Genomic DNA, 1,008,794 nt, shown 5'->3' on the forward strand with positions numbered 1-1,008,794 from the left:
TAAGTAAACATCCATCCGAGCCAAATGTAAACGTCTATGTCGTTGTGAATGGAAAGGGAGGGCCAAGAGCAATTACTTAAATATAATTAATTCCATTCAAAAGCCAAAGCCCGATATGGATATTCCGAGTTCGGGTTATTAACGGGAAAAGGGAGTCTCGTCTGAGACGTAATCAGAAAGACGCAGACGTTAATATAAAGCTATTACTATTCTATTGCGACCCCATCGCAAAATCTCGGGGGGCCGGTTGACGCTAAGCCTTCGCCCTTTTTTAAATATCATCGCCGTGTACGGCACAGTGTAATAATTTTTAAGATTTCTTCCTCTTTCCACCAAAAAAAAAAATAATAATAAGAAAATTAAAAGGAAAGTTATTTGGTTTGATCGTTTTAATAAAAAAAGGATTTCTAGATTTTTAAGGATTTTAAAGGGTTATTAGTAATTCAAATCTCACAGTTTCTTCTTTTAATTTGAATATAGGTACTTAGAGGGAAAACGAGGAATCTCTCGAAATCTATAAAGTGTGACTATCTCCCACTCTCTCGGAGATAGTGTGAGATAGTTGCAGAAGATGTAGTTTTGATGCCAAACAGGGAAGGTGATTTTGTGAAAAATTTGGAAATCTGGATCAAAATCCCAACAAAATATGGAATGAAAATCAAGGACACAATGAAGCCGATGACAACGATGGTAGGGAAGGAAGAGGTACAAGTTAGCATAAAGATAGCGGATGTAGAGTTGAAACAAATTAGCTTATTTCAATATCTAGGAGTGTATGTTTCTAGTTCTAGATTTAGTGTTAGTTTTGATATTAGAACTAAAACTAGAACTAACACTATACCTAGAACTAGAATCAATCGGGTTTAGCCGTCTTTAGAGACTTGCGGCTAAACCCAAATGATTCTAGTTCTAAGTATAGTGTTAGTTCTACATAGTAACAGTACTAATGTAAAATTAGAAATATTCGGGTTTAGTCGTCTTTAGAGACGTGCGGCTGATGATTCTAGTTTTACATTAGTACTGTAACTATGTAGAACTAACACTATACTTAGAACTAGAAACATTCCAGTTTAGCCGCACGTCTCTAAAGACAGCTAAACTCGAATGATTCTAGTTCTAGGTAGAGTGTTAGTTTTAGTTTTACACTTGTATTTTCACTAGAACTAACACTATACCTAGAACTAGAATCATTTGGGTTTAGCCGTCTTTAGAGACGTGGGGCTAAACCCAAATGATTCTAGTTCTAGGTATAGTGTTAGTTCTACATAATAACAGTACTAGTGTATAACTAGAACTAACACTAGACCTAGAACAGTGCCGGCGTCAGAAGGTTAATTTGCAAGAAAAAGTCTGAAATTGCAATAGTTATAAACTAGACTTCAGCAAAAAACAGGAATTACATTGTTCAAAGTCCACATGAAGTCTGAAATTACTGTTCAGAGAAAACAAAAAATTGATTATAAACCAAACATGATTTTTGATGGCAATACTTATGTGTTCAATAAAAGAATGCGAAGAATATGAACAAGAAATCAATGGATTTGTCTTGTTATTGCACAAGAAGGAAATCACCAATACGGAAACTTTGCCAATGCAGGATAAGCACAAAAGCAAAGTAACAACTGCAGAAATGAGGTACCGGGTGGTACAAGATCCGTATAGATAATAAGAGGCTTCCAAAAAGATGATGATAGACACCCAGAAAGAAGTAGCTGTCAGTATTAAGAACAAAACATACATAACGTTGGCAGAAGACTAGATACTGCTCTGGAAGATTAAATACTGTTTTCTGAAGACTAGGTCTAAATACAGCGTCTGCAAAAACATAAGATATTGTTGGAGAAAACATTAAAAAGGCGCCGGCGCCCCATTTTAGACGGCGCCCGTGTACAGTGCACCCCTTGCACCCCCCGGTAGCGCCGCCTCTGACCTAGAACTAGAAATATTTGTCTTCAGACGAACGGCTAAACCCGAAAATTTCTAATTCTAGGTCTAGTGTTAGTTCTAGTTTTAATTGTTATGCACCGCTAGACCAAGAACTAGAATCATTTGGGTTCAGCTGTCTTAAGAGACGTACGACTAAACCCAAATGTTTCTAGTTCTAGGTCAAATGTTGGTTCTAGTGACAGTGTAAGTGTAAAACTAGAACTAACACTATACCTAGAACTAGAATCATTCGGGTTTAGCCGTCTTTAGAGACGTGCGGCTAAACCCAAATGATTCTAGTTCTACGTATAGTGTTAGTTCTAGTTTATTACACTTACTACACTTTTTAGTTCTAGTTTACAGTTTAGCCGCACGTCTCTAAAGACGGCTAAACTCGAATGATTCTAGTTCTAGGTAGAGTGTTAGTTCTAGTTTTACACTTGTATTCTCACTAGAACTAACACTATACCTAGAACTAGAATCATTTGGGTTTAGCCGTCTTTAGTGACGTGGGGCTAAACCCAAATGATTCTAGTTCTAGGAAATTAAGATGATTCTAGTTCTAATTAACCTTCTGACGCCGGCACTGTTCTAGGTCTAGTGTTAGTTCTAGTTTTACACTAGTACTGTTATTATGTAGAACTAACACTATACCTAGAACTAGAATCATTTGGGTTTAGCCGTCTTTAGTGACGTACGACTAAACCCAAATGTTTCTAGTTCTAGGTCAAATGTTGGTTCTAGTGACAGTGTAAGTGTAAAACTAGAACTAACACTATACCTAGAACTAGAATTAGTCGGGTTTAGCCGTCTTTAGAGACGTGCGGCTAAACCCAAATGATTCTAGTTCTACGTATAGTGTTAGTTCTAGTTTATTACACTTAACACTTTTTAGTTCTAGTTTACAGTTTAGCCGCACGTCTCTAAAAACGGCTATTTTTAGTTCTAGGTCTACTGTTAGTTTTAATGCTTTAATGTTTCTAATTCTCGATCTAATGTTAGTTCTAATTTTTCTTTCCCGTATTATCTGTTATATCGAGAATATACTGTAATGTAATCATCAAGTTATTGTAGTAACATTTTCCCATTCAATTTTTTTTTCTAATCATCGTCTACACAACACAATCGTTTTGGAAAACCGCAAAAGTAGAACGAGGACCCCGTCGGTCGACGGAAAGGGGGAGGCTGGAACTAAACCCAGAATGGCGAGGAAATTAAGTGAGCATTTAACTATTACTCCGGCGGTTCGGCGGTTACTAATGACGGCATTGTGAGAGGGCGGTTGCTTTCCGAGACCCCCAAAGCCCCCGGGGGATACCCGAGGGTCAGGGACCGACCGTGTGCCAGCTGGCGTTTTGTAGTTATTGAGGTAATTAAACGTCTGCAATTAGTGGGTAACGTTGAAGGTCGCATGATAAATTTCATGTAAATCACGTGTAAACATCATAGATTTTTTTAAAATTAATTTGAGATTGAATATAGGCGCCTCGGTGCGGTTTGGATGAGATTTTCTGAGAGGGTGGGGCTCGTTTAATTATCTTTCCGCAAAATAAATTAACCGAACGGATTCATTCAAATTTTTTCTAATAACCCTAATGTCTGGTGGCCTTGATTTAGGGTCGGAACGGGCGCCGTTGCGGCCCGTGGTAGCCGCCCCATAAATCTGATGCAATTTCGGCTCATCGTACCGGAACGCCACAATTACCGGGCCGAAGATTTATTAGTAATAACTTGTACTGATATACATAACCGTCGTCTCTAGAATGAAAATGTTACGATTCAAAACATCTAGATTATAACTAATAATTTTTTTATTAAATAAATATTTATATAATAGTATATTGTTTTATATGGAAGAGAAGCAGTGCTTTTTATGGCGTGGTCTGTCGCTTAGCGACGAACGCAGTGAGTCGCTAATGACAGATGAGCCGTTAAAATTGTGGCGTGTCCGACAGTTTGCCGGACGAACGAAGTGAGTCCGGCAATGACGGACCAGCCACAAACGAATCTGCTTCTCTTCCGAATAAAACATAGTATTTTTTCTTCAAACGTTGCAAATAATACGGCGCTAAAGTGAAATGTTCTTCAACGTTATGGCGCTAAAGTGAAATTTACTTTAGCGCCATAACGCTGAAGTACTTTTTTGCTATGTTGATCTTAGCAACCGTCGTTATGCAACAATGACTTACTTCTACCGCGAGTAAACACGACAACAAAGTTGTCATTTAATGACGTTTGAAGAAAAATATTTTAATATGACATAACATCAACTTAAGAAATGATTTATATTTAAAGTTCTAGACAGTACGTCGCGTCTTTATCTTACCTACATAAAGAAATAAGGCGCGACGTCCTGTCTCTGAAACACACAATAAAACTCTTTGATTTTGGCACCGATAGTAATTCTGTCTTAATTGTAACCTTGACACTTTTGACGTTATTATTTAATTTTCTTTATCATCGACAGCATCAAAATAAAAATCATATAAAATGAAAAAACTTAATAGAATCGCTAAAGAATTATCACAAAGAAAAACGATTCTATCCAAAGTAACATCAAAAAACTCATGCATTATTTATATACTCATTCTTTTTTGTATAATTATTATGGTTCAAACTACGATGGTGTATTACGAAAAATTGATCGTGTGTAAGAATTTTAATAAGAATCATTTCAAAAAAATATTGAATTAACATTTATTTTAGTTCGCTGGGTAAAAGGAAAAGGTTTACAAATTTCTATTGAAAATAGTGTAAAATATCCAAGTAATAATTTTGATGGTGACAATTTTAAATAATTCTATTTATTTTTTTAAATAATTTATTGTTTTAATTTTAGATAATTGTAGTATCACGAAAGAAATGTTAGTTATAATATCATCTTCCCCATCCAATTTCGCCCAACGAGACGTAATAAGAAAAACTTGGGGAAATGAAAAATTTTTGGCTCCAAGATCGATAAAGATTTACTTTTCAATGGGAACTCAAACGAAATATTTGGATAATTTAAAAAACGAAGCATTTAATCATAATGATTTAATTTTATTTAATTACAGCGATTTGGACACTAATAATACATTTAAATCATTGCACCTATTAAATTATGTTTTTAATAATTCTTATGATTACATCGTAATAACATCTCAAGACGTTTATTTGAATCTTCCGAAACTATACGATTTTCTCCCAAAATGTCCCGTTGGTTTAATGATGGGTAATTTGATAATTGATGAACCTAAAATTTACAAAATATGTGTTAACTTTACTTGCCAAATATTAAATTACACCGAACATTTAAGAGAAACTACTTACGTTGCTTCGTTAGATGTGATTAAAAAATTTTATAAAACGACTAAAATTTATAACGATGGTTCTTTAATAAAGAACGATTTTATAACAGGATTTTTACCCACTATAACAAACGTAACATTGGTGAACCACCATATGTTTACTTACATGGAAAATGTAATTGATCCGTGTATTTTGGAGAGTGTTATCGTTTCTCATAAGTTAACACCAGAAAAAATTATTGAGGCTCACGCAAATATTATAGGATTACAATATAACCAACAAATTTGTGAAGGAACGATTGTGTTTGGATCCAAAATAAATGCTAACGATTCAAGTTTACTACCCCCTATTTTCGATAAGAAGATATCTTTAGGTCCTCGTAATCCTTTTGGTCCACACATTATAATTAATTAATAATTTTATGATACACATTTTTGTACATCAATAAATATGCAAAAAGTTGAGCGAAGACTTTTTCTTTGTGAAAAAAAATTCATGCCGGTCTTTAGGTCAGATCGATGATAGGTCACGCATAACGCCAAAGGGTGTCATCCAGTTGTTCTCGTGAGAGATCCCGTCGCGATATGATCTTGAGTCCCTCCGGTTCGACATAGGTACTATCCTTTTTACCGTGAACGGATAATAATTAGCAACGAGAGATACTACGGGGGTCGTCGACGACACTGCCGGATTTCGTGGTGGAGCCTGATGACGTCGTCGTCCCCTTCACGATCAGAATAGGGTACGAACTGACTCAGCAAATTGTAGCTAGTAGGTCGAAATAGAAGTGTCAGTAGGGAAAAGAGGATTAATTATTGTCAATAATTATAATGAATCCACAATTATACTGTTAAAAAAATGTATGATATATATATCAAGGTTTCATCTAAACATGATGCGTCTGAAGATGCACGGCTAAACCCGAAACTTTCTAATTCTAGGTCTAGTGTTAGGTCTAGTTCAATATATAACATATTAATATCTTATACTAACTAGCGTTATCTACCACTGCCACTAGAACTAACACTACATTACATTACATTACATTACATAGAATACATATCGGGTAGGCGGACCAACCAACCTTGCACCGCGACCCTAAGGATCTATTGTACCCCGATAGATATCGTTATCAAATTTCACCGTGCAGTCCAATGCTCTTAACGAACATTAATACCTTGCTCGGCGAAAGGTGATTCAGATCTTTTGAGGAGATAAACTGCGACCCAAAAATCGAGAATCTGATACGGTTAGCGGCAGGGCAGTGGCATAAAACATGCTCAACCGTCTCTGCTTCCTCCGCACATAGTCGGCATTCAACATCGTTGGCTAAACCCAACAAGTTGAGGTGTGCTTTTAATCGGCAGTGCCCAGTAAAAACACCCATTAGAACTTTTATGCTACTACGGGCAAGTCCTAAAATATTCCCGGGTTTGACAGTGGCGATGTTAATAAACACCTTAGCATGTCTCATTCCAGGAGAACTGGTCCACAGTAGGCGAAATCTCTCTTCAGCCCACAGTCCAATCCTATATTTGGCCATCGCAAATGATACACCAACTGCTGGTTCCGGTCCCACAAACGCTTCAGTGCTGCCATCTTGTGCTAGCTTATCTGCCGCTTCATTGCCAGCAACCCCAGAGTGACCCGGGACCCAGATCAGAGAGACTCTGTTATCACAACTCAGTGTGTTTAATGTTCTCTTATAATCATTAACCAGAGCCGACACCGTTTTCACGGCTTGCAGCGCCTGGAGAGCGGCTTGACTGTCTGAGAAAATTCGTACTGTCATGTTCTTCACCCCTCTTTCAAGAAGGATTTTAGTACCCATGTCAATAGCAAATACTTCCGCCTGGAATAAGGTACAGTACGTACCCAGGCTGTAGGCTTGCTTAATTCGAGGTGTCTGGCAGTATACTCCTGCTCCTACCCCTTCAGGCGTTTTTGATCCATCTGTGTACAAGCAAATGTCTGCCCGAACCAGAGAATTTTCATTTTCGATCCAGGACTGCCGCTCAGGCCGTACAATCTGTTATCGAGCATTAATCACTGATAGTGATACCGCCAAATCGGACGGCATTGATAGCACAGTATCAGTGCTTATAATGTCTTCCGCAGCCCATTGATAGGACATGTCGGAACAGTTTTGAGCATATTGCTTAAATCTGTAAATGGTTTTTCTAGCCACTTTCTCTATATGCAAATGCAGAGGAGATAGGCCAAGCAGAATCTCCATTGCTAGAGTTGGCGTTGTGCCTATCGCACCAGAGATTGCCAATCCAGCTACTTGTTGAATTCGTGAAAGTTTACTGATAACTGAAGTCTGTCGGACTTTCCTATACCAGGCTGCTGCTCCGTATGTGATCATAGGTCTAACCACAGTCACATAGAGCCAGTACAATCTTTCAGGGGTAAGACCCAGAACTAACACTAGACCGAGAACTAGAAACATTCGGATTTAGCCGCACGTCTCTCAAGACGGCTAAACCCGATTGATTCTAGATCTAGGTCTTGTGTTAGTTCTAGTGATAGTGCTAGTATAAAACTAGAACTAACACTAAACCTAGAACCTAGTGCGTCTGAAGACTTCTAGTTTTAGAGGTACAGCTAAACGGTACAACTAAATTTGAAGGTAGAGATAGAGATGAAACTTCTTTCTCATGAAATTACTTAAAAAAGAAAATATTCAAAATCCTCCTACAATTAATTTTCGGTAATCTTCGTATCCCTCTCGTTAGTTGAAAATTTGGTCTCCGGTCGTTAATTAAAAGAAGTGGAAAATCTGAGAGAAGTCGGCAGCTTTGGGCGGCGACAGAGCGAGGATCATATTCTTAATTTAACAAGTGACTGGTGGGCGTCGCACCCCGCCGTGACGCTAAATTGCGGCAGTTTTGCCGCCTGACGTGATAGCGCGAGGGGGGCCTCGCCGAAAATGAGGTCGCCCCCTATCGTCGTCGAACGATCGCCGACGCGCCGTTTGAGTGAACTCGGGCGTCCTTTATAAATGGATTTTATCAATTTTAAAAGCCGCCGGTTGATTTACGCCCCGGCTACGTATTAACGTGTGCAAGGAAAAGGGGGCGCGGGCGGCGCGTCCGCCGACGGAAGTCCCCAACGGTAATCCACCCGTCCGAAGCCGCGTCATAAAACGAAATTGGACATACGTTTAGCGATAAGCTACAAGCTGGATTGTCTTCTTCGATATTGAATGGGCACGGGAAGAAAAACAAAGCTTCAGTTTAATGGATAAAAACGTAGTTGTGGTAATAAGAGGAAAATTGAAACGCAATTCACTTTTCGTTATTATTAAATAAAATCATGGTCGATGAGGATAAATATAAGAACATGATCAACACATTGTGAATATAACCTAATTAATTAGTTGATAAACACGATTAAGAAGGATGAAATGTTTTTTTATTCTGACCAATAAAAACCAAAGAACTACTTGTTATTATGAAATGTTCTATTTTGTACTGCGTATATGTAGAATAAAATAGAAAACACATTTCTTTTATACGATTTTTTTATTCTTTAATAAATTACTGCATCCTTTATGACTAATTTTGGGCCTTTCAGAAACTTTTTCATAATCTCTTCACACATCATTTTAAAGCAGAGATTTCAATCTTTAATTTGAACCTGATTTTTTGAATTTTTTTTTTGATCTCAAAATATATTATTATTTAAGTGAAAATTTGTGGTTAAGTGAAAACGAATGATGTTAAATGGTAAGCTGGTTAAAGGTTCTGTCGCAGTAAATATCGATTTGGACAGCATAAGAGTGTCGCTTGGTCCGATTTGGGAAATATTTGTCACACTTTAGTGTTCTTTTATCGAAGTTCCAACCGTGGATATCGTAAAGCAGTGGCACCAGTAGAAAGTGTCGGCGTTTATTGCCTAGGAGAATCTAGGGCCTTTAAGGTCTTCGGGATGTTTACCCTTTAACGTCATCGCTCGTATCTCCTCGATTCAACGTTATCTAGACCCACCTATCAACCCCTCTTCATCAATCTTTTACTATATAGATTTAGATATAACTTAGCGCAACTTACAAATTTATTAACTTTTCGTTTTCGTACAATCTCTGATTTCCTCTAAATCAATATCAGAAGAATGCACCGCGGATCCCCCAAGAAGAGATCGGATTTAGATCTCGAACAATAAGGAACAAATAGAGCGTGCATTTCGATCGGGCGAACTCAATAAAACAAATCCCATCTGCGGGATGGGTTGGTTTTTTGGAACGGGGGGAGGTGGGCTGATTCGCCTCGTTCTCATCCCCTAGAGTCCTAGAGGGTGGACAGTCGCCACCACAACCGCCTCCAACGCCGCGTAATAAATGTCCGAGAACGCAAAATACCCCTAGCAACATTTGCGAGTAACTGCCTGCCGAGGCGGCCGTTTTATTATATGCGGAAACAGTAAAAAAAAGACCGTGTTTGCCACCGAAATGGGTGGACCAAGGACGACACTGCGTGGGGAATAAAAAAAAATCGAAATTAGATAACTTACAGGGTGTTTAAATTTATTTTAATAACACCTAAAGTAAAGAAACGAATTGATTAAATTTTTTTGATTAAATTAGATTAAGAAATAGAAAGTATTCTCAAAGAATGAGTAAGCCATAGATAAAGTTGAACCACCCCGTATATCGGAAGACGCATCTAATTACGTCCCATCGGCTGATTATGGCGGTGTCGAGGCCATTTCGAGACCCTCTCCCGTAACGATACTGCTTTGGAAATTCGCCTCGTCCGGCACGGCCCCATTCGCGTATTGTGTATTCCGCCCTCCAAGGGAGCAGGGGTCTGTTCGGGGCCACACTGCCGTCTTATCTCCGGTCATAGGTGGCCCCCGGACTATTTATTGACTGGACATCGGCCATAAAATATCTCTTCCTAGACGGCGTGCCATCGTAGGACATTATGTCCCGAACAGTGCCGATCGTAAAAAGTTAGCGACGTCCGTACTCAATATTCCAGGATTGTACTAAATCTTTTTTCTCTTTCGTTTCCATAAATAACTTTATTTTCATTATTGTAAAAAACTTCGATATAAAGGACCTTATTAGAAACATATGTATCATGATTGTGCGTCTAAAACGTACGGCATAACCCAAAAATTTCTAGTTTTAGTATTATTTCTAATGCTGAATGATTTAAATAAAAGTTAGGTTAAGTTGAGAAAAATGCACAACATAATTTTTACAACGCAATAATAACTAATTACAAAAATTGAATGTACTTACTCTGCGTTAAAAACGGATCTTCCAGCTTCATTTAATGCGAAAATTGATTAATATAATCGTGATAATTATTATAAAACTTTATCTTGATGCAACAAGTGATTTTTTTAAAGATGTCGGTGCTTATTGAGAAATCACCATGGTAACGGCAGATTGACAACTTTTGAACAAAAAATTATTTTAGTCAAAACATTTTCATATGAGTTTCATAGACTTTTCTGTCGATGTAACGTCTGTGATGCACGGCATAACCCGAAATTTTCTAGGTTTCTAGTTTTAGTTTTATTTCTAACGTAAAATGAGTTTTTTAATGAAACGTTAAAAATGACACTTCAAAAAAACGCATAGGAGATAACGCCATCTGTCGGGAAAAGTCTGAAAATGTACTTTTGTAACTATCTTCTCATCATGTCAAATATTTTAACACGTAATTTAAAACGACGAGAAACGAGAATTACTATTAATTGATTTTTTTATAACGTAAAACGTGAACGAGTGACTAAAACGAACTTCTATGACGCAAATTTCTTTTTAGTTTCATTTCAAAAACTAGGTGAGTAAAAATTTTTTTAATGAAACGTAAAAAAAAAAGTCATTTAAAAAAGTGAGGTTAGGTTGTGTTGGAAAAGTGAGATTAGGAATCCTCAACATACTTTTTAACACAGATTTAAACTAACACTGCCGTTTTCTTAAATATAGAAATGTTTTTGTGCTTAATACGGTTCTGTTACCATAGTTGACATCGTATCGAAAATCAGCAATGGGAGATCGCTGCGAACTATACTGATACAAACGACGGCTTTATCTCGGGGAGAAAGCACTGTTGGATGTCGTCTTCGGGGGGTGGAAACGCATCGCCACTTACCCTCTCAGTTTTTTTATCAAACTTCTTTTTTTTTCTTGTCTTGCCCGACGACCAAACCACTCTTTGGAGCGACCGTGCGGGTGACGTTTATCGGACATAAAGACGGTATAATTCCCCGATTTCGTCACCTTGACCATTACCAATAACTAATAGGGGCCGACATTGTCGGGGGGTGGCCGTTTTAACGACCCGCCACCAACGATGCTTTACCAACTGATCCGTAAAAACCTTTGAAAAAGAAAAGAAATGTTTTAAACCGTTCCTACGATCTTTATGCTTCAATCAGTTCCAATCATTTTGTTCAAAAAAAAAAATGCATTTCATACAACATTTCCTCTCCTCGAAAAAGAAAAAAATCCATATCCATCACGTCTCTTTCAGTATTCCAATCACCCCACAGGACTATATCCGACGGTTTCGGCAAATGCAGTTACTAGACGTCCTCGGACGCACGGAGCATCTTAATTCGAAATGCCCAACGCGAACGATTCCGCTCATTATCTCCACCCTCGTTTAACCAAGCAGCAGCAGGACGGGAGATCTTCCGACTACCGCAATGAAAATGTGGTCACTTAATTGATCGCGACATCGTTTAAGATAACCATGGAAATGGTCGCGGCCGTTATTTTGACTCTATCGCTTAGTTTCTGGTTAATAGATGACTTGGGGAAATGTGTGGGGAAAAGGGGCTTTGTGCGAGAAGGTGCGGGCACCGATGTCTGTATTCTACGCCCAATTAGACGTGTGAAGAATGGTAAGAATGGGGGAGGCGAATCCTGCATTGATTTTGAAAGGGAAAATATAAGAATAAAATAAGGAAATTTACCAATATTTTCGAATAAAATATAACAAAATTACACACATGATTTGCCTTAAAAGCGTCGACAGGAAAGCGGCGTAAAATTGTTCTCGTAAACAGCGTAGTTATCTATGCAGTCGACGTAGTCAGAGAGTAAAATGGAGACAATGTGCAACAAGAGGAATCGTGTGCTAAACCTTGAGAAACTATGTCAAAGGAAGCTTCTGTGTGAGATGAATGTGGAGTGGTCAAGGGTGATGATGTTGATTCGGAGGAATAAAAGAATGGGTTTTCAGTGTACTGGATATTTGTAAATCCTGTAGTATATGGGAAAGATGATTGCAGATTCCGTAACTACTTTGAAAATGGTCAATTTCATTCGGGTGGCAAGATCAGGTCGAAATATTTTCACATTGTTTGGAAAAACATGTTAATTTCATCTTCTTGAGGTTCTGGACGATTCATAAGTTTTTCCATATCTTGTAGTCTCTCTGACAAATATTTCTGGAGAATAATTGACTTTGACCATTTGTAGATGGTGTGGAAGTTCCATTTTTGGAAGAAGATCCCTTGGAGAGATGAATGCTGTGCGATTACTCAGGTAGATCATTTTCCTGATGTTCAACGATGAACATGACCTGCAGTCTGGAACCCTCAGATTTGAAATGATTCTTATCTTCATCCTAAAACCAAAGATGTGGAGGTTAAACTTATTGCCAAAAGTTTTCAAATAACTTTCTAAAATAAGGTAAAGACATACTGGTTTATATCAAAGAAGTTTACTTAAATCAATTACCTTCTAAACGATCTAACTAACTGCCCCCAAAGATTTCATATGTGAGTTCAGCCCCCTCAATATATATAAAACTATAAATCGTTTAGTGGCGGTCCAAGCAAAAACTACCCTATGTCCGATTTTATTGGCATATTTATGACAGCTAAGAAAAGTTCTTCTATGGGGGTTGAGGAGGTGGTTGTAGTAAGGGAGCTTCGTTGCGAAGCCAGAATTGAATCGAGGGGCAATGCAGATTGACCGACAATATACATATCGAGCAGCACATGTCACGGAAATAAATAACGCCAATATGCGCGGGGTTCGCCGTCATCGTGGAAGCACGTTCCGGCGCCACCTCGTGCACGGACGCCCACGGAAATTGGGGGGGCCCGAAGCCGGTGCAGCGCCGTTATAAGGCTATTTTGTGGAAGGGCCCCCTGGTTTTTAAAGTTTTCGCAGTTCATTGCCTGAACCCGGTCGGAAGTTCCCTCTTTTTTCTTCTCCTCGACATCAACTACATCGAACAAAAAAGGGGACGGTACCTGTCTAGATTTACTAGACAATTTGCGTTCCCCTTAAACAAAAAGGATAACTGTTATTTAAAGAAATCGTTTAAACCCAATAAAAATGCTAAAAACTGGCGGTGTCATCTAAATCAAACCTTATCGTTTCGCGACAATCTTTAATAATGAAACGAATATAGAGGAACACCGCGACTTTGGTGGGGGTTGTCTTCATTTCCCGGTTCTTGGTATCTGCGCCCTCATCTCAACTCATGAATAATTCACGGGGTTTTTGGAAAATACCGCAATACATTATACGCGCCACAGTTTCGGCGTTAAAACGGAGATATTCAAGAGGACGTATTAATTAAACTTGCTGGTCCAGTGGAGGCTGTATCGGTTTGTAGGAGTGAGAAGGATGTCCTGTAACCATTAATCACTCGCTCCGGTGCTGACTGGTGCAACTTAATCCACGAACACTTGTCGGCTTAATATACTAAACGAACGTGGAGGGTGGGTTTAGAAATGGAGGGCGTCCTGAAGCTTCAGGAAACCCTCCGTGTCTGTACAAACTATTAACAGGCAGAAAGTTACTAACGCGTGTTATAAATCGTTCCCTTAAAGGTGAAAGTTATTAATGAATCAACTTGTTTTTCCAAACCCGTTGGGGGTAAAGTGGTGATAGATTATCTTCTTATAAGATAAATTTTAAAAGTTATTTTTTGGGATGATGTAAAGAGGGTTGTATCGATAGATTTCTCTTTTTCTCGTTATTATTCTCCGGTCGTGTCCGACGTGTCCATCATCGGTAACGCAGACCGCAGTCGACAAAGGGAAATGGAACGGGGCCACTTAACCACGGCCCAAGACTTGAGATCGACCCTAGCGAATCTGTCAAGAGCCGTAAAGGGTGTTGCGATGAAGTGCCTAATACAATAACGGTTCAGAACAAACCAGGCATAAATCGAAAAAAAGAAGAGGTTTTTTTCAAACTACTCCCAATGGCAAACATCCCTTCCTTCATCTACGACCTAATAATCCCTTATGACCAGCAAATAAGATCAAGATTTTACAGTCCTGTCAATCCAACGGTGGCCGCACCCCAAGGAGCAATTCCTTTTTTTTCTCCGGTCACTTACCGCCGTACGGCGCCGCCTCTTTTCCTCCTCTTTTACTTCGGATCAGAAGCGTTGGACGTCGTAAAATCCCGGCTCGACCTCCGGTGATTGGATTACGTTTAGAGGGCAATCTCATTGACGACCGCCGTGGGACTGTTGAGCTTTAATGACCTGGCGCGACAAATCGAGCTTCGATTCCCCCGAGGGTGCAACGGCGCGTCGCGACGCCTCACGGCTCACCAACACCACAAGCGACAGATGGAAAGATTCCTACTTTAAAGGAGGAGCGCAAACCATATTTCCCAACTCTATAGAAAATTTTTCCTCCCGCACACAAAACGGAAACTATTGATTTCCTACATGGATAAAATTACGCGATCGGTTTCCTTTCTTTTCTTTTCGTTTATTCCATCACGCCGATCAAAATTCAAGGCACGATCTTTACCCCGGTGTCGAATCCATAATCAACTGACCGCTTCCTGGATCGTGATGAGACGACCGTCGGCCTTACATGTGCAAATCCACCCCAATCGGCGACGAAACCTCCATGTCGCAACTTAAGAACTGACCGTTTGATATCTTTCGACTTTTCCCCACGTTGATTCAGGACAAACAAACAAACTGCGACCGGATAACGATCTCCTCCAGATCGTAACTCACTCCCTACGTGCCCATACATCACCAGAAACCCAAAAATTTTCTCTTTCTAAAATTTCGAGTTAGTTTTTTATTTAGTTTCGTTTCAATACCGACCTGATCGTTTGTCCCCAAGAGATATATCAACCCAACCTTCCGTTATATTTAATTTGTCCTGTCCCAAGCAGATTATAAATATTCGATTCATATAAATCTGGAGCCCACATAAATCTCTCGAGGGTGGCGGAGGGATGCGCCGCCCGTTGCCTGACGGAACCGTTCCCTCAGGAACTCCTCGCGAAGATCTGGAACAGGAAGAGAGGAGATACACTTTGTTTAGCCTAATCCGGGATCCACTTCAAAGAGAGCGCCGAATCGCTATATATGAACTCAATCAGTTCGGAATGTGGGTTTCTTCGGGTAAATAGTCGATCGGGGTGCACGGGATCGATATCGCTTTGGGATAGGGTAAGCGACTATACTCACTAAACGGTTCATTTTGTGGCGAACACAAAATATCTAAACCAAATTGTTCTACAATATATAATTGTAATTGCAATGAAACCTCGATATATTTTTATTGAACTAAAAGTAGAACTAAGAACTAGAACTAGAAGCATTCGGATTTAGCCGTACGTCTCTTAAGACGGCTAAACCCGAATGTTTCTAGTTCTAGTTTTAGTTCCACTTTTAGTTCAATAAAAATATACAAGAATCTAATGCTCAATAACTATTAAAACTAGAACTAACACTATACCTAGAACTAGAATCATTTTGGTTTAGCCGTCTTTAGAGACGTGCGGCTAAACCCAAATGATTCTAGTTCTAGGTATAGTGTTAGTTCTAGTTTTATACTTGCACTCTCACTAGACGGATAAACTCGTATGATTCTAGTTCTAGGTATAGTATTAGTTCTAGTGAGAGTGTAAGTGTAAAACTAGAACTAACACTATACCTAGAACTAAAATCATTCGACTTTAGCCGTCTTTAGAGACGTGCGGCTAAACCCAAATGATTCTAGTTCCAAGTGTAGTGTTAGTTCTAGTAATAGTGCAAGTGTAAAATTAGAACTAATACTATACCTAGAATTAGAATCATTCGGGTTTAGCCGTCTTTAGAGACGTACGGCTAAACCCAAATGATTCTAGTTTTAGGTATAGTGTTACTTTTACATATACAACAGATGTATTAAGGCCCAATTTTACCACCTCTTGATAAATTTAACCGATAGATAAATTGGCGCTCTTAGACCCACTACTACCACTCATAGTTAAAGTCTCTGATAGCGTTATCTATCGGATAGCTTAAAAATTGGGTACTACCACTGTATTTATCTTATAGATACCGCTATCCAAGAGATATCTTTTGAAATATCTGTAACCCGTGGATTGGGTGTGGGATAAGTTGCTATCTAAGGGATAACTGCGGATACCTAGATAGCAGAGCGTTTTACTATTTCAGTTAAAATAAGAAAAGTAATATAAACTTAAATAAAAAACTATTAATAATTAAGATTAGATAAAATCATCATGGATAATTTCTTCGACATTAGAGATGGAGAACAAATTTTTGAAGAAATCAACGAATTATTTCCTATAAGAAGCGAAAGGATAATAAGTTGACCATTTAAATATTCATTCGGATGTTGAATTTATGACGAGATTTCGTCTCTCGAAAAAAAGTTTTCATCACCTTTTGAATCAAATAGAAGATGTAATAAAACCTCCATCCATGATGTAAGCAATTTGTTGATTGCTATTATTTAATGTAAAATTCATCAAAATTTTAGTAATAATGTTGTACCTCCTTCAAACCGTTTGTTGCTGACTCTTCGGTTTTATGCAATAAGTAACATGTTGCTATCCATAGCAGATTTTGCAGGAGTGAGTGTACAATTGGCATCTTCAGTCGTTCATCATGTTAGTTGTGCCATTATTGTTTACCATCACATTTTAACATACAATAATACGAGATATACACACTTTTTGCTTTCCTTACCATGTAACTGCATCACTTTTTTTGTTTTCTATTACGTTTTTATGTTTGATAACAAATTCAAGAAGATGTTCGCATTCCTCTTTGATGAAATTGGTGACTCGACGCCTTTTCTCAGTCTCCATTTCCAAATTTTAATTTTAAGATTTGAACAGGTTAGAATATCGTCAAAATACCTAATAGTAGGTCTTTTCACCACATAGAGCTGTCAATTTAACATAATAGACCAAAAAATACCTAGATTCCTTGGTTATCTCAAGGATTTCTTAACTATGAGATAAATGGAGGTGGTAGTACGCACGACCCTGTTATCTACGAGATAAATTGTATCTTATAGATAGCTTAACTGACAGATAGCATTGGTTTGGTAGTAACGGGCCTTAACCAATGAGAGCGCTTAAAACCGCTGTAACTATGGTAATTATCTATCGGATAAATTTATCAAGAGGTGGTAAAAGTGGGCCAAAATAGATAATATTAATAGTATGACTTAAAAATATTTGGTCCGGTATATCCGAAATTCGTTCTAACGAGGTTTTACTATAATATTTTTTTATTATTATTACTAAATTTAGGTAGGAATAGTAAAAGCGTTGGTGTGGTTTTGTAAAAGTGTAGACCTCGCTCCAAGACCTTTATAGATTTATAAAATATGCTGCCTTTGCACTTTCTCTCGACGTCGAGCTCCTCGACCGGGTGGCGCGTTCCAGGGAGAAAGGACCCCGCGCCTCCTCTGCCCCATCCGACGGCACTAAACCGATATCAGATCGTGTTGGACAGAGATTCAGCCCCCCGACGACCGCCCTTCCCCCATAACGGACCGATAAGTGTCCGTCGCTCCGACCTCGGCATACACGCGTCTCCCGTCTCTCATTAATATGCATAAATTGACACTGGGTCAACACCGGGGGCACCATTTGCTGCCGCCTCCACCCCCTTCGTATTAATGCAAAAAACCTTTGAATGCTAATATGTTGACACGGAGGCGGCTATTTGAACATGGAAATCGGCCCGGTCTGACCACGACTGACCAAAATTCGACCCGAAGGAGATTACGCCAACCGGCCCCAAAACGTATTTATGGGTTTGCGTTGCGGCTTGCCTGTCGGTGAAGCCCCCCGAAAACCCGCAGAGATAGTGACGTGTTTTATGCTTTTAATTATAGGCGAACGAGCGCAGCCCCGCTTAATGCGATTTGATAAGCCGCTCGACCGTTTTCCAACCTACCATAGCAAAAAACGTGTTAAATCATACGTGTTTGAGCACGAAATCGCAATTGATTGTACCATTCCCTACTATGCGAACTTTTTGGAAAACCCCCCCCCATTAAAACACCACATTATTTCATCCCACTTAATATTTTATTACACAAAATAAACATCGAAATTGTCACTACATCGTAATATAACGTCTTTTTCATCGATAAATTTCTTTTCAACATCATCTCTTTCCAATCAAACGATTTTAACTCATAAATTATAAGCGGTTAAGAGGTAGGGTATAAAATTATGGGGAATTTTCAGGATCCGCCCTTCGCGTGCCTCTACATAAAGTACTCGAAAATTGATTTTCAATTACCAGACGGAACCGCGGCGTGATGAAACGGGAAAAAGCTGGGGAGCACGTCCCGCACTCTCGAGACTTACCCCTCATCCCCCTTCATCTTCAATCAGCTGTGCTCAATCAGTAGCTTTCCGTGTGTTTTATGAAGTTATAAACACTGATTGCTCTGACTACAACACACAAACTACACTTAAAAAAAAGTTTTTGGTGATGAAGTTGAAAATAAAGATTCTAGGTCAAACTTATCTTATTATTATCTAAAGTTATTTAGAATCAAGACTAAAAATAGATTCAAAAATTCTGTTCAGTCTATGTTATTATATTGATTTAGAAAAGATATGCTTGGCATGTTGGGATGCCTAAATTCAGAAATTATTAGACACATCAATAGCTAAGATGCATATTAAAACTTACAATTTCAAGATTTCTATAATCGCGATAAGGAGCAGAGTCCCTCGTAAATAGTGAAGACTTATCGCAGCATATATGAGCTGGTAGCCAACCCATTTATCGCAGCTTTGAGCTTAGTATGAGCGATATGGATATTGACCAAAAATAGCCAAAGAATTTAATTTCGTAAATGTTTGGAAACGCCTAATTCAGTAATAAATGGGTAGCCAGAGTTATAGAAAATTTAATGCAAGTTAAAGATGTAAAAGCTTCAAAAATCACTCTGTACTTATTTTTAAGAGTTGGATAATCATTTATGTGACAAATTGAAGATTGAACCTTCTATTTTAAGATGGTACATGGTATATAAGATGTTTGATTAAGAAAATTTTTAGAAAAAAGTGTTTGAGTTAATATTGTTGAAATTAGGTTAAGTTTGAAACTATACAAAAAGTTAAAGAGTTAGAAAAGGATTTATATCTCAAATTAAAGATTAAAGCTTCTATTTTAATAGGGTATATGATACATAGTACGTTTGATTAAAAAAATTTTTAGAAAAAAGTGTGAAGAAATGTTGCTGAAATGATGTTAATTTTGAAAAAAGTAAAAATTTCATAAAATCACGCCAAGCTTATTTTTAATAGTTAATAAACGATTTATATCTCAAATTGAAGATCAAACCTTCTATTTTAAGTTGTTACATGGTCTATAAGATGTTTGATTAAGAAAATTTTTAGAAAAAATTTTTTGAAAAAATGTGCTTTGAATTAGGTTATGTTTGAAATCGTTAAAAAATCAAAAACTTTATAAAACTACTACGACCTTATTTTTAAGAGTTGGAACACGATTTATATCTCAAATTAAAGATTAAAGCTTCTATTATAATATGGTATATAATACATAGTATGTTTGATTACAAAAATTTTTAGAAAAAAGTATTTGAAGAAATGTTGAAATTAGGTTAATTTTGAAAAAAGTAAAAATGTCATAAAATCATGCCAAGCTTATTTTTAAGAGTTAAGAAACGGTTTATATCTCAAATTGAAGATCAAACCTTCCATTTTAAGATTTTACATGATATATAAGATGTTTGATTAAGAAAATTATTAGAAAAAAGTGTTTGAAGAAATGTAGTTAAAATTAGGTTAAGTTTGAAATTATGACAAAATCAAAAACTTTATAAAATTATGAGCTTATTTTTAAGAGTTAGAAAACGATTTATATCTCAAATTGAAGATTAAAGCTTCTATTATAATATGGTATATAATACATAGTATGTTTGATTAAAAAAAATTTTGGAAAAAGTGTTTGAAGAAATGTTGCTGAAATTAGGTTAATTTTGAAAAAAGTAAAAATTTCATAAAATCACGCCAAGCTTATTTTTAAGAGTTAAGAAACGATTTATATTTCAAATTGTATATTAAAGCTTCTACTTTAAGATGGTGTATGATGCATCGGCTGTTTTATTAAAAAAAATTATAGAAAAAAGTGTTTGAAGAAGTGTTGTTAAAATTAGGTTGTTCTCCTAAAATTAGAGTTAAAATAGGATAGTGATGAAAATAAATGGAAAGCTTTTTTCAGGAAGCTGGAAATATAAAAGAAACACCAAAAAGGTTTAACAAATCCTGTTATACATCCTCCCTTAGAACTGCACAAGTACCTGATGTAACCATAATCTTGCATGCGGGAGTATATGTTTTCTTTTCAGGATATGTGCAATTTTAGTATTATAGGCCAGTGAAGAACGATCGATTTTCTTTCGGTTCCAAATCAGGCCAAAGCCCTCTAATCTATCGGCGCTTGTACCGGGTCAATTGAAACGGTGGGGTGACTCTCACAAAACGGGGCGAAAAGCTTCTGTTCCCAAAAAGGGCTTACTTTACACTACTAGGGTAAGGTTAAGGTTGCAACAAAAAAACCTTAATTAATTAATTAATTATAATACATCAACTTCTCGTTATTATTTCTCCTTAATAATATTTCATAACATAATACAAATTGCTTTATTTCTCTTTGCAACAATGTTGTTTGTAGTGGACAATAGAGCGTTTCATTCATTTGGTTTTTATGTATGTATTGTTTATCAACGTGGAGTGATGGTGGTGTGTCCACGTGTATTTGTACTTCCGTAGGTATTTCGCTTTGAGTATGTGTGTGTTAGGAAAGGGTACTCCGTTGACAAGGTGACATGAAACGTCGAATCAGCATTCCCGGTGTTGGCTGGTGGCCCCCCTTTGTGCGTGGTCACCCCGCCGCACCGTTTTCCGACACGGGAAAAGCGCCCGTAGATGGCGCAACGATCGCATGCGCCGTTTGTAACTGTACACCCAGACGAAAGTGGCGCGCGAGGCGTCGAGGAAATTACGTCAGCGTTATATTAACCGTTCTCGGTTAATTTTTTTACGTGGAAAACCACCACCCAACGATAAATAGTATTATATTATATTCCAGTTGTTACAATGTATCAGTATTTTAAACAAAAAAAAAAGAGATGAAAGTCGTTTCTTGGAATATTATAATTAGAAATAAAGCCGTGATAATATGAAGAAAAATTGTATGGAAGAAATAAATACTTAGTTTGATATAAAAAAGAAATACTATGTTAGAATGATAATCTTTTTTGTTACTCTACTTAAGTTTCATTGTGATTCTTTTTTTGTTTAAATGTGTGCGTTAAGCAAAAATGAATAAATCCAGGCGCGAAATGTGGCGTTTTGTTTATGGTAATTTAATGTTTCATCAGGTCAATAACCAACCCGATTAATAATAATTGCGCAGTATTTATGTACCTACTTATTTTATTTGATTTTTTTTTCATTATTAAAAAAGAATTTTTCTCATTTTTATATATTATTTTATGCAAGTGGATAAGATTTAGTAAAATATGTAGTTGCATTGTGTTGCCAAAGGTTGACAAACTTTTTGAACCTTAGTTGATGATTAAGTGCTCGAATCCGCGGGATTCCCCCATGAAGACGACATAATATCAACAGAGGTACTCAAAAACTAAAAATAAAGGAGAAAGAGATTGTGCATATAAATTACTTATTATGATCTATAAAGTCATAATTAATATCCAGAAATAGCTCAGTTCTGACCATATTCTAGTTGGAAAGTGAAAATCCCCAGAATATCAAAATTGATGATTTTGGTTATTAAATCCAATCCTAACTCAAAAACTAAATGCGATAAAGAAAAAGGGTTTCAACATAAATTGCTCATAATAAGCCATCAGATTAAGCTTAACTATACAAAGTTTGTATTTAAAAATTGTGAATTGTCAAAATATGAGAATTGTTGATTTTCGTTAATAAAGTGGATCATAACTCAAAACCTAAAAGTTATAGAGAAAAATATTGTTCATAGAAATTGTTTATTATGATCTATAAAGACATAATTAATACCCAGAAATAGTTCAATTATGGCCATATTGTAATTAGATAGTGAAAATCCCTAGAATATCAAAATTGATGATTTTTGTCATTAAATCCAGTTAATTCAAAAACTAAAAGCGACAGAGAAAAATGACTTGGACATAAATTACTCCTAATAAACCAAAAAGGCATAATTCATAATTAAATTAAGATTAATTATAAACATTTTTAGTTAGAAATTGTAAATTACCAAAATATGAAAGTAGTTAATTTCCGTTAACAAAGGCGATTAGAACTCAACAGCTAAACGTAATGGCGAAAAATTTGTGCATAAAAATTGTTTATTATGATCTAAAAGATAAAATTTATATCCAGATCTAACTCAACTATAAACGGATTTTAGTTAGAACGTAGAAATGGCCAAAATTGACGGTTTTGGATAATAAGTTCAGTCCAAACTCAAAAATTAAAAGTAATGGAGAAAAATATTTTGCATATAAATTACTTATTATGATCTATAAAAACATAATTAATATCCAGAAATGGTTCAATTATGAAAATATTCTAGATAGGAAGTGGAAATCCCAAAAATATCAAAATTGTTGGTTTTCGTTAATAAAGTTGATCATAACTCAAAAACTAAAGGTAATGGTGAAAAATATTGTACATATAAATTGTTTATTATGATCTAAGAAGACATAATTCATATCCAGAAATAACTCAGCTATAATCATATTCTAGTTAGAAAGTGAAAATCGCCAAAATATCAAAATTGACGATTTTCATCATTAAATTCAATCCTAAATCAAAAATTAAAAGTAATGGAGAAAAACTTTGTACTTACAAATTGTTTATTATGGTTTAAGAAGACATAATTCATATCCAGAAATAGTTCAGTTATTACCATATTCTAGTTAGAAAGTGGAAATCCCCAAAATATCAAAATTGATGATTTTCATCATTAAATTCAATCCTGACTCAAACTTTAAAAGTAATGGAGAAAAATGTTGTACATATAAATTGTTTATTATGATTTAAGAAGACATAATTCATATCCAGAAATAGCTCAGTTATGGCCATATTCCAGTTAGAAAGTAGAAATCGCCAAAATGTCAAAATTTATGGTTTCAAGACTAAATTCAGTTTTAACTCAAAAACTAAAAACGATAGAGAAAAATGATTTGGATGTAAATTGTTTATAATAAATCAAAAATATATAATCCATAATCAGATTAAGCTTATTTATAAAAAAAATTTTGTTAGAAACTGTAAATCGCCAAAATATGAAAATTGTTGATTTTCGTTAATAAAGTTGATCATAACTCAAACACTAAAAGTAATAGAGAAAAATATTATGCACATAAATTGCTTATTATGATCTGTAAAAACATAATTAATATCCAGAAATGGTTCAATTATGACCACATTCAAGTTAGAAAGTTAAAATCCCCAAAATATCAAAATAGACGATTTTCATCATTAAATTCAATCCTAAATCAAAAATTAACAGTAATGGAGAATAACTTTGTACATACAAATTGTTTATTATGGTTTAAGAAGACATAATTCATATCCAGAAATAGCCCAGTTATTACCATATTCTAGTTAGAAAGTGGAAATCGCCAAAATATCAAAATTGACGATTTTCATCATTAAATCCTAAATCAAAAATTAAAAGTAATGGAGAAAAATTTTGTACTTACAAATTGTTTATTATGGTTTAAGAAGACATAATTCATATCCAGAAATAGCCCAGTTATTACCATATTCTAGTTAGAAAGTGGAAATCGCCAAAATATCAAAATTAATGGTTTCAAGATTAAATTCAATCTTAACTCAAAAACTAAAAACGATAGAGAAAAATGATTTGGATGTAAATTGTTTATAATAAATCAAAACGATATAATTCATAATCAGATTAATCTTAACTATAAAAATTTCTTGGTTATAAATTGATTTTTATGGCTGTTTAATGGTTGTTTATAATTATCTAAAATAATTTCCGGTATACTTAGTTTATGAGAGAAAATGTATGATATTGTTAAATTAAAATGAAACGTCATAATAATTCATAAATAAAATCTGTTCACATATTAATTAAAATATAACTCAATCAATATATGAAGCCTCAATTAATTTCCTTAATTATCAATTATCATATTTGTACACGATATAATTAGTAATTGTTTAATTTCCCCAATTAATTATTTATTGATTCGGCTCTGTTTTCGTTTACAAAATCAATATTTTCTTTTTTTTATTATTATTATTATACACATAACACATCCAGCGGGAAAGATAATTTATTGTTATTGAACCCAATTTTCATTTAACCACATCGATATCTAAATTTAAATTGGAATATTTCGATTTTGTATGCAACCGAAAAACATTTTAACCGATATTAGTATTTTAAAACCCAATTTTAACAAAAACGAAAACGTGATAATCTAAAAACATTTATATTAATTTGTTTACAACGATATTTTATCTCCCATCTATTTCGGGTGTTTACTAAATCAGGAAGTAGAATCAATTAGATAATTACGCAATTTTTTTGTTGTTGTAATTAAAAATTAAAATTTTTTAAAGAATTTGTTTTTGGATGGGGGGAAATTAATAATCTGAGCACTCAATATAATGAACATTGCGTCATAAAATCGTGATGATATGGCTTGGTGGGGAAAATTATATCCAGCCAATAGGGCGCCGGGAAATTCGCCATTGGCGATAGGCGTCGCGACGCCGCATTTGATGTTGTTCCGCCCAAAATTAATTTTTATGATCTTTTTTTAAATCAAATTAGGAGAAAAAAAATTAAACCATATTTTCTATTCTAAACCATAATTTATTTTTCGTTTAAACTCCTATTATGTACAATTAAGATGGTTTCGATGTTCTTTTTTAAAAAAATATAGATGTACATAAGATGAGGATTTAAATTAAAAAGAAAAAAGATTTTTAAAAAAAGAATTATTATATTATAACATATAATAGGATATGCATCGCCTTTTTTGTTAACAAAAAAACTTAATTATTTTAATAATAATAATAATGGTGGGGAAATATAAAATATAATTAATCATTTAATAATGAATAATCAAAGAAATGATAACAAGTTTTTAAAAAACGGTTAATAAATCAACAATTAATTAATAATAATAGTCTATAGTTCTCTTTTATACACATGTTTTTGTAGTAACCGTCTCATTTTTTAAAAACTTTCCCGGTGTACTTAAGGAAGCAAATATTGCATCACTTGTGAATTAGATCTCCTTAATCAACGGGTCTTCTCTTTTTTAATGTCGTCGACCCGGAAAATTATGTCACAGATAAAATTCAGGTGAATTTTGCCCATCGGAACTGATACTATGCAATTGTTGTTGACTTGGTCTCGAAATTTGCAATCTTTGCCTTAACAAAACATTTTCTTGTTTCATTCTTTCCAATTCAATTTTCATTTTGCTCAGCTCACTTTGCAACGATCTATTAGTCGTCTCCAAATCTAATCTTTGTTGTACTCTTTTCGTCCTACAATTTTGGGCGTAACCGCGATTCTTCAACGTTCTTCTTTTTTGCTTAATTCTGGTTGCTTCTTCTCTTGGTACACCGTGAAGACGTTTGTTTAATTCTCTTACTGAGATGGATACTAAAAGTTCATCGTTCAAACCGAGATCGTCACTGCATGTGGAATAACCACTATTTCCATTAAGGCGCGGTGACAAAGCACTGCTTCCACTGCAAACTGAATGTGGACGTTGAAGTTGATGAAGTGGTTGATGATTTTCGATGAACATCCCCGATGGGATGTATCCTCTTCGTTCCCAATCTGGTTCGCCACCCAACGAATGTGGTGGGCGTAAGTCTAAAGGTTGCTCACCGCGATTTCCGGGTGGAAACCAATTTTCTTCGACGTAAATTTGGGGTTCGCTGGGTGAGTTGCTTGGTGGTGTATCTGGTGGTGTTGCAGGATTGGTGATCATGTTGATTAAAACCGGTTGTTGGTACATGGAGTCGTTTGGCGGTGAAAGCGGCGGCAACCTCCGATCTTCCTGCCAGGCTCGATACATCCTGCTGGAGGAGTCTTCCTGTAACCAACCCTCAGATTCAGCCAATCGCCTCGTTTCCTCCCTTTTAACAGTTACCGCGTCTAATTGTTCCAAATCAAAATCGTGCACATACTCTTCAGCCAGATGATGGTCATTGGTATCCATCCTAGCGAATCTCACTCCAAGTTGCTGCATCAAATCGATTTATGATTCTTCGTTTTTTTTTACACTACTTATAATCCGAACCACTCCACACTCTTTAATAATAATAATAATGATTTTAATTTATACAAAAAAGTAAATTTGAATAAGTTCGAAAAAAAATAATATCAGGAAGCTTTCGATACTTCTGTTGTCTTCTCGCGTCGGTGTTAGAATGAGCCGGGGGCCGATGCAGGACAGAGATGTAATTCCTGCGAACCGGGGGCGGCGACACCATCTGTAACGCCTCCCGGTTTGAACACTATAGGCGGTTCGTTCGACTGCGGAACCGTTTGTTTATACCTCGGCGGCCAGTGGTTCGGCAGGAATTCCGTTTTCGAAACTGCGCCGGCACCCGGATCCGTTGCGCAGGATCGCGGGATGTACGCGTTTCGTTTTAATATTTTTATGGGGGGCGATTTCCGAAGTCTCTTCGTTCGAACGGATAGTTAAATAATCCGAAAAGGGGTTTTTCTATGGCGTGGGAAGACATTAAATAAAAATAAACGGTTTTTTTTAAGGTGAACTTTGGTTTTCGGTGAGATTTACGGTACTCATTTAACGATTATTTTTAGAAAACGTTATAGAATTTATTACATTTTTTATTTAGTTATATGAAAATACTTGAAATTATTACAACATTTAAAAAAAAACTTAAGTCTCATGCAAACTGCCAACATGTAGTCATCCAACACCAGTAACCAGTCTTCTGTCTAAAATTTCTAGTCTTTTGCAAACAGAATCTAATCTTCTAATAACAGTATCTAGTCTTCTGCCACCAGTGTATTCTACTATTCTATTAGCTGTATCTAGTCTTCTGTTAATACACTCAGCGGCTTAAAAACACGTCAACTAAAATGATGACCAGCTTCAAACTGCAATAACTTTTGAACGTATGTAACCCTGTGCCAATATTTCTGTACGTGTCTTCCTCATTTTGGTATATCTTCAATTTCAGCAATGGTTAATAACGCTAAGGATCACTTCTGTTTATTGTTCTAGTTTCTATTGTTGTTAACACCAAAGTTACAAGCTCTAAAAGATACCGCAGCTTGTTAGGCAGCGACATCAGAAATTAAAGCAAGTCACAGATGTCACTAAGTGACAAGTGAAATGTACTGTAATGTATTAAACTGTGACAAGTAAATCAAACAAAATGTTAATAACGGGTATTTCCTCCCCTCTCTTGAATGGTCCTTCGAGAATCCTTCCAGCATATTCCAGTAGTATATAGTCTCATAGTCTCCCTAGCATTTTCCATATGTGTATGGGGTTTAAATCAGGGCTACGTGCATTCTGCTGATATCCAAATCATCCAGGCATTCGGACATTATGGGGGTTGTATGGGAGCGTGCATGATCAAGAAGTTGTCACCAATAAATGTGCCGAACGAAACCACGTGTTCAGCCAAAATTTCTTCAATATTCCGAGCCATGTTTAGCTTACCTTTGATAAAACAAAGCTTTATACGTGCTTCGAAGCAGATTCATCCTCAAACCATTACAGATCATCCCTGGTATTGTATTCTTTCAGAGAAGTTGCACTAAGCATTTCGCTTTCCTGCTTATCTCCAAACTGCGACACGATGTTCTCAACTGTGGGCCAGTTGCTGGTCTCTGCGATCTCAACCCCGCTTCTTCAAATCTCCTTCTAACTGTACGATCATTCACGTTCACCCGACGCACTTGCTCCAGACGAGTTATTATCTCTACTGCTGTGGTATGTCGATTTCGTAACACGGTCGTTACAATATATCGATCATCACGGGGTTGTGTGGTGCGCCTTCTTCCTGACACAGATCCAAGAACACGAGCAGCATAACGAGCGCTACAAAACCACTGCCTGAGCAACTTCTGCAAGACTTAAAGGTATTTTTCTTGTCTAGCAACAGTCAACGACGTTAACGGCACTAAACGTTACTGAAATGTTTTCGTCAATTTCCATGGTTTGCTTTAATTTCTTATGGCGCTGCCGAAGAATCTACTTTATCCTTTAGAGCTTGTAGCTTTGGTGTTAACAACAATATAAACTTGAACAAAAAACAGAAGTGACAGAAATCTCCTTATGTTTAAAATTAATATCTTTTGTCGGTGCACCTCACAGCAAGCTTCAAAGTGTAGGAAAAAAACACGCATTAACGTAATTCACCATTGCTGAAATTGGAGAGTGCCAAAATGGGGAAGGCGCCTAAAGAAATATTGGTAATGGGTAGACTTTTCAAATAAATAAAACCCTAGTCAAATCGAGCAATACGTTCAAAAGTTATTGCACTTTGAAACTGGTCATCATTTTAGGTGATGCGTTTTTTATGCCGCTGAGTGTGGTATGTAATCTTCTGTCAAAGCTATTTTAGTCCTGAGTAGAATAACAATTACCTCAGGACTTGTTATGGGTTGTCATCTGACATTGGAGAAAGCCGCAGTGTATAACTGTGTTATACTTCAATGGACAAAAGGACACTCGACTTGTTCAGATAACAAGCACGCTTCGGAAATTCCTTAGGCTGGTTGATATAGCCGGAGAGAGTGCAGGATGATGTACAAGGGGCTCGTTCGGGCTTAGGTGCTGTATGCGGAAGCATACCCTCTCCTTTCCTACATAAATACATACATTTTCTGTCAACGATATCTAGTTTTCTATAAGATATCTATATTCGGCAAGCAGAATTGTATCTTTTTCAAGCAATAGGTAGCCTTTTGCCAACAACATCTGTCTTCCATTAGAAGCGTCTAGTCATGCAATAGCAGTATCTAGTCTTCTGCTATCAGCAACTAGTCTCCCTCCTGCAATAAATAGTGTTTTATAAACAATATCTATTCTTCTGCCAACAATATCTTAGGCTTCCGAAAGATGCCGAAGATAATGTGAAGTCTTTGTTCTACAGTTTCTGTCTTCTGTTAGCAGTATTTAGTTTTTTATTAGCAGTGTGTAGATTTTTTCATGCATCTAAGTAGTCATCTATTAGAAGAACATGGTCCTCAAATATAAATATCACTAAGCATTAAAACCTTAGAACACAACACTAAAAGGACACTGCCATAACCTGCGCCTCGTTACTCAAACACATAGCATCAAAACGAATTTGGGATACAGAGTGTTTGTACCATTGTAATAATAATAAAATAATTTGCCAAAATTTGTATTATAACTAATATTAACTAGTATTTCAAATACAGCTTTTCTTTAAATTAAAATTTAAACGAAAATCCATAAAACTCTAATGAATCGAGGTATTATATTGTAAGTATGGAAAAATACCATAAAACACATAAATTTGAAACCGACTCCTATTTGAAAATATTCTAGACTAGTTTGCACAACTAATATTTCGCCTACGAAGTATTTTTTTTATTCGAAGTCGTTGCCCCGTTTCGAAATGAAAAAGAAGACTTGTTTTTTCAGACCATTAAATTATGTCATAAAAATAAAATTACACAATCAAATAGTTTCATGTTTTAAAATAATAACATCCCCGTTTAATTATTTCTTTTTTTTTCTTACAAAGTATTCTGTTATAAACAATACAATAATACATCCGGTTTTATTTATATAATTTGCAAACTCCGAAGAATTCCAATCTTGTAAATTGAACACTGCGCAACTTTGTTGGTTATCAAAAACGGAAAGGAGAAAAATATAGCCATTGACGCGCGTAGAATAGATTTTAATGAATCAAAACGACCAACTCTATCTCAATATAAAATTACACATGGCTGATTAAACAAAATTTTGCGATTAAAGACTAAATATCAGCTTGAAAAACGGAAGACCGCCCAGCTGTCTAGTTTTTTGGACTTTTTGCATCTTGTTCGGGTCAACTTTAAACGTTAATAAATAAACGAAATTAATCAGATTGACGTAAATGAGCAAAAATCCTGAATTGCAATGTCTTCCGTTTAATCAATCGTTTCAAAGTTTAAAATCGATTTTAATCTTTTTTACACATCAACATACTTTAATAAATATTTTGCGAGTTTAAATATAGGTAAAATTTGCTGAAAATTAGATTTTTCAATTTTGCTGAATCGGTTTAATTTACGAGTTGATTGACCCAAGTGTTTACGTGCTCGTTTGAAATTTAACACTGATTATGATATATCCTGATTATATAAAAAAAAGATAGCGAAAAGGAAATCGACCATTCTTTTTTCTTATAAGGTGATTTATCTTATTGAGTAAATAAGATTTAAAATTTTAATTCATTAAATTTTAATCGCCAATTTAATTTTGAATTAACTTTTAGACAACGGTTATCTATAAACTATAAACTATAGTATGAGGTGATAACATAGCAACAAGATTCCTTATTTGGCCGCACGTGACGAATAAGATGATTTAGTTCTAATTAAGTCTCAAATAATTAAATGCATTTTAGATTATTACATAGTATTAATCTGTAGTATCATAGTCGATGGTTAATTTAACTTTGTTGAGGTCAAAAGCTAACCAATTGATGCAAAAAGAATGTTTTTATACGCGTGTAGCGACATTGAAATGAATTTGGAGGTCAAATTAAGATAAAATTTATGTTTCTTATAAATACATTTTAAAACAATTAAAATCAAATAACCTTTTCAAAAATTTTTTGTATCACCTTTAAGATTTCCTATCAAGTTGACACAAAGAGTTTTATGTTCCAGAAAGTTCAATATTTAGAGACTCAAGAACTGAGTTTCGGTGTCAAATAGTGTCTAGCATTGTCAAGCAATATCCTGGTGGTCTTTTTCAAACAATGACAATGGTGGTCTTCTGCCAACAAAATCTGTCCTCTCTAGTTAGTTTTCTGACGGCAATCTAGGCTTTTGCAAACAGAATCTAGTCATTAAATAGCTATATCTAGTCTTATGTCATTAGTATCTAATCTTCTGTCAACGATATTTAGTTTTTTTCAAACAGTATCTTGTCTTTTGCAAGCAGAATTTTATTTTCTTTAAGTAAATAAATAAGTTATAATTTGATGCAATTCTGATAGAAATATGATGCAGTTTTTGATAAAGTGTTTTTTCTGTACAAACTGACTGGAAAGACTGAAGTGAAATGACTGGAAGCTGTACTCTAATAACAATTTTTGTTTCTGATTTTTATTATTTCATTTTTGGTTTCAATTTAAATCAATTTAGTTTTTTAACAATTTTTAAAACAAACCGTTTTTTTTTTTAATTTTTTGCTTTCGTTTTCTATTCAATTTTTTTTATTATTAACTCTAAAAGCACGGTTCCCGTGAATCTGAAATACGCGAGTGAATCTGGGTAAACAACACGCCGGGAAACAGCACCTCTATTTGCTCACAATTAAAATTTTAAGCATGTTAACCCTTCGCGCAACCTCTAAACCCCGTTCATTTCCCCGCAGCATTTGGTTAGCTCTCATTGTTCGTTCGTTTGGTGAATTTATTCAAAAAGCTTGTAGGAAGTTCATTTTGGCTTTCTCTCTCACACACAGTTTATTAGTGGGTATGGTTTGGCGGATCAGAAACACTCTTCTCTGTCTGTGGATTATTAGAGACGCTATAATTGGCTTAAGTTAATTATTTGTTCTGCTTTCGCAAACATCGTGTTTAATCGACCAAACGATCCAAATCAAATAGTTGCCGCAGGTCAATTCACTAATCCTGTTAAATAAGCATTATTATTTAAACTATTTAGTACTCTATTCATTTAACTTTTAAGTTAGTTTGAAAAGTTTAAATTTTCTTCATTATTTTGACATTTTAAACGTCACTCATTTTGACATTTCAAACATAATTTATTTTGACACATGTCAAATTTTTTTTTTAATTTGATGCTTTTTAATTTTAAATTAATTTATATATGCGAAAGGGAAGTAAAACTCAACAGGTTTTCTCAATTTCAATAATGAAGGTATTACCGGTATACATTCGAATATAATCCGCATGACAATTCGTCGTCGCTTCGCCCCCTTTTTACCACCACCACCCCTTTGGGACGCGGGGTACGGTTGAAACGGCCTTATAAATAATCGTTGTCATTTTCCGGAGATTATCTAATATGTCAACATGGGACAAACTGTCATTTCCTCGCTGTTAATATCGCAGGATTGTCCCCATCGTGTTGAATTAAAGGAGCAGGACGCGTCCTGTGGGTCCCTGGTGTATTAAATAATAGTCCTTTGGGATCAAAATCATCGATAACTAACTTACCGTTTAAAATTATATTTTATTCATTGAAGGGTATGATATATGTTAAAGAATGTACTTAACCTGACTAAAAAATGAGTACTAAAGAATATAAAGTTTTCAAAATAAAAAAAACACTTACCGAAACACATTGGTTAACACTGCCATTCGTCTTGTTGCTTTTATTGGTTATACAATAATTATTTGTTTAATCTATTTGTAAAATTTTTATGAGTTTAGACGATAACCTATAACATGCAACTTTGTTGCAAAATTATTAATAAACACAATGTATTAATTACTAATATTGAACTAAAATGTATTTTAAATTAATATTTTTTAGTTTTTAATTTAAAAATTTGTATAATTAGAATAAAATCTATAAAATTATTATAAATTAATTTAAACCACCTAAAATTTAGGTTATATATCCGCAGAGACATCTATGATATAAAGTGCAATTTTTATTGAGGTAAAATATAGAAACCTGTAATTTTAGTGTATTAAATTTCACAATTTTAAAAACGATTTTTAGAATATAATTTGCAATTTCTTTCTTCTTATGAAGACAAGATTAAAGACATTTTATACACTTTGTATATGCGAGAAAGTAAAAATAATTATTAAATGAAACATTTTTATATTATTTCTTTTTAGTTTTCATCATTTTCTTATAAAATTAATCCTAACCTTATTTATTTAAACCAAAAAAAAAGGTAATTAATCCCTAGTTTCTCCTTCTTCATCTTCTTCTTCGGCACCTCTTATAAACAACACATTGTTGCATCTAATTAATACTTCTCCCAAATTTCCTAAAACATGGTTTATTTATCGTTTATATTAATCATTTACAAAGGCAAGAAATGTGGGTTAAAAAAGGATTTACGGAATTACCTGACATGGCCCCATCAATAAATTCTTCTGTATTAGCTAATTGAAGGTTCATGTACCCATCGACTGAAACTAGATAACCTTTATATTCGTGGCCCCACTTCAACTTGACCATAACAGCCTTCCCCGTCAAACTGTTGAGGAAGGGTTTTGGGTTTATTGGCATAGCCGTCGACATTTTTATAATAGGTGATTAATTCGCTAGAAATTGAAAAAAACGTGCGTTTTCTTTACGTTTTGGTTTCTAACCTAAAAAGCGGTTTACGTCAAATTATTACTAAGTTGTTTTGGTGTGAATTTAGCAATCAACTACTTTTGTAAAGGTGGGTTTTATGAAATAATTGATTTAAATTAGTTTTAGTTATTATTTATATTAATTTTTTTGCAAATTTAAATTAAATCTTTATCAAATGATTTATTTACATATTTCAAAAAAACGTTATAATTTTTTATAATGAAGTTAGCTCTAAACAAGAATATCCCTATTCTTAAAATTTTCTGAAACGAACTGAAAATTCCACCTATGAACTTATTTTTCTGACCTTTACGCCAATGATATTAGCAACGAGTAAGAAATCTTTTATAAAAGAAAAAAAGCAGAGGTCATACAAAAATATATATTTGTTTTAACTGGTTATAACATAAATGAACATCAACCGAATATTTATTTAAGACAAAGTTACAAGTTGGATTATAAATACTTTAAATAACACCATAAGTACATTTTTCTTTAAAAATCATGTTTGGTAAGAAACACGTGTTTTAAACGCTTAATAATAATCTGGAATTGGAGCGCAAGCAATTTTAACAAAATCTTCGTAACGCACCATACTGTTATTATTAACATTCGCCTCCCTAAAAATTCTGTCCACCTCTTTCGATGAAATACACTCTCCCCATCGTTCTAATAAATGCCTTAAATGTTTTGCATGGATCACTCCTTTTCCATCTGGGTCTCCAGCTTTAAATGCATTCACAACTTCCCTCGGTAGATCCTCCGATCTTGAATGCACGTCCATTACTTCCAAAAAATCAGCAAAAGTCATTTTTCCACCCTTAAAAAAACAAATTCATTACATAATTTGTCTTAACAAAGCGTGACATCATTTGAGTTCAATTTAAAATGTCAAGTTAAAATTACTAATGTGTTCAGTTAAAAAAAATACGCTGTAATATGTGATGGATTTATAGCGGTTTTTTGCATGTTTTTGATTAGAATGAAAGGTTTGTAAATAAATTTTAAGTTACATAAATTATTTATTTTTTGTTGGGAGATTTCGCTAAAAAGAAATTCTCGTTTTATTAATTACTTTTCTTTTTAATTATGAATTTTTTATGATGAAGTTAATTAATAAGATAAATAATTTATTGGTGAAATACCCAAAAAGGAAATCAATAAATTTTTTTACTTTTTGAGGTTAAGTTTAATTGTCAAATTTTGACAACAATTTCTAACCTTACTTTTTTAATAATTTTTTTTTAATTAAATTAAAACTTATCTTGTATTGATATAACTAATTAAACCAACCTTTTGTTTTAAATATCCAGCCAATTCTGAAATAGTTGGTGATAAACCCAAACTTCTCATTATAACGGTTAGTTCATCGAGAGTTTTAATTTGTCCCGATCTTGCAAATAAATAGAAACATTCTCTAAATTCTAAAAAAAAAATAAATAAAGATTAAAGGAAATCATATATTTAAATTAGGTCAAAACAAAACTTTACCTACGATATCCTGCTCTTTAAAGTATCGCGCCTATAAAAACAAATTAAAAAAACATTAAATAAATAATCTAATGACTCTTTAATGAGTAACCTTACCATTTTACGTTAGTTTTTCACTAAAAATAACTGCATACGTGTCACTTAGAAACTAGGAATCATCCAAAAACGTCGAGATAACAACAGGTATATCAGGTACACTCAATTAAAATTGAGTACAGTCCTTGTAAAATTGTTTGTAGTTGCGCAAAACCGTTCTTGTTATTTCTTAATTGTTTATTTACACTTTTCATCTTCATCATTTTGTTTTTGTTCTCGTTACGAATCTTTTAACAGTCGTCTTATCGTTATTTACCACATTAAGATGTAAATAAATTTAGAAAATTAATCGAAAAGTTTTGGCACACTTTGAACTTTGGTCAACGTTTCGGTTGTGGGGGAGAAAAAATGCGTGCACGCTTGTAAATCAACACTTAACATCGAACGAAAACGATAAAGTAATAAACCAGAAGTCTTTTTCAATTCATTCCAGACAATTATTCAGTAATTATGAGGTGATCTTCACTCAAAAAAAAAAAAAATAGAAGAAAACGATAAAATGACTCTTAACCAAACTATCCAAGAATCTCTGGTTCCTCTAACTGGGAAACTTTCCAACACCGATATCGTTGTGACTAGTTTGTGTGCTGGGGCCATAGCTGGTGCTCTAGCTAAAACTACGATAGCACCTTTGGATAGGACAAAAATTAATTTTCAAATCAGGTAATGTAAGTAACGCTTTTTTGTAAATAAAAACTAAAAAGATTAATAAACAAGCATTGAAATTAGTTTTTTCGTTTTAACTCTTATGTAATTATCTAATTTATTTCTTTTTAGTGAAAAACCATACTCAACAAAGAAGGCCTTAAAATTTTTAATACAAACGTTGAAAAATCATGGATTTTTTGCATTGTGGAGAGGAAATAGTGCTACTATGGCTCGAATTGTTCCATACGCTGCTATACAATTTACAGCACACGAACAATGGAAAAGACTTTTAAATGTTGATGCTTCCGGGTAAGTAAAAATTATCTTTTTAAATTCGTGTACAATTTACGATAATGGGAAGATAATGAAATATTAAAAAAAAAGCAAGTCATTACTTTATTTCATTATTTTAAACATTTCAAGATTGCTTTGAGGTTATGTGTAATTGTCAAAATTTGACAGTTAATATAACCTAATTTTTTTTTAATTTAAAAAAATTATTTCTTTTTGTAGCAAATCTCCTGGGAAACAATTTTTAGCAGGATCTCTTGCTGGAGTAACTTCTCAATCGTTAACTTACCCATTAGATTTAGCAAGGGCTCGAATGGCAGTTACTCCGAAAGATCAATACGCAACACTACGACAAGTTTTTCTAAAAATATATAGACAAGAAGGACTTCTAACGTTTTACCGAGGCATTATTCCAACTTTATTGGGTGTTATTCCATATGCAGGAGTTTCTTTTTATACATATGAGACTTTAAAACGACAATATAAAGGTTTAAAAAATTTTATATTAATTTTTTTTAACTAAAATTTTAATTTTATTTTAGAACACATAGGCCATTTAAATATACCTCAACCAATAACTTCTTTAGGATTTGGTGCAATAGCTGGGATGTTAGGCCAAACAAGTAGTTACCCATTAGATATAGTTAGAAGACGAATGCAAACAGATATGATTAATAAATATCCATCAATATCTGGGACGTTAAAACTGATTTGGTTGTAAGTATCTATTTCTATTTAGTACTTAAAAATGCTTGATGTTAAATATATTTCTTTTATAGCAATGAAGGCTTAAAAAATGGATTATATAAGGGATTGTCAATGAATTGGATTAAAGGTCCTATAGCTGTAGGAATTAGCTTTGCTACATATGATAACATCAGGGATACTTTAAGGACAGTCGTGTTGAAATACAGATAGAAAAATGATTATTTTATTTTCTAATGGTATAAAACAAAGAATTAGGATGGATTGGTCAATTATATAATAGGTTTAATTAATTCTTTTTTAATAATTGTGAATTAGTCTTTTTACACATTCAAGAATTTTTCTCCTATCATGTTTTTATATATTTTTGATTGATTCTATGTAGACATGTAAATATGGTGCAATTTATTTATTTTTTAAATAAACATTGTTATGGATTGTTGTATATTAATAAAAAAATTATATTATTACTACTTATCTCCTGTTTATTTTATATTTTGTCTTTTAATTGACTAATGATTTACAAGAATTAAAGTTATATCAGTGTTTAAAAGTTCGGTTGGAAGCAACTAGGAAGTAGTAATAGTAAGTGGTCTATTTGAAGTCACTGAGACAATTTGGGATGTACTATGAGTAATTGAGAAGTACTAAAAGCATGTAAATAATAAGTACATTGCAAATCTAGCTCAAATGTTGACTTTAAACTTAATATTTTGTTAACAAAGTATTGTTTGGAATATGATATGGAGCTGAGAAACTTTTGTTGTAAGTTGAGAAGAAGTTTGAGGCACAAAATAGCTAAATCCAACTAAATTTGTATTTTAGGTTATTGTTAATCTGTGTTTGAGGTTATCTTATGCAAAATTTTAAGTTTTTTGGACGAACAGCTTCTTAAATGAACTTTTTTATCATCATTTAGTTTCAAATTAGGTTAATATAGAACATTTTTTATTCGAAATGGGTTGAAATTAAAAACAAGTCATTTTGAGGTTATAAGAGATGATTTGAGGTTATATTGTACCAATATTTGGTTTTTACAGGTCGAACAATTTTGGTCAAAGAATTTTATAACTCCCTGCTTGGAATTTTATTAGAATGTAGGCGAAAAAACGAGACATTCTCAATTTTTCAAGCAACCAGATGATTTAGTATATTGCTCAGATTTGCTGGTTTGATTAAGAAGAAAAAGGAATGAGTAGAGGCTAATTAAAGATTAAGGGCCGTTCTCTTACACTATGATAACATTTATTAATCTTGGTTTGTTGCTCATTCTGTATAAATAAAGGAAGAATATGAAAATCTGGATATAGTTTAAAAAGAGAACATTCTGTGTAAGAAGTCACGAAAAACGTTCCATTGCCACCTTTACACATAAATTTAGGACTAATAAAACAGTTTGGAAAGTCTTAGCTAAGGAGAAACAATGTTTTAAGTATATTTGCAAGATAATTTTTCATCTGTCAGAAGTAAAATTAGAAGAAATTGTGTTTATTGAGATATAAATGATAAACTTTTTAAACAGTCAGCTTGACAAGACATCAAAGTGATGGAAAGAGCTGCTAGAGAGATTGTTGGTGATTACATGGAGATGTTCATTAAGGGACTCATAGGAGAAAGAGTTATATCACAAGCTTTCAGGAAATCATTTTTACATAATATTTTAATTAAAACTTTCTAAGAATTCAAGAAAAAAATTCTAAGAAGTTGCTAATGTTTTATTTCAACCCTTAATTTGTTCTTTGTTCCATTTTATTTTCTAGCAAAATCAGTGGAAAATGAAAAATTATTAATAGTAAAAAAAATGTTAAGTAATATTTTTCAGAAAACAATTTTATTTTCAACTAGATAGCTTTCTACAAAAAAATGTTGTCTAGGGATTGATGCAAACTGCTGATATTACAAGTTTGAAAATTTCTAAGAAATCTACAAAAAAAATACCAAGAAATGTATACTAAGCTTAATTATAATAATTTTTTCCTTTTTATTTAGCTGCAAAGAACTAATAATGGTGTTTATAAAAAAAAGTTGTGATTTTTTCTGGAATATTAAAGAAAATTTTTATTTTCAACCAGATCGCTTTCTACGCAGGTGAGTGCGCACAAAGCGATCACGTGATAAGCCATTTACTTGACATGGTGGCTTGACGTTGTGATGTTGGTGTCGTCGCGCGGTCGTCGTAGGTTTTCGTAAAGACCCCGAGGATAAACGTTTGTTCACTGTCTAGTGTGGTGGAAGTTGTTGTGCGTTAGTTTCCGCGGTTTCGAAGCCGTTTAATTTTTCACATGCACAACGTGGGATAAAGATCTCCCGGCCTGCGCCTCACCGTTTAAGTCCACGCCAGAAAGAAAAATAAGATAAACGAATTCAGGTAAAAACCGCGACCCTGTAACAACATGAAAACAAAAAAACCCAATCTTATAAATATATCATTTTTTGTTTGGCCGCTATCACCGCGTAACGCATGCCCTTACGACTACATGACCTTGTAAAAATTTATAATGTTTTTTAATGCGCGTTTACATATTCTCACCTTTAAATATTACTATTTTTTCTTCATTTTGTTTAGGTTAAACGATTCAGAATGGCACTATGGGCCCAGGCACAACAGTTGCCTGAAAATTGTTTACAGCAGATACGGTCTATATATGGGGAACATTTTCCTATTGAGATAAGACATACTTTAGCTGCATGGATTGAAGAAAAATTTTTGTAAGATCCAATTAAAAACTTAAAAAATATTTTTAATAAAAAAATATAACTTTTTTTAGAATTGATACAGAAATTATTGGTGACAATCCCCAACACGAGCAATATGTTGCCAATACAATTACTTCATTGTTCAATGAAATCGAGACGAAAGCTAATTCATTCACTAACCCAGAGTTTTTCTTGACCAGAATTAAATTGAGTGATGCTGCCAGATTCTTGCAGTTACGATACAGGTAAATTTAAGTTTTTAACTTATATGCCCCTTATTTTAAGATTACATGTTTATTTTGAACTTCACACATACATGACTCATATCTGCATCTTGATGATAAGAGGTTATCTTATAGACATATTCATTTTATCAGGATGTAATTACAGGAGATTGTGTTTATTTTATGGGGCGTGTTTTAAGGAAATTGCTTTTTATTTAATTCAACACTTTAAGTATTTATAAAAAAATGATTTTAATCTTAATTTTTTAATATTGTAATTTAATTAAAAGAATTTTGATAGGTTATGTGTCATTTCCCTTTGACAGATTTAACCTCAAAATTAATACAGATCTATGATTCTAGAGTAATAGACTAAATTGTAAAGTTTCTGCAACACAATTAATTCCGATTTTGAATTATGTTGTACATGTTTTATTAATGCAAAAAATAGTTAAAATAATCTATTAAAATTTTGAGGTTAAATTTTTATTTGACAATTTCGAGCGGTTAAAACCGTTGTAACCATGGTAACTACCTCATTGTGCAACATCAAATTCTTGTCCACCCAGGTTCATCGCCTTCCAAGCATTTTAATACATATTTCAGTTAAGCTGCTTCAATTAGTTTTATAAGCTAAGATAAGATTTAGATTACTAAAGTACGCGTAAAAATAGCGTCATTACAATATTTTTTTTTACAAAGATATGAGTTTTTACAACTATATGAGAGGAAAATTTTTGTTGCGTGTTTTATTAGTCATCTTTTTAGTACATAAAATAATTATGTATTGTGTGGGTAATTTTATAATGCAGTTTATTTATTAACATATAAATAATCAAATTGCTATGTCATCAATGTGACTCATAAAATCTGATACGCGGTACTAGCTCTAAAATATGGAACTGTCACAACATTGTAATCTATACAGTGAAGTAGAAGAAATTGAATCTCAAAAGATGAGCTGGGTGGCTGCCATCTAATCCAATTGGGGTTATTTGCATATTATAAGTGATGTGTTGCCACCTTGAGAATATGTGTTCCACTAGATGAAGATTTCTGGGCAAAAATCCAGATGAAAAGCAGACAGAGTTGGCAGTACTTGCAAAAGACCAAATTGTCCTTGATAGAGGACTAAGTCAATACAAGACTGGACCCCCCTTTATGCAAGCTTGAACACTGCTAACTAGATACTGCGTGTGGAAGCCAAGTTTCTTTTTACAGAGGAGTAAACTCTTCTGGCACATGACTAATTACTGTTTGAGAAGGATTAGATACTAGTAGGAGAGTCATTACTAAAGAAGACTAATGCTATATACAGGCTATTTCTAAATTGATGCGAAAGATTTCAAGGGGTGATTTTACAGCAAAAATTAAGGGGGGCTTCATATAACTTTTTGTTCAAAACCACTTCCCCGCCGAGATAGAGCCCTTTAAAATTAGGGAAAAAAAATTGTTTTTATTTAATAAATCCACTATGGAGGAATTTAGAAGAATGAAATTTGGCAGATAACTGTTGCTAATAAAATGACACCTTTTGACGATTTTTGTAATCCTAAAAGGTTATTACAATGGGAAAATCAACCCCTACAATATTTTGCATCAGAACTTTCTAATGCGTCCACATTTTTCTATTTAAAAACTTGATTTAATACTCAACTTTTTTGTCTCTTGGCATTTTCTCTTAAAATTGTTAGTTTAGTTAGAGAAATGAAGTTATGTCAAATTGATCTCAGCATTATTTTATTTTTTTGTGATCAAACTAATTTGTTAGTTGTAAAATATCAAAAGATAAGAAATTTGCAGATTTTTTCCCTTCACTTTAGAGGGCTATAACTTGGAAGAGAAGGAGTTTTGAACAAAAAGTTATATGAAAGACACTCCTTGAAATCTTATTGCTGCATTGCTGTCAAGGCTATATACTACTATATAGCAGCGAAAACACCGTTAATTGGACCCCAACCCGGTTGTGGACTACAAAAAAGCCACCTAAAACAAGTAATCAACAGTTGGGTGGTATCGGAGGTAGCCTTACGCTGGAAAGAACTTCCAGGACACAGATAAGCGAAGAGCATGATTACTCTGTCGCAAAACAAAACCAAAGAGGTTTTATGCCTCAGCTTTTCTGACTGACCATGCGCCCCTAAAATACCACCTCTTTCACATTGCACAAGCTGAGGATCAAACTTTGCAACGACAAATCAGAAACGGCTGAACATATACTGCGTAATTGCGTTGCCAGAGGCCGGCTAAGACACAAAATTTTCGGTACAGCTCTTTTGACACCTGCCAACATAAAAGAACGAGACCTTGGAGCCGGTTCTTTCCGTGAGGAGAGGAGCCGCTCCTCTCACCCTAGCAGCAATAATTATAATAAAATATTATTAATATAGTATCAGATAAAATGCCACAGTTTTAAAAATACGTGTTGTAAAAATAAATCGTTTTCGACTTATATTTCGAAGAAAATCAACAAAAATAAGTATTACATTAGATTTCATAGAAGTCTTAATAGAATTAATAATAATAATAATATATTAATAACTTTTTTTTATCACAAGAACTGAATAAATAGAATTTAAATTTGATATAAACACAAATTATATAAACATTTTTTGAACACATATTTAAGATGTCTTCTTTTATTTTGTAGATAACACTAATTAATTACTAGATTATCCATATTATTCTGACCTTTAGTATATAAGTTATCTCCAACATAAATCAAATCTAATTCAATTTTTAAACATAGCATTAATTAAAATTCCGTGTTACTCATTTTTCAAAAACAATTATACTTGCATTAGTAACATAATAATGTAAGGTAAAATGAGACAATTAAAATTTTTCTTTGAAACGGAGTGCGTACATTTAAATTTGTCATTTTAAATATTCAATTATTTAAAAAAGAAAGGGAGTAATTCAATACAGAAACCTCAATATATTTCCTTTCACTATCAGGTCATTCACCAAAACCACAAAACGAAAAAACCAACGACAAAGAACACTGTGTTAAATTAAAACGGAGTTGATAACGAAAAAAATTAAAAAATTTACTTGGTTTTTTGTGGTTTATTTTTCGAATTAAATAAAATAAATTCAAACTAAAAATATTCGGGTTTAACCGTGTGTCTTTTAAAGCGGCTAAATTTGAAACTTTCTAGTTCTACTGTTAATTCAATAAAAATATGCTACAAACTGGCGCTGAATAACAATTAAAACTAGAACTAACACTAGACCTAGAACTAGAAAGTTTCGGGTTTAGTCGTGCGTCGTTAGACGTGTGTTAGTTCTAGTTTTACATTAGCACTAGAACTAACACAAGACCTAGAACTAGAATCATTCGGGTTTAGCCGTCTTGAGAGACGTGCGGCTAAATCCGAATGTTTCTAGTTCTAGATCTAGTGTTAGTTCTAGATTTAATTGTTATTTAGATTGTGGTATATTTTTATTTAGCGAAAACTAGAATTAACACTAGACCTGGAACTAGAAACGTTCGGGTTTAGCCGTGCGTCTCCAGATTATTTGTAATGATAAAAGTTTACGTGTATAGGTTGAGAGTCACCTGTATATACAACGTCATACAGCTTAAAGTATTAGAAAATAAATTCTTAGAAAATTACAAAACAAATTGCATTCTTTTTGTATTTGTTATGTGAGAATATATCTTATCTTAAAACTTATCGTATTTCAAGTTCAAACCCTATGATGTTATTCAATTACATTCGCCGTTGCTTACAAACTGAAAATCAAATTGTCATGAGAGCTAATGGAGACACGTCTGGCGGGCTTCCGCACATGTTAATGTCAAATTCAGGGGTTGAAATATTACAACAACTAGATGTTTTACGACACAAAACGCAGGTAAATTAATTCCATTAAAAAAAAAAGTATTCGATTTAATACTTTTTTAATATTTATTTTAGGAAACTGGCGAAAAAGTACGATCGATGGAAAGCGAACAAGAAGCTTTTGCTTTACATTATCATGAATGTACAAAAATTAATGGTTCGTTTTATTTATTTTTTTTTCTTATTTTAAACATACACGTTTAATTTAATTATTTTTTTAGCTCAAATTCAAGAACATCAAAGTCAACAACCCGTTTCAAGTCATTTACAACAGCTTCAATTGAGAAAAACCAACATGGAAATGCAATTAAGCGAAAAGGTACTTGTAAACATTTACAAAAAATGATAACATTTACAAATAATTTGTTGACGTAGATTGCACATTTGGTACAAGTTCGAATGGCTTTAATAGACGATTTAAAGAAAACGGTTCAATTACTTTCAAAAGTTCAATCGATGGTATTGGACGATGAATTAATCCGCTGGAAAAGGGAACAACAATTGGCGGGAAACGGCGCAGTTTTTAATGGAAATTTAGATACCATTCAAGAATGGTGCGAATGTTTAGCCGAAAATATTTGGATTACTCGTCAACATTTAAAAGATATTGAAAGATTAAAACAAAAATTGAATTTGGAGTCACCAGGAGGTGCTGATATGCTTCCTCAGTTACTCAGTGAAGTAACACAAATTTTAAGCGCTTTGGTTACATCTACTTTTATTATTGAGAAACAACCACCGCAAGTTATGAAAACAAATACGCGGTAAGTATTTAAAAAATTTAAAAATCCTATAGTTATTATATTTATATTTTTTTTAATAGATTTACATCAACAGTACGTTTATTAGTTGGTGGAAAATTAAATGTAAACATGACTCCCCCTCAAGTAAAAGTCACAATAATATCAGAATCCCAAGCTAACGTTTTATTAAAAAGCGATAAATTAGCGAAAAATGGCGAAGCAAGCGGAGAAATTTTAAACAACACTGGAACTATGGAATATCAACAGGCTAGCAGGCAATTGTCGGTAAGCTTCCGGAATATGCAATTAAAGAAAATAAAACGTGCTGAAAAGAAGGGTACTGAAAGCGTCATGGACGAGAAATTCTCGTTGTTTTTCCAATCGCAATTTAGCGTCGGCGGCGGTGAATTAATGTTCCAAGTGTGGACGTTATCTCTTCCGGTGGTTGTAATTGTTCACGGGAATCAAGAACCGCACGCTTGGGCTACTGTTACGTGGGATAACGCGTTTTCTGAACCCGGACGTCCACCATTTGCCGTTCCGGATAAAGTACCGTGGAATAAAGTCGCAGAAATGTTATCGTTAAAGTTCAGATCGACGACTGGACGATCTCTAAACGAAGATAATTTACGCTTTTTGGCGGATAAAGCTTTCCGCGGTTCGTTTACCGATAATAATCAGCTATTGTCTTGGTCCCAATTTTGTAAAGAACCTCTAAGCGAGAGGAACTTTACATTTTGGGAATGGTTTTATGCTGTTATGAAATTGACAAGGGAACATCTTAAAGGACCTTGGGTTGAAGGGTAATAAAAAATTAATTTTATTTTTTATTATTAATTTATTTTTATTTTTGTTAGGCTTATTTTGGGATTTGTTCGTAAAAAGGATGCTGAAGATATGTTGCAGAGGTTAACATCTGGAACGTTTTTGTTAAGATTTTCTGATAGTGAATTAGGAGGAGTTACTATTGCTTGGGTTTCAGGTAATGATTTTCAAAATAATATCAAAATAAAGTTTGTTAAAGTTCAGTTTTCATTTTGTAGAAAATTCTGAAGTTTTTATGATTCAACCATTCACATCAAAAGATTTTGCGATTCGATCTTTGGCTGATCGGATAAAAGATCTTCAACACCTTAGCTTTTTGCACCCAAACATTTGCAAGGAAACCGCTTTTATGAAATATTATACTCCTGGTAAGTTATTATTACAGAAAAGTATTACCAAAGTATTACATTTAATACATTTTCACTTACACTTCTTTAACTGATTTCATTTGGGTTACTGCTGCTCATTTTATGGGGACCTTGGATATGTCTTGCTCACTATGGCTCTGTGTTAAAATCAAAACTGTGTTCTCGCTTTGATTTTATCATTGGTATAGCAGATATAAGAGTAAAATCCTCAGTCTCTATGAAAAGATTTCTTTCTCTTTGATCAATTGAGCAGTAATGACATTAAAGATTAATGACATTGAAGTTTGAACTTGTCGCTTTAGGCAACGTTCTTAAATTTCCAATTTACCGCTTTACATCAATTTGAAATTATGAATTCGCTTCGAAATCTTGTTTTTGACGTTTTAAATATCTTGGAATTTGACGTTTGACGTTCGAAATGAATGTTTGAATTTAACGATTTAGATGAAACTTTGATTTGAAGTTAAAATTGACAATTTATTCAACAATTTGAACTTGTCGTTTTAGGCAACGTTCTTAAATTTTCAATATGCCGCTTTATGTCAATTTGAAATTATGAATTGATCGCTTCGAAATCTTGTTTTTGACGTTTTAAATATCTTGGAATTTGACGTTTGAGGTTCGAAATAAAAGTTTGAATTTAACGATTTAGATGAAACTTTGATTTGAAGTTAAAAATGACAATTCAACAATTTGAAGTTGTCGCTTTAGGCAACGTTCTAAAATTTCTAATATGCCGCTTTATGTCAATTTGAAATTATGAACTAATCGCTTCGAAATCTTGTTTTTGACGTTTTAAATATCCTGGAATTTGACGTTTAAGGTGCGAAATGGAAGTTTGAATTTAACGATTTAGATGAAACTTTGATTTGAAGTTAAAAATGACATTTCAACAATTTGAACTTGTCGCTTTAGGCAACGTTCTTAAATTTCGAATTTGCCGCTTTACATCAATTTGAAATTATGAATTGATCGCTTCGAAATCTTGTTTTTGACGTTTTAAATATCTTGGAATTTGACGTTTGAGGTGCGAAATGAGAGTTTGAATTTAACGATTTAGATGAAACTTTGATTTAAAGTTAAAAATGACAATTCAACAATTTGAACTTGTCGCTTTAGGCAACGTTCTAAAATTTCTAATATGTCAATTAGAATTTTGTCAATTTGAAATTATGAATTAATCGCTTCGAAAGCTTGATTTTGACGTTATAAATATCTTGGAATTTGACGTTTACGTTTCAAAATTAATGTTTAAATTTAACGATTTAGATGAAACTTTGATTTAAACTTAAAAATGACAATTCAACAATTTGAACTTATCGCTTTAGGCAACGTTCTAAAATTTCTAATATGCCGCTTTACGTCAATTTGAAATTATGAACTAATCACTTCGAAATCTTGATTTTGACGTTTTAAATATCCTGGAATTTGATGTTTAAGGTGTGAAATGAAAGTTTGAATTTAACGATTTAGATGAAACTTTGATTTGAAGTTAAAAATGACAATTCAACAATTTGAAGTTGTCGCTTTAGGCAACGTTCTAAAATTTCTAATATGTCGCTTTATGTCAATTTGAAATTATGAACTAATCGCTTCGAAATCTTGTTTTGAACGTTTTAAATATCTTAGAATTTGACGTTTAAGGTTCGAAATAAAAGTTTGAATTTAACGATTTATGTAGATGAAACTTTGATTTGAAGTTAAAAATGACAATTCAACAATTTGAACTTGTCGCTTTAGGCAACGTTCTTAAATTTCGAATTTACCGCTTTACATCAATTTGAAATTATGAATTAATCACTTCGAAAGCTTGATTTTGACGTTTTAAATATCTTGGAATTTGACATTTGTGGTTCGAAATAAAAGTTTGAATTTAACGATTTAGATGAAACTTTGATTTGATGTTAAAAATGACAATTCAACAATTTGAACTTGTCGTTTTAGGCAACGTTCTAATATGCCGCTTTATGTCAATTTGAAATTATGAATTGATCGTTTCGAAATCTTGTGTTTGATAGTTTTAGATGAAACTTTGATTTGAAATTAAAAATCACAATAGTTTTTTTGTGTAATTAAAATAATAATATATAGTCCGCGTTAAAAGTAGCCAGACCACTTGTCTAATTTGAAAACGTTGAAAGTTGTCAATTCATTGACAGTTTAGCATAGAAAATACATATTATCAGTCTTATGACTACTTAAAGAAACGTGAAAGGTATGGTTTCTGGGCAACGTTCAACTTTATTTCCTTAAAACCGGGAAATGGGTTGGTTACCGCATCTTAAGTGAGGTTGCTCAGGTTATAGTTAGAATTGGATACTTCAATTGTAGCGCCTCGGGCGCAATCTGCCTTGGCTAAAATCATCTCAGTTGCCAATCAACGATAACGCTTCGTGGCCTTGACACATAAATAATTATTTATCCTTATTTTGATTACTATACATATTACATTTCTTTATTTAACTTTGTTTTTATTTCCATCAGATAATCATCAAGTTTCGTCTACAAATGGTTACGTAAAACCTTCATTAATAACGCAGGTACCTCCCATGTACACTGGATACCAAAACACGCCCCAACACTCTTTTATGCAATCGCCAGATCCTTCTAGGGACACCCCTTCGGTGGTGAGCAGGTAAGATTTTTTTGGTTGTATTTCGATTTTATAGGTGTGTTGTATCTACTAAAAAAATCGATTAAGCAACTTTATTGATTTTGAAGTGTTTTTATTAAATTTTTTCTTTTATTAAAAAGTTTCTTAATTGATTTATAATTTCAGCAATTTGTGATGTGTAAAGTTACTAATTCCACGGGCTGTTTTTTTTATATTTGTCGGGGGAGCTTAATGGGAATCAAATATAGAAAAGAAAAAAATCATTTTGTACATATTGCAGATTGCTATTTTCATATTTATCCCAAATTTCGCAAATTTCAAAAAGTAATTTTACACCGGAATCTTTTTTTTTGGTTCTGCAGGTATGATAGTCCGGGTAGTAATTACTACTAAAAAAAATCTTCAACTTCGTCTCTTTCTCTCATATAAAAATATAAAATACTATGATAAAAAAAAACTTTGGAGTACAGTGCTACAATTAAAGATTTTTCTTTTTTTTGTCTTTTAAATAAGTGATTGTCTCGTCTCATTGTTGTGAACGAGTGCTTGTATTTTTATACGTAAACTTTTTTTTAATTACGTTTATTAAAATTTAAAAAGAAATTGTGTAATGTTTTTACGAAATTTTGGAGATACGTATTTTTATCACTCAGTATTAAAAACATTTAAATCGAATTAATTTGAATTTAAAGGACAGCAGGGTAAAATAAAACTAAAAAAAATTAATGTGCAATTAAAATAAAATAATAATAAAATAATAACTTTGTTGTAGTAGATGGTGATTAAATAAAAATTAATTTAAATTTTAAATGATCTGTGATTGTGAAGTATTTTGTTTGTTTTAATTTCTTTATTGCACATCACTTTGAGTACTTACATAAATCTTAATTATTATCTAAAAATTCGAATAACAAAATCGAAATTATTATGATAACTTTTTGACTAAGGCATTTAACGTTTAAGATATTTAAAGTTTAAAACATAGTGTTCATAAGTGTTTTACATTTTTTTTTAATTGTGCAAGACTTGAAAATGTTGCTGTGTTGTTGCTGGTTTTTTTTATCGAAAAGTGCTTGTATTAATCAATTTCGATTAATATTAACCAATTATTAATAAAAAAATTATTTGTTGAATTTTAAATGATGAATTTTAATCGAGCTTTAACGTTCAATTGACAAATTTATTTGAAGATTTAATTTTATTAGAATTAAATAAGTGAAACTAAGATAAAAAGATCTTTTTTCACAATTTTATATTTATAATTTTTTTAGACACGTAATAATATATTATCATTATTGTAAATTTTTTTATTTTAAGAATAAACTTTTTTAAATTGAATATATATTTTTTATTTATTACGGTTACTTTAAAAGAGAACAAAAAATTATAAACATATTTTATTTATTTCGTTCGAGGTGCATTAATGGTTTTATTTTACTTGCAATGTTGTCTTGTCTTGCATGAAATCGCCTTTGAGTGTCAAGTTAATATTGATGTTAACCCCCTAAACATGAGCAAATAATGTATACTATATGTTTAAAGACATTCGAAAAATGTGCAATTTGTGTTATATTTGTGTGTGTTTTAAATTGTTTATAGTTGATTTTTTAATAAATATAAACGAAATAAAACAAAATTTTAAAGGGATTGTGCAAATTATAGAACAATATTCGCCCCAAGTCCAAAATCTTGTAATTTCGGTCCGTAATTTGTACCCCCATCTAATTGGTTTGCCTTTTATGAAACGTTTAGATCCATTCTGGCCAAAATATGGCAAAATATAGATACGTCAAGACTGTGAACTTCTTTAAATGGGGCCAGATATATGAATTTCTTTGTTTAAATCTTCAGAAAGGGTGCGAACCTATCATTTTGGTGAATTTTGCGATTGTCATAACAATACAAATTCTGCGTTATGAAGGTAATTTCACATTTTCGATTTGTATCTTTGAAATTGATTGAAATCTTGGTATTCACAAATAAAGTGATGTTGATTTTTGGTACAATTGTTCGTCATGGATCTTGGGTTGGTCTCTGGGTTGGGTCTTCTTACATCTTTTCTGAATTCCCAGACTTATGTTTCGAACTTTTTTGTCCTTCCATTTTTACAATAGCAGCAATTATGTTTGGTACAGCTGTTCGTCTCAATTAGATGTATGGAAACTCTTAACAATAGAATTCCTGAAAATCATCGAATTTCATCTTCAGTTATGTTTCCGGTTCTGTTTCGCAATATTGTATAAGTGTTGCCTACACAGAGAATGCTTCCAGAGGTGTACATTGTTTTTTTGGTCCATTCCATTCTATGTAGTCTGCAAGATTTTGGGTTATATTCCGTTTGGCCCAGTTATATTTTTTCTTTCTCTTATTAAAACGATCTCTTTCATTCTTTTCTAAAAATGACTACAAAGAAAATTCATCTTCACTTTCTCACTCATCTCTTTCATCACGTATATGCAGAACTTTCACTTTTGCCTGTAACTAACTATCTGGTAAGTTGTTTAGAGTGTATTAGTATTTTGTTATTTCGTCTGGAACTTAATCATCAAATTCTTCCAGTATCTCGTTAAGCTAAAAGTCTTTTCCATACTATTCTATATAATTGTACTTGTCATTCAAATCCACGTTCAAACATACTTCAATACAACTAAGCAAACTACAGTCACGCTTTTAACAGGACAGTGGCAATATCTGGGTTAATAATTCAAGATTTAACCGAGGTTGCGTGCAGACAAGGCGTTATAATGGAAGTTCTTAACTATAAAATGCATCAATGTTTCGCCTCGGCCGCAAGCGACCTCGGCTTTGCTTTCTTAATTGGTACAAATCGCAAATATATATTATTAATCACTGGCAAGAAATAAAAGATTATAGCCAAGGTCGCTGAAATCCAAGGCGCTACAATTGAAACTCTTAAAGATAAAACGTAATTGAAGTAGCGCCTTGGCTTTATTATATTACAAAATATTTAAAAAATCAACTATAAACTTTAATATTTTTTGCATCCATCTTTTTACGTTTTAATTTTTAGATTCGTTTCGTCTTTTTTGTTTATATTTTTAAATACTATTTTATACTTATAATTTTGATTTTACCGAGCATGCTGCAAACAGACATAGCCAAGACATCTTGCAACAAGTCTTCTTTTTTCATCCATTCGCTTTACTCATACATTAATAAATTTTTTGTTAATAATAATGTTTTAGTCTCAAAAGAAATGGAATTATTACCTCTTTTTGGTTTTATTTTCTTTTTTTTTTATTTATTTTATTGGTTAGGTCTGTGTTGCAGTATGTTATGTCTTGTTTATGTCTGCTTCAGTTACGCCGGGGATTCCATGATGGGGCCGGCCTCGCAGCCGTCCGTCCACAGTTACGACAGTTATATGCCTGAACTTGAGGAATACCAGGATATGTTTATAACGCCGTAAAGAGAATTTCTCCGATCCCGATCCAACTCTTTAACTTTTATTGAAATATTTTATTTTAAAAGTAAATACTCAGTCCAAAATAACCAAAACTAAAAAAAGACTTTGTGCCATATGTTTTTATTGTGCTTCCTTTTAAACGATTTTAATTAATTGTTAAAAAAAACATTTTTTTCTTTAAATTGATATTGGTTATTTTGAACATGAGTGAAATTGAAGATATGTGTTACCTGAATTGTTCGATATTGTTTAATTGTTGTTCTTTTTCTTGATGGAGTCTAATGCACTTAAAGAGATACGTGCAAATATAAATGTAGAGTAAAAACACATAAATCAACTATTTTCTTTTTAATGTACACCCTCTTACAAAATAACAAAAAAAATTGTTATTTAAGGGTTTTAAATTTTTATTTTCAATTTTAAATGTTGTTTGAAGTTGCATGTTGAATTGATTGACTGTTTTTATTGGTGTCTTTACTTTTAAAATTCTTTTTATTTTTATTTTAATAAATCTGTGCCATTTTAAGAAAAAAAAAATAATTTGAAAATTGTATACCTGAAAAAACAAAAAAAAAACAAAATCAGTAGTGTAATAAATATATGAATTTGTAAATTTAATATAAATTTAAAAATATGAAGAGAAAAGAAGAGATATAATCTAATATATTTTTACTAGATTTGTAGGTTTACTTTATACATAAAATAGAGTTCAAAAAATCGATATTTTTAGACTTGTACTTATCAAAAAAATATTAATTGAATGATAAAAAGGCACGATTTTTTCTGTTTTTATCATTATTATTTGCTCATTGTTTATAATTTTTAACCATGTTATTATTATTTTTCTTTTTCAAGAAATTGTAATTTTAATCATTAGACAATCTTGTTAAGAGATACACAAATGATCTCTATGTGTTACGTTTTGAAAAATTAAATAAACGAAAAATATATTTACAAATTAATAAATAACATTTTGACTTGTCACCGCAATATTAAGTAATAAATTAGTGCAATCACACAGCTTGTTATATTAATAATAAAATTATTTGTTATTAAAAAGTAATAAGCTATTAAAGTCTCATCACAAAATTTTGTAGCAATTTTCTTCTTTTTTATATAGAAAAAAAATTACTGTAATATTCTCTATCATAGTTTTTATTATCATTAATTATATGTAAAATATTTCGGCGTTCGAATCTTTAGAGACTTAATTAGAAAAAAAAAACGTGTATTAGGTCTTATTAGGATTTCGAATGTTTAGAGAGAAAGCTTTCGCTTAAATAGTCAAGTATAAATCGTTTTCTTCTAATATTTTTTTTCTTTTTTATTGTAATATTATAATTGTTTTACCGTTAAAATAAAAAAAAATAAATAAAATAGTTATAAATAAAATTGATTTATTTATTTACACCTTTGTTTATCTAATAATATTTTCTTATTATTATAGACTAGATGTATGTATTAGGCTACCGAACATTATACTATGTATATTTGGTTGCCTAACTCTCAAAAAATGGTTTAAACCGAAATCTTCTCATCTTATAGATCATTTGAAGTACTCCTTGGGGGGCTATTTACTAATATTAGTGTGATTTCAGCAAGTAAAATCATTTAACTCTGGCCTTAAGCGAGTTTCAAGACGAGGGGAACCCCATAAAGTTACTGCAACAAATAGTTCCAACTTTCAAAATATCTTAACAGGAAAAAACCATTGGGCAAAAAAATTGCAACGAGGCGCCGAAAATCTTGTGTAAGATTTATGTGTTAGGAAAAATATACAAGTTGCCCTCACAACACTCTGGAAGATAGAGATGTCATCACCGATTTATTTAATTCCAAGCTCACTCCACAAACACTTTTCAAGATTAATGAATCACAGTTTAATATGGCAATTCGTAAATAACTGATAAAATGTGATGTTATAAGTCATAAAATTATCTCTTCAATCAATTTGAGCCATTTTGACACACACCAACAAGTTTTTTCTATTTTTTGACATCTTAGAAACACCTTCAAAAAACATTATAGTAAATATCATCGATTCTTTTACCTTGCTTAAGTGTTCTAGAGATATTATTAGTCAATTAAAACCATTTTAATTCACACCAAGCAGTTTTATTAATCTTTTAAATTTTCTGGAAAACATCTCCTTTGCTAAAGAATCTCTAAACAAGAGAAATACCAAGATAAATAAGTCGTACTCTTATTGAGGTATAAATCGTAAAAACCCTACTCTCCAATTCTCAACGTGAAGAGAGACGAGGAAAATAGAAGCGAAGTGAGCAACGTTGCCAGATCGTTGGTCGCCCATCTCATTTCAATGGCAAAGATAGATTTGCTAAGCTGTAATGGTTTTAATTGTTATCTTCAATTTAGCTCTTCATCGTGTGATAGCTAAAGGGTCAAAATCCTTGTATTAGGTGTTTGCTATTTATTAATACCATACCAAATGCGTTGCAAAATTTAATGGATATGTTGATTAAAACTTTTAATACTCAAAATAAGAGTTATTATTTGAAAAAATTTATTTCTTTCAATTCGTTAGTTCATTTTTATTCGATCACCCTGTATAACAAAATTTAATAACGAGAACAAACTTTCCCCCCTAATATATTAATTAAAACTAATCGGAACTCAAATACAATTCCAATTTATTTTTGGAATTTCAACAAATTTTCTAATAATATATATATTTATTTACTTAGAGGTAGCAATATTATTAATTTAATAAATCACAACGAAATTAAACTATCTAAAAAAATAATTGGTAATAATCTAGGATGGTAGAATTTAAAATGACTGCTACATCCTTTGTTCTTTTAAAATCCAGAAAATATCAGAACCAATACATCATACCAATTAGTTGTTAATAACCCAAATGTTTTTAGTTCTAGCCCTGAATGCCAATTCAAAGTAGAATTAACACTAGATTTAGATCACACTAGAATGTATCTCAAAAGATACATTCTGGCTTAGTTCTAACACTAAAACTAACACTACACCTAAAACTAGAAACATTTGGGTTTAGCCGCACGTCTCTTAAGACGGCTAAACCCGAATGTTTCTAATTCCGGGCTTAGTGAATCGAAAATTAGTGATTCATAAATATTACGGTAGATAATTAAACAATGTGTAAAATGAGTCCAAACTCGGCATATTTAGGTGTTATAATACCCAAGATACATCTATTTTTATAAAAACAAGATGGCCGAAAACAAAACACTAATAAATTGTGTCATTTATGCATATAATCGTGAATTTAATGATAAATATAGGGTGTGATACATCAAATTAGGTTAGAATTTTCTGATCTTTACAAAACTCTTATTCTTTTCGATTTTTATGAAAAGTTAAATAAATGATGGTTTTATTAAAAAAAATTAAAAATTTTCAATCTTTATGAACAATTTTTTGCAATGAATATAACCGGCGACGTATTTTGTTATAAAACATTGTGAGATATTTTGATTTTTAATTTTTTATAAAATCCAAGATGGCCGAAAATTGGTGATTCGTAAATATTACGAAAGATAACTAAAAAACGTGTAAAATGAGTACAAACTCGACATATCCAAATGGTATAACACCAGAGATATCTTTGTTTCTGTAAAATCAAGATGGCCGAAAACAAAACACTAAGCAATTATGGTTTTATGCTTTTAAAAGTGAACTTTATGATAGATATAGAGTGTGATACATCAAATTAGGTTAAAATTTCCTGATCTTTATGAAAATCTTAGGGATTTTTAATAATTTTTGAATTTTTAAATCGATTACGATTCGCACGCGTGTTAGTTCAATAAAACAATAATATACAGTAATATAGCACTGAATCAAATTTAAAATTAGAACTAACACTAGACCTAGAACTAGAAAGTTTCGGGTTTAGTCGTCTTAAGAGAAGTGCGGCTATACCCGGTTTAGTGTAAGTTCTAGCAGCAAAACTAACACTAAACCTGGAACTAGAAACATTCGGGTTGGGTTACGGTAAAGTTTATTGTAATCAGTGAACATTTCTGCGTATCACATGTTAATTTGGATATTGACGAAAAAAAAATCAAATTTGAACTGGTGGTAAACCGATGTGCTCTTAATGTGGAGCATATTTTATTTTTGTCGATATTCCATATACAGTGTGTCTCGGATAGGTGAAACGACTCTTATAAAATATAAATTTGTTTCTATATTAATTGTCATCTTTTGGGGTTCAGCCCTGCTTGGTTAAAGACTAATTATGAGCATATTTTCAAATTTTAAAAAACAAGGGTGTGTTGACACTGAAGCGAAAACTTCTTGTGTGTCAGGTATAGTACCTTTTCTATTAATGTTACTAAGATATTCTATTCAGAATGAAATGTTATGGCCATATACAAATTTTCGGAATCATCGACCTATTTTGATAAATTGTTTATTATTTTTGTCAATAGTACTTTATTAGGATTTTTTGTTTTGGGATTCAAATTATTCGGGAGAAATAAACAAACCGTTCTTGAAATGTTCGCAAAAAATTAAGTGTGTGTTCGCCCACAAAAGAAAACAGTTAATCAGTTTCATCATAATTTTTTTTTCTTAGAGTGAATACTTTCCGCTGTAAGAAATCTTTTGATTAAACGCCAAGTACTTCTTTTAATTCCAGTATTTGGAAATTTTTCACTAAATAAAGCAATAACCATATTTATCGGTTTTTCCCCGGTTCCATAACACTGAATCACGTCAACTTTTTCCTCTAATGTTAACATTGTATTTAAAAAAACAGTTTAAGTTTAGTAAATTACAGTTTGACAGATTAACAGTGACAGGAAAGCAATTTTGTTTTTTCATGACAGTCTTTGTTAAAAACAAAATTGTTTGATGTGGATTTTTTCAAAGTAGGCCAATCATTCCAAAAATTTGCATATGACCATAGTTTTTCATTCTGAACAAAACTTGTTAGTAACACTTTCACGTACTGTAAACAGAAAAGGTACTTTACCTGCCACAAAAAGCGTTTTTCTTTAACTGTCAAGGCTCACTTCTTTTTCAAAATTAGTTTTTAATCAAGCAGGGCTAAACCACAAAAAATGACAATTAATATCTAAAAAAATTTACCTTTTATAAGAGTCGTTTCACCTATCTGGGGACACACTGTAGTTTCGCGGAAAATCGCGGTTTAGTAGGATGCTGTTATTTCGAAAACGACCTGGCGGATTTCAACGCGGTTTTTACCAAAATATGTCAAATAATATCGGTTGTCGGTCGTCATAATTTTTTAAGAGAAATTTAATGGACTTCTTGTTTCTCTTTAATTTGTAATTCCATTAAATCGCTCTTAAAAAATTAGGGAGGTCTAATTTTGAAAAACTGATAACGAAACAAACGACATTATTTAGCATATTTTGGTCAAATCCGCGAGGAAATCCACCCAGCCGTTTTCGACATAACGGCGTCTTACTAAACCGTGATTTTTCGCGAAATTGTATGGAATATCGAAAAAATATATACCTATAAATATATATAAATATAATACCTATTCAAAATTAAAATTTTTTCGTACGATAGTTTTCGAGAAAAAAAATCGCAAAGTTGATAAAGTTGCAAAGTTTTTTCATTTAACTCGCTATAAAACGAAAATCGTGGATCCAAACATTTTCAAATCAACATATGTTACGTAGAAATGTTCAGTGATTACAACAAACTTTGTCGCAATTTTTTTTATCGAACGTTTGCGAAGATATCGATCTCTAAAGTGAGGAGCCTGACTTTTTGCACGGAGAGTAGGCATTTGCTAATTCAAAGTGTGAAATAGAAGTTGCCTACCCATGCGTGACGTCACGAACGGGTCATCAAGCTGTTCTTGGGATGTAGTTCTCTTAGATTCTACCGTCCTTGAATAATAATAAAATAAAAGAATAAAACTTAACAACAGTTATAATATAGTAATTAAATATTTAAATATGCCAAATTGAAAAAGTTAAAAAATAAAATAAATATCACTTAAAACATTTTCTTTTTGTTTCCAACAAATTAACACAAAAATACACATTCACACACAGAGATCGATATCACCATCTAATATACTTTTTATATTCATCATTAACAGATACACGTTTAATCGTTTCGTAACCAAGAATTATACTAAAGCTAAACGTAGCTGATTGTATGAGTCTTGCACTCAAACCTTTCGAAAACATTCTGAACCCCTCTTCGTGCCATAAATCCGACAAAGCACTTCGCATCGAACCTAAACGTTGCACTTGAAGACGAGCACGCACCACATCTAACGGATTTGTTATTATTGTTGTTGTAAAACCACCCAAAGTACCAGCAACCGTTTGAATTAATAAATGGGACACCCATGTGGGTAATATTGCATATAATTCATCTAAAAAATTAATTAAAATGATTGCTTCCTTCTTAATCCTTTTATTACCTTGATATAAATGATAAAAACCCCACCAAAGGGCTGAATTTGGGACATAAGCGGCTAAACTGGCGACATAACCACGATAAAATCCGCTGAATCCATCCACGCGAAATATTTGTTTAACCAACTCGATTGTTATTGTAAATTTACCTTGACCTACGTCTTTTATACCCAACGTGTTTAAAGCCATCTGAGCCAATTAGATAAATAAATAGATAATTGGCAAATTTTCAATGACAGGAACAATAAATAAATTAAAAACAAACTTAAAAACTTACATATACTAACCTTGTCACCTTTACTACTAATTCCCATCATCATTAAATGTTGGCTTAAAACATCGAAAGGTACGATAATGGTTTGACCCACCATTGAAGCTACACCTCCAGCAATAAGAGCTCTTACTCGTGAATCAACATGTTTTTGAGCCAATAAATGACGTACTCCTTCATAAGTTGAAATATAAAACACACCTACAAAAAAATAATAATCAATATTCACTCATAAAAGAATCAATTTGATTTACCGCTAACTATTTGTACTGAAGATACCCAAAATCCTCTATATAATCCTGCAAAACCCTCGTAACGTAAAATCTTACCGTAAGCATCAAACATGCCTAAGGAAAAAAATAAAATGTAACCTCAAAATAATTAAATTATCTACTTACCGGAATAAACAACATTATGTTTCTGTATTTGAAGTCGCGTTTTGATTAAACTCAAAGGATACAAAGCGCAACGTACCGAAAATGAGCTCAACATAGATAATGGGAAGAACTTGGTTTTGTCCATCATATCCCATTCTATGTTTTTGATGAATTGTGGCGGTGGGGACTCAACAATCGTCGACATCATAATAAAATTAAACGGGGGACCAACGCAACGAATCGAAGGGTATTGAAGGGACGAAGAAAGTACTCGTTTTTTAATTAAAGGTTAATGTTTACATCTTCCGTCTTACGGAACATACCTACAATTGACGTTTATTATTATTACTTTTTTTCGCTCGCTTAATCGGTTCCTTTTTTTGCGATTAATAATTCCAATAAGTTTACTGTAAATTTTCGTTACGTCATTTTTCACATGTGTTTATTGCAATTTCGACATGTTTATCTGTCTTTGAAGATTTTTTGAATAACTATGGACTTTGACATTGACACAAGGGAGACAATAGTGTTGCCAACATACCACAAATCTTATTATATTTTAATTTTACATTTTTATGTTAGTATTATGTTAAATGCATATTCATAATTATTTAATCGTCGGATTTTAATTATGTTGTATTTAGTTATTAAAATAAAAAATTGCGATTTATGTATAAAATTTTAAATTTATGCTGTAATATAAGTTGCATATCCAACCTTTAAAATTATTTGATCATTATTTATAAATATTACAAGAAATACTTTTAGTTGTTATTCAAAACTATTTAATATTTTCATTTACTTCAAAAAAAATCATTTTGAATTATAAAATAAACCTACTCTCCACCTTAAGCAGCTGCTTCACCCTCTGCTGGAGCTTCTGCTGGGGCTTCACCTTCGGGTGGAGCTTCCGCAGGAGCCTCTCCTTCTGCTGGAGCTTCTGCGGGTGCTTCACCCTCTGCTGGAGCTTCCGCTGGGGCTTCACCCTCTGCTGGAGCAGCTTCAGGTGCAGCTTCGGAAGGTTCAGGAGCTGCTGCACCTTCTCCATCGGTTGTAGGTGGTTCTGTTGTAGCCGTTTCAGGTTTTTCACTTAAATCTTGCGCTTGAACTTGTACCTCTTCACTTGCTGGTTCAGCTGGGCTTGGTGGAGCCGCTGTTGGTTCAGCAGGAGCATCTGCAGGTTTATCTTTAGCTGCTTCTGAAGCTTTTTCGGTGGCTTTATCTTTCGCGTCTTTCTTCGAACCAACCGGAACGAACAATCTGTATTCAGAAGGCATTTCATCTTCGCTATAAAGACGATCGGCGAAATATATCCTTCGGATGCGAACGTTTGCGTGAACTTGAATGCGCATCGTTTCCAAGTAAAGAGTACCATAAGCTCGGCGAGTGAAATCGGCCAAATTAAATTGGATTTGATTCCAACCACAACTTAATCCAATTGGCATCGTCGTGCAAAAGGGACGAACTTTCGTCGTCGACTGAAAATTTGACACTCTAAATCTTCGATGCATATCCTTATCATCTGTTAATTAATAGATATTTGGATTTAAATTGAAAAAAAAGAAATAAATGGTATTAAATAATAAATAAACCTAAGATTTGTATCTCAAAACTGAAATATTTCTTCATGTTTTTGACGATCATTACTAAAAATGGTAATCTGATCGCAAGTGAGGCTCTTGGTTTTATCGGGCATGTTATGTAAGTTGTTGCAACGTTGGTTCCTGATATTTCTAGAACTAGAGATTTGACTTCATCGTCGACTACACGTCTGATGTGACCATTTTTTACCTGAAATAAAAATGTTCTTAAATCTCATTCATTGGTAAAAAGAAGTATTAATGGGCGCATTGAGAGAAAAATGTCTCCCGGCATACACCATCCGGAATACTAAAAGGTAGAAAATGCTCCTTTTGCATTATTAAAGTCGTCTATTCCCCCGAAAAAGATCGATACCAGACCGTATTCCCCAAATTTTTCACCCTCACCTCTTCAACCGAAATCAAATATTTATTATAATCATTTTTTTAACGTTTTCAACACTTTATATTTTATACTTTATTATAAACTTGAAAATTAGTCTCGTAAGTTGGAGTAAAACCTCGATACAAGGGAATTTGTTAGAACGGATATAACATTTTTCATTGAACTAAAACTAGAACTAACACTAGATCTAGAACTGGAAAGTTTCGGGTTTAGCCGTGCGTCTTCAGACGCACGGCTACGAGACGTTTTAATTATTACTCAGCATTGATTAACTTAACACAACGGTATAGATAGCTGCCAGACGTTGTGTTGATTCAAATGATTCAATTAACAGACTTTTGGCTATAACAAACACTTTTTCGCCCATATTAATCCCTTATATCGAGATTTTACTGTATTTGACTTTTATTTGAAAAACTTACTTGTTTGTCCCAAATATTTAATGGACTAGAGCCGATACTATAAAAAACCGTGATAAAACCACTTTGGAATGCGTTCGCAAACATTCCGCACAACCCAAAAAGATTGAAATATTTTTTTGATGGGTGTCAATTTGTTTAAAATTTGATTTAAATTAAATTCTTGTCAAATTATATAATCAGTTTATTAATTCACTATTCTTACATGATTTAAATAAATCTAACTATCCATAATTTTCATTAATCTTCGTTCCTCTTTATCGGTGAATGTAATTTTTTCTTCTGCACTTGGTTTCGAAAAAATGTACTGGCAAAATTCTCTGTGAAGTCTAACGCCGTCTAAAGCTAAAGCTTGAAGCATTTCTTGAGCGGCCACTTCGCTAATGAACTGTCTTCTTTGCTCTTTACGAGCGTTTAAATATCTTATTCGACAAACAACCCTACTAAGATAGGAATAAAGATTAAATTGAATTTTAAAGGAAAAATGCTTACTATGCAAGAGTTAAATGAGTGTAACTAGCAAAAATGCTTGAATCCGATTTGGTCATTTTAAAATACGTCTTTTTCTTCTTCTTTTCCCCACCCATAGATGATGGTCTTCCTGAAAGCTCCAGTTGCGACATTATTAAATGTTGTAAGTTAGAAGCGAACGGTTTTTCAACAACTGATTAATTTTGACTTAGAGAATTTTATTTGGTCGGTACGTTGCTAAGTAACCCACGAAATATTTCATTGTCAGCCAAATAACATCGCGTTACATAAAAGAATACTACGAAATTAGATACAGACTAATCGATGGAATAGTTGGAATTCTTTTTCGCAAATTAGTTGAGGGGAAATTTCCAAATTTTTTCTTCATTAAATATTTATTTCATTTTCTATATTTAATAATAACTAAGACGATCCTAAAAGATTTAAAAATTAGAAATAGTTAATATATTAATATAAATTGTTATTTCAGTTTTGGGTTTGATTCCCCCTCTGCTCCGTAACCCCTCTCTTTCGAAATGTCGTGTTGTTTTGGGATTTCTCTCCGGCCATACATCGCTTTCCTCGTACTATGTGCGGTCGACTGTGAGTCATTTTCTTTTACTTGTCATCTTGCGAAGGATTAACTGTTAGCAATAGTGAGTTACGCAATTGTAGGGAGGCTCTTGTAGCAGGTTCTCATTAATAAGGTAGATTAAACCTCAATATTAGCATCAAAGTCAACATTCTCGCTTTCTTCTCCGTCAACACGTTGTTTAGAAAAGCGTTGCTCTTCTACTATTTTTGTGGCATTAGTTTCTTTCTTACTTCAGTTGCTTCAATTAATCCATAATTGTCTGCCATCTGTTACATTTAAAGAAAATGTGTTTGGTATTGTCTAGAAGAGATCGTTCAACATGCCTATATAGTGTAGGTATTTTTGGAATTGTCTGTGTCCCGAGAGGAATTTGAATCAACTTGGCTAAATGTCATAAATTTAATAAGAATTGGAAGATGTCAAAACGAAGGAAAAACGAAGAAAAAGAGAGGAGTATTCAATATGAATTAAAAAAAAATTCGTATTCAAATAGGCGTTTGGCCAAACTATAAACCAATATTGTAGCACTTTCATGTTTTTTGCTGTTATGCTGCTTTAATTGTTGGATGCAGATTTAAAAGTCCTATTCAGCTAAGTATTTCAGCGTTTTATTGTTTACTATGTTTACAATATTTTTTCCTGTAATATAATACATGTACACACCCTCTAACCTCCTCCTCCATCTCCACACCCTCGGCTCCTCTCCCCAATTTAGTAGCTAAGTAAAAAATGACCATTTTGGTGTTTATGGCGTTTTGTCTTGGCAGTGTTGAAATAAAAAAGGAGATAAGGTATTGTGTGCAAATTACCATTCACTACTCTGCTGATTTCCAGCTTGTACCGGTTGAAGACTTAAAGACACACATTTTATCAAAATAAAAAAGAACCTCTCATTCAGGTAGGACCACAATAGAGGATAATATTGATGAGGCTGCTCTTTTAACTTTACAAGTGCCATATCTTATCGAACGCCTGTGAGGTATCTCCGTGTACAATAACTCTTTGTTGCATCTCTCGTAGTTCCTACAATTCTATGAACCTGTACTATTGTTCCATGTGGTTTTCTGAAGCCAAATTGGTAATTTGGTGTTATGCGAATAAGAGATGTCTAAAGTTTGATCAGCAGCATTCTTTCAAACATCTTACTTACGTCACCTCTTTAGGATCTTTATCAGGTTTTGGAACTTTTCTGTCCACTATTGAATTTAGGCCTCGTCAAAACATTTCCAGTATTCCTTATTGTGGCCCGTTGCTCGTTTATGCGCCTTCGATAGCCCTTCCAGAATTTTCTTCGTCCACCAACCTTCCTTTAACCTAGCCACATCTCCATTTTAGATTTGTGCCGTTCTTCATCTCACTTCTTCGTTATGGATCTAATCTCTCAGGGCTAGCCGCAACATGAATCAATTCTGCATCGTATTAGTTGCATTTTTTAACAGGTGTGTTGTAAGTCTCAATGTTTCATCCCTGAATGTTTATTTCTCCAATCTAAATTTTTGAATGCATCTTCTAAAACAATTTTGAAAACATTTCGTTTCCCTTCGCCACCTATTATTTGTCTCCTATGAGGTTGGATGACTCCCTTATGTGACTTGCCCATTTTGGAAACGTTGCAGAAAAAGACTATGAACCCAAATTGAATAGATTGCTGTTTAGCTACTAAATCACTAACTTTTGTTTCTTGATTAATCACTAGATGACGTAACTAAATGGTACCTTATGATTGAATAGATCAAGTGTAATTGCTAGGTATTATAACAAAGAAATTAATAATAATAATAAATCGATTTGATGTAATAAAATTTTGAAGTTTAACTAGGACCCTGTAAATATAAAAGTAATCTATGTGAAAATATTAGTATACATTCTGGAAGCGTCGAAAGTTATGCAATTGTGGCGTCGTTTTAGATAGATGCCGGGGTAAAGAGGGGTGATACGGACGCCATATTTAGCGTAGTTTCGGGCGTCGTCGGGCGTCGCCGTCGTTCCAAGCGCACGCCGTCGATGCGCGGGACCACAACAGATCAAGCCGCCGAAGAGGTTGGGCTTCCGTATCTGGAGTGCGTAGTCGCGAAGTGACTGACTGAACCGGCTGAAACCGTAATCGTACTGCTGAAAACGAAAAAAAAACCCACAGACAAATTCTTTGCGTGTGTGAAATGACGATTCGAATTGGAATTTTTTGAAAGGAAAAAAAAGTCGTGTCGCGGTGTTTCTAAATTTCTAAGAAAAAGAATTAGAGACGTCTAAGGAATTCGTTTTTGAAAAAATTTGTTTTTACTTAAATTTTATTTTGTTGAATAGTTAAAGTGTTGAAGTGCGTTTTGGTTTTCTTTTTTGTTTAGGGTGGTGTCGTGTTTATTAAAAATTATCCGGGTCGGTACGGATTTTCTATTTACATGTGGATCCTCTTCCGGAGGGTTTTATTGATTTTACCGGACATTATCGCGTGCTCTACCCGAATAGTCTGGGGTCTTTCTGGCTCGTGCGCCGGCTCGATTGGCGCACGCAACCTTTGTTGACGTTCAACCTATTCGCCCTCTGCATGTAGCGGAAAAAGAATTCGCCCGAATTCAACCTCCCTTAATAAAAACGAACAAAAATTTACAACAAACACAAAGTTTCACAGAAACAATATGAGGGAGTTGTTTATATTGGCCTTTTGGGCTTTCAGTATATTAACCGTTTCAGCGGAAACTGTCTCGGTGATTCCCCACGATGCTCATCCAGGATATAGCGTTAAAATGTTCCAAACGAACGATACCACAAATTATAAACTTATGGAAACGGGATTTAATCAATTCTTTACCATGCTTCAAGACGGCTCGGTGATGACCATCTCCGATTTAACACCTTTGGTCAATAGACCTATCGATCTTATGATTTTGGCTGAAAATTCTAATCATTCCACAACCACCCATCTACTTCAATTATACGTTTTGGATCGAAAAAATATGGTCACCTTTAAAATTGATCCATCGGAAATTTCAGGTTTGTTTATTTATTATTTCATGAATCATCATTGCTTGTGTATAAATCGGGTTTAAAATATCCGGGTGGTTTGTTTTGACATCGATGAAACTTTGTAAACTTCTTAACGCGAAGAATTCTTGAAGTTAACTCTGTTGCAATCTTTTCAAAACAAGTTTGCAATTACAGTATAACCTCAATATAATGGATCGTTCTAATGTTAGAGTTAGTTCCAGCTTTAGTTGCTATTCAGCATCAGATTTTTGTATATTTTTCATTGAACTAAAACTAGAACTAACACTAAACCTAGAACTAGAAACATTTGGGTTTAGCCAAACGTCTCTTAAGACGGCTAAACCCAAATGTTTTTAGCTCCAGGTTTAGTGTCAGCTTTGCTGTTAGAACTAAAACTAGAACTAACACTAGACCTAGAACTAGAAACATTCGAAACTTTCTAGTTCTAGGTCTAGTGTTAGTTCTAGTTTTAATTGTGACTCAATACTAGGTTGTTGCATATTTTTATTGAACTAATACCTGTGCGAATCATAATCGATTTAATAAAAAAAATTAGTTAAAAAAAATCAAAAATATTGAAATTTATTAAAAATCCATAATATTTTCGTAAAGATCAGGAAATTTTAACGTAATTTGATGTATCACACTCTATATCTATCATAAAGTTCACTTTTAAAAGCATAAAACCATAATTGTTTAGTGTTTTGTTTTCGGCCATCTTGATATTACAAAAACAAAGATATCATGGATATGTAGGGTGTTATACCATTTGGATATGTCGAGTTTATACTCATTTTACACGTTTTTTAGTTATCTATCGTAATATTTACGAATCATTAATTTTCGGCCATCTTGGATTTTAAAAAAATTAAAAATCAAAATATCTCGGAATGTTTTATAGCAAAATACACCGCGTTTACGTTCATTGCAAAAGATTATTCATGAAGATTTAAAATATTTAATTTCCTTTTAATTAAAACAACAACATTCACTTAATTTTTCATAAAAATTAAAAAGAATAAGATTTTCGTAAAGATCAGAAAATTCTAACCTAATTTGATGTATCACACCCTATATTTATCATTTAATTCACCATTATATACATAAATGACACAATTTGTTAGTGTTTTGTTTTCGGCCATCTTGTTTTTATAAAAATAGATTTATCTTGGGTATTACAACACCTAAATATGCCGAGTTTGGACTCGTTTTACACATTATTTAATTATCTACCGTAATATTTACGAATCACTAATTTTCGGCCATCTTGGATTTTATCAAAAACGTCAAAATCAAAATATATCGTAATTTCACAACAAAGTACGTCGCATTTAGATTCATTTAAAAAAATGTGTTCGTAAAGTTTAAAAACATTTAATTTTATTTAATTAAAACAACAACATTAATTAAATCTTACATAAACATCAAAAAGTATAAGACTTTCGTAAAAATCAGAAAATTCTAACCTAATTTGATGTATCCCACCCTATATTTATCATTTAATTCACGATTATATGCATAAATGACACAATTTATTAGTGTTTTGTTTTCGGCCATCTTGTTTTTATAAAAAATGTAAAAATCGAAATATCTCAGGAAGCTTAATAGCAAAATAGGTCGTGTTTGGACTCATTTTAAAGGATTTTTCATGACGATTAAGAATATCACTAAATTAACGCATCCCGTCCTAATTTGCTTCCATTAAAGTTATTGATATATTATTTTTTTTTAATTTTCAGGTCATATACAAGAAAATTCTCCAAGAAAAACTCGCGTAAGTGGCCTTCCGATGCTTCAAGCGACAACAGGAGCAAATCTCCCCATAGCTTATAGCATAATCGGTGGAAACACAAATTTGGCTTTCGAACTTCAAAATAGTGCGACTTTAGAAGTTGCACCTAACATAACCGCAACGGATTTCGCCGGGGTTTATATAGTTTCTTCTCAGCCGATCGATAAAGAAGATTTAGACAGATACGTTTTGACAATCGAAGCGTCCGATCCAAGTGGAATCAATAAAGCAATCACGAATGTTGTTGTTGAAGTCGATGATGAAAACGATAATAGTCCGGTTTTTACCCAAAAAATTTATAGGTTCGTTATGGGGGAAGATCCGGATAATGTAACACTTTGGAAACGATTTTCATCAATAGGAAAAGTTGAAGCGACCGATGCAGATGGCGATAAAATTGCTTATAGATTAGCAACACCCTCTAATTACATCGTAATTGTTCCGCAAACCGGCGATCTTCTTTTAACGGAAGAACCAGAAGAAGAACTCGATTTAGAACTTGTCGTTGAAGCTCACGATTTAAGAACACCGAGTAGAACTACACCGAGACCTGCACAAGTTTTGTTTCATTATCGGCCGCAAGCTAAAGTTTTAGATTTAGATCTTCAACCTTTAGAAGAAGAACACGATTTAAAAAGAGTTAAAAGAAGAGTTACAAGAGCTGTACGTCCCACGAAAAGAATAGAGTTTACAGAACTTGATGGAGATTCCGAAGGTCGAAGTGTTTTTCAATTAGAAAAAGAAACGGAAAGAGAAACATTTAAGATTAGAGATGAAAACGCTTGGGTTACCGTTGAACCAAACGGTTCAGTTCGCGTGAAGAAGAAGTGGGATTATGAAGAGTTAGGACCAGAAAAAACTATTGACTTTTGGGTCACCATAACTAACGCTGAAAAAGGCGGTAAGTATTACTCATTTTTTATTCATTTTAACAAAGAATTGCTTTTTGGGGATAAATAATTTGTATTAACATCAAATGAATACGTTATTATCGGTACAATTTAAATGTAAAGGATAACAAGTTCGAGCGCTTTAGCAAAATCCTAGCTTGAATAAATATATTCGATATTGAGTTCCTCCTTGCTCGTCTACCGGCTCCACTGCAATCAGAAAGCAATTTCTTGTGTCAATGCAACTCATCAAGTTTGATCCCGAAGGATTTTCAATGCATTCGCATCTAAATTCATTTCACTTCCTTTATATTTTGCTTCATCACCGTCGCGACTTTAATTTCATATTTTCGAAATAATTTGAAATTTCTTTTCCTTGATGGGTTGCGTTTCGTTTAAGACGTTCCCAAGTCGCTTAACAACAACGTCTCAATCGGGATCGTTAATCTCAATTAGGGGGCTCACGCAGTTCGGATGAGCGAATTAAGTTCCCCGTCGTCGACGGTGGCGTCTTGTTTCGCATTCATGAGCGTGTTAAATAGATCCCGGAGACGTGCTCTGTTGTGAATATCAAAGAGGTATTTCGATATTTGCCGCCAATATGAGGAAATATTAAATTGTAAACAACAATTTTGATAAAATATAATCTAAGTAATTTTTCTATTATAATTTGTGGTGTTTAATTTTTGTGCCATCCTTAATTGGTACTTCGTCGTAGATCAAATAAGTTTTAATAAAGCAATTAAGGTAATTGTTAGTACAACTTCGAGCACTGCTTCATTTTAACCGAACCTTGAACTTGATGGGAGATTAATGTTGACCCATTCAAAGTTTTCTTTTCATGTTCAGGTCTTAATTTGAACTTTATATTTGTGGCAACCTCAACAACCATTTATTTTTTTGTAACGAACTCTTTTATTTCAAGGAAATTATCCACAATTTGTTTATAAAATGCTATTTCAAGCTAGTTCATACAAATTGTTTGGAATTGAGAAATGCAACTTTTTGGTGTTATAGAAGAATGCTTGAGGTTGGATCACACCAAATTTAAAGTTTCTAGGTTGAACGGTTACTTTATAAAAAAATTGATAAATTGCCTGTTAGATTTTGACGTTTTTTCGAACAGGAAGTTAAGAAAAAATATTTTTCTCCGTAACCACTAAGAATTGAGAAATAAAACTTTCTGGCATTATAGAGGAATGTTTGAGGTTGGGTTATACCAAATTTAAAGTTTCCAGGTTGAACAGTTACTTTATAAAAAAATTGATAAATTGTCTGTTAGATTTTGACGTTTTTTTGAATATGAAGTTAAGAAAAAATATTTTTCTCCGTAACTACTAAGAATTGAGAAATAAAACTTTTTGACGTTATTGAAGAATATTTGAGGTTAGTTTATACCAAATTTAAAGTTTCCAGGTTGAACGTTTTTTTTTTATAAAAAAACTTTTAAATCGCCAATTAGAACTGGACTTCTTTTGAAACGATATAAAAGAAAAATATTTTTCTCCGTAACGACTAAGAATTGAGAAATGAAACTTTTTGGCGTTATAGAAGAATGCTTGAGGTTGGGTTATATCAAATTTAAAGTTTCCAGATTGAACGGTTTTTTTTATAAAAAACTTGATAAATTGCCTGTTAGATTTTGACGTTTTTTTGAACATGAAGTTAAAAAAAAATATTTTTTTCCGTAACCACTAAGAATTGAGGAATGAAACTTTTTGGCGTTATAGAGGAATGTTTGAGGTTAGTTTATATCAAATTTAAAGTTTCCAAGTTGAACGGTTACTTTATAAAAAAATTGATAAATTGCTTGTTAGATTTTGACGTTTTTCTAACATGAAGTTAAGAAAAAATATTTTTCTCCGTAACCACTAAGAATTGAGGAATGAACCTTTTGGCGTTATAGAAGAATGTTTGAGGTTAGTTTATACCAAATTTAAAGTTTCCAAGTTGAACGGTTACTTTATAAAAAAATTGATAAATTGCCTGTTAGATTTTGATGTTTTTTCGAACATGAAGTAAAGAAAAAATATTTTTCTCCGTAACGACTAAGAATTGAGAAATGAAACTTTTTGACGTTATAGAAGAATGTTTGAGGTTGGGTTATACCAAATTTAAAGTTTCCAGATTGAACGGTTTTTTTTATAAAAAACTTGATAAATTGCCTGTTAGATTTTGACGTTTTTTTGAACATGAAGTTAAGAAAAAATATTTTTTTCCGTAACCACTAAGAATTGAGGAATGAAACTTTTTGGCGTTATAGAGGAATGTTTGAGGTTGGGTTATACCAAATTTAAAGTTTCCAGGTTGAACAGGTACTTTATAAAAAAATTGATAAATTGTCTGTTAGATTTTGACGTTTTTTTGAATATGAAGTTAAGAAAAAATATTTTTCTCCGTAACGGCTAAGAATTGAGAAATAAAACTTTTTGACGTTATTGAAGAATATTTGAGGTTAGTTTATACCAAATTTAAGGTTTCCAGGTTGAACGGTTTTTTTTATAAAAAAACTTTTAAATCGCCAATTAGAACTTGACTTCTTTTGAAACGATATAAAAGGAAAATATTTTTCTCCGTAACGACTAAGAATTGAGAAATGAAACTTTTTGGCGTTATAGAAGAATGCTTGAGGTTGGATCACACCAAATTGAAAGTTTCTAGGTTGAACAGTTACTTTATAAAAAAAAATGATAAATTGTCTGTTAGATTTTGACGTTTTTTTGAAATGAAGTTAAGAAAAAATATTTTTTTCCGTAACCACTAAGAATTGAGGAATGAAACTTTTTGGCGTTATAGAAGAATGTTTGAGGTTAGTTTATACCAAATTTAAAGTTTCCAAGTTGAACGGTTACTTTATAAAAAAACTGATAAATTGCCTGTTAGATTTGGACGTTTTTTCGAACATGAAGTAAAGAAAAAATATTTTTCTCCGTAACGACTAAGAATTGAGAAATAAAACTTTTTGACGTTATTGAAGAATATTTGAGGTTAGTTTATACCAAATTTAAGGTTTCCAGGTTGAACGTTTTTTTTATAAAAAAACTTTTAAATCGCCAATTAGAACTTGACTTCTTTTGAAACGATATAAAAGAAAAATATTTTTCTCCGTAACGACTAAGAATTGAGGAATGAAACTTTTTGGCGTTATAGAAGAATGTTTGAGGTTGGGTTATACCAAATTTAAAGTTTCCAGGTTGAACGGTTACTTTATAAAAAAAATTTTAAATTTATTGTTAGATTTTTGACGTTTTTTCGAACATGAAGTAAAGAAAAAATATTTTTCTCCGTAACGACTAAGAATTGAGAAATGAAACTTTTTCACGTTATAGAAGAATGTTTGAGGTTCGGTTATACCAAATTTAAAGTTTCCAGGTTTAACAGTTTTCTTTATAAAATTTTTTTTAAATCGCCAGTTAGAATTTGATGTTTTTTGAAAACAAAGTTTTTTTCTTCAAAACTATTCAGAATTGAAAAATGAAACTATTAGGCATTATAAAGAAATGTTTAAGATTTCGTTGTACCAAACAGTACCAAATTTAAAGTTTTCTGCACATTTTTTTTTATAAAAATGTTTTATGTTTGTCAATTTTTTTCGATTAGGTATATTAAAAAAAATCATTAGAACATTGCAAGAAAAACATTTTCACATAAAACTTTTGGTTTTCATCTAAATAATTCATAAGCTTTAATTCACACTTTAATTTATCGCTTTGCGCGGTTACCATTGATTTCAAAAATTCATATAAAACCGATTTTTGAAAATACTTTCATGAAACTTTCACGAAATATCAAACATTTTATTAGCTTTTCAGTGAAATTGGGCGTTTTTAAAATAACAACTTTTAAACCTTCACCTGCATATGAAGCCACTGTTCTCATAAATTATATGCTGTTTGTTTTGACTGCGGGATCTATTTCGGTTAGAGAAAACGTTAACATTAGAAATAATCACGCAGGTTTGAAATGTATTTGTTGAATATAGAAATAAATTGTGTAAGAATCGTTTTTTTTTTCAATTGATTATTGTTGTTTGTAGTAATTTCCTGTGAGCAAACGTTTGTTCGAAGGTTTTAACCGAGCCAGTATTCACACAAAGTTCATAGTTTCGGTCCATCGCGTCGAACAAATACCACTCGAAGCGTAGGTCTGCGTCCGATCGAGCTTCGGCAGCCCTAAAAATAGGACAGATGCATCCGCGTTCGGTCTTTCCCCTTTTGTATGCCCCTTTTGCTATAAACACCCCCAACGTCTACTTTTCAATTGTAATTCAAGGTCACGCTTTCGGGGTTTCACCCCACAAAGGTGATTAATTTCTAATATTACTCATACACTAACGAACATTGACACATTTTTTGTTTCACATAAAGCTCAAAATGATTCTTTTTTGTGTTAACATTAAACAAAGTCGAGCAATGTCAGACGGTTCGCGTATCATATTACCTTTACTATACTCGTGTGGTACAAACGAATATAGTGCGCAATAATTATGAACGGATGCAGTCAATGAGGACATATGCCAAGCATATGCACGTAGTTGCCCATATTTGAAGTGAAGAGACCAGGTCGGGAACCCTTTAAGTATTTATTTTGCTTCGTTATTTGGAGGGAAATCGCTTCTAGTGGGTTTCTGTTCAAGTGGGCGCTTAGTTAAATAAACCTGTCTCTTTTGAAACGTCTCACCAAGCTTAAAATGACACGTTCTTCATAAAATTGACACGGTTCGCATAAACTCTTAATAATTTAATTAATAATTAAGATATCTCGCGAGATAAAACAACAATTATTTTCCTTGCTCCATTATAACAAACACAGCGCCCTTGCACGGTTTATTGATCGTCTTAAGAACGAAGAGATTCCTAACGATAAGCGTTGGCGGTGGGGAATACCGTATACGTAGAGGAATTTCTCGGGCACACGAGCCATTCTCGTTTTAAAAGTAAAATAAACCTCTATTCAAGCCGTACTAATGTATTCATAAACGCCGCTTGCTATTCATGAATTTCGATTTTAAGGAGATTAAGTGGCCAGCCATCGACACGCGAACGTTATATTGCTACTACCACTAACAGAGTTAAGTTCATCTCACTTTCTTTTTAACAAAAACTGCATCTGAAAAGTTTCGAATATGAAAACAGAAAGAACTTCCAATACAAGAAAAGTTGCGATAATTATTCACATATCAATAATTAATGAAACCGATTACCAGGAAGTTATTTAGAACGAATTGAAATGGAAATAACGATTAATATGATGATAGTGTAGGCTTACGCAAATAATTTGGGTTCATTAATTAAATGTCATTAGTCAAACTAATTTATTTGCATAAATAATTTCGTTGGAAATGATTGTTTCAATAATCAACAAAGTTTGTTACTTTTAATTGAATAACTTTGTTGAACAATCTCTTTTTAAACGAAACTTAATTACAAGCATTAATCGAATATAAATATTATTGATACATTAATAGGCTAGTTTTAATTAAGGCGGAATTCGGGAAAAGAACTAATAATTTCGTACGTTTCGTTTCAAATCAAACAAAACCTGAAAGTTTCCATTAATGAAATTCGGTTTAATCCGCGAAAGCTCGACCCCGGGGTCCGGGCGGACTAATTTAACAACTTCGCGGACAGCATTTTCCCCTCATTGTTTTCAGCTTTAATTAAATTTCCACTACGGGAGTGCGAGGTACGCTATCTCTGCACTTTAGCGACGACGCGATTCAAATTTCTCATCTACGTGCGTAATGCGCTTCAGGTCTCTTTCAAATATTCATAAAATTCGAATTTACAATAATCCGTTAACTCGGAATGCTTCGCAAATATTTATTTAATTTCGTTTACAACGTACAAAAAATAATCGTTTTTTGAAAAGCGTTCTCAATTTGTTTATGGGAGTTAGAAAACGAATTGTGAATTAAATTAAAAAGGTGCGATACCATCAAATAGTATTTTTATTTATGAATTAAGTTGTATTTTTACCTTTACGTTTAAGCGATTCGAAAAGTTACTTGTCACCTTTTTTTTGTGTTGGTTGTATATAAAATTGGAAAAACTAAATTTGGGGTATTTATTTAGAATTCACAAACGATTTTAATGGTCAAATTCGTTTTTTGATATCTCGATTACTTCTTGAGAAATCAATTATTAAACTTAACCTAAAAAGATTAGTCATTTTCATTGAGACTTCGTTTAGAGTTGTTTTCAAAATTAGTTTTCTAAGTTATGTATGAAATTGAAATAACCAAATTTGGAGTATTTCCTCAAAATTCTTCAATAATTTTAATGGTAGAAACCGCTTTTTGATATCTCGATTAGTTTCAGAGAAATCAATTTTTAAAGTTAACCTAAAAAAATTAGTCATTTTCATTGAAACTTCGTTTAGGGTTGTTTTCAAAATTGGTTTTCTAGGTTATGTATGAAATTGGAATAACCAAATTCGGAGTATTTATTCAAAATTCTTCAATAATTTTGATGGTAGAAACCGTTTTTTGATATCTCGATTAGTTTTTGAGAAATCAATTTTTAAAGTTAACCTAAAAAAATTAGTCGTATTCATTGAGACTTCGTTTAGGGTTGTTTTCAAAATTGGTTTTCTAGGTTATGTATAAAATTGGAATAACCAAATTCGGAGTACTTATTCAAAATTCTTCAATAATTTTAATGGTAGAAACCGCTTTTTGATATCTCGATTAGTTTCAGAGAAATCAATTTTTAAAATTAACCTAAGAAAGTTAACCATTTTCATTGAGAGTTATTTTAGACTTGTTTTCAAAATTAGTTTTCTAGGTTATGTATGAAATTGGAATAACCAAATTCGGAGTACTTATTCAAAATTCTTCAATAATTTTAATGGTAGAAACCGCTTTTTGATATCTCGATTAGTTTCAGAGAAATCAATTTTTAAAATTAACCTAAGAAAGTTAACCATTTTCATTGAGAGTTATTTTAGACTTGTTTTCAAAATTAGTTTTCTAAGTTATGTATGAAATTGGAATAACCAAATTTGGAGTATTTACTCAAAATTCCTCAATAATTTTGATGGTAGAAACCGTTTTTTGATATCTCGATTAGTTTTTGAAAAATGAATTTTTAAAGTTAACCTAAAAAAATTAGTCATTTTCATTGAGACTTCGTTTAGAGTTGTTTTCAAAATTAGTTTTCTAAGTTATGTATGAAATTGGAATAACCAAATTTGGAGTATTTACTCAAAATTCCTCAATAATTTTGATGGTAGAAACCGTTTTTTGATATCTCGATTAGTTTTTGAGAAATCAATTTTTAAAGTTAACCTAAAAAAATTAGTCATTTTCATTGAAACTTCGTTTAGAGTTGTTTTCAAAATTAGTTTTCTAGGTTATGTATGAAATTGGAATAACCAAATTCGGAGTATTTATTCAAAATTCTTCAATAATTTTAATGGTAGAAACCGCTTTTTGATATCTCGATTAGTTTCAGAGAAATCAATTTTTAAAATTAACCTAAGAAAGTTAACCATTTTCATTGAGAGTTATTTTAGACTTGTTTTCAAAATTAGTTTTCTAGGTTATGTATGAAATTGGAATAACCAAATTTGGAGTATTTACTCAAAATTCCTCAATAATTTTGATGGTTTGACCGTTTTTTGATATCTCGATTAGTTTTTGAGAAATCAATTTTTAAAGTTAACCTAAAAAAATTTTTCCTTTTTCATTGAGACTTCGTTTAGGGTTGTTTTCAAAATTGGTTTTCTAGGTTATGTATGAAATTGGAATAACCAAATTCGGAGTATTTACTCAAAATTCCTCAATAATTTTAATGGTAGAAACCGTTTTTTGATATCTTGATTAGTTTTTGAAAAATCAGTTTTTAAAGCAAACCTAACAAAAATACTCATTTTTATTGATAGTTTATCTAACCGTAAGTGTAATAACTCTATTTATGTATTTTATATCAAATATCAATTTTTTTTAAACACCAACTCTTAAAGCAATAAACGAAGCTTGAAATTTATTATCAAAACTAAACCATATATTCAAGTGTCGTCAAACCATTCTGTAGGTACTAATTTAAGTTTATTAACGTTTTTATTCATGGTTATATCTTTAAACGTAACATTTAAAAATAAAAATTCTCTAACAACTGGATCGTAAATATCAAACAAAGATAAACGAAGGGGAAAAATAGAAGGATGGAGCGAGATCGACAAACCTAACGCATTTGCTTTCGTCCAAAAATACGTCAACTGGCGTTTCCAGTTCGCAGGTTTACATCCACACAGGATTTTCAAACGGTTCCCTCGTCGTCGGTTTCGTTTTTTTAACCCCCACACTAAACGCGGCAGTTATTTACTACCGGATTTTTCGTTTGTTATTGTTGTCAAAAATCACGTTCCATTTTTCAAAACATCTTTTTACCTTTTTCATTAATTTTCTTTCGTATTCTTGTTACAAAAATAAACTGAATTAAGTATCCATTTTAATATTAAAGGCATCAAACATTTTCATTCAAAACGGAATTTCAATAAACATCGGCATGCTTTCATGTGGGCACGTGTGTGTGTGGGTTCCGTGTGTGTGAATGGTTCGCCTTTGAAAAAGCACAATGCGTACCCTGATTGGATTTTTCACTAAACAAATTTCAAGCGTAAAAACAAATTTGTTCAATGTGATAATAATGGGGACAATTAAGATCGTTACTGATGTTCATGACTGGTCAAAATGTTTCATTCATATCGGAACAAAGATTATAAACTTTCGAAATTAATTTAATCAGATTTTATTATTTTCACATTTACAAGAAGAGGGGTTTAAATCATCTACTCAAAGCGATTACATTCTACCTGAAACTACTAGCTAGGATTTAAGGATCAACTTGAAGAGAATCCGGGTAGTAAAATATTCTTCTCCCACACCAAAGTCCCAGCATCTTGAACTTATGGGTTCGCCTCGTTAGATTTATGGATACCGAAGTCCGTCGAGGGGGAGGGTTTTCGATCGATGCTAATTGCTGTCTCGTTTAACGACTACGAAGTTGAGTGACAGCGTTAGTACAGTCTGAGCGGAGTGAGGTAATCAAATTATTAATTGAGATTTAAACTGGTGGCAGGCTTCGTTATCTAAACGTAATTTAACTAAATACTGTACAACCTCGATATAACGGACATTGTCTATTCCATGATCATAGATAAATTCAGGGTATTCGGAAACATTTGGGTTTAGCCATCTTAAGAGACGTACGGCTAAACCCGAATGTTTTTAGCCTAAAAAAATTAGCTATTTTTATTGAGACTTCTTTTGGAGTTGTTTTCAAAATTTGTTTTCTAGGTTATATATGAAATTGGAATAACCAAATTTGGAGTATTTACTCAAAATTCCTCAATAATTTTAATGGTAGAAACCGTTTTTTGATATCTCGATTAGTTTTTGAGAAATCCGTTTTTAAAGTTAACCTAAAAAATTAGTAATTTTCATTGAGACTTTTTTTAGAGTTATTTTCAAAATTTATTTTCTTGGTTATGTATGAAATTGAAGTAACCAAATTTGGTGCATTTACTCAAAATTCCTTAATAATTCTAATGGTAGAAAGCGCTTTTTCATATCTCGATTAGTTTCAGAGAAATCAATTTTTAAAGTTAACCTAAAAAAATTAGTCATTTTCATTGAGACTTCGTTTAGAGTTGTTTTCTAGGTTATGTATGAAATTGAAATAACCAAATTTGGAGCATTTACTCAAAATTCGTCAATAATTTTAATGGTAGAAACCGTTTTTTGATATCTCGATTAGTTTCAGAGAAATCAATTTTTAAAATTAACCTAAGAAAGAGTACCATTTTCATTGGGAGTTATTTTAGACTTGTTTTCAAAATTAGTTTTCTAGGTTATGTATGAAATTGGAATAACCAAATTTGGAGTATTTACGCAAAATTCCTCAATAATTTTAATGGTAGAAACCATTTTTTGATATCTCGATTAGTTTTTGAGAAATCCGTTTTTAAAGTTAACCTAAAAAATTAGTAATTTTCATTGAGACTTTTTTTAGAGTTATTTTCAAAATTTATTTTCTAGGTTATGTATGCAATTGAAGTAACCAAATTTGGTGCATTTACTCAAAATTCCTTAATAATTTTAATGGTAGAAACCGTTTTTTGATATCTCGATTAGTTTCAGAGAAATCAATTTTTAAAATTAACCTAAGAAAGTTAACCATTTTCATTGAGAGTTATTTTAGACTTGTTTTCAAAATTAGTTTTCTAGGTTTTGTATGAAATTGGAATAACCAAATTTGGAGTACTTACTCAAAATTCATCAATAATTTTAACGGTAGAAACCGTTTTTTGATATCTCTATTATTTTTTGAGAAATCCATTTTTAAAGTTAACCTAAAAAATTAGTCATTTACATTGAGACTTCGTTTAGAGCTGTTTTCAAAATTAGTTTTCTAGGTTATGTATGAAATTGAAATAACCAAATTTGGAGCATTTACTCAATATTCGTCAATAATTTTAATGGTAGAAGCCGTTTTTTGATATCTCGTTTAGTTTTTCATAAATCAATTTTTAAAGTTAACCTTAAAAAATTAGTCATTTACATTGAGACTTTTGGTTTAGAGCTGTTTTCAAAATTTGTTTCCTAGGTTATGTATCAAAATGGAATAACCAAATTTGGAGTATTTATTCAAAATTCTTCAATAATTTTAATGGTGAAAACCGTTTTTTGATATCTCGATTAGTTTTTGAGAAGTTAATTTTTAAAGTTAACCTAAAAAAATTAGTCATTTTCATTGATACTTCGTTTAGAGTTGTTTTCAAAATTGGTTATCTAAGAAATTGGAATAATCAAATTTGGAGTATTTACGCAAAATTCCTCAATAATTTTAATGGTAGAAACCATTTTTTGATATCTCGATTAGTTTTTGAGAAATCCGTTTTTAAAGTTAACCTAAAAAATTAGTAATTTTCATTGAGACTTTTTTTAGAGTTATTTTCAAAATTTATTTTCTTGGTTATGTATGAAATTGAAGTAACCAAATTTGGTGCATTTACTCAAAATTCCTCAATAATTTTAATGGTAGAAACCGTTTTTTGATATCTCGATTAGTTTCAGAGAAATCAATTTTTAAAATTAACCTAAGAAAGTTAACCATTTTCATTGAGAGTTATTTTTGACTTGTTTTCAAAATTAGTTTTCTAGGTTATGTATGAAATTGGAATAACCAAATTTGGAGTACTTACTCAAAATTCCTCAATAATTTTAATGGTAGAAACCGTTTTTTGATATCTCTATTATTTTTTGAGAAATCCATTTTTAAAGTTAACCTAAAAAAATTAGTCATTTTCATTGAGACTTCGTTTAGAGTTGTTTTTTAGGTTATGTATGAAATTGAAATAACCAAATTTGGAGCATTTACTGAAAATTCGTCAATAATTTTAATGGTAGAAGCCGTTTTTTGATATCTCGTTTACTTTTTCAGAAATCAATTTTTAAAGTTAACCTTAAAAAATTAGTCATTTACATTGAGACTTTTGGTTTAGACCTGTTTTCAAAATTTGTTTTCTAGGTTATGTATCAAAATGGAATAACCAAATTTGGAGTATTTATTCAAAATTCCTCAATAATTTTAATGGTGAAAACCGTTTTTTGATATCACGATTAGTTTTTGAGAAATCTACCGTTTTTAGTATAAATATCAGAATATAATTAAAATTTTACTGAATTTCACAAGTTCTAGTGTTAGCTCTAGTTTTAATTCTGTTCGAATTTGTGTACATAATAATTTTTTATTCAATCGAGGTTTTCTGTAGTTGTTATTTTAGTTGAATGAGGTTAATTTTTTTTTAAACTCAGTTTGTAGTCGCTTGTCCATGACCGTCGTAAGATATATATCACGACCTGGAATAGGTCTTTCCCATCTTTATTTCCAAGGGACTTTCGGGTTAAACGTGAATTATGGTCGGTTTGGTCGCACCCGGATTTGCATAAAACGACTGAAGGAAATCCCAGTTGGACTTATCCCGTAAGGTCGTGATTTTATCCCTCCAACGGGATGAAGTTCTTGAGGAACATCGAACAATTTATTAACGCAAACCACTTCACTTCGTCAGCAAAATCTCGACCTTCATTCAAAAGAACAACTGCCATTCTCTTATTTATTCCTCTTTATATTTCTTTTTGAAAAACCCTTTCGATTTCAAAGATTTTTATCTTACATCCTCACATTCACCTTCTTCCTGTTTTGATGAATCTCAAAGATTTTCACAAAGATATCCAAAGAATTTTGATGAAAAGATTTTTTTAAAGCACCATAAATGAATCATTCGGTTCGAATGCACGTCGTTGATAGCAAAAAGCGTCGGGGACGTCGCAATTTGTTTCGTAGCGAGTTTTAGTATTCCGAGTTAAATTCGATGTCTTTTTGCTTCTGTCAGCAGTGGTCGTAGCGTGTGGCGGATATATCAGAATTACCGACCATTGTGTTGTCCCCTTATTCTTGTACCGAGCTACAAATTCACACTAATATCGAGCGTTTGTAATTGCGTTAGCGTTTTAATTAAAATTTGAAACTCGTTAAGTTTAGTTTGCGCGCCAGCTGCTGAAACTGTCATAAACACCGTTTTCTACAAGAATATTATAAATTATTTGTAACGAGTTTTATTTTCCGTTCTCTTTGAAAATAGCGTAACATGTTATGTCCGGAAGAGGAAATTCCTGAAATGCCACGGCCAGATTTCCTATCGATTATCGGTTGAAAGAGAGGAATGCTGCGATCGGGAATGTGAGACTAACAGCCGTTCCGTGTTGACACCGCTCCAATAATATTAACATGAACATGCGAACTACATCTTATACTACAGAGCTTCATTCTTACCAAGGTGATAATTAAATCGCTTTAAGACGTAAACTTTAGTACAGAATCCATAAGGGCAGTCCAGATTCAACCGGATGTTTACTCATTCCCCTACCGGTCTATATGTGTAATTAAAGTCAACGTAGAACAACAAAACCTGAACATAAACTCGACACAGCGTGACTGCTGTACACCAATATACGTGAAGCAGAGGGGAAACGAGGATTACTATATATTCGAATGACGTCACCGTCTCGAATGTGTTTTCGAAATGTAATAAGAGCATTATTAGATTATCGCAAATAGACGATGGATCCATACAGATATATTACAGTAATATAAACCCCCTAATGTGACTTCGTCGTTCAAGTTCAAGTGAGTAACGAACGTTCTCGGAAGGTTTGCTTCCGGTGAAGGACGGTGAGAGTGGAGAAGTCTCGAGAGTAGCGACTTTGCCCATAGTATCTGCGCTATATTGATTTGCGCCACGCCCGCTCTGATGTACCTTTACTATTAAGTGCTTTCTAACCACGATTTTTCCACAAAAAAGAATTATCGATCTTAACGCGACTAAAAACATTATAGATTGATAGATCCTTTGTTATTCTGTTTGTAATGTTTGTGGATGTAATATTTGGTTAGTGGAACGCCCGTATGTGGTCAATTATTGCCAGACTGGTTAATTAGGAGCCCCAACGTCCGGTTGGAACAATTTACCGTTGTTAAAGTGGATGAAATGTTGGGGTTAAACAACTCACTTGTGTAGTTGACGGTTGGACGCGGATTTAACAGGCACCGGCGAGCATCTTTATTGACGGAAAAGATAGAGTTATTTATTGTCCACGATTAAATTAAGGTTTAAAAGGTTGACACATAAAAAATCCATTAAATAAATTTATCAACTAAGAATATTTTTAATTTTAAAGTATTATTTCATTTAATATAAACAATAATAAATAATAATCTTAATTAAAGAAAAAATAGTCAAATAATTACTCTGTATTGTAATCAAATTCAAATGTTTAGGTTATGAATCACCTCCTGACACTCGTCGTAGTCACATCAAACAACTTAGGAATTTCCTAAATGCTAAAATATCACTTAGAGATGTGAAGTGGTCGGTTATTTCTCCCCAAGGGCTCTCATTCTGATATGACTGCTTTATACTGTGGTATGACCATATTTCATTTACGACAATAATGAGAGAAATTTGGATGACAACCCAAGCAAGAAAAAAGTTTTTGCACATCGTGGTACTAAGTGCACAAGCAATTAATCACTCTATAAAGTCGGCTTTAACTGTAACGATGTGTTAGAGTGCGTTTTTATGTATATTTTCTGCTTTAAGATATTTTTACTATCTCAGAAAGTTGCATCTAAAGTACTCTCGAACCATCAGTGTACATATTAAGGTTTTTATGTACATTTTCTGCTTTGGGGCAACTGTATGACTACTTTATAGTGTGGTATGACCATATTTCATTTACGACAATAATGAGATAAACTTGGATGACAACCCAAGCAAGAAAAAAGTTTTTGCACATCGTGGTACTAAGTGCAGAAGCAATTAATTACTCTACAAAGTCGGCTTTAACTATAACGATGTGGTAGAGTGGGTTTTTATGTATCTTTTCTGCTTTGAGACAACTGTATGACTGTTTTATAATGTTTTATAATCGTATTTCATTTACGACAATAATGAGACAAACTTGGATGACAACCCAAGTAAGAAAAACCTTTTTGCACATCGTGGTACTAAGTGCAGAAGCAATTAATCACTCTACAAAGTCGGGTTTAACTGTAACGATGTGTTAGAGTGCGCTTTTATGTATATTTTCTGCTTTAAGATATTTTTACTATCTCAGAAATTTGCATCTAAAGTACTCTCGAACCATTAGTGTACATATTAAGGTTTTTATGTACATTTTCTGCTTTGGGACAACTGTATGACTGCTTTATAGTGTGGTATGACCATATTTCATTTACGACAATAATGAGACAAACTTGGATGACAACCCAAGCAAGAAAAAAGTTTTTGCACATCGTGGTACTAAGTGCAGAAGCAATTAATTACTCTACAAAGTCGGCTTTAACTATAACGATGTGGTAGAGTGGGTTTTTATGTATCTTTTCTGCTTTGAGACAACTGTATGACTGTTTTATAATGTTTTATAATCGTATTTCATTTACGACAATAATGAGACAAACTTGGATGACAACCCAAGTAAGAAAAACCTTTTTGCACATCGTGGTACTAAGTGCAGAAGCAATTAATCACTCTACAAAGTCGGGTTTAACTGTAACGATGTGTTAGAGTGCGCTTTTATGTATATTTTCTGCTTTAAGATATTTTTACTATCTCAGAAATTTGCATCTAAAGTACTCTCGAACCATTAGTGTACATATTAAGGTTTTTATGTACATTTTCTGCTTTGGGACAACTGTATGACTGCTTTATAGTGTGGTATGACCATATTTCATTTACGACAATAATGAGACAAACTTGGATGACAACCCAAGCAAGAAAAAAGTTTTTGCACATCGTGGTACTAAGTGCAGAAGCAATTAATTACTCTACAAAGTCGGCTTTAACTAATAACTATGTGTTAGAGTGGGTTTTTATGTATCTTTTCTGCTTTGGAACAATTGTATGAGTGCTTTATAGTGTGGTATGACCATATTTCATTTACGACAATAATGAGACAAACTTGGATGACAACCCAAGCAAGAAAAAAGTTTTTGTACATCGTGGTACTAAGTGCAGAAGCAATTAATCACTCTACAAAGTCGGGTTTAACTGTAACGATGTGTTAGAGTGCGCTTTTATGTATATTTTCTGCTTTAAGATATTTTTACTATCTCAGAAATTTGCATCTAAAGTACTCTCGAACCATCAGTGTACATATTATGGTTTTTATGTACATTTTCTGCTTTGGGACAACTGCATGACTGCTTTATAGGGTGGTATGACCATATTTCATTTACGACAATAATGAGACAAACTTGGATGACAACCCAAGCAAGAAAAAAGTTTTTGCACATCGTGGTACTAAGTGCAGAAGCAATTAATTACTCTATAAAGTCGGCTTTAACTATAACGATGTGTTAGAGTGGGTTTTTATGTATCTTTTCTGCTTTGGGACAACTGTATGACTGTTTTATAGTGTGGTATGATCATATTTCATTTACTACAATAATGAGACAAACTTGGATGACAACCCAAGCAAGAAAAAAGTTTTTCACATCGTGGTACTAAGTGCAGAAGCAATTAATCACTCTACAAAGTCGGCTTTAACTAATAACGATGTGTTAGAGTGCGTTTTTATGTATATTTTTCTGGGGTTGCTGGCAATGAAGCGGCAGATAAGCTAGCACGAGATGGCAGCGCTGAAGCGTTTGTGGGACCGGAACCAGCAGTTGGTGTATCATTTGCGATGGCCAAATATAGGATTGGACTGTGGGCTGAAGAGAGACTTCGCCTACTGTGGACCAGTTCTCCTGGAATGAGACATGTTAAGGTGTTTATTAACATCGCCACTGTCAAACCCGGGAATATTTTAGGACTTGCCCGTAGTAGCATAAAAGTTCTAATGGGTGTTTTTACTGGGCACTGCCGATTAAAAGCACACCTCAACTTGTTGGGTTTAGCCGACGATGTTGAATGCCGACTATGTGCGGAGGAAGCAGAGACGGTTGAGCATGTTTTATGCCACTGCCCTGCCGTTAACCGTATCAGATTCTCGATTTTTGGGTCGCAGTTTATCTCCTCAAAAGATCTGAATGACCTTTCGCCGAGCAAGGTATTAATGTTCGTTAAGAGCATTGGACTGCACGGTGAAATTTGATAACGATATCTATCGGGGTACAATAGATCCTTAGGGTCGCGGTGCAAGGTTGGTTGGTCCGCCTACCCGATATGTATTCTATGTAATGTAATGTAATGTATGTATATTTTCTGCTTTAAGATGTTTTTACTATCTCAGAAAGTTGCATCTAAAGTACTCTCGAAACATCAGTGTACATATTAAGGTTTTTATGTACATTTTCTGCTTTGGAACAACTGTATGACTGCTTTATAGTGTGGTATGACCATATTTCATTTACGACAATAATAAGACAAACTTGGATGACAACCCAAGCAAGAAAAAAGTTTTTGTACATCGTGGTACTAAGTGCAGAAGCAATTAGTCACTCTGTAAAGTCGGCTTTAACTGTAGCGATGTTTTAGAGTGTATTTTTATGTACATTTTCTGCTTTGGGACAATTGTATGATTACTTTATAGTGTGGTATGACCATATTTCATTTACGACAATAATGAGACAAACTTGAATGACAACCCAAGCAAGAAAAAAGTTTTTACACATCATGGTACTAAGTGCAGAAGCTATTAATCGCTATACAAAGTCAGCTGTAAGTGCAACGATGTGTTGGAGTGCATTTTTATGTACATCTACAGTGTTGGGACAACTGTATGACTGCTTTATGGTGCGGTGTGGCCATATTTCATTTACAACAATGATGAGACACACTTGGATGACAACCCAAGCAAGAAAAAACCTTTTGCATATCGTGGTACTAAGTGATTAATAGCTATACAAAATCGGCTATAAGTGTAAAGAAGTGTTGGAGCACGTTTTTATAGCTCAAGTAACTTTTGAGGTTGCTAGTGGTTTTTAGCATCCAGATTATCTCGTGCGGTGTCATATTTCTATCTTTTTGTCATGCTCAGGGTGAGTCTGTCTTCTTAGGTTGTCACCTTTTTAGACCTTTTGTGCGCTTTTCATTTGTTCGTTGCATAGATCTCAACGGATCAGGACTTTGATAGCCAATATTTTATGATGTTCTCTATTAGGTGCTGCTTCCATTAGGATGGCGAACCTCAGTGAAGCTGTGGCCATCATTCGATAAGTCGACCCTATAAAAGCCGCCGAGGTTGATATGGTAGTCAAAGAGAATCTTGCCATTGACAGAATTGAGACATTATTTCACTATTTTCTGGAAAGTTGTTGGTGTTATTCAATGGCTAAAGATATAATAAAATGCAATTATTTTCAAGATAATTAAGTATGATTACATTTAGTTTTAACTATCTTTGAGATGCTTTATATCCCACGTTATAGTACGTACTACATTAAGTCAAGACATAATTATTTTCTATTTAATTTTTAATGAGATGTTTGAAAACGGTTTTTAAAACGATCTAGAACACGAACTAAATAATATAATAGTTCACAAACATGCAAATTGGTTAGGTTGCGCATCACACGTTTTGAAATTTGCATGCGCATTTCTCGGTGGTTACGATTCTAGCTTTGTATCCGCGTTTCCAATGCCTGCTTGACTTTCCGCGTATGTAAATGTAATAGCGATATAAACAGGGAATCAACCGGTTGTAACAAACCCCCCACGCATCTACACAAAACCGAAGAAGAGAATTTCTCTTCTCATTCACCTCGGATACATTTCAATCTCTCCTCGTTTTGTTTCCTTTCCCTTCATCCCAATTCACCTAATGGGTCGTTCCGGCGCCGCCTCAGACTGCGGGATTCTCACGAGCGGCGTCGCGACGCAGGCGTCGTGACCCCAACGGTCGACCTGCGTCTGGGGATTTTAACTCTGCCTTCCGTACGTCCGTCCGTCGGACGAGATCCGGCGACGTCGTAACCCTTAGCGACAGACCGACGCTTGAAGGGCCCCCGGGCGGGGGCATCCTCTCTTCAAGACGACCAACGTCGTCGACGAGAAGAGAAAAAAGATGAGGTGGTCCGCTAACGGACGTGACGGAAAACAAGCGTTATCGATTTTAAGGGGTGGTTTTGCACCCGACAGCGTTAATATTGAAGGTTTCAACTGAGAGGGCCGCGCTTCCGGGGGCGCCCTATCAAAAATTGAGTTAGTTTGGATGGTTGGGTTGAAATGGCTAGGTTTAACGGGGTTGCTTTTATTGGATAGACCCTCATGGTACTGTGTTATTCATCGCCGTAACTCTTAACTGATGGATTTTAGATTATTACGTTTTAAAGACGTCTCTTTAAACCTTTTAATTGTTATTAAAAAATTAATATTTCGAACGCAAATAACAACCACACAGTTGATTATTATCATAAATTATTATTTACACCAATCGTGGAATGACTAGTGTCAAAACTTGACGTTGAAATTCGTTTTTGTTGGGTGTGAATTAATTATGAGATTCTGAATTCAACTCGAAGTTCAATTAGCGCGTAGAAATCGATCGTTATTGCATAGTTGACGTTGGCCTGATTAATTGTGGCTTCGATGGTAACTCGATCATTTCGTCTGCAATGCAGGGGTATAAAAATATTTCTGGATGTATCTTTGGTAACTTTTTTCTTTGTCCTTTTTTTTTTGGAATCTCCGTTCTCTTCTTCATCTTTGTCACTTCGCTAAACGAGACGTTTTCTGGGGCACACGGTGGCTCCTTTTCCTCGCTGGTTGAAACGCGATACCTTCCATGCATTCGTGTACGCGCTGTTAAACCTTTTGTTCGGCCGTGAGGCGAAGGTAGGAAACGGATCTAGTTGCTATTCGGCCTTTCAGAACGTTTTTATCAAATGTCTTTATTCAAAAAAATAAGAATTTACTAGAAAAAAATAACGAATTGGGTGGCCCCTACGGTCCAATCGCGAATCCATTTGATTTAATGTCCAGTCACAAAGATCCCCCCAATTCATTTGACCTCACCCTGCTTTTTTTTTTTTCTTTTAGAGGCCTTTCAGCCCAATTAGGTCGTCGGACTAACGCGGATTGACTGCCGCTCCTCTCTTCATTCGTGACGAGGGTGGGTTATTGTCCCCATAGCTGTGGTGGAATTGTCCAATTAAAATAATTAAAACGAATTACCTTTTAATTGCCTCGGCGTAGTGCGAGAAATAATTTTTGCTAGCGCTCTCAACTTCGATTCTTTTCGGATTTTTTTCGCGTTTTGTCACGCCATCGGCATAATTGCCTCCGTTAACGTCGAACAATAGGACGAAGAAGTTATCTTATGGAAATGAACGGTTTGCTCGGTCATAAATGAAGTTGTAAAACAGTGTTTTAAAGCTGCATTAATAGCCACTTTAAAAGTTCTTTGGAACGCCGCGTAAAATCGTAAATTAGGTATTTTAAATAATTTAAAGGAAGAATAGCTCAAAAATATATAATGTTTCGGTATCCATTCGACGCGATTACACCTCGATATCAATGCTTTTCCCGGCACTTATCTTTTATCCCTATCGATTATTAATGTATTCGGGTCGTATCTGCGCTTTTACGGTCGGCTGGTTTTAAAAGCTCTTTAAACCCTACGTTAAGTGGCTGAGCTGTTTACGCCGTGTTTTATATTCGGGTCTAATATTATTATAGCCACGCAAGGAAAATTCGAGAATTCAATAGGAATACTACATAAACTATTAATCTTAAAACTAAGGAACCATTAGATCAACTTTTTGTTACGTAAAACCTCGATATAACCGCTATTCATAGCATTGCGTTCTGTATTAATCAGTTCTATTTTTAGTTCAATAAAAATATGCAACCATCTAGCCCTGAATAACAAGTAAAACTAGAACTAACACTAGACCTAGAATTAGAAAGTTTCGGGTTTAGCCGTGCGTCTTCAGACTATTACCAAAACTAACACTAAACCTTTAGTTTTAGTTCTATGGAAAATATACAACAGTCTAACTCTGAATAACAACTAAAATAACAACTAACACTAACATTAGAACTAACACTAGACCTAGAACTAGAAACAATCAGGTTTAGCCGTCTTAAGAGACGTTCGGCTAAACCTGAATGTTTCTAGTTCTAGGTCTAATGTTAGTTCTAGTTTTAGTTCTAGCACCAAAACTAACACTAAACCTAGAACTAAAAACATTCGGGTTTAGCTGTCTTAAGAGACGTTCGGCTAAACCCGAATGTTTCTAGTTCTAGGTCTAATGTTAGTTCTATTTTCAAACCCGCAAAACTTTTACTATATCACACATCACATAAATTCATGAATAAATAATTTGGAAATAATTCTCTTTGAACTTTAATTTAATCATTTATTTATTAGTAGATACGGGTTATTTTACAATTCATACGCAAAACCACACATCACAAAATATGTATTAATTTATAATATTATTTCACGTAAACTTTAATAATTTTCAATTACAGATATATTGTTATTGGCTCAAAAATGTATTGCGCGATGCAAATTGAGATAATAATTTCTTTATTATGGGTTAATTTTGTGTGGATTAAAACAGAAATGCGATATTGCCATTACGGCGTTTCCGTGCTTTGAGTTTTTCAAGAGTCAATTGTACCGAAATAAAACGGTAATCAAAGGCGACAAGGTAGCAGTCGACTTAATTCGATCAATTTCTGTAGTAGATTACTTCTCAGAAACTCGAAGGCTACAATTAAGACGTTCTCGACTTCGATAAGACAAACTTCGCCGTGGTTTAATTACTACTTAGTGGGCTTTAAACTATTGAATTTTTCTTTGAATAGAAGGAAAAGAAGTGTTTTCTTTTACTTCATAAACGACTTTTTAAGTAAACTTTTAAATTAAATTTAAAGGTTTCGAATTTTCAGTAAGAATCATAACCGATTTAATAAAAAAATTAGTTAAAAAAATTCAAAAATGTTCTAATTTATTTAAAAAAATAAGATTTTCGTAAAGATCAGGAAATTTTAGCCTTATTTGATGTATCACACTCGATATCTATCATAAAATTCACTTTTAAAAGATAAAACCGCAATCGTTTACTTAGTGTTTTGTTTTCGGCCATCTTGATTTTAGAAAAACAAGGATATCACACATAGATATGTTGAGTTTGGACTCATTTTACTCGTCTTTTAATTTTCTACAGTAATATATATGAATATTTGATTTTCGGCCATCTTGGATTTTAAGAAAAATGTCAAAGTGAAAATATCTCGAAGATTTTTTTTTTCACATGTTTGAAACCATTCCAAAGGATTGTTCATGAAAATTAAAAACATTTGATTTTTTTAATTAAAACAACAACGTTTATTAAAGTTTTCGTAAACGTTTTCGTAAAGATCAGAAAATTCTAACCTAATTTGATGTATCACACCCTATATCACCCACAAAATTCATTCTTAAAAGCATAGATGGCAAAACTTTTTAGTGTTTTGTTTTCGGCCATCTTGTTTTTTATAAAAATACAAATATCTCGGGTATTATAACACCTAGATATATCGAGTTTGTACTCATTTTACGTGTTTTTCAATTATCTCTCCCAATATTTATGAATTATTTGTTTTCGACCATCTTGAATTTTACAAAAAATTTGAAATCAAAATATCTCGGGAACCGTAACAGCAAAATAGGTCGTGTTTGGATTCATTTTCAAACATGACTAGACTGATGCGATATTTTCTATCTTTTATAGTTGATCATAAAAATTTCTGTGAAAACAGTGATTATAAAGGCACGAACAAAAAAGGGTGATACAAATGTAGTTGTACATTATTTGAGATAACTTTTTAATTATCCAAAATGAACTAACTGAGCGTGTTAAATGTACGTGATGAGCAAAACAATGAACTCTATTTTCTAATGAATTTAAGCCCAATTTTATGCCTGTACAAGTACCCTTCCTGTATTTTAACGACCTTAAACACGATTACCACTTTAGAATCGAAAATGCAGTGCATTTCAAAACGAAATTTGTTCTTGTTGCTAAAGGTCTGTAAAGAATGTTAAAAAATTTAGTAAAAGAGCGACAATAAACCCACTTTTTCCGTTCAATAGGGGTGGGTTATGTCTACGTTGGCAAATGGGGCAGTGGACGGTTCTCATCAATAATTTATAAAAGAGTGAGGGAGACAAATGGACGTTGCATCTGCCGACGAATTTCAAACGCCACGCCGCACTGCGTGCTCTCAACATTGTATATTTTTGCAAATGCCATTATTTAATCAACAACCCAAAAACAATTTAGTATTGTTAGTAATTCGTTGTTGTAGTGTTTCCGTTTACGTTACCTAAATTTCAAATTCTATTTTCAAAACGAAGTAAACTAACATAAATTTATCGCGGATAAAAAAATTCGAAATTAAATCTTTCAATAAACTGAACAAAAAAAAAAAAGAAGTTACAAGAACAATTTTGGCTCCACTTATATGATATGGACGTCCGTGGAGAGTCTGATATACGTTCGCCTGCCAAAATGGGCTTATTAAATTTTAAAATATGAGTTTGAGGGTCTCGCTCTTCTACCGGCGGCGCAGGGGTCACATTATTATTTGATGCAATCGCGCGCGTGGTCCGCAGACGGTAAATTTGCGGCCAAATGCGGCTTTTCGCATATATCAACATTCCACGCGACACCGGAAGTCAATAAAACCAAGTTGTTAGCGAAGTGGCCGCTTCTTTTCAAGATATATGTATACTCCACTTTCTTATTTTTCAAATCGATTTTGACACACTTGTCATAAATTGTCAAATATATTTAGTTCAACCTTGGTTCTACAGCTAAAACATGTCTTTACAAGCAGAATTAGAAGATCTTATGAAGAAATTGGTATCACATAAAGGAATCGTTGGATTCTTAATTATTAATTCTGAAGGGATTGCAGTTAAAACAAGCATGGAAAATTCTGTTGCCGTTCATTACGCTGGATTAGTTTTAGCTTTAGTCGAAAGAGCTAGGGTTGTTATTAAAGATTTGGATTCTAGTAATGATTTAACTTTTATACGATTACGGAGCAGAAAAAATGAGATTATGATAGCTCCAGATAAAGAATTTCTTTTGGTCGTGGTTCAAAATCCAATCGATTGAATTTTTCTAAATTTATTTTTTATTTCTAAATCTTTATACATATTTATATTTTACATCAAAAATTAATTAAATATTTTTAATAAAGCAAATCTGATTTTTAGTCTTTCGGAACAATATTAAATGCATCTTAGATTTGGTTTTGAGATATTAAAGTTGAAAGCTGAGGATCTTTTGGAAAGTATACAGGAAAGTAATTGAGTGATTTTTCTGTTTATGAAATCTATACTACACAAAAATCCTTTAAGTTATCTGGATTAATATCTTTCATACATCTTTTTAAAAATCGTTCTTTTCAATATGATTGAAGAAAAGAATTCGTTTCTCCAAAATCCATTTTATTAGAAAAATAAAACTTTTCTGGGGTGATAAAACATTGTGTGAGGTTAGCTTGTACCAAATTTTAGACTTTCAGGTTGAATGGATTTTGCCACAAAACGATTTAAATTTGACGTTTCTTGAAAATGAACATAAATAATTTTTTCTCCGAAACGTTTTGCAATGAAATAAAGAAACTTTTCGAGCTTAAAGAAGGATGTTTGAGGTTACATTACTCCAAACCTTAAGCCTTCTAGATTATTTTGTATTATTTTTTTGTATAGGATTCAAACGTTATTCTTTTTACTATTCTCATTAACATCTCGAAAATGTTTCTCCAGTCAGAAAAGAACCGTTAAAAATAAAATAGAATTGAATAAAGTAAACAAAAAGTCAAAGTCGTTTAGCTTTTAGATGTTTAAAGAAAAAAAAGCGAGTCTAAGTCAATTATGGCAACCCCTCCACGGTTCAATTTCGTCTCTCAGCTGCCTTTTTGCCACGTTCGTTCGTGGGTCCGAATCCACGAATTCTCAGTACCCAGATGCAAATTGGTTCGTTACGGTTACTCGGCGTTCACGGGCGAAGTCCCGGACTGCAGTTGACATTTAATTTAAGCCGGAAACTTTACAAATGAAAGCCACGGGAAACGGTGCTATCACTATACCGGGCCTTAACATCCTGTGTTGGCTTTTCAAAGTACTTCAAGCCCAAAAACTTGAAACAATTTTCAAGAAATTTTAATAAAATTTCAAAAGTTCAATTCTAACTATTTTCATATTTTTATTGATTACTTCAAAGCATTATGAAACCAAGATTGTATCAAGACGTGTTCACATTTAACTTCATCACCCGACACCGTTGACAGCCGTTCTATCATCGTAGTGTTGTTTGTCTGCGTTCCTTCTCTACGAGTATATTTCCGTGCGGATGATATAAAGTCTAGAAATTGCTTTTCTAAGGAATTTCACATTGACTCAAACGAATATTAGATTTTGAACCGAATTAAATAGTTTCTCTTTGTGATACGCACAACGGTAGCTAAGGTATTATATTTGTCTTTTACGTAAGATTTAAAGCGATGACGAACTGATGAATCATCTTCTCCCTAAGGTTCTATACACAGAGTTTCCTGATTCCCCTCGGTAAATAACTGAAATTGCGGACGAAACTCGATTTCCAAGTAATAAGTGAACAACGCCGTTCCGGCCCTGCGAGAACTACAGTAAACAGTTTCTGGGTTCTTGTATTACTTAGGGTTGGAGCTTTTTGTCGGTGAAGCTTTAGTAAATAAATCTAAAATGATGTTTAATAGTGTCACATATCTCAAATTTAGTCTCGAATTCCCGATTGAGTTTGAAATTGGCTATTTTGATTGTAAAATGATAATTTTCTAATTAAAACGAGTATTTTAGGCGAAGGAGGAGGATGAATGCCGATTGTTTCCCCCTATTCTCCATAATAATAGAGCTCCATTCTCTTCGACTCCTCTTAATACCCTCAAGGTATTCCTCCAATTGTCCGCATTGTATTTAATCCCCACAAAACGAAATCCTTTATTTAAATAAAAAGTTGCTTTTATTAAATTATATCCGACAATTTTAACTATTAAAGTGACAAAATGGATTGGAGATAAGAAAAAGCTTCTGCTTTGCTGTACAAATCCCGTGCTGCGAGTATTCAGGTTGTTTTTTTTGCAACTTTTTTCCTGCGGCCTTTTTAGCAGCATTTATCTACCTGCGCTCGTACCCCAATTAAGTTTTTATATTTCAATTTGTTCGCCCGCTTTCTCGTCCGGTTTGTTCTTATTTTCGCTCCGCATCGTATTCGCGAATCGATAAATGTTGCGCTCTTTCTCGTAATTTCGCAGCAACCATTTACTACTTCCAACATTGTTACGATATTTTTAATTTTCTAACGTTCCCATTTATTAAAATTTTTCTTGGACAATAAAACGGTTAAAGGTGCGAGTGTTTATAACCATGGTAATAACATTATACATTATGCAAGGGCAGCAGCAGGCGCTCATTATTTTCTTGGCTAAATATGCAGGAGACGCAACGTCCGCAAGATGGTGCTCTCTCGGAAGGAAGCTAGTTTTAAACTCTCGTTAAACCGTTAATTCTTAATACGATGTTAACGGAAAATAAATTTTATGGAAAAATTCTAAAACTAAACTAAAACGCACACATAATATTCAGTTCAATAGGTTAGATCGTGACAAGTGTATAAGAAAATCCGTTCTCTTCGGAAATTGTTTTAAAGGAAGATGAATTGCAGTACAAAAGGTGAACCTGCCGCTCCAACACCGTTATGCACCGTGTGAGAGAGTATGTTCTCGTGCAAACGCACCCACATTAACGTTTAACACTCGCGCGCATATACACAGTTATAAATGGCCGGAAATAAAACGTTGTGAGACGTTAAACTAGACCGAGAGAAAAGCAGGGATTCCGCTCGGGATGACCTCATTTTTATGTCACCCATAACAGTTCTACACTAACGATCATCCAGGAAAAACTCCACGAACAACTGTTATTAATCATTTCCGTCTCCGTATCACAACAAATATTTAGTAACAGACCGTTTCCATTAAGTCAATCGTGGAGCCTTGTGTCATATTGCTAAATGTGTACACATAACTTGCGTTTCGGTTAATATGAGCTCACTTTACTCGAAAGTAAACATTACTGAAATAACACATTCACGTTTGTAATTAGCATTTTGTTGATATCATATACTTAGTTTCATTATAAATTTAGGTATGTGATTTGATATGTCTATTATTATTATGTCTATTTTATCCACATACTGAAAATAACATGGATGTTGTTCTATAATAATAATTTACTCAAATATTTAAATGCATAAAACTATACTATCTGCTTATCTTTTACGGCGAATATATCACTTGGAAGCCAAAGCAGTAGAATACACGTAAATTAAAAAAAAAATTAAATCCCTTGAAGTTATAAGTCATTAATACTCTAAAAGTAGACAGTATAGCTTATCTTTTGCGATTAATAACCATTTGGCAACCGAGGACACTACATTGCCGAGGCAGTAGAGTATACATAAAATAAAATATTAAATCTATTGTTGGAGTTACAAGTGTTAGTTGAAGCTGCTGAAGCAGTAGTGCAAAGATTTGAAAATTAACGTAAACCTTATTATTTAATAAAAACGTATAGTATTAGAAGCCGAGGTATGTTAGCTGCAGAGGCAGTAGCATTAATACTCGAAAATGGGGTAGTATAACCAGAAGTGACATCCCGCCAAATCTGACGCCATATTATTGCGAGGAAGCAAGGTATTACTGCTATTGGTGGTAAATGAAGTTGTCTCTGTTTAAGTTGTCTCATTCATTGTGCGTTAATCACTTCTTAAGTTCGATAAGATAGCGGATTTTGAATGTCAACATTTTGAACATCAAATGAATGTGATATAGCTTATCTTTTACGATGAATATACCATTTGGCAACCAGGAGGAAACTACATTGCCCCGACTGTAGAGTACATATAAATTTAAAAGGTATAAATTAAGGTGTTGATGCTAATATTGTTATTTAGGTGTCGAGGCAACCATGCTAATGAAGCAGTAATCTCGGAAACTATAAGAGTTAAAAAAAAAGTAGCTTACATGTCTCGATCTCTTTTTTTAAATAAATTCCAATGTCGAAAATCTCAAAGCGCTATCATCTTTTGTTTTTTTCCTAGAGGCCAAAATTGAAAATATCGTAATACCAGCAAGTGCAAATATCTTGGTTATTATTATAGGTGGAGTATTATAACTAAGACATTATATGGACACTTTTTTACAGTGAATTTGATGACGTAGTCAAAAAAATTTTTGCGGTTTTAGATTTTGAGATATTATGACAATTTTTTTTTTTTTTAATGCAAATAACCAGTGATTATTCGCTTATTAAATTCGTTATTTTTTTCTGATTACAAAAATATAGGGTTCGACAGGTCTATTTCTTATTGTTTTAGAATAAAACTAAAAATAAACTTTTTTTTTAGTGTCCTCAAAGAAATTAAATTTACAGTTTCCTGTAAATTACGGTACTATAACTAAAAATAAAAAAACGTGTTTCTCTAATCCAAAACAATGCACTCCATTAAATATTTCCGTATTACCAGTTGGTGTAATAAACATAATTATTTGTTTTTAAATATCAGAAAAATAATACCCCATAATTTAAATACCGCTCCGTAATTTACAGGAAACTGTAAATTTCTTTTCTTCGACGACACTGGCGTTTAAAAATTTTATAAAAAAAGTTTATTTTTAGATTTATTCTAAAATAGTAAGAGATAGACGTGTCGAATCCTATATTTTTGTAATCAGAAAAAAATAACGAATTTAATAAGCGATTAATCAGTGTATAATATCTCAAAATATAAAACCGAAAATTTTTTTTTGACTACGTCATCGAATTCTCCGTAAAAAAGTGTCTATATAATGTCGTAGTTATAATACTCCACCTATAATAATAACCAAGATAATTGCACTTGCTTTACGATATTTTCAATTTTGAGGTATTCGACATTGGAATTTATTTAAAAAAAAGGATCGAGACATGTAAGCTACTTTTTTAAAATAAATAAAACCCGTCTTCTTAATATAACAATGTCTAATTGAAAAGATTGAAAACCAAATTTACGATATTCTCATCTGTGCATCGTATTATAAGTGGATAATAAACTATTATCAGGAAGTTGAAAGCAACTTACAGGAATTGAAGGACGCCAAATTAAACTAGAATTATAGGTATCAATAAATCCTTGATTTAAAAATAATTTAGGTTTGAATCAATCGTTAAAGTTGACGTTTAAACTGACACTTAAAAAATGAGTTTTCGATTCTTCTGCATCATTATCAAGTAAGACATCTCAAGTCTAATACTAAAATAATATATTTGTGATCATTTATTAAATTATTTTATTAAAATACAGTAACTTAACCAAATTGTATATAAAATTATTTTTGGCACTTGTTATATAATAATATGTATACCGGGAATTTCACATAACTCGCAGTATATGAGCAATAACCATAGTTACGAAACTACTATGCACTTGCACTGTCCCCTGCTGTTGCACCTAGAACTAGATATATTCGGATTTAGCCACACGTCTCTCAAGACGGCTAATCCCGAATGATTCTAGTTCTAGGTCTTGTGTTAGTTCTAGTGATAGTGGTAGAGCAGAACTAGAAAGTATCGGGTTTAGCCGTGCGTCTTTTAGTTCAATAAAAATATGCAACATAGTAATATCTTATATTAACTAGCGCAACCTAACACTGTCACTAGAACTAACATTAGACCTAGAATTAGAAACATTCAGACATGTTGCATTTTATGTGGGCAAAAGTAAGTATGCATCTTAAGTAAAATTTACTGTATGTATTACTTTTTGCCAGTTTCGATACTTATAACACCATCATCAGTAAAAACGAGTTGATATAATTTAATATGATATTTCAAGCAGTATCTGAAAGAAATGTAAAATTATAGTATTCTGAAAGTAGTATCTGAAAGAAATTATAATATTTCGTGTCATCTTGAATAATACTATGAACGTGTTACATTCGTCCCTTTTCTACTTGAAATTCTGACAGAGGCAAACTTGGGATGAAGGGAGGAAGTGTGTACGTTAAGGCGAAGGGGAACAAATGTGGATCGATAGAGCGACACCAACGTCGGCGTAAGCGTGCGGTTCACACGTTATTTTTTTCCTTCTCACACACGCGCCGACTGCCGGAAGCGCCACCTATCGATTCCGGTTTTATTACAGAATAGGCTTTAAGACCGGAAAAAACAAACATGCCATGAATTTTTCAACAAAACTCATAGATTAAGAAGTTAAAGCGAATATAAACATTTTTATACGATTAATTTGCATTGTTTTATATCGATTACATTATAACGTTATTTTTCAAAACTCTCTATAAACACGTACTTGCTATCTATCTATCTATATGGCGCGGTTTGATAAATGACCGAAAGGCCACTTGGCGGCAACGTATTCTTAAGAGAGTGATAAATGATGCTTGGCTCACATTACGACCGCAATTTTAAAATCGCTTCGGATATACCTGTGAGGAGGATTCGTGTTGGTGATATGAAAATGCGACGCCGTTAATAATTAAATGATGGCATATGTCATGATTAATCACATTCCTTACGAAAGCGGACGTGTTAGTACGTGATTTGTAATTTCTGTCTTTGATGCTTAGTATTCATGTCTTTTGTTAAAACATTTTTTAAAAAGTTTCATGCTACATTGTTGCTTCGGACGAGAACTGAACATATTGGTGTAGGTCAGGAAGGGACTTTAATCTGATTAACGAACATAGGCGTGCAGCTGTCTCAGTGAACCATGAGATTTGCACAACGATGACCACACGAGTAAATATTTCCGGTTTAAGGGCGGCTTTAACACATAACTGATTCAATCATTTCGGACAATCGATTCTGTATAAATTACCCGTGGAATTAATTTCGAATAATTCTTGTTCTTATAATGTTTATAAAGAATTTAACTTTTGGCGAGTAATTTAAAGTCCAGCCGCCTTCTCGAACTCTATTTACGTCCAAATAGTCCTTTTAACCCGCCGGCATTGCACCGCATAAACTCGGCGGGCCGTATTTTAACCTCAAGGACTTGTCACATCCGGCTACGGCCGGTAATCCATGTGAAACTACTAAAACTTAACGCCGAAGTTGGGTTATGTCGGGTTATCGGCGGCCGAACTTCCACATTAACTCCAATAAATCCGTGAACTTCCCAAGAACTACCGAATTAAACCAAAATTCCGTTATACCACATTATTTCGCTGTTTTAATTCCCCGCATATTTCCAGTTATAATGTGATTCAGTATAAATGTTTCAAGTTCGTCTCGACTCTCATATATTTATATCTTTATGGGTTATTAAGATTACGACTGGAATTTGTGACTTGTTCAATTACGATTATTATTGTGCAGCTGTGAGTAAACGTTCAATTGGTTTCATTGTATAAAATTTTTAAGCAAAGTTGGGATGAGTGTTGCTACTTGCCACAACAGATAGTAGCTATTTTCACTCTAACCAGAAACGAGCAAACTTGTCTTTCACGACCACGTAACCGCATGAATTTGGGATGTGAGTAAATTAGCGTGAATAATAAATGCCGAGTGCCCACACTGAATGAACATAGTTTGGCTCTCTTCGAATAACACCAGGAATGTATATAGGATAGTTGAAATGTATACATAGAAAGATTTAAGTATGTAGTAACTCAGTTGAGGTCTTAACGTTTCAACTAGATTTTAGATTGACACCTTTTTAGTCTGTTTACTGATCTTTATCCATTACTGCATTGTGCGCTTTAAACAAGATTACGGGCGAAGCAATTAAAAGCGAAGATAGGGCACACGTTTATCTTGCAGTGTTAGTAATAAATCAGCCGAGCAAATTACAGGGAGCGACTATTACCGACTTTGCGGCTCGATCTGATAGCGTCGTGACCAGAGCCCTTGCCAGAACGAGCGTCGTCTCGCGTCCTTATCGATTCCCTACAACGCTAGGCGGTTGACGTTATTTCAGGAAAAGTCAATAAAAATGCCGTGTTTATCTCACTATTTAATCCACCTAACCCAAAAAAGAAAAAACGGACACGAAGGAATTTCCTAGACGACGCAATTTGCGCGTCTGGATCTAAATCTACATAAAAGTGCGGTAGATTTTCGTGTTGTGAGAATTTAACATCGCCGCGACTTTGAATTCTATTTATTCGATCCTAACAAATATGTCTAGGGGCGTTGGTTCGGTGCAGTTTGGCTGAAATACTGAAGGAGACGATGCTGCCAAAAACAGGGGGAATCTACCATTATATCAAGTGCGAACCCTTGTTGTTTACTTGAGACGGTCCTTCACTTTAAATAATTTTCAATTGTGATAGTGTCGATTACACAAATCTATTCTCAATCAAAATAACAACACTTCAATGTATTTATAGTAGAAAATAAATTTTACTGTTTTTTTTTCCAGTACTGCCTCGGCAGCAAGGTTTCCTCGGCTAATACTATTTTCCTAAGAGTTAGGAATTTTTATCTCTCCTAAACCGTTTTTTTTTTGGGTATTTTTGACTTAATAACCCAGAATTTTATTAACCCAATATTAATAATAATTTAGCATTATTTATTCGAATCTACACTCTTTTTATTGTAACTTGAGCTAATTTCACGATTCCAACCCGATTTTTCTAAAAATTAGGGATATTTTATCTCCTAAAGTAGTAGTTTTTTGGATATTTTTTGATTTAATCATCCAGAACTTTTTCAATCCAACTCTGATAATGATATAGCACTATTTATTTGAATCCACACTCCTTTTATTGCAACTTGTGCAAATTTCATGATTCCAACCATATTTTCCTAAGAGTTAGAAATTTTTATCTCTCCTAAAACGTTTATTTTTGGGTATTTTTGATTTAATCACCCAGAACTTTTTTAATCCAACATTAATAATAATTTAGCAATATTTATTTTAATCTACACTCTTTCTTTTGTAATTTGTGCTAATTTCAAGATTCCAACCCAATTTTTCTAAGAGATACGTATTTTTTATCTCCTAAAACAGTAGGTTTTTGGATATTTTTTGATTTAATCATCCAGAACTTTTTCAATCCAACTCTCATAATGATATAGCATCATTTATTCGAATCTACACTTTTTTTATTGCAACTTGTGCAAATTTCATAATTCCAACCTTATTATCCTATGAGTTAGGAATTTTTATCTCTCCTAAAACTTTCATTTTGGATATTTTTTGTTTAATCACCCAGAACTTTATTAACCCAATATTAATAATAATTTAGCATTATTTATTCGAATCTACACTCTTTTTATTATAACTTGAGCTAATTTCAAGATTCCACCCCGATTTTTCTAAGAATTAGGAATTTTTTATCTCCTAAAACACTAGCTTTTTGGATATTTTTTGATGTAATCACCCAGAACCTTTTTAATCCAACTCTGACAATGATATAGCATTATTTATTCGAATCTACATTCCTTTTATTGCAACTTATGCAAATTTCAAGATTCCAAGCCGATTTTCCTAAGAGTTAGTAATTTTTATCTCTCCTAAAACGTTCATTTTTGGCTATTTTTGATTTAATCACCCAGAACTTCTTTAATCCAACATTAATAATAATTTAGCATTATTTATTCGAATCTACACTCTTTTTATTGTAACTTGAGCTAATTTCAAGATTCCAACCCGATTTTTCTAAGAATTAGGAATTTTTTATCTCCTAAAACAGTAGGTTTTTGGATATTTTTTGATTTAATCATCCAGAATTTTTTCAATCCAACTCTGATAATGATATAGCATCATTTATTCGAATCTACACTTTTTTTATTGCAACTTGTGCAAATTTCATGATTCCAACCTTATTATCCTATGAGTTAGGAATTTTTATCTCTCCTAAAACTTTCATTTTGGGTATTTTGTATTTAATCACCCAGAACTTTATTAACCCAATATTAATAATAATTTAGCATTATTTATTCGAATCTACACTCTTTTTATTATAACTTGAGCTAATTTCAAGATTCCACCCCGATTTTTCTAAGAATTAGGAATTTTTTATCTCCTAAAACACTAGCTTTTTGGATATTTTTTGATGTAATCACCCAGAACCTTTTTAATCCAACTCTGACAATGATATAGCATTATTTATTCGAATCTACATTCCTTTTATTGCAACTTATGCAAATTTCAAGATTCCAAGCCGATTTTCCTAAGAGTTAGTAATTTTTATCTCTCCTAAAACGTTCATTTTTGGCTATTTTTGATTTAATCACCCAGAACTTCTTTAATCCAACATTAATAATAATTTAGCATTATTTATTCGAATCTACACTCTTTTTATTGTAACTTGAGCTAATTTCAAGATTCCAACCCGATTTTTCTAAGAATTAGGAATTTTTTATCTCCTAAAACAGTAGGTTTTTGGATATTTTTTGATTTAATCATCCAGAATTTTTTCAATCCAACTCTGATAATGATATAGCATCATTTATTCGAATCTACACTTTTTTTATTGCAACTTGTGCAAATTTCATGATTCCAACCTTATTATCCTATGAGTTAGGAATTTTTATCTCTCCTAAAACTTTCATTTTGGGTATTTTGTATTTAATCACCCAGAACTTTATTAACCCAATATTAATAATAATTTAGCATTATTTATTCGAATCTACACTCTTTTTATTATAACTTGAGCTAATTTCAAGATTCCACCCCGATTTTTCTAAGAATTAGGAATTTTTTATCTCCTAAAACACTAGCTTTTTGGATATTTTTTGATGTAATCACCTAGAACCTTTTTAATCCAACTCTGACAATGATATAGCATTATTTATTCGAATCTACATTCCTTTTATTGCAACTTATGCAAATTTCAAGATTCCAACCCGATTTTCCTAAGAGTTAGGAATTTTTATCTCTCCTAAAACGTTCATTTTTGGCTATTTTTGATTTAATCACCCAGAACTTCTTTAATCCAACATTAATAATAATTTAGCATTATTTATTCGAATCTACACTCTTTTTATTGTAACTTGAGCTAATTTCAAGATTCCAACCCGATTTTTCTAAGAATTAGGAATTTTTTATCTCCTAAAACAGTAGTTTTTTGGATATTTTTTGATATAATCACCCAGAACTTTTTTAATCCAACACTGATAATGATATAACATTATTTATTCAAATCCACACTCTTTTTATTGCAACTTGTGCAAATTTCATGATTCCAACCCTATTTTCCTAAGAGTTAGAAATATTTTATCTCCTAAATCGATAGTTTTTTTTGATATTTTTGATTTAATCACTCGACCTTACCAATAACGAATCATTCAATTACAACTCGTTTTATCATATTGCATTCCTTATTAATTAAGCTTTCATTTGATATATTAAGCATCAAAATATTTCAGGTTATCCATATGATACAGAATAATAAGTCCTAGTTTCAAATTAAATGCGAGGTTGCCAGCGAGGTTGCCTCGGCTGATACTATATGTTTTTATTGAATAATAAGGTTTACTGCAGATTTTTAAATATATGCACTACTGCCTCAGCAGCTGCTTCACCAATATTCACCAGATTTAATATCTTTTTAAATTTCTTGTATTCTACTGCCTCGGCAACACAGCTCGGTTGCCAAATGGCATATTCATCGTAAAAAATAAGCTATACTGTCTACTTTTCGAGTATTAATGCTCTTGCCTCGGCAGCGGTGGTTCCTCGGCTTCTAAATAATACGTTTGTATTGAAATATAAAAAATGTGTTTAAGCTCATATACGTAACAAAATACATAAATGATGAACTCAATTTGGTATTCAATAATCTAGAAAATCTAATCAGTCACCCTCCGCTTTTATAAAAAAAAACTTTTATCTTGTTTAAGAATTCGATACATTCCAGACGAAAATTTTTATCGCCAAGCTCCGACCAACTAAGTCATTCGATTACTGAAAAAGTTCTGTGGCGTACAACTTTCGCTAAAATTTCGTTACCAAAGTCGAATGAGTGAAATGCGACGCCGTGAAGCATCGCGTTACAGGAAAAGTCGACGATACCTAACTAACAACGTCGAAAATCCTCGCCAACATGCGATATATCAAATTAAGCGAGGGACAAAGTTAATAAGGGAAAAGGTCACGCGCGCGCTGTCTACCCATTTTACTAACGGTCGGGTCATCCATGAATCAACTATCAAATCGACGACTAAAACTCTCGAGTAATATTGATTTCCATCACATCGAGTTTCGTTGTAAAAAAGTAAATAAAAAAAAAAAAGTTACAACGCTTTCGGTCAACGAGGCGCAAAACAAGGTATCGATTTTGCAATTTTAAGTGTGTTTCGGTTCGTGGAAAGCAAACTAGCCAATTTGAACTTGTTAGATTAAGATAAGTTTGTAAAAAAATGTTCTTTTCTTTAATTATTATTCGGGTTTCTTTCTTTTTTGATAATTTATAGTAAATACATATTCATGTATAAATTGGAAATTTACTGCATGCACAATGGAACGTGTAATGATTCAACTGTCCGAGAGAAGCAGTAGCTCCCTCTCTCCATCCATCGTTAATTACTAACCGAGAGAGCACAGTAGTCGGTAATTGAGACGGATTCTGACCGGCTACCGCCATCTGTGTGCAAGTCACGGAAGCGTCTAATTCGATTGGGGAGTCCCCCCGACGGCATTCGCATCGAGTGGGCGTGCAAAGTTGGTTTTCAAATAGAGAGTAAGAAAAAAAATAAAGTGCCTTTGAGTACCTACTTCTTACATTTAAATAAAAAAGGCGCCATTAGGTTTTAGTTTTGCCAAAAAATAAAATATTCAATTACAAACTTTAGATTTAAAGAATAACAAAGATTTAAAAAGTTTCTATGTATATGGAAATCAGCGGGTAGAAACTTATTGGATTTTTTTCTTTCCTTCTTTGATTCTCTAAGTTAAAAAGTTTACACGAACCAAAAAGTTCGACTTTGAATAGATGTGACCGTGAAGTTTTTGAAAATTTACGACATCCCCAAAAAGCAATTTTATCAGGGTAATAATATCTCTTTACTGACTTTAAACTTTTATTTGTGCTGCTTTTTTTCGATCATCGATATTCAGCAGGAGTAAAGTGTAAGTACATCCAAAATGATTTTGTGCGAAACGTGAAACGCGTTCCTATAAAACAAACAAAAACTCGAAAGCTCATAATTAAACCGCTTTCATATTTTGCACACCGGGTCTCCGAATGGGGATCGGTTAGCGTTTTAATTGAATTTCAATTTCCGGGTAAATTACGCACGCCGATATTTTTAAAATAAATCCAGAGGTAGGCCCAAAAATTACAATTAAAATACCCAGAGTGAAATCGATACTGATATTAAATATACCGTTTGCAAATATTCAAAACTTTTTCACGGAAATTTATATTTAACTTTGAAAATTTAACAATTTATTTTTTTTTCTTATAATTTATTCAAATTAAATTATAATTTTACAATTAAATAAAATCATAAAATAATTCTTGGGCTATTTGTAACTGATTACCATATTGTAGCGCCTCGGCCTCACAAAATATTATGAGTAACACAGCGCAATGTTCCAATTCCTTGGGTTTTTGAGTCCAATATAGGTACTTTTTGGTTCAATCACTCAGAACTTTTTTAATCCAACTCTGGTAACGATATAACATTATTTATTCGAATCTACACTCTTTTTATTGTAACTTGAGCTAATTTCATGATTCCAACCCCATTTTCCTAAGAGTTAGGAATTTTTATCTCTCCTAAAACGTTCATTTTTGAGTATTTTGGGTTTAATCACCCAGAACTTTTTTAATCCAACTCTGATAATGATATAACATTGTTCATTCAAATCCACACTCTTTTTATTGCAACTTGTGCAAATTTCATGATTCCAACCCTATTTTCCTAAGAGTTAGGAATTTTTATCTCTCCTAAAATGTGCATTTTTGAGTATTTTGGGTTGAATCACCCAGAACTTTTTTAATCCAACATTAATAATAATTTAGCATTATTTATTCGAATCTACACTCTTTTTATTATAACTTGAGCTAATTTCAAGATTCCAACCCGATTTTCCTAAGAGTTAGGAATTATTATCTCTCCTAAAACGTTCATTTTTGGCTATTTTTGATTTAATCATCCAAAACTTTTTTAATCCAACTCTGATAACGATATAACATTATTTATTCAAATCCACACTCTTTTTATTGCAACTTGTGCAAATTTCATGATTCCAACCCTATTTTCCTAAGAGTTAGGAATTTTTATCTCTCCTAAAACGTGCATTTTTGAGTATTTTGGGTTTAATCACCCAGAACTTTTTTAATCCAACATTAATAATAATTTAGCATTATTTATTCGAATCTACACTCTCTTTATTGTAAATTGAGCTAATTTTAAGATTTCAACCCCATTTTTCGAAGAATTAGGAATTTTTTATCTCCTAAAATAGTAGTTTTTTGGATATTTTTTGATTTAATCATCCAAAACTTTTTTAATCCAACTCTGATAATGATATAACATTATTTATTCGAATCTACACTCTTTTTATTGCAACTTGTGCAAATTTCAAGATTCCAACCCGATTTTCGTAAGAGTTAGGAATTATTATCTCTCCTAAAACGTTCATTTTTGGCTATTTTTGATTTAATCATCCAAAACTTTTTTAATCCAACTCTGATAACGATATAACATTATTTATTCAAATCCACACTCTTTTTATTGCAACTTGTGCAAATTTCATGATTCCAACCCTATTTTCCTAGGAGTTAGGAATTTTTATCTCTCCTAAAACGTTCATTTTTGAGTATTTTGGGTTTAATCACCCAGAACTTTTTTAATCCAACATTAATAATAATTTTGCATTATTTATTCGAATCTACACTCTCTTTATTGTAACTTGAGCTAATTTTAAGATTCCAACCCCATTTTTCGAAGAATTAGGAATTTTTTACCTCCTAAAATAGTAGTTTTTTTGGATATTTTTTGATTTAATCACCCAGAACTTTTTTAATCCAACTCTGATAATGATATAGCATTATTTATTCAAATCTAACTCTTTTTATTGCAACTTGTGCAAATTTCATGATTCCAACCCCATTTTCCTAAGAGTTAGGAATTTTTATCTCTCCTGAAACGTTCATTTTTGAGTATTTTTGATTTAATCATCGAAAACTTTTTTAATCCAACTCTGATAACGATATAACATTATTTATTCAAATCCACACTCTTTTTATTGCAACTTGTGCAAATTTCATGATTCCAACTCTATTTTCCTAAGAGTTAGGAATTTGTATCTCTCCTAAAATGTTCATTTTTGAGTATTTTGGATTTAATTACCCAAAACTTTTTTAATCCAACATTAATAATAATTTAGCATTATTTATTCGAATCTACACTCTCTTTATTGTAACTTGAGCTAATTTTAAGATTCCAACCCCATTTTTCGAAGAATTAGGAATTTTTTATCTCCTAAAATAGTAGTTTTTTGGATATTTTTTGATTTAATCACCCAGAATTTTTTTAATCCAACTCTGATAATGATATAGCATTATTTATTCGAATCTACACTCTTTTTATTGCAACTTGTGCAAATTTCATGATTCCAACCCTATTTTCCTAAGAGGTAGGAATTATTATCTCTCCTAAAACATTCATTTTTGGCTATTTTTGATTTAATCATCCAAAACTTTTTTAATCCAACTCTGATAACGATATAACATTATTTATTCAAATCCACACTCTTTTTATTGCAACTTGTGCAAATTTCATGATTCCAACTCTATTTTCTTAAAAGTTAGGAATTTGTATCTCTCCTAAAACGTTCATTTTTGAGTATTTTGGATTTAATTACCCAAAAGTTTTTTAATCCAACATTAATAATAATTTAGCATTATTTATTCGAATCTACACTCTCTTTATTGTAACTTGAGCTAATTTTAAGATTCCAACCCCATTTTTCGAAGAATTAGGAATTTTTTATCTCCTAAAATAGTAATTTTTTGGATATTTTTTGATTTAATCACCAAGAACTTTTTTAATCCAACTCTGATAATGATATAGCATTATTTATTCGAATCCACACTCTTTTTATTGCAACTTGTGCAAATGTCATGATTCCAACCCCATTTTCCTAAGAGTTAGGAATTTTTATCTCTCCTGAAACGTTCATTTTTGAGTATTTTTGATTTAATCACCCAGAACGTTTTTAATCCAACTCTGATAATGATATAACATTGTTCATTCAAATCCACACTCTTTTTATTGCAACTTGTGCAAATTTCATGATTCCAACCCTATTTTCCTAGGAGTTAGGAATTTTTATCTCTCCTAAAACGTTCATTTTTGAGTATTTTGGGTTTAATCACCCAGAACTTTTTTAATCCAATATTAATAATAATTTAGCATTATTTATTCGAATTTACACTCTTTTTATTGTAACTTGAGCTAATTGCAAGATTCCAACCCGATTTTCCTAAGAGTTAGGAATTATTATCTCTCCTAAAACGTTCATTTTTGGCTATTTTTGATTTAATCACCCAGAACTTTTTTAATCCAACATTAATAATAATTTAGCATTATTTATTCGAATCCACACTCTTTTTATTGTAACTTGAGCTTATTTCAAGATTCCAACCAGATTTTCTTAAGAGTTAGGAATTATTATCTCTCCTAAAACGTTCATTTTTGACTATTTTTGATTTAATCATCCAGAACTTTTTTAATCCAACTCAGATAATGATATAACATTATTTATTCAAATCCACACTCTTTTTATTGCAACTTGTGCAAATTTCATGATTCCAACCCTATTTTTCTAAGAGTTAGGAATTTGCATCTCCTAAAACGATATTTTTTTGGATATTTTTTGGTTTAACCTCCGACCTTAACAAGAACGAATCATTTAAATATAACGCGTTACATCACATTGAATTCCTAATTAATTAAGCTTTCATTTGATATATTAAGCATCAAAATATCTTAAATTATCCAAATGATATAGAACAAAAAGTCCTAGTTTCAAATTAAATGAAGCTCTATTAAAGAACTCGATGCTAACCGTTTCATAAATTAAATTAAGACGAATTATACCACATCGAAATCCTTATTGTTTAAGCTTTCTTTTAAGATATCATACACGAAGATATCTCAATTTATTCAAAAGATACAAAAAGTAGAGTTGGAGCCTCGTTTTAATCATATAAATCTCTTATAAAGAGCCTGACCTTATCGATATCGAATTATTCAAATATAACGACATATTCTGTGTTGAATCCTTATTAATTAAGGTTTCTTTTGATATATCATGCATTAATTTATTTTGATTATTTTTTTAGATACTGATAATCAACGAGTTATCATCCATGTAAGAGACGTAAACGACGAACCACCATACTTTATCAATCGCCCATTACCCATGCAAGCTGTGGTTCAACTAAACGCTCCGCCCAACACGCCAGTTTTCACCCTTCAAGCCCGCGATCCAGACACCGACCATAACATTCACTATTTCATCGTACGCGATCGTACAGGGGGTAGGTTCGAGGTGGACGAGAGGAGCGGAGTGGTCAGAACGAGGGGCACGGATCTCTTTCAACTCGACATGGAGTACGTGCTCTACGTGAAAGCTGAGGACCAGAATGGAAGGGTCGACGAGAGAAGATTCCAATCAACCCCCGAAGAGAGGTTGTCCATCGTTGGTGGAAAAAGAGCCCCTCAGTTTTACATGCCTAGTTATGAAGCTGAAATACCAGAAAATCAGAAAAAAGATTCCGAGTAAGATTAATTTTTTTTAAATAAATTTAATTTATTTGAAATGTTGATGTTAGAGCGATAAATGATAACTGACGGAGATATTACAATTAATTTTGATTGGAATATGAGATGAGTACAAATAATTACAATTGTTGTTTTATTAAAAGCGATTTATAAACTAGATGTGAATTAAAGCTTCGTTAAGTTTTAATGGCTGTTATTAACAAAAACTCATTTGTGTTTGATTGGAAAATATTCAAATTCATTTTGGAACCTATAATAACACAATAACCTTTTGGATATATTCGTTATAATGGATACAAATTTAAATTAAATATTTCGTCAAAATCATCACCTTATTTATAATTCGGGCCGTTAAAAAAAATCGGGTTTGATTCAAAATTGGGGTAGTTTTCCAATTGAATATAGGATTTACAAATTTACGTCGACCTCCCATCGCGTCGGACCTTTCCTACAAAGCCCTTGCAAATTAAATATTGATCCTTGGACCCGTGGTGGTATAACCTGCCTCGTTTTTGGGGCGTTTTTGGTGAAATCCGAACGTACGTAAATTACAATGCGTTAATTTCAACACATTATTTCTGTGGGTAGAGAGGGATGAAGCGCAAAAAAATGTTTCGAGTTCGTGGGGTTATTGCAACGTTACGTTTAATTGGAGTTTTTTATGACAGTTTTCAAAAATGATACAGAAAAAACTTTGACGTGGTCCGCATTTGGAATGACATATCTGGGCTAAACCAAAATGTGCTACTCGTTTTTTAAACACATTTTACCTGTTTTTTAATCTATTATCTGAATTTAAATTTTAATGCTTTTGAAAAGTTTATGAACCGATTTGCATAGTGCGTTTTCGTTCTTTTTTTAATTAAATTTCTTGTTACAACCTTCACAACTTCTTTTCACATGTTAATACTTTCTTTGCATGTACGATATTGCCTTTGATTTGACGTCATGTTTTCTTAATTGTCGTATAAATAACATATATATTCCGGGTAACGTTGTTTAAAACTAATAATAAAACTAAGTCATGAATAAAAATTAACATAAAAGAAATAAATTTGCAAACTTATAATCAGATGCGTGTTTCTACAAACTTAATAACACGTAATTTTTCTTTGAAAAGTCGCTTTAAATTCATCTGAAATAGATGATCTAACCCGATTGTTTTGTTTTATTTCTTTTTAACAGTCCAATTAAAAATTGTCTTTCTTTTTAAAATAAGATTTAAAACGTTAAGAAAAGCAATTTACGCAACTCAAGTCCCTATTTTCATCCTTCCGAATTTAAGACGACAAACTTTGTACAAAAACACCAACTCCTTCAAGTAAACTTCGAAGGGGCGAAAAGTTTAAGTGATTGTTTGCGTTTCCTTCACAATTTTCCTGTAAATCTTTATTGTTAGCATATTGTAATAAAGCTTCCGAGACAGGTTATCTGAGAGAGAGAGACATAACCTCAATTTATTTGACATTTAATTTTTAGTTGCTCATAATTCTTTTCAAACCGTTAATATTCATTAAAAAATATCCAAAATGGGAAGATAAACGTCAGCAACATCTAATTTATTAGATTCCGGAAGACTTTGAACAATTTTGACTTGGGAAATTGAATTTTAAATTTGTAAACTTCAAACTTCTTTTGTGGTTGGAGAATTTTGAAACCTCCAATGCATGACTGAAATAGAAGGACATATGCATTAAATACGAAGTCTCATCCAGAGTAGTGAAGGAATAAAGAAGATATTAATAAAAGAAATTTTGGAATTTTGAGTAATTCAAAAGAAATCCGATGGATGGCGCTTTCGAACTTTAGAAATATTTAAAATATTTTTAAAAGAAGAAATGGCGCGAAACCCATCTACCAATGAGGATAGAGGGTTTAAAATAAAAGGAAGGAAATTTTCTGGAGAAGGGGAAAGGGGTATATAAGAAGAGGAAAAAGTTGAGCCAAGTCAGTCCAATTTAGTAAGGGCAAGAGCTCTGTTAAATTTGATTAAAAAATCTAACCTAAAAAAAATCCGAAATAGTTTCCTAACCTAAAATTAGTTCTCCGATAAGTTCAATCCTTTGATTATATATAATATGGATTGAGCTAACTGAATATATCTACTAACAAAAATGTGGCTCAAGGTGAATAGACGCAGATGGAAAGCGATAATGTGAAAGTGTAACAAAGATAGACATAAAACGGTACTAAACAGACGGGCGCATGCGCACAAAAGTGTCAAACCTCTTCCATTTGACGTTTATCGTTTTGTTGTGTCACAGCCAGTCACACCGTTATGTTTAAAAATGTATTGTTTCGTGTGCAAAGTTCGCGATAATACAGTTTCACATCACCTGTAAGTAATTATAAATGTTACTTCTAATTGATAGTTTTTTACCTGATTCCTGAAAATTTTCCAAGGGCATTTACTACATTCCTAATCCAAACAATATAAGATTGAAGAATAATTATCCAAGCCGAAGCTTTCCGGAGGCTTTCCATTTTCCATTCCTAAGAGGGACCTTCCAACCCAACAGAGATCTTCAATCGAATTGAATCGCACATAACCTAAAAGTTATTTATCAGATAAGTGGGAATTTTACTATTCATGTTCATGTCAGTAATTCAAACTAACTTACGAGTCTTTTGAAGAAACAAAATTGCACAATAACACTGTTATTCTTGCATTGTTTGAGCATTTATCGATTTTTATCGACAGACTTAACTCTTTATAATTTTTATTAGTTTCTTAAGGTAAACATAATAGTTTGAAATCTTTCTTTATCGGTGGTATACGCTCTCTCTCTCATTCTCAGTAGTCTCAGTTAAGGAAGTTAAAAATAGAAACCTGTAAAATTAATTTTCCTTTCTTGAACCTAAACTCGCTGTCTTATTATTATTATTTTTATTAAAACCCTGAGATAAGAGTATTCAAAAGTTTAGTTAATAATAAAGTTAATTTTTTTTGTTAAACAAAATCCATGTTTCCTTATCAATTTAACAAGTTGAACAAAACGTTACAATATTTATTATTTCCTTTTTTAGCATCATATCAGTGAAAGCGAAATCGTTTGCTGACCGAGAAATCAGATACACCTTAAAAGCCCAAGGACAAGGAGCTGGAACTTTCAATATTGGCCCAACTTCCGGAATCGTAAAATTAGCGAAAGAATTAGACTTCGAAGATCTTCGACAACCCCACGTTTACTCCTTAGTGGTAACAGCCACCGAAGATTCAGGTGGATTTTCAACATCAGTTGAGGTAAAAACAAATTTTTTAAAAAAATCTTTACACCAACATAATTTTTTAATTTTTAGTTAACCATAAGAGTAACTGACGTCAACGACAACGCCCCCAAATTCGAATTACCCGATTATCAAGCCCATAATGTCGACGAAGACATCCCACCAGGAACCAGTATATTAAAAGTGAAAGCGATGGATTCGGATAGCGGCGCAAACGCGGAAATTGAATATTTAGTTTCCGACGATCATTTCAGTGTTGATCCGACCGGAATTATCTCAAATAACAAACAATTAGACGCCGATAACAACAATGCTTACTACGAATTCGTCGTTACCGCCAAAGACAAAGGGGAACCGGCTAAAACTGGAACAGCAACCGTTCGAGTTTACACCAAAAACAAAAACGATGAAGAACCAAAATTTTCACAACAAGTTTACACCCCAAACGTAGATGAAAACGCCGGCCCAAACACTTTAGTAACAACGGTAGTCGCCTCTGATAAAGACGGAGATAACGTTCGATTTGGATTTGTTGGCGGTGGCACAAGTTCCGGTCAATTTGTGATCGAAGAAATTACCGGGGTAATCCGACTTCACAGTAAAGCGATCGCGCTGGATAAGGACAAATACGAACTTAATGTAACAGCAATGGATGATGGGGCTTGTTGCGTTAACGGGGATGCTACAATACATACAAGCACGGCTGTTGTCGTCGTTTTTATCACGGACGTTAACGATAATAAGCCGGTTTTTGAAGATTGTAGTAAATATTATCCAAAAGTTGAAGAAGGCGCCCCAAACGGATCGCCCGTTATTAAAGTCCACGCTAAAGATGAAGATAAAGGCGTGAATGGGCAAGTTAAATATTCAATTGTGCAACAACCAAATCAAAAGGGAACTAAATTTACTGTTGATGAAGAAACTGGGGATGTTTCGACGAATAAAGTTTTTGATAGGGAAGGTGATGATGGGAAATTTGTTTCTGTTACTGTTAAAGCGACTGATCAAGGAGAACCTTCTTTGGAGGGTGTTTGTTCTTTTACTGTTGAAATTACCGATGTTAATGATAATCCACCGTTATTTGATCGACAGGTAATTTTGTTTTATTAGGTTATGTTTACTTGAAAGAAATTTATTTTTTTAAATAAATCGAATCGTTAAAATAAGCCATAAAGATTTGTTGTACAAAATTTCTTTAAAAATAGTTGGAGCACGACGTTGATTTTAGCAGCTTGCAGATATAACTCGAGCTAAGCTGGAATTCGCTATAACGCCACTCACTTTTTTTGTGCATATCCAACGACAAAAATCTATCAAAGTTATGTTTGGGGAGCGGAATGGTTGCGTTATTGGTTTACCCAGCTCAATCCAATTGTTAGGAAAACGAGTTTTTGAAATTTCCTGCCTTTTAATGTGGAATGTGGAGGTACTCTTATTGAAGATCCATTTTTGGGCGTTATTATGAAGGAATGTTCTCTAAGATACTTGGCAAAGAGTTCTCGTAAAGATTACTGTAATACAAACATTATGAAAAAGTGTGGATTGCGATGAATTTTGTGTAATGCGTAAGTGCAAAAAAATTACTCTCGATATATTTGAATAAATTGTAGGTTGTATAGATACAAGCTGTATTTTCAAAAACATCTCTTTCTTTCCCTCTAAACATTTGACGCCTATTGCTCAAGATATGTCTCCCTTATGGAAGGCCATAAGGGAGACAGCTTTCCCTGTTTTGAGCTTCCTAATAACATCCGTCACTCCATTTTCTGCTTCAGATCCTTGTTGCTTCCGAGTATATATTGATTAGCAATAGCAACAATATAAAGCCTTACCTAACTCCCTTTAAGATCGTTATTTGTCCCAATGTCTTACCATCAACTCGAACTTCCCCGGTTTGATTCCAAAATAAACCAGCGATTACACGAAGATCTGCATCAATTTCCACACATCTTAGAATCTCTGCAAGCATTTGGTGTTGTACGCAATGTACGAACTGAGCGTCACTGATCTGAACAGTATATAGTGATTCATTGAGTATCCACCAAATAAACCAGCTCCACTTCCAGGATGACCACCACATCCAGATCCAGAACATCCTAAAGTACCATTTCCAGAACCAGCTCCACTTCCAGAATAACTACTGCTTCTAGAATCGTCACCTCCACATCCAGATCCAGAACATATATTTACATTTCTTCCGCAATTACCGGAAGTACATCCTTTTAATGCAAATTCCTCGACGTTTTCACCGAAAGAAACGCCTGTTGAGCATTCGGGTCCGCCACAATTTTGTCCAACGTCAGATTTGACGTCACAATTTCTCGAGGAACACGGTTTTGATGGTTTAGCGGATGGAGTTCCGAATTCTGTTGAGATAGTGGAGTGATAGTGATTCATCTTTTGCCAATAGTGTGTAACATTTAGTCCAATACGAGCAGTATATAATCTTCTAGCAGTAACTTTTCCAGTACTGTTTAGTCCTTTGCCTGCAGCATCTAGTCCTTTGCCCGCAGCATCTATTCTTATATTTGCAGTATCTATTCGTCCAATGGTAGTAATTTGTCTTATCTTATCTTTTTCAAGCAGTATCTAATCGTCTACCTGCAATATTTACTCCTCTGCCAGAAACATCTAATCGTTTACAAACAATAATTAGCTTTCGGGCAGCAGTACCTACTCTTCTATGAACAAATCTAATATTGTAACGAAAATGCAGTCTACCATTTATCACCCATCTTGCCTTCAGCTTGGAGTACTTTTCAGCAAGTAGTATTTAGACTTATATTAACATTATCTAATTTTCTGCCATCAGTATGTAATCATACAACATTTTTCTGGAATTTTGTTTACTTGATATTTACATAATTTCACCCCACTAAATTAAAATCTTAGATGATTAAATTCCAATAATTTTAAAAATACATTATAAAATTACAACGTCGTTTTAATAAACTAATTTCAAAAGCACCTCGAAATTTACTCTTTCAAGTAAACTACAAAACCTTAATTTCTTTAAATTATAAAAACCCATTATTTTTTTTAGAAATACGTTGAAAATGTAAAACAAGATGCAAGTATAGGTACAAATATATTAAGAGTATCAGCATCCGATGAAGACGCAGACAACAACGGAGCAATAGTCTACAGTTTAAACGCGGGATCAAACATTCAAGATTTGGAATACTTCGAGATTCAACCAGAATCCGGTTGGATCGTACTCAAAAAACCATTGGACGTAAGTTTTCTTTCATAAACGAAAAAGAAATTTAGGTAGGCTAGTTTTTAAGAATAATCTTAAGAAATTTATATATAAATGTTGAAGTCAGCGAAGAAGATTTATTTTTCTTATTTTTTTTTTGAGTTAATGAGATTTTTGAACGCAAAAGATTGAGTGAGTTGAATAAGTGAGATTCTTTTAGTTTTATTCGTTTTTTTGAGTGGTAAATTTTAGGACGTCGGATCAACAAGTTCTTCTCCAAATTGTGGATGCTGTTGGCGCTAGGTACGAGTGGATAGCTGCTTCTTAACTCATTTCTCCAGTGCACCTTTGTTTGAGTTGCTCTGATGACCCCATCTCAGCGGGTCAATTTGCACTGATCTCTTGATCTTTGTTGACTGAGTTAGTTTATACGGCACACCTTGCATATTATAGTATCTTTTTATGTACATGTGGATCATTGATTATTCACACTGCATAAATTATTAATTATTTGATTAATGCATTGGGAATAATTTGTGATTACGTTTTTTTTTTTGAAAAATTTTTTTTTGTTTTCGGCATATTTATTTTTTTTTTTGGCCGAAGACAATAATTGCTTAATTAAAATGATTTTTATTCTGGTTTATCTAGAATGAAAGTTATTGATTTGTCCATAGGCCTATTGAGACCATCTATCACTCTTTTTGATTTTGTTTTTGATTTTTTTTTTCGAGTAGCAAGGAGCGCTGACTTATTAATTAATAATGATGATGATGATTATAATACATTTTTTTGAAAACATTTTTTGGTGATTTTTTTAACCAGGAATTTTTTGCGCCACAGGATTTTTGCGGCCACCCGGATATTTTTGCGGATCGTCCGAAAACCATTTTTTGTGCTGTTTTTGAGTGATTTTTTTCAGGAGGAAGGCGTCGATTATAAAAAAAAATATTAAATGATAATTTTGGTCACGCCAGTCGTCGGAGGGGGCCACTTTTTGAAACCCTGGGGGTGGGCAATGGTCCCGCCTCCGACGACGAATCCCCAACATTGTGACATTTTTCAAATTGTGCAATGGGGCGCCGAGACAATGAAAAAATGAAAAACACTAAACGAAAGCGCGTGGAAAATTTTTTTGAATCGCGAATATTTTGATGCGTCGAGTATTTAAAAAAAAATTGGGGGTTTAGGGATAAACGAGAGAATTTTTGCACATCCTTGCTCTCCCGTCCGGCCCAACAAGTTTTTATTTTTGAGATCTTTGAGATTTTTTTCTCTCTGTCTATATGAGTTGGTTTTTTGTGCATGTCGATTGCTTGCTTAAAATTTGTTTCATTGGTTTTTTTTACAGATACGAGAGTTTATTTTTCTTTTTTCAAAATAATTTTGAATTTTTTTAACGAAGGAATTTTAAGATATGTAAATTCTTGGTTTTAAATTGATTTACTTGCACCTTTCTGTTTTTATTCTTCGGACGACTGCCTGTCATCTCCAAAGGGATGCTATCCAGTAAGTAAGGTGTACAGAAAAAAAAATAAAAGGATTAATCCTTTGAAAGAAATAAATAAAATAGAGAAAAAGGTAGCAGCTCGATGCTTCTTATTTTATTGATATTTAGAATTTGGTGAGGGAACATTCTTCGGAAACACAATTAAAAGGATGTTCCCTCTCGCGTATTAAAAACAAACCAGAATTTGATCTACCTAAATTTATTTTTTAGGTTAGTTTTGTCTTTTTAGGTTCCTTGGGCGTGTACGTTATACTTTAGCGATTAGTTTCCGTTTCTTACAATTCCTTTCCGAATTAAACCAGTACCGACGACTTCGCCAACCAAACCAATGTTTTATTTGACTCTTTAAACAAATAAGTCGTCGTCGCCGTCGTCGGCCCGGTTATTATTTTTATTTAATATTTAGTCGTCCGTTCTGTTTATAGTTCATTCGTTTTGAATAATATAATTTCGTTATTTCTCATTTTTACAAATAATTTTTTTAATTGTGTTGTTATTTATTTAATTGTTCTAATTTTTTGATTTTGTTGTGTTGGTTCCCTGTTATGCCCTGACCTGACCGTGCTTGTTACGTATATTTAGAGAGACAGGTACCGGTTGCGGGTACGCGCTTCAGATCGTGGCGAGCCTCCATCGTATGCGGACGTTGACGTTGAATTAGACGTCGTGGACAGAAACAATAAGCCACCCCTCTGGGACTTGAACATGTACGGCCCCATTCACATCAAAGAAAATGTCACAGTTGGTACTGTAGTGACTTCCGTTAAGGCCAGGTTGGTATCAACGGTTTGGCTACTACCAAAAAAACTGGTGTGTGGAGATTCAGGAATTTTCAGTTATCTCGTGAGGGTGGGTGGGGACTAAAAGTGACTCACTTTTGATTCACTTTTAGTAAAAAAAAGATTCGTAGGGATATCAAAACCGATTTCTGACAATTCCTAACACAATCTCTTAAAGTTCCCTAAGTAAACACCGCACATTGAAATAACACCGGAACTATTTTTATGATTAGACTTAATTATCTAATGATATTAACAAGAAATTTGTAAAACTAATCGACTCGACATCTTAAAATCGATGATATTGGCCAGAAGGACTACTTGGACGACGCCCTCAACAAAAATATCTAGAAATTTAAATAACACAAAGCCACTAAAAAAACTATCTTGTCCGTTTTTTCTGTTTTTTGTTTTCTTGACCGTCACACCGCGTTTATGACACGGTATAGCGAGAGACGTACAAGCTGGAGGCGACGGCACAGGACAAGGGCTTCCCGCCATTGTCGCGATCGGTTGAAGTCCAAATTGACGTCGTAGACCGCGCTAACAACCCGCCGGTTTGGGACCACGTCGTCTACGGCCCGATCTACATTAGGGAGAACCTGCCCGTTGGCGCTAAAGTCGTTTCAGTTAAAGCCAGGTCTGTTTATGACCTATTTAGAAACAAAAAAAAATTAAAGATAACCATAATAATACTGCTACTATATTCGGTGTGGTCCTTCTTGTTTTATTTTTTAACTTTGGTTCAGATTTCTTTCTTTGTATGTATTTAGATTATTTAAAAATAATTATAAATTATACACAAAACTTTATTTGTCAAGCATATATGAATAATCTAAAAACAATCTTGTTTTTTTTTTCGTACTGAACCTCAGTTTTTTCTTTAATTTTTTTTTATTTTCGGTTCGTTTTCTTTTGGGTTATTGTTCCCAACCGCGCGGTTTTTGCACGATAACCGCGCGGTTTACAATAAATAAAGGAAGATCCTTAGTAACCAAGTAAACGTTTGCGTTGGCAAATTCATTTCAAAACGAAAAAAAAGTACAACTATATGGTCATTTTGCACGCTTTACCTGTACGTTTTAGGAAAGAAGACCCTGAGAGATGGTTTTAAGCACGTGCATCTCATCAGAGGTCAAACAACAAAATAAATTAAAAGATTTTTTGTCACATCTTTAAGTTTAAAAAACAATAATTATCCTTATCCTTAAAATATTTATTATTTTTAAAGTTCACCCACATTTAGTTGTTTGACGGCAACGTTAGGGTTCTGAATGGGAATGTGGAAGGTTGCTATGTTGGAAGCTTGTACGTCCACACTGGTTTCAGGATGTTAGCTTGATACCTAGTTGCTTGCGTTTTGAGAAAATATATGTTTTCCATGTAATATTTCGATAAAGGTGGTTCCCTAGGTGTTTGACATCTTCTGCTTGTAAATTGCTCTATGTATAATAAAGATGAGATCCACTTCTAAATTATCTTTAAATTATGTTGCAGATTCATCTAAAAGCAGATTACATCAGTGTGAGATGCTAATATTACGTTATCATCAGCATATATTGCAAGTGGTACTTTTCGCTTATGGCAGATCTGACATATACAATAGGTACATTATTGGGTCCAAGACGCAACCTTTGAGGCACTCCTGATAGCAAGGGATATAAATTGAAATTTTGTTTCACCCATCTGTCAGATACGATTTCAGCGGTAGATAGCGTGGAAGATGTGTCACATCTTATCAAAGGTTTGAGATATGTCGAGGAAAGCTGCAGAGTAATATCTTAGATTTTTATTAATTTGATTGCCATATCATAAAATTGCTGGTTTCTGCTTTTCCTCATAAATACTAAGATCAGATTTTAATCATAACATCAAATATCCTCATCATCCATAAACACTCAAGACGTCATTGACATAAATGTGGAAAGCCGCTAGGCTAAATGCATGTTAATTAGGGTCTAGACGTCTACTTGGCCACCAAATATATCAATCTCCAAATCTCTTCATCGTTTCTAATAACAAAGAGGAGAAACTATTTGATCGAAATGTTGATAACAAGCAGTTTTGAAGTAGTTGAAAAAATTACTGAACCTAAATATATTCTGGGAGATTTTTAACAAAAGAAGTCTTTTTAACCATCTATTCTCAACGGAAATGTTTTCTATATAATTCTTCAAATCACAGCTTAGAACAGGCTGGTCTACGCCAAAGCCAATTAAGGTCTCAGATTGATTGTATTTGAAAATGACAAATCACTTTTTCTAGGTTTCTAGTTCTAGGATTACTTAAATGATCAACTTCGTTGCAGTGTCCTTCATAACTTCAGAGATCAAACTAACGTTGTTCTCCTTGGTGTATGCAGTTTCAAAGTGACACCATCTTGTTCTGATAATGTATTAATAATCTGCTTCATTCTGAAAACGAAAAAACAACTATCTCGTACAGATTTGAATTTAGCCTTAATTTGACTTTGTTCATAACCTCAACCCTATCAAGATTGGAACAAAAAGCTCAAAATGGTACTAGTTACTACTATTCTATAATCTAAATCTTTCACTATTAAGGTTATTATCAAAGCCGAAGTATCTTACGGCTGAGGCCCCATTACTTTAAAGTATAAATATGAACCATTGGGGAACTAATATTTTGCAACCTAAAGCCGAGGTCGGTTGCGGCCGAGGCCCAGTTGCTTTAGAGTACAAACATCAACTCAACCAAACCTAACCATTGGAAAATCAATATTTTACTAAGGCCGAGATCGCTCGCCCCAACGATTGATGTGTTGGCATCTATGGTAATATTCTTTTGCCTTGGTCAATATAATTTGATTTTGTTCATAACCTAAATCCTATCGTTTGTAATTTAAAGTTGTACTCGGAAATGATAGGACCCCTCAACCCAATTCATTCGATGGATTATCTTGGTCGTTAGTCAGTCCAACGAATGACCATTTTTAAAGACGATCTTTAAGACCTGATTTGTATGTCATCGAAAACTGCGTGATTTATGAGTACCTCCATATTTATTTCATAACATTGATTATAGGCAACACAACTTACATCTAACACAGCATGTAGGGCAAATCCCACAATTTTCTTTTTTGGATGAAAGCAAAGTCATTTTTTGTTTGTTCTCTATGCAAGAAAGTTGGAATATAATTTTCTGGAATCTGCTGAAATTGTAAATGGGTTGAATTAAAGGTCAGTATGCAAAATTCGTCTCACATTGCATCAGAAATGCAAAAAGATAAGGTTTTTATGAACGCTATGGAATCGCATCCCTTATTATGGCGTTGTCATTTTGGAGTGTCTGGTTGATTTTCAGTTATCTTACATAATTGGTGTGATAATGACTGAAAGCTTTGTTTTTTTACTCTAAACCGCAACTTTCTGCCTACTTTAGGACCCTATAATTTACATCCTATCCAAAAATTAACCAATTTTTATAAATTATTGTATTACATATTAATTTTTTTTGTTTTAAATTTAAAGAAGTGACATTAAAACTTCTTTTACTTTCTACTTCTTTCATCACACCGAAAAAAAAAACCTTAACAAAAACATTCTATTCACATCTATTTATTACAGAAGAACGTAGCAATACACAAGAAATTACTAAATTAATTATAAAACATAATAAAGAATGGCTAAAAAAAAATATTGAAAATTGAAAGAAAAGTGTTTTTAGAGGCCTGGTTGTGTGTAGTCCTTCCAGTTTTATCGACCAGACGTGTGATAATTAGTCAGACCCTGTTGTAGTTTTTCTCTGTCTCTCTGGAACGTTGTTGACGAATGCACAGTACACGCAATAACACTGAAAGCTTAGGGGCATTGGGGTCAATTGCACATCAACAACGTTCTAAAACGGCCCCCCCCTTATTTGTCTCGGTCGAGTTTTTAGCGTTTAGATTCCGAAAAAACTAATGACATCAATCATTCGGTTTGTATTTTGTTTTATTAATAAGTAAATATTTGATTACATTTTCTAATCAACTAATTTTTTGATGTTTTTAAAATTTTTTTAATAACCAATTTTTTCGTCCAAATTTCTTAAAAAAAGAATTAAAATAAAAACGTTTTTAATTTTAAATAAGAAGGTTTTTGTTTTTGTAATAAATGTTTTTGTGCATGTCGATTTTAAAAAGTAGGATTTTTTTTAAATAAGAAACTTGGACGTTGTTTTTATTAAAAATGATAATAAAATAATGGTGTCATTAACACATCGTTCCAAAATGCATGCGAACGAAACGTTTTGATTTTAATTTTGATTTTTTTAATTAATTGCATGTTGGCCAAAATTTTGTAAACTTTTTTAAGAAATAATTTTTGTGGTAGATTTTGGGCCAGTATTTTTGTTGGTGTAATAATTACTTTAAATCTAAAAGGAACGTTTTTAACATGTGTAGCTCTGGCATAGAAAACAATCCAACCGTCTTTTATCGACTCATGCCCGGTTCAACTGCACAAACAAATAAATTTCACACCTTTTATCTGCAACAACGTCCGGATAACGGTTTTACTTGGGCGGACATCAAAGTCAATCATCCTTTAGATTACGAAACTATAAAAGAATACAACTTAACTATCCGTGTTGAGGTTTGTAACAAAACACAAATTTCGGTTAAGATACTAAATTTTATTGATTCTTTAAGAATAACGGAGCTCAACAATTAGCGTCCGAAGCCACCGTTTACATCATGTTGGAAGATGTTAACGATGAAATCCCTCTTTTTACCGAACGCGAACAAGAAACCGTTTTAGAAGGAGAACCAATCGGGACTAAAGTTACTCAAGTTAATGCAATTGATAAAGATGGAACCTTTCCTAATAATCAAGTAAGATTCTTTTAATTTAAATAAGATTTTTCGACTCAAAAAATTTTTATAGGTGTATTATTACGTTGTTGAGTCTTCACGGAACGAAGGAAAAGATTACTTCGAAATTAATCAAGATACGGGGGAGATCTTCACCAAAATCGTCTTCGATCGAGAAAAGCAGGGGGCGTACGCTTTGGAGGTGGAGGCGCGTGATGGAGCACCATCAGCCAGACCGAATAGTGACAATCAACCAAATTCAGGTAGGATTTTTTGTCTTTAAAACCATAATAACTAATAGGGTTTATTACTGACAAAGAAATAAAGTGGTGAAGGAAATTAAAAAATTAATTACATCGATGTAGATGGTGTAGAACGTAAAAGAAAGTCGTTATTCGGGGTTTACAGAACGATCTCTACCATCTGGGAAGAAATCTCCATCCTCCCTTCTCCTCAAAGCAATTAGGATGGAGACGTAGCCTCCAACTGAAACTAAAGACTCTCCTAAATCCGTTGAAATTAGCTAAATGAAATCGCGGATCTAATTTATGAACGCCCCCCTTCGCGTGGGGCACGCACTTACAAATGCTTCTTCAGCAAGAAGCTTCCTCTAGCTTTTCCAGCTCCTAGCTCTATTTTACGATTCTCTCGTAAAACGTAGACTTTCCTCGACGACTTGAAGGTCCGGAGAAGCGGCCCTTACCTTTAAGGAAATTTAAACAGATTGGAAATGAATATTTAACGACTTGGGGTCGGTGGAAGGGAACCTTATCCCTTTTGCACCCTCCAAATGATAAATTATTCAATTGAGAGTCGGGTTAGTTGCGATTTAAGTGGATCTTAACGGGGGCATTTGTACGAAGAGTGTTAAATATGAAAAATTAATTTCGAAAAGTTTCTTTTAATCCACTTAATTTTTAGTCGTTTTGAATTTAGATACGCTAACATTGTTGGGGATTTAATATTTAATTCCGATAAACGGTTTTGGATTATTATTTATGGCTCGATACTGTCAATATTTGAAATGACAATGTGGTTATTGTTTCGGTTTTCGATCGATAAACACGTAATACAAGAGATTTTACCATTAATCTGCAAATTGTTTAATGTTGGTATAACAATGAAGATCATTAAGGGATATTAATAATGGGATTAAATTTAGTAAAGTTGGAAATCACTTTAAATTGATTACAAGATTTTTTTAAAAATATTTATAAATTCATTTGGTTTAATTTTCTGGGTGAAATAAAACTATTTACATTTATAAATAGTAAAAATGCGGAAAACTAGAGGAATCTGTAATTCTATTTCTGTAGCTTATAATAGATGGTGGCGCTTTTAAACTTTGAATTTCTTATTTTTGGTACAAATTACCTTCTTTTCTCTACGTCGTATCGCTTCTATGATTAATGTTTAACCTTCGTAGACACCACAAATCTCTCCTCGGGCACCAAGTGTTCGACGTCAGTTCTTGGCGTCACTTTCTGTCATGTAATAACATTTCTTTCCATTACAACATTTTATAACCTGCTCTTTATTATTACCTTATTAGTTAAGTAAAAACTTAAAAATTAAATTTGTTAATAAAAAAATATTCAAATTCATCAAAAATACTGAAGTTTTCGTATAGATCAGAAAATTTTAACCTAATTTGATGTATCACACTCTATATCTATCATAAAATTCACTCTTATAAGCATAGATGACACATTCTCTTAGTGTTTTGTTTTCGGCCATCTTGTTTTTGTAAAAATAAACATTTCTTTGGTGTTAAAACACCTAGGTATGTCGAGTTTGGGCTTATTTTACTCGTCTTTTAATTATCTTTAGTAATATGTACTAATCTTTGATTTTCGGCCATCTTGGATTTGACAAAAATGTTATAATCAAAATATCTTGGAGAGTTTTATAGCAAAATACGTCTCGTTTAAATTCATTTCAAAAGAAAGTTCACGATAATTAAAAATATATTTTTTTTTTATTTAAAAGAATGACGTTTATTAAATTTTTAATGAACATCAAAAAGAATAATATTTTCGAAAAGATCAGAAAATTCTAACCTAATTTGTTGTATCACACTCTATATCTATCATAAAACTTACATTTAAAGTTGTAAATGACACATTTTCTTAGTGTTTTGTTTTCGACCATCTTGTTTTTGTAAAAATAAAGATTTCTTGGGTATTATAACACCTAGATATGTCGAGTTTGGACTCATTTTACTCGTCTTTTAATTATGTTTAGTAATATGTACTAATCTTTGAGTTTCGGCCATCTTGGATTTGATCAAAAATGTCATAATCAAAATATCTTGGAGAGTTTTATAGCAAAATACGTCTCGTTTAAATTCATTTCAAAAGAAAGTTCACGATAATTAAAAATATATTTTTTTTTATTTAAAAGAATGACGTTTATTAAATTTTTAATGAACACCACAAAGAATAAGATTTTCGAAAAGATCAGAAAATTCTAACCTAATTTGATGTATCACACCCTATATCTATCATAAAACTTACTTTTAAAGTTGTAAATGACACATTTTCTTAGTGTTTTGTTTTCGGCCATCTTGTTTTTATAAAAATAAAAATATCTTGGGTATTATAACAGCTAGATATGTCAAGTTTGGACTCATTTCACATATTTTTTTATTCTTTATCACATTATATGCGAATCGTTTGTTTTCTGCCATCTTGGATTTTATAAAAATTTAAAAATCGAGATATCTCGGAAAGTTTAATTGCAAAGTGGGTCATGTTTGGATTCATTTTAAAGGGATTTTCATAAAGATTAAGAATATCATAAAATTACTGCTGCGGATTACAGCCGGAAGTTTGTAAAGTCAAAATTGATAAATTGTAACTCAAATCATATTAAATGTTCCGTAAAATCTTCAATTTCATGGTAAATTTGTTTATCAGACCGGATTCGATTAGTAATTATTGACAAAGCCATCAGTAGCAATGGATTGGACTTTTCGACTAAAACGATCGCGTTTAGTTAATTGCATGTATCGTGCGGAATACTGTTCATTTTAAACGGCAATGGTTGTGGCCTCGATTGCTCGGGGCTAAAACTTTGAGCGGAAATCGCGGCTGGGAACGCGAACCGGCCGGGACGTGTTCCGAGGCGAGGTTTAGTGGACCGTAAACGCCGCCGCCAGTAAAGTTGCTGGATAGTAAAGTTTTTTTTAAGTTCGCTGTCGTCCTCCCGGAGACCTCCCAACGTCTTTTCAACGTCAGCGACTTTTAATAACGACCAAAGTCAAGGAAAACAAAGTTGCTACCTTTTATAACCCGATACGTTTGTGTTTACAATGTCATTTTTTTTTATAAATTGATTCTGATGTCAGGTATAAATTTCCAAGGATTTCTCTTTTCATTCTAAAAAAAAGGGAATATAAAAGTTGAAAAAGCACCTGATGTGCAATTTTCGTCTTCTTACAAAAGGGGGACGAAAAGAGACCCTCTCGGAGTTAATTTCGTAAATACTTGAATCTGGGTAAAGGGAAGGTCGAATGTAGAAAAAAAACTTTGGAGAACAAGAAGTCAAATAAAAGGGGGGTAGGAATTTCGTCGTTTCCGGGAGGACGGAGAAACGGTCTGCGATAAATCCCAATAAGTTTGCCCATCTCTCGACACATATGCCCCGCTCTAATGTCGCCATAAATTCCGCTAGGGGGCGATTTCTTGAGGATAAATTATGGAACGCGACGCGCGAACGTTTTAAATTCCATTTTGAGACGCGTTCGTATCACAAATCTAAACGTGTTGCGACAACGATTCTTGAAGAAGAAAGGTTACGATTGACATAAGAAATGGTCTAATCAAGTATTTTAATCGAGTGCCGCGTTCGTTTCGGACGAATTAAACCGGTAAATCCCTAGATTCTCGACGTATTGCAACCAAGTTCAATTGGGTCTGGTCGTTTTCAATGGGAAAGTAAAACAGCTCCCGAGTAGCTTTCGAACCTAACCGGATATATCCGGCGTCTAATTACGGGCTTGAAGAGGGCAAGACCGCCACCACTACCGGGTACCAATCAATCCCGAACCGAATCCAACCTAATTGACGGGAAAAGCTCAGGAAGTATTTTGCAGTTGAATGCAAGCATGCACGTTCGAAATTTTTAAGGTGAAAAAAAAAAAGTAAAATAAAACGTTTTTGTTCATTTCGGTGATGTCGTTTTACTAAATTAAGGGTTATTGAATAACTTCTTTTATAACGTTCACTCGGGATTTAATTTTCCCCCTCTAAATAGGTTCGTCCGGAATATGACGGTGTGAAAAATCGATTTCCCGGAAGGAAACGCGGCGAAAAGCGGAAGAAATGTGATTTTCTCGGTCGAGCGGACGTAAATTCATACCCCACCGCCCGTAAATCACCTGTTAAGTTGTATCGTAATTAGATTGGGTTATCGCGTCCCCCGGAAACAGGGTCAATCGTCCGGAAGTTGGACGAACCCCACCAAATTTCAACATTACAGTAAAATCTCGATATAACGGACAAAATATTTTTAAGTCATTGTTGTACAGTCAGTCCCAAAAGTTATAGTACATCAACGGTTTTTGCATGATTTCTAATATAGGGTCAAAGATTTTTGTTTTAAATGGTTATAATTATTCATTTTGAAAAGATTTATAAGTAAAAAGCTCTTAAATTCAAGAAAATAGCAAAATAAATTAATAATTCTTCAAAATTGTTCCATTACAACCTCATAAAAGTATTCGTACAGTTCCAAATGTTGCAATGAACGATGAAATCTGCGTAGTGTTAGTATTTCGTAGGTCCTCCTTCGCTTTTAGTATAGCTTTCAATCTTCTCTGCATTTATTGCACAAGCTTTTTGGTTAAAGAAATCGGAATTTTTCCCCATTCTAGCTAACTAGCGCTACTTACCACTGCCACTAGAACTAACACAAGACCTAGAACTAGAATCATTCGGGTTTAGCCGTCTTGAGAGACGTGCGGCTAAACCCGAATGTTTCTAGTTCTAGGTCCAGTGTTAGTTCTAGTGATAGTGCTAGTCTAAAACTAGAACTAACACTAGACCTAGAACTAGAAAGGTCTAGTGTTAGTTCTAGTTTTAGTTCAATAAAAATATACACCATAGTAATATCTTAATGCTAACTAGCGCTACCTATCACTGTCACTAGAACTAACACTAGACCGAGAACTAGAAACATTCGGATTTAGCCGCACGTCTCTCAAGACGGCTAAATCCGAATGATTCTAGTTTTAGGTCTTGTGTTAGTTCTAGTGATAGTGATAGTGTAAAATTAGAATTAACACTAGACCGAGAACTAGAAACATTCGGGTTTAGCCGCACGTCTCTCAAGACGGCTAAATCCGAATGATTCTAGTTCTACGTTTTGTGTTAGTTCTAGTGATAGTGCTAGTGTAAAACTAAAACTAACACTAGACCTAAAAGTAGATAATATCGAGTTTAGCCGTGCGTCTTTAGACCTACATTTTTTCTGTACTCAAACCTTCTCAACATTTTAAGTAATATATTGAGAAGCTGACGTAAAGTTTAAAATAAATCGTAAAAAAATTATGTGTGAGGATTACAATCTGGGTCGCGTGGGCATCAGATGGCACGACTTTAACTGGGAACCATTAAAATTTTTATTATTCATGGTTCATTTTTACGAGGAAAAGTTTTAGTTTTTCGCAGGATGTAACGCAATTAAGTTAAATTTTAGTTACAATTTGTGGCTTAAATGTATTTTAAAAGAATAAAATAAAATAAAATGAGTGGATTAGTAAGAGCATCCATTTAGAAGGATTTAACGAACCATATCGCAATTATCTAAGTTTACTACAACACAAGATATTTACTATGGGTTAGTATTAAGGCGGCCGAAGAGCAATTTAGTTTCTCGCCGTGGCCCGAAACTGTCTCCGTAATTGCGCTTAAATTATAAGCAAAGCGACGTTGTCGAGCGTCGCGGTGGCGCCTCCTAACATCTTAAACAATATCTTCCTACAAGACACTGTATTCCACACTCATAGTTTACGTTTTTACCCTTTTTAGTCTTTGGGGCACCATTATTTTTCACGTAGAGAAAAGTCACGTGAATTTTTTTGTCGGTCAGCAACGTTGAACCATCTGGCGTTAGATGGGATAAAAATTGCACTCGGTCCTCTGGCGCGATGCTTTCCGGCTCGATTGCCATTCGACACGCGTGCTCGCTACTAAAGCAAGCGACTCTGGACGTTACGGTAACCAGAGGACGTGCGACCATCTATTTTGGGGCTCAGCTCGTATCGGCAGAGATTACCTGTAATGGAGCGCCGCCGAGCGCGTAGCTGTAATTAGCGGAATCGAGTTGGAAACGCCATTTTTGAGCTCTCGAATTACCATAGGGAGCATGTAATCTGTATCTAGATGAAGCTTAATTGAGAGGTAATGTATACGTCGTTACTCTACACTCACTTCTAAAATAAGAACCGATTTCTACTTCAATCCATCATCAACCGATTACTTAAATAAACTTGTTTTTAGAAAATGAACAAAGTTTGTATTTTTTTTTCTTGGTTTTATATTTTAGATTTCGTATCTATAGATAAAATTGGATGACTCAATTCACTTCTCTTCCTGCAGGACTTTTACAATTTCATTACCTACCGTAGAATACGCGGTCTAGTGAGGGCGACGACGTCGTATCCAAGATGTCGAAGCGGGGAGGGTTCGCAGGTGAATCTTACGAGGCAAATAAAGCCGTCCTGCCTTCAGCGCCCGGGAGCGTTTCTTCTCAGTCGAAGGAATTCGCCTCACCGCACGTGCTCGAAATCCGTTATTGCGGATTCCATCCGATCCGGACGGATAAAATAATTGAATTTAAATAAAAATCGAACTTCCGGATCTTAGCAATTTCGAATGACTAACGCTTCATTTAAACCGTATTTTACATATCAATTAGGCACTTTATACAACCCAAACTTAGTTTTTGGCTTTGATCTGATGTAATAATGTTAAACTCGAGCGTAAACATGTTGTATACAGGACATAAACAGTTCCTGCATAACAAACTCGGTCACTGGAGTGTGTCTGACAAACGATGTATGTAAACATGGTCGGGCCAAGTATAATATGTCAAAAACATAGAGTAAAACGTTTGTGTTTCCAAAACGCGGGGATCATAAATATTTCGTATTATATACATTTTTTATACACACCAATAATTTAATTTATATAATTTTGAATCATTTTATAATGATAAACACTAAAAATAATTATTCTCTGGGATTAATACGTCAATATGGTGCAATATTCTTTTCATATAGGAAGTACTTCTACAAGAGTTCGCCAAAGGGCGGAAACTCTGATGGAATTCGTGACCTTCTACCGTTCATTCGTTTTTGCAGAGTATTCGTCCTTAGTTAACTTAAAGTGAAACTTCTAGATTTGATGATATAGTCAGCAATCACATTGATCAAAACTGTCTGTTGTAAGATAATATTCGGAATTGTATTGCTAATGATCTAAACTGCTAGAAAATGTCATTGACAAAACTTTGGACACCAAGAAAAAGTTCAGAATTATACTGGTCAAACTTCACATTTGAAAAACAGTCTGATATAATACTGACCAAAACTTTAATTTGCCAGAAATGGTCTGAAAATACACTGGCAAAACTCTAAACTGCACGAAGAAGTCTCCAGATTTGAAAAATAGTGTGGAATAACACTGGCTAAAACTCTTATTTGCAAGAAAAGGTCTGGAAGTACACCGGTAAAACTCCAAACTTCATGAAAATGTTTTTGTAATTTTCAAAAAATATTTTGAATTATACTGACAAGCTTGGAAACAGCAGGAAAATGTATAGAAAAATTATATATTTAAAGAAATAGTTTGCAAACACATTGGAAAAAACTTTAATTTGCAAGAAAATGCCTGGCATTACACTGGTGAAACTTAAACTCTCAAGATAAAGTAGTCTGGAACATGAACATATCTGAAATAAAGTCGATAGAACACTAAACTGAAAATAAATAGTTTGGAATCGCATTGGCCAAAACTTTAATAATAATTATTGTCTCCAGAAGATTACAATATTAAAAAAAGTACAACATTATCCATAATTAATCTAAATCCTACCCCTTCCCCAGCCTTTCCCTGTCTCCCTATGTCTCCTTGCTGCCACCACCTCCCTCATCCATCTCCTTCCCTCCCCCCTCTCCCCTCTCCCCCAACACCTGTCTCCAATCCATTACCTCCTTCCTTAACTCACTACACTCCATCAGCAGATGGTGTAGAGACTCCCAGCCCTCCCTACACAGCCTGCAAGCCCCTCTCCTCATCTTCCATCCAATATCTGTTGGCCCTTTCTTCATTCCCACACCTAAACCTGGCTACCAACCTCTTCCCCTCCTCATCCTCCTCCGTCATTAGGTACTTTGGTAGCCCCTCTACTACAATTTCATTCATTATTCTTCTCTCGTGTATTCCCACATCCCTGCTCTCCAGTTGTTTCCACATCTCAATCCTCTCTTTTCTTTTCCTGTTCACTTCTTCCATTGAATACCCCACCCTTCTATAGTATTCCTCCCTTTCTCGCTGCCCATAACGCCCCTTACTTGCCTCAATCTGTCTGTAGCCTTCGTTAATGCCCTCTACCTTCCACCCTCTCTTCAAAACGCACTGCTTGATTACCCACCACCACCCTCAACTCATTTACCTTCTTTTCTTCCCTGACTATATGTATGTCCCGAAGTCTCACTAGCCAACCCCAACACCCACCTCCAGCACCTAGTCTGCACATCTTCTAAGAGCCCTTGCTCCTTCAATCCCCATATCCAAAACACTAATTTACAAACAAATTTTGGAATTGTATTGGCAAAGCTCTCAACTACCATAAGATATCCTTAATTACACTGGCCAATTAATACACTGCATAAAAAGTTTAATAATACACTGACCAAATTCTAGATTTGAAGAAAAACAGTTAAGAATCATGTTGGCCAAAACTCTTATTTGGAAGATCTCTGAGCTTCAAGAAAATATATGATACATGCCAAAACTTTAATTTTCAAGAAAATGTAGTGACAAAACTTTTTGCAGCATCAAAAAGAAGCACAAGACGAAGTCTGGAATTAGATTAAATCTGGAGGATTTGAAACACCTTGAAACGATCTTATTTTGCTTGTAGCATTTTAAAAGATTTTAAAGACTATAATAATAAAATTTTGTTTTAGATATTTCATAAAAATTATTTATAAAACTGTTTTTTTATTAGATTTACTATTGGTTAGATCTATTTTATAGAGGAGTTCGATTTCAGGTTTGACAAAAGGGACTATAGCTGAGGGAAAATAGCGACCAACAAATCAATTGCAGAGGCCAGTGACGTAAATCACAACTTTTGTCAGGATCGGGTTGTTTACTTTGCCCGATTTTGAATTAGCTGTGGATCGATCCGCGTGAGAATTTGAAATTCGCGCCGGACCGTTCTGTTCACGGATTAAACCCCGCCCTAATCACAGAGAACGTCGAATTCAATTTCAAATGCGTTCAGTTTCGATTGTAATGCGATATTAATTCTTTTGACACAAACAGAATAATATTCTACATTAAAAACATATTTTTTTAGTTTTAAGTTAACTTGAAAAATAGAAAAAACTTCATTAACTTTCATGTTTAACGTTAAACTCGGTTGATTAGTGTAAAACTTTAGCGCGAATGCAATTTTCCGTCGTCGGTGTTGGTGCGCGTTTTCCCGAAGCCCTAGTATTAACGTTTGAACGGCTTTTCGCGGTACGACCTCAAAAATAAATTACCACCCGTAAAGAAGTCATTATTTTCTCTTCCTCTCCGACCTTCCCACTAACGAGAAACACGGCACACAAATTTTGATCCTCTTATTCCTGAGGTTTTTTCCGAGTTTTTCATCATTTCACGCGTATTTGTGGCACAAATATTAAAACTATTTTCCCGGTTTAGCCATCTTGGTCGGGGTTGCTTCGCGTAATCATCCCGTCTGCAATTCATCTGCATTTCATCCGCAATAGCAACCGCAAATACGTTTTACTCTGGCTATATACATTTTCATCAACATAAATTAGAGGAGGTCTCAAAGGAATATGGAAAAATCACTTTAATTTAAATTGACTTAAAAGTTAGTTTCTCGGTAAATTTATAAAAGCACTTATAAGTTGGAAACAATAAAACTTTGATTTTCTCGCAATGTAAAACAGGAAATTGGTTCAACTGAAGTTTTCTAATAAGTTTATTGCACTTTTCTGGATGCTCTTTCCTACCGTTTCCGGTCTACAAAAAAAAGTTAATTTTCGAAATGTACGGAAAGGTCGATCATGTACGGAGTTGCTCGACCGTTATCGCAGCTTTAAGCACTTCGGATCTGAAATATGGGGCTAACTGTAGTGTGGGGCTTAATGGGGGCAACTATACACCACAAAGAATCCCCTTTTAACGAAACCATTGAGCTGTTAAAATTACTCTCCTCAACAATAAGTGGTCATAATTTTGTTCGAAATGGTGAACTTTTTTAATTAAAAAAAACTTTATTTATTAGAATTTGAACTGATTTATGGTAAACAAGAAGACGTAGACGTTCTTTTTGATTTATTCCTACTTCCTCAGCGTGATTCAATTTAAGATAAGATTCAAACCCCGTCTTCTCGTGGTTGCAATAATTTAAATGTAAAGGTCAAGGAAAGATTTATTATAGAGGAAACTAGAGATACAGTAAAACGTCGACATAATAGTCCTCTTTAGAATGGACTTCCGATATAACGGACAAAAATGAATCTAGTTTTAGTTGTTATTCAGTGTTAGACATTTTCTAGCAGTTTAGATCATTGACAATGAAATTCCGAATGTTATCTTGCAATTGACAGTTTTGGCCAATGTGATTGCTTACTGTTTTATCAAATCTGGAGGTTAGTCAATGTAATTCCAGAATTTTTCGGTGATGTAATACTTGACCACTTTAATTTCAGTCTTTTTTGCAAATTGAAATGTAGCCAGTATAATTAAAGACATGTCCTTGCATTTCAAAGCTCTGCCAATACAATTTCAGAATTTCTTTGCAATTTAGACGTTTATCTAGTGCGTTTTCAGAGTATTTCTTATGGTTTAAAATTCTGCAGATGTAATTCCAGATGTATTCTTATACGTTTGCATGTGGCAAACTAATGTTTTGGTTAGTACGGTTCCAGACGTTTTTTTCTTGTAATTTTCAAGGTCTTTCCAATTCCAAACATTTTTACGCAGTTTAGGGTTTTACCAATGCACTTCTAAGTCTTTTCTTGCAAATTAGAATTTTGACCAGCATGATTCCAGATTATTTCTTCAAATCTGGGGTTCGGTCAGTGCAGATCTGGATTTTTTCTTATAGTCTAAAGTGTGACCAGCACATGTTTTCCGAGCTTACAGTCTTGCCAGTATCGTTTGTAATGTGTTTCCAGACTATTTTTAGAAATTAGCTATAGTTTTAGTTGAACTCAAATTATAAACAAAAAGAAAAGAAACTTTTTAAACGAATTTATCCCAGAATATCTAATTTCCGTTAGATGACGACGTCACGTTTCGATGTAAACGTCAATAATAGAACTCGAACGACGGTTGATGGTTTGAAAAAAAAAATTTAACGGAAATTCGTTTTCCCGCTTTGACGAGTTATTACCTCAGCGTTGTGCCAATTTTGAATTCACTAATAAATACAGTTTCGCGGCTCGCCATCTACCAACGGAACTCAAAATTGGATATTGATCTCCTACCTCTCGTATTAATTACTACCAATTAATTCGTTGACTTTCAACGCCAGATTATAGTTTGAATCAAAATCGGGTACCATTCGAAGTTGCAGCTGTGTGAATTCGTGTTTCAATAGCTTTACACTAAATTTGCGTTAATTATTAACGAAATTGTTCAAAAAACTTTTTTATTAATGCCAAATGTAGTATTTCTTCGGTTTTAAGTTTGAAAACAAACGGGAAGGAGCTACGAGTTCGAAAACATTTTTCAGGAATTCATTATCACATTTCAGGCACAACTCGCCGAAAAGTTCATAAATATGACCCGGGGTCGCCTGTAGTATCTCTAGCTGAGATTTATTGCACCTAGGAAGAGGTGCCGCTAATTTAAAGTTCGCTTCAACTAAGACAAAAAGACGAAAAAAAAGATCCACTTTTCCTTCTGTTTCCACGGAAAACTTTTTACATTATGGATTCTTTTACCTTTTATCTTTTTTATTTCTTCTCATTTTAGGAGTGATAAACACCATCTTAATTGCAATTAAGATAAACGCCGAACAAAAAAAGGGTTATTCAATTGTAATTGAACCCTTTAATAACCTTTGAGGTGCTCATTAGTTAAATTCGATAAAAACGTACCCTAATCAATCCTTTCTCTCTTTTTTTGCTACCCCAATTTTAATTGATCCGCTTTTCCTGTAGATTGGAACGTGAGTTTGCCCTCCACCCCTTAACTAAGAAGGATCATCCCTTTGCGTAGGATGTTTTCTTCATCATAATTGAAATTGATTACGCCGGATGAAGTTTTGTTGCCAAATTTTACAAAATGATTTATTATTAGGTACTTTTGTTCCAAATTTCACTTTTGATGAAGTTAAACTTGAAAAATTAACCTAAAATTTAGTATTATCTCATAATTCTTTTTGAAGTTAAAAACATAAGTGAATCGTATAGAAAAATGATTTTTAAATCGAAAAGGAAGAATAAAATTTTTTGATATCACGCTTCGTTCTTCACATATCTAGTTTCAAAGATTTAATTTTTGCAAAAAATCACAACATTGATGACTTTAACGGGAAATATCTCAAGAATGAAAACCAATAGGATGAAAAGCCACTCTTTACTTTTGATTTTAAATTTATTCTTCTACATATAAAAGATCTCAAAACTTCATTAGAAATTATCTCAACGAATTTGGAGAAGAAGCAATTAAAGTTACACTTATAAAGCTCACATCTTTTGGATGGTATCTATTAAAAATCTTCTTTATATAAAAATATATAAGTGAATCGTATTGAAAAATGATTTTTAAATCGAAAAAGAAGACTAAAATTTGTTGATATCAAACTTAGTTTTTGATTTATTTGACTTGAAAGTTTTAGTTTTTGCAAAAAATTCCAACATTGATGGTTTTAAATTGAAATATCTCAAGAACGAGAAGCAATGGAATAAAAGGCCACTCTTTACTTTTGATTTAAAATTTATTTTTTTATTAATAAAAGATCTTAAAATTGCATTACAAATTATCACAACGTGTTAGGAGATGAAGAAATAAAAGTGAACCTCATAAAGCGTACATTTTTATTCTCTTTCTCGGATGGTATTTTTTAATTAACTTGTTTATATAAAAACGTATAAGTCAATCATGTAAAAAACTGACTTTTAAATCGCACAGAAAGAATATTTTTTCATATCACGTTTCGTTCTTGACATATTTGCCTTTAAAGTCTTTTTATTCAGTTTTATAATTCAGTGTAAAATAAATTGCTTTTGATAAAGCTAGATAATTTTGGAATATATCCAATGTTTTAAAATAATTTTAAAGAAACCATTCTACGACATATTTTCTCTCAGTCACGTTTGGGGCTATTTTCTACTTTGCAACTGACGATTTATAGGGACATTTCGATAAAGATCTAAAGAACGCTTTCCGGAGGGAAACTTCACTGTTTACTGCTATGGTACAGTAAAACTCGGCGACCCGCAATTACCATACACTCGAGACTGTAATTTTGTCCTTTTTTGGTCGCCAGTATTCGATTCGGTTAAAGTCTTCGCACCCCCTTTTCGACTTCTCTCGCCGTCCCTTTCGAAATGACGTGATTACCAACCCAACCCCATTTCGTTTTATAAAAAAGGGGATATTTTCATTCGAATAAAAATTAAAATAGGTGTTCTGATACGCGAACATTTTGGGTTATTTTAAATTCAATTTTCTCTGCACAAAGTGGAAATTATCGGTTGTACTCGGATAATATAATTGAACTAAAGCGAGCTTAAATAGATAAAAACGAATTTATTTTCCGAATCACCTGTTTTAAAAGTGTAATTCAAAAGGGGTTAGTGTATTTTATTAAGCTATAAAATTTTCCGGCTCATCGAATTATGTTTTTATTTTGGTGCAAAAATTATGAAACGTTTTCGTTTATTTTCCATCATTAGAACAATGTTGCGTGAAAACCGTCGAAACATTGAACGACAAAACCGCGAAATAAAACATTTAATCCCCCGTAGTCGAAACGTTGTTTTATTATTCCGTCTAAATATAGAAAATACGTTCACATTGTAGTTTTTTTGTGCAATAATGTGAACCAGGTGAGTTTCGACTGAATTCGCTATAAAATTGATTTATTCCAAATTGGAATTTCCAACGCACCGACTAACTTTTTGAACGGACATCGCTGAAAGATACCAATTTATTTTTTCGGATGTCCAAATTTGCGCCATTGTCCATTTTAAGGGGGCTTATGGGAAATAATTTTTGACCAATCATTGGGAAATAACATTTTTCGAGTTATACGTCAACTTGAAAATTGAAAAAAAAAATAACTAGCAGGAAAAATGGGAGTTATCTGAAAATTTGTTTTTATCAATAATCGGTTCGAGAGAAAACTCGAGGGGCACTTTTATCGTGTGCCATATTGCACTCACAAATCAACCAACAGCCGTCGTAACCGCTGTGCGATCTGCAGTTGCGCGGCCTACGTTTTTGAACTAATATTTCGCCGTTATCGGTGACTTGCAAATTGCGTTCACCCATGGTATCGACGTCCCCTCTCTAAAACCGCCAATCGAGGCCAACAAACCAGAGCTTCTCATTTAGTTCTGCATTTTGCAGCGTCATATTGCGCCGTTTTACTATCTAGCACAGCATGTGTGGTCTACAAACGAACTGTAAATTAGTAACGCAAATCCTACCAAAACACAATATTAAATACATTTAAAAGTAAAGAAACTTAATAATAGCTAAAATAATAATAGGTAAAATATGGTGGTTTAATCAATGTAAGTAGATCTTTCTAAAATTTTGCATAGTGCTATAATCTCTCATTCTGAACGACTTTTTTTAAAGATATTTCATTAAGCCGTATCATGAACAAAAAACCTACTTTTTAAGACCGAGTTGATTTTCAAAATATGAAAATATTCTTAAAATTCTCTTCACATCAAGCAGGGCTTAATTCCTTACCCTTAAAATAAAATTCTACAATTTTTAAGTCATTATACCTCTTATAACATCTATCCTGGGACACACTTTATACAGTGCTTCCCGAAGTAACGGATAAATTCGTTAAAACAATTAAAAACGGTTTATAGAAAAATCGTTGAGAGGGGTCTAAGGATTTAAATTTTTTGGTATCGTTATGACGTCATCGCTATTTTTTTCAAATAGCAATCCCCCATTTTTACTACGGAATAAGAAAGAGGATTTTTTTCTGAATTTGGTACAGTCAAAATTAATATTAGCTGTATAAGAACATTTTCGAGAAAAATTGCCTTAAAGTTTCATGATTTTCCATTTATTCGACGTAGAAAAATAGCAGTAGCCATGCATAACCATGGCAACCAGTTGTTTAATATCTGAAACAGTTGGTTGCCATGGTTACGCATAGCTACTGCTATTTTGCCATCTTAAGTGAATGGAAAATCATGAAACTTTAAAATAATTTTTCTCGTAAATTTTCTTATGTGACCAATATTAATATTGATTGTACTAGATTCAGAAAAAAGTCCTCTTTCATATTCCGTAATAGATATGGGGTATTGCTATTTGAAAAAGATATCTATGACGTCATTACTCGTTTAAAAATGGCGGAAAAAATTTTAAATCTATACCAAACAATTACAAAAAATTTAAATCTTTAGACCCGTTTCAGCGATTTTTTCATAAACTGTTCTTAATTGTTTTAACGAATTTATTCGTTACTTTTGGAAAACCCTGTATATTAGATAGAGATATTATATATACAGTGGTCTATAATTTGAAACTGGTTCCGAATAAATAAAATGTTTAAAGCAATTAAGAAGCTTTTTTTAAATATATTTTTTGAAATAAAACATTATTTGAATTTTGTGTCTCAAGGAAATTAACATAACAATCACCTTGCTGAAGATGATGTAAATTATGTTTACATGCGTAGAGTAGTTAGGGAATTATGTATATAATTAGTGTATCAAATTATGTTATTACATGATTTAGTAAGGCTTCAAAGGCAAGATACAGATCGATATTTGGATATGCTACAATTATGGTGATTATTTAACGTTTTTAGTAATGTGTTGTATGATGACTCGTCGTCTTATTACTTCACAAAAACGAAACTTAAGTTCGTTATGAATGACTTTTAAGTGCAGAAAATAAAATTGGGGTTGTTTACCATTACAGACATAAGAGGAAATGCGATTGATTTAATCTCCACTAAATTTGTATTAAAATATTATATACTTTTTAAAATTATGTTCTTAAAATCCAACAATTAAATATGCAGAGATTGATTTAAAAGCTCATAACAACGATATTTATGGAAAATAAGAAATTATATATGGCATACTAAATCTGTATTAAATTTGCCTTAAAATGTTTGTTATTTCGTCAAAATATCTCAATTCGTTCTTGAGATACGAAACATGTAGAGTTGGATTTAAATAATCCTAACAACGATTTTTATGGATAATAAGATATTATAAAATGTTGGTTATTTCATCATATCATTCTTGAGATACAATTGTTTACATTTTTGTATGACTAAAAAACTGGTTTCAGTGTTATTGATTCACGACTTATGTTACCCCCGGTATGCTACAATGTCACACCCGTTACGTTAGAATGTCACACCCGTTACGTTAGAATGTCACGCCCGTTACAACATGAACAGTACTGATTGTGAGTGTAGTAACATAATATTCCATTTCAATGCCTGATCTTAACACTTGATGATTTATGTCAATTCCAATTCCGAATATAGCTGATATTAAATTGTTATAAATGATTGTGGTAGTATGATAATTATGAAACCGTTAAATTCTGGTCATGTGTAGAAAAGTCAATAATTAAATTCGAATTACTTGCCATTTGAGCAAAGGACCGCATCCATCGGTAGCATAACGAGGTTACACGCGGGGGCTGTCAGCCACGGTCGGTTGATTCAACAATTAGCAGGGTTAGGTCGTCGACAGATTGGGTTAATGTGTGTGTAGCGCCATCTTCGGCTCCCTAATGAATGACCTACGTTGGACAAATAGCGTCGCGGCGCACTACAGACCGACGAACCTATGTTGCGGTCGACGTGTCAATAATTCTAGGATTAATTTAGGACTAAAACCACCTTTACAATGTAAACTAAATGTGTTATTAGTGTATTTAGTAGAGCATCAAACGAAATTACAAGGAATAAGAAAAAGTATACGGTTAATATTCCCCGTATTGATGAGTTTCCTCTGGGCCAAGCATTTTTATGTAAAAACAGAAGGAATAAATCACAAAACATATTGGTAAAAACAAGGTATATTTTCCAATTTAATGATTTGTCGACTATTAATTATTGCGGTGGAGCGAAAAAAGGTGTTTGGTTTATTGTGGCGAGAATAGGGTAATTAATATCGGCGTAAAAGAATGAAAAGCTCTATTGAAGTTTGCAAAACCGAAATCGCTAAAACCATCGATAAATCACAACTTTAAAACAAATAGTTCGGCAATCATAAAAATATTGGAACGCGGAAACGGGAAAGCCGCGTTTTCGATATGATCCTGATAAATCAACGCGTTCGGGTTAATTGTTCGCGAAACCGAAGCCGGCCGTCGGGTTTCGCTACGCGTCGTTTTATAACACCAAAATTCAACTACCAGAATATATACAAAAATGAAATATTCATGAAATATTTTTTTTACCGTGCTATTCGGAATGTTTTTAATTTATGTGGTTGTAGTTGAAACTAGGTAGTTAATGTTGCAACCGCTAGGAATGTTATTTCGAGTGAAGCATCCGACTTTGACATGCAAATCACGTACACTAGGTCTGTAACTTTGGTTAAGTGTCGATATACGAAAATCGGCGGGCGTTTACACGCATAAGTAGGGACTCGGTTTACTACACGGAATTCCTCTTCCAACTGTATATCAAGTGGGGCGAAGGACCCATACCGTTTTATTGCTCTTCCGCGATACAAATTCACTTACCATCGTTTATATCCTTTTCTTCTCTTACATTCCTTCAAAATTAAATTTAAGTGTTCGTTATAGGCAAAAGTTTGTTGTATGAAAAATTATTAATCGTAGAGTTTAACCGTGCATCTTTTACGATAAGAACTAATAGTAGACCTATACCTAGAACTAGAATGTTTCGGGTTTAACCGATGCATCTTCAGACTAGAACTAACACTAGACCTCGAACTAGAAACATTCGGGTTTAGCCGTCTTAAGAGACGTACGGCTAAACCCGACTGATTCTAGTTCTAGGTCTTGTATAGTTCTAGTGATAGTGCTGGTGTAAAACTAGAATTAACACTAGACCGAGAATTAGAAACATTCGGATTTAGCCGCACGTCTCTCAAGACGGCTAATCCCGAATGATTCTAGTTCTAGTTCTTGTGGTAGTTCTAGTAATAGTGTTAGTCTAAAACTAGAACTAACACTAGACCTAGAACTAGAAATATTCGGGTTTAGCCGTCTTAAGAGACGTACGGCTAAACCCGACTGATTCTAGTTCTAGGTCTTGTATAGTTCTAGTGATAGTGCTGGTGTAAAACTAGAATTAACACTAGACCGAGAACTAGAAACATTCGGATTTAGCCGCACGTCTCTCAAGACGGCTAATCCCGAATGATTCTAGTTCTAGTTCTTGTGGTAGTTCTAGTAATAGTGTTACTCTAAAACTAGAACTAACACTAGATCTAAAACTAGAAATATTCGGGTTTAGCCGTCTTAAGAGACGTACGGCTAAACCTGACTGATTCTAGTTCTAGGTCTTGTATAGTTCTAGTAATAGTGCTGGTGTAAAACTAGAATTAACACTAGATCGAGAACTAGAAACATTCGGATTTAGCCGCACGTCTCTCAAGACGGCTAATCCCGAATGATTCTAGTTCTAGTTCTTGTGGTAGTTCTAGTAATAGTGTTACTCTAAAACTAGAACTAACACTAGATCTAAAACTAGAAATATTCGGGTTTAGCCGTCTTAAGAGACGTACGGCTAAACCTGACTGATTCTAATTCTAGGTCTTGTATAGTTCTAGTGATAGTGCTGGTGTAAAACTAGAATTAACACTAGATCGAGAACTAGAAACATTCGGATTTTGCCGCACGTCTCTCAAGACGGCTAATCCCGAATGATTCTAGTTCTAGTTCTTGTGGTAGTTCTAGTAATAGTGTTACTCTAAAACTAGAACTAACACTAGATCTAAAACTAGAAATATTCGGGTTTAGCCGTCTTAAGAGACGTACGGCTAAACCTGACTGATTCTAGTTCTAGTTCTTGTGGTAGTTCTAGTAATAGTTTTAGTTCAATGAAAAATATACAACAGTCTAACGCTGAATAACGAATAAACTAGAATTAACACTAGCATTAGAACTAACACTACACCTTGAACTAGAAACATTCGGGTTTAGCCGTACGTCTCTTAAGATGGCTGACCCCACATATTTCTAGTTCTAGGTCTAGTGTTAGTTCTAGTTTTAGTGCAATGAAAAATATACAACAATCTAACGCTAAATAACAAATAAAACTAGAATTACCGCCCTTGATTTCTAACGAGGTCCGTCATATCGAGGTTTTACTTGTATGGGATACAAATAAATAAAATTTGTAACCATTGTACTTTTAAATGTAATTAAATTTAATCAAAAATAGAATGAATAAACAGATTACCAAATAATCCAATAAAATTCATTAAATAAATTATTGTCGAATTCGGTAATTAATACAATCCGTGAATAAATTTATAGAATTTGATTTCATGTATCATATCGTAAATGAAATTTTAAAAAATCGATGTAATTCAATAAAGTAATAATAATCAATTTTAATAATAATAACAATTAAAATTGTTTAGTAAGGTCAAGTGGACCGTATGATGAGGTAATTTTGATAATTAAACAAAACTAGAAATATACATTGATAGAGTTTGTTTCAAAACCATGTAACCACAATGATGAAATGCCGTCGGATACGATTTTATTTGTTTAATATAGTAGAATAACAAAGCTGGGATATGATTAAACCGAACTATTGCGTCTAGGGGTAAACACAAGCAAAACATTAATAACGCACTTCGATTAATTGAAATCGGGTTTAATAAATAACTAATATGTTAAACTGTAATAATAATTGATGATAAACAGTCCTGCGTTGAATTTAATTCCTGGATATTGTCAAACCTATTTTATGCAAACACGAATTGATTTAAACCCTTTTAATCCAACCAATTTAATCTTAACATTATTTAAAATAACTCCTTAATTTTCTTAGTTATAGATAATAATCAGTTACTGACCTCAGTGAGACATCAAAGAAAATTAACAAAAAAACCTTCTAAAAGCTCTTTCAAACCATCGCTTTAAACGACCGTTTCGTAGAGGAGAAAAGTCGTCCTTACTTTATTCTGATTAAACGCCGAGCGGGTGATGAATACGTACCTGAGAGTCTGAAAAAGAAAAACACGCGAATCAAAAGCCCCGGTGGCAGTCAAATGGCGTGGAGCTTTTTCAGCCCTAAAGCCATCGAGTTCGCCGCCGACAGAGTCGTAGTCCAGATGCGCTTTTCCAGGGGGCTGCAGCAAATCGTGAAAAATTAAGGGACATATTTCCGCGAACAAAAGCGCTCCAAAATGCCAAAGTTTTTCAAAACTCTTTTGCATTGTGCGCGAGACCGAAACAAAACGATGTAAAGAGTTTTTCAGTCCCTCCACACATTTTTTTATAACCAAACCGTTCTCTTCTCTCCGTCTCACCGCCGAATCGAAAATCCCCGAAAGGTGCTTTAAGGAAGATGTTGCCGGGATCTGAGCATCCGGCAATAAAATAGGTAGTAGAAAAGAGCAGATAGGGACGAAGGGGGTAAGAAACGGTGAAGTGTTTCAGTACGCAAATCTCGCCGGGACCGTAAAAGACACTCACGAGGTATAAAATTCAGCGCGAAAGCTTTCCGGACCAACGATGGCGAGAAACGCGGGGCTTTTTAACAAACAGATTCGAGTTGCGATAAAAATTTCATTAAGGCGGGCACAATGGCCCATAAACTCCTCGGTTATTGTCCCTTTGTCGCCCTTCACAAGACTTTAGGAGTTGTAAGTTTAAAAGAAACGGTCACGATTTATTTCAAAACTAGACAAATCACCGATCCCAAAGGTGTTAAGATTTATTTCTTTATACTATCAGTTAAAATTAAAAGTTATATGGAATCATCATCAATAATTGTCATCGTGGAAGCTTATAATTTGGTATAATCTAATGTTTATATATAAATGTTTAATTTCTTAACTTCAAGCTAAACATAATTGTAACCAATTTGGATATTGAGATATTTTAATATATAATGTTTATGATGGATATACAATTTCCAATTAACCTCAACTCATCATTTTTCTTGATACCCTTCATCGCCAAAATCCTAATATATCACGTTCGACACCGTAAACCTTCTATTTTTCGACGCAAAAGCATTAAATCATGTCCCCCTTAATGATTTTCCGATGTTTCCGGTCGCGTAAAGGAGCGGCTACACTACCCGGATCCGCGCCGATCAGATCCGCGCAGAAAGTATACTATTTACATCAACTACGGCTACCATTCATCAAACTTCTTAGATTTTATTTACATTTAATTTATTCAGATACTTAAAACTTATTTACTTTTATCATTTAATTTTTTTAAAGATTATTAACTTTAAAAAATTTATTCAAATTGTTGTGAATAGAGAGATGTAAGTTGTTTCACAACGCTTCATTAACATAATATTTGAAAGTTTTCGGATTTAGTTTGTCAATACTACTACTTAATCTTTTCAATACACTTTTTTTTGAATGAATACATCTTTAGAATTTGTTCTTACGATTTCTTCATGAATCATTAAAAACTATTTTATGGTATTTGCGGATTATTACTTATTTTTGTGTAACTTAGAAGGAAAATTAATCATTGTTGAATGTTTTTTTCTATTGAAATGGAGGTTAATTATTACTCATAAATCTTAATCAATTGGTTGTGTTGAAGCATCTCAAAAACATAAATAATTTTTCGAACGGTGACAACTGTTTTGTTTTTGTGCCAAAGGGTTATTGACAATATCGATGTTTAGTCCTTCAATTTAGAACTCTTCATTTTATTTGTTTATTCTGTTGTGATATAATTAAAAACATAAACAAAATAAAGTTGTTAGTTTCACGAATGTTTTTCTTTTTTAAATAATTTATAAACATAAAGTTTTTTATTGACATAATCAAATTTGTTGTCTTCATCAAGTGTTGATCTCAAGTTGAAGTTGATTTCGAAGATTTGTGGCATTTAACAAAATATACTCAATAATTAAAAACTATGAATGAGAATGATATTAATTAAAATTGTTCATAATAAATCACAAAAACATATTCTATAAACGATTTCATTCTAACTATTTCATATTTCTACAAGTTACTACAAGTTCAGAAGCCCCGCAGACCGAAGTTGGTGGTGGATAGCCCCACCAACGGTGTGTCGTCGGGGCGGGTGACTTTTTCATAAACTTCGGTACACATCAACTACCCGTGTCGCGGGCAAACGAGGACGGAGAAAGAGGGCTGAAACGACGGCTCGGTGGTGGCGCCGCGACGGTGCATCTGGCGTGTAAATTCAATATTTCGCCCGCGTGGCCCGGCAATCCATCATCCGTCGAAGCGGGATATAAAGCTCGCCGGTTGAAAAATTGCCCGAAAAACGCGCGACGAAATTGCGCTTTAATATCCTTTAGGAAATTACCACGCGACGACGAACGTCGCCGAGGCAACATCAAGAAGAGGGTGGTATACGCGAAGCTTAGCTTACGATCGGCGCTTTGTTTTTCACTAGAATGTTCCGCGAAGTGTGAAGTGTATGAAATTTATCGTCGGGGATGGAACGAAAAAGAATTGGATCGAGATTAAATTGGTGTGCGTCGCATAACATGATTTTTATGGTAAAAAAAATTATTTCTAATTGGCTAAATAATCAAAAACGATAATTTATTAAAACGACAACGATACGGAAATAGGGTTGGTTTTTGGGGGGTTGTTTTAATTGCGCCCTTGCCATCTGCGGCCGGTTCGTTAAAACTTTCGCCGTACCGACAATAAAAATATAATTAAAAGTTGCCATTTCCGCAACGGGCGCGAGAAAGTGCTATCGTCGGCGTTATTTACTCTCGCGAGTTCAGGATAAGAGGAAACCACGAAAAACCGAAGCAATTACCAGACGGCAAACAAGAACGCGAAACTCGCCTGTCAACTCGTCGCTATCCGATCTTGGAGCTTTTGCGTCCATCGTCGGCACCGCGACGCTTTTTACAACACCCCGAAAAAACATCTCTAGTTTAGATTAACGTGTTCCCCCTTACTCGGATAACCTCAACTTTACAAACCAGAAATAACTACAAAAAGTTTATGAAACTCAAATTAATGTGTGATAAAAATTTAAATTATGTTTGATTTTAAAAGTTTAATACAGTAAAACCTGGATGTAATTGGTCTTATTAGAATGAATTATGGATACATGTCTATACGATGTATAAATCAACGATGATGTATTATTATTGAAAAAAAAGTAGAACTAACACTAAATCTAGAATTAGAAACATTCGAGTTCAGCCTAGCGTTTCTTAAGACGGCTAAACCCGAATGTTTTTAGTGTTAGTTCTAATACTAGTGTTAGTTTTAGTTGTTTTTTAGCGTTAAAGTGTTGTATATTTTTCATTAAACAAAAAATACTGACAAAGAACTAGAAACATTCGAAACTTTCTAGTTCTAGCGCTAGATTGTTGTATATTTTTTTTGAACTAATACATACTAGAGCTAGAACTAGAAACAGCCATGTGTCTCTTTAGACGGCTAAACCCGAATGTTTCTAGTTCTAGGTCTAGTGTTAGTTCAATAAAAATATACAACCTAGCACTGAATTACAGTTAAAACTAGAACTAATACTAGACCTAGAACTAGTGTCTAGTGTTAGTTCTAGTTTTAGTTCTGATATCAAAACTAATGTTTAGTATTAGTAGGATTTAGCCGTACGTCATTTTAGACGACTTTGAGAACTTTCTAGCTCTAGGTCTATTGTTAGTTCTAGTTCTGACATCAAAACTAACACTAGACCTAGAACTAGAAACATTCGGATTTAGCTATGCGTCTCTTTAGACGGCTAAACCCGAATGTTTCTAGTTCTAGTGTTAGTATTAGTTTTAGTGAGTTAGATTGTTGAACGAAGTTTCACGTGGGGGTGAGTTACTCACAGCACTTAGGCCCCAGCGGACCCTTTGTACGTCCCCACAATTTACTGTTCATTCAAGGGTCAGAAAACCAGCCCAATCTTTTCATGAACGTTAATATAGAACAGAAAGGTATGTTCCTTATATCCGAAATTTGGAGCCATGGTACTCCGAAAATAGATTCCCTTAAGTACACGAGGTTTGGACAGTCACAAACAATATGACTTACCGTCTCGTCTTTCATTTCACACCCTCTACAGAGGGGTGTATTCGCCAGCTTCATGTAAAACATGTGCTTACGTAACCTGCAGTGTCCGGTCAGGAAGTGGGTGAGAAGCCTCAAGTCACTTTTCGATTTTCCCAGAAACTGAGTGGATGTCTTCCGGTCAAAAAGCTCGGTGGAAGATGGAGTTTATCAGTTTAGATGCTGTATTAACAGCTAGTGGTACAAACGGTTCAGGGGAGATCGGTGACTTGTTAGCCGCCCGTTTCGCCAACCTGTCCGCATGATCATGTTCTTTAATTCCGATGTGTCCTTTTCGCCATTTTATCGTGACGTTGTTGTATACGTTTGCCTCTTCGAGTGATTGCCGACAGGACTTCACCAACGATGATGCAGTATGATGCCTGCCAACCGCCAGCATAGCCTGTCTGCTATCAGTACAGATTACAACGTTTCTGCCGACTTTTTTGGAGTCGATAATCGCATCGGCTGCTATGTTTATAGCAATTAATTCGGCTTGAGCAGTCGTGCAATACGATCCTAACGAAGTGGAAAGGTGCAGCTGGAGATCGTGCGAGAAGATTCCCGCTCCGGAACCTCCAGCCTTCTTTGATCCATCAGTATAGATGGTCATCGTTTTGCCCGAGCTTGAGTTGCTCTGGGGTTTCGTTTCAATGCCAAAGTGTGGCTTGCCTAAGAAAGTAGGTGTAATGTAGTCTGTGCGAGCTTTAAGGAGGGGTTGTTTACTAACAGCCTCACTCCAGAGCTTGCTTCGGACTATTCCCATTTTAACAACCTGCTTTTCATTTACTGATCGCAACCGAAGCAATGCCATCACGGCCACCTCCCTGATAAAAATATCTAGGGGCAGCACGTTTAACATAGTCTCCATTGCAATCGTAGGTGTAGATCTCATAGCGCCTGTGATTAGCAGGCAGGCCAGTCGTTGCAATTGATGCAGCAATGTAGCTTTATATGCATGTTTTAGTGCTGAGCACCAGACTATGGCTCCGTGAGCTACCATGGGTCTTATCACAGAAGTGTAGATCCACATTGTAACTTTCGGATTTAATCCCCAAGTATTCCCAATAGCCCTTCGGCACTGGGTCAGTACAATCGTTGCTTTTTTGATTTTGCAACTAATGTGTGATGTCCAAGTTAGTCCTTTGTCCAAGATAACACCCAGATATTTCACCTCTGGAGCAAAAGTTAATGGATTATTGCAGAAATTGGGTGGCGTTAAGTGTCCCAGTTTCTTCTGTTTAGTGAAGAGAATAGCCTCTGTCTTTTTAGGATTGACAGAGAGGGTATGTTCTTCACACCATCGTTCAACAAGTTTAAGTGCCTGCTGCATTCTGTAACAAAGAAAATTGTCAGGTTTACCTCTTAACAAGATAGCCACGTCGTCTGCGTAACCAACTGTGAAGAGATATTTATTATTTAACTCACGAATGAGATCATCAACTATTAAGCACCAGAGAAGCGGTGAGAGTACCCCACCTTGTGGGCAACCCTTAACCACAGTTCTCTGTACTATGTGTCCTTTCGCCTTAGTCTGAACAACTCTGCTTGCTAGCATTGTTTTAATCCAGCCCGCGCTGACCGATGGCACTCTTCGAGATTCCAGTGCCAGGTTAATGCTACTAAAGGTGGTTTTGTCAAACGCTCCCTCTATGTCAAGGAAAGTTCCCAGAATGGACTCTTTCGAATCAAATGCTTGTTCGATGCGCCCCACTACCATGTGTATGGCGCTATCCACAGATTTACCTTTGATATATGCATGTTGGTTGAAATGCAAAGGAAACGCTTTAAGTACATTCTCTCTAATGTAATGTTCACATAGTCTTTCAAGCGTCTTTAAAAGAAATGATGAGAGACTAATTGGTCGAAAGGCTTTAGGATCCGTTGGGTCCTTTTTTCTATTCTTTGGTATAAAGGTTACTGTAACCTTCCTCCAGCTGATGGGAACGTAGTTAAAGGCTAAGCAGGCCTTAAAAACTCTCATCAAGTGTATTTTCATATCCTCTAGACTCCATTGAAGAAGAGCAGGAAATACACCGTCGGGTCCGGGTGTTTTGAAGGGCTCAAAACTGCTGACGGCCCACTCTACCAACTCATTCCTTACAACCTGGTTAGCTATCTGCCAGTCCTGGCTGCTAGGAGAGTTGTTAAATTCCACTTGGTGTAGAAGCATTGAAAAATCTTGCAAAGAACCTGGAAAATGAACATCCATTAATAAATGCAACATTCGGGTTTAGCCGAGTATCTTTTAAGATAGCTATGCCTAGTGTTAGTTCTAATGCTAGTGTTAGTTCACTAAACCTAGAACTAGAAACATTCTGGTTTAGCCATCTTAAGAGAAATTGGCAATTGTAGCCTTCAGGTTCATCACGGTGAATATTAATAGGATAAAAAAGAATAAGTCCACGATGATTTTTTATTATTTTTCTAATTTCGGTACAACTATGTTTCGCTTTTTCTAAAAGCGTCTTCAGGTACGACGTCAAAAACTAAGAATGATGAACACGTGGAAAAATGATCATGTGGAAAAATTTCCCTTACGAAAACTACGACGGACCGATGATTAAAGATATAATTTTGGATTAAAGAATCAAGTGAAATTTTTGAAAACGGCGCAGAGTGGTCCGAAAACACTCAAAACCCGATCGACAATCAATTAAAAAAAAAATTTTATAGTGTTGTTTTTTTAAATGTTACATATATTTTAACTATTAATAGACTCTTAGTGAAGTTTATGAAGTCTTTGGTGTTTTATAATAGCTACTACGCGAAATAAATTGCTATTACAATTACTTTATTTTGTATAAGGAAATTTTTTAGAAAACGACACAACTTTAGAAAACAAAAAAGATGGTATATCACTACTTGAAAATATTGTGTCGTTGGTTTCTTATAAAGTACAGAAAGGTCTTCATTTTACGACTTTCCAAATTTCAAAAGATGTTTGTTGAAAAAAATTACAACCATTTCTATTTACGTCAATAAATACTTATATTTTTTGACCATTCAATCTTTTAAATTAAATATCTTGCGAGCGAACAAAATCGAACAATTGTAGCTAACATTTTTTTATTGCTGAAGGTATGGTGTACATAGCATAAGAAAGAAATCTTGCGCCAACGTGCGCCTTAACCAAAAAATTGGCAGTCAAAGATTACTTAACACATAATTGTGGATCTTATTTATCCTTGTTATGATTTTCGTTATTTTGTTGCTATGTTTTGGTTTTTATCTTTTCTATTTTGGATAGACTTCAAACAAATGAAGATTTATTTAAAAGACTATTACTGAGCTCCGATCCATTTATTAGTAACTTTTATAAAGAATGTTCAGAAAGATATAAAAATATGAATGAAGACATGAAAAATTTACTTATACTGGACAAGTCTCTAGAAGAAAAGGAAGGCAAAGAAGAAGATGATGATGATGAAGAAAGTGAAGAAGAAGACAATAATGATGAAGAAGTAAATATAGAGGAACAAGATCTAGAAAATGAAGAAGACTCCCACAAATTGAGATAAATTTTGTTATGTTGGTGAATATAACAAAATATTTTATATTATCTCGAATAATATGAAATGTATGTGGACTATCTCAGTATCATGGAAAATATGGTCTCCAATATCACTTCAAATTAAGAGCGATGAGTTTATTCTCGAATAGTTCTTAAAACATTTTTAGTAAAAACTACATAAAATTGAGCTATCTAACCAACTAATTCTGCCAATTAATTTTGCCGCATTTTTATCAAATTCCATTTCTGATAGGGTAAAAAAATATGGGGCGTTCCATTTAAAATTTTCGACTTTCTTACCATTGAATATGGAGAAACGATAATTCAATTTTTGACCACCCTGTATAAGATACTTTAATACAACAAATGACAATCTGTTTGACAACATCTCAAGAGTAATCGTGCCAATTTAGAAGTTTTTTGAATGAACGTTGGCTGAGATATAAGGTTTTAAAGAGCATAAAGTAATTTGCCAAAGAAAAACTTAAAAACAAAATAACTTGTCGAATATAATTAAAAGGTGCATTAAAAACTATAGCATTCCATTTAAAATAACGAAGTTGTGGTCTACATCCGGTAGACCGGAAGTGGCGGCCATCTTGAAAGTATTTTAGATCGAAAGCTTCGAATGAACAACCCATGTTGTCAAAATTTCAAACCGCTACGAATAGTGGTACCTAAAAAAGTTCTAACGAACCAGTTACGTGAGACATCCGGTATAGGTCTCTATAAAACAATTTCGATAGGAATTTGCGATCACGTAATTACACAAAAAAATGTGAAGTAATATACGTCTAATGTTTTGCACAAAATTTTATAGTAATATTCTTCTTTAAAGTCCTAATTTATATGAAAAGAAAATGAGTATGAATTTAAATAAAGTACTGCTTGCGTAGTACTACTTCCGGTTGACGAATTTAATTCAAATTTTGACACAACATTACCCTTTTGGTCTTATAATCATATGCCAAGTTTCATAAAGCTAGCTAATTGCTAACACCAAAATAATATTTTCGATCGGGTTTTCTTACCGCTCGGACCACTGTGCGGCGTGGGTTTACCATGTCAGGTTAAAAACTCCAACGTCGGGTGATAGGTTAAAAAATGTTTTTTGAAATGCTGAAGGCAGGCGTAATAAACTGTAAAAGCTGAAGGCGTGTTATAAAAAGGAGAATTTAGCGTTAAAAATCGAAAAACTTGAGTCGTGTGCACATATCGACTGGTTACAACGGACTTTCAACGGACAAAAAATTTCACTTGATTCTTTAATCCAAAATTATATCTCGTAGTTTTCGTAAGGGAAATTTTTCCACATGTTCATCATTCTTAGTTTTTGACGTCGTACCTGAAGACGCTTTTAGAAAAAGAGAAACATTGTTGTACCGAAATTAGAAAAATAATAAAAAAATCATCGTGGACTTATTCTTTTTTATCCTATTAATCTTAAGAGAAGGGACACTCCCTTATATCGATTTTTTATTTTATTATAAAATAAACGTTATATTAGATTTAAAAAAGTTTGAGTTTAAACTTTTGGCGTTAATTCAGTGGAAATCGTCACCGAGGCGTATGGTGAATTAATTTATTAACGTTGATGTGGCTCTTGGTCCTGTTCCGTAGGTTAAATGGGTTCGGCTAATGACCAGAGACTTCCGGCGAGCGGGCAAAGTGAAATAATTCGCGGGATTAAAGTAGTAATTAGATAGGATTTACGTTTTTTCGGGTTAATTTTCTGTGGAACTTTTAAAACATTTTTTTATAAAACCTTGCTTTTCCTATTAACGCGCGTTTCTATTCATTTCGACGTTTAGTTGAAATGATGTTGTTTTCAAAACTCAATCAATACAGTTTGGAATTTTTGTAAACAATACATTCCTATGACACGTAATAGCAGGAGAGTAAAATTTTCAAACAAACCCATTTTTCAAGTTATCCCTGTCAAATTGTCGCTATTACTCGTCTGCAAACTGTTATTTGAAGCATTTAAAACGTGTTTTACGCCCTCTATAAAAAATACGGCTACGTTTGTTTTTTTTAAAACAAAATCGTTTCGCTTTGTTATCACACAAATTCCGAAAGCGGCTAACATTAATGGAATCCCCTAAAAAAATCACGTACATATATAGGAATGTGAATATGCACTGGGATCTTCGTGCTAATTAATTCCAACCAAACTGTAACTGCTGTGTTAGCCCACAAGTTTGCTCCTGTTTTGGGACAAACCTGCTGTAACCCCCGCCCTAAACTATTCGACACAACAATCTGTGTTGCCGTGCAGTTGAAAAGTTCGTATTGCTACCATTAACGAGAAACCACTACTTGTTCTTCGTGAAAGTTTTTACAAGACCCAAGAGGTGTTACGGCGGGATTCGCGTTGTGTAACGTTGAGTTTTCATACAATTTTCCTATGAAATTGATACGTTTGTTAAAAGCGGTAACCAAGAAAACTTTGTAAGGGAGAGATGAAGGAAATATGTTTTCTGGCTATGTGCTTTTATAAAGTTCGAAGGGTACAAAAAGCTTTTTGGTAATCGAAAATTCCACCCTCGTCACGGATTGTGTTATTATACTTTTGAAATGAGTTGAAATGCTGAGGGAAAATTTAGGAAATTATAATATAGAGAGAAACGTCTTGAATTTAATATTGAAATATACATTATATCCACAAAAAATCTTTTTATATAAATCATTTTCTATAACAGGTTGTTTCATTCCCACCAAATTTTCCAAATCTGTTTCTTTAGCACTAATTAAATGAGGCATGAATCAATTTAGTTTAGAGACGTGAACTGAATTAACCCCAATTAAAAGTTGGTGGATTAGATATCCAGGTTTCTGTGACTGAAAGACGAAAATTGTTCGTATAAATTGAAGTTGAAGTTAGAACAGCTGTGGCTAAAGAGGCTAATAACAGCGAATGGTGTTAGTTAGTTAAGATGAAGTATCAAATTTTGGTGTTGCAATATAAACGATGCATACATGATGTATATACATTCTATGCTGGATTGAGTGATAATGATTAAAACACCTACAATGATATCGTATAGATTCTAGAATGACGAGGTCATTAGGTTATACTGGATGGAATTGTTCAAGTCGAGACAGAGATGTAAGTAACATAATCGTTGAGATATTTGTAAAATTTCCTTTTCCTCCCTCATCTTCGACAAAACTGCTAAGTGGAACAATTTAAATAAATTATTTCAACCCTAAACTCCACATAAAGCAGCTTTGTGTGATACGTGTTCCACCACCGGTTGTATTATGGTAGGCTCGGACCTCTTGGCTATTTACATAAGGGTCGATCCGTTGAAGAGACTGTCCAAAAACGTGCATAAATTCATTGTTCTACATTTTTCAAATCAATATAAGACGAATCACTCATAAATTATGCTATTTCTACCACGCCTGTTTTTTTCTGTTAAGTATAGGGTTAGTACGTGGTGTTATAATCACGTAATCATTGACTATACATGTGTGTATTTTAGTAGAATGTGGATAATTCCAATCGCATTGAGGTTGAAGCAGATAATCCTGCATATACGCCGTTTGAATACTTTACAACCACAACGTCCGAGCAATGATGGATAGGGGCGATCCCGCACAAATGGATACGTTTCATGTGCATTGGTGTACTTCAGATGTAGTACGCGTTTCCTAAATCAGTTTCTGCCCAGAAATCCTGCGGAAACGGCGTCTCTAGGATTTCGCTTCACCCGCCACTTATGTACTCGCCACAATAAATCGTTTCAAATTGGATCGGAATTACTCTCACTGTTGCAATCCGAGCGGTTCCTCAAGTTTTCCTGCAGTTTCTTTCTGGTAAAGGAACGATTCGCGCCGCTTGGCCATAAAACACGCGAGCGGGTTACGACGAAATAACGAATTTTTCACCGGATGTGCGCTGGCGGGGTCGTTTGTTAAGCGACGGCTGCTTTATGCCGCGGTTAAGTATTCCTACGGCTATCCACCATTTGAAATTATTTATAACTCCCAGTATGGTAATAAATATACGCTGTTTTCAGCAGAATCGCAAATAAATATCTCCGGACGCAATTCACTCGTGAAATATTCCAATTTATTTTTGAATTTTGTATATAATTTTAATGAATTTATAGATAATTTTGTATACGGTTGAAATTAATATAGTGTATTGTAGATAAGATAAAACAAAATCAACAAAATTTTAAATATATCATTTTTTTTTCTTACAAAAAGTTTTGAAATCTTTCCAACATTCTCGTTGCTATAAAACACATCTGGGCCATTGGCGCAACTCTAACCTAGTGCTCTAGAATCCAGTAGTACCTATAGAGACCCCTTCTTGACTTATAGAAAGCTCCCCAACCTAGTAAATCACCACCATCTTCAAAAAGGATATTTGTCATCGGTCTGGAGAACATCCAAGATGTGAACTGACTCTTTGAAATACGTTTTTTTTTTGATTGCCTGAAAAGTAGCACCTTCCTACTATTTGCGATCTTGCCAAAAACTATATATTAACATTTATTATTGCCATATTGTTATTCATGGGATTTCTTGATGTACCTTTAACTTAAGGGAGTAGCTAAACCCCTTATCTCACTTCGTTTGGTTCTTATTTTCGTTTAAACGTTTTCAACGGGACTGATCCAAGGGGGAAAAGACCCCCTTCTACACGAGGAATCTAATTTACGCCCGTAAAAAGCCTGGGAAGTTTGAGTTTTAATTTATGTTTAAAGAGGGACCCCACCAGTCGAATACCGCTTTCGCAAGTCAAATGGATTTTCGAGTGGAATTTCTGTTTTCTTATTAAATATTTAATTCTGTTTTACCATTTATTCGAGTCTGTGCTTATTTTAGTTTTAAATTAACGAACGTCAAAAGAATAAAAAACGGGATTTTAATGACAACAAAAATAAAATAATTGGTTATTTACTCAAGAATTCAAAACCTTTTCTTTGTCACATTCACTGCTCGTCAAGTTTAAGAAGAAAGAAAATCACAGTTTGAAGTGTACAGTTTGTTGCGGGATAAACCGGTTTTTCGCGCAGAAAGTGGATTATGCTGAGATTGCATTCTCGAAAAAGAGGATCCTGACTATATTTTACGATAAATAAGCTTCATTATTTCGAATTCGCCGGGTTTTTCCAATAAAGTAGCGCGACTGGTTTGAATAGGAAGGAAACTTTACTCGTTCACCATTGATGCTTTTGAGTAAAACGGCGGCCGCAGTAAATAAAGTTTGCGGTAAAAGCTTATATGGGGGATGTAATGCAATAACGCACCACTAACATTATCTGTTGGATCTTTTTTTTATCAATTTTTTTTTGTGAAACCAACCGACTAAAAAGCCTTGTTTCAAAATCGAGCTTTTCACTCACCCACAACTTTAATAGCGATATATAAAAACACAACAAAGCAAACTACATACAAGAGAGACACCAAAACCTTCATTTGAATAAATTTTTGTGCACAATTTCAATATGAAATTCTCAAAGGGGCCAATTTTCTATGCAACCTCATAAATCGAGCTTTGAATCGCTCGATTCACATTTGTTTCCAAAACTACTAATTGCCAACCCTCCATCAAATTCGAATTTCCCGCGAATTGAATACTATTCTTTTTTAATTTCAAACGAATTGAACTTGAATAGGATTGAAAAAAATTTTTGCTTTGTTATTAAAATCTATTAAATTTCAGGTATATTAATGTCGACAATTTTTACTTTTCAATCCAAACAAATAAATCCATCGTTCGCGTTTTTGTTTGCATTTCGTTGAATTCGAACGCGCACTTCTTCGAAAAGAAAACAACCCCACCGAAAGAGCGAAAGAAATATTCGCTCGAGTGGCAAACTTCGGCCCGCAAATACTACTTTCGCGTCGGTGCTCAAGCAACGAAATTTATCGGGGGCACTGAAAACAACGGGGGCACTTTTTAGGGGGAGTCCCTGAACTGCTGCGCACTACAGGTTTCTTTTAATCTAAGAGGAAACTTGGGACAAAAAAAACTCGGAGTTTATATATCGGGGCTACGCGAAACGGTCGATAAATGCAAATGCTCTTCTACTTTGCCTTTACCACTACCACCACCACCACCACCACCACCGGGACTTTTCGGTGAGGGTTTTCTCTTTTACAAGGACAGCTTTGTTCGCGTTCACAATTTCCATTTGTCCTTTTTTTCTTCTTTTTGTGTTCATGACAAGATGTCCACCGTTATCCCACTAGATTCGTTTGCTTTTATGTTGTTTTACTTTGATATCCCTTTCAAAGTATACCAACAGGTTTTTTTTTAAGAATATGTTTTAATATATGTTTGATAAAAAGTTTGATATAAATCTCATCAAATCTAATCGAATTTAGTTAATTATAATGCTAGTAAATAATAGGGTTTTAAATAACAACGATTTTTCTGGTTTTCTTGAGAGAAACCTCACCATCATTTTCAGAGGGTTTAACTCTAACTACCTTCATCCTTCTTGTCTTCTATCTAAAACAAAACAATCAATCTATTTGTAAGCTCAATCGAATGTTATCTATTCAATGTAAGAATGGGTTAAGATCTTATTAGGGAAACACTAACTAGTCAATACGTTTACAATGGAATTAATAAATGTAAAGGGATGGTTAATTTCATAATCAGAATAAGCCTGTGTTAATAATCACGTCAATAATGTAATCTATAGCTTTGTTGTCATATCTTGGCACATTTATGCCGAAGACGATTCGAAAAATTGAGAAGAAGAAACTGTCAATGGAACTACTTGCAGAAGGCTACTTAATGATGATAGACGACTAAACATTATTCAGTCAGATCTAGATACTGTTAATGGAAGGTTAGGGATTGCTAAGAAAAGATGAGATAATGCTAGAAAAACATTCAAAGTTGCTAATGGAAAATTACATACTGCTTGCAGAAAACTATTTTATGATGGTAGAAAACTTGATGCTGCTTAAACAGGTCTAAATACTGCAGAGAACGTTTAGGCATTGCTAGATACTGCTTACAAAAGACCAATAGAAAGTATATACTGCTTCTAGAAGGCAACTTAATGATGGTAAAAGTCTAGATTTTGCTTCCAAAACACTGCTGTCTACATGCAGAAGATTGGACACTGCTAACAGAGACATAGATATTGCCTTCTTGTTACAATTCCTGGTGATCAAGGTGACGTGAATTATAATAAGAAATATCTTCAGCACATTACTCATTAGAATGATAATCAGCTATTCTTCGCACTTTTTTGCTCCTTGCTTTTTGGGCAACGCTATAAATTCTGATTGTAGCCATTTTTCCGGGATATTTCCTCAGTTATAGAATTTTCGTGATTTTAACAATCCTTAGTGCATCCTTTGCACTTGCATACAAAAAATAGGTGCAAAAACAAGAAAAATCGCCTGAATTGTTCAAGTTGGATTTCTCTTGTTATCCAGTTATAGTCTAATTAAATCCAGTGTGCGATTTTTCATAAAGGTATAGCAAAAAATTTTTGAAAACCCTTGCTTTATACTCTTAATGGGCGCAGGAGTTTTTATTTCGTATAGGCTTATCAAAAACGGCTCTGCATTATTCGGTTCCGATAGTCCTAGTGTGCGCCCAGCTGCGCGATTGTTCCCTTGGTAATCGAGTCGGTAATATTGAATTTCGTTGGTATCGACTGCGATTGATGTGTGATTCGTATGATGAAACACTTTTTTCTCTGAACCGCGTAGACTCAGCTTGCTTTTTTTTCTTGTATCCCATTTCATAATACGTCATTTTTAGATTTGGAGATCATCTCTTATCTATGTTACTAATATTTACTTTTATATTATGTAATACATAAAAAGAATTTGTTTATCATAATTAAAAATAAGCTTAAACAAAATCTTGTAGCTTATATAAACCAGGTTAATCTTAGCTTTTGAAGTGGATTTTACTATACACATAACGGCGTGTTAATTAGCCGGAACAACCGCAAGGTTCGTTTTGTTTGTTTTATGAATTGTTGAAAGCACGAAACGTTAGGTAACCGAGGGTAAACGTAAAGTCTTGTCGACCCTTTATTGTATCGTTACCCTTTATTAAGCTTCCTTTATTTACGCAAAACGTATTCGGCTAAAGCAAAAAAAAAAGCCCGAAAAAAAAAGTTTTAATAATCAAATTTAAATATTTATGGATTTGATGGGATCGCGATTGTCCGTGATACAATCACGACCGGGACTGAAACTCAGTCTTGAAAATGAGAAGTTTTAACAAGTTCCCCGAATTAACTCGCTCGTTTCCGGATTCATAAAGTAAATATTTTCCACGGGCAACTTTTAATGGGCGTATTTGCATTTCATAATTCATCGTTTCGAAGTAACCGAAGCAAGTTTTCGTTATCCAAACCTTATTTCTACGGGGAGAGTGAACATGCAAGTTAACAAGCTCTTTTTAAAAATGTTGTATTCGAAATTTCCTGGAAAATATTTTATTTTAAATTACATTTACAACTCGTAACAGTTAACAAAAGCTTATCTAGAACAAGAACATGCTAATTTGGATGTTAACGGTTAATTCAGGTAATTTGCCTACCAAATTGTTTCTGGAAGCGCGTCCGTTAGTTGCTTAACATTAAAGATGCAGTTGCACTATTCGTTTAGTTTTTATTCTCAATTATATTCTCAACAAAATAATATCACTAAAGATGTAAGTCGGTGATGTTTTAGTAGTTGTAGTTTGGGTAATAAGGTCACCATGGAAATTTCTCTTTATCGGAGTTTCGAAATCTTTGGTGGAGGTGCCGGGGGCACGACATCTAACGGTTAATTCGAGACGCTCTCGAGGATATCACTCGATGTTAGATGAGATACCGACGATTACGGAAGTCCTTTAGCATTTGCAAGACGAGATTAGCTTCTCTTCTATTGATTATACAACCAAGATGACAGTTTATCTACAAACATCGTCTCTAAGTATCTTGTAATAATCTTATAGATTTTAATTCTATTTAATATAGAGTGTATAAAAAATACGCAACTGGGATAGATGCGACATTTTCATGACATCGTCATTTTCCACGTACGCGTTTGAGTTTTCCCGCTGCACATCCCTCGCAGATGTTTCCGCGATGGTCGCTCGTTTTGTGTTCTTGTCATGTACCCGGAGACGGTGGCCCGACGTTAACATTCAAGGATCCCGGTGCTATTCGTGACCGGAACGAGGGTGTAACTGGCTTGAGTTTGCGACATTAAAATAAACTAACCCAACCGAATTATTAAACTACATCCTTTCTGGCATTATTAAATATGAAAGAATCAAAATTTTGATGAAAATATTTCAGTAATTTCCACCTTTAGTGGGTGTCGAAACGAAAATGACGAGATTGAGCTGTCAACCCCTCCGATTTCATCTCTTTTTTTCCTTCACAAACGGTTTAACGTAACCACCCAGTCCCCCCTAATACGAATTTAAGCGACGCCTAAAGTGAACTACCCTCTTTTTAGCCTAATTTCCAAATCCCATTACGACCTCCCCAATTTTAACGCGAAAAGATAAAGTTGTTTGTGATGGATCTACTCGTTCTGTTCGAGATTTAATGTGTAATAGTGAGTGGTTAAAAACCGCTGGTGAAGAAGTATTTGAAGGAATGATAATGATATAAATATGAATGTTTACCAAAAGCTGTTGTTTCAAAAGATACTAAACTAATTATTATTACCATGCTTTGACTAGCACCTTAGAGGAGGCAATTGCAACCAAAGACATAGCCCTTTGTGCTTTCATAGATATAGAGGGTGCGTTTGACAACACCTCATATGAATCCATAGAGAAGGCTTTAAACGTAAAAGACATACATCCGTCGACAATCAAGTGGTGTATAGCCATGTTGAAAAGTCGGCAGATCACAGCCAGTCTGGGAGGCGAGTCGCTGACTATAAAGGCGCTAAGAGGATGTCCCCAAGGGGGAGTGCTATCACCTCTATTATGGTGCCTGGTAGTTGATGACTTGATGAACACCCTAACTAAAAACGGATTTAAGATACAAGGGTATGCTGATGACCTGGTAATCACAATCCGAGGTAAATATGATTCAATCATAACTCAGCTAATGCAGAAAGCCCTACTACTCACCAGTACTTGGTGCAGAAACAATGGGCTCAGCATCAATCCCAATAAGATCGAAATAGTCCCTTTCACTCGGAGAAGGAAGCTACAAATAAAAGCACCCTCCATTGAAAGTAGAACTATTAACCTTAAAACAGAAACTAAATACCTAGGGGTAATACTTGACAGTAAATTAAACTGGAACTCACACTTAGATAAGGTGAGGAAAAAGGCCATCATGGCAAACCAGATCTGCCGCAGGCTCCTAGGAAGGAACTGGGGTCTCAAACCACGAATGGCTCATTGGGCCTACGTAGCAATAATCAGACCCATGGTCGCCTACGCCTCATTGGTTTGGTGGCCAAAAACAAAACATAAGACAGCTCAACAACAGCTGGCACAAATCCAGCGGTTAGCATGTCTTAACATAACGGGTGCAATGAGATCCTGTCCGACGGCTGCTTTGGAAGCCCTACTCGGTCTCACACCACTCCACATATATATACAAAAGGAGGCAGCCTTAAGTGCCTTATCACTGAAAACAGTTTCTTCACTCAAGTTGATGCAGGGTAATCTCAGAGGACACCTCGAGATCCTCAAAGACCCATGTCTAAATCACCTGATTGAAATTAAAACGGACCTTATACCGACGGAATACAATTTCAACCAACCGTATAAGGTCATATTTAGTAGCAGGGATGATTGGGCGAAAGGAGGGCCTCAACTAAAAAGAGGAGCCCTAGCCTGGTACACCGATGCTTCAAAGACAGTAAGATCTGGAGTAGGCATGGGCATCAGTGGACCAAACAGCCACATCAAATTGCCCCTCAGCTCGGACTTAACAATTTTCCAAGCAGAAGTTCTTGCTATAAACTTCTGCATCGCTTTGAACCTACAGAAGGGACGAAAAGGTGCATCCATAAACATTTTCACAGACAGTCGGGCCGCCTTAAAGGCAATTCAGGCCTACACGTGTGGCTCCGCACTGATCAGAGAGTGCACCAACAACCTGAGAGAACTCGCTAGGGGCAATGATGTTACCCTATGGTGGGTTCCAGGTCACAGCAACATTGAGGGCAATAAGAAGGCCGACAAGCTGGCCAAAGAGGCAGCAAACACGCCCTTCATTGGACCCCAACCTGGATGTGGACTACAAAAAAGCCACCTAAAACAAATAATCAACAACTGGGAGGCTTCAAAGATAGCCTTACGCTGGAAAGAACTTCCAGGCCACAGACAAGCGAAGAGTATGATAACTCCGTCGCAAAACAAAACCAAAGAGGTTTTATGCCTCAGCAAAGGGGATCTAAGAACGCTCTCAGGCTACCTAACTGGCCATGTGCCCCTAAAATACCACCTCTTCCACATTGGACAAGCTGAGGATCAAACTTGTCGACTATGCAACGACGAGTCAGAAACTGCTGAACATATACTGTGCAATTGTGTCGCCAGAGGACGTCTAAGGCACAACGTCTTCGGCAAAACTACCCTGTTACCTACCGACATAAAGGTTCAAGACCTCAGGACAATACTAAGGTTCATTAAGGACCTACATTTGCCCTAAACCTTTGGAGGGCTAAAGTTACAATAGATCTTATAGGTCGCGGTAACGAGAGGGGCCGCCCTCCTCAGCCCGGCAGCAATAATAATAATAATAATAAACTAATTATTAGAAAGAATAACTTTAAAAGCGATTAAAAGCGTGTCATAAATTTTATGACAACAGGACCGCATTAATAAGTCAAAAGATGTAGAGCTTCAGCTTATAAAGTCGAGGTTGCTTGTGGCCGAGGCGCTACAACATGATGATCAGTTTTAGGTTGATAAATAATTTTAATTACTGAACCTCGGCTTAATTAGTCTAAAGATCTACAGCATTGTTTGATAAAGCTTTTGATAAAACATTGTTTGAGATTACGATTATTAACCTAATTTTTTCTATTTGTTTCAGGTATGTAAATTATCTTCATTTTGGTGAGTTTTAAAATTCATTTACTACAACAGGATGTTAATTTAGGATGTGGTTGTATAAATGGTACTAAATAATGTAAACTAGTGTAGTAATGGATATTATTGATTTAAGGCGCGAAGCTAATTAGACCGGAAGCGAAAATTCAGAACAATTTACATCGCCGAAAAAGTTTTGAAATTAACGCGCTGTGCGAGCGCAATCTTAATTTGGCTCAGTTCCTAACAAAGAGCACTTAATATTTTAATCTACGCGATGTGTCAACGCGTTAAATTGCCTCTAAAAGCTCGCGTAGCTTCCGCAAAGCGCTAATTATTTCTGCTACATAGCGAACGGCAATTACGAAAGTCTCGCTTTGGGATTTGTGACTTTGTTCGTACAAATATCTTTCGGTTAATATATATAAAGTGTGTGAAAATAATATTGCTTTACCAGATGGTCTAAATAGCTTGTAAACTTTGCGAAAGTTTTATTGATTTCGCCGAACTTTTCCGCTTAAAAATTCCAACTCGAAACCAGTAACTATCTGCTAAGCCTCACGAAAAACTTTCCTCCAAACTAAACATCCCACAAAAAAATCTCTTGGGAAATTAAACATTCGACTTGTAATCGTTCACATATACGTACATGTACCCTTTTTTTCGATTCTATTTTAAGTTATTTCTGAGAACCCAATAGCAGCCAAAGCTTGAAAGTAACTGATGGTGTGTCGTAACTTTACCGAACTGCGACCGTCCCGAAAACGAGCGCAACCCCGTATCCAGAAATTCTTGCTCGTAGTCGCAAATTTGAACTGCGAAAATCCAGATAAATGCAGAGTGTACGTGCGTGGAGCGCCCATTCGTCTCTGGGACGCCGTTTTTGGGACGTCGTCGGCGTCGCATGCTGCCATTTTATTAGAACGGAAACGCTTTATTGAAACTCGGTCATATTTGTTACGCTGACTTTCCAATTTCAACGAAATAACGTATGGAACTTCCATCAAGATCGTTATATTACCAAACTTGTATAAACCTTATTTACTCGTGATATCTTTCTTTGGGTCCTTTATCCCCCTTTAACTTATTCACGAATCCGAGTTTTTTACCCTCTGAACACCTCGTTTGTAACGAGTCTCCATTTGTCTTCCAATTTTTCCGCCATCAATTTTTCGGGTAAACGATAGAGGGAAGGAAAAAATCGGGGTGAGAAAAAACGCGAATGCAAATCGTTCCCGGCACCTCCACCCCAATTGGACCGTAAGGGATGTTGCTCGTGCAAGCACTTTTGTGTCGCAGGTGAGCGATGCCGTCGCTCGCCCGATTTGAATTTCATGAAGCTTTTGTCCCTTCTTCTTTCCCAACCATCCTGTTTTCAGAACAAAGTGTGTTCGTCACCGGCGGAAAAGGAGTTACGCGGTTTTTCGTTTCCGCACGTGAAGAGTACCTGTCTATTTAACTTTCGAAGATGATTTCAAGTGGAAATTTATATGTTTTGTAACATTCTTTTTTGTTAGATAGCTTTTTTATAATTTTATTTTCTTATTTATTGAATGATAAATTTTTAATAATGTTATATTTTGAATTGGACGGACGTATTTCAATTACCCTATCCGCAAGCTCCATACATACATACATACATACATAAACGCATACACAATTTCAACGTAGCGATTGTAATTTCAATCAGCAAAAGCGCTACAATCAATACGTGTTCGACATCGACCGCAAATGACAGCATTCGTGTCGTCATATCAATAACGATAACAATTACACCACCCATAACTGCCACGGCAAATACCGTACGAGACCGATAAAACTTTAATGTCACTTACGAAACAATTTTATCGATTATCTGAAAAGTTTTTTGTGAAGTCTCGAAGTATGAGGTGATAATATCGGGTTGTGTATAAACTATGGTATGTCTCCTTTAGGCCTTCAGAACGACATTACAGGGTTGTAGAGGAGAGACGAGCTGATCCCGTACTGGTTTAGAATGGGAGCTTTGAGCCGACGAACGTCCGTTCGTTGCCGGGCTTCGTTCCCAAGGCTCGAGTGCCCCATCGGGACGACCCGGGAACGTTTTAAGAAATGGCCCTTCTGGTAGAATCCAGAAAGCTCGCTCTGCGTGGCACTAGTTAAGCTCCCCCTCTGGATGTAGTTGCAACGGCGGCGACTACGTCGTTCTCGTTCCGGTTAATACCTTGCGCAACCTCGACCCAAAACATTTAAAGCTCGATAGATAGGTAAGGCTGGTGTAACGGGAAGAAGATTTATTTTAGTAATTGAGGAGATACACAATTTTAATGCTATTAGGTAGTACAGTAAAATCTCGATATAACGGAATCTCGTGACGTCATGCACGAGTAGGCAACTACTATTTCATACTTTGAATTTGCATATGCTTAATTTATTCAATAATTAAAACTAGAACTAACCTAGAACTAGAAAGTTTCGCGTTTAGCCGTGCGTCTAAAGAAAAATACATAACAATTTAACGCTGAATAACAATTAAAACTAGAATTAACACTAGCATTAAAACTAACACTAGAACTAGAAACATTCGGGTTTAGCCGTCTTAAGAGACGTACGGCTAAACCTGAATGATTCTAGTTCTAGGTCTTGTGTTAGTTCTAGTGATAGTGATGGTGTAAAACTAGAACTCACACTAGACCGAGAACTAGAAACATTCGGATTTAGCCGCACGTCTCTCAAGACGGCTAAATCCGAATGATTCTAGTTCTAGGTCCTGTGTTAGTTCTAGTGACAGTGCTAGTGTAAAACTAGAACTAACACTAGACCTAGAACTAGAAACATTCGGGTTTAGCCGCACGTCTCTCAAGACGGCTAAATCCGAATGATTCTAGTTCTAGGTCCTGTGTTAGTTCTAGTGACAGTGCTAGTGTAAAACTAGAACTAACACTAGACCTAGAACTAGAAACATTCGGGTTTAGCCGCACGTCTCTCAAGACGGCTAAATCCGAATGATTCTAGTTCTAGGTCTTGTGTTAGTTCTAGTGACAGTGCTAGTGTAAAACTAGAACTAACACTAGACCTAGAACTAGAAAGTTTCGCGTTTAGCCGTGCGTCTGAAGAAAAATACATAACAATTTAACGCTGAATAACAATTAAAACTAGAATTAACACTAGCATTAAAACTAACACTAGAACTAGAAACATTCGGGTTTAGCCGTCTTAAGAGACGTACGGCTAAACCAGAATGATTCTAGTTCTAGGTCTTGTGTTAGTTCTAGTGATAGTGCTAGTTTAAAACTAGAACTCACACTAGAGCTAGAACTAGAAACATTCGGATTTAGCCGCACGTCTCTCAAGACGGCTAAATCCGAATGATTCTAGTTCTAGGTCTTGTGTTAGTTCTAGTGACAGTGCTAGTGTAAAACTAGAACTAACACTAGACCTAGAACTAGAAAGTTTCGCGTTTAGCCGTGCGTCTGAAGAAAAATACATAACAATTTAACGCTGAATAACAATTAAAACTAGAATTAACACTAGCATTAAAACTAACACTAGAACTAGAAACATTCGGGTTTAGCCGTCTTAAGAGACGTACGGCTAAACCAGAATGATTCTAGTTCTAGGTCTTGTGTTAGTTCTAGTGATAGTGCTAGTTTAAAACTAGAACTCACACTAGAGCTAGAACTAGAAACATTCGGATTTAGCCGCACGTCTCTCAAGACGGCTAAATCCGAATGATTCTAGTTCTAGGTCTTGTGTTAGTTCTAGTGACAGTGCTAGTGTAAAACTAGAACTAACACTAGACCTAGAACTAGAAAGTTTCGCGTTTAGCCGTGCGTCTGAAGAAAAATACATAACAATTTAACGCTGAATAACAATTAAAACTAGAATTAACACTAGCATTAAAACTAACACTAGAACTAGAAACATTCGGGTTTAGCCGTCTTAAGAGACGTACGGCTAAACCAGAATGATTCTAGTTCTAGGTCTTGTGTTAGTTCTAGTGATAGTGCTAGTTTAAAACTAGAACTCACACTAGAGCTAGAACTAGAAACATTCGGATTTAGCCGCACGTCTCTCAAGACGGCTAAATCCGAATGATTCTAGTTCTAGGTCTTGTGTTAGTTCTAGTGACAGTGCTAGTGTAAAACTAGAACTAACACTAGACCTAGAACTAGAAAGTTTCGCGTTTAGCCGTGCGTCTGAAGAAAAATACATAACAATTTAACGCTGAATAACAATTAAAACTAGAATTAACACTAGCATTAAAACTAACACTAGAACTAGAAACATTCGGGTTTAGCCGTCTTAAGAGACGTACGGCTAAACCAGAATGATTCTAGTTCTAGGTCTTGTGTTAGTTCTAGTGATAGCGCTAGTTTAAAACTAGAACTCACACTAGAGCTAGAACTAGAAACATTCGGATTTAGCCGCACGTCTCTCAAGACGGCTAAATCCGAATGATTCTAGTTCTAGGTCTTGTGTTAGTTCTAGTGACAGTGCTAGTGTAAAACTAGAACTAACACTAGAACTAGAAACATTCGGATTTAGCCGCACGTCTCTCAAGACGGCTAAATCCGAATGATTCTAGTTCTAGGTCTTGTGTTAGTTCTAGTGACAGTGCTAGTGTAAAACTAGAACTAACACTAGACCTAGAACTAGAAAGTTTCGCGTTTAGCCGTGCGTCTGAAGAAAAATACATAACAATTTAACGCTGAATAACAATTAAAACTAGAATTAACACTAGCATTAAAACTAACACTAGAACTAGAAACATTCGGGTTTAGCCGTCTTAAGAGACGTACGGCTAAACCAGAATGATTCTAGTTCTAGGTCTTGTGTTAGTTCTAGTGATAGTGCTAGTTTAAAACTAGAACTCACACTAGAGCTAGAACTAGAAACATTCGGATTTAGCCGCACGTCTCTCAAGACGGCTAAATCCGAATGATTCTAGTTCTAGGTCTTGTGTTAGTTCTAGTGACAGTGCTAGTGTAAAACTAGAACTAACACTAGACCTAGAACTAGAAAGTTTCGCGTTTAGCCGTGCGTCTGAAGAAAAATACATAACAATTTAACGCTGAATAACAATTAAAACTAGAATTAACACTAGCATTAAAACTAACACTAGAACTAGAAACATTCGGGTTTAGCCGTCTTAAGAGACGTACGGCTAAACCAGAATGATTCTAGTTCTAGGTCTTGTGTTAGTTCTAGTGATAGCGCTAGTTTAAAACTAGAACTCACACTAGAGCTAGAACTAGAAACATTCGGATTTAGCCGCACGTCTCTCAAGACGGCTAAATCCGAATGATTCTAGTTCTAGGTCTTGTGTTAGTTCTAGTGACAGTGCTAGTGTAAAACTAGAACTAACACTAGAACTAGAAACATTCGGATTTAGCCGCACGTCTCTCAAGACGGCTAAATCCGAATGATTCTAGTTCTAGGTCTTGTGTTAGTTCTAGTGACAGTGCTAGTGTAAAACTAGAACTAACACTAGACCTAGAACTAGAAAGTTTCGCGTTTAGCCGTGCGTCTGAAAAAAAATACATAACAATTTAACGCTGAATAACAATTAAAACTAGAATTAACACTAGCATTAAAACTAACACTAGAACTAGAAACATTCGGGTTTAGCCGTCTTAAGAGACGTACGGCTAAACCCGAATGATTCTAGTTCTAGGACTTGTGTTAGTTCTAGTGATAGTGCTGGTGTAAAACTAGAACTCACACTAGACCAAGAACTAGAAACATTCGGATTTAGCCGCACGTCTCTCAAGACGGCTAAATCCGAATGATTCTAGTTCTAGGTCTTGTGTTAGTTCTAGTGACAGTGCTAGTGTAAAACTAGAACTAACACTAGACCTAGAACTAGGAACATTCGGGTTTAGCAGTCTTAAGAGACGTACGGCTAAACCCGAATATTTCTAGTTCTAGATCTAGTATTAGCTCTACTTTTCATTGCATAAAAATATACAACAATTTATACATAGTATAGACAACTCGGGGAATACCCTGAGTTTATCTATGAACTTAGAATAAAGCAGCTTCCGTTATATCGAGGTTTTACTGTATCAAATACAAATAAATAAAATTTGTGTTACATAAAAATTAGAAATAATTTTCTAATTGGGACCTTATTATTATTATTTACGAGAAAGAATTTTTTATCTTTATACGACAAGGTAATCTTTACGATTTTGCCACCCCACTATGACAAAATGCCAACAATATTTAAGGAGTCCCTAAATGGATGGTTTAAATGAATAGTAACCCTCTGGAGGAAAATTTATAGGTTGTTAAATGTCTGGAAATACTACCAGAAATAATTCGCGCGGTTTTAAAGTGCTACAAAAATTAATGAACTTCTTGATACTCAATTTAGATTAAACCATTTTTAGTTAAATTAAACCATTTCTAGTTGAATTAGTGTCATGGTTTAAATTTTATTTAGTACTCCTTTTTTAATTTTCTTCTTATTTCGTTGAGCTTTTTCGGTCTCGATATTTCGCTTTGTAAAAGTGGTCGAGTGCCGGAAAAATTAGATTCAAGGGCAACAAAGTATCCCGGTTTCCGGGAAAACTCGTGAGAGAGCAGCTACCGCTAAGTCGTGCGGTAACTATAACTTTGTCCCGTCAATTCCCGACCGAAATTCGATTTCCGATTCAACGGGGATTTGGACTCGAATGCCCACTGAATTATGACTATTGTAACTGGCACGTCTTTATTTCCCATCTCGTCCTTTATTTACAAACTAAATAAATGATTTAATTAAAAAATTTTATGATTTTTTTAAAGAAAATAAGATTTTAGGGTAATTTAAATGTCGCTTAACTTCCGACTCAGGCCTTCCTTCACATCCCGGTAATACATTTTCCCTCTACAGTTTAAATAACGACCCGTTACGGAGCAGGACAACGCTGGATGATTTGTTGGATCCGTTGAATTATTCAATAACAGCGACGTCGTCGGCCAACTTTCTAATTAGTTCCCAAAGGCCCCAGTACTCTTCTTCCCCACCTTTTGCAAGAAGAAGACTTTGACGAATATCCCCTGGCGATGAATACCGAATTTAAGCACCGGTAAAGAAATATACGCTTTCAAATAATGAAATACGTAAAAATCACGAAGTTTCAATCTTGTGCTCGGTTTAGAAGGCACAAAGAGAAACCTAATTTCGGGAGTATCCCTTAACGTGCTTGGCAAGGTAAAAATGCTCGGGGGCGCCGACGGTAAATGTAAGAACCCGGTCCGAATACAAATGGAGCTAACCCCCGCGCGCTGCCATACAGAAGAGGATATCGGATACTGCATTCCCTGGATAGAACGCGGCGCGTGAGATAGCGCCCTAATAACTTCGACGGAGCCCTGGAAATTTAATAAGAAGACAAAGAGGAAGCTCTACCATGCAATTCGTGCACGCGTATATCAAGGTATGGACGTCAATATAATAAACGTCAGAGTTGATCTCGTACGAAGAGTTATTGAGAACAATACGTTTATGAGAAATATTTTCAAATTGAAATTGAAATTAAATTTGCATTTTTCGATTCGAATTATACTTTTGTTTCTTTTTCAAAATTAAAAATAATTGAAATTCAAATTTTATTATGTACGTTTGTACACAACATTCAGATATCTATTGGTAAAACAGTTTGATTATCAATGATGCGTGTATGCATATCGATGTACAAAGCTTTGGTATCAGTCGCGATGTTCAAAGCTGCTTTGAACTTGACGCGTTTTGATACAAACACAACCACCAGTTCCCAATTTTCGAGATTAATCAGTCGATGAAATTATCATAATATTAATGAGAATTTACAAATATAGATCAAAACATTTTCAATACATCAATTTCAAATTCTCTAAGCAAAATCTCAATATAACAGACCTTGTTAAAACAAAATATTAATATTATCTATTTAATATATCACCATATTTAAATTATAAAAGTTAACTCAGCTCAATTAGTTGTAAAAATAAGATGTTATAGGTTTATAGTGGGTTTGGAGCAACTTGTGCCCAATCCAACCCAACCCGCTCTATAACTTTTGTGTTAAGATTTCGGTATTATGATATACTAAAAGATGTACATTATTCTGTCATATTTGATGTGTCATTATGATAATTGCCGGTTAACTTATCTGACCTATTGCATAGAAAACATTTAGGAACTTTCTATACTGCCCTTTTATATGATTCGTTGTTATTCCATTGATCGTGGTTGTAGCTGAAGCAACGACATCAAGGCTTCACTTCCACGCAATATTTATTATACTGCTTAATCACATGCTCATGAGTTACCAACTACAATAAATAAAAAATGGGTTAATTTTTGCGTTGGATGGTTACATTAATTTAACCTGCTTTAGTAACTCTGGAATAGCAGTGCTAAAATACATCACTGGGGTTGCTCATCAATTTATCTATCTAGCCAACAAGGTTTTTCTAGGCTTTTCATTGTCAACCTTAATCACTCCTGAATCTACTCACACAAATGTTAAAATCCAAACCCATAAGCATCTCAATTAAACTCAACCTAACCAATCGTCAGCTAATTCGAAAGCACTCCTGTTACCTAAACCCAACCCATTCATTAAAAACCAGAAACAACCTAAATCCTACCCAACACATTCTCATCAATCAGAACCACCCTTTAGAACTCAACTCTTCCATTAATCTGCCAATTAGAACTGGCCCAGTTAATCGAAGCAAAACTTGTCATCTTCAAAATTTATAATCTTCAGCAACCTCTAAAACATTTTCGATCCTTACAAAACCGTCTCCTTCTTTAAATGAAGATTACATTTTTTATGGATACTAAATAAACGATTCCATCTCTTTGGAATATTGTAATTTGATTATTGATTCACTGCAATATAACATAATATAGGATTTCGATTACGCCTTTATGTAAATTACTGTTTTGAAACAAAGCCGGTTTCAGTGATCAATCATATATAAACGACACGGTTTGCGGTCTAAAGACTAAAGAGCGTAGTTTGCATACGTCTCGAAATCTTAATCCCTCAAGCGTAGTTCTAGCAAATAAACCATGAGGAAGTTGTGCGCACCCTTAACATTTCGAAAGCGGTTCCTCCGCGACGTCTACTGCGATAGAATTAATTGCGAAAGTTCCAGGTACGCAATTACCAGATAAATACGTTATTGATGTTTTCCGCTACGAAACTGTTGCCGGTAATTAGCGGTTGTACATCTGCAGTTTCCGCGATAGAATTCTGACAAGAAATCTGGTTATATTAGTCAAAACGACTCAAGAGCTTTTCACTCAAGAATCACTTAAGATTCGCGTAAGTACAAGTAAATGTAGTTAAAGTAACTATTTCTCATCATCAAGTTTCCTGTTACTTCAATCTAATTTTTTAGCGTGTTTTCGTTGCTTCATTTAAATAATTTTCTAATGTAATTCAGATGTAACGTGGAAAAAACTAATCGTTTTAAAGAACTGGATAGGGTCGTTCATCACTTTAGAAAGAGTCTGCGAAAGAATTGTACCAATGTTATTCTCTAACCTTTTTACTTTAAGTGTAGTGGGAGGACTTTCCTATCTAGATTTTAATTAAAGATTTAGTTAAAGGAAAACCGGGGGCGCGTTTCTTTTGTGGTGAAAGCTGCGTCCCTTTGTGTCCTCGAAGCTCAAACACAACGTCGGGTGTGCTTTACAACACCGTTACACAACTGTTCTTAGTGGAGTGCATTCCCTCTGTAACGGATACAATTCCGCTTGCCATTTTTTTTTCGCCTTTTCAAATTAATTTAATTCTAACGAATTCCACTGAAAAGTAATTTGGGTGTAAACCTATTTTTTTTCAATTAAACTTCCTTTCCTATTGTGCGCAAATTCCTAGTTTTTGAAACATGTAAATTGGACACAGAAAAGTTCGCATAACCTACTAAAATGTAACTGCACCCAATTATGCAGATTAGTGAGCTTCATCAGGGTTCACGTCCGTGAAAAATGGGCCAATCCCGTTCCAAGCAGCGGTTTTCTGTGTGTTGCTGTTTTACCCACTCCTCGTCTCACTGAGAATATTGTTCCAGCGATATTAAAGCCATACTTCGAGAGAATGTAACCGGAAAATATCTATAGCAATATTACCTTTATGATAGCGGCATACTTTACCACTGTGTCGCCGCGCGTAGGTGCAAATTGCTTTTTGCAGCAGTTTTACCTACTTTGGGAAACGCGGTGTCGGAATTTGTAGTGCGAGCTAGCTATTCTCGGGTTTTAACTCTTTGTTTATTTACTCGAATATCCCCGAAGCGCCAAAATGTTTATAAAACACATCAAAGGTTTCAAATGCGACGTACGCATAACTCACCTAATTATTTTTGTAACAAGAACAACATTAAAAGCTCCATTTCATTTTACGTCGTCGTATTTTCTCAAGTATTTCCACCCGGTAAATTTATAAATTTATTCTGTCTTCGAAGCCATAAGTTGCTAATATCACCCGGGTTAGACCATCGGACCATGTAAAAACGACCGCCAAAACGCGATAAAATTATGATTAGGACCAAAGCCAAGTTTTTACGGGCGGTCGAATCCGTGTCGGTTCGATTTACGAAAAAGCACTCGTTTTCTCTTTTCATCCTGTGCTTTTAGGTCCTCGATTACGCAACGATCGTATTAAAATTATCGCCTAATTGGTGCTGTCGCCTCAGGAAATAAGGTCGATGAAATTTGACGGCACAACTCGTCGTTTTATTAATTTTTCCTTCCACCAACCGAAGAAGGCTGAGTGTTTGTATTTTTAGACTTCGTTTTTCTAGTTAAGGATTCTAATTTATTCATAGAGGTTTTGTGTGTCAACAGGAACGTAATACACTACAAAAGATTATGTGCATTCGTAATATGCTCGAAGATGACGTTGGAAAACCTAAAGCAATTATTTTTAACATCATAAAACTTAACTACTCTCAACAAACATAAAATTTAATAGATGACTTTTAAGAATGACTATGGAATGAAGTGGACGCTATGGAAACTTATAATTGGGTAAAATCTAACCTCAAACGTTCTTTTATAACCTCAAAAAGATTTGTGCCTACAGAATAACCAGAAAGTTGCCAAAGGCACAGAATACACTGGCGATATCCCGCCAAATCTTTACCATCATTGCAGCATATCTTGGCAACTCGCTATAATATAGCGTCAGATTTGGCGGTATACGCCTCCTCAAGTGATTGCTGACAGGACTTCACTAACGATGATGCCTACTAACCGCCAGCATAGCTTGTCTGCTATCAGTGCAGATTAGAACGTTTCTGCCAACTTTTTTGGAGTCCATGATCACATTGGCTGCTATATTTATAACAGTTATTTCGGCCTGAGCAGTCGTGCATTACGATCCTAGCGAAGTGGAAAGGTGCAGCTGGAGATCGTGCGAGAAAAATCCCGCTCCGGAGCCTCTAGCCTTCTTTCATCCATCAGTGTAGATGATCAGCATTTTGCCAGTGCTTAAGTTGCTCTTGGGTATCGTTTCAATTCCAAAGCGTGGCTTGCTTAAGGAAGGTAGGTGTGATGTAGTCTGTGCAAGATTCAAGGAGGGGTTGTTTACGAACAACCTCAGTCCATAGTTCGCTCCGGACCTTTCTCATTTTGACAACCTCCTTATTATCCACTGATCGAAGCAAGGTCATCATGGCCAACTCACTGATAAAAATATCTAGGAGCAGCACATTCAGCATAGTCTCTAGCACAGTCAATCTCATGGCGTCCGTGATTAACAAACATGCCACTCGTTGTAATTCATGCAGCAATTTAGCCTTATAAGCATGTTTCAGTGCTGAGCGCCAAATTATGGCTCCGTGAGCTACCATAGGTTGGGTCACAGACGTGTAGATCCACATTGTAACCCTCAGCTTTAATCCCCAAGTGTTCCTAATTGCTCTTCGATACTGAGTGAGTAGTTTTTTGTCCAAGATAACACCAAGATATTTCATCTCTGAAGCAAAGGTTATGGAGTGTTGCAAAAATGTGGTAATGTTAAGTGTCTCAGTTTCCTCTGTTTAGTGAAGAGAACAATCTCAGTCTTTTTAGGATTTACGTTTAGGAACGTTTGAGCTTAAGTTATACAATATTGGAAGTCTCCCAACTGAACAGACTTTTAAATAAAAATTCTTAAAATATGATTAAATTACATTATAAATTTTTTATTAATGTATTTTATAGATTATAGAAAAATGAAAAAAAAATTAGCTGATGCTAAATAAATTCGCTAATGTTAAGAACATCATTTTAACAGAAGAGTAAGAGCAAGACGGCAAAGAAAGACATTAACGTAAACGTTCCACTTTAGGTCGGCACTAAATGGCACGCAGAAAAGCTTTTATGGTGCTGCCAAAACGGTTGTAAAAAGTAAAAACACAACCGACCATTGTGCAACGAACCCCTACACAGAACTTAAACGTGCTATTAAAACGCAAACTTTAACTTGGGAGTTTATTTAAAACTAATTTTCGTCTTGAAATTTTTTCGAAAACACAAATTGGAAATTAAAATGATATAGGGTGGTCATATAACATTGACTAAAACTTGATCCCCCAAGTTCCCAAATAACTACTAGTTTTCAAACTGAGATTACCGGGTGGTGACCTATATTGAATTAATGAATTACCCTCATCGTTCGTTCTCCACCTCCCCTTAACGACGGGTGGTTGCATTAATTTAGGGATACATCTTTATGGCGGACGGCTTAACCGCCCCTTTATTAATACGTCAACCCTCGGAGGCGACGTCGTAAAATTATAAGGGATAAGACGTCCACTTAGTAAAGGGGGTGGGTAACGACTTTAAACCACCCGCGGTTAACTTTTAATATCATAGATTTTCTTTTTATACTTTCCCCAGTTTCTCTTTCGTTGTATTTTCACCCCTCTTTAGAAGAACAGAAAAAAATGTATTCACAAGCAAAAAGGATAAGGGATAAAGAGGCAAATAATGAGACAAAGCCACCCCCACTGAGCCGTCTTGACAATCGGAAGTCCCGGGGCGGGATAAGATGAACGAAAAAAAAACTTGAGAATAGGAAATTCTCGTCTTGCGGCTGCGACCCTGAATTCAATAGGAATCTTTCTCGGAAAGCTAGTGGAATTTGTGATATTGCTACCGACCAAGAAAAGAAGCCGAGGTTCCCCCCTTTTTTTCTACGTATGTGTATATATTGCAGTCACGAAGTTGCGTGCCGATAGCCTAAAATCCTTTTATACCATTCGTATCTACTCGTGTTTTTTTGGAATTGTCAGAAAAAGATCTCGGCAAATCGATGGTCGAGGGCTAACGACGACGAATTTGTCGGCTTATCTCTCTGGAGTTCAACCCTTTGGGCTGATTTATTCTGTAGGGATGGTCGTAAAAGTGGTTGGGGTACGATTTTCAAACTAAACCATTTCAGTAAGAATACGTATGCATGATAATAAAAAAAATAAGAATAACTTTTATTACGTTAACATTTCTTGGAAATAATTTTACTCACACCTGATTATTTCAAGGGTATTATAATCATAAGCGAATTATGAAAGTCCAATTTGGGTTGTGCTAGGAGACGTCAGAGGATGGAAAGTTTTAATGGTTGTTGTAGTATTTGCTCTGAAAGTTCTAAAATTTCTAAACAAGTTAAGCGCGGATTCATACGAGTTTTAGTTAGACAAGCTGTATTAGATTATAGGCAAAACTTTAGTCGAAAAAACTTGTGGAATTCTTCACGTCGGAGTTCAATTTCTGTTTAATATGCATCCGGCGAGTTGTAAGGACGAATACGACGGGAAATAGAGGCTTGGAGGGCCACGGGGGGAGTCGTCGCGTCATTATTAAAATGCAAATGTTCATGAATATCCATAAATCGGAGGGGTCCTGGTGGTGGAAAGCTCGTCTTAAATATATCGTGTCGTGCACGGGCCATCGAGTCGTCCTCCTCCTATTCCCAAATGTATTCGCAATGTTGGCCAAGTTCTGGTCCCAGTATTTCGGGCAAATCTGATTCTCACCACCACAACCATTCGAGTAATATTTATGAGGACCAAGCGGAAAATAATGTCAACAAAGATGGGAGGGGGAAAGCGAGCAACTTAGCTGTTCTCCTGCCCTGTTTGGTATGCAGATTGTGTTCGGGTTATTAAATTCTAATTTATGTTCTTGTACTAAATACCATCCAACTATTTATTAAACGGAAAATTTGAAACACAAAATAATAATTATCAACACAACTTTCTCATAAATTATATTTTCCATGAAATGAATACAAACACAGCTTTACATTATTCACTAGTACACATAGATATTGGAACTGAAATCAACCATAAATATTAAAACAATGCCCCCGATCGATTTTTCCTGCAAGCTACGACACCGAGTTTGTGACCAGTTCGTGATAAAGTATCTAACGGAGCTTTGATCAAAAGCGACTTTAATTGCAGTAACAGGACCAATGTTAGAGCCATTGTTGTACAGCATTGAATCAACACAATCGCTAATGGATAATATCCCATTTGCGCTGCATTTACGATGGGACGAACACTTCAGAACGACGAGATACTCGAAAACGATGGAAAGTTTCGAAATTTACGAAATTCGAGTAGCAACGTGACCGTTCTTGTGTCAATTGTAGTTATTAAGGATTCGTGAACTTTGCCTTTAATACCGGAAAGTTGGTTGAAACGGGGCGTTTTGCCCTTGAGGCAAAATCTCTTTTTCGGAAGATTACGTGATGGTTTGTGGCGTCGCACTAACAAGAAGGATATTATTTGGAAAGTTTTGGCAATATGGAAGGACGACGTTGTAAGGAAAATTTAAGTTCGTTTTAGGTTCCGTGATGTCTACTCCCTATTATACCCGACAAAGACATCGAAAAGGGTGTCCTAAATGAACTGCCGAGATTATCATGGATAGCGCTACCGTGGGGGCGAGGGTAATCCTAAGAGATCTGGGAGAAAGGATCAGATTTCCCTTACATTAAACTTCAATTTAATTCCCCTAGAAATTGAAATACCTACCCCACCTGCGAAGACGCGAACCAAGGTAAGCAAACCGCGAATTAGGGGACGCTTTGAAAGTCTCGGACTCGACGGAAGATTTAACGCCATCCCGGATGGTTTTATGTTTCAATTACTCCGGAAATTAGAACTACTTTATCAGTTTTCTTGTCTCTTCGTTCGCTCGGCGCCGCCACCTCGCCAAAACAAAGATGTCTCGAGAGATCGTAACTTTAGCCTTTAACGGATATCGAAGTTTGGGGAAACCCAAGATGAAACCTCAATCTACATGATACACAATATCGATATTGATTATTTCCTCAAGGGTAGGAAATCCTTTAATATTATCCTTTATAATTAAGTATGAATAGAATGTGTGGGTTCTGAAGTATTTATGCTTCCACCAAAATCATATATAAGTCCCTTTTGGCTTCTCTTCCGTTCCCGCAGTAGATTTGCGATCGTACAGACGTAAATTATAATCCTTCGTACCCGGTTTACTCGTCTCTATTTATTTTCCATTACAGCTTCACAAAGCCCTTCCTGAGGTCGTACCTCGTCTTACATCCAGTTCCGATTTCCTGCTACGATAAAAGTAGACCACCGCAGCCACCCGAACTTTATTGTTTAATGTTTCTAGAGCCCCAGAGCACAAACCCTTCTCTCGATCCCATTGTTCGGCAGAACTTGAAACGAAAAAAAAGGCAATGAGCAGCGCACGAGGAAAGAGTGCGCACGGCTCGACAGAAAACTGCTTCTAATCCCGGAGTCGAGAGCGCAGGAAACAGACTCTCAATTACTGCAACAAGACAGATAATTTATTTCTGATTGTCCCGCCGAGCAGCGCCGCCCACTTTTATAAACTTCGGCTCGAAAATATATTATTCCCAACCCAAGCGGCAAAAACTGCTGCAATTTATCAACGAGATAAAGTCTCCTGCTGGTGCTACTACAGACTTAAAAATATATGCATTAACTTTTAATGCATGTGCTGCCTTTTCATTTCGTGGATATAAAAAATCGTTTGAAATAAAAGAAATCGATTCTATGCCAACTACGGATATAGAGATTGCCACGTTTATATAAACCTCCCGGGCCTCTTTGTTAGCTTAGGGATGAAGCAGCGCGTATATCACGCTGGCAAACAGAATTATGCCAGCCTAATCTTCATACTTGCGGTGGTGCGGTCGGGAGATGTAATAACTTTTACGTCGCACTTTTACGATTTGCACCGAATTTATATTTCTGCGTGTCTCACTAGAGAAATAGCTTTACTGGAAGTAGTAAAAATCGCCGTCCCCATTTTTATTCTATAGAGCTTCATAACTTGCCCCTTCTGCAACGAACAGTTTTTCACGATATTGGCACGTTTTAAATTTTTAGTACCAAATCTTTTCGAATCGACCTTGTTACAACCTTGTATATGGATATTTTTAACATACAACTCAATTTTGTATCAAATATATAGAATAATATTTCCTTAGACGTAACGTATAAAATATGTTTATCCCAAAATATTACATTTCATAACATTAATTAACTCTATTTTAATAACAATAACAAAGTCAATTTAATACTGGGAAGGGAGTGTCAATAAAAACCAACTTGAATTTTGCGAAGATACATCGATCTTCAAAAACTAATTTATCCAAGTGAAGTAACTTTCGCGAAGAGTCGCGTTCGGTTATAGTCTGCAATTTTAACTGATGACATTTCTTACCCGATCGGAACTAAAACAAGTATAACGCGATACCAATTTCCCGTTTCCGTTAAAACGAAATAAAAAAAAGGAACAAAACGCAATATAAAAAGTTGAATAATCCTCGGTTCGCATAAATTTTACCCGAGTTGCCTTTGGGGCTAATACTCGTTAAGGAAAAGCTACCGATTCCCTAGATTCCTATCAAAAGAGGCAACGGATGGACGGAAAATGGAAGAGAAACACGAAACGTTGTATTTATATGGGTCGAGTGGTTGTTTTTCTATACCGTTTAATTGCGAATTTATGTTTTTAGCTTTCAACTTTTCGATGTCAATTCGATAATCCCTTATGAAACGATATTTGTTTGAAACGCAAATGTTGTGTAATGTATATTCCTCTGATGTGATAACGTAAATCACAATTAATTCGAATGCGTTACGCGTTGAACGTTCGACATTCAGCTCTTTAGCGCACTGCGTTCAGTTTTCCCAGAAGCATTACAACTCGTGTAAGCATTAATAGGATTATTTGATACGTTACAATAACTAATCTTATTGATAACTTATTAAAAACAGTATCCATTACGATCCTTTTAGCATTTAACAATGAATTGTAAAATACCCGGTATAAAACGAGTATTCTGCTTAAATAACTAACTTACGAAGGAAAACCCTCTTCCGTTAAATATTTATTAACGTAATTCCGGTAGTTTCTACTCCGAGAGTTCATAGTGCAAAATTTTTACTCAGAGTAAGGTTTTCTCATTTCCTTTGATCTCCGGTGCACGTTTTGTATAATTATTGGACCGTCTACTTAATGAAAACCTGTTCGTCGCTTTTGTTTACTTGTTTTCAGCTTATTTTTTTTTTACGGAAATTAGAGCGACACTGTTTATATTAAACCTGAAAACTGTTTAATTTATGTCTCGTCCACAACATTTTTCTTTAAAAGCTTACATGTTAGTACTTAGGGTTGGTAAATACAGTTTCCCGAGGTAGTAACACACGTCTTAAGAGATATCTTCAACTGGCTAAGTTTCGGGACATTACCTTTGTATGCCTCTTGTAACTGTAATTAATTCGTACAATGTAACTTAACATTTCTGCATCGTGTATTATTCGTACGTAATACAAATAATTGTCTATAAGCTTTAGTAATTAAATGGTTTATGTTAATATGTTTTGAGTTAGATTATTACATTCATCGAGTTGATTGAAAAAAAGGGTTTGATTTCGAAATTAATTGTTTAATTAATACATACGCTTTAAGGTTGTGGTTTTGATGCCATTTTATTTCACTTTTTTTATTCTATATTCCTTCTTAAGAGTCCTAAAAACGCTTTAAATCGATTATAACCATTTTGATCAGATTTTAAGCTGATCAAAGCTTAAAATCGAGCAAATTCTAAACTCTTTGAATTTTCTGGAAAACATCCCCGTTAATGTTATAACTTGTGTTGTCTTTCCCAAATACCATACAAGCTGCATCTAATTCTTAGTGTCTCGAAAACACTGCCAAAAAGCTCCAAAATACATTTTTTAAATTATTTCTACGTTTTTAAGTATGCTAAAGCTGTTTTTGATCATTTTGATTCATTCCAATTAGCTTTTCTCATTTACTAAGATGTTTGTATTTTCTGGAAAAGATCTTCATTAATGTTATTAACTTGGGTTGCTTTCCCCAAATAGCATAATGATGTTTCCAACCTACTAATACTATTTTGACACAATAAAGATAGTTGTACACTAATGGCATAATCCTATTGTGGGTTCCACAGTAATCTTAAAGTTTTATTAGAATGGGTTCCACTAATACTCAAAGTTTTAGGGTCGCCCTTCGCAAATTGAACTTGAATTTATCTTTGACCATTTTGAATATGTTATCTTTTAAAACACTTTGGAGAACATAGCTGACGTTGTAGTTGATTTAATTTTATATGATGGTTTATTCCTCTAAAACAGATCGCTGTCTGGTAAAACAAAGACAAAAGCCATGCTCCCGATGTTCCACGACAGGACGTGACGCGTCCTACTCGTTTTACGGCGCCACCAGACATGAACGATGGCCCGGTCCAACAATGAGACTTAATTGTCCATAAATCTCGGTACGAGGGAATCCTGCCGACTCCCCCCGGTGACCCACCGTTCAGGGGGTGAAAATAAATTTACTCTGGTCCGGATGGTCGGAGGGCGCACCGGGGCCCGCTTCGCGTAAATAGCTGCGAAATAGGGCGGTAATTGGCGAAAAAGGTCCTGGACGAAGGCGCATCCGTGTTCTACCCTTCGCGTTATTGAATAACCGATTTATCGCTTCGGTTGCCGTGATGCTTTAAATCGATCGGAAGGGGCTGTTTGAGACGCGGATTTCGTTTTGGGTCAGTACATCAACTTTTTACCGGCAACGAACGAACGAAGGCCGCTAAAATTAACGTCCCTTAATAATGGATTTTGAAAGAGGATCCATAAAACGTAATTTATAGTGCGGCTTTGCCGTTCTTGGTGTTTTTATCTCCGCTTCCACAGTGACGCATCCTCAAACTCGAAAATCTTGGACGTCACTCCAGAATGATTCATTTGAGAAAATACCATCGGTTACGTTTGTTTCAATTAAATTTCAATTCCCCTTAATGAGAATTAGTTACCGTCGTGAACACGTTTCGTGGGAATTTCAAATTCTCTCCATTTCGACCATCCGTGTTCCGATACGATCCCAGACTGTTCCGGACGTGTCATGTTGTCCTGGAAACATCCTTGCCGCGGTCACGGCCGAAGTTCAGGACCTTATCGTTGCGATCGCGGTTACGTCACAACGACCATCGCATCACACGTTTCATGCCAACTTTGTACCGCGTATCCTTTTGTATTGTGAAACCTGCACTGTAGGTTACACTATCACAGGTCAGCTCCTGATGGCTAAACTTTAAGCCCATTACCGTTCTCTTTACTGGTTTACATTCTAAACCGAAAATTGATTTTATATCTTGGGACTAATTTACCGGCGATGTTAATCCTCCATTCCAAGTTGTAAAATTGTATAACATAAACAAGCGTTCCGTGGGGCTTTTTCGAGGTAATTCCCGTTGGGCGAAATTACTACACCCTGTCGAAATTTTGAATGGTTCGAACGAACGATTAAAATATCTATCCGTTCACCAACCGGTAACAATTCTGAAAACCGTTTTGCGTAACGACCGAACCGGTCCAACGTTAAATTGGGCAGGACATCCGCGTTGATTACGTTATTGTGCCACCCTCAGGCGTTTTGAAAGTGTCCGGAACAGATAATTCCCGGAAACGTAAACTTTTAAACAGTTTACGTACAATATCAACAATAGGCGTTTAATCAATAAATCAAACGCTATATGAATAAACAAATTGATCTGTAACAAATTTATTAACATTAAAACGCAGATCAATATAGCAGAAAATATGTAGTTTTTCAGTTTCAAGACTTTGCACGTTTTTAAAAGTTTTCATTTACTTCGTCAAATTTCAATTTATTTAATCTTGATGCCTCTCCTCTAATAAATAACTAATTAAGGATCTATAATAACAAGGTAGAGCCGAGTAAAGAAAACCTTTGAAAGTACTCTCAATTTATTTTTGTTTTGAAAAATAACTATTATGACGGGATCCGGCACATCGACCGTTCCTTTGAGAAGAGGTCGATTTATAAAAGGGGTGTGGAAGAAGGAAATCCTACACTTCTCCGCACTGCAGTCGCCCGTCCATTATTCAAGGTGGATGTGTTGAAGGAAATGTCAGCCATTTCTCATTTAAACGAACGTTTTGAGGGGGTCCGTTGCCAAATGGCGAGTGATTAAAATCCTCACACGAATTGAATTTCCAAAACGGGGTTCATTTGCCAAATTTCATCTTATTTATCATAATAATCTCGATTTAAAATCGTATTTAATTCAATTTTACTTACTTAATTGATACAAATAAAACTATGCGTTGTAAATTAAATTTAGTTATTTGTATTGAAATTCAGAATATCTCTTAGGTTGCGATATGTAGCCGGACGGGCTGTTTCCCCGGACTTCCGGTTGCGTGGTTCGTTGAGTACGAGGTGGTCATCCTGCTGTGTTGTGTTGCCGCGCCAACAATCGGCAAAGTCCGTTTTCATTATCACAGAATGATGCCTTGTACTCCTGCCGACTCCTTGGCACTTCGCCTATCGATCCATACCGGACCCAGCAGGACCGACAGAGTATCCTCGACGGCGCTCCACGAGACGCTCGGCTGCTCGACAGCATAATTTTTTAATTAAAACGAACGTCCCTTCAGATTTCTAGAACGGTATTAATTGCTTTTATTATTTCTTTTGTTTTGTTCCTCCCATTTCGAATCCTAAGGATAACGACAAATTTTTTTGTCTGTTTTGCAACTAAATTTTAATTATTAACACAAAAAGCTTTTGGTTAAATCTAAATCGTGTTTTTGCTCAGTATTTCATAATTTCTGTAATTCAGTAAGAAAGGGGAGTGCTTTAGACATACGGAAAAGAGAACCACGGTTGCCGCAGAAACGCTGAAGATAAACAACCCGCAAAGGCATAAATAGAATAAAGAAATAATGAAATAGAAAAGGCCCCGGCATCGTATATATCTAACTTTTCCCGAAACCTCTCTTCCGCGCCCCAGCTAAATAAGTTAAACCTCTTACCTCCCTTGATACCTTTCTCTTAACGTCCCCCGTAAATCCCTTTAGAGACAAGGCCAAAGGGCAGCGCCGGAAACACGTTGGGCCCGTCGGCTTTTATATTCTACGTACGTTTTTTTAAAATTTACTCTTTGTTAACACCACCGCGACTCTTGACAATTTCTAAAGGAAACAACCGCGGTGATAGACTTAATTAACAATTACGTGAAAACCATTGATTGACGAAACGTACATGATGGACTTGATTACGTCGTGGTAAAGTGGTAAGGCACTATTGATTAGTGGCGTTGATTTCATTCAAACGTGTGGTCGGCAGTACAGGGATTAATTTGATAGCAATGTTTGTTCTATTACCCCGAGTAATATTGATTAAAACCTGTTGTTATGTACAACAGTGAATACGCGTTGTTAAAAAAATTGTGAAAATGTTTCGGGGAAAAAAGCAAAAAGATCTAATTTGTGTCCTCTAATAAACTAATACCTCAGTATATCGGTATAGAAATAATGGGGTTTGATATAAAAGCTTCCTTTAAAAGAAAATTTGTGTCAGAAAAGTGAAAGTTTTATAAAATCACATCAACCTGATTTTAAAGAGATTGAAAATATATATAAGTTTATATAAGAGGTTTGATATAAAAAGTTTTACAAATCAAAACATACAAAAAAATCTGTTCATTTGGATAATGTCAGAAAAATAAAGAATTAAAAAAAATCACCTCAGCTTTATTTTAATGAGTTAGAAGATTCCAAAATTCCTCTCCTCTATGTAGTCTCACTTTACAATCCCTTTCCAATTCTATTTGTATAGTTTCTATCTTCTAATATTAATCTCTCTATTTTCTTCTTCTTCTGTGTTTAATCTCTCCAAGATTTTATCCTCACTCCTAACTACTCTGTACGATTTTTCTCTTTCTAGTCTCCATTTAATTTCTTCGTTTCAATCACTGTTCACTTCCTTCTGTTCCTATTATTAGAGAAATAACAGTATCTAAACCAAATGGTATGTGACAGTTGCAAAAATGAAAATTCAATCATAATTGACACTTAGATTAACTTTAAAAAGAAATCTTTTTCTTCAACCGATAAAAAAGATATCTGTAATTCGGTTTAAATCTTAGCTTTAACACTTTTAACGGGGTTATGTTATCAAGACGTCAACTTTGATCGATCCTATGATTTATTAATATAACGGAAATATATCGATACAATTTTATTGTGCAAATTATACCCGGTTCTAAACAGCTTCTTATCCCTCTTTTACTATCAGAATGTTTTTCTAAATGAGACTATTCGGATCAGGAACTTTTCTTTTAATTCTTAGGATTCGATATAACAGGAAGAAAAAAACAAGGAGATACACTCTCCTTAGCAGTTCAAATTCGACTAACTCAACTATTTCTCGGTTTTGTGACTCAATTTTCGCCTCCCCCACTTCAAATTTATAAAATCTTGAAAATCGTTCCAAACTTAGCAACTTTCGATTTATGCGCCATCTCTTGACAATTTATAAAAGTAACAAAGAAATCTAATTTTTTCAATTTTCTTAATAAATACTGAACATTTCTTAAAATCACTTTGTATTCATGATTGTCCAATCTTTATCTTTACAGGCAATTTCAAATGTGATTTTCGGAGTCAAAATCATTGAAATCTGCCTCCGATTTATTCAATACGTGTATAAAAGGATCTAATCCTTTCATTTTTATTGATTCAAAATAACGTTGAACAAAATTAATTAAAATTTTTCCAACTATCAAAATTTGATTGAGGGTATGTCTTCCCTAAACCTTTTTACAAATACACATCTTAACTACAGTGTGTTAATTAATTATCGTACCCGACGTCATTATTACAAGTATGCAACCAATATAACAGTATTGGTATTTTAATACGCGATTTGTGTATGATGCGTATTGCACTGTGATATTGGTTGCATACTTGCAATGATGACGTCGGGTACGATAATTAATTAATACCATGAACATTCTACTTTATAAGAAAATTATGATAAATGATAAACTACTATGGATTTACAACTATAATTAAATAAAATTTAAACTACGTCCTATGATACAACTACAGTGAACTAAATTATCATTATCGGAAGACTAATAATTACTCTCAAGTAATTATTGATTTAGTTAAAGAAAAAGATTCATTTGTCAATATCATTACAGTATGTAATCCCGAAGATGTAGAGGTTGGAGACGTCTTACATTAGTACGTAATTTATTGAAAATGGTGGGTTCCTTATCACGAATAATCTTCTTTCTGAGTATCCTGAGGCTTCTAAAACTTCTGAGAAAAGACAGTAATTATTTGCTTGAATAAAGAGATATGCGCAAATATCAATAAAAGTGTAAGTCTGAACAAATACAGTGGAATAGTTTTTTTGTAATACTATGTTGTACTTTTATTTGTGGGTAATTATGCTCCAATAATCGTTTTGAAAAATAGTTATGCCTCTGTTGTTGACATAATAACTGAATAAGTGACAGCAAAAACCAACATTATCATCGATCGACTTTTTAAACATTCAACGCCTAAAAATTTCAAAATAAACATTACTCTTAGTGATTAGTGCTTTATTAGGAACTTGACATAATCACTCTAGTCAAGCTCTCTTCGTTTATGTGTTCTAATAGTAATTAGGACAATTCTCCGTGACAAAGTCCATGAAAGTGCTTAATCCTTTGAAATAATTTTCTCAACAATTTATTATTAAAGAAATTTTTGATTGTGGAAATTTCAGTTTGAAAAGCTTCGATCAATATAAAAAAAACGTAAAGTTAGCATGTATTGTTGGTAATTACCAAACAAGTATGCTATTTTTGCGTAATATCCTCAACAGAATTAAATAATCCTTGTTTGCTCTTCAAACATAAACATTTCCTGTACATTTATTTATTGCAACCATGGATTTATATAATATTATTTTACAAATGTAGTTTTGTTTACATCAATTCGACCATAAAAAAAACAATGTATCATTTTTCTATTATTCCATTTAAAAAATATGACATAATATTTTTAAAATATGTATTTTTATTTATAAAAAAAAGGAAAAAAATAAAAATAAAATCTAAATCGTTATGAAATGTGGGGCTATGATAAAATTGCGCCTGTCGTGGAACAAATTTAGCCAAAATTTCTCCCCCAGTGATTGATTTAGTTTATTATTTATATGGAAAATGTTCGCGATTTTCAGACCTGCCATTTGTTTATTTTGATTAATGGTTTTACGTTTATTTTTTTGTTGTTATTTTTTATGTACGTAATAAAACGGATTTCGAAAGCTAGTTTCAACGTTGTAAGTAATTTTTTATGAACTACTTTGACCGTTAGCAAATGCGATCCGGTCATTTTTTGTCGGATTGATTTCTAAATCTAAATTTCTCTCTGGGTGTTTGCTAATGGTTACACTCTAAGGCGAAATCGTTTCCGAGTATTTTTTTGTTAACTTCGAGCAATTAGTCTCTTTCCTCTGCGACAGTTGGTCGTGTCCCAACCAATATCAATTATCGCAAAAACCTCGATCTTAGACTTTTTTTTGGGTTGACAAAAACGATTCAAGATAATCACTAAAAGGTTGGTTCTCTATTTTATTAAGAAAAAATTAATGAAAAAGAAAGATTGATGAGGGTTGTTTTGAATTTACGGTTTAACTTACCACCAGCTGGGTAAATTCTATTTTTCTTTATATTTTAGGAGCTAAAAAGAAACGATGGGTTTATCCGGACTTTGTTACGCCGACTTATTTTTATTGTCCGAAAGCGTAATTTATCCGGCTCTAATCAGGACGCGGTGCGGTCGAAATAAATCTTCAAAGCTTCAGGCTAATATTTCATAGGGTTGTAGCTACATTTCGGTTTCGCGTGCGGTCAAAAATGGGGCGCGTACGGTCGCAACCGAAATTAACATGTGAGCCGTGATATATGTGCAAGGTTTTCCCGCGTGAAAAAAAATCCCTTCCGAATCGCCCTTTGTTATACGATAGCTCGAGCAACATAGCGCACATTAGGCAGGATTGTTTTAAATTATGACTGGTCATTGTGAACCCAGGAAGATTGAGTTTTTCGGGATTTTGTGGCGCGCCGCTTCAAATGACCTCGTCAAATTTTATAGCCACTTTAGCTGGAAGTGTATTTAGGTTTCGACGACGTGACCAGTTTAAAAATTTCACTTTATTAACTATGTCATAACAACGAATAAAAACTATTTTAATACTTTTTCAAATCATTAAACTTTAATAATCATTTAATAAAAGTTTATAGAAATACTGTAAAACCTCAATATAACGAATTTCCGATATATTATTCTTGAAGTTGCTCTATTTCATGTTTATAGATAAACACGGGGTATTCCTCGAGTTATCTATATGATGTATAAATCAAGGCTGATTATTATAGTTTTAATTGTTGTTTAGTGCTAAATTATTGTATATTTCTATTGAACGAAAAGTAGAACAAACACTAGACCTACAACCAGAATCATTCGGATTTAGCCGTCTTAACACATTGACTGCCACGTCATTTATGTATGAATGACATTTATATATTCTGTTAGTTCTAGTGATAGTGCTAGTGTAAAACTAGAACTAACACGACCTAAAACTAGAAACATTCGGGTTTAGCCGCACGTCTCTCAAGACGGCTAAACCCGAATGATTCTAGTTGTAGGTCTTGTGTTAGTTCTAGTGATAGTGCTCGTGTAAAACTAGAACTAACACTAGACCTGGAACTAGAAACATTCGGGTTTAGCCGCACGTCTCTCAAGACGGCTAAACCCGAATGATTCTAGTTGTAGGTCTTGTGTTAGTTCTAGTGATAGTGCTGGTGTAAAACTAGAACTAACACTAGACCTGGAACTAGAAATATTTGGGTTTAGCCGTGCGTCTGAATAAATAATTTTAATGCACACAAATTCATTCTGCACAACTCGAAGGCCCGTTCGTGATGTCACGCATAGGTAAGTGTGGCGAACATCTGGACGCCAGAGAACCTTCTAAACCGTTCAAAAAAATCTCTCTCCGGTCATCTGGGCAGGACACCCTTTTGGTCCAGGCAAAGGGTTCCCGGAAAGCTTTCACCGGAGATGTTACTGGACGCTCTCCGTGGCGAACATCTGGACGCCAGAAAGCGTTCGAAACTATTCAGAAGAACTCTCTCCGTACATCTGGACAGCAGATCCTTTTGGTCCAGTCAAGGACTCGAAGAGAACTTTCACCGGGGATCTTAGTGGACTCGGGGATAAAAGGAACCAGGATCGGCCCGGAGAGATCAGTTATTAGTTGTCAGTTACCATCGGCAGATCAGTCAGCAGTTACCCTTTTCGCGTCCGCACTTACATTATTGTTATTATTGTTGTAAATAAAATTTTATTGTTGAAGACATTGGTTTTCCTAAAACTTCCTCTCGCTACTATCAAAGCATTAGCCCCGCAGTAAGCAACTACTATTTCGCACTAGTGTTAGTTCTATTTTTCACTAGAACTAATATCGTAAACTTGGGTTGCTTGTGAAAGTTGATTCTTTTCACACGGATGAGGAAGTTTGGCAAGCTCAGAATGCCACCCGTTGCTAATACTCCATTGGTTTTGTCAAAAGAAGTCAAATATCTGGGCATCACACTTGACAATAAAATGACATGGAGAGCTCACCTAGATAATAGAGTAAAAAGAGCGTACGTTGCATTCGGTCAATGCCGAAGGGCTATAGGTAAGACATGAGGTTTGTCACCTAAAAATGCCTTCTGGATTTATACGGCTGTAATCCGACTTATGCATATACATATGGTGCAATAGTATGGTGGTCAAAAACCTTACAAGTCTACATCCACTGCTGCACTTAATAAAGTACAGAGACTTGCGTGTTTGAACAGAACCATGATTGCGGGCAGCAGGAATTCTAATGGGTGAGAGAGATAGTAAAAATGCCATTCTCTGGAATGAAACGGTGAATTACTCATCAATTCTAGAATGTAAAACGGATTTCACACCCCTACAACACATTTTTACGAAGCAACCCAAGTTCCACAGAAGTAGAGGTAAAAAACAGCCTTAAAATCTACACTGATGGTTTAAGTAGACGGGAAGGAGCTGGAGCCGGAGTCTTCTCGTACGATCTCCGACTCCACGTATCTGAACCTCTAGATAAAAGTATCACTGTCATACAGGCGGAGTTAATCGCCACACAACTTGCCGCTGACGTTATTGTCAGATTCAACTTGGAAGGTAAGACTTTCACAATTTACACTGAGAGTAGACAAGCTACTTTAGCTCTGAGTAGAATAACAATTACCCCAGGACTTGTTATGGCTTGTCATCTGACATTGGAGAAGGCCGCAGTCTGAAGACGCACGGCTAAACCCGAATATTTCTAGTTCCAGGTCTAGTATTAGTTCTAGTTTTAATTGTTATTCAGCGTTAGATTGTTGTATATTTTATTGAACTAATATTTATACTAATAAAGAACGCAACGGTGTGGATAGCAATTCGAATTTGTGTATATTAAAATTTTTCATTCAAACAGTTTAAAGTGCAAAATAAAAACATTTCAAATAACGGACACTCCCTTTCCCGTATTAATCCGTTTTATCGATGTTTTGCTGCAGTTTAATTTATCAAAAAAGGAGACGCTACCATTAAAGTGACAACATTTATAAAAAAAAAAAATTCGCATCGTTAGAGAGGATTTTCTATTCCTTTGACAAAATGAAATCGAAAAAAATGTTTGTTACAAGAAAAAGATCTATAACTTTACATTTGCATTTTTAAGAAACTACCGTCTACTACCTAATTACCCAAGTTTTCCAAGAAAACGTGATCGACATGAAAAGTTTTAACCGTTAAAGAAAGAAAAAAGTGTCACGAAGTTTACCAAAAAAGTGTATAAAACCTTAATCTCCCTAGTGGTTTATTTAAAACCCCCAAAGGCGATACAAAAAAAATTGCTGAGGGGGGCATCCTCATACTGTGTAAAATCATCCCCTAGAAAACGGTTTTTTGGGTCCCAAAACAAGTCGTGTTTCAACTTTGGTGGTGAGTTTTAGGTAACTTAAAATTGGAGATTATTTTCCGGTGTCGGTAGCGCAGCGAGGAAAACCCATAAATATGGTAATGGGGCATTACTAGTTGAATTAGATTAGTTTTCACGCGCGCCAAACTTCCCCCGACACTACAACTTTTTACCGGTCGATTTCTTTGCACGGTCGCTTCCGCGTTTAATTTAAATTGCCCGCGCCGGACAAACGCTGAATGTAAATGTTTACTCAACGAGCTTCTATCTACACAGCTTTACCCGTCCGACTTGACACTCAATTTTCGGACTCGTTTCCAACTCACCCAACCTCTTTTGTATATTTTTAATTAGCCGATTTCTACGGGAAATTATATAAACTCAGATTTGTAGAAAATTTTTATTTCATTTCGTTGAAATTATTTAACAAAAATTAATTAAAAAAGCACCGGTTATTTAAAAATAAATTCTTTTATTAGTTTTATACTAGCACTTTAGAGTGCCCATTTCACTAAATTAATTACATTATTAACTACAACTTCACTCCAACGATTAAAATGAGTTAAGGAACCTTATTACGAGAATCGTGTTCGTAACTTAATTGCTTTCAATTTTTAAATAAAGTCAACTATGTGGTTAAACTATTTATGAACTTATATGAATATCTGATGATTAATATGGCAAATTTGTTCTAACATACCATGTTTGCATCACAAACATACATTTTGCATTTCAATGAATGAATTGAATGTATATATTTCATCAACATTAATGATTCCGATTGAAATGTTTTCGAATTTATATCCACAAGATTTGTAATAATCACAGTTAGGTTATAATAGTTGTGAATTACGTTTTGTTGATTCATTACAAATAATTTTCATCTGAAACATATTCTTGTAGCGATTATAGTAAAAGTATATAATATAATATAATAAATATAACAATAAAAGTAATTTATTAATATTATTACTTCCCATCTTGTTAGATTATGTAAATAAAAAACTTTGCTTTTCAGAAGGGTATTTTTTATTTTCGGCTCTACCGGTTTCGACTAATTCTTTTTAGTCATCTTCAGGAGCAATAGCCACCTGTTATACAATTTAAAAAATCACATTAAAAACTAAATTAAAAATATATAATAAATTTTGTTCTTCAAAAAACACATGTTTTTAGGTTATTTCAAAAATTAACTTACGTCTGTTATACTTTTAATTTTCGAAATCTGGAATCATCTCTTCTTTCATCAGTACTTTCTTGAATTATTCGTTCTTAAATGTTGTTAAAATTTTCTCTATTTTTATGTTTTTCTTTATTTTTAGTTCACGTTGAATGTTATTATTAGTAATGGTTGCTTTATCTTTATTTTTAGGTTATGTTCAACCTTGTGAATATAGCCGTGTACTTTTTAAAAATTTAAATAGTTTAAAATATTGTGGTAAGGTTAGGTTGGCTGAATATATTTTGTTATCTTTGTGGTCACAATTAGCATAAATATTATTTTCCTGTTATTATATGAAGCTTCGTTAATGTCGAATGAGTTCTTGGTGCTTGAGTCAAAGTTTAAAAATTCAATGTCATGTTATGTTAAGGTAGCGTTTTAGTTAGGGAAATAGGGAAAGAAAGGATAAAAGGCAGGAGAAAGGAGAGGAGTAGTTGCCATGGGACCCAGATAGTTGCGATTTTAGAGTTGCAACCATGGCTTTAAAATCCTCGTTCTTCTGGGGGTTTTAGAAAATTCTTCTGGGGGAAAAGTAATAGTTAACTCAAGTTTTATTTCAATGAAAAATATACAACAATTTAATGCTGAATAACAATTAAAACTAGAACTAACACTAGACCTAGAACTAGAATCATTCGAGTTTAGCCGTCTTGAGAGACGTGCGGCTAAACTCGAATGTTTCTAGTTCTTGGTCTAGTGTTAGTTCTAGTTTTGCACTAGCACTATCACTAGAACTAACACTAGATCGAAAACTAGAAACATTCGGGTTTAGCCGTCTTGAGAGACGTGCGGCTAAACTCGAATGTTTCTAGTTCTTGGTCTAGTGTTAGTTCTAGTTTTGCACTAGCACTATCACTAGAACTAACACTAGATCGAAAACTAGAAACATTCGGGTTTAGCCGTCTTGAGAGACGTGCGGCTAAACCCGAATGTTTCTAGTTCTCGATCTAGTGTTAATTCTAGTTTTACACTATGACTAGAACTAACACAAGACCTAGAACTAGAATCATTCGGGTTTAGCCGTCTTAAAAGACGTGCGGCTAAACTCGAATGTTTCTAGTTCTTGGTCTAGTGTTAGTTCTAGTTTTACACTAGCACTATCACTAGACCTAACACAAGACCTAGAACTAGAATCATTCGGGTTTAGCCGTCTTGAGAGACGTGCGGCTAAACTCGAATGTTTCTAGTTCTTGGTCTAGTGTTAGTTCTAATTTTGCACTAGCACTATCACTAGAACTAACACTAGATCGAAAACTAGAAACATTCGGTGTTAGCCGTCTTGAGAGACGTGCGGCTAAACCCGAATGTTTCTAGTTCTCGATCTAGTGTTAGTTCTAGTTTTACACTATCATTAGAACTAACACAAGACCTAGAACTAGAATCATCCGTGTTTAGCCGTCTTGAAAGACGTGCGGCTAAACCCAAATGTTTCTAGTTCTCGGTCTAGTGTTAGTTTTAGTTTTACATTAGCACTATCACTAGAACTAATACAAGACCTACAACTAGAATCATTCGGGTTTAGCCGTTTGAAGAGACGCACAGCTAAACCTGAACGTTTCTAGTTCTAAATCCAGTGTTAGTTCTACTTTAGGTCCGTTATATCGAAGTTTTACTGTATATATTTTTATATATATTTGTGTGGGATAATAAAGATATAAATTGTATTCAACCTAATAAAAAGAATAAAAGAAAGGTAGTCCATTTCTTTTATTTTTCCAACTAATTGACACTTTTCTGACATCAATTTCTACCCCGATATATTTTCTTTTATGTTTCCTTTATTCCTTTTATACCTTCTTATCATTCTTTTACCCCGCTTTTTTTTTGCTAACCTATAGAATAACATTGACTAAGCTTTTCGAATTGAATTGTTCTCTGACTTCCGCTGTAGCGTTCAGCAAACCAAAGCTTGAAACGGTCCTAAATCGAGAAGAGCACCGAATTCGAGAGCTTCCCATCCACATCGACTAACTTTGAATGATCCGAATCGCTCAATCGACCCTAACAATTGTTTAGGTTTAGTAGATAATGGCCGACATTTGATAATCGCCCCGCGATTAGATTAAACGCGGTCGATTCGATTGCGACAGAAAATTTCGATTAGGAAATTATCCTAATTGGTATTAACGTAAAAGAGTTGCCGGGAATTAACAAGTTTTTCGGGCAATTTGCCCGTTTTCAGTTTTTACCGGCGAAAATTAATGAAGCCGAAATTTCACCGCCGAAAAGAACAAAAAAGACAATTACACGCCACGAACTCGGAAGAAATTACGCTAAAAGAAAATATAAACAGTGGATCTCGCGAAAGTTCGCTGGTTTTTAGGGCAAGTATGAATAATGCAAATGTAAGTTAAAACTTTAAAACAACCGTACTCCTCAACGCAAAAAAAAATAAAATTTTCTACTTAAAATATAACATTTCAAAATATTGCACTAAATTGAAAGTTGTTTCAATTATTTTGAATTAAATTTACAGTTTTAAGAAGTTCTAAACTAGTCGAGTAATACCCATAAAGATTCTCGCAAACACTTTCCAAGAAGGCTTTTTGAAGGATTCGATTACACATTGTCCATGAGAGAGGGTGTTGCCTATACGAAAAGAGGTTCGCACAAAGGACTGCTCGTCTTCCGGGAGTGTGTGCGTGCGAGGAGCTTTCTAGAAGCTTGGCGGGTACTTTGAGCGATCGTCCTTGCTAGGACACCATACCGGTGCCGTTGCTGTGAGCTTGAGAGAGGGCACTTAATCGACCAGGGATTTTCTCTACTGTAAAATTAGTTGGCAACAGGAAGCATGCCTTTCTAAGCGTTGCTTCACCACCGCCTAATGGTCGATGTCAACTAAGAAGAGCTGTTGTTCTTCTAGATCCATTCTAATAACGTTTCCTATACGACGACGTTTTGTGTTGGAAGGGTAATTATCAGAACAAAGACGCCTTTCAACCGTATAAAGCATGTCCTTTTAAAGGCTACATAAACATAAAAAAAATTAATGAAAATTATTTGAATCCGTTAAATAGTAATAATTAATTTGTTAAAGAGAATGAGTTAAAATTGTGTTTTCTTTAGAGAAGTTAGAACGTATTCTGTGTCTAACCGCGAAGCTCTCTCGTGTTCGGACCAGTTTAATCAGAACTAACTTTAAACTTTAAACATAATCTCGTTAGGCAAACTTAGGCGGTAATCGGACGAGATACAAAGTGCACATTCTGTTTTATAAACTGTTCGACGCCATAATATTGACGTTATTTCTTAAAGTTTAGAGATACTTTCTTTATACCCTATTACTTTATGGACTATTCGTTAAAACTTTCGTGTTTACTTTAGTTTATTTAGCGAAATAGAAATATCCTCTTTAAAGAAGTTTTTAAGATAACAAGAGACTTCGAATTAAGCTCTCGCGCTTAACTTTTTGCCACTTGTCTTGCATTCTAGATTAATAAATCTCAACGTGAATTCATTGCGACATATTGTGTGTGGTAATTTTAAAATTCATTTTACATATATAGTATATATTCTTGTAGTCTTATATTTAACAGCTTTTAAATTATTTTTTTTGTTGTCTCGACATCTAAACTTTTGTTTGACGATTATAAATTAACAGCACTTATAGCGGAGCATCGCGTAGCGCTCGGGGAAAAATTTCATGCATTTTAAATTAGTTTGAAAATCGCGTGGACGACCTCAAAGGGAATCGCATAACAAAAAAAAGTAAACAAATAAATATCCCATGTACGCCGACGGTGATGATGCTTGTTTTCGTTTTATCTTGCTTTACACGAAATTCGCATTTTGAAATTAGCGTACTGTATAAACATATTCCCCTATGCTACTGTTAGTTATTCTATCATCGTGGCCCAAAAATGAAATAGAACCGTTTCAAGAATTAACCAAACATTAAAATGTTAATTTTTGAGATCAAAAATAAATGTTTTCGACATTTACTCCTTTACTTAACTACTAGTTAGTGTTAGAATGATTCGAATTTGTGCAAATCAGGCAAACTTGATTATACATTTCCTGTAGTGTTGGCAGAAAAAGTTGAAATGGTTTTTACTTATGGAGAAGCCGGTAGAAAAGTAATCTTATGGTTAATTTATACACAGATGGCTTAGATAACTTTAGACAGTCAATGTGGTGTTATCGGAGATGATATAACTGGTTCATTTTTCATTGAATAATGAATTCCTTGATTTGGCATCTACTAACCTGAACAATTTAGTTAGTCGTAAAGATGGTTCGCTCCTCATCAAAGATTTCTATCAACCTGGGCTACCCTATTCTCGAACACCCCATTATCATAGAGATCATTAAAGGGGGTGTTGATCGTAGCAGGCACTACTATAAAAATAAATCATGAACATCAACTGATTTTGTTTTTGATTGATTCCATCTTATGGAGTGATCATACTAAAAAGTCTTAGCTTTGGTCTTTCCTAATTCATTTAGCATTGCGCATTGCCCATAACTTTTTACCTAAGAGTCATTGCGGTTGAAAAACAAAACTAAGATTTCTAATTTACCAGGCACTAAGCGACCTCTATAACCCCAAGATTCTTTATTTCTTGTCATTAACTTTAGAAAACATAGCTAACCTCATTCAAACTATACATCATTATCCAACCTTCATAATTTAACTCAACATTTTTATCAGGGGGTTGTTAATCTCAGTTAATTTAAACTAATATTATTTCCTCTACCTAGAACTACGCAACGTCTAAAAACTTTCCAAACATTCTCTACTTGGCGGTTATTAACCTAATCCATTTAGGCCCACTTTTACCACCTCCTGATAAATTTATCCGGTAGATAAGTCCAGTTCTTAGCCAATGAGAGCGCTTAAAACTGCCGTAACCATGGCAACTATCCTCTAGATAGTTTATCAGGAGGATGGTAAAAGTGGGCCTTAGCATTGCACATTGTCCATGATTAACATTTATAAAGAAAACCAATCTTACCAAATATTTTCAAACATTTCCTCACGGTATAATGGTTACCCTCAATCGAATAGAAAGACCGTCTTTAAAAAATCAATAAACTATGTAAAAATAAGATTGGTAACATTTTCAGATCCTAAAATTGTTTAATTTTTACTTTGGTGACGTTTACGAAGTTTTCGCGTAAGATCAAAAAGGCACGAACGTGCATTATTCGGATCTCTTCTTCTAGCACATAAGATTCTCGTGGCATCTCCCTCATGCACCTTTTATTGATTTTTATTTCAACCAACCGTTGCGCACGCAACGACGGTGACGTCTCCAAAGTTTTTTCAAATTATCATTATTTTTTTTTTTGAAAAACTAAAGCCTAGTTTGAAAAATAAAAAATTATAGAAGTCTTCAATTTTGCTAAACTATCGAATAAACCAATAAAAAATAATCTGTAACAGCCCTATTGGGATTTCAAAAGAAAACTGAGGTATCCTAATATTCATTCATGGTATAATTGATATTTCAAAAGAAAACTTTTCTTACCTAACATTCTCTCCTTAAGGTTGGAGATCCTTATTAAGGGAAAAACCTTGTTCTTAACATTAATAAACATAACTAATCTTATCCAAGTTATCTAACATTACAGAACCTTCGAAATCTTATTAAACAATTAGTGCGAGTCATTTGTTGAAAACATCTTGTCGATTATATCAAGACCTACTTGATATTAAAACTTTATTCCATTGTTCGCAGAATTTGATATATTGGATTAATTTTCCTCTAAAAGCTTTCAGTTCCTTATGAAGAATAAGATATTAAAGATATTGAAGGAGTAACCTGAACCTTTCAAGCTTGTCGTTTCCCACAAATTTAAGGTTAATACATTAAACTGCAAATTACATACATCTTCATCATTGTCTATGTTTGAAAGAATATAACTTTAAATAATATCTCGAGTAAGTCTTGATTAATCAAATTTGTAGGTAATTATATTGCAAGTAGTAATAAACTGAAGATTCCAACCAAATATTATGGTAGATAATTTAAAAATTCCATTGGATATAATAAGAAATTATTCAACAGCACCCGGATACCAACTGAGTTTGCGAGCACATCCGGAGTTGCAACAGCTCGCGACAAATTTAATTAAAATTAATGTATAGCTGGCTTTTAATTAAACGTCAAACATAGCAAAAAGTGCGCTGTGCTTCATTCAACCGTGCGTGCATCACAAAAAAAAGGTACACCGGGAAAAGCCCCAATGGCGATAATTATTGAAATTTGGATGTGGTCTATACAAATATGTTTCGCATTTATCATCTTGTTTATAATTATCAAACACATATTGGTTATATTTTGAATAATGCAATTTTTAATCAAAGTAAGTATTATTGTTTTTGTTTTCCTACTTATGAAATAGAATTAAAAATCCACTTTAATTAAGCAAAACGTAAAAGAAACAAATAAAAATGTTCTTCCATTTCTACACCGCCCCCCCTATTCACGCAACTTTCATTAAGAACTCAGGCATTAGTATTCAATAGAGGCCATTGAGTAATTGGAGCTTCGCTTGATTAGAACTTCAGCAACCTCCTCTCTCATTGTTTGGGACGAGGTAACGAGAGAAGTCCTCGAATCCACACCTCCGAGTGACTTAATTAATCGTGCCACTATTCAGTAACTTTATGACGATAAAGATTCTACATAATTACAGCAATTAGTTTTATCTTAAAATCTATTGTCGATTAGAAAAAAAAAAGTTTTCACGTAGAATTGAAATTGTAGGAATTGAAGGTAGATTTAAGAAATGATTTGCAATGGAAATATCTCGTCCTCTTTACCTCATCAAAATTGTAAACAGCAAACTCGGTCGATTCTATCAATTTAGCACTCAATAGTAAGCCGGTGGTACAAATCAAAAATGTGTAAAATAATCTTTCCTCGTTCGCCAGAATTCAATCTTCCCGATGAATTATTCATTGTTACGTTGATTTAACATCGAAGGATTTTAGTTCATGCCGAAATCAAATGGAGGAAAATTGTTAAATTTGTTTTGTGTTGTAATAAACGGCTCGACATCATCGAGTGCCGAGATTGTTCGCGTTTGGGGTTTTATAAGAAAATAGTATTTTACGATCTGCACCATTAAATTTCCTTGATTTATTATCAATTCGACGATATTTACAACGGTTTGGGTTAACGCAATAGGCGCCTCACAACCGTTCAACTCGATAAATGGTCATAAAATTTTGAGTTAGGTTATATTCGTAAACGGTGACCTCGTTCGAAATTATTACTAACTATTAAAAATTCTTAGAATTTATCAAATTTGATATATTTATTTAATATATCTTTACGCTATAAAGCATATCGATGTGGGATATATTGTAATTAGTTTACATAGTCGAAATCTCATAGAAAGCACCATATGGATTAGATCTAGGGCAATGCGGCAATATCGGCTTGGCATTAATAATTAATATTTTAGAGCGTACTCTGCATTACATGTAATCCCGTTCAATCTCCATTTCGACATTGAATCATTTAATGGATCAGTTATCGAAACTTAACGTGACATCTTTAAAATAAAAGTGATTTAATCCTCATTAAACCATATCTTTTGTGTTATGTAGTGATTAATTAGCGTAATACTGGGGTGTAATCCGCATTAAGTACCCTCACGTCCGTCGAGTGGATTCACTAACGTATTAATTAGAGACCGTCACTGTAGGCGTCGGCGTCGCCTTCGTTTTGACATTCCCCAACAAGTAAACGTTGACTTTGATGTTATATATCCCTCAAATCATAGTCGTAGATATTGTCCGGTTTAAATTTCCCGGTCATTCATTCTATTCCGAAAACCTCGTTATAGTCACTCTCTCGTTCTCGTGCGTCGTTTCACTCACTCTTCCTTACAAATTTCGACCCATTTTCGTTCGGCATTATCCTCAGGGACAAATGGCAGCGGCATTTGTTTAACCGCGCGCGTTATTACCGTCCGAATGCCATTTCGCGTCGAAAGAACTCGGCTAAATTGACCTCGTCTCTTCTTTCCTTCGCATATTACGCCACTTTTACGGTGGCGTCATCGACAGACACCACACGAATGAATTTAACAATTATGTGGAATGAAAAGTGTTGAATTGATTTTTATATAAATAGATGAGTAGGTTGTTTTTTTATTTAATAATATAATCGGGCACAGTCATTTAAAGACTTAAAGAATCACAATTGCATGAATACTTTTAGATCATAAGGGATTCAATGATAAATATCAATCTCACCATAGATATATGAAACTTAGATACTTTGGATTAGAAGTTATGTTAGATTCTGCGTGAAACGCGATATCACATTCAAAGATGCAAAACAACGTGGGAACTCCTTTGGGTGTACATCGTCTACACGCTATACATAATATGAAAATTATGAAGTTTGCCCGAGCAGTAATGGGCGAACTTTTCTTCGTCTGGTTCATGAAGGCCACATTTTATGGTCATTTCGTCGCAGGAGAAGACAAATACAAAATCAAACCTTGCTTAGAACGGCTCCGATCGTTTGGAGTAAAATCAATTCTCGATTATTCGCTGGAGCAGGATTTACCTGAACAGGAAGCTGAGAAACGTGAAGTTGATGGTTCTGTACTGAAATTTGGTGACATGGATTCTTTGAAACAGTATTTTGTTAATGAATGTTGGGTTGGGTTGGAATGGGTTGTGTAGGGTTGGGAAAGAATGAAACACTTGATAATCAACTCAAAGCAAGCTATCACAAACGTAAAGCAACTCAGCCACAAGGTAGTTCAACTCCAGATGAAACCATCTGAACCTTAATGCAAATCCCCCACAAAGTAACTTAAATCCAAAGTAAATAACTCAAACCACAAGGTGGTCCAACTCCAAAGTAACCCAACTCTCTAGAAAATCAACCCCAAAGCAAATTAACTCAAAATAAGCCATCCCAAACCTTAAGCAACTCAACCATGAAGTTCCAGATAAACTCCTTAACTCCAAATAAAGCCACAACTCTAGATGAAGCAATGCAACTCAAATATGAGCTAACCCTACAGCAACAATATAATCTAACACATTGCAGTTAAAACTTGACGTAAACCCAAGCCAACTCCGCACCAACCTATTATTATTATTATTATTATTATAGGTCCGGGCCGCCCTCCTCAGCCCGGCAGCGGTCTCGTTACCGCGACCTATAAGATCTATTGTAACTTTAGCCCTCCAAAGGTTAGGGCAAATGTAGGTCCTTAATGAACCTTAGTATTGTGCTGAGGTCTTGAACCTTTATGTCGGTAGGTAACAAGGGAGTTTTACCGAAGACGTTGTGCCTTAGACGCCCTCTGGCGACGCAATTGCACAGTATATGTTCAGCAGTTTCTGACTCGTCGTTGCATAGTCGACAAGTTTGATCCTCAGCTTGTCCAATGTGGAAGAGGTGGTATTTTAAGGGCACATGGCCGGTTAGGTAGCCTGAGAGCGTTCTTAGATCCCCTTTGCTGAGGCATAAAACCTCTTTGGTTTTGTTTTGCGACGGAGTTATCATACTCTTCGTTTGTCTGTGACCTGGAAGTTCTTTCCAGCGTAAGGCTATCTTTGAAGCCTCCCAGTTGTTGATTATTTGTTTTAGGTGGCTTTTTTGTAGTCCACATCCAGGTTGGGGTCCAATGAAGGGCGTGTTTGCTGCCTCTTTGGCCAGCTTGTCGGCCTTCTCATTGCCCTCAATGTTGCTGTGACCTGGAACCCACCATAGGGTAACATCATTGCCCCTAGCGAGTTCTCTCAGGTTGTTGGTGCACTCTCTGATCAGTGCGGAGCCATACGTGTAAGCCTGAATTGCCTTTAAGGCGGCCCGACTGTCTGTGAAAATGTTTATGGATGCACCTTTTTGTCCCTTCTGTAGGTTCAAAGCGGTGCAGAAGTTTATAGCAAGAACTTCTTCTTGGAAAATTGTTAAGTCCGAGCTGAGGGGCAATTTGATGTGGCTATTTGGTCCACTGATGCCCATGCCTACTCCAGATCTTACTGTCTTTAAAGCATCGGTGTACCAGGCTAGGGCTCCTCTTTTTAGTTGAGGCCCTCCTTTCGCCCAATCATCCCTGCTACTAAATATGACCTTATACGGTTGGTTGAAATTGTATTCCGTCGGTATAAGGTCCGTTTTAATTTCAATCAGGTGATTTAGACATGGGTCTTTGAGGATCTCGAGGTGTCCTCTGAGATTACCCTGCATCAACTTGAGTGAAGAAACTGTTTTCAGTGATAAGGCACTTAAGGCTGCCTCCTTTTGTATATATATGTGGAGCGGTGTGAGACCGAGTAGGGTTTCCAAAGCAGCCGTCGGACAGGATCTCATTGCACCCGTTATGTTAAGACATGCTAACCGCCGCACCAACCTAAGATAAACCAAAAGCAACCAAGCCATCCGAAGGTCACTCAATCATTCAAGATTGTTGCGAGAACTTGCGAGAAATGCTCTCGAGAGAAGCTGTCGCGAGTAGTTTTTCTGGTGGACACGCATCTGAGAGTAACTATCAGAGAGTCCTCATCAACTTTCGGATAGTGGACAGGTTGAGACTTGTACTCAAGTAGACACGCACAATTTATCTATCGTGAGAGTAATTGTCAAAAACCTAACACTGTTCGAATTTTGCTGCGAGTTTTATCAATACAACACGTTTACAGTTGACGCCTAAAAGAAAATAGTCCCAAGAAGACATATATGAATTAATTGAAGTGTATGAAGAAAATTCAATTCTTTGGAATACCAAATCTAAAAAAAAACGGGAAGCGTGGGATGCAATTTTAACAAGTATTGGACAAAAATTTAAATGGGATTTATACCATTGGTAATATCTAATCTTCTGGCAACATAATTTGGTCTTCTGACAGTAAAATTAAGTCTTCTGCTAATAGTGTTTGGTTTTTTAGTAGTAGTGTGTAGGCTTCTGTAAGAAAGATGTGCTTCATTTGCAATATCTAGTCTTTCACTAGCAATACTTAGTCTTCTGCCATCAATATCTATTCTTTTGCAGCAATATTTCGGTACAGTATTTCGTCTTCTGGTTGTAGTGTGAAGTCTTCTGTAAGAAGAATCTGCTTCATATGCAACATCTAGTCTTTCATTAGTAATACTTAGTCTTCTGTCAGCAATATCTAATCTCTTTCAGCAATTGAGGCATTTAAGCTTATATTTTTTAATAATTTTCCAAAATATAGCCAAGCCACTATTAAGCTATCACTTGCATTACAACAAACTTATAGTTTGCATTTATAAGTGCCATTAAAGCAATCGAGTTCACTTTTTTGTGAATCCAGTATGCCAAATAACTAACAATTTGATAACGAATGTTGATATTTGTTGACACCCAACAGCTTCTTTTTAGTTTTTTCTGTTGAAGCTCTCGGAGCTAAAACAATCTCAAGCGGACACTCTCAGTTGAGAGTAGATATCGAGAGTTACTCTCAGAAGTTTCTCTCAAGTAGACACCTAACTTAAAGCATGATCACCAGAAGATATGAAACCAGTTAAAAACACGAAAGAAAGATTTCAGAAAGATTATTAGATACTTAATATTTTAAATAATTTCCTTTAAATGAAACTTTCTTTTCAATTCTTAATCCAATTACAATTAAATTTTTGCTCGAACAAATCTACAGACAATTTTAATAATGGTATACAAAATACACTGTAAACAGTTGTAAAAGAAAGCTTAAAGTTTAGAAACGGAATTTTTTAACAAACTTTATATACCTTCTTCCATAAATTTTATTGGGAAACTTGGTACCAACTCTTGAAACAAAGGGAATATCTAAATAATTATACTTTTATGATCCATTAAAAATTAACGGTACTATTTCCTAGAGTCACTATTTCCTTATCCAACTTTTTATTACGTTAACATTTAAAACTTTTATCATTCAAAAAATAATCCTGTCACATTTAACATGTACCTATGTAATGATAAAAGATAAAATTTAATAGTGAAAAAGTGTGTTAGGAAAAAAAACTGTTCTTTTCCGCAAATAAACAAAACAATGCATGTTTTTTGCGTGTGTCCCATTGAAACGCAAATAAATCAAATCGATACAAACGTCAGTTTCTCTTCTCCCCCAAGTGATATTACGGGGTTGCCACCAGATCCCCGTGCATTACGGAGGCGCGGATCGGCGGCGGGCTGCGCCGATCTTGGTGGCGAACGCGCCGGCGGACGCAAGTCTAAACCAGTCGTTCACCATCCGACAAACCCGCTCGAACGCGATCACCATCGTCGCAGCCCCCGCGTAAACTCGTCGAGAGATCGTCAAAAAGTTTTACTTTTTTTCCTCTCTTTGTCTCTACCACTCACTCGAGAGGTAATTTTCATCCTCGTTTAACTCATCGTCATCGTATTTTGTGCTGGACATGTGAACGTGTTTTGAACGTGTTCTTCGTGTGAATGTGAGAAAGAGTGTATGTGTCAGTGTGAGTGTTGCAACCGATTTGATTGTGTGTTGAGTAATTGTGTCATTTCACACATCTTTTTATTTTTCTCTTTGTGGATACCTCGCACTCGTTTTTCTAAAAGCAAAACTATCGAGAAGGATTTGATTTTATTTTATTTTTTTTTTTGATTTTCCCCAAAAGTTATTGAAGAGTAATTTTCAATTTATAATAAGTTTTCGAATGCGTGTCGTCAAATGGCTATAAATTACCGTCACGTGTCTAAACTTCCCGCGTCCCGATAACTATAGTGGAAACTTGATGAAATATCGCCTGGGAAATACGAGGACGTTTGCCAGATAAAAATTGGGGGGTACTTGATAATTTAACAACGTCAGTGATAAATGATACAAGTTGAGTTATTGCTAAGACTTACTTTAACATTAAAAAAGGAGCTCAAATAGAATTGTAAATTTTTATGAAACAAGACAGATTTTATCTTCATTATATAGCGTAGGGTAAAAAATTTCGAAAAAGTTTAGTAATGTTTAATGTTCCGCAAATTAATTGTCTTGATATCAAACTTTTATAACCTTCAGATGTTGGTGAAACTGTATCAAATGCAGGAAAGCTCTGCTATCCAATAATTGTCGTGCAATTTCGATGCAATTCTAGATTCGTCAATAGTATCCAAACGATATGGAAATACTATGCTCTATTTATCGATAAGTTGATATACAATGTTTAGATTACTAGGTTTGATGTCAAATTTGATTCTTAAAAGCTGTGTTACCCCACATACACCAAAAAAGAGATATTTAATGTTTTAGAAATCGAATATTAATTTTAAGGGGTTAAAAAACTTTTTTACACACTTTAGAGGTTTGCTATTTGAAAAAATGTTCGCAAACTTTTAAATGTTTGAGTGAGCCAGTTAAGAGTCGGAAAGAGTTGTTACATTTCAAGTAGCGCGTAGCTAAGCGATTATGCTGACACTTATGTAAATATTCTCTAAACCTTTGACCTTTTAAAATAACCAGTCTCTACTTATCTCCCTGTGCGAGTAAGTACATCTTGGTGGCTATTGCTGAATACGGTATATATTTTTTTAAGAATATTTAATCGGCCCTTTTATTCATATTTTTTAACTATTTTCAAATCAATTATAAAACTTTGTAAAGAATATATTCTAAGATCTTCAACATGTGTCTATACCATTGAGATTTTCCATACAAAGTTAATATTTGTGAAATTACGGCACTTACACCCTTCTAGTTAGACCCTCTTCAAATATGCTAAATTGCCTTCCCAGATAAATGAGTCAATATTTGTCCTTTATTATCCTTTCATGAGAATGGCGAAACGAGTATGGGACACATTGTGTCAGAGATAATACAGATTTCGATATAGTTTTTTAACTTTTCTGGCTTGTGATATCAGTGGTTTCGCAATCATTTCCTCGGTAAGTTATACATGTCCATCTTAGACGATCTCTCTTTCTCTCCACAGTCTTGCTTGTATCATATTTCTTTACATCCTCATCTCCTATAAATAAATTTCTAGCTTCTTTTGTATGTATGTGTCTAATTAGAAAGGGTAACCTACTATTTTAATTGTAAGTTTATCTCATATTTTGTAATCACCCCGATATTTTTTAGACTCACGCAGCAATTTAATTGGAAAGAACATAACAGTTTAAAAAGAAACCAGGTTTTTGCCTTACAGGTGATAGCGCATTGAAAACAAATTGTGGTGGTGTTGTTGTGATTTAATCATAACACTCGTCGAAGCGAGCACTCCAGTAACAATGTATGATGTTGTCTTTAAAATCGTATATTACATTAAATTTGAATATATACAGGTTGTTCCAAAATTTTGTTATACATCGACTTACCTTATCTGTATGTAGCAAATTGCTTCGTTTAGCCGGTGTTAAGTTGAATAAAAATATGGCTTCTTCCTTGCTGATTTCAAAATAGATGTGATATTTCTTCTATTACGTCAAAACTAATTAGGATTGTTTAGTTGGTTCAATTCACTAACTAGTATTAATATCATTCCCCACGTCTCTTAAATCTTTGGCCAACCTCAACTTCAAACCATAGTGGCATAAATATTATTTGTGTTATTTCTCAACATTATCTGTCAACACTCTTAACATTAATCAGCAGTTAACTATTTTGTTCCAACATTGTTCCAACACCGCTAATCTAGACTAATTCCATTGGCCCTTTCAAAATCATTACTAACTGCTCTCAAAATCATCTCTAGCTACATTAATTGTACTCCACACCTTTTAAAGTCATTTTTCATTTACAACATCAACTCCAATCTCCTAAACATTACTCATGGTGACATCGTCCCTAACATTTTTTAACTTTAGTCACATTTTTTAGCAATGCTCAATCTACTATTTCAAAAAAATGTTGTTCATTAAATAGTTACGAATATACCGATTTCAAAAATTAAAAATACTCAGTGACAGAAAAAAAACATTTATTACTCTAAAGTATTTAAATAAATAAATACTTCAATTTTGTTTCAAAAACGTTTACTCGCCGATAACAATCAATTTTTTGTTATTTATTTGTTTACTACAAATTCCACTCTGTATTTACAATAAATTCACAACAACTTCAACATCGTGTAGGAATTTTTTAATATTTGTGCTGATTTTTTTTTAATTAGAAAAAATGTCTGCAGGTTTTAAAATAAATATAAGAATTGTTTTCATTGTTTTCGTAAAGATGAAACAAGACCTAACAATTCAATTGGTTACCGGAAACGTGCTCAGAATGCATTTTCCCTCAACAGTATCGGGTTATACGCGAATCCAAATACACCGGGCAATTCGTTACTCGTCACGAATTCAAGGGAAGTAACCACGTTCTCGTTCCTTGTAAATACGTCGAAAGGTCAATAATGAAATTTGATATTTCTGAAACTATTCCGTGTTCTATTGGGAATAAAACTAACCCATTTGAGAAATTTTCGTTCCAATCAAAAATTTATTTCGTATATCTTTTAGTTTTTTTTTCTCGTCCCGGTTTTATCCGGTTAATATTCCGGCAGACTGAGCGTTTTTTAATGCCTCGAAGGGTTTTCAAAGCCTCTTCCTCTCCTTTTGAAAACAGAACTCTCAGTTTGGTCTTGTCATCTTTCTGCTGCAACAGATTTCCCATCCAATCCTTGATGTTAAATGGAAAACGCGACCGAAGGTTTACGTTTTAGTTTACGTTCTGCATTCGGGTGTGTTGAGTTGAATTGTTTGTGTAAGGTTTTAGTGGTTAACCAACCGCGAAATTAATTTAATTTGATTACGACAGTTCAATTACTAAAATTCTGGATGATTGAGAAAGATATGTTGAAGGAACAATTTGTTCTTCTGACAGCGTTGAAACGCAAAATTTGTCTTGTGCACTACCCACTTGATAGATTACAAAGTTTATTAAGATTTGCCACGTGTTGCTTCTGCTTTTCTCCATCCACCCTAAAGTTACATCCCTAAAATTGGATAGATTAGATGATGGATTGTTTTTCATCTTCTTTAGCCTCATCGAGTTGGTTGACTTCGCCCCCATTTCAATTCACCCAGATTCAAGTCTCGCACATTGTGACAGTTTTTGTCAACGCGTTAATTTAATCACACCATCTGATAATTGAACGGTGCCCTTTCTTTAGTCGCCCTTTGGGATGAGATAATTAAATTCTATTCGAGGGTTTGTACCGAGGCCATAGTGTATGGGGGCATGCGGAGTTGATTTACGAGACGAGCGTGTAGTGCAGTCGATTGTAGAGAGGGTGCGCTATATACGTTGTACTCCTAAAGATCTGGTGTCGACTTCGACGCACGGTTTCGAGTCGACACCCACGACTTGTCGATTAACGCCTACTGCTCAGGAATTTGGGACGCCCCTTCGCTTTATTTATAGCCCCTTTACGACTTTAATCGGGGCTTCCCAACTCGTTTCAATCAACTCGATTGAGGGTTTAAAGTTAATATTTTAGGAATAATTTTTTGTAAATCGTTTAACTTTAGCCTCGCATCATTTGTTGGGTTTTGAGGCAAGTTTGGATCTCGGTTTGGGTTTAATGACGTAGGAAACTCCATCCCCAAACTGAATAATGCATGACAGGTCACGAGAGGAGAAGCTTTCACCGGGTGCCGCGCGCCAACAGCGCCAAAACTCTTATATTAAATGCCTCACGACATTCCAAGGATCGTCTTGTAATGGGAAAGCTCCGACCTACAACGAATATAGCCTATATTGCAACCAGAAAAAAATATTCATATTTAAAATTGAAATGTCTATTTTGGGTTGTTAAGCTGATTAATTTAATAACGCAAACTCCGGGTTAGTATCCTAACTCAATAGACGCGGCTCACTGAAACTTTTTGTTTGAAAATAATTGGACCTGATTATGCCGACGAGTTGTAACATTGTTACCCGGAGCGCCCTCTATATATCGCTGCGGGAAGAACTTTCAAAATTGTCGCAGGTAGTTTACAGTATGAAAACTGCGCGCACAGGAAAGTCGCATCCAACTTCTGTGTATTTATCCGTAGTAGGTAAACGCGGTTTAATTTCGAAATTGGATAGTTTCCGGGCAAGTTTTACTAAAAACAGATAGGGTAAGGGGAAGAACGGGAAAGCTCTTACTTTGTTAGAAAGTTAGAAGTTGCCTTCTTATCTAAAGTACTAACGAGTACGAAATCATTTTCGTTACATTTAAATTTTTAATTACATCAATCGCGAGTGCGAGGTATTCCTAAACAAACATCATCCATCATTTTTATCGATGAGGTATTTTCTTTAAAGTAATCGCATGCCGAAGCTTAAAGTCTGATCCGCGAATGGACTCAAGATTGGACGGAGAGATGCGTCGGTGCCAAGGGACCGCACGTGCAGCTCGAAATCCATGAGATCCGCGTTTATGGCTGCCACGGAATTGCATTTGATCGCCTCCCTTCTTCGGCTTCTTGTCGGTGAGTTTCAAACGAAATCGAAAAAATCTCATCATTTCAAATCACTTAACAACAAATTTATTTTAAATTTCAAATAAAATGATTTAAATAATAATATTGATGAAATTTAGAGATATATTTAGCTTTAATTATGGCTTATGCCACAGCTACAAACAATTTTGTAAATTAAAAGTACTTTAATTCAATATTTTCAGTACCTATTCCGATGCAAATAGTAGTTTTCTGCATGCAATATCTATTCTTCTACAAGAAATATCTAGTCTTCTGCAAGTAGTAACTAGTCTTCCATTAGCAGTGTCTAAGTAATTTGTCTACTACAAGCAATATACTGGTTTACAAGCAGAATCTACTCTTCTTTTAGCAGTACCTACATCTTTGCAAGCGATATCTAGTCTTTTGTAAGTAATAACTAGTCTTCTCCTACCAGTATCTACGTATTTAGTATACTGCAAGTAGTATCTAATCTTCTCCAAGCAATATCTAACCTTCTGCAATCAATATACTAGTTTACAAGCAGAATACACTCATCTATTAAGAGTATCTAGTCTTCTGCAAGCAATAACTAGTTTTCTACTACCAGTACCTTCAGCAAACAGTGTCAAATCTTCTGCCAGCAGTGTTTAGTTTTCTAGAAACAGTATTTAGTCTGATCCATGAATGAACTCAAGATTGGACGGAGCGGTGTGGCTACCACGGAATTACATTTGATCTCATCCCTTCTTTGGTTCCTTGTTGGTGAGTTTCAAATAAAATCTTATTATTTCAAATCACTAAAAAAGCTTAAAATTACATCTTTGCAAGCGATATCTAGTCTTTTGTAAGTAATAACTAGTCTTCTCCTACCTTTATCTAAGTATTTAGTATACTGCAAGTAGTATCTAATCTTCTCCAAGCAATATCTAACCTTCTGCAATCAATATACTAGTTTACAAGCAGAATACACTCTTCTATTAAGAGTATCTAGTCTTCTGCAAGCAATAACTAGTTTTCTACTACCAGTACCTTCAGCAAACAGTGTCAAATCTTCTGCCAGCAGTATTTAGTCTTCTAGAAACAGTATTTAGTCTGATCCATGAATGAACTCAAGATTGGACGGAGAGGTGTGGCTACCACTGAAATAAATTTGATCTCATCCCTCCTTTGCTTCCTTGTTGGTGAGTTTCAAATAAATTGTTATTATTTCAAATCACTAAAAAAGCTTAAAATTTATTTTTTAACTCTATAAAAAATTTTGAAATGAAATTGAGCTATCCGGGTGTAATAAATTTGAAACTTTTCGTCCCCACTAAAATTATCATATCTTCAACGTCGCAGTTTTTCCTCCGTTTCTGCAATCTCGGTTCGAAATTGTTTAACTGCAATTTGCAGACGGAGACGTTTCCTCCGGAAACGACTTGTACGGTTTCCTTTTCCCTTGGATACTCGGTTCAGTTGAGCGAGTCAAACCCCTTTTAAATTAATTCTCGAAAAATGTAGTTTGGAATTTCCGAGAGAAGGCATCTAATTAAAAATGAACTTTGCAAAGCGGTTATTAACAAAAAAAAAAAGAAGTAAATTCTCTCGTGCACATCGTAAAATCCTGGTCCCAATCTATTCATAATCCAGGTGGAACGTGTTCTCGTAGAATCCGTCGCCATTCAATAACCGTTATATCGGAGATTTGCTCGGGGCGTTTCGACAGTGACCCTTTATATTGCAGAAAAAGTGCCCCATTGGATTTCTATTTCCGATCGTATCTGCGAGATCGAGTCAAACCCTTCGAGTACCACTTGTCACCCATAAACTTTTCCCTGACTCTATTGTATGTCGCAACTGAGTGGAACGTTAGCATTTCGGAAAACGTTCTTTAAACGATGTTGTATATTGTATACCTTAAAATGTAAGTATATAAATATAATCGAGTTAAATTTTTTTTTAATATTATTCGTATAAGTCTCGAGGGAAAATACCTCGGATGCAGTGGTCACACATAAATTCCATAATTTGAGAGTTTTTTTCATTCCCCGAGCTCGTTTTTGTTCTAATTTTCGTCGCACCCGTTCCCCAGTTGGAAAAACGGTTACAGCATCACAGGGAAATGCACCGTTAAATATTAATTTTTCCAACTACCGTGGAGTGGATAATTATTTTCGACTCGACTTTATTGCGGTGAACGTTTCATAATTGGAACGTTTATTTTGGCAAATTCCCTTTTGTTATAACATCGAATACATTACCGACACACCCATTTCAATTATAACTATCATATTCCATTTTTAATTGATAGTTTTACCAAAAAAAAAATTTCAAAATCATAACGCACGTTTTCGACACAAAAGACAAAAATTCACTCAATATCCGCGAAAAAGAATGGAATTGATTGATGGGGAAGTATTTTATGAACCGTGTCAGGTACTTGCAACAGGAACGGCTCGTTATCTTCCACTTATGGCGCATTATTCCTGCTCGATTTAGTTTAACAAATTGACAATCGATGGGAAACATGTCGTCGTTGTATTGGATTTCGATAGATAGATGATGACGTTATCTATACCGTTTATAGCATTACATCTAAACTGTTAATTAACTGAAACTAATTGGGATACTAATTATGTTACAGGATCGATTAATACTGGATTAATCAAAAATAAAGCAAAAAACAAAATTATTTTAAAACGAAAAAAAAATTCTTCATTAATTAAGCAATATCTAATCATCTGCAAACAATATACTACTTTATAATCAGTATCTAGTCTTCTGCCAGTAGTACCTACATCTTTGCAAGCACTAACTGGTCTTCTGAAAGTGATATTTAATCTACTGCAAGCAGTATCTAGTCTTTCCCAAGCAATATCTAACCTTTTGCAAGCAATATACTTGTTCATAATCAGTAGCTAGTCTTTTGCCAGCAGTAACTTGTTTCCTACAAGGAATATCTCATTTGCAACCAATAACTAGTCTTTTACCAAAGATATTGTGATAATTTTAACATTCTCTTAGTTCACCGAGAGAACATAACCTAGAAATTGTGACAGAGAGATTTTTGTTGGTGAAAATCTTATCTTAAACCGTTTTGTTTGCTTCCAAAAGTATCAATTATTATAGTTCAGCTCCTAAGCACATTTTTCATCCATCTTTTGAGATTTTAACGTTATTTTGAGGAAGAAATCCTTGATTTAAATTTGAATTTTTCTAACTTTACTCATTGTTGAAATTTGGCGTGTACTCCAATGTATGTCTGAAAACAAGAAAAGACAACGTTGAATACGAAGTTTTATTACGTTTCATAAAGGAATAAGGGAGAAATCAACGAAAAAAGAATTTAATTTTGAAGGTTAATTCCGAGAAAAATCAAGAGATGACGCTAGTTTCGAAGCAAGCATTTTGAATTTTGAAAAGGGCGCGAAGCTAAGAGCCAATCAGAAACGAGGAAAAAACAGTTGGAGTGCCGGGGTATATAAGGAGATCGCGAACAGGGAGTGAGCGAGTCGTCGTCTGACCAGCGTCGAATCTACGTCGTCAGATAGAAGAAATTTTGAATCTCGAGAGATAACCTCAAAAATTTAAGATAATTTTTTAAAGTCAAATCAACTTACGATATTAAAATAAAAAGAGAATCATCCTACAACCTATTCCGAGAACTACTGATACTTCTTCGAGATCATCCAAGACCCTATTTCCGAAGAACAAGCAAGTTCAATTTCCCGTAAGAAGAATCCTGTAGACAATCCAGAAAATTAGTTAGTGCCCCGAACACAAGAGACAATCCATAAACCAGATACCACATTGAACTCCAATCCTCTCTTTTTCGCAGTGAGTCGGATGATAATTTTATTTTATTTAACATAACCTACAAAAAGAAAAATCAAAGAATCAAACTCAAAGAACAATTCACAAGAGTTTCCTATAATTTTGATCAATACTTACTTGTGGGTAGAGATTTGTTAGTTTTCTTGAATAACGTTCATTTACTTAACTCTATTTTTCTTCAACGAGTTTGATGACAACTTAAGACGTCAACCATTTGTTATTTTCAAAGAACGGTTCTAACGAGTTTTATCCTACTCTCTCTCTCTCAAGTAATAAACGGGTTCTCTCTAATATCGATATTTCAGTCGATAACCGCAGTTATCTATTTTATTTCAAAGTTATCTCTCGTAAATAAGCATTTTTATTAAAGTAAATTTAGGAAAACAATTTTTTTTTGTTACTCATAAAACGAGTTAATTTGATTTTGTGTTTAATTAAATGAATTTTTGTCGAACCTGATTAATTTTCTTTTTGAACCTGAACTTGCCCGAAACCCTGAGTTTAATAAGAGTCTCTTAAAATTAAAGAAACCCAAATTTATAGTTTAATAACTTGTGTAAAAACACACAAGTAAAACATCACAATATCTAGTCTTCTGTATTTAGTAACTAATTTTCTGTAAGTAGCAAGTAGTTTTCTACTAGCAAACAGAAATTTTGTATAACTTTTATAATGATTCTGCTACTAGAATGCTTTGTTTAGCTCATTTAATGTAGTATATATAGGGACATACATAATGCAATACATTGCCTGAGAATACAATAGAAATGTATTGAAGAGAGTTTCATAAATTGTCTATTATATTAGCTTTATTTTGGCCACTCATAATGATTAGAAAAATAGACTAAAAAGCAATTAACTCAAAGTGGTTAAATTTGTAGTCGAACGATTTTTTGATTAATTACAATATTTTTGGTGTTTTATTTATGTAAAGTTTTTAAGAGTGTAAAGGTGTAATTAATCAAATTTCTCGCTTATTTTTAATTGTATAAAATTAAAACTTGTTTAAAACCCAGATGAAGCCAGATAACTGGAATTCGTAATAAAATTCGGTGGAAAAAGTATTTCATAAAGCGTTTCTGTAATAGATATCTAGTTAAACCAACCAACCGTGTTTGTTCTCCAAACTCACCGTTGATATATGGGAAAAGTTTAGGATCCTGGGTATGGTAGAGAAGCGGATACAGCGGTGGGAAATTTTTAAATGATTTTATCATCTACGGCTGCATAACTATATTTTCCAAGTAAATCCTACATTTCAGTGTTTCTGTTCTTATATTTTTCCTTAACATATCATTAAACACATGTAAGTAATTTATTTTGTTAAAAATGTGGGGAGGAATATTATTTTGTAAAAATATAAAGTAAGAGGTAAACAAGGAATCATTTAGCGGACGATTTTCCTGGCGAAGAGCGGAAAATACTACCCACCCATTAATGTTTATAAAGGTTGTAACGTGTCGTTATCTCGCCATTCCAAACGTTCATGTACAAGACACGAAAAAAAAAATAAAAGCGGCCACAAAAAACGAGTGTCGCGTACGTAATTTCATTCGCGGGGCCTTGTTTTATGACCCACCTCATATAGTTACCGGGGGAAAAATACAGCGGTTTTCTCCGGTTGCGTTATTTCCTTCAGCAAAATAGATCTCAATTTCACGTTTTGATAATAAAAGTTATATACTCGACTTACCAATCTTTTTCGTGAAAGATGAAAAAAAAAAATAGTTAAATAAGAAAAGCACGAATCCTTTATTACTACTACGTATAAGGGGGTTACCTAATCTACCAGTTCCTCTTACATCCAACCATTGACAGTGTCAGAGCGAGATCACGGGATTTTTCCGAGCGCACAAAGAAAGACGTATTATCCGAGATAAACCTCCGGTGAGGTTCGGACGAACGAGCCGGAAAACGGAAAACAATTAAGATCCAGTCAATCTCCCTGCTGTCCGCTTCGGAGACGGCCTCCGCTGCAGGTCGAAAAATTCGCAAGATTTATGTTCTTACGTTACAGGAATTGAATTTAAATTCGCCGATAGATAAAGTCCGGGACGCTCGGCGTGGTCGTAATTTCAACCGCGAACCTCGTTCTACCGGTATACTGTGCTGGTGGTTCATTTATCCACCGTTTGCTGAATACGAATCGTCCAACGAACAGGATGTCGTTTACTAAAAGATTTTATTACCGAGGTTTCTGAAGAATTACAAATCAATTTTGGGCAAATGAAAAGCAAGAGTTGGTATGGCATAAATAAAAATTGGAAGACCCATATCACGTGCTTTGGACGATATTGTTTTTTGTACATAGTTTAGCTGTTGATTTTTTTTGGGTGTGAGAGGTATGTGAGGTTGGGTTGGTTTGGGTTAGGTTTAGGATTATTATTGAAGCAAGCCGAATGTCCAACTAAGGCGTGGCCTCTTTATTATTGAGGTGAAATCAATCTCCGTTTTCTATAATACTCCCCCATACAATCAGATCGCTGGTCAGAATTCGTAGTGATATGGCTCACAGCGAGGGCCAAAACATCTGCGTACACCAATTTTGATGCTAATAGTATCCGGCAAACTAAAAAAGGCAGTACAAGACGCTCATACGTCCTGTAGTAAGACATGGATCTGAAACATGGACACTCAACAGTTTGAAAAAAAGATCTTATGAAGGATATATAAGGCAAAATATGATACAAACCTGGGAAGATGGAGACAATAATTAATGAACTGCGAGATAAGAGAACTACAGGTAGGATCAACGTGGATTAAAGCCTGTGTAGAACGCCGGCAGAGAGAGTGGCGTGTATGGTAGTCACTCAAACACCAGAGGGCAGTCGATCAAGAGGAAGGCCAAAGAGACGATGAAGGAACAATGTTAGGACAGATCGCTGCAGTAGTCTGTTATTTAATATTTCTGTCATAAAGCATATTATTCAGCAGCAAGCCCAGTGTCTGACAAGGGATTAGCCTTAGGAACTTAAAGAGCAGTCCTTCCCTCCATACAGCCGCTGTTTGATCCACAGAGACGTAAGATGTCTTCTCCCGGTTCTGAAAGCCAACCTCGATATAAGTTATAAGGCTTAGAACCTGATCCATGCAGCTCTCTGTAATCTTATCACCAATTCGGTTTAGAATGAGACGTTCTGGAAGTTTAATGTAGATACGTGGTGCTGCTTGCAACATACTTTTGACATTTTGATTCGATACTGCTTCCAGAAGACAAAAATAATAAGTTTAACTTCTTGGTTTAAAACCGTCATAAAAGATTCCCAAAAATAGGATGTAATTCAAAGGAACGTTTCGTAGATAGTAAAGAAAAAAGGAAAATAAAACACACAAACAATTTTTTTCCTATTTATCGCCGCCGCCATAAACGACAACTACATTGCCCGATTTTACTACATAACCGTATCGTAAAAGTACGAATTCAATTATAACGTTAGAATAAACGTCGAGTTTTCAACGTCTTTATTATTTTTTAACGAACTGGTTTCCTTTTTTTATGTGAATCCGTTACGGATCGTGCCGAGTTGGCATCTTTACTAGGTCAACTGAAACCTAGAGAAACTTAGACGAAGCTCATTTTGAAAAAGTCGAGCTTTGTGAAATAAAATTACGCAATGTGATATTAAATTGATTTCCACCGCGAGTAACTCATAAATAACGTCCAAACAATTAAATTATTAGTGTATAATATGCGTATGGGTTTTTGCACCCGGATTTCCAATTTCACACGTCAAATATTTACTGAGGTTCCACGAAGCGTGGACAGTGTACGCACCATTGCGATATTATAATTATTTGCGACCCTATACGTTATCACAATGGATATGGTAAATTATAATAAAATAAATTACTCGCGGAATTTCGCTAATTTATTTTTATGGTAACACCTAAATATGGCTTTTGGGACACATTTCCCAACGTATACACTAGTTTGTTCCAAAAAATTTCCATATATGCATTACGGAGGAATTCCGTTGAAGAAATTTATTCGGAACGCCGCCGTCGAAGCTTTCAGTGAAGGATAATATATTCTGTCGCATGAGAGTGGAACCACATCCTCCGGTCGCTTCGGTGAAAAAATTATAATAAAGTCGCCACACGCCACACATTTTTTGCATATAAACACATATTTGCGCCCTTATACGAACCCACCCTCATCTTTGTTGTTGGTAAAAGGATCCAAGTTTAAACTCTATCTCATATTCTCACTTTATCCAAAAAGAGACGTCAAGTATATTTCGATACAATCTTTATTATCAGAAACAAATTGAAATTGAATAACATTAAAACGAAATAAATTAAAACTACATACCTAATATTCCGAAACTCAAAATGCCGCTATAACTTCTCCTTTTCAAGTGATAATTTCGTTAGCGTGTCCAATCCGGTATCAATTGCACTTCCAGCAGCTTGCAGCAATGCAGGTTTATAATTCTATTAGTCCCAAATTGGAATTCAGGTTTTAATCGTTGATTTATCGCACCACTCCATTGAGAAGTAAATTGGAAATCATTCTGTCAAAAATGAAAAAAAGGTTTTTATTCTAAATCTTTTATAACTTTTCTTCTCACATCCACTAATATAACGAATATAAATTGTTGAAGTGATGTTGAAAATTAAATTTCAATTTTATTTATTAATTTAGTGAGTTGAAACTCAATTAGCACAAAATTATTTCTCGTTCAGCGAACGTTTCCGTATAGTTTTCGATATATCGTGGTTGCCTTGACCGGTTCGCGGCGTTTGACGCGAACTCTAGCGTCGGTTGATGGAAGCTTATAACACGGGCACCACGCCAGCGACAACTTGTCCAACGGAGGGTGAAACAAACGTAGTTAGTTGTTTCTTTTTTTTTATAAGTGTGCAAGTGTCAACCCGTACAATGAGAATGACAAACGAATTTTAACAAAAGTTGGTTTATGTTTTACTTATTTGAATACAAAACATTTGCTTACTTTTAAGTTTTTTTTAATATATGTGTCTTAACTTTAGCACCTCCAATTACAATTGATGTGAAAAAATAACGTATTACTAGTCAGAATACATAATAATAATCTATACTACACTTAGATACTTGATGTTGTGTATTGCTGTTACTGCTTGATACGGAAAAAGGCTGGATAATGGTGGCAGAAGAATGTCACTAATCAAGGATTAGGTGCTACTTGCAGAAATCAACTTAATATTTGCAGAAAAGTAGATAATTCTTGCTGAAGTCTATATATTGCTAATGAAGGATTAGATGTTGTCTCGAGTTGCCTGGAGGAGAGTAATTAATGCTTCCAGAAGACTATATACTTTTGGCGGAAGGCAAAATAATGAAGCAAAGAACTATTTACTGCTTTTAGAAGACTACTAAGTGCCGTAGAAAACTAGATACGGCTGGGAGAGGATTGGGTACTGCTAATGGAACGATAAATGCTACTAATCAAAGGCTTAATACTGCTAAAAAGTTTTTACATAAGACTAGATACTGTTTTCAAAAGACTAGCTATTGTTTTCAGGTGATTAAAAGTACTGCCTCCAGGAATCTAGATAATATCAGCAAAAGCTAGACATTGTTTGCAGAAAAATTTATAGTATCGGCAGAAAACTAAATATCATTTTGAGAAGACTGGTTGAAGAAATGTAGAGAGTGTTGGCAAAAGACTAGCTAATGCTTGCAGAAGACTAAGTACGGCTTGCAAAACACTTTAACACTGTTGGTATAAGACTAGATGCAGCTGGAAGAAGACTGGATACTACTATGGATTATAAAGTGACTAAATTAAATGAGATATTAGGAAATACAAACTATAATTGATCTTTAAGAAATGTTGATTGAAAATTAATAATAATAAATCAATCTATTATTTGAATTTCTATTGTATTAAACGTTGGTACTAAAAAAAAATTTAGAAAATCAATTTTAATTTCTGCTGTCGACGTGTCAATTAACTCCTAATGGAATTAAACGTTAACAGCCTCATTTTCATGGTAAAAATTGTAAGGTTAAAAATCGTTTTTAAAAAATAGGTTATTTGCGACTTAACAAAGTTGGTACGTTAAAAAAAAACGGGTCACTTAGTATTCAAAGCGTTTCATTACAAACGATGTAACGCGCTATCGCCTCGGGTAACTTCAGCGGACAGAAACTTTTTCAGGAGAGACCTGTCCGCTGAAAGTTATCTACGTCGACTGTGTGCTGAAACTTCGGTGGGAGTGGGTAAGCCGAGTTGCGGTCATCGCAAAATACGCCCTCTACTTCCGACAAAGAGGACGCGTATTTACTTTGGAACGACGGAAGGAGGGCTTCTTTGTTTCGAGAAGTTCGTAAGGGATTTTTTTGTTTAAAAGATTCTATGCCGGTCATTAATTTTCAGACATTATTCGCGTCGGACGTCTTTATCGGGAGAAATTTTCGTGATAAAAAGTGACCTGTCAATGTCGACCACGAGTTTTTCCTTCGAACGTGTCTCGACGGCATTTTATATTTATTGGTGAAGTTATTTTTCGAAACTATCGCCATACTGACGTTTCGTTTCTGAAACAAAAACTGTTTGGAAGTTTTTTTTGTTTTAAAATGACATTGTCTAAAGTTTTAATAAATAGTATTCGAAAAAAATCTCTTAAATAAGATAAAAGCTTTGCTAAAAGCTTTGATAAATTTATTCTTAGAGAGATCTGTTAAATGCATTGATATAAAAAATTAAGTTTTTTAATGTTAAAAGGTTTCGATTTCAAAAGAGGGTTTAAAAAATCGTGTAGTATATGGAAGAAAAGGTCAGGTCTACATTTGCGCTGATTCATCTGGCAGTGGTGAGTAAATGCGATGCCAAAAAGGTCTTTCGGTTCAATTAAAATAGTTCCACCGTTACGGTGGAAACCTGGATTAAAACCGTTAACGAAGGAGCTGGGTTTTGTGGTATGGAATTTTTTCCCTTTGAATTGTTCTTCCATTATTTCGCATTATTAAAACTTATCGATCAAGTACTAGAAATAAATGGAACGCGTAAAAAATTTTTCACGCTTTCGTATCTTTTTGAACAGTTTTCTTTTTCATATGTATAGGCTTTTCCATTAAATAAGGATCCCAAATAAGGGGAAAAGCGAATTTTCCACTTTTGCGTATACGCCGCGATCCTTTTGTGCCATTGTAAAATAAACAAAACCGGGAGCAAGTGGTCCTCGGCGCAAATTACGCTCCATAAAAGCTCTCCAAACTCCGTGAGATTTATTTGCGTCACGCGCACTGCCACCAATTGCAACAAAAACCTGTTTCTCCGTTGAGCGCCGACCGAATACGTAATAGAGAAATAAGTAGAAGTTCTCTGTTTCGGTGGGATAAAATGAAAAATATTCTTTCCTTGCACCTAAGTAGTCTCCGCGGGAATAAGAAAGAACAAAAAATCTTTCAAATACAATTTTTTGGTTACAAGAAAATACAGAATGCTAGATAGTTGTGTATTTTTATCGAATAAAAAGTAAAATTAACACTAGACCTAGAACTAGAATTATTCGGGTTTAGCCGCACGTCTCTAGATTGTTGTGAACGTGTAACTTTCTTATTCCATTGCCAAAACTGGATTCTGTACACTCATTGTATATATCATTTGTTACTCTTCAAAAACATACTCTTGCATTTTTGCTCTCAGATGCGTCAATATCGAGAGAAATACGAAAATATAAAAATTTTGTGAATTTCGTTGTTTTACAAGTTGTCAATGGTAACACTCGGGAATCGGGGCATGTTATAAAAGGACTTTTAGAACAAAAGTTGTAGCAAATTTTATTCTTAACAATATTGCTCTCTTGCATTTTTACTGTCAGATGGGTCAATATTGAGAAAAATAAGAAATTATGAAAATTTGATGAATTTCATTGTTTTAGAAGTAGTTAATGGTAACACTCGGAAATCGGAGCATGTTATAAAAAAACTTTTAGAACAAAAGTTGTGGCAAATTTTATTCTTAACAATATTGCTCTCTTGCATTTTTGATCTCAGATGCGTCAATATCGAGAAAAATACGAAAATATGAAAATTTATTCTTATTCCATTCAAGAATTAAAGATGCTTGCACACAAGATCGTGTTTCTGTAAAAGATAGAAAGTAATTTTTATTTCAGTTATAAATAAATGGAAGAAATTGGTTAATAATTTATGTTATTTAAAATTCTCTAGATGCTTTTTCTTTTTATTTAAATTAGATTAACATCTCTAATTACAGTGTTTAAGCTTTTGGTTATACTATTCAAACTATCTGGTTTTGGTTGTGTGAAGTTTGCAGATACAAATCTCTCGTATTAGTACAAAGTGTACATTTCACAGAGGAGTGAGACACGTGCTTCGGGAAACAGCAATCGGTGATTATGCTATAGGCTTAGAGAACATCGGGGGCGTAATCTCCGAGGTATTCTGTCAACAAGAGCAGCGTTGTTCGTTCTCGGTGAAATTCACGGATTAAACGATCGGTGGTGATCGTTTCATACGTCGTTTAAGCTATAAGGAGGACACCCGTGAAACCATAACGTTGTCGAATCTAGAACGACAACAACAACAACAGCTCCTTTGTTCGAAAGTTGCAAGCTGTACTTCCGAAATTCAGCCACGCGCCAGGTGTAAAACAAGCGGAAACGAAGGCCTGCATCCTAAGAGTTTCGGAGTCTTAATTTGTTTTGCTACGTACTAAAGCGGAAATGAGAGGGAGTTTTCAGGTTTACGAGTCGGGGCGATGAAGTATTCAGGAGTGCAACGCTTAATTCGTGTTTATTTTGCGCTAACACAAATTAAAACGAACGAGTTAGAGTAAATGGGCAAAACGTGGCCCGCAAAGTCGAAACCAAACCAGACACACAATTTCCTTTTTCGGTTTAATTAATGCGTACCAAATTAATAATTCTCGCCGAGTTTCCGAACTGGGTTGTCTTAAGCAGCTGATTATCCCGAACTTTGCCGACCTATATATCACGGAGGAATTTCGTGACGTGAGTAATGAATCCCGGCACTGAAGATGAGAGATTTAGTGGCCTATTTTCGCAAGTGCCTTCGTAATTCGCGTTCTCGTTTCGGTTTGGAGGGCAACATCCGTTGTCGTCGCGATATAATGAAACATCGTGGAAAGGTGTTGCTATGTTATGAATGTCAAGACAATTCAAAATGACTTTAAAGGAGCTGTGCTTTTAGCTAAATTAACAATCACAATACTCGAAATTATTAACTGGTTATTAAATTACTTGGTATTGAGTTTCGTTTCAAGTTTAATTAATTAAAGTTTTCTTGAGGCAAAATAATCCTTTCCCGGAAAAACCACCATCTGAAGCGACAGGATAATGCCATTATAGAAGGGAGTAATGCAGTATCCCAAATCAATAATAGTTCTGCTCCTACAAATTCCCCAGCTACTTTTAGAAGTGTCTATATCCGCCTTGGAAGTTTTAAACCCGGCACACTTATCGCGCAATAAATCTCCTTATCGAATTCTGTTCAGCGGAGACGGTCAGCTTCCGAACGTTGGGGTGCTAACCACAAATCCCCCTATTATTCGCGGATGCCACCAACTTGGATTTAATTCTGTTAAGACCAACCCGACAAACGAGTTCTTTCTTACATCTTTTTTATTGTAACTATATAATGATGCGAAAATATGATGAATTTCGTTGTTCTACAACTCTACTAGGTCTAATGCTAGTTCTACTGACAGTGCTATGTAGCGCTAGATATCACAATGCTACATATTTTTATTGAACTAACACTAGACCTAGAACTAGAAACATTCGGGTTTAGCCATGCGTCTTCAGACGCGCGGCACTAGAACTAACACTAGACCTAGAACTAGAAAGTTTGAGAATGTTGCTAGTTCTAAGTCTAGTGTTAGTTCTAGTTTTAATTGCTACTCAGCGTTAGCCAGTTGTGAACGTGTAACTTTCTTATTCCATTGCCAAAACTGGATTGTGTACACTCATTGTATATATAATTTGTTACTCTTCAAGAACACATTCTTGCATTTTTGCTCTCAGATGCGTCAATATCGAGAAAAATACGAAAATATGAAAATGTGATGAATTTGGTTGTTTTACAAGTAGTTAATGGTAACACTCGGGAATGGGAGGATGTTGTAAAAAAACTTTTAGAACAAAAGTTGTAGCAAATTTTATTCTTAACAATATTGCTCTCTTGCATTTTTGCTCTCAGATGCCTCCATATCGAGAAAAATACGAAAATATGAAAATTTGATGAATTTCGTTGTTCTACAAGTTAATGGTAACACTTGGGAATCGGAGGATGTTGTACAAAAACTTTTAGAACAAAAGTTGTAGTAAATTTTATTCTTAACAATATTGCTCTCTTGCATTTTTGCTCTCAGATGCGACAATATCGAGAAAAATACTAAAATATGAAAATTTTATGAATTTCGTTGTTTTAGAAGTAGTTGATGGTAACATTCGGGAATCGGAGCATATTATAAAAAAACTTTTAAAACAAAAGTTGTGGCAAATTTTATTCTTAACAATATTGCTCTCTTGCATTTTTGCTCTCAGATGCGTCAACATTGAGAAAAATACGAAAATATGAAAGTTTAATGAATTTCGCTGTTTTAGAAGTAGTTAATGGTAGCATTCGGGAATCGGAGCATGTTATAAAAAAACTTTTAAAACAAAAGTTGTGGCAAATTTTATTCTTAACAATATTACTCTCTTGCATTTTTGCTCTCGGATGCGTCAATATCGAGAAAAATACGAAAATATGAAAGTTTAATGAATTTCGCTGTTTTAGAAGTAGTTAATGGTAGCATTCGGGAATCGGAGCATGTTATAAAAAAACTTTTAGGACAAAAGTTGCAGCAAATTTTATTCTTAACAATATTGCTGTGTTGCATTTTTGCTCTCAGATGCGTCAATATCGAGAAAAATACGAAATTATGAAAATTTTATGAATTTCGTTGTTTTAGAAGTAGTTGATGGTAACATTCGGGAATCGGAGCATGTTATAAAAAAACTTTTAGGACAAAAGTTGCAGCAAATTTTATTCTTAACAATATTACTCTCTTGCATTTTTGCTCTCGGATGCGTCAATATCGAGAAAAATACTAAAATATGAAAATTTTATGAATTTCGTTGTTTTACAAGTAGTTAATGGTAACATTCGGGAATCGGAGCATGTTAGAAAAAAACTTTTAGAACAAAAGTTGTGGTAAATTTTATTCTTAACAATATTGCTCTCTTGCATTTTTGCTCTCAGATGCGTCAATATCGAGAAAAATACGAAAATATGAAAATTTGATGAATTTCGTTGTTTTACAAGTAGTTAATGGTAGCATTCGGGAATCGGAGCATGTTATAAAAAAACTTTTAGGACAAAAGTTGTAGCAAATTTTATTCTTAACAATATTGCTCTCTTGCATTTTTGCTCTCAGATGCGTCAATATCGAGATCTTCAATACGAGTTCTTCACAGTGCTTTTTTCTAGATTTTCTTTGATATTAGGTACCACCTTTATGATACATCTTTATAGATACTTTATAGATCATTATGATCTATCTTGCTTAAATCTTTATTACTTTTAAATGGCAACAAATAAAAATATGTACGAACATTTTTCTTTTACAATCTAACGTCAGTGATTTTTAGGCCTAGCAAATAAAATCTGAGTTTGATCGTTACCCTACTACCCCAGATATTTTTATCGACACTTCGACTTCTCGATTTAAACGCATAACCCATCTCTGTCTCTCCCGACACAGTAAATCGAGTGTCGATTTTTACGCTGTTGTATATCTCCGCCCGTTTTGTTTTGCACACAGTATAAATCAATCGAAGGCGTTTTCCGTTTCCGCATCGGGAGCGGCAGCAAACGTCGCGCGAGTCGAGCTCGCCTCCGCCAATTTCCGATTTAAGTGCGCGTCATAATCAAATATAAATTCAAGCGTCGCCGTCGGGGACGTTGCGCGTTTACGAGTTACGGGTCGGCTTTTTGCGACCGTCCCCTCGAGCTTTAGAGCCGCTTTTGTCACCGTCATGACAACTATTATTCTCTTCGGCGCGCAGGGACCGCCACCGATGGCACGCTACATATGCAAATCGCATTTCGCGTCGAAATCTGGACGCGCAACGCCGCGCCCCGAATAACTCCAACGTAATTCGAAGCTTTAATTGCCCCCACTCTTTCGCCCACTCTCATCCCCGCAATCTAAACCCTCTACGTACCAAAATCGGAGCATGGTTATTGTTTCAGCTACTCTGGGTTTGGGATTTTGAAATTGTTATCGTTGTAGATTGGGTTAATTTGGAGTGGTTCAATGTTGAGGATTTGTTCGTCGACAAATGTGGGTGTTTCCGTTAATGTTTTTGACTTCATGCTTTATTTGTTTATTTATGTTTTTAAAATGTCGCGAAATTTCATTATGAATTTTGCTCACGTACACGGTCGCAATATACAAGAACGAGTGCTGCGGAAAAGTTTTATTAATATTTCAAGCTTGCCCCGTCACAAAAAAGAAACAAGCGTTTCTGTTTCATAAAATTTGCAAAACTGCCGGGCGGCGTAAAAACGGAAAAAGTGATTGAATTGGATGAGCGACCGAATACCGTCATGTCATGAATACTAGATGACGTTCGATTGACGTGCGCTTCGTAATAATGCTGAAAATTGCGGTGAGCGCACAATATTGAGTTTGGTTTGTCCTATTTTTTAATTACAGATAGGACACTGTATAATGTGCTATATAACTTGGGAAAAGTTTTCAATTTCCTTTATAAGATAGCAAAAATTCATTTTGATTTTCTTATTGTTATAAGTAATTCTTTTTTCTTTATTTATTCGTTCCTATCATCACTCTGTAATTACCCAATTTATCTTCCAAGTTTTTCCGGGATTTATGACCCAAATAAACGCCGCCAATTTGGGGTCCATAGAATTAGTAAGTACCGAAAGCAGCCCTCCGGCCAACCACCCCTCAAGACACTAAAACATCGACACGCCCGCCTCCCTCGAAATAGCATCACCACCCCTCAATTAGCATTTCAGATCTCGTAGACTTGAACACTGAAAATACCGAAACGGGACATTGAAAGAATCCCCAAATCCGATTAGGTTATTAACCTCAATGTTACTTCCACTACTCAAACAAATCTCCTTTCTAAAATTGTTTAATTTAATGAACTATGAGGTTTCTACTTTTTGCTTTTTTTTATTTGAAAGGATAATGAAAATTTTAGTTTGCCTTAAGCTTCTTTTCATAATCGCTATTTTAGTTCAAGGATTTTATCATCTACAATTCTAATCTGATTATGACTTTATTAAATAAAATTTACTAAAACTTTTTCTTTTTTATTACAGGTACGTAATCAACATAAATCCTCTTAGACTTAAAAAAGCTGTAAGTAAAATTTTTAAATAATTAACAAGGTCGGTTTTAATTATTGTTGCAAGTACACCCTCATGGTACTCAATTCGATGTTTAATATCACCCGGCAATAATGTAGATATTCTCTATCTATCAGTGGTGTACTGCGGTGAACCCATTCAATTAACAAACATAGTTGTTCCAAGTTTGGATAATAATTTCAAATACACAGAGCCCTTCGCTTATCGGGTCACAATGGCGATGCTGATTGAGGCGGACAGACGCGCGACGCCGACGGGATTTGACGCCGACCCGACGGCATCAAAGTTGGCGAAATTTAATAATTAAACGCGTAATTGCATCATCGATGACACACAACCAACTCGATTCGTGCCATGATATTAATACTACCCCTATGTTGACAGACAGCTTTTGAAATTCACATATCATAAAGGGATAATAAGTGTTCTTTTAAAAATATTTATTTAAATATTGAATTACGACGATTATTTAACACGTAACTGAAAATGTTAAAATTACTTTAGGAATCAGAACAGATTAAACGTATTGCAATATTTTAATCGACGATATTGATGTGTATTTAAATTCCTTTTTTTATAAAAACAAATTAAAAAATATATATACAAATACGACTTTTGCGAGATATCGGATTTTATAGGGATCTAACTAAAATGTTGATAGAGTTGAGTAAAAATGGATTGTACATTATCCATTTATAGTTAATTCAAAACAATGTTTTGTTCGTAACTCTAACTTCCATTGTTTTTAGTTTTTGAGTTACCACCTATTATTCATGACAAATACGTATATTTTCAGATTTCATCTTTTATGGGATTGGGTTAAAACAGGTTATGTATTATATTTTCGTAGGCCATTGTGAACAATTTTTATTCATAATTCGTTTTTGAATTGTTTCAAATTTTAAAGTTACTACCATACGTTAAAAAGAAATAAGATTTCGTAACTTATTGGGTTATAACTAAATAATTGGATGAGAATACATTATCCATTATGTCTTTGTTGTTCATTTCGAACAATTTTTATTTATAACTCTAACTTCTATGGTTTTCAGTTTTAGAGAGTTTTCTAATTTGATGTTTTAACATTTATAGGGATCTAACTAAAAAAATGATGGAGTTGGGTTAAAATATATTATGTATTATATTTTCGTAGTCTATTATGAACAATTTTTATTCACAACTCAAATCTCAACCGTTTCAAGCTTTAAAGTTACAACCCTACATTAATAAGAAATACGTCTATTTTGAGATTTCGGTACTTATTGGGTTCTAACTCAAAAATTGATAGCATTAGGTTAAAGTAGGTTATGTAATATGATTTTAAAGTTCATTTGCAACAATTTTTATTCATAACTCAAACTTCCATCGTTTTTAGACTTAGAGTTATCACCCCACATTAAGAACAAACACGTTAATTTTCAGGTTTTCAACTTTTATAGGATTCTAACCGAAAAATTGCTAAAGTTGGGTTAAAATAGGTTACGTACTATAATTTTATAGTCAATTATGAACAATTTTTATTAATAACTCGAAGCTCAACCATTTCAAGTTTTAAAGTTGCCACCTTATATTAATAACATGTATGTTTATTTAGTGATTTCGGTACTTATTAGGTTCTAACTCAAAAATTGATAGAATGAGGTTAAAGTAGGTTATGTAATATGATTTTATAGTTCATTTGCAACAATTTTTATTCATAACTCAAACTTCCATCGTTTTTAGATTTAGAGTTATCACCCCACATTAAGAACAAATACGTTCATTTTGAGGTTTTCAACTTTTATAGGATTCTCACCGAAAAATGGATAGAGTTGGGTTAAAATAGGTTACGTACTATAATTTTATAGTCCATTATGAACAATTTTTATTCATAACTCTAACCTCAACCATTTCAAGTTTTAAAGCTGCCAACCTATATTAATTGCGTATATGTCTATTTAGAGATTTCGGTACTATTGGGTTCTAACTAAAAAATGGATAGAATTGGCTTAACATAGATTATGTATTATATCTTTATGGTTTATTTGGAACAATTTGTATTCATAATTCAAACTTCCATTGTTTTTAGATTTAGAGTTATCACCCTACTTAACGACAAATCCGTCTATTTTGAGGTTTTCAGCTTTTATAGAGTTGTAACTGAAAAATTGATAGAGTTGGGTTAATATAGATTACGTATTGCACTTTTGTAGTCCATTAACCTTCTAAAAAAATCTTCTTTGTAATCATTTAAAATAGTTTATTATGGGTTAAGTATTTAATGAAAGTTAAGTAGAATCCTTTAAAATTTATATAGTTGCCATAAATGATAGTTTAGTTAATAACACATATAAAGCCATCAAGTCGTAAATTCGTGTTAACGCTTGGGTGCAATTTTAGTTAGTTAGCTCCTGCTAAATCCTCCTGAAACGCTCTCAACAGCTTTACCCCAATTTTTCTCATTTACTGCCCATCCCCGAGAGCACTATTTCAAAGGCCTAGGGACAACGTTTGGACGTTTATACCCGCATAAACAATGCAAAAAAGTTCGGATCTGATCCAGTAGGATGATTCACTGCTATTCAAACCGACTCGGCAAGAAAAAAAATCATCAACGGTGAGTGGATGGATAGGTTGAGTTTTAGTCGGTTATTTCCTCTTTCTGCTCCTGGTTAAACTTACCGAAAACCTTGCCTTTTTAAAAGCTTTTTGAGTTTAACGAATTAATGTTGTGTTTGCTTGACAAAGCTGGATTATTTTTCCGGGGAATATTTCATAATTCAGTTTTAACTCTCTAAATTAATTTAAAATTAAATTTTGTGTTTATATTAGTGAAACCAAATCAAATAAAAAATGTTTTTCCTTAAAATTTCCTAGTTGAACCCTTAATTTCTTCTTCCCGAATGAAAACTTTAATGAAAATTCCCTATTAATTAATCAGCCGAACTTTCCCGTTAGTAATCAACGACGTGGCCTTACTTTTAGGACTAATAAAAGTTGCGCCACTCGCTCGAGCGAAAATTTTCTCAACCACTTTTCTCCGAAAAACTTTATCATCAAAACCGATAACTAATATTCATCGAGCCAATATTTAAAATTAAAGAAGTAAAATAAAGTTCATGTCAACAAACCGATTTACCTTACCTATTTTGAAGCTGTGGTATTCCCTGTCTGATTGGACGTCACGTGACACGTCCAGTCATCGTACGACGGCTGACAATTAATTAACATCCACTGATCTCGATTCGGCGACAGCTTACCGTAATTGAAATTTGGATCGCCGTAATTGAACTTCGGAACTTGACGATGTTATGTGACTAATCTAATTCCTATATTATAATGAGGAAAACGTGGTTTAAACTTTAAAATATGACTCTATGATACATCTAAATAATTGGGGGATTAAATTAATACAAATAAATTGCATCGATACTTTTATAATATACACAAAAAAAGTTTCGCTAAAAAAAATATATGAAATTTATTCATCTGTTATTTTAGTTGATTGAGATTCGTGTTTTAATTGCCTGATACTCAACAATTTTATTCCATTCGATGAATAAAGAGATGAACACTTTTTTCAAATATTGCAACATCGTTTTTTTTTTTTTTTGATATTTCCCAACGCTAGTTTATTATACCGGGAATTTCATATAACTCGTAATATATGAATACAGTAACCATGGTTACGATACTATATGCATTGTCCCACATAAAATGCAACATATTATAGTTTAATAGTACAGGCATTGGGTAGTTTTGCAAAGGAAAAGTTTTACTTGGAAAAGGTGACGTCTTTATGATAACTCCGAGTTTCCATCTTAAGAGACGCACAGCTAAACCTGAATGATTCTAGTTCTAGTTATAGTGTTACTTCTGGTTTTACACTCGCACTGTCACTAGAACTAACATTAGACCAAGAACTAGAAACATTTGGGTTTAGCCGCACGTCTCTCAAGACGGCTAAACCCGAATGATTCTAGTTATAGGTCGTGTGTTAGTTCTAGTGAGAGTGCTAGTGCAAAACTAGAACTAACACTAGACCAAGAACTAGAAACATTTGGGTTTAGCCGCATGTCTCTCAAGACGGCTAAACCCGAATGATTCTAGTTCTAGAACGTGTGTTAGTTCTAGTAATAGTGCTAGTGCAAAACTAGAACTAACTCTGGACCGAGAACTAGAAACATTCGGATTTAGCCGCACGTCTCTCAAGACGGCTAAACCCGAATGATTCTAGTTCTAGGTCGTGTGTTAGTTCCAGTGAGAGTGCTAGTGCAAAACTAGAACTAACACTAGACCGAGAACTAGAAACATTCGGATTTAGCCGCACGTCTCTCAAGACGGCTAAACCCGAACGATTCTAGTTCTAGGTCTTGTGTTAGTTCTGGTGATAGCGCTAGTGTAAAACTAGGACTAACACTAGACCTAGAACTAGAAACATTTGGGTTCGCCATGCGTTTTAGTGCAATAAAAATGTGCAACATAGTGATATCTTATGTTAACTAGCGCTACCTACCACTGTAACTAGAACTAACATTAGACCTCGAAGTAGAAACTTTCAAGTTTAGCCATCTTGCGATGCACGGCTAAATGGAATGTGTCTAGTTATAGGTCTAATGTTAGTTCTAGTGCTAGTGTCAGTCTAGTTTTATTTGTTATTGAGCGCTAGATTGTTGTATATTTTTATTGAGCTATAACGAACACTGCTTTCCACGTATTGATCCGTTAGGTCAAGATTGAGTCAGATCGAGGTTTTACTGTAATATCAAATTATATTGATATATTATATTGTTTCTATGGAAATATATTTTATGTGTAGATGTCCTGTTAAAACCTTTTTTCGTTATTTCGTTCTTTACTTTATTGGGAGGTTTTGATAAATCTATACGAAACTGATTATTGCATCGGCGTCGATTCATTAATAATCGCAGACGCCGCACTAATTAATATTTGAACGGGTTTTCGTTGATTTCCTATCGTAATCGAAACTGAACACCAATTTATTAAATTTATATCGGCTTAATCTATGTCAAGTTGCCCACAAAATCTATCTCTAAAGTTTGCTCAATTTAATTATAATGTTATAAAAAGAGATCGAATAAATTTCATTGTTTAATCATCAACGAAGTTAAAGATTTACGTCGTATGTATGTATGATATAAGTGTGGAAAATACACGTTTATAAATAACGAAATTTTTTCGGTTACATCATCTAGTCAGAAGAAAAGAAAGAAACGTTACCTATATGTAAATGTTTTAAATACCCCATTCCAAATTAGGGAGTGTGTAAAATTCAGTAAATTCGGAATCAAAGTGCTTACTCAACAGTCATCATAAACAGTATCTCTCATAAACGGTTCTCTCTGCTCTCATTTCTCTTTGAATATAACTTTCCCCGTCCATTCACCAATAAGCCTATTGGTGGTATTCCCGTAATTACCTCAAATGCAGGATCCAATCTGTTCGATAAGCTGATGCGATTTCAAAGACCTATTCCGATTTGTTAACATATCCCGGTAGTGTTATTAACTCAGTACGTTTCGCCGAGTGTTGTGAATATCATTCTAACAGAAACACTTTCCAGATTAGGCATAATGGTATAATGTATTCCCAATATGTTAAAGTCAAAGCGTTGATTTCAAAATTTTTTTGTTAAAAAACCGTTCAACATGCAAATTTAAAATTTTGTACAATCTAACCTCAAATAGTCGTAAAATTTTGTATTACATAACCTCAAATATTCGTTTATAAGTCCAAAAAGTTTCATTTTTCAATTCTCAACAGTTTTGGAGAAAAACAATTTTTTTAGAATTTATTTTCAAACAATGTCAAATTTAAAGCATTGATTTCTAATTTTTTTTACTAAAAAACCGCTCAACCTAGAACCATGAAATTTGGTACAACCTAACCTCAAATGGTCTATTATTTCCTGAAAATGCTTTTATTTTTTAACTCTTATCCATTTTGGAGAAAAGACCGTTTGTCCACGACTACCTTATAATATATACCTTATGAATGAGTTTTCTAAAACAAAATGGTAGTCATTTTTCACGGAGTGAATAATAGCGGTGAATAATAATCATTATCCACGGGTAGCCATCTTGACCAGACTAATAATAATTATTTGAAACGTTAAAAGTTCAAAAAACGTCAATTTAATTCAATTTTTTAGGAGTTTCTAAATGTTTGACATTAAAAAAACCTAAACAAATTCCTTTTTTCGTATGATATAAGCATAAATTAATTAATTTTCCTAAAGAAAACGACATTTTATAAAACTGACATTTAATTTTGACAAATTGTTGTGAAGTTGGTTACAGTTAGTAACATTGAATTTATTCAAAAATTTATTTAAAAAATAAATTTATGAAATCAATTTCAATAGTCGTGGACAAAGTATAGTATTCTACTCGCATATAATGAGCTATTATTCACTCAGGTTAATTATGCCACTCACTACGCTCGTGACATAAACTTAACCTTCGTGAATAATAGCCCTCATTATATGCTCATATAATAATATACTATTTTATTTAAGGTTGTTTTCAAAAATTGTCAAATATAAATCAGTGACTTTTAAAAATGTGTATCAAGGAAACTATTTATCCAGGAAACTTACAATTTGGTATAAGATAACCTCAAATATTTTTCTGTATGTCCAAAAAGTTTCAGTTTTTAAATTTGATTGTCGAAAATTGTTAACTTCATATACTTATAAAAAATTTGGGTTGACTTCAAAAATTATTATCTCAAAGACGATTAGAGATATTTAAATACTGTTTGATTCATGAAAAAATACATACTTTCTTCTATGTATGAAAAAAATTTCATCAAGATATTTTAAGAATTCGATTTTTCGCGATTTTTTAAAGACATAAGGAATATTTTTTCAAAACAAACATTATTGCCTGAATAGCCAATTGCATTGTTTTGGGTGCGTCTATTTAACTTTAGCGTGTATTTGTGATTTATAATGTTAAAAGCTTCTTGAAACTTTAGAAGGCGTAATCCGTAGTAAGCCGCTAAAACTTTAGTCGGTAGCAGGTTGCGTTCCTAAAACCTCATGCAACGCAAATCCCAGGTTGAGGAATGTTTTATTAACCAGCAAACTTATTACTTCTACTTAACTATTATCTTGATATAACAATAATTTATTTAAATTAATAAGCTTATTTTGATTGTTTCCTAGCAGAATTAGAAAAATATCCTATAAATTTTCTAACACCCCCAATTTTATTACGGTAATATTTCATTGTTTACGTTGCGAATGTAGCAATTAAATGAGATCGGAGTAACAATTAAGGAAGCGATATATTTCACGGTGTACGCCTCTTGCATATAGGACCCTGGTATTCAAATCATATGAGACGTGCAGTAATTGAACGTGGACCATTTAATAATATGCAGTTATGGTCCATCCACGGCATCCGTCCAACCCCATTTCATATCGCATAAATGTCAACAATTAAAAATAAAATTCGCGTCAAATATCGGCGGGGAAATTGAATTATCGCTCGATGTATTGACAGTCCACGTTAATTACGTTATCGTCATATTTCTTTTTTTTTTTTCGTAAAAATATCGCTTTCATAAAGGGTCATAAATGGAACACGACAATTTGTTGGCGTGGGGGGGAAACATAGCAAACCCCCCGGTTTCCTGTATATTTTATTGCGTTTATCGCCATAAATCTTCTGGTGTAGTCGCGGGATGTTAAATAATTGGCGTGTCAGGTTTCGGAGAGAAAGAAATCCCTTCCGAACTCGAAACCTCCTCCCCATTCCACTTAGCCAGGTCCCGTTCGTCATCCGGGAAGTCGTGATTTATGGGGGACGACACCGGAAGGCTACTAAAGAAAGATCCCTAAACGTCAAGAGAGAACATACCACAGTATATCACCACTACACCGTTTAACTTACATTAGAAAATAATTACAATAATTTGTATCAATTAAAACCGTATTTGTACAAATTCATTAGCACGTTATTCGATCCATTACGCTGGGTTAGGTAGGGAGTAACCGTCGAATTAATTGCGAAATATAACGATACAAAATTGTTAGTGACTGTTAGCGCTAGTGTAAACTAAATTGCAATTTGATGCAAATGCTGTGTATAATAGACAATTCGATTTTGTCGAACCGACAAATGCAGCATCGCGTATTTCTGATCAAAAAGTCAAACAGGACTACACAAAATAATCCCATTTATATTAATTTGTTGGCACGAAAACAAATAAAAAAGGCCGATAACGGTACAAGAATTTTCCATTAACTTCATCAAAAGGTGACCATTATTAAATAGGTATTGTATTTTCGCCGTTATCAATTAAATATTCCATTATGTAGATAAAACAACGAGGAGAGGTAAAATTAAATTAAAATCGAATCGGATTTAGTTCGATTAGTCATAGGTCAATTGTCAGCGGTAGTTTAAAAATTCGCAAATAACCGATAATCGAAACGTTGTGGTGGGTGTGCGCAACACCTATGTATATTTGTATATAGAGGTGTAGGTTATTTAATAAATAATGTGGTTGGTTTCGATATTTAAACTTAAATTTTATGGTCCAATTTAATACACGGAGATTAGCAATACTATTATTCGATGGCAAATATTAATGCTAGAATTAAACATTACGGGTAGTTATGGGGTGGGTAGCAATTTATTTCTGGTAATTATCCGTTCGGTTTTAATAAATCGACATAGCTAATTATAATAGAAAATAAATAGGGTAATTTTGAATTATTACCAATAAAATCACTTCTTTTTTGTAACATTTACGTAAAGAAAAAAATTTATATATCGCCTTCAACTTTTTGAGGTTGCAAATTTTGAAGCCAACACTTTAGATATATTAATGAAATTTTTGTCATATATAGAACAAAGTCTGTACTTTTTCATGAATCAAACCGTATTTTAAAATCTCTATTCGTCTTTAAGATAATAGTTTTTGAAGTGAACCCTAATTTACGTGACTTTATAAAGCCCAATTTTTGCGACAATCACTTTAATAAAATCGAAAAAAATTTATTTCTCAAGATATCCTAATGAAATATTGATAAATTATAGAAGAAGATGTGTACTTTTTCATGAACCAAACCGTATTTGAAAATCTCTATTTGTCTTTGAGACAATAACTTTTGAAGTCTACACATATTTTTATGAATAAATGAAATCAACACAATCATCTTTAAAAAATCGCCAAAAATCGAATTCTTTAAATATCTTAATGAAATTTTTGTCATATATAAAACAAAGTGTGTACTTTTTCATGAATCAAACCGTATTTTAAAATCTCTATTCGTCTTTGAGATAATAGTTTTTGAAGTGAACCCTAATTTACATGACTTTATAAAGCTCAATTTTTGCGAGAATCACTTTATAAAATCGAAAAAAATTTAATTCTCAAGATATCCTAATGAAATATTGGTAAATTATAGAAGATGTGTACTTTTTCATAAATCAAACCGTATTTGAAAATCTCTATTTGTCTTTGAGATAATAACTTTTCAAATCAACACAAATTTTTATGAGTAAATGAAGTCAACAATTTTCGACAATCATCTTTAAAAAATCGCGAAAAATCGAATTCTTAAGATATCTTGATGAAATTATTGTCATATATAGAAGAGAGTATGTGCTTTTTCATGAATCAAACCGTATTTGAATATCTCTATCCGTTTTTGAGATAATAATTTTTGAAGTCAACCCTAATTTTCATGACTTTATGAACGCAAATTTTTCCACAATCGCTTCCGCAAAAAATTTAATTCTTAAGAACTTTTCTAATAGGTATATTTAACCTTTCAACTACTTCAATAAAAATATACAACAATCTAGCGCTGAATTGCAATTAAAAGTAGAACTAACACTAGACCTAGAACTAGAAAGTTTCGGGTTTAGCCGTGCGTCTTTAGACGCACGGCTAAACCCGGTTCTTTCTAGTTCTAGGTCTAGTGTTAGTTCTAGTTTTACTCTAGTACTCTTACTATGTAGAACTAACACTATACTTAGAACTTGAATCATTTGGGTTTAGTCGCACGTCTCTAAAGACGGCTAAACCCGAATGATTCTAGTTCTAAATCTAGTGTTACTTCTAGCGATGGTGTTACTATTAGTTCTAGTTTTATTTTAATATCTATTCATCTTGAAGAAAAAATCAACCCGAATTTTTATAACTTCGTAACAATTTTTTACAACCCTTTTTAAAAAATCGCAACAAATGGAATTCTTAAATTAATTTGATGAAACGTTCGCTATTTATAGAAGAAAGTAAAAAATTATAATTCGTTTATGAGATAATAATTTTTTTGTTTGAGAATTTCTGCATCAAGTATTTTTTGCGCTATTTCCATAATTATTCTGCCCCGTAACATTTTACCTATTTGTTTTTTTTCGGTAAATTAAACCAAACATTGGTCATCGAGCCTCGGTATTTATTTCCGGGTCATACGTAAAGCGAATGTTAAAAAAAATCGTTTTGATCGTAGTTTTGTCTATATTTTCACGTAATTTTTTAGGGGTGTGCTGCCAAATAGGTCGGTCATCCGAAACAAGCGTTCCGGTTAGCAAAAATCCATTCATCGGCATTTTATCGTGCTCCCGATATCCTTCCGGTTCGCCGCCAGTAGATGTATAGTTGTCTCGGGTATCGGTAGAGATTTTTGAAAGCTTTTGCGTATCGCAAATGAGAGTTCGCCTCAGGAAAAATTCTATTGCTCTCCCTTTTATCTTTTTTTTTTACGCCATCAATAGAAACGCAACTCACAAACGAATCCATACTGCACAAAGAGAAATCGTTGCTTTTAGAAAAACATGAGAACAAACACTTTATTTTATTACTTTTTTAATATTCCAATTACAATACCTTAAAAATCATATAAATATTTGACGCCCTCTTTCGTTGAATACCCAAAATTCTCTCAAAAAGTTTTCCTACCAAGTTACTTCCTGTTTCATCCAGAGATGGCGCTTTCAAGCTGGGGTGAAAATCAATACCGAAACCGTTCTGCCATCTACCAAACAGTAAGCTAAACTTTACCTTAGTTGGGAAAATCATGCTTTTCCGGTTTGGTGGCGCTCCACGGGAAATTCTACAAACACGTTTACGTTCTGTGTGGTTTCAGAGGAACTCTGAATTTCCAATAGCTTGTTAAATTCCACGAATCGTGAATATCGTGATTGGTTTTGCTCATTTCCGATGTACCAATTAACTTGGAAATTGTGTGTATGCAATAATTGTGGCTGGATAATTTAGGGTGGAGTTGAGTTTGAAATTTTGTTCTGTAGATGGCGCAATGAGTTATGATTCGGATTTTTTCATGAATTTATTTTTTATTTTCACTTTACGGCTCGGTGAATTTTGCGGAAAAATGCTTTTATTGTTGTGCTTTCAACACGTTCAATCCATAATTCGATTTTACGATAATTTACAGAGGGGTGAAGTTATTTTTAGTTTTTATTATTTTTTTTTTTGGCTATCGCAATAACAATACAACAATTTTTAAATATATTTCAGATTTTTGTTTAGTTTTGCAGTGATATTTTCAATATTTCAGTACTTTTAAAGCTTTATTTTCAAATAAAATTTAATTTAACATTGCAAACTATAACAAATGTTAATCTCGATTTGAGATTATCCAGTTACCGGAAACAGTGTTTGTTTCAGCCAATTACACTCGAACCCCCACAAGGTCTTCGTCCATTGTTACTAGGAACTGTGTCCTGTCATTTCACCCTTTATTTGCCTTTCGATACCCATCTATTTGAAGACAAAAGGGCCAGCCAATCCCTGATCATATCCCCGCACCAAAATCGAAACGTAAATACAGCAGAAACTCGAAACTCCTTTGCCACCCAAAATGTTAGTTAACGAAATAATTCGTTAAACTTCGCAAATCCGAATTTCCCTTTTTCGTAATGTATTGTGTTGCTACTTGCGTTAACTTTAAACTTTGTATCATCTTTTAGCACGCTAACAAAGGACGTTATTCTAATAGTTCGCCAAAACCCGCGATTGTGTTCCTTTCTTTTCTCAAAAAGGAACACCTCAATTTACTTTAGTATAGTTATTTGAGAAGGTTGTCCTTCGTCGCATCACGTTAAAATATACAAGTTGCGTGTTCGGTTTCAAAGGGAATATAACTATCAAGAGACGTCCTCTTTTAGGTGTTAAGAACTAATTTGAATTTAAGTTACAGAAAGTTATAACACTTTGAAAATGATTTAATTAATTAGCGTTTCAAATTTAAATTATAATTGTCAAAATTATACTCAGAAATATTATCTTATTTCATAAAAAAAGGTTAATCCGTTTTATAGTCTAACAATAAAGCTTCACCTTTGTATTCGGGAACAATATTGAAACTACCACACAAAATGATGAGAAAAGTTTTGTTATAAAGGAGTTAATAAAGGTATATTTAGGCAAATGATCTTAAGAGTTTTTAGGCTTAATATTTAAAGAAGTTATAAACAACGTTGAAAAGAGGTCTTCCGGGCGATGATCAAATATGCCAGAGATAATGTTGAGGAATGTTCATTATGATGTTGAGTTGTGCTAGGTACGATATTGATTCTATGTGATGTTGTGGGCTGTAGAAGACAATATTGAAGCTTGTTAGGGACGATGTTGAGAGAAATCACAGACGATATTAAGGGATACAATGTTGATGTATGCTCAGGGGCAATATTGAGAGGTTTTGGGACAATGCAGAAATGTGACAGGGATGATTTTGTAAGATGTCAGAAACGATATTATGCGAGGCATGGAATAATGTTGAGATGTATTCGGCAACTCCAATGTTTGGAATAGGGTTGATGTTGAGGATCAGCACAGACAATTTTGAGGATTATCTGGGATTCTACGTTGAGATGTATGTGTGACGATGTAACGAGTGGAAATGTTTAACTTGAGCTTGAAATGCGCTTAGGAACATTATTGAAAGTTGTCAGTGACTATGTTCAGCGATATTTGGGACGATGGAGAGGAGTGACAAATGATAATGAGAGACTCAGATATGATATTGAGGAATTTTTGCAACGATGTAAGGGATTGCCATCTTACATTGAGGGATTTACGACTTGATGTTGAAGAGTGCTCAGGGACAGTGTTCAGGGATGTTCGAGAGGTTGTTGATGGTATAAGAGAAAGTATTAAGAGATATTTGGGTTGAGTTGGTTTGGCTTCGGTTAGGTTGGTTTGTTTTAGGTTGGGTTAAGTCGGGTTGTGTTCATAAATAATGTTGAGAAATGTTTGAGAAAATGTTGAAGCTACCAGAGACAGTATTAAGAGATATTTGGGACAGTGAAGAGGTATGATAGTGATGATGGAGACGATGTTGAGAGTTGTCAGAGACAATATTGAGGCTTATTTGGATGATGTTGATGATGATACTAAGAGACTCAATGTTAAGGTGTGCTCAGAGACAACATTGAGAAGTTTTTGAAAGACGAAAAAGGGTGACAAGTATGATATTGAGACATGATTTGAGACATATTGAGACAGTAACTACAATGAGGGATGTTTGGAACAAAAGTGATGTTGAGGAATGACCAAGATAATGTTGAGATAATACTGAAAAATGTTAGGATTAACTTAATTATAAATTTAGGAGATGTTAGAGACTATTTTGAAGAATATTTGGATGTTGATCAAGGACTGTAATGAAGGAAGTCCGAGACAATATAGAAGGATGGCAGTGCTCAATGTTTCGAAAATTTCAAAGCACCATCATATTCTTTTGCAACAAGCTCTTCATGGCGCTGATTTTCAAAATAGAATGAATAGAAATAGAATCGTAGAACTAATAAATTAGAGGTCAACTTTGTATCCGGCGCCTCCACCCTTTTTACTCCGTCTGTTTTTAGCGAGTTTAAAAAAAAAAAAAATTATAAAAATCAACTAATTGATTCAATTAATACTAATCACTATAACCATAATAAAATATTTATAACAGAAATAAAACTAATAAAAGTGTCAAAATCAATTTAGGGGATTAACCGAGTTTATTAACATTTACGATGGGATAATAATATTTTGGGTTTATATGGCTTTGGTAAAGGGGATTTTTTTAATAATCGATTTGCGGTTTTACGTTCACGTATGTTGGGGAAACCTTCGTAACTGTAATGTATTTGGACGTAATGTAATTACTGAAACTCGGACGTGATTAGTAATCAGGCTAAATACCGTGTAAATTTATCGCCTCGGGTCCAACATTGATTTAGTGTTTACGTTACGTCAATTTAGAATTTCCAATGAAGGTATGAATACCTACGTCTACCTTTTTATTTTTTTTTAAGTAACCTTTCAACTTTTAAATAACTATACGTATATTTTTCATTTAATTAAACTGAACCAAACTTAATAAAAGTGGATTTCGCATAAGCTGAAAATCCAATTGAGTTTACACGCAACTGGATTCACCAGCGCGAAAACTGATAGTAATCTCGGCGTAAATGTAAAATTACTAGAAGGTGAGGTCAAAGCGAGAAAGAAGGAAATTGTTGCACATATCGCGTGTATAGTAGTTTGCGTTTCATTCCGGACCTCGTTTTGTATATGTGCCCAGGTAATCTTTCGTCTCGTATATATTCGAAGTCATGTTCGAATGTAATTTGTGTGATTGCGCAGTTTCGAGTACGTATCGATGGTTTGCCTGCTGGTATCGCCAACGGACATTAAAGCCCATAAATCCTTGGTTAAATTGCGTGCCGTGCTTTTCATTTTCTACCGTTTTTTTTGAAGTAGAAAGGAACACGATTAAAACTTGCACGCTGAAAAAATAACTTGGATTAAAATGACTTTGATTGAATAATCACAACTTACTATTTCAATTTAAATTATGCTCAATACCGAATTAAAGCAATAATGAAAATTTATGCGTTCTAATAAAATAATAAACAGGAAAAAATTGGAAAGAGAAAAGTTGTGTAAATAAAAAGTTCTTTATACTTATTCACTCGATAACGGGATTTGTCAGAAAGTAAAGTCTCTATAGGATGAAGTTCTTCTTGAAAACTGTATTCTAAAGGGGGCAGGTTTTTATTAAGTTATAAAGATTTATTTTACAAACTCAATACGTTAATGTTTTTATGACTGCTCTTTTCATTAAATTATAAAAACTACAAAAATACACTGTTACTAAAATACAGATATTTACTTTTTTACTTTATACAGATATCAAAATATAGAATAAAATTGTAGATAAACCACGTATTTATATTGTGATAAATTCAAAATTAATTTTATTGTGAAATTTAAGCTTTTTGATTTATTTTCTCCCAATGCTTTCATTCAATTCTGTTAGTAATTATTATATAACGAGTGCTGTCCGATTCAAAAAATAATGAGTAACAAATCCTCTTACAAATGCAATCATAAATTTTAATTTGTTGTAAATACGGACTTATGCGAAATAAAATATTCAATATCTTTCTTTTTTTTATTAATCAATTAATAGTTATTTATTATGTAAGTGTTTTAGACAGCATTTTGTTCATGTAAGAATGTTTAATTTTCTTAAGTGAATAAAATGCATCTAAAACAACGTTTTATCCACAATCACACTCATTTAGAATCAGAATCGCCAAATATTCATCTGATGTTATCAAAAAATGATTTCACATTTCACTCTGACAGCGGCTGTCACCTCAAAAATCATTGCATTTAACTAAAAAAACATTGGGAGGTGTTGAATTGTTGCTATTTATTTTCGATTGTTTTTCGACTCCATTTGTAACATATTTGTAAAAGTGTGAAAGTTGTAAAGGTTGTAAAGGTAAAGTTGGTGAAAAATGGAAGAAAGTGATTATGTTCCCAAGATAATTTTTGAGGAAGCTGAAGAAGCAACTGTAAAATATGATAAATCAAAGAATGAAATGTCTATTAATATAAATGTTAATGTTAATATAAATAATAAATAGGATGCGATTGATTTAAGATTAAATTTTTCATTATTCCACTAGTAGAATAAAGTAACTTTATTCCACTAGTGGATAAAGTGGTACTTTATACGATTCATAAGTGTGGATAAAACTTCAATAATAAGGTGATTGTGGATAAAAGTAATTAATAAGTTATACAACATGTAATAATGATTGATTAGCTCGATACTAAAACTAAAATCACTAAAACCAGCGTAGAGCGCTACCTAATGGATGGACCAAAATTGTATTAAAATAATACATTTGAAATTATGTTTTAAATAAATGTTGTACGAAACATTTTTCAATAGAAACAATGATATGCATGTACTGTTCACAGGGAAATTAAAATTTTGTTATTTTGAAAAATATTATTAACAAAAATTGTTTGAAATTCAATTCTAAATAAGTACTGTTCGAAAAATTTTTTGATACGATCAATAATTGAGATAACCTCAAAATTATCATTTTCTGTAAGAGTATACAGCCTCACCTGGTTGATATTTCAAAAATTTTTACTAAAATAATCTATTACAAATTTTATTTTAAATAAATTTTATACGAAACTTTTTTTGATAGAAATAATATATACAGTAAAAAGTTTATTTCTCTTTCCGTGTCGAATCTATTGGTGAGTACACGTGCGAAACTAGTTTGGAAGGGCGCGGTAGACCGGCCGGGGATGAGACTGAGTGCGATTTAAATCGGTATTGGACAAATTTTAAACAATTCCCGTGCGGTTATTATAAATATTACCGACAAATTTTATTACAAAGATCGCTTCAGAATAATGTATCCTACAATCGTATAATGCTCTGATGCGGAAGATACGGGACACCTGTATATGTTAAATTTCCATGCTATGCAACATACTGTACTGTTCACAGGGAAATTAAAATTTTGTTATTTTAAAAAATGTTATTAACAAAAATTATTTGTAATTTAACTCTAAATAAGTATTATTCGAAAAAAATGTTGATACCATCAATAATTATTGAGATAACCTCAAAATTATCATTTTCTGATACCTTTTGAACCTTTTTGGATTCCTTCTTCCTTCTTTTTCCTCGCACGTTCTCTATGAAGTGGGAACGTGTCTATCGATTAGATCAATTTAGACCATCAAAGATTGATCGCCAACTTGTCATTCTTAATCTGGCGGAATAGTAGTTCTAATCTTCAGCGTTTCCACCAGTTAATTCATCGCCGTTTTCTTCAATGAAACCTGAAGGTGTCGTTAATATAGTCAAATATACAAATATATAATTTTAATTCCCTTATACTGTTATATTAAAGGACATAAAAAAATTTAAAATTTTAGCGTGAATTTATGAGTAATTCAGTTGTATTATCACTAAATGAAACCGGAGGGAAAATAATTTAGCTGTCAGGTTCGTCGCAGCGTGAAAAACGATACTCAAACTTTTCCGTCAGTTGGTCGGTCGGTTTCAAAAGCCGGAAAAGTGGCTTTCGCGGGGTTTTGGTCTCCCGGCTCGTTTTATTTCTTTTGTTCCCGCAAATTTACATTAAACGGAACCAGGCAATACTGCGCCGTAGTCGCAAAGGCGTCTTTAAATATAATTTACGAGGCATCAAAGCAGCCGGGGCGCATGTTAAGGTCAACCTCCTGCGACGCTGTGTTCTCATCAAAAAGCTTTATTAGCATTAGCTTTTTAATACTTTTTTTCGTTTTTATCAAATATTTTCATTACTTTATTTTTATTTATTTACTTATTTATTTATTCTCTTTTTCGAGTGGAAATTGAGACAAATTTGGGACCGTGGAACTTTACGATCGCGGCATTCATTTTTAGTTGTAGCAATAGAAATCAAGTTTTCTACTCACGTAGGTGAGTGGAAGCGCGGTTCGAGTCGTGTCCACAAAACAACGGGGTTTATAAGGGCGTTTCTTCTGTCCACGTGCACACGTGAAACTCGTTTGCCTTTTTCAAGTCCTTTGGGAAAGTGGGCCGTATTACTGCGTGATCGCTTGGGAATTGAACGAGTTACAGTTCTTTGCTTATATCTAGGATTTCGTATGTAAAATGGCAAAGCAACCTTGTTTGTATTGACTCGGTTTAATATTTTATTATCATGTTTTCGTTCGAGTTTACAGACATTGAAGTTAGTTTCTACGTTTTTTTTTACGATTAAATAACGTTCCACCAAAAGTAAATAATATTATCTCATAGTTTTTGTATCATATCATAAACTAGAATCTTTAAGCTACAATTTAACATACATCCCAAGAAATGTTTATATTAATATCCTGAAGTCATTTTAATTTTCTGAAGGAGTCGTAAATCCATGGAAAAGCTTTAAAAAGCCCCGGTAACCTGTTCCATATCCCACCACACATCAAAGAGCCATAAACAAGGTGAAATTCAATACAACCCAGCATCGAAAAATACCTCGCTTTACATCTTCAGCTTTTTTCATGTTCGCGTAAATATCTTGCGAGCAATTTTCTTGAAACCAAGGGGTAATAAACTTAGTAAAATTAAAAATCAATTTTATTATTAGAATTTTTTTTATTTCGGAGGAACGTGTTTGTGTTAAAATTTATTTTATTCTTTAAGTTTTGCGGTGTCTTCTAAAAACTAAAGCATCACCTGGATCCTTTGTTTCTTTTCAAGTGGAAAACTAGAGGGTGCTTGATCTTCTGGCTGTCGACGCGGAGACGCGCAGGTCTCGGTCAACGGGCCGCGAGCTTCCGAAAGCTTCGAAAGCTCAACGCGCCAGTCTACCAAATGCTTCGTTGTGCTGAGCGCAGCACCTCATTTCAGTGCGGGCGCGAAATTTCGTTTCGTATCTTGCGCGAATGTAACCCTAAGGTGATATGGTGGATCCTATAAAAGTGTTTTGGGTGTTAACCAACAGCACTTATTTAGGTATTAAAAAGCTATATATCCAAAAATTAATAAAAGAGTCGCGGAGGATTATTTTACATGCAAATCGGATTTTACTAAAGAGCTCTAAACAATAGGCCCTGAACAATAATGACAAGACTAAAGTTGGATCAACTTTTAATTAAAGCTGTTTCTGCAAATGCGCTTATGAAAATAGTTTTTAACAAAGAACTATTGATTGTTGCTTTTAGTAAAAAAAATTATTGTTATGTATATACGTGTATATTATTAGAAACGGTCAAATGATTAATGATCGTACTGGTGTTATCGTGTAATTAAGTTTGCCATATTCCAGTTCAGTTAGTTAGTGGTTAGAACGTGATGTGGGAATGGAATGACAGGTAAACTCACACACCTCAAGCCACACCGTACCTTAATGAGATAATTCTATGGAAATTTAAACTATTTGCTTAATCACGATTTGTGTATAAAGTACTTACTAAGTAATTTTATTGCAATTTAAGTAACAGCTTAGGTCAATAACTAATTATGGTCGTTATCCTCATCATTTCATCTTTAGGGTTAAATATCGAAATCGCTGACGGGATAAATCGGAAGTACCTGCAACAGGACGTGCTCCTGTCATACCCTCACTAATTGAGAACGGACATCAATCAATCTTCTAGGTTGTTTGGTCCATAATGGGCAGGGTTAATAGAGCATCAGCACTCGATCTATTAATAAAATCGATTTCGACTAAACACAATATCCTTTATACTTTACACCGGTTGCGGTTAAAATAATTATCTTAAGTGCACAAAACCATCTATCGCTCGTTGCGTTTTATGGCTTACTCAGCTTATACACAGGCACGCTTTTTCGTGGGAGGTTCTCAAAGCTTCCCTGCTGCAGTTTACCGTGTACTTACGAGCTTTGCCGCAGTGTGCAGCTGACGGTTAAGCATGTCCCATTCTGTAGAAATTTCGTCGGATTAAGCGTTTGTTTATTTTTTTTTTGTGTGCGCTACAATGAGCGGCGGTCTCCACACGAATTTCACACTCACTGCACCTGCAGATGGCTCTTCTTTACGGCCACACCATATTGCGACTCAATAGGAAAAAAAAAATTTTAAACGCATTTCGTTATGGGGTTATTTTAATGCATTCTGTTTAAAAATACCATAAACTCCGTAATAGTGGTATCGTAAAGCAGCCTTTATACGCGTTGTTGTTGTAAAAGTTTAAACGATTAATTTCGGTGTAATAAGTTATTCGTTTTGAACGCCTTCACTAAAACTGCCCGACCCGAAAACAGACGATTCAATAATAAATTGCGATACCATCCCGGGCGCTCGAGCATATGTTAAATCACGTATTTCCGATAATTTTTGATTTATTGCACGGCGATCCGTAATGGATAGGCCGTCCATTTCTATTGGCCCTGTGTAACGAACGTTCCGGTTTAATGGTATATGGAACAATTTTTTGGAAAAAAAGGGTAAATAAAAAAAGAATTGGTGCCTTTGTTGTATTGGATAGTGGATTTTGATGGCCCCAATATTGAACGACATCGTAAGCCTGACAATTTGAACGCATGAACGCCCTCGAATATAACAATTACGTCCGAGAGTTAACGTTCAAAGCCAATGAAAAACAAAAAAAAATCAAATGTTTCATGGAAACCCATCATATCCATTATTATACTTTTGTTATTCGTACCCATTGAATAATTTATTAATTAATACTAAAACAATAACGAAATAACTCAAGTGAATCGGTATTTAATTATATAATTACACATTTTTCAAATTTAATACGTTCGGCTTCATGAAAAATAAATATATTTATGAAATAAATCATTTCAATGTTTATCATATACAGATATATTATTAAACGTACTATAAATTTGTATTAACTAACCTATGTGTCGCAAATACATGCTATTCAACACGGGATATTGTTTCGGGTGAATTTTTGGTGCATCAAATGATGTTTAGCAAATCAACAACGGAAAATGCACCACTATTAGAGAATACATCAAATGCATCAATTTAATATATGCGTCAGGTAACACACAATGAGCGTATATGATTTTAATTAAGTCATTATCCAACCCGTTTATAGTACAAAACAAATAGCAATTTTATGCCTTTTATCTTCTAAGTTATAAATTGCATTTTATCAACTCAATGTGAATAACTAAACAGAATTATTATTAAATCTGTTACAAAACGGTTTTTTAATCATCTTGAAATCTCATTTACTCTTTGAGATATGATTTTTTTAAAATTGGGTATTTATAAACTTAGCCCATCAAAACAAATATACATTAAAAAAATCATATCGTCTTAAATTATAGGAATAGAAAAAATATATTTTATATACTTAATTAAATTTGCTTTAAATTGTTTTTTATTTCATATCGATATTTCAACTCATTCTTGAGATACGATTTTTTTAAAATTGGTGTTTTAAAATGGTTTATGTTTATAAATACCAATTTTAAAAAATCGTATCTCAAGAAATCAGTGAGATATCAAGATGATTTAAAACCTATCTTACAGCAAATTTAATGTAGTTTTAGTACACCAAAAATATTTATTTCGTTCCTATAATTCTCAATGATACGATTTTTTTACTTTAACTCTATCGTTATTGAAATTAAATTGAAAAATGTATTTTAAAAGATTGTATCTCAAGAACTATTTGAGATATCAACATGAAATAAACAGCATTTTAAAGCAAATTTAATTGATAATTAATGTTCCAAAAATCAATTCTTCATTTCTACAAACTTCGACATTATGATTTTTTAACTTATGACAAGTTAGGACTATACATACGAAATTTGAAACAATCATATCTCAAAAACTAATTGAGATATCGAGATGATTCAAAAACCATTTTATTGCAAATTTAATGAAGTTTCAACTCACCAAATATATCTGTTTCGTTCCCATAAATCTCGAAGATACCATAATTTTTAAGTCAACTTTGTAGTTTTTAGGCTAGGTTGATAAATGTGCAATTTAGAACTTCGTATCTTAAGAACGAATTGAGATATCACCATGAAATAAAAACCATTTTGAAGCAAATTTAATTAATATTTAATGTTCCAAAAATCAATTCTTCATTTCTACAAACTTCGACGTTATGATTTTTAAATACATCTCTGCAATTCACTTATGACAAATTTGAAACAATCATATTTTAAAAACTAATTGAGATATCGAGATGATTCAAAAACCATTTTATTGCAAATTTAATGAAGTTTCAACTCACCAAATATATCTGTTTCGTTCCCATAAATCTCGAAGATACCATAATTTTTAAGTCAACTTTGTAGTTTTTAGGCTAGGTTGATAAATGTGCAATTTAGAACTTCGTATCTTAAGAACGAATTGAGATATCACCATGAAATAAAAACCATTTTGAAGCAAATTTAATTAATATTTAATGTTCCAAAAATCAATTCTTCATTTCTACAAACTTCGACGTTATGATTTTTAAATACATCTCTGCAATTCACTTATGACAAATTTGAAACAATCATATTTCAAAAACTAATTGAGATATCGAGATGATTCAAAAACCATTTTATTGCGAATTTAATGAAGTTTCAACTCATCAAATATATTAACAGTCTATATCATTTCTCTATACCTACTAGTTTCAATGATATGATTTTTTAAATTCATATCTGTATATCCACTTGTAACGGGTTATGTTTATAAACACCAATTTAAAAAGAATCCTATCTCAAGAAATAATTGAGATATCAAACTGACTTAAAAACCATCTTATAGCAAATATATATTTCATTCGTTCCTATAAATCTCTACGATACGATTTTTTTACTTCACCTCTGTGGTTACTGCGGTTAAGTCTTATCTCTTTGAAATTTGCCATGTAAAATTCCCAGTGTGAATTACTATCCGTTTTCGCGGCCTTTAACCACGTTGTAATTTTTCATTGTTAAAAGTTTTAGCGGCGAGCGTCGGCACGTCCAGCTGTTAAGCATCGCGTAGTTTGAAAATTGAGTTTTAACTTTCAAATTGAGCTGTTAATTCGAAATTAGATATAGAAAAAATAATAATATACAAAATGGGTCAAGATATTGAACTAAAACTGTATCTTTTACACAGATTCGTACAATTTTATAAGAAAATCGTTTTCGTTTTTCAACTTCCCCGATTTCCTCTTATTACTTTTTTTTCTTTCCATTTTAACCACAAAATTGTTATTTGCCGCGAAAGTGGAAAACGGAAACTTTTTTATTACACCCACGACGACGTTATTAGCCTTTACATTCCGACCGAACTTACATCGTACTTCGTCGCCGTCTAAAATTGTAATTTAACTTTAACGAGGACGTCGTCTTCTATATTTCTATTGCGTCTAATAATCGAATCGTTTAATTTCTACAATTTTCCGGGAATCGTTATGGAAGTTAGTTTAACGATTCAATCTGCAACGAGAGGTGCGATTTTTCAATTTCGAACTTTAGAATTCAAGAAAAGTGAGTGGGTGGGAGATCTTGGAAGTTTAATGGGGGCCTGTGATGGCGTCTTTTAGTGCGAGGGAGACAACTACAATTTCTAACTTCGACAGACTGGCTTACATTTCAACTCTCTCGGATATACAAACACATGATTAATAGTTGAAATCTTGCTAGGAAATGGAAATGGAGTGATAGATAACAGAAATCTTGGGTATTACCACTGAATAAGTTGAATCATAAAATTGTTATTAATGAAATTTATTAATTTAGTTTATTATCTAGTGCTAAAATAGGAGAACAACGATCAACTACTAAAATGAAGCAACTTCAACAACTAATATTGCCTAACTAATATTCGTCAACGTCTTTAACATACTAAAAGCCATTACAGATTTTGGTATCAATCACTTCTATATAATCAATACGAGCTCACCTCAAATTTACGTCACCGATACAGCAATTGCCAAGTAATCATGTGTAGATGTTTTGTTCTTAATTTGCTGAAATGAAATATCAAGATGACTTAAAAACCATCTTATAGCAAATTTAATGTAGTTTTAACACGCGAAAAATATTTTCTTTGTTCCTATAATTCTCGATGATACGACTTTTTTATTACAACTCTGTAGTTATTGAGGTTAAGTTGAAAAATGTAATTTAAAAGATTCTATCTCAAGAACGGATTGAGACATCAGCATGAAATTAAAAGCATTTGAAGGCAAATTTAAGCTGTGCAGAATATCATTTCTCTATTCCTACTATTTTCAATGATATGAATTTTTTAATACATCTCTGTATATCCATTTGTAACAGGTTTAAACGGGTGACCAATTTAAAAAGAATCGTATCTCAAGAAATAATTGAGATATCAAGCTGACTTAAAAACGACCTTAGAGCAAATTTAGTGTAGTTTTAACACGCGAAAAATATTTTCTTCGTTGCTATAATTCTAGATGATACGATTTTTTTATTGCAACTCTGTAGTTATTGAGGTTAAGATGAAAAATGTAATTTAAAAGATTCTATCTCAAGAACGGATTGAGACATCAGCATGAAATTAAAAGCATTTGAAGGCAAATTTAAGCTGTGCAGAATATCATATCTCTATTCCCACTATTTTCAATAATATGATTTTTTTGATACATCCCTGTATATCCATTTGTAACGGGTTATATTTATAAACACCAATTTAAAAAGAATCGTATCTCAAGAAATAATTGAGACATCAAGCTAACTTAAAAACCATCTTATAGCAAATTTAATGTAGTTTTAACACGCGAAAAATATTTTCTTCGTTCATATAATTCTCGATGATACGACTTTTTTATTGCAACTCTGTAGTTATTGAGGTTAAGTTGAAAAATGTAATTTAAAAGATTCTATCTCAAGAACGATTTGAGATATCAGCATGAAATATAAAGCATTTTAAAGCAAATTTAACTACTATTAACTCTGTAGAATATCATTTCTCTATTCCTATTAGTTTCAATGATATGATTTTTTTAATTCATCTCTGTATATCTACTTGTAACGAATTATGTTTATAAACACCAATTTAAAAAGAATCGTATCTCAAGAAATAATTGAGATATCAAGCTGACTTAAAAACCATCTTATAGCAAATTTAATGTAGTTTTTACACACCAAAAATATTTTCTTCGTTCCTATAATTTTCGATGATACGATTTTTTTATTGCAACTCTATAGTTATTGGGGTTAAGTTAAAAAATTTAATTTAAAATTCTATCTCAAGACGATTTGAGATATCAGCATGAAATGAAAAGCATTTTAAAGCACAATATCATATTTTAATTCGTGAGATACAATTTTTACACGATGTTTAAAAGCTGGAGCTGCCAACGTTTCGTGCTAAAACTTTTAACAATGAAGAATTTCAACGTTGTTAAAGGCCGCGAAAACTGATATTAATTCACGGTGGAAATTTTACATCGCAAATTTCAAAAAGATAAGACAAAGACGTTTTATCAATAAAGCGGCACTGCGTGTCTCCTCTTTTTTATGATTTTTTGATGTAGAATGTGAAGTCTTATGCGACAAAGTTGGCGCAACTTTTGCGAGAGAAAACAATCTAGAAGTTTTCGAATTTAAACGTTCTATGAAGTGCTATCTTAAGTTTTCATACTCGTTCGTATAGTTCAGGTGGGTTTAATGAAATTTATAGTTTCCAATCGATTTTGTTGAAACGAGTTAAATTATCGCATTCAAAAAAAAAAAAAATAGGGAGATAACTTACAAAGTAAGATTTCTTGGTTGTGATTTTAGTTATTTATGGGTGGTTACAAAAACGAGTTATTCTTGGTAAATTTATGACGATGTGGCGAGAAATTAGTTCGCCAAAAAGTGAGTCACACCGAAGATACATTTCCCCTTAAGATGACCAACTGAAAACGGTTCAATATCCCCGATTAAATATTCCGATTGGATAGGCGTAACCAGATTTCTGATTATAAACGCAAATTGGAACGTCTGCGGATTACCAATTTAAATTGATCGTGCCAAATCGTATGAACAACTCAAGTTAGGATTTGCAAACGATTTGCGATGCAGAAATATTGATTTAAAAGTTTTTTTGTTATAATTATAATGCGTTATTTTTGCTGTTTCAGCGAACATTGCAAAGTCGTGTAGTAAATGTAGTAACACAGCGAGGGCTTCTCTAATTACAAAGCAACTGCTGTGTATTTGAAAATGAGAACATATTGGGGTCGTGTATGAAATGAGATCAATAGCTAACTATAACTAAGGTATTGATGAGGAATAAAAATGATGTTGTTGTATCGTGGTCGTTAAAATTGAAAACATCTGCAACTTCGTGTATATAAACTCAAGTTCGATTGCGCGTACAGATAACAAATGAGGCAAAATGGTAACGACTGAAGAGCATCCGCAACATCCGTCGCTCGGTAGAGAATTATCGTCGAAAGTGTAATTACAGCTGGAACTTTAAACCGGACAGCACACTCTATAAATTCACGGATACCCATTACTCGTGCAGTCCTTCAGAACGTCCTGTTACGCGGTTCCACTGGGCATACATTACGATCACCGGTACCCTGCAGGATATTACTTCCTATGGTGGCATCCTTTCCGAAATGAGGACACAAATAGTCAGAACGTTTCGTATCTTTGATGTAGAAAAGTGCAAGAAACGTCAGCCTTCCGGCTAAGGTGTCTTCTGAGACTTACCTTCGTTGTGTACCCCCTGTGATAAATAATTCAGAAGATATTACCATAGTTTTCCACTTTCCGGTGTGTACCTACCAACGAGAATATTGCCGCTGTGATTGTGCTCCCTCGAACCTTGAATAATGGACAAGACGATTGGAGTCACTTCACTCTAAAGAGCTCACGAAAGTGGAGTGATGAACTTCCTTGTACCCCAATTTGGGTCAACATTACAATTGATTACTGAAAAAAAAATTGTTAATTTTTTGTTGTTGAGTAATCAGTAACCCTATATCTAGTCAGATAAATACACACTCCGCCTCTCTAAATATTTACGAGCGAAAATTCACATTTCACATCCGCCCTACTAAAGGGCGAATTATTTATGTTTTTCGTAAATTTTTTATTCGATTTACGGTTTTTACAACGTTCGCCTTGATAAATGCCATCCATTTGCGACCTTAATTTAGAAAAAATATCTTTCGACTGGTAACTCATCGACCGTTTCAATCTTCAATTCTTTTTCTTTATAAAGTGTTCAACATCGACTATCCTATATATAATCTTGATAAAACGATCGTGATTTATTAGATGGTGCTTCTGGAACATCGTAAATTCTTACTTTCTTTAAAATAGATCATTACATTCTGTACATTTGGAAAAATTGTTCCCGGGAAAGTGTCGAGTTAGAGTCCATAAAACAGACGGCAATTTGCGAGGGGGAGGTGGTGCCATCGCATCGTAAACTTTTAATTTGGAGCAATTAGGATCCCCTGGGTCAGAGAGAGGTTTTACGCCCCCGCTTAGCGACGATAAATCTAACAATTAGGGTCGAATTCCATTAGTGAAAATAGGCTACAGGCGGTTTGCTGTCCGCAAATGATAAACGATTATTTCTTCTATTTTTTTTTTAACATTTCGTCACAATTAATTAATAATTTATAATGCCACACTTTTTAAGTAATTAATCAAAATTAAATGTAGGCGCCGATATTGAATGGGTTCAGAATTCGTTATGGATGATAAGCGACGGTAGCTAATTGAAAAGATATGTATTAATGGTCGTAATAACGAGTTACATCGAAATAGGTTCACCACTAATAGTATTTTCTGTACGAATGATTAATTACTTGTCGATTCAATCGTTTATTCGGTATCTATGAAAGTTATTTAAATTAATTGATTGATTTTTTCCTTTTCCCACTATTTACTAAAAGTTATTTAACAATTTGGAAGGGGAGAAACCAAATTAGTTCCTTCCGCGTAATTTACTGGGTCCCCTAAATCGATTTGCGGGGCTTAAGGGAACCCATTAAACTTTAAAATTCAACACTTTAACTACTTCTTAATTATGCAGTCTAGAAATAAAACAGTACAAATTCTTTCGGTTAAATTTGTTGGGAAAACTTTACAATTTTTTTTTTATTAACATTTAAAATGTTAATAATAACATCAACGATTTCTTTCTACTCATCAACGGCCTGATAAAGGTGCTAAAAGAAAAGCAACAGCCAGAGAAGATTGCTTTGTCATGATTTCTACATTGAGAGATTGAATGAAAAAAATGCTCCAAGCAGCCTTTATCAACCTCATCAACCATGGTTTTTACAGTTCGACGAAGATTAAAGGAGAGTGGTTTAACAGCTTGGTTACTGCAGCTCACAAAAGACGTAGTGGACGATTGACAAAATGTGTTGTTTATGGATGAGGGCTGAATCTGTCTTTATGGCAAATATGGTCGAAATAAGGTATACAGAAGAACATTATGCTACATGTACTCGATCACCTCGATTTAGGCATGAATTTCTTTTTACTCATACATGGATCTTGTTCCGATTAACAGAGGTGCATTAACATCTCTACGATATACAGATAGCAGAAATTCTAGAAGAGCATATGATGTCTTAAGCAGGATTTATTAGTAATGGTTCTTTGTTAATGTAGGATAATGCACTACCCCACTCGGCAAATATAGAAACGCAAGACAAGCCAAAGTAAGACTAAAAATAACAATGACCAGTTATAACTATTTTTTGCATTCTGTACCTTATTTTTCTTTCCAGAATACTCCTTTCCTTCTGCCCGCAACATTTTTGGCAGTATTTCCACTCTTTTCGTCCTCGTTTTCTTAATTTTGTCCAAAATTAACGTATTTAGCTTCACTTTTCCCATTAGTACTCATTTTGCTTCCTCAAGTAACACTACCAATACTGCAAAAACTGTGCGAAACAAATTAGAAAGGAGGAGAAAGTGCATTAGAAAAGGTATATACACTAGAATTCTTTACTTCCTTTTATCTTTATCAGTTGAGAGTATAAAGCCAAGGTAGTTTGCATTAAAGTACTACTTTCATCATTCTCTAAGTGTCTAGATATAAGGGTACCTGCCAATTATAGAGATTCATCCACATCCGTTACGTTTTTTGTAAGACAACTTTTGCAGTCTCTGAATCAATAAGAGGAAACCATCATTGGTAGTCACGCGAAATCTGATAGTCTAAGAGAGTGACGTTGCTTGCTAAATTACGAATTGATAGGTAATGAACTTCATAACCACCTTATTTGATTAGATCACGAATTCATGCAACACTTACTAGGGTTAGATTTTGCTATATGAATGAGCAACATGAGCTGAAAAAAGTTTGATTACTCTTATTATTTCAAACTCCAATAAAAACTGTAAACATTGACACAGTAATAAAACAAAGTTAAAAAGCAATAAAAAAAGTGTTTGGGTTCGAGGGGTTGACTACGAGAGACCGTCATTATCCTGCTGTCGGATTGGAAAACAACGCCTCAGTGACAGGATAGGTCGTTTCGAAGTATAATTCGCTTTAGCGTTTGGTCAAATTACACTCCGGTTAATTACTAGTCGAACACGTACCGTATTGTACAGTCTATTTACTCTCCAACGTCTACTACCAGTTAATAACACGAATCGATTTCGAAAATACATAATAATAAGATTTAAATAAAAATAATAAAGTATAAAACATCATATATGTATCTTAAGGAGGAACATCCAAGAATTCTTGTAGCATCTTTCTCGTTTCTGGTCACTTGTTACGCTTTATTTTTAACCTCGACGTTCCAAATCGCTGATGCATGAACTGTCGTTGCTCATGCAGCACCCTTTTCGCGATTTAAAATTCCGCGTCGCGCTTCGGGCTTAGAATTGAATCCGATGGCGAAATCTTCGAGGAAAACTCCGCAGATACGTGTTATGCACTTCGATCGAAGAATTCATTCTTTTTAAATTCAAAAATCTTATTGTTACATAAAAAAACGTTTAAGGATGGAAATAAATTTCTTTTACATAAACAAATTTTCGAAACGAACGCAATGGACGTTAACTGTAATGGAGGGTAATGGGAACGGACGGGAAAAGAAGGTTAATAGACATAACGACATCTTGGATCCTTTATTCATTACCGTTTCGTGTCCGCCACGACGCAACAAATCGAATACGGATCGTGACAACGGTGCCAATTTTGTTCGCCATTGAAAAATATTTCGAAGTCGAGTTATTCGATACAAAGAACTCGAAGCGTTCTCGGAATTATAAATATGTAACGGTGTCACAAAGAAAAATGTTACATTAATATACATCAAAAGAAAGGTGTCATATCAATACGACTTTTTTGTTTGTTTCTTTACTAATAAACGTAACATTTTCTCTATGCAGTGAAACCTCGATATAACAACGGACCTCGTTTGAAGTAAAAATGGAACTAACACTAGATCTAGAACTAAAAACATTCGGGTTTAGCCGAACGTCTCTTAAGACGGCTAAACCCGAATGATTCTAGTTCTAGATCTAGTGTTAGTTCTAATGTTAGTGTCAGTTCTAGTTTTAGTTGTTATTCGGCGTTAGATTGCTGTATAATTTTCATTGAACTAAAACTAGAAGTAACACTAGACCTAGAACTAAAAACATTCGGGTTTAGCCGAACATCTCTTAAGATGGCTATACCCGAATGATTCTAGTCCTAGATCTAGTGTTAGTTCTAATGTTAGTGTCAGTTCTAGTTTCAGTTGTTATTCAGCGTTAGATTGCTGTATAATTTTCATTGAACTAAAACTAGAACTAACACTAGACCTAGAACTAGAAACATTCGGGTTTAGCCGAACATCTCTTAAGACGGCTAAACCCGAATGATTCTAGTTCTAGATCTAGTGTTAGTTCTAATGTTAGTGTCAGTTCTAGTTTTAATTGTTATTCGGCGTTAGATTGCTGTATAATTTTCATTGAACTAAAACTAGAAGTAACACTAGACCTAGAACTAGAAACATTCAGGTTTAGCCGTACGTCTCTTAAGACGGCTAAACCCGAATGATTCTAGTTCTAGATCTAGTGTTAGTTCTAATGTTAGTGTCAGTTCTAGTTTTAGTTGTTATTCGGCGTTAGATTGCTGTATAATTTTCATTGAACTAAAACTAGAAGTAACACTAGACCTAGAACTAAAAACATTCGGGTTTAGCCGAACATCTCTTAAGATGGCTATACCCGAATGATTCTAGTCCTAGATCTAGTGTTAGTTCTAATGTTAGTGTCAGTTCTAGTTTCAGTTGTTATTCAGCGTTAGATTGCTGTATAATTTTCATTGAACTAAAACTAGAACTAACACTAGACCTAGAACTAGAAACATTCGGGTTTAGCCGAACATCTCTTAAGACGGCTAAACCCGAATGATTCTAGTTCTAGATCTAGTGTTAGTTCTAATGTTAGTGTCAGTTCTAGTTTTAATTGTTATTCGGCGTTAGATTGCTGTATAATTTTCATTGAACTAAAACTAGAAGTAACACTAGACCTAGAACTAGAAACATTCAGGTTTAGCCGTACGTCTCTTAAGACGGCTAAACCCGAATGATTCTAGTTCTAGATCTAGTGTTAGTTCTAATGTTAGTGTCAGTTCTAGTTTTAGTTGTTATTCGGGGTTAGATTGCTGTATAATTTTCATTGAACTAAAACTAGAACTAACACTAGACCTAGAACTAGAAACATTCGGGTTTAGCCGTACGTCTCTTAAGACGGCTAAACCCGAATGATTCTAGTTCTAGATCTAGTGTTAGTTCTAATCTTAGTGTTAGTTCTAGTTTTAGTTGTTATTCAGCATTAGATTGCTGTATAATTTTCATTGAACTAAAACTAGAAGTAACACTAGACCTAGAACTAGAAACATTCGGGTTTAGCCGTACGTCTCTTAAGACGGCTAAACCCGAATGATTCTAGTTCTAGATCTAGTGTTAGTTCTAATCTTAGTGTTACTTCTAGTTTTAGTTGTTATTCAGCATTATATTGCTGTATAATTTTCATTGAACTAAAACTAGAACTAACACTAGACCTAGAACTAGAAAAAATCAAGGGGATTTATGCCCAGAGAATGAGGAGGCCACGTAATCGTACCAAGACGTCCAATCCATCTTTCTGGCTATTCTGTATGCAATACCGTACAGGACATGCATAATGAGCTGGGCAGCCATCTTGTTGAAACCACATTTTTCTGTAGATATTGAGTGGCACATCTTCTAAGAAACTTGCTAAATTATTTTGGAGGAAATACTAATAGCATACGAAAATAACGTGTTTTTTGCAGAAAAACAAGCAGTAATATTTTTTATGCAAAAAAAAGTGTTGTACCATTTTGGAAACTTGACTAAACAGGCCATCTTTTAAAATAACTTGCCAAGGGTGTTGTACTACTCCTTTCTTTAGAAATCGTGTATCAAACTTAATAGACAAAAATTCTTTTAACCTAAAGTCGATCAAACTAATAGTTTTTTTGCAAAACTATCGACTTTGTTGTTTGATTTGTGATTTCTATAGTAGCATGGTTCACAAGGAATACATTATTAAAAAATCACTATTAAATTGCGAGCATTTCTGACCGTAGTACCTAAAGATATGATGTACGGGACGATTTTTAACATTTTCAAAAAGATGTCTATTACCACTTAACTAACAGACATGGAATTTTTTGCTTATATTTACTAGAACAGGTATGGGTTGGCCTCTCACCCGGTGCCCGCTTGACGTTGTGTTTCGGGACACTCTGTATATTGAACTAAAAATAGAACTCACACTAGACCTAGAAGTGGAACTAACAGTAGACCTAGAACTAGAAACATTCGGGTTTAGTCGTACGTGTCTTAATACGGCTAAACCGGAATGGTTCATGCTCTAATATTAGTTCTAGTAACAGCGTTAGTATAAAACTAGAAAAGCCTTCGTACTTATAAAACTAGAACTAACACTAGACGTACGGCTAAATTGGAATGAATCTCTAAAATGTAAATTAAAAATTTTTGATATAACGAACTTTAGACTATAACGGACACACTCCCATCCTCGTATTAGTTTTCTTTATATTGCATAAAAATTCTAGTCTCGTCGAAATAAAATTAGATTCCCTCGGAAGTAAGTAGCAAAAAAAAAGATAAACAGTGTTCCAGCTAACGGGATCTCTTCACGGTTCGGACCACCTCTCCTTTAAGAAAAGCTTTAGGAGAATGCCACCGTTTGTATTTCAGAGGCGTTCCGTTTCATCAATCACGAGTTTATCTGTCCTTTAGCTTTAGTCGGCATCCGCAAAATGCATTAGCTTATTTTACAATTGAAATGGAAATGTCGTGTGACTCGATTCCTTTTCTTTCCTCTTCATCGAGCTTATAATAATAATTCAAGAATAAAGATCGTATCTTATGATGAATATGTAAAATACATGGTATAACCTAAATTCTTGTCCGTCGTTTTGCATTTAGCAGTTAATCTCGAAGATAGCATTCACTTTGCAGAGACAATGTCTGGGCAAAATGGGATGTTTCTCGGTGCGTGATGGCCAAACACGTTATTTTACATGCTGCGGTCGCGTTGTGGAGGGTTTTGCTGTTGGGTAGGGTTTGTAGCTAACGGCGTGTTCATAAAGTGACTCTTCTCGTGAATATTTTACAACGGCGACATCATTCTTCATTACTGCCGTGCGTCGGCGACTTGTTTACTTTGACGAGGAATTCTTTGTCTTTTATATCCAGGCCAACGTTTCAACATCCACTACGGTGACGTTCGCGAAAGCTCGACGAAGTTCAGAAGAAGCCACGTGCCAACGTCGATGTCTCTTTAATAACTACGACACGGTTAACTGCCAAATTACCAAGTTTTGCGAGAAACTAATGAGAATTTTTTTATATAAATTGACGATTTTTAAAATAAATTTGACATCCCAAAAAAGTAAATATAACAACAATACGCATTGTTAGCGCAATATTTGTTGGTTAACAATTTTCTGATACACAACCAGCAACTAGTTGTCGAACTGAATAACAAACAATCAGCGAGAATTTGATGTGTATTTATGTTATCCACGACAAAACATATACGTTTATATCAAAAATATTTTAAATATTAGAATATGAATTATTTAAACCTAGTCAGGGTAACAATAACAAAACGATTGTTAAAAATTCCATTTTCACTACAAAACACGATCATAATAAAATAACGAAATTCCAAAACGCACAAGAAAAAACGGTTAAAATAATTTAAATAAATCCCTGGGGGGAATGACAACAAATATGTGAACGCTGTTTGGTACCGTACTAATTTTGCGAATGCCTCCATTAGTATTTATTACCCCCAAATTGCGCTCTATACGAAGCAATTTAATTACTAATAATATTTTAGTTGTACCGAAGCCGTAAACCTGTTGGTGCAGGTTTTATTGTCACGCGGATATAATTAAAAAAAAGGAAACTTTATTTATTAATAAAAAACGAAATTTAATTTCGCGCAATTTATCGATCTTTTTGAGCTTTTCGAAAATTCACGATTGTTGAACTGGACGAAACTGGTCGCGGTATGTAGTTGCTATTTCACTATTTCCAAAAAAAACGAAACCCAACCCAACCCACTGGTGGTGAGCTGTCGCAGCGTTCCCTTAATTAAAATTTACTAACGCGTCCAGCAGAGAAAATAAACATTCTCTGAAAGCCAATTAAATTTTTTAACGTTTTTCCTCCCAATAGTTTCTGCTTAAAAAGCAGAAAACTCAAGTTTAACAAACTGATCAATACCTCTTTGTGCAAATTCTTTTTCTACATATACAGCAAAAACTTAATATAAAGGGCTTATACGAGGAAGGAAATGTCCGTTATATGAAAAATTATTAGCTGTGGAATTTAGCCGTGTGTCTCTTAAGTCGGCTAAATCCGAAACTTTCTAATTCTAGGTCTAGTGCTAGTTCTAGTTCATTGAAAAATATACAACAAGCTAATGCTGAATAATTACTAAAACTAGAACTAACACTTGCACTAGAATCAACACTAGGTATAGTGTTAGTCCTAGTTTAACACTTGCACTGTCACTAGAACTAACACAAGACCTAGAACTAGAATCATTCGAGTTTAGCCGTTTAAGCTAAACCCAAATGTTTTTAGTTCTAGGTATAATGTTAGTTCTACTTTCAGTTGAGCTTCCGTTATATCGAAGATTTACCGTCCGATTAAATTTTTGTACCATCATTTATTCGATCTTTGATCTCTTTGATATCAAAGCTTCTTTGAATCTAAAAAGGAAATCGATCGACACAGAGAAAACCAGAAAATAAAAGTCGCTTCCGTTTGCAAAGTCCATTTTTTAACGTTAACTTTCTTACAGCTATAACTGACGCCTATGTTATGTTTTTTGGGGGGTGGATGTTGCTTGATAGATCGTCGTCATACAATACCGCGACAACTTCAAAGCTTTTTTCTTCTTTTCCGTGTTGTACTCTTTCACCCCATCCCGACAGCGAGTTTACAGATTTATGGCCTAGCAGCTTTTTTCGTCGACTCGTCCATTGATCAAAAATTCAAAACTCCGTTCGAAGAATTAAGACCATTGATTAAATTTGTCTCTCGGTGCCGGTCCTAGATATGTGAAATATGACAGCGGAAAGATCCGCAAATTTATCTTTCACGCAAGATTGAACCCATCTCCCTCTCTATTTCGAACGAACGAATACGTTATGATTTGCAAACGCATTCTCTCTCGAAATACCGGAACCCAGGTTTTCTGGATGTTAAATGCGTCGTCCTGATTTATAGCTATTCGAAAAATGCATACATTTCGGTTACGCTTAATTTATAGTGGTCGAATTTAAATCCGAGAATTTTTAAAAATCCAAGACAAAATCCCTCTGTGGAGAGTATGTAGGTATCTGTTGCAGGGAATCGTCTCCTCAAACTGTGGGGAACTTCCCCTTAAGTACTCACAACGGAGCTATCGACCTCGGGGTAAAGGGACAATTTAGTCTAATTGCTCATTAAGATTCTCGGACAGTTCCGTTGTATCCTCGAGGGGTTTGCACACCGCTGCGTCTTTAATTTTATTACGCGACCAACGTCCATAGGTCCCAAGCTTCCATTTCAACCCGAACGATTCGAAATAATCGAGACAACTGCTAGGGTAACCGTTGAAAAGACGTTTATTGAACTTACACGATCCCAAAATAGACCATTTGCATTCTTGTTAAACTTGAATCTTTAAAGATTATTTTTGGTGGAGGCGCCGGGAATAACAATTATGATACAACGATTTATTTTATTATTAAAGTTAAATGATTAACTAAGCATATATAACTGCCAGAAAATATATACATAAGCAAGTACAAGTGATCATAGAAAGGTATTTGAGGTTTTTTTTTACCATTTGAGATGGTAAAAAATTAGATATCGGTACCAGAAGACTTACTGCTTATAGACGATTAGATATTGGTGGCAGATAACTAGATACTGCTAGCAGAAGAATACGTACTGCTGGCAGAATAGATAGACTAGATGCTATTAACAGAAGACTAGCTACTTGCAAAAGACTAGATACTGCTTGCAGAAGATCAAATGAAACGTGTGAGTTTGTCTTTGTCGAAGTTATTGATGTATGTATCTCTTTGAAAACTTTAATATTTGTTCTAATTTAAATTCACAATCTTGCATCAAAGTCATATAATTATTTATATGTGGATAAATCACAATAATGTAAATAACTTAAAAAAGAATTTATATATACGTGACCTAAATAACTTTTTAAAACAAAATTTAAATCTCCATACTTAACGAGTTGCCTAAAGCGTTTCGTATCATCAAAAGTCATTTGAATAGACCTCGTATTTAAGCAGACTCATCTTGCCTAAGGGATGTACGTCTTTTATAAATACATTTGTAGTACAGCATGTAAATTTTGTATGCTACAATATCTAAAAAGTTTAAAGCGATTTATCAAATAATTTTTGTACGTGCTCATACACAAAAACGAAATGCGTCGTTATTTGTCGTTGTTGCAGTCGTTTCGAGTTAATTTTCCCCCGCGGCCCGTCCCCATTTTATATCTATCTCTATTTATCACGTTTTTCTAGTGCCATGAAATTCGGAAACAAGCTCTGGTGATAGGTCTCTTTCCCGACAAGGCAGGAAACATAAATTTGCATTTATTCCATGGTAATAACGGGTGCGTAACGGTCAACTGTTTAGTTTTAAACAACAGGAAGTCCTTCTTTCGTAATGAATGAATTCGGTCGCTTGCGTACCAATAATAATTTTGATTCGAAATGAATGTTAATTTTGGTATTGTCTGTGACTTTGGGATTACCTAATAATATATTGATATGGGAATTATTATTTATATAATCCTTCGCGTACAATTCATTTTTTAGTTTTTGTTGTATATAAAGCTAATTAATAATAATAAACTTGTTAATAGAAAAACTTTGACAGGCGTCTCGTGGTGCAAAAGTTTCTAGGAAAACTATTAACGCATTCACCGGATATTATAATTTAAAGAAGTAATTCTAAAGATGTTACCCGTGTACCGTTAAAGTAATCACCTCGACAAACTCAGGTGAAGTTCCGAACTTCATTAAAATGTACAGAGCTGTAGCTGCTTAAGTTTGGCCGCTCTTGTCTTGATAATAACGGCTTTGACATTTTAATTCCAACAGTACCTTAGAACAAAATAACAGGATAAATTAATTAGTTTAATAACATTTCAAATTTATATTAATAACTTAGACAATGCTTGTTTAAAAAAAAATCCTCCCCCACGGAGGAGACGAAAACTCTGAACATAACTAATTGATCGTCCAACTTTTTCACTTACCTAGAAGTTAAATTGTTTGGGGTTGAAACTGAACGCGCGCGTTACCAAAACGCGACATCGTCGGCAAACTTTAATAAGACCTGTCAAAACTGAAAAGGTATACTTCGTTAGTCACCGATCAACATCCCCAACGTACAAAGTCGTTCGATCAACGTAAAATTCAGGTGATTGGTACGAATTGAGAAAATTAATTAAAAAAAAAACTTACAAAAAATGTGATACATGATACAAGAAAGCATAAAGGGTGCCGGGTTGTTCAAAATCAATTTGGCCACCAACCGTCAAGACCTTAATTAATGTCTATAGAGAAGTAGAGGCAATCTTGTAAGAAGACGTAAAACGTCTTTAACAATTACCTTGAGAACAGCGTTGTCGACGACCTCGTAACGAAGTTACACGGTGTAATATCAGCCAGGTAATGTCTATGTTTGATAGGCAATTCAGTACGCTCAATCATTAGAGAATAGATTAAATCGAAATTGGAAATATCTCTGTTATTATAATGAAGTTGAATTGGGTTAATTATTTTGTTTCTTTTATAATCAATATACCGGGAATTTCACAATATTAATGCGGTAACCATAGTTACGAAACTACTATGCACCTGTACTGTCACACACAAAATGCAACATAACTTAATAGTACATACATTGGATAATTTTGCAGAGAAAAAGTTTTGCTTGGAAAAAGTAACGTCCTTATGATAACTCTGAGTTTCCGTCTTAAGACGAGAAGAGATGTTTCTGGTTCTAGGTCTAGTGTTAGTTCTAGTTTTACACTAGCACTGTACTATGTAGAACTAACTCTATACCTAGAACTAGAATCATTTGGGTTTAGCCGCACGTCTCAAAAGACGGCTAAACCCGAATGATTCTAGTTCTAGGTATAGTGTTAGTTCTAGTTTTACGCTTACATTGTCACTAGAACTAACATTAGACCTAGAAAGATTTGGGTTTAGTCGTACGTCTCTTAAAACGGCTAAACCCGAATGATTTTAGTTCTTGGTCTAGCGCTGCAGAACAATTAAAACTAGAACTAACACTAGACCTAAAAATAGAAAGTTTCAGGGGTTTATGTTTATAGGTTCCGATTGTAGCGCCTCGCTCACAATAGCAACCTTGGCTATTACCTATCTCACTACCGAAAGATAATATTTGGCACCTTAGGTATAGAATAGTTATTTGTATTCCAAAAATACGATTTTTATCTTTAATGACCAAATGATTGTCTTAAAGTTTTCAGCCTTAATTGCCTCGGCATCTATCTATTTCACCCATCATAGATAAAACCTCGTACCTTGGGTATACAATACTTATCTATATAATCCAAGGTTACGATATTTTATGTCCAACTTCCAACTTGTACTCTTAAAAATTTTTTTAACAGGCTTTTTTTGTGCCACCCATTAAAGATTTAAAAAATATCAGTATTATGTTATTATAATAATTTTTTTCTTTTTTATTTCAGTGACAAAGTTTATTCGTATTGGTATCGCCGATAAGAATGACAACCCTCCATACTTCGATAAAGCTCTGTACGAGGCGGAAGTCGACGAGAATGAAGATATCCAACACACCGTCCTCACCGTCACCGCCAAAGATCACGATGAGTGTAAGTTCCGACTTTTCTCATCTTATTAGACCCTTTCTGTTCGTTTTGTTTTCGTTGTTTTTGCGGGTCCGACCAATTTTCCACCGGCTGCTATCACAAAGGGTTCAATATTGACAAACGAACCGGGCCAATACTCTCGATAATAAGATATCCCGTCGGGAGAGAGAGATCCTTTGAGGGATATTCGAAATTAGATGCTTCACGAACTCAATAAAATAATAATGGTGTTCTCGTTTATAAGTCTTTTTCCTGGAATGTCTTGTTCGTAATGCGACTTGGAGTTTAGCATCTTGACGGTTGGTTTCGTAGAGACGTTTCGTCTTGCAGTTTCTTAGACTTGACTTTCTGCAGTGTTTGCATTAAGCACTTTTGTTTGCTAAAATTGTAAACGCTCACGTAATTTGATAGGATTAAAATGTGATTTAGTTTTATGTAAAATGAAACTGTGATGAAACTTGGAATAACGAACGACCCTAGTTACTACTTGTTAACTAATTACTTCGATTGAAACGCTGCGCAAAATCCATTACATGCCATCGATTCGTTGTGTACCAGCAAGCGATAAATAACGAGGGTCGTTGATGAATCGCTAGGAGTTGAATCATTGTGGTGATATAAACAGGAAAAGGCAAACAGGGATTTTTGGATAAAAAACAAAGCTATTACCGTTCAGATAAGCTCTGGAGAGGCTGGTGATATACGTTCTTGCAGCCAGTTGTTACCAATGGTGTAATTTGGACAAAAAGGGCGACCTGTGAGAGATACAAGCCGCGTCGCCCCACGTTACCAGTACTTCAAGACATAATCTGAGCATGAACGACCTAAACGTTTCTGCCGCCTGCTGGGGAAATGTGCTCAGATAAAATTAAATACAAGCGAAATGACGTCGTTTCCACCGTCAAATTGATGCTGTGGAGGTAAAACGATTAAAGCCAACGATTGTTACATTATTCAGTCTGGATGCTTTAAATTGGATCCGGACATTTATAAATTCCTTGCTGATGTTATTAAATGTCTCCCGAATGTGATACAAGTTTTCTTGCAATTAAGCAATTTCCTGTTCGAGATGAGTTACGCCTCGGTTATTAAATTTTAGAACAGCCACGTTGAGATTTATGCTTATATCTCGTTTCTCAACTTTTGATAACGTTAAACCATTTCAACAGAAACGAAACAAAAAAGTTTTTAAGCTACTACTTGTTTGATCTCGACGTACTTGACCAATTAATCATCTGGAGTTGCAACGAGACCACTTCTTTACGTATATTTTTTGATACTTAACCGTTTCCTGTGGTGGCTAAAGGGGTAGCAAATTACCGCTGTCAAGTGGGGCTTTTTCCCCTTGAGCATTGTCCAACAAAGACCGCTTAAGCCAGAGTGTTTCTCGTTTGTCGACCCTGTTCTCGACAACTCGACGCTTATTTACGGATGAGTTATGATCTATCTCGAAATCCTTTCTCGTTTCAACCATTTCGCATTCTATTTATGTATTTCAAATTTCGATGAGATGTGATGGTTTTTTTTTGAAGTAGTTACAAGACGTTTTAATAAAGTTTACGTTTCCTTTGTCCGATTATAGACAATTTAAGTACCTGATCCGGTTAGTAGCAATTTACGATCGACGATTACGAAATCACTGTCCTGGATACGCCGAGATCCCGTGTTTAGGATCCTGAATGGATCCCGAGGGTCTTGTGTCCCTCGGTCCGGTAAATGGGCCGGTGACATATTGAACATGGGAGGCGACCGGAAGCCCAAAAGATACCGATAACTCTCTAAGGAGAAAGAAATTCAATTTTAACGTATATTTTTATAAAAAAATATTTTATTATCTCTTTTTAACTCTTATATTACTATAGAATTTTTTTGTAATAAATTTTTTTACATCAAACTCTGAAAAACTAATGACTCGAATTAGGTTAATTAAGCATTGAGAGATGATGACAACAGGAATGCCTACAACAAAGCTGGGTATACCATAAAAGCCAATAAGCTTAATTAATATTACGCTAAATGAATCGAAAGCAACTGTGAGAATTCAGCGAGAGTTAACAGAGCAAAATCATGGTGCGTTTTTGACAGGTCACAGGAAAGCAACAAAGCAAGATAAAAAATGAAATCTTTACCAAATAAAAAGATAACTCTCCAAGTTTTTGTAGTATGATGTGCAAAGTTATGCACGAACAGGTGATGATGTAATACCACAAACTACGTAGCAGCAGAACAACCCACTCCAGTCGAGATGTTGTACAGAGGAACGTGTACAAAGCTTAAACTTAGCGGCAATAAGTGCTACTTTGCCTACAACTACCTAGTGATTAGCAAAATATTAAAATAATTGAAACTCAAGGTCTATCGCACTGTTATAAGATCAAGAACCGGGTATACACCGAAGTATAGACTAAGTCTCCTGTTATCTTTCTATCAATTCTGAAAAGAAACAATTTCACTATTGACTTAATGGGGTTATATATAACAAAGAATCAATAATTACCAGGGTTCTCTTTCTACCTTTTGGGGTTATTACAGAAAACCTTTTCACATTGACCATGAATTATTACTAACCCAAGTCGGTCTTTTGATACTGTGACCCCCGTTTCAGAGCTGGATGACCTCATACAGCCGTTTCGGTCCTCAAACGAGCTCTAACTCGTTACATCTAACGTTGTCGTTCCAAAGGAGACGAGGAGAGCTTGGCTGGAAATTCATTTCCAATGAGCCGTGCCAAAAACCTCCGTGGCTATTAACGTGTCTTGCCCTCCTCGTAGGGAGCTCCTGGGCATCGAAAGCCGTTCGTTAATGACCTCTATGTAGGTCAGCCGTGAGATATTGCCGATTGGCAGTGCGGTCTTTGGGGTTTCTTTATTAGTATTTCTTCAGTGGAGTGCGAACGGCTTTCCCGGCTCATATCTCAGCCTAATTTATAGCCCTTTTTAACCCCACCATAGATTTTCCAAATAAAAATTTTCTTACAATTTTAAGTAATTTTTTTTTTGCAGCGTCCCGTATTCGATACGAGATCACGAGCGGTAACATAGGAGGAGCTTTCGCCGTCAAGAACATGACGGGAGCGATTTATGTAGCAGGCGCTTTGGATTATGAAACGAGAAAGCGGGTAAGTGGACGATCAAAACACATTTCTCATCATACGAATTGTAATTCCTGTTCCAACTTGCGTTAATTAATTCGATAATACGCCTTTGAGGTATCACATTCCATTGGCATTCCTCGTTCGTGATTTGTCCCTTCCTTATCTGTCCCCTTTAATCATTTTAGCGAGACGTTAATTCGGGGGATTATTCGGAACTTCAAATCATCCGTGGACACCTAAGAAGTTACGGAAACCTCAGAAATTAGCTTAAAAAGTATAGTGGAACTTCTTATAATTAAGTTTGCGTGAAATCCTTTTAAAATTTCAAATTACCGCGGAACTTGGAGTTGTAGGGATTTACGAGTTGGGGTTTTCTCTCGGAGTTTTTTCAAGCGTTGTAATTTTGGAATTATTTGTATAATTCTTTGTTTCATTCATCATTAAATAGCATCATCCACCCGTTTTCTCCATCAACTGTATCTCTTACACTCTTCTAGTATGAGCTGCGTCTTGCTGCATCAGATAACCTTAAAGAAAACTACACAACGGTGGTGATCCATGTCAAGGATGTTAACGACAACCCCCCAGCGTTTGAAAGACCGACGTATCGGACGCAAATCACGGAAGAGGACGACCGGAATTTACCAAAACGCGTCCTACAGGCGGGTTTCCTTTCAATGCACACGATTTTTGCATGCGCAAACCGAGTTCCGTTTTCTGTGTTGTGTTTGCGTTTGTGTTGTTGTCTGTCTGTTACATTTTTGTTTGTTCCCGTGGTCAAATACTTTTTCGTGACTGATGATTTCGTTGGTTTTGTCGTAGGATTTCATCACTTTGTTTTTATTTTATTACGTGTCCTATCTTTCCTATTTTTTTTTGTTATTACTTTTTTTAACGAAGCAATTTCCTTTTCAACCCCGTGTAAACAAATGGAGAGCGTTCCATTTAATTATTCCTAATACCAATATTTACCGTAACATACACATTACACTTGTCGTCTCTCTCGCACCTTGGCAAAATTCCCGTAGCCTCTTGCAATTTCACCCACTACATGTCGTGTATGTACTGCATGGTTATCTAGTATGAGCTGACGTTGGTAGCCTCGGACAGCCTTAACGAAAACTACACCACCGTCGTGATCCACGTCAAAGATGCCAACGATTTACCACCGAAATTTGAGAAAAAACTATATAGATCCGATGTTGACGAAGAACAACCAGGACATTATCCCATGAGGCTTACGAAGGTAGGGAAACAATTTCAGGTTAAAAATAAGGTGGAGGTAACGCGGGATGATGGTTAAAAATAAGACATATAGGTTCATATCGGTTTTAGTTTCAATTTACTGTTAATGAGTAACAATAAATTTTCGAACACAAGAACAAATTACATCCAAAGAGAATAACCGAAGCTTTAGTGAACCTTGTCCAAATTAATGATCCGAGTTCGTGTTTCGATGCGCGCCAGACCGTTACGGAAGAAATTCGATCTAATTCCAATCGGTTTGTTTAAATCAGTTCGACACAAAAACTAATTTCTTAAAAATTGAAACCTTTTGATATTTACGTTACGCTCTCGTTTATGTGGATTGATACAGCGAATTCTCCGTGAAAATCCATTAAACCTCACCGTAAAATTTCAAGCGTTCCGATATTTATCATCGGTTCGCTCCAAAGTTACAATCGCTGCGTGACCGCGATCGTTAATAGATGGTCCTACCCCGTTTTAAAAACATGGTCGACGATCCGGCAAGTTATAGCTCAATAAAATTCTGTGATATTGACGCGAGGGTCGACGTTAATTAATCTCCGCGTGAATTCATATATGACGCAATGTCGAACGCGGTCGACCTCGCCCCGGAAATTCCTAAATCATGAACGTCAAAACGAAAATTACCATGTTAGAAATATGATTATTAAATTATAATAAAAACAGTTTTCATAAAAACAAACTTCCATCTACTATCTTGGTATCGCGAAAACAGATCGAAATGAAATTCTCCAATTTAGAGATGGTGCACCACAAGTTCAACCGTAAGTATGTATACCAACAGCTCGGGATTAGCCGTAATGATAAGGGATTGGACTCAAAAGAAATAGGCCAACACAAACTCCAGAAAGTTACCCCCAAAATTCGTCGTTACAGATACTTTGGTTTCAGCGATTTTTATTATAACCTGAATCTTATCAAGATATACATTTTTCCCTGCTACCATTCAGCCCCAAGCAATCAACTAAATACTTCCTCAAAGACTTGGAGATGTTTATTAGATAACTATTAATTTCTGCATTGTTGGAACTAACTATCTTATACTAATGCTCAAATTCACCAGCAAGAATCCTATCGATATGAAACTATAACCTCTAGGGTCGTTGAAGCGATGAAGTTTACGCTTCCCGATGCAAACTACGATTTCTAGAATAAAATAATGTGGAAAGTCGTTAACTAAAATTGTTTACAGCAGTTTAGACACAAATACTAGATACTACAAGTAAAAAAGTAGATACTTTGTGATACATACTGGTATTTGAATACTAGATGTAGCAGAAAGAAGACTGGATAATGCTAGTAGAAGACTATATACTGCTGGTAAAAGACTATAAATTGCTAAAAAATAATAGATACTCCTGCTTAAAGACTATATACTTCTGGTAAAAGACTATATATTGCTGGCAGAAGACTATATACTGTTGGAAATACTGCTAGAAATAAAGGGTTTTTCATTAAGAACGATGCATTTTGTTTTTTCAATTAAAAGACTTGTGGGTTAGTTATGGAAATGTTTTTTTTTTCAATAAGTATAATCGATGCCATTATTTATGGAATACGACATCGTTCAAATGTCGTCCGCGGAAGCGCTGGCACGATTGAATACGCTGGACCAAATTTTCCATGACTCAAGCACATAAATCGGCTGAAATTGAAGTTGGCCTGTAATTCTTCTAACGTTGCTGGTTTGTTGGCATAGACTAGCGATTTCATGTAATCCCAAAGAAAAGAGTCTAAAGGGGTTGAGATAACTAGCTCTCCAAACTTGGTCGTCAATAATTCGATTGTGTCGTACGTTGTTCAAGTTCATAGCGTCGAGCAGGTCCCAAAAATACTCCGATATTAAGGTCCTGTAGCGAAGTCCTGCTCACTCGTCCAAATGCGTCAATTTTGATTGTTGACAAAACCATCGAGCCAGAAGTGCTCTATCTAGCCTAATATTCGAAGACTAGATACTGCGGGAAGAGAACTAATACCGCTGGCAGAAAATTGAATGATTAAAACTTACTGGTTGTAGAAGACTAAATACTGATTGGAAAATACTAGATACATCTGGATAAAGATTAGACACCGCTGGCGTATAATACTTATGGCAGAAGACTACATACTTGTAATTGAAGATTAAATACTGATAGAAGAGGAATAGATGTTGTTAATAACCACTAATATTCACGGTAAAAGAGAAACTTAGAATATCTTGGCAATATAACACAGACATCCTAAATTTTAAACAAGCGTATGATGCAATAGATAGAAATAGACCTTATCAAATCCCTCACGAGCTACCCGTGCCACCTCAACTAATACTTCACCCAACCCAACTCTATTCAACGTAACGCTTGAATTAATCATAAGACAAACGGACACCGGAAAAAAAATTTGCTGACCAACAAAACACTGCAACAGGTTGTATATACAGAAGATGCGAATATTATTAATCCTACGAAAATAGACTAGTAAGTCACTGAAGAAAGATGCCAAGAGAACGAGATTGGAGATAAATGCACAAGAATAATAATGGTATCTTCGAAAGAGAGGTATTGCATAAAATGCTGGGACTAGTTCGTTCGAAAGGAAATTAATTTTTAATAACTTCTTTATATATCTTATAAAATACTTTAAACTTTTATCGACATTCTTTGATAAAGAGAATAAAAGCTTCCATTTGGGCCACGTAAAAGTGTTTGCATCCAACTCAACGCCAGTGTTTCCTATTATCTCACCCAAAAACTACTTTTCCAACACCCGCTTCGACGCGATGTTTACCATTTTTATAGAAAGCGAGCGAAACTTCTTTTTCTTATTGTCTCATTCGATGCTTTCTGGGGAAATAAAGTGGCAAAATCGCAAAATAAAAACTTTTCGTTAACTTACGTAATTCTCGTAGTAACGCGTAAATGAATGAAACGTTTATTATGATTTATGGGGTTAAGGTGTTGAGAACCGCAACGTGGCAGCAAAGTTTTAATTGAAATTATTTACTTGTTTCGCATAATTGGACTGGAGAATGTTTCGCGAATGTAATTACCAGTTATTGCCTTGCTAACTGGTGTTTTCATTTCACGTATTGTAATTAAACAACACGTTCGTGATTTGGATCGTCTATTTTGGTTCATGAATTCGTGTTTTGATTAAATTCTTTTTGATTAGGAAATAAAAGGGATTGTTTAGAAAAAGTAAAGGATAGTTTTCAACTTAAACTTGGTTGGAACACTTTGGAGTACCACGACCTATTTGTGCATCCTGGTTAGGATCTCCTTTGTTGTCGTTCGTGTCGGAACCGTCTGTTAAAGCTAACGAAGCGGCTGTAGCTTAGCAAAGTGAATGCGGTTCCCTTAAACCCTCCCCGTTTCAAGCTGAAACTTAAGCCGACCAAAGTTCTTTAACTCATTTCAAAGTTGTACAGGTGAATCGACCACCGAAGTCAATTTTAGAACGCAATCTTAACACACTCTCTTAACTTACTTTTTTTATTGGGTATTGCTCGAGTTTAAAGGAAACGGAGATTTTCGTGAGGAAAATATAGAAATTTCCCAGAACTTAATATAAATTGGTTTTAGAATTGGAATTGTTTAATTATGTTCTGGCATTCGCTGCTTGGATGAGCTTCCTAAATGTAATCCATATCATTTATAATAATAATTTAACGATATATAACCATGAAAGCGCATGGGTGTGGATGGATAATTCTCACAAATATAATTACTCATCCTAGTTAGAAACTAATCAATTCCGGTGTTACAGCTTTTAAGTAATGCTATGTAATTTATTATAGAAAAAGCCAGATGTCCTTGCAACTTATAAAGGAGATTCATCATCAAAAACTTTTCTAAAATTTGTTACTCGACCCTATTACTAGTCATAATAATAATTCTTACTAAGCACAGATAACTTTTCCCGTTATAATAGACGCCATCTCTAAATTTACCTTTCCAGATGATGCATTATAGGACATTCTTTTCTGCTTTCAAAGCTTGAGTGCACTTTAAACCATCCGAACAAAATACTCGCACAACTTTTCATCGTTTAAATAATTAATTTTCCACGGTAACTTTTCAAAGTAACAAAAAAATTCCTCACCAAGAAGAAATCTTCAACGAGGACCTAAAAACATTCGGGCTTAGCCGTCTTAAGAAATGTAATACTAAACTCGATCAAGAGAAAGGTGTGAAATAGTAGAAGATAGACGTGACGTCACAAACGGGCCTTCGAGATGCGAAAGGATGGCAGTTTAAAGTGCAAATTAAAATTTTTTATTTAACGGACTATCGTGATTTTACTGTATAATTAAAAATTGTATTCTTCCACTCAATGCGTTTTCTAGGTATCATCTCAAGTTGACTGCTTCGCCCTCGGCCAACTTTAATGAGGTCTTGTTTACACTAGAAACAATTTATAGAACTTCTCGTGAGCTGTTCATTGTGTTTACTTTGAAATTGGAAATGTATATACCTCGAGCTTTCCTGTGCGTATTTGTCCGACGTGAATGTAATAGAGAGCGTAGTTCATGCACGCTTCGGTTGTTGTATGCCCAAGAGCCAAGACAGTAAATAATGGTTAAAGCTAAATTTCAATTTTTTTATTAAGACTTTATTATTATTTACTTTTAATTTAAACTTTATAAAATATGGGAAAAAATTTAAATCACAAAAATACACATACAGACGCGTTTTATCTTAATTAAAATCGGCGAAATTTAACTTTAATAACCCGAAAAGGTACAAAAAGGAAAGTTATAAATACAGATTTCTTCGGAATATAAATGAACGAATTTGCATAATAAAAAAATTTTAACCTCTTAGTTAAAAAAAAAATTGAACCGATATGTCTTTTAAGAACCAACCTAATACGTGGTAAGTCTTGCTTAATATTTTCTTTTAGAGTTTGATACTTTGAAAATGCACGAATCGATAAGTTGCTAAAAGTTAAATTTCTGATATTTTTCGTGCGAATCCAACAGGTTACCGCAACAGATGGTGACAAAGATCGTCCCCAGAATATCGTCTACTTCCTCACGGGTCAAGGAATCGATCCGGACAATCCGGCCAACAGCAAGTTTGACATTAACCGAACCAACGGAGAAATTTTTGTTCTTAAGGTCAGTAACCCTTTAAAAATATATTTTAAACTATGATAAAACGTCCCATATAAAAGCCGAGATGGTGTTCTTTCAGAAAATTTTCATCATAAATCCACCGTTATGCGCGATAAATGCCCTTAAAATATACTAGTTCCCTCACAATCTTATCTAATATTTTATTATTAAGAATATATCACCACGAAAAATAACAACAATAATAACTCAACATCTCGTTCTCAATTGTTAGGAAATCCTTGCTGTGTTGTTTCTTTATTGAATCCTTTTCGATTTTGGACGGCATAAAACTAAGGTTCTTTAACCCTAGTCTTTTATCAATATCTCCGCCCAGCTTTCCTCTCACAAATCCGAGTTGATTTATCCTTTTGGTTTGGACTTGGTAGAAAAGGATCATTCCTCACACTGTGCTTAATTGCGATTGAGGCGATCGATTCAAGGCGTAGAATGGCGACCTTTCCGGGATGTCGATCCGCATCCTAAAGACAAGCTAGTGCTAATGATGAAACGTCTTCTGATTAGAAGGGTTACGTCCCCATAGTTAGTGCTTAATTATTACAGGCTAAATCTGGCCGGCAACTAGTGGCTATTAGTTGAAGGGTGATGATATAAATAACTCCAAATTAAATTTAAAAGACTTATCATATTGAACGTACATATGTACTTAAGAGAATGTTATGAATGGTAATAATAATAAATTTATTATTAGTAATATAAAATATTATTTCCTGATGAATTCCTTTATGTATTATTGGCCTCTGATGTTTTTTATTATATATAACCCAAATAAAGTTTGATACGAAGTAATTTTAAAGACCCCCTGACAGATAGATAACCTCAATTTGATTCTTTTCTCAATTTCTTATTCAAATCCTTATTTATCCTGTTGAAGTTATTGAAAATGATAATCTTAGTGTAGTAGGAATGGAAAACAGCCATCCTTTGTGTGAATTAATGAAATTTTAGATGAAAATTCATAATCTCAAGATTAGAGCATTTTGGGAATTTAGCCGTTGAATATAGAAGAAAATGATCAGATATCTAAAAATCAATTTAATGAAGCATTAAAAACACGAGATTTCATACGTAAATATAGTTATTAAAAAAATTTTAATAATATTTAATCAAATTAAATTAGTGACATTTCAAATGTTAAAGTTGGTAATATCAGAAAATTTTAAAAACGAATTTCAAGTTAATAGAATTGACCAATCAGGAAGCAGTATTTTTCAATCTCAAACATTAAGCAAAGGAAAATTAAAAATTTTAGTGTGATTTTGAACTTGAAACGGAACACGCAAATTTTGTCTCCTCCAACATTATAAACAACGTTTTAGGTTATGTAATAAGATTAATCTTGACATAACCTCAAAAAAAAAGTTAATTTGAAGAATTTCCGCGATTCAAAGAACTGATTTATCCTACAACCAAGAAACTAAGATAAGTGTTGTTACTTTCTTTAGATTTATTCGTATTAATTTAGTTAACAATTCACTTACCTTCAATACGAAAGATAATTCTAAGATATTGCTCATAATAATTCATTTCATAACTCCTTATTAATGTATTTTTTTGTGGTTATGTTGTTACTAGTTAAACAAGTATTTTCCTCAATTTGATGGAATAATAAAGCCAGGTCCCAAGTTTGGGAATATTTTTGAAGAATCGCTTAAAAATCGACGATTTTTTGTACCGATATAAAATTGCCTAAAAACACGTTAAAATAAAAAGGAAGTGCGGGAATGTGAAAAACTTACCGAAAAATCAGTTTAAATTTCGACGTGACGTCACGAACTTAGGTTACAACGTATTTTTCACAACACTACGGTTAACACTGGTCCGATAATAGTTATTTTTCCACATAAACGCACACAGCACAAATAAAGTAAGTAAAAATTAAATCATTTACTCAAATTTAATGAAAGAATTAACAACTTGTTAGTATTATAACCCATATTGTCGGGTGAAATATCCTTGTTACTTTGGTTCTCGACGCACAACGACTAAAACATCTTTATTTACCATGTACCTGCTCGTGTGTATCTAAGTTTTTATGTTTCTTTTACAACCCTCCCCTTGCTCCGAACCCGACCGGTAACTTGTTCATTTTTCCATACTTTTTTTTTAATTTTTAACGGCTTATTTGAGTGATTTTCCATCGAATAAAAAAAAATATCGATTTTTAAGCGACCGGACGATTCTTTAAAAATACCATATACAGAGTGTCTCCAAAATGTGTGTACAACGAATATACTATACAGGTGTCTCAGCGATACCGGTCATTAGACGTTTCTGGGGTTCTGGCCAAAATAAAAATTTGAGAATTCAAATTTAAGTATTATCAATTGCGATCTCTTACGTTATTATTAATTTACGTTATTCATATCCATTTTAACTGCTTTTAGACTCACAAGCATCAACAACGTAAATAAGTCATAAGTCATTAACATTTGTTTTCCATGGAACACTAGGCTAAATATCCATATGATATGTGTACATTTTTCAAAAAACCCTAATTTACTAACTATTAATGTTAGGCATGGGACATAAAAGATGTAGAATGAGACATCGAAGACAACTAAGTAATAAAATATGGGGGGTGCCATTTAAAAAAATGAAGTTATGGTACTTCCAAATTTCGAAAAGTTAACCTGCCATAATAAAGTGACCAAACGTTCTAGACAGCCGGTTTTGGCACCAAAACATACTCAATAATGTTGCTTAAGCATGTTCTGAATCCTAAATTGATATCCCAAAAATTGAGTGTTCTCTGATTGTTTGAACAAATGTCTGCTGGAGCAGATTTTTCTAGAAAAATTCGAATAAGTCGAGAACGGCCGAATCAAATTGCAAAAAGTAAAAAAAAAAACGTATATCAGCACCTCAGAGGTAAGGTGTATTAAGTTACATTTTTTTCAAAATGAGTTATCTGCACCATGTATTTTCTTTAAATATTAAATCCACTTTCAAATCTCTGTTCTTAACAATTTCAAGTCTGTGACTTAACATACCTTACCTCTGAAGAGCTCATATAGATAATTAAAACGTTTAATATATACAGTTTGATTCACATTTGACAAGTAGCATTATCAGTCCATCTTCTAAAAAAAATAGAAAATTTGAAATTTGTTGTAATGAGTTTCGTAGAACTCGTAAAATTGGGTTGCAGTACCATCTGTTCTCGAAACTACGAACAAAATTTCATCCGAGGTTAAAAATCACGCCCATTTAATACTTGCACTCGCTGTACATGAGGATGCATAAATTGTTCACGTACATACGCCGCGTTATATGATGCGAGGCAGTGGCATCGCGTGCCACTCCGTAAATTTGAGGGTTTTCTTCAAGTGCGTGCAAGACATCAATATTTGGTTGCTATTTTTTTTGCAACATCATCCAAACTGAAATATAAGTGTACTGATATTTGGCTGTTTTATCGTAAATAGTTTTTGAAAACATCCTTGCGATATGGAATTTCACACCTAAAAATCGATCCTGAGTACTACAATTCTGGCCAAATCCTTGGAACATGAAAGGTCATCTGCGATTGAGAAGATACAACTAAAATCATCGCTGTCATAATCAATGTTTATTTCCAAATACATATTTTCAACTTGGTAAAAAATGTATCTGTTCAAAATAAGAAGTTAGTTCAGGTAAATTACATTAATTTCAAAATATTTGTAAATCATCTTTGACATACCCATACATCTTTTCACCATCATGTCGCCTGATGAAGGTTATTAATCAACCGAAACATGTCCTACTTTAAATAATTTTACCAACTCTCTCAAAAATTTTAGAAAAAAAAGATGGATTTTTAAATTAGATCGTTTATCGATAAACCTAACACATTCTCGTTGATACAATCTGGCTTTCCGAAACATCGTAGTTACGCAACGACGATTATTCATATTGCAAATGATACATTACACGTTGCTGACAACAATGAATGGACCGTGCTTATGTTATTTGACTTTTCGCAAGTATTCGATACGGTAAATCACTCACTTCTAAATGTCACACTAAAATATGTCGTTTCTCGATGCATACGCGTGATTAATTAATACAAGAAGTGATACGAGCATCATTAAAAAATGATGTATGCTGTTGATAATGTTCATTTCAATTCGGATTCTATCCTTGATACAAATCGAAATTAATGTAGTATTCACAAAGAGTACTTAGGTACATCTCGAAGCTTAAGAGGATGGGCTTTCTCGTAATGAATTGATTCAAAGTGGTCATTGCTTCAAAGTTACCTGAGAATAATGTTACTGTAAATTTTAATGCATGTAGAAAATTTTGCTGAATTAAAATTTTAATTTAATCAATATTTATTAAGGGTATGTTTGAAAATTCACGTACACACATTTTAAAATTCACGTGAGCAAGCGAAATCGGTTTACAAAGTTCTTCGTAAAATTTACCAAACGCTAATGAGATGCATCTTTCTCTTTTTACCGTATCTAAAAAAACCGGAAGCCACTGACGTACACTAATAGAATTCCGTTGCTCTGATCCAATACCAGGCCCCTTGTTTCACAGCCCCTACGGATGCCGTTCTCATTTTAATGGGGAAAACTCTATTTGAGGTACTGCTCTCCCTACGCGCTACCACAGTTGAAAATGGGTTTTCAATGACGAGACAAAGAACCTACTGGCGTTTTGATCTACGTGTGCGACTCTTTTTCAATATCCCAACGAGATTAAACATTGGTAGTAACGGGATGTGGTTGCATTTGAAAAGGGATTATTTTTAAGTTCTAATTTGATCAAGGAAATTAAAGTCAGGATAAACTCAGGGTATTCCCCGATGTAAAAATCAAGGGCTGTATTTCTAGTTCGTTTACTGTATCTCTATAAATGATTTTGAATTGAAATTTATTTAAAAATTATCTTTCAGCCGTTAGATCGTGATCAACCAAATGGTCGTCCACAATGGCGTTTTACAGTTTTCGCTCAAGACGAAGGTGGTGAAGGTCTTGTGGGTTACGCGGACGTTCAAGTTAACTTAAAAGACATTAACGATAACGCCCCGATTTTCCCTCAAGGTGTTTATTTCGGTAATGTTACTGAAAACGGCACGGCAGGTATGGTGGTGATGACGATGACGGCTGTCGATTACGATGATCCTTCGGAAGGAACCAATGCGCGACTTATCTATTCGATCGAGAAAAATGTGATTGAAGAAGAAACCGGTTCGCCAATTTTCGAAATTGAATCGGAAACGGGAGTGATAAAAACGGCGGTATGTTGTCTTGATCGCGAAAGAACTCCCGATTATTCGATACAAGTGGTCGCGATGGACGGTGGCGGGTTAAAAGGGACGGGTACGGCTTCGATTAGGGTAAAAGACATTAACGATATGCCGCCTCAGTTTACTAAAGATGAGTGGTTCACCGAAGTGGATGAAACCGATGGTACAACGTTACCCGAAATGCCGATTTTAACGGTTACCGTGCACGATGAGGACGAAACGAACAAGTTTCAATACAAAGTGATTGAAAATAGTGGATATGGTGCCGATAAATTTACGATGGTGCGTAATAATGATGGTACGGGGTCCTTGAAAATAGTTCAACCGTTGGATTACGAAGATCTTCTTCAAAGTAATGGGTTTAGGTTTAGAATACAGGTTAACGATAAAGGGGAGGATAACGACAACGATAAATATCACGTGGCTTATTCGTGGGTGGTTGTGAAATTAAGAGACATTAACGACAATAAACCGCAATTTGAAAGACCGAACATCGAAGTTTCCGTCTTTGAAAACGCCGAAGTTGGGAAGAGCTTAGAAACGTTTAAAGCCACAGATCCGGATCAAGGTGGAAAAAGTAAAGTCTCGTATGCTATAGATAGATCGTCCGATCGAAAACGACAGTTTTCTATTAATCAAGAAGGAACTGTTAGTATTCAAAGATCTTTGGATCGAGAAGATACCCCGAGGCATCAAGTGAAAATTTTAGCGATTGATGATGGGGTTCCACCAAAAACAGCAACCGCTACTTTAACGGTTATCGTCCAAGATATTAATGATAACGCCCCAACTTTCTTAAAAGATTATAGACCTGTTTTACCAGAACACGTTCCTCCAAGAAAAGTCGTTGAAATTTTAGCAACTGATGATGATGATAGATCAAAAAGCAACGGCCCCCCTTTCCAATTTCGATTGGACCCAGGCGCGGATGACATCATTAGAGCTTCATTCAAAGTAGAACAAGATCAAAGTAAGTTTTTTCTAGCCAAATTAATTAATAAATAATAAATAACCTTACAGAGGGAGCTAACGGTGATGGTATGGCCATCGTTTCTTCATTACGCTCATTCGATAGGGAACAACAAAAAGAATATTTAATCCCAATTGTAATCAAAGATCACGGTAATCCAGCCATGACTGGAACGAGCACTCTCACCGTCGTAATCGGCGATGTAAACGACAATAAAATGCAACCGGGAGCTAAAGATATATTTGTTTATAACTATCAAGGGCAAGCCCCCGAAACTGAAATAGGTAGGGTTTACGTTTACGACTTAGACGATTGGGATCTCCCCGATAAAAAGTTTTATTGGGAAACAACCGAGCACCCCAAATTCAAATTAAACGAAGAAACTGGGATGATTTCGATGCGACACGGAACTAGAGATGGAAAGTATAATCTTAGATTCAAAGTTTACGATCGAAAACACACCCAAAATGATGTACCTGCGAATGTTACCGTTATTGTTAAAGAGATACCTCACGAATCGGTTGTTAATTCGGGTTCGGTCAGGATATCGGGGTTAACGGATGAAGATTTTATCAGAATATGGAATTATAAAACTCAAAGTTTATCTAAAAGTAAAGTTGAAAAGTTCAAAGAGAAAATTGCAGATTTATTAAATATCGATCGAGATAATGTTGATGTGTTTAGCGTGCAATTACGAAGAAAACATCCCCCAGTTACTGATATTAGATTTTCCGCAAACGGGCCTCCTTATTACAAACCGGTGAGGTTAAACGGGATAGTTTTAATGCACCGTGAAGAAATTGAAAAAGAAGTTGGAATTAATATCACAATGGTCGGGATTGATGAATGTTTATATGAGAATGTGATGTGCGAAGGATCGTGTACAAATACGTTAGATATAAGTGCCTTGCCTTACATGGTGAATGCGAATAAGACGTCTTTGGTTGGAGTTAGAGTGGACGTCTTAGCAGAATGTACATGTGGAGCTAGAAACTTTAGCAAAGAAGAAAATTGTAGGAATAATCCTTGTTATAACGGCGGGAGATGTATCGAAAATAGATATTCATTAAAATGTTCTTGCCACCCGGGATATAGCGGCCCAAGGTGCCAACAAACAGCAAGAAGTTTTAGAGGAAACGGTTGGGCGTGGTACCCGCCTCTAGAAATGTGTGATAATTCCCACTTACACTTTGAATTTATCACCAAAAAACCAGACGGATTACTTTTATATAACGGCCCAATCGTTCCTCCCGAAACTGATGAAATGATGGTTTCTGATTACATCGCGGTGGAATTAGAACGAGGTTATCCAAGATTACTCTTAGATTTCGGATCAGGTACTTTAGAATTGAGAGTAAAAACAAAGAAAACTCTCGATGATGGTGAATGGCATCGATTAGATATATTTTGGGATACAGAAAACGTAAGAATGGTGGTTGATTACTGCAAATCGGCCGAAATTAGTGAGTTAGAAGATGGAACCCCACCCGAATTCGATGATAGTACTTGTCAAGCACAAGGAACCATTCCACCTTTTAACGAATACTTAAACGTGAACGCTCCTTTACAATTAGGTGGTTTATACGTCGAACAATTCGATCCAACTCATTATCACTGGCAATATATGCCAGTTGGAAAAGGATTTGATGGTTGCATCAGAAACCTTTTCCATAACTCTAAATTATACGATTTAGCTCAACCTGGATTATCCCGAAATAGCGCGCCGGGATGTCCTCAAACAGAAGAAGTTTGCTCAAGATCTGACGCCACCTCAAGATGCAACGAACACGGTACTTGCGTTGGAAGTTTTAATGAAGCGAAATGTAAATGCCAACCAGGTTGGACTGGTCCTGCTTGCACCGTCAGGACAACGCCCACATCATTCAAACCCCAATCATACGTTAAATACGCGCTTAGTTTCGAACCAGATCGATTTTCAACTCAAATCCAATTAAGATTTAGAACGCGGGAAGAACACGGAGAACTTTTTAGAGTCGCGGATCAACATAACCGAGAATACGGAATTTTAGAAATTAAAGATTCCAGATTACATTTCCGCTACAACCTCAATTCGTTAAGAACTGAAGAAAGGGATATTTGGTTGAGTGCTGTTGCTGTTGATGATGGTCAATGGCACGTTGCTAGGGTAAGCAGGTACGGATCAGCGGCTACATTAGAATTAGATGGAGGGGAAGGAAGAAGATACAACGAAACTTTCACTTTTACCGGACATCAATGGTTATTGGTTGATAAACAAGAAGGAGTTTATGCTGGTGGAAAAGCTGAGTACACCGGAGTTAGAACATTTGAGGTTTATGCTGATTATCAAAAAGGTAATTTTTTGCAAGAAAATTTTATAAATATAACTCTTATTTCTTTTTTAAAGGTTGTTTAGATGATATTCGATTAGAAGGAAAACACCTTCCTCTTCCCCCCGCAATGAATGGAACTCAGTGGGGTCAGGCAACGATGGGACGCAACCTGGAGAAGGAATGTCCCTCGAACAAACCATGTGCAAACGTGATCTGCCCTGAGCCGTTCGAATGCGTGGACTTGTGGAACGACTACGAGTGCACGTGAGTCTTTTGCGAAACTATCCCATTTCAGCTCTCACTCTTATTAAATTTCCGCGGCCGTCTTTTTGTTATTTTAAGCCGATTGAAAAGGGGACCACGATTTTAACGAGATAATTGCGTCTACGGCTAACAAAAACACCCTCACATACGGGTTTTGTTATTCAATTATTTAATTAATTTTATTTTAAAAAAGTTTTTTTTTATAACGCTAATCAGACCGAAAATTTACGCAGACGCAATAAACTCATAATCCATTTTTTGCGAAGGCACTGAGTCAAAATATATGATAATCTAATTTTTTATTATCATGGTATAGCATTTTTGGGGTGCTTTGTGGTCTTGATAAATACTAAAAGCATGTTTTTTCTTTTCATATTTTTTTTGTTATTGTGTTTAGATTCGTTTTGGTATTTTTGGGAAAGTATTTTTTTAGATTTATTTAATGGGTCCATTTCCAAATGATTTTTAATATACACAGAGTCAAAAATAATAATTTTACTAACATAAAAATACTAACAATAGACGTTTAAGTGTGGAAATATTCATAGGCTTAATTAGCCGGAGGTGTGTAGGTACCTTAATCTACTATATTTACAACAATAAATGAAATTTGCTAAAAGAAAATGTTTTTTGATGTTGCTCCATCAAGCTGATGAAAACCCTGCAAGATTTTTAACTTTAATTAAATTTTTAAGAATTCTATTTACTTCGAATGGACTGGTGATAATTGTAGCGCCTCGGCTCAAAGTGACCTTGGCTAAATTTAAGATTGAGATTAATAGTTTATTGAGTAGAAATTATTATATTTGGACTCTTGTATCATGAAAAAACATACAAGGAAAACCTTATTTTATTATACATTTGAGAACAAATTATTTTTTTTTTAATTTTAATTTAAACGCTTTTTTACTTAATGACTACAATTTAAAATGGACCCTCGGTTTCTCAATCGTTTCAGAATTTTCAGTTTTAATTCCAACAGAAACTCGGTATTGACGATATAGAGATAAGTTCTTGGGGAAAAGAGACAACCCGGATAAAAATCCCGCGACCGAAGCGTGAATTACGCGAACCCGTTAATTTAAGTAATTTAGGGTAGAATCCGTAGCTAAACCCAACCCATACGCGACCCAACTCGATTCCCAGCCTTCATTAAATCTTGGCCCGGGTATACTTTTAAATCCACCCCTCCACTTTCCTCTCTTCCGTTTTCGTTAAATTACGGACCAAATTGGCCGTAAGTTATGGACGGCAATTAGCTCTCTTCGGATGGGGAGAAGCATTTTTGTGAAAAGATAATTGGGACGACAACGATTATTTTCATGACAAGACGTTTTTCGTAGCGGTTACAAATTCAGATTTTATGTCGGTTGCACGTGTGGAAATCGTTTTGTTTTTTTTTAACTTTTTTTAGGAGCAATTAAATGCGAAAGTGAGCTTGGTTTAGTATTCAGAGTGAGATGGGGGGATGATTTAAAATTTCGATTTCCAGTCGTATCGAAAACAGGTTATCTCTTGGAAAAAAAACGCGATTACCCCCTTTGAATTTCTAATTTCGTGGCCTACATCGGTTTTTACGATTCCGGGAAAATCTTTGAGTTGATCGGGAAATCGTGGAACTGGAAATGTTGTTCAAAGCTCCCTTTTTCACCTCAAATAGAAACTTCATCGCAAAAAGAAAATCAACGAATAACGAGATCGTTTTAAACAAAGATAAATTTGTAATTACAATATCTTTGGAACTTGATTCTGTATTGCATTTTAAGGAAGTTTCTAGATCCGTTGGATTTTTCTCGCGGCGAAGAATAAAACCCCCATTTCCTCGGGCTGTGTCCACTGCACCGTGACGTTAACTTATTTGATCCCAGGAAATGATCTCAACTCCGGTAGAAGAAGTCTCAGAATTGATCGTGTCCCTTCTCCTCTCATTTAAAAACTAAAAAACCGCCGGATACCTCGAATTCGCGTTTCTTTAATTAACGCGAAATTCCTTCGTCCTTTAGGTAGCGGAAATTCCAAACTATCCGGAGAACGTCGCTTCAGTCTCCTTTTTTTTAATTTCACCACCAGGTGCCGCATCCAAACTAGAACCATCGCGTTCCCTTTGAACTCAGTGGTTAACCAATCCTCTAAATCACTTCCGGGCGTTTATCAATCTAACTGGCACATTTCGAACAAACCACGAAATTTAATAATTTTCGAACACACTAAATCTCGATCTAACAAGATTTGAAGAAGAGATATGGATGTTTGTTAGAAATGTAGCACTTAATAAAATTGAATCGTCCATCAAAGTAATTAAAAAATTAAATCAAATCAAAATTAAGTTGGTTGTTTTGAGATAAACAATACTTAAAGCACGATTAATAATGAAAAGGTGTTTTAGTTCTATTATAACCGTATGAATTTATGTCCTAGGTGAAGGTACGACTGGAGTTGAGTTTGTCCCGCCCCTAAATTACATTTAGCCGTCCCCATTTCCTGAATTTACAACGTGCTGTTATGCTTCAACTATTCGACGTTTCCCGTAGAAAATGCCGTATATCGTAGAACGTTGGTCGCGGAATATTTAAATTGAAACGAAGCGCATACATTTTTGCCGAGCAATAACTCTAAGGGTGTCTGATGCGGTCCATTATGGAACCTGTCGTTTTCTCCTATTTCTTCACACGGACCTAAGAGAAAATTGTTCCTCGGAAAGATGCAGACGAGGATTAACCCAATTCCGCGAAAACTGTATCGTTCCGCGTGGTTTTGTTATCCTCGGAAAACGTTTGGGGTTTTCTGTGGTTGTGAATTTTCTCTCGGTTTCGATAGAAACTTTGATTGCAACGAAAAGATTATATCCGCTTAGGTGCTTTCGACGAATTTCAATTATTATTTTATCGTTGATATTTTTATGTTTTTATTTGCTACTAACTTAAAAGTAAATGATATTTACTATTTATATTTCCATCATTTTCAATTCACAGAAGAAGTTCCTCACCAATTCCTGTCTTTGTCTTCTCTATTTCAATTTACTTTGTACATGTAGGCCCTATAACTTGTAGGACTAGTTCTAGGACTAATGTTAGTTCTAGATTTAGTTCAATAAAAATATACAACAATCTAGCGCTGAATAACAATTAAAATTAGAACTAACACTAGACCTAGAACTAGAAAGTTTCGGGTTTAGCCGTGCGTCTCTTAAGACGGCTAAACCCGAATGATTCTAGTTCTTGGTCTAGCGCTGCATAGCAAGTAGAACTACTATTAGTCTTTAGTAAGATGTAGTAGTCTTCCATTAACAGTATCTAGTTTTCTGCCAATAATATATACTTCTGGTAGCAGTTTGTAGAATTCTGCCAGCAGTAGCTACACTTCTTTTGGAAGTATATAGTCTGTAATTAGCAATATTTAGTCCTTTAACGGCAGTAACTTCTGTAAAAAAAAAGTAGTCCTCAATTAGTGTAGAATATAGTTTTCTGCCAGCAGTATCGACACTTTACTAGCAGTTTCTAGACTTCTGTGAGCAGTTTCTAATCCTTTGCAAACTATCTAGTCGTATATTACAACTATCTCGTCTTTAATTAGCAATATCTAGTCTACTAACAGCAATAACTTCTGTAAGGGGAATATAGTCTTCAATTACCAGTATCTAGTTTTCTGCCAACAATATCTAGACTTCTGGTAGCAGTTTCTAGACTTCTACCAGCAGTAGGTGCACTTCTTTTAGAAGTATCTAGTCTTTAGTTAGTAATATCAGTTTCTAATCTTCTACAAGTAGTATCTAGTCTTATATTAGAGGTATGTAATCTTCAATTTGCAGTGTCTAATCTACTTATATATTACTTTTTATTTTCTTTTTGCACATTCTATATACCTTTATCTATGTCAACTCTTGACATTATTCACCACTAGCTTTAACATCTAGAAGTTAATACAGTTCCCTTTACATCTTGTTTTGTCACATTTTTTTGTTTAATACCAACTTAAAAATAAATAATATTTACAAATCCCAGATGTGTCACTAGCTACATTAATTCTCCAACAATACATTAAAGAAAATGATCCCGGATATCTATTAAATAGTGCCATTTTTCGTAAATTTTCTTTATTCCGATTCGATAAATGGGTTATTTGCAGTAGAGAGCTTATTCAGGCGGGGATCCTTTTGTCCTAGACGTAATTTTTCTGAATCCGCACGGATTTTTTGGAGAACAAAGCGGCGTTGCCACGCGTTAACCGTCGGGAAAGCTGCCGCGAAGCCCGAAGCTTTTTGAATATTCATTGACCCGTTTCGAAAATCCGGACGCCAGGCGCGATTTACAAGCTGTCATTGGCCCGGTACGTGACTTTACCCTCGTTTTGTTTGCACTTTTTTTTTCACCAAACCCATTCGATTCCCGCGTTCATAAATCAAACACCCAACCCCGCCCCCGATCTGCTGAATCATCCCCGGCGGTTATTCTTCCCTGATACGGTTTAAGATGTGTCTTAAAAATAAAAATTGTGAAACCGTCAAAATTTAATATCTGGAATAGATAAAAAAAGGATTTCTAACTCGACGTAAAAGAGATAAACAGAAATTTGAATTTCAATATTTTTAAATTACGCTGACAGTGAAACCGTGATTTTGATATTGTGAAAAATCAGTTGTATGCAGTTCCTGACAGAACGTAATCCGAATTTCAATTTTCGCGAACGATCGGAAAAAAAAACTTCTTTTTGGTACTACATAAAATTCTTGTTAACCAATTTGAAATTCCATTTGGTACTTCATGCGTACAAAAACGACGTTTTAAGAGATCGTTAAACCCGGTAAGGGCTGTCATATGAAGCAATAAAGGCATGATATACGAGTAAAACTCTGAATTTCCGGAGTTTATACAAAAAAATAGCGTAAGGTAGAGGGGTCAGAACGGGAAGTACATACGTAATTAGGTTTAATATGGCGAAATACCCGAAATGTCTGCAGACTCCGCGGAATATAGACCCCTTTTTCGAGAATAAACCGGAACAGATATTCCGGAATATATTCTCCAGGATGTACTCCGGAAAGTCGTAAAGCATACATAGTGAAAGCAATATGGGACAATAAAGTTTAAAAATTGCTGCCGTCACTAAACGCATTGGTGGCCTGCGGATCCGTTATCGTCAGTTATAAATAAAAATGTTATTTGAAAAATTGTGTTTGTTTGAGGAGACGGAAAAATTGATGGGAAGCACATTAAACGCGGTAATTAACCTTTCAATATTGAAAGGTTTTAATGTAATTACAAAAAGGGTAAATAACATTCGTAATAATTAATAATAATAATATGTAGGATAAAAAGAGTGTTTGAAACAGATAATTAAATCAATAAATAATCTGCCATTAACAGTATCTAGTTTTCTGCCAATAATATCTAGAGTTTTGGTAGCAGTTTCCAGAATTCTACCAATAGTAGTTACACTTCTTTTAGAAGTATCTAGTATTTAATTAGCAATAGTTAGTCCTTTAGCGGCAGTAACTTATGTAAAAAGAATGTAGTACTCAATTACTATAGAATATAGCGTTCTGCTAGCAGTATCTACCCTTTACTAGCAGTTTCTAGGCTTCTGTGGGCAGTTTCTAATCCTTTGTTGTAATCCTTTGCAAACAGTATCTAGTCGTATATTAGAATTACCAGTATCTAGTTTTCTGCCAACAATATCTAGACTTCTGATAGCAGTTTCTAGACTTCTGCCAGCAGTAGCTGCACTTCTTTTAGAAGTATCTAGTCTTTAATTAGTAATATCAGTTTCTAGTCTTTTACAAGTAGTATCTAGTTCATCCTAGACCTTCCATTTGTAGTATCTAACCATTATTTTACAGTATTAATCTAATTTTTTCAATATCTAGTCTCCTGATAGTAATATCCAGTCTTCTATTGACAATGTCTAGTTGCTGGTGGCAATATTTACTCTTCTGCCATCAGTATAGAATTCCTAGAGTAGTAAATGTTCACCTATTAACTGTATTTAGTCTTCTGCAAGCAGTATCTAGTTTTGCCTTAGCAATATTTAGTTTTCTATCTGCAGTATCTAATCCTTGGCAAGCAATGATTTCTATAAAGATGATCTAGTGTTCTGCTAGCACTACCTGATGTTCTGCCAGTAGTGTCTAGTATTCCATTGACAATATCGAGCCATTTTCCATATCGCGTCTTCGAATACATTTTGAATCCACTATTTTTTATATGAATAAAGTTAGTACAAATAAAATGTATAAACAAGTACAATAGAACAGCGTATAATAATCAGAATTTGAGATAAATTTACTACTCCTAGTTGAAATATCCCCACAACACAATACCATATTGTTAGATTTAATGAAATGAGTTGGTCATCCGATTATAATTGAAATGAAGCATTTAATATCGTTATTCGATTATTAAGACCCGCTATACACTATAATCTGTTCACGATTAAATGAAAGCTATTAGATCGCCACGTATAGATAATGTGATTTAGATAGATTCTATTTGCAGTTAATCTTATTGCGAAGCTAAAATTGGTTAATAAAGTTATTAAACCCTTAACTATTGAAGAAAATGTTGGGTATTAGAACATATATTATTGGAAATATCATAAATAAAAGCTTTTCGACGTCACTGTCAAAAATGTCTTAACCAATCTTTCGTGGCCTTCCGAATCCGTTTGGGATTTTCTCGTTGAGTTTTTCTGATGAATTATGAAAGAGATTTGGAGGCACGACGGAAAAAAAATATTTTAATTACGATGGTATTAAGAGTGGAGAGGTAGGAAAAGCGGGCACCACCTGTGCAAGATATAATTAGATTCGACGTAATTTACGATGCCGACGACCGTGTGGCGCCCATTTTTCCGCTTTCTCTCTCTCTCTTTCTACCACAGTTATTGTCGAAATGGGGAAAAATCTTCGGCCGCCAGTCGTAAATCCTAAATGAAAACCGTTGTTTGGTGCGAGTCGAGTAATGACGCCCTGTTTTAAGATTTAAGTGTGCGGCAACGGATTCATTTTTCTCTTCTTGATGCACTGTAATTTCCTTCTTGCACCATTTTAAGATTTAAAAAAGAACGACCTAGACAAAGATAAAATTGAAATCATAAATCTTGTTATTACAATAGCAACTGAAATTAATCATTGTTTTTCTTAAAAAAAATTAGAGTGTATAAATCATAAAGTATCATTAACTAAATCATACCGTTTCAGGAAAATATTCGTGTCACGTTTTCTTATTTCCAACTCAAAATTAAGCTCGATTCTTTTAGGTGAGGGCGCCCCCTTCGTTTGTTCAACGAAAAATTAATTTTCCAACCAATTAAAAACTCCTCGAATTTTATTACAACCACCGCTGATTTAATAATTTTCCTTCTACCTGTCAATAAAAAAATTTTTTTTAATCGATGTTTTCTCGAATAAAATTAAATTCTTTTTATTACACACATAGAGAGAGAGAGAGAAAAAATCAAAAATAAAACCGTTTCGCTTTAATATTCACAGCGAAAATCTAATTTCTTAAAAGACGCGTCCTGACGAAGTCATTTATTTGCGGGTGAAACTTTGTGTCCCCTTCTTGTTACTCCTCGTTTGATCTTGCCGTTACGTCCGAAGTAAATAATTGATTTAGAAACGGTTCGTGAAATTTCAACCTTCGGGCATTACATCTTGTGTAAGAGAGAAATCCAAGTCGAGTGGCATTACTGTTTTTGACATTGACGTGCTCAGAAATATCTACCAAGTTTCTCTTTATATATATATTTCTTTATATGTTTTTCATCTTTATATTTAAAAAAAGCAACGAAACGTTTTACTCGAAATATATATATTAATAAGGAGTTTAATATGGCAACAGGAAATGATCCTGCGAACAAGAACGTGCTTGGGCAAAAACTACGGGCACGTTTTCTATATCAATTCTACATCTATACCTAAGCTAATATATCACGAATTCGAATGTAGAGAGTAATATTGGAGTGCTTAGCGAGATTCGCTACCTGCAACAATGCCTTGCCAAAGTACACAAGAAGATATAACATTCACACCATCGCAACCGGGATATACGTAGCAACTAAAGATAATGGACTTAACAGATAAACGTAATGATATACCGGAGACGCATAACAAAACGGTAAATGTGATATATAACAGTTGCAACAACAAGAAACATCTCATTTATTATTACCAAGTAAATACTATTTCGTGGTTATGTTTAATGCAATATTTTTTGCAAGAAATATTATCCAATAACGATCACCTTTAGATTTTCTTAGTTGTTAGAGTTGTTCATGATGGTTTGAGTAAGTTTCGTTGCATTGATAGTCTGTTATCCTATCTGGCTCCAACTTTAACATTGGCTTAGGTACTGATGCGTTTAGTGATAATCGATTTATTAGTAGTTCAGTTTTAAGCAGGATATCTCGAATCCAACTTCTATCCACTTTGGTGGATAACAACATTAACGAGGCTGATTATATTAACGATTTTTTAACGATAACACCCAACATTGATGGGAAAATTTTAAATGTTTTTAAAGATGATTCACCGATTTCTATTTTTTATGTGATTTTGCAGAAAAAAAGGTGTTTCAATGGATAAAAGTTAACTCGTTTTAAGTTTTAATGTCGTTTTAATAATCGTTTTAATGTTCGAACGAATGCTAATGGATAAAATTTTATGGAATCACAGTTCTAGTGTTTCATTGGCTGTATATAGTGTTCTTATAGCAGTTCTTTTTCCCAAACGTGAAAACACTCTGAAAGCAGTATCTAGTTTTCTGAACACTATTTAGCCATCTGTTAGCATTATCTAGTCTTTATCCCAAGTATGTAGTCTGTTAGCAGCAGTGTTTAGTTTTCTAAAGAAGGATCTAGTCTTCTATTGGAGGTATTTTTTCTTCTACAAGCTGTACTTAGTTGTAGTTATAGTTGCCAACAGTATTTAGTATATTACCAGCATTATCTAGTCTTTACCCATAGTATTTAATCTTCTATCAGTAGTGTTTCGTCTTATATAAGAAGGATCTGGTCTTCCATTGGTATTTTCTCAGTGGTATTTCAAAACAGTTTCAAATAAACTGACCTATCCTAACATTCCTTCACGCCTATGCGGACAACGAATTTGGGACACCTGTACATAGCCTTCAACAGCATGTCGTTTTCTGTCAGCATTATCTAGTCTTTATCCCCAGTGTCTAATCTTTTAGCAGCAGTGTTTAGTCTTATATATATATATATATAGTCTTCTATTAGTGGTATTTTGTCATCTGCAAGCTTTACGTAGTCTAGCCAGCAGTATTTAGTGTTCTACCAGCATTATTTAGTCTTCCAGCAGCAGTCTAGGTATAAGAAGGATCTAGTCTTCAGTCAGCAGTATTTATTGTTCTAGCAATATTATGTAATCTTTTATCCGTAGTATCTAGTCTTCTAGCAACAATAGCTTCATACAAGAATGATCGAGTCTTGTATTGGTGATACCTTCCCTTCTGCAAGTGGTATCTAGTTTTTAGAAAGCGATATCTAGGTTTCTGCCAACAAGATATGATGTTCTGCAGACAGTACCAAGTCTTTTACTAGAAGTACTTTTTGTAGTAGTATCTGGTCTTCTACTAGTAGTGTCTAGCATTTTATTTGCAGTGTCTAAACTTCGATGAACAGTATTTAAACTTATGCCAGTGAAATTGAATGAAAAAAGTCCAAACGTCGACTCTTTGGTCTTTCTGACAAAACTGATGATTAAATAAACAGTTATCATTGTGGATTTGCCCTGAGTAGATATGTTGACTGGAATTTAGCGGTTTAAGTGATCAAGAGGCTGCCACGATGTTCAATATATGCTAGCAAAACGAAATTTGTTCCATTTTGGAAAAAGGTTTGGAACTCCACTTTACAAGGTTACTCAAGATAGATATTTATGTCCAAAGTTAATGGTAGTTTACATTATCAAATAAATATCATGTTTATTAAGATAAAGAAATAACAAGTCAATCATCGTATTTACTAAGAATCACCGTTCTATTAAGATATTGATCATAAAACGCTGTCAGGGATTCCCTTAAATAGAACCGATTTATTGTAAATTTATTTCCGTCTCAATGGGAATGGACTGAAAGGTCAAGATAAACACAAACAACCTCCCAAACACCATTACTTTTATTGTCATTTTTATGGTCTAACGAAAGAGAAATCGACTTGAGTTGTATTATAGATGATTTAAGTTTGTTAATCATAACGAAAAAGAAAAAGTAGGAAAATTGGAATACAATTAAACCTCATTGATCTTTTTGTATTTTACAAAAATCGAGATGAAATTCGCTTTAGTAGAAACGAAAACGTTCAAAGACACACATAGATTTTCTATTTGCGAACTCTAACTGGATTTAAAGTCGATTCTTCGACGTCCGCGTTTTATTCAGTACCCCGGAAATACCCGGACGTGGGTTATTCCAAGGTGAGCTGAATATACGACATGGATATTTTTTTAGATTTAATGGAAAACCTCAAAAAAGCCTTACTAAATTCGAATTGCATAACCAAAATTTGATTTAGTTGAAATAAAAAATGTTTATTAAATATTTTTTTGTTACAACAACATAAAGAAATATAATTGATACCTACAACGTTCGTTTTTATGTCCACGCCGAGACGTTCCGTTTTAACGTGATGTAATAAAAGGAAGAAAATGAGAGAAATGTGGAGATAAAACAGAACTATAAGAAAGAAATAAGATCCGCGTTAGATTTAATTTTTGTTTTACTAAAAATAGAAAAGAAGTTAATCCCGTATATAATTTCAACGATTTCACGAACAAATAGCTAACAAAGCTCTAACAATTTAATCGGATAATTAACAAACGCTCCACGTATCGCTCGCTTATTCTCCTTCTACGTTTTGGGAATAACCAAAATCAGTTAAATTAACAATACCCGCAGCAATAAATATGTCATTGCCCACCGTATATGAAAATTATCGAAAATTATTAATTAATATTATTGATTAATTATTAAACAGGTGCCAACCACCAACCCGCTTTGTAAACTTGGGTACTGTATTTTATGATTAATGTTTAAATTCGTGGAGATTATAATTACAACATTAATGTGGTAATAACAATTATTTTTTTATTAAAATTTATTTGGAGTCGCGTTAGTTTTTGGTTCCTAAAAAAAGTTTTAAGAATTTTTCTCCTTCTGCAATTATCCTCCGTCTTTGTAGTTATACCTCCTCCCCAATTAATTAATTTTAAAGCTCCCAGCGTTTCCCACCTTATAAATTTCCTTGCCACCGCCGGAAACCCCGACCTCGTTCCTTAAATTCCTATTTAAGCATTCCATCTCGTCTCCACCCCCTCTTCAGGTCCAACGGATTCCTTCTAGAAACAAGTTGGTGTCTTTTCCGCTGTGATAAAACGGATGAAGGTATTCCAAAGGTTGCAAATCTCATCTCCGTATCCCCGAAACATCTTGAAATTGCTTGATTACGTTTGTATGGTTCTATATGGTTCGAAATGGTATAGACCTCAACCACCACCTCAATTAACAGCTTGCAAGTTGAGTCTCCCAAATCGCAGGAATTGAACTAAAATTGGACGCTTGTGCGCTCAATCCGGTATAATGTGATTCCGGTGAATCCCACACACATTGCTATCTAATTAATACTGCATGTTCATTTCAGATTTGCATTAAAATAAGTAAATATTAGAGTTCCTATTAAAAACAGTTAAAAAATATAGATAAAATTATTTATGGCACACTCAATCTACATTAAATTTTCTTTAAAATGTTCGTCATTTCATGATAATATCTCAATTCGTTCCTGAGATAATGTTTTTTGAATTTGCGTTTTGAAAATCTATAAGAACCAAATATACAGGGAGTCCGGAAATGACGAGCACAACGGAAGACCACAAGTACCTTGACCAAAAGCAGGATGATTTAATTCAACTTATCTATATTATATAAAATTAAAATAAAGGCTTTAAAAATTCTTGATGAATCAAAGATAAAATGCAAAACGAAAATTACGAAAACCGCTGTCAAGTTTAAGTAACAAACTGTTTTTCAAAATAGTTTCTAAATTAAAGTAACTATTCAGAAAAGAAAAATGGTAGTGTTTGTACAGGAGGTTAAAAAGATATGGATGCATAAATTATTGTGACTAAGTTTTTAAACACCCTATAATTTTCGAAATTAGATTTTATTCCTCAAATAGCTGTAGTCTACTGATACAAATGCATGGCCAAAAAATGAGTAAAATCCATCGAGGATTTTTCGACTTATTTAAAAAAAATTTAAAAAAATGTATTATTTTTAAAGCCCTCTAGAAGCTAAATTAAGCAATTTTGTATATAGATAAGTTGAGTTAAATCATCATATTTTTTGTCAAGGTACTTGTGGTCTTGCGTTGTACACGTCATTTCCGGACATCCTGTATATGCAGAGTTTGGTTAAAAAATCATAATAGCGATGTTTATGGAAAATAAGAAAATATCTATGGCACACTCAATCTACCGAGAATTTTTTAAAACTCGCAGTATATGAATGTTTGCACTTGCACTGTTCCACATAAAATGCAACAGCTTAATAGTACAGGCATACAGGTAGTTCTTCAAAGGAAAAGTTTTGCTTTGAAAAAGGTGATGTTCATAAGATAACCCAGTGGTCCCTGAGTTTTCGGCCGTCTTAAGAGACGCACGGCTAAACCCGAATGATTCTAGTTCTAGGTCTAGTGTTAGTTCTAGTTTTAGTTCAATAAAAATGTGCAACATAGTAAAATCTTGTATTAACTAGCGCTACCTAGCTGTCATTAGAACTAACATTCAGACATGTTGTATTTAATGGTTGACAAAATAAGTAGGTTTTTATGGAAATATATTTTTGTCTATTGCATTTTAAGTGAAATTCACTGTATATTAAATTTGCTTTAAATTGCTGGTTATTTCATCATCATATCTCAATTCGTTCTTAAGATACGATTTTTTTTTAAATCAAATTTGCTTATTTTAATAACTATTTGAGTTAATATTAAAATAATTCTAAAAAGATACAATATATGCAACAACACGCTCTGTTGGTGTTCTTTAATACAAAGACGATTTCCCAGTGTGCTCAACGACCTTCTTATGTTCAATATCACAAAAGCAATTTATCCAGCGAGACAGCAAGGCAGGAAAAGGGAGCTTCATAAATAAGGCAGTCATTAGCGAGCTCTGCGTCCCATATCAACTCGCTCTTTAGCAAAGTAATAACTAACGTGCAAGTGCATGTGGCTTTTCTAATCAATAATAAGAAAATATTAATTAATTTTCTGCCTTTTCACTCGTTATTAATTGTAATTAATAAATTAAATAATATATAACTTTCAAGGTTGCAACTTATTAATGTTTTGGTTTATTTGAGTTCTCTCTCTCGTTGATGCAATAAAGAGTTCGTTAGCAAATTTGGACTGATAATTGTATAAACTAATAATCGTATAAAACTTTGTTTAAACTAACAAACTGAAATTAACAAAACAAACGATATTATGCTAGAAGCTTTTAATATCTCTAAATCAGTTTATAGTTGTTTATTTTGTTATTCGTTGTATTAATTCCATATTTGATCAATAAATTTATATTAAATTTTTGTACCTTCATAGGAAAGTTTTCTCGAATAGGAATTGTGTCTAAAAACAATTTCAGTGAATTTCAGGTGCTGGTGACGCTAAAAGAGTATTGGGCGCCGGTTGAAGGGGGTGGCATTTGCACGTCGGACTATCGAGAAAATATCAGCAGGACTTAGATTTAATCGCGTTTCGGTAGGAACGTGACCGAGGGGCTTTCTCCTGCACCCCGAGTCTCATCTACATTCTTCTGTGTATTTGTGTATGTATTCGCTATTTGCCGATATTGCGCCCACTCTTGGCAAATGGATTTGTGCCGTTCATAAATTCGTTTAAGGAGATCGGAATCCTGTATTGGAAAACAGTAGTTTCGGTTTTAATTCTAAACCGCACCCGGACAGAACTATCTTTCGACGTTTATTGGATGAAATCTTGTGCGGGTTAAGTTTATTTTCACACCAAACAAATTTGTTAAGATAAATTAAATTAAATTGAATGAAAATTCTTACGTTGAACGTATCTCTTTTATTTCTATAATATATTCTACGTAAAAGTTAATCGAACAGAATAAACAATATAATGTAAATAGTATATAGCCTTTTGCCAGCAGTATTTAGTCTTCTGACAGTAGTATCTACTCGTTAACTAGCAGCTTTTAGTATTTTTAGCAGTATATAGTCTTCTGCCAACAGTATCTATACTTATAGCAGCCATATCCAGTATTTCTAGATGTATATAGTCTTCTGCCAATATTATTTAACATTTTGCCAGCAGTATCTAGTCTACAACCATAAATATCCAGTATCTTCTGTCACCAGTTACTTTTCTTCAACCAGGAGTATCTAATCTGCTACCAACAGTATCTAATCTTCTATAAGCATTGTCTAAACCTCAATTGGCAATATTTAATAATCTTTCATCAGCAGTATAAGATAAATTCCGAACTAATTGAAAATATGGAATGTTTTTAAAAATATATTGTTTATGGAACAACTTTTTGCTTCAATTTATAATTAATTCACATTAATGGATCTATAACTTGATCGTTCCTCCTCTTTTTTTCATACTCAAAGACGTCCCTAACTTCCCACTCAAAGATTACCCGAACTTTTCTTTTGAAAATTCCTTTATGAATATTTAGCGAGCTACTTCGCATTCATTTATATCTTTTTCCCCTGAAAAAGTTTTATGTTTGCGATGGAGAACCACTTAAACTTAACCTTTCCTAACACTAAAACCGGTAATTTATACTATATTATCAACTCGTTTTAATTTCAGCTTCATTTCAGTCTATTTATAAATGAGTTTTGTCGCTCACGTGTACAAACACATAGATGTCGGGTAATTACTTTAATTGCGGCTGAAAATGCAATAAAATTTAATCGTCTGAAATTAGTTCGCGTTTCGACCGTGCGGTATTCAGGGAATTCCCGAAAACGTTATGATCACGTGGCACTTTTGGAGATTTGCATAACAAACGAGCGAGCATTCGACGTCATCACGATTTGTTGTCGTTTCTTTTTTTTTCGCTTTCGTTTGTTTCCGTAGCTTTTTTCGCCTTGTTTCAAATTCAGATTTTTTAACCCGCATAATATGATTTGGCTCAAAGTTTTTAATGATTTTTTAAGCTTTTTACATCGATTTATGATTTCAGCGTCATTGTTACGGTATAAAAAGCTCTCTAAAAAGCTTTTCGAAAGGCATCCACTTTGAGTAACTAGTTTTGACCTTGACACAAGAAGTGGGTTGTCGTGTAAAAAGGTTTTGAAGGATATTTAGAAGAGAAAGGTAACTACTTAGTATTTAAAAATTTATTCACATCTCGTCGAAAGCTCATTAGCAAGACAATCGAAAATTTTAAAACAAAACGCTTCTTTTTATACTTTACTTTGCTTTATTTGGAATGTAATTAGAACATAATTGTTGATATAACCCCGTGATTTGGGGGGTTAAGTCTATTTGACCTAGATAAAGTTTACCTTGACGTGTTAATCAAATTTAATCCCTAAATAAACATGGGTAACATAATCTCATCTGTCTTTGATGTTACTAAAATTAATGTACTTTATCCTTGAAATAAAGAAAAGCTCTCGCTGAGATATCCCGAGTCTTGTAATTATCCCTCACGCGTCATTATGGGTCACATCAAAGCTACCTTAAATCAACACGGCCTTTTCCATATTGTTTAACTTTAGTGACGAGCCAGCTTTTAATAAAGCAACGGCTTTTCTCCTCTTTTCGAGCGCGAATTAACTTCGCCGCAACCAATTACCTTTGGAATTCTTGATTGCCCCGTTTTTAATATGACATCGCGTAGAGTATCGTTTGCTGAAAATATAACCCAGAAGTCAGGAAGTGAGCTGAATCTCTATAAAAAAGGGAGAAAACGAGGAAACGTATAAGAAAATACCTTTCGTGGCGAATGGACTGCGCGCCACCAACGACGATGCCTCGAGACTTTTAAACAGACTTCCTATCTTTTTCGTTAACCGAGCTTACGTGTATCTTGCACGGTTGCTATCCCCTTTATTTAATACTGCATCAACAGAAACTATCTTGAAATGAAAAGATTTTTTTTACAATTTTTATACAACATGTTGTTAATTATTGAATTTCCGTTCTAAAAATCTAAAAATTTGATTTAAAAAATCATTATTCTGGCACAATTTGTTTCAAAATGCTTCTTATTTCATCATCACATCTCATATTCTTGAGATACAATTAAGTTAATTATTAAATTTATAAAGTATAAATAACTTTTAAATTTAACTCGTAAAAAAGTTTTAGAACTTTGTGAACATTTTCAATATTTTAAAACTTAAACTAAGAGTAAAAGGGTTGTTATCTTAACATTTTCGTAAGATAAAAATGTCGTACGCTTTTAATTTATGCTTTAAAAGCCCTTGTTAAAGCGAAATCAGGACCGTCGCTTTAAACTCAATCTGGAACCCTTATTTTTCTCGTATTTCTTTACCCGGGAATAGATAGCGTTAACTTTTATCCTCTCTACAAACCGTTTTACAAATACCTCTATGAATCGTTTTAGAAATCTTCGTTGTAAAAATATTCGTTTTAGAAACCACGAAAACATTTTCGAAAATCCCTTTTTATTCATGTACCCAGCTCGCATAAAATCAATTCGGATTTACCTCTTAGCTTTTCTTCTCTTACACTGGGACAACCATAAATTTTAAGCGGGGGACAAAAGCGCAATTGACTGGGAAACGCAGGTGCAGCCGGAGCCAGTTTTCAATTTTCAATTTCCTTCGCAAGAAGAAGTAACTGTAAAAAAAGTTAAGAGGTCTCAAACGCGCCCTTATGTATTCTTTTGAAACTCTCATCATTTTCGGTTTTCAATTTGTAATGGACTTTTTAGTTTTGTGGTTTCCTTTTCTATAAAATTATACCACAACCGAGATTATTAAATTATTAAATTATTTTAATAGATAATATTAATTAAGTTAATAAAGGTTTGGAGGTTTCGAAAAGGGATGTTAGAGTGGTGATTCGGACAAAAGGAAGGGTGAGATTATCATGGTTGTAAATCAACAAGTTAATTATTGGACCAGAGCCCCTCTCCTTTGGACACCATGTCTATAATCGATTATTATTGTAGCTGCTTTGGGCTTTAAATTTTGATAGGATACTCCCTTAGGAATTTAAGGGTTTATATCTGACGTTATTATGATAGGCGTTACACTCTACGGCTATTTATCGTAAACACGATAAAGCTTTAATAAAGAAGGTTATTGTAGGAGAAAATATAGTTAAAATGAATTTATAAGATAAAAATCTCAACGAAAATATTTTTATAATTAAATGAAGTTTATACATAAAACATTTTTTGGTATAAAATAAAGTTTGATATAAAATTAACCTCTAATCTAATCCGCAGATGTTTGCCATCCGGGCAAGTTGCCCCTAAAACATTTTGGGTGGGTGACGTCGTCAAATTTTACGCCCGTACATGCACCGATCCAACTTTAAACTATACTTAATATGCAAATTAGTGAAAATCCGTATGACGAGGTTCTATGCCCTAATTCCGCGAAAATACAAACCGATTTGAGGGCGGCGAGAGTTAAGGTTGACATCGTCTGCAATGGCAACGTATCGAGCAGTATGTTATTGGTTTATCTTATAGTTTATGGTTTGCTCGAATGCCACATAAACCGATATGGAATTACGATAAGAGCAAGATTAATGACTAACATTGTTTTTCTTCAAACGTCATTAAATGACAACTTTGTTGTCGTGTTTACTCGCGGTAGAAATAAGTCATTGTTGCATAACGACGGTTGCTAAGATCAACATAGCAAAAAAGTACTTCAGCGTTATGGCGCTAAAGTAAATTTCACTTTAGCGCCATAACGTTGAAGAACATTTCACTTTAGCGCCGTATTATTTGCAACGTTTGAAGAAAAAATACTATGTTTTATTCGGAAGAGAAGCAGATTCGTTTGTGGCTGGTCCGTCATTGCCGGACTCACTTCGTTCGTCCGGAAAACTGTCGGACACGCCACAATTTTAACGGCTCATCTGTCATTAGCGACTCACTGCGTTCGTCGCTAAGCGACAGACCACGCCATAAAAAGCACTGCTTCTCTTCCATATAAAACAATATACTATTTATTTAGAAAGTTTATGTTATAGTATCGATTAATAAGTTTCTGATTTAAAAACAACACTAAACAATCAAATATACAGAGTTTGGTTTAAAAAATCACAACAACAATGTTTATGGAAAATAAGAAATTATTTATGGCACACTCAATCTCCATTAAATTTGCTTTAAAATGCCGGTTATTTCATCATCATATCTTGATTCATTATTGAAATACGATTATTTGAATTTCTGATTATTAGAATGCATAACGATTAAATATGCAGAGTTTGAGTTAAAAAACCATAACATCGGTGTTTATGGAAACTAAGAAATTATTTATGGCACAATTAAATTTGTTTTAAAATTCTTATTATTTCATCATTATATCTCAATTCGTTCTCGAGATACGATTTTTTAATTCGTTAATAAGCACAAAGTTTTTTTATGCACCCCATTCTTTTTATTCTTATTTCATTAAACCAGTGTAATTCAAACTCGCATCGAAGTCTAATTGTGAACTCATATCAGTTAACATAACAGAAATATTCGGCGTCTTTCCCAAAGCTGAAGTTGCCGCTATCAAAGTTCTGTACTAACTAGTATTGAAACTGCGATTCAACTTGCGACGGTTGAATCGAGACTTGCAATCGAGACCATTAGATGTAAAATTAAAGATTATAATTGTAATTGTAACCACTCGCCTCAATCTCTATCTCTACCATAAAAAAGGGCAATCTTTAATATTTATACAGGTGATTTTTTCAAAATGAGATATTCAGAAACTAAAAGAAATTAAAAATTTCCGAAAACAGATGCATTTATACAGGTGTCTCAGCGAGACCGGTCATTAGACGTTTCTGGGTTTCTGGCCAAACCAAAAATTTGAGAATGCAGACTTAAGTATTATCAATTACGTTCTCTTCATCTAAAATATTTTCAGATTTCTAACACTTCCGGTTATACCGGAAGTCGCCACCTACTTTATTTTTTTAAATGGAACACCCTGTATATTTTTACATATTTGGATTTGTCTGTTTTGAAGGTTTATAAATAACTTTCCTTTTTGCAATTTGATTCGGCCGTTCTCGAGATATTTGATTTTTTCTAGAAAAATCTGCTCCAGCGGACATTTGTTAAAAAAATCATAGAACACTCAATTTTTGAGATATCAATTTAGGATTCAGAACATGCTTAAACAGCATGATGGAGTATGTTTTGGTGCCAAGAACGGCTGTCTAAATCGTTTGGTCACTTTACTATGACACGTTAACTTTTCGAAAATTGGAACTATCATAACTTCATTTTTTTTTAAGTGGCACCCCCCATATTTTATTACTTAGTCGTCTTCGGCGTCTCATTTTACATCTTTTATATTCCATATGTCCTATGCCTAACATTAATAGTTTGAGAAATAATTAGGGTTTTTTGAAAAATGCTCACATATCATATCGATATTAACCTAGTGTGCCATGGAAAACAAATGTTTAATGACTTATTGATAAACGTCAAAGTCTGATTTACGTTGTTTGATGCTTGTGAGTCTAAAACCAGTTAAAATGGATATTAATAACGTAAATAATGTTTATACAAATGAAGAAATCCATAATTTATTTTTTGTGCACGAAAAGTGCGACAAAGTTCTTAGTAGAACTTGCAAAATGTTTAATGAAAATTATCCACATTTATCTCCGATGACAAAAGGTAAATTTAGAAGAATAGAAGCAAATTTTTTGCATTTTGGACGAATTAATCACGTGTTAAACTGACCAAAAAATGTAGTAGATAATGCAACGGAAGAGGTGAATACCTTGGCTTATTTCGAGCCCAGTCCCAACACCTCAATTCGAGCTGCCAAAGAAGATCTGGGAATCATACTACGAACTTTGTCGTGCTTTTCATGCAAAAAAAATAAATTAAGAATTTCTTGATTTGTGTAAAATTACTTTCGTTATTGTTATCGATTTTAACTCGTTTCAGTACTAATATTAAGGGACATAACAGATAATTATTAGCTCACATGCATCAAGTGACGTAAACAAGTGAGTTTCTGACAAGAACTCATTGAGAAGGCTTGTTTTTCATGGCACACTAGGCTAAATATCCATGATATGTGTGCATTTTTCAAAAAACCCTAATTATCTCCCAAACTATTAATATTAGGTATGGGCCATATGGGATATAAAAGATGTAGAATGAGACAACGAAGACGACTAAAAAATAAAATATGGGGGGTGCCATTTAAAAAAATGAAGTTATGGTACTTCCAAATTTTGAAAAGTTAACGTGCCATAGTAAAGTGATCAAACGTTCTAGACCGCAGTTCTTGGCACCAAAACATACTCCATCATGTTGCTTAAGCATGTTCTCAATCCTAAATTGATATCCCAAAAATTGAGTGTTTTCTGATTTTTTGAACAAATGTCTGCTGGAGCAGATTTTTCTAGAAAAATTCGAATAACTCAAGAACGACCGAATCAAATTGCAAAAAGTAAAGTTATTTATAAACCTTGAAAACAGACAAATCCAAATATGTAAAAATATACAGGGTGTTCCATTTAAAAAAATAAAGTTGGTGGCGACTTCCGGTATAACCGGAAGTGCTAGAAATATGAAAATATTTTAGATGAAGAGAACGTAATTGATAATACTTAAGTCTGCATTCTCAAATTTTTTGTTTTGCCAGAACCTCAGAAACGTCTAATGACCGGTCTCGCTGAGACACCCTGTATTTCAAGGTTGAAACGATTTGACCTATGATTCACACTTTTGACGTTTATTCCTGCACCCCAACGAATACCTCCCCAAAAATTTTAAATGGAATGACCTTGAAAATTCCACTTGACTTGAAAATGAGGCAAGAATTTTAAAACCTGCTTTGCTACTGCATGGAGACCAATGGTGCTCATTTTGAGCAGTTCTTGTGAATGTTTTTTTTTTAGTTTTGTTAAAATGTTATTTTCAACCCCTACTTAGATGTTTAAATTCTTATCCTAATGTAAAATGGATTATAATTGATCATTTCTCAATGCTAAATAAAAAAAAAGTGACACATCACCATAATCCTTATAAGATTTGAGATACCACGCGATGGGTCATTCCATTTAAAATTTTTTGGGAGGTATTCGTGGGGGCGCAGGGTTAAACGTCAAAAGTGTGAATCATAGGTCAAACCGTTTCCCTCTTGAAATATAAGTGGACCTTTTTTTGGAAAATTTCAATTTCCTTTTGGTTTCAGAAATATCTTAAGTGTATCGTTTTCAAAAAATCACCCCGTATAAAGCACTGCAATGAAATCGGTGAAAGATGTAGTAATGAAAGATTTTTAGCGCCATCTTTTGAAATCTATTTTTACTAAAAACAAATTATGTCTTCCGCATACAAAAAGAAAGTTAAAGTGTCGAGTTGGTGAAGTGCACGTTATAAAATGTTTCGGAACGAACAGAAGGGTGTAATAATGTAATGATTTTCTAACCTGGGCAAATTTTCAATACATTTTTTGGATTTATTGAACCCTTTAATTGTTAGGCTTCGGTTGTAAACAAATTAATCTATTTCAATCAGAATTAAATATCGTACAAATTTTGCATTTAAATTTCAATAAATCAAGGTTTTAATAAATCTCTCGACGTAAAACATACATATTCAATTCGGCAAAATTTATTAACCAATGCCAATTCCGTTGATTTCAACGAATTATATTAAAAATAAAATCGACATAAAGAGAATTCGAAATTTTTAAATGGGAATGGACGCTAAATGCATTTTTGATCTAAAATATTTCGATATTCTTGGAGGAAGATTTATATTGGAAATGACGAACCATCAAAAATATGACGAATTCAGATTCAATCTAGCGTTGAAGCGGAATTCGTCGTATCCTAAATAAACAGGGCGTCCTGCGGAGGTTTGCAGGCTTCCAAAATTAAACATTTGTTTTTCCCGGAAAAATATACTCGCGCAACCCGTATCGTCCACGAAAACCCGGCCAATAGGATAAGTGGTAATCCTGCGGGGCATGGAAAAATCCCCGTGTCAGGATTAGGTACTACCATAGGACACGACTGACGGCTCATTTGCATTTTGGACAGGGCGTCCATTACGTTTTCAATAGCAAGGGCGTTATATCTACAGACAGACCAGAAATGGGTTTATCTAAATAACAAACAAAACAAAAAGAATTAATGAAACGTCCTATATATTTTATAGAAAGTCGGGGAAAATTAATTCATCTTTTGGCTTTTGAAGGTTTCGCGCGTTCATAAATCCCACCGAGTAAGGTCGACGCATACTTATTTCCCATACCTATCCCATTTTTGCAACCCTCTAAATTAAGACCTGCACCAGACAGGCAATAGCCGAGAGCTCTGCTCTCCCGGAAATTTACGACCGCGAACTTAGTCAGTTTTCACTAAATCTCGGAATGGGGCCACTTCGCGTACACGCCGCTTTTGCCACGTTGTTTGCACCACCGTTTAGCTATGGTCGACCTTAAACGGTCGCCGCGATGCCGGAGTTCTCCTCGAATATCTCTCAGGTAACGGAGAGCTTTAAGCTCTTCCGTAGCAACTTCGAAATCTCCGCCGGCGAAGATCGTTAATATCTGATCTGTTTAAAGCTGATTATAAATCAACGGAGCTAGACACAAGTTTACTCGAGACAGCACGAGATATTATTATCTTCTAAGTATTTTGCTACGAGTTTACAGCTTAATTTTAGTTATGGGATTCATATAAATTTCGAAACAAATAAACATTTATTATCCTAGGACGTTTTTTTATTTAACAAATACGTTGTAATCCGTAAAATAAAACCGTTCCATAAACGTAAATACTCCCTCTAAATGCCGAACGTAAACAGACTCGACACTTAAAACCCGAGCCAAAGTGAAGATATGAGTAAACACAACAAATGGAGGGCGTTGAAACATTTTATCAGTTTTTAATTTTAAAACCTGCAAAAAGAGCAGGATCCCGTAATGGAAATTATGTAATTTATATTAATATCTCGATGAGTGCACTTCGCTCGCATCGACAAACAAAAACAGGAAACGCAGCTTAAAACCGTTATTGCTAAAATTAATTTCGAGTGTTTATCGTGATTTATTATCAACGGCTCGTTTTTTTTTGTTCGACCTGTCATTGACACACAACACCCCCGCATCGCATCTAATTGCAATTTTCGAGGGGAGAGTATTCATGTAACGCTTTTAAATTGTTTAACTTACACAAAACCGAAATCATTTTGAGCTTTGAATTAGACATAAATGTTTTATTTTTTTTTTTGCTTCCAACCCCTTCGTAAGAATTTTATTATATTGGGATCCTAAAAACCAGGATAACGGGATACGGTACAAAAGCCCCTTCTTACGTTATCCCGCCTACGGAAATAACGTCTCCGTCGTAAACTTTCTCTCCTCGTGAAAACTTGGTTGATTTTGAGAAAATTTAAAGTTTTTTTTTTCGTTCTCGTACATTCACTTAAATAGGAAACGTGAACCTAAGTTCACCACTTCTTGAGCTTCAAGCTTTTGCATATCTTCTCGACTTTTAACGAGGTTTGCAATATGCAGAGTTTGATTTAGAAAACCATATCAACTATATTTATGGATAATAAGAAATTGTTTATGGCATGTTTAATCTCTATTAAATTTGCTTTAAAATGTTCATCATTTCATCATTATATCTCAATTCGTTCTTGAGATACGATTTTTTGAATTTTTTTACTTAGAATCTGTAAAGCTAAAACATGCAGAGTTTGATTAAAAAAATCATAACCGCGGTGTTTATGAATAACAAGAAATTATTTATGGCACACTCAATCTCTATTAAATATACTTTGAAATGCTCGTTATGTTATCATTATATCTCAATTCGTTCTTAAGATACGATTTTTTGAATTTCCGTACTTAGAATCTGTATAGCTCAAACATGCATTTGATTAAAAAAATCATAACCGCGGTGTTTATAGATAACAAGAAATTATTTATGGCACACTCAATCTCTATTAAATATACTTTGAAATGCTCGTTATGTGATCATTATATCTCAATTCGTTCTTAAGATACGATTTTTTGAATTTCCGTACTTAGAATCTGTATAGCTCAAACATGCATTTGATTAAAAAAATCATAACCGCGGTGTTTATAGATAACAAGAAATTATTTATGGCACACTCAATCTCCATTAAATATACTTTGAAATGTTCGTTATTTCATCATTATATCTCAATTCGTTCTTGAGATACGATTTTTTGAATTTTTTTACTTAGAATCTGTAAAGCTAAAACATGCAGAGTTTGATTAAAAAAATCATAACAGCGGTGTTTATGAATAACAAGAAATTATTTATGGCACACTCAATCTCTATTAAATATACTTTGAAATGCTCGTTATGTGATCATTATATCTCAATTCGTTCTTAAGATACGATTTTTTGAATTTTTTTACTTAGAATCTGTAAAGCTAAAACATGCAGAGTTTGATTAAAAAAATCATAACCGCGGTGTTTATGAATAACAAGAAATTATTTATGGCACACTCAATCTCTATTAAATATACTTTGAAATGCTCGTTATGTTATCATTATATCTCAATTCGTTCTTAAGATACGATTTTTTGAATTTCCGTACTTAGAATCTGTATAGCTCAAACATGCATTTGATTAAAAAAATCATAACCGCGGTGTTTATAGATAACAAGAAATTATTTATGGCACACTCAATCTCTATTAAATATACTTTGAAATGCTCGTTATGTGATCATTATATCTCAATTCGTTCTTAAGATACGATTTTTTGAATTTCCGTACTTAGAATCTGTATAGCTCAAACATGCATTTGATTAAAAAAATCATAACCGCGGTGTTTATAGATAACAAGAAATTATTTATGGCACACTCAATCTCCATTAAATATACTTTGAAATGTTCGTTATTTCATCATTATATCTCAATTCGTTCTTGAGATACGATTTTTTGAATTTTTTTACTTAGAATCTGTAAAGCTAAAACATGCAGAGTTTGATTAAAAAAATCATAACAGCGGTGTTTATGAATAACAAGAAATTATTTATGGCACACTCAATCTCTATTAAATATACTTTGAAATGCTCGTTATGTGATCATTATATCTCAATTCGTTCTTAAGATACGATTTTTTGAATTTTTTTACTTAGAATCTGTAAAGCTAAAACATGCAGAGTTTGATTAAAAAAATCATAACCGCGGTGTTTATGAATAACAAGAAATTATTTATGGCACACTCAATCTCTATTAAATATACTTTGAAATGCTCGTTATGTTATCATTATATCTCAATTCGTTCTTAAGATACGATTTTTTGAATTTCCGTACTTAGAATCTGTATAGCTCAAACATGCATTTGATTAAAAAAATCATAACCGCGGTGTTTATAGATAACAAGAAATTATTTATGGCACACTCAATCTCTATTAAATATACTTTGAAATGCTCGTTATGTGATCATTATATCTCAATTCGTTCTTAAGATACGATTTTTTGAATTTCCGTACTTAGAATCTGTATAGCTCAAACATGCATTTGATTAAAAAAATCATAACCGCGGTGTTTATAGATAACAAGAAATTATTTATGGCACACTCAATCTCCATTAAATATACTTTGAAATGTTCGTTATTTCATCATTATATCTCAATTCGTTCTTGAGATACGATTTTTTGAATTTTTTTACTTAGAATCTGTAAAGCTAAAACATGCAGAGTTTGATTAAAAAAATCATAACAGCGGTGTTTATGAATAACAAGAAATTATTTATGGCACACTCAATCTCTATTAAATATACTTTGAAATGCTCGTTATGTGATCATTATATCTCAATTCGTTCTTAAGATACGATTTTTTGAATTTTTTTACTTAGAATCTGTAAAGCTAAAACATGCAGAGTTTGATTAAAAAAATCATAACAGCGGTGTTTATGAATAACAAGAAATTATTTATGGCACACTCAATCTCTATTAAATATACTTCGAAATGCTCGTTATGTGATCATTATATCTCAATTCGTTCTTAAGATACGATTTTTTGAATTTCCCTACTTAGAATCTGTATAGCTCAAACATGCATTTGATTAAAAAAATCATAACCGCGGTGTTTATAGATAACAAGAAATTATTTATGGCACACTCAATCTCCATTAAATATACTTTGAAATGTTCGTTATTTCATCATTATATCTCAATTCGTTCTTAAGATACGATTTTTTTAATTTCCCTACTTAGAATCTGTATAGCTCAAACATGCATTTGATTAAAAAAATCATAACCGCGGTGTTTATAGATAACAAGAAATTATTTATGGCACACTCAATCTCCATTAAATATACTTTGAAATGTTCGTTATTTCATCATTATATCTCAATTCGTTCTTGAGATACGATTTTTTGAATTTTTTTACTTAGAATCTGTAAAGCTAAAACATGCAGAGTTTGATTAAAAAAATCATAACAGCGGTGTTTATGAATAACAAGAAATTATTTATGGCACACTCAATCTCTATTAAATATACTTTGAAATGCTCGTTATGTGATCATTATATCTCAATTCGTTCTTAAGATACGATTTTTTGAATTTTTTTACTTAGAATCTGTAAAGCTAAAACATGCAGAGTTTGATTAAAAAAATCATAACAGCGGTGTTTAGGAATAACAAGAAATTATTTATGGCACACTCAATCTCTATTAAATATACTTTGAAATGCTCGTTATGTGATCATTATATCTCAATTCGTTCTTAAGATACGATTTTTTGAATTTCCGTACTTAGAATCTGTATAGCTCAAACATGCATTTGATTAAAAAAATCATAACCGCGGTGTTTATAGATAACAAGAAATTATTTATGGCACACTCAATCTCCATTAAATATACTTTGAAATGTTCATTATTTCATCATTATATCTCAAATCGTTCTTGAGATACGATTTTTTGAATTTCCGTACTTTGAATCTGTATAGCTCAAACATGCATTTGATTAAAAAAATCATAACCGCGGTGTTTATAGATAACAAGAAATTATTTATGACACACTCAATCTCCATTAAATATACTTTGAAATGTTCGTTATTTCATCATTATATCTCAATTCGTTCTTGAGATACGATTTTTTGAATTTTTTTACTTAGAATCTGTAAAGCTAAAACATGCAGAGTTTGATTAAAAAAATCATAACAGCGGTGTTTATGAATAACAAGAAATTATTTATGGCACACTCAATCTCTATTAAATATACTTTGAAATGCTCGTTATGTGATCATTATATCTCAATTCGTTCTTAAGATACGATTTTTTGAATTTCCGTACTTAGAATCTGTATAGCTCAAACATGCATTTGATTAAAAAAATCATAACCGCGGTGTTTATAGATAACAAGAAATTATTTATGGCACACTCAATCTCCATTAAATATACTTTGAAATGTTCGTTATTTCATCATCATATCTCAATTCGTTCTTGAGATACGATCGTTTGAATTTTTTTACTTAGAATCTGTAAAGCTAAAATATGCAGAGTTTGATTTAAAAAATCATAACAGCGGTGTTTAGGAATAACAAGAAATTATTTATGGCACACTCAATCTCTATTAAATATACTTTGAAATGCTCGTTATGTGATCATTATATCTCAATTCGTTCTTAAGATACGATTTTTTGATTTTTTTTACTTAGAATCTGTAAAGCTAAAACATGCAGAGTTTGATTAAAAAAATCATAACAGCGGTGTTTATGAATAACAAGAAATTATTTATGGCACACTCAATCTCCATTAAATATACTTTGAAATGTTCGTTATTTCATCATTATATCTCAATTCGTTCTTGAGATACGATTTTTTGAATTTTTTTACTTAGAATCTGTAAAGCTAAAACATGCACAGTTTGATTAAAAAAATCATAACAGCGGTGTTTATGAATAACAAGAAATTATTTATGGCACACTCAATCTCTATTAAATATACTTTGAAATGCTCGTTATGTGATCATTATATCTCAATTCGTTCTTAAGATACGATTTTTTGAATTTCCGTACTTAGAATCTGTATAGCTCAAACATGCATTTGATTAAAAAAATCATTACCGCGGTGTTTATAGATAACAAGAAATTATTTATGGCACACTCAATCTCCATTAAATATACTTTGAAATGTTCGTTATTTCATCATTATATCTCAATTCGTTCTTGAGATACGATTTTTTGAATTTCCGTACTTAGAATCTGTAAATCTCAAACATGCAGGTTGGTTTAAAAAATCGTAACATCGATATTCATGGAAAGTAAGAAATTATTTGTGGCACGCTTAATCTCCATTAAATTTGCTTTAAAATGCTGGTTATTTTATCATCATATTTAAATTCCATCTTGAGATACAATTTTTTCAATTTTCTTTCTCTTCAACTATGCAGAGGTTGGTCTAAAAAATCATAACAACGACGTTTATAGAAAATAAGGAATTACTTATGACATGACACACTGAATCTGTACTAAATTTGCTATAAAATGATCATTATTTCATAATGATATCTCAATTCACTCGCGAGATACAATTTTTTAAATTTTCGTTCTTAAAATCTTTAATAATCAAACATGCAGAGTTTGGTTTAAAAATTATAACAACGATGTTTATGGAAAACGAGAAATTATTTGTGACACACTCAATCTCTATTAAATTTGCTTTAAAATGTTCGTTATTTCATAATTATATCTCAATTCATTGTTGAGATACGATTTTTTGAATTTCTATCCTTAAAATCTATAACAATTAAAGAAGTAGTTTGGTTTAAAAAATCATAACAACGATGTTTATGGAATATAAGAAATTGTTTTTGGCGTTATTTTTATTAAATTTGCTTTAAAATGCTTATTATTTCATCACCATATCTCAATTCATTCTAGAGATACAACTTTTTGAATTTATTTTTAAACTAGTATAACAAAATATTATCACGCCTACGGAAATATCGTCTCAGTCATAAACTTTCTCTCCTCGTGAAAACTTGGTTGATTGTAAAAATTTAAAGAAAGTTTTTTTTTCTTACATTGAGCTAAATAGGAAAACGTAAACCTAGTTTCAAAAACTTCGTCTTTACACGGTATGTTGCATCTAGTATTTACGGCGTTCGCAGTAAGTTCGCCACTTCTTGAGCTTGCCGGAAGCTTTGGCCTAGAGCTCTTTTCTTCTTGGCTTTTTACGAGGACGTAACGCTCCTCTGTCATTTTACAACGTCCATCATGGGAGAAGCGTAAAAGATCCACGACTCGGCGACAGCCTCTTTAGGTTTTTTTAGGATAAAAAGTTTTGCGACGCCTTAAATTGATAAAGCAATGTTGTCGCTGAAAGCTTTTAACACACAATATCAACATAAAATTTTCGATTCATTTAACGCTTTGAACATCGATTCATTGTTGATTAATAATGACCCTCAAAATTCGGATCGACAAAATCCAATAACGTCGAAACTAAATTTTCTTTCATTGTTCCAAAATCGCTAATTAATCTCGTCCCGAACGTGCACTTAGTTACGTTTATTATAGTGGAAATGGTAATTGTTTCCCATAATTTAGGAAAATTGCGTGCGCCGACTCCCGTTTTCAAACTTATAATAAACTGACCATCGCCTCTATTAATTCGTAACTTGTAACGATGTTAGAACGCGCGAGGAAATAATTTTGATAAATACATTTTCGCTTGGCGCGGACCGAATGTTTGCGAGCTTTAAATTTCCAACGAATCCCAAGTAGTAAATTATGTTATCCGTTAAGTGCAACCAACCGAAAGTTGTGTTTTGAAAGCTCAAACGCCCGATCCGTAACGAGTAATTGCTCCACAAGACTTTACTCGAAAGGTAAAGCTCTGCAGCGATTAGAGCTTTTACCTACATCGTTTGCCATCTCCAAATCCCATATTTTCATAACGATTTATACATCTACTTATAAAGAATATGTAGAACTAACTGGATTTGTAGCATTTAGATCTCAAACTCTGGTGGTTGTTTCTGATGTTACCAGATGTACCCTTAGGGATGATATCGCTTTCTCGCGAGACCCAAGAGATGCCGTTCAAGGAATATTCGTGTATTCAGACGGCGTATTCCTCTACACATATGTGATTAACGATAACCAGAGGTGTATAACTTGGTTGCTTGGGCCGACAGCTGTGGCTTAACGTCCCCCTCAGAAGGACGAGTGGGCGGCTTAACGTGAAAACTTCTACGGGGTTCTAATTCCAGACGTCAACTCGAGAGTTAACATGCTTTGCTGTTTCTCTGCAGGTGACCGATGGGGCACCACATAAAAATAATAACCGATTTTATATACAATAATGTAATTTTCAACCTCTATAAACTCTGAGTACCAATGTTTTGTTTCCAATATATTTGTTAACTTCCGATTTGAATAAGCCCAGAACAGTTGTACTTCATTGTGTACGATTTGGGAATACTGGCAAAGCTGGTAAAGCTTTCCAAAGCGACAATGACGGACTCTAAAGCACTTGTCCGTATACAAGCGCAACTCACCGAATCATTTACGCATTCACAGGGGGTAAAACAAGGAGATGGGCTGGTGGCACCGTTTCTCTTTAATCTGGCTTTAGAATACGTAATAAGGAAATCAAAAGTGTATAGGTCTACCTGCTGACAAACAAAACAGTTCAGCTGTGGTCAAATCGCCAGTGATTTGCAGATTCTGCACAACCCAAGATTTGCAAAAATTCATGAAAAATCGATTTTCTTGACAAACGGAAAATGACAAAAATAATTTTCGGTCCTTATTTGCTTTTATGGATGATGAGAAATTTATAACGAATTGATCAAAAAATCTGCTCAGCTCGAAATGAGCAAAGTTTTAAGAAAAACTGATTTTCCAAAGAATTCGTAAATTTCAAATCAATATTCTTTTCATATTTGTTATTTAGAGTTGTTTAAGAATGCGATGATATTCAAACTAAATTAATCAGAAATTCTGCACAACCCAAGTTTTGCAAAAATTAATACCCATTACCTGTCAACTGCATTCGATACAATCAATTCTGTCAAATTAGTTTGCTATCAATTGTCGGTATTACATTTAGATCTCCAAATATAATTCGCCACATCACATTCAATCATATTAGTATAGATATATCTATACAATGTCAAGCTGCCTGTAAATCATTCTATCGAATTATTACTGCTTAGTTAATTAATTTAATATCCATCACAGAAATTCATTAAAGATTTACAACCAATTACACAATTAAAAAGATTAAAATAAAATCTTAAATATATTCTTTTTCTTGTTGGAAATTTTTTTATTTTTTAAAATATCAAGTTACGGATGTTATCCAATTTTAATGAGGCGGATACTTGAAAACATTGAAGCTGAAATTGAAATGCAGGCAACGCTTCAGGATTAATTTTAGTCGCAACATTTTTTGATGTTAAATTTTTCCAATATTTTCTTTTCTAAAACAAGAAAAATGTAGTTTTCGTTGAGAACTTTCTTTCTTTCAACCACGTGAAAACATCCACATTTCCGTTTCAGACGATTTATGGGTGTTGATATGTACAAGTCGACGATAGCAGAAGAAGAAGCCGTTCGGCCAAAAATTTCGGTTGATTTACGTCGCAAAACCGGGTCAAACCTGAATCTATACAAAGACGGTTCGCGCTTAAAACAATTACACGCAAACAACAACAACAAAGCGTTCATCCAAAATAATTACCCTAATCCAGGATCATTAGCGAAGCGTTTCTGAGCCATTATAGCCACCGATGGAGAAGGAAAGCTCCTCTTCCTTAGACGTGGTGATGACGATGACCTAAACGTAACGAGGAGACTGTATTCCTGAAATTGTCCGAGTTGAATACTAATCCTTAGATATTATCCTCACGTTTTAGTATGGGTTTGCTTAAACATTAAGGTACCATCTAAGAATTTCTAGAGGTAGTCGAAAAGTTTCGTGTTTTATTCAGTTTTCGTCGCAAGATAATATTTTTTGATAGTATTCCTTATATCAGGATAAATTTGAATTCAGTGGTCAGGCACTTTCTTTTGATTTGGCACGTAACTCAAGATGCGAAGAGAAGGAGATATTCCGGGTTAGCGTTTTCATGTATAATTCAGACGTTGAGGGCCGTCGCTGGACCCAACTCTTGCAAATAAATCGAAACGTTCCGTCAAGATCAACATAATCATCAATAAGTAATCGGATTCGGACACATTCTTATTTACCATAACCTAATGGGCCAGAAAGAACACACCTCGCCAATTTTTATACAATTTCAGTTTATCTTATTATTTATGAGATGGAAAAATTTTTTGATTTTTCTCAGTTTTATTTACTGTTATGATGATGATGGTTTAGAAGATTTTAATTCCCAATACGGATTCCGATAAACGTAATTTATTAAAGTGCTTGCCGCCGATTGATTAAAAAGCTTTTAGTAAAATTGTGCGCCATCCTTCGGGATTAAATCGACGTTAATTTAAGGTTTAAACGCAAATAGTTTTATTGTCAATACTTTAAATTATATAAAAAATAGCTATGCGGTTATGAATAATAAAAAGAGCTTACTCTTTTAGAGCGTGGAATGCTTTTTAATAAAGTTGACAATTTGTAAAGAGACAAAGGGAACATAAATATTCATAAGAACAACTGCAGGTAGTACGAAAATGAGGAAAATTTACAGTTGTTTTATTTATTATTTTTTTTACTTCAGCAGTTTTAATCCGCCCTACCTGTATACTTATTCAAATTTAAGCAAATTTAATTCAGTCTACATTAACATTATTATTCCACGTATTTATTTATTTGATGTTTCAATTTTCCCGTTATATTTCATCACAACCGGGTCAATATGTTATCCCTTCAGACAAATAACTCAAACGAACGTTATCTCGCGAAAAAGGAAAGATCCTAGTTTTATTGGATTTTCCGCACAACATTCCTCCCGAACGATATCCGTTTTGCCGCTATCAAAATATAGACGTGTTTTCAAACCGTTACTTTTTTTCCGGCACGTGATGAAAAAAACGAAGGGTCAGAATTGGCGGTCTCGTAGGACGATTTATCACATGATTGATGACCTTTAGTTCGCCATTCGGCGTCGAAAAATAAGCGGACGTTCAATTTAATTTCTCGCGTCGTTTTTCTAACACAAACGAAAGAAAAATTATTATATTATTAAAAATGTTTTTTCTTTACCTTTTTTCTCCTATACCTTTTTAAATCAACCAAAAAAATCGTTCAATTATTTATAAACTCGGCAAATGAATAATTAATATAGTATATAGATTTAAGAAAAAAAATGGTTTGTGAAAGTGAAAAATATGGAAATGTATGAAATTTATACCGAGTTACCCAAAAGTAACACATGTTCCATTCATTTGAGATAAAAAAAATAGTAGTAGCCATGCGTAACCATGGTAACCAATTGTTTCAGATATTTTATTAAGGGTCAGTTGTACAATATACCGATAAATCTACCTGATAACTATCCGACCGATAAACTTATCGAGAGGATAAAGAAATTCGCTGTTGTACAAAATGTTTTTGTCGGTAGAATTGCTATCGGCGAAATAAGAGTCAGTTGGTAGCACTTTTTCCACATATTTAGTAATTTGTGCTGTAGGTTGGTAATGTTACCGTCTTTCTTATAAATTTGAATTGTTTAAAAAAAATTTTCACGACACAACTGACACAACGTACGTATAGGGTGTTATGTATATAGGTAAACCTATGCAGTAACTATACAAACTTTTTGTACAAAACCTTGATTAGCATGTATATCTGGCGGATAACTATTTTATCGGCACCGCTGAATACCCCATAAGTTATCCTGCCGATAAAAATATCCGTACATTGTAATACAGTAGAATCTAACTTATCGGCCAGATAACTCTGTATTGAAGTTTATCGGTATATTGTTGTACCACCTCTTAATAAATTTATCCGATTGATAAATTGGCGCACTTAGCCAATGAGAGCGCTTACAACCGCTGTAACCACGGTAATTTTCCCTTAGATATTTTATCAGGACGATGGTACAACCGGCCCTTAGACAACGATTAATTTTTGATATCTGAAACAATTGGTTGCCATGGTTACGCATGACTACTGCTATGAATCTTTAGACTCGTCTCAGCGATTTTTCCATAAATTGTTTTTAATTGTTTTAACGAATTTACTTTTGGGAAGCACTGTATACAGATCACTGATATGTATGGAAACGATCAGTTATCTCCTAAACTAAGATAGCTAGCAAAAAATGTATATGTCGCAGGCAAATGATTGTTTCAGGTAAATAGCTTTTTCCTATTCAGACACTATCTGCCTAGGCAAATAGTTTTATTCCATTTATTTCAGTCTAAATTCTCCTTTCCTAGGCAAATAGTATATGGCTAAAATATTTTCAGGAAAATAGCTCTTTAAACCAACCCAACCCCAGGAATGCTTTATTTCTTTAAGAGAGGCTTGCACTTCACAGTCACTGTTTTCTGGCAAGGGATGTCAAAATGCCAGTGCCAGCCTTCGAAATTTCAGTGCAGTACAAAAAAGTGTACTGGTTTCAAAAATGAGATGATGTGCAATAGTAGATGCCATTCCAGCAACAATTGTCAAAAGAAGTAAATTTTTGTATTTAGTAACTGTTATGCATTTTTTGAAATTGATACGCAAATAATTTTGACACTCATTAGTGACTTTAATTCCAGAAATGTAGGTTGATAACGATAGGAACTACTTTATTTTATTGTAATATAGAGTAGGTACCTGTACTCTATATTGCATTGTTGTATCGAAAATATGGTATTTGCCTAAAACAAGCTTAGACAGATACTATTTGTCTTGTCCAATAGTATTTGCCTAGACATTTAATGATAAAACTGTAACGAATTACTGTTTGCCTAGGCAGACAGTATCTGACTACCTGAAATAACCATTTGCCTACAACATATACAAAAGTATTACTGTTTTTTTAAATCTATTACAATAAAGACGTATTAAGTATACAGGGTCAGTCAAAAAGTTTAATGGAACACCTGTATATTATTACTTTGTATGTATTCTACTAGCTTCAAAGTATAAGATTTCCATTTTTATACGTACAATTACATTTGCGGTGCACCGTTTCGATCGAACTATTAAATTCCACTTAGGTTTCATCTTGCTCATCCTTTAACATTGGAACGTTCGATTCCTTGTCTAGCGCTGACCAAAGTCTTCTTTGAACGGAATTTGCCTTTGTTCCATTCACATCAAATTGTAATCGACGAATCATTTAGCTTCTTTATGGTTAAGTCGCTCATTTTAAGTCATTTGTGCTCTTGTTTCTTTCTTACTTTCTTAATCGTTATAATTTCTTTTTCACTGGTTTATTTATAATAAATAAAAGATACATAGAATAAGAAAGATGGAAACTATCAACCTTATACATAATAGAAAACGGGTAGAAACTGACATAGTTTCTTGTGTCTTGTGGATGTTGAGGGGAATCGACGTCCCGAATCCCTTCTAAATAAATAATTCAGATGCGTTGTATACATCCAGAAATAGAACCTTCGTAGGAAATAAGTAAGGAATAAAATATTATCAAGCTCTCAATTCCGTTCAATTTAAATGAAAACTTTTAATAATAACGAAAACTTAAAGGGTGGAATCGTAAAGTATCGGGGTAGTTCGCCGGCCTTAATAGTTTCCGCGAAGCAAATTAAACTCAAATAACTCCAGTTTTAAATTAACTATTAACGGGTGTAGTAAAATAACCGAGAATTTAACCTGAGAGAGCTCAGCGTACTCCCTTATCTCACCAATACTACTGCAAGCTCTCTATTTACGTTGAAACTTTAATTTATTTTGGCGCTGGAAGCGAACGCGATTTTCTTTGTATAAAGCTGTTGTTTTTATCTTTTAAGGGCGGATAATAACGACAAAATTGTTGACGTTACCCCGATTTTACGAAACTTTAAAAAGATTTAATAAAATTGTTTTATAGATGTCGTCAATCGTAAACCAATAAACCTACTTAAAGTTTTTGAAACAGACATAAATTCAATCGACTTTGAGAAGAATAAAAAAATTACAAATTCGATATTTTTAAAAGTTTTAAAATTGAACGAATGTATTATTAATTAACCTTTCCAATACAAATGCGCTGACATGTGGCTAAAATCCTAACTTTCTTTTAATTAAGATAAATTGTTATATTTATATTTTTATTGAACTAAAACTAGAACTAACACTAGACCTAGAACTAGAAAGTTCTAGAAAGAACTTTAGAAAGAACTAGTAGATATTTTCTAGTTCTAGGTCTAGTGTTAGTTCTAGTTTTATACTAGCACCATCTTTAGAACTAACACAAGTCCTAGAACTAGAATCATTCGGGTTTAGCCGTCTTGAGAGACGTGCGCCTAAACCCGAATGTTTCTAGTTCTAGATCTAGTGCTAGTTCTAGTTTTACACTACTATTATTACTAGAACTAACACTAGACCTGGAACTAGAATCATTCGGGTTTAGCCGCACTTCTCTCGAGACGGCTAAACCCGAACGATTCTAGGTCTAGTATTAATTCTAGTGTTAGTGTTAGTTCTTGTTTTAGTTGTTATTCGGTTAATTATTAACATTCAAAGGTTATTAGACGCTTATTACTAAATCCGCGTATATTTGAGCTTATGATGCAAATGGGGTTAAATTATATGGATTTAATACAAAAAAAGGAAATGAAGTTACAGTAACTGTGTAAGCGCGTATATTGGAAGAATAATGATCATCTAATGTTCTTGTCGATATAATAAACTAACGTTGAACACCGGAAACGGCTACGCAAGTTTCAAATCAATACAGTATGGACACACAAGTGCACTTTAATTAATGGACCAACAAAGTTCGATAACTATGGGACTCGAACAACATTAATGGAACGATGATTAGTGGTACGCAACCGGTAATTTTAAGAATCGTCAGTAAAGTTTCTCAACAATTCCCCAACAATAAGATAATTACAATACAAATTTTTCATATTTTCCGCCAATTTTTTGCGAAAACTCGTTAAAAAAGTTTTGTTGAAAATAAAACTTGATCAAACTTTTAACGACTCCCTGACCCAACTTTGACCTCCTGTTTAACTATTACGATAGCTTTTAGAGCTACAAAGCTCCAGGTTTCGCGATTAGTTATAATTAAGTAAGTTAAATTTAATTCCCGGAGAAGAGTCGTCGCGGTAAAAATTATCTTTTTCCGGCATCTCTTGAATCCAGGACTAATTACCCACGAAATCTCCCTTTCATTTCCCGCCAAGGAGAAAACCTTAATTTCCATCCTTCACGGGGACCCTCTTAAACATCTGCTCCTGTGTTTATTTTAATCCGTTAATTTAGTGGAAAGCCCACGGGTCATTTTTCATCGTCAACTCAACAACCGGAAAATTGTTTTTGTATCGACTTTTCCATTTCAAGAACCAAAAGACATTTTTTTTTTAAACAAAGATTTATTATAATCACCTAAACGTTACATTTCCTTTAAGCACAACGCCGAAAACAATAAAATAACGTCGTGTCAACATGAAAAAGAGACAAGTCGAGATGTTTTTTTGTTAGAAACTCACTCCCCTTCTTGATTCTCCACATGAGATCTGTCCTTTTTAGATTTTTTAGACAGATGAATATTTTAATTTTCCAACTCCCCTTTTTTCCTTTTCTGTCTTTTTATTTTCCACCCCCATGATTTTCGTCGAAGTGAAAAATCTAAACCCCTCATGGTCGATATTTAAACGCAATTTTCCCCAGCTCAGTAATGACTCTTTAATAGCCGTCATCTTTAATCATAAATTACTAGCAGAACCGAGAATAGAACAAAAAAAAACGTTAAGTCGCAATCCGAAAATAATTGTCTCGTTATTAACGATTTTTTAAATTTCTTTTTTAAACATAATTGTTTAGAATGGTCAGTTAATCACGCGTGGATTACGTTAATTATGATGTTTACGGCCGTGATTTATTTCAAACTCTGGTTAATTTGTTAAATTCGTTGACAGTGTCGTTGTTGTTGTGCAATTTAAATTTAGTTAATTAACCGAGATTAAATTAAATTTTTTTAATAAATAAAATTCATTTTAATTAATTCTTTTACTTCAAACGAATATCCTCATAAAGTACGTGGATTGTTTTCGAAATTAAACGAAACGAATTTTTAATCACACTTAATTAAGGATTACCTAGTTTCTCGAATCCAAATCCTTTATTTATTCAAAATTTAAGCACGGTCAATATTTAGTAAAGAATTTCCTTCATTATTTTCGAGTTTATTTCAAATATTTTCCAATTTAAAATCAAATATTATCAAATTAGTGTTAATTTTATGTCGAAATACACACTAAATTAGGTTCGGGGTAAAATGTAAAGGAAATTTGATGCCGAACAATGAATTTAATACAGATATCTAATAACAACATTTTTTTTTTGAGTTTTATCAAAACTGTGATATACTTTTTGCGTGAAAAAAGATCGCAGTGCGTTTTAGCAAATAGATCTCTGTGAGGATCAGTTTGTGTGATTTCAAATCCGTTTAATGTTCCACGCTTTGTATAAACCTGACGGATTAAAAGTGATACCAAAAAAATACGTAAAGCAAAAAAGAGCTATGTTTTTACACAAAACAAATCAAATTTCATTGTTTATTATTTGTAATCTAAGTAGAAATTAAATTAAATTTAATATTTTTATTCTCTTTGACAAGACGAAAATCGTCTTGTCAAATCCTTCTTAAATACTAACATTGTTATCGTTTAGTTCACTGAGGGAATGTTTTTAATCACATATTGCTGGGTTTGGTGCAATGTATAATTACATACATCTAATAAACAACTTTCGATTACAAAAGGAAATCATAAATCATTACATTTTTGAAAATTTTGGGTTGTTCAGAATTTCTCTTCAATTTAATTTCAACTGCAACGTACTCTTTATTATCATAAAAAATGAATATGATTACTAGGGCACGGAACTTTTGTAACAAACCGATACGATTTCCCCCCTCCACTGGTTCTCAGCAGAAAATTTCATACAAAAGTTGTTCTAAATTAAATTCTAAAACGATTTTCTCAATAAAAAATATATATATAAAAATTTTTTTGAGATTATGTTCTTAATTATTGATCAAATCAAAAATTTTTATTAACAATATTTGTTTAGAATTACTTCAGGAACAGTGTTTGTTAATACAATTTTTTGCTAACTTGAAATTTTAATTTCCCTCTGAATAGTATGCTATCAAAATTAATTATCTCAACAATTATTGTTTTTATTAAAAAATGTTTTAAATAAAATTTGTTTCAATTTCGATTTTGAATCAATTATCTTAATAAAAAATTTTTACATCTCTATTAATTAAGCATCTAATTATAATTATGTATAAAAACAGAAAAATTATTATTTTGAGGTTATCTCCTTAATTATTGATTAAATCAAAAAAAGTTGTTGGCAAAGTTTGTTTAGAATTGTTTCAGGAACAATTTTTGTTAACACAATTTTTTTCTAACTTGAAATTTTAATTTCCCACTGAACAGTGTGCTACAAAAATTAATATTTTTGAGGTTATATTCTTATTGTTGATTTAATCAAAAAATGTTGTTAACAAAATTGGTTTAGAATTACTTCAGGAACAGTGTTTGTTAATAAAATTTTTTGCTAACTTGAAATTTTAATTTCCCTCTGAATAGTATGCTATCAAAATTAATTATCTCAACAATTATTGTTTTTATTAAAAAATGTTTTAAATAAAATTTGTTTCAATTTCGATTTTGAATCAATTATCTTAATAAAAAATTTTTACATCTCTATTAATTAACCATCTAAGTGTAATTATGTATAAAAATAAAAAAATTATTATTTTGAGGTTATCTCCTTAATTATTGATTAAATCAAAAAAAGTTGTTGACAAAGTTTGTTTAGAATTGTTTCAGGAACAATTTTTGGTAACACAATTTTTTTCTAACTTGAAATTTTAATTTCCCACTGAACAGTGTGCTACAAAAATTAATATTTTTGAGGTTATATTCTTATTGTTGATTTAATCAAAAAATGTTGTTAACAAAATTGGTTTAGAATTACTTCAGGAACAGTGTTTGTTAATAAAAATTTTTGCTAACTTGAAATTTTAATTTCCCTCTGAATAGTATGCTATCAACATTAATTATCTCAACAATTATTGTTTTTATTAAAAAATGTTTTAAATAAAATTTGTTTCAACTTCGATTTTGAATCAATTATCTTAATAAAAAATTTTTACATCTCTATTAATTAAGCATCTAATTATAATTATGTATAAAAACAGAAAAATTATTATTTTGAGGTTATCTCCTTAATTATTGATTAAATCAAAAAAAGTTGTTGGCAAAGTTTGTTTAGAATTGTTTCAGGAACAATTTTTGTTAACACAATTTTTTTCTAACTTGAAATTTTAATTTCCCACTGAACAGTGTGCTACAAAAATTAATATTTTTGAGGTTATATTCTTATTGTTGATTTAATCAAAAAATGTTGTTAACAAAATTGGTTTAGAATTACTTCAGGAACAGTGTTTGTTAATAAAATTTTTTGCTAACTTGAAATTTTAATTTCCCTCTGAATAGTATGCTATCAAAATTAATTATCTCAACAATTATTGTTTTTATTAAAAAATGTTTTAAATAAAATTTGTTTCAATTTCGATTTTGAATCAATTATCTTAATAAAAAATTTTTACATCTCTATTAATTAAGCATCTAATTATAATTATGTATAAAAACAGAAAAATTATTATTTTGAGGTTATCTCCTTAATTATTGATTAAATCAAAAAAAGTTGTTGGCAAAGTTTGTTTAGAATTGTTTCAGGAACAATTTTTGTTAACACAATTTTTTTCTAACTTGAAATTTTAATTTCCCACTGAACAGTGTGCTACAAAAATTAATATTTTTGAGGTTATATTCTTATTGTTGATTTAATCAAAAAATGTTGTTAACAAAATTGGTTTAGAATTACTTCAGGAACAGTGTTTGTTAATAAAATTTTTTGCTAACTTGAAATTTTAATTTCCCTCTGAATAGTATGCTATCAAAATTAATTATCTCAACAATTATTGTTTTTATTAAAAAATGTTTTAAATAAAATTTGTTTCAATTTCGATTTTGAATCAATTATCTTAATAAAAAATTTTTACATCTCTATTAATTGACCATCTAAGTGTAATTATGTATAAAAATTTAAAAATTATTATTTTGAGGTTATCTCCTTAATTATTGATTAAATCAAAAAAAGTTGTTGACAAAGTTTGTTTAGAATTGTTTCAGGAACAATTTTTGGTAACACAATTTTTTTCTTACTTGAAATTTTAATTTCCCACTGAACAGTATGGTATTCTTTTAATCAAGATTTTCTGAGAACGAGTGGAGGGGGGAAATCGTTTTGTTACAAAAGTTCCGTGCCCTGATGATTACAAAATTGATTATGTCATCACCTAGGTCTAAAAAAAATTATTTTTTCTACCATTTTTGGAATTTTCAAGTTGATAAGACTTTCTGATCAATTCAATTTTAACTGGAACATACTCCTTATCGTCATCAAAATCAAATACAGAAAGAAAATTTATTATGACATCACATATTTCTTTGAAAAATTGATTTTTCTGGCATTTTTATAAATTTTAAGTGAGAAAGACTTTGTGATCAATTTAATTTCAACAACAACCTAGTTCTTATTATCATCAAAAACAAATATGGAAGGAAAATTATGTCATCATTTATTTCTTAGACAAATTGATTTTTCTGCCATTTTTGTAATTTTGAGGTTGATGTGAGTTTCTGAGCAATTTAATTTTAACTGCAATGTACAGGGTGGTTCAAATTCGATGTCCGAATAGGCTAACTCGGAAACTATAAGAGTTAGAAAAAAAGTAGCTTACATGTTATGATCTTGTTTTTCGAGAAACTGCTAATGCCGAAAACCTCATAGCGCTATCGTCTTTTGTTTTTCCGCTAGAGGCTAAAATTGAAAATATCGTAAAACCAGCAAGCGCAATTATCTTGGTTATTATTATAGCTGGAGTATTATAACTAAAACATTATATGGACACTTTTTTACAGAGAATTTTGATGACGTAGTCAAAAAAAATTTTTCGGTTTTAGATTTTGAGATATTATCACAATGTTCGTTTTTTTAAATGGAAACAACCACTGATTACTCGCTTATTAAATTCGTTATTTTTTTCTGATTACAAAAATATAGGGTTTGACAGGTCTATTTCTTATTGTTTTAGAATAAAGCTAAAAATTAACTTTTCTTTTAGTGTCTTCCAAGAAATTAAATTTACAGTTTCCTGTAAATTACGGTACTATAATTAAAAATTAAAAAAACATATTTCTGATATTTGAAACAAATATATTTGTTGAACTATTTAATTTATATATGTAATTATACAAACGTTGGAATAGATTGCATAATTTCACATTTTTATATTAATATTTAATATTATTATTAAATGACTTAATAAATTATTGATAGATGGCGCTCATATATATTTTTTAATTCAACCTAAACATAGCAACATTTGTTTGTATTCAAAAATTTTCTAAAAATCCTGTTTTTTCAGATGGATTACGAAAATTACGAAAAGTTTAACATGTTAGAATGTTACATATTAGAAAATAAAGTAAATTTTATATAAATTTTTAGTAGAATAATTTTTAGTTATAGTACCGTACTTTACAGGAAATTGTAAATTTAATTTCGTCGATGATACTAGATGGAAATTTTATAAAAAAAGTTTATTTTTAGCTTTATTCTAAAACAATAAGAAATAGACCTTTCGAACTCTATATTTTTGTAATTAGAAAAAAATAAAGAATTTAATAAGCGAATAATCGGTGGTTGTTTCCATTTAAAAAAATGAAAATTGTCATGATATCTCAAAATCTAAAACAAAAAAAATTTTTTTGTCTACATCATCAAATTCTCTGTAAAAAAGTGTCCATAATCTCTTAGTTATAGTCTTAGTTATAATACTCCGGCTATAATAATAACCAAGATAATTGCGTTTGCTGATTTTACGATATTTTCAATTTTAGCCTCTAGCGGAAAAACAAAAGACGATAGCGCTATGAGGTTTTCGGCATTAGCAGTTTCTCGAAAAACGAGATCATGACATGTAAGCTACTTTTTTTCTAACTCTTATAGCTTCCGAGTTAGCCTATTCGGACATCGAATTTGAACCACCCTGTACTCCTTCTCTCGCTACAATGACGCTATATCCAAAATTTAGTCTTAGCCTCCTTTATCTTTTGACTCCAACACTGCCGATCAAGAGCTCCTGTTGTGCGTCTTCGTGGCCTCCCACTTGGTCTCTTGTCTTGATTTCCGATTTCACATGACCAACTCATTACAGTTTTTGCAGCCTGACAAATTCTGAGATAGTCGTATCGCTTTTTCCATATGCCATTCTCCTTTATTCTACCAAAGGTTTTCCTCAGTATCTTTCCTATTCTTTACCTTTTCGATCATAATTCATGTCTCGCATCTATAACATAGTATAGGTCGATTGATGATTTTATAGAATCTAATGTTTGAGTGTCTATGTACGGTTTTGGAGCGAAAAAAAATTACTAGGGAAAAGCATTTTTTATTTATTTATTTCAAGAGCGATGTGGCTTCTCTTTCTTTAATATCGAAACCAGCGTGTTAATTAATTATAGTAAATTTCAATAATTCTTTCTTTGCAACGGAAATCCCAAAGACAAAATAACCCAAAATCTTTAAATGCAAATTAAACGTTGAAGTGTACTCACAGCTTTAATCTATCTAAATAGGGTGTAGAGTATCCCGTCGTCTTGATTACCACCAGATTGATTAAACGTGGAAAGTACTAGCGTTTCCCATTTAATCCAACGTTTCTTGTAGATTACGTTTCTGCATTAAGCATCTAATAACGCAAACTCTGACTTTAGTAGTGTTTTTATAATAGCTTGAACCTGAGTTATTTTGACGAACGAATCATTACCTAGTGTAGCATCCAGTTCAGGTAATATAATCCTGGTAGAGCTTACACTTAGGCATTGTAAAGTCAAAACGTTTAAGACGGGTTTTAGAAATGATCAATATTTTTGTTTCCCACTGAACAGTATGGTGGATTTCAATACAACTTAATTAATTCAAAACGTGTTAATTTCTAAGAACTACATTTAATTCTCCTTGAACTTATCTCTACAATAATTAACTAAAATCATCAACAGCTGTCGTAATCGCATATTTTAACTGCATGTTGTGCTGGTAATCCTGACATTCAGTTCCCATTTCTCCTTCGCGTACGCTTTAGTTGCGGCGAGGGCAGGGTGATGTCACAGGACAGCAAGGACTGCACGGACAAGGACGAGTGCCTCGATCTGCCGTGTCTAAACGGTGGCACGTGCATCAACCAGGAACCGAGGTTGCGATATCGGTGTATCTGTCCGGACGGCTTCTCCGGGGACAATTGCGAAGCCGAACAGCAAAGCAGGACGCTCAAACTCAGTATGGGTGCACTGGCAGCCATCCTGGTCTGTCTACTCATTATCCTAAGTGAGGATCATTACGGATAACTTTATTAACTCCACACAAATCTTAATCCTATTATTTTATGTACGCATGATGTAGAGTATAGTAACTAAGTTAGATGCGATTAATTAGATGCACGAATTAGTTTTTAATTTTCCATTCATTTTGATCGACGAAACGATCGATAATTTTTGTAAAAAATTGTCGATTAGCCTTAATATTCTCAGTGCCCGAGCAGCGCAGAGCGTGATTATAATCAACAAGTCATCATCAGGGGGGTGAGTAATAATTGTTTGCACGATTCTGTAGATGTCCCCAAGGTTCGAAATTAGTGGACGGAACCTGCGTCAATGACAACGAGTGCATGTGGATACCTTGTATAAACGGAGGTTTATGCAAAGATTACGAACCACCCATAAGGTACCTGTGTATGTGTCCAAATGGATATACAGGAACGCATTGTGAATTGGAACTTCCCGCATCAAGAGCTATCGTGGCATCGAACGATTTTATTATTGCCGTTGTTGCTTGTTTAACATCACTTCTTGGTAAGTTTATAATACACATTTTATTTTTCTTTTTTGCGATAAGGTTAAAATAAGATAAGGTTATGAAAAGATATCGTATTATAAACATTCACCTAATACAATGGTATCGTTTTCTGGAAAATGATCAAACATTAAATTTCAGGACTTCCACTCCGTATAGAATTACAAAAGCATCAGCACGTCCATCCCTCCTTTCACGGCCTAATTGAAATTCTAACAATGAAAGGCTCCTTGCCTGTTATTAATTTCCTATGGCCCTACATTATACCATCATAGTTCGTACATTTCAATCACAGCGATGACTTTAGAGAGCTTATTGAACCTGGATTCTTTGGCAAACCGCGTTCGACGCCCGGTAGTAAGCACACCCAGTTACCATAATTTCCCCGTTCGCAAAAGCTGTTTTAATTAGTTTAGTATCGCTCGTCGGCTAATTGTGGATGGACAAGAGAGGCTTTCTAGCTTTTCCATTGTGTACATCAGCTCGGTAAATCCGGGATTTGTTCAAGCTCGTTATTCACAATGCAAAGTCGATGTATAGGACAACCAGAAAGAGGATACACGTTCGATGAGATCAAGTTTAACGAAAGTCAGCCTCGAAGATTGATTAAAGTAAACGATGGGGGATTGTCGGGAGACGTGGATTGGATGGGTGGTCATATTTCGGAATTCGTGAAGCGGCGCTCTAATTGAACATAAATCGTCGCTTTTAAATGCAAATAATTTTCCAATTTGAATATTCATGAGCCCCACGAAAGATTATTCCTTGCATGAACGGTGGGATTGGCAAATCCCAACCCTCCATTCTGGTTTCCAACTCGCGAATTTTAATGCAACTCGCCCAATCCAATTATAACTCATCATATATTTATCACACCAGTTGATCTTGGAAATAAATAAAATTTTATTTTATTAAAACCTTATCTTAAATTACCAACACCTCGACATCAATTACAAAACATAAACACTCCTTAATAGTTTATTTTGCAAAATACACTTAACTCTCTACATTCTACAGCAATCAACGTGCCGGTCCAAAAGCATCATCATTATCTGAAATTAGGTAAAACCACAAACACTGCTTGATCCACCTCGAGCAAAATAATCGTTTGTTTAGTTAAGGGATAGTTTCTCGGTGCACAACAAAGAAAACTTGAAAGAGAACGTTAGGTTCTCGCTACTGTCGCACAGCTATGGCATGCAAATTTGCTAATTTTACATAAAATCTCCATACGGAGGGGTAACCTGGTACTAATACTAAATCTATGCGTCCCTTTTCTAGTCCTCGTTTTGGTCTTTGTCGTGTATAACCGGCGAAGGGAAGCCCACATTAAGTATCCAGGACCGGACGATGACGTCAGGGAGAATATCATTAACTATGATGATGAGGGAGGTGGTGAAGATGATATGACTGCGTTTGACATCACTCCGCTACAAATTCCAATAGGGGGACCTTTACCAGAATTAGCACCACCTAAAATTGGATGTAAGTAAAAATTTACTTTATTTTTTTATAACTCATTTAGATTACATATAAAATTGTTTATATGGATAGTATTTGTATATTTCCATATTGTAGACATTTTCTGATTTAATATCGAAATCGGTCAAGATATAAATAATAACACTTCTATAAGATGAACTTTAACTTATTTTACTCCATATCTAACTAATTTTTTATGTGTTAGTAAAGACTAGTAAAAGAAGTAATTTTAATATTTCTTAGACGTCCATGGATATCGTTGGAGATTTTAAAAATCGTTAGTAAATCTGACGAAATCTAGTAAATCGGGTCTTTCCTTGGCAGTATGTAATCGTTTGCCAGAAGAATTTGGCCTTCCACTAGAAGTATCTAGTCTTTTGTCAGCAGTATTTAGTGTTGTGCAAGTAGTATTCAGTCTTTGAAAGAACTGTCGTTAATCAGGAGGATACAGTATTCCATCAGCAGCAAATAATGTTCTGTTAGCAATATCTACTATTTTGCAAGCAGAATATAATCTTCTGTAAACAGTATCTAACTTCTGGAAGTAATATTTAATCTGCTGAAACAGTATCTAATCTTCTGCCAAAAGTATCTACTCTTCTGTTGACAGTATTTAGATCTAATATTCTGCGAAGATTTCTACAGGGTGAGTTATTAGTATCCCGGCGGTCGATAATTACTAAATCGTTTGAAAAACAGAAACTATTTTATACTAAAGTTGTTTGACTCATCACTTTCTATTACGTAAAATTATTTTCACTTATACAAAGTGTCCTGCAACAATTGTACAATACTGCATCAGCGTATTCTCTGATCGAAAACAGACAAGAAAAGTCTAATAAACATAGGTCCGAAAATAGACCAATTTCGAGATATTCAAAGTTTTAGTTTCATAAGCTGACCTATTGTAAACATCATTAATTCTAACGATTTAGATGCAGTAATTATATGATACCATGGTTACGATGGTTAAGATAAAGTTTAATAAATAATAAGATAATATTAAGTTAATTAATACAGTTCATTAATAATTTAACAAAACAAGTAACAAAGATTGTCGAAGAAAATCGTTCAACCAGCATAAAAACAACGAATATTTAACAAATTGGAAAAGATTCATGTCATAATAAATGTTCAATATGCGCACCATTTACTTCTAAACACAAACGGATACGTTTTCTAAATGAACTTCTAATGCGTTCAAAGATACCAGGAATTTGTTTTACTGTGTCAAATGCGTTACTAATTTTATTCTTCAAATCCTCCACATTTTGAACGTCTTCAGAATAAACAATTTGTTTTAAGTGTCCCCAAAACCAAAAATCTAACGGATTTAAATCTGGTGAACGAGGTGGCCCTCCTCGGCCAATCCACTTATTGCCAAATCTGTTATTTAAGTATGCTCGAGTAGCGCGTGCATAAAGTAGCAATCTTCTAGAATTTGTTGATGTAATTCATCAAATGCCTCTGTAAGGTCATTTTGTAAAAAATGTATGTAGGCATCGGCTGTCAATCTCGTTGGAAGAAAAAATGGACCTAATAACTGATCACCTATAACTCCAGCCCATACATTAACACTGAATCGCCACTGATGATGAGTTTCTAGTATTGCATGGGGATTTTCATCGCTCCAAACGTGCGCATTATGAATATTAAAAATTCCGCTTTGAGTAAATGTTGCTTCATCCGTAAATACAATGTTTATGGGAAAGTCGACGTTTACTACCTCTTCCTGTATGGCCCACCTACAAAAAATCTCTCTTTTTTCGCCATCATTTTCTCTTAGAGCTTGAACGATGTTGTAAGGGCCGATTTACATCAGACGAGCGAATGCTCATTCTATCCCCACTCTATCATATTCTTTTAGTGTAAACAGATGTAGAGCATTCTTTCGCTGTTCTGTCTGTGTTCTCAAAGATTCTAGGGAATATTCTAAGAATGTTCGATCGCTTGATGTAAACGACACTAGAGCGTGCGAACAATTGCTTAGAGCCTTCTTGCGTGTTCGGACGTGCTCGCTCATCGGAGCGGTCTCTTCAAAGCGTTCTTGTGTTCTAGCCGAATGAGCATTCGTTCGGCTGATCTAAACATCTATGTGCAAGAATTCTTATTCTTGATTCTCATTTTTGCTCGTTGATATTTTGGTGTAAACGCTAAAAACGCGCTTTCGTTTACACTAAAAGATCAAGAAAGAATGCTCTTGTTCTAGCTCTAGCTCTTTGTTCGTTTGGTTTAAATGCACCTTAATGATAAGGATAAAGCAACTGCTCCCTTAACCCCTTAACCTACAACTTACGTTCCAGAATTTTGGGCCGAAAACGTAAACAAGCTTGCGCAGCCTTTGAGCCATTCGCACAACTTGTGTAAGTACGATGATCGGGCCAATCGTAAATATTACGGGCATCGCTCGTGGTACGACGGTCCCGGTTTGTAATTTGCCCCACCACCCTCACCACAAATTGCACCGACAGGGCTCGTGATATATTCTTATTATGGTTGACGCATAATTATTGCGGCTTTTCTTCGGTTTTTTTTCTTGAAAAACATGTTCAAATATACCCTTTGTTTTAAAAACATGTTAAACATGTTTTTGTTAAATATTCTCATCGTTTTTCCGCAAATTAATTTAAAAAATAATTAAACAAAAAGCCGCAATAATTATGCATCAACCTAATATCTCTTCGTATTTCTCCCCTCCACTTGTTCTCAGTGGCGTCAAGTTATTCTTGGTCACATTCGCACGTCAAAATTTATTTTCACAAGATGTTTTGTGCTAAAAATTCTTCGACCGAAAGTGACAGTAGCGATAATATAAGTCCTGTTCGAAAAAAATGTATACGAGTTATTGATGATACTTCTGACGATGATCAACTACCAGAGCCATGGCTTTGGCAAGAAAGAAGAAATAGTCAAAAAATCTGGTACTATACGATGACTCCTGGTATAAGAGCGGCAGCCTTACATCAACTAGGAGGAAGTAGAAGACAGTTAGATGTATTCAATCTAATATTTGATGACGTATTCTGGGAAAATATTGTAACCGAAACTAACCGGTATGCAGATCAAATACGAACGAATTCACACAGAACACGACAAATCGACGACAGTTGGTTTCCTGTAGATTCTAACGAAATTAAAAGATATTTCGCGTTAACCATAATAATGGCACAGGTAAAAAACCAAGAATACAAATGAATTGGTCGAAGAGGGCTGTTATCGAAACGCCGATATTTAGAAAATCAATGCCTTTGAAAAGATATCTGCAAATTACAAGGTGTTTGCATTTCGCAAATAATAATCTGGTTGCCAATACAGATAAATTGAGCAAGATTAGACCTGTGATCAAGTTTTTAAACCAACAATTTAAAGAAGTATATATAATGAAAGAAGACATTGCTATTGATGAATCGCTTATGAAATTCAAGGGGTGCCTATCTTATAGGCAATTTAACCCATCAAAAAGGGCAAGGTTTGGCGTTAAATTTTATAAATTGTGTGAGTCCGATTCAGGCTATTGCTATGAATTTAAAATATATACAGGCCACGATAAAATAAACCGTGATGATAGCGCTTCGGAAAGTGTTGTGAAAGAGCTTTCTGAGTCAGTGTTGCACAGAGGTCACACTTTATACATAGATAACTGGTATTCTTCCCCAAAATTGTTTATGACATTATCTTTTAATTATAAAACAAATGTAATTGGCACAGTACGTGGAAATAGGAAGCATATGCCAAAAGATTTGTGTAATATAAAATTAAAAAGGGGGGAATATGCAATAAGAAGCTGCAACGGAATACTCGCTATAAAATGGAAAGATAAGCGAGATGTTTATATTATGACGACAAAACATGAAACAGTCGAAATGACTACACAAGGATTCAACCGTACTCCAAAACCAAATTGTATTAGAGAGTACAATAAGGGAATGAATGGAATTGATCTCCAAGACCAAATATTAGCTTGCTTTCCAGTAATGAGGAAATACATGAAAGGCTATAAAAATTTATAATAAAAATCTACAATGCGGTGAACGGTTGTTTTGTTAATGTTTTCTTGTGCAGAAATTCTTCTAATGCTGGTTCATGGACTCTTCTCAAAACTGCTTCTTCTAATTCCACCGGCCTTGTGTACTGTCTCTCCGTGGAATGGCTGTGAGTTACGCTTCCCGTTTCTTTTAATCTGAGAAATAGTCTGCTAAAGGTGTGACTATTAGGCAATCGTCTGTTCGGGAACCTTTGCGCGTAATGACGAGCTGCTAACGACGCATTTCCATCAGCTAGTCCGTAACAATACACCATATCCGCCATCTCTTCCTTGGAGTAATTAATAGGGGCCATACTTAATAGTTTTATTAAATTAAATAGTAAAATAATAATTTCGTGAAGTATTATTATTTTTTTTTGATTAGACAACTTATCGTAATCATAGTAACGACTTAATTATTATAAAAACAAATTTAAATTCATGATGTTAACAATATCAACTTATGAAACTAAATCTTTGAATATCTCGAAAATGGTCCATTTTCGGACCTATGTTTATTAGGCTTTTTTTGTTTATTTTTGATCATAGAATACGCTGATGCAGTTTTGTACAATCGTTGCGGGACACCTGTATAGGTGTTCCATTTAAGCGTAACGGAGAGTATGTAGATTTTTTTAAATAGAATGCTCTGTATATTTTATCATATTATGAATAGAATTACATTTTTTTATACAACCGTATATGTTACTAACTCATAACATTCATAGTTCCTGAGATATTCAATTGTTGAAACTTTACCGTTTCTCTCCTCATCAATAAGTTGAAACGAAAAATAACACGTTAAGATATGCAGCTAAAGTTTAGGATCATTTCGTTAAAACATCCTAATTACAAGAAACTTCCATCCCTCAACATGAAGGAACACCAGAAGACAACAGCTCGCGAGTTATCTTGAAAACATCCGTTCTAATTAACCAAGTAAAGTGAATTTTGTCACCAAGCATTAAGTTTCTCCATGCATTTCAAGTTTTCCATCAAGTTTTAGATCTAATTTCTCTATATATTTTTATTCTGTTTGTTTTAAAATTAATTTAAACAAACTACGTCTATTATTAATCTGTTATGTTAGTAACTGACATACCTCCATGGTCTAGTGGCTTTTATGCGGCTTCTATCGGAACAATTTCGAATTAGTTCCGGTTTGAAATCGGAATTGCGGTTCCATTTTGGCATTAGATTACAAATTGGATGAAACTTCAAAAACTACAATCTAAAGTTACTTTTAGTAAAATATAAATTGATATTTTTTTTACCCAAATTGAAACCGCACTAAATCGTGTTAAACGATAAATGACGTTGTGATTTATTACGCTCAAAATCACGAAAGATTGGTGATTGTGGATACGTTAAAATCGAATAGAGTTGTTTCAATCAATCAACAGGCGACAGCCGCTGATCACAACATGGGCGATGGTAAACAGGTTAGCGAACTTTCAAACCTTCCCCAACCGCCCATATTCGATGGTTATTGAATTAACGGCTAACTGCTTTCTCATGACAGCGTCGGTGCGGTTTTAATCGAATCTTGTCAGCTAGAAACTTTTAACTTTGACGCTTCAAGGTCTTTAAACGACACCCTTAAACAAATTTAATTACAAAAATTGGTAAAGTCAAAACTTTTACCATCATTTTCAATTATTCACCTTTAGGCATGAGAACGGATCCAATACGTTCGTTTTACGATAACACACGTGTGTCCACCAATTAATTATACATGCAACCGGATTCATATAACCGCAGATGGTCTATACGCGAATTCACATGCGGTTGCATTATTTTGTACATACCCCACAGGAATATTCGGGGATGAAAAGCCCGCTGAAGGCGAAAGGGTAATTGTTGTTTGGAAGTGTAAATATTACCATCCATTTGAAAACGATTAAACTGCAGTTCCCGAAATGAAACGGTTGATTGTTCGTTCGTGCGTGCCAATTCCAATTTTTTTTAATCCTAAACAAACCGCGTTTTGTATGTTTTTTTTTTCGTTGTTTGCGTGAAACGATGTCGAAAATTTTTAATAATTTCTAGATTTGTAATTGACGGAATATTGATGTTTTGAAGGCTTCAATTTAAACGTTTTCCCGTTGAGAATAGAATCTCCACGTGAATAATCCATGTTGCAATAACCTAGTTTAATCCAAGACTGGGTTATTAGTTTCCGTACGGCAGGTGGGACATGTTAAATTCCTTCGAGACTAAAACTTAAGTAAATGTATATCAAGATTAGTAAAATAAGAAAAATTTTGAAATTTTCTTTTAAGACTTTGGCAAATTTGTCAATTTTCAGGAGGATTCCGCACCAATGATTTTAGTAATTTTGGAAGTTTTATCGAATTCTCTCTGCAAATCCACTCTATAAAAGTCTTCTTATTCTATTTTTACGGTTCGTCCTTGCTCTACACCGATGAAGCGTGAATTTCCTTATTAGATACAGCCGGAGTGGCTAAGTGACAGATAATTTTACACTTGAGAAGCTCCGGCTGGAGAAGTGCACTCTTTAAAGATTGCCGTCAATGACAATTTTTATACGAGCCAACAAAGCTTTAATTGGTACACATTCACGGTTTTATATAAAATATTTATTAAAAAGTAAATATGTACGATTTTTAAGTACAGGAGTCCCAAATTCATTGTCCACATAGTCTCTGAAACTAAAAGCGATAGACTAAAAGTAGCTTACATGTCATTATCTCGTTTTTTGAGAAACTGCTAATGCCGAAAACGTCTTTTGTTTTCGCCCTATCTTTTGAATAACTTGACAACCAGCTGTCAAATCGCCAACCATGGCTCGCTTGGTAAAGTCGTTCAACGCCAAGACAATTCGAAATTTGGTGGTAAAATTTAATGCCAGTGGTTCTTTGGCAACTTCGAAGCCCAAAGTTCCAACCCATACACGCCGTAGTGATGACGCTACGCATAGCTCATAGCTGCTGTAAGTGCCGATATGCAAGTTTCTGTTCGGCGCCGCTCTCAGCAGTTTGACCCCTCGATGACGGTTTGGACTGAACTCGAAGAAAATGACATGAAGGACTACTGGTTCCAGCAAAATGATGCAACATTCCATACTGCTCGATTAACAATGGATTGGTACGCAGCAAGTACCAATGGGCACGTTCAGCCGGTGTCAACTGTTGAGTTGCTATATTAGCAGTCTTATTAGCAGTTTAGTAAATATCTCAGCGTAAGTAATCTGCGCTTAGTTGGTTGTGAAATTCTAGGTTAGGATTAACATTTTTTGTTTCTACCCTTTAATTTTGAAAACTGACAGAATTGTATAAAATGAAATGAGCCTTCAAATCAAGATCATCATCCACTATCTCTTGTAATAACACAAAATTTTCAAAAATATTATTGTTGGCCATAGTTTTAGGTTATGCAGAACCACTAATTCTCAATTGCTTGTTCAGCCGATTTCGTTCCGCTGTATTAAAGCTCATACAACTAGCTGACTGATTTAATTCAACTGTTGACACCTGCTGAACGTACCCAATGTTTCCAAATCGATTGATATCAAAAAGTGGCAATTACAACAGGCCGGCGCGTTCGCCTGATTTGACACTTCCTGAGTTTATCCTGTGGGGATACTTTAAGAGCAAGGTTTATGTCAACAAACCAGACACTTAAGGCCAATATACGCCAGGAAATCCCACAACGACATTGAGGACAATTAAAAGGCTAACAAGCGTCACAAAGAAGCAGCGAAAACCCCCTTTATTACCCCAACACTACAAAAAAGCCAGTTAACACAGGCTATCAATAATTGAGAAGCCTCAACGGTAGCCTTACGCTGGAAAGAACTTCTAGGAACGAAATGTCAAAGTATAGCAAAACCGAATAAAACTTTCACATTGCTTCACGCTATAATTAATTAAGTTTATTGCTACCATATCAGCAATACATTCCACAAACAATTACATTTTAACAATACTACAATTACATATATCACATTACAATACAATACATTTTATTTCCTATTCTACCCCTCCCCATCTCCTCTCCGCATCTCCCTACGCTGCCTTGTCGCCACCACCTCCCTCATCCATTCTCTTCCCTCTGCCCCCTCCCCCAGCACCTGCTTCCAGCCGATCACCTCCTCTCTTAGCTCGTCACACTGCCTCAGTAGATGCTCCAACGACTCCCACTCCCCCCCACATAGCCTACAACCCCTCTCCTCATCTCTCATCCAATACCTATTCGCTCTCTCCTCATTGCCGCATCTGAATCTTGCCACCATCCTCTTCCCCTCCTCATCCCCCTCCACCGACAGGTACTTCGGCAATCCCTCCGTTATTATTTCCTCATACTTAGGGTTGTACCTGCTCTCCCTTATCTGCCCCCTTCTTTCTTGCCTCTGTACATCTCTATCCCTGCTCTCCAGCTCTTTCCACATCTCAATCCCTTCCCTCCTTCTATCATCTACCGCTTTCACTGAGTACCCCACCCTTCTGAAGTATTTCTCCCTCCCTCGTTGCCCGTAACCCCCTTTCCCTGCCTTAATCTCTTTCCAGCACTCCCCCAAAATTTTACATTGAGACCTCTTGAGACCTCTTCAACCCTCTCCTCAAAACGTACCGCCCTTTTACCCGCCTCCACTCTTAACTTGTCGACCTTCACTTCTTCTCTGACTATGTACTCCGGCGTCTCTTTTGCCAACCCCAAAACCCATCTCCAATACCTAGCCTTCACGCTATAATTAGGGCTTCAAAACAGAACTGACCTATCCTAACATTCCTTCACGCTATAATTGGAGTTTCTTCACGCTATAATTGGGGCTCAAAAGAAAACCGACATTCCTTCACGCTATAATTAGGGCTTCAAAACAAAACTGACCTATCCTAACATTCCTTCACGCTATAATTGGAGTTTCTTCACGCTATAATTGGGGTTCAAAAGAAAACCGACATTCCTTCACGCTATAATTTGGGTTCAATAGAAAACCAACATTCCTTCACGCTATAATTAGGGCTTCAAAACAGAACTAACCTATCCTAACATTCCTTCACGCTATAATTGGAGTTTCTTCACGCTATAATTAGGGTTAAAAAGAAAGCCGACATTCCTTCACGCTATAATTAGGGTTTCAAAACAGAACTGACCTATCCTAACATTCCTTCACGCTATAATTGGAGTTTCTTCACGCTATAATTGGAGTTTCTTCACGCTATAATTAGGGTTCAAAAGAAAACCGACATTCCTTCACGCTATAATTTGGGTTCAATAGAAAACCGACATTCCTTCACGCTATAATTAGGGCTTCAAAACAGAACTGACCTATCCTAACATTCCTTCACGCTATAATTGGAGTTTCTTCACGCTATAATTAAGGTTCAAAAGAAAACCGACATTCCTTCACGCTATACTTAGGGTTAAAAAGAAAACCGACATTCCTTCACGCTATAATTAGGGTTTCAAAACAAAACTGACCTATCCTAACATTCCTTCACGCTATAATTAAGGTTAAAAAGAAAACCGACATTCTTTCATGCTAAAAGACTAGGTGCCTAGTACACCTATGCTTCAAAAACAGTTTGATCTGGAGTAGGTATGGGCATTAATGAACCAAATAGCATTAAATTGCCCTTCAGCTACCATAACATAACCATTTTTCAAGCAGAAGTTCTTGATATAAACTTCTGCACCGTTTTGAACCTAGGAAAGGGACAGAAAGGTGCATCCATAAGCATTTTGACAGACAGGCGGGCAATTCAGACCTACACGTGTGATTCCGCACCGATCAGAGAGTGTACCAGCAAACTGAAAGAACTCGCTAGCGGAAATGATGTTACTCTATGATGGGTTCCAAGTCACAAAGACATTGAGAGCAATACAAAGGCTAACAAGCTGTCCAAAAAGGCAGCGAAAACGCCCTTTATTGCACCCCAACCCAACTTAAAACAGGCAATCAATAATTGGAAGGCCCTTACGCTGGAAAGAACTTCCAGGTCACAGACAGGCGAAGAATATGATATCTCCGTCCCAAACAAAACCAAAGAAGGCTTCTTAACCGGCCATGGGCTCCTAAAATATCACCTCACGCATATTGGACAAGCTAAGGATCAAACTTGTCGATTTTGCAACGACGAGTCAGAGACTGCTGAACATGTACTGTGTGAATGTTCGCCTGACACCTACCGATATAAAGGAACAAGACCTAGGAGCAATATTAATTTTCATCAGAGACCTATATGTGCCCTAAACATTTAATTTTTTATTTAAAAATTTATTAAATCTTTTCACATATTCAAAGTTTTAACTCAAAATCGTTATCTGTTAACTTAACATTCTTTCTTGATAAAGATTAGAAGTTGTAATTAACTTCCTCTTCACATTTCAACATGTCATTTTGCCTCTAATTTGTTACAAGAGTAAAGCAGGAAGTTTGGTCGTGTTTGCAATTAAAGAAACATGATTTTCGTTGGGCAATAGAACAAGTTGTGAACAAAGTCTGTGTAATTAAGGTTCTCTAGTTTAACTTGTTTGTGAATCTTTGTAATTCTGGATTTTCTTTGATTAGAAATTACAAGAATTAGATTTGAGGAGTAAATGTTGTAAGAAAAATTTAATTGCAAGGAAAAAATTTTATGTGGGACACCTAGTGGAAAGTTGAGGTCAAGTTAGAGTTAGTTTAAGTGGGAACGTTAACAGCGCTCTTAGCGTTTACTTTGCGGTCACTTATTAAAACCGTTAATTGGTGGTTGGAATTTTTGATTAAATTTCGCCCACTTTACTCGTCGAAACTTGTAATAAGTGGACCACTTCTGAGGAGTTAAAATTTTTTTAATATACATTTTTAACTTTGAAACTTTTTATTTTGCAGTTAATATCATCGGATTAACTCAAGAACCCAATGTAGGGATATTCATTGAAGAGCATAAGAAGAGGGCCGATAGCGATCCAAACGCTCCTCCTTTCGACGATTTAAGGAATTACGCTTATGAAGGTGGTGGTAGTACCGCGGGATCGTTAAGTTCTTTGGCTTCAGGTAAAATACATAAAGTTTTTTTTTATTTAGAAATAAGGAAAGAATTGTTAGTGGAATTGAAAAAGAATTGGAGTAGATACAAATCGATAGGAGCTAAAATTAGAACGCCATTTGTCGTGAAAGTACTGTTTTCCTTTTCTAAAAAGGTACTTTTTCCACAACTCCTAGGCACCTTTAGCCCCGACCACGTCGTCATGATATATCGCGATAATGTTCGAAATGCGGTCGTATTTACAGAGGAGAAAACGCGAAATAGAAGTTTACTTCTTCTCACCGACCGATTTACGATGTTGTTTGGGAACTCGTTTCTTTTTATTTACCACAAAAAAATTACTACGTGGTAGCACGAACAATTAAAAATAAGGAAAATCTTTTTGAATCATTTTATTAAGTTTTTTTAAAGCAATTATTTTCTGAGTTAGTTTGGCGAGCTGAACAAAGATCTCCAGTATCACGTAGAAACTTTATAGGACTTGTGGACCGTTTAACTTTAAGAAGTGAGTTAGTTGTTAAATTTCGTTTTCTTAAAGTTGCGTTTCGCCTAATTTTATTTATTTACTTCTTAGTTATTATAATAAAGAAACCATCTTGAGAAAAAAAAATTTTTCTGCAAAACTATTTGAGATTAAGAAGTAAAACTTTTTGAGGTTGTAAAACAATGTTTAAGGTTGAGTTGTACCAAAATATAAGTTTCCATGATCAACAGTTCTTTTAATAATGAGTTTTAAAAATTATGGATTTTGACGTTTTCTAAAAATGACGTTGAAGAAAAAAATGTTTTTCTTGGAAATTATTAGATATTGAGATATGAAACTTTTTGAGGTTGTAAAAGAATGTTTGAGCTTAGGTTGTACCATAGTATAAGTTTCCATGATCAACATTTTTTTTAATATTGATTTTTAATAAAAATGAGGGATTTTGACGTTTCCTAAAAATGAGGTTGAGGAAAAAAAATGTTTTTCTTGGAAACTATTAGATATTGAGAAATAAAACTTTTTGTGATTATAAAAGAATGCTTGAGCTCATGTTGTACCAATGTATAAGTCTCCATGATCACAACAGTTCTTTTAATATTGATATTTAATAAAAATGAGGGATTTTGACGTTTTCTAAAAATGAGGTTGAGGAAAAAAATCTGTTTTTCTTGGAAACTATTAGATATTGAGAAATGAAACATTTTGAGGATGTAAAAGAATGCTTGAGCTTAGGTTGTACCAAAATATAAGTTTCCATGATCAACAGTTCTTTTAATATTGATTTTTAATAAAAATGAGGGATTTTGACGTTTCCTAAAAATGAGGTTGAGGAAAAAATGTTTATTTTGCGAAACTATTGGATATAGAGAAATGAAACTTTTTGAGGTTGTAAAAGAATGCTTGAGCTTAGGTTGTACCAAAATATAAGTTTCCATGATCAACAGTTCTTATAATATTGATTTTTAATAAAAATGAGGGATTTTGACGTTTCCTAAAAATGAGGTTGAGGAAAAAAAATGTTTTTCTTGGAAACTATTAGATATTGAGAAATGAAACTTTTTGAGGTTGTAAAGAAATGCTTGAGCTTAGGTTGTACCATAGTATAAGTTTCCATGATCACAACAGTTCTTTTAATATTGATTTTTAATAAAAATGAAGGATTTTGACATTTCCTAAAAGTGAGGTTGAGGAAAAAAAAATGTTTTTCTTGGAAACTATTAGATATTGGGAAATGAAAGTTTTTGAGGTTGTAAAGAAATGCTTGAGCTTAGGTTGTACCAAAATATAAGTTTCCATGATCAACAGTTCTTTTAATATTGATTTTTAATAAAAATGAGGGATTTTGACGTTTCCTAAAAATGAGGTTGAAGAAAAAATATTTTTTCTTCGAAACTATTAGATATGAAGAAATGAAACTTTTTGAGGTTGTAAAAGAATGCTTGAGCTTAGGTTGTACCAAAATATAAGTTTCCATGATCAACAGTTCTTTTAATATTGATTTTTAATAAAAATGAGGATTTTGACGTTTCCTAAAAATGAGGTTGAGAAAAAAATGTTTTTTCTTCGAAACTATTAGATATGAAGAAATGAAACTTTTTGAGGTTGTAAAAGAATGCTTGAGCTTAGGTTGTACCAAAATATAAGTTTCCATGATCAACAGTTCTTTTAATATTGATTTTTAATAAAAATGAGGGATTTTGACGTTTCCTAAAAATGAGGTTGAGGAAAAAATGTTTGTTTGCGAAACTATTGGATATAGAGAAATGAAACTTTTTGAGGTTGTAAAAGAATACTTGAGCTCAGGTTGTACCAAAATATAAGTTTCCACGATCAACAGTTCTTTTAATATTGATTTTTAATAAAAATGAGGGATTTTGACGTTTCCTAAAAATGACGTTGAAGAAAAAATGTTTTTTCTTCGAAACTATTAGATATAAAGAAATGAAACTTTTTGAAGTTGTAAAAGAATGCTTGAGCTTAGGTTGTACCAAAATATAAGTTTCCATGATCAACAGTTCTTTTAATATTGATTTTTAATAAAAATGAAGGATTTTGACGTTTCCTAAAAATGAGGTTGAGGAAAAAAAATGCTTTTCTTGGAAACTATTAAATATTGAGAAAAGAAACTTTTTGAGCTTGTAAAACAATGCTTGAGCTTAGGTTGTACCAAAATATAAGTTTCCATGATCAACAGTTCTTTTAATATTGATTTTTAATAAAAATGAGGGATTTTGACGTTTCCTAAAAATGAGGTTGAAGAAAAAATATTTTTTCTTCGAAACTATTAGATATGAAGAAATGAAACTTTTTGAGGTTGTAAAAGAATGCTTGAGCTTAGGTTGTACCAAAATATAAGTTTCCATGATCAACAGTTCTTTTAATATTGATTTTTAATAAAAATGAGGATTTTGACGTTTCCTAAAAATGAGGTTGAGAAAAAAATGTTTTTTCTTCGAAACTATTAGATATGAAGAAATGAAACTTTTTGAGGTTGTAAAAGAATGCTTGAGCTTAGGTTGTACCAAAATATAAGTTTCCATGATCAACAGTTCTTTTAATATTGATTTTTAATAAAAATGAGGGATTTTGACGTTTCCTAAAAATGACGTTGAAGAAAAAATGTTTTTTCTTCGAAACTATTAGATATAAAGAAATGAAACTTTTTGAAGTTGTAAAAGAATGCTTGAGCTTAGGTTGTACCAAAATATAAGTTTCCATGATCAACAGTTCTTTTAATATTGATTTTTAATAAAAATGAAGGATTTTGACGTTTCCTAAAAATGAGGTTGAGGAAAAAAAATGCTTTTCTTGGAAACTATTAAATATTGAGAAAAGAAACTTTTTGAGCTTGTAAAACAATGCTTGAGCTTAGGTTGTACCAAAATATAAGTTTCCATGATCAACAGTTCTTTTAATATTGATTTTTAATAAAAATGAGGGATTTTGACGTTTCCTAAAAATGAGGTTGAAGAAAAAATATTTTTTCTTCGAAACTATTAGATATGAAGAAATGAAACTTTTTGAGGTTGTAAAAGAATGCTTGAGCTTAGGTTGTACCAAAATATAAGTTTCCATGATCAACAGTTCTTTTAATATTGATTTTTAATAAAAATGAGGATTTTGACGTTTCCTAAAAATGAGGTTGAGAAAAAAATGTTTTTTCTTCGAAACTATTAGATATGAAGAAATGAAACTTTTTGAGGTTGTAAAAGAATGCTTGAGCTTAGGTTGTACCAAAATATAAGTTTCCATGATCAACAGTTCTTTTAATATTGATTTTTAATAAAAATGAGGGATTTTGACGTTTCCTAAAAATGACGTTGAAGAAAAAATGTTTTTTCTTCGAAACTATTAGATATAAAGAAATGAAACTTTTTGAAGTTGTAAAAGAATGCTTGAGCTTAGGTTGTACCAAAATATAAGTTTCCATGATCAACAGTTCTTTTAATATTGATTTTTAATAAAAATGAAGGATTTTGACGTTTCCTAAAAATGAGGTTGAGGAAAAAAAATGCTTTTCTTGGAAACTATTAAATATTGAGAAAAGAAACTTTTTGAGCTTGTAAAACAATGCTTGAGCTTAGGTTGTACCAAAATATAAGTTTCCATGATCAACAGTTCTTTTAATATTGATTTTTAATAAAAATGAGGGATTTTGACGTTTCCTAAAAATGAGGTTGAAGAAAAAATATTTTTTCTTCGAAACTATTAGATATGAAGAAATGAAACTTTTTGAGGTTGTAAAAGAATGCTTGAGCTTAGGTTGTACCAAAATATAAGTTTCCATGATCAACAGTTCTTTTAATATTGATTTTTAATAAAAATGAGGATTTTGACGTTTCCTAAAAATGAGGTTGAGAAAAAAATGTTTTTTCTTCGAAACTATTAGATATGAAGAAATGAAACTTTTTGAGGTTGTAAAAGAATGCTTGAGCTTAGGTTGTACCAAAATATAAGTTTCCATGATCAACAGTTCTTTTAATATTGATTTTTAATAAAAATGAGGGATTTTGACGTTTCCTAAAAATGAGGTTGAGGAAAAAATGTTTGTTTGCGAAATTATTGGATATAGAGAAATGAAACTTTTTGAGGTTGTAAAAGAATACTTGAGCTTAGGTTGTACCAAAATATAAGTTTCCACGATCAACAGTTCTTTTAATATTGATTTTTAATAAAAATGAGGGATTTTGACGTTTCCTAAAAATGACGTTGAAGAAAAAATGTTTTTTCTTCGAAACTATTAGATATAAAGAAATGAAACTTTTTGAAGTTGTAAAAGAATGCTTGAGCTTAGGTTGTACCAAAATATAAGTTTCCATGATCAACAGTTCTTTTAATATTGATTTTTTATAAAAATGAAGGATTTTGACGTTTCCTAAAAATGAGGTTGAGGAAAAAAAATGCTTTTCTTGGAAACTATTAAATATTGAGAAAAGAAACTTTTTGAGCTTGTAAAACAATGCTTGAGCTTAGGTTGTACCAAAATATAAGTTTCCATGATCAACAGTTCTTTTAATATTGATTTTTAATAAAAATGAGGGATTTTGACGTTTCCTAAAAATGAGGTTGAAGAAAAAATTGTTTTTCTTGGAAACTATTAGATATTGAGAAATGAAACTTTTTGAGGTTGTAAAGAAATGCTTGAGCTTAGGTTGTACCATAGTATAAGTTTCCATGATCACAACAGTTCTTTTAATATTGATTTTTAATAAAAATGAAGGATTTTGACGTTTCCTAAAAATGAGGTTGAGGAAAAAAAATGCTTTTCTTGGAAACTATTAAATATTGAGAAAAGAAACTTTTTGAGCTTGTAAAACAATGCTTGAGCTTAGGTTGTACCAAAATATAAGTTTCCATGATCAACAGTTCTTTTAATATTGATTTTTAATAAAAATGAGGGATTTTGACGTTTCCTGAAAATGAGGTTGAGGAAAAAAATTTTTTTTCTTGGAAACTATTTGATATTGAGAAATGAAACTTTTTGAGGTTGTAAAACAATGCTTGAGCTTAGGTTATACCAAAATATAAGTTTCCATGATCAACAGTTCTTTTAATATTGATTTTTAATAAAAATGTGGGATTTTGACGTTTCCTAAAAATGAGGTTGAAGAGAAAATGTTTTTTCTTCGAAACTATTGGATATAAAGAAATGAAACTTTTTGAGGTTGTAAAAGAATGCTTGAGCTTAGGTTGTACCAAAATAAAAGTTTCCATGACAATAGTTCTGTTAATATTGATTTTTAATAAAAATGGGGGATTTTGACGTTTCCTAAAAATGAGGTTGAAGAAAAAATGTTTTTTCTTCAAAACTATTAGATATAAAGAAATGAAACTTTCTGAGGTTGTAAAAGAATATTTAATGTTGGGTTGTACCAAAATATAAATTTCCATGATCAACAGTTCTTTTAATATCGATTTTTAAAAATGAGGGATTTTGACATTTCCTAAAAATGAGGTGAAATAAAGTTTTTCTCCGAAACCATTCGAAATTAAGAAATGAAACTTTCTGAGGTTGTAAAAGAATATTTAATGTTGGGTTGTACCAAAATATAAGTTTCCATGATCAACAGTTCTTTTAATATCGATTTTTAAAAATGAGGGATTTTGACATTTCCTAAAAATGAGGTTGAAAAAAAGTTTTTCTCCGAAACCATTCGAAATTAAGAAATGAAACTTTCTGAGGTTGTAAAAGAATATTTAATGTTGAGTTGTACCAAAATACAATTTTCCATGGTCAACAGTTCTTTTAATATCGATTTTTAAACGAGGGAGGGATATTAATCTTTCCTGAAAATGAGGTTGATTTCTCCGAAACCATTCGTGATTAAGAAATGAGGTTATAAAAGAATGTTTGAGGTTCTTCTGTACCAAAATTTAAGTTTCCATGATTTCAGTTTAAGTCCTTTTCAATGAAACGATTTTGATTAATTGTATTTCAATTTAACACAAACTAATTACATCTATACTAATTAACTCTAAGGACATACGACATGTTGCGGTCATTCAACAGCTTCCATTTACACAAGATGGAATTTGTAATTCAATTACGTGGTGTCTATACGCTGTGTTCTGTATCAAATACTATTATTTTATGGTTAATTATTAATTAATTTTTGTTTAAATAGGAACTGATGATGAAGTTCAAGAATACGATTATTTGGGAGCTTGGGGACCGAGATTCGATAAATTGGCAGACATGTACGGTCCTGGCGAAGAAACCGAACAAGAGGAGGAATAAATAACTCAAATTAACGAAAACATAATAAATAGTAAGAACGTAAAAGTGAAGAAACCAAAAAATAAAGTGACGGACATTCCTTTTTCGACACCAAACTCTAAAACTTTCGAAAAATAAATTAACACATTAAAAATTCATTCTTAAAAAAACATTTTTAAAAAGAACTTTATAAGGAACTTTAAGAGAAACTTTGAGGACTAAAAAGAAAACCCATCACGCTTCACCACCTTCACGAAAATAACTTACATTCACTCACACACACGTCCCCTCCCCAAAAAAAAAAAAATGATGTAACGTGTTACCACATAAGACTGTCTTGGCCGGAAGCGGTCATGTTAAGAGTAAAGTTTTAAAAGAAATTAAACTATAAGAAGTAAACGAAAAAAAATCGTATAAATGAAATAATATTGTAATATCCGTAGGGAAATATGAATTATTACCAAACGATTATTATTAATTAATTAATTATTATTAAGTTTAATTAGATCGATCTTTCCCAAAGTAATCCTGTTTGATTTTTTTCGCACCAACTCTAGGTGATATAATTAATTAAACGTTTTATTATAAAAAAATGAATCTCCACTGCCAATACTCATCCGATTATTATTTAATAATAACGTTGTAATATATAATTATTTAGAAATTAAGATGAAAAGATACCAAAGAGGCACTAATTGTGTCATCATTTCAAACAGGCTTAATTTTGAAAGGGGAGATCTAAAAGAATTTTACACAAAAACTATTAAAAAAAAACAATTATTTGTTTTTGTACTTAATTTATAACAAAAAATTAAATTAAAATCAGTTTTGAATGAAATCGTATAGTTTTTGTGTAAAACTGCAAATACTTTAATCGCGTAACTTTAATTAATTAATTTTAAATTAAACGAATAAGTTTAATTATTCGCCACTGAGCCAGTATTCCTACAAAAAAAAAAGAATCTTAGTTATTAAACTTTAATTAAAAAGAAACCAAGTGTAAAGTAGTCTCACTATAACTAGGCGAAAATTTAAGCAAGAAAAATTACGAAAGAAAAAAAATACTAGAATACGCATAATCCGCAAACCCTAAGATTACGAAGTAAAAATAAGGGATGAGGGAAGAAAGAGAGCTTCGTGAACGTTTTATTAAATGTATATAGACACAACATTACGAAGACTAATGTATACACGAAAATCGAGTTTTTCAACATTAAGATTCTCCCCAAAAAATAATAATTTTGATTTAATTTTATTAATTTATTTTTTTAGCACGAATACTAAATAAATAAGTCATAATTAAATATTTATATAAATTATATCATATATAGGATCGATGTATAGTGTTACTGTTAAAAGAAAAGTGAGTCATCAGAAAAGATTAAACAGTTAAAAAAGACCTTCTTATATATGATATAGATGTTGCCATATTTATATATACACAGTTATTAGTCGATTAATATTTTTATTTTTATTATTCTTTACCATTCTTTTGAAAGAAATCACTAACGAGACAGCTCACTAGTATTTTTTAATGTGTTTGTAGGTATGTATATAGAAAAAATACAGAAAAAAAGCGCGAGAGTGTGTGTTTCAAATGAGATTGGAAGAGTCAGTGCCAATTACTCATTAACTTATTAAATGTAACAACTTCTCGAATGCTGTGTAAGAATAATTATTATTAAAATGAAAGGAAATAATTAATTAATAAAAAAAAAAGAAAAAAACGATAATCCGATTATGTGTTTGCACTTGTGTATTGATAAAGAGGACAAAAAAAAATTATTAAGAATACCGCGACGGAAATAATTATTAAATTGGGTAAGTCTCTCTGCGTATACTTAAAAATAATCTTTGTATTTAATTATTATCATTATCATCTTATTAGGTAACCATTTGTCCGAAAAAATATTTCTCATTTTAGAAATACAAAAAAAAAACGACTTATTTTCCGTCTTTTATCGAGTGTTTTCTAGTGATCCTATATTTATCTCGTAAGAAACCGTAGATTTACCGTCTTAAAATTTTCTTTTGTAAAGAATTATTTTAAAAATGATTTATTTCAATATAACTATGTAAAAATAATTCAGTGTTTTAATTACTTTTAATACCTTTGTGATACCTTTTAATTTAGATCTATTTAAAATAAGCAGCGTTGCCAACCTAACAGATTTAATATGCTCCGACTCCCCAGTGTTACCATTAACAACTTAAAAAGGTAACAAATTCATTAAATTTTCATATTTTCGCATTTTTCTCAATATTTAAGCATCTGAGAGCAAAAGTGCCATAAAGCAATATTGTCAAGAATAAAATTTGCCACAATTTTTGTTCCAAAAGTATTTTCTAACATGCTCCAATTCTCGAGTGTTATCATTAACTACTTCTAAAACAAAAAAATTCATCAAATTTTCATATTTTCGTATTTTTCTCGATATTGACGCTTCTGAGAGCAAAAATTGAACAGTATGTTCTGGAAGAGTAACAAATTACATATGCAATGAGCGTACCCAATCCAGTTTTAGCAATGGAATAAGAAAGTTACTAACGCTGAATAACAATTAAAACTAGAACTAACACTAGAAATTTTCATATTTTCGTATTTTTCTCAATATTGACGCGATTGACGCATCTGACAGCAAAAGTGAAAGACATCAATATTCTTAAGAATAAAAAACCAAGAACAGTAGAATCTGATGTAGCAGTACTGTTAGATTCTACTGTCCATGCTTACAGCAATTGGAATATAATTGAATCAATTGTACAATCCATTTTATCCATCAACTTTATGAGTGCAATCAAATCTTTTTATTGAGGATCTCCTTTTAACTTTTCAAATAAAATTTGGCGTAATTAATGTTTCAATTTTCCTTAAACGGGTTTTTTTTAATTATCTACGGTTGCTTTTTCTTCGTTTTGATTGCAAAATACTAATTATTTTTGAAAATAAAAACGATATAACCTCAACTGGAGGTTGTCAATTTCTAGTACCAATTTAAAAAAAAATAAAGGTACTAAATCTGGAAAACATCTAAGTTTTGAGATTATGTTGCAATGCAATTAACATAGAAATAAATAAATAACAATTAGTAACAAAAAATGAATATAATAGTAATATATAATGTAATTAATGTGAATTAAAAGCAATTTAAAAAATTTATTTAAACTTAGTGACATTTAATCAATTCCATTACCAACCTCACGATTGCAATATAGTCTTATATTAATTTTCTCAAGTACTTTATTTCGGCGTATTTCGATTTAAGAACCCAATAATTTTCTTTAACAAGCAAACAAAGCGTCTTAAAAGGTACAAAATAAGAAACTTTGATTTTTTCTGAATAAGATAGGACGAAACTCGTCGGTTTTTAGCGGATAGAAAAGTTTTGGGGACCACTTTGAAAATTGACATGCACTTTTAATGAAAAATTATCCATTAAAAAATAATTTAACTCATTTCGAATTTCAAGGTTGGTAGTAACGGCAGAAAGTCCCTGTTACATGAGTTGTCGAATAAGGTTATGTATTTAAAAATATGAATATTTATAAAAATAATTGGAAAAAGTAATTGACAAACAAAATTAATTAAATAAATTTAATTTATTTATCTTTTAGATATATTAAGAGTCTCGTATTTAGAAAAAAAAATCATGGTAATCGAGAATCTTAAACTTTAAATTTTTGTATTTTTCTCAATATTTACCCATCTGAGAGCAAAAGTAAAAGAGAGCAGTATTATTAAGGATAAAATTTGCCACAACTTTTGTTACGCCTTGAAAAGAGGAAAAATACATCATAGTTGCAAACAAATACATTGAGATATCTTATTAAATAAAAAAAGTTTTAGATGAAGTATTATTATTTATTAAAAACTTAAGTCATTTACAACTTAAAATACATCATTCAGATATCATAAACAGGTTCACCTTTTTCATTCCAAGTATTCTTCACCTTTTCAAATGCAAAAGTTAGGTACAAAGCTAAAAACAATTTTAAATTATTTTAAACAAACTTAAAAGAAAGATAAAACTATTTGTAACTCACAAGAAGCTTCCCACTCCGATTTTGATAAAGTTCCAATAATACTTGTAGGTTGATACTCCTTCAAATAAGATTTGGCATGTAAATAATCATCAGAATCGGTTCCAACAAGTCCATTTCTATCCTGACATGGAAAAGGTTCTAAACTTTTCATATTTGAAAGTAAAAATGAACCCTCGTCTTTCATCCGTTCAAAAAAATCTCGGAATTTCTCCATACGAACCAATTTTAACCCAAATTTTTTCGCTAACTTAACAAAGGTTGGGAAATGCACCAAAAATTCGGGACAATCAACACAGCCGTCCAAATGAAAGTTGTATTTTGCCCCAAAAAGGGCCGGTTTTGTTGTGTTACACTCGAAATAAACGTTATAAACGTTATTTCCGAATGAGTCATCGTTCGAATTTGATTTTTGTAAACGCGCTATTAATTCGTTTGCATCAGGGATAGTTCCTATGAAAAATCCGCCTGGTTGAAGACACTCCCCGGCATTTTTTAATAAACATTCCGCTTGGGAGAGACTTTCAAAGCTGTAATGACACGCAAATTGACAACTTACTAAGTCTAATTTTAATGAAGGATCTTTATATTTTTCTCTTAATCTAACTCTGGTACAGTCGGCGACAATATATTCGATTGAATAAAGATTGGTCGGACCGCGATCACGAAAATTACGGGTTTTCATGTCATCGTAACGAGCTTTACATTGGTCTAACGAAACCGATGCGATATCGGAACAAATTAAATGATTAATATTGCCTTTACGCCATTTTAATAAATCTCCCCCTTTACCACAGCACATATCGTGTACGCGAATAGGCGCATTATGTTTTTTTGTAGACTTAATCTTTGTTAAATACTCGTTTATCAACATGCTTTTTATCCAATTATGAAAATTACGCATAAAAAAGATCCTAGACATAGCCCTTTCATCCAAACCTTTTTCCTCCAAATTATTATAATGTTTAGCCACTACTTTTGATACATTTTCAACAGCTTCGTGGGTATATTTTGGTTTCTTCGCAGCTTGGCCTGGATCATTTACTATCTTTTTCTCTTCATCTGAACTATCTTTTTGGGGATCATCTGGTTGCACATCTTCCTTAACAGGCACTTCTGCGTATTCTTCATTTCTAGCATCAGCATCAGCAGCGGCTAACACTAAAGTTTGCTCTAAATCGTCCCCGTATTCCTCTGCATAACCTCCAAGCGAAGTCATTCTTAAGATGAAATTATAATTTTGAGTTAATAATAAACTTAATGATTAGATCAAAATCATATTAAGTACTCACTTTTTAACTTATTCTAATTAAAAATGATATTTTTTTAATTAAAAAGGTTTATTTTAGATCATCACAGTGAAGTTAGGTTTATATGACATAACCTAAAAATGTATTCATTAATAAAATTGTTTTAAAAAGAATTAATTAATTTAAAATTATTTCTTTATATATGATTTGAAAACTAATTACGAAAGGTGTTTATAAAAATTTATTTATTAAATGAAAATTTTATTTTATATCATCATCTGAAGTTAGGTTCGAATGACATAACCTATAAATTGATAAATTAAGCTGTTTTTTTGGTTATTATGTTTAAACGTAATAAAATACCTCAAAGAAAAGAATTTACGTTTGAATTCGAAAAGATTGAAGAAGACATAAAAAATATACAAAGTGATAGTGAACAGATTAAAAAATTATATGCCTGTTTGGATGTAAAGGTGCCAAAACAAGAAAAACGATTTGCCGATGTACAAGAATATTTACAAGACTCGGATAATTTAGAGGAAATAAACGGGAGATTAAAAGGATTGGTTGAAAAATTAAGTCGGGTTCAAGATGAACTTCAAAAGAAAAAGGAAGAAATTTATGAAAAATGTAAAACGGATTAAAATAAACGCTTGGTGATAATTAACATACAAGTTTATTTAATAGAGAAATACAAAAATAATAACTTTTTATATCATATATTCTTCATTAACCTTTAAACAGATATAACAGGATAGGTTCCCATATCATAACGAACATTTCTATCTGATAAACCAAGAAAAAACGAACATGGTCCTAAAAAACAGAACTATTTATCATCATTGGAATTTGATATCCCTTTTATAACAAGACCCAAAGAAAATGGCTAAGAAGCTAAAATGCTTTAAAGAAAAGTAACCCAAAAGCGTAATGAAAATGAATGAAATAAATAAACGATTACTTTTTTTTTGTAATAATAATAATAATTTATTGTTTATTTCGTTATATATACATTTATAAAAAATACAACGTGGACGGATATTTCTATATATTATTATGTAGCCTTTAAAACCTTTAATAACGTGTTTCTATCTAACAATAAGAATAAAAGGTTAATAATGAAAAAATGTGGAATGTTAAGGTTAAAAATCACATTTAAAAAGAGTGTATACTCGTCAAGTAAAAAAAAAATTAAGTACATACGTTTCAATACTTTTTGTACTCACTTTGAATGCTTATTGTGCATTAATCGTGCGAATATTGCTCTCTATAACATTTTTTTCCTTAATTAATAACAGCTAAAACCCAATTCTATTAAAAATTTCTTTTTAAAAACAGAATAGAATAAACTTAACCTTTCAATACACCCAATTTAAATTTAGCAATAGCGCCATCTTTTGTTGGCTTTCAACAACATTTGACATTGTTGACAGATAATAACAATTCTAATAAATATAATATTTGTGAAATGTTGTGAATACATAACAGATAAATAAAAGCCTGTGTAGCTATAATAGAACTAACACTTTCACTAGAAGTAGAAGCATTTGGGTTTAGCCAAGAGTTTCTTAAGAAGCTAAACTCGAAACTTTGTAGTTCTAGGTCTAGTGTTAGTTCTAGTTTTATACTAACATCGTTAGTAGAACTAACTCTAGACCTGGAACTAGAATGATTCGGGTTCCGTAAATATCTGAGCGTTTGCAAATGAGTTAAGTTATATAGATTTAATACAAAACAGTAAATAATAAAATTCAGACAATAAATTTGAAGTTTAATAACTAGCGCCATCTTTTGCCCAACGATCGTTTCTATTGACAATAGCATGGTGTACTGGAAGGTTAAATTTTAAAATTCACAACCACTTATTGCATTCAGTGTTGCCACCAAGACAGTCTTTTATTAATTTGCCTAAAATTATTCATTTTAAAAAATATTTAATACATATATTAAAGGATGATTTAAAGTTGACACTGATGTGAAGTTAGCGGACATATAAATCACACTCAATTATTTCAAGTGACAGTTCAAAACGTCATATTTTTCTAACCTACAAAGATATAATGTTATTTATTATAAAATTAGTAAAAGTGATTGATCGTAATATATAAAAAGGATAATTGCAATAATAAAAACTTATTTTCGTGTTCCAAAAGTGGCAACACTGATTGCATCCTTAAAAAAAAAATAACATACATGAATCATGTTAGCTTTAAAGGAATAAGTTAATAAACCAACAACGTTTAAAACCTAAAAATCCCTTTCTTTCAAGTAATTGTTAGTAAACAACTTTTTAAGGTTAATAAAAAGAAAATAAAGTTTGGTTAGAAAGTAAGTTAAGAAACAAATAGAAACTAATTTTTTTATCGATAACTTTGATTTTCGTTTCAAGAATTAACGGTTTGATCTGGTAAATTAAAAATCGAGCGTATTGTTAACTTGCCTGCCGGTTTACATTGAAGATGATCCTCAATAAATTGACAGGGACATGTTATGGACGGACAATGGCGCCCCCCTTTCGCTGGAGGACTCGCTAAGTAACCCCTAACTCTTTCTTTACCCCATCGCGAGGCGTAACGGAGATATAATAAAGCTGCACGTTCCTAAACGGAAAATTTATAAATACATAACCTATATCTTAATTTCATTTAAAACTTTTTGAGGTTAAGTAACTTAAAAAATAACTTTTTTGCTTATTATTAACACGTTTTTTCTACAACTTTATTAATCGACGCCCATTCTAGCCAAAAACCTTGACCAATAAGGGCAACAATCCCTTATATCGCTTCTCGGCGGTTTATTAGCTAGAATTTCCTCGATATATTGACACGGACATAAAGCTGAGGTTATGTGCCGTGGGTTTGAAGGATTTCCAATGGTATCCTCTAGGGTCCAGTCGAGCCGGCGTCGTAAAAAATCCTTTCCCCACCTCTGCAGGTATCGCGTGAACACCTGCTCGGCTTTACCCTGTATGAAAACCAAAAACATAACCTCAAAAAATAATCCATTTTAAATTTCATTGTTACCAAAAGAAAATTAACCTCAAAATAAATCAAAAAAATTTCTAATAAATTAATAATTCACGTTTCTTACCTGTTTTCGTGATAACCTGGTTGTTCTTGATCCTTGTATAACAATGTCGTTAGCAGAAATATCCATTCTTTGTTCCCACCCATTAGCTTCTCGTTCTTGTTGTTCGATACACGTTTGTAATTGATTAATGCAAGGTCCCGGGTCCAAATAAATGAAACATAACGTTACTTTATGGCATGAAATTTTTCCGCGATCGTCTAACGCCAAAATGATCTTATGGCGAAGAAGTTGCTTGTTAACATTGGCCAAGCAACGTTCCAAATTACGCGAAAGTTTGAATTTGATCCAAATCGATAAGAAAATAACACCCGCGTTAATAACTAGCCAAGTTATTCCAACCCCGAAAAGCAATAAGCCGTTTAAACCGGAAAATAATAAACCAAGTAAAAGACTGAAAGCTATTGTTATCCAAACAACTAATATTCGTTTGTAACATATATTGTAAATTGTGAAACGGTAATCGTTTACTAAAAGTTCCATTGATTGGACATATTCTTCGACAGTTAACTGGAAAAAGTAAATAAAAAAATATTACTCAGCTCCAATAAAACTTATTATATAATTTTAATAAGCTAATTATAATGATTCATAGCGCATATTTTATGTAACATGCATAACAATAAGGTTTATGGGTTAAAAATCAATTTAAATATGTTTCTAGTTCTAGTTTTACACTAACATTGTTACTAGAACTAACTCTAGACCTGGAACTAGAATCATTAGGGTTTAGCCGAAATTCGGGTTCCGTAAAGATCTAATCTTATGCAAATGAGTTAAGGTATATAGATTTAATACAAAAAAGTAAATAATAAAATTCAGAAAATAAATTTGAAGTTTAATAACTAGCGCCATCTTTTGTCCAACGATCATTTCTATTGACAATTGCATGGTGTACTTGAAGATTAAATTTTAAAATTCTCTCACAACCACTTATTGCATCCAGTGTTGCCAACAAGACAGTATTTTATTAACTTGCCTGTTTTGCATAAAAATTATTAATTTTAAAAAATATTTAATGCATAATATATTAACAAATGATTTAAAGTTGACACTGATGTGAAGTTAGTGGATATATAATCACACTTGACACATCTCAATTATTTCAAGTGACAGTTCAAAACGTCATATTTTTCTAACCTACAAAGATATAAAATAAGGAAAAGTGATTGAGTAATACATATAATACAAAGGTTAATTGCAATAATAAAAACTTATTTTCGTGTTCCAAAAGTGGCAAGACTGATTGCATTCTTTAAAAAAATAACATACATGAATCAATGTTAGCTTTAAAGGAATAAGTTAATATAACAACAACTTAAAAATCTTTTTCTTTCAAGTTTTTTTACCCCTAATTGTTAATAAACAACTTTTTAGGGTTAAGAAAAGAAAAAGTTTGGTTAGAAAGTAAATCAAGAAACAAATACAAAATAATTTTTCAGTTAATTTTTGTTAATTGGAAAAAAAAATATTACTTAGCTCCAATAAAACTCATTATATAATTTTAATAAGCTAATGATAATGATTCATAGCGCATATTTCATGTAACATGCATAACAATAAGCTTTATGAGTTAAAAAGCAATTTAAATAATACTTACAGTAAGACCTTGAGCCATAAGTTCTTCAGGTACCAATTCTGGACGGAATTGTGCTGGGGTTACCCAAGGAAATCGTGAATTAACAGGCAATAAAGTCACAATTATATCACCATTAGCTATAAAAATTAAAATAATTCTTTTTAATAAACATAACCTAAAAATAAATTTATTAAACTTACTAAAACCTTGTCGAATGGTATCATTAACACTCGTAATAGGTAAAACAACGTTTCGTAAGGGTTGGTTATCGTTATTAGGCCCATTACTATCGTTTAAAGAACTAGTAATACTCCTTTCCAAATTTACTTGAATACTTTCCGTTTTAATAACTGCCGGTTCGTTCGAAACGTTTTTATTCGTAGTCGTAACACCGTTTTGGGCTTCCTCTTCAAATTTAACCCAACTTTTCGTTGGCGATGGTTGCGATTTTGGGGCCACCACATCCGTTTTGCCCGGTTCACTTTTAACATCGTCTTCTACTACGTTCATTTTAATTCCGATTAATCTTTTAACACGTTTACGATTTCAATAATAACTGATAACAGGATTAAGAGGGTAGTTTCATGGTGTTTTCTTTGGGAGTTTTGACCAACTTTTTCAACGTTTTACGGACGGAAGTGATAATTAGGGCGGGACTTACTCATTTTATCACTAATTTATACTTCTTCTAATGGAATGTGTGTATGTAAGGTGGCTAATTTACATTAAATAAGTTTCTACTACCTGTTTTAAGGTAAAACAGGTTGGAATTCTTTTAATTAATCTCTTTGTTTGTAGATGGCGCTTCTTTAAAGTATTATAACAAACTTATTTAATAGGGTTATTTCAAAGGATTAAATTAATCGGTGTAAATAGAATAATTATAGATTATGTTGAAGTACAAATAAACTTTGAATTTTTTTAATTAATCCCTAACTTTCACAATTTTTAAATATAATACCAGTTGTCATGTATAGATGGCGCTGAAACGCGTTTTTTTAAAACTTTAAATAATTTTATTAAAAATTCATATAAAAATACGTATCTTTTAAAAAAATAGGCTCAATACGTTCATCATATAAAAAATCATAACTTTAATGTTTATGAACGATATTGTTAATAAAAGTGCAAAGAAGTGTTCGATTGTGTACTCATCAAATAAAAAAAATTAAGTAATACTTTTTGTACTCACTTTGAAAGCTTATTGTGCTTTAATAGTGCGAATATTGCTCTCTATAAAATTTTTTGTCTTAATTAATAACAGCTAAAACCCATTTCTACTAAAAATTTCTTTTTAAGAACAGAATGGAATAAACTTAACCTTTCAACACACTCAATTTAAATTTCATAATAGCGCCATCTTTTGTTGGCTTTCAACAACATTTGACATTGTTGAAAAGTAATAATTTGAATATTAATAATTGTGAAATACATAACAGATAAATAAAAGCCTGTGTAGCATGTTTCTAGAGAACTAGAAACATTACATTTTTTTAAATTAGTCTCCAATTTTTAAATATAATACCAGCTGTCATGTATAGATGGCGCTGAAATGCGTTTTTTTTTTAAATTCAACATTTTAACTTTAAATAATTTTATTAAAAATTCATATAAAAATACGTCTTTTAAAAAAAATAGGTTCAATACGTCCATCATATAAAAAAAACTTCATAACTTTAATGTTTATGAACGATAAAATCCCAAGTATCTTTCCACCTTAAATTAATAATATCATTCATTGTTAAAGGAGTTAAACCATAACTTAAAATTAAAAACTTATTGAATACATAAAAAATGCCAAACGTCCATAAGAAAAGCAAAAATAAAAACATTTCTGTAATAAATTTAACCTTAATTTTTGTTAAAAAAAGTGTAAATAAGTGTTCGATTAATCCTGCCATTAATAAAACTTTAAAAATAAACGCCGGTAAATAATTGTGTAAAAATAACGTGCGTTCAACGAAAAAATAAGGAATAAAATGGAATAGATATCCTACAAAAAACACTTCACCTACCAAAACAAAGTTTTCATACATTTTTTCGGGTATATCATAACATTTTCTTCTACGTCTCAATAAATAAAATATTAATAAAGATGAGTATAAAAATAATGAGATTGTTGATGAGTACCATATTAATAAATTACCAAGAAGGTGTATTTGAGCCTAAAAAACATAATTTTTACAAAATTTCTTTATAACCTCAATTTATTACACTCACATTACTCGTATTTGAGATCCAATAAGCAATTCCACGCGACATTAAGGGCCATTCTAAAGGTTCCGAGCTATACATATGATTTTGAACACTCTCTGTACCAGAGAATATCATTTTATATTGCAATTCAAAGAATTTATCCCAAAATGATAACTTTGTTGCTGTTGTTGGAATCATTTCTGCTGATACCATTTCTCTTTCGCGCTCTTTTTGATCGTCAGCTACAAGTAATTAATAAGAAATTAATAATTAATGAGGAGTTAGATATTTTAGTACTAACATTTTGTATATCGATGTTCTTCAACATTCCAAACCGTATCATCTTGATAAATAATTCTATCGGCTACAACTTCATGTTGGTGAAAACCCCATTCAGGAAGTTGTCTCCCACTGAATTTTAACGCTTGATTACTATCAACGTGAATTAACCGAACTAAGCTTTGAATTGTGTGCCAAAAATCGCCATTTTGATCTCGATTAATCACCTCAACCCTCCATAAATTTTGTGCAGGCATTGAAACGTTATAATCAATATAACAAGACACCTCTTGGCATTGAGGTGACATGGGGGCCGCTACATCATGGGAATTTAAAGCCCGGCTTGTAATTCCATGGACTAATTGGATGATATCGCCATGTTTGATTGAATCAATTGGTTTTTCAACTACCAAATCATTTTTTTGGGGCCTTTTTACAATCCACCAATTGTTAACGTCTTTAAACGAGTAACAAGTGACTTGTTGTTGATGACTTGAGCCTCTTTTATCTGGATATCGAACGGGGTAAACATGAGCGTGAGAATGTAACCAACAAGTACGACCATGAGTGTGTCTTAAAGTAATTTGGGAGCCATGGGCGACTAGAAGTGGTTGACCTTTGGTGATGGAAGCTAAACCGCCTTCGAGTGAAGCTTGAAAAGCACTCGTCATGATGCTATCATGAGGTCCCGCTTTATAAAGTAGGTTTAAATGGACGGAAAAAACGGTTAAATAAATTATTAATGGGATTATAGTTAAAATTGAGGTTAAAATTAAAAAATTTAGAATTAAATTAACATTGGAAAACTTTTTATCAGCAAGTTTTTTCCAAAAATCTTTAAATATAATCGAAATAAATAAACAAAACGAATAAAACGCTACGTATTTAACGCATAACCCACATGTTAAAGCGGCCGAACCTAAAATTAACCACCCTGTTCCCATCCTTTTCATTTCTAATCGTTTAAATCTCATTACACAAAGTAATCCAAATAAGGTAAAAAATATTAACATTGATTCCATTAAAATAAATCGACTTTGGGTTAAAATTGCATTATCCAATAATAATAATAATCCTCCTAAAAGAGCCGTGGGTTTACTAAGCCCAGTTTCTAACATTAAATAATAAGCAGTCGGTATTAATAAGCTACCAAAAAACGCTGGGATAAACCTCATTGCAAATAACGGTACTTTTTCATTATACGGACTTCCGATTCGATCAAATTTAAATTTACCATCATAACCTGCCATATAGGCTGCCCCTGCTATTAATTGTTTACCTAACGGTGGGTGGTTATCAAAGAAAAAGGTGTTTTTCATATACAAAGAAACGTATTTTCCATAATGTAGTTCATCAAACCTAAAAAAAATATTGAATAACCTCTTTATTCAATATTTAAAAAAAAAAGTGAGGTTATGTAACTTACACAATATATTTGGGTTGCTCCAATTTATAAAATCTCGTATATAACGCAGCCAGAAATAAAATAACCGCAATGAAATCAATTTCAATTCGAAATTGAAGCGTACAAGAACTTTTTATTTTTAATTTACGTTTAGATTCCTCAAAACTTTCCATAACCTCATTTTTTGTTAGGTTATCATTTATTTTCTCAATATTTCGATTAATACCTTTAAGATCTTCGTCATTTTGATTGGATTCTTGATTAGTTTCGTTCAGACCTTGATTAATTTCACTTAACTCTTCTAATTTATCATGTTTTTCTTTTTTGTTCTTATTTTTTGCTATCTTTCTATTTCGTACATTTTCCATTATTAACAAAATAAACTTTAAGAACTTTTAAGTTTTAATTGAATTGTTGCATTTTAAGTTTGGGATTCGGAGGTTGTTGGCACACGCTTCGTTTATGGAATTTATGCAATTCGTGGCATAAATACCATTGTAACGGTACTTTTTTTTAAAACGAACCCAACCCAATCTGTTTACACCTAACTATTTACTAAGTTTATTTTAATTTCAACCCTATTTTGTGGGATTTATTCATTTTTAATTACATTCTAATTAGGTTTTTATTTTTAAAGTGTTTAAATTAATATTAAAATTTAGGTTATGACGTTTGTTGACACAATCATAACCTCACTTCATTCTAATTAAAAAAAATTTTTTTTGATGTTGTTTTTATTATAATTTTATTTTTAGATATGTATAAACAAATTTTATTAATTATTTATATATTTACTTATTTATAAGTTGTAGTAATTGTTTAATTTTTGTAAATTTAAACCATTTTGGCATCGCCATCTATTGATAATTAACCGAACTTTCATAATCCGTGGTAAATTGGTTGCATTTTTAGTATATTTAGTAATTTGATTATAACTAATTTATAAATAATAATTAAAATGAATCAAGAAAGTTTTATTTTTTGAAAGCAAGCATCTTTAATATTTTGATTTGTCATAAAATAAATATGTCATTTAGAATGTTTAGATCATCATGATTTCCTTAAAAATTTGTTTAAATTCTTCAATACTATTAAGAAAAATTTCGTTGATTCAATTTAGAAATTACAATCGTGTTACTCACGTAATATTTGATTTAGATGGAACGATTTTAGATAATCATAAAATGTTGAATTCAGCGTACAAACATGTGTTCGATAAATATAATTTGCCATACGATTATGACTGGAGATTCAAGATTTTTGGGATGAACGAAAAAGAGATGTGGAAAAAGGTTGTTAAAGAACTAAAGATGTCTTGCCAATGGGATAGACTTTATATAGAGTATCAAAACATAATCAATAAATCTTTACCACATGCGCCATTAAAACCAGGAATCGAACGCTTAATCAATCACTTTGAAAGACATAAAATTCCAATGGCTGTTGTAACCAATTCAACAAAAACCTCGTTTGATATCAAAACTACAAACATAAGGAGTCTTATGTCAAAATTTTCTCACATCCTTTGTGGTGATGATATTAACGTAACCAAATCAAAACCGAGTGGACAAATTTATTCGCTTTGTGCCGAAAAATTCTTCAACAACGCACATCCTGAGAATTGTTTAGTTTTTGAAAATACTCCAAATGGAATTATGGCTGCATCTTGCGCTTGCATGCAAGTAATTGGGGTAACAAGTCCGCCCGTTACTTTACACAAAGATATTACGTTCGCCTCAGAAGTTGTTCATAATTTAACCGATTTTTGGCCAGGAAGATATGGTTTACCCCTTCTTCGAGAACAATTAAGTAAAAAACCAGCTCGGATTTATTAGTACTATGTGTCTTGTGGATAACTAATAAATTAATGTAGTTTTCTTGTTTGGTTTTAATCTCATAAATTAATGTAATTTATTTCAAAATAATTTTTATTCAATTGTACATATTAACAAATTATTAAACACATTTCCACTAATTTATAAAACAATCACTTCTCAAATTATTTAACACCATATCATAGCGGTGGTAGTCCAAAAACTTCTGGTTCGAAATCTCCAAGTGAATTAATCAATAATGTTGCATGTTGACACATTTCAACAGGAACATTTTGACTTGGAATTGCAACACATTGCATCCCCGCGGATAAAGCTGAGCTAATTCCTCTTGGGGTCCCCTCAAAAGCCAAACAGTTACAAAAAATCGGTTTCTCCAAAAATCTTGACGCACAAATTAAGTTAACATCCGGCATCGGTTTGCAATTTTTTATGCTTGCGTCACCATCGGAACAAACAATATGCCTAAATAGACCCATAAATTTCTTTAAGTGACTCGTTTTCATTTCCATTCCTTTTCTATCGCAAGATGTTACCACAGCCATCGGAATATTATTCTGATATAAATGCGTGATTAATTTTTTTGCGCCCGATCTTAAAGTTGCCCCTTCAACGTAACGCTTATAAACATCTTGGCAATCGGTTTCCAGCGCAACCCAAGAACTTGGTAACCGATACGTTTCTCTCACATCTTTCCAAAAATCTTTCGAAGACATCGTTAACATTTTTTGACGCCATTGCGATGTGAAGTGCTCCCCAAATCCCCTAAAAATTTTCGCACAAGACAATTCGTAGGAACGACTCGTGTCCAAAATGATATCGTCGAGATCAAAAATGCAATGAGTCGCTTTGAAGAATTTTTTTATGGGGGTTTGTTTTGGTAATTTTTGTGCTGTTTGGGCCAGAGAATAAACGACGTGTATCAAACGCATTTTTGGGCACTGCGAGAATTTTGAGATAAAAAATTTAAAGATTATCGTGAGGAAAACGATAATTTTGATTTAATTTAGACAGAATACAAAAATGTCAAATATAAAAGTCAATAAAACAAATTTAATAATTAATAACATACTGGATGGTCTATACGCAACGTATTAGTCATCTACACTCACCTTTACCATATATTTTAATAAGCACTTTAACTCTGCATGCTTCATTGTTATAGATATGAATATAAAGTTTAAAGGATCGTATCTCAAGAACGAATTGAGATATCACCATGAAATAAAAAGCATTTTAAAGTAAATTTATTTAGTATTTAATATGTTGAAGATCATTTCTTCGAATCTTAAAATTTTGGAGTTATGATTTTTTGATTACAACCTTACATAACCTTGAACATAAATGTTGGGGTAATTAATCTTTATGTATCATAAAAACTAATTGAGATATCGTTATGAAATAAAAAGCGGTTTAAAGCAAATTTGATGAAGATTTAATGCACCATAACTAATTTCTTATTTTCCATAAACATCGTTGTTATGACTTTTTAAACCCAACTCGTCATGTTTGATTGTTCTAAACTGTAAGATAAAATTAAAAAAATCGTATCTCGAGAACGAATTGAGATATCACCATGAAATAAAAAGCATTTTAAAGTAAATTTATTTAGTATTTAATATGTTGAAGATCATTTCTTCGAATCTTAAAATTTTGGAGTTATGATTTTTTGATTACAACCTTGCATAACCTTGAACATAAATGTTAGGATAATTAATCTTTATGTATCTCAAAAACTTATTGAGATATCATGATGAAATAAAAGGCGGTTTAAAGCAAATTTGATGAAGATTTAATGCACCATAAACAATTTCTTATTTTCCATAAACATCGTTGTTATGACTTTTTAAACCCAACTCGTCATGTTTGATTGTTCTAAACTGTAAGATAAAATTAAAAAAATCGTATCTCAAGAACGAATTGAGATATCACCATGAAATAAAAAGCATTTTAAAGTAAATTTGTTTAGTATTTAATGTGTTGAAGATAATTTCTTCGAATCTTCAAATTTCAGAGTTATGATTTTTTGATTACAACCTTACATAACCTTGAACATAAATGTTGGAAATTAATCTTTATGTATCTCAAAAACTAATTGAGATATCATGATGAAATAAAAGGCGGTTTAAAGCAAATTTGATGAAGATTTAATGCACCATAAACAATTTCTTATTTTCCATAAACATCGTTGTTATGACTTTTTAAACCCAACTCGTCATGTTTGATTGTTCTAAACTGTAAGATAAAATAAAAAAATCGTATCTCAAGAACGAATTGAGATATCACCATGAAATAAAAAACAATTTAAAGTAAATTTATTTGGGATTTAATATATTGAAGATCATTTCTTTGAATCTTAAAATTTTGGAGTTATGATTTTTTGATTACAACCTTACATAACCTTGAACATAAATGTTGGGGTAATTAATCTTTATGTATCTTAAAAACTAATTGAGATATCGTTATGAAATAAAAAGCGGTTTAAAGCAAATTTGATGAAGATTTAATGCACCATAAACAATTTCTTGTTTTCCATAAACATCGTTGTTATGACTTTTTAAACCCAACTCGTCATGTTTGATTGTTCTAAACTGTAAGATAAAATTTAAAAAATCGTATCTCAAGAACGAATTGAGATATCACCATGAAATAAAAAGCATTTTAAAGTAAATTTATTTAGTATTTAACATGTTGAAGATCATTTCTTCGAATCTTTAAATTTTGGAGTTATGAATTTTTGACTGCAACTTTGCATGACCTTGAACATAAATGTTAGAGTTTTTGTATCTCAAAAACTAATTGAGATATCATTATGAAATAAAAAGCAGTTTAAAGGAAATTTGATGAAGATTTAATGCACCATAAAGAATATCTTATTTTCCATAAACATCGTTATTATAACTTTTTAAACCCAACTCGGCATATTTGATTATTCTAAATATAAAGTTAAAATTAAAAAAGTCGTATCTCAAGAACGAATCGAGATATTATCGTGCAATAAAAAGCAATTTAAAGGTAATTTATTTAATTTCAAATTTCGGCTACTTATTCTTGTTCCATATTGTTAGTTTGTCTCATCACTGTAAAATAGGAAAAAGAACCTTTGAGTAACTAAAAAAAATAAATAAAATTACTTTTAATACCATTTTTATAAAAAAAAATCACGTTACACTCATTAATGTGGTTAAAGATAAAGGAAAAAACTTTCCAATGGTCATAAACAACGGTTTTTGACTTCTTGCAATAACCAAAACTAAACCTCTCGGTACAGAAAGTGAGGTCCCGGGCCAATTAACGTTTCCTGCGGCTGTAGCCAATTCTTCCGCTTCACTGGTAATTTCGTTTCCCCAATAACAATACATGCTAACTTGAGTGACAATGATCCAATAGTAAAAAAAATTTTGTAGGAAAGTAACGCTTCCAATAGGATACTAAAACGAATAAATTAATAATGAGTTTTAACAAGATTTGAAATAGTTTACTCTAGCGCATTGATACAAAAGAAAACATAAAAGAATGGTATCAACTCCGGTGGCCCCCAAAACGATTACATTAATAAGATCTTCTAATTCGGCGGCTAATTGAAATACAGCGCAATGATGGTGAATGTATTCGCCTAAAATAATTCGCATACATTCTTCTTCGTTTTTTGGATTTGGACCTATATTTGCCATTTCTTTAGCTCGATTCCTCATATTCCTAAAATAATTCAAATTTATAACGTTATTAATAATCGTTAATGGGATATACTCGAAAGCGTTTCTAAGAATTTTAAATTGAACGCTTAATTGTGCCATGATACAACAAAGCAAGACGTCCACCGTAACGATAATAACTGCAAATAAAGTGACGCAAACGTATTGATATAAACTTCCGAGTTCGAAATACGGGGAACCGGCGTGTTTAAGAATTGTTATAGGTGAGAATGGGACCACCCATTCATTACGGGTTTTAAATAATATCGACCAACTACATCTGATTCCTCCGATGAATAGGGTTGCAGAAACAAACGTCATATAAACACCGAATTGTATATCGGTTATTTTAATAACTTTTCTTATGAATTCTGCTTCGACGTTGCCTCCTCTTGTTGGGTTTGGAGCGAAAGGTATCGCGTGAAACTTTCTAATCATTGCACCAAATTTTTTTCGATTATAAAATAGAAGCGTTACTTTTACCGCGCCTAAAATAATTAAATTAGCTTTATGTAAAATCATTTTTACTTTGTACCCCCAATATGAGTAAACAGGTAAGATACAACATCAACCAGCGCATTTAATCCTCCCCAATTCAAATAAACTTCCAAAGATTCCCCGGCCGTGAAAGAATAAACCAGAAATAAAAGGGTTATTCTTGAGTAAATTGTGTATAACCACGATTCCTCTTTTAACATTTCCAGCCCGAAAGCTCTTAAATTATAAATCTAAAATTTATTTTAATTAAAGAGGTTTAAGTTGAAAATAATAAATAAATTTACTTCAAGCCTGAAATAATTTTCAGGAAGAGCTGGGTCTTTAAACGCTTTTATGATTTTTCGAATAAACGACGTCATATTTGATACAGTTACACCAAAGATGTATTTATTGACGTTTAATTTGAAATGTTTCTGTATTTATATGAGTGTAATAAATTTTATATGGATGTATGCATTAAATAATTGTGGGTATTCCAATGTGGATGTGGTTAATTTTTGTATTTTCGGGGTATTATTATTTAATATGGGAACTTAATTTAATTAGTGGGAATGTATCGTATGGAAATTATTATCAAGCAAATACGATTTAATCACTCCTCAACTATAACAAAAACCACCTTTGGAACACAACCTAATAACTACCGATAAAGTATACTTAGATATTTGTGTATAAATAAACAAGATGCAAATATACACACTTCATAGGCATGCTGGAGGGTTTGTAAGTCTCGCTAACCACAATGCCTCCATGAAAGCACTAACTCTCATTGAATTGTTGTATGCGCAAGCCGAATGACTCTCATTCTATCAGCGAAGGGAGTCCATATCAAAGGATAGGTTAGGCTTAGGTTAACACTTAAATAATCCTATTTTAATATTAAATCATTTTGCACGAATATTCTATTTATATGTACAGGATGGTTTAAATTCGATGTCCGAATAGGCTAACTCGGAAATGGAAACAGCCACTGATTATTCGCTTATTAAATTCGTTATTTTTTTCTGATTACAAAAATATAGGGTTTGACAGGTCTATTTCTTATTGTTTTAGAATAAAGCTAAAAATAAACCTTTTTTTTTTGGTGTCGTCAAAGAAATTAAATTTACAGTTTCCTGTAAATTATAACTAAAAATTAAAAAAACATATTTCTGATAATTGAAACAAATACATTTGTTGAACTATTTAATTTATATTTGTTTTACACAAAAGTTGGAATAGATTGCATTATTTCACATTTTTTATTAATATTTAATATTATTATTAAATGACTTAATTATTGATAGATGGCGCTCATAAATATTTTATTTAATTCAAATAAACATAGCAACATTTGTTTGTATTCAATATTTTCTGAAGTGTCAAATTAAAAATCCTGTTTTTTAAGATGGATTAAGAAAATCACGAAAAGTTTAACATGTTAGAATGTTACATATTAGGAAATAAAGTAAATTTTATATAAATTTTTAGTAGAATAATTTTTAGTTATAGTACCATAATTTACAGGAAACTGTAAATTTAATTTTTTTTGATGACACTAAAAAAATGTTAATTTTTAGCTTTATTCTAAAAGAATAAGAAATAGACCTATTTAACCCTAATAAGCGAATAATCAGTGGTTGTTTTCATTTAAAAAAACGAAAACTTCGCACCCCACACTAGATCTAGTTCAATTAACACTGGCCATAAAAGCCTTTGTACTTATAATTTTATTCCACTAATAATAAAAAAAAGTATTGTTTTTTCAACACATCCTTTTTTATTTGCAATATAATCTTACCCTACGTAGAGTGTGCATTTATATAATTTTTAAATATTCTCTTCTTCTCCATTTTTATCATTTAAGAAAATAAAATAATTTATAATTTATCTAGAGATAGAATCTTATATTACACATTAAAACATTTTGCTATCACTTTCGCCTAACTACGCTCAAGGAACAAACGGTTACACATTTTTTGGAATGATTTTCTTAATTATTGTTACATATCTATGAGAGACCAGAAAATTCAAGAGGTTTAGATGCCAACAGAGTAAATAGTCATTTAAACAAAAACAAATTTAAATGATCTAAATTTTAAAATCAATTAGTTACTTAATAGACTTTGTTGACATCTTTACAAAAAAATAAACACAAATAAAAATCTATTTGTAATCTTAGAATTGGAGAGAAAAAATTTAAATTATTTAGCTTTATAATAAATAAAATTTAAAATTGATTGAGCTAGATATAAATTAAAAATTGTTTTATTTGGTGCCTCTTATCTCCAATTCAAAGATTATCGATTCTTAATGAATCACCCTGTACATTTAAAACTATATAAATAAAATTAAAAAATACATAAATTATTATAAATTTAATTTAAATTTTTTTTTGGTAACTTTTATTTATTTTTTTTTCCTAAGTCGAAAACCTAATTAATCACAACTTATTTTTTTACAGAATCACGATACATTTCTTATCATTTTAATATAAATAATTTTATTATTATGTCGATCTCATTCTAATGACTAGCATATACGAGATTTTTTAATAAAAAAAAATTACTTATTCTATCATTATTTTTTTTAGAACACTGGGGATATATTCAACGTTAAAGTCTGAAGATGTTTATTTCGTATAGCTGATCGGTTCGCCTGCGCCGATTTAATTATTTGTAGCACCATCATCTTACAATCTAAACAAACAGCCATCAAAGATCCCCGCGTTTTATCTATTGCTCCAACTTTAGCTGTATTCTGTCTACGAAATCGTTCCAAAGACGAACTTGGTCTACTCGGACTAGGTTGTGTACTGGAATTAGCCGAATTACTACCATCGCTGGGAGATGTTTTTGGTTTAAAACCGTTTTGAAATTCATCTTCCGGAGTGGCCATTATACTCGGACTCAACAGTACAACGGGAACGCTAGCGAAATGTTCCATTGGAATGCACATTTTTGAAATACATTTACTACAAACGGTACGTTTACATAAACGACAACGTTGCCCCCATGGTCCCAAAATACCAAACCTCGTCTTCAAACATAAGAAACACACCTTACTATTTTCGACATCACTTTTTACGTGACCTTCAATTGGAAGAGCTTCAACTTCCGCTTTTGTTAAAACTGTGCGTATATGAACGATTTCTTCTAAAGTTAACGATAATCGATCGTCTAATGAGATCGCTTCGTGCCAAGGTTTTGTGTTGTTATCTTGAACTGCTTGAGCGATTTCCGGCGTTAATTGTACAGATTCCGCGTCAGAGCTCGTACAGGATTGTCTTGAACCTGGTCTGGATTGCGGAACTGAATAACTTTCAAATTGATCGTTATAAACGTTTAAATGTCGTTTTCCCGGTGGTTTAGGAGCCGGCCCCTGTAAAGCTAAATCGTAAGCTTCAACCACGTTTTCATAAACTTGATTAAATTCTTCTTGCCAATAACCATCGGACGTATCCGAAATATCATCGTCGTCATCATCTAATTTAGAAAAATCAACTTTGATTAATTTTCGCGTTTTCTTTTCTTCCGGTTCTTTAACCGTCCCAACAACGGGGCCGTCTTTTGCAACTGTATGCGTTTTACGCAACGTGCGTCCTTTACGTATTGAATTCATGAGTTGTTCCCTTGGGGTAAGCGTTCTTGTGTGCGGTGGTAATTTCCTTTCGGAGACTTTGCGCAATGTCGGTCTTGAGCGTATGAATTCGAGTATAATAGCGTGAGCGTCTTTAGTAACGCGTGACGGCACGTTTCCATCGACCATTATCTTCCTGAGACTGTAACGACATGATTTAATATCGTTCATTAATATCTCATATGGAGTGAGTTCGTATTCTATCGGTGCTCGACTACAATTCACTTTCTTTAATTTTACACCTTTACGAAGCTCTTGGATTACTTGGACCCAAAATCTTAAACAAAAAACAAATTGTTAAACATTTCTAATTTGAGTAGTTATAGTTTAAATTGAGAAATCAGCTTTTTAAGAAAGCTGACACAGTTTTTGTCCCATTTTTTTTCTGAGCAAATAATAGCACTGAAATTTGAGACTCTAAAACCGCTCGCAAATTTCGCGAAATTTTCGATAGTGGAACTGCAATGTTTTTAATCTTTACATGGTATCGAAGTTATGCATCCGTCGCAAGTGACCTCAGCTTCGTAACTCTTGATGTCGTTGAAATATGGTTCATCTCTGCAAAGAATAGGTCACCCAGGAGCTCAAACCTACAGATGGCCATCTATCAGTCAATGGATGATGGATTTTGAAAAAATAAACGTATTTTTAAAAATGATTTTTAATGAGAAAATAATCTCTCTTCTTAGTTGCTTCTTTGATAAGAAACAAGTTTATTCATCCTAAAATTGCACATATTAACAAAAAACAAAGTTTAAAGAGATTAGGATTTTTTTAATAACCTTGAAATCAAAAACATATTCAAAATCATGACATAAAAAACATAAATAATAAGTAGAACTAAAAATAACTCATTACTAACGTTCTTATCATTGTTTTAACATCATATTAATAACTCTGAACCCACCAATATAATTAAATATGAGTAATAACTTGATGAGTTAAACATAATAAATAAAAAATACTCACTATGCACTGAATCAAAATGGGATTTTTTAGATTATAGTCAAATACGTTGGAAATAGTTAATGTTGGAACAGATACGATTATGGAAAATGTTTCTTTGGATATTACAGAATATTTTCTAATAACAAAACTTCTTTCCCTTACGATTAGTTTTTGAGTTATAACCTAAATTGATATTTAAAACGTCAAAATAGCGATTTTTATATTATACTCAATTAGGTTCGAAATAGTCAATGCTGGAACAGAAACGATTATGGAAAATGTTTCTTGGGATATTACAGAATATTTTCTAATAACAAAACTTTTTTCCCCCACTTTTAGTTTTTGAGATATAACCTAAATTGTTGTTTAAAACGTCAAAATAGCGATTTTTTTATATTATCATCAATTAGGTTCGAAATAGTCAATGCTGGAACAGAAACGATTATGGAAAATGTTTTTGGGCATATTATAGAATATTTTCTAATAACAAAACTTCTTTCCCTTACGATTAGTTTTTGAGTTATAACCTAATTGATGTTTAGAACGTCAAAATATCGATTTTTTCTATTATAATCAATTAAGTTCAAAATAGTCAATGCTAGAACAGAAACGATGATGGAAAATGTGTCTTAGGATATTACAGAATATTTTCTAATAACAAAACTTTTTCCCCTACTTTTAGTTTTTCAGATATAACCTAAATTGTTGTTTAAAACGTCAAAATAGCGATTTTTTTATATTATCATCAATTAGGTTCGAAATAGTCAATGCTGGAACAGAAACGATTATGGAAAATGTTTTTGGGCATATTATAGAATATTTTCTAATAACAAAACTTCTTTCCCTTACGATTAGTTTTTGAGTTATAACCTAAATTGATGTTTAAAACGTCAAAATAGCGATTTTTTTATATTATAATCAATTAGGTTCGAAATAGTCAATGCTGGAACAGAAACGATTACGGAAAATGTTTCTTGGGATATTACAGAATATTTTCTAATAATAAAACTTTTTTCCCTCACTTTTAGTTTTTGAGTTATAACCTAAATTGATGTTTAAAACGTCAAAATATCAATTTTTTATATTATAATCAATTAGGTTCAAAATAGTCAATGCTGGAACAGAAACGATTATGGAAAATGTTTTTGTTGATATTACAGAATATTTTCTAATAACAATTTTCAGATATAACCTACACTGATGTTGAAAACATCAAAATAGTGTTTTTTAGATTAATATCAAAAAATAATATAATATCTTCAGTAATAAAGTACACCCCAAATATTTTGATTGTAGCATTTAGAATAAAGCATTTATTTATTCTACAAAAGATATGGGAAAAGCAAACAAAAACAATTTACAGATAAATATTAATCAAACAAAAACCAATTTATTCTAAATAGACATCAAAAAAATTAAAAATATTTTTTCCAATCTTTTTAAATCAATTTTATTCTTACCTAGCCCAATCGGCAAATTTTAATTGTTCCAAATCTCGATTGCCAGTTCCCTCAACTAAATTACTAGTATCTTGAGCAACCTTTTCCAAAAATGTAGACAATTCAATTGCTTCAGCTACAAGTGCTCTAACTACAGCGCGATAATGTGATTCAGCTTGAGATTTGGTTAAACTAGCTAAGTGCCTCTCGCACCTTGCGATTACTTGCGTTAATGTGATATGCTGTGAAACTCTGGATGTGCTACTTTCGTCTGCCTCTTCAGAGTCTCGTTCTATACCTTCATCGTCTGTTTCGTGATGGCTCAAATTGTGGTCATCCGTTATCATATCATTTATGAGCGTGTTGAGATCCTGCGAAATGGATCGCTCTTCGTCCGCATCGTAACCCTTGTCCAAAGCATTGTAAATCACAACACCCAAACTGGTCACTAGTTCCTGCTCGCTACAAACGCGTCTGTTATTGTCGGGTGTCTTTCCCAAGCGTGTGTTTGGGTGTATGTTACCATCTGTTTGGAAGTAAACCTGGTCTACGTCTGTGATATTATGGTAGGCCGAATGCTGACCTGATTCCAGGAAGAACTTGGCGCACTGATAGCAGAGGGCCCAGGCGTGTTCTTCGCGTACTGATGAATTAAAAGAGGTGAGGATGTCTTCTAAGCATACGCTGCCATCCGAATCCACTTTACATTTTGCTTTTGTTGTCATGTCGCACCAATAATGACGTCAACCGGGGGCATCTCTTCAACGACTAACCTAAAAATCGATTGCAATTTCCGACCTTGAATCTGACAGTTAACAACCGCGCAGGCGATCAATACAACTTCACCTACTTTCATTAAATTAAAAATATTTATTTCTAAATATTAATAATTATTTATAAAATTAATCAAATGTTCTTATAAATAATCTTTTTCTTAAATAAAAATTAATTTAACAATTTTACAACTTTAAAAAATCATTAAATTATTTAGGTTGGTGTCCCTTTTTTTTGGTGTTTATTAATTATATTTAAAAAATATAACAAATATTTAATTAATTTTAATTAATATCATTTTTTTTTTAATTAAAGTTTTAAAATAAAATAAATAATAATTTTTATAAATTTTTTTATAATTCGAAAACAACCAACTTCACACTTGACATGTGTAAACTAACCTCAAATCTTTGACAGTTAGTATTTTGTTGTCTCATTGTGAAAAACGTTAATTTGAAAATGGCATCAGTTTTGTGTCCTGAAATAGCCCCCGCCGGGTTTTCTTTTGATAATTGCTCCAGGTAAATAAGAAATACCTTAATAAATCTAACAAGTCATTTAATAATCTTTTAGAAATGCCGCTTTGGAAGGTAAGGGTTTCCCCGTCCCAAAAGCGACTAAAACGGGAACAACAATTGCTGGAATTATATTTGCCGATGGGGTTATATTAGGCGCTGATACTAGAGCAACAGAAGACACCACTGTCTCAGATAAAAATTGCGCCAAGATACATTATTTAGCCCCAAATATGTAGTAAGTATTTTTCTGAGTGTAAGTATGATGTGTATTTGACAAAGAATTTATTTTTAGTTGTTGTGGTGCTGGAACAGCAGCTGATACGGAAATGACCACAAATATGATATCGTCTCAATTAGAACTGCATCGTCTTTTTACTAACCGCGTCGTCCCAGTTTGCACTGCAAATCAAATGTTAAAACAATTTCTCTTTAGATATCAAGGCTATATTGGGGCAGCTTTAGTATTAGGAGGCGTAGACCCAACAGGCCCCCATTTATTCTCGATTTATCCTCACGGCTCAACAGATAAATTACCCTATACTACAATGGGTTCAGGTTCTCTTGCTGCAATGGCCGTTTTTGAGTCACGTTGGAAACCAGGGTTAACTGAAGAAGAGGGAAAGCAACTTGTTCGAGATGCCATTGCCGCAGGAATTTTTAATGATTTAGGGTCAGGTTCTAATGTTGATTTGTGTGTTATTCGCAAAGGCTCTGTTGATTATTTGCGTACTTATGATGAAGCGAATAAAAAGGGGGTTCGTCAAGGGAATTATCGATTCCCGAAGGGAACTAGCGCTACTTTGGCTACCAAAGTTATTCCATTGGAAGTTACTGAAACTGTTCATCATATTGAACCTGATTCGCTTATGGATACTGCTTAATTATGGATGAAACAGTTATTGGGTTTATACGATAATTTCTAATTAAATTACTTTTATGAAAATTATTGATTTTATTTTCCACAAAAAAATTATAACCTATATTTAAAAAAAAAATTATTATTTAAAAGTTGGCAATCTTGTAATAATAAAATGTTTTGACAGTTCAAGATGGCGGACGCCACTAAAGCTCAGCGAATTTTGGCTGCGAAAAAGCTGGTAATTGTTTGACTATTTACCAAAATTAATATATAGCTTTAATAGGGATTAATAAATGTAATTTTAATTTTTTTATTGGTGTTAATGGCGTTGTTTTATTTTAATTAATTTTTTTTGTTGGCCACATCATCATCTGTCAAAACAACAATAGTGATTTAAAAATGTATTGTTTATAAATTAATAAAAAATTACGCGTTATTTGTAGGTAAAGGAGTATCAAAAGAAAAAATCGAAAAGTACCCCCGGAGATAGTTTAACAAATTCAACTCATAGTTCACTAAATGAAGCCCCACATATTGATGAAGCCGATCAATTTCAAAGTCACAATTCTTCACCCTTACAACAATATTTTAGTGGGGGACAACATCAAGAACCAACAACAGCAAGTTTTTTCGACAATATTCCACATAATAATGTACCATCACAAGGGAATCAAGATTTTTATAGTTTTGATCATGTTAATTTTAACAAAAATGTTGATAAGGAGACAAATCAAGTGAATACAAATGTATATTTTCAATCTGTTGAGGATTCTTTAAGTTATGATGACCCGGAAATTAAACCCAATGAGATTTATGATAATTTACATAAACATAATCATGTGACTATTGAAGATGCAATCCAATTAAATGATTACTTAAAAAATGATAATCAAGTGGATGTGGGTGATGTTAAAGAAGAGAATGGGAAAGTTGAAGGGAATATGGAGAGTTTAAAGCAACTTTCGACTCAAATTATTCAATTAATTGATGATAATTCAGTTCCGGATGGTATTTTGCAAAGTAATCGTGAGTTAGAATCAAAGTATGCAGAAACTTTGACGTTATTGCAAGAAGAAAAGTTTCGGAATAATAATTTAATGGAAGAATTAAAGATTTATCGCGAAAAAGTTAATTATCTAGAAAATGATTTTTATCAAAAACAACAAATGCCATCAGATGAAAAACAAGGATTATTAGATGAGATTGAACGTCATGAACAAACAGTAAAGTTTCTAGTTGCAGAAAAAAGTGATTTAGATAAAATTGTTGCTCAAAGAGACACCGAATTAAAAGAAAAATTAACGGAATGTGGCGAATTAAACGCTCGATTAAAAACGTCAAGATCACGTGTGGCTGATTTAGAGAGAGAATTAACCCTTTTAAAAGAAAGCAAGCTTCGAAATAATATTCCTGTTGAGGAGAATGAGAAATATGTTGAAACATTAAATGAATGTGCCACTTTAAGAGGTCAAAGGGATGAGATGCAACAAGATATTTCAGAATTGCAACAAAAATTAAATACAAGTAGCTCAGAAAATGCTAAATTAAGGATGGAAATTCAAGAGTTAACCTCTCAATTATCTTTGCTTAATATAAAGCTTCAACAAGTTACTTCGGGGGATACCCAAAACAATTTTCAAATGGAAAATTTATCACTTCAACTTCAAGGGTATGAAAAACAAAATTTCGAATTACAAAACATAATTAAAAATTTATCCAACGAAAAAGAACAAGCTGCCATTCAATACCAACAATATGTCCAACAATTAAATGGACAATTAAATAATTTGTCCCAAAAACTAGAAGAAAAAATCCGCGAAAATGAATCGTTAATCGGAAGAGAACGCGACCTCACCAATCAAATGGTCGAATTGGAAATGTTGCTCCAAAAAATGCAAGAAGATCAAAATCAAATTCATTCAAAACCACACTCTAACAGTGGAGTCGAATTAATCGAATTACAAGAATGTTTGAGGAAAATTGAGGACGAAAAGAAGCTTTTAGAGGAATCTTATGTGGAGGTTAAAGGAGAACGGGACGAAGTTTTTAAGGAATTGGAGCTAAAACGGGATGAAATGATGCAATTGGAGGATATGGTTTCGCATTTGAGGAATAATCAACCTGATAGCGTTAAATTATTAGCTGAAATGGAAAGCGATAAAGTCGCCGCGTCTCGAGCTGTTGCACAAAATGAAGAATTAAAAAGCCAATTAACCGAAATGCAAAATGCTTTTATTAAAATTGTAAGTATATATGAGGTTTTATTGTACTAAAAGTTTACAATTTTTTGTACAATACATGACAAATTAAACTTAACTTCCCTTATCACCCCCCTTACATTCCCTCATCCATTCTCCCCCTCTTCCAGAATCTTTCACTAGTTCCTTTTAGCTCACTACATCTCCTCAACATATGTTCTAGCCAAGGTTGCTCATGATATTACCTTTAATCTCACAATTGACATGTACTTCTCACGATTTTATTACAAAAATAATATAATAATTAGTGTTAATAAAATTAAAGTAAAATTATAGCATTTTCAACACGAATTGTAGGTTACTGTAAATTTCTCTATTAGTTACATCTATTCGCCGCTAGATGGCGCTAAGACATTGCTTAAACTGTAATATTATGAATGAGTTTTCTAAAACAAAACGGTGGTCATTTTTCACGGAGTGAATAATAATCATTATTCACGAGTAACCAGACTTTGTTAGACTTATTAGACTTGACAGACTAATAATAATTATTTGACACATCAAAATTTCAAAAAACGTCAATTTAATTCCATTTTTTAGGAGTTTCTAAATGTTTGTCATTAAAAAAACCTAAACAAATTCCTTTTTTCGTATGATTTAAGCATAAATTAATTAATTTTCGTAAACAAAACGACGTTGTATAAAATTGACATTTAATTTTGACAAATTGTTGTGAAGTTGGTTACAGTTAGTAACATTGAATTTGTGTCACATTGACGTTTAAACTTTATACAAAAATTTATTTACTTATCCCTGTGGCTTATCTCCCCCCACATCACCACGCGTTTCCTTCTTCTGTTATTTATCCCTGCCTCTGAATAATCCGTCCTTTTGTAATATTCCTTCCTCTCTCCTATACCATATCTCATCTTCCCCTCTCTAACTTCTTTCCAACACTCCCCCAGTATGGTCTTCTATCCATTATTCCTTCATATTTAACTGCTCTTCTGCCCGCCTCCACCCTCATTTCATCTACTTTCACTTCCTCCCTGTACGTTCTCTAGAATATCCTGCCTCTTCCATCCCCAAACTTCCGCTCCATACATCATTGCACTCCTCACCAAGCCATCAAACATAATCATTCTAAAATCACCACCAAACACTCTCTCATCCCATCCCCAGAGCTGCCCCATCACTTTATTTGCCCTTTTAGCCATCTCCCTCACATGCGCCGTGAGCATCCCTATACCCCAGATATGAATTCTCTCACCTCCTCTATCTCTCTCTCCTCCTATCTCGATTCCTCCTTTCTTCTCCCCCCTTTGCAGAACTACATCATCTTTGTCTTATAAGTAAAGACTTATTTAATTAATTAATTTGTTTTGTTATTTTTTATTACAGAGTAACGAAAAATTAGAATTGGCTGAACAATTAAGTAACGCAAAACATAAAACGAAAGAAGCTGAAGACCAATTAGGTCACTTAGAATCTCAAATACACACATTATCCGATGCTATAGCTATAAAAGATAAAGAAATGTATTCGTTACGAGAAAGCGCAGCGGAAATGAATCGATTTGTGGTTCAACAGAATCAATTGGAAGATAGATTGAGGCATTATGAGGCTCACGATCATAGTACACACGCTTTACAACACGAATTACAACAGTCTTATATGAAATTGCAAACATTAACAACCGAAAATAATAGTCTAAAACTAAATATGAATAATCTCGAGGATAAATTTAATAAGTTATTAATTGAAAAAGAAAGTAAAGTTGAGGAAAATGATGAAAAATCGGAAAATTCTTCCCAATCACTTTTAAATAAAATTGAAAATTTAGAAAAAATTAATAAAGAATTAGAATTAAAACTCTCTACACAAATTGATGGGGTAAATAACACAAATATTGAGGGATTAGATAACGAAAATATTTCCCAAAAAGATGCAATGAAACAATTAGAAATAAAATTTACGAAAATGATGGAGGAAATTGCGAATTTAGAGGATGAAAAGCAACGATTAGAACATTTAGTTTTACAACTTCAAGATGAAACTGAAACAATTGGAGAATATGTCACGTTATACCAACATCAAAGGGGTGTTTTAAAACAAAGAACGTCAGAAAAAGAAGAAGAAATGCGACAACTTGCCATTGATAAAGAACATATGAAACAAAAAATTGATCAATTAAATAATTTGATTAATCGATTGATGATTGAGAGGGATGATATCGCTTTGGACGCGTTACAACACCAAACCGTGGATAAATCTCAACTTTGTTTGGAGCACGCTAAAGTTCATCAAGAAATGGAATCGAAAGCGGGTAACAAAGAGTTTAATAACAACACGAAAACAGCGGAGAAAATTATTGAGTTGTTGAGCGAAATCAAAACTAGCAGTTTGGTTCAATCGAATGGTTTAGAAAATTTTCATCCTTGCCCATGGTGTTCTGGTCAACTTATAACGGTGTAAAAAAAAAATTAATTTAAATACACTCGTTGGGAGTTATAAAATTTTAGAGTAACATTTTGTACTTTTTAAGACCCTTTTTTTTGAGTATTCAAGTAATTTGCGTTGGTTGTAAATAATGCATTTGTAATATATTTTTTTATTGTGTATATTAAGAAAAAAAAGGTTAAGATTTAAGAAGATAATGAAGATTGATTGTGTTTATTCAAATATAAAGAAGTTGATGAATTAAAATGAAATAATTTTAAGTTGTATTATAAGGTAATGATTATGCAGAAAGAAATTTAATGGATCGTTTGATTATTTTGGTGTTTTTATTTTAAATTTATTTTTAGGGGAACACTAAGAATATTAAAAAAAGAAGTTTTGATGACCCGAATGTTTCCTGTATTAAATCAAGTTTTAGTTCAATAAGAATATACAACAACCTTGCGCTGAATAACGATTAAAACTAGAATCATTTGGGTTTAGCCTCACGTCTCTAAAGACGGCTAAACCCGAATGATTCTAGTTTTAGGTATAGTGTTAGTTCTAGTTTTACACTAGCACTGTTACTATGCAGAACTAACACTATACCAAGAACTAGAATCATTTGGGTTTAGCCTCACGTCTCTAAAGACGGCTAAACCCGAATGATTCTAGTTCTAGGTATAGTGTTAGTTCTAGTTTTACACTAACACTGTTATTATATAGAACTAACACTATACCAAGAACTAGAATCGTTTGGGTTTAGCCTCACGTCTCTAAAGACGGCTAAACCCGAATGATTCTAGTTCTAGGTATAGTGTTAGTTCTAGTTTTAGAGCCGTCTTTAGAGACGTGAGGCTAAACCCAAACGATTCTAGTTCTTGGTATAGTGTTAGTTCTAGTTTTACACTAACACTGTTATTATATAGAACTAACACTATACCAAGAACTAGAATCGTTTGGGTTTAGCCTCACGTCTCTAAAGACGGCTAAACCCGAATGATTCTAAGTCTAACGCTAGTTCTAGTTTTAGTTCAATAAAAATATACAACAAACTGAAACTAGAGCTAACACTATCACTAAACTTAAAACTAGAATCATTCTGGTTTAGCCGACTTAAAAGACGCAAACCTGAAGTGGTGTATATTAAGAAAAAAGGATAAGATTTAAGAAAATAATGAAGATTGATGAAGAATGAAAGTAAAAAGAAAGAAGTTTTGCTAAAATTAGTGCTGCTCAATTTAACAAGAACCAAATTAAGGATGTTATTGTAAGTTTTTTTTTTATTTCGTTTTTAAGTTTATTGTATAAAAGTCGATTTGGTTGCCTAAAAAATATACAGTTTCCTATAATTACCCGCAATCTATCAGCAAATATTAAAACCATAAAATAAACTTTGTTCCATGTACCCACACACCACCTGTTGAGTTCCCCAAATAAAAACGTGTCTTCTAAATCTATTTATCTCAAAATAAATCGATCATCTCATACAGGATCAACATCCAATAAATTAATCACTCATCCATTTAAAATCGGTAAGACACGTTATCCTTATCAACGTTGATTTTGTTTATCGAGGTGCAGAAAGTTACAATTTTAGATGTACTTTAAACCCAATTGATAACAACTCAACGATAAAATTGTTTGACCCACTCAGTTTCGTTCAGTTTTTTAAAAATAAGTGAAAAGATGAGTTCTTTAGTGAAAGATATTTTTATCGTGGGTGCTAAACGCACTCCAATCGGTACTTATGGAGGAAAATTTGTGAAAAAAAGCATAGCCGATCTCCAAACGACCGCTTTTAAAGCAGCTTTAGCTTCGGCAAATGTTAGCCCCGACATGGTAGATTCCGTCATCGTTGGAAACGTAAACGCTGGATCATCTTCCGATGGTGCTTTTTGCGCTAGACACGCCGCGTTAAGAAGTGGAGTTCCAATTCAAAAGCCGTGTTTATCCGTAAATAGATTATGCGGATCTGGATTTCAATCTATCGTAAACGGAGTGCAAGAAATTACAGCTGGGGCTTCAAAATTAGTACTTACAGGAGGAACTGAGAATATGTCCCAAAGTCCTCACAATGTTCGTAATATCCGATTTGGAACAACTTTGGGGGTAAGCCCAGTTTTGGAAGATTCTTTATGGCTTGGATTAACTGATACATATTGCAAATTACCTATGGCTTTAACAGCTGAAAAATTAGGGGCCCAATGTAAAATTACAAGAGAAGATGCAGATAAATTCTCTTTAGCATCCCAAATGAATTACGTCGCCGCCCAAAAAGACGGAAGATTCAAACAGGAAATGGCCCCAGTTGAAATTACTTTTAAAGGAAAAAAAGTTCTTGTTGAAGTTGATGAGCACCCAAGACCCCAAACTACACTCGAAGGGTTAGCTAAATTACCAAGTTTATTTAAAGAAAATGGCTTGGTAACTGCTGGTTCTGCGTCAGGAATTTGTGATGGTGCAGGAGCTGTTGTTGTTGCTAATGAAGGAGCTATTAAAGATTACAATTTAAAACCTCTCGCAAGAATCGTTGCTTATTCTTATGTGGGTGTTGACCCATCCATCATGGGTATTGGCCCAGTTCCAGCGATTCAAAACGTTTTGAAATTATCCGGGAAATCTTTGGACGAAATCGATTTGGTCGAAATCAACGAAGCTTTCGCCGCCCAAACTTTAGCTTGTGCCAAAGAATTAAAATTGGATTTGAATAAATTGAATGTTAATGGTGGGGCGATTTCCATGGGTCATCCTGTTGGTATGTCAGGAGCTAGAATTATGACCCATTTGGTGTACGAATTAAAGAGGAGAAACGCTAAATATGGTATTGGCTCAGCTTGTATTGGTGGTGGGCAAGGAATTGCCATTATGATCGAGTCTTTATAAGATTTTTATTAATTTTTTTTATATTAATTGATGTGGTACTTTATTATTATGATTTGTATTAATTGTAATAAAATTGAAATTATTTAAATGAGATTTTTTTTTGTTATTTGTAAATGTTAGAGGTTAAATTTTAAGCAAAAAATGTGTGGTAATAAAACAAGTTAGGCGGAAAAATTGCTGATTGTTATCGTATTATACGACCATGAGCAAAGGTCGTAGATATAAATTATAAACATGCGTAACTGTTATCTATATTTTTTTATGTAATTCATAGGGATTTAGTTGTCTTAACTCTTAACTGGAGCAAGTGTTTTACATAAAATTTTGCTCAACTGGAACAAAGTTTTTTTTTTAGTTTCTTTACGAATACGATTTTAAGAGGTCATATACAGGTGTATCTGAATGACTGCAACAAATTTCAAGGGGTGATTCTTTAGTGAATTTTAAGGGTACTTTAATATATGAACCATGGGCGATTTCGGCTCCCCTAAGGAGCTACACTCCTCCAAAAATTGGGGAAAATTTTGGTTTAATTTTTTTTTCTCAAAAACCATAAATGCTAGGAAAATGAAATTTGGGGAATATGTTTAACTCATAATAGGGCACCCTATTTATACTTTCAACCTATCCTTCTAAACTACTAAACGTAACCACCCCGTTCAATTTTTGCCTAGATTTTTTGTTATGAAGATGATAAATACATTGAAAAAATTTCGGTTAGATAAAACTATTCTAAAATTTTTTTGTCTCTCTGATGTTCTTTTAAAATTTCATAATTTCTGAGAAGAAAAATAATTAAGCAAACACTAATTGTTAAGCTGTAGGGTTGTTAATCGAAAGTTAGAGTGAATATTTAATGAAAAATCTTAGTAGGCTTTGCAATCTTTGACAGAAATATTTTTGACGTTTAAATGTCAGTGGTTTTCTTATTGTTAATTATATTGTATTTATGAGCCCTATTATGAGTTAAACATATTCTCCAAATTTTATTTTTCTAGAAATTTGTTGTAGTCATTCAGGTACACCTATACAGGGTGGTTCAGTTTTTAATCGGGAAACTTTACTAGGACGTAGTACTTGCCAAAATAAACAAGTTTTTTATATAAACATAGGGTCGCAACTCTTCTGTTTTCGAGCTATGAGCTGTCAAAGTTGAGCCAAAAATTTACATTTTATCTTTTATTTCGGGTATGAGTAAACCATAGAATTTGAAATTTGGTATGTATGTACTACTGGTTAATATCTTATTTTCAACCATACCTTAAACTTCCCTAGCGCCCTCTAAGGAGATGAAATTCACAGCCCCTTTGATTTTTTTATAACAACTTCTTAACGCCATGGAATATTAACAAAGAAAAATATGGGTTGTAAAGCTTATTCATTACTAGTACTTTTTTCTCTCTTTAGATTTTCCTTAAAAATAATAGTTTTAACGTAAAAAAATAAAATATGCTACATTGTACTGTAAAGCGCTGCTATTATTAAAAAAAATTTTTCTTTATAGGTGGCTATGGAAGTTGTGCACTTACTAGGATCTAGTACTAACTAAATAACACCAATTAATTGTGATTTTCATAAGAAAAACCATAAATAAGATTAATGCCTGTCTGAACAAATTACGTTGTTTTAAACAATATTAAAAAATTGAAACTCTGGCTTAATAAGCGTCAAAAATTATTAATAACCAGCAATAATTATGAGGATTCACTGTAAATGAAACTTACAAGTTCTCAGAGCAAACTTTTAGAATAATTTTGGCTAAACATGGCGGCACATAGCAGTGCATGGCACGATATTTTATTTTTTTACACGGAAACTATTAACTTTAAGGAAAATACTAAAGAGACAAAAAAGTACCACTAAAGAGTGAGCTTTACCCATATTTTTTTATGTTCATATTCCATAGCGTTAAAAAGTTGTTATAAAAAAAACAAGGGGGTAGTGAATTTCATCCCCTAAGAGGGCGCTGGGGAAGTTTAAGGTATGGTTGAAAATAAGTTCTTAACCAGTAGTACATACGTACAAAGTTTCAAATTCTACGGTTTACTTGCAGCCGAAATACAAAACAAAATGTAAATTTTTTTCTCAACTTTGATCGCTCATAGCTCGAAAACAAAAGAATTGCGACCCTATGTTTATATAAAAAATTTGTGTTATTTTGGCAAGTACTACATCCTAGTAAAGTTTCCCAATTAAAAACTGAACCACCCTGTATAGGTTGAAATCATATGATATTTCATCAAAGCATATATACAGGTGTCCCAATTTCGTTATCCGCATAGGCTATCTCCGAAACTAAAAGAGATAGAAAAAAAGTAGCTTACATGTCATGATCCCGTTTTTCGAGAAAATGCTAATACCGAAAACTGCGAACAGCTATCGACCTATCGTCAAAAATTGAAAATTTTGCGAAAACGACAATCGCGAATATCTCACTTATTATCAAAGATGGAGTATTTTAAATAAAACATTATATGGGCAACTTTTTACGAAGAATTCAGTGGCGTAGGTAGAATTTTTTCCCATCTTTTATTTCCGAGGTTTTAGAAGTAGGTAACTTTATTTTTTTAAATGGAAACCATAGTTGGCTATGACCTAAAATAATTTGTTATTTTCTTCTGATTACAAATATAATATATAGTTTGTTGGGTATATTTCTTATAGTTATTGAATAATTAACAAACATTCTTTTTGTTCTATCTAACACTAATGTATGTATTTAAAAGTTAATGTTGCTATGGTGATAACCATACATACTGTAATGGAGAATGATGTATCAAATAATTGCCAAAGTTTGAATTTAAAAATTCGCTAACAACTGTAGCATTATGTGCTAGATTAGAACTAATACCAGACCTAAAACCAGCAACACGGTTTAACCGACTTAAGAGACGCAATGCTAAACCCGAATGTTTCTAGGTCTAAGTCTAGTGTTAGTTGTAATGATACAAAACGAGAATTAACACTAGACCTAGAATCATTCGGGTTCACCTTGTTCTTGTTCCACGTTTAGGTTGATGCGTAACAGAATTGAATCGCATATTCTCTCGTACAAACGGCTTCGATTTTCTAATTTGTATTTTAGGTCCTGATTTCTTAGTCCTTGTGGAATTAGATACTAAAACTGGGGCTACAATCTATCAGGCAGATTCATTGTTTTATATAGCATCTACTTTCTAAGTAGAAAAATATATCATTCATCATTCGTTGCTTTGACGATCTATTTAGTAGCTAGCTAAAAGTTGATCGAATTCATCGACACTGTTCATCTACAACATATTTCTATTTTTTCTCTTCTACTACCTTTCATGCAATTTTACTGCAAATAGTTTTGTATCACTTGTGTACCAGTCGAATTCACCTCTTTGGAACTGCTTGCCCGTTTTAATATTAGGTTAATACTTATAATACTATACCACGTTGCTTTAAATTTTGCATTAGTTCCACATTGTTAAGAAAATTATCAAAAAATATTGTATGGTTTTCTTGTTCAAGGCCATCAGTAAGTTTGTACACAACCCTAGAACTTAGGCTTTGTCCCATAAGTTGATCCTGGGATATGTCTAAGAAACCCTTTTTATGGGTTTCTTAGGCATATACTGTTTTAGCACACTTCTACCTTTAAATTTGATCAACGACTCGTCCAAGGTTAATACTTCACTTAACATCCATAAGTAAATTTATTCCTAAAAAGGCACTTATTTCGTCGTTCTCCTGTAATCTTTTCCAGTACGCATTTGTTCTTGTTCAGCATATAAGTTTGTCTGAAAAACTATATGATTTATAAAATTTTCGCCGAAAAATAGTTGAAACAGAGAATATGGTGTCGGATTTGAGTTGATTATTTCGTCAAAAGGATGAGGTGAAGAAAGTCTCCGTTTTACGTTTTTTTTTTATTTCTTGCTTGAAGTACAGATAAAGGTTTGTTGTCATCTGAATCACTTTCACTAGAATAAATATCAATACTTGTAATTATATCTTCATCTATATCCCCTAAATCTGACTCGTCACCAAACTGCAAAGAATTGCAAAGATCGTCTCGACTCATTCTTACTAGACGAAATGATAGATCGTCATTGCCTATACATTTGTTGATAAATTTAATATACATTAGAGAGCACTGCGTCAGTTGGGTGAAAATTTAGGTGGTTTATATTTTGTACCACTGCACCAGTAAGAGTTAAGCGACGCGTAGCTAAACCCAAACGTTTTTAGTTCTCAATTTAGATTTGCTTTTAGTTCAACCGACCACAAAAGCCTTCCTCCTTATAAAGTATTTTACAACTTTCCAATAAATCAAATGATAACCAAATAAAACATCTTACACATTTTTATTGTTACAAAGCATTCAAATGGATGTCTATTTGAAATATATCTTCAAATACATTCTTAACTTAATCACATTAAAATTATTATTTTTTTTCATGTATAATTTTATGCAAAAATCATTTCATCTCTTCTCCTTTTGGGTTGATTAGGTCTCATTTGACACTCAGGATGATTCATTAATTCGGGTGGACACGTTGAAACGGGTGATGAAAGTAACATTTGTTTCAAATCATAGAACAAAGCCGAATCGTCGTTAGTACAAAAACTAACAGCGATACCGGTTTTTCCTGCACGGCCGGTTCTTCCAATACGATGGGTATAATCTACAAAAAATAAATTAAAATTCCAAAATTGAGATTAAAATAGATATTACCTTCGATTGTTTTAGCCATATCATAATTAATAACCATCGAAACATCTTTGATGTCAATACCTCTTCCAGCTACGTCGGTGGCAACCAAAATATCTTTAGCTCCCGATTTAAGACTGGCTAAAGCGTATTCTCTCTGTTCTTGTCCTTTGCCACCGTGAAGAGTGCAAGCGTTGTGGCCAAGTTTTTCCAAGCCTTTAGCCAAAACGTCGGCTCCTTTCTTTTGATTAACGAAAATAATAATCGGAGGTTCAATTCCGCGGTTCAAATACTCCATCAATTTCTTTCTCTTATCGTTTTCGCCCATGATATGAACTATTTGTTCAACTCTTTCAACAGGTTTACCAATGCTACCGATATAAACAACAGCGGGTCTTCTCAAATAAGTGCGAGCTAATCTCTCAACAGCAGGAGGCATTGTAGCTGTAAACATCACCGTTTGGCGATATTTTTTCTTGCTGTTATAATTCGCCAATAAAATTTTACTGTCTTCAGCTTCCTCTGTATCGGGTTTTAAATTTGTTACCGGCATATATTCCAAGATTTTTTGTACGTCGGGTTCAAAACCTAAATCGATCATACGATCAGCTTCATCAAGTACGATATATGTACATTGGTTTAGTACTAAATATCGATTTTCTAAGACATCAATAAGACGACCGGGGGTTGCAATAACGATTTCACAACCCATTCGTAATCTAAAACCTTGTTCCTCTCTGCTTAAACCACCAACAACAACCACTGTACGAATACCAAGTGGTTGACCAAATTTTTGTGTTTCTTCTTCAATTTGTTGTGCCAATTCACGAGTTGGTGCTAAAATGATTGCGTAAGGACCTTGATCGGCGTCTTCATTTCTTTCAATTTTCGGTAAAGATTGTATCCAAGATAATAGAGGGATGAGAAAAGCTAAAGTTTTTCCTGAACCAGTTTCTGCAACACCAATAATATCCCGATTTTGCATCCCAATAGGAATTGCTTGTCGCTGAATCGGAGTTGGATCTTTATATCCAACTTTATCAACGATATCCAATAACTCTTTTTGTATCCCGGATTCTTTCCAATTTCTTATTGGTTCAGGTATTTTTCCACCTTTAATGGTAATGTTGTAATCCTCCCTAAATATTCTCCAATCCCTTTCGGTCATTTCATCAACATCTTTTTCCGACCAATGACGATCATCCCAAAGTTGTTTCTCCTCCTTTCTTCTAACTTTCTTTAACCGTACTTTTTCTTGGGCTTTTTCCGCTTCCGTGCGACGTTTCTCTAAAAGTTCCCCATAAAATTTACTTTGATCGCGTTTTTGCGCTTTTATATCAATCCCGGCTAAATTTCCACGACCGAAAAATTGTACTTGATGTCTTTCTTTGTATAAAGAATTATAATCGTTCGATGTATCTTCACCTGCATCCCAATCGAAAACAAATTTCCGATCGTTTAAACGTCTTTGACGTCTTTTTTTCTTTACGATTCCTAAATAACGTTCTTTAATCGCTTCCGTTTCACGTTCTTTATCTTTATCTTTTTGTTTGTCTTCTTCTTTTGTATCACGTTCACGATTTCTCCTATTAATTTATAATCAAGTTAAGTTAGAAATTTATTTATATTAAATTAATTACCGATGTTCACGATCTTCTCTTTTAGCTTCCTCCAACCGCGATTTTTGAATATCATCAATAATTTTTCTTTCTGCATCATGAACTTTCCGTAGCTTGTCAATTTCTTCTTGTCTCCTTTTTATAGCTTCCGCTGCTCTTTGTTCTTTCGTAAGAAATACCGGCTAAGAATAAATTTGGTATAATTCAAGTATTATCACGTCGCTTAAAAATCGACAATTTTTTTTTAATCGACGGAAAATCACTCAAGTAAGCCATTATAAATAAAAAAAAGTGCGGAAAAGTGTAAAACTTACTGAAACATCACTTTAAAGGTGCTAACCATATATTTTCGCAGCATATGTGGTTAAAACTCATATTTTCGGGTGAAATACGGTTGTTTCTTAGGTTTTCCACGACATTTTAGTCGTTGTTTATACCTGATGCCCTACCCGGTCTTTAAACGTTACATTCGAATCTACCTAATTTACTGATTTATTTCAGAATTTTATGTAGAAATTTCACTTTGAGTTAGGTTAATTAACATTGAAACCAGTGCGAATTTCTCAAATGTCGGGTTGGGCATAAAGCAGAGGGTGGGTTGTAAATTCCGGGTTGGGTCTGAAGTAGTATTAACACTAGAACTAGAAATATTTGTGTTTAGCCATGCGTCTCTTAAGACGGCTAAACCTGAATGTTAGTTCTAGTTTTACACTATCACTAGAATTAACACAAGACCTTGCACTAGAATCATTTAGGTTTAGCCGTCTTGAGAGACGTGCGGCTAAACCCAAATGATTCCAGTTCTAGGTCTAGTGTTAATTCTAGTTTTACGCTAACACTATCACTAGAACTAACACAAGACCTAGAACTAGAATCATTCGGGTTTAGCCGTCTTGAGAGACGTGCGGCTAAACCCAAATGATTCCAGTTCTAGGTCTAGTGTTAGGTCTAGTTTTACACTAACACTATCACTAGAACTAACACAAGACCTAGAACTAGAATCATTCGGGTTTTGCCGTCTTGAGAGACGTGCGGCTAAACCCAAATGATTCCAGTTCTAGGTCTAGTGTTAGGTCTAGTTTTACACTAACACTATCACTAGAACTAACACAAGACCTAGAACTAGAATCATTCGGGTTTAGCCATCTTGGGAGACGTGGGGCTAAATCCGAATGTTTCTAGTTTCCGGTCTAGTGTTAGTTCTAGTGCTGCACTAGAACTAACACAAGACCTAGAACTAGAATCATTTAGGTTTAGCCGTCTTGAGAGACGTGCGGCTAAACCCAAATGATTCTAGTTCTAGGTCTAGTGTTAGTTCTAGTTTTAAATGTTATATAGCGTTAGATTGTGGCATATTTTTATTGAAAGAAAAGTAGAACTAACACTAGACCTAGAACTAGAATCATTCGGGTTTAGCCGTCTTGAGAGACGTGCGGCTAAATCCAAATGTTTCTAGTTTTCAGTCTAGTGTTAGTTCTAGTATTTACACAGGCTCTATTGATACACAGTCTATCTAACGACAGGTAGTCAGTCGTTATACATGGAAAGCCTAAGAAAAACAAGGGTGTTTCATCCGAAAATATACGTTGCAATCTCACCTAATTTAGTGAAAATAACTTTCCTTTTAACTTTATCAGATTGATTTTGTGCGTGGCTATAAAATAAACAATTTGTAGGTTAGGTGTTAAGCAGTTTAATAGGAAAATGCATGGTTAACATTGCTTGTGACGTCACAAAACGAAACATTAATGTGATTTTTTGTAATTCGCGGAAACAAGCTATTATCTGATGCTGTAATGAGATTTTAATAACATTTTATGAAAGTAGTTCAAGTTGGTGACATTGGGTCATTAATTTTTCTATAAGTAGTTATCAATGTGACAATTTTTGTCTATGGATGTTTAAACGTGTTCTTAGCATCGAATTGAGCAATTTCTCTTATTGTGGTGAATACATTTTGTGTTTTCTAATTGTCAATTTAAATGTCTATTTTAAAATGTTATGGTGTTACCAACTGCTACATACCTATTTCCCTATATTGTCAAAATTTATTTTATTTTTATTAAAAAAACAGGATAATGCAAATTACAAAAACTAGCAGAAAAAAACAGATTTCATAAGACTTAAAGCACTCATTCATTAAATTCCGCACTTTCTTTTTATTTTTAACGTATTTTTGGGTAATTTCACATTAATTAAAAAAAAAATCCTCAATTTTTAAGCCACGTGCTGACTCTTGAATTTTTCCATAAATTTAATTTAAAACTATGCAAATTTATTAGTGATAATCACTTACTTTACTTTTAGCGGCTTCTTCCGCTTTTTTCTTCGATAAAAACTCTTCCAAACTCAACGGTTCTTTTTTAAGGTTGACATTAGGATCGTGTTTAACCTCCTCTTTGGTATCTTCCGGTGTTGGACTGGGCGTCTTTTTTCTTTGCTTCTTATCCTTATCGTAATTTCTATCATCGCGACGATCCCTATCGGATTTTCCATGCTGATATTTATCTTTTTCGTATTTCGAGTCATATTTTAAATCTCTCTCGCGAGATTTAGATCGTGATCTATGGCGTTTATGTCTTTCCCTGCTTTTAGATCTTGAGTACCTTGAGCGTTTTTCACGTTCTTTATCGTTGCGTTCTCTACTTCTAGAACGACGCTTTTTATCATTTCCCATTATTACTAATTTATAACCTCTAATATAGTTGTAATGAAAAGTTACGTTTTTATAACGTTTAATAAAAATTTATTTTGAGGTTAGTTTGTTTTTGTATGATGACATTCGTGCCAATTTCGATATTACCTAATGATTTAACACATTTTAATAGGAATCTTTATCAAGATAATCTTTTAAATATAATTATTTAACATATTATTATTGTTAATTACTAATAACATTATATTCATTGATTTTTTTGCGTTATTTAATAAGATATACATTTCATCTAAAATTTTTTTGAACTAATACAAATTTAGGAATTTGCTTTTCATTTTTAATATTATTAGTTTAAATAAAATAGAAAACTTTGCACTACTAATACACATTTATTAATTTATGAAAACGAAAAAATTTAAAATCACATTTTGCATTATCGGGTTTCATCAACATTCTTAATCCATTAAAAACAATACATAATAAAATAAAAAAGATCTAATCTGGTTTCTATATGGGCTACCTCCTTCTTTCCCCTTTGACAGTTTTTCTTTTCTCCTTTTTCTCTTCTTTCATTTGCTTTTGCTTCTCTCTACAAGAATAAGATTTATTATTTTTCAACAATTTCTTCCTATTCAAATCTTACCGATCTTCTTTATCCTTTTCCTTTTTTCGCTGACTATCCAATTTAGCTTGCTCTCTTCTTTCCCTTTCAGCTTGATGTACCGACAAAGCGTTGGTATTTTTTTCTAAACTTTCTTTATGCTCAGTAGTGCAAATATTATTTTGTTCATCCTCTTCATCACTCATTTGACTGTATTGAGATAAAATCGCCTCCCGTATCTTTTTCTCTTCAGCTGTATATTCCCTTTGCTTTGTAGTCGCCAAACATTGTGACTCTAACATTTTTGCAAGTTTAACTTCAACATCTTCAATTGCTGCGTTATTTCCGGAGGCTTGCTTGGGTTTAAATTTAACGTACATTTCAATTATTTCGTTACACACTTGCGTTATGTTATTTTCCTGGAGGAAATTTAAAAAAAGTAGGGGCTATTCCGATACTATTTTTAAAACTTACATTCTCAATGATCTCTGATAGTATACCTTGCAGTGCTTCGGTTTTTTCTTCGATTGAATCATCACAATCTAATATTCCAGTTATATACGAGCCGAAAACGCTCTCGTCTGTATTTAAGTCTTTTAATTTATTTCCTAACCAGTCTATAAAGTTATCTACCGCAGCCGCCATTATTTTTTTTTATAAAGTGACAAATGACATATCGATAAAACAGATTTTGATCTTATCTTCATTAGGTTCATTATAATTTATAATAATCAGAATTATAATAATTATATTCATTATTATTATCATAACCATTTTTTTAGGCAATTTTTTAATAATAAAGAAAAATTATTAAATGCGCTTTTAACTCATAAAATAAAATAAGTAAATTTGGTTGCCTACACACCCATTAACTTGACATTTCCATTCATATATTAATAATATTGTTATTATTAATACCGAGAATTTCATATAACTCGCAATATATGAATGCAGTACCACATAAAATGCAACATAGCTTAATAGTACAGGTATTGGGTAGTTTTGCAAAGAAAAATTTTTCTTGGAAAAGGTGACCTCCTTATGATAACTCCGAATTTCCATCTTAGGAGAAATATATTTTTGTATATTGCATCTTAAGTGAAATTCACTGTTTATGTTAATATATTGATAATTTTTAAAAATATTACAAACTATTTTTGTTCCCACCGTTTAGCTATAGCTTGTTGGGAACTAACAAGCGGGTGATAAATAGGTAAATTAGTTTTTTCAAGGGGTACACCAGAAGCTAATCGTGGTCTTAATCCCGTATAAAGCGGTTTTGTTTGATCGTGCGGATATCGAATTTCTTCTTTATCAATTAACTCGCTGATGTGATCTTTAACTTCTTGCGGGACTAAACTAGACATTTTAGCGTACATATCTTCGTGGCTAAAACGATTCAAATAAAATCATTTTTACAAAAATTACTTTTAAACTCACAGTGGTCTATTCAACCAAAACTGTTGGGTTGGATCGACCAAAGATCTTTTTTGTTTCTTATCCCAAGCAGCACTTAAAGACCTCCATTCTTGCGGTAACGATGGGAATTTATCGACTTTGCAAGCTACAGGGTCTCCTCGGTCTATACACGTTTCAAAAGTCTCTCTTTTTATCGGTCTTGTGAATTTCATAACTTCCTCTTGGGCCATCCTTAACGTTGTTGTGTACGTATTTTTTAGGATTAAATCTTTTACTACACCTTCGGCTACATCGTCTAAAGGAATCGCTGGGGATACAAAAAGTCTCGGGCGAGTTTTAATCGCCTCTAATCTACCGGGATCGAATTCGCTTTTTTTAAACTTTGGGGGAATAATTCTTGGATTCGTTTGAACGATCGGTCGAGGTTCCCATAACAGATCCATGGGGACATAACTATTAAATTTAACGAACGTTTCGTGATCTTCATTTTGAAATTTTACGCAAGGCGGTAAAGGTTTATGTTCGGGAGTGATTTTTTGATACTTTACAGAATCTTCAGGCGGTCCTAATAGGCTCAAGGAGAATTTTCGATAATCATCTTTGTAGGTTGTCCAACCTTGGAAAGCGTTTAATTTTATTCTTTTATCATATTCCATTCTTTCCTTTATAAATTTCTAAATTGAATTATTTAAATTTTAAAATCTGTTTTTTGACAACTGACAAATTGTTTTAAATTCGACTGGTGACATCTCGTGATTTTGTTTTTAATTAAAAATTTAAAAATCAATTTAATCGCATTTAAAATGTAATGTAATAAAAACCAAGTTTTTTAAACAAAGATTTAAAAAATGTTTATTTTTAATTTTAGTTATAGTAATTATAGGGATACTCATAAAATTGTTAATAATGAAAATGTTTTGTCTTTTAAATTACAGATGTCGGTGTTAAATCTGACTCAGTTGATCATTCAGTTGCCATGCAATGGTATTGCAATATGGTTATCGTTTTTGTGTAAATGGCGAGCTGAATCATGACAATAAAGGGTAGAATCAGCAACGGCGAAAGTTAAAACTGAAAAAACGCGATTTATCGAAACGATTTCGTGCGTTATAATCGCGCAATTATCTCCCGGAAATCGTCGTTGATACGGTTTGTTTGGCCCCGTGGCAAAAGAGACACGACCCCGAGGAATAGTCGAGGAAGTTAATTTACTGGGCAAATGCCATTTGTTAAGTGTAGTGGTGGTGTCGGATTGTGTTGTGTACGTTGCTTTACCATCGAAAACAACAAAAGTTGTTCGATCGTGACGGCCCCATCAAGGATCGGATAGATTATTTAGTTCCATTTTTTATTTATCGTTTTGAAAAAAAAAATTAAAAAAATAAATTAGGAAGATTCTAATAGGAATCAGATGCGGACGAATTCGAGTGCTATGAAAAGTGATTTGTTGTTTAAAGCGAACGAGGAGAGTTCATGCTGGTGACCGAATTTGGAGCGCGAGGTCAGAGAAAAGAGATTCAAGAGCAATGATGAAAAGCGGGGCTCTGCCGAAAAAGGAAGGCAAAATGAGAATTCGTGCCTTTCCTGTAAGTATATTTACACAATTTAATCGATCTAAAAAACTTACTTTCACTATTCTCGTTAATTTTTTTTTGTATCAATTTTTAGTGTCTTTATACGTCAAAGTTTATTTTGTTGGTAATCTTTTTTTAACTGTCAAATAAATACAGCACGTTTAAAAAAACACTTTAATACTTATTTTTTCATTTCGTTTTCTTTCAAAAACCAAAAAGAATCTAAAAAAAATACAAAATAATTCAAAATTTACCACGATGCGCGCGCATCACGAGTAAAGCGTACCAACCTTATAAAGTTAAATTCGAATTTTTTGAGGTTAGATACCCACTAAAATAAATGTCTAAATTAATTATATTTAAATAAACAAACTTACGATAAATTAATTAATATAACCAAATTTTGTTTTGATAGGTTATGAATTTACGTCGAAATACAACAAGCTTTATGCTGTAATTTGTTAAACACTTTTCACAAATTCACCAACTTCGCCGCCATGTTGACAGAATGTATTCGTTGATTTGATTCGAAGAAGATTTCTAGGTGGCGCCACTCTTAAATTGAAAATCATCGTTTTTATCTGTTCTAGGAATTTATATATTAATAAATTAGTCTCTATATAAAACATCTCAATGAATGGTAAAATATCAAGTCTAGAAGAAGAAAATTATATTCAAAAACAATATCAAAATGTTATAAATAGACGGAAATGACAAGACGAAAAAGCAAAGTATCATCGGTAGATGCAAGATATGGTGGGTAAAAATAAATGATCAAGTGTAAATTTAATATGCTTAACATGCAAAATATGATGGGTTAGTGGACACAAAACTATTATGTGCAGCAATAAATTCTTAAAAGTGATTGGATATGAAGAAATATATGAAAAGAGAATTGTTTCTTTTCAAAGAGCTTGCTTATATCGACTTTCCTCTTAGGTATAAGTTCCATCTTCAATATTTCGCAGAAGATGCCTTTTTTCAGATATATGTTGAACAAGTTATGGTCCCGGATTAGGTGCTTTTCTACTCTTCTGACCTTTCGTTGGGGATATCTACTCATCTTCTGTTAATAAGAGAATACCTCCTCATTGACATGGTGTGTTACAGTTGTTGTAGTTACCACAGGGTGGTCTGGGAATAAGTCATCAACCTATGTTAATATGCTATCTGGTTTAAGCTCTACGGGGCTCGTTGTTCATCCTAGTTTAGTCTTAACGAATTTATAACCCACACTCCAAGGGTCAAGGTTAACATGTGTATCAAATATCTTTGCGGTTAGTCAAAAATACCTGTTGGGTTGTTCTTATAATTTACTTAGAAATCAAAGACGTCGATACTCAGAGGCGCAACTTAATCTAAAGCTGATTGACTGGAAGCTTCATTTTCTTTTGGGTTAATAGAAGATGTGAGGTCTTACTCTTGATATAACGTGATAAATCTTGTTTATAATCACCCACATGGTTTAACCAACTAATTAAAAGGTACATCAAATAATTTTGAGTTATTAAATTTGTGGGGTTAGAAACGTGGGGTGACATCTAGGGGTTTTTTTTTGAAAGTCTAGTAAGTACTTGAATTAGTTTCACATTATTTATAATTTAGCGTTAATAAGGTTGGATTTACACTTAATATATCTTAAAACTGTATTAATAATATTATGAATTAGAAGAAGTAGGGTTAGGTTTGTTAATAACGCGGGGTATTTTTGCCACTAAAAGTTGGTAACATTGAACGCAAGTATTACTTGCTGAGTTATTGTTATTTTTGTGTTAAGTGTTATTAATCCAACAAAAATGTTTTTACAAAAGAATTTCAATGAAAAAGCGATATAAAATGAATCAAGGTTCGATTTTTTTATATTAAAATTTGAGGTTATCTCATTGAAGGATACGTCAAAAAAATTTTTAAATGTCAATATCTTTATGATAGTGTAATTTCTGTATTAGGTAATTGAGAATTAATGATTTTTATTGATTATTAACGTATCTTTATTTTTGTTTTTCGTAGAGGATTGATTTAATCCAAATGTTTCCTCTCTTTAAAAATTGACTTGGTTTGATGAAAACGCAGTTGGTACAAAAATATTTTGTCAGTTCAAAAACATCAAAAGCAACACCTCAATGTTACATCATCCGATCGTGAGCGGTTAGTTGATAGTGGTAATTCCGGATATCAAGAAAAACTTTTAAAGGTGCACGCGAAGAATAATCGTTTGGTGATGAAACGAAGAAAGAGGACCACGTTGGATTCGTGCGGAACTGTAAAGAACCAAGTATGCCAAGTTTGCCCGGAAAAAAACGGTTGACGTTTGACGCGAACAAATGCCAACCGTCCGGTTGTCATTTCTCGGCCCTTTTTTAAACAAAATTCCAGTGTTCAATCAAAATTTTTAATAAATAGGCCGCGCGCATCGATCTCGACGTTATCCATCCGAAAGCGTTGTTTTAAAATTTTAAACGAACCAAAAAAAGAGGTCGTCAGCGCGTCCACCCGCTTTTAATATTTCCATCGTCGTCAATTTTCTTTTTAACTGAGAATCAAAAACGGCACCACCGAGACGCTGATGTTGTGTACCCTCACTTCTATGTCTCTATGTGCGGGAAGTACTCCGTGAACGGTTGCATGGACAAGTTCGCAGGATGGGGCCCGCCCGGAGACCTGATCGGAGGAAATGTAGTGTGTTGGTTTAAATGCTCTATCGAAACTTTTTATCAAACCTTTTTTTATTTAAACGGCTCCTTAAACGCACCTATTTTAATAAAAGGTAATCAAAAAAGTTCTTGCCCAAGTGATAAAACATTTTGTGTTGTTTGTGTGTATCCATTACATTGTTATCTACAAAAATTGGTTTTATCTCGAAGCGTTTTAGGTAGTTTCTGCTGAGTCTGCGTGATTCTCTCCAGTTTTAAAGTGGAAGAGGATGTTTGGAAAAAATTTTGCAACGTGTGAATGATTTGCTTAAATATTTTGCACGATTATAAACGTCCTTAACATACCAAAGTGAAACGAAACCTTTTCAAATATAATTCAATTGAATTTTAAAACTCATTGTTATAATGAAATTACATTTCCTCCTTTTAATATCAATTTTTTTAAATTTTTAATTCTTGATACATATCTAATCTGGGTTTGTAATTGCAAGAACTTTTTAGATCACCCAAAATAAAAATAAACAACAATTTGAAATAATTTAATTTGAAACGTATCGAATTTGTTATTATTAGAAAACTTTGTTTTATTTTAAGATGACTATGGATGAGAAGTATGTGGAGAGTATATGGGCCTTATTGAAGAATGCTATCCAAGAGATTCAAAAGAAGAACAATTCGGGGTTGAGTTTCGAGGAGCTCTACCGCAATGCGTACACCATGGTCCTGCACAAGCATGGCGAACGCCTTTACACCGGCTTAAAGGAGGTCGTAACACAGCATCTCGAAGGAAAGGTATATTTTTTTAAATTAATAAAAATATAGGTAGTAAATAAAAAAGCACGATGTCACGATGCGATAACGTTTTTATATTTTAAACCCATCATAAAAATAATTAAACCGCTGATGGTGATGACATTCGAAAAAATTTCACGTGTTGTAACGAAACGAGATACCTTTTATCTATATTTGAAAAGTAATCTATATAGAATACAACCGTCAAATGGTATTTACCTTACACTTTTAACTTGCATATCTCATTTTTGTTTACAGTGGGATTCCATTAAATTTATTAAAATACAATTTACATAAATAGAATTTAATATGAGAGATAAAGTTAAGATAATACAGTTCATTTAGTTTAAGTTAAGCGGTTTGGAATGCGTGGAAAAGAAGTATAAACACTTATAAAAGAAGAAAACGTAAAAAGATCAAGTCGTGAAATAGAAAAAAAAGAACAGAAATGTTAAAGAGAGAGGCCAGAAAAAAGAATTTAGTGCTGATGAGAGTGATTGACTAAGATGGCGAGGGGGAAAGAGAGAGACACAGGAAAAAAATTTGGGTTGTGATGAATAAAGTGGGAGCAGAAGTAGATAAGCAAAAGGACATGGATGAAACAATAACAAGAAATGATTGTATATTTCACATTACATAGATTACATATTGGGACCCATATACTAGACCCAACAAGTTGGGGTGTGCTTTTAATCGGCTATGCCCAGTAAAGACACCAATTAGAACTTTAATGCTGCTTAATATTTTGGGACTTGCTCATAAGTCCCAAAATATTCCAGTTTGACAATGGATGTTAATAAACAACTAAGCGTGTCTCATTCTAGGAGAACTGATCCACAGTAGGCGAAGTCTCTCTTCAGCCCATAGTCCAATCCAATGTTTGGCCATCGCAAATGATATGTTTGGCCAACTGCTGGCTCTGGCCACACAAACGCTTTAGCACTGTCTTCTCGTGCTAACTCATCTGCCGCTTAATTTATGTTTAAGAAAAATAGAAAAGCTTTTATGAGACGAGTTGAATTCTTCCCAATTCGCTTCTAAACGATCTAAGCTACTTTGAACGTTTCCACGAGTTCTCTTTACAAGATTATATATCGAACGAAAAATTAAACTGTAAAGTTCATTTTGTCGATTAAAAATCAGAATAGTCCGAATAGGTTAACTCTGAAACTATAAGAGGTCGAAAAAAAGTAGCTTACATGTCATGATCTCGTTTTTCGAGAAACTGCTAATGCCGAAAACCTCAAAGCGCTATCGTTTTTTGTTTTTCCCCTAGAGGCCAAAATTGAAAATATCGTAAAACCACCAAGTGCAATTATCTTGGTTATTGTTATAGGTGGAGTATCATAATTAGGACATTATATGGACAATTTTTTACAGAGAACTGCATGACGTAGTCTAAAGAAATTTTAGGTTTTAGATCTTGTTTGACAGGTCTATTTCTTATTGCTTTAGAATCATTTAGAATAAAGCTAAAAATAAACTCTTTTTTTTTAGTGTCGTCAAAGAAATTAAATTTACAGTTTCCTGTAATTTATAACTAAAAATTAAAAAAAACATATTTCTGATATTTGAATCAAATACATTTGTTGAACTATTTAATTTATATTTGTTTTACACAAGAGTTGGAATAGATTGCATTATTTCACATTTTTTATTAATATTATTATTAAATGACTTAATAAATTATTGATAGATGGCGCTCACATATATTTTTTTGTTTGTATTCAAAAATTTTCTGAAGTGTCAAATTAAAAATCCTTTTTTTTAAGATGGATTACGAAAATTACGAAAAGTTTAACATGTTAAAATGTTACATATTCGAAAATAAAGTAAATTTTTTATAAATATTTAGTAGAATAATTTTTAGTTATAGTATCGTAATTTACAGGAAACTGTAAATTTAATTTCTTTGACGACACTAAAAAAAACTTTATTTTTAGCATTATTCTAAAACAATAAGAAATAGACCTATTTAACCCCATATTTTTGTAATCAGAAAAGAATAACGAATTTAATAAGCGAATAAGTGGTTGTTTCCATTTAAAAAAACGAAAATTGTCATAATATCTCAAAATTTAAAACCGAAAAATTTTCTTTGATTACGTCATCAAATTCTCTGTAAAAAAATTTCCATATAGTGTCTTAGTTATAATACTCCACCTATAATAATAACCAAGATATCGTCTCCAACGAAGCAGAACATGGACTAGTTCATTTTGAAGTTTTGGTCCGGTAGATAGACAATCATTTAATGAAATACCAGTTGACGTTTTTTGGGATCCATTAAATACAACTTTCGTTACGGTAGTTTTAAGCGCTGTCATTGGCTAAAAGCTGGATTTATCTATCGGATAAATTTATCAAGAGGTGGTAAAAGTGGTCCTAAATAAGCTAAAAATTTATGATATCACCCACGTGTTAGAACGAAACATCTAGTTTTATTTATTATTGTTGTTAATATGAACATAATGAAATAATCCATCCCCCTTTTTCTTTAATTTTAGGTCCGTGAAGACGTTTTAAAGTCGTTGAAGAACAATTTCCTGCTGATATTAAATCAGGCTTGGAACGACCATCAAACATCGATGGTGATGATACGTGACATCCTAATGTATATGGACCGTGTGTATGTACAACAAAACGATGTCGACAATGTATATAATCTTGGTTTAATTATTTTTCGAGATCAGGTTGTTTAAATTAAAATTTAAATTTAAATTATATTCTTTTATAAATAATTTTTCTTTATAGGTTGTTCGATATGGTTGTATTCGAGATCATCTACAAGATACTTTACTGGATATGGTGATGAGAGAAAGACGCGGTGAAAAAGTCGATCGTATCTCAATAAAAAATGCTTGTCAAATGTTAATGATTTTGGGTATAGATGGTAGATCGGTTTACGCGGAAGATTTCGAAAGACCTTTTCTAGAACAATCTGCCGAATTTTACAAGGTTGAAAGTCAAAAGTTTTTGGCCGAAAATAGCGCCTCTGTGTACATAAAAAAGGTGGAGGCGCGAATCAACGAAGAATCGGAACGCGCCAAACACTATTTAGACGAATCGACCGAACCGAGAATAGTGGGCGTTGTCGAACAGGAACTCATTGAGAAACACATGAAAACCATCGTCGAAATGGAAAATTCCGGCGTCGTTCATATGCTAAAAAATCAAAAAACCGAAGATTTGGCGTGCATGTACAAGCTGTTTGGACGCGTTGGGGACGGCTTGAAAACGATGGCCGATTGCGTCAGCCATTATCTCCGCGAAGAAGGAAAAGCGCTCGTCCAAGAAGAAGAACATCAATCTTCAACGAACGCAATCACTTTCGTCCAATCACTACTCGACTTGAAGGATCGTTTCGATCATTTTTTAATCAACTCCTTTTCAAACGACAAGATATTCAAGCAGATGATCGCGTCGGATTTCGAACACTTCCTCAATTTGAACCCGAAATCACCCGAGTATTTATCGCTTTTCATTGATGATAAATTAAAGAAGGGCGTTAAGGGAATGTCCGAACACGATATTGAGGTTGTGCTTGATAAGTCTATGGTTTTATTTAGGTTCTTACAAGAAAAGGATGTTTTCGAACGGTACTATAAGCAACATCTTGCGAAGAGATTATTATTGAATAAGTCGGTTAGTGATGATTGGGAAAAAAATATGATATCAAAACTTAAGGTAAGATATATATAATGTATATATTTCGATATTTGCTTATCTTTTTAAGAATTTTTTTTTATCTGTACTTCCCAAATTTGTAATAGAACTAAAACTAGACCTAGAAACATTCGGGTTTAGCTGTCTTAAGAGAGGCACGCCTAAACCCGAATGTTTCTAGTGACAAAGCAAGTGTAAAACTAGAACTAACATTATACCTAGAACTAGAATCATTTGGGTTTAGCTGTCTTTAGAGACGTGTGGCTAAACATTCGGGTTTAGCCTTGCGTCTGTAGACGGAAATTCAGTTTTATTTAAGAAAAGAGTTAAAATCTATTAATACATTATTTTGACAGTTGACGTTTTCTGATTTTGAGGTTACCTTTTCTATTTTTTAAGGTAACCCCATCAAGTTTGGGCTCATTTTAAACCATTCTTAATTTTATTTAAAAGAATGTAGTTAGAATCTACAAAAAAATAGTTTTGCAATTTGATGTTTTTTGATTTTTAGGTTAACTTTTCTACCTTTTATGATAATCCCACCGAGGTTGGTTTCATTTTAAAGCATTTTTAATTTTATTTAAGATAAAATAGAGTTAGAACTTAATAGAGTTAGAAGAAATAAATAGAGTTAAAACTTCTCAATAAATTATTTTAACATTTGACGTTTAATGATTTTTTAATGAATTTGGGTTCATTTAAAAGCATTCTTAATTTTATTTAGGAAGATAGAGTTAAAATCTCATATACAGGTCACACAAAAAACGCCCCAAGCTGTAATTCTGTCATTTACATTCCGATTTCCATTGGAAAATGTTTATTTGTAGCATGAATCATAGCATTCAGCAAACCATTTCATTTGATACCTCGTTCATGAAAATCAGAAGGTAAATGACAGAGTTACAGCTTGCAGCGTTCTTGTGTGACAACCTGTATATAGAGGTGTCTTTTCTCTGCTAAAATTACTTTCAAAATGAATGTATTGTACATCAATGGATTCAGAAAACGAATCTCTATCCAATGACGTTAAGAACAATATATGGAGCAATTTGAAAAACAAAAGTTAATAATCGTTTAAAACTGAAGAAGGCCTTGGAAAAAAATTATTTGTAGCATGAATCATAGTATTCATCAAACCATTTCATTTGATACCTCGCTCATGAAAATCGGAATGTAAATGACAAAGTTACAGCTTGGGGTGTTTTTTGTGTGACACCCCTGTATATATAATTTTGACGTTTAATGACTTTTAGGTTAAAATTTTAAAAATTATTACTTCCGACTATATTTTTTTACAAGAATATGTAAATCTCCGTGAAATTTCCTTTAAAACGACACCAAACACGACATATTTATCACTAAAAAAAACAACCGAGATAGGACGATTTAAAAATCATTTTGACAGTTGACGTGGTTTTGAGGTTAACTTTTTTATTCTTTAAGACAACCCGTTCGAGTTTCGTCTCATTTTAAATTTTATTTAAGAAAATAGAGTTAAAATCTCTTAATACATTATTTTGACAGTTGACGTTTATGATTTTGAAGTTAACTTTTTTATTCTTTAAGACAATCCCGTCGTGTTTGGCGTCATTTTAAAGCATTTTTTTGAAGACGCACGGCTAAACCCGAATATTTCGAGTTCTAGGTCTAGTGTTAGTTCTAGTTTTAATTGTTATGCAGCACTAGACCAAGAACTAGAATCATTCGACTTTAACCGTCTTATGAGACGCAATGCTAAACTCGAATATTTCTAGATCTAATGTTATTTCTAGTGACAGTACAAGTGTAGAACTAAGGCTCGTTACTACCATCTTCTGGTTAAGGTATCTAAGGGATTATTACCATGGTAACGGCTATTTTACGCGCTCTGATTGGCTAGTAGATGGGTTTATCTATAAGATAAATGTAACTAAAAGATGGTAGTAACGGGCCTAAAACTAACACTATACATAGAACTAGAATCATTTGGGTTTAGCCCAAGGACAGTAGAATCTAACAAGACTGCTACATCCATTGTTGTGACAACCTGCCCGCAAACTACGTCATACCATTTTCCACGCCCAGCTGTTGTTATGGTCTGTGTTTGCTGTGTATTATTAGAGGTTATATCCTAGACGTATTCATTATATTTTTGAAGTTTTATGTTTTTAGACGTATTAATGTCTATCATATAACCTCTAAAAACACAGACAGTTACCAGGCGTGGCAAATAGTGTGACGTAGAGTGCGGGCAACCAACCCGTAGTGGACTACAAAAATACAATGGATGTAGCAGTCCTGTTAGATTCTACTGTCCTTGGGTTTAGCCGTCTTTAGAGACGTACGGCTGTAATATTGTAGTGTGCATTGGAAAAAAAATATTTGTAGCATGAATCATAGTATTCATCAAACCATTTCATTTGATACCTCGCTCATGAAAATCGGAATGTAAATGACAAAGTTACAGCTTGGGGCGTTTTTTGTGTGACACCTGTATATATAATTTTGACGTTTAATGACTTTTAGGTTAAAATTTTAAAAATTATTACTTCCGACTATATTTTTTTACAAGAATATGTAATTCTCCGTTTTTCCTATAAATAATTTCCTTTTTTATTTAATTTCCTTTAAAACGACACCAAACACGACATATTTATCACTAAAAACAACCAAGATAGGACGATTTAAAAATCATTTTGACAGTTGACGTTTAATGGTTTTGAGGTTAACTTTTTTCTTCTTTAAGTCAACCCCACCGAGTTTAGGTTCATTTTAAATTTTATTTAAGAAAATAGAGTTAAAATCTCTTAATACATTATTTTGACAGTTGACGTTTATGATTTTGAAGTTAACTTTTTTGTTCTTTAAGACAACCCCGTCGAGTTTGGGCTCATTTTAAAGCATTTTTCTGAAGACGCACGGCTAAACCCGAAACTTTCTAGTTCTAGGTCTAGTGTTAGTTCTAGTTTTAATTGTTATGCAGCGCTAGACCAAGAACTAGAATCATTCGACTTTAACCGTCTTATGAGACGCAATGCTAAACCCGAATATTTCTAGATGTAATGTTATTTCTAGTGACAGTACAAGTGTAGAACTAAAACTAACACTATACATAGAACAAGAATCATTTGGATTTAGCCGTCTTTAGAGACGTGCGGCTGTAATATTGTAGTGTGCTTTGGAAAAAAATTATTTGTAGCATGAATCATAGTATTCATCAAACCATTTCATTTGATACCTCGCTCATGAAAATCGGAATGTAAATGACAAAGTTACAGCTTGGGGCGTTTTTTGTGACACCCTGTATATATAATTTTGACGTTTAATGACTTTTAGGTTAAAATTTTAAAAATCATTACTTCCGACTATATTTTTTTACAAGAATATGTAAATCTCCGTGAAATTTCCTTTAAAACGACACCAAACACGACATATTTATCACTAAAAACAACCGAGATAGGACGATTTAAATATCATCTTGACAGTTGACGTTTAATGGTTTTGAGGTTAACTTTTTTATTCTTTTAGACAACCCCTTCGAGTTTCGTCTCATTTTAAATTTTATTTAAGAAAATAGAGTTAAAATCTCTTAATACATTATTTTGACAGTTGACGTTTATGATTTTGAGGTTAACTTTTTTATTCTTTAAGACAACCCCGTCGAGTTTGGGCTCATTTTAAAGCATTTTTCTGAAGACGCACGGCTAAATCCGAAACTTTCTAGTTCTAGGTCTAGTGTTAGTTCTAGTTTTGTTATGCAGCGCTAGAATTCGACTAAAGCCGAATATTTCTAGATCTAATGTTATTTCTAGTGACAGTGCAAGTGTAAAACTAAAACTAACACTATACGTAGAACTAGAATCATTTGGGTTCAAAAATGATTCTAGTTCTAGGTATAGTGTTAGTTATACATAGTAACAGTACTAGTGTAAAACTAGAATTAACACTAGACCTAGAACTAGAAACTTCCTATTGACTAAAACATTCATGAAAGATAACTATAGTAGACGCCACGAGAGCTGGCAGTAAATCATCATTTTCCGCTCTTACAAATGCCATACGTAGTTCACAAACCGCTAGAGAGTAATGTGTGTTGGAAAGAGATAGCATTAGTTTAATATGTCTACTGTACAATTCAAATGGCCACGTCGAAAAAGTATGTCTGTTCTTCTAAGGGATGTCATTCTATAATTATAACCTCAAATCGAAACGTCTTGTGAGCGCTGTCACGAATCTATTAGTGTTTTCACAAGCCGAAAATGCTTTCTTTGAAAGGAAAATCATTAAATAATAATATCTTTGACAATGTTTGACATATAACCTTCATTACTAACATAACATAACCTACATTTAAATGTATGTGGTGAAATAATCTAAGTCGTACGTCCATATTTTGATTCATACCATTTTTAAGCGATCTGTCACTGCCAGCTCTCGTGGTTTCTACTATATTTAGTAGTTTGAATCTTTTATTTAAAAAAAAACGAAATTACGTTCCAAACAATCTAATAATTATTAATGTGAATCAATATTTTAATTTCAGACCGAATGTGGTTGCCAATTTACATCAAAATTAGAGGGGATGTTCAAAGATATGACAGTATCAAACACGATTATGGATGAATTTAAAGAACACGTTGCCAAAAATGAGGTATAAACAACGACCTGACAACATTGCAAGCTGCTCTTCTCTCTGTATAGAGTATAACGCGTTAGAAACTGTCCCATTTGCTTTTGTTTATAATATTTTTTTATAAAAATGGATTAGAAAATGTAAAATTGAATCCAGAGAGAAGCGAAGCTAATTACGTTGCCATATCGTTTAGTATAAATAAATTTTTTAAATGTGTCTTTTTAACATGTAATCTTTTTTAGACAAATTTAGGGGGAGTCGATTTGTTTATGAGGGTGCTAACGACCGGATTTTGGCCCACCCAAAGTGCGACCCCCAAATGTCACATACCAGCAGTTCCGTTAGCAGCTTTCGAATGTTTTCGAAGGTTAATAAATATACAGTGTTTCCCAAAAGTAACGAAAAAGTTTTTTTTAAGAGTTTCAAATATCAAAAATCAATAATGTTTGTTATTTTTGGGAAATTATATACAGTATTAATAAACCAAGGAGTTTCTCAAATTTATTTAAATTTAAATTTTTAGATTTTATTTAGCTAAACATAGCGGTCGCCAATTAACTTTACAACCGCAATTGGGTAACGCAGATTTAAACGCAGTCTTTTACGGTCCGAAAAAAGAAGAAAGCGATAAAGAAGGTGCGTGCTCATCTTCGACAACGAGCGTCGTTTCAAATCGTTCGGGTCCTCGAAAACATATAATCCAAGTTTCAACGTATCAAATGGTTGTTTTAATGCTGTTTAATAATCACGAGAAGCTTTCTTACGAAGAGATTCAAAATGAAACGGATATACCCGAAAGAGATTTAATCAGGGCTTTGCAATCGCTCGCGATGGGTAAACCAACGCAACGAATACTCATTAAAAATCCAAAAACGAAGGATATCGAGCCGTCTCACGAATTCTTCGTAAACGATTCGTTTACGTCGAAATTACACCGCGTAAAAATACAAACGGTTGCCGCGAAAGGCGAGAGCGAACCCGAACGAAGAGAAACGAGAAATAAAGTCGATGAGGATCGTAAACACGAAATAGAAGCCGCCATAGTGAGAATAATGAAAAGTAGGAAAAGGATGGCGCATAATTTACTCGTTACGGAAGTTACTGAACAATTGAAGAGTAGGTTTTTGCCGTCGCCGGTTATTATAAAGAAAAGGATTGAGGGTTTGATCGAAAGGGAGTATCTCGCTCGGACTCCTGAAGACCGAAAAGTGTACACCTACGTCGCGTAAACGAGACCGGACAGTTCTAGACGTTCTCGAGTGATCTCTCTTTGTAACGTTTAAACTCTTTGAACGAAATAAAAAATTAATTATTATAATAAAAGTAAAAAAAATTATTGATTAAATAAATGGAAAAACGAGATCAGCCCACGAAGAGATCTGCTGAAAGAAGATGTTTTATGATGGAAAGTTTTGCGGAATCTCATTTCGGACGGTGTTTTTATTACGAGTGCGTAACCCGGTTAAAAGGATAAGAGATAGGATTGATTGTACCAACTTCTAGTATCATTTTAAATAAATTATTCCAAAATACAGATGCCGTTAATTCCAAGTTTTTAGAACCAAAAGAATTAATTAAAATAAAAAAGATTTAAATTTAAATTTGAATAGTGTTGTATACATATATATTATATATTGTATTAATTATTTAAAAGAAAAATTTAAAAAAAAAATATAATGCGATTCTGCCTAAATCAAGAATTTACTTTTTTGTTAATACGTAAATTAATGAATACTCGACGCCCAAAATTCCGGGTTTCTTCTACTTATTTACGAATGGAAATTAATAGAAGAAGACTTGTGCAGCGCGCTACAAGTGTTATTAATATTTTTGGTTTTATTTTCCGCTCGAATGGACTGTTGAAGCGTTAAGCTGAACAAAAAAGAATACAAGAAAAAAGATGGATTATTACAAATTAATTAATTATGCCCGTTTATTTTGAATGATATTTGTGACCGTCATCTGTGACAAAAAGAAAACGTTTTTGCATAGACTCTATATTATCGGAGAAGAATGTGTTTTTAATATTTTAAAATAAATTGTTCTAATAATTTTCGATTATATCTTTTTTCTTCTTTACTTTTGTTTTCAAGTAAATGCAAGAAATATTATGTGACTTTTTTTTTATTTTATTCCTATAGCATTTTTAATTCATTTATTATATTATTAACAATCGTCTATATACAAATAATTCCTTACAATTTAATCTATAACAATCGTGATAAAATATCAAGCTCACAACTATTTCCAAGTCTCCCTTCTATATTTATGTATATCTATGTACACCACTTCAGCAATATCACTCAATGCATACGAAATGGCTTTGAACACAATCGGCTGGCAGAGATATCTTTCTTTAATCTGACTAAGCTTTCGATTACGTTGACCACGAATTATTGTTGCTAAAAATTACGCACTCAGTATGTTTTTTTCAACAACCAGACTTCTGCTAAACTGGCAATTGTGACTTCCACATTCATCATAGTGAATGTGGTGAATACTACAAGTCTGATAAATATTGTCCTACGCCATTCTATGCTGGGCTTTTCGAATGCAAAGGAAATGCTTGAGTGTCATGATTGGTTTGCGCTTGCCGAATGCTGCAGAACCAAATTCTCTGTACTGAATATTCTGGCTGTTCCGTGCGTCTTCAGCAGTCTTCAGAGGCACGGCGAAACCCGAAACTTTCTAGTTCTAGGTCTAGTGTTAGTTCTAGTTTTAATTATTATTCAGCGCTAGATTGTTATATATTTTTAATAAACTAAAACTAATCCTAGAACTAGAAATATTTAGGTTTAGCCTTTTTCTTTTATATTATGAACCTTATTAAGTCTCAAACTAACAACATTACAAAACACAAATAAAATAAATTAAATAATTGCTAATTCAAAGTATGAAATATTGGTTGCCTACCCATGTTTGACATCACAACAGGGGCTTTTGGTCATTATTTCAATTTAATACAATTTATTCACGATTATAATTTGAAACGATTTTTTTTATAATTAAATTAAATTATTATTAAATTAAATTATTATTAAATTAAATTATTATTAATTTTTTTATTTATAATTCGATGAATACGCCATCTGTTGAATTAATCCGCAATTAAAAGCGGAGTTTCAAACCAAGTTCGAAACAATATCTATTAAATTCTCCTTCACTGGTTTGTCTGGTTTACAATTTAGTTCATGCCGAGAGTTGTCCGTGGAAGGTGCGGTTCTCTAATGTTGAAAAAAATGTTGTGTTATACGTGAAAAACGTGTCGATCATAACATACGTGTACAGTCTACATAAAAAATTAGTAAAAAGTAAGATTCACTATATTCGTAATTATATTATAAGTAATAATCTAATTTTAAATACTAAAGAAAGAAAAACGTTTTATTTCCTTCGTTTACTTTTTTCGTACATTTATTTACAAATTTAAAACTTGCGTTGGTGTTAATAATAAAAAAAATTAAGATTGCGATGATATCCAAAAATATGTCAATGTCAACAAAGACAGTGACAAGTCTTGTCAATTTTTAATAATTTTAACTTCACATACATATTTTATAGTTTATTTTAGCGAAATCTCGCGAATTTTTAACAACAGTAAGTAATCCATTAGTTTTATTAAAACTTCTCTCAGCCGGAAAACACACGCGATTTGAATTTGTATTTTGATATCAAAACGCGAATCTCTTTGTCGGTTTTTATCTTGCAAGTTTTTGCGTGTTTAATTCTTTCCGTACCATTCATCTGTATTATGCAAATTGATGTTATTTTGTACTTTTGGTGTTGTACTAATGTTAATTAATTAATCGGGGTTTGTTTATCTTTTTCAGATTAATAATGGCTAATGTTCTTTGCACGTGTCTTTTTAGGATTCTTTTACCACTGATTATTTTACCATGTAAGTATACATTTTAAGTTATTTTCATTAAGTGAAGTTTATTAACTTCCAAAGTTACCATTTAATAAGACTATTTAGATAATGCAATCTTTAGAAAAGAGAAGTCTTTCATAAGATTTTGTTTTAAGTCTGGAGCGTTGATACATTTTGTAATAACTTCATTGAAGTTGCACTAAAATCGCGGTTAAGGTACAATTCCGAGACAGACAACAGATTGCAAATCGCAGGTGACAACTGGTTAATTGTACCTTAAGTTTCATTATTGAATATTGTTTCTAAATAACACATTGGATATGATTTTGTAACTATTTTGACTTTTAAAATCACACAAAACCACCGACTTTATTGAATCACTAAAATATTTGGTCTAAATGAAGTTTTTGTTGAAAATCTTCAATACAATGGCAGTTTTTTGGTGGATGATGTCACTTTAAGAAGTCATTAACATAACGAAAAAGAGTGAACATTGAAATTTGACTTTATAATTAAGAAAAAAACTTTAAAATAGGATATCTAGAAATGTAAAAACAGAAATAGAATAATTATGCTCCTGTAATTGCGGCAAATTGTTCTCCAGTGTGGCAAAAATTTTCGTAGAAAATCAATGAATTCTAAAAATAAGCATTCCTTAACATTTCCGTTTGCCTCGAGTAAAGGAATAAGATTAAAAAAATAAATAAATTTGTGGTATAATAATAAATAAGTAAACAAAATATAATAAAAGTTATTTAATGTATATTGCAATTATGATCCAATCTTTGATAATAAATATTACCAAGGCTTATCATGTTGGCGATGATTCACGGTTAAAAATAAATTCAACAACATTATTTCGAATATATAAGTAATCAAAAGCAATAACAAATGTATTTTTTATAATTTTAATGCAACAACGCGGTATAACTATGCTTGGATTAATTTACATATTTTATCATCCATATAAAAAGGATGTCGTTCAAGGTCAATAAGAAAAAAATTTCCCATTTAAAAAGCCACATCAAAAATATGCTTTAAAAAACGTTTTAAGTTTGGATCAAATCCAAATTACGAATCAATTTAAATAATTACAAGTCTTTGTTATTAAATAAACAATAAAATGATGTCATAGTTCCCAGATTATTAATTTACTTAGAAAACAGTGAAATCATAGGTTAAAAGCTCAACTCAAATGTAGCTTGTGTTATATGTAAAAGCTGGTATAAAAGCTTTACTGTGATATAATTACAGATGTAATAAATATCATTCATTTGATATCTTGGAATTTGAACCAAATGTACTACAATGAAATGAGGGATCGTTTAGCTCACTTCGCTGAGGTAGTTCCATAAAACTGGAACAAACTATCACTTCTAGCGCCTCGCCCGCAAGCGACCTCGGCGATGTGAAGTTAAACGATTCCTCATTTAAGTGTAGTACGTTTAGAACAATTCTAAGACATTAAATGAACCATATCGTCTGATATCGCCGAGGTTGCTTATTAACTTCAAATAAATAATTAATTTTGAAAAATAAAACTGTAGTTGATGAATTTAAAGTTGTTGCAGTGTTAGTAAACTTCCTAGTATTTTTAACGATTGTTCCCAATTCATGCCAAGTTTCAAAGGATATCATTTTGGACCACTATTTTTAGACTATGCGAAATATTTGTATAAAAAAATAGTTCTAATTTTCTTATTACAACTTTTATATAAGCAATAATTTATCTCAACAAAGTATATATAGTCAAAACATTACATTAACACGATTAGCTTTGATCTTTTTAAAGTTCATAACTCAAGTATCAATCACACTGACCTCTTTAATTTGTTTTGTAAATTATAAATGAATCAAGAACGATTTAAAAAGATGTCTGATGTAATTGTTAAGATCATAAAAAATGAGGATGACTTTATAACTAAATCAATCAAATTAAAATTGATCGAGTTAGAAAATAATTTTTGTTTTATGTAATAAAGATGAGTCATAAAAATTGAAAGTGTTTTCTTGTAGTACAAAAGCTTTGTTGGCTTTCCCATTTTCCACGTGGAAGCGACCGATGTCATGCCTATTCGATAAAAGGTTATTGGCAGCGCTTACCTTCGCCCGTATCCATGAATGGGACAGTCCCTGCCATTGATTAAAAACGGAAATGAGGTCGACCCATTATTTTCGATCAAATTTTTATCGCCCTATTTTAACACATTTATTTAAATTAATATAATTTAATTTAAAACGATTTTTACAGTGAACTAAAAAAACATCTAGATTTATGTATTTTAGTTCCACGTGGAATGTTTTTCGAAGGGGATGAGGATAACGTAAACATTGACATACATCATCGTGTCCTAGATTCAAAGCGCGTGAAATTTTGGCGGAAATGTCAGACGAAATCCCTTATGAAAGTGTTATAGTTAGGGGAGAGAGAAAAAAAAGTCAAAGGTAATCTCGGTCAGGGTGGTTTCCACGTTAAGGTTTGCGGGGGTGGCAACTCGAAACGTATCACTGCCTCGATAACCCCAGTAATTAAACAAAAAAGAAGGTGTGGGTTGGGCACGCGACACGCCAACCTACCTTTTATAACTAGAAAATCTTGCAAAGACAACGCACAAACCGTTTTGCGTAACTGAATATGTTCGTGGGTGCGTTCCACAAATTTCCGGCCTTCCGGAAAATGTTTTAATGGACTTCATCGTGTATCAAATTGATTTATTACATTTTTTTATTACTAAATTTTATGTATCAATTTCAAAAATGTTTTTTTATTAAAGATCTAGCTGAAAAGAAAACTAAAAATATACAGGGTGTTTCATTTAAAATGACATCTCGAAAACCAAAACTCGAATCAGTAAATTTCAAGTAAATTTTTTTTGGTGAAAATGAGCAGTTTTTTTTCAGGGTTGCCTAAAGGCCCTTCTGACGTCATTTTCATTTTTTCAAATCGCACATATACTTTTTTCTTTCAACGTCTTGAACAAACTAAGTATTTTTTGCTTAGAAATTTTTTTTCTTAAATTCGGCCCAAAACTTTCTAGTTCTAGGTCTTGTGTTAGTTCTAGTTTTAAATGTTATGGAGCGCTAGACCAAGAACTAGACTCATTCGTCTTTAGAAGTCTTATGAGACGCAAAATTAAACCCGAATATTTCTAAATCTAATGTTATTTCTAGTGACAGTGCAAGTGTCAAACTAAAACTAACACTATACCACAGAATAATCAGAAATGACAGTGAGTCCGTCTAGACAAAATCGGGCCTTGTGAATCGCCATTTTATTGGAGTTTACTTTGAGCTAATATCACGTCGGTTTATTATTTACTACGAGCCCTAACAACTATACAGGATGTCCCGCAACGATTGTACAAAACTGCATCAGCGTGTTCTATGATCAAAAATAAACAAAAAAAGCCTAATAAACATAGGTCCGAAAATGGACCATTTTCGAGATATGCAAAGATTTAGTTTCATAAGTTGATATTGTTAACATCATGAATTTAAATTTGTTTTTATAATAATTAAGTCGTTACTATGATTACGATAAGTTGTCTAATCAAAAAAAAATAATAATACTTCACGAAATTATTATTTTACTATTTAATTTAATAAAACTATTAAGTATGGCTCCTATTAATTACTCCAAGGAAGAGATGGCGGATATGGTGTATTGTTACGGACTAGCTGATGGAAATGCGTCGTTAGCAGCTCGTCATTACGCGCAAAGGTTCCCGAACAGACGATTGCCTAATAGTCACACCTTTAGCAGACTATTTCTCAGATTAAAAGAAACGGGAAACGTAACCCACAGCCATTCCACGGAGAGACATTACACAAGGCCGGTGGAATTAGAAGAAGCAGTTTTGAGAAGAGTCGATGAAAATGCCTCAACCAGCATTAGAAGAATTTCTGCACAAGAAAACATTAACAAAACAACCGTTCACCGCATTTTAAGGGAGCAGTTGCTTTATCCTTATCATTACAACACCGTTCAAGCTCTAACAGAAAATGATGGCGAAAAAGAGAGATTTTTTGTAGGTGGGCCATACAGGAAGAGGTAGTAAACGTCGACTTTCCCATAAACATTGTATTTACGGATGAAGCAACATTTACTCAAAGCGGAATTTTTAATATTCATAATGCGCACGTTTGGAGCGATGAAAATCCCCATGCAATACTAGAAACTCATCATCAGTGGCGATTCAGTGTTAATGTATAGGCTGGAGTTATAGGTGGTCAGTTATTGGTCCATTTTTTCTTCCAAAGAGATTGACAGCCGATGTCTACATACATTTTTTACAAAATGACCTTACAGAGGCATTTGATGAATTACCTCAACAAATTCTAGAAGATTGCTACTTTATGCACGATGAAGCACCAGCACATTATGCACGCGCTACTCGAGCATACTTAAATAACAGATTTGGCAATAAGTGGATTGGCCGAGGAGGTCCTGTCCCGTGGCCACCTCGTTCACCAGATTTAAATCCGTTAGATTTTTGGTTTTGGGGACATTTAAAACAAATTGTTTATTCTGAAGACGTTCAAAATGTGCAGGATTTGTACAATAAAATTAGCAACGTATTTGACACAGTAAAACAAATTCCTGGTATCTTTGAACGCATTAGAAGTTCATTTAGAAAACGTATCCGTTTGTGTTTAGAAGTAAATGGTGCGCATATTGAACATTTATTATGACATGAATCTTTTCCAGTTTGTTAAATATTCGTTGTTTTTATGCTGGTTGAACGATTTTCTTCGACAATCTTTGTTACTTGTTTTGTTAAATTATTAATGAACTGTATTAATTAACTTAATATTATCTTATTATTTATTAAACTTTATCTTAACCATCGTAACCATGGTAATCATATAATTACTGCATCTAAATGGTTAGAATTAATGATGTTTACAATTATGAAACTAAAACTTTGAATATCTGGAAATTGGTCCATTTTCGGACCTATGTTTATTAGACTTTTCTTGTCTGTTTTCGATCAGAGAATACGCTGATGCAGTATTGTACAATCGTTGCGGGACACCCTGTATATTGGGACATAATAGAATTTATATGTAATTAACAACAATTAAACAGATTATTTTGTTTTAATACATTTTTCAAATTAATATCATTTAATTAGACAATTAACAACAATTTTATCTAATGAACAACACAAAAACAAAATACGTATCCTACTACTTCTAATTAAACTAGGAAAATATAAATTTTGCCTGACAACTAAATATTGGGACATTGCACGATTTGTATTTCTAATATGGAGTAACATCGCCCTTAGATTTTATAACCGCTCGAATTTGGTTGAGCATTCAATTCACTAAGGTTCTACACTGTTCAGGAGTAAATCCATCCCAAATTTGCTTTATTTTGGCTTTAAGTTCTGGCAATGTCCGTTGTGGGTTGTTCCTCAAAGTTTATTTCATTTTGTGCCACACTGTTTCAATTACATTCAGATCTGGACTGTTGGTAGACCAATACAGAACATTAATATTTTGATCGCCAACCACTTTTTTGTAGTTTTGGCCGTATGACAAGCCGCTCCATCCTGCTGAAATATGTAATTTTCGCCAACATTTAACTGCACGATACTTGGTAGTATGCTGTTTTGTAGTATTTGCTGATATTTTATGGCGTTCACACCGTGAACATCAATAAATTCAAAGCATCCTTATCCCGAAGCTGTCACACAGCCCCAAATGATTACTCCCTTCGGAAATTTTACACAACGTTTTGAACAATCTTTATGAAACGCCTCATGTTTATTGCAAATTTCGTTTCATCGCTGAATATTATCCTGGAAAAGTCTTCTGCTGACCAAGACAGTTTAGATTTTGCCTGGCTTTCTGTTGTTTTTCTGTTAACAGTGGTTTTTCTTTTGCTTATAAAACAACAATTTTCTAAAAGCGACATTTTTTAATTATTGCTTGTAAGTAAACCTCGTAAAACTTTAATCCACTTTTAAGAATCCATTTGCGGCAGAATTCCCTTGATATATTTAATCCAGTTTTATTATTCCATTCAGCGGTAACTTGTCTTAAAATATTTCTTCCTCCTTTTTTGCAGATTTTTACAAGTATTCTTATATTTCTATCAGAAACTAACTTTGGACGACCTGAACATTTACCCTTTTTTTCTAATATTTGCCCAATTTCTCCATAATTACTTTTAATTATTTTCAACGCTATGCTTTTAGGAATATTAAGTTCGTCTACTTTTTCACGTATTCTTTTATTGTGGCAATAATTTTTAATCACTAATTCACGGATATTTGACTCTGTACAGATACCACGCACTATTTTAATTGATAAATACAGATTTACTCAACAGCAACAATGTTACAAGCATTTTTTTGCATTTTTCTAGTTTAATTAGAAGCAATAGGGTATGTATTTTGTTTTTTGTGTTGTTCATTAGAGAAAATTGTTGTTAATTATATAATCAAATGATATTAATCTGAAAAAATTATTAAAAGAAATTAAACTGTTTAATTATTGTTAATTATATACACATTTTATTTTGTCCCAATATATAGTTGTTAGGGCTCGTAATAAAAGTTTGACATATTGACTCCAACCTAAAATTTATTTTTGATATACAGGGTGATTCATAAGTAATGGGCCAAATTGTAAATGTACGTTCAGGAGGCCAAAACAATAATATTTTCATTAACAAAACCCGAATGTTCGTTCATTTTATGTCTTAGAAAATGAACTAACTAAACGTACTACACTTAAATAAGGAATCGTTTATCCTCACTTCGCTGTGATCCCTTGCGGGCGAGGTGCTGGAATCGATAGTTTATAACGACTTTACAATTATATAATTACATATCCAACGCATCGCTCGCAAGTAAGCTTGGCAATAGCGCTGTATATGTAATTATATCATTGTAAAGCTGGTGTAAACAATAATCTCCAATCATTGTTATTATTATTATCGGTTTTATTGGAATTCTTAAACTATTTTCGATTTTAAATGCCCCATAAAACGTACTTTTATTGTTTCCATATTGTTTGTAATAAAATTGAAATGGGACAATTAAAAAATTCTAATTATATTTTCTTTTATTTATTTTTTAGGTGTAGTATTTCGTCCATCAGCCCTTTCGGCAATTTACCTCATCGCAATGCTCTGTTCACCATTCATAGCGGTGCCGACGTATCAAACGATGCGTTCATGCACCGGAGTTTACTTAAAAATCTTAATGGCCATCTCCTTGATTACATCCGTTCTTCTCGTATCGTTCCACGTTTATTTAATTGCGGTCGGATCGTATGGAAACGTAATCACCGATAACGAACTTTTAGAAACTATATTAAGGTATTGCGGATTGGTCAGATTGGACAAGGCCGATTTTGTCACGATTATCACGTGGATTTCGCCGGAACTACTCATGCTAATATCATCAATAACCATTTTCGTTTTGACGATGAAACTTACTAAACGTAATATTGAGACTGAAACGGGCGAAGAGCAAACACAATCCAAAGCGAAAATGGATAGGATGCGGTTTCTGGTTGGAATTGGTAAGTTAATTTTATTAAAATATAGAAATTAAAATTATTTTTGCTTATACTTGATGTTTCATGCTAATTTACGGGGAGTTGGGGAAGGTGTGGACTTATTCTATGTATGTGGGGAATATTGCGTGATAAAACTCATCTGTTATTTATGAACCAAATTTATTATCAGTTCGTAGTACTATATTATGAAGTAGTAATAAAAAAATCACCATATTATAGCGAAATGGGTATCATAACGGAATTGTTACACAAAATATTAAGATGGGTTACGATTAGTCATTGAGTGCTTTTAAGTTTAAATAGGCCAGATCTGTACTATCTTAATATTTTAATATAAGTCACTATTTTTATTGAGGAAATAAATCATGGGGGATCATAAATTCACTACTGCAATAAATAATGTACTATTTTTATCGTATTTTTTTTTAATTTGTGGCGTTTTTTCACCATGACTAATGCTTCATTACTATCAGTGTTACTGTTTCATTATAACTTAAAGTTATTTCTACATACTTTGCTATACTTACTTAGTATGACATTCCTTAAAATAAACTTATATCTATATAAGTTCATTTTACAGTTTTAAGTTACTTGATATTTTCAGCGTTGTCATTAACCGTAAAGCTGGTATAAACTATCAGATTTAGGATGATTATATCAAAAATCATGTTTAAATACATCAAATTATTAATCATACTTTTTTTTATATTGTACAGGGTGTCCCAATTTCGATGTCCGCATAGGCCATCTCCGAAACTAAAAGAGATAGAAAAAAAGTAGCTTACATGTCATGATCTCGTTTTTCGAGAAAATGCTAATGCCGAAAACTGCGATCAGCTATCGTCTTTTGTTTTCGCTCTATCGGCAAAAACTGAAAATTTTGCAAAAACGACAATCGCGAATATCTCACTTATTATCAAAGATGGAGTATTATAAATAAAACATTATATGGGCAACTTTTTACGAAGAATTCAGTGGCGTAGGTAGAATTTTTTTCCCATCTTTTATTTTCGAGATTTTAGACGTAACTTTATTTTTTTAAATGGAAACCATAGTTGGCTATGACTTAAAATAATTTGTTATTTTCTTCTGATAACAAATATATATAGTTTGTGGAGTATATTTCTTATAGTTATTGAATAATTAACAAAAATTCATTTTGTTTCATCTAAATCTAATGTATGTATTTAAAAGCTAATGTTGCTATGGTGATAACCATACATACTATGATTGAATATAATGTATCAATTTTTTTTGTTCTTTCTAAAACTATTGTTATGTATTTAGAACTTAATGTTGTTATAGTGATAACCATACCATGAGGGAAAGCATTGTTTCCAATTATTGCCAAAGTTTGTAGCAAGGACAGTAGAATCTAACAGGACTGCTACAACCATTATATTTTTGTAGTCGACTACGGGTTGGTTGCCCGCAATCTACGTCACACTATTTATCACGCCTGGTAACTGTCTGTGTTTTTAGAGGTTATATGATAGACATTAATACGTCTAAAAACATAAAATTTCAAAACTAATATGAATACGTCTAGGATATAACCTCTAAAAACACACAGCAAACGCATAGACCATAACAACAGCTGGGCGTGGAAAATGGTGTGACGTAGTTTGCGGGTAGGTTGTCACAACAATGGTTGTAGCAGTCCTATTAGATTCTACTGTCTTTGAATTTGTAGTAGTATTTAAAAATTCACTAACAACTCTGGCATTATGTGCTGGTGCTCCGTCATACTGAAAATATATCATTTGAGACATATTTAGTGGCAAATTGTCGACCAAAGGCTCAATGTGCTGCCTTAATATATTGAGGTATTTCCCTGAGTTTAAGTTTTTATGGTAGATACTATATGCCAAAATTCTATTATCTAAAAGGACACACCATACATTGAACCCCAATCTTCTTTGAACACTCAGAGACTTCATCGGTCCAGATAACATTTTGAACAAACAGCAGATTATTTAATTTTTCTAAATATCATCTACAAAATTCTAATCTTCGATTGACATCTCCGGCACGTAAATAATGAGTTAGCCCCGCTTTGTATGGTTTATACTTATTTCTCTATCATATTCGGGAGCAGCGGCTTTTGGGTCAGACGTCTTGTTGCAATTTCTCTTGCAGGTCATTTTGGTATGTTCTTGTATGTGGTTTGGGGAAGGACCAAATATCTATTAAATTTTCTGCTAACCGGCTAAAGGCTCTTACAACGAGCAAAGACCAGAAAGAAGAAAACCGCACGTCTTCTTTCTGGATATCTTGTGAAATAAAATTCCGCGGCTAACGTCGCATTTTTATCTGACAATATATAGCATTCCATCATGTTACATTTTTCATAATTTTCAAAATTCATTGTAAAGTTTTATTCAGTTTTGTTATACTTTGACACTTAACATGCTGGTGCATCGTACCCAAGGTTTATATATTAAAGGTTGTCTAAGTTCCTATGCTGCAATACTTTGATTTTAGTTTGTGGGCGAGGGGCAAGAGCAGGAGTGTTTCGTGACGTAAGCGATCACGGATTGCGCACGCAACCTCATGGCCATATGGTGTTCCATGCATTTGTTTAATTTGAATTGCTTGGCGGTATTATTTTCCACATGTGACGTAATGCGCAGTATGGTTGCGTACGAACCTAGACAACCTTTTATATATAAACCTTGCATCGTACCAGCACATAATGCCAGAATTGTTATCGAATTTTTTTTTATGTTCCATCATAGTATGTATGGTTATCACCATAGCAATATTAGCTTTTAAATACATACATTAGATTTAGATGGAACAAAATGAATTTTTGTTAATTATTTAATAACTATAAGAAATATACAAACAAACTATATATATTTGTTATCAGAAGAAAATAACAAATTATTTTAAGCCATTGCCAACTATGGTTTCCATTTAAAAAAATAAAGTTACGTCTAAAATCTCGAAAATAAAAGATGGGAAAAAAATTCTACCTACGCCACTGAATTCTTCGTAAAAAGTTGCCCATATAATGTTTTATTTATAATACTCCATCTTTGATAATAAGTGAGATATTCGCGAATGTCGTTTTCGCAAAATTTTCAGTTTTTGCCGATAGGGCGAAAACAAAAGACGATAGCTGTTCGCAGTTTTCGGCATTAGCATTTTCTCGAAAAACGAGATCATGACATGTAAGCTACTTTTTTTCTATCTCTTTTAGTTTCGGAGATAGCCTATGTGGACATCGAAATTGGGACACCCTGTACATAAAAAAAAACAACGAATATTTTACGAATACACGATATTTTCTTTGCTATTTTTACAGTGTATATTATTCAGACGGACGTTTAGGTCATATCTTATTGCTTCTAAAGCAAATATTGCTGATATTGCAAATATTTGTATACGTAACAAAAATATATCACTGCTATTATTATATTAATAATAACTGGTTATCAATTTATTTATCATTATCTTTGTTTACATTCAAACACAATTGGATTAATATAAGATTGCATATCTACTTATAATTAACAATTTCCAATGTCACTTACAATTCAGAAATGATGAAAAAGGTTTCCAATTTCCTAAAGGTAGTGATTGAATTTATCAATAAAAAGATGTTATACAAGTTTAAAAATAAGAATTTATTAGCTTAAAAACTTTAAAAAAAGTTATTTGTTTATAACAGTAACGCAATTAAAAAAATATATTGCTAATACTTTATCATTAATGATTTATAATTATTTTTTTATTTTAGGAAAATTCACTACACTTATTTTACTCTGCATTTGCGCTTGTTTAAAACCATCAGTTCAAGGCGGTCTCTATTTCGTGGTATTTATTTGCACCGCTACATGGCGAAGTTGTTCGAAAAATTTAGGGAGAGGCTTCGCGGTCTTAATGCAATTGTTGATGGTTGTGGTATTCGTTCACATATTCGCCTTATTAATGTTCCAAATCGATTATTTCCAAGATTTTTTGGGTGTCGACAGCCCATACAGAAGGTAATTATAAAATAAAAACCATTAAATAAATACAATTTTACATTTTTAGATATTTTGCATTGACAATATTTTATACAATCGATAAATCAGATCCAAGAAGATTCATCTTCGCCCAAAACAATTGGGATGCCATAATAAATCCATTTATGTTGATCGCGCTTTTCTATGTGTCTGCGTTAACAACCAAAGAATTAATAAAGCCTCAGGTTGGTTTAATTGGCGGTAATGTATATTTAAACAAAATAATTAACAAAATTAATTATTTCACCTATTACTCAATAATAATAATAATAATTGTTCGTAACTTTAATTGTTTGAGTGAAATGATTTTTTAGCCGCAAATTAAGCCGGGCGCTTTTTCGCGCCTCGAGGGCAGCTTCAACGGCCCTCTCCGACGTCAAATTTCCCAACGACTGTCGGATAGGCGCCTTTTAAGATCCACCACGACTAGAAATCGTTGGCACAATGCCACCCGAAAAGTTCGAGTAAGCTACGTAACAAACGAATCGATGTTGTGGCTGTTTCAACCACTTTTTTTTATTTGCAAATGCACCCTAAATATTTTTAGCATGTCATATTTATTAACATAAATGGTTGGATCAAAATCTTTTATTTATTATATTTCAAATGTGTAATAATTTTATTTATGACATTACTAACAAAAAAATGTTTTTGTTTAATTTAGCCAAATCGCTTGCTACGCTTCTTGCTCTTTTTATAGGTTAATCATTGGAACAGTCCCTCACTTTTATCTGAGCAGACGCCAGTACGTACCATTTTATTATTATTTATGTGTTTAACAAATAAAAAAAAATCCTATTCATCCCCTAAGTTTTGCGTGCACAGCAAATCAATTTTGTCATTTCTACGCTTCTATTCTATACACAACTTTTTTGTTTCTTCATTATTTTTTGTTATATATGTTTTGCCGTGGTGTTTTTCGCGACTCGATGAGTAACGAGTGTAAAATTTTCTCAGCTGATGCGAGGGATTAGTCCATCTAGGAGATACGGTTCTGATAAAAAGAAGGGGGCTTCCATTTTACAGGATTCCACCGGAAGTGTTACAGTAACCGGTGATCAAACCCGAGATTTTCAAACAGAAAGCAACGAAAATTTAGGTCGGTATCACGCAATCTAAATTATACTATTTCAAATATATATCCTTTTATTATTTATCATTTTTTTTTAGATGAAGAAGAAAAAATTGGTTGTTTTGAAAACTGCGTTTTCGTAATGGGTCAATTATTGCAATCTTTAGTTCAATTATCATATATTGTCACAAATATTATAATGATGGTATTAATTATATCATCTTAATATTCAATTCATTTTAATAATTAATTTTTATTATAGACATGGAGTATTACTTATCACAGTTGGTTAACCTTCGTTTTATTAATTTGGGCCAATATATTATGGATAATGCCAAAACAACGAAGAGCAATGTTACGATCTAGCCCATTCTTAGTTTTCTACGCAATTTTCCTTTTAATATCCGGTTACATATTCTCAATGGATCTCACCGATGCCGAACTGCCATCGAAACTGGCTCACATCAATTTGGCTCAAATTGGCTTCGTCAAATACGTAGAACTTCCATGTTTGCATTTATGGGTGAAATGCTGCTTCACGGTGATGTTTTGGTTTACCTTGAAACAATACACGATCGAATTAAAAGAGGAGCGGCAAAAACGATCTTTAGCCGATATGGCAGCTCCTTTACAAGTCAGTGTTCAAGCCGCGGCTGGTGTTCAATCGAGTCCGAGCGAACAGAAAAAATCGAAAGTTATCTCGTTAATCGGCAGTTATTTGAGGCACGCTTCAGTGAGACTTTGGATTTGGGTGGTTGCCATTACGTTATTTGTCGTGGCAATAACAGGAGAACGAATGACTGTTTTTAGAATTTTGTATATGGCATTGTTTTTAATCTTTATTTTAACTTTCCAGGTATGTATTAATTATTATTTATTTTATTTGTTAATAGTCATATACCGGGAATTTCATATAACTTTCTAATGCTGTAACTATAGTTACGAAACTACTATGTACTAGCACTGTTCCACATAAAATGCAACATAGCTTATAGTACAGGTATTGGGTAGTTTTGCTTGAAAAAAGGTGAGCCGCACGTTTCTCAAGAGGGCTCCCGAATGATTCGAGTTCTAGGTCTTGTGTTAGTTCTACTTTTCGTTCAATAAAAATATACCACAATCTAAAGCTGAATAACAATTAAAACTAGAACTAGCACTAAACCTAGCACTAGAAATATTCGGATTTAGCCGCACGTCTCTCCAGACGGCCAAATCCGAATGATTCGAGTTCTAGGTCTTGTGTTAGTTCTAGTGATAGTGCTAGTGCAAAACTAGAACTAGCACTAGACCGAGAACTAGAAACATTTGGATTTAGCCGCACGTCTCTCAAGACGGCTAAACCCGAATGATTCTAGTTCTAGGTCTTGTGTTAGTTCTAGTGATAGTGCAATACAAGAACTAACATTAGATCGAGAACTAGAAACATTCGGGTTTAGCCGCACGTCTCTCAAGACGGCTAAACCCGAATGTTTCTAGTTCCAGGTCTAGAGTTAGTTCTAGTAACAATGCTAGTGTAAAACTAGAACTAACACTAGACCAAGAACTAGAAACATTCGGATTTAGCCGCACGTCTCTCAAGACGGCCAAATCCGAATGATTCGAGTTCTAGGTCTTGTGTTAGTTCTAGTGATAGTGCTAGTGCAAAACTAGAACTAGCACTAGACCGAGAACTAGAAACATTTGGATTTAGCCTCACGTCTCTCAAGGCGGCTAAACCTGAATGATTCTAGTTCTAGGTCTTGTGTTAGTTCTAGTGATAGTGCAATACAAGAACTAACATTAGATCGAGAACTAGAAACATTCGGGTTTAGCCGCACGTCTCTCAAGACGGCTAAACCCGAATGTTTCTAGTTCCAGGTCTAGAGTTAGTTCTAGTAACAATGCTAGTGTAAAACTAGAACTAACACTAGACCAAGAACTAGAAACATTCGGATTTAGCCGCACGTCTCTCAAGACGGCTAAACCCGAATGATTCTAGTTCTAGGTCTTGTATTAGTTTTAGTGATAGTGCTAGTGCAAAACTAGAACTAACACTAGACCGAGAACTAGAACCATTCGGATTTAGCCACATGTCTTTCAAGACGGCTAAACCCGAATGATTCTAGTTCTAGGTCTTGTATTAGTTTTAGTGATAGTGCTAGTGCAAAACTAGAACTAACACTAGACCGAGAACTAGAACCATTCGGATTTAGCCACACGTCTTTCAAGACGGCTAAACCCGAATGATTCTAGTTCTAGGTCTTGTGTTAGTTCTAGTGATAGTGCAATACTAGAACTAACATTAGATCGAGAACTAGAAACATTCGGGTTTAGCCGCACGTCTCTCAAGACGGCTAAACCCGAATGTTTCTAGTTCCAGGTCTAGAGTTAGTTCTAGTAACAATGCTAGTGTAAAACTAGAACTAACACTAGACCAAGAACTAGAAACATTCGGATTTAGCCGCACGTCTCTCAAGACGGCTAAACCCGAATGATTCTAGTTCTAGGTCTTGTGTTAGTTCTAGTGATAGTGCAATACTAGAACTAACATTAGATCGAGAACTAGAAACATTCGGGTTTAGCCGCACGTCTCTCAAGACGGCTAAACCCGAATGTTTCTAGTTCCAGGTCTAGAGTTAGTTCTAGTAACAATGCTAGTGTAAAACTAGAACTAACACTAGACCAAGAACTAGAAACATTCGGATTTAGCCGCACGTCTCTCAAGACGGCTAAACCCGAATGATTCTAGTTCTAGGTCTTGTATTAGTTTTAGTGATAGTGCTAGTGCAAAACTAGAACTAACACTAGACCGAGAACTAGAACCATTCGGATTTAGCCACACCTCTTTCAAGACGGCTAAACCCGAATGATTCTAGTTCTAGGTCTTGTGTTAGTTCTAGTGATAGTGCAATACTAGAACTAACATTAGATCGAGAACTAGAAACATTCGGGTTTAGCCGCACGTCTCTCAAGACGGCTAAACCCGAATGTTTCTAGTTCCAGGTCTAGAGTTAGTTCTAGTAACAATGCTAGTGTAAAACTAGAACTAACACTAGACCAAGAACTAGAAACATTCGGATTTAGCCGCACGTCTCTCAAGACGGCTAAACCCGAATGATTCTAGTTCTAGGTCTTGTATTAGTTTTAGTGATAGTGCTAGTGCAAAACTAGAACTAACACTAGACCGAGAACTAGAACCATTCGGATTTAGCCACACGTCTTTCAAGACGGCTAAACTCGAATGATTCTAGTTCTAGGTCTAATGTTAGTTCTAGTTTTAGTTCAATAAAAATATACAACATAGTGATATTTTATGCTAACTAGCGCTACCTAAAGAGAGGTATGGCTAAACGAAATGTTTCTAATTCTAGTGTTAGTCTAGTTTTATTTGTTATTCAGCACTAACTTGTTGTATATCTTTATTGACCTATAACGGACACTGCGTTCTCCGTATTCATCCGTTATATCGAGGTTTTACTGTAATTTCAAATTATATTGACATGTTGCATTTTATGTGGGCTCCTGAACTGTAATTCAATGAAATTTTTAAACGAAGGATATTAGAAGTGTATATTATTATAATATTTTACATAAATATAATATAATATTTATAACTCAAAAAAGTCTACATACTACACACAAAATTTACATACTAATTAATATTTGGTAGGTCCTCCCTTGGCAGCAAGAACTGCTGCTAATCGTCGAGGCATAGAATCAACTAAATTAGCTGTAATTTCTGGTGAAATACTCTGCCATTCCCGTAATAGTGCAACATTTAAGTTGTTTTTATTTTTAATACCTAATTTCCGAATTTTCCGGTCAAGAAGCTCCCATATGTACTCTAAGGGGTTGAGGTCGGGAGACTGCGGTGGAGAGTGTAGCTGTTTAAGGACATTATATAATACCCATTCCTTCACCATGTGTGCTGTGTGCTTGGGATCATTATCGTGTTGGAATATCCACTCTGTTCCCAAGCCTAATTTATTGACGATTCCTTTAAATTAGTTCGCAGTATGTTCAGATATACATAGCGGTCCATAATTGTTTCAACAAATACTAAACTTCCTACACCAGCCCTCGACATACAACCCCATACCATTACATTTCCTCCGCCATGCTTTACTGTGGCTTTCAAGTTTTTCTTTTTCATTTCTTCGTTTTTCTTTCTCCATACCTTTGCTATGCCATTATAGCCGAAAATATTGAACTTGCTTTCGTCCGAAAATACAACGGTACGCCAGAAAGTAGTATTCTTTTGCTCATGTAATTTGGCAAAAGTTAGTTAATGAACGACCATTATTATGATTGTGAATTATGATATTTCGCACTGCATAAGGTATTCCTTTCCGTTTAGCTTCCATTGTTAGGAGTATTACTAATTACACTAATTTATGTTAATATACTGCTATAGCAACAACATTGGTATGAAATAAAACGCAAACTACATCAACTATGATGTTTACAAATAAAAAGTAGTGTCGTGTTATAGCTGCATAAAGACTTTTTTGAGTTACAAATATGATTATGTTTTGTGTTTTTCAATATAAATAATAAGTTATACATTTTTATGTAAAATATTTGAATAATATACACTTTTAATATCCTTCGTTTAAAAATTTTATTGAATTACATTTCAGCAGCTGAGATATTATGATTTTCTGGGGCGTATGTAGACTTTATTGTACCACTGTAGGTACGCGCTGATTTCTATCGAAATATATTTTGTCCACGACTACCTTATAATATATACCTTATGAATGAGTTTTCTAAACCAAAATGGTAGTCATTTTTCACGGAGTGAATAATAGCGGTGAATAATAATCATTATCCACGGGTAGCCATCTTGACCAGACTAATAATAATTATTTGAAACGTTAAAAGTTCAAAAAACGACAATTCAATTTTTTAAGGAGTTTCTAAATGTTTGACATTAAAAAAACCTAAACAAATTCCTTTTTTCGTATGATTTAAGCATAAATTAATTAATTTTCGTAAAGAAAACGACGTTTTATAAAACTGACATTTAATTTTGACAAATTGTTGTGAAGTTGGTTACAGTTAGTAACATTGAATTTGTGTCACATTGACGTTTAACCTTTATTCAAAAATTTATTTAAAAAATAAATTTATGGAATCAATTTCAATAGTCGTGGACAAAGTATAGTATTCTACTCGCATATAATGAGCTATTATTTACTCTGGTTAATTATGCCACTCGCTTAACCTTCGTGAATAATAAATAGCCCTCATTATATGCTCATATAATAATATACTATTGTATATTACATCTTAAGTGAAATTCACTGTCTAAGCGAACTTTCGGACTCATTTTCTGTTACTCCTGGTGGACCATAAGGTAGGAATAAAAGCTTCTTCCTGAACTTTCGGGTTCCAGTCAAACGCTGATATCAATCTTTTCCTTGATTTGGTTACTAATGGTTCATTGCTTTATTCTCTCCCACAAGTCTTAATTGGATATCACCACGTTTATAATGCATTGGTTGATGATTTTTCATGTTTCACATCCATACAGAAGAACAAACTTTACGTATTATTGGAATCTTGATAAAGTCAAAACTAATACATCAACGACCTTTTCTCGTCATAATTACTAATTAATAAATTAAAAATCGTTTCTTTTTTTTGTAGATATCATTTAATTTATGGAGACAAATGATGTTTATATTTTTATTAATAGTTATAATCTATTCAATGCTTATTTTAATACTTGTTTATACATACCAATTTGATAACTTTGAAACTTATTGGACTGAATATCTTCATGTACCTAAAGAACAGTAAGAAATTTTTTTTTTTAAATAAAAAAATCTAATAATTTTTTTTAAGACAATTAGATATTGGATTGGAAACTTATAAAACAACGCAGTTATTCGTTCGTCTCGCAACTCCCACATGTTTCGTGATAGTAACCGTCATTCAACTTCACTATTTTCACCCAGAATTTAAGCGCCTCACAGATATTTTAGGGAGTCATCAAGAAGTTGCTCGCACAACCTCTTTGGGTACTAGTTCCATGCCAGGATCGACGTCGGAGAGAAATGATTCGTATACTAGCGATAAAAAATTAGATCTTACCGATGTTGCTAGTAAGGAAATATTAAAAAAAACAAATTTAGTTATTAATATATCATTTTTTGTAGCAATTCATTCGGAAAATATAAGAAGATCCTTCAAAAATTTTTGGAGGAAAGTCAAAAAAGCAATTGATTTAATATACATATACCTTGAAATACAAATGCATAGATTGGTGTTGATTATTGCGGCGTTGATGTGTATTTACGACAAATGTGCCTTATATTGCGTGGTAACCCCATTGGTTGTGTTAGGAATAATGACCGGGCGAGGTTTATCTCATCTTATTATCAAAGTCATATCGATTTATACAGCTGTTAAATTAATATCACAAATGATTTATCAAGTTAATTATATTAGACATGAATGGTTTGATGCGAATTGTACGGTAAGTTAAATTTAATTAATAATTTAGGTATTGTTTTAATTTATTAATTGATAATTTTAGATTACTTCAAACACTACAAATAATGTAACTGGAAATAACGCTGAATGGTTAGGATTTTTTAAATCAAATAATATGGCATCAATTGTGGAATGGAACATAGCTTACATCGCGGTAGCAACTCTTTACTCAGTCATTTTAATACGGCAATATAGCCATAGAATTAAATCGGGACAACCACAAGTAAGACCATTCTTTGTGTTTCCTAATATAAGAAGATTCGACGCTGATAAAAGCGTCTACAACGCTTTAAAATTCTTGGTTAATCACGGATATTACAAATTTGGATATGAAGTAATTTTAAGTTACAATTTTAATTTTTAATCATTAAATTAATTTTTTTTAGATATCGTTAATAACAACTGTATGTTTAATTGGAATACGAATGGATATGTACGGATTATTTTACGCAATTTGGTTATCTTTATTATGTTTCATACGCCGCGACATTTTAAGAGCGGGAATGTGGACGTTGTATTTATTTTTCATAGCAATTACAATCCCCATTCAGTACTTTTTGTCCGTTGGAATCCCTCCCAGTTTATGCGTAGTATTTCCATGGGACGACATGCCCCTTTTGCGACGCCTACAAGAATGGGCTTTCTTATTAGACACTGCAAAACCACCTCGCGTTGAGCGATTAGTTTGCGATTTCGTGCTACTTTTAATGGTGTCGAGACAACGGGTTGTATTCCGAATAGAAGATCGATTTAAAAATCGTGATTACCCCGGTGGTTCAAACGATAGCATCATTCATCTCGCTGAAACCAAAGATTTTGTTAATCCCGTCCCAGATTATATTACATTCGTTAGGTAATGATTTAAATGATGCACTTGATTTTGTTTGATTGTTTTTGTTTTTAGGTCTTATTTGGATATTATTAAAAGAGGGGTTCTATTAAGTTTTATGTGGCTTACTTTAGCTGCAATATTTTTAGCTGGTGCGAATCGTATTAATATCTTTTCGATTGGATATTTACTTGGATCGTTTTTGTTTTTATGGCATGGAACCGATTTATATTTAAAACCGTTAAGATTAATTTTAAAATCGTATGTGGTTATTATCTAAGTATAATATTGAACTAAAACTAGAATTAATACTAGAATTAAAACTAGAACTAACACTAGACTTAGAACTAGAAACATAACCCAACCCAGATGTTTTTAGTTCTTGGTCTAGTGTTAGGTCAATAAAAATATACAACAATTTAGCGCTGAACAAGATTTAAAACTAGAACTAACTGAAGACGCACGACTAATCTCGAAACTTTCCAGTTCTAGTGTTATTAGTTCTACTTTTACACTAGCACTGTTACTATGTAGAAGTAACACTATACCTAGAACTAGAATCATTTGGGTTTTGCCGCACGTCTCTAAAGACGGCTAAACCCAAACGATTCTAGTTTTAGGTATAGTGTTAGTTCTAGTTTTAAACTTGCACTGTCACTAGAACTAACATTAGACCTAGAAACATTTGGATTTAGCGTACGTCTCTTAAAACGGCTAAACCCGAATGATTCTAGTTCTTGGTCTAGCGCTGCATGACAATTAAAACTAGAACTAACACTAGACCTAGAACTAGAAACATTCGGGTTTAGCCGCACGACTCTAAAGACGGCTAAACCCGAATGATTCTAGTTCTAGGTATAGTGTTAGTTCTAGTTTTACACTTGCACTGTCACTAAAACTAATATTAGACCTAGAAACATTTGGGTTTAGCCTTACGTTTCTTAAGACGGCTAAACTCGAATGATCTAGTTCTTGGTTTAGTCTGCGTTTAGTCTGCGTCTGAAAACGCACAGCTAAACTCGAAACTTTCTAATTCTAGGTCTAGTGTTAGCAGGGTTGCCAAGTTACACACATAGAATATCGTGAGCCATGTCATAAAAAATCATGAGAAATTGTGAGATGTTGAAATTTGTTTAAAAATCACTCAATTTTAATAATATGTGTTACATATAGGCATAGGATTCAAGTAAAATAGTTTAGACAACGTTTGCATATAAAAGTGACATAATTAACAGAAAATAAACCATTACAGTTTAAGTTAAAGTCCCTAGATTATCAAAGTACCGCGGTTCATGAAGCCTGTGTATGTATTCGAAATATTCGAGCAAAAATGACGATTTCACAGCTTGTCAGTGCATGTTACCACCTATTTACAAAAATAATGCCGTCCTGTTGCCTTTGGAGTTGCAAAAATAGCAGTAAGAAGGGCTTTCGACTCTTCAGAGTACCACGAGAAAAAAAGAAAGGAAATTTGGCGTAATTTTATCAACAAAACGAAATAGTTTCAAATTTCCCGCGTGACTTTCGAGCCAAAATGGCGGCCACCACGGTACTTTGTAAATCTAGGGACTTTAGTTTAAGTTAAAGTCCCCTACCTCGGTTCATGAAGCCTGTTTTCGAGCCAAAATGGCAGTTTGACAACTTGTCACCGCATCTCACCACTTATTTACAAAAATATTGCCGTTTTGTTGCCTTTGGAGTTGCAAAAATGGCAGTAAGAAGGAATTTCGACTCTTCACGAGAAAAAAAGAAAGGAAATTTGGCGTAATGTTTTGATTTGTAGTTTTAAATTTCCTGCTTGACTTTCGAGCCAAAATAGCGTCAAACCGCGGTACTTTGTAAATCTAGGGACTTTAGTTTAAGTAATTTCTTAGCGCCATCTAGCGGGCGAATGGATGTAACTAATAGAGAAATTTACAGTAACCTAAAATTCGAGTTGAAAATGTTATGATTTTACTTTGATTTTATTAACACTAATTATTATATAATTTTATTTATTTAATAAAATGAGAAGTACATATCAAATCGTGAGATTAAAGGTAATATCATGGGATCTCACGATAAATCCTGAAACCTGGCAACCTTGGGTGTTAGTTCTAGTTTTATACTAGAATTGTTACTAGAACTAACTCTAGACCTGGAACTAGAATCATTCGAGTTTAGCCGTCTTGAGAGACGTGCGGCTAAACCCGAATGATTTTAGTTCCAGAGCTAGTGTTAGTTCTAGTTTTAGTTCAATGAAAATATACTAAATATCAACTAAAACTAGAAACATTCGAGTTTAATCGTGCCTCTTTTAAGACGACCAAACGCAGATGTTTCTAGCTCTCAGTCTAGTGTTAAAACTAGAGCTAACACTAACGCTAAACCTAGAACTAGAAAATTTCGGGTTTAGCCATCTTCAAACGCTCTGCTAAACAGGTCTTTATTTACATGTTTTGTATACACAACATTGCACAAACATTAATATTTATTTATTTTATTTCTACACAATTTGAGTTACTTACAACTGCTAAAAATATCGCTGAAAGAATTACATCTAACTTTAAAGCTAAAGAATCATTAATCCATTAATTAAGTATATTATTATTTAATATTTTTTTAAATTTCCTTTTTAGATGGGAATGTTTAATAGCTTATAGTGTAATAGTAATATTTTTAAAAGCCGTGTTTCAATTTTCCGGATGTGTATGGGTTGGGAAAATTCCTCTCGATTATTGTTGGGTAGCGCAATTATTCGCCATCGGATGTGTCGATAAATCTATACACGAGAATAATATTCACGTCGTAGAAGAATGCGAAATTCCCAGCGAATCAATCGGTTTAGCCTGGGACGGAATTTGTTTTGCATTTTTGATAATGCAAAGAATGTTGTTTAGCAGTTACAATTTCTTCCACATAATCGATGAGACTAAAGCAAGTACTATACTGGCATCGAGAGGTGAGTATTATTAGTTTATTTAGTTTTTATTTTTGACGGTTATTTCGAGCAGGTGCTGATTTAATCGAAGTTTTACGTCAAAGAAGGGTGCAAGAACAATTAGATCACGAAAAATTAATCTTGGAAAAGATTAAATTAAAAATGGACAGGATTAAAGCTACACAAGAAAAAATTCGTGGTCCTAATTACCAAGAAGTTAATAATCATGCTATTGGTATGTTGTAATAATTAATTTGAATGATTAATTTAAAACTTAAAAATTTATCATTCATCATATACTCACTTACCATTATTAAAAAAATAGTTAGATCCTCATCGGTATCATCATGCGTGTCTGCAAATTCTCAAACACCCGAAGCTGGTTATCACACTCCTATTGATGAAGACGACGCGGCTCCATTAACCCCAGCCGCGGGGTCTTCTCTAATTCAACCACAGGTTGCCTCCCCCTTCTCAGCTATTATGACGGTATCTCTTGAGGGTTACTTGGAGCCCCAACGTATGTCCTTCAGTTCTCCGCCCAATTCGGAGTTAAATCCGAGACCAGCTTCGCCGGATGATAGTTACCCGGTTTTTTCTCCACCTCCGTATGAGGAGGCCCCTACGTACGCTCAGGCTGTAACACCAGCACCGCGCCCCGCTCAAAGACAATTCAGTTTGGGGCCGTCATGGATGAATGGGTTGACCACACCTCGGCAGAGCGTCATTTCTTATTCGTCTCGATCCCCTCTCAGTCATCATACATGTAATTTTCATTATATTTATCGTTGGAGGTGCTTTAAATATGCGTGTACATTTTCTTGTGGAAATTGTACATAAAGGAATATTTCATTGTTGTGTTTTTGTTATTAACTCGCTTCATATTAGTTGTGTACAAAAAAAAATTTATTCATATTTTTTTTGTATAGATTTTTTTGATGTCGTCTTATTTTTTATAGATACTCTTTATCCTAGATCTAGGCCATTGTACAGGAGAAAAATTCCAAAGACAAATAAAGAGGGTAAAATACACAATAACTTAAATACTGTAATAAATTGATTTTCTTATTGCATGAAACTAATTTGGGTGTAATTAGGTGTAAATTAAAAACTAGATTTTGCATGTTACTAACACCTCAAATCTGTGTAATTAATTAATTAATTTTAATTCTTTAGCAATTCGATCTGGAGATTATTACATGTTTGATGATATGGATGATGATGATGAATTGGATATTATTGAAACGACCAAACAACAATCCGACGATGAGGATGGTGAAACGGGCGAGAATCTTAGTACGGTAAGTGAATGGGATTCGGAAACTTTTGGTAACCTCACTCGATTTTGTTTTTACGTGTGTGACGTGTCGTTTAAAAAGTTTTCGAATTGAATTTGAAGAGATCACAAATACGGTTTTTGGGGGCCGTCGCTTTCGGGCCTCCTCCGTGTGTGTGCCTTTTTTGGGGAGCTTTTTTAAGACAGCTGTATTTCGAAATTGTAGCTACTTAGTAAAACTTTGAAGACAGATGTTAACACGGTCGTCAGGAAGGATAAATTGAGACGAAGGGCAAGTATGCCAGTAGACCGTCAGCGATCTACGATTTCCGCTTGGTCTCACGCCCGTTCTGCCCCTCCCACTGTGAGTTACTAACAAATTAATCCCTCAATTTTTTTTAAATTAATTGGCTTTAACATTTTTTTGTTGTTGTACATATGGGAGCTTTTATGCTTTATTACATTCAATGTTATTCATCGATTTAATTTTTTTACTATTTTGATTTAATTTTAAAATAATTTGAATTAAATTTCCACTCCCAAAGCTTTTTTTAACGACCTTATTCTTCTAAACTAAAGGTAAGATTATACTCGAAAATCAAATCTAATAAATTTTATATATGCCATATAACAGGTTTAAACATCATTTCTATAATTCTCATCAAATTGTATTAAAACAAATTATTTCTGTCTCTTCAATATATTAAAATTGATGTACATCGCTTAATTAATGCTTTTGTACATTTGGTCTTTGCTTTTGTACACTGAACTTTGTAATACAAGTGATTAAAAAGTGGTATGCCAAACGAACTATACATAAACTACTTGGTGTAGCTTTCTACACCAATTTGCACAAATGTTTTAGTTAAAACCGATTATATGTGATGTTAGTGTCTTGCGATACATGGACATGTCATAAAAAGCTGGAAGAGCAGCAAACAAAAACTTGGTGGAACTTGATTACCACTACAAAATGTTGCTCTACAACATCAACATAGTTTCTAGTTCTGCGTAGAAAGAAAGTTTTCTGTAAGGTTATCCTAACATCTTTTGACTTACAATTAGATTGATTCTTCTTTAGCTTGAAGTTTTTGCAAGGTCCTCTACAATTTCTTTGATACCATATTTCTATATAAGTCAATTCACATACATTTTCGTTTGGTACTCCATTTTTGAATTACACTTATGTTCAATAGTAATTATTAGATATTTATTCATTCATCTTTTTGAAACTTGAGTAAAAAGTATTTAATAATTTTATACTGTTGAACATTTTATATAATTAATGTAAATCTTATTAACTTTCAACTTGAAAAACTTATTCAACTCTGTGGCTTTTGTATAGCGCACAAATTAACTAGCCGAGCTTAATTAATTCTGGAGATATTTAAACTGTACTTTTAAACTGTAGATTGAAGAGAGTCCAAGTAAAAGTAAAAAACAGGGAGATTCAACTGAACTTATACCAAAGCCGGGTCCTAGCAAACCAAGTGAAGATGACGATAATATTTCTGAAGGATGTATGTTTTTTTTGTTTAGGGGAAATTTTTTAATTTAATTATTATTTTGTGTTTTATAGCCGAACATAAAAACACGAAGTGTCAAACAGTTCTGGTTTACCTGATTTATGCTTGGAAATTAATTGAAAGCATTATGGTATCGGTCATACGCATTTTGAATAAACACTCAAGAGATTTTCGGTATGTCAGACGTGTGCTTATACAAGAAAAGAAAATTTTAAAGGTACTCATTAATTATTGATTAATAATTTTAATTATTAATTTTAATTATTTTGAAAAAGGAAACTAGCAACTACACTGAAGGTATTCGAATTGGAAGAAGTAAAATATGGCAACCCGCTCATACTTACCAAGCTCTTTTGTCTTCACGGTAAGTTTTTTTTTGTGTTTTGATACTTAGTGGGAAATTTTTAAATATTATTTAAAAAAAATGATAAGAATTATAAAAAAAAAGTTATAAAAATATAAATTCAGGGATGCAACATCGGGAAATACAATAAATAGCCAAAACGAAGAAACGGAACATTCTGGCGAACCATCCACTAAACCAAAAGAGACATCCTCACAACAATCGTCTCCTGAAAGGTACATCACGATCATGTACAAACATTATCATTAAAAAAAATAGCTAATCATTTTTGCTAATTGATAACTAATCCCATTACATCAGAAATGAATACATCATAATTGATGTTTCGACAACACATCTCTTTTCAAGGAGTTAATTATTACTATAATGAGAGAAATGTTGTTGAAAAAATCAATAAATAACAGTTGTGGTGAATAAATACATAGTAGTGTAGCGTGGCTGTATGTTTGGCTGTAGACGCAAGGCAAGTGTACTCACGGTGCCTGAAATACGAATCCTGGCCCCAAGTATGGAGCGTGGTCTTGACACCGCGACAGATTACTCCGGCAGGTAAAATGCACAGCCCGGCTAAATAAAAAAAAGGGAAACTCAAAATGAAACGAAGTAAACCTGAATTGCTGTGCATGAATGTTGTTGTTTTCTTATTTTTTAATTCTTATTAAATTGAAGTAAAAGTATTGTATAAGCTGTATAAATTGCTTGGGTGGAATTATTGTTTTGGTTCACACAAAATTGTTGAAAATTGAGTGATTAAACATTTTAAAAGAAAGTTATTAAAGTATGTACAGGGTGGGCAAATTTGGGTGTTATTATAGGCTATCTCAGAAACTATAAGAGATACGAAAAAAGTAGGTGCCATGTCCCGGTCTCTTTTTTCGAGACTAAGCCAATCCCGCAAACACCAAACCTCTATCTTCTTTTGTTTTTAAGTTATAGCCAAAAAGTCAAATTTTCGTGTTTTTAAAAAATGCTCATATTTCGTTTATTTTTGAAATTAGAGAAATGGGGTTGATACGTTCTTAAGACACTTCTTTAAGTAGAATATACTGCCGTTGAAAAGTTTTAAATATACTTGATGATTTTTGAGATATAACACAAAGTTGTGTTTTTTTAAATACAAACTATACTTGATTATGATGTTAAAGAAAAGAGCATATTTTTAGCTTTCCAATGATGTATCGCATGTATGGTGTATTTGCAGAAAATAAGCGTTAATTTTCAATTCGAAAATAGTAAGCGCTAATGTTCAAAATTTTGATTATAGTAGGCGTGTCCGGACAGTAAATACTACCTAGTGGCTATAATATATGGTTTTGCACGAATATGACAGAATAAAGTTGGTTTTGTACCATTATTCAGGATAAGTTGGTTTTGTACCAACGAATAAAAACTTTGAATAGTTAATTTAAATTTCTCAGCATCTTATCCCTGACTTTGTTTACCAATAAAAAATGATTAGCATTTAAAGTTTGTTTATTAAAAATACAAGAAATGTATTAATTAATGAATAATTAAATATGGACAACTTCAGGAACTAAACAGTCATAAACTGTCATCTTCTTCTACTCAACTTACTGGTTGTAAGATTAGAACAGTTCGGTATCAATGAATGAAATCTTCGGTAGTATTTTCCCAGTTTTCCCCAAACATAAGATGTAGAAGTTTTTTGATATCAGCAATCTTTTCTTTTGAAATTGAGTGAGATAGAGGAAAATTAGGAATCATAAACTGGGAGCGGACTTTCGGAGAAACACCGTTTGAATGGGGATATGAAGACTTATGTATCATCTTCAAAGCGGACTCCAATATATTCTATATTTAATTTTATCGTTTTATTTAAAGATAATGCGGAACTTTTTAAACGGGAAACTTGTTTCGCAAAATTCATGAATGAAATGACAAGTAAACTCACGTTGCTATAGTAACTAAGTAGTATTTAGCGTTTTCCTTGCCTACTATAATTAAAAATTTGAATTTTAATCTTTAATATTTTAAAAATTGAAAAATAACGCTTATTTTCCGCAGAAACATCATGCGTGCGATACATCATTGGAAAGCTAAAAATATGCTCTTTTCAGTAATATCATAATAAAGTATAGTTTGTATTTAAAAAAATACAACTTTATGTTATATCTCAAAAATTATCAGCTATGTTAAAAATTTTTCAACGACAGTATATTCTACTCAAAAAAGTGTCTTAAGAATGCATTAACCCCATTTCTCTAATTTGAAAAATAAACGAAATATGAGCATTTTTTGAAATCACTAGAATTTGACTTTTTGGCAATAACTTAAAAACAAAACAAGATAGAGATTTGGTCTTTACGGGATTGGATTAGTCTCGGAAAAAGAGACCGGGACATGGCACCTACTTTTTTTGTATCTCTTATAGTTTCTGAGATAGCCTATAATAACACCCAAATTTGCCCATCCTGTACACACGTGAATGCTGCACAGTTGGTTTGACATAATTTCGCACCAACAGTGAATACGACGTTGTATGTTAATTTATGGGGAAGTATGCCAAATCGTTGTGGGGACAAATTTTGAATGCCAAAAAAGAAAACTTTGATCTTGTCAAAAAAGATCGTATTAATTATCTCGAATTGTCTGTCGACTCAACCGAACCTCAAGAAATTGATCATCACATTGTTGTGCCTCAGTCGCAAGCAGCTTCGGCTTTCACTACAGTGGGAAATGTATGCTGTTATTACAATTAATATCATATCAAAGCAGATTCCAGCGCAGATTTTATGATGAAACTGATCATCACATTGCTGTTTCTTGGTTATAAACAGTCTCGGCTTTCATTACAGTAGGAAATGTATGATTACTATATTTCAGCTTAACACGTTTTCTGACAAATTCCGATTCCTAGTCTCCACTGCTTTCTGTTCTTCACCATATCTTTCTGCATCTCTCTTCCTCTCATCTCCTTTTCAATTCCCTCTCTCCCGTTGGTCGTTGATCTTCTCTTTCTACGACCATGCGGATTTCCACATTAGGTAGGATATGTTTGGGAAGTGGATTCTTTGAACATAGTCAAACCATCTCACCAATTTCGTTTATATCATCTACGATACTATCTTCAGCATACACATCCATGATATCTTGTCTGTATTCTTACATTTCTTATCATTTCTCGTTTCGATCTATCTACGGTCCTTTGCTAATATCCCATCTCTGTGGCTTCAAGATATTTTATAACTCCATGATAGGAGAACCCACTTTTGGTATTCCGCTATAGACGTGAATACGTTAATGGCCTCCTTTTAATATGTTTAATCACCCATTGAAAATAAAATCACAAATCTGTGTATAAAAATAATAATATAAATAAAATTGCCTACATCGACTTCGATTATAACGAACTTTTAGGTAAACTTATTTTTTTTATTTATAATAAAGTTAATTAACAATTTTTAACCGAAATAAAAGGTCGTTATTACCGTAGTACACCGCATACATATTATTAAAAATTCCATTTCACACAATTTTCATTTTACTTGCATAAAATTGATTGTTTATTTCTTTTAATATAGTTCCGGAATGATTGAATTCGAAGAAGGTGAAATTTCCCAATACGATCAACCGACAATCATTCGTTTAATGATAGCGATTTGGTACATCGTAATGAGCAACTCTGAAATATTATGTTACATAATGATTTTCGTGAATCAAATGCAATCGGCGACATTTTTATCGTTATCGTTACCATTTTTGGTATTTTTCTGGGGAACTTTGGCCATTCCCAGACCGTCCAAATCGTTTTGGGTAACAATCATTGCGTACACACAGGTAATTTTTTTCTTCCCAAATTAAATATTTATCTTTTTGTTATATATTTTTATAGACTGTCGTCTTGATTAAATGCATATTTCAATTCGAATTTTGGACGTGGAACCAAACGAATAACGTCCCTGATACAAATCCTTTTTATCCACCCAGAATAATCGGAGTTGAACAAAATTCGCATTATGCAGTTTGGAATTTATCGTTATTATTGGTGGTGTATTTTCATAGATACTTGTTAAAATCTTTGGGATTGTGGACCGCGGCTATTGTGACAGTTCCCCTTTTGCACGAGGGTGATTATGTGGTTCAAGAACTTCAAAAGGATCGGTAATTGAATTGATTTTATTTTTGTGCCATTCCTTGTCCCAATCGCATTTATTTTTTAAAATTAATTCCTTCAGCCAGATTAAACCTGGGGATATATGTCCTTTATTATTTACAAGAAGAAGAGCAAATTTATTAAAACCCAAAAAAAGAAAACTCCTATTTAGGTATAACTCTTTTGTGAATCCTCCAATAATTCTTATTTTTATATATCTAAATTATCTAAATAATCTAAATAATCTACAATTAATTAATATTTTAGAACATTAAAAGATCATGCTAAATTAAGCGCATCTGATGATGAGAATGACGATGATGAGGATAAATCGATCACTGTAGCTGTTAAAACCGAATATGCCGAACCGATTGATATGTTTCCAGATGCTATTCACATGTCGTAAGAGAACTTAAATATATTTTTGTGGCTCTTTTAATTGACATTTTTTTTGTAGTACTGTAAAATATTTTGAGTTGATCAAAGTGTTTCTAAAACAACTTAGAGATCCGACATCTCGAGCATCTGATGATGTTTATTCTTATATGTTTTTGTGTGACTTTTTCAATTTCTTCGTTATACTTTTCGGATATTCATCATTTGGGGTAAGATTTTTTTTTAAATAAACATAATAGTAACTTGATTATAAAAATATTTAGGAGCAACAAGGTGATGGAGGTGTCCAATCTTATTTGCAAGATAATAGAGTTCCTCCTCTTTTCCTGTTGATGTTAATCGTGCAATTCTTATTGATCATAGTTGATAGAGCAATATATTTAAGAAAAAATATAACAGCTAAGATAGTTTTTCAATTTGTACAAATAATAGTGTTACATGGTTGGTTATTTATACTCTTTCCGTTAATGACTGATAGGTAAATATATATGATATATATATGATTCCCAGCTAGTTTCAACTTGATATAATATTTCAGATATTTTAATTCAACGATAGCTCCTCAATTATACTACATGGTGAAATGTTTCTATCTCCTTTTATCCGCTTACCAAATCCGTTGTGGATACCCAGCGAGAATTCTTGGAAATTTCCTGTGCAAAAGTTACAACTACGTCAACAAGATCTTATTTTTGGTATTTATGGTTGTACCTTTTTTGTTTGAATTGCGAACAGTTATGGACTGGATGTGGACTGATACTTCGATGACCGTTTTCGATTGGATAAAAATGGAAGATATTTTCGCCACCATTTTCCAAATAAAGGTAACAATCTTTCATTTAAACGCCGCATTTATGTGTTTTCTTCAGTTATTTGTTTTTATTGTGTGGGGTAGAGCAATTTAAAAAAAAAACCATAAATAAAATTTGCACTTAGGAATTTGAGTTGCCACCATTTCTTCAAAGAGTAGTAAATGAGCATCATAACTCCAAAGGAAAGGTGATTTTTTTGGCTTCAGCTAAATGTCCTAATATAACAAGTTTTTCTTACTAACTCTTAATATAAAATATATTTATAAATACAATTATTAAATGTAAATATAAAGAAAAGTCATGGTGGTTGATTTAATAAAGACAAATTCATTTAAGTATTAAGGCTTTCACGATCAGTGTTAATTGTACTAAAACTAGAACTAGTCTTTTGATAAAGTCTTTAACATTTCAAGATTCCGAATTCCGAATGTTTCTAGTTTTAGTGTCAGTTCTAGTTTTAGTGGAATAAAAATATGCAACATAGTGATAACTTATCCTAATTAGCACTACCTATCACTGTCACTAGAACTATCATTAAACCTAGAACTAGAATCATTCGGATTTAGCCGTCTTGAAAGACGTGCGGCTAAATCCGAATGTTCTTGTGTTAGTTCTAGTGATAGTGCTAGTGTAAAACTAGAACTAACACTAGACCTAGAACTCGAAACATTCTGATTTAGCCGCACGTCTTTCAAGACGGCTAAATCTGAATGATTCTAGTTCTAGGTCTTGTGTTAGTTCTAGTGATAGTGCTAGTGTAAAACTAGAACTAACACTAGACCTAGAACTAGAAACATTCTTATGTTAGTTCTAGTTTTAGTTCAATAAAAATACGCAACATAATAATATTTTATGCTACCTACCACCTACCAGCCGTCGTAAAAGAGATACGGCTAAACGGAATGTTTCTAATTCTAGTATTAATTCAAGTTTTAATTGTTATACAGCTTCAGGTTGTTGTATATTTTTACTAAACACTAGAAATATTCAGATTTAGCCATCTCAAGTCGAAACCCAAATGTTTCAAATAATTTATAAACAGCTAACATTAATTATTTAACCAATATTAATGTAAATAAATAATAATATATTATTTAAAATTGATTTTCTTAAAATTTTTCAGTGTACAAGAAGGGCAGAACTTGAATATCCACAACCAAGAGGTCAAAAAAAATCACCTATAGCAAAATACATAATGGGCGGTGGAATACTGGTGGTTATAATCGCGATTATTTGGTTCCCTTTGGTATTCTTTTCCCTCGGAAACGCCGTTGGACAAACAAACGTTCCTTACGATGTGACTTTATCGATACGAATTGGTCCATATGAGCCGGTTTATCAATTATCAGCACAAAATAATTCCATATTCAGGTATTTTGAATTCCTAAATACCACAATTTCTTGCTTTATACATAACCACTTTTTAAATTTTTAGTTTTAATCAAAGCGATTATGAAATTATTGAAGAAACCTATAAACAGAATAAAGCCGCGTTTTCGTTTATAAGTAATTATCGGGAAGAAGATATCGCCGCGGTAAAACTAAGCGGGGATTCTTCGACCGTTTGGACGATTTCCCCGCCTGATAGGAATCGAATGATTGCGGAAGTTGCCTCAATGAATCCGTTACAAATTCAGTTACAGTATCAGATTTCCCATAACAGTAGTGGTAACAAAAATGATCCGGGAACGATTAGAGAGATCATTGAAATTATGATGCCGGCTGTAATTGATGATCAACTCAATCCGGAGAGGCAAAATTTATTGAGAATGTTATGGGGAAATGAAACTGATGTTCCACCGGTTCGTTTGGGGTATATTTTACCGAAATTTCTTAAGGTTACTAATAGGGGAACTGCTCAACCTGTTAAACTACTTATGGATGACCCAGGTAAACTAATTCAAAACGTCAAAACATATCCTATATTTAAAAACATTTTATAGCAACTTTAAAGTTCTTCGTTTGCTTTTCCCCTTTGTTAGTTTATTAAATTGAAATATTACACTTAAAAAGGTTCAAAAGACATAATCGTTCTGACGTTTGTAAACTAACCTAAAAATTCAAAACGTCAAAGCATTTAAAAAATACATTCTATATTTATAAACATTTTATAGAAACTTTAAAGTTCTTCGTTTGCTTTTGCCACTTATTAGATTATTAAATTGAAATATTACACTTAAAAAGGTTCAAAAGACATAATCGTTCTGACGTTTGTAAACTAACCTAAAAATTAAAAACGTCAAAACATTTAAAAAATAATTAGATGAGGGAGTTTGATCCATGTTGATAAATATCAAATGTTAACAAATACACTATATTTATTAACATTTTATAGCAACTTTAAAGTTCTTCGTTTGCTTTTCCCCTTTGTTAGTTTATTAAATTGAAATATTACACTTAAAAAGGTTCAAAAGACATAATCGTTCTGACGTTTGTAAACCAACCTAAAAATTCAAAACGTCAAAGCATTTAAAAAATACATTCTATATTTATAAACATTTTATAGAAACTTTAAAGTTCTTCGTTTGCTTTTGCCACTTGTTAAATTGAAATATTATACTTAAAAAGATTCAAAAGACATAATCGTTCTGACGTTTGTAAACTAACCTCAAAATTCAAAACGTCAAAACATTTAAAAAATATCCTATATTTATAAACATTTTATAGAAACTTTAAAGTTCTTCATTTGCTTTTGCCATTTATTAGATTATTAAATCGAAATATTACACTTAAAAAGGTTAAAAACACAAAAGGCATAATTCTGACGTTTGTAACCTAACCTATAAATTCAAAACGTTGTCAAATCATTGTAATTCTAAACACAAAATTAATTTATTAGGGTTAATTAATTAATTTAAGCTTTGTTTTGTGCTTATAATGTTTAAAAGTTGAGTAAAGAATATATTTATATTTTAGATAATCCAGAGCAGTCATACCTTCGGACTCTCAACCTTACCTTATCGTCTCATTCATCGAATCAATCCGATAGCATCAAATACGAATGGTGGACAATCCAAGAAAATTGTTCCGATATAAACTACAGAGTTTACTTAAGAAAATTAAGCTATGGAGATTGTTCCGCTATAGTACTTTACACGTTTAATGATCGCATCTTCCCACCAACTCTCAATATTATCACAGCGGGAGGGTAAGTAACTTAAAAATTAGTTATAAAGTATATATTTAATTTTATTACATACTTATTTTATTAAAAAAAAATAAATAAAAAGATTTGTGTTAATTAAAACATAATTTGCAGTATAATCGGGGTTTATACAACTTTAGTATTCCTGGTATCTCGTTTCCTCCGTGGTTTCTTCTCGGAGATTTGCTTCAAAATCATGTTCGATGATATGCCAAATGTCGATCGTGTCCTTCAACTTTGCCACGACATTTATTTAGTGCGCGAGGCGGGTGAATTCTGTTTAGAGGAGGACTTATTCGCGAAACTCGTCTTCCTCTTCCGGTCGCCGGAGACGCTTATTAAATGGACGCGACCCAAAGAGGACGGCGAGGATGAGGATAATCCCGAGGGTGATAATTAAGAATTAAAAAAAAAAATATGATTTATTTTTTGCATATTCTGTGATAACATAAAGAGGGAAAAAAGGTTTCTTTTTTTTAAACAGGATTTGTTGAAAAACTTAACCATAAATTGACGTTTAAACGGAACATTTAATTTGATTAGTTAAATGCTTTTAATATCAATCAGGGAAATCAATTTATTGAATGTTAGGATTAAAAAAATAGTTGAATCTATTACTTTTTTTATGTATGTTTAAACTAAGTGTATAATTTATTAGTTTAGGCACCACACTTAATTTAACTGTTTTAAATATAAATGTTTTTTGATAAATAAATTATTTATTGCACTCACATGGATATTTTTTTTAAACCATTTATAATTTTCCTTTTATTTCCTAAATATTTTTTACTATAAGTATGAAGGAATATTATTATTAGTTTTAATTCAACATTATTTACTAACCAAAATTCCTTATCTCTAGAATTATTGGGATGTACCTGTTATATTTTTTGGTGATATTTAAAGTTATGAGAGATATAATGGCTAAAAACATGATTAAAGCTTGGTACGAGGAAGTACCATATGTCGACCGTATTATTATGCTTATAAGAAACATTCGAATAGCCAGGGCAATGAAAATGTACGATCTTGAAGAGTACCTATTCTCTATGTTATTATTTTCGATACGATCGTCCGCTATTTGGATTGAAATGACTCGCTTGCCAGGACTTCCAACTATTCCAATCGGAAATATATTACCAGGAGTTCAAAATAGAACACCAGAAAAGAAAGAAAAGGAATAAAATGTATAAGATTAGATAATTAAAATGATTTAGAAGTATTCGTATCTTTTTCATTTTTAAATTTGGTGCTTTTAAATTTGTTATAGGAAATATATTGTGTAATTTTCAATAATTTTCATTAACAATAACAATGTTATCGTTACATATTAATGACGTGAGTAATCGCTTATTACTTACTTGCGATTTAACAGCTCAGATTTAAATTTCATTTGTATATTGCAACTCTAACGACTTTACTGTATGGATATCATATTCAAAATTGTAGTCTTTATGGTGATTACAAATAAACCACATCGAACAAGTAAGACAATTTTAGTTAATTATATTTAACATAAGCATCTAGGTTGACGATCTGCCGAGGCGTTGTGACTCAGTTCATCACATTCTTGAAAACTCTCCAGACTTTGTATGCGATGTGATGACAATGTAGCGCCTCGGCCGCAAGCAGCTTCATTAATCTTGATATCGTTATGAACTGGTTAGTTTTTATGTCAATATGGTATCAATGTTATGCCTCGACCACAAGCGATTTCGGCTTTATTAATCTTAATATCGTTATGAACTGGTTAATTTTTGTGTCAATATGGTATCAATGTTAAGCCTCGGCAGCAAGTTACTTCGGCTTAATTAATTTTCATAGGTGTAATTTCCAAAAAGTAAAAATCGATGATTTAACACAATAAAGACGCTTTTACGTACATAAAACACATTAATTAAAATATTTTTTACAATAAATAATTTAATTTAAATCGACAGCGCCATCTATTAACAATTATGAATATTAACTCATATTGTATAATTAAATTAAAACTAATTAAAGTGTGATATTTTTAACTTAAAGTTAGTTTATATAAAATTATTTTCAAAAAAGAAGCATTTTCTAAAATGAATCAATTCTATTTATCTTTAAAGTTGATATAACGTTATAGAATCCTGTAAAAATATATGTCAAGTGTCATCCGTCAAACAGCTGTAACTTTCCTTTTAAACTATTTTTACTTTATCCTTGATCGTACAAACACTTATAACCTGTAAATTCATCAAAATGATCCTTATAAACATAATCTAAAATCGTGATAAGATAAGAATCTCCTATTTATTTAGGAACCAGTACAACTAATTTTTGTGTGTAAGGTTCTTCCAAGATGCCTCACCTAAAGCAGACGAGTAATCTTCTTAAACAGCTTCGAGCTTTGATGCTCGATACTAAATACGTTTCCGAACCCATCAACGCGTATATCGTGCCATCAGCAGACGCCCATAACAGCGAATACTTAGCGGAGTGCGATCAGAGAAGAGCATTTATTTCTGGATTTACCGGTTCAGCTGGAACCGCAGTTATAACTCATAACGATGCTTGTATGTGGACTGATGGAAGATATTATCTTCAAGCTTCGCAAGAGATGGATTCAAACTGGACTTTGATGAAAGAAGGAATTCCAAGTACACCAACACAAGGTTTTATTTTAAATTAATAAATTAAACCATTAAAGTTGATAACATATATTAAAGTTAATCTTAATTCCTCAATACATCAATTTAATCTTTTATTTTATTAAAATTTCAATCAATTGATGATAAGTTAAAAATAAATCAAATTTATACTTTTGGAAAAAAATTCAAGAACCATCATGTGGCTTAAAAATTGACGATTTTTTTTTTAATCAATGTGAAATGACCCAAAAAACACTGTTGTAGAGTAGAACATACCGAAAAATCATATTAAAGTTTCGATGTGACGTCACAAGCAATGTTACCCATGCAGTTTTCTATTAAACCGGTCAACACCTAACCTATAAGATATTGCTATGTTGTATATTTTTATTGAACTAAAACTAGAAGTAACACTAGACCTTGAACTAAGTATTTATAACCTTTTTTGATTTTTTTTAAATAATTTTGACATGCTACAAATGTCATCTTAACGTTTAAACGTCATTTTGACGTTTAAAATAAAATGGTACCAACCTAAGTTTTTGGAAATCTTTTGATGAATATCGAATGTTTCATACCATCTTTTTTATGACTTTTTTGATTTATAGGAATATGTTTCGCTAATTTTAGTATTTCCATAAGATTTTTTTTATTAAATTAACTGTTTTTTGAGATCTATATTTTTAACGATATTGACGTTTAATTGTCAAATTGACATTTAAAAGTCAAATATGTAACTGTAAGTCGTAAAGTTATTAAACTTAAAATTTATTATAAGAACTTTATTATTTAATTTTTTGTATTAAATCATTATAACTTAACCCATTTTCATCATAGGATACTCTCTAGGAATGTTTCTAGTTCTAGGTATAGTGTTAATTCCAGTTTTGCATTAACACTAGAACTAACACAAGACCTAGAACTAGAATGTAGGATGGAGAGGATGTAGGAGGAGAATTCGGATTTAGCTGTATGTCTCTCAAGACGGCTAAACTCGAATGTTTCTAGTTCTAGGTCTAGTGTTAGTTCTAGTTAGCCGTCTTGAGAGACGTACGACTAGAACTATCACAATGTCCCGAACTAGAATCTCCTCTTCTTACTTGAGTAATGTCCCGTATATTAAAAAAAAATTGTCGATTTTTAAGCGACATGATGTTTTTTGAATTATACCTACCATTATTTTTCTGGCTTACTCTTTTAGTTGTATATTTAACTATATGGTTTATAGGAACATGGCTTTCAAAAAATCTTCCATCCGGATCAAGAGTAGGTGCAGATCCATATCTTTTATCCTACAACAAATGGATGCCATTAAAAAATCAATTAGAATCCGCCGGGCATAAATTAATCCCGATAACAACAAATTTAATCGATCTTCTTTGGACCGATCGTAAACCGATGCCTTCAGCAGAGGTGAAACCTTTACCAAACAAATATACAGGAAAAACAATCCAAGAAAAACTAAAATTAGTCCAACAACAAATGGTAGATAAAAACGCGAGTTATTTAGTATTAACATCCCTTGACGAAGTGGCTTATTTCCTAAATATGAGAGGAAACGATATTTCTTACAACCCAGTTTTTTTTTCGTACGTTTTAATCACCCAAACTGGCTTCACCATATTTATAGATCAAAATAAAGTTACAAAAGACGTTATCGACCATTTAAACGTAGAGGCTGGAGTTACTATTTACGATATTAAAAATTATACCGAAATTGCTAACGTTTTGACGAATAACGCGGAGAAAATTGAGGGATTTGTTTGGTTTTCCGAACAAGCGAGTTACGCTTTGACCAGTTTAATACCGACGAAAAACTTATTAACCGAATTAACGCCTATTTCAACTATGAAAGCGATTAAAAATCCCGTTGAAATTGAGGGAATGAAAAACGCCCACATAAAAGATGGGCTCGCTTTGTGTTGTTATTTTTCTTGGTTGGAGAAAAATGTTCATACACGAACCATAAGTGAAATATCGGGCGCTAAAAAATTAAGAGAATTTCGAGCTCAACAAGAACTCTTTGTTGGACCTAGTTTTGATACAATAAGTTCTGTTGGGCCTCACGGTGCGATTATTCATTATAAACCAGAACCTGATACGGATGTTACCATTGATCCAGATGGTCTTTATCTTTGCGATTCTGGTGGTCAATATTTGGATGGCACAACGGATGTAACTCGTACTTTTCATTATGGAAAACCCACCGAATTCGAAAAAGACTGCTACACAAGAGTTCTTAAAGGACAAATTAAGATGGCAACGATGATTTTTCCACAAAAAATTAAAGGGAATTGTTTAGACTCATTTGCTAGGCAATATCTTTGGTCGGTTGGTTTGGATTATGCCCACGGAACGGGACATGGAATTGGTTCGTATTTGAACGTACATGAAGGCCCGATGGGAATTTCATGGAAAAATATTCCCGACGATCCTGGATTAGAAGCTGGGATGTTTCTTTCAAACGAACCCGGGTTTTATCAAGACGGTAAATTTGGTTTTCGGATTGAAGATATTGTTTTGATCGTTAATGCGACGACTCCAAATAATTTTAATAATCGGGGATTTTTGACTTTTGAAACGGTTACTTTATGCCCGATCCAAACAAAAATGATTAAAACTGAAATGTTAACTGAGGAAGAAATTAAACATCTTAATAGTTATCATCAGAGATGCAGGGATGTTTTAGGGCCACTTCTAAAGCAACAAGGGCAAACTGAAGCTGTGGAATGGTTATGGAAAGAAACTGAACCAATAAATAAATAATTTTAATTGTATTTGTTGACTTTGTATGGATTATACACTATTTGTATTTTAAAAGAAAAAAAATATGTATACAATTTAATTTGATTAATTCTTTTTTATTAAACTCTAGTTTTACTTGTTATGTTGTGCAAAGTTGGTATTCAAAACGTCAAATACTTTTTCAAAAGACGAAACCATAAGTTTGAGAGTTTCAAGCTCAACATGAACTCTTTTTTAGACCTAGTTTTGACACGATAGGTTGGGCCTCACGGTGCGATTATTCCGAGACAAGTTTTACCTGAGAGAGAAACATAACCTCAATTCAGTTGACAGTTAATTTTTAGCTGCTCATAATTTTTTTAAAACTATTAATATCCTTTCTAAACCATCCAAAACGGGAAGATTAGTATCAGCTACATCTAATTTATTAGATTCCAGATTTTGAACGATTTTGGCTTTGAAAATTGGATTTAAATTTGTAAAATTCAAACTTCATTTGTGGTTGGAGAATCTTGAAACCTCCAATGGACAGCTGAAATAGAAAAATATATGCATCAAATACGAAGTTTCATCAAGATTAGTGAAGAATTAAAGAAGATATTAATTGAATAAGTTTTGGATTTTTTGAGTAGTTTGAAAGAAATCCGCTAGATGGCTTTTTCGAAATTTAGAAATATTTGAAATCATTTTAATGGAAGAAATGGTGTAAAATTGCATCTGAGGAATTTCCAACCAGTCGGAACGTTAATTCTGAACGTTATTCTGTGGTAAGAGCTTTTATATATAAACCCAACCTAACCTGTATTTTAGTGGTTCGGTTCTTAACTGAATAATTTCAAAATATCCTCAAGAGATGGCGCCACATGCGTTCAATTTTTAGTACGAAATTTTTTTTTTAGATAGTTGCATTTTTACGAAGCTATTTTCTATGACTAGGACAGTCCAATTTAATAAGAACCCAACCCAACCGATGCTTTCTGGATTTCTGTCCATTTTTCCATTCCTAAGAGGGACCTTCGATTGGATTGAGTTACAACATAACCTAAAAGTTATTTATCAGATAAGTGGGAATTTTTCTGTTAATTTTCATGTTAATAATTCAAGATAAAACACTGCTAGTTTCATTTTAATTGAGAATCTATCGATTATTATCTACCGACTTAAATCTTTAGTAGTATAGCTCATTTTTTTTTCTACAATATCTGTGAAATTGTTGTAAAGTTGGTAAGATTAGCAGGGAGTTTTGTTTTATCATGTTTTGAAATAGATATGTCACACCAAGGTTTATAGAACATAAGGTTACCTCATTCCCTATGCCTCTGTAGTATGGATTATTACCCCGCAAATTGACGTCACTGGTTCGATACAGTCAGAATAAAAGATAGATACGTGCCTATACTGTGGTACAGTCTATATAAAATATTTAAACCTCGCATCGTGTTGTCCTTGTTTATAGATATATCTATAAACAAGGGCGTTGTGTTGTTCATAGAACCAGCTACGTCACTGACCCACCTTGCCTCTCAGAGGAGGAGAATCGGTATTGGGTAACCTTATGTTCTATAGACCTTGATGTCACACTGACGTTTGAGTTTTCGTTATTCAAAAAGAAAAGGTGCATAAAATATGTTGTGAGGTGCCATTTATTTACCTAGAAAAGGTATTTTGTTCTATTTAATTACTTTGCTGCACGCTTTTACGATAAATATGTACTTCGTTAAAATCGTATTAATCTAAAAATTTATTAGTATTTTAACCTTAACTATTTAGTTAGTGAAAATGTTACTAAAAATCAGGAAAACTATATACATAAATTTTATAAGGGTCCTAGATAATACCAACAGAAACCCTAAAAAATTTACAAAGTATTATAGAATAAAAACGAACTAGTTTTTTTTCCGTTCAATTTGACATCTGTCATTATTGACGTTACGCTTTCTCTCAGTTAACGATTTTAAAATAGAAATCTGTAATATAGATTTTTTTTGAGCCTGAACTCGCTAAATTATTATTTTTCGTATAATTTATAATACACTATTTATACAAATAGTGTATTAAAAAGAAAAAAATATATGTATACAATTTAATTTGATTTATTTCTTTTTCTTTCCTTTTTTATCTTTCTTCTTAACTTCCGCGCTAGATTCGATAATGCTTAATTTTTTGAGTTTACTTGCTTCTTTAGCTTTCTTATAATTTTCTATGTCTTCAATTTTTGTAGTCGTCAACAAAAGAATGATGTTATAAAATTCCAAGAACGAAATTGGATATTCCAGATCGACAATTTGCCCATTTTTTATGATTGAAGGACAAACTTCCGCTATGCAATCGATAATCCTTTTTCTTTTTAATTTGGTAAAAACGTGGAGATTTTTAAGAATAACGTTTTCGGTTTTAAAAGGATACGGAGTAGGATCTTCAATTTTCGGAATGATCTCATCATCTAAATATAAATAAATGTAAGAGGAATTTTTAATTAAATTTTGATTTATTACCTGCTAAAAATATTACACTTGAACCAATTGGTGTTGCGTTAGCACCGGATTTTAAATGATTAATTTCGTCACCTTCTAGAACTTTTTCGGAACAAGCTGGAAATCCTTTGTGGATACAACTTTGGTATAACATCCTCGCCGTTGGGGGATCCCCAATGCTTCTGTAAAGCATATAAACCCCTTGAATGGGAAGTAAATCTTTATATTCATAAAGAGCCGTTCCTCTATTTTTCCCCACGTTCGGTAATAAGTCGTCATAAAGAAACTTTCTTAATATTTTCGATAACGTTCCTTCAACTTGATCCACGTCAAAAACATCTCCGTATAACTTCCAAGCAATCGCCACGAGTGATTGAAGAAATTGCCAAAAATAGATGCGTTCGAAAGGATCGTGTTCGGTTTCTAACCCGCAATCTGGATTTTCCATCACGCATAAATCAACATCTATTAAAGACATTCCTCTCGTGGTGATATTGATGTCGTAGAGTAGTTGCCAAAAAAATAATCTTATTAAAACGGGTCGAAATTTCGGCATTTCTTTGGTTGCAATAAAAGCGTATTGATAATAAATATGTTTCAAGACTAAATTATTTGAAATAATAACGTTGCGAAGCTTTTCTTCTTCCCCCAAAAGAATGCTATCCTCAATATTCGATTCCACAGAAAAAATATTCCTAAAAAATAATTTTTAATTTTAAATAAACCAAAATAAAAAAAAATTACTCTAAATGAATCGTTCCATGTTCTCTGGCCCCATGTTTTTTAACAAGAAGTAAAAGAAAATACGTTAAATCAACCTGTTTAGGTTCATAATGTATCGGAATACATAACGGGTTAATATGGCAACTCATCACTTTGGGAAATGCGGATAAGCTTACACTTTCGTGGCTCTCAATCGATGTTAAGAGTGTTAATGTACTCGAACTTTTTGTATTCAAAATTTGTTTTTGCGACCCGCTTTTTCTTTTTATTAATTCATTACTGCTTTGTCTGTACCATATTACGGGATCGACTGGTTTATCATATAAAAAAAGTGGATCTCCCGACATGGTTTTTCCATTTCCACAGATAACAAAGGCCGGGCCGTGTTTCATGTTTCTTATCCAACAACCGGTCATTCTAGCGCCACCACAAAAACCAAAGTTTAAAATTCCTTCTCCCGTTCGAGTCCCTTCGACCCAATATCCTTCAAATTTATTCATGATTGGGTATGAAAACGATCGGTTAAAAAACGCTTTCCAAATGTATTCCCCATAACCGTTCATCTTTCCATTTTTCCAATCACCTTTATAGTACTAAAAATTTGTTTAATTTAATGTTATTTTAATACGAATTAATCGTAATTACATCGTGATTTCCCCAAACCATAGTTCCATATCCTTCTCGTAACCCATTTTGCCACTCTCCTTGATACATGCACTCTTTATAATATTGACGAATTCCATTTCCGTGGCGTTGATCGTCCAGAAAATTTCCATTGTACCAATTATTTGGTTCATAAAGCAACCAGCCTTTTCCATTTTTCTTTCCAGCTTTCCATTCGCCACTATATAAACTGTTAGTTTCGGTTATGTACATGCATCCTTCGCCATGGAGAAGACCTTGGCAAAAACTTCCTATGTAATAACTACAGTCCTTGTAATATAATTTTCCACGACCTGTGATGTGACCATTATTAAATTCACCCTAAATTAAATTGATAAATAAAATGTATGTTGGGTTGCCTACTTCGCAAATTCAAAAAAAAAAGATCTTAATATAAACAGACTCAGATTTCTTAATCTGGATGTATTTGTGTTCTCTGATGATTATAAATCAAATTTGAAGCAATACCATTTTCGAAATATCTTTGAGATATTAATTTTTAAACATTATAACACAACATTAATATTCTTACTTCATAAACTGTTCCATCACTCCAAAATAACGTCCCAATACCATGAAATCGTTTCCTTTCAACTGGTCCTTTATAAACATTCCCATTTTTGAAAAGAATCATAACATTATCTGGGTAAGTTTGAATAACCCATTCGTATTGATCGCTGGTGTTGCTAAGATCCTAAAACGTTTTATTTTATAACCGATTTTATTGTGTTTAATTATTTTTACTAATGTATACGAAGTAGTTTCGTCTATTTTTGACGGTACTCGATCCACACTCCATCTTTTAGACGATGTTCTACTTCTTCCTATAAAATATGTCTTTTAAAATGTTATTATTAAGTTATTTAAAAGTATAACTTGACATTCTTGATCCGTATTTTGATAACACCCCAGAAGAACTTCTTCTCGATTTTTTACTAGTTAATGATACCTTAGAGTCGTCAAAGTAGCTTAATTCATTAGCTAATAAATCCTCTTTAGTTAAATCTTTGAGGTCTTTAACTCCGTTGGTTTTTTCATCACAAGATTGACTCGTATCATCGTCTTCTACATGAACCCATTCCCTCACAACCAAACTCAACATGCTATCATAAAAAAGCAAGATTACTTCTTCTTGTAATTCTTGGGGAGTTTTAAATTCAGGGAGAAGTTGCCCTACCGATGTTCCAATATCCTCCCTTTGAATCGAAGAGGATTGTGTGGCATTTAGATCCGATTGTTTCGAGAATTGCAACATTATTTATATTGACAAATTTTTTTTTGACACACAAATGATTGACGAGATCTTTCTATCAAACATGATCATTAACATTACGATGAGTCATCACCCGGTAATGAGAATAGGTGGCAAATCGGGGATTAAGTATGCCTCGGGCATGTTGTAGTATTAATACTTTAAATTTTGGCTATTTCCCAAGACGTCTAGCTAATATTAGCCTCACTAAGGCGGCGACTGTCTTTTACCAGTTTTGTGTCCACCGGCTTTCCGGTGATGTGCTTCAAAATCACTAAACGGAGTACGATCTGCTCAAAAATTTAACATCAATGAGCGTGAGTTTTTATTTTTTAAATCCGATTTTGAAATGATAAGGATTATTTGTGGTACGCGATGAAAAGGTTAAATTTAGACCGATTAAGAAGGCCGAAGAGCTAAAAAAAATTTGTTGTGTGCTTAAATGCTAACCTAGACTTAGATTGAAGTGTAAACTTGATTATTCAAGTCCGTTATATTAATAGACTAATTATATTAAGAATACAATTTTTAGATTTTTAGATTGTTGTATTTAGGTCAGTGTAATGTAAATTCTATGCATCCTAAACTTTATTTTTAGAACTTGGTGCCACCATCTATAACAATTGATCGTTAACCAAAATACGAGATTGTTTTAAACTTTATTATTGCGTTTTACGACGAGAAAAAAGACTAAAATAATTTTAGAAATTAGATGAGAACTTTGTGCCAAAACTTAGTAATTATTTCTAAAATACTCTCCAAATTAAATTAAGATTTGTTTTTTAAATACCAAATACAAACACCTTACATAACAACACTCCAAACTATTTTAAAACTAATCTTAACAATGTTTAAACACCTCCCTACAAATTCATTGATGTTTTCAAACTCGCGTTTATGATACCAAAATATTAAACGTAAAATATTTAAAGATTTAAAAATAGATTTTGCGTTTGGGCGGTCGAGGAAATCAACGTATTCGCAATAAATACTTTTTTGATCGACGTAAATCGCGTTGGATAAAAATAGATTAAAAAAAATCTTGTTTTATTAATACCACTTAGAAATGGCCTGAAATCCTCTTAGTTTTCTATTATTGCATTTTGGGGCCAGAAGGATAGTAACGGAAATAGAAATAAGTCGGATACCAGGCCCAACTATGTTTAGGTTTTGTAAAAGAAAAAAATATCTTTTTTGATTAATTTCAGAGAAAACCTGAAACGAAATGGCGCCCAATGGCCATTTCAAATCCATCTACAAAACTCCGAATGGCTAGAAATATGCCTCAATGGGTGGTAAGTAAAACAAAATTATTATTATTTTCTATTTCTTATCTCCTTCACACCATAATCTTTTTTTTTTCGTCCAGGTGGTGTTCATTAATATATTTACTGTCTCTAAGGTCCTCATTTCGATTTCTCTCCAATCTTAACTCGTACCTCTTCGCAAATAATCCACAGACTTAATGTTATGACAGATCAAGTTAAAGTCGTCATTCCAGAAGCAGACGGAAAGTAAAACCTCAAGAAGCTTAGGAACGCAGTGCATAAATAATCTTACCGAAGCAACAATATATAGATAATCGACAGTGCTAAATGGTTAGCGACAGAACTTAAGAATGGAACTAATAAGGTTTTAAATGCAGGTTTTAAATAAGGTGCAGTCTTTGCTTCACAAAACTACGACATCATTCCAATTATCAAAGGAGTACCTAAAGAAAACAAATAAAAACAATGTGATTTCGTGTTTTTTCGGATTGACTGATGACACTGAGGTTGCTGATATTATCAGAGGTCTAAAAGGGAAAAAAGCTGAAGACAACATATATAATTAAACAGGTGACTGCTGAAATAGCTCCAATTTTGACAATCATATTAAATTATTGCATAGAAGAGGCTATTTTTCTAGACAAATTTAAGGTGGCTAAGATCTCTCCGGTATTTAAGAAGGGAAACGACAGTAAATATAAAAATTATTGCCTTGCTCCCTATTTTTTCAAAGATAAGTATCAGGCATGGTTACAGAGTTGGCAAATCTACGACCTCTGCAATAATCAGGATCATAAATGAGATAACAACGGCACATGATGAATTCGAAAAAACCAAATTGATATGCTGTGATCTCAGTAAAGCTTTTGATACTGTAGATCACAGTCTACTTTTAAATAAATTGCACTTTATGGAATAAGAGGTACAGTTCTGTTCAGATATAATGCGAAAAGAGTCGCTCGTAGAGGCATAAAATTATACTAGAAACGACCTACGTTCACGAGGCATTCAATCCAGGTTTAATCTGCTCTGTAGTGTTGTAAAAGTTCCGAAGAGGCAAGCGGGGTGATGTGATTTATGGCCAAGATGACTGAATCACAAAGAAAAATTAAGAAAATAAATAAGTATAAGCAATCCATTTACTTTACACAATTCCTGTAGTAAATGAAAATAATTACTAATAATTACTGTATTACTTTGGTAATACAGTGGAACGATAAGTCGAACCTCATAAGAAATGAAAATTATATATTGATAGTAAGTTATATATAAACTATATATAACTATATATAGTTATATAACTATATTGAAACTATAACGATAACTATATTGAAATACTGGATACAAGGTTCTTACTGATAGTTTCAAAACACCATCTAGCACTCGAATGTATTCAATCGAATTAAATCCTTGATAATTGTGGACGTTGTAAATGGATTGGCGGTGACCTATTCAGCAATTCCCCTTCGTTGAGCATTATTAAGAATAAACCTTCGGCCTGATCTATAGATGTTGTAAGGCCAACTTTCCCGTTTTCTTCAAATCTTACTGATAAGCCTACACGTTCGGCAATTTCCCGTTTATCTATTCCTTCTTGATGAAGTGCAATAATTGCTCCCCTCGTAGTCAAACCTGACTCGTTGACCAAAAACACGAGGCATGTTGTATTTAAGAAAACGGACAAATTTGAATGCACGTAATTTTGATATTGAATAATTCTATTTAAAATTTGAAGGAGAGTTTCATAAAGCTTTATTTATAAGTTTTATATTATATTAATTATATTACTGAGATTTTTATCTGACGTTTTATTTATAGAAATACTCTAAAATCATTTATTAGAGGAACATATAAAAAATCGGGTATTTGTTGTTCTTAAAAATATCAAAAAAGATTTAAATTAAAATAAAATTAACACATTTAAAAAAAGGGTGATCCATACCTCGGCCTACTTCAAACTTTGACGGTTTTACCTGGGTTAAGGAAGAGGGTAACTTCCTTTAGTCTCAGAAATTGAATTGAATAGAAACAAAAGATGTCTCTGTCTTCTTCCATTACCAGCGTCATGTCGGAGCTAACAGCGGACGATTCGCATTAAATCTGAACAGAGCTGTACATCCTACAAACTGATTGAAACTTACCTTTCCAATAGGTATCAGCGTATCTACTGGAATGGAGAAATTCCTTACTTTTTATTATTTTTGTAAATGACTTGCCTTACTGTGTGCCTGGAGTTACTTCCTGCCTCTACGCCGATGACACAACATTTGTAGCGCGAGACAATACAATGTACAATTCTAAGCATGGTGACTGATTGGTACTAAATAATGAGAAAACCCAATTTATGAAATTTTTCCACGCGAAGAATCAAGCGTGAAGTTTTGGGTTTGCACCTTGATCCTATGTAGAGTTGGAATTGTCACATCGATTGGCTATGTCAGCAACTCGCGAGTATTGTGTATCTGGTGCGCAGATTGAGGGTTTCTGCTGGGCTTGAGGCGGCTTATTTTTCGTGCTTTCATCTGTTGCAGCTTACGGTATAGCAGTTTAGGGGTCAGCTTCACGTGTCAGATGAGTATTTCTTCTACAAAAACGGTGTATACGTGCCCTTGATAACCTTAAGACAAATGATACTTGTAGGTTATCGTTTCAAAGGCACTGTGTACTTACTATTCCTGCCACCTATATCTTGGCTTGAACTATGTTCATAATCATAAGAGTGAGTTTACAACCAACTTTCAACTACATAGTTATAACACTCGCCATAAAGATCTTTTTGAGTTACCAACTCATAGATTAAATGTAATGATGAGTTTTAGAAGAAGAAATTTAACTCAAGAGTTAAAAATATGTTAATATCGATATGCTTTTATTCTCTCGAAGATTTTTATAACTGCGATCTTTGTACTGGCGTCGATTAAAATTACTAATTATTGAAATGTGGCGAAATTGTGTCTGTAATTTATTCCCTTACTTTTATAATATAAGAGTAACTTTATGTAATTTACTATTTCTATGATGATTCTTGTATTTGTACAGGGTGGTTCAAATTCGATGTCCGAATAGGCTAACTCGGAAACTATAAGAGTTAGAAAAAAAGTAGCTTACATGTCATGATCTCGTTTTTCGAGAAACTGCTAATGCCGAAAACCTCATAGCGCTATCGTCTTTTGTTTTTCCCCTAGAGGCCAAAATTGAAAATATCGTAAAACCAATAAGTGCAATTATCTTGGTTATTATTATAGGTGGAGTATTATAACTACGACATTATATGGACACTTTTTTACAGAGAATTTCATGACATAGTCAAAAAAAATTTTTCGGTTTTAGATTTTGAGATATCATGAGAATTTTCGTTTTTTTAAATGGAAACAACCACTGATTATTCGCTTATTAAATTCGTTATTTTTTTCTGATTACAAATATAGGGTTCGACAGGTCTATTTCTTATTGTTTTAGAATAAAACTAAAAATAAACCTTTTTTTATAAAATTTCCATCTAGTGTCGTCGAGAAAATTAAATTTACAGTTTCCTGTAAGTTACGGGGCGGTAGGTAAAATCTAAAAAGTTAACAATTAAATACGAATATAAGTTCTGGTATTTAAAAACAAATAATTTTGTAATATGTAACATTCTAACATGTCAAACGTTTTAAAATTTTTGTAATTGATCTTAAAAACGGGATTTTTAAAGTGACACTTCAGAAAATTTTTGAATACAAACAAATGTTGCTATGTTTATTTGAATTAAAAAAAAAAAACATATGAGCGCCATCTATCGATAATTTATTAAGTCATTTAAAAATAATATTAAATCGTAATAAACAATGTGAAATAATGCAATCTATTCCAACTTTTGTGTAAAACATATATAGATTAAACAGTTCAACAAATATATTTGTTTCAAATATCAAAAATATGTTTTTTTAATTTTTAGTTATAGAACCGTAATTTACAGGAAACTGTAAATTTAATTTCTTCGACAACACTAAAAGAAAAGTTTATTTTTAGTTTTATTCTAAAACAATAAGAAATAGACCTGTCAAACCCTATATTTTTGTAATCAGAAAAAAATAACGAATTTATTAAGCGAATAATCAGTGGTTGTTTCCATTTAAAAAAACGAAAATTGTGATAATATCTCAAAATCTAAAACCGACAAAATTTTTTTGACTACGTCATCAAATTCTCTGTAAAAAAGTGTCCATATAATGTCTTAGTTATAATACTCCACCTATAATAATAACCAAGATAATTACATTTGCGGGTTTTACGATATTTTCAATTTTGGCCTCTAGCGGAAAAACAAAAGACGATAGCGCTATGAGGTTTTCGGCATTAGCAGTTTCTCGAAAAACGAGATCATGACATGTCAGCTACTTTTCTTCTAACTCTTATAGTTTTCGAGTTAGCCTATTCGGACATCGAATTTGAACCACCCTGTACATTATGGTACATACTTTACTTTTATGACGTTTTTGATTTGTAAAATTTTAAAATAAACTTTATTATTATTATATCAAATACCGCAAGGATGATGCTCTTGGAAGTAAAAGAATAATCCATCAGCATACAAAATCATAAAGAAAAGAATTAGTTGAGAAATGCCATGAAATTGAGGTTTTTCAAGATAAATTTCATGTGTTCAATATGGACAAGAAGGTTAGAGATGTTATGGGAAAGTTCAGGATGAGAACTTTAGCATACATTCAGAGTCTGGACTTCACGTCATAGCAGAAGAAGTCTTCTGACAACACACAGCTTTGCCTAACTTTCTTTAAAATCGCTCGGATTTCCGCGTGCAAAGAACTTAGGAGCTCTACATTCTTTTGGTGTTGTACAGAGTTGAAAGCTTTTCTATAATCTATAAAGCATGCGTAGACATCGACGTTCATGTTTCTACATCTCTGCGTTAAAATCTTAAGTGAATATAAATTCTGTCGTGTTTCCATGCCATTTCTGAAACTCAAGAGCATTCTTCTCTCCAATAAGTATCTTTACATCCTATTTATGCCAAAACGGTTCCTTTTTTTCTTGTTTTGCTGATTATGTTCTTAGCTACAACTTTTTACAACTATAATCAGGTACAATCAGTTAAGAAGAATTTCTCAAGACATTATGGAATTAACCTCCCGAAAAGAATTTTAATAATTTTGATTAATTTTTAGAATAAATCTGGTGGTGGTCCAGCACCTCCGCCGATTCCAGCCGATCAAAAACCACCTATAAAGCACGGAAAACATCAAGAACCAGACTATGAAGTAATCGAATTTGGAGCTTATTGCAACGCACCACCGCTTCCACAAAAAAACTTAATTTCCGGTAAAAAGTCTTATTTAATCAATTTGAATCAAAAATGAATTAATTGTTTTAGTTAACAAAAAAGATGGGAAACATTGCGAACTTTGTGGATCATCTTATCCTTCGGTTAATTGCCAACAATGCAAACAAATTTTTTGTTTGTCCTGTGATGATATGTATCATAGACATCCTAAAAGAATCAATCATACAAGAAGAGTACGTAATTTTTTTTATTTGTTACAATAAAAATTTATTTATTAATTAATTTAGAGTATAGATTCTCAAATAAGACCACCTCTTCCACCGAAAGGTGAGCAAGCTTCAGCCCCGGTTCCACCCCCAAGAAGACATCGTCGCTCCGGTTCGAATGGCCCATCACCGTGCCCAAGCCCATTACCTTTTAGAAACGTCCAGGTAAAAACAATAATGTTTTGGAATCAAAAATCTATGTATTTATTATTTCGTTGCTGTTTAACTAACCACAATTTTAGTAGTCAAGTAGAAGCTAATTTTTTGTTTCAATTAATACAAAGCCTCTTAGCTTAAATAGGGATGATTTTATTAAAAACAAATAACTTAAAATCAGTGAGAAGCGATAACATTTATCTTTACAGGCGACAGCAACGTTGCCTAGAAAAGATGGGTTTTCTTTTAAGGATAAAATGGATAGCTTGAAAAGGATGGTTTCAAGACCACTTCCTCCTCCCCCACCTTCACCATCAGGAAATTGTAAGTTTAACATCATAATTTTTAACATTTAATCTACTTTAAATGTGATGTTATTAGCTGCAAGATCTGATTTTTCAAATCCCAATTCGGATCGATATCGAGGAAGTGATCTTCCAAGTCCATCTTTACAACAACGGTATTTACAGCATCAAGCGATAATGAGAGGAACGACACCAAATATACCTTTATCAGTATCATCAAGTCAAGTGAGTTATTCTTTACCAATACTAAAATGATAAAGCTGATTTTGATACTTTCAGCGATCATCTGTAGATTTTGATTCAGATCAATGGAATAGATTAAGATCTGGATCGGTTTCTGGATCAGATACGGGCCAGAAAAATTCTAGAAGATTCAGTAACACTTCTTGTCCCCCCAATACTGGAAGATTGCCACAAAGTGCTTCCGTATTCGATTTAAACACACAATTCGTTCATCAGCACGTTGCTCCAAATTCGATGCAACACGTAAATATGTTACAAATAATTTAATTTTTGATACTTTTTATTGGCATTGTTTTTAGGCTCAATCGATGGCTCAATTAAATTGTCCAACGTGTTATCAAGGAATGTGGGTCGATCAATGGGGTAACGTTTGCGATCCCCAACAAGTAGGAAGCAACGTAAGCCTTAACATACCACCCGGATACAATCCAATGTGGATGGGAACATGGCATCCAAATATGGGAATGTACCCATATCCGATGGGAGTCAATATGGGCCACGTACATTGCTCAAGACCTGCATCACCAACTCATAGCGTAAAATCGCGAAAATCTTACGTAAGCAAAAGAAGCCAGAGAAAATCGTATCGGAAAAGCGATGATTCAGATGATGACGTCGATGATCGCCGATCGATATTTAGCCATGCTGAGAGGAGCGAAAGAAAATCGATTAGTAGAACGAGAGAGAGTGCTTCAATGCCGAGAGATTTGAAGCGGAGGAATACCATTGAGAAAATGGAGCGGGTTCCCTTACCAAGAAATATCAGGAGGGGGAGTGTTCAAGAATCGCTAAGTGAGGAATATGATGCTGAAAGCGAAGATGTGAGTGAGGAATCGCCTAAAAAAATTGCGACAAGAATTGAAACATCGACTCAAGTTGGAATAGGAACAAAAGTTGGTGTAAAAGATATCGAAAATAAAGAATGGGAGTGCGAACATTGTACATACGTAAATGAGCCGGGTACAAGAATTTGTTTGGTTTGCTGTAAAACACCTTCAGCGTTAATAAATGCAGTTGAAAATGACGTTGATGTAGAACCACCAAAATTAACACAATTAGAAAGAAGAAAATCAAGCGACGATTACAGCAAAGATTACAGCGAAACGGAATCTTTATTAAACAAATTAGGAAAATTAAAAGTACCAGATGACGTTAAATCTGAAAGGGGAGTTCAAACTGGAACGCCAGATAAAAAAGGTAAACCAATTCGAAAAATCTCGTTCTGGCCAGGAACAAAATTTTCAACACTACACAAATAATGTTTTGTTTTACCTTGTTATTATTTAGTCTTTGTGTTCATGTGTATTAAATTAAAAATAAAAATCTAGTCAAGTGTGTGTTAGTGTCAAGTTAAATGTGTTTTAAACTAAAAATCAAGAAGTTAACAGTTTTCCCGTTCTTCCAGGAAGACATCAAATGTCGAAAAATAATTCTAGTGAAGTTGAAGCGATGCAAAGCGAATCCGACATGCTCTCCGCTTCCATTTCTTTGCAAACGTTAAACTCTAGTGTGGATAATATTCTGAGTGATGAGTGCACAAGAAAGGTTTCAACCGGTGTCGGAACATCAACTATCAACAATAAGATAACCGAAACTAATAACACCCCAGAACGATCGACCACATCAACCGGAACTTCACCACCCCCTCAAAATATCTCAACGCAGGTGAGTCATTTAAACTTCTAGAAAAAGCAAAAAAAAATATTTAATTTAATACATTTTGATCGCTTGCCAAATTATTTTACTCAGAACATTATTTTTATCTCTAGACGTATGAAATGATTCAAATCCCATCGCAAAGTGGAGAAGATCGCATTAAGAGTCCTTTATCGAAAGCTGAATCGAATGGAAATAGAAACAATTCGAAACGCAAAATGCATCGTTCGAATTCTATGCACATGGGGAATCAGAATTTTAATAATAATTTAAATAGAAGTCACTCAATGAGTCGACAATCTTCGTTAGATTCGCAAGTAAGTTGTTTTCTATTTATAATGCTAAAAACAAAAATGATGAACTTTATAAACCACTTAACCCACACTATAATTATAATTTATTAAGGTAAAATCCAATCAAAAGTGGGTGCCTCATTTACATTTAAAATAACCTTGCGAAACTTAATTATTTATTAAAAGACTTTCTTTGTAAGTAGTGCAATTATTTTGTTTTAGAGTTTACCCGATTCTCCATCAAGAGCCAATACTCCGTTTGAAGTTGATTCAATGGAGTATTTAGACCCGAGATATACCAGAAAATATGGGGGGAAGAATCGATCTCATAGTATCATGGATTTGAGATATAGAAACGACTATAATTACTGGGTACCAAAAAATAAATCGCTTGCATCTTGTGTTGTCTTCATTGCATTAGTAGCGCTTATAGTGAACCAAAAAAAGCTTTAGATTATTTAATAACCATCATCATTTATTTTAACCAAACCCCATCATTTATAATAATAAAACATAATTTTTTTTTATAATCTCCTTTTGATTTTGTTTCAGAATGAGCATCCTCTCCGAAACCGTTCCGATTCATTTCACGCATTCAAAGATGATTACCCGCCCGATCAACATTTCCACGGATACGATACGTTCAAAAACCAAGGAATGGAATTAGTCAAATTACTTCGGGTAATTCGATAATTACGAAGCCGACGAATTTGTTAAATCGTTTTAAATTATAGGAAGCCGAACATTATAAATACACGGCGGATGAAGTTCAAGCGGCTTTAGTTCATTGCAAAGATCAAAATCCGATTGAATGGTTAAAAGAAAATTGGGAAAAAACGATCACCGGCGTTCAAACTTTATCGACGCAAATGGGAAGGGAAAGTCCGATGAATATCGTTGGAACTGTTTCGGAAACGGAAGCCAGAAATGCTCTTAGAATGCATAAAGGTGTTTTATGGGATGCTGTTAAGGAATGTGTTGAACAAAGGGAACGAAAGGTATTTGATATTTTATTTGGGTTATGATCTAATTTGTACAGGGTGAAACTATAAGAGTTAGAAGAAAAGTAACTTACATGTCATGATACATGTCTTATTATTCGCTTATTAAATTCGTTATTTTTTTCTGATTACAAAAATATAGGGCTTGACAGGTCTATTTCTTATTGTTTTAGAATAAAGCTAAAAATAAACTTTTTTTAGTGTCGTCAAAGAAATTAAATTTACAGTTTCCTGTAAATTATAACTAAAAATTAGAAAAACATATTTCTGATATTTGAATCAAATACATTTGTTGAACTATTTAATTTATATTTGTTTTACACAAGAGTTAGAATAGATTGCATTATTTCACATTTTTTATTAATATTTAATATTATTATTAAATGACTTAATAAATTATTGATAGATGGCGCTCATATATATATTTTTTTAATTCAAATAAACATATAATCAAAAATTTTCTGAAATGTCAAATTAAAAATCCTGTTTTTTAAGATGGATTACGAAAATTACGAAAAGTTTAACATGTTAGAATGTTACATATTAGAAAATAAAGTAACTTATATAAATTTTTAGTTATAGTACCGTAATTTACAGGAAACTGTAAATTTAATTTCTTTGACAACACTAAAAAACCGTTTATTTTTAGCTAAACAATAAGAAATAGACCTATCTAACCCCATATTTTTGTAATCAGAAAAAAATAACGAATTTAATAAGCGAATGATCAGTGGTTGTTTGGATTTAAAAAAACGAAAATTATTTATATAGTATTATTTATTTCAATTTTGGCCTCTAGGAGAATGTAACGAACTGTAACCAACTTCACAACAATTTGTCAAAATTAAATGTCAATTTTATGAAACGTCGATTAGCAGTTTCTCGAAAAATGAAATCTTTCCGAGATAGCCTATTCGTACATCGAATTTGAACCATCCTGTACAAAGCGTTTAAATTTTAGATGGTAAAATTAAACAATAACCAATTTTTTTCTTTTAGTATGCAGAGTTAGCATCTCGCGGCGAATTCTCGCGTGAAGATATTTTAACAGTATTGACGGCAAATCACGGTGATGTGGAAGCAGCATTCGTAGAATTGGGCAAAACGCAATTAAAACCTTTTTTATTTCGAATTTGGGGGCCACCAACCGGAGCGGAAAATGAATCGGGTAATGAGGGGGTCGCAATTGCTTTAAACGAGGGTGGTAAGTTAAAAAGCGAATAAAAAGGTAAACCGTAAAAGTTAAAAATGACATTTTTGTTACTTAGAGCTTGCTCACGAGGATGAAAAATCCCAAAATGATAAATATTTTATCGAAACGGCCAAAGCGGTGAGTTCACTTACTAACAAGATTTTAAAACAGGAAGAATACTTGGAGAAGTCTCAAAATCAGGAATCAGATAAAACTCAAAATCATCAAAAAGGAGATAATTATGCAACAGATTTAAAGTTGGAACCAAATATTCAAATGCAACAAGAACAAACATGTAATGTTAAAGATTTAGGAGGGGTTCAAATCGGATTAGATTTTATACAAAATAAGGAATCACAAATTAATACTAAAAATGAACCTGATATATCTCAAATTGAAACTAAACAAACTGAGAATGATGGAGATATGAATGATATGAATCCAAAAATGGTTCAAATCGAACCGGATTCTATAGAAAATAATCAAGAAAATTTGAACCATAAAACGGATCTGAAAGTTGAGTTGAGCACCAATACAAAACCAAAAGAAATTACTAAAAAACCACAAGAAGAAAAAAGAAAATTGTATATCGAAAAAAGTAGCACGGTTATTCAAGTTAAAGATGTTAATGACGAAACTGAAAATACAACTCAACAAAATGATTCGGATTCTGAAAGCTCCGACTCTTCACATCATCAGCAAAGCGATGAAAACGAAGGAAATAATAATTCGAATAAGGTAAAGAACAAGAACATTAGCACACTGAGCATTGTTTTGCAAAGCACCTCATCTAACAAACATAGTAGCTCAGATAGTAGTGTAGATGTTGGTACTAAAACGAGTGTTGATGGAGATGGGGAAAATAAGAAAGAAATTAAACAAAATGAAGATGTTGCGCGGCGTCCGAGTTTGTTGCAAAACATTAAGAATAATATTAAATTGTCGGTTAATAAGATTCGAATCAATCGGATTCCTTCGAAGAAGTGGAAAAAAATATCAAAGAAGAAAAATGTTAAGTCTGAAGATGATCGATTTAAGCAATCTAGTTCAACTGATTCAAATGAAATTGAATGTCGAGAAGAAATAAATATGGGGAATGATATAAAGGGGGATAAAGTTGAAATAACAAAGTTATTAAATGAGGAATCAAAAAAGGAAGGAAGGAAACGTGAATCTGAGGAAGTTAATGATGGAGAAATAATTCAAAATCAAGAAATTAATGAAAAAGATGTTAAAAAGAAAATCAATGAAGATGAAAATCAGCACGATGAAGATGTTAATAATGATATTGAAAATATTAATGATAAAATTAATGAAGAGAAATCATCGAAAACACATGATTCTGAAGTTGAAGAGAATCAAATAATAAATAGTGTTGTACAAACGGAACAAGAAAATGTTGTATCTGAACAAAATTTAGATGGGTCAAAAATTACTTCTAACATCGCTGAAATAGTTGAAGATAATCTGAGTATAACTGAAGAAAGTAATAAAATTGATCCAAAATCTTCAACTGTAGAAAACGAAGTTGATCAAAAAATTGAAATAGATAAAAAGGAAGTTCCAAAAACAACCACAACAATCCAAGTTTCGCAAAATCCTCAATGCAAGTCGATAAGTAAATCAAAATCGTCAAAGATTCCAATTTTTCGTCAAAATTCCGTATCAAAATTGGTACCAAAAAACGCCACCCAATCAAAATCGGAAAGCCACATTCCAATTAAAAAATTTGGACAGTCAAAAGCTGCCGTGAAATCACCAAAAAATGTTAGAAAGGATCAAATAAGTATTCAAGGTGAGCACAAGGATGATGAAGGTGAAAACCAAGAAAATGAAGATGAAGAAAATATTCAGATTTTTGATCAAAGTAATATTGTAAAGCGATTGGGAAAACAAGAAGAAATTGATTTGGTTAAATATGAACCTGAAAATGATAAATCATCAAGTAGTACATTAATTAGTGCTTCAAATGGTGCATTAAATAGTGAAGCAAATAATACAATAGATGATGTATCACAAGGTGCATCAAAAAGTGGACCGAATGGTGTATCAAATGATGCGTCAAATAGTACAAAAAATAATACAACAAATGATGTATCAATTGGTGTATTGAATAGTGCATCAAATGAGTCATCAAAAAGTGCATCAAATGATGCAACAAATAATACAACAAATGATTTATCAAAAGGTGTGTCAAATGGTGCATTAAAAAGGGCATCAAAAAGTACATCAAATCATACAACAAATGATGCATTAAATGGTGCAAAAAATAATACAACAAAGGATGTATCAAATGGTGCATCGAAAAAGGCATCAAATACTGCATCAAATAATACAACTAATGATGCGTCAAATAATGCAACAAATGATGTATCAAAAGATGCATCAAATGATACAAAAAATATAACAACAAAGGATGTATCAAAAGGTGCTTCAAGTGGTACATCGAAAAAAGCATCAAAACGTGCATCAAATGATGCACCAAATAATACAACTAAAGATGCGTCAAATAACACAACAAATGATGTATCAAAAGGTGCATCAAATGTTGAATCAAATGATCCATCAAATAATACAACAAATTCAGCATCTAAAGGTGAATCAAGTGGTGGACCAAATAATACAACAAATGAAGCTTCAAATAATGCAACAAATGATGTATCAAAAGGTGCTTCGAGTGGTGCATCGAAAAAGGCATCAAATAGTGCATCTAATAATGCATCAAATAATACAACTAAAGATGCGTCAAATAATACAACAAATGATGTATCAAAAGGTGCATCAAATGGTGAATCAAATGGTGCATCAAATAATACGACAAATTCAGCATCAAAAGGTGAATCAAGTGGTGCACCAAATAATACAACAAATCCTGCATCAAAAGGTGCATTAATTAATACAACAAATGATACATTAAATACTACAATAAATGAACCATCAAATAATACATCAAATGGTGCATCAAATAGTTTATCAAATATTACATCAAATCAATACAAATTATTTCCAAAATCAAAAAGTACTGAAGAAACCAAACCAAGATCAGCATCTTTAGATTTAACAGACGAAGAAATGGAAAAACATAAATTACTGACACGCCGTTTATCATTCGGTTATTCAAAAAAAAGTTCTTTAGATTCAACCAGTTCAAAACAACAATCCTACACGAAATCCCTCGATAACGATAGTGATTCATCAGTGTCTGAAAGCAACGTTGAAGATCTTCTCGATCCGAGTACTGATGATGAAAGTTACGAAGAAATCGATGAGTTAGATGAAATCGTCGAATCCGATAGTGAAGATTACGAAAATTTTGATAAACAAAACGCCCAAATGATCGATGATTTTGATATAAACGTGAAGAATATTCAAAGTAAATTGGATCAACTTGAGAATGAGACTAATACGAAAATGTATTTCTCCGAAACTTGTGAGAGCGAGGAAGAGTATGATGATGATGATGAGGATTTGGAAGATTTAGAGGAGGAAGTTGAGAATGAATCGGAAGTTTCTGAAAGTGTTAATGGACGAGGTGAATTGGATATTGAAATGAAGAATTTAACTGAAATGGAAATAATGGAGGTAAGATGTATCATGGGTCACCTAAAGTCTTTGTCGATGTTTGTATCATATTTGTCAAAATTTATTAAACAAAAATTAAAAGATAAATAAAATTTATATTTAAATTTAGAGACAAGCGAGAAGATTATTAGCCGAGGGGCAAGTTGAAAATTACCAACAAGCCGAATTAGCCGTTAGTTTATTATCACTAAAATTTTCAACCCAAGAAGTTCTTGAAGCAGTTAAAGATTGCACAACTTTAGACGCAGCCGTGGCGTATCTCCAACAAGAATGCGAACTATGTGCGGGGAAGTACCACATGAACAAGGTAAGCGCATGAAATTAATTCAAAAAACTCCTTTATTAACTAAAGTGTCGTTTGCAGATCGTTTCTATGTTAAAATGCGTCCATAGATGTTGTCGTGATTGTGCCAAAAATTATTTCACCATCCAAATCACCGATCGTAATGTGATCGATTGCACGTGTCCTTTTTGTAAAAAACCCGACGTCGACGAAAACACCGAAGATGAATTATCTGAGTATTTTGCTAATTTGGATATTTTACTCAAGGGGATCGTCGAACCGCAAGTTCATGAATTATTTCAAAGCAAGTTAAGAGATCGAACTTTGATGCAAGATCCAAATTTTAAATGGTGTGCGCAAGTAAGTAATTTAATACTGTTTGTTGGACTAAATTATTTATAATTTTATTATTTTTTAGTGCTCTTCAGGATTTATTGCAAATCCACGACAGAGAAGATTAATTTGTCCTGATTGCAGATCCGTAACTTGCGCTAGTTGCAGAAGACCCGTTAGTAAATAAAAGATAAATTGTTTTTTTTTTGTTGCACAAAAGATAGCCGCGTAACGTTATTGATTAGCGTTTAGCGACTTTAGCACACAAATAACGATTATAACTAAATTTAATTCATTTTAAGTGGGAAAAACAACACGAAGGGATCTCGTGCAAGAAATTTTCCGAATGGAAAGAAGCTAACGATCCGGATAATCAAGCTTCCGCCGTTGCGAGACATTTGGCGGAAAACGGAATCGATTGTCCAAAATGCAAATTTAGATATTCCCTTTCCCGAGGTGGATGTATGCATTTCACTTGTAGCCAATGCAAATTTGAGTTCTGTAGCGGTTGTGGGAAGCCTTTTACGATGGGGGCGAAATGCGGGGTTAGCGCGTATTGTGCCAAATTAGGATTACACGCTCATCATCCCAGAAATTGTTTGTTTTATCTCCGGGATAAGGAACCGAATCAATTGCAACAATTATTAACGGTAAATACAATCACAAAAAAAATTTTAATTAAAATAATATAATTTTTTTAAAGGAATATAATATCCCATTTGATACTGAGGGACCAGGTGAAAATGAAGATAACGCAACAGCTTTGGCTAAATGTACAGTTCAATTACAAAAAGAAACTCCCGGTGGTTTATTAGATACGATTTGTAATAACGAGGTATCGCCGGGACAAGCTGGTTTATGCAGGTAAATTCATTAAATATGTGTTTACCCAAAATTTAATAAAAAATTTAGGCACCATTACATAGAATATCTATGTATATTAATAAGAAACAAGAAAATTGATCCAATAAAAATATTAACCGCCGATGATTTAGAAACGATAGTTCGACGTGCAGCGAAAAAACTTCCTCCAAACGCCTATGGACTACCAATTAATGTTTATAGAGATCGTTTAGTTCAGGTAGAAGGAAGCAAACATCATTTAACATTTAATTAAAAATGTTTTATTAAATTTTTGTTGTTGTGTGACTTTTTTGTTTTAAATAGAAGTAACCCAAGTCTAACTAATTCCCTGTCTCTGTTGTGTTAGGCTGCATTACATCGAGTATTTAGTTGGGCTCATTGGTAGACAGAGATTGGATCCGGTGAGCATACTCGATCTGGTCGAGGTTTGTCAAGAGTTAAGGCGACACGGTAAGGATGTTCCGGAGAGGACTCAAAATTCTACCGATCGAGAGTACCAACAATTGTGCGCAAAGGTAAAAATATGTCTCTCAATGTGCCCATACTAAAATAAAAATTTATTAAAAATAATCTTGAGGAGTCTCTCTTTATATGGAGCTTAATAATGTCATGCAGCTTTAGTTTTTGGTGTTTTAAACTTTTTTGCTTGCCTCTAAGATTTTTTTGCAGATTTATTAATTATTTCTTTTTTTTTAGATTGTCTCAGAAAAAATCCCATTAGATTAAAAATATACAAACGTTGAAGAATAAGTTGAAGCAAAAAACAAGGAAGATTTATTTAAATGTATGTAGGTTGAAATGGAGTTTTTCATTAAGAATTTTAACATAGTTTAATTCAATATTTTGTAATTGTTATACAAGTTTACAAAAACAAATAAAGTTAGTGATATGTTTTCACAATAAGACCCACTGTAACGCCTTCTTTCTCACTAACCAATTTAGTAGTTATTAACCAGTTTAATGCATTTAAGAAATTAAAGTATCACCCCTTTACAGAACATCCTTACAAATTTCTTAACCATTCAAATGTTTATGTTATAATTCAAATGAGCCTATTCATGTGGTACTGAATGTTTTAGTTTGGTTAAAATGTTGCAAAACAACTTACAAACTAAGTTTCTAATTTCCAAACTACTTAAACATACTTAATTTATCTAAATAACTTTATTTTTTTGTTTGATTTTATGTAATACTTTTTATAAAATCTTTTAATCCAGTATTTTTAATTTTAGAAGTAGAGCTTAACAAAATATTCATCTTATTCAATTTATTTGCATTCCTTTTTCGATTTTTGGATGGATTTTGATGCAACTCCACTTTTTGTTGTTTTAATTTCTGTTTTGATGATTGCTTGTTATTCTTTATAATATTACTACTAAGATCAATTTTAGGTTTTTGTAGATTTTGCTTCTTTATCACAGATATTTCCTTATTATCTTTATTACTTTTTATTAAGTGTGGTTTATCGACACTTTTAACTACTTTATACCCACAAATTCTACAATTTATTTCCTAAAATGATCTAAAATTAGTTTTTTAATAAAATTTATAACAAAAATATATTTACATTAATCTGCGATGTTTGATTTTTATGTTTCTTCAAATACTTTTCTTGATATTTAGTTAAAACCCCTCCAGCCTCCGATTTTTTAATCATCTTTTTTTGGAACTTACTAATTTTATTTTTACACAACTTATACGATCCATAACCTTGATCCCGAGGCATACAACATTTGGGGCATTTTAATTTAGAGTTTAAACCCTTTTTAGGTAAGCTAATATTCTTTTGTAATTCCAACATTCTTGCTTTTTGCCTTAAATCAATATAATAAAAAAAAAGTATGTAGGATATTTCAACGCTTACAATAAACATTGTCGCAACTGATTTTTAACTTCTACGTTATTTTTAACGAAATCATCGAGAGAATACAAATATTTAATTGTATTTATCGCAAATTTTTCCTCCATATTTCCTTTTTATAGGTTATGTTTAAAAGTCAAAACTGCTTTTGTGACATCTATAAATATAAATAATCGTGAAGATAGTTACGTCAATTTTAATTTAAACTTAATAAATAATTTAAGTATTACTAAATAAAACTCGAATTAAACTGAATTAAACGATATTTATTAAATTTATTTTTGTGATTTTTATAAGTAATTGTATTTAAAAAGAAATAAAACTTTGAGATAAAGTAGAAACCTGTAATGAAAACCACGTGTTTAAATAACTTTGAAATTAAAGATTAAACTTACGTTGTAATTAAACGAACACTAATTTTCTTGGAAAATAATGAAAATGGGTGTAATGAAAAATCAAAAATGCAATAAAAACGTAAACGGGCGTGTGAAATTCCCGGCGAAACGAAAAATATTGATCCTACTGTATGATTCGGTGACGTAGAATCACGCCACTATCCCTCCCATTCATGTTAAGCTGTTATTGGTGGACGAACGGTGCGTCAGAAACATAGTAATTTTATCGTTCGTGAATGCCCTTTGCCTGTTGACTTTGAACGCGTACGCTCCGATTGTGTGTGTGAGTGTGTCGCCTATCAGAAAAACTTAATTTTATCAGAAGCGCCAAGCAGATAAGACAGGAGATCGCCGATAAAAAGCCGGTCTCGCATCGGTAAGTCTCATATTTCGGATATAAAACGTTCGGTAAACACGTATCTTTTACCATTACAGATATAATTTGTATATAAAACGCAAATTTAGATGCAGTTTACATAGTTTTCAATAAAAATTTTAATTATAAATTAATATATGCGTCAAAATTTGTAGTTCTTTTATGACACTGACGTTTCTTTTATAGGTTATGTTATGTTCATATTGGTTTTTTGATGTTTCCGTGTAATTTAAATTTAGAAACAACGCCCGCGAACAACGTGGGCGTTTGTTTCTCTATTTTATTTATATATTTAAAACCAATTATGTTACTACAATTTTTTTTGCCAAGATTATTGTAATAAAAAAAAAAAGAAAACATTACGGTATGACACAGAAAATGCAGCTACTTGCATTTCTTTCGCATACCATCCAAAGTAGTACAGTTACTTGGAGAGTTAACGGTTCTAAATTTAACAGAGCATCTCCTCAATCCAACCTTAACCTACCTTAAGATCGCTTAACGTTAAATTTTCCAACATCCCCTCGACAATTTCATTTTATTGGTAAATGAGATTCAAAGTCTAGTAGGAAATTCTTAATTTACCGCGGGTGTTATATGCTGGTGTGAGAGAGAAGGGAGGGCAAAGTCCAAGGGTCCAACCACACGAGCCACATCTAAACTTGGGATCAAATTACGAAATTGTCAATTTGGAAATGAGGCTAAAACGAGTACAGTTTATAAAACGTTTAAGGAGCTCTAACTACGCCTCGGGACATCATCGATTTATTAAGTGCATGTACACCGTCGTTACGTAATACGATTTCAAAAACACCGACAAACTTAACACTTATAATTCGATTAAGATGATCTCTTTGTTTCACCCTTTTTTTTTTCTAATAACGTTGAGGTTTAAAAGGAAACTTCAGTGACTCACTTGCGGCTAAATTTATAACCTTCACAAGTTAATTTTAAAAATTGTTTTGGTTGAGTTTATTTATTTATGAATGAAATAACAATCACATAATCCAAATTATTTGTTTATTTATTTTTAAATTTGCAATTCGCTTACTTAACATTGTTCGTAAAACGGAAGTGGCCATTGATTTTTTTAGATATCGGGTCTCTGGGACACAGTCCTTTCCATTTAAAAGTAGGCCACAGTTGAAATTAATGTTTCATGAAGGAGTTTGCAATGTTATTGGCCAAGTACTTATTAATAACGACTTTAAATTAAGTCACAAGTTAAAAACTAATTATGTTATTGAATTCTTTTAATATATTTAGTGTTTATTGTCCTTGAAAATTTGTGATATCCAAATAAACAATTTTTTAATTAACATTTTGACGTTTATGTTAAATTTGTAGGTTAATTAACTGTCAAATTTGATGTTGAAACGTCATTTAAGGTTATTCAAGTAAACGTCAAGTTTTAGTTCAGGGAATTCAGTTTACGGTTGCCATGACAATTTAGTACAAATCTATTTTTGCTGAACGCGCAATTTTTGAAGTTTATTGTGTTAACTCTCACCTCAACTTTAAGATAAAATATCAATTTGATTTTTTGCTGTTATTTTTGACAATTAATTGCAAAAAAATATTAAATTAAGATTTGAAATTAATTTATTTGGCGAATTTGTTTAAAATCTCTTTTTCTCCACGCCAGGTTATTACTAGCGCTTGATACAATCGCGGCTAGTTAACCATATGCGGCTACAGTTTGTCTTATTAAGCGGCATGGTTTAAAAAAATTTTTTTTTTAAATAGGGTTCGTGCACATGAATGAGTATAAAATGTTTTTAAATGTAAGCACCCTTATTTACTTCTTAAAAAATAGACTCAAGGGCTTCAACCTAGTACGTTCAGTCTAACATCCAAGAACATTTAGATAGTTATGTTGAGAAAAATAATGATTTACTGAAACTACTCAATCAAAATGATCTAGATGACTTGATAAGATATCTTGAAGTGTTTAAAAGAGTGTCAGAACTTTTGCACATTTAACCAAAGATAAAAACTGAGTTCAGATCTAACAGTTTTCTTGGGATATTGAAGCCATATAGATATAAGATAAGGTAGATGATCCTCTGGTTCAATTTTTCTGTAGTTAATATTTGCTTATATCTCGTGTAACTGATAAGTCAGGTGAATCTCTCCCTATTTGAAATATCGCAGGTTTCACCTGGCTGCTGCCAGGTGACTGATTATTTCTTACCTTTAGAAGGGCTTCTTTTATCTCTGTTAGGGTTGGAGTCTGTTGGGTCCACCTGTTTAATATTAAGTTGGAGTCGGACATGTGACTTCTATCTTTATCCTTGCTCAACGTGGTTCTGGATTTAACCTTTTGTGTTGGATTGTAGTTATCTATTCGGCGCATTTAGAGCTGTCGGTACTTTCTACTATACAAGAAAGAATCTGTATAAAAAACGTCGCAATCCTCACTGTATGGTTTTTAGGTATATTTAAACCTATTAATCCAGATGTGAGGTTAGAAGTTTAGGAAAAGTGGTGCTGTTGAATTTTGTTGTTCAAAAAAGTATTTCTTTGATAAATGGTTATTAGGTGTGATTATTACAGATCATTTTAAAAAGAAAACATTGAGCTTTAATTTAAAATAAGTCTCATTCCTTAATTTCAATAAACACGGCTTCCAAGAATTTTTAAATTAGCATCTTTTTTGACTCTTTTAAATGTAAGTGTTGTTCAAAATTTTTTTTTAAATATCTTTCCAATACAACCCAACAATTATTATACATCATTTTAAAGAGAAAGCTTTGAGCTTTAATTAAAAATAAGTTTCATTCCTTAATTTCAATAAATACGGCTTCCAGGAATTTTTAAATTAGCATCTTTTTTGACACTTTTAGGTTATTCGAAAATATCAGTTTTGTTTCAACATTTTTTTTCTCTATATTTTTCCAATCCAACCCAACAATTATTATACATCATTTTAAAGAGAAAGCTTTAAGCTTTAATTTAAAATAAGTTTCCTTCCTTAATTTCAATAAATACGACTTCCAGGAATTTTTAAATTAGCATCTTTTTTGACACTTTTAGGTTATTCGAAAATGTAAGTTTTGTTTCAACATTTTTTTTCTCTATATTTTTCCAATCCAACCCAACAATTATTATACATCATTTTAAAGAGAAAGCTTTGAGCTTTAATTTAAAATAAGTTTCATTCCTTAATTTCAATAAATACGGCTTCCAGGAATTTTTAAATTAGCATCTTTTTTGACACTTTTAGGTTATACGAAAATGTAAGTTTTGTTTCAACATTTTTTCTCTCTATATTTTTTCAATCCAACCCAACAATTATTATACATCGTTTTAAAGAGAAAGCTTTGAGCTTTAATTTAAAATAAGTTTCATTTCTTAATTTCAATCAATACGGCTTCCAGGAATTTTTAAATTAGCATCTTTTTTGACACTTTTAGGTTATTCGAAAATGTAAGTTTTGTTTCAACATTTTTTTTCTCTATATTTTTCCAATCCAACCCAACAATTATTATACATCATTTTAAACAGAAAGCTTTGAGCTTTAATTTAAAATAAGTTTCATTCTTTAATTTCAATAAATACGGCTTCCAGGAATTTTTAAATTAGCATCTTTTTTTGACACTTTTAGGTTATACGAAAATGTAAGTTTTGTTTCAAAATTTTTTTTCTCTATATTTTTCCAATCCAACCCAACAATTATTATACATCATTTTAAAGAGAAAGCTTTGAGCTTTAATTTAAAATAAGTTTCATTCCTTAATTTCAATAAATACGGCTTCCAGGAATTTTTAAATTAGCATCTTTTTTGACACTCTTAGGTTATACGAAAATGTAAGTCTGATTTCTATGGTAGGCTCTTCCAATTTCTTGCCCTTATCCTCGATCACAAGTTTTTTGATATGATTGTTTTGCTTAAACATCAAACAAACGTAGTAATTGATTCAACTAATTTAGCATTGTTATTTTGTTATCGATTTTAAATGCATTGATAATCGCAGATTTATTTACAATTGTGGAGCGGTATATTTCTTATCGTAATTGATGTTAAGTACAATAATTATGACAAATACTTTCGTAATAATTGCCGGTAAGAGAGCACACGTCGACCTATGACCAAACCAATTAACATTAAAATAGAACATGCGCTTGTTGGTTGGTTATCATGCGGAATTATACCGTTTAGTTCCCCGTTTTGTTTTGCATTCGAAGTTTAAAAAAAGTTTCCAAGAAATTGGCTATCAATTATAATTAACTACAAACAATAAGTTGTATTAATTAATCTTGCTGGGTTATTCAATGAATTTATTTTACATTAATCATTAGATTCATTTATGCCGGATATACTTTTTATCGAATTTGAAATATATCAAATGTTTTAAAGTTCATCTTTTTAAGCAACCACGACTTCACGAGGTGATAATTCTAAATGAGTGCTATCGCTAACCGGCTACATCTACAACATCCTTTTTTTTAAATGGAAGTACATCCAAAGTACAAACATTTGATATCTGGGCTAAAATCAATAATTTCCATGAAATTAATTTATGTTTCCTGAACATCATTAACCGATTGTAAACAAATAATATTAAACTAAATAATATTTACATGAAAACATGCCACTTCGTCCATAGTCTAATAATCGTCTAGTTGAGATTCCATTTAAAGTTTTCGAACTCTTATCGTTTGTGTATGTGTATGTGTGTCTCTATCATGCTGTGTTGGTTCCTCAAGCGTCCGTTAAATGATAAAAACGGGGTTCAGGTAGCCGGCGCTCAACAGTTTAACATCGACTTTCGAGCTGTTAATTTGTGTTAGTTTGTTGTATTAGAAAGCGTGTTGCAAATTTATTTGGTTTTGGTCTCATTTTTTTGAATAAAAATGTAAGTATTTAGTAATTTTAATTGGTGAATGAAATATTTATTTATTTGTTGCTTTGTTATACTTGTGTTTTGTTTAAAATAAATCTTTAAATAATATTTTTTAAACCAAATAATTGCATTAAATAAACGTTAAGGTGACCTTTACGTTTCAATAATGTTTATAGAAAATACTGAATGAAAAAAAATTTTCACTTAGAATTTGTACGCTAATTTCTTTAGTAAACAATCTTGTGTAATACACTTTTTATATATTGAACTCTCCCGATAATAAATCCCATATTAAAAAAATAAATCTTTTTATCCATTAAAAACACCTATGACCTCGTCTAGTCTAAACATTCCAAGACGGTTTAAAGTCCAATTTTTTTTACATAACGTTTTTGAGTGCCGCAACACCTCTTCAAGTTCTTATCTCTCCACGCTTTAGATTTATTTTGAAGTTGTCCGAAAAATCTTGATATACTAAATCTTATTAATAATTTAAAGAGATTGCGATATTCTCCTTTTACAATTCAATTAGTCACTTTATGAACCGCAAATAGTATGGCCGAAGTCCAAATCGTCGTTATCGGTCAGCGGATAGAGTAACTACTTAATTCCGTCGAATTGCGATTGTGCAAGAATCCTTTTTTTAATCACACAGTTAAACTTAAATTTGATCGTTTCGACGTGACTTGTGGTTCGAGTTATTTCAGACTTTTTTCATTCTTATTTCTTATTTTTTTTTTATTAAACGTTGGACTTTGTACTCTGACTTTGTCTCCGTGTCTTTCTATATTTTTGCTTTGGGATGAATGGCATTGGATATTTATGGGTCTTGTTCCAAGATAGGAATTTAAATGTATAGTCAGATAAAAAGACAACCAATATAATAATAGTTCACAACTACAATCTTAGAGAAAAATAAACTTAACATACAGTCAGGTGTTACCCAAAATAAAAAATAATACCCAAATACAGATGGATAACGCAAAAGAAAGCAACCTCAAGCAATAGAACAATATTATAATAATTTTCTATGTTGTCCTTGAAATGTAATAACGCAAAGAGCTCATTATTGTGTATGTTGAGCACGTGGAAATGTTTAATCTAATTTGATTTAAACCTAAAATAGCGGAAATACCACGTTATATTTTCGCTACAACGAATTTCCGATTAGATTTATGGTTAATACGATAAGCTGAAACACCGCTAATATTTTCTTAATAACAGCGAATTTAATCGTTTAATGTGATTATCAGGTTGTAAATAATCAAATCTGGTTTTATTTGTAAAATCGGATATGTAGAATAAATTCCTTGGATTATAAATATAAACCAAGTGCAATATTAAACAAAACTCTACGCCAATTGTAGTTACCTAACAAAAAACTTGATTCCAAAGTTTAATTTGACCAAAAAAAAAAAGATATTCAAATATTTCTTTGTTAATAATTATTACATGGATTTAATTGGTAGAATGTTCTTGGTGTTGAGGATAATAGAAATTGTATTAGTCACGAAACTGTTTATGCGTCGCATTATATCTGACGTCAGATCGTCTGATGTACGCTAATATAAGCAATATAACATCGAGTGGGGTCCCCATTTGTTGTTTGCCTACGAACTACCACGTGGACGATGCTAATTGTCTCGATGGAAAACCTCTAATAATACTATTTGAGTTTAGTGCAAAACAATTTTTAATTCAACTTGGTATGTAATCACACTATTTATATTTATTTTTAAATCGTATTAAGCTTAATAGGATTTTTGGCACAATACGAATTGGTTTGAATTGATCGCGGTTAAATTCATTCGGAATAGTTTTCGAGGTCTAGGTCAATCGTTTTATCTACGTAATTGACCTATCTTATTGGTATGGTTGCGGCATAGAACTTGTGATATCCGGTTTGTATCCACTAATAAATTTATCCTCTTAACCGGATGCGTCGTCAGTTAAATGATGATCGAGGCGAACTTGAAACGTTTTGTTTTAAATTCAAAAATATGCTGCTATTCATATGGTAATTGCATTGTTTACAAATAATGATTTGTTTTACAAATTAATATCAAATTTGTATTTTTTTGTTCGTTAATATTAATATTAGTGTATAAAAATTACATTACTAATCAATAAACTATACAAATTAATCAACTCATTGCAATGAGTAACAAATATACAGTATAAAGACGCATTATCAAAAAGTATTTTAGGCTAAAAAATCTTTGAGTCAGACTAAAATAAGCCTCTTCTTCGTGGTTGTTTCGGAAACACTTTCTTTGAGACAGGTGTCTTGGGCATGCATTCTACATATCTCGTCCAGCAGAGCCGTATTATACTTTTTGTATAGCTCTTATAGTTCATTGTCGTGTCGTATCCTACGCTCTCAGTTGTTGATTGAATCCATCGTGCATCGTGGGACTAAATGGGTTAATAACTTGTCAAACAACGAAATTTCTTAAATTTTCATATTTTTGTATTTTTCTCACTAATGACGCATCTCAGAGCAAAAGTGCAAGAGAGCAATATTGTTAAGAATGAAATTTGCTACAACTTTCGTTCTAATAGTTTTTTTGTAACATGCTCCAATTCCCACGTGGTACCATTAACAACTTGCCAAAGAACGAAATGTATTAAATTTTTATATTTTTGTATTTTTCTCACTATTGACGCATCTAACAGCAAAAATACAAGAAAGCAATATTGTTAAGAATGGAATTTGCTACAACTTTTGTTCTAAAAGTTTTTTAGTAACATACTTCAATTCCGAAGTGATCTACCATGAACAACTTGTCAAACTACGAAATTTCTAAAATTTTCATATTTTTGTATTTCTCTCACTATTGACGCATCTAACAGTAAAAATGCAACAGAGCAATATTGTTAAGAATGGAATTAGCTACAACTTTTGTTCTAAAAGTTTTTTAGTAACATACTTCAATTCCCAAGTGATCTACCATGAACAACTTGTCAAACTACGAAATTTCTTAAATTTTCATATTTTTATATTTTTCTCACTATTGACGCATCTACAGCAAAAATGCAAAAGAGCAATATTGTTAAGAATGGAATTGGCTACAACTTTTGTTCTAAAAGTTTTTTAGTAACATACTTCAATTCCCTAGTGATCTACCATGAACAACTTGTCAAACTACGAACTTTCTTAAATTTTCAAATTTTTGTATTTTTCTCACTATTGACGCATCTAACAGCAAAAATGCAAGAGAGCAATATTGTTAAGAATGGAATTAGCTACAACTTTTGTTCTAAAAGTTTTTTAGTAACATACTTCAATTCCCTAGTGATCTACCATGAACAACTTGTCAAACTACGAAATTTCTTAAATTTTTATATTTTTCCCACTATTGACGCATCTAACAGCAAAAATGCAAGAGAGCAATATTGTTAAGAATGAAATTTGCTACAACTTTCGTTCTAAAAGTTTTTTGGTAACATGCTCCAATTTCCAAATGATCTACCATGAACAACTTGTCAAACTACGAAATTTCTTAAATTTTCATATTTTTGTATTTTTCTCACTATTGACGCATCTAACTGCAAAAATGCAAGAGAGCAATATTGTTAAGAATGGAATTGGCTACAACTTTTGTTCTAAAAGTTTTTTAGTAACATACTTCAATTCCCAAGTGATCTACCATGAACAACTTGTTAAACTACGAAATTTCTTAAATTTTCATATTTTTATATTTTTCTTACTATTGACGCATCTAACAGCAAAAATGCAAAAGAGCAATATTGTTAAGAATGAAATTTGCTACAACTTTCGTTCTAAAAGTTTTTTAGTAACATTCACTAAATTTTGTAAATGCTCATATTTGAACTTTAACTGTTCAGCGACGGGTTAGATGAAATTGTAGAAGACTTAGAACTTCACTTTTACTATAATTTGGAGATGGAATGCAAGGTGGATTGAGAGAGGTTTGGAAAACAATCAAGGAGATATATCTAGCTGTATCTGCGCCATTGAAGAAGAAGAAAAAGATGACAACTCATTACAGTTTTCAGTATCATCACTCCGTCTTATTTTGAAATGATGTGCTGAAGTTGGAGAAAGGAAACGACCAGCAAACTTGTTGGCGACTACTTAGATGAAGATTTCAAATTAAAAAGGTAGAAGGCGTAATGGGAATTTGATACAGACTTGTAGAAGAATTAATTTTAATGCAGGCTTGGTACACATATGATGTAGATTCGATTTTGTACAAATTTGGGATGGATAGTTGACAAGAACTTGAGTTAAGGGGACAGAAAAATGTGTATTACAATATCTTTCAGACTACTTGGATTATATTTTTGACTAAGTGCTCGGTTTTTTGGCTAATCACCTATTTATATGATATTTTACAGAATTATTAAAAGCTTAGTGTGTAACTTTCAGGAATATTGCATAGTTATTAAATTTTTTTTTTAATTATATTTTATGAATACATTCTGTTACCTTATGCGATCATAAAAGATTTACCTCCGGAACAAAAACAACTTTAAACCGCACAAAACAACCTGCGCCGCAATTTCAAACCAATCTAATTTTAGCTTAAACAGTCCGCGTTACGTAAAACGTCTCCTGCACATGCTCTTACTGCACAAAAACACTTTTTTGCAATAATACGCTAATTTCCGTGGGTGGAACAATAATGTTTCGATAAAACGGTTTATTTGATAATTCTAAAATGGAATAATAAAGATGATATAAGAAATAATATAAAAATGATGTTGTAATTATTGTAAATTACTCGGTTTTTAAGTGTCGTTTATTTTGTGCGTATTAATTGGCAACATCGAACGATCGTGGTCGAAGTATCATATTATTATTAATGAATTGAATGCAATTGGAGCCATAAATTGATATTGATGTAGAAATTTGATCTTGTATTATTAAAATTGATTAAACATTGATCTTGTTGTGGAATCGTCAGTGTCTGAAGAATTTGCATTGTTTTTTTAATGTCATAATCATTTTGAGAAAGAGAAAGTTTTATTTTTCGTTCATCATTTTTTCAGAAAAAAAAAATTAAGCAGTAAAAAAGGCAGTAATCGAATCGTCCAGGATGTTTGTTGACGATAAAGCGTAAGTATTTCGGAAAAGAATTCCATTTTGTGCATGTTTCAATTATTAATCGAAAAGGAAGCGGAAATGAGAGGTGCATGTTTTTCGAAAAGTCTTTTCTAGCAAATTTGTTCTCTCGTTTTCTATTTGTTAAAATCGTTTCGACTTTGACCTCTATTTGTTAATCCTCACCGAGACTCTGAGACACGACCTTTTGGTCTCTTTCGAACATCTTCTCCCGCCTAAACTAACCGGTCAATATCCTCAGATCTTTTCCTTCCGATTTATACGTATGTCTTAAAAGATATAATAATTTTTGGTGGCGTTTTATTTACTTCCTTTTTTATTATTCTTCATTGTATTAAAAATAAGTATTTGGGTGGAGTGATTATTTTGTTTTCTTTTGCAGAGAGATGGACGGCATCGGCACGTCTATTGCGATCGGGGCGTTGAAGGCTTTTGCCTTCGTCTGCGACATTCTTACCTTCCCCATTTATGTTCTTCTACAAAGACCATGGAAAGTTCGTGAAATGTCTAAAAGAGTTAAAGTAAGGATTCAATTACTTTAATACAATTCATTTAACCTCAATTATTTCTTTTTTAGGCTCAACCTATAGTGAAAGATTCAAGAAGTGTTATTTATCGATCCGTTGATGAACCGTCTAGAACTCACGTGGAAATGGTTCGAGAAAAAGTTAATACGTTAGCCGATATGATGCAGTACGTTTCGGATAAATACGCGAACAAAAAATGCCTTGGAACGCGACAAATTAGAGGTGAAGAGGACGAGGTTCAATCTAACGGAAGAGTTTTTAAAAAGGTAATATAATTAAACTTAATATTACATTCGATCAGGTGATACAAAACCTTGTAAATTCTTTTCAATAACACGTTGTCAGCATGCAATGTTTTCCTGTCAGGAATTAATTGGATTTTGTTGTAAAAATTTAACGCGACATGTATATGTATCATTAAATAAGTTCTTTCATTGGTTTTACCATGGCGGCTAATTTAATAACTTTTTATATTGTCGCAAAACTTTATTGTACTTTGTACCACTTTATTTTGCAATTTAAGGTCAAATAAGAATTGTACAAGGAGAAATAAGAGTTTATGAAAATAATGTATTAATCTTATAATTCTTTCTTTTAAGTATATTATGGGTGATTATATTTGGCAAACTTATGCTGAAGTAAATGAATTAGCAACAAATTTCGGCAAAGGGATTCGCGAATTGGGAAATCGCCCACGAGAAAATATTGCGATTTTTGCAGAAACTAGATCTGAATGGATGATTGCAGCACAAGGACTTTTTAAACAGAGTATACCAGGTAAATTCACAATATATGAATGCAGTAACCATAGTTATGAAACTACTATACTATGCACTTGCACTGTCCCACATACATATATTGCAATATAGAAAAGTTTTATGATAACTTTGAGTTTCCGTCTTAAAACAACTAACGAATTAGAAACATTCGGATTTACTCACACGTCTTTCAAGACGGCTAAACACGTGCAAAACTAGAACTAACACTATACCTAGAACTAGAAACATTGCTAGAAAGAAATTTAAGAAATAATTTTGACATGCTACAAATGTCATTTTGACGTTTAAAAACCACAACAGATCCCTAAAATGGTACCAACCTAAGTTTTTGGAAATCTTTTGATGAATATCGAATATTTCATATCAGTTTTTTTTATAACTTTTTTGATTTATAGTAATATATTTCGCTAATTCTAGTATTTCCATAAGATTTTTTTATATTAAATTAACTGATTTTTGAGTGTTTTGAGATCTAGATTTTTAACGATATTGACGTTTAATTGTCAAATTGACGTTTAAAAGTCAAATAACTGTAAGTGTTAAAGTTATTAAATTGAAAATTTAATATACGAACTTTATTATTTAATTTTTTGTATTAAATCTTTGAAGTTATAATGATTTAATACAAAAAATTAACCAATAAAGTTCTTATAACAAACTTTAAGTTTAATAACTTTGACTTACAGTTATTTGACTTTTAAACGTCAATTTGACAATTAAACGTCAATACCGTTAAAAATTTAGATCTCAAAAATCAGTTAATTTAATATAAAAAATCTTATGGAAATACTAAAATTAGCGAAATATATTACTATAAATCAAAAATGTTATAAAAAAAATTGGTATGAAATATTCGATATTCATCAAGAGATTTCCAAAAACTTAGGTTGGTACCATTTTAGGGATATGTGTTGTGGTTTTTAAACGTCAAAATGACGTTTAAACGTTAAGATGACATTTGTAGCATGTCAAAATTATTAAAAAAATCAAAAAGGTTATAAATGGAACAAGAAAAGTAAAATATCAATAACAAATTTGGATGGAAAATGGAAAACTATAGTATTTATCAGAATGAAATAATTAACAACATTATTGTAAACGTCAATATCGTTAAAAATCTAGATCTCAAAAATCACTTAATTTGATATAAAAAATCTTATGGAAATACTAAAATTAGCGAAATATATTACTATAAATCAAAAAAGTTATAAAAAAACTGGTTTGAAATATTCGATATTCATCAAAAGATTTCCAAAAACTTAGGTTGGTACCATTTAAACGTCAAAATGACGTTTAAACGTTAAGATGACATTTGTAGCATGTCAAAATTATTAAAAAAAATCAAAAAAAGGTTATAAATAGAACAAGAAAAATAAAATATCAATAAGAAAGTTGGATGGAACATGGAAAACTATAGCATTTATTAGAATGAAATAATTAACACCATTATTGTAAACGTCAATATCGTCAAAAAACTATATCTCAAAAATCCGTTAATTTAATATAAAATATCTTATGGAAATACTAAAATTAGCGAAATATATTACTATAAATCAAAAAAGTTATAAAAAAATTGGTATGAAATATTCGATATTCATCAAAAGATTTCCAAAAACTTAGGTTGGTACCATTTTAGGGATATATGTTATGGTTATTAAACGTCAAAATGACGTTTAAACGTTAAGATGACATTTGTAGCATGTCAAAATTATTAAAAAAATCAAAAAAGGTTATAAATAGAACAAGAAAAATAAAACATCAATAAGAAATTTGGATGGAAAATGGAAAACTATAGCATTTATCAGAATGAAATAATTAACACCATTATTGTAAAATGATCTGTACAAAAAGTAAAAATATTATTTGACTTTTACACGTCAACTAGTGTTAGTTCTAGTTTTAATTGTTGTTCAGCGCTAAATTGTTGTATATTTTTATTGAACTAACACTAGACCTAGAACTAATTAGTTGATAAAGTATATTGATCTCAAATTATATTGGCATGTTGCATTTTATGTGGGACAAAGTAATTATATACATACATGTCCCGGCAGTTTAATTAGATAATTTAATAATAATTTTTGCTTTAGTGGTAACTTTATATGCAACACTTGGAGATGATGCTATAGCACACGGAATAAACGAAACAGAAGTAACGACAGTTATCACAAGTTATGAATTAATGCCAAAATTCAAAACAATCCTAGCACGAACTCCATCAGTAAAAACATTAATCTACATGGAAGATCAATTAAAATCGTTAAATATGAGCGAGTACACTTCCGACGTGGCGATTGTTAAGTTTTCTGATGTACTGGAAAAAGGTGCTACATCCAACATACCAAACATGTTCCCTTTACCGTCCGATACCGCCATCATCATGTACACAAGTGGTTCTACGGGAGTACCCAAAGGGGTTATTTTACTTCATTCCAATTTGATAGAAACAATGAAAGCCTTTGTGGATTCGACTGTTATTTACCCAGACGATATTTTAATTGGTTTCTTACCGTTGGCTCATGTTTTCGAGTTGCTGGTTGAATGTGTGTGTTTGGTTTCGGGGATTTCTATCGGTTATTCAAGTGCTTTAACTATGATCGATTCCAGTAGTAAAATTAAAAGAGGGACTAAAGGTGATGCATCAGTTTTACATCCAACTTGTATGACCAGTGTACCTGTAAGTAAACCTTTAATTTGTAGCAAAATTTTTTAATGTTGATTAATTATTTTGTTTTAGTTAATTTTGGATAGGATTTCAAAAGGTATCCAAGAAAAAGTTAGTAAAGGAAGCTTTTTAACGAAAACGTTGTTCAAATTCGCTTATGATTACAAGGTCAATTGGGTAAAAAGAGGTTATAGTACGCCTATATTAGATAAGTAAGTTAATTAAAAAATACTGCTTTAATATTATTTTTATTTAAATTAATTTTTTATTTACAGAGTAGTATTTTCAAAAATTAAGAATATATTAGGAGGAAAAGTTAGGTTAATTTTATCCGGAGGAGCTCCATTATCTCCAGACACTCATGAACAAATTAATACTTGCTTATCATTAAGTGTGATACAGGGTTATGGATTGACTGAAACTACATCTTGTGCAACCGTAATGGATGGTAAATTTTTTTTCGAATTTATTCCTCAATCAAAAATTAACTCAATTTTTTCGTTAAAAATAGCATATGATAGAACTGTTGGTAGAGTAGGAGCAACAACAACCGTTTGTGATATTATGTTAGTAAATTGGGAAGAAGGCAACTATAGAGTGACTGATAAACCGTATCCCCGTGGTGAAATCGTCGTTGGTGGTGGTAACGTTAGTGTTGGTTATTATAAATTAGCGAGTAAAACCAAAGAGGAATTTTTCGAATTGGATGGAAAAAGATGGTTTAAAACCGGCGATATTTGCGAAATACACGATGATGGGGTGGTAAAAATTATTGGTGAGTTCAAAATTTATTAATAGAATTTAAAACTAGAAGTAGCACAGTTTTGGATGCTTTCTTCAGAAATAATAAAGTCACTAATTGTATAATTTTGGTACCAAGTAATATTTATTTTCTGTTTATGCATAAATTTGACAATGTTACACTTAACAATTTTTATCAGGAAATTTTTATAATCTTCTATCATGGTTTTTATATCTTATCATAAACTACAATCTTTTAGCTTCAATTTAAGATATAAATCGTTTCTGTACTGTTAAAAATTCAGTTGGTACGATTTTTTGAAAATATTCATTTTCTATTTATGCATAAATTTGACAATTTCTCACTTAATAATTTTTATCAGGAAATTTTTATGATCCTACATGAACATTTTTATATCTTATCATAAACTGCAATCTTTTAGCTTCAATTTAAGATATAAATTTAAGATATAAATCGTTTCTGTACTGTTAAAAATTCAGTTGGTACGGTTTTTTGAAAATATTCATTTTCCATTTATGCATAAATTTGATAATTTCTCACTTAACAATTTTTATCAGGAAATTTTTATGATCCTACATGAACATTTTTATATCTTATCATAAACTGCAATCTTTTAGCTTCAATTTAAGATATAAATCGTTTCTGTACTGTTAAAAATTCAGTTGGTACGGTTTTTTGAAAATATTCATTTTCCATTTATGCATAAATTTGACAATTTCTCACTTAACAATTTTTATCAAGAAATTTTTATAATCTTCCATCATGGTTTTTATATGTTATCATAAACTACAATCTTTTAGCTTCAATTTAAGATATAAATCGTTTCTGTACTGTTAAAAATTCAGTTGGTATGGTTTTTTGAAAATATTCATTTTCCATTTATGCATAAATTTGACAATTTCTCACTTAACAATTTTTATCAGGAAATTTTTATAATCTTCTATTATGGTTTTTATATCTTATCATAAACTACAATCTTTTAGCTTCAATTTAAGATATAAATCGTTTCTGTACTGTTAAAAATTCAGTTGGTACGGTTTTTTAAAAATATTCATTTTCTATTTATGCATAAATTTGACAATTTCTCACTTAATAATTTTTATCAGGAAATTTTTATAATCTTCTATCATGGTTTTTATATCTTATCATAAACTACAATCTTTTAGCTTCAATTTAAGATATAAATCGTTTCTGTACTGTTAAAAATTCAGTTGGTACGATTTTTTGAAAATATTCATTTTCTATTTATGCATAAATTTGACAATTTCTCACTTAATAATTTTTATAATCCTACATGAACATTTTTATATCTTATCATAAACTGCAATCTTTTAGCTTCAATTTAAGATATAAATCGTTTTTGTACTGTTAAAAATTCAGTTGGTACGGTTTTTTGAAAATATTCATTTTCCATTTATGCATAAATTTGACAATTTCTCACTTAACAATTTTTATCAGGAAATTTTTATAATCTTCTATCATGGTTTTTATATCTGATCATAAACTACAATCTTTTAGCTTCAATTTAAGATATAAATCGTTTCTTTATTGATAAAAATCCAATTGATACGGTTTTTTGAAAATATTCATTTGTTGTTTATGCAGAGATTTGACAATTTCTCACTTAACAACTTTTAGCAGGAAATTTTTATAATCCTCTATCAAGGTTTTTATATCTTATCATAAACTACAATCTTTTAGCTTCAATTTAAGATATAAATCGTTTTTTTACTGTTAAAAATCCAGCAAAATAAAACTAGAACTTGAACTAGAAATATTTGGGTTGGGTTGGGTTAAACCTGAATGTTTCCAATGCAAGGTCTAGTGTTGGTTTAGTAAAAATATACCATAATTTGGCGCTGAATAACATAACTAGGATTAACACTGTCACTAGAACTGATACTAATACTACTACTGGATCTAGAACTAGAAATATTCCGGTTTAGCCATGCATCTGTCAAGATGGCTAAATCTGAATGTTTCCAGTTCTAGATCCAGTAGTAGTATTAGTGCTAGTGTTAGTTCTAGTTTTACACTAACATAGTTACTAGAACTAACACTAGACCTGGAAATAGAAACATTCTTAGAAAGTATCATATGATGGAAATGGGTTAAGTTATAATGATTTAATACAAATTAAATAATAAAGTTCCTATTTATAATAAATTATAAGTTTAATAACTTTACGACTTAGTTATTTGATTTTTAAACGTCAATTTGACAATTAAACGTCAATATCGTTAAAAATCTAGATCTCAAAAAACTCAAAAATCAGTTAATTAAATATAAAAAATGTTATGGAAATACTAAATTTAGCGAAATATATTATTATAAATCAAAAATGTTATAAAAATACTGGCATGAAATATTTGATATTCATCAAAAGATTTCCAAAAACTTAGGTTGGTACCATTTTGGGGTTATGTGTTGTCGTTTTTAAACGTCAAAATGACGTTTAAACGTTAAGATGACATTTGTAGCATGTCAAAATTATTAAAAAAATCAAAAAAGGTTATAAATAGATAAAAAAAAAAAATATTAATAAGAAATTTGGATGGAAAATGGAAGACTATAGCGTTTATCAGAATGAAATAATTAACACCATTATTGTAAACGTCAATATCGTTAAAAATCTAGATCTCAAAAATCAGTTAATTAAATATAAAAAATGTTATGGAAATACTAAATTTAGCGAAATATATTACTATAAATCAAAAAAGTTATAAAAAAATTGGTATGAAATATTCGATATTCATCAAAAGATTTCAAAAACTTAGGTTGGTACCATTTTAGAGATGTGTTGTGGTTTTGAAACGTCAGAATGACGTTTAAACGTTAAAATGACATTTATAGCATGTCAGAATTATTAAAAAAATCAAAAAAGGTTATAAATAGAACAAGAAAAATAAAATAGCAATAAGAAATTTGGATGGAAAATGGAAAACTTTAGCATTTATCAGAATGAAATAATTAACACCATTATTAAAATAGTAAAATGATCTGTACAAAAAGTAAAAATATTATTTGACTTTTTTTGAATTGTTGTTCAGCGCTAAATTGTTGTATATTTTTATTGACCTAACACTAGACCTCAAACTTGTTTCTGAAGAAAGTTGCAACACAATATCCGAAACGTCAAACATTTTTTCATAGGACTAATATTAGTTCTAGTTTTAGTTGAATTAAAAAATTATTAACATATTAAATTTTTTAGACCGCAAAAAGGATTTGGTAAAATTACAAGCTGGGGAATACGTCTCATTAGGAAAAGTTGAAGCGGAACTTAAAACGTGTTCCCTAGTGGATAATATTTGTGTATATGGTGATTCAAGTAAACAATATTGTGTAGCGCTGGTCGTCCCCAATCAACAAATGCTAATAGAGTTAATTGTAAAGAAAGGTTTTCAAGAGACCCAATTTGAAGAGCTTTGCGCATCACATGAAATCGAAAAAGTTGTACTACAAGAACTTCAAGAGCACGGAAAGAAATGTACGACGATAAAATTAATTTTTGATACAATTTAATGATTTAAATTTTAGGTAAACTAGAGAAATTTGAAATTCCAGCCGCGATAAAATTGTGTACGGAAGTTTGGTCGCCCGATATGGGATTAGTAACGGCCGCGTTTAAATTGCGCAGGAAAGATATTCAAGAAAGATATCAGCACGAGATAAATAGAATGTATGCTTCTTGAAATAAGGCCTTTTGAATGCACTTAACTCGACTGTCCGTGTATTTTGAAGCAAGATGGAGAGCAAAGACAAACCCGGCCTGGTTTGTTTCATTTTTTTATAGGGAGCTATACGGATATAATGTAATATATTAGCATTTGTTTTTTTTTTCTTCAATATACTTGTATATATAAACTTTTAAAAACTTGTTAAGTAACAAATTATAAATTTATTTTAAAGTTATTATAAATTCATTCGAATTTGGACGAATAACGTTTTGAAATTTGTCTGAAACGCGATTATGAAACGATTTCGCTTGGAAATCTAGGAAAGTAATTTATTTCGTCATAGTATTTCTTTTTGTACATAATATTTATTCGTTTCTTTTTAGTATAAAGTGTTAAATATAATAAATAAATTATAAAATTTTCAACTATTTCAAATTTTTTTTCCCAATTTCATAACAATGACAACTCCTCACGGTTTATGTCAGTGAGTTTTAAAAAGATGTTAGTGAACCTCAATCATTTAATAGTATAAGTATTTTATGTTGCCTTGTAGCAAACTGTGTATATGTTAGTTTGCTTCTTTTTTTCTGAGCATTAATTAGGAAGTAATGGTTTTTAGTTGCATTCTAGACTCGTTCTTGCTTGATTTTTTCTTTTACTGTATGCTGTTTTAGTATACAGGACCATCCAACAAAGAGAGAAGCTAATTAGTCAACTGTGCTTCAAGTGTATAATCAAAAAAGCTCTAGAAATTTATTCTTGTACTCAATAACTTGGAAAACATCCAAACTGTACACTAAAGTTCAATCTAAATTTAGTTGTGCCATACAAAGTAAACTTCCAAATATATTTGGCCAATAACACCACATTTGCAAAAATAAGATGTTTTTCATTCATAAATTATTTAATATATAATTCATCCAAGTAACACACTTATAAAATAATGTAATATTTGTAAATAAATGATAAAAAATTTGGTGAATTTCAAAATATGCTAAAATGTGCCAAAAACTGACAGTAACGTAACCACACAAAATAGTGCATAAACTTCATAAGTACAAGTGTCAAGTGTACTAATTTTTGAAAAGAATGTTAACAAAAATTATAAAAATGTGTGGTTCAAGTGTAATAAGAGCGAGCGGATTCTCGTGCTTACGTATACGGTATGAACTTTAAACTTGCACTTGTGAAATTATTTGTTTCGTAATTGTTGTATCATAACTTATCGTAGTAATTTGATCGCCATTCATAGCTTATCGGTATATCCAAATTTTCGTCGTAGAAATTGCATCAAATCATTTTCGTTTTAGAACCGAAAAGATGGCAACAAACGAAAATCAGTCTATCCATACGGAAAATCATCCCTCTGTTAGCTCAGGTTGGTGCATACTTTATTAAATCAAAAATGTATTTTGAAATCGTTTCAATTAATTATTAGTCGTGAAGCAATTAGCTAAAACGATGGGTATTGAGAGAGGATATCGACGACTTCCTAAAACTAGGGATCATTTGCAAAAATTAATTCCTACGAAAAGGGAACAATTACCACCAAGAACGATGCGTGATAGTTACACAGTTGCGGCTATTCCCTTAGCTACGAATGACGATTTACAAGAACTTATGGTTAGCATAACTGGTTTTGTGCGCCTCAATAAATTATTAGAAGACATGGATATTTTTGCTGGTTTTTATTAATTCAAATAATTTAATTTAGTTATACTTTTAATTTTAATTTTTAGTGGCGGTGGCTCAAAATTACATTAAAAATCCTTTGGTTGGCCCAAAGGATCATTCCCCTTACACAATAGTTACAGCTTTAGTCAACAAAATTGATTTTAGTGATTATCATCCTAAGGTTGGTCATCATAATAATAATCAAATCGTTAATTAATCAAAATATGTTACAGGTAAACAGTGATATAAGAATTTCGGGACATGTAACGTGGGTAGGAACTAGCTCCATAGAAGTTTTGGTTTGGTTAGATCAAAAGGAGGGTGGCGCGTACAAAAGAATAACGAAAGCGTTGTTTCTCCTGGTAGTAAGAGATGCGATAAATAGTAAAGCGGCGTTAATAAATCCCCTAAAAACAACAACGCCGCAAGAAGAAGAACTCGCAAAAGCAGGAGAAATAAGAAAAAAATTACGAATTAAATTAAAAATGCAAGATTTAAAAAGAAGCGTCCCTTCCGCGGAAGAACAAAAACTCATCCACGATAAATTCCAAAAAACTATCGTAGAAGCCGAAATCAGTTTGAATCAAATAAAACTTCCCCCAGGATCTATTTGGATGGAGGAATGCGAATTTTCAAACATCATTCTAATTCACCCCGAAAACAGGAATTTACACAACACCGTTTTCGGTGGATTTTTAATGAGAAAAGCAGCGGATTTAAGTTACAGTTTGGTGAGGATATTTGGGAGGCGACGGCCGCTATTACGATGCATAGACGATATTAATTTTTCAAAACCCGTCTTGATGAACATGATCCTTATAATGAGTGCGTATATTGTTTACACTGAAGGCGTTTACGTTCAAGTTATCGTTTACGCCCAAACTTACGATATACTCACCAACACAAAAACGACCACAAACAGTTTTCATTTTACTTACGAAGTCGACGAATTGGTTAAAGAAGTATTCCCGAAAACGTACGACGAAACTATGATGTATATTGATGGTGTAAGACATTTCCGCCAATTTCTTCAATCGAACCAAGGTGATCATCCCTTCGATTTTGAACCTATTAATTTTGGAATCGATGAACAAGCCAAGATTAATACTAATCCGCCGCAATCGAAACTATGAAATGTGAATGGGTAAAAAAGAGGATGTGTGTAATTTTATTTATTTTATATGTTATTGATTGTTGCTAATAAAATATACTTAATAACTTGGGATTTAAATCATATATATTAGTGATGGAACGGATAGTGATTTTGCGAAAAGCCGGATATCCGGTACATCTATGAATTCTATAGCGAATTTTGAAAGTTATCGATGAAAATTGCAACATCGAAAATTTTAGCAAAACTTCAAATTTTGTTTTCTCAAAAACTAAAAGCTATTTTTCAAAATGGGTTGGTTCATTGGAAAGAAGACACTTTTATTAACACATTGGGAGATTTTCATACTCATATTCCAAGAACTGGATTTTATACGAATTTTTAAAACTTAATTGGTGAAAATTGCAAAATTCGAAAAAGTTTTTGATAATTTCAAAAATTTATTTCTCAAAAACTAAAAGCGATTTTTCAAAACGGCTTGTTGCATTAAAAAGAGGATACTTTAATTAATAATTGATGATATTTCCACAAGGATCCTTCAAGAAATGTATTTTATAGCGAATTTTGAAAGTTATCGATGAAAATTGCAACATCGAAAATTTTAACAAAATTTCAAATATTGTTTTCTCAAAAACTAAAAGCTATTTTGAAAACGGGTAGGTTCATTGGAAAGAGGACACTCTTATTAACACTTTGGACAATTTTCAAACTCATATTCCAAGAAATGGATTTTATACGAATGTTTAAAACTTAATCGACGAAAATTGCAAAATTAGAAAAAAATGTCGATCATTTAAAAAATTTTTCTCTACAACTGAAGGTGATTTTTCAAAACGGCTTTTTGCATTAAAAAAAGGATACTTTAATTAATAATTGGTGATATTTCCACAAGGATCCTTCAAGAAATTAATTTTATAGCGAATTTTACAAGTTATCGATGAAAATTGCAACATCGAAAATTTCATAAAAATTTCAAATATTGTTTTCTCAAAAACTAAAAGTTATTTTTCAAAACGGGTTGGTTCATTGGAAAGAGGGTACTTTTATTAACACTTTGGGAAATTTTCATACTTATATTCCAAGAAATGGATTTTAGACGAATTTTTAAAAATTAATCTGAAAATTAAAAAATTCAAAAAATAGACGATCATTTCAAAAATTTATTTCTCTAGAACTGAAAGTGATTTTTCAAAACGGCTTGTTGCATTAAAAAGAGGATACGTTGATTAATAATTGGTGATATTTCCACAAGGATTCTTCAAGAAATGAATTTTATAGCGAATTTTGAAAGTTATCGATGAAAATTGCAACATCGAAAATTTTATCAAAACTTCAAATATTGTTTTCTCAAAAACTAAAAGTTATTTTTCAAAACGGATTGGTTCATTGGAAAGAAGACACTTTTATTAACATTTTAGGAGATTTTCATACTCATATTTCAAGAACTGGATTTTATACGAATTTTTAAAACTTAATTGGTGAAAATTGCAAAATTTGATAATTTCAAAAATTTATTTCTCAAGAACTGAAAGTGATTTTTCAAAACGGCTTTTTGCATTAAAAAGAGGATACTTTAATTAATAATTGGTGATATTTCCACAAGGATTCTTCAAGAAATAAATTTTATAGCGATTTTTGAAAGTTATCGATGAAAATTGCGACATCGAAAATTTCATAAAAGCTTCAAATATTGTTTTCTCAAAAACTAAAAGTTATTTTTCAAAACGGGTTGGTTCGTTGAAAAGAAGACACTTTTATTAACACTTTGGGAGATTTTCATGCTCATATTCCAAGAACTGGATTTTATACGAATTTTTAAAACTTAATTGGTGAAAATTGCAAAATTCGAAAAAATTGTCGATCATTTCAAAAATTTATTTCTCTAGAACTGAAAGCGATTTTTCAAAACGGCTTTTTGCATTAAAAAGACGATACTTTAATTAATAATTGGTGATATTTCCACAAGGATCCTTCAAGAGATGAATTTTATAGCGAATTTTGAAAGTTATCAATGAAAATTGCAACCTCAAAAATTTTATCAAAATTTCAAATATTGTTTTCTCAAAAACTAAAAGCTATTTTTCAAAACGGGTAGATTCATTGGAAAGAGGACCCTTTTATTAACACTTTGGCAGATTTTCATACTCATATTCCAAGAACTGGACTTTATACGAATTTTTAAAATTTAATCCGCGAAAATTGCAAAATTCGATCATTTCAAAAAATTATTTTAAAAAATGGCCGGATATCCGTTCCAGCACTAATATACATTGAGCTTACTTATTTCTTGTTGATATTCAGCTCGGTCATAAAATAACTTTGAATAAAAGTAACGTTTATTAATTTTAAGATATATACCTATATTTGAATTAACTTCATAATTTAATTTGACAAATTAAAAATGTCATATCAAAATATGAAAAGTGAAAAGAAAGATTTTGGCCCCCTCGTCGGTGCTATAGATGAAGGAACATCAAGCACAAGATTTATGGTTACTTTATTACAACTTATCTAACATATTCTAAATTTCAATCCGTTAGGTTTTTGCTGCAAAAACAGCGGAAGTCATAACATACCATCAAGTTAATATACCCAGCATAACACCGTTTGAAGGATGGGTTGAGCAAGATGCCGAGTTAATTTTAAAAGCGATTATTGAAACCATCGATGTAACTTGTGATAATTTGCAAAAATTGGATGTTTCTAAAGAGGATATAGTCGCTATTGGGATAACTAATCAAAGGGAGACGACTGTTTTGTGGGATTCCCAAACTGGAAAACCTTTATATAATGCTTTAGGTGATTTTTTTTGTTATTTTTTAAAAGTTACTAAAGAAAATTTTAGTTTGGCTTGATATGCGTACCTCAGACACAGTTGATAAAGTACTCGATAATGGGTATAGACGTAAAAGTTTTTTAAAAACGTATTGTGGCTTACCGGTAAGCACCTATTTTAGCGCATTAAAAATTCGATGGTTAATGGATAACGTTGAAGAAGTTAGAAAAGCAATCGAAGAACAACGTTGTTTATTTGGAACGATTGATACGTGGATAATTTGGGTAAATTAATACAAAAACTAAACACAAAATGATTAAAATTGTTATTAGAACCTAACCGGGGGTGTTGTTAGTGGATTACACATCACCGATGTTACCAATGCTTCGAGAACTATGTTAATGAACATAGAAACTTTAAAATGGGATACTTTTTTATGCGACACTTTTGATATTCCTATTGAGATTTTGCCACAAATTAAAAGTTCCGCCGAAATTTACGGTTATCTTACTGAAACTCTTTTAAAAGGAGTTCCAATTTCTGGAGTAAGGATTTATTTTAATCTCATCTTAACGGTTCTTATTCTATTTAATAATAGTGTTTAGGAGATCAACAAGCTGCTTTAGTTGGTCAAAAATGTTTTTTAAAAGGACAAGCAAAAAATACTTATGGAACGGGATGTTTTTTATTATACAACACAGGAACTTCGGTACCTAATTTAATTTAATCAAAATAATATTTTAATTTATAATTTAGTTAGTTCAATCAACTCACGGATTATTAACAACAGTTGGATATAAACTTGGCCCAAAAGCACCAACTATTTACGCATTAGAAGGAGCAATTGCAATAGCAGGTAAAAAATTATTCTTATCCACACAATTCTCTCATCTTATCCACTTAGGTGTCGCATTACAATGGCTTAGAGATAACTTAAACGTTTTAAAATCCACCCCCGAATCCAACGAAATCGCTCAATCGGCAGGTTCTCGCGGAGAAATTTATTTCGTTCCAGCTTTTTCTGGATTATACGCCCCGTATTGGAGAAAAGACGCGAGAAGCGTCATGTGTGGATTAACCGAATCTACAAAACCAGGGCATATCGTAAAGGCAGCTTTAGAAGCTGTCGCGTTTCAAGTACGAGACATCCTCGAGGCGATGTCTTTAGATAGTGGGTACAAAATTAAAAAGCTTTTGGTTAACGGCGGGATGACGGCTAATAACTTTTTAATGCAAGTTCAAGCCGATTATAGCGGCGTCCCCGTTGGTATATAAATTCAAAAAATTTTTGTTATTTTAATTAATTTTATGGCGATTAGTTCGACCTGTAATGGCCGAAACAACAGCTCTTGGTGCTGCAATGGCTGCTGGATACGCCGATGGCATAAACGTATGGGATTTTGCAACGATGCTTGATATTCCGAGTGATACTTTTATGCCAAAGATGACTAATAAAAGTAATTTCAACAATAAAAAGGATTTATTTATTTTTATTTCATTTTTTAGTGCGCAATGAACGTTATTATTATTGGAAAATGGCGATTGCGCGGAGTTTAAATTGGCATGATGATTTGGATAAGGATGATACAGGTTAGAGGCAAGTATGGTAAAATCTAAAAGGACTGCTACATTGTTTATAATTCAGTGTAAGGTTCACTCAGCGCCTGAGGACGTACACCTAAACCCTAAACTTTCTAGTTCTATCTACTATAGTTTTAATTATTATTCAGTATACTGTGAATTTCACTTAACTCTTTGTGTCCCGGCGATTTTAATCACTTATTTTAAACTGTAGTCATCTATTCGGCGCATTATTTATCCAGATGTGAGGTTACAAGTATAGTGAAAAGTGGAAGTTGAAGCTGAAAAAGTTTGTGTTGAATTAGAAAATCTCCCGTTGCATAATTCTGAACAGACAGACATAGAAGATGAAAAAGATGACATTGTTATTACTAGTGCTGGTGAGGTACCTATGCTGGAAGATAAAGAAGTACAACTAATTAATCAAAATGAGGAAAATGACACTGAAGTAGTAGAAATACGTGGAAAAGGGCACAAGAAGAAGAACAAGGCAGAAATTGATAGAAAATGGGAAAAAAACAGAATGAAATTAGAAAGAGGGAATAATTGGTGATACTTTATTAATCCTACAGATTAATTTGCCAAGCTATAAATTCTTCTGGGGTAATGCTGAAGATTTGGGTGTATCACTTGTCTGTAACAGTAGATCATGCTGATCAACTTCGACAAGTGTATGCAATCGACTGCCGTTCCAAGAAGTGATGGCATTACCTTTTCTTTGGTTTTACAGATATATGCTTCGTCAATTCTTTTGCCATATATTTTTAATGTGAAGAAGGAAGGATGATGCTATTAGATTTTTGTCATTCTGTAGCTATAGGTCTGATCAATAAATATACAAATTTACTGCGTTTACCTCTCTTCGTGGTGTGTGTAACCTGGTAACCCTGTGTAGGACATCTCTTCGAAAGTATAATCTGCCATTTTGTACTAGACTGAAAACAAAAAGCACGTTCTGCCTACTTAATATTGGTCTGAAAAGCTTTAAGTAAATTTCTTTAAATTCACCGCTGTAACTTAATAACGAACCGTTTTAGAACATGTTTAAAACGATTTTTTTTTGACTGATTGTATGTCGAAATCCCACCGTAAGATGGCATTAACGTCTATACTAAAATAATTTAATTAAACTAACAATTTTATTATTAATAGTGGGAATGATGAGAGACAGCAATAACAATTATTACCAGTACCATTCTTTTAATTTAAAAAGTATAGATTCCAATTCGTGTTATATTCTTTAATTTGCCGCTAACTTCAACTTAAACTTTTAAAAGTTGAAGTTTGTTCAGAATGACAGATGAAAACGTCATTTTAAAGTGATTTTTCGGTAAGAGTATAATAAAGTAATAATGGTATGATTAAATAATTAGGTTATAACATTATAGCTTTGTTTCAGCTAACGTTGTAACTGGTTAGAAGCTCGTCAGATGCAATCTCACATGTCATATGATGCAGTGTGATATTCAAATGTGACGGCATTGTTTGACAGTAGTTGACAGAAGAATTCCCAACCAGTCGGATCGTTAATTGGAATCTCCTAACACTTTCCAAATCGTTATTCTGTGGTTGGAGCTTTTATATATAAACCCAATCCAACCTGTATTCTAGTGGTTCGGTTCTTCGCTGAATAATTCCGAAATATTCCCAACAGATAGCGCCACATGCGTTCAATTTTAAACCGGAAACTTTCTAGTTCTTGATTTACATTAGCACTGTTACTATACAGAACTAACACTATACCCAGAATTAGAATCATTTGGGTTTAGCCGCACGTCTCCAAAGACGGCTAAACCCAAACGATTCTAGTTCTAGGTATAGTGTTAGTTTTAGTTTGGCGCTGTCACTAGAACTAACATTAGACTAAGAACTGGAGTCATTTGGGTTTAGTCGCAAGTTTCGCAGTGTTTCTAGTTCCAGGTTTAATGTTAGTTTTGGTGCTAGAAATAACACTAAACCTAGAAACATTCGGGTTTAGCTGTGCGTCTCTTAAGACCGAAATTAAGTTATCATAAGGACGTCACTTTTTCCAAGCAAAGCTACCCAATGCTGAACTATTAAGCTATATTACTACACTCATATATTGCGAGTTATATGAAATTCTCGGTATTTTTATTGAACTAAACGATGTAATAGTCCTCTTAGATTCACCATCCTTATTTTAGAATTACTTAATTGACTCATTACTTATCTTTTTTTCTATTTAGATCTCCCCACTTTACCTGCATTAAGTAGCATGAATATTAAAGAAAAAGGTATATTCCCACAAACAAATTTTATTAAGTAATCTTTTTGATTTGTATTTAAAGGTAAAGGTCAAGAAGAAGAAAGTTTACCTGAAGTTAGCACTTTTACAGTTACTATGTTTATAATATCTTATATTACTCTTCTTGTTGCTGCAAATTACATTTCAAAACGTCCTTAATAAACTAATTATTTATTTATTTACATCAATTTTTTATTAATTAAAAAAAAGATGAGGTTTTATAAAAATTTATATTTTATACGAATGATATAAGTTACATGGTGGATATGATGGGATGTTTTAGATCAAAACAAAGAAAAATGCGTCCACCGACCCAACATTTCCAAAAAATTAATTCTTTTACTTCCAAAAAAAAATCGTTTTTTAAGTCAATGGGGCAAATATATTTTAAATAACAAACTTAGAAACGGAATGATTTTTCATAAAAGATTCTTAACCTACGATCTCGTGTATTTCCCCCAAATGTGCAACATGAACACTGAAGCAATAAACAACAAGGACATCACCAATACAGGAACTGGGCCACTAAAATAATAATTAAAATTAATTATTTTAGAAAATATTAATGTAAAGAGACTTACACTTTAATTCCAGGTGAATCATCCGTGTAGAATTTCCACATACCAACCGAACCAGCACCACCACCAGCTGTACGAGCTCTACTAGTTGTTGTTGTTGTACTTTTCCTTTGTTTTACGGTTGTACCTCCTCCGGATCTTGGTACGGCTGCTTTTGCTGGTGATCGAGTTGATGAACCAACATTTGTTGAACTCGGGGAAGCTGGCTAAAAGAATTTTTTGAGGTTAAATTAACAACGATATAAATCAACCTTTTTTAATAAAAAAAAAATTAATAACTTACCATTATAAAAAAGATTTAATTGAACTTTTTTAATAAATAAACCAGATGTGTTGCTACAAAGACTGTTGAAATCTATTTGACGGCGAGTTCGACGTCGACAAGCGTTAAATTTTGACACGTTGGCTCACGTCATCATTAACCAGGAACAACAAGACGACTTAGTTATAAAACGAAATATTACTAAATCTCACTAAATTTCTCCTCATTTTGTATTGGCGCCCCTGACAAGATTTATTTACGTTCGTTTTTCAAGTTTGGTTACGCTGGATATGAAACTGACAAGTGACATCTTGACATTTGATAGTTATGACTGACATTTATAGAAAGTAGGTTCTTCGGGACGCGACCAAAAAAATGTATTTTCTATCGAATTTTTGTCGCGTATGCGTAACTAGCGACGAAAAATTAACGCACATCGATAATCGCGATTATGATGCGATAAGTTATAGTGTTAAATTAAAAAGTTGTACGAGGATGGTAAATAAATTTTTTAATTTTTTTTTGAGGTGTATCTGTCATATTGATTTTTCTTCGTTTTTAATTCGCAGGTGTTGGAAATGGATAGTTGGTCGGCTTTTATATGCGAAAAATGTATCGTAAAGTTACGAATATCGTACGATTTTAATTTGATGTGTTGCAAATCGACTTCGGTACTAAAGAATTATCTAAGCGAGATTTTGGGTAACTCGGAAAATGAAGCGTCGAAAATCTTCGAAAATTCCCAAGTTAAAGTATCCATGCCGAAATTATCCCCCCAACAACTACCTAAAATGCAAAGAAAATACGTATCGAAAGGAATAAGGTGTTCGTTGCTAAAAGAACTTTTAACGAAAATCGAAGATGATAAGAAGAAAGAGAAAAAAGTTAAATCCCAATTAGTTAGTTTTAATATAAACGGTTTAAAACCTTTAATAAATTTTACAAAGTTTTATAATTACGGTTACAAACTTGAAAATAATCAAATTGAAAGTATTAAATACGATCCAACTCCTTTAGATAAATTAACTGATTTTGTGAATAATTATTTTCGTATTAATTTTTCTCATTTTCACGATAATGTTAACGCCGTTTTGGACGAATCCGAACGGTGGTTAGATGAAAACGACTTCGAGGAGATGTTAAAACCTTGCCCCGAATCGCAAGTTAAATTCGAAGAAGTCATAATTGAACCAGATATAAATATAAAAAAAGAAATTTACGACGATGAATACGATAACGATTACGAATATAATTATCCGACGACGTCAGATCATATAAAAATCGAAAATATTAAAACAGAAGGAGATATTCATACTTTATCACATCCTTATTTAGGGCATACAGATTGTGATCAATCAAATCCAGGTAGTAGCAGTAATAATCAATGTTATTCGCCTTTAGATCAACAAAATCAATCATCATTAGAATTATTAAAAGAATTTACGGTTAAATTTAAAAAACACCGCGGATTTTCGCCCCAAAATTATAGGTGTAGAACGAGAAATCATCCGTTTATTAGTCCACAATTAAAAAATCAATTTTTACATCAAGATTTTAGTTGTAATGTTTGTAAAAGAAGGTTTAAAAGTCACGGTTATTTACACGCACATCGCAGCAAAATGAAACATTGGCAATAATATTTTTATTATGTTAAGATATTAAATTTTAAGTTTTAGGTACAAATATTGCTCTAAAATCGAATTCATTGGTGTTGGTATGTGATTGAACAGTTTTTAACGCGTTTTAACTTTTCATTTTGATCAAACTTTTATTATTCCTTGTTAAAATGTTGAAAAAATCTCAATTTTTTGTTTTATTAAAAAAAGAAAAACTGCAATTCACAAGTGATACTGCCCCCCTTTTATGACTGTGTGTTTTATTGTTGTTTATAAGATTATTTTATGTATTAGACTAATATATTAGGTAACTAATTAAATTATCTGGTTATCTGATACCTCATTGGTTACTGTTTGAAATATTACGTCTTATATAATATTATTACATTTATTATTGTGAATATTTAATGATTTATTAAGTTAGGAGATAAGACTATTGTACACTTAAAGCATTTTCTTCTCGAAAAAAACATCAAACCAATTTTATTTTGTTAATAATACACAATTGAAATATAGTTTTTTTATATTAATATCTTTTTTTAATAGAACAAGCGGCCTTCTTTTTCTTTCTCTTCCCTAGAGTCAGAGGCGGCGCTACCGGGGGATGCAAGGGGTGCCGCCTAAAAGGGGGCCCCGGCGCCTTTTTAATGTTTTCTCCAACAATATCTTATCTTTCTTTTGCAGTATTTAGACCTGTAAGCAGTAGCTAGTCTTCAGAAAGCAGTATTTAGTCTCCACAAAGCAATTTTAGTCTTTAGAAAGCAGTATTTAATGTTCCAGATGCTGTATTTAGATCTGTTCGCAGTATCTAGTCTTCAGAAAACAGTATTTAGTCTTCTAGAAGCAGTATCTAGTCTTCTGCCAAAGTTATGTATGTTTTCTCCAAAATATTTTATCTTTCTTTTGCAGTATTTAGACCTGTTAGCAATAGCTAGTCTTCAGAAAGCAGTATTTAGTCTCTACAAAGCAATTTTAGTCTTTAGAAAGCAGTATTTAGTGTTCCAGATGCTGTATTTAGACCTGTTGGCAGTATCTAGTCTTCAGAAAACAGTATTTAGTCTTCTAGAAGCAGTATCTAGTCTTCTGCCAAAGTTATGTATGTTTTCTCCAACAATATCTTATCTTTCTTTTGCAGTACTTAGACCTGTCGGCAGTATCTAGTCTTCAGAAAGCAGTATTTAGTCTCCACAAAGCAATTTTAGTCTTTAGAAAGCAGTATTTAGTGTTCCAGATGCTGTATTTAGACCTATCGGAAGTATCTAGTCTTCAGAAAACAGTATTTAGACTTCTAGAAGCAGTATCTAGTCTTCTGCTAACGTTATGTATGTTTTCTCCAACAATATCTTATCTTTCTTTTGCAGTACTTAGACCTGTCAGCAGTATCCAGTCTTCAGAAAGCAGTATTTAGTCTCCACAAAGCAATTTTAGTTTTTAGAAAGCAGTATTTAGTGTTCTAGATGCTGTATTTAGACCTGTCGGCAATATCTAATCTTCAGAAAGCAGTATTTGATCTTCCAGAGCAGTATCTAGTCTTCAGAAAGCAGTATTTTGTTTTTTAGAAGTATCTAGTCTTCTGCCAACGTTATGTATGTTTCATTCTTGATACTAACAGCTACTTCTTTCTGAGTGTCTATCATCATCTTTTTGGGAGCCTCTTATTATCTATACGGACCTTGTACCACCCGGTACCTCATTTCTGCAGCTGTTACTTTGCTTTTGTGCTTATCCTGCATTGGCAAAGTTTCCGTATTGGTGATTTCCTGTGCAATAACAATGGGCCATTGGTTTCTTATTCATATTCCTCGCATTTTTTTATTGAACACATAAATATTGCCATGAAAAATCATGTTTGGTTTATAATCAATTTTTTGTTTTCTCTGAACAGTAATTTCAGACTTCATATGGACTTTGAACAATGTAATTCCTGTTTTTTGCTGAAGTCTAGTTTATAACTATTGCAATTTCAGACTTTTTCTTGCAAATTAACCTTCTGACCAGAGTATTCCTGACTATTCCCTTAAGTTTGGTTTTTCACCAGTATAGTTCTTAAATTTTTGCTGAAGTATTTTCTTTTTTAAGTTTATTTATATTTCTTTGATTATATATATTTTTTTAATTAAAATGCATTTTATAATTTTTTTAAATTAAAATGAATTTTTAATTTTTCCCCCGCATTTTGGGCGCTCCCCATTCCGCCAAAATGCTTAGGGGGGGGGAGACTCCGGTTCCCGCACCCTGGCGCTTCATTTGCTAGCGCCGGCACTGCCTAGAGTGCCCCCTAACGTGACGTTGGGGATCTCATTTTCTGAATTTTTCCCTCCTCAGCAAGACTTGCCAGACTAGCGCAATCTATATCTGTCTCTTCCTATGTTGTTCTCGGTTTAACTTCGATCATCCTCTCGGCCTGTATTAATTTCAGCAACATATTGAGCTCTTCTCAAATACGGCTGTTCTGTGCTCTATCTCGTCGTGTCTTTCCTGCAAGCTCTCTTAAAACGGCTAAATCATACAACAATCTATCGCTGAATAACAATTAAACCTAGAACTAACACTAGACCTAGAACTACACAATTAGAAAGTTTCGGGTTGTTTCTAGTTGTAGATCTAGTGTTAGTTCTAGTTTTACACTATCAGTAGAACTAACACAAGACCTAAAACTAGAATCATTCGGGTTTAGCCATCTTAAGAGACGTGCGGCTAAACCCGAATGTTTCTAATTCTAGATCTAGTGTTAGTTCCAGTTTTATATCATTAGAACTAACACTAGACCTAGAGCTAGAATCATTCGGGTTTAGCCGTCTTGAGAGACGTGCGGCTAAACCCGAAACTTAATGTTATTTTAATGTTATTTGGGTTATATTTAAAAACATAATCCAAATGTTCTCAATGCAACGTGATTCTCTGGCCGCTACTTTTCGACTTTTCTGGTATGGTTGTTTCGTTAGTATATATTCTTATTCAGGCATTTAATTACAAATTAGTTAACATAAAATATACGAGCCCGTTTAAAGTTGGAAAACAACATAAATCTTCAAATTTAATACCGAATGAAATTCCTAACCTATATTTGACAAGACTCCTGATGATGGCTTAAGCCGCAACCGGTAGAGTCAACAATAAATAATATATTGGAGTATTAAATACAGTTTTATTTTTCAAAGATAATAAAGATATTGCAATTTTGTCGATTTTTACTTCTTTCTAACACAAAATCATTTTTATCTCCGAACTGGTTGCTGATAGAGTATTAACTTACCCACCATATTAATTTCGGGGCTTCCCAAAAAAGTAAACACTTTTCTTTATTATACATATTATAAGCTACACATCATACATTTTAAAAACAATTAACTTAAAAAGTTTATTAATACAATAATCATACTATTTAAGACCTTTCCGTTCATTAATACACTACTAGCCGCTCTTTCTATAAAATATCGATTAGCATCTACTCTACAATAAACGGATAAATTTCTTGAACACGGTCCTAAACCCCAAGAAATAATTCCCACTTGAACTCTTCGTTCATATATAACCGGACCGCCACTATCACCTTTAGAATCGATTCCTTGGCTTTCACTAGGTATCGAACAAAATATCAGTTCATCATTAAAGTATCTCGCCGCACTATTTTGATATAAAATTGAATAACACCCCGATTGAGTGACAACGTTGGTTTCTGCGCATTGCAAATTCCATTTTTCGTGTGGAATTCGTTCGGAGTTATTGCATTGATATTCGTTGCGACCATATCCTGCTATATAGACGGTTTTATCGCCGGTTAATAACTCATTAAACACATCGCTACCGCCTAATTGGACAACTTTTGTTGTGTTCGTTATTTCGAAAGGTTCATCGAAGAGTATAACGCAGACATCAAACAAAATTCCTCCAGCAAACGATCTAAATAGCGGGTGGATGATGATTTTTGAACTAAATTTTTGTTGGTCATACGTCCAACCTCCTTTTTTTAAATTGCTATAAGCGGTCACATTAATCCCTTTGTAGCAACAATGAGCGGCGGTTAGCACGGCATTCGGACTTATAAGCGATCCACCACAAGATTTTACCGAATTCAATCCATACATTATTTGTAAATAAACGTAATATGAAAATTCGGTTTCATTGCATGGTCTACCTTCTCTTATTCCACTTATTTGTATTTGAACACCAAATGAATAGGATTTATTGTATGTAATACACGTTAATATCGAATATATAAGATAAGAAATAATTTTTTTAAACAATGTTTGAAGGTTCATTGACATATATAATCATTTTATGACGTACAATATTACGATTTTGAAAATTTTGGTTTGAAAGAATCTTGGAAAAATGTTGATCATTATATTAATCTAAATCTGGTCATTATATTGTAGCGCCTCGGCCATAAGCGGCCTCGACTACTCATCAACAGACTTAGACTTATAGATCTTTTGAGTAATTAAGCCGAGGCTCAGTGATTGAGATTATATTAACCTAAAACTTTTAATTATATTGTGGTAGTCTTCATATTGTGATGATAGTCATGATATTGTTTGGAATTTTTTTGCAAAACTGTACAATCATATAATCTTTGTTTTGACATAATCAAAAAAAAGAAATAAATATCAAAACGTCAATCAAATGAATTTAATTTTTACTCCTCAATATAATTTCGACCGAAAATGTCATTAATGTGAACTATCTAACTAACGAATAAATATAATGAAACAGTACATTTCTATAAAAAGTTAAGTTGAATTAAGTTTTTGATCCAACATAACCGATTATTTACGTTTTAGATTATAGATGGAAAATATACGAGGATATTAACGTGGTACGATTGTTAAGACTATTTTTTGCGGAACTCTTAGGAACCGCCATACTGGTGTTCCTTGGTTGTATGGCCGATGTTTTACTTGAATCTAAAATACAGATTGCTTTTGCGTTTGGATTTGGAGCAATGGTGGCGATTGAAGTAAAAAAAAATCACAAAGGGACATATTTTCATTACTTTGCAAATGTACTCTTAATTCTAGACTTTCATAAATACTTCTGGAGCGAATATAAACCCGGCAGTTTCCATCGGATTATTTATAATGGGTCGAAACGCTTTAATAGATTTACCGCTATATATAATCGGTCAGTTCGTTGGAGGAATTGCAGGACATGCGTTGATGATGGTTTGTTCTTCAAAATAATTTATTTTTATGTTTTTGAAATGTTAATATTTTCGTATAGATAATACTTTCGAAGGATGATGAAAATAACTACGTGTCTGTAAAAGGTGTTCCATGTTGTTGTCCTATAAAAGGCTCATACGTAGGAGATTATCCAGCCTGTCTTTGCGAGTTTTTTCTAACATTTTTATGGGTTGTTGCTATCGGGGCTGCTTATGATTGGCGCAACAGAGATCGACTTGATTCAGTTTCAGCTCGGATCGGTTTGGTTATTACTGGTTTATATTTAGCTGGGGCAAGTAAAAATTACTACATTTTTTCGCACTTTTTATATTAATCGCAAAGATAGTTTTAATAATAATGTATTATAGGCATCTATATCTGGAGCATCTATGAATCCAGCTAGAGCATTGGGTCCATCTGTAAATAATCACTTCTTCGATGATTTTTACTGGGTAATAAATAGATTTTTTTATAACAATTTCATACTTGCATTTTTTGATATATATTTAGATGATATTTAGATATATATTTTTTTAGATATATTATGTTGGACCTTTAATGGGTGGTATAATAGGATCAGTGTTCTACAGAGCACTTTTTCAAATACCAGAGCCTGGAGTTGATGATGTTGAAACCTAACTCCGCTGCTACACCAATCTATTAAAAAGCTATTTAGATATAACTATATTTTTTTAATATATATTTCGTAACATTGCCCACTGGTATTGTTTTTAACATGTTCATGTTGTTATGTTTTGGGGTTTGACTCAAAATAAAAGTTATTGCTCTCAAAAGAACTATGAATTTGCAATTAGATAGCTAATGATTACAGATTATAGATATGCAGAATAGACAAGAGCACTGGAAAGTACTATAGAAGAAAGAAACTCCGAATAGAAAAGCACTGGAAAGATGTTCTTATAACATCTACACCGCTCTTTAAATCAAAATGATGGGTATGTTTATGAATACACTGAAGTATTTGGAAGAAAAAAAGTTTTCTTAGTGAATGCTCTATCAGCAACCGATTTGGAGATAAACAGGATTTTGTGCGAAAAGAATGAAAATCGGTAAAATCGAGATATCTTTATTATTTCCCCATAACTTCTGCGCTACTCTTTAAATTAATATGGTGGGTAAGTTAATGTATTAATTGAAGTATTATGAACAAAAAATATTGTCTTAATGAATGCTCTATCAGCAACCAGTTCGGAGATAAAAATGATTTTGTGTTAAAAAGAGCAAGAAATCGACAAAACAGCGATATCTTTATTATCGCTCTTATAACATCTACACCGCTATTTAAATTAAAATGATGGGTATGTTTATGAATACACTAAAGTATTTCGAAGAAAAGAAGTGTTGTTAGTGAATGTTCTATCAGCAACCCATTTGAAGATAAACAGGATTTTGTGTGAAAAAGAATGAAAATCGGTAAAATCGAGATATCTTTATTTTTTTCCCCATAACTTCTGCGCTACTCTTTAAATTAATATGGTGGGTAAATTAATAAATTAATTGACGTATTTTGAACAATAAAGGTTCTCTTAATGAATACTCTATCAGCAACCAGTTCGGAGATAAAAATGATTTTGTGTTAAAAAGAAGTAAAAATCGACAAAATTGCAATATCTTTATTATCGTTCTTATAACATCTACACTGTTCTTTAAATTAAAATGATGAGTATGTTTATGAATATGCTGAAGTATTTCGAAGAAAAAAGTTCTCTTAGTGAATACTCCATCAGCAACCGATTTGGAGATAAACAGGATTTTGTGTGAAAAAGAATCAAAATCGGTAAAATCGAGATATCTTTATTTTTTTCCCCATAACTTCTGCGCTACTCTTTAAATTAATATGGTGGGTACATTAATAAATTAATTGACGTATTTGGAACAAAAAAGGTTCCCTTAATGAATACTCTATCAGCAACCAGTTCGGAGATAAAAATGATTTTGTGTTAGAAAGAAGTAAAAATCGATAAAATTACAATATCTTTATTATCGATCTTATAACATCTACACCGCTCTTTAAATTAAAATGATGAGTATGTTTATGAATATACTGAAGTATTTCGAAGAAAAAAAGTTCTCTTAGTGAATACTCCATCAGCAACTCATTTGGAGATAAACAGGATTTTGTGTGAAAAAGAATGAAAATCAGTAAAATCGAGATATCTTTATTTTTTTCCCTATAACTTCTGCATTACTCTTTAAATTAATATGGTTGGTAAGTTAATGTATTAATTGAAGAATCTTGTTCGATGTGTGTGTTATACTCTTCGTATTAATGAACGGAAAGGTCTTAAATTGTGTTAATAAACTTTTTAAGTTAATTATTATTATTTTATTTAAAAATGTGTAATGTCTAGCTTATGTAATACAGAAAAGTGTTTACTTTTTAGAGAAAGAAACCGTTTTTCAAAATTATATTTAGTTTTTGAGAAAAAAGTGTTCAAAATTGTCCAATTTTTAAGATGACGTAATTTTAGATCTTTTCATAAAAAAGGACATAGAAACCATCTTAAGGTGTAATATTTAACAGGAATAACTTAAATACCTTTGATAACGTTTATTTTAGTCAGGTATTCGTTGACATTTAAAGAACTTGTTCTAAATACTTCAAATAAAACAAAAAATTGCTACTTAACAATAGATAAGTATTTATATTTATTTTATTTAACAGTTATATACAAGATGCGATCATTTCATTTTATACAAACTAACTCTATTCGAATGATAATAACGTTAAAAAATTGATTTGTACCTGAATAGGTTAAAACTCCGTTCGGATTTTACAATTTTAATAAACATTTTTCATAAAAATAAATTGAATTTTAAGCCTTTTCGTTTAATGGGATTCCTTCAGGTGTCCTCGTTTTTTCCGGTTGAGATTTTGTAAAAGCAAACCTGTACAAGATAGCTGCAGCTGCTCCAGCACTTAACGGACCAACCCAATATACCCAATGACCGGCCCAATCTCCGTTTAATAAAGCCGGGGCAAAACTTCTTGCCGGATTCATGTTAGCACCAGAATAAGGTCCCTATAAATATAATGAATTAATTAAATAAGATCAAAATTAAATTTTATTTTACTTACACCAGCCATTGCTAAAACAGTGATCATAAATCCAAGACGAAGAGTCACAGAATCATGTTTATCCGTATTCCTCCAATCCCAAACAGCACAACACGTTAATGTTAGGATGAAAGAGAGGACGAATTCGTTTAATAAAGCTTGTGGGGCGGTGATTCCCGGGCCAAAAGCTGGGGAACAAGTTCCTACTGCAGCTTCGGGGCCTTTTAAAATTCCAGGTGGAGTCATAGCCTATAAATTAGTTCAAGGTTAAAAATGCTTTAATTTAAATGTGTAGAGTTTCGCGTTTAATGGCAAGAACTTGTTGAATAACAACTAAGTAAATTACCATGTAGTTCAGGGACGCTTGTTGCGAATAATCATCGATTACTTACCATTAAAGTGGCGTATCCGGCTAAAGCCCCCAAAAATTGAGCCAAAAAATAAATCGGAACTAACAATAAAGGTAAATGCCCTAAGATAGCAGCAGCTAATGTTACGATTGGGTTGATATGACCACCGGAAACGTGACCAAAACACTACAAAATAAAAAATTCTATGTTAAAATCTAAAACGAAATTTTAAATGAATAATACAAGTAAATACAAAATTATGTCACGTTTAAAAGTGTTACAAATTTACGTTTTCATTCGTATATTTTCAGACCTTCCCTTTTGGATAAAGTTCAAACGTTTCGTTTCGTTTCGTCTCAAGGCGCCATCACAAAGTTCATATATCCAAAATTAAAAACGAAACCGTTTAAATTTTTTTCAACCTCTAATAGCAACTAAAAAGAAGTCGAAATCTCTTTCTATTTATAATTTGAGTTAGTTACAGATTGTTTTTCCATTTACTAAAATTAGGAGAAGGAATCCTTATTGATCAAACCCTCACGACTTAAAAAACATGTTTGTTCTATTCCTTAGAAAAAAATTCTTAACTTCGTCAATCTTGTTGGTTTTATCAATCGAGATGAAAATCGACGAAAACTGATTACACAAATTTTGTGTTTCGACCGAACTTTCTGCACCTAAATTTAGAACTCTTGGCAACAGGTACGGATTGTTGTTTATCTGGACCTTGTGATCTACACATTGTTGTTCGCTATCATCGTCGATTAAGGTTATTTGAAGAACCCGTAACCGTTTTGAAATCGATTCGTTATTTACGAATTATCGGGTTATTTGTTTTTTCTTATTCGGTGTTTATCGAATCAATAATCAGATTCAGGAATTTATGGGGCGATATCGCAGGAATAAATACGATAATTGTTGTGGTTACCTGAATCGCCACCATCACGGCTAAACCGAAAATCCAGGCTATTGACTCATGAGGTTGGCCGATTGCTGTCAATTTAACGCATCCTTGGCAACCCAAAAACACCAAAACTGCTGTACCGAAGAATTCGCCGAAAAATTTGATTACTCTTTCGGCTGTATTGGAATTGTCGTTTACTACTATTTTATTTCCTGAAAATAAAAAAAAATGTATTTAATGAAATAAATGGTACTCTTAGTGAAATGATGTATCGGCGATTTTGTGTGAAAAAGAATGAAAATGGGTAAAATCGAGATATCTTTATTTTTTTTCCTATAACTTCTGCGCTTTTTTTAAAATTAATATGGTGGATAAGTTAATGTATTAACTGAAGTATTTTGAACAAAAAAGGTTCTCTTAATGAATACTCTATCAGCAACCAGTTCGGAGATAAAAATGATTTTGTGTTAAAAAGAGCAAGAAATCGACAAAACAGCAATATCTTTATTATCGCGGTTATAAAATCTACACCGGTGTTTGAATTAAAATGTTGGGTATGTTTATGAATACACTGAAGTATTTCGAAGAAAAAAGGTGCTCTTAGTGAATGCTCTATCAGCAACCGATTTGGAGATAAACAGGATTTTGTGTGAAAAAGAATGAAAATGGGTAAAATCGAGATATCTTTATTTTCGTTCCTATAACTTCTGTGCTTTTTTTAAAATTAATATGGTGGATAAGTTAATGTATTAATTGAAGTATTTTGAACAAAAAAGGTTGTCTTAACGAATACTCTATCAGCAACCAGTTCGGAGATAGAAATGATTTTGTATTAAACGGAAGTAAAAATCGAAAAAACAGCAATAGCTTTATTATCGTTCTTATAACATCTACATCGCTCTTTAAATTAAAATGATGGGATTGTTTATGAATACACTGAAGTATTTCGAAGAAAAAAAGTTCATTAGTGAATGCTCCATCAGCAATTGATTTTGAAATAAACAAGATTTTATGTGAAAAAGAACGAAAATCGGTAAAATCGCGATATCTTTATTTTCTTTCCTATAACTTCTGCATTACTCTTTAAATTAATATGGTGGGTAAGTTAATGCATTAATTGAAGTATTTTGAACAAAAAAAGTTCTCTTAATGAATGCTCTATCAGCAATCAGTTCGGAGATAAAAATGATTTTGTGTTAAAAAGAGCAAAAAATCGACAAAACAGCAATATCTTTATTATTGTTCTTATAACATCTACACCGCTCTTTAAATTAAAATGATGGGTATGTTTATGAATACACTGAAGTATTTCGAAGAAAAAAAGTTTATTAGTGAATGCTCCATCAGCAACCGATTTTGAAATAAACAACATTTTATGTGAAAAAGAACGAAAATCGGTAAAATCGAGATATCTTTATGTTCTTTCCTATAACTTCTGAGCTACTCTTTAAATTAATATGGTGGGTAAGTTAATGTATTAATTGAAGTATTTTGAACAAAAAAGGTTGTCTTAATGAATACTCTATCAGCAATCAGTTCGGAGATAAAAATGATTTTGTGTTAAAAAGAGAAAAAAAATCGACAAAACAGCAATATCTTCATTATTGTTCTTATAATATCTACAGCGTTCTTTAAATTAATATGATGGGTGTGTTTATGAATACACTGAAGTATTTCGAGCAAAAAATGTTCTGTTGGTGAATACTCTATATGCAACTGATTTGGAGATATAGAAGATAAAGTGTTGAAGTGAACAAAATACCTAAAAATTAAAGATATCTTCGTTATCTTCGCTATAACTTCTATATTACTCCTTAAATTGAATCGATGAGTATTTATATGAAGTTTTTGAACTAGAAAGATACTCCTAGTAAAATCTTTTAGCAGCATCTTTTACAATAAGAAAATTTTAATTAGACAATATTTGTAAATAATTGATTATAAATGAATATAACTTTCCAAATTTACCCAAATAACATTTTTATCAAATTATATTAGGTTAATAATATAATCAATTCCGAATTAATTCTATAAACAGCATGCTATACAAAGATAAACGATTTAGATTTTCATAACCGAATTTCACGCAAATTTAACATTGAATTGATTACTTCTTTAAATTTACGCAGTTAGCATTTATGACAAATTATTTTTAACCCGAGAATATGAAATATTTATAAAGTATCATTATGTGATAATATTAGAAGTTACCGCTCTCGTTATTCAAAAGCCTCGCGAAGGTTGTTGTGTATGCAGTGAAAACTTTAGACTGTTTTAAAATAGTATCCAACGTGTTTGCTAAAACATACTTTACCTGCACGCACTTAAAAAGGCTTTTAAAAATTCATCTATACATGTTAAATTATTTTACGTTAATTACACGTACTTCAATCATTATTAACATTTAGAATTTAGTTTTTACTTTTAATTTCGATTTGAAATTGTACTTAGATTTGAGTGGTTTATTTGAATTAATTTGATGTGAAGATACCAACAATAAATGGGAGTTTATACCCCCGGTTAGTTTCTAATTTTAAATTAGCCTTTCTACGTCAATGGATAGATTTTACGTTTTCTCGTCAGTATTTATACGGGTGGACGGATTTATTTCTGGAGGAGCCTTTACGCACGTTATTGCACTTTACGATTTTCCAACAAAAATCTATTATATAATATATGTAATTTTAATTTTAACTTATCTAGTATTAAATCATTTTGTAATAAGTAAGTTAATGTCTATAGACAAGTTTTAGACAGCATGAATCGCTCGTTTCTACAAGCCTTACGATTTCTGCATTTATAATCATGTTGTGGAATGTGCCTGCTCAGCAAGGTATTTAATATTAAAAATGTCAAACAGGTTAACATTTTTTGTTTAAACTAATCGGCAATGTTTCATGGATTCCAAATAAATCAATATTATTTTTGTTGGAGATGAATAAATTTGTTTAAACAAATTTTGTGGTGAATGTTAAAAATAAATATTGATTTGATTTGATGTATTTTTCAATGTGTTAATAAGTCAACAAGAAAACATAGCAAATTTGAATGAAATAGGCTCTTTGAAACAAATAAAAATATAATAATTAGTAAATTTGAGTTCCGGATAAATTGCAATTGCGAAGAAACGTTGCAATTTTTAATTGTTTCCTGCTCAGCAATGCCTGCGATTCTCACGTATCAATTTAACAATTAAGGTTAATGTTTCTACCTATTTTTGCGATTACAATTTACGTAAAGTAGGAAAAAAATTATTAAGAAGCTAAAAAGATAGATAATGTTTATTTTTTTTCACTTGGAGAAGATCCAAAACGTTTTTCAGAAACATTCCTTATTACTTGAAATTTATGGCAACCCATAAACCAGTTCGCCGCAATTTTTTATGTTTAATTTATTTTTTCAAAACTTTATTCAAGATTCAAAACTTGCAAATAAACCAATGACATTGGAATAAATTGCATTTAAATAATCCTACACAAACGAGTCTTAAAAAATACAATTTAATTTTTAAAATAGACTAATTCTACATTCTGAATAATAAAATCATTGTATGCTGCAGCGAGATAAATATTATAATAACATTGAATGGAGATGGGATGCGCTGGTACTCGAAATAGATATTAATAGCTTATTATTAACGTATATTTTATATTACATATTATTAATCTTTATGAAAAATCCTTTAAAATGAATCCAAACACGACCTATTTATCTTTTAAACTTTGCGAGATATTTCAATTTTAAATTTTTTAGAAAATACAAGATGGCCGAAAACAAATGATTCCTAAATATTACGATAGATTATTAAAAAAGATTTAAAATGAGTCCAAACTCGACATATCTAGGAGCTATAACACCCAAGATATATAATTTTTATAAATTCAAGATGGCCGAAATCAAAATTTTTGCTGAGCGCCATCTACATTTGTAATTATAAATTTTACAATGTTAATAGAGTATTATGCAAACAAATTTGCGAGATATTTCGATTTTTACATTTTTCAAAAAAATCTAAGATGGCCGAAAACAAATGATTCCTGAATACTATGATAGATTATTAAGAAACAAGTGAAATGAGTCCAAACTCGACATATTTAACTGTAATAACTCCCAAGATATTTTAATTTTTATAATTTCAAGATGGCCGAAATCAAAATTATTAGTTAGCGCCATCTATAATTGTGATTACGAATTTTATAATAGATATAGAGTGTTATATATCAAATTAGGTTAGAATTTTCTGATCTTTACGAAAATCTTATTTTTATGTGTTTTTGAAAAATTTTAGGCATTTTGAAGGTTATGAAAATATGAAAATCACCTTTAATTTTTGAGATCCTTTAAAATGAACCCAAACACGACCTATTTATCTATTAAACTTTCCGAGATATTTCAATTTTTACATTTTTTCAAAATCCAAAATGGCCGAAAATAAATTATTTATAAATATTGTTATAGATAATTAAAAAACAAGTGAAATGAGTCCAAACACGACATATCTAACTTTTATAACCCCCAAGATATCTTAATTTTTAAAATTTCAAGATGGCCGAAATCAAAATTATTAGTTAGCGCCATCTATAATTGTGAATTTTACAATAGATATAGAGTGTTATATATCAAATTAGGTTAGAATTTTCTGATCTCTACGAAAATCTTATTTTTATGTGTTTTTGAAAAATTTTAGGCATTTTGAAGGTTATAAAAATATGAAAATCACCTTTAATTTTTGAGATTCTTTAAAATGAACCCAAACACGACCGATTTATCTATTAAACTTTCCGAGATATTTCAATTTTTACATTTTTTCAAAATCCAAAATGGCCGAAAATAAATTATTTATAAATATTGTTATAGATAATTAAAAAACAAGTGAAATGAGTCCAAACTCGACATGTCTAACTTTTATAACCCCCAAGATAAATTAATTTTTATAATTAAAGATGGCCGAAATTATTTAGCGCCACCTAGATTTGTAATTATCAATTTAGTAATAGATATAGAGTGTTATACATCAAATTAGGCTAGAATTTCCTGATCTTTGTGAAAATCTTATTCTTTTTGTGTGTTTGAAAAAATAGTAACCTTAAAAATGTCAAAATCATGTTTAATTTTTGCGATAACCTCGTGTTTATACTTAATTTGTAGGATTTTTTTCGAAAATTAATTAATTACACAAAATTAATGTTTTAAGTAAGAACCGGAAGTAGCTCCAATCTCGGTTATCTTTAAAGCTGAATATGCCGTGTTTGTACTCAAATTAAAGCAAATTTTGTGAAGATTACATATTAATCAAAAAATGGATCCAAACCCGACTTATTTATCTATTAAACTTAATTTTTACATTTTAAAAAAAATCGAAGATGGTCGAAAACAAATGATTCATAAATATTGCGGTTGATGATTAAAAAGCATGTTAAATGAGTCCAAACTCGACATATCTAGGTGTTATAACACCCAAGATACCTAAATTTTTATAAATTCAAGATGGCCGAAAACAAAACACTAATAAATAGTGCCATCTATGATTTTAAAAGCGAATTTTATGACACATATAGGGTGTGATACATGAAATTAGGTTAAAATTTTCTTATCTTTACGAAAATCTTATTTATTTTTGTTTTTCTTTCAAAATAGTTTTGTATTAATGAATAAAAAGAAGAATTATTTAAAATAATAACCCAACCCATATTAAAACAGAAGTTCTTTATCGAATTTAAATCTACTTTGTGACCTAAAACCTTGAAATTTTTTGTTTTGTAATTTCAGGTAAATGTTACATTGCTCTCGTTTAAATCTCAACTACAATTTCTTTTTTGTCCTGCTTATTTTGATTTAATTCAAAAATGGTTACTAAAAAGAAGGTAAAAAATAAAAACAGGTCAAAGAGTCAAGTTAAACCTATTGTTAAAGTGGCATTTGAAATTTTATTAGCTTTAAAAACTGAAAATGACAAAAACATCCTGAAAGTACATAAAACATCAAAAGGTAGCTACTTTAATAATCTCATCTGAGACATTAAGTTAAGTTTAATTGTTTAAACAGAATAGTTGATGGTAAAAATAAAAATATCTGGAAGTGGCAAGGTAAACACATTAAAAATGAATTGTTTTCCACTTTAACTGTCAAAATAGGTAGTTATTAAAATCGCTTTGATAAACAAATTACTTTTGAATATCTTTTTTTACATATACAAATTAATTAAATATAAAAAAAACTTAAAAATAATTCAAAAAATGCTTTTTAAACTTACCCGGCATTTTTAAACTATTTTTTTTCCGAAAAAATTTAAAAAACAAAAATCACTCTTTTCTTATATATAATTTTTTGTCAATAGTTAATTCTTTATCATTCAAATTTAATTCAAAAATAATTATTATTAAAATTTGAAAACTACTTAATGCGTTCGAACACTTCGACCGAAGCGTATCGAATGAGATACACGTTTGGGTGCCGTTTCAAAATAAAAAAAAATAGTGTGTATCGTGGTGGGGCATTGAATATGTTAAATACAACACACTGCAATCTACTTATAATAAACCGGGAGCTCGTTTCTTGGATTTTGCACTTTTACATTTCAAACTTGAAGAACCTATTTCGTAATCGACCTAATAATGATGGCGATTGCGAAATAAGCTAAGATGAAAGAGTTAACAGGGTTTATCGAAGGTTATCGATTTTAATACTCACTTAATTTGTTTTCTTGCAGATTTACAAAAGGTTCTACAACCGCTTTAAACCACATCATTACGGTAATTTACTGGTGATTAAGATTGCAACAATGATTGTTTTAAGAAAGCTAGAAAATGACTGAAAAAGTATCTGAAAGGGTTTCTTTCATTTCTATTAATGAATTTTTTATAAAGATTGAGTTACACGTGCCGATTTAATTTGAAAAAAGCAAATAGGTTTTTTTAATCATTTATATTGTTGATTAAAATAAAACATGGTAAATGCACGATTGTGTTTGTTTACGCCGAGGTCGTTTACGGCCGAGGCACTAGTTTTGAAACCGCATCGATACAAAACTTGAAGACTTTATAAGATTTTTGATACTTTGTCTCACAGATTGCGTTTTAACACGATAAATGTACGATTTCGCCGAGGTCGCTTGCGGCCGAGGCGCTAGGTTTGATACCACATTGACACAAAGACTATCTAATAGTTGTCTGATAAGATTTTAAGGTGAACGATTTTGCTTGAGATTACAATGCACTCAGGTTTAAGCCGAAAAATATATAATTTCGCCGAGGTCGCTTGCGGCCGAGGCGCTACCTTCGAAACCATATCGATACCAATGATAAAATTGACAACTTTATAAGATTTTTGATACTTTGTCTCACAGATTGTGTTTTAACACGAAAAATGTACGATTTTATGTGATTTCGCCGAGGTCGCTTGCGGCCGAGGCGCTAGGTTTGATACCACATTAATACAAAGTCTATCTAATAGTTGTCTGATAAAATTTTAAGATAAACGATTTTGTTTCAGATTGCAGTACGCTCAAGTTTAAACTATAAAATACATGATTTCGCGCAAATTCGCCGAGGTCGCTTGCGGCCGAGGCGCTAAGTTTTTATACCATATTGATACAAGGTTTGTCTGATAAGATGATTTTGCTTTAGATTAATGTCACGGTTGCATTTTGTATCGCCTTGAGGCAGCCAAGAATTCGGCAAGCAGGTATCTAGGAGCTTCTGTTTTGCTTTCCACAGCCTTTATCTGGAAAGTGCCTGAAGGTTCGGTGCACCTTCAACACTGTCCCAATAACGGGTTAATGATGATATCAACACGTAGCTGCAAAGAGTGAAGGTGCAAGAATAAATGAAAACAGACTAAACGAAATAAAAAAAGTTCTGGCCGAGGCTCAAACGCTTATTAAATAGAAATTCAGTAGACATTGGCAGAAATTCGTAAAAGCACGCTCCATCAAGAAGCTGTGGAGTATTTGGACTGCGTTATACAGCGACATTTTATCGTTTTTAGAGATTTTGATACAGTCTGGTGCATCTTAGAAAAAATGCAGAATACCGAAAGACCTAAAATACCATTTGTATTAAAGGATAAAGCTAAGCACCAATCACGTTATATGATTTCAAGTCCGATTTGCATCATACGTCTAAGAACCGACTTAGATACGACACTTAGATACACCAAAAAATTCTACAATAGAAAGAATAGATGAATAGAATAAATGAATAAGATATCACTATGTTGCATATTTTCATTGCACTAAAACTAGAAACCCGATACTTTCTAGTTCTAGGTCTAGTGTTAGTTCTAGTTTTACGCTAACACTATCACTAGAACTAACACAAGACCTAGAACTAGAACCATTCGGGTTTAGTCGTCTGAAGAGACGTGGGACTAAATCCAAATGTTTCTAGTTCTCGGTCTAGTGTTAGTTCTAGTGGCAGTAATAGGTAACGCTAGTTAGCATAAGATATTACTATGGTTTATATTTTTATTGAACTAAAACTAGAACGGGAACTATAAACATTCAGGTTTAGTCGTGAAAAAAATTTTTAGTTGTCAGCGTCAACTTTACTTTTATCATTATATTCGTAACCTTCATAAAATAACTTTTAAAATGAGTCCAAAGATGACGCACTTATCTCAAAAAACAAAAAAGTTAGAATAAAAAATATGAGACCCGAAGTTAGCAACAATAAAGATAGCAATAACCTTTTAGTGAGTCCAAACATGACGCATTTCTCTCAAAAATCCAAAAAGTTCGAACTTTCAACGATTAATTTTGACATATTTGTCAATTTCATAAAAATTCATTTAAAATGAGTCCAAACTCGACATATTTGACTTTGATATTAATAGAGATACAATCACTTCCGGTTTGAAACGTCAACGTCAATTTTGACATATTTGTCATCTTCATTAAAAAACCTTTAAAATGAGTCCAAAGATGACGCACTTATCTCAAAAAACAAAAAAGTTAGAATAAAAAGCATTAAACCCGAAGTTAGCAACAATGAAGATAGCAATTTAATGTTTAAATATTAATACCAACCTTAATTTTTGATTTTTTTTTATTATATATTTTTGTTTTTATGACAAATATTAAGACATTTTATAAAAATTAAGAATATGTCAAAATGACATTGACATTTCAAATCGGAAGTTGCTGATATCTCGAGTAATATTGGAATTAAACGTATCATGTTTGGACTCATTTTAAAGGATTTTTCACGACGATTACAAATATATCAAAATTGACATTCTTAACCGGAAGTTGACCATAACTTCATTCATATTGAAGATAAATATGTCGTGTTTGTACTCATTTTAAAGGATTTTTAATGAAGATTACAAATATGTCAAAATTGAGATTGACATTTTAAACCTGAAGTTAGTTATCATATAATAGTCACTTATCCGCACTTTCTTTTTATTTTTTTTTCTTTCTTAAATTTTTACACGAAACATCATTCTGACTCTAGTATTTGCGATTAAATTTACGCCACGACGTACAGAAACAGCCTGTATAATCGCAAAACGACTGACCAAGCGGATTCTGTTCTTGTGATGGCTGTCATCAGTGTTCTGTGATAAAAATAGATAGGCAGCAAGCAATTTTCCAATAGTTTGAGCCTGTCTATTCTGAGAAGTCATATTTTTAGAAAGATGAAAACGAAAATATCGTTTTTCTCAACATTGTTCATTTGTCGCTTAGTGAAGTGATGCATAACGCGGTCCATTTAGTACAAGATTGTCACCGAAAAGATAAAAGTTGGAGAGGTGTAAAGCATCGTGAGGTACAACCCAACCCAACCCAGACTTTCAAATACTTGCTAATATTTATTAAAAATTATATACAGGGTGTGTCAAATGTCTGGAATATAGCCAATAACTTCGCCATTTGTGATTTTAAAGAAAAATGTTTCAAATACAAGTTTCTGTATTAATCGTGGTGCATTTTTTGGCGATGTTTGCTTGTTTGTATTGTTTTTGTTCCATTACTATGGCAACCATCATTGTTCTCTATGCGATGAACATATCAAATCATATGGTTGTCTAAGAAAAATTATTGAATACTACATCGATATAAAAGTGGACAACGTTCAGTATTTAATTTAGCAATCTAATTTTATTTTTAACATCATCGATACAACTTGAAAAAATCTTGACATTTTATCTGTCAAAATTTTGTTATAGAGTACTGGTTTGGAACTTTAAGTAAGTTCGTATCCCTTTTATCCTATAATATAGAATTTAACGATTATTTCCATCTTTGATGTAATAATCATTGAAATCTTTATTCCGTAGATTTTTTTGTTTATGTAATGTCTATGAATACAAGTCAAACAGGTTAACATGAAGCAAAATGTATTGTTATATTCCTTTTAAAAGTTGTTCTACAACTTTTTCAATCCTTTTTTTGTTACAGGTTAAATATGTACGTAGTTATACTATAGAATAAGCGTAGTAAATGTTTCTGGCATTACAGATTTCTTTATTTGTAAGTTTTAGAGCAATAACGAATCAATTTAATTAAAACTTTAAGTTTTTTGTTAAAATAATTAACTTACTAGACATAAACATTCCAACTTTTTCGTTACACCCTAAATACAAAACATTATTAGATTAAAATAATCGGAATAATTATCGTAAATCGTCTTAAAACTAAACAATTCTTTACTTAATAGAGATAAACAAATCATTGTGGACGTTTTGTATGAATAATGGTGTCATTGATATAAATAAAATTTAAAATGTTGTTATCGGTCAAGAGTCATCAGTTCGTGTGTAGATTTATAAACATATTTAATACTTAATAAGTTATTTTGTTATACTATTTAAATAACGGGTTCTTTTTCGGAACTTTTCGGTTGCTGATCTTTCCCTTCTATGGATATTCCGTGCATTAAAACGAATCGGTACAAAATCGGAGCTATTAAACCTCCGCCTAAAATCGGTCCAACCCAATAAATCTAAAAAAAAAAATTAATCAATTTTATTACTAAATCGTTATGAAATTAATAAAAAATAGATGACAAATGCAAATTAATACAGAAGTTTAAAAAAATAAATTATGTAATGTGATATCGATACAAAATAAGTTGGATTTATCGATTTGATAAATTTTTCGATAAGCTTTCAAAACAATATTTACATGGTGAGATAAAAATTTGTAATGCAAATAATGCTGTAATGGAGAATTTAAAGTTTACCATCCACTTTACATTCGTATCTTAATGTAAATACTACATGGGTTATCATAACTTTATGAACAAAGAAAGAATAATTTTTTTACCCAATGTGCGTCCCAGACTCCGTGAAAGATAGCTGGGACTAAACTACGTGCTGGATTTAATCCACTTCCAGTAAATTGTGCCTAATAACAAATAAAATAAGATATTAAACTTCTAGTACAATACTGCGCGTCTGAAGATGGATAGTCTTAATTCTAGTTTTAGTTAAATAAAAATATACTGAATAACAATTAAAACTAGAGCTAACACTAATACTACAACTAACACTAGATCTAGAACTAGAAACATTCGGGTTTAGCCGTGCGTTTCTTAACCCTCTGTGACAGAATTAAAATACACTGAGTAAATTAGTGTACTGAGTGTATTTTGGAGAACTAGACTTATTCTAAATTAAAGCTCAAAGCTTTCTCTTTAATATGGTGTATAATAATTGATGGGTTGGTTTGGAAAAATGTTAAGAAAAAAAATGTTGAAACAAATTTTACATTTTCGTATAACCTAGAAGTGTCAAAAAAGATGCTAATTTAAAAATTCCTGGAAGCCGTGTTTATTGAAATTAAGGAATGAGACTTATTTTAAATTAAAGCTCAAAGCTTTCTCTTTAAAATGATGTATAATAATTGTTGGGTTGGATGGGAAAAATATTGAGAAAAAAATGTTGAAACAAATCTTACATTTTCGTATAACCTAAAAGTGTCAAAAAAGTTGCTAATTTAAAAATTCCTGGAAGCCGAGTTTATTGAAATTAAGGAATGAGACTTATTTTAAATTAAAGCTCAAAGCTTTCTCTTTAAAATGATGTATAATAATTGTTGGGTTGGATGGGAAAAATATTGAGAAAAAAAATATTTAAACAAAACTTACATTTTCGTATAACCTAAAAGTGTGAAAAAAGATGCTAATTTAAAAATTCCTGGAAGCCGAGTTTATTGAAATTAAAGAATGAGACTTATTTTAAATTAAAGCCCAAAGCTTTCTCTTTAAAATGATGTATAATAATTGTTGGGTTGAATGGGAAAAATATTGAGAAAAAAAATGTTGAAACAAAGCTTACATTTTCGTATAACCTAAAAGTGTCAAAAAAGATGCTAATTTAAAAATTCCTGGAAGCCGAGTTTATTGAAATTAAAGAATGAGACTTATTTTAAATTAAAGCCCAAAGCTTTCTCTTTAAAATGATGTATAATAATTGTTGGGTTGAATGGGAAAAATATTGAGAAAAAAAATGTTGAAACAAAGCTTACATTTTCGTATAACCTAAAAGTGTCAAAAAAGATGCTAATTTAAAAATTCCTGGAAGCCGAGTTTATTGAAATTAAAGAATGAGACTTATTTTAAATTAAAGCCCAAAGCTTTCTCTTTAAAATGATGTATAATAATTGTTGGGTTGAATGGGAAAAATATTGAGAAAAAAAATGTTGAAACAAAGCTTACATTTTCGTATAACCTAAAAGTGTCAAAAAAGATGCTAATTTAAAAATTCCTGGAAGCCGTGTTTATCGAAATTAAGGAATGTGACTTATTCTAAATTAAAGCTCAAAGCTTTCTCTTTAAAATGATGTATAATAATTGTTGGGTTGGATGGGAAAAATATTGAGAAAAGAAATATTGAAACAAATCTTACATTTTCGTATAACCTAAAAGTGTCAAAAAACATGCTAATTTAAAAATTCCTGGAAGCCGTATTTATCGAAATTAAGGAATGAGACTTATTTTAAATTAAAGCTCAAAGCTTTCTCTTTAAAATGGTGTATAATAATTGTTGGGTTGGATGGGAAAAATATTGAGAAAAAAATGTTGAAACAAATCTTACATTTTCGTATAACCTAAAAGTGTCAAAAAAGTTGCTAATTTAAAAATTCCTGGAAGCCGTGTTTATTGAAATTAAGGAATGAGACTTATTTTAAATTAAAGCTCGAAGCTTTCTCTTTAAAATGATGTATAATAATTGTTGGGTTGGATCGGAAAAATATTGAGAAAAAAAATGTTGAAACAAAGCTTACATTTTCGTATAACCTAAAAGTGTCAAAAAAGATGCTAATTTAAAAATTCCTGGAACACGTATTTATCGAAATTAAGGAATGAGACTTATTTTAAATTAAAGCTCAAAGCTTTCTCTTTAAAATGATGTATAATCATTGTTGGGTTGGATGGGAAAAATATTGAGAAAAAAAATGTTGAAACAAATCTTACATTTTCGTATAACCTAAAAGTGTCAAAAAGATGCTAATTTAAAAATTCCTGGAAGCCGTGTTTATCGAAATTAAGGAATGAGACTTATTCTAAATTAAAGCTCAAAGCTTTCTCTTTAAAATGGTGTATAATAATTGATGGGTTGGATTGGAAAAATATTAAGAAAAAAAATGTTGAAACAAAACTTACATTTTCGTACGAGATAAGTCTGAAGACGCATAGCTAAACCCGAATGTTTCAAGTTCTAGGTCTAGTGTTAGTTCTAGTTTTACACTAGCATTGTTACTAGAACTAACTCTAGACCTAGAACTAGAAACATTCGGGTTTAGCCGTCTTGAGAGACGTGCGGCTAAACCCGTATGTTTCTAGTTCTTGCTAGAATGCTCTGCTTCTTTTAAGACGGCTAAATCCGAATGTTTCTAGTCCTAAATCTAGTGTTAAAACTAGAGTTAACACCAACACTAGACCTAGAAGTAGAAAGTTTCGGGTTTAGCCGTTTTCAGACGCCCTGCTAAACAGGTTTTTTTTTTCCTGTTTTGTATACAGAACATTGCAGAAACATTAATATTTATTTATTTTATTTGTACACATTTGAATTACTTACAACTGCTAAAAATATCGCAGAAAGCATTAAACCAATCTTTAAAGCTAAAGAATCATGAAGTCCTTTCATTCTAGGATCCCAAACTGAACAAAGAGCCATTACTAAAAGGAACGATCCGATCGTTTCAATGAAAAGTGCCTATTGATAAAAAAAAATAATAAATTAATTATGAAATTGAATCTTATCTTACTATATTTATATCATTCCAAAGGATTATTTATTTCTATTTATATAACTTAATATGTTTAATTACCATTATACAATAAAATAAGATATCTCATTTATGATTATTACCTGAACATCGGTGACTCCACTACTTGGGACTGTAACACATAAATGTTCTGCCGACGTTTCAGGAACTAATGCCTAAAAAAAATTTTGTTAAAATCATTTTTTAATACACCTTATTTATTACCATTATTAAACCATATCCAAGAAAAACCCCAATAAATTGAGCTAATACATAAAAAGGAAACATCGTAATTTTAACCGTTTGCATTATTAAAGCTGCTATTGAAACGATTGGGTTGAAATGAGCGCCGGAAATGTGTCCAAATAACTACAAGTTCAATTAAAAATTAATTGCATTTTAATAAATATTAATTTACCTGAATGGCTAAAGCAATTCCTAAACCAAAATTAAAGGGATGAAACTGAAAACTCATATTTGGATATGTATTTGAAATACATCCCATACAACCCAAAAATATATATGTTGCTGTTCCTAAAATTTCTCCCACCATTATAATTAAGGTTGATATAACTTTGAATTAAAAAAAAAATTAATAAATAAATAATAATATTAATAGTATTAATTACCTGTAGATTTCATTTTTAATCTTGGTTAACTTCTCAAAATCACAATAGCAAATAAAGCGTTATAATAATTTCGCATCGGCTTAAATAGTCGAGGAGAAATTTATTTATCTGATACACAATATCCAATACGGTATGAATTAATCCAATCGCAAAAATTGAGTAATCCGATCTTTTAAATCTCTTTATGATACAAGAATATTAACAACAACAATAACAAAATTTTTATCTATTGATAATTAAATGATTTAATAACATCAAAGGATAAATAAACGAAAAATAACATAATTTAAAAAAAATTTTTATGATACAAAAATACTCGAATTAAAATGGTTGAAATGAATTATTTTCTACCTGCTTTTGCTAAACCTTCAATAAAAATGAATCTATAAAATAATGCTGTTCCGGCCGAACCTAATATTGGGGCTACCCAATATACCTAAATGAAGATTGAGAATTAATTAAAAGTGATTTAGTTAAAATTAAATTATTACCCAATGATCTTTCCACATGTTTTGGAAAATTGCGGGGGCTAAACTTCTTGCTGGGTTCATACTTGCTCCGGTATATTGGGCCTAAAAAGATTTTAATGCGTTAGTAGAACACAATTCGTATCAAAATCATTGATACGAGATAATCATCGATAATCATTGAGTACTTAGTCTTATACAATCATTTAGTCATCTATAAGCAAAATCAGATCTTCCATTTGTCATATCTAGTCTTATGAGAGCAGTATCTAGTCTTCTATTGGCAGTATTCAGTCTTTTGGAAGCAATATCCAATCTTCTAGTAGAATCTAATCAGATTCTTCTTGTGTAAGATTAGATACTGCTTATAGAAGACTAAATACTGTTTATTATATAATATAAAATTAGGTACTGCCAATGTAAGTCTAGACGGTGTTGCCAATAAAAGTCTGGATACTGCCAATAGAAGATTATATAGTGCTGGCAGAATATTAGATATTACTTGCAAAAATATTAGAAGACTGGATATTGCTTGCAAAAGACTGAATACTGCCAATAAAAAACTAGATACTGCTCTCATAAGACCAGATATGACAAATGGAAGATCTAACTTTGCTTATAGAAGATTAAATGATAGTATAAGACTAGATATTGCCAATAGAAGATTAGATGCTTCTTGCAGGTTTGTCATTAGCAACCTCATTGCAACAATTTAAATTTTCGATTAAACTTTAATAATTCGTATAAAATCGATTTCTTGGAATATGAGTATGAAAATTTCCCAAAATGTTAATAAAAGTGTCCTCTTTCCAATGAACCAACACGTTTTGAAAAATAACTTTTCGTTTTTGAGAAAACTATATTTGAAGTTTTGATGTTACAATTTTCATCGATAATTTTCAAAATTCGCTATAAAATTAATTTCTGGAAGGATCCTTGTGGAAATATCTACAGTTATTAATTAAAGTGTCCTCTTTTTAATGCAAAAAGCCGTTTGAAAAAATCACCTTTAGTTGTTGAGAATTAAATTTTTGAAATGATCGACAATTTTTTCAAATTTAGCAATTTACGACAATTAAGTTTTAAAAATTCGTATAAAATCCATTTCTTGGAATATGAGTTTGAAAATTTTCCAAAGTGTTAATAAGAGTGTCCTCTTTCCAATAAACCAACACGTTTTGAAAAATAACTTTTAGTTTTTGAGAAAACAACATTTGAAGTTTTGATAAAATTTTCGATGTTGCAATTTTCATCGATAATTTTCAAAATTCGCTATAAAATTAATTTCTTGAAGGAACCTTGTGGAAATATCACCAATTATTAATTAAAGTATCCTCTTTTTAATGCAACAAGCCGTTTTGAAAAATCGCTTTTAGTTTTTGAGAAATAAATTTTTGAAATGATCGACAATTTTTTCGAATTTTGCAATTTTCGCCGATTAAGTTTTAAAAATTCGTATAAAATCCAGTTCTTGGAATATGAGTATGAAAATTTCCCACAATGTTAATAAAAGTGTCCTCTTTCCAATGAACCAACACGTTTTGAAAAATAACTTTTAGTTTTTGAGAAAACTATATTTGAAGTTTTAATAAAATTATCGATGTTACAATTTTCATCGATAATTTTCAAAATTCGCTATAAAATTAATTTCTTGAAGGATCCTTGTGGAAATATCACCAATTATTAATTAAAGTATCCTCTTTTTAATGCAAAAAGCCGTTTTGAAAAATCACTTTCAGTTCTTGAGAAATAAATTTTTTAAATGATCGAAATTTTTTTTCGAATTTTGCACTTTTCGCCGATTAAGTTTTAAAAATTCGTATAAAATCCATTTCTTGGAATATGAGTTTGAAAATTTCCTAAAATGTTAATAAAAGTGTCCTCTTTCCAATAAACCAACACGTTTTGAAAAATAACTTTTAGTTTTTGAGAAAACAATATTTGAAGTTTTAATAAAATTTTCGATGTTGCAATTTTTATCGATAATTTTTAAAATTCGCTATAAAATTAATTTCTTTAAGGAACCTTGTGGAAATATCACCAATTATTAATTAAAGTATCCTCTTTTTAATGCAAAAAACCGTTTTGAACAATCACTTTCAGTTCTTGAGAAATAAATTTTTTAAATGATCGAAAATGTTTTTCGAACTTTGCAATTTTCGCCGATTAAGTTTTAAAAATTCGTATAAAATCCATTTCTTGAAATATGAGTATGAAAATTTCCCAAAATGTTAATAAAAGTGTCCTCTTTCCAATAAACCGACACGTTTTGTAAAATAACTTTTAGTTTTTGAGAACACAATATTTGAAGTTTTAATAAAATTTTCGATGTTGCAATTTTTATCGATAATTTTAAAAATTCGCTATAAAATTAATTTCTTGAAGGAACCTTGTGGAAATATCACCGGTTATTATTTAAAGTATCCTCTTTTTAATGCAACAAGCCATTTTGAAAAATCACTTTCAGTTCTTGAGAAATAAATTTTTGAAATGATCGACAATTTTTCGAATTTTGCACTTTTCGTCGATTAAGTTTTAAAAATTCGTATAAAATCCAGTTCTTGGAATATGAGTTTGAAAATTTTCCAAAGTGTTAATAAAAGTGTCCTCTTTCCAATGAACCAACACGTTTTGAAAAATAACTTTTCGTTTTTGAGAAAACAATATTTGAAGTTTTAATAAAATTTTCGATGTTGCAATTTTCATCGATAATTTTCAAAATTCGCTATAAAATTAATTTCTTGAAGGATCCTTGTGGAAATATCACCAATTATTAATTAAAGTATCCTCTTTTTAATGCAAAAAGCCGTTTTGAAAAATCACTTGCAGTTCTTGAGAAATACATTTTTGAAATGATCGACAATTTTTTCGAATTTTGCTATTTTCGCCGATTAAGTTTTAAAAATTCGTATAAAATCCAGTTCTTGGAATATGAGTATGAAAATTTCCCAAAATGTTAATAAAAGTGTCCTCTTTCCAATGAACCAACACGTTTTGAAAAATAACTTTTCGTTTTTGAGAAAACAATATTTGAAGTTTTAATAAAATTTTCGATGTTGTAATTTTCATCGATAATTTTCAAAATTCTCTATAAAATTAATTTCTGGAAGGATCCTTGTGGAAATATCACCAGTTATTAATTAAAGTATCCTCTTTTTAATGCAACAAGCCGTTTTGAAAAATCGCTTTTAGTTTTTGAGAAATAAATTTTTGAAATGATCCACAATTTTTTCGATTTTTACAATTTTCGCCGATTAAGTTTTAAAAATTCGTATAAAATCCAGTTCTTGGAATATGAGTATGAAAATTTCCCACAATGTTAATAAAAGTGTCCTCTTTCCAATGAACCAACACGTTTTGAAAAATAACTTTTAGTTTTTGAGAAAACAATATTTGAAGTTTTGATAAAATTTTCGATGTTGCAATTTTCATCGATAATTTTCAAAATTCGCTATAAAATTAATTTCTTGAAGGAACCTTGTGGAAATATCGCTATATCAAGTACATTTCAAGATTTTTATATATTTCTATGTACAAATCAATCATAATATATAAGTAAAATCCTCAATTGATCAAATAACCCCATTTGAAAATTTTCCCCTTTAAAATGAAAAACAAACTGTAATAATTCATCATAATTCAAATGTAATAAATCAAAACATGTTAAATTCTGGTTACGCGTAATGTGTAGAAGTAAATATAAGATTAAAAATTGATCATTAAAAAAATTAATTATCGATTAAACTTCTTCATAACTTGATGTGTTCGACAAGTTTAAGTACATTTCAAGATGTTCATAATTTTTTTTTTAAACGAATCAATCATGAATACAAGTATCAAAAATTCCTCAATTAATCATATCAGAAGTAAATATAATCAAAATAAATAATCGTAGAGGAAGAACCTTTAGAAATAAGAGGAATAAATATAAAGACCAGAAAAATAATCGATCATAAATTGTTACAAGATTTTTCAAACAATCGAGATGACTTTTAATCTCAATCGATTCATAATCATAATTTATACAAGTATCTAATAATAAATTTACACATTTTTAGGATAATTGAACAGTAATAAAGTTCAAAATGTTTTATACCATATTGATTATGCGGGATTAACAACGACAGGAATTATCTGGAATCAAGGTTTAGATTTATTGGGAAAAAAAGTATTTATCTGTAAAACTTAATTGGCTTACCGTGGCTATAAAGATGCTCCCAAGAGTTAATCCGAACCGAATCGGAATTGAATCAGTGTTTTTCGTATTTCTATGATCCCAAACTGCACAGCAGATTGAAATTAAAAATCCACTGATTATCATTTCTATGATAAAACCCTAAAAATTAAAAAGAAAACATAAATAATTCTCCTTCACATCATTGTAGAAGCCAAGAATAAAACTTTATGGATTCATTAGCCTAATTTGGTCTACACTCTATCAAATCCTTATTCTAACGTCAAAACCCTTTTGTACTATTATTCGCTTTAAAAGCACCCTTTTCAATGTATTTAAGCTTAAATCTCCTTCATATTAGATTAATTAGGTTCCTACAATAACTTATTAAGGGTAAAAAGTCATAAATGTTGAATTTACATGATAAGATTGAAGAGTTTTATTAGCAAAGCCCCACATTTAGAATTATTACTCATTTACCCTTGTAGGCAAGCATCTTTATTCTGTAACAAACAATTTTCTAACCGTAATAGAAACATTTTAAATACAAATTAAGGAGTAAAAAATGTTTAGATTCAATTAATATGAAAAAATCATCAATGTAGATCACCCAACATTAATTTATAACGTTTTAGGAAGCTGTAATTCTTTTCAAGGTTTCTCAATTTTGAATTTTAAGTGAAAGTTAGGCAACCCAATATGCGCTTAAATGTGTAATTACTTCAAAAAAGTGATTTAACTCAAAATATTCAAGAAATATGAACAAATTGATTAATTCCAAAGAAAAATGAAGAATCTGTTAATAAAATTTGCTCTAAATAATACTACAAAAGTTAATTACTTGATAAACTTTGATGTAGGGGTTGATTTGGGTCACACAAACTCCTTTATTATCATTTTCATTGGTTACTAACTAAAAAAGAAAATTAATGTAAAACAAGTTAAATGAAATAATTACGCTTTTTAACCATCAATAATCCGTATCCAAGTAAAGCACCAACAGTTTGACTTATAAAATATATACCAGCTAAAACAAGATCAATTTTTTTTAGAATAACCGCAGCTATTGTTACACAAAGATTATAATGTCCACCAGAAATATGTCCGTACATCTAAAATCAAATTATTTACTAATTTAGTTAATATTAAAAATTAATCTAGTTTAGTTTACCTGCACAGCAACTGCAACAGCTAATCCAAAACTTAAAGCACCAAAATGTGGAGCAAATGATACTTCTGCACCAATACATCCCATACAACCCACAAACAACAATGTGGCCGTTCCGAAGACTTCAGCAATGGCTTTTTCGAGTATCGTATAAATATTTTCATCTGAATTAAAAGAAAGAAGAAACATCGTTGATTTCCAAACGAAATTAGTTTTATAACTAAACTCAGAAACAAGATAAAACTAATCCATCAAACCAATTCAACCACAATTTTTAATAAAACCATAAATTTATATTGCAGTTGTAAACCTCAACAAATACATAAAAACAGATTTTTCTCTCTAATCGTTTCTTTTTACCTCAATAATAATAAAATGAATTAATTTAATTAATTTACCTTCTTTCACGACTACTATTTCTGCATATTCCGGTTTTAAAGACATTGTTTTAATGTAATTGAGGCGAATTTACTTTTAAAACTGCGTGGGGATTCGTTTTAATTTAATCCGTGATAGGGAATGGTAACATAATCTGAAGGTGTTAATGATAAAATAAAATGAATTGGGTTACAATAACAATTTTGATAGTTTAAAAAAAGTTTAAATTAATCGAAATAGTTTTTTTTTTTTAATTTAAACAAATATTAGTCTTGAAGTTCAAGTGAATTCTAATCTTTAAAAATAATCGTTTATCGAGATTTTATTTATAGATAAACGATATTTATAGATTTTTTTTAACACATGTAATAAAAATAATTTTATCCGGATTATCTAAAAATTATTTATCGAAAAAAAAATTAAATAATTAGTAGTAATAAACAATAAATAAGTTTCATTTTATTGTTGTTGAGAAACACATTGTATTTATTGTTGTGGTCAATCCGAGATTTTATCCGCTCTTCCTGTTGGTTTCCTTTGGAAAGGGGCAGACGTTTTGCCAAGATCTCATTTGGCATCTTTAGTGCGTTGTCGACGTCTCCTGTTGGTAGTCTGTCTAGTGTTAGTTCTAGTAACAATGTTAGTGTAAAACTAGAACTAACACTAGACCTAGAACTAGAAACATTCGGGTTTAGCCGGACGTCTCTCAAGACGGCTAAAACCGAATGATTCTAGTTCCAGCTCTAGTGTTGGTTCTAGTAACAATGTTAGTTCTAGTTTTAGTTCAATAAAAATGACTGAATAACAACTAAGTCTAGAATTAACGATAGCACTAGAACTAACACTAAACCTAGAACTAGAAACATTCGGGTTTAGCCGCACGTCTCTCAAGACGGCTAAAACCGAATGATTCTAGTTCCAGGTTTAGTGTTAGTTCTAGTAACAATGTTAGTGTAAAACTAGAACTAACACTAGACCTAGAACTAGAAACATTCGGGTTTAGCCGGACGTCTCTCAAGACGGCTAAAACCGAATGATTCTAGTTCCAGGTTTAGTGTTAGTTCTAGTAACAATGTTAGTCTAAAACTAGAACTAACACTAGACCTAGAACTAGAAACATTCGGGTTTAGCCGGACGTCTCTCAAGACGGCTAAAACCGAATGATTCTAGTTCCAGGTTTAGTGTTAGTTCTAGTAACAATGTTAGTCTAAAACTAGAACTAACACTAGACCTAGAACTAGAAACATTCGGGTTTAGCCGAACGTCTCTCAAGACGGCTAAAACCGAATGATTCTAGTTCCAGGTCTAGTGTTAATTCTAGTAACAATGCTAATGTAAAACTAGAACTAACACTAAATCTAGAACTAGAAACATTCGGGTTTAGCCCTGAAAACGCTTTAGTCACACAATAACAGTTATTCAGTGCTTTAGTTTTGATTACGAGACTGCCACAACGCACTGAAGATGCCAGGTAAGATCTTGGCGAAATATCTGCCCCTTTTCAAAGAGAACCAACAAGAAGAACGGATAAAATCTCGGATCGACCACAACAACACATACTTCACCATCCGTAAAGCACTACGCATTACCATTACACATTGTATTCTTTATATACAACTTTGAAAAATTAATGAAAATATTAAATTCAGCAACAAAGTCTTATTAAGATAATGTGGATTATTGGGTATTTTGCAAAAGAGGTGGAAATCCTTTAGGTAGCATTTTTAGGCCATGCGTTTGATCATATTGGTAAATATGAGGGCTCCATCCTGTTGATTAGGTTTTGTCTCTTGAATACAGCCGTTTTAACTCCTCCAACGAGTTGCGGTAAAATTAATGTTGTGTAATGTTAAGTACTGCGCCATACGAGTGATTCCTGGAGAGTGGGGTTCGCTTCTACGTGGTTCTTCTCTCTTAAGGGGAAGGCCAAGAGAGCCAGAATGAAAGTTTCCTCCGCGGGTGAAGGTTACTGCCCGAATCCCATAAGCAAATGTGAGTGTGTTGACTCGTTCCATCTATTAAATATAGATAGTTCTGCGTTGATCGTAAGGTTCCATTCAAGCAATTGCAGCTTTATATTAATGTTGTCATTCCTTTATCGCCAGTAACGATTCGGAAATTATTTCCATGAGTTAAGCGAAGTTAACGATGCTTCTCTAGAGCATTCAACTTTCTCTGGCAGTTTCCTTGATGCAAATTTTCGTTCAAATTTATTTGCTCTTCATCAAACGCAACTGGAAGAAAGTGAATCTTTGTGGTCAAAATTTCCACTTTTGAACTTTGCATACTAATCACGTGCGGTTGTTTCAACTATGGCAATCTCTCCATTTTCTTCTTCTTACACTACATATCTCTGTTTATTATACAGGGTGATTCTCAACCTATACGCATAAACTGAGGGATTTACTCCTCATGACGAATAATGATTAATAGGCGAAAAAATTTTAAAATAACATCACAAGTGTTAGAAGTTATTTCCCATATTTTCTATCAATTGGGCTCCCCGAATCCACGATCCCACACCAGCGCGGCCTAAACCAGGGTATTAGCGGATTGTCTGAGCAGCAGTATGTATCTGATTTTGCAATATTTGCTGAGTATTAATTTCTGTGGCGTTAAACTATGCTTTTTAAGTGACCCGAAAGGTATAAATCAAGAGGATTGAAACCGAGCAATCACTGTGGCCAGGCCATTGGACCATCTCGACCTATCCATCTTCCAGGAAACACATTATCTAGATGTCGCCGATTATATCGGATATCTAGGAAACTAAAAAAACTTTTACTACAATTTTTTTCATCTTAGTCATTATTTGTCCTGAGGAATAAATCCCTCAGTTTACGCGTATAGGTTGAGAATCACCCTGTATATACATTATGCCACCCATCCTATTGGCTGTGCTTTTATGTACCATAATATGTCTGCACCGTCTTGTACCTGTTTATATATCTTGTCTTTCAAAAACTCTTAATTTGTTTTCATCCTCTGTTGACATAGTCTAAGCTTCTCATACATCTCGATTTTAACAGTGAGTAGTATAGAAACGCCGATTCTAGACCGGAAATTGCACTTCCGTCATCAACCCAATGTAAAAGGATAGGGAACGGTACCAACCTACGGCTGGGGAGGAAAAAAAATAGGTTGGTATTGGAAAAGTATCTAGATCTGGTGACTTTAAAAAAAAGTAACGTGCCACCTTGTGGCTGGTAGTGGAACTAAACCACTACCAACCAGGTAGACTGCTACTTTTTTTTCTCCCCAGCTGTAGGTTGGTACCCTTCCCTATCCTTTTACATTGGGTTGATGACGTCACGAAGGTGCGGAGGTGCAATTTCCGGTCTAGAATCGGCGATTCTATACTACTCCAGTGACATTTGTTTCGTTTACTGTGGATCCTAAATATCTGATGGTTTCTACTCTTTCAAATAAGTAATTTCTTATTTGAAATGTTAACTCCCAATATTTTAAATGTTTATATAGTTACACAGCTATATACCTAATCAATTTGTGTAAATCCAAATCCTATTTGATAAAATTTATACAAACATTACTATTAAAGATAAGATATAACATATAACATAGTTATTCAACCGATGTTAGTTTGTGTTCGTGATACCCAGATGGCAGGGTGTATTAATTTATACATGAAATACAAGAATGAGGTTGTGCAGAATGAACTAAGATTGGAAAGAAGTTATAAGTTGAAGTTGTTTAAAAATTGATGAGATTATGTATTAATTTACACATAAAGTACCCTGCCATCTGGGTATCACGAACACAAACTGACATCGAATAACTATGTATATTTATAAACAAGGATATAATAATTAGAATTTGACCGTTAACATTTTCACATCATGTACTTATAATTATTTTTATATTAAGTTGTGTTGTATAAATAATGTTAGAATAAAATTAATTAATTATTTAAAATTACCTTTTATCACTTTTTCTTCTTTTGCCGGTGTTTCTTGATCAGGCGAATGAACCATTTCCACTATTTTAGATTAACAAACAAATCACAAAGGATATCGTGGGTTTCCGTTGCAAAATAAAATCAGAGCGACTTTAGATACGGTATTTTCGTCTTATCAAGTGAAAAAAAAAATTAAATATGCTTAGAAAACCGGTGAGTTATAAATTGATTTTGTCAGGCACCTTGAAATAACCGCAAATTATTGCATCGTTAATTGGAAACAAAAACGAGTTATCATGTTGTTTACCTTTATTTTTATTAATTAATTTTTTAAAATTATAACTTTATTTTTGTATTATATTTTTCTTTTTTTAGAAAAAATAAATATAACAACAATAATAATTTAAGTAATTAATTTCTGGATTAATTTTTTTTTTGATAAGAATCTTTTTAATTATGCTTTGGTACCATTATCGCCGATCTCGTCTAATTCTTGTAATTCATCGGGTTTTGCTACTTCAGGTTTTTCATAATATAAAAATTTGTAGAATAAAGCTGCAGTTATAGCGCCAGCTGTTGGTCCAACCCAATAAATCTACAAATTTAAATTACAGATTTCTGTAAATTTAATTAAATTTAATGCATTTGTATTATTTAGAAGAAATGAAAAATCTCTTTTTCCACATTGAGTTAAAACTAAAAACATTAAGGTTTAACCATATATCTTTCAAGACGGCTAAATCTGAATGTTACCAATCCTAAGTTTAGTGTTAGTTCTACTTTTAACTATTATTCAGAACTAGGTTGTTGTATATTTTTATTGTAGCAAAACTAGAACTAACACTAGACCTAGAACTAGAAACATTCGGATTTAGCCGTCTTGAGAGACGTGCGGCTAAACCCGAATGATTCTAGTTCCAGGTCTAGTGTTAATTCTAGTATTAGTTCTAATTCTAGTTGTTATTCTATGTTAGGTTATTGTATATTTTTTGCACAAATCTGATTTTATGGTACAAATGAGTTAAATAAAACATTAATTTTCTATATTTACCCATTGATTACTCCATATTCCATTAAGTAAAGCGGGAGCAAAAGATCTTGCTGGGTTCATACTTCCTCCAGTGAATTGAGCCTAAAATAAAAAGAATTATAACATCACACTTAAAATTTAATTTAATAAAAAATTACGCTAGCACTTGCTAAACCAGTTATAGCAAAACCAAATCTTAACGGAAGTGAATCGGTGTTAGCATGATTTCTTTTATCCGTTATTCCGCAAAGAAGTAAAATAAGAATTCCGGATGTGATTGCTTCAATAGCAGTAGCCTAAAAAAAATATTATATGATTCCTTAATATTTTTTTATATATTTATGAGATTACTTGGAATGGTGAAATATACGGATTTGGTTGTGTCACGCAAAGATGATGAATTGTGCCGTTTCCACCCGGACTCGGTATATGAACCTCCGTGAAATGCTCGGTTAATAACAATTTAATAAGTCCAAATCCAAAAATGCCCCCCAACATTTGCGCTGTAATATAAATACCCGCCACTAATGGTTTCATAGCTCCAAAAATAACCACGGCTATTGTTATAATCGGGTTTATGTGTGATCCACTGATATGAAGGAATATCTAAGAATTCAAATTTGAATTAGATATCGAAAAGTTTTTGGAGAATTTAATTTTTACCTGTACTATCACCATGACGGCTAAACCAAAAGTTAAAGCTGGCGCAAAACCGGGAAATGGATGTTTTAGGTCAAAAGCACACCCCATGCAACCAATAAATAATAACATTGCTGTTCCGAAAAATTCCGCTAGGAAAACTCTAATGATTGTTTCAAAAAATGATTTTTTATCTGTTGCATCTAAAATTTTTAATTAATTAATTAAATATATATTCAATAAAAAATAGACATTTGGATTAAAACAATTTTATCTCAATGCTTAATTATCATAAACCTCAAAGTTATCAATTTTTAACCACAACATAGCATGATTGTTCTAAATTCTAAGAATAAAATTAAGAAATCGTATCTCAAGAACCAATTGGGATATTACGATAAAATAAGATACATTTTAAAGCAAATTTAATGAAGATGCAATGTGCCATAAATCATTTCTAATTTTTCATAAACCTCGTTGTTAGGAGTCATTAAGCTCAACCTAATAAATGTGACTATATTAGACATTTGGATTAAAAACATTGTATCTCAAGAAGGAATTGAGATATCGTTATGAAATAAAAAGCATTTTAAAGCAAATTTAATGATGGTATAATGTGCCACAAGTCATTTCTTAATTCCCATAAACCTCGAAGTTATCAATTTTTAAACACAACTCGACATGTTTGATTGTTCTAAATTCTAAGAATAAAATTAAGAAATCGTATCTCAAGAACCAATTGAGATATTACGATAAAATAAGATACATTTTAAAGCAAATTTAATGAAGATGCAATGTGCCATAAATCATTTCTTATTTTCCATAAACCTCGTTGTTATGAGTCATTAAGCTCAACCTAATAAATGTGACTGTTTTAGACATTTAGATTAAAAACATTGTATCTCAAGAAGGAATTGAGATATCGTTATGAAAGGAAAAGCATTCTAAAGCAAATTTAATGATGGTATAATGTGCCACAAGTCATTTCTTAATTCCCATAAACCTCGAAGTTATCAATTTTTAAACCCAACTCGACATGTTTGATTGTTCTAAATTCTAAAAATAAAATTAAGAAATCGTATCTCAAGAACCAATTGAGATATCACGATAAAATAAGATGCATTTTAGAGCAAATTTAATGAAGATGCAATGTGCCATAAATCATTTCTTATTTTCTATAAACCTCGTTGTTATGAGTCATTAAGCTCAACCTAATAAATGTGACTGTTTTTGACATTTGGATTAAAAACATTGTATCTCAAGAAGGAATTGAGATATCGTTATGAAATAAAAAGCATTTTAAAGCAAATTTAATGATGGTATAATGTGCCACAAGTCGTTTCTTAATTCCCATAAACCTCGAAGTTATCAATTTTTAAACACAACTCGACATACTTGATTGTTCTAAATTGTAAGAATAAAATTAAGAAATCGTATCTCAAGAACCAATTGAGATATCACGATAAAATAAGATACATTTTAAAGCAAATTTAATGAAGATGCAATGTGCCATAAATTATTTCTTATTTTCCATTAACCTCGTTTTATGAGTCATTAAGCTCAACCTAATAAATGTGACTGTTTTTGACATTTGGATTAAAAACATTGTATCTCAAGGAGGAATTGAGATATCGTTATGAAATAAAAAGCATTCTAAAGCAAATTTAATGATGGTATAATGTGCCACAAGTCATTTCTTAATTCCCATAAACCTCGAAGTTATCAATTTTTAAACCCAACTCGACATGTTTGATTGTTCTAAATTCTAAAAATAAAATTAAGAAATCGTATCTCAAGAACCAATTGAGATATCACGATAAAATAAGATGCATTTTAGAGCAAATTTAATGAAGATGCAATGTGCCATAAATCATTTCTTATTTTCTATAAACCTCGTTGTTATGAGTCATTAAGCTCAACCTAATAAATGTGACTGTTTTTGACATTTGGATTAAAAACATTGTATCTCAAGAAGGAATTGAGATATCGTTATGAAATAAAAAGCATTTTAAAGCAAATTTAATGATGGTATAATGTGCCACAAGTCGTTTCTTAATTCCCATAAACCTCGAAGTTATCAATTTTTAAACACAACTCGACATACTTGATTGTTCTAAATTGTAAGAATAAAATTAAGAAATCGTATCTCAAGAACCAATTGAGATATCACGATAAAATAAGATACATTTTAAAGCAAATTTAATGAAGATGCAATGTGCCATAAATTATTTCTTATTTTCCATTAACCTCGTTTTATGAGTCATTAAGCTCAACCTAATAAATGTGACTGTTTTTGACATTTGGATTAAAAACATTGTATCTCAAGGAGGAATTGAGATATCGTTATGAAATAAAAAGCATTTTAAAGCAAATTTAATGATGGTATAATGTGCCACAAGTCATTTCTTAATTCCCATAAACCTCGAAGTTATCAATTTTTAAACACAACTCGACATGTTTGACTGTTCTAAATTCTAAGAATAAAATTAAGAAATCGTATCTCAAGAACCAATTGAGATATTACGATAAAATAAGATACATTTTAAAGCTAATTTAATGAATATGCAATGTGCCATAAATCATTTCTTATTTTCCATAAACCTCGTTGTTATGAGTCATTAAGCTCAACCTAATAAATGTGACTGTTTTAGACATTTGGATTAAAAACATTGTATCTCAAGAAGGAATTGAGATATCGTTATGAAAGAAAAAGCATTTTAAAGCAAATTTAATCATGGTATAATGTGCCACAAGTCATTTCTTAATTCCCATAAACCTCGAAGTTATCAATTTTTAAACTCAACTCGACATATTTGATTGTTCTAAATTGTAAGAATAAAATTAAGAAATCGTTTCTCAAAAACCAATTGAGATATTACGATAAAATAAGATACATTTTAAAGCAAATTTAATGAAGATGCAATGTGCCATAAATCATTTCTTATTTTTCATAAACCTCGTTGTTATGAGTCATTAAGCTCTACCTAATAAATGCAAGAAAAAGCATTCTAAAGCAAATTTAATGATGGTATAATATTACGTTTTCGTCGTGTTTATTAATTCTAATTTCACAATGTATAATTAGGAGTAAAATATAGCAATATACAAGTCAAAATTTGACGGAAAATAAACAGATACAATTTACAAAGAAACGAATTTAAATATTTACACTTACATTTTTTTTGTTAATTAATTTAAAAAATTAAAAGAAATAAGGATTGTGTAATACCATTAAATATTTAATAATATTAATAATTAAGATGAAAGATATGGATTTTATTTTTGTTAAAAATAGAAGATAACTTTGGGTCAAAGTTGATTTAAATGGATTACAGGGGGCAAGGAGTATTTGCGTAATGATTTATAAATGTTAAACATTATGATCGTCAAAATTCTCGTTGAGTTTAAAAAAAATGCTAAAAGCTTTTCGATTGTATTGGTACATGAGTGTTTAATGGGATTGTAAATAAATAATATGAAATCTGTGCACTAAATACATCGAAATATTAAGTACTTAATCAAATAAATAACTGTATCGATAAGAAATATATATATAATTTTCTATTATTTATTAATTTAGATTTCCTCCAAAAAATAATTCAAATTGAAAGATGAAAGAATTAACGAAACAGATAATATTTGTTATTTATGATTTTCTTTATCAATTTCAAATTTAAATTAAGTACAATAAATTTTTTGATATAATATTCAAATAAAGCTTACCTTGAGACATTTTTTTCAAAAATAATTTTTAATCCGATTCGGATTAACTTAATTTATTAAAAAATATTATATAAAATAGATGTTAATAAAAATGATCAAAGATCTTTTTTGCCCAAAAAGCAATGACGTACCACCTAACACTCGTAAACTACAAAACGTACTGGACAGATTTATCTCAACAAGTCATATCTTATACGGCGCTTTTTAGAAAATAGGGATGTCGTATTATCGTGTTGATACTAAAACGTTGGTCGTAAAACAAGATCATTTGCAATCGATTAAAATCAATTTTATTATCTTGTAATTTTAATACAAGTGGTTATATTTCAATGCTTACAATTACTATTTTTATTGAATTATCAATTATATAAGATTTTAAAAAAAATAATTTATTATGTTTATTAAATTATGTGTATGAAAGGTTTTTGGACTTCATTACCAGAATTTTGTGTTCATTCCAACTCTTGTGGTCTTACTGCCATGTGAGTTCACCATTTTTACACCTTTACTTAGTTCTTAACAAACTAATCAGATGCTGGAGAAATATAGTGCATGCAAATATCTCAATTTTTTCCTTCCTATTAACAGTTCTAAACAGGTTCTTCATAGTGGTGACTTAGAAAAACATAATCTTATCACTTATCACATCTTCGATGAAATAAGCCCATAATAATCGCAACATTGTTGGTCAATTTGATACCGGATGGCATCAATTGTAGTATCTCAACTTAATCATACACTCTGTTGAGTTTTGCCGAGGCATAATAATGTGATGATCACTTTCAAATTGATATTGACAGTGTTAATCACTGCCGCAAGGCATAACAATATGAGCTGTTCATCACTCAAGACGGCTAAATGTTTAAGGAAATATATTGCATCAATAATAAATTTAAACAATTTATTATTAAATACTTATTTTATTGGCTCAGCTTCTAAAGAGTGGATTATATAAACGTCGATTGATTTCGTTTCAATTGATTATATATCCGAGGTTTAATGATAGAGAACGATTGAATAACATTAATTGTACACCTTGAAAATCGAAATGTTAATGTCAATTGCAACGTTATAAAAGGTGAAAGCATTTTTGAATTATATCAGCTTTTCATTATATATTTGTTTAAATTAAATTCGATAAGCACACGAAATGTATTCGAGTAAACAATTAATTAAATAAATTTGTTATTGAATACAAATGGTGTGCGATAATTTCGATATTAAAATACATAATGGGTTGTGTACTTGAAAAAAGGAAAATTTAAGTCGTTACAATAACACTCCTCGAAATAAACAATAGACCTCGTTTTGTATGGATAAATTATTACGAAATTACTATTAAATTATATACACGTAAGTACATTTTATGCATGTCTAGAAAATATATAATTACCAAAAATTATTTGAATCTTACATAATATATTAAATAAGATATATTAATTAATCAAATTTTTAGAAATTAAAATATATCTTAATTTAATAAAGTGTTTTGTTTAAAATGTGCCTTACATCCAAACATTTAATTTAACAAAAAATTGTTGATTACATACTTACATTTAATAATGCGTATTCGTATTTCTTCTAAAAACGATTTCATATCTAACAGTTAAAAATCACTTTCTTTTTTTGGAAGACACGTTTCGGTTTGAAAACCAGTTTCATTCAACGTTTAAATACGAATGAAAACGTAACGGCGTAGCGTGATGTATTTTTACGTTGCCAAAGGAAATGGTAAAGCTTTGTTTTGACACTATAACAATCACGTTAACAAATCAACTAAATAAACATTATTTTGATTTCTTTATTCGCGAAATGATGCAAAATGGCTTAAAAAGAAATTTTTTATAAAGAGTGGGTTGATTGATTTCTTAACAAATTGTGTAAACGATTTTAGATTGGCCACATTTAATTCTAACTATTATTAACCTTTAGTTTTAGTTGTTATTCAGCGTTAGATTGATGTATATTTTAATTGAATTAAAAGTAGACCTAGAACTAACAATGCTAGTGTAAAACTAGAACTAACACTAGACCTGGAACTAGAATCATTCGGGTTTAGCCGCACGTCTCTCAAGACGGCTAAATCCGAATGATTCTAGTTCCAGGTCTAGTGTTAGTTCTAGTAATAATGTTAGTGTAAAACTAGAACTAACACTAGACCTAGAACTAGAAACATTCGGGTTTAGCCACACGTCTCTCAAGACGGCTAAATCCGAATGATTCTAGTTCCAGGTCTAGAGTTAGTTCTAGTAATAATGTTAGTGTAAAACTAAAACTAACACTAGACTTAGAACTAGAAACATTCGGATTTAGCCGCACGTCTCTCAAGACGGCTAAATCCGAATGATTCTAGTTTCAGGTCTAGTGTTAGTTCTAGTAATAAGGTTAGTGTTAGTTCTAGTAACAATGCTAGTGTAAAACTAGAACTAACACTAGACCGAGAACTAGAAACATTCGGGTTTAGCCGCACGTCTCTCAAGACGGCTAAATCCGAATGATTCTAGTACCAGGTCTAGTGTTAGTTCTAGTTTTACACTAGCATTGTTACAAGAACCAGGTCTAGTGTTAGTTCTTGTAACAATGCTAGTGTAAAACTAGAACTAACACTAGACCTAGAACCAGAAAGTTTCGGGTTTAGCGGCACGTGTCTCAAGACTGCTAAACACGAATCATTCTAGTTCTAGGTCTTCTGTTAGTTCTACTGACCATGCCACTGTAAAGCTAAAACTAACACTAGACCTAGAACTAGAAACATTCGGGTTTAGCCGCACGTCTCTCAAGACGGCTAAATCCGAATGATTCTAGTTTCAGGTCTAGTGTTAGTTCTAGTAACAAGGTTAGTGTTAGTTCTAGTAACAAGGTTAGTGTTAGTTCTAGTAACAAGGCTAGTGTAAAACTAGAACTAACACTAGACCAAGAACTAGAAACATTCGTGTTTAGCCGTCTTGAGAGACGTGTGGCTAAACCCAAATGTTTCTAATTCCAGGTCTAGAGTTAGTTCTAGTAACAATGCTAGTGTAAAACTAGAACTAACACTAGACCAAGAACTAGAAACATTCAGGTTTAGCCGCACGTCTCTCAAGACGGCTAAACCCGAATGTTTCTAGTTCCAGGTCTAGAGTTAGTTCTAGTAACAAGGCTAGTGTAAAACTAGAACTAAGACTAGACCGAGAACTAGAAACATTCGGGTTTAGCCGCACGTCTCTCAAGACGGCTAAACCCGAATGTTTCTAGTTCCAGGTCTAGAGTTAGTTCTAGTAACAAGGCTAGTGTAAAACTAGAACTAAGACTAGACCGAGAACTAGAAACATTCGGGTTTAGCCGCACGTCTCTCAAGACGGCTAAACCCGAATGTTTCTAGTTCCAGGTCTAGAGTTAGTTCTAGTAACAAGGCTAGTGTAAAACTAGAACTAAGACTAGACCGAGAACTAGAAACATTCGGGTTTAGCCGCACGTCTCTCAAGACGGCTAAACCCGAATGTTTCTAGTTCCAGGTCTAGAGTTAGTTCTAGTAACAAGGCTAGTGGAAAACTAGAACTAAGACTAGACCGAGAACTAGAAACATTCGGGTTTAGCCGCACGTCTCTCAAGACGGCTAAATCCGAATGATTCTAGTTTCAGGTCTAGTGTTAGTTCTAGTAACAAGACTAGTGTAAAACCAGAACTAACACTAGACCAAGAACTAGAAACATTTGGGTTTAGCCGTCTTGAGAGACGTGTGGCTAAACCCGAATGTTTCTAGTTCCAGGTCTAGAGTTAGTTCTAGTAACAAGGCTAGTGTAAAACTAGAACTAACACTAGACCAAGAACTAGAAACATTCAGGTTTAGCCGCACGTCTCTCAAGACGGCTAAACCCGAATGTTTCTAATTCCAGGTCTAGAGTTAGTTCTAGTAACAAGGCTAGTGTGAAACTAGAACTAACACTAGACCAAGAACTAGAAATATACGGGTTTAGCGGCACGTCTCTCAACACGGTTAAATCCGAATGATTCTAGTTCCAGGTCTAGTGTTAGTTCTAGTAACAATGCTAGTGTGAAACTAGAACTAACACTAGACCAAGAACTAGAAACATACGGGTTTAGCCGCACGTCTCTCAAGACGGCTAAACCCGAATGTTTCTAGTTCCAGGTCTAGAGTTAGTTCTAATAACAATGCTAGTGTAAAACTAGAACTAACACTAGACCTAGAACTAGAAACATTTGGGTTTAGTCGTGCGTCTTCAGACTTTCTAGTTCTAGGTCTAGTGTTAGTTCTAGTTTTAATTGTTGTTCAGCTCTTGATTATTAAATTAGACCTAAAACTTTCGGATTTAGTCGTTCATCTTCGGACGCAAATTATGCATATTTGGCAATTATGGACTTACAATTTGTATAACTAAATATATAACCGCGTATATTGGAAAGTTAATTAATTAAAATATAAATTATTATAATTTATGGATTTGAGGAATAATAAAAAATTTAATTTAAAAAAAAAACACTTTAATTATTATCGATTATTTTAGATAATAACGAAAGAATAAATGCTTAAAGATAAGATGAGAAAAGAAAATAATATACATGATATTGTTTGATGACTTAGATTTAATCAATAATTATAAAAGTGAATGACTCTTAAAGTGTAGTGTTGATATACTTAAAAAAGTTTATTAAGCATTACACACACAAAATTAATTTTTTCATTGTATTATTTTGCAAAATCTTTTGATCTAAGAAAAGCGTGTATATAATACATTTTTTTCTCATTCAACTTAAAATATATGAAATAATTAATTAATAACAAGTAAATACATAGTAAAAAATAACTTAAATCTAAATATATTAAGTTTTATTATTTAATTATAAGAAAAGAATACAACAATGATGACGAAAAGTCGATAAAAAGTAATTAATAAATTTATGTTTTTTTAAGTACAACTTGAATCATAGACAAATCTAACATAAAACGCTGGTATTTCTTATAAAACGTGTGAGCGGAAGCAACACTTTTGAACTCAATTGTTGCCTGACGCTCTATCGGTGATATTACCAAATTCTGCAAACACAAGGATAATAAGCGAAAAGAGAAACATCTTTTTTTGGTTTGTGTGTGCTTTTTAATATATTAGCTATATTATTTAGTTATGTTTCCATTTTGAAATGGCTTTATTCTTTTTAAAACGATTTTATTATTACACGTAGCGTTTTAATGGAATAAATCCACAACAAAAAGGATTTTTATCACAGCTATGTTGGTGGTTGGTATTGCTTAAACAGCTAAGATACAACAATATAAACACCTAAATCTACAATATAAATTTTATATTTTCAAATTTGTCACATGATGATAAATAATGACTTAAAATTCTGCATTATAGGCAATTTGAGATCTCAAAAACTGACTAAAGAAAACAATTAATAGTATGACATTGATAGATCATAAAGTACGAGGTATTTTATGAATTTTGTCTGCGTATTAGATATACATAAAGCATATCAGTAAGTAATGATAAATACAAATGACAGACAGTTTCGACGCAATAAGTTCCAAAAAAATATTCTCTTTCCATAAATAGTGGGGAAGTCCAAATCCTTTTGGTTCTTGGTTGGGGAGAATTTGTTAGTTTATTCTTGGTAGTGCTTTGAAGTTCCAGTCTTTTTCCCACATAGAGTAATAGAGTCGATGGCAGCACTCTCCATTTGTGTCTTTCCATAGATGGCAAAGAAGTCCAAATCCTTCTGGTTTTTGGTTGGGGAGAATCTGTTGGTTTATTCATCTTGGTGCTTTAGCGTTCTAATCTTTTTCCCACTCAAAGTTGATGTTGTACTCTTTAGCCCGTTTCTCCGCAAGATTTATTGTGAGTGTCGAGATCTGAATCAATTCATGTTTTTGTTTCTGATTTTATTTTTTGTTTAGCGTTGGGAGCCAATGAAGAGAAATGGATTTAAGACATCCTTATATTGTTCTTATGGTCAAGTTAAGTTGTGTGTTAATGCTGTTTACCCATACCGGTATAGATAGTTACACCTGGAAGAGAGAATCCAATCCAGAAATTGTACTACATCAATGTTATGGAAACCAGAAATAATAGTTGAAAAACTAAGGAAATGATATTACGTAAAAACGTTTCAACTCTAATGACAAAATGGTATTCCAGCTGTTGTGGTCTTACTGCAATGTGAGGTGAAGATATTTTGCAACTATCGGAGTTCACCATTTTTTCACCTTTATTATCTCAGCTTAGTCATAGCTCTTTCAAGTTGAACCTCAGTCGTAAGCAACCTCGGCTTAAGTACTTAAAAAGTCTACACCTGATAAAGCCGAGACCATCATAATATGATAACCAGTTTTAAGGTGATTTAGTCTTAATTAGTCGAAAGATCTGTAACTTCATTTGATAAAGCCGAAGCAGATTGCGGCAGAAGCATAACAACATCAACCGTTCATCACTCAAGACGGATAATGTTTTAGGAAATATACTTCATCAATAATAAATTTAAACAATTTATTATTAAATACTTATTTTATTAGCTCAGCCTCTAAAGAATGGATTACATATGGATAATAATGGAGTCAATGGCAGCACTCCCCATTTGTGGAAGTCGTTCCATAGATGGCAAAGAAGTCCAAATCCTTTTGGTTTTTGGTTGGGCAGAATCTGTTGGTGTATTCCTCTTGGTGCTTTAGTGTTTTAACCTTTTTCCCACTCAAAGTTGATGTTGTAGTCGTTTCATATTGCCGATTCATATTGCCAATGAAAAGAAATGGAATTAAGACATCCTGGTATTGTTCTTATAGTCGAGTTCAGTTGTGTGTTGATTTTAGAAGTACATGGATTGTTTATCCATACCGGCATAGAGAGTTAAGTTACACCTGGGAGACAGAATCTAATCCAGAAATTGTACTTCATCAACGTGATGAAAACCAGAATAATTGAAAAACTAAGGAAATTATATTACCTAGTAGTTAAATCTGAAATAGAGAGAAACGTTTCAACTAATGACAAAATGGTATTTCCGCTTATAATCTTAATAAAACCTGTCTTTTCACTAGGATCAGAAATTAATGAACTATAAATTTATACTGCGCAAATTACGATCTGTCAGAGTTATATAAAATGATGAAATCTAATTAATTAATAGTACATCTAGAAAGGTTGCAAAATAGATCAACGCAATTGTTTATACAAATGTCAGTTTACTTTAATAGTTTCTGAGATCCCAATCATGAAATAAAAGATTAAGATGCAATATACAAAAATATATTTCTATAGAAACCAGAGTGTACCCACTTACTCTGTCATGCATAAAATGCAATATGTCAATATAATTTGACATTACAGTAAAACCTCGATATAACAGATCAATACGAGGATGTGTTCGGTATAGCCCAATAAAAATATATATAGCATTGTTACTAGAAGTTACACTAGACCTGGAACTAGAATCATTCGGGTTTAGCCGTCTTGAGAGACGTGCGGTTAAACCAGTATATTTCTATTTCTAGTGTTAGTAGTAATCGTACACTAGCATTGTTACTAGAATTAACACTAGACCTGAAACTAGAATCATTCGGGTTTAGCCGTCTTGAGAGACGTGCGGCTAAACCCGAATGATTCTAGTTTCAGGTCTAGCGTTAGTTCTAGTGACAATGCCAGTGTAAAATTACTACTAACACCAAAGTCTTCAAACGCACGGCTAAACCAGAATGTTTCTACTTCTAGTATTAATTCTAGTTTTAATTGTTATTCAGCGTTAGGTTGTGGTATATTTTTATTGAACGAAAAGTAGAATTAACACTAGACCTAGAACCATTATATTCCATTATATATTATGACAGTTAAACCTGACAGTTTCTAGTTCAATGTCAAATGTAAGTTCTAGTGACAGTGCTAAGTAGCACTAGTTAGCATTAGATATCACTGTGTTGCATATTTAATTCAATAAATTAAAACTAGAACTAACACTAGACCTAGAACCATTATATTCCATTATATATAATGACAGTTAAACCTGACAGTTTCTAGTTCAAGGTCAAATGTAAGTTCTAGTGACAGTGCTAAGTAGCACTAGTTAGCATTAGATATCACTGTGTTGCATATTTAATTCAATAAATTAAAACTAGAACTAACACTAGACCTAGAACCATTATATTCCATTATATATAATGACAGTTAAACCTGACAGTTTCTAGTTCAAGGTCAAATGTAAGTTCTAGTGACAGTGCTAAGTAGCACTAGTTAGCATTAGATATCACTGTGTTGCATATTTAATTCAATAAATTAAAACTAGAACTAACACTAGACCTAGAACTAAAAAGTTTCTGGTTTAGCCGTGCGTCCTCAGACGCACGGCTAAACCCGAATATTTCTAGTTCTAGGTCTAGTGTTAGTTCTAGTTTTGCACTAGCACTCTCAATAGAACTAACACAAGACCTAGAACTAGAATCATTCGGGTTTAGCCGTCTTAAGAGACGTGCGGCTAAACCCGAATGTTTCTAGTTTTAGTGTTAGTTCTAGTTTTGCACTACCACTATCACTACAACTAACACAAGACCTAGAATCATTCGGGTTTAGCCGTCTTGAAAGACGTGCGGCTAAATCCAAATGTTTCTAGGTCTAATATTAGTTCTAGTTTTAATTGTTATTCAGCGTTAGATTGTGCTATATTCTTATTGAACGAAACTAACACTAGACATGTTGTTGCATTTTATGTGGGACAGTGCAAGTGCACTCTATATACAGGGTGTTCAAAAATTGGCGGATAATCTACATGTAACGACATTCTTCGTTCGATTCTAAAGCGAAAATCTTACATCTCCAGGAGGTTCTCGAAGGTCGAGTAATTTGTCCATAAATAATCATTAATATTCAATATCTGTTGATAAATAAACTGTAATTTAGAATAAAAAGAATTTTGAAAACTAGTTTTTTGTTATTTTCTTTAGTTTTAAAGTTCGCTTTTAATATTTTTTCATTATCATATCTTCATAAAAAGCACATTTGGCAACATAATAGAACAACATTTTAACATTAAGATTATCCGCCAATTTGTGAACAGCCTGTATAAGATAATCCTGTTAGGTAGCCTATGTAAATACCTAACAATATGATTAACATAACTTAATGAGATTACTTAACAAGATCACCAAACTTGATCAAAAATAAAATGTCTAAACTCATTTTCGAAATTATAATCGATGTTATTGTAAGTTCTCTAATTCACAAGTGTTTATATATTATATACGATACAAATTTTAAACATTTACTTCTTTAAAAAATTTAATTATCTACAATAATTAATAAAAACATATAAAACAAATTTATCAACTTACATACTAAGAGAATCTTACTTAACGTAACTTACACTTTAAAAGATAATAACTAAGAAAAATACCCAATAATAATAAGAAATAAGGAGAGTTGCATTAATTATTTAACATCTAAAGCCACGATTAAAAAGAAGGTAACTTCAAGAAATAAAATCGAATTAACAAAAAAACAAAAATAAATAAAAAAATTTTTTAAGTAAAGTTAATTAAGAATAAGTTGATACCGATTTTTTTGGAGGATTTTGTTGGATGATATCTAAACGGGAATTGGGATTGAGGTAATTTTCCACGATATACTTTTCAATCAAATATTAATAAATCATCAAAGGATTAAAAATCAACAAATTTTTAAAGAACTAAATTAATTTCAACTTTTTAGAATTCCGGAATAAATTCACCATAATTATTATAAACAACCTTCTCACTATTTCATTAGCAATTTAAATAAGGTACTCTTATTTAATTCGCTTTTTTAAACTATAAAAATCAAAAAAAAAAATAATACCAAAAAGATGAATTATAATCAACATCATTTAATGTTTTTATTTGTATATCACAAAACTTATTAGCTATTCTTTTTTTTTTTAAGTGATATAAGAAATAATTACAAAAAAAATCCTGACTGTTTAAATCCTTACTTTTGAAATGAATTAATATGTTTAATAAAAAGAAACGAAAATTTGAGTTTGATTAAAAAAATAAAAATATCAAAATTCTGAAATGTATTTTCAATTCTTTCCGAATATGAACTACACAAACTTTCTTACCTTAACGTCACCGACTCCCTTGCACAGTTTTCGCAATTTGACTTCCGTAGAACCGGTAGCCAAATTGCTTACCACAACGATCGATGTGTCGGGCAGCGTATCGTCCTTAGCGATAATCTTCCTGTTCGACAGGAACGAAGTGACCGCGTTCTTATCGACAGCTGTACACGAATTACTCTCAACATTAACGTCGTTAACCGTTACATTTTTTTGTTCGTTTACAATATTATTATTTTCTATCGTTTTACTCCATTTTAACGAGTTCGTCAACACTTTGGATGTAACCAACGGTTCCGAAACGATATCGCCACTACCACCTGCAGCCGCGTTTTTCCTACGCTCTTCTTTCCGCCTCAAAATTTCCTCCCTCAATTTTTTTTGTTCTTCGATAAGGAGACGGTATTTCTTCACAGTTTCATCTTCCTCTTCTATTCCTTTTTCAATCTTAATCGTTATTTCTGGTTGCTAAACAAAAAATTTTAAAACACTTCATAAACACAAAATAAATACAAACCTTCGTATTCAGTGGGATATAATCCGCCACTTTTACTTGTTGGAGGTTAGTTCTCGTTTGAGGGGACGATTTATTGAGAAATCGTTTTCTAGCTTGGGGTCCTGCTAAATTCCGATGAGTTTCAACTGAAACCATTTTGTTTCCTCCTCTAACTGCAAAATTCCGTTGAAAATTATTGTTTTTAGGGGGAGATTCAAAACGTGGCTGTTGAATGTAGTTATTTTGTTGAACAACAGGTTGTTGAAAGGGAGCTGGGTTCGCACAACCTATAGATGTCATTGTAGATGAATTGTTATTGTTATGGTATTGTGTAAATTGGTTAAAACCATTAATAGGCTCATGTTGTGGCGCATAAATTGGCTGCTGGTAAAATGCTTGTTGCACATTTTTTTGGGGGATGGGTTGAATGTACTGTTGGTTATTAATGGGAGGTATAAAAACGTTAGAAGCAGCTGAGGCGACAACGCCTATTTTTTGTGGTATTAAATATCCAGAGTGGATCTAAAATTATTAAACCTTACATTTTTTTTTAAATCTAAACTAAATATTAATACCTGTTGTTGGTGGGGTTGTTGACAAGATTGATTCCATGGGTTATTTTGAACCGGATTTTGCGCCCAAGGTTGTACATGAATAAGGGGCTTTTTATTTAAGTTTTTATCCCAAACTAAACTTACTAAAAATTAAATTCATCAATTCTAATTAAGATGGGAAGTTCGAGACAACTCACTGTTATTCCTTACAGGAACATGTCCCTTAAAGTGCGGATTTATTAACACTCGCTTATTTTGAGTGTTATTTTGAAAGTTATTTCGTCTCTGGATATAATTATTATTTCTGTAACCGCCTCGCATTGAACGTTTATTTCTGTTATCGCTCCAATTACTTTTAATTGGACCTGAAGATTTTAACTGAACCTCAACTAAAAAAGAGAGGTTTCTTTTTAATAATCAAAGCTAATAACAAGTTAACCCAGAGCTGGACAAAGTGTAGTATACCCAAAATGTTTCATGGTTAAGTATTATTTTATATTCATACTACTTCAAATTATAAACTTTATTTAATAATATCAAAGGATTTACAATAGGTGGTTGCTTATAAAAAAATAATCTTAGATTAACAACATATCAAAAACTACTTACCTAACAAATCATACAGCAATGAAAATAATTAACACCTTGAATTCACTGCACTGGGGATAAAACCTAACATCACTAGTACACACATGAGGTAACAAAAATAAATTTATTATCTTATCATAAATTTAACCACTTCCTGAGATGTTGCAGTTTTGCTGAAGAATACATATTCTCAAATTTGTCCAGCTCTGATCTAACCCAATTTAAATAAAGGCAAAGTATCAACACAAACGCTAACTAGGACCTATAAAAGCTGCTTATAAATATAACCAAATAAAAACTAAATCACATACAAGGGATTTTTATTATTATCCTAATACTAAATGAGGAGAAATCTAGAAAGTTAAAAAATAAATTACAAATAAAATTCTCTTACCTTGTTTTATGGGGCGTTCAGAATGAAACCTATCTTCTCGCTCAAAGGTCTCATCACCCTCTACTCAAAGAAAATGAATAAAAATCAAATCCAATAAAATAATAAACCACAAACCTTCTTCAATGATATTCCCACTGTCGAGGTCTAAAATTTCACCATCCTGCAATTCAGGGTTATGCTGTTCTTGCTGTTCGTATTCCTCCTCTAAAAGTGCCTCCTCTTCTTCGGCACCTATATCCCCTATATCATCACTATGATATTCCGGGGAATTCAATAAATCATCTACCGCACTATAAAAAAAGATTATTAATTACCCCAAATAAACATATTTTAATGATACAACCTCGAAGACATTTTTAATATACCACCAAAAATGTTTGTTGCTGAATACGCGTTTGACAGAAATATAACGCGCTTAAATCAGCTGAAAAGAAAGTACAGTGCGTTCCATTTCGTCCGAAATTTTTTATGGATATTATAAACTGTTTCCATTCTCACTTTTAATAACAAATACAAAAATCGAAATTACTTCAACATTTAAATTTAATCATTTCACAGTTTATTTTAATATTAATACATTCCCCGGTTAATTTCGATTTGTAATTCAAAATATTCGTCCCAATATTTTAGTAGGTCTATACATAAATGTCAAATGAAATCGATGTATTTTTAAGCTAACTTCGCTTTTAACATAACCTCAAAAAATGTTAAAAATTCAAAAATTACCCGGCTTAAAATCATATAATTATTTTAATAAACAATTAATTCGTCGGTTCTTTTCTAGACAATTAATTTTAGGTATAGAAACATCTTGTGATGACACCGGTTGTGCTATAGTGGATGAAAAAGGGAATATTTTAGGGGAAGCTCTACATTCACAGCAACAAATACATTTAGAGTATAAAAATAAATAGTTTTATTAATTTGAGTCTAAATCTATTGATTTTGTAGTAATGGAGGGATTATTCCTCCTATAGCACAAGATTTACACAGAAAAAACATTGAAAAAGTCGTTTGGGATGCTTTAGATAATGCTGCATTAAGAATCGATGATGTAAACGCAATTGCAGTTACTGTTAAACCTGGTAAAAGTAACAACAAAAATGTAATATAAACATTATTGGTTTTATTCCTCAAAGGTTTACCTATGTCTTTGGAAATTGGTACAAAATACAGCAAATATTTATGTAGACAACACAACAAACCATTAATCCCAATTCACCATATGCAAGCGCACGCTTTAACTGCAAGGATGATCAAAAAAATTAATTTCCCTTTTCTTGTTTTATTAATAAGCGGGGGTCACTGCCTTTTAGCGCTTGTAAAAGATGTGGAAACGTTTTTATTATTGGGCGATTGTCAAAATGATGCTCCAGGGGAAGCATTTGATAAAGTAACTTTTTATGCACTCTTTAAACGAATAGAATATAGAATGAAATACTTTTTAGACAGCGCGACGATTAAAATTAAAAAACATTCCCGAATTTTCAAAAATGTCAGGCGGTCAAGCAATCGAAGTTGCCGCCTCTAAATGTACAGATCCCGGTCGATTTCAACTTTCTGTACCACTACAACATTACAAAGATTGCAACTTTAGTTTGGCAGGGACAAAAACGCAAGTTTTACGAGCGATTCAACGCGAAGAAAAGCAATATGGTAATACAAATTTTATGAATTAACTTTTATTTTTCTTCTCCTGATCCTTATGCCTAGTGGTATAAATCTTTTTTCTATTCCTTCATCTACTTCTTCCACTCCTTCCGGTTCTTGGCTACAATTCCCCTCTTCTTCTTATCCTTATTCTTTGCTTTAAATACATTTTTTACTATTGTGTTATGTTCCATTCTAATTATGTGAGAGTACCAGTTTAGTTGCTTTCTCTCTATTTTGCTGATTATCTCCTTTTGATCTACTTTTCTAGTTCCTTATCTTATCCCACTATTTTCTGTAAAAATTTTATTTCCATTGCTATGATCTTTCCTTCTTGTGTATCTTGGAGTGTCCATGATTCACTGGCATATATTAATACACTTTCAATTTTATCTTTTTATCTATTTCCTTCCCAAAAATAGTTCTGTTTAGAGTATGATATATGTTGTTTGTTTTCCTTATTCTTGCATTTATGTCTAAATCTATCCTTCCAATTTGTAATATTATACTGCCCAAGCACTCATATGATGATACTTCTTCTATCTTTTGTTCCTTAATAAATATTGCTTTCGGGTTATTTCTTATTTCCTTTTTATTTGTTATCACAATGTTACATTTATTTTTGTTGAATTCTAATTCTTCATCTTTTCAATTCTTTCTGTACATATTTCAACCAACTTCCTTGCCTTTTTATGGTTCTCTGCTATCAGTATTTCTTCCACGACTCTCTTCATTCGACCAGTGTGTTCTCTTTGCCTGATTATTATATTTTCTCATTCGACACACCTCCATAGCTTTATTTCGCATTATCTCTTTAAAAATTTATCACCTTTCCTTCAGTGTAAAATTCTCTGTTTGTTCTAATAGTTTCTGTCCATATTTCAACCATCTTCCTTGCCTTTTTATGGGTTTCTGCTATCAGTATTTCTTCCATGACTCTCTTCATCACCAGTGTGTCTCTTTGCCTGATTATTATATTTTCTCATTCCACACACCTCCATAGCTTTATTACGTTTATCTCTTCAAAAATTCTCCACCTTTTCTTCTGTGTTAAATTCTCTGTTTGTTCTAATAGTGTCTGAAATTCGTTGTTTGTTTTTTATTTTAGTATTTTAGTCTTTCTTCCTCCAGCCTTAGTTTATGGATGTTTATTTTCGTGTAGGTTTTCATCACTTTTCTTCAGATTTCTATATTATTAATAGTTGCCATGACTAGTCTGGTTGGTTCCCATTTCTGCTTCAGTCTTTACCTCCTCATCAATAATACTCTTAGCATTCCTTTCTTCCGCCACAAACGTTTATTTATCTTGCCTCCTCTGACTCCACATAGTGTTTGAAAACAATAAGTCGTTTATTTGACAAAATTCCAGCATTCTCTGCCCACTTCTATTCATCACTGCCTCTCCCTGATCCCCATATTCTCCTATACTACTTCCCCCCTTGTGTATATCATTACCTATTTTCGCATTCCAGTATCTAATTATAATTACTTCTTCTCCTTGTTCTCTGGATTTATCGAAGGTTTTCTGCAGACTTGATTTATTATATGTATTATATCTTGTATTTATTCTTCTTCTGTCCCTTTCGTTGGTGCATAGATTTAGGGGCATACTTATTTACTCTTTATTTACTCCTACTCCCTCCTTACTTCATATATTTTCTTGGACTCCTGAAAAGAATAGACCACAAGTATTTGATGACTGTATGCTTCCCCTTCCCTTCTTTTTTGCTTCTCTAATTTCCATTATTTTTATCCCAACCTCTCCATCTCCTCCATTATTTTCCTTTCCTATTTTCTTCTTGCTTCTCTTTGTGTTCATACATATTCCTGCCATTTTCCACGTCAGTAAAGAAGTCTGCTCTTCTTTCTGCACTTATTATTATTATTGCTGCCAGGCTGAGGGTCCTCTCATCACCGCGACCTATAAGATCTATTGTAACTTTAGCCCTCCAAAAGTTTAGGGCTAGTTATTGTAGGTCCTTAATGAACCTTAGTATTGCTCCAAGGTTTTTTCCTTTATGTCAGTAAGTGTCAAAAGAGCTTTACCGAAAATTGTATGTCTTAGACGACCTCTGACGACGCATTTATACAGTATATGTCCAGCCGTTTCTGACTCGTCGTTGTAAAGTCGACAAGTTTGATCCCCAGTTTGTCTAATGTGGAAGAGATGGTATTTTAGATCCCCTTTGCTAAGGCATAAAACCTCTTTGGTTTTGTTTTGCGTACTCTTCGCTTGTCTATGACCTGGAAGTTTTTTCCAGCTTAAAGCTACCTTTGAAGCTCTCCCAACTGTTAATTATCTGTATTAGGTGGCTTTTTTGTAGTCCACAACCGGGTTGGGGTCCAATAAAGGGTGTTTTCACTGCCTCTCTGGCCAGCTTGTCCGCCTCCTCATTGCCCTCAATGTTTTAAACCCACCATAGAGTAACATCATTGCCCCTAGCGAGTTCTCTCAGGTTGCTGGTACACTTTCTGATCAGTGCGGAGTGACACGTGTAGGCCTGAATTTCGTTTAGGGTGGCCCGACTGTCTTTCTGCACTTAGTTTTTTGAATTTATAGGGCTCTTTTTTTCTTTTTCCATATTGTCATGTGATCTTTCTGAATCCTGCCAGCTTCTTCATCCACTATCATCCCATCGTCGTTTGCTTCATCCTTTACAATTATTTTGTTGCATTGTAAATGAGCTTTAACTCCTTTCAAATTTTTAGGTGTCCCTCCTGATGGAATAATTCCCCATGCTTACGACTTAAGCGCATCTTTTTTATTAATCGTAACAAGACATCTTTGTCAAAGAGTACAACGCGGAATGGAATATTTAAATCGAAAAGACATGATGGGCGAGAAAAAGACTTTGGTCGTTTCCGGTGGGGCTGCTTGTAACAATTTTATCGCGAAAGGGTTGCAAATTGTTTGCGACGAGATGGGATACGATTTAGTGAGGCCCCCAAAGAAGTTATGTACGGATAATGGGGTGATGATCGCGTGGAATGGAATGGAAAAGTATTTAATTCAAATTAAGAATATTTACAATTAATAAACGATTTTTTTAGATGGTTAATTAATAGTGGTATAACTACTGATTACGATTCGGTTTTTACAGAAAAACGTTGTGATTTAGGGCCAAGAAGTTTAATTGATGATTTAAGAAACGAAGCTATTAGTTGTAAATGGATTAAGTTGACGCAATTGGCTCAACCTGAAGCGTTTAGATGATAATAAAAACAAATTTGTTGTAAATAAATTTTAATTTTTAAACTAAACGCGGTCCTTTTTCTTTTTGCAACTCAATGGTATCCTTTAAAGTTTTAAATTCGTCTACTTTGTTATCTTGGTAACAAACGTCTAAAAGAGTTCTTAATTTATTTTTTAAAACTTCAATATCTTCTTTATTTGTTTGAGCTGATATTGCTAAAATTTGTTGGAATTTTAAAGGAATTTCAGGTCGAATCTCAATGGGGTATTCTCCAAAATAATCTGGAAATATCAAATTTTATTATTATTATTATTAAAAAATAATTTTAATTTTACCAGATAAATGATTAATTTTCTTTTTAACTTCGAGATATTTCTCATTCGCCCCCTCCACATCCATTTTATTAATAACAATCATTGTTGGCTTATTTAATAAATCTGGATTATACATTTCCAATTCTTTATTTAATAAAATGATGGTATCAAAACAATTTCTAAAAGGATGTTGTGGACTTAATTGGAATCCATTTACATCAACAACCAACAAAATCATTTTTGTTCGTTCCACATGTTTTAAAAACTTATGTCCCATACCTTTATTAATATGAGCCCCTTCAATCAACCCTGGTAAATCGGCCATTGAAATTTGTCTTAAATCTTTATAAGAAATTATTCCTACATTTGGTCTTATTGTTGTAACTAAAAAATTAAATAATTAGTATTTTTTTATTATGATTTCTTTTTATCTTACATGGATAACTAGCTATTTTTGGATTAGCCTGTGAAACAGCTTTTAACACCGTACTTTTACCAGCATTAGGAAAACCAACTAATCCAATATCCGAAATCAATTTTAAATCCAATTTAATCGAATGACTTTCACCAATTCTCCCAATATAATCATTTTTTGAATGACCCCCTTGCCCACCTTTAGCAACAATTATTTCTTCACCCTCTTTATTTATTTCCCCCAATTTTGCACCATCATCTGTAAGTATACTTATGCCTGTTGGAACCTCAATTTTAACATTTTCCCCAGGAACTCCTAATATAAAATTATGTGTACTATTTCTTCCATGTTTAGCAGCGATTTTTTTAGTTTTATGTGCAGATCTAACGTTTTCTAAAGTAAGATTTTCATTCCCAACTAAATATACATTTCCACCTTGTCCACCAACCCCTCCAAACCTGTAAATTATTTGAAAATATTTCAAGATTTTTTTAAATTTTTAGGTTAAATTTACTTGGGTAAACCGTTTCCACCTGATCCTGCTTTAACAAATAATCTTAATGTATCTATAAAACCAGATTGTAAATATTTTCTTTGCTTTTTTATAGGAAAAAGTAATATTTTTGAAATATAAACCATTTTTTTAATTAAAGTAAAAAGTTAGGTTAAAGATTTAGGTTATGTTTTGATATTAATGTCATTTAAGAAGTGAGGTTCGATTGGAAGGAAAAATAAATTTCGATTTAATTTTTTTAATAATTTTGGATTATCAAGTATTGTTTAATGGAATGTTATGGTTGTTATAGAAAATAAATTCATCAAAATATTGAGAAAAATATTGAGTTGTTAATTAAGTTTGACATTTGCGATGAAAGTCAATTTTTAAAAAATCACTTCTGGAGTATTTATGAGATTTAATAAATGATTTTTGTCTCAAATTGAAGCTTAAAATGTAATTTTTAAAATCATGTAGTGTAATATATATGTTAATATTCAAATTTTGGAAATAAATTTGTTTGAAGAATGAATTGTAAAAAATGATCAAATCAAACTTAAAAAATCACTTCCGGTTTATTTTTTAACTCAAAAACACACTTTAACAAATGATCTTAATGTATTTATAAAACCAATTATAAATATTTTTTTTGCTTTTTTATACAAAAAAATAATATTTTTGAAATATAAACAACTTTTTAATTAAAGTAAAAAGTTAGGTTAAAAATTTAGGTTATGTTTTGATATAAATGTCATATTTAAGAACTGAGGTTCGATTGGAAGAAAAAATAAATTTCGATTTAATTTTTTTAATAATTTTGGATTATCAAGTATTGTTTAATGGAATGTTATGGTTGTTATAGAAAATAAATTCATCATTTGAACGATTCATGTGTTTTTATGCTCTAAATTAATTTAATCATTAATTAATCATTTATGAAGAAAACTGTAAAAATGACCAATATTGTTGATAAAATTGTTGAATTATATTAAACTAAGCAGTGCTTTATTTGTAGGGGTTGCAAAATCAAGAATTTACTGTGTGATTAAGTCTTAAGCAAATAACAAGGATTACTGTGGACATAGTTTAAATATGTTAATAAAATATTCACATTTGTTTGAGTAAAAAGATTTAATTGAATTTTTTGTTATAAATCAATGTATTAATTAATTAATAAACATAAATCAGCATAATTTATTAAAACCCACCTTAATAACATCAACAATATTCACCAACAGATGATATATTAGTGCTGGTAATAATAATTATTAATAATAAGTGTCCCAAATGCACACGATAGATTAGGTACAACTAATTGAAATGATTATTTCACTTGTACATAAGGATTATCTTTTATTGGAAATTGGAATTCCCTCAATAATGCAGATGTGTTTGTTATAAATGATGATAAAATGTAATAAAAAAAAATAAATTGAATATGTGACATATAAAAGAATCGAATACGTAAAGGTGTTGTTAGTTGTTGTTAATTTTCAACAGAAATGACACCTTTACTAATTTTACTTTTCGTTGGTTGCACGCAATCTCTAGCTCGTGTCACCAATTACAATTCGGATTTTGATAGTTACGATTCTGATTTGGACGATTTCGGCGAAGACAACGAATCGGATTTGTTAGAAATCGATGATAGAAGTATTGATTATGGGGATTACTACACGAGAGAAGCTTTACCAGTACTAGCTTTAATAGAATTTAACATTTTAATTATATTTTGTTGTATTCCAGTTTACTAAAACCTGCGAGATTAAAGTCCATAACAATGTTACCCTGCGAATGCCAAAATCCAAACATTTAGAACATTACCTGAACGTTACGTGCGAATCAACAGATCATTATCAGCATCTTGGGAGGCCAACATCAAGACAAGACGTAAACATATTTCTTAGATTATTTAATATTTTTAATATTATTTTTTTGTCAAATTTTTTAGTTTTGTGTAATAAAGCATCAAGAAACAGACAAAAACAAAGAAATATGCAAAACGCAATATATCATTAAAGATCATCGAAGAATTGGGGTGGGATGCATTGGATGTTCAATTGGACTTAAATATATTAAATTGGATTAGATAGTATTCTGAAAACTTTGTATGCTTTATTTTTAAATTTTCAAGTTTCAATAAAAGCAAGCAAATTAAATTTAAATCTTTATTTTATTTTGTCTCTCTATCCAATGTCCTTAATTAAGGTTTTGCCTTGTTTATCTGTTAGTACACGGACGATCAAGAGCTACTATCTTCCAGGTCCTGACTCTGATGAGTGCATTCTACTGCTTAAGAATCATATCTTTGCTCATTAGTGCTACATGACCACATGATTAGCCCATTGCAGTCTGACTAATTGAAGCTTATGTCAGTGCTTCTCCACACGTCATAAAGATAGATACTTCTCCTGCATCTGAGATTCTTTTGCACTTCTATTTTATTATTTACCTTAACAATAATTACAACTACGAGTATTTAATTTATTGACGTCAATAGCATCAGTAATTATCCTTGTATATACAAAAATGTATTGATCCATAGAAGATTTAACACTCGAAAAATATTTCAGATAACTTGTATTATCTATAAGGACTTATTTACGTTATAGCTTTAAATGCTTAACATTTCAGAAATCCGAAAAGTTAATTAACACAATTTTATCGGTTGGGTATTGTTCTATAAAACCCAGAATCACACCGTTTTCCATTTAGTTTTTGACCAGTTTCTCCAAAAGAGAGAAATTGTGAAAATGATTCAATTAATGTTTTTGTTTTTTATAACTTCGTTTGCTTTTCCTTTCGAGTCGCATCTTCACTTCGAAAATGTAGACCGGAAAAGTATCTATGCGAGTAGTGATAATCGGGTTTTAAGAAATTTAGAGGATGAGAATGATTGGGAATCGTTAAAACCCGTGGATATTTTCGATAGAAGTCTTGGTGATTACGATACGAGGGAATCCCCACCCGTAAACTTAAAATTATTCTAGATTAATTCATAAAATTTATTAAAAATATCATTTTAGTTTCAAAAAATTTGTGAAGTACAATTTATTCAAGTTCCTTTTTGGGATAGAGATCCTTTGTATGAATACAAAAATTATCCAATGTACAACGCCACTTGCGTATCATCGGATGTAACAAACCCTTTGAGTTATTCGAGACATTCTCCTCGTAAAGATGTGAGTAAATTTTGAGTACTTATTAATTAATTAGTACTTTGATTTATTTGATTTTTAGTTTTGTATTATTAAGCACCAAAAGATTGCCGAAGAAGATTATTTTTGTAAAACCGTTTTTAGAAAAATTCCTATTTTGAAGAGAAAACGTGGTAGTTCATGTTGGTCTTATGAAATAGAAAAGTTTGGTGTTGGATGTAAATGTCATATTGCTATTAAATTTGATTAATAAATTATCTTGCATTATTTATTTACAAAAAACCTGTTTTATTTACTTGCCTTATTTTATTCATAAATATCGTATCTCTGGAGTAGAGTTGTTTTTAAGAGATTTACTTAAAATTGCTTAGATTCATTTCTGGCAGATTCCAAACTTCAAGAAAATGTTAGAAATTGTTTTGGCAGAATTCCAAATTGCATGAAATCGTCTATAATTTCACTGACTCAGGACAACACCATAATTACACTGGAAAGTGTTTAGACTTTAAGAAAATGTACTGGAACAATTGGACAATGCAAGAAAGTATCAGAAATTACGCCGTCTTGGTTCCGAACTACATTATAAAGTCTGAAACTACATTGACAATTCTGAACTGTGAAAAGAACCCTGAAATTACTGCCTGTCAGAACGAGTTTGTATTTACACTGGCAAAACGTCAGGCTTGAAAAAAATGTTTGTTTTAATACTAAATAGATGTCATAATCTGGTTTGATTCAAGACTTCAAAAACAAGTTTGGAATTACAGCAACCAGATACGATACAGAAGATTAATGTGTGGGCTAATTTTTACTTGAATTCAAACTTTACGAAAAATGACTGGAATAATTCTTATCGAATCTCAACTATAAGAAAACGTGTGAAATTCAGATAAAAACTTAAGATAAAACTAAAGCGGACTTCGTGAATTTTTTCCTAAAAATTTTTATGACCAACCCAACTCATATTATATATCATTTTAAAGAAGAAATCTTTAGCTTTAATTTAAGATCAAAATCATTTCTTCATTTTCATAAATAACCCTTCTACGAATTTTTAAGTTATAGCCTGTATTTTGATTATATGAGAATGCGACGAATACTTAAAGAAAATTTCACGATCTTTTTTCTCAAGATTTTCATAATCCAACCCAACACATATTATATATCATCTTAAAGAAGAAATCTTTAGCTTTAATTTGAGATCAAAATCACTTCTTCATTTTCATAAATAATCCTTCCACGATTTTTTGAGTTATAGCTTGTATTTTGATTATTTGAGAATACGACGAAAAAGAAAACTTCACTATCTTTTTTCTAAAGATTTTCATAATCCAACCCAACACATATTATATATCATCTTAAAGAAGAACTCTTTTGCTTTAATTTGAGATCAAAATCACTTCTTCATTTTCATAAATAACCTTTCCACGAATTTTTAATTTATAGCCTGTATTTTGCTAATTTGAGAATACTACGAAAACTTAAAGAAAATTTCATCATTGTTTTTCTAAAGATTTTCATAATCCAACCCAACACATATTATATATCATTTTAAAGAAGAAATCTTTAACTTTAATTTGAGATCAAAATCACTTCTTCATTTTCATAAATAACCCTTCCACGAATTTTTGAGTTATAGCCTGTACTTTGCTTATTTGAGAATACGACGAAAACTCAAAGAAAATTTCATCATTGTTTTTCTAAAGATTTTCATAATCCAACCCAACACATATTATATATCATTTTAAAGAAGAAATCTTTAGCTTTAAGATGAAATCAAAATCACTTCTTCATTTTCATAAATAACCCTTCCACGAATTTTTGAGTTATAGCCTGTATTTTGATTATATGAGAATACGACGAAAACTTAAAGAAAATTTCACGATCTTTTTTCTCAAGATTTTCATAATCCAACCCAACACATATTATATACCATTTTAAAGAAGAAATCTTTAACTTTAATTTGAGATCAAAATCACTTCTTCATTTTCATAAATAACCCTTCCACGAATTTTTAAGTTATAGCCTGTATTTTGATTATATGAGAATACGACGAAAACTTAAACAAAATTTCATCATTGTTTTTCTAAAGATTTTCATAATCCAACCCAACACATATTATATATCATTTTAAAGAAGAAATCTTTAGCTTTAATTTAAGATCAAAATCACTTCTTCATTTTCATAAATAACCCTTCCACGAATTTTTAAGTTATAGCCTGTATTTTGATTATATGAGAATGCGACGAATACTTAAAGAAAATTTCACGATCGTTTTTCTAAAGATTTTCATAATCCAACCCAACACATATTATATATCATTTTAAAGAAGAAATCTTTAACTTTAATTTGAGATCAAAATCAGTTCTTCATTTTCATAAATAACCCTTCCACGAATTTTTGAGTTATAGCCTGTACTTTGCTTATTTGAGAATACGACGAAAACTTAAAGAAAATTTCATCCTTGTTTTTCTAAAGATTTTCATAATTCAACCCAACACATATTATATATCATTTTAAAGAAGAAATCTTTAGCTTTAAGTTGAAATCAAAATCACTTCTTCATTTTCATAAATAACCCTTCCACGAATTTTTGAGTTATAGCCTGTACTTTGCTTATTTGAGAATACGACGAAAACTTAAAGAAAATTTCACGATCTGTTTTCTAAAGATTTTCATTATCCAACCCAACACATATTATATATCATTTTAAAGAAGAAATCTTTAGCTTTAAGTTGAAATCAAAACCACTTTTTCATTTTCATAAATAATCCTTCCACGAATTTTTAAATTACAGTCTGCATTTCGATTAACACTTAATATTAATTAATATCTTTTTAATTAAAATAATAAACTTTTTTCCTTCAATATGAGCAATAACAACTAATAACAATTATTCCATTTAATATATAAAAGTTATCTATCAGACAACATGTCTGATAATCTTTAATTCTTGTTATGTTTTCATTGTGATTAACAAAACCAACGTACTCGTTCGAATTAACTTGGTTAAACAGCTTATCGGCTCAACACAGGCCGTTAATTAACCGTATCTACCCAGAAAAAACGATGGAATTACATCTGACATATCATTTTAATCAAGTCTCGTGTATAAAAACTGGGAATAGGATTGTTTTTGTAGTCATTCGTAAGGTGTACTTAACATAACACTCAACTGCTAACAATACAATCAAAGTAAAAAGAAAATAGTGGAATAATGATTTCGCAATTCTCTTTTTTACTGTTTACTCTTGCAATAAGTTTTGCTCAAATCGTCGATGAAGATTCTGCTTTCGATTGGTTACAATTTTCGAAAGGTACCGAAAACGATTACGTTGACGATTTGGAATCGCTAGAAGATTTTAACCAGCAACAAGCGGGAGATATTTTAGATGTTCAAGATAGAAGTCTTGGGGATTATGATTTAAGAGAAACTTTACCAGTACGTTGTTTCCTTTTTTTATTCAGATTTAGGGCTAATTTATTTTTATTTCCTTTTTCTTTGTAGTACAATATAACGTGTGAGCTTCAATATGACAAAGTGAACTGGAGGCCTAAACATGTTCCTTCTCCGAAATATAACATAACCTGCACTGTGGCCAATGTAAATCCTTTGACTCAATCGAGATTTTCTGGAAGAAAAAGTAAGGTAAGTATATATTATAATAATTTAACTCCGGTTTATTTCTTAAATTAAAGACACGATTTATATGTCAAATTGAAGCTTAAAGTTTCTTCTTTAAAACGATGTATGATAAGATTTATGTTTGATAAGAAATATATTGAGAAAAAGAAGCATGATAAGTTGTTAAATAAGGTTAAGTTTTATTTGACATTTGCGATGAAAGTTAATCTTTAAAAAATCACTTCCGGGGTATTTATGGGATTTAAGAAACGATTTATGTCTCAAATTGAAGCTTAAAGCATCATCTTTAAGATAATGTAGTGTAATATATATGTTAATATTCAAATTTTTGAGATAACTTTGTTTGAAGAATGAATTGTAAAAAATGATCAAATCAAACTCAAAAAATCACTTCCGGTTTATATCTTAATTTAAAGACACGGTTTATATGTCAAATTAAAGCTTAAAGTTTCCTCTTTAAAACGATGTATGATAAGATTTATGTTTGATAAGAAATATATTGAGAAAAAGAAGCGTGATAAGTTGTTAAATAAGGTTAAGTTTGATTTGACATTTGCGATGAATGTTAATCTTTAAAAAATCACTTCCGGAGTATTTATGGGATTTAAGAAACGATTTTTGTCTCAAATTGAAGCTTAAAATGTCATCTTTAAGATAATGTAGTGTAATATATATGTTAATATTCAAATTTTTGAGATAAATTTATTTAAAGACAGAATTGTAAAAAATGATCAAATCTAACTTAAAAAATCACTTCTGGTTTATTTGTTAACTTAAAAACATGGTTTATATGTCAAATTAAAGCTTAAAATTTCCTCTTTAAAATGATGTATGATAAGGTTCATGTTTAATAAGAAAAATTTTGAGAAAAAAATTCATAAAATATTGTTAAATAAGGTTAGGTTTGATTTGACATTTGCAATGAAAGTCAATCTTTAAAAAATCACTTCTGGAGTATTTGTGGGATTTAAGAAACGATTTATATCTTAAATTAAAGCTTAAAACGTCTTCTTTCAGGTAATGTAGTGTAACATATATGTTAATAATCAAATTTTGGAGATAAATTTGTTTGAAGAAAGAATTGTAAAAAATGATCAAATCAAACTTAAAAAATCACTTCCGGTTTATTTGTTAACTTAAAAACACGGTTTATGTATCAAATTAAAGCTTAAAATTTCCTTATTAAACTGATGTATGGTAAGGTTCATGTTTGATAAGAAAAATATTGAGAAAAAAATTCATAAAATGTTGTTAAATAAGGTTAGGTTTGATTTGACATTCCGATGAAAGTTAATCTTTAAAAAATCACTTCCGGAGTATTTATGGGATTTAAGAAACGATTTTTGTCTCAAATTGAAGCTTAAAACGTCATCTTTAAGATAATGTAGTGTAATATATATGTTAATATTCAAATTTTGGAGATAAATTTGTTTGAAGAATGAATAGTAAAAAATGATCAAATCAAACTTAAAAATCACTTCCGGTTTATTTTTTAACTCATAAACATGGTTTGTATGTCAAATTAAAGCTTAAAATTTCCTGTTTAAAATGATGTATGATAAGGTTCATGTATAATAAGAAAAATGTTGAGAAAGAAAAGCATGAAAAGTTGTTAAATAAGGTTAAGTTTGATTTGATATTTGTGATGAAAGTTAATCTTTAAAAAATCACTTCCGGAGTATTTATGGGAGTTAAGAAACGATTTATGTCTCAAATTGAAGTTTAAAGCGTCATCTTTAAGATAATGTAGTGTAACAAATATGTTAATGATCAAATTTTGGAGATAAATTTGTTTGAAGAAAGAATTATAAAATATGATCAAATCAAACTTAAAAAATCACTTCTGGTTTATTTGTTAACTTAAAAACATGGTTTATATGTCAAATTAAAGCTTAAAATTTCCTCTTTAAAATGATGTATGATAAGGTTCATGTATAATAAGAAAAATGTTGAGAAAGAAAAGCATGAAAAGTTGTTAAATAAGGTTAAGTTTGATTTGATATTTGTGATGAAAGTTAATCTTTAAAAAATCACTTCCGGGGTATTTATGGGAGTTAAGAAACGATTTATGTCTCAAATTGAAGCTTAAAGCGTCATCTTTAAGATAATGTAGTGTAACATATATGTTAATGATCAAATTTTTGAGATAAATTTGTTTGAAAAATGAATTGTAAAAAATGATCAAATTAAACTAAAAAAATCATTTCCGCTTTATTTCTGAATTTAAAAACATGACTTATATGTCAAATTAAAGCTTAAAATTTTCTCTTTAAAATGATGTATGATAAGGTTTACGTTTAGTAAAAAAAATATCGAGAAAAAAAACATAAAATGTTGTTAAATAATGTTGGGTTGATTTGACATTTGCGATGAAAGTCAATTTTTAAAAAAATCACTTCCGGTGTATTTATGGGATTTAAGAAACGATTTATGTCTCAAATTGAAGCTTAAAGCATCATCTTTAAGATAATGTAGTGTAATATATATGTTAATATTCAAATTTTTGAGATAACTTTGTTTGAAGAATGAATTGTAAAAAATGATCAAATCAAACTCAAAAAATCACTTCCGGGTTATATCTTAATTTAAAGACACGGTTTATATGTCAAATTAAAGCTTAAAGTTTCCTCTTTAAAACGATGTATGATAAGATTTATGTTTGATAAGAAATATATTGAGAAAAAGAAGCGTGATAAGTTGTTAAATAAGGTTAAGTTTGATTTGACATTTGCGATGAATGTTAATCTTTAAAAAATCACTTCCGGAGTATTTGTGGGAGTTAAGAAACGATTTATGTATCAAATTGAAGCTTAAAGCGTCATCTTTAAGATAATGTAGTGTAACATATATGTTAATGATCAAATTTTTGAGATAAATTTGTTTGAAGAATGAATTGTAAAAAATGATCAAATTAAACTAAAAAAATCATTTCCGCTTTATTTCTTAATTTAAAAACACGACTTATATGTCAAATTAAAGCTTAAAATTTTCTCTTTAAAATGATGTATGATAAGGTTTACGTTTAATAAAAAAAATATCGAGAAAAAAAACATAAAATGTTGTTAAATAATGTTGGGTTGATTTGACATTTGCGATGAAAGTCAATTTTTAAAAAAATCACTTCCGGTGTATTTATGGGAATTGAGAAACGATTTATGCCTCAAATTGAAGTTTAAAGCGTCATCTTTAAGATAATGTAGTGTAACAAATATGTTAATGATCAAATTTTTGAGATAAATTTGTTTGAGGAATGAATTGTAAAAAATGATCAAATCAAACTTAAGAAATCACTTCCGGTTTATTTTTTAACTCATAAACATGGTTTGTATGTCAAATTAAAGCTTAAAATTTCCTTATTAAAGTGATGTATGGTAAGGTTCATGTTTGATATGAAAAGTTTTGAGAAAAAAATTAATAAATGTTGTTACATAAGATGTTTGAGATTTATATCTCAAATTAAAGCTTAAAACGTCCATCTTTTAAATATATATTACTTTTTTTATTTCTAGTTTTGTATTATTAAACATCAAACTCCATCCAAGAAGCATAATTTATGCAACACTCGTTATATTGAGATCAGAGAATCGAAGAATTCGCCACGGATGGCACGCTTTGGAGTTGGTTGCGCATGTCACCAATTTATTCAGTGGGAAGTCCCTGAAGTTTTACGAAATCCAAATCATGGTTATTAAAAATTTTGCTTAAATAAAATTTGTTTGATGACTCTTCAAGAATAAATCGGGCAAGATGATTTACATATATGTGTGTTATGTTTAAAATGGGAAATAAAAAGCTGAAATATTTTTCACATTTTTTAATAGTAATATGAACAATTTTACATGCACATTTATTCAAAAATAAATGAAAATTAAAAAAAATCAAGGAAAAAAATTCGAATTTTCACGGACACATTCATACGTATAAAGAAACGATTCACAGTCAAAAATAAACGTCCTCTTTTTTTGTACTTGTCCGCACATATTTCGGTACCTACCAATGTTTGTTTCTCTTTTTTTGTATGTTTTTCGCGTGATTTACTATTGATAAGAATTTGACGTGTGTGATAAATTACAGAAAAAAAAATAAAAACTAATCAACAACGGGGCAAGGATTTTTTAACAAAACAAAATTAATATTACAAAAAAAATCGTTAATAATAATACAAAAAAAAACTTAAATTGTACATTGTACATACTAAAAAAATGATAATAATTATTATACTCTCTCTATTGCTTTGTGTACAATTTGACAAAAAAAATTAAATTAATAGAAAAGAGAAATTGGCGAAAAAATACAATCTTTACAAAATATAGTCATAGTCTTTTTTCAACACTATTGTTTGCGATTGTTTTTTTAAAAAATATATTATGCATATTATGTATACGTTTCGTATAAATATAATCTTTTTTTTTGTACCCATTGTTTTGGGGCTCTTAGGTTTACTGTTTTGTAAATTTAAAATACGTTTACGGTTTAAAAGCTAGGAAAAACCTTATTATTATTTACAAGTGAACTCTCATGAAATTAAAACAAAAAAAAACACAGAATGTTGTAGTAGTAGGTACCTATACATTTAAACGTTAAAAAAAAATAAAATAACAATAAAGAAAGGACTTATGATTCGAAGAAATAATAATACTGGTAGTTTAAGTTTAAGTTGAGAAAAAGTGTTTGAAACGAAAAATAAATTCATAAAAAAAATACTTTACAAAGAAAAGCTTCGAACGTCTTTAAAAGCACCACGAAAAATAGATTTTTTATCCTTATTTTTTACAAAGACATTGGAGATTTTTACATTTACATATACATAAATACGAGATTATTAGGACATTAAGGTAGTTTTATCTCGAAAATTGTATTGGTTTTTTTTTAAATCTTATGGAACAATTACAGTGTTTAATTTGCACTTGAAACAGCGTACATCTCTCTTAAGTTTTTACATTTAAAAAGAGTTCAATATCCAAAAAATCTCTGCATACTGATTTATAGATTTACTTTTTACATCCCCTTAATTTTCTTACTCCTTTTTTTTCATCCTAAATATTGCTTTTTAATTTTCAGTCTAAAACCATAAAATCGTTTTAATACATCCTAACACTCGCTTATCATCTCGTCATTCTCGCTTTATTCACTCTTACTTATTCCACTTGTCGACTACAAATCAGTTTTTTTTTTAAACAATGCCATACAATCGTGATAATATATTAATTAATATTACTATAGTACATGAGCGAGGGGGGGTGGGGAACAAATACACTATTCATCTACCTAAACGCTAATAAAATAAATAACATAATAAATCAAATCAAAAATATCCAAAAACGCTCAAAAAAAAACTTAACAAATATACAAACTTACAGATTACAACCGATTCATTTAATAATAATTAATCTCGAGTCACTAGGTGAGCAGCGGACTTTTCATTTTTGGGGGGGCGACGACGGCGGCGGCGTATTTTGGGGGGAGGAGAATCACTTGGAGAATTTTATTTTTCTTTTTGGAAATTAAAACGGAAAGGAAAGGGCGTCTACGTGCACTCTATTATGTGCGGTTGCGACGACTCTATCACTGTCGGCCTCGTTTCTTTACCGGGATGATGTGGGGTTTGCGGAGGTGGTCTTTGTAAACTTTGGGGGATTGTTGATGGTGGCCTCGAGAGCCCAGGGTGAAGTACTTGGCCGATGGGGTGTTGCTGTTGGTGAACCTCGAAGGGTTCCCTTGAATCATCGTGATGTAGTTCTTTTCCATTTATATCTAAAGAGGCTGCAAGAAATAGTAAACATTTAAAAAATCACTTCCGGTTTATTTTTTGATGTAGAGACATGATTTATATCGAAAATTAAAGCTTAAAGCGTCATCTTTAAGGTAATGTAATATAATTTATATGTTAATATTCGAATTTACGAGATAAATTTGTTTGAAGAATGAATTGTAAAAAATTATCAAATTAAACTTAAAAAATCACTTCCGGTTTATTTTTTAATTTAAAGACACGGCTTATATGTCAAATTAAAGCTTAATATTTCCTCTTTAAAATGATGTATGATAAGGTTTATGTTTAATAAGAAAAATATCGAGAAAAAAATTCATAAAATGTTGTTAAATAATGTTGGGTTGATTTGATATTTGCGATGAAAGTCAATTTAAAAAAAAATCACTTCCGGTGTATTTATGGGAATTGAGAAACGATTTATGTCTCAAATTAAAGCTTAAATTGTCATATTTAAGATGACGTAGTGTAATAGATATGTTAATGTTCAAATTTATGAGATAAACTTGTTTGAAGAATGAATTGTAAAAAATGATTAAATTAAACTTAAAAATCACTTCCGGTTTATTTTTTAATTTAAAGACACGACTTATATGTCAAATTAAAGCTTAATATTTCCTCTTTAAAATGATGTATGATAAGGTTTATGTTTAATAAGAAAAATATCGAGAAAAAAATTCATAAAATGTTGTTAAATAATGTTGGGTTGATTTGACATTTGCGATGAAAGTCAATTTTTAAAAAAATCGCTTCCGGTGTATTTATGGGAATTGAGACATGATTTATATCGAAAATTAAAGCTTAAAGCGTCATCTTTAAGGTAATGTAATATAATTTATATGTCAATATTCAAATTTACGAGATAAATTTGGTTGAAGAATGAATTGTAAAAAATGATCAAATTAAACTTAAAAAATCACTTCCGGTTTATTTCTTAATTTAAAGACACGGCTTATATGTCAAATTAAAGCTTAATATTTCCTCTTTAAAATGATGTATGATAAGGTTTATGTTTAATAAGAAAAATATCAAGAAAAAAATTCATAAAATGTTGTTAAATAATGTTGGGTTGATTTGATATTTGCGATGAAAGTCAATTTAAAAAAAAATCACTTCCGGTGTATTTATGGGAATTAAGAAACGATTTATGTCTCAAATTAAAGCTTAAAGCGTCATCTTTAAGATGACGTAGTGTAATAGATATGTTAATATTCAAATTTATGAGATAAACTTGTTTGAAGAATAAATTGTAAAAAATTATCAAATTAAACTTAAAAAATCACTTCCGGTTTATTTTTTAATTTAAAGACACGGCTTATATGTCAAATTAAAGCTTAATATTTCCTCTTTAAAATGATGTATGATAAGGTTTATGTTTAATAAGAAAAATATCAAGAAAAAAATTCATAAAATGTTGTTAAATAATGTTGGGTTGATTTGATATTTGCGATGAAAGTCAATTTAAAAAAAAATCACTTCCGGTGTATTTATGGGAATTAAGAAACGATTTATGTCTCAAATTAAAGCTTAAAGCGTCATCTTTAAGATGACGTAGTGTAATAGATATGTTAATGTTGAAATTTATGAGATAAACTTGTTTGAAGAATGAATTGTAAAAAATGATCAAATTAAACTTAAAAAATCACTTCCGGTTTATTTTTTAATTTAAAGACACGGCTTATATGTCAAATTAAAGCTTAATATTTCCTCTTTAAAATGATGTATGATAAGGTTTATGTTTAATAAGAAAAATATAGAGAAAAAAATTCATAAAATGTTGTTAAATAATGTTGGGTTGATTTGACATTTGCGATAAAAGTCAATTTTTAAAAAATCACTTACGGAGTATTTATAGGAATTGAGAAACGATTTATGTCTCAAATTAAAGCTTAAAACGTCATCTTTATGATGACGTAGTGTAATAGATATGTTAATAATCAAATTTTGGAGATAAATTTGTTTGAAGAATGAATTGTAAAAAATGATCAAATTAAACTAAAAAAATCATTTCCGGTTTATTTTTTAATTTAAAAACACGGTTTATATGTCAAATTAAAGCTTAAAATTTCCTCTTTAAAACGATGTATGATAAGATTTATGTTTGATAAGAAAAATTTTGAGAAAAAAATTCGTGAAATGTTGTTAAATAAGGTTAGGTTTGATTTGACATTTACGATAAAAGTCAATCTTTAAGAAATCACTTCCGGTGTATTTATGGGAATTGAGAAACGATTTATGTCTCAAATTAAAGCTTAAAACGTCATCTTTATGATGACGTAGTGTAATAGATATATTAATAATCAAATTTTGGAGATAAATTTGTTTGAAGAATGAATTGTAAAAAATGATCAAATCAAACTTAAAAATCACCTCCGGTTTATTTTTTAACTCAAAAACACGGTTTATATGTCAAATTAAAGCTCAAAATTTCCTCTTTAAAATGGTGTATGATAAGGTTTATGTTTGATAAGAAAAGTTTTGAGAAAAAATGTCATAAAAAGTAGTTAAGGTTGACTCCTCGTTTGCGATGAAAGTCAATTAAAAAAAAAATCATTTCCGGAGTATTTATGGTGTTTAAGAAACAATTTATGTCTTAAATGAAAGCTTAAAACGTCGCCTTTAAACTAATATAACATATCTTATATGTTAAGAATAAAATTTTTAAAATAACTATATATTTCTACTAAATATCTTACCAACTGGTCCATCACTAACAGCATACTCATAGTAACCATTAGGTGAAGATTCATTAAGTTCATCCTCGATACTATTTGGTCGACAACTCGTCGTTTTCCAATGCGTTCTTAAACCGGAAGCGCTGATATAATTCTTCCCACACTCCTGACAAATATACGGCCTTTCGTTCGTATGCAGCCTTTTATGCAATTTTAGATGCACAAATTGCGTGAATTTCGCCGGACAAAAATCGCACGCGTACGGTTTTTGTCCGCTATGCAATCGAAGATGCGTCTTCAAGTTGGACGTCGACGAGAACCTCTTCTTGCAAATGGTACATTCGTGCGGTCGCTCGCCCGTATGCACCAAATGGTGTTTTTGGAGATGCGCCAATTGGGTAAACGATTTCGTACAAACGTTACATTTAAATGGTCTCTCGCCGCTATGCGTTCTTAAATGTACTTTTAAGTTGGAAAGTTGACCGAAAGTTTTACAACAAACGTTACACTCGTAATGCATTTTACCGTCTTTTTTCTTTAACGGATATGGAAGGCTTCGATAACCTCTCGAACCATTACTAGAATTCGGACTCGTTGGACTTAACGTACAATTATTATCGGGACTTTTGCAACCATTCGAAGGTTGTCTGACGTGTTGTAAAGGTGTTAAGGGCGTTAATAAGTGATTTCCGCCGATGTGAGATGTGTTGATCATCAGATTTGTTTGATGGTTGTAATTGGAGGTGATCGGTGGTGAATAGGTGGTTGTTGGGGCTGAGGTTATCGTGCTATGTACGATTCCGGTTGGTGAGGGAAATAAGTTGTAATAACCTGTTGGTTGGATGTGACCGTAATTTTCTATGTACCTCGGAATTGGACTTAAAGGCTTCATTGGATTTGGCGAAAAACTATTTTGAATGGGAAGATTCGAACTGGAATCAGGACTACATGGAACCGCACCATATCGATGACTTTTCTTGTAAGAATAAGCCATTTCCGTCGGGGAACTTGGAGGTGGTGTCGCGTTCGGTTGTCTTTGACTATTATCGTTATTGTTTGAGTCGTTTCTATTCCTTAATAAAATGTTTTCCAAAATGCTCGAGGAAGGAGGTGTGTACCTTGAAATCATTTGATTTTTCACCTCACTTTCGTAATAAGGTTTATTACCATTAGGAACTTCAAGAGGTGGAGAATCGCTTACGATTACAGTCGTCGCATTGGGATTTTGCACAACCACGTTTCCCAATTCGGGTAATACCACTTCCGGTTGTTGGATGACGGTGTCTTTTTCTAACTCATGATCGCTTTCAGAATTCTTGGACGTGTATAAATACGCTTTTGATATTTTGATTTTTACTTTACGGTATTCGTTCTTTTGGACTTCCGGTGATTGCGGGGATTGTTTGATTACCGCGGTTTCTTTCGGTTTTTGACTAAAATCCAAGACGTAGTTATTTTCGCTATCCGAATCGCTCGAGTCTTCCGGTGGGGTAAAAGCGTCGTCATGATAACCGTTACTGTGATAACCTTCGTCGGAACGAACACTTCCGTCCGTTGGTGTTAATTGATGTTCGTAGGGTTCTTTTCCTGAATCGGTGGTGCTAACGGTGATGGCTTCGGTGTTGGATTGTTGTACTTGTTGGCCTAAAAATAAACGATTGATTTCGAGAAAGAGAACTTTTTGTAATTCCTTACGTATTCTTTGAAGCATTTGTTCTCCTGTTAATGGGTAATTAAGTCTCTCTGCGAACTCCCTACAATACCAAACTAAAAGTTCTTGGTTTGGAAGGATCGGTTTGATGGTGTAGAAATAAATATTCATTTTGTATTGACATGCTATGAGATTTTGAGCTTCGCTTGAATATGCGGGGTTGACGAATCGCATCCAATTGGCTTTAGTGGTGTCGTAACCATCTATGTAGTAGTAGAGCTCGTTATCTTTGTAAATCTGAAAATGTTATTTTGATTAAAAAAAATTCTTTGATTGATTACATCATCATGAAGATTCTTTGAAGTACGGTTAAGGTAACGTCAGATTTGTCCGAAATGTATAAAGAATAAACGTCGAATGTATAAATAGAAATCAGAAAATAACAGAAAGGTTTATTTATATTAAAAGGAAAACATCTTGTTATTCGACGGAACGTTTTCGGAAAATGTCTGACCGGTTTAACGTTTTATTGGGAAGGGGAAGTTTTTGTACAAGGTTAGAAAAATAATTTACAAAAGTACCTTATCGCCAGAAGCATTTCTAACTAATCCGTCCCTTAGCTGTACCTGGATGTAAGAAAATAACCAAAAAATAGAAAAAAACAAGAACCCAAAATAACAATTTTACAATATAATTTAATTTTTGAAACGTTTATTTTGAAACTGAACAAGGAATAAGATCGAAAGTTAATCTATACTTACCCTCCAAAAATATTTTCTATTAGCCGTTGCTGGCACAGAATCTTTGGCATAGATTTCACCGACCAATGGGCCAAATCTTGTGCCCATTGGTATGAAGCTTGTACTCCATACTCCTTGAGCCTAAAAATATCCAAAAAAAGAAAGGCTTTAATGCTATCATTAAATTACAATTTCAATTAATATCATTTAAAAAATCATAACATCAATTTCGAATCTGTTACAATCAAATATTTAGAGTTGGATTCAAAAAATCGTAACAACGAAGTTTATGGAAAATAAGAAATTATTTATGGTACACTTAATCTAGATTAAATTTGCATTAAAATGCTTTACATTTCATTTCTATATCTCAATTCGTTCTTGAGATACGAGTCTTTAAACTACTATTTTTAAATTTTGTAATTGTCAAATATGATGAGTTGGGGTTCAAAAAATCATAACAACGAAGTTTATGGAAAATAAGAAATTACTTATAGCACACTTAACCTAGATTAAATTTGCTATAAAATGTATTTTATTTCATCGTTATATCTCAATTTGTTTTTGAGATACTATTCTTTAAACTTCTGTTTTTAAAATTTATAACTGTAAAATATCATGAGTTGAGGTTAAAAAATCATAAAAGCGATGTTTATGAAAACCAAGAAACAATTTTTGGTACACTTAATCTACATTAAATTTGCTTTAAAATGATTTTTATTTCATCGTTATATCTCAATTCGTTCTTGAGATACGATTTTTTTAATTATACTCTTTGAATCTATTACAATCAAATATGGGGAGTTGAGTTTAAAAAATCATAACAATGATATTTATGGAAAATAAGAAATAATTTTTGGCATACTTAATCTACATTAAATTTTCTTTAAAGTGCTTCTTATTTCATTGTTATATCTCAATTCGTTCTGGAGATATTTCACTCTTCGTATCTATTATAATAAATCTGAAGAGTTGGGTTCAAAAAATCACAATAACGAAGTTTATGGAAAATAAGAAATTATTTATGGCACACTTAATCTAGATTAAATTTGCTTTAAAATGAATCATATTTCATCTCTATATCTTAATTCGTTCTTGAGATACGATTTTTTTAAGTTTTGCCCTTCGAATTTATAACTGTTAAATATGATGGGGGTTAAAAATCATAATATCGATGTTTATGGACAACAACAAATAATTTATGGCATATTTAATCTACATTAAATTTACTTTAAAATGAGTCATATTTCATGGTTATATCTCAATTCGTTCTTGAGATACGATTTTTTTAATTTTTCCCTTCGAATCTATTACAAATAAATGGGTTGTTGGGTTCAAAAAATCATAACAACGAAGTTTATGGAAAATAAGAAATTATTTATGGCACATTTAATCTACATTAAATTTACTATAAAATGAGTCATATTTCATCGTTATATCTCAATTCGTTCTTGAGATACGATTTTTTTTAAATTTTGTCCTTCCAATTTATAACAGTTAAATATGATGGGGGTTAAAAAATCATAATATCGATGTTTATGGACAACAACAAATAATTTATGGCACATTTAATCTACATTAAATTTACTTTAAAATGAGTCATATTTCATCGTTATATCTCAATGCGTTCTTGAGATACGATTTTTTTAATTTTCCCCTTCGAATCTATTACAAGTATGAAGAGTTGGGTTCAAAAAATCATAACAACGAAGTTTATGGAAAATAAGAAATTATTTATGGCACACTTAATCTAGATTAAATTTGCTTTAAAATGATTTATATTTTATCTCTATATCTCAATTCGTTCTTGAGATACGATTTTTTTAAATTTTGCCCTTCGAATTTATAACTGTTAAATATGATGGGGGTTAAAAAATCATAATATCGATGTTTATGGACAACAACAAATAGTTTATGGCACACTTAATCTACATTAAATTTACTATAAAATGAGTCATATTTCATCGTTATATCTCAATGCGTTCTTGAGATACGATTTTTTTAATTTTCCCCTTCGAATCTATTACAAATATGAAGAGTTGGGTTCAAAAAATCATAACAACAAAGTTTATGAAAAACAAATTTGTTTGTAATTCATCAGTGTTTAATTGTTATTAAGCCATTAGAACATTAGGTCTCGTTAGAGGGATAGTTGTGTTTGACCAGGCATTCAAAATCAATAAACTCATTGTTGTCTATGTATTAGATCACTCCGGTACCGATGTAATTAACACTATTATTAAACTGAATGTCCGAGATCTATATTGCAGCAAATCCAAATTATTTAACCAGTTTCCTCATTCAGTCTTATTTAGCTTATTGATGAAGTAAAAAAAATCTCTGTTATTGTAATAATAAGTTCTAGATTTCGCAAACTTAATAATCAGAAGTTGTATGTATCAAAAAAGCATATAACGATTATGCATCTCTCTGGACAAACATTCAGGAACATCTCAACTCGTTGATATCGAGAATTGGAAGACAAAATGCCAAAAAATTGGACAACTTGGCATCTATCATTGGAAAAGAAGTCAGTGTGTCCATATGTCAAAGGGTTAAGATAAAAATTAAGATACTCAACAACTTGCTTTGACAACTGATGTCGATTATATTCTTGAAGTTTGTTAGTTTGGGCACAATGATGTTATATTTTCTTACAACTTCAAGTATCTTTGTAGTAATCTTTGTAGTGTCAATATAATGAATGAAGCTTTTTTGCTTTATATTCGAGCTATGCTGGATTAAAAAATTTTGATACAAAAATGACTGTTGATTAGACTCAACATCTAAAACTGATTGCAAAAAGCTGATTATGTTCAGCTAAACTCTTATATTGATAACTTTGAATACATAAAATTTCTTTTTTAGATTTAATCTCAACCAACTTACATCCGATAGTGCCTGAGACGGTTTTAGCACCAGGTTCCGTGGTAAAGTCGCCTCGGCCCTATTCGGGGTACCGGGCTCCACGGGCAGGTCAGGAACTATGTATGTGGTGTGGAGCTCGAACTCCTCCTCCCTGATGCTGGCCAGGTCGATGTCACTGGCCGAGGTGACGACGGAGGCCTCCTCAATGGCTTCCTGAAACGGAACAACATTTTTCAGAAAATCTCCTCAACGATAACGGCGACGAGCTTATTTCCCCCTCTCCCCTCTAACTCTCCATCTACAGCTCGTTCCCCATTTTTCCCCCACCCATCCGTCGCCGCCCGCGATATGTGGGTCACTGTGTACAACGCGCTATCGACCGACGGCTCGTGACGTCACCGACGGTATGCTTACGTCACTAGTACGTCATTGATGCGCTTTTTGAACCGATTATAAAGGGGGAAGGATTATTGTTTGAAGGGATTTAGAATTGTATTTCTTTTTAAACTTGAAAATAAATAAATAAATAACTAAAGTGTGATTTTCTCTTTTTCGCGTTGTCCAATCATTCTTTTTTTACAGTTTTAATTTTTAGGTCAAATAAATCAATAATCCAGTAAACACATCATCGTCATAACAAGGGGCGAAAAAATCCACCCCCATACATTATTACAAAAGGTATGATGTTCGTGTTGCAAGGTCGTCTGTTGAAAGGAACAGTGAATGCACCACCAGAGCTTTACACAACGACGACGTCTAGCAACTCGCCGTCGCTGGGGTTGTTGTTGGAAAATCGATGGTTGATGATGAGAAAAGGGGAAAAGGAAGGATTTGTTTTATGCAGGGGGAAATCGGAATAACAACAATCGCAAAAAGAGGAGTTCTAAATCGAAACGCCCCCGTATGCAGGTTTCGCGACCTATGACATTAACCGAGGTCGTCGGGGGTTGCATTTCCCGGGGTTCGCAGGTGTTCGTTCGTTGTGCAGCGACCACCACCAACCAGTTTGAAATGTCAACGGTTCACGCGGCTACGACGACCTTTAACGTTGAACCCGGTAACCCGTTAACATATCGACCTTCAACCCTCCTTCAAAAACCCTCTAGGATGACCCATGACTTTTTTGCATTTCCTCTTAAAAACTTGCAACAATAAAGAAAAATTTAAAATACTTAAAGAAAAGCTAACGTTGAACATGTTTATTGCTATATGTTATCCTTGATACATTTTTCGGATCTTTACACAAACTGACCTTAGCCAAGGTTGGTGTTTTGATCCAACATGTTTATAATTCTAAGAAAACTATTAACTTTCCAAAAAAATAAATGTTATATTTTACTGAAATACTTTCGAAGAAATCAAAGTGTATTTTGATAAGAACTTATTTTTCGTATCTTAAAATAACACCATTTATTTAACCAAAAACAGGATTCTTTGCATTTTTTTTTTAATTAGTAGAATAGAAGATAAAGTTAATAAATAGTTTGATTAAGAATACGGATGCTCGAAATACACGGGAAAAGTTACGTAAAGGTTAAAATTGAATTTGACCCTCAACAAGAAGCCAGTTGAGAAGATGGGTATTTATAGATCCTTTTAACGCAACAACTATCTGCAATAGTTTAAAAGCTTATTTAAAAATTAATTAGTTAACGAAAATTATTGAGAAATTGCAATTAAATGAAGAAGAAATTGTAAAAATTTGTTGTTGGATTATTTTTAAGACTTGAGATCATTCTAGTCAGTTTTAATTTTTTTAAATTAATACCCAAAAGTATTATCTGAAAAATAGATGTAAAAATTTCAAACAATCGTATTAACTTTATTTTTAGGAGTTGAGATAACATGAAGTGAGAAATGAAAAATTGAAATTTTGACATTTTCAACAATTTTCTTCTATAACTCAATAATTATAACCGATGAAAAAAAACATTTCATACAAAAAAGGTTTCGAATGAACCCATAAAACACATCCAATAAGTTATTTTAATCCACCAATCAGCAGTACCAACCTAACTCAAGAAAAATTAAAATTTTGACGATTTCAACAATTTTCTTCTATAACTCAATAATTATAACCGATGGAAAAAAACATTTCATACAAAAAAGGTTTAGAATTAACCCATAAAACATATCCAATAAGTTATTTTAATCCACTAATCAGCAGTACCAACCTAACTCAAGAAAAATGGAAATTTTGACGTTTTCAACAATTTTCTTCTATAACTCAATAATTATAACCGATGGAAAAAAACATTTCATACAAAAAAGGTTTAGAATTAACCCATAAAACATATCCAATAAGTTATTTTAATCCACCAATCAGCAGTACCAACCTAACTCAAGAAAAATGGAAATTTTGACGTTTTCAACAATTTTCTTCTATAACTCAATAATTATAACCGATGGAAAAAAACATTTAATACAAAAAAGGTTTAGAATGAACCCATAAAACATATCCAATAAGTTATTTTAATCCACCAATCAGCAGTACCAACCTAACTCAAGAAAAATGAAAATTTTGACGTTTTCAACAATTTTCTTTTATAACTTAATAATTATAACCGATGGAAAAAAACATTTCATACAAAAAAGGTTTAGAATTAATCCATAAAACATATCCAATAAGTTATTTTAATCCACCAATCAGCAGTACCAACCTAACTCAAGAAAAATGGAAATTTTGACGTTTTCAACAATTTTCTTCTATAACTCAATAATTATAACCGATGGAAAAAAACATTTCATACAAAAAAGGTTTGGAATGAACCCATAAAACATATCCAATAAGTTATTTTAATCCACCAATCAGCAGTACCAACCTAACTCAAGAAAAATAGAAATTTTGACGTTCTCAACAATTTTCTTCTATAACTCAATAATTATAACCGATGGAAAAAAACATTTCATACAAAAAAGGTTTAGAATTAACCCATAAAACACATCCAATAAGTTACTTTAATCCACCGATCAGTAGTACCAACCTAACTCAAGAAAAATAGAAATTTTTACGTTTTCAACAATTTTCTTCTATAACTCAATAATTATAACCGATGGAAAAAAACATTTCATACAAAAAAGGTTTAGAATTAACCCATAAAACATATCCAATAAGTTATTTTAATCCACCAAGCAGCAGTACCAACCCAACTCAAGAAAAATAGAAATTTTGACGTTTTCAACAATTTTCTTCTATAACTCAATAATTATAACCGATGGAAAAAAGCATTTCATACAAAAAAGGTTTGGAATGAACCCATAAAACATATCCAATAAGTTATTTGAATCCACCAATCGACAGTACCAACCTAACTTAAAAAAAATGGAAATTTTGACGTTTTCAACAATTTTCTTCTATAACTCAATAATTATAACTGATGGAAAAAAATATTTCATACAAAAAAGGTTTAGAATGAACCCATAAAACATATCCAATAAGTTATTTTAATCCCCCAATCAGCAGTACCAACCTAACTCAAGAAAAATGGAAATTTTGACGTTTTCAACAATTTTCTTCTACAACTCAATAATTATAACCGATGGAAAAAAATATTTCATACAAAAAAGGTTTAGAATTAACCCATAAAACATATCCAATAAGTTATTTTAATCCACCAATCAGCAGTACCAACCTAACTCAAGAAAAATGGAAATTTTGACGTTTTCAACAATTTTCTTCTATAACTCAATAATTATAACCGATGGAAAAAAGCATTTCATACAAAAAAGGTTTGGAATGAACCCATAAAACATATCCAATAAGTTATTTGAATCCACCAATCGACAGTACCAACCTAACTTAAAAAAAATGGAAATTTTGACGTTTTCAACAATTTTCTTCTATAACTCAATAATTATAACTGATGGAAAAAAATATTTCATACAAAAAAGGTTTAGAATTAACCCATAAAACATATCCAATAAGTTATTTTAATCCACCGATCAGTAGTACCAACCCAACTCAAGAAAAATAGAAATTTTGACGTTTTCAACAATTTTCTTCTATAACTCAATAATTATAACCGATGGAAAAAAACATTTCATACAAAAAAGGTTTAGAATGAACCCATAAAACATATCCAATAAGTTATTTTAATCCACCAATCGACAGTACCAACCTAACTCAAGAAAAATGGAAATTTTGACGTTTTCAACAATTTTCTTCTATAACTCAATAATTATAACCGATGGAAAAAAACATTTCATACAAAAAAGGTTTAGAATGAACCCATAAAACATATCCAATAAGTTATTTTAATCCACCAATCAGTAGTGCCAACCCAAGTCAAGAAAAATGGAAATTTTGACGTTCTCAACAATTTTTTCTATAACTCAATAATTATAAACGATGGAAAAAAAAATTTTATACAAAAAAGGTTTGGAATTAACCCATAAAACACATCCAATAAGTTATTTTAATCCACCAATCAGCAGTACCAACCTAACTCAAGAAAAATGGAAATTTTGACGTTTTCAAAAATTTTCTTCTATAACTCAATAATTATAACCGATGGAAAAAAACATTCATGAAGACCTAGTGACGGTAGTAGGTAGCGCTAGTTAGAGTAGTTAGCATAAGATATCACCATGTTGCATATTTTTATTGCACTAAAACTAGAACTAACACTAGACCTAGAAGTAGAAAGTTTCGGGTTTAACCGTCTTGAAAGACTTGTGGCTAAATCCAAATGTTTGTAGTTCTCGGTCTAGTGTTAGTTTTAGTTTTGCACTAGAACTAACACAAGACTTAGAACTAGAATCATTCGGGTTTAGCCGTCTTGAGAGACGTGCGGCTAAACCCGAATATTTCTAGTTCTAGGTCTAGTGTTGGCCGAATGTTTCTAGTTCTACAAAACTAAAAAGCAGTCCTGTTAGATTCTACTATCCTTGCATTCATATATTGCGAGTTATATGAAATTCCCTGTATATTTAATTAAAGTTAAAATATTATATTTGAATATGAGAAAAGGAAATAATAAATAAACGAAACAATGTAGAGAATTATTCTAGATGTATTTTTAGAAGTTGAGATATGACTCATACATTAAATTGTAGCCAAAAGATCATATTTTAAAACGAAAGATAAGCTCCCAAGATACAAAGATGATTTACAACAAGATGTTACATTCTAGATTGTAATTTAATATGGTTCCGATGAAACTATGCAAACAAGAGCAATTGGTGTGATCATTAATGGCTCTACAAATACTGTTCTGACCCGTAAGATGATGAGTTACAAATTTCTGATGGCGGTGTCTTTTCAATCACTCGTCAATTAGAAATTGGATCACCCGTCAACCTTTCTGGACAAGAACATGTTGGAATATGATTAATTACATCGTATCTAGCGTTTCAGCAACAAGTTTCAAGATAGGAATCAATACACTTATTTCTGGAGCATTAATATGATTCAACGAAAAATTTCAAATCAATACAATTTAAAAAACATAAAGAAAAAGTCACAACAATCAACTCAACAAGAGATATTAGCTAAGCTGCTGCAATATATAGCGTTAAATAGGTTGTGGCCGAGGTCCTGAAATCTACTTCATTAACAAGATATTAACCGAGACGCTATAATTTACAATGTTAAAGAGACATTAGACATAACAAATATCTACAAAGCTACTTATTGTTGCATCTTAGCAAACATCTCTTCAATGTTGGTTAAAGTTTAATACCTTTGAGTTAATAAGCTTGTTTACGATATACTATATTTTTTATTAAGATTAAAATAGCAATTATTTCAAAAATTCCTTTTTTTTAGTAAAAAATAACTTAAAAAATAGAAAAATAAATCATTTGTAACAATTAGCTTTTTACTTTCAACAAAATCACAATTTTTTGTTAACAACAACGGAATATAATGATTCGAAATGAAACATTTTCTTTATTCAAATAAAATGTTGAAGAAAATAGGGTTCTTTTTGATCTTATTAAAAATTTTATTTCTTATTAACGTCGTTAAATGTGGTTTTCCTGATGATTGCACCACAGCTTTACCAGCTTTAGATAAATACACTAACACCAAGGTATGTCAAAAAAATATTTTTAGCAATTTATTCTAATTTAATCCTGACTTAAGTGTTTGAACATTTGGTATCTATATGCATCAACTTCTAAATGCGACAATTGTTGCATGATCAGAAAAATATATGATAACGGACCAGCTAAAATTATTGTAATCGATTTGATTAAGAAACCATTTGGAAAAAAAGTTAACATACCAATACCCTGGGTTAGAGATCCAAACAAGCTTCAATACACGCATATTAAAGGTAATTTACTTTAACTAATAAGAAGGAGTTATAATAATATGCTAAATCTTTTAGGTAATAGCACAGTTGTTGGTTTAGATTGCGATTCTTACGCAGTGATTCGCGCGAAAAGTGAATTACAACTTTGGGTTAGAAATCCAAATACAACGGTTGGATGTATTCTTGAAATGAAACTTTGTAATGAGAAGCTTTTTAATTATAATCCGGGTAAGTCTTGTGATGGGGTTAAAATTTAAAAAAATTAAAATTGTTTTATAATAAATTTGTTGTCTAAGTTCTTTTATAAAACAGCGGTTCATCCTAGAAATTTAAAAATTGGTATAACTAAACCTCAAACATTCGTCTATCACCTCAAAAAATGTCATTTCTTAATTACAAGCCAATTTGGAGAAAAAAATTTTTTTTGTTTAACATAATTTTCAAAACGTCAAATTGAAATTGGTTCTGAAAAATGAAGTTCTAAAGAAAAGTATTTATTCTGGAAAGTTAATATTTGGTATAAACTAACTTCAAATATTCTTCTATAACCACAAAAAGTTCCATTTTTGAATTTGAAACTGTTTCAGAGAAAAACGATTTTTTCTTAAATTCATTTTCAAGAAACGTTAAATTAAATGGACGATTGATAAAAATTGTTATAAAAAGAACCGTTCAACCTAGAAATGTAAAATTTATTAACTTCAAACATTTATTTATCACCTCAAAAAATTTCGTTTCTCAATTAGAAGCCAATTTGGAGAAAAAAAGATTATTCTTTAACATAATTTTCAAAACGTCAAATTGAAATGCTATCTTATAAAGAAGTTCTAAAGAAAAATATTTACTCTGGAAGCTTAATATTTGGTATCACCTAACCTCAAATAATCTTCTATAACCTCAAAAAGTTTCATTACTGTATTTCAAACTATTTCAGAGGAAAATGATTTTTTCTTAACCTCATTTTCAAAAAACGTCAAATATAAATTGATGTTTTATAAAAATTTTTATAAAAAGAACCGTTCAATCTAGAAATGTAAAATTTGGTATAACCTAACCTCAAACATTTATTTACTACCTCATAAAATTTAATTTCTCAATTACAGGTCAATTTGGAGAAAAAACAATTTTTTTATCATAATTTTCAAAACGTTAAATTGAAATTGGTATCTTATAATGAAGTTCTAAAGAAAAGTATTTACTCTGGAAGGTTAATATTTGGTATAACCTAACCTCAAATATTCTTCTATAACCTCAAAAAGTTTCATTACTGTATTTCAAACTATTTCAGAGAAAAACGATTTTTCCTTAAATTCATTTTCAAGAAACGTTAAATTAAATGGATGATTGATAAAATTTTTTATAAAAAAACCGTTCAACCTAGAAATGTAAAATTTGGTATAACCTAACCTCAAATATTTACTTACTACCTCAAAAAATTTCATTTCTTAATTACAAGCCAATTTGGAGAAAAAAAGATTTTTCTTTAACATAATTTTCAAAACGTCAAATTGAAACTGGTATTTTATAATGAAGTTCTAAAGAAAATTATTTACTCTGGAAGGTTAATATTTGGTATAACCTAACCTCAAATATTCTTCTATAACCTCATAAAGTTTCATTACTTTCTTTCAAACTATTTCAGAGAAAAACGATTTTTCCTTAACCTCATTCTCAAAAAACATCAAATATAAAGTGATGATTAATAAAAATTTTTATAAAAAGAACCGTTGAACCTAGAAATATAAAATTTGGTATAATCTAACCTCAAACATTCGTTTACCACCTCAAAAAGTTTCATTACAGTATTTCAAACTATTTCAGAAAAAAACGATATTTCCTTAACTACATTTTCAAAAAACGTCAAATATGATTTATAAAAATTTTTATAAAAAGAACCGTTCAACCTAGAAATATAAAATTTGGTATAACCTAACCTCAAACATTCGTTTACCACCTCAAAAAGTTTCATTACAGTATTTCAAACTATTTCAGAAAAAAACGATATTTCCTTAACTACATTTTCAAAAAACGTCAAATATGATTTATAAAAATTTTTATAAAAAGAACCGTTCAACCTAGAAATATAAAATTTGGTATAACCTAACCTCAAACATTCGTTTATCACCTCAAAAAGTTTCATTACTGTATTTCAAACTATTTCAGAGAAAAACGATTTTTCCTTAACCTCACTTTCAAAAAACGTCAAATATAAATTGATGATTTATAAAAATTTTTATAAAAAGAACCGTTCAACCTAGAAATATAAAATTTGGTATAACCTAACCTCAAACATTCGTTTACCACCTCAAAAAGTTTCATTACAGTATTTCAAACTATTTCAGAAAAAAACGATATTTCCTTAACTACATTTTCAAAAAACGTCAAATATGATTTATAAAAATTTTTATAAAAAGAACCGTTCAACCTAGAAATATAAAATTTGGTATAACCTAACCTCAAACATTCGTTTATCACCTCAAAAAGTTTCATTACAGTATTTCAAACTATTTCAGAGAAAAACGACTTTTCTCTAAACCTCATTTTCAAAAAACGTCAAATATAAATTGATGATTTATACAAATTTTTATAAAAAGAACCGTTCAACCTAGAAATATAAAATTTGGCATAATTGAACCTCAAACATTCGTTTACCACCTCAAAAAGTTTCATTATTGTATTTCAAACTATTTCAGAAAAAAACGATTTTTCATTAACACCATTTCCAAAAAATGTTAAATATAAATTGATGATTTATAAAAAAATATGTAAAAAAACCGTTCAATCTAAAAAAGTAAAATTTGCTATAATATGTTTGGTAATGAAGAGGTTTTATTTTACAATTTCAATCAATTTTGGAAAAAACGTTTCTTGTTGTTAAAACTTGTTTGAAAGCATTAAGAATCGTTTGAGGGCGTAGAAAATGATCTGAAGGTGTTGAGAATCGTTTGAAGTTGTTAAAAGTAGTGCAAACTTGTGTAGAATCATCCAAGATTGTTAAAAAATAATTAGATGGGTAAAATAAGAATATTTAAAGGGTCATTAATTTTGCAAAAAGGAATAAAGAAAAAAACTTACGTCTCTCATCTTGTCCTTGCTTTGTCCTCCCTTTTAATCCAAGATCATCCTACTATCTGCAACATAAACATAACAAAAAACATAAATCCCCATTACAGATTATTTTATAAACAATCAAACATGTTTTGATTAAACAATTTGCGTCATTGAAAATAGTTTCAATAAAGTATTAATTTTTAAAAATTTATTTCGATGATAGTTTTTATTTATGTCGGGTATAAAAGAAAAGGTTAAAAGTTTAAGAGAACATTTTGAGGACGCCAAAATATCTATCTTGACCTTGCGACCAGGCGCAGTTGCTGCGGATTTATTCCACGATTTTTATGCACTAATAATAGTGCAAGGTTACATTTGAAACTGACGTCAAGGCTCACACTCGTCGTAATCTCGTCGGTGTGTGTATATGAGTCGTTGTTGCATTTCCTATGCAGCGATGTTGACCCTGAATGAGTCTTCTTAAAAAACGATCTTAAAATAATTTGCTTTACGTAACTCAACGAATTGGTTTTTTAATTATTTCATTTTTTTGGCAAAAATTTTGCACTAAATCAATTCAAATACTTAATTGTTAAAATTAACTTATTTTGGTTCAAAGGAAATTGAAGATTTGTTTTTCATTAGATAAGTAGCGAAAAAAACCTCGTAGGTCATGTTCGGAATCTATTTTCGGTTTCCATTTTAAAGGTCAAAGGTCAGTAGTCTTCAAATGATAAAATTGGGGATTTTTTTGAAGATTTTGATTGCAACTCACCGTTTTTCCTGCTTAGAGGAGTGCGTTTTCTCGGTAATTTTTGCAACGAAAATTTTTTGGGTGTTGGAAATCTTTGCTAAAACGAAACGGTGTCCTTAGCGGGACGCCATGTTGGATTTTCACTTTTGAATGTATTGAGCGGTTCGTGTATTATCGCATCGTTGAACGGTGTTATTTCACATTTTTTCACGACTATTTTTGGATCATTTAAACCAACAACGTCACCGGCAAACAATGTTTTAATCCGGGAAACTTAACATAAACTTGTAGTAACCTCAAAGTTACGTAATTTTTGGGTTAATCTTTAACTTTTACCTTTCTCGTTTTTGTTTTGTTTTTATCCATTTCCTTTTTAATTCGATTTGTTTACTTACCCTTCGTGACGCGGTTACACAACGCAATTAGAAAACGTCCTTGACTTTAACATTGACACAAGATTGTTTACATGATCAAGTTATGTTGTTATTTTGAAAATTAATTTTTTTCTTTCGCATCTTTTTTGGTTTTTGCCGATTTTTTTGTGAATTTGATTGATGTTGAATATTTTTTAGTTACCGTTGAAGATGTTGCTGAGATGTTGGTTGATGTTGGCGGGATTTAAGTCTCTTTTGTTGATAAACTAAAACCGAGTTTAAGTTCTAAACGGGTGAAAATCCGTTTGTTTTTCCGGCGAAAATGCGCGGTGTGGAGCACTGGGTTTCCCGGACCTTTCCTAACAATCACTGGCGTGTGCCAGTGCAGCGCTGCACTACATTCTCATCGTCCTTTTCTAGTAGCTGCGCTGTATGCGCTCGTGATAACAACGCAGACGTGAACGTTTGGCCCTTATGCGTGCCACTGTCATTCATAAAAGTGCATTTACAATTATAAATCAAATTAAGATTTCTAAACAAATTACTTAACCCAAAAAAAATTAATCCATTTTTAGGGAATCAAAAAAAAATTTGGATTTTTAGATTAAGAACAAATTTTATCTCAATTTAGATGATTTCGTCGAAAATCTTTTGAGGTGACAACGTTGATAAGGTTATTTTTGAAAAATCGAATTCGATGATTGCGAGAACTTTGCACCTTGGTGCATAAGGGCGTCAAAACAAAATAAAAGTGAAATTATCTGCGATCGATGCGAGGTTGTTGAACCCTCCTCGTTGCTCCCGGAGTCCCGGACTACTCCCGGAAAAGCTAAAATAGGCAAAATTAAAAAAAATCCCAAATCATTTCTCAAAATGAATCCTCACAATTCCCAAAAAATTTAATGATCACGATTTGAATCGAAATAAGATTAATTCGGATGAATTCAACACAAAAAAAGCTTCTTTGTATGTACTTCATAATAGGGTTGATGAATCATTGACGTGTATTTTTAAGGGCATAGCCCTCGGGTTCAATCAAAACATTGAAACTCCAAGCCTCGGGACCAAGTCGTTCCAAATCGATCGAATCGGCGTGCAGTTGCGTGTCGGTTACCATGGAAAGTGTTGGCCCAGGTCATGCGAGGTCAAACCAGGACCTTCCGCAAGCGGAAACTACCCGAATCCCGGTTTCCGAAGCGATTTTCTTAAATCACCAAAAAAAATTTTTAATCTAAAATTAATAAGTTAAATTTTTTTGAGTCTTAGTGGAACAAGGGCAACTAACATAGAAGTGTTCTGTTAACATTCAGAGCAAGGGCCAACGACCGCCAGTGTGGGTCGAGGTTCCCCCCCACGATTTTCGCGATTTCCCCCCACTTAATCACCTGTCTGCACAACGAGGAAACTTTGGATTATCGGTACATTCAATAATGTTGATACGCAATTAAGAATCAAGTTCAAAGTCTTGATTCAAAAAAATCAATGCCAAAAAATTTAATTAACATAAATTTTTAACCCAAAATTAAGATGACCTAATTATTTTATTTATTATTTTATCATTTCAAAAACTCATTCGTTATCCCTCATCATCCGAAATCATTTATTTTAATCCAAATCAAACATCTAGAATGATTTGATCACCAAATCATCAAGCGGATATTCCTCGATCTTCTAGTTCGTTCTTCTTCAGCTTTTCTCTTCTTGGTGGCTTTAGTAGGATAGTGGGACAGGTCATTGACACTTCCATTACACATATACTTCTTGTTTGACAGAAACCATCAACAGGTACGCGAAGCTTCAAATACCTCATTAAATCAATTTATTTAATAAAAATTAAAATAACGGAGTTTATCAAAAAAAAAAATAACCCGTTTTTTTATCAAACATTTAACGGGTTCAAAATATGAGGGCACAAAGAATGTTTACGTTAGAAATTACAATCATTTAAGTGATTATAACGGTTATGACCACATTTTCTGATTTTGTGGTGTTACAAGGGTTTATGTCCGAATCGATCATCGCAGTCTTTAAACTCACCATAAACCCGCTGCGCCTCCCCCAAAAAAGAAATTCTTTTTCTCTTCCTAATTAATCCTCGCCAAGTAAAATATCCAAATCTAATCGCACAAAAATCACTTAATTGCAAAAATTCAAGCACAAATCACTCAAAAAAAAATTCTTCTTCTTAACCAAAATAAACCAGAAGATGTTATTAACTTTGCACGACACGAAAGACACTAAATACCGAGCTGTCAAAACATTGTCGTTGTATGTTGGAATTGTGCGCACCAACAGCCGTTCGTTCTGTTGCGGCGTCCGAAGAAGTAAGTAATACGTCTAAGTTGGACGGCGCGATAGGTGCGCACGACTGAAGCGCCACAGGTAGCCACCGGGACGAACTACGGCCTCATCGGCTAACGGGACCTCGCCGTGGCCTACGGGTCGTTCACCCTCAAAAACGAACTTGAGAGTCGCTCTGCTGGCCTCTCTCTACAAGACCGTTCGGTTTCAGGAAGTTGCCCGGCGAAGAGAACCAAGCAAACGACGAATCATCATCGACGCAACCGACCAGGAGAGCTTTTACCTTCCGTTTCGTTTTGGTCCTGTTATAAAACGTTCAATCTCAAGGATGTATTTAAAATAATTCAAAAGTATATTTACTTGCTGTCTTGACACTGACATTGATAATAACAACATGAAGTTAAGAAGCAAAGAATGCTAAATTTGCACGACAATACTTATCATATCAGATTTAAAACTATATCATATATATGGATTACACCAAATCCATAAACCACCCTATTGTCAGTGCCATAAATTCTCCCACCTATCAACTAGCAAAACACCTTGCCAAGATTCTGTCTCCTTTTACAGGAAAACAGAATGATATGTCAAGATATGATAAGATGTAAGATGTAAAGTTACACCCCCAGGATATCTTGGTAAGTTTTGACTTGGAATCTCTATTCACCAGAGTACCAGTCAAAGATGGGTTGGTCTTCGCCAGAAACTCATCCCGGAGGGTCTGCCGAAAGATGTCCCACGACTAGTGGAGTACTACCTATCATCAACATATTTTAGCTGGAAAGGAGAATTCAATGTGAAGGGGCAGCCATGGGATCACCAATTTTTACAAAGAGATGTTTCAAGAACCGAAGCTATGGCTCCGTTACCACGATGACACTTTCATGATCTGGCAACATGGAAAAGAGCGACTCTATTAATTTCTAAACAACAAGTTGCCATTCCTGGATGTGTTGGTTACTAAGAAGACAGATAGGGGCATGCAATTGGGAGTATATGGAAAGAATATGTATATGGTAGCTGCAGGCTTCATCCCACCACCACCCACAATACAAGAGGTCCGTGATACAAGCCTTATTCCAGCGAGCAGAGAGGATATGTGATAAAAAGAACCTAAAGAAAAAAGAAAGATTCCTAAAAAATGTACTGCAGAAGAACTGCTATACGATGAAGAATATCCAACGAACCACCAAACCACGCAAACAGAAAGATGACTCTGTAAGTACGACACCAGCCGGTTTTATCTGCCTTCCTTATGCTTCGGAGCGAATTGCGAGGTGTTTGAAGAAGAATGATATCGTGGTACGATACGGTACAGTTAGCAAAATACAAAACACTCTTCCGATAGCCAAAGACAAACTAACCCCATTAAAGGGAGTCTATCGGCTATAGTGTAGTTGCGTTGGCCAAACTGGACGTAACATCAAGCCGCATCAAGAACTACTAGAAGGACGTCTGACTGAATAAAATTCAACAATCTGCAGTTGCAGAGCATTGCCACAAAAGAGGACACACCATGGAGTTCGACAAAACTAAAGTGCTAGCAAGAACCGGACATTACTTCTAAAGAAGGACGAGAGAGGCGATAGAGATTCATCGACATGGGAATTACATAAATAAAGAGTGAAAATTGGTCCAACAGTATTTTTATACACAATGATGTCTAAAAGCTGATTCTGATGATTTTTATACCTAAATGTTTTACTGCCTAAAAAATGTTATTATCTTAATTTCAAAATCTAGAGTCTTATCTTCTTATGACAAAGTCTAGTTTATCTGCCCAGTAGGTATTCCTGTGCAATTACATAAATAAAATCAAAAATCTTTCTTTTATAGTTTCTATTTTCTCCTTTCTTGAGATAGCATCAAAGGTGGAAAGGTCAAATTTGAAGCCATATACAACTATGTAAATGGTCCTTGTAGGATTATTCAACACTGGGTTCTTAATATCTGATATGTTTTGGGGTTCTGTTATCTGATGATGATTTTGGATTTGAACCCAAGATACCATGATAAACATTACAGCAAGGTTCTATTTAAAACCTCATAACAATCAAATTTATGGGAACTAAGAAATTATTTGTGACACCATAAAAATAGATTAAATTTGCTTTAAAATACTTTTTATCTCATCATGATATCTCAATTGATTCTTGAAATATGACTTTTTTTTATGGTGAATAAGATTAAGAAATTGTTAAATTGACGAAAATTTGATTTGAAGCATCGTATCTCAACAACGAAATGAGATATCACCATAAAATAAAAAGCATTATAAAGCAAATTTAATCAAGTTTCAACTCACCAAAAATAATTCTTTTGTTTCTATAAATCTCGGTGATACGATTTTTTTAAGTTAATTTTTCCGTGATTGAGGTTGATTGATAAAATTTGTTTTAAAGCAACGTATCTCACTAACTATTTGAGATATCACCATGAAATAAAAAGCATTTTAAAGCAAATTTAATAACGCTTTAATGAACTGAAAATAAAATCTTTAATTCCACAAATTTCGACGTTATGACTTTTCAAATTTAACTCTGCATAGCCATTTATGACAAGTTAAAATAAAAGACATCAAATTTGAAACAATCACATCTCCAAAAGTAATTGAGATATCAATCAAATTTAAAAACCATTTTTTAGCAAATTTAATCTAGTTTTAACTCATCAAAGATATTTCTTTCGTTTCTAAAAATCTCGGTGATACGATTTTTTTCAATCAACTCTGCGTTTATTGAGGTTAAATTGATAAAACTTACTTTAAAACAACGTATCTCAACAACGAAATGAGATATCGCCATGAAATAAAAAGCATTTTAAAGCAAATTTAATCAAGTTTCAACTCACCAAAAATAATTCTTTCGTTTCTATAAATTTTGGTGATACGTTTTTTTTTAGTTTACTTTGCCAAAATTGAGGTTAAATTGATAAAATTTAATTTAAAGCAACGTATCTCAATAACGAGTTGAGATATCACCATGAAATAAAAAACATTTTAAAGCAAATTTAATAACGATTTAATGAACTGAAAATAAAATCTTTAATTCCACAAATTTCGACGTTATGACTTTTCAAATTTAGCTCTGCATAGCCATTTATGACAAGTTAAAATAAAAGACATCAAATTTGAAACAATCACATCTCCAAAAGTAATTGAGATATCAATCAAATTTAAAAACCATTTTTTAGCAAATTTAATCTAGTTTTAACTCATTAAAGATATTTCTTTCGTTTCTAAAAATCTCGGTGATACGATTTTTTTCAATCAATTCTGCGTTTATTGAGGTTAAATTGATAAAACTTACTTTAAAGCAACGTATCTCAACAACGAAATGAGATATCGCCATGAAATAAAAAGCGTTTTAAAGCAAATTTAATCAAGTTTCAACTCACCAAAAATAATTCTTTCGTTTCTATAAATTTTGGTGATACGTTTTTTTTTAGTTTACTTTGCCAAAATTGAGGTTAAATTGATAAAATTTAATTTAAAGCAACGTATCTCAACAACGAAATGAGATATCGCCATGAAATAAAAAGCGTTTTAAAGCAAATTTAATCAAGTTTCAACTCACTAAAAATATTTCTTTCGTTTCTGTAAATCGCGGTGATACAATTCTATAAATAAAATCAAAAATCTTTCTTTTGTAGTTTCTATTTTCTCCTTTCTTGATATAGCTAGCATCCAAGGTGAAAAGGTCAGATTTGAAGCCATACGGTTACATGGCATTTCATTTAATATCATCAGCTGTAAGAATTTCTTCCCGGAATCAACCAGACACATTGGCCACCAATTTTCTACTTCATGATCAGTGTTAAAGAAATTCTCTCCTTTTCTATTTATAACCATCAGGTTAAGAGAAGCATATATTTCTTGTAATGCACCCAATTATTGGCAGTCAGATCTCTTTCCTGTTTGAGCTTTTGCATTTTGTTATTGTCCATTGTGAGCACAACATGTCCTTCTCCGTCTCGTTATCTACAATTTTGTAAATGGTTCTTGTAGGGTTATTCAACACTGGGTTCTGGATATCTGGATATCTATTGGCATCTCAATCCACCATCATTCCAATCCAGTCCTTAATAGTACATTTGTTCAACAAGGTTGTTTGTATTTTCTGCCTTGTTACCAGCTCTTTAATCATCCTCTCTGTATTCTCTGTTCTATTCTTCACGATCAAAACTTTAGATAGCGTTGTTATGCAGTTACTACACTCTTTGAGTACAAAGGTTGAGCACTCTTTTCTTTCTATGTTTCCATCCATTTGTGGTAGAACTATTCTGACATTAGTCCGATTCCTTTCTAACGAAGCTCACTTCCTAGTCGATTCCCAAGTACGCTAATCTACTATAAGAATATGTACTTAGCAGGAATAAGTTACTTAACAGTGATTTAAGGAATTCTTCGTACAAGATCTCAATTAAATTTTTTTGAGGCAACCTCAAAAATAATTAATTATAAAAATAATCTATTATATTAAGAATTAATATTCAACGATAATTATATAGGTAGTTTTAGTATATTGTACACATATACCCATTTGAAAATAATTAATGATTAGTTGCGTGTCATGAACGAAACCATGCAACTATCGCATAATGTAAATGCAAGCAGAAAAGGCCGGGATTCATAACCCAGATAACTTTCTCCGTATTTTGTACTCTTCAGTTTCTAATTAAGAACAATTTTTTTATTAAAAAAAATACTGCGTTAAAAATAAAATTTAATCAAAAATAAATTGGGAACTTTTTTTACAATGAAAATTTATAACCCCCCAAATAAAACAATCTATTTAAGGTGCAAAAAACGAGGGTTTTTTGATATATGGTGTTCAGGTAGCAAAAAAAAATATATTGACCTGGGAATAGATAAAAAAGGAGCTCACTTTTTTATTTTGTAAATTCTATTCAATTTTTTTTTAAGATATACGACTCTGTCTCGCCCTATTTATGCACAAAAAGGACATTTCGCTACCTAACGAATGGAAATTTCGGTAGTCGTGACCTTTTTTTGGCACACTCCATCGTGTAACGACAGTAGCGATTTTACGGATGAGTCATAAATATAAACAGGCAAAAAAAATGGTTAATAAAAAGTGGTCCAAAACGCAATAAACGAATTCTTTTGAGCACTATTTCTAGAATACAACAAAAAAGTTGGCCACTATTCACTGACGTAATGTTATTTCGCGAATTATGTAGTACGTTTTGGAGAAATTGCTTTCTCTCCTGACCAACACTTTGTTTACTTCCACAAAAGTTTATTTGGTGCGCCATCAAAAGTTCCCAATCGAAAGAGTGACTCACAAAATTCCTCTGACGATCGCGTTCAGATCTAACGTTGAAATCACCTCCTCTTCGTTAGCAACAGTAGGCGAGTTTGTAAGAAAAAATCTAGAATTAATCTTCGCTGGTTCGGTAGAATCAATGTTCGCAAAAAGAAATTTGGACGCGGTTGTTGTACTCCGAGGTGAAGGTCATCGAACTTGACCAAAAACGTTGCCATTTCGACGAGTCTCCTTCACCAACCAATTCGCACCTGTCCGTTCTTTTAACAACGTTCACTAAATACGCGACCATTAAGAGGATTCTTATTAACAAAATTCTTCTCAGTAATTTCCTTTGTTATTTTAAATTTAAATTCGTAAAGGAGTTAATTAAATGTTATGTATTCTAAAAAAATTTTAACAATGTTAATGCAAGAAGACCATGAATTTTAATAAATTTAAAAAAAAATCTAGCTTAATTAAGCTTAAAGCTTTATTGATAAATAAAAGATTTTTGTTAATTTAAATTTTGTTTCAGAACTGCTTTGAACCTAAGATAAACATTACAGCAAGGTTTTATTTAAAACCTCATAACAACGAGATTTATGGGAACTAAGAAATTATTTGTGACACCATAAAAGTAGATTAAATTTGCTTTAAAATGCTTTTTATCTCATCATGATATCTCAATTAATTTTTCAGATACGACTCACCAAAAATATTTCTTTCGTTTCTATAAATTTTGGTGATACGATTTTTTTAAGTTTACTTTGCCAAAATTGAGGTTAAATTGGTAAAATTTAATTTAAAGCAACGTATCTCATTAACGAGTTGAGATATCACCATGAAATAAAAAGCATTTTAAAGCAAATTTAATCAAGTTTCGACTCACCAAAAATATTTCTGTCGTTTCTATAAATTTTGGTGATACGATTTTTTTAAGTTTACTTTGCCAAGATTGAGGTTAAATTGGTAAAATTTAATTTAAAGCAACGTATCTCAATAACGAATTGAGATATCACCATGAAATAAAAAGCATTTTAAAGCAAATTTAATCAAGTTTCGACTCACCGAAAATATTTCTTTCGTTTCTATAAATTTTGGTGATACGATTTTCTTTAGTTTACTTTGCCAAGATTAAGGTTAAATTGGTAAAATTTAATTTAAAGCAACGTATCTCAATAACGAGTTGAGATATCACCATAAAATTAAAAACATTTTAAAGCAAATTTAATCAAGTTTCGACTCACCAAAAATATTTCTTTCGTTTTTATAAATCTCGGTGATACGATTTTTTTAAGTTAACTTTTTCATGATTGAGGTTGATTGATAAAATTTATTTTAAAGCAACGTATCTCACTAACTAATTGAGATATCACGATGAAATAAAAAGCATTCTAAAGCAAATTTAATAAGGATTTAATGAACTGAAAATAAAATCTTTAATTCCACAAATTTGGCCGTTATGACTTTTCAAATTCAGCTCTGCATACCCTTTTATGACAAGTTAAAATAAAAGACATTAAATTTAAAACAATCACATCTCCAAAAGTAATTGAGATATCAATCTAATTTAAAAACCATTTTTTAGCAAATTCAATCCAGTATTAACTCATCAAAGATATTTCTTTCGTTTCTATAAATCTCGGTGATACGATTTTTCCATTCAACTCTGCGTTTATTGAGGTTAAATTGATAAAATTTACTTTAAAGCAACGTATCTCATTAACAAATTGAGATATCACCATGAAATAAAAAGCGTTTTAAAGCAAATTTAATCAAGTTTCAACTCGCCAAAAATATTTCTTTCGTTTCTATAAATTTTGGTGATACGATTTTTTTAAGTTACTTTGCCAAGATTGAGGTTAAATTGGTAAAATTTAATTTAAAGCAACGTATCTCAATAACGAGTTGAGATATAACCATGAAATAAAAAGCATTTTAAAGCAAATTTAATCAAGTTTCGACTCACCAAAAATATTTCTTTCGTTTTTATAAATCTCGGTGATACGATTTTTTTAAGTTAACTTTTTCATGATTGAGGTTGATTGATAAAATTTATTTTAAAACAACGTATCTCATTAACGAATTGAGATATCACCATGAAATAAAAAGCGTTTTAAAGCATATTTAATTAACATTTAATGAGTTGAAAATTATTTCTTTAATTCTACTAATTTGGCCATTATGATGTTTTGAATTCATCTCTGCATAATAAGTTAAAATAATAAACATCAAATTTTTAAAAAAATCATATCTCCAAAAGTAATTGAGATATCAATTTAATTTAAAAACCATTTTGTAGCAAATTTAATCCAGTTTCAACTCACCAAAAATATTTCTTTCGTTTCTATAAATTTCGGTGATATGATTTTTTGTTTTATACGAAGACCAAGTGTTAATTACGGGAAGAGACGAAGAAGTAAATAAATAAACATTAAACTCGAATCTAATCTTTTATTAAATATCCTGAAATGTAAAACCCTCTTTAAGATTCCATTATAATTCCTTTTAGAATCCCGTTAGATCACGTTTCCAGTATACATAATAGAAACACCTGTCAAAGGTCTCCAACAAAACGGTTTGTTCCTTCTACTACATATACTTATCGAACGCGCAAGCCACAGGTTGTAGGGGGAAACTAAACGGTTCGAGAAAAGGGTTCGAAAGGGGTTGGTTCTGATGCCCTAGAGCGTAATTATCATCACCGTGCAGGCAAAAATCTGGGTCATAACAAAGCCGCAGAACATCTGTTAAAAATTTAAGATGATGCACCTTGCGTATCAGTCGATGAATATCTTTTTATCATCATCCTCTCTCTTTTTTATGGTGATCGAGTCCCGTTCAGGTAGGATATCTAAAATAACCCAATGTGAAGGGGATACATTTACAGTTATTCTTCAATATAATATATTTTTTAATCTATCTCTTAAGATGTATTTTTTTAAGTTTCATCTGTATCTAATTAGAGTTTCCAGATAATTTTAGTTTTTTAGAAAGTTCCAGTAGTTCAATTTCTTTGTGTTTGTTTTTATCTAAAAACTTATTTATGGTACCCCTCATAAAAAAAATCCTTAAAAAACACAGTTTGCGAAAAAAAGGCAATTCGTAGAAAACTCACCACTGGAAGTCTTTTTTGCAAATATGCCAAAAAGGGTTTCGTGTCCTCGAAGAACTTCTTTGTCAATTATTTCTTTGTCTTCGCCGTGTCTTTATTGCCGCTTTAGTGCTAGTGTTTTGTGTCTTTTCTCTTTTTTTCTTTCCGTTTGTCCTAGATCGTCGAAGAAAGTATCCTACGGGAAGCGTCGTCGTCGATTTTATTATGCGGCGGACGTCGCGGGATGGAATTCGACGCCTCGAAATGTTCTCTTGCGTTAGGTTAGGTCCGATGACGTCAGGTGAAGTCAACGACCGTGGACGTAAGAACCGCGTTTTCGGCGGTTTTGTGTCTTATGGTACGAGTACGTACGGGTTTGAAGTCTTGAAGACTTAAAACTCGTCGGCTTCACGAGTAATTGCTCATAAATTTCGAAGGACTGAGACTCTCCTCTTGCTTTTTGTCGTTATCCAAGGAACAACTTCCTTCAGAAGGTCATCTCCACTTCTACATACAAATATATAGTTATTTTCTTGGAGTTAAAAAAATTTGATTACCTCATTTCCACGTTGGTTGGGATATCTCTTCAGATACAGAGATTAGAATATTAAAAGTGAAGTAAAATAATACATTTTTTCATCTCAAGTAACTTATTCTCCAATTTAACCATCTATAACTTTTTTATTGCAATATACAAAGATGTCGCATTTTTTATCAGAATCTTCACACTTTTTAAAGTAAATTTTGAAAATTTCATGATTCCACTCCAACTATTAAAAAAGTTACGAATTTTAATATCTTTTAAAACGTTAATTTTTAGCGATTTTAGGTATTTGTTGATTTGATCGCCCAAAATAATTTCATCTTACCGTTGGTAGAAATATCGCAATTTTTATTAGAATCTACATACTTTTTAACGTAATTCCTGAAAATTTCGTAATTCCAACTTGATTTCTTAAAAAGTTATGAATTTTTATCACCTGAAAGAACATATTTTTGGGTATCCTTCAATTTAACCACCTATAACTTTTTTATTTCAATATAAACAAAGATGTCGCATTTTCTATCAGAATCCTCACACTTTTTAAAGTAAATTTTGAAAATTTCATGATTCCACTCCAACTATTAAAAAAGTTACGAATTTTAATATCTTTTAAAACGTTAATTTTTAGCGATTTTAGGTATTTGTTGATTTGATCGCCCAAAATAATTTCATCTTACCGTTGGTAGAAATATCGCAATTTTTATTAGAATCTACATACTTTTTAACGTAATTCCTGAAAATTTCGTAATTCCAACTTGATTTTTAAAAAAGTTATGAATTTTGAACCTGAAAGAACATATTTTTGGGTCTCCTTCAATTTAACCATCTATAACTTTTTTATTTCAATATAAACAAAGATGTTGCATTTTCTATCAGAATCCTCACACTTTTTAAAGTAAATTTTGAAAACTTCATGATTCCACTCCAACTATTAAAGAAGTTACGAATTTTAATATCTTTTAAAACGTTCATTTTTAGCGATTTTGGGTATTTGTTGATTTGATCGCCCAAAATAATTTCATCTTATCGTTGGTGGAAATATCGCAATTTTTATTAGAATCTATATACTTTTTAACGTAATTCCTGAAAATTTCGTAATTCCAACTTGATTTTTTAAAAAGTTATGGATTTTTATCACCTTAAACAACATATTTTTGGGTATCCCCAATTTAACCACCTATAACTTTTTTATTTCAATATAAACAAAGATGTCACATTTCCTATCAGAATCCTCACACTTTTTAAAGTAAATTTTGAAAATTTCATGATTCCACTCCAACTATTAAAAAAGTTACGAATTTTAATATCTTTTAAAACGTTCATTTTTAGCGATTTTGGGTATTTGTTGATTTGATCGCCCAAAATAATTTCATCTTACCGTTGGTAGAAATATCGCAATTTTTATTAGAATCTACATACTTTTTAACGTAATTCCTGAAAATTTCGTAATTCCAACTTGATTTTTTAAAAAGTTATGAATTTTTATCACCTTAAAGAACATATTTTTGGGTATCCTCCAATTTAACCACCTATAATTTTTTTATTTCAATATAAACAAAGATGTCACATTTCCTATCAGAATCCTCACACTTTTTAAAGTAAATTTTGAAAATTTCATGATTCCACTCCAACTATTAAAAAAGTTACGAATTTTAATATCTTTTAAAACATTCTTTTTTAGCGATTTTGGGTATTTGTTGATTTGATCGCCCAAAATAATTTCATCTTACCGTTGGTGGAAATATCGCAATTTTCATTAGAATCTACATACTTTTTAACGTAATTCCTGAAAATTTCGTTTTTCCAACTTGATTTCTTAAAAAGTTATGGATTTTTATCACCTTAAACAACATATTTTTGGGTATACTCCAATTTAACCACCTATAACTTTTTTATTTCAACATGAACAAAGATGTCGCATTTTTTATCAGAATCTTCACACTTTTTAAAGTAATTTTTGAAAATTTCATGACTCCACTCCAACTGTTAATAAAGTTACGAATTTTAATATCTTTTAAAACGTAAATTTTTAGCGATTTTGGGTATTTGTTGATTTGGTCGCCCAAAATAATTTCATCTTACCGTTGGTAGAAATATCGCAATTTTCATTAGAATCTACATACATTTTAATGTAATTCCTGAAAGTTTCGTAATTCCAACTTGATTTCTTAAAAAGTTATGAATTTTTATCACCTGAAAGAACATATTTTTGGGTATCCCCATATTTAACCACCTGTAACTTTTTTATTTCAATATAAACAAAGATGTCGCATTTTCTATCAGAATCCTCACACTTTTTAAAGTAAATTTTGAAAATTTCATGGTTCCACTCCAACTATTAAAAAAGTTACGAATTTTAATATCTTTGAAAACGTTTATTTTTAGCGATTTTGGGTATTTGTTGATTTGATCGCCCAAAATAATTTCATCTTACCGTTGGTAGAAATATCGCAATTTTTATTACAATCTACATACTTTTTAACGTAATTCCTGAAAATTTCGTAATTCCAACTTGATTTCTTAAAAAGTTATGGATTTTTATCACCTTAAACAACATATTTTTGGGTATCCCCAATTTAACCACCTATAACTTTTTTATTTCAATATAAACAAAGATGTCACATTTCCTATCAGAATCCTCACACTTTTTAAAGTAAATTTTGAAAATTTCATGATTCCACTCCAACTATTAAAAAAGTTACGAATTTTAATATCTTTTAAAACGTTCATTTTTAGCGATTTTGGGTATTTGTTGATTTGATCGCCCAAAATAATTTCATCTTACCGTTGGTAGAAATATCGCAATTTTTATTAGAATCTACATACTTTTTAACGTAATTCCTGAAAATTTCGTAATTCCAACTTGATTTTTTAAAAAGTTATGAATTTTTATCACCTTAAAGAACATATTTTTGGGTATCCTCCAATTTAACCACCTATAATTTTTTTATTTCAATATAAACAAAGATGTCACATTTCCTATCAGAATCCTCACACTTTTTAAAGTAAATTTTGAAAATTTCATGATTCCACTCCAACTATTAAAAAAGTTACGAATTTTAATATCTTTTAAAACATTCTTTTTTAGCGATTTTGGGTATTTGTTGATTTGATCGCCCAAAATAATTTCATCTTACCGTTGGTGGAAATATCGCAATTTTCATTAGAATCTACATACTTTTTAACGTAATTCCTGAAAATTTCGTTTTTCCAACTTGATTTCTTAAAAAGTTATGGATTTTTATCACCTTAAAGAACATATTTTTGAGTATCCTTCTATTTAACCACCTATAACTTTTTTATTTCAATATAAACAAAGATTTTACATACTTTATCAGATTCTTCACACTTTTTAAAGTAATTTATGAAAATTTCATGATTCCACACTGACTTTTAAACAAGTTACGAATTTTAATAACTTTTAAAACATTAATTTTTAGTGATATTTCTGTTATTTATTGATTTGACCCTCCAAAACAATTTTATCTCAACGTTGGTACAAATATCGCAGTTTTTATTAGAATTTACATACTTTTTAACGTAATTCCTGAAAATTTCGTAATTCCAACTTGATTTCTTAAAAAGTTATGAATTCTCATCACCTTAAAGAACATATTTTTGGGTATCCTTCTATTTAACCACCTATAACTTTTTTATTTCAATATAAACAAAGATTTTACATACTTTATCAGAATCTTCACACTTTTTAAAGTAATTTATGAAAATTTCATGATTCCACACTGACTTTTAAACAAGTTACGAATTTTAATAACTTTTAAAACATTCATTTTTAGTGATATTTCTGTTATTTATTGATTTGACCCTCCAAAACAATTTTATCTCAACGTTGGTAGAAATATCGCAGTTTTTATTAGAATTTACATACTTTTTAACGTAATTCCTGAAAATTTCGTAATTCCAACTTGATTTCTTAAAAAGTTATGAATTCTTATCACCTTAAAGAACATATTTGTGGGTATCCTTCTATTTAACCACCTATAACTTTTTTATTTCAATATAAACAAAGATGTTACATACTTTATCAGAATCTTCACACTTTTTAAAGTAATTTATGAAAATTTCATGATTCCACACCAAGTTTTAAAAATGTTACGAATATTAATAACTTTTAAAACATTCATTTTTAGCGATTTCGGTTATTTGTTGATTTGACCGCCCAAAACTTTTTTATCTCAACGTTGGTAGAAATATCGCGGTTTTTATTAGAATTTATATACTTTTTAACGTAATTCCTGAAAATTTCGTAATTCCAACTTGATTTCTTAAAAAGTTATGAATTCTTATCACCTTAAAGAACATATTTTTCGGTATCCTTCTATTTAACCACCTATAACTTTTTTATTTCAATATAAACAAAGATGTTACATACTTTATCAGAATCTTCACACTTTTTAAAGTAATTTATGAAAATTTCATGATTCCACAGTGACTTTTAAACAAGTTACGAATTTTAATAACTTTTAAAACATTCATTTTTAGTGATATTTTTGTTATTTATTGATTTGACCCTCCAAAACAATTTTATCTCAACGTTGGTAGAAATATCTCAGCTTTTATTAGAATCTGCATACTTTTTAATGTAATTTGTGAAAATTTCGTGATTCCAACTTGATTTCTTAAAAAGTTATGCATTTTTATCACCTTAAACAACTTATTTTTAGGTATCTCCAATTTAACCACCTATAACTTTTTTGTTTCAATATAAACAAAGATTTTGCATTTCTTATCAGAATTTTCACACTTTTTGAAGTCATTTTTAAAAATTTCATGATTCCACACTAACTTATAAAGAAGTTATGAACTTTTATAACAATAAAACCTAAAAATTTTGATATTTTTCGATTTTTCTCACTTTGAACATCCACAACAATTTTATTTTAACTTTTTAAACAAAATCAACTTTTTTAGTCAAATCTACATACTTTTTAGTTTAAACCTTAAAAATTTTTTGATTCCAACACTAAGTTTAAAAAAGTTACGAATTTTTGTAAGTTTAAAAGCAACTTCTTTTGTGTTTTTTTGTTTGATCCCTTGTGTGTAATAGTGTACACATTGAATATATTAATTTGTTAGGGGAACTATGCAAGAAAGCCAACAACAAAAACGTAATCTAAAAACAAGGAAATGACATTCGTTTAACATTGTGTTGCTTTTGCTATTAGTTATAACTAATTAAATACAACAAAAAACATTCTCCGTATGCATACTTCCAGTAAGTTCTACATAAAACATTTTGAAACTACGTTTCAAAAGGTGTACTAAAAAAAATTCTAGAAGAATACAAAAGAAATAGAGGTCAAAACGGAATTCTTAACATTCCAAAGGAACTTGTAGTTAAATGAAATCACGGTAAGTTGAAAAACAACTTATTTTTTACTATTGGTGACAAAAAAATTGGATAAAAGAAAAGTTGAAATGTCAAATTGAACGGAGGCCACAAAGAGTGACAATGGCCGCGAATCGCTTTCCGGGGTCCCCATCGCAAAGATAGAAAGACTACGACGGCAATGGACGTGGCGGTCATCGAACCTGACCGTAATGTGTTACGCCGCGGTCCGCAAACGCAATCCGCGACATACTTCGCGCCGGTCGTAACGGACCGACGACGAAGGCGGAGGAAGGGGGCGCCGTCGATCCGCGCCGCGGCGCCGCACTAGGTCTAAAAAACCGACGATGGAATCGAGGGCGAAAGGTAACGCTAACATTCTCACTCGACGAAACGCTCCAAATCTATACACACCTTAACAACGAAGAATTTCTTTAAATTATTTCTTTTAAACTACATAATATCACAAAATATAATGATGAACCACCCTGTATGTTATACAGGGTGGTTCAGTATTTAGGATAAGACACGATTTCAAGTTCCTGTTAAATAACTGGTGTTGGTCTGATTTCTTCTTCTTTGGAGTTGCACACTTTGGATTCGTTTTCTCGCCGTTCCGGGTATTGGCAACGGCGAAAATGGTGGCGTCGGTGGCGTCGTCGACGTCGGGTTCAATGCCCGATCGACCGAGGCCATGGAAGAGAAGAAGTTGTCCTCCTCTTTCTCTTCGGCGTCGACGACTTCTTCTTCTCGGTCGTCTTCTCTATCGGTCTGAGAGCCTAACTAGACCACTGGAACATGAAGGTGACGATCGTGACGTCACGCGTTACCTACATCGCCGTCTTCGAGGTCGAAGACCTCCAGGACCATCCTCAGGGGCCCCGTTGTCCACTCAGTTTGAGCCGTTCGTTTCTTTCGCTTTACCGGAGGATGCACGGCAACGTGAGGCGTCAAGCTGAAAACGACATGCACAAGTGAGTTTCCTATGGAAATCGACAGGGAAGATTAAAGAGTATGGGCGTGTGTGTGTAAACGGTAAATGATTCAGAAGAAATCTTCAACGATTCAAATAATTAATTGGAGTTTTTTGAAAAGAAAAAAAAAATAATCGCCCGAGCAGGGACTTGAACCCTGGACCCTTGGATTAAAAGTCCAATGCTCTACCGACTGAGCTACCCGGGCTGTTGTTTTTTGATGATCGATCATCGCCAACTATGATTTTTTTAAAATCATTGTTTTTGTCTTAATTTATAACAAAATTGATAAATATTATTTGATCGTATATTATCTTAATGATCTTAATTTCTTAATGCAATAATAATACAAATAAAAAGTTTATTTGATGTTAGTTTCATTTCGATATCATAACGGAAGATAACCTTAGCATTTTGTTTCGAAAAGGGCAAGTAAAACCGTTCGATCTCACGGCCGCGCCAAAACCGCCGCATTGAACGACCGAACGGGCAAGTTCAATGCTACACTCAACTCCAACTCGGCGTAGCGGTGTGTGCGTGTTGAGGCCGCGGCACGGCCGCGGCGCAGAGGATGGCGGAAGCGGCATTCGCGATTATTAGAGCCGACGCACTGTGGTGGGGTTAGTGTAGGTAAGTGGCACGACGTCCGCCACTGACCTCTCACCGTCACCTCTCTGAAGACAAGAGTGTTACGTTCTCTTGCGTCGTACTCGACCGCGACCATCGACTTGACTCCTTCTGCATTTCCTTCCGCGTACCACAACATATTTATTCAAAACGTTATATGTTATATATATTATTATCTTAACATTTTTCTAGCACAATAATAATAACTACATACTTCTTAATCAATGCCTTTGTTTCTCTTTATTTTTAGAATTCATGATAAATTTTCATTATAATGGACATTTAGCTTTTAGAACCTTGACTTCTTTCTAAACCTCAAGAATTCTTTAATTCCTACTAAATCAATACACCACATGGCTCCCTGAGTCATATTCCCCAGACTACAGTGCTTTAACCATTCGGGTTTGACATAATTCAAGACACAAATTCTAGTCTATGTCCACTTATGACGATGTTTCTGGAAAAAGACTCAACTCTGAGTTGCCAAAAAAAAAGATTTTTGTCCAACATTCCAGATAGTGAAGTAGCATTTAATGTCTTAACCATCCCCTTAACTAGGGGCTTTTGCTCCCCATTACCTTGTTGTATTGATGTAAGAAAGAGGACAAGGAAGACTTATACAAGGTGTTTTAAAACAACGTTTAAATATTTATAGGAGCAGTACTACAGTCGAAAATAAGTTGAAAAGTAATAATGAACATGGGTCCGCAAAGCAACCTTTTTCGAGATACAGGATGTACAATTTTTTTGGCACTCTACCTTTTTTCTTTTAAACTATAACTACTACTGATTCGATATTTGGCAAATCGATACAGCATAAAACTGTCTCTTTTTGAGAGTAGTATGATGTTTCCATTGCTTCCAGTTAGACCGGAAGTGAAAATAAATACCACCATTTTTTAAAAAATTGAAAAATTTTATTTAACAATTGGATAGATAGTTTAATCCTAAACAATTTGTATTCCTTCAATGTTTATTAACACTTTTCGACTTGTTTTCGACTGTACTGGAGGGTTGGGTTGGGTTGGACATCTTCTGTTAATCTTCTGGCACAGTCTTTTCTTCCATGAAATTAATTGGAAATCCTTTAGACTACAAAGTGACCACGCAAGAACTGCAAAATCAGATCATTTAGTGCCTCAAAAACCACGCTTTTTCCAATAGAAGCGATTCGATGTTACAGTTTGTGGCGGCCATATTGTTTTGACGGCATCTATCAAATTTGTTGTTTATTATTTAGGCTTTAATGCCAAATCACCAAGGTAAGCTAGTCCATTGAGCAGCACATCCTAATGATAAAACTTTATGATCAAAATGAGGCATCATATCATGGACAAGGTCCATTTTTGGATGAATGGCAATCCCATATATGAGACGACGCCAAACCACACATGGTTCACCAAGTGGCAATGCATCCACAAAAACTTACTAGTTTAGTAGGCGATTGCTACAGATCAATGATAACCATTTTTTTTGTATTAAGATAGGGCTATAACCCACACAGCGGACGCCATAATCGATTTGAGAGTATGGTTATCTGTCGCGAAGATGACATGAAATAGCCACCAAGATCGTGTGATTTGATTTTTCTTGTGGAGTTTTGTGAAGTTGCAGATCTATGCCAATAAGCCTTCAAAGTCGACCCAACCCAAGTGATCCCTCAAATTCAACCAGATCTGTGCGGCTTAGTGATTATGAATTTCAAAATATTTTATATAAAGTTTTTTTAAATATAATTTTTCTCCTTATTTCAATTATTAATATATATGTAGTACTGGTGGGTTGGGTAGGGTTGGACATCTTCTGGTAATCTTGTAAGTGAACATGAACTTCATAATCAGATCATTTGATTCATTTTCGTGTCGCTTTTAGTACACTCAATATTAATATTAGTTACATAAGAAAATTTTCGAGAAAAATTACTTTAAAGTTTAATTACGTCAAATTTGTATAATCAAAAAAAATAGCAGTAGCCATGAGTAACTATGGTAACCAATTATTCTAAACTATTCCCTGAGTGTTAAAAACTGATTTAGTAAAGCTTCTTGAAGTGTGGGCCATCTTGTTAGAATAACTGCCGGTAGAATTGAGTTGTGTCAACATTATCGGTATGGAAGGAATGACATCGCTTTGAAAAAATTTAAACATCTCTTTCCACCTAAGGTTTCCTCAAATGTTTTGCGGATATTAGGTGTGTGACTTTCTTGGCTAATTTGGATTTTGGGTAGCGCAATACTAACAACTTTGTCTATTTACTTGTCCACACAATGTAAATGTCCCTTCGTCAAAAAAATTATGTTTTTGAGTCTCGTTGAAAAATTATTGTTGCAAAAACTACGATTTACATGAGGGTGTTCTTGCCCAGCCAAAACCACGATTTGTTGAACTGCACTTGCAACATTTAGTAGGCCAGACTTCGAGAATCTTAGAGAAATAAAAAATTTCGAAAAAACTTCGAGAAATTTAGTCACAGCTAGGCTCATCATACTTTGGCTAATGAGTTGGCGATCAGGATATGTTGTATTAAAGAGGTCAACTACTTACTATATGAGTTTTTGACACTTAGGAAATTGTTTAAAATAATTGGTTACCATAGTTACTCATGGCTACTGCTATTTTCATCATGTTGGGTTGGGTTGGGCATCTTCTGGTAATCTTCTGGAACAGTCTCTTTTCCATGGGATTAATTGGAAACCTTTTAGATACAAGGTGACCACGCAAGAACTCCAAAACCAAATAATTTGGTACCTCAGAATCCACGTTTTTATTACAAACTACGCTTTTTCCAATAGAAGAGATTCGATGTTACAGTTTCTGGAGGCCATGTTGTTTTGACGGCATCTGTCAAATTTGTTGTTTATTATTTGGGCATTGATGTTAAATCACCAAGGCAAGTTAGTCCATTGGGCAGCACATCCAAATGATAAAATGATTTGACTTTTCTTGTAGGGTTTTCTGAAGTTGCAGATTTATGGCAATAAGCCATAATCGACAGATGCCACCAAAGTTGACCCAACCCAAGTGATCCCTCAAATTCAACCAGATCTTCTGCGGCAAAATGATTATGAATCTCAAAATATTTTATATGAAGTCTTTTCAAATATGATTTTTTTTCTTATTTTAATTATTAACATATATATAGTACTGGAGGGTTGGGTTGGGTTGAACATCTTCTGGTAATCTTCTGGAACAGTTCCTTTTCCATGGGATTAATTGGAAACCTCTTAGACTACAAACTGACCACGCAAAAACTCCAAAATCAGATCATTCGGTATCTCAGAAACCACGTTTCTATTACAAACCACGCTTTCTCCAATAGAAGAGATTCGATGTTGCAGTTTCTGGCGGCCATGTTGTTTTAACGGCATGTGTCAAATCTGTTGTTTATTATTTGGGCATTAATGTTAAATCACCAAGGCAAGTTAGTCCATTGGGCAGCACATCCAAATGATAAAATGATTTGACTTTTCTTGTAGGGTTTTCTGAAGTTGCAGATTTATGGCAATAAGCCATAATCGACAGATGCCACCAAAGTTGACCCAACCCAAGTGATCCCTCAAATTCAACCAGATCTTCTGCGGCAAAATGATTATGAATCTCAAAATATTTTATATGAAGTCTTTTCAAATATGATTTTTTTTCTTATTTTAATTATTAACATATATATAGTACTGGAGGGTTGGGTTGGGTTGAACATCTTCTGGTAATCTTCTGGAACAGTCCCTTTTCCATGGAATTAATTGGAAACCTTTTAGACTACAAGGTGACCACGCAAGAACTCCAAAACCAGATGATTTGGTACCTCAGAATCCACGTTTTTATTACAAACTACGCTTTCTCCAATAGAAGAGATTCGATGTTACAGTTTCTGGCGGCCATATTATTTTGACGGCATCTGTCAAATTTGTTTTCTGAAGTTGCAGATTTATGCCAATAAGCCATAATCGACAGATGCCACCAAAGTTGACCCAACCCAAATGATCCCTCAAATTTAACCAGATCTATGCGGCAAAGTGATTATGAATCTCAAATGATTTTATATAAAGATTATTTTTTCTCTTTATTTCAATTATTAACATATAGAGTATGATATATCGTCTTAAAGAAGATGTTTTAAGCTATAATTTAAGATATAAATCATTTCTTCATTCCTAACAACAAACCGGAAGTGATGTTTTAAATAAAAATCGTTAATACATCCTCCTATTTACAACATTATTTAAAAAAAATTTTTCTAACAAACACAATAATTTCAAAATACGTTATCATACATCATTTTAAAGAGAATAATTTAAGCTTTCATTTAAGCTATAATTCACTTCTTAATTCTTAAAAATAAAGGAGAAGCGATCATTTAAAAATTGACAAAATTGGCATAACATTTTAACAATATTTTAACGAATGTTGAGATATCAAAAAGAGTATTGGTGAAGATGTCAATATGTTATTGAGTGTATAATGGCGCAGAAAGTAATCTAGATTTATTTAGGAGGAGATAGCACATCACCAGAAGATGTCATTTATCAACAAAGATTGTTGACAGAACATTAACGTAATACGTTGCAAATGATTAGGGAGCACATAACAATGATCAGAATATATTAGAAATCATTTCAGTAAACTAAAGCTATGCATTTTATGATATGCATAGAATAAAAATTCTTATAGAGATGGCTACATTATTATTTTGTTACTTTTCCAGATTCCAAATTTCCCTTTGACAATTAAAAAAAAATAGTGTCCCTATTGGAAGGTCACCACAGTGCATTGGTCCACATTTGAGTTGGCGTCCGCGACCGCACGCGGTTCGATGGAGGGGTCGGGGGCTGCGTTCTCTCTCTTTCTCTTCGGTTCGTTTTAGTACTTGGTTTGGTGATTCGTCCGGCTTGGATTCCAGAGTCTACTGTCGATGTATAGTATATAGAAGGACAAGGACGGTTAGAGGCGCGACCGCGGAAAGGAAAGAGAGTTCGCCGACGTCGTTGTCGAGGAATCGGCACACACACAACGCGAGGTCCATGAACCCTCTCCTCTCTCTCGCAAAGATAACTGTAATGTATTGCATAAGTGAGCATACCGTTAGGACTTTCATTCACGCCACTGCTTGCGCTCGGTGAGCGTACACGTTCGCTAGGTTCTTTGTGTTTTGTATGATATATATTTTTCGTTTTTGAATGTACATCCTGTTTATTTATTTCATTTTTACAATTTAGACTTTTATTTCCAAAAAAAATCTAAATAAAAGAACTTAACTCATGAACTTGGGAGTTCATGATCATCTAAAATCCAAAATAAAAAGAAAATAATCACCCACTCAAAACATTTGGATACCGTTAAATAACAGTGGTCCTTCGATTTCGTAGACCTCGATCTCCTTTGTGAAGTATTACACTTAAACTGGACGACTCGATGCCTTCGTAGTCGTTTTAGAAACTTACCACCGTAAAAACCGGAGTTGACCCTGGTCCACGATCTCTTAGAAATAATAAAAAACTTTAAAAGAAGATTTTAGACGAATTTTTCTTACTAACACAGTTATGTCAGTCAATAATAATACATCCTGCCAACTGTCTCATTGAATTTTTACCGTTTTAGTACCACCCACAGCATCTGCTTTTCGATCCCCTCGAACAAAGAAATCAAACACAGCAAAATTGTGCTTTCTGATCGGGATAAAAGTGTGGAAAAAAAAAGTATCAGCTTACGATATCCTTGGTCCTCGAAAAGCACCACGCCCAGGTCATCGACCAAAATGTAGACTACATTTTCGGTTACCCGTTATGTATAATGACCGTGCCGTGTTACGTTACCGGAGAAGGAAGAAGTTTGGTGGTGAGATAATCGAAAGAGTTGCGGAAGAAGGAGAATAAGAAATAAGGTGGAAAGAAATGAGGAGGAAAGAAACAAGGAGAAAAGAAACAAGGAGGTAAATCAAGAAGAAGGAGAAGGCGGGTCTGTTAAAGCCTTTCCCCTGTGTATCTAACGGGTTTTCGGTTTTTGGAGGACACCGAAGGAGAAAACAAAAGCGATTGTGAACAAAAGAGATTTTTCTTTGTTTTCATTTTTTAAAAAATTACAAAAATATTATGAAATGGCCATTTATTTTGAATCTCTTTGATTTAATGCTTTGGATTTTGAAGCATAAAATGTGTCACGATATGTGTGACAGTGTCCGATGGTGAACTCACGTCATGTCTGAGGCATACTTTAACTTGGCAACCTCGTTTTGACAATCCAATGAGTTTCCTTCAGGAACTATAGATTTGGATGTTGAGAAAAGGCGAAAATTAGATGAAATCGTGGTTTTACATCTTGCTGTTGGTAGAGAACTGACAATGAGTTCAGAACGTTTTAGAAAAAAAGTTTTAATACAAAAATTGTAGCTAAGTTTATTCTTAACAATACTGCTCTTTTACACCTTTTCTCTCAGATGCATAAATATTGAGAAAATTTCAAAAAAGAGAAAATTTGATGAAATCGTGGTTTTACATCTTATTGTTGATAGAGCTCGGAGTTTAAAACGTTTTAGAAAAAAAGTGTTAAAATAAAAGTTGTAGCAAACTTTATTTCTAACAATATTGCTCTTTTATACTTTTTCTCTCAAATGCATAAATATCGAGAAAATTTCGAAAAGGTGAAAATTAGACGAAATCGTGGTTTTACATCTTGTTGTTGATAGAGCTCGGAGTTGAGAACGTTTTAGAAAAAAAGTTTTGGTATAAAAGTTGTAGCAAACTTTATTCTTAACAATATTGCTCTTCATCACTTTTTCTCTTAGATGGATAAATATTGAGGAAATTTCAAAAAGGTGAAAATTAGATGAAATCGAGGTTTTACTTCTTGTTGGTGATATAGCTCGGAGTTGAGAACGATTTAGAAAAGAAGTTTTAATATAAAAGTTGTAGCAAATTTTACTCTTAACAATATTGCTCTTTACCACTTTTTCCCTTAGATGGATAAATATTGAGGAAAATTCGAAAAGGTGGAAATTAGTTAAAATCGTGGTTTTACATGTTTTTGTTGATAGAGCTCGGAGTTTGAGGACGTTTTAGAAAAAACGTTTTGGTATAAAAGTTGTAGCCAACTTTATTCTTAACAATATTGTTCTTTACCACTTTTTCTCTCAGATGCATAAATATTGAGGAAAAGTCGAAAAGGTGAAAATTAGATGAAATCGAGGTTTTACTTCTTGTTGTTGATAGAGCTCGGAGTTGAAAACGATTTAGAAAAGAAGTTTTAATATAAAAGTTATACCAAATTTTATTGTTAACAATATTGCTCTTTTACACTTTTTCTCTCAGATGCATAAATATTGAGGAAATTTCAAAAAGGTGAAAATTAGATGAAATCGAGGTTTTACTTCTTGTTGGTGATATCGCTCGGAGTTGAGAACGATTTAGAAAAGAAGTTTTAATATAAAAGTTGTAGCAAATTTTATTCTTAACAATATTGCTCTTTTACACTTTTTTTCTCAGATGCATAAATATTGAGAAAATTTCAAAAAGGTGAAAATTAGATGAAATCGAGGTTTTACATCTTGTTGTTGATAAAGCTCGGAGTTGAGAACGATTTAGAAAAAAAGTTTTAATATAAAAGTTGGAGCAAATTTTATTCTTAACAATATCGCTCTTTTACACTTTTTCTCTCAGATGCATAAATATTGAGGAAATTTCAAAAAGGTGAAAATTAGATGAAATCGAGGTTTTACTTCTTGTTGGTGATAGAGCTCGGAGTTGAGAACGATTTAGAAAAAAAGTTTTAATATAAAAGTTGTAGCAAATTTTATTCTTAATAATATTGCTCTTTATCACTTTTTCTCTCAGATGCATAAATATTGAGGAAAATTCGAAAAGGTGAAAATTAGATGAAAACATGGTTTTACATGTTGTTGTTGATAGAGCTCGGAGTTGAGAACGATTTAGAAAAAAAGTTTTGGTATAAAAGTTGTAGCAAACTTTATTCTTAACAATATTGCTCTTTTACACTTTTTCTCTCAGATGCATAAATATTGTCAAAATTTCAAAAAGGTGAAAATTAGATGAAATCGAGGTTTTACATCTTGTTGTTGATAAAGCTCGGAGTTGAGAACGATTTAGAAAAAAAGTTTTAATATAAAAGTTGTAGCAAATTTTATTCTTAATAATATTGCTCTTTATCACTTTTTCTCTCAGATGCATAAATATTGAGGAAAATTCGAAAAGGTGAAAATTAGATGAAAACATGGTTTTACATGTTGTTGTTGATAGAGCTCGGAGTTGAGAACGATTTAGAAAAAAAGTTTTGGTATAAAAGTTGTAGCAAACTTTATTCTTAACAATATTGCTCTTTTACACTTTTTCTCTCAGATGCATAAATATTGACAAAATTTCAAAAAGGTGAAAATTAGATGAAATCGAGGTTTTACATCTTGTTGTTGATAAAGCTCGGAGTTGAGAACGATTTAGAAAAAAAGTTTTAATATAAAAGTTGTAGCAAATTTTATTCTTAATAATATTGCTCTTTATCACTTTTTCTCTCAGATGGATAAATATTGAGGAAAATTCGAAAAGGTGAAAATTAGATGAAAACATGGTTTTACATGTTGTTGTTGATAGAGCTCGGAGTTGAGAACGATTTAGAAAAAAAGTTTTGGTATAAAAGTTGTAGCAAACTTTATTCTTAACAATATTGCTCTTTTACACTTTTTCTTTCAGATGCATAAATATTGACAAAATTTCAAAAAGGTGAAAATTAGATGAAATCGAGGTTTTACATCTTGTTGTTGATAAAGCTCGGAGTTGAGAACGATTTAGAAAAAAAGTTTTAGTATAAAAGTTGTAGCAAACTTTATATTTAACAATATTGCTCTTTTACACTTTTTCTCTCAGATGCATAAATATTGAGGAAATTTCAAAAAGGTGAAAATTAGATGAAATCGAGGTTTTACTTCTTGTTGGTGATAGAGCTCGGAGTTGAGAACGATTTAGAAAAAAGTTTTAATATAAAAGTTGTAGGAAACTTTATTCTTAACAATATTGCTCTTTACCACTTTTTCCCTTAGATGGATAAATATTGAGGAAAATTCGAAAAGGTGGAAATTAGTTAAAATCGTGGTTTTACATGTTTTTGTTGATAGAGCTCGAAGTTTGAGAACGTTTTAGAAAAAAAGTTTTAGTATAAAAGTTGTAGCAAACTTTATTCTGAACAATATTGCTCTTTTACACTTTTTCTCTCAGATGCATAAATATTGAGAAAAGTCAAAAAATGTGAAAATTAGAAGAAATCGTTCTCTGAAAAAGAAAGAAATCATAAATTCAGGTTAACATTGTGTTTGTTAAAGAAGTAATAAAATCACTTCTACTTTATTCCTAAAAATTAGAAAAAATCTAAATTACCTTTAAAAAAATTTCAGATTTTATGACCAAATGGTTCTATTCTTAAAATATTTTTTTTAATCCATAAAAATATAAAATCCTTTCTTTTCTATTAAAAAAATTCTCTAGGCCTTAAAAATCCTTTCGGTATCTTAAAAAATCCTTTCCATGAAACCCATAATGACGCAACGTTACCTAAACCACCTAACTGTACCTTTCTCTACTTCTTCGCCCCTGAAATCCAGGAAGTGTTGCACAAAAAACGGAGTCCTTAAAAAAGAGCCCCTTTTGTAAAATCCCTCAGAGCTTTTTTGCTTTCTTTCCTTTTTTTCGTGGCTCTTCAAATTGAACAGACGGAAGACGGAAACCGTATCAAATTAAAATTTCTCTCTCAAAATTTCTCCTAATTTCGCCAAATCCACATTCAAAGACTTATTTTTTTTCTCGACTCTGTTACTTGTTAACTGTCGTTTGGTTTCGTTTACAAAAAACACTCAGCGGGCGATAACGATTACCAAACCTTTTCGAGGTTTGTGTTAAAAGGAAGAAGAAAAAATAAGATTTATATACCACCGAAACTAATTTTTCAATCGTTTTACAACCGTTAAAAAAAATTGGTTTTTATTCTTAGAAAAAATTGAAATTTCATTTTATTTACAACAATTTATGTAATAATTATTAAGAAAAAGTATTTATTATGTGTGTGTCCTACATTTCCTTAACAATGGGTTTTTGTAACGTGAGACGTCCTCTGCATGAAAGACAACTACCATCAAGTGGTATCACGTAAAACAACAACCTGAAGGACACGCGCACATACAAAGCGATAATATATAACAACGTAGATGGTGGGACGCAACACGGTGTCATCGGTGAAAAAAGGACAGTTAGGTGCAAAACAGTTATTTTTAAAACGGCCGCGTCCGCGTGTTGCCTTAGTACAGTTCTTCGGCCGAAGGACCGCTACTTGAGTTTACTTTCATCATAACTGTATACGCGAAGAGTCGTTCGCGTCTTCATGAACGTCGTGACGGCTGCGCTATCCATTCCTTTAACACTTTTCTATCGCCTAACTGTAAACTGTATAGTGTAGTCGGTATAAGTACTATGTTATGTATACCTACATAAGAATTGTTTTCTCAAAAACGGTACATATTTTAGAAATTAGTCACTTTGGATTATAAAAGAACGTTTGAGGTTAAATTGTACCAAATTTCAAGATTCTAGGGCGAAGTAATCATTGTATATATAATTTTTAAAATCATAAAACCTTTTGATATTTGCTGAAAGAGAGGATTTCTCCAAAATGGCTACGATAAAAGAAATGAAACGATTTCCGGTTATGAAAGAACCTTTCAGATTAGGTTGTACCAAATATTAAGTGTCTAGGGTGAACCATTCATTTTATATATATATTTTTTTAATTGTCGATTTTATCGATGTTGCCGGCGAGTGAGGTTAAAAAGAACGTTTTCTCCAAAACGGTTAGGATTTAAAAAACGAATCTTTTTCAGGTTATAAATAAACGTTTGAGGTTAGATTATACCAAATTTTAAGTTTCCAAAATGAACCATTCATTTTATATATACATTTTTTTAAAACATCTATTTTATTGATGATGGTTTAGAGTTTAAAAATTGTTTTCTCCAAAACGGTTAGGATTTAAATAACGAATTGTTTTGAGGTTATAAAGGAACATTTGAGGTTAGGTTGTACCAAATTTTAAGTTTCCAAGATGAACCATTCATTATATATATTTTTTTTAATCGTCCTTTTTATTGATGTTTGATGAGGCAGCGAGTGAGGTTAAAAAAATGTTTTCTCCAAAACGGTTAGGATTTAAAAAACGAATCTTTTTGAGGTTATAAATAAATGTTTGAGGTTAAATTATACCAAATTTTAAGTTTCCAAAATGAACCATTCATTTTATATATAAATTTTTTTAATACATCTATTTTATTGATGTGGTTTAGAGTTTAAAAATTGTTTTCTCCAAAACGGTTAGGATTTAAACAACGAATTGTTTTGAGGTTATAAAGGAACATTTGAGGTTAGGTTGTACCAAATTTTAAGTTTCCAAGATGAACCATTCATTATATATATTTTTTTTAATCGTCCTTTTTATTGATGTTTGATGAGGCAGCGAGTGAGGTTAAAAAAATGTTTTCTCCAAAACGGTTAGGATTTAAAAAACGAATCTTTTTGAGGTTATAAATAAATGTTTGAGGTTAAATTATACCAAATTTTAAGTTTCCAAAATGAACCATTCGATTTATATATAAATTTTTTTAAAACATCTATTTTATTGATGATGGTTTAGAGTTTAAAAATTGTTTTCTCCAAAACGGTTAGGATTTAAACAACGAATTGTTTTGAGGTTATAAAGGAACATTTGAGGTTAGGTTGTACCAAATTTTAAGTTTCCAAGATGAACCATTCATTTTATATATATTTTTTTTATCGTCGATTTTATTGATGTTTGATGTTGGCGGCGAGTGAGGTAAAAAAAAGTTTTCTCCAAAACGGTGAGGATTTAAAAAACGAATCTTTTTGAGGTTATAAATAAACGTTTGAGGTTAGATTATACCAAATTTTAAGTTTCCAAAATGAACCATTCGATTTATATATAAATTTTTTTAAAACATCTATTTTATTGATGGTGGTTTAGAGTTTAAAAATTGTTTTCTCCAAAACGGTTAGGATTTAAACAACGAATTGTTTTGAGGTTATAAAGGAACATTTGAGGTTAGGTTGTACCAAATTTTAAGTTTCCAAGATGAACCATTCATTTTATATATATTTTTTTTATCGTCGATTTTATTGATGTTTGATGTTGGCGGCGAGTGAGGTTAAAAAAACGTTTTCTCCAAAACAGTTAGGATTAAAAAAACGAATCTTTTTGAGGTTATAAATAAACGTTTGAGGTTAGATTATACCAAATTTTAAGTTTCCAAAATGAACCATTCAATTTATATATAAATTTTTTTAAAACATCTATTTTATTGATGATGGTTTAGAGTTTAAAAATTGTTTTCTCCAAAACGGTTAGGATTTAAACAACGAATTGTTTTGAGGTTATAAAGCAACATTTGAGGTTAGGTTGTACCAAATTTTAAGTTTCCAAGATGAACCATTCATTTTATATATATTTTTTTAATCGTCGATTTTATTGATCTTTGATGAGGCAGCGAGTGAGGTTAAAAAAATGTTTTCTCCAAAACGGTTAGGATTTAAAAAACGAATTTTTTTGAGGTTATAAATAAATGTTTGAGGTTAAATTATACCAAATTTTAAGTTACCAAAATGAACCATTCATTTTATATATAAATTTTTTTAATACATCTATTTTATTGATGTGGTTTAGAGTTTAAAAATTGTTTTCTCCAAAACGGTTAGGATTTAAACAACGAATTGTTTTGAGGTTATAAAGCAACATTTGAGGTTAGGTTGTACCAAATTTTAAGTTTCCAAAATAAACCATTCATTTTATATATATATTTTTTTTTAACATCTATTTTATTGATGATGGCTTAGAGTTTAAAAATTATTTTCACCAAAACGGTAAGGATTTAAAAAATGAAACTTTTTTAGGTTATAAAGGATCATTTGAGGTTAGGTTGTACCAAATTTTAAGTTTCCAAGATGAACCATTCATTTTATATTCTTTTAATCGTCGATTTTATTAATGTTAGCGCCGAGTGAGGTTAAAACAATGTTTTCTCCAAAACGGTTAGGATTTAAACAACGAATCTTTTTGAGGTTATAAAGCAACGTTTGAGGTTAGGTTGTACCAAATTTTAAGTTTCCAAGATGAACCATTCATTTTATATATATTTTTTTAATCGTCGATTTTATTGATGTTTGATGTTGGCGTCGAGTGAGGTTAAAAAAAACGTTTTCTCCAAAACGGTTAGGATTTAAAAAACGAATCTTTTTGAGGTTATAAATAAACGTTTGAGGTTAGATTATACCAAATTTTAAGTTCCCAGGGCGAACAATTCATTTTATATATGTTTTTCTTAATCGTTGATTTTATTGATGTTGGCTGAAAATGAGGTTAAAAGAAGTATTTTCTCCAAAATGGCTAAGATTTAAGAAATGAAACTTTTTCAGGTTATAAAGGAACGTTTGAGGTTGGGTTATACCAAATTTTAAGCTTCCATGGTGAACCGTTTATTATATATATATATATACATATATTTTTTTTAAAATGGCCGATTTTATTGATTTTGAAAAAATTGTTTTGTTCCAAAACGGTTAGGATTTAAGAAATGAAACTTTATAGGATTGTAAAGAAATATTTAAGGTTAGGTTTTACCAAATTTTAACTTTCTAGGACGAACTATTTATTATACAGGGTGAGTTTTTTTCCATGTTTAGTATGGAAATCTCGAAAACTAGCGGAGATAGAGAGAAAATTAAATAGGGAATGAACTGCAGTTTCATGAACTCAATTTAATGAGCTCTTTGTTTTTTGAACGAAATGCATGGCTAACTAGATATCTCGAAAAAACCGTTTTTTTTTTGTTATATCGTTCGATACCTATGGCTCCGTTATTATTGATTTTAGAAAAAATGTGTAAAGGAAAAATTTGTTAGGTATTACATGTTTAATAAAACAGTCTAACTGATTTTTTTATTTAAGCAATAATTTTTGAGTTATGACACAAACTTGTAATTTTTCTAATAGAAACCATAGTTGGCCATGAGTTTATAAAAAAGGCCTTTTCTCAACGATTCTAATGATATACCACTTGACATGGATATTTTTATTAATAAATAATTTATAGTCATTTATTCTTTTAATTTGCAAACTGATCAGGTAGTACGCTATGGAAACAATTGATAGATACGTTTGGTTATGTCAGCTTAAGGCAAACGATTGTTTCGTTTAGTTTCTGATTAACATTAAATTGAGTTCATGAAACTGCAATTCTTTCCCTATTTAATCGTCTCTCTATCTCCGCTGGTTTTCAAGATCTCTATACTAAACATGGAAAAAAACTCACCTCTATATAAATTTTTTAGAGCTATTGTGGAGGGTTATGTACTAGAACTTAACGCACTAGAACTAACTGGAAATTTTATATTATGAATTTAATATATCCTATATATAACATAATTCTTTCGAATACTAACGATTTGTAGATTACTTCAACAGTGCCCGGGTAGCTCAGTCGGTAGAGCATTGGACTTTTAATCCAAGGGTCCAGGGTTCAAGTCCCTGCTCGGGCGATTTATTTTTTTATTCTTAAACATTTTGTTGATTTTTTTTTTATTTATATAAGAGAAATATCAAATTAAAGTAAATCAGTTTCTCGACAAATTCAATTTTTCTTAACACAATAAAAGAAATTTATTTCATATTTTTTTAAGAATTAAAATTTTTCATTTTTGAAACCAATTAATACGATTTAAATAAATTAAAAAAAGAAATAAATAAAAAGTAAATTTGGTTTTTGTGTGAAATTTTACCGGTTCAAGTGGTCGCATCAACGGTTCACGTTCTCCTTTATTTCAACTTTCCCGGTAAGAAAAGTAGTGAACGTTTGTAACAAGGCGAAACGAAAACGTACGGATATCGGCCTTTCCCCCCTTCCCAACGCTTGCTCGCCAATGACGAGGGGCGAACAACGAGGTCTCCCCAGAAACTAGAAGTGGGGACCGAAAGGTCCGCTTCGAAAATGATGTAAGAAGAATCGCGGTGTTACGAAAGTATGGCAATGAACTCGATTGGCCTACCTCTGGCATTCAAGTTCATTGCTAAATACACGACTTTGCAATACTAACTAGGAATATTAAACTATTTAAAGAAATTATTTAGGAAAATTTATCGTTGTGATTTTCCTTTTTATAAATCATAAAGATTTATGCATAAAGCTGACTATGCTGAAGGCAACAAACTTTCAGTATGGCGTCTTGGCCGTAAAGTGCAATATCTTGAGATCCATATTGGAAATTAGATTATAAAAAAACTCAAAAATTCCTCCTAATGCATATTTATTATAAAAACAAAGATGTAAACCACCATTCTGCAAATATATCATAACAAAGGTTCTAAAAGAAAAAGTTGGGCAATTATCAAGTAGTTCGTATCGTACAAATAGTATCTAATTTTCTGCTAGCAGTATTTAATCTTTTGTCAGTAGCATCTAGTTTTATGCCAACAGTAGCTATAGTCTTCTGTCAGCAGTGTACACATTTCTGCCAGCAATAAGTAATGTCCTATGTGCGGATTTCGGAGGAGAGGTGAAGAAAAAATGGGTTGCGTTGGGTTGGGTTGGGTTTTTCTTTGCTGCACAGGCCCATCCTCTCTTCCTCTAGGTAATAGGTAACCAAAACGTAATAGACCAAAAATGTATGTTTTTATTTCTATCCGAGAGTGCTAAGTTAGGCAAAGAAGAAGGTTTTTTTACATCTTCATGACTGAGAAGAAAGAAGGGATTGATTGGCAGAGAGAGGAGAGGACGGCATGTGGTGGTGGTTTAAGTCCAGAAAACGGTTCTGTGAAATGGAGAAAGGAGCAGAAGAGGGTCTAGGTAACACGTTATTGGTAAACAGTTAAACCTAAATATAAGAGGAATGTTATTTTGTTGTTGCACCGGCCGAATGATGGGAGGAAGAGGGCTATGAGATGATAAAAATAAACAGTCATGGATACAGAAGAGCAACGTATGGTTAATAAGTAACCGAAATGTCATAAAAATTTATATCCTTTTTTATGTCCGAGACGGCTAACTAAGTAAGGAAAAGGAAGCTGAAGGAGAAGGATTTTGAACTGGAGGGAGAAAGAAGTGGCAGCTTGGCTCCGAAGAAATACCTGCTGATGGTTCCGGAGAAGACGAGGAAAGGGGTTTTTAGTGGGTCGGAGATCCAATGATGGGCTCCAACCTCACACTATCTGGTCGCTCAAAAGGTTGGGTTGGGTTGAGTTGAGTTGGCTTGGGTTGCGTTGGATTAGATTGAGTTAGATTGCCAAAGATTTGGCCCAAATACCTCAATGTGAAGGCGCTAACTGGTCACCCCAACATTTATTCACAGATACTATAGGTTTATAGAGCTTGGATAGAGGCTTAAGTGGAATGTTTTAAGAGAGGATTTTTAATTCGAACAATAAGCCCATACAGGACTAGCTCATCAAAGATCCTTCAGGTATACATTATGACGAAAAATAAGCAGTGGAGGAGGCACTTACTAAATGGAGAGAGATGGTGTCAGGACAGGAAAAGCCAAATAAACGAAAAGATTGATACATGGCCTAAAGATATAGGTGTACAGAAGATAGGGGATGTTGACTACCATATGAGTTAGTTCTTAATGAGTGCTCAAGGCTTATTTGCGGAAACAGCCTATATAGATACTGACATTATACCAGGAAACATTATAAATCATAAGCTGGAATACGTGGGAAGCAGAAATGATGTGGGAGGAAAAAATGAGTGGGCTGAAGAGACAGAAATGAGGACAAGAGCAAGAAAAAAATAAGGGATTAAAGATCAAAACGTGCCAAGGTATTCCAGCCTCTAGAGGAATGTATATGAGGAAAGGGGTAGGAGACTCATAGATGAGTTTCAATCCGATATTACCTAATCACACTAAATTTTAGGCTTCTGATCAGCAGATTTGCCCCGGCTTCTCTTTGTCTCCCGAAACTCTCTTCCTTGTCATCTCGGCCAAAAAGTTCCCCTGCTTCATCGAGTTCGACCTGGTCACTATTTGTTTCTTCCAAGTATGAATTCCCTTCTTTGTTGTCACTTCCTTGATTAACTCTAAAGAAACACTCAATTCCGCCAATCTTATTCTCTTTTTCAAAAATATTAATTAATGAGGTAAAGAAATTCAAATACTGAAGAAAGTTCCTGACAAAATCAGAATCAAATTTTCTAGAAAAACTTCGTTGTTGATTTTTTTTGAAAGATGAAGAAATTCTTTTAGAGGTTCCGTTTAGTAGCAGATTTGATTTTGAAAGAGTGTTTTTTATTTAGGCGGTAAGGAAGAAGTAGAATATGTGAAAACGTTAGGAAAGCGACAAAGAGCGGCTCCCGCTAACGCGGTGTGAAGTTGCAAAAACTACTTTCTGCTAAACAAGGTTAGACTGAACGAGGAGGCCTAAGCGGCTAAGTTCAACGGCGTACGTTGTGCCACTTACCTGCACTTGGCAGAGAAAAGAAGAGTAACTTACGTCGTTCGTTCGACGGCGAATAGAATTGAACTCACCGATGCCATTGAACTCAAAAGTTCGCAACTCACGATCAACTCGATCTACAAAAAAAATGCTAGAAACTATATCTATAGGATTTTTACTATTTTAGTGTTATTTCTTTACTTTTAGTACTATTTTGTTTTGTTTAATGGGATACTCTTAATTTTTATGTATATCTCTAAGAATTGAAGATTCTTCTTCAAAAGATATCTGATTATAATTTCAGAAACTAAATCTGTTGTTTTAACTCTTCTTATTTAATGTGTTAAATGTCAAATAGTTATAGTTTATAGCAATAAGTTTTAAACAAAAACTGTGAGTGAACGACCCGAAAAATATTATCGAACGTTTCGTTCGGTTGTGGTAAGCAACTTGAGAGGGTCGATGTACTCCGGTTAACGGCAAATTCGCGAGTTCACTTTCGAACCACGAAATCCGAGGCCATGGCCCACCTGATTGTGACCTCCGTAAACCATTCCCTCTTATTACACGGAAATAATTTTACACATTTCAATCGGTTAGTTTCATATCGATCAAAAAAATCTACCAATAATTAAGTAATTCATTAAAATAAGAAATTTATCAAAAATTTGCTTCAATCTCGTTAAAATTTTATTTATAAATTCTAATTTTATTTATTTCTCTTTAAAATTATTAAAATACATCGTTTTATAAGAATTTATTTTAAACTCAAAAATAAATTTGAAAATTATTAATTTTAAAAATTTTTTGTTGCCATCTTTAGGAATTTTATAAAAGTAATCAGAACTTTGACTGTTCAGCAATAGATGTCGTTAAAAAATTCATTTAAAAAAAAACAATTTTGATATTATAATAAAAAAAATGCATTTTAAAGCAAATTTAATTATTTTTCGTACTAATTTTTGTAAATCAAATTAAATTCGTTGAATTTCAAATTACAAGATTAATATAACCATCAAATCAATCATCAACCACAAGATGTCGCTACAATTTCAAGAATTTTCCGTCACTTTTAAACTGATGTTTACCATAACCTCAATCTTTAAATTCATCATCACAACATCAAAAAATTCGTTATTTATTTACTTGTTACCATTTAACGGAATTGTTTAATTATAATTATACCAACAACAATGGAATCAACAGTCTCTGTATCTAAGGTAAAACTAAATTTTACTTGAAAATTTTTGTTAAAATTTTATGTATTCCAGGGTGTTTTTGTATTTAAAAATAAGTTAAAATCATTTAAAGATACAGGAAAAGTCCCAAAGAGGGGTAGAAAAAAAGGTACAGCCCTGAATTTTAACATTTTCAATAATGAGCCTTGGTATCGATCATATTTAGATCTCTGGCAAACAATGGAAAAGAAGATACATGTAAGAAAATCATCATTAATGGAATAAATATTAAAATTGATTAATTGTAGAAGTTACAAACTGAGATGTCTTTATCAATATTTGATGATTTAACACATTACATAGCAAATAGCTATGATAATAAAAACGTTACTGAAATACCCACCGCAGCTTTACTTACCGGTGTGAATATGCCTGATCATGAAGCACAATTTAGTGCTTTAATTAGGAAAATGAAAGAAAATCCACTTTTACATGTCGCTTGTTTACGTTCTGAAGATGGTCAAACTATCAAAAATCTTATAGAAAATATGATGCATCAATTTGTTAATGGAACAGGTTATAGTTCAGAAGAGGATGATTTTGAAGATAATGATATTAAAATAAAAAAGATTAATTATACATTTGCAGGGTTAAAAGCTTGGTATGATTCAGAAAGAAGAGAAGCACTTTTTGTTGTTATTATTCCAGATTTTGAAAGTTTTAAAAACAAGGTTTTACATGAATTTATTTTAATAGTTAGGTAGGTATTATTTATTATAATTGGACCGCGTTATGCATCACTTGACTAAGCAACAAATGAATAATTTTGAGAAAAACGATTATACAGGGTGTGATTTTGTACTTTTAAACTGGTTTTTATTTTATATAGAATTTAAGTTTAACCAATTTCGGCCCTTGGCCATCTTCAGAAACTCTACAAATAGATTAAGATCAAGATTATCATTAAAGATTAAAAAGTTGTAATATGTAATTAAGGATGTAGTGTTACAAGTTTACAGGTTAAAATTTAAGAACGCTCTTTTTTAATAAAAGAAATATTAAGAAACTTGGGAAAAATTCAAGAATCATCATGTGGCTTAAAAATCGACGATTTTTTTTAATCAATGTGAAATGACCCAAAAAACACGTTAAAAAAGTGCGGAAAAGTGACTAACACTAGATTAACTTCAGTTATAAAACGTCTATTATATGATAACTAACTTCAGGTTTAAAATGTCAACCTCAATTTTGACATATTTATAATCTTTATTAAAAATGCTTTAAAATGAGTACAAACACGACATATTTATCTTCAATATTAATGAAGTTATGGTCAACTTCCGGTTAAGAATGTCAACGTCAATTGATACGTTTAATTGAAATATTACTCGAGATATAAGCAACTTCCGGTTTAAAATGTCAATGTCATTTTGACATATTCTTAATTTTTATAAAATGTCTTAATATTTGTCACAAAAACAAAAATATAATTAAAAAAAATAAAAAATTAAGGTTGGTATTACTATTTAAAAATTAAATTGCTATCTTCCTTGTTGCTAACTTAGGGTTTAATGTTTTTTATTCTAATTTTTCTGTTTTTTGTGATAAGTGCGTCATCTTTGGACTCATTTTAAAACTTTTTAATGAAGATGACAAATATGTCAAAATTGACGTTGACGTTACAAACCGGAAGTGATTGTATTTTGTATTTCCATTAATATTAAAGTTAAATATGTCGAGTTTGGACTCATTTTAAAGGATTTTTTATGAAGTTGACAAATATGTCAAAATTAAATGTTGAAAGTTCGAACTTTTTGGTTTTTTGAGATAAATGCGTCAAGTTTGGACTCTCTTTAAAGGTTATTTTATGAAGATTACGAATATAATAATAAAATTAAAGTTGACATTGACAAGTGAAAGTGTTTTTGACGACTAAACCCGAATGTTTCTAGTTCTAGATCTTGTGTCTTGTGTTAGTACTAGTGATAGTGCTGGTGTAAAACTAGAACTAACACTAAACAAATAGTATTTTAGGTCTTTCGGTATTCTGCATTTTTTCTAAGATAAGTTACACCTTTACATACCAGACAGCATGAAAATCTTTAAAAACGATAAAATGTCGCTTAGTCAAGTGACGTATAACGCTGTCCAATTCAATATTGTTATTGTATACAGGGTGTTTCATTTAAAACTCCCAGGCCAAGTATCTCTGGAATGGAGTGAGATGTCTTAGTTTTGTGACTTCAGCTCTTAACCATTATTATTTATTATACAAAAATAAAACTGTGCAACTTTCCTTATTAACTTTGATTTCAATGCTTAGTAGATTCGAAGATATTTAACGTTAAAGAAAAATAGAATTGAAATAAAATTATTCATATAAACCAATAAGGTGGTCTCAACATTATTTTTTAACATAAATAACAAAACTATTTAACAAAATAAGAAACAGAATCACATTTTAGGTTACCAAATAAATTTTTCACCATAATAGTAATTGGAACAACAAAAAAAACTTATAACAACTGAAAATTACTTCTATTTTCATTCGAATCGTCTTACCAATTCAACTTTACATATTTTCACAGCACTATTTGTACCAATCCATCGTTCTGGAAACTTGCAGTTCAAGTACTGAGTCACAGGCATTATCTCTGCGTTATGTGGAGGTGCACCATCTTGTTGAAACCACGTCGGTTTTTTTAATGCTTCCAGCAAAAGATTCAACAGTTCAGGATGGTTGTTCTGTATAAACTCCAGGTGACTTGTTGAATAAAAGGTTGTTTGATTATTTGTTTCCAACTAAGATTGTCTTAAGACCAATATCGATTTAGCAACAACTTCTTCCAAAACTACAATATCTCAACTCATTCCAGAGATACTTGGCTTGGGAGTTTTAAGTGAAACTGTATACATTATTTATTTATTTTTTAGTTCATATTTAAACATATTACCGTTCGCCTTTGTGTTTGGAATTGCAACGTCTTTAACGGTTTTACATAAAACATTACCGTACCACGTCTCATCAAAGATTAATATCCAATTTTTTAATTCTCAAACATCCTCTGCTTATTTAAATAGCATTTTGGAAAACGTTTTGTTTTCCGAAGATTGCCCCTTCCAACTCGGAGGCAACATATTTAATTTATTTGTTGATATTTTTTTGTTTTACGATTTATCTGTGAGTGGGTTTATTCAAAAATACAAGGTTAATATTTTTATTGATACCATTTTTGAACTAAAACTAGAACTAACATTATTTATTTATTTATTTTTTAGTATGCAATGTTGGAACATTTTAGTTTTGGAAATGCGATGACTTTGTGTACAAATTACAAAAAATTAAAAACCATATTAAAAGATTTTGATCATGAATCGTGTGAAAATGCGAGACGAATCTTATCATTCCGGAAAATGGTCGAAAAAGAATCCCCAGAGAATCAAATTAAATTATTAACGGACGACGATTATTTTAAGGAGTCCCTTAAAAACGAGATACAAAACGTTATTCGGTATTTACATCTTTATCATTTACTTTTAAAGTGTTTGTTTGCGTTAACAAAGAGTTTACCGAAACAACCTTTAGGAAAAGAGATTCGAGAACTTTATTGCATGGCAAGTTCGGTGAATATAACAAAAACGGATCAATATAAAGAAGCTTTTCAATTGTTACAATTTCAATCGAAAGTTGAATTAATGGGAAATATAACGAAGATATGTGAAATTATTGAAGTTGCGACCACAAAATCAACTTTAAATCGTGATTTTTTACGCAAAGTTGTGGATGATCTTTATGATATTTTTGAAAACGATGATGAAACAATGAGTGTTGAGCACAACGATAGTTTTGAAACAAAAATGAATAATCTGAAAATAAATAGTTGTACGGATCGGAATAAATTTAAAAATGTAAGTCATAATTCAAATTACAAGATTAATAACTGCTATTTGTAGGTATTGTAGCAAATTGATCATCAACCGCAAGATGTCGCTACAATTTCCTTAACCTCAATCTCCTTTAAATTCATCACAACATCAAAAAATTGGTTGTTTATTTATAATATATTAGTGTTGGGTGCTGCGTTTGAGTAGAATCGCGTGTTTATGGCACAGAAACGCGTCATCACATCTACTTATGAATAAAAATATATTATTATTATAATAAATTAGGGTTTACATCATAAAACAAAAAGTTGAGAATGGTATTAAATTCTAAATCTACATTGTAGGTAAATTTGAGGTTGGGTTATTGAGTTCTTAATGTTCCTTGCTGAACATCGGCCTCCCTCAAGGACAGTAGAATCTTAAAGGGACTACTACATCCTTTGTTCTTTTGTAATCCAGAAAATGACGTCACTTAAACGACACCTTCATTCGCTTAAAGTTATTTACTATAAATCGTTTGTTCAAATTTATAGGGTTTACTTAATCTGACAAAGACTGATAAATAAAATACAATTTTTATTTATATAAAGTAACAAAATTTATTACAAAATTGTATACATTTAAATGTCATCTTGTTTCGAAATAATAGTAATAAGAAATTCTTTTTCTTTCTGTAACTTTTTAATAATCTCTTCTTGAAGATTTTTTTCCGACATCCAAAAATTTAAACCTTCAAATTGTTTTAATTCCTTATCGTATTGATCGACCAACGCCGCACATTTTTGAGGATAGAGTTTGGTAAATTGTTTGTATAAAGTTGTTAATTTCGAAGCTGTTTCCGCGGCGTCTTTTCTAATCTGTTTAATCTTCGAATTATTTTCAGCCCGTAAAGCCATCAAATCCTTTTCCATAGCCTCAAAACTTCTCGTTGTTAATTTCACTTTCGTAACTGATTTAACTAAATTATTATTTTCAGCCTTCATGGTTGAGAGTTGCGCATCAAAATCAGCTCTCATATCCTTGTAACTAGGTGAATTTATATCACCAAGTATATTATTTGAATCTTTTTTTGCAGTAACTAATTTTTGCAAAAATTTAGATGCCTCGGTAGTTCCAAGTTGGGAATTATTTTTCTTATTAGGTGATTTTAAATCTTTCTCTTGTTTACTTGGTGCCGAACTGTTAAGTGATTCATTTTTTTGCTCCTCAATTTCCAATTGGTGCGCCTCCAAAACGTTTTCTAAGTCATCAATTTTTTCGTGAGCATCTTTCAACTCTCTTTTAAGTGTTGCCATTTGGGACACATCTTGTTTATGTTGAAGTCTTAACCCATGCAATTCTTTTTTGAGTAATTCATCCACCACAAAGCTATAAGGACTTGAAGGTTTCTCTTCGTAAGCAGATTGCAAATTTCTTACCGCCTCTAATTGTTTCGTTAAATCTTCGTTTTTCTCCGTTAATTCTTTGTTGCGTTTTTTAAGCTCCGCTGAAGATTGTTTACGCCTATTTTGTTCTTCTTTTAAAGACTTTCTTGTTGCATTCAACTCGTTTGTTTTAGCTTTTAACGCTTTAGTTAATATTATAATTTCTTTTTCTAGTTTTGATTCAGACGTTGAGAGCTCCATTTTTATTCTTATCAATTGATGAGTTTATCTATATTTAGCTGCATCTGACACAAAGTAGGAATTATAAAGGTGGGGGAACTACCAAAAAAATTAATAACAGAATCGAGAATTTAACGCAATTACATTTCGATTTTGTACTATTTTTGTTGAGGTTTATAAATTTGTATTTATTGTATAAAATATGATTCAAAAATGTGTTATTTACAAGATTATAACGGTATAAATCATCCTCTTGATTTAGTAACATTTCTTATTAATCAGTTTTACAATTGAGTAAAGTAATCAAGGTCAATTTAGGACCTTTTTTTTTGTCTGTGGTAAATATATCAATTTTTGTCCCATCTATTGGTGAGCAGCTGAACTACGCAAAATTATGAACGTTTTAATTTATAAATTAAATTCGTTACTTTATAAACGACACCATAATCGTAATAATAATCGTTTTATTTTAGGAATTAATGGAATTAGCATCAACAAGGCAACCTTTAAATAAATTTGAAGCCCAAAAAACTAAATTATTAACTTATCTATCAAGCGTTTTCTCTGAACATCTTTACGAGCCGACTAAAAATTATTTCCATGAAATATTTTTCTTTTATAATTCCTCTATTGAGCAGCAAATAGTTGGTACTCATCGAACGGCTTTACACACGGCTCTAAATGATCCGTTTCAATATCTGCAGGTAAAAAATTAATTAAAAAAGAATTGAATTAGATGATTAATTAATAAAAAATTGTAGTGTGATTGTTGTGAATTAAGACATGACTCTTCAATCGAAAAAACGATGCCTGATATTTGTATAGCATATAAATTACATTTGGAATATGGGAAAATGATTAATTTGTACGATTGGTTGCAAGCATTTGTTTCGGTTGTAAATCCAGTTCATTTGGATGACGCTGAAGCTGATCAACAAATCAGTCCACAGTTACAGTAAGTAAAATTGAAGAAATTTATTTATTATTTATACAGTGGACGTCAAAAAGTTTGCAACGCCCAGTTTTTTTTTGTTCCATTGTATTATTTAAACTGGTTATCATATTGTGGCGCCTCGGCTTTGATTAATGAAACTGAGGTTGCTTCAGGTCGAGGTTCAGTTAAAACATTAAAAAATAGTGACCCCGACGTGATTTCTTGACACTACTATTTTCCTTTACTGTTTTATTTGCAAGTTGTTTATGTGGCGCTCTACCTCTTGTAGATTTCAGATATCAAAAAATAATTTCCACGAAAGAAACTTAACTACAAATATCGTTTCTAAGAAACTTTTGACGGTTATTTAGGTATTTAAACTGAATTGATGATGTCTTTTACATGTTGATAAAGCCCAAAATCAAAATTTATAGAAACTGGAAGCTAACTTATTCTCTGTAAATAATCTTTATTCATACGGCGCACTTTGTAATTATTGCCTCCATCTACTTTCATAGTTTCTACAAGTGAATGGATGGTGATTTTGCGAAAAGCCCGATGCCGGTTATCCGGCATATCTATCCGGCCATTATGGTTATAATTTCTGGTACATTTCTGAAGTGATACCCTACATTGCCACATTATTGCGATATTTGAATAAAAATGAAATTAATAAGAAAGCTGATAAGATATGTCAACTTATTTGGATCCAAGATACAAAATGAACTTTTTTGATGCTGATTTAACTAATGAAGCAACTCTAAAAAGAGGATACTTTAATAAATAATTGCGATATTTCCACAAGGATCCTTCAAGAAATAAATTTTATAGCGAATTTTGAAAGTTATCATTGAAAATTTTATCAAAACTTCAAATATTGTTTTCACAAAAACTAAAAGTTATTTTTCAAAACGGGTTGATTCATTGGAAAGAGGACGCTTTCATTAACACTTTGGGAAATTTTCATACTCATATTCCAAGAAATGGATTTTATACGAATTTTTAAAATTTAATCGGCGAAAATTGCAAAATTCGAAAAAATTGTCGATCATTTCAAAAATTTATTTCTCAACAAGTGAAAGTGATTTTTCAAAACGGCTTTTTGCATTAAAAAGAGGATACTTTAATTAATAATTGGTGATATTTCCACAAGGATCCTTCAAGAAATTAATTTTATAGCGAATTTTGAAAATTATCGATGAAATTGCAACATTGAAAATTTTATTAAAACTTCAAATATTGTTTTCTCAAAAACTAAAAGTTATTTTTCAAAACGTGTTGGCTCATTGGAAAGAGGACACTTTTATTAACACTTTGGGAAATTTTCATACTCATATTCCAAGAAATGGATTTTATACGAATTTTTAAAATTTAATCGGCGAAAATTGCAAAATTCGAAAAAATTTCGATCATTTCAAAAATTTATTTCTCAAGAATTGAAAGTGATTTTTCAAAACGGCTTTTTGCATTAAAAAGAGGATACTTTAATTAATAATTGGTGATATTTCCACAAGGATCCTTAAAGAAATTAATTTTATAGCGAATTTTGAAAATTATCGATGAAAATTGCTACATCGAAAATTTTATCAAAACTTCAAATATTGTTTTCTCAAAAACTAAAAGTTATTTTTCAAAACGGGTTGATTCATTGGAAAGAGGACGCTTTCATTAACACTTTGGGAGATTTTCATACTCATATTCCAAGAACTGGATTTTATACGAATTTTTTAAATTTAATCGGCAAAATTGCAAAATTCGAAAAAATTTCGATCATTTCAAAAATTTTTTTCTCAAGAATTGAAAGTAATTTTTTAAAACGGCTTTTTGCATTAAAAAGAGGATACTTTAATTAATAATTGGTGATATTTCCTGAAGGATCCTTCAAGAAATTAATTTTATAGCGAATTTTGAAAATTATCGATGAAAATTGCTACATCGAAAATTTTATCAAAATTTCAAATATTGTTTTCTCAAAAACTAAAAGCTATTTTTCAAAGCGGGTTGGTTCATTGGAAAGAAGACACTCTTATTAACACTTTGGGAAATTGTCATACTCATATTCCAAGAAATGGATTTTATACGAATTTTTAAAACTTAATCGGCGAAAATAGCAAAATTCGATTATTTCAAAAATTTATTTCTCAACAACTAAAAGTGATTTTTCAAAACTGCTTTTTGTATTAAAAAGAGGATACTTTAATTAATAATCAAAAGTGATAATAGCGATAGTTCTGTTAGTAATGAATGTGATGATGAATTACAAGCGAAGAGAAGGAAACTAAACGAAACTGCAACAAGAGATTTTATATATAGTATTGGGATTGTTACAATGAGGTTGCTAATGATAAATAAAGTTGTATTCAATGAAAAAAGTCCTATTGGGGTTGAACTTGATTATTATCTGCAGTGTTCAACACCTAAAAGAGATATTAATTCCTGTGATTGGTAGAGTACTAAGTAGAAAATGGCCGAATACCGGATAGTTGCCGGATATCCGTTCCACCACTAGTTTCTACCATAAATTGTTGGTGCAAAAGGAAAACCTTATTCAAAGTAACTCAATTCGGAGAAGGCTTTTTCAACAGCAAGAATTAATTCGTCTACAGTGACTGACATAACATTTTGATTTTGAACCTAGTTCTATTTGAAGCTTCATTAAACTCATTGTCACCAGGAAAAATGTGTGGTTTAGCGTTGTCTTGCTGGGTCCAAATTGTTTGGCGACGACCGGATCTTGGCCATTTTGCTTGAATTTCGGGCAAAAATTTTCCAATAATCATGTTCTTATACTCTAGTGACTCTATTCTCTAATGACGTTAGAACCACTTTTGTTTCAATGGTCCCAGCTGTCCGATTTTTACTGCTCCGTTTAGCAGTTTCTAAAAAGACAAAAGACCAAATGCCAAGTTTTCTATCGAAGTTCTTGTTTTCAGAATGATTCCAACGTGGACGAGCTACAGAACATTATTTTTGTGAGAAAACGCTTACTTTTGCAGGTCCTGTGTGATTCCTCTGCGCCTTCAACTAGGTAATACGTCTCAGGTGTTTTTGTGAGGTAAAACCATTTTTCGTCTACATATCATACATATCGATGAATTCGGGAGCTTTTGCATTTCGGAAACTTAAGCATTGACAGACAACATACCAGTCTATCAATTTTATTGCCGTCTATGAGGAAAGGCTTGACTGCATTTGAGTGCCGTCATAATACTCCTGATTTCAGTCTATTATGAACCGTAGATTTTGGTACGTTCATATAAGAAGCCTACGAACGAATAGCGACTTTATTAGCGCCGCCTCAATATTTCTCGGCTTTCGACCAACGTATCCTTTTTTCCGTGATTTACATCCGCAACTTCAGCACCATCGACTAACGATTTTCGGGCTTGATGCCAAATTCGGCTTACAGCTTTTATGGAAATGTTAAATTTCTTCAGTCATCTTAATTGAGCCTTGTTTCAGTTTGCTATTCTTACTCAGTTCCAGTAACGCATGATAAACGACTTGCCCTCTCCCATTATTTTCTTAAACCGGATCTTTATGTGAGGTCTTGAAAAGTCACGTTTTTTGGATTAAAAACTTATACTGTAGGAAAAATTACAAAACTTTTTAATGGCAGTGAAAAACTTAACCTTTAGTAAGTGTTTTCAAAACGACAACTGACATTTAAAAGCAAGGCCACCTTTTCTTAATTTTTGAAATAAATCTTGGTTGAAAAAATATATAATGTATAAAAAGTAATACATTTTTTTTAATAATCCAAAGCGCATATAGGCGCTACACCTCTTTTAATCCAGTGGGATTGTGGTTGGTCTGAGGGAACCTCAATTGCTTCTTCAATCCTAGGTTGTTGATAATGTTCCAGCTTTTATTAGCGTTTTATAAGTAGGACATTCATATCTTCCTTTGGCCATTGTGTGGTGTTCTTCTGGTAACAACCAAATATAAGGCATATCTATTAAATAAGTTAATAAAAAAATTGATGTTAAGTAAAAACATTTTTGTACTTGTATATAATTTATTGTATAATTTATAGATACTTATTTCTGGACGGAGGCAGTATTATATATGTATAAACCGATCATCATGTTGTAGCGCCTCGGCTTTAGTTAACCAGAAACTGTTCATCATTGTAGTATATTAGCGAAAAAAGTAGTGATAATGATCATCTTTTATAACGCCTGATTATAATATCTGAGTCATCAAAGCAAGAGATATGCTCAGACCTCATAGTCATAATAACAAAATTAATTGATTTTCTTTTTTCCAGGGCAAGATTTACACAAGCAGTTGCGGAATTGGAATTTTTGGGATTCGTTAAAAGCTCTAAACGCAAAGCTGACCATGTACAAAGATTAACGTGGGGTGGCTAAAATATTAAAACAATTACAACTTTTAATATTTCTACAGAAAACTTAAAAAATAATAAATTTTTTCTTCGCATTTTATTACTTTACGATAGCAATAATTGTATCCCACTTTCATTTTCGTTTATTTGTTCGAAAATATTTTAAATAAGGTTTTCTCCTTTTCGTACCTACTTTTACGACAACTTAACCTTTTCGATCGCCAAAAAAAATCGACCACACACAAAACTTTGAATATCAAAAAAATAAACCAAACCTTTTTGTTGTATTTACAATTTCAACAAAAAAAATAATGATTAAAATTGCGTCTTGGTTTAAAAATGGCCGCCGCATACCTCGAACCGGTTTGAGTCGCGTTTCATTTTTTTTTTGTTATTTCTTTTTTTTTTTTGTTCGTTTGGCTTCCCGCGCGTCTCTTGTTTTCCCTTAATGTGAAACGCACACAGAGCAGGCCGAGAATATATCGAACGGCGCGTAGCCAGGCGCTAATTGGTCGAACAAATACCGCCGAACAGAAATCATAGGCGTCCGTGACGACGACGACGCGGTATTTCTCAATCCGCAGCGCCACGCATCGGCCGCATTTCGAAACCGCGCGTTAATTATTGAACAACGCGCTCGCGCGTGACGTCGACGCGCCTGCGTTGATTCAAATCACACAGATTTCTTCCTAAATGTCCAACGTCATGAATTTTAGATGATAACGTCATATCATTATTCGTAATATGAAATTTTTTTTTGTTATTAACACTTAAATTTAAATGTGTGTGAGTTTTATTTCTTATTTTTTCTTTAACAATGGTGTTCGTTGTTCTAGATATTAGAGTAGCACATATTTGCCTAAGGCGCGGAGAGAAGTCGTAATGGCAACCGAAGAAGAGACGTTATGCAAACCGAGAAGTCGATGGCCTTCTTCGGTGGGACTGTTATTGCCGATGGAGGAAAATCTGAGTGTTTATACATAGAGATTTAAGAGAACGATGTGGGATGGATGAATAGATGGATGGAAGACGCGCGTTGGGTATGTGACGAAACCGAACTATAAAACACATCTTGCGGGATCAAAGGGGACCGCCTTCACTGTTTTGGTGCAATAAAGACATTAAAAACAAGTGCTTCTGATACCTGGGCACAGAACAACCGCTTTTACTGCTCGCCGTCCCGTGGGCATCGGCTCATTTTATTATTATTACGATGGGCGTACGTCGACAAAAAATGCCGAACAGTTTTTATTTTTAGGGTATACTACATTGATAACCTAGGATTTCCGTGTTTAGTAAATTTAAACTTTTTCACAACCAAAATTATTTCATAAAATTAACTACTTCTAAGTATAGAAGAGATTTAAATACAAGAACGAAACATATCTTTGTACTTTGTATCCATACGTCACGACCATGTGACACCATTTTTTCATTAAAAAAATACATAGTTGTTGAAACGTCACCGATATTTGAGGATTTAATATATTCCAAATTTTTTAAACAAACAGACCTCCAACGAGATTTAATTGAATTGGCGTTTGCACATTTTTTGTGTACAAACAGAGCAATGTTACGCTTCTCACTTTGTAAATATAAAAAAAGTTTTTAGTTTAGAGTCGTTCAAAAAAAATTAATACACAATACACAGATTTTATCTCTTTATTTGATAGAAAAAAATCAAATTACAAATAATAAAGTAATACAAAAAGTAATAGTTACGTGGAGTTTTTGGTACCAATCTCTGCCAGGAGAAGCGTTCAGGAGTGAAGCGGGCAAATTCTTGACCAATGGGAGATCGATGGGAGGGACTCTGAACGTCCCCAAGACTGGTTGTACTCCTAAGGATTTAGTCATCCGACGATAATATGTTAAGATCCGTGAAAATGGAAGTAGTACTTAACGGTTTAGTGTGAAATAATGACAAATAATATATAATAAACGGTTAATTCACAAAATACTAACTAGGAGTGCTTATTGAAAGGACAACATACAACCGTGATTGACAACATCAAATCAATCAGGAGGAGGATTAATTTTTTTTTAATTTTAACTTTTCGGATTTTAATTTCTACTTATTAAATTAAGGTAAGAATACTACAACTGTAACTTTCAATATATTCACATCATGATTGTAAAAATCAAAAATCTTTTTTCAAAACTTATTTTTTAATGTACCATACAACGTAGAAGTCAACGAAAATGTTTACAGAAGGCATTATCCGTTCCGATTACGGATGCATATGGCGTACCAAGACGAAATTTAACGATATTTGCGCAGACCAACGCAAACAAAACTCGCTCTACTCCTTACTTTAACTAATAAAGGAGTCGATTGGTTGAAACCATTCTCAAGTTCACGTTTCCTATCTCTTCTTAACGGTATTGGTCATTAGCAGACTTAAAACTATACTCACAAAATGTTTTTGAAAAAAAAAAGTTTTCTCGTCTTACTTTATATTGATATCTCCACTTCTGTAATAAGAAAATTTTAATAAATTCGAACGATTTTTTTTTCCATCGGTCAAATAGAAGCAACTTTTAATTTTAATAATTAAATTAAATCACTAATTGTAGAAACAACATGAGTCGGCAATATTAAAATTTAGATAATCTATTTTTACCTCACAGAAATGAATATGCAAAATAAAAATTCGATTGGAATACTTTATAGTATGCGGTGTGTCTTGCATAGTATTGGATTTGTATGGGAGCAACGTCCAAAAGAACGCAGATTGTTGCAATAATTCAATAACCTGTAATTACCCCGGAAAATTTCTAGGACTTAGTACTTGGTCCCTTACTCTATGTATTGGATATTAATGACTTGCTTAATTATAACATTATGGGCCCTTACACGTTCTTATTTGTAGATGATAATGGTCTGTACTGATTTTGGATGAGATCCGTACTACTCATAATCAAATGTCCAAAAACATAAGTCATCAATGTTTTTATGATATGATAAAAATGCTATTACTACCAAACAACAAATAGGTATTCCGACCAAATTAATAAAACAACAAATCGATGCGCTCGATATTACACTACGTTGTCCATATTTCCTTCAATATCTGATTTTCTCAACATATTTATTTATTATTTATTTATCATTTATTGCCACAGACAAAAATACAAAATTACATAAGATACACTTAACTTAAACAGTATCAGCAAATGGATCATTTTATCGCACAAGCGATCTCTGCCAAATGACCCAACAGAACAAACAAAATAAAAATAGTATTTGCTGAATATGGCAAGTAGTGACAATTAGATATTATTAACATCACCAAATAAGATTAAGCAAGAAAAGAAAAACAAAGAGAAAAATAAAGAAAAGACACAAAAAGAGAGATAGAGAGCGACTAAAAGAAACTAAAAGAATCTGCCGGATATCAGTTGCCAACAAGTGAGAGCAGTTGAAGAGAGGAAAAAAAGAGAAAGACAAAGAACAAAGAATCAGGAAACAGCCAGTTGAAGGGCAAGCAAGTGGCTCTTTAAAACATGTCTAAAATTAGTAATTCTAGAAATATTACGAATTTCAGAAGGCAGTCCATTCCACAGCGCAATCGACTATACTGTAAATGATCTATGATAAATTTCAGTGCTATGAACGGGAAATGTAAGAATAGTATCAGAACGTGAACGAGTAGCGAGCTCATGAGTTGATAATTGCTGGATTATCTCATATTCTCCATGATGAATCAACATCTTCCTGTATATCCCTAAACATCGTACTTGATATATCCAAGCATCATCCCTGATACTTTTTTCGTCTTTCAACATAAAGCTACACTTTCACAAAAAGTGTATTTCTTTTTAAATTTTGAGTCGTAGATCTAAAAAATTGATAGCTGCTGATTACAGAGCTTATCTGAGTTTTATTCAGGCAGATGTGTTGGGGAAACCAAAAAAGATATGATCGTTTGTTAATAGCAAAAAGGGTTATGCTCATCCGGCATGCCAACCTCAATGACTTCCTTTGATGGAACCATAGTTGACTCGTGTCCTGCGATTTCTTGTTCTTTCTCGGATTACTTCTCCTCTGTTTTTGTAGGTGGCACAATCAACAGCTTAGTGGTTGCCTAAGACTCTGGAGTTTTGTCGTGATTTTCCGCTAATGCTCTTCTTAGTCAGGAATATCTTAGTCTTTCTATTTCTCACTCTACAATCAATGAACAACATCGTTTCCTGTCTGAGCGATCGTTGGAGTCTAATCTGTTGTCCTATGTAAACTTTATTCATTCTGCTTTAAACGAGGATACTCAGATTGACGCAATCTACACCGACTTAGGAGTAGCCTTCGACAAAATCGATCATACTATTTTTGTACAGAAACTTTTCTCCTTTGATATTTCAGATGGTCTTGTTCATTGGATTATGTATGTCGTATTTATCTAATAGAAGTCAGGCGGTCAGGATTGGTAGCTTTATATCTGGTTACAAACCTATCACATTCGGTGTGCCTCATGGCAGTCATCTTGGACCCTTATTATTTGTTATGTACATAAACGATATTTCTTGTTGTTTTAAATTTTCTAAGTTTTTACTCTATGCCGACGAGAATACCTATAATACCTATCTGGTATTTCACAAGATTATACCTAATATCTTCTAATATCGTTTCTGACCATTCCAACCTTAATGAATGTGTAAATGACAGTCGTACTTTAACGATAAGATTTTATTTATGTTTTTCATTATTTTACATTTTTAATCACCATTAAAACGGTTAGAATAAAGGTTGGAAGAAAATAATATGATAAAGAGAAAACATAAAATCGTATAACGTGGTTTCCTGAGGATGGCATTAACACGCCGAAACCGGTAGAAATTGAAAAACATAAATAAAATCTTTCATCGTTAAAGTACGACTGTCATTTATACATTCATTAACACACACAATGATAAAAGGGAATCAAAACACAAATATTCTCAACATTATTTATGCCATCCTTCAACATCGTCACTAACATCTCTCATATATATAGCTTTCCTAATCATCTTTCCAGTCATCCATCAAGATTCCCCTTGATATTTCTTAATATCATACTTGATATATCTCATCATCATCTTTGATATCACTTAATGCAGTCCCTGATATTTTAGATGATCACCCCTGGTGTTCTCTAACATATCTCAACAAAATTCGTCTTTTCTCTTTAATATCTACTAATATCGTCATTGAGATATCTAATTATTGTTCTTGGTGTCTTTCAACGTGCACCATCCAATACATCATTGTCTTCTACAACATCTTCATTACTCAACATCATCTTCGATATTTCTTAACATCATTCAGAAAACCACCCAGAAGGCTTCATCTTAAGTCTGAATTAATATCTACCATTATAACTCTGAAATTTGACTGAAAATATTTAATTCTGCCATAATTTTTATATGATTATTTGGATACACAAAAACACCAGGAAATATAATCTCCTCCACAAATTTTCATCTCCAGACTAAATCACGTAACCATTCCAATTAGAATCATTTAACCGTCGCAACCTGTTTATCTTTCTATTTCTAGTAATTTTAATAAAAACCTTTCCAACCACAATCAAATCGTCATATCATCAAATCATCACACAAATAAATTTGTAAACAAACTTAGATTGGCGACTACCAATTAGCGCATTTCGTAGACTACGTAACGAAACCCGAAAAATGATGAAAAGTGTTAACAGTTCAAGTACGCGAAACGTTCCCGCTGTCTGTTAACAGAGTGTTAATTATGAACCGACGGCGAAAACCGTTTCTAAAATAGTTTTTTTTTTCCTATTCGGTTTATCGAAGAAGGTTGGTCGTGAAAACGTAACGATATCGGTACCGCCTAATACGAAATCATTAAAAAAAAACCCTAAAGTAAACACGGAAAGAATAAAGAGAAAGAAATAAACGTGAAACGGTTGTTTTTTGTTGAGTCGCGCGCGTTCGAGATAATATGTGTATTATTGGTGGTAATAACAAGGAGACGAAGAGACAATTGAGATTATTTTTTTCAGCGATATTTGGCGGATTATGGCTCAGCATATTTTGTCGGCCGTCGAGTCTGAAATTTCTTCGGTTAAATCCAAGGGGGACTCCACCGAACGGGATTTATGCGTTACATTGGATGATCGAGAACTTTGGGTGCGGTTTCAGTGTTTTACCAACGAGATGATTGTTACAAAAAGTGGAAGGTAAGTTATTATTTAATTCTATATTTATATACTTTTAACAAGATGATGTTAAGTAATTAATTATACCAACAAAAAAATTTAACATATAGTGTTCGCCAAAAAGATAGCAACATTCTCTTTTTTTTTTTTTGATTTTATTGCACCTTTGCTTAATCAGATAAAATTGTACACTTCTTATTGTAACTTAAATCGATGCCTCTTGATTGAACCTCAGCCGCAAGCGATCTCGGCTTAATTAATCAAAAGATCTACAACTTCAGTTGATACAGCCGAGGCGCTACAATATGATGATTAGTTTCATGTTAATGAATTTCACTTAAGATGCAACTGTTACTTCTAGTTTTAATTGTTATACAGCACTAGATCAAGAACTAGAATTATTTTAGTTCTTCTCAAATGTTTCTAGGTCTAATGTTAGTTCTAGTGACAATGCAAGTGCAAAACTAGAACTAACACTATACCTAGAACTAGAATCATTTGGGTTTAGTCGCACGTCTCTAAAGACGGCTAGTTAGTCCTGCATAGTAGCAGTGCTAGTATAAAACTAGAGCTAATACTATACCTAGAACTAGAATCATTCGGGTTTAGCCGTCTTTAGAGACGTGCGGCTAAACCCCAATGATTCTAGTTCTAGGTTTAGTGTTAGTTCTAGTGATAGTGCAACACTAGACCGAGAACTAGAAACATTCGGATTTGGCCGTACGTCTCTCAAAATGGCTAAACCCAAATGACTCCAGTTCTAGGTCTAATGTTAGTTCTAGTGATAATGCAAGTGCAAAACTAGAACTGACACTATACCTAGAACTAGAATCATTCGGGTTTAGCCGTCTTTAGAGACGTGCGGCTAAACCCCAATGATTTTAGTTCTAGGTTTAGTGTTAGTTCTAGTGATAGTGCAACATTAGACCGAGAACTAGAAACATTCGGATCTGGCCGTACGTCTCTCAAAATGGCTAAACCCAAATGACTCCAGTTCTAGGTCTAATGTTAGTTCTAGTGACAATGCAAGTGCAAAACTAGAACTGACACTATACCTAGAACTAGAATCATTCGGGTTTAGCCGCACGTCTCTAAAGACGGCTAAACCCAAATGATTCTAGTTCTAGGTATAATGTTAGTCCTGCATAGTAACAGTGCTAGTATAAAACTAGAACCAACACTATACCTAGAACTAGAATCATTCGGGTTTAGCCGTCTTTAGAGACGTGCGGCTAAACCCCAATGATTCTAGTTCTAGGTTTAGTGTTAGTTCTAGTGATAGTGCAACACTAGACCGAGAACTAGAAACATTCGGATTTGGCCGTACGTCTCTCAAAATGGCTAAACTCAAATGACTCCAGTTCTAGGTCTAATGTTAGTTCTAGTGACAATGCAAGTGCAAAACTAGAACTGACACTATACCTAGAACTAGAATCATTCGGGTTTAGCCGTCTTTAGAGACGTGCGGCTAAACCCAAATGATTCTAGTTCTAGGTATAATGTTAGTCCTGCATAGTAACAGTGCTAGTATAAAACTAGAACCAACACTATACCTAGAACTAGAATCATTCGGGTTTAGCCGTCTTTAGAGACGTGCGGCTAAACCCAAATGATTCTAGTTTTAGGTCTAGTGTTAGTTCTAGTGATAGTGCAATACTAGAATTAACACTAGACCTAGTTCTAGGTATAGTGTTAGTTCTAGTTTTGCACTTGCATTGTCACTAGAACTAACACTAAACCTAGAACTAGAATAGTGCAATACTAGAATTAACACTAGACCTAGTTCTAGGTATAGTGTTAGTTCTAGTTTTGCACTTGCATTGTCACTAGAACTAACACTAAACCTAGAACTAGAATCATTGGGGTTTAGCCGCACGTCTCTAAAGACGGCTAAACCCGAATGATTCTAGTTCCAGGTCTTGTGTTAGTTCTAGTTTTATTTGTTATTCAGTGCTAAATTGTTGTATATTTTTATTGAACCAAAAGTAGAAGCTGTTTGAAATTTCGTACATTAAAATTACTCATTTCCTTCCTCGTATTAATCCGACTTTACTTTACTGGGTATAAATAAATTGATTCCGAATTAAATGCGGCAAAAACCTCCCATTTTAAATGAACCTGTATCTAAAATACTTAAGATGTAACTGTTAGTTCTAGTTTTAATTGTTGTACAGCGCTAGACCAAGAGGTAGAATCATTGAGGTTTAGTCGTCTTAAGAGACATACGGCTAAATCCAAATATTTCTAGTTCTAATGTTAGTTCTAGTGACAGTGCAAGTGTAAAACTAGCCATATTTAGAGACGTGCGAAACCAAAGAAAAGAAGGTGTTGCTATCTTTTTGGCGGACACTGTATAATATTAATAATTTAAAGATTTGTATTCTAAAGATTTTATATAAAGCCAATAATTTCTAAATAACGAGAGCTTTTGTAGTAAAAGAATCCACAACAATACTTTTAAAAAGATGAAATTTTAGTAAGAAACGCGGTTAAGGTTAACTATTTAAAGAAACAGGTAAGTTTTGAAAAGAAACCTTTACCCTATTTTTATGATGGGTTATTGGTACATCCTCAATAAAGTGTTATAAACGTTGACAATGTTTTCAAGAATATCCAACAAAAAAATACTGATTGAGGTTCGAACCTTATTATTCCTTTTTATGACACCAACCAAAACAAATTTTCGTTCTTTTAGTGCTTAAAAATTTTAATTTTCGATTGTAACAACTTAAAAATTATTCTTTTTTCCTTGTCGTTTTACCCACGCGTGAAATAAAGTTTTATTACTTTATTAATTTATTCATCACTTTCTAAATTTATTGCATGTTTTTAGCTTGAAATTATTTATAAATTTATTAATTTTTTTTTCAGACGAATGTTTCCAGTTGTAAAAGTGTCGGTATCCGGTTTAGATCCAAAAGCAATGTACACAGTTCTTTTAGAATTCGTTCAAATAGACCCACATCGATGGAAATACGTGAACGGGGAATGGGTACCAGGCGGAAAGGCGGAAGTACCACCATCAAACCCTATTTACATCCATCCAGAATCGCCGAATTTCGGAGCGCATTGGATGAAAGAACCTATTTCGTTCGCGAAAGTTAAACTGACCAATAAGTGTAACGGTAACGGACAGATTATGTTGAATTCATTGCACAAATACGAACCTAGGGTGCATTTGGTGAGGGTTGGTACTGAACAACGAAGAGTGATGACGTTTCCGTTTCCTGAAACACAATTTATCGCCGTTACAGCTTATCAAAACGAAGAAGTTACTTCGTTAAAAATTAAATATAATCCTTTTGCGAAAGCGTTTTTAGATGCTAAAGAAAGACCTGAAGGGATTTATAGCCAGAGGGAGTATAGCCCTCCTTATAGTCAACAACAATCTCAATATACTCAATGTAAGTTATTTAAACATTAATTATTTTAACAAAAATAATTTTTATTATTTTTAGACGGTTCTTGGTTCCTTCCTCACCAACCGATTTATCCATCAGCAACAGCCACCGTGCAATTATCAACGGATAGATACTCATCCCCCACAATAAGAAACGGGAGATATCCTACTGTAACAGGAACTGTTCAGTTAACATCTTGCGAAAGATTTCCGAGTGGATCAAATTTGCGAAATAACAGAGCATCTCCATATCCAACCATCCAACAAAGACCCAAATCTAGTTCTGTATCGCCACCTAATGGTAATTATTTCAAATTTTAATTACAACCAATCTTATCTTATTTTCTTTTCAGTGTATAACCCCCCAGATCACGTCCAACAATCACCAATTTACAGTAACACAAACACCACATCTTACACAAGCTGGTCATCATCACTCCAACCTCAATCCTCATCAGCAATGAGTCCCACAATAAACTGTTGGTCTTTAACTTCAAGTCCACCCCCTCCGCATCAAATTTCCGCGCAAACCACCCCGAATCAATCTCCAACTCACCCAGTTTATCATCAACCGATTACAAACCTTACAAATATATCTTATACAGGGTATTATAACCAAGATTTAACTTACGCTCATTATCAAGGACCAGAATACGTTCATATAGAAGGGTATTCGGCCCCCGTTGATGCTGAAAGACCTACAACGATTGTGTATCAAGAAGATGTGAGCATCGAGAAGGGGACTGAATATCAAGATAGTCAACAATCTCAGCCAGAATCTCCAGCTTCAAACTCAAGCACACCAAGACACGATACGTGGACGCCGCAAAGTCATATTTAATTAATTTTGATAAAATTTACATTGATATTAATCCTTTTTTTGTGAATATAGTATTCCAATAAGATTTATTTTTAATTTAATCCTTTAAATTCAAAAATATTAAAAAACAGGTTAGAATGAGCCATCTATTAAGCAAGTTGATGTATTAGTAAGTCGGTATAACAGAAATCTATGTGGTTCTTAATACTTTAAGTGTACTTTAAATAATGTTTAAATTTCTTTAAACGATTTAAAATACATAAATAAGATTATTTTGTAAATATTTTTCAATTAAAACCTATTTCATTTAATATAAAACCTTAATAAATACTTGTGATTATCTTGACGTAGCTAACTTCGCCTTAAATAAGCTGGTATCAAAGATGTCAATTTGACAGTTGTTTAGGCGATTGTATCGCGAAAATGGCAAGTGTGGGTTTTCGTTGGCTCGATATCCTGGAAAAGGAGTTTGATAAGGCGTTCGTGGACCTCGATTTGGCCATAGGTAAGTTACCGGGGAAACAAGAAACGTTTTTCTTACATTTTTTTGTCAAAAAACACAATCGGACGTTGCTACCGCTACATTATTTTGTAATGCATATTGACACGAAAACCGATTTTCACTCATCGTGTTTTTCATCGTATCACTTAACAACGTGTTTTCATTAGTTTTCTCGGTTATTTTCCACAGGCGATTTGGATCCGGAAGAGCCGGACATCGTTTATAACGTTCGACAAAAATTATGCACTCTAAGTTCGTGTTTTGCTCAACTTACGCATAAGGCCCAAACAATTTTCCAGAATAGCGCAAAAATCGAGGTAAGTTTTAACGTTTTATGTGTAGTTTCATTTATAAAGTTGTTTTAATTCGGTGTATTTTTAATGTTTTTTGAGGAAGTTGTATAGTTGTTATCTTCGGATTAAAATAGCTTTATTGTGTTATTTAACTAATATCTTATCAATTTTTGTTGTGTTAACATTAAAAAAGATTCACAATTAATTTTTTTGGCACATTAAATGAGTTTATTTTTGGTAAAAAAATTAATAGGTGTTTTGTGATGTTATGGAACTATTTGAATGTGTGAGATTTATTATTTTATAGCATATATTTTGTGATATTCCCATTGGGGGTAATAAAATTGAATTAGAAACGTCAAAAAGAGATTTATATTTCTTTATTGTTTTGATTTAGGCAACCAAACATGCACTGTGTTTTAAAGTATGAAGAAGAAGTGGTGGTCTACAACTCACATATTATGTTTTACCCACTGTGGTTATATTAATCTGTTTGTAGCCTACTAAAGTCTTCTACCAGTAATATTTAGTTTTTTGTAGTTTTTGTTATTTGGGACGTCTTTGAAGTCAGTCAAGATTCTTTCTTCCATCACTTTCAAGTCCCTGTTGCTGTTTTCCCTGGCCTTTTATTTTCTTCTTTCTGCCATAAGCTAGAGAATAGAGCTAAAAGTTACTAAAACTTAGGTTGATACAAAATCTCTGTTAATACATAATGTATTAACTTCTTGATGGCATCATCAAGAAAAATCTGGGAATTATAATCAATAATGTCCTGGCAGTTTCAAATTCAACTTACCTCTACTTCATGAAACCACCAATTTAATTAATTGCCAGAAATTGTAATTTAATGGATTGAAATATGTTAAATAAATATATAAAGATGGTTGAAAACAATATTTTGCAACACAACATTTAATTACAGAATAAATCACTTTTAATAAACAATATTAGTAAATAAAAATTTTAATTCGTTTTGGTTATATTAACATTATTTACATTATCTGTAGAATTATTGATTAATGTTGTAGCTAAATCAGTAATATTTGTGGAAATTGTAAAATTTCTCAAAAAAATATCATTAATTAATTGATCAATTCTAGGATTTCGCGTTATGTTTTCTTCAGGAAGATTGTCTTGAATTACATTTCCTTGAGTAACGTTTTCTTCAGATACGTTTCCTTGATTAATATTTTCTTGTGTACCATTTAATGGATTAACATCTCCATCATTTCCATTAGTACAATTAATTGATGTTCGTACATCAATCGGTAAATCTAAGCAATTAATCGAGGTGTTATTTGAATCATTAGGAAAAACGATCGAATCTATTCCCGTGGTGTTAATACAATTTAAACGATATCGTACATCGATCGGAAGATCAAGGCAATTAACTGGAACCTTGGTGTCATTAAAAATGATTAAATTTGTGTTATTAAAGATCTGGGGATGTTTCGTTTCCATTTGATTCATAGAAACGATTATTTTATATCTGATGTCCTCCAAAATGCGATTTAAACCCTCGAAATTTTCTTTGATCATTTCCTCCTTTGATTGCAATTTTAAATTGTCAATGAGTGATTTTATTTCTTGGGCGTTCGGAAAAGTTTCTCGCACGTTCGTTTTAACGTTGGTGTTAATGTCGATGGATAGGCTTTGTAAGTCTTTTAACGACGCTATTATCTCCTCGAGTTTTTCGTCGAACGAGTCGTCGGTGTTTTGCTCGTTTATCGAGTTTTGTAACGTTTCTAAACTGCTTGTTATTGCGGATAGGGTGTTGTCAAACTTTTTCTCGAAGTTGTAGTCTTTCTGAAGTAATGAAGCGACGGTTTTTATTGTATCGACTGTTGATTTTCTCATGTATTGGTCGTGGTTTTTTAAAATTTGTTCTATTCTTCTTACATCTTTTGGTTCAACAACTGTTCTAAAATTTAAAAAAATATATATATTAAATTCATTTTATTCATGATGAATTTTTTGAATTGGTGTTTATTTCTTACATGATTCATTTTTTACTTCCAGTTTCATGATTATATTCGGAAAATCGCGGTTTACTTATTTTTTTGTTTATCTTATAAATGCGTAATAACTAATATCAATTTATGTATTGATAAAATTGGTTTGCATATTGATATTAATAAAAATATAAATCAACAAAGATTGAAAATTAATATTTGTCATAAACCAAAGATCATAAAATGATTATTATATAGAAAAACTTACTTTTCTGAAAAAGTTTCTAACAATTTCTCAAGAACTTCGCCAATTTTCGATTCTAGTTGGGCTTCATCTTTTTGCACTCTATAACAGCTTTCTAGAAAGGTGTTTTGCGCCGACATTACGCTGTTAAAGTTATTATCCATTTTCTTTTCTAATTCTTCTAATTTTTCTCTACCTTTCGAATCTATAAAAAATTAAGTTAAAATAAACATTTAATTAATTTTATCATTCTTTATTTACTATCAACTAAGTGATGATTTCCAGCCATTCGACCAACTTCTATTGTTAACGCTCTTAAACCACTTTGAACTTCATATCGACTCTGATTTGTTACTAAACCAATGCTTCTTACATAATTTTCTATTCGACTGTGCGTGCCCCATGAATATTCATGGAAATTAACCATCTAAAACAAATATTATAAATAATTAATTTAAATTTGTATTGAAAAGAACCTTCTCGGTTATTATTTCAAGTTGTTTTTTTATATCTTTTCCAAAATCTTCTGTATTTTCATCAAACGATCTTGCAGAGTTCTTCGAAAAACTTCTTGTTACATTTTCTAATTTTTCTAAAACATTATCCGATTGCGTTTTAACTTCCTCAATGGAAGTAAAAACTTCAGATAATTCTTCTTGCATATCTGATTCTCTAACCATTAAATTATCCTCTAATTTATCTAATTTACTAAGGATGGTGTTAAGTTTATTCTGCAAGATAACAAATCACATTTTTTAATAACAATACACTCAAGGATATATTATTAAGTAGTTAGAATTTTTATGCAACACCACGAAAAGCACAAACCGTGAACGGATTCTACTTCTTTGACCAGTTAATTAAACTCTTAAATTGGTTCCTTACCTCCAGTTTCTTTTCGCTCATATCAATTTTACCTTCGTTGTACACCATTCTATGACTCAAACGTTCGTAGGCGTTGTCTATCTTTCTAATTACGTGGTCGTTGGCGATATCATCTTTAAAGCGCCTTCCGTTTATCGTTTCGAGGAGCTTTTCCATTTCATTTGACAAGATGGTCTCTAATCTTGTTATTTTCGCTTCTATCCCTTCTAATTTTCGACCGAAATGAGCCAATCGACCCTCTACACTTGGCGAATATTGCGTGGAGTATACGCTGTCTAAGTTTCTTAATCTTTCTTCTATTGATGTTAAAAGTGTTTGTAAATTCTAAAAATTATAAAAAAAATCTTAATAATAATTATTATATAGAAAAGAATTATATAGAAGTAATTGTGAACAAATTTTAACCGATTAGAACAATTTTGACTCATGCTAACCCCCCTTTTCCTTATTCTGTAGTCTTTAAATTTTCTGGAAAACTTCTCCTTTAATGTTATTGAGTTGTTTTGTCGTTGTTAAATAAAGTTAAGGTGTTTCCAATCGATTGGTAATATTTTGACACACACCAATAAGCTGTTTTAATTTTCTGGCATCCTTGAAACACTTTCAAAGAATGAACAAAATCGATATTCTTCATTCCTTTCCTCTCCTTAAGTATCCTAAGGATGTTTTTAATTGATTAGATCAATTTTGACTCATACCAACCAACTGTTTTCTTATTCTCAAGTTTTTTGATTTTCTGGAAAACCTCCGCTTTCATATTATTACTTTGTTTTGCCTTTGTGAAATAAATTCAAAGTGTTTGCAATCGATTTTTAAATTTTGTGTACAAGGATTTACTATTTCCTGGAATCTTTGAAACTCGTTCATGTATTGTATTTCATAAGTTTTTACTTCTCTCTTTTATCTTATTTCTTATTATTCTTATTAATACTGGGTTATAGAAGATAAAAAATCCTTTAAAATGAGTCCAAACACGACTACTTTATCTTATAAACTGTCAAAGTGAAAACAAACGCAATCGAGATTCCGCCATTTTGTTTTAAATATATAATATATAAATATATAGACCTTTTTTTCATTTTTGAATATAAACTAGTCGTGTTTGGGCTCATTTTAAAGGATTTTTGATCGTGATGAACAATCCGATACGTATTATGTAGATTTCCTTTATTTTTGTATCATAATTAATTCGAAATTTTAACAGTATGATCATTTAAAGAGATTTCAAACAAATTTAACCTTTATTGCGGAACCGAGACGTGTATATTAAAGGTTAATATGGAATGTAAATGTTTTTTTTTGTAAAAAAATTGCTTGGGTATGTTTAACAAGTAAACCCCTTAATATAGATACTGTTTATACACGTACCAAACATGTTTATTATTTCTCCTTTCAAATTTTCGCATAAATATTTAGGTGAGAATTTACAACAAAAATCAGACGCTTAACTGTCATTAAATAATTGAATTGTAAGATTTAGATTTTTCGCTTGGTTAAGTTACTTGGAAAGTACTAAATACTTGTTAAGAATGTTGTTTATAATTAAATCCTGTTATGTAGAATAAGAAAAACTGACTCCCATATAAATGTATTGAACGACTATAATTTTTCTGTACGTTGAGTTTCATTTCTAAGAATTTAAACCGTTTATCTCATCGTAGCGCTCAAATACTGATAATAAACTAAGATATCCCCATGTAAATACCTGTTGGTTAAGAGAATTTTGGAACTTCTTCGTTTGCCCTCTTGTATCCAAAGAATTTCCGTACGAGCTACCAATAATCATAATGAGAACTAAACTCACTAAACACACTTCATTCATTTTGAATGTTTATTTTTCCTTCCTTTTTTAATTTCTCTTTCAATACACTTTGATTTCGATCTAAACCGAGAGACGTTCAATAAAAGCGAATAGTTGTGTTCACTTTGAGTTCGTCGGCGCAAGATGATGATGATCCACTGCGATGGCTCTCTTATATGAGAACGTCTATAGATAAAGCGGCGGCCGTCAAGGCGGTTTCTTGAACATTACCAGACAGTAATGACTCAAATCAGTGTGGTTACTACGCCAATATCCTCCTTTTTTTGTTGTTGTTTATTCACGTTTTATTTCTGTCGCAAAGTATATTTCTGCTGAGCGTCGAGCCGAACGGAGAAGCTTGGTAGCAATTCGAATCAAACGCGCGGCTTAATCGTAAAATCGACTTCTTAGATGGCTTCTTGCCCAGGAATTCCCATCTAACGCGCTTCGCGACGTTCCTTATTACTCCTCCCCCTAATGGTTTATTTGTTTGTATTCATTCATTTTCATTCCTTGGGTTTGTTTCGAACGAAATTTCTTAATTCTTTAATTAATTAAGAAAATTAAGTAATAGATTTAATGGCCTTTTATAGTATAGATGTTTTATTTTTTTATAGATGCCTCTTTCGTTATTTACAAGGTTTAAAAAGCGGTTACCGTGACGTTAAAACATTTTGGTTTTTATTAATAAAATTTTATTATGAAATTATGTTTCATTCATATTTCTATAGAAATAACGTTTAAGTTATATTTGATTAATTAAAAATATATATTTTACAAATATAGAATATAAAAATTATTTCAAAGAATGAATTTTGTTTCCATATTTATCGATTTAGTGGGTTTTTATTCTGTGAATATAATCGTATTATAATATAATCGTTTTAAATTTGCTGCAAAAAGCAATGCGATTACGTAGTCTTAAACACTTTATAAACAATAATTAACTAACACAAGGGTATTCTAATTAGTTTGAACTTTAAATAACTAACAAGCGTGTAGAAAAAAGTAAATTATTTCCCTTAGAATATTTAAATTGATTTATTTTTAATTGATTGTAATTTATTTTTAGCCAATTTTTTGGACGATTTAAGTTTTATTAAGCGAAATGTATCTCATAGATATCTTCTATTTTGATAACTCATGGTTATTCTTCTATTAGATTTCTTGGAACTCTTCGTTTAAACATATTATGATTCCTGGTAACCAATTGTTTATACCTGGAAGGAAGTTTTGATTTCGATTTCCTATAAAGTTTTGCAATCATTAAACAAGTTGCTACGATTATGCAATTATCTTATTGTATTAAACCCATAACGTATAATATATGTAAATAACAAAGCTTATAAACGTATAATTATTACGAATAAGTAGTGTCTGAGATACATTAATTACAATGGGTTTCATTTTATGGATTTACCCAAACTTGATAGAATGCGGGCGCAACAATTAAAAACTTTGTCGCACCCGTTACGTTGCTATGTCACACCCGTTACAAAATTACACTATCCGTACGTGCTATCCAATGTTTTATCGATATAACAATTGTTATGCCTCTTTCGCAAGAGCACCTCCGCATAAGCAAGCGATATCATATATTTTTCATAATGATGTAACCCAAAGTTGCTTCTGGTCGAGGTGCAATATTATGTTCTATCAATATAAGAACTCTAATGCCTCGCCCGCAAGCGACCTCGGCTTAAAAAAGTGATATCATATATTTTTCATAATAATGTAACCCAAAGTTGCTTCTGGCTGAGGTGCAATATTATGTTCTATCGATATAAGAACTCTAATGCCTCGGCCGCGAGCGACCTCGGCTTAAGAATGCGATATCATATATTTTTCAAAATGAGATAAGCCGAGGTCATTTATGGCCGAGGCGCTACATTACGTGCTATCCAATGTTCTATTAATATAACAACTCTAATGCCTCGGCCGCAAGCGACCTCGGCTTAAGAAAGCGATAACATATATTTTTTATGAGGAAAGCCGAGGTTGCTTATGGCCGAGGCGCTATATTTTGTGCTATCTAATGTTTTATTGATATAACAACTCTAATGCCTCGGCCGCAAGCGACCTCGGCTTAAGAAAGCGATAACATATATTTTTTATGAGGAAAGCCGAGGTTGCTTATGGTCGAGGCGCTATATTTTGTGCTATCTAATGTTTTATTGATATAACGACTCTAATGCCTCGGCCGCAAGCGACCTCGGCTTAAGAAAGCGATATCATATATTTTTTATGAGGTAAGCCGAGGCGCTACATTTTGTGCTATCTAATATTCTATTGATGTAACAACTCTAATGCCTCGGCCGCAAGCGACCTCGGCTTAAGAAAGCGATATCATATATTTTTTATGAGGTAAGCCGAGGCGCTACATTTTGTGCTATCTACTATTCTATTGATATAACAACTCTAATGCCTCGGCCGCAAGCGACCTCGGCTTAAGAAAGCGATATTATGTATTTTTTATAATGAGGTAAGCCGAGGTTGCTTATGGCCGAGGCGCTACATTTTGTGCTATCTAATGTTCTATTGATATAACAACTCTAATGCCTCGGCCGCAAGCGACCTCGGTTTAAGAAAGCGATAACATATATTTTTCATAATGAGGTAAGCTGAGGTTGCTTATGGCCGAGGTGCTACATTATGTGCTATCCAATGTTCAATTAATATAACAACTCTAATGCCTCGGCCGCAACCAACCTCGGTAAGCTGAGGTTGCTCGCGACTGAGGAGCTACAATATGTGCTGTTTAATATTCTATCGATATGATTGCAATTATAATGCCTCGGCCGCAAGCGACCTCGGCTTGAGCAATCAGACCACAAGCAATTCAAAACAACAGGAAATGCTTGAATTCTAAAGTAACTCCACAACTTTGAAAGATACCAATATAAAAAAAATCAACTGATAAGTAATCTAATTTCAAAACAAGGCAACCCAATACCAAAGCAATCCATTTATTGGTTTCCATTACTTTCCAAACGAACTGAAAGACAAAGACAACCATCTCCAAATCATGCCAACAGTACTCCAAAAGCAACGCAACCTTAAAGCAAGCTAACCTTGTAGCTAACGTTCTTGGTTGAACAATCGCAAAGTGGCCCAGTCTAAAGCAATTCAACAACATGGTAACCAATTTCCGCATTTTCATCAAATACAAAGTAACTCTATTCCAAAATATGCCATCTACAAACTCGAGCATCTCCGAGGCAAACCGATCCAATCTCAAAGCAATTTAATCACCAACTAACCTAACACCTCAAATAACCCAAACCCAAGTACAAGTAACTCATCTCCAAAGCAATTCAAGAGAATTTCTTGGTTGGTGGTATTTAACTTCACTTTGTTAATGAGCTTAGGAATTTGTTACATTATAATTTATTATAACAAACTTTTTAATAATTAAATTTTATTGTAAAATATTTTTCTTTAAATTTAGGCTGAACTTATCCACATGCGAGCAGAATTAGTAGAATCAAAATCAAAACGTGAAATATTAGAACAAGAACTGCACAATTTATTGCTACAATTGCACACAGCACAATTAACACAATTGCCAGCACTGAATAATGGACATTACAAACAAGAACCTGACGTTGATAATATCAAGAAAAAAATTGAAGATGAGTTGAAGAAAAGTCCTAGTCATTCTGTTAAAAGTGAGTTTATCAAAAAATTATTATTATTTTTTTTTTGTGATTAATTATAATAAATTTTTTAGAAAGTATTGAAACGGAAGAATTGAAATTTAGTCCTACAACGGTGGAAATAACTCAATTAAAAACGGAAAATGCTCAACTACAAAACGAAAACTCCTCTCTAAGGAATTCAATGCTGGCGTTAAATAGCGAAGTTTATGGTGCAAAACTTGCCGCTAAGTACTTAGATAAAGAGCTGGCGGGACGGATCCAACAGCTACAATTATTAGGTGAAAGAAAGTTACTTTGAGATCATCTCTTCCCAAATAAAAATTATCAGAGAATATCACTTCTTATAGACCACATAATATTAATATGCATTTGACGTCTGTGATTTGTAGCTTTATCATCTTTTTACGGAAATAAAAGTTTATTTTATTTTAAATAAATATTTGATTTTTTATTTCTCATTATTTTTTTTTATTCACGTATCACAATTTTTATTAAAAACTTTTTTAAAGTCATGTTTTTTTTTAGGTCGTGAAATGCGCGGGGATGTTCGAGATAAACTATGGCGACAATTGGAATCCGAAATTTTACTTCAACGACACAAAACCGTGGTTAGAGAATGTAGAAGAAATAGTGTAATGAGTAACGCTGATAAAATGAGTAAACCCCAAGCACCAATTATAACAGAAAATGGAGAAAATTTTGGCGATATTCGTACCGTTGTCGTCAAAAGAAAACCAGGACAAGGATTAGGAATCAGTATTACTGTAATAATTTTATATTACTAAAATATGATTTTTTTAAATTTATTTTGTTGTAATATAATTTTCTTTTTTAGGGTGGTCGTGAACATGGTGTTCCAATACTTATTTCTGAATTAGAAGAAAATGGCCCAGCTGCAATTTCTGGGCAATTATATATCGGTGATGCAATCCTTTGTGTAAACGATCGAGATTTACGTCAAGCGTGTCATAGAGAAGCTGTAGATATTTTAAAACAACCCAGCGAAGAGTGTCGACTTCAAGTACAATATATTGCAGCTGATGATAGTGATAATTCACTTGAAGAAGATGGATACAACTTCCAGTAAGTTTGTTTCAGCTATTAACACATTGTTTTCTTTTTATTTGAATGTAGTAACACTTGAAACACAACCCTATGAGTTTTTTCCTAAAAATTATTAAATTAAATTGCAACAATTTCTTTTTTGAGTTATCCAAATTAAAATTTATGTATGGTTATAATTAATTTTAAATTAGTATAAATCATTCAAGAGTTATTTTGGAATCTACAGAAAATGTTTTAAATAAAAGTTTCTTGGTTACTTGTTGTGCATGTTTTGCCATTATCTACTTTTGTCCATGACTACCTTATCATATACATATACTTTATGAATGAGTTTTTTAAAAGAAAAGGGTAGTCAACTTGACAGACTAATAATAATTATTTGAAACGTCAAAATTTCAAAAAACGTCAATTTAATTCAATTTTTTAGGACTTTTAAAAGGTTTGACATTAAAAAAAACTAAACAAATTCTTTTTTTCGGATGATTTAAGCATAAATTAATTAATTTTCATAAAGAAAACGACGTTTCATAAAATTGACATTTAATTTTGACAATTTGTTGTGAAGTTGGTTACAGTCGCTAACATTGAATTTATGCCACATTGACGTTTAAACTTTATTCAAAAATTTATTTAAAGAATGAATTTAGGGAATCATTTTCAATAGTCGTGGATAAAGTATAGTATTCTACTCACATATAATAATATACTATTTTTCGTATGATTTAAGCATAAATTAATTAATTTTCGTAAAAAAAACATGACGTTTCATAAAATTGACGTTTAATTTTGACAAATTGTTGTGAAGTTGGTTACAGTCGGCAACACTGAATTTCTGTGACATTGACGTTTAAACTTTATTTAAAAATTTATTTAAAAAATGAGTTTTAATGGGTAGTCATTTTTCACAGAGTGATTAATAGCGGTGAATAATCATTATTTATGGCTAATCAACTTGACAGACTAATAATTATTTGAAACGTCAAAATTTCAAAAAACGTCAATTTAATTTTTTTAAGACTCTCTAAACGTTTGAGATTAAAAAAACGTAAACAAATTCCTTATTTCGTATGATTTAAGCATAAATTAATTAATTTTCGTAAAAAACAAACATCACGTTTCATAAAATTGACCTTTAATTTTGACAAATTGGTGTGAAGTTGGTGACATTGCATTTCTGTCACATTGACGTTTAAACTTTATTCAAAAATTCATTTAATCAATTTCAATAGTAGTCATGGACAAAGTATAGTATTCTACTCACATATAATGAGCTATTATTCACTCAGGTTAACTATTAACTAAAGAAATTAACTAAAGAATTTATTATTATTATTAATAGCCTTCATTAACAATCTCTATTGATTGTTTTACATGGGTTTTGAATTTTTAGGAGCCTGTTTTAAGCACAGATTTTTCAACAAGACAAGGTTTTTTGGCGTCATTATATGATGACCAAGGTTCAGGTTGACATAATGTTAATCACTGAGTCTCAAGCTCAAACGACCTCAGCTTAATCAGATAAAATCATACATTTCCTACTGTAATTAAAGCCGAGGGGTCATTATATGATGATCAGTTTGAGGTTGACATAATCAACCATAACATAACCATGACATAATCAAGTTTCAAGTATAATATTAATCAATGAACCTCAGCCTCAAGCGACCTTTTAACCCCCAACATTTAAAATCTGTTACAGTAGACCCCCCAACTTACGAGCATTTCGACTTACAAGATGTTTAAAATCGAAGGTTATAACTTGACTTACGACAATGCGTAATATGTACCTTTTTGCGCATCATCCAATTATATTAAGTGAATCTTCGTAGTCAACAGTTGCTTGTTACTGTAATAAAGCTTGTAAGACAGGTTTTACCTGAGAGAGAAGACATAACCTCAATTCATTTGACATTTAATTTTTAATTGCTCATAATTCTTTCAAAACTGTTAATATTCTTTCTAAACCATCCAAAACGGGAAGATCAGTGTCAGTTACATTTAATTTATCAGATTTTGAACGATTTTGATTTTGGAAATTGGATTTTAAATTTGTAAATTTCAAACTTCTTTTGTGGTTGGAGAATTCTGAAACCTCCAATGGATGGCTGAAATAGAAGTTACATCCAGAGTAGTGAAGAATTAAAAAAGGTATTAATAAAATAAATTTTGGAATTTTGACTAGTTCAAAAGAAATTCGCTAATCCAATTCCCTAGGTATTCCCCGATTTTCTTGATATTACAGACATCATAGAGCAATTGTAATTGAACTCTTGAACGATAGATGTCTCTTATAGCCGATGTTGAACAATATTTTAATGTATATTTAGAGGGTTACCTTACTGGTAATATTACGGTAACTTAGCAGGTAATATTACTTAAATTACCTATAATATTACTTTTTGTAATTCCCGACGGTAATGAAAGCTATAACAGTACAAAAACGGGTGCTGTAATGAGACTCCTTACAGCATCCGATGCTGTAATGAGATTTTAGTAACATTTTATGGAACCAGTTCAAGTTGGTGACCTTGGATCATTAATTTTTCTAGTTGTCAATGTGACAATTTTTATCTATGGATGTTTAAACACGTTCTTAGCGTCGAATACAAGGTCCACAATGATGAGGATATTAAACTCTGAGCAATTCCTCTTATTATGGGAGGTGTACATCAAAAAAAAATTTTAGGTGAATATATTTTGTGTTTTGACAGTTTCTAATTGTCAATTCAAAGTTTCTATTTTGAAGTGTTACGGTGTTACCAACTGCTACATACCTATTTCCCTACATTGTCAAAATTTATTTTATTTTTGTTAAAAAAAAAGGATAAAAACGCGAATTACAAAAAATAGTATAAAGAACTTGTTTTTTAATATACTATTTTACATCACTAGTATGGGTGATACTTGTTGCGCTTTAATATTCCTAATATGCTGGTCTTCGATATTCCGGCGTCAATTGTAAGTCGTCGGATTTACCTCAACGCTAGCTAATACCGCAATTTCTTTTTCTTCCGTAGTTACAGTTGCTCGCCGAGTTCTTTTTCTTGATTCCACATTTCCAGTGTTAGTGAAATGATTTACAACTCTGTAAAAGGTACTTCTCGAACGCGTATTTCGATCAGGAAAACGTTCTCGATATAAAGCTATACTATCAGTAACTTTTTTCTGCCACTTTCTCCATAAATAATTATTATTTCGACATTCCTGCCACACTTAGAGTATCCATGACTTAGTTTAAACATTTTGCCTTAATGTAAAACGATGAAATGAATTCAAAATTTGTTGGCAAGCAGTTTTTATGCAAATTTAATAATAATAAATTAATAATGCAATTAAGTCTCTGAAAGCGATATTCTGAAAATGCTGACATAAGCAGTTCCACGAACTCTTGTTTTTTATACGTTATTCTATTATCAAATTGACAAAGGCGGAGAAATGTTGGAACCTTTTAGACCTCTTTCCAAAGGTGTCTCACGTTAATTGGACCATCCTGTATATTGTCAGAAGTTACAACAGCTTACCACGTAAAATTTTACGCACACAACAATTTAGAAAACACTCAATTTCACCAAAAAATGAGTTACTACAAATTTCGTTGCATGAGTCGATGTTAATCACTGAGCCTCAGTCACAAGCAACCTTGGTTTAATTAATCAAAAGATATGCAATCTTTTTCAATAAAACTGAGGCCGCTTGTGCTTGTGGACCAGGCGCTACAATATGATGACTAGGTTCAGATTGACATAATTAGATATAATCATACATTTTCTACTGTAATTAAAGTTGTAGCCGTCGATGCACTACAATATGATAATCATTTTCAGGTTGATATAGTATTAATCACTACGCAATGAACCTCTTTCGATAAAGCTGCGGCCGAGTCGTCATTATATGATGACCAGCTTCAAGTTGACATAATTAATCGACCCAACTTTATCGTCACTAGGGCTAAAGTGTTATTAGTGAATAAGTACTTAAAATACGTACAATTTTTTTAAAGTACAAAACGCTAGCCGAACAGCTAAGGTAGCCATGCTGCCAAAGTGAAGTGTGTTAGATTAGAAAAAAGAGGGACCACGTTACTGTTAATATTAAAGTCCCTAGATGTACAAAGTGCCAAAATGGCGGTTTGACAGCTTGTCACTCACCACTTATTTACAAAAATATTGCCGTCTTGTTGCCTTTGGAGTTGCAAAAAGGACTTTCAACTCTTCAGAGTACCACGAGAAAAAAAGAAATGAAATTTGGCGTAATGTTTTGGTTTGTAGTTTTAAATTTCCCGCTTGACTTTCGAGCCAAAATGGCGTCAAACCGCGGTACCAGAGACAAGGAAGGATAGAGATGGCCAACTCTACCTTATTAAATTGTACCTTGCGTACAGCGCCATCCGATGTCACCGCAGAGTACTAATCATAGATTAAAACCAACTTCGACTAGGATAATGGTGTAAAACTGGGCTAACCAACGATATGGCAACATTGTTCGCTGCGCATCGAAGCGAAGCGACCGACGTTGCCAGATCGTTGGGGCTAACTTTAACCGCCAAATTTAAAAATAACACAATTAATATTGCTTTGAAGAAAGGAAATAAATATATTTTAAATGAAAGATCTAATTTCAACATAATAATTTATTATTCTTAAAACTAATAAAATTTGGTTACATAAATAGAATATAAGTACGAAGGCTTTCACTGCCGGTGTAATTAAACTAGAACTAATAGTAGCACCATCGAAGACGACTCGAAATCACTTCGAAAGTTTGTAGCTCGTGTTAGTTCTAATGATAGTGCTATTATTAGTTCTAGTTTTAGTTCAATAAATACAATAATGTTACATTTTGTTTACCCTAACAGTTTTTGTAGCGTCTTCCTGGATGGTAATGAAAAGAAATTTGATAAGAACCGGTATCCTTTACCACTTTGTTTGTAAATGGAAATAGCCAGCACTTCTTTTTTCTGATTTCGGGACTGGCTGCTAAAGAAATTTCTAGTTTCTTTATTCAAATATTTGAGGTTCACCAATACCTGAGGATTTTTCCTCAATTGTATTAGCTTTTGCCTTATTATTCTGGCATTTTTCTCAGCGCGACACAACGTATTTTTTTGCTCCAGTTAGGTTGCAATTGCTGCAGTTCTTTGTAAAAGGTAATTTCCTCCGTTTCTTATCTACAAAAATAAAGATAATTTGAAATAAGAATGATTATTCAGTTTTTATGGTATTTACCAATTATTTCTTTTTCATCACTTAGCTGGAACCGTTTCCCATTCATTTCTAATGAAATGACAAAATTTTCCTCACAAAATGAGGTTGAAGCAACTTCGCAACCTTGTTGTTTACTACATCCAGGATAGACTTGCATAACAGTTGAACTAGTTATACCAAGCAGTTTATCGGGGCATACATATTATGTGGGGGTATGAATATATATATATATATATATGGCATGTCGGGGTATAAACATACATAATATGGTATATATTGAATTACATAATTATGAAACTAAATAATTCATTTCATACCATGCAGCATACCTGAAGTATCTTCTGTTGGTTGATCTTGTGGAGACAAAAAGCAATTATTTATAGTTTCTTCTTACAAATCTAAATGATTTAAAAAACATATATAGATTAAGAAACAAACTTTTTATGCAAAATTTCATTTACCTAGTAAGCATAATGTAGGTAGCTTTTTCAATTTCTTATCAACATATTTGCACATTGTTGCAAAATGGTTGGGGCAAACACAGTAGTTACTTAGACGCTTATCATTAATTAATTCAAATAATTTTGAATTGTGTTTTCCAGAAAGCCAAGCCATTCGAATAATAGGGTCGGTCGGAAAATAATATCTAGAAAAGCAGAATGAAAGTAATTATGCTGTATTAATTAATAATTTTTATAATTTACCTTTTAATGTCTATCATCGCAAGATGGTACACAGCAAGGAATAATAACCGATATTTTTATCATTTAAAAAATTTTATATGTATTTTACACTTTTTTACACTTAATTACAAAATTACACTCATAAATTACACTTATTAAAAAAATTAACTGATTTATCAATATCATTTATATTTGACATCACTCAAAAAAGAAATGAAATATAAGCCGCCTTAAAAGTTGTTTAAATTTGAATTTGTGTAGAATTAGTTATCGACGGTGACATCGGATGGCGTTGACGATGGTTACAATTTTCGTTCATTTGAGATCCCCCCCCATGCGCGGTACTTTGTAAATCTAGGGACTTTAGTTAATATGGCGGCATTACTTAGAAGTCGATAAAGTAGCTCCCAAACATTTAAAATCTAATAAAGTTTTCTATATTAATATGTTATTTATAAGCCACGCCAGTAATACTTCAACTGTGAAGTGCTAAAAATATATCACATAACAGTGACTAAGAAACTTTGTTTGTTAAATACCTACTTTATTTTTATTTATTTATTTTTTTTATTTTTTCCCTGTTTAATTTCTTTTAGTTACAGATTTTTCGATCGGGAAGTTTGTAGTCCTAACGATTCGATATCTTTACATCCCTTGAGTTCTTCGGGCGTTATTAAAACCCCAACGGCCCCAAGAACTCCCGATTCCACCTCGCAGAGTGGGTGAGTAATAAAAAAAACCTGCGAGTTTCGTTGTATTGAGCACTGACTTTTATTTTGTACATAAAATATTTAGATTTTAAGTTACCACTGTGTGCTAGAGTAAAAAATACATCATTTTCCAATTTGTGAGTTCCTAAAGAATTTTTTTGGGTGTTTTATTTTATTTTTTTTTTTTTGTTGAGTGAATGAGTGGAATGAGCACTTAATTATTTTTTTTAATGAAACGAGCGGTATTATTATCTATACTTATTAGTTTGTTTTTCTTTTCTTTTTTGAATGTAATTTTTATCGTTTGTTCTTTTTTTGTTATAAATAAACGAATTGTTTTATTTAATTCCTTTTTTTTTAGTTGATCCATTTTTTATGACCAAGTTGAAAATTAATAAAATCTTTCCAGAATCAGACACGTAATTGGATTTGATACGCCTGATACAACAAAGTTATATAACGAAACTTTCATAATCGATCAAGTTATAGATACATTACAAGCGGTCGATATAAAAAATTCAAACGATTTAATAGCTTTAGACACTGAAGTGAGCAATACGAAAGTAACCACGGAAGAAAACACAACTCAAAAAGATTTAACCTTTTTGAGCGAAAACTTGGATTTAAAAAAACTTCCTAATTTAAACTGTTCGACGAACTCGTTAAACTCCGAAAATTTATCCTCGCCAATGCAAACCAGTACGGATATGTTCGTGGATTCCGAAGTACTCTCAACAGATTCGCAATCGCCGAAAACCGCGGATAAACCCGCAAAAGCGGAAGTTTCAAAATACGACTATAAAAAAAAAACCGTTTACGATTCGAACGAAACTTTTTCATTAACAAAAAGCGACCAAAGTCTTTTAAATTCCGCGGAAAGTGACGACAGTTCCCCGGTACATAAAGCTCCAAGGGATTACAAAAAAGTTCAACGCCGATACAAAACGAAAAAATATTTCGGCGTGAAAACGTTGCAGAGTATTTTTGGAAAACACAACGGTTATTCGGACGTTTCGAGCACCGCATCGGATTTCGGGGACGATTTGAATCAGAATAAACCCGAAAGTTGTTACAAAGAAATAGGAACCGATTCGGAAAACGCTAATTTAATCGATATCTCATCGCATGAAAACAATAATTTATCAAACTCCGTTGAGACGACGCCCCAATTCGAAGAAAACATTCATAGCATACTATCAGAAATGTTTCGGAGAAATTTCGACTTACAAAAAATTGATGCGACGACAACAACTCAATCAAAAACCACAAAAAAATCTTTACGCGTTGGAAAAGCTTTAAGATTATGTCCCAACGATGAATTTTCATACGGAAACGTTTACAACGATCAAAAACGTGAAAAATTACTCGCACGATACGTTTACAATGCAAATTGTTTGAACGCCGACGGAGTTGGGGATCCAGATTTTGGAACTCCAGTTTAAAATTATAACTTGTAATAACGATAAGGAAGAAAAAAGGGATTAAGTAATGAAGAAAACACTTGAAACGGTTGTGTTTAGCGTTTACTTAGAATTAAAAAAACAGTTATAGGAAAGCAAAGATATTGTAATACATCAAATTGAAAGTGATTTAAAAGTGGGAAAAAAATTTAATTTAATTTTTGATACAGGTTCATTTAAAATGGGAGGTTTTTGTTGCATCTAATTCGGAATCAATCTTATTATCATTATATTAAAGTAAAATCTTGATATAACGGATTAATATGGAGGAGGAAATGAATAATTTTGATGTACGGAATTTCAAACAACTTCTACTTGTGGTTCAATAAAAATATACAACAATTTAGCACTAAACAAATAACACTAGAACTAGAAATATTCGGGTTTAGCCGTGCGTCTAAAGACGGCTAAACCCGAATGATTCTAGTTTTAAGCCTTGGGTTAGTTCTAGTGATAGCTCTAGTGTAAAACTAGAACTAATACTAGAACTAGAAACATTCGGGTTTAGCCGCACGTCTTTCAAGACGGCTAAACCCGAATGATTCTAATTCTAGCTCTTGTGTTAGTTCTTATGATAGTGTCAAACTAGAACTAACACTAGACCTAGAACTAGAACATTCGGGTTTAGCCGCACGTCTTTCAAGATGGCTAAACCCAAATGACTCCAGTCTGACGACGCACGGCTAAACTTTCTAGTTCCAGGTCTAGTGTTAGTTCTAGTTTTATTTGTTATTCAGCGCTAGATTGTATATTTTTATTGAAGTAGTTGAAAGGTTAAATATTAGAAAAATATGTATATTAGATTATATAGTAGAACTAGAATCATTCGGGTTTACCCGTCTTTAGAGACGTTTGGCTAAACCAGAATGATACTAGTTTTAGGTTCACCAACTGTCAACGTTTGCAAACGGAGACCAAACGGTTGGCAACATTTCTCGTGAACGCAATGCTAACTTCAAACGTGTTTGGTAAACGGCCGCCATTTTATCAATCGTATGATTTTTCCGTTAGCAATCGCAAACTGTGTTTGGTGTTTGTGTCATCTTAAATTTAAAATCAACAAACAAGAATGGCAGAAGCCCGAAATTATTTACATATTTAATGGGTTAGTGTACACTATCTTTGAAAATGAAGAAATTCATGGTAAATTGAGCAGTATGTACCTATAAATTAATTAAAATTGTAAATCAATGTCATTAAAGCGCCATCTGTTGTTATCAAACCATATGTCTATAGAAAAATTGGCCGTTCACCAAATCACCAACGCAATCGTAACCCGTTTGCGTTTCCCAACGTAAACGGAATTCTCTGGTGAACGTGCCCAGTGCTAGTGTAAAACTAGAACTAACACTAGACCTAGAACTAGAATGTTTCGGCTGAAGACGCATGGCTAAACCTATTAATGTCATCCTAACGTTTAAACGTCTTTTTGACGTTTAAAAACCACAACACATGTCATATCCCTAAACTGGTACCAACCTAAGTTTATGGAAATCTTTTAATGAATATCGAATATTTCATACTAGTTTTTTTATAACTTTTGATTTATAGTAATATATTTCGCTAATTTTAGTATTTCTGTAAGATTTTTTATATTACGTATGATTTTTGAAATCTAGATTTTTAACGATATTGACGTTTAATTGCCAAATTGACGTTTAAAAGTTAAATAATTAAATCGTAAAGTTATTAAACTTAAAATTTATTATAAGAACTTAGACGCACGGCTAAACCCGAAACTTTCTAGTTCCTCAAAACTAGTATCATTCTGGTTTAGCCACACGTCTCTAAAGACGGCTAAACCGGAATGATTCTAGTTCTAGATCTTGCGTTAGTTCTTGTACATTGTAAAACTAGAACTAATACTAGACCTAGAACTAGAAAGTTTCGGCCTAAGATGCTTGGCTAAACCTACAAATGTCATCTTAACGTTTAAACGTCATTTTGACGTTTAAAAACCACAACATATGTCATATCCCTAAAATGGTACCAACCTAAGTTTATAGAAAATCTTTTGATGAATATCGAATATTTCATACCAGTTTTTTTATAACTTTTTTGATTTATAGTAATATATTTCGCTAATTTTAGTATGTCCATAAGATTTTTTATATTAAATTAACTGATTTTTGAGTTTTTTAAAATTTAGATTTTTAACGATATTGACGTTTAATTGTCAAATTGACGTTTAAAAGTGAAATAACTAAATCGTAAAGTTATTAAACTTAAAATTTATTATAAGAAATTAGACGCACGACCAAACCCGAAACTTTCTAGTTCTAGGTCTAGTGTTAGTTCTAGTTTTACACTGTAACAAGAACTAACACAAGATCTAGAACTAGAATCATTCGGGTTTAGCCGTCTTTAGAGACGTGTGGCTAAACCAGAATGATACTAGTTTTGAGGTCTTGTGTTAGTTCTAGTAACAGTGCTAGTGTAATACTAGACCTAGAACTAGAAAGTTTCGGCCTAAGATGCAAGGCTAAACCTACAAATGTCATCTTAACGTTTAAACGTCATTTTGACGTTTAAAAACCACAACATATGTCATATCCCTAAAATGGTACCAACCTAAGTTTATAGAAAATCTTTTGATGAATATCGAATATTTCATACCAGTTTTTTTTATAACTTTTTTGATTTATAGTAATATATTTCGCTAATTTTAGTATTTCCATAAGATTTTTTATATTAAATTAACTGATTTTTGAGTTTTTTGAAATTTAGATTTTTAACGATATTGACGTTTAATTGTCAAATTGACGTTTAAAAGTCAAATAACTAAATCGTAAAGTTATTAAACTTAAAATTTATTATAAGAAATTAGACGCACGGCTAAACTCGAAACTTTCTAGTTCTAGGTGTAGTGTTAGTTCTAGTTTTACAATGTAATAAGAACTAACACAAGACCTAGAACTGGAATCATTTGGGTTTAGCCGTCTTGAGAGACGTGCGGCTAAACCCGAATGATTCTAGTTCTAGATCTTGTGTTAGTTCTAGTGATAGTGAAATACTAGAACTACTAACACAAGACCTAGTACTAGAATCATTCGGGTTCAGCCGTCTTGAAAGACGTGCGGCTAAATCCGAATGTTTCTAGTTCTCGGTCTAGTGTTAGTTCTAGTATTGCACTATCACTAGAACTAACACAAGACCTAGAACTGGAATCATTTGGGTTTAGCCGTCTTGAGAGACGTGCGGCTAAACCCGAATGATTCTAGTTCTAGATCTTGTGTTAGTTCTAGTGATAGTGCTAGTGGAATACTAACATTTCGAGAACTAGAATCATTTGGGTTTAGCCGTCTTGAAAGACGTGTGGCTAAACCCAAATGTTTCTAGTTCTCGATCTTTTAGTATTCCACTAGAACTCACACATAAGACCTAGACCTGAAATCATTCGGGTTTAGCTGTCTTAAGAGGTGTGGCTAAACCCTAATATTTCTAGCTCTAGGTCTAACGTTAATTCTAGTTTTACACTAGCACTGTTACTATGTAGAACTAACACTATAACATCCGAATGTTTTTAGTTAGTATATAACAAGTAATATCCAAAGTCCATTCTAACAAGATCTGTTGTATCAAAGTTTTACTGTATTGGAACATTGAAAAAAATTCTACCTCAACTAAAATTATTAACCACAATAAAAAAGTATTAACTACTTTTAAATCACCTCTAATCACTTAAAGCTTTTAAAACAAGAAAAAGTAAATCAAATCTGATATATTACAATACTTTTTTCTAGGATAGAGGAATAGAAAGTCTTAAAACGCAGAAGATACATGTGATATTTATTTAGTTTAGAATCTCTCCGGGGAAATTTTGACGAGAAATACACACGAGCTTTTTTTGTAGATGAAAATCAAAAAAAGAAAAAGTTTAAAGTAAACAAATTACTAATAGAACGAGGAATAATTAAAAAAAAAGCTCCATGATATATAAAAAAAGCTCTATTTAATTACAGATTTCGTATTTTTCTTCCATCATTTTAAGTTATTATCACGTTTGTAACGAGACTAAAAGAGACTCCTTATTTATTATTACGTACAAATTACAATTTACAAAAAAGGAAAACAAATTAAAAGAAAATTCTTAGTCGAAACTAGCAACGTTCACCACACACGAAAAATGCCTTCTTTATACGAAAGATTTAACGTGGAATAAAATCTATATTGTATGCTTTAGCTTTTTTACAGTATTAGTGAGACGTGTTAAATTACTATTACGTATATTACGAAAAGTAAATGAAAATTCGATCAGTTTCGTGTCGAACTCTAATCTTTCTCTTAGCATAGCTAAATACTATTTACAAAAAATGAAACGGCGCTGCTCAAAATGAAACGCGATTTCTCATAATCAAAATAAAAAAAAAGGGAAACTAACATACGATTATTTCCAGGTTATTTATTATAGTATTACACTATTATTCAATCGTCATGTTATCGTTGGAACATATCTGTGACTTAATAAATCTTTGCTGCTCTGATATTTTTTTGTATTTTATTCTAATTTCCTATTCTTACAAACATATTTATATCTAACAGAAAATGGACAAGAAGAAAAGGTGAGTTCTATTCTTAGAATAGGACAACGAAACATCAGAAGCGTGAATTTATCAAGTATTTCAAAGTCCGCAAGTGAAGGTAGTATTAAAGATGTGGGAAGATTATTTAGTGCTGGCAGAAATCCAAAAACTGTAGACATGAAACTAAATACTATCAAAGCTCCTTATAAAAGACTTAATATCGATAGCAGAAAACTAGATATTATATATTGCATATTCATACTGAAACATGATACTGTTATTACAAGACTAAATACTTCTTGCAGAAACGACTTCTTGTTTGCAGAACTAGATCTTGCTGATACAAGTCTAGATACTGCTAATGGAATACTACATCCTCTTTATAAAAATTTATTCGATATATATATGATAAGATTAAGGTTGAAAGATAAAGATGGAATGTCGTGTATGGGAGGGGATACACTTCAACATATTTTGCTTGAGAGTAGTGAGCCGAATTGAATGAAAGATGAGTTAGTAATGAGTTTGGATGACTGATAGGAATATAGCAAGTTAATGTAATAAAGGTAAATTTCGCTTTTAAATACATTTATTAGGGCAGGTTAATACAATATCGATACAATGAGTAAATTTTAAATAGCATCTGACGTTTCTTTTTTTAATATCGAATACTGACACGTGCGCACGAAGCGTTTAATACAAAAGAGAGGAAATAAAAAAAAATATTACCTAAGACATTGTTTTGCGTTAAAAAAAAAATTACAATAATTATATGAGATTCCATTGATCTGATAATTAAAAAAAATACACCAACGAGTGCGCTCTCTAATGGAAATATATCGATTTATCACAATATGCGAGTATCATCATAATAATTAGCGAGATTGAGATTATAGTTTTTTTTTCTTTAAATATTATAATAATAGTTTTATAGCACCACAACGCTCGTTTATGATTTATTTTAAGTCACACGAATAGTACTTGTTACAAAAACGTACCATAAGCGAACTTAAGGCAGTTATTATTTCCTGAATACGTTTACTTATTTGTTTAATAATTCTTTTAAAATATTCTAAGCTACTACTTAAATAGTAAATATAATAATAATAAATTATATACAATAAATACGTTTATAATAAATAATATATATACAGTTTCTTTGGTTTTCGGTATAAATTTAATTTTATTCGGATTCTATTTATTTCTGGTTATGTTGGTTATCAAATTATAAATTAATATTCATTAATAACATTGACCAAAATAAATATTAAAGATTTTTCCTAGAAAAAAAAATCAAAAATTACATTATTTATTAAATTAGAGTAAAACCTCGATATAACAGATAAAATATTTTTAAGTCATACTATTAATATATATGACATGGAACCGAGGTACTAGAGTTATGTTATTTGAGTTAATCATGTTATATAATAGAGCTCTGCTGCCGAGGCATTTGCACCAATACTCAAAGAACAGGCAGTAAATGTTATTTTTTACAATGATATATCATTTGGAACCGAGGCAACTATGCTGCCGAGGCAGTAGAGTTTGTATACATTTAAAAAGAGTTTAAAACTGTTATTCGAGTTAATCATGTTATATAATAGCCTCAGCAGCTCTGCTATTGAGGCAGTAGTGCCATCAGTTCAAAAATAAACAATAAACCATAATTTTCAACAAGAACATGTTACATTAGAAGCCGAGGCATTTGCACCAATACTCAAAGAACAGGCAGTAAATGTTATTTTTTACAATGATATATCATTTGGAACCGAGGCAGTAGAGTTTGTATACATTTAAAAAGAGTTTAAAACTGTTATTCGAGTTAATCATGTTATATAATAGCCTCAGCAGCTCTGCTATTGAGGCAGTAGCGCCATCAGTTCAAAAATAAACAATAAACTTTAATTTCAAACAAGAACGTGTTATATTAGTAACCGAGGCAGCTCTGCTGCCGAGGCATTTGCACTAATACTCGAAGAACAGGCAGTAAATGTTATCTTTTACAACAATATATCATTTGGAACCGAGGCAGCAAAGCTGCTGAGGTAGTAGATACATTAAAAAAGATTTTAAAACTGTTATTCGAGTTAATCATGTTATACAGTAGCATTAGCAGCTCTGCTATTGAGGCAGTAGCTCCATCAGTTCAAAAATAAACAATTAACCTTAATTTTCAACAAGAACGTGTTATGTTAGAAACCGAGGCAGCTTTGCTGCCGAGGCATTTGCACCAATACTCGAAGAACAGGCAGTAAATGTTATTTTTTACAACGATATATCATTTGGAACCGAGGCAGAAAAGCTGCTGAGGTAGTAGATACATTAAAAAAGATTTTAAAACTGTTATTCGAGTTAATCATGTTATACAGTAGTATTAGCAGCTCTGCTATTGAGGCAGTAGCTCCATCAGTTCAAAAATAAACAATAAACCTTAATTTCAAACAAGAACGTGTTATATTAGAAACCGAGGCAGCTCTGCTGCCGAGGCATTTGCACTAATACTCGAAGAACAGGCAGTAAATGTTATCTTTTACAACGATATATCATTTGGAACCGAGGCAGCAAAGCTGCTGAGGTAATAGATACATTAAAAAAGATTTTAAAACTGTTATTCGAGTTAATCATGTTATATAATAGCCTCAGCAACTCTGCTGTTGAGGAACTAGCGCCATCACTACAAAAATAAACAATAAACCTTAATTTCAAACAGGAACGTGTTATATTAGAAACCGAGGTAGCTCTGCTGCCGAGGCATTTGCACCAATACTCGAAGAACAGGCAGTAAATGTTATTTTTTACAACGATATATCATTTAGAACCGAGGCAGAAAAGCTGCCGAGGTAGTAGATACATTAAAAAAGATTTTAAAACTGTTATTCGAGTTAATCATGTTATATAATAGCCTCAGCAACTCTGCTGTTGAGGAACTAGCGCCATCACTACAAAAATAAACAATAAACCTTAATTTTCAACAAGAACGTGTTACATTAGAAGCCGAGGCAGCTCTGCTGCCGAGGCATTTGCACCAATACTCAAAGAACAGGCAGTAAATGTTATTTTTTACAATGATATATCATTTGGAACCGAGGCAGCTATGCTGCCGAGGCAGTAGAGTTTGTATACATTTAAAAAGAGTTTAAAACTGTTATTCGAGTTAATCATGTTATATAATAGCCTCAGCAGCTCTGCTATTGAGGCAGTAGCGCCATCAGTTCAAAAATAAACAATAAACCTTAATTTTCAACAAGAACGTGTTATATTAGAAACCGAGGCAGCTCTGCTGCTGAGGCATTTGCACCAATACTCGAAGAACAGGCAGTAAATGTTATCTTTTACAACGATATATCATTTGGAACCGAGGCAGAAAAGCTGCCGAGGTAGTAGATACATTAAAAAAGATTTTAAAACTGTTATTCGAGTTAATCATGTTATATAATAGCCTCAGCAACTCTGCTGTTGAGGAACTAGCGCCATCACTACAAAAATAAACAATAAACCTTAATTTCAAACAGGAACGTGTTATATTAGAAACCGAGGCAGCTCTGCTGCCGAGGCATTTGCACCAATACTCGAAGAACAGGCAGTAAATGTTATGTTTTACAACGATATATCATTTGGAACCGAGGCAGAAAAGCTGCCGAGGTAGTAGATACATTAAAAAAGATTTTAAAACTGTTATTCGAGTTAATCATCTTATATAATAGCCTCAGCAACTCTGCTGTTGAGGAACTAGCGCCATTATTACAAAAATAAACAATAAACCTTAATTTCAAACAGGAACGTGTTATATTAGAAACCGAGGCAGCTCTGCTGCCGAGGCATTTGCACCAATACTCGAAGAACAGGCAGTAAATGTTATGTTTTACAACGATATATCATTTGGAACCGAGGCAGAAAAGCTGCCGAGGTAGTAGATACATTAAAAAAGATTTTAAAACTGTTATTCGAGTTAATCATCTTATATAATAGCCTCAGCAACTCTGCTGTTGAGGAACTAGCGCCATCACTACAAAAATAAACAATAAACCTTAATTTCAAACAGGAACGTGTTATATTAGAAACCGAGGCAGCTCTGCTGCCGAGGCATTTGCACCAATACTCGAAGAACAGGCAGTAAATGTTATGTTTTACAACGATATATCATTTGGAACCGAGGCAGAAAAGCTGCCGAGGTAGTAGATACATTAAAAAAGATTTTAAAACTGTTATTCCAGTTAATCATGTTATATAATAGCCTCAGCAACTCTGCTGTTGAGGAACTAGCGCCATCACTACAAAAATAAACAATAAACCTTAATTTCAAACAGGAACGTGTTATATTAGAAACCGAGGCAGCTCTGCTGCCGAGGCATTTGCACCAATACTCGAAGAACAGGCAGTAAATGTTATGTTTTACAACGATATATCATTTGGAACCGAGGCAGAAAAGCTGCCGAGGTAGTAGATACATTAAAAAAGATTTTAAAACTGTTATTCGAGTTAATCATCTTATATAATAGCCTCAGCAACTCTGCTGTTGAGGAACTAGCGCCATCACTACAAAAATAAACAATAAACCTTAATTTCAAACAGGAACGTGTTATATTAGAAACCGAGGCAGCTCTGCTGCCGAGGCATTTGCACCAATACTCGAAGAACAGGCAGTAAATGTTATTTTTTACACTGATAAATCATTTGGAACCGAGGCAGCTCTGCTGCCGAGGCATTTGCACCAATACTCGAAGAATAGGCTGTAAATGTTTAAACAACATTTAAATAACATTTAAAAAGGCATTAAAACTGTTTCTCTTCTTCTTTCTAAGTCTAAGTCGAGTATTAGTTCTTTTTTTAGTTAGTATTCAATGCTAGATTGTTGTATATATTTTTTTAATCAGTTATATCGAGGTTTTACTGTAATTAATCTTTTAATTTACCATTTTGAAGTTGAATCTATCTTTTGGCGTCAGCTTCATCCTCATTCATGAACTCTCCTACTGAAAACATAACCAAAGTAGTAAATGATTATAAGGGTAAAAAATGATTTAATTAATTTTTATTGGATTTGAGATAATAATTGAAGTTATAAAAAAATAAATTGTGCACTTTGTTAGTTAAAAATTATTTTCAAATAAATAAGTGGTAGTCCATATAGAAGTACATGCCTTTTACATAAAGCGACAAATGATAACATAAAAAACAACAATTGATTAACAAGAAGACAATTAAACATGCTATTAGTATACATCTTTAACTCACAACAAATGATTAAGGCTTTTAAACATTAGTACAAAGATTATTACAAATTAATTTTAATTAAGAAAGAATATGTTAATTCGAATATTGAGGTTTTGGTGTGTGTATATTTTTTTTAGTCATCGTACATACCTAGTTTTTTTAATCATTTTGATTTCCTAGGTTGCGAATTCCTCCTCGGATAACTACACTATTTCTTATTGGGGGGGTCAAGAAGAAAAATTGAAACGCGACCAATTCATTTCAGATTTATTTCGATAGAGTTGTACAGGTTTTTTTTATACATTTTAAATTTGTTGTGAGTAATAGATGCATTAATAAATAAATATAATTACATGACTTTATACAAAAAGTGTACTTATATGACTACCAAAATTCTTTTTCGGTCCCTTTCGACAAAATCGTACCGATTTCCGACCATTAATTGCATTAGAGGTTTACCTTGAACGTGAATTAAAATTAAAATTAAACAGTCTTGTGTACAATATCGTTTCGGCATCATCATCATCATCGTCAATCTTATTGTCGTTTACTTTTCGTATTTTTTTTTTACAAATGTACAATAACGTGATTTACTTTTGGGTCAATTTTCTTTCAAGTCCGAGTATATAAGTCTATTTACAAAATTTATTTTAATTTTCGAATGAATCAAAATCGATTTTTTTTTTTTAGGGTGATCAATTTTTGCAAAAATGACTTATATTGTATTGAGGTAGATTGCATGAGGTTATATTTTGCTGATACGTACTGGTTTTTTCATTACATCTTTGGCCCTGAAAATTATTCTTGCATCTGAAAATTAAAACATACAAAATATTTTTAAGTGTTAAGTTAAAAAAAAAATTGAAAAAATAAATCCTGAAAGAATTTTATCAATTTTTGGGTTTAGCAGTATTTAGTCTTCTGACAACAATATTTACTCCTCTCCTAGCAGTGTCTAATCTTCTGGAAACAATATTTACTCCTCTGCCAGCAGTATCTGGTTTTCCCATGACCATATTTACTCGTCTGCAAACAGTATCTAGTCTTGTATTTGCAGTAAATAGATTTCTGCTACCAGTATGTAATCATAGTAATGGTCAAATATTTTAAATTAAAAGCATATAGTTGAATTAACAAGTTATAGAGTTATACTTCTAATAATAAGTATATTATAAATTTAATTAAATTTTGAATTAAACCAAATTAAGTTAATTTTCAACCAGATTTGTTTATAAGTCTTTTATTTGAAAAAAAAAAGTGATTTAGTTCAGGATTTGTTTTTTCAATTTTGTCAGTGCACAGCTGTGCGGTCTTTGGCATACTAACACACAAAACGCTCCTAAGATATCCGTCACGAAGCAGTCGCCGTTAATGCACATGGCACTCACGGTCTTGTTGCACGGCATAAGACCTGAAACAGGAAAAGCTCCCTTTCAGTGTGTGATTCCTAACCGCACACACCACTCCCATACACGTCGCCGGTACGACACCCATTGTAAAATTACACCTCTAAGCTCGAGTACTGCCAAACCATTATATGTTTTTGTCAAGTTGCCAACGATTGCGTAAAGGCGCTAGACGGGGGCCCCCTGTTTATGTTCGTTAGCGCCTTGTTCCGAACGCGGACGTCGCGCTTTTATGATTCTCCTTTACTTCACTCATGCCGAAATAATTCCTATTTATGAGCTCGTTTTACATTACGAGTTTCACATAAAATTATAACTTAACCATCATTCTATGTTCAATTGTTTATTTGAGACGTTAAATTAACGTTTCAGATTTATTACATCTAATTTATGAATCTGATTTAAGCTATTTATTATCATTGCTTATTTAACACACATTATCAAATGTGTAAACATACAATGGTTTGGAGAAAACTCTAGGTGGCGTACCAAAAAAAAAATAATAATAAAATTTATTTGATTTACCTTTAAAGCTTATATTACCTTCATCCAATACAGTATCTTCACTTATCTCAATGGTGTTATTAAGGCCTTCGGTCTGGCACCGATACCTTCCATAGTCGTTTTTATTCGTCTCGTTAAAAATGAGAGTCGATGATCGTCTGAAAATATATTAATATTACTATACATTTAATGAAAATGTTATTATTAAATTATTAAGTAATTCAGTTCATATTGGACAAAACAAATACAGGGTTGAGTTCAAAAAGTATTATCTCAAAAACGAATTGAGATTTTCAAGTACGGTTTTTTCTATGAAAAAGGGGACACCTTCTTTTATAAATCACCAAAGTTTCATCAAGATATCTTAAGAATTCGATTTTTCACAATTTTTTGAAAACAATAGTTAAAAGTTATCAACATCATAAAGCGATTAAAATTTTGGTTGCGTTCAAAAAGTATTATCTCAAAAACGAATTGAGATTTTCAAGTACGGTTTTTTCTATGAAAAAGGGGACACCTCCCTCTATAAATCACCAACGTTTCATAGAGATATCTTAAGAATTGGATTTTTCACGATTTTTTAAAAATGATAGTTAAAAGTTCACAACATCATAAAGCGATTAAAATTTGGGTTGGATTCAAACCTTAGTATCTCAAAAACGAATTGAGATTTTTAAATACGGGTTTTTCTATGAAAAAGGAGACACCTCCCTCTATAAATCACCAACCTTTCATCAAGATATCTTAAGAATTCGATTTTTTATGATTTTTTAAAAGTGATTTAAGAGTTGTATATTTCATAAATCGATTTGGATTCAAAAATGATTATCTCAGAAACTAGTATAGATTTTCAAAAACGGCTTTCTTCATTAAAAAGCATACACCTCTCTCTATAAATCGATATCATTTCATTAAGATATCTTAAGAATTAGATTTTTTACGATTTTTTAAAATTGATTGCAAAAAGTTGTCAATTCAAATTTGGGTTGGGTTCAAAACTTATTATCTCAAAAACGAATTGAAATTTTCAAGTACGGTTTTTTCTATGAAAAAGGAGACACCTTCCTCTATAAATCACCAATGTTTCATCAAGATATCTTAAGAATTCGATTTTTTATGATTTTTTAAAAGTGATTGTAAAAGTTGTAAATTTCATAAATCGATTAAAATTCGGGTTGGATTCAAAAATGATTATCTCAGAAACTAATATAGATTTTCAAAAACGGCCTTCTTCATTAAAAAGTATACACTTCCCTCTATAAATCGATATCATTTCATCAAGATATCTTAAGAATTCGATTTTTTACGATTTTTTTTAAATTGATTGCAAAAAGTTATCAAGTCAAATTTGGGTTGGGTTCAAAAATTATTATCTCAAAAACGAAATGAAATTTTCAAGCACGGTTTTATCCATGAAAAAGTGCATACCTCCCCTTACAAATCACCAACGTTTCATGACGATATCTTAAGAATTCGATTTTTTACGATTTTTTAAAAATATTAATTAAACGTTGGCAATATCATAAAGCGATTATAATTTGGGTTGGGTTCAAAACTTATTATCTCAAAAACGAATTGAGATTTTCAAGTACGGTTTTTTCTATGAAAAAGAAGACACCTTCCTCTATAAATCACCAATGTTTCATCAAGATATCTTAAGAATTCGATTTTTTACGATTTTTTAAAAGTGATTGTAAAAGTTGTAAATGTCATAAATCGATTAAAATTTGGGTTGGGTTCAAAACTTATTATCTCAAAAACGAATTGAGATTTTCAAGTACGGTTTTTTCTATGAAAAAGGAGACACCTTCCTCTATAAATCACCGAAGTTTCATCAAGATATCTTAAGAATTCGATTTTTTATGATTTTTTAAAAGTGATTGTAAAAGTTGTAAATTTCATAAATCGATTAAAATTCGGGTTGGATTCAAAAATGATTATCTCAGAAACTAAGATAGATTTTCAAAAACGGCTTTCTTCATTAAAAAGTATACACCTCCCTTTATAAATTGATATCATTTCATCAAGATATCTTAAGAATTAGATTTGTTACGATTTTTTAAAATTGATTGCAAAAAGTTGCCAATTCAAATTTGGGTTGGGTTCAAAAATTATTATCTCAAAAACGAATTGAGATTTTCAAGTACGGTTTTTTCTATGAAAAAGGAGACACCTTCCTCTATAAATCACCAATGTTTCATCAAGATATCTTAAGAATTCGATTTGTTATGATTTTTTAAAAGTGATTGTAAAAGTTGTAAATTTCATAAATCGATTAAAATTCGCGTTGGATTCAAAAATGATTATCTCAGAAACTAATATATATTTTCAAAAACGGCTTTCTTTATTAAAAAGTAGACACCTCGCTCTATAAATCGATATCGTTTCATCAAGATATTTTAAGAATTCAATTTTTTACGATTTTTTAAAATTGATTGCAAAAAGTTGTCAATTCAAATTTGGGTTGAGTTCAAAACTTATTATGTCAAAAACGAATTGAGATTTTCAAGTACGGTTTTTTCTATGAAAAAGGAGACACCTTCCTCTATAAATCACTAATGTTTCATCAATATATCTTAAGAATACGATTTTTTATGATGTTTTAAAAGTGATTGTAAAAGTTGTAAATTTCATAAATCGATTAAAATTCGAGTTGGATTCAAAAATGATTATCTCAGAAATTAATATAGATTTTCAAAAACGGCTTTCTTCATTAAAAAGTATACACCTCCCTCTACAAATCAATATCATTTCATCAAGATATCTTAAGAATTCGATTTTTTACGATTTTTTAAAAATTGATTGCAAAAAGTTGTCAATTCAAATTTGGGTTGGGTTCAAAAATTATTATCTCAAAAACGAATTGCGATTTTCAAGTACGGTTTTTTCTATGAAAAAGGAGACACCTTCCTCTATAAATCACCAATGTTTCATCAAGATATCTTAAGAATTCGATTTTTTATGATTTTTTAAAAGTGATTGTAAAAGTTGTAAATTTCATAAATCGATTAAAATTCGGGTTGGATTCAAAAATGATTATCTCAGAAACTAATATAGATTTTCAAAAATGGCTTTCTTTATTAAAAAGTAGACACCTCCCTCTATAAATCAATATCATTTCATCGAGATATCTTAAGAATTCGATTTTTTACGATTTTTTTAAAAATTGATTGCAAAAAGTTGTCAATTCAAATTTGGGTTGGGTTCAAACCTTATTATCTCAAAAACGAATTGAAATTTTCAAGTACGGTTTTTTCTATGAAAAAGGAGACACCTTCCTCTATAAATCACCAATGTTTCATCAAGATATCTTAAGAATTCGATTTTTTACGATTTTTAAAATTGATTGCAAAAAGTTGTCAATTCAAATTTGGGTTGGGTTCAAAAATTATTATCTCAAAAACGAATTGAGATTTTCAAGTACGGTTTTTTCTATGAAAAAGGAGACACCTTCCTCTATAAATCACCAATGTTTCATCAAGATATCTTAAGAATTCGATTTTTTATGATTTTTTAAAAGTGATTGTAAAAGTTGTAAATTTCATAAATCGATTAAAATTTGGGTTGGATTCAAAAATGATTATCTCAGAAACTAATATAGATTTTCAAAAACGGCCTTCTTCATTAAAAAGTATACACTTCCCTCTATAAATCGATATCATTTCATCAAGATATCTTAAGAATTCGATTTTTTAAAATTGATTGCAAAAAGTTGTCAATTCAAATTTGGGTTGGGTTCAAAAATTATTATCTCAAAAACGAATTGATATTTTCAAATACGGTTTTTTCTATGAAAAAGGAGACACCTTCCTCTATAAATCACCAATGTTTCATCAAGATATCTTAAGAATTCGATTTTTTACGATTTTTTAAAAGTGATTGTAAAAGTTGTAAATTTCATAAATCGATTAAAATTTGGGTTGGGTTCAAAAATGATTATCTCAGAAACTAATATAGATTTTCAAAAACGGCCTTCTTCATTAAAAAGTATACACTTCCCTCTATAAATCGATATCATTTCATCAAGATATCTTAAGAATTCGATTTTTTAAAATTGATTGCAAAAAGTTGTCAATTCAAATTTGGGTTGGGTTCAAAAATTATTATCTCAAAAACGAATTGATATTTTCAAATACGGTTTTTTCTATGAAAAAGGAGACACCTTCCTCTATAAATCACCAATGTTTCATCAAGATATCTTAAGAATTCGATTTTTTATGATTTTTTAAAAGTGATTGTAAAAGTTGTAAATTTCATAAATCGATTAAAATTTGGGTTGGATTCAAAAATGATTATCTCAGAAACTAATATAGATTTTCAAAAACGGCCTTCTTCATTAAAAAGTATACACTTCCCTCTATAAATCGATATCATTTCATCAAGATATCTTAAGAATTCGATTTTTTAAAATTGATTGCAAAAAGTTGTCAATTCAAATTTGGGTTGGGTTCAAAAATTATTATCTCAAAAACGAATTGATATTTTCAAATACGGTTTTTTCTATGAAAAAGGAGACACCTTCCTCTATAAATCACCAATGTTTCATCAAGATATCTTAAGAATTCGATTTTTTACGATTTTTTAAAAGTGATTGTAAAAGTTGTAAATTTCATAAATCGATTAAAATTTGGGTTGGGTTCAAAACTTATTATCTCAAAAACGAATTGAGATTTTCAAGTACGGTTTTTTCTATGAAAAAGGAGACACCTTCCTCTATAAATCACCGAAGTTTCATCAAGATATCTTAAGAATTCGATTTCTTATGATTTTTTAAAAGTGATTGTAAAATTCATAAATCGATTAAAATTCGGGTTGGATTCAAAAATGATTATCTCAAAAACTAACTAAAATTTTCAAGTACAGTTTTTCTATGAAAACCCCTCCATCTATATCGTCAACGTTTCATCAAGATATCTTAAGAGTTTGATTTTTTACGATTTTTTAATAGTTGCAACAAATTATCATCTTTCTAAAGTATAAATAATATTATATAAAATATATATTGGACTCTTAGTTTTATAAATTCGAGAGAGGGTTAAATTGGGTTCAAATTGATTTAATAATAAAAATAATTTTTCTTACCGTGAATAGGTGATTTTGTGATTTTTCTGCGGCAGGAATCGTTGGTCATCCTTATACCAGTAAATAAGTGGTGTTGGAAAACCCTTGGCCTTGCACGTAATCTTGTGCTTTCTCTTCTTGTACGTCCTATCTAGCGTCGGCTTCTTCAGCAACTGTGCTGGAAGAATACAGAAATAAAGGGGTAAATCGACGTCAGGAACTGTTCAATGTATTTCTACGTAAACGGAAAGATAAATCAGCGTAATGGGCTGAGTGTAAACAAGGTCTAGGTTTTTCGGGCGTTCGACTTGAAAGGAGGAGGGTAAAAAATAGATGCCCAGAATAGAAAATATATCCATCAGAGGTGGACGAAGAAATGTTTATTATGTAAATAAGGTATTGAGTTTTAAGATGTCAGTTAGCCGGCAAGTTTATTAGTCGGTTTTGCAGTTTGTGGAACGGTGGTTTTTGGGCAGCAGGAGGGGTTCGGCGAAAAAAGCGATTTGAAGTGGGTTTTATAAATTAAACATGGTGGCCGGCGCGCGGGGCATAGGATTCCACGAGACGGACCTTTTTTTATAACGGTCCTCGGCGGGCGCATTGTTTCATTATAATTTCTACTTATTCCGGTCCAGTTCCACATTTGGAATGTGAAAATAAAATAAGGACAGCAGGACGATACTCGCGCCCGGCTCTCTTTTTGGAGCGCGTTCGTGTTTTGGTAGAAAAGTGATATTACCAAATAAACGGCCGATTCCAAGAATGCATTTTAGCGGCGCACGCGTGCTGAATATTAAATTTTAAACAATGCATCGGAATCCGTTAATAGTTCGGGCCAAATATGTACAGATGCGGCCGAAATATGCGTCCAAGCCGAAATGGGCAGTCGGTCTGGATTGTATTTTAATTCGATCCCGCTTTAGTATGCCGTTTATCTAATGCGACAGATTTTTTCCTTAACATCCCACCATAGAAGGTGAACGGACACAAACAGAAAATATTTTACTACTTTTCATATAATCGAAACAAACCTTTTTTATTCCATTTATTACCCACATTTTGCACCCACCAGGCAGATGGCTAAATCGTTAATGCACATTTTTTGCAATGTGGGTCTGAAAATTATGCGCTCATCAATATGTAACTTTTTTAACCGGAAAAGTTTTAATTAATTTTTGTTGAAAAAAAAAAAGCTAAAGTTGTATTTTTGGAAAACCATTAACGCGAATCTCTCGGGCGGGAAAGCGAGTGTCTCGAAAATTGGCAACGTTGAGAAGAAAGCGAAACCCGAAAGCGTTAATAGTCGGTCGTGGTGATGTACACGGGTAACGCATTTAGCCACTTGCACTTGCACTCGTCTATTTTACACGGAAATTTCTTCGATTCCAAATATTGCCCCCGGATGTAACCCAAATTTATGCGATCATGATGCGTAATAAGGTGAATTTCGATCAAACCAGACTCTCCTAAACAACACCTGAGAGAAGACCTTCGAGCTAAATCTGTCTCTAGTTCTCATCCTAGTTTCGAAAGATCTCATCGGTGTACTTCTGGCATCTAAACTTAAATCTTTACAAAAAAAAATCTTTAAATATTAACTCAATTAAATTAATTTATATTAATTTTGCTTTTTTTGTAAGTTTTAGTTTAAAATAAAGTAAAATTATATACAATGTATTTAATGGGTAAATTGTAATTTGGCGACGATTTCGAGTGAGTTAGCAAGATAGAATTTCCCGGCGTCTGGAAGTGATGGCACCAAGCCAAATGATTCACGGTACCCAGGATATGGTAGCCCACACCTTAGGCACACGGTCTATTGCCCCACAGTGCCGCAAAATTTCGAATGCTTGCGTCGCGACGCCTTCTCCGTCTCCCTTGTGGAGTTTCGTTTTTCCGATAAAGGTTTTTGACACGAAACCCGCGCACAACCTGTTTGTCGTAACCACTCCTGGCACGGGAACAACACAAAAATAAGTTTATTGCACTCGATGTACATTCAAACAAAATTCATTACACTAGTCAAATTTTCTTTTTGTAAAAATCGAATTAATTTTAAAGCCCATTTGTAGTTCCAAGGTTTCCTAATCAAAACAAGTATCCAAGCCAAATCTTAATTCTTGACCACAAAGTTACAGAGCTCTTCCGTTACAGAGAAACTATAGACAAGTTATAAAGCTCATCAAAGTTGAAAAGTATCGCAATAAATAGCTTCTTTTGTAACGCAGAGAATAGAGAGGTTGTAAGAGTAGCTCAATCTGGGAAGAGTAGCTCACAGAGTAGCTTGCTATCTTGGGCTACTTTCGATCTTTTAGTGTAAACTTAGCTCGTTTTCAGTGTTTACCCCAAAATATCAACGAGCAAATATGAGAACCAAGAACTAGAATTCTTGTACAATAGATATTTAGATCAGCCAAACGAATCCTCATTTCTGTGGAATTCTCATTCAAGTCAATTCTGTGGTTGGTAGTGCTCCGGTATGTCCGAATCTGACAGCAATATTATAATTGCAAGTGCTGCAATTTGTTATTTTGTCTTAAACAGTCAAAAAGACAAGAAGGAAATGGCGTCAGAGGATTTTGATCTCTTCATCTCTGACCAGGGATAAAATTCGGAAATCAAGTACACATTTTAGAGACTCGATTCCTGCATATGACAGGCTAACAGTGACTTTAAGATTTTTGGAGATTCCTATGAAAGCCTGATGTGTTTTACTAAAATATCTAAATCCACATTATGTAATGCTATATCTGAAATATGTACTGTTGTACATTAGGTTGGCAATACCAGCCAGTGTGAAGTGAGACCATGTAAGACGAATAGTGACAAGTAAAGCCAAGTGAACACGCTCTCTGTAAAAGAAAATAATTCTTAGTTATGTTAAATAAAGTATTAGTGAAGATCCTGACTTTTATTGAGAGAACACAACATGTGCTGCGGTAAATAAAACATTGCATGACAAGTAAACAAATTTATACTCACAATGTTTAAGACAATTATTGGAAAAATAAACAATCTTAGAACTCCATCACGGAAGGCATCTACAAATGCAAGGTTTGCGATCTATTTAGCATGATGATAAGTCTTATGAGCAATATGAAGTCTTATTGCATGAAGAATCTTATGGTATTAACACATCTCAACGTCATCCCTCAATATTATTTCTGACAACCCTTTCAATATCATCGTGGATATCATCGCTATACACCTCAAAACATCATAATCATGACTGAAAATGGCAGTCAACCTAACATACCTCAACATTCTTCCGACCATCATACAATATCATTTATGGTACTCCTCAGGATTGTTTCAGACATCCTTATATCGTACCTATACATCTCAAAATCATCCTTAACACCCAATTATCGCTTCGATAACGCTTCACAGTGACTTAAAGTTCCTCAATATTGACTCTTACAAACCTCAACATTGTCGTAAACATCAATCAGCATCGTTCCGCGCATTCCTCAGTATCCTAACACATCTCAACATCACCCCGGACATCTTTCAATGTCATCCTCAATATTGTTTCTGACAACCCTCAAATCATCGTGGATATCATCGCTATACACCTCAAAACATCATGGTCATGTCTCAAAATGATAGTCAACCTAACATACCTCAACATTCTTCCCACCATCTCACTACGAAGCACATCTCAGCGCTTCAATAACGCTTCAAAGCGTCCTAAAGTTCCTCAACATTGTCTCTTACAAACCTCAACATCGTCATAAACATCAATCAGCATCCTTGCTAGCATTCCTCAGTATCCTAACACATCTCAACATCATCCCGGACATCTTGAATGACTAGTTCCTAACCCACTTCGCTAAAGCATCGTTTATTAAAATAAATGTATTAGAAGGTGAGGTTGATTTGAGTTTCGCTTCTTAAACTCAAGCCTTATAAGTTAAACCCTAAAGCAATGTACCTACTCCTAGAGTGTTGGAGTCGCCTTCTCGACGACTACTCAAAAGTAACCCTATCAGAAATCAATCCAATCCAACCCAAACAGAAATTAACCCAACTCAACTAGAAACCAACCTAACTAGAAACTAACCCAATCCAACCAGAAACCAACCCAGCTGAGGGCCGTGATGTTGCAATTAATAACCATATTTAACTAATTGAGGTTAACACTTATTGCGGTGTCTCGGCTGCAAACGACTTTCTTGCAAATAAAGAAGTGTTTCCATCCCTATCTACTTTAACGCCATAATGATATGTAAGATCCAAGGAATTATTGTTTCATCAATTCTAAAGCTATGTTCACAATGTGATTCTGACATTCTAAGTGTTAAAAACTTTTACCAAGAACAACGACATTCTCCACAAATTGAATCAATACAAAGTTAATCCATTTTTAATTCAATATCTCACTATAAATCTATTGTAATCTTTTGTCTCAATTGTAAAGAGCTAAAAGAGAGGCTAAAACAATGTAGCTACTCCATCCAACTCAACCAGAAACAAACCCAACTTAATCAGAAACAAGCCCAACTCAACCAGAAACTATCCCAACCCAACTAGAAACCAACCCAACCAGAAACCAAGCAAACCCAACTCAAACAGAAACGAACGCAAACCAACCCAACCAGAAACCAACCCAACTCAACCAGAAACAAACACAACTTAATCAGAAACAAACCCAACTCAACCAGAAACTATCCCAACCCAACTAGAAATCAACCCAATCAGAAACCAAGCAAACCCAACTCAAACAGAAACGAACGCAAACCAACCCAACCAGAAACCAACCCAACTCAACCAGAAACAAACCCAACTTAATCAGAAACAAACCCAACTCAACCAGAAACTATCCCAACCCAACTAGAAATCAACCCAATCAGAAACCAAGCAAACCCAACTCAAACAGAAACGAACGCAAACCAACCCAACCAGAAACCAACCCAACTCAACCAGAAACCAACCCAACTCAACCAGAAACAAACCCAACTTAATCAGAAACAAACCCAACTCAACCAGAAACTATCCCAACCCAACTAGAAATCAACCCAATCAGAAACCAAGCAAACCCAACTTAATCAGAAACAAACCCAACTCAACCAGAAACTATCCCAACCCAACTAGAAATCAACCCAATCAGAAACCAAGCAAACCCAACTCAAACAGAAACGAACGCAAACCAACCCAACCAGAAACCAACCCAACTCAACCAGAAACAAACCCAACTTAATCAGAAACAAACCCAACTCAACCAGAAACTATCCCAACCCAACTAGAAATCAACCCAATCAGAAACCAAGCAAACCCAACTCAAACAGAAACGAACGCAAACCAACCCAACCAGAAACCAACCCAACTCAACCAGAAACAAACCCAACTTAATCAGAAACAAACCCAACTCAACCAGAAACTATCCCAACCCAATTAGAAATCAACCCAATCAGAAACCAAGCAAACCCAACTCAAACAGAAACGAACGCAAACCAACCCAACCAGAAACCAACCCAACTCAACCAGAAACCAACCCAACTCAACCAAAAACAAACCCAACTTAATCAGAAACAAACCCAACTCAACCAGAAACTATCCCAACCCAACTAGAAATCAACCCAATCAGAAACCAAGCAAACCCAACTCAAACAGAAACGAACGCAAACCAACCCAACCAGAAACCAACCCAACTCAACCAGAAACCAACCCAACTCAACCAGAAACTATCCCAACCCAACTAGAAATCAACCCAATCAAAAACCAAGCAAACCCAACTCAAACAGAAACGAACGCAAACCAACCCAACCAGAAACCAACCCAACTCAACCAGAAACCAACCCAACTCAACCAGAAACAAACCCAACTTAATCAGAAACAAACCCAACTCAACCAGAAACTATCCCAACCCAACTAGAAATCAACCCAATCAGAAACCAAGCAAACCCAACTCAAACAGAAACGAACGCAAACCAACCCAACCAGAAACCAACCCAACTCAACCAGAAACAAACCCAACTCAACCAAAAACCATCCCAACTCAACCAGAACCCAACCAAACCGAACCCAACTAGAAACCAACCCAACCCAACACAACCAGAAACCAACTTTTTTCGAGAACAACGACATTTTCCACAAATTGAATCAATACAAAATTAATTCATTTTTAATTCAATATCTCTCTACATATAAATTGGTTATAACTTTTGTTTCAATTGTAGAGAGCAATTCCGAATAACTCTTAGTAACATGACAAATTAAATAATTTGACATTGACCTCACTTATAAGTTATAACTTAATTTAAGATATGTCACCATAACCTCAATCAATTAATTATTAATTTTCTCGGTTCAACGTATCACATAAAAATTAGCTAAAATTAAAATTAGCCGTCGTTACAACCCGTTAAATAAGGCTTTACCCCTTCGTTCATTGCCCGTATAACTTATTCCGAGCTTTGTATCAAACTTTCCGATTCCCCTACTAATACCAAGTTGTAAAAGACATTTTTTTATTCCCAAAATAACATTATTCCGAGATCGTACTGTGGTTGTAAAACCGACCCCGAGTGTACAAAATGATTGGGAATGTAGCGAGTAAACTTAGAAATTTGAAAATGTTCCGAATCAATTATTATTTCAATGTTTTGACAACGATTAAAAATAAATACCTCGAGTTTGGGCTTATTTTAAAGGCTATTTAACGTTCATCGGATTTCGGCGAATAAACACTTTTGGCAGCCGCAGAAGAGGACGAAAGCTTAACAACCCGACTGTTGGCTGAGACAGAGAAAAAAGTTAAAACATGTTGAATTTATCACTAATAACTTCTTTCTACAAAAAGATCCAGAAAATACTATTATAATCAGATATTTGAATGATTCATAATGCGATAAATATGGCACCACGCTTCAGAAATATATTTTCAGGTTAACAAGAAAGGGATGTCTTGCGCCTTGGATTCAAGTCTCTAAGAAAGCATATTGAGACGTAAGCTGCTGGTTATAAAGCATCCAGTCTATTGACAGCTTTGTATACTTTTCTGAAAGCAGTATTTAGTCTTCTGCAAGGAGTTAGTGACCTTTTGGCAACAATACTTAGTATTCTGTTTTCAGAATCTTAAGTTCTGCAAACAGTTTTGGTTTTTGAATCTTCTGGCAGTAATACATAGTCTTCTATTAACATCTTCTACAAGCATCAAGTCTTTTACGAGCAGTATTCAGTCTATTGCAAGTACTATTTTGTCTTCTGCAAGCAATATTTAGTCTCTACAAGCAGTTAGTGACCTTCTGATAGCAGCATCTAGTCTGTTATAAGCAATATTTGACCTTCTGGCAGTAACAGCTACTCCTCTACTAACAATATCCATTCTTTTGCCATCTCAAACGGTGCCGATGACGGACCACCATTTAGCTTTGTGTTAGCTTTTAATTTATGTTAACCCCTTTAATATAGACCACCCCTATAACACCCCTTATTACTAATGTATCGTTAAAATTTAAGCTGATGATGATTGTAATACAAAATTTAAATTATTTTTCGATTCTTATTGAGTTAAAATTTAGCCATAACAAAACAAATTTGATTTATGGATTTTTTTACCCACCTTTTGAATAAAGATTAGTAGAAGCGCGTAACAAGACGAGAATACGAGAGAGCGTCCGGAACGTCATCGATCAGTAACATCTGGATGAGTCGGGAGAACCGTTTTAAGTTTAGAATCATCGGGGTTAGGAGCTGAGAGACTATTAGAGTGAGAGGTCATCACTCTCTCCACTTCGGAACCTCCTCGCATCTCGTTGCGGATAAGAGGGCTCTCATCTTCTTCAGTCGAGAGACAAAAGTTTAAAATAACGCCTTCGCCGCCGACGAATCCGAGAATGTGTGTCAACCGCGGAATTGGCGCACGCCGACGTGATGATGATCTAATAAACAACGACAAACTTACCGTGAAGATGCACCGGACCGAGTCCGAGTACTCTTTATAAATGTTCATTTCACTTGGGAAACAAAAATAATAATAAACAATCCCATTAAGTTCAAAAAGAAATTTGAATCGATCATAAACCAAATTAAATTTGGCTTTTAAACGTTAATGACGTCGAAAGTGTTTGAATTTAGGACCAATCAATACACTTTGCCCTTTAAATGTCATAGGATTTGATTTAAGGGGGTACATTAGTTTTTATTGCCAACGAAAGTTTTGTTGACTTTGTGCCAAAGGTTGTTGGTCTAATTTCAAATCTTTAAATTAAATTTTTTTTAATAAAAATTACCCCTTTTTCGATAATCTATATGATTAAGTAATCTTAAGCTCCGTCAGCTTTCTTTTCATATTAAAATAATTAATATAAACATTTCTCAACAAGTTTTAATAAGTAATTTGTAAATAATAAAATTTTAAGGGGAAAAATATGAAATGAAATTCCTTGATGGCGGAACTTTAAAGAGAAGATTCGTTCGATTCACACCTGATTCGTTCATATCACGTAGTTATCACCCGACGAAAATTACAATTTGAACGTTTACACGTTCGATTAAAATGATAATGTACCATAAACTCGTTAAGCGTCTCAAACGGCCGACAAATATTTGCCCATCCGCAGTTGAAAATGGTAGTCATTCCGAGATTTATATAGCCTACGCGTTAATTACATTAAAACCCCTCTTGGTGCCGGCGGTCACCTTTGACGGTACTTGCTCAAGCGGTAATCATTTCTTTCGTTTAACCGTAAAACCACCGTCGCGAGGCCGTATCACCTCAACCACGGCCACAATGTAGTCGAAAACGAGCGTCTTTCAAATGCTCGTAAACGCGATAAGTCGAGAGACTCACACTCCTCCGCTTTGCCGCGGCACATGGTTTTCTACTAAATAATTCTATCGGGGAAATGCAAATGCAATTATTCGTGTATTTGTGTGTAGTGCGTGATCCTTCGTCGGCCAAGACATCAAAAGAACTGACCGCCGCTGTTCGTTTCTTTTTGATCACTTTACCACCGGAGCCGACAGGGTCTGTTTATTTACGTTTCGGCATTAATTATAGATTACCGCCTAATATGAATAACCCGCGAACCTCTTTTGATTACTTTTAAATGGTTAATTTCGAAATAATCAAAAGCCACCGCTTCACACCCGCCTTTTTTTATTCATTCCAACGTTTTCAATCTTTTGACGATTTCATTTTCTTTCTCCAATACCAACACTCACACCGTATCAGTCACCAACATCATCTTCAATCAAGAGAAAATTCGTGAAATCAAAATTCTCAAAATCGATCCTAAAAAAATTTATCTTAGAAATATTTGCTCCATTCCAGCGATTCAGATCACCACCTAATTTATGCACACATATGCGAGACTTCTTGTCATCAAATTTTCAGATAATTTAAGCCAAGGTCGCTTGCGGCCGAGGTGCTACATCGATACCAAAACAGGAAAGTTTTTATGAACACTTTCTCTGATATCATTCTAACAAAATAGAATTTACTTTAAAGTGTAATTCGTTTACTTCACATATTAAGAAAGAAGATCACTAAATTAGAGTACTTAAACCGAGGTCGCTTGCGGGCGAGGCGCTACATCGTTGCTACATCAATACAAAACAAGAAAAAGAATTTGCATTAATGTGTTATGTATTTACTTCACATATTAAGAAAGAAGACAACCTCATTTAGAGTACTTAAATCGAGGTTGCTTCCGGGCGAGGCGCTACATTGATACCATATCGGTACAAAACAACGTTTTTTATGTATGTTCGACACTTTCTCTGATATTATTCAAACGAAAAAGAATGTTCATTAAAGTGTTATAGATTTATTTAAAAAAATACAGAAAATTTGATATTTAGAGTACGTAAGTCGAGGTCGCTTGCGGGCGAGGCGCTACATCGATACCATATCGATACAAAACAAGAAAAAGAATTTATATTAATGTGTTATGCAGTTATTTCACATATTCAGACAGAAGGTCTCTCATTTAGAGTACTTAAGCCGAGGTCGCTTGCGGCCGAGGCGCTACATAGATACCATATCGGTACAAAACAACGTTTTTTATGTATGTTCGACACTTTCTCTGATATCATTCAAACGAAAAAGAATGTTCATTAAAGTGTTATAGATTTATTTCAAAAAATACAGAAGATTTGATATTTAGAGTACGTAAGCCGAGGTCGCTTGCGGCCGAGGCGCTACATCGATACCATATCGATACAAAACAAGAAAAAGAATTTATATTAATGTGTTATGCAGTTATTTCACATATTCAGACAGAAGGTCTCTCATTTAAAGTACTTAAGCCGAGGTCGCTTGCGGCCGAGGCGCTACATAGATACCATATCGGTACAAAACAACGTTTTTTATGTATGTTCGACACTTTCTCTGATATCATTCAAACGAAAAAGAATGTTCATTAAAGTGTTATAGATTTATTTCAAAAAATACAGAAGATTTGATATTTAGTGTACGTAAGCCGAGGTCGCTTGCGGGCGAGGCGCTACATCGATACCATATCGATACAAAACAAGAAAAAGAATTTATATTAATGCGTTATGCAGTTATTTCACATATTCAGACAGAAGGTCTCTCATTTAGAGTACTTAAGCCGAGGTCGCTTGCGGCCGAGGCGCTACATAGATACCATATCGGTGCAAAACAACGTTTTTTATGTATGTTCGACACTTTCTCTGATATCATTCAAACGAAAAAGAATGATCATTAAAGTGTTATAGATTTGTTTAAAAAAATACAGAAGATTTGATATTTAGAGTACTTAAGCCGAGGTCGCTTGCGGGCGAGGCGCTACATCGATACCATATCGATACAAAACAAGAAAAAGAATTTGTATAAATGTATTATGCATTTACTTCACATATTAAGAAAGAAGATCTCTAATTTAGAGTACTTAAACCGAGGTTGCTTCCGGGCGAGGCGCTACATTGATACCATATCGGTACAAAACAATGTTTTTTATGTATGTTCGACACTTTCTCTGATATCATTCAAACGAAAAAGAATGTTCATTAAAGTGTTATAGATTTATTTCAAAAAATACAGAAGATTTGAAATTTAGAGTACTTAAGCCGAGGTCGCTTGCGGGCGAGGCGCTACATCGATACCATATCGATACAAAACAAGAAAAAGACTTTATATTAATGTGTTATGCAGTTACTTCACATATTAAGACAGAAGGTCTCTCATTCAGAGTACTTAAGCCGAGGTCGCTTGCGGGCGAGGCGCTACATCGATACCATATCGATACAAAACAAAAAAACGAATTTAGATTAATGTGTTATGCATTTACTTCACATATTAAGAAAGAAGATCTCTCATTTAGAGTACTTAAATCGAGGTTGCTTGCGGGCGAGGCGCTACATTGATACCATATCGGTACAAAACAAAGTTTTTTATGAATACTCGACAATCTCTCTGATATCTTTCTAACGAAAAGAAATTTCATTAAAGTGTTATACATTTACTTCAAAAAAGGCAGAAAACCTCAAATTTAGAATACTTAAGCCGAGGTCGCTTGCGGGCGAGGCGCTACATCGATACCATATCGATACAAAACAAAAAACGAATTTGCATTAATGTGTTATGCATTTACTTCACATATTAAGAAAAAAGATATTTCATTTAGAGTACTTAAACCGAGGTTGGTTGCGGGCGAGGCGCTACATTGATACCATATCAGTACAAAACTAAGTGTTTTATGTATGTTCGACATTTTCACTGATATCATTCTAACGAAAAAGAATTTTCATTAAAATGTTATAGATTAGAAAAAATTATAGAAAAAAAAACCAAAATTTATAGAAAAAAACCAGAAGATCTCAAATTTAGAGTACTTAAGCCGAGGTCGCTTGCGGGCGAGGCGCTACATCGATGCCATATCGGTACAAAACAAAGTGTTTTGTGTATGTTTGACATTTTCACTGATATCATTCTAACGAAAAAGAATTTTCATTAAAGTGTTATACATTTACTTCATAGTACAGACAGAAGATCTCTCATTTAGAGTACTTAAGCCGAGGTCGCTTGCGGGCGAGGCGCTACATCGATACCATGTCGATACAAAACAAAAAAACGAATTTGCATTAATGTGCTATGCATTTACTTCACATATTAAGAAAAAAGATATCTCATTTAAAGTACCTAAACCGAGGTTGCTTGCGGGCGAGGCGCTACATTGATACCATATCAGTACAAAACTAAGTGTTTTATGTATGTTCGATATTTTCTCTGATATCATTCTAACGAAAAAGAATTTTCATTAAAGTGTTATAGATTTATTACAAAAAATACAGAAGATTTGAAATTTAGGGTACTGAAGCCGAGGTCGCTTGCGGGCGAGGCGCTACATCGATGATACAAAACAAAGTTTTTTATGACTGCTCGACAATCTCTCTAATATCATTCTAACGAGAAAGAATTTTCATTAAAGTGTTACACATTTACTTTATAATACAGACAAAAGATCTCTCATTTAAAGTACTTAAGCCGAGGTCGCTTGCGGGCGAGGCGCTGCATCGATACCATATCGATACAAAACAAAAAAACGAATTTGCATTTATGTGTTATGCATTTACTTCACATATTAAGAAAAAAGATCTCTCATTTAGAGTACTTAAACCGAGGTTGCTTGCGGCCGAGGCGCTACATTGATACTATATCGGTACAAAACAAAGTTTTTTATGAATACTCGACAATCTCTCTGATATCATTCTAACGAAAAAGAATTTTCATTGAAGTGTTATACATTTACTTTATAATAAAGACAGAAAATCTTAGAGTACTTTAGAGTACTTAAGCAGAGGTTACTTGCGGCCGAGGCGTTACATCGATACCATACACTGAAAGAAATAGATTGTACGAATCGTATTATAGAAAAAATATTAAACATGCAGCAATTCATTGTATTATATTCATTATATTTATATGCTTCAGTACAATCTCGTCTCGCTGTCACATACGTATTAAATATTATATTACCTTATAGTATATTTTTAGTGCATAGTACAATCTATTTCTCTCAGTGTATCGATACAAAACAAGAAAAGGAATTTGCATTAATGTGTAATGCATTTACTCCACATATTAAGACAGAAGAATTCTAATGTAGAGTACTAAGAATACAAAACACATCGATACAAAATACGAAAGGTTGGTGTGACACATTCTCTTTTTAATCCTTTACTTATAGCAACGAGAGATATTGGCACTTATTTTTAATCCTCCCAAACTATTTTTTTTTCGCTAATTCAATTAGCTCGTCGTCTACATAATTTTCTCTAGCTTCTCATAACCGACGTATTTTTGTAAATTTAATGTTTTTGGTTGAGTCAAGGTGGTTGAGACACAATGTAAATTTGTACTAAACTGTTTTAACTAAAGAATCTATTACTATCATATTGAACTGTTTCTTGAACACCTGAGCCACAAGCACTAACACAGATCGTTCGCCCAAGGCACTATATTGTTTATACGTCTGCGAAGAACTTCCTCGTTGAGATATATATGTAATGGCATGCGAGTAACCGGCAATTAAAGCGGTACGCTGTGTGTGTAGACCACCAGTAAAATAAAGAGGCAATTATTGAAAATGCTAGACTACTTAAGCCATCAATTAGCTGTGGGCACGGCGCGTCACTGATGCTATCTTAATTGGCATTATGTTCACCATCGCCACCGCTCGGCCGAGCAAACGAAACGCGTAGAAAGAAAGAAAGAAAGGGGGAAGGAAGCGAAAGAGGAGGAGGAAAGGGCGATCTTCCGAATCTCCGAAGGGAATATTTTCGTAGTTTCCATTTTTATAAGATCGCGTCTGACAAGCGTCGTGTCTTGAGGTATTTCCAGACGGCTAAAAATAGGGCACCGTTCAGACGCACGGCGTTCCGTCTTAAAGCGCGGGGAAATTATATTTCATAATATTAAGCGAATGGTATAGAGTAGCTCCACTCATTCAGTCGTCCGTCGAAAGCGACTTTTCAAGTATACACGCTACGATGAGAGTTGTTTTCAGTTTTCAGAGGGCGATTCAACGAAAACCGATCGGTTTTAATCACGGCGAAAGCGAAAGGTTCAACAAAAAAAAAAGTTTACGAAGAAAGGTGGTAGGAAAATGTGTCGGCGACCAATTTTTCTAAATGCGGACCGTTCGGTCGTGTCGGTTATTAAACCCTGCCGCAATACGCGAATATTTATAGCGTCTATATTTGCAATTACTGGACTCTCTCAGACGGCTACGATTCCGTTTCGTACAGAATGAATCAAAATCCAATTTGAAAAATCTAATTCTAGAACTTCATTTTAGATACAATCATCAAACACTTCATATTTAATTATAAATTATCATTTTCACAATACTCACTATCAAATAATTTATTAGACTTCTTCTGTTTCTTAATTTGTGTTTACTGGTTATCATATATGTATACTAATTAAACCGAGGCAGCTGAGGATCTACAATTAATATCAACCCAAAACTGATGAAGACACTACAGCATCTCGCCTTAATAGGGCAAAGTTATAGATCCTTTGCTTTTCATCTACATTTAATGCCATAACTGCTCAAAACTAATTAATATATCTCAACACCTCATCTTAATAAGGTAACGTTCTTAATTTGAGCTTAGCTCAAGAATTAGTTCCAACCCAAAACTGATCAATAAATATCGCCTCGGCTTAATAAGGCAAAATTAAGATCCTTTGTTGTTAGCTTAGCCGAGGTCGCTTGCGGCCGAGGCGCTAGAATAAGTTGACATGTTTCGTGACCAATTGTAGAACTTGTCGAGGCTAGCTACCTCCGATAAAATTAGGATACAGAATCAATTAATGTCATAACCACCCAATTCTGATTAACATATCGTAGCACCTCGTCTTAATAAGGCAACATCATAGATCCTTTGTTTTGAGCTTAGCCGAGGTTGTTTGCGACCGAGGCGCTACATTGATACCATATCATCACATCGTCTCGGCTTAATAGAATAGAATAGATTGTGCCAATGCAAGGGCTTACACTCGCCATATACAAAAATTAGTACATTTCAACACACTAACTATAATTTTAAATTACATAGTAACACTGCTACTTAGATATTCATCGACTGAGCAGAACGCATTTCTTAGCAAATACTCCCTCATGACTGTGCTATTACACGTTCAAATACAGTGTGTTAATTAATTATCGTACCCGACGTCATCATTGCAAGTATGCAACCAATATCGCAAATCGCGTATTGCAATACGCATACTGTGATATTGGTTGCATACTCCGCCTATCCACATAAAATACACTGACATTATTTTTCAACCCAACCCAACCCAACCTACAACGACATCGGTATCAACCATAAATAAGCCATCTCTGAAAACACATTAAAGTTCTTCCCGAAATTCCAGAAGATGGTGATAAAACCTAGGAAAATTCTAGGAACAAGAAGATCCATTACTTCCTATTTTTATTAAGTTGAGGTTATGTTTCAGAAGTCATGTGTCCAAATTAAAACCACACACATCTACAATATCACTAAATGTCACTCAAATGCTTTAAATGAGATGGGGTACATTTGCAAATTTCGTTACTATTTATGTTAATATTTGTTGTAAAAACCTAAAAGTGATAATATCTAGAAATCTTGTTTGCGGTCGAGGCGCTACATGATACCATATTGGCATAAAACCACACTGCTTTCAACAACGTATGATATAAATAAGCCGAGGTCGCTTGCGGCCGAGGCGTTATATTCATTCCACATCAACATAAAAATACATTGTTTTCAACGACGTATGAATTAAGTAATCCGTGGTCGCCTGAGGCCGAGGCGCTACTTGGTACCATATTGACATAAAACCACACTGCTTTCAACAACGTATGATATAAATAAGCCGAGGTCGCTTGCGGCCGAGGCATTATATTGATTCCACATCAACATAAAAATACATTGTTTTCAACGACGTATGAATTAAGTAATCCGAGGTCGCCTGAGGCCGAGGCGCTACATGGTACCATATTGACATAAAACCACACTGCTTTCAACAACGTATGATATAAATAAGCCGAGGTCGCTTGCGGCCGAGGCATTATATTGATTCGACATCAACATAAAAATACATTGTTTTCAACGACGTATGAATTAAGTAATCCGAGGTCGCCTGAGGCCGAGGCGCTACATTGTACCATATTGATATAAAACCACACTGCTTTCAACAAAGTATGACATAAATAAAAAGAGGTCGTTTGCGGCAGAGGCATTACATTGATACCATATCCACATATAAATATACCGTGTTCAACGACGTATGAATTAATTAAGCCGAGGTGCTACATGATACCATTGACATAAAACCACACTGTTTTCAACAATGTATCACCATATTCACATAAAAAGACACATTCAAGACTTTTTGACTGGAATACTGCTGACACAAATTGACCATGATATGATGGTCAGAGATATTATTTATGATGACACCACACCCAACTACGTCCTGTTCTAATTTAACAAAAATATTGTCAAGACAATTTAGGCAAGGCAAGGAATTATATGAATTGACAAAATTGAGGTTGGTAGAATATTAATTGTAGAGCCTCGGCAGCATGTGATCTCGACCAGTGATGGGCGCTGGGTAAATACCTGGCGGGTAGGTATTTCTAAAATGGGTATTTATCCGGGTATTTACCCCGGCCCAGGGTAAATACCCAAACAGTGCGTATAAAAGTGATACCAGTAAAAATATATCGATTCCAATAAAAATGAAGAGGAAGACGAGGAATTGTCAACAATCAAAGACGAATCTGCCGTAATTTAGATTAGATCAAGTTATTATGATTATTATCACCAAGCAGCCCTCTGCGTCCATTGTTGGACATAGACCTTCCCTATTCTATGCTGTTTGAATCCAATTGTTGGTCATTCTTTTGACGTCTACTTCGTCTGTTCGCTCGCGGTCTTCACTCGAGCAACCGTTTTGTCCACTGCTCATTCTTGATTCGCATCACATGACCGTTCTTCTTCATAGGTCTTCATTTCGTATGTAGTCCCTCAGAGTTAGACCCAGGATCGACCTCTCCATCTATCTTTGCGCTACTTGGACCCTCCTGGCACCATTATGTTAAAGTTTCGGAGCCTTATGTCATAACCGGAAACAAGCATTGATTGAAAGCCTTTCTTGGCCTTTTCTCTTGAAGATGTCTCTAAGATTCTTCTGTTTAGTTCGCTTGTTTGATTATCTCTCGATACACGAACCTCATAGCCAAGATATACATAGCTGTGAACCCTCTCAATCTCATTATTTGATTGATTTCTCCTTGTTGATATTTAGCACGACTCTTGCACACACCTCCTTTAAGTCGTTCATCATTAGTTTAATCTCTCCAAGGCTATCCGATATAAGAACTATATTGTCCGCGTAGCGCAAATTATTTAAGCATTTGCAATCAATGTTTATGCCTTTTTGGGTCCAATCCAGTTGTTTAAATGCACTCTAAGGACTGTGATGAACAATTTGAGTTCAACAGTGTGTCCCGCCTTGTTTTGTTCACAATCAGTACTTTTACTCTCTTCAGTACTTTCATGCAATTTTACCGTCATTGTAGCATTCTTGTAGAATTGTAGATGTTCTAAAAAAGTTTGGTATGTCGATAAGTGACTGCATTTTTGAAGTGCTTGCAAAACTGCCATCAACTCAATTTAAATTAAATTTGTAAATACCTCAAAATACCCATCTTGGGTAAATACCCACGGGTATATATCCAGGATATTTACCCTTAAAAATAAATACCCGGGTATTTAACAACACTGATCTCGACTAATATTAATATGGACGTATACATAGACTAATATAGTATGATGTATGATAGAATCAAAGATTTCCGAATAAAGTAATGAGAAATGTCATTGATGTAACACCTGAAAACCGTAAACGAAGCATATCACGCAGTGTTTGCTCCTTTATTCCTTCTAATATGCGTTTCTTATTCCTGTTGCTGAACGCAAAAGTTTGTTTCTGGATGATTCTGGAAATTGAAAACACCAAACATCGATTTTGACATCGCATACCACAGTAACAGACTGAAATTTTTTAATGTTCTTGAATCAAAATTGATAAATTCGTCGATAAAATTAATCAATGTTTGTACATATTTTTTTAAATCCCTTGTATATTTGTATGTCTAAGTTTAGATTTTCGATTTATTTTCTATAGTGTCTTTAGAATACGCGCAATAACTCATTTACCGTAGTCCACATAAAGCCACGTAACTTATTGATGCGTACTTTCTTGGATTGCGCCAGGCCAGCTTTCACACAGAGCCATATGGGGAAATGGCTGTATTTGGACTATTTAAAATTGAGCCTCAATAGAAAATGGCCAGCGACCGCTATCGAAGTTTACATGTATAAAGATGTGTGTGAGGCTGAGCGCGCTGCCGCCGCCGCAGCCGTATTTAACAATTGCGTATGCATTATTTATATGTGTCTCGGTTCCTATTTCATTTATCACATCTGGGGCCCTTTTTCGCCCGTTTTGTTTGAGCCGGGAATTCCGCGTTACACGCGCATACCTATGTACAAAAGGGGCAGCAGACCGCGAGGAAGCTCGTCTGCGATTTATTCGGTACCGCATCGATATCTATCTTCGCCACGTTTTGCCGTTCGTCGTCACTATGCGGAGTTTACAGTTTGCGGTTTCTTTCGTTCGTGGAAAAGATGTTGTCGCGGAAAACTTGGACGCGTTAAATCCGCGCCACCAATAGAGATCGGCAATTTGCAGAGTCGTCGTCGTGTGCCACTGACTGCAACTATATTTATATTGGTGATTTAGACGGTGCCAAGCTTAAAAACAATTCTGATTTCTTAGTCACTCAACCTGACGCTTCTATAGTTAGCGGTGAACGGAATTACCTCTCTGCCACGACACTACATTTGTCTTAAATGTAGATCGGTGCAAACATTTAAAATAATAATTATATACAATATCACTTCGAAAGTTAACACTTTGTTAAAATGTATATAACTCCGTTAGACATATTCAATCCTCGAGTAATAAAGCATCATAATATCTAATAAAAGATAATATTAAGTGTTTCTTTGATTTCAACGGGTTGTCGTTCGGCCTCTAACGTAAGAAGTACAAGAAGCGTTTCTATGTCGGACAGGTAACAAGAGGGCCATTAAAGACATTGTGTGTCGCCCCTACTGAGAATGCCACCAACGCGGTGGCAATAATTCTAAATTTACGCGCGTAACTCTTACGCGGTTTCGAAAGGCGAAGAGAGCCATGCGGGACGGTTTATGATATTTTCCGCGAGTTCGATTAGGCATTGACCGTCGAAGACGACGATGTCGTTGTGGGTTTTCGCGGACGCAGCCCCGAATGGAGTTGAAACGACGTTTTATTATTAAACCCGACGGCGTCGCGACGCGTATTCTAATTAAGCCCATCACCCTACACGGAGTCGGCACGGATTTAGGGCTCACGGTGCATTTTATACGCTTTAATTGGGATATAAAAGATAACACGGCACGCTTTCATCTCGCTTACTAATAACCTCGACGAATACGACACGCTCTAAACCTATGTTTATATTTATTTATAGGCAAATAGAAAAGAGATGAATACAACTAAAAGAAAATCATTTTATTACTTATGTAGAGAAAACGAATAAGTTGATTTCAAATTAATGAGTAAACAAAGTACTCACAATCAGATAATGAGAAAAGTTATAAAAATAAACTGATAAAACGCATTTTTATTCGCTTTCTGAAATCTTGAGGGTCAATAATCATCATTAAAGAAGAACTTATATGTTAATTAGGTAGAAAAATAATTTTAAAATCGAAAAAGAAGAATGATCTTTTTTCGTATCTATCTTCGTTTTTGAGATATTTGTCTCGTAATTTTTAATTTTTGCAACAAAAATGCCCATATTGATGGCTTAACAGAGAATATCTTAAGAACGAAAATAAATACGGGAAAACGTTACTCTTTATTTTCGGTTTTAAATTTAATTTTCTACCAAAAAGCTATCTCAAAGTTTTCGGAAAAATCATCAACATGAATTGAGAAGTGAAGAAATAAAAATTAACATGATAAAATTCACATTTTTATTCGCTTTTTCAAATCATGATAGGCAACAATCATTTTTAAAGAAGAATTTTTATGTTAATTAGGTAGAAAAATAATTTTAAAATCGAAAAAGAAGAATGATCTTTTTTCGTATCTATCTTTGTTCTTGAGATATTTGCTTCGTAATTTTTAATTTTTGCAAAAAGCGCCAACCTTGATGGTTTTAACAGAGAATATCTTAAGAACGATAATAAATACGAGGAAATGGTACTCTTTATTTTCGATTTTAAATTTAATTTTCTACCAGAAAATAATCTTAAAGTTTTCGAAACAAATGTCAAAATGAATTTAGAGGCGAAAAAATAAAAGTTAACATTATAAATTCACATTTTTATTAATTTTTTGAAATCTTGATGGTCAACAATCATCATTAAAGAAGAACTTATATGTTAATTAGGTTGAAAAATAATTTTAAAATCAAAAAAGAAGAATGATCTTCTTTCGTATCTATCTTCGTTCTTGAGATATTTGCTTCGTAATTTTTAATTTTTGCAAAAAACGCCAACCTTGATGGTTTTAACAAAGAATATCTTAAGAACGAAAATAAATACAAAGAAATGCTACTCTTTATTTTCGATTTTAAATTTAATTTCCTACCAGAAAACTATCTCAAAGTTTTCGGAAAAATCATCAAATTGAATTGAGAGGTGAAGAAATAAAAATTAACATGATAAAATTCACATTTTTATTCGCTTTTTCAAATCTTGATGGTCAATAATCATCATTAAAGAAGAACTTGTATGTTAATTAGGTAGAAAAATAATTTTAAAATCGAAGAAGAAGAATGATCTTTTTTCGTATCTATCTTCGTTCTTGAGATATTTGCTTCGTAATTTTTAATTTTTGCAAAAAATACTAATATTGATGGCTTTAACAAAACATATCTCAAGAACGAAAATAAATACGAGGAAATGCTACTCTTTATTTTCGATTTTAAATTTAATTTCCTACCAGAAAACTATCTCAAAGTTTTCGGAAAAATCATCAAATTGAATTGAGAGGTGAAGAAATAAAAATTAACATGATAAAATTCACATTTTTATTCGCTTTTTCAAATCATGATAGGCAACAATCATTTTAAAGAAGAACTTTTATGTTAATTATGTAGAAAAATAATTTTAAAATCGAAAAAGAAGAATGATCTTTTTTCGTATCTATCTTCGTTTTTGAGATATTTGCTGCGTAATTTTTAATTTTTGCAAAAAATACTAATATTGATGGCTTTAACAAAACATATCTCAAGAATGAAAATAAATACGAAGAAATGCTACTCTTTATTATCGATTTTAAATTTAATTTCCTACTAGAAAACTATCTCAAAGTTTTCGGAAAAATCATCAAAATGAATGGAGAGGTGAAAAAATAAAAGTTAACTTTATAAATTCACATTTTTATTAATTTTTTGAAATCTTGATGGTCAATAATCATCATTAAAGAAGAACTTATATGTTAATTAGGTAGAAAAATAATTTTAAAATCGAAAAAGAAGAATGATCTTTTTTCGTATCTATCTTCGTTCTTGAGATATTTGCTTCGTAATTTTTAATTTTTGCAAAAAACGCCAACCTTGATGGTTTTAACAAAGAATATCTTAAGAACGAAAATAAATACAAAGAAATGCTACTCTTTATTTTCGATTTTAAATTTAATTTCCTACCAGAAAAGTATCTCAAAGTTTTCGGAAAAATCATCAACATGAAGTGACAGGTGAAGAAATAAAAATTAACATGATAAAATTCACATTTTTATTCGCTTTTTCAAATCATGATAGGCAACAATCATTTTAAAGAAGAACTTTTATGTTAATTATGTAGAAAAATAATTTTAAAATCGAAAAAGAAGAATGATCTTTTTTCGTATCTATCTTCGTTTTTGAGATATTTGCTGCGTAATTTTTAATTTTTGCAAAAAATACTAATATTGATGGCTTTAACAAAACATATCTCAAGAATGAAAATAAATACGAAGAAATGCTACTCTTTATTATCGATTTTAAATTTAATTTCCTACTAGAAAACTATCTCAAAGTTTTCGGAAAAATCATCAAATTGAATTGAGAGGTGAAGAAATAAAAATTAACATGATAAAATTCACATTTTTATTCGCTTTTTCAAATCATGATAGTCAATAATCATCATTAAAGAAGAACTTATATGTTAATTAGGTAGAAAAATAATTTTAAAATCGAAGAAGAAGAATGATCTTTTTTCGTATCTATCTTCGTTTTTGAGATATTTGCTTCGTAATTTTGAATTTTTGCAAAAAATACCAATAGCGATGACTTCAACAAAAAATATCTTAAGAATGAAAATAAATACGAAAAAATGCTACACTTTATTTTCGATTTTAAATTTAATTTTCTACCAGAAAATAATCTTAAAGTTTTCGGAAAAATCATCAAATTGAATTGAGAGGTGAAGAAATAAAAATTAACATGATAAAATTCACATTTTTATTCGCTTTTTCAAATCTTGATGGTCAATAATCATCATTAAGAAAGAACTTATATGTTAATCAGGTAGAAAAATAATTTTAAAATCAAAAAAGAAGAATGATCTTTTTTCGTATTTATCTTCGTTCTTGAGATATTTGCTTCGTAATTTTTAACTTTTGCAAAAAAAATGCCCATATTGATGGCTTAACAGAGAATATCTTAAGAACGAAAATAAATACGGAAAAACGTTACTCTTTATTTTCGGTTTTAAATTTAATTTCCTACCAGAAAGCTATCTCAAAGTTTTCGGAAAAATCATCAAATTGAATTGAGAGGTGAAGAAATAAAAATTAACATGATAAAATTCACATTTTTATTCGCTTTTTCAAATCATGATAGGCAACAATCATTTTAAAGAAGAACTTTTATGTTAATTATGTAGAAAAATAATTTTAAAATCGAAAAAGAAGAATGATCTTTTTTCGTATCTATCTTCGTTTTTGAGATATTTGCTGCGTAATTTTTAATTTTTGCAAAAAATACTAATATTGATGGCTTTAACAAAACATATCTCAAGAATGAAAATAAATACGAAGAAATGCTACTCTTTATTATCGATTTTAAATTTAATTTCCTACTAGAAAACTATCTCAAAGTTTTCGGAAAAATCATCAAATTGAATTGAGAGGTGAAGAAATAAAAATTAACATGATAAAATTCACATTTTTATTCGCTTTTTCAAATCATGATAGTCAATAATCATCATTAAAGAAGAACTTATATGTTAATTAGGTAGAAAAATAATTTTAAAATCGAAGAAGAAGAATGATCTTTTTTCGTATCTATCTTCGTTTTTGAGATATTTGCTTCGTAATTTTGAATTTTTGCAAAAAATACCAATAGCGATGACTTCAACAAAAAATATCTTAAGAATGAAAATAAATACGAAAAAATGCTACACTTTATTTTCGATTTTAAATTTAATTTTCTACCAGAAAATAATCTTAAAGTTTTCGGAAAAATCATCAAATTGAATTGAGAGGTGAAGAAATAAAAATTAACATGATAAAATTCACATTTTTATTCGCTTTTTCAAATCTTGATGGTCAATAATCATCATTAAGAAAGAACTTATATGTTAATCAGGTAGAAAAATAATTTTAAAATCAAAAAAGAAGAATGATCTTTTTTCGTATTTATCTTCGTTCTTGAGATATTTGCTTCGTAATTTTTAACTTTTGCAAAAAAAATGCCCATATTGATGGCTTAACAGAGAATATCTTAAGAACGAAAATAAATACGGAAAAACGTTACTCTTTATTTTCGGTTTTAAATTTAATTTCCTACCAGAAAGCTATCTCAAAGTTTTCGGAAAAATCATCAAATTGAATTGAGAGGTGAAGAAATAAAAATTAACATGATAAAATTCACATTTTTATTCGCTTTTTCAAATCATGATAGGCAACAATCATTTTAAAGAAGAACTTTTATGTTAATTATGTAGAAAAATAATTTTAAAATCGAAAAAGAAGAATGATCTTTTTTCGTATCTATCTTCGTTTTTGAGATATTTGCTGCGTAATTTTTAATTTTTGCAAAAAATACTAATATTGATGGCTTTAACAAAACATATCTCAAGAATGAAAATAAATACGAAGAAATGCTACTCTTTATTATCGATTTTAAATTTAATTTCCTACTAGAAAACTATCTCAAAGTTTTCGGAAAAATCATCAAATTGAATTGAGAGGTGAAGAAATAAAAATTAACATGATAAAATTCACATTTTTATTCGCTTTTTCAAATCATGATAGGCAACAATCATTTTAAAGAAGAACTTTTATGTTAATTAGATAGAAAAATAATTTTAAAATCAAAAAAGAACAATGATCTTTTTTCGTATCTTGCTTCGTTCTTGAGATATTTGCTTCGTAATTTTTAATTTTTGCAAAAAACGTCAACCTAGATGGTTTTAACAAAGAATATCTTAAGAACGAAAATAAATACGAAGAAATGCTACTCTTTATTGTCGATTTAAAATTTAATTTTCTATCAGAAAAGTATCTCAAAGTTTTCGGAAAAATCATCAAAATGAATTGAGAGGTGAAGAAATAAAAATTAATATGATAAAATTCACATTTTTATTCGCTTTTTCAAATCTTGATGGTCAATAATCATCATTAAAGAAGAACTTGTATGTTAATTAGGTAGAAAAATAATTTTAAAATCGAAGAAGAAGAATGATCTTTTTTCGTATCTATCTTCGTTCTTGAGATATTTGCTTCGTAATTTTTAATTTTTGCAAAAAATACTAATATTGATGGCTTTAACAAAACATATCTTAAGAACGAAAATAAATACGAGGAAATGCTACACTTTATTGTCGATTTTAAATTTATTTTTCTACCAGAAAGCTATCTCAAAGTTTTCGGAAAATTCTTCAAAATGAATTGAGAGGTGAAGAAATAAAAATTAACATGATAAAATTCACATTTTTATTCGCTTTTTCAAATCTTGATGGTCAATAATCATCATTAAAGAAGAACTTATAATGTTAATTAGGTAGAAAAATAATTTTAAAATCGAAAAAGAAGAATAATCTTTTTTCGTATCTATCTTCGTTCTTGAGATATTTGCTTCGTAATTTTTAATTTTTGCAAAAAACGCCAACCTTGATGGTTTTAACAAAGAATATCTTAAGAACGAAAATAAATACAAAGAAATGCTACTCTTTATTTCCGATTTTAAATTTAATTTCCTACCAGAAAATAATCTTGAAGTTTTCGAAACAAGCAACAAAATGAATTTAGAGGCAAAAAAATAAAAGTTCACCTGATAAAATTCATATTTTTATTCACTGTTTCAAATGTTATTGATCAACAATCACCTTTAAAGGAGAACTTATATGTTAATTACGCAGAAAAATATATTTTAAATCGAAAAAGAAGAATAATCTTTTTTCGTATTTATCTTCATTCTTGAGATATTTGCTTTATAATATAATACATAATTTTGAATTTTTTTGTAAAAATTAAAAATTGGTAGCTTTAAAAGAGAATATCTCAAGAACAAAAATAAATACGACAAAATGTTGCTCTTTATTTTCGATTTTAAATTTATTTTTCTACTTAAAAACAGATATTAAACTTTTAGGAAACTAACTGAAATCCTTTAAAGTCCTCATTTTGAATACGTATTCGTAATAAGCTTACTTTAAATGACTTACCATATGAGATTATATGAATTATTTATAAATTAATTTAAAAACAAATTTTTTGTTGTCAAGTATTCAAAAATCGTGTTAGTTATTTATAAAACTTTCTGAAAATCGCAATAAAAGAGCTGTGGCAGTTACAAACAGTCTTCGCGGTTCGGTGCAAACGGATCCCCCCCGAAAATCCGCGTCTAAATATAGGACGGTCAATTAGTTTAGAGTCGCGGCGACTAAAAAATGGGGTTGTTTCACTCGGACGATTTATATTCGGAGAGAGAGAACGCGCTGAGTCAAATTCAGTTTGATTTACGCCTATAAATTATCTGAAATGAAACGGCCGGTTTACTGGCCGCCCTCGAAATGAGTCCCTAAGCCGAGATTTACGCACTCGCCGTGTTTACGCGGACATTATATTCTCTCATCTTCGTTTTGCGATCGTTCCGTTTGTGTATGTATCCTGTCGCTAAAACGTTTAATTTACATCTTTCGAGACTCTTTGTAAAGCTTATTAATTTCACGCGCCTCGATGGGTTTATTGAGTAACTGAAATGAGGGATTGTTAACTCGTTTAGAAGAGGGATTAGATAACTTGTGGAGGCTTTATTTTGAGTATTGAATAAAATTTTAAATTTGTCTGTAAAAGGTGAGCAAGAGAGTAGTAAAAAGGCGGTGTCTTGGCCGGTGGTCCGCCTCCTGCATCGGTTTACATATGAAATTGTCCGGCGGCCGCGGTCACGTTAACGGCGGTAGATCGAATTATCAAAGTCGGCCTCTCTCTCCGTTAAGTTAAGCGGCCGCCGCGGCCACCTATGTGACGTCAGTGCGGCGCGCCATTGTGTTGTTGCAATTCATCACACACATGCGCCTTCGGACGCCAAATACAGAGAGCCCTCCGCGAACGAACAGGATTAAACAGGACCAGCCGCCGTCCGAGACGTCCGCGCAGCCCGCGTGCCTTCTCGCATCCCCTTTCTTGGATTGAGATGTTGCCTTCCACTTTTGCCAGAACCACCTTCTTCTTCTGCTACGCTCTTTTTCTTCTCCTTCTTAACGTTCGTTCCTTCTTTCTTTTCTTTCTCTACCTCTTTATATTCCGTTATATTGTATTCAGAACCAACATCCATACTTGTCTTCATACTAACTTACTTTCGCCATTATTACTAATTAAAAACTCTTAAGAACACATAAACTCCGATAACATAAACATTAACTCTATAAAATTTTCTCTTTTTATCATTCAATCTACAGGGTGATTCATTACCTCTATGACAAACTTTGGCAGATGAAAGGTGATGCGATTCTAAGGAAAAAATGTTATATGAATATGGGTCCGATTCATTTTGGTTAAAGAGTTACAAGCCTTTGAAAATTTTACACAGGCAAATGAAAATGTAACAAAAAAAATAAGTTTAGAAATTACAAAAATTGTTCGAAATGTCCGCCTTCAGCTTGAATGCACGCTTCACATCGACGAAGTAAAGATTTGCAACAATAATTATGAAACACAAATACAGAGTTGGCTGTGATAACAAAACTGAGTTCTTTATGTCAAACATTTCAATTTACTCTATTCTGTGTGTTTGAAAGTTTATAATTGTCAGAGTTTTGATCGAAAACGAAAATGCATGTATTTACGACTGAAGAATATGCAGATATTATTTTTGTATACGGGCTTTGTAACGGAAACGCTCGGCAAGCAGCGACCCTTCAATTAGTACTCGGCGTATAGCGTGCATGTTACAAATATCCCAAAGTTTTGTATGGCGTGTATTGAACCGAGAAATGTTACATCCGTTTCATCGCCAAAATGTTCAAGCATTACATCCTGAAGATACTGAGCAACGCTTAACATTTTGCCACTGGATTATTCAGCAACATGCTCAAAATAATAACTTCATTTCCCAAGTTCTGTGGTCTGATGAAGCGTGTTTCACTAGGGACGGCATAAATAATTATCATAACGAACATGTGTGGTCCTTGCAAAATCCACATGCAATTAGACCAGGAAGATTTCAGCAACGGTTTAGTGTAAACGTTTGGGGTGGCAGTTTTAACAATTCTTTGCTACCTGTATGGGTGATAAATGAACGCTTAAATGCAAATATGTACAGACATTTCTTGGGACATAACCTTTTCGATTTTATCGACGACGTACCACTTAACATCGTTCAAAATATGTGGTGTCAGCACGATGGTGCACCACCACATCGAGGAAGAGAAGTCATCGCTTGGTTACATGAACATTTTCTAAACAAATGGATTGGCAATGGAGGTCCAGTAGTCTACGATCCCCAGATCTAAATCCGCTGGATTATTATTTCTAGGGACACATGAAGCAGCTTGTGTACCATGTAGAAATTACTACCCGTCAGCAACTACTGGACAGAATTCAAGATGCAGCTAATAACATACGGAATGATCCAAATATCATACATCGTGTGATAGAATCTTTACTTCGTCGATGTGAGGCGTGCATTCAAGCTAAAGGCGGACATTTCGAACCATTTTTGTAATTTTTAAACTTATTTTTTATGTTACATTTTCATTTGCCTATTAAACTGTGAAAAATTTTCAAAGGCTTGTAACTTTTTAACCAAAATGAATCGGACCCATATTCATATAACATTTTTTCCTTAGAATCGCATCACCTTTCATCTGCCAAGATTTGTCATAGAGCTAATGAATCACCCTGTATAATTCTCATTGTCTTATCTCAGATATATATTTATACATATTTCGTAAATCCAAAAAATTTTTAAGTGTAGCAGCTCTTTTTAAGTGTTGTTTGAGTTGCATACAATTTCAAGTTCATGTTTTCACACCGGGTATATTCCCAAAGCTGAGGATACCAGAACATACAGATATATATTTTGATCTCTGCCATTGTCAACACTTTTGGCAGACTTTTAGCAGAAGGCTACTTATTGCTGGTAGAAGACTAGATACTGCTTCCAGAAGACGAAATATTGCTACCAGAAGACTATATACTGCTGATAGAATACGAAATACTGCTGTCAGAAGACTAATTACTGATTACAGAAGATTAAATACTTTAAACAGAAAGTTAAGAGGCTAAAGAATGAAGTAGACTCATTTGATATGATATTGAACGTTCTATAGAACTAGCAGCCGTCCGAGACGTCCACGCAGTCCACATGCCTTCTCGCATCCCCTTTCTTGGATTCAGATGTTGCCTTCCACTTTTGCCAGAACCACCTTCTTCTTCTGCTACGCTCTTTTTCTTCTCCTTCTCAACGTTCGTTCCTTCTTTCTTTTCTTTCTCTACCTCTTTATATTCCGTCATAGTGTATTCAGAACCAACATCCATACTTGTCCTCATACTAACTTACTTTCGCCATTATTACTAATTAAAAACTCTTAAGAACACATAAACTCTGATAACATAAAGATTAACTCTATAAAATTTTCTCTTTTTATCATTCGATCTATAATTCTCATTGTCTTATCTCAGATATACATTTATACATATTTCGTAAATCCAAAAAAATTTAAAGTGTTGCAGCTCTAAGATGTTGTTTGAGTTGCATACAATTTCAAGCTCATGTTTTCACACCGGGTATATTCCCAAAGCTGAGGATATGAGAACATACAGATATATATTTTGATCTCTACCTTCGACACTTTTGGCAGACTTTTAGCAGAAGGCTACTTATTGCTGGTAGAAGACTAGATACTGCTTGCAGAAGACTAAATACTGCTATCAGAAAACTAAATACTGCTACCAGAAGATTATATACTGCTGCCAGAGTACTAAATACCGCTGATAGAATACGAAATACTGCTGTCAGAAGACTAATTACTGATTACAGAAGATTAAATACTTTAAACAGAAAGTTAAGAGGCTAAAGAATGAAGTAGACTCATTTGATATGATATTGAACGTTCTATAGAACTAGCAGCCGTTCGAGACGTCCACGCAGCCCGCATGCCTTCTCGCATCCCCTTTCTTGGATTGAGATGTTGCCTTCCACTTTTGCCAGAACCACCTTCTTCTTCTGCTACGCTCTTTTTCTTCTCCTTCTCAACGTTCGTTCCTTCTTTCTTTTCTTTCTCTACCTCTTTATATTCCGTTATATTGTATTCAGAACCAACATCCATACTTGTCCTCATACTAACTTACTTTCGCCATTATTACTAATTAAAAACTCTTAAGAACATATAAACTCCGATAACATAAAGATTAACTCTATAAAATTTTCTCTTTTTATCATTCGATCTATAATTCTCATTGTCTTATCTCAGATATATATTTATACATATTTCGTAAATCCAAAAAATTTTTAAGTGTTGCAGCTCTAAGATGTTGTTTGAGTTGCATACAATTTCAAGTTCATGTTTTCACACCGGGTGTATTCCCAAAGCTGAGGATACCAGAACATACAGATATATATTTTGATCTCTACCTTCGATACTTTTGGCAGACTTTTAGCAGAAGGCTACTTATTGCTGGTAGAAGACTAGATACTACTTGCAGAAGACTAAATACTGCTACCAGAAAACTAAATACTGCTACCAGAAGACTATATACTGCTGCCAGAGTACTAAATACCACTGATAGAATACGAAATACTGCTGTCAGAAGACTAATTACTGATTACAGAAGATTAAATACTTTAAACATAAAGTTAAGAGGCTAAAGAATGAAGTAGACTCATTTGACATGATATTGAACGTTCTATAGAACTAGCAGCCGTCCGAGACGTCCACGCAGCCCACATGCCTTCTCGCATCCCCTTTCTTGGATTGAGATGTTGCCTTCCACTTTTGCCAGAACCACCTTCTTCTTCTGCTACGCTCTTTTTCTTCTCCTTCTCAACGTTCGTTCCTTCTTTCTCTTATTTCTCTACCTCTTTATATTCCGTTATATTGTATTCAGAACCAACATCCATACTTGTCTTCATACTAACTTACTTTCGCCATTATTACTAATTAAAAACTCTTAAGAACACATAAACTCCGATAACATAAAGATTAACTCTATAAAATTTTCTCTTTTTATCGTTCAATTTATAATTCTCATTGTCTTATCTCAGATATATATTTATACATATTTCGTAAATCCATAAAATTTGTAAGTGTTGCAGCTCTAAGATGTTGTTTGAGTTGCATACAATTTCAAGTTCATGTTTTCACGCCGGGTATATTCCCAAAGCTGAGGATACCAGAACATACAGATATATATTTTGATCTCTACCTTCGACACTTTTGGCAGACTTTTAGCAGAAGGCTACTTATTGCTGGTAGAAGACTAGATACTGCTTGCAGAAGACTAAATACTGCTACCAGAAGACTAAATACTGCTACCAGAAGACTATATACTGCTGCCAGAGTACTAAATACCGCTGATAGAATACGAAATACTGCTGTCAGAAGACTAATTACTGATTACAGAAGATTAAATACTTTAAACAGAAAGTTATTACTAATTAAAAACTCTTAAGAACACATAAACTCCGATAACATAAAGATTAAGTCTATAAAATTTTCTCTTTTTCATTCAATCTATAATTCTCATTGTTTTATCTCAGATATATGTTTATACATATTGACGTGAGTGAGAATTGGGTCGACAGTTTTGGCAGACTTTTAACAGAAGGCTACTTATTGCTGGTAGAAGACTAGATACTGCTTGCAGAAGACCAAATATTGCTACCAGAAGACTATAATATGTTGCTGCCGAAGTACTAAATACCGCTGATAGAATACGTAATACTGAGCTCGGCAAACTCAAAAAGGAGCAAGAACAGCCTTTAATAGAGATAAAAACTCAAAATTAGACTTCGACCGGAAACTTTATATATTTGTGTGGAAGTTTCCTCCTGCAGCGAAGTTGAACGACGAATTGGCTTACTAAAAAAGGCGTATTGGAGAGTCTTCATCTATTAATGGAGGTGCATTTTTCAGGTTCCGCAAGTGCCGTATGAACCCTGAACCTACTGCAGATGTTTGGATTTCAGAGATCTGCAGGGAGGATAAAATATGGTGGGCCATCAACAGTTCAAAACACCAGGACCAGACGGTATTATACCTGCCCTTTTACAATGGGGCTTGGAGGATTTAGTACCTCGCCTGGTGGTAATCTTCCAGGCATGCCTGGCGCTGCGCTATATACCCAGTCGGTGGCGTGAGGTCACAATGAACTTCATAACAAAACCGGGTAAGCTTGATTATTTCACACCGAAATCGTTTAGACCAATCAGTCTCTCCTCCTTTCTTTTGAAAACTTTGGAAAGACTGTGTGATCGCTACAGTAGAGATTTCTGTCTTTCAACTAAACCAGTAAATCCTAATCAATACGCTTAAAGTCAGTGACCAGCTTTGTTGGTGGGGCGCTGGACCTAAAGGAGTCCGCCCTGGGTGTTTTCATAGATATAGCTTTTGGGTATACTTTCTCTGGTATTAACGATGCCTTGTTAGAACATAATGTTCCACCGACTCTTTGTGGTTGGATTGAGAACACTCTTAAACATAGAATAGTTAAGCTTAGGGCTGGCGATGCCAGTCTTCAAGGAGGAATTACTCGAGGCTGTCCACAAGAAGGTGATGTATCCCCACTTTTGTGGAATCTCACCCTAGATAGCCTCCCGAACCGCCTCGATGAAGCCAACTTTACCACAGTTGGTTACGCAGATGATTTAACCATTCTCGTCAAAGGCATGTATATAAACGTGCTGTTTGATAGGATGGAAGTAGCTCTCAAATTGATGCCTTTCTTGGATTGAAATGTTGCCTTCCACATTTGCCAGAACTACCTTCTTCTTCTGCTACGCTCTTTTTTTTCTCCTTCTCAACGTTCGTTCCTTCTTTCTTTTCTTTCTCTACTGTTTTACTGCTTTAAATCTGAGGATACCAGAACATACATATATATATTTTGATCTCTACAGTCATTGATTAAGAGATGACTGCGATAACTAAGTGTGAGTGAGAATTGAGTCGACACTTTTTAAGCAGAAGGGTACTTATTGCTGGTAGAAGACTAGATACTGCTTGCAGAAGACTAAATACTGCTGGCAGAAGACTATATACTGCTGCCAGAGTACTAAATATCACTGATAGAATACGAAATACTGCTGTCAAAAGACTAATTACTAATTACAGAAAATTAAATACTTCAAACAGAAAGTTAAGAGGCTAAAGAATGAAGTTGCCTCATTTGATATGTATTGACCGTTCTATAGAACTAGCTACAATATCTTAAAGGACGCAAAAAAGTGATTTTTGTGAAAAATATATAACTTTGAAAAAGCGCTTTAAAAAGAAATCTAATATATTCAAGGTAATTAATTGCTTAGACTTCTCGTTACATTTAATATACATCTTTTTGTTGGTTTTGACGAAATCCTTTTTTTATTATTTTTTCTTGCCATCAGTCTTGGGTTTGTTTCGAGGATTGGCAGCTCGGAGAGAAGACCTTGAATTCTAGATGATTTGGGTGGCTGGTTTTTGAAGTAGCGCAATTTTTAGCGTTCCTATATTTGCCGCGGCTCCATTTCGAGTGTAATACGACCGCGATTTTCTGCGTGATCAGAATTTTGCGGTCCCAAGCCGGCCGTCCTTTAGGACTATAATGTATTCGGGCCGGCAGACACACAATGCATATTAAATGAACGCGAGCCCGTATACGATTAAACGTGCAGTCATTAAATGCACACACGGCTACGATATAAACGCACATAAAACGTCAAAGTGCAATACATATCCGCATTGGACAGTGTGTACCCGAAATAGTTCATAATCGAGTTTACAGTAAATTTAAATAGTTAAACATTGGATTATGTTATGGTAATTTCTTTTGTCTTTCCAAAGTAGGATTTTTTTATTACTCCTATTATTTTGTAAAGTCGTTTGCATGTACAAAATGAATTCGATCAAGGCAACGTATGCAGTGGTCATAAATTTTCAGCGGTGATAATAAAAACAGATGGACGTTACTCGTCGTCTGCTAGTTTTCTATTACCTTGACCATACTTGGAAGATGCGTTAAGAATTAATTAAGGGATTAAATATTTATCAAATTGAAGGTATTTTAAGTACTAAAAGGGGATGTTGGTGTCAAAAGGGGAGCTTTCGTTCAGTTTGTGGTTTAATGAGTGAGTGAGCTTTTACGCGTACTATTCTAAGCTCGGAGGCGTGCACCACGTGGCTCTCCGACTACGACCGAACGAGTTATTACACGTCCCGTACACTCAGCGAAACCGGCTCATTTCTTTATTCCCTCTCGCGATCTCGAGACTCCGATCAGCTGTTCCCTTCGATTCCGGTGTTTGCCCAACTGTTAATTGCGCGGAAAATAATCTATTATTGTTCAGGACGGAGTAGGAAGTGCCGCTGGGCAATTACCGCCGACTCGGCCGTTCGATTTTCATCGGCAGATTAATGGGCTCGATATTTCCGAATGAAAATGAACCCAGAGGCAACGGCGCGATTTTCTAATTAAACGCGTTTCGAAACATCACAATGATACACATTGAGAATAAGAACACGTTTCAAGGAAAAAAGAACCAATGTTACTACTCGTTTTTAGTTGTAATATTAAATCTTAAACTTATATCTTTCTGCTACTTTCATCATCTTTCTTGGAAGATACCAGAACATACAAATATATATTTTGATTTTTACCGTCATTGATTAAGAAATGACTGCGATAACTAAGTGTGAGTGAGAAAGCTACTTATTGCTGGCAGAAGACTAGATATTGCTTGCAGAAGACTAAACACTGGTGCCAGAAGACTATATATTGCTGCCAGAGTACTAAATACCGCTGATAGAATACGAAATACTGCTGCCAGAAGACTAAATGCTTCAAACAGAAAGCTAAGAGGCTAGAGGATGAAGTAGGCTCATTTGATATGATATTGAACGTTCTATAGAACTAGCTACAATATCCGATATCTTTCTGCTCTTTCATCATCTTTCTTGGAAGATACCAGAACATACAAATATATATTTTGATTTTTACCGTCATTGATTAAGAGATGACTGCGATAACTAAGTGTGAGTGAGAAAGCTACTTATTGCTGGCAGAAGACTAGATATTGCTTGCAGAAGACTAAACACTGCTGCCAGACGACTATATATTGCTGCCAGAGTACTAAATACCGCTGATAGAATACGAAATACTGCTGCCAGAAGACTAAATGCTTCAAACAGAAAGCTAAGAGGCTAGAGGATGAAGTAGGCTGATGATATGATATTGATATTTGATATGATATTGAACGTTCTATAGAACTAGCTACAATATCCGATATCTTTCTGCTACTTTCATCATCTTTCTTGGAAGATACCAGAACATACAAATATATATTTTGATTTTTACCGTCATTGATTAAGAGATGACTGCGATAACTAAGTGTGAGTGAGAAAGCTACTTATTGCTGGCAGACGACTTGATATTGCTTGCAGAAGACTAAACACTGCTGCCAGAAGACTATATATTGCTGCCAGAGTACTAAATACCGCCGATAGAATACGAAATACTGCTGCCAGAAGACTAAATACTTCAAACAGAAAGCTAAGAGGCTAGAGGATGAAGTAGGCTGATGATATGATATTGATGTTTGATATGATATTGAACGTTCTATAGAACTAGCTACAATATCCGAGATCTTTCTGCTACTTTCATCATCTTTCTTGGAAGATACCAGAACATACAAATATATATTTTGATTTTTACCGTCATTGATTAAGAGATGACTGCGATAACTAAGTGTGAGTGAGAAAGCTACTTATTGCTGGCAGAAGACTAGATATTGCTTGCAGAAGACTAAACACTGCTGCCAGAAGACTATATATTACTGCCAGAGTACTAAATACCGCTGATAGAATACGAAATACTGCTGCCAGAAGACTAAATGCTTCAAACAGAAAGCTAAAAGGCTAGAGGATGAAGTAGGCTGATGATATGATATTGATATTTGATATGATATTGAACGTTCTATAGAACTAGCTACAATATCCGATATCTTTCTGCTACTTTCATCATCTTTCTTGGAAGATACCAGAACATACAAATATATATTTTGATTTTTACCGTCATTGATTAAGAGATGACTGCGATAACTAAGTGTGAGTGAGAAAGCTACTTATTGCTGGCAGACGACTTGATATTGCTTGCAGAAGACTAAACACTGCTGCCAGAAGACTATATATTGCTGCCAGAGTACTAAATACCGCCGATAGAATACGAAATACTGCTGCCAGAAGACTAAATACTTCAAACAGAAAGCTAAGAGGCTAGAGGATGAAGTAGGCTGATGATATGATATTGATGTTTGATATGATATTGAACGTTCTATAGAACTAGCTACAATATCCGAGATCTTTCTGCTACTTTCATCATCTTTCTTGGAAGATACCAGAACATACAAATATATATTTTGATTTTTACCGTCATTGATTAAGAGATGACTGCGATAACTAAGTGTGAGTGAGAAAGCTACTTATTGCTGGCAGAAGACTAGATATTGCTTGCAGAAGACTAAACACTGCTGCCAGAAGACTATATATTACTGCCAGAGTACTAAATACCGCTGATAGAATACGAAATACTGCTGCCAGAAGACTAAATGCTTCAAACAGAAAGCTAAGAGGCTAGAGGATGAAGTAGGCTCATTTGATATGATATTGAACGTTCTATAGAACTAGCTACAATATCCGATATCTTTCTGCTACTTTCATCATCTTTCTTGGAAGATACCAGAACATACAAATACAGGGTGTCACACAAAAAACGCCCCAAGCTGTAACTCTGTCATTTACATTCCGATTTTCATGAGCGGGTTATCAAATGAAATGGTTTCATGAATACTATGATTCATGCTACAAATAAATTTTTTCCAAGGCCGTCTTCAATTTTAAGCGATTATTAACTTTTGCTTTTCAAATTGTTCTATATATTTTTCTTTACGTCATTGGATAGAGATTGCTTTTCTGAATCCACTTATGTACAATACATCCATTTTGAATATAATTTTAGTAGAGAAAAGACACCTGTATATACAGGTTGCCACACAAGAACGCCGCAAGCTGTAACTCTGTCATTTACCTTCCAATTTTCATGACCTAGCTATCAAATGTAATGGTTTGATGAATACTATGATTCATGCTACAAATAAACTTTTTCCAACGCCATCTTCAATTTCTAGCGATTATCAACATTTGATTTTCAAATTGCTCGGTATGTTTTTATGTTTTTCTTCACGCTATTGGATAGAGTTTTTTTTTCTGACTCCATTAATGTACAATACATCAACATTAATTGTAATTGTAGCATAGAAAAACATTAAAATAGTTTCTGAACATTCTCTTAAAGTCACTTGTATTATACTGTAGTGTGCCATGGGATAAATGAAAAAACAACTTATAAGTATCATTTACAACTGCTTCGGGCATTGACATAGCATTTAATGACTGTTATCAGTTTTGCGTGTTATTTTTTTCCATGGCACACTGCAGTATTACAGAAGTGACTAAGACAATGTTCGGAAAATGTTTTAATTGTTTTTCTCTGCTAAAATTACAATTAATGTTAATGTATTGTAGATCGATGGGCTTAGAAAAAAATCTCTATCCCATAACGTGAAGAAAACCATACCGAGCAATTTGAAAATCAAAAGTTGATAATCGCTTGAAATCGAAGATGGCGTTGGAAAATGTTTATTTGTAGCATGAATCATAGCATTCATCAAACCATTTCATTTGATACCTCGTTCATAAAAATCTGAAGTTAAATGACAAAGTTACAGCTTACGGCGTTCTTGTGTGAAAATTGTATATACAGGTGTCTTTTTTCTGCTAAAATGACATTCAAAGTGGATGTATTGCACATCAGTGGATTCAGAAAAACAATCTCTATCTAATGACGTGAAGAAAAATATATGGAGCAATTTGAAAAACAAAAGTTAATAATCGCTTAAAATTGAAGATGGCCTTGAAAAAAACTTTTTTGTAGCATGAACCATAGTATTCATCAAACCATTTCATTTGATGCCTCGGTCATGAAAATCGGAATATAAATGACAGAATTACAGCTTGGGGCGTTTTTTGTGTGACACCCTGTATATATTTTGATTTTTACCGTCATTGATTAAGAGATGACTGCGATAACTAAGTGTGAGTGAGAAAGCTACTTATTGTTGGCAGAAGACTAGATATTGCTTGCAGAAGACTAAACACTGCTGCCAGAAGACTATATATTGCTGCCAGAGTACTAAATACCGCTGATAGAATACGAAATACTGCTGCCAGAAGACTAAATGCTTCAAACAGAAAACTAAGAGGCTAGAGGATGAAATAGGCTCATTTGATATGATATTGAACGTTCTATAGAACTAGTTACAATATCCTAAAGGAAGCAAAAAGTAATTTTATAAAAATATATAACCCCAGAGGATACCATTAAGAGAAAACCAGGTACTATAGAAAGAAGACTAAATACTGCTCATAGAAGACACACACTGCAGGTAGAAGACTAGATACTGCTGTCAGAATAGCAAATACTGTTGCCAGAAGACTAAATACTTCAAACACAAAGTTAACAGAAAGTTAAGAGGCTAGATAATGAAGTAAACTCATTTAATAAGATATTGAACTTTCTAAAGGAAGTAACAATATCCTAAAGGAAGCATAAAATGTGATTTGTGTGAAAAATATATATAAAATAAGAATCAGAATTATGGAAAACACTTTGGAAACAAATCAATTTCACATCAATCAGTTTGATTTTCACTTTTTTTAACTTTCAATGTTCAAGATCTACATACAAAGTATTTAAAAGTACAAAACACTGGTTTTGTTCTCTTTTTTTATTTTGAATTTAGTATTCTAGTCTTTTAGAGTTCTAGGAATGAAAGATAAGTTATGCGATTAGGTATGTCGTTGACTTTATTGGTCACTACTTATATGTATTTAAAAACTGAAAGAAGAAAACTGTCAACCGTTGCACAAGTAGTATTATTTATAGCGAAATAATACAGATCTATTACGCGTATTACTTATGAAACGCGCACCATTTAGTAAAACTATACTCGCCGACAGAATTCTTTGCCATTTTGGTCACGCGGTCACGGACGTTTTTCAACCGACCGCCAGCGCAGAATAAACGACTTGAGATGGCTCAATTTCGTTTTTACACGGTTCGTTCTCAAGAGCAAAGTGCATCACCGACTATAAACTGTAATAAACGTGTATAGGGTGTTTAATGAATCTCGCATATTTTAGATCAAAATGATTCATAACATTAATCCCTTAAAAAAAGATGTAGACGGGATCAGACGGATTTTGAAGATGAGACGAAATAAAAAAAAACTGCTAAAAATAAAAAGGAGTATATATCACTTATATCTATTCGTACACGCGCCCGCCGTTCTTTGCCAATTTTTTCTGTCACATTTGTCTGCTGACCGTAGACAAAATAATAATAAACGTTCGCGATACTGCAGACAGCACGGCTTTATCTGTTTTGGTGTAGGTGCATTCTGAAAATATTTATCAACGTATATTATGTCTAACGTTAGAACATTCAAAAGTGTTGAGATTAAGTCATATCTAATCAATTTAGTTTTTAAATTTCGCTTTTAAAGTGCTAATAGTTAAAAAATTAAAGTATTAGAAAATTCTCATCTCTTAACATTGTTTCTACTTATTCTGGCTATATGATGGTTATCTCAACAGTATCTTTCAACGTTATCCCTAACTACTCTAAATACTATTTCTAACATAATTCCAATAATTCCATCTCTTAGTATATCTCGTTCAACTTTAATCCATCTATAACTCCATTTAATACCGTCCCTAGCATCTCTAATAATCATTTAACGTAATTAACATTGTTTCTGCTTATTCTGGCTATATGATGGGCTATCACTTATTTCTGTAAACAGCATCTTCTCATAACATCATCTCTCAACATTATCCCTAACTGCTTTAAATAATATCTCTTAGTATCGCCGATAAGTATTCTATATCTGGTTCATAATTACTTAACCTCGCTCAACATCGGCCTTGAATTTTTTTAACATCGTTCCTAATCACCTAATCATTTGATGATTCTCAAGATCATCCTTGAACATGGTGTTTGAGATCTTCCAACATTATTATCAATAAATAATACGTCATTTCCTTACTTCCTTTAATATCATTCATGGTCTCCATCAATCCCGTCTTTGTCGGCCTCAATATCGTTCTAAACTACTATCCAAAAACGTCTTTGACATATTTCGAGATCATCACTCAACATCATCTATGACACTTCAACATCGACCTTTATCTACATCAAAGTCTTCAACATTACCTCTAATTACTCTCAATAACGTCCCTGATGTCTTTTAAGATCATCCATTGACATCGTCTCTAACATGTTGTCTCTATTTACCGTAAAATTCCTCATCTTCTTCAATATCGTTGATAGTCTTCCTAAATGCCGTCCCTGGCTCTTCTAAACATCGTCGCTCACTATTCTCAACGCTTTCTCTGATATCTGTCAAGGTTATCTTTAATACTACATCGCCAAAAATAACTCTCGATATGATTTATAAATTTATCGTTCCTATCTACTCTTGAAATCATTTTAAGCATTTCTCGAGGTGATATCGTCTTTGACATCTCTCAATATTAGTCTCCTTCAACGCTATCTCCACCTATTCTCAATATGATTTCTGATAATTGTCAAGGTAATTTCTAAGATCCTCTCGATGTGATTCATCATCAACCTCAATATCTTATAACATCGTCCTTAATCACTCTTGAAATCATTTCAGGAATTTCTCAAGATGATATCCTCTTTGATATCTCTCAATATCGTTCTGCCTCAACGTAGTCTTTGACTGACTTTGATTGACTTTGATTATTATCAAGGTAATTACTAACATACTCTCGATATGATTTATCATCAACCTCAATATCTTAAATCCTTCGCAATTTGTGCTAACATATCTAATTGAGTTAATTGATTCATTTAATTATTTTATTGATTTGTATTTTTTTTTATTGAATATTATGAATTGTATTTGTTTTTTTTTGTTTTGTTGTATCATGTATTGGCACAATAAATAATAATTATTATTATATCGTATTTAACATTTCTCAATATGATTTCTGATAATAATTGTCAAGGATGTCAAAGTAATTCCTAATATCCTCTCGATTCATCATCAACCTCAATATCTTATAAGATCGTCCCTAACCACTCTTCAAATCATTTCAGGAATTTCTCAAGCTAATATCCTCTTTGACATCTCTCAATATCGTTCTCTTTCAACGCTGTCTTCGACTATTCTCGACTTTGATTATTATCAAGGCAACTCCTAACATTTTTTCGATATGATTCATCATCGACCTAAATATCTTATAAAATCGTCCCTAACCACTCTTAAAATCATTTTAGGCATTTCTCAATATCAGTCTTCCTCAACACTGTCTTCACCTATTTTCAACATGATCTCTGATAATTGTTAAGGTAATTCCAAGGTCTATGGAACATAAGGTGACTCAATGCCGATTCTCCTCCTCTGAGAGGCAAGGCGGATCAGTGACGTAGCTGGTTCTATGAACAACACAACACGAAGCGAGGTTCAAATATTTTAAATAGCCTGTACCACAGTTTAGGCTATGTTTTACTCAACTCTTTACTCTGACTATATCGAACCAGTGAGGTCAATCTGTGGGGTAATAATCGATACTACAGAGGCATAGGGAATTAGGTACCCTTATGTTCTATAGACCTTGAGGTAATTCCTAAGATCCTCTCGATCGTCCCTAACAACTCTTAAAATCATTTTAGGCATTTTTTGAGGTGATATCGTTTTTAACATCTCTCAACATCACCCTCAACATTGCCTCCACCTATTTTCAACATAATCTCTGATAATTATCAAGGTAATTCCTAACATTCTCTCGATATGATTCGTCATCAACCTCAATTTCTTACAACATCATCCCTAACCACTCTTGAAATCATTTCAGGCATTTCTCAAGGTGATATCCTCTTAATATCGTTTTCCCTCAACGCTTCGAGTATTCTCAACTTTGATTATTATCACGGTAATTCCTAACATCTTCTCGATATGATTCAACCAACCTCAATATCTTATAAAATCGTCCCTAACCACTCTTAAAATCATTTTAGGCATTTTTTGAGGTGATATCGTCTTTGACATCTCTCAATATCAGTCTCCCTCAACACTGTTTCCACCTATTTTCAACATGATCTCTGATAATTGTCAAGGTAATTCCTAAGATCCTTTCGAAGTGATTAATTATCAACCTCAATATCTTATAACATTGTCCCTAACAACTCTTAAAATCATTTTAGGCATTTTTTGAGGTGATATCGTTTTTAACATCTTTCAACATCACCTTCAACGCTGTCTCCACCTATTTTCAACATAATCTCTGATGATTATCAAGACAATTCCTAACATTCTCTCGATATGATTCGTCATCAACCTCAATATCTTACAACATCGTCGCTAACCACTCTTGAAATCATTTCAGGCATTTCTCAAGGTGATATCCTCTCAATATCAGTCTCCCTCAACACTATTTCCACCTATTTTCAACATAATCTCTGATATTTGTTAAGGTAATTCCTCAGATCCTTTCGAAGTGATTCATTATCAACCTCAATATCTTATAACATCGTCCCTAACAACTCTTAAAATCATTTTAGGCATTTTTTGAGGTGATATCGTTTTTAACATCTCTCAACATCACCCTCAACACTGCCTCCACCTATTTTCAACATAATCTCTGATGATTATCAAGGTAATTCCTAACATTCTCTCGATATGATTCGTCATCAACCTCAATATCTTACAACATCGTCCCTAACCAGTCTTGAAATCATTTCAGGCATTTCTCAAGGTGATATCCTCTCAATATCAATCTCCCTCAACACTATTTCCACCTATTTTCAACATAATCTCTGATATTTTTTAAGGTAATTCCTCAGATCCTCTCGAAGTGATTTATTATCAACCTCAATATCTTATAACATCATCCCTAACAACTCTTAAAATCATTTTAGGTATTTTTTGAGGTGATATCGTTTTTTACATCTCTCAACATCACCCTCAACGCTGCCTCCACCTATTTTCAACATAATCTCTGATAATTATCAAGGTAATTCCTAACATTCTCTCGATATGATTCGTTATCAACCTCAATATCTTACAACATCGTCCCTAACCACTCTTGAAATCATTTCAGGCATTTCTCAAGGTGATATCCTCTCAATATCAGTCTCCCTCAACACTATTTCCACCTATTTTCAACATAATCTCTGATATTTGTTAAGGTAATTCCTCAGAACCTCTCGAAGTGGTTCATCATCAACCTCAATATCTTATAACATCGTCCCTAACAACTCTTAAAATCATTTTAGGTATTTTTTGAGGTGATATCGTTTTTAACATCTCTCAACATCACCCTCAACACTGCCTCCACCTATTTTCAACATAATCTCTGATAATTATCAAGGTAATTCCTAACATCTTCTCGATATGAGTCAACCAACCTCAATATCTTGTAACATCATTTCGAACATTTCTTGAGGTTTATTTAAATTGCTTTTAGATAAACTAGTTTTAATATTGAAACTTCTTTAACATTATTAATTTTTTTCTTATAAGTACATTTTTTAATAAAATTTTAAAAGCGTTTTAAAAATGGAGTTAAATAAGCACACCTAGTTTTATTTTTATTTAAATGGATTTACGTCGAGAACATTCTTGATGAACTTCGTCTGGGTTTGTTGTGTCTGCTCTGCTTATTTATCTTCGTCAGCGACCATCAATCGGGTCATAGAGAAAGCACTAGTAGCGCGGGGTACTCCTATTCTAGAAGAAAGCGTTCAAGAAGAGTGCGTTAAGTGGCTTCTTCGGGAGGGTGGCGAAATGATCTGTGTCAGGGCGACAGTTGGCAACGCGCACCGCAGACACCCCAAAATAGACGGCGCATTGTAGTCGCGGCGTTTAACAGTCTCAAGCGATCTGCGCAGGTCTCTCTTTATTTAAGGCACAACCGTGAATCACTACGCGGCCATCGTGAATCCGAGAACGTCTCCACGATCTTCTTCTACTTAGTAGTGTGGAAAAAAAATGGTCTTGTAATTTTCAATGATTTATTATTACTCATACAATGACTTTTCTCAATTCAACTCTTGGCATATATCTTCTTGATGAAACATCCGGATTTATTAGATCTGCCAAGTTCGTCTAAAAATAACTTATTCTAATAAAAAAAATTTTAAATTCTTTCTAAATTTCTAAATGTCATTTCAACGAGAAGTAAAACTAAAATATTATGTAGGTGAAGTAGTTTTTGGTTGATTTATGTTGTTAGATTAGCGTAAAAATAAATCTTGGAACGACCCGTCGTTTCGGTAAGTTGAGAATAATGCGGGCTAATGTGGTATTTTACAAAGAGTGCAGTGTTTTTTTAAGTAGAAGAAAATTGAAGTGGACAACGGCGTATTCTTAGGCTCCGCCGTAAATCTAAAACACTAAAAACGAACCGCTATAATAACCGTATAATCTTACAGCCCAACCTGCACGCGGACTATTTTTGACTGCGACAATGTTCCCTTGCCAGGTCATAAGAGTTAGATTAGAGTAAACAAATCTTCTCGGGTTCAAATTTTATGTAAAAATTAACAAAAATTATTTTCTAAAGTCAAACGAAAATAAAATTAATCGATATTTAACAGTTTTTAATGAAATGGAAGAGTGACGAAATGGGTTTTAAATTCCGAGAAGTGTTTTAGTTGTTCAACAATTTATTTCTTCAAAATGGTTTACGTATTACAAGCTTTCGAAGTAAACTTAACATCCTCGCGGGATGGCGTTTTAACTTTAAAATAGTCTTGGAAATAGAACTTTTAAAAAAATCTTTCAATTGATTAATTTGTAAGACCACCAACAAACAGAGTATGTACACTATTTATCACCAAGTCGTTGTTTCAAGGTTTCGATTTGTCAACCGCGAGTTTGTGTAATTAGCGAGTTCAATCTGTTTGTGGGAAGAAGATACGTTTAAGTACATAATAGGATCTTTTGTCGGGGAAAGAATGCAAACAGGTGCACATCTTCATGCCGCAACATCACTCCTTTGTGATGAGCATATAGTCTCTTCGTCGTCTTCGACAACCGATATTAATCACTCGTTTACTTGGATTGGTTTTTCTTTCTCTACAAAGTTTTTGCGAATTTCCCAGAGATTGTCATCGTTGGTTGACATCGACCAATGTCGCAATGCGAGCGTCGACTAGACGCCAATTGCCCGAGAAACTGAAACGCCCTTCATGCTTAATTGATTCCTTCTTTCGAATGGGTTCATGAACTTTTCTCTCGTTACACTCGCTATATTGAGATCGCAAATTTTTTTTGAGCTACAATGACCATCAAAAAATTAATCTATTATTAAGAGAAGTTAAAGAACATTAAAGGTGTAGAAATTTTCATCTTTTACAATTGGTGAAGAGTACGATTGGCTTGTACAAGCTCCTCGCTCGCACATTAAGATACCATTCCGGTCGTAAGTATGCGAGCGTGGAACAATCGCTGAGAGGCATTATCGAGTCGCGACCTTACAAGGCCCTTTCGGTCGAAACTAACTCCCATTACGCATTTGGTTTTAGCGCTATATAAGAATAAAGATCGAGTACATCATATATGGTCGGAATCACTGTAAATGGAAAACCGGGTAAGTTGGTGGACGCGGTCGGCGGCCGCGTCGCTGGAATTCGCTTTTTTAAACAATTATTTTCAGCCATCCCCTTTTATTCGAAAACGCTTCTGCTGCCGCCGATGAAACAAACGGACTAAAGCAAAAGCAGCAAAGGCAACAAGGGGAGCAGCGAACAAGAAGAAGATATAATCCGCGGCCCCGCGGCTAATTCAATGGAAATCGTATGCGACTCGCACATGACCACCGACGATTCCCTCTTCTCCTTTATATACATACATCTATACATAAATGTGTGTGTGAATGTGTACGAGAGCGTGTGAATGCTTTAAAGTAATTAAAAGGAAAACCCGACCGACGTTTCTATCTCAACTAAACCTAAAGCGGAAACAAACTGCTTTAATACAATTTTAATATATTCACGGATTGCATTATATTAACATTTTACTTGACGTCTCTTCTTTATTCACTTCCTTAAAAAAAATTAAAAGAAAAATTAAATTATAATTAAAACTTAGAATACCTTAGTTTGCAAGGCTTCTAATTTCATTTTAAGCGTAATTTCTTCGAAACGTGGTTTAGTGTTTATAATGATCCGTCTTTAGTGAATAAACATTGCATGCCAGGGAGTGGCATGGTTAATTTCCTATTTATTGGCCACCTTCTTACGGTTCCTATTTCCGTACCTAAGTATTTTGATTTTGCATACCAAATTACTACTACCACTACCACAGCGGGATTATAAATACATACTGTATCAAAACTTGAATCTATAATCATAATGTAAGCTGTTGGATATTTAAAATTGAGAAATTAATTTAATAATTTTTAGAATTGTCATATTCGAAATTATCGATATCTCATCAATTAAGATAGACATAATGATGTGCAATATACCATTTTGAAACTAAAAGTTTATATTTTAGTTTATTTCAAATAAATATTATTCCAAAGTTATTAGATTTTGTGATAATAATTATAAAATTAATTTAATAATTCCTATAAATGTTATGTTTTAATTTTACGATATCTCATCAATGAAGATAGTTATACTAATGTGGAATATATCATTTTGAAGTTAAAAGTCTACATTTTATTTTATTTCAAATAAATGTTGTTTCAAAATTGTTAGATTTTGTGATAACAATTAATACAAACCCAGTTGAAATTAAATTAATCATTTCTAAAAATGGCATTTTTAAAATTTAGGATATCTCATCAATAAAGATCGTTATGATGATGTGGAATGCATTATTTTGGAACTAAAACTTTATATTTTATTTTATTTGAAATAAATGTTGTTCTAAAATTATTAGATTTTGTAATAATAATTAATAAACCTAGTCGAAATTAAATAATAAAAATGGTTAACAACGTCATGTTTGGAATTAACGATATCTCATCAATAAAGATAGTTATAATAATGTGGAATATATCATTTTGAAGTTAAAAGTCTACATTTTATTTTATTTCAAATAAATGTTGTTTCAAAATTGTTAGATTTTGTGATAATAATTAATACAAACCCAGTTGAAATTAAATTAATCATTTCTAAAAATGGCATTTTTAAAATTTAGGATATCTCATCAATAAAGATAGTTATAATGATGTGGAATGCATTATTTTGGAACTAAAACTTTATATTTTATTTTATTTCCTATAAATGTTGCTCTAAAATTATTAGATTTTGTAATAATAATTAATAAACCTAGTCGAAATTAAATAATAAAAATGGTTAACAACGTCATGTTTGGAATTAACGATATCTCATCAATAAAGATAGTTATAATAATGTGGAATATATCATTTTAAAGTTAAAAGTCTACATTTTATTTTATTTCAAATAAATGTTGTTTCAAAATTGTTAGATTTTGTGATAATAATTAATACAAACCCAGTTGAAATTAAATTAATCATTTCTAAAAATGGCATTTTTAAAATTTAGGATATCTCATCAATAAAGATAGTTATAATGATGTGAAATGTATTATTTTGGAACTAAAACTTTATATTTTATTTTATTTCAAATAAATATTGTTCTAAAATTATTAGATTTTGTAATAATAATTAATAAACCTAGTCGAAATTAAATAATAAAAATGGTTAACAACGTCATATTTGGTATTAACGATATCTCATCAATAAAGATAGTTATAATAATGTGGAATATATCATTTTGAAGTTAAAAGTCTACATTTTATTTTATTTCAAAATTGTTAGATTTTGTGATAATAATTAATACAAACCCAGTTGAAATTAAATTAATCATTTCTAAAAATGGCATTTTTTAAATTTAGGATATCTCATCAATAAAGATAGTGATGATGACGTGGAATGCATTATTTTGGAACTAAAACTTTATATTTTATATCATTTCAACTAAATGTTGCTTTAAAATTATTAGATTTTGTAATAATAATTAATAAACCTAGTCGAAATTAAAAATGGTTAACAACGTCATGTTTGGTATTAACGATATCTCATCAATAAAGATAGTTATTATGATGTGAAATATATCATTTTGAAACCAAAAGTTTATATTTTATTTTATTTCAAATAAATATTGTTCCAAAATTATTAGATTTTCTGATAATAATGAATAAACACAGTCAAAATTAATTTAATAATTTTAAAAAATGTTAAATTTTACAATATCTCAACAATAAAGACAGTTGTGATTATATGATATATATTATTTTAAAGCTAAAAGTCTATATTTTATTTTATTTCAAATAAATATTATTCCAAAGTTATTAGATTTTGTGATAACGATTAATAAACCCAGTAGAAATTAATTTAATAATTTCTAAAAACGTCATATTTGGAATTAACGATATCTCCTTAATAAAGATAGCTATAATAATGTGGAATATATCATTTTGAAACCAAAAGTTTATATTTTATTTTATTTCAAATAAATATTATTCCAAAGTTATTAGATTTTGTGATAACAATTAATAAACCCAGTACAAATTAATTTAATAATTTCTAAAAACGTCACATTTGGAATTAATGATATCTCATCAATAAAGATAGCTATAATAATGTGAAATATATCATTTTAAAACCAAAAGTTTATATTTTATTTTGTTTCAAATAAATATTGTTCCAAAATTATTAGATTTTTTGATAATAATTAATAAACAGTCAAAATTAATTTAATAATTTTTAATAATGTTAAATTTTACAATATCTCAACAATAAAGATAGTTGTGATTATATAGTATATATCATTTTAAAGCTAAAAGTCTATATTTTATTTTATTTCAAATAAATATTATTCCAAAGTTATTAGATTTTGTGATAACGATTAATAATCCCAGTAGAAATTAATTTAATAATTTCTAAAAACGTAATATTTGGAATTAACGATATCTCCTTAATAAAGATAGCTATAATAATGTGGAATATATCATTTTGAAACCAAAAGTTTATATTTTATTTTATTTCAAATAAATATTATTCCAAAGTTATTAGATTTTGTGATAACAATTAATAAACCCAGTACAAATTAATTTAATAGTTTCTAAAAACGTCACATTTGGAATTAATGATATCTCATCAATAAAGATAGCTATAATAATGTGAAATATATCATTTTAAAACCAAAAGTTTATATTTTATTTTGTTTCAAATAAATATTGTTCCAAAATTATTAGATTTTTTGATAGTAATTAATAAACAGTCAAAATTAATTTAATAATTTTTAATAATGTTAAATTTTACAATATCTCAACAATAAAGATAGTTGTGATTATATAAGTCTATATTTTATTTTAAATAAATATTCTTGGAAATAATCACCGAATCAACTCATTACTAATTTAATAACTTAAAATATATCTATATAATGATATAGTACCTATATATCATTTTCAAGCTAAAATTCAATTATTTATTTGATTTGAAATAAGTATCGTTTCAAAATTGTTAGTTTGCTGTGATTTTCCCGATCAATCAAACAAAAGATTGCCCCGGTTTTCTTGGAAGGAATATGAGATTTGAAATTTAGGTTACAACAATAATTGAACTAATTCTGTTTCTAACAAGCAAATCATCGCTTCCAAGCGGTTAAGTTTTTAAATTACTGATTTTTCAAATTGACATAGGATAAGGTGTGATAAGATGAAATATGAGTTGATTATTGCGATTATAATAGGGAGAATATAATAAAGACGTTGATATTATGTGATGTACTTGGTAACGTTCCAATAACTTTTATAACCGTTTCCATTAATACAATTGTTCGAGGAGTGGTTATCAAGGATAAAATAGATGATTAATTTTTGTTTTTATTGCTACGAGAATTATAATAATTTTAAGAAAAAAAAAATAATTAAAAATGATCTAAGGGATAAATTTAGCGTGTTTGTTTATAATCGCTTTATCTGTTCGGGGAAATCTGTTATATGAAATTCATTTATTTTTAGATTTTAAAATTACTCAATTTGAATTAAAATAAATAGACTTTATTTATAATAATTAATTGCGTACATTTCGCATCGTAAGCAAATTATTACCTACTTACAGCTTTAGCGACAATCGACCTTTATAAACGGCAGGATTGGAATGCGATGGAGAATTTCATTGATAACATTTTTCGTTTTGAAGCCATGTGGTGTCCTACATATATCTCTATCTATCTTATCAACAATTATTTCCTGTTCGCAACGGTATTATTTTATAAATATCGGTTGATTATTGAGAATTAAGAGAGTTCGGCAAATATATAAAGACTTTCTCCCCTTAATATTTTATTATATGCTGACCCCTTCTTTATATTCAATTAGATTTTAACGATAAAACACCATATGAGGTGGGAAAATTATTATGAATTATGCACCCCTCGAAAGCAAGAGTAAAATACCGTGAAGTTGCTTACTCACACTAATTAAGCGAACGGCTAAAAACTCAATTAATTAGATATGTAAGTAAACATTTCGAAAGTAAATTAATTTCAACATAAACTTATTTGAATCGAATAAGATGATGGCTCGAATAATGGAGTTTTGTATAATTTTCGGTCGGCATTTTCGTTTTGTTCTCGGGGTCGGACGGCGCCGTTTGAGAAAACAATTGTGCCGGCGCATGAGAAGAAAAGTTATTTTGCATAGCACACCCACACCTCGGCGGTCGACCAGCAGGTATTTTAAATATTTATGTAGATCAGCGGAAGATGGTTCCTCATTAAAACCCCACGACAAAAGGAATTCCTCCGACTCCGATAGAAATAAATAAATAAACGAAAAAATAAAATTAAAATAAAAAATCAGGGTCACTTAGAGAAAAATAAAATTAAAAACAATTTTAACAAGATTAAGATATATATATATAATATCACATTTCATATATATGTATATAGAAAAGTCACAGTCTATCAGGTGACGACGATGCGATACGCGCAAGTGTGTTTTAAGCTTGAAACACACTTGCACTAACTTGATTTTAAAAATGATGCGAAACTTTCAAGCTTAAAACGTACTCGCGAGTATCGCATCATCGTTACCTGCGATACGCGCGAGTGTGTGTTAAGCTTGAAAGTTTCGCATCATTTTTAAAATCTATATATAAATGATGCCAAACTTTCAAGCTTAAAACACACTCGCGCGTATCGCATCATCGTCACCTGCGATACTCGCGAGTATGTTTTAAACTTGAAAGTTTCGTTTCATTTATACAGTGATACAATACAGTCTACATACACCCCAGAAAATGATAATATCTCAGCTCCTGAAATGTAATTCAATTAATTTTTTAAACGAAGGATATTAGAAGTCTATATTATTTTAATACAATGTCGAAACAGTTCGACTTGTGTAATGAAATCAAGGCTACAGCAGTAGATTTAGTCACACGTCTCTCAAAACGGCTAAACCCGAATTATTGTAGTTTTAGGTCTTGTGTTAGTTCTAGCTTTAGTTCAATAAAAATATACAACATAGTGATATCTTATACTAACTAGCGCTACTTACCACTGTCTCTAAAACTAACATTAGACCTACAACAGAAACATTCGGGCTTAGCCGCACGTATCTCAAGACTGCTAAACCCGAATAGGGCTTTAGGTTAATCGATTAGAAAGATAGTCTTTTAAAAAATCGATAATCTAAATGAAATTAGACGGATTAGTAACGTTTTTACGTTCGAAAACGGTTTAATTTTTGCAATAATTAATGTAAAAGTTTAAAATTCCCCACCCCCGACTCCAGATGACGTTTTTTCTTCTATTTTCTTCTAGCGCATAAGATTCGTAGCAAATCTGAGTGATGTACTTTGGAGTTCGCGCCATGTAGTTTCAAACTTTATTATTTTTTTTTTTGGAAAAACTAGGCCTCAGGATCAATGAAAATATGAAAATATTCGGTCAATCAATTTTAACCCTTTGTGTCCCTACGGTATTTTAAAGTACTGGTAGTTCTAAATACTCATTTTAAATCATTTTAAAAAGAAAGCATTGAGCTTTAATTTAAAATAAGTCTCATTCCTTAATTTCAATAAACACAGCTTCCAGGAATTTTTAAATTAGCATCTTTTTTGACACTTTTAGGTTATACGAAAATGTAAGTTTTATTTCAACATTTCTTTTCTCAATATTTTTCCAATCCAACCCAACAATTATTATACATCATTTTAAACAGAAAGCTTTGAGCGTTCATTTAGAATAAGTTGCATTCCTTAATTTCAATAAACACAGCTTCCAGGAATTTTTAAATTAGCATCTTTTTTGACACTTTTAGATTATACGAAAATGTACGTTTTACTTCAACATTTCTTTTCTCAATATTTTTCCAATCCAACCCAACAATTATTATACATCATTTTAAACAGAAAGCTTTGAGCTTTAATTTAGAATAAGTTGCATTCCTTAATTTCAATAAATACGGCTTCCAGGAATTTTTAAATTAGCATCTTTTTTGACACTTTTAGGTTATACGAAAATGTAAGTTTTATTTCAACATTTCTTTTCTCAATATTTTTCCAATCCAACCCAACAATTATTATACATCATTATAAACAGAAAGCTTTGAGCGTTCATTTAGAATAAGTTGCATTCCTTAATTTCAATAAACACAGCTTCCAGGAATTTTTAAAAAACATCTTTTTTGACACTTTTAGATTATACGAAAATGTACGTTTTATTTCAACATTTCTTTTCTCAATATTTTTCCAATCCAACCCAACAATTATTATACATAATTTTAAACAGAAAGCTTTGAGCTTTAATTTAGAATAAGTTGCATTCCTTAATTTCAATAAATACGGCTTCCAGGAATTTTTAAATTAGCATCTTTTTTGACACTTTTAGGTTATACGAAAATGCAAAGTTTGTTTAAAAATTTTTTTTCTTAATATTTTTCCGATCCAACCCAACAATTATTATACATCATTTTAAACAGAAAGCTTTAAGCTTTAATTTAGAATAAGTTGCATTCCTTAATTTCAAGAAACACAGTTTTCAAGAATTTTTAAATTAGCATCTTTTTGACACTTTTAGGTTATACGAAAATGTAAGTTTTATTTCAACACTTTTTTTCTCAATATTTTTCCAATCCAACCCAACAATTATTATACATCATATTAAAGAGAAAGCTTTGAGCTTTAATTTAAAATAAGTCTCATTCCTTAATTTCAATAAACACAGCTTCCAGCAATTTTTAAATTAGCATCTTTTTTGACACTTTTAGGTTATGCGAAAATGTAAGTTTTGTTTCAACATTTTTTTTCTCAATATTTTTCCAATCCAACCCAACAATTATTATACATCATTTTAAAGAGGAAGCTTTGCGCTTTAATTTAGAATAAATTTCATTCCTTAATTTCAATAAATACGGCTTCCAGGAATTTTTAAATTAGCATCTTTTTTCACACTTCTAGGTTATACGAAAATGTAAGTTTTGTTTAAACATTTTTTTTCTTCATATTTTTCCAATCCAACCCAACAATTATTATACATCATTTTAAAGAGAAAGCTTTGAGCTTTAATTTAGAATAAGTTTCATTCCTTAATTTCAATAAATACGGCTTCCAGGAATTTTCAAATTAGCAGCTTTTTTGACACTTTTAGGTTATACGAAAAGGTAAGTTTTGTTTCAACATTTTTTTTCTCAATATTTTTCCAATGCAACCCAACAATTATTATACATCATTTTAAAGAGAAAGCTTTGAGCTTTAATTTAAAATAAGTCTCATTCCTTAATTTCAATGAACACGGCTTCCAAGAATTTTCAAATTAGCATCTTTTTTGACACTTTTAGGTTATACGAAAATGCAAGTTTTGTTTCAACATTTTTTTTCTCAATATTTTTGCAATCCAACCCAACAATTATTATACATCATTTTAAAGAGAAAGCTTTGAGCTTTAATTTAGAATAAATTTCATTCCTTAATTTCAATAAACACAGCTTCCAGGAATTTTTAAATTAGCATCTTTTTTGACATTTTTAGGTTATAGCAAAATGTAAGTTTAATTTCAACATTTTTTTTCTACATATTTTTGTGATCCAACATAACCATTATTATACATCATTTTAAAGAGAAAACTTTAAGCTTCAATTTAAAATAAGTTTCATTTCTTAATTTCAATAAACACGGCTTCCAGGAATATTTGAATTAGCATCTTTTTTGACACTTAGATTCATAAGAGATGCGAAAATGTTAGTTTTTGCTCAATATGTTTTTTTTTCAATATTCTATCACATTTTCGGCGTTCTATAGCTACAGGTCTGATAAATATTCAAATTTACTGCATCCACGAAAATGTCGTAGCGCAAGTTCAAAAGAAAGAGGGAGTTGTGAAAATTGTTCTGCCAAAGGTGCAATTGTACTGCGTGCAATGTTTATTAATATTGGCAATAAAAGTGTTTGTTTACTGCAACATCACTAAAATATATTTTAATCTCTGATGGTACTCTTAAGTACCATTATCCCCCTGGAATGGGGGGATTGTATATATTGCTAAAATTGATTCCAAAGGCCTTTACTGAGTGTATTTTGATAGCGTTTTAATTTTGTCGCAATGTTTCAAAATTTTTGACTTCTTGGGACACAAAGGGTTAAAAAACTTTCGAATAAGCCAGTAAAAAAAACTACTTAACGGCTCTATTATTCTAGTTCTAGGTCTTGTATTAGTTCTAGTGATAGTGCTAATGCAAAACTAGAACTAACATTATGTTGCATATTTTTATTGAGCTATAACGGACACTGATAGACTTTTTTTTAGGACTGTTTGTAGACTTTTTTGAGTTAAAGATATGATTATGTTTTGTGTTCCCCTTGATTAATAATAACTTATACAGTTTTTATGTAAAATATGGAAATAATATGGACTTTTTACATGTTTTGTTAAAAAATTTCATTGAATTACATTTCGGGAGATGAGATATTATCATTTTCCTGGCTGTATATATAAATGACGCGAAATATATATGCTTTAAAAATGATGCAAAACTTTCACGATATATATATATAATTTAAAAATGAGTGATTCACGTCGTTAATATACATATATATATATGTACATATATATATTTTCAAAATAAGACAAAACTTTTAAGTTTCACATCGTCGTCACCTGATAGACTGTGACATTTGACTGTCGCCATTGTCATAATTGGTGAATTCGTCCTTGTACCCTACCCATGAAACCAACGGACTGTAACTTATTATATGTAAATTGTAACGTGGTCAAAGAACACAACCGGCGGCGGAGCTGCGGTAGCTCCGCATCAATTTTTAAAAGTTATAAAATGATTTTTCCTAAAACCACAACAAAAATTTTAGGTACTCAATTCTGAAAATGAACGATTAAGATAATGATTTTTTATTTTCCGTGGATAACAAGAATTCGATATCGATTTTAATCGCTTGAGTATGTCATATAAACATTGCACCAATCGCGAAATAAATCGTAAGAAAACGAATGATGGTGTGTTTACTTTGAAATTGTTGGAAATAAAATTGTAACATTTCGAGGAAATGAAAAAAATTAAGATTGACTTACCAAATCCTTTTTTGCACACCCTCTCAATTTTGGCTTCGATGCCTTCGCGTGTTTGCCTAACGGGCACTGGAAGTCCGTAAACTGTATAGTTGTAAGATCCGTGACTATTGAGGAAGAGATAGTACTCCTGCGATTGCTGCAGCTTGGCCTGAACTAATCCGTTCCGGCCGAGGTCGGATTCGCAATTGGACGGGTTGCCACCGTAAGCGAACGCAAGCCTAATCGTATCGTGGTTCGAGGGCTCGCGACTCTTGTACACCTTAAGGATGTTGAACGTAACGTTGTACGTTGAATTGGCCTTCCTGGAGGCACTCTGCGTTTGCACCTTAGCCCTCATCACCGTGTTCGCCATCGCGGCCTTCCTGAAGCTGTCTTGCAGTTGACATTTGGTGTTGCGTCTTTTTCGTCGATCTCCTTTTCCTCTTCGTTGGTTTCGTTTCGAAAACGATGACGACGATCTATGGGATCTTTGGATGCGCGAAACGAGTTGAATTGGATTAGGGGTGGAAATCGAGAGGGACGTCGTCGGTGGCGGTGAAGTAACGTGAGGTGGCGATGTGGGAATTTGGACGAGATGTTCTTCGGTGGTCGGTGGTTGGAGGTGGAGGTGTCGGTGTCGAGAGTGTCTTATTTTGTGGGTGTCGAGTAGAAAGGGTGGTTGTTCGGAGGTGTTTTCGATGGTGTTAGTGGGGTTGATTGTGTTTGGGGGAGTTTGGAGACGCTGTCTCCTTAGGTCGGTCATGGCGAGTACGTTATCGATGCGGTAGCCGGAACAGAAGCTCAGGAACGCGATTATCACAACGAACATTACAGATACACATCGTGCGAGTCCATACATGTCTTAGTGGGGCGAAAGGGGGGCGGTTCGTTTTTTGGGGGCACTGCTCACCCTACGGCCTCATCGGTCGTCATTTTTGCGTTCGTCTGCTGGTTACGTCTCGCCTTGGTGCACCGGTTCGCGGGAACAGCGCTCACATCGCGCGCGTCCACTTCAAGATGCCTTATAAGCAGCTCTCACGGCATGTGTATATACGGCAGGTCGGCGAGTACTCCACTATCCTTGCGATGATAATAGTAGTACTATTAGTAGTAGTAGAAATCCACGGTGTACGAGTACAGTTATAGTTACGTCGCGGCGCGACGAAATTCGAAACGACGACGACGGTGGCGTCGAGCCGGTTGTTTTCACCAGCAGCACTATAAGTAAGGTAGCACTTTTCCCGGAGTACTTTCGCAGGTTCGAATTTTCAACAAAAAACCTCTATTTAAACCTCAATAAATTAAATTACTTAAACGAAATAGAAAACGAACTGGTATTGATGGACCGAAAATGAATGAAAATAAATGTTGCGTCGGGGGAGAGTGAGAGAGAGGGACGATAATATCGCCGTCGGTTCGGAAAAGAGAGGAGATACGCCGGGCGACGACGCAATTTCGAATGCACTGCTCGCGCTATCGCAGTCGAAACTGAACTGAGCGTCGGTCGAATCCTGTAGGCGAGCATCTGGCGGCGGTACGCCTGAATCTAGTGTGTGCCGCTCGGAGATTAGTTGATGTGTAGATAGAGGTTGTTTCCGCGGCGACCGAGCGCGTCGCGACGCCCGTCCGAGCTGCTCCCTTTTTAGCGTCGTTTTCGCCGTTTATTTCCAGACTTGATCCGCCGCGCGCCCCGTTACACCCAAGACTTAAACTTTACACACATCAAGCACACTTTCAACCAACTCTTCTCCATTTCAGCACTGATTTTCATTTCATTTTCATATCAAATTCAATCCTTAACACAAATTTATTTCAGATATTTACTTAAGATTGAAGAGAATATAAACATATGATAATTGAAAAATGTTAAAAACGAACATTAAAGCTAAAGAAAATAACTTTAACAAAAAAAATTAGTCGTCACGTGTACAGGGTGTCCCAATTTCGATGTCCGCATAGGCTATCTCCGAAACTAAAAGAGATAGAAAAAAAGTAGCTTACTTGTCATGATCTCGTTTTTCGAGAAAATGCTAATGCCGAAAACTCCGAACAGCTATCGTCTTTTGTTTTCGCCCTATCGGCAAAAACTGAAAATTTTGCGAAAACGACAATCGCGAATATCTCTCTTATTATCAAAGATGGAGTATTATAAATAAAACATTATATGGGTAACTTTTTAAGAAGAATTCAGTGGCGTAGGTAGAATTTTTTTTCCATCTTTTATTTTCGAGATTTTAGACGTAACTTTATTTTTTTAAATGGAAACCATAGTTGGCTATGACTTAAAATAATTTGTTATTTTCTTCTGATAACAAATATACACAGGGTGCCCATTATGTATGGAATATAGTATATATCTTGGTAGGTATCAACTTTATAAAAAAACATTTTATACAAAAGTTGTTTAATATTTTATTTGCCATAATAAGACAGCATTCAATAGTTTTTATTTCAGAAAACAAATGAGCAACGAATAACACTTGAAGTTTTTTAAATGGCAATGTACCCTTTCGTTAGGCTCATTTGATAGAGATTTCTTTTCTCTTCACGATGACGTAAAATGTTAGTACCCTTGCATCAGAAAATTTTTGAAAACATGTAAAAATTGTTTATTAAGAAAATTTAACTAATAACAGTAATCTAGATATCCGAGATCGTCAAATACCTCGAATTGGAGATGTACACTAATTTTTCGTTTATTTGTTTTATTTTGCACGTAAATTTAATTTACGGTAATAATTTGAGATCTCGGGTATCTAGATTAATGTTATTGATTTATTTTTTATTAATAAACAATTTTGACATTTTTTTCAAAAATTTTCTAACGTAAGGGTACAAAAATTTTACGCCATCGTAAAGAGAAAAGTAATCTTTATCAAATGAGCCTAACGAAAGAATACATTGCCATTTAAAAAATGTATGTATTATTCGTTACTCATTTGTTTTCTGAATTAAAAACAATTGAATGCAGTCTTATTATGGCAAATAAAATATTAAACAACTTTTGTATAAAATGTTTTTTTATAAAGTTGATACTTACCAAGATATATGCTATATTCCATACATAATGGGCACCCTGTATAGTTTGTGGGGTATATTTCTTATAGTTATTGAATAATTAACAAAAATTCATTTTGTTCCATCTAAATCTAATGTATGTATTTAAAAGTTAACGTTGCTATGGTGATAACCATACATACTATGATGGAATATAATGTATCAATTTTTTTTGTTCTTTCTAAAACTATTGTATGTATTTAAAACTTAATGTTGTTATGGTGATAACCATACCATGAGGGAAAGCATTGTTTCCAATTATTGGCAAAGTTTGTAGTAAGGACAGTAGAATCTAACAGGACTGCTACATCCATTGTATTTTTGTAGTCGACTACGGGTTGGTTGCTCGCACTCTACGTCACACTATTTGCCACGCCTGGTAGATAACTCTCTATGTTTTTAGAGGTTATATGATAGACATTAATACCTCTAAAAAGGCTCAATGTGCTGCCTTAATATATTGAGGTATTTCCCTGAGTTTAAGTTTTTATGGTAGATACTATATGCCAAAACTCTATTATCTAAAAGGGCACACCATACATTGAACCCCAATCTTGTTTGAACACTCAGAGACTTCATCGGTCCAGATGACATTTTGAACAAACAGCAGATTATTTAATTTTTCTAAATATCATCTACAAAATTTTAATCTTAGATTGACATCTCCGGCACGTAAATAATGAGTTAGCCCCGCTTTGTATGGTTTATACTTATTTTTCTTTCATATTCGAGAGCAGCGGCTTTTGGGTGAGACGTCTTGTTGCAATTTCTCTTGCAGGTCATTTTGGTATGTTTTTGTATGTGGTTTGGGGAAGGACCAAATATCCATTAAATTTTCTGCTAACCGGCTGAAGGTTCTTACGTGCGGTTGTCTTCTTTCTGGATATCTTGTGAAATAAAATTCCGCGGCTAACGTCGCATTCTTATCTGATAACATATAGCATTCCATCATGTTACATTTTTCATAATTTTCGAAATTCATTGTAAAGTTCTATTCAGTTTTGTTATACTTTGACACTTAACATGCTGGTGCATCGTACCAGCACATAATGCCAGAGTTGTTATCGAATTTTTAAATACAAACTTTGGTAATTATTTGATACATTATGTTCCATCATAGTATGTATGGTTATCACCATAGCAACATTAACTTTTAAATACATACATTAGTTTTAGACAGAACAAAATGAATTTTTGTTAATTATTCAATAACCATAAGAAATATACCCTACAAACTATATATATTTGTTATCAGAAGAAAATAACAAATTATTTTAAGTCATAGCCAACTATGGTTTCCATTTAAAAAAATAAAGTTACGTCTAAAATCTCGAAAATAAAAGATGGGAAAAAAATTCTACCTACGCCACTGAATTCTTCGTAAAAAGTAGCCCATATAATGTTTTATTTATAATACTCCATCTTTGATAATAAGTGAGATATTTGCGAATGTCGTTTTCGCAAAATTTTCAGTTTTTGCCGATAGGGCGAAAACAAAAGACAATAGCTGTTCGGAGTTTTCGGCATTAGCATTTTCTCGAAAAACGAGATCATGACATGTAAGCTACTTTTTTTCTATCTCTTTTAGTTTCGGAGATAGCCTATGCGGACATCGAAATTGGGACACCCTGTACATTATTTGCCAATTTCTAAACACCCTGTATATACAATATTAATTATACAGGATGCCCATTATGTATGGAATATAGTATACAGGGTGTCTCACGTAACTGGTTCGTTAGAACTTTTTCATCATCCACTATTCGTAGAGATTTGAAATTTTGGTAGCATGGGTTGTTCATTCGGAACTTTCGATCTAAAATATTTTCAAGATGGCCGCCACTTCCGGTCTACCGGAAGTAGACCATAACTTCGCTATTTTAAATGGAATGCTATAGTTTTTATTACACAGTTTAATTGTACGTAAAAAAATAGGTTGACTTTCATGAAAGTTATTGGTACCTAGCGTTTTTCGTTTTCGAGTTATTTTGGTTTTAAACTTTTTTTGGTAAATTTCAACATGCTCTTTAAAACTCCATATCTCAGTCAAAGTTCATTCAAAAAAGATCCACTTTGGCACGATTACTTTTCAGATTATCTTATATTCAGAGTATCTTATACAGGCTGGTCAAAAATTGAATTACTGTTTCTCCATATTCAATGGCGAGAAAGTCGAAAATTTTAAATGGAATGCCCCATATTTTTTTAGGCTATCAGGAAGAGAATTTAATTCTCTACAAATTACCTATACACATTCCCATACCTATTTATTGTAGTTTGCCTCATATTGCGATATTTATTAAAACATGCATGAAATGCAGGTTTTTTTATTAGAAAGGTATGGAATGTTGACAGGTTTTGGTGCATGTTTGTATTATTGTTGCCATTAGCTACATTTGACGACGGGTGTAAGTAATTGAACATCATGGTGAATTATTCCAACGCCGATATTTGAAATTTATTTTGTATTGATGGCGAATGTAATAAACTTTCAACAAAAAATTGATAATGAATTTATTAGTTCTGGATATATCGAGACCAAAAGAAATCGCATATTTCCGGTCACCAGTGATGAAGACAACGAAATAAATAATATAATGTATTTTATTGCATTTCCAAATTCAATTTAATAACAAATTTATATTTTTATTCAAATCTAATTTTTGTCATTAACTTTTTGTTTTAATAGTTTCATTTATTTGATCTTCTGTTTGTTATTTTTGGTAAGTAAAAGTTAGTAAACTAAAAGATTATCAATCGTAGTTAATAGTACAAATAATGATAGAAATAAATTAAACAAAAAACTGTCAAAATGTTATGGCCTAATAAAAATACAAACGGTTTCCTGCATTTTCTGCATGTTTTGATAAATTTACGAATATGAGAGAAACTACAATAAATAAGTATAGGAATGTTTATAGATAAATTGTAGAGAATTAAATTCCCTTTTGTGTAGGCTAATAAAATATAGGGCGTTCCATTTAAAATTTTCGATTTTCTCCCCATTGAATATGGAGAAACGGTAATTCAATTTTTGACCAGCCTGTATAAGATACTCTGATACAATATATGACAATCTATTTGAGAGCATCTGACGAGTAATCGTGCCAATTTAGAGCTTTTTTGAATGAACGTTGGTTGGGATATAGGGTTTTAAAGTGCATGGTGAAATTTGCCAAAAAAACCTTAAAATCAAAATAACTCGAAAACGAAAAACGCTAGGTACCAACAACTTTTATCAAAGTCAACATATTTTTTTATGTATAATTGAAAGGTGTAATAAAAACTATAGCATTCCATTTAAAATAACGAAGTTGTGGTCTACTTCCGGTAGACCGGAAGTGGTGGCCATCTTGAAAATATTTTAGATTGAAAATTTAGAATGAACAACCCATACTACCAAAATTTCAAAACTGTACGAATACTGGAACCTAAAAAAGTTCTAACGAACCAGTTACGTGAGACACCCTGTATATCTTGGTATATATTAACTTTATAAAAAAACATTTTATACAAAAGTTGTTTAATATTTTATTTGCCATAATAAGAAACCATTCAATTGTTTTTTTTTCAGAACACAAACGAGAAACGAACAACACTCGAAGTTTTTTAAATGGCAATGTATCCTTTCGTTAGGCTTATTTGATAGATATTACTTTTCTCTTTACGATGACGTAAAATTTTTGTACCCTTTTGTACCCTTACATTATTTTATTTAGATAGATGAAAATATTCTAAAACTTTTTTGCCTCTCTGATGTTCTTCGAAAAGTTAATAGTTTCTGAGAAAAAAATTAATGAAGCAAACACTAACTGTTAAGCTGTAGGGTTGTTAATCGAAAGTTGGAATGAATTTTTTATGAAAAAATCTTAGTAGGCTTTGCAATCTTTGTCAGAAATATTTTGACGTTTAAATATCAGTGGTTTTCTTACTATTATTATTGTTTTATTTAAAATTGTGAAACGTCGAGTGAACGAGCGTAAATGCGATAGAACTTTATTTGAAAAACAATGATAATAGTAACAAAAACACTGACATTTAAACGTCAAAAATATTTCTGACAAAGATTACAAAGCCTACTAAGATTTTTTCAATAAAAATTCATTCCAACTTTTGATCAACAACCTCGTTGTTTAACGGGAAGTGTTTGCTTTATTATTTTTTTTCTCAAAAATTAGTCGTTTTTGGAAAAATTTTAGAGAGACAAAAAAGTTTTAGGATACTTTCATCTACCTATGTAAGTTTTTTTTAAATGTATTTACCATCTGCATAAAAAAATCTAGGCATAAATTGAACGGGGGTGGTTACGTTTAGTAGTTTAGATGGGTAGGTTGAAAGTACAAATAGGGTCAAAACGTGCCCTATTATGAGTTAAACATATTCCGCAAATTTCATTTTCCTAGCGTTTATGGTTTTTGAGAAAAAAAAGTTAAACCAAAATTTTCCGCCATTTTTGGAGGGGTGTAGCTCCTTAGGGGAGCCGAACTCGCCCATGGTTCATATATCAAAGTACCCTTAAAATTCACTAAAGAATCACCCCTTGAAGTTTGTTGCAGTCATTCAGATACACCCTGTATATGTATACAGGATGGTTCAGTTTTTAATCGGGAAACTTTACTAGAACATAGTACTTGCCAAAATAACACAAGTTTTTTATATAAACATAGGGTCGCAACTCTTTTGTTTTCGAGCTATGATCGATCAAACTTGAGCCGAAAATTGCATTTGAAACTTTGTACATATTTACTGTTGGTTAAGACCTTATTTTCAAGCATACCTTAAACTTCCCTAGCGCCCTCTATGGGGATGAAATACACCACCCCCTTGATTTTTTTTATAAGAACTTTTTAACGCTATGGAATACTAACATAAAAAAATATGGGTTGTAAAGCTCATTCTTTAGTGGTACTTTTTTGTCTTTCTTTTTCTCAAATTTTTAGTGTTTGGTTCATTTATACTTTTATAACAAACCACGTTTCATACCACACTTTTGTAACTTAATTAAGATTTTCATCATTAGATTACTTTAACTTTTATAACAAAATTATAACTTAACATTTTCGGATTTCAATGTACAAGTTCATTTTTCAAAATTTTTTCCATTTAACGTGCGTCTTCTTTAACAAATGTCTCCATTGTCTCCATCACTTCACGCCTATTAGCTTCTCTGACAGTAAGTAGTTGTTATTTTAATTATAATTAAATATTTTTATAATTTGATTCTATTCTATTAGCTTTCGACTGATGATGGACACTGATTCTGAAACCGGTACCGATTTATATAAAATAAAGCAAGTTAGAACCTGGTTTTTTATTATTTCTCTTATACGATGTCAATAACTTCAATAAGAAATAAAAATGAGTCATATCTATTCAAATTTAAATTGAATTGTAATCTACATAAATTTAATTAATAAACTACCTATATGGAGATAATTTACTTAAATGATTATTTAATAAATACCTAATTTTTTAATCAAAAGTGTTCTTGATTTTTTTAAAAAGATGCGTTAAACCTGTTTAATTATAAGTCATCTTTAAGAAGATATCTTTAGTTTTATTTTAGTACTAAAATAATTTTCATAAATAAGATGCGTACTGCTTTAATAAGATATGTTTATACGTATATATAGCGCCACCTAGTAAAAATATGAAAAATGTCTCGAACAAAAATTATTGCTAATTTGGTTCTAAACAAATCTTATTTGAGTAATTCTTTGATGCTATCCTTAATTAATGAGATAACCTCAAAAATATCGTTTCTATACCAGTGTACAGCGCCACCTGATGAAAATACCGCAAACTTTTATTTAAAAGAAATATTTTAAATTATATTATAAACAAATATTATAGGAAAAATTTTTTGATAAAAACAATATTAAGCCGAAATATTCCATTATACAGGTGTCCCACCTAAGTTGCCTCGGTCCGTACTCGAATTGTGATTGAGTTTTTCAAAAAAATTTTCAAATAAAAGTAGGATCGAATCATATTGTACATATTTTAAAATTAGTTTCAGTAATGGCGGATTTCCGCTTCTACCGGAAATGGATATCAACTTTGTTATTATAAATGGAACATCCTGTATATTATTGCATTTTTGGATTCTTTGTGAAATTTCAATGGTACTTTGTTAAGGATACCTTAGGTCTAACTGGTATCGTTTTTGAATTATAAAACGATTTTTGAAAAAAATGACATTTGTAGCGTCTTATAAATTTGGCAATATTGCCGAAACTGTGAAAACTAGAAAGATTTGGTTTTCTGTTTTGGATTAACAATAAAAGAGCACACGTTTGTTAATAGAAAATTATGCATTTATATTACGGAGTTCTTAAGTAGGAATCTGTAATTTTCGAATTTTTTAATCATGGATAACTTAATTTTTTTAAATGGAATAATATACCAGTTTTTGCATAACTGGATGTAAAGTTTAATATAATTCGATTCAACTTTTATCTGAAACATTTTTTGAAAAACTCAATCATAATATGGACCGAGTAACTTAGGTGGGACACCTGTATATATTTTTCGTACTATTCACAGGGATATTAAGAAATGTTTTTAACAATATCAAGCGTCACCTAGTGACAATATGAAAAATGTTTTCGAATAAAAGTTATTACTAATTTAATTCTAAATAAATCTTATTCGAAAACTTTTTTGATACCACCTCTGATTAATAAGATAACCTCAAAAATGTCGTTTTTATATCAGTGTACAGCGCCCCCTGATGAAGATACCGCAAACTTTTATTTAAAAGAAATATTTTAAATTATATTATAAACAAATATTATAGGAAAAATTTTTCGATAAAAACAATATTAAGCCGAAATATTCCATTATATATTTTTTCGTACTATTCACAGGGATATTAAGAAATGTTTTTAACAATATCAAGCGTCATCTAATGGCAATATTAAAAATGTTTTTGAATAAACATTGTTGCTAATTTTATTCTGAACAAATTTTATTTGAAATTTTTTTTGATACTACCTCTAATTAATAAGATAAGTAAGATAACCTCTACAATATTAATTTAACAACTTTAATTTATAATTATTTCATAAATTCCATTTACAGTTTTTTAGAAATAAAAAAATCAGAACAATGAAGTTATTTAGTAAGATTTATAACTTTCCCAAATAACTTTGATTGATTGATTTATTGGTCTTTAAAGAATGTCTTTTGCGATGTCAATAGAATTCTTGTTTGTTGCGAATACTAACATGTTCCCAATAGTTTCAGTCAAAAATAGAAATGAGTCACTTATAGTAGAACAGAGAAACTCTAATTTTACTGAAACATCGTTAAAAAACAAAATTATCTTTATGAAATTTAAATAAAATTATAACATAAAATATTACTTGACGAAATAATAATTAGTAGTAGAGGAGTATTGCACTAAATGACCGTGAAAGTTTTTCATTAAATACGTTAAAATCGACCACGAAATGGTTACTGTAACAGACTGAAAGTTAAACTGTAATGATGATATTAACTCACAGAACACGTGTTTAGTCGGAGTGCATTTAAGAGAAGCATGCGCATTGTCGTGCTTAAAACATGCCAGATGTTAAAAATCATTTTTTCGTTTTACCCAAATATAAATAAATTTTTAAATATTATCTATATAAAAAAAATATCGGTCGGTGTTTTTATTAGTCATTTTTTTATCTTCAAAATACGTATTGTTCGCATCAATTTAAAACTTCGGTGTTATTTATAATCTCTCAAAAGTCCTTAACGGTACCAAAAAATATAATCGAAGATGTTTTATAAGTTATCTTTTTCGTGAGTTTATTTTGAGCACACCAAATTAGTGTGTGTGTGGAGAGAGTGAAAGGTAGTTATCGAGGGATATTTCTTTTTGTTAATGCGATTATAAGGTAAAGCTGCTTTTGTGTAACAATTAGCGAATTTTTCGTTTCATTTACACCGTTATTATATTCCCGTTTCGCACATACGAACATTCTCGTTGATTACATAGTGATTGCTCCACCTGTTTTTCTAAGAACTATGTTTTGTTTGGCGATTCCGATGCACTTAGCGATAACGGCGGCGCCAAATATTTTTTTTATCTTACCAGAATCGGTCAATTTTATCAAAATTCTTTAAATAAAACATCGCACGCGTTTGTAAATCAATCAATACCTAAATAAATTCTAAGTCTATTTCTAATACTATATCTTTTTTTCGTTCTTGGCAATACATTCTCAGATAACATTTATTGAATTTAGAAAAATTTTGTTCAAAGAAATATTTTTTGATAGAGAGTTGGGGAAACACTTAGTATTTTTCGTATCACATGAAAATAAGATAACATAGTGTGAGATCATGTTACCTGAATTGAAATATTTTCATGGAATTCCCAAGTTTGAGCAGTATTCATTGATTGTATACCATCAAAATTACTTATTAATTTTCATAAATAAAGTTTCAGCGAATTTTTGAGTTACCATCTGCATTTTGACAATTTGAGATTGATATGAAAACTTTAATAGGATTTCCCAATTCTTTTTCTAAACATTTTTATAATCTAACCCAATATGTATTGTACATCATTTAAAAGAAGATATCTTCAGCTTTAATATGATACTAAAATCATTGCTTAATTTTCATAAATAACTCTTCCACGATTTTTTAAATTTATCTCTTCATTTTCATGTTTCAAAAAAGTTACCATATTTCCGATTATTTTTTCTCAAAATTTTTATAATGCAACCCAATATGTGTTATACACCATTTTAAAGAAGAAATCTTCAGCTTTAATTTGATATTAAAAAAATTCCTTAATTTACATAAACAACCCTGTAGAGATTTTTTAAGTTTCGACTTGCATTTTGATAATTTGAGATTACGATGAAACTTTAATAGGATTTCCCAATTCTTTTACCAAAATTTTTTATTATCTAACCCAATATTTATTATACATCATTTTAAAGAAGACATCTTCAGCTTTAATATGATACTAAAATCATTGCTTAATTTTCATAAATAACTCTTCCACGATTTTTTAAATTTAACTCTTCATTTTCATGTTTCAAAAAAGTTACCATATTTCCGATTATTTTTTCTCAAAATTTTTATAATGCAACCCAATATGTGTTATACACCATTTTAAAGAAGAAATCTTCAGCTTTAATTTGATATTAAAAAAATTCCTTAATTTACATAAACAACCCTGTAGAGATTTTTTAAGTTTCGACTTGCATTTTGATAATTTGAGATTACGATGAAACTTTAATAGGATTTCCCAATTCTTTTACCAAAATTTTTTATTATCTAACCCAATATTTATTATACATCATTTTAAAGAAGACATCCTCAGCTTTAATATGATACTAAAATCATTACTTAATTTTCATAAATAACTCTTCCATGATTTTTTAAATTTAACTCTTCATTTTCATGTTTCAAAAAAGTTACCATATTTCCGATTATTTTTTCTCAAAATTTTTATAATCCAACCCAATATGTGTTATACACCATTTTAAAGAAGAAATCTGCAGCTTTAATTTGATATTAAAACCATTTCTTAATTTGCATAAACAACCCTGTAGGGATTTTTTAAGTTTCGACTTGCATTTTGATAATTTGAGATTACGCTAAAACTTTAATAGGATTTCCCAATTCTTTTTCTAAAAATTTTTATAATCTAACCCAATATGTATTATACATCATTTTAAAGAAGACATCCTCAGCTTTAATATGATACTAAAATCATTGCTTAATTTTCATAAATAACTCTTCCACGATTTTTTAAATTTAATTCTTCATTTTCATGTTTCAAAAAAATTACCATATTTTCGAGTATTTTTTCTCAAAATTTTTATAATCCAACCCAATATGTGTTATACACCGTTTTAAAGAAGAAATCTTCAGCTTTAATTTGATATTAAAACCATTTCTTAATTTGTATAAACAACCCTGTAGAGATTTTTTAAGTTTCGACTTGCATTTTGATAATTTGAGATTACACTCAAACTTTAATAGGATTTCCAAATTCTTTTTCTAAAAATTTTTATGATCTAACCCGATATGTATTATACATCATTTAAAAGAAGACATTCTCAGCTTTATTATGATACTAAAATCATTGCTTAATTTTCATAAATAACTCTTCCACGATTTCTTAAATTTAACTCTTCATTTTCATGTTTCAAAAAAGTTACAATATTTCCGATTATTTTTTCTCAAAATTTTTATAATCCAACCCTATATGTATTATACATCATTTAAAAGAAGACATCTTCAGCTTTAATATGATATTAAAATCATTGCTTAATTTTCATAAATAACTCTTCCACGATTTTTTAAATTTAACTCTTCATTTTCATGTTTCAAAAAAGTTACAATATTTCCGATTATTTTTTCTCAAAATTTTTATAATCCAACCCAATATTTGTTATACACCATTTTAAAGCGCCACCTAGTAAAAATATGAAAAATGTCTCGAACAAAAATTATTGCTAATTTGGTTCTAAACAAATCTTATTTGAGTAATTCTTTGATGCTATCCTTAATTAATGAGATAACCTCAAAAATATCGTTTCTATACCAGTGTACAGCGCCACCTGATGAAAATACCGCAAACTTTTATTTAAAAGAAATATTTTAAATTATATTATAAACAAATATTATAGGAAAAATTTTTTGATAAAAACAATATTAAGCCGAAATATTCCATTATACAGGTGTCCCACCTAAGTTGCCTCGGTCCGTACTCGAATTGTGATTGAGTTTTTCAAAAAAATTTTCAAATAAAAGTAGGATCGAATCATATTGTACATATTTTAAAATTAGTTTCAGTAATGGCGGATTTCCGCTTCTACCGGAAATGGATATCAACTTTGTTATTATAAATGGAACATCCTGTATATTATTGCATTTTTGGATTCTTTGTGAAATTTCAATGGTACTTTGTTAAGGATACCTTAGGTCTAACTGGTATCGTTTTTGAATTATAAAACGATTTTTGAAAAAAATGACATTTGTAGCGTCTTATAAATTTGGCAATATTGCCGAAACTGTGAAAACTAGAAAGATTTGGTTTTCTGTTTTGGATTAACAATAAAAGAGCACACGTTTGTTAATAGAAAATTATGCATTTATATTACGGAGTTCTTAAGTAGGAATCTGTAATTTTCGAATTTTTTAATCATGGATAACTTAATTTTTTTAAATGGAATAATATACCAGTTTTTGCATAACTGGATGTAAAGTTTAATATAATTCGATTCAACTTTTATCTGAAACATTTTTTGAAAAACTCAATCATAATATGGACCGAGTAACTTAGGTGGGACACCTGTATATATTTTTCGTACTATTCACAGGGATATTAAGAAATGTTTTTAACAATATCAAGCGTCACCTAGTGACAATATGAAAAATGTTTTCGAATAAAAGTTATTACTAATTTAATTCTAAATAAATCTTATTCGAAAACTTTTTTGATACCACCTCTGATTAATAAGATAACCTCAAAAATGTCGTTTTTATATCAGTGTACAGCGCCCCCTGATGAAGATACCGCAAACTTTTATTTAAAAGAAATATTTTAAATTATATTATAAACAAATATTATAGGAAAAATTTTTCGATAAAAACAATATTAAGCCGAAATATTCCATTATATATTTTTTCGTACTATTCACAGGGATATTAAGAAATGTTTTTAACAATATCAAGCGTCATCTAATGGCAATATTAAAAATGTTTTTGAATAAACATTGTTGCTAATTTTATTCTGAACAAATTTTATTTGAAATTTTTTTTGATACTACCTCTAATTAATAAGATAAGTAAGATAACCTCTACAATATTAATTTAACAACTTTAATTTATAATTATTTCATAAATTCCATTTACAGTTTTTTAGAAATAAAAAAATCAGAACAATGAAGTTATTTAGTAAGATTTATAACTTTCCCAAATAACTTTGATTGATTGATTTATTGGTCTTTAAAGAATGTCTTTTGCGATGTCAATAGAATTCTTGTTTGTTGCGAATACTAACATGTTCCCAATAGTTTCAGTCAAAAATAGAAATGAGTCACTTATAGTAGAACAGAGAAACTCTAATTTTACTGAAACATCGTTAAAAAACAAAATTATCTTTATGAAATTTAAATAAAATTATAACATAAAATATTACTTGACGAAATAATAATTAGTAGTAGAGGAGTATTGCACTAAATGACCGTGAAAGTTTTTCATTAAATACGTTAAAATCGACCACGAAATGGTTACTGTAACAGACTGAAAGTTAAACTGTAATGATGATATTAACTCACAGAACACGTGTTTAGTCGGAGTGCATTTAAGAGAAGCATGCGCATTGTCGTGCTTAAAACATGCCAGATGTTAAAAATCATTTTTTCGTTTTACCCAAATATAAATAAATTTTTAAATATTATCTATATAAAAAAAATATCGGTCGGTGTTTTTATTAGTCATTTTTTTATCTTCAAAATACGTATTGTTCGCATCAATTTAAAACTTCGGTGTTATTTATAATCTCTCAAAAGTCCTTAACGGTACCAAAAAATATAATCGAAGATGTTTTATAAGTTATCTTTTTCGTGAGTTTATTTTGAGCACACCAAATTAGTGTGTGTGTGGAGAGAGTGAAAGGTAGTTATCGAGGGATATTTCTTTTTGTTAATGCGATTATAAGGTAAAGCTGCTTTTGTGTAACAATTAGCGAATTTTTCGTTTCATTTACACCGTTATTATATTCCCGTTTCGCACATACGAACATTCTCGTTGATTACATAGTGATTGCTCCACCTGTTTTTCTAAGAACTATGTTTTGTTTGGCGATTCCGATGCACTTAGCGATAACGGCGGCGCCAAATATTTTTTTTATCTTACCAGAATCGGTCAATTTTATCAAAATTCTTTAAATAAAACATCGCACGCGTTTGTAAATCAATCAATACCTAAATAAATTCTAAGTCTATTTCTAATACTATATCTTTTTTTCGTTCTTGGCAATACATTCTCAGATAACATTTATTGAATTTAGAAAAATTTTGTTCAAAGAAATATTTTTTGATAGAGAGTTGGGGAAACACTTAGTATTTTTCGTATCACATGAAAATAAGATAACATAGTGTGAGATCATGTTACCTGAATTGAAATATTTTCATGGAATTCCCAAGTTTGAGCAGTATTCATTGATTGTATACCATCAAAATTACTTATTAATTTTCATAAATAAAGTTTCAGCGAATTTTTGAGTTACCATCTGCATTTTGACAATTTGAGATTGATATGAAAACTTTAATAGGATTTCCCAATTCTTTTTCTAAACATTTTTATAATCTAACCCAATATGTATTGTACATCATTTAAAAGAAGATATCTTCAGCTTTAATATGATACTAAAATCATTGCTTAATTTTCATAAATAACTCTTCCACGATTTTTTAAATTTATCTCTTCATTTTCATGTTTCAAAAAAGTTACCATATTTCCGATTATTTTTTCTCAAAATTTTTATAATGCAACCCAATATGTGTTATACACCATTTTAAAGAAGAAATCTTCAGCTTTAATTTGATATTAAAAAAATTCCTTAATTTACATAAACAACCCTGTAGAGATTTTTTAAGTTTCGACTTGCATTTTGATAATTTGAGATTACGATGAAACTTTAATAGGATTTCCCAATTCTTTTACCAAAATTTTTTATTATCTAACCCAATATTTATTATACATCATTTTAAAGAAGACATCTTCAGCTTTAATATGATACTAAAATCATTGCTTAATTTTCATAAATAACTCTTCCACGATTTTTTAAATTTAACTCTTCATTTTCATGTTTCAAAAAAGTTACCATATTTCCGATTATTTTTTCTCAAAATTTTTATAATGCAACCCAATATGTGTTATACACCATTTTAAAGAAGAAATCTTCAGCTTTAATTTGATATTAAAAAAATTCCTTAATTTACATAAACAACCCTGTAGAGATTTTTTAAGTTTCGACTTGCATTTTGATAATTTGAGATTACGATGAAACTTTAATAGGATTTCCCAATTCTTTTACCAAAATTTTTTATTATCTAACCCAATATTTATTATACATCATTTTAAAGAAGACATCCTCAGCTTTAATATGATACTAAAATCATTACTTAATTTTCATAAATAACTCTTCCATGATTTTTTAAATTTAACTCTTCATTTTCATGTTTCAAAAAAGTTACCATATTTCCGATTATTTTTTCTCAAAATTTTTATAATCCAACCCAATATGTGTTATACACCATTTTAAAGAAGAAATCTGCAGCTTTAATTTGATATTAAAACCATTTCTTAATTTGCATAAACAACCCTGTAGGGATTTTTTAAGTTTCGACTTGCATTTTGATAATTTGAGATTACGCTAAAACTTTAATAGGATTTCCCAATTCTTTTTCTAAAAATTTTTATAATCTAACCCAATATGTATTATACATCATTTTAAAGAAGACATCCTCAGCTTTAATATGATACTAAAATCATTGCTTAATTTTCATAAATAACTCTTCCACGATTTTTTAAATTTAATTCTTCATTTTCATGTTTCAAAAAAATTACCATATTTTCGAGTATTTTTTCTCAAAATTTTTATAATCCAACCCAATATGTGTTATACACCGTTTTAAAGAAGAAATCTTCAGCTTTAATTTGATATTAAAACCATTTCTTAATTTGTATAAACAACCCTGTAGAGATTTTTTAAGTTTCGACTTGCATTTTGATAATTTGAGATTACACTCAAACTTTAATAGGATTTCCAAATTCTTTTTCTAAAAATTTTTATGATCTAACCCGATATGTATTATACATCATTTAAAAGAAGACATTCTCAGCTTTATTATGATACTAAAATCATTGCTTAATTTTCATAAATAACTCTTCCACGATTTCTTAAATTTAACTCTTCATTTTCATGTTTCAAAAAAGTTACAATATTTCCGATTATTTTTTCTCAAAATTTTTATAATCCAACCCTATATGTATTATACATCATTTAAAAGAAGACATCTTCAGCTTTAATATGATATTAAAATCATTGCTTAATTTTCATAAATAACTCTTCCACGATTTTTTAAATTTAACTCTTCATTTTCATGTTTCAAAAAAGTTACAATATTTCCGATTATTTTTTCTCAAAATTTTTATAATCCAACCCAATATTTGTTATACACCATTTTAAAGAAGAAATCTTCAGCTTTAATTTGATATTAAAACCATTTCTTAATTTGCATAAACAACCCTGTAGAGATTTTTTAAGTTTCGACTTGCATTTTGATAATTTGAGATTACGCTCAAACTTTAAAAAGATTTCAGAATTCTTTTTCCAAAAATTTTTATTATCTAACCCAATATGTATTATACATCATTTTAAAGAAGACAACCTCAGCTTTAATATGATACTAAAATCATTGCTTAATTTTCATAAATAACTCATCCACGATTTTTTAAATTTAACTCTTCATTTTCATGTTTCAAAAAAGTAACAATATTTCCGATTATTTTTTCTCAAAATTTTTATAATCCAACCCTATATGTATTATACATCATTTAAAAGAAGACAACTTCAGCTTTAATATGATACTAAAATCATTGCTTAATTTTCATAAATAACTCTTCCACGATTTTTTAAATTTAACTCTTCATTTTCATGTTTCAAAAAAGTTACCATATTTCCGATTATTTTTTCTCAAAATTTTTATAATCCAACCCAATATGTGTTATACACCATTTTAAAGAAGAAATCTTCAGCTTTAATTTGATATTAAAACCATTTCTTAATTTGCATAAACAACCCTGTAGAGATTTTTTAAGTTTCGACTTGCATTTTGATAATTTGAGATTACGCTCAAACTTTAAAAAGACTTCAGAATTCTCTTTCCAAAAATTTTTATTATCTAACCTAATATGTATTATACATCATTTTAAAGAAGACATCCTCAGCTTTAACATGATACTAAAATCATTTCTTAATTTTCATAAATAACTCTCCTATGATTTTTTAGGTTTCATCTTGCTGATTTATTTTTCGTATTTGCTCTGTGCAAATATTTTAATAGGTTTACCTATTAGGAATTTGATTAATCCTAACAGACTTTATATAGAAACCTATCATCGGGGGTCATAATAACAATAATAATAACAATTTCATTTTCATAGCTATACACTGCGAGTCCATTTAGAAAGTTCCGTTGCGAAATATCGATACAATTTCCTATACTATATCCCACGTCCTCTAACGAAATATCCGCGTTTCGTTCATTTTTAGTATATCTTCGGTGTTCGAGGAAGTTCATTTTCGTATGAAAAAAAATCTACCGTGTCGACCGCACCCCAAACAACCCTAAACAATGGGGGTTAATCTTTAAACGTAGTTAGTGAATTACCTTTTTATTACGTTTATTCAGCAACACGTAATTCCCGGTACGAAATTGTTAGGGAAAAGTCGAAAAACGTGCCAATGTCACGTTTTCGAAGTTTCCGGACGACAATAGGGCCAGTTCTCAGGTAGATTCAGGTAATTCGCATTGTGGCGACCTCACACCGCCCCCGAAAACGATTTTGAACACAAAAAAGAAGCCTGTTAAATTGAAATTAATTCGGGATTAGCACGAAATAATATGAACCGGAAGTCGGCTCGTTCGGACGGAAATTGTCCCGACCAGTTGTTGTTCCCTCCTTTTGATAGTGACTCGTCACTTTTTATTCTTCGCCAACGAAATTATCCGTCACGTTATTGGGGTTGATGCACGTTTTCTCATTTTGTCTCGAAAGTGATATAAAACTTTTTTGTCGAAATAAAAATGGGGGAACTTTTACTATTACTACGTTCTCGTTACGAGAATGTCATCTGGAGTATAAACGGCGGTATCGGACACATAATACGACCTCAAGGTCCGATCCAAAGGCATTGAGTCTAAAAATAAAATTTTGCGTGCTTCTACTCCGTTTTGTTTATTATTGCACTCTGTAACTTTAACTCTAGGGGTCATCTTTTAAACCACTTTGCGTTTCGAAACTCTTTAATGGAGAAATAATCAAAAAATCATTCGTAGAATAACATTCAAAATATTTATGAAATGTTTGTATTTATATTTTTAGTTCTAATTTTTTTATATCACCATTCAAACATGGAACTGTACAAGAAGCTAATTATAAAAATAATGTTGGGAGATTATATGCAGATGAATTATTACCTACACAAGAGATCGATTAAAAAGGGAGAACGAATAAAAATAACTACTTCCAGAAGCAATCTTCTATATTAGGCAGTGTTTAGTCCTCCCTTAGCAGTATCTAGTCTTCAGCTAGAATTCGCAATTCTGCTGGCAGAGGACTAGATGCTGCTAATGGAGGATTAGATACTGCTGGAATATGACAGATTGCTTGCTTTTTACAAGTAATGTTTAGTCCTCCCTTAGCGGTATCTAGTCTTCTGCCAGAATTCTCAATTCTGCTGGCAGAAAACTAGATGCTGCTAATGGAGGACTAGATACTGTTGGAATATGACAGATTACTTGCTTTTTACAAGTAATGTTTAGCCCTCCCTTAGCAGTATCTAGTCTTCAGCCAGAATTCTCAATTCTGCTGGCAGAGGACTAGATGCTGCTAATGGAGGACTAGATACTGTTGGAATATGACAGATTCCTTGCTTTTTACAAGTAATGTTTAGCCTTCCATTAGCAGTATCTAGTCCTTTGCCAGAATTCTTAATTCTGCTGGCAGATTGCAGCACCTCGGCTGCAAACAAGACATAAATTGGTATATTAAACATTAAGAAGCTGATTAATAAGGCGGCTTAAGCTAATTCACATGTTTAATTTTAAAAGACATTTTCGAAATAATTGTATATGAAAAGTGACAAAGATAAAACGATGAAAAAACGAAAAACATGCCGGTTCAATTAGAGACGTTGAGTTGATTAGGAAAGTTTTTTTCTAAATATAGTAGACACCTTTAATTAAATCCAGAGTATTTATTTTCGGTGAAGAGGGCCGAACTCACTGCGGATTACGCAAACTTATAAACACGAGAATATCGACCGGGATCGTATCGGGGTGCGCACAATGGGCCCCCTCTTTTGATGTTCGTTCATAAACAAACTGCTTGTTTACGAAATCGAAATTCGGTATAAAATCGAACATGAGTTTTGAATCCAAACATGGGTAGGAACTTGGTGGGGATTGAAAAAATTATGAAATATGTTAAAAAAAAGGAAATAAAATGACCAGGAGAGTTTCATATTTTCGAACAATGTCGCAGCGATAATTAAAAGACCCCGCGACCCCTTCATTTCACAAATAACGCCGCTTTAATTGCTAAGCCGGCCTACAACGGCTGACAGTGTTTTAGTGCTAATGCAGCTTGCAATTATCCGACGACTACTTCAGCGCGATTGGAATTTGGCCATCTTGCACCTTAATCAAACCAACAGGAGTTTTATAATATTGTTTTTCATGGCGTTCCGTTCGTCTCGAACCTTAACCTAACCGTGTGAACCATGCGAAGAGTCGAGTTCGAATCTACTTTTAACCTCCAAGTCTTTGTCGCGTCCGAGATAAATATTAACATCCTTCACCTTCATTTTCATCGTATCCATTCAAAAATACTTGTAGATTTGATTTTTTGTTTGATTTTTAATAGATTTGTCGGCATCACGTTTGTCATTTTAAAGGGGTGTTAAATTGACAGGTAACCCTCTTGGTTAATCTTCTAAAGTAGCTCTTGGACACGATTCACTAATTCTTAGGATTCCCACCACATTCAGAACTACAACCGATTCACTCTTCGAATGAAGAAAAGAGAACATCCATCCAGTGGGAACCTTCCTTCATTTCTTTCACACATCGTTGTTTATCGTTTGGTTCTTAGCGGCTGTCGTCCTTTAAGGATCAAAGACGTAATCCCTAATCATTAGTAGGGATTTCGGTAATCTTTATCGTTTTTGACTACCTGTATGTTATTGTAAAACTTTCTTCACTAGCACTAAAAATATTAGTACAATGTCGAAATGTATAAACATATTTATGTAGTTATTTTTTTATTATTTTTGTTTGAAATTCATGTGAGGGAGTTAAGAGAAAAGCTGGAACGGTTTTTTCTCACGGATTCCGCTCCTATACAAACAAGTAGTTAAGCGTTTTTAAAGGGGGTCCGCGGCCGACATGTCCAACGATCGGCCTCCTAATAGTATAAACCAATATTTTGCTGTCTAAAGATCGCGGCTCTTGCCTTCCCGGGCCGTTCTCATTATTGCCTTAAAGATATAATTAACGTGAGAATGTATTGCACTTTTATTGCTCGCCATCTCTACGATAAGTACGTGTCCATTCGTTTTCGATCAATTTAGAAATCCTCTATTGATTAATTACAAGAATTTATATATAAAATAAATTAGAAAAAGAAATTATAAAATCATCTAATATTTTTTGCTTTAGTTTTAGTTTCAACTAAAAGCAAAGAACTCGAGACACCTCTACGTCGTATCAGGGACAACATTAGGGATGTCATAGATAATCTCGAGGGCTAAGCAAGATGTTAAAGAATATAAGGATCGACGCTGGAAGATATCAGTGAATGTTAATAGGTGGAAGAGATGTTGACGAAAGCCAGCAATTGATTTTTGAGATGATAAACTAGGACTAACACTATACCTAGAACTAGAATCATTTGGGTTTAGCCGCACGTCTTTAAAGACGGCTAAACCCAAATGATTCTAGTTCTAGGTATAGTGTTAGTTCTACATAGTAACAGTACTAGTGTAAAACTAGAACTAACACTAGACCTAGAATTAGAAAGTGTCGGGTTTAGCAGTGTGTCTTCAGACTAAATAAATTGTTATTATTATTATTATTACCCCCGATGATAAAATAATCATAATAAAATATGTTAGGATAATCAAATTTTTAATAGGTAAACCTATTAAAATATTCGCACAGAGCAAATACGAAAAACAAATCAGCAAGATGAAACGTAAAAAATCATGGGAGAGTTATTTATGAAAATTAAGAAGTGATTTTAGTATCATATTAAAGCTGAGGATGTCTTCTTTAAAATGGTGTATAATACATGTTGGGTTGGATTATAAAAATTTTGAGAAAAATAATCGGAAATATGGTACCTTTTTTTAAACATGAAAATGAAGAGATAAATTAAAAAAACGTGGAAGAGTTATTTATGAAAATTAAGCAATGATTTTAGTATCATATTAAAGCTGAGGATGTCTTCTTTAAAATGATGTATAATACATATTGGGTTAGATTATAAAAATATTTAGAAAAAGAATTGGGATATCCTATTAAACTTTCAGCGTAATCTCAAATTATTAAAATGCAAGTCGAAACTTAAAAAATCTCTACAGGGTTATTTATGCAAATTAAGGAATGGTTTTAATATCAAATTAAAGCTGAAGATTTCTTCTTTAAAATGGTGTATAACACATATTGGGTTGCATTATAAAAATTTTGAGAAAAATTTATCGGAATTATGGTAACTTTTTTGAAACATGAAAATAAAGAGTTAAATTTAAAAAATCGTGGAAGAGTTATTTATGAAAATTAAGCAATGATCCTAGTATAATATTAAAGCTGAGGATGTCTTCTTTTAAATGATGTATAATACATATAGAGTTAGATTATAAAAATTTTTAGAAAAAGAATTGGGAAATCCTATTAAAGTTTCAGCGTAATCTCAAATTATCAAAATGCAAGTCGAAACTTAAAAAATCTCTGCAGGGTTATTTATGCAAATTAAGGAATGGTTTTAACATCAAATTAAAGCTGAAGATTTCTTCTTTAAAATGGTGTATAACACATGTTGGGTTGCATTATAAAAATTTTGAGAAAAAATAATCGGAAATATGGTAACTTTTTTGAAACATGAAAATGAAGAGTTAAATTTAAAAAATCGTGGAAGAGTTATTTATGAAAATTAAGCAATGATTTTAGTATCATAATAAAGCTGAGAATGTCTTCTTTTAAATGATGTATAATACATATTGGGTTAGATTATAAAAATTTTTAGAAAAAGAATTGAGAAATTAAGTTTTCATCTTAATCTTAAATCGTTAATACGCAGATGGTAACTCAAAACTTCGCTGAAAGTTTCCATGAAACATTGAAATATTTCAATTCAGGTAACATAATCCCACACTATGTTATCTAATTTTCATGTGATACCAAAAATAAGTGTTTCACCAACTCTCGAATGATTAAATGAAACTTAAATGTGTAATTTTTCTAGTTCTAGGTCTAGTATTAGTTCTAGTTTTAATTGGTATGAAGCGCTAGATCAAAAACTAGAATAATTCGGATATATCCGTCTTGAAAGACATACGACCCAAATGTTTCTAGGTCTAATGTCATCATTTAAGGTTGATTTAATTGCAAGAAGGTAATTATTGCGTCCAAAAATTTATGAACCTCAATCGAAGTACTGTCTTTTATAGTCGAAAAAATTAAGATGAATTGTTTATAAAACGCCGCAAAAAAATGTAAAACGAGGTTGCGATAATCCAACTATTACACTTCCAGATGTATTTAACACAAAAGAATACGGAAAGACTGTGTATGTCAATCAGCGTTGCTGGATTTACGAGCACTTAGAAACATGAAGACATCAAAATTAGTACACAGCTTTCAATTCACATCAACATTCTAGCTTTTATAGAATGCCAGGAAAAGATGTCTTGGCTCTACTGGTTCATTCCAAGTTACCAAGTACTTTAGCCAAAGCCCAAACTTCAAGAACAGTTTTTTTATTATACCGATATTTATTATACTACATGGGCATGACTCTAACTTTCAGGAATTATTATTTATATACATAGGAACAAACCCCACATAGCAAAACATGGAGTTATTGTAGTCAGGGCTCTGGAATTACATTGTACATAATCTACTATTGAAATCTAAACTACTTTGGAATTTTCATGGTTAGCCCAGAGATCAAAAATAACGTCTGGAATTAACATAACCAAACAAAACAGAATAATGCAGAATATGGAAAAGTATGAAATTATTTTCAGGATTGAATCATCAAGAAAATGTTAAGAATTACACTGACCCAATCCCAAATTGAAGCTTAAATCTGAAATTACACTAATAAAACTCTAGACCTTAAGTATAAGTCTGTAATTAAAAATTTCGAACCTATACTTCCAGACGCACTGCTAAACTCGATACTTTCTAGTACTAGGTCTAGTGTTGTCTCTAAAGACGGCTAAATTCTAGAACTATCACTAGAACTAGAATCATTCGGGTTTAGCCGTCTTTAGAGACGTGCGGCTAAACCCAAATAATTCTAGTTCTAGGTATAGCGTTAGTTCTAGTTTTACACTAGCACTATCAATAGAACTAACACAAGACCTAGAACTAGAATCATTCGGGTTTAGCCGTCTTGAGAGACGTGCGGCTAAATCCGAATGTTTCTAGTTCTAGGTCTTGTGTTAGTTCTAGTTTTAATTGTTATTTAGCGTTTTTTTCAAAATATCTTTTAGTTCTTGAGATATTAATGATATGATTTGTAACATTTATGTCGCTTTCAACCTCAATCAAATGAAATCAAAAAAGATGAAGAGATATCGCGTTAAATTAAACCACGAAATGTATGGAATGAGTAAACATTTGAAAAAATTTTCGATGTGATTAATAAAAGAACCAATCTTTTAGATGCGGGTAATAATAAATTTGCGGAGTGGTAAAGTGTGCAATAAAAGCTATTTTTCGCGGCATAAACAAAGAGGAGAAATTCAATTGTAGTGGACATTAAAAAAATCTAGTACTAGATAAAACTGTTTACCTATTCAAAAACGTTTCCAGGGTCGTTGACTTGAAAATGTTTTCCTACCATCACAAATTTTCAGTTAACTCTTAGCATAATCCTTACAACCAAAATTAATGCATTTAATTTGTAATCGTTTTCAAGGACAATACTAAAAGGATCGAGATGGTTGATATGAAAACATGGTTTTTTTATTATTTATTTTTGGCTGGAAAAGCTTTCAAGAGAAAGTTTCGCCAAGGTCCTGCAGGACAATGTAGTCCTCCCCCTCGCTGTTTTCTCTTGGTGGGATGTAGCTTTTCGGCCGCCGTCTTTATTGAGCGCCGGTGGCGCCACGACCAAAGCTCGGCGGCGCCTGCGAATACTATCAATTTACGACGTCTTCCAATGTCGCCTAAAGTTTTATGTATTAAAAATTTAATCCAATGAGTAAATATTAATATAAAATATCTTATTATTATTATTATTATTTCAGGCAAAAAAATATCAGAAATAATTTAATTTTCAAATTTTCGTGGATAGATGGAATAGTAAAATTAATTAGGTAGTAATTATGTCTGTTTTAAAATAATTGCTTTGGCTACGTCGCGTCGAGTTGTAAGTAACAAAATGATCCAGTTTCGTTCGTGACGGCGGGCGTCCTGGAATTAACGCAGAAAATAGCAGCGGAAGAAGAGCGGCGTCGCGGCGCTCTCTCGAAGTGTGCAAAGGAGAAGCAAGGGAAGAGAGTCTACTTCTTGGCATCCCGAAAGATAATTTATGTTATTATATTTACGCGCGCGGGACTCTGTTTTCCACGAACTATTTTCAGTCGGTACACAAGTTTCGAAACGCCACGGCGCCGCCGCTCCTCCGTGACCGCCGGAATCTTCCGTTCTTTTTTCTTCATCTCTTCTGACTTGTCTTGCCTTTTTTTCTTCTCGTCCCTCCGGATGATTCGATTTGTAAATCGAATTAAGACGCTAAAATATCAACGTCGAAAAAACGGTACCGTAAAGAAACGTAGAGAAACCGCAGCGCGGGCGGGGGGACCTAGAAAAAGGGGGACCCGGCGAGACGGTTTGTTGTTTTCGTAGGTCCCGGTTCTTATCGACTGCTTGTTCCCACGGAAACGCTATACCATCGTTTTGCTCTACTATTTTCGTCTAGTTTTCACTTTTATTTCGATCAAATACTCGAATACCAAAAAAATCTCTATTATTTTATACTTTTATACTTCGTTTCCACACAAATTAACATTGAAATTAATATACATACTATAAATAAGGCACAAGAAATAATTTTTAATAAAGAAGCCATGTTCAAGGCAGTGAATAATGTGTTATCTTAGAAGCGGTACAATATCATGACCAGTTTCAATTTGATGCAATATTAATCATTGAGCCAGAAGATTACAGAAAATTGGATAGTATAGACTGAGGATTAAACATTGCTAATGGAGGCTTACACCTACTACATGCAAGAAGAAGTAGCATACTAGAAACTGCTTGCAGAAAATTAGATGCTGCGACCAAATACTACAAATGGAAGGTTAGACACTGTTTGCAGAAGACTAGATAGTACTCCATGAAACAAAATTTACTACTTGCAAAACACTAGAGATAGCCAGTAGAATACTAGATGCTGCAGAAATGAGACTAAATACTGCTGCCATAAGATTAAATACTACAAATAGAAAGTTGGACACTTTTAACAAACGACCATATTCTGCTTGAAGAAGCTTATCTACAACTTGCACAACAGTAGAGACGACTTGCAACTAAACATAAAGAAGTCTAGTTTGTAAATGATGGATACTAATAAAAGTTAAGCTGATAAGATATGTCAACTTATTTGGATCCAAGATACAAAATGAACTTTTTTGATGCCGATTTAACTAACGAAGCAACTCTAAAAAGAGGATACTTTAATTAATAATTAAAATTATCGAATATTGTTTTCTAATAAACTAAAAGTTATTTTTCAAAACGGGTTGGTTCATTGGAAAGAGGGCGCTTTTATTAACATTGTGGGAAATTTTCATACTCATATTCCAAGAAATTGATTTTATACGAATTTTTTAAAATTAATAGGCGAAAATTGCAAAATTCGAAAAAATTGTCGATCATTTCAAAAATTTATTTCTCAAAAACTAAAAGCGATTTTTCAAAACGGCTTGTTGCATTAAAAAGAGGATACTTTAACAAATAATTGGTGATATTTCCACAAGGTTCCTTCATGAAATTAATTTTATAGCGAATTTTGAATATTATCGATGAAAATTGCAACATTAAAAGTGTTATCAAAACTTAAAATATTGTTTTTTTCAAAAACTAAAAGTTATTTTTCAAAACGGGTTGGTTCATTGGAAAGAGCACACTTTTATTAACATTTTGTGAAATTTTCATACTCATATTCCATGAAATGGATTTTATACGAATTTTTAAAACTTAATGGGCGAAAATTGCAAAATTCGAAGAAATTTTCGATCATTTCAAAAATTTATTTCTCAAAAACTAAAAGCGATTTTTCAAAACGGCTTATTGCATTAAAAAGAGGACACTTTAATTAATAATTGATGATATTTCCACAATGTTCCTTCAAGAAATTAATTTTATAGCGAATTTTGAATATTATCCATGAAAATTGTAACATCGAAAATTGTATCAAAACTTCAAATATTGTTTGAATATACGAAAATTTTTAACACGAATTTTTAAAAATTAATTGGCGAAAATTGCAAAATTCGATAAAATTGTTGATTATTTCAAAAATTTCTCAAAAACTAAGAGCGATTTTTCAAAACGACTTGTTGCATTTAGAAGAGGATACTTTAATTAATAATAGAAAGTGATAACAGCGACAGTTCTGTTAGTAATGAAAAATTACAAACGAAGAGAAGGAAACTAGACGAAATTGCAACAAGAGATTTTATATATCGTATTGGGATTGTTACAATGAGGTTGTTAAAGACAGACCTGGTATAAATAAAGTTGTATTCAATGAAAAAAGGTATATTGCGGTTGAACTTGATTATTATCTGCAGTGTCCAACACCTAAAAAAGATACTAATTCCTGTGAATGGTGGAATACTAAGTAATAGATTTTAATTTACGGCGAAAGCCACTGCTGCAGAGTTTCAGGTTGCTGTGGAGTTTCTGGTCACTGCAGTGTGTCTGGAAAAAAACACTTTGGAAACAGCAAAATCTGTTAATTGAACTCGTGGGTTGAACTTGATTATTATCTGCAGTGTCCAACACCTAAAAAAGATACTAATTCCTGTGAATGGTGGAGTACTAAGTAATTTGATAACTATCCGTTATACGGTAGCATTTTAAAAAATGGACAGTTGCCTGATATCCGTTCCACCACTAGTTCAGCTAATAGAAGTAAAATGAGCAACAGAGCATTAAGCATTGTTTACAAAAAGTTTTTGAAAAAGATGAGGAGCCAATAAGAGGATAGATTGGAATTAAAGGAAAATCACATTCTGCTACAGTGATGAAGTACTAAACTTTTGAATATATTCAGAATACTATCGAAGAATGACATAAAAAAGAAAAATAAAGGTGAATTATAATAACGATGATAATTTTTATTTAATCTAGTAAAAACGTGAGTTCATCAATTAATTTACAAGTTTAGTATGTTTAGAATCTTTCTAGACAGAGCTAGAGGATAATAAAAAATGTCTAAACAGAAGCTGACGTGTCAATATTTAGACCGAAAAGTCATCAAATAATTTAGTTGGAGATGTTATTAATAGATCGCGTAGGAAAATTTACATTGTACCGTGTAGCGTTACGGGATAAAACCGGTGTCTTTTGCTTCTCTCTATACGATATTTTCATTCATAATTACACGCCAGTGAGTTTCAGTTGACACAGTTCCCAGTTATTTTTATGTGTGGAGAGGAAGGTTTCGTCATTCTAAGCTTAGGATGCGTCGTTTCGCGCACCATATAATTAGGCAAAACTATGACTACTGGGTTCAAAAACTAAGTCGCGATTTATTTAAATTTAAAACATAAAGCTTAAGAATACTGAAAAACAGGGTATACGATGTTGGAGGCGGAAAACACGCCCCCGCTTCAAGAATAGATTCTTATTGTTGTCTGTCGTCGGTCTGTGATTAAAGGAACAGAAAAAATCACAAATAACCCAAAATTTTGGCAAACACATTTTTTTTAAACAGTTTCGGATAAGTTTTGTTCGAGATCGGTTTAACTTTGTTATTTTCCTTTTCGATGCGATCCGAATGCGACGTTGGGTTTTCAATTAGGTTCGATTTCACGGTATGAAATAATGTTAAGACGTTTCAATAAACTCGTCGTTAAATCGGAAGTCGGCGTTAATTAATAATAAATGATGGTAGAGGAAAACGACGACGAACGGGGGGCAGTCAGATATGTGGAATATCACTCGTCCGTTGGATCGATAATTGCCACACTTAAATTGGCGAGTGAGTCCAATTTATTACTTCTTAATGCAATTACTTTATTAAGGTTTATTGCACCGGTCTCATATCGGGACTCAACAGACGAATGTTGTTATTATTCTCACTATTGCATAAAATGTAAAAAACAACTTTTTTTTTTAACCAACTTTTACCTTCCACCAAAAATTATGTAATAACATTTTAGACCTACATATAAATCATTTTTCGATATTTATTAATATTATTTAGTATTTATTTTATATATAATCAAATTTTTTTTTATAATTTTCATTTATTACTTTTAAATTACATTAACTAGCGCCATCTGTGAATTACGAGGAAAATTATAGATGGAATTGGGAAGCTTTCTGTAATTGACGCGTTTAAGCAGTATTGGTTGCCTACTCGAAGCGAATTTAATATTTAATAGAATGTTTAGGTAACTTTACAGTTTCCAATTCGAATTATGTGGTGTTATAAATAGATGGCGATATTGGATGACAAAGCTAAATATTTATATTCAACAGAAAATGGCTTAAACCATTTTAATAACACCCATTATTAATCCAAGACGGACTCATTAAGAAGTAGCACCTTAAAATTACCATTTCTAAGTACTAATTTGGCTAAAGTAAAGTCCAGTATACTTGTAATCTTTCATATTTAACCATTCTTCATACTAGCAAACCTTTATACTTGAGCAGCATCTGGATGTTCCCTTTTCAACTCATTACAGAGTGATATTGAATAGATGAGAGCATGATATCTTCAGATTTTCATTATCTTACCAAATAAATTACCGGAACTACTAGGATATCTGATACTTGACCATTTTACCTTATTACTCAATTGGAATTGAATTGCTATCCTACTAATTTTTCTTATTTCGGTGCACCTCCTTCTGGGGCCTCGAGAAATAGAGAGTTTTTTTCCCGAATTCTTCCCACCACAAAAATGACCGCATTCGATTTGGATTGGAGTAAGGAATGAAAAGAGAGAAGCAAGGTGTATTCATTGCAAACTGAGGAGAAAGTAAGACGGTTATTCTGTCAATGAAAAGAATTGCCTGAAGTACGTGAGGATGTACGAAATCTCGATGAAGAAAAAATGTATGATGGTTTTGCAATTAAATTGATAGAGTTGAAAGAATTTAGTCATCTTTGCTGGAGGTTCTAATACTTTTGCTGCAGGAAGCTTGCTGATAGATAAGGTTTTGACATTTAATCATCGTTCGAGTTACCATTCTTGATGACTTGTTACTAGTAGCTGAATGGATAGATGTAACTTCATGCCATAATTTAAAAAAACTGCGATCTTATTGAAGGTTACGTAGCCCAAGCATGTTAGTTTATGCGTTGGACAAATTGGCTGGCAGAAAAGTCATAATAAGTATTCAATCCAATGCCAGGTCAATCAACTGGTTTGATGATAGACTTGATTAGAGTACTCGATTGCTGAAGGAGTTCATGCTACAAAATGAGACACTCGTTTTGAATTAGTCTGGGAGGAAGATATGATTCCCTCATTCAACGACTTTTGATTAGAAGCGACTTTGGTGGAGTTGGGACCCAAATGAAAAAGTATTGAGATTACGACGATTAAGCAGTGATATTAAGATTGTTGTAATGATAAGAAATAGAGGTTGGAAGCAAACTAACTACCAAATAACTTATGGTTTCGTACCTATGGTGTGAGAAAGTCGTCCCGATTGCTTCAAGCAAATTCTGCACCTTGGTTTTTTTTGTTGTCTGTTGATAAAACTTTATTCTTTATAAATTCACATTAAAATTATTTTCTTAAATTTGTCCCAGTTTAAATTAGAGAACGATTTTGTTCCCCCTCCGATTTCCAGGAACGGCTTTCGTTCCCCGGCACAACACTGGAATTTTGACTAATTGTTTGAGATTTCCATATGAATGAGATAATGAAATATGGTAGCATTAATATGGATATATGCTACAAAGCGAACTGTAAGCACTCCGTCTGACCTTCTGTAGGTCCAGGGCCGTAATGGCGACATTAGCTCGCCGCGCAATCTGTATGTATGAGATTTTCGTCAATTTGCATAAAATGTGTCTCACTGATTCATATATCTTATTGGGCTTGATATACGATTCGGGGAGGCGGCGGCGGCGGCGGCGCTTGTGTTTCGCCTGCGATTTGACGCTTTTACTTCGTTATGGTGACATTTATTGTTTTGAACAAACAATACGAATTTAAAATCAATCTTTATTGGTTTTTATAACGAAAAAAAAATTGTATACATTTTTTTTTGTGATTTTTCAATCGGTTTTGTTGGGTAATGTATGAAGATTCAACTTTTATAATAACAGGGAGTGTTTTACATGTTTATTGGGCTGAAATGGAGGCCATTTAAAATCGCCCGAGGGACACCGCAGGTCGACCCTGCGTTCTAAATTTCCCTTAACCCGGTTTGTCGCCTGCGGAACTTTTAATACACAATTAAAATACTGTTTTCCTAACACGTTTACCCGAGCCGAGTTGCTACCAACGTAATTCCATTGTTAAATCTGCAAGTAAACTAGCTGATAATATTCTTGAAATCCCAACACCTCTTGATAGCACCTCTTGGAACCATTTCGAGTAGATATTACTTTTGCAAACTGAATCGAAAAAAATTTAATCAGCACAATCAATGTTTCACGCTTATTCGGTTTTGAAATTCAAATGGGCAAAATTAAATCGAATTCGCACGGCCAATCGATATAAAAGGCATAGTTTGAGTCCGGGGAAAGGAAATTTTCTTAATCCGAGTAGGGTGGCGTCCGAAAACAAATTCAGACCGTCGCTGCGATCTTGTTTTTATGCTCACATCTGCATAATCAGATGATTCCGGGGAATATTTAAAATAACTGCCGTTCCCGGCAAATATTTTCATAAATCTGTCATCGGTGATTGCTTCAGTGGGGATTTATCTATCGAAGTAGGAAACAACTACACTTCGAGGAATAGAGGGTAAAATTTTTTCTTTAAGAACAACCACAAACAGAAACAGAGATATATTACCTCTATACAGTTTCGTTTAACCGAATCGTGTTTTTATCTGTGAAATCTTACTGTAAAAAAGGGAGTCTTGGTTGAAACGAGGCGAGATGAACAAAGGGCTGGCTAATGAGGGGTGGCAAAATTGCGTCAAAATTCCTATTCCTGATTCAATGCGGGTCGCGCTTAAATATTAGCCTAAGAAGCGATGTTATCGTAACCAGACCGAAAGCGATACCAACCGGGAAGACTCCTTATAATATAAAGATACCGTCATTTCGGTTTTAATTAAGTCGATGTGCTTAATTACCCCGACTTATCTCTACCCTCCGTCTGTATTTATACTAAGAAAGGGGTCGCGCAAGACTTCCTTACGACACCAACTCATTGAATCACTTACGTTAACATTCCGCGGAATAATTTTATATTAAACAAAAAAAAAACAAGAAGTAAAAACGTTTATTAACCATTTTAATTTCGAATGTTTATTTGTTGCAGATGCGTACAACGATGATGAATACAAATGTACATATCCATACATTCGTATGTATAATCACATTTTAAAGGATTCCTCTTGATCTGCGATCTAATATTTGTTAAGCAACATTCGATGAGGTATATCATAATTAAAACTAGAAATACCTTACAAAAGAAATGTTTATGCATTTAAATTGATTGCTTCACTTATTAATGTAATAATTGGAGTTGAAGGTGAAGGAAATTCAGAGACGTTCATTGACATCAATTACATGTCATCTGGGTATTCACCAACTTTGCAGCATGATTTTCGAATACGGATTCGATTTTTGGAAATGAAATGCTTTTATTAATAATCGGTGAAAATTTCGTAAAAATTTTCCAAGAAATAGATTTTCTACGAATTTTTAAAGTTAATTCAAAAAAAGATGGAAATTGTTAGAAATATCTAAAACTTCAAAGATTAATATCTCAAGATTGAAGAATAATTTTTCAAAACGGACTGGATTTTTGGAAAGTACATGCTTTTATTAATAATCGGTGAAAATTTCATAAAGATTTTCAAAGAAATCGATTTTTTACGAATTTTTAAAATTAATTCAAAAAAAGATAGAAATTGTTATAAATACCTAAAACTTCAAAGATTAATATCTCAAGATTGAAGAACGATTTTCCAAAACGGACTTGATTTTTGGAAAGTAGATGCTTTCATTAATAATTGGTGGGAATTTCGTAATAATATTCCAAAAAATCAATTTTTTACGAATTTTTAAAGTTAATTCAAAAAAGATGGAGATTATTAAAAATAAAGAAAACTTCAAAGATTAATATCTCAAGAACGAAGAGTCATTTACCTAAACGGACTGGATTTTTGGAAAGTACATGCTTTTACTAATAATCGGTAAAAATTTCGTTAAAATTTTCCAAGAAATCGATTTTCCACGAATTTTTAAAGTTACTTCAAAATAAGATGGAAATTGTTAGAAATACCTAAAACTTCAAGATTAATATCTCAAGATTGAAGAACGATTTTTCAAAACGGACTTGATTTTTGGAAAGTAGATGCTTTCATTAATAATTGGTGGGAATTTCGTAATAATATTCCAAAAAATCAATTTTTTACGAATTTTTAAAGTTAATTCAAAAAAGATGGAGATTATTAAAAATAAAGAAAACTTCAAAGATTAATATCTCAAGAACGAAGAGTCATTTACCAAAACGGACTGGATTTTTGGAAAGTACATGCTTTTATTAATAATCGGTGAAAGTTTCGTAAAAATTTTCCAAGAAATCAATATTTCACGGATTTTTAAAGTTAATTCAAAAAAAGATGGAAATTGTTAAAAATACCGAAAAATTAAAAAATTTATATCTCAAGATCGAAGAACGATTTTTCAAAATGGACTTGATTTTTGGAAAGTACGTGCTTTGATTAATATTCGGTGGGAATTTCGTAATAATTTTCCAAAAAACAATTATCTACGAATTTAGTTAATAATTTAGTTAATGCTACAAAAGATGAATGTTTTTAAAAATAACTAAAACTGCAAGACTTAGTATCTCAAAAATGAACAATAATTTTTCAAAACGGACTTGATTTTTGGAAAGTACGTGCTTTTATTGATAATCGGCGAAAATTTCGTAAAAATTTTCCAAAAAAATCAATTTTCTACGAATTTTTAAAGTTAATGCTACAAAAGATGAAAATTGTTACAAATACCTAAAACTTCAAAGATTAATATCTCAAGATCGAAGAACAATTTTACAAAACGGACTTGATTTTTGGAAAGTAGATGCTTTCATCAATAATCGGTGAGAATATCGTAATAATTTTCCAAAAAATCAATTTTATACGAATTTTTGAAGTTAATTCAAAAGAAGATGGAAATTGTTAAAAATACCTAAAATTTCAAGGATTAGTATCTCAAAAACGAAGAATGATTTTTCACAACGGGCTTGATTTTTGGAAAGTACATGCTTTCATTAATAATCGGTGGGAATTTCGTAGTAATTTTCCAAAAAATCATTTTTTTACGAATTTTTAAAGTTAATTTTAAAAAAGATGGAAATTGTTAGAAATACAGAAAACTTCAAAGATTAATATCTCAAGAACGAAGAGTAATTTACCAAAACGGACTGGATTTTTTGAAAGTACGTGTTTTTATTAATAATCGGCGAAAATTTCGTAAAAATTTTCCAAAAAAATCAATTTTCTACGAATTTTTAAAGTTAATGCTACAAAAGATGAAAATTGTTACAAATACCTAAAACTTCAAAGATTAATATCTCAAGATCAAAGAACGATTTTTCAAAACGGATTTGATTTTTGGAAAATAGTTGCTTTCATCAATAATCGGTGGGAATTTAGTAATAATTTTCCAAAAAATCTATTTTCTACGAATTTTCAAAGGCAGTGTTACAAAAAATGAAAAGTATTAAAAATACCTGAAATTTCAAAAATTAATATCTCAAAAATGAAGAATAATTTCTCAAAACGGACTTGATTTTTGGAAAGAAGTTGCTTTCATTATTAACCGATAAAAATTTTGTAATCATTTTCCCAGGAATCGATTTTTCACAAATTATTTAAATTGATTCAAAAAAAGCTGGAAATTATTAGAAATAGCTAAAACTTCGAAGATTAATATCTCAAGATCGAAGAACAACTTTTCAAAACGGACTTGGTTTTTGGAAAGGAGATGCTTTTATTAATAATAGATGAAAATTTCGTAAACATTTTCCAAGGAATCGATTTTTCACGGATTTTTAAAACTAATTCAAAAAAGATAGAATTGTTAATAATACCTAAAACTTCAAAGATTAATATCTTAAGGTCGAAGGACGATTTTTTAAAACGGAATTGATTTTTGAAAAGTAGATGCTTTCATCAATAACCGGTGGGAATTTCGTAATAATTTTTCAAAAAATCTATTTTATACGAATTTTTTAAGTTAATTCAAAACAACATGGAAATTGTTTAAAATACCTCAAATTTCAAGAGTTAGTATCTCAAAAACGAAAAGTGATTTTTCATAACCGACATGAGTTTTCGAAAATAGATGCTTAAAAAATATTTTACTGATGGCCCATCTTGCCTTTGCGATCCAATCACCCCTTTTAACCCTATTTATCCAGGTTGATCAACAGGGCTTTTTTCCCCAGGAAATCTTCATTCTCTTAACCTCGAAGAGTCTAGATTTAGTTTTATTTGTAATAACACCGCCCAGTACAAATTACAAAACAAACTTCATCTTAATTCCTGAAAAAAGCTTATGTACCATCAATAAGGATCCATCTACTTGTTCAGTAATCGGCTTTTCAAGTAACCGTAATGTCATTAAAAGGAGGAAATCTGAAAATCTGCTGCGCCCGGGGTTGCTAAAGTATCGTGCCAAGTGGCGGATTTCCACCGAGTCCACTTAAATACTCGCGAAGAATTGATTGTCAAGAATTTCGTTACGTCCCTAACAACCTGGTGTTTCTCCGGATAGGGAAACCGTAGAATGGTCGCGCAGCCCGAGGGAAAGGGAACAAACGAGTATCGGGAGGAAAACAAAATGCGATCAGCACCCGGTTCGTTATCCCAGAGGCCCCGGGCGTCGCGATGCCGCCACCGACGCTTCTCGTCACGTTTCCCCCAAGCGCTAAACGCTTTATAATGGTATAGAACATTTTTGGTCGTAACCAAGTTGATGGAATAGGTTTTGTTTTCCGCGTTTCCGGTACATATACGAGATCAGGAAGCGAGGAAAGATAAGGATATGTCGCGTTAAATCGATTACATTGCATATGCATGGCTGGCAAAAATGTGTCCGAAATGGGCCAGACGAGAGGAATTAGGCGAACGGGAAACCGCGAGATGATAAATATTGATGTCGACTCCAGTTTGGACCTTTTTGCTTTAAAATACTTTCACCATAACCCAACTATCCACTTAGCCGGAGCCGGTGCCGACATATGTGACAACTCTCCATTCCGCTACAATGAATCACAAATTTAATCTCGCAAATGGATGCCGACCGCATTTCTCGACAAACTCACCGTCCGCCATATTGCACGGTCCATACATCACCATCTCATAAGCCGCAACTTATAATTCACGCATCAGACTGTCTCCAACTACTTTCAACAATCACAGCTTTTCTATCTCCATAACAATTTATATTCACGATACTTTTGGAATATCGTGTGAGTGCAAAAAAAAATTTTTTTTTGAAAAATTCTGCCTTTAAACCATCTGTAACTGTGTAATACTACTTTTGTAACAACAATATAAATTTGTGTTACTGCGTAAGCACACAATAGGGATGGTGGTTGTGAAATTGTAGCGAATACGCAAGCGTATGTAAATGATTTCAGTCGCGCCGGGGCAATATTTCACGCATTTTCCAACTGAAAATGTCGCCTTTCGGCCCTGGCCGGGTCAGTTGATGCACGAGTGCTATTGAACGAGCGCCGGAACGGAAAGGAAGCTGGGTCATTAATTTTAAAGAGCACAATGGTGGCAGGAAAGCACATGTTAAGTTTAGTTTGTTAATTACGACGTCACACACAATGGGGGCGCTTCCGGTGCCGGGCCGACCGGAAATATGGCGCTCGTTGCCCCGTTTCAACCTCTCACCGTTAGAGCGCAACCATTTTCATTCTTATTAACGACCGAGGTACTGTACAGTTAATTGGACAATTGTTAATTTTCGGATTGTTAATTTACCTATTTTCAGTTATCTCATTTCAATACATCATCCTTTTTTGCAATCCATATTCTTTTTTACTTGATGAATGAAAAGAGAAAAATAAAGAGAGAAACTAAGTATCGCCAACCCCAAGGACAGTTAGCGTTGCGGTTTTAGAATAGAGGGTTCAATCTAAGAGGGTGAATACATTACGTCTCTAGACTATACATATGCATATCTTCAAATTGATTTGTCACGGCGTAGCAAATCCCCAATGTTTCCCGACGATAAGTATCAATTAAACGTCGGTAAATAATCTTGCTTGCGTTCTTATCTACTTCGACCAAAAAGTGCAGCAGAAACGTAAATCACGTTTTAATCTGTAAATCCTTCACAGGAACTTCCCCGATCGTCCGTTCCCATTCAACGAATAATTATTGACGATAAAACCAAATTTACTGCGCGCCCATAACGCGTATATCAACATCGTGAACGAACTTTTTCTCTTCGGAAACATAAAAGAATAGGATATTTATCGCCTACTATCGGACCATTACAATGATAGAAAACTCACAGAAAACTAATAATGCGATGGGCAATTTTCCTTGTTTTACTATCAATATTATTATATCGCAACTTTATTAATATTAATACTATTAATACAAGTCAGACTTAAGTAATTAATATGCGTTTTATATATGTTTACTTAAATATCTTCTCAACGAAGAAGATTTCATCAAATCTCAGCAACAATTTAATCAATTCTTTCACGGCACAAACATCACCTCCACAATCCAAAGATTACAGGCGCTAATCCAATCCACAGAGAGTTGGCTGCAAAAATTTAGAATCAAAGTTAACCCTTCAAAAACCCAATTTTTTATAAACCGGAAATTAAAATTTTCAGACCATCAAGATGAAAATGAAAGTGACAAATCGTGCGAAGCACTTTAGATCTTTAACATACCAGGAACGCGGCATATCTACTAAATGCGCCACATCTACCATCTGCAGAGCGGTCATTGAATATTCACCGCTAATTCTCTCAGAAGCATCTAGAGGAGCCAGATACCATCTAAAAGGAGCGGAAAGATCTCAAGAGCATCACATAAATCCGACATCCCTAAAACCCACCCTTCAATCTTAGCAATGAACTCCTAAACAATCTTACCAAAATTCCTCCAATCCAATTCTGTCTAAAATCTCTATGCCAAAATGCTGCCATCAACTTCATTATTGATTCCTTAAAAAACTTATTCATCACCACCCAATCATCTCACCACTTCGTTCATCTCCTACGTAAATTAGCACGAAACTAGATTCAAGAGTCAAGATTTTAGCAAAAACTTTCCCGGACAGAAAGACTACGGTCGATAGCCCTTTTAAGCCAACTTTTTTGTATACATACATTTATTATATGTAGGTATATATATACAGGATGTCTCAGATAATCTGAATTCTCAAATTTTTGTTTTGGCCAGAACCCCAGAAACGTCTAATGACCGGTCTAAATTTCATCATGCTGTATCTCAGGCAATATTCATTCAACAAAGCTCTAACTTTTCACGATTATTCTTCAGATAATACCAAATAGATTGTCATTTGTTATATCTTATAGAGTATCTTATACAGGTTGGTCAAAAAAAGTCTCTGGTATTTCGTGCATGTTTTGAAAAATTTCCCAATATCAGGGAAACCACAATAAATAGGTATAGGCATGTTTATGGATGATTTGTAGAGAATAAAATTCTCTCTTTCGTCGTTCCATTTAAAATTTTCGACTTTCTTCAAATGCGGAAAAACGGTACAACATTTGAAGACTAATCGTGCCAATTTAGAGCTTTTTTGGATGAACGTTTGTTGAGATATGAAGTTTTAAAGATCATGGTGAAAATTGCCAAGAGAAATTTAAAATTAAAATAACTCGAAAACGAAAAACGCTAGACACCAATAACTTTTATCAAAGTCAACTTATTTTTTCGCATATAATTAAAGGGTACAAAAAAATGTGTAGCATTCCATTTAAAATAACGAAATTGTGGTCTACTTCCGGTGGACCGGAAGTGGCCACCATCTTGAAAATGCATTAGATTGAATGATTGGTATGAACCTCCCATACAAACTAAATTTCAGAAATGTAGTTGCAACGGAATAGAAAAAAAGCGGGTGTAATTTTAGACTGCCTCCGATGTAGCGCCTCGCTCGTAAGCCACCACTCTTGATATAGTTGTAGTGCCTCGGCCGCAAGCGACCTCGGCTTAATCACTATTGACATGGTATTGACGTGGCGCCTCAGCCGCAAGCGACCACAGCTTAATCACTCCTGATGTAGTTGTAAACCGGTTGATTTTTGTGTTGATATGGTATCAATGTAGTGCCTCGACCGCAAGCGACCTCGGCTTAATCACTCTTGATATCGTTGTAAAATGGTTAGTTTTTAAATTGATATGGTATTAATGTAGCGCCTCGGCTGCAAGCGACCTTGACTCTTGATATCGTTGTAAACCGATTAATTTTTATATCGATATGGTATCAATGTAGTGCCTCGGCCGAAAGTGATCTCGGGTTAATCGTTCTTGATATCGTTGGAAATCCTATACTTTTAGCATCAATGGTTAGATTTTCTGCTACACTACCAAGGTTTTCTTTACTCTCATTAAATTCATATTTTCACCAATAACGCTCTAATAGTTTAGGTATCTAACAATGAAATATAAAATGTTGTCTTGAAAACGTACTCAGCAACTTTGAATCTTGCACAGATGCCTGCTGCAAAAGTGTACATTATATACAAATGAAGATTTCACACATTCGAACTCTTCCCAATGATGTCTTTTTCTAGATTTTGCCCATCAGCATCATGATTTAAGTTTGATCCTCATACAACGACATTCTCTGTTCTTTTAGCCAACTCATCACAACTTCCAGTACCACGATTTCCTTTCCCTCTGAAAGATGAAAATATAATGTTAGATTGCCTTCGATGTAGCGCCTCCCCCCTAAGCGACCACAGCTTAATTACTCCTGATGTTGTTATAAACCGGTTGATTTTTGTGTTGATATGGCATCAATGTAGCGCCTCGCCCGCAAGCGACCTCGGCTTAATCACTCTTGATATAGTTGTGTACTGGTTGATTTTTAGTGTTGATATGGCATCAATGTAGCGCCTCGCCCGCAAGCGACCTCGGCTTAATCACCCTTGATATCGTTGTAAAATGGTTAGTTTTTAAATTGATATGGTGTTAATGTAGCGCCTCGGCCGCAAGCGACCTTGGCTTAACCATTCTTGATATCGTTGTAAACCGATTAATTTTTATATCGATATGGTGTTGATGTAGCGCCTCGCCCGCAAGCGACCTCGGCTTAATCACTCTTGATATAGTTGTGTACTGGTTGATTTTTAGTGTTGATACGGCATCAATGTAGCGCCTCGCCCGCAAGCGACCTCGGCTTAATCACTTTTGATATCGTTGTAAACCGATTAATATTTATATCGATACGGTATTAATGTAGCGCCTCGCCCGCAAGCGACCTCGGCTTAAACAGTCTTGATATCGTTGGAAACCGTATACTTTTTATATTGATATGGTATTGATCAAGCGACCTCGGCTTAATCACTCTTGATATCGTTGTAAAATGCTTAGTTTGTAAATTGATATGGTGTTAATGTAGCGCTTCGGTCGCAAGCGACCTTGGCTTAACCATTCTTGATATCGTTGTAAACCGATTAATTTTTATATCGATATGGTGTTGATGTAGCGCCTCGCCCGCAAGCGACCTCGGCTTAATCACTCATGATATCGTTGTAAAATGGTTAGTGTTTAAATTGATATGGTATTAATGTAATGCCTCGGCCGCAAGCGACCTCGGCTTAATCACTTTTGATATCGTTGTAAACCGATTAATATTTATATCGATACGGTATTAATGTAGCGCCTCGCCCGCAAGCGACCTCGGCTTAATCAATCTTGATATCGTTGTAAACTAGCTTGGTTTTATGTCAATATGGTGCTGATGTAGCGCCTCGGCCGTAAACGGCCTCGGGTTAATCAGTTTTAATAGCGTAAACTTTTCGATTTAGTTAAAAGTTATCTGGTTTTAACCATAATCTCCATGTATATTTTACGTTAAAAATAATTCTTATACTTCAAACTCTTTTTTGATTGTAATATCTCGTGCTATAATAATATTAAAGACGGTCAACTTTTATGGCATACATTTGTAACTCAATTTTAAAGTCGACCTCAATAATAATTTTTATTACCGGAACATCTTCGGCAATAAACGTCCCTGAGGAGATTATTCAAAATCTTCCCTTGGGACAAAATAATCTTTGAAACGATTGTATGGCTATTCAAAACGAGGCGCCAGCAAACGCTTCGACTCGTCGCAATAGGTTTACAACGGAAATCCCCTGCGTCCAATCGTGTTCAAACCGGAACGGCAGCCATATTGCCTCATAAACCAATAACAATTAACTGTAAAACGTTTATTATCCGAGGACGGTTGAGCATATCGCCGCTATATCGATCGACAAACTTGTTCGCGCAAGAAACTGACTATCGTCGACCGGGCGTTGACTTGAAAACCAACATAAAACACTCAGTTTCGAACAAGATGTTACCGGGGAGTGCGTTCAAAGTGTTAAAGTTTAAAATGAATCCAGTAAAATTTCAACGAAAAGAAGAAACTTTTTTTTATTTCATTGTTATGGTTTAGAATTAAGATTTCGAAATGTAAGTGTAACATAAGAAACTAAAAACAATAAAAAGGACGTAACTAAAGAACACATTATCTTTTCTTGGATATCGTAATTCCTTAAAACGTCTCTTTCCTCTTATGGTTATCCTTGTAGGTTCGCTATCTTAACAGCGCGGACGTGACGGCGTCGTCTGTTCGGTAGCTGTTTGAATATTCCAAGCTTGCGTCGCGGTTTAGCAACAATCTCGTCGCTTCTCTCCGAGTCTTCTCAGACTAATTGTTCATATCTAAACATTAACATACTAATTGCCCCCTACTTTATAGCTTCCCGAGCGCCGAGAAACGTGTTCGCGACGAGGCTCTCCTGCCACCAATTTATTACCAACATGAGAACGCAACGGTTTAAGCGCTATACACACAGTGAACTCACGAAGAGGGCGTCTTAATTGATATTGTTATTATTACGGAAATATTACCGTAATGTTACGACGACGCTAAGAAGACACCTTTTAAGCGATATATTGGCCAAAGTCTCTTCTTCGTTTAATCACATTAAGAAAATCGCGTATTTTAAGGACTTTTCAGAAGTTAATGTGAGTATGCAGTTTAAATCAGAACGTTTTTGGCTCGGGTAAATAGAAGAGGGAAGAAAAATCTCTGCAAGGAAAAATCATAAGTAAACGGTCCCTCGGGGTTGACCCGAAAATATGCATGCAAATAGAGGGCAGTATTTTGTAGCAGAGAGGGTTGGTCAGCATGATGAGCCGCGGGGATCCAATATGTGTTAGGAAATAGCTTTCAGGAAAATATGGACTTGGATGGCCTCTGCATCGAACTCAATATTGCCTATAAATATTCGAGACATACACTAAAATCTTGGTTTGATGGTAACAAGCAAAATCAAAGAAAATAATGTTAATGTTGATTTTGATTTACAGTCATGTAGAAATAGCAACATGTTTATTAACAATAACTGGTTTTAATAGTTTTGAAATAATATCGTTATATTTGCATCAGGGATGAGAATGTGGAGAGAGAGAGGGAAGCGGTATTTAGCGCAAATGTAAATCACAAAATGCAACGTAGCCGTGTCATTAAATTTACAAAACGATAACGAATACATTAGCGCTCGTGCGGGCCATAAATTTCTCGCATTATTTCACGTCCGAACATGTTCGCTCAAAACGGTAGAGCATTTTGTTGGGCGCGGGGTTTATATTAAATATGGAATCGCGGAAATCGCCGGCTCGCAGTTAATTAAAATAGGGTAGCGTTCAACCGAAAACGTTTCTGTTGACGATCGATTCGGATACAACGCTTTTTGCTATTGTTATTAGAGGGGGTCAAAAAAAAGGATTTCGTATAGAACCAAATTAGATTACGTCGGACGTAAACAGATTCGTTCGCACTTGAAGATTATTTAATAAATCTACTAAACGACACTTTATGAAAATGTATTACCGTGCCATATTTCTGTCCGTTATCGACAATTTATCGCGGCCCGAATTGCCCCCTATTCTTCGGCATGATAAGGGTTTTATAGTGAGTTATGACGGTGGCTAAAACATATCTATTAGTTTGATTAAACTGCCGGTCGTCTTTCGGCGGATATATTGGTAAGTGAGTTCCATAAGTGCATGGATTCATTATGATGGGGTACAATTTTTTTTATATATGTACTAATTCAATTATCATATATTAAATCACAAATATTTTTTGTAATTAATTAAGGCATAAAATATATACACATATTACATATATATTACATACAGGGTAATTCAAAAAACTGCTAACAGACTTCTAGAGTAGATAATAAGAAAAATTAAGATGAATTAATAGTCTTAATATACATCGAGTCGCAAATGCCTACTTAACGAGATATAACGCAATAAAGAGCTCTTTTTTAAAAATATTGTCTACGCTATTGCTAATTTTGTCAAACAGGTAGTATTTTCGTGTAAAGTGATCAATAATCTCTTACAAAACTTTGATTGATGTTTTTAAGAAAAACACGTTTGTAGATAATTTGTTGATTATATTAAAAATTATATTAATAATATATTAAATATATATTATGTGTTTATATATATTTATACGTTGTTCCTATGCCTTCATAACGGCAACAATTTTTTTTTATCGTTTTCAAAAAATTGTGAAAAATCGAATTCTTAACACTTATTGATGAAATGTTTAGGGTTTATAGAAGAAAGCATGTACTTTTTCATGGTGAAAACCGCACTTAAAAATTCCTATTCGTTTTCGAGATATTAATATTTTATTTGTAATGACTTTATAACGGCAACCCTTTTTTTCATCGTTTTCAAAAAATTGGGAAAAATGGAATTCTTAACATTTATTGATGAAATTTTTAGGGTTTATAGAAAAAAGCATGTACTTTTTCATGGTGAAAACCGCACTTAAAAATTCGTATTCGTTTTCGAGATATCAATGTTTTATTTCTTATGACTTCATAAAGGCAACCATTTTTTTCATCGTTTTAAAAAAATTGTGAATAATCTAATTTTTAACATTTATGGATGAAATTTTTAGGGTTTATAGAAAAAAGCATATACTGTTTCATGGTGAAAACCGCACTTAATAATTCCTATTCGTTTTCGAGATATTAATGTTTTATTTCTAATGACTTCATAACGACAAGTTTTTTTTTCATCGTTTTCAAAAAATTGTGAAAAATCGAATTCTTAACATTTATGGATGAAATTTTTAGGGTTTATAGAAGAAAGCATGTACTTTTTCATGGTGAAACCCGCACTTAAAAATTCCTATTCGTTTTTGAGATATTAATATTTTATTTCTAATGACTTCATAACAACAGCTTTTTTTTCATCGTTTTCAAAAAATTGTGAAAAATCGAATTCTTAACATTTATTGATGAAATTTTTACGGTTTATAGAAGAAAGCATGTACTTTTTCATGGTGAAAACCGCACTTAAAAATTCGTATTCGTTTTCAAGATATTAATGTTTTATTTCTAATGACTTCATAACGGCAACAATTTTTTTTATCGTTTTCAAAAAATTGTGAAAAATCGAATTCTTAACATTTATTGATGAAATTTTTAGGGTTTATAGAAAAAAGCATGTACTTTTTCATGGTGAAAACCGCACTTAAAAATTCCTACTCGTTTTCGAGATATTAATGTTTTATTTCTAATGACTTCATAACGGCAACAATTTTTTTTCATCGTTCTCAAAAAATTGTGAAAAATCGAATTCTTAATATTTATTGATGAAATTTTTAGGGTTTATAGAAGAAAGCATGTACTTTTTCATGGTGAAAACCGCACTTAAAAGTTCTTATTCGTTTTGGAGATATTAATGTTTTATTTCTAATGACTTCATAGCGGCAACATTTTTTTCGTTTTCAAAAAATTGTGAAAACTCGAATTCTTAACATTTATTGATGAAATTTTTAGGGTTTATAGAAGAAAGCATGTACTTTTTCATGGTGAAAACCGCACTTAAAAATTCTTATTCGTTTTGGAGATATTAATGTTTTATTTCTAATGACTTCATAACGGCAACATTTTTTTTCATCGTTTTCAAAAAATTGTGAAAATTCGAATTCTTAACATTCATTGATAAAAATTTTAGGGTTTATAGAAGAAAGCATGTACTTTTTCATGGTGAAAACCGCACTTAAAAATTCGTATTCGTTTTCGAGATATTAATGTTTTATTTCTAATGACTTCATAACGGCAACAATTTTTTTTCATCGTTTTCAAAAAATTGTGAAAAATCGAATTCTTAACATTTATAGATGAAATTTTTAGGGTTTATAGAAGAAAGCATGTACTTTTTCATGGTGAAAACCGCACTTAAAAATTCGTATTCGTTTTCGAGATATTAATGTTTTATTTCTAATGACTTTATAGCGGCAACCCTTTTTTTCATCGTTTTCAAAAAATTGCGAAGAATCTAATTCTTAACATTTATTGATGAAATTTTTAGGGTTTATAGAAGAAAGTATATACTTTTTCATGGTGAAAACCGCACTTAAAAATTCCTATTCCTTTTCGAGATATTAATGTTTTATTACTAATGACTTCATAACGACAACAGTTCTTTTTTCATCGTTTTCAAAAAATTGTGAAAAATCGAATTCTTAAAATTCATTGATGAATTTTTTAGGGTTTATAGAAGAAAGCATGTACTTTTTCATGGTGAAAACTGCACTTAAAAATTCTTATTCGTTTTGGAGATATTAATGTTTTATTTCTAATTACTTCATAGCGGCAACCCTTTTTTCATCGTTTTCAAAAATTTGTGAAAAATCGAATTCTTAACATTCATTGATGAAATTTTTAGGGTTTATAGAAGAAAGCATTTACTTTTTCATGGTGAAAACCGCACTTACAAATTCCTATTCGTTTTCGAGATATTAATGTTTTATTTCTAATGACTTCATAACAACAGTTTTTTTTCATCGTTTTCAAAAAATTGTGAAAAATCTAATTTTTAACATTTATGGATGAAATTTTTAGTGTTTATAGAATAAAGTATGTTCTTCTTCATGGTGAAAACCGCACTTAAAAATTCCTATTCGTTTTCGAGATATTAATGTTTAATTTCTAATGACTTCATAACGACAACAGTTTTTTTTCATCGTTTTCAAAAAATTGTGAAAAATCGAATTCCTAACATTTATTAATGAAATTTTTAGGGTTTATAGAAAAAAACATGTACTTTTTCATGGTGAAAACCGCACTTAATAATTCCTATTCGTTTTCGAGATATTAATGTTTCATTTCTAATGACTTCATAACAACAGTTTTTTTTTTCATCGGTTTCAAAAAGTTGTGAAAAATCGAATTCTTAACATTGATTGATGAAATTTTCAGGGTTTATAGAAAAAAGCATGTACTTTTTCATGGTGAAAACCGCACTTACAAATTCCTATTCGTTTTCGAGATATTAATGTTTTATTTTTAATGACTTCATAGCGGCAACCCTTTTTTTCATCGTTTTCAAACAATTGTGAAAAATCAAATTCTTAACATTTATTGATGAAATTTTTAGGGTTTATAGAAAAAAGCATGTACTTTTTCATGGTGAAAACCACACTTAAAAATTCGTATTCGTTTTCGAGATATTAATGTTTTATTTCTAATGACTTCATAGCGGCAAACATTTTTTTCATCGTTTTCAAAAAATTGTGAAAAATCGAATTCTTAACATTTATTGATGAAATATTTAGGGTTTATAGAAAAAAGCATGTACTTTTTCATGGTGAAAACCGCACTTAAAAATTCCTATTCGTTTTCGAGATATTAATGTTTTATTTCTAATGACTTCATAACGGAAACAGTTTTTTTCATCGTTTTCAAAAAATTGTGAAAAATCTAATTCTTAACATTTATTGATGAAATTTTTAGGGTTTATAGAAAAAAGCATGTACTTTTTCATGGTGAAAACCGCACTTAAAAATTCCTATTCGTTTTCGAGATATTAATGTTTTATTTTTAATGACTTCATAGCGGCAACCCTTTTTTCATCGTTTTCAAAAAATTGTGAAAAATCGAATTCTTAACATTTATTGATGAAATTTTTAGGGTTTATAGAAAAAGCCATGTACTTTTTCATGGTGAAAACCGCACTTTAAAATTCCTATTCGTTTTGGAGATATTAATGTTTTATTTCTAATAACTTCATAACAACAGTTTTTTTTCATCGTTTTCAAAAAATTGTGAAAAATCTAATTTTTAACATTTATTTATGAAATTTTTAGTGTTTATAGAATAAAGTATGTTCTTTTTCATGGTGAAAACCACACTTAAAAATTCGTATTCGTTTTCGAGATATTAATGTTTTATTTCTAATGACTTCATAGCGGCAACTATTTTTTTCATCGTTTTAAAAAAATTGTGAAAAATCGAATTCTTAACATTTATTGATAAAATTTTTAGGGTTTATAGAAGAAAGCATGCACCTTTTCATGGTGAAAACCGCACTTAAAAATTCCTACTCGTTTTCGAGATATTAATGTTTTATTTCTAATGACTTCATAACGACAACAGTTTTTTTCATCGTTTTCAAAAAATTGTGAAAAATCTAATTCTTAACATTTATTAATGAAATTTTTAGGGTTTATAGAAGAAAGTATATACTTTTTTATGGCGAAACCCGCACTTAAAAATTCCTATTCGTTTTCGAGATATCAATGTTTTATTTCTTATGACTTCATAACGGCAACAATTTTTTTCATCGTTTTAAAAAAATTGTGAAAAATCTAATTTTTAACATTTATGGATAAAATTTTTAGTGTTTATAGAATAAAGTATGTTCTTTTTCATGGTGAAAAGCGAACTTAAAAATTCCTATTCATTTTCGAGATATTAATTAGAGTAGTCTTAGCCTTTTATGGTTTTTGCAACAAATTATTAAAAACCTATGATTCATTAACTTTCTGATGTCACAAATAAAGGTAGCAGATTACAACAATGTTAATGTTGAAATTCCGTTGAAACCATCGTATCAAACATAGAAAAACAAAATTATGTTAATTAATAAATCGTCTATTCACAATCGAGTACACACATACGAATCAAATGATCTAAAATTAATGTGCCAACGAGGAAACGGAACAAATAGTAGTCACGTGCCGTGGCGTAACCAATCGTTAGCCCCATTACTTCTTTGTCGATTCCCCCACATCGAATAATAATCGATTCTTTACACCTTGTAAACGCAGGACGTTTGAATCAGTGTTCTAAAGTAACCGTGACACGTGATTACATGGGAGAATATGTCCCCCCATTATGATTCTTGAAATATCTACCATGCCCATAGGAAGATGATGACGTCTCGTTATGGTATAAATTTTGACATGGGAAACACTAATTCATTACCGTATGCTCCAACAAATCGCGTTGTAGTTATAAAGATACACAGGAAAGAAAATGAAAGGGGAATGGGGAATTGAAAAAGGGATAGCTAATTAAAGTTGTTGCAAAAAATAGAGTAAAGGTGTGACCTCGGGTGTAACCTGCGAGACGATGCACGAAGAGAAGGGTATTAAATAGAAATCCGATAGATTATAAAATGTGATTAAAGTTTGCGGGGCCGTAAATTGAACCGAAGTGAAAATCCGAACGGACGCATTGGAACAAGAAGATTAGATAAGTGTAATTACTGATTTATTAGAGAGACCGGACCGGGATCCGGAGACCCGGAATGAGGCGGCGCGGGGTGCGATGACGACGCCCGGCTATTTAAATACTAAAACTAATCCGATTTGCCCGCACGGGGATACAAAAAAATCTGCTTATCAATTATTTCAATCCCCGTTCCGTTATCGCCGACGCATCCGGGACAGCGTCCTTAATTTATTGCACTTGTGCTCGTGTTGCTGTGTATTTCCACAACGAAATCTTGTTCCATTTTATTTTATATTTATATTATTTTAAATTATTAGTTTTATACTAAACTAATCACACAAATTTATCCAAAAAATTGAACAAACCAAGTTTTGATCATTCAAAATTTTCAATATTTTTTAAATAACGGTTGAAAAAATTCTTGTCTTTATGAAATAAAAAGCAATTTAAAGCAAATTTATTTATTATTTAATGTGTTGAAGATCATTTCCTGGAATTTTCAAATTTGGAAGTTATGATTTTTTGAACGCAACCTTATGCAAGGTTAACATAAATGCTGGGTAATTTACCTTTACGTATCTCAAAAACTAATTGAGATATCGTTATGAAACAAAAAAGAATTTAAAGCATATTTATTTATTATTTAATGTGTTGAAGATCATTTCTTGGAATTATCAAACTTGGGACTTATGAATGTTTGAACGCAACCTTGCATAACCATACACATAAATATTAGGGTAATTCATCTCTACGTATCTCAAAAACTATTTGAGATATTACCATGAAATAAGAAACAATATAAAGCAAATTTATGTATTATTCAACATTTTTAGGATCATTTCTTCAAATCTTCAAACTTTGGTGTTATAATTTTTTGAACGCAACCTTGCATAACCTCAATCATAAATATTAGGGTAATCTAACTTTACGTATCTCAAAAACTAATTGAGATATCATCATGAAATAAAAAACAATTTAAAGCAAATTTGTTTATTATTCAACATTTTTAAGATCATTTCTTCAAATCTTCAAACTTGGGAGTTATGATTTTTTGAACGCAACCTTGCATAACTATAAACATAATTATTAGGGTAATTCATCATTACGTATCTCAAAAACTAATTGAGATGTCATCATAAAATAAAAATTAATTTAATGCAAATTTATTTATTATTCAACATTCTTAGGATGATTTCTTCAAATCTTCAAACTAGGGAGTTATAATTTTTTGAACGCAACCTTGCATAACCATACACATAAATATTAGGGTAATTCATCTCTACGTATCTCAAAAACTATTTGAGATATTACCATGAAATAAGAAACAATATAAAGCAAATTTATGTATTATTCAACATTTTTAGGATCATTTCTTCAAATCTTCAAACTTGGGTGTTATGATTTTTTGAACGCAACCTTGGATAACCTCAATCATAAATATTAGGGTAATCTAACTTTACGTATCTCAAAAACTAATTGAGATATCATCATGAAATAAAAAACAATTTAAAGCAAATTTGTTTATTATTCAACATTTTTAAGATCATTTCTTCAAATCTTCAAACTTGGGAGTTATGATTTTTTGAACGCAACCTTGCATAACTATAAACATAATTATTAGGGTAATTCATCATTACGTATCTCAAAAACTAATTAAGATGTCATCATAAAATAAAAATCAATTTAAAGCAAATTTATTTATTATTCAACATTCTTAGGATCATTTCTTCAAATCTTCAAACTTTGGAGTTATGATTTCTTGAACGCAACCTTGCATAACCATCAACATAAATATTAGGGTAATTCATTTTTGCGTATCTCAAAAACTAATTGAGATATCATTATGAAATAAAAAGCAATTTGAAGCAAATTTATTTATTATTTAATGTGTTGAAGATCATTTCTTGAAATTTTTAAGTTTGGGAGTTATGATTTGTAGAACGCAACTTTGTATAACGTCAATCATAAATATTAGGGTAATTCATTTTTACGTATCTTAAAAACTAATCGAGATATCATTATGAAATAAAAAACACTTTATAGCAAATTTATATATTATTCAACATTTTTAAGATCATTTCTTCAAATCTTCAAACTTGGGTGTTATGATTTTTTGAACGCAATCTTGCATAACCTCAATCATAAATATTAGGATAATTCATCTTTGCGTATCTCAAAAACTAATTGAGATATCATTATGAAATAAAAAACAATTTAAAGCAAATTTATTTATTATTTAATGTGTTGAAGATCATTTCTTGGAATTTTCAAATTTGGGAGTTATCATTTTTAGAACGCAACTTTGCATAACCATAAACATAAATCTTAGGGTAATTTATATTTACGTATCTCAAAAACTAATTGAGATATCATTATGAAATAAAAAGCAATTTAAAGCAAATTTATTTATTATTTAATGTGTTGAAGATCATTTCTTCAAATCTTCAAACTTGGGTGTTATGATTTTTTGAACGCAACCTTGCATAACCTCAATCATAAATATTAGGGTAATTCATCTTTGCGTATCTCAAAAACTAATTGAGATATCATTATGAAATAAAAAACAATTTAAAGCAAATTTATTTATTATTTAATGTGTTGAAGATCATTTCTTGGAATTTTCAAATTTGGGAGTTATCATTTTTAGAACACAACATTGCATAACCTCAATCACAAATATTAGGGTAATTCATCTTTACGTATCTCAAAAACTAATTGAGATATGATAATGAAATAAAAAAGAATTTAAAGCAAATTTATTTATTATTTAATGTGTTGAAGATCATTTCTTGGAATTTTCAAATTTGGAAGTTATGTTTATTTGAACGCAACCTTGCATAACCATAATATTAGGGTTGGGTTGGTTCAAACAAAAATGTTATGGTAATTAATCTTTACGTATCTCAAAAACTAATTGAGATATCATTATGAAATAAAAAGGAATTTAAAGCAAATTTATTTATTATTCAACACTTTGAAGATAGTTTCTTCAAATCTTCAAATTTCAGAGTTATGATTAGTTGAACGTAATTTTGCAGAACTGTCGCATTCATATTACTCCGACGAAATTAGTTAGAGGCGGGGTTTTCAGTAAAAAAGTAACTCTACATTTCACTATAGTGTAGATATATCTAGATATGGCGTTGATGGTAAAGACCCAGACTCCTATGTCCGTGTTCTTAGACACATACTCACATTTGCTACTCCTTTCAAGTGAGTTCTGGGCTAATCTCGTATCCGTAAATAGCAGTTGCATCACCATAAAGATATCATTCCTAGCCACGTGAAATCGGAATGATTCCTATTTCCAGTCATCTTAACAGTCACACTTCCACAGCTAATAGTGAGTACGTCTCCTCTGGGTATAGTACTTAAGTTAGAAGTAAGGTACTTCTCAAGTTCCACAGAGTGACTCGTTACTTTGGTCATTTGGGATTGTCTCTTACATGAATGCCAGGAGATCTATCACTCATCCCTGGTATTTAAGAAGAGATGGTGCGCTGAGATAATCATAATTGGAGACGAAGTCATCTACTTTCAGTAATACAGGGATAGAAACAATGCAGATCTATAACCACGTTGCCTTATCTCATGTTAATTATTCCATAATTGTATAACTAGAAACAACACTCAAATTCTATGATCTACCAATTTTTTGTATAACCAAAAACTTAATTTAATGTTTCATCACTAACATTTTAGGTTGGAAAGAGCTTTAAAAAAGGATAATAAAATTTGGAAGAGAACATTGCGCGGCTTATCGTCTCTCACTCGTACAGAAATAAAAATGCATTAAAATATTTACAACAGACAACAGCGACGCTGCCATTGTCGAATATTACCAAGTGCAAGAGGCGCCTTATCGCGAGGTTTGCGCGTCATTAACTCTTTAAAACGCTCGCGAAATGAGCGGCTCTTGATTTCAGTGTCCCTCCCCCGTGTGCCTATTGTTTCCAGGAGAGAGAGAGAGCGGGTTAAATAATTGCGTTAAATCAGAGGGAACGGCAAAACGTCGTTATTCCGTATCGTTTACACTTACCTCATCAGACGATGGTATAAAGCGTGGGGAATATGTATAAAAAGTACGTTTCGAAATTGATTTCTCTTTATTTATTGCTTTATTACACATTTTCGTTTTTTTTTTATTAACCTTAATTTTTTAATATTCGCTATTACAATTATCCTTTATACATAAATGGTATTGCACGATAACAACATGATTAAGATACATTTACATATTTACAAATTATTTACAAGAAAAAACAACAACAAATTCGTTTTAGGTGTAATAATTACAATTTACTTATTATAACCAACAGGAAAATTATTTTTCTTCCCAATTTCTTCATCATCGTTATCCTTATCTTGATGAGCAGTCATGTGTCTCGTTAAATGATGCCGCTCCCTGAAAGACTCCTGGCAAACGGGACATTTTAATTTCTCCTCCCGTTTTCGTTTAGTGTAATCACCCGAATCATTCTTATGATGCGACCTCATATGATACACCAAATCGGACGTCATTCGAAATGAAATGTTGCATTTCGCACAAACGTTTTGCGCCGGTAAAGATAACGCGGCTAAAGATGGAGGGAGGAGGGATGTTAAGATAGCGGCGGCTGGGTGTCTCATTTCTGAAGAAAATTTTAAATCTGGTTGGGCTAATTTTAACATTTCTTGGTTAGGGACTTGGTGGTAATAATCGGGGCGATATTGAGTCAACATCATCGGTCTGATTTTTTGTAGTTCTTGGTGATTGGTTTTCATCAAAAAATGAGGCTCTAACCCGCCTGTTGATTGCGGGAAATTCTCCGGGATGAAATTGTGATGATATGAGTTCGATTTGAAGATTTGATTTGGTGGAATCATGTTTGATGGGAAATTTTGGTAATTTCTGTTTATTGGTGGGGATGGGCTTAAGGAGTTTTGATAAGCTATATCGGGGCTGATTGATAGGTTGGGGGAGCTCGACATTCTCATTTCTTTTGTGAGACTTACTTTGGTGAAGGCCGATTTTTCTGGGGACATAAGTATGTTTTTGATTTTTGTTTCTGGTTTTGGCTTACTCAAGTTTGGGTCATCAAAGATTTGCTGCTTCTGCGTTATATATTTCGAGGGTAACTTGGTGTAGTCTATAATTTTTGGGGAATCGGGGTTACCCACTTCGATGTCTTCATCTTCTGAGTCGTTTTCGTTGTTGTTAAAGCTACTCATCTCCTCGTTGCTTGTAATGACCTCGTAATCTATCACTTTGGAGAATTTTTGTTTCTGCTTCAGCTTCTCATCGGGCAACATTAAGAAGGCAACGTCAAAGGATCGCTTCGTTGGGGACTTACTGGTACTAATTTGGGTTTGTTCTTCATTTTTCATCGTAATCTCACTTTTACGATTGTTTACGTCCATTGTCATGGTTTCGCACAGCACAAATACTACACGTTCTAACTATCTAAATGTTAACGAGTGGAGATGAAGTCAAGAGTTCGCGCAATGTGTTCACCTCGAGGCGAAAATACGTAATGTGTAAAAACATACTTGCCCTGTCTAAATATTGTAATGTTTAGTGCCCCTTCCTACATCGTTCGCCGGTGGTAGTTTGCCAGACAAAGGGGACGATATCCGAGTTGGCTGGTTAAAGAAAGGGATGGAAACAAAGAGTTTGTTGGGGCGGGCATCCTGAGAACTCACGACCCGGTCGAATCCACCCTATAGGGGGTGAATTTAAGTTAAGGGGGTAGTTTCAGGCCAATGGAGCTTTCGCGCAGGGCGTGGTTTCGAAATACGTTCACCCAATACGGTTTTCACTGTACACCAGCTCCAAAATGTGACGGAACGCAGTTTTCCACGGTTTTGGTCTGACGTTCCTTAACCCCTTTCCCCTCTCTCAACCAGATTTTACCTGCATTCAAAACTTATAATAAGAAATTAATTCAAAAAAATCTTTATATATATCATTTTTGAACTTAGATTAATCCCCCTTTTAGAAACCCAAATCAATAATCTAAAAATCAGTTATAAATGATCCACTTAACACGGGACGAAAGAAACTTTTAAAAATCTCAGCACGCTTGATTCGCAAATGAATCCGGCAATTAATAAGCTCCCTCTCTAACAAAAGGCGTTCAGCAAATTACGTTTTCATTACGGGCGATGATTGATGAAACCCGGACTGTATGTTTGCCAACTCACACCATAAGTTGGCGGCGCGAAAAGATTCTCGTGCTTTTTCCCCAGCACGATGGACGCGTTATTAACGCCGAAAGATAACGTGATGTATGACCCGAGGATTTAAAATGATTTTTTCAAAAAGGGTGGAGATGTTTTTACTAAAGCAGAATCGAATGGTTCTTATAAATACTTTGGCTATTCGGATAAATAGGGGTTAAATTGGATGGATTCACTCTATGTGTTGCATCGGGGAATAAGGCACCTGTCAACTTTATGGTGGTTTGTGCGCATATGGTCCAAAGGTTTTTAATTGTACGGGGTCCCCGTTGTGCTCTTATGTAGGATAGGGGAAATGATTTTAACATATTGCCGAGAGTACTTTGGACCTTTTGAAACAATCTGTTGTTGTTGTTTTGTGGTGTAATCCCATTAAAATCTCATTTTATTACTTTAATAAGAATAAAAATAATTAAGAATCTCTTATTGAAATTATTAACCCTTTTTATCCCGATGGTGCTTTAAAGTACCGGTAGTTTTAAACACTCATTTTAATCTATTTGGCGCATTTAGAACTGTCGGTACTTTCTACTATACAAGAAAGAATCTATATAAAAAATGATACAATGATACATTTTAAGAAGAAAGGATTGAGCTTTAATTTAAAATAAGTCTTATTCCTTAATTTCAATAAATACGACTTCCAGGAATTTTTAAATTAGCATCTTTTAGTTTATACGAAAATGTAAGTTTTGTTTCGACCTTTTTTTTTTCAATATTTTTCCAATCCAACCCAACAATTATTATACATCATTTTAAAGAGAAAGCTTTGAACTTTAATTTAGAATAAGTCTCATTCCTTAATTTCAATAAATACGGCTTCCAGGAATTTTTAATTTATCATCTTTTTTGACACTTTTAGATTATACGAAAATGTAAGTTTTGTTTCAACATTTTTTTTCTTAATATTTTTCCATTCCAATCCAAAAATTATTATACATCATTTCAAAGAGAAAACTTTGAGCTTTAATTTAGAACAAGTCTCATTGCTTAATTTCAATAAATACGGCTTCCAGGAATTTTTAATTTATCATCTTTTTTGACACTTTTAGTTTATTGAAAAGAAAAATCAACTGTACTTTTTACTGGTTTTAAATTTATTAATCGTTTTGTCTTACATGTTTCGATAACAAGTTATCATCTTCAGAGACGCTACAAAGAATTAAATTATAAATTATACTGGTTTTAAAAACATGTGGGTTAATTAACGAAAATGAATAATTCTATTTAAAAAATAACTAAAAAATACTTACTGCGTCAAATTTAATTAAGAAGAAACATTTAAATTAAGGTTCAACGTGAATACAATTAAAGATCGGGGTGTAAAACTAAAATTCTTGTTTGTAATTTGTTTTTGGTGTTAACATCTATGCTGTTGTTGTCGAAATAAAACGTAACGTGAACTTGTTCTTAATCGATAACGGAAAGAAAGAGAGATGTAACTAACTGGTTGTACCACTATTGTGAACTCTGTGTACGAATTAAATTGGTTTTTAAAAATCAAAATCACATTCATATCAAATATATTCTATGTTAAGATCAATAACTTAATTTAATCTTATATTATGTGTTCATTATTGTGTTTCCTACTTTCATTTAACAGATCTAAATGTCGATGAGTTTCAAAATGAAATATTTTCCAAAATGAGATAATATAAAACGAGAAATAGGGAGAAGAAAGGGGGGGGGTGGGGGAAAGGGAAAAGGGAATGTTTGGTCGTAAGGATCCCAAAAAGTGCGAAATTGTGTATACGTACCACCTACACAAAGTCCTCTGCAATTTGGGAGGTTAAGGTTAAGGAATAGGAAAGGGGTTTATCAAGGATTTATAGAGTGGAGTCTTAAATGTGTGTATCTGGTCGTTTAGACATTCGATATTTTGATTTTTGGTTCGACATTTATCTATCTCATATGTTTCTAATAAGTTGAGCTTAAATCCTTTATTCTGTTTATGGAGTAGTGTCAAATTTTTATTAATGTCAAATTCGTGGTTATGGATAATCATATGTCTACCAAAGTTGGAATTTTGGTTATTTTTGTGTTCTTTAATCCTTTGTTTCAATGATCTACCGGTCTCTCCAATATATGTTGCACCACAGGTGTCGCACTCTAATCTATATACACCATTCTGTTCAAGTGTTTGTAATTTATCTTTTGCATTAATTAAAATTTTTCCCAAGGTATTATTGTTACTAAATGAAATGTTGACATTATATTTAAGAAAAGTTTTACGAATAGAATAACCAATATTGCCCGGGTAATTTATTGAGCGATAGATTTTAGTTATGTTTGTTTGTTGTAAGCTTGTTGAAATTAAATGTTGTTGTTTTTTATTATATTTTTTTATGATATATTCAATGTCTGATTCTGTATATCCATTATTTTTGGCTATATTATGGATTATGTCTAATTCTTTATTTCTGCTTTCTTTTGAAAGAGGTGTATTATAGTATCTGTAAATGAAAGCCCAAAATGCTGCAGCTTTATGGTTTTTGTGGTGGTAAGAATTTTTGGGAATGACCGAATCTGTCTGCGTCGGCTTTCTGTAAATGTCGAAAGTAATTAATTTAGCGTTGTTAGTCAAGGTGAGATCTAGAAAATTTAATTTGTTATCTTCTTCAATTTCCATTGTGAAGTTAATATCATTATGCAAACTATTAATGTAGGCATAGAAAGAATGAATTGAGTCTAGGTCTTTGTTATTCCAGATGATTAGTACGTCGTCGACGTATCTGCGCCATAGTAAGATATTAGGATTATTGGTATTTAAAATTTCTTTTTCTAAATTATTGAGGAAAATATCTGATAGCAACCCACTAAGTGGTGAGCCCATAGGTAAACCTTTTTTATATTCATAAATTTTACAATCAAACTGACAAAAATTTTGTTCTGTGCATAATTTTAAAAAATTGTAAATATGTTCAGTATTTGTATCATTGAATTTATCTTTAATTAACTCTTTTGCTAGTAGTAATGCTTCTGTAATTGGAATATTGGTGTATAGATTAGTTATGTCGAATGATAAAATAGTGTAATCTACTGGTAATGTGGTGTTTTTTATTGTGTTGATGATTTCGTTTCTGTTTTTTATGGTGTATTTTGGTTTGAATTGTATGTCATTTTTAAATATTTGTAGTAAAAATTTGGATATTTTATATGTACTTGAATCCAATGAAGATATTATGGGTCTAATAGGTAGGTTTTGTTTATGTAACTTGACGAGTGAGTATGCTAATGGTATTTTAGGGTTCATAGGAATAAGATTGTATATTGTAATATTTTGTTCTTTAAGAAATTCCTGTGATGTTTTTATCTGTTTCTTTACTTTGTTGTGAAATGCGGTTGTGGGGTTTTTATTTAATTCTACAAAGTTGTTTTGTTCAAAAAACTCTAGGGTTTTTGAGTTGTAAATATTTTTGTCTAAAATTACTATACCTGCATTCTTATCTGCCTTTGTAATTGTTAATGAATTTGATCGGATTTTATACTTAATCTTACGCAACGTATTAATTTCTTGTTTATTGTTGTTGTTTTGGTTATCGGGAACTTTTTCCTTTTCTTTCTTCTTCAAGATTTCTATTAATTCCTTTCTTAAATTCTCTTCTCCTGGGATTTTATTAGCAGCGACTTCTAAATCGATGGCCAGTTTTGCTGTGTCTTGTAGTTGTGGTTTTATTGCATACTTGTGTCCTTTGTTGAGTAAGTTCCATTCGTCGGTGGAGAATTGAATGTTTGATAAATTTGTAACTTTTTGGTGGAATTTGTAGGATTTTGAATATCTGGTAATGTTCGCTTTATTAGTCAATATATCATTTTTCCTCTCTTTTAGATTGTTAATCTTCTAATAAAAATTTGACACTACTCCATAAACAGAATAAAGGATTTAAGCTCAACTTATTAGAAACATATGAGATAGATAAATGTCGAACCAAAAATCAAAATATCGAATGTCTAAACGACCAGATACACACATTTAAGACTCCACTCTATAAATCCTTGATAAACCCCTTTCCTATTCCTTAACCTTAACCTCCCAAATTGCAGAGGACTTTGTGTAGGTGGTACGTATACACAATTTCGCACTTTTTGGGATCCTTACGACCAAACATTCCCTTTTCCCTTTCCCCCCCCCCCCCCTTTCTTCTCCCTATTTCTCGTTTTATATTATCTCATTTTGGAAAATATTTCATTTTGAAACTCATCGACATTTAGATCTGTTAAATGAAAGTAGGAAACACAATAATGAACACATAATATAAGATTAAATTAAGTTATTGATCTTAACATAGAATATATTTGATATGAATGTGATTTTGATTTTTAAAAACCAATTTAATTCGTACACAGAGTTCACAATAGTGGTACAACCAGTTAGTTACATCTCTCTTTCTTTCCGTTATCGATTAAGAACAAGTTCACGTTACGTTTTATTTCGACAACAACAGCATAGATGTTAACACCAAAAACAAATTACAAACAAGAATTTTAGTTTTACACCCCGATCTTTAATTGTATTCACGTTGAACCTTAATTTAAATGTTTCTTCTTAATTAAATTTGACGCAGTAAGTATTTTTTAGTTATTTTTTAAATAGAATTATTCATTTTCGTTAATTAACCCACATGTTTTTAAAACCAGTATAATTTATAATTTAATTCTTTGTAGCGTCTCTGAAGATGATAACTTGTTATCGAAACATGTAAGACAAAACGATTAATAAATTTAAAACCAGTAAAAAGTACAGTTGATTTTTCTTTTCAATTATCAAAAACTGGTCGATCATGGATCAAATAAACCCTTACGCTTTAACTTTTAGTTTATACGAAAATGTAAGTTTTGTTTCAATATTTTTTTTCTCAATATTTTTCCAATCCAACCCAACAATTATTATATATCATTTCAAAGAGAAAGCTTTGAGCTTTAACTTAGAATAAGTCTCATTCTTTAATTTCAATAAATACGACTTCCAGGAATTTTTAAATTAGCATCTTTTTTGACACTTTTAGTTTATACGAAAATGTAAGTTTTATTTCAACATTTTTTTTCTTAATATTTTTCCAATCCAACCCAACAGTTATTATACATCATTTTAAAGAGAAATCTTTGAGCTTTAATTTAGAATAAGTCTCATTCCTTAATTTCAATAAATACGGCTTCCAGGAATTTTTAAATTAGCATCTTTTTTGACACTTAGTTTATACGAAAATATAAGTTTTGTTTCAACATCTTTTTTCTCAATATTTTTCCAATCCAACCCAACAATTATTATACATCATTTCAAAGAGAAAGCTTTGAGCTTTAATTTAGAATAAGTCTCATTCCTTAATTTCAATAAATACGACTTTCAAGAATTTTTAAATTAGCATCTTTTTTGATATTTTTAGGTTTTACCAAAATGTAAGTTTTGTTTCAACATTTTTTTTCTCCATATTTTTCCAATCCAACCCAACAATTATTATACATCATTTTAAAGAGAAAGCTTTGAGCTTTAATTTAGAATAAGTCTCATTCCTTAATTTCAATAAATACGGCTTCCAGGAATTTTTAATATAGCATCTTTTTTAACACTTATACGAAAATGTAAGTTTTATTTCAATATTTTTTTCACAAACTTTCAAAATTTTTGACTTCTTGGGACACAAAGGGTTAAGGAAGACACTTTCAGCTTTAATTGAACATAAAAATCGTATATTAATTCCTACAAATAAAGTAGATATGATTCTTTAAAGTTTTACATTGTGAAATAAATTTAACTTATTTTTAGGTACCATTAAAAAATGTTTTTCTCCTAAATTTTAATGATAAAATAAAAGACCAATATATGTCCAATATAGACCAATATAGCTCTTGTAAACAAAGTAGATATGACACTTTAAAGTTTTGCATTTTTAATTATTTTTTTAGTACTGGTTCAAAAGTACTTTTTTTCTAAAATTTTACGAATTAAGTTTTATGATTTTAGTTTTATTTATAAACAAATTCTCGGTGAGTAACGTTATCCATAACGGTAAATACAAAGGGTGAACTTTCATGGGGGTGAATTTCATGCGTATTGTATTGCGGATAAATGAACATTGACAAGTCTCTGGGGGTATACGTAATACCACTCGTCCATATGTTAAGAACAGACCAAAAGCGATGAATATTTGACCAAAACAATATTTGCGCAAAAAAAAATTATTTTATGATATGATGGTTTAAGATGTTGTTTGATTAAAAACGAACAAAGAAAGTTGTTCGGAGAGAATAAATGGAAAATCTGTGCAAGAGAGTCGATTCGTCACGGTTCCGTATCTTTGATTCGCCAATCCTCAAGAGATCCGAAGACAATTATAACCACATGTGACCTGGACATGACCCGTAATCAATCAACTTCCTGTCTTGGGACAGACGATATCTAAAAGAAGAGAACGAATTTTCTTTTAACTTATTTCGATTTCTCTTGATTTCTTACTATCTATATATCTTGTAGTTTTACAACATTTCGATTTTTTTGTGCAATTTGATATTATTCATCCCATGTACAGTCAATTTAAACACCAACCCCAGTTTTTGTTCATTACCGTACAAAGAGGGACCCTCATTCGTAATCCCAACGAATAGTTTTCAATATGAATCGTATAACCTGCACATATGTTCAGTTGCGTACCGTGGAAATAAACTTTGATAGCCCCCTTCTAATACAAGTCCGAACCTAAACGATTCGTATTCGCTCACTATACTTACTTTCTATTTCCGCGAGTTCTTTCTTCTCTCTCTACACAGTATTTGGGGCGATTGTTAATGCGGACTGAGTATTTATTCGTTTCATCTACACCCCGAGAGCCTGAGGGGGTCCAGAGTTTTGCTGGTTTGTTCCCCGACCGTGCCATATGCCGCACTCGGCCGCGAACATACGAACAGATGGGTTTTCTACGACGAAAAGTCATTAGGGCGCATTGTACTCGATTGACAAGTGCCCCCATCGAATTCAAGAGAGTGTATGCACTTGCTAATAAGCGAACCTGTTTCTTTCTGGTTTCGATATTTTGACACCACCATAATATTTATTACAAATAAACTATTCATAATAATATCAGGAAAAAAAATCAACATAATATAGGTATATATATCGGAATTTGTTTTTACTTATGACGCATACTATACATATACAGGCTTCTCAAAACTCCAGGGACGGAGCTATAACTTTTGAACGAGTGAAGAAAAAAATTTGAAAATTTGGGGATCACTAAATTAGGAGATGACTACCCATACATTTTTAAATAGCAACCCCTGTCGAGTTTTACCTTACTTTAAAGGTAATGAGAAAAAGTTAAGTTAAGAGTTAATAAAAATAAAATTTAGAAAACAAGTTTGTTGAAAATAGTCGAAAGAAAACCTCATGATTCTTGAAAGACTTAAGGTATCGGGTTTTGGTTTATGGGGTTGTGTTTCTTTTTTCATTACCTTTAAAATAAGGTAAAACTCAACAGGGGTTGCTATTTAAAAATATAGGGTTGGTCATCCCTTAAAAAAAATCCACATTGCATGGGAGTTCTAAACTATCTAAGAATGTAGTTTTTATGACTCTTTAGTGATTCCCAAATTTTAAAATTTTTTTCTTCACTCGTTCTAAACTTATAGCTCCGTCCCATGAGTTTTGGGAAGCCCTGTATATATTGTTAATGCATTAGTGCTTCACGGATGGAGACACAGTGTGTTCATTAATTATCGTACCCGACGTCATCATTACAAGTATGCAACCAACATCACAGTACTGGTATTGCAATACGCAAATCACGTATTATAAAATAAATACTGTGATATTGGTTGCATAGTTACAATGATGATGTCGGGTATGATAATTAATTAACACACTGTATGTGTTGCTGTGGTCGGTCTGAGATTTAACCGTTCTTTCTGTTAGTTTCCCTTGGAAAGGGGCAGACGTTTCGCCAAGATCTCACCTGGCATCTTCAGGGTGTTGTCGTAGTCTCCTGTCGGCAGACTCAGACAGTTATTGCAACTTCTATTTCTTTATAAATATAGATAGAATATAGTATGTCGCCTAATATTGTAGATATTATTAACGCTAAGAAATGTTGAACTATATATTTATAATGGTGCGTCTCGGTTGCTATCTCTTCAACACAATAAAATGGAATGCCTCAGTCGCAAGTGACCGCTGCTACTATCTCTTTAATGATGTATGTTGTAGCACCCCAGCCACAAGTGACCTCGACTACTATCTTTTTAACAGTATAGATTGTACGTCTCAGTTACTATTTCTTTAACGTACTAGAATCTAATGCCTCGGCCGCAAGCAACCTCGGCTACTACCTACTTAACGGTATATGTTGTAGCACCTCGGCCGCAAGTAACCTCGGCAAGTGTCTCTTTAACGATGTATGTTGTAGCATCTCGGCCACAAGTGCCTGCGGATACTATCTCTTCAATGGTATAGATATTACATCTCGGTTACTATCTCTTTAACAGAATAGAATGTAATGCCTCGGCCACGAGCGACCTCGGCTACTGTCTATTTAACGGTGTATGTTGTAGCACCTCGGCCACAAGTGTCTTCGGTTACTATCTCTTTAATGGAATAGATATTACGTCTTGGTTACTTTCTCTTTAACGGAATACAATCTAATGCCTCGGCCGCAAGCGACCTCGGCTACTATCTTTTTTAATGATGTATGTTGTAGCACTTTGGCCACAAGTGCCTTCGGCTACTATCTCTTTAATGGTAGAAATTTACGTCTCGGTTACTTTCTCTTTAACGGAATACAATCTAATGCCTCGGCCGCAAGCGACCTCGGCTACTATCTCTTTAATCATGTATGTTGTAGCACCTCGTCCACAAGTGACCTTGACTAGTATCTCTTTAACGGTATAGATTGTATGTCTTGGTTACTATTTCTTTAACGGACTAGAATCTAATGCCTCGGCCGCAAGCGACCTCGGCTACTATCTACTTAACGGTGTATGTTGTAGCACCTCGGCCACAAGTGCTTTTAGCAACTATCTCTTTAATGGTATAGATATTACGTCTCGTTTACTTTCTCATTAACGGAATACAATCTAAAGCCTCGGCCGCAAGCGACCTCGGCTACTATCTCTATAATGATGTATGTTGTAGCACCTCGTCCACAAGTGACCTTGACTAATATCTCTTTAACGGTATAGATTGTATGTCTCGGTTACTATCTCTTTAACGGAGTAGAATCTGATGCCTCGGCCGCAAGCGACCTCGGCTATTATCTACTTAACGGTGTATGTTGTAGCACCTCGGTCACAAGTGACCTTAGGTTCCATCGTTTTGATAATGTAGATTGTAGAGCTTAAGTTAACATCACTTTATCGGGTTTGGCGGTATTGCTTTTTTATCTTTCAGGGTTTGTGTAATATCATTTGATAAAAAAAAACTGTTTAAAAAGAAAATTTTTAAATCACAACCTATAAAAATTTAAACCTGTCATAAGTTGTTATAGTCCACAAGATAAACCGCTAATAATAACATAGATACTCGGTTACAAAAATATAAACACCATAAAACTGGGAAATAAAAACACCCCTTAACCGCTAGTTAGTATCTTCCTTATTTCTTTTGGCGTCTTTAATTCTCTTTACTGGTTTTGGGGATCGATCGTAATAAGAACTTGGGTCGGTTATAAAATATGATTCGCCCCCATACGGATACAGTCCATCTAATAATTTCGGGAATCATATAAAAATAACCGTAAATCAATGATATTAGCATAACGCGACGCTTATGCAGATAGCAAACCTTCGCTCGTCCCGAAAGTATTCGATATTTTTAGATGAAGGGGCCGAGGGCTTTTCTTCTCGATTTTTTTATTAGTAGATATTTCGTAAGCGTGAAATCGGAATCAAGTGCGGGCAATAAACGTGATGAAAATAAAAAATGGTGACAAAAAAGCGATTAAGATTGCAATCAATGCACACTGAAGCTAATCTCAGACAAATGTCGAATTCCCTGCGGACAGATTCGCGTTCGGTATTTTTTTAACCTAATAATCCGATGAGATCTTGCTCCTTGTCCGGACGGCTCAGTTCACCACCCGGAAAATTAAGTTTGCGTCCCGCTCACCCTGCCTTGTAAAAAAAAAACGAACGGGATGAGCGTGACCGAGAAAGGGAGAGATGAAGAGTGAGAGAGATCTTCACAAGCGTCCGGGGACAAGTGTCGGGTTGCAGCTTACTTTTCCCAGTAATTTTCGCCTAGCTTTCGCTCCTAAAATTGATTTCTTTCCCCTCTGGTTTTACCCCGCTTTACGAACCCACCGCGGAAATTGCTATATAACTCGGTTTTAAACGAAATGAACAAAAGGATTGACAAAAACAGGTAAATAAAAATAAAAATTAAATTATATAGTATATGAGAAGTAAAAAGATATCAAGAATTTTTTTAACATATTCGGATAGAAAGTCGGCATAAAAAAACTTTCACACACACTCGACTTCCTTATGAATATAACATGTCTATTTTTCGCCCTCAAAGTGTTACATCTCAATAATGATTTTCACGCTCGATCTTTCTCTCTTTCCCCGTTGCACAAAATCCCATTTGAAAAGCACACTCGGAAAAGAGACCGCGAATAATTTGTAAACGGATCCAAACCGAACCACTACAATAGGCTAGTGGAGAGAGGGACTTCGCGTTCGATAGTATAGCGAAAAGGGGAGGCACGAAAAAGACCTTTGAGAATCCGAAGAAAATATGATTCGCTTTGGGTCCCGGGTCATAATTCACAATTGAAATACGCTCTGTGAACCTTTTGACCAATAATATATGCCGATGGAGGCATCCGGGCATCGGTTTCCTATATTTCATTTAACATTCAGACGCCACCGATGGAACGATGGCGACGGGGCGATGTTTCGCGTTCTTTGAAACTGCAAAAGGCGAAGTAGGAAATGTATTCCGTTTTATGAGACTCAAATCGAAAGATATATTATGGAAAAAAATATTATTTTGGTAACATGAAATATAATGAGAGCGAAAAATTCCACAATTATGCCGAGGTTGCTTATAGCTCAATGATTAATATCATATTATTATTATATCTGAAACTTATTATTATATAGCAGCGCCTCGGCCGCAAATGACCTTGACTTTATTAGTTGAAGTTATAAATCTTTGGTCTAATTAATGATTAATATATTGTAATAATAACCATTACCAGTAGTTTAGTCTTGTTTGATTATCGTATTGATCGTAGAAGAGTTTTTTTTAAACAATTATAAAATAATGTTAGATACTATACACTAGTGAATTTCGGTACATTTTATTGTTCTTTAATGTTCTAATCCTAAACTATCACTTGTAAAGTCGATGCGAAGTAATTTTAAAGATTCGATATTAGATAACCTCAATTTAAATTTTTCAAAATTATTTATTTAAATCTTTATCTACCCGGATCAAACCTATTTAGAACGATAAACTTAACTTGGTTAACAAAGAAAATAATTAATATTTGTATGGAATAATGAAATTTGGATGAAAATTTACAAAATTAATTTGAACATATTGGAAAATTTATCGTTGAGATCAGAAGAAAATGAATGGATATTTGAAAATTGATTTAAAAGAGCATCAAAATTACGAAATATCACGCATAATTATAAATAATTTTAAAAATTTAAATAATAATTTGACAAATTGAATTAGAGACATTTCAAATGTCAAAGTTGGCTACATTGAAGAAACTAAGACACAAATTCCAAATCCATAAATTTAACCAATCAGGAGAGGTTATTTGGAAATTTAACATCCGAAAAACGGAATTTATCAACAAAAAGAGTGTGCTTCCTGTTGTCTAAAGAAACACACACATTTTTTTTGCTCTGTTGAAAATTAATTAAATCAACTTGTCAACGAGTTAAAAAAAACTATATCCGTTCCTGTTCAACTTTGAAAAAACAATTCATTCTGTTCCTATTAAAGAAGAATATCCGTTCCTGTTCAATAATTTCGAAGAAACGATTAAATTCGCTCCTGATCAAGTAAAGCAATTGGTTCCGTTCCTGGTAGAAACCATCATCACTAGTGAAGAGAAAAATTGGTTCTCAACCCTGAAGCCAACCATCACCTGTCACGAAGAAAATATTATTCTGAGTTTGACCTCCAAGGTTCCCATAGAAACAAATTGGCTAAGTTATTTTTTTTTATAATTTATTGTTTTTGTTGATACATTTTTTAAAGAAAAAAACTCTTCTTACCTTCAATAAGAGAAGTTCTTGATAAATTCAATATAAATTTTGAGATTACGATTACAATTTCTTAATTAATTTAATATTTGACGAGTTGTTATACATATCTGAGTTGATAAATATTACTTCGAATCAACTAATTTAGAATATTTGTTTATATAATCAGTATATTTTGTTAATTTTGTCGACAACATCTCAATTTGACTGCACCTTAAGTTGTGCACATGTTTGTCTTGACAGTATTACCAGAACCTGCCTTAACCCTGAGATAATTCGACAATTCTGTTTAAATATTTAAATTTTTTCAATTTAATAAAAAAACAAATTATTATAAAATTTAGTAATGTTGTTTTCATTAAAATAATTCTGTTCAAAAGAAGAGGGACTATTTGCGGTCCATTTGGAAAAACATTACAATATCTACCTGAATCTGGTAATGGTATTGCAAGCCTCAGCCGCAACCAACCTCGGTTCTTTGAAACTACAAAACACGTTAAAACGCTAAAACTAGAGATAATACTAGCACTGGAACTAACACTAGACCTAGAACTAGAAACATTCGGGTTTAGCCGTCTTAAGCGACGTATGGCTAAACCCGAATGATTCTGTTTTTAGGTCTAGTGTTAGCTATAGTGCTAGTGTAAGTTCTAATTTTGTTGTTATTCCGCTTTATGTTATTGTATATTTTTACTAAACTAGAACTAACACTAGACCTAAAACTAGAAAGTTTCGGGTTTAGCCGTGCGTCCTCAGACCCGAATGATTCTAGTTCTAGGTATAATGTTAGTTCAAGTTTTACACTTACATTGTCACTAGAACTAATTGTTGTGGTTGTACAATATACCGATAATCTTCCCGACAGCGTTACCTGGCCGATAAGTTAGTTTGTCTGTATTATAATTTGCGGATATTTTTGTCGGTGAGATTATCGGCAGAATAACTTATCGGGTACTCAGCGATGCCGATAAGACAGTTATCCGCCAGATATTTATGGTTACCAAGGTTCTTATATGAATACTTGTATGGTTAGTGCATAGGTTAAGGGTGGAATTGCAGCTGTTAGAACTCGTGACAAGTGTGCAAATTGCCTATTCAGATGGATAAGGCACCAATCGGTATATTTTTAATATAATGTTATGTTGGGTGCATAACTATAGTAATCCCACATAAATCAAGATTATTTTATGTTAGATGTTGGAGAGAGTAAGCGATCAAAGGGATCAAAGTGACGTTGCCAGATCGGTAGTATCATATACCTCGTATACGATATATACGGCATACAATATAATATTTATAGGGTAAAATTCAATCCCGCTATCTACTTCAGAATCGGTGAACTTTTGAAAGTAACTAAATTTGTTGTCAAAATTCAATTTATTTATATTGTTCCTCTCAGTATATGTAATATTATAGCCATACTGAAAGAAACCATTCATCTAAATTCATAATTAAAGATTTAATTTGGAGTAATATCAATTGAAAGTTTGTAATTAAAAAGTAAACTTTTTACCTACTTTCCTATTTTACAAAACAAAGAATGATTTGGCTAAAAAAATATGGGGCGTTCCATTTAAAATTTTCTACTTTCTCGCCATTGAATATGGAGAAATAGTAATTCAATTTTTGACCACCCTGTATAAGATACTCCGACACAACAAATGACAATCTATTTGACAGCATCTGAAGAGTAATCGTGCCAATGTAGATCTTCTTTGAACGAATGTTGGCTAAGATATGGCGTTTTAAAGAGCATGTTGAAATTTACCAAAAAAAGTGTATTAAGTAAAAAAGTAAAAAAGTGTAGTATTTTTATGTACAATTAAACGGTGTAATAAAAACTATAGCATTCCATTTAAAACAACAAAGTTATGATTTACTTCCGGTAGACCGGAAGTGGCTGCCATCTTGAAAATATTTTAGATCGAATGTTCCGAATGAACAACCTATGCTACCAAAATTTCAAATCTCTACTAATAGTGGAGCCTCAAAAAGTTCTAACGAACCAGTTACGTGAGACACTCTGTATAGCAGCGCCTCGGCCGCAAATGACCTTGATATTATTAGTTGAAGTTGTAAATCTTTAGTCTAATTTATGATTAATATATCTACCTGAAAGTGGTAATGGTATTGAAGCGCCTCGGCAGCAACCAACCTCGGTTCTTTGAAACTGCAAAACACGTAGAGGTAAAACGCTAAAACTAGAGTTAATACTAGCACTGGAACTAATACTAGACCTAGAGCTAGAACCATTTGGGTTTAGCCGTACGTCTCTTAAGACGGCTAAACCCGAATGATTTTAGTTCTTGGTACAGCGCAGCATAACAATTAAAACTAGAAAGATAGAACTAAAAACTAGAACTAGAAAGATTCCTAGTAGAACCCAAATGATTCTAGTTCTATGTATGGTGTAAGTTCTACATCGTTACAGTGTTAGTGTAAAACTAGAACTAACACTAGATTTAGAACTAGAATCATTCGGGTTTAGCCGTCTTGAAAGACGTGCGGCTAAATCCGAATGTTTCTAGTTCTAAGTCTAGTGTTAGTTCTAGTACTAGTGCTAGTGTAAAACTAGAACTAACACAAGACCTAGAACTAGAATCATTCGGATTTAGCCGCACGTCTCTCAAGACGGCTAAACCCGAATGATTCTAGTTCTAAGTCTAGTGTTAGTTCTAGTTTTAATTGTCAATCAGCGCTAGGTTGTAGCATATTTTTATTGAACTAAAAGTAGAATTAACACTAAACCTAGAACTAAAAACAATCTGGTTTGGCCATCTTAAGAAACACATTAAACAACAATTAAACCTAGACCTAACACTAGACTTAGAACTACAAAATTTCGGGTTACACCATTATGTTAAAACATTATTAGCTAATGAAAATTGATAGATTAAGGCCCACTTTTACCACCTCTCGATAAATTTAACCGATAGATAATTACCATGGTTACAGCGGTTTTAAGCGCTCTCATTGGCTAAGAGCGCCAATTTATCTATCGGTTAAATTTATCAAGAGGTGGTAAAAGTGGGCCTAAGTGGTATATCGATAGATTATCTTCTATATCGCTAAATCTAGTAACTGATTCATTTCATAAAAAAATATTCCATGCAATAATATGTTAATATATAGTATAGTAACAATAACATACAATATAAATACATTTTGATGAAACATGATATAGATTAAAAGATTTATTATTGAAGTTTTCAACACATTTCAAATATTAATCGACCGTTTTACACTTTTATCGTTCGAATGTCAGTCGACACACGCATTTATAAAAAAACGGTTGTGTGTATCCGATTAGAGTCGTAAATTGTTTTCGGCGTCCGGATATTTTGGCGTTCGAAATTTTTTTTTGGCTCCCGAGGGGACGGCATCGGGAAGCTCGCCCAAAAAAAGCCAGGGACCGTTTGGATGTCGCCGGCGCCGCCACCGCACCGTTCCGACCGAGATAAATTTAAATTAATGTGACGTCATATTGGGTATCCATTAATCAGAGGCAACACTTGATCCGCTTTGTGCTACAATGCGGTAACGCGATTATTGAATGAGCGGCGGGGGCGGTTGGGGTAACGGGGGAAGTGGAGAGGCGGCTCGAATGCCGGGATAAAGCTGCTGTCCTGTGCGGTTCGCCGCCACCTTTGCCCTCCCCAGACGGGATTACGGTTATATTGCCTTGCTGTATACTGATTGGCTCATTGCAACTTCTAAACGAGACAAACAAACTATTTCAAGTTATAACTAGTTTATTATATCAAAATAGAAATTATATTTTTGAAATACAGAATCATGTTCACAAAGAAAAAAGTACTCTCAATGTTGTTTCAGCAGACGTACTTTTTCCCCTTAAAACCGGAAGTAAGATCTGAATAAGCTCCTCCAAAACGGAAAAGAGAACGTATATTTTTACGGGTGTACCTTGCATTTTAAAGTATTACATCGCCTCGTTGCTTTTGTCTTGTAAAATACCCTCTGCAATTTGAATACAGCTATACGAGATTTTTTTGCTTCCATTTCCTTTTTCTACCACTCATTATATTTCATGTTACCAATTTATATATAAATAATATTTACAATTGTAAAGCGAAAATCCAAGTATTTTAGTAGTAATAGCTGGTTAGTTTTCTAACTTATCGGGTACTCAGCGGTGTCGATAAAACAGTTATCCGCCAGATATATATGGTTACCAAGGATTTTATATAAAAATGGCAAGAATGCCTGCATAGGTTAACGTATAACATCCTAATTATACACGTTGTATCAGTTATGTCGTGATAAAATTTTTTTAAACAATTGTTATTATTGTCAAAATCATACTTCCAACCTATCGCACAAATTACTAGATATGGGGAAAAAGTACTACCAACCGACTCTTATCTTGCCGATAGCAATCTTACCAACAAAAGCAGTTTGTACAACAGCTAATATCTATAATCGTCCCGGTAAGTTTATCGGCCGGATAGTTATCAGTGGGGCACGGAACTTTTGTAACAAAACGATACGATTTCCCCCCTCCACTTGTTGTGGCCACTCAGTGACGTCTTTAAAAAACAAGTCCAGAAAACTAGCCACTGAGAACAAGTGGAGGGGGAAAATAGTATCGTTTTGTTACAAAATTTCCGTGGCCTAGTTATCAGGTAGCTTTATCAGTATTTTGTACAACCGGCCCTTAGTAATAGCAATTGGTAATAAGGATAAAGGAATGTGAGGTAAGGTTAGTTTTGTTTACAAACATTAATTATAGCGTGAAGTTTTCTTTAGTAATTAGTAATGGCAATTATAGCGTGAAGGAATGTGAGGTAAGGTTAGGTTTGTTTACAAACATTAATTATAGCGTGAACTTTTCTTTAGTAATTAGTAATGGCAATTATAGCGTGAAGTTTTCCTTTTGTAATATCAATTATGCCATGAAGGAATGTTGAGTAAGGTTAGTTTTGTTTACAAACATTAATTATAGCGTGAAGTTTTCTTTAGTAATTAGTAATGGCAATTATAGCGTGAAGTTTTCCTTTTGTAATATCAATTATGCCATGAAGGAATGTTGAGTAAGGTTAGTTTTGTTTACAAACATTAATTATAGCGTGAAGTTTCCTTTAGTAATGGCAATTATAGCGTGAAGTTTTCCTTTTGTAATGTCAATTAAACCGTGAAGTTTTCTTACGTAATGGCAATTATACCGCGAACTCTTCCTTTTGTCATCTCAATTAAACCGCGAAGTTTTCCTTTTGTAATATCAATTATGCCATGAAGGAATGTTAGTCGAAATTTCTGCTTTTATTGTGGCTAGCCTGTTTAATGATTTAATAATTTTTTGCTATGTACCCACGAAAATGTGCTAAATGTCCGTTCTGTTGCCGCTGAAGACACTGGGGCTGATAAAATCCTAACAGCAAGCTTACTCAGATAGGAGCTGCTACACAGGCCCTTCCACCATGCAAGTGGATTCATGTTTACTACACTGGTCCACAAGAATCTTTTTGCCCACAATACATCATTTGATTTATAATTTTCCAAATCTGCCATTATATCCAAGTGCATTAACTTGTGTATAAACTCCATTGAGTCTATTTCCTCCGACAGTGACAAACTGCTTCCTTTAGAACAAAACTTCAGTAGTGCAATGGCAAGATGAATTCAACTTGTAGCAACTTCTTGCGATTAAATACCTTTTGAGTTATTGCATCTTCCTCTTCCTCAAATGTACAAAAATTTGAAATGCTACGTATAATTTTTAGTTCTATTTCAGAGAGTGCACTTTGTGGATCATCGGGGTGTTTGATTTGTTAGTAAACGAGTCTATATATTTATCCAACGACGTTGCCATAGACTTACTACACTAGACCGCGCCTCCCCAGTAGCTGCTATAAGAGCGTGTGTTGCCAAGATAGGTAGGCAATCCGTAGTCCAAGGAGGGGCAGAAAAGCGAATGTAGCATTCAAGGTAGTGCATATCTCCTTTACTACAATTTGCGGTATTATTTTAGAGCAAACCCCAGGCTTATATAGAAACAAACGGAAAACAATAAATGGAAATTTCGCAATTTTTAAGTCGTATTCGACTATTCAGTGTTGCCCAAAGACTTTGTCTTTACAAATTTTACTTGTCTCGTATGTGATTTCGCTTATATCGGAATTTAGGTGGAACATATGACATACACATGAATTGTGTTTTTACTATTACCACATAGTATACAAACTACATTGTTTTGTATACAAACTACTTAAAATAAGAAAAATCAAAACTGTACAAAACAAAACGTATAAAAATTAAATTGAGAACCGCACTCAGGATTATTATAAAGTACTATGCTGTAGTACAATTTGGTAACCTACTGGTTTTTAAACAATGTTAGTTTGTTATATATTTGCTTTATCCTGACATTAATTTCATTCACATCTTGCATCCACTTCTGCAAATTGCACAAGCTTCCTTCAATTTCAGTTTTCAATCAAATCCTCTTGTAGGCACCTTCAAATTGTTTCGCTGTGGGATTGTTATTGGATCCACCTCTTGATCTAATAGCCGAAAAAAACATCTCGTTGTGATCTTGGCTTACTTTGTACGTTAGGAAGTAGTCCATGAGGTTTTGTTTGACCAAATCTTCGAATAAGTTTTGTACGCTTAGGATAGATATGATCAAGCCTAGGAATCCAGTGTTTCTACGAGTGGTTAGGATACATTCTCCGTTATCAGTCTTAAGTGTAGCTAAGTAGCGAATGGAATTTTAAAAAAATCTGAGGAGGAAGCTTCATTATTGAAAGACAATGGCATTCCCCAAGCAGTATTCGAAAAGATATTTCTGGAATTGAGCGCATCAAACACATAATTAATGTTTCTGCAAAAATTTGTCCCTTCTGAGTCAATAAATGTCGAAGATCTGTATTGCAGAAATCCAACGCATCTTGTGTTCAAAACTTGTACAGCCAATCTGACTTTCATAATTTCCCGTCGGAAATGTATGTGCATTTTTGTCAATTTGTTAGCAGCATGTAGGCCTTCAGTCTGTTGCAAAGTAACAAGCTTATTAGAGAAATCCCAATCGGCAAGGTTCACCATGTGACAAGGGTCTAGTATTATATGGACACGTTCAATGTTCACAGGATGTTGAAACCAGGGTTGTGCATCAGGTTATCTTAAATTTGCTCCCAATTTTGATGCAACAGCAAAATTTGTTGTAGTCAAATGTCATAGAGTTTTCTGCCCCTCCATGCTGTTTGGGTTGCATATCATCTTAACAACAGCTTGCACTCGCCACGCGTAGTCTAGAGGAGTAAATCTAAGGAACAACTAAAGTTTGAAGACTGACTTTGTTGGATATTAACCTTTCCATGGAGTAGAGATGGATTCCCAGCGCGTTTTACATGGTAGTTTCAAACTAATTTTAGACTCCTTCGTTTTGCTTATTTCCACAAGTAGAAAAGATACGATTTGGGATCGTTTTATTGCATTAACTATGTGTGTAGCGTCTGTTATTAACTTCTAAAGAGGTGGAAAATTTAAGATGTCGTTGTACAGAAGATGAAGAGTATGAGCCATGCAACCCAGTGGTACAATATGAGGAGTAGTCTTGTAGAATCCTAAATGCCTTTTTAGGCTTTCAAGGCTTACAAGAAAGTTTTCGGTACCAAATTTATCACCAATCTTCTTTATTTCATTCTTAAGATATTCTGCTGTGTGTTTTAAAGTATGAGCAATCAGTAGTGATTAAACAGAATTAATTGCATCTTAATGAAAAAAATCTTGAAAACGCACTTATTTTTTGCGAGTCTAAGGGCCAAATTCATAAACGTCACTAAAGTGACACTTAACCTAAGCTAACACTAACCTAAAATATTACTAACTTTAGGGTTAGTGGAATTTAAGTGTCACTCTCCCTAAAGTTTGGTATTCATAAAGAGTCACTAACGTTAGTGTGCAATTAGGGAAAACGTCATAACAATCGATGACGTTTTGTTGACGTTATGGAACCAAAACGAACCTTTATGAGCGCGGACGAAAAAAGAATTTTGTTAGATTTGGTGGGTAAATATAATGATATTGAATGCAAAAAGTCAGATTGCGTATCGACTTCAAAAAAGAGAAAGTCCTGGGAAAATCTTACCGAAGAATATAATTCTATGGCTGAAACAACCTTTGTAAGTTAAATTTTTCTACTAATTTTAATTTATTTCTTAACGTGTGTCTCTTTTGAATGACAGCGTACATTGGAGCAACTTAGAACATGTTGGGAAAACATCAAAGCTAGAAGGAAGAAAGAATTAGCCGCTGAAAAGAAGGCAAGGATGGCTACAGGAGGTGGATTATTCGTTCCAATCCCAGATGATGATGCGGTTGACGCTGTCTTAAATGCTGTTGATATTGAACTGTCGGAAGCTATTGATAGTGAAACTTGTACAGCTGGTGGTAGTACGGAGTATAATTTAGATAGAAATAGTGTACTCCAACCAGTTGTCGTCGAGCAAGGCTCTAGCTCTGAACCCAGCAAGTGCTTGCTTTTAAAAGTAATTATTTTAACCTTTATATTGAATTTATTTCTCAAAGATACTCCGACAGTGCACCACCGCATATCAGTAACCCCGAGGGTCCGGAGCAGTCGAGAGAAGGTTGTCAGCGCCTTAGAAGAGGAGGCCGAGATGAGGTTGAAGAGATTAAGGCAACAAAGAATTAATGACAACGAATTGCATAAGGCACAAATGAAAGAAATAGAAGAAAGAAGACAGCAGGCAGCAGAATTGCATGAGATAAATAAGCGTTCCTTATTATATTCCCTCTTCGACGATCCACGGCAGGAAGAACTGGCATAATACGTTCTACATTCGGAATTTCATTATTATTGGGGATTTCTTCCCCAATATCCTGCGCAATATTATGCAACACTGCTGTAGCAGCAATAATCCTTGTTACATTTTTTATGTTACATTGTAAGGCCCCAGTTAGGCACCGAAACCGTCCTTTCCAAACGCCAAACGTTCTTTCTACAACGTTTCTGGTACGAACATGTGCTATATTATATCGTTGTTCAGGTGGTGTCTGTGGATTTAAAATGGGAGAATATAAAAATTGATTTTGCTAGTAGGCACTGTCGCCCAACAATATTCCAGTTAATAGCTTCGATTCAAATTTCATAGCCACAGCGCTGCTATTAAATATCCTGCTATCGTGTGCAGACCCAGGCCATCTTATAACAATATCAAAGATTTTCAAAGTTGGTCCAGCCACGACCTGAACATTTAAGGACATAAATCCCTTCCTGTTTCTAAATATTTCGGCATTGGCACCTCCCGGACTTTTAATTTCTATGTGAGTCCCGTCAACACACCCTACAACTCCAGGAAAACCTCCAATTTCGAAAAATTTTCGTCGTAGGTTGGTTTTTTCGGCTTCACTGCTTGGAAAATTCACATATTTTCCAATATTTCTTGCCAGTAATTCCGACACCTCATTTATTATTCGGCAAGTGGATGTCTGGCTGATGTGCGCTAAATCCCCACATATCCTCTGTAAGTACAAGATGTAATAATATGCTAAACTTGTCCTCTACCTTTATACTATAATTATAAAAGATGTCTTTTATAATTACCTGATAACTTCCACTTGCATAAAACCGAAGAGCGGTACAAAGTTTTATGATGGGTGGAATTGGCAAGCCACGATTTGTTGTAGCAACGTCTCTTGGGTAAACCAATGGTAATAATATATTTTGGATTATGTCACGACCAAACCGAAAACGTTGTATCAACTCTTTTTGGCGGTAGGACTCCAAAGGATTTTTCCAAATTTTACTCACTTTTCCCTAAATCTTTAACCTATAGTTAGAAAAAAGTTAGACACTAATTAGTCCCTAACTGTTCTTGAATACCAAAATTAGTGCCTAACCTCAACTTAGTGTGAGTTTAGGGTGAGTGTCACTTTAGTGACGTTTATGAATTTGGCCCTAAATGTATTTCTCTCCCTTAAGGCAGGGTTTGAAAAATAGATGCAGGCAAGCAAAACGTTTCCTACAATATCTGTCCATGATTCAAACCATAGTGTCCACCTGGTATGTAGAAGACACATACTTGGTTTGTTCTTACCAAGCAATTTTATTTGTTGCACCTCAACTATTTTTCAAATGATACATCTGATGAGTTTGTTAAAAAATTTCTGCACAAGTAATTTAGCGTATACATCTAAACATTCTAGTAAACCTTAGTTTAATAAATCTTAGATATCATGGGATCTATGTATTTACATAGATAATTTAATGTAGAAATAATTTATTGTGTAAATTTGCTACTGTTATTTCCGGTCACGTAACTTAGATTAACAGGTACTTAAGGGTTGCCGCGAGGGTAAAATTTACACCTGATTACATCAGTATTCCATGCGCACGATGCCAGATCTGTCCCTGTCCACTCGAGTTAGTCCCCAAAACCCCGTTTCGTTATTCCGCAATCCAACCGCTCGCCAAACTTGAGCTTAGGGTTTTATCGGACCACAATAAGGACTCGCTTAGTTTCACTCGGAATTGTTCGCTCGATAAACTTACTCAACCCAAACAATTTACCGAAACTCTTTCAACCAGATCTGTAACGAACCTCAAAATGAAACACTTGAATCTAATCAAGATAAAATTTTTTTATGAGAAATGGGATGTTATTAAACTTGGGGGGATGGGTTATTATTCAAACCACTTGGTGAGATAAAGAAACAATTTTATCAGAGGAACAGTTGAACTGGTAACCGAACGCAATCTTGTTTCGAGACCATTAAGTTAATTATGCCAACCCTTTCTCGAAGTGGGACAGAGTTTCCCGGTGGGAAGGGCGATTAGACAGAGAACGGGCGCTATCGCTCCAATGATTTATTAGGTGTAGTGAATATTAATTTGTTCCATCTGAAATGAAGCAAATATTACACTTAACGGCCATCATCGTTTCGAGTCCGAATCTCGCCCCGACGAGGATCATCAAATGGACTAACGTTCACGACGTCTCTTTATGACTAACAATACGATAACGTGTTAAATTATTATGATATAAAAATTGATATGAAATTCTCATTTTTTTTATATAACAAGAAAAAAAAACCAATTCCAGTTACTTATTGGATGGGGCGATAAGAGATGTGATAGCTTCGGGCAACGTTGCCAATATGACACGACATAAAATAACTGTGTGTCCATCTATTCGCTCGTAATAGAATTGAGATGACCACCTTCGACCGGGTATTGCCAAGGGGTTTGCTTACGAGTCCATGATAAAGTTTAGGGCGATTTTTCATATTTATATTTAGCATTCTTTAGCTTAGTAATTTTTTTTTGTTTTATCTTAGCATTGTTGATAATCAATTGGTACTTGTTGAACTTTTTTTTTTGCTGAAATGTTCGATGGATCTGGTTCGAGGGGGATTCAAATTTCAAATTATAAAAAGAAGTTGAACGTAGCTCATTTGAACGTTAGATCATTGGTTCCCAAGTATAATCTAATAAAATCCTTAATCCTTGATAACAATATTGATATTTTTGCGATGACGGAAACCTGGTTAACTCTTAATATATCCAACTCTTTAGTTAATATTCCTGGCTACAATCTGGTTCGTAGGGATCGTGGGGGGCGCGGTGGAGGTGTTGCTGTGTACAGGGTGGTTCAAATTCGATGTCCGAATAGGCTAACTCGGAAACTATAAGAGTTAGAAAAAAAGTAGCTTACATGTCATGATCTCGTTTTTCGAAAAACTGCTAATGCCGAAAACCTCATAACGCTATCGTCTTTTGTTTTTCCCCTAGAGGCCAAAATTGAAAATATCGTAAAACCAATAAGTGCAATTATCTTGGTTATTATTATAGGTGGAGTATTATAACTACGACATTATATGGACACTTTTTTACAGAGAATTTCATGTCATAGTCAAAAAAAATTTTTCGGTTTTAGATTTTGAGATATCATGAGAATTTTCGTTTTTTTGAATGGAAACAACCACTGATTATTCGCTTATTAAATTCGTTATTTTTTTCTGATTACAAAAATATAGGGTTCGACAGGTCTATTTCTTATTGTTTTAGAATAAAACTAAAAATAAACTTTTTCTTCAAACGTCATTAAATGACAACTTTGTTGTCGTGTTTACTCGCGGTAGAAGTAAGTCATTGTTGCATAACGACGGTTGCTAAGATCAACATAGCAAAAAAGTACTTCAGCGTTATGGCGCTAAAGTAAATTTCACTTTAGCGCCATAACGTTGAAGAACATTTCACTTTAGCGCCGTATTATTTGCAACGTTTGAAGAAAAAATACTATGTTTTATTCGGAAGAGAAGCAGATTCGTTTGTGGCTGGTCCGTCATTGCCGGACTCACTTCGTTCGTCCGGCAAACTGTCGGACACGCCACAATTTTAACGGCTCATCTGTCATTAGCGACTCACTGCGTTCGTCGCTAAGCGACAGACCACGCCATAAAAAGCACTGCTTCTCTTCCATATAAAACAATATACTATTTTTTATAAAATTTCCATCTAGTGTCGTCGAGGAAATTAAATTTACAGTTTCCTGTAAGTTACGGGGCGATAGGTAAAATCTAAAAAGTTAACAATTAAATACGAAGATAACTTCTGGTATTTAAAAACAAATAATTGTTTAATATGTAACATTCTAACATGTCAAACGTTTTAAAATTTTTGTAATTGATCTTAAAAACGAGATTTTTAAAGTGACATTTCAAAAAATTTTTGAATACAAACAAATGTTGCTATTTATTTGAATTAAAAAAAAAACAACATATGAGCGCCATCTATCGATAATTTATTAAGTCATTTAAAAATAATATTAAATCGTAATAAACAATGTGAAATAATGCAATCTATTCCAACTTTTGTGCAAAACATATATAGATTAAACAGTTCAACAAATATATTTGTTTCAAATATCAAAAATATGTTTTTTTAATTTTTAGTTATAGAACCGTAATTTACAGGAATCTGTAAATTTAATTTCTTCGACAACACTAAAAGAAAAGTTTATTTTTAGTTTTATTCTAAAACAATAAGAAATAGACCTGTCAAACCCTATATTTTTGTAATCAGAAAAAAATAACGAATTTATTAAGCGAATAATCAGTGGTTGTTTCCATTTAAAAAAACGAAAATTGTGATAATATCTCAAAATCTAAAACCGACAAAATTTTTTTGACTACGTCATTAAATTCTCTGTAAAAAAGTGTCCATATAATGTCTTAGTTATAATACTCCACCTATAATAATAACCAAGATAATTACATTTGCGGGTTTTACGATATTTTCAATTTTGGCCTCTAGCGGAAAAACAAAAGACGATAGCGCTATGAGGTTTTCGGCATTAGCAGTTTCTCGAAAAACGAGATCATGACATGTCAGCTACTTTTCTTCTAACTCTTATAGTTTTCGAGTTAGCCTATTCGGACATCGAATTTGAACCACCCTGTACATAAGAAGCTCAATACGATTTTAGCTTCTAAACAGTTCCTGCTCTATTGAGCAACTATTTTTTACCGTTGATGCAGAAAAAAAACTCTGTATTACTTTTGGAGTGGTTTATTTACTAATTTTAATCTTCCTCTTTTTATCGAAACACTGGAGAGTACCCTTTGTGAGAGTATTGTTACATCTCACTCGACAATTATCGTGGGCGATATTAATGTTGATCTTCTTAAGCTTGATTCTCCCTCAACAACACTTCTTCACTCATTTGCGACTTCTATTGGCTTACATCAGTTAGTCACCGAACCCACAAGAATTACACAAAATTCGCAAACTTTACTCGATCCAGTTTTTACAACAAATGATAAGCTGTTTACTAGTATTGATGTTGTAAATGTACCTAATATATCTGATCATGAACTAGTAAAGTGTGAGCTGGCATTTGATATCGGTAGGCCTGCTGCAATTTATCGTACATAAAGGGATATGAAAAACATTAATTATCCACAATTCTTGAACGATCTGAAATCAATTCCGTGGTTAAACATATATGATCAAGAAAATGTGAATGATAAAATAACTTTTTTCAATAATTGTTTACTTACTCTGATGGATTTGCATGCACCTTTAAAAACTAGACGGTTTACAAAGCCTCCCAGTCCCTGGCTAACAGATAATACTAAACTACTAATGTCTATTCGTGATGATGCGCTTAAAAAATTCAAAAAGTCTAAGCTAACTCAAGACTGGGTTTCATACAAGTTGCATCGCAATCTGGTAACATCAACGGTGCGGGTTGAAAAGAAGGCATACTATGATTACGCCTTACGTAGTAAAGATCCAAAGGCTCTTTGGAGAAAGATTAAACTTCTAAATATAAATACAAAATCGATAACAAAGTGCCTAACATTTTTCTTCCAAACGATTTAAATAATTATTTTGTTCACGGTGATTCTTCACTTTATATCCAGACTGATCCCGAATTACCCATCTTTTATCAAAATAATGTAAACCCTAGAGTGCAGATAATGCAAGCCTTTATGCCTGTTGATGAACATGAAGTATCTATAATAATTAATAACATTAAAACTGCAGCGGTGGGTTCTGATGGTATCTCAATCTGGATGATTGACTTGTGTACCCCTTTTCTCATTCCTTATATTACTCACGTAATAAACGCTGCTGTTCATCAATCAGTTTTTCCGGATGCCTGGAATATGGCTGAAGTAATTGCATTACCTAAAGTATCTTCCCCTTCTGCCCTGAGGGATTTTAGACCGATCAGTATCCTCCCAGTAATGTCAAAAATTTTAGAGAGAGTCTTGGAAAAGCAACTTAGAGCACACTGCGAAAGGTATAGTATACTGCCAGATCAACAATCTGGGTTTCAGCTGCGCAACAGCTTTATTGAACCTTACTGATGATGTATTTGCTTCTAGAGAGGCCGGGCAAGCCGCACTTTTGTTATCGTTGGACTTCACCAAAGCATTTGATACAATAAATCATAATATACTTGCATCTATCTGGGCATCACACTTGACAATAAAATGACATGGAGAGCCCACCTAGATAATAGAGTAAAAAAAGCGTACGTTGCATTCGGTCAATGCCGGAGGGCTATAGGTAAGACATGGGGTTTGTCACCCAGAAATGCCCTCTGGATTTACACGGCTGTAATCCGACCTATGCTTACTTATGGTGCAGTAGTATGGTGGTCAAAGACCCTACAGTCTACATCCACTACTGCACTTAATAAAGTACAGAGACTTGCGTGTTTGTATGTTACAGGTGCGCTGCGGACTACCCCCACTGCAGCCATGGAAAACATGTTAAACCTAACGCCACTTCATTTGTTCATCCAAGAGGTGGCATTGGTGACCATGATTCGACTGCGAGCAGCAGGAATTCTAATGGGTGAGAGAAATAGTAAAAATGCCAATCTCTGGAATGAAATGGTGGATTACTCACCAATTCTGGAGTGTGTAACGGACTTTACACCCCTACAACACATTTTTACGAAGAAATATCTCACCCACCCAAGCTCCACAGAAGTAGAGGTAAAAAACAGCCTTAAAATCTACACTGATGGTTCAAAGAGACGGGAAGGAGCTGGAGCCGGAGTCTTCTCGTACGATCTCCGACTCCACGTATCTGAACCTTTAGGTATAAGTACCACCGTCATACAGGCGGAGTTAATCGCCATACAACTTGCCGCTGACGTTATTGTCAGATCCAACTTGGTAGGTAAGACTTTTACAATTTATACTGACAGTAGACAAGCTATTTTAGCCCTGAGTAGAATAACAATTACCTCAGGACTTGTTATGGGTTGTCATCTGACATTGGAGAAGGCCGCAGTGCATAACTGTGTCATACTTCAATGGATAAAAGGACACTCGACTTGTTCAGGTAACAAGCACGCTGATAGGCTTGCCAAAAGGGCTGCCAAGCGAGCGCCATGTTCGCCTGAACCGATAATCGCTCCGTCCTTATCAACTCAGATTGAGATAATTAAAGATTTTACCCACAAAAAGTTCATGAACTGGTGGGATAGGGTTAAGGGTTGCCATCTGTCTAAGGAAGTATTACATTATCCTTCAGCAGAGGCAGCCTTGTCTTCGTAAGGCTTGGTAGAAACGCTCTACGAACTGTAACGGGACTCGTCACGGGTCACTGTAAGGTAAACAAGCATCTTTATAACCTTAAGCTTGCTATTAGTCCTCTCTGTCGCCTCTGTAAAGAGAGCGAGGAGACGGTCCGACACATCTTGTGTGAATGCCCCACTCTGCAAGACCTCAGAATGAGAGACTTCGGAGAGGAATGGCCGACCACAGATGGCATCAGGAACACACCTCTGAGCTGTATCCTAGCCTTCGGAAATTCCTTAGGCTGGTTGATGTAGCCGGAGACAGTGTAGGAGGATGTACAAGGGACCCGTTGGGGCCTAGGTGCTGTGTGCGTAGCATACCCTCCGCTTTCCTACATACATACATACAATATACTTGCATCTAAACTTAATTATTTTGGTCTTGGAAATCAAGCTGCAATTTTGATAAAGTCATTTTTGTCGGACAGGTTGTGAAGATTAATAGTCAAGTGTCGAACGCTCTGTCTGTTACTCGTGGAGTCCCTCAGGGGTCCATTTTGGGGCCACTATTGTTCTCTATTTATACATCTGATTTTGACCAGGTTCTCGAGCATTCGCAGATTCACTTGTATGCAGACGATACACAGCTTCTGCTGAATTTTAATCCAAATAATTGGGTTGATACCTGCATAAAATTTAACTCAGATATAGCATTATTTTCTGATGTTGCGAAACGCCATGAACTTGTGCTAAATCCATTTAAGTCTTCTGTTCTTCTGTTTTGCGGTAGTGTCACAAGGAGAGCGATTAAGCCTTTGATATCCGGTCAATTGGTGGTGGATGGCGAACCTCTTACTGTTTCTGATGATATAAAAATTTTAGGAGTCACATTGGATCATCAGTTGAGATTTGAGGAGCATGTGGCCAGGTGCTTGAGGGGTGGGTATGGCGCCCTGCGTCTCTTGTATGCCCATAGGGATGTCTTAAGTAAAAAATTAAAAATTATGCTGTGGTTCTAAGCAAATTAAATCACTGCGACGTTGTTTATGGTCCAAATTTAACGGAGGCGAGTGGGCGTCGTATCCAGAACCTTCAGAACGGTTGTCTGATGGTTTATTTACGGAATTCGTAAATATGACCATATTAGTCATAAGTAGGAAGAGACTGGGTGGTTGAACATGAAAAACAGACGTAAACTGCATACAACTTGCATTTATTATAAAATTATTAAAAGTCAGCGGCCTCCTTACTTGCTGCAACGCCTATCTTTCAGAAGCGATGTCCATAACATTAATATAAGGAGGAAAGATGTATTGACGGTACCACGCCGCGCCTCGCACTGATCCTTTTCTTACCAGATAGCTAAAACGTACAATGATCTACCTATGAACCTTATAGGATTGAACTGTATTTCGTTCAAGAGTAAATTAAAATCCTCCTTCCTGCTTGAGTCATCATGATTTTTTTTTTATTATATTCTGAGTTACTAATGTATCGCTTTATACTGGCATGTCGTCGTATTTTGTTATTTTGTTTTTTTTTTTTCATTTTGTTTATTAGTATTGTTAAAAACATTCTCATTTTTGCTTTATATATATATTTTCTATATATTCTGGATTAAGTGGAAGAGCAGTTGGTTAATAACCAAACTGAACTTCGTCCAGAAAATAAGTCTATTTTCTAAGAGTGTATTATTATTTTCTTTCTTTTTTTTGCGACTTATTAATAAAGGCATTATTATTATTATTATATTATTTTCCCTTCAAAATAAAATTTTTTACTTATTTAATTAGAAATAAAAAAGAATAAGTGTTGAAATGAATCGAAAATGAATATTATTTGGGTAACCTCAAGAGAAGAGATATTTTTATTAAAATGAGAACTCACTTAAATCGTCGAAAAGAAGGAGGGAGAGATAGAAATAAATGGGTATTAAATCTGTCGTCGAAAAAGGAAGCCATATTCCTCCCCCGAGCTATATGCTCTCTGACGTCATTTATTGGAAGCAATTTAAAAGGACAGCCCCGGCTATCGAGGCTAAGGACTTTTCTGCCACTCTTTAGACCTTTGAGATCTTCCCGTTGAAATCAGCTTACGAAACCCACCCCTACCAGTAATCAAATCTATCCCAACATCGGAGTGTGACGTTTTCCACACAGTTTCCAAAAATTGCGTTTTCCTTTCAATTTTATTTTTTCCTCGACCTAAGTAGTAATAGGTACTTTAAAATTAAATCTGATTCGAAGCGGGAGAAGTGATGATGTCTTTAGGAAGTGGCAAAACCGAGCTCCGACGTTTCTGAGCATACTGAACCTGAAACGAAGACCCGCGTTCGAGGCAAAGCGGATTCTGTTATCTTTTTTCCCATTCGCGCTTATGGCTGCCCGGTCTGATTCGGTCATAAATTATCGTATAAGCGCCAGCTGATTTTCACCGCAAGCTACAGACTTTGCGAGGCTGTAAATTTATCACCATCTCCAAAATGGAAACGTCAACTGTGGATTAAAATTATTTTAACGCCTTATCATTATTATTACAAACAATTATTTAATAATATACATTTATTGCATAAATAATACTTGGTTATATAAATATAGGTAATATAATTGATCTTTTTAAGAACAGCAACTAAATAAAAGCTTCACCTGGAGATTGAGTCATAATGAAAAAGATTTTAGCTTAAAAAGAGAATAAATTAATGGGGTAAAAGTTATTTTTTAATAAATACTCCATGTAACTAAAACCAAAATAAATATAAATAAATTTATATCTATTTTAGGTTGAAAAGGAGCAGGTTATAGACAACCGCATTGACGAAAGTGTAATGAAAGTTGCATACCCTTTCAAAATTCAAAATACTTATTTTTTTTTTGAATTTTTTGAACTAAACGATATGGAAAATTATGAATAGAATAAAGATAATTCTTATAAAATACTACATCTTTTTTGATAAGAAAGAATTTTTCTATTTCTTATATTTATTGATTAAATTGAAAATAATCTCATTTCCTTATAAAAATTAATATAAGCATTAAACTAAATTACTTTGGGGAAAATGATTTTAATAAAAAAGTTTCTTATAAAATAAAGGTTATTTTATAATCAATAAGTTTTTCTCTATCATAAATATTTATTGATGTATTATAACATAACCTAACTAATATCAATTTTAATTGTTGATTTTATTTGATGATATCTCAAAAATTAAAAAAAAAGGAAAAAAATACATATAATAAAAAAGATTTCTTATTAAATGCTCTATCTTTCGTAATAAGAAACTTTTTTTCTATTTCGTATATTTATTGATAAAATTTAAAATAATCGTGCCTTTTCTTTATAAAAATTGATATAATTATTAAACTAAATTACTTTGGCAAAAATGATTTTAATAAAAAAAGTTTCTTATTAAACAAGGATTATTTCATAATTAAAAATGTTTCCTCTATCTTTAATATTTGTTGTTGAACTACAACATAACCTAACTATTTTCAATCTTATTTATCGACAATATTTCATGATAACTCAAAAACTAAAAGAAATGGAAAAAAATACATATAATAAAAAAGATTTCTTATTAAATGCTCTATCTTTTGTAATAAGAAACTTTTTTTCTATTTCGTATATTTATTGATAAAATTCAAAATAATCGGACTGTTTCTTTATAAAAATTGATATAATTATTAAACTAAATTACTTTGGCAAAAATGATTTTAATAAAAAAAGTTTCTTATTAAACAAGGATTATTTTATAATTAAAAAGTTTTCCTGTATCTTTAATATTTGTTGTTGAACTACAACATAACCTAACTATTTTCAATCTTATTTATCGACAATATTTCATGATAACTCAAAAACTAAAAGAAATGAAAAAAAATACTTATAATAAAAAAGATTTCTTATTAAATGCTCTATCTTTTGTAATAAGAAACTTTTTTTCTATTTCGTATATTTATTGATAAAATTCAAAATAATCGGGCCGTTTCTTTATAAAAATTGATATAACTATTAAACTAAATTACTTTGGCAAAAATGATTTTAATAAAAAAAGTTTCTTATTAAACAAGGATTATTTTATAATTAAAAAGTTTTCCTCTATCTTTAATATTTGTTGTTGAACTACAACATAACCTAACTATTTTCAATCTTATTTGTCGACAATATTTCATGATAACTCAAAAACTAAAAGAAATGGAAAAAAATACATATAATAAAAAAGGTTTCTTATTAAATGCTCTATCTTTTGTAATAAGAAACTTTTTTTCTATTTCGTATATTTATTGATAAAATTCAAAATAATCGGGCTGTTCCTTGATAAAAATTGATATAACTATTAAACTACATTATTTTGGGAAAAATGATTTTAATAAAAAAAGTTTCTTATTAAACAAGGATTATTTTATAATTAAAAAGTTTTCCTCTATCTTTAATATTTGTTGTTGAACTACAACATAACCTAACTATTTTCAATCTTATTTATCGACAATATTTCATAATAACTCAAAAACTAAAATAAATGGAAAAAAATACATATAATAAAAAAGATTTCTTATTATATGCTCTATCTTTTGTAATAAGAAACTTTTTTTCTATTTTGTATATTTATTGATAAAATTCGAAATAATCGGGATGTTTCTTTATAAAAATTGATATAACTATTAAACTAAATTACATTTGGAAAAATGATTTTAATAAAAAAAGTTTCTTATTAAACAAGGATTATTTTATAATTAAAAAGTTTTCCTCTATCTTTAATATTTGTTGTTGAACTACAACATAACCTAACTATTTTCAATCTTATTTATCGACAATATTTCATGATAACTCAAAAACTAAAAGAAATGGAAAAAAATACATATAATAAAAAAGATTTCTTATTAAATGCTCTATCTTTTGTAATAAGAAACTTTTTTTTAATTTCGTATATTTATTGATAAAATTCAAAATAATCGGGCAATTTCTTTATAAAAATTAATATAACTATTATCAAATTACTTTGGGAAAAATGATTTTAATAAAATAAGTTTCTTATTAAACAAGGATTATTTGATAATTAAAAAGTTTTCCTCTATCTTTAATATTTGTTGTTGAACTACAACATAACCTAACTATTTTCAATCTTATTTATCGATAATATTTCATGATAACTCAAAAACTAAAAGAAATGGAAAGAAATACATATAATAAAAAAGATTTCTTATTAAATGCTCTATCTTTTATAATAACAAATTTTTGTTCTATTTCGTATATTTATTGATAAAATTCAAAATAATCAGGCTGTTTCTTTATAAAAAATGATATAACTATTAAACTAAATTACTTTGGTAAAAATGATTTTAATAAAAAAAGTTTCTTATTAAACAAGGATTATTTTATAATTAAACATTTTTTCTCTATAATCAATACTTATTATTGTATTACAACATAACCTAACTACTATCAATTTTAATTGTCGACTAAATTTCATGATAACTCCGAAATTAAACAAAATGATAAAAAATGAATAGAATAAAAAAGATTTCTTATTAAATACTGCATCTTTTATAATAATAAAGTTTTTTTCTATTTCTTATATTTATTGATAAAATTGAAAATTTTGTCATTTCTTTAAAATTTGTTAATAAAAATTGATATAACTATTAAACTAAATGATTTTGGAAAAAATGATTTTAATAAAACATATTTCTTATTAAACAAGGATTATTTTATAATTAAAAAGTTTTTTTCTACCATCAGTATTTATTGCACTAACACAACATAACCTAACTATTTTTAATTTTAACTATTGACTGTGTTTGATGATAACTCAAAAAGTATACGAAATGGAAGAAAATGAATACAATAAAAAAGATTTCTTATCGAATGCTACACTTTTTTTAATAAGAAATTTTTTTTCTATTATTTATATTTGTTGATAAAATTGAATTTGAATTAATTGTTTCATGTATAATGTAGGTATTTAAATGTTTTTAGTAATTTATGGACAAGGTTAGTATAAATTTTGAAAATAAAACTTCATTTTTTGTATAAAAAGTCGATATATATATTTATCTTTCTATATATACACGAACATAAACTAAAAATACGCGGTACATCATCTGTAAAGTAGAACAGAAAGAAAAATTCGTCTCCAAAGCGACCCTTTTTTCTCATTTATTTAAACTTCTTGTTTTCGCCGGTGATTTGTACAAAAACATGTCTAAAATATCTAGAAAACTACTTTTGATTCTTTCATCTTTTTCTGTATAAAACTCTACAAGTATTTCGACAATTATTTTCCACGATTCCTTTCTTTTCGTTACACACTAAAACTAGTACGTTTCTCATCCGCTTTTTCGCGTTTACAAGGAGTTAAGAGAATTACCTTTATTCGTTTATTATTATTTTATTATTCAATTTTCGTTTTTTTGTTTCGGTGCCTTTATTTAACAAGTGGTGAATAGTTTCGGTTTTTAAATCCTTTGTTTTTTTTTCAGCTTACACTCAGCGTTGTTTTTTTTAATCAATTATCATTGTAAGTTGTAATACAAGTAATATACATAATTGCACAATTAATTCTTTTACATAAACTATTTAATTCTTTTTTTAATTTAATTTTTTCGTTTCTTCTTTTTTTGTATAAATATCGTTTATAATTATTGTAATTTTTAAAGAATAACGTAATTGGCAAATAGTATTGTTATATTTACAATGAATCAACAAAGTTACTTATTGGTTAATAAATTGAGTGAAATTTTTTTTTGTTTAATTCGTTTTTAGGCTTTTTATAGCCAATTGGGTCCTAAAATACTTTCCATAACTTTCACAGCATCCATTCGTTCCATATCTTTAAAAACGCTTACTAATTCAGTCATAGCGTTGCTTTGTCTATTTCTAGCCTCCCAAAGATCCAAAATGCAGTCGGTTGGGGATGGCTTGGTGGCGAAAAAATTTATGTATCTATCAACTGAGAGGGCATGAGCCAACATGCGCCAATCGTTTCCTCTTTGAGTGGGGGGATCTAAACATTGACATATTTGTTTGCGAATATTCCTATCTAATCTAAACACGAAATCATCACATGTTGATACACCTCTATTGGTTAGTATTAAGTTTTTCAATTTTGGCGCTTCTAAGTTTTTGGCACTTCTTAGGTCCTCGTTTTGATTCGTCGGTTGATTCTTGTAACTCCGCGGCATATCGTTGGCGGATCGTGTCGTTTCACTTTGTACCGTCACTTTTGGCAAAAGTTCATTGTAGGTTTTAGCGGAATTGGTTCGATTGGACATTTCGGTATCGTCCCGGCAGGTTATATCGAAGTTTTGGTAATGTTCGGACGATTTTTGATTTACCCTGATTTTGAAATTTAAAATTCTCGTAATTTTTATGGCCTCCAACGAAAACGAACAGTGCAAACTGTTGCTGTTCGCTTGCCATAAATGTTTAAATGGGATCTCTTGGTAATTAGAACTCGGTTTGGCTTTCCAACCTTCGCTAATGTTTTCTAAATGTAAACATAAAGCGTTTCCGCCGTCTTGAAAGTTTATTGACTTAGGTTCTTCGAGTAAGTAACCCCCGAGTCGCTTTTCTTGGCTAAAAACGGTCTCCATGGAGCTTTCGGTGTCCTCTAAAACGTAAACTCTTACGTTGTAATCCATGCAGGATTGTGTACATAGTTTAGGGGCAAAAACGGCTAATTTTAAGCGTTTTGTTGCGTATCCGTTCACGGAATGCCCAACTATAACAAATCTGGATAAGGTATCGGTAACAAGATAGACTTTATCTCGGTCTAATTGGCAGAAAAGCTCTGTGTTGATGGTTTCTTGCCCTAAAGTTACCGCCGTTTGCCACTGGGAATCGCTGCAATCACTTTGCAAAACGATTATGGACCAGTTATTTCGAGATAAATCCGCACAATGGGGGATTTTTATGATTACGGATTTATTTAGGGAAATATTTGGCCCGCAGGAAATTACGGGGCTTAGTTGGGTTACAGTTTCCGCTACTCTAGGTCGGAAACAGTCTTCGTTTAAAATCGATAGGAACAGCTCCGATTTTCGCCCTCTTCCAACGGCGCCCTCTGGTATTAAAAGGCTTATTTCATTCCCGGGGAGGTTCAAATGCGTTCCTGCTGATGTTACGGTCGCTACAGTGTAGGTTCCACTCGTAGCAGGACTCACAGCGTAAGCTGTTGGTAGGGATGGTAGTGGTAAAGTTACAGATTCGGTTGCTACTTCATAGGTGGAGTCAGCTAAAATTAAAAATGAAATTATTAAAAAATTAATTTATACATTACAAAAAATCTTACAATTATTAGTAAACCCACTTAGCTGACTTCTTTTTCCGCTTGATGACTCCAAAGTAGAACTTGTAGCAGGAGACATTTGGATATCACTTCCAGAAGCTAAATGAGGCACATCATAATGATGTTCCGATACCGATCTCGTTACTGAAGATGCTGGGTATGGATATTCGTAACAAGGTGGAACCGTTTGTGTTAGATCCGGTTGTAAAGCGAGCGATTTCTTATCGTGTTCCGGGAAAAATTCTGGGTGATAATCTAAAAATAACAACATATTAATATTTTTGGACATAATAAAAAATTTAATTCTGTGAGAAGTGAATGTCGGGGTTAAAAAGAAGTTTTAAAGGTGGGTGGAGGCGAAGGCGTGGTACTTATGAAACCGATACTTCCTTCAACAAATTTATAAAGCCGCATCAAAAATTCTTCGGATGGCTGCGGCGTTTCCCACGGGACTATAACGTCTTAAACAAATATTGGGGAGTTCTTGGAGTTACCCGGACACTCGAAAATAGTTTTGGAATAAACCGCTAATTAAATTAATTTAAAACTTTTTCTTAAACTTTATAACACAAAACATATTCTGTAATTAAGTAACAAACTTGTTTTTCCACATATTTAATTCGTTATTTTTGGAGATAACTGCATATTAAATATACCACTAAAAAGCATATTTCCTAGTGACTCTATATGATTACTGGAGTTTTGTCCATATCATATAAGAAAATTATAACCTCGTAAATATTTAAATAGGTGCTTGTGCAATGAAGTAATCGATTAATATGATATACTACTGGGTAGAGCAGAAAATTTCCTATCGATTCTATATGATCTTGGACTTTTATCCATATCATATAAGAAAGTTAAAAAGCCATAAACATTTAAATATGACCATTATATGAGGTTTATGTAGTATTAAAGGAAAAGATCCTTCTAAAAACAAATGATTGATGAATGTTATATACCATCGTGTAGAGCAGAAAATTTCCTATCGATTCTATATGGTCTTGGAGTTTTGTCGCATCATATAAGGAAGATATGAGCCGTAAATATTGAATTAAGACACTATGACATGAGGTTGTCGTAGTTTTAAAGGAAAAGATGCTTGTGTAATCAACTAATACGTGAATATTATACATTACTGCATAGAGCAGAAAATTTTCTATCGATTCTATATGGTCTTGGAGTTTTGTCGCATCATATAAGAAAGTTATAAGCCATAAACAGTTAAGTACGACAATTATATGAAGTTTTCGTAGTTTTACAGGAAAATATGCTTGTGCAATCAACTGATAGATGAATATTATACACTACTGCGTAGAGCAGAAAATTTCCTATCGATTCTGTATGGTCTTGGAGTTTTGTCGCATCATATAAGGAAGTTATGAGCCGTAAATATTTAATTTAGACACTATTACATGAGGCTGTCGTAGTTTTAAAGGAAAAGATGCTTGTGCAATCAACTGATAGGTGAATATTATACATTACTGCATAAAGCAGAAAATTATCTATCGATTCTACATGGTCTTGGAGTTTTGTCGCATCATATAAGAAAGTTATAAGCCATAAACAGTTAAGTACGACAATTATATGACGTATTCGTAGTTTTAGAGGAAAATATGCTTGTGCAATCTACTGATAGATGAATATTATACATTACTGCATAGAGCAGAAAATTTTCTATCGATTCTATATGGTCTTGGAGTTTTGTCGCATCATATAAGAAAGTTATAAGCCATAAACAGTTAAGTACGACAATTATATGAGGTATTCGTAGTTTTAGAGGAAAATATGCTTATGCAATCTACTGATAGATGGATATTATAGATTACTGCATAAAGCAGAAAATTTTCTATCGATTCTATATGGTCTTGGAGTTTTGTCGCATCATATAAGAAAGTTATAAGCCATAAACAGTTAAGTACGACAATTATATGAGGTATTCGTAGTTTTAGAGGAAAATATGCTTGTGCAATTTACTGATAGATGAATATTATAGATTACTGCATAGAGCAGAAAATTTCCTATCGATTTTATATGGTCTTGGAGTTTTGTCGTATTACATAAGAAAGTTATAAGCCGTAAATAGTTAAGTACGACAATTATATGAGGTTTTCGTAGTTTTAGAGGAAAATATGCTTGTGCAATCAACTGATAGATGAATATTATACATTACTGCATAGAGCAGAAAATTTCCTATCGATTTTATATGCTCTTGGAGTTTTGCCGTATTACATAAGAAAGTTATAAGCCGTAAATGGTTAAGTACGACAATTATATGAGGTTTTCGTAATTTTAGAGGAAAATATGCTTGTGCAATCAACTGATAGATGAATATTATAGATTACTGCATAGAGCAGAAAATTTCCTAACGATTTTATATGGTCTTGGAGTTTTGCCGTATTACATAAGAAAGTTATAAGCCGTAAATAGTTAAGTACGACAATTATATGAGGTTTTCGTAGTTTTAGAGGAAAAGGTATTTGTGCAATCAACTGATTGATGAATATTATACGTTACTGCGTAGACCAGAAAATTTCCTATCGATTTTATATGGTCTTGGAGTTTTGCCGTATTACATAAGAAAGTTATAAGCCGTAAATAGTTAAGTACGACAATTATATGAGGTTTTCGTAGTTTTAGAGGAAAAGGTATTTGTGCAATCAACTGATTGATGAATATTATACGTTACTGCGTAGAGCAGAAAATTTCCTATCGATTCTATATGGTCTTGGACTTTTATCCATATCATATAAGAAAGTTAAAAAGCCATAAATATTTAAATATGACCATTATATGAGTTTTATGTAGTATTAGAGGAAAGGATGCTTGTGAAATCAAATGATCGATGAATATTATATACCACCGTGTAGAGCAGAAAATTTCCTATCGATTCTATATGGTCTCGTAGTTTTGTACGTATCATATAAGAAAGCTATGAGCCGTAAATATTTAATTAAGACATTATTACATGAGGTTGTCGTAGTTTTAAAGGAAAAGATGCTTGTGCAATCAACTGATAGGTGAATATTATACATTACTGCGTAGAGCAGAAAATTTCCAATCGATTCTATATGGTCTTGGAGTTTTGCCGTATTACATAAGAAAGTTATAAGCCGTAAATAATTAAGTACGACAATTATATGAGGTTTTCGTAGTTTTACAGGAAAATATGCTTGTGCAATCAACCGATAGATGAATATTATACACTACTGCGTAGAGCAGAAAATTTCCTATCGATTCTGTATGGTCTTGGAGTTTTGTCGCATCATATAAGGAAGTTATGAGCCGTAAATATTTAATTTAGACACTATTACATGAGGCTGTCGTAGTTTTAAAGGAAAAGATGCTTGTGCAATCAACTGATAGGTGAATATTATACATTACTGCATAGAGCAGAAAATTTCCTATCGATTTTATATGGTCTTGAAGTTTTGCCGTATTATATAAGAAAGTTATAAGCCGTAAATAGTTAAGTACGACAATTATATGAGGTTTTCGTAGTTTTAGAGGAAAATATGCTTGTGCAATCTACTGATAGATGAATATTATACATTACTGCATAGAGCAGAAAATTTTCTATCGATTCTATATGGTCTTGGAGTTTTGTCGCATCATATAAGAAAGTTATAAGCCATAAACAGTTAAGTACGACAATTATATGATGTATTCGTAGTTTTAGAGGAAAATATGCTTGTGCAATCTACTGATAGATGAATATTATACATTACTGCATAGAGCAGAAAATTTTCTATCGATTCTATATGGTCTTGGAGTTTTGTCGCATCATATAAGAAAGTTATAAGCCATAAACAGTTAAGTACGACAATTATATGAGGTATTCGTAGTTTTAGAGGAAAATATGCTTGTGCAATCTACTGATAGATGCATATTATACACTACTGCGTAGAGCAGAAAATTTCCTATCGATTCTATATGGTTTTGGAGTTTTGTCGCATCATATAAGAAAGTTATAAGCCGTAAATATTTAATTAAGACACTATTACATGAGGTTGTTGTAGTTTTAAAGGAAAAGATGCTTGTGTAATCAACTGATACGTGAATATTATACATTACTGCATAGAGCAGAAAATTTCCTATCGATTTTATATGGTCTTGAAGTTTTGCCGTATTATATAAGAAAGTTATAAGCCGTAAATAGTTAAGTACGACAATTATATGAGGTTTTCGTAGTTTTAGAGGAAAATATGCTTGTGCAATCAACTGATAGATGAATATTATACATTACTGCGTAGAGCAGAAAATTTCCTATCGATTCTATATGGTCTTGGACTTTTATCCATATCCTATAAGAAAGTTAAAAAGCCATAAACATTTAAATATGACCATTATATGAGGTTTTCGTAGTTTTACAGGAAAATATGCTTGTGCAATCAACTGATAGATGAATATTATACACTACTGCGTAGAGCAGAAAATTTCCTATCGATTCTGTATGGTCTTGGAGTTTTGTCGCATCATATAAGGAAGTTATGAGCCGTAAATATTTAATTTAGACACTATTACATGAGGCTGTCGTAGTTTTAAAGGAAAAGATGCTTGTGCAATCAACTGATAGGTGAATATTATACATTACTGCATAAAGCAGAAAATTATCTATCGATTCTACATGGTCTTGGAGTTTTGTCGCATCATATAAGAAAGTTATAAGCCATAAACAGTTAAGTACGACAATTATATGAGGTTTTCGTAGTTTTAGAGGAAAATATGCTTGTGCAATCAACTGATAGATGAATATTATACATTACTGCGTAGAGCAGAAAATTTCCTATCGATTCTATATGGTCTTGGACTTTTATCCATATCCTATAAGAAAGTTAAAAAGCCATAAACATTTAAATATGACCATTATATGAGGTTTATGTGGTATTAGAGAAAAAGATACTTGCAAAATCAAATGATTGATGAATAATATATACCACTGTGTAGAGCAGAAAATTTCCTATCGATTCTATATGGTCTTGGAGTTTTGTCGCATCATATAAGAAAGTTATAAGCCGTAAATTTTTAATTAAGACACTATTACATGAGGTTGTTGTAGTTTTAAAGGAAAAGATGCTTGTGTAATCAACTGATACGTGAATATTATACATTACTGCATAGAGCAGAAAATTTCCTATCGATTTTATATGGTCTTGAAGTTTTGCCGTATTATATAAGAAAGTTATAAGCCGTAAATAGTTAAGTACGACAATTATATGAGGTTTTCGTAGTTTTAGAGGAAAATATGCTTGTGCAATCAACTGATGGATGAATATTATACATTACTGCGTAGAGCAGAAAATTTCCTATCGATTCTATATGGTCTTGGACTTTTATCCATATCCTATAAGAAAGTTAAAAAGCCATAAACATTTAAATATGACCATTATATGAGGTTTATGTGGTATTAGAGAAAAAGATACTTGCAAAATCAAATGATTGATGAATAATATATACCACTGTGTAGAGCAGCAAATTTCTTATCGATTCTATATGGTCTTGGAGTTTTGTCGCATCATATAAGAAAGTTATGAGCCGTAAATATTTAATTTAGACACTATTACATGAGGTTGTCGTAGTTTTAAAGGAAAACATGCTTGTGCAATCAACTGATAGGTGAATATTATACATTACTGCGTAGAGCAGAAAATTTCCTATCGATTCTGTATGGTCTTGGAGTTTTGTCGCATCATATAAGGAAGTTATGAGCCGTAAATATTTAATATAGACACTATTACATGAGGTTGACGTAGTTTTAAAGGAAAACATGCTTGTGCAATCAACTGATATGTGAATATTATACATTACTGCGTAGAGCAGAAAATTTCCTGTCGATTCTGTATGGTCTTGGACTTTTATCCATATCATATAAGAAAGTTAAAAAGCCATAAACATTTAAATATGACCATTCTATGAGGTTTATGTAGTATTAGAGGAAAAGATCCTTGTAAAATCAAATGATTGATGAATATTATATACCACCGTGTAGATCAGAAAATTTCCTATCGATTCTATATGGTCTTGGAGTTTTAATAATGGAACAACCATTAATATTCTAAAATTTTTTCAGTTTAAATGTGTTGAGATGATTATAAGAAACCAAATATTACGTGTGAATGAAAATCGAAAGGAAACGACCATAAACTTGTCAGTTGAGCAAGACGTATATTTTGGGAAACTGAAATTTCATTCTGTAATTAGGCTAGTTTATGCCTGACACTTCAACCTCGACGGTCGTATATCAGGCCAGATCTAACTGAAGGTGTTTTAAAATAGGATACGACTCAAACTCTCAAACAAGTTTCGTGAACTTTAACTTGAAGATTTCCAAGTTGGAAAAAAGAGACTCGATGTTTAGAGTAGGTAAATACGACTTGGTCCCCATGAAAATCATTAATCTCAAACTGTCTAAAAACGAACGTAACCCCCCGGTTGTTCGTTTCGGAATTTATTTGGAATTTAAGAAGAGTTTCTAACAAGTTCTAATAGTAAATTCCGAACGTACAGAAATACATTTTAGATGAAGCCGTCTGATTTTAAGGGGGTGAAATGTTCGCCCCCTAAAAGACATGATAAATCGTACGGTACGTGACTAATCACGCGGCAAAGTTCATTCGTCACGTGAGATTTTCATCCCGCGTATTAATGAGCTGGGTGCCCGCGAGTTGCTAATTGCCCGTGTTATTTATTACTGGCGCGTTTCCTGTGAGTTTCGCTTTTTGGTCTTTATTGGATGCCCGTCGCCGCCGGATTTGGAACAAAGACGCACACTGAATAAATGGGTTTTTCTCACACATTTGCCGACAACGTCTCCTTGTAACCCTTCCGACAACCATATGTCACGTCGCGTATCTCTTTTTCAACGCTCATAGACTTCATTTTTAATATTAATTAGGACGCGTAGACAAACTCAAACCATGTGTTTCAGTTTTGGACAATTTATTTTTATATTTGATTTTAATTGTTTGTAGCAGCTTAAAAATTATAAAACCTCTCAACATCATATAATTGTCGTATTTAAATATTTGCGGCTTTACAACCTTCTTATATGACACATACAAAACTCCGGGATCATATAAAATAGATAGAAAATTTTCTGCTCTATGCAGTAATGTATAATATTCATCTATCAGTTGATTACACAAGCATCTTTTCCTCTAAAACTACGAAAATCTCATATAATTGTCGTAATTAAATATTTATGGCTAATAAGGTTAGTTCTAGTTTTAAGTGTTATTCAGCGCTTCTTGTTTTTCTTGCTTTCTTGTCTTTCTTAGCTTCTGTCATCTATTTGGAGAATTCACAAAGGTGTCAATTAATTATCAAATAATTTTTAAAAATGTTCAGATGTCCAAATCCTGGGTATAAGTTAACATAAATCAATCCATGTTGTCAATAACTTGTTTCTATAAGTTTTGCAAAAGATTTTTACTAGAACTAGAAACATTCGGATTTAGCCGCACGTCTCTCAAGACGGCTAAACCCGAATGATTCTAGTTCTAGATCTTGTATTAGTTCTAGTGATAGTGCTAGTGTAAAATTCGAACTAATACCAGACCTGGAACTAGAATCATTCGGATTTAGCCGCACGTCTCTCAAGACGGCTAAACCCGAATGATTCTAGTTCCAGGTCTTGTGTTAGTTCTAGTGTAAACCTAGAACTAACACTAGACGTAGAACTAGAAACATTCGGGTCTTCAGACGCACGCCTAAACCCGAAACTTTCTAGTTCTAGGTCTAGTGTTAGTTCTAGTTTTAATAATTACTTAGCTCTTCTTGTTTTTCTTGCTTTCATGTCTTTCTTAGCTTCTGTCATATATTTGGAGAATTCACAAAGGTGTCAATTAATTATCAAATGCTTTCTAAAAGTTTTCAGATGTCTAAATCCTAGGTATGAGTTAACATAAATCAATCCATAACTTGTTTCTATCAGTTTTGAAAGAGATAATATGTTTTATGTTATGTCCTCTTCATGTAAAATTTTTCAAATAAATTGGATTACTTTTTTATGTACTGGTCGATATCACGCACTCGACAATCGTCGTCGTACATATGGGTTGAACCGTGAAATTCGCGTAACCGGACTCCTATCAGCCAATCAAACCGGCCTGGGCATTAAAAAAGCGACTTTACATTCGACGGGTCGACAGGTCAGCAGTTGGTTAGCCTTGTTATCCGAGACGTAAACTGCTCCGGCATCCGCTTAACTCCGGCGAATGACTCAATTACCCGCAGCGGTGGTCCTCGCAAGAATCCCAAGACGATGAGGAACATTTGTTTATCCTTGCCCAATTAAAGGACCGGCGACATTTCCTGCGGCACGACGACTTATCTGCTATCGTAAATTTTAATTACAGAACGCACGTGTGGGCGTACAAAATTTAAAACTCTTTTGTCCCAATTTCATTTCCACGTAATGAAATTTATTTCTATGTAGACTCAGGTTATAAAGTAATTCGAGTTTTAAAACGTAGTACTTTTATGATTTTATCTCTTTATGGTTTGATTTACATTTGCATGGTAAATGTATATGGTTGAGGTTGGAGGAATATCAATATTAATGGCCACAAACACACATACCTATGAGGCCGGCCTCTCTCCATAACGTCGCCCTTAAACGTTACCGAGAACCGTTTGTCGTGCACTTAATTTATTGCGTTGTGGGGCCGGGAGAGGACAAACAAGGACCCCTTCTTGAGACGCCAGATGGCACTGCCGCGGCCTTCTTGCTAATTCGCCTTGCCCGGAATCAATAAGCGTGCTGCTTGGAAATGCATGAGGACGGTAATTGAAAGATTGAAACGGATACACTCCAGAGGTGGTCACAATACAACCCACACGTCAGATTATATACAAAACGCTTTGAAAAAATATAATTACATTTTTATCTCTTAAATAAGTCTGTTGATAAAAAAAAATCACTAATGAGGATTATTTGTATCTGACACTCAATTAAAACTGAAGTGAGGCGGTACCATGGAGAATCCTATTAGGGTTTAATCGAAAAAAAGAAAGAAAAAACAAACCAGACATGGATGAATCGGGCACATTTAATTTATTCCGCAAATAGCGCAGACAACGAGAACCTCTAGCTTCTGGTGGTCGAAATTGAACGGCAGAACCATCAGTCGTAATTACAACGCGGTATATATGCGATAACAATCGTGTTTGCCTTCCAATGTTTGGTTTACATCCTATCAACATAATGGTACCGAAATTTGCCGTCAATCCATCGACGTTTTAATCCAAGTAAACTTCGATTTGCCGATTAATATTCAGATTGAATCACTTTAAATTTTGTTTTATGTAATTTTCAAATAAATCGTGTGTTTTATTACTAGGGAAGTAGTTTATTAATAATATTAATACAAAATAGTACTTTGTATTCTGTGCTTTTTTACTAAACCCAAATGTGAAGACTGAAGAGCTTCTCCTGCTTACATTATTACCATATAGTTGAGTCAGGTGACCAAGACCTTTAATTAGTCAGAAGAAAATAGAGTCACCAAAAACTAGGAACTACCAAAAACTCATCCTCACAGTTGATTCTGTTTATGACACAACTAATATTTCCAAGACCAGTCGAATATTGAAAGCTATCTTTGGTTACAATAAATTGGGTCAAGATATGAAGCTGAATAATCTAGATTGTTTGTTCCTCATTGTACAGGCTGGTTCAAATTCGATGTCCGAATAGGCTATCTCGGAAACTATTTAGAAAAAAAGTAGCTTACATGTCTTGATTAAAATGGCTAAAATTGAAAATATCGTAACCAGCAAGTGCAATTATCTTGGTTATTATTATAGGTGGAGTAATATAACTAAGACATTATATGGACACTTTTTTACAGAGAATTAGAGGACGTAGTTAAAAAATTTTTTTCGGTTTTAGATTTTGAGATATTATGACAATTTTCGTTTTTTTAAATTGAAACATCCGCTGATTATTTGCTTATTAAATTCGTTATTTTTTTCTGATTACAAAAATATAGGGTTCGATAGGTGTATTTCTTATTATTTTAGAATAAATCTAAAAATAAACTTTTTTTATAAAACTTTTAATTGCTGCCGAAATCTACTTAGTGTCGTCGAAGAAATGAAATTTACAGTTTCCTGTAAATTACGGGGCGGTATTTAAATTACGGGGTATTATTTTTCTGGTATTTAAAAACAAATAATTATATTTATTACACCAACTGTTAATACGGAAATATTTAATGGATTGCATTGTTTTGGATTGCAGAAATATGTTTTTTTTTAATTTTTAGTTATAGTACCGTAATTTACAGGATACTGTAAATTTAATTTCTTCGACGACACTAAAAAAAAGTTTATTTTTAGCTTTATTCTAAAACAATAAGAAATATATATAGGTGGAGTATTAAAACTACATATAATACTATATATTATATAATATTTGACATTATATGGACACTTTTTTACAGAAACTTTGATGACGTAGTCAAAAAAAATTTTTCTGTTTTAAATTTTGAGATATCATGACAATTTTCATTTTTTTAAATGGAAACAACCACTGATTATTCGCTTATTATATTCGTTATTTTTTTTCTGATTACAAAAATATAGGGTTTGACAGGTCTATTTCTTATTGTTTTAGAATAAAGCTAAAAATAAACATTTTTTTGGTGTCGTCAAAGAAATTCAATTTACAGTTTCCTGTAAATTACAACTAAAAATTAAGAAAATATATTTCTAATATTTGAAACAAATTTAATACATTTGTTGAACTATTTAATTTATATTTGTTTTACACAAAAATTGGAATAAATTACATTATTTCACATTTTTTATTAATATTTAATATTATTATTAAATGACTTAACAAATTATTGATAGATGGCGCTCACATATATATTTTTTTTAAATTCAAATAAACAGCAACATTAGTTTGTATTCAAAAATTTTCTGAAGTTAAATTAAAAATCCTGTTTTTTAAGATGGATTACGAAAAGTTTAACATTAGAATGTTACATATTAGAAAATAAAGTTAATTTTATATCAATTTTTAGTAGAATAATTTTTATAGTACCATAATTTACAGGAAACTGTAAATTTAATTTCTTTGACGACACTAAAAAAAAGTTTATTTTTAGCTTTATTCCAAAATAATAAGAAATAGACCTGTCGAACCCCATATTTTTGTAATCAGAAAAAAATAACGAATTTAATAAGCGAATAAGTGGTTGTTTCCTTTTAAAAAGGCGAATATAGTCATAATATCTAAAATCTAAAACCGAAAAAATTCTCTATAAAAAAGTGTCTATATAATGTCTTAATTATAATACTCCACCTATAATAATAACCAAGATAATTGCACATTTAAAAAAGAGATCGAGACATGTAAAATTTGAACCACCCTGTACATCTGGCAATATTTGTGCCAATAGACTCTAAAAGCTTTGAAGTAGATCACCTTTTCAAGGAGGTGGCATTGCTCAACGAGGAGGGTTTCGTGGTTTTGAAGATGTCAGCAATTTTAAGGTGCTTAAATTTCCACCCCACTAAATCCATTATTCCTGCATAATAATAAATAGGCTTACTTATTATAATTGGACAATCTCTCATATTTATCTTGTACATGACTATTAAAGTCCTTAATATTGAAAAATCGCAGTTTATTAACAATTAAATAACGGAAATTAGAAATGATATTTCTCAAATTTTATTACTTAGCTGTTTGAGATCCAATAAACACAAATATTATTTATTTTTCAGTGTTTTATATCGATTTCTAGTAGTAAACGCCGTCTTTTACGATGCACTGTCCGTCGACCTATAAAACTCGGTCGGCGTCGTAATAAAACAAGTTTCCCAGCGGCGCGGGTAGGAAAAAAACTAACGCTTCATTATACGCCAAGCCATAGATCAAAATTAATGAACCTTATTTCGGAGGGCATATCGAAGGGTACCTACCGTTGGCTGTCATGTTGTACAAAGATTGATGTTGCCCCTTCTTCCGCCATGCCCTCAGCAGCAGGAAAGAGAGCAACGTAACCAAGAAGACTGCGAGGGTGAGGCCGATGTAGAGGGCGAGGTCCGTCTGCGTGTTCGCCAAGTTCGCTGCAACGAAAACAAAAATATGCAAAATGAGACGATAGATTATCGTTTTCAATCAAAGTACAATTGAAACGCGGTATGGGGGCTTTACAGTCGTGAGATTGTTCTGCTGAAACTTTAATTCCTCAATCGCGCGCGCTCGTCTTTTTGACGTATCTAAGCGGAACTAGCTCGGAATTGGCTGGTACTCCGTCTGTTGACTTTAACAGACAGGCTGGGTTTGCGTATATAATATTCATAAATCCCTAGACACGGTTAGCTGGCGGGGCTTCGCAAATACACCACGAACCGACTGTGCTCCGCGAAAATTACCCACATTACTCATATTGCCCCGTATGCAGACGCAGATGTAGTTGTTACTACAGCCGCAGTTGGTCTAGAGTAGTTTATATTAGCGGTAGCTAAACCCATTTCTCTACGCAAATTACCTTTGGGCAACTGGGCAATTGTCCAAACTATTTAACTTTTAATAATTTTTATTTAAATTTTTGAAAATGAATTAGTTATTTACTTTTATTAACAGAATTAATTCCTATTGAATTTGGAGTGTGATATTACTTCCGGTAGAAAGGGCTTAACAGCCGTGTGGCGACTGCAAATAGAACCCTTCGCGACCAATACGGGGTTAAACCCCTAATTGAGACGCGGTCCTAATCTGGATTACAGATTTGACCCGCTCCCGTTACCATTTACAAAAGCATCTTGTTCGGCTTAGAAATCACTTAACACCTTCAATACAACATATACAACAACTCATCAACTTAGATAATCTACTTATTAAACAATTCAATTTATATATTTTTTTTACAGTCTTAATATGTTTTTGTCCAGTTTGTTTTAAACTTGGCAAAGAGGGTTTGCTTTTAAGGAAATTGGATCAAAACTGTCACGTGCGACAAAGTACATAGAACTTGGTAGTAAAATCCCCCTTAAAGTGTGAGGATCCAACCCTCTTTATTGACAAATGTCTACATCCGCCTTTAAGTTTAATGTTACTTAAATCTGGTCACGAAAAAAAATTAGATTATTTTTCTATCGATGCGATGCGAAGCGACGCGACGTGGGAAAGAACTCAAGAAGCAATAATAATAACTATGAACAGATGTATGATAACGTTTGAAAGCAACAGGACATAAAAATACGATAACGTGAAGAACCACTTTTATATAACATCAGAAATAGAGACACTAAATTTATAGTTGAGAGGTAATTAGATCTATTAAATCTATTAAATTTACAAATGATATTTGGGTTCTCCTCATATACAGTGTCCGCCAAAAAGTCAGCGTGATCGGCAATTTCATAAAACTCACAATATATGAATGCAGTAATCATAGTTACATAAAATCCAGAATATTTTCGTTTTAGCTCTGGTGTTAGTTCTACTTTTCGTTCAATAAAAATTTACCACAATCTAGTGCTAAAGAACTTTTAAAACTAGAACTAACACTAGACTAAAAATTAGAAACATTTGGATTTAGCCGCACGTCTCTCAAGACGGCTAAACCCGAATGATTCTAGTTCTAGGTCTTGTGTTGGTTCTAGTGATGGTGTAAAACTAGAACTAACACTAGACCTAGAACTAGAAACATTCTGATTTAGCCGCACGTCTCTTAAGACGGCTAAACCTGAATGATTCTAATTCTAGGTCTTGTATTAGTTCTAGTGATAGTGTTAATGCAAAATTAGAACTAACACTAGACCTAGAACTAGAAACATTCGGATTTAGCCGCACGTCTCTCAAGACGGCTAAACCTGAATGATTCTAGTTCTAGGTTTTGTGTTAGTTCTGGTGATAGTGTTAATGAAAAATTAGAACTAACACTAGACCTAGAACTAGAAACATTCAGATTTAGCCGCACGTCTCTCAAGACGGCTAAATCTGAATGATTCTAGTTCTAGGTCTAGTGTTAGTTCTAGTTTTAGTACAATAAAAATATGCAGCATATTGATATCTTATACTAATTAGCGCTACCACCATTATCACTAGAATTAACGTTAGACCTAGAACTAGAAACATTCGGATTTAGCCGCACGTCTCTCAAGACGGCTAAATCTGAATGATTCTAGTTCTAGGTCTAGTGTTAGTTCTAGTTTTAGTACAATAAAAATATGCAGCATATTGATATCTTATACTAATTAGCGCTACCACCATTATCACTAGAATTAACGTTAGACCTAGAACTAGAAACATTCGGATTTAGCCGCACGTCTCTCAAGACGGCTAAATCTGAATGATTCTAGTTCTAGGTCTAGTGTTAGTTCTAGTTTTAGTACAATAAAAATATGCAGCATATTGATATCTTATACTAATTAGCGCTACCACCATTATCACTAGAATTAACGTTAGACCTAGAACTAGAAACATTCGGATTTAGCCGCACGTCTCTCAAGACGGCTAAACCTGAATGATTCTAGTTCCAGGTCTTGTGTTAGTTCTAGTGTAAACCTAGAACTAACACTAGACCTAGAACTAGAAATATTCTGGTTTAGCCGCACGTCTCTCAAAACGGCTAAACCCGAATGATTCTAGTTCTAGGTTTTGTGTTAGTTCTAGTGATAGTGTTAATGTAAAATTAGAACTAACACTAGACCTAGAACTAGATATATTCGGATTTAGACGCACGTCTCTCAAGACGGCTAAACCTGAATAATTCTAGTTCTAGGTCATTCTAGGTACATATTTTTGTTGTTTCACTTTTTGTTCAACACTGTATACTTGGTCCAATTTCAGTAATAAACCATATCGACAAGTTGAAATTAGTAATAAAGCTGTTAAGATTGCGGCTGCGGCGTTATCGGAGAACGAGAAAACAACACAAACGCATTAATGCATTACAAAATACGAGATAGACGGGAACTATCTGAAAGGATAATTGTGGTCGGGAAGATTCTTTTTTGGTCGTTAAAGTCGTCCCGAAGTCAGATTAAAAATAACGACTGGTGTTCGACCATATTTTTCAGAGAGTTACAAAGAAAAATCAGAAATAAAAGGGTTCTTTTAATCTTTTAAATGTAAGAGTGGATTTTCTATAGTTGCATTAGTCGGGTTCAGTTGATGAAATTATTACACCGGAAGTGCCTCTGGCAGGTTTGCAGAGAGACCGCTTCGCGTCGCTATGGGCGATATGAATAACAATGTAGATACGAGAGCGTGGCGCTGTCATACGTATTAGGGAATTTATATTTTGCATAATTATTCGACGCGAACAATAGTTTGGAATTCGCGAGGTGCTCGCCGTCTAGGTGCTTTAAATAGATTGAATAGTTGAGATGTGCCGGTTGGGACCGAGTAAACTATTATTAACGCCTCGCTAAGTTTCTATGCCACGAAACAGTTTGTATGTTGAGAGTTTCTACAATGGTTGACGTGGCGTTTACAAGTTTTTACTACAACAACAACTCTATAACACAAACATGAAAACGATCTTTTATATAAAAATTTAAAAAAATTATGTCTTAATTTAAGGTGAAAAAAGAAATCCTTTTACCAACGTGGAGGTAAAATTTCATTAACATTTAATCCGCTCCCCGTCCAATATTTCACGAGAAGATTTACTCCTTCGGTTCACATCTAATATTCGCGGTCGTCGGGAAAAACGACCTTTGACCCTACCATCCTCTCTCCTCTTCCCGTAATGGCCTCTTGGTTCTACCCTCACGCGTCCTCCGGCCACACATGCACGATGCCGCCACCATATGCGGTACGTTGGTGAATTTATGTCGAAGATGGTTCGGTATTTCGTATGATTTTTAGGATCCTCCACACAGGAAGAACCGCCCAACCCGTAACACAATATTTCCCACGCGCTACTCCCGGCTATTACCTAAATTGGTAATCGCACATTCACTATTAGACACTTAAGGCGATCTTAATATAAGAAACGTGCCCGCTCATTAACGACCCTTTTCTTCTCTTAAAGATGAAAAATCGTACTTTCCACGAAAATGGTCACACGTGTCCGCAGGTAACAAGTTGATAAATATCTTTAGCGCTTTCATCTTCATATTCTTAAGTTAAAAAGAAAATTTATTAATGTTAAAAGGATAAGTATGTCACCGATGACAGTCTACTTAACTGGGGAAGTTAAATTTAAAACGAAATTCGGTCATCAAAGAGATCCTTCCGGCAACAACGTAACGCGGCGCAGATTGCATCCCACGCAAGCGACATCCGTAACTTAGTCCAAGTGTAAACAACGCCAGGGCAACTGTTTCAAATAAACATGTAATCATGAATCGGTAACAACAACTTCGGTGCGTGCATCTGTGAACTTGAACGGTGCTGTTTGGGCGACGTTACGGCCCGGTTTACGACGTATAAGTTTATATCTCGCCGAGAGTCGTCCTACGAGGCATATTTACGCATTGAATTGTGCACTTAACCGGCGTCGGGCCGCTATAAATTCCGAAATAGCTCGTATCTTTCGACGACCGTCGACAGAAAAATCACGTCTGTATGGGTTTCTCTTCTCTACACAACGCATTACTTTAGTTGTAAAACTCGAGCTTTAACTAAATTACTAGTATATCTTAAAAAACAAGATACATTTCAATTTCATATCTTTTAAATAATAATAAAAGAAAACTTGTATAAAACATTCTTTAAGGATAATATCTTATTTATATATATTATATTATATAGAAAGCTTTTACTCCTCACGCAAATCTAATCTGTATAAATGTAAGTTCTACTACACCAGCGACAAGTCCATATTGGCAATATACATATACAGTGTGTTAATTATCGTACCCGAATCATATGCAACCAATATCACAGCGCAATTGGCGTACAATGCGTTAATCGCGCTGTGATATTGGTTGCATACTTCCAATGATGACGTCGGGTACGATAATTAATTAACACAGTGCAGATATTAATAGGTTCACTATCCTCCTGGATATGCTGTTGAATCTCCTAAATGAGCCTTTAACTATAATCGGAGAGCTGAAACTCATTTTTCAACATAAAGCTAAATCTATCACCTCTAGCCCACTGCGAGCTGTGTCTACTTTTCTGCCAAGAATATACAGTCTTGTACAAGCAGTAACTTTCTACGTGGAGAATCTGCTCTTAAATTAGCACCCTCTACTCTTCTGTAAGCAATAAATTGTCATCTGCAAGGAGTATCTAATCTTCTGCCAGCACTACTTGGTGTATTCCAAACAAAATCAAAGAACTATTTAGTCTTCTATTAGCAGTATGTAGTCATTGAGGTTCAAAATTGCCAAACCTATTACGAAAAATTAAATTTATCAATATTTTTTCACATGCATTTTCAATTTTACTAAAAAATTTTCTCAACGATAATTCTAAAAACGTTTTACGAAAAATCCCCCTTCATTCTTCATGCACAATTTCCACAGTTGGTTGAACTTGTGAGCACTACATTTCGGTCGTCTCGCAATTTCGGTCGAGTTTATTTCGCACTTGCCGAGGTCTACGAGGCGATAAACCGGGTGAGATGCGTTTTTTCTTCGCGCCCATCCGCCCAGGAGTCTCGGAATAAATTGGAAATTTAAATTGCACGGCGCGAAGACATCCTGCGGGGGACCGGGAACGGTCATTACGGCTTCTCGGATCCAGGGGAAGAAAACTCTTTCGCCCGAAGGGTGTGCTCCTCTAAACGTAGTAGTACCTAGAGTTTGCGGCGGAACCCAACCGAGCATCGTGACTCTCTCAAGAACCGTCGAACGCGTAGAGGCCACTTGTATTAATTGTAGAGCCATTGCGTGCAGCACGTCAGACAAGAAGTGGTTCAATCTCAAGGAAATTTCATGTAAAATTGAAATTGAATGTTTTAATCGTAACGACGTTCAATATATTACTCGAATCCCGTTCGAAAAATAGTACATTACGAGGGAACAGTACAAGGGTGGAAACTGTAAATTACGAAGCTGACCACTAAACGGCCCGCCCCATTCTACCTTTCGGGCTTTAATCTTTTATTTCCACTCGGAGGTTTTTCCCGCACGAACCGACCCGGCCGCTTTTAATTTAACCCATAAGTCGTCGCGGCGCCCGATAATTGAGCACCGAATTGCAAAAGGACGAAAAGGCTACGAGTCGAGGTTTCCAAAGCGAAATGGGGGACGTTTAAATTGTTCTAATTTGTCGTTTGCAGTTAACAACTACGACAGAGTTATTAAAAGTTAGGTGTTTATCAACCCGAACGGAAAAACCGCTGACCGCAAAAAGGAATCTCTTTTTCGTTTCAACGGACGACTTCTTAGAACACAAGTTTTATGATGCTGAAACATTAATAAGGACGGCCGGCTATAAAAGCTCTCGGGCTGTTCCGGTTTTAAAATTTAATTGCTTCTTATAGGTCCTATACTGCCGGTTTCTTTGATAATTTTTTATTTTATTTTCAAATCCAAGATAATCACTTTACTTTAAGACTTAAAGTATAATTTTTAATAAATCATAACATCAACATATTTTAAACTAGCTAATAGGCAATTATAATTTGTCAATTTCTTTTTTAATAAGTTTTTCCTGAAAATTTCAATAATATTACCTTATAGTTTTTATATCATATCATAAACTAGAATCTTTAAGCTTCAATTTAACATACATATCATATCATGATCAATAAAAATACAGTTGTTGATTTTTTAAAAATTTCGTATTATTATTGATTTATAAATTTGATATTTTCTTCTTTAATAATTTTTTTCTTGAAATATCAATACTACTATCTTATACCTTTAATATCATATCATAAACTAGAATCTTTAAGCTTCAATTTAACATAGATATCACATCATGATCATTAAAAATAAAATTGTTATGATTTTTTGAAAATTTCGTATCATTTTTGATTTATAAATTAGACAATTTCTTCTTTAATAACTTTTTCCTTAAAATTTCAATAATATTATCTTATACCTTTTATGTCATATCATAAACTAGAAGCTTTAAGCTTCAATTTAACATACATATCATATAATGATTCTTAAAAACACAGTTCTTATGATTTTGTGAAGCTTCGTATCATTTTTGATTTATAAATTTGACAGTTTCTTCATTAATAACTTTTTCTTTAAAGTTTCAATAATATTATCTTATACCTTTTATATCATATCATAAACTAGAAGCTTTAAGCTTCAATTTAACATACATATCATATAATGATTCTTGAAAACACAGTTCTTATGATTTTTTGAAAATTTCGTACCATTTTTGATTTATAAATTAGACAATTTCTTCATTAATATTTTTTCCCTGGAAATTTCAATAATATTATCTTATAGCTTTTATATCACATCATAAACTAGAATCTTTAAGCTTCAATTTAACATACATATCATATCTTGACCATTAAAAATGCAGTTGTTATGATTTTTTGAAAATTTCATATCATTTTTGATTTATAAATTTGACATTTTCTTCTTTGATAACTTTTTCCTTAAAAGTTCAATAATATTATCTTATACCTTTTATATCACATCATAAACTAGAATCTTTAAGCTTCAATTTAACATACATATCATATCATGACCATTAAAAATACAGTAATTACGATTTTTTGAAAATTTCGTATCATTTTTGACTTATAAATTTCACATTTTCTTTTTTAATAATTTTTTCCTGAAAATTTCAATATTACCTTATAGCTTTTATATCACATCATAAACTAGAATCTTTAAGCTTCAATTTAACATACATATCATATCATGACCATTAAAATTACAGTTATTCTGATTTTTTTTAAATTTCATATTAATTTTGATTTATAAACATGACATTTTCTTCGTTAATAACTTTTTCCGTGAAATATCAATAATACTATTTTATACCTTTTATGTCATATCATAAACTACAATCTTTAACCTTCAATTTACCATGCATATCATATCATGATCATTAAAAATACAGTTGTTATGATTTTTTGAAAATTTCGTATTTATAAATTTAACATTTTCTTCTTTAATAACTTTTTCCTTGAAATTTCAATAATATTATGTCATAGTTTTTATATCATATAATAAACTAGAATCTTTAAGCTACAATTTAACATACATATCATATCATTATCATTGAAAATACAATTGTTATGATTTTTTGAAAATTTCGTATCATTTTTGATTTATCAATTTGACAATTTCTTCATTAAAACTTTTTTTATATCATATATCTTTATAGTTTTTATATCATATGATAAACTAGAATTTTTAAGCTACAATCTAACCTACATATCATTTCTTAATAAATCTGGATGCTAAACAAATTTACATAAATACCAACCCTTTAAAACATTAAATCGACTACGATATTCCCTAATGAGTGCCTCATAAAACAGTAACGTCCAGTTTATTGCTTATAAATCCCTTCCTTTCGGTATTTCCGTCCAGTTTTTTACTGCTGTACGTGACTCACTGGTCGTTCGCGTACGCAATCGCAATTAAACGCTGAATATAAATGATAGGTGAACGAATTTTTTTATTTTTGAACGCACACGAATTGTTGTTCAACGGTCAACGATCCTTTGTCGAAAACGTCAATTATTTTTTTCCAAATAAATTACAATGGACTGATTAGATTACGTAATGACTTATACATAACGAGTTATAACGTTTGTATTGGGTAATTGGAAATTGGGGGATATTTAGATGTAGGGGAATAGTTTATGTAGGTTTCGGTTATTGCAATTTCCTTTTAATATCCGTACCTAAACCCTTCATCTGAGTAACTAGTAGGTATTCGCTCCCATTGTCGCTCCTTGAACTTAATTAACTATTAAACCCGCGCGTTCGATGCTAGATGGTGGGGTTACTTCGCCACCCGAATGTTTCTTATTCAATATTAAACACATCTAAAAGCTGGAGCTATCCATAGTGGGAGTATTTGTAGCGGATATTATTACATAATGCATTTTCCCTGTTTGCTTTACTCCCTTTATAAGAGCACCCTTTTCAATGATTTATTTAGACGCCTTCTTTTAAATAAACCAAAGCAAAAAAACAATTTTTTCGAATTTTCTTCGAGGTAATTCTTGGTAATTTGAAGTTATCGTGACACAAACACGTTTCAATGTTAAAATCAACTCCCACGACACGCTAGAATATTAATGTCTCATTTCCTGTTAACACCGAAACGAACGATAACTTAATTAAAACATAAAAAATATATTCAAATCAAAAATCAAAAAAGATTGAAATTGTGCGGTTTGCTTTTAGTATAAATTGATCGATCGGAGTCTGTTTGTACACAAAACCGAGTGGATTCGTATGGCGGAAACCGGAAGTAGACGGATTCGGCGTGTGATTGACGTGTGGTGTACTTTGAAGACGACGAAGTCGTATTTATAGTGGCAACTAGAGCAACGTCGTTGCGCAAAGATTGACACTTACAAACTGGGAGATCCTCGGGATCCTTATAGGATCCGTTGTATCCTGTTGAGCTCGCCGGGGGCCAATTAGAGAATGCCCGGAATTTCGTGAAATTAGCCTTCGGCCGATTAAATTACGTCCTGGTTTCTCGTTTAAATTAAATTAAATTAAAATCCGTAACAAATGAAAATAAATCTTTTTAGATATATTAGATTTAAAATAAAAATAAGAGATATACAGTCGTGTTAAACGCACAGTTAGCATTAGATGTCGTATATTTTTATTGAACCTAAACTAGAATTAACACTAGATCTAGAACTAGAAACATTCGGGTTTAGCTGTACGTCTCTCAAGACGACTAAACCCGAATGATTCATATTCTAGGTTTTGTGTTAGTTCTAGTGATAGTACAAAACTAGAACTAACACTTAGAACTAGAAATATTTCGGTTTAGCCACACATCTCTAAAGATGGCTAAACCCGAATGATTCTAGTTCTAGGTATAGTGTTAGTTTTACATAGTAACAGTGCTAGTATAAAACTAGAACTAACACTATACCTAAAACTAGAAACATTTGGGTTTAGCCGCACGTCTCTAAAAATGCGCGATAGGCAGTCAGCCCCAAGATCATAATCAAAATTGATGGTGTTACGTTTTTGGCTATATGTCATTACCTGATATTTGGAAGTATTCAGAGTCATTCGTAGTAAACCACGAATAGAGTCTATTTTAACTCCAATTGAAGTGAAATGCAATCCTGTTCACTACCAATAGTAGTAAACAACTTCAGATCATCTGCGTACAATAGGGCATTCGTGTTAAAGCTCATTGGTAAGTCTCAACTCTTCGGAGTACCACGAGAAAAAAAGAAAGGAAATTTAGACTTTCGAGCCAAAATGGCGTCAAACCCCGGTACTTTGTAAATCTAGGGACTTTACTTTTACAGAGTTGCTCACCCCATCTATCGGTAATAAAATAAAATTTTATGTTTGACATATTAGAATCAGTGTTGGATTTTTTGCTAAAATTATTAAATTTCACGAAAAAAGAAACTTAATGGAACCTAAAAACCCATCATAACGCGTTTTTGAAGCTCCAAAGTGTTTATTAGTTATTTTATGCTCTACGAAGAGATTTTTCGTCCTAAATCAATATGTAAAGTTTCAATCGAAAGAACTAACCTAACTTTTTTCCGTCAATTTAAAATTTGATGATTTTAAAATATCCGGATAATTTATTAAAATAGAAAGATGGTAAGTCGATTAATTTTATTAATTTTGAATCATTTAATAATTCCATAATTTATAATTTTCGTTAATTTAACAATTTAAATTAAACCTAAATTAAATTTTATTTTTGATATTTTAAAATCAGCTATTACATTTCTTCCTGTAATTGTCAAATTTGAACCAAAAAACCTATCATGACACGTTTTAAAGACCCAAACTATTTATTTAAAGTGATTTTGGGTATAAAAATTTCAAATTTTTATTTTATTAAATCATAAAATTCTTCTTTTACAGGACTTTACTTTTACAGAGTTGCTCACCCCATCTATCGGTAATCACCTAAATTAAAATTAATGTTTGACATATTAAAATCAGCTGTTACATTTCTTCCTAATATTATTAATTTTTATGAGGAAAGAAACTTAATAGAACATAAGAACACATCGTAACACATCTATGGAGATCCAAACTGTTCATTTAAAGTGATTTTATGGTCCACGAAGAGATTTTTCACCCTAAATCAATCTGTGAAGTTTCCAGCCTAACTTTTCTCCGTCAATTTAAAATTTTTGGGATTTAAAAGAAAAGGGTTTATTTATTATTATAAAAGGATAGTAAGTAGATTGATTTTATTAAATTTGAATAATTTCATCATTTAGTAATTCCATAATTTATTATTTTCATTAATTTAAGAATTTAAATTAGTTTCTCGCCCCATCTAACGGCACCCACCCAAATTAAATTCTATTTTTGACATTTTAAAATCTGTTGTCACATTTCTTCTTACAGTTATTAAATTTTATGAAGAACCGACCAGCCAACTCGACGTATTGTCTTCGATTTGACACATAGGATGGCAGAAGTCGTGTAAAAGAATAATCACACCCAAACCTCTCCAACTTTTCCGTCCACAAGAATAGGTCTATAGGTCCACGGCGATCTAGTGCCCTAGATACGTTTGCCGAAACCATGTTGATGTTTAGACATTCGCGCTTTGGTGTGGAATTCCATCTTGTATGCCACGATTTGTTCAAACAGCTTCGCGAAGTTATTTATAATGGCTATTGGCCGATAGTTCATCACACAGCACCTATCACCCTTTTTAAAAACAGGACGAATTCTGCTCAATTTCCAGGATTCCGGAAATTTAGAGTTCCTTACAATTAGATTGAAAATATGTTGTTGCAGTGGTCGCAGAAATGCAGGTGCACAGTCTTTAACTATAAATGCAGGAATGCCATCTGGCTCGGTTGTATTTTTTGCCTTAAATCTATTGAAGGATTCCACCATTTCGCCATAGCTAATTTCCGAGATACCGAAAGAAACCCCAGTCATAACAGGATTGATACTGTACATAGTTTCGAAATGGTCAGCAAATAAATTCACTATAGTAGGTAAAACGGTTATGGTTTTACCATTCCATTTCAGAACACTTGGGGAGTTCGAGTTGCTTCTATTCAAGTTAACAAAGTGCCAAAAATTTTTAGGATTGTCTTTTATATATCTCTCCAAAGATCCTATATATATATATATAAATTTATAATTAAAATTAATTTAATTGTGTTATATAAAAACTCTTTCCCATTCTCTATTTAAGATTATGTTAATTTCGTGAAAGGTAGAACTGGTTAGTATTAAACGCAAAAAAAAAGATGTAAACGTTAGCTGGTTATCTGACTGTTTCATCTGTATACAAACGGTCAGCACGATCTATCATACTCGACGAGGGTGGCCATCTAACGCTCTCATCTGAGCATCTTGAAACTAAACGGCAATCAAAACAGTCGTGGCGAGGTGTCCGAGGTTGTTTCTTGTACGCGTTCCGGCGTGTACTTACACGGAAAGGTCACGTTCAAACTGGTTACTAAACGATACTCGCTCATCCATCATAACAACGGAGTCGAGAAATACCAATAACGAGCGTCACAGAGTCGAGGAACGATTTTTAAGTTTTAGATTGTTGAGTACGATGAGAAAGTGGTGTTGGAAACTTTTTGGGCCACCTGGAGACGTAAATATGACGAGGTCAGGCGGTACAGGATGGTCTTCTTCTGGCCGGGCTCCAACTTATTACCACTTGAAGTCGACCGCGCCTAATTAAAAACTCTGCGTTTCCGAACTCCGAGTTGATTTATTAAAGGAGGCAAAGTTAATTGGATTACTGAAACCGCACGGAGTGTATTCGAATTCAGACACTAATAAATATTAAAAAAATAACAAACGGAATATTTTTCCCCCTTCATTAAGTTCTTGGGGATCAATTCGAGGGGGTTTTATGTAAATGGTATTAATGCATGTGCTTTAATCGGGGACTATTAATTCAAACCTTATCAGATCACAACCCCCGATTACTATTAGATTTTAATTACCCTCCCAACTCAACTACCGGGAGGTAATTTATTTTTTTGTTTCATAAATTCCTAGAAGTTTTTGCTCGTTCAAAACAAGGAAATGCACTATGGGGGGTTGCAAAACTTACGTAAGAAATAAAAGTGGATTTGTTTGTTGAACGTGAATCCGAACTGGTATGGTATTTATAACTCGGGCGTCCGCCGTCATTGGATTGTTTGTGGAAACTCGGACGGATTACGTTTAATCTGAACGGCTGCGAACCGTCCAAGAGTAAAACGTGGAAATACTACTGGGCTATTTTGAATTTCAACACGGGCTTCCCGGATAAATCCGGACTCTTTTTGTAGAATTTCGCTGAAAAGGAAGGATACGGAGAATGGAAAGATTCAAGAATGCGTCATTTTAATCCATTCTCGCCGCCCCCTCTTTAAGAACGATCCTTTTCGTGCCAACTTTTGCATCAACAATCGCCTGGCTTTCGACACCGCACTTCGGTGTAGCAATAATAACAACGAAAGTCCCAGAATGCATTAATGAAAATCGTGACCCGTCCGAATGGGTCGGTTTGCTAACCTTTTTAAGGTTCGCTTTACCTTGACGTCTACGACGCCCACCATTAATCTAATGTTACTCAGGTGTCTGTTACATGATACAAGAAATCTTTATTGAACTTTTAATTTATATTTCGTTAAAAATAGATAAATATATCCTGTATATTATAGCGTTGATTATATTAATGACCAGCCATTAAGTCGTAGAAAAGAAAAACTTGCAGCCCGGTAGTAATAACGATAAAGTGCGGACAATTTGCGACAGGGAAAATACTTCAATATGCAAATGTGTTTCCGAGAATAATTGAGGCCCGCAATGTCGTCTCTCTCTCAACTCAACTTAACTCAAGCTATGCCTCGAGGATAACAGGCGAACGAAGTGTAAAAAAATGTTAAACTCGGACCGTAGGCGAATTATAAACCAGACGATGAAGACGACGCGCGTGAGCGAACCGTGAAGAGTTCTAGACGCGAAATTCTATGAAGACCTATTAAAATGAGCGTCTACAAGTCTTCTCCGCTAGACACACTTGTCGCAACACGTGCCTTTCTAATCCGTAACGAGTTTGGAATTTAGTGAGAAAACTTGTCGAGGCGAGAAAGGTCAAGCGCGAGTCTCCATTCTTTCGAACAAACGATTCGTCTCAGTTTTACGAAACGTTTATGACGGTATTAATCCGATTAATTCGATTGTGGACGATTAAATCCGACCGTAAACGTCCCCATGTTATTAAGGGTCCATCAACGGATTAGAAACTCGGTAAATCTGGATTCATTTGATACTTTGTTATGGCACAATGTTAGGGGAATTTATTAGGAACCTATTTTCTTAAATTAGTTGTCATCGACTTTTCTTCGATACGCCAGACCAGAACTCATTTTCTAATTCGCCCGGCGATAATTTCGTTCCTTCCCCCAAAACCGTAAAATCTTTACAACCGAGGCATACACAAGAGTTATTGCCCGAAATAATGGAAGAGTAACGGCTTAATTTGGCGCCGCTTGCATAATATAACTATTAAAGTCTCCGCAAAGACGCGAATGACAGCCTACGAAGGGGAGCGTAGAAAAACACAACCGATGAATCATGGTACCAGCAACTTTGTTGGCCTTTTTCCCCCTTTGGAAGAACTACTAAAACAACTTTGTATTCGGGGTAAAACGTTTTCTAATCTACACACAACTATAAATTAGAGGGTAAATTAAATTGGTTTAATTTATTGTTTTAATACGAGAAATTTCACCCTTTGACAGCCCTTATCAAAAGACTACAATTTAATTAATAACCTTCGACCTTTCAATTTATCTAATCGCCCCTATTCATTAAAGACTTTTTTTAATTCCTCATAGCAATTATCATTATAGTAATCATATGATAAAATAGATAAAGATGAATAAGATGAGGTTGACTTTTTTTATGAAAGAAATCTTGGTAATATAGATGTAAGAAAGATCGTATATAGATGGAGTTTCCGTCACCGGGTCGTATTTAATGGGCATCTGAAATAGGCAGGGTGGTATTTGAAGATCCTTGGATAAGCGTAGGGTTCGGCCGGGGAAATGGGCAACTTTGATGTTTAGTGCAAAAGCTATCGCCCTTATTGCAAAAGCTCTCTCGAATACGGACGCACACGTCCCGCTAAAATCCGATGAATGCCGAGACGACCGAAAGTTCTTGCGTTACGATCGAGCACTTGCTCAAACTCGCCATCGTTGAAAGACGGCTTTTGAGGCTAAAAGTTCGGTTCGATAGATAAAGAGTCCGCCTCGTCTTCCGGAATGCAAACACGAAGTCAGTAGACGTAACTTTAAAGAAAATCCAAAATTAATCGTAAAAAAGGAACATTAAAGAGGTACAGCCCGGGGAATTAATTGCCGCAACAGCTGGCTTCCGCAATTTCAAGTAACGCAAAAATGATTGGCCACGTACGTGTCGTAAATTCGACCGGTAATGGTTGTGTGTACCTCTTGCCTACTGGTAGGTCGTGTACCATTTACGAATTAAAAACCCAGCCTCGGGAATACAAAATTCCTTCTGTCGTCTCTCTGGGAAATACAAAACAGACGTGTGACCGGACCCGGTTCGTCATTAAGCTGAGCTGCGTGCTGATAATTAGAGGGGGAATGTTGGGAATTTTCCGGAAAAAGCTGCTGGCAGTTGTCAAAGCTACTCGATTCGTAGCGGGCTTTAAACGACACGTCAGTTTGAGCTTTGTAACAAGGGCGCCACGCGCCGTTGCTAAGAGGGGACAAATGCCCTAATAAAAAGCTTCACCCCCACGTAGTCGAAATGAATGTTACACCTTTCGGACAAACCTTACAAAGCCTAGTTAATTTCCCTCGTTATTGGGTTTTAATTGTTACCCTCAGCTTCATATTAAATTAGCTTATGTTTCAACTAATTTACATATCTTTACGATTTGGTAATTTGTTTTGAAATATTTTAAACGTTTTGAAATAAATTATTTATAATTTTTAAAAAACTTAACTCGACTGAAATTTAGTTTATGCCTAACTCATAGCAGAGAATCTATGGCTTCGCTTGACCCTTTGTGTCTCAAGAAGTCAAAACTTTTGAAACTTTATGGCAGAATTAAAACGCTATCAAAATACGCTCAGTAAAGGAAATGAAATTTATTTTAAATTGAAGCTTAAAGCTTTTTGTTTAAATCGATGTATAATAATCGTTGGGTTGAATTAGAAAAATATTGAGGAAAAGAGTATTGAGTTAAAACTAACATTTTCGTATAACCTAAAAATGTCAAAAAAAAAATGCTAATTTAAAAATTCCTGGAAGCCGTATTTATTGAAATTAAGGAATGAGACTTATTTTAAATTAAAGCTCAAAGCTTTCTCTTTAAACTGATGTATAATAATTGTTGGGTTGGATTGGAAAAATATTGAGAAAAAAAATTTTGAAATAAAACTTACATTTTCGTATAACCTAAAAGTGTCAAAAAAGATGGTAATTTAAAAATTCCTGAAAGCCGTATTTATTGAAATTAAGGAATGAGACTTATTTTAAATTAAAGCTCAAAGCTTTCTTTTTAAAATGATGTATAATAATTGTTGGGTTGGATTGGAAAAATATTGAGAAAAAAAATTTTGAAATAAAACTTACATTTTCGTATAACCTAAATGTGTCAAAAAAGATGCTAATTTAAAAATTCTTGGAAGCTGTGTTTATTGGAATTAAGGAATGAAACTTATTTTAAATTAAAGCTCAAAGCTTTCTCTTTAAAATGGTATATAATAATTGTTGGGTTGGATTGGAAAAATATTGAGAAAAAAATGTTGAAATAAAACTTACATTTTCGTATAACCTAAAAGTGTCAAAAAAGATGCTAATTTAAAAATTCCTGAAAGCCGTATTTATTGAAATTAAGGAATGAGACTTATTTTAAATTAAAGCTCAAAGCTTTCTTTTTAAAATGATGTATAATAATTGTTGGGTTGGATTGGAAAAATATTGAGAAAAAAAATTTTGAAATAAAACTTACATTTTCGTATAACCTAAAAGTGTCAAAAAAAAATGCTAATTTAAAAATTCCTGGAAGCTGTGTTTATTGAAGTTAAGGAATGAGACTTATTCTAAATTAAAGCTCAAAGCTTTCGCTTTAAAATGATGTATAATAATTGATAGGTTGGATTGGAAAAATATTAAGAAAAAAAATGTTGAAACAAAACTTACATTTTCGTATAACGTAAAAGTGTCAAAAAAGATGCTAATTTAAAAATTCCTGAAAGCCATATTTATTAAAATTAAGGAATGAGACTTATTTTAAATTAAAGCTCAAAGCTTTCTTTTTAAAATGATGTATAATAATTGATGGGTTGGATTGGAAAAATATTAAGAAAAAAAATGTTGAAACAAAACTTACATTTTCGTATAACCTAAAAGTATCAAAAAAGATGCTAATTTAAAAATTCCTGAAAGCCGTATTTATTGAAATTAAGGAATGAGACTAATTTTAAATTAAAGCTCAAAGCTTTCTTTTTAAAATGATGTATAATAATTCTTGGGTTGGATTGGAATAATATTGAGGAAAAAAATGTTGAAATAAAACTTACATTTTCGTATTACCTAAAAGTGTCAAAAAAGATGCTAATTTAAAAATTCTTGGAAGCTGTGTTTATTGGAATTAAGGAATGAAACTTATTTTAAATTAAAGCTCAAAGCTTTCTCTTTAAAATGGTATATAATAATTGTTGGGTTGGATTGGAAAAATATTGAGAAAAAAAATGTTGAAACAAAACTTACATTTTCGTATAACCTAAAAGTGTCAAAAACGATGCTAATTTAAAAATTCCTGAAAGCCGTATTTATTGAAATTAAGGAATGAGACTTATTTTAAATTAAAGCTCAAAGCTTTCTTTTTAAAATGATGTATAATAAATGTTGGGTTGGATTGGAAAAATATTGAGAAAAAAAATTTTGAAATAAAACTTACATTTTCGTATAACCTAAAAGTGTCAAAAAAAAATGCTAATTTAAAAATTCCTGGAAGCTGTGTTTATTGAAATTAAGGAATGAGACTTATTTTAAATTAAAGCTCAAAGCTTTCTCTTTAAAATGATGTATAATAATTGATGGGTTGGATTGGAAAAATATTAAGAAAAAAAATGTTGAAACAAAACTTACATTTTCGTATAACCTAAAAGTGTCAAAAAAGCTGCTAATTTAATAAATCCTGGAAGCTGTGTTTATTGAAATTAAGGAATGAGACTTATTTTAAATTAAAGCTCAAAGCTTTCTTTTTAAAATAATTTAAAATGAGTGTTTAAAACTACCGGTACTTAAAGTACCGTCGGGACACAAAGGGTTAATTAAATCTGACTAAGGATTCGAGTCGAGGCTCTGTAGTTAATATCATATCAACTCAGAATTAATCAGCACACAACAACGCATCGCCCGCAAGCGATCTCGGATGAAGCCTAATTTCTGCCTAATTTATGGCAGAGACTCTATGACTTCGCCTGATTAAGCCGAGGTCGCTTAGAGGCGAGGTTCTACAATTAATATCACACCAACCTAGAATTGATCAGCACACGCAGCGCCTCGCCCGCAAGCGACCTCGCCTAAGGTTAGATTTATGCCTAACTTGTGGCAGAGAATCTATAACAACGGTAATATTAAATGGCGCCAAAAACGAAATTAATATTGAAGACAAATTTGCAACAAACCTCTTTCCAATGGTCGCTTGTCAAAAAACCATGCATATCAACTAATTATTTTCTGTGTTATGTGTGTTAGTCGCACGGTTAGCATTAGATATTTCTATGTCGCATATTTTTATTGAACTAACACTAGACTTCGAGTGGTTCAGAGTGTCTAGTGTTAGCTGTAGTTTTAGTTCAATGAAAAATATACAACAATCTAACGCTAAATAACAACTAAATGAAGAACTAACACTAGCATTAGAACTAACACTAGACCTAGAACTAGAAACATCCGGGTTTCGCCGTGTATCTTTTAAAAGGGCTTTAGATCTAGTGTTAATTCTACTATTCTACCAATAAAAATATATAAAAATTTAATTCTGAATAACAATTAAACCTAGAAGTAGAAACATTTGGGTTTAGCCGTGCGTCTGAAGACCGTTATATCGAGATTTTACTGTACTCTCTTATATTAAACGAAATGATTTTGTTGTTTTGCATAGAACATCTTTTAGAGTCTGGCTTCCCTTATCTTTGTATATAGTTGGGGAGGTTGTGTGGCGCCACTTTATCAGATTCATCTCAAAGATAGTTCTGGAAATTACTGCCCGAACAGACTTCGTCCGAGCAAAACGGCCAGTTTAACCACGGCATCACGTAAAGCCGCGTTTACAGTACCTTTTACGAGAGAGCTCTTACATTTTTTATGGATGTCTGGACGAAAGTGTATAATTACACGTTAGCCTACAACGACTGGACGAGGTTACTATGTAACTATAAAGTTAATATGAACGAAAAAAATATATATATGTTTCTTTTACTACGATGACAAATGTTACAAAGTGTTCCCTTTTTTTATTGTAGTTCTTTATGGTCTATTTTTATGAATTTATGAGTCTTAATAATCGGAATTGTTGGGGGACAAATTGTATGCAAAACGTTTACCACTAGAGACGCGTGCATTTTTCATATTGCTAAGCAAGTTTTTGCGAGGTCCTCATTCACGCAGCAGCGCTGCCGCCATCACCAGCAGGGTAATAACTTCATAAGCCGCCCCCGCATATTGCGCAGCGCCGCAAAAATTTATCAAAAAGAAATTTGCATAGTCGGCCTTGTCGGCGGAGAATTTAAATTTAGCGCCCGGTGCTGTTTTGGGACCGCACTCTTCTTATTATTAACCGTAGCGCACAACTTTAGTGGGATATTAAAAATTTCATCGCTCTTCTACGCAATATCGTAGTCGTCGCTTACGCTAAACACAACACTTATAATATTTATTGCAAAAGAAATAAATACGATAAATAAGATTTTTTTTTGCTAATGTAATATTGATGTTACGTTTTGTCGGATGATAAACGTAAGTTGAAAATCGTTATTTAAACGCCGACGACTTCAAATAAATCTTGTCACCATCATCTCGAGCATACTAAACGGATCTTCGAGGCTTTTATATTTTGGCTAACAACCAAGAGGGTGGCAATTTCGCTTCTAATTCCCCTAAACGTCACTTTTCCCGTGACGAATTCCACCGTTTCCTTTTCAGTAACACCCTCTCGGGTACGTTTTAATATTAAACTTTGTGGTACGTATCATTAGTCTTAAACGTGGTTCATATTAATCACATTTAAACGCAAACTAACTAGGTATTTACATTTTCAATAGCAAATCAAAATAATATAGGTATAATATGAATGATCAAAAAACAAATTATACTCTGGTGATGACTTTTTTAAATGTTTTCTCTAAACTAGTTTCGGACACAAGCCCTTCCTCAGTAGAATTAGAACCTATAAATTAACAAACAAAACATATTATAATTAAGTTACAAGTTTGTATGATTAAAAATAAAGTTTTAAGTATTGTTTAATAAAATTGGATATATGGACTTACGTCAAGTAGTAAACTTGTAAGTTACATTTAAACACAAATTTGTACAATTTGATTTGTCTCTTTCCGTGTATGGATACCTCAATTATACGCATTACCAAAAATCCATAAGAACAATTTTCCCATTAGACCCATAACACGCTCAATCAATTCAAGTACTCATAAACTTTCGAAACAATATTAAATTTTTTCAATAAGAATGTAAATTTTATACCTAAATACACCATCAAAAACAGAAATCATTTACCTGATTTCATTGAAAATTTATGTCTTCCAAGCTCCTTCAAAATGATATCATTTGATATAACTAATCTTTACACAAATATTTTTATTTTTGGAAACATTAGAACTCTTGGAAAACATAATCAAAAAAGAAGCAGAAACTTTACAAAAACTATTCAAATTATGCTTAGATCAAAATTTCTGTGTATTTAACGATAAATATTACCAATTTGAAGATGTTCTACCTATTATAGGTCAAATTCTGGACATCTCCTATTTAACAACCACGATTTTGATGAAAAGAAATATGTTAAGTTATTACATAAACTACAAAAAAATAACCTTATGAGAAATAATCGAATCATACGAGATCAATAGATTCATAAAGAATAATCCGGAAGTCATTAACCTTAATGAAGAAATCATGACGCTACGAAGACCTATTTGAGAAATAATAGAAATATATTATAACTTAATTATAATATGTTTTGTTTGTTAATTTTGTAGGTTCTAATTCTACTGAGGAAGGGCTTGTGTCCTAAACTAGTTTATAGAAATCAACATTTAAAAAAGTCATCACCAGAGTATAATTTGTTTTTTGATCTTTCATATTATAATCAAAAAGGGTGAAATGGATAAAAAACCTAATCTTAACAATATACAGTGTGTCCCCGGATAGGTGAAACGACTCTTATAAAATGTAAAATTTTTTTGATATTAATTGTAATCTTTTGGGGTTCAGCCCTGCTTGGTTAAAGACTAATTTTGAACATATTTTGAAATTTTTAAAAACAAGCGGAAACTTCTTGTGTATCAGGTAATAGTATATTAAAAAACAAGTTTCGTAAGACACGCTTGAAATGCACGAATTCAAGTTGAAAAACGAGTGGCGAAGCCACGAGTTTTTTAATGAATGAGTGCTTTAAGTCTTATGAAACGTGTTTTTTATGCTATTTTTTGTAATTCGCGTTTTTATACTTTTTTTTAACAAAAATAAAGTAAATTTTGGCAATGTAGGGAAATAGGTATGTAGCAGTTGGTAACACCGGAACACTTGAAAATAGAAACTTTGAATTGACAATTAGAAACTGTCAAAACACAAAATATATTCACCTGAAAAAAAATGTTTCATGTACACCTCCCAAAATAAGAGAATTGCTTAGTGTTCGATGTCCTCATCATTGTGGACCTTGTATTCGATGCTAACTTTGATTATATATAATATGGATTGAACCAACGAGAGAGATAGCTTGCGCAAGGTGATCGAACCGAGATAGACATAGAAGCGTACTGCCATATAATGGGTGTACTGATAGAAGTGAGATAGATATAGAAGCGTACTGACATATAATATATCTATCTTTGTTACACTTTCACATTATCGCTTTCCATCTGCGTCTATTCACCTTGAGCAACATTTTTGTTAGTAGATATATTCAGTTAGCTCAATCCATATTATATATAATCAAAGGATGCTAAGAACATGTTTAAACATCCATAGACAAAAATTGTCACATTGACAACTAGAAAAATTAATGACCCTATGTCACCAACTTGAACTGGTTCCATAAAATGTTACTAAAATCTCATTACAGCATCGGATGCTGTAAAGAGTCTCATTGTCATTGAGTACTGTTATAGCTTCCATTACCGTAGCGAATTACAAAATAGTATATTAAAAAACAAGTTTCGTAAGACACGCTTGAAATGCACGAATTCAAGTTGAAAAACGAGTGGCGAAGCCACGAGTTTTTTAATGAATGAGTGCTTTAAGTCTTATGAAACGTGTTTTTTATGCTATTTTTTGTAATTCGCGTTTCTATCCTTTTTTTTCTCAAAAATAAAGTAAATTTTGGCAATGTAGGGAAATAGGTATGTAGCAGTTGGTAACACCGGAACACTTGAAAATAGAAACTTTGAATTGACAATTAGAAACTGTCAAAACACAAAATATATTCTATGAATTTGTTTATCCATATCACCGTTGTAGAATTAAGGTAAATATTAATTAAAATTATATACTATGGTGATTATTTATATATTTGTCTTACTAGTTTCGGTTACATTACCGTCTTCAGAGACCTGTTAACTAGTTTCTATAAACGTTGGGAAGTGAATGTTTGCTTATCATTATATCTATTCATGCACTAAACTACAACTATCTATCACAAAAACTAATATTAATAAATAAACTCGCCAATTATTATATGTGTGACAAGTTGGGCAAATGAGTTATTTCTAGGTTTCTAGGTCTAACCTAGAAATAACTCATTTAATTTAATATTTACCTTAACAAAATATATTCACCTGAAAAAAATGTTTGATGTACACCTCCCAAAATAAGAGAAATTGCTCCGAGTCCATGTCCTCATCATTGTGGACCTTGTATTTGATGCTAAGAACGTGTTTAAACATCCATAGACAAAAATTGTCACATTAACAACTAGAAAAATTAATGACCCAATGTCACCAACTTGAACTGGTTCCATAAAATGTTACTAAAATCTCATTACAGCATCGGATGCTGTAAAGAGTCTCATTACAGCACCCGTTTGAGTATTGTTATAGCTTCCATTACCGTAGCGAATTACAAAAAGTACCTTTTCTGTTTAGAGTATGGTAAAATGTTACTCAGAAATATTATTTAGCCATATGCAAATTTTCGGAATCATCCGCCTACTGTGATTACGATTTTTTGTTTTGAGATTTAGATTATTCGGAAAAAATAAATAAACCGTTCTTAAAATGTTCACAAAAAATTAAGTGTTCGCCCACAAAGAAAACAGTTAATTATAGCTAACAGTTAATCAGTTTCATCATAATTTTTTTTTCTTAGAGTGAATACTTCCTGCTGTAAGAAATCTTTTGATTAAACGCCAACAAGTACTTCTTTTAATTCCAGTATTTGGACATTTTTCACTAAATAAAGCACATTTATCGGGTATCCCCCGGTTCCATAACACTGAATCACGTAAACTTTTTCCTCTAATGTTAACATTGTATTTGAAAAACGCTTTAAATTTACTAAATTACAGTTTGACTGATTAACAGTGACAGGAAAGCAATTTTGTTTTTCCATGGCAGTCTTTGTTCAAAATAAAATTGTTTTTGACATCAATCCGAAAATTTGCATATGGCCAAAACTTCTTAGTAACACTTTCACGTACTCTAAACAGAAAAGGAACTTTACCTGCCACAAAAAGAGTTTTTCTTTTACTGTCAAGGCTCTTTCATCAAGCAGGGCTAAACCCCAAAAAATGACAATTAATATTGAAAAAAAATTACCTTTTATAAGAGTCGTTTCACCTATCCGGGGACACACTGCAGGTATGTCATAAATCACTTGTTTTAAGAAAGAAAGGAAAAATTTCAAAATCAAGCATACAGATTTGAGTTAAAAAAATCATATCAACGATTATCCTAAAACATAAACACTATTTATTACAAGTGCAATACTAGTAGCGTTTCAAACGTGTGTCAAATGTCGATCATAGGCGGTGCTGCAGTTGCCGTTAGTTGACTTGAGGCGTCATAGAGGCTCCACGGCGCCGTTACTAATTCAAATGATTTCCATAACTGCATGGGCCGCGGGCGCGGAAGCTATTATGGCCGGGAAATCAATACCGAAGCGTTCGGCCGGGACTTTGGACGGGGGAGCCCCCGAAGCCTAAAGTCATACCGACATAACTCCGGATTACCACCGACATTTGCCAGTCGCTTATGACACCCAGAAATGTTAATATTGACTGTCGCGAGAGGGCGCGTTAATCCCACGCGACTTCTGCGCCCCCTATCGATACCATGTCCCCTGTTGACCAATCTGTGAATTAATTCTCGTGGCCCCCCTCGTGACGGTTTTTCGCACTGTGTTGACTGCACGTGACAACTTCACCAACCGTATTTATGATTTTGATTTTGATGAGCAATTATTTTAGTTCTAATTTCTTTCTTCATTACAAGTTTTATTATAGTAGAACATTAAAATTGAATTGAAATTAAATTGAACATTAAAAAGTGCTATAAAACATCAAGATTTATTTCGTAAACGTCTAAATTATTGAAAGTTTTACGATGAGGTTTTAATTGCAGATCTCAATTAAGTTAGATGATTATTGGAGAATTGGTACAATTAAAGCGTCCATGTGAACACACAATTTCACACGAACTGTTCTTTGATTGCCCTAAATTTCTTTTACATTGAAACAACCCACACTTAGTCCCCATGAGATTCAAAGGGGGTTTTAGTCTTTAAAGTGATGCTCAAAAGACGTTTCCATTCATTGAATTGTTTTACATAAAAGACCGCTGTTCTAGAAACTGTTCTTTTTGAGGTGGATGAGCGCCTCCGCTATGGCAATTTGCGTAACAAGGCTTTAATTTTCTACTAAAGCGGTATTTCAAACGTCAGAAAATCGAGTTAGCTACTGCCCTTTAGTTTACACAGACGTCTTCAATTATAAATGCACCCCGCTCGTCCTGGGAGATCCTGCAAAGACCTTCCCCATCCTGTAACTAACTTCCTTCAGGCGACGAGCATTTTCCTCCCAACAACTTATGGCCGTTCTTAACTTGTAACTTCTTCTAGGGGTAGCGAGAAAGGAAGTTACGCAAAACTTTTTTTTAACACCCGACTTATTTTTTTTATTTTCTCATTTTTCATAGTTGGCCAACTTTACCGCCGATATTTACCAATAACTTCTCTACTCAACGATATTTTCCGAGAGTAATCCGGGAATCAATGAACTGCCGTAAGCCGGTGGAAAACGGGAAAATGCGCCCATATTACCATAATCATTGGACAGAGGGCTTATTAATATTTATCGATCCCATTTGCGGAAATATCAGGGTTTTAATGGGTTTGCCTCGAAATTGAAGTTGGTATTGACTTTTAGCCGGTTAAGCGTTTATTGCAAAACTTTTTTAAGTATTTAATTTAGCACAAAAATATTATAATTAACGTAATCTTTTCTTTAGATCTTTCCAGTTACTTTCTTATTGTTAGTAGACACATAAAGCAACGTAAAAGTAATCGCCTAAAGTCAATAAATACGCCATTATACTGGTTTTATTAGACGTGTAAATTTACGATAGTTGGTGCCGTTTCGTGGCATAAAACCGCCCTAATATATTTATCCGGTACACTATTAATAGCGGGTGCTGAACAAACCGTCGAGACCGCGGACAGGTCAGTGACAAGAACCGCCTTTCTTCGAACCACCTATATTCTGTATAAGTTGTCTAAGTAAATGTACTAAAGAATGAAAGAGGAGGAAATGTGAAAGAGAAAGACGAATGTATGTATAGACACATGAGGGAACATGTGTGTGTGTGTAAACCTACACATATGTCGTATCGTGGAGTAGTGCACAATATGTAATTAGCGTGGTTATTGCGTCGGGACGCCAGACTAAAAGACATTGGTGAATGTCGCCGGTGAAATCTTTGCCCGTCACTCTGACCTGGTGACGTGTAATAAGCCACGGAGGGAATTTTTATTAACGTTTCGTAAGGAGATATACGGGTCTTTTGATGTCGTTGCGTTTGACGACGACGACGACAACCACGACCCGGGAGCTTTTGATTAACGTTTTCTACAGAAAGGAGAAAAACGGTTTTTGTTATTCATCACTTCTTATACATCTTTATTTTAAAATTTTCTCGCTACCTTTTAGAAAAATATTTATATTGCATAATCAAATTACAAAGTGCCAATTATAACATCAAAAGGAAAATGTAGCAGTACTTCATATTTCTCGTTTTCTTCATAGTTAAAAGTACAAGCTTTTATTTTTATTAAATTTTCCTATAGTTTCAAAGTCGATAGTTCATGTTTCATCCTTTTAGGTGACTAACACAAAAGAAAATAATTGATTGAGAGGTAAATTTGCCTCCCTGATACCATCTCAAGCTATTGCTTCAAAAACAAATATTTACATAAATATATAGATTCATAACAAATATAGACATCAAGACAAACGGATCAATTTAGCGCAATAAGCGATATCTTCCAAGAGACCAACTAACAGTGTATATCTAATTTTAAATAAATAAATTATGGCTACCAAAAAAAGTAATACTAAATAACGTGCTAATACAAATATGACAGTCAGTAACTACAAGGAAGGAAATAGACACAAAAAAAGTGCAGTAAAAGATAGATAAAAGGCAGACTAGAGAAGAAAACAAACACATATAGATCAAGAAAAAGATAGTTGAAGAGATAGCAGATGGCATTTTTAAAACTTATTAAATTAGCTGCATTGCGAACAACGGCAGGCAAATCGTTCCATAACGCAATCGACTGTATTTGAAAAGATTTGTGATAGATTTCAGTACTAATGGAAACATGGGTGTAGAGTCCGACATTGATCGAGTGGGCAAGTCATGTGATGCTAAAAAGTGAAAGGCATCACATAAATAAGCAGGAGTGCGGGTATGGACAATTTTGTACAACATAGTAAGCATACAAAATAATCTACGACTCTGGCAAGTCATCATCTACGGGTTGTTACGATATGGAGTAATGTACTGAAACTTTCCTAAATCAAAAATGTATTATACAATTGTTCTGAAGTCTTTCCAATTTGAAGGGCTGCGGACAGATCGGGATACGCAACATCAGCATAATCAATGTGTGGGAAAATTAGAGAATAACAAAGACTACGACGTACAACAGGAGGAAGGTAGCGAAGTACAGAGAAAACGAATCCATTACCACACCACGATTTTTGACCGTATTAGAAAACGGAATAACGGTGTCGCCAAGCCTCAGTTGAAGGGTAGTTAAGAAATTAAATTGTGCCAGGAAGGGACGAGTACCAAATGGATTCAGGTTAAGTCCATGACGTCTAGACCAGTCAAGCACGCTAGAGAGATCGTTGTTAAGATGCAACAAAACATCTGGGAGGTTGTTAACAGTTGACGAAATATAAAGTTGAAGTTCATCTGCATACAAATGATAGTTACACGAGATATCATCACTAATACTATTTATGAAAATTGAGAAGAGCAAAGGACCCAGCACACTGCCCTGGGAAACTCCACATTTGATGTCAACAGGAGAAGAGAGTACAGATTCCACGCGGACACGTAAAGCACTTTCTGCAATATCATCCTATAAACCCCTTAATATCGTTATTTAATTAGACCTCAGTCGAGGTTGCACTGTAGAGCCTCGCTCGCAGACCATAGCGCTTTGAAGTTTTCGACATTGGAATTTATTTAAAAAAAGAGATAGAGACATGTAAGCTACTTTTTTTGTAACTGTTATAGTTTCCGAGATAGCCTATTCGGACATCGAATTTGAACCACTCTGTATAGTAAAAACTCGATATAACAGTCTTCAGACGCACGGCTAAACCAGAATGTTTCTACGTCTAATGTCAGTTTTAGTGACAGTGCTAGTGTAAAACTGGAACTAACACTATACTTAGAACTAGAATCATTTGGGTTTAGCCGTCTTTAGAGACGTGCGGCTAAACCCAAATGATTCTAGTTCTAGGTATAGTGTTAGTTTTACATAGTAACAGTGCTAGTGTAAAACTACAACTAATACTAGATCTAGAACTAGAATCATTCGGTTTTAGCCGTCTTATGAGACACACGGCTAAACCCGAATGATTCTAGTTCTAGATCTAGTGTTAGTTCATTAATTATTATTCAGCATTAGATTAGATAGTCTTCAGACTCATGGCTAAACCCGAATGTTTCTAGTTCTAGATCAAATGTTTGTTCTAGTTTTAATTGTTATTCAGCATTAAATTTTTGAGTCTTCTTATTATACGAAAAGTAGAACTAACACTAAACTTAGAACTAGAAAGTATCGGGTTTAGCCATACATCTTCAGAGTCTTTAAAGTGAAAATTAAAAAAATTTTCAATTAACCTCCTTTTGGCTATAACGGACACTCCTTTCGTCCATATTATTATTTTGGTTATACCGAGGTTTGACTGTATTTGAAAAGGTGGGGGTGTTTAAAAGTATGTATTTTTTACCTATACGAAGAAGAACCCTGTAATCGTATTCCATAACTATTCACCCTTGTCACATATGGAAATGCCGTACGGTTTTCGGGTGGCTCCCCAAATCACAAAGGATCCTATACTCCCTTTATGTCCTCGGGGGACTTTTTATTTAAATCTCGCGAAATTCCGACTCGCGCGCCCCTTCAACGAATGAAGGGAGCACCTGAATAATACACGGTATTTGAATATTTAACGTCTTTAAGCTTAATATTACTTCGCGCTCAGGGCTGAAAAGGGGGCTAAAATACGCGCCGCGTTTTAACTATATCACTGGATCTATGTGAATGAATTAATATTAGAAAGCGAGTTAAGTTAGTCGCAAAAGGAGTTGACTTTGTAATGGAAACTTGAATGCATTTCTTGATTGAATCCACTTGATTTATGAATAAGTCATTAAAATCATACTGTGTATAAAGTAAATATACAAAGTAAGGATACAACAAAGAGTAACCTTATAACCCTTCTATGTAATATCGTTTGGGTGACCACTGGCCCCAACTCGACTGATCCCACCGTAATTACATTTACAGGCGAATTGAATATTTAATTGTCCATTAGCCGTATCCCCATCACCCAGGCTAACTGCACCGAAACAGATCACGTTTCAGGCCGTAATAACGTGGCCTCCCTCGGCTGAAATTCGTGTTTCAGAGTTAGGCAGCAGCATCTAACGATTACAGAAGCATCCTGAAGAACCGCACGGTCCGGCATCGTCGGTGTCACGTTGCTCACGCAATTACGCTTTAAATTAACCTTAAACACGTACCGGACCTAATCGTAACGGAAACGTCTGTGTCTGTATATTTAATCAGCACAGATAACGGAGGATTTTGGGTTAATGACTCTCTTACCTTCTCGCACGCTGTTCAATTGTGTGGTAGGGCAAAGTTCCGATGTGCATGGTCCGGTTTGGGTGTCTTTTCCGAGACATGATCTTGGTGGTCCTGTTAAACATTGACGTCTTCTTGTACGGGTGCAATCCGGGGTGCATTCTGACCAATCCGACCATTGAGACCATTTTGGTTCTAAATAAATAAAAATGAATTAAGATTAATTTTGATGATTCATTGGAAGACTTTTTGAAGGCTCGCGATTTTAATCTTACCATACGACAGATCAACGTCGTTAAATTCATTAGGAGCGTCCACGACCACTTCTTCTAGCAAGTACGTAAGCATTGCGGGGTAGAAAGCTTGTTAACATTGACGAACACTACATTCAAGAAAGCTCAATTTTTTTTTGATTTTTTTTTATTTATTTAGTTTGAGCTTTCTTCAATTGTATAAACCAACTACTGTAATGCGCGGATTTTAAAACTAAAGCGACAAGAAGGTTGTTTTGGACGGGAGGCGACAGGGCTGGAAAATTAGACGGGTTTTCGTATGGGGGGCGACCCCAGATTGGAACCGTCACTTTACCTGGGGGACAGGGCTGGCATTCCTTGTTCCTCTGGATCTCCGGCCCAATGCAATTACTGCCTCCGTTGCTCGGTGTCGGCTGCGTGCACGTTCTTGTCCTCATTTTTCCTTTAGGCAGGCTCGCTCCGGGACAGCTACACTCCTTCCAGGGCGACCAAGCCGACCACCCACCGTTCACTGCAAACGAAAGACGCCCATTAGCACATGCGGTCCTCGTTAGCACCAGTTTCAGTACGAATGACCTCAGACGACAACATAACTTTTTTGTAAAGATTATATTAATGACAAAAATATCGCAATAAAATTATTACTACCGTTCATCGAACAGATCCTCCCACAAATACGCGCAAAATTTGAATAGACTTTTTTTATTGGTAAGCCTGGTTTACAAAGGTCAACCAAAAACAGCTCTCTTTCTTATTCTTATCCTTGTCGTTTACGTTTATTTTCTTTCTTTGTATGTATGTGTGAAACTGTTCAACTAATATTATCAACTAGATTAACTTATTAAATAGATTACGAATACATCAAAATTAAAATTGACATTAACACCATGAAGTTGTCAACCTTTGAACCTTTGGTTTGAAATGTCAACCTCAATTTTGACGTCTTTGTAATCGTTATTAAAAATCCTTTGAAATGAGTACCAACACGACCCATTTCATTTCAATATTAATGAAGTTGTGGTCAATTTCCGGTTTCAAATGTCAACGTCAATTTTGACATATTCGTAATTTTATCAAAATGTCTTAAAATAAATATAATTTTTCATAAAAAACGAAAATATAAGAAAAAATCTTAATAATTAAGGTTGGTATTAATATTTAAAAATTATGTTGCTAACTTCATATTTCATTGTTGCCAACTTCAGGTTTAATATTTTTTATTCTAACTTTTTTTGTTTTTTGAGATAAATGCGTCATGTTTGGACTCATTTGAAAGGTAATTAATAAGGATAATAAAAAAATCAAAATTAAAGTTGACATTAACACCATGAAATTGTCAACCTTTAAACTTTTGGTTTGAAATGTCAACCTCAATTTTGACGTATTTGTAGTCGTCATTAAGAATCTTGAAATGAGTACCAACAAGACATATTTTATTTCAATATTAATGAAGTTATGGTCAATTTCCGGTTTGAAATGTCAACGTCAATTTTGACATTTGTAATTTTATCAAAATGTCTTAAAATAAATATGATTTTTCATAAAAAACGAAAATACAAGAAAAAATTTTAAAAATTAAGGTTTGTATTAATATTTAAAAATTATGTTGCTAACTTCATTGTCGTCAACTTCAGGTTTAATATTTTTTATTCTAACTTTTTTTGTTTTTTGAGATAAATGCGTCATGTTTGGACTCATTTGAAAGGTTATTATAAGGATAATAAATACATCAAAATTAAAGTTGACATTAACACCATGAAGTTGTCAACCTTTAAAACCTTTAGTTTGAAATGTCAACCTCAATTTTGACGTATTTGTAGTCGTCATTAAGAATCCTTTGAAATGAGTACCAACACGACATATTTTATTTCAATATTAATGAAGTTGTGGTCAATTTCCGGTTTAAAATGTCAACGTCAATTTTGACATATTCGTAATTTTATCAAAATGTCTTAAAATAAATATAATTTTTCATAAAAAACGAAAATACACAAGAAAAAATCTCAAAAATTAAGGTTAGTATTAATATTTAAAAATTATGTTGCTAACATCATTGTTGCCAACTTCAGGTTTAATATTTTTTATTCTAACTTTTTTGTTTTTCGAGATAAATGCGTCATGTTTGGGCTTATTTGAAAGGTTATTTAATAAGGATTATAAATACATCAAAATTAAAGTTGACTTTAACACCATGAAGTTGTCAACCTTAATTTTTTTTTTAATTTTTTGTATTTGTAGTCGTCATTAAGAATTCTTTGAAATGAGTACCAACACGACATATTTTATTCCAATATTAATGAAGTTGATGTCAATTTTCGGTTTGAAATGTCAACGTCAATTTTGACATACTCGTAATTTTATCAAAATGTCTTACAATAAATACAATTTTTCATAAAAAACGAAAATACAAAAAAAAATTTAAAAATTAAGGTTGGTATTAATATTTAAAAATTATGTTGCTAACTTCAGGTTTAATATTTTTTATTCAAACTTTTTTATTTTTCAAGATAAATGCGTCATGTTTGAGCTCATTTTAAAGGTTATTTAATAAATATTACGAATATAATAATAAAATTAAAGTTGACGTTGACACCTGAAAGTTTTTTTTTAGCCATGCGTCGAAACTCTTTCAAAAAACACCAAAGCCATTTTTATTGAACTAAAACTAGAACTAACACTAACAATTTAACGAGTTATATATTTTTACTGAACTAAAACTATTAAACTATTGTTACTATTATTATTATTAATTAAGTCGTAAGAGATTAGGTGGTGTTTGTGTCAAAAGATGGCGACACAAATTTTTTATACGTCAAATTTAATGATAATGTTTTTATAAAATTAAAATTAATTTCGCATTAAAAATTGTTATATAAGTCCTAATGAATTAAACAAGAACGATTTCTTTTTAAAACAATAAATTTGTTATTAATTAACCAATAAGAGATGAAGTGGTGTTTGTGTCAAAAGATGGCGCTGCACCACAAATTGAATAAATCGAATTTTACCTCAATCTTTAAAAAATCATATCTCAATTTCTAATTAAGATTAAGAGATGAAATTACTTTCATTTTAAAGCTTAATTCTTATAGAATGTTTATGGAAATTTCAATTTTTATAACTTTAATAGTTTAGGAATGCCATTTTATTAAGACGAATTGGTGTTGTATTAACGAAGGTTTGGATATCTTAGAATATCTCGAGAACTTATTATGTTTTCTAATCATTTCCTTAAAGATAAACGATTTATCTTTAATTTAACATAAAAATCATATCTTAATCTGCAAAATTATATACGAAATAAACTTCTTACATACTATAAATATCAACTTAGAAACCTTGATTAATTATAAATAATAAATTCTCAGAATCATAAATGAATAGTAATTATTCAATTAGACAGTGATTACTATATTTTACAACAGACCCATAATTCTTAAGCAACACCTTGTATACATAAACGCAGACATTAACATTATTATTAACATTAAATACTAGAAATTTCTTATAACTTTTTTACTTGGAACCCATTAGCACCAACCAGTTCTTGTTACAACGTTTCTTTTTTAACTCGTTGAAACGACACATCATCAGGCCATAAACTTATCTCAAACTGGAAAACTTTCTGAATTTAACTTTCCCTCTCCGAGTAAGCGAACGACTTCGGTTTCTCCACTTCGCGAACCCCGTTCGCCGGACCAGAAGTTCTTTTGCTCCGTACGCAGGGCCGGAAACAAACTTAGGGAGTTAATAAGTTGCTACGCGGACGTTTCAAAACGAAACGGGAAACGGGCGCTTGTATTTTTTTAACAACGACTTCTTTCAAGAAAGTCCAAGCCGAAAACAAAGAACGAGATTATCTGAGTGTCCCGGTGTCGTTTTAAGAGAGACCACGGAGAAGACATCGCGAACACTTAACGCGATGTTTACACGTGTTCTACCTTCGGCGAGCCTTCTTTCGTACAAACACAGAGCTGCAGATGTTTTCTCGACAAATAACTTTCGGAAATCACCGAGGACGTGTAAATATTGTGAGTACCTCTTAGAAAAGCAAATACGTCGTGTTAAATTTCCTGTTTCTCGCGATAGATGGCGCCAAGAAATTATATCAATGACGTAAAAAAAATCTTTTGACGTTTCAAAACACTCAAAATTTCTCCACAATGTTTAGCTGGTTAGCCAAAGAGAACAAAGACGACCAAGAGGTTTTCGATAATGTCCTCGAAGGCTTGAAGAAGATCTACAAAAACAAGTTGCTACCTTTGGAGGAACACTACATGTTTCACGAGTTTCATTCACCCAAGTTAAACGATGCCGATTTCGATGCGAAACCTCTCATTCTCCTCGTGGGACAGTACTCGACCGGGAAAACGACTTTTATTAAGTATTTATTGGAAAGAGAATTCCCAGGGATGAGGATAGGACCCGAACCGACAACCGATCGTTTTATAGCGGTTATGTATGGAGAAAAAGAAGGTGTAATACCGGGTAACGCTCTTGTGATGGACCCCAAAAAGCAGTTTAGACCACTCTCGAAGTTTGGTAACGCGTTCTTGAACAGATTTCAATGTTCGCTGGTTAAGTCTCCGGTCCTTAAAGGGATCTCCATTATCGACACCCCAGGAATTCTCGCAGGAGAGAAACAACGTATCGATCGAGGTTATGATTTTGCTGGGGTTCTGGAATGGTTTGCAGAACGAGTGGATAGGATCATTTTGCTCTTTGACGCTCACAAGCTTGACATTTCCGATGAATTTCGTAGATCAATCGAAGCTCTTCGGGGACATGATGATAAAATCAGGATAGTTTTAAACAAATCAGATATGATTGATCATCAACAATTAATGAGGGTGTATGGAGCTTTGATGTGGTCTTTAGGGAAGGTTTTTCAAACTCCTGAAGTTGCCAGAGTGTACATAGGATCCTTCTGGGACAACCCACTCAGGTTTGATATTAACCGAAGACTGTTTGAAGATGAGGCTCGCGATCTATTCCGGGATATGAAGAGTCTCCCGAAATACGCCGCTTTACGTAAACTCAACGATCTAATCAAACGAGCTCGTCTTTGTAAAGTTCACGCCCACATCCTATCCGATCTAAAAAAAGAAATGCCAAATTTATTTGGGAAAGATTCGAAAAAGAAGGATTTGATTAAGAATCTCGCACGAGTGTATGAAAAGTTACAAAAAGAACAACAAATTTCTTCGGGGGATTTCCCAGAACTTTGCCGAATGAAAGAAAGCTTGTCTAAACATGATTTTACAAAGTTCCATTCGTTAAAGCCGAAATTAATAGATACGGTTGATACTATGCTTGCTCAAGATATTGCGCAATTAGTAGCGATGATTCCTCAAGAGGCGTTAAAATACGAAGAAGAACATAATTTAACTGGTGGCGTTTTTGAAGTTATTGAAGATAAAGCATCTCCGTTTGGTTATAAAAGAGGTGAAGGAATTGATGCTGGATACGGTGAGATTGAATGGATCGTTGGTAGGGGTAGGGAAAAATACGATGATCTTTTTGAATCATTAAACCCAACCGATGGAAAATTATCCGGTGGTGCTGCTAAAGCCGAAATGGTCAAGTCTAAATTACCCAATGCTGTATTAGGGAAAATATGGAAATTGGCTGACGTCGATAAGGATGGGTTTTTGGATAAGGACGAGTTTGCGCTTGCTCAATACTTGATAAATATTAAAATTGAAGGTTCTGATTTACCAGAAGATTTGCCAATACATTTATGCCCACCATCCAAGAAGAAATATTTACTTGGAGTTTAAAAGAAAAATTATTTAATTGTTTATTTTTTTTTTAATTTAAAAATTGTTCGTTTTCAAAATAGATTTAATTAAAAATTGATTGGATCAAAAAAATAAATTATGCGAATGTTTATTATCTCTTTAATTATAAGGTTAATGTCCTACCATAATAAATCACGATCATTTTTGATCTCACGATGTAACTGTAAATAAGATTTGAATGGAATGGTCTCTTAGAATGTTAAATATCTAGATTAACATTCACGTTTGTCCGAATCTCATCAATATGCTCGCCTTATAATACAAGAAGAAATTAATGAATATAGATCCGAAGTGATTTGGCATCGTCATAAAGAAACTGATTGTGGACGTTCCCTTTTGTCTTTACTAATGAGATACGTCTGATTAACGTGAGTCTGGACCCGTTTTTGTGATTTTACGACCACCTTGAACAAAGAATGCGTTCCTTTATAATTTCGACTGTTTAAATGAAACTCTTTAAATGAATTAAAAATGTAATTAAGGTTGTGTAATTGTAAGTTGTACGAAGAAGAAATTGTAGGAGTTCTAACAGATTATGAGAGTGGCAATTAGGGCCAATTAAGTCTTATTAGCTTGATCCGTTTTTATAAGCGTCCTGTCGGGGTAAAATTGGAACTAAATTTCTGGCGGTTTTGTTAATTATCGGCGTTCGGAAGCCCCGTGGCTTGTGGTGCACGCGATGTTCCGACTGATTGATCAATGTGTTAATTGAGCCAGACAACGGAGCCTTAAATTGTCCGCGAAATTAGCAATGCGGCTGCCGAGGAATTTTCTCAAATCGATTCACATTCACCGAAGATGTCATTAATTTAATCGCCCCTGCGTGTAATAAAGTAGCTTGTATCAACTGAATTATTAAACATCGATTTGAGTTTGACCAAAAGTCCTCTTTTTCTTCCGTTTAAAATTCTTGTAGCATCTCAAAACAATGGCCGGCGCTTTAGCCCCCCGACTGTGAAGGGCTTCCACGAGAAAAGAAAAGGTAGAGAAGACGAAGGAATAGAGTCCCTGGGTTGAGTTTATTTTTATTTGATGCTTTCCGAGTGTCTATTTATTATTTGCCTTGTGTGTGTTTACGGTTTAGTAGGCAGGGGCCCCGAGGTGTGGTCTACGTTTAAAATTCAACGAGGGCTTTTGTCTGTTTCCTTTTGATGTAGAATTACCAGTGGCGTTGATTCGGTGTTTTGATAATAATGAACAGACAGTAAGTAGATAGGCGTATTTCGTTTTATATTCGAATCTCGCCCCGCGTAATTTACGAGTATAAAGATACCAAAAGTGTTTGGAAAAAAAAATTAAAATTCTAAAATACCATCTTGATGTGTATAAAGACGTTTTCCGGTTTTAATTGAAAGACAAACGAGAGTTTCGTTTCAGTTTAAATTGAAGTAGAAATCTTCCAGACGAACACTGCTAACAAAAAGTTAGAACAATTGCACTTTGATCCTTTCCAGTGACTAGGACCAATCAATACGTCAAAGTTAGAGTCGAAACTCGACGAAGAGAGTTACTACGCCAAGAAAGTTTTCCGGGCAGCTGTCTATTGTCCTTAAGTTTAATTCATCAGTTAAGGTCGTAACTGGGACGGACTTTACGGTCCTTGTAAACCCGTTCTTTTTTCCCCAACAAAGCGAACCGCATTGTTTATTTTCACTTCTCCAAAAGAAGATTCGAACGACCGAACGGCGTTTGGATATTGTCTTCACAACGCGCCTGGTTACTTTTCCCCATAACACGATTAAATGTTTACCCGCATAACTCGCGGCAAATCGTCCTAATACAATTAACCGTCGCCGTTAGGTGCGATTTACGCGACGAATTCAATCCAATTAAAACCCGGGAACTCGCCGAGGCGTCATAATAAATATATTGGCGCTTAATCCGGTTTATTTTGCGTTGTTGGTTTGGTTTTGGAAGCGCGACGATCCGTCCGGTTTACGCGAAACAAAGAGGGCTCGGCCGCGGTTTAATTGCGATTTATTGCGTTTTAACTATCGGGGTGTACCGCAGAACGTGACTCGGATGCTGCTGTGTCTGAAACGATCTTTGAATACAATACCATCTGTGCTACAAAAGGAATTTTAGGTTGTTCTCTGTAGGCGATTCGATATGACTCACGTCTTTGTCGCACACAACTGATTCGATACGTTTAAAATTTGTCAACAAAAACTTAACACCCTAAATTTCATTTAAACATTACAAAAGGATTCTCTTACCACGTTACAAATTACTTTCCCGAAGCTGTAAAATATATGGGTATGTATGTGGTTTGCAATATTTCAGGCAACTTCCCTTTGGAAAGGACATAAAATAGCTAACTATGCAAGACTCTTGTAGGGGCTTACCACAGAATGATAGAGTATTCTATAAGACTATAATTGTAAAGGAAAGTGTTTCAGGGTTGGGTTGGGTTGGATCAAACATGGAATCAAATATGTCTTGGTTTAATACACCTTAACACACTTTCTCTCATTGCACCAGGTTCGAGGCAGAAACAAGAATAGCAGAAATAAAGATTGTAAGCTCTATAAAGAAGATTAAAGTGGCAGACATTTTTATATCTGGAGGAAGAAAGACAGCGCCTCCGTCTTTATGGGCTCCCAAAAGACTACCATGATCACGAACGCCCAAGCAAAGAAACAACCCTAAAGAAGAAGAGAAGAGGAAAGGGGAACCTGCCCCCTTCTTCCTGATTCAAGACGATTGCAGAATCGGAACAAGAAGAAGAGAAATTCGTCCCCCTCGTCCAGGTACATAGAAAATTTTATACATTTCAAAAAGTAATAGATTCATTTGTATTCCACAACGTTGAAACGTCTTGGATAAAGATGGGGACGCCAAGGGAAGGTTAAGGAAGGTTGGATATGTTAGAAGAGAGAAAGTAGTTGTTTCAAGGTAACCTTACTAAGAATATACTTTTCCGTTTCGGATAAGGAAAAGAAGGACAGTTTTTAGTGGCTAGTTAGAGGCTAGAACACTGCCATACTTTCGGCCGAAGTACAGAAGTTCCCCCTCTGCATCAAATAAAGGGGTTAAGTTGGTTAAGATTTGGTTTGGTTGGGTTGGGTTGCCTTTACTTTGGTTGGGTTGGGTTGGGTTAGAAGAGATGTATAGACGTTGGCAGGAAAGGTGGGAGAGATATCAAGGATGGGCGAAGCACTTCATAAACGATGTTAAGAAATGGCAGAAACAGGAACCTAACAGCAATTCCTATGCAACCCAGGTAATCTTAGGCCATGGAATATTCGGACAATACCTGAATAAGATGTGTGTTGGTACGGATGTGATGCGCACGATTTGAGCTGCTAACAAGGAGTACAGAAATAAAGATAGGAAGAAGAATTAGAATAGAAAGTATACATGAAGTATTGATAGAGGCGAGAGAAAGTGAGGGAGAAAGTGATGGACCTTATAACTAAGATAATGAAGGAGAAAGAAGTGGAGGAGAAATGAAGAGAAACTTCATCCAATAAGAGTAGAAGAAAAGGTTACTCGACATGACTGGTAAAGGGCGTGTCATGGAAAGAAGAGCAGCAATAAGGGACATCCCCTCCTGTCCACACGAATGCCATGACAGCTTCCCCTCATGACTTCCCTTCTATGAATTAAAAAAGTAATAATTCAGAAAATTAATGCATTCCTATGTCCACATATATGCTGAAGAAAACGAGAGACTGTAGGCGTAACCAAGCAGAAGATGAAGTAGGGTAGGGGGAAGACAAAAGTGAAGGTGATGTGAAGACGTGAGAGATGAGCAGAGGAAAAAGATGAAAATACTCAACATCTGCAGTCGCAGACAAAGATGAGGAAAATGTCAAAAAGAAGTATCCTATGCCGACAACATGGCTATCGTGGTCATCGGTATTGATAGAGACCTGAAATGAGGAAGCCATAAGTTTTGAACGAGTGACGAAAAGAATTTGAAAATTTGGAGATCTCTATACTCTGTTTTTAAACCAGGAGGAGTAAACGCGAAAGTCAGATTTACACTAGGAAAAATCACCAGAAAATATCACTAGATATTTTGGCGGTAAATTTAAATTAATACTTAATTATTATTATTTATTTATTTACTTATTATTGTATTTATTTTCGTTTGTTATCGTCAACACTAAACATACAAATTAACATTGAAGTTATGAGTGTATTTATTTCAAAATATAATAAAGAAGGGTTTAAGAACACAAAATTTACAATAATGACACGAAACTGTCGAATTGTCAATAACCTAACCTTCAAATTCAAAATTGCCTGTGTGTGAACCTTCCTCGCATTCAACCAATCACGTGCAAGGTCAATCTGGTGACAAATTTAAAATACTCCTCCTGGGTTAAAAACAGAGTATAATTGCCAAAGAAAACTTCAAGGTATAATTAATGTTTGTAAACAAAACTAACCTTACCTCACATTCCTTCACGCTATAATTGACATTACAAAAGAAAACTTCACGCTATAATTGCCATTACTAATTGCCAAAGAATACTTCATGGTATAATTAATGTTTGTAAACAAAACTAACCTTACCTCACATTCCTTCACGCTATAATTGACATTACAAAAGAAAACTTCACGCTATAATTGCCATTACAAATTGCCAAAGAATACTTCATGGTATAATTAATGTTTGTAAACAAAACTAACCTTACCGAACATTCCTTCACGCTATAATTGACATTACAAAAGAAAACTTCACGCTATAATTGCCATTACTAATTGCCAAAGAATACTTCATGGTATAATTAATGTTTGTAAACAAAACTAACCTTACCGAACATTCCTTCACGCTATAATTGACATTACAAAAGAAAACTTCACGCTATAATTGCCATTACTAATTGCCAAAGAATACTTCATGGTATAATTAATGTTTGTAAACAAAACTAACCTTACCTAACATTCAGCTTCTGACGACACAGGGCTAAACCCGAAACTTAAAAATATACAACTTAGCGCTGAATAACAATTAAAACTAGAACTAACACTTGCACTAGAACTATACTCTGTTTTTAAACCAGGAGGAGTAAACGCGAAAGTCAGATTTACACTGGAAAAAATCACCAGAAAATATCACTAGATATTTTGGCGGTAAATTTAAATTAATAATTATTATTTATTTATTTACTTATTATTGTATTTATTTTCGTTTGTTATCGTCAACACTATACATACAAATTAACATTGAAGTTATGAGTGTATTTATTTCAAAATATAATAAAAAAGGGTTTAAGAACACAAAATATACAATAATGACACGAAACTGTCGAATTATCAATTACCTAACCTTCAAATTCAAAATTGCCTGTGTGTGAACCTTCCTCGCATTCAACCAATCACGTGCAAGGTCAATCTGGTGACAAATTTAAAATACTCCTCCTGGTTTAAAAACAGAGTATAAAGGGTCATAAAAACTACATTCTTAGATAGTTTTGCACTTCCATGCAATGTGGAGTTTTTTTAGAGGATCACCACTCCTACATTTTAAGTCAGTTGCAATTTAAACCGACGAATTGTCGTTATTGGAGTGACGAAAATGCACATTTAATAAGATATGGGCGGTATTATGGGAAAGAATGTAATTGGTCCATTTTTTATTAATGAAAATTTGGATGGAGAGAGATATCTGCAACTGTTAGAAAATCAAGTGGTTCCAAGTGTACGTGCTGTATGCCCTAACGGTTGAAATTGTATTCCGTCGGTATGAGCTCCGTTTTAATTTCAATCAGGTGATTTAGACATGGGTCCTTGAGGAACCAAGGATGATTGGGCGAAGGGAGGGCCTCAACTAAAAAGAGGAGCCCTAGCCTGGTACACCGATGCTTCAAAGACAGTAAGATCTGGAGTAGGCATGGGCATCAGTGGACCAAATAGCCACATCAAATTGCCCCTCAGCTCGGACTTAACAATTTTCCAAGCAGAAGCTTTTGCTATAAACTTCTGCACCGCTTTGAACCTACTGAAGGGACAAAAAGGTGCATCCATAAACATTTTCACAGACAGTCGGGCCGCCTTAACGGCAATTCAGAGAGTGTACCAACAACCTGAGAGAACTCGCTAGGGGCAATGATGTTACCCTATGGTTGGTTCCAGGTCACAGCAACATTGAGGGCAATGAGAAGGCCGACAAGCTGGCCAAAGAGGCAGCAAACACGCCCTTCATTGGACCCCAACCTGGATGTGGACTACAAAAAAGCCACCTAAAACAAATAATCAACAACTGGGAGGATTCAAAGATAGCCTTGCGCTGGAAAGAACTTCCAGGTCACAGACAAGCGAAGAGTATGATAACTCCGTCGCAAAACAAAACCAAAGAGGTTCTATGTCTCAGCAAAGGGGATCTAAGAACGCTCTCAGGCTACCTGACCGGCCATGTGCCCCTAAAATACCACCTCTTCCACATTGGACAAGCTGAGGATCAAACTTGTCGACTATGCAACGACGAGTCAGAAACTGCTGAACATATACTGTGCATTGCGTCGCCAGAGGCCGTCTAAGGCACAACGTCTTCGGTAAAACTCCCCTGTTACCTACCGACATAAACGTTCAAGACCTCAGGACAATACTAAGGTTCATTAAGGATCTACATTTGCCCTAAACCTTTGGAGGGCTAAAGTTACAATAGATCTTATAGGTCGCGGTAACGAGAGGGGCCGCTCTCCTCAGCCCGGCAGCAATAATAATAATAATAATAATGCCCTAACGGTATTGACAATAAGTGGTTCCAACAAGATGGTGGTCCTCCACATTTTAGTCGTGCAGTCCGAGACTTTTTAAGCCGTATGTTTCCAAACCATTGGATTGGTAGTAGAGGTGAAATTGAGTGGCCACCACGATCTCCTGAACTAGCATCACTCGATTTTTTCTTTTGGGGATTTCTGAAAAGTAGAGTGTATGCAACAAAACCAGAATCAATAGGATGTATCAGGATGCTAAAGATAGAACTTTTTTAAAGATAGAAAAATAACATAGCAACCTCATGCTACATGGGAGATGACGAAGTATATCCAATACAAAGAGGAATTCCCCAAAGTTCAGTATGGGCTTATAACTTATGACGAAACTTTATTTAATATATTATACATATCAAAGAAATGAATAAAATCTTTATTGACTACTGTATTATGTTAAAACAAGTCGATTTGCATGTGTTGACAGGAAGTAACTGTACGTTCGTCAAAACAGAGTCCATTATTAAGATTACAAATCTCTCATTAACGGTACGTGATGTTTGCGGGTCCGTTTAAACCCAGCTTTCAATTATACGGACGTAAACAGGCGTCGGACGCAACTGTCGCAGTAGATAGAAACGAGCGAATGTCAGATTTGCATGGACTGTATTTCTGGAATAATCGTACACCGCCAGTTCGAACCTAACTTTGCATATAGAGAGGAGATAGTTCGTTTAAAATGCGCGCCGTTCGCATAACAGTACAGATGCAACATTAAAATTTCGCCTGTCGTTTCTGTTGGATTTATCACTTCTTTTTCGTAACTTTTTATTTTAGTTATTCGTTGAATTTTAAGCAACACCACCTGTAAGGCAATAACATTGAGTTTGCGAATGAAGTTTGTAACTAGAAAGTACGGACGAACAAGCTAATTGTACGTAACGGAATTATGGTAATTGGATTGCAGGTGAATTTTGTTGCATCCGGTCTCGCAACGCGCTCTCCGATGATATGTTTACGCTTGCGCATTGCGTATTTATGGTTGGTGGTAGATAATTATCATTCGGCGGGGACCGGACGGAAAATTAATCGCGAGTAATGTCAGCGAAAGAGGGTTTCCGCTTATTTTTAAACTGACGATGCCAATTAAAATGCCAGTTAGAGTCGCGGGCGTGGAGTGAGGCGAAATCGAGTCTTTCCCACTCGGCACACGTTCCTACTTAAAATAAGCCTCTGACTCAAAGGTGGCGGCGGTTCGCAGAAGTGCTTCGCTCTTCAAACGCGAGTGCCACTCCAAGTCACGGTGGTCGACGTGCGGAGAGACTAAGCTGCCGAAACTAATTATTTTTTTTTTACAACTATGCTAAAACGGGGAGTTACAGTGCTTATCTGATCCAATTTAAATTGGGTTTTAACGTTACCCGCTTTTTAATAATTGAATTTTTTTCGAGCGCGAGCTACAAGGGGGTTGAGTGCATAAATGAAATATTGGATTTACTAAATTGAAATGTTACAAAGGTTTATCAGATTTTATTCATCCTCTTTTTATCGTTTTTGAAAAATGTCACTGAATAGAGGTGAATGATTTTGTTGTATGTAGGGTATTCCAATTTTAAAGGGAGATGCACATCATTTTGTATATTTGCGTTTGCCAATTTTAAATCTAAACAGAATATGAGGAAGAAAGATCTAGGATCTAAAGTTGTCAAAAAGAAATTTTTCAGCCCACAATGTATTTAATACGCTCCTGATATCAGGAAGCACAATCATGCCAAGGCATCACCTCTCTATGTATTCTCTCATTTTGTATTCCTTTAATTTCCTTGACCAAAACCACGAAGACTTTCAAGCAAATTTCTTATAGATAGTTATCATGTTGTGGCACCTCGGCTTTATGATACGAAGTTATAGATCTTTTTGACTCTAATGAACCTTAGTATTGTCCTGAGGTCTTGAACCTTTATGTCGGTAGGTAACAGGGGAGTTTCACCGAAGACGTTGTTGTTAGACGGCCTCTGGCGACGCAATTGCACAGTATATGTTCAGCAGTTTCTGACTCGTCGTTGCATAGTCAACAAGTTTGATCCTCAGCTTGTCCAATGTGGAAGAGGTGGTATTTTAGGGGCACATGGCCGGTCAGGTAGCCTGAGAGCGTTCTTAGATCCCCTTCGCTGAGGCATAAAACCTCTTTGGTTTTGTTTTGCGACGGAGTTATCATACTCTTCGCTTGTCTGTGACCTGGAAGTTCTTTCCAGCGTAATGCTATCTTTGAAGCCTCCCAGTTGTTGATTATTTGTTTTAGGTGGCTTTTTTGTAGTCCACATCCAGGTTGGGGTCCAATGAAGGGCGTGTTTGCTGCCTCTTTGGCCAGCTTGTCGGCCTTCTCATTGCCCTCAATGTTGCTGTGACCTGGAACCCGCCATAGGGTAACATCATTGCCCCTAGCGAGTTCTCTTAGGTTGCTGGTACACTCTCTGATGAGTGCGGAGTCACACGTGTTGGTCTGAATTGCCTTTAAGAACTGTGTGAAAATGTTTATGGATCCACCTTTCTGTCCCTTTTGTAGGTTCAAAGCGGTGCAGAAGTTTATAGCAAGTAATACAGCAATAGAAAAAATTTATGCGTACTTTTTCTATTGCTGCTCACGTTGTTGGTCAATGATACTTCTTGCTGTATTACTTATAGTCATGAGGTTTTATGAAGAAATTACGAGAAATTATGGTGTTCGAGTTACGAAAACCTTGAAGAAATGGACATGTCTTAACATCAAGCTGGCTAAATTGAAGAATTGTCTCACTTTTTTGATCAAGTGCAGAAGAAATGGACTCATCAAATGGTACTCAACAAGAAAAATTGGGTCAATTTGCTGGATACCAACACATTCAACTTCATTAGGAAGATAGAACACATTAGGAACAGGTGGGCAGCAAGTACTCTTAATTTAGAAATTAAAATCAGTATTGATAATTTAAAAAAGATTGAAATCTCTTCGAACGGTTTATCTGATCTTGCTAGAGCTAGTTTACCTCATATTGTTTTCTGTAATGTCAAAGGTTCATTAAAAGTTAAATTTAACAAAGTTTTCAGCCAGATAAAGGGTGTTAATTGTAGAAAATTTAATCAGTTGTTAATCAGGTCTAACAATAGTTCTAAGTTTTGTAATGATAGTACAAAGTGGCTTGTTAATTTAACATCGGTGGTCCTAAGTTCCACTTACTTGTCAATAATACCAATTTCAATATAAAAAGGTTACTTATGTATTTAGAAAATACAGTTAAAGATTTGAAAGGTGACCAAAAAAATGTTGTTAGAGTTGTATCTCCGATTGGTTAACATGTTAAAGAAAACATGTTAACTTGATGATTACCAAGGCTGACAAAGGTTCACTGTCATCCTTCACAAAGCTGATTACTTAATTAAGGAAAAAGATATGTTAAGTGACACTAATATCTACAAGGTTCTTAATAATAACTCGTAGATCTCTGTACAAAACCAAATTAATAATTTTGTTAAATTACTTTATGAAAAGAAGTATATTAACATCGGTGAAAAGAGACAACTTACAACCAATACCTCAATCCTTGCTAAAGCATACTTTTTGTCAAAAATACATAAGGAGGGGACACCTTTGAGGCCGATCATATCATCGATTGGTGGCTGCACATGGCTGCGATCTTGGGTTCAACTTTTAATAATAGAACTAACTACAACATTACCAACATCTTTCAATTTGTGGATGAATTTAGAGGTTATAGCCTTCCTCCGGATCACATTTTAATATCTTTAGATGTTGTTAGCCTTTTTACTGTCATTCCGTCGGATTTGGTTAAAAGAATTGTGGAGGAAAAATGGCATTTAATTGCTGATCATTTTTGCTTGGCTTGAAACTTATTTTTGATACTTCAATTTTCACTTTAGACAATGTAATTTACTATCAAATAGAGGGCACCCCCAGCCGCCGGACAGGATCTCATTGCACCCGTTATCTTTTTAGCCACCAAACCAATGAGGCATAGGCGACCATGGGTCTGATTATTGCTACGTAGGCCCAATGAGCCATTCGTGGTTTGAGACCCCATTTCCTTCCTAGGAGCCTGCGGTAGATCTGGTTTGCCATGATGTCCTTTTTCTTCACCTTATCTAAGTGTGAGTTCCAGTTGAGTTTACTGTCTAGTATTACCCCGAGGTATTTAACTTCTGTTTTGAGGTTAATAGTTCTGCTTTCAATGGATGGTGATTTTATTTGTAGCTTCCTTCTCCGAGTGGACTATTTCGATTTTATTGCCCATTGCTTCTACACCAAGTACTGCTGAGTAGTAGGGCTTTCTGCATTAGTTGAGTTATGATTGTATCATATTTACCTCGGATTGTGATTTTGTTTTTTGTTAGGGTGTTCATCAAGTCATCAATTACCAGACACCATAATAGAGGTGATGCTAGCTTATACCACAATACTAGTACTAACTGAGAAAGTTGATGACATTCTAATGGTTGATAAAAATTTTTTTTGTAGGATCTATATTAACTCCCTTTTGTTTGGTCTTTTATGTAACACTCAATTTATGTTCATATTGTACTCATTGTATGTGGAATTGATTTTTTTCCACATACTTTTTCATAACTAATCGAAATCAATGAGAATGTCAATGTCGATTTGTCACGGACGAAAGAAAACACCGCAGTCGACAGTTTCGCGTACAATGGAACCGCCGATCCAGACAATGACGCCGAAAAAGCGGTTTCCCAATATCGTGGCGACCGGAAGGGCCTCCGGCAATGATTTTCCGTCCATAATTCACGGGGGTTTTTGTTGCCCGAAAACAATTCGCCGCGCCAATCGGAAGCGTTCGACAATGGGGGGCCAATTAATCTGGGCAGGAACGCGCCCTATGGAGGCCCCCCTTTCTCCTCACTGAAACGCTCTCTTCTCGGAACAAACTATGTTTACGTTATTTTCATGGTACAAAGGGCGCGATTTATGCCGCCGTAGAAAATGCAGGCGGCGGTGCTCGTACATCTGGAGGTGAAAAGGAACCCTCTGCCGGTGGAAACGAGTATAACTCAAAGTAAAGGCCGCCTGTGTTGAATAGGAGAAAGGCCAATCCTATAGCCACAGCAGCAGCTCTTTGAAAGGGCTTTCTTTTCCGTTCTTGCCGTTTTCGACTGCCGCAGGAATCTATTTAGATGCAGTTTTTGAGAAAGGCGAGGGAAGTATACGCTTAGCCAAAGCATTCTCAGATTGCCTCATAAAACAACTTTTTTTACAATCCTTTTTTAATCTCTTCTTGTTAAATTGAATTTTTATTCGAATATTTATCGATAAAGTTAAACTCCATTTCGTGATTGTTCGGACCATATTGTGAGTAGCCGTGATTATATAATAGTAAGTTAGAAAGTTTCAAAGTGAAATACATGACCAGCATATGGAGTCATGTCTCGGAGGGTGAATTAGATAGCGTGGTTTGTTGGATTTTGTTCTCTCAGAATTGAACTTTGGTCATAAAATTCGAATTTATGTCACCGTACGTTGTCATGATTGTGCCCGGTAATAGCTCCGTTATCGGTTCTGGTTGATGTAACGCAATTAACGTCGAGTCTTGTGCGCGCATCGTGCAAATGCATCCTTGTCCTTAATAAATTTAATCCATTAAGTACCGTAAAAGGACTAGTGAAAAGGCTTAATAGGCTCACAATAAAGCGGATAATTACTTTCGGACGCTTTTGTGTACTAATTCTTTAATGTGAAGCCATGTAACTCTGCGGCATTGCAATGAGCTCAGAATGTTTTAAGAACATTAAATATTTATTATACTGATGAATAACTCAATACGGGCAATTAGGAAAAGTAGGGGTCCAATAACCAACAGCTGATGTTCATCATGGAAATAAAAAACGAAAACCATATGGTGAGTTCATTAAATTCGCCTATTGTCACGGTTATTTTGTGACGTTAAAACAGGCGATAATCGCCGGGAAATAAATTATCATTAGCCGGTCTTTAGTTTTAATGCCTCCAGAACAGCTGTTGATGAATAAACATTGCACACCATAACGCCTTCACTTAGACATTTTAAACTATGCCAAAAGATTTCAGAATTTAACATCGAATAGAACTTAAGTCTCGTCCTCGTCTATAACCCTCGTTATGGCGCCGTTCTTGGAACTGTACGTGCCGGACACAATGGAAAATTGAATTAATGGCCGGTACTGGGCACGCACCGCAGGAAATTTACGTCCACCGGCCAGGAGTTACAAGCAATGTGACAAGAACTGCCTGCAAGTGTATTCAAATTAAGCTTAAAATACCTTCACGGTCAATTCTTTTTAGTATTGTGTGTCAGCGGGGTGAATCATCAAGCAAAATTTATTCAATCGGAAGTTTCAATCAAAGATCGAACTTTTTAACAAGATGATGTCTTTAGGTGTACCAGTAATTCGTTGGGAAATTATTCGCCCTCGAGCTTTAAGTTGATCCTATTGATGAAGTACCATAGGCCTGAAAATAAATAGGCCGACCGCAGCCCAATATAAATTTCAACTAAGGCACGCCATCGACGGATTTATGAAGTCGCTTTGAAGTCTCGTTACTCGCGCCACGATATACACAGGTTTTTCTAATTGAAGTTGAATTCCTGTGCTGGCGTAGTCATCGCCTTAGGGGCTTTTATTTCGTTTTGGTTTATTTGTTAGACTGGTTTTCTCTTTGGTTTTTTTAAAACGATGAATATAACGGTGTACTTTTTATAATTATCAAAATAGATTTAACAGTTTATGTTATAACTAAGCGGATTAAAATATATCTATGTAGATATAACGAAATGTTTTTTTTTAATGTTATTTTCAATCTTATATTCTAAAATAAGGCCGTTGACTTGTTACTCGACGGGGAGGCTCTCTTCGGGCACCAAAAAGGTGGAATAAAAGAGAGAACCCTGCATGTCCCATTTGCATACTTCACGACACGGAACGTCTGGAACCGTAAGGTCTATTTTACGTCCTTCCCTCGGCGGTCGTCTGGCCAACTTCTTCTTTCACCTGCTCTTCGGTTATCACCCTTTTTTTTATAACGTTTTTTTTTTAAGTGGGTGTCAAAAATAATTTATTGCCTAAATGGTTTTGGTTCTCAGGATGTCTGCATCAAGCGGACACCTGTCCGTTAGATTAGTACCTGATTTCAAAATGGGGATATATTTTTTTGAAACCCAAAACCATCAATTTATTAAGTTTTGTAACGTGTATTTTTTATTTCTGCTTTTGTTCTAAATTAAGTGCATTAAGTTTTTTTTAGTGATAAAAATAAAAGCTCTCTCTAAACGTATTACAACGGAACGGGTAAAAAGTGGTCCATTGAATTCCAAATTGGCGAGTAGATTAAAAATGACGCGGCCGGTTTTGGTTCGCGCAAAATAAACCGATTACGCAGGTTTGTTTTCGTGCTATCCGACTAGGTTACAATCAATTTTGGTCCGTTTCGTTGTGTTGATACCGTTTCGTTTCACTAGCATGATTTCGCACCCGTTTTCCGTATTTGTCTTTCATCAGGCGTCGCATCGCCTCGGAATAGCAAAACTACAACTCACACTCTGGGTGGATTTGCAGAATCGTCGATCGTCTAACGGCCGAATGGGACTCCTTGTGCATGACTTAAATGTTAAAATACATAGAGGTACAGCTTAGAATTGAAACGAAGAAGAATGCGCGTGCACAAAAAAATTACACGGTTGTTTCCCATTCTAAAAGCTGATCTATAACGATTAACTTTCCTACACGCATTTGGTTTTATTTCGCTAACGCTGAGTGACACTCGTTGACGAAAACGAAGGGAATCTTGACAGCTATTCCCATTGTGCTTTTGAATTACTCGTCATTCCTCACAAAGGATTTGCAATGGATATCAAACATTTTGTCCTAGATTAAATTTACGGGTATATTGTTCAATTCCCCTTATCACATTTTGAATTATAACTTTTTATACATACATTCAATTTCAAAGATTATTTCAACAAACAATGTTGTTTAATTGAATGGGTTCATTTAGTTTTCTGATATCAATACCAATTCTTTGTTAATTAACAACAATGCAATAAAGTTCCAACGTGTTTAGATTCTACGGACTTAGAATGCATCTAAAATTATCATAGAGCCATGGAGATGCTGTTTTCATCTATTTAGTTTTAATCGAGATTTCCTGTCTTTGCTAAGGATACAACAAAAATATACATATATGGATATGCTCTCTATCGAGCATTTTTACATCTAGACTCTGCAGAAATATATGGTCAGTGCAGATTCTGTATGCTCAAGTTTTTGAAAATTGCACAATCTTAACATATTGCAAGAACTATAGATATTGAAAAGTCTGTGTATGTTCTGTAAACACTGCAGATTTTGGTTACTGCAGAGTAGTGATGGAACGGATAGTGATTTTGCGAAAAGCCGGATACCGGATATACGAACTATTAAAATTTAATCGGTGAAAATCGCAAAATTCGAAAAAATTGTCGATCATTTCAAAAATTAATTTCTCAAGAACTGAAAGTGATTTTTCAAAACGGCTTTTTGCATTAAACAGAGAATACTTTAATTAATAACTAGTGATATTGCCACAAGGATCCTTTAAAAAATTTATTTTATAGCGAATTTTGAAAGTTATCGATGAAAATTGCAACATCAAAAATTTTATCAAAACTTCAATTAATGTTTTCTCAAAAACTAAAAATTATTTTTCAAAACGGGTTTGTTCATTGGAAAGAGGACACTTTTATTAACATTTTAGGAAATTTTCAAACTTATATTCCCAGAAATGGATTTTATACGAATTTTTAAAAGTTAATCGGCAAAATTCGAAAAAATTATCGATTATTTCAAAAATTTATTTCTCAAAAACTAAAGGTGATTTTTCAAAACGGCTTTTTGCAGTAAAAAGAGAATACTTTCATTAATAATTAATGATATTTCCACAAGGATCCTTCAAGAAATTAATTTTATAGCAAATTTTGAAAGTTATCGATGAAAATTGCAACATCGAAAATGTTATCAAAACTTCAAATAATGTTTTCTCAAAAACTAAAAATTATTTTTCAAAACGGGTTTGTTCATTGGAAAGAGGACACTTTTATTAATACTTTGGGAAATTTTCAAACTCATATTCCAAGAAATGGATTTTATACGAATTTTTAAAACTTAATCGGCAAAATTCGAAAAAATTATCGATTATTTCAAAAATTTATTTCTCAAAAACTAAAGGTGATTTTTCAAAACGGCTTTTTGCAGTAAAAAGAGAGCACTTTAATTAATAACTAGTGATATTTCCACAAGGATCCTTCAAGAAATTAATTTTATAGCGAATTTTGAAAGTTATCGATGAAAATTGCAACATCGAAAATGTTATCAAAACTTCAAATAATGTTTTCTCAAAAACTAAAAATTATTTTTCAAAACGGGTTGGTTCATTGGAAAGAGGACACTTTTATTAACACTTTGGGAAATTTTCAAACTTATATTCCCAGAAATGGATTTTATACGAATTTTTAAAACTTAATCGGCAAAATTCGAAAAAATTATCGATTATTTCAAAAATTTATTTCTCAAAAACTAAAGGTGATTTTTCAAAACGGCTTTTTGCAGTAAAAAGAGAATACTTTAATTAATAACTAGTGATATTTCCACAAGGATCCTTCAAGAAATTAATTTTATAGCGAATTTTGAAAGTTATCGATGAAAATTGCAACATCGAAAATTTTATCAAAACTTCAATTAATGTTTTCTCAAAAACTAAAAATTATTTTTCAAAACGGGTTTGTTCATTGGAAAGAGGACACTTTTATTAACATTTTGGGAAATTTTCAAACTCATATTCCAAGAAATGGATTTTATACGAATTTTTAAAACTTAATCGGCAAAATTCGAAAAAATTATCGATTATTTCAAAAATTTATTTCTCAAAAACTAAAGGTGATTTTTCAAAACGGCTTTTTGCAGTAAAAAGAGAGTACTTTAATTAATAACTAGTGATATTTCCACAAGGATCCTTCAAGAAATTAATTTTATAGCGAATTTTGAAAGTTATCGATGAAAATTGCAACATCGAAAATGTTATCAAAACTTCAAATAATGTTTTCTCAAAAACTAAAAATTATTTTTCAAAACGGGTTGGTTCATTGGAAAGAGGACACTTTTATTAACATTTTGGGAAATTTTCAAACTTATATTCCAAGAAATGGATTTTATACGAATTTTTAAAACTTAATCGGCAAAATTCGAAAAAATTATCGATTATTTCAAAAATTTATTTCTCAAAAACTAAAGCTGATTTTTCAAAACGGCTTTTTGCAGTAAAAAGAGAATACTTTCATTAATAATTAATGATATTTCCACAAGGATCCTTCAAGAAATTAATTTTATAGCAAATTTTGAAAGTTATCGATGAAAATTGCAACGTCGAAAATGTTATCAAAACTTCAATTAATGTTTTCTCAAAAACTAAAAATTATTTTTCAAAACGGGTTTATTCATTGGAAAGAGGACACTTTTATTAACACTTTGGGAAATTTTCAAACTCATATTCCAAGAAATGGATTTTATACGAATTTTTAAAACTTAATCGGCAAAATTCGAAAAAATTATCGATTATTTCAAAAATTTATTTCTCAAAAACTAAAGGTGATTTTTCAAAACGGCTTTTTGCAGTAAAAAGAGAGTACTTTAATTAATAACTAGTGATATTTCCACAAGGATCCTTCAAGAAATTAATTTTATAGCGAATTTTGAAAGTTATCGATGAAAATTGCAACATCGAAAATGTTATCAAAACTTCAAATAATGTTTTCTCAAAAATTAAAAATTATTTTTCAAAACGGGTTGGTTCATTGGAAAGAGGACACTTTTATTGACATTTTGGGAAATTTTCAAACTCATATTCCAAGAACTGGATTTTATACGAATTTTTAAAACTTAATCGGCGAAAATTGCAAAATTCGCAAAAATTGTCGATCATTTCAAAAATTAATTTCTCAAGAACTGAAAGTGATTTTTCAAAACGGCTTTTTGCATTAAAAAGAGAATACTTTAATTAATAATTGGTGATATTTCCACAAGGATCCTTCAAGAAATTATTTTTATAGCGAATTTTGAAAGTTATCGATGAAAATTGCAACATCTAAAATTTTATCAAAACTTCAGATAATGTTTTCTCAAAAACTAAAAATTATTTTTCAAAACGGGTTGGTTCATTGGAAAGAGGACACTTTTATTAACATTTTGGGAAATTTTCAAACTTATATTCCCAGAAATGGATTTTATACGAATTTTTAAAAGTTAATTGGCGAAAATTGCAAAATTCGCAAAAATTGTCGATCATTTCAAAAATTAATTTCTCAAGAACTGAAAGTGATTTTTCAAAACGGCTTGTTGCATTAAAAAGAGGACACTTTAGTTAATAATTGGTGATATTTCCACAAGGATCCTTCAAGAAATTAATTTTATAGCGAATTTTGAAAGTTATCGATGAAAATTGCAACATCGAAAATTTTATCAAAATTTCAAATATTGTTTTCTCAAAAACTAAATATTATTTTTCAAAACGGGTTGGTTCATTGGCAAAAAGACAGTCTTATTAACACTTTGGGAAATTTTCAAACTCATACTCCAAGAAATGGATTTTATACGAATTTTAAAAACTTAATCGGCGAAAATTGCAAAATTCGCAAAAATTGTCGATCATTTCAAAAATTTATTTCTCAACAACTGAAAGTGATTTTTCAAAACAACTTTTTGCATTAAAAAGAGGATTAGGATCTGTCATCATTAAAAGTTTTTGGACACTAATCTATACATAATGCAAATCTTTGGATACTGCAAACACTTTGAATACTGATGAGTCTATGGAGAATGCAGAATTTGTGGGAACTACAGAATTTCTGGTCATTATTAAGTTCTTAAACACCGCAGAACCTCAGCGCATTGTAAAAGCTGGGATTATTAATCTTTGATATTTTAGCAAATAACTTTTATTACTAGATAGCAAAAAAAAACATTTTTTTTGTATTTGAATAATTAATAAAAACAGTGTTATAAAAAACTCAAACATCTAACGCTGTAATTAAATCAAAAATAACAAAAAACTTTTAGAGTATTTCACAGGTAAAACGGCCTCCTCAATTTGGAATTCAAAAGAGTCCCATTTCCCTTTTAAAACAAGCCCGGTTTTATTTATTCTGTTTTAATGCGTTTTGGTGGTTTTGTTGTTTCACGTACCGAAACGTAGTTTTGTGTTTATTTTGTCCGGTTCGGTTTCAAATTCAAGTATATGTTTGGACACATCGCGGTTGACGTAGGATTATTTACTATTTATGAATTTAGAAAGTTTGTGTGTTATTATGTTAAGTGGATGAGAATACAGCAATTACAATTAATGGTAAAAGAAACGTGTAGTAAAACGAAGGTTACAAATCGAATGAAACAGTCCTTTGGCCCTATGTACTTCCGGTGCAGCTGCGGCAAGACTGTAAACCAATTAAAACAAAGAACAACGTCGCTTTTGTCCTAATTGTGTCCGTATTAGCCGAGCTTAATGGGGCCCCTTTGCCCGGATTAGTTCCGGTTTTAAACGATAGTTGAAGCGAGAAGAACTCTAGGAACTACTCCAACATTCTTTGTCCCTTTTCGTGCAATCCCTAGTTCTAATATGTGACCTTTTTTTAGTCGCTTCGAATGAAGGGGGATTGGTTCGGTATAAAAGGAATTGGCGGTGTGTGTGATTGACACTATCACGGATTTTTGACGTACGTCACCCCACAAATCTTTTTAGGGAGAGATTTTACACCCTTCTGTTTGAAAATGGGGAACGAAAATTTTATTAAAAAAAAACTCACCGAATACGGTAATTTGCACGGGTGGTGCCATCCTTTTCGCGGCCAAATTTTCAGCAACGCAAGTGTAGTTTCCCGTGTCTTGAGCACGTGCCTGTCCTATAAGGAGATGTCCTTCGCTGCTCACTATCACAGATGTGTCAGATTGCAGAGGCATATCCCCTCTGAGCCAGTAAACCCTCGGGGGCGGTAAACCTTGGGGTGGCACACAGCTTAACTCCATCTGTTGACCGAGTTCTACCTTCATCGAAGGTGGACTCAGACCAAATTGCTTCTTTAAATCTAAAAATAAAATATGAAAATTTAAAATCAAAAATATGTTTATATAAATGTATGTCAAGGCTTCCACTTCAATTTTATTAAATCTTGAAGGGATGGCAAAGGAAAGGAGTAAAGGGCCGCATTATAACCTGGAAGTCGACGCGAAAGTAGGTCAAAGACGGAACTTGCACACGCTGAGAATGGGCGTAATCCCATTATAAATTCAGGACGACATGCTTCGAGGTTAGGTTATATCCGTGTATACGATCAGTTATAAAAAAATATTAAGTGCTTAGTTGTGTAAACGGGTTGAAACTTAGGATCTTGTAGATATAAGTATACGGTAAAGAGCGGTTGTTGTTGTTGTACAGCGAAGGAGGAGTAAATTTTAACATCGGTTCGGTGAAGATAACGGGAATCGATAAGTTCGGGAAGTTTAGATCGCGGTAAATAAACTAGCACCGTTGCAAAAGATTAAAATCTTGCAAAAATCGTAGAAATACGTAAACATATTTGATTAGGTGTTTAGAGATTACAAGAAATTTCCAAGGAAAAGGATGTTATTTGTTAGTGAAATAAAGTTTTTGTTGTCAAAACATCTTAAAATTATATTTGAAGGTTTTAAGACTAACATAATTTAATTTTATTACTTATATCTAGTAGAAGATAAAATAAAGTTAATATACTGAAAACTGCATATCTTTATAAAGGGCGATTAAGTTAAAATTCGAAACAAATTTCGTGTAAAATTAATAAATCAACAAATTTAGGGTTGAGCATAAATTCTGATCAATTTACATTCAACTTTATCGTATTCCTAGCTATCAAAAAAACTATTTTTGTGATTTCGTGATGAATGCCTTGTCTTTTTCAGTCTTACCACTTCTAAATGAGCAAATATGAAAAAAAATACTCCATTTCGCAAGAAAACTGATTTTTCTACAGTTTTTTGCAAATATCAAGTTGAGCAGAATTTATAATTCATCTAATTTCATGTGTATGATATTCCTCTCCATCTCTAAATTAGCAAAAATGAAAAAACATAATTAAGCAGAATTTCTGAACACTTTACTTTGAAGTAGTTTGAAGAAAAAATACTTTTTGCCATTTCCCATTTCTTTGTAAAACTAGTTTTTGTAATTTTTTTGCAAATTTCGGGATGAGCAGAATTATTTATCAATTTAATTTCACCTCTATTGCATTTATCACCATCTGCGATAGCAAGTACGAAACTAAAATTTATGCCATTTCAAACTGAGATTCAAACTATTAAATCTAAGTAAATCTGTAATACAATTATTTTAAAACCCATTATTATAATCCAGTAGTCTCATTTGAAAAGAAATTATCCCCGCATCTGGTCCTATTTCTAAAGTCTAGAAAAGTAAGTCTTTCCCGACTGTAACGTTGAAATGGGGTTGGATGGGACTGGGGTGACGACGAAACGAGAATAAGACGGTGAAATTGAGAAACGGGAGCCCAGATGCGCCTGAAAAAGAGTCTGACAAGAATTTAATGAAGGTTGTTGATTCGGTAACACCTATATGGGGGGTAGACATTGTTGTCCGGGGTTAAATTGCTACGGTGTTACCTTACACCAAAGCTAGGTTCAGACGATATTATATACGAAGAAGAGAATGTAACTCTTGCGGTGAAATTTTATGACGAGAGCGGTAAAGGTCGTTAAAGGAACATCGACGCCGTCTTATTTAACTACATAGTGTTGAAGGCAATCGATTACGAAAACTGTTTCGTAACCGCGCATCGATTCCGCGTTAATCATTTGTAATTCATTGAGTCGAATAGCCAAGGATCCCGAGGTGTAGAACGTAATCCCTTAATCTCCCACAACAGGCTCGTCGTCTACTCGTAACATTTGCACAATATCCCCCCTATGTGAAGGTTCGAAATGAATACGTACCAGGTTTATTTATTAGTCTACATTTGCATGTAAGCCAGTTTCGAACAATGTAACGCGGTCTCGACGTTGAATAACAAAATGAATAACACCGAAACCTCTTCTTTCTTTTCAAAACTAAATAATTGCCTCTTCAATAAAAAAGTTTGATATTTCTGGGTCAACGTGGCTTTCCCGTCGAAAAAGCCTCAAAACCAATTCCAGCTTCCGGTCTTCGTAATTCGATTTGTATTGCGTTTTTAATAAAAGTATCGGCGAGGGAAAGGGGGGTTAAAAAGGGAGGAAATCGTCCCTATGGTATTGGGGAAGGGGGGACGATCTCACCAACGTAAACGGATTCGCGTTTTGAATAAATTTCACGTTTCATTTCCTTTGATGCTCTAATAGAAAATACAATTTCGCCTCGGCAACAACCCGAGGCGGTGTTGATGGCATTGTAAAACAAAAGCCAAACGGTTATCGAAGGGAGGAAACGACCCTAGACGTCCAAAACTAAAGATATTTTACATCATTCTTTCTTTTTTTAGAAAATTTCTATTTAGATAACAATTTCGAAACAAAAATTTGAAACGTTAAAAGTGTGTATGGTTTCTATCCGAAACTACGAGCCATTCGTAAGACATCTTCAAAAATAACACCCGTCTATACAACTTTTTCAAAAAAGTTACTTTCTGGTTGCGGAGGAACGTTTCTCCGCCATTCGATATTCGCTCGTCTATCTCGGGTCTTGGGAACCCTCTTAAGTGCAAGTTCTCTTTTCATGAATCACGAACGCGTAACTGGATATTGCTTAACTGGAAAATCATAACGCATTTAAGACACGGTATACTAAGTCAATACAGCGGCTTCACTTCGTCTCCCTAAAAACCTCTTTCAATTACTCATCGTGCTTAGGAAACTTAATACGCCCCATTTCAGAACCACTCGATTGTAGTTAAATTTCAAGAAAAAAGCTTTGATAGGAAAATAAGAAAAAAAATTAAGAAGAGGGATTAGGATATTTAATTTGTTTAAAATGGAAAATCCAAAAATTAACATTTGAGTTTAAAAATTCATATTTGCAGAACCAAACTAGATTTTTAAATGTGGTTTAATTCATTACAAAGTAGATTCGTGTCTAATAAGTGGTATAATTTTCAAACAGATTAATTCAAAAATCGATTTTTTAAACTAATGCGAACAAAAGTTTAAGTTTAAAACATTAAGTTTAGACATGCATATCTCCAGAACCAAACGAGATTTTTAAATGCGGATTGTTTCATTAGAAAGCAGATTCTTTTCTTAATAAGTGGTGTAATTTTCAAAAAGATTCATAAAAAAATCGATTTTTTACGATTTTTTAAACTAATTCGATCAAAAATTATTAACTCAAAATTGTACGATTAAGTTTAGACATGCATATCTGAAGAACCAAACGAGATTTTTAAATGCGGATTGTTTCATTAAAAAGTAGATTCTTTTCTTAATAAGTGGTATAATTTTCAAAAAGATTAATTCAAAAATCGATTTTTTACGATTTTTTAAACGAATTCGATCAAAAATTATTAACAACCATTAAGTTTAGACATGCATATCTCCAGAATCAAACGAGATTTTTAAATGCGGCTTGTTTCATTAAAAAGTAGATTCTTTTCTTAATAAGTGGTATAATTTTCAAAAAGATTAATTCAAAAATCGATTTTTCACCATTTTTTAAGCTAATTCGATCAAAAATTATTAACTCAAAATTGTACGATTAAGTTTAGACATGCATATCTCCAGAACCAAACGAAATTTTTAAATGCGGTTTATTTCATTAAAAAGTAGATTCTTTTCTTAATAAGTGGTGTAATTTTCAAAAAGATTCATTAAAAAATCGATTTTTTACGATTTTTTAAACTAATTCGATCAAAAATTATTAACACAAAATTGTACGATTAAGTTTAGACATGCATATCTCCAGAACCAAACGAGATTTTTAAATGCGGATTGTTTCATTAAAAAGTAGATTCTTTTCTTAATAAGTGGTATAATTTTCAAAATGATTAATTCAAAAATCGATTTTTTACGATTTTTTAAACTAATTCGATCAAAAATTGTTCACACCTAATTGTACGGTTGAGTTTAAAAATACATATCTCCAGAACCAAACGAAATTTTTAAATGCGGATTGTTTCATTAGAAAGTAGATTCTTTTCTTAATAAGTGGTGTTATTTTCAAAAAGATTCATAAAAAAATCGATTTTCACCATTTTTTAAACTAATTCGATCAAAAATTATTAACACAAAATTGTACGATTAAGTTTAGACATGCATATCTCCAGAATCAAAGGAGATTTTTAAATGCGGTTTATTTCATTAAAAAGTAGATTCTTTTCTTAATAAGTGGTGTTATTTTCAAAAACATTCATTAAAAAATCGATTTTTTACGATTTTTTAAACTAATCCGATCAAAAATTATTAACACAAAATTGTACGATTAAGTTTAGACATGCATATCTCCAGAACCAAACGAGATTTTTAAATGCGGATTGTTTCATTAAAAAGTAGATTCTTTTCTTAATAAGTGGTATAATTTTCAAAATGATTAATTCAAAAATCGATTTTTTACGATTTTTTAAACTAATTCGATCAAAAATTGTTCACACCTAATTGTACGGTTGAGTTTAAAAATACATATCTCCAGAACCAAACGAAATTTTTAAATGCGGATTGTTTCATTAGAAAGTAGATTCTTTTCTTAATAAGTGGTGTTATTTTCAAAAAGATTCATAAAAAAATCGATTTTCACCATTTTTTAAACTAATTCGATCAAAAATTATTAACACAAAATTGTACGATTAAGTTTAGACATGCATATCTCCAGAATCAAAGGAGATTTTTAAATGCGGTTTATTTCATTAAAAAGTAGATTCTTTTCTTAATAAGTGGTGTTATTTTCAAAAACATTCATTAAAAAATCGATTTTTTACGATTTTTTAAACTAATCCGATCAAAAATTATTAACACAAAATTGTACGATTAAGTTTAGACATGCATATCTCCAGAATCAAAGAAGATTTTTAAATGCGGTTTATTTCATTAAAAAGTAGATTCTTTTCTTAATAAGTGGTGTTATTTTCAAAAAGATTCATAAAAAAAATCGATTTTTTACGATTTTTTAAATTAATTCGATCAAAAATTATTAACACAAAATTGTACGATTAAGTTTAGATAGATTGTTATAGATTATAGATTATTGTATAGATTGTTTCATTAGAAAGTTGATTCTTTTCTTAATAAGTGGTGTAATTTTTAAAAAGATTCATAAAAAAATCGATTTTTTACGATTTTTTAAACTAATTCGATCAAAAATTGTTCGCACCAAATTGTACGATTAAGTTTAGACATGCATATCTCCAGAATCAAAGGAGATTTTTAAATGCGGTTTATTTCATTAAAAAGTAGATTCTTTTCTTAATAAGTGGTGTAATTTTCAAAAAGATTCATTAAAAAATCGGTTTTTTACGATTTTTTAAACTAATCCGATCAAAAATTATTAACACAAAATTGTACGATTAAGTTTAGATAGATTGTTATAGATTATAGATTATTGTATAGATTGTTTCATTAGAAAGTTGATTCTTTTCTTAATAAGTGGTGTAATTTTTAAAAAGATTCATAAAAAAATCGATTTTTTACGATTTTTTAAACTAATTCGATCAAAAATTGTTCGCACCAAATTGTACGATTAAGTTTAGACATGCATATCTCCAGAATCAAAGGAGATTTTTAAATGCGGTTTATTTCATTAAAAAGTAGATTCTTTTCTTAATAAGTGGTGTAATTTTCAAAAAAATTAATTCAAAAATCGATTTTTCACCATTTTTTAAAGAAAACGGTTTCTTGGAAATATTTAGCAAACAACTAAAACTTCCACATGTCACTGAAAAAAAATTTTGTTTGTAAGAAACATATTTTTGAACTCAACCCAAAATATCCGGCAGTTTTCTTTTTAAATAACAAGCACTATTCTATATACTTCATAAATTATGCACTTCATAAATTCTATGAAGTCAAGACTTCAAGGAGATGTGTAAATATTTAAGCTTAGTTTAATTTTTATCCAAATCCAAGAAACATGATATCGTAGAAAGTTTGAAATGTGTGGTAATCAAATTCCAGTGAAACTCGTAAGTGAAATTTTATCCACAAACATTTCCATGAAACGGTTATTATGAATCATCGTCCGAAAGATGTTTAGTGGGTAAGCAGAAACACGAGTTCTGCTAATCTAAATAAAATTGATGGTAACCGAACAACCGCGAGGCGCCGCTCCTATAAATAGCTCGAAGGACTTCCAGGAATAATAGAGAACGCCAGGAGAACGTCGATTTTCGTTTCGAAATCGAAACCGGGCGAGTGATAGTACTCGAAAGGAAAATCGTATTTCCTGTAAAATATCTTTTCTGCGTATTTTGCCACATTTGTCAAGAACTACGAGCTACAAAGCGGGCCAATTTCCCGGTGACTGACGCGCCTCTGACCTTTTTGCTCGTTGCCTTTTAGACGCAAAAATACATTTCAAAAGGATTCCTTCGCATGCAACGTGCAACGGTGCGTCGCGACGCTACTGTTCCAACGAAAGACGACGGTTGCGTGTATGATATTTTTAGATCTTTACAAGTTTTCCTTTAAAGCTTGAATGCACGCATCTACATATACATATACGCAGTGGTAAAGCACCCGCGGGGTGTTAACAATCCGATCGTACCTCATTATAAATTAAACGTAATCGTGCAATTAAAACGTCAACGGGGATTAACAATTGTACGCGTTGTTATCGGTTTAAATCAAACTTCACGGTGAATTATGCTTGGACCCCGTGTGCAATGGGAAAACCGAGCCGCTTTGCGCGCTCTATAGTAATTGAATTTGCCGCTCTATTGCCTCTATACCGTGTCAGTCCGCGTCATTAAATTATTTTAATAATCGCGTTGTGACCAAGCGGATTTTAACACTCGATCAACCGATTGATTGCTTTTTAACTAATTGGATATGTGTTTCAGAATCAAATTGAAAACTATTAATAGGGATTGCAAAAATACTAATTGATTAGTATGCGTTATTAAGAAAGTATCAAGTCTTGATCAAACGGGCAGTTAGAGGAGATTTGGTAAAGCTAGAGATAAACTTATCCAGCTTTACTGGCCACGAGGGAATCTCGAATAGTAAGATCAAGGCGAAGCGATCGCCGATTAATCTGACCCGGAATTCGTCTTATTGCAATGGCGTTCTTATTGACAGCACAGCGCTGACTTCGATTGCCCCCAGGTCCTTTCCGTTCTATGTTTATATCCTCGTCCAATTAACGTCACTATTACAGCTACTAAACGTCCATCCTCCAGCCTACGACTCGCTTCTCATTACTTTTCTTGTTTGGCGCATTTCTCCATTTCGGAACAAATTAAATATCTCCATCTTCTTCTTATTTTTTTTTCTTATCAAAGGCATTTGACTACAATCAAGTTTTGAAACCCGATAAAAAAGTTATTTGATTCTATAGATTATTTGGTAGAGTAGTGTGGTAGTATTTGCCATACTATGTTAGCTTTCAAAAAAATTAGTACTGACAAGGCGCTTAATAAGATGTAATTTCTTGATTAACGTTAAGCTTTCGGATTTATTTTGTAACCTTCATCAGAACATCATGTCTAAAATTAAAAATCTAGTGAAACAATAAAATGAGATTAATCTCAAAAAACTTACGAAAAAGAACGCAGAACCATGAGAGTATTGCCATGATAGATAAAATCAAGATTTGTTCTCAAATATGTTCTGCAACAATGGCTTTCCCTGACCACTAAATAAACTTCTGTACACCACTCCCAGGAGACTTGACACGAGTCCCCAAGTAGCTGACGAGAGACCCCGCTTCTCACTTCCACCGTTTATTCCTCAATTAACCATTAAGTTGACCAAATTATTACATACCGACCATGTAAAGATAGCGAAATTTAATTACATACCTCTTAGGTGCCACTTCTCCAATCTGAATGATCCCACCCCCATGAATCTTGAATTCAATGTTATCTATCGAATCTCCTGTGGTGTTTGCACTGCTGGTTATGCGGGGACTACTTCACAATACATCAAAAAACGTCTCTTTCTTGAAATGGTCTCCATAAACCAAGAGGTTATGTCTGAACTCAAAAACTGACATCCAAAACCTCAGTGTTATATATAAACATCAACTATTAACGAGGGATGAAGTGCGTTATGGTGAGATCTCCGAAATCTTGTTTTAAGGTCCTTATTCCTATATATATTGCATCCTTAACGTTATTTTCCTATTCCCCCTTAACAGTTTCGCTTTTACAGTTTCCTTTTTAACCTTTTCATGTTTCATTGGTTGGCACTCCTGGAATGAGTGATAAACTTTCGCGGTTTTTCGCGATTTCTTGGTTATGTCACACCAAGTGTTTGACGTTTCACATTTACATCCAGTTTGTCTGTCCTTTGGTTTTATTTTAATTGTGAATTTAGTTGTGAATTCAATTCTTGCTTATTGTGACCTTCCATCCTGTGATACCTCGTTTGGCGCTCTTTTTCGTAAGTTTTTTGAGGTTAACCTCATTTTATTATTTCACCGGATTTTTAATTTTAGACTTGTGATGTTCTGATGAAGGATACAAAATAAATTCGAAAGCTTAACGTTAATAAAAAAATTGCATCTTATTAAGCGACTTGCCGATCATCAAATATAGATCACTTATTACTCAACAGATAGGAACATTATGGGGTGAGAGGATTATCCCTCAAACTGTTTGAACCTTCCTTATCGGAAACTGCGAGAACAGGTGGTTGAGATAAATGTAGTAAGAGAGTTGATTGAGTTTTATATTTACTTTTTTAAATGCCAGCTTTTCTTGTTGAGATTCAGAAGTCATTTACCGTGTCTGACCAGTAAATTAACTGATCTGGTTCTACTGTTCACTGGTCGATCCTCGATCGGTTGCGCCCAACTGTCAGGCAATAAATAACGAAATATCGAATGGATCTCGATAGTTTGCGGCAGTACAGCTATTTGTGCCTCTGGAACGGTTCCGAGTGCTAATTGGGTATTATGCTAGGGAACGAGGGCCGGTCGCTCTCCGTTTCAATTTGCACCCGGGGAAAATAGCGAGAAATGCGGCCCCATTCCAAGCAAACCATCACCACATCCCCTCTCTCTCTTCGAAAGAGTAACTCCACCGATACCGCGCGCGGTTCATAGTCGGTTCGTGAAATGTACTGGCTTACGTGGTTTATTTACACCTCCAGGGAACCGAGGCAGGGTTTTTAATGTTTCACCAAATTAGGTTTGCCTAACCAAGCTGTATAATATGTTGCGGTTAAAACAATGTTAAAATATTTTGAAAGTTATTATGAAGAGTTTAAAATGAAACGGCTTTAATTAAAGAATCGGAGATAATCTGATTTCTCAAGAGATTAATTCGAGTTGTCTAGAAAACATCTTCATCTTCTTATGATCGGATTAGTTTGCGGTGAAATTTTGCGTAATCAGGAAGCTGAATACGGCATCAGCAGCGTTACTAATTACCCCATCCTGTGGGATTTCAAAACCGCTCCGTCTCTCTTCCCGTATTCCCCCAACCGGTAACGGCGGCACCACCAAAATTATCTCTGCAGCAATCTCACTTGGCACAAAGCAAACGCGGCCACCCGACCAGTTACATTATAGGTACAAGGTGAGATTTGGCAATCAAATCATAATTGGCGTGTTCTAACGTTTTAATTGGCTCTAATTACTACTTGGTTGCAAAAAAGTGTAATTAGCATCGTTGCATTTCCTCCGCTTTTATTAAAATACAAAAAGGCGGATATTACGGTCCGATTCTTATTCATTATCATGAACAACCATAGATTCGTAATCAATCTAATTATCACCATCTACAATACATAAAGGCGGAATATACGTTCTGAAACGTTATCGAAGTGCTAGAGATCAGAGGGCTCACCACGTCACTCTGCTACCATTAGCATAACTACTTCGAATTGTGTTTTAGCACATCCCGACGACTGGTGACGTTTTAAGGGCGTCGTATAAACGTGTTCTCGCAGTTAACGATGTTAAGTTGACTTAAATAAGAAGGGCAAATAAGCGTATAGTTGAGTCTACCTTTCTGGCTTTCGTCTTAGCACGTACGGATTCCTTCTAAAACACGTCTCAACCCCTCAAAGTGTTGTGTTTGGACGTTCGAAAATGTTTCAAACACATATACTAGTCGTGCGTGTGTACATAACAAGAATGATGTATTGGTCGTAAATCATAGGTCAAATCGTACGTTGTATGTATTGTTTCGAGGCGATACGTCGCTATTTTCTACTTGTGAGGTATTACACGCAAAAGAAACTCCCGAAAGAAATCGAAAGAGACCATCAATCTTCTTTAATTGAGCGTGGATAAAAAAAAATCTCAGTTTTCCGTTATCCTACGATCGGTCACCTACTCGCGACGCATAAATCATAGTTACCTCGAGCGGTAATTAATTAGTTCTAAGTCGTAATTAATCGCCGTAGTCTCGTGTGAAGACTAAAAATCAAACAGTCTCAATGCTCCGGCAACTTTCGGCCTCGACGCTAATTAATGGGAGACACAAAAAGGTCCAGCGCTGATGTATGAGGGTCGAAAACTTTCTGTATCGCTGTAAACCTGAGTGAGTTTACCACGGTGTTCTGCATTTTGTAATTTAATATTGATGGAACTTCTCTTTGAATAAGCGTTTCTGTGAATGTAGATTTAATTTAATTAGTAGTATGTGTTTCAGAAAGTTCTAAATTTCTAATTGATGCTTTAAATTATCAACAAGGTAGTTTTGTCTCCTGCTAGTCTTGTTTTGCACAGTCCATGGGTATCCCATCTTTCTTTCTTTAGTTAGGCCAGGTGTTTTTAGGTCATTATTTTGATGAGGTGTTTGTAATCGAATTTTTGCTTCCCCCAGAATCTGAGTTGAGAGATACTGAATTGACATTGGTGTGAGATTTTGTTCGCTTTCTATTGCATACTTGGGTTGAGTTCTTTAAATTCGACATCTTGCATGTACAGGGTCCATGGGTCCCATCTTTCTTTCTTTAGTTAGGCCAGGTGTTTTTAGGTCATTATTTTGATGAGGTGTTTGTATTCGAATGTTTGCTTCCCCCAGAATCTGAGTTGAGAGATACTGAATTGACATTGGTGTGAGATTTTGTTCGCTTTCTATTGCATACTTGGGTTGGGTTCTTTAAATTCGACATCTTGCATATACAGGTGTCCAAATTACGATGGAATTGCAGGGTATCTCAGTTATTATGAAAGATAGAAAGTTGCGGCTTTCGCTAACCTGAGCTACTTTTTTGTGAAACCTACAATGGCGCAAAAAAAATTTTCATAGCCCTCGTCGTTTTTGATATACAGAGAGTGTTTCAAAATTTACGATTTTCAGACACCTCCTGTATCTCGGCTATCCGGAACCGTAAAAACGGGTTCTAATAGATTTTTTCACGTAGAATCCAATGGTGCACGTAGAATTTTTCTAGTCGTCACGGTTTTTGAGTTATAAAGAGTTAAGTATTTTAGAAGTTGAGTATTCAGTATTTGAGTTGTGTTGATAACTCAAACCGTGATGACTAGAAAAATTCTACGTGCACCATTGGATTCCACGTGAAAAAATCTATTAGAACCCGTTTTTACTTTTTTACTAAGTTTCGGGATAGCCGAGATACAGGAGGTGTCAATTTCAAACACTCCCTGTATATCAAAAACGAAGAGGGCTATGAAAATTTGGTTTGCGCCATTGTAAGTTTCACAAAAAAGTAGCTCAGGTTCGCGAAAGCCGCAACTTTCTATCTTTCATAATAACTGAGATACCCAGCAAACCCATCGAAATTTGGACACCCTGTACACCAATATGAAAAGTTTTGGCATTGTGAGTTGCATTTTCTGGACTTTTTGTTAGAACGGTTATTCTTGCCTGGATATGAAGTGAGAAACCCAAAAACCTTGAATTGGACAATATTTGTATTAAAATCGATTATAACTCAAGTTTTCTCATCTTAAATTAGATTTTGCTGCGATTGTAGAATAATTTCCTTCTTTGATCAAGTTAGGTTTTGTAAATCTGACCAAAAGTGTCAGATAGCAAAAAAGGGTGAGTGTTCGGAGAAAAACCACAACTGCCCTTTTAATTTCGAGTTTAATTAGAGACATCGCAACCCCGAAACGTCCCTGTACAAGGCCGTATCCGCTTTCTAAGCCATTATTTCCCTACGCGGTGTGGTTTCGCTCGTCCAAATTCACTTAGAACTGTACGAACGCTCCCATTTCCGTTCTGCCGCGAATCCCGGTCTCTTTTTGCGTCGAGTTTCCGCTAGGAAAGTTGAAATTGCCGAGTTAATTGAATCGAAGTTCGTCGCGATAACATCAAACCGAAATAACTGATGAGCTCATTTTTCATTTCGTTTTTGCTTTTCTCTTGTTAATCGTCTGCTCGTGCGCTACAAAAATATGCAAAAGTTGTACACAAATGCGAGAGACTTCGCGTGTCCTGAAGGACGTGTTTTGATCTAGGACCTAATTTAGGGGACACGTTCTCAAAGGCGGATCCCACGCGAGAATGTATATAAAGGACGCGAAGTCTCGACCTTAATTGGAACGCTCCCCGGGTTGATTATGCAAACGAGGAACCGTCTTTAATTGACAATGCGCACGGTGACACATTTTTTAAGTCATCACCCAACAACGTTGATTAAGACTTGGGAAGTAATGGGGATACCTCCGTGATGACAACGATAATTAAATACAACTCCTGACAACTCCATTCCGTAGGGGGTACAAAAAGAAGATCGGAAATCAGTTTATACACCGGCTTCTCTCGTAAGATGAAATAAAACTCGACGTTTTGATCGCCACTCGACCAGTTTGGGCATCGGTATAAATTACCAACAACGTCATTATTAACAATTTTTTTTCTTATTCCTTTACCCAAGCATTTATCATTAATCTTAAAATAGTTTTTGTTAATGACCCATCTTTAAAGTTCTTCAATAAAACTTCAAAGTTCCATTTGCATCGGTGAAAGATTGAATTCTAGGGAGTTAAAACTTGCATTAGGGCAACAATGACGCGTCGAGACCATTGTTATAAACGCCGGAGTCGGACGATGAATCAAATTAAATTGGGATTTCTGAGTGCCTCGCGAAGTCTCCCATAATAGCCGCCGGATTAAAGCGACCGGAACGGGGAAAATTGCATTCGCAATTCGCATAGGTTCGGCACGGACCGCGTCTTCCTCCAATCCAACCCTAAAACGTAACAGTAATCGCGCGGCAGGAAATGAAAACAATAACAGGACCGGACCACGAGGTCCCCCAGGAAGTGGCCGCTAAATTAAAAATTCGCGCGCCCTGGTTACATGTATTTCTGGCGGCCGTTAATTCCCACGGACGATTTCGCTCCAAAATCGTGCTTTATTTTCGCGCAGTTGAACTCAAAAGGTTCCCGGGACAAAAGGTCTTTATGTAAATAAGTCGTCGGCGCTTAATTGCTCGGTATTTATTTAGGATGGGGAGACAATATTGAGCTTAAATCCGTTTTAAGTAACCGGAAATTATTCTATAAAGAGTTTCATTCCTAAATTATAAAAAAATTATCATATTGATAAAGTTGTATGTATGTAGCTTCACGTTTTGATGAATTCCTTCACAGCACTTAGGCCCAAGCCTGTCCTTTGTACATCCCCACAATTTACAGTTTTTCCAGGGGTAAGAAAGCCAGCCCAAGGTTTTAATGAACGTATGCTTACGCAGTGTTGTTAAATACCCGGGTATTTACTTTCAAAGGTAAATTTCCTGGATATATTTACCCGAGATGGGTATTTAGAGGTATTTATAAAATTTAATTTAAATTGAGTTGTTGGCAGTTTTGCAAGCACTTCAAGAATGCAGAGTCGATTATCGATACACCAAACTTGTTTATAACATCTACAAGAATTCTACAATGACGGTAAAATTGCATAAAAGTACTGAAGAGAATGGAAGTAGAAAAGTACTGATTGTGAGTAAAACAAGACGATACAATGTTGAACTCAAATTGTTCATCATAGTCCTGGAGAATGCATTTTAACAACTAGATTGGACCCAAAAAAGCATAAACATTGATGGCAAATATCTAAGTAATTTACGCTACGAGGACGATATAGTTCTTATTTTGGATAGCCTTGGAGAGATGAAACTAATGGTGTACGACTTAATGGAGGTGTGTGCAAGAGTCGGGCTAAATATGAACGTAAAGAAATCAAAATTTATGACAAATCTTGTTCCCAAGTATAACATCAACATTGGGGATAATGAGATTGAGAGGGATAACAGCTATGTGTATCTTGGCCATGAGGTTCGTGTATCGAGAAATAATCAAACAAGCGAACTAAACAGCCTACGGGAAACTTAGAGATATCTTCAAGAGCGATATTCCTATATATTTGAAAAGAAAGGCTTTCAGTCAATTCGTGTTTCCCCTTATGACATACGGCTCCGAAACATTAACGGTAGCCACTGCCAGGAGGCTCAAAGTAACGCAAAGACCGAAATGAAGACCTATGAAGAAGAACTGGCGCAAATGATGTGGTCAACATTGTGGCAAAGCTCAACAATTGAATTCAGACAGCACAGAATAGAATCGAATGGAACAGAATAGGGAAGGCCCAAGGACAGTAGAATCTAACAGGACTGCTACATCCATTGTTGTGACAACCTGCCCGCAAACTACGTCACACCATTTTCCACGCCCAGCTGTTGTTATGGTCTATGCATTTGCTGTGTATTTTTAAAGGTTATATGCTAGACATATTCATATTATTTTTGAAGTTTTATGTTTTTAGACGTATTAATGTCTATCATATAACCTCTAAAAACACAGATAGTTACCAGGCGTGGAAAACAGTGTGACGTAGAGTGTGGGCAACCAACCCGTAGTGGACTACAAAATTACAATGGATGTAGCAGTCCTGTTAGATTCTACTGTCCTTGGGGAAGGCCTATGTCCAACAATAGCTGGATGATAATAATCATAATAACTTGATCTAATCTAAATTACGACAGATTCGTCTGATGATAAACGTCCATTTCATCATCTTCCTCTTAATTTTTTCGGAATCTGATGTATTTTTACTTGTATCACTTTTATACGTACTGTTTGGGTATTTACCCTAGGCCGGGGTAAATACCCGGATAAATATCCATTTTATAAATACCTACCCGTCAGGTATTTATCCAGCGCCCATCACTGTGCTTACGTAACCTGCAATGTCCGGTCAGAAAGTGGGCGAGGAGCCTCAAATCACTTTTTGATTTTCCTACGAACTGAGTAGATCTCTTTCGGTCAGGGTAGAGCAGAGTTTTCTTTGCAAAGACAAATACTGCAGTTTCATCCCATCTATAGCAAAAAGCTCGATGGGAGATAGAGTTGATCAGCTTTGTGGCTGTCGAAGGAGCAAAAATGTTACAGGGAATTGTGTTGAGGGTAGAATTTGCTACAACTTTTGTTGCAAAAGTTTTTCTGTATTATGCTCCGGATACCGATTTTTTTAACACTCTTCTAATTTTCATATTTTTGAAAAATTCTTTACATTGATGCATCTGGGAGCAAAAATGTTACAGGGCGTGTGTTAAGGGTACAATTTGCTACAACTTTTGTTGCAAAAGTTTTTCTATATCATGCATCTGGTGCATGATTTTTTTAACACTTTTAATTTTGATGTTTTTGAAAAATTCTCTACATTGATGCATCCGGAGCCGCCAGCCTTCTTTGATCCATCAGTGTAGATGGTCAGCGTTTTGCCCTTGATTAAGTTGCTCTGGAACTTTTTCCCATTTTTACAACCTGCTTCTTATCCATCACGGCCATCTCCCTGATAAAAGGCCACTCGTTGCAATTGATGTAGCAATTTAGCCTTATAGGCATGTTTCAGTGTTGAGCACCAAACTATGGGTACGTGAGCTACCAATGTGTAGATGCACATTTTAACCCTTGGATTTAATCCCCAAGTATTCCCAATTGCCTTTCAACACTGGGTGCTTTTTTGGTTTTGCAACTAATGTGTGATTTCGAAGTCAGTCCTTTATCCAAGATAACATCAAGATATTTCACTATCGATAAAGTTAAAAATCTTCTTTGTATTAATTATTATAATTAATGTTACATCACAAGTTTTAACAAGGAAGAAACGACTTCCTTATTATGGGGAAGCAGTAAAAAAAGAAAGCTCTTGGTGCCATTTGAAAGTTTAATGCAGATTTACGAGTCCGTAAAACAGGTTATAATTTTATAGTCCCGAGTTAGAGACCAACGCGACGTGCCGTTTTACGAGTGCGGCATATTTATTTGCCAATTTGCATTAATTACAATAATGGTCGTGTTATTAACTTGTTATTAAACCGAAGATCGTAAATAAATTTTTCATCCATTCCCCAACCTTTTTCGTCAAACGGCGGTCATTGTTATAGACAATACATTAAGCGTGAACCTAAAATGTCGTTAATGACCGAAATGAATGGAAATGAAAGCGAGATGACGGTCATTAAGCTGAGTCGTAATCGTTTCGTTATTGAAATTTTAATACCTACTGAGTCGTGTTTAAATTTAATTAATACGCGGCACCCATACGTCGCGACGCCTTCTTTGCATACAAATGCTCCGTTTAAATATTTAATTTTACACGCTCCCTTATTCAAGAAGTCATATTTTTTTCCATTATTTAAAGCGAAAAATATTTTCGACAGATGGCGACGCAATCGAATAAATCCTTACAAGGATCTCATTATGAGAAGTTAATGAGATAAAAAGAAAGCGATATCTCCGGGAAATAAGAGCCCCGGCGTCTTATCCAATTACCTGAAGGAGGCGATGTCCGGTTTGTGGGGAAACCGCCCTCCTCCTTCGCCCGATTTACTGTAATCCTTGAGGAGGACTAAAGGATAATTTCAAGGGTTTCTTCCGGACCGCTAATAAGCGGTTCTTTAACCAGTATCGGTTACTACATCTAAACTAAACGAATTATCGTTGTATTTAATAACATACGTCTTCGTTTTGTATTTACATTTTAATCCTATAATTGAAAACTTACAAATTCAACAAAAGCTGGAAATATGGTAGTATTTTAGTTCTTTTCAATAAAATAGAAAAGAGTTGTTGGCACGTTTAGTAACTTTGTCGTTCTATAAGTAGTTAACGTTCTAGATTTAACGTCTTCCTTAGCAAGCAATCTTGTGCAGGGGTGTCCAAAAATCATTACATAAATCGTATCCTTATAGCAGATAGTCTGATATTTATTTTCCCGCTATGAAGAAATGTTGTATAAGCCTGCTTCAAGGTGTTAATCCTAGTTATTTGCGCTATGTCCTTGAGGTTGTAGTCTGAGGGATTCTTCTAAGCTTTCAATTTGCTGAAGGGTCAGTATGAATTCAAATCTTTGCAAGTCTCAACATGTCTATGAACAATGAACTGCTCGGATTTTGTACAATTTAGTAAAAAAAAGATCTACTAATTAATCCGCATTAAGAAAATTTGTTTGGCTCTGCAGATATCAATTTTTGAAATCATTGTGAAAAATACATTTTTGAATAAATCTTTGTGAAAATTACAAACCGCATATAAAAAAAAAGTGATCCCAGCATTAAATTGATTGTCATTAAAAAATAAAACTTTTACAACAGGTACTTATACCGGATTATTTTTGAAACTTATCATGCAAAATAATGCAGATTTATGAAACTACCTACAAGTGAACGACATATCATTATGTTATTAAGCGTAAGCACTGTGGCACGATAGTGAAATATCATTGACTAAAATGATCAGGTTCGTTCTCGGTAATTTCAGATCGTTCTCTTGGGAAAGTCAAATTTCCTGGATAGAATCAACTGTGTTGGACGATGTGTGATAACATTCGTAATTTATACGGTCAAGTTGAAACGAAGGCGAAGATAAATCGTACATCAAATATCTTTTGTTGGCAAAAAGAATATTATTCTGGAATTATCTACAATTGAATCGGAGCGTGGGTGTTGGAAATGATCACTCTCAAGTAGGAAGTTTCGCCGGGCGCGATGTTAAACGTAACATCTAACACGGCTCGTTTTGATTGATTGGAACGCGGCTTTAACGATCCTTTGATTGGCAAAGCGAATCAATCATTGAACGAATTAGTCTAATTCACTCAGAGGCGAGTTTATTTTTCAATTACACCGATACACGGCCCTCGGACCATTAATATTTATTATGATGCAATTGCTTTGAGCTTGGAGAAAACGCAAAACAAGACAAGTAGAAAAAAATAGTTGCGGATAAACGATGGTTAACGAGTTAACTGGCAACTCTCGTAGGTGATTGATAGATTGCGACAAATGATAAATTGACGCGTCTATTATTTAATTTAATGGCGCCGGGTTTTCGATCTTTTATTCCACCTTTATTTTTGCTTTTGCCTTCGTTTTTTATAGTAATGATGCGGGGGGTCACAGAAACTCCCCTCTCATTGTCGAACCGAAGAATAAAAATGACAAACGCAGGCGAAAAACGTAAAAAACAACCGAACACTCGCAATGGCCAATTTATTATACAAACAAACGAATACCGCGACCGGTGACTGTCGTAACTCACCACCCGGCAATAAAACGCCTTTGTTCTCGACACGAAGCCGACTTCGACGCATTATAATATTTTCTGATGCCGCGAGCGCGCGGTCTCGTGGGGAGCAAAATTTACGGCGATTTTCTGGGACCACGCGTGAGGCCGCATTCAATTTGCGGACTTTTGTCGCAAAAACACTGTCGCTTTCTCGCTCGCTCCCGATCACTCTTTCGCACCCTTTTTCGCTTTACTACCCCGTTCTTTTCGGTGAACGCGATTAATTCACGGCAAAAACAAAAGCTCGACATCCGGCGGTAAATTCGAATTTACGAGAGGTTGTTCCGTTACCCGAAATCAGTTTTAAAACGATCGCACTATGAAAGCCATCCCTTACTATGTACGAGAGCTTTATCGTGGGGGTAGTAGGTAGCTTAATGCTTTTAGCCGGAATTTATACCAGGCTGAATTGAGACGATCAGTTTTAGTTATGTGTAACTATCATGTTTAAAACTCGTAAAGTATCAATATAAAATATACAGTGTGTTAATTAATTATCGTACTCGACGTCATCATTGCAAGTATGCAACCAATATCACAGTATTGGTATTGCAATACGCAAATCGTATTTATACCAATACTGTGACATCTTATTTTTCAGTAATTGAAAGAGATGGAAATGTGTTCCCTATTAATGTAAAAAACATAATCTATAAACGGTTTTAATCCATCACTCATTGTTACCAACTTATTGACCCGAAAATCTAAAAACTTCAAAATTAACCATTTTTGATGTAACAACCTCATATTACACTGTACAACCTCAGAAATTAAATGAGATGGGAAAATGTATTTCATATAAACAATGTTCTCTATTAATGTAAAAAATATAATCTATAAACGATTTTACCCTTCTTAAAGTGTTGCCAACTTATTGAGCCAAAAACCTAAAAGATTCAATATTAATCATTTTTGGTGTAACATCATATTTCTCAGAAATTAAATTAGATAGGAAAATGTGTTTCATACAAATGATGTTCCCCATTAATGTAAAAAACATAATCTATAAACGGTTTTAAGCCATCTCTCATTGTTACCAACTTATTGACCCGAAAACCTAAAAGCTTCAAAATTAATCATTTTTGATGTAACAACCTCATATTTCTCAGAAATTAAATGAGATGGGAAAATGTATTTCATATAAACAATGTTCCCTATTAATGTAAAAAACATAATCTATGAACAGTTTTAAGTCATCTCTCATTGTTACCAACTTATTGACCCGAAAACCTAAAAGCTTCAAAATTAATCATTTTTGATGTAACAACCTCATATTACTCAGAAATTAAATGAGGTGGGAAAATGTATTTCATATAAACAATGTTCTCTATTAATGTAAAAAACATAATATATAAACGGTTTTAACCCATCTCTCATTGTTGCCAACTTATTGAGACAAAAACTTAAAATTTTCAATATTAACCATTTTTGGTGTAACATCATATTTCTCAGAAATTAAATTAGATAGGAAAATGTGTTTCATACAAATGATGTTCCCCATTAATGTAAAAAACATAATCTATAAACGGTTTTAAGCCATCTCTCATTGTTACCAACTTATTGACCCGAAAACCTAAAAGCTTCAAAATTAACCATTTTTGATGTAACAACCTCATATTTCTCAGAAATTAAATGAGATGGGAAAATGTATTTCATATAAACAATGTTATCTATTAATGTAAAAAACATAATATATAAACGGCTTTAACCCATCTCTCATTGTTACCAACTTATTGATCCGAAAACCTAAAAGCTTCAAAATTAATCATTTTTGATGTAACAACCTCATATTTCTCAGAAATTAAATGAGATGGGAAAATGTATTTCATATAAACAATGTTCCCTATTAATGTAAAAAACATAATCTATGAACAGTTTTAAGTCATCTCTCATTGTTACCAACTTATTGACCCGAAAACCTAAAAGCTTCAAAATTAATCATTTTTGATGTAACAACCTCATATTTCTCAGAAATTAAATGAGGTGGGAAAATGTATTTCATATAAACAATGTTATCTATTAATGTAAAAAACATAATATATAAACGGCTTTAACCCATCTCTCATTGTTACCAACTTATTGATCCGAAAACCTAAAAGTTTCAAAATTAGTCATTTTTGATGTAACAACCTCATATTTCTCAGAAATTAAATGAGATGGGAAAATGTATTTCATATAAACAATGTTCCCTATTAATGTAAAAAACATAATCTATGAACAGTTTTAAGTCATCTCTCATTGTTACCAACTTATTGACCCGAAAACCTAAAAGCTTCAAAATTAATCATTTTTGATGTAACAACCTCATATTTCTCAGAAATTAAATGAGGTGGGAAAATGTATTTCATATAAACAATGTCGTCTATTAATGTAAAAAACATAATATATAAACGGTTTTAACCCATCTCTCATTGTTGCCAACTTATTGAGACAAAAACTTAAAATTTTCAATATTAACCATTTTTGGTGTAACAGCATATTTCTTCGAAAGTAAATGAAATGGGAAAATGTGTTTCATATAAACAATGCTCCTTATTAACGTTAAAAATATAATCTATAAACAGTTTTAACTCATCTCCCATTGTTGCCAATTTATTGAGCTGAAAACCTAAAAGCTTCAAAATTAACCATTTTTGATGTAACATCATATTTCTCAGAAATTAAATGAGGTGGGAAAATGTGTATCATATAAATAATGTTCCTTATTAACGTTAAAAACATAATCTACAAACGGCTTTAACCCATCTCTCATTGATGCCAACTTATTTAGCCGAAAACCTAAATATTTCAAAACTAGTCATTTTTGGCACAACAACATCGTATTTCTCAGCAATTAAAAAAATTTGATAAATGTATTTTATACAAACAATATTCCTTATTAACGTAAAAAACATAATCTATAAACTATTTTAACCTATCTCTCATTGTTACCAACTTATAGACTCGATAACCTAAAAGTTTCAAAATTAACCATTTTTGGCACAAAAACATCATATTTATCAGCAATTAAAAAAAAATAGAAAAAAGTGTTTCGTATAAACAATTTTCCTTATTAACATAAAAAACATAATCTATGGACGAATTTAACCCATCCCTCATCGTTACCAACTTAGTATACCAAGAACCTAAAAGTATTAAAATTAAACGTTTTTGATACAAAAATATCACATTTCTCAGCAATAAAAAATGTTTCATACAAACAATGTTCTCTATTAACATAAGAAATATAATATATATGGACAATTTTATCCAATCGGTGATTATCACCAACCCAACTCGATCTAGAAACAAATCATAACAAATTTTGATGTGATCAAAATCAAATAATTTTATTTTTAGTCAAGTAATACAAAAGAAGCAAATTGTCCTATACAAAAAAACTTCTTTGTTCACCTCTAATTAATACTACTACGTTAATATCTCGAGTAAGTGGTAAAAGTTTTTGTGTAATGTTAAATTCAACTGATTTTCTTTTTTGATTATTTTAGTGATAAAAAAAGTTAATAAAAAATGTGTAGTTTGAGTGTTTATCTATAAAACACCTTTCGAAACGGCCATAAAAGTTCTAATTGCCATGTACGTGACGTAATTAAAAGTTAATTTTCCGGGGAATCAATTTCTGTGAGGCACGTCGCAACTATTGAAAATGTAACTACGAGAACGGGTAAATTACCAATTAAACCGCCTTATACGGCAATTAAAGCTGCTATCGCGGCCCGCAGAATCGCTGACGAGGTGCAAGTTTGCCAGAAAACGTGTGAAACTTTATGTGAAAGTTTACGGTCTATAATTTTCAGGACGCGTTCAGCGAGGATGCAAACGCAGCACACTATTTTAACATCAATTAGCAACATAATATCCGTTGTAGTTAAATGTCACTTTAATTCTGGTTTACATTAGATATTCCGTGTAGGTACAGGTTGATTCTACAAGGAGTACATTTTAAGTTGTATATTTTAAAACCAGATTTTCTTACGTGACAAATCATGACAGGGAGTCTTTCCAAGTGTTCAAGAATGCTTCGAAAACATTAATCATCCCAACGTACCCCCCACAACTGGGAATTCCGCGTAGCTCACACGACTATACAAAGTCGAAATTTATGGTTACATAAATTCTAAACTCCTTCATTTAAATATGAAATCGGATAGAGATAAATTCGGGATAGGGAACCCTCTCGAGTTCTCAATAGGACGAGCTAGCGAAGCGTCTTCGACGTACGTCGTCTTTTCTTCATCTTTTTCTATCTTTCGGTTGGGAATTCTATTCCTTCTGGCACAGACTGAATTTTCCATGAATGCCGTTCGGGGTGTATTGAACGTTCCCGGTGCGTGCAGGCATTTTTCCAAAATTAAAATCACTGAATGGTAGAATTCGGATTGCCGTGAACCGTGTTTTGGGATAAAATATCCCTTATTCATCGATACGCCGGCGCCTAATTTAAAAACCCAACCCCTCTGAAATGCCCTCTGAAAAGCGTCGGGGATTCCATAAAAGTGCCTTTGTACGTTTCTATAGAACCGAACTTTTGCTGAAATCTTTAACGTTGAAAACGCTAGGCAATTTCCAACTTACGAACAAAATCGTCTCATCCAAACCAAATCTATTTTGGGTTAATTTTGAATTGATTTATCGTCATCTGTTCGTAATATTATAATAGGCTTAATAACCCGATATATTCCGGATAATTAATAGGCTGGTGCGAGCGGTTGACACGTAGATACAGTCTCGAAACAGCGGCAACGTCGCGAATATCAAAGGGGTTTGACTGAAGGGGACACGTGTCCCCTGAGAGAACTGGATGAGGCGGGAGATTTGAATCAATGGACCAACGCCCGTCCATTACCGAATGGAAATAATTACTACCTCCACAACATAATTAGAACCCAACTCTTGTTCTTCCGTTATATTTACCATCCAATTTATTGGAACAAATTTCTTCAAATAACTTTGAAATTAGACTTTTTCACAAATATCTTCACAAACACATTGAAATAATTTTTAATTTTGATAAAGGTGAAGCAGTGAAACTTAAGAAACCATAACAGAAGTAGGAACATGGGTACTAAGTACTACAAGTAAATGGTTGCAATTACGGGTTAACGCCTACATGTTCCCCGGAGCACACCCACGTGGAAATAGCTTAGTGAAAGATTTTTCGCGATCCTTCCCACATAGCAAGGCGCCGTTCTGGCCTAACCGAGCCCATTACTTTTTGAGAAGACCGTTTATGTGCGCGATCGGCCTCACCGCCTATTAATAAAGTACGCATGTATTAGCATGTATGATCGATCGTGTGTGCGCACGTAATACGTGGACCGTTGTATAAGTGATCATGCGGAGGCGGGATTATATGTAGATTCGATTTATCAGTGCGGTTGACATAACGTAACTGATACCAGAAAACATTTATTTTACGTTCCATCAGTTAACTAATATGAATAATAACACTGCCGGGTTCACATCGTACGGACATTCAAAGAAACCAAATTGATATAACGTTTTATCTCGCCTACTCGCGACAACTACAAGAAACGCAATCTCGGAGTATTTTCTTTAAATCATGGTGACATCTTCGTAGGTACCACTTCGATGTAAGTTACCTACGCTAACTCGTTTAAAAGAGATATGTTAATAATAGTAATTTATTTATGTAGTAGGGAAAGCGAAGATGTTTATTTTATCTTCCAGAAAAATGTTCGAAAAAGATAGTTTGTATATAAAATGGTGTTATTCGTGGTTGTATCGAAAAAGTTTCCTTGAAATTTAATTTTAACTTTCGTGCGTCAATCAAGGTTTTTTTTAATTTGTACGGAAAGTATTTAAAACAAACATTATTATGAACTTAATCCATTTACTTCACTCCATTTTAATAAAAAAGTAACAAATTCAACATAAATTGATTAAGTGAAGACATGAAATGTCAGTTTAAATAAGATTTTTTTTAGGTTATTTTTAGGAATTTATTTCTCAAAAATAAAGAGAGGTGGCAAAAAATGGGTTGCTGCATCAAATTCACTAATTAATAATAAATAAATCTATCAAATTTAGTAATTCCAGCTTTATTACTTACCGAGATAAAAACGTTTGAAGTTAAGCTTACAATGAAAACTAAATTCATAATTGATTTTTTAGATCATCTTTACAAACTTATTTCTCAAGAACAAAGAGAGGTAGCAAAAAATGGGTTGCTGCATCAAATTCACCAACTAATAATGGATAAATCTACCAAATTTAGTAGTTCCAGCATTATTACTCGCTAAGATAACAATTTTTGAAGTTAAGGTTATAATAACCCAAACATAAGTTTTGAGATCATCTTCAGGAATTTATTTTTCAAGAACGGAGGGAGATAGCAAAAAACGGGTTGCTGCATCAAATTCATCAACTAATAATAAATAAATCTACCAAATTTAGTAATTGCAGCATTATTACTTGCTGAGATAAATATGTTTGAAGTGAAGCTTATAATGAAAACTAAATTCAAACATGATTTTTTAGATTATCTTTAGGAACTTATTTCTCAAGGACAAAAAGACGTAGCAAAAATTGGGTTGCTGCTTCAAATTTACCAACTAATAATGAATAAATCTACCAAATTTAGTAGTTCCAGCATTATTACTCGCTAAGATAACAATTTTTGAAGTTAAGGTTACAAAAACCCAAACATAACTTTTTAGATCATCTTCAGGAACTTATTACTCAAGAACAAAGAGAGATAGCAAAAAACGGGTTGATGCATCAAATTCATCAAGTAATAGTAAATAAACCTACCGAATTTAGTAATTCCAGCATTATTACTTGCTGAGATAAAAATTTTTGAAGTTAAGTTTATAATGAAAACTAAATTCAAACTTGATTTTTTAGATCATCTTTAGGAACTTATTTCTCAAGAACAAACAGAGATAGCAAAGAATGGGTTGCTGCATCAAATTCACCAACTAATAATGAATAAATCTACCAAATTTAGTAGTTCCAGCATTATTACTCGCTAAGATAACAATTTTTGAAGTTAAGGTTACAAAAACCCAAACATAACTTTTTAGATCATCTTCAGGAACTTATTACTCAAGAACAAAGAGAGATAGCAAAAAACGGGTTGATGCATCAAATTCATCAAGTAATAGTAAATAAACCTACCGAATTTAGTAATTCCAGCATTATTACTTGCTGAGATAAAAATTTTTGAAGTTAAGTTTATAATGAAAACTAAATTCAAACTTGATTTTTTAGATCATCTTTAGGAACTTATTTCTCAAGAACAAAAAGACATAGCAAAAATTGGGTTGCTGCTTCAAATTTACCAACTAATAATGAATAAATCTACCAAATTTAGTAGTTCCAGCATTATTACTCGCTAAGATAACAATTTTTGAAGTTAAGGTTACAATAACCCAAACATACGTTTTTAGATCATCTTCAGGAACTTATTACTCAAGAACAAAGAGAGATAGCAAAAAACGGGTTGATGCATCAAATTCATCACCTAATGGTAAATAAACTTACCAAATTTAGTAATTCCAGCTTTATTACTTGGTGAGATAAATATGTTTGAAGTTAAGCTTACAATAAAAACCAAATTCAAGCATGATTTTTTAGATCATCTTTACGAATTTATTTCTCAAGAACAAAGAGAGGTAGCAAAAAATGGGTTGCTGCATCAAATTCACCAACTAATAATGAATAATTGTACCAAATTTAGTTGTTCCAGCTTTATTACTCGCTAAGATAACAATTTGTGAAGTTAACCTTACAATGACATGTCAACCCAAACACAAAACTTTTAGATTATCTTCAGGAATCTATTTCTCAAGAACGGAGGGAGATAGCAAAAAACGGGTTGATGCATCAAATTCATCAACTAATAGTAAATAAACCTACCAAATTTAGTAATTCCAGCTTTATTACTTGCTGAGATACAAATTTTTGAAGTTAAGCTTACAATAAAAACTAAATTCAAACATGATTTTTTACATCATCTTTAGGAACTGCATCAAATTCACCAACTAATAATGAATAAACCCACCAAATTTAATAGTTTGACTTTTATTACTTGCTAAGATAAAAATATTTGAAGTATAACCTCACAATCACATGTTATCCTGACGTGGTCAACAATTAATTATAGTGGGAGTACTAAATTTTAAAAATTACGGTTAAAGTATGAAAAGGAGAGAAAGATTTAATACATTTGTAGATGGTACAATTTAATTTGACCCACTTATGGTAAAAAAAGACGTTTCAACGACGACGCCCTAGAATCCTAACGAGAAGCGTCGAGACGCTTTTCCATGACCTGGGGCGAAATGCGTCCCCTCTCTCTAACGAGAACACTCGGTGCTAAACGAAGCGAATCGCGTGTCTTTGATACCGTCAATAACGCCACCTGGCAAAATTGCAATTATTTGGCGTCGCGACGCTAAACGACGCCCCCACACTTCCCTTAGAGAACCCTAATTCTTCGAAAAAGGGGATCGCTAAACTCTTTAATAAACGTGTAGACAAGCCGGTTTATGGGTGCGTGTCACCTGAAAATTGGAAAAATTGCCAAGGAGGGTAAAAATAAAATTACTTATCATTAAATTCAGGTCGATTTTCATGTCAGTGTAATGATACATTATTCGTTTTAATAAAAATTTTAGATGAACATTTTTCATATAAAATTTCTTTGAAATTAAAACGTTACGTTTCGTGGTGAAAGAGTTAAAACTGCCGCAAAAAAATTTTTTTTTGTTAGCTCGGATGAAATATTCTGACGATTAATAGCGGGGAGCCATGAGCACTTTGCCGCAGACAATTCCGCCAACATAAATATATCAAACATCACTAGCAATGACAAATAGTACCTAGGGTGCCACCCCTGAATCCGGTTCTAGTACGCGCAGTTATGCGTACCCCCTTTTTACTTTGAAGGGGGGAACCCCGTTTTCTAAGAGGCATCTTGCGGCAAAGCACCACGCACTTTGTCCGAGAGTTGTCCCATCCTTAGATGACATTTTGATATGTACAAAGCTTTCTTTATCTTCGCGGAGGGTTGTATTGATTCATTTCTTTGACGAGAGGGTGAAGTGAAATGACGCGGATCTCCCTTCTTTCACATTCTCAAGTGAAAAGAATTGAAAATAATTTATTCTTATCAATTAATGTTTTGTCTCAAAAATTAGATGATTGAAGAGTTACCACCAATTAATCATGGTGGTATCTTGGTCGGTTCGTTTGACAATTTCATCAAGAAGTACCGGTCGGCTTTTTCTTTTAATTAACGATGATTTATTGACGTACCGACAAGGGTCAACAACGAGTTCCCCCCGTTTTTAGTCCAATTAGAGCGTTCAATTTGAAAAGTAAATATAGTTATGCATCTATTTTTCATAGTCAATTACAATCCCTCTTACGTCTTTAGTTATTCTTATTTAACCAGAGGGAGAAGTTTTGATTAAATATGAATCGTTAAAAGATTTGAGAAGAACCAAGTCGTTCATTAATTTTTGAAGTTTTATTAATCGTGGGTGAGGTTACGAATAATAATAATTATACAAAACTGTTTTTGTATTAATAAAATGATTTAAATATGTTTTTTATTGTATTTAATCCATGTAAAGTCGATACGAAGTAATTTTGTAGAATTTTGACAGTGACATAACCTCAAATTTCATTTTTCATTAATTTCTTATTGAAATTCATGTTTATCCGGTTAAAACTATTGGAAACGAGAATCTTAGCATGTCAAGAACGAAAACCATCCATCATATGGGAGTTTTGATGAAGAATTGGACGAAAATCCGTACATTAAATTTGAATACATTTTTGAAGCTGGACGTTGAAATCTAAAAGAAAATGTTTCGAAATCAGCAAAACAAAGTTAAAGCAATAAAACTACAACATTTCATGCATAAATATTGTTAAAATAAAAATTTTTATAATTTTTGATAAAATTTAATTGGTGACATTTGACATTTCGAAGTTGGCTATACCGGAGAAATTTAAGTGACGAATTTCATGTTGAAGAATTTAACCAATCAGAAAACGTTATTTAAAACGTTCTTGCAATAAACAAACGAAACTGGTCGATTTTAGTGTGATTTCGAACGTGACAAGGAGTGCACGCTACTTGTCAATCACCATTGTGACATAACCTCAAAAATGGAAAACATTATTTCAATAAGTTAAATAAGAAGAAAATAAGTTTATTCGAATTGAAATTAATCACCTTTAGTAATAAAAAAGAAAATTAACTGGTTCTTGATCCAATTAATCCAGCATACCATTTCGAAGAATTATTCCAATCCAATCAATAAGCATTGTTTCCGATTCCTTTGAAGAGTCCAAGTTTCCTTAACCGAGAACTTCAGTAAACTACAAGATAAGCTAAGTAATTTTTATTGATTTTTTTTAATTTATTTGTATTATTTAAAAAAAGATTATTATTACAAAGTTAAGAAAGTGCTAGTTTCGACATCTAAAAATCTTTGATCCGTTAATGTTTAAGAAGGAAACGAAAGATTAAAGCTAATCACTTAAGGAAACTGGTAGGCGTTGATTAATAAACGGAAATCGTTCAACTAAGAGACACCAAAGAGAACGATCGCGCCGCACCGGGGTCAGAATCTTTCTTGTAGGTGTTATTACGGTACAAGAGAGAAAATGATGAAAAGCAAAGGCGGAGTCGGTGTTGTCAAGCAAATTGAGGAGGTCTGAAAAGAGCTGAAGCCCTGAAATATTACAGGGTGTGTTGGCACCGCCTATGGTAGGCTCGAAATAACAGATCTCACGAACGGTCCGGTTATAAATCGCCGAATGAATTCCGGGAGACAGAGAACGCGGACGCAAAGAGGAGGCGGAATTTAGCGAACGCGCGTCATAATAAAACGAGCTTCGATGACAAGCGGGCCCAATTAAACGCTTTGAATCGGCGCGGGCGTTAATTGAAACTATAAATTAGAGGGAGGGGTCCGCGGGCCCGCGTTCCGCTCGGTTCACCTTTTGTTAAAATAAGCCGGTCGTTTCAGTATTTCGGTCGGGACACTACGCTCTAGGCTCACATTGTTTCGCGGGGCCGAGCTTTTCAACGACGGGAATTATCGCAAAGCTCGATTATCACGATTTCAGTCGGACGGGTTTGGGGTACCAAACAAAATTCCATTTCACTCGCCTCGAAACGCCAAATAAACGGTCGGTTCGTTAATTAATTAATTTATAGAAACGAAGCCGTAAATGTTTATCCATAATTCTCCTACCGCACAGTAAACTGACTCCTTTCTAGCCGGCTGCCGTGTTCCGTTGGGAGATTTCTACGTGCGCTGGGATTTGAATTTCAAACGAGGCGCGAGACAATTGAAACTCGACGGCAACTGTTTCTTGGTCTCGGCTCGATAGTGTTTTCCAATCGTTTTTAAATCACCTCTTTCTCTCGGCGCGTAAAACTTTCCTTAAACGATCAAATTTTATAGTTCCCATAGGATTCTTGTTATTTCAATGCTTACTCGGCCCGTTTTGTTTCCGTATATCGATGTGTTGATATCAATAAAATGGATATACCATCGATAACGGTAAACTTTTTTCTCTTTTACAACAAAGTTCAAGAACACTATTACGTTTATGTCTCTCTACGTGATTAATCACCAACGTATTATATGGGCATTAAGTAACCACTCAAACGAATAGATCAAGGTTTCGACACAGAATATTAACAAGGATTATGCGTTAATAAAAATGGATTAAAAGTAATTCAACGTACATATATACAGTAGTAATACATGAGATACGAAGAGATTAAATATAATCTGATTTGAAATTAATTGACTGGTAATGTAAGAATAAATTTTAAGATGACTGAGGATAAGAAATTTGCAAACAAAGTTGCCTATATAATGGAAATATTAAAAAAAATTCATTGTTTTCAAAGAATTATGTCACATTTGAACATTTGAAGAAATGATTTTCAATATATCCAAAATTATTTAAATTTGCTTCAAAATGCTTTTTATTTCAAGGTGATATCTCAATTTGTCTTTCAGATATGGCTTTTTAAAAAATGATGTCTTTAACCTGAAATTAATTAATGTGGTGCGAGGTTGAATACAAGGAATCATAACAACCACATTTGAAGAATTAAAGAAATGATTCTCACCATATCTAACACTAATTAAATTTGCTAGAAAATGCTTTTTATTTCATGGTGATATCTCAATTAGTCTTTGAGATATGGTTTTCTAAAGATTGATGTTTTTTAACCCAAAATCAATTATTATGGTTACACAGAGTTGAATACAAAACAATATAATAGTCATATTTGAAGATTTGAAGAAATGATTTTCAACATATCCAAAATCATTTAAATTTGCTACAAAATGCTTTTTATTTTCTGATAATATCTCAATTTGTCTTTCAGATATGGCTTTTTAAAGAATGATGTCTTTTAACCTGAAATTAATTAATGTGGTAATGCGGAGTTGAATACAAGGAATTATAACAACCACATTTGAAGAATTGAAGAAATGATTCTCACCATATCCAACACTAATTAAATTTGCTACAAAATGCTTTTTATTTCATGATGATACCTCAATTTGTCTTTGAGATACGGCTCCTTAAAGATTGATGACTTTTAGCCCAAAAGAAATTGTTATGGTTATGCAGAGTACAAGAAATTTTAACAGTCATATTTGAAGATTTAAAGAAATGATTCTCACCATATCTAACATCATTTAAATTTGCTACAGAATGCTTTTTCGTTCAAGATGATATCTCAATTTGTCAGTGAGATACGGCTCTTTAAAGATTGATGTCTTTTAACATAAAATCAATTATTGTGGTAATGCAGAGTTGAACACAAGAAATCATAACAACCTCAACATATCCAACATGACTTAATTTTGCTACAAAATGCTGTTTTTGAGATATGGCTTTTTTATATCAAAAATTAAAATCTCTCTATTGGCAAAAAAGTTAAGATGGAGACATTTAGTGTGTTATAAAAGATTCTTAAGATATTTATTTAAATCCTACTCTTTGTCTTGGGTGTTGACAAAAAAGCTTGGTTTTTTACCTATGTTGTCAAAGGTTCTGAAAGGAATTCTTAAAGATCAATTAACGATATTTATTGCAGCTGGGTTTCATCGTCAACATAACTATTTCGTTGCAATGCTAATGGTCATTGATGACATTCTTTCGAAAGCAAACAAAGAAAACATCTTTTCGCAAAGTTCTTTACATCATTTCGCGTCTTTAGAAATAAAGTGGCACAACTCAAATAATAGTGTTTCTAGGAAAATAAAACATAGTATGGCATTTTATGATTAAAACTAAAATTATTACTAAAGGTGCGATTTGTCTTTGTTAGATTTATGATTTATCACTAACATTATATGAGATAACCTATATAATGAACAAGTTATTTAACACTAGCTCTGGTACAGAATTGTGAATCGTTATGAAGTTGTAGTGTTCTGTTTGGTAACAGCGGCCCCAATGGCTAACACGCCATGGTACAACACACCCGGTACACGTAGGGTTCGTACTGATAACATTATGATGAATAGCGAACTGCAGCTGCGTTTTAGGAGCGGTGTGCAACTCGAGCATCGAAATTGAGTACGCGAAGTGGCACGTTACGTGCATGTTACCTTCGAAATTTCATTACGATGACAGAACAAACCGTGCGTTCAATTAATAACGATGCTGCTCCGAAGCCCTTGGGGTGTAGAAGAGGGTTTAATTGGTCGCCGGAGAACAACGTCCGATATATAAATTTATCTGCAAACTTTAAGGGCGTAAACTATATCAAACGCGCATTAGCGAGGCCCTCCCGACTACTATTTCAGCCGGCAAGTTTACTCTTGCATGAGCCATTTAACACGCATCTTTGGCGAGAGTCGACGCCCTTATCTGTAATATACTCTCTGTAAAGCGAGCTTCGCGGCTTTGCTATCTTCGTACAGCGTACGCCCGATTTCGCTCAAACAAATGGGACAGGTGCAGGTCGTGTTTACAAATTGTTGACGAACAAAAATGATTACGTTATCCAGCTGAATCGTAAATTCGGTAGAACGGAAGTTTGCGTTTCCACAAGCAAGATTGGGGTCTAAGACTTCCTTATTTGATGTTAAGGTGTAATAAATAAATATTATTTTATAGTCGTATTACAAAATTGATCCCTTTCTTTGTCTGAGGTAAAAACAAGTTGATTTAGATAGGATCCACGAGGGAAAGGAAGAGGACGCTTAAAGAAATTCAAATGGAATGCGCATAAATTCCAAACGACCCTCTCTAATATGATAAAGTAGTTTCCGAGAGGGAATGAGAACGGAGACATGCCGAGGTATTTGTTACCGGAAAGATGGGCTGACAAACAGCGTCGAGGACGACATCTTCAACCAACGTCCCTGATGCGGTTGCGATTGTTTTCCTCTTTTCCCCGTTTCTTTCTTTACCCCCACAGAATTTCCAACTTCCAACGTGCCACTTTAAATTCTAGAGTTCACCGAAGTGAGACGTTGACTTCCCGTGCGAAACCCACCGATTGGCGAGAAAATTAAATGTAAATAATACATGGACTAAGGTTTGAGAAGGCGTTGGTCGTGGACGACAACGGCGTCGAAGAAATCGGATCGATAAGTCGTCTACAACCCCCCTTGATTGGGTTGGATGAAATTGAAAAGTTACGAAAGGATAAAACCGCGACCCGGCATCTCTTCTCTAACTCCACGGAAACCGGGCGATACATCACCTTCTTTGACATAAATGCATAACATCCTGCGATGTCTCAAAAGCGAAATTGCACGCCGAATTGATTTACGAGATATTCTATAAATTTTGCGCGTGAAAGTTTAGACGCTTGTGTTTTGTTTTCATGTTAGAAAGTCCTCATTGATTGCAGAATTCATACCGTCTAATTATATTCTATTTTTTAATTCGAAATTGAAGCGCCAAAAAGAAAGGTTGCAAAAATTACACTAGGAAAATTCAAGATGTTGCTGGCCACCTAAAAACATTCGGGTTTAGTATTAAATCTAGTCTTAGTTCTAGTTTTATTGTTAGTTCAATAAAAATATACAACATAGCAGTATCTTATGCTAAGTAGAGCTACCTACCACTGCCACTAAAACTAACACTAGACCGAGAACTAGAAACATTCGGATTTAGCCGCATATCTTTCAAGACGGCTAAACCCGAATGATTCTAGTTGTAGGTCTTGTGTTAGTTCTAGTGATAGTGCTAGTGTAAAACTAAAACTAACATTAGACCTAGAACAAGAAAGTTTCGGTTTCAATATTTTCTAGTTCCAGGTCTAGTGGTAGTTCTAGTTTTAATTCAATAAAAATATACAACATAGCAGTATCTTATGCTAACTAGCGCTACCTACCACTGCCACTAGAACTAACACTAGACCGAGAAAGAGAAACATTCGGATTTAGCCGCACGTCTCTCAAGACGGCTAAACCCGAATGATTCTAGTTCTAGGTCTTGTGTTAGTTCTAGTGATAGTGCTGGTGTAAAACTAGGACTAACACTAGACCGAGAACTAGAAACATTCGGGTTTAGCCGCACGTCTCTCAAGACGGCTAAACCCGAATGATTCTAGTTCTAGGTCTTGTGTTAGTTCTAGTGATAGTGCTAGTGTAAAACTAGAATTAACACTGGACTTAGCCGTGCGTCTGAGGACGCACGGCTAAACCCGAAGCTTTTTAGTTCTAGGTCTAGTGTTAGTTCTAGTTTTAATTGTTATTTAGCACTAGATTGTTGTTAATTCTTATTGAACTAAAACTAGACCAAGAACTAGAAACATTTGGGTTTAGCTGTTAGTTTCTTAAGACGGTTAAACCAAATTCGAATGTTTCTAGTTCTAGGTCTAATATCAGTTCTAGTACGCGTAATTATTTGGTTGCACTCTCCATAAATTATTATCAGATTCATAATCCTCATTACTAAATTCCAAATGTGGCATTTCTTGAAAACAGCTCACTACAAAAAGTCGTCACACTAACAGAAATAAACCATAGCCTTAGCAAATGTTAAACAGGTTATTTTTTCCATCATTCTTGTATCGGTATTTCTTGTGATTCCGATTAACATTTTAGCTATAGGATATTCCACATAAAATTGATCCAAAATTTTTCATAAAAATTAATTCATGTTAGGGTTGCCATTTGAAAAAATTGATTTTTAGGCTTTTCTTAAGTTCAACTTTGATATTATAATTTGAACACCTGTATATCATTTCGATGAACCTTAGTGATCAATTAAAAAATAGAGTATAGAAAATGTCAAAACGTTGCGTGTCATCATTACGATCAATTTAGCAAACAATTCAGCGTATCAGCATTAAATTCCGGTTTCCACGTGCATGCTCATGACTCTCTGTAGCCGGTGGTGGCCATATCGAGCGTCATATCGCGTTCAGATGCAACTATAACAGTAAACGTCGTCGTAATCTAGATCGTCCTCCAATGTAGCTGCCCGCGTAACATGTTCATACAACGGACAAGCCGCCCCGTTGATTATATTAAATTGAATAACGGGGGAGTGTGTGTTCGTACTCGTTCTTGCGCGAACAGGAAAATCTGGGTTAACATTATACGAGAGCGTAAAAAACATTCGTTTTGACGTGCGTTTTAAAATAAAATATTTTTTTACTTACAAGCAACTTCTATGGTGGCTGGTTGGCTTTTGCTGGTACCTCTGGCGCCGTTATAAGCATGACACTCACATTTAAATTTGTCTTTACCAAAGTATTCCTCAACCATATCCCTTGTAACATTGATTTCCGCTTCAACAATTCGCACCCCACTTTGCGGATCAACAAAACTCATCGGGATCGTTTCCAACCGTTCACCGTTACATTTAAAGTATACTTGAAGAGCGTGTGCCGCTTTGCATCGTAAAGTGGCCGGTCTCGTTTTAACAACAAACGCATCTGAAGGTTCTTGAAGAAATAGAGGTTCTGAATCTTGAATTGTGAGTAAAGTGTCTTCAGGTTCCTCCGAGGATTTCGTTGGTGCTGGATCTTCGATTTTATCGTCAAGAATATGATCGTCTGTAACAAAATAAAATAAAATTATGTGATTCAATTAGCTATGATTTAAGGAATGACATTTTTTGGGGTTAGATTATACCAAATTTTGAGTTTTTACATATACCATATATGCGAGAAAGTAAAATGTTGTGTTGGATAAACGTTGTTTGTGAAAAAGTTCTGAGAATAGTTTGAGGCAAGAACAAAGCTACCGTGTCGCTGTTAAAACGTCTAAATTAATATTAACGACCTACGGACCTAATGCAAATGGCTAGGGTCGTTCCAAGACTGGTTGTCCTGCGAAGCATTGTCTTCTCCTATGGTGTAGTGGGATGCGTGTGTCCTTTGGGTTGTTCTTTTTTTCGGGTCCGAATTAAAATTCAAGCCCGCTAATGTCGCATCTTCTTTTTTGCGGCCGGTTCTGCCCGTTCCGTTCGTCGACGGTTTTGTAATAAAAATGCAAATCCGGAGGAGTTTGTACAAAACCCTCCTTCACGCTCGCCGACTCTCCGCCGTGTATCTCTGTGTATTTTAGCGATGGTGTTCCGAAATTAACCGTGATTTTTTTTTCAGTAGGCAACAGACAATGGACCTCTGTCGTATTCTAAAAATATCATTACAACCCCAAACGGCAATATATTTCCGTCGAAATTCTTCTCTCCAGACTTTGTGCGTTCCCGGTGAAATATAACGGCTTTAAAATACCTCATTACGTTCGTTGAGCTGGGATTTACATTGTATGTCACCGCGGTTTAGTGTCTGGGCGAGGCCGATTCAGGTAGTAGCCAAACTGCAGTAATTTCCGTTGATTATAGCTGCAATAAAAAAGTTTCTTCTTGATCGCGGCGAAAAACTCTACCTGGCATTCAACTTTCTTGCCAAATCCATTTATCTTCGGAGATATTACCCCGGCTTTGGTTTCGGCCGCGAACCTAATTAACACTTAAGTGTTTCAGAGAAAAATCATGATTCCTCTTGATACCATAAGAGTATTATAAAAGTCCCACCCATGAAACGAACACTGTGAACTTTAATCCTCAATAAATTTGGATGTTTATAATGCTACTTATTTGTTAACTCAACCTTAATTCTTTAACACTTCAACCACGCTTCTTATACTGAATCTCTTGAAACTATAATTAATTACGTTCTTTAAAATTCCTATCGTAACGTTCCAGATTAAATAACGTGCATATCTGTTAACGATTTTTCATTGTGGACGTATGCGGTTCGCCAACAAACAACGCCGATGCAGAACCGACCATCAATTATCAGAAGAGTAATAAAAAATCGTAACGCCCACGCGGCCATAAAGCTGCTAGGCCACTAAAAACAAACAGTTTCAGAGGCCACTTGCTGACCGTTCCTCGTACAAGTTTGAAAAATCGGGTTCCGGAATCCACGTGAGAAGACGACCCTTTAACACGCAAACTTCTTCGTATAACTAAGAAGTAACCAAGAAGAATCCAAGAAATATCCACGAAACGAATTTATCAAAAGACGTATCTTAGAAAGTGGTTGTGTTGTGGTGCGAACAAGTTTATACCGGGCGGCGAGTACCGCAAAATAAATTAACGTAATTAAGAGAATCATGTCAGCAGATACGTATTTAATGATATGTTGGACCAGATGAATCTTCGGCCATTAATTATTCCAGTTCAACTGGCCGTCCCGGCGTATTAATATGTCGTTAAGCTCCGGTGCCTAACACGGCGTATAATGCTCGTGGAACGCTGATTACCGGCGCCTTTTTGCGCTTGTCCGCCTGTCGTCGTTGACTCTTGCGAGTTTATTAAATCGACCAATTATTAACTGTCGTTTCATGGTGATAACTCTAATCTGGTATTTTGTCACCTTCTTATTTCTTTACTTTTTTAGAAAACAATGAAAATTTCATTCCATCTCAATCTTATTTCATCTTAATACAATAAAACCTCGATATAACGGAATCTAAGGAGATTGCTACATCGCGGGAGCAGATGCACAGCTCGAAGGACCGTTAGTGACGTCACGTATAGGTAACCAAAAATTGGGTAAATTTCAAAAAACCATAACGCTTTTATTTATGAAGAAAAAGAAATAATTTATATATGAAATTAAAGTTGAAGATGTCTACTTCCGAAATGTGTATTATATTTATATATAAAAAAAATGGAGAAAATTATTAATGAATATCATGACGATTATTAGATAACCAGAAAGTACTTGAATTTCAAAAAATCATAACTTCGATGTTTATGACAATAATTTATATCTCAAATTAAACCTGAAGATGTGTTCTTTCGAAACCTGTATAATATTTAAAAATGGCATATAAGAAAATTTTAAGAAAAAAATTAATGAATATGACAACGTTTTTTAGATAACCAAAAATTAGGTAATTTTCAAAAAACTATACCTAACTCTTTTATTTATGAAGAAAAAGATTTAATTTATATATGAAATTAAAGCTGAAGATGTCTACTTCCGAAACGTGTATTATATTTATATATTTTGTATAAAAAAAAATGGAGAAAATTATTAATGAATATCATGACGATTATTAAATAACCAGAGGGTACTTAAATTTCAAAAAATTATAACTTCGTTGTTTATGAAAGTAAAGAGTCGATTTATATCTCAAATTAAACCTGAAGATGTGTTCTTTCGAAACCTGTATAATATTTCAAAATACCATATTAGAAAATTTGGAGAAAAAAATTAATGAATATGACAACGTTTTTTAGATAACCAAAAATTAGGTAAATTTCAAAAAACTATACCCAACTCTTTTATTTATGAAGAAAAAGAAATAATTTATATATGAAATTAAAGCTGAAGATGTCTACTTCCAAAACCTGAATAATATTAATAAATTTTATATAAAAAAAAATTTGAGAAAATTATTAATGAATATCATAATGATTATAGATAACCAGAAAGTACTTAAATTTCAAAAAATCATAACTTCGTTGTTTATGAAAATAATTTATATCTTAAATTAAACCTGAAGATGTGTTCTTTCGAAACCTGTATAATATTTAAAAATGGCATATAAGAAAATTTTAAGAAAAAAATTAATGAATATGGTTACGTTTTTCAGATAACATAAAATTAGATAAATTTCCAAAAACCATAACACCTTTATTTATGAAGATAAATAAATAATTTATATATGAAATTAAAGCTGAAGATGTCCACTTCCGAAACGTGTATTATATTTATAACGTTTATATAAAAAACTTTTGATTGAGATATGAAAAAGTATGGTGATGTTATTTTTTTTGGATAACATACAAGAAAGTAAATAAATATATAGGAGTAGCATCATTGATTTTATGTAAAATACCCAATCAAGAGAACCTCCTTTGAAAGTCTAAACGCGTCGCGGCAGCTACCGGAACGAAAAAGCGTTTTAAATTGAAAAACATAAAGATCGTATCAGTCTTGATAGAGGTACCACCGGACTCTCTCCAGAGAAGGGGGTCTATGTCGAGCGTTTACGACGACCGGGCCGCGGTGATCGAAGATACGGTGAATTGCGAGAGATGCTACGATTAGCTACTCCTTTTTCCTTCAGTGGTCGGGGACCGCGGGCGAAGAGCCTCTCCGTGCGCCGCTCGAATACCAGTAGTAGCCGTCGAGGAATGCGCAATTTATCGAACTCATAACACTAAATAACCTGGCGAGTACCTGCGGGCTAAAATTAAGTGACGCCCACGCGGCGGCCGCGAGAGAAGAAGCCAATTTATTGCGCGAGCCTCCGGTACCGTCGCGACCACTAAGCGCTGCTTAAATAATATTTTAGCCGAGCTGAGTATAAACTAAGGCATAACGATAAATCGAGAGCTTTTTCTTAACTTTCGATGCTACCAAGTCTTAATCTTAATCTTTTTTAATCTCCCTTTTCGTAAGTAGGTTTAAACAAAATTTTTTTGCTAATAATAGCGTTCATTCATTTCTAGAAATCAATGAATTTTTCGCGTAGATACTTGTTCAAATATTGATCGTGCACTCGACAAATTGGCCTCTCGACCGATTTTTGCCCCATTCGGAACGTAGTCGTTCACTCGTATAACGGCAAATAGAGATATCGACCTTATCTCGCGCTTTGCCATTTCCGATTGAGACGTCCATTGTCGGCACGTCTCGTGAGAGACTCTCCATCCTAGAGTTATCTCTTTCGCGGTCCACCGGGTTGTGGTTGGCGCCAAATACAACTATCTAGAGTTTTGTCGAGTGCAGCCCCAGATCTTTTTCTTATCAAGAATAAATTCAATCATACAAACAATAACATTGGTTTAAGGTGAATCAAACTTTTTTGCTAAACCTTTATAAGAATACAGTAATACCCCGATATAATAACAGTGGTAGTGTAAAACTAGAACTAACACTAGACCTAGAACTAGAAAGTTTCGGGTTTACCCGTGCGTCTTCAGACGCACGGCTACTAGTTTTAATTGTTATTCAGCGCTAAATTGTTGTATATTATTAAACTAAAAGTGGAACTAACACTAAACCTAGTGGAAATTAAAAAAATTTCATATAAGGCACTTTTGGCTACAACCCTTCCCCGTTTTAATCCGTTATATCAATGTTTTACAGTATTTTAATAAACTGTACTCGAGGAGCTAAAACAAAAAAAAATACATACAAAGTTGTGGTTTATTTCTGTTGGAATATCCACAACTTTAGCACTATTATTCAGAAGCCAATTTTGCATGCCATCACATACGTTTAGGTATTTATGTGAAAAGGAAGCATTAGTCTCGCCGGTTTTGCAAGCACACAGGAGTAAACTCCAGGTAGTACGAACAAACATCCATTAAAAAGTGCTTGGGGGCAAACGTTTCCGAACCAGCACGTTTATTGGGAAGTGTTCAACGTGTATGATTTATCGTGTGCGATGTAGAATAGCGTCGAGACGCGCGTAGGATGAACTCTCGCGGTAGTGGTGTTCTCTTAAAGCGGTCAGATTAAAGCGAGTTCACGTTTCTTTGCGGCGGAAAATCCTCTGCGTACACACGTATCTCTCTACAAAGAGAGAGAACGGATTTTTTCAATCCGTACCGCCGTACATCGTCCTAAATCAAACAGTGGGACGAAAACAAACCCGGACTCTGTACGGTTGTCGATTTTTCCGCGTATCGCCTCCCACAGATGTCACTTGAGCGTGTTCTTCCCACAGGGCCGGGCATAAATAAATGTCGGGGACCGCCTTCTCTGTGTCCCCGGAACGCTTCCTCCCCATAAGTGACAGATCGCTCCCGAATGAATTTCGCCGAAACCCTGGTATTGTTTAGCTACATAGAAATACCATTAGGCCGATTTCAATTAGCCGAAACCCTACGAATACCTGCGCGGTACCGTTCGTGATTCATTTTAAACCGTTCCACTCGATTTATTATTGCTGGCAATAAATCAGGTGAGCGTCGGCTCGAAATTCAAACCGATAACGTCACCTATGTACTATACTAAATAAGCGAAAATTTCCGTCTGGTTTCCTCTCTAATTTATTTATGCAGATAAAAAGCTTTTTTTAATTATGAAAATATCAATTTTTTTTTTCTTAGAAGCATTTATGATGATGTATCAAGGAAAGAAGAAGAGAATAAGAATATCAGAAAGGTGAAAGAGTGAATATCAGACCAATACTTTTCAACATATCATTCGAATATGTTACGAGAAAAACCTTAATCGATCTAAACGCAATCTTGATGAACAAATCCGTCCAAATGGTGGGATATGGGATGACCTTAACATTTTTGGCAGATGTAGGGAATCAAGAAAACTTTTCGAAACCTCGAAACTGCTGAAAGAGAGATTGGACTGAGGATCAACGAAGACAAAACTAAAAGAAACTTTCTGTTTAAATTTACATTAAATATACCAAACTCATTCAACAGAAGATTTATTTTAAGATTAATGTGATTTGTGATGGTCTCTCCTAAATTCTCAAAAGTTAAATAAAAATGGTTATTGGAGCACAAATATTACTGGTCATGGAAGAATATTTACAGAATTCAGCCAAATAGTAGAAAGGATGATGACTAAGGATGTAGTTCTATGTTGATGCAGATCTTAATTGAGAAATCTTCATTATTCTGGAGATGTTTTAGAGTGTACATTGCCTTTAACTTATCTACGGAGGTGACTTGAGGATATTTGATATTCCACAAAAACATTTATTATGATTGGGTTGGTCTGGATTGGGTTCGGTTGGGTTGGGTTGGGTTGAGTTGGAGCTTTCACTTTAATTATGAAAATATCAATTTTTTCTTTGAAGCATTTATGATGATTTATCAAGGAAAGAAGAAGAGAATAAGAATATCAGAAAGGTGAAAGAGTGAATATCAGACCAATACTTTTCAACATATCATTCGAATATGTTACGAGAAAAACCTTAATCGATCTAAACGCAGTCTTGATGGACAAATCCGTCCAAATGGTGGGATATGAAGATGACCTTAACATTTTTGACAGATGCAGGGAATCAAGAAAACTTTTGGAAACCTCGAAACTACTGAAAGAGAGATTGGACTGAGGATCAACGAAGACAAAACTAAAAGAAACTTTCTGTTTAAATTTACGTTAAATATACCAAACTCATTCAACAGAAGATTTATTCCAAGATTAATGTGATTTGTGATGGTCTCTCCTAAATTCTCAAAAGTTAAAAAGAACACAATCATGGTTATAGGAGCACAAATATTACTGGTCATGGAAGAATATTTACAGAATTCAGCCAAATAGTAGAAAGGATGATGACTAAGGATGTAGTTCTATGTTGATGCAGATCTTAATTGAGAAATCTTCATTATTCTGGAGATGTTTTAGAGTGTATATTGCCTTTAACTTATCTACGGAGGTGACTTGAGGATATTTGATATTCCACAAAAACATTTATTATGATTGGGTTGGTCTGGATTGGGTTGGATTGGGTTGAGCTGGATTGAACCAGACGTCCCCCTCCGCCCTATCGTCAGCGCCATCAACTCCCCAACATACCAGCTGGCTAAACATCTTGCAAAGATTCTGTCCCCCTTTACTTATTTTGTGGAATCGGTAAAAGGTGTAAAGCTGGATGCTGGGGATATGTTGGTAAGTTTCGATGTGGAATCCCTTTTTACTAGGGTACCAGTTAAGGATGCTGTAGAGGGTCTTCGCCGGAAACGCATTCCGGAGGGTTTACCAGGATACGTGCTAGATCTGGTGGAGTATTGCTTATCGTCGACGTATTTCAGCTGGAAAGGAGAATTTTACGAGCAGTTCGAAGGGGCAGCGGAAAAGAGCCAGTGGAAACCAAAACTATGGCTCCGATATGTGGATGACACGTTTGTGATATGGCAACATGGTCAAAAACGGCTCCAAGAGTTCTTGGATCACTTGAACTCTCAACATCCTATGATTAAGTTCACCATGGAAACAGAAACTGCCAAAAAACTACCTTTCCTAGATGTGTTGGTCACCAGGACGACAAATGGAGATATAGAACTTGGTGTATACCGAAAGAAGACCCATACCAACAGGTATTTACAGGCATGTTCACATCATCATCCCCAACAGAAGAGGTTCGTGATCCGTACATTATTTCAGCGAGCAGCGAGACTATGTGAAGGAGAGAACTTGAAGAAGTAGCAACACTTTCTACGAGGCGTGCTGCAGAAGAATGGATACACTTCGAGGGACATCAACCAGGCCATCAAGCAGCGAAAGCAGAAAGAGGACACGGTAAGTACAAAACCACTTGGATTTATCTGTCTTCCCTATGTTTCAGGTGTAACGGAACGAATTGCTAGGCACCTCAAGAAGAACGACATCGTGGTGCGGTACGGCACGGTCAGCAAAATTCGGAACACACTCCCGATAGCCAAGGACAAACTAACTCCATTAAAAGGAGCGGGAGTCTGTCGACTATCGTGTAGTTGTGGGAAGGTTTATGTTGGCCAAACTGGACGCAACGTCGAGTGCCGCATCAAGGAGCATGAGAGGGATGTAAGGCTGAAGAAGATCCGAAAAGCAGTTTTTGACCAATGTTTGACAAAAAAATTGGGAGTACTCATAGGTTGAAGACTTTCCGTTTCATCTTATAGGAATGAATAGTACAGCCATAAACCCACAGGAAGCGGTCCAATAAGAAAACCACCAAAAAGATGGCAAAAACAAGAAATGTTTCCACAACGACTTAAAAATTAACAGACCGAGTGGTCTAGATATACAAGAAGATGTATGATTATTAGATAACAAACAAATTTAATTGTATTTATTTGCAATGAGCTTATAAAAACCAATTAATTAAGATTAATATGATCCTGGTATACATCGCGTAAAACCAGCAATCTTCTCAATACCAACCGTTGGTTAGTAACCGTAGAGAGATCTCAGTCCGGTCTTGTAATTTAAAAAAGCCGGCATTAATTTTAAAAATCCTCACCAACCGTCGTCCCCGAGCGGTTGCCGCCGTAATCCTCCGGGCCATCCTTCACTTGTATATATAACAATTAACTGGCCGGAACAAAAAACGCGGATGCCTTTGCATAAATTTACATGTCCACCGAGCGGTACACGAGAAATTTCGACGTCGCACATGCATAATGCGCATTTAGGGTCATTCCTGGTGCCCTTTTTTGGGGTGAGCCGACGTCGAGATGTTTGTCTCTTATTCGCAAGTGGAAAGAGAGTGGAACTTGCCTCTTTCTCGTTGTTGTTTATGGTCGCTTATGAACGAACGCCGACTTCTCCGTCCATGAGGGACGTTTAAACGGATCGTTAAGCGTTACGTTATACTTCTCGAAAATTAACGACGCTAATTACCCTCCCCGTCGTCCCGTTTTGGGTGAGATTCCACCACGTAACACTACTACAATGTTTCTGGTTAATGTCCGACGATTACTCTTTGTTACTTAAGATGACAAAAGTTTATTTTTTTATTTGATATGTGGAATTAATTTCACCCATTCCTAAATTCTATATTTCCCATCTCATAAAGTCCTGATCTTATGAAGATCTCATAAGGTGGAACGACTCCGTCAAACTTGTCGTTGGAATTCTCGCCATCCAGACGTCTCTAACACGGGGGGGGGCGCGTTCGGTAATTATCCTGTTGGATGAGGGGGTGGTGAAGAGGAGGACACGACCTACATTCCTGTAATTAAAATTTTTCCGTTGACGGGATATTCGATGTAATTCGCGCATTCCTCCGTCAGAAAGAAATTGCTCCCGATAATAAAAGTCAATGGGTTTATTGGTGGAGTGGGGTCGAAAATTCCATTATGTTTCCACCAGGAAACTGTCTGTCTACAAGGAAATATCGGGCGACATAAATTTAATACACGTTATTAGCTTTTTTTTACGCCGGAAGAACTCGACGCCCCGGGAAAAGATGCAAATGCGATCAGCTTAGGAAAAAATATTTCAGGGCTAGAATAGACGGGGAAACAGAGTCTTTTGAGGGGTTTACGAAACGGGCTGAAAAGGATATGCGGTAACAGAGATTTTTGACGTATTTCACAGATGTCATCATGTTTTATTTCTGTCTGGAGATTTTATACTTGTACTATCTTTTTTAATGCGGATTTTAAAACAACAAAACAATATGCGGGAGCACTCCCAATATTAAAAATTCTTTTGTTAGCAAAAAGTTTTAATTTTTAAGCTTTTATTTGTTGTTGAGTCGTATTTAAACTTCTCAATTAAGTCGAATTAGAATTTAAATACGGAACTTTACAGTGCGAATTCATTCGTAAAACTTTTCGTTGAAAATCCATTCGAACCTATTGAAAGCTAAAAGCGGGTAAATATTTGGTTTCCATTCATGGAAAAACAAAGTTCGATAAAAGAGTTTCTCTAAATCATTCGACTTTTTCGACTACGTTTGAATTTATTTAATTAATTGGCGGTTTCGTTGCTTCGATTTGCGCCGAGAGATTCGGCCTGTTCCGATGTAAAACAGGAAATTGGACGCTTTCAGTGCATGAAATTGAAACCAGCGGTAAAGCCCCCGAAAGCTCGACGACTACGTTAAATATTAACCATGTTGCGCGAATTCCAGTTTTCCTTCATCAAATATTCACGCCTTCAAATGGCACCGTTTAAAACTTGAGCGAAAATTTTAGGTTAAGTCTCTTGAAACTTACGTTGCGCTTAAGGTTTAATTAAATTCGTTTCAAGTTTGTTTTGCGATAATACGATTCCATTTAACCCAACACACTGAAACAGTAAGTCGTTAAAGTAGTTACAGATTATTTTCTTTTTAACTCGCACAATCTCGTAATCCGCTCCTTTCATAGTAAACTCTTCAATTATTTTAATAACAGCGATTAATCCCGTTCGCCCCCTAAAGGGCCTCGCTACGCGTATACACGTTTATTGCGGGTTTCCATAGCTTCATTATCCACAAATTGTCTCGGCGATCTCAAATTACGGTTTTCCCGGCGCCGAGATTTCCCTAAATCAACCACAAATTGCTTATAATGACGTCCTTCGCCAGTGACGTCATCGAAAACTGAAAAATGTGGCTGAAATAAAAAAAAATAATGTGTAATTTATGGTCCAGTTTGCGCGCTGGGCCTAAATCCGAGCGTATGTAACACCGCAGATGCATATACATCAACCTCGAGTTTGAAAAATTGTGAAATACTGCTTTCGGAGTCGAATGTGTACGTGCTATACTTTCCCTATACGTTTTCATTATTTTAAAAGCTTTACGAAATATTTTTGTGTGCCTTGAATAAGGGGTAGATTTCATATTTTTTTCTTGTTGATAATATTAATATCTTAAATTAAAGCTGAAGATTTGTTCTTTCGAAACCTGTAAAAGATTTCAAAATACTATATAAGAAAATTTTGAGAATAAAATTAATTTATTATTAGATCAATGAAAAATATACAATAATTTAACGTTAAATAACAATTAAAACTAGATCTAACACTAGTGTTAGTTCTAGTTTTACACTAACACTACCACTAGAACTAACAGAAGACCTAGAACTAGAATCATTCCGGTTTAGCCATACTGAGAGACGCACGGCTAAACCCGAATGTTTCTATTTCTAGATCTAGTGTTAGTTCTAGTTTTAATTGTTATTGAGCGCTACCTACCACTATCACTAGAACTAACATTAGACCTAGAACTAGAAACATTCGGGTTTAGCCGCACGTCTCTAAAGACGTCTTTCAAAGTCTTTCAAGACGGCTAAACCCGAATGATTCTAGTTCTCGGTCTTGTGTTAATTCTAGTGATAGTGCTACTTTAAACTAGAACTAACACTAGACCTAGAACTAGAAAATATTGGGTTTATATCGTCTGAAGACGTAGCCGTGCGTCTTCAGACGATATAAACTCAATATTTTCTAGTTCTAGGTGTAGTGTTAGTTCTAGTTTTAATTGTTGTGCAGTGCTAGACCAAGAACTAGAAACATTCGGGTTTAGCCGTTAGTTTCTTAAGACGGCTAAACCAAACCCGTTTGTTTCTAGTTCTAGGCCTAATGTTAGTTCTAGTTCAATGATAAATATAGAACAATATAATGGTAATAAAATTTACTGTAATTGTACATACTAATGTATCATTATATTTTAATTATACTAGATTCTCTGTAGTACTATTACCTTGACAACTATTGTTACCGTCTTGAATGATATCTTCATCAATAATTAGAGCATTTCCTAATATAATCCAATCACGTATTTCATTATCGTCTAATAGTGTGCCGGGCGAATACATTGAGACATAATTGCGCTAATGATTTTGCACTATCGAAATAATTGTCAATCGAATTAATTCTGTTTGGAAATGGATGTTCCAAAGTGCTCAAGTTTTGCAACTTTCAAGATCTATGTCCGAATTGAACACAAAAAAATTGAATCTAAGTCAAGAAGATTAAATGAAGTGGATGAAGTACAAAATATGTCAAATCAAATTGATGAAACTTTTATTAAAATAAACTGTTTACTATAATCTGTCAAGGATTGAGTAGAAGATTATAACTTATAGATAAGAGGAAATAGGGACATAATTCGGGGATTAATTTACGTCACACGTGACAGTAGAAATTTGATACTTCAACTGGGAGGATAGTGCATGATTTACGGCGACGAAGCGGATTCAGGCGCGATGTACGGTGGCATTGTTGAGATTAGCCGTAATAACTTAATGCAAACGTCACCTGTTATGTCGTCCCAGATAGCGTAATAACCGGTATAATTCACTTTGGGGGTGGTGGCTAACGTTAATTTACCATACTGAAACTGTTATTATTATGCTAACGGAGTTGGTGGCTGCGGCTATCTTGACTTCGACGGTGACTTTCACTTTTAAAAGCGTCGCGCTATCAAATTATTGAAATCGGCACGTAACATTGTTCCACATGAATACCTGCAGCTGGTATCAATTAAGTGGCATAATAATTTTGATAAAGAGTTACGAGAGAGCTGGTTGTCGGGAGACGTTTATTGCGCAAACATTTTATTAACCGATCTTGTTTTGGAGCGCGCATTAGTAATAACTATTTCGACGTTTATCCCTGGATTTATGCAAAAACTCACGCCCCGTTCGATCTGCATTTCAATTTTACGATTAGATATGTTTACATTTAATTTTACTAGTAATTATTTACAGTAGGACGTCCAATTTATTCGACCAATAACATTTTAGTATCCAGACCTCGATTTTATATCATCCATTTCATTTTAATAAGCCCCCGGGATGCAACTCGGTAAATTTCCCCGATTTGCATTCTTCCCTAATTAAATCCTTGATGAGCAGGAAGCGACGTATCCGTCGTCGTCATCATCCTCGACGTCTCTGATGATGATCCTCCAACCGGCACGGCGGTCGACGTCGGCGCTATTTTAATCCGGAAAGAAACCGGCTTGTGGGACGTCCACGCAATTTCGGGTATGATGCGGAGAGAACCATTTGTGACCGGAGCCCGGATTATTTCGGTTGAAGGGACACTGTACGTCGACGCGTTATTGATATTTCGGCATGGCTTAATCGTGGCCATTGCGTCAAGTCACGCTCGGGAACGGTTTAGCAGATGAACATTTTAATTTCATGCCGCAATTCACAAACATAGATATCTTATAATTGAACCTCTCATTAAACTTTACTTTAATCTATTTTTTAATTCGGAGAAGTGTTTTCAAATTGAAGCGCCAAAAAGAAGGGTTGCTGTTAGACAGTTTTCAGCAAAAATTACACTAAAAAAATTTAACATTTTGAAGCCGCCTAGAAACATTCGGGTTTAGCCGCACGTCTCTCAGTATGGCTAAATCCGAATTATACTAGTTCTAGGTATTATGTTAGTTCTAGTGATGGTGTAAAACTAGAACTAACACTAGACCTAGAACTAGAAACATTCGGATTTAGCCGCACGTCTCTCAAGACGGCCAAACCCGAATGATTCTAGTTCTAGGTCTTGTGTTAGTGCTAGTGATAGTGCTAGTGTAAAACTGGAACTAACACTACACCGAGAAGTAGAAACATTCGGATTTAGCCGCACGTCTCTAAAGACGGCTAAACCCGAATGATTCTAGGTCTAGGTCTTGTGTTAGTTCTAGTGATAGTGTTAGTGTAAAACTAGAACTAACACTAGACGTAGAACTAGAAACATTCGGATTTAGCCGCACGTCTCTCAAGACGGCTAAACCCGAATGATTCTGGTTCTAGGTCTTGTGTTAGTGCTAGTGTAAAACTGGAACTAACACTAGACCGAGAAGTAGAAACATTCGGATTTAGCCGCACGTCTCTAAAGACGGCTAAACCCGAATGATTCTAGTTCTAGGTCTTGTGTTAATTCTAGTGATAGTGTTAGTGTAAAACTAGAACTAACACTAGACGTAGAACTAGAAACATTCGGATTTAGCCGCACGTCTCTCAAGACGGCTAAACCCGAATGATTCTAGTTCTAGGTCTTGTGTTAGTTCTAGTGATGTTGTAAAACTAGAACTAACACTAGACTTAGAACTAGAAACATTCGGATTTAGCCGCACGTCTCTAAAGACGGCTAAACCCGAATGATTCTAGTTCTAGGTCTTGTGTTAGTTCTAGTGATGTTGTAAAACTAGAACTAACACTAGATTGGAACTAGAAACATTCGGATTTAGCCGCACGTCTCTAAAGACGGCTAAACCCGAATGATTCTAGTTCTAGGTCTTGTGTTAGTGCTAGTGATAGTGCTAGTGTAAAACTGGAACTAACAGTAGACCGAGAACTAGAAACATTCGGATTTAGCCGCACGTCTCTCAAGACGGCTAAACCCGAATGATTCTAGTTCTAGGTCTTGTGTTAGTTCTAGTGATGTTGTAAAACTAGAACTAACACTAGACTTAGAACTAGAAACATTCGGATTTAGCCGCATGTCTCTAAAGACGGCTAAACCCGAATGATTCTAGTTCTAGGTCTTGTGTTAGTTCTAGTGATGTTGTAAAACTAGAACTAACACTAGACTTAGAACTAGAAACATTCGGATTTAGCCGCACGTCTCTAAAGACGGCTAAACCCGAATGATTCTAGTTCTAGGTCTTGTGTTAGTGCTAGTGATAGTGCTAGTGTAAAACTGGAACTAACAGTAGACCGAGAACTAGAAACATTCGGATTTAGCCGCACGTCTCTCAAGACGGCTAAACCCGAATGATTCTAGTTCTAGGTCTTGTGTTAGTGCTAGTGATAGTGCTAGTGTAAAACTGGAACTAACACTACACCGAGAAATAGAAACATTCGGATTTAGCCGCACGTCTCTAAAGGCGGCTAAACCCGAATGATTCTAGTTCTAGGTCTTGTGTTAGTTTTAGTGATAGTGCTAGTGTAAAACTAGAACTAACACTAGACGTAGAACTAGAAACATTCGGATTTAGCCGCACGTCTCTAAAGACGGCTAAACCCGAATGATTCTAGTTCTAGGTCTTGTATTAGTTCTAGTGATGTTGTAAAACTAGAACTAACACTAGATTGAGAACTAGAAACATTCGGATTTAGCCGCACGTCTTTAAACACGGCTAAACCCGAATGATTCTAGTTCTAGGTCTTGTGTTAGTTCTAGTGATAGAGCTAGTGTAAAACTAGAACTAACACTAGACCTAGAACTAGAAAGTTTCGGGTTTAGCCGTGCGTCTGAGGTTAATTCTAGTTTTAGTTCAATAAAAATATGCAACATAATGATATTTTATGCTAACAAGCGCTACCTACCACATACCAGCCGTCTTAAGAGAAGTACAGCTAAACGGAATGTTCCTAGTTCTAGGTCTAGTGTTAGTTCTAGTATTAGTCTACTTTTATTTGTTATTCATCACTAGATGAAGTGACTTTTAATTTTACTCCTTCGAATTAAAAAAATAGATTCGACTCAAAGAAGGAAAATTACAATTATAAAACCAATATTTAGTAGATAGACAAAATAAAATTCTGATACTCATAGTGATCGTGATAAAACGTAAATTATCGAGATAACCTGGCGCCGCCGGCTCTCGCTTTTTCATTCTTTGTTTCGCACGCGTCAACGTGCGTTAATGGACACGAAGGCACGCGTATACCATAAATTATTCATCCGCGTTCAGCGATTGTGTAAATCGGTCGTCGCCTGCGGACTCCGACTTAATTATTTCGCTTGTAATTGTCGCCAGATAATCTACTACCTGGGTTTCGTGTTTGCGCGTCGCCGGCACTGAATTCTCAAACCCGAGGGGAACGAAGAAAAACCGACCTCTGTTCGCGCCTCTGCGCACGTGTTGCGATATATTTTTGGACCCGTAAAGACTCCATAACACTAACTACGTTTTACAACCGCTCACCGGGTTTATTAAAGTGTATAAAAGGAATATAACAATAATTAATTCATAAACAAAGATTTTAACTTAGAAATTTATCAAAAAAAGAGATATAAAATGGACGAGTTGGGATGTTTTAGGGAAATGCGGATTATAGCTGGTAGAATCGGAGCATATTGTAGATAAAAGCGAGTGAACGGTTCCAAATGCTCCAGAGAATTTGCATAAACGACGCCGAGCGTCGATACTTCATGCATACATCACGGCTGGCTTAATGCAGTGAAAATTGCACCTCGATTACACGAAACCCAGCGTGTTATTTTACATTCCAGCTTTAATATTACCAAATTACAACAATATGGTCAACGTTAAAGGTTATTTTTGTTACAAAAATCGTTAATTTGATAGCAAAGTATCGTATATCTTGAATTTCATTATTGCTTTCTAGGTAACTGATTGAGTAACTCTCAACAACTATCAAGTATCACGTTTATTGAATGAATTATTTCATTGTTACTAAAAGTTATTCGTTCAATTATAATGGAAAACAGATTCTGTTACAGCAAAAGTTTCTCAATTTTGTAATTCAAACGAATATGCTGATCAAAAATTACTGATCACCACTAATATGCTGCTTTTTTTGTATTGCAAGTGTAATTAATTAATCACTGCAAGGCATGAAATCAAGTTAGTTTGATCAAGAAGTTTGTCCTGAAATGTTATTGGAAGACCTATTGGACTATTGAAGTGCAAAGACGATTTAGAAGGGAATTCACAAAATCGCCACCAACGCGACGGACCAGAAGGAGATGGAACCGTCCAGAAGGAACCCTCGAAAAGAAAAGATGCAGGCAACACTCCGTCGCTCACCACAAAAATCTCTTCGACAAACTGCTCGGGAAACCCACATCTCAAAAGATAGCGTCTATCGCATCAGGAAACGTCTGCACTCGAGATGCTGCTACATTCCAACCGTAATCCATGCTCTCAACGAAGACGATTCTGACCGGAGAGTTCAATTCTGTGAATGGTACCTGGCAAAATGTGCAGAAGATGCACAAAATTGTCTTTTAAATTAAATGGCTCCATTAATCGCCATAATTGTACGTACTAGAGTCCTGTAAATCCTCATGTAACACTTGAGCATCATGTAAACTTATCAGGAGTAACAGTGTGGTATGGGATATCCCCATTGAGCATCATAGAACCATTCTTTTTAACGGAACTGTCACTGGTGACAGATACCTAAACTTGAAAGAGTTTGCATTTAATTAAAATGTCCTAAAATCATAATTTTTTGCATACAACGACAAAAAGAAATGCTGATTAGCCCTATAATTAAGGGATGGGAAAGCGAAGTTTTGCACAAGGCAAGTGAGGTGTGGAAGAAGCAAGATCACGCTTGAAAATTGCTTAGGAAAAGTGTCAGAACAGAGCAATTAATTAAAATGTGTCGAAATTGAAGATTTTTGGTGTATTGTAATGATCAAAAGAAAATTCAGATAACCCCTAAATGAAGAGTTCAAAGACTAAAATTTCACAAAGAGTTAATAATACGTGTAAGAAACAAGGTAACATTTAAAAATTGCATTGACAAAGTATCAGAGTCGAGCATTTAATTAAAATTTCCTAAAATCATATTTTTTTGCATACTAGGATAAAAAAATGCTGATCATCTCTAATACGAAGAGATGGGAATGCTAAATTTTGCAGAAGACTAGTGAAGTGTGAAAAAAATAAGATTATGCTTAGAAATTGCTTAGGAAACGTGTCATAAAGAAGCAGTTATTTAAAATGTGTCAAAATTCACGATTTTATGCATACAACGATGGAAAACAACTGTGATCACCCCCATAATGGAAGGTGGTAACAACAAAATTTTGCACAGCGCAACAATGTGTGTAAGAAAGATGATGTGATTTGAAAATTGCATCGACAAAGTGTCGGAGTCGAGCATTTAATTGATATGTCCTAAAATCATTACATTATCAATTGTTATCAATTGAATGCTGATCATCCCTAAAATGGAGGAATGCAAAAGCTAAATTTTTGCACAATGCGGTTGAGGTGTGCAAGAAATAAGATTACGTTTAGAAATTGCTTAGGAAACGTGTCATAAAGGAGCAGTTATTTAAAATGTGTCAAAATTCACGATTTTATGCATCCAACGATGGAAAACAACTGTGATCACCCCCATAATGGAAGGTGGTAACAACAAAATTTTGTACAGAGTCAACAATGTGTGTAAGAAAGATGATGTGATTTGAAAATTGCATCGACAAAGTGTCAGAGTCGAGCATTTAATTGATATGTCCTAAAATCATTACATTATCAATTGTTATCAATTGAATGCTGATTATCCCTAAAATGGAGGAATGCAAAAGCTAAATTTTTGCACAATGCGGTTGAGGTGTGCAAGAAATAAGATTACGTTTAGAAATTGCTTAGGAAACGTGTCATAAAGGAGCAGTTATTTAAAATGTGTCAAAATTCACGATTTTATGCATACAACGATGGAAAACAACTGTGATCACCCCTATAATGGAAGGTGGTAACAACAAAATTTTGCACAGCGTCAACAATGTGTGTAAGAAAGATGATGTGATTTGAAAATTGCATTGACAAAGTGTCAGAGTCGAGCATTTAATTGATATGTCCTAAAATCATTACATTATCAATTGTTATCAATTGAATGCTGATCATCCCTAAAATGGAGGAATGCAAAAGCTAAATTTTTGCACAATACGGTTGAGGTGTGCAAGAAATAAGATTACGTTTAGAAATCGCTTAGGAAACGTGTCATAAAGGAGCAGTTATTTAAAATGTGTCAAAATTCACGATTTTATGCATACAACGATGGAAAACAACTGTGATCACCCCTATAATGGAAGGTGGTAACAACAAAATTTTGCACAGCGTCAACAATGTGTGTAAGAAAGATGATGTGATTTGAAAATTGCATCGACAAAGTGTCAGAGTCGAGCATTTAATTGATATGTCCTAAAATCATTACATTATCAATTGTTATCAATTGAATGCTGATCATCCCTAAAATGGAGGAATGCAAAAGCTAAATTTTTGCACAATGCGGTTGAGGTGTGCAAGAAATAAGATTACGTTTAGAAATTGCTTAGGAAACGTATTAGGACTTATTAATGAAATAAAATTGTTGAAATTTACGAATTCTTGCATACAACTATGAGTATGATAATAAGATATTGCTGATCACTCCTAAATAGTAAGGAATACAAGAAAGAAGACAATGCTTTAAATTTGCCTTGGAAAAGTGTAACTTTTCGGCATTATCATTCAAAAGCTTTGTCTGAAAGAAAATGAAAGAATGAAATTGAAACAGGAAAAACTTAATAACTATAATATATATTTGAACATAATAATTTTTTAAATCCATCGAAAATGTCTATTGGTTTTCGTGTTCGAATTTTTCCTTCGTTGAAATATCGACATAAAAAGACAAAAGGGAAGGAAAAAAAGGTATCATGGCACACGGTATTTCATGTTCTATCTTAATCAATATTTCATAATGCGATACGAACCTTGATTAGGACGGACGGCCGCCAGAAAAAACGCCAATATCAATGTGAGTGACAGGGCCACGCCGGGGGCCGCCATGGCAACTCGGGGGGGCTCGATTCTCTCTCTTCGCAACCGGCAACCAACACTAGGGGCCAACAACACCGAACGGCATCACAAAACCCGCACCACTACACGATCTGTCACATCTCCTTGTCCTTCTGTCACAACGTTCGATTAACTCCTTTTTGTCTTGCACTAAAGTTGTAATATTATTCTTTTCAATCAACCTGAAACAATAAAAAAATATATTTAATTTTTTAAATGAATCCCATTAGAAGTACTTAAATAACAATTTCCTTTTCGTTTCGAAACCCTTTCGTTTCTTTTATGATATTGTTAAGAGCTAATAAACCGAGAGAACTTCCTCCCCCAATAACAATTTCACGTAACCACCTGGGATCGAACACGACCAAAGGGCATTACCCTAGGAGGTTGTGCTGTATAGAGAGGCTCTTCGATCTCAATTACGAACGTGAATAGGTACATAAACGTCAGCCTGAACTACACCCGTATGATTGATAAGTGCAATAAAAAAAGACTTGTATATGTACATATTTGCTTCAAAAAAAACTTACACTTCTTTGACATACCGCTTTAAACATTCTAATCGGCCACACAGCACCGGATAATTTATAAGCATACCGTGGAGAATTACGTTTTTATAACCGTGAAAGGGTTGAGAGCAAAGCAAATACAACTCTCGCTGACGAACACCAAGCACACGAAGTCGTGCGGAGGAGCTTTTCCTATTTAAGCGTAATTTATAACGGGGGGAATCTATCGGATTTCGAGCTATCACGGTAAATTTACGATTGTTTACAATTGATTTTAGAGAAGGAATGTGTTGGTGCACCATAACCGTAGATTTTGGTTTACATAAAAGTTTGTTGGAGGTCGATTTGTTGTTATTAAAAGCAGGCGGTTAATTATGTTATATCGAATGCGTTTTAGAGAATTCAAATAGAAAGTTGAAACATTATTTGCTTTACGTGAAGTGGTGTGGATTAGAAAATAAATTAGTTGGAAAGTTTAATGTAGTTTCTTTTTATTTCGTATTAAAACTTAAAATTAAAACGATTTGTGTAATCTAAAAGTTCAACGTTTTTATAAACCCAATCATAACAAAGATAAAAAACCGGGTTTACTAAAAACATAATAATAATTAATAGGTGGAATTTTTTTACTACGGTTAATGATTCAAGAAAAAAATTAACAAACAATACACAATTCCAATTTCAACGTTTCGAATACTAATCACTTTGCGTAAAGGAATGCTTACTCGTTTTATTTTTAAACCTCGTTACGATAACGACTTAACTGCTATTTAAAATACAATAGTTTCTTTTTGTTTTATTTATCTAACTCGTCACTAAAATAAAATAAAACAAAATTCATTTCTTTGAAATGTTATCATAATAATGCCATGTATATCAGTGCGAAAATATCATAATATTATAATAAATCAACATCAAATAATTTGAAATACGCAAATAAAATTTATTATTATTACAGTAAGTTCTTTACAAGCGATCAATTAGTTCGTTTTGATAAAGTAAGGAAAGGTCAACAAGTCGTTCGTTCAATGAAAGAGTACCGACGACTGTTATCGCGCAAAGTGGTCTTAAAAAAGAAAACATCACAAACGGCAGCATCGCGTCGAGTTCTAGAAACCCGGAAAAGTCAACAATTCCTCGAGCTTATCGCCTTGTCGCATCCGAATCTGCAATTTCTACGCGAAGCGGTAAACTTCTTCACCCAGGTCTTTGCGAAAATGGATTTTTCATCCTGTACTTTATAGACTTTCCGTTCTAGACACCAAACTTACCGAGAATAATCAATAGATTGCACCGATACAAAAAAATAATTTAAAAAGTGAAGTGACTTTTCGTGTATTGTAGAAGACTTAAGACCCCAACTTTCCAATTAAGATAACGCGGACGTATATCTGTAAATGATTGTGTATGTGTACCTGCAGCAATTAGCACGGTTATCGTGTTTACAGTTATTGTCGGTTAATAATAAACCCGGGTAGCTTTAAACGGACGTGCCAGGTTGTGCTTTACGAACGCGCCATTCAATTTGCGAAATGAACGCTTACAACTTACACGTCCGCTTTAATGCGTTGTAAATTCATTAAGTGCCGTTAACGGTCTTAAATGGAGAATGCTTAAGTGCTACTCGATGGGTAAAATATCAATGCGCTGAATATAACATAAATGGATTGTTGTTGGCACAAAAGATAATCTTCATTTGAATTTTAAATGAAAAGTAAAAGGTTTTAATTGGCTAGTTTGCTAACACTTTTTTTCTTTCTCCCATAAAGAGAAAGGCTCTAATGTTTCATAAATGTTAAGATTTTCGTAATGAACAGAAAATTCTAACTTAATTTGATGTATTACATTTTATATATATCATAAATTTCATAATTACATGAATAAACACTTTTGAATTCGCCCGTCTTGATTTTATAAAAATAAAGATATCTTTATAATATGATATTAAACCAATTAAAACATCGAGCATCAAAATAGCTTCTACAATTAGTACAATAATAAACAGTTCAAATATTAGATCAAAATGAGCTATATCACATTAAAATTCTCATTATATAAGCTATCTTTTAAGATATCATACATAATAATATCTCAATTTATCCAAATGATATGAAGGTTAAAGTTTAAACTTGGTTTTTATTGATTGTGGCATTTCTAAGCAATTCGACCTCACCGAGATTGAGTGATTCAAATATAAGGAGCCATATTGCGTTGAATTCTTTATTAAATAAGTTATCTTTTAAGATATTACTCAATGAAATATCTCAATTTTTGCAATAGTTATCATAAGAAATGTCATCGATGACGATTTTCTACATTTGAAGCAATAACGCATAACTTGATTATAAACGTTGTAGATGTTGGGTAAGAATAAGACATATTATGTTGAAATCGTTATTAATTAAGCTTTCTTTTAAGATATGAAGCATCAAAATATCTCAATTTATTCAAATGATATATATTAAATAATTCGTATTTGGAGTTAAATATACGAAGCTGTACTTAATGCTCGATGAGAAACGTTTCAAATATTAGATCAAAACGATTCATATCACATTAAAATCTTCATTGTTTAAGATATCTTTTAAGATATCATACATGTAAATATCTCAATTTATTAAAACGATACAAAGGCTGATGCACAAACTTGATTTTTACTCTTTTAAGCAACTCAACCTCAATGATATCGATTGATTCAATTTTAACGCATCACATAGCCTTGAATTCCTTATTAAATAAGTTTTCTTTCAAGATATTACTCATTGAAATATCTTAATTTTCGCAATAGTTATCATAAAAAATGTCATCGATGACGATTTTCTACATTTGAAGCAATAACGAGTAACTTGATTACAAACGTTGTAGATGTAGGGTAAGAATAAAACATATTATGTTGAATCGTTATTAATTAAGCTTTCTTTTAAGATATAAAGCATCAAAATATCTCAATTTATCAAAATGATACAGATTAAATAATTCATATTTGGTGTTAAATATACGAAGCTGTACTAAATGCTCGATGAGAAACGTTTCAAATATTAGATCAAAACGAATCATATCACATTAAAATCTTCATTGTTTAAGCTATCTTTTAAGATATCAAACATGTTAATATCTCAATTTATTCAAATGATACAAAGGCTGATGTACAAACTTGATTTTTACTCTTTTAAGCAACTCAACCTCAACGATATCGCGTGATTCAATTTTAACGCACCATATAGCCTTGAATTCCTTATTAAATAAGTTTTCTTTTAAGATATTACTCATTGAAATATCTTAATTTTCGCAATATTTATCATAAAAAATGTCATCGATGACGATTTTCTACATTTGAAGCAATAACGCATAACTTGATTATAAACGTTGTAAATGTTGGGTAAGAATAAGACATATTACGTTGAAATGCTTATTAATTAAGCTTTCTTTTAAGATATGAAGCATCAAAATATCTCAATTTATCTAAATGATATAGATTAAATAATTCATATTTGGTGTTAAATATTTGAAACTGTACCAAATGCTCGATGAGAAACGTTTCAAATATTAGATCAAAACGATTCATATAACATTAAAATCTTCATTGTTTAAGCTATCTTTTGAGATATTAAACATGTAAATATCTCAATTTATTAAAAAGATACAAAGGCTGATGTACAAACTTGATTTTTACTCTTCTAAGCAACTCAACCTCAACGATATCGCGTGATTCAATTTTAACGCACCACATAGCCTTGAATTCCTTATTAAATAAGTTTTCTTTCAAGATATTACTCAATGAAATATCTTAATTTTCGCAATAGTTATCATAAGAAATATCATCGATGACGATTTTCTACATTTGAAGCAATAACGAGTAACTTGATTACAAACGTTGTAGATGTTGGGTAAGAATAAAACCTATTATGTTGAAATCGTTATTAATTAAGCTTTCTTTTAAGATATGAAGCATCAAATTGTCTCAATTTATCCAAATGATATATATTAAATAATTCGTATTTGGAGTTAAATATTTGAAGCTGTACCAAATGCTCGATGAGAAACGTTTCAAATATTAGATCAAAATGATTCATATAACATTAAAATCTTCATTGTTTAAGCTATCTTTTAAGATATCAAACATGTAAATATCTCAATTTATTAAAAAGATACGAAGGCTGATGTACAAACTTGATTTTTACTCTTTTAAGCAACTCAACCTCAACGATATCGTGTGATTCAATTTTAACGCACCACACCACGTTAAATTCCTTATTAAATAAGTTTTCTTTTAAGATATTACTCAATGAAATATCTTAATTTTTGCAATAGTTATCTTAAGAAATATCATCGATGACGATTTTCTACATTTGAAGGAATAACGAGTAACTTGATTACAAACGTTGTAGATGTTGGGTTGGGTTGGGGGCTTTCTTTTAAGATATGAAGCATCAAAACATCTCAATTTATCCAAATGATAGAGAATAAATAGTTTTAATTTGATGCTAAGTATTTCAAATTGCAGCAATTACCTCAATGATAAACGTTTCGAATATTAGATTATAACAAGTTATATCACATTGAAATCCGCATTATTTAAGCTATCTTTTAAGATATCAAATATGAATACATCTCAATTTATTCAAACGATACAAAGACTAGAGTCAAAACTTGGTTTTTTACTTTGCTAATATATAAAATTAGAAATGATGTTTTAAAATAATGTTTACATAGTAATATATCCCTGTGGATATAAAACGATTAGAAATTCAAACTTTCATGTTTAAAGTCTATATAAGGATGAGAAATTATTAATAAATCATATAGATTGTCTAAGATGAATAAGTAGGCAATTATGCCGGAATAGAGATAATCATAGGGATAATATTTATCTTAAAGCGAAAGATTAATATGTCGGTTATAGCTCAAAATCGGCTGCATAAATAACGACTAACGAGGGCAATACGGTCCTAAATCATTATAGCGCCGACAGCGTATAAACGCGCGAGGAGATAAGAAATGTTAAAATTTTTAAGAAAGAACAGAGAGTCGCCCACCGAGATCTCGGTGGCCGCCAGCAGCAAAAGGTTGGAACCGTAGACCCAACATCAGAAGACATCAATCTCCCCATTTATCGTTTCCCGATAACTCCACATATTAATTACGCCGTCCGCGAGATAATTGCGGACAACATCCTACTCTCCTGGGTATTTTAAACTTTCTACCGAGCTTTAAACGTTCAATCTATATGGTAATACACTTTTGCAGAGCGAGCCGCAATTGGGCTAAGAAATAACTTTACCGTTGCCTTTTTCCACTTCAAAAACCACTTTAGTTATTCTTTCTTATAAACTCTTAAATGGTAGTAATCAATTTATTTATTTACCTTTTAAAGTACTTAATCGTACTTGTTCTGTACGTATACGTATCCAAAAAACACTTAGAAAGAAAATTCAAATCTTAAACTAAGAAACAGTTTCAATTCAAAAAAATGTAACTTCACATATATTTATTTATAAAAATTCTTGAGATATATTTTCGTTAGATTACTTATTTAACACAGTTGTTGTTAAGACGTCGCGAAAGAATGAGTCAAATGTTAAAATTTTAGCTTGTCAACAAACGCAGTCCCAGCACGACACGTGCGCGTTACGTCTGCGGAACTGTTGGGAGCACGTCCGTGCTCACCATACGGCGGTTCACGACAAACTGAATGGTTGAGCCCTCTGAATACGCCTGTAAGCCTGAACGGACAGGCGTGCTGCAGCCGCTTCCAGATGTTGGAGAACTTTTGACTCTGTCCCACACCGAAATTCAACTCACTACTGAAAAATGAGTAGCTTACTGAAATCTACTAAATCTTACTATGATTATAAGCACATCATTAGATGAACCACTTCTCTTGTTCAAAACATAATAAACATTATTATTGGATTAATTAAATTGGATTTTCAAAGATAATAAACAACAATTTAAAGCTTAATTATAAGCTAAAAATAGATACTGTTATATTTTTGAAAACTTCTTTTATGAAGTATAATTCTTACATCTTAAATCTTCTACTTTCAGGAAATATAAATGATATTATTAAAAAGTTTTTGTAAAAACAATTTTTTATAATGATGCGTTTTTAAGATTTTGGGTGAATCAAAAAAATAAAATAATCGTGAATTTCTTATTTTTTTTAATTATGAAATGGCTTTTATATCAAATTAAAGCTTAAAGATTCCTCTTTAAGACAACATATAACTCATCGTTTTAATTTGATGGAGATTTCATCTAAGAATATTTAAAAACAAACATGCAAATTTGGATTTAAATCAAATCATCTAAAAAATGAGAAATTCGAAATTATCGCTCATCTCATATTTATGAAAGCTAAGGTATAATTCTTGCGTCAAATTAAAGCTTAAATCTTCTACTTTCAGGAAATATAAAAGATATTGCTTCGCCATTAAAAGTTTTTATAAAAAAAATTTTTTTGTAATGATGTGTTTTTGAGGGTTTAGTTGAATTATAAAAATAAAATAATAATGTTTAAAGAATCATGTAGGTCTTATTTTTTTAAATAATTAAATGGCTTTTATATCAAATTAAAGCTTAAAGATTCCTCTTTAAGACAACATATAACTCATCGTTTTAATTTGATGGAGATTTCATCTAAGAATATTTAAAAACAAACATGCAAATTTGGATTTAAATCAAATCATCTAAAAAATGAGAAATTTGAAAAATTATGTTTTTGGAAATTGAGAAATAATAAATTAAAGTTTAAACTTTCCTTTTTTAATAAATATAAAAGATATTATCTCGGTGGTTAAGAATTTTTTAAAAATAAATATGATAATTATTGCATTTTTAATATTAAAGTTGGGATAAAATGTTGATTTTTAGAAAATCGCTCATCCCATATTTATGAAAGCTAAGGTATAATTCTTGCGTCAAATTAAAGCTTAAATCTTCTACTTTCAGGAAATATACAAGATATTGCTTCGCCAATAAAAGCTTTTATAAAAGAAATTTTTTGTAATGATGCATTTTTGAGGGTTTAGGTGAATTTCATATAATTCTCATATAACCCAACCTAACTCAATCTAACCCAACACAACCCAACCCAACCCGAACTCAATCCAACCCAACACAACCCAACCCAACCCGAACTCAATCCAACCCAACCCAACACAACCCAACCCAACCCGAACTCAATCCTTTTTTTTTCCAGATAGTGTGGGGTTGGGGCTAATGACCCCGACCCACTAAAAAACCCCTTTCCTCGTCTTCTATCTCTCTCCGGAACCGCTTGCGCATTTCTTCGGAGACTCCGGGCATAGGTGCTCATTCCCACTCTTTTTCGGGTCTCATGAAAACAAAATTCAATTTTTTAAATGTCATTGTACTATACATACCCGGCTCGGGGAGGCAATATGCCTCCCCTATTCTTCATCTCTCCCACTGAATTCCTTCTCTCTTCTCCTCTCCTCCATCTCCTTCTCCATCATGACCCCTCGCAAAAAACTCATCACTGCTTCTCTTTCTTCCTCGTCTCCAGTCAATAATTCTGCTACGGTGTCAACTCGTAGTTTTCTTCCGATGATGGCCTCCGTATCTTTACGGTCTTTTTCGAACTTATCGCATTCAAAGAGCGTGTGGTTTGGAGTGTCTCGCTTTCCGCATCCAAACCAGCAAATATCCGACTTCACCTTCTTTATATTTTTTAAGTATGCTGCAAAAATTCCGTGGCCCGTTATGGCTTGTGTTGTATAATAATCTGTTTCTGGCCCTTTTTGTTGCCATTCTCTAACATCTCTTATGAAATTTTTTGCCCAGCCTGTATATTTGCTCCATCTTTCCTGCCATTTCTCCCCCAGTGTCTGTCTATTCTGCGTCTTATTCTTCCCTTTCTCTTCCCAATTCCTACTTCGTTCCCAGGCCAACAGATGCATTGGTGGATGCCCCGCCAACGCTCCTGCCGCCTCAGTAGAGACCGTTCTATACGCTGATGTTATGCTAATGGAAGTCTTTCTTTCTATTGTTCTTATTATTCCAACATATTTCTTGTTTTTCATAGTTATCTGCCACGCTGGAGCTGCATACAAAGTTATGGATCTCACCACGGTTCCCAACAATCTTCTCCTCGCCTGTCTCGGACCTCCCTTCTTCGGCATTAAGCGTGACAAGTTCCTATACACCAGGCTCGCCTTCTCTGCAACTTTCTTCACGTGCTCGGTCATACGTAAATCTTTATCTAGGTACACCCCCAGATATTTCACTGCTTGCGAGCTCTTTATCATTTCCTTCCCAACTCTTATCTCAATGCTCTTCATTTTCCTTCTGCCTTCCAAAATAACAATCTGTGACTTCTCCTCCGCCATTTCCAGTCCCAAATCTCTCATCTTTTCTGCAATTCTTTGTATGCAATACTCCGCCTTGTCTTTTATCGCTTCTGGTGTTTTCGCTTTTACTATCACTGCCAAATCATCAGCATATGCGATCATAGATACGCCTTCCTCCATTTTCAATCTCAGAACGCTATCATAGAAAACGTTCCATAGCGTCGCTCCTATGACTGAATCTTGAGGTACACCACATGTCATACTCTCTTCTCTTCCTCCTGGAAGTATTATACCCGAACTCAATCCAACCCAACACAACCCAACCCAACCCGAACTCAATCCAACCCAACACAACCCAACCCAACCCGAACTCAATCCAACCCAACCCAACCCGCACGTCTCTCAAGACGGTTAAACCCGAATGATTCTAGTTCTAGTGTTAGTTCTAGTAACAGTGCTAGTGTAAAACTAGAACTAACACTAGACCTAGAACTAGAATCATTCGGGTTTAGTCACACGTCTCTCAAGACGGCTAAACCCGAATGATTCTAGTTCTAGATCTAGTGTTAGTTCTAATAACAATGCTAGTGTAAAACTAGAACTAACACTAGACCTAGAGTTAGAATCATTCGGGTTTAGCCGCACGCCTCTCAAGACGGTTAAACCTGAATGATGCTAGTTCCAGATCTAGTGTTAGTTCTAATAACAATGCTAGCGTAAAACTAGAACTAACACTAGACCTAGAACTAGAATCATTCTGGTTTAGGCGCATGTGTTGCAGGACGGCTAAACCCGAATGATTCTGGTTCTAGATCTAGCATTAGTTCCAGTAACAATATTAGTGTAAAATATAACACTAACACTATAGTTACAACTAGAAACATGAGGGTTTAGTCGAACATCTCTCAAGACGGCTAAACCCGAATGATTCTAGTTCTAGGTCTTGTGTTAGTTCTAGTGATAGTGCTAGTGTAAAACTAGAACTAACACTAGACCTAGAACTAGAAAGTTTCGGGTTTAGCCGATTTAAGGGAGGTGCGGCTAAACGAAATGTTTCTAGTTCTAGGTCTAGTGTTAGTGCTAATCTAGTTTTATTTGTTATTCATTATATGTAAAAAATTGTGTGAGTCTTATTTTTTGAAATAATTAAATGGCTTTTATATCAAATTAACTGAAAGATTCCTCTTTAAGACAACATACAATTCATCGCTTTAATTTGATGCAGAATTATCAAAAAAGAAAATTTAAGACAAACATATAAATTTTGAAGAGAAATATTCAATTGATAAAACTTATAAATTCTCTTAAGTGTATTTAAAAAGCTACTAAATATCGATTTAAACTTGCCCTCTAATTATAAATTGATAATTAGGTTAAACCGACACGGAAAATTCTCAACACTTAAAGAATATTAAGAGAAATCTCACGGCGGCGACTTAATGAATTCAAAAAGTGATTAATTTATGTTTCAATTTTTTTTTTAAACGCGGTATAATTAATTATTGTTCCTGACTCAACCAAGCATAAATTTTGCTTCTATTAAAAACTAAAAATAACTCAACATATTCAAAAAAAAATTAATAATTTGATTAATTATTTTACATCATTCCTACATAATATGTAGATTGTATCCGATAACAATTTCCAACTACACATTCTATCATCAATTTGAAACTACGATTTACATGTACCATAAGCGATACACCCATATCTACGTATATCAGTAGCGATTACTACAATTGTGTTTACATTATCTATATATACATGAGGTACACACCGGTCTGTATATTGACACAAATTGTTAATTATTCAAGCGGTAGTTGTTACTGGCGCCGTGCAGTAGCCAGTAACGAGAATATGATACCGAGTTTCTTGCTCTATTATGCTAATACCATTCCATGAATATGCATACGGAAAAGGAAAAAGCCATGTAGACACGTGAAATAAATCGCTGCGAAATGCGACGCGATTTCTCTCAATTTTAACCGTCTCGTCGATTCCTCAGGTTGTTTCACCACGTTCATTGTTTCACGTTTTGTTTGCAATTTAATCGAACGGGATGATGATAAATAAAGCCATCAACGGGGTTGAGTGCCGGCATCCGGGGGCCATAAATCACGGTCACAATAACATAAATCAAATTATTAATTACGGTTTGGTTTATAAATCGGCGGTCGGTCGTCGAGACAAAGAAGAGAAGAAGTGGAAGAAAAGGAGGAGATCTCGCGGTCGGTTAGTTTGTTTGTTGATGTCTTGGTCTTTTCATTTTTTTTTTCTGCACCCGTAACGCGATATGTTATTCGAAATGTCTTTTGACGAACGCTGAGGTCGGTAGTTTTGCCCAAGTCTTCTCTAACTATATTAAATTTCAGTGATAGAATTCTCTTTTTCTTTTCTAGATGCAAACAAAATGGGAGGGGAGGAATCGTGCAGGTAGATTCCTCTTTTATTTTTTTAATAGGATTCCTCACGCAACAAAAATTCGTATAGGAAATATTTTTTAAATCTAAATCTAACTTTGATTTAAAAAATAATAATCTTAACAATCTGGCGAAGTAATAACTTCTTCGAGTATGGTTGGTTAGGGTTTTGTCGAGGAGTATTTGAGCATAGCCGACCCCAATATCCCCCGTCTACAACCCTCTGGGGCATTTCACAGCTGCGCAACTGGTTAGGGTTGCGAGAAAATAGGGCACAACATGTGTACAGGTAAAATAAATCTTCTTGAGAGACTTATTAAGATGGCCAAGTTGAATTATTGCCACGTGTGCTCGTTTTTCAACAACAACCGCACGTTTTCTATTATTACAAAATTGTTTTATAAATTTTTAGGTCAAGTTCCTACTTGAATAAGTTAAACCCGTTAATTATATCGATTTTGAAAAAGGGTTCCATGTAATTATAGTAAGAGTGCATGTGTTATTGAGAATTTGACCACCCAAGAGGTGAGTCTGAGTCGAGTTTTGCCTTGGGGGGCTATTATTAGTACTTTAAAAATGCCCTTTTAATTCCCCGCGGTATTAACATACCTCCGACTATAAGGAATTTTTATTGTCGAACTAACAAGTCAAGGTCGTGAATTTCTGTACTTGTAAGCGAAGAGAAGCGATCGTTCGTCTCTTTGTTTACCATCGAATTAGCGCAATCAAGTCATTCGTAAATCTCGTATTTACGGATTTATACCCGACGGCGTCCCAACGGACGATTTTCGGATTTAATTGGCGTATTAAAGGTGCGTCTCGATAGGATTTCTAATTAACAAACTACGTTATTTTCACGAAATTCTATTTTACGTTCTTAATTACTGAATTATTCCGTTTTATAATTAATCAAAAAAATGATAACAAATAAGATTTCTTTGTTCTAGCTGCTTTTAAGGTTAAAATGATATAAAGTTGATGTTGGTTCGGGATACATTATTCAAAACCCATAAAATTTTACGATCGCTCGTTTCCCCTTTTTTTTATTTTTATTAGTTAGACCCCACAACAAATTTGCCGTTATATCTCTTGTCTAGGACTTTTGTTACCTGGTTTCCACGTTAGCGGTTAATTATACAAACGACGCATTTAAATGCATCTAGATTAGCTTTTCTTCAGTGTTAATAGGTGCTCTTCTCAAGCGGTTATTCCCATTAGACACATTAAACACAACGGAAAAAAAAGGAAAAAAATCGAAAAGGGTGAAATCTTTTATGTTATTTTTATCTCTAAGATCTAAAAATCTATTGCAGTAAAAAATTTAAACTTAAGCATTAAAAAATAATCATAATAAAAATATAAATAAACCTGATGATGGTTGTTTAAGACAAAATCGGTAGAGTCAATCATTAATGACACAATATCAAATCAAAAGAAGATTAAATTTGTAATAACGGAAGATCAGAATCTTCTTATACAAGATTATACAATGCTTGCATAATATTAGAAACTATTGGCAGAAAACTCAATACTGTTGGCGAAAAACTTGATATAGGGTTGGATTCGTAGCAATCTGTCTTATTAAAGCATTATCTAGTCTTCTACAAGACGTATCTAGTCCTCTCACCAATAGAAATGAGAAAAGATGCCCCTGGTGTGTGTTCCAGAGACAGGACGTCGCGCCTTTATTTCTTTATGTATATAAAACATCGGCGCGACGTACTGTCTGGAACGCACCATCTTTTCCGATTTGACGGAACCCCCCTCTCACCACAGAGCTTATTTCTGTTTCCTTTTAATTTATAATTCGTATAAATAGCGCTAAAAAAAATAGAGAGACATAACTTTGAAAAACGGATACCGGCATCCGATAAACGCAATTATTTGACACAATTTGGTGAAATCCGCGATGAAATCCACCCAGCCATTTTCGACATAACGGCGTCTTACTAAACCGCGATTTTCCGCGAAATGATATGGAATATCGAAAAAATAAAATATATCCCTCATTAAGAACACATTAGGCTACCATCTGTTCAAAATTGAAGTTCTTTCGTCACATAGTTTTTGAGAAAAAAAATCGCAAACTAGACAAAGTTGCCATCAGCATAAAAAATCGGGTACTTTTTTCATTTACCTCGCGATAAAAAGAAAATTGCCGATTCGAAACTTTTCAAATTAACATATGTTAGGTAGAAATCTTCAGTAGAAGCAGTTGCGAAGATATCGATCTCTAAAGTGAGGGGCCTTGACTTTTGGCACCGATAGTAGTCCTCTGCCAGCATAATTGAGAATTGTCGCAGAGGATTAGATTCAAATACTTGATACTGCCGCCGAAATACTCACTGCTGATATAGGATTAGGTTGGTAGCAACTCGTATTCCAGCAGTATCTAGTATTCTATAAGAAGTATCTAGCCTTCCATTAGCAGTGTCAACCCAACCCAACCCAACAGAATTGAGAATTCTAGCAGAGGATTACATTTTGCTAAGGGAGGACTGGACACTACTTGTAGAAGATTATCTATTCCTTGCAGAAGATTAGAAACTGCTAGCAAATACTTGATACTGCTGCCGAAATACTCACTGCTGATATAGGATTAAATTGGTAATTAAAAAGGAACAGAAATAAGCAATGCGGGGAGAGGAGGGTTTCATCCAATCGGAAAAGATCCTCCTGGTGTGTGTTTCAGAGACAGGCCGTCGCGTCTTTATTTCTTTATGTAGGTAACATAATGGCGCGACGTACTGTCTGGAACGCACCATCTTTTCCGATTTGACGGAACCCCCCTCTCCCCGCAGAGCTTATTTCTGTTTCCTTTTAATCTATAATTCGCTTAGATCGCGCTAAAAGAATTAGAGAGACATTACTTTGCAAAACTGATCCGGTATCCGATAAACGCAATTATTTGACACATTTTGGTGAAATCCGCGATGAAATCCACCCAGCCGTTTTCGACATAACGGCGTCTTACTAAACCGCGATTTTCCGCGAAATTATATGGAATATCGAAAAAATAAAATATGCCCCTCATTAAGAACACATTAGGCTACCATCTGTTCAAAATTGAAGTTCTTTCGTCACATAGTTTTTGAGAAAAAAAATCGCAAACTAGACAAAGTTGTCATCAGCATAAAAAATCGGGTACTTTTTTCATTTACCTCGCGATAAAAAGAAAATTACCGATTCGAAACTTTTCAAATTAACATATGTTACGTAGACATCTTCAGTAGGAGCAGTTGCGAAGATATCGATCTCTAAAGTGAGGGGCCTTGACTTTTGGCACCGACAGTAGTTTTCTGCCAGCATAATTGAGAATTGTCGCAGAGGATTAGATTCAAATACTTGATACTGCCGCCGAAATACTCACTGCTGATATAGGATTAGGTTGGTAGCAACTCGTATTCCAGCAGTATCTAGTATTCTATAAGAAGTATCTAGCCTTCCATTAGCAGTGTCAACCCAACCCAACCCAACAGAATTGAGAATTCTAGCAGAGGATTACATTTTGCTAAGGGAGGACTGGACACTACTTGTAGAAGATTATCTATTCCTTGCAGAAGATTAGAAACTGCTAGCAAATACTTGATTCTGCTGCCGAAATACTCACTGCTGATATAGGATTAAATTGGTAATTAAAAAGGAACAGAAATAAGCTATGCGGGGAGAGGAGTGTTTCGTCCAATCGGAAAAGATACTCCTGGTGTGTGTTCCAGAGACAGGACGTCGCGCCTTTATTTCTTGATGTATGTAAAATATCGGCGCGACGTACTGTCTGGAACGCTCCATCTTTTCCGACTGGACGGAACCCCCCTCTCCCCGCTGAGCTTATTTCTGTTTCACATCAGGCTACCACCTGCTTCAAATTGAAATTTTTTCATCAGACAGTTTTTGAAAAAAAAATCACAAAGTGGACGAAATTGTCGGTACCGTAAAAAATCGGGTACTTTTTTCATTTAACTCGCGATAAAGAGAAAACCGTGGATCCGGAAATTTTTAAATTAAGATATGTAGAAATGTTCAGTGATTACAACAAATTTTTCCGCAATTTTCTTCATCGAGCGGTTGCGAAGATATTGATCTCTAAAGTGAGGGGTGTTCACTTTTGGCACCAATAGTAGTCCTGTGTCAGCAGAATTGAGAATTCTGGCAGAGGATTAGATTCTGCTACGGGAATCCTTGCAAAAGATTAGAAACTACGAGCAAATACGTGATACTGCTGCCGAAATACTCACTGCTGATATAGGATTAGGTTGGTAGCAACCTGTCGTTTTCCAGCAGTATCTAGTATTCTATAAGGAGTATCTAGCCCTACATTAGCAATGTCTAGTTCTCTCGGCAACAGAAATGAGAATTCTGGCAGAGGATTAGATTTTGCTAAGGGAAGGCAAGACACTACTAGTAGAAGATTATCTATTCCTTGCAGAAGATTAGAAACTGCTAGCAAATACTTGATTCTGCTGCCGAAATACTCACTGCTGATATAGGATTTAATTGGTAATTAAAAAGGAACAGAAATAAGCTATGCGGGGAGAGGAGGGTTTCATCCAATCGGAAAAGATGCTCCTGGTGTGTGTTCCAGAGACAGGACGTCGCGCCTTTATTTCTTTATGTATGTAAAATATCGGCGCGACGTACTGTCTGGAATGCTCCATCTATTCCGACTGGACGGAACCCCCCTCTCCCCGATGAGCTTATTTCTGTTTCACATCAGGCTACTCCTGCTTCAAATTGAAATTTTTTCATCAGACAGTTTTTGAAAAAAAAATCACAAAGTGGACGAAACTGTCGGTACCGTAAAAAATCGGGTACTTTTTTCATTTAACTCGCGATAAAAAGAAAACCGTGGATCTGGAAATTTTTAAATTAAGATATGTTATGTAGCAATTTTCTTTATCGAGCGGTTGCGAAGATATTGATCTCTAAAGTGAAGGGTGTTCACTTTTGGCACCAATAGTAGTCCTGTGTCAGCAGAATTGAGAATTCTGGCAGAGGATTAGATTCTGCAAAGTGAAAGCTAGACACTACTTGTAGAAGACTATCTATTCCTTGCAGAAGATTAGAAACTGCTAGCAAATACTTGATACTGCTGCCGAAATACTCATTGCTGATATAGGATTAGATTGGTAGCAACCTATCTTATTCCAATAGTCTTCTACAAGAAGTATCTAGCCCTCCTATTTCAGTATCTAGTTCTTTGCCACTAAAATTGAAAATTCTTAATTCTTTTTTTAAAACCTTAAAAACGCATCATCATTAAAAACTTTTTTACAAAAACATTAAGGGTGAAACAAAACATTTTTGATAACAATTTGATGCAAGAATTGTACCTTAGCTTCAACAAATTCTTTTGTAAGCTATTATTATTATTGCAAAATTTTCGATGTAAAGAGAGGATTGTAAATACCAAGTTAAAATGTCAACGTGAATTGATTCACATTGATGGAATCCCAAGAGACGATACATCTTTCTCGTTTTAGATTCCTCAGTTTATTTTATCTTCGTTTATCCTTTTAAAGTTGAACGGCGTTTTACACATTTATTAAATCTGTACCGACTTGTGTCATAATAACCATGATCTATGCAAGTAAATGTCACACTCGCCGGATTTGGAGCCGTTACATAACACTTTGCGCGTCACTATTAAATTAATAAACATCTACAGTAACTTTCATCATTCAACCAGCTATTATAGTAAACTAAAAATAAGTGCAACCTATACTTATATAATATAACGTAAATTATTTTAAATTATAGTTATTAAATTTGTTTAAACTGAATATTCAATGTTGTTTAGGATTTATTATATTACTTAAATCGATTAAGGAAACAAATTCGATTGTAAAACAAATATTGTGTCTGTTCTTTTAGCCTCTTCATACAAATCGTCATTAAGAGCTCAGCTTTTCGTTCGGTTTGGTCGTTAATCACTTTTTCCCTGTTAGAGGGCAAAAAAAATGGAAAAAAAGCTCGTATCAATGTAACACATGTTCCCAATAAAAATAAGAAGTTTATTTTTAAACTTGCCTCGGGACTCCTCTTTCAGGTTTCGGCTGAAATACGGTTGACTTAAGTGGAATATTTCTGGTATGCGTTGATGACGTCGTAAATTATTTAGTTTTTTCTCGCTACAAAGTTGTTCGCGCGCCCGCAGATTCATAATAACAATAACGCGCGATGGCAAAACCACATTTTTTTAACAGTTTAGTTTCAGTACGCTTTCACTTCCGACAATTTTTCGTGCTGCTTGTCGTTTTGTCGGTATTTCGTCATTGTCTTTATGGAACGCTGGAGGCGATAAATTATTCGATATGGGCTGTATGTTGTCGTGCCCTGCTTTTAAAAATACATTATCGTCGTACTCGAGGCGATACTTATACAAGAAGAAAACCACTTGTTATGAAATAATAAAACTTGTAAATGTGTAAAATGTGTTCTTCATTAAAAAGGGTAAAGGTGAAAATAAAATTTTAACCAAAAAAAAAAAGGAAAGATTGAAAGAAGAAATCTTGTTATAATCTTTGAGTTTACAGGTGTACAATATATCACATTAATAAGGTTTTTAAAATTCTTTAAAAGGTACTGTCAACGATCCATTTAAATATAAACCCTCTTTAACATACTATCGAACCAGATAAGGGGGTATCTGAAAGAAAAACCAGTCCCGACTTTTAGGCAGTGCTGCATTTGAGAGTCATTCCCGATGCATTTATCATTCTATCTTCGGAGTTGGACCCTCTATAATTCTTCGAGATTGTGGCCGTCACGACACTCTTTCTCTCCTCTTTCCGTTGTATCTATCTATATTACCCGAATAAACTTGCCTGTTGTCTTTTATATTCTTCTATTCTTTTCAGACTTAAATTATGACGTGACACTTAACCCGTAACCTTACAAGCACAAACAACCCTCTATAGGGTGTTATTCATTTATATACAGTTAAAAAAAAACATTCCTCACTTTATTATAGGATATAAAATCTTTTAAATACAAAATAGATTATTGTTATATTAACAATAATGTTTGTAGATAGTTTTAAACGAGGTTCCAAATGTATTCTATTCCACAATGGAAATATTTATGGTGTGTTGTAGAAGACTAGATACTGCTGGTTGTTACCAACCTTATCCTCTATCAACAGTATCGTGTATTTCAACAGCAATATCGCAGTATTTTTTAGCAGTTTCTGATCTTAAGCAAGGAATATCTAGTCTTCTACAAGAAGTATTAAATCCTCCATTAGCGCTATCTAGTCCTCTGCCAGAATTCTCAATTCTGCTGGCAGAGAACTAGATACTGCCAATGCAGGATTAGATACTTCTTGTAGAAGACTAGATACTGCTGGAATAAGACAGGTTGCTACCAATCTAATCCTTTATCAGCAGTATCGATATTGCTTACATAAGATTAAGTAAAATATTTGAAACTGCTGATAGAGGGTTGAATTCGTAACAACTTGTCTTATTATCTAGTCTTCTACAAGAAGTATCTAGTCCTCTGCCAGCATAATTGAGAATTGTCACAGAGGATTAGAATTTGCCAAGGGAGGGCTCCACACTACTTGTAAAAGACTAGAAAAGGAGATTAGAGGAGATTGGTAGCAACCTGTCTTATTCCAGCAGTATCTAGTCTTCTACAAGAAGTATTAAATCCTCCATTAGCGCTATCTAGTCCTCTGCCAGAATTCTCAATTCTGCTGGCAGAGAACTAGATACTGCTAATGCAGGATTAGATACTTCTTGTAGAAGACTAGATACTGCTGGAATAAGACAGGTTGCTACCAATCTAATCCTTTATCAGCAGTATCGATATTGCTTACATAAGATTAAGTAAAATATTTGAAACTGCTGATAGAGGGTTGAATTCGTAACAACTTGTCTTATTATCTAGTCTTCTACAAGAAGTATCTAATCCTCTGCCAGCATAATTGAGAATTGTCACAGAGGATTAGAATTTGCCAAGGGAGGGCTCCACACTACTTGTAAAAGACTAGAAAAGGAGATTAGAAACTGCTAGCAAATACTTGATACTGCTGGCGAAATACTCGATACTACTGGTAGAGAACTAGATTGGTAGCAACCTGGTGTTGAACATTTGTTCAACACCAGGATCACAATGGCAAGCAGCATTATCAATGACTAAAGCCACTGAACCTTAGCTATCTTGAGCTTTCCTTCTTCTCTTTTAAATGCCCCTTCTTAATTCATGATAAATCAATCCCAAGCTACTGATACATCCGGTAAGATGCACATTTGCTCCCTGACTATCGGCAGCAATGAAAGTACAACGACTTCCTTTTTTTGAACGACCTTGACTTCGTGAGATAATGAAATTAAAGTTTGTTTTGTCTAAATATATTATGGGCGAATACACTCCTTGCTTACATTAAGCTGAAACTCATTTCGTTATGTTTCTTGCAATTGCTTAAGTGTGATTTTGGTATTTTCTTCAACTTTAAGTTCAAAGAAACGGTGATGTTCATCCCTTCTCTTGGTTTTTCTTTTCGATTTGTTACCCATCTGAACTGCTCTTTTTGCAATACCAAGAATATCAGCTAAATTGCGGCACAAATTTGTGCGTTTTACCTTTGCCGCTTTCTGTTTCTTAATATAAGGCCTTTTGTAGACAGTTTGTTAACAGTGACAATCTGCAATTGATTAATGTCATTTTGAGTATGATTAGTGCAAATTTGAACTTGAAATGGAAGATAGCCCTCCGTTAGCAGAGAATTCTGGCAGAGGATTAGATACTGCTAAGGAAGGGCTAGACACTACTTGCAGAAGACTATTTATTTCTTGCAGAAGATTAGAAACTGCTAGCAAACACTTGATACTACTGCCGAAATGCTCATTGCTGACGTAGGATTAGATTGGTAATTAAAAAGGAACAGAAGGTTTGAAGGTCTGGTTAGCAGTGTGATGATGTATGGGGCAGAGGTATGGGGATGGAGGGAGCAGGAACCGCTGGAGGACGTACAGGCTAGATATTGGAGATGGGTGCTTGGGGTGGCGAGAGAAACACCGGGGTATATAGTGAGGGAAGAGGTAAAGGTGGATATGGTCAGGGTGGAGGCGGGCAGGAGGGCAGTGAAATATGAAGAAAGAATAGAAGGGAGGCCAAGCTGCGGGATCCTGGGGGAGTGTTGGAGGGAAATTAGAGAGGGAAAGGTCAGATATGGGAAAGGACACAGAGACAACTATTATAGACGAGCGGGCTACTCGGTAACGGAGATAAATAGTAGACGAAGGGTGGGTAGGGAGATGTGGAGGGAGTTGAGAGACAGGGACCGAGATGTGCAGAGACAGGAAAGAAGGACACAAATAAAAGAGGGAAGGTATAACGAAAGATACAGGGACATAATTACGGAGGGGCTGCCTAGATACTTGTTATTGGAAAGAGATGAGGAAGGGAAAAAGTTGGTGGCTAGGTTCCGTTGTGGAAACGAGGAGAGAGCCAACAAGGGAGGCTGTGCAGGGAGGAATGGGAAACGTTAGAACACATGCTGAATGGGTGCAGTGAGTTGAGGGAGGAGGAGATGGACCGAAGGCAGATCTTAGGAGAGGGGGGAGAGGGGAAACGATGGATGAGAATAGTGATGGGGGTGAGGAGACAAAGGGATGGGTGAGGGGATGATTGGGCCGAGGAGCCGAGGGCGTGGTAATGGAGGAAGAGGGTAGAGAGTGAAAGTAATATTTGAATAATGTAAAGAATTGTAAACAATTACTGTATACAATAAACTCTTAATAAAAAGGAACAGAAATAAGCTATGCGAGGAAAGGAGGGTTGGGTTGGGTTGGGTCCAATCGGAAAAGATGCTCCTGGTGTGTGTTCCAGAGACAGGACGTCGCGCCTTTATTTCTTTATGCATGTAAAATATCGGCGCGACCTACTGTCTAGAACGCACCATCTTTTCCGATTGAACGGAACCCCCTCTTCCCGCAGAGCTTATTTCTGTTTCTTTTTAATTTATAATTCGCAAAACTGATACGGTATCCGATAAACGCAATTGTTTGACACATTTTGATGAAATCCACCTAGCCGTTTTGCTGGAATAAGACAGGTTGCTACCAATCTAATCCTCTATCAGCAGTATCGATACTACTTACATAACATTAGAAACTGCTAGCAAAATCCTTGATATTACTGTTGAAATATCGAGTATTCTCCAAGTCATATCATAAATATTCTACAAGAAGTATCTACTCCTATTCTAGATACTTATAATTAATTCTCAATTCTGCTGGCAGAGGACTAGATACTACTGCAATAAGACAGGTTGCTAACAATCTAGTCTAACAGTAACCAGTATTTTGCTAGCAGTTTCTAATCTTATGTAAGGAGTAGGTAGTTTTCTACATGTAGTGTCTAGCTCTCTTCGTTAGCAGTATTTATTACTCAGAATCCTTAATTCTGCTGACACATAAGACAAGATATTTCTTGTAGAATCTTTATGGTATTACGTGGAGAATCTTCCACATCTGTTGTGCCCAATCTTTATTAACCTAAGCAAACGATGATTACATTCAATTATAATGACATTTTGTAAAGCGAGTGCCGTTCAACTTTAAACTCGGTCGTAAATTAACGTTTTATAAGAAACGATTAACTGAAATTTATGCTCGACATATTTTATCAACACGCCGTATGGCAGTGTGCGGTGCACTTCTAATTCTGAATGGGGTAATAAAATTCTTATTAGCGGTGCAAAAGCTTAGGTAGGCATCCACTATTGTATGGGATCACAATGGGGCCCAATCAGGTAAGTGGTCGATGCCGCGACTAACGCTAAACAATGTGTAATTTACAATTCTAAGAGTTATCTTTATATGCAAACGGCGGCGGCGCCGTCCGAACCGCGTCCGCTCAATTATAAATAAATTATCGGCAATTTACTTGAAACGTTTAGGCGGGAAAAACGAATCGTAGACTATCATAATTAAGCGCGTTCGCCGCTTCCTGGCGAATATAATTAAAACGCTTAATAAGCGTGAAATTTAGTCCCGGATTGAGTAGGGTGTCAACCGAGAATGGACGCATTGTCTGACGTTTTCAATGGAACTCGAGACGATAAAAATACCATGGACTCGGTTACTACGGCTTGGATAATTTGAATTAAATGAAGTTGTGGGTTGAGTGAATGAATGAAGGTGTTGGTGTTCTAAGACGATTTAAAAAAGCTTACTTAATTAAAATTTAAAAATAAGGAAAAATACGATCTCGATCGGAAACGTCGATTTCCATACATTAAAACCATCACCTTTTAACTTAGTGTCGTTTTTAATGGGTTTATTTATTGCCAGAGTCTCTTTGAATAATTACTTTATTAAAAGATAATCATCGGGCCTCGGCAATTGCCTTCGGGACGTACGTAGAGATAGAGTCTGGTAAAAATCCATCGTAAATTATCGACGTTGTGGAGAAATAAAAGTAGTGGAAAATAATTACACTCTTGTACGATCATTAACGAGCTGCTTAATGGCACGTAACTGGGAAACGAATGAACAATGCAAGTTAAACATCTCAAGGTGTAGACCGACCCAACCTGTTTTCTCTTCTTCTTCGGCACAGAGAGAAAGACGCCACACGCTCCTAAACCCACGCACGTTTTCCCCACAACAGTATTTACGCTTAACACGAAGGCATCTCGGATTTATTGGAATTCTTCACTCGTTTGGTTAGTTCGGTAGATAAGATAGGCGATAAGCGGGGCGCATTGGACAGGTAAATCTCGACGGTTTGTTCTCCGACTTAGGAAAATTACGTGGATATCGGGCTGCTGCCGCTTATATTACTATTTTCGAATAACAAAACGAACCCATGGGGCACACGTCCTGAGACCGAGTTATTTATTCGCCACTAAATAACAAAATTTTATCAACGTGTCTTTCGAAGGATAATATACACGACCCGAATGAATCACCTATTATATGCAAATCGCCCGTTTAGCTATTTTTACTTTTTGTCGGCGGCCGTTGATTGGGAGACAATGACTGGTCGCTTATTTTATAATTTGATAAATATTTAAAATTTATTGTTGTGGTCGTCGTTTCTGTGTGGGTGGAAAACAGGGATTGGTCTCCTTCTTGATTTCCTTCTAGATATCTTCAGTTCAAGTTTAACATGTATTTTATCAACATATTTTTATTATATCAAGATGTAAATGTTTTCGGCAAAGTATAAAAGAGTATATGGCAATTACAGCATAATTAATGTTGTTGTGTAAATAAATATATCTTGTGACCTCCATTAAATAAAGGATCCATAACCTCAATACTAATTATTGAACGAGATTTGTAATATTATTACCAGTTATCAGTTCTATTTTTGTAACAATCTACCATTAATTCTGAAGAGTTATTTAAGACCAATTATATATTCTTTCGTTTTATAACATATGTTATAACTTTTTTACAACAAGTAATAGATAGTAATCGATTGACGAATCTCCCGTGGGAAATTAAAAGTCAAGGTTGGATTGGGTTTAATCTTGAAGTAAGAGGAGGAGGATCGTTAATTGGCAAATAGAAGTACTTTACCTAAATACGACTTCAAGAGTCTACATGACTAGGTTCTAACTCTGATATAACCTTAATTATAAGAACTATTCGAAGATGGAACGCCAATAACCGTGACCTTGAACGCAAGAACCAACTTATCTTCTTATCAACCCAACATAACCGCAAAGTAAAGCTGAAAAAACACCACCTTGAAAGAATGTTAATTAAAATTTGAAGTAGGGTAACCTATCTCTCAAGCAATCTAATGTTACTCCAAAGCATGGAAACCCAAATCTTAAGGAAACTTTACCAGAAAGTAAGCCAACTCCAAAGGATGTTGACTTAATTCAACCTAAGCCAACCTAATGTTTCTTCAAAGCAACCCAACCCAAGCTTCAACAAAACTTAACCAGAAAGTAAGTGAAATCTAAAAGAAGTTGACTCAACTCCCAGGTAATGCTATCCCATAAATAAACCAAGTCTATCCAATCCAAAGGAAACCCAATGCAAAAACATCGTCAATCGAAAAGCTTGCCAATCAACAAAAGTAAGTCAACCAGAAAGTAATTCAACTGTAAAGAAATACTACTCAAAACAAATCAACTTAACCCAATTAAAAATAATTCTTCTGGAGATAGCTCTCTGTCTTGGCTGTGTAAAACATTAAATAATTGAACACAATAATAGTTCACACCATTTTTTGATCGATCCAATGGGATCCTATTTTGCCGTATGGGGTCATATTACCGGGTTCGATATTTATGTAATTGGTTATAATTTAATTTGTTTATTTAATGCATTCTAGAATATACAGACATGAAAGCGTCATACACCTAAGCTGTCTAAAAATTTCTCTGCAATTGTCGCGATATCCCAGACCTCCAACTATTCTTATTGTTCTTCTTATCGCTTAGCCATACTAGAGTGGCCCCAGGCTATTAGTCCATAAGTGATGTGAGATTGTAGCCGTGAAAAGTATACTGTTCGTAGCGCATGAGTGGAGACAGTGACAAATAGTTGTCTCAGCAAAAAAGCAGCAGAACTCAGTTTACCGGCTAGCTTAACCCTATGCTTAGTCCATGTTAGGCCCGAGTCCAGATATAAACCCAGAAATTTGCAATCAGGAACAGGTTCCACCTAGTCATCTGTGCGCAAGGTGAAGACCAAGTGTCTTTCTTGCATTTAGGGTCCGGTTATTGCTATTAAACCAAACCTTAGTTAGTTCAAATGTATTACTTTGTACCGCTGTAGCCGCATTCAAAACATAACTTCGACTAATAAATATAGTATGGGCCATTGAAGCGTGGTTGAGTTAGGTTGGGATACTTTGGTAAACCAATTCCGCCAGAAAGCAAACTAAGCAATCTCCTGACCAACCCAACATAATTTCAAAGCACCTTTGGATTAGCTCCAAAGCTCACGAAATCCTAATCAGTAAGTAAGCTATCTCCAAACGAAGTTGTCAATAGTAAACCAATGGTCATCTCAGACTATGCACCACTACTCTTCCTTATTTCTTTTCCTTGTTATCCCGTATATATCTCATCGTTTCCAACCTTGCATTTCACCATTTAGCCCCAACTCTAATCTGCTGTTTTGACATTACTTCCTTTATTATTTCCTAAAATTTTCCATAAACCCTTCTATGATCAAATCTATGCTTGTTTCCTCCATTATATTTTTAAACACCAACTGCAACCGCAACATCACATTCATTCGATACCTTCATCAACTCTGCATCATGATAATTGGTTGGCACATCAAAGATAATCATTATATAATAAATCAGAAAACAACGATCAAGAAGGCAACATAGTCATAAAAATATTTCTATAATTTTTCTCGACAACTTTAGGAATTGCAACTACACCACAAACATTTTGAAAACTTGTGTTTGTTAAGGAAGTGTTAAATGGAGCTAATATCATCGAATTAAAATTTTTTTTGTCGACGAAAAAGTTGATGATGATGTCATATGATATCATATTTAATTTGAATTATCAATATTTATAAATTCGTCGAAAAACCACATTTTTTTGGTTTTTATTTTCCAGTAAAATGTTGATAAAGGTTTCTTGTAATTAAACAAAAATTCTTCAATAATTCTTAAACCATCATCATTTAGATAAAGTCTTTTTAGCCAAATAATCTTAAATTAACCCGTAGTATCACCAACTTTCGAATTTTCCATTAGTAATGAATCGCTCTGTATATTTTATGTATGAGAAAAGTTCAATTTAAAAAAAGCTCGGTAAATTATGTGTTAAATGGTTGAATGGTTATCTTTTAGTAGGTAGATAGAAACAAAAACAATCCCGTTTCCATTTGAAAAATGGCGTAGTAACGTTATTTATCAAAACCGAGCAACGAGCCGAAGCCGGCGGTCATTCCTGTTCACCACTAACAGATAACAGAAAACTGAGCCGCGTTATTTATGACGGGGGCCCGACGTTGATTAGTTTTACTTTTGCGGACTGGCGCTCGGATGATTCATCGGTTCGAAACGCGCGACATTTTTCGAAATGCAAACCGCTTTTTTCCAAAACGTTCGTTCCCTCGCGAATTAAGGTGGTTACACTTAACGGGGTAGAACGGCGCGTAATTCGCCCGGCGATGCGAATAAATAAATAAAACCGAACGCGGCATTGTTCGGATCGCCGTATTTGGACGGTGAATTATGTTTACTGCGCGCCGCTTTCAATTCGAGGCGATTACAGATATTGTTACAAATTTGATATAATTTATGGCCCCATTCCCGGGCCGATATCGACCGTGGAGGTTGCCATCTACGTAACAACGTGTTCACCTCCGGCCGATTTCAACGTTTATGTAAGAGCTCAAGCGACGCCGGACCCACGTTTGACAGATAACTACCAAAGAGCTGAATAATACTGTAAATTCAACACTCATAAACTAAATTGGATAATGCATATCTATTTCAACTTTTCAAATTGAATCCTATAAGAAATACATAATAAAATATTAAATTACATAAATCTTATTTATCTACGACTGCTTGGATAAGTCATCATTACCGCACTCATTTGAGTTACGTAATGAAGTTCATTATCGCACTGGTTTCATTACGTAACGCATTTTTAGCCTAATCAGAACAGACTTAATTTATTGAAACGAGCAACAATACAAAAGAAAAAGTGCTGTCTACTTACAGAGAAACAGTACTATTTATTATAAACATTAATTGTTATGTTTTTACATTTCGAAACACTTATTCACAATTCAAAATTGTCAACAATCATTTCAAAATATTTTTATAAATGTTAAATAGACTTTTTTAAAGAAATTGATTTTTTAGTAATTTTTAGCAGTCGTAGTACAGTCGTACAGTCGTACAGTCGTAGTACAGTACAGTACTTACAGTACTCGTGTGATTACACACTCGTACTGTAATTATGTTTCTAGCCCACTTGTAATATAAATAACTATTATGTATACATTGACGTATCAAGAATGATTGATTTCTACCTGTTCGAAACCCAAAGTAGTGAGTAAATAAAAAAGAAATTTTGGGCGGATGCAGACAGGTCGTTTTGAAAACATCCACTAATTCACCATTCCTTTTAACCCGACTGTCTATCTTAAATAGCGGTACAGGCAGTAGTTCTCTTTGGGGGAAAACAGTCCGGGTAACATTAAAACGCACTTAAGGCTACATCTAAAAGGCTGCCTGTCCGTGAGACGTAAATATATTGTAGATTTCCGAACATGTGGCCGAGTACTACGCGAACCATCCTCCAGAGTAAGTTCCTCTTCTTTCAAGAACTGACGGTTTACAATGACTTTCAACCGACTTCCTTAAATGCCAAACAACGAGCCCTAAAACTGAACATTTCGCGCGCAATCCTTGTTATGACCGTGTTATAGCTGCCGAAGAGTGACGATAAAAAATGAAGACGAGTTGTTTGCTCGCAGATGTGCTAATAAGTTGTGTTATTTATCTTAAGCGTTGACGTGTTTGGTCCGTTGAGGTCAGTTCGCGATGCATGATCGTATCGGGAAAATACTGCGTTGTTAGTTTAGAAACTGGGAATGTAAAACAAATTGATACGGTCGCGGTTTTGATTTGTTTATTGGCGAGAGCGGTTTTACAACGCTTGAATTCTATTTATGAGCTGTAATGAATATTTACTGCCGGGCGCCGGATAATTGTTGCAAAACCGACAGAACCTTGAGAGTGCTGACAGTTAACGTGTCGCTGTTGGCCTCTAAACAAACAACGCAAAACTTTTTTCACTTACAATTATTTCCTCATGCTTAGATTTTTAAATACAATTAAATTTCTTGTGTGTAGAAATTAATTTAAACCAACTTGAAATTAACTTTAATAACTAAAAATCATCGGTAGATTAAAAATCATTTTTGAATGTCTTTATGCACTCTCAGAGTTTGTTCACTTCTTCACTTCAATTAAAATTTTTGATAGTTTTTGTAATTGAAAAGCTTGGTTAGTTACAAAGTTTTCCAAACTACTCAATACGAAGACTTTGAAATGTGGCTTCCTCTTCCTTGCTGATTATGACCTGAACCCAATCTTTTGGCACATACAGGGTGATTCTCAACCTATACGCATAAACTTGGGGATCCAGATCAAGACTCTGAACAAGTTTTTGCAGAATAAAAGCCTAATGTTTCTATTTTGTTCAGGAAATAATCCTCACGCTTAGATTTTTAAATACTATTAAATTTCTTGTGTGTAGAAATTAATTTAAACCAACTTGAAATTAACTTTAATAACTAAATATCATCGGTAGATTAAAAATCATTTTTGAATGTCTTTATGCACTGTCAGAGTTTGTTGACTTCTTCACTTCAATTAAAATTTTTGATACTTTTTGTAATTCAAAAGCTTTGTTAGTTACAAAGTTTTCCAAACTACTTAATACGAAGACTTTGAAATGTGGCTTCCTCTTCCTTGCTGATTATGACCTGAACCCAATCTTCTGGCATATACAGGGTGATTCTCAACCTATACGCATAAACTTGGGGATCCAGATCAAGACTCTGAACAAGTTTTTGCAGAATAAAAGCCTAATGTTTCTATTTTGTTCAGGAAATAATCCTCAAACTTAAATTTTTAAATACAATTAAATTTCTTGTGTGTAGAAATTAATTTAAACCAACTTGAAGTTAACTTTAATAACTAAAAATCATCGGTAGATTAAAAATCATTTTTGAATGTCTTTATGCATTGCCAGAGTTTGTTCACTTCAATTAAAATTTTTGATACTTTTTGTAATTGAAAAGCTTTGTTAGCTATAGAGTTTTCCAAATTACTTAATACAAAGACTTTGAAATGTGGCTTCCTCTTCCTTGCTGATTATGACCTGAACCCAATCTTCTGGCACATACAGGGTCATTCTCAACCTATACGCATAAACTTGGGGATCCAGATCAAGACTCTGAACAAGTTTTTGCAGAATAAAAGCCTAATGTTTCTATTTTGTTCAGGAAATAATCCTCACGCTTAGATTTTTAAATACAATTAAATTTCTTGTGTGTAGAAATTAATTTAAACCAACTTGAAATTAACTTTAATAACTAAAAATCATCGGTAGATTAAAAATTATTTTTGAATGTTTTTATGCACTGTCAGGGTTTGTTGACTTCTTCACTTCAATTAAAATTTTTGATACTTTTTGTAATTCAAAAGCTTTGTTAGTTACAGAGTTTTCCAAACTACTTAATACAAAGACTTTGAAATGTGGCTTCCTCTTCCTTGCTGATTATGACCTGAACCCAATCTTCTGGCACATACAGGGTGATTCTCAACCTATACGCATAAACTTGGGGATTCAGATCAAGACTCTGAACAAGTTTTTGCAGAATAAAAGCCTAATGTTTCTATTTTGTTGAGGAAATAATCCTCACGCTTAGATTTTTAAATACAATTAAATTTCTTGTGTGTAGAAATTAATTTAAACCAACTTGAAATTAACTTTAATTACCAAAAATCATCGGTAGATTAAAAATCATTTTTGAATGTCTTTATGCACTGCCAGAGTTTGTTCACTTCTTCACTTCAATTAAAATTTTTGATACTTTTTGTAATTCAAAAGCTTTGTTAGTTACAAAGTTTTCCAAACTACTTAATACGAAGACTTTGAAATGTGGCTTCCTCTTCTTTGCTGATTATGACCTGAACCCAATCTTCTGGCACATACAGGGTGATTCTCAACCTATACGCATAAACTTGGGGATCAAGAAGTTTTTGCAGAATAAAAGCCTAATGTTTCTATTTTGTTCAGGAAATAATCCTCACGCTTAGATTTTTAAATACAATTAAATTTCTTGTGTGTAGAAATTAATTTAAACCTACTTGAAGTTAACTTTAATAACTAAATATCATCGGTAGATTAAAAATCATTTTTGAATGTCTTTATGCACTGTCAGAGTTTGTTGACTTCTTCACTTAAATTAAAATTTTTGATACTTTTTGTAATTCAAAAGCTTTGTTAGTTACAAAGTTTTCCAAACTACTCAATACGAAGACTTTGAAATGTGGCTTCCTCTTACTTGCTGATTATGACCTGAACGCAATCTTTTGGCACATACAGGGTGATTCTCAACCTATACGCATAAACTTGGGGATCCAGATCAAGACTCTGAACAAGATTCTGTGAATAATTAAATTATTCCAAAATGATGGCTTCAAATTTTAATGTTTCTCAAGTGGTTTTAGTTTGCTTAGTCATATTGTGTGCCCAGTTGTCTTGATTTCTTGCTCGTTTCATGACAAGTTGCTATGCTTAGTTAACCTGGTCCATAAATTTGCAACTCAACAATGGATGGATTCTCGTTAAGTTGATTGGGATTTCTTTGACAGGCCAAAGATGGTTTTGAAACTGGTGATAAACTCCTGAAAAATGCAAACCCAAGTTTCAGGCTTCTTTTTTGATGTTTTGTTGATGCATATAAAGAATCAATGATGCATCATGCTCTTAGTTTTTCTCTTCTTAAAGAGGATACATGTGTTTACGAACTGTACTAAATTTTTGCCTTATCTGACTTGAAATCTTTAGGACATTAACTTCGTTAATGTGATAATGAGGCACTGTAATGCGTGTTGCCTAACTTCTAAAAGAATTTTCTAAGTCCTCTTTGTCAGCAAGATTTTCCGCTACTTCTCGTAATCTTCAACATCTCTTCTAAATTTTCATCGATTCCTTTTTCTTCTATCCCTCGCAAACACACATCCATAAGTTGTCTCAATCTTTGTAGTTCTGTAGTTTTTGAACCCAACCATCGATGAAACTATAAGATAAAAATCTGTACATTTACTCTTTAGTGAAAGTTTAAATAATTGCAATCATTATTTTAGTAATGCTAGTAAATATTTCTTTGTTAGTAAATTTCGAAGACATATTCAAAGATTTCTTGTAACCCGTGACCAACAAGAGACCAAATGATAGCTAAACCACGTCCCGACGATGTCTATCTCGTAAACAATGCGGCCGCGCTCGTCATAGTTATAGATAGATACGGACCTCACGCTGTTTTGCGTCGTTCTTATCTGTTTGGTATTTTTTTCTCTTCTCTTATTTCGTCCCGTTCGTTCTGGGCGGCATGTCCGACCTTGTTGGGAAAAAATCCGACTAAGCACAAAGAGCGCCGATATCACACCGCGAGATAACCTCATGATGCAGTTACGGGAACTCATCTATCGTGTAATCCACGCATTTACTCGATTTCTTTCAACGTTAAATTCCCCCGGCTCCTATTTATAATCTATTTATAAATTTATTGGGCGATTTCTTATTTTGATGTCTCTTTTAGATCGGCTCAAAGGAGATGTGTCGTTTAAACATGTAAGTTTACTGCGAATCGTAACAGTTACAATGTAATGTACGTTCAAATAGCGACAGCACTCTTGTCGAAAAGGGGTGAGAGGGAATTAAAGGCCTCTACTATGGCATATATCGGAATTTAACGCAGCAGTAAACTATTTCTGTCCTATCTCTCTATTCGCACGTCGGTCGGCGTGCATGGCCGACACGGAACTTAGTACCCTAATACATTTAAATGCTTCGTAAGTAGGGGTATTACTATTCATGGACAACATATTGATCTGATCCGGGACCCCCATTATACGGCTGTAGATGGTGCGGGGGCGCGTCGATTGACTATTGTGCCGAACCACGCACGAATCTGAAGACCGCGAGAGTTAAGTTGTTCGTGTGGGACGTTAAATCTAAATCGAAACGGAAGAGAGAGTATTAAACCTTGAGTTGTTACATGAGAAACTTACTATTAATACATATTTAGAATCGAAAAAGTTAAAAAAAATCCAAGCATAAACGTTTTAATTTTTTGGTAAAGTAATATTGTGAAAGATCTCGTTTGGTGTGTAAACTGGGTGCTGAAGGGAAGGTCCCTTTGAGAGTTTCCCCGGTAATTATTTTCGCAGTTAATGTTCCGTGGTCGCATAAAACCAGGTTTACGCGGTTGCTCGCGGAAAAAAACGCCGACAGCGGCGTTCAACGACGGGTCGGTCCGGGTCTATAAAATTTCATACGCAAATAACAAGTTGGAGAGCCGGGCCTCTGAGTCGGGCGTGCAATTAAAATAATAACATAGCCACGACCTGACCGCCTTGTATTTTTCGTTCGTACCGCTCTGGCCGTATTAAAACATATATTATGGGCAATCGACTCGGAGAGGCCCCAGTGATCCTCGGAATTTATTATGACGGTAGACGTTGAATAAATTTCTACTCGATCTTTTCGGTTCTCATAACCAATCCATTTCGATTCAAAATATGTTTTCTCAAAACAAAAAACTTATTAAGGGAATAACCTTAATATCCTACTCTCACCAATTTAAAGTAAAGTCCAAAAGCAATGTCATTTATTGAAGCTCTTTTAGCAATATGGCAACAAACTTTTACTCGTTTTTTCGTATCTACTTTCTTAGCTGATATCTTCCTTATTATTAGAGATAGCGCAAAAATAAATGCATCATTTGAAAGCTTAATTTTTTCCCTATCTAAAACCATCTGCCGATAAGCTGACACTAAGCTCAATAAAAAATGAAGAACACCACTCTGTACTTAAAATAGCTCAAAATTACCAAATTTCAAGCTCTTTTGCAATTGTTATCAAGCTAAATTTTAAATAACTGTTACCACAGTCAGAAAGAGACTTTCAACTATTCGGGTTAGTCAGCCAATATCTATCGGCGTCATGCTTAAATCACTCTTAATATACATCCCTACACGCAAAAATACAGGGTGGTCGCAAATGTGCGTGAAATTTCCCTATCTATCGAAAAGTCGAAAAGTTAATTTTTTTAAATTCCAACCCCACTTTTTTCCCACACCAACGTATTATACATTGAAAAATAAAGAGGCTTTTTGATTACATTCCATACATATAGACTTAGCTCGTTGTAACAGACCCTGACAGTCTCAAATGAGACTTAACTAGAAACAGAAAAATTCATAACGTTAGTACTTCTTGGCCAAAAATTACCGCGTGTTATACACTATTAGAAAGAGCAGTAAATTTTCGATAAGATAGATATGCTTCTAGAGTTTTCTCCTGGTCACATAAGAAAATTATCGACCCGAACAAGGTTTAAAAGTGCCTAAAACGTGTGAGTTTAGTAATTTTTGACCAAAAGCTTGCTTGTGCAAGCGCGTGATCGCCGCGTGTTATACAACATTAGAAAGATCAGAAAATTTTCGATAAGATATGGTTCTAAAGTTTTCTCCTGGTCATATAACAAAATTATTCACCCGAACAAAGTTTAAAAGTGGCTAAAACGTGTGAGTAGATAGGAAACGAGAGTTCTGGATCAGGAGCGGCTCTTTGTGACGTCACGCTCCAATGGTATAATATAAGTATGGGGAAAGTGACCAACTTAAATCTGGGGGGCTAAAAAGTAACTAGATTTAGGTTGGTATTGGAAATGTAACTAGACCTGGTGACTTTTTTAAAAAGTAACTAATAAACGTTTTATTTTTTGTTATATTGCCTTACCTTAGCTCACCACGCCCTCTCAGCATGTGTTTCAACATCTCCCAATCCTCTCCACATAGCTAACACCACCTCTCCACATCGTCCGTCCGGTACCTATCCCCCTCTTCTCATTGCCACAGCGGAATTTGGCCACCAATCCCTTCCCTTCATCATCCCCCTCCATCAACAAATACTTTGGCAGTTCCTCTGTCACTATCTCCCCATACCTTTCAATATATCTCATTTCTCGTATCTGAGACCTTCTTTCCTGCGTCTGTATGTCCCTGCCCCTATCTCTCAGTTCTCTCCACATTTCATCTCTTTCCGCTCTTCTGCTTTCGATCCCAATTAGTGAATAACCCACTTTTCTATAATATTCTCCCCTGTCTTTTTGCCCATAGATCAGCCTCCTCTCCTTAATTTCCCTGCAGCACTCTCTCAGGATCCTGCAATGCGGTCTTGCTTCGATCATTTCCTCATACTTCACTCCTCTTCTCCCAGCCTCCACCCTTACCAACCCTAGTACCCATCCCCAATACCGTGTTTGTATATCCTCCAGCAATCCTTGTTCTCTCCATCCCCATACTTCTGCGCTGTACATCATTGTGCTCCTTACCAACCCATCAAACATAACCTTTCTTTTTCTCACGTCCCTCCCAAAAGTTCTTTCCCCCCATCCCTAAATCTGTCCGATCACCCTGTTCGCTCTTTTTGCCATCGCTCTCACGTACGCCCCGACCTTATTACTTTCCGTGAACCCATATCCCAGGTACGTGTACTCTTTCACTTGCTTTATCTCTCTTCCCTGCCACCTCCATTCCTCCCTTTTTCTTCCCCCTTTGCAGAACTTCATTATCTTTGTTTTCTCGACGTTTACCTCCAATCCCTTCGCCTTAAAATATCTTTCCAGGGACTTCATCATCTCCTTCATCTCCACCGGCTCTCAACCCACGACCACCAAATCGTCCGCATACCCCAAGGCGTGCACCTTTGTTCCTCCTATCTCTCTTTTCGTCCCTTTGTCGTCCAGAATACCTCGCTTACGTCTTCCCCACTTTAACCTTGGCCATCGTCTCCCTGTACATCTTCTTCGCCCTCTCTATCAGTATAAAAAAGTAACTAGAAAAATTCGTGCCACCTAGTGGTTGGTAGTGGAACTAAATCTGGGGGGCTAGACAGTAACTAGATTTAGGTTGGTATTGGAAAAGTAAGTAGATCTGGATATGGATAGAAATACTATACTAGACAGATATGGTTCTAGAGTTTTCTCCTGGTGATATAAAAAGGTATTTGGCCCAAAGTGGCTAAAATGTGTGAATTTAGTAGTTTATCTATTAATAGGCAAAAGTTTGTTGCCATCCTTGCACGGGTCTTTTAGCACCATATTTTAAGGAGAGTTATGATACTCTTCTAATCCTGTATTCATCTGACTCTTTTCTACATTCATCTGAAAAATTTCAATACATTTTCACTTTTTCCAAATTAATGATAAAAAATTGTCATTTAATGTGTGGTTAAAATTATTTTTGATAAACTCTCCATCAAATTGAAACGATGAGTTATATGTTGTTTTAAAGAGGAATCTTTAAGTTTTATAAATTCTTTCGAATTTAAAACGTTACCAATGGTGTTCTTTTTTCTTTCAGATTTTTTTTAGTTCTAACCGCAAACTTTGGGTTGGGAGGAGGCACTTATCTCGTTTCTGGGAGAATAGATACAAAAGTCGTTAGGGGCGGCATTAATTGTTACTTTTCAACGGGGGCCATCTATCTTACGCCCTACCGACCCTTACGATTTCTGCCCGTCTACCTGATTTTGACCCCTAAGGGTATCACTTCATCTGGCTTTTTCGATTCCCCCTCGTCTAACTTCTCAAATTTACAACAAACTTACACAATCACGTTTTGACAAATACAAAAAAAATTACGAATTAAGAAATAATTTATGTCAAAGAATAATTATTTTATTGAAATTTAAATTCTCGTTCGTGAAATGTAATTATAAAGACCATTCGTTTAAACTAACAAAGGTTAAGTGTGTCAGCTACAGTAATATATCGCGTTATTAATCGATGTCGTTCCTTTGGCGGGTTTATAAAATGGCTAAAGGACGCAGGAACACAACAACATAACTTGGTGTAATAAAAAAAAATAACGTTTGGAAAGAAAGAGTAAAGGCCAAGACCAGCAAGGCGCGTATGGATTCCCGTAAACGTCTCGCCGCACAAGAAACCGTTAAAATTAACTGTTCAATGTTCCGGCAATCGCGCCGTCCCGAACTATGGAAAGCGACGTGATTGAGTCGTAATTTTTATATGTCCTTTTTATGACCGATCGTTCTTCCGGGAACCCAAACGATTGTTTGAACACGATTTTAAGCATAATTTTTCTTCATACTTACGATAATACACGAAACAAAATCAAAAACAAAATTAAAAATGTTCTTTAATAGAAAACCACCTACATTGAAAACGATCCCAACGTTTTAAAGACAATACCCTGATTTCAATTTGCTTTTATTTTACCGCAAAATCCCTGCCTCCGCTTCGTTTCAGGAACAAAAGCTCATAAAATTATCAATTAACCCATCGCCTTCGACGTGAAACAATGGATTTTTCGAACCAATCAAAAAACAATTCGCCAAGACTACAACAGTCTTTTTCTTACAAATTTGTTTAAATTTAGTTTAAATTTGATTCTGGGTGAAAATCGATTAGTTTAGTTTATTTCTGAAACGTGACATGGACTACCAACAACGACTACGACGGTTGTTTATCGTCGACATTCTACTACGGGTCATTTAACGTATAATTTAAATTGGTTAATTTAGTGAGCCGTTTACCTCGATGTAATACAAGCTTACTGTTAAACGTTAGGTTTACTTGTAAGCACTAGTAAAAGGGGGCGTAGTGATTGTTAACCTTGTTTGAAATTTACTTCACTAACAAACTAAATTTACGTAAATAATTACATCTATATTTTTTTTTAATCGTGTAAACACCGCAAACGAATGTTAATAGTGACTATAAAGGTGAGCTTTTTCGAGATACCCGCCTCGTTAAGGTTAAATTATTCAGAACGTTGCAGCGATTTTTTGCGCCTCTCTGAAAGTTTCTTCTGGTATCTCGACCAATTCGAGAGAGAACTATATCCAGAGCGTTACTAATGAGAGCAATTTGTACACGAAGTCCGGCTACCTGAGTCCGAAAATACCGCCAAAACAACCTCTAATGAAATTAGCCCATCAAATAAACATCTCCGCTGCCGCCGCGTCGAAGAACGCGTACCTACTAACAAACGATCCGTGATTTTACGAATTGCAATCCAGAAATAACGACCCGTTAGAAATAACCAAGCTCTCCCTCTCATGAATGAAACAGTACTTTGAGTTTAGCTCTATGGCCTTCTCTCTTTTCCCCTCTAAACCGTCCAGACTCAATCAATATTCCTTCACATTAATACAAATTGCTCATTTCAACGATGGCGCCGTTAGATATATACCGATCGATTTTCCGCTTTTAAACCGTGTTTATTATTAGACACAAATTATACTTCAAAGAAAAGAGACTATTTCAACAAAATAATCAATAAAATTACATTATTTTAATTTATTTTATACACTTTTAATAATATCATTTATTTAATAAATAAATCATGTCACATATTTTTATCGTAAGATAAGCCGAGTTACTCAGTCGATGAATCAGAGAATTTGAATCAGCTCCTCCTAAAGAAAGCATCAGTTCATTGGATTTGTAAAGTATAACTTCCTAAAGCACCCTCAAGTGGAATATTGTTTAAAAAAATTGTTTCTAAAAAGTCACCATATCTACTTTTCCAATACCAACCTAATTTTTTTTCCCCCAACTTTAGGTTGGCACCGCTCCCTATACTTATAACTTATAACATTGCAGCGTGCCGTCACAGGGGGAGCAACTTCCGGTCTAAAACTGTCGTTTCAATACTATTTCCATGCTTTCCAATTTGACTAATTATCCACCACCAAGGCTTCCCGTAAAAAATTTTGCATAAACATCTTGAATAAGATAAACTCCACTTGGTGAGATCAACCCAATATCTTTCGAAAAGTGTTGAACTCCTGAATTTCTTTGTGTAAATTTATATCCTTTAGACGAGGAATAAGAACTTTGTGGGTTATAAATATCAAACCCTTGCAATTCATATCCCACACTTTTTACAACTGACAAAGCGTTATCTCCACTTAGGTTCTACTGTAAACTGCAGTTTCCAACCTTGTTTCTCAATCGAGGATGTGGCGCAGACCCTCACTCGAATTGATAATAAGATGAGTTCAGGTCCTGACGGGTTGCCATGTATTTTCATTATTATCATTATCTTTGGTCGCTCATTGGCTCAATCAGTATTTTCATTAGTAAAGCCTTTGACAAGCTACATCATGGGGTACTCCAGACCAAATTACAAAAATTTGACTTGTCTGATGGATTATTAATGTGGTTGGCGTCTTATATCTCTGATAGATGCCAGACTGTAAAAATTAATAATTACATATTTAACTTTATTCCGGCCACTTCAGGAATGCCTCAGAGTAGTCACTTGGGTTCGGTTCTGTTTGTGGCTTATATAAACGATATTTATGAGTGCTTCCACCATAGTAATCTTTTGCTATATGAAGATGATTGCAAAATATTTTCCAAGATTGAATCTTCTTCTGATTGCGAAAAACTTCAAATGGGTCGTAATCGTTTGCAAACCTACTGTACTACCTACTGTATAATTATCTCTTTCTAAACTGTGGTAAATGCAGTCAAATAACGTTCACCAGAAAAAGATACACTGTAAATCATAACTATAAGCTTGGACCCGCACCTTTAAGTGTGTTGTCTAAGGTAACGGATCTTGCTTTAGCTCTCGATTGCAAACTGTTATTTTTATATCATGTAGAGGAACTTATCAGTAAGGCGAACAGGAGCTTAGATATCATTATTAGAATATCAAATTCATTTACCAATCTACAGTACATCAAATCTTTGTACATGGCTTCTATGAACAGCATTCTTAATTTTGCTTCAGTTGTATGGAATCCTGGGTATGCTGTGTACATTGACTGCATTGAGGCCTTGCAGGTCAGATTTGTGCGTTATCTGACTCACAAATTCGCGTTGTCTTATTGCTCCTACGAACTTGTGAGTGATGGTTCTCTAGATTTTGATGACTTTGCTTCTCCTGATGAATTCTCCTCATGAATTTCAACAAAACAATCAATTCCAACAGTTACTTCTTGTAGGGGAGTAAAATCTGAGTTTATAGTAGCATTAGTGAGTTGTGGAAAACCATAACTATTCCTTGGAGGACCATAACTATTCGATGGGGAGCCATAATTATTACTTGGTGGACCATAAGTATTTTTTGGTAGTCTATAATTATCATTTGGTGGGCCATAAACTATCTTATGGAGGTCCATAACTATCACGAAGTGGTTTAGACACTAATCCAGAAATTGGTTGCCAACCATCATATTTAATATCTGGTGGAGTGGGTGGTGCTGAAACTCCTGGTGGGGAACCATGAACTACATGTTGTAGATGACCATGAACCACTGGTGATGGTCCATATTGTTCAATGGGTTGTATATTTGTTGGTCCATAATTAATTGGTGGAGGATTTTAAATGAGAGCGTCAGGAATTGTTGGAATTGGCTTAAATTAAGGCAGAATATATGTTTATTTAAGCCGAGGCGGAATTGTTACCACATCGACGTAGTATTGACTTTAATTAAACCGAGGTTGTTTTTTTTATTTTAAAGTTAAAAAACTTTTATATTTGCTTATTTATGCATTACCAAATGAAACCTTTATTATTATCATCAATAGTACTCTTTAAGTCTTGATTACATTCTCCTCTCAATTTATCCGGATATGTTGCGTCACATTCATGATGATTAATAGACTACATATACATCATCGTACTGAAAACGACGGCTGAAATCTAAAAAGTGAAATCGAACCTTAATTAGAATCATGGTCTACAAGCGTCGACTCCTTACGATTAAAATGATAAAAAGAAAACAGGAAGAAAAAGCAATTTAAATTCGATTTTTTAAAGAACCCACGTACAATATAACGTCGCATGAAAATTCGCAGACACGAAACCAATACATCTCTTCGTTACGTGCAAAACGTCGTCGCAGAGAGGATGTGTTAGGGCATAAATAAATAGCTGGCGTCCGTCGAACGGCATGGTAATGCCAGTAGGAAGAGCACAGCGCAGAGGGATTCGTATAACAATTGTTGAAGAATTACAATGTTTGAAGGTGTGCCAACAGAAAAAGAACGCTTTAACTTCACCATTTTGAATGTAATAAAACTAAACCGACTCGGACGATACCAGCAAACAATGGAAAAGACCGTTTATGGGTTATGATTGCAAACCTTCGGCTTTTATGCGCATTTTAACAAACGGCGTTATGTATGCTGATGACACCAAACCGATAGCGTGCAAGTGAGAAACAAACGTGAATTGCAAAAGGACGCGGAAACGGTGTAGGTCAAAGGTTGGGTTCTTACTATAAGAGTATAAGGTATAAGGTCGCGTATAATGTCGTGAAAGAAGAACAAGAAGACGACGAAGGTGAAGATGGCGAAAACGTCGACGATACGTGGTCGGTAAATGTGCCGGTAAATTTATCATTGGCCCAAAAAGTATTCCTCCCATATTTCATATTTATGCGTTCCACACAGCAAGAGATGCTCATGTATTATGTGATTCGGATTCCACCGGCAAGTGATTGTCTTAAGTGCCGGGAAATGATGTGAATAAATTGCGCCCGGTCGCCTTTATCATGTAACGATGTTCCACTGGGTGTATGCGTGTCGATGACCTTTTTTGCAGCTGAACGTATGCGATATAACGTTCTATCACTGTTGCAAAAGTTTACGACCGTTTTACGTGCTCTGTAATGGATGTTTGCCCAGCTACAGAATTGATTTCGCCCGCACAAAAACGGCCGACCGTGTTCGGTGATTGTGTTTTTATTAATTAACGTTTTTTGTACGCATTATCGAAACTAGACGGCACTTATTCTGGAACAATGCCAGTTACCGATTCACTGAATACTGCTAACGATTCGCACCGCTAGTTACAGTATTTTTTTATTGTTATTAGTCGGGAAATTTGTGGACTGTAAATGTCAAAAAGTGTTGCTCGAAAAGTTTTATTATTTTAATTGATTACACTTGTATAATTGAAATACCATTAAAATTGATATAAAATACTTTCAAAATTAATTTCTCGTATAACATTTTCAACAACTTTTTAAATAGGTCACAACATCCTTTCCTGGTCAATTATCAATAGGTCATTGCTAGACACGAGATCCTTTCAAGTTTCAATAACCCGAAGGCACGAAAGGGTGCCCCCACAATTAAATTTGAGGAAGGGTCAACGATAATAAATGAAAGGAACAATCGCTAAATGTACAGAAGGCGATAATAAAAACTTAAATAGAAATTTGAATAAAAATTTAAATAAATCGAAGGGTAAGAAAATGATTTTGTTCTTCACTTCTCGAGACGGAGGGAGGTAAATTACGGCGTGTTTAATTCCGCGCAAACAGTCGTTTTTATTCTCCATCACGAAACGCCGAAAAGCCCTCGACGGAAAATGCGAAAATTCCAACGGAAACGCTTGCCGAGTGCGCAAATCCGATAAAGTATGAGACGTGTCAGAAATGGGACGAAACAAAACGAGAAATAATTGCTTTCGCCGCCGACACCGCCGTTTCATTTGTTTTGTTCGTTGTACTTTTTTTTTTATTCATTTGCTTTCCATTACGACGCCCTCTGATCGCATTAAATTCGAATGCGCGTTTCGTGTATCTATCAGGTTATTACAACGCGACAAAAATTGAATGTGCACTCTTCAACATGGACATATCCTATACAGTTTTGTCAAAAGTTATTAAACCAAAAAAAAATAAATTAACATTACACTTTTCTATTGTGCAGACATTGGTTAGTAAAGTGGAGGAGAACGTACAAGTGAGGCGTTTGATAACTTAAGCTAGAGGGTAATTTTGAGAACGTTTAATAGAATGATTACGGATTATTTGAATAATGTGGCATCGCATACTTAAACCGAGGTCACTTGTGGCCGAGACAGAATTCATCAACGCAGTATTGGCCAGGGTATGTTACAGCGCGTAACCTTGGCTTTACTTTGGACTGAGAACGCCGAGGTGGTACATTTGTAACCGTTAATGTTTTTTGGAATGATTACTTGAATTTGGACGTTGGACTACATAGTCCGGGATTGCATGTAGGAGGGAATATATGGGTAGACTGAGGTTGAGTGGATTGGAGGAGATGGACTAGTTGAGGAGTGCGAGATAGCAGAAAGAGTTCATGTTTGCTACGAGATCTTACCTGATTCATGATAAGGAGGTGCATCTTGACTCTATATTTGTAACCTGCAAAAGAAACAAATACAATTAAATGTATCTCTTGGGCGACATGGATCTCGTTCTGATTGCCAGAGGTGCTTTAGCGTATGCTGGATTTATTAATAATGATTTTCTATTAATGCAGGATAATACACGCCCACACATGGTAAGCATCGTTATACAGTACCTTGAAGAAATCGGAATTCCAAAAATGGGCTGGCCTACTCAAAGCCCAGATCTTAATCCTATTAATCATATTTGAGGCCAGCTTGTAAGATGTTGTATATGTTGTTGGACAAGGAAGGAGATTGTTTTAATTACATTTATAGAAAATTTCCGAAGCTTAGTATGGAAAAGTTGAAAGGTGAAATATTTGATAGTCCTCAAATACGGCAATTGATGAAAGACACAGACTTTATTAAAGTTATGACTATTCCGGAAAGTAAAGCTTGGAAAAGTTTCCAAGTCGAAATTTTCCTAGGTAACCATAAAGCACGAAATTATGAAGAAATTGTACAAAATATGCTGACAAACTTTTAGGCTCTAGGAGCAAATATGAGTATCAAGTTATACTATCTGGATAAATTTCCGGATAATTTAGGAAATTATAGTGAGGAACAGGGAGAGCGGTTCCACCAGGATCTAAAAGTGATGGAGGAAAGATATCAGGGTCGATGGGATTGTCAGATGATGGCAGATTACTACAGGTCTTTAAAAAGAGATTGTTCCCTGAAAAATTATAAAAAAAGCTCATAAAAGGTGTTTTATGGAAATATAACATATGTTTTCGACATCTTTCTCTCTATTTACATCGATGTATTCTAATTTTTCAAAACAAAACTGACATTATAAATATATCTGTTATTTTGTTTCTTGTTTTCCGATTTTTGTAATGTAAAATGAAAATAACGATTTAAAAAACAACGAGAGCAAATCTTACAAAATCATTGATAGTTTCATGAATTGTGAGCATAAATATATCCAAAATCCATCTTATATCTAGAGCAACAAAACCACTGCAGACCAGTGTTATAGTTCTAGGTCTTGTGTTAGTTCTATTGACAATGCTAGTGTAAAACTAGAACTAACACTAGACCGAGAGCTAGAAACATTCGGATTTAGCCGCACTTCTGTCAAGAAGGCTAAACCCGAATGATTTCAGTTCTAGGTCTTGTGTTAGTGTAAAACTAGAACTAACACTAGAACTCTAGTTCTCGGTCTAGTGTTAGTTCTAGTTTTAGTTCAATAAAAATATGCAACATAGTGATATTTTATGCTAACTAGCGCTACCTAAGCATGTCTTAAGAGAGGTACAGCTAAACGAAATGTTTCTAGTTGTAGGTCTAGTGTTACTTCTAGTGCTAGTACATACGGATTTAGCCGCACGTTTCTCAAGACGGCTAAACCCGAATGATTCTAGTTCTAGGTCTCTTGTTGGTTCTAGTGATAGTGCTAATGCAAAACTAGAATTAACACTAGATCGACAACTAGAAACATACGGATCGGTAGAGTGTGTTTGTCTATTATATTGCGAGTTATATGAAATTCCCAGTATAAGTGGTTATTAGTAGGTAATATATTATAACAATAAAAAAATAATAATCATTTTTTAAACAAGAAGTTTTGCAATAAAACATGACACGAATGCATAACGATTACTCCATCAAAACGCCAATATCCAATATGACATTTCAAACGGTTCAACCTCTTCAATAGCTCATTACTGGAGTTTCGCAACGATCATCGAAGCGACGACGACGAACGGCGCTCTTCTCGTAAACTCGAAACGACAACCAACTAAATATACCGACGGCCAATTTCCATACAAGGCGATTGATAAACGCGCGTGTATTTCAACAAGTTTGAACAAGCGAAATTGCGCAAGTCCGTCACCATCACGGCAACGTCGGGAAAATTAACGAAGCTAACTGCCGCGTTCAATGAGTCATTAGAAAATTAAGGGCCATTCACCGATTACCGAGTGAATTATTAATCGGGCTTTTATATGCGAAAACGAACTCTATTACGACTCTATCAAAACGATGGGGCAGGTGTTGACGACGTGAATGACCAATCAACATTTTTTTATTCTCGCCTCCACGTTGGCGTCGGGTTCGTAATTGGAAACAAACGATGAACTTATCCCGGACGCGTTCGTTAACCCACTTTTCGGGACAAAGACGATCATCTAATGTCTCCGATAAAACCCGTTTAATAACAATCGAGGAGGTCGTAAAAACGGTTTTAGTAGGTGTTTTTCTTTATGTCTATTTCCGATGTAGGCCGAGTATTCGGCGTTGTTTGTTTGGATCGGAGTGAATTTGAAATGGTTCGCTTTTAGTATACGAAGGCAAAAAGATAAACAACAACGAAAACATTAATCCCAACTTTGAATGGGTCTACATCTGCAAAATGTTTATAATACCCTAAATATACATCATCTTCTTTGAGCACCATTTCAACACTACAATAAGATACAAAGGTTGATAGTTCCAGGTCAACGAAGTATTTTAGATTTTTGTCTTCGATCGTTGATGTTTTCAGGTCAGCAAAGATCATAAAATGCGATATTTCAACTAATTAAATATTATCTTTGTATCTATAAAGTTGCTGTATCATAAGTGGAAACAAATCGAATCGATCTATCTTTAATTTGCAACGAGTAATTGTTCTACTAGGTCAATAACATTTGATGACGTTGGAAGTTATTTATCTAGATTGTCTTCGTTTAAATTTCACAACATCACTTTGTCTTATTCAACCATAAATTCTAATCAAATTCGATACTAACATAAATTATCATTGTAAACAACGCAATAATTACTAAGTAGGGATAAGCTTAATTCTCATATGCGTCAATATTATTGAAATACCCGATATCCATTAACCAAGCAAACACCATCTTGCATAAAATCAACTTGAATCAAACAATGCGTGAAATTCAATTTGTAAACTCGATAATTACTAACACAATTGTTGAGGAAATAGAAAAAGAACTCTGAAGCCGTACCAATTTTGGGGAAACTTAAATTAATTTATCTTTCACCAGTAGGGAAACGTTTCTCGTAGTAAAACGTTAAGGGGTGCGACGGCGTCGGTCGTCATTTTCGCGGGGGGTTGTTGAATCGCGCGCTTTTAAAAAGAGCCGGCACTCAAGTGCTTCTGCCATTTGGTTCCCATTCTTCGACACGCAACGCTCTCGAGTCGCTGAAAGAACTCTTGTCGCTTTGTGAAGTACAGACGAGAGATAAATAATACGAGCGAGGAGTTTGAGATGCGTCGGGAACTAGACAAAAAAAGGAACCGATTGAAAGAAAGAGAAATAACCGAACGAGAAAAAAGGAAACAAAAAAATTTAAGCTAAGAACTCGTGTAGTATAGGATGTAATCCGGCGGCAATTCGTTTTCGTATAAATCGAGTAAGAACACGCGAGAGATATTATCGGTTCGCCGGCTATTATTTCGACACGCACGACTCTGTTATGGCGGATGCGAAGGGATTACATTAAACACCGCTGAGTTTTAATTGGCACGTATATCACCCTGAATTCAACCCCTTTCTATCGTTTTGTAAGAGCCGTCTAAATCCACATAAAAATCTCATAAAACTCACACCTTTTTGATAAGCATTAGAATTATATTCTTCAAAAATGTTATTGTATTTTTCAAAATATAGCTTCAGCGATGCCAGAAAATTTATTTTTGCTGGTTCTTATATAAGACAACCTACACTATGGAAAAAGGGAAGTCCAGAAATTGGCATATCCGCATATCATTCCAAATGCTCAATCTCATCCATTTTCTTGAAATGAAGAGAAGACCTCTGGAAAGGAATGGATTTCTTAGAATACATCAACTTTCATCATTACGTTTATTTATTTCTAGATTACCTCAATTCTAGATTACCCTTCTCATTGATTTGGCATAGGGATCAGCGCGACATGCATCTGCTTGGGGAAAATTGTTCAATTCCTCATTACAAGTCAACCGGAACTCGTCACATGTTGTTGCAGCAGGTATGCGACATCTTACAAGCTCGTCTCAAATATGATGAATAGGATTAAGATCTGGGGTTTGAGTAGGCCAGCTCATTTTTGGAATACCGATTTCTTCAAGGTACTGTGTAACGATGCTTGCCATGTGTGGTCGTGTGTTATCCTGCATTAATAGAAAATCATTATTAATAAATCCAGCATACGTTAATGCATCTCTGTCAATAATAATAATAATATATCTTTATTGTGCCTTCCACGGAATACAAATAACATTCTGTTTCATAATATAAATTAAAGAAGGAACACAATGAGCGGGTTCCAGACAAAGTCTGCTCATACCAACCCAGTTGGTTGCAAAGAAAAAAATAAAAATTAACCAAAAAAAAAAAACATGAGAAAGAAAATAAAAGAAAAAAGAACATATGATATGAATTATAAGATACTTCAACAATTAAAGCAAAAAAAAAAAAAAACACAAATTTATACTGCCTTCACAAACTCCAACCTGCCAACGGTAAATATCCCAGCATCAGATATTATTCTCCCCCTTGCTGCTGAAACCACAGTCGCATCAAACACTTTTTGAATGTGCATAAGCTCAGAGTTCGCATATCACTTGGCAATTTACTATAAGATTTGTAAATGTGATAGCTGAAGCTTCTTTCAAATAGAGACGTTCGATGTTTTGGTGGATATATAGGATTGCTTAATCTCGTAACATATGGGTTTGTTGCCGGTTTGAACTTAATTTTTTTATACAGATATTCTGGCTTACATGAGATTATAATTTTATGGAAGAGACATAAGCTATGAAGGTCTCTTCTTTGTTTCATTGACAACCATTTTATATCTTTTAGCTTATGAGTAACTCTATCAAATTTTCTAATACCATAAATATACCTCAGACAACTGTTTTGCACTCTCTGTATGCGGTTAGAAGTTACCACATCAACAGCCGGGTGGTAGAGTGGCGCCATATAATTAAACTGGGATAGAACAAAAGACTCACACAGTTGCTTTTCTAGATTCACCGTAACATAGGCTCGATGAGGATAAAGTCCACGCAAATAAGAATAAGCATTTTTGATGTAATAGCCAATCTGCGATCTGTATCTAAACGTATTATCTATTCTTAACCCTAAGCATTTGGATTCCTGAACTAAACTGATTATTTCACCATTCATTTGTATATTTATCAATCAGAACGAGATCCATGTCGCCCAATTTAATTGTATTTGTTTTATAAGATATCACTATGTTGCATATTTTTCGTCATAACCCTAATGGTTATGATAGTTTTACACTAGCACTATTACTAGAAGTAACACAAGACCTAGAACCAGAATCATTCGGGTTTAGCCGTCTTGAGAGACGTGCGGCTAAATCCGAATGTTTCTAGTTCTCGGTCTAGTGTTAGTTCTAGTACTGCACTAGTACTATAACTAGAACTAACACAAGACCTAGAACTAAAATCATTCGGGTTTAGCCGTCTTGAAAGACGTGCGGCTAAATCCGAATGTTTCTAGTTCTCGGTCTGGTGTTAGTTCTAGTATTGCACTATCACTAGAACTAATTCACGTGTAAGTACTTCAATATTGTCAAATAACTGAGATGTCAGCTGTTCTGTGGAGCAACGGGTCTGAGAGTGGGGATCACGTGATGATTGTATGCCCGAAAAAGTTGCGCAGAAACCTAATCATGATTGGAAAAATAAATTTTATTACTAACAAGCCGATAATTGTTCAAAATATAAGATATGTAAAAATCATAAAAAAGAGCACATTCAGTACTTTCATGACTATATTCGTAATCTGGGCACTTGAAAACATAAAAATTTGTAAAGATATCCAGGGCAACAAAAAAAAATTTTTTTTTTATAGAGCTTTATTACGTGTTATTATTAAATCTATGCCATACGAAGCAAGTTATTTCTACTGCATTGAGTACCGCATAAAAAGCGCATTGGCTATTATCCGAATTTCCTTTGGTGAATTTCAGCGTTTTTGAGTGCACATTTCTAGTATTGATATAACAAACATCTTATTGGGCTGATAAAGGAATTCCAAAGTACTTGGTTGTAATGAAAAATGGAGAAATTTATTTATCCATAAGTCTTAAATTCATGCTAAGTTTGCTTTGCAACACAACCTGATTCACTGGAAAGAATTGTACTGGTAGCTGAATGCTATAATTTCAGTTTTACACTTTATTTTGCTCCAGGTAAGATATGTGGCA

General features: G+C 33.0%; 51 protein-coding genes, 9 long non-coding RNA genes, 2 other non-coding genes and 5 pseudogenes across 122 annotated transcripts; 34 read left to right on the plus strand and 33 right to left on the minus strand.

Moving 5' to 3' along the window:
• The first annotated feature begins 4,367 nt into the window (after positions 1-4,367).
• On the plus strand, positions 4,368-5,681 carry LOC111415023 (lactosylceramide 1,3-N-acetyl-beta-D-glucosaminyltransferase A-like). The gene is made up of 3 exons (XM_023046517.2): positions 4,368-4,576; positions 4,633-4,707; positions 4,766-5,681. The coding sequence occupies exons 1-3, from the start codon at positions 4,417-4,419 to the stop codon at positions 5,629-5,631; spliced, it is 1,101 nt and encodes a 366-aa protein (XP_022902285.2). The 5' UTR covers positions 4,368-4,416; the 3' UTR covers positions 5,632-5,681.
• Positions 5,682-25,364: 19,683 nt separating this feature from the next.
• LOC111415025 (neural retina-specific leucine zipper protein-like) lies at positions 25,365-27,370 on the minus strand. Of its 2 annotated transcripts, XM_023046518.2 has the most exons (2): positions 26,629-27,370; positions 25,365-26,571 (listed from the first exon to the last, which is right to left on the minus strand). In XM_023046518.2, exons 1-2 carry the CDS (start codon positions 26,725-26,727, stop codon positions 25,810-25,812), a joined length of 861 nt encoding a protein of 286 aa, XP_022902286.1. In that variant the 5' UTR covers positions 26,728-27,370; the 3' UTR covers positions 25,365-25,809. The 2 variants fall into 2 exon arrangements, with proteins under 2 accessions (XP_022902286.1, XP_071052723.1); XM_071196622.1 differs by having other exon boundaries at positions 25,366-27,369.
• A 6,119-nt stretch (positions 27,371-33,489) lies between these two features.
• Positions 33,490-34,036, minus strand: LOC111415005 (small ribonucleoprotein particle protein SmF). The gene is made up of 2 exons (XM_023046491.2): positions 33,764-34,036; positions 33,490-33,681 (listed from the first exon to the last, which is right to left on the minus strand). The coding sequence occupies exons 1-2, from the start codon at positions 33,936-33,938 to the stop codon at positions 33,590-33,592; spliced, it is 267 nt and encodes an 88-aa protein (XP_022902259.1). The 5' UTR covers positions 33,939-34,036; the 3' UTR covers positions 33,490-33,589.
• A 327-nt stretch (positions 34,037-34,363) lies between these two features.
• Positions 34,364-35,798, minus strand: LOC111415008 (uncharacterized). Its single transcript, XM_023046494.2, has 4 exons — positions 35,583-35,798; positions 35,487-35,517; positions 35,289-35,419; positions 34,364-34,815 (listed from the first exon to the last, which is right to left on the minus strand). Exons 1-4 carry the CDS (start codon positions 35,583-35,585, stop codon positions 34,531-34,533), a joined length of 450 nt encoding a protein of 149 aa, XP_022902262.1. The 5' UTR covers positions 35,586-35,798; the 3' UTR covers positions 34,364-34,530.
• A 10-nt stretch (positions 35,799-35,808) lies between these two features.
• Positions 35,809-37,703, plus strand: LOC111415007 (dephosphocoenzyme A carrier). Its single transcript, XM_023046493.2, has 5 exons — positions 35,809-36,245; positions 36,360-36,539; positions 36,744-37,009; positions 37,064-37,238; positions 37,301-37,703. The coding sequence occupies exons 1-5, from the start codon at positions 36,082-36,084 to the stop codon at positions 37,437-37,439; spliced, it is 924 nt and encodes a 307-aa protein (XP_022902261.1). The 5' UTR covers positions 35,809-36,081; the 3' UTR covers positions 37,440-37,703.
• Positions 37,704-39,342: 1,639 nt separating this feature from the next.
• Positions 39,343-53,364, plus strand: LOC111415033 (Signal transducer and transcription activator Stat92E). Of its 2 annotated transcripts, none has more exons than XM_023046525.2 (12): positions 39,343-39,594; positions 39,793-39,935; positions 39,995-40,168; positions 43,840-44,008; positions 44,071-44,152; positions 44,217-44,314; positions 44,371-44,759; positions 44,819-45,541; positions 45,596-45,720; positions 45,782-45,931; positions 48,416-48,566; positions 51,867-53,364. In XM_023046525.2, exons 2-12 carry the CDS (start codon positions 39,808-39,810, stop codon positions 51,973-51,975), a joined length of 2,298 nt encoding a protein of 765 aa, XP_022902293.1. In that variant the 5' UTR covers positions 39,343-39,594; positions 39,793-39,807; the 3' UTR covers positions 51,976-53,364. The 2 variants fall into 2 exon arrangements, with proteins under 2 accessions (XP_022902293.1, XP_022902294.1); XM_023046526.2 differs by lacking the exon at positions 51,867-53,364 and adding an exon at positions 48,908-49,883.
• A 1,115-nt stretch (positions 53,365-54,479) lies between these two features.
• Positions 54,480-59,533, minus strand: LOC111415020 (solute carrier family 25 member 44). Its single transcript, XM_023046515.2, has 5 exons — positions 59,046-59,533; positions 58,902-58,994; positions 58,664-58,848; positions 58,382-58,565; positions 54,480-58,333 (listed from the first exon to the last, which is right to left on the minus strand). Exons 1-5 carry the CDS (start codon positions 59,230-59,232, stop codon positions 58,014-58,016), a joined length of 969 nt encoding a protein of 322 aa, XP_022902283.1. The 5' UTR covers positions 59,233-59,533; the 3' UTR covers positions 54,480-58,013.
• Positions 59,534-59,775: 242 nt separating this feature from the next.
• On the minus strand, positions 59,776-61,557 carry LOC111415029 (cilia- and flagella-associated protein 20-like). The gene is made up of 3 exons (XM_023046523.2): positions 61,433-61,557; positions 60,617-60,815; positions 59,776-60,546 (listed from the first exon to the last, which is right to left on the minus strand). The coding sequence occupies exons 1-3, from the start codon at positions 61,514-61,516 to the stop codon at positions 59,873-59,875; spliced, it is 957 nt and encodes a 318-aa protein (XP_022902291.2). The 5' UTR covers positions 61,517-61,557; the 3' UTR covers positions 59,776-59,872.
• A 41-nt stretch (positions 61,558-61,598) lies between these two features.
• On the minus strand, positions 61,599-62,209 carry LOC111415039 (uncharacterized). The gene is made up of 2 exons (XM_023046534.2): positions 61,922-62,209; positions 61,599-61,872 (listed from the first exon to the last, which is right to left on the minus strand). The coding sequence occupies exons 1-2, from the start codon at positions 62,050-62,052 to the stop codon at positions 61,650-61,652; spliced, it is 354 nt and encodes a 117-aa protein (XP_022902302.1). The 5' UTR covers positions 62,053-62,209; the 3' UTR covers positions 61,599-61,649.
• Positions 62,210-64,517: 2,308 nt separating this feature from the next.
• LOC111414968 (neural cadherin) lies at positions 64,518-351,279 on the plus strand. 14 transcript variants are annotated; one of them, XM_071197078.1, is made up of 22 exons: positions 64,518-65,486; positions 67,220-68,173; positions 104,783-104,794; positions 109,023-109,461; positions 112,492-112,708; positions 112,765-113,784; positions 115,736-115,927; positions 117,984-118,174; positions 122,586-122,775; positions 122,832-123,014; positions 123,067-123,256; positions 266,284-266,427; positions 269,427-269,542; positions 270,016-270,180; positions 275,748-275,885; positions 280,789-282,112; positions 282,163-284,445; positions 284,499-284,688; positions 329,226-329,467; positions 331,274-331,477; positions 342,337-342,501; positions 349,103-351,279. In XM_071197078.1, exons 1-22 carry the CDS (start codon positions 65,132-65,134, stop codon positions 349,213-349,215), a joined length of 9,027 nt encoding a protein of 3,008 aa, XP_071053179.1. In that variant the 5' UTR covers positions 64,518-65,131; the 3' UTR covers positions 349,216-351,279. The 14 variants fall into 14 exon arrangements, with proteins under 14 accessions (XP_071053179.1, XP_071053183.1, XP_071053181.1 ...); XM_071197082.1 differs by lacking the exon at positions 329,226-329,467 and adding an exon at positions 329,753-329,991; XM_071197080.1 differs by lacking the exon at positions 270,016-270,180 and adding an exon at positions 270,600-270,764.
• Positions 91,367-91,872, plus strand: LOC111414970 (dynein light chain roadblock-type 2 pseudogene; annotated as a pseudogene).
• LOC139430299 (uncharacterized) lies at positions 109,524-112,444 on the minus strand. Its single transcript, XR_011640769.1, has 3 exons — positions 112,086-112,444; positions 111,845-112,014; positions 109,524-111,135 (listed from the first exon to the last, which is right to left on the minus strand). It is a non-coding gene; the product is annotated as an uncharacterized lncRNA (long non-coding RNA).
• Positions 186,627-214,229, minus strand: LOC111414972 (uncharacterized). 7 transcript variants are annotated; one of them, XR_011640768.1, is made up of 4 exons: positions 214,001-214,229; positions 213,670-213,923; positions 207,002-213,311; positions 186,627-186,806 (listed from the first exon to the last, which is right to left on the minus strand). XR_011640768.1 is itself a non-coding variant. In XM_071197095.1 (3 exons), exon 3 carries the CDS (start codon positions 203,107-203,109, stop codon positions 201,916-201,918), a length of 1,194 nt encoding a protein of 397 aa, XP_071053196.1. In that variant the 5' UTR covers positions 203,110-210,864; positions 211,097-213,311; positions 213,670-213,760; the 3' UTR covers positions 198,052-201,915. The 7 variants fall into 7 exon arrangements, 6 of the variants coding, with proteins under 6 accessions (XP_071053196.1, XP_071053193.1, XP_071053190.1 ...); XM_071197095.1 differs by lacking the exons at positions 186,627-186,806; positions 214,001-214,229 and having other exon boundaries at positions 198,052-210,864; positions 211,097-213,311; positions 213,670-213,760; XM_071197092.1 differs by lacking the exons at positions 186,627-186,806; positions 214,001-214,229 and having other exon boundaries at positions 198,052-211,001; positions 211,097-213,311; positions 213,670-213,760.
• Positions 351,280-352,490: 1,211 nt separating the features above from the next.
• Positions 352,491-353,046, plus strand: LOC139430259 (uncharacterized). The gene is made up of 2 exons (XR_011640723.1): positions 352,491-352,758; positions 352,810-353,046. It is a non-coding gene; the product is annotated as an uncharacterized lncRNA (long non-coding RNA).
• On the minus strand, positions 353,036-354,635 carry LOC111415013 (RNA guanine-7 methyltransferase). Its single transcript, XM_023046499.2, has 3 exons — positions 354,528-354,635; positions 353,239-354,455; positions 353,036-353,174 (listed from the first exon to the last, which is right to left on the minus strand). Exons 2-3 carry the CDS (start codon positions 354,452-354,454, stop codon positions 353,098-353,100), a joined length of 1,293 nt encoding a protein of 430 aa, XP_022902267.2. The 5' UTR covers position 354,455; positions 354,528-354,635; the 3' UTR covers positions 353,036-353,097.
• A 507-nt stretch (positions 354,636-355,142) lies between these two features.
• On the minus strand, positions 355,143-359,897 carry LOC111415038 (transmembrane protein 268). Of its 3 annotated transcripts, none has more exons than XM_023046532.2 (5): positions 359,352-359,897; positions 359,173-359,288; positions 357,576-358,082; positions 356,926-357,085; positions 355,143-355,301 (listed from the first exon to the last, which is right to left on the minus strand). In XM_023046532.2, exons 1-5 carry the CDS (start codon positions 359,659-359,661, stop codon positions 355,222-355,224), a joined length of 1,173 nt encoding a protein of 390 aa, XP_022902300.1. In that variant the 5' UTR covers positions 359,662-359,897; the 3' UTR covers positions 355,143-355,221. The 3 variants fall into 3 exon arrangements, with proteins under 3 accessions (XP_022902300.1, XP_022902301.1, XP_022902299.1); XM_023046533.2 differs by having other exon boundaries at positions 355,143-356,532; positions 359,352-359,893; XM_023046531.2 differs by lacking the exon at positions 355,143-355,301 and having other exon boundaries at positions 356,995-357,449; positions 359,352-359,896.
• Positions 359,898-360,728: 831 nt separating this feature from the next.
• LOC111415037 (Protein O-mannosyltransferase rt) lies at positions 360,729-363,719 on the minus strand. The gene is made up of 4 exons (XM_023046530.2): positions 363,053-363,719; positions 361,649-362,985; positions 361,372-361,589; positions 360,729-361,316 (listed from the first exon to the last, which is right to left on the minus strand). Exons 1-4 carry the CDS (start codon positions 363,397-363,399, stop codon positions 360,828-360,830), a joined length of 2,391 nt encoding a protein of 796 aa, XP_022902298.2. The 5' UTR covers positions 363,400-363,719; the 3' UTR covers positions 360,729-360,827.
• A 364-nt stretch (positions 363,720-364,083) lies between these two features.
• On the plus strand, positions 364,084-364,866 carry LOC111414983 (pseudouridine-5'-phosphatase pseudogene; annotated as a pseudogene).
• Positions 364,867-365,045: 179 nt separating this feature from the next.
• On the minus strand, positions 365,046-365,795 carry LOC111415022 (pseudouridine-5'-phosphatase pseudogene; annotated as a pseudogene).
• Positions 365,796-367,691: 1,896 nt separating this feature from the next.
• On the minus strand, positions 367,692-370,315 carry LOC111415011 (odorant receptor Or2-like). Of its 3 annotated transcripts, XM_071196548.1 has the most exons (6): positions 369,341-370,315; positions 369,094-369,286; positions 368,614-369,046; positions 368,346-368,562; positions 368,034-368,294; positions 367,692-367,974 (listed from the first exon to the last, which is right to left on the minus strand). In XM_071196548.1, exons 1-6 carry the CDS (start codon positions 369,413-369,415, stop codon positions 367,909-367,911), a joined length of 1,245 nt encoding a protein of 414 aa, XP_071052649.1. In that variant the 5' UTR covers positions 369,416-370,315; the 3' UTR covers positions 367,692-367,908. The 3 variants fall into 3 exon arrangements, with proteins under 3 accessions (XP_071052649.1, XP_071052648.1, XP_071052650.1); XM_071196547.1 differs by having other exon boundaries at positions 368,346-369,046; XM_071196549.1 differs by having other exon boundaries at positions 367,692-367,943; positions 368,007-368,294; positions 368,346-369,046.
• A 477-nt stretch (positions 370,316-370,792) lies between these two features.
• Positions 370,793-375,858, minus strand: LOC111415014 (spire type actin nucleation factor). The gene is made up of 2 exons (XM_023046500.2): positions 375,083-375,858; positions 370,793-372,951 (listed from the first exon to the last, which is right to left on the minus strand). The coding sequence occupies exons 1-2, from the start codon at positions 375,784-375,786 to the stop codon at positions 371,625-371,627; spliced, it is 2,031 nt and encodes a 676-aa protein (XP_022902268.1). The 5' UTR covers positions 375,787-375,858; the 3' UTR covers positions 370,793-371,624.
• A 360-nt stretch (positions 375,859-376,218) lies between these two features.
• Positions 376,219-377,296, plus strand: LOC111414988 (Proteasome beta2 subunit). Its single transcript, XM_023046460.2, has 3 exons — positions 376,219-376,356; positions 376,409-376,588; positions 376,646-377,296. The coding sequence occupies exons 1-3, from the start codon at positions 376,295-376,297 to the stop codon at positions 377,232-377,234; spliced, it is 831 nt and encodes a 276-aa protein (XP_022902228.1). The 5' UTR covers positions 376,219-376,294; the 3' UTR covers positions 377,235-377,296.
• Positions 377,297-377,355: 59 nt separating this feature from the next.
• LOC111414991 (golgin subfamily A member 2-like) lies at positions 377,356-382,185 on the plus strand. The gene is made up of 3 exons (XM_023046464.2): positions 377,356-377,450; positions 377,656-379,455; positions 380,812-382,185. Exons 1-3 carry the CDS (start codon positions 377,403-377,405, stop codon positions 381,883-381,885), a joined length of 2,922 nt encoding a protein of 973 aa, XP_022902232.2. The 5' UTR covers positions 377,356-377,402; the 3' UTR covers positions 381,886-382,185.
• Positions 382,186-382,816: 631 nt separating this feature from the next.
• Positions 382,817-411,117, plus strand: LOC111414993 (cullin 3). Of its 5 annotated transcripts, XM_023046467.2 has the most exons (8): positions 382,817-383,119; positions 396,644-397,294; positions 400,531-400,728; positions 403,236-403,421; positions 403,483-404,415; positions 408,917-409,024; positions 409,249-409,373; positions 409,530-411,117. In XM_023046467.2, the coding sequence occupies exons 2-8, from the start codon at positions 397,235-397,237 to the stop codon at positions 410,233-410,235; spliced, it is 2,316 nt and encodes a 771-aa protein (XP_022902235.1). In that variant the 5' UTR covers positions 382,817-383,119; positions 396,644-397,234; the 3' UTR covers positions 410,236-411,117. The 5 variants fall into 5 exon arrangements, with proteins under 5 accessions (XP_022902235.1, XP_022902236.1, XP_022902233.1 ...); XM_023046468.2 differs by lacking the exons at positions 382,817-383,119; positions 396,644-397,294 and adding an exon at positions 399,302-399,557; XM_023046465.2 differs by lacking the exons at positions 382,817-383,119; positions 396,644-397,294 and adding an exon at positions 399,597-399,961.
• On the plus strand, positions 383,237-384,828 carry LOC111414995 (3-ketoacyl-CoA thiolase, mitochondrial pseudogene; annotated as a pseudogene).
• On the minus strand, positions 389,050-393,809 carry LOC111414994 (probable ATP-dependent RNA helicase DDX23). The gene is made up of 4 exons (XM_023046470.2): positions 393,329-393,809; positions 391,054-391,214; positions 389,438-390,999; positions 389,050-389,387 (listed from the first exon to the last, which is right to left on the minus strand). The coding sequence occupies exons 1-4, from the start codon at positions 393,707-393,709 to the stop codon at positions 389,170-389,172; spliced, it is 2,322 nt and encodes a 773-aa protein (XP_022902238.1). The 5' UTR covers positions 393,710-393,809; the 3' UTR covers positions 389,050-389,169.
• LOC111414997 (coiled-coil domain-containing protein 43) lies at positions 394,058-394,957 on the minus strand. The gene is made up of 3 exons (XM_023046472.2): positions 394,764-394,957; positions 394,332-394,708; positions 394,058-394,277 (listed from the first exon to the last, which is right to left on the minus strand). The coding sequence occupies exons 1-3, from the start codon at positions 394,932-394,934 to the stop codon at positions 394,205-394,207; spliced, it is 621 nt and encodes a 206-aa protein (XP_022902240.1). The 5' UTR covers positions 394,935-394,957; the 3' UTR covers positions 394,058-394,204.
• On the minus strand, positions 395,394-396,451 carry LOC111414996 (uncharacterized). The gene is made up of 2 exons (XM_023046471.2): positions 395,730-396,451; positions 395,394-395,678 (listed from the first exon to the last, which is right to left on the minus strand). The coding sequence occupies exons 1-2, from the start codon at positions 396,362-396,364 to the stop codon at positions 395,441-395,443; spliced, it is 873 nt and encodes a 290-aa protein (XP_022902239.1). The 5' UTR covers positions 396,365-396,451; the 3' UTR covers positions 395,394-395,440.
• A 1,085-nt stretch (positions 411,118-412,202) lies between the features above and the next one.
• LOC111415002 (piezo type mechanosensitive ion channel component) lies at positions 412,203-448,568 on the plus strand. 8 transcript variants are annotated; one of them, XM_071196970.1, is made up of 34 exons: positions 412,203-412,317; positions 412,837-412,904; positions 419,970-420,416; positions 424,159-424,405; positions 424,455-424,611; positions 424,741-424,890; positions 425,384-425,525; positions 425,597-425,703; positions 425,761-426,354; positions 431,130-431,278; positions 431,328-431,587; positions 431,642-431,961; positions 432,022-432,312; positions 432,365-432,831; positions 432,883-433,068; positions 435,426-435,748; positions 435,801-435,962; positions 436,687-436,749; positions 436,904-437,028; positions 437,230-437,367; positions 438,415-438,523; positions 438,583-438,746; positions 438,805-438,893; positions 438,998-439,108; positions 442,436-442,691; positions 442,747-443,015; positions 443,275-443,409; positions 443,465-443,612; positions 443,667-443,881; positions 443,942-444,227; positions 445,339-445,586; positions 445,651-446,105; positions 447,132-447,363; positions 448,223-448,568. In XM_071196970.1, exons 2-34 carry the CDS (start codon positions 412,844-412,846, stop codon positions 448,542-448,544), a joined length of 7,428 nt encoding a protein of 2,475 aa, XP_071053071.1. In that variant the 5' UTR covers positions 412,203-412,317; positions 412,837-412,843; the 3' UTR covers positions 448,545-448,568. The 8 variants fall into 8 exon arrangements, with proteins under 8 accessions (XP_071053071.1, XP_071053074.1, XP_071053075.1 ...); XM_071196973.1 differs by having other exon boundaries at positions 437,230-437,295; XM_071196974.1 differs by lacking the exon at positions 424,741-424,890 and adding an exon at positions 425,127-425,171.
• Positions 448,569-449,601: 1,033 nt separating this feature from the next.
• Positions 449,602-452,828, plus strand: Apep (Aminopeptidase P). The gene is made up of 2 exons (XM_023046489.2): positions 449,602-450,002; positions 451,207-452,828. The coding sequence occupies exons 1-2, from the start codon at positions 449,690-449,692 to the stop codon at positions 452,742-452,744; spliced, it is 1,851 nt and encodes a 616-aa protein (XP_022902257.1). The 5' UTR covers positions 449,602-449,689; the 3' UTR covers positions 452,745-452,828.
• A 1,463-nt stretch (positions 452,829-454,291) lies between these two features.
• LOC111414973 (Linear Ubiquitin E3 ligase) lies at positions 454,292-475,471 on the plus strand. Of its 3 annotated transcripts, none has more exons than XM_023046435.2 (23): positions 454,292-454,383; positions 459,044-459,130; positions 464,272-464,425; positions 464,478-464,620; positions 464,675-464,818; positions 465,019-465,133; positions 465,191-465,339; positions 465,394-465,600; positions 465,657-466,554; positions 466,763-467,022; positions 467,127-467,330; positions 467,529-467,678; positions 467,859-467,987; positions 468,041-468,304; positions 469,307-469,511; positions 469,576-473,081; positions 473,191-473,388; positions 473,446-473,724; positions 473,783-473,872; positions 474,000-474,347; positions 474,401-474,561; positions 474,908-475,076; positions 475,258-475,471. In XM_023046435.2, the coding sequence occupies exons 2-23, from the start codon at positions 459,071-459,073 to the stop codon at positions 475,285-475,287; spliced, it is 7,863 nt and encodes a 2,620-aa protein (XP_022902203.2). In that variant the 5' UTR covers positions 454,292-454,383; positions 459,044-459,070; the 3' UTR covers positions 475,288-475,471. The 3 variants fall into 3 exon arrangements, with proteins under 3 accessions (XP_022902203.2, XP_022902201.2, XP_022902205.2); XM_023046433.2 differs by lacking the exon at positions 454,292-454,383 and adding an exon at positions 458,043-458,152; XM_023046437.2 differs by lacking the exon at positions 454,292-454,383 and adding an exon at positions 458,043-458,152 and having other exon boundaries at positions 465,061-465,133.
• LOC111414974 (radial spoke head 10 homolog B-like) lies at positions 454,762-457,923 on the minus strand. Its single transcript, XM_023046441.2, has 7 exons — positions 457,460-457,923; positions 457,328-457,407; positions 457,116-457,277; positions 456,566-456,904; positions 455,942-456,513; positions 455,219-455,892; positions 454,762-455,166 (listed from the first exon to the last, which is right to left on the minus strand). Exons 1-7 carry the CDS (start codon positions 457,836-457,838, stop codon positions 454,817-454,819), a joined length of 2,556 nt encoding a protein of 851 aa, XP_022902209.2. The 5' UTR covers positions 457,839-457,923; the 3' UTR covers positions 454,762-454,816.
• A 231-nt stretch (positions 475,472-475,702) lies between the features above and the next one.
• LOC111414979 (uncharacterized) lies at positions 475,703-476,336 on the minus strand. The gene is made up of 2 exons (XR_011640770.1): positions 476,129-476,336; positions 475,703-476,073 (listed from the first exon to the last, which is right to left on the minus strand). It is a non-coding gene; the product is annotated as an uncharacterized lncRNA (long non-coding RNA).
• A 667-nt stretch (positions 476,337-477,003) lies between these two features.
• LOC111414975 (Acyl-CoA synthetase long-chain) lies at positions 477,004-495,968 on the plus strand. 4 transcript variants are annotated; one of them, XM_023046442.2, is made up of 11 exons: positions 477,004-477,193; positions 487,057-487,123; positions 487,512-487,650; positions 487,707-487,922; positions 488,256-488,433; positions 490,526-491,112; positions 491,173-491,312; positions 491,376-491,548; positions 491,612-491,875; positions 495,078-495,353; positions 495,404-495,968. In XM_023046442.2, the coding sequence occupies exons 2-11, from the start codon at positions 487,104-487,106 to the stop codon at positions 495,556-495,558; spliced, it is 2,148 nt and encodes a 715-aa protein (XP_022902210.2). In that variant the 5' UTR covers positions 477,004-477,193; positions 487,057-487,103; the 3' UTR covers positions 495,559-495,968. The 4 variants fall into 4 exon arrangements, with proteins under 4 accessions (XP_022902210.2, XP_071053199.1, XP_071053198.1 ...); XM_071197098.1 differs by lacking the exon at positions 487,057-487,123 and having other exon boundaries at positions 477,105-477,193; XM_071197097.1 differs by lacking the exons at positions 477,004-477,193; positions 487,057-487,123 and adding an exon at positions 481,974-482,052.
• A 400-nt stretch (positions 495,969-496,368) lies between these two features.
• Positions 496,369-498,435, plus strand: LOC111414977 (acyl-coenzyme A thioesterase 9, mitochondrial-like). The gene is made up of 5 exons (XM_023046450.2): positions 496,369-496,706; positions 496,854-496,921; positions 496,982-497,227; positions 497,283-497,398; positions 497,451-498,435. The coding sequence occupies exons 1-5, from the start codon at positions 496,633-496,635 to the stop codon at positions 498,348-498,350; spliced, it is 1,404 nt and encodes a 467-aa protein (XP_022902218.1). The 5' UTR covers positions 496,369-496,632; the 3' UTR covers positions 498,351-498,435.
• Positions 498,436-500,367: 1,932 nt separating this feature from the next.
• On the plus strand, positions 500,368-505,133 carry LOC111414976 (glycerol kinase 3-like). Of its 2 annotated transcripts, XM_023046449.2 has the most exons (11): positions 500,368-500,819; positions 500,869-501,127; positions 501,174-501,388; positions 501,437-501,649; positions 501,703-501,813; positions 501,861-501,960; positions 502,009-502,371; positions 502,424-502,561; positions 502,611-502,694; positions 504,893-504,940; positions 504,995-505,133. In XM_023046449.2, the coding sequence occupies exons 1-11, from the start codon at positions 500,730-500,732 to the stop codon at positions 505,108-505,110; spliced, it is 1,737 nt and encodes a 578-aa protein (XP_022902217.2). In that variant the 5' UTR covers positions 500,368-500,729; the 3' UTR covers positions 505,111-505,133. The 2 variants fall into 2 exon arrangements, with proteins under 2 accessions (XP_022902217.2, XP_022902215.2); XM_023046447.2 differs by having other exon boundaries at positions 501,861-502,371.
• Positions 505,134-505,162: 29 nt separating this feature from the next.
• Positions 505,163-505,954, minus strand: LOC111414980 (Sec61 translocon subunit beta). Its single transcript, XM_023046453.2, has 3 exons — positions 505,813-505,954; positions 505,533-505,735; positions 505,163-505,476 (listed from the first exon to the last, which is right to left on the minus strand). Exons 1-3 carry the CDS (start codon positions 505,813-505,815, stop codon positions 505,389-505,391), a joined length of 294 nt encoding a protein of 97 aa, XP_022902221.1. The 5' UTR covers positions 505,816-505,954; the 3' UTR covers positions 505,163-505,388.
• Positions 505,955-505,978: 24 nt separating this feature from the next.
• On the plus strand, positions 505,979-507,937 carry LOC111414978 (uncharacterized). Its single transcript, XM_023046451.2, has 2 exons — positions 505,979-506,289; positions 506,361-507,937. Exons 1-2 carry the CDS (start codon positions 506,167-506,169, stop codon positions 507,426-507,428), a joined length of 1,191 nt encoding a protein of 396 aa, XP_022902219.1. The 5' UTR covers positions 505,979-506,166; the 3' UTR covers positions 507,429-507,937.
• A 2,817-nt stretch (positions 507,938-510,754) lies between these two features.
• On the minus strand, positions 510,755-511,495 carry LOC111414984 (arginine esterase-like). Its single transcript, XM_071196461.1, has one exon. The coding sequence runs from the start codon at positions 511,493-511,495 to the stop codon at positions 510,755-510,757; it is 741 nt and encodes a 246-aa protein (XP_071052562.1).
• Positions 511,496-512,002: 507 nt separating this feature from the next.
• Positions 512,003-513,286, plus strand: LOC111415035 (aquaporin-like). The gene is made up of 6 exons (XM_023046528.2): positions 512,003-512,139; positions 512,192-512,367; positions 512,429-512,572; positions 512,631-512,864; positions 512,941-513,024; positions 513,110-513,286. Exons 1-6 carry the CDS (start codon positions 512,115-512,117, stop codon positions 513,209-513,211), a joined length of 765 nt encoding a protein of 254 aa, XP_022902296.1. The 5' UTR covers positions 512,003-512,114; the 3' UTR covers positions 513,212-513,286.
• A 1,925-nt stretch (positions 513,287-515,211) lies between these two features.
• Positions 515,212-523,340, minus strand: LOC111415032 (aquaporin AQPcic-like). Its single transcript, XM_023046524.2, has 5 exons — positions 523,159-523,340; positions 516,930-517,117; positions 516,044-516,187; positions 515,673-515,900; positions 515,212-515,616 (listed from the first exon to the last, which is right to left on the minus strand). Exons 1-5 carry the CDS (start codon positions 523,163-523,165, stop codon positions 515,410-515,412), a joined length of 774 nt encoding a protein of 257 aa, XP_022902292.1. The 5' UTR covers positions 523,166-523,340; the 3' UTR covers positions 515,212-515,409.
• Positions 523,341-527,406: 4,066 nt separating this feature from the next.
• LOC111414985 (uncharacterized) lies at positions 527,407-542,111 on the minus strand. The gene is made up of 13 exons (XM_023046456.2): positions 541,874-542,111; positions 537,562-537,722; positions 537,359-537,502; positions 537,232-537,303; positions 536,415-536,552; positions 532,241-532,321; positions 532,092-532,185; positions 531,539-531,693; positions 531,346-531,489; positions 531,225-531,296; positions 530,931-531,068; positions 528,175-528,255; positions 527,407-527,851 (listed from the first exon to the last, which is right to left on the minus strand). Exons 1-13 carry the CDS (start codon positions 541,926-541,928, stop codon positions 527,717-527,719), a joined length of 1,470 nt encoding a protein of 489 aa, XP_022902224.2. The 5' UTR covers positions 541,929-542,111; the 3' UTR covers positions 527,407-527,716.
• Positions 542,112-542,149: 38 nt separating this feature from the next.
• LOC111415001 (aquaporin AQPAe.a-like) lies at positions 542,150-559,793 on the minus strand. Of its 5 annotated transcripts, none has more exons than XM_071196265.1 (8): positions 559,694-559,790; positions 559,465-559,640; positions 559,351-559,410; positions 543,546-543,724; positions 543,234-543,488; positions 543,041-543,178; positions 542,904-542,984; positions 542,150-542,447 (listed from the first exon to the last, which is right to left on the minus strand). In XM_071196265.1, exons 1-8 carry the CDS (start codon positions 559,702-559,704, stop codon positions 542,307-542,309), a joined length of 1,041 nt encoding a protein of 346 aa, XP_071052366.1. In that variant the 5' UTR covers positions 559,705-559,790; the 3' UTR covers positions 542,150-542,306. The 5 variants fall into 5 exon arrangements, with proteins under 5 accessions (XP_071052366.1, XP_022902197.1, XP_022902247.2 ...); XM_023046479.2 differs by lacking the exons at positions 542,150-542,447; positions 542,904-542,984; positions 543,041-543,178; positions 543,234-543,488; positions 543,546-543,724 and adding exons at positions 551,764-552,279; positions 557,322-557,786; positions 557,836-558,336; positions 558,390-558,502; positions 558,566-558,757 and having other exon boundaries at positions 559,694-559,793; XM_023046478.2 differs by lacking the exons at positions 542,150-542,447; positions 542,904-542,984; positions 543,041-543,178; positions 543,234-543,488; positions 543,546-543,724 and adding exons at positions 551,766-552,279; positions 557,322-557,786; positions 557,836-558,336; positions 558,390-558,511; positions 558,566-558,757 and having other exon boundaries at positions 559,694-559,793.
• Positions 559,794-560,018: 225 nt separating this feature from the next.
• LOC111415009 (Threonyl-carbamoyl synthesis 4) lies at positions 560,019-564,261 on the plus strand. The gene is made up of 6 exons (XM_023046495.2): positions 560,019-560,248; positions 560,302-560,435; positions 560,490-560,743; positions 560,799-561,006; positions 563,710-564,001; positions 564,052-564,261. Exons 1-6 carry the CDS (start codon positions 560,055-560,057, stop codon positions 564,212-564,214), a joined length of 1,245 nt encoding a protein of 414 aa, XP_022902263.2. The 5' UTR covers positions 560,019-560,054; the 3' UTR covers positions 564,215-564,261.
• Positions 564,228-565,628, minus strand: LOC111415010 (GTP-binding protein 10 homolog). The gene is made up of 4 exons (XM_023046496.2): positions 565,438-565,628; positions 564,945-565,381; positions 564,530-564,892; positions 564,228-564,475 (listed from the first exon to the last, which is right to left on the minus strand). The coding sequence occupies exons 1-4, from the start codon at positions 565,560-565,562 to the stop codon at positions 564,252-564,254; spliced, it is 1,149 nt and encodes a 382-aa protein (XP_022902264.2). The 5' UTR covers positions 565,563-565,628; the 3' UTR covers positions 564,228-564,251.
• Positions 565,629-566,895: 1,267 nt separating this feature from the next.
• LOC111415036 (uncharacterized) lies at positions 566,896-567,584 on the plus strand. Its single transcript, XM_023046529.2, has 3 exons — positions 566,896-567,113; positions 567,166-567,309; positions 567,371-567,584. The coding sequence occupies exons 1-3, from the start codon at positions 566,922-566,924 to the stop codon at positions 567,506-567,508; spliced, it is 474 nt and encodes a 157-aa protein (XP_022902297.2). The 5' UTR covers positions 566,896-566,921; the 3' UTR covers positions 567,509-567,584.
• Positions 567,585-568,150: 566 nt separating this feature from the next.
• On the plus strand, positions 568,151-568,827 carry LOC111414987 (uncharacterized). Its single transcript, XM_023046459.2, has 3 exons — positions 568,151-568,388; positions 568,446-568,601; positions 568,660-568,827. The coding sequence occupies exons 1-3, from the start codon at positions 568,173-568,175 to the stop codon at positions 568,825-568,827; spliced, it is 540 nt and encodes a 179-aa protein (XP_022902227.1). The 5' UTR covers positions 568,151-568,172.
• Positions 568,828-571,712: 2,885 nt separating this feature from the next.
• Positions 571,713-576,026, plus strand: LOC139430009 (uncharacterized). The gene is made up of 3 exons (XM_071196578.1): positions 571,713-572,019; positions 572,086-572,226; positions 575,733-576,026. The coding sequence occupies exons 1-3, from the start codon at positions 571,795-571,797 to the stop codon at positions 575,913-575,915; spliced, it is 549 nt and encodes a 182-aa protein (XP_071052679.1). The 5' UTR covers positions 571,713-571,794; the 3' UTR covers positions 575,916-576,026.
• Positions 576,023-598,710, minus strand: LOC111415028 (PR domain zinc finger protein 1). Of its 4 annotated transcripts, none has more exons than XM_071196575.1 (8): positions 598,401-598,710; positions 595,260-595,315; positions 585,949-586,140; positions 583,081-583,200; positions 582,901-582,945; positions 582,364-582,616; positions 580,690-582,312; positions 576,023-577,986 (listed from the first exon to the last, which is right to left on the minus strand). In XM_071196575.1, the coding sequence occupies exons 2-8, from the start codon at positions 595,266-595,268 to the stop codon at positions 577,751-577,753; spliced, it is 2,478 nt and encodes an 825-aa protein (XP_071052676.1). In that variant the 5' UTR covers positions 595,269-595,315; positions 598,401-598,710; the 3' UTR covers positions 576,023-577,750. The 4 variants fall into 4 exon arrangements, with proteins under 4 accessions (XP_071052676.1, XP_071052675.1, XP_071052677.1 ...); XM_071196574.1 differs by lacking the exon at positions 598,401-598,710 and adding an exon at positions 596,566-597,710; XM_071196576.1 differs by lacking the exon at positions 598,401-598,710 and adding an exon at positions 596,011-596,559.
• LOC139430273 (uncharacterized) lies at positions 591,826-592,467 on the plus strand. Its single transcript, XM_071197006.1, has 3 exons — positions 591,826-591,959; positions 592,013-592,205; positions 592,260-592,467. Exons 1-3 carry the CDS (start codon positions 591,831-591,833, stop codon positions 592,439-592,441), a joined length of 504 nt encoding a protein of 167 aa, XP_071053107.1. The 5' UTR covers positions 591,826-591,830; the 3' UTR covers positions 592,442-592,467.
• A 15,321-nt stretch (positions 598,711-614,031) lies between the features above and the next one.
• TRNAK-UUU (transfer RNA lysine (anticodon UUU)) lies at positions 614,032-614,104 on the minus strand. The gene has a single exon. It is a non-coding gene; the product is annotated as a tRNA-Lys (tRNA).
• Positions 614,105-629,038: 14,934 nt separating this feature from the next.
• Positions 629,039-629,111, plus strand: TRNAK-UUU (transfer RNA lysine (anticodon UUU)). The gene has a single exon. It is a non-coding gene; the product is annotated as a tRNA-Lys (tRNA).
• A 3,837-nt stretch (positions 629,112-632,948) lies between these two features.
• LOC111414990 (origin recognition complex subunit 3) lies at positions 632,949-644,045 on the plus strand. Its single transcript, XM_023046463.2, has 8 exons — positions 632,949-633,221; positions 633,273-633,437; positions 633,488-633,939; positions 636,114-636,387; positions 636,459-637,088; positions 639,142-639,372; positions 639,430-639,623; positions 643,873-644,045. The coding sequence occupies exons 1-8, from the start codon at positions 633,195-633,197 to the stop codon at positions 643,973-643,975; spliced, it is 2,076 nt and encodes a 691-aa protein (XP_022902231.2). The 5' UTR covers positions 632,949-633,194; the 3' UTR covers positions 643,976-644,045.
• An 85-nt stretch (positions 644,046-644,130) lies between these two features.
• On the plus strand, positions 644,131-654,420 carry LOC111414989 (T-box transcription factor T-A-like). Of its 2 annotated transcripts, none has more exons than XM_071196379.1 (5): positions 644,131-646,038; positions 649,962-650,138; positions 652,989-653,521; positions 653,576-653,818; positions 653,871-654,420. In XM_071196379.1, exons 2-5 carry the CDS (start codon positions 649,978-649,980, stop codon positions 654,356-654,358), a joined length of 1,425 nt encoding a protein of 474 aa, XP_071052480.1. In that variant the 5' UTR covers positions 644,131-646,038; positions 649,962-649,977; the 3' UTR covers positions 654,359-654,420. The 2 variants fall into 2 exon arrangements, with proteins under 2 accessions (XP_071052480.1, XP_022902230.1); XM_023046462.2 differs by having other exon boundaries at positions 644,131-644,990.
• A 284-nt stretch (positions 654,421-654,704) lies between these two features.
• LOC111414998 (uncharacterized) lies at positions 654,705-677,279 on the plus strand. 3 transcript variants are annotated; one of them, XM_023046473.2, is made up of 8 exons: positions 654,705-654,842; positions 655,029-655,156; positions 663,463-663,682; positions 663,745-663,951; positions 664,199-664,437; positions 664,509-664,756; positions 671,222-671,347; positions 671,745-677,279. In XM_023046473.2, the coding sequence occupies exons 1-8, from the start codon at positions 654,761-654,763 to the stop codon at positions 672,775-672,777; spliced, it is 2,283 nt and encodes a 760-aa protein (XP_022902241.2). In that variant the 5' UTR covers positions 654,705-654,760; the 3' UTR covers positions 672,778-677,279. The 3 variants fall into 3 exon arrangements, with proteins under 3 accessions (XP_022902241.2, XP_022902242.2, XP_022902243.2); XM_023046474.2 differs by having other exon boundaries at positions 671,228-671,347; XM_023046475.2 differs by lacking the exon at positions 671,222-671,347.
• On the minus strand, positions 656,029-660,385 carry LOC111414999 (putative leucine-rich repeat-containing protein DDB_G0290503). Its single transcript, XM_023046476.2, has 6 exons — positions 659,919-660,385; positions 658,214-658,537; positions 657,805-658,059; positions 657,590-657,755; positions 657,353-657,533; positions 656,029-657,053 (listed from the first exon to the last, which is right to left on the minus strand). Exons 1-6 carry the CDS (start codon positions 660,033-660,035, stop codon positions 656,096-656,098), a joined length of 2,001 nt encoding a protein of 666 aa, XP_022902244.1. The 5' UTR covers positions 660,036-660,385; the 3' UTR covers positions 656,029-656,095.
• LOC111415000 (uncharacterized) lies at positions 669,349-671,025 on the minus strand. Its single transcript, XR_011640816.1, has 5 exons — positions 670,647-671,025; positions 670,404-670,588; positions 670,272-670,340; positions 669,964-670,109; positions 669,349-669,905 (listed from the first exon to the last, which is right to left on the minus strand). It is a non-coding gene; the product is annotated as an uncharacterized lncRNA (long non-coding RNA).
• Positions 677,280-677,889: 610 nt separating the features above from the next.
• Positions 677,890-746,427, minus strand: LOC111415015 (membrane-bound neuregulin protein vein). Of its 4 annotated transcripts, none has more exons than XM_023046506.2 (7): positions 744,939-746,427; positions 689,528-689,684; positions 684,467-684,603; positions 683,862-683,946; positions 683,302-683,345; positions 682,235-682,291; positions 677,890-678,598 (listed from the first exon to the last, which is right to left on the minus strand). In XM_023046506.2, the coding sequence occupies exons 1-6, from the start codon at positions 745,774-745,776 to the stop codon at positions 682,251-682,253; spliced, it is 1,302 nt and encodes a 433-aa protein (XP_022902274.1). In that variant the 5' UTR covers positions 745,777-746,427; the 3' UTR covers positions 677,890-678,598; positions 682,235-682,250. The 4 variants fall into 4 exon arrangements, with proteins under 4 accessions (XP_022902274.1, XP_022902272.1, XP_022902271.1 ...); XM_023046504.2 differs by having other exon boundaries at positions 682,235-682,294; positions 744,939-746,426; XM_023046503.2 differs by lacking the exons at positions 677,890-678,598; positions 682,235-682,291 and having other exon boundaries at positions 682,791-683,345; positions 684,485-684,603; positions 744,939-746,426.
• A 52,871-nt stretch (positions 746,428-799,298) lies between these two features.
• LOC111414986 (uncharacterized) lies at positions 799,299-800,657 on the minus strand. Its single transcript, XM_023046458.2, has one exon. It carries the CDS (start codon positions 800,580-800,582, stop codon positions 799,476-799,478), a length of 1,107 nt encoding a protein of 368 aa, XP_022902226.1. The 5' UTR covers positions 800,583-800,657; the 3' UTR covers positions 799,299-799,475.
• Positions 800,658-802,471: 1,814 nt separating this feature from the next.
• Positions 802,472-803,078, minus strand: LOC139430068 (uncharacterized). The gene is made up of 2 exons (XR_011640634.1): positions 802,649-803,078; positions 802,472-802,547 (listed from the first exon to the last, which is right to left on the minus strand). It is a non-coding gene; the product is annotated as an uncharacterized lncRNA (long non-coding RNA).
• Positions 803,079-805,243: 2,165 nt separating this feature from the next.
• On the plus strand, positions 805,244-806,136 carry LOC139430069 (uncharacterized). Its single transcript, XR_011640635.1, has 2 exons — positions 805,244-805,959; positions 806,061-806,136. It is a non-coding gene; the product is annotated as an uncharacterized lncRNA (long non-coding RNA).
• Positions 806,137-821,436: 15,300 nt separating this feature from the next.
• On the plus strand, positions 821,437-822,467 carry LOC139430279 (myb/SANT-like DNA-binding domain-containing protein 3). 2 transcript variants are annotated; one of them, XM_071197026.1, is made up of 3 exons: positions 821,437-821,749; positions 821,813-822,115; positions 822,168-822,467. In XM_071197026.1, exons 1-3 carry the CDS (start codon positions 821,576-821,578, stop codon positions 822,186-822,188), a joined length of 498 nt encoding a protein of 165 aa, XP_071053127.1. In that variant the 5' UTR covers positions 821,437-821,575; the 3' UTR covers positions 822,189-822,467. The 2 variants fall into 2 exon arrangements, with proteins under 2 accessions (XP_071053127.1, XP_071053126.1); XM_071197025.1 differs by having other exon boundaries at positions 821,813-822,467.
• Positions 822,468-835,757: 13,290 nt separating this feature from the next.
• On the minus strand, positions 835,758-966,626 carry LOC111414292 (netrin receptor UNC5C). 4 transcript variants are annotated; one of them, XM_023045601.2, is made up of 10 exons: positions 966,306-966,626; positions 960,347-960,613; positions 940,673-941,068; positions 905,177-905,455; positions 880,173-880,349; positions 879,860-879,910; positions 879,606-879,779; positions 849,849-849,995; positions 837,918-838,169; positions 835,758-837,860 (listed from the first exon to the last, which is right to left on the minus strand). In XM_023045601.2, the coding sequence occupies exons 2-10, from the start codon at positions 960,420-960,422 to the stop codon at positions 836,395-836,397; spliced, it is 3,018 nt and encodes a 1,005-aa protein (XP_022901369.2). In that variant the 5' UTR covers positions 960,423-960,613; positions 966,306-966,626; the 3' UTR covers positions 835,758-836,394. The 4 variants fall into 4 exon arrangements, with proteins under 4 accessions (XP_022901369.2, XP_022901368.2, XP_022901370.2 ...); XM_023045600.2 differs by having other exon boundaries at positions 879,860-879,913; XM_023045602.2 differs by lacking the exon at positions 879,860-879,910 and having other exon boundaries at positions 966,306-966,625.
• On the plus strand, positions 860,329-862,757 carry LOC111414295 (uncharacterized). Of its 2 annotated transcripts, none has more exons than XR_002706256.2 (3): positions 860,329-860,582; positions 860,853-861,172; positions 861,348-862,757. It is a non-coding gene; the product is annotated as an uncharacterized lncRNA (long non-coding RNA). The 2 variants fall into 2 exon arrangements; XR_011640743.1 differs by having other exon boundaries at positions 860,869-861,172.
• Positions 883,947-885,728, plus strand: LOC111414294 (EH domain-containing protein 1 pseudogene; annotated as a pseudogene).
• LOC139430292 (uncharacterized) lies at positions 926,886-930,786 on the plus strand. Its single transcript, XR_011640759.1, has 3 exons — positions 926,886-929,627; positions 929,691-930,118; positions 930,169-930,786. It is a non-coding gene; the product is annotated as an uncharacterized lncRNA (long non-coding RNA).
• On the plus strand, positions 934,124-951,808 carry LOC139430283 (uncharacterized). The gene is made up of 3 exons (XR_011640742.1): positions 934,124-934,405; positions 946,600-948,555; positions 948,623-951,808. It is a non-coding gene; the product is annotated as an uncharacterized lncRNA (long non-coding RNA).
• Positions 966,627-1,008,794: the final 42,168 nt, after the last annotated feature.

The sequence above is a fragment of the Onthophagus taurus genome, chromosome 6 (genome assembly GCF_036711975.1).
Source record: "Onthophagus taurus isolate NC chromosome 6, IU_Otau_3.0, whole genome shotgun sequence".
NCBI classification, from domain to species: domain Eukaryota; kingdom Metazoa; phylum Arthropoda; class Insecta; order Coleoptera; family Scarabaeidae; genus Onthophagus; species Onthophagus taurus.

Coding starts and splice junctions, on each gene's coding strand:
- LOC111415023 (XM_023046517.2), top strand. CDS start 4,417: ATGAAAAAACTTAATAGAATCGCTAAAGAATTATCACAAAGAAAAACG. Junction 4,577..4,632: donor TTACGAAAAATTGATCGTGT/GTAAGAATTTTA, acceptor CATTTATTTTAG/TTCGCTGGGTAAAAGGAAAA. Junction 4,708..4,765: donor TCCAAGTAATAATTTTGATG/GTGACAATTTTA, acceptor TTTTAATTTTAG/ATAATTGTAGTATCACGAAA.
- LOC111415025 (XM_071196622.1), bottom strand. CDS start 26,727: ATGCAGCAACTTGGAGTGAGATTCGCTAGGATGGATACCAATGACCAT.
- LOC111415005 (XM_023046491.2), bottom strand. CDS start 33,938: ATGTCGACGGCTATGCCAATAAACCCAAAACCCTTCCTCAACAGTTTG. Junction 33,682..33,763: donor TATTGATGGGGCCATGTCAG/GTAATTCCGTAA, acceptor ACCATGTTTTAG/GAAATTTGGGAGAAGTATTA.
- LOC111415008 (XM_023046494.2), bottom strand. Junction 35,420..35,486: donor TAAAGAGCAGGATATCGTAG/GTAAAGTTTTGT, acceptor TTTTTTTTTTAG/AATTTAGAGAATGTTTCTAT. Junction 34,816..35,288: donor CTGGATATTTAAAACAAAAG/GTTGGTTTAATT, acceptor TGTTTTTTTAAG/GGTGGAAAAATGACTTTTGC.
- LOC111415007 (XM_023046493.2), top strand. CDS start 36,082: ATGACTCTTAACCAAACTATCCAAGAATCTCTGGTTCCTCTAACTGGG. Junction 36,540..36,743: donor TTAAATGTTGATGCTTCCGG/GTAAGTAAAAAT, acceptor TTCTTTTTGTAG/CAAATCTCCTGGGAAACAAT. Junction 37,239..37,300: donor ACGTTAAAACTGATTTGGTT/GTAAGTATCTAT, acceptor TTTCTTTTATAG/CAATGAAGGCTTAAAAAATG.
- LOC111415033 (XM_023046525.2), top strand. CDS start 39,808: ATGGCACTATGGGCCCAGGCACAACAGTTGCCTGAAAATTGTTTACAG. Junction 39,936..39,994: donor TGGATTGAAGAAAAATTTTT/GTAAGATCCAAT, acceptor AACTTTTTTTAG/AATTGATACAGAAATTATTG. Junction 45,542..45,595: donor AAAGGACCTTGGGTTGAAGG/GTAATAAAAAAT, acceptor TATTTTTGTTAG/GCTTATTTTGGGATTTGTTC.
- LOC111415020 (XM_023046515.2), bottom strand. CDS start 59,232: ATGATGTCGACGATTGTTGAGTCCCCACCGCCACAATTCATCAAAAAC. Junction 58,995..59,045: donor ACATAATGTTGTTTATTCCG/GTAAGTAGATAA, acceptor TTTTTTCCTTAG/GCATGTTTGATGCTTACGGT. Junction 58,849..58,901: donor TTCAGTACAAATAGTTAGCG/GTAAATCAAATT, acceptor ATTTTTTTGTAG/GTGTGTTTTATATTTCAACT.
- LOC111415029 (XM_023046523.2), bottom strand. CDS start 61,516: ATGTTTGCGAACGCATTCCAAAGTGGTTTTATCACGGTTTTTTATAGT. Junction 60,816..61,432: donor TAAATATTTGGGACAAACAA/GTAAGTTTTTCA, acceptor TTTTTATTTCAG/GTAAAAAATGGTCACATCAG. Junction 60,547..60,616: donor TTTTGAGATACAAATCTTAG/GTTTATTTATTA, acceptor ATTAATTAACAG/ATGATAAGGATATGCATCGA.
- LOC111415039 (XM_023046534.2), bottom strand. CDS start 62,052: ATGTCGCAACTGGAGCTTTCAGGAAGACCATCATCTATGGGTGGGGAA. Junction 61,873..61,921: donor ACTCATTTAACTCTTGCATA/GTAAGCATTTTT, acceptor TTCCTATCTTAG/TAGGGTTGTTTGTCGAATAA.
- LOC111414968 (XM_071197078.1), top strand. CDS start 65,132: ATGAGGGAGTTGTTTATATTGGCCTTTTGGGCTTTCAGTATATTAACC. Junction 266,428..269,426: donor CGCCAAAGATCACGATGAGT/GTAAGTTCCGAC, acceptor TTTTTTTTGCAG/CGTCCCGTATTCGATACGAG. Junction 342,502..349,102: donor GTTAAGTTCTTTGGCTTCAG/GTAAAATACATA, acceptor TTGTTTAAATAG/GAACTGATGATGAAGTTCAA.
- LOC111414972 (XM_071197095.1), bottom strand. CDS start 203,109: ATGGCTTGGTTGCTTTTGGTTTATCTTAGGTTGGTGCGGCGGTTAGCA.
- LOC111415013 (XM_023046499.2), bottom strand. CDS start 354,454: ATGACTTCGCTTGGAGGTTATGCAGAGGAATACGGGGACGATTTAGAG. Junction 353,175..353,238: donor ATCGGAGTGGGAAGCTTCTT/GTGAGTTACAAA, acceptor AATTGTTTTTAG/CTTTGTACCTAACTTTTGCA.
- LOC111415038 (XM_023046531.2), bottom strand. CDS start 359,661: ATGAACGTAGTAGAAGACGATGTTAAAAGTGAACCGGGCAAAACGGAT. Junction 359,289..359,351: donor TACCATTCGACAAGGTTTTA/GTAAGTTTAATA, acceptor TAATTTTTATAG/CTAATGGTGATATAATTGTG. Junction 358,083..359,172: donor TTATGGCTCAAGGTCTTACT/GTAAGTATTATT, acceptor TACTTTTTCCAG/TTAACTGTCGAAGAATATGT.
- LOC111415037 (XM_023046530.2), bottom strand. CDS start 363,399: ATGGAAAATGTACGAAATAGAAAGATAGCAAAAAATAAGAACAAAAAA. Junction 362,986..363,052: donor GAGCAACCCAAATATATTGT/GTAAGTTACATA, acceptor TATTTTTTTTAG/GTTTGATGAACTACATTATG. Junction 361,590..361,648: donor AGAACATCGATATACAAAAT/GTTAGTACTAAA, acceptor AATTACTTGTAG/CTGACGATCAAAAAGAGCGC.
- LOC111415011 (XM_071196547.1), bottom strand. CDS start 369,415: ATGACGTCGTTTATTCGAAAAATCATAAAAGCGTTTAAAGACCCAGCT. Junction 369,047..369,093: donor CCTGTTTACTCATATTGGGG/GTACAAAGTAAA, acceptor TAATTATTTTAG/GCGCGGTAAAAGTAACGCTT. Junction 367,975..368,033: donor CTTTAACCACATTAATGAGT/GTAACGTGATTT, acceptor TATTTTTTTTAG/TTACTCAAAGGTTCTTTTTC.
- LOC111415014 (XM_023046500.2), bottom strand. CDS start 375,786: ATGACAACAAAAGCAAAATGTAAAGTGGATTCGGATGGCAGCGTATGC. Junction 372,952..375,082: donor AAATTTGCCGATTGGGCTAG/GTAAGAATAAAA, acceptor TTTTTGTTTAAG/ATTTTGGGTCCAAGTAATCC.
- LOC111414988 (XM_023046460.2), top strand. CDS start 376,295: ATGGCATCAGTTTTGTGTCCTGAAATAGCCCCCGCCGGGTTTTCTTTT. Junction 376,357..376,408: donor TCTTTTGATAATTGCTCCAG/GTAAATAAGAAA, acceptor ATAATCTTTTAG/AAATGCCGCTTTGGAAGGTA. Junction 376,589..376,645: donor TATTTAGCCCCAAATATGTA/GTAAGTATTTTT, acceptor ATTTATTTTTAG/TTGTTGTGGTGCTGGAACAG.
- LOC111414991 (XM_023046464.2), top strand. CDS start 377,403: ATGGCGGACGCCACTAAAGCTCAGCGAATTTTGGCTGCGAAAAAGCTG. Junction 377,451..377,655: donor TTTTGGCTGCGAAAAAGCTG/GTAATTGTTTGA, acceptor CGTTATTTGTAG/GTAAAGGAGTATCAAAAGAA. Junction 379,456..380,811: donor AAAATGCTTTTATTAAAATT/GTAAGTATATAT, acceptor TTTTTATTACAG/AGTAACGAAAAATTAGAATT.
- LOC111414994 (XM_023046470.2), bottom strand. CDS start 393,709: ATGGGAAATGATAAAAAGCGTCGTTCTAGAAGTAGAGAACGCAACGAT. Junction 391,000..391,053: donor AGAGAAGATCGTGAACATCG/GTAATTAATTTA, acceptor ATAAATTAATAG/GAGAAATCGTGAACGTGATA. Junction 389,388..389,437: donor TATGGCTAAAACAATCGAAG/GTAATATCTATT, acceptor TATTTTTTGTAG/ATTATACCCATCGTATTGGA.
- LOC111414997 (XM_023046472.2), bottom strand. CDS start 394,934: ATGGCGGCTGCGGTAGATAACTTTATAGACTGGTTAGGAAATAAATTA. Junction 394,709..394,763: donor TATCAGAGATCATTGAGAAT/GTAAGTTTTAAA, acceptor AATTTCCTCCAG/GAAAATAACATAACGCAAGT. Junction 394,278..394,331: donor GAAAAGGATAAAGAAGATCG/GTAAGATTTGAA, acceptor TTATTCTTGTAG/AGAGAAGCAAAAGCAAATGA.
- LOC111414996 (XM_023046471.2), bottom strand. CDS start 396,364: ATGGAATATGATAAAAGAATAAAATTAAACGCTTTCCAAGGTTGGACA. Junction 395,679..395,729: donor TTTTGGTTGAATAGACCACT/GTGAGTTTAAAA, acceptor GAATCGTTTTAG/CCACGAAGATATGTACGCTA.
- LOC111414993 (XM_023046465.2), top strand. CDS start 399,878: ATGTGCGGGAAGTACTCCGTGAACGGTTGCATGGACAAGTTCGCAGGA. Junction 404,416..408,916: donor ATATGATATCAAAACTTAAG/GTAAGATATATA, acceptor TTTTAATTTCAG/ACCGAATGTGGTTGCCAATT. Junction 409,025..409,248: donor AACACGTTGCCAAAAATGAG/GTATAAACAACG, acceptor AATCTTTTTTAG/ACAAATTTAGGGGGAGTCGA.
- LOC111415002 (XM_071196970.1), top strand. CDS start 412,844: ATGGCTAATGTTCTTTGCACGTGTCTTTTTAGGATTCTTTTACCACTG. Junction 425,526..425,596: donor AGAAAGCAACGAAAATTTAG/GTCGGTATCACG, acceptor ATTTTTTTTTAG/ATGAAGAAGAAAAAATTGGT. Junction 446,106..447,131: donor ACTACTTATGGATGACCCAG/GTAAACTAATTC, acceptor TTTATATTTTAG/ATAATCCAGAGCAGTCATAC.
- Apep (XM_023046489.2), top strand. CDS start 449,690: ATGCCTCACCTAAAGCAGACGAGTAATCTTCTTAAACAGCTTCGAGCT. Junction 450,003..451,206: donor TCCAAGTACACCAACACAAG/GTTTTATTTTAA, acceptor TATGGTTTATAG/GAACATGGCTTTCAAAAAAT.
- LOC111414974 (XM_023046441.2), bottom strand. CDS start 457,838: ATGTTGCAATTCTCGAAACAATCGGATCTAAATGCCACACAATCCTCT. Junction 457,408..457,459: donor ATACGGATCAAGAATGTCAA/GTTATACTTTTA, acceptor CATATTTTATAG/GAAGAAGTAGAACATCGTCT. Junction 456,514..456,565: donor TGGTTTGGGGAAATCACGAT/GTAATTACGATT, acceptor ACAAATTTTTAG/TACTATAAAGGTGATTGGAA.
- LOC111414973 (XM_023046433.2), top strand. Junction 473,873..473,999: donor GCGCTAGTTGCAGAAGACCC/GTTAGTAAATAA, acceptor ATTCATTTTAAG/TGGGAAAAACAACACGAAGG. Junction 474,562..474,907: donor GGACAAGCTGGTTTATGCAG/GTAAATTCATTA, acceptor CTGTTGTGTTAG/GCTGCATTACATCGAGTATT.
- LOC111414975 (XM_023046442.2), top strand. CDS start 487,104: ATGTTTGTTGACGATAAAGC. Junction 487,651..487,706: donor AAATGTCTAAAAGAGTTAAA/GTAAGGATTCAA, acceptor TTTCTTTTTTAG/GCTCAACCTATAGTGAAAGA. Junction 491,313..491,375: donor AGTACGCCTATATTAGATAA/GTAAGTTAATTA, acceptor TTTTATTTACAG/AGTAGTATTTTCAAAAATTA.
- LOC111414977 (XM_023046450.2), top strand. CDS start 496,633: ATGTTAACAAAAATTATAAAAATGTGTGGTTCAAGTGTAATAAGAGCG. Junction 496,707..496,853: donor TTCTCGTGCTTACGTATACG/GTATGAACTTTA, acceptor TTTTCGTTTTAG/AACCGAAAAGATGGCAACAA. Junction 497,228..497,282: donor AGACATGGATATTTTTGCTG/GTTTTTATTAAT, acceptor TTTAATTTTTAG/TGGCGGTGGCTCAAAATTAC.
- LOC111414976 (XM_023046447.2), top strand. CDS start 500,730: ATGTCATATCAAAATATGAAAAGTGAAAAGAAAGATTTTGGCCCCCTC. Junction 501,389..501,436: donor TTGATACGTGGATAATTTGG/GTAAATTAATAC, acceptor AATTGTTATTAG/AACCTAACCGGGGGTGTTGT. Junction 502,562..502,610: donor GCCAAAGATGACTAATAAAA/GTAATTTCAACA, acceptor TTCATTTTTTAG/TGCGCAATGAACGTTATTAT.
- LOC111414980 (XM_023046453.2), bottom strand. Junction 505,477..505,532: donor GATTCACCTGGAATTAAAGT/GTAAGTCTCTTT, acceptor TTATTATTTTAG/TGGCCCAGTTCCTGTATTGG.
- LOC111414978 (XM_023046451.2), top strand. CDS start 506,167: ATGTATTTTCTATCGAATTTTTGTCGCGTATGCGTAACTAGCGACGAA. Junction 506,290..506,360: donor TAAAAAGTTGTACGAGGATG/GTAAATAAATTT, acceptor TTTAATTCGCAG/GTGTTGGAAATGGATAGTTG.
- LOC111414984 (XM_071196461.1), bottom strand. CDS start 511,495: ATGTATGGATTGAATTCGGTAAAATCTTGTGGTGGATCGCTTATAAGT.
- LOC111415035 (XM_023046528.2), top strand. CDS start 512,115: ATGAAACAGTACATTTCTATAAAAA. Junction 512,140..512,191: donor ACAGTACATTTCTATAAAAA/GTTAAGTTGAAT, acceptor TTTACGTTTTAG/ATTATAGATGGAAAATATAC. Junction 512,573..512,630: donor CAGGACATGCGTTGATGATG/GTTTGTTCTTCA, acceptor ATTTTCGTATAG/ATAATACTTTCGAAGGATGA.
- LOC111415032 (XM_023046524.2), bottom strand. Junction 516,188..516,929: donor CCGTGATGGTGGCGATTCAG/GTAACCACAACA, acceptor TTTATTTTGTAG/TGTTTTGGTCACGTTTCCGG. Junction 515,901..516,043: donor CCGGATACGCCACTTTAATG/GTAAGTAATCGA, acceptor ACTAATTTATAG/GCTATGACTCCACCTGGAAT.
- LOC111414985 (XM_023046456.2), bottom strand. CDS start 541,928: ATGGTTCATTCGCCTGATCAAGAAACACCGGCAAAAGAAGAAAAAGTG. Junction 537,304..537,358: donor TTGGATACGGATTATTGATG/GTTAAAAAGCGT, acceptor TTTCTTTTTTAG/TTAGTAACCAATGAAAATGA. Junction 527,852..528,174: donor GAGTCTGGGACGCACATTGG/GTAAAAAAATTA, acceptor TTTTTTTTTTAG/ATTTATTGGGTTGGACCGAT.
- LOC111415001 (XM_023046478.2), bottom strand. Junction 559,411..559,464: donor TGGGAATATCATTGAAGAAG/GTTTGTGGTTTA, acceptor TTCTTTGAGTAG/AGGGTGATGAGACCTTTGAG. Junction 558,758..559,350: donor TGAACGCCCCATAAAACAAG/GTAAGAGAATTT, acceptor TCTCTTTTTTAG/TTGAGGTTCAGTTAAAATCT.
- LOC111415009 (XM_023046495.2), top strand. CDS start 560,055: ATGTTAAAAATTCAAAAATTACCCGGCTTAAAATCATATAATTATTTT. Junction 560,249..560,301: donor CAGCAACAAATACATTTAGA/GTATAAAAATAA, acceptor TTGATTTTGTAG/TAATGGAGGGATTATTCCTC. Junction 561,007..563,709: donor ACGCGAAGAAAAGCAATATG/GTAATACAAATT, acceptor TCAAATTTTTAG/GTGTCCCTCCTGATGGAATA.
- LOC111415010 (XM_023046496.2), bottom strand. CDS start 565,562: ATGGTTTATATTTCAAAAATATTACTTTTTCCTATAAAAAAGCAAAGA. Junction 564,893..564,944: donor AAAAATAGCTAGTTATCCAT/GTAAGATAAAAA, acceptor TTAATTTTTTAG/TTACAACAATAAGACCAAAT. Junction 564,476..564,529: donor GAAAATTAATCATTTATCTG/GTAAAATTAAAA, acceptor TGATATTTCCAG/ATTATTTTGGAGAATACCCC.
- LOC111415036 (XM_023046529.2), top strand. CDS start 566,922: ATGACACCTTTACTAATTTTACTTTTCGTTGGTTGCACGCAATCTCTA. Junction 567,114..567,165: donor ACACGAGAGAAGCTTTACCA/GTACTAGCTTTA, acceptor GTTGTATTCCAG/TTTACTAAAACCTGCGAGAT. Junction 567,310..567,370: donor GGCCAACATCAAGACAAGAC/GTAAACATATTT, acceptor CAAATTTTTTAG/TTTTGTGTAATAAAGCATCA.
- LOC111414987 (XM_023046459.2), top strand. CDS start 568,173: ATGATTCAATTAATGTTTTTGTTTTTTATAACTTCGTTTGCTTTTCCT. Junction 568,389..568,445: donor ATACGAGGGAATCCCCACCC/GTAAACTTAAAA, acceptor ATATCATTTTAG/TTTCAAAAAATTTGTGAAGT. Junction 568,602..568,659: donor GACATTCTCCTCGTAAAGAT/GTGAGTAAATTT, acceptor TTTGATTTTTAG/TTTTGTATTATTAAGCACCA.
- LOC139430009 (XM_071196578.1), top strand. CDS start 571,795: ATGATTTCGCAATTCTCTTTTTTACTGTTTACTCTTGCAATAAGTTTT. Junction 572,020..572,085: donor ATTTAAGAGAAACTTTACCA/GTACGTTGTTTC, acceptor TTTTCTTTGTAG/TACAATATAACGTGTGAGCT. Junction 572,227..575,732: donor TTTCTGGAAGAAAAAGTAAG/GTAAGTATATAT, acceptor TTTTATTTCTAG/TTTTGTATTATTAAACATCA.
- LOC139430273 (XM_071197006.1), top strand. CDS start 591,831: ATGTTGAAGAAAATAGGGTTCTTTTTGATCTTATTAAAAATTTTATTT. Junction 591,960..592,012: donor ATAAATACACTAACACCAAG/GTATGTCAAAAA, acceptor TCCTGACTTAAG/TGTTTGAACATTTGGTATCT. Junction 592,206..592,259: donor TCAATACACGCATATTAAAG/GTAATTTACTTT, acceptor TAAATCTTTTAG/GTAATAGCACAGTTGTTGGT.
- LOC111415028 (XM_071196575.1), bottom strand. Junction 583,201..585,948: donor CGTCTCAGGCACTATCGGAT/GTAAGTTGGTTG, acceptor GGATATTTTTAG/GCTCAAGGAGTATGGAGTAC. Junction 582,313..582,363: donor ACAAATGCTTCAAAGAATAC/GTAAGGAATTAC, acceptor GTTTATTTTTAG/GCCAACAAGTACAACAATCC.
- LOC111414990 (XM_023046463.2), top strand. CDS start 633,195: ATGGAATCAACAGTCTCTGTATCTAAG. Junction 633,222..633,272: donor CAACAGTCTCTGTATCTAAG/GTAAAACTAAAT, acceptor TATGTATTCCAG/GGTGTTTTTGTATTTAAAAA. Junction 637,089..639,141: donor ATCGGAATAAATTTAAAAAT/GTAAGTCATAAT, acceptor GTTTTATTTTAG/GAATTAATGGAATTAGCATC.
- LOC111414989 (XM_071196379.1), top strand. CDS start 649,978: ATGGCTCAGCATATTTTGTCGGCCGTCGAGTCTGAAATTTCTTCGGTT. Junction 653,522..653,575: donor ACAATCTCAATATACTCAAT/GTAAGTTATTTA, acceptor TATTATTTTTAG/ACGGTTCTTGGTTCCTTCCT. Junction 653,819..653,870: donor TTCTGTATCGCCACCTAATG/GTAATTATTTCA, acceptor TTTTCTTTTCAG/TGTATAACCCCCCAGATCAC.
- LOC111414998 (XM_023046473.2), top strand. CDS start 654,761: ATGGCAAGTGTGGGTTTTCGTTGGCTCGATATCCTGGAAAAGGAGTTT. Junction 654,843..655,028: donor GGACCTCGATTTGGCCATAG/GTAAGTTACCGG, acceptor TATTTTCCACAG/GCGATTTGGATCCGGAAGAG. Junction 671,348..671,744: donor GATTCCACCTCGCAGAGTGG/GTGAGTAATAAA, acceptor AAATCTTTCCAG/AATCAGACACGTAATTGGAT.
- LOC111414999 (XM_023046476.2), bottom strand. CDS start 660,035: ATGAATGAAGTGTGTTTAGTGAGTTTAGTTCTCATTATGATTATTGGT. Junction 658,538..659,918: donor AAAATTCTCTTAACCAACAG/GTATTTACATGG, acceptor TATAATTTTTAG/AATTTACAAACACTTTTAAC. Junction 657,756..657,804: donor TTGAAATAATAACCGAGAAG/GTTCTTTTCAAT, acceptor TATTTGTTTTAG/ATGGTTAATTTCCATGAATA.
- LOC111415015 (XM_023046502.2), bottom strand. CDS start 745,776: ATGTATGGACTCGCACGATGTGTATCTGTAATGTTCGTTGTGATAATC. Junction 689,685..744,938: donor GGTGTGCAAAAAAGGATTTG/GTAAGTCAATCT, acceptor GTATTCTTCCAG/CACAGTTGCTGAAGAAGCCG. Junction 684,604..689,527: donor CACAAAATCACCTATTCACG/GTAAGAAAAATT, acceptor ATATATTTTCAG/ACGATCATCGACTCTCATTT.
- LOC111414986 (XM_023046458.2), bottom strand. CDS start 800,582: ATGACAATGGACGTAAACAATCGTAAAAGTGAGATTACGATGAAAAAT.
- LOC139430279 (XM_071197025.1), top strand. CDS start 821,576: ATGGAACCAAAACGAACCTTTATGAGCGCGGACGAAAAAAGAATTTTG. Junction 821,750..821,812: donor CTATGGCTGAAACAACCTTT/GTAAGTTAAATT, acceptor TTTGAATGACAG/CGTACATTGGAGCAACTTAG.
- LOC111414292 (XM_023045600.2), bottom strand. CDS start 960,422: ATGGCGGCCCCCGGCGTGGCCCTGTCACTCACATTGATATTGGCGTTT. Junction 941,069..960,346: donor GGCCGTCCGTCCTAATCAAG/GTTCGTATCGCA, acceptor ATTTTGTTACAG/ACGATCATATTCTTGACGAT. Junction 849,996..879,605: donor ATTGAACAGCGTGCGAGAAG/GTAAGAGAGTCA, acceptor TTTTCGTTGCAG/CGAACTTGGCGAACACGCAG.